We start from the raw sequence: 1,153,433 nt of genomic DNA, 5'->3' as shown, positions 1-1,153,433 counted from the left end.
AATATAGCCCACAGCAATCCTGTTTCCTCTACTGCCAAACTTCCCTACTCCCTGTTATTTTGTTCATCTGTTCCTGTGTCTTGCTAGATGCCATGTGAGGGGGCCACCAAAATAGAAGGACTTGTGATTCTTGCCTCTAAGCTTGCTCCATAGATGACAATTGATATGCAAATGAGTGTTGTATTGTGTGATTCAGACAAATATGTTGGGAGCCTAGAATTTCAAAAGGACTGGGGCATAAGAGCTACTCTAATGGAGTAGATTGACATTGAATGATGGATTACAACATTTACAAATATAATAATGTGGAATAATGCTAATCACTTGTTTGAGAGTCCATCGAACATTAAGGTCAAAGGAATCTTCTCAGATTACAGAATGTAAGTCAACCTAAAAAATGTTTTGAAATACTGTTTTAATGCAGATATACTTTATTTTTTTTATCTCTTTGACTTTCTAAATGCAGATATACTTTAAAGCGTGTTTATTATTTTTGTCATTGGAAAGCAACAGAGGAGGGGTGAAAAGTCATGTCTTGCTATTTTTAACTTGTTAAGGACTGAATGAAAAGAAAATAAAACTCACCCCAAGTAATAACAAAAAAAGAAAAAAACATTACAACTTGTATTTTAGTGAACATTGATTAACAATTACAATATTTATTCAAGTGTGGTATTAAAAAGAAAATTTACCTAGTTTTTTTTCTATGAGTAAGCAACCTTTCAGATTCAAAATCTGTAAATTTATTTTTTTTTTTATTTTTATTTTTTTTTTTTGGTAGAGGCAGAGTCTCACTTTCTCACCCTCGGTAGAGTGCCATGGCATCACAGCTCACAGTAACTTCCAGCTCCTGGGCCTAGGCGATTCTCCTGCCTCAGCCTCCTGAGTAGCTGGGACTACAGGCGCCCGCCACAACGCCCGGCTATTTTTTTGTTGCAGTTTGGCAGGGGCTGGGTTTGAACCCACCACGTTCAGTATATGGGGCCAGCGCCCTACTCACTGAGCCACAGGCACCCTGCCCCAAAATCTGTAAATTTATTAAAGCATCAGTGCCTATTTATCTCATTCTAGTATAAATATAAGTGTTTACAGATAATAATATAATAGCAGATTTTTGTCACATCAAAATTTTTAATTGCCAAAAGAAATAGTAAAAAGTCCCCATTGATACTGTACAGTCAAATTTAATAAGTACATGGCTGGTAATGGAGACTCCGCAGACTGGGGATGAGTAGGTGTTTTACTCCAACCTATAACTGTCCTCACAGATGTCAGTTAGTAATTACTGTCTCCTGTCACAAATATCGCAGTGATTTCCCAGAATTTAGCAAAGGGTGTCAGAATGGAGAAAGTGAAAGGACTTTGAATTTGGCAATAAAAAGGTAATATATAACATTTTTCCCCTTAAAAACATTTCTCAGAATAAGTGAAGCATATAACCAATGTCTTTGGTGCTTTCAAATATTTGTCTTTTCCTGATATCCAGATGTATTACATTTCATTGTGTGTACCTGTCTTTCATAGTTGGCATTTTATCTTGGAAACTTGTGTTGTACAAAAGGAAATCAAGACTTGGAGCATACTCCCCCCCCCCCACCCCCAATAGCAGTCTTACAGATTTGAACAGATCCCATTAAATTTTCATTAGTCACTGTCACCCATTTACTTTTGACATCTTTGCTTGTGGTATTTTCTTCCCTTCTTGTGATTTGTCCTTCAGGGTTTTGCTCAAGTTCCAGCTCCTCTTTACAGCTTTTCCTGCCTGTTCATCTCTCTGTACCAACAAGGCCTGCATTGTACATGATCTTACATTAGTTTCTAGATGATTATTCTGATGTGCTTCACTCTCTTGCCTAGTCCTCTAGGATTGCGTACTACTGAGTTTCAGTTTCTCTATGTATATGTGGGTCACTATGAAACTTTTGAGACAATCTATGATATGTCCAATATTGCACTTGCAAGAAACACAGTCGACAGCATCCTTCCTGATTCACTTGTGCGAGTTTTAATTTGCTCCTCTCATCAGTGTGTTTCTGGGAGGGCTTCATTTGTTTTCGTCTGCCCATACGGGGGTAATAATACTCATATACCAATCTCATATTATCATCCACATTGTATAGTGGACCCACATACATGCTTCTTTGGAGGGTTACATGTGGCAAACAATGTTAATCATACAGCACAGAGTCTAACCCACATCAGGTACCCAATATTCTTTTGGAGTTATAATTATGCACTCTATAAATGCTTAGTAATTGAAAGCTTGATTAAATTTCCTTTCAAGTCTGCATTCTACAAAAATACAATTATTTGTCTGCTAGAAAGAGCCCCAGGCTGTGTCTATGAAAGGGAAAGAACTATTTAGAAATAGAAAATACAGTCAATTAGTTGCTTTGTGTACATGCCAGTTGGTTGAATCATCTGAGTGAAATGCTTGAGTGTTTAGGTGTTACAGTATCAGAATGTGCCCAATACATATAGAATAATACAATACATAAAGAATAAAGTTGTCTGTGAAACACTTACATAGAATTGCCACTTATTAAAACAACCATTTTGTCAGGCTTTTTCTTAAAAATAAAAGTCTGACTTCATCAGTTGATTCTCTAACTTGATGAAATTGTGATTTTATGTATACAAACACCTTCCATCTTTTAGTCCTTCCCTGATTTAGTACCACGTACATGGGCCAATATTTCCTGTCTTTATTCTTTCACTGTGGGGAATTTGCCAGTTGCAATCAAACATTAGGAAATGGCATGGCGTGCACCCACATGGCAGGGTCTGCCTCACAGCAGCTAATGTTCACATGATGCATTTTGCTTGACAAATCTGCACTTCTGAAATTGGGACCTTGTTACCCATATCCTTTGCTCCACGTTCCCATCTCCTCCCATTTTGCTGGTCATAAATGTATTCTATTTTGAAATGTACTTCACTGACTACCCAGACAATAAGCACAAAATTGCCCCAGTCTGTGTGCAAGTGTCTTACTCAGCAGTCAGGTCTTTTCGGGGCGATGGCCCTTTTAGCGCAGAAATTGTGCTTCAGGTTTCTAAAAAGGCCAAGGATAGCGTTGGTTTGTTGTGAATGTGATTCAATGCGATGTGAGCTTCTGGCAAATACTCAGGGTAGTGGAAGTAATTCATTTATGTCCCAATTTCTTTCATAAGGATTTGCGTTAGTTTGTAAGCTGATCATAATGAAAAAAAAAGCCGTAAGGAATAAAAAACAAAGAATATTTAGAGTTTAAAACAGAATAAAGTTAGTGAGTACAGCTGTGTCACTCTTGACTCTGGAGTTCTTTATTTAATTAATGCGTATTTCTCTTGCTCCGTGACTGTTAGCTAATTAGGCCCTTAATGAAATTTTTTAGGCACTCTTTATTGTTGGCTTAAATCACTGGGCATCTTTGAGATTTTATGCCCCAACCTCATTCCCATTGCCCAGGAATGTTGCCCTCTTGCATTGTAATTTCATTTTGAACAGGCTGCCTTGGGACCTAGGTGGCTCCCACTGAGTTACACAGAGCAGCCCTCAGCTGCTCTGTGACAGCAAGTACAAATGTGTATGATATGCGTGTGTGCTTCTTGGTGACTCATTCATTACCTGGATGATGAGTCTTTCCCAGGGTAATAGGCTTGATAGCACAGCCCCCCTCAGAAAAGCATGTCTGATAAATTTTGTAGAATATTAGTGTAAATTTCTACTGATTTTCTTCCTAAATGCTTTAGTTTTATTGTGAAACCAAAGCCTAGTAGAGACACTTGTATCAACATCTTTGCAGCTCTAAGACCAAAAGTGATTTGTATTTGAAAACAAGAAAAGTAGGACTAAGCCTTTTAAGCTCTCCGAATGAAGGTTAAAATTTCCACAATTTTGGCTTTACTGGTTTTCCTCTGACCACTAACCATCTGCTGTGGTGCACAGACGCTTCCTACAGGGACACGTGCCCTGGCAAATTTTGGTCATCACTGTCATGTCAGCTCAGCATTTTCTTGCCATCTTTCCATTCCTGTAAACCACTTCTGAATTGACAGATATCACTAACATGCTTAGATAGCAATTTAGAGATTAGCATTATCGACAAAGGTTAAGTTTTCTACTTGCTCACAAAACACTAAGAAATTAGGAGTGGTTTATAGTTAGGAGGTAATGCCTTGATGAATTTTAGAACTGTGTAGTTTCTATTACAGGGTGGCCATAATGTTAGTGTATATCCTAATGGTAATTGTTGCCGGAGGATTGGGTATAGTATCTTGTCTCTATATGCATCAAAGATTGAATTCACAGGAAGTCTAGATAGAGTTCATTTTACTATAACATTATTGATGAAAGGAGCCAATATAAAGACTTCACCATCTTTTGTGAGCAGATGATATCTGATCTCTTTCTATAATAATAGTTAAGCCTCGAGTGTCTAACAAGGTATTATAACAATAATATTGCTGAAAATAGTTTTGTTTTAGTTTTCATTGCGCTTTTATTGAAGCCTATTTTTTAAATTTAAAAACATGTGCTCCATACATAATAAAATACACTTTAAGATGTTTAGAAAATTGTGTATCCAGCAAATTCACTGATTAAGAAAAGCTACTCTTTCTCTTCAGTTACATGTGCAATTTTCCCACTGAATTTGGATATATGGATTTGACTATTAAGTTCATGAGCTTATCCTAGAAAAGGTGCTACACACCTCATTACTGAAAATCACTATGGTCACCTGTGAAGTACTCCTCTTGGGAAGCTATGCACTAATGCCAGCACCTAGTCCACCCTTCAAAGCAATTTTTGAACTCTTTTTTTCTGGAATGGCCATTAGAGCTTTCATCATATGGTGTACAAAAACATGCAACAAAAATAATGAATGTCACTCAACAAGACACTGCCACACGTTGACACAAATACAGCTATAAGACACATGCTGAGTTTATGAGACTATACTCAGTTGTTAGTACAGTTCTGCCAACATAAATGCATTGTGGCAAGTTCACAAATTTAATTGTCATATCTCCTTTGACAGCTGTGATGGTCATTCTGGAATGTTTCCAAAATTGCTTGGAAGGGTAGACTAGACATTGGTACCAGTGCATAGCTTCCCAAAGAGAGTACCTCAAAGGTGGCTGTAGTGATATTCAGCAGTAAGGTATGTAGCCCTTTTTTCCAGGGCAAGTTCTGATCTTAATTTTCAGACCATGTATACTTTTCTCATATACAAACAAACAAACTAGGGGGTGATAAGGGAACTGCTGACAGTATTTACGCTCACTTAGGATAATAAAGAGACTTATCCATAGCTGACCGCAAAATGACATTTCATAAAGTGAATATTTTTCTATAATTTTATTATCTTATTATTCATGCTTTTTGAGACAGAGTCTCACTCTGTTGTCCTAGGCTAGAGTGCCATGGGGTCATAGCTCCACAGCAACCTCAAACTCCTGCCTTAACCTCTCGAGTAGCTGGGACTACAGGCACCTGCCGCAATGCCTAGCAAAATTTTCTATTTTTAGTAGAGACTAGGGTCTTGCTCTTACTTAGACTTCTCTTGAACTCCCGAACTCAAACAATCCACCTGTATCCTGGTGTGCCAGTATTAGTGCTCCCAAGCTGTATGTATGTCTTTTCCTTTATCATTGAGAGGCAAATGTCAAGTATGGAAACCTTATGTCAGCCATAATGACACAGTGAGCAACGGGTAGACAAAGTATGTGGACCTTGCCCTAGAAAAGTCTGGTGACCTTTTGGAAGTGTAGTGTATAAGAAATGGATTTGCTCTTTCATTCTGTCCCTTGTGGTTAATTTTAAAATAGGCATCTGAGTGCACATGTTGAAACTTGGTGGCAAATTATGCATAGGGTTTGGCCATTCTTGTTATAGTCTGGTATCATTATAATGTCCCCTGTAATGGCCATCTTTCTTATAAATATGTACTTCTATTCCCAAAGAAGACTGAGCGAGTAAGGATGACCCAACCTCCCCTCATTGATGGGAGACCAACTGAGAATTCATGGTTTGTACCTTCTGCTGGGAAAAAGTATTCTGAAAAAGAGAATAACAATTCATATTATTGGCAAAAATAATTATCTTTAAATATTTTCTCAGGTTCCTGAGTCGTCTTTATGGGCATATGTATCATCTTTTTTTGGCATGGTATGTTGTAGGAGAGGTGTCATATCTATTCTTTGCTCTCATACAATCCCCTTACTGTCCAATAGTAGAAATATTTTAAGTTTGGATAGGAAAAAATGGACCAAGCCCATATTTCCTCATCAAGAAATCATTTCCTATTTGAATATTTTCTCTCTTTTATGGATTTTAGATGTAAATCCTGAAAGTAGTTTTCATCATGGCTATTAAGTATTTCCCAAATCATTTTAGACTAGTTATATAACTCTTTATATCGTGATACCATTTCTCTATTATTATTTCTTCCTTTTTAATTTCTTCTTATCTTTATTTATACCATGAGATTTCATGGCCACACTTTTTTCTATTTTCTTGTGTTCTCCTCTTGCCTTTATAAAAGGTGCTAGGTATTGCTAAAGTTCTCTTGTTCTTGTTCATGATTCCAGTAATTTACCATTTCCTGTTTTCTGTGAAGATGTTAGAAATAGTTTTGCTCTTGCCAAGGGTCCTCTTACTGTGGCCCACGGGCCACATGAGGCGGTGTGATTGTATTGGTTCCCGTTTTGTTTTTTTACTTCAAAATAAGATATGTGCAGTGTGCATAGGAATTTGTTCATAGTTTGTTTTTTTAAACTATAGTCCGGCCCTCCAACGGTCTGAGGGACAGTGAATTGGCCCCCTGTTTAAAAAGTTTGAGGACACCCGCAGTCTTGACTCTCCTGTGGGCTGTCAGTCACAATTTTCTCTACTGGGCAATCAGATATTGGTGGCAAGTTAAAGGTGAGCCCTATTAAATTATGCTTTCTACATCACCAAAATATTTCTTACTGGCTAGAAAAATAGGGTCACTGTGTGTCTCTTCAATCATCATAGGTAGTTTGAATGACTTCTCCATGTATTTAAAACTCATCAGCTGGCTGGGCATGGTAGTTCATGCTTGTAATCCTAGTACTCTGGTGGGCCAAGGCGGGTGGATTGCCTGAGCTCTATAGCCGGGTGGGCGCCTGTAGTCCCAGCTACTTGGGAGGCTGAGGCAAGACAATTGCTTGAGCCCAAGAATTTGATGTTGCTGTGAGCTGTGATGCTATGGTACTCTACTGAGGGCAACAGAGTGAGACTCTGTCTCAAGGTAAAAAAATAAAAAAAGAAACACTCATCAGCAAACAGTATCTTTGTATGGTTTGAGAGTAACAGGAAAGTATATTTTATTTGGCTAAAGGAGATTCTTTCTCATTTGTGTTATGCAAATGAAATTCTACAATATTTTAAAATCATTAATCCTCGTTAATCCTCATTAATCATTAATCATGCTACCTCCTTCAAATGTGTTGGGATAGGTATGCTTTTTTTTTTTTTTTTTTCCCCAGATTTTGGCCAGGGCTGGGTTTGAACCCTCCACCTTCGGTACATGGGGCTAACGCCCTACTCCTTTGAGCCACAGGTGCCTCCCCAAGGGATGGGTATGCTTTTAACAGTGATGGTATTCCAGGCCAGGCATGGTAGCTCAATCCTGTAATCGTAGCACTCTGGGACCCCATCTCTATTAAAATTAGATAAATTAGCTGTGTATAGTAGTGGGTGCCTGTAGTCCCAGCTACTTGGAAGTTTGAAGCAAGAGGATGGCTTGATTCCAAGAGTTTGAGGATGCTATGGGCTATGACACCATGGCACTCTACCTAGAGTGAAAGAGTGAGATTCCTGTCTCAAAAACAAAACAAACAAAACAAAAACAGTCATAGCATTCCTTTTCTCATGTAGCTTTTTGTTTACAATACATGTGTGAGGAAAAAAGTATCAATAATGTGCTAATCTCCACAGTAAGCAATGAGATATAGTAACTCTTGAAAAAGAAGATTTGGTAACTTGAGGACTGTGAAGATAATCTTTTAGTGCTTTTGAACACTCTTCACAAGAACTAAAGCATCAGTGGCCCAAGAGAAAAGGAAGACCTTTAAAACATATTGCAAAGTAGTATTGAATAAGCCAGATGTATTATTTGATACCTTCCTTTGGGTCACTAGCGGTTAAAAGACCCATGTTCCAAAATTATATTGAAAGGTCAACAGCTGTTTCATTCCAGATGCAACCTATTCATGAAAATATTTAAACCCTCTTTTAGAAAATAGAATTTTCAGTTGCCTTTGGGATACTTACTGATCTATTTCTATAGAATGTCTAGGGCTTATATTAGAAAATAAATACTTTAGTAAGTGAATTTGGCCTTATTAACCCCAGAAAAGCCTGTTGGGAAAAAAAACATATAGGGTGGGTGAATTTTCCCTTCCAGATTTTAAGATATGATATTATTAGGGAACAATGAGTAGTGAGAATGTTTACTATTCATATGCATTCCTATTACATTCCCTAAGACTTTGAACATGTGGAGTATCTAGACAGGCTGCCTTGGCCCTATTCTATATATTACTGTTTATTTACATAATGTTAGTATACTAGTACATTTAAGTTTTTCAGCACTCTGGACCAGGGAAGATTTTATGCTATATGTGACTGAAAGGATTAGTGCTCAAGGAACCAGGCAAGTTACATGTATTCACCAAAAAGATACTGAGAGAGACTCACATAGTCTCCAGAGGAAGGTCAAGAGTCCTAAAATCAGGCCCCAGGAGGAAATAGAAATGCTAAGTGGCATACAAACAGGAAGCCAGACAGCCTTTCAAAGAATGGACAGAATGTGATAGGTTGGCCTTTCAACCGGTAGGAGACTAAGAGGGCTCTCTAGAGGGTCACTGTTGATAACAAATTGGGCCCAGAGTGTTCACATTGTGTTCATATTAAAGGTCAAGGCTGTATCTATGAGGAACTCTGAAAAGGAGTGTATCAATTAGAATTTCAAGGATTTTCCCTCCCTCGTGGCACCATTTATTGAATATTCACTTTAAGTCAGCCACTGAGGCCAGCTCTAGAGGATACAGAAATTTATAAAAAGGGATTCTGCTTTCCACAAGCTGACAATATTGTGGGGAAGACCACTAAGAAAATCTATAATTATAAAAGCATTAAGTGATTCATTACGATTATTCAGTACAAGCCAGGGAGAGCAAAGAAGGAGTATTCGCAGTTTATGTAGGTGTGAGTTGTTGGTCATATATGAGCAAAAACAAAAATAGTCCCAGAAGCATCATCTAGAGTGGAATCTTTAAATAGAATTGATCAGGTGGTTGGGGGTGGGGTGGGGGAAGGCATTCATTTGAATTATTTGGGAAAACTTATAGTAGGGCATTGAGGAAGCCAAATATGGCTTCTTAAAGTAGCCATTAGTTGGCCAGTTTAGCTAAGTTGAGACTTTAATTTTTTTTTTATTAAGTCTTCTGTACATAGATCATAAATACATTTATGCCTATTTCAGTGTGTTGATTATTTGTACAGATTGGAGTGCTTATATCATACTTATCAGCGTAGCTTTCATCTCATTTACCCATTTATAGCATTAGGACATTTGTGTTCTACTCATGATAGAACCAACTTGTATTTGCAATGTGCTCCATAGTTGTGGTCCCCCTACTGTGCCCTACTATCCCTCCCACTCTCTCCCAGTTCTGTTTTTTTAATCAATGTCCAGACTCACTGAAGCCAGAGAAAGGCCAACATTCCAGCCTGTTGGGCACTGGGACAGGACATGGTAGGTTTTTGTTCTACATTTTGTCCCAGGACCTGCAGGAAAGTCTAGAATAAATATCCTAGAGCCTCTTAAAACTGCAGAGGGGATGCTAGTCAGGGGTAAAAGTCCCCACTCTGCAACTTTCCAAGAGTAATTGCCCTGACATATTCTGGAGATGTTGGGCTGTAACCAGTGTTTTGTGGTTCCACCTATGGTTTGGTCATCTTTCTGTGGTTTGACCTGTGGCTTAATTCATTAGTCTTCTTGGCCCAGTTCCCGTAAATGGCTGCTTCATTAAAATGGCCACCCTTATGCTAAGGAGTTAATTAGGTTTGAGGATCACTTTCCCATAAATATGAGTGTCTGAGATTTGGCTTTTTCCACTTAAAGAATTAGAAATTGCACAAAATCTAAATAACCTTTCAATTTCCCTTTAAAATTAGTTAAAGGTTATACCAACATCAGGGTTTCTTCTAGCTCAAGCGATATTGTTCAGTGATTTAGCTTGAGGAAAAGTGGAAAAACTTAATTTTACATTCTAGGTTTTCAGGGTTTGTTTTTTTAAGTCAATATCCCCATATCTCCATCAGTGCTCACAGTTTCCTTTGCAAGTGAAATAAAAAATCACAGTTACCTGTTTTGAATTGTGAGCTGGCAGCTACACACCTTGACATTAAAAATGGAGCAGAAACATTTGAAAGGAAAGAAAAATTCCTCTGATTTCCTAATGCTGGCAGACCAAAACTATATTTAGCAGAAGAGAGTCAGGAAATTGATTTTATTGAAATTGATAAGTATAACATATGTAAATTAATAATTGCAATGTCATAATATTTCTTACAGTTTAGGCACCTTTATGTATGAGTTTGACAGTAATTGTCTCTAATGATGTTTCTGAATTGATCCTTCTATTAATATTTTGCAAGCTCAGTTGTTATTGGTAAACCCTGGGAATGTCAACAGTTTACTCGTAAAGAAGTGAGAACATTTAAAGCTTATTTCTACAATCCAATATTAAACAAGGAAGTACAATTTTGCTGAAGATAAGGTTTGTCTGAAGAGTAAAGGCAAACAACTAATCAATCTTTGTTGTATACTATTAAAGGGAATCATTTAAATTTTGTTTGCTATTAGGTTCAGAGTTTGATCTTTCACTGTGATTTAATTGTGTGACTTTTGGTGTGTGGCTGTGTTTCATTTTGATGTGATATTTACTCAAGCTTTCAACAAAGTGAAGATGGGACTTTAGTCCCCTCATTCCTAGGTCAGCATTTATTAAATCTTTATGTAGTACTAAGCACTATACTAACTATACATCTATACATCTCTGAGACAAATATATTTTATATATAAGGAATCCACGTTTCAATATCATTGAACATACCCACAGTTTTACAGCTATTAAATAATGGTGCCAAGATGTGATCTTAGGCAATCTGAGTCCAAAAACCTCACTCTTAACCATTGTACTATACTGTATTCCACTCTGTTTTTTAGCCAGAGTTGAGACTGTACCGAAGGGAATGTAAGCACCATTACTCACTGGTACTCTGGCTTACAGCCAAATTTTTATATGCAACAAAACTCTTTAATTCCAACTTTCACTTGTAGATAATTACCAAGAAAAAATGAAAGCACATGTCTATAGAAAGGCTTGTTTATGAATCTTTATTGCTGCGTTATTTGTAATAGCCAAAAATTGGAAACAATCCAAATTTCAATCAAAAGGTAAATGGATTATTGTATATTTGTTCAATAGAATAGCACCCAACAATTAAGGGGTGAATTGCCATTACACACAACATGGGTGAATTTCACAGACATAAAAATGAGTGAAAACGGTCAGATACAGATGAGTACATACTGTATGAATCCATTTATTTACATAAAGTTCAAGATTAGGGAAAAGTGTGGTGAAAAAATCAAAACAAAGACTGCCTCCTGAGGGGCATTGAGTAGAAAGGGTACAGAGTAACTTCCTGGGGTGATGGAAATGCTATTTAACTAGACTGTGATATGAGACACAACACAGGTTTATGCATTTGTAAAAGTTCATTGCAACATATACATGTTTGTCCTTTTCACTATATAGAATTTACAGTGAAGAAACAAAGAATAAGGGCAAAGTTTAACCCTCAAAATAACTTTCACATGATTCAAAGGGGCAAAACATGTTCAATCCATTACTAGGATAAGAATTCAGATGGAAAGGTATCTAGTCTGAGGAGGCTGGGCTGGTGTTTGGAGATGCTCAGCAGAACTGATAGAATGTGCCTAGCTAGGTCAATCTGAACGTTTTAGCCAGAAAGACATGAGGCATATGTATGAGGGGCTGGGATTAACCCCAAGGAAATGACTGTGAACTCATTAAAGGGAGACTCAGGATTTTTCATCTCTAGAATGTCAGTGCCTGAATATACTGGGGAACTTGTAACAAAAAGAACAATGGGACCTAGTTACCTGGCCAGGATGTCAGATGCACAAGCATTTCTTCTGCAGGCCTCAGGAAAATTCTGGGTATTTCAGACTCCCATGGAGAAAGGGCCCTTGGAAACAGAAATGCTACTGGCTTCTGCCTTTGAATAAAATGTCAGATCAATGCTTCTGTTTTGTCTCTCTTAAACAATCTTCCCCAAATAGGCACTTGGCTTACTTCACTTTATTCAAGTTTTGGCTGAAGCGAAACCTCCTCAGAGAAGCCTTTCTTGACCACCTTATCTAAGTTAATTACTCCTTATCCCCACCATCACTCTCTGTCCTTGCTTTATTCTTTTCCATAGCCTATATATTATGATACATAGTTACTGGTTTATTTAAATTGTTCTCTGTCTCTATCCACTGGAGTATAAGTGCTAGATCTTTGTCTGCTTTTCTCATACTGTATCCTCGGTGCTTAGAAAAGTGCCTGGCACATAGTAGTTGATCAATAAATATCTATAAAAAGTAACTTATTAATAATGCCTGCTAATCAAAAGGAAACAATACAACTTTATCCCAGCTAGAGCAGGTACTGTCTCTTTTATGGTATGGAACATGATTTCTTGTTCTTAGAGTTAGTATATTACACTCAGAAACATTGGTCTGTTTCATAAAATGTACATACTGAAACCTAATAAAACAGCCACGGATCAAGAAAGGATAAGTAAAGGCCTGGCTATTAGGCTGATTTAAGTTGCCCTATGGTTGTAGTTTCTTTCTGTCACCTGGGCCACGGAGTCTTAAGAGTGAAGTCTCTTAGCCGGGCGTTGTGGCGGGCGCCTGTAGTCCCAGCTGCTTGGGAGGCTGAGGCAAGAGAATCGCATAAGCCCAAGAGTTAGAGGTTGCTGTGAGCCGTGTGATGCCACGGCACTCTACCCGAGGGCAGTATAGTGAGACTCTGTCTCTACAAATAAATAAATAAATAAATAGAATATAGATGCAAAAAATTCCTTAAAAAAAAAAAGAGTGAAGTCTCTAATTTATCTTTATGACACAAAGTGCTACTTTTCTATGTGTTGACATCTGTCAGTGCTACTCTCCTTTCATTCTGAAAGAGATCAATTCTCGATGTGATAGTGGATTATCCTCTTTGCTACCCATAAGCTGCCTTTGATCCCTCTTAACTCTTTTCCTGAAAAGGTATCACCATTTCTCTAGCAACCTTCAAGTTTCTAAATAAGGCATTTTAATTTAGGTAGAGTCTGAACTACCCGAATATGTATATACGCACACACAGACATATATAGCTATTTTAGTGGCTTGAGCACTCTCCAGTTTTCATAAATGAAATTTCTGAATATCAGATATTTTATTTAGGATAATAAAAGATGGACAAGTTATCTTCAAAGTAGTATATATGGGAGAAAACATCAAAGCATAAAGTCTTCAGTCATTGCCCAAAAAAGACAGGTTCAGTTTTTTTTCACAATTGAAACTTGGATTCACTCAATAAGCAAGTATATATTGAGGTTCAGGCTTCCTAGCCTCAGTGCCAGTGTAAGTTCATTTTATTTCAATCCAAAAATATTTAATGGACTCTTGCTGCTTGTCAGAAACTGTGCTAGGAAAAGAGATAAGACTAATACCACCTCTGCCATCATGGAGAATATAGTCCATAAGAATGTGATAATTGGTTAGCGGTATGAAAAATAATATAAATGAGGACATGCAAAAATACCATGGGTATAATAATGATGAAAATCAAGGAAAGGCTCAGAAAACCCTTCCCTGAGGAGGCAATAACTAATCTGAAAATTGCAAGATAATTGAAAATTAGCTATGGTCAGATTGAAAATGGTCACTATTTTTCACGTCGTGACCACATCTTCTTTGATTCTAGCATCCAGGCTAGCTTGCAGTCATGACAATGCCCCCTGGCTTGTTCTTAAGTAGATAACAAAGACCTAGCTTAGAGAGAATATTATGGTTTGAATAAATTTAATTTATTCATTCAACAATTATTTATTGCATGCTTACTTTGTGCCAGACACGGTTTTAGGCCCTATGAATACAGTATCTATTAAGGGACAAGCAAAGTCTTTAAGATCAAAGAAGTTATATCTAGTGGAAGGAGAGAGACAGGAAGATAATAAATAAAAAATGTCAGGTACTAATAATTATGGAAAACGAAATAGCAAAAGGCTTAGGGATTTCCTTTTAATTAGACAGTGAGATTTAAACTGAGACATGAATTATAAGGAGCCAGGCAGGTGTGTACTGGGGAAGCAAAATCTCAGGAAGATGTACCATCATAAGCAAGTGACCTCTGCTGGCAAAAATCTGGCAAGCTGAAGGGACAGATAGGCCATTATGGCTGGATCATAGTAGGCAAGGAGAGACTGGGTAAGAGAGGCAGACAAGAGTCCATTTCCATGTGGTTCTGTGAACTTACTGATTTGGGATTTTATGCTAAGTGGAAAGGGAATCCCCTAGAACTTCAGTATCCCATATGATAGCAACTACCCACATGTGCTTTTGAGCCTTTAATATGTGGATGGTCCACCATGTATTGATGTTACTGGAGCAAGTGACTGTCCAACAGCCTGTTGTTGTCCCCCAAATTCAGAGATGGGGATTAGGTCCAACAAGCTTTATTATCAGAAGGCCATCAATTCTAGCTAACAGTAAGAGAAGTCTCTTAAAGACTTTTCTGGGGCGGCGCCTGTGGCTCAGTGAGTAGGGTGCTGGCCCCATTTGCTGAGGGTGGCTGGTTCAAACCCAGCCCCGACCAAACTGCAACAAAAAAATAGCCGGGCGTTGCGGCGGGCGCCTGTAGTTCCAGCTGCTCGGGAGGCTGAGGCAAGAGAATCGCGTAAGCCCAAGAGTTAGAGGTTGCTGTGAGCCGTGTGATGCCACGGCACTCTACCCGAGGGCAGTACAGTGAGACTCTGTCTCTACAAAAAAAAAAAAAAAAAGACTTTTCTGCCTCAGTTACAATTGTAATAGTTTTTATAATGGGAATACAAAGAAACAAACCTAGAAAATTTTAACTTTATCTGATAGGAAGTAACATCAAAGTAGCTTTCATTCTAACGATGTAAAATGTTGAAAGAACAGAAAGGTAATTTTCACGTTACCAAAATATCTAAGAGAATCATTAAATCATCATATCGTCAAAGTAACCTTTACTCTACCAACATCACAACACCTGTTGTCTGTGTGTGGCTATTTCCTCAAGCCTCCTGAAGTAAACATCCTCACAATCATGGAGAAACCTTAACTAGATAATCTGGGAATGTATGAGAGGAAGGCTGAGCATACTAAGTCGAAGGTAATGCTTCAGTTTAGCTTCTCAGACTCCATCTTGCAGGCTGTTTTTCTGGCTTTACTGGGACGTGGTGCAATGAACGGAATGTAAAATGTCTTGTGAATAATTTTACAGGGACTATATATTTGAAATGATAATATTTTAAATATTTCATGTTAAATAAAATACATTATATGTTAATTTTACCTTTTTCTATATACTTCTAGAAAGTTTATTAAAGTTTCATAAGTGGCTCATATTTGTGTCCTATGTTGTATTTCTGCTGTAAAACACTATCCTAGAAGGTTTCAAGCAAAGAACTGATAGGATTTTTGGTTTTTTGAAGATCAGTGCAGCTGTTGTATGGAGAAAGGATTGGGAAAGGTCAATACTGGATGCAGGGGAACTAATTATGATCGCTTTGGCTAAGGTATTAGCAGTGAAGATAGAAGAAAAGGAGAGAATTTAGAGCATTTATGGTAGGTAGAGTTGACTTCTTTTTCTTATAGTTTAGATGTGATTAGGAAAAAAGAGAAAAATTTCCAAAAGATTAAGTCTCTGGTTTTTAGATTGAACAGTTTTATATGTGGTGCTACCATTTAAAGAGATGAAAATGACAAAGAGGGACAATTTTGTTTTTACTCTTAACAAATTTTTATTAAATCATAACTGTGTACATTAATACATTTATGGGGTACAATTTGCTGATTTTATATACAATTTGGAATGCTTACATCAAACTGGTTAACATAGCCTTCACCTCACTTAATTGTTGTTAAGACATATATACGCTACTGTTAATAGATTTGACATGTACCCTTGCAATATGCACCATAGGTGAAGTCCCACTGATTACCCTGATAGGGTTTGGACATAGTGACTTTGAGATGCTTGCTTGATATCCAAGTTGATGGGTAGGGAATTTTATGTAAGACTTTGAATTTTGTGAAGAGGTTGAAGATAATGCTATAAATTTAAGGTTCTTAAATATGTCAATGTAAAACCATGTGTGGAAACAGACCATCATCCAGTGATTATAAAGAAGCAGGGGGGCGGCGCCTGTGGTTCAGTGGGTAAGGCGCCGGCCCCATATACCGAGGGTGGCAGGTTCAAACCCGGCCCCGGCCAAACTGCAACCAAAAAATAGCCAGGCATTGTGGAGAAGGACATGGTAATAAGGGGAATTTTCTTGTGTGTTTGTTTTATTAAAATTGGAGATACCAACTAGAGCATTTTAAATTCTGCTGGGAATGATCCCATAGAGACCAATGGTTAATTATACTAGAGAGAAAAAAGACAGTTGTGGGAATGCTGTCTTGAGAAAGCTAGACGGAGCTCTTTAATTGGAACAGGGACACATCATCCATCTCAACAGTAGAAGGGAAGGCAGAGAGTGTGGCAAGAGATTATGTGTGCATGGAGCTGGAGAGTGTGGGGGAGGGGTGGGAGGTGAGGGCAGGGAAATGAGCTATTGCAACTGATTTGAAGAGATTAGAGAAAGTTTGAAGTATTTTTTCAAAGTGCAAAAGTAAGCATACCAGGGAAGTGTAGAAGCATCTGTAGGCAATGTTAAGTGCTATTTAGGATTGGTGACCATGCATTTATAGTGAGGCCGGTCTGCACAGTTGTATGGTTTTCTTCAACAACTTTCTGGAACTTAAAAAAATCACTAAAATAAAGCTGTTACTAATGAATCCTATATCTAAGGTCCTAGAAAGCTACTTGTTATTTAATTTGTTTTGCCTGATACTCAGTCTGCCTTGCTAAGCATGGGCTTTTCCAGTATACAAGGCCATTATAACAGAAACTTATATGATTTCTTGCAGGCACTTCTTTGTTTCAGTAAGATCATATACACACCTTCTGTTGACTACATGAAAACCAGACCTCCAACTGGAGATTGAAATATTTCCTGAATGTTGCTTTAGTTCTAGCATACATTGTGACCCATAAGTGTGATAATGCCAAATGACGCTTTTCCCTGTGTACAAGTCAGACATTAATTTCATGCCTTATGTTTACAATTTCCCACTAAGTCTTTTTCCATTTACTCTTCCACTGTAACATTATTGGTCCTCCCATTCATACCATTTCTTTTCATTTTTCATACAATACTTTGGTCACATCTCTCTGCTGTCTTACTCTTTTATGTATCTCTGTTCCTCTGTGGCCCTTTTTTCCTATGCCTACCACATCATGTATAGATATGTTTTTGTGCTATTCCATTCACATTGCATAGATTCTTTCACCAAGGTACTTACTAATATGTCTTTAAAGTTCATTTTTGTAGTTTCCTTTCATGAACTAGCCTAACCTCCCGAGGAAGGGCATCTGTCACTAGTGTGGAATTACAATTAGAAATCTACTTTCCATTTATAGCCCTAGAGTTTCTTTAATCACTTTGTGTTAGTGATTCACTGAAAATAGAGAATTGTTGTTGGAGATTTAGGATGACATAAAGATAGGTATAAGGTAAAGGTCTTTCATGGTTGGCATTGAGAATCTGAGACCTATTTATCCTTTACTAACATATGCACCTTACCTGAGCTTATTTTAGTAGTTTAAAAGCTCTGATCATATTCTAATCAGTCTCCAGCCTCATTGTTGGTATCAGTGTTATTATTTTATTAATGTTCAAAAATGTTGTGATAATTACTTCATTGACCCTGGCTGTTTTCTATCAGAACACTCTTATGTGATAAATAACTGCATTGACTAAAGTACAAAATAAAGTTAAATTTGAATTAATAAAGCTTTTTAAATGCTTTCACAAAGGTCTACTCTCCAGCATTTTTTAAACACTCTATATATTAAAGGTTACATTAAAATTGAGCCTGTTGCTGGCAACAATTATAATTGTCCCAATGTATTATTTGAAGTCCATAGAACCACAGGTTGATTATAATTAAATTATAGTTATTAACCATAAGAATCAGTATTGAATTCCCATTATAATGAGAAGTCTGGCTTGCTGCCTCCCTGCCTTTAGCCCCCTATGGATGGGCCGTTTTAATTCTCTGCATTGTTCCAGCATTTAAAGATTAATGTGACCCCTTGTCAGAGGAAATAGACTCACTGGAGCCCTTAGCCCAGCTGAGTGTCACCATTTTTCTAGTCTGTGTCACCCTTTTTCCTTGTGACCAAAACCCTGCCTTGTACTGAAGTTTAAGTAACTGGATGCTCACTTTCTGTTCTCCACCACCTGTTCTGCTTACTTTGTACATGAACCTCTGTGGCACTGCCAGATTACTATGACAATGGACTCTACTGACCTGTTGAGATGTGCTTTGTTACCTAATACTGGATTTTGATGTCAACTGCTTATATGATTAGACTTCCTAATATTGGCTTCTGCTTTGATTTGTACCAAAAACCTGTTCTACTCAGAGGAGTAGATCTAGTCCCAAGGATTCTAGACATCCCCTCTTTCATCTACTCTATACACAGTCATTCTCTTTAGTGTTTTCTTTAGTTTATGTAACTGTGTGATAAGGAACTGAGTTCCTTTACTTCTTTCACTAAACAGTGAACAGATTGTGATAAGAATGCTGGCTTTTAGGAGGCTTAACCTGTTTTATTGTTAAGGTCTATCTTGTCTGTATTTTGCTTTCCAGACAAATCATTCTAACCACAAGTGAAAAGATTAAATGGTTAAAGCCCAAATCAGACTGAAGAACAGTTAAAGAACTGCTTCCTAAGGGAGAAAACCAAAGCTAAGCCATTTGGAACAGGTTGATTCTTTGTAAAATAAACTTCGTGGGTAAATTGAGTTTCTTTGAAAGTCAAGTTTGAAGACTATAGCTACAACCATAGGATTTTAGTAGATGGGTGATTCCAAACAATGTGACAAGGGCATGGTAAGAGGCTTTCATATTACACAGTAGGTAAACTCAGGGGAGAGAAAGCAGAAGCAATTCATAGGCTCAGGTTTGCATATCAAAAGAGTGAAAGATGGTGTGAAAAGTGCGGGTGCTCCTGAAGTGAACAGAAAACAGAATCTAGTTAGGTTGGTAATTGGGACCGAAGTGAAAGCAAAGGGGGTAAAAATAAAAGTGATGAGTTTCTGCAGAACGAATTTGGGAAGATTGCAGTGAGAGCTGTGTGAAATTGAATGAATGCAAGCAGGAAATGGCACAGAATAGAAATGCAAAGCATTAAAGGTCCTTCAATAGGGTCCTAAGGGTTCTGCCTGTCATCCACCAATAAAAATAATAGGAGCTAAAGAGGCCTTCTATATCTGAACTGCTATATACAAAAACCATGGTAGGACAAAGGGAGGTCTATTCAAGGAATAAAACATCAGGTTTACAGGGAGACAGGAAAATATCACAGAACAAGTTTGAGTGTAAAATAAAGATAAGCCTGACAAAGAAGGTGAATGAAAAGAAGAGCTAACACACATAAGATGCCTGGAAAGCCCATCCATTTCATAATTTTAGTTTTCTGAATGATAGGCAGAAACAAACTCTACTTAAATAGTACTTTTTGTGATCTGGAAGCTGTACGTTATGTTTTGAAATTTCTTCTTGATTCAGGGAATGAAGTCTTAGATTCCTTTTCCAAGTCACAAGGAAATGAAGGTTTTAAGTTTTGTAAATGATGGCCTATGAACTCTTGGGAAAAGAAATCTTAAACTTTATTTTCATCATGGTGGCCTTTGTATTGTTTACACATAATACTTTCTATCTTAGAATGAAGAACGTTGGCCATTTCCCCCTAATCATCAATGATATAGGAAGGTGATGTTTTTATAAAGAGACTCTGAACTAAAACCTTTCAAAATAGAGTATTGTTAAGGGGGAAGAATGGGTTAAAAATGTTCTCTGATGCTCACAATTTCAGATGGTCTAATTATGTAAATACCATCATGATATTACATCATTCATAATTTTTTAAAATTTTAAATTAATATGAGGGTACAACATTCATGCTGTTTTATTGAGATGCTGTTCTAAGGCTTTACATGTCTTAGAAAGTTGCTGAGATTGGTAAGAAACGGGTTAACATTTTAAAATAATGTTATCACTTTGGATAGGAGGATGTGACTAATGGGATTTATAAATATTCTTTTTTACCCCAATCATTGTAGTGGTGTTTATATAGAATAGATATTCTTTTATATCAGTGTTGATTAGTAAAATCACCCAAAATATGCTTAAATTATATTTCTGTCCCTTCAGTCTCTCCAAAATTTGCAATGCACAGCTGTTTTTAAATCACCATTTAGCCTGTTATTTAATTTTTATTACTCTACATTATTATAAGTATCCAGTGATAATAAAAGTGAAATCTGATATGGTCTCTAAAATAAATGAACCATCAAAAAGTTGACAAAATTTTTGACAGAACTTTGGAGTACTTAATTATCACTCAAAGTATAGATGCTGAATTTTATCCTTGCTCCAGATTCTTACTAAAATGTCAAATACTTAGGATCCCTCAGTTATAGATTTGGTTTCACTGGTGAACATACCAAAGTTAGCAATTTTTCATTTCATATTTAGGTTATAGTCTCTCTCTTACACACACACACCAATTTAAAGAAAGATAATTACTTTTTTATCCTCTGTGTATTTTTCCATAATTTTCTTGTGTCTCACCTTTTCTCAAGGAAGTTTCTATTAATTCTCTCAGTCTATAACTGGGTTGCTAGGTAAGAGTAGGAGAAAAAGCCATTCTTCTTCTCCATTACATCTTTACTATATGATTCTGCAACTCTCTGTCTATCCACATTTGTTACTAATATTATTTTTCACTGTGTTTCTGTCTCCCCATTCCACTCCCTCCAATCTCCACAGACTCACATACTTGCAGGAACATACTTGTGTTTTCCTCTCTTCCATGATGAAAAATAATAATTGATATTAACATAGCCAATGTTTATTGAGTGTTTACTATGTGCTAGGCACTAACAGACATTAATTCATCTAATTCATATAATTGACTTTTGCCCATTGTATTTCAATAATTTTAAGGTTATTGAAAGGTAAGGTCAAAAATAAGGGAAAATCAGATGTTTTACTCCTGAACTTTCCATTTACAGGGTTTAAAGATTCCTCCTTACACATAGGAGGCTTGTATTGTTCCAGATCATCTGTCTACTACAACATGGTAGACATTCATGAGTCCAGTTAGATACCTTGGTATTTTGTTTCCTATACAGACATCTCTCTTAGTGATGTGGTTTTAATGTTTAAAGTCATCATAAAAGGAGAGGAACTTGGATTTCCAAATGATAAAATGACTAAGATAACCAGCCTGAAGTGTGGAGGGAAATAAAGTAACATGTGTGGGTTGGGAGAGATCAAAGCTGTCAGCTGTGTTTTGAAGTCATATTATGATAAAAGAGGCTGATATCCCTAATGTGAAAGGAACGTCTTATTTTTTAAGGTTTCTGCAATATAAGAGGTGACTTATTTTTTTCTAATTTCCAATATCGAGTCCTTACAATATATGGGAAACATGTACTTAGTGAAATGAGAACAGGTTGAATTTTTGATAAAAATTGGTGTCTGTCTCCCTGAGCTCAGCAGTACAATTTCATTTTTATTAAAATCCTGCCTATCTTTAACATTAAAAATTATGCTAAGGATGAAAATTTTGAGGAACATGTACCTTTCAAGGTTCAGAAATATAATTTTATTTTTATCAAATTATGCTCACATGTAATGCTAAAAATTCACTGAAGGATGAAAATATTGAGGAGACCTTGAATTCTATTTCCACCCATTTTTAATACGGGTCTGGTGGTAACTTGATACTCAGGATATTACTGCAATTTGTCTTAAAATGGTGTTCACCATACTCCTCTTTTCGATGTTGTGAAGTTTCATCTGCAGAACGTGAGATATTATCTAAATATTATCTAAATCCAATTCACACATTTTAGTTCTGGCCCCTCAATGAAGTGGGGGAGGAAAACCTGCTTTGTTTAGTATTAATAGAAAAGTTTCACCTGTGAAATAGCTTCAGACTGTGATATTAAATTCCCCATTGTGTTTTATGCTCCCTTCCTTGCCCAGCCCTAATCTACTCTGCCTTTGCATTCTTCCAAGAAAGTATTTACATACCATGTTTCATAAAGTGTAAATCAAGAGATGTAAGGATGAAAAAAGATCATTTCTATCACCTTGGGGGATACCTACTCCCTCCAATTATTACCTCTCCAAGTAGATTATAAGCTGAATAAGGATAGGGACAAAGATTTTTACCTTCCTGTAGTCTCCTAGAGCTTCACGGAGGATAGGGCTTAATAAAGATTTAATGATTGGGCGGCACCTGTGGCTCAAGGAGTAGGGCGCCGGTCCCATATGCCAGAGGTGGTGGGTTCAAACCCAGCCCTGGCCAAAAAAGAAAAAAAAAAAAAAGATTTAATGATTTCTCATCTGAAACAGAGAGTGTAGTTGATCATTAACAACGTGACTACTCAATAACTTTGTTGTCTATGCACTAACAGCATACGCATTATCTGGGAACTCAAATATCATAAATGCAGAATCTCAGGCCCAAGACCAGACTTACTTAAATCATAATTTGTGTTTAAATATAATATCCTTGTGATTTGGATGCAAGTGTCTATAGCACTAAGGGTTGCACTTCACTAAACCTCCATCTTTCTCTTTTTGTATGTCCCTCCTTCTCTTTTGCTTACCTTATAAACCCACATCTTTCTAGTTCACCATATAATTCCAAGTTTTATGGGGATTAGTCCTCACTAAAATTCTTTGAACTTTTCATAAAATAATATCAAATCATGCCTTCTCTCTTAGCTAACTTTATTAAAATTGTAAAAACTTAGATACTAAAGGATAGAATTTTGGCCTTCCCAACCTTATGTTCTCTATGCCACAGTTACTTATAATTTCTGTCAAAAATCATGGATTATTATGTTGTTCCCTTAAAGTAATGAGCAGGGTTTGGGTAGGGAAATAGGCTCTCCAGAGGAATGATTTCTGATTCTCATAACTATGGATTCTTACATATCGTATAGATAAGGAGCAAAGCAACTAAAAGAAATTCATTCTGAGATTTCAGGCACATAAGGGATTTTTATCTTTACCTGGCCACGTTTTTGCTATGTTTTGTCTCTTTAAAAGCCATGGTGCTTTAAAATTTAATGAGATTATATTATATATTATCCTCATTTGTGGATGCAATTATCAGCTGCGATTAATCCTGCTCATTCTGAGAAGCTCTCTTGGGTGTTATTTTTCCCCTTCTAGCAGGTATTTGTGTCACACTTACTTTATGAACTTTGACCAGAACTGCTGCCTGAAGGAGGGGGAAAGAAAATGGGGTGTGTAGAATAAGCCTTTTTCTGACTGGTTTTATGTAGGCCTTTACGAGTGCCTTGGAAGAAACATCTCACAAAAATTCACATCACTTGGTGAGAGAACAATTCAAATCTTAATATACAGATATAATATATAACTAACAACTTGTAGAAGAAAAGTAATACTGGATATTTCCTGCTAAATTGAAGCATATGTTTGATTAAGTTGAAGCAACATCGCCTTCAATTTTGTGTATGACTTTCCAGGGACACCCATGGAGGCCTTACATTTCAAGGAAGATGTAGTTGATTAGCCCTAGAGTTCTGAGCTTTATTGAAGAAATAAAAGTATAAGTCTCAGGCAATTACTCTATGTGGTTTAAGCAGTAAATTCTTATGCCACAAGATTACCAATGAGTTCACCAATTATTAAGCACTGAAGCTCACCTGGAAGCCTGAGAACTACTTTTTCCAAGAATAAACCACAAATACATGTTAAGGTTGTGTCATTGTTGGGTTCTGTTATGTTACCTTCTTGCCAACATTATTTCTACTGCCACACAGGCAGTCTAACTTTATGTCCTTCTTAAGTTCCTCAAGACTTGGTATGAAGTGGGCACCGTGGCTCACGCCTGTAATCCTAACATACTGGGAAGCCAAGGCCAGATGTATTGCTGAGCTCACAATAAATAAATAAATAAATAAATAAAAATAAAAGACTTGGTGTGAGTAGATGAGAACCAGGGCCTACAGTTAAGAAATTTCTGTATAGCATGGTTCCAACCCTTACCTGGTCAATCCTGAAAACAGTTATTGTCCCCTCTTATGAAGCTGGCAGCTGCCTATCTTATTATCTATGATTCACTCTTATAACTGCATTTTATTCCTGTCACTACCTTATATATCCACCTCTCCTATTGGTGAAAGGTGTAGTTAGATCCTGAATCAGGTACAAAAATGAGTGAGAGGGAGATGAAACTGAAAGAACTGAAATGACCTGGCTTTGATCACAATGGATAATGTCCAAATTACCTGGTGAACAGTTCTTTATATTTTGGGAGAAATTAAAAATAATTTCTCCTTAGGAATAGCCTCAATTTATACATCTGGAAACGATGGCCCAGGTAGTATAATTTGCCCATTACAAATTAACACCGTGACTACAAGCTAATGCTATTTTTCCAGCCTATTGTGTTATTAATATTCCAGTCTCTATCTACTACGATTTGGTTCAGTTTAGAAGTATAACTCCTGTATTTGTGCTGAGGAAAGAAATTATGTCCTAATTCAAATCCTAGTTACATAAATTATTAACAGCATTTAGGATTTTAAATAGTTGGCGGTAGGGCCTGATAATCTTTAAGGTTTCATTTTATTCTAAGATTCTAGACATAAAATGTATTGGTGTCAAAGGTAAAAGTGAGTAGTAATAAAGCTCAGTGCCATATACACTATAGGTCTGCTCATACCTTTTAAAGTAGATGAACATTCAATTACTATATACACCTGTTTTCATTGAAATGTACTTTTTATTTTATTTATTTTTTTGTGAGACAGAGTTTCACTTGTCACCCTCGGTAGAGTGCTGTTGCATCCTAGCTCACAGCAATCTCAAACTCCTGGGCTCAAGCGATCCTCTTGCCTCAGCCTCCCAAGTAGCTGGTGAAATGTACTTTTTTAATAAAGGCAAATTTGTGAGAGTCATAACAGGGAAGTGAGCTGATAATATAGATATACTGCAAATTCTTAGTGGTGAGATCAGAAATGATTCAGAAATCTAGAACATGTGAAAAGAGAAATGGGAGGAGAGAATTCAATGGAAAGAAACTACAAAGGCAAAGTAGGAGTAGCAGAAGCTTTTCAGTACTGAAAACACTAGACCTTCACCTGGACTTGGTGATTCACTAATGATAAAACAAGGCAATACTATCTGTCTTCGTCTATTTTCTATTGCTATAACAGAATGCCACAATTTGTATAATTTATGTTGTTTTAAAGTTTGTTTTGGCTCACAGATCTGGAGGCTGGGAAGTCCAAGTTGTTGCTCCTGGCATCTGCTGAGAATTGTCCCATGGCAGAAGGTGAGAAAGCAGAAATGTGAGAGACTTGAGAGCAAGCTAGACAGAGAGGAAAAGGGAGCCAAACTCTCATTACAATAGCATTAATCCATTCACAAGGTCAGAGCCCCCATTCCTCCAATAACTTTCCAAATGTCTTATATCTAACCATCACCAGAATGGCAGCTAGATTTTAAAATAAGTGCTGGAGAGCACATTCGAACTATAGCACTACACTTTCAATGTGACAAATCTACTTTATAATAAAAGAGAGAATCTTTTTTCCTATTTGCACAAATCAATTATAGGCTAGTGTTTTTCAATGTATACATCTTATAGTGTGAGTCCTTATATACTGAACCACCATACCTTTTTAGATTGTTTTTTCTAGCTTTGAGCTAGACATGTTTTCTCTTCTTGGGCTTTTTCTTCACCAACATGTAATGTATATTTATAAGATGGTTGTAGGTTAGGGGCATACAGTCTGAGTTCATCAAATAAAGGAATACCAAGTGGACTGAACAGACTTTAGAAGTTCAGTCTTGACTTAGTGAACTCTGACCTGAAATAGAATGATATTGTTTATATTTGAAAGATGTGACCCATATATGGTGCAATTTCTGGGTCTAGGAAGACTCATACATTGCCTCTGTTTCTCTCACTCATACCTTGCAAGTAACACCTAAAATTACCCTAGCTAAAAATTATTCTATTAGTCTAAGGCCTCAGTTTCTAGGACATTGTCACCCCATACCCTGCACAGACACACCAAATTGTCATTGATCATTGGCATCTTAATTGTGAATGAAGTGTCTTCGCCCGTTTTATAAAGGAAAAGGAGGAAGCAACAATGAGGGTTTTTAAAAAAAAATATTAGATCATAACTGTACATTAATGCAGTTATGGGGTACAATGTGCTGATTCGATTTACAATGTGGAAAGCTTACATCAAACTTGTTAACATAACCATCACCTCGCTTACTTATTTGTTGTGATATGACATTTATACTCTTCATAGTTTTGAAATTCCAGACAATGGGGTGGTGCCTGTGGCTCAGTGAGTAGGGCGCCAGCCCCATATGCCGAGGGTGGCGGGTTCAAACCCAGCCCCGGCCAAACTGCAACCAAAAAATAGCCGGGTGTTGTGGCGGGCGCCTGTAGTCCCAGCTGCTCGGGAGGCTGAGGCAAGAGAATCACGTAAGCCCAAGAGTTAAGAGGTTGCTGTGAGCCGTGTGACGCCACGGCACTCTACCCGAGGGCGGTACAGTGAGACTCTTTCTCTACAAAAAAAAAAAAAAAAAGAAAAGAAATTCCAGACAATGGAGTGAAATTTGTTTTCCAAAATCTCCAGCTAAAGTCTCAGGGAAATCTCTAGCCTGATCTCAGTCATGTGCCCCATAAGTCTGGATTTGGGGTATAGTCAGCATCACCCACACAAACTGGACAAAGGATGAGGGAAGAATGATTCCTTATGGAAACATTGAAAATTAATAGAATATTCATTAAACAAGTATACAAGTTAGGTTATCTCTTGTGAATGGTATAGCATCAAAACCAAAATCACATAAATTCTACAAGCAAAGGAAGGAAAAAACACTCTAAGCCAAAAGAGTTCTGGTTGAATGACAGTTGTACATCATATAATCTTGAATAAGCATTGAATCACAATATTATCTGGAGTGATTTTTGGTACTATATATTCCTTGAAGTCACACAACTATTTATTTACTAGGATTTTACCACAATTTAATTTCTTTTTTTTTTTTGTAGAGACAGAGTCTCACTTTATGGCCCTCGTGGCCTCACACAGCTCACAGCAACCTCCAACTCCTGGGCTTAAGCGATTCTCTTGCCTCAGCCTCCCGAGTAGCTGGCACTACAGTCGCCCGCCACAACGCCCGGCTATTTTTTGGTTGCAGTTTGGCCGGGGCCGGGTTTGAACCCACCACCCTCAGTATATGGGGCCGGCGCCTTACCAACTGAGCCACAGGCACTGCCCACTACAATTTAATTTCTATTAGATTACTTTCTGTTGCAACTGGAATGAAGTCCACTGTAATTTCTTCAAGGAGGGAATTTATTAGCTCATATAACAGAAAGGTTAGGGCTAAGGTTCACGCAGAATTAGGTCTAGGGCTCAAACATTGTCTTTTATTTTATTAAATCATAAACACATAGATCATGTATACAGTAATGTATTTATGGGGTACAATGTGCCGATTTCATATGGAATTAGGAACATTTACATCACACTGGTTAACATATACCTCACTCGTTTACTTAATTATTGTGTTAAGACTTTTATACTCTATACTAATATATCGACATGTACCCTTGCATTATGCACCATAGGTGTGATCCCACCATTCACCCTCCCTTGATCTGACCTCCCCTCTCCCCTCCCATTTCCCCTCTCTCCTTCATCTTGGGCAATAGTTGTGATCTATTCTTCATATGAAAGTGTGAGTGATTGTAAATCGGTTTCATAATAGTACATTTCCACTCAGATCAGGAACCAGGCAAGGTTGCCCATTGTCTCCACTGCTTTTTAACATTGTAATGGAAGTCTTAGCCATTGCAATCAGGCAAGAGAAGGTGATCAAGGTTATGCAAATAGGGGCAGAGGAGATTAAACTTTTACTCTTTGCAGATGATGTGATTTTATACCTGGAAAACCCCAGGGACTCAACCACAAAACTCTTAGAAGTGATCAAGGAATACTGTAGCGTCTCAGGATACAAAATCAGTACTCACAAATCAATAGCTTTTATGTATACCAATAATAGTCAAGCCAAAAAAAGTCAAGGACTCTATTCCCTTTACAATTGTGCCAAAGATGAAATATTTCGGAATTTACCTAACAAAGGATGTGAATTATCTCTATGAAGAGAATTATGAAACTCTAAGAAAAGAAACAGCTGAAGATGTTAACAAAAGGAAAAACATACCATGCTCATGGCTAGGAAGAATCGACATTGTTAAAATGTCCATACTACCCAAAACGATTTACAAATGTAATGCAATCCCTATCAAAGCCCCATAATCATACTTTAAAGATCTGCAATAAACAGTACTTTGTTTTATATGGAACAAGAAAAAACCTCAAATAGCCAAGATATTACTCAGAAATAAAAATAAATCAGGAGGAATCACACTACCAGACTTCAAACCATACTGTAAATTGATAGTGATCAAAACAGCATTGTATTGGCACAAAAATAGAGTGATAGATATATGGAACAGAATTGAGAACCAAGACATGAACCCAGACAGTTACTGTCATGTGATCTTTGATAAACCCATCAAAAATATAAATTGGGGGAAAGATTTCCTTTTTAACAAATGGTGCTGGGAGAATTGACTGGCAACTTATAAAAGACTGAAACTGGACCCACACCTTTCACCATTAACAAAAATTGACTCTCACTGGATAAAAGATTTAAACTTAAGACACGAAACTATTAAGATTCTTGGTGAGAGTGCAGGAGAAACACTTGAAGAAATCGGCCTGGGAGAATACTTTATGAGGAAGACCCTGGGGTGGGGGGGGAATTGAAGCAACACCAAAAATACATTACTGGGATCTGATCAAACTAAAAAACTTCTGCACAGCCAAGAACACAGTAAGTAAAGCAAGCAGACAGCCCTCAGAATGGGAGAGGATATTTGCAGGTTATGCTTCTGACAAAGGTTTGATAACCAGAATCTACACAGAACTCAAACTTACTTCATTGTGGGCAAGAGACTTGAACAGAAGCTTCTCTGAAGAAGATAGATGCATGGCTTACAAACACATGAAAAAATGGTCATCATTTTTAATCATCAGAGAAATGCAAATCAAAACAACTTCGAGATATCTAACTCCAGTAAGAGTGGCTCACATAACAAAATCCCCAAACTATGGATGTTGGCGTGGATGTGAGGAAAAGGTAATACTTCTGCACTGCTGGTAGGAGTGCAAGCTAATACATCCCCTTTAGAAGGAAGTGTGGAGAACACCCAGGGATCTAAAAGTTGGCCTGTCATTTGATCCTGCAATTCCTCTAGGTGTATATCCAAAAGACCAAAAATCACTTTATAACAAAGATATTTGCACCAGATTGTTCATTGCAGCTCAATTCATAATAGCCAAGTCATGGAAGAAGCCCAAATGCCCATCGACCCATGAATTCATTAATATATGTGGTATATGTATACCATGGAATATTATGCAGCTTTAAAAAAGATTGTGACTTTGCCTCTTTTACATTTACATGGATGGAGCTGGAACATATCCTACTCAGTAAAGTATCTGAAGAATGGAAGAAAAAATATCCAATGTACTCAGTACTATTAGGAAGTAACATTGAGTGTCTAAGGCACCTAGTGCAGGAAAGGGGCCTGTGACATCCATGCTAGACAGGTAAGTAGCCTACTTCACAGTTTTGCCTTGGGTGAGCCTCCCCCGAAGTAACAATTTTCATTAGACAGACAAATTGATAATGCTGACCCTATTCTTTGGGTTTAGGAAATGAAGGCTAGTACCATACTACTAGATTGGATAGGAAACCCAGGTGCTGCAGCAGGCATTGTGCTTGGCTTTTAAAGCTGTTTGGAACTTCAGCAGATGCAACCAGGACAAAAGGAGATAAAGCAAGTTATCCAAGATGACAAAATGAGAGTGGCCGCCCTCTAATGACAGGTATTCACTATTGTTTGGCTTAAACACATTTTCGATTAAAGAAGTAATAAGATGAAAATGGTGTTTTTATCTTTTTGTAATACTGTTTTATTATGTGTAAGTCTGCAACACTGTGTTCTTTTTGTTTGTTTGTTTTGTTTTTATTCTCTTAAGTTTATTATAAACTGGTTTCATAGGCCATAAGGAAATGAAGGGACTATATATAGTCTTACTGGAAACAGGCAGCGAGCAGAGAAGGGCCAAGATGAGTCCCGGGCCTTGGGGGTGCATCCCCTGGGGAGGGGGCTGTGTAAGGGAACCCAGACAATCTGGTGAGACTCCTCAAACAACAGCTTAACAAACAGACAGGTCTATGGTAATGTGGCCCTGAGGAATGGAGCCCATGCCTCTATGGAGCTACTTCCATATCTCTCTGGCTCAGAGTCAAGGAAGGCCTCTTATCCCTGCAGGAGGGGGCTGTAGGAGACTGAGCACCAGGCTTGTAAGAGGGGTCACGGGTTCCTGAGGTGCTGGGGGTGGGACAATCTCTGAGCTGCCTTGGAGATGTTTTGCTACCTGGAGACAAGCCCTCAAGCAACTGTATGTGCTAATGAGATAAGACTGATAGCTAGGGCGGCGCCTGTGGCTCAGTCTGTAAGGCGCCGGCCCCATATACCGAGGGTGGCGGGTTCAAGCCCGACCCCCGCCAAACTGCAACCAAAAAATAGCTGGGCATTGTGGCGGGCGTCTGTAGTCCCAGCTACTCGGGAGGCTGAGGCAAGAGAATCGCTTAAGCCCAGGAGTTGGAGGTTGCTGTGAGCTGTGTGAGGCCACGGCACTCTACCAAGGGCCATAAAGTGAGACTCTGTCTCTACAAAAAAAAAAAAAAAAAAAAGACTGATAGCTAGTTAGCAAGCAGGTGTTATACTCTGAACATTTGTGGTGCATCAGGGTGGGAGTCAAGCCTGTGGGGAAAGAGCATGTAGCAATTATTAAGCATGTAGTCCTTGTACATTGACCCCCCACACACACACCTGTTGTATATTATTTCAATAAAAGGCCACGACAGAGGTTGCTAGGGGCTTCCCTGCACCTATGGGAAGTCCACCTCTTGCAAGCCTTGTACTTCTAATCCATGACCCAGCTGTTTCCCTCCCTGGATGACTGGGTGCCATAGTGGCACCGAAAAGAGTGACAAGGTGGCATCATACCACTGAAGAGTGACAAGGTGGCATCATACCACTGAAGAGTGACAAGGTGGCATCATACCACTGACAGAGGGCCAAATCCCTGCAGGGGCCATGCCCATTGGAGTCTCATCTACGCGGGGGGTGGGGGGGATCCCCACTGGGAGACCTCATGCAGGGAAGTAGGACCAACATGCCTGGAAGGGGTGTTCCTTGGCCCACAGGTGCAAGAGGACCCCATAGCCAAGTGGGTACTTGGTTGGGGCCCCTGCAATACCAGCTGTGGCAGCAACTGCAGCAGTTGCCAAGTACCTCTTCCTTATGGGGTCATCATCTGTTGGGATGGCCTACCAACCCCTTGCCTGGCCTAGGAAGTCCTGTAGGAGCCTGTGGCATGGGAACCTCAGCTGGTATTCCAAGGTCAGTAGCTGTACTGATCCCTGGACCCCTAGCACCTTGAGCAAGTGGCACTCAGGCCACCATGCCTGGTTATGTTTTCTATTTTTAGTAGACATGGTGTAGTGCTCCTGCTCAGGCTGGTCTCAAACTCCTGAGCTCAGACAATCGTCCCACCTTGGCCTCCCTGAATGCTAGAATTACAGGTCTGAACCACCATGCCTGGGCTAAAATTAATTTTTATAGTTTTAAAAATGTGTGTTTAATATTTTAACCATTCATTTCGTCTCTGTGAGGGCTTTGTATTCGCTTGCAAAGTGATTTGTATAAATTTTTATGTAGTGTTTTGTTTCTGTTTTTAGTCTATTTTAAGATCAGGTGAATCTTATGGGGAAGTAAGGAATTACATATTTTAATAGCTTCCGAAATATTAGAGTACATTCTATTAATCCAAACAAGCCAATCTGATATAGTGAAATAGAGATTTTTCCTATTTGGTACCTTGGCAGTGTGCATGTTTCTCATGTTTTATCACAAACTGTGGTGTTAAGAGTTTTACTCTCATATTCGGATGGACTGTGAATGTTTCATTTCCATGCCTGCTACGGTGGTAACAGAGTGGTATTTTTTTAGATAAGGTTTTGTTTTTTATCATTTGTTCTCTTCTACCAGATTTTAAGTTTGGTAGTTAGAGCCAAAAGGGAACTATCTGTTGTCTTCTAATGTTAATGTTACAAGGTTTAATAGAAGAAAGAGAATGTCACTGTGGTAGTTGGCCATTTCCCCCCTCTTTAATAGCATTCCAAACAAAAGTTTCTTTAGAGAGCAATGTTCAGCAAATGGCATTTGTGCAGCCTCATCCTTGATTTGCCCATTTGTATATTTTTTTTTGTAGAGACAGAGTCTCACTGTATCGCCCTCGGGTAGAGTGCCGTGGCGTCTCACGGCTCACAGCAACCTCCAACTCTTGGGCTTACGTGATTCTCTTGCCTCAGCCTCCCGAGCAGCTGGGACTACAGGCGCCCGCCACAACTCCCAGCTATTTTCTTTGTTGCAGTTTGGCCGGGGCTGGGTTTGAACCCACCACCCTCGGTATATGGGGCCGGCGCCCTACTCACTGAGCCACAGGCGCTGCCCTTGTATATATTTTTGAAGGCCTTAGCCAAAGAAGCTTGCCAAAGATGCTAGGAGTACTATTTGGCATTTGCTTCCCAGCCTGGGCCAGAAGAAAAGTGAGCTAAAAAGAAATTAGCAAAAATAATACAGTAATTCTATAACACTAGAGTTATTTATAATATTGGAAAAATCCCAACCCCAATGCCATTTTCAACGATTACATTTAAATTATTTCTTTAAAAATGTTTTAATTTCCTTACAACCCCACAGTAGAAATGGAAGGAAGTAGGAAGACAGTGAGGATAATTTACTCTCTTGCTGAGATATAGGACATTGGCAGGGGATGGGTGGAGGCGATATTGGAATCCTGAGGGGAAGATCTTGAATTGGAGTTAGCAGTAAGAAATTTACTTGAAACTTATACCCTGTGGTTGAGAATTTGGACTTTGACTCTATATCCTGCCTCTGCCCTTTGCTACTTGTGTGACCTTAGGCAAATATCTTGACCTCAGTCTGGCTCCTTCCTTGTAGAGGAAGGTGTTGTTAATAATTCAATTTCATCATGTTACTGTAAGACTCAAAGTAAATTTTAGATATATATAGTAGTTAGCAAGGTACCTAGTATATATTAAATTTTCAATAAATGGAAATATCACTATAATTTTTTACTTAATTCTCAATATTTATTCTAACTCCACCAGGTTTCTCCTTTCAAGAAAGTGTATCTGGAAATGTTGTTTCAGCTTTTACCTGTATTTCTTCATTACCATTTATTTATTTATTTTATTATTTTTCTTTGTTGTTATTGAAATAGTCTCACTCCATCACCCTCAGAAAGACTGTGGTGACATCATCATAGCTCAGAGCAACTTTAAACTCTTGGGCTTAAGAGATTCTCTTGCCTCAGCCTCCAGAGTAGCTGGGACTATAGGTGCCTGCCGAAAGGCTGGGCTAATTTTTCTAGAGACAGTATCTCACTCTTGCTCATACTAGTCTTGAACTCCTGAGCTCAAGCAATCTGCCTGTCTTTGCATTCCAGAGTGCTAGGATTACAGGCATGACCCACTGCACCTGGCCTTTTTATTACTTTTTAAAGCCAAATCATTGAGGCATAACATATATTAATATCATAGAAGCCACCCATTTTAATTATATAGTTAAATGATTTTTAGTAAATTTACCAAATTTCCAACCATCACCATAATCTGGTTTAGGATACTTTTATGTCAACCAGCCCTAGGCAATCACTATCTACTTTCTGGCTCTATTGAGTTGAATATTCTGGATAATTGATATAAATAGAATCATGTGTATGTGTGTGTGTGTGTGTGTATTATTTTTATTTTTATTTTTTTTGCAGTTTTTGGCCAGGGCTGGGTTTGAACCTGCCATGTCTGGCATATGGGGCCAGTGCCTTATTCCGTTGAGCCATAGACACTGCCCAATATATGATCTTTTGTGACTGTCTTCTTTTACTTATCAAGATGTTATCAAGCTTCACCCATATGGTAGCATGAATCAGTATTTCATTCCTTTTTGTGGCTAAATAATATTCCATAGTGTGGGTATACCACATTTTGTTTTATATGTTCGTTAGTTCATGAGCATGTGAGTTTGTTTTCACTTTTTGGCTAGTATAAATGATTTTGCTATGAACATTTATATGCAAGTGTTTGTGTGGATATGCTTTTTCTTACCTCTTAGATACATACCTAGAAATAGAATTGTGGTGGTATTATTACTAATAGTAATGGAAATATTTAATATTATTTCATAATGTACCTGACAATTAGGTAGCAAAACAAAGTTACCTAATACATTTAAATTAGCATCCCTCAGAACAAAACAGAAATGAATAGCCCTTATATTACTGCAGGAAACCTAATCACAGATTATTTGAAAACTTTTTTTTTTTTTTTGTATAGACAGAGTCTCACTTTATGGCCCTTGGTAGAGTGCCGTGGCATCACACAGCTCACAGCAACCTCCAGCTCCTGGGCTTAAGCGATCCAGTAGCTGGGACTACAGGCGCCCGCCACAGCACTCGGCTATTTTTTTGTTGCAGTTTGGCCGGGGCTGGGTTTGAACCCGCCACCCTCGGCATATGGGACCGGCACCCTACTCACTGAGCCACAGGCGCTGCCCATATTTGAAAACATTTTATTCATACCACCTTTGGGAGAATTTGAAACATAATGTTTTCATTTTGTTTTTGTTTTCTACTACCTTGAGTTTTTGTTTTATCTATACTTTTGTAAGATAACCATCTGAATGTCAGTAGGACATATGATGCCTCAGAAAGGCAAAGATTTACCAGTGATTAATACAGAGTATAAATAATAGTGTTTGAATCTGGGCATCAAAGCAAGGAAGATACATCTTGCGATGTCCCTATCTTTTTTATTTCCTGGGATGCACAAATCAGCCCTTAACAGAGAGAGGATGAATGCTTTCACACTATTCAATAAAATGAAATAAAATTCTATGCTAAAGAAGGCTACACAGTGGTTTGTGCACAGTAATGACATCAGGGATTTTCTACCTGCCCATGTAAAAGGTCATATTCAGATGATCCTCACTTTAAGCTATAGGTGAGTTGCTCAAAGTAAATTAATGCACATATTGAGGGCTTGCTGTTAATGTGTATTTTAGTACCAATCCTGTGGTACCTTGTAGAATTAGTCCTCTACACAAGGAGGCAAAGCTATCTTTTTCACATATTCTTGGACGCATGCGTGCGCGCGCGCGCGCGCGCACACACATACACACAGAATGATGAAATCCAACAATATTAACTTCTCATTTAAATGTTAATCATAAGATTTCCATGAAGGGTAAATTAGAATGCAGTACTCAGGTTAAGTAGTCGACAGTCAGATTTCTGACTTGAGAGGGGTGTGAGGAGGTAGGGGTGGCTTATGCCTGTAATCCTACCACTCTGGGAGGCTAAGGCAACTGGATTGCCTGAAATCAAGAGTTTGAGACCAGACTGAGCAAGAGGGAGACCTTTGTCTCTAGAAAAAGTAGTCACAAATTTCATTGGATATTTCTTTTATTTTCTTTTCTTTTTTTTTTTTTTTTTTTTTGAGACAGAGCCTCAAACTGTCACTCTGGGTAGAGTGTGGTGGTATCACAGCTCACAGCAACCTCCAACTCCTGGGCTCAAGTGATTCTCCTGTCTCTGCCTCCCAAGTAGCTGGGACTACAGGTGCCCGCCACAACGCCCGGCTATTTTTTGGTTGCAGCTGTCATTGTTGTTTGGTGGGCCTGGGCTGGATTTGAACCCGCCAGCTCAGGTGTATGTGGCTGGCACCTTTGCTGCTTGAGCCACAGGCGCCGAGACTTCATTGGATATTTCTGAGTGATTCCTGTTAATAGCCAAACTGAACTTAATTGACATAATAAGGTATACAAGAATTATAGAGAATAAATTTATTGTTACCCAGGGTATCATGGGCTTTGTCAAAATATCTCAATGTAGGGCTAGGTGCGATGGCTCATCCTGTAATTCTAGCACTTTCTGAGTTTGGGGCAGGCTAATTGAAACTAGCCGGGCATGTGGCAGGCACTTGTATTCCCAGCTTCTCAGAAGGCCAAGGCAAGAGAATTGCTGGAGCCCAAGAAGTTTGAGGTTGCAGTGAGCTGTGATGCCACGGCATTCTACCTAGAGTGACAATGTGAGACTTTGACTATTAATAAAATTGGATTTGTATTTCTATATTTTCTTCCATCATAGTTCCTCTACTTCCTAGTCTTTTCTCTGCCTACATCTTTTGTAAAAAGAAAAAGAATTACTCTAATTTGAAGTCTAGCAGTAAAACCAATTCATCGGTATGCCAAGTCAAAAGGATTTAGTCAGCTTAGATAGCCGTGGAGCAGTATTTTCCAAGTGTGGTCAGGGCACTTCCTTCATTAATATACTGTGATCAGTCTCTGTAAGTGATAGTGCTGCACCATTGGTTTGAGAACACCCTAGTAAAATTTTGGATATTGTTACCTTTCTGTTACCTCCATTTGTTACTTACATGTAACCAATAAGGAATTCAGTGGGATATTGTAAGTAAGCTGTATTTTATTTATGTGTCAGAAGTCCTGTGGGTTCCATCAGAATCTCAGATGACCCCATGACTCCAGAAAATACCAATAACCACTGTTACTAGAAACCTCAAGTGAGATCTCTGGCTTTAGTGTCCTATTTCTTTTTTTTTTTCCTAAGTGTTCCAACAGAACAGGGGGATCAAAGAGTTGTATCCTAGGGCTGTTTGTTAAGATGTGAGGGTCCAGACCTCCTGATACAGATCGGCAAGTAATTGGGAAGGCTATAGAAGACCCACATTGAAAGAATCCTTGGAGAAGTAGAAACACTCTCCTTCCTCCTAGTAAGGTCTCCATACTACCTGCCCGCTAGAGATCAAATGTCATGTCAGCTGGATTCTAAAATAGAAACATCCTAGATTGTAGGGGTAGAGAAGAGTTTTAGTGCTTATTTCTGTTCTTAGTAAGGAAAGTAGAGAGAGACTTCTGGAGGATGTTACCCTGTGCCATGAGGACTCTCTGTCTGTGACAAAATCATTTACTTTCTTGTCCTTCTGCCTGCTAAAAATCCTTTTCATTATTTAACATCTAGCTCAAGCCTTATCTCCTCCACAAATTTTTTGTGATGACTTTTTTTTTCCCACATTGATCTCTGTCTTCTAGCCCATCATTTAGCATGTAATCAGTATCTTGGTTCATATTGCCTTATTTAAAAAATGGTTGCATATATTTGTTTTTTTCTGCCCTACTAGATTGTTAGCTACTGGTCGACTACACAGAGCTGTTTCGGCTTCTTGGCATGGCTCCACAAACCTAGCATAATAAACACTAGTCACATGTTTAGTCACCTGAACTGAAGTCCTTGGAATGTTGAGTGCTTTTCTCTTTTTAAGAGATTTATATCATAGAAAGAGAAATGAAAAAGAATGAAGAAGTCGGATTTTTTTCAGCATTTCTTATCCTTTAGGGTTATAAAAATGAATTTTTATTCTATAGTATTTTAATCATTACATAATATCTGTATACATGTTGGGTTAGATATGATATTTTGTTGCATGCACTGAATGTATAATGAGCATAATTTTCTTAAAATTGTATATCTTCCAAGGTAAGGTTCTGTAATGAACATAGGAATGCCTGTGAAGAAATGGGAAATCACATGAAAAGTAAGATATTTTTATTAATTGTATCTGAACTGTTTTTTAAATGAATTTGAACTAAGACCTAAAATAAGTATTTAAGCAAGGAAGTCAAATTTTGTTTGAAAGGGAAATTGTTACAGAAAGAGGAGGTCTAACGAGGGAAAGAGCACCCAAACACCACGTTTATAAGAGGAAGGGCTTTATTTACCAGACTGGAGCTTATGACATAGAAGAATTCCAAATGGCCATGCTCCCTGACTGCCTTGGTCTTTCCCTTTTTATCGACAGTCAAAAAGTTCCAACCCATAGATAACCTTCTCATTGGTCAGTTTGAATCCAGCGTGAGATGCTATTCCAGCCCCTACTGAGCTACAGGATTTCACAGAACTTGGAAATTTCCAAGTTCCAGGAAGTTAAGTTTACAAATTCCCAAGAGCTGAGTCACCATGGAGAGGACCTTGCAGGTGTATCCTTGTGGTCTCCTTGAGAAGACCTGTTCTCCTAGACCTCACCCTTCTCAGGTATTCTTTCTCTGAGGGAGTGATTTTTCCCTCAAAAACAGAGGAAAATAATTGACCACTACATGGAGTTATTCTTTGAGAGAATCGTTTTTTTAAATATTAAAAACTCTAGTCCTGTGTGCCAGTATACAATAAAAGTATTATTTAAAAAATAGAGCATATAGGAAAGAGGAACATTATAAAGGATAAATATAATAAATAGCAACATAATAGAGTGTGGAAAGGGGGTAAAAGCTGTGTCTGAGTAAAATAGAACAGGTGGGGTGATGTCACAGGGGAGGGAGTAGAGAAATGTCTAACAATAAAAAGAAGAAAACATTGATGGAATAGAAAACAAAGGTAAGAGGAAGACAGTTTATAGTAGAAAATTTGGAAGAAAATGAATCAGAGAAAACATGGTTTAGACTAAAGCATTTGATATGTTCCAACAAGTAATGATAAAGAATGATTACTCAAGACAGCAATTGAAAAAGCTAATTGTCATCTGCCCTTAGGCAAATTACTGAGTACAATACAAAGCCTTACCAGGAGAAGCCACTTGGACAAAAGTGTACCCTCAGGCATCACACCCGTCCTGTGCTTGCAATTGCCAGCATTAAAATCATTCTTTGGGTTAAGATTCAAAAAGTATCTTCTATCCTAAGAGTTTCTTGAGTGGGCTTCTCCTGTACTTCCACTGTAATTTATGTATGCCTTATTTTGAGCAATAGTGGTGATGTGTTGTAATTAATGGTTTCAGTATCTGTGTTCCTCTCTTGACCTAAGATTTATGTTCCTAAACCAAACAGTGCTTATTCCATGATGACATGTATCACATGGTAAGGCAGTACTATATTTAATATTTGTGACACTGGAGTCAGAAAAACTTTGGTTGGATTTCGTGCTCTGATCATTTCTTTTGTGACCCTGGATAAGCTTTCTAACCTCTCTTAGTCTCCGTGTTGTCTTTTAAAAGCCAGGGATAATAAACAAAAACAATAATTTCTAATGATATTATGAAGGATTTATATAAAATAATGCATTCCTGTGAAAATATGTCAGTTCATTCAGATGTTTTAGGTCTCACTCTATGGAAAAATACAAAAGGAATAGGACTAGGAGTTGAGAAATGAGTGTGCTATTTTGGGTTCCTGCACTGAATTATTTTTTATTACTGGCAAGTTAATTAAGGCTCCTGTTTTTTTTTTTTTTCCTATTTCCAACAAACATTGTCAACATATTGGTTTCTTACATTCCCTGTGTAACCACTGTGTTTAAAAAGAGGGAGAAACCTAAATGGAGATTGGAGCCTCTTAGAGTGAAATAGCTAGGAAATACCAGGTGTTGCTATGGCTATCTCAAAAATAGCCGATCACAATTGTTACCATTTCTTGAGGGCTTTCTTATAATGTGTCCAGGCATTAGGCCAAGTATTTTATTTATAGTTCTCTATTTTTAGTCATGTATAAGCCAAGGCTGGTTGGTCACTGGGCAGGCTTGCAATGACAGTATTCAAGAATGGAATTCAGTAGCCTGGAAGAGGATGACTCTATTCTTTAGTAACATGTCATCTTTTTTCCCCTTCCCTTACTGTTCTTCTAGATGTTTTTCCTTTGTTCAGTGAAATATGAAGAAGAATATACCTTCAGCCATTATGTGAAGTCTTATGTCATGTCTGGAAGCTAGTTCATGGGAAAAGCTATAAAAATTGAAACACTAGCTCTATAAAAATAGCCATAAGTGCCTTCTTATTAGAGTGAGGTTTGGTGTTGCAGGAAGACAAAACCCAATGGAGAGAAAGAGCACCCAAACACCACGTTTATAAGAGGAAGGGCTTTATTCACCAGCTGGGAGCTTATGGCATAGAAGAATTCCAAATGGCCGCACTCTCCCACTGCCTTGGTCTTTCCCTTTTTATTGACAGTCAAAAAAGTTCCACCCCACAGGTACCCTTCTCATTGGCCAGTTTGAACCAAGCGGGAGATGCTATTTCTGCCCCCACAGAACTACAGGATTTCACAGAACTTGGAAATTTCCAAGTTTCAGGAAGTTAAGTTTATAAATTCCCAAGAGCTAAGTCACCGTGGAGAGGACCCTGCATGTGTATCCTTGTGGTCTCCTTGAGAAGACGTGTTTTTCCAGACCTCATCCTTCTCGGGTATTCTCTCTCATTGGCTGAGGTATAATTAGTAGTAATACGTATATTAGCAATTAGAAAGCCAAGAGAATGGAGACATGAACAAAAGACCATCTGTTATGAGAGAAATATCCAACCCTCAAAATCAGTAGGTAATAGATGCTCTCTTTTTGAAATGTAATAAATAGTTAAAGAATAGCAAAAGAATGCCTTATTGCTTGCTAAAAATACTCTTGGGAATCCCCCTAAATGAGCTACACTACACAGTTATAGTAAAGTTCTGATTTTTAAAAAATTGAACTAGAAATAAAAACTGGCAACAATTTTCCTCTAACCTTATCCTGATGTTCAGGGACTCCCTGAAAAGTAATTGTGGAATTCAACTGTTCATTTTTACCTAAAATGATTTCTGGTTATGAGTCAAATAAAGTTTGAATTTCAAATCTAACTCATTTATGAAATTCACATAAAGGATGTTTGGTTTGCCTCCTACTGTAGCAGACCAAGAAGAATCCCAGAGTACCTTGGAGTTCAGGGGAAATGTCCCAGATTTGGGAGCCAAAGAAACCTGAGTATTAAAGTTCTGCCTTCCCCATCTAATGTGTCTCTTGCAGCCCTAGGCGGTTTTTTAACCTAATTAAAATCCATTTTCCTTTTCTATAAAATGGAGATAATAGTGGTTCCTAGCTCATAGAACTATCGTGAGATTTAAAGAAAATATTGCAGTTAAGTATTTAGTACAATGCTGCAGCTGCTACAGTTTACAAGCTGGAATTCTGGACAGGGTGGACTTGAGAGGTATCCTGCCTGAGTGATGGTCAAATAGCTTTACCTAATGAAGTCAGATTGGCCTGGGATCTAGAAAATGAGGATTACTAACCTTAGTACCCACTGTATAGGGCTATGAGAATGCAAGTAGATGATGATATAGGTAAAACATCACAGTGCCTGGCATGTATATATTAAGCACTCACAAAATTTTAGAAACTATTGTGATTTTTATTTTTTTGAACATTTTACTTTATTTATTTATTTATTTACTTATTTTTGCAGTTTTTGGCCCGGGCTGGGTTTGAACCCACCACCTCTGGCATATGGGCCGGTGCCCTACTCCTTTGAGCCACAGGTACCACCCAACTATTGTCATTTTTTAGCATAGTATCTGGCACCTATGCTGCTGGTGGACTTATGAGGTGACTCAGCAAATTAGGCAGGCAGATAGAGGAGAGGTGAAAGAAATGGTGTCCCTTATATAATATAGATTAGATTTGGGTGAATGAGGACTTTATGCTAAATTAGGTGAGTAGGCATTCATTTAAAGATGTTCCATCCCTGCCTTAGCATACCCATTTATTTATGTACCATTTATCATGGTTATTGGAATAGTGTCAGCAAGTTTCTTCTTTTTTTTTTTTTTTTTTTTTTTTTGTAGAGACAGAGTCTCATCTTACTGCCCTCGGGTAGAGTGCCGTGGCGTCACACGGCTCACAGCAACCTCTAACTCTTGGGCTTCTGCAGTTCTCTTGCCTCAGCCTCCCGAGCAGCTGGGACTTCAGGTGCCTTCCACAACGCCTGGCTATTTTTTTGTTGCAGTTTGGCCTGGGCTGGGTTTGAACCCGCCACCCTCGGCATATGGGGCCGGCGCCCTACTCACTGAGCCACAGGCGCCGCCCTTGTATCAGCAAGTTTCTAAGACAAAGCCACACTGCAAAATCAGTTGGTCTCCCCTATTTCTCTTCCATTCTATTCTGACTGCCAGGTCTAACTTGGGGAAGTAGACTTTAATTATTTCCAGATAACCTATGCGAACATCCCAGAAATCACATGAGATGTTCGCAAATCAAATTGCTGAATTGCATCTAAATTGTAATGTAAGGTTATGGCCTTGAACACAACTGTCATTTCAATCCCCTTAGTGCTTATTCTTTCAGCAGGACCATGGAGGTCAGTTTTAGGGGATGCTATGACCATAGGGCCATGTGAAGGGCTGTGTGGGGCATGAAAGAACACTGAGGAATTGCCTTTCACATTGTAATCCCCATGAAATAGAGTTAAGAGAAGAATCAAAGCAACCTGTGACGTGGAAAGCCAGTTGTTAGGTGTGATGCTAGCAATTTGTGGGGAGCTGTGGAGCTTGTATACATAAGAGCTGGCTGGGGAACGGTGGACCTTTCCTCTGTTGGCCTCACTAGGTCACTTCTCAGTCTAACAGCAGTGCAGGAATTCCTGAAACAACAGAGAGTGCGAGGGCCATCTCTGTACCTAGTCATTATTTAGTGCACAAGGAAATTCTTGAGAGATTTTTCTCAGGAGACCCAGATATGTATGATAGTGTTAATCCATTTCCTTTCTTTCCTTTCTTTCTTTTTTTTTGAGACAGAGTCTTACTCTGTTGCCCTGGGAGAGTGGGAGAGTGCCCTAGTGTCATCATGGCTCCCAGCAACCTCAAACTCTTGGGCTGAAATGGTCCTCTTGCCTAAGCCTCCCAGAGCAGCTGGGACTGTAGGTGCTTGCAACAAGGCGAGGCTAGTTTTTCTAGTTTTAGTAGAAATAGAATCTCCATTTTCCTCATGCTGGTCACAAACTCCGTGAGCTCAAGCAATCCACCCTCCCAGGCTAGGGTGCTAGGGTTACAGGCGTGAGCCACCTCACCCGGCCTCGTGAATCTATTTTCATTTGTCATGACTTCTTCCACTCGGCTAAGTTTGCTTGGCTTTGGGGAATTTTGATCATGACTGTGTCTGAACTTCCTCAAAACAATAAGTGGGTATTTGTCTGTGACAAGGTAATTTGGGCCTCCTTTACTTTGTCCTTTTTTCCTTCCTTTTTTATCATTTATTCAAACAGCAAATAATACTTAAACACAAACCCAACATATGACAGAAAGTCAGACTCTAGAGTTGGAGATAAATAATGTCAGTCAAAACATTTGTGGCCCTAGCCTTCAGTTAGTCCATATAGTTACTATGTCAGTTTTCGTATCAACCTACAGCTGTAGAAAGTTGTAAGTGTATGGGGATACTTCCTAATCCAAGGCTCTGAATGGTCTTATCCTTCACAAGATTTATGTCAGTTTTTATTTCTATGAGAAGCCCCCCAAATCTAAATGAAATATATAATTAGATGCCGAATCTCATTTGTATGTATACATTTATCTTTAACATGCAGATTAGAAACAGTATAAATGAAAGTTATTGAAATTCTTCTAAAGATGAGGAGCCCATGGTGACGCCTGTAGCTCAGTGGGTAGGACACCGGCCACATCTACCCAGGCTGGTGGGTTCGAACCCGGCCGGGGCCAGCTAAACAAAAATGACAACTACAACTAAAAAGTAGCCAGGCGCTGTGGCAGGCACCTGCAGTCCCAGCTACTTGGGAGGCTGAGGCAAGAGAATCGCTTAAGCCCAAGAGTTTGAGGTTGCTGTGAGCTATGACTTTACCGCACTCTACTGAGGGCGACACAGTGAGACTGTCTCAAAAAAAAAAAAAAAAAAAATCAGCATTTAGGAAGATGAGGGGATATAAGAAATGTCAATGTTTCCAAAAAATCACTTAATCTCATTGTGCTATCAAAGAAAATCAAGTAGAACCTGATTGTAATCTTTCACTTCTGGATACTCTGCTATTTTATTCAAGCGTTTCTCTTGTAAAGGATTCAATGTGCTAAACACACTTCTCTATGTCTATGAGGAGCTTGGACAAGAAGCAGAGGAAATTTTGAAGTTAACAGATGTCTTATTTAACACTCCAGGTTACTAGGGAAATAATAGACTCTTTTTGTGGATAACCCAGGCTCTTTGGCTTTCAGCTCTGTAATTTTCATGGATATTTGACCCCATAGGTAGTTGACATAAATGAATGCCTGTTAAATAGTGTGTGGGGGTGGCACCTGTGGCTCTAGGAGTAGGGCACTGGCTCCATATACTGGAGGTGGTGGGTTCAAACCCGGCCCTGGCCAAAAAAAAACTGCAAAAAAAAAAAAGAAAGAAAGAAATTAGAAAAAATAAATAAATAGTGTGTGGGAGACATCGAAAGTTTCACCCACTAGTCTCTTCAGAGGTAGAAACCTCCTCTCCCATTTTAGTGGCTCCTTTGGGGCTTCTAGAAGTGTGTATTTAAATTTCAAATGCCTGCTCTGAGAGGGCTGCATTACACAGTTCTCTCATGAAGGAGATGGTTAGTAAGCAAGTAGATTTTTTCCTGTGTAGGACTCACAAAAGGCTCAAATGTGCCTTTATACACTTGTGAAATGCCTTTAGATGGATTTCTACAGTTTAAGGTTAGTGGATGCTGAGGGCACCGAATCTCAGCACTTCTTGATACCTGCTGTAGGCTGAGAGATATAAACATAAAAATGAAAACTTAAGGTCTAAATGAGAGGGAAATGGGTATAGAAAGGAAGTACAATGTTGGTGACCTAAGGCAATCCTTCCTTATTTGATAACTTTCTTAAACTGACCCTGTCCTCTTTTATGGAGCCCATCACAAGACAAGGATTAGAGTTACTGAGTTATTCCCTCCACAGCAGGAAAAGCCCTGTGCAGTCTTAGAAAGCAGAAAGTTCGACTTTAGTTGTTTGTATCACTTGCTCTAGGTCTGGCCTGACATGTGACAAATGTTAAGTAAATTCTGGGTTTACTTTTTTTTTTGCAGTTTTTGGCTGGGGCCGGGTTTGGACCCATGACCTCTAGCATATGGGGCCAGCGCCCTACTCCTTTGAGCCACAGGCACCGCCCTAAATTCTGGGTTTAAAAATAAAGGGATCTTATTTCAAGTATCTGAAACTTGTGAATCTTGTCTTATATTCTTTATTCTGGTCAAATTTCTTCTTATCAGATTTCTTATCTGACCCCTCTATATAAACTTGCATCATCATGCTCTAGCCTCTTGTTTTATTTTGCTGTCTAGCAGTCATCACTATCTGAAATTATACTGTATGTTAATTCTTATTCTGTTTGTTGTCTGTCTTTCCTGGTAGAATCTAATCTTCCTAATGGCCTCGAGTCTGGTTTTATGTTCTCTGCTGAATCTCCAGTATGTAGAACAGTGTCCAGCACAAATAGTATCTTAATAAATGTCGGAGAGGACACCAAAAGCTTGAGGAGTATTCTTGCAAATTGTTTTATCCCACTAGTTTTTGTTATGTTTGGATTCTAAAGAATTGTACATACATTTGAATGATAATATTAAACATAAAGATTTAGGGAAAGAAAAATCTCTTGTAATTCTTTTTTTTTTTTTTTTGGCCAGGGCTGAGTTTGAACCTGCCACCTCTGGCATATGGGGCTTGTGCCCTACTCCTTTGAGCTACAGGCGCCACCCTAATTCTTGGTTTGATTGTACCAAATAGTCTACAAGCAGCAAGAAGGTTTGAAAAGTAGAGTAGAGCATTGAATAAGAAAGCTTCTTGGCAACATCAATGTATCATACTTTAATTTTATCAGGGGCAGGTAGCTTTTGTAAGTGCTTGTTTATTTCAAAAAGTGTGGCATTTGTATTAGTTCACTAGTTAAAACCTTCAGCATCTAAAGTGAATTTTTCCCATTTCAACATCTTCATTTTCTGAGATATTTTCAAGGACAGTGACTTCATGCTGAGGATAGAGAATGTACTTGAAGAGCTAGCTGTATGTAGTGCACGATTAACTGAAACTCTGTGAAATGAGCCTCTTCATGTATTGAGCAATTATTGTACTTCTTTAAAATAAGATTCAACGGACAGAAATAATATTTTACAACCAAAAGAAGAGCATTTGCCTTGTTTTATTGTATGCCCTGCATCTAACGGGTCATTTAACGAGAACAGTCCCTTGTGTCAAATTCAAATTCTCATTTAGCACATTGCCTAGGCCAATAGCCTTCAGCATATCAGACAGTTTTGTCTTCAAGCATTCTGGCAGTGGACAATATATATAGGGAGACTTACAATCAAATTCTGCTTTTAATCTTAAACTAGAAACAGTCCTTTCATCTTCGAGGTTGTCTTTAAATGGTATATATGTGGCACTTTCCTTTTCTGAAGTCTACCCTCTGGATTCAGCTGTGATCACTGTCAGGTGCAGAGAGATACTAAGTTAGGCTTATGCAATGTTTAAAGTCACACGAGAGACAATATTAATTTATGATCATGAAATGAACAGAAATTATAGTGCAAAATTTGGTATGTAGAATAAGAGATAAAATAACAAAAAAAGAAGTGATGTCATTCCAATTATGGCTTACAGGTTTTATTCTTAAAAGTTCAGAATAAGTGAGGATAGGTGGTAACAAAGATTGTGAAAATCAGATATTGCTGGCCTTGTGTGGGGCAAGTGGCAGTCTCTAAAATAGTCAGCGGTCAAAGGCTGGGTGTGGTGGCTCACACCTTCATGATCCTAGCACTCTGAGAGGCTGAGGAGGGTGGTTTGCCCTGAGCTCACAGTTTTGAGACCAGCCTGAGCAAGAACAATACCCTGTCTCAAAAAATAGGTGGGCGTTGTGGCAGGCGTCTGTAGTCCCAGCTACTCTGGAGTTTCTGGCAAGAGAATCACTTAAGCTCAAGAGTTGCTGTGAACTAAGATGCCAGGGCACTTTACCTGGGGTGAGTAAATGAGACTCTGTCTAAAAAAAAAAAAAAATCCATGGTTGAGCAGAGAATATTTTTTTGTCATTCAACAAACCAAGGGAAAAAGTAGAATTGTTACAATTAACTGGAAACATTTACAACTTTCTTTCGATTTTCCTGTGAGATATAGCCTCTGGGAAGTATGCTGGGTGGTGTTCAGTAAAGGAAGACAGAATATTTATGTTGATAGAGAAGGGTCAGTTACAGATTTGCCAAGAGATTCTCATTAGTTGTTTTTCTATTCTTTCCAACTTCTGATTTGTGAGTGTAGTTATTATGTTGTTTTTCTCACTTTTCCTTTTTTTTTCTTTAGTAGCAATGATGATACCTATTTTGGGGGGTAGTGTGAGGGGTGGAAATGCATTTTCTATGCCTATTGATAGCAAGTCAGGCTTTATCTTTCCCAATCATTTTCTCTTTGGTGACATTTGAAAATGAACTGGCAGGGCTTTCCACTGTGTGCTGTAGAAGGATTATTATAAACAAAAACTCTTTTAAGATATGTTGTTTGGTTCCTACTTAGAACTATTATCAGTTTCACACAGTCTTCTTAAGTATGATCAAGGAAGAAAAGAGAGGAGTTACAAAACAATTTTTTGTAGTTCTCCCTGTTGTATTATCACAGAAGGAAGTAAAACTTACTTTTTTATGAGAAGTAAATTCTTTAACATAATTTGATTTGAAAGCTTATAGCTCTAATTATAGGCAACCATGTAATCAGGACCAATTTTTTTTTTATTTTTTTATTTTTATTTATTTTTTTTTTTTTTGTGGGTTTTGGCCGGGGCTGGGTTTGAACCTGCCACCTTCGGCATATGGGACCGGCGCCCTACCACTTTGAGCTACAGGCGCCGCCCATGGACCAATTTTTTTTTAAACAGAATTGATGTTGAAGCTATTACTTTTGTCCTCTAAATAATTAGGGTGCTGTACTTTCCTTAAGCAGTAAGTAATCCAGACTTTGACACCCGTATATTTCTGGCCTGCCCCTAAATGTCAAATTAATCTTAAAAGCCCACAGGATTGGTGGCGCTTATAGCTCAATCAACAAGGGCATCGGCCACATACACCTACGGTGGCAGGTTTGAACCTGGCTCAGGTCTGCTAAGCAATAATGACAACTGCAACCAAAAAAAAAAAAAATAGCCAGGCGTTGTGGCGGGTGCCTGTAGTCCCAGCTACTTAGGAGGCTGAGGCAAGAGAATCACTTAAGCCCCAGAGTTTGAGGTTGCTGTGAGCTGTGATGCCACTGTTCTCTACCCAGGGTGACAGCTTGAGACTCTGTCTCATGAAAAAAAAAGCCCAGAGGTTAACGTTGAAAATCGTTCCACATTTTTTTACTTATCATGAATATTGCAATGTACCCTTCTTTTCCTCTTTATGGGATGGGGCTGTGAGCTTGATTTGGTTCTTAAAGCACCACAGCGCCACTTTGCTCACAAGATGAAACTTAACAAGATTCTGTTACATCAAAATAAAATGGTGAAAATAACATTGACGAAAGATGTTCATGCAGTTCTTTAGAAGACAAAATCATTTATCAATAGTTGTGTTTCTTGTCATACCCTCTTTTCAGAAATCCATTCATACTTGGCAAATGGTATTTTATAAACAAAAAGAGTTGTTTTAAATAACTGCAGCTGTTTTGGTGGTCAAGGTGGGAAAAAGAAAAGGCAGCTGGTTTGTTTAAGGAAACACATTAATTAGTCTTTCAGTTACTAAAGAAAGGCCCTAAGCTGAGGGAAAGATTTAAACAAATAGGAGGTAAATTAGTCTTCTATATAAGAAAACATTATTTTGGATTTTCCACCAGCCAAAGATACAAGAATTGGGACCAGAAATCACTGGAAAAGCATTAATGAGAGAATGGGCTGCAGGATGGTGGTAGCTGACCAGGACTGGAATATGCCTATGATAGGAAATGATGTCTGATCATAAATTTTTTTTTTATTGTTTGGGATTCATTGTCTACAAAGAATTAGTTTACACTGATTGTGGTTGTTAGGTAAAGTCTCTTTTGTAATTGTGTCCTGCCCCCCAGGAGGTGTGCCATACACCATAATCCCCCATCCCTTTCCTGCCTCCCTTTTCCCCAATCCCTCATTCCCCCTGCCCACCCCTTGTATTAGCTCATCTACTGCCTTCATATTAGAACTGAGTACATTGGATTCTTGCTTCTCCATTCTTGTGATGCTTTACTGAGAAGAGTGTGTTCTACCTCCATCTAAGTTAATACCTGGTCGTAAATTTTTACATTTCTTGGTTTGTGCAAGAATCCTGTTCTAGGGCGGTGCCTGTGGCTCAAAGGAGTAGGGTGCTGGCCCCATATGCTGGTGGTGGAGGGTTCAAACACAGCCCCGGCCAAAACTGCAAAAAAAAAAAAAAAAAAAAAAAAAAGAATCCTCTTCTATGAGGTCAACCTCTAGGGAAAGTCTACTACAGTGTAAATATCCCTTATCCAAAATCTGAAATCCAAAATGGTCTTATGAGCATTTCCTATGGGCATCTGTTGGTGGTCAAAAAATTTAGGATTTTGGAGCATTGTGAATGTCGGATTTTTAGATTAGAAATGCTCAACTCATACATGCAAAAGCGTTGTAGTAGTGGTAGATACCTTAAGGAGTCAGGCAGGGTGGGTTGTATGTGTATATCTACATTTGAAGTAAGTCAATTTAGAGAAATAGTGGTTATCGGGAGTAATGATGGAACGATTGATCAGTTGATTAAGAATTGAGCAGGAGGCTGAAATCAAGAACTGAAGATAATAACAAAGACCAGGAAATACAAGAGACTATTGAGGAAAGTGCTGGATTTCCTTCATTTATATAAGAATAAGGACTTCAGTTGTTACCTTTAGATAATAAAAGGCAGAATGAACTCAGAAGGCTAGAGGACTAGGAGACGGAAGAACACAAATACACACACCCCCGGAACATAGTAAATTTATGAATATTTGTTCATTCGGCTTTTACTTTTTTTTTTTTATCGAGACAGAGTCTCACTGTGTCACCCTGGGTAAAGAGCCCTGGTGACACAGCTCACAGCAACCTCAAACTCTTGGACTCAAGTGATTCTCTTGCCTCAGCCTCCCAAGTAGCTGGGACTACAGGCACTAACCACAATGTCCAGCTATTTTTTTTTTTTTTTAAGAGACAGAGTCTCACTTTGTCACCCTCCGTAGATTGCTGTGGCATCAGGGCTCACAGCAGCCTCCAGCTCTTGGGCTTAGGCGATTCTCTTGCCTCAGCCTCCCAAGTAGCTGGACTGCAGGCGCCCACCACAACGCCCGGCTATTTTTTTGTTGCATTTTGGCCGGGGCTGGGTTTGAACCTGCCACCCTAGTTATATGGGGCCAGTGCCCTACTCACTGAGCCACAGGCGCTGCCCCCAGCTATTTTTTTTTGTTGCAGTTGTCATTGTTGTTTAGCTGGCCTGGGCTGGGTTCAAACCCATCAGCCTGGGAATATGTGGCCCACACTCTACCCACTGAGTGACAGGCTCTGCCCAGCTTTTACATATTTTTAATTCTTGTACTTGGTCAGTTTTGCTGTATTTAAGTAAAGTTATTCAAGATCTGTTTGTATGAGCCAAGCTGGGTGACTCACACCTTAATCCTAGCACTTTGGGTGGCTGAGGCGGGTCGATTGCTTGAGCTCTGAGGTGTGAGACCAGCCTGAGCAAGAGAGTGAGACCCTGTCTATATTAATAATAGAAAAACTGAGCAAGAGGATCACTTGAGCGCAAGAGTGAGACTCTGCTTCTAAAAAAAAAATGTAGCCAGGTATAGTGGCAGTGTCTGTAGTCGGAGCTACTCAGGAGGCTGAGGCAAGAGGATTGCTTCTGCCCAAGAGTTTGAGGTTGCTGTGAGCTATGATGCCAAGGACTCAACCAGGGATGACAAAGTGAGACTCCATCTCAAAAAAAAAAAAAAAATCTTTTTATAGCATCTTTATATTTTGCTTGAGTGTTACAGTTTATATTTTAGATGTTATGAAGTCTGGTTATTTTTTTCTTAAGATTTAAGTTTATTAGATTTTTTTCAGGTTAATATTATGGTATATATGATTAAGTTACATAGTTTGGTTTTGTAAGATTAAAGTCTGGGTTGTATGCACCATACCTAGGCAATGTACCAATAGGATGGGAATTTTCTCAATCCTTTCCCTCCCTCCCCGCTACTTGAATTTAACTCAGTTCTTCTGTGATGTGAGCATGTAGTTGTTAATCTACTTGTTCTAACTAAGTACTGAGTACATTTGATGCCTGTCTTTCCATTCTTATGATAATTCACTTAAGAGAATGTTTTGCAAATCCATCCAGGTTGCTACAGAAGGTAGAAAATCTCTATCTTTTTATGGGTGAATAGTATTCGATGGTATACATATATCACAATTTATTAATCTATTCATGTATTGAAGATTATCTGGGTTGTTTCCACATCTTTGCAATTAAAAGTTGTCTTGCCTCAGCCTGCTGTAAACACTCAGGTGCAAATGTCCTTATGGTACCATGTCTGAAGTATTATTAACCATTTGATGTTTTTGCTCCAGCCCTGGACATATTTTTCTTGGTTTCCTGTACCTGCCTTTCCTTTTCTTCCTTTCCTTTCCTTTTTCTAGTTAATGATTATAATACTATCATGATTTTAAGTGCCATATTACAAACTGTATTTTCTTTTCTTTTTTCTTTTTGAGACAGCATCTTACTATATCACCCTGGGTAGAGTGCTGTGGCATCATAGCTCACAGCAACCTCAAATTCTTGGGTTTAAGCAATTCTCTTGCCTCAGCCTCCCAAGTATTGGGACTATAGGTGCCCGCTATAACGGCCGGCTGTTTTGTTGTTGTTGTTGTTGTTGCAGTTGTCATTGTTGTTTAGCTTGCCCCAGCTGGGTTTGAACCTGCTAGCCCTGGTGTATGTGGCTTGTGTCCTAACCACTGAGCTATGGGCGCTGAGCCTAAAAACTGAATTTTCTAGCATTCTCTGAAACAGCTGATCGTCTCCAAAAAGGGAATCATGAAAAAAAATTGGGAAACACTGTAAATTAGATTCCACTCATAGATTATCTATTCTCATCAACATAGGAATAGCTCTGAGAGGTCCCACGGGGGGAAAAGTATTTAATGTGGTTTAAACCAGCTTTATTTGATTATTGGACTCAGTTTTTACCTGTTTATATCCCATGGAACTAATGTTCCTTAAAACAAAGGATTCCAGATTGGTTTTTTTTTTTATTTTCTCATTTAATCTTACAAAGAAAATATAGGGAAAGGATTTATTGGTTAAAGAGAGAAAAAGAATTATATAACTCCAATTACATTTAAATCATCTTTATGTGTAAAGAGGTTATACTAAAAACAATTTGTACCTTTTTTCTATGAGAAAAGTAAATTCAGTGTGACTTCTTCCATCTTATTCTTCACTTAAATTTGCTGAGTGTTTCTTTCTTTTTTTTTTTTTTTGTAGAGACAGAGTCTCACTTTATGGCCCTCGGTAGAGTGCCATGGCATCACACAGCTCACAGCAACCTCCAACTCCTGGGCTTAAGTGATTCTCTTGCCTTAGCCTCCCGAGCAGCTGGGATTACAGGCGCCCACCACAACGAGTGTTTCATTTTTTCTTTTCTTTTTTTTTTTTTTTTTTTGTAGACACAGAGTTTCACTTTATGGCCCTCGGTAGAGTGCCATGGCTTCACACAGCTCACAGCAACCTCCAACTCCTGGGCTTAAGCGATTCTCTTGCCTTAGCCTCCCAAGTAGCTGGGACTACAGGCACCCACCACAACGCCCGGCCATTTTTTCTTTATTGTCGTAAATACAATGTTAAATATCTACAGTGTTACAGTGAATGAATTTTAAAAAGCATTGCAGTTCAGCACCCGTTACTCAGTGGTTAGTGCACCAGCCACGTACACCAGGGCTGGAGGGTTTGACCGGCCCGGGCCTACTAAACAATGACAACTATGATAAAAAAAAAAAAAAAAAAATGCAGTAGCCAGGCATTGTGGCTGGCGCCTGTGGTGTTAGCTACTTGGGAGGCTGAGGCAACAGAATTGCTAAGTCCAAGAGTTTAAGGTTGCTGTGAGCTGGGACGCTGGGGCATTCTACCCAGGGCGATGTAGTAAGACTCTGTCTCAAAAAAAAAAAAAAATCATTGCTATGAGTGTTTAATGTAACAGTATAGTTTCTTTTGTGTACATGAGTCCCTCCTCTTTGTAGATAGTATCTCATATGCTTCCTGAACCAACCCTGGTCTCTATAGATTCTTTGAAAAACAAAAGTCACCAACAGCAATTTGAAATGTCCATGAGAAAGCCATTTTGCCTGAATTTATGTCTTCTTCATTCTAAACTTCTGATTAACTCAGATCCCCTCTCCCACTACCCCACAACATGGGCCTCTGAAACATCCTGGAGCATAGATTACAATGAATCCTGGCTAAATCCCTGCACTAAGAGTTTAGAAATGATAGCACAGAAGTCAGACTGAATTTTAACTTATTTAGCCAATATCAGAGAATAGTTATTAATGGTTGCAAGGTAGAAACAAGAATATAAGTTTTTGACCATTTCCTGACTTTGTGTGTGCGTATAGATTGATCTCAGGTATTTTTGAGTTTCCAAAGCCAGTATGTACTACCCACAACATTCACACAAGACTTATCCATACAAATAAGACAAGCAAACATCACATTTGAAAAAAGGCATCAGTTAGATATCTCTCTGGATCATTTACTAAAATGAAAGAAAAATTCTAGAAATATTTTTGTTTCAAAATTTCAATAACAGATTTTGTTCCCATATAAGGTTTCTGAGAAGACTTGCCTGTATGTCCATTCTAGACCACTTGAAACACTTGCTGAGATCAGTGCCTGTGACTCACGGAGTAGGGCGCCGGCCCCATATACTGAAGTTGGTGGGTTCAAACCTGGCCCCAGCCAAAAACTGCAAAAAAAAAAAAAAAAGAAGAAGAAGAAAAGAAACACTTGCTGAGTGTTAAATATTTGCATGTTGAAGAATTCCAAAAATTTCATTCGTATGACAAACTGTAATATATTTATTGCATTCATTTAAATGCTCAACACTTATTATCAAAAATTGGCTATAACAGTGTTTCTGGAGTTATTGTAGCTGAGCATGATAACTATATACAGTACAACACAATAAAAACCAAAGTTCCTGGATGTTTATATGATAATATCTTTTATTCAGAATTACTACATTTTATGTTCACCATAGAGACCTGTCAGAGATAATAGAGAAACTCTATCTTAGCTCACAAGTTAACTTTGCACATGCTTTTGTGCAACAGAAATCTAGAAGATAGACTCATAATTCTGTAGATATTAGTATGTACAAATTTGCCGATATATCTTGTTTGAGAATCTCCTAGAAAACAAGGAATGGAGAAAATTAGCAAGAGAAATAGGAAATGTATCAGTAGAGTGCTACCTGTGAGGGCTGAGGGAATTTCGTGGAAGAATGCTCATTACCCTGCTGTCAAAAGAAATCACTGGAATGGAAGGGAAAGGAGAAATGACAGGGAAGAGGGTGATGTTACCTGATCAAGGCCTACAGGGAAATTGAGGAGTAGGGTGATAGTGATTTGTCTGAGAGAACCTAGTAACATGTAGGCTGAGAGGAGGGAAAGGGACCTAAACTCAGTGAAAGATTCTTGGTAGACAAAAGAGAGAAGAAATATTGGGTAGTTACTGGGGGCCAGAAATGCCAGACTGGGTAGTGTGGACTGGATACAAGAGTGAGAAAGGCCAGTTTGAGCCACATACCAGGGAAGCAATACTCATTAAGCATCTTCCATGTGACAGTCCATAGGCTAGGAGCTTTGAATTATTATTTGTCTCACTGACATCTTTGCAACAGTTCTCTAAATAATATTTATCCCTGAATCCATGTCCATGCTATGCTTTCCCAAAGGCCAGCCCAGCCATCTGTGCTCTGGGTCCCATCCCTTCCATTCTCTCTTTGTACTGGGACATTCCCCATGGCATTCAAACATGTTCTACTTTCTCTCATCTTTTTTTTTTTTTTTTTTGTAGAGACAGAGTTTCACTTTATCCCCCTTGGTAGAGTGCCCTGGTGTCACACAGCTCACAGCAACCTCCAACTCCTGGGCTTAGGCGATTCTCCTGCCTCAGCCTCCCGGGTAGCTGGGACTACAGGTGCCCGCCACAACACCCGGCTATTTTTTTTTGTTGTTGTTGCAGTTTGGCCCGGGCTGGGTTTGAACCCGCCACCCTCGGCATATGGGGCCGGAGCCCTACTCCCTGAGCCACAGGCGCCGCCCTACTTTCTCTTGTCTTAAACAAAGCAGTGAAACTGCTCAACCTCTAATTCCAGCTTAACTATTTCCCCATTTCTCAACTTCCTTTCATTGCAGAACTCCTTGAAAGAGTTTTTCACACTTATTCTATTTCCACACTTCTATTCACCTTTTGAACATAACTAGGTGAGGATTAGGTAAAAACTCATTCCCCTTAATCCCAGTTTTCCAAGGGATGTTGTTGTCATGATGGTTGTCAAGAGTATTGTTAAAAGATATTAGACTAAGCATGACCATAAGACAGAGAAAATATACTTGACCCCCGAGCAATTGTGGAAATCCTGCCTGTCAGGATCTTTCCACAGCTATATGCTCGTACTGCTGACTTGTAATCCACTTTATTCTGTCCTCTATTTCATCTATTGTTCAAGTTTCCGGTGCCTACCATGTTGGAAAATCCAATGGTAACTTCCTTGTCTTCAACCAACTCAATGTCTTTGTAGCATGTCGTCATGTTAACCATGTAGTCCTCAACCAACATTTCTACTGGGTTGCTGTACATTTGCTTTGTTTACTGTCCAATCATTTTCACCCTCCTTCATTTCTTCCTTTTTCTCTACTTTTAAGTCTTGAACTTCAGGCTACCACAGCAGAGGAAGCATATACAGTAGTGCGTGGCATTTGATATCTCGTCATATCACTTGGGTGAAAAAGCACGGTGGCTGTAGAATCTCTTTTGAGGTATGTGACTAATGACTGAACCTCAGGACTTTGTCTCCTGGTATGATTAGTATCTATGTCTTGCTTTAACTTCTAGTTCTTTCTTTGCACCTCTTCCTTCTGTCTGCATTTTATATCTCTACAGGAATATGCCCTTTGAAATTTAGCCTTCTGAATTCAGTTGTTACTTAACTGAAGTAGTAGATGACAAGGGACAGAAAGGTGCCATCAATAATGTAGTATCAATGCCTGTAAGCGATGTTGTCATATCAAGAAAAAATGGCATATTTTACTAGTATGAGTGTTTAAGGGCTGGGGAGAGGTAATTTATAAAGGAAGATTAAAGGAACAAAATACATGTAACTTAGCTTACAGCAAGGTCTAAAGATCTGCAAATATCTAACTGTGCAAACATTACCAAGAGAAAATATTGATTTAGCTTAGTGCATGGTACAGGGGATATATAACTAAGAATAATGAAGTTAAAGAACCCAGAGAGGATACAATGAAAATATTATAATAAACATATAGAGCAAGCCATGGAATGTTCCTTAAAGGGATCCTTTTCTAATAAAGCGAAAACATCTCTGTGAGATGAAACAAATAATTACACACAAGATCAGTGACATCCTCAACTCTCAACTCTGCACAGAAGTTAAAAACACTAGTTCTCTATCTCATGTTGCCTTAATTAGGGCCACAGTTCCTGTGCTTCCCCACAGACCTATAAATAGGTTCTGGGTCAACTTCTGCCTGTAGACATTCCTTGAACTTTTAAAGACAATTATTGCCAACTTTATTTTTTTCTTCCTTCAGAGCACATATAGGAAAAGGGAGCATTTGTGTGGCACGTTGGATATCAGAGATGAGTAGCCAGGAACTCTGGCTGCCTCAGACCCCGCTGAACACACTCCAAGGGCTGAAGGGATATGTTGGCTGTCCCGGAAGCCAATCTTGGCAAACTAATTTTCTTCAACACACTGGTTAGGAAAGAGTGTGCTTTTTTGTTTAGCCAGCCTCCAACCCTCACCCCATCTTCTATTCTTCCTCTTTCACTATCTTCTTGCCTCTGAACTGAAATGAGTCTGTGTCTCTTTTCCCTTCCCTTATCTCCTTCTCTATCTAGCTTTTGCTTTGATCTAATACCCCAATTTTTCCCAAGATCCTTACAAGGTGGAAACAGAGCCATAGCCAATATATCCTGAGGAGGCAGATTGACACTTTTCTAGTTGTCTAGGTCTGTGGTCCCCAGCCCCCATGCTATGGATGGGTACTGGTCCTGATGGATACTTGTCAGTGGCCTTTTAGACACTGGGCCACAGAGCAGCAGGTGGGAGAGGGAAGCTTCATCTGTGTTTACTGCAGTTCCTCATTGCTCATATCACTGCCTGAGCTCAGCCTCCTGTCACATCTACCCTGTTTCCCTGAAAATAAGGCAGTGTCTTATTTTAAGGTGTGCTCCCAAAGACTCACTAGGTCTTATTTTCAGGGGACGTCTTATCTTTCCTGTAAGTAGGTCTTATTTTCGGAGGATGTCTTATTTTCGGGAAAACAGGGTAGCAGCATTAGGTTCTTGGAGGATTGAGAACCTTACTGGCTCTGTTTCCACATTGTCCACTTGGGATACAAGGGATCTAGGTTGTGTGCTCCTTGTGACAATCTAATGCCTGATGATAAGAGGTGGAGCTGTGGACCTAAGTAACACACTTTAAGTGTCACTGTCTCCCATCACCCCCAGATGGGACCATCTAGTTGCAAGGAAAACAAGGTCAGGGCTCCCTCTGATACTGCATTGTGGTGAGTATTATAATTATTCCATTATATATTACAATGTAATCATAATAGAAATAAAGTGCACAATATATGTCATGTGCTTGAATAATCCCCAAACCTTCATCTCTCCTTCCCCCCCAGTCTGTGGAGAAAGTCTTCTATGAAACCGGTCCCTCATTCCAGAAAGTTTAGGGACCACTGCTCTAGGTGGCACATGAGTTTACCACTACTGTTTACAAATTCAAGTGTAAGGGAAGCAATTGTTATAACCTGCCCAGTGAATGTTTGCCTCTTCTATATTGGTCTATATTTAGTTTGTTCATTTCATCCTGAAAATGTCTATAATTTACTAAGCACTATCAAAGAGTTATATAATCTCTTCAAAGTTGCCAAGTCTAAATAGTAACAACAAACTGAGATCTTGGCATTACTGAGTCTGATTTTATGAGTATCAATTGCAGTATTTTAATTATGTAATTCTGAACATACCTGAGGCTGACGACTGTTTAAAAATTGGCAAAGGAAAACACTCTTAGACAACTAAGCCAAGTTGTAATGTTCAGGCAACTCAATGCTTTAAACCTTGCACTCTGAATACTGGCATAAAGCTCTAAACACTCATTAGAATGTCAAAACAATTGAGAAGATAACAGTTTTTGCATCTGATGGACTCAGTGGGATGAGGGGAAAAAGTACAGGACCAAGATTTAGGAGTTCTGGATTCTCTCTAGTTCTAGTTCTGTCATTTGCAAACATACTAGATCTTCCCAAATCTTAATAGCTTATATTTAAAAATGATCTTAATAGCTTATATTTTAAAATGAATGAGAGCCAGTAGGTTGGCTCACACCTGTAATGCTAGCACTTTGGAAGGCTGGGGTGGATGGATTGCATGAGCTCAGGAGTTTGGAGACCAGCCTGACAAGAGCGTGACCCCATTCCTAATAAAACAGTAAAACATTAATTGGGCATGGTGGCGTATGCCTATAGTCCCAGGAGGCTGAGGCAAGAGGGTTGCTTGAGCATAAGAGTTTGAGGTTGTGTGAGCTATGAAACTGGTACTATATCCTGGGGCAACGCAGTGAGACATTATCTCAAAAAAAAAAAAAAAAAAAGGATGAGGTTTGACATGGTAAATTGAACACAGGCATGAATATCTATTTTTTATTTATTTAGTTAGTTTTTAGAGATGGATTCTTACTCTGTCCATGTGGCCAGATCATAGCTCACTGCAGCCTCAAACTCCTGGCCACAAGGGATCCCTCCTGCCTTAGCCTCTAAAAATAGCTGGGTCTTACAGTTATGTGCCACCAATCTCGGTTAATTTTTTTCATTTCTTTTTAGATTTGAGGTCGCATTCTGCCCAGGCTAGTCTGGAAATCCTGGTCTCAAGTGATTCTCCCCCTTTCAGCCTCCCACGTAGTTGGCATTTCAGGCATGAGCAACTGTGCTTGGCCCTTTTTCATCTGTCAACCCCACTAAAATGATATAAAAGGAATAAAAGTGTAAAACTCATCAGAAAATATGATGACTAGGAGATAACAGCAGACAAGAGGTGGCAACAAACATTTGGAAGGTGAAAAGCACATGGACAAATGTTGCCCTGACTCAGCAGACTCTGGAACAGTAAAGCCAAAGCCTTCAGAGCAGAGGTGTAGAAGGCACGAAGCAAGCCCATTTCTACCACAGAACCCCCAAAAGCTTCAAAAATTAGAAACAGCTAATGCCCTTACAGGCAGAGCAGTAGTGTGAGACTGAATGCAGATGGCCTGGTGAAATGGCTTTCAAGCAATAAGTTAGGCTCCCCAAGCCTGAATTCCTTTCCAGCCCTGTATTCCTAGCTGCTTCCTCTACTCCCATTCCGGTTGGAGACAAAAAGTTTATAAAAGATTTATTCTTCTTTTTAATATATCTCCAGCCTTTTTTTTGTATTGTACCTTATATCCATTTATTTACTATTATTTAAAATATTTTTTACTTTTCGGAAATACATAGTCCCTAATCTACTTCTCATTTCCTTTTATTTCTTTTTTATTTTTTTATTGTTGGGATTCATTGAGTGTACAAAGAATTAGTTTACACTGATTGTGGTTGTTAGGTAAAGTCTCTCTTGTAATTTTGTTCCGCCCCCCAAGAGGTGTGCCATACACCCTGACCCCCCATCCCCTTCCCGCTTCCTCTCTCCCCAATCCCTCCTTCCCCTTCCCCTTCCCCACCCTTGTATTAGTTCATCTGCTGCCTTCATATTAGAATTGAGTACATTGGATTCTTGCTTCTCCATTCTTGTGATGCTTTACTGAGAAGAATGTGTTCCATTTCCATCCAGGTTTGCTGGTGGGACTGTAAACTAATACAACCTTTATAGAAGGAAGTATGAAGAATCCTCCAAGAACTCAAATTAGTCCTCCCATTTGATCCTGCAATCCCATTACTAGGATTGGAGACAAAAGCTTCTACACAGAAGCAAAACATCTTTTTATCATAAGGAAATTAGCACTAGGCTGTTTATCACAGCTCAATTTACAACCGCCAAAATGTAGAAACAGCCTAAATGCCCACCAACCCAGGAATGGATTAACAAGCTGTGGTATATGTATACCATGGAATACTATTCAGACGCTAAAAAAGATGGAGACTTTACAAAAGGTTTATTCTTTGCAGAGGCTTAACCCTTAGAGTCTAGGCTCAGGGACATCACACTCAGCTGAGGACAGAGGAGCAATGCAATGCCTTTTAATGAAAATAGGGGAAATAAGAGAAAGTCCACATATGGAGCAGTGAACAACCAGTTGCCTCTCCATACTCAGCTCCCAGAAACTGGCAGCCAAGCTTGTACCATGGTGTAGACTGGAGCTGTAAGACAGAGAGCTCTAAGAGCAGTACCTCCCAGAGGAACAGGAGCCTGATAGCATGCTGATATCTTTGTGTATTCACAGAACGTTTTCAATTCTTTAGAAAAATTTAGGGATAAATTATTAATATGTAGAAAATGAAACAACTATAAAAATGAGCCAATTAATGAACTCCAAAAAGTACCAAAAAAGCCATACAAGGAAAGAAAGGTAATCATAATAATGTGGGTAGCTCACCTATAAATAGTGCGACATAGTCATCATGATGAAGCCGTGTGCTGATTTAACCAAATACAGTGTATGCATTGGGTGGAGAAGACCATTTTAGGACAGCTGATTTCTCTTCTTAAAATAGAAAGTTAGGAGGTACTACCTAAACTTGAATTTTAGAAAAATAGCAGTGTGAGTATATAATTTAGATATGTAAAGACAAACACCGGAAGAAAAAGAGCAAAGCTGCATGTCTTTTATTTTGGGGGTGCAGGTATTAGGAGTTAAAGAGGATGGAGCAGGGAATTGCTCTTTTCATTATAAGCCTAGTACTTATACTTGACTTTTGTTTTTGCAGTTTTTGGCTGGGGCTGGGTTCGAATTCGCTGGTTTTGGCATATGGGGCCGGCACCCTACTCCTTTGAGCCACAGGCGCTGCCCTTTATATTTGACTTTTCAAGTAGGTATATTTATTACATAGATTAAAAAAATAATTCTTTGCCTGTAATCCCAGCACTGTGGGAGGCTGAGGAGGGAGAATTGCTTGAGCTCAGGAGTTGGAGACTCACCTGAGCAACAGTGAGACCCCAACTCATGAAAAAAATGGAAAAACCCAGCTGTGCTCCATGGCAAGTGCCTGTAATCCCAGTGGCTTCTGGAAGCTGAGGCAGCGTGGTGCCCACAGCCTGAGTCTAAGGTTGCAGTAAGCTACCATGCCCACTGCACTCTGCTCAGGGGCATAGGATGGGACTCTGTCTCAACAACAACATCAGCAAAAATTCTTAAAAATTATGTTCAGGGTGGCACCTGTGGCTCAAAGGAGTAGGGCGCCTGCCCCATATTCTGGAGGTGGTGGGTTCAAACTTGGCCCTGGCCAACAGTAGCAATTTGTCTTGGGCATTTCTTTACCTTGTTTATTCTGCTCCCTTTCTCCGATTTGGGAGATAGACCCTTTCTCATAATCTTAAACTCCATTCTGCCCTCTCCCTTCACTTCTGTAGACATTCCCAATATTATAACTTCCACGCATGGGAAAGCTTCTCATACCCAGACTGTCTCCTCCTCTCATACCTAATAGAACTTAACTGTGTGGATTTCCATCCGCTTGGGCTAAGTTCTCTTCTGTGGAATTGGAACTGAAATCCTAATTCAAATGGTAAGGGTCGAGATTCCGTTAATGTAATTCCTCTCCCAGGTTATAGCTGCACCTTAATGAGCTCCTTCTCTCTGCATTACCCAAAGAAGAGGCATAGGGTGTGTTTGTGTGTGTGTGTGTGTGTGTGTGTGTGTGTGTGTGCGCGCGCGCGCGTATGTGTAGGAGAAGATATTGAATAGTGAATAATAGATGGCAGAGGGGGACAGGGGATGGGAAATATTTCTGTGCTTTTCATTTCTCTCCATGTTTAGGGAGTACGACATATCCCCCTTAGTTCTTTTTGGAATTTAGACTTAATTTCAATATTTGAATTTGGCTTGGAAGCCATGCATATCTAGTGAACACCATTTATTATCATTCAAAGAAAGTATTACAGCTTCGGTAACTCGTATTTCCTTAAGGCTTCCTTTTCTTTCACATTTCTAATAATTTTGAACTCTGTTTGCTATGCCATTTTACTCTGTGTAAAATTGGTATGACATTTTAGCCAATAAAATCAGAAAATGTTTTTAATTAATTAATTAATTTTGGCTGGAAGCAGAGTACCCTTCTCTGAAATACTTATTTCTGGTTGATAATTTTTTTTTTTTTTTGAGACAGGGGCTCATCATGTTACCTTTGGTAGAGTGCTCTGATATCATAGCTCACAGCAACCTCAAACTCTTAGGCTTAAGCTATTCTCTTGCTTCAGCCTCCCAAGTAGCTGGGACTACAGGCGCCCACCACAACGCCCAGCTATTTTTTGTTATTGTTGCAGTTGTCATTGTTGTTTAGCTGGCCTGGGCCAGGTTTTAACCTGCCACTCTTGGTGCATGTGGCTGGCTCCATAACCACTGTGCTACAGGCTCTGAGCCTGGTTGATAATTTTTGATGTTAACTTGAGCATTATGGTTTTCAATCCAGTTGTGAATGATACAGGATTCCTGTGCTTTAGGGGGAAGATTTTAGAAGGAATTAAGTGTGAATACCTCTTCATTCGTTGGTCTTCTATTCTAACATGAACTCTTCGCTTATTTCAAACTCCAGCTCTAGCTTAATTCTTCTCAGAGTGAGCACTTTAGGATTATTTGAGCAGGCTGGGTAATCTCTGATTCAATCCTCAGGCCTTTGAAAAGAGAGTGTAATGGAACATGGGTACACTCACAGACAAACAACTGTCATTTGCTACCAACAGGAAAGACTGGATGATAAGGAAATCTGTGGTGTCAAATTATGTGAAAAACATGGTTAATATGAGAAAATAAACTCTTTCTGGGAGCCAATAGACTGAGGGAAAACAAGAGCAAGAGGAAGAGGAAGTGGCAGGTAGACAACAAACCTAGTAACAGAATGTGGACTCCACAGACTGAAGGATTTTTTGTAGAAAGGACTGCTTGGACCACCCCTGAGACCAGTACCAATGCAGAAATGAGCTCAGTGTGGGAAGAATTGGAGATCACACTCCAGGCACTGTGTCCATTGTGCCAGTGTAGGTAGAAGAGGAAGAGGGACTGTAGCTGTGAAGGGGATGACTTAGTTCCCCGAAAGATATTGCTGAGGTTTTCCTGACATGTGTCAGGAAGCACAGGTGATAGAAGAATCCTTTTAACGATGGAGCAATCTGTTAAGGAAGTGTAAAGTTTTGTCATACTATGTCAGTATTTTTCAATTGGCTTGATATATTTTCATGGTTAAGGAATTAAATTGTCTGATTTGTTTACGGCAGTACTGTCCAATAGTTCTACAATGTGTGTTACACATGTAATTTTAAGATTTCTACTAGCCAAATTTAAAAATGTAAAATAAAACAGGTGAAATGAAATGGAATAATTAAACACAATCTGTCAAATCATTCTAACTAATCAATATAAAAATCATTGATGAGCTTTTTCACACTCATACTTAGAAATCCAACATGCATTTTATACTTACAGCATATTGGTTTAAACTAGTCTCAATTCATATACTCAATAATCACAAATGGCTAGCAACTGCCATATTGGACAGTGTAGGCTTCGAAGAATCCATCTTTCCATCACCACTCCCTAAATAGTCTTTTTTTTTTTTTTTTTGAGGCAAAGTCTCACTTTTTCACCTTTAGTAGTGTGCTTTGGCATCTTCACTCACAGCAACCTCAAACTCTTGGGTTCAAGTGATTCTTTTGCCTCGGCCTCCCAGGTAGCTGGGACTACAGGTGCCTGCCACAATGCCTGGCTATTTATAGAGTTGAGGTCTCACTCTGGGTCAGGCTGGTCTCAAACCTTTGTGCTCAGGCAATCCTCCTGCGTGGGCCTCCCAAGTGCTGGTATTACAGGTATGAGCCACCGCACCCCGCCTCTCCTAAATAGTCTTAAGAACAAACCAAAATTTGACCAAGCTGCTAAATCTACACTGCCTAATACAATAACCACTATCAGTGTGCAGCAATTAAAGTTAAAATTCAATAAATTAAAACTAAAAATGTAGGGTGGTTATGGTGGCTCATGCCTGTAATCCTAGCACTCTTAGAGGTCAAGGCAAGTGTAATCCTTGAGCTCAGGAATTCCAGAGCAGCCTGAGCAAGAGACAGTGCTCCCCACTACTAAAAATACAAAAACAGGCTGGCCATTGTGGCAGGTGCTTGTAGTCCCAGCTGCTTGGGAGGAGGGGGGCTGATACAAGAGGATCACTTTAGCCCAGGAATTTGAGGTTGTTGTGAGCTAGGCTGACACCATAGCACTCAACAACAGCAACAAAAAATTCCACAAAAGACCTAAAACTGTATTTCCTTGAAAAGAAGCAATAACCCTATAGTTCTAGTGGTTACTCTCTATTAGGCACCACAGATTTACAGACTTAATGCCTCTATCTTATAAAATGAAAATTAGAAAATAATGTCTAACTCGCAGGGAATTGGTATCATCCCTGAGGAAAACAAACATTTTTCTTTTTTCTTTTTATTCTAAAATCTTTTTTTCACCCTCTCAATATGTTCCCACCTATCCTCTCAAAAAAACCTTACCAGGATGGCATTGAATGTAGAATGCAAAATTGTCCGAGAGAATTCTAAAAAATTCAATTGTGAGGATAACCTTTCTTCATCACTAATTGCCTTATGTCAAGTTTTACAGAGATGCATGGCATCTTAGTTTGGAATCTATGGCACACTTGTAAAAGGGTGGTGAGCAGTGCATTTCTACATATGCTGACATACCTTCGAAAACATTGTAATCTTATCTAGTTGTATGATAGTTATAGAATGTGCAGGTTGGAAATTAAAAAGAAAGAAAAATGCCAACATATAGCAACACTCTTCTTTTTTAATCCCTTCTTCTATATTTTAGGCATTTTTTTTTTCCTTGTGAATGCTCTGGGCAGTGTTCTAACTTGGTATTTGCAAGTCAATGAATGGCAAGGCCCGCATAGTGCTGTGGGAATTACATAGTCACAGACAATTAGTCTTTTAAAAGGTCTGCTGCTTGGAAATTTGCCATTAAACTCAGTATAGCCTCAGCACATAATGTAAATTTTTAATGATTATAACTTCTCTAAATTCAGCCTTTAACAAATCTTATAGTAGTGTTTTGAAACTTTTAAATCAAACATAACCCAATTAGGTTTGTATTTGATTAAACTGAACTGCCACTTCACTGGTGTTTAAATAAATCAACATTAATATGCTTTTACTATAGTAAATGAAGTTGCTTCTATATAGTTGAAATGTCAATACTCACACATGGCTCTTGAAAATTAAGTACTCCCTGAACTCTAAATAATGAATCCAGTATTTATTTGGGGGAAACTATTGATTTCCTTTTATGGGCCTATGGGAGTACTTTGCCCCAAACTCTACAAGTTCTTAATTAAAAAAAAAAAAAAATTGTAAACCAAATATTCACTGAATTTTAAAACCAGTGTGCGTTGTCCTCATAGGGGCTCTGATTAATGGCCTCTTCTCCACAAAATGCAATACAGGTTGATCCTTCAAAGGATAGCTGTAAGAAATCTTTTTCATTCTAGTAGGTAAAAATTTTAAGAGAAGGTTGGCTACTTTGCTTCCCTATCCTACCACAAAGTATTTACATTGTTTGCCAATAATAGGTTTTCTATAGTAGACCATCTTCATCAAAGGTTAACTACCATCAAGTTGAAGAAAAAAATCCTGTGTTTCTTTCTATAGGTAAAGTGTAGTTAATTTCAATATCTGTTGTAAGCATTAAAAAAAAAAATAAACAGTGTTTTGTTTGTTTTGGAAACAGGACTTAGTACAGCCTCCTGTTTTCCATTTCTCTTGCTAATTCAACAGATAGCTGCTGTAAGGTGATGCTATCTCTCTTTAAGTGTCTTTTAGCAATCCATTGGATTTTTAACTGATCCCTTGAATCCTGTATAGGATGAGTCTCAAAGTACATTAAAGTTTTATTTGACTATTCTCATAGTGTATTCCTTACTTTAAAAAAGTCACGCTTAATATATGTCTGCCTTGAACCTCTTGTTCTGAAAAGAGATGTTTACTTAATCTCCACTAGAAGTGCTGTGACTACTCAGAATTAGGCTTGTCTGTGAGTCACAACAAACCTTAAATAAGAATGGCTTAAATAAGACAGGTTGCTTCTCTTATGCATTCAAGCACAGAGGTGCACGGCAGGGCTGGTGTGGGTAGTTCTTTATATTTCATCTCTTCTGTGCCTGATATCCTTTCTGAGCAATAACCTTCTGGTCAAAGAGAGTTTCTTCCAGCCATCATGTCTGCATTCTAGTAAGCAGGAAGGAGGAAAGGAAAGAGAAAAAAAAACTCCTGTCTTGGTGGACATTCTCAGAAGTTGCATATTCTACTTCAACTTATATCCCATTGACAGTAAGTTAGTCTTCTGCCCACAACTGCCTGCAAGGAAGACTGGGAAATATAGTCTTTATGCAGAATGGCCATATGCTCAGCCAAAAATTTGGAATTTTGTTATTACAGAACATAAGGGATTTGGGGAACAAACAAGGTATCTGTTTAATACTGTTTTCCTGAATGGAAGTCTTGGTTGAAAAAAGACCATGTCATCAACCTGGTAGCCACTGCTAGAAAAATAAAGCAGCTAAGTTTCTGGTAGAGCTCTCGAAAGAATTACTTAAATACCTTTTTTGTCTGGATTGCTGTATCTTCAAGGGCCCTCTTACCATAGTATATTAAAACTTCTGCTTCTCTCATAGATCTTAAATCCCTTGGGTTTCACTGTTTCTCTTATCAAAACTTCCTGTGCTGCCATGATAAGAAGTCATTTTCCAATTTTCCATCTTAGCCTAATATATTATGAAGAGAAAAGAAAAAAGTTGAATTATTTTCTGAAATGCCTGAAACTTTTATTCTTTTTCAGTCTGCTTTGTTGTTTTTTTTTGTTGTTGTTGTTGTTTTTTTCAGTTGCCATACATAGAAACACCTCTGGTGAAATTAAAAGTGTACTATCTCGAATCAGTTGAAGTTTGAGAGTTAATCCAGTAATAATAACAATAGCCACTGTGTTTGGAGTGTTTACTCTATGCCAGTCACTGTGCTATGGATTTTACTTTATCATTAAATCTTTAGAACAACCCACTAAGGTAGGACTATAGATGAGGTAACTGAAGGTGACAAAGATTACGTAACTTGCCAAAATTCCCACTGCTACTGACTGATGGAGTGCAGAATTCATACCTAAGAGACTGAATCCACACCTTCCTTCTCTCTCCCTACCTCAATTGTTTGACATTATGGTAAGTGGTCACTTAACATCTCCCTCGATAGGTTCTTCGAAATCATGACCTTCAGTGAAATAATGCATAAGGACACCAATTTTACCATGGCCTAATGGATATAAACAAGAATGAGGTTCCTACAGCATACTTCTAGTCACAAAAACACTACTGAACTTCTTTTTTTTTTTTTTGTTGCAGTTTGGCCGGGGCTGGGTTTGAACCCGCCATCCTCGGCATATGGAGCCGGCACCCTACTCACTGAGCCACAGGCGCCGCCCCTGAACTTCTAAATAAAAACCCAAAAGACTTCTAATGTCAAACCCTATAATAAATGTCAGCTATGTAAATATTTAAGAAAGATTAGTAAAAAGCAGTAAGATCATTATTTACCCAGTGATTCCAGTTCAGGTTCGCAGGTGGCTAAAGCCTATTCCAGCAGCTCAAGGTGCAAGGTGCAAACCAGCTCTGGACAGGTCACCATCCTATTGCAAGGACCCTTCATACCCACCCTTATTCACACTGGGACTAGTTAGACTTGCCAGTTCACCTAATATGCACAGCTTTGGGGTTAGGGAGAAAGCTGGAATACCAGGAGAAAACCCACACAGATAAGGGAAGGACATGCAAATTCCATACAGACAGTGGCCTTAGCTGGAAATTTATTTATACTTTTTCTTATCAGCATTATAAGACATTGAGCCAAATGACACTATTCAAAAGAGCCATTGAATTTTATATGGAAAAACCTAGTTCTGTGCTATCTGACATGATAGCTAGTAGTCACATAGGGGTATTCATGCTAATTTAATTTATTTTATTTGTTTATAGTTTTGGGGTCAGAGTCTTGTTATGTTGCCCCAGCTGGTCTCGAACTCCTGGGCTTACGTGATTCTCCCACTGTAGTTTCCCAAACAGCTATGATTTTAGGCATATGCCACCATATTTGGCTTATTTACATTTAAATTTGAATTAATAAAAAAATTAAAATCTTCAGTCACATATGATGGATGCATTAGACACATGTGGCTAATGGCTACCATCTTGAACAGTGCAGATATGAAAAATTTCTATCGGGCGGCACCTGTGGCTCAAGGAGTAGGGCGCCTGTCCCATATGCCAGAGGTGGCGGGTTCAAACCTAGCCCCAGCCAAAAACAAAAAAAAAAAAGAAAAATTTCTATCATTGGTATGTGTTGATCTGGATAATGCTGATCGCATCCTGGTTTTGTTTTTAGCCTGAAGTATCTAGCTGTCTGTGTAGATAAGGCCAAAGACATTCTCTTAATTTATTATTTTGCCCCATAAAATTTCACTTACATAAACCTCTATGTGAAAAATATGATTATCCCTTGAGTATTATCTCCAAAATTATCACTAATGCATTATGATTTCCTCTTTATAACTCTGCTTTTTATATAAATGTGAATGTTCCACTTGTGAAAACATGTCATGCATGTAATATCAATTCCATTTGGTTGTCTTAGTCTGTTCAGGCTGTTATAACAAAATACCATACACTGTGTGCCTTACAAACAGTAAAAATTTATTTCCCAAAGTTCTAAAGGTAGTCAAGTCCAAGATCAAGGCTCTAGAAGATTCCATGTCTGGTCTCATTTGCTTCTACTGGTTTGTAGATGGCTGTCTTCTTCCTGTTTCCTCACCTGGAGTAAAAAGCAAGGGAGCTCCCTGGGGCTGCTTTTATAAGGGCCTTAACTCAATTCCTCATTGCTCATGACCTCCTTAAAGTACTACCTTCTAGGGTGGCACCTGTGGCTCAGTGAATAGGGCGCCGGCCCCATATACTGAGGGTGGCGGGTTCAAACCCAGCCCCGGCTGAACTGCAACCAAAAAATAGCCGGGCGTTGTGGCAGGCGCCTATAATCCCAGCTGCTCGGGAGGCTGAGGCAGGAGAATCGCGGAAGCCCAAGAGCTAGAGGTTGCTGTGAGTCCTGTGACATCATGGCACTCTACTGAAGGCAGTAAAGTGAGACTCTGTCTCTCCAAAAAAAAAAAAAAAAAAAAAAAATACTACCTTCTAATGCCATCTCATTGGAGATTAGGCTTCAGTATGTGAATTTGTGGGAAACACATTCAGTCTATAGTAATGGTTAATATTTGAAGTAACACCGCTGGCATAGCATTCATGGCATCTGTTAGTCCTTTCTTTCAACCATATAAAGGATAACTTGGCAGGAGTTCGAGACCAGTCTGAGCAAAAGTGAGACCCTGTCTCTACTAAAAATAGAAAAATTAGCCAGCCTTATGGCAGGCACCTGTAATTCCAATTACTTGTAAGGCTGAGGCAGGAGGATAGCTCGAGGTCAGGAATTTGAGGTTACTGTGAGCTAGGCTGATCCTTCTGGCACTCTAAGCTAGGCAACAGAATGAGACTCTGTCTCACAAAATAAAAAACTAAAAAGATTATTTGGTTCTTATTATTTTCAGCATTACATACACAGTGAATATTTTCACAATGGCAAAAATAAAATAATGAGGAACACAAAAATACCTATCTGTATATACTAACTAAGCACAATTACTCTGGTTTTATTCCATTGGCTATTTGATGATTTAATATTTAAATTAAAGCTTAAAAAATGAGTGCTTGGTAAAGATACTGGAGGTATCTGTGAATTTGGTGTGTAGCCAAATGGAAAATCCTTTTCTTTTTTTTATTTAACAGTAGTTAAAACTTTGAAACCATTGCGGAAAAAGTGCTCAGTCTCACAAAATTACTCTCTGTTTTACTGAAAAAGCCCAGTGGATTTGCCCGTTTGAAAATGCTATTTTAAGAGAGTAGATGCTGGTAGTTGGCCAGGAAAAGAGCTTAACCCAAATGGCTTAATACACTCCTGCCTTCAATTGGGCCCACTTTTCTTTTTTCAGAGGTGAAAGGAAAAACTTTTAACTTTAAAAAGCAACATTTTCATATAATTTAAACATCTATTCTTATGTGCTTTAGAAAACATATTCAGAAGATAAATTAGCAAACACCTTGGTTAATTTTGAAAGAAAAAAAATGATGCCTTTCTTCTAGTGAGCATCACAGTCAAATTCATAAATTTCCTACTTATATATTCCTCTGAACTCACGAGCTCTAACTCAAATTAATAAAATGTCATAGTAAGGAGGCATATATTCTCACCTTCATATACTAGAATTGTTCTTAGCACTAATAAGAAAAATATGGGAAAAAATATGTTTGCAGTTCAGTGAAATAATATCAAACATGGGACAGCAGACTGATGATCTTACAAAGCGCCAATTCATTGTACCTCTGAGATAGAAGAAACTTGAGGTACCCTGCATTTCATTGTTTCTTTTGTGGTACTAAGTAAAATCCAAAAAGCTGTTTCATCATTATAATACCCATACCTCTGAAGTGGTTAAAAAAATAAGCATTCTAACAGATGTGAAGATCATAGCATTGATTTGAAGAAATCAAGAAATTTAAGGTTGAGAGAAATTTAAGATCATCTGTTCTAATTCAAGAGAACAGAAAAGAACCGCCAGAGAACTTTATCATTGACAGTGGATATAGTAGATCAGAACGTGAATTCTGAATAGAGAAATTTGGATGGGAGGCTCAACTCTAAGGTTAATTGCGGAACTTTGTCCAAGTCACTTTCTCTTTCCCTGTCCCTCTGTTTTCCTCCATTATAAAGAGAAATTAAAACCCTTTTCCACAGATCTAAGGTCTATGTACAATTTCTTGTTTTTCCCAAAGGTTTGTGTTGCTAGTTAATAGACTCTGCTTCACTAAAACACTAAATTAGTTAAAGTACATCATCATCATCCTCATCGTTGTCATCATTAATATAAATTGGGAGAGGAACAAGGCTACTACGACCCAAACACAATGGTACCAGAAATTCATTTGAACAATGGCTTCCACTAGATATTTTTTTCATGTCCAATTACATTCTTAGACATTGTAATTTTCCATCTCTACTTTGGACAGTGAGTGTTGGTGTATGCAGTGATGACCATGAAGTCCTGAATGGTGATTATCGCCCAGTAACAATCCAATTCTGTGTACTAGACTATGCTCACTTGACCTGGAAATTTGCTTTGGCCATTTAAAAACTTGGTAAATGTAGAATGTAAATGTTTTGGCACAGTAACTGAGATAATGCCGGAAAGGCTATGTTAACCACTGTGATAAAAATGTGTCAAATGGTTTATGAAGTGAGTGTATGATGCCCCATAATCATATCATTGTATACAGTTATGATTTAATAAAAAAAATTAAAAAAAAATAATTTTGAACAAGAATTGAACACAAAAATGCTTTTTTCTCAACATTTGGTGAGACAATTCAATTACCTACAATATCCTATTCCTAAGTATACTAGTTAATCAAGGTTTAACTGTGTATTCTTTAGCTAGTAAGTTAATTAATTGGAGCAAGTGCATTTTTTTGCCAGGCTAGGTGTCTACAGTGATGTAATTGTTTGGGTTTTATTGTTCTCTTTAGTAAGGAGCAAAATTACATGAGCAGGGACATATTATGTTTTGCTAAGGCAACGACACTTTATGTATGGTGCATATGGTCAGGCTTTAGTAGAAGTTCTTGAAATTGCTTTATGGTACACTAATTATATGATTTCCTAGTTAACCTGATAAATGACAGACGTGCCTTATCTATTTCTAGAAACATTAGTCAATTCTCTTTTCTTGTCTTATTTATGATGTCAAGCAACAATCTATCTGCATATAGCAGATTTCCCTGGGGGTGAAAGGAACAGCGAGATCTTTCTGTTCATCATTGTATCTGTATAACAGAACATAACATCTTGACATAGTAGATGCTTCATAAATGACTAATCAACTAAACAATGGATTACAGCAGAACCTCCATAGTTGACCACTTCCCCACACTGACCATCTCCTTAAGTAGCAAGGACTACAGGCATGCATCCTGATCCCCAGCTACTTTTTCTATTTTAGTAGAGATGGGGGTCTCTCTTTTGCCCAGGTTGCTTGCCAATCCCTGACCTCTAGTGTCAGTCTCCCAGAATACTAGGATTACAGGCATGAGCCACCATGCCTGGCCCTAATTGTCTGCTGTTCATGGGAAGCTTTACTGACAACGTAAGTATTTGATTAACACATATTTTGTATATTATATGTAATATACACGCGTACTGTTTTCTGAAAATAAAGTCAGCTAGAGAAAAGAAAATGTTATTAAGAAATTCATAAGGATACCTGGCTTATTGTACCCTCAATGAATCCCCAACAATAAAAAAAAAAAAAAAAGAAATTCATAAGGAGCTGGGCATGTTGGCTTTCTTGTAATTCTAGCACTCTGGGAGGCTGAGGCAGGTGGATTGCTTGAGCTCAAGAGTTCTACACCAGCCTGAGCAAGAGTGAGACCCTGTCTCTAGTGAAAATAGAAAAAATTAGCCAGGTGTAATGGCAGACACCTGTAGTCCCAGCTACTCAGGAGGCTGAGGAAGGAAGATCGCTTGAGCCTAAGAGTTTGAGGTTGCTGTAAGCTATGATGATAGGGCACACTAGCCTAGGCAATATAGTGACACTCTGTCTCAAAAAAAAAAAAAAAAAAGAGAAAAGAAAAGAAGAAGGAATGAAAGAAACATAAGGAAGGGAACTGTATTTGCTATTCCATCAGTAGAAGTGGATCATCATAAAATTCTTTATCTTCTTCTTCTACAATGAAGAGGAGGATGCGAAGGAGGGGTTTGTCTCGCTGTCTCAGGGGTGGCATTGGCAGAAGAGGAAGAAATAGAGGCAGTGGAATGGGAGGCAAGGGAGGTGGGAACACTCAGTATAACTTTTTCTGAGAAAAATCCACTTATAAACGAATTATGCAGTTCAAGTCTGTATTGTTCAGTGGTCAACAGTACTTCCTTCAAAGCTTAAAAATGGTAGGGTAGGGTGAGGGCCATGTCATCTCCATGTGGAACCCTGACAACCAAGAGCAAAGATGTTCGTAAATGTTGACAGATAACTATCAAAAGTTTACTTGAGAGGTAAATGCAAATGTTCACGCACAGGACATGCTTTATGATTGTTGATTATCCCAGAACCAAGGTGCTAGAGGTACTCTTTGTGTTAGAAGGGCTTGGTGTCTGTCTGCCTTGTCACCAGGTACTAGGAAAGAGTCTGGTTTTACCATCATCTACAATGTTGTCCATTTACCATGTAGTAAACAAAAATAGGTCCTTTCTGCCATGAGCAGGATATAAGCTAAGCCCTTTGGCAGCAGAATTCCAGGCTGGTCTTTATGGACTTGATGTTTGCTATCTTTGATCTCTGTGCCAAAACATCTAATAAAGAAGCTGGCTTTATTTACCTTTGTTATATATTTACTAAGTTCATTGCAAGTACATTCTTAGAGTTTCTGTTTCTTTCTTAAAAAGTGTTAGACAGTTTTCTGCCTCAATCTATATGACAAAGTCTTGGAGCCACCTGGTCCAAATAGCTACTATGTAGGTATGAATTTTCTCCATCTGTCACTTGTCAGCCAAGTCCCTTTCACCAAAGGGGAAGCAAATCTGTTGAGCTTCTACAACCTATAGGCAAGATGTACTAACACTATAAGTCAAGAAGCCATTTTGAAATGATTTAGGGGAAAGTATGTTTCATGTTATATATTCTTCTGGAAACTTTAATAGAACCAAAATTTGCTGGTGCCTGAATGTGTGGCTCAAGAGTGTCAAGTCCGGGGCGGCGCCTGTGGCTCAGTGAGTAGGGCGCCGGCCCCATATGCCGAGGGTGGCGGGTTCAAACCCAGCCCCGGCCAAACTGCAACAAAAAAAAAAAAAATAGCTGGGCGCTGTGGCAGGCGCCTGTAGTCCCAGCTGCTCGGGAGGCTGAGGCAAGAGAATCGCGTAAGCCCAAGAGTTAGAGGTTGCTGTGAGCCGTGTGACGCCACGGCACTCTACCGAGGGCGTGAAACTCTGTCTCTACAAAAAAAAAAAAAAAAAAAAAGAGTGTCAAGTCCAGTTTAAGTAACTATTAATAGAAAGGTCAGCCATTGGTAACCATTTGAGAGTTCACATGACATGCATGGAAAAGATACTGTGGGCTTTCCATTTTGAAAAAAAAACAAAAAAACTGGAGCATCTTAGATGAGGTTTTCTGAAAACTGGTGGCTACAAAAATGTCTCCTAGGTGATTTGAAACATGATCCCCTGCTTATAGGCTATTTATATTGATTTATTCTTTTTTATTGTTGGGGATTCATTGAGGTTACAAAGGATCAGGTTACAATGATTACATTTGTTAGGTAAAGTCCCTCTTATAATTGTGTCCTGCCCCCAATAGGTATGTCACACACCTTGACTACTCCCATCCTCTTGCCTTCTTCTCTCTCTGCTCTTCCCTTACCCCACCTCTTTCCCTCCTTCTCTCCTTCCATTCTTCCCTCCTTCCCTCTCTCTGCTCTCCATTTCCTCCACCTCCCTCCCTCCTTCCTTCCCTCTCTCTGCTGTACATTGATTTATTTCTATCAGACTCATATAAATACTCTTATTGGCACATTATCCTAGAAAGTGCTAGTTTCTCTCTCTTATTAGGAACACCTCTGCTCCTCTGCCAGGATAGGAAGTGAACAAGATAGAGAGGATCAAGGAGTCATGATAAAAAATATTATGAGATAAATCAAAGTTTGGGAATATGATCTTAGAAGAGTGACATATTGGCACTCTTACAGAAGAGCTAGAACTGATCAGTTTGGAGTATAGTGCCAAAAGTATAAAATATTCTCAGTGTTCAATCCCTAAAACCACTCACTTTTATGTAAAATGCTAGTAGTGGGGTTGTGTTTCACTATTTGAATAAATGTTTCCTAACTGTACTTACTTTAATTGTTTACAAGGTGCTGTGATTAAGTCCTAGTGTGCAAATCCTATTGGTAGCTCAGGCCTATAATCCTAGCACGCCAGAAGGCTGAGGCAGGTGCATCCTTTGAGGTCAGGTGTTGGAGACCCCATCTCTGCTAAAAAAAAAAAAAAAAAAAAAAAAAACAGAAAAACTAATGAGGCGTTGTGGCAAGTGCCTGTTGTCCCAGCTACTTAGGAGTGTGAGACTAGAGAATCGCTTGAGCTGAAGAGTTTGAGATTTCTGTGAGTTATGAAGCCATGGTACGCTACCTCAGGGTAACAGATTGAGACTCTGTCAAAAAAAAAAAAAAAAAAAGGAAAGGAAAAAAATACCTACTGCACAGATAGTATTACCTTAAGCAGAAGTTGTATTAAATGTGGTAACCAATATAGGATACCTAATTGTTAGGAAGAGATTCTTTTTCAGGTTTATCTGTGTGTTTATCTCTCCCTTCTCCTACCCCATTCCTCACTTCCCAATTGTTTTTCAGATCACTCTTGGATGACCAAGGGGGTAAGAAAAAGGAAGTTAGAATTAGCTGAACACTGCAAGTTACTGTTGGTAGAAGAGGGGAAGTACAGTTGAGGTGAGGTGTGGAGGCTGAATGTGAAGCAGGCTGAAACGAATTGCTGCAGAAACTTTAGGCTTTCTACTGTTTTGAAACAAACACTGATATTAACATTTCCTTTTCTATTCTCACTCTGGGAATTCAGTCTCCTTTAACAACACTTAACAGAGAAAGTGGCCTTTGTTTTGGTCTCAAAATACGTCTTCATCCATTTCGCTAGCCATCCTGACTGCTTAGCACATCCCATCCTTGTTACCTATTATAAATTTTAACCTCTGTACATCCAAAATTACACTTGATTTCCTGAGTCAGTTCTCTGTAGCAAAACCTGCTAAAGTCGTCACAACTGTGATAGAAACTAAACTCAAATGTGTTTGAAGAGCTACTGCCAAACTAACAAGGTGCTCGTGAGGGACAGAGAAGTGGATTTTGTCAATGACAAAATAAGTGCCTGGACTAACCAACTCCATACAATTCTTTTTATTATTATTATTTTTTTTTTTTTTTTTGAGACAGAGCCTCACATAGCTCCCAGCAACCTCAAACTCTTAGGCTCAAGCTATTCTCTTGCTTCAGCCTCCTGAGTACCTGGAACTACAGGCATCCACCACAATACCCAGGTATTTTTACAGACTGGGTCTCGCTCTAGCTCAGGCTGGTCTCAAACCCGTGAGCTCAGGCAATCCGCCTGCCTCAGCCTTGCAGATGCTGGGATTACAGGTGTGAATGAACGACCACGCCCAGCCTCAAATGTATTTTTAATCGGAAACTCAGGATTGTGAAACTGAACGAGGACTATCATGAATTTAATAAATACCAATATGGCTTGTAGAAGAAGTTTTGGAACCCTCAAGTCTGTGTACTCAAATAATCCATGTTTTGATGATGGGTAACCTTTCTTTCGGTATCATGGCCCCCTTTTTCCTCAACACACATTTTATTATTTTTTTTATTAAGTCATTTGTACATAGGTCATGAATACATCTGTTATGAGATTCATTGTATTGATTATTTATACAAATTGGAGTGATTACATCCTACTAATTAACATAGCCTTCACTCATTTACCCAATTACAGTGTTAAGACGTTTGTGTTCTACACCTGATAGATCCAACTTATACTTGCAATATGTTCCATAGGTGTGGTCCCCCATTAACCCTCCCTCTATCGACCAACTCCACTCCCTTCCCTCCTTCATCCTAGGCTATAGTTGTGATTCATATTTCATATGAAAATGCGAGTGATTATAAATTGGTTTCATAGTAGTACTGAGTACATGGGATATTTTTTTTCCATCCCTGAGATACTTTACTAAGAATATTTTCCAGCTCCATCCATGTAAACATAAAAGAGGTAAAGTCTCCATTTTTTTAATGCTGATAGTATTCCATGGTATACATATACCACAATTTATTAATCCATTCAACACACGGTTTTAGTTGACTTGTATTAAATATGCTTCAGTGCAAGCAAGGCAAAATAAGGCAGAATATAAAAAATAGCACCAGAAATATTACAGTAAGTTTCATTGTCAAGCTAAAGTGGTGAAGGCAATAAAGTGGTAAAGGTTCTCAATGCCTCGTTTCTTTAAATATAGTCTGGAGGTGGTATCATGAGGGCACTTTAAGATTTTGGCACTTGAGTCCAGGCTCAGTGGCTCATGCCTGTAATCCTAGCACTTAGGGAGGCTGAGGTGGGTAGATTGATTGGTTGAGCTTACGAGGGGTTAAGACCAGCCTGAGTAAGAGTGAGACCACATCTCTAAACATAGCTGGGTGTTGTAGCAGCTGTCTTTAGTCCCAACTCTTCTGTAGGCTGAGGCAAGAGGATCCCTTGAGCCCAAGAATTTTGAGGTTGCTGTGAGGTATGGCACTCTACCCATGGCAACGAAATAAGACTTTCTCAAAGAAAAAGAAGAATTTGGCTCTTGGATTAACCTGTGCAGATTGGTTAGTCCTGGTAAATTGGAAAGGGCTAACAGTTTGGTAAGTTTAGATTTCAGTATCCCACAGAGAGTTAAAAACTGCAGTATGTAGTCATCAGTATCTATGCTGATGGTTCAAACCCAATGGTATCTTTAAAACTCAAGTGGAATGCATGCAGACACAGACACACAGACACACACAAAGGCACACATGCAAAGACCCTTTCCACCTCCTTTTCAACCCCACTGGAGGTTTGGATTCAGTAAATCTGAACTAGGGGTTGAACATCTATACTTTTAAATGTATATTCTTTTGTACAGCCAATAATAAAAATCCCCTGGCCCAGATACTTCAATTTGTTCTGGAGCTTGATGTCACCATGTGCTTTATTGTGTAACACATTTATTTAACAAATACTATTTGTTAGGCATTATTCCAGTTTCTCTACAATATTAACCAATTTAGTCCTCATCCCAACCCTATGAGGTAGATATTATTGTCATCATCTCCATTTTGCAGATCAAGGGAAAGAGAGGTACATAGATTGTTCAAGATCACATGAATAATCTTCTGTCTTAATTAAAAAGACACAGAATAGTATCTCTTCAAAATGTATTGACTATTCTGAAGGTATTTATATATTAAAGTACTCTCAATATTGTAAAATACTTCATATGATGAGAACTTAGGTCATTATCCAATGTGAGAAAAAGATACCTTGGTCTGATTTATGAATCCTTGTTTTTTTTTTTGAGACTGTCTCACTATGTTGCCCTAGGTAGAGTGCAGTGGTGTCACAGCAACCTCAACCTCTTGGGCTTAAGCCATGCTCTTGCCTCAGCCTCCCAAGTAGCTGAAACTACAGCTAACACCGGGCTATTTTTTTGTTGTAATTGTCGTTTTTTAGTAGGCCTGGGCCAAGTTCCAACCCGCCTTCCTGGGTGTATGTGACCTGTATCCTAACCTCTGAGCTACAGGTGCTGAGCCTGGTTTATGAATACTTTAATCTCTCAAGCTCCTAAAACAAGATAAACCACCTAACAGTAAGCCTTTCAGCAAGTCTTTACTCTTGAAGAAGGGAAAAGAATAAGAAGACACAAGTCAAACATTGTAATGTGAATGTTTATTATTATCATTAAGGCATGTGACTGTGGCCTTCCTTTCTTGCTTTTTCACAAATCAATCTATTTTCTTTACCTTAAAATAAGACTCTAAGAATATCAATGTTTAGTGTGTAATTACCAAATCCAGCAACCACAACTTTAGAAACTAGCCGATAAATTCAGTCTTCTGTTTTTGCTAATCCATGGTGCTGCTCGACCTTTCAAAACAGTTTTATCAGTGAAGTTAAATTAGAGCGTAATCTAGATACAAAGGGACCTAGTTTCCAGTCTCAGCACAGAGACTCATGGGTCCAGTGTTCTCTCTCCTCTTAAAGCCTTCATTTCTTCATCTGCAAAATGAATAGGTTTCCCCCAAAGATGATCTTTCCAAGGTCTAGGCCAGTATTGTGACAGGAAGTTCATGGCTTCTGTTTCTTCAATGTAATGATTTGTTCCTGCCTGCCTCCTGGGACCTATGAGTGAGCACTGATTAGAAAGAATGTAGGGCTGTGTGGTAGACAGCTGACTTCTCTTACCTGGCAGAAATGAATCTGTCAAGTTTCATTAGTTGTTGTCAGGTAACATCATGTTCAGTGATAGATAGTACCAGAAGTAGCGTTAAGTCGACATTCAATTATACTAGGGTTCTAAAGAGCTGGTGCATTCTACCTTTTCTTACATTCTTGAGAATTTGGGATGCTGCAAAACTTGTAAAATGGTTGACAGGATGCAAGAAATTAATTGTTTCCAATGCATTTTAATGCTTTCATTTGAAGGCTATTGAAGCTGCGTCTGGTTTTTACCACCAGGAGAAGTGTCTTTTAAAATGTATCAAGGTCGGGTGGCGCCTGTGGCTCAGTGAGTAGGGCGCCGGCCCCATATGCCGAGGGTGGCGGGTTCAAACCCAGCCCTGGCCAAACTGCAACAAAAAAATAGCCGGGCGCTGTGGCAGGCGCCTGTAGTCCCAGCTACTCGGGAGGCTGAGGCAAGAGAATCGCGTAAGCCCAAGAGTTAGAGGTTGCTGTGAGCCGTGTGACACCACAGCACTCTACCAAGGGCGGTACAGTGAGACTCTGTCTCTACAAAAATAAATAAATAAATAAATAAATAAAATAAAATGTATCAAGGTCAGAAGTTGTTTCCGGGAACACCTCAATGTGGCAGTGCAACTGAGCCTTAGTGCTTTAAACCGGGCCAAGGTGATACCCAGTCTTTTACTCAAGATGGCACAAAGTGAGGAGAATTTCCTTCTAAGGAAAACTACCCCCCAAAAGAGTAATATTGGGGATGGTGGTTAGGAAGTGGGAGAGGTTTCTCCCCATTATCTTGAGCTTTTAAACAGCCAATGTACCATCTGAATACCAAAGGGACATCACAACATGGCTGGTGAATCAGAGGCTATGTAAATGATTACGTGGACATTCTAGTTCCCACACAATCCACTTTACATTTGTCACTATTTTATGATACTTAAGTCAATCAGATTCAGGGCATTATAAATTACCCCAAACTCTGCAAGCCTTCATCCGGACACACAGATCCAGTCTAAAGATATTTTTAGCTATTTACTTACACAGAGGCATATTCAAATTATGTTGTTAAATGAAACTATCAAGTTGTAGAACATGGTTTTAGTCTTATTTTATGACAATAATATATTTAGTATATTTTATACAAAGAAATGAGAGGCAGTGCCTATTGCTCAGTGAGTAGGGCGCTGGCCACATACGCTGAGGCTGGTGGGTTCGAACCAGGCCCGGGCCAGCTGAAACGACAATGACAGCTGCCAACAAAAAAGTAGCTGGGCATTATAGTGGACATCTGTAGTCCCAGCTACTTGGGAGGCTTAGGCAAGAGACTTGCTTAAGCCCAGGAGTTTGAGGTTGCTGTAAGCTGTGACGCCATGGCATTCTACCCAGGGCGACAGCTTGATACTATGTCTCAAAAAAAAAAAGGCAATAAAAAAAGAGAAAGACGTGAGATCATTATGCTGCATGGGGTGGGTGCTGGAAATTATAGATGACTTTGCATTTGTTGTTTGTTTCTGTATTTAATTCTTACGCAATAAATATATTATCCCATTAGAACAAATTGTCACAGCCTTTCCATTATCAATTTTTTTCCTTAATTTAAAAGTTAAAAGCTATTTTTCTCATTGGAATTGATTTTCTATTTGTTACTTCATCAACCTGTTCAGTGAAAGGGCATAAATAATTCAGGAATTCTGTTTAAGGTAGAAAATAAGTCAGGAATGCTCGCCCTGACTCTTTAGTCCCTTGCCTAGTGGGGAAAAGGGCTCTGCATAGCTTCTTTTTTTCTGGGAATAAAATGGCTTGTGCTTTTCTATACATGGTTATTGTCTGATATTTTAAGAGTTGCTCTAAATTTGGCTTGAGAATCGCTTGGTGTAGGCAAGGCCAAACTAAAGAGGCTATTTTGCCCATTAGAGAATAGTATTTTACTAAAGCTCCTTATTACCTACTTACAAGCAAAAATTCTACTCCTTGCCTTTGGCCTTAGTAGAGCTTTCTGTCAATTAATACTTTCTTTGGCAGCAGATGTTTGCCCTGTGCCATACACTGAGGTAACAACTAAGCAGAGTCTTCTACCAGGAAGGGCACCTACCCCGACCCCTTCAGGCTTTTCTATTTTGCTTAAGAAAGCCATCCTTGCCTTTAGATCTTAAGGCAATTTATTTTTTTTTCAAAATTGGCTTACTTTTAAAACATGTTAAGAGTTTTCTTCAATTTCTAAAGAAATAAATATATTTACCTGTTTTATTTTATTTTATTTTTTGAGGCAGAGTCTGACTGTATCGCCCTTGGTAGAGTTCTGTGGCTTCACAGCTCACAGCAACCTCAATCTCCTGGGCCTAAGTGATTCTCCTGCCTGAGGCATCCTAGCTGCTCTGCTACAGGTGCTGAGCCCAAATATATTTATATTTTAAATGATAGGAAAGTATACATAATAAAACAAGAAAATCCTCCTTTGTCCCTGCACATCCTAACTGGTCTCCTCAGTGGTAGATCTCTGCAGTTCCTTTTCTATGCATTTATGTATTATACATCGATAAAATTAGGTAATGCTTCAAAGAAAAATTAGATGATGCTTCTTTGTGTCCATTAAAATTTTCTGCACTGTTAAAAAGGTTCTAAATCTCTGCTAATAACATAGCCATAGGTTCAGGAGGTAGTACAGCGCTTGAAATATGATTAGTGTGACTTTGATACTAAATTTTTAATTTTCAGTAATTTGAATTTTTTTTTTTTTTTTTTTTTTTTGAGATAGAGTTTCAAGCTGTCGCCCTGGGTAGAGTGCTATGGCGTTACAGTTCACAGCAACTTCAAACTCTTGGGCTCAAGCGATTCTCTTGCTCTCAAAAACCTAGAAGAAGGGCTCGGTGCCCATAGCTCAGTGAATAGGGCGCCAGCCGGATACACCAAAGATGACAGGTTCAAGCCTGGCCCAGGCCTGCTAAACAACAATGACAACTGAAACTAAAAAATAGTTAGGCATTGTAGCAGGCGCCTGTAGTCCCAACTACTTGGGAGGCTGAGGCAAGACAATTGCTTAAGCCCAAGAGTTTGAGGTTGCTGTGAGCTATGACACCATAGTACTCTACCGAGGGCAACATAATGAGACTTTGTCTCAAAAAAAAAAAAAAAAAAACCTAAAAAGAGAACTTTCATATAACACAGAAATTTTACTTCTAGGTACAGTTGACCCTTGAACAACACGGGGGTTAGGAACACCAACCCATATATAGTCAAAATCTGCATATAACTTTTGCCTCCCCCAAAACTTAACTACTGATTACCTACTATTGACTGCAAGCCTTACCTATAACTTAGTTTATTAGCATAGGTTTTGTATGTTTCATGTATTGTATCTTGTCTTCTTATAATAAAGTATCTAGAGAAAAAGAAATGTTGTTCTGCAAATCATAAAAAGAGGAAATATGTTTACTATTAATTTAGTGGTAGTAAATGAATTATGGAATTAATAGTAAATTAATTTGTTTAATATGTTTACTATTAATTTCGTGGTAGTAAATTAATTATGGAAAATCATAAAGGTCTTCATCCTCATCGTCTTTACATTAAGAAGACTGAGGAGAAGGAGGGAGGTTGGCCTTGCTGTCTCACAAGTGTTAAAAGCCATGAAAATCCATACATAAGTGGGCCCACACAATCCAAACCCATGTTGTTCAAGGGTCAACTGTATATTCAAAGGAAATGAAATCAGTATGTCAAAGAGATATTTGTACTTCTAAGTTGATTTCTGTGTTATTCGTAATAGCTAAGATAGAATCAACCTAAGGGTCCACCAGTGGATGAATGAATAAAGAAAATGTGGTATATATTCACAAGGGAATACTATTCAGCCTTAAAAAAGAAGGAAATCCTGCTATTTGTGACAACATGAATAAACATGGAGACGTTATGCTTTGTGAAATAAGCCAAACACAAAATGAGAAATAATGCATGGTATAGATGTGGAAACTAAAACTTTTGATATCATAGAAGCAGAGTGTGGAATGGTGATTGATGGAAGCTGGTGAAGAGGGCAATGGGGAATTGGAAAATGTTAGTCAAAGGATATAAGGTTTTCATTAGGTAGAAGGAATAAGTTTTTTCAGTTCTTTTACATAGCATGGTGGCTAAAGTTTAAGAAGTATCTCGTATTTCAGAATTGTTTAGAGAATGAATTTTGAATGTTCTTACTTTGTGAAAATTGTGAGGTAATAGATATGTTAATTAACCTTCTTTGATCATTCTGAGTTGTGTGTGTATATGATAGCACCACATTATACTACATACATATATATAATCATAATTTGTTATTTTACAATTAAACAATTTAAAAGTGAATGTATTTTAAGTTTGGATTGCCCTGTGTGGCCATTGGCTGTCATATTTGGCAGGGCAAATCCAGATAACATGAACTAGAAACTCAGACAAGGAAACAGTAACATTTAGGACTATACCTATTGGTATTATGGTACTAGTGTTTTACTGGAGATGAATCAATTTGCCCCATGATAAAGTTTCTATCATTAACAGATTTTCTTTAACAGTGGAAGTATAGAGAATTTTGGTAACCTGTCCAGTACAGGAAGTGTTTTAGTGTGGATTCAAACCCAGACAATGTAGCTCCAGAAAGTACCTCTCTGAGCATAATCATGTTGGAAATCATGTAGTGATCTGGAAATGGCATGAGCTTTGTCACAAACTAGGTTTGGATCTTAATCTGGCCACATACCAAGACTCCTCGACTTTAAGCAAGTCACTTAGCCCCTCTGATTATTGGTTATAAAATCAATCATATTGGGCTTAAAATACTTTTGTTTCACCATCAATCGGACATAGACTCTGAGACATCATATATAGGCCTCTTTTCCTACTTGCCCTGGCAATGGAGGCCCCGTTTTCTTTCTGTGGCTAAGGTATCTTACTTTGTAAGCCTGTATCTTGCTCTTACTCTTTAAACTTACCTTTCTGTTCCTCAATAAACTTTGTTGTATGCTTGCCTTACAAAAAAAAAACCCCAAAAGACATCGTATATACTTTTTCTTCTTCTATCCTTCCTATCAAATATGTTTGCATTTGGGGGATAACTTCCTATAGTTGGGTATATCCTTGTAGGCCAAGGATTTCTTATTAACAGGATTTCTAGCCATCTGAGATAATTGAAGGGCAAGGGATTTTCTGTAACTATTGAGTATAAGGCTAAAGGTAGGGAGCCATTTGGTCTGCAGGAAATGAATTAGATAGTGCTTAGGGTTTGTAGTTAGACTATGGTTCAAGTCCCAGTTGCAATGCTTACTTCCTTTTTTTTTTTTTTTTTTCCAGTTTTTTGGCCAGGGTCCGGGGTTGTGTTTGAACCCACCACCTCCGGTATATGGGGCCAGTGTCCTACTCCTTTGGGCCACAGGCACCACCACCACCCTTCCCCCCCTACCCCCGCAATGCTTACTTCTTGTTTGACCTTGGCAAAGTCACCTACCCTCATTTCTTTGTTTCCTTATCTATCAGATGGAGTGAATAATAGCTCCTACCTCAATACATTATGAGGATTCAATGAAAAGTTTGTGTAAAGTGCTTAGGACCTAACAAATGGCACGCAGCACTGTTGCCACTATTATCACTTCTATTAATAGCAATAGCTCAATCATCCCTAACCTTCAGGGAATGTAGATGCTGGTCACTTAGGCTCTCACCTCAACTCTATAATACCCTCCTAGACAGGGGCTGGGATTACTTTGTCCAAGAAGAGATAATCACAACTCTTTTTACAGAGTTGCTGTGAGAATTAATTAGAAACACCCACTAAATCCCTTGGGTAACTAGGACATATAGATCCATTCACTTGAAAGTCTTTCTTTTAGAGTCAGAGACAGTTTCTTTGATGTAGTGGGAGTGCCCTGACTTTAGATCTTAAGAGATGTCTAATTTTTCTACTGGCTCTCTCTACTGCTTAACCTCACTCTCAATTATATGATGTCTTATAACATTTGCGGAAAGATAATATTTAAAGCCTATGTCCCTGAGATTCAGAGCTCAAATTGCTTTGTATTCTTGATTCTTCCTTAATTTTCTTAGCTCTGAAAGAAATGCAGGCATTTCTGCCTATGTGGTTTATGAATCTTGCCATGGTTCAATTGGAGTAATGATTTTTGTAATACATCTGAACTACATGCATGTGCCATACTCCAGTGAAGGACTCTTTCCTTAAATATTTACTGGAAATGTCAGGGTCTTTTTAAAAGCAGTTGTTAAGGTAAGAATATTTATTAAGCTCTTCCAGAAAAATATATTGTGTAAATCATAACATCACTCAAAGTACTCAATCTCTTTTAGTTTGGGCTATTTGTGGGAGAGGCCAAGCTGAACTGCTGATGAATCTAAACTGAAGAATATGTGAAAAGGAGTGTGGGGTGGTTTGTGATGAACAAGACTCATGCTGGGCCTGCTTTAATGAAAGATAACATTCATTTGCTATTGTAATCACTGTAATAATGGGATGGAATTAAAGTATTTAAAAGCACAGTTTGGGGTGGTGCCTGTGGCTCAGAGGGGTAGGGCGCCAGCCCCATATGCCAGAGTTGGTGGGTTCAAGCCCAGCCCCAGCCAAACACTGCAAAATAAATAAATAAATAAATAAAAGCATAGTTTGGTCTATTAAGTATTTTGAATATTCCTCCAGAATTTCTGTTTATACTGTCAATTTGCTTAGGGTGGTCTTTTTTCACTGATAATATAGGTCAACTTTAGCCTAGCCTTGGTTCAAATGATCACAAAACTCGAGTTTATGAAATCTACATTAATCAGTATTTATTATAATAATGAATCTAGAAAGATGAAAACTTGAGCAGGTTATAGGTTATGCTGCCTCTTATATTATTTATTTGCTCTGTTTTTTCCTATTATAAATTCATCTTTATTGCCACTCTACATGTGATGTTGGGATTAGAATAGTCTCCTGGGAACGCCAGAACTAAATGTGTATTTTTAAATAGAGACCCGCTTATTGGTGCCAGTTAATCTTCAATGACTGTAACGTCAGTAAAGTAAGTGGATAATACAGAAATGTTAAATTTTATTGCTAATCTTAAATCCTGCTTTAGGGAGAAGAAAAATCTTAATACTATGGCTAAAGAGTCAAGTCACACTAGATTAGCATTGGTATACATTAATAATGAAAATAGCTGAGCCTGATTAGTGTCACTTAAAGTTTTGTGAATCAGAGATATGGCCCTACAAATTAAGCAGCTTGAACACTGGATAAAGAGTCTAGGGGCATAATTCTTATTTAAAAACTTAAAACCTTCATGTCTCTTCTAAAGGAAAATTTATCATTGGTGTAGAATTACATACCATTCACTCTACTGAGTGAAAAGGATGGAAATTTCCAAACCATAAAAAGTGTAATAAAGGAGTCACTAAAATTGATTTTTATTTAAGTAGATTATTAGTGTTTTCTTCCTTAACTGGAAAGAGTGTTCTGTGCTTCTCCAACCTATTTTTAGCCATGTTACTATTTCTACATGCTTGATAAGACGTTGACCCATTTGGGGATCTTTAAACGCCCTTTATTATCTTCATCCTCAGTTCCAAAACCCTTTTCAGTTTAGCAAGAGAAGAGGAAACATATAGAAGAAGTAAATGTTCAAAAATTTCCATTTGTACAGATAGACCAAATTTTAAGGCAGGTGGAGTGAGTCTCCATTGTTCTGTGTATGCTTCTACCCAACCTTGCCCAACTATAATACACCCGTAGGCCCCTGGAGCCCAGAATCTTCTAATCCAATGCCCCAAAGAGTCCTGTACCCCCTTTCCCCACCTCTTTTTTTTTCCCTCCTCTACTCTGCCTCCACAAAAGTTCCTTGTTCTAAGTCCGTTTTATCAGACCCTTGCTATCTTTGAAGAGTGGTAGTAAGAGTAGTAATGGCTGTGGGAGGAATTAGATTATTACAATGAAAACAATAGCCAGCTTTGAGTATAATGACTGTTTTATTATGCTCCAGGCACTCTATAAGCATTTTACATCCAGTACTTCATTTAATCCTCACTTTTACAGTTGACAAAATTGAGGCTTAGAAAGATTAAATATCTTGTCTAAGATCCCATAGTGAATAAGGGACTCATCCTTTTTTAATTCCAAAGGCCCAAGCTCTTAACCGCTACAACCCCTTACTGCCTTCTTAGTTGTAGGAAAAGCAGTAAGAGTTAGTAGCCCAGAAAGTATTTTGAAAAACCTCAGAATGATTGCTATCTTCTAACCATTTGTCGTTCATTATCACACTTGCTGTGTTTTCTTATTAGAAAGTATGGGGAGAAAAGAAGGTAAGGTTAGGGGAAGGAAAGAAAGGGATGGGTGAAGAAGAGGAAGAGCAATTGACTCTCAGACCCCAGTGGACTATTTGCCTTAGTCAAGCACCCAAGAAGATAACCTCTAGGCTCCTCATTCTCCTCAGTGAGATGTAGGCCACCCAAAGCTGACGTGATGCTGTGAAACCAACAAACACATTCCCAATCTCTCTTTTCCATTCATGGGCAAATTTCTAGTCCAATCACTTGTGGCAAGCAGAACAGATTGTTTCACTCCACACAATTAATACATAGTAGCAACTTGTATGAGCAAGAACTGCTTCTGCACACTTTTCCTTCAAAGTCTGTAGATACATGCATGGCAGTCCTCTGAGGTTACCTCAACTTCTGTAGCCTATCATGTAGTAATCAGTATGATTCTCTTAGGGGTCATTCAAGGGGTAGACAACACAAAAATTCCAAACATCTTTCAGAAGAGAAGAAGAGTGGCCTTGTCTCAGGTACGAGAGTTCTTTTTTTTTTTTGGCCAGGGCCGGGTTTGAACCCACCACCTCCAGCATATGGGACCGGCGCCCTACTCCTTGAGCCACAGGCACTGCCCAAGAGAGTTCTCATTCCACAACTATGCTGTGAAGTATTTTCAGTGACTCCTTTGCTTCCTTCTGATTTCTAAAACCAATGCTTGCTTCCAGGAACACTCTGGGTCTTAATGGTTTCAACTCCCATTCTTTCTTTTTTTTTTAATTAAATGTATTATCTTGGTTTTAATTTGCTTCTTAAAAAGTTTTCATGAGTTTTGGTTCTTTTTCTTTTTTGTAAATTTCAGATTAATATGAGGGTATAAATGTTTAGGTCAGATTGTTTTCATTTCTAAGGTAAAGTTTGAGTTATAATTGAGCACTTCACCTTGGGAGTATGCTCTATACCCTTACATTGTGCACATTAGATAGGAATTTACTAATGTCTCATCCTCCTCCCCTTTCCAAATCTATGGCACATCCACTCCAATAGGTATTCAATTCTGATTGCTGTATACCGTTCAAGTCTGCCCACTCTTCCATGTTTTCCACTCAACACGTAGCTTCTCTCTTCAAGTGAATACTCTGGAAAGGTTTCTTCCCATCCTGGACCTCCTTTGGGTGGGGTGGGGAGTGGGCTAGCTGATCCTAGTTGGTCACAGTCACTTGCCTAAAGTGTCAGATTTCCACCACTGTGGATCACATGCTGTATCTGGGTCACTACCTCCTCTCTGTGCTTCCTGAGTTACAACTCTGGGTAAGGTCCCAACACAAGGTATGGCTGGGTTCTCTCCTTTTCCCCAGTTGCTTTAGGAGAGTTCAGCAGACCAGTCCGTGTGGTCCACCATCTTTTTCCACCCCTCTCATAATGAGCATTTTTTCATGTGTTCATGGGCCATTTGTTTGTCTTTTTTTTTTTTTTTTGTAGAGACAGAGTTTCACTTTATCGCCCTTGGTAGAGTGCCATGGTTGTCACACAACTCACAGCAACCTCCAACTCCTGGGCTTAGGCGATTCTCTTGCCTCAGCCTCCCGAGTAGCTGGGACTACAGGTGCCTGCCACAACACCCGGCTATTTTTTTGGTGCAGTTTGGCAGGGTGGTGGGTTTGAACCCGCCACCTTTGAGATATGAGGCTGGCGCCCTACCCACTGAGCCACAGGCACAGCCCCATTTGTTTGTCTTCTTCAGAGAAGTTTCTGTTCAAGTCTCTTGCCCATTTATGAATGAGATTGTTTGCTCTGTTCTTGTTGATTAATTTGAACTCTCTGTAGATTCTAGTTATTGACCCTTTGTCAGATTCATAGCATGCAAATATCTTCTCACATTCTGAAAGTTTTCTGTTTGCTCTACTGGTTGTCCCCTTACATATGCAGATGGTTAGTAGCATGATAATGTCCCAGTTATTTATATTTTGTATTGCTGCAGTTGTCAAGGGGTCTTCTTCATAAAATCTTTTCCCAGGCCAATTTTGTGAAGAGTTTTTTCCCCACATTTTCTGGAGGAGATCAAATTCTGTCTCATTTTGGATGACATGATTTTATACCTAGAAATCCTCAGGGACTTAACCAAAAGGTAAGGCTCTTAGATGTAATCAAGAAATACAGTAAGTCTCCAGATGCAACATCAATGTGCACAAATCAATAGCTTTTATATTTGTCAATAGTAGTCAAGCTGAGAGTCAAATCAAAGACACAAACCTTTCACAGTAGCTTCAAAGAAAATGAAGTATCTGGGAATTTATCTACCAAAGGATTTGAAGAAGTATGAAACCCTGATGAAGGAAACAGCAGGCAATGTTAACAAATGGAAGAACGTATCATACTCGTGGCTGGGACGAATTGTCATTGTTCTAATGTCCATGCTACCCAACATATTCTTCATAATGTGGTCCCCATCCAAGCACCAATGTCATACTTTGAAGATCCTGAAACAAAAGTCCTTCTTTTTATGTGGAATAAGAATAAACCCCAAATAACCAATGCAATTTTAAAAATAAAAAACAAATCTGGAGGCATCATGTTACTAAAATTTAGGTTATACTATAGGTCTGCCGTGATCAAAACCAGCATGGTACTGGCAAAAAATGGAGAAATAGATCTATGGACTAGAAGAATAGAGAAACTAGAAATGAACCCAATAACATATCGCCATCTAATATTTGATAAGACGTACAAAACCTCACGGTGGGGGGAACAATCCCTATTTAATAAATAGTGCTGTGTGAACTGATTAGGTATATGTAGAGGACTGAAATTGGACCCGCACCTCTCTCCACTAATAAAAATTGCATCTCACTGGATAAAAGATTTAAATTTAAAACATGAAAAATTAAAAATCAGCTCATATTCTTAACTAGGCTTGCCTGATTCTTGATTCCGAGTATAAAAACTCCTTTGTTTTCTTTAATACAAACTGTCAGGGCTCAGGATCCATCTCGGCCTAGATACTTAGGGAAATTATTCAGCTCTGCTTTGGCAGTGGTTGCCTTTGCTGGTTCAAGTTATGTTTTGTTCCTCAACTGTGTTTGTGTGTGACGTATATAAATTTGCTACTCTTGGGGCCTTGTGTAGTGGCTCATACCTGTAATCCTAGCACTAAGGAGGCTGAGGCAGGTAGATTGCTTGAACTCATGAGTTTGAGGCCAGCCTGTGCAAGAGCGAGACCCCTGCCTCTACCAAAAAAAAAAAAAAAAAAAATTCTAGCCAAGCATGGTGTCCAACACCTGCAGTTCCAGCCAATTGGGAGGCTTAGGCAAGAAGATCACTTAAGCCCTAGAGTTTGAGGTTGATGTGAGCTATGACACCAGGGCAACCACGTGAGATTCTGTCTCAAAAAAATAAATAAGGCTGCAGCTGTGGCTCAGCAGGTAGGGTGCTGGCCACATACACAGAGGCTGGTGCGTTTGAACCCGGCCTGGGCCAGCTAAAGCAACAATGACAATCACAACAACAACAAAAATAGCCAGGCATTGTGGCAGGTGGCTGTAGTCTCAGCTACCTGGTAGGCTGAGGCAAGACAATTGCTTAAACCCTGGAGTTTGAGGCTGCTGTGTGCTGTGACATCACATCACTATACTCAGGGCGACCACTTGAGACTCTGTCTCTAAAAATAAATAAATAAATAAACTACTCTTGGAAATGTAAGTGAGTTTAAGCTAACAACTTTGGTAAAAGTGAAGGCCATACCTAATCTTAACGTAAACATTTTTCATCTGTTTCTGATCCACATACCAGGCTTTCTGATTCAACTATAGGAAGTCTTTATCAGAGATGGCCTAAAGCTTGTTGCAAAGACAGCTTTGTCTCAAAGGTATACTTGGTAGTAATTTATCCGTGAGTGGCCTTTGATGCTAACAATTTCTGGTTCATCTGCCTTCTTATACTCTTCTATTACTAATTCACTAGAAATAGCCCTGACAAAGTCCACATGTATGGAAATTGACTTTAGAACAAGAAGAGCCAAGTCATTGGATACTAAATGTTAGGGGACTCAACCTTTTTAAATTTCCCAGGAGTGTTCTAGGTTTTACCCTGAAAATCTTATGTTCAGAGAAAGCTACAAGACAAATCAATAGGATTAGTCATGCTACTAAATGTATACTAAAGCTATATGGTATATTAGAAGGAATATTGGTCTTCGAATGTCTAGTTTTAAGTCTTGCCACTGTCACTTATTATGTTAACTATATTCTTTTATAATGTTCATGGTAGTTATCAACATTTTAATTTTGCATTTTCACATTTATTTGTTTAATATTTGCCTTTCCCATGAGAAAGTGGGACCCACGAGTTCTCAAGTCATGTCATCTTTCCCATTACATCGCCATCCTCCTATATTTTGTAAACCATACACAAAAGATTATTAAAGATGGTAATCACAATATATGCTTGATAATAATGCCTGTCTTTTATTGAGGAATCTGAGTTCTGGAACCTTTTAATGTTTTATTTCTTTTCATCTTTATTATCCTTCAAATTAGGTAGGTATGGATTATCTCCATTTTAGAAATGCAGAAACTGAGCTTGTAAAGAGTCAGGGCCAGTTACAAAATTAGTGGGCACAGTCCCCAAGATTGCACTCACTTCTTACACCAATGGCAAGTTTGATTAGCTCTCCAAACCACTCTCATGTTAGATAATTCATGATAACAACTTTTGGAATTTACTGAAAACTATTATAGTCATCATGATGGCTTATTATAAGGAATATATGAATACAAATTAAAATCATCCAAGGAAAGAAGCACATAGGGAAGAATCCAGAAGTATCAATTTTGGGGCTTCCATTACCATCTCTCTGTAGATTTAAGACACGTCATTTTCCTGGCATTGATATGTGACAGTACTCATGGAGCATGAACAAACAGGAAAGCTTGTTTGAGCCTTGTTGTTTAGAGTTTTTATTGAGATTCCATTACACAGGTGAGTAATCACTTCCCCACACAGTGGGTCTCAGTTTCCAAGCTGACTGATACAATGTGATCCAAAGCTCCTACCTTAAATTACATTGTTGAGTTCTCTGTCTAGCTTAAGGACCCCAGGCAAACAAAGACTACCTCCCAGTAGCTGAAGGCAAGATCCAGAACTCTTTTTTAAATTCTTCATTATAGAAAGGTGCAGAGAAGTCAATAAACTTGCTAAAGTTGCATAGCTAGTATTATAAACCCTAAGCAGCCTCCCTCTAGTGCCCATGCTTTTATTTTCCATTGTGTGCCTGATAAAAAATGTAATGTTTATGTGCTAAAAAATGCTGTGTGCTGTCATTTATATAAAGAAGGGCCTGACTTGAAGCAAAGAATAAGGAGGGGGGTAGTAATTTTACTTCTTCCTCCATCCCCCTTTTCCCTCCTATAGCTCTCAGACTTGAACATTTCTTTATTCTTTAAACCTTAACCTTGCCCCACACTGGAAAAAATGCAAAATGGATAGAAGGTGAATAGAAAGTTTATCTAGGGTATTCCCAACTTTCTCTCTTGTGTAGTAGAGTTTATAATTCTCTTACATGTACACACAGATTCACATACAGAAAATCATGTACTTCAACTCACAAAAGGGTTTATTCTCTGCGGTATAATCTAAGAAACTCCATTTTCAGTGTTAAATAAAAATTGACAATTTCTCCTATGGCTGTTTGCTTTTAAATATGAGCTTCTTGAACATGTAGTACCCATGATGACAAATTAATATCATTTGATGCAATTTCTAACAGGGATTTGTGGGCTATATAATCCTCCCCAGTCTCCTCAAAGCATGTTATAGCCAGCCAACCCTTATAACTGTGTGGCAGTAGAGCTGGAGAAGAAGGAAACAAGGAAGGAAGGCATCAGGGACACTCTGAAATCCTGAAATAATCTCTCCCTGCTTAGAAGTGGGAAAACGTAATTCAAAGGTCCATATCACATGGAATATTATCCAAGTCTTAAATAAATCAGAGCAAGCGTGGGGACGATTTTTATAAACAGAAGTCAAGGAGTTTGATATAGTCAGGTTTTTTTTTTTTTTTTCCTTTTTGAAACAGAATCTCACTTGGTCACCCTCTGTAGAGTGCTGTAGTGTCTTCACTCACAGTAACCTCAAACTCTTGGGTTCAGTTGATCCTCTTGCCTCAGTCTCCCAATTATCTGGGACTATAGGTACCCGCCAAAATGTTCGGCCAGTTTTCAGAGATGAGGTCTCCCTCTGATTCAGGCTGATCTTGAACCTGTGAGCTCAGGCAATCTACCCACCTGGGCCTCCCAAGTGCTTGGATTATAGGCGTGAGCCACTGCGCCCAGCTGTAGTCAGATTTTTCTGTTGTTGTCATCTTTCTGATGGTGGTAGAAGAAGAGTACAACACTAATCCACACTATAAGAGTATAAAATTAATTTGTTGGATTAATGTACCAATCTACTACAGAAGCTAGCAATAGAAATGACCCTGGCTTTGGAGTCAGGTACATCAGAGTTTAAATCCCAAATCCCTCATTAGCTGTAAGGCCACAGAAAAATTATTTACCTTCTCCAACCCTCAATTTCTTCACTAGTATAACTGGTGTTACTAATAAAACAAATTTTACGTGATACTTACAGAGATTAACAGAATGCATATAAAATGTTTAGCACAGTGTCCAGCAGAAGGTGAGCTCTTTTTGAGACAGAGTCTCACTGTGTCGCCCTCAGTAAAGTGCTGTGACATCACAGCTCACAGCAACCTCAAACTCATATCCCGAAGCAATTCTCTTGCCTCAGCCTCCCTAGTAAGCTGGGACTATAGGCGCCTACCACAAAGCCCGGCTATTTTTGTTGTTGTTGTTGTTGTTGTTGTTGCAGTTGTCATTGTTGTTTAGCAGGCCCAGACCGGGTTCAACCCTGCCAGCCCTGGTGTATGTGGCCGGCACCCTAACCACTGACCTACGGATGCCGAGCCCATCTTTTGTAATATTGAGCGTGATAGCGTTTTCCAAACTGTGCATTACCCTGTCTTTGGGGTCAGTGTTGTTTACAATCTTTTATATGTCATACATAAAAGTCTGACAACTAGAGCATATGCTGAGCCCTCTTTGATATGGTAAAAAAGTGAGTGAAGCTCTGTTATCCTGCTTAGTGGAATGGAAATATCTTTATGGTGTTATGTATCCAGTTTTCAGTCCAGGCAATTCCACTTCCGAGTTTTTGTGTGACATAGGAATTATTAGCCTTTCTGCGACTCAGTTTTCTTATCTGTAAAGTAGAGGTAATAGCACATCCTTGCAAGTTATGTGAAGGACCTATCAAAATGTGTTACCTTGGTATGCTCCTCAGTGTTTCGAGAGACTGAAGAATGAACATTTTTTAAAGATGTACTTCTTTTTCTTTTTTGAGACAGTGTGTCACTTTGTCACCCTCGATAGAGTGCATGACGTCATAGCTCATACAACCTCAAACTCTTGGCCTCAAGTGATCCTTTTGCCTCCGCCTCTCAAGTAGTTGGGACTATAGGTGCCCACCAGAAAGCCCAGCTAATTTTTAGAGATGAGGTCTTGCTCTTGCTTAGGCTGGTCTCGAACTCCTGAGCTCAAGCAATCCATCCGCCTCGGCCTCCCAGAGTGCTAGGATTACAGGTGTGAGCCATTGCACCCAGACTAAGAATGAACGTCTCATAGACAGTAACTACTGGTAACATAATTGCATGTGTATGTCATACACATATGTATAAAAATATATACATACATTAAAAAAATTTCTTTCCCCCATGGAGTGGTCTTAGCAGAATCCTAGTCGAAATTAGTTGATCATAAATATTTCTTTTTTATTTATTTATTTATTTTTTTATTGTTGGGGATTCATTGAGGGTACAATAAGCCAGTTACACTGATTGCAATTGTTAGGTAAAGTCCCTCTTGCAATCATGTCTTGCCCCCATAAAGTGTGACACACACTAAGGCCCCACCCTCCTCCCTCCATCCCTCTTTCTGCTTCCCCCCCCCATAAACTTAATTGTCATTAATTGTCCTCATATCAAGATTGAGTACATAGGATTCATGCTTCTCCATTCTTGTGATGCTTTACTAAGAATAATGTCTTCCACTTCCATCCAGGTTAATACGAAGGATGTAAAGTCTCCATTTTTTTTAATAGCTGAATAGTATTCCATGGTATACATATACCACAGCTTGTTAATCCATTCCTGGGTTGGTGGGCATTTAGGCTGTTTCCACATTTTGGCAATGGTAAATTGAGCTGCCATAAACAGTCTAGTACAAGTGTCCTTATGATAAAAGGATTTTTTTCCTTCTGGGTAGATGCCCAGTAATGGGATTGCAGGATCGAATGGGAGGTCTAGGTTGAGTGCTTTGAGGTTTCTCCATACTTCCTTCCAGAAAGGTTGTACTAGTTTGCAGTCCCACCAGCAGTGTAAAAGTGTTCCCTTCTCTCCACATCCACGCCAGCATCTGCAGTTTTGAGATTTTGAGATGTGGGCCATTCTCACTGGGGTTAGATGATATCTCAGGGTTGTTTTGATTTGCATTTCTCTAATATATAGAGATGATGAACATTTTTTCATATGTTTGTTAGCCATTCGTCTGTCATCTTTAGAGAAAGTTCTATTCATGTCTCTTGCCCATTGATATAAGGGATTGTTGACTTTTTTCATGTGGATTAATTTGAGTTCTCTATAGATCCTGGTTATCAAGCTTTTGTCTGATTGAAAATATGCAAATATCCTTTCCCATTGTGTAGGTTGTCTCTTTGCTTTGGTTATTGTGTCCTTAGCTGTACAGAAGCTTTTCAGTTTAATGAAGTCCCATTTGTTTATTTTTGATGTTGTTGCAATTGCCATGGCAGTCTTCTTCATGAAGTCTTCCCCCAGGCCAATATCTTCCAGTGTTTTTCCTATGCTTTCTTTGAGGATTTTTATTGTTTCATGCCTTAAATTTAAGTCCTTTATCCATCTTGAATCAATTTTTGTGAGTGGGGAAAGGTGTGGGTCCAGTTTCAGTCTTTTACATGTAGACATCCAGTTCTCCCAACACCATTTATTGAATAGGGAGTCTTTCCCCCAAGGTAAGTTCTTGTTTGGTTTATCAAAGATTAGGTGGTTGTAAGATGTTAGTTTCATTTCTTGGTGTTCAATTCGATTCCAAGTGTCTATGTCTCTGTTTTTGTGCCAGTACCATGCTGTCTTGAGCACTATGGCTTTGTAGTACAGACTAAAATCTGGTATGCTGACGCCCCCAGCTTTATTTTTGTTACTAAGAACTGCCTTAGCTATACGGGGTTTTTTCCGGTTCCATACAAAACGCAGAATCATTTTTTCCAAATCTTGAAAGTACGATGTAGATACTTTGATAGGAATGGCATTGAATAGGTAGATAGCTTTGGGAAGTATAGACATTTTAACAATGTTGATTCTTCCCATCCATGAGCATGGTATGTTCTTCCATTTGTTAATATCCTCTGCTATTTCCTTTCTGAGGATTTCATAGTTTTCTTTATAGAGGTCCTTCACCTCCTTCGTTAGGTATATTCCTAGGTATTTCATTTTCTTTGAAACTATGGTGAAGGGAGTTGTGTCCTTAATTAGCTTCTCATCTTGACTGTTATTGGTGTATACAAAAGCTACTGACTTGTGGACATTGATTTTATATCCTGAAACATTACTGTATTTTTTGATGACTTCTAGGAGTCTTGTGGTTGAGTCTTTGGGGTTCTCTAAGTATAAGATCATGTCGTCAGCAAAGAGGGAGAGTTTGACCTCCTCTGCTCCCATTTGGATTCCCTTTATTTCCTTGTCTTGCCTAATTGTATTGGCTAGAACTTCCAGCACTACGTTGAATAGTAAAGGTGACAGAGGACAACCTTGTCTGGTTCCAGTTCTAAGAGGAAAAGCTTTGAGTTTTACTCCATTCCGTAAAATATTGGCTGTGGGTTTGTCATAGATAGCTTCAATCAGTTTTAGAAATGTGCCACCTATGCCTATACTCTTCAGAGTTCTAATTAGAAAAGGATGCTGGATTTTATCAAATGCTTTTTCTGCATCTATTGAGAGGATCATGTGATCTTTATTTTTGCCTCTGTTAATATGGTGGATAACGTTTATAGACTTGCGTATGTTAAACCAGCCTTGCATCCCTGGGATGAAGCCTACTTGATCATGATGAATGACTTTTTTGATGATAAGCTGTAATCTATTGGCTAGGATTTTGTTGAGAATTTTTGCGTCTATGTTCATGAGTGAGATTGGTCTGAAATTCTCCTTTTTGTTTGGGTCTTTTCCTGGTTTTGGTATCAGGGTGATGTTTGCTTCATAGAATGTGTTGGGGAAGATTCCTTCTTCCTCAGTTTTTTGGAATAATTTCTGCAGTACAGGAATAAGCTCTTCCTTGAAGGTTTGATAGAATTCTGGAGTGAAGCCATCTGGACCAGGGCATTTTTTAGTTGGAAGCTTTTTTATTGTTTCTTTGATCTCAGTGCTTGAAATTGGTCTGTTCAGGAGGTCTATTTCTTCCTGGCTAAGTCTAGGGAGAGGGTGTGATTCCAAATATTGATCCATTTCCTTCACATTGTCAAATTTCTGGGCATAGAGTTTCTGGTAGTATTCAGAGATGATCTCTTGTATCTCTGTGGGATCAGTTGTTATTTCCCCTTTATCGTTTCGGATTGAGGTTATTAGAGATTTTACTTTTCTATTTCTAGTTAGTCTGGCTAATGGTTTATCTATTTTATTTATTTTTTCAAAAAACCAACTCCTTGTTTCATTAATTTTCTGAATGATTCTTTTGTTTTCAATTTCATTGATCTCTGATTTGATTTTGGATATTTCTTTTCTTCTACTGAGTTTAGGCTTAGATTGTTCTTCTTTTTCCAATTCCATAAGATCTCTTGTGAGATTGTTGATGGGCTCTCTTTCTGTTTTTCGAATGTAGGCATCTAAAGCGATGAATTTTCCTCTCAAAACTGCTTTTGCAGTATCCCACATGTTTTGGTAGCTTGTGTCTTCATTGTTGTTATGCTCAAGGAAGTTAATGATTTCCTGTTTTATTTCTTCCTTCACCCATCTGTTATTCAACAGAAGATTGTTTAATTTCCATGCCTTTGGGTGGGCTTGAGCATTTTTGTTAGAGTTGAGTTCCACCTTTAGTGCCTTATGGTCTGAAAAGATACAAGGTAAAATTTCAATTCTTCTGATTCTGTTGATATTTGTTTTGTGTCCCAGGATATGATCAATTTTGGAGAATGTTCCATGGGGTGGTGAGAAGAATGTATATTCTTTATCTTTGGGGTGGAGTGTTCTATATGCATCTATCAAGCATAGTTGTTCTAGGGTCTCATTTAAATCTCTTACATCTTTGTTTAATTTCTGTTTAGAGGATCTGTCAAGCTCTGTAAGAGGTGTGTTAAAGTCCCCTGTTATGATGGTATTATCAGATATCATATTGCTCAGACTGAGTAAGGTCTGCTTCAAGAATCTGGGAGCATTTAAATTGGGTGCATAAATATTTAGAATGGAAATGTCTTCTTGTTGTAGTTTTCCCTTGACCAATATAAAGTGACCATCTTTGTCTTTTTTGACTTTAGTTGCTTTAAATCCACATGTATCTGAAAATAAGATTGCAACTCCTCTTTTCTTCTGAATTCCGTTTGCCTGAAAAATTGTCTTCCAACCCTTGACTTGGAGCTTTAATTTGTCTTTTGAGGCCAGGTGTGTTTCTTGCAGACAGCAAATGGATGGCTTGTGTTTTTTAATCCAGTCAGCCAATCTATGTCTCTTCAGTGGGGAATTCAGGCCATTAACATTTATTGAGATAATTGATAAGTGTGGTAGTATTCTATTCGTCTTATTTGGTGAGAGTCCATTGCTTAATTTTATCTTTTGCATCAGTGTGGAGGTTTGGTTTTGTCCTTTGATTTCTGAGTTCTTACTTTGCTGCTGATCCATTGTGGTGGTCAGTGTGCAGAACAGGTTGAAGTAATTCCTGTAGAGCTGGTCTTGTTGTGGCGAATTTCCTCAATGTTTGTATATCCGTAAATGATTTGATTTCTCTGTCAATTCTGAAGCTTATCTTAGCAGGGTACAGAATTCTGGGCTGAAAATTGTTCTGTTTAAGTAGATTAAAGGTAGATGACCATTGTCTTCTTGCTTGGAAAGTTTCATTAGAGAAGTCTGCGGTCACTCTGATGGATTTGCCCCTGTAGGTCAACTGGCGCTTACTCCTGGCAGCTTGCAGAATCTTTTCTTTTGTCTTGACTTTGGACAGGTTCATCACAATGTGTCTTGGAGAAGCTCGGTTAGAGTTGAGGCGACCCGGGGTCCGATAGCCCTCTGAAAGCAGTGTGTCAGACTCTTTGGTGATGTTTGGGAAATTTTCTTTTATAATATTCTCTAGTATGGCTTCCATTCCTCTGGGGCATTCTTCTTCCCCTTCTGGAATTCCTATAACTCGTATGTTGGAACGCTTCATAAAGTCCCATAATTCTGACAGTGAACGTTCTGCTTTCTCTCTCTTCTTTTCTGCCTCTTTTACTGTCTGAGTTATCTCAGGAACTTTGTCTTCTACCTCTGAAATTCTTTCTTCTGCATGGTCTAACCTGTTGCTGATACTTTCCATTGTATCTTTAAGTTCCCTAATTGACTGTTTCAGTTCCTTCAGGTCTGCTATATCCTTTTTATATTCTTCATATCGTTCATCTCTTATTGGATTCTGTTTTTGGATTTCCTTTTGGTTATTTTCCACTTTATTAGCAATTTCCTTCATTGTTTCCATCATTTCTTTCATTGTTTTCAACATGTGTATTCTAAATTCCCTTTCTGTCATTCCTAACATTTCTATACTGGTGGAATCATCTGCAGTAGCTACCTCATGGTCCCTTGGTGGGGTTGTTCTAGACTGGTTCTTCATGTTGCCTGGAGTTTTCTGCTGATTCTTCCTCATGAGTGATTTCTTTTATCTGTTTCCTTGCCCTAATTTTCCTTTCACTTCCTCTTGCTCTTTAAGTTCTTGTGCCTGTGGACTAAGGGTTATAGGACCAGAAGGGTGAGAAGGTTGAAGAGCAAAAAAAGGGGATGAAAGAAAGGAGCACCGAGTGATAAGAAAAAAAGAAAGATAGAGAAAGGAGAGGGGGTGGGTATAAGGAATATTGACAAAAAGAAGAGAGGCACAGAAAGAGGGAGACAGGGCAATATAGGTGTACAGTAGGGTACTTTGACACAACCTTAAAAAACCCCACCTTCTGGGGGTGCCCAGTTGCGTGGTTCCCTTGAGGTCAGCAGCTCTTTGCTAACCTGATCAGACACAGTGCCCCACCTCCACCAAGTAGAGAGGAAAGACAAAAATGCTTTAAATCAAACCAAAAGAAGCAAACAGAAAACTTTACGGGGATAAAATTGGGTGAAAAACCAAATTATATCGGTAGAAACACTAGCAAAAATGAAGTTGAAGTTATTAAAAAAGGCAGCAATGGGAAATTATAATTAAACTAGGAAAATTGAGAAAGAAAAAGGGATCTGTGTGGAAAAGATTGAAATTAAAAAAACAAAAGAACATCAGCAACGTCAAAATAAACAAACAAAAAAAACAACCAAACCAAAAACAAAAAGAAGAAAAAAATACACAACCAAAAACAAAGCAGTTTGTATATGTTATTGAATATTGTCTGGGCAACACGTGGTCTTCTGGGGTATGAGATGTTAGTCACAGTTCTGATACGACTGGAGGCTGCTGATTTCTCAAACCCCAGCAGGTAGACACCCTAAATCTCTCTTCAGCCTACTTAAAAGGCACTTTGAACTTGTAAACTTGCTGAGCAGAAGCTTTCCCAGCTTTCTCGCTGGAATCGCTGCTGAAGTGGCTATGCACTTACTCAGTGTGCCAAAACCGATCTCACTCTGCCCCTGAGGGTTAGGGCTGCAAGGCGGCTCAGACCCCACCCTTAGGCTACTTGGTTGCTGGGTTACCAGCTCCCACCCGTTTCTAGCTCTGCGACCCTGAGGGCAGAGCTTGCTGGGGCAGATCACTGACAATGGATCCGTGTGACCCACCGCCAAACACTATCAGCTCCGTCTGGCTCAGCGGCTCAGACTGGGGCCCTAGACAACGGCCAAAGTTCTCCGCACTCCCGCTCAGGCCTTCCCCAAGGCAGTTCAACTCAGTGCCAAGTCCAAGGACATCAAAACAGTTCACAGGTAAGGCCTTTCTGGTTTGCAGTCTCGCTGCTACTGAACTTACAGTTGTGGGCGGGTTTAGACGGATTGAACACACGCGACCACTTGCCGGCTTTCCACTGTTTTAGTCCTCCTCTTGGGGTCCAGAAGTCTCTCGCTGACTCCCTGTATTTTCATAGGAGTGATGATAGGCAGTTCCCACCAGCCAGAGATGCCTGGAGTCCTATCTCCCCAGACTCACGGTGCCCAGATGCAAGGAAGCTGTTACTCGGCTGCCATCTTGCTCCGCCTCCATATTTCTTTTTTATTTTCAGTGCTATACTATTGATCTGTGTTTTTGTACTTACAACAGTATTACAGTGGTTTGATTACTGTTGCTTTGTATTTAGTTGTGAAATCAGGAGCTGTGATTCTTTTTATTTTTTATTTTTTTCAGATTGTTTTGGTTACTTAGAATCTATTATACAGTTCCATATACATTTTCAAATGAGCCTATTCATTTTTGGGCTGAGCAAGGTGGCTTCTGCTTATAATCCTGTCATTGTTGGAGGTGGAAGAGGATGGACTGCTTGAGCCCGGGAGTTGGAGACCAGCCTGAACAAGAGCTGGTCTGTACTAAAAATAGAAAAAACTAGCTGGGCATCACGGTAGGTGCCTGTAGTCCCAGATGCCTGTGAGACTGAGGCAGTAGTTATCATGTGAGCCCAAGAGTTTGAGGTTTCTGTGAGGAATGACACCATGGCACTCCACTACCCATGGTAACAAAGTGAGACTCTGTTTCAAAAATAAATAAATAAAAATATAGAATTAGTTCATTTCTGCAAGAAAAAATGGAGAAATAGGATTTTGATTGGAATTACATTAAATCTGCAGTTCACTTTAGGGAGTATTATGATCTTGTCAACATTAGGTCTTCCAATCCATGAATACAGTATGCCTTTTATTTTATTTATGTCCTTAATTCATTTTAATAACGTTTTGTGGTATTCAGTATGTAAGTCTTATATCTCCTTCATTAAACTTATTCCTAAATATTGTTTATGCTCTTAATTTGAAATTGTTTACTTAAATTCACATTCAGTTTGTTCATTGATAACATATTTTTGAATACCAATTTTATCTCTTATGAGATATTAATATTTTAGTCATACACTACTTTTTTTTAAATTTCCGATTAATATAAGGGTACAGATGTTTAGGTTACATTGCTTTTGTTTCTGAGGTAAAGTTCAAGTTGTAGTTGAGCCCTTCACCCAGGGTGTGTGCTGTACATTGTGCTCATTAGGTGAGAACTTGTAAATCTTCTTTTCTCCTCCCCTTTTCCATTTCCTCTTTCCTCCACTATCTTCCCAGTCACTTGAAGATACATTTGTTTTTCTTTCAAGTCATATACTACTAAGTATACTTTTAGCTTTGGGTTTTTAAAGATCACCTTTATCAGATTGATAAGTTTTTATTCTTAGTTTGCTGAAAAATTTCTGTTTTGAAAAGATGTTGGATTTTGTCATTCTTTTTCTGCATTTATTGAGAAAATAATGTGTGTTTTTTTTCTCTTTATTATTGCAAAGCTTCAGTAATCATGACTGTGGTTCTGGCATAAGGCTAGGCATAAAATTAAATGGAACAGAATTGAGAGCAGAAATAATCCCTTATATCTATCTAATTATGGTCATTTTATTTTTGGGGGGTCAATTTATTTTTGACATACATAAAAATCCATTCAATGGGTAATAAATAGTCTTTTTAAGAAATGGTGCTGGAAAAACTGGACATCCATGTGTAAAAAAATAAATTTGGATCCCTACCACATAAAATATATAAAATCTTAACTCAGTGGATAAAAGACATAAATATAAGAGCTAAAACTAGAAAAGTCTCATAAGAAAACATAGGTATAAATCTTTGTGACCTTAGACCATATAATGGCATCTTAAATATAAGGCTGAAAGCATAAACAACCAAAGAAAAAAATAGATTCATGGGACTTTATCAATTAACAACTTTTCACATCAGTTACTGTTAAGAAAATGAAAAGGTAATTCACAGATGGGAGAAAACATTTGCAAATCATATTTTTGATAAGAGTTTAGCATCCAGAATATATGAAGAACTCTTATAACAATGAAATGATAACCCAATTTTTAGAAAGACAAGGTGTTTGAATAGACATTTCTTTTTTTTCTTTTTTTTTGCATTTTTTGGCCAAGGCTTGGTTTGAACCTGCCACCTCTGGCATATGGGGCCGGCACCCTATTCCTTTGAGCCATAGGTGCCGCCCAGAATAGACATTTCTTCACAGAAGATATACAAATAGTCAATAAGGATATGAAGAGATGCTCAATATCATTAGTCATTAGGGAAATCAAACCAAAAACCATAATAAGATATCAATTCATATCATTTTAAATGGCTTGTCATTTAAAAAACATCAAAAAAGCATTGGTGAGTAAGTGGAGATACTAGAACCCACATGCATTGCCAATGGAAATGTGAAAAGGTATATAGCTAGTGGGGGAAATCATTTGGCATTTGCTCAAAAAGCTAAACCTAGAGTTATTATATGGATATTATATTTATACCCAAAGGAAATGAAAACATATGTTCACAGAAATACTCACACATGAATGTTCAAAGCAGCATTATTCGTAGAATCTAGAAAGTAGAAACATCTCGGATGTTGATTAACTTATGAATGGATAAAGAAAATGTGTTATATCCACACAATGGATTATTATTATGATGTAAAAATAATAAAGTATTGATACATGCTACAATACGGAAGAACCTTGGAAACATTATGATTAGTAAAAAAATCAAGTCACACATAAAAGGCTACATATTATGTGGATCCTTTTACATGAAATGTCCAGAATAGGTAAATACATAGAGACAAAACAAGGTTAGTGGTTGCCAGGGGGAAAGAGAAGAGGAAGGAAAGGACAGTGAGTACCTAATGGTTATGAGTTTTTTTTGGGAAGGGGAATGAGAATAGTCCTGGCATTAAACAGAGGTGGTAGCTGTACAATCTTGTGAATATACTAAAACCACTGGATTGCATACTTTAAAATGGTGAATATTGTGATTTTTTTCGAATTACATTAAATATATCTAGAAAAAAGTTAACTTTTAATTAAAAGACGTCTTTCGGGGGGGGGGGGAACAAACACCGAATGAGTTAGAACAAAAAATTAAGACCTGCTCTGAGCAAGTCAGAGAAAAAAAAAAAATTCCACCACCTAAAAAATACCTACAAAATTGCCGTAATCCTTACCAGGTTTCTCTATGATACTTTAATCAGCCCAGTCAGTCTTTCATAAGCTGTAGCAGCTGAAGGGTGCCCGAATCCTCTCAGGAAATTGGCTCTTATTCTCGATAATCTGACTGTGTGGACATTTCTTCTTCTACAACAGAAATCTGGGAGGATATCTAAGTTCTAGAAGAGGGTGTAGGGAAAAGACTAAACCAGTTAAATAGCTCTAAAGTCAGCTGAGATGAAAATTTAGGCTCAAGGTTAAGCAACATTGAATTTCATTTGTATTGCATGTCTGTTTACCTCCACTTTATAAAATTCCCCACTTAGGACGACACAAAGCTTATTTATTCAATTCTGCATATCAGTAAAGTTCAAAAGTTTGACATGCATATGCTGTCGATTGCCTAGCAGTAATTAACTGTAATTGAAAAATATCCCATTTTATGGTTCTCTGAACTCTCAGTGATCTTTCCTCCTCCCTCCTTCCTCTCTTCTAACTCTGATTGCTTTCCATAATTTAATCCTTCCCCTGCCACATTCTCAAACTACTTTCATAAAAATATAAGCAATTGAGATAGAGTAACCATTACAAGATTTTAAAATTGGAGGACTCCTACCCAATCTCCCAGTATGGTTTGTATTTGAGATATGTGACTTTGTGCCTGGAGCTGAGGGAAGCAGAGCTGGGAAGTACAACCATCACATAGAAGAAAAGAGTTCTAGTATCTTCATTTAAGAACACAAAGCTCATTTTGGAAAGATGTGTAAAAAAATCCTTTTTAGAAGCCTGGTGTGGTGGTGGTGGCTCATGCCTGTAATCTTAGCTTTCTGGGAGGCTGAGGTGGGTGGATTGCTTGAGCTCAAGCATTTGAGACCAGCCTGAGCAAGAGTGAGACCCCGTCTCTACTAATAATAGAAAAAGGTAGCTGGGCATCATATTGGGCTCCTGTAGCCCCAGCTACTTGGAAGGCTGAGACAGGAGGATAGCTTGAGCCCACGCCTGAGGTTGCTTTGAGCTAGGCTGAAGCCCAGGGTGACAGTGAGACTCTGTCTACAAAACAAACAAACAAAAACAACTTTTTAGATGATATATGGTAGAAGTGGTGTCTATATCTTCATCAATGGCCCTGAGAGGTAAGATATCCTTTCCATGGCTGGGCAATTCTGAATTTTAATGTTATCTCCTTCCTTATTGTATGATGCTCCCCTATACCTCTTACAGGATTTTTCTTCTTTATTGGCTCTTTCAGTTTCCTTATTTTACCTCCTGCCTTCAATTCTTATTTTCAAATTTTCTCTTTATTTGCTTTTCTATTTTCTTTCCTTGTTATGCTATACATGGTTCCTTTCTATATTATAGCTTATCATTTTCCTATTTCTACTTTCTAGGCAGGATTTTCATAACTAGAGTTGCCTACTTTTCTTGATCAGTCTCTTGCTTTCTGGCTTCACCCATATCCTCTCTGATTACACCCATAATTCTTTTTTTTTTTTTGGAGACAGAGTCTCAAGCTGGGTAGAGTGCTGTGGTGTCATAGCTCACAGCAACCTCCAACTCAAGCTCAAGCCATCTTCTTGTCTCAGTTTTTCTATTTTTAGTAGGGATGAAGTCTCACTTTTTCTTAGGCTGATCTCGAACTCATGAGCTCAAGCAATTCACCCACCTCGACCTCTCAGAGTTCCACCCATAATTCTTATGTGGACTCCCTCACTTGACTCTACTGTTGGTCAATACATACCAGGAAAAATCCCCATGGGGACATTATTGTCTTTGAGATATTTTTGTCTTGCTTCAGGGTCCCAGAAATTTGGTCCCTTAAGCAAGGAAAATATATATTAAAATAGTGACAGAGTGTTTGGGCACAATTTAATGTAACTCCTAGGAAAATCTCTGATCTTGTACTCTTAAATATTTTGATCTGCAGGCCTTCTTCATGCTGTCCACACTTGGTGTGAAAGAAGTGTTTCATAAAGCATCAGACTGAATACAGGAAAATCAATAAGCAATCTGTGTGATAATTAATTAAGGTGCCAGAATGAATTACTGTTTCTTCCCCTTCTGATTTGGGTCAAAGTCGTGTTTGATTTGGAAAGTTGTCTCTTTTCAATTATGGTTGGTTCTGTGTTCTTTTGACATGACTAGAATGAACAACTGGCAGAAAATCATGTTATAGAAGAAAATTATGGGGTAAGTTTAACATGGTGAAGGTGTGGTTTTTATTTCTAAGACACAGCTGATTATCAGGGTAAGGCAGCGTGGGAAAAAGTTCTCACTACATCTGTAGTCAAGGTTGGGACAAAACTAGCTTCGTGCTCTTTGCATTTTTCTCAGTTTTCCTTATACAGTTATTTAGCAGACATTCTGGGAGCAAATACTCTTGTTCAGTCATTGTACAATGCACAAGGTGTGCAGTTACGAATAAGAATATTTTCCTTGACTTCAGAGTACTTAAAGGCTAACAAGATAGACCAACAGTATTCCATAGGTTGTGCATATAATTTGCATTAATTAAAATACGTTTAGTGTTTCAAAGGGGTATACAGTAGTCTCACCTTATCTGTTTGTGCTTTCCACTCTTTCTTACCAATGGTACAGTATAATAAGATATTTTGAGAGACCACATGTACATAACTTTTATTATAATATATTTTATAGTCATTCTATTTTATTTTTATTATTATTACTTATGTTCTATTGAGACAGTCTCTTTGTCACCTTCCGTAGAGTGACGTCACAGCTCACAGCAACCTCAAACTCTTGGGTTAAAGTGATTCTCTTGCCTTAGCCTCCTGAGTAGCTGAGACTACAGGCGCCTGCCACAACGCCCAGCTATTTTTTGGTTGCAGTTGTCATGGTTGTTTAGCAGGCCTGGCCCAGGCCAGGCTCGAACCTGCCAGCCTCAGTGCATGTGGCTGACGCCCTACTCATGGAGTAATGGACGCCAAGCCTTTATTTATTATTTTTGGAGACAGAGTCTTACTTTCTTGTCTTCGGTAGAGTGTTGTAGCATCATAGCTCACAGCAACCTCAAATGCTTGGACTCAAGTGATTCTCTTGCCTCATCCTCCAAAGTAGGTGGGAGTATAGGTATCCCCCACAATTCAGGGTTATTTTAGAGTTGGAATCTCTCACTCTTGCTCAAGCTGGTCTTGAACTCCTGAGCTCAAAAAATCCACCTGCTTTCACTTCCCAGAGTGTTCAGATTACAGGCATGAGTCACCGTGACCCATTTCTATTTTATTTTTAGTTGTTAATCTCTTATAGTATCTCATTTATAAATTCAGCCTTATCATATGTATGTATATATAGGAAAAAACATAGTATGTATACAGTTTGGTACTATCCACAGTTTCAATTATCCACTGGGGCCTTGGAACACATCCTGTTCAGACAAGGAGGGACTAGTGTACCTTCTCTGGCTGGATTATTCCATGAGCCTAACATTACTATTCAAATTAAAGCCAGGAAAAATCCTACAAGCACTCTATGGCTTTCTGTATGTCATAAAGTATAAGAATATAAGTAAATCACGCATGAAGGAATTCCTTCTTAGGGATGTTGTAGATGTCTATGTGACTTGAGTTTCACTGCAGGGGTCCTCAAACGTTTTAAACAGGGGACCAGTTCACTGTCCCTCAGACCATTGGAGGGCCAGACTATAGTTTAAAAAAAAAAAAAAAAAAGCTATGAACAAATTCCTATGCACACTGCACCTATCTTATTTTGAAGTAAAAAACAAAAACAGGAACAAATATAATCACACCGCCTCATGTGCCCCGCGGGTAGTTTGAGGACCCCTGGGGAGTATTAGGCAACATGCCTTCATGGAGGAACAACCCTCATTATCCAGGCCAAGACTCAGCTTCCTTTATTCTTGTTTCACTTGGTGAGAACTACTCTTCCATGAACATTTGTGGAAGATAATTTGTTAATATTAATAATGATCAAGACCAGACTGTTTTAGTACTTGGTGAATTCCAGGGTTGGTAGGGATGTTGACAATCCTAATTCTCTGGTAACCCAATTCACTTTTCTCCTTAATAGAAAAGCCTTCTGGATTACTTGGTTTTAAAAATATTGATTGATAGATTGAAGGGGGTTGGAGAAATTCAGTAAATGAACAGGTTCCTGTTTATTCTGGATGATGTAGGCATTAGCAGCCTGAAGAGAGGGGATGTAGAGCAGATCTCTTCAGGTATAACATTCTGGGAACTTGGACTTCCTGGGGTGCTATCACTCCTAGAACAATAGCTGAATGCCAGTTTTACTTTCCTTAAATGAGCATTTATATAGAACTCGCTGGTGCCAATTTATTCTTAGCTGTGTGGTCCTTCCCATATATATGTCACATAGACAGGTTCATTACTTTTATTTGATGCAAAGGTCTGGTATAAAGGTTCTCACAGTTTTCATAACTCAATTTAATGTAATTATTCTCAAATTAGGGATAATGAGTAACTCCCTCTTTCTCTTCCCAATGGGCACGTGATTAATTGGCTTCATAGGAAAAAATGCCTTCTACCCAGACCAATGGGCTCCCAAAAGATGAGGTTTTAAATCTAGGTAGAATTTACTTGGCCCTTCCTCATTAAACAGGAATAAGTTAAATTTGAAAACCAAGGACTTTCTATGTTAGCAAGGGCAAGAAAAACCTAAAGCAGGCACAGGAGTTTACCTAGTGTCTGTGCCAGAAAGCTTCCAAATGCTAATTGGCTAGCATGCCTTTATGAGAGAGGATACTGCATTTTAACAATTAGCCCCATTTCAGAAAAAATGTAATGTAGCATTTTATTGAGATCTTTTGGGGATAACACTTTGAAAGGGTCATTTTTACTCTATTTGCATTTTAAGCGTTTATCAATATCTACTTGGTTTGGGCTATTATAAATGTTAATGATCTTAAGCATGTTCAGCCATTTATATAACCAGTATGTCATACATATTTAAGCATATTTGTGGCTAAGAATGAATGTGAGGAACTTGGAGATGTTAAAAAAATTGGAGTTTGTAGAAATGGTGTACTCCTTTGTCAGGAACTTGTGGTTGACACACTGATACACTTTTGCAAGTGTACAATAGGGATTTAAAGATATATGTTGTTTCTGTTAAATATTCCTTCTGAATATATATATTTCAGATTGGGGGTAACTCATTTGCAAACAAAGTATGTTTTAGAAAGGTCGGTTTCCAGTGTATGGTGCCCCATGATCGCACTGATGTACACAGCTATGATTTAATATTAATAAAAAAAAGGTCAGTTTCAAAATCAATACTTACACTCAGTCTTTAGAGTCATAACCTGAAATGAAAAAATAAATGACATCATCTACCATATGGAAGGGTAATAAATGTCCGTTGGTGGTGGTGGTGGTGGTGGTGGTAGTAGTGTGTGTGCGTGGCTATTTTAAATTAGAGTATGAAGGAAGTCCTCAATGATAAGTGGGCATCTGAGTAATGAAGTGAGGGTAGGTGGTGGAGCCATCTGATGGGCAGAACCCAGAGTTTTTTTCATGTTTGAATCTCACATACCATTGTATCCCTTACACATAATATGTGTTCAGGAAATTATGCTGAATAGAAAAATTAATCCTGTAAAAGTCCATGGGATGTGGAGTATAGAGAGACACACTACGTAGTGAGCCCCTATAAGGAATTCTTAGTTCCATTTAGTTTTTGAGACTGGATCTGCAGTAAGTGGCAAATCATACATTTTTAGCTGGGCTTAGGTTTTCTAGACAGTGTCTTACTATATTCTCAGTAGAGTGCTGTGGCATCATAGCTTACAGCAACCTCAATCTCTTGGGCTTAAACGATTCTCCTGCCTCAGCCTCCCAAGCAACTGGGACCACAATGCCCAGCTATTTTTGGTTGTTGTTGGAGTTGTCATTGTTATTTAGCAGGCCCCAGCCGGGTTTGAACCCGCCTGCCTGGCTGCATATGGCCGGTGCCCTAACCATTGAACTATGGGCGCCAAGCCAAGTTTTCCATTTCTGATTGCATGTTACCCTCCCCTGATTTAGCTGACTAGTCTAACTCCTCACCCACACCCATTGCATTCTCTGCAAGATTTCAGGTGGCCAGGAGGTAAATAAAAGCAGATAAAGTTATGTCATCTAATTGCCTCATCTCTTGAAGAGACTTGATTCTGACCCTCCCCAAAATCTAGTAGATCATTTTCCCCCATCGTATACTAAGATTCTGTTCTTGTCAACCGCATCTTCTTAATTAACACTCTGTTTTTTTAGCCACTTGTACTAGTCAGGGTTCTTCACAGCAACAGAACCAATTGTCTGTGTGTGTATACATACAAAGTGATTTATCATAAGGAATTGGCTCATGTGATTATGGAGGCCAGGAAGTCCTAGGATCTGCTGTTTGTAAGCTCGAGACCCAGGATGGTGTAAATTTTGATCTGAGTTCAGAGAGAGAGAGAAAGAATTCTCACTTCCTCCTCCTTTTGTTCTGTTCAGGCCTTTGATGGATTGGAAGAGGCTCACACCCTTGGAGGAGGGCAATCTGCTTCATGTGCTCTACTGATTCTAATGTTCATCTCAGTCAGAGAGTTACCCAGAATATTGTTGAACCAAATATCCTGGCTTGCCCCAGCGAATCCAGCCATGTTTATACATATTATTAACCCATGTTGTCTACCTGGATCAAACTTACTGACCTCCCCAACCCTCCGGCTCCCCTTTGTGAAGTGATTTCCCCAACATTTACCCAGTCCAACTTGAGAGGCAACAGTTGTTTTTCCTTCCAGCTCTGGTAATAAATGTGCTACTCTACAGCCTTAGTACTTATGGCTGTCTATCCAGCCTGCCTGAAAAGAATTTTAGGAATTATTTTAAGTGCTTAAAAGGTATGACCAGCAAAAGGCAGATGGGTGATGCCAAAGATTTAATCACATTCTTCTTCAATCCCTTTGAATTAGACTTTCCTGTCCTGCTTCATCTAGGGAATATCCTTCATTTCTCTGTTCTCCTTACTCCCTACCTCACATCTATATTTGGTTTTCTTGCCTCGTCTACTTCATCAGACAGTGTGCTGTGGTAGTTAAGAACACAGGACCTGAAGTCACATGATCTGGGTGCAGATCATGGAACCCCTGGTTGCTAAATCCGTGTGCATCTTTGTATTCTCATTTGCAAAACGAGGGTACTAATTCCACCAATCATATGGGGTTGTGAGGATTCAATGAGTTATTCAATATGAAATGCTGAGAGCAGTGCCTGAAACATAGCTCACATTGAGTGTTAGTATTTGTTATTACCCCTAAATAACGTCCAAATCCCTCTCTTCTTTTTCCCTCTTCACCAGTGCATTATATAATCCAAGTCACTTTCAACTTTTGCCCAAATCCATACTCAGCTGTGCATCATATGCCATTTTATAACATAAATCCTATTAAGATGTTCTGTCATTTAAAAGTTCCCGGTGGCTCTTCTTCACACTTAAAATAACATGTAAACCCCAACTTTTCCCTCTGGTCTAAAAACCCTTACGATGTGACCCATCCTGCCTAGCAGATCTCTTGTCCAACCACTCTCCCCCTTTTTCTGAGTGCCAGCTTTGCTTGCCAGCTTGCTGTTATTGAAATCACACAAATGGGGCCTGCCTTTCAGCCTTTGCACAGGTATTTCCTCTGTCTGGAATGGTCTTCCTTCTGAACTCTCTGTGGCTTGGCTCTTTCTCATTTTGCTTCCTTAGAGTCACCTCTGGGCTGCCAACTCTGAAAGAGTTACCTGGGTACTACTGACTCATCCTTTTAAAATTATTTGCAAGTCCATTCATGGGTCGATTGACACTTGGGCTTCTTCCATGACTTAGCAATTATGAATTGGGCTGCAATAAACATTCTGGTACAGACGTCTTTGTTATATTGTGACTTTTGGTCTTCTGGGTATAAACCTAGTAAAGGAATTATAGGATCGAATGGCAGGTCTATTTTTAGGTCTCTAAGTATTCTCCAAACATCTTTCCAGAAGGAACGTACTAGTGGGCATTCCCACCAGCAGTGTAGAAGTGTGCCCTTTTCTCCACATCCACGCCAACATCTCTGGTTTTGGGATTTTGTTATGTGGGCTACTCTTACTGGGGTTAGGTGATATCTCAAAGTAGTTTTGATTTGCATTTCTCTGATGATTAAGGATGAGGAGCTTTTTTTCATGTGTTTGTAGATCGTGCGTCTGTCTTCTTTAGAGAAGTTTCTCTTCAAGTCCCTTTCCCACCCTGAGATGGGATCACGTGTTCTTTTCTTGCTAATATGTTTGAGTTCTCTGTGGATTCTGGTTATTAGACCTTTATCGGAGGTATAACCTGCAAATATTTTCTCCCATTCTGAGGGCTGTCTGCTTGCTTTACTTACTATGTTCTTGGCTGTGCAGAAGCTTTTTAGTTTGATCAGGTCCCAGTAGTGTATTTTTTTGTTTGTTTGTTTTTGTAGAGACAGAGTCTCACTGTACCGCCCTCTGGTAGAGTGCCGTGGCGTCACACGGCTCACAGCAACCTCCAGCTCTTGGGCTTACGTGGTCACACGGCTCACAGCAACCTCCAGCTCTTGGGCTTTCACGATTCTCTTGCCTCAGCCTCCCGAGCAGCTGGGACTACAGGCGCCCGCCACAACGCCCGGCTATTTTTCTGTTGCAGTTTGGCCGGGGCTGGGTCCAAACCCGCCACCCTCAGCATATGGGGCTGGCGCCCTACTCACTGAGCCACAGGCGCCACCCCCCAGTACTGTATTTTTGATACTGCTTCAATTGCCTGGAGAGTCCTCCTCATAAAATATTCACCTAGGCCGATTCCTTCAAGAATTTTCCCTGCACTTTCTTCAAGTATTTTTATAGTTTCATGTCTTAAGTTTAAATCTTTAATCAGTGAGAGTCTATCTTAGTTAATGGTGAAAGGTGTGGGTCCAGTTTCAGTCTTCTACAGGTTGCCAGCCAGTTTACCCAGCACCATTTGTTAAATAGGGAATCTTTTCCCCACTGAATGTTTTTGATTGGCTTGTCAAAGATCAAATAACAGTAAGTAGCTGAATTCATCTCTTGGTTCTCTATTCTGCTCCAGACATCTACTTCTCTGCTTTTGTGCCAGTACCATGCTGTTTTGATCACTATGGATTTATAGTACAGTCTCAGGTCTGGTAGCGTGATTCCTCCTGCTTTGTTTTTATTGCTGAGTAATGTTTTGGCTATTTGAGGTTTTTTCTGATTCCATATAACACGAAGTATTATTTTTTCAAGATCTTTAAAATATGACAATGGAGCTTTAATAGGAATTGCATTAAAATTATATATTGCTTTGGGTAGTATGGACATTTTAACAATGAACATCTTCAGCTATTTCTTTTCTTTTTTGGCCGGGGCTGGGTTTGAACCCGCCACCTCCGGCATATGGGACCGGCACCCTACTCCTTGAGCCACAGGTGCCACCCAGCTATTTCTTTTCTTAAAGTTTCATCGTTCTCTTTATAGAGATCTTTCACATCCTTTGTTAGGTATACTCCCAAATATTTCATTTTCTTTGGCACTACTGAGAAAGGAATAGAGTCCATGACTGTTTTTCAGCTTGGTTATTGTTGGTATATATAAAGGCTACAGATTTATGGGTGTTGATTTTGTAGCCTGAAGGGGAAGTGGGGGGGAGGTTTTGGTGGAGTTAGGGTAATGGGTGGGGCCACATCTAAGGTGCATCTTAGAATGGGTACAGGCGAAACTTACTAAATGCAGAATACAAATGCCTACGTACAGTAACTAAGAAAATGCCATGACGGCTACGTTGAACAGTTTCATGAGAATATTTCAGTTTGTATGTGAAATCCGCACATTGTACCCCTTGATTGCAGTAATGTACACAGCTATGACTTAACAATAAAAATAAATAAATTAAAATAAATAAATAAATAAATAAAATTATTTGCAGGCTCGGCACCTGTAATTCAGTGGTTAGGGAGCCTGCCACATACACCAGGGCTGGTTGGTTGGAGCTCATTGGGAGCCTGCTAAACAGACAAACAAACAAAAATAGCCAGGCATTGTAGCGGTTGTCTGTAGTCCCATTTACAAGGGAGGCTGAGGCAAGAGAATCGCTTGAGCCCAAGAGTTTGAGGTTGCTGTGAGCTGTGATGCCAGGACATTCTATCTAGGGCAACATAGTGAGACTCTGTCTAAAAAAAAAAAAAAAATTATTTGTAAAGCACTTGTGACTATTTCTTTTTTTTTTTGACAAAGCATTCTTTTATAATTAAGATTTAATTGATTATGTCAGAGATCAGTACACAGACATTTCAGTTTCTACACAATTTTTAATATGTATATGTACTAATTTTTTTTTTTTTTTTTTATAGAGACAGAGTCTCACTTAGTTGCCCTCCGTAGAGTGCTGTGGGGGTCACACAGCTCACAGCAACGTCCAACTCCTGGGCTTAGGAGATTCTTTTGCCTCAGCTTCCTGAGTAGCTGGGACTACAGGTGCCCGCCACAATGCTCAGCTATTTTTTTGTTGCAGTTTGGCCGGGCCCGAGTTTGGACCTGCCATCCTCGGTATATGGGGCTGGCGCCTTACCCACTGAGGCACAGGCTAGGTACTAAAATTTTTTAAAAATGCATTTTAATTCTCTTTTACATAGTCATTTCAGTGACTTGCCAGCTTAAGATTTTGAGGCAAATTTTCCTTAAAAAGATAAGTAGTACATTATCTTCAAATGTTGATAAGCTGTTGTATAAATCCCACCAACTCATAATTGAAGAGCATGTACATGCAATATTCAAATGTTCAATCTTTCACTGCATATTAATGAAGTTATTAGGAAAACAGGACCACTATGAGAAAAGATGTTACAGAATGTACACAATTCTGACAGTGAGAGCCATGATTAAGGATTGGTTTCCTAATTTTACTAAAAAAAAAAATTGAAATAGAAATAATTGAAATTGTTTAAGACATTAAAGAGAGAATTGTTACTCCATATTGTCATTTAATATGTTTTGTATCACAGGATATAAAAACTCACTCCCCTATCTATGGAATGTTAAGCTGACAACCAAGATAGTCAAAACTCCCCATAACAATATCTCACACTATTTTTTGGTTGTACCAAAAAATAAGAAACCAACAAATGATTTCACGTCTTTAAGAAAAATTCATTTAAACTTAAAAAGCGGAATGAGGTGATATTCTTTTCTTCTTCTGTTTTTAGAGCTACTAAAAAACTTCTTACATTTACAAAATTGTTATAGAAATATTGCTGTGGATTGAGTAATAGAGGAGACAGGGACCACTGTTAAGATGCGCTATATGATATTAATCAGATGTGGCTTCCTCCCTTCTCATTTCATCAGAGTCTGGATTCTCCTTGGTTTTAGTTTCTCCATTTTCTGCAGATAAATCTTTAGTTTCTTGGTTAGCCACTTTGGTCTTTTTCCCCTTTGTTCCCCTTTTACCTTTTGTTTGTAGTTTTTTGTCTGAAGGTTTATCGTTTCCTGATGCCTTTGGGTGGCTTTGTTTACACTTTTTCAGGAGCAGGTGTCGCTGATAATTTTGCCTATCTCCTGTTGGGCTCTTTCTTCACTACCCCTTCAAATGGGCTCACCTTTCTCCTGAGCATCTTGGTGGTGGGGAGGTCCCATTCTGGATCTCTATGGGCTGCAATGCACAGAGTGCCTTTGTGAAGCTCAGCTGCTCTTCCCTGCTTCTCCTCACACTGCCACTAGAGCTTTGGAAGCCCACAGTGGCAACTGTGGGAGAACCTTATGACAATTTTATAGGTCCTAGTTTGTTTCCTTATTTTTGTTTATGGTCTGTCTCCCCTTACCATACAGTAAGGTCCCTGAGAACAGGGTCCTTGTTCAGCATTCCATTCAGTAAATATTTATTGAGAGCCTGCTACATGACAGACACTGTTACAGGGGCCCTGGAGATATGGCTTTGTGCAAGATATATAAAAATCACAGCCTCTTTGGAGCTCATTTTCTAATAGAGTTTTAGACAATAATAAAAAAACAATAAACTACATCATATACCATATGGGATGGTAATAACTGTCCAGTGGTGGTGGTAGTGTGTGTGTTGCAATTTTAAATTAGACTGAAGGAAGTCCTTAATGGTAAGTGGGCATCTGAGTAATGATGTAAGGGCGAGTGGTGGAGCCATCCTCTGATGGGGGGGATCTTAGGATGTGCACATGCTTGGATATGGGAGCAAGAATGGTGTATTGAATGAGCAACAAGGAACCTACTGTGGCTGCAATGGAGCTGAGTGAATGAGGCCAAGAGTGGTTGGAGGTGAGGTCAGAGTGGGTAATGCAGGAAGGGGTGGCCAGATCATGTAGGACATACTATATCATGGCAAGGTGTATAGATTTTCTTGTGAATTGCCTGGAGATTGAGTGGCTCGATTTGAATAGAGGAGAGGCGTGAATACGTGTTTTAGAAACAGCAATCTGGCATTCTGGATGGGGAATAGGCAGTAACAAGACATGGAAAGAGGTAGAGAGACCAGTTAATAGGCTGTTTTTAAAATCCATACTGGGAAATGATTGCAGTGCAAACGAGGTTCTAGCAGCGGAGGTGGTGAGAAGTAGTCAGATTGTGCATATATTTTATCTATCTATCTATCTGGTTTCCCATCTGTGGGGAATAGTCTGTCTAAAGTCACCCTGGTTAAAGTGTTATGACATTATGGCTCACAGCAACCTTGAACTCCTGGGCTCAAGCGATCCTCTTGACTCACCTACCCCGTAGATGGGACTATAGGCGTTGCAGTACCATGCCTGGCTAGTTTTTTCTGTTTTTGGTAGAGACAGGGTTGTGCTCTTGCTCAGGCTGGTCTTGAACTTCTGAGCTCAATCAGTTCACCTGCCGCGGCCTCCCAGAGTGCTAGGATTATAGGTGCAAGCCACTGTGTTTGGCCCGATTCTGCATGTATTTTAAAAGCATAGGCAACAGTATTTGCTGGTGATTTGGAGTGAAGGGTGTGATCGAAAGTGAACAGTAGAGGATGATGGCATGTTTTTTTTTTTTGGCCCAAGCAAATGAAAAGATGAAGTTTTTCCTTACTGTGATGAGGAATTCTATGAGATGCATATGGGGGGGTGAAGGAATCGTGAGCACAGTTTTAAACATGTTAAGTTTGCTATGTTTTGGACATCATTTTGAGATACCAATTAGATGTGTTTGGTGCCTAGCATGAAGTTAGTACTCAATGAATACTTTTATTTGAATGAATGAACTTCATTCCCTTTCAGTTACCACTACCTTCTCTCAGTCACGACCGTATCATCTTACCAGATCAGTTTGCTCCTTCCTTATGATGGATTTTCTCATGTGGTGTTTTGTGAGCCTGAAAAAACAATTGATAATTTTCTTTGACCTCTTTCTAAAATGTCTCTACTTAGTCTCGCATATTTTCTATTTTCTGGGAGTATCAAGAAGGGCCTGTTTGCTCTGGTTTCCCATCTGTGAGGAAGAAAAACAGCCAGGAAGCCTGTTATTAATCTTCTTGCATCAACACTTACATTGTAAAACCTATGCGATATTCCTTCATTAGACACAGAAAAGACTAATTATACAAACTAGGCTAATGAACTCAGTATGCAAGTGTTCATGTAATGAGATGATCTACCCAGCTTTCCCCTGCAATTGTTTAAGTACGTCCCTAATCGAAATGTTATAGCAAAGCCAGAATACCCTTAGAGTTCACTAATGTTACTAAATGCATGCGTGTGTATACATGTGGGTCTATAGAAACATGTCCATGCATCATTACAACTACTTGATGGTGGGCAAAGCAGAAATGGGGTGCTGGGATAAAGAAAGGTACTAAAGTGCATGATTGTCTTCTAACAGTGTTACTGTCCAACCAGTTTCATCTGGGCACTTCCTAAGTGGACACCACTACCTTGAGACAGCAGAGTTTACAGCAGAGAAAGAGTATTTCACATAGCACTAAGCAAGGAGAAGGAAGGAATTTCTCAATTTCACCTCCCCAAGAATTGGGGAGATAGGATTTTGAAGACAGTTTGGTTGGCAGAGGATTAGGCATTCAGGACCTGCTATTTGGCTGGGTTGGAGCAGAACCTTCGTATGGGCTGCTGTCTGGGTGGCTTGTACTATCCACTGGAATGTAGTTCCTTGTTTGAGGCGGGGGAGTCCAAAGCCAGTTGAGTAAATTCTTTGGTCTGTGTGAGTCAGTCACTGGAATGCAGGACCTGGAAGATATTTCAAAAACTACTCCTAGGTTCCAAATAGGTGATATTCTACATGGGGAAAACTAAGATTCTTTATTGCTACCCAACTGTGCCCTCTAGAGTCACAATTATAGAGAAGCAAACAAGTGGATAGTGGCTGATTAATCATTATTTTAGCTTAGCCTCTTCCTTTACAGAGTTCTGCAGCCCTTATTCTAGCCTTCCATCCTTTCATCTTTTTTTAAGGGTGGTTTCAAGAACAGAATATCTGATAGGAATTTTCCAACCAGCACTAGTGCAGACAAGTTATTATAACCCAAAGGAGGCAGAATGACCCATGATGAAGAGTATTTCTGCCATCCTGACTGTGAGCTAGAGGTAATGAGTATTACTGATTACTTAATACATGCCAAATAATGAATTTATTTTCATATGGCAGTTTTCAGATGCCTGGGTAAAAGTTTACTGTAGTGGCTTCCTTTCCTACACAGATGGCCTTAATCACCAGAAGTTACCAGCAGCTCCAAGAACTGTGGTCACAATATTGAGAGGTTGGTAAACAGTATTTCTGTCAGAGAAGAGACTGGGCTTCAGGGCTTCCCTCTTCATTGGCAGGATTTTTTTTTTAGATTTTGGCTGGGGCCGGCTTTGAACCCACCATCTATAGTATATGGGGCTGGCAGCCTACTCATTTGAGCCACAGGCACCGCCCATTGTTGCTGGGATTCACTGAGACTTGCAGGCTCAGCAGAACTGCAAGTTCTTTCTGTGCCTCACTCCAGCTACAGGCCCAGAAAAAGGGTCATGTGCCATTAAAGGAGGGTCATTAACTGTTGTAACTATGTCATCAATGCTCCACAAAGGTAATTAGCATCATCATCTCACATTGAATGCTGTGCTCTGTTTTGGAGACTAGTTCAGAAAAAAGCTCTAGTGAGAAAGCTTTCTAGCAGATGGTGGAGGTGGAGACTTATTTTGTTACTGTTTGTGTGCACAGACATGCTTGCGCACATGTGTTAGGAATGGTGTAAGATCTTAAAATGAAATTTGAAAAAGATAAGAATTGGGAAATAAGAAACAAATTTATTTTGAAAACTGGTGAGCACAACTGGATGAACAATGGATGTAAATGTGAATAGCCTGTAGGGCCAACTGTATGACTCATTAAACTAGGACTAGAGTTTTTAGTTGGACTCTGGAAACGCCAGGGGCAGAAAGAACTCACCAACTTCTAGTTGATGGTACTAAGGGACAAGAAAGGAAGGATTTTCTCATTGATTTATTCAGTCTTCATTAATTTATTCATTCATGAAACATTTATTGAGTAGTCATTCTGGGCTACACTAGGGCCTTAGTCTATATTGATAAATCAAAGAGACATTGCCTGTTCTCCTGGAATTCACACCCCTGTGGTAAAGATGGACAATGTTCAAGGAAATAAAATAATAAAAAGCTGCGATAAATGCTACCAAATGTTGACCATGCAGCAGAATATTGTACTAGTAATACTTCAAGGCTGGAATGGGCCTTGTTCACTCTCTAGCACTTTTTCATTACTTGAAATGATCTCAATTCCTACATTATTTCTTTTCCATTTCCTCCAACTATATTCAAAGCTCTCTGAGAACAGGTCTTGTTCACAGCCATATGTCTTGTTCATTGCAGTGTATTGCTCAGTGCTCAGTATTTATTTGTTAAGTATTTGGGGGAATTTTTACATTGTCTTCTGGGTAACCCTGTTAGATGGGAAATGGAAAAAAAATTTTTAAACAGCGTCTCACTCTGTGACCTGGTTGGAGTGCTGTGGTATCATAGCTCACAGCAACCTCAACCTCTTGGGCTGAAGCAATCCTCTTACCTCAATCTCACAGGAAGCTGGGACTCCAATTGCCCCCCAAGATTCCCAGCTAGTTGTTTTGTTGTTGTTGTTGTTTGTTTGGTTGGTTTTTTTGTTTGTTTGTTTGTTTAGTAGAGATTAGGTCTTACTCTTGCTCAGGCTGGTCTCAAATTCCTGAGTTCAAATGATCCTCCCACTGGGGCCTCCCAGAGTGCTAGGATTAGAGGCATGAGCTACCGTGTCCAGCAGGACAATTATACTCATCTTATAGGTAGGGATATGAGGCTTTGAAATGGATCCGGATTTGAAAATCAGCATCAAATAAACATGCTACCGGTAATTATAATGATAATGCTTTACTGCATGCTTACTATGTGCCAGGCAGTGTGTTAGGTTCCCTGTGTGGATTTTGTTGTTGAACCCTCACAACCATTCTGTAATGTAGGTACTATTGTTATCCCCTTCTTATACATGAGTAGTGTGAGGATCAGAGAGGTAAAGTAAGTCATTGAAGATCAAGGAGGTGACAGAGTTCAGATTTAATTTCAATGTGTGTTTTGAAGGCTTAGGTTTCTGCACTACATTGGGGTGCTTGCTTAGGCTTTATCTGTCCTTTAAGAGAGGACCAGTCACCGCATTTCTCACTTACTTTGTTGCCATGTGGGCTCATTATTTTAGTTTCATTACAGAAGAGAAACCTAGAACCTGAAAGGAAAGTTAAATGTTCAGGGGTACACAGTCTTTCATGACAGAACTAAGGCCAGAACTTCAACTTCTGTCTTCAAGGCTAGTTTTCTTTGACACCACCTGGCCATCTCATTCCTTTTCTCAGTGACTTTTAAATTTAATCTGTACTACAAAGGTTTACTTAACAAATGGGTCTGCAAATATTTAAGAGTTCTTATATTTTCAGCACCTTGAACCTAATGCATGAGAACTGTATATATCTGAGCAGTTCCTCATTCCATTTCTCCTGTTGAGAAGATGGAAAGTGACTGAGCAAAGTAGAATCTCAAATCTCCTCAGCATGAAAACCTATCTTCAGCTTTATAGTCTCCCAAATAAGTTTATAGCCCATTTGTGGGGCCAAAGTAGCCCCAAAGACCAAAAATAAAAGCACACAATATAAACACAGCTAGGCAGAATGCACTCACTAAAGTTTCACCACCAGAGATACAGTGAACAAGCAACCTCCTATTCAGTATGGGTTTCAGAAGGCTCCACCAATTCCTGAAATTTCCATCGTTTGCTTTTTAAACATATTTTTGCATGACTCATTATATTTAAATTTATAGGAATACCCAGAATGAGGAAATATAAAAAGGTAATGACACCAACAACTGTTTGTCATCAGTTTATTACTGTAGCTGTATTACTGTATTACTTCATATCAATGTATGAGGAAATGTGACATAGAAGAGCTAAGTGCAGATGAGAGAACATATAAGTGGTTAAGAGCTCGGCCTCTGGAGTCCTCCCTGTTCTGGAAGCCTGACTCTTCCATCTACTGGCTTTGCAGCTATGGAGGAGTCACTTCATCTTCCTGAGGCTCATTAACTCTATTTAGAATACAGGGTTCATCCTAGTACCTACAACTTAAGAGTTTCTGTAAATCCTAAATGGCTTAGAACAATGTCTGGTATAATAGTAAATGCTGGTTGTTAAATGGGAGCAAAACTCAGAAAATTAAAATGTATTTCCTTATACTATACCATGTGATTCAGTAAACCTTTGTTGATCCCTTTCTCTGCTCCGTGCACATGCTAGGCACTGGAGAGATGGATGAGATACATCCCCTGCCATTGAGGAGTGTCCAATCTAGGAGGACATAGACTCATATACAACTATTATGACATGCTTGTCTCAGGAAGCTTTTCCCAGCACAGGCATTATTTGCCACCATTTATCTCCTTCTCTTGATCACTTAGCTATTCAGCATCCAGAGTGTTAAAGACCAGATGGTGTTAAGCTGCCTATTTTAGGACTAGTTGTAAAAGTTCATTCCTTATCTTACATTTAACATGGTATCTTAATGAGAAAACAATTCAGAAAGCATTTATGGAGTACTTACTCTTAGTGGGTACCTGGAGAAAGCTATAAAAAGGAATGCAGCCGTGGGGCTTTGGGAAAAGCAGGAGACTTGAATTTGAGTTTGAATCAGGCCTTCGCCACTGACCACTTAAGTGACCTTGGAGTGGTCACTTAAGAACTGTGTTACTGGGAATATAAACAAACTAGAAAATGGGAAGACAGCTGGCTTCAAGAATTTTCCATTTATTCATCCTTTTATTCATTATAATACTTGAGGGTCTGAGCTTTTAATGAACTCATTCTCATTGAGAATATTTAGAAAGTCGTAAAAGGCTATGTTTGGCTTCTTATGCTCCCATCCTCTACCATGTCATCAAAATTGACTTTTGCTAAGTTCACCAATGACTTCATTGTCAATAAATCCAGTGGTCACTTCTTAATCCTCATTTTATGTACCTTTTTAGCATCATCACCCATAGTTGCCAATTCTCTTGTAGATACAACATATCTAGGGCTTTTGCAACACACTCCCCCAGTTTACTTTATAGCTGCTCTTTCTCAGTCTGCTTTTTAGAGCCCTTCTTTTATAACCTAAAAATTATATAATAGAGGTCCTGAAGACTCAGCCCTATATCCTCTTCTCTACTTACTGGTCTAGCCTGCCCAGACTTCAATTATTATCTCTATATAAATGGGCCTCAGATCTATTTGTCTTTAGTCTAGCTGTCCTGAGCTCCAGACCCACATAGCCAACTGCCTTGTTAACATCTCTAACTGGATGTTCATATCCTACAGGCATCCTAAACTGAACACATCAGAAGATGAATTAATCAGCTCCCTCCCTTCTGTAACCCATCCTGCTTCTCCTTCAATTTTCCCCAGTTCAACAAAGAGTAAGACCATTGACTGATTTGTTTAAGCAGAAACCTAGGCATCACTTTTGACAGTGTTCTTTATCTGTTATAAATCTAATCCATCAGCAAGTTCTGTTTTTTTTTTTTTTTTTTTACCAAAATATACCTTGGCTATGTTAAAGTCACTTGATCCTCTCTGCCATCATGCAAGTCTAAGCCTTACTTGTGTCTGGCATAAACCACTGAAATAGTCTCTCTCTCTCTTTTTTTTTTTTTAATTTATTTTTTTATTATTATCATTATTTTTTTTTTGTAGAGACAGAGTCTCACTGTACCGCCCTCGGGTAGAGTGCCGTGGCGTCACACGGCTCACAGCAACTTCTAACTCTTGGGCTTACGCGATTCTCTTGCCTCAGCCTCCCGAGCAGCTGGGACTACAGGCACCCGCCACAACGCCCGGCTATTTTTCTGTTGCAGTTTGGCCAGGGCTGGGTCCGAACCCGCCACCCTCGGCATATGGGGCCTGGGCCCTACTCACTGAGCCACAGGCGTGCTCTCTCTTTTTTTTATTATTATTAAATCATAGATGTGTACATTAATGCAATCATGGGGCACCATACACTGGTTTTATAAACAGTTTGACACATTTTCATCACACTGGTTAACATAGCCTTCCTGGCATTTTCTTAGTTATTGCATTAAGACATTTATATTCTACATTTACTAAGTTTTTTTTAGAGACAGAGTCTCACTTTGTCACATTCGGTAGAGTGCTGTGGCGTCACAGCTCACAGCAACCTCCAGCTCTTGGGCTTAGACGATTCTTTTGCCTCAGCCTCTTGAGTAGCTGGGACTACAGGCACCCGCCACAACGCCAGGCTATTTTTTTATTGCAGTTTGGCTGGAGCCAGGTTTGAACCCACCACCCTCAGTATATGGGGCCAGCGCCCTACCCACTGAGCCACAGGCACCTCCCAAAATAGTCTCTTAATTTAATCCAGCACATGTATTCTTTCCTGAATGATGTTTTACAAATGTAATTTGAGTATTTTCATGGCCCTGATTAAAACTTTCTAAATAGGTCCCTATTGCCCTTTGAATACTCATTACTAATGCTCTACAGAGGCCCTGTATGACCTGAACTGTGTCCATCTCTCTAAACTCATCTTCCTCCTTTCTCCCATTTCTCTCTCCTCCTGACTCTACAGATGTGCTGGGCTTCCTGTCTTAGTACCTTCATGCATGCTCTTTTTCTTTCCCTTCCTCACATGTCACTTCCACCAGGAGGCTGCTTCTAACTAACCTTTGTCCTTAGGCTATCTTAGTCTACCTGATTTGTGTTCCATAGAAAGCCTCACTTTTCCTTTCACCACCCAGAACCTATTTAATTATTTGCACAAAGTGTTTCTGCTCGTAGACTGTATGTTTAATGAGGGCAAGAACTGTGTCTGTCTTTTCACCAAGCAGAATACCTGGTAAACAGCAGATACCTATTAAAAATTAATCTTACATGAGACTGGGCTTGGTGGCTCACACCTAGAATCCTAGCACCCTGGAAGGCTCAGGTGAGTGGATTGCCTGTGCTCACAGGTTTAAGACCAGCCTGAACCAGAGCAACACCTAGTCTCTAAAAATAGCTGAGCATTGTGGCGGATGCCTGTAGTCCCAGGTACTTGGGAGGCTGAGGCAGGAGAATAGCTGGAGCCCAAGCTTTTGAGGTTGCTGTGAGCTATGATGCCACACACTCTACCAAGGGTGGCAAAGTAAGACTCTGTCTCAAAAAAAAAAAAATTAATCTTAGATCAATGATGAATGTTCATAGCAGGATCATTCATGGTAGCCCAAACATGGACACCAACCACATGTGTATCATCTGTTGAGTTGATCAACAAATGTGGTACCCCGTTTCCCCGAAAATAAGACATCCTCCGAAAATAAGACCTACTTACAGGAAAGATAAGACGTCCCCTGAAAATAAGACCTAGCGCATCTTTGGGAGCACACCTTAAAATAAGACACTGTCTTATTTTCGGGGAAACAGGTATATCCATCTAACTAAGCATATATTATTTAGCCATTACCAAGAGTGAAGTATTGATTCATACAACACGAACGTACTCTGAAAACATCTGATGCATTAAGGAAGTGAATCACAAAGAACACACATAGTGTGATTCCATTTAATCAGAAATGTCCAGAATAAGCAAATCCACAGAAATCCACTTAAACTAGTGGTCACCCTGCAAAAAGTGGGGAAAGAGAAGTGACTGTCAATAGGTATTGTGATTCCTTTCGGGGAGATGTAATGTTCTAAAATTAGATATTGGTGATGGATGTACAATCCTGTGAGTATAACAAAAATCACCGACTTGCACACTTGAAAGATGTGAATTTTATAATATATGGATTATACCTCAATAAAGCCGTTAAAAGTGAATGAATGAGTATAACAATATCATCATATATCTGCCAGTGTAGAATAATCCTGAGTGATTTTTAATTTACCGGAGGGTAAAGAAACAGGAAATAGTATAACTTCATCTCATGAATTGCGCACAGACATTTCATGCTTCTGCTTTTACCTCCTTGGGAACTGGCAACTGAGAAAGCATAGGGTTCTAAATTGAAAAAGACCTCAGAAATTATGTAATTCTACTGTCTCCCTCTGTATAGGAAAAAAGGGAGGTACAGAGGGACAGTGACTCTCCAAGTTCCTACAGCAAATTAGTGATCAAATCTCTACAAAAGCCTTTGTCTCTGAAGTCTCATTTCAGGGTTCTTTCCATTATATTCAGCCAAGTCAGCTTTCTTTTTTTTTTTTTTTTTTTTTTTGTAGAGACAGAGTCTCACTGTACCGCCCTTGGTAGAGCGCCGTGGCGTCACACGGCTCACAGCAACCTCTAACTCTTGGGCTTACGCGATTCTCTTGCCTCAGCCTCCCGAGTAGCTGGGACTACAGGCGCCCGCCACAACGCCCGGCTATTTTTTTGTTGCAGTTTGGCCGGGGCTGGGTTTGAACCCGCCACCCTCGGCATATGGGGCCGACGCCCTACTCACTGAGCCACAGGTGCCGCCCCAAGTCAGCTTTCTTAAGAGCTTTCCCCAGAAGCCTTTCACAACTCCTGCTTACAGATTATTATTCACCCTTGTCTGGAAGAGAGGCTGAGAAATACAGTTTCTGTTACCCTGTGTCCCCGAAAATAAGACATCCTCCGAAAATAAGACCTACTTACAGGAACGATGAGACGTCCCCTGAAAATAAGACCTAGCGCATCTTTGGGAGCACACCTTAAAATAAGACAGTGTCTTATTTTCGAGGAAACAAGGTAGTAAAGAAGAAAGGGAGGCAACTGGTTAGTTTCTCCCACAGGTTCTTTTGGTAACAATTTGGGATAAAGCAGTATTAAGATGCAGAAGTATCCAATTTCCTCTGGGATTACCTCTGAAATCAGCATCAACATTTCCACTAGAGTGTGAATGCAATAGTCACATGTGGAACCCCTTTCCTGATAAACATCTCTAGCCCTAGTCAAGATGCTTAGCAGTTCCTAAGCAAATTGGATTTGTCAGGGACTGGTTCAAAAGAATGCAACTTTCCTTTAGAAACAAGTCAAGGCAGTATTCACTATCCCAGAATAAAGAAACATAAGGTGAAAGACCCTTTTAGAAGGCAAATTGCAGCCTGTGCTGTAAAAATACTGAGTGTCTTTTCTTGTTGTCTTTTTAAAAAATAATAAAAGCTCAAAATGTTTTCCTATGTGTTTTTTGCTCCATCTAATTACAGTGGCTTTCAGAAAATGGTTGACAAAAATGGACAATATTTTTATTTAAAATTATGCTGGAATGGAACAAAAATTGCAGGCATTCAAATCTTTTTTAATCACTCACTTAACTCTTGCCTGTAAACAAGAAAACTGTCATTTTAGAAAACTGTGATTAACAACACTTTCCATGTTTTTCTTTTTGTTTTCTCTGGTTGTTGGAAACAATCTCTTTAAGGGAAAATTGTATTGGGAGGTCTAGGTTGCAGGCAGGGCCTCTTCTCTCGTAGTTTCCTACAAATTTTTCCCAAGGAAATCTCTATGAATGGTACTGAAAATAGCTGGGAGCTTGAAGTCTAAAGGACAGAAAGGAAAGGGTGGCTGCTTTTTCCCTGGTCTCTATATTTTAATAAACCTGGTCTGAATTAAGACTTTAACTTTAATCACTTAGTTTCATATGAACCCAAAGAATCATACAATTTTTACCATTTTCAGGACAGAGTAAACAATGACATCGATCCTGCAGATAAGTTAATTTTCTGCCTTGAACAATGCCTCACATTTCTTGATCTACTAATGATATTAGATAACATGGGCTGTTCCAAGACATTTTAATGAGTACCCAGGCAATAGCAGTCTTCAGGAAAATACTTCTGACTTCTAATTAACTTACAAAGTTTCCGTGGGCATTTTTTGCGTGTGTTGTTATTGTTTTGAAACTGAGAATGAAGGAAGGAAGGAAATTATATGGTAGATACTTAATGTATTCTTTCTGAGTCTCTTTCTAGATGACATAAATTAATGGCTGGTCTCATTTTTCATGCTCCCATGCGTGAAAAGAAAGAAATTAAGACAGTGATGCTCTTTAACTATTCTAAGAGGAATTCATGTTGATCAGAATTATCCAGAGCTTTCCAGCTCTGGCATCTATGTACTTTAGTGAGATACCTCCTGGGCCAAGGAACCAATTAAAGCGCTGCCAAATGGAACTGTTTACATTTTAGTGATTCTGGCCCCAGACCTTATTGTCTGCATCTACAGCAATGGGAGAAGACTTTTTTTTTTTTTTTTGGTAAGGATAAGGAGTTCTATTATCTACAATTTAACTATATGAGTATTTGCCTCCAGAAAAACCATTAATTTTGTTTGAAGTAACCATATTGCAATCATTGAGCACTTTCCAAATTTTTGTGTTGCCATGGAGTTTTTTTGTAAAGGAAATAATGTTGACTGACTACTTGTCTTTTTCTTGGGCCTCTCCCCATAAGAAGAGATCACACATGCAAATATGTACAGATATTTAGCTCAATTTTGATTAAAATTGTAATGAGTTTTCTGGACATTTAAAGGAGGGCAGTTATAGATAAAAAAGAGAAAAAAAACTTCAGAACTGGGCTTGTATTATGCTCTGCATGCATGAGAGTATCTCACATAAAAACACTTTATAGCAAAGTGAGCAGAAAGGTATTTGCTTAACACATTTTAGGAAATGTAAGGTATGAAGTCTGTTAGTCAAAATCACAGGCTCACTGAATATATTCAGCTGTTTACATTATTGAAGTAATGTGTCAACTTGCATTTTTTCTGAACGTGAAACTCTCAAATAGAACATAACTCTGAGTGGGTCAAGTCCTCCATCCTTATCATACAGTTTTCCAAGCATTCTCTATAGTCAAAGTTGCTACAAAGGAACCTGGTAAAATAGATTAATATTCCTTGTAGCTTTTGAGGTGCCCTTAAGGGCAGCGAATATTCCTTGAAAGAATTATGTACATTCAGTCTTCATTGTTTTCCTCTAAAGGGATCATATTATCTATAAAGGTCCCTATTGGCCCCAAGCCTACATTAGAAGTACCTTTTAAAAGATTGCTAGGCCTTCCTGTCAGTTAAAGAAAAAGGCAGTCCATACATCACCTCTGGTAACAAAAGAAAGGATCGTTGTAGCTAACCTTGCATCTGTTGCAATTGAAATAGGGATAAATGGCTATGATTATATAGGGATGATACCTAATATCTACTGAGAGCCCAGAGCTCTATTAGCAGTGTATTCTCCGGAGCCTGGCTATCAGCATGCAGGAAATAAGTTCGTCTACCTTGAATGAACAGAGCTACCCCTTTTCTTTAGGGACTTTCATTAGGGATAGCAGTGATGCTGCTATGCCACTATTAGGCACTATTCTATGTAGCTTATGCTAAGTGGAAATGACATTATTCTCTTAGCTTCTCTTCTCACTTCCTTTACCATATATAACTGCATTATGAGCCTCTGGTATTTTCTTCCATAAAAGTAGGACCAATTATCCCCCTGGTGGGAGTGGGAGAGAAGAGAGATTTGGAGCTTGGAGAATATGGTCAAATGATCTTAGTCACTTTATTATTCATCAGCATGTTAATCAAGAGCTCGTGTAGCAAAATGAGATGCTGTGTATACCAGTTTTTCAAAACTACATTCCCATTCTCTCAGCCTGAGCAGGCTTTCTCAGAATAAAACATTGTGCTTCTGCTGTGTGGTACTGTGCTTTGAATTCAAGCTAACATTTTGTATCCCTATCTCCTCTCCTTTAATCTCCATCTATATTACATTTATCCCTCTGACATCCATCTTACTGTGGATTATATTGTATGTGAAAGTGAAAACTAACCAGATTTTCTTTTTACTTTTGTTGCTTATTGTTCTTATTCCTTCTCCATATCATCACTTCAGATCTGAGGAGTAGTTATCATTCTTGATTATTCATGATAATTGTGGAACCCACCAATACAGTTTATTCAAAGTACAGTGTGGAAAAAATGAGAACTTTAGATTGGGGCAGCCCTAGACTCTCAAATCCTACCCCTACCATTACTGAGTTGCCTGATCTTAGGCATGTTACTTAATTTCTATGAACCTCATTTACTTTCTCTGAAAAATGAGTACAGTGGACTTAGTGTTTATGACCCACTGAGAAATTCGTATGTTCAAATCTTAACCCTTTAGGTCAGTGGTTCTCCACCTTCCTAATGCCGTGGCCCTTTAATACAGTTCCTGTGGGTCACAACCCACAGGTTGAGAACCTCTGTCTTAGATGATAGTATTCGGAGGTAGGGTCTTTAAGAGGTGATTAGGTTATAAGGGTGGGACCCTATTCGATAGGATTAAGTACCCTTGTGAAATAGACCCCAGAGAGTTTTCTTTACCTCTTCCACTATGTGAGGTTACCATAAGAAGATGACTTTTTATGGAGTAGGTCCCCACCAGATGCTGAATCTGTTGGCACTTTGATTTTGAACTTCCTAGCTCCAGAACTGTGAAAAATAAATTTCAGTCATTTATAACCTAACTAGTTTATAATATTTTATTATAGAAATGCAAAGAAATTAAGACAATGGGTCTAATCAGAATATCTTCTGGTGAGATTTTAGGATTGGAAATTATTCCCATTTTCATATTTTGTGTTCGGAGCCACTACCTCTTTGACTTATGTAAATGGAATTCAAAACTTCAATTTCTTTATTAACAAAGTTGATTTAAGCCTAAGACTAGTCACTGCTAATACTTTCCTATTCCTTCAACATGAATTAAATGTACCCAACTAGGCAGTGTGTGGCAGAATTAGGTAACCAAATTCCTACCCTCCAAGGGAAAATCCTTCCCTAACACTTCCCTAATGGCTGAGCTGGGAATTTATATTTTCTCCAAAAGACTGAAAACTCTGAAGTGAATAAATCATACTTGTCTAATTCTTTCTCTCACTATTACCAAGCAACATTTTCCCTCCTCCCTTAGGCAAGAGCAGTGAAGGATGGAGAAAGGCTGGAATTGTTCCTCCTTTCCTTTCTCTCAGTGGAAACTTTGAGCAGTGAGTCATGAGAATTCTCATTCTAATGATATTAGACTGTGGGTTCTTAGTCCCTGAGTCAATAGAAATTGGCATTAGGCCACGTGTGGTGGCTCATGCCTATGATCCTAGCACTCTGGGAGGCCCAGGCGGGTGGATTGCTTGAGCTGAGGAGTTCTAGACCAGCCTCAGCAAGAGCAAGACTGTCTCTATTTGGCCATGCCTCTTCCTGCATCTCATGTATCATTAGCATTTTAAATCTCCACCCCGGGCATGATTTTTTAATATTAAAATGAGATTATAATGAAGAAAAAGTCAGGGTAGGGTCAGTGTAGGGGTCTTTTCTGGCTTTAGGCGGTTAGCTCAGCATAAGTCTGGTTTCTTTGCAGCCAATTTCTTCATCAGCTGGTGTCAGCATCTTGCTTGAGTGGTCCTGGAAGACATCACTCAAGAGGAACAATTTGGCCCTTCCTTAAAAGGATATGAGCTGAATTCTAGGGGCTAGGAAGTCATTTGGTTTTTTGCTCTCCTAGTATTAATTAGGCTGGGTCATGATGCCTCATATTGCCTCCCTTAGTCAGAAGTGAGGCCCAAATTTTATTCCTATACTATCTCATTAACAGCTAGGATTGTTGTGAGTATTAAATGAGATAGCACGTCACATGTCTTACATAGTGCCTGGCACATGATGGGAGTTCAGTCGGACAATGAAGGGATCAAAATTCACCACTACTAACTAGCCATGTGGTTTGGGGCAATGGACTAAACCTTTTTGAACTTGTTTGATCTTTAAATTGAAGACAATAGGCTGGGCACCAGTTGCTCAGTGGTTTGGGTGCTGGCCACATGCTCCGGGGCTGGTGGGTTTAAACCCAGCCTGGGCCTGCTAAACAAACAAAAATAGCCAGGTGTGTGGCAGGTGCCTATAGTCCCATCTACTAGGGAGGCTGAGGCAAGAGAATTGTTTGAGCCCAAGAGTTTGAGGTTGCTGTGAGCTATGACAGCACAGCACTCTACCAAGTGTGACAAAGGGAGACTCTGTCTCAATAAAATAAAATAAAATAAAATAAAATAAAATAAAATAAAATAAAATAAAATAAAATAAAGTAAAATAAAATGAAGACAATAATAATTAGTTTTCACAGCTATAAAAATAGAGAAAGTATCCATGAAGAACCTGACACCTTGGAGGCAATTGTTAACATTATTATGATCCAGTTATTATAGACTATCTTTTAATTTTTTGCCATAGTAGGTTAACATTGGTGGATGGAGAATAGTTGGCTTTAGCTTGTATGGCTTGGCAGCCACAGTATTCAAAACTCACCTATGAGTCTACTTTAGGGGTGAATTAGTGTGGAAGTAGCTGAGAAGCAAGCCTAAGACCCAACCAAGGAAAGCATCCTGGAAATGCATGAATTTCTTTAGCTTATCCATAGAGCAAGAAACCTACCATGTTAATACTTGAGAGGTGACTGTAGCCTGAAGTGTCCACTTTTTTTCCAGTGTAGAACTGATTTTTTGGTATCATGCCTTTCACTCTTTCTCAGGCTCATCAAATATCCCCTATCAGGAACCCCAGTTCGTGGCTGTCTTAACATTGCTGAAAAATGTACCCAGAAGGACACTTTCATTTAGTTTCACGTAGGTCCAGGAAATAATTGCCAAGATATTTCAAAAAGACTCGCTTAAAATATTTTTTCCCTAGAGAATAATCTGTACAATGACATCTTTTTGAAATATTATTTGCAACCATTTTAGACCTTCCTGTTTGGTGAACTTATTACTGTCATACTTTATTACTATATATTTTTGGTGTGCCTTTCACATCAAAACCACCATTCAAAACGTTTTGTGATTTGAAAGTAAGAAGTTTTTTTATACAAAAAGAATATGGTTCTTTTTCTTATCACAGATCTTACGTGGAAGCAATTATATATTATCTGGTGGTCAAGAATGGGTAGTCCATTTGTTTGTGGGGTGGGTAGACTGTTACGGTAAAGAGAATGCAACATTTTGCTTTTGACCTTTTGGAGGGTAGGGGGTCTGTAGAGACATTATTTTCTTAACATCTTAATTCTAATGGGATAGTGGTAACACTTTGGGTTAACCCCGGAAACAAACAGGTTTCCCTCCCAGATGTTAGTTAGGTACTCAACAGAGTGGACTGTAGCCTTGAGACTACTATTTATTCCCACCAGCTTATACTGTTCGTAAGAGGGGCTGAGTTATCCAGCCACACTACTGGATTAACAAGCCAAAATGTAAGGCTTTTGTTAAGATCATTAGTACTTTTTAGGTGCATGAATTATAGTGACCCATTTTCTACTTTGCAGAACTGTGCAGAGTAAGGACAGAAATAAACTCCTCTTTTAAACTGTGTCTGTTAGTTGCTGCCTAACAGAATTAAAGACAATGCTGGACCTGTAAACCTCAGCGAATATTCAAAGGGAAATTCCAAAATAGTTGTTTAAAGTAACTTAGTTTTTACCCCATTACAGAGAACAAAATCATCTATGTTTATTATGATTGAGTCAAGAAAATATTTGAGGTGGTATTATCAAACATTGAAATGGGGCCTTTGATGATCTAGGAATAAAAAGCCCCCATATGAGGAATTGGTCATATTATTCTTAAAGTTGGGGCCATCAGCTGAAGTAGCTGAAAGAAGCCAATGCTGGTAGAAGGAAAAGCCTCTACTCCTAGGGCTGGTGGGATGAGGGGAAAGGACATCCCCAGGCAGCTACTCTCCCCTGTTCTTTCTTTTTCTTTTTTTTTGAGCCAGAGTCTCACTTTGTTGCTTTTTGGTAGAGTTTCCTTGCATCACAGCTCACAGCAACCTCAAACTCTTGGGCTTAAGCATTCTTTTGCCTTATCCAGCCCAGTAGCTGGCATCTATCAGAACTCCTAGCTATATTTTTAGAGAGGAGGTCTCTCTCTGCTTCTGGCTGCTCTGGAAATGATGAACTCAGGCAATCCACCCACCTCCACCTCCCAGAGTGCTAGGATTATAGGCTCCAGCCACTAGTACCTGGCAACTCTCCCCTGTTCTTGTCTTGGAGGCAAGCTGGTGGCTCCAACTGAGTAAAACACTTAACTCCATTTACAAATGTGAAAGTAAATTGAGGCCAATTTGTGTTAGGATTGCATTTTCTCCATAAAACAGGCTCTCTGGAATGGTCTCAGCAGACCAGGCTTTTTTCAGCTACCCCAGCTCTGTGGGTAAGTTTAGGAATACCAAGGTTTAGGAATACCAAGGTAACCAAATAAAGAAAGAAAGAAAGAAAAAATCACAAAAGCCAAAAAGCTCCCTGCATTTATGTGTAATTTCTTTTGTTTTTCTGAAATATACTGCTTTTCATTTCTCTCTATGTATTCAAATGATAGCTGACAAGTCCTGTTTGGGGATACTCATGCACAGATAGATATTCCTCTGTAAGCAGAAATGAGTTTATTATAAAATGTCCATCATGTGCAATAACTCAAAAAACATATGCTGCATAGGCCTAGTAAAAATGGGTGGGTGTTTTTTTATCTACAGCTGTGTAAAATTAAAATGTATGCTTCTGTAGGTGAATTACTGATATAGTTGTCAGCCAAGACAATGTCTTGGGGACAGACCTTATGGATGCCAGTCTTGCAGAGAAAGCAAGCTTAGTGTAGTTGTTAGATTTCAAAGGACACGCTTTGACCTGTGATGTAGCCAAGTTTTTAGTTACAAGCTCTGTCATAACAGAGCTTTGTTTTGTTTTAAACAGTTCAGTAAATCAACTTTAATAGATATGTCTCTTGCTGGAAAGAACTTAGGCCAGGTGTTAAAAAGTGAGGAAATAAGCAGGAAGGATTTGAATACAAATTGTGGCATACAATTATACATCTTCTTAGAGGGTATTGAATCGTAAAGAAGAGAAAACGCAAATCGTCACAAGTTCAGCCGAGTTAAGGAAAAGGTAGAGGGAGCTTCATGGAACCCATCAGGAATCAGAAATTGTCAAGCAGCTCATCTATCCATTTCTTTCTCTCCATAGCCACACAATCTGTTGTCTCTGCCTCTTTCTCCACAGCTGCTTGAGTCTGTGTCCTGCAAAATGGCTTCTTCTGTCTCATTCTTAATTTCTACTTCCCCATACCTCTAGTTCAGCTGGGGCTTTAGGTTGTTGCTGTACTTTCTCTCGTCTCTGGCCTCAAGTCCTTTTTTTTTTTTAGAGACAGAATCTCAACTTGTCGCCTTCTGTAGAGTGCCGTAACATCACAGCTCACACCAACCTCTAGCTCCTGGGCTTAGGCGATTCTCTTGCCTCAGCCTTCCAAGGAGCTAGGGCTACAGGCACCCACCACAACGCCCGGCTATGTTTTGTTGCAGTTTGGCCCTGGCAGGGTTCAAACCTGCCACCTCGGTATATGAGGCCGGCGCTCTACTCATTGAGCCACAGGAGCCGACCTGGCCTCAAGTGCTTTTGACCTTACACTTTCAGTACCCAATTTAGTCTTTGTTTCTTTTTGTTCAAATTCTTTTTTTTTATTTTTTTATTGTTGGGGATTCATTGAGGGTACAATAAGCCAGGTTACACTGATTGCAATTGTTAGGTAAAGTCCCTCTTGCAATCATGTCTTGCCCCATAAAGTGTGACACACACCAAGGCCCCACCCACCTCCCTCCTTCCCTCTGTTCCCCCCCCATAACCATAATTGTCATTAATTGTCCTCATATCAAAATTGAGTACGTAGGATTCATGCTTCTCCATTCTTGTGATGCTTTACTAAGAATAATGTCTTCCACGTCCATCCAGGTTAATACGAAAGATGTAAAGTCTCCATTTTTTTTAATGGCTGAATAGTATTCCATGGTATACATATACCACAGCTTACTAATCCATTCCTGAGTTGGTGGGCATTTAGGCTGTTTCCACATTTTGGCGATTGTAAATTGAGCTGTAATAAACAGTCTAGTACAAGTGTCCTTATGATAAAAGGATTTCTTTCCTTCTGGGTAGATGCCCAGTAATGGGATTGCAGGATCAAATGGGAGGTCTAGCTTGAGTGCTTTGAGGTTTCTCCATACTTCCTTCCAGAAAGGTTGTACTAGTTTGCAGTCCCACCAGCAGTGTAAAAGTGTTCCCTTCACTCCACGTCCACGCCAGCATCTGCAGTTTTGAGATTTTGTGATGTGGGCCATTCTCACTGGGGTTAGATGATATCTCAGGGTTGTTTTGATTTGCATTTCTCTAATATATAGAGATGATGAACATTTTTTCATGTGTTTGTTAGCCATTCGTCTGTCGTCTTTAGAGAAAGTTCTATTCATGTCTCTTGTCCATTGATATAAGGGATTGTTGGCTTTTTTCATGTGGATTAATTTGAGTTCTCTATAGATCCTAGTTATCAAGCTTTTGTCTGATTGAAAATATGCAAATATCCTTTCCCATTGTGTAGGTTGTCTCTTTGCTTTGGTTATTGTCTCCTTAGCTGTACAGAAACTTTTCAGTTTAATGAAGTCCCATTTGTTTATTTTTGTTGTTGTTGCAATTGCCGTGGCAGTCTTCTTCATGAAGTCTTTCCCCAGGCCAATATCTTCCAGTGTTTTTCCTATGCTTTCTTGGAGGATTTTTATTGTTTCATGCCTTAAATTTAAGTCCTTTATCCATCTTGAATCAATTTTTGTGAGTGGGGAAAGGTGGGGGTCCAGTTTCAGTCTTTTACATGTAGACATCCAGTTCTCCCAACACCATTTATTGAATAGGGAGTCTTTCCCCCCAGGTAAGTTCTTGTTTGGTTTATCAAAGATTAGGTGGTTGTAAAATGTTAGTTTCATTTCTTGGTTTTCAATTCGATTCCAAGTGTCTATGTCTCTGTTTTTGTGCCAGTACCATGCTGTCTTGAGCACTATGGCTTTGTAGTACAGACTAAAATCTGGTATGCTGATGCCCCCAGCTTTATTTTTGTTACAGAGAACTGCCTTAGCTATACGGGGTTTTTTTGGGTTCCATACAAAACGCAGAATCATTTTTTCCAAATCTTGAAAGTATGATGTTGGTATTTTGATAGGAATGGCATTGAATAGGTAGATTGCTTTGGGAAGTATAGACATTTTAACAATGTTGATTCTTCCCATCCATGAGCATGGTATGTTCTTCCATTTGTTAATATCCTCTGCTATTTCCTTTCTGAGGATTTCATAGTTTTCTTTATAGAGGTCCTTCACCTCCTTCGTTAGGTATACTCCTAGGTATTTGATTTTCTTTGAAACTATGGTGAAGGGAGTTGTGTCCTTAATTAGCTTCTCATCTTGACTGTTATTGGTGCACAAAGGCTACTGACTTGTGGACATTGATTTTATATCCTGAAACATTACTGTATTTTTTGATGACTTCTAGGAGTCTTGTGGTTGAGTCTTTGGGGTTCTCTAAGTATAAGATCATGTCATCAGCAAAGAGGGAGAGTTTGACCTCCTCTGCTCCCATTTGGATTCCCTTTATTTCCTTGTCTTGCCTAATTGTATTGGCTAGAACTTCCAGCACTACGTTGAATAGTAAAGGTGACAGAGAACAACCTTGTCTAGTTCCAGTTCTAAGAGGAAAAGCTTTGAGTTTTACTCCATTCAGTAAAATATTGGCTGTGGGTTTGTCATAGATAGCTTCAATCAGTTTTAGAAATGTGCCACCTATGCCTATACTCTTCAGTGTTCTACTTAGAAAAGGATGCTGGATTTTATCAAATGTTTTTTCTGCATCTATTGAGAGGATCATGTGATCTTTATTTTTGCCTCTGTTAATATGGTGGATAACGTTTATAGACTTGCGTATGTTAAACCAGCGTTGCATCTCTGGGATGAAGCCTACTTGATCATGATGAATGACTTTTTTGATGATAAGCTGTAATCTATTGGCTAGGATTTTGTTGAGAATTTTTGCGTCTATGTTCATGAGTGAGATTGGTCTGAAATTCTCCTTTTTGTTTGGGTCTTTTCCTGGTTTTGGTATCAGGGTGATGTTTGCTTCATAGAATGTGTTGGGGAAGATTCCTTCTTCCTCAATTTTTTGGAATAATTTCTGCAGTACAGGAATAAGGTCTTCCTTGAAGGTTTGATAGAATTCTGGAGTGAAGCCATCTGGACCAGGGCATTTTTTGGTTGGAAGATTTTTTATTGTTTCTTTGATCTCAGTGCTTGAAATTGGTCTGTTCAGGAGCTCTATTTCTTCCTGGCTGAGTCTAGGGAGAGGGTGTGATTCCAAATATTGATCCATTTGTTTCACATTGTCAAATTTCTGGGCATAGAGTTTCTGGTAGTATTCAGAGATGATCTCTTGTATCTCTGTGGGATCAGTTGTTATTTCCCTTTTATCATTTCTGATTGAGGTTACTAGAGATTTTACTTTTCTATTCCTCGTTAGTCTGGCCAATGGTTTATCTATTTTATTTATTTTTTCAAAAAACCAACTCCTTGTTTCATTAATTTTCTGAATGATACTTTTGTTTTCAATTTCATTGATCTCTGATTTGATTTTGGATATTTTTCTTCTACTGAGTTTAGGCTTAGATTGTTCTTCTTTTTCCAATTCCATAAGATCTCTTGTGAGATTGTTGATGTGCTCTCTTTCTGTTTTTCAAATGTAGGCATCTAAAACAATGAATTTTCCTCTCAAAACTGCTTTTGCAGTATCCCACAGGTTTTGGTAGCTTGTGTCTTCCTTGTTGTTATGCTCAAGGAAGTTAATGATTTCCTATTTTATTTCTTCCTTCACCCATCTGTTATTCAATAGAAGATTGTTTAATTTCCACACCTTTGGGTGGGGTCGAGCATTTTTGTTAGAGTTGAGTTCCACCTTTAGTGCCTTATGGTCTGAGAAGATACAAGGTAAAATTTCAATTCTTTTGATTCTGTTGATATTTGTTTTGTGTCCCAGGATATGATCAATTTTGGAGAATGTTCCATGGGGCGATGAGAAGAATGTATGCTTTATCTTTGGGATGGAGTGTTCTATATGCGTCTACCAAGCACAGTTGTTCTAGGGTCTCATTTAAATCTCTTATATCCTTGTTTAATTTCTGTTTAGAGTATCTGTCCAGCTCTGTAAGAGGAGTGTTAAAGTCCCCTGTTATGATGGTATTATCAGATATCATATTGCTCAGACTCAGTAAGGTCTGTTTCAAGAATCTGGGAGCATTTAAATTGGGTGCATAAATATTTAGAATTGAAATGTCTTCTTGTTGTAGTTTTCCCTTGACCAATATAAAGTGACCATCTTTGTCTTTTTTGACTTTAGTTGCTTTAAATCCAAATGTATCTGAAAATAAGATTGCAACTCCTCTTTTCTTCTGACTTCCATTTGCCTGAAAAATTGTCTTCCACCCCTTGACTCGGAGCTTTTTTTTTTTTTGTAGAGACAGAGTCTCACCTTATCGCCCTTGATAGAGTGCCATGGCGTCACACAGCTCACAGCAACCTCCAACTCCAGGGCCCAGGCGATTCTCCTGCCTCAGCCTCCTGAGTAGCTGGAACCACAGGCGCCCGCCACAACGCCCGGCTATTTTTTTGTTGCAGTTTGGCCGGGGCCGGGTTTGAACCTGCCACCCTCGGTATATGGGTCCAGCGCCCTACTCACTGAGCCACAGGCGCCGCCCCTCGGAGCTTTAATTTGTCTTTTGAAGCCAGGTGTGTTTCTTGCAGACAGCAAATGGATGGGTTGTGTTTTTTAATCCAGTCAACCAATCTATGTCTCTTCAGTGGGGAATTCAAGCCATTAACATTTATTGAGATAATTGATAAGTGTGGTAGTATTCTTTTTTTTTTTTTTTTTTTTTTTTTGGCCGGGGCTGGTTTTGAACCCGCCACCTCCGGCATATGGGACCGGCGCCCTACTCCTTGAGCCACAGGCCCCGCCCATTGTGGTAGTATTCTATTCTTCTTATTTTGTGAGAGTCCATTGCTTAGTTTTATCTTTTGCATCAGTGTGGAGGTTAGGTTCTGTCCTTTAATTTCTGAGTTCTTACTTTGCTGCCGATCCATTGTGGTGGTCAGTGTGCAGAACAGGTTGAAGTATTTCCTGTAGAGCTGGTCTTGTTGTGGCGAATTTCCTCAATGTTTGTATATCCGTAAATGATTTGATTTCTCCGTCAATTTTGAAGCTTAGCTTAGCAGAGTACAGAATTCTGGGCTGGAAATTGTTCTGTTTAAGTAGATTAAAGGTAGATGACCATTGTCTTCTTGCTTGGAAAGTTTCATTAGAGAAGTCTGCGGTCACTCTGATTGATTTGCCCCTGTAGGTCAACTGGTGCTTACTCCTGGCAGCTTGCAGAATCTTTTCTTTTGTCTTGACTTTGGACAGGTTCATCACAATGTGTCTTGGAGAAGCTCGGTTAGAGTTGAGGCGACCTGGGGTCCGATAGCCCTCTGAAAGCAGTGTGTCAGAATCTTTGGTGATATTTGGGAAATTTTCTTTTATAATATTCTCTAGTATGGCTTCCATTCCTCTGGGGCATTCTTCTTCCTCTTCTGGAATTCCTATAACTCGTATGTTGGAACGCTTCATAAAGTCCCATAATTCTGACAGTGAACGTTCTGCTTTCTCTCTCTTCTTTTCTGCCTCTTTTACTATCTGAGTTATCTCAAAAACTTTGTCTTCTACCTCTGAAATTCTTTCTTCTGCATGGTCTAACCTGTTGCTGATACTTTCCATTGCATCTTTAAGTTCCCTGATTGACTGTTTCATTTCCTTCAGCTCTGCTATGTCCTTTTTATATACTTCATATCATTCATCTCTTATTTGATTCTGTTTTTGTATTTCCTTTTGGTTATTTTCCACTTTATTAGCAGTTTCCTTCATTGTTTCCATCATTTCTTTCATTGTTTTCAACATGTGTATTCTAAATTCCCTTTCTGTCATTCCTAACATTTCTGTATAGGTGGAATCCTCTGCAGTAGCTACCTCATGGTCTCTTGCCGGGTTGTTCTGGACTGGTTCTTCATGTTGCCTGGAGTTTTCTGCTGATTCTTCCTCATGAGTGATTTCTTTTATCTGTTTCCTTGCCCTAATTTTCCTTTCACTTCCTCTTGCTCTTTAAGTTCTCGTGCCTGTGGACTATGGGTTACAGGACCAGAAGGGTGAGAAGGTTGAAGGGCAAAAAAGGGATGAAAGAAAGGAGGACCGAGTGATAAGAAAAAAAAAAAAAGAAAAATAGAGAAAGGAGAGGGGGTGGGTAAAAGGAATATTGACAAAAAGAAGAGAGGCACAGAAAGAGGGAGACAGAGCAATATAGGTGTACAGTAGGGTACTTTGATACAACCTTAAAAAACAAACCACCTTCTGGGGGTGCCCAGTTGGGTAGTTTCCTTGAGGTCAGCAGCTCTTTGCTAACCTGATCAGACACAGTACCCCACCTCCACCAAGTAGAGAGGAAAGACAAAAATGCTATAAATCAAACCAAAACAAGCAAACAGAAAACTTTACGGTTTAAAATTGGCTGGAAAAACCAAATAATAGTGGTAGAAACACTAACAAAATTGAAGTTCTAATTATTGAAATAGGCAGCAATGGGAAATTATAATTAAACTAGAAAAATTGAGAAAGAAAAAGGATCTGTATGGAAAAGGTTGAACTTAAAAAAACAAAACAACAATCAACATCAAAATAAACAAAAAAAACAACCAAACAAAAAAAAAAAAAAAAAACACACAACCAAAACCAAAGCAGTATGTATATGTTATTGAATATTGTGTGGGCAACACGTGGTCTTCTGGGGTATGAGATGTTAATCACAGTTCTGATACGACTGGAGGCTGCTAGTTTCTCAAACCCCAGCAGGTAGACACCCTAAATCTCTCTTCAGCCCACTTAAAAGGCACTTTGAACTTGTTCACTTGCTGAGCGGAAGCTTTCCCAGGGAAGTGCTTGTCGCTGGAATCACTGCTGAAGTGGCCATCCACTTACCCTGTGTGCCAAAACTGGTCTCCCTCTGCCCCTGAGGGTTAGGGCTGCAAGGCGGCTCAGACCCCGCCCTTAGGCTACTTGGTCGCTGGGTTACCAGCTCCCACCCAATTCCAGCTCTGCGACCCTGAGGGCGGAGCTTGCCGGGGCAGATCGCTCACAATGGCTGCCTGTGACCCAGAGCCAAACACTATTAGCTCCCTCTGGCTCAGCGGCTCAGACTGGGGCCCTAGACAAAGGCCAAAGTTCTCCGCACTCCCTCTCAGGCTCTCCCCAAGGCAGTTCAGCTGAGTGCCAAGTCCAAAGACACCAAAATGGTTCACAGGTAAGGCCTTTCTGGTTTGCAGTCTCGCTGCTACTGAACTTACAGTTGCGGGCGGGTTTAGACGGATTGAACCACTTGACGGTTTTCAGCTGTTTTAGTCCTCCTCTTGGGGTCCAGAAGTCTCTCGCTGACTCCCTGTATCCTCTCAGGGGTGATGATAGGCAGATCCCACCAGCCAGAGATGCCTGGAGTCCTATATCCCCAGACTTACGGTGCCCAGATGCAAGGAAGGTGTTACTCAGCTGCCATCTTGCTCCGCCTCCCAGTTTTTCTCTGTTCAAATTCTTAGGACAATCCTATTGGCCATTCCCAGTCAATGATTGATTCACTCCCAGCTTGTGTGTCCATTCAGGCAGTGCTGGGTGGGAAGGGGAAGATGGTAAGAAAAAATGTACAGCTGTGAGCAATATCATTTTATTTTATTTTTTAGCAATATCATTTTAAAAAGTTAGGAAAAAAGTTATTTGGGAACTGCTGACAAACTGACTAATGTATCAAATACAGCAATTATTGTAATGATGATAAGGATGGCTATAGTAATTAAATTATTATAAGACATATTTTTATGAAGCTCTTTTAAAGCATATTATATGCATTGTTTTTTAATCTTAACAATAGCCTGAAGGAAGTACATATTATTGTCCCAGTTTTTAATGTCAGGAAAATTAAGGCACAAAGAAGTTTCATGACTTACCCAAGGTCACGTTGCTATTAAGTAATTGAGCCAAAACTCAGATCCAAAAAGTCTGACACCAGAACTGTGATGCTCTACTGCTGATTCTGACATTGTCACAACTTATTTGTGAAATGTGGGCTGCACAATATCTTCTTTGTGAACAATAAGAGAAGTTCTTTTAAACTAGTAAAGCTCTTATAGTACATAATAGATAACATACATTCAGTCCATCTGATGTCCTTACAGAGGACAAAGTGGTTTAGAACCTAGAGAAATTTTTGTGTCTCTATGTGGGTGGAAAGAGAAGAATCACCCTTTCATTTGAGTTATTCTAGTACTTTCACATAAATGAAATAACCTTTAAATATCCGTGATCAGAGCATTACCCATTTGTCTCTTTGCCTTCATATTTATTTGAATTCAAATTAAATCTGCCTTTTAGCAACGATCAAGAGTAAGATCCAGCACTGTGGAGTTGAAGCCAAAGCTGGTGTGTGTGATGTTACTGCCCTCTTCCCGAGCCACAGTTTTATTGCTCTTCTGGGAATACAGTTAAATTATAGCTGCTGATATATTGTGGACTGTGGATCTAAATTCTGGCTTTGACCAAGTCAAGGGCTGGTTTCTTTGGACAGTATTTCACTTCCTGTTTTATCTGTGCTGTCACCTAAATTTAGCACTAAGAGTATACTCCCCAATGTCTGCAGAAGTTTTAAATTATTTTCCAGTGATGCATACCATGTCCATGCAGAATTGCGTGTGACAGATTTGCAGTAAAATCCCAGAGCTCTCCAACTCCTTTTTAAATGAGTTAGATCAGTAGCTGTCACAGATGTGACTTTGGGATAGGTTGTAAGGTGATGTGTTTCCCACAAAGCTGATTGAGTTCTCTTTGGTTTTTTCTTTTTGTCCTGCTGTGCATTTTATCATCCAGCAGACCAATCAGCTTCTTGTAAGCAAAAGATGAGTGCTCATTTTTGGACCTCATTTTTGGAGGTATCAAATACCTAGTGCATTAAGACCCTTCCCCCTAATTGCAGGAATGATGGCTGTGGGCAGAGCTGTAAGAGTGTTCTAAATTGAGGAGTCTTGAATAACACATAAATCTAAATTCCACACTTTTCTTTTTTTTTATTTTTTTTTTATTGTTGGGATTCATTGAGGGTACAATAAGCCAGGTTACACTGATTGCAATTGTTAGGTAAAGTCCCTCCACACTTTTCTTTTTTAATATGATGCATCAACAAGCATCAGCTGTAATTGGTAGAACAGCCTGACCTATTAATCCATAGATAAAAATGATTCAATTCAAATGAAATATAAATATTGAAGGTAGTGTAAAACCAAATGAAGCACATCACAGAATTTGTATGCAAATAAATTTACTGAATACAAATTCTGCAGTACATACAAAGTCCATATGCTGTCTTGGTAATGCTGTAATTAAGTCAGAGAGTCATGTCATAGTGGCCTTTTCCATCTGCTGTGTGATCTGTTGAGGGACCCATTCAAACAGAATGACAGCTGACCTCAAAATTATACACTCAGCTACTGTCCATTTTAACAGGGCTCTTGGTTACCTTCATTCTATCTTCATTTATACTGGACTAGGAGTGGCTTTCCATTAAATCAAGTAAATTGGAGCATGTGGTTTTCTATTAAATGGATTTATTTAATCCACTATTTTCTGAATTTTTTTCATGTTTCACAAGTAATAGATTGTATTGTAGCTTCTTTTGTTCTATGAATTAATGTGACATTAGAAAGTGATAGTGATTAAGAATAGCAAAATGAAGCCACCGTTTTCTTTTTCTTTCTGTTTTTCTTTTTCTTTCTGTTTTTCTTTTCTCTTTTTGTTATGTGATCAAGGCAAGTGGTTAATACTTGGAGCCGCAGGATGTTGTGTATATGTAATTGACATGAAAGATATGTAAAAGAGGAGCCAATATTTATAATACTAATTGATTTAATTTATTTTGCTTCCCTTGTGTATGCCTCACTGTCATTCTTGCCATTATCTTAATGTTCTTGTTTCCAATAACACTCAGAAAAGTCATTTTAAACGCAGGGGATCTGGAGCACAGATGTGTCAGGTGTAAAGGCTCTCATCCTCAGAGACATTCAAATTGGCTGAAGGAAACCCCGCCGAATGGTGCAGCTGAAGATCCAGCATTTGTCCATCTGTTTGTATCTAGGTTACCTTGTGACAATCTATTTAATTTCTGGTCCCCAGAGAGTCTCTACTTCAACAGTACATGCATATTTCTTTAATTAGAACTGTGGAAGGGGAAAATTGGTAATCTTTGGAACCAAGAAGACCTTTAGAAGATTGTTTTGGTTTTTAAAAAGCAACACAAATTCTAATGAGGGTTTGCTCTAGTCCAACTGTCAACTCTTTGGAGGGGATTTCATTTTTATTTTTTGAGGTAGAGTTTGATTTTGTCACTGTGGTTGAAGTGTCGTGGCATCATAGCTTATGACAACTTTGAACTCTTGGGCTCAAGTGATCCTCTTGCTTCAGTTTTTTTCATTTTTAGTAGAGACAGGGGTCTCACTCTTGCTTAGGCTTGTCTGGAACTTATGAGTTTAAGCAATCCACCTGCCTCTGCTTCCCAGATTGCTAGGATTATAGGAGTGAGCCACCACAGATGGCCCTTTGTAGGGTATTTTAAAATGTCTTGTCTTTGGCTTTGGAGTAAAAAAAGGAACAAAGAAAGAAGTTATATGTAGGATGTGATACAGAGTGCTTAGAAAACAGGTTTAAAATATATACCAATTTTAAAATGTTTAAAGTAAAACCTGAGCCAAAACCGGATATTGATAATATCCAAGGAGTATCCCAGAGACCTAAACTAACGCACATAAAAAGCTGGAGAATTACAAAGATGATCATCTAGAAAACACCTGTTGCTCACTGGGTAAGCATGACCTTGCAGTAGTGGTTTCTGAATTAAATCAGAGAACAGAATTTGTCAATATGGGAAAAGGACATAATATGTAGAATCTTATTTTATATATAAAAATCAAGGGGAATTTCTTAGCAACATGAATTTTGGTAAATCTACAAGGGACATAACCATAACTAACTCATGCAGTCCAGAAACATTTGCTGAGCGTCTAATAGGTTTGTGGCATTATTTTAGGTTGAGAGGATAAGTTATTGAATGAAACAAAGTCTGTGTTCCCATAAAGCTGATATCACAGTGTGTGTGTGGGGTGGGGATGGCACATAAGAAACAAACCTGTTATCTATTCTGTACAGGTCCCAGGACCCGTTAATCAGCCTTGCATTTGGATACTGGTTCAAACATAAATATTTATGAGGCTTTTCTGAAATTGTAAGCTTTATACCTAAGGGCATCCTAATGAGTCAAAATGAAACGGATCATATATACTCATTTCAATGAAATAATGCTCATGTTAGCCATTTACTTTGAAAAGTTTCCTTTCATTTTGCCCAAGATCCTATAGTATTTGATTGTAGTGTGGTAGAAAAGATAGAGGATTTGGTTCTGCCAAGACACCTTTACCTAGCATACTTATATCCCAGTGGGGAGAGGCAATGATTTCTAATTAAAAGATAAGGAAAGGCCAGGCGTGTTGCCTCACTCCTATAATCCTAGCATCCTGGGAGGCCAAGGCAGTTGCATCCCTTGAGCTCTGGAGTTTGAGACCAGCCTGAGCAACAGTGAGACCTCCATGTCTTCCAAAAATAGAAAAATTAGCTGGGCATGGTGGTGGGCTCCTGTAGTCCCAGCCACTCGGGAGGTGTGAGGTGTGAGGATCGCTTGAGCTCAAGAGTTTGAGGTTGCTGTGAGTTACAATGCCATGGCATTCTGCCTAGGGCACAGAGTGAGACTCTGTATCAAATAAATAAATAAATAAATAAAATATGAGGATAGGGCGGCGCCTGTGGCTCAGTCGGTAAGGCGCCGGCCCCATATACCGAGGGTGGCGGGTTCAAACCCGACCCCGGCCAAACTGCAACCAAAAATAGCTGGGCGTTGTGGCAGGCGCCTGTAGTCCCAGCTACTTGGGAGGCTGAGGCAAGAGAATCGCTTAAGCCCATGAGTTGGAGGTTGCTGTGAGCTGTGTGAGGCCACGGCACTCTACCAAGGGCCATAAAGTGAGACTCTGTCTGTACAAAAAAAAAAGATGAGGATAGAGCCAGGGAAGGCATGATGGGGAGGGGGCGAAGGATATGTCTGGAAAACTTTATTCTAGCGGTGATATTTAATGACTTATTTTTATATTGGGGTAATATCCTTGTAGTTTAGTTTAGTTGGTGAAATCCTCATGTTAGGGATGGCATTACAGTTAAAGATTTGGTCCTTGTTTGAACCAATTTGCTCAGATCTATCCTCTCCCCTAACCCCAACCAGTCATGATACAAATACAAGCTACACATCTCAAGCATGTGCACATTTTCCCCAATAGTAAAAAAAGGAATGGAGCCAACATGTCTTCTTTCTATATGACCAGTGATGCACGAGAATAATTGGTAGATTGATGATCTTGAGATTTATCTGGTGAATCAGAACCATGAATTCCACTAAACCTTTGGAACACAAAATGTATTAAGTGAGATTTTCTTATGGGTGCCGATGGCAGTGGTAATGTAGAAGAGTATTATTTAAATATGTTTTTAAATATTGAAAACTTTAAGTGCTGGCATATATGTGAACTAGTATTTCTTTTTCCTTTAGTGATCTTAAGAAAGGGCTGGATTTATCAAAGTTCTCATTTTATATTCCTTTACAATTTTCAATTTTCCTTCAAAACCTATAGACTTTGTTTGTTTGTTTGTTTGAAACCGAGTCTCACTTTGGCACCCTTGGTACAGTGCCATAGCATCATAGCTCACAGCAACCTCAAACTATTGGGTTTAAGTAATCATCTTGCCTCACTCAGCCTCCCAAGTAGCTGGGACTACAGGTGCCCACTGTAATGCCAGGCTATTTTTAGAGATGGGGTTCTCATTCTTTCTCAGGCTGGTCTCAAATGCCTAATCTCAGGAAATCCACCTGCCTCAACCTCCCAGAGCCTATAGATAGAAAAGATAGAGGATTTTAAACAAGGACCTGCTATGACTCTAATAGACATACCTATTCTTGGGCTTCTTCCATGATGATTTAGAGATAAAGTGGCCTCAAACCTGGCTTGGTTCTGTGCTATAATCAGTTATGGTTCCTTTTGGAGGTAGCAAATTCTCATCAATTGCATTCCTATTAATCATATATCCAAATGTGGCATCATAAAAAAAATTCCAAGTATTTTTTAAGATACAACCTTGACTTCCTTTCATTTGTAAATTGGCTCATAATGGCCCTGGCACTCTGCTAAAGTGCTTAACTCATCATTATTCTTCCCTGTACTATATAGCCTTTTCGCTGCCAGTAGCCCATATTGTGTCTCTCATCATGTTTTTTTTTTTTTTTTTTTTTTAAACTTTTTGGTGGTGCCAGATAGAGTGGATCATAGGCCATTTTTTGAGAATTTGGGGAAAACTATGTACTTTCTCCACACACAAAAAAAATTACATACATTTGCAGGGGATTATAGACTTATGAAGTTCATCTTTATATCTATGATTACAAGCTCTCGGGGTCAAGATTATAGGATTCACAAACCTACCTATGCCCATGTTAGGCAAATTAAATTTAATATAATTTAATTGAGCAAACGACAATTTGAAAGTTGAGTAGCTCCCCACCCACCTCCCCAAACCAGAATAGGATTAGAGAGACTCCAGTGCTGTCAAGTTGTCAAACATTTATGGACAGAAATTGAAGTGAATACAGGAACAACTGCATTGGTCACAGCTTGGTGTATGACTTATTTTGAGCATGGTTGAAACAGTTGGCTGCTTGTGATTGGCCGAAACTCTGTGGTTAGCAAAAGAGTAAGTTACAGCCTGTTTGTTTGTTTATTTATTTATTTATTGCTGTTTTGGCCCTGCCAGGCTTGAACCTGCCACCCCCGGTACATGGGGCCAGTGCCTTACTCCTTGAGCCACAGCCGGCGCCCTACAGCCTGTTTACACTTCCAGGGGGCTTACAGTTCAGTGTGTATGGCGAAAATTTTAGGCCAAACATAAAATATATAAGGAGGCAGTTTTAGGCTAACTTTAATTGAACACTATTTACAGACTTATGAATATTATCATACTTTTTACGCTACTAAAATAAAGTGTCTCTATTTATCATGTGTCCACTTTGAATTTTTTCTCCTGCTTTCAAAGACTCAATTGTTTGTTAAATTAACTGCAGAGACAAGTGTATAGAATTTGAATAAAATGTTCCTGTTATGTTTTTATGATTTATAGTTCTTTTCCTTATTTTCCTTCCCTCCCTCCCTCTCTTCCCTCCTTTTTTCCCTCTTTGTCTCTCTTTCTCCCTTGATATCTTAATTTTATTTAAAGGAGAATGCTTTAATGTAAGCCACACCTTACACAATCATGCATTTTATCTAAGTATAGTCTGAACATTCTTTGCACATCAGCATTTTGTTTGTATAAGGCACTTTTGCTTTCATTTGCTAAGTGTTGATTTCTTGGCAGTTAAAAAGGGAATACTGTTTAAATTTAAATATATCTATTTGCTTATTTTTTAATGGTTAATGTTATAAATTCTATAGGAGAAGGGAATTGTCTCTGTTTTATCCTCTGTTATATTTATTCCTAGAACTTAGCATAGTGCCTGGCAGATAGGTCTTAAGAAATGTGGGGAGAATGTATAATGAGGCACTAAAGCATGTACTTTAAAAAAAGCTTAATGTTATAGCAAGTCATTTAATCACCCTAATCCTGCAAGCTTCTTAAATGTTCATCCATTTTTCTCCAAGTCACATGCTAATTCTTGACTAATTCTGGCTAAATGGTGATTATAGTGACAGGTATCCCTGGGGAGAAAGGCCAGTCAAAACAACAAAATATTTTTGAAGGAATGTAATTTTATTTCATTTAAGTACAGAATTTCCAACTGAACATAAACTGTTTCTAACTAAAAGTTCTTTAATTGTATTTAAGAAGTAATTTATTACTTGTTTTCTCCATTGTTATTTACAAAGTACAATTGACCCTTGAACAACACAGGTTTGAACTACACAAATCCAAGTTTATGGAGATATTTTTGTTTGTTTTTGTAGAGACAGAGTCTCACTGTACCGCCCTCGGTAGAGTGCCGTGGCGTCACACAGCTCACAGCAACCTCTAACTCTTGGGCTTACGTGATTCTCCTGCCTCAGCCTCCTGAGCAGCTGGGACTTGGAGATATTTTTCAACTAAATGAGAATTGAAAATATTCATTTTAACAAGATATAAAACCTGTGTGTATGGAGGACTGACTTTTTCTATACATAGATTCCTCTTGGCTGACTGTAGGACTTGAGAATTTGTGGATGTTTATATATGAGTTGGGTCCTGGAACCAATCCCCTGTGTATACCAAAGGATGGTTATACCTAAAATTCATTCTCTCAAATAGGTTAAAGATAGTCCTAAAAAACAGAATTTCAGAATTAGAAGAACTACATTAGAAACTATGTAGTTCAAACTTTTACGCAGTATAGGAAATCCTTTGATGATACCCTTTGTGCAATGACAGAACATGCTAATTTTGTAGGCAGCCCATCCTATTATTGAATGGTTCTTCCTCGGTATTTAACTCAGATCTTGCCTCCGTGTAATTTTCATGTATTTGGTCATAATTAAGCCCTTAGAGCCATACAAAATAAATTTATTTTCTGTTCCATATGAATGTTCTTTATGTATTTGATGGTATAAAATGGGTGTCATGGACCCACTTTTGATTTAGCGCTGCCTAGTTTTGGAAAATTTCAAGGAAGGAGTCAGATAGAAGAAGCCATTTGCACAGTAGGAATTACATCCACAGTTTTCTGTCTGATGTGCCTTCTGTCTAGGGAATCACCTGCCAGGACTTAACTTATTGATCATGAGGATGTGGATATGGAATTATGCTGACAAATGTTTTTACATAGTCGACACTGGATATTCCTCATGTAGAGTATGACAATTAGTCATCTGTTTACAAGTTCCAAGCTAGTTTTTTTGCTAAAGATGAAATAAGATTTTCATTTAGCCATTTGCTAAAGGGGTAAAATTATTTTTCTTAGCGGTTGGAGTTGAGGATAGCAGGTGAATCAAGGTGAATATGCCACTGGAATCATCCAGAGATTGTAGAAAACAATGCTCTTCATCTTTTCATTAAAGATGTCTAGGTAGGTCAGTTTTGTGTCATGATGTAGGTGTCAACTGTATTATTTCTTTATACGTAACACCATAGTATTCCTTTATTAACATATACAACCAGGCAATGTACCAGAGATTTAGTATTTTTCCCAAGTTGGTCAGATATTGCTTTAAGTTTCTGCCAGAGGGCATTGCCACATACATTAATGAACATAGCCCTCCTCTCTAGAGCCTTTGATATTTTTCCCAGAAATATACATATATTTTTTTTTTGAGACAGAGCCTCAAGCTGTTGCCCTGGGTAAAGTGCAGTGGTATCGTAGCTCACAGCAACCTCAAACTTCTGGGCTCAAGCGAGTCTCCTGTCTTCGCCTCCCAAGTAGCTGGGACTACAGGTGCCCGCCACAATGCCCGGCTATTTTTTGGTTGCAGCCATCATTTTTATTTGTCGGGCCTGGGCTGGATTCGAACCTGCCAGCTCAGGTGTATGTGGCTGGCGCCTTAGCCACTTGAGCCACAGGCGCGGAGCCTCCCAGAAATATTATTGAGAGTTGGAAATCAGTTACAGCATAGCAAATGGTATGATCTTCACCCTTTTCTTTTTTTTTTTTTTTTCTTTCCGAAAATTGAGTCTGGTGATTTTCCTTCAGTTTTTACATGTGTGCTATAGAGATTCCCAAAAGAGCAAGCAAGAAAAGGAATTTAATTGCTAGATGCATTTGAGTAGATCCCAGGTAAGAACCAGGTAATCATTGAAGTTATGAAGCGGTAAGAAACCAGTAACTTTTTTCCGTAACCATTGGTTTCAATATTTGGAAGACTGACAGCCTTGGAGACAGATTTTTTTTATTCCAGCCAAAGAAGAAATGTATTGGTAGCTAAATCTATTGGTAGCCTCCCCCCAAACTCAACTAAATATTTGTTCAATATATTTATCACACTTACTTGTTTTATTTTATGTGTAGCTACCTGATTGATATCCTAAGTTGCGTTACTGTGGACCATCATTGGCTAGCTTGAGCTTGAGTTATATGTGGTGATTATTGTAGGATAATACAATGTTAGGATTTGAAGAAAGTGAGATCTTTTCAGTTTCCAACCATGTTAGGCTAAGGAAACTTCACACTTGGAGGATAAAGCTGGTTTGTCCAAAGTCTCACAGTTGTCCATAGTCACACAGCCCTATTTTGGAAGGGCAACCAAAATAATTTATTTAAGTTTTTGTTCCAGATTTGAACCTTGCCAAATGAGTCCTAAGATCATTTTGCATGTAGGCCAGTCTTTGGTGTCTTTAATAGTTGCATTATCTTTTAAGTGAAAAGGATATTGCAAGGAAAACTCAAACTAATATGCTTCACTTTGGAAGAGACAAAGTAATTTTTATTAAAAATTATAAAAATAGGGTGGCGCCTGTGGCTCAAGGAGTAGGGCGCTGGTCCCATATGCCGGAGGTGGCGGGTTCAAACCTAGCCCCGGCCAAAAAAAAACCAAAAAACAAAAAATAAAATAAAAAAAAATTTTTTTTTAAATAGGTAAAGAAAAAGTACAAATAGAGAAATACGGAAAAATTTATAACATGTATTGTACAAGGTTTTTATAACAGCTCTTTATGATTTGGCACATATACTTAGAATTAAATTGAAATAATCCAAAGGGTGTGCTATCTATCTCCAATTTCTTGTACTTAAGGAGCTTGTACTTGAGCCCTAATCAGTGCCTGCAGAAAGGATCTGATAGAATTCTTGGTCCTCCTTTTCGTGTCTCTGGGCTTCATCCAGCTTGGTTTTGCTGAAATATCTCCTCTTTGCTTCAAGACCATAATTGCTCAGCCTTAGTTACTTATTTTATGCACTTGCTCAAAAATGGGTCTGTAAGTGTTATGACTTTCTCACTATACTCTATTCATTTTCCTCTTTACTACCCTCCTTTTTCAAAACCACTTACCTTCCACTGCCTTCAAGCGACATCACCAACATGATTTGGGTCCTTAGACAACTTTCTAAACAGATAATATGATACATATAGCACATTATTTTAAAAACGTATTTTATAGTGTTGTGAGGTGTGGTTATATCAGAATGTATTCAACCAATCCCCTCAAGTTTACTGATGGTATACATTTGACAGTGGTACTTGCCCCCCCCCAACACACTTTGTTTTGCTTCAGAGTCTTTGTATTTTCTACCCTTGTTAACCCCCTTCTTCTAGCACTTGCTTCTCATTTGCCTTGCATTGCCCTCTAGTGATTTCTTATATTTAGGCTTTAGTCCCACACATACAAATTAATTGTCTGTTTCTTCAGGACACACATGTATTTTATTTAATATTAGCCATAGCCACAAAACAAAATACTTCCACAAAACAAGAGTGTTTGGCCATGGTAGAATAACAGTTTTAAAGCTATATGAGTCCAGCTCAGGGAAGGTTAGAAGAATTTCCGAGCCTTCAAGTATTCTATTATATTGTTATTTTTGCCAAATGTTTATTTCCTATATAATCCAAGATTATATCGCTTCTGTGAAAATGCTTAGTTCTGGGCATTGCCTGTGGCTCAAAGGAGTAGGGCACTGGCCCCATATGCCGGATGTGGCAGGTTCAAACCCAGCCCCGGCCAAAAACTGCAAAAGAAAATGCTTAGTTCTGTGGATTTTTTTTTTCTCCAACAAGTTATGGTACCTTATGTCCATGACTGCAGCTATAACTGTTGGGGGCCCAACATGGCCCCATCCGAGCCTTTCCCCCTCCCTCTCCTCTCCTCCTAGAACAAAAGGCATACCTGGCCGGATCCCAAGATTTCCACCACAAACACCCTAGCCCACCAGAACCTTCTAGCTAGGTGTGGAATTTGACCACTCCCTATAGCCCCATATAAAAGGGGTCTCTGAACTGCCCATGGGTGCAGATGCCATCTTTGCCCTGTCCAGGCAGATTTCTGTCCTCTTCCAATAAACCTGACCTGAACCTCTCTGCTCCCTGTCTCATCTCCGGATGTCACTTTACTACATTTCATATGGTGCCAAAGGCAGGGACTCACAGCTGACTGGCCCTGGGTTGGTGGCCTAGCACCATCTTGCTGCTGGCCTGTGTAGCCACCCCAGTTTCCGCATCATGGTCTTGTTAAACCTGCCTGTGGGAAAATTCTAGAGGATTTCGCCCCAACTGCCACTTAAGTGTGAGCAGTCTCTAAAAACCTTCAAATGGAAACTCCCTTGGATTGCTCAGTATCTCTGTCTTTTCATCCCCTTTGCTTCTTCTTGGTCCATATATGCCTAACCAGGAGTTTCATTTCCTTTCCTTTTTGCTTCAGTCCCAGCAGTGTCCCCTGGTTTAGGCTTTTGAGGTCCTGGGGACCTCAAGTCCTTGTGAAAAATAGGGGAAGCCTGACTTTTCTCATTCTTCTTGCATTTTTTGTTGTATTCCCAGCGCTGAGCCCTCTTCTAAGGTCCCCGGAAGCTCAAGTCTCTGACACCTTCTCAGAGTCTCCTTCTCTTATCCATACGTTGGGTCTTGGGAATCAGGAGACGCTTCGTTTTCCACCCTGGTAGGGGATGGACATCTAAGACAGGGGAGATGGCCCTTCTACCCCCTGAACAGAGACACCATGGAGGTGTTTTTCTTTCGATTTCAACACATATTGGTAAAGAGGACCTTCAATTTTAATATCTTAAAAGACTTAAATAATTTCTTCCAAAAAAACAAAAAGGCAAATGGAGGCCCTGCTTGGTGGCGCACGCCTATAATCTCAGCACTTGGGAGGCCAAGGTGGGTGGATTGTCTCAGCTTACAGCTTTGAGACCAGTCTAAGCCATCATGAGACCCTGTTTCTAAAACAAGCTGGACGTTTTGGCAGTCGCCTGTAGTCTCAGCTACTCGGAAGGCTGAGGCAAGAGAATCACTTGAGCCCAAAAGTTTGAGGTTGCTGTGAGCTGTGATGCTAAGGCACTCTACTGAAGGGAACTAAGTGAGACTCGGTTTCAAAAAAAAAAAAAAAAAGGCAGATGGAAGTAAATCCTTTATATAGGGTGACCATGAAGTTCGTGTACAATTTTAATTTGCACACGAACTTTATGGTCACCCTGTATTCAAGCCTTTCCCTCCCTCTGCCCTTGCCCCTCCTTACAGGCGTCCACCACATCACCTGGCTATTTTTTTTTTTTTCAACTATTTCCTAACTTAAATTTTAAGGATAACTAGGATTAAACAGTTCTTTCGTACAAACCTGTTGACAACTAGGTGATCCTTCTTGACATTCTTTGGTGTAGCTGCCCTCCATGTTCACCAGGGCCAAGTTCATCAAAACTTAAGCACCTAAGCTGTTCAGAATCTTTTGGTGGTTCTCCAGTTTATCCAGATTAAAGTGCTAGTTGATTAGCATGAGAAACAAGGCCCTACATCATGTCTTCTCATTGTGTGTGTGTGTGTACACTTGTGTATTCACCTTAATTTTATAAAATTCTTGTTGCTGGTGATAATGGTGATAGTCCGGGTGATAATAGCTAATCTTTATTTGAGTATTTATTATATGCCAGATACATGTATTCTACATTTGAATCTTCACCAGACTCCTGTAATGTACTTACTTGTGTTGTGCCCATTTTAAAGATGACTAAATCAGTCCTCAAAAGAGTTAAGTTACATGATATCACAGAACTATTAAGAGAGAGAACTAGGGATGTTAGGCCAAAAAAACATCCATTTCTTAACCACTATTCCAGTGCTTCTCAAATATTATTGTGCATAGTAATCACTGGTCTGCTTAAAAAAACAAACATACAAACAAACAGAGTTTTCAGACCTAACCTGATAAATTCTGATTCATTGTCTTTCTTTTCTGAGACAGGGTTTGATTCTGTAGCCCCAGGGTACAGTGCCATAGCCTCAGCCTAGCTTATAGCTTGCTCAAACTCCTGGGTTCAAGCCACCCTACTGTCTCATCCTCCTGAGTAGCTGGGACTATAGGCTTTTGTCACATGCCTGGGTAATTTTTTCTATAACAACAGAGATGGACTATTTTTTTTTCTATTTTTAATAGATACAGGGTCTTACTTTTTCTCAGACTGGTCTAGAACTCCTGAGCTCAAGAGATCCTCCCTCTTTGGCCTCCCACAGTGCTAGACTACAGGTGTGAGCAACCACCTCTAGCATTCAATATTTCTTCCTTTAAGGCCAAGCAATATGTGCATTTACTTAGCACCTCCTCGTGATTCTGATGTATTAGAGTCCACCGTTTGGGAATTACTGTCCTACAACAGTGCCTCTCAAAATTTAATATACGTGACTATTCAGACCACCAGCTGACTTTGTTAAACTGCAGATGTATTAGGTCTGCCCTGGCACCTGATTTTCTATATTTCTAACAAGTTCCCAGTGGATACAGATATTACTGATACACAGATCACACTTGATGTAGAAGTCCTACACTACATTTTTTTTGGTCAGTGGAAATTTAGCACAAATGTAGGGGTTAATTCCAGTGGAGTGGTATGTTATACAAATAGGTACATCCCAGAAAACTCACATGCAAATCTTATATATTTTACTTGAATTCCATTTTCTCACTGACTTTCTAGATCATTTCATAGTAGCCTATCACTTTATCACTCAAGTACTTAATACAGAATGACCTCTTGAACAAATATTCAAGTACTGTAAAATGAAGACCTAAGTAGATACAGAAAGCCCATGGTGAGTACTTTAGTAAATGGAACTATCTTTTTGTTATGTAAATAAGAAATTTAAAAAGAAAAGTAGGAAATCTTAAGATTCTATTATCTGAAAAGGAATGGAGAAACAATTCTTTTTTTTTTTTTTCTTGAGACAGAGTCTAATGCAGTTTCCTGGGTCTCATCATATAGTTCACTGCTGTAGCATCAACTTCTGGGCTCAGGTGATCCTCCTACAATAGCCTCCCTTGTAACTGGAACTGCAGGCGCACATTACCATGCCATCACACCTCCACCCCTGGTTAGTTTTTTCTTTTTGAGGTCTCACTTTTGCTCAGGCTGGTCTTGAGTTTCTGACCTCAAGTGATCCTCCCTTGTTAGCCTCCCTGAGTGCTAAGATTACAGGCCTCAGTCAACTTAGCTTGCCCAGGTGAAATAATTTTACTTAGACTTTTAATTGAGCAGCCTGAGCTAGAGTGAGATCCCATCTCTACTAAAAATAGAAAAATTAACTAGTGCAGTGGAAGGTACTTGTAGTCCCAGCTACCTTGGAGGCGTAGGCAAGGGTATGGCTTCAGCCCAAGTGTTTGAGGTTGCTGTGAGCTGTGACACTAGGGCCCTGTCCTGACAGAGTCAGACTCCCAATTAAGTATGACCTTTTTTTTTTTTTTTGCAGTTTTTGGCCGGGGCCAGGTTTGAACCCACCACCACCATTACATGGGTCCAGTGCCCTACTCCTTTCAGCCACAGGCACTGCCCTTAAGTATGACTTTTGACCAGACATAAAAAGCTTCTTTTTTTTAATCTGTCAAAGGCAAGGTAGTAAGTATTGTGTGCACAGTGAGCTATATAATCTGTCACCACTTTATAATGGCTGCTACATTATAGAAACAGCTATGTGTAATTATATATGAAATACATCAGTATTTGATTTTTTTTTATTTTTTTATTGTTGGGGATTCATTGAGGGTACAATAAGCCAGGTTACACTGATTGCAATTGTTGGGTAAAGTCCCTCTTGCAATCATGTCTTGCCCCCATAAAGTGTGACACACACCAAGGCCCCACCCCCCTCCCTCCGTCCCTCTTTCTGCTTCCCCCCCATAAACTTAATTGTCATTAATTTTCCTCATATCAAAATTGAGTACATAGGATTCATGCTTCTCCATTCCTGTGATGCTTTACTAAGAATAATGTCTTCCACTTCCATCCAGGTTAATACGAAGGATGTAAAGTCTCCATTTTTTTAATGGCTGAATAGTATTCCATGGTATACATATACCACAGCTTGTTAATCCATTCCTGGGTTGGTGGTATTTGAAGAAATGAGCATGGCTGTGGACACTGAATTTTGAATTTCACATAGTTTTCCTGAGTCAAGAAACATCATCTTGTTTATTTAAATACATTTTAGGACACACTTAAAATGTTGACTCAATATGTACAAAAACAAATGATGTAACCAAAACGTGTATACTTCCTAATATTCAGAAGTTAACAAAATAAAATGAAACAAAACACTTTAAACCATAAAAAAACATTTTTTTTTTGTTGTTGTTGTTCCTCAAATAATACACCAACAGGCAGCAGACTGGATTTCATCCAAGGGCCATAATTTGCTGATCCCTCTTGTAAATTAGTTTAGTTCTTCCAAATTCTAATACAATCTTTCCTCACTTTGAACAGGTTATTACTTGAATACTACATAGAAAACAAGTTATTCAAGGTTCACTGGTAGGATTTGTGGTATTACATGAATTTTGTTTACTAGGAAAAGTTAACAGAAAGAGGTGCATACTAGCTTATGAGTGCACATCTCTGCTTTGCTAAATTATTTCCAATGTCTTGAAAGAAAATTAAAAGCCTGACTAGGTAGGCAAACTGTAAAATAGTTTGTTTCATGACAGTGGCTCTGGTCTCTCTCTCTCTCTCTTTTTTTTTTTTTTTTTGTTTTCCTTTGAGATAGAGTCTCACTTTGTTGCCCTTGGTAGAGTGCCATGGCGTCACATCCCACAGCAACCTCCAACTCCTGGGCTTAAGAGATTCTATTGCCTCAGCCTCCAAAGTAGCTGAGACTACAGGCTCCTACCACAACTCCTGGCTATTTTTAGAGATGACGTCTTGCTCTGGCTGAGGCTAGTTTCGAACCTGTGAACTTAGGCAATCTACCTGCCTCAGCCTTCCAAGTGCTAGGATTACAGGAGTGAGCCGCTGCGCCCAGTCCCTGCACTGGACTTTTTGACTTAAAATGGCATTGCAATTCTTTTCAAACAGTGTGTGAACTGGCTGCTGTGCTCTATGTTAGTTTCTGGTGGAGAAGATGGGAAATTTATAAAGTTTCAATGTGGTCTGTTCCTTCAATTTCTGGCAAGGAGGCAGGAAAGTGACAATAATTTGAAAGCAATTGATATATAGATGGCACTTGGTCAAATACCAAAGGTTTCAAGGGAAGTCTTTTTGGTTCATTGTCAGATCACACCAAAGTACCAAGAAAAAAAAGGAAAATGTCATATTAGCATAGCTGTTTTGCAAATGTCAGACTTAACAATGCTCAGGTGACAAAGTTGGTGCTCTAACATTTATTTATTTATTTATTCTTTTTTTAATTATTAAATCATAGCTGTGTACATTAATCCAACCATGGGGCACCATACACTGGTTTTATAGACTGACACATTTTCATCACACTGGTTAACATAGCCTTCCTGGCATGTTCTTAGTTATTGTGCTAAGACATTTATATTCTACATTTACTAAGTTTCACATGTACCCTTGTAATATGGGTAGATGTAATCTGGTGTAATCCCACCAATCACCCTGCCTCCGCCCATCTTCCCCTCCTTCCCCAACCTCTTCACCTTCCCCCTATTCTTAGGTTATAGCTTTCATGTGAAAGCCATAAATTAGTTTCATAGTAGGACTAAGTACATTGGATACTTTTCTCTTCTATTCTTGAGATACTTTACTAAGAAGAATATGCTCCAGCTCCATCCATGTAAATATGAAAGAGGTAAAGTCTCCATCTTTCTTTAAAGCTGCATATTATTCCATGGTGTACATATACCACAATTTATGAATCCATTTGTGGATCGATGGGTACTTAGGCTTTTCCCATGACTTAGCAGTTATGAATTGGGCTGCAATAAACATTCTGGTACAATATCTTTGTTATAATGTGATTTCTGGTCTTCTGGGTATATACCTAGTAGAGGAATTATAGGATTGAATGGCAGATCTATTTTTAGATCTCTAAGTGTTCTCCAAACATCTTTCCAAAACGAATGTATTAATTTGCATTCCCACCAGCAGTGTAGAAGTGTTGCCTTTTCCCCACATCCACGCCAGGCAATCTTAAGTTTAAGTACCAGTACCATGCTGTTTTGATCACTATTTCTGGTCTTGGGATTTTGTGATATGGGCTAATCTAACTGGAGTTAAATGATATCTCAAAGTAGTTTTGATTTGCATTTCTCTGATGATTAAAGATGATGAGCATTTTTTCATATGTCTATAGGCCGTGTGCTTGTCTTCTTCAGAGAAGTTTCTCTACAAGTCCCTTGTCCAGCCTGCAATGGGATCACTTGTTTTTTTCTTGGTTATACTTTTGAGTGCTCTGCGGATTCTGGTTATTAAAACTTTGTCGGAGACATAACCTGCAAATATCTTCTCCCATTCTGAGGGCTGTCTGCTTACTTTACTTACTGTGTTCTTGGCTGTGCAGAAGCTTTTTAGTTTGATCAGGTCCCAGTAGTGTAGTTTTGAAGCTACTTCAATTGCCCGGGGGGGTCCTCCTCATAAAATACTCACCCAGACCGATTGTTCAAGGGTTTTCCCTGCACTCTCTTCTAGTATTTTTATAGTTTCATGTCTTAAGTTTAAATCTTTAATCCAGTGAGAGTCTATCTTAGTTAATGGTGAAAGGTGTGGGTCCAGTTTCAAGTCTTCTACAGGTTGCCAGCCAGTTCACCCAGCACCATTTGTTAAATAGGGAATCTTTTCCCCACTGAATGTTTTTAATTGGCTTGTCAAAGATCAAATAACACTAAGTAGCTGGATTCATCTCTTGGTTCTCTATTCTGTTCCAGACATCTACTTCTCTGTTTTTGTGCCAGTACCATGCTGTTTTGATCACTATTGATTTATGGTACAGTCTGAGGTCTGGTAGCGTGATTCCTCCTGCTTTGTTTTTATTTCTGAGTAATGTCTTGGCTATTCGAGGTTTTTTTCTGATTCTATATAAAATGAAGTATTATTTTTTCAAGATCTTGAAAGTAGGACAGTGGAGCTTTAATAGGGATTGCATTAAAATTGTATATTGCTTTGGGTACATTTTTATAATGTTGATTCTTCTGAGCCATAAGCATGATATGTTTTTCCATTTGTTAACGTTTTCAGCTATTTATTTTCTTAGAGTTTCATAGTTTTCTTTATAGAGCTCTTTCACATCCTTTTTTAGATAAACTCCCAAATATTTCATCTTCTTTGGCACTACTGTGAATGGAATAGAGTCCTAAACTGTTTTTTCAGCTTGACTATTGTTCGTATATATAAAGGCTACCGATTTATGAATGTTGATTTTGTAACCTGAGACGCTGCTGTATTCCTTGATCACTTCTAAGAGTTTTGTAGTAGATTCCCTGGTGTTTTCCAGATATACAATCATATCATCTGCGAGGAGCGAAAGTTTGATCTCTTCTGACCCTGTATGGATAACCTTGATCTCCTTTTCTTCCCTAATTGTGATGGCTAAAACTTCCATTACAATGTTAAAGAGCAGTGGAGACAATGGGCAGCCTTGTTGGTTTCCTGATCTGAGTGGAAATCATTTCAATTTAACTCCATTCAATATGATGTTGGCTATAGGTTTGCTGTAGATGGCCTCTATCAGTTTACGAAATGTCCCTTCTATACCAATTTTCTTTAGTGTTCTGATCATGAAGGGATGCTGGATATTATCAAAAGCTTTTTCTGCATTGATTGAGAGAATCATATGGTCTTTGTTTTTTGATTTGTTTATGTGCTGAATGATACTTATAGATTTACATATATTGAACCAGCCTTGAGACCCTGGGATAAAACTGACTTGGTGATGATGTGTAATTTGTTTGATGTGTTGCTGGATTCTGTTTGTTAGGATCTTGTTGAATATTTTTGCATCTATATTCATTAGTGATATTGGTCTATAATTTTCTTTTCTTTTTGGGTCTTTTCCTGGTTTGGGGATCAGGGTGATGTTTGCTTTATAGAACGTGTTGGGTAGTATTCCTTCTTTTTCTAGATTTTGGAACAGGTTGAGTAACATAGGTACTAGTTCCTCTTTAAAGGTTTGGTAGAATTCTGACGTGAATCCATGTGGTCTCAGGCTTTTCTTTTTAGGGAGATATTGTGTGGTTGATGCTATTTCAGAACTTGCTAGTGGCCTAGTCAACATTTCCACTTGATTCTGGCTAAGTCTTGGAAGGTGACGTGCTTCCAAGTATTGGTCAATTTCCTTCAGATTTTCATATTTCTGAGAATAAATTTTCTTCTAATATTCATTGAGGATTTTTTGAATTTCTGAGGAGTCTGTTGTTATTTCATCTTTGTCCTTTCTGATTGATGAGATTAGATATTTTACTCTTTTTTTCCTGGTTGGGTAGCCAAAGGTTTATCTATTTTATTGACCTTTTCAGAAACCCAACTTTTTGATTTATTGATCTGTTGTATAATTCTTTTGTTTTCAATTTCATTTAATTCTGCTCTAATTTTGGTTATTTCTTTTCTTCTACTGGGTTTGGGGTTGGAGTGTTCTTCCTTTTCCAGTTGCTTGATATGTCCCATTAAGTTGTTATCTTCCTCTCTTTCCGTTGTCTTGAGGAAGGCTTGCAGTGCTAGGAATTTCTGTCTTAGGATTGTGTTTACGGTATCTCAGAGGTTCTGATAATTCGTGTTTTCATTGTCATTTTGTTCCAAAAATTTGGCAGTTTTCTTCTTAATCTCATCTCTGACCCAGCTATCAGTCAGCATAAGGTTATTTAATTTCCGTGTTTTTGTATGAGTATGCAGATTCCTGTTGTTACTGAGTTCAATGTTTATTCCATGGCGGTCTGAGAAGATGCGAGGAATAATTTCTATTCCTTTAAATTTACTGAGGTTAGACTTGTGACCTAAGATGTGATCGATTTTGGAGTATGTTCCATGGGCTGATGAGAAGTATGTGTGTTCAGTTTTGTTGGGATGAAATGTTCTGTAGATGTGTGCTAAATCCAAATGTTGGATGGTTAGCTTTAAATCTAAAATTTCTTTGCTCAGCTTCTTATTGGAGGATCAATCCAACACTGCCAAAGGAGTGTTGAAATCTCCGACTATTATGGAGCTGGAGGAAATCAAGTTGCTTATGTCTGTTAGAGTTTCTCTTATAAATTGAGGCGCATTCTGGTTGTGTAAATATTAATAATTGAAATCTCATCATATTGAGTATTACCCTTAACAAATATGAAGTGACCATTCTTATCCTTACTTACTTTGGTTGGTTTAAAGCCTATTGTGTGTGCAAATAGAATTGCAACACCTGCTTTTTTCTGATTGCCATTTGCCTGAAATATGGAAGAACATCCTTTCACCCTGATTCTATATTTATCTTTTAAGGTAAGATGTGACTCTTGTATGCAGCTAATATCTGGCCTGTGTTTTTGTATCCAGTCAGGTAACCTGTGCCTCTTTAGAGGACAGTTTAAGCCGTTTACATTAATGGAGAATATTGGTAAGTCTGGTAAATGTTTGGGTATCGAGCTTTTCAAAGGTCCAGTGGACATTTTTAATCCTTTCGCTACTGTGGAAGTTGGAGTTTGATCAAAAGTTTCTGAGTGAGTTTACTTTTATGGTAGAGCATTGGGTTGGTCATTATGGAGGATAGGTCTGAGAACATCCTGAAGAGCTGGTTTGGCAAATTTCTTCAACATATGTATGTCATTAAAGTATTTAATTTTTCCGTCATAAATGAAACTCAGTTTAGCTGGATACAGGATCGGGGTTGAAAGTTTGTTTGCTTTAGGAGATTAAAAGTCGATGACCACCCTCTTGTGGCTTGAAAAGTTTCAGAAGAGAGATCTGCAGTCATTCTAATATTCTTCCTTTTGTAGGTAATGGATTTCTTATGTCTGGCTGCGTTCAGAATTTTCTCCTTCATATTAACTTTAGTGGAGTTCATTATGATATGCCTGGGGGATGTCATATTCGGATTGAGTCATGCTGGGTTTCTGAAACTGTCTGCTATCTGAATTTCAGAATCTCTTAGCATGTCTGGAAAATCTCTTTCATAATTTCATGGAGAAGGTCCTCTGTGCCTAGTGAGGCCACTTCATCTCTTTCAGGGATTCCGATGAGGCGGATATTAGCCTTCTTTGAATTATCCCAGAGCTCTCTGAGAGTATGATCCATTTTTGGTCTCCATTTCTCTTCCTCTTTGAGAGTTTCAGAGTGTTCAAAAGTTTTGTCTTCAATGTTAGAAATACTTTCTCTTGCTTGATCCACTCTGTTACTGAGGGATTCTACAGTATTTTTCAGATCACTGAAGGCTGCAAATTCTTGCTTCAGTGCATCAAAATCTTTGGTGGTTTTTGTCTTTACATTTGTTAAATTCTTTTTTTTTTTTTTTTTTGTAGAGACAGAGTCTCACTTTATGGCCCTCGGTAGAGTGCCGTGGCGTCACACAGCTCACAGCAACCTCCAACTCCTGGGCTTAAGCGATTCTCCTGTCTCAGCCTCCCGAGTAGCTGGGACTAGAGGTGCCCACCACAACGCCCAGCTATTTTTTGGTTGCAGAGCAGCTGGGGCCGGGTTTGAACCCACCACCCTCGGTATATGGGGCCGGCGCCTTAATGACTGAGCCACAGGCGCCGCCCCTTTCGTTAAATTCTTGAGACAACTTTTGAATTTCTCCTCAAATTTCTAATTCCAAGTTTTCCTCCATTCTATTACTCTTGTTTGCAATCCAAATTCTGAATTCGATTTCTGACATCTCTGCCAGCTGTTTATGAATGGGATCTTCAGTTACATCTGCCATATCTTTCCTTGGGGGGTTGATCTATTATGGTTATTCATATTACCAGAGTTTTTCCGCTGAATCCACCCTATGATAATTTTACACCGTTTGATATTTTCCCTGGAACCTTGTCGAGGACCCGTACAGTGCTATGGCCTGAGAAACTTCGGACCTGTTTGGTGTGGTGGGGCTAAGTGGTTTTGTCTTGTTTTCAGCTCGTCACTGTCCAACCCTAGTGAAACAGTTACTCTGGGTTGAAGTGCCAGCTGTGGAGAAATACCAGCAATTTAGTCACCCCGCCCCTCATAGGCAACAATTAGAAAAGGGAAATCAAACCTTCCTACAACCGCACTCCCAGGGAACCACTTGAATAGTCCTCGGGCTATTGGCTCCTTTCAAAAGGTCCAAATCAGAGAGTGGAGGGGAGTGTCATCACTTGTCTCAGGTTGGAGAGTTTAAAAGGTCACTGGCAACTGGATCACAGGGGTCTGGTGACAACTCAGATATGACTTGCTCTGGTGCTCCATGAGGTCAGCACGAACCACCCAGCATATAGATTAGTCTGGGAATTTTGATGCCTCCTTCCCCACCTTGCACCTCTGTCACATCCAGTCATTGATAGCCCCACAGGGCTGTGACCCAGTTGCATGTATTGAGCAGATATACTCCAGGGGTTTGCACCTGCCTGAATCACAAGAAAATCTATATCTGCTCAGCCAGGGCACTGCGCTGTGCCTCTATCCAGCAGGGGGAGGTGAAGCCTGACAACCTTGGGCGCTTGATGGAGGCTGGGGGGTGTCCACTCAGTTCCAGCCCCACCCCTGATTGATGTTACTGACAGAATAGAACAGAACAACTTTTCAGGAATTTGTTTCTGTCCCTGCTAAATTCCCCTGCAAAAGAGAAGATGTTTTGAGTTCCCAGAGCCTGCGCCTAAGGCCCTATCTTTGCTCCTGCAGGTTTGTATTCACAGCACGGTTAGGTGTTAGTTCTAGCCTCCTGTCTTCCTTTGTCTATAGGCTGAGGGCCAGGTGCGTCTTAGGCTCAGTAAAGCGTTCCGCTGGGCCAGCCCCGCCCTGGGAGTTTCCCGGTTCTGCGCATGCGTTTTCTAGTCCCCCACGCTCCACCCAGGCCCGTCACACCTCAGGCAAACCCTTTACTCACGGGGTTTGCATTTCCATCCCAGATCTGTTCCACAGTGGTCGCCACCTGAGAAGATGCCCTGCCTCCTCTGGTTGCCCATGGAGATAGGGGGTGTAGCTTTAGAATATCCGGGAGTGAGCCCTATTGTTGCCAAAAATGCCTGCTGCACTGCACCTCTGGACACCACTGCTTTGGTGTGGTTCCCTCTCAGCTGACCATCCTCTCCTCAGTCCTGTGCTGCAGAATCAGCACTGACCAGCTACAGTCTAGGCCCTGTCCAAACCCCTCGAGAAATCACCCAAGAATCTGGAGTCCTGTGGGACAGGCCTCCAGACCTCAGAGTGAGAGTGGAGGGGAGTGCTGGGAGCTCAGAATTGCAGGTAGAGAATATATACAGTTTTATGCAGTTTTATGCCTTGCAGGAGTACACCATGGCACACTAACAGGGGAGGTAGGTCCAGTTTTTAGAGGGTCTCTCCCGTGGAATGTAGTGGGAGGACCTTTGAACTCTGCTCGTTTGTTTGTGGGACACTTGGAGCCGTTCTCATGGGGGAGGGGACTCCTGTCCTCTTGGTGATGGATTTTGTACCTTTTGTTTGTATCCTTGGGGTCGCAGCTCACCTCAGTGGGGTTGATGTGCGTTTTTCAACCTTCTCTCTTGGTGCAGCTCTAATCCACCAGGTTCCTTGCTAAATTTCTGTCATTTAACTCTCCTTCTGCATGGAAGCCTCTGTGGAAAGCTGGCTTCAGTCAGCCATCTTGTCTCTGCCCCCCCCCACACGATTTATTTATTTTAATCAAAGGAAAATCACTGTTGGAAATTAAACCAGAATGTTGTCAAATGACAGTAGCCTTTTAAAGCCTTTTTCAGAATGGCAGGTAGGTTTGTGTCTTCTCAGAAATGTTAAATAAGATAATTTTCAGCATTGAAAAGTTTCTAAGGGTCTTTATGATAATAATGATCAACTTAGAATTCAGTTTTCTTTAAAAATACAACAACAAAAAAAGGTTTTCCAGGAAAAAAACACAAGCACACGTTGAACCACTCCAGTTTGATAATTTCACAGACTGTCCAGCCTTGGGATAACCAACTGCAGTATAAAGAAGGCCAGGAAAAGGGGACCATGTTTATGGCTGGTTTTCCACCCTACTTCCTTTCCCAAAGTAATGAATTTTCCTGTAAAAAGTCATCCCATGTGAATATTTAGAAAAGGATTCTTGATACAGATATAAATGAAAGAAAAAATTAACATCTGAGAATATTTTCTGACTTTGTTTTGTTTTGAGACAGTCTTGCTTTGTCACCCCTTGTAGAATATAGTAGTGTCATGATAGCTCACTACAACCCCCAACTCCTGGGTTGAAGCAATCCTCCTGCCCCAGTATCCTGAGTACAGGCCTGTACTACCTTGCCTGGTAGAATATTTTTATTTTTGTAGACTGAAGTCTTGCTATGTTGCTCAGGCTGGTCTTGAAGTCATATGAGCTCGTGTGATCCTCCTGCCTCGGCCTCCAGAATGCTAATATTACAGGCATGATTTTAACACCACCTGACTGTTAAAATCTCAGAATTTTTTTTTAAGAAGAGGTCATATTGTTTCTTGTATTTTATATATTGTGAGTAAAGCAGAGAGAAGACATTTCGCGGCCAACCCAGTAAAGGGAGAAGTATATACTTTGAAGCTTCCTGGATTCTTAGAGATGGAACTTAATTGAAATCAATATGGCAAAAAGCAGCTTAGAAAGTCCTTTTCTGAACATGAGGAGGAGCAGCTAAAACTGTGAAGTGTGTAGAGTTCCTTGTGGAGTTGAAGTGTATTCAATAAAAATGTTTCTGTGATGTAACATTGCTATCCCAATTTCACAAACAATAATTGAGCTTCAGAATCACCACCATTGTTTCTTTTCCTGTATAGCATCAATACTTTCATAAATCTTAAGATATCCATAATTATCTTAAAATCTACTAAATTATTGAAGTAGAGATAGATTTCATTTTGTCTAGTAAATACATTATTGGAAATATCACGTGTAAGTAGAAATTCTTATAAAATACATGTCAAATCTACTAAGTGTAGAGTATAAATGTCTTAACACAATAATTAAGAAAGTGCAGTGAAGGCTATGTTAACTAATTTGTTGTATTTCAAATTGTATATGAAACCAGCACATTGTACCCCATAAATGCATTAATGTACACAGATATGATTTAATAATAAAAAATAAAATAAATTTTTATTTCTTCCACTGATTTTCATAATTTTGGAGAGGTATATAATATATGTAACATTTTTATTGACACTTAATAGTCAATATTAATAGTTATTAATATGGTTAATAATTCTTTAGCATTGTTTCTTTTCCCTCCTATTCCTAACTTTCGTCAAATAGTATGTTATAAACAAGTATTTAAATGTATTTATAACTAAAGAGAATTTAACTCATGGCAAAAACAAGTTTCATACAAACAGCTACCTCACTTTATCTGCTCTTAATTTTAGTTTTTTAATCAATGGATTTTAGTTGTGTTTGTGTTTATATATACACTCCATGTGTCTTTGAAATAAATTTTCTCTTAAAACCAATTACAATTATAAATTATATCATTTTTCTGTTTTAGTTTCAGCTACTGTAACAAAATTCCTTGGACTGGGTAATTGATAAAACAACAGAAATTTATTGCTCGCAGTTTGAAGAGTGGGGATGTTCAAGATCAAAGTGGCAGCAGATTTTTTTTCTGGTGAGGGCTTATTCCTCATACATGGGGCATTTTGTGTGTCTTCACATGGCAGAAAGGTCAGACTAACTCCCTCAGGCCTCTTTCATGCTGGCACTAATTGCATACTTCAGGGCTCCACTCTAATGACTTAATCACCACCCAAAGGCTCCACTTCTTTATACCATTACCTTGGTGATAAAGTTTCAATATGAATTTTGAGGGGGCAGCAACATTCAGACCATAGCAATTTTATAGTATATCACAGATCAGTCGATGCTTTCTCTCTTTTTTATTTTTCTTTTTTTTTTTTTTTGAGACAGAGTCTCATGCTATCGCTCTGGGTAGAGTGTTGTGGCATCACAGCTCCCAGTAAACTTCAACTCCTGGACTCAAGGGATTCTCCTGCCTCTGCCTCCCAAGTAGCTGGGACTACAGGCACCCGCCACAACACCCAGCTATATTTTGGTTGCAGCCGTCATTGTTGTTTGGCAGGCCCAGGCTGGATTCAAACCCACCAGCTCAGGTGGATGTGGCTGGTGCCTTAGCCGCTTGAGCCACAGGCGCCGAGCCTATAGATGCTTTCTTAGTAGAAATTGTGACACTACTACTTTTCCATTTCTGTGAAAGAGATTATAGCTTTGTGTTCATAACATTGTCTTGATAATCGTGGACTGAATTTTATTTTATTTCTGTTTTCTTCAACTTTCTTAGCTTTGGATATTTATGATGCCACAGACCACTCTTTTTGTTTTTTTTTTTGCAGAGATAGAGTTTCACTCTATTGCTGCCCTCGGTAGAATGCCATGTCATCACACAGCTCACAGCAACCTCCTGGGCTTAGGCGATTCTTTTGCCTCAGCCTCCAGAGTACCTGGGACTACACGCACCTGCCACAATGCCCGGCTATTTTTTTTGTTGTTGTTGAGACAGAGTCTCACTTTATGGCCCTCGGTAGAGTGCCATGGCATCGCACAGCTCACAGCAACCTCCAACTCCTGGGCTTAAGCGATTCTCTTGCCTCAGCCTCCCGAGTAGCTGGGACTACAGGCGCCCGCCACAACGCCCAGCTATTTTTTGGTTGCAGTTCAGCCAGGGCCGGGTTTGAACCCGCCACCGTCTGTATATGGGGCCAGCGCCTTACCGACTGAGCCACAGGCACCACCCAATGCCCGGCTATTTTTTTGTTGCAGTTTGGCCAGGGCCGGGCTTGAACCCGCCACCCTCAGTATATGGGGCCGGTGCCCTACCCATTGAGCCATAGGCGCTGCCCAACCATAGACTACTTTTATTAACTGTAAACTTTTACCTGTGATGCCAGAACAATTCAAAGCTGATTTAGTCATATTAATTACCTGACCATTTCAGTGAACAAATTTAATCCAACCTCTTTTTTGATGGAATTAACCAATAGCATGAATGAAATTTCTGGTCAAATAAATAAAAATTGTAGAACAAAGCCGGGTGTTGTGGTGGGCGCCTGTAGTCCCAGCTACTCGGGAGGCTGAGGCAAGAGAATCTCTTAAACGCAGGAGTTGGAGGTTGCTGTGAGCTGTGTGATGCCATGGCACTCTACCCAGGGCCATAAAGTGAGACTCTGTCTCTACAAAAAAAAAAAAAAAAATTGTAGAACAAGTAATTTTATGGAGACACAGTCATGTTTTGGGCTTCTACCCCACCCCTATGGTATTGTAGCAGTATAATGTGTTGTGCTGTCATTCATTCCTTCAACAAATATTTATTGATCGCAGAGATAGAGTGAGGAATTAGACTGCATACTTGCCTTTCGTATGCTTACACACAAGGTAATTCAAGGGTAGTTACTTAGTTTTTCCCACTCTGATATTAACATTGTGATTTTAATAGCCAAGTAGGGTTCATCTGGTTCAGATATTTAATACTGTGTACAGGGATTAGATATCTGGGAGGTAGGAGAGGCTTTATGGACAATAAAAGAAAGAGTTGGTAATTGTGGAGTTCCAGATTCTGTAATGAGGACTGTAAACATTTTATAAGGCTATTCAATGAATGCTCATGTCAGCCTCCATTTATTCTTTGGAAAGGAACTAGTGCTAGTCATGGCCAATTATGGATCTTCTTGTGTGTTCCCTATATTTTTACCTAATCCCACTGACTCTTATCTCTGCCTTTTTTTTTTTTTTTTCTGTAAGACCCTTCAATCTAAGGCATCATTTGGTCCTTAACTCTAGATATTATTGTGAAATTTCTAAACCCTTGCACCTCCAAGTAGAGTTTGCTGTATCTCTAGTCTCTTTACGTTGACCGAAGTTATTATGCTGGTAGTGATCAAGATGGGTCAGATAAAAAGAGGAGTATTACTTCGTAAAATTCATATCTTACTTGGATTAAGAGCTTAGGAAAAGGATTTCTATTTGTTCCACTGCTATTTTCCCATGCCATCTTCTGAGTAACACAAACATCCCCATATAATGGTACTTATAATAATAGATTTAATGAGTATGTCTTGCTTGCCACACCTTATGGAATACACTACTATGAGGAATCTCCCCTTTCTTCTAATTTCACTTGTGCTCTGGAGTTGAGGTGTTTCAAGTTAGTGACTGGTGGTTCGGTAGGAGTTATAAAAGCTATCGATTTTAAATGATACGATGTATTTAATATTTTTAAGATTCTCCCCCAAATACAAATATTACTGTTATTTAGTTTTATTCTTTTCAAAGGCTGGAAAACCACCAAAATGTATTGGTTATTTGTCTAGATTAAAATAGAAGAATTTCAAAAGAAAACCTTTATGCTATCCAAGTATTTCATTATCCATTCATTTCATTTTGTGTCTTTTGAGACAAAATCTCACTTTGTTACCCCACGCTGGAGTGCCCTGGCATCAGCCTAGCTCATAGTAACTTCAAAGTCCTTTGCTTAAGTGGTCCTCGTATCTCACCCTCAGGAATAGCTGGGATTACAGTCACCTGTCACCACATCTGGCTAATTTTTCTAATTTTAGTAGAGATACCTGGGCTGGGGGGTGTCTCACTCCTGCTCAGACTGGTCTGGAAGTTCTGAGCTCAAGAGATTCACCCTCCCAGAGTGCTATGACACCTGGCCTCATTATCCATTTGAAGGCTACTTATTTTTCAATTATTTTAATAGTACAGATAATTGCTAACTACGTATTTTTGACACTACTAAAAATAAAAGCACAAGTAGAATGGAAAATTAAACTATAAAGTCCTTGGTAATATGAGCCATGTGTTAAATTATATCTTATCCTTAATTACTGTGATGGGCACACAAATGCTTAAAAATTATTTGATGATTTTAAAATATCAAAATAAGTTGATAATTTTTTCCTTTTCTAGCTAAGGGATTTTATAGGAAGTTTTGGAAATCTCCACCTTTCCTAATCTCCACCAGGAGGTATTGTTTACAAATGTCTAGATACCCATAAAGAAGACTGAATTTGCATACTGAGTCAGGAGGGGTTCTGGGTTTTTAATTACTGGTGTTTGTTCTGCTCTACTGAAACTTTAAACAGAGGTTCTAAAAACACACACCGTGGATTTGGAACTAACTCTGCATTTTAGCACTTTCTTGAGATTGCCACCACAGTGAGACAGGAGGGAGAAAAGAGTTCCACAGAGGGTCTAGAAGGTGGTATCATGAGCCTTAATGGAATCAGCTCTATGTATGTCAAATAAAGCGTGGAATTAAGACTAATCAGAAGTATCAAGAAAGATAGTGTTTTGTGACTTCTCACATTATTGAATGTATTCAAGTGTTAACAAGATGATTATTCATTCATTGTATCTGAATATGCATCCAGGTTAATGTTTTCTTAGTGAAAGGAGATTTCATTAGATTAGTGTTTATTCACATTGATCCAGCGAACTTCAGAAAATGGTATGTGTTTCTCTGTGCTCAAACACCATTAGAAGGCACAGGCTTATATTAGATTTTCTCTGGTATTAGTTTTGCTTACTCTGACCTTTACTGCCTGCTCTACCTAAATTTTCCATTCTAGACATATACGAATGGATGCTCTCAATATCCTCCACATTGGCATGTATAAATGTAATCATATTTTCTATCACTCTCCGCTATGTGCATTGAACAAATGCTATGGAATAAATGAACACTTACATGACTATAGTGAGTCACACCGTTAAGGAGGATGTGCCGAAGTGTGGTGTTTGTTCATATGCATGAGTGTGGTGTTTGTTCATATGCATGAACTGATCCTGAAGAGTATTATTATAATTTGCTCATGGTTTTGTATTCAGGTTTTTTCAAAGAACTGAAGTCATCATTAGAAAATGACAGTATTATCTCAATATTTTAGTTGACAGGTTATAACAATAACACAACTTACCATTTTTCCCCAACAAGTCCTCCACGTATCACTGACTTTATGCATTCTATACTAAAACAGAACAGCAAGAAATTTGAGGAATAGGAATAGAGAATGGGCAGGACTAATGTGGGAAATTTTTCTAGAGAAGTCAATTTCAAGGTTAGTTTGTTAGAATGAGAGGAATGTGGGTGAGAGGGCAGTAGAGCCAAGTTAGAAAGCATTGCTCCATCCTCTCATGCCTGGGCCTGGAGAGATCTTGGGTAATGATAAAGCTTTATCAATTAATATGGATAAAATTATGCCAAGCCCTGCCACGGAAGCCCACCTGGGAATGTGGTATCTGTGTCATTGTGTGTTTTGCGGTGGGAGAAGGAAGACTTAAAGCAGTGGTTCTCAACCTTCCTAATGCCACGACCCTTTAATACAGTTCCTCATGTTGTGGTGACCCCCAACCATAAAATTATTTTCGTTGCTACTTCATAACTGTAATTTTGCTACTGTTATGAATTGTAATGTAAATATCTGATATGCAGGATGGTCTTAGGTGACCCCTGTGAAAGGGTCGTTTGACCCTGAGGTTGAGAACCACTAACTTGAAGAATCTCCCTCAAGAGAGGGAAGAATACCAGATGCCCTAACTCAGGTAAAGAGAACTGAAAAACTAGGGCTGGGCACAGTGGCTTACACCTATAATCTGAGCACTCTGGGGGGCCTAGGTGGATGGATTGCTTGAGTTCATGAGTTTGAGACCAGCCTGAGCAAAAGAGGGACCCTGTCTCTACTAAAATAGAAAAACTGAGGCGAGAGGATGGCTTGAGCCTAAGAGTTGAAGGTTACTGTGAGCTGTGACACCAAAGCACTCTACCCAGGGCAACAGCTTGAGACTCTGTCTCAAAAAAAAAAAAAAAAAAGGAAAGGAAAGGAAACGAAACATTATAGGTAGGGGAGGGGGACTGTCTGTCTTTCCACCCATTTTAGATTTTTATTGTTCAGTGCAATAGCCACTAACCCCATGTGGCTATTTTACTTTAAACAAATTCAATTCAATTTAAAATTTACTTCCTTCCATCTGTCATTTTAATTGTGTTTTATATTTGACCTAATCATATTAAACATGGAATGAAAGTGACAGATTCTGGCAAGAAAACTGTTCATTTCAAATCAGTTAGAAGTTTTTGTTAAAAATAATTAAGGCCGGCCATGTGGGCTCACACCTATAATCCTAGCACTCTGGGCGAAGTGAGCAGTCTGTAACAGAATGGAGTCTTCACCAGAACCCAACCCTGCTGGTACACTGCTTTTGGACTCCTAGCCTACAGAGCCATGAAAAACAAATTTCTGCTGTTTATAAGCTCTGCCCTCTATGGTACTTTGTTATAGCAACCTGACCTAAGAAAAACAGTTTACTTGGCATTTAGGACCCTCATTTACGTAATTGTCTCTCCCCACCACCTTCTCCAGCTTTATATCCCATTGGGCCCTTTCATATTTCCTTTCATTTCTCAAACATAACTACTCACTGTTCAGAATTCAATCTATATATGGCTTATTTTATATAATATGCTTGATTCAAACACAAAGAAGCACTGAGAACAGCACCAACAGTATCTGGCACTCGACATTGTTTATTCACTTATTTATTTATTTGAGACAAAGACCCTCTGTAGAGTGCTGTAGCTTCATAGCTCACAGCAACCTCCAGCTCTTGGCTTTAAGCACTTCTGTTGCCTCAGCCTCCTGCCACAAGTGCCTGCCGCAATGCCCGGCCTTTTTGTGTGTGTGTGTGTGTGTGTGCAGTTTTTGGCGGGGGTTGGGTTTGAATCCACGACCTCCAGTATATGGGGTCAGTGCCCTACTCCTTTGAACCACAGGCGCCACCCCCAGCTATTTTTTGTTGTTGTAGTTGTTGTTGTTGTTTAGCAAGCCTCGGCCGGGTTCGAACCCACCACCTCTGGAACATGTGTCTGGCACCCTAACCACTGAGCTTTGGGCACCCCAACATTGTTCTTTTACACACAGGTTCCTCTTACAATATTTGATATCTAAATTCCTCAATGTCCTCCATAAAATCTTTTCTGATTAGATGTGATTATGTGACTGTGTGAGTGCTGAGAGAAGGGGCAGGAGGTAGGACTATGCCTTTAGAGGCCCTTTTCCTTCTTAACCCGTATGTGTGGGTCCTAGTTAGAGTCCCACATTGTTATAGCTCACAGCAACCTCAAACTCTTGGGCTCAAGCGTTTCTCTAATTTCAGTCTTCTGAGCAGCTGGGACTATAGGCATCTGCCACAATGCCTGGGTGAGTTTTCTATTTTTAGTAGAGACCGAGTCTCACTCTTGCTCAGGCTAGTCTCAAACTATGAGCTCAGGAGATCTAACTGGCTCAGCTTCCCATACTGCTAGGATTACACGCGTGAGCCACTGGGCCCAGCCTAAGGGATTTCTATAGGTGCTCAGGTATTATTGATTATTTTAAGAGGACACAGACATTCAGTATATTGTAGGTTCGAGATTATTTGGTAGAAAATAAGGAGCTAAAATGTTATCAAATATGATGTCAACTGTTTAAACATAAGACATATTGCTTGCTTTCTCTATTCATAACTAAACTCAAGTTCACACAGACAGATACCATCTAGCACAATGGTAGAAGAGATTGTGGGGTAGAATTGCCTACTTGATTCATTCCATTGCCATCAGGAATGGAATGGCTCAATTATGTTAAGGCGAGGAGGGATATAAAGGAATAAAATTAACAACCTCTGACTTTAGTAAGTTTATAGTTTAATTGTATAATAAATTGTGGTCACATTTAACATGAACAAGAACACTATACCAGAAAATAACTACTGAAAGGTCAATAGACATTTTTTTTTCCTTTTTACCTTTCTGTTAGAACCACCATTTTATTGTTGGCAGCAACCTTCCTTCTCAGATTCCCTTGCAGCTAACGTGGCTATGTGTCAGACTTCTGCCCAATGGCAAATATGCTGAGATTAGGTACTACTTCTTCCAGCTTTCTTTCTCTTCTTGACTAAAATGCAGACATTAGGCTCCAGGTGGAGCAGCTAGCTGTAGAGGACAAACTGACAATTATAAAGGTGACAATAAAATAACAGAGGTAGAGTAAAAGGAAACAGTGAACTGGGAATTTTAGATGAGATTGTGATGCAAATGTAGAAGCTCTGTGCTGCTTATATCTGGCATTTTTGTTTTGTGTGATGGAACAAAACCCAACTCTTTTGCTTCAGCCACTGAGGTTGGGTTTTCCACTGCCACTCAATGTCAATTGCAAGCCCAATGGATACAGTACTCATGGAGTAGCCTATTCCAAAGTCTAAATGAATATGTAAAAGTAAAGACCCTAAGGAGGCTTTATGGAAGAATTTGTAAGCTAGTTGTTTGTAGGAGAAAAGGAGTAATTTCAGATGTTCAATAGCAAATGTGAATGCAAAAATTATTCTAAAATTATGTTCATGAGAGGAAAGCATTTAAAGACAGCCAGTTAGTTGTAGAGTCAATTATTGTGAGTAAATTATTGTAAGAGTAGTGAGAAGTGGTTATTGGTATAAGGAGGAGGGGTGGAAATAGTAGGGAGGAACATTAAAAGTCATGGGTTTGGGCCTGGTGTGGTGGCTCCCACCTGTAATCTTAGTACTCTGGGAGGCCAAAGTGGGTGGATTGCCTGAGCTCACAAGTTGGAGACCAGCCTGAGCCAGAGCGAGACCTCATCTCAAAAAAATATCCAGGCGTTGTGGTGGGCACCTGTAGTCCCAGCTACTTGGGAGGCTGAGGCAAGAGAATTGCTTAAGCCCAAGAGTTTGAGGTTGCTGTGAGCTGTGACACTATGGCATTCTGCCCTGGGCAACAAAGTGAGTCATGGGTTCCAAATAGTAACTGGAAAGTCCTTTGGCCTCTCCATCCCAAAATGAGAATGCTGGGCAGTACACTCAGCAAGAATGGAAGTTTGGGCCTGACTCAATGGCTCTTTCCTATAATCCCAGCTCTCTGGGAGGCATAGGCAGTTGCATTGCTTGAGTTTGAGACCATCATAAGCAAAGTGAGACGCCTTTCTACTAAAAATAGAAAAATTTGTTTGATATGGTAGTGTACACCTGTAGTTCCAGTTACTTGGGAGGCTGAGGCAGGAGGATTGCTGGTACCCAGGAGTTAGAGGTTGCTGTGAGCAAGGCTGAGGTCATGGCATTCTAGTGTTGTTGACAGAGGGAGACTCAGTGTCAAAAATATAAAAAAAAAGATTGGAAGCCCCTTTTCCTGGTATTCATATCCTTATTTATTCTGATAAATGAATGTATAATGTGTCTCAAGTCAAGCCTAAATGAATACCATTCATTTTCATTAGTAAGTTCTTTGAAATCAATAATGCGTTCTTCAAGGGAAGATTTTAGATGTTACTAACTTAAATCTCATTAACTTTTCACTTTATTTCCCAGGGTTCAATCTAAGCTACATCTTTCATTTAGATTTTAGCTACGGGCTATATGTAATTGTATTAAATTGCCCTAGGTAGTCAGGAAACAATATTTAAAACTCTTGAGTATTAGTTTAAAAGGCTTCCAGTGTTGCAAGTCTTTCAATGAGGTTTATCTTTATAGGTCACATAAGGATGTCAAGCAGAAATAACTAGTGATATCACTGCATAGTATGAGAGAGAGGCAGTGGGGGTAGAGGGGCAGCGAGGGAGAATGTTTTTTCTGTCTTAAACTTGCACCTCGGATAATTTTGGTTTCATGTTTTTATGTGCAGGCTACTATGTCCCGAGGGAGAATGTTTTTTCTGTCTTAAACTTGCACCTCAGATAATTTTGGTTTCAAGTTTTATGTGCAGGCTACTATGTCCCAGACAAAGAAAACCTCAGATCCCAACATTTTGAATACCATATTTCAGAATACTTTGTTTTAAAAAGGGCCTCAAAATTACATATGTAAAATATATGCAGCTTCAGGCAAGCTGTCATAGAGACTAAAAATTTAGTACGATTTCCCCCAAAAGTGGTTGGCTGCAAGTATAACATTGCTACCCTATTATTTTCCTTGCCTATAAGTGACAAATCAAAACCAATGGTTATTTCCAATTATGTAGCATCAAATGTGTCTTAAAAGAGATTGGAATAAGATCTGTGGTAGCTGTCGAGAATTCCTGCTATTGTCAGTTTGACACAGCATGGCTTCCGATGATGTCAAATCTGACAAAATGTGTATTCTGCTTGGAAAGAGGGATTCTTTTCAATTTCAGCTTGTTGGAAATATTTTCCACGAAGTAATAATGATCCCTTTACTATGCAAATGATTATAATTGCATTTTATACACTGTCAAACACAAGTTAAAATATGGGCTCTTTGTTTTGTAACCCAGCACATCACACAAAAGAAGAGAAATGACTGCTTTCATCATAGAGTTCCTAAGAGGAGGAATAAATTCTCATTTACCTGAAGGTGCTTTCATATTGTCTGAGATACATTCTTTTCCCTTATCCCTGAAAAAAAAGTAAAAGAATTTAGCAGGATCACTGAAAATTTCTGCGATTCAGATTCTATCTTTCGTCTTTACCTCTATTCCACTAGTCCTGTATATGCACCACAGTTTTGCTATGATAAATCGTACCTTCTAAGGAGACTTTGCAGTAAAATACCCTTTATGATTACCTTCATTCTTACCCACTGTTTGATCTTAGTGCACTTTGTTTTATTTCCCAGGTGTCTCATTTTTTCCTCATCACTTAAACAGGAATAATGTTCTGTCCCATTCATTTTTTCAGCAACCTCCACTTCATTCACCTTATCTCATTTCATGAGCCAATGGTCCCTGAAGCATCGTCATCTTCCACTCTTTGCTGGAGAGGCCCTGCCTGTATGCTGTGTTTTTTCCACCATTAAGCATAGGCAGAGGTGGAGTGGGAGGAGAAACATTCCCTTACCAGCTTCGGTGAAGGTTGTTGAAATCTATGGCTTTCAGAAGACATGCCCAGTATGTGGGTCTTCTCTGTTTCCTCACATACAGCCTTTGATTCAGAGCATTAAATACTTAGTTATTAGGGGGTACAACTTGAGCTCAAAATATTTCAGAGTCTCCTTTCAACACATGGTTGTAGAAGCATTGTGAGTCTACAGTCTAGTCTTTCCTTTGTTTCTTCATTTGTTAAGTAAAAAAACTTAATTGATGGGGTTTCACAAAGTGTTGCAATCTGCTATGTGGCCATTCTAAGAGGTTTGGGAGGAGCACCTCTCCAGAAGCTGGGCAGTGGAGCTTCAAAGAAGCAACAACAGGATTTTATATTGAATGAGGTAGTCAAATAGCATTATGAAGAGTCATGAATATGTAGGAAGGGAAATCGTAGACATGTAATTGTGCTTTATCTCTCCCATTGGCGCATGGCTGTGAACTCAAGGTGTTTCCCAGATTGCCTTGGTTGAAGGGGGTCTGTTCACTTAGCAGAGGGATTACATTTTTATCTCTAGTCCCAACTTCAACTCAAAAGATTACAGTGAGATTCTCCTTTCCACAGACTGGGAAAGGTGTGTGAGTCTTGTGTTTTCTCCTCTGTTTTGTCTCTCCCCTGTTTGCTCCTACAAATCTTTCTGGTACCCATAGCTGCTCTTCCTTCTCCCACTGTTGTAGAAGCAGCCACTTATTGACATTAATTCTTCATCATTCCCAGTACTGACTTACACCTTTTATTTATTTTTTTTTTTCAGACATAATCTCACTTGTCACCCTTGGTACAGTTTCGTGGCATCTTAGCTCATAGCAACCTCAAACTCTTGGGTTCAGGGCAGTGCCTGTGGCTCAAAGGAGTAGGGCACCAGCCCCATACCAGAGATGGCGGGTTCAAACCCAGCCCCAGCCAAAAACTGCAAAAACAAAACAAAACAAAAACAAAAATCTCTTGGGTTGAAGCCATCTTCATGCTGCATCCTCCCAAGTAGTGCCCGCCACAATGCCCAGCAATTTTTGTTTTAGAGACCGGAGTCTCATTCTTGCTCAGGCTGGTCTCAAACCCATAAACTCAGGCAATCCTCCTACGCTGGGATTATAGGTGTGAGCCACTGCACCTGGCCACTGAGTTATGCTTTACTACTGTAGACAGCATCTCTCCCTCTGCTGGGTCCTTGGTCTTGGAGATTCATATAATGAACCCACTGACCACAGGAGTAGTTAAAAGACAGAGGTTATTGATAGATAAAAAGGGGTTAAAGAATGTCAGAATCTTTGGCCAGCAAAAGGGAAGTTTCGAAATGGTTAGACCATGTGGGACTTCTGCATAGGGGTTTACATACTGCTTTTCCTATCCTGTAGGCAGGAGAAGTTTGGGGAGATGAACGTATTTCAGGAATATGTTATAACCATTTGGCACCAGAGGGCTGGGCAGAGGTCAGTTTCAAAACTGCCCCTGTGCAGAAATGTGGTCCCACTTGGGTGTATTTCCTGCTCCCTGAGAGGCACCCCGAATGAGTTACTGGAAACTCTGGTTTGTCAAAGCTGTTTCTGACTAGAGATGAAGTCTGTGTTGAAACTGATCTCTGAGCTCACTCAGGTGTTGAAAATGGGGGGTCCTATCCACCCCTGACTGTGGGAATCCTGTATTTCTACTTTTCTCCCCTATCTTCCTTTGGTTGGTAAATGAGCAGACTCAGCTTCAATATTGGGAGATTCTAGGATAAGACATTTTTCTTTCTTTTCATTCCTCTGATGAATCATAGAGTTTATACTCTTAGCTAAGATGTGATGACTCCAGGAAGTGACTGAGGCAAAAGTCTCTGTTACTGGAGCTTTATAACGCCAAAGTTTGAGGATGCGCCCTGGCAAAACACATATCAGAAAAATTTGTGACTGTTTTTCACAAGGGGAATTAGATGTCCCTGGGTAGGTAAAAGAATGTTTGATCTTGTCTTGTCAGTTCTGTGCCTGGGATGATAAACTTGTAGTCAACATTTATCATGTGGGATTAAATAGCCTTTACTTTTAGGAGCTAGACTCATCCTACAGAACCATATTTATTTATTTGTTCATTGAAGACAGAGTCTCTGTCACCCTGAGTAGTGTGCTATGGCATCATAGCTCACAGCAACCTCAAACTCTTGGGCTCAAGTGATTCTCTTGCCTCAGCCTCCCAAGTAACTGGGGCTACAGGTACCTGCCACGATGCCCAGCTATTTTTTTGTTGTTGTAGTTGTCATTGTTGTTTGGCAGGCCCCTGCTGGGTTCGAACCCACCAGCTCTGGTGTATGCGGCTGGCACACTAACTGCTGAGCTATAGGCACCGAGCTCATGTATAAACCATATTATCTGCTGCTACATATTTCCTTTCTCACCCTTTGGCCACTTTCCCAAATCCTAATTATCTTTCCTATTACTATAAGATTCTTTTAAAGTTAATGTTCTTATCTACAATCTGACAGTCTACCTAACATTATTTGTACTTTTTGTCACCTAAAACAAGAACCTCAGTGATCCTTTTGCCTTCTATTTTTAGTAGAGACAGGGTCTTGCTCTTGCTTAGGCTGGTTTTGAACTCCTGAGCATAAGGGAGCCACAAGTCTAGGCCTCCCAGAGTACTAGGATTATAGGTATGAGTCACCAAGTCCAGCCTAAAGTTTCTATTTGGCAGTCCTTGTTTTTGAGAAGCCAGCAAGGCATTTCCCTATGAATGGTCGTGGGAGTGCCTATGGCTTTTTACCTTTCCCTGGGAATCTGGCTGATTTTTAATGTTAATAACAGCTGTTCTTTTGGAAGCTGGCTTCCTTTTACTGAACCTCTAAACTTGACCTTTTCCTTTTGCATAAAGAGTTGGGGGCGGGGTGGTCCTGAGATTTTTATTTTCCTTTAAAGATGGAAATTTTAGGAGGACTACAGGTGGAAACAGTGTGGGCAATTAACTCCTTTATACTGTTATGACTCAAGATTAGCCAACTTTAAATGGGTGGTGACTTAGATTCATAAGTTTGGGCTTCCTTTGGAAAAGAAGGGGCCTGTGCTTGGGATCTTCTCAAGAATGGTTGTGGGAACCAAGGCCTTGGCCCTCTAAAACAGTGGTTTTCAACTTTTATCTCACAGCACACTTGAACTTACTTCCATGACACACTTAAATTGTGTTGATTTTTAAAAATATTAAAAAAAGGAATACATTTACTGTGCTTTGAAATTCTTTTTTTCATTGTGTAACTTTTTTTATTTCAAAACATTAAAGGGATACAAATGTTTTGTTACATGGATACCTTTTATAAGGCTTAATTCATGATTTCTAGTCCTTATCACCCAAATAGTGTTCATTTTACCTGATTAATTTTTTTTTTTTTTGTAGAGACAGAGTTTCACTTTATGGCCCTCGGTAGAGTGCCATGGCATCATACAGCTCACAGCAACCTCCAACTCCTGGGCTTAAGCGATTCTCTTGCCTCAGCCTCCCAAGTAGCTGGGACTACAGGCGCCCGCCACAACGCCCGGCTATTTTTTTTTTTTTTTTTGGTTGCAGTTCAGCCGGGGCCGGGTTTGAACCCGCCACCCTCGGTTTATGGGGCCGGCGCCTTACCGACTGAGCCACAGGCGCCACCCATTACCTGATTAATTTTTAACCCTCCCCCATCACCTTCTTCCTCTTTCTTAATTTCTAATGATTTTTACATCTGACTGTGTCTATGTGTGCCCATCAATTAGTTCCCAATTATTAGAATACATGTGGTATTTTTTTTCCATTCCTGAGTTATATAACTAAGGATAATGGTCTCCAGTGACATCCAAGTTGCTGATAAAGACTTTCTTTTATGGCTGAGTAGTACTCCATCGTATATATACACCACATTTCTTTTTCTTTTTCTTTTTTTATTGTTGTGGTTGAGTCTTTTGGGTTGTCTAAATATAAGACCATATTATCTGCAAAAAGCGAGAATTTGTACCCATTTGTATGCCCTTTATTTCCTTTTCTTGCCTGACTGTATTGGCTAGAACTTCCAGCACTATGTTGAATAGTAGTGGCAATAGTGCACAACCTTGTCTGGTTCCACTTCTAAGTGAAAAGCTTTCCATTTTACTCCATTCAGTATGGTACTAGCTGTACATGTGTCATAGATTGCTTCATTTAATTTAAGAAATGTGCCACCTATGGCTATGAATATTCTTCAGTGTTCTTATTAGAAAGGGATGCTGAATTTTGTTGAATGCTTTTTCTGCATCTATTGGGAGGATTATATGGCCTTTGTTTTTAAAAAACACTTATGGATTTGCGTAAGTTAAACCAGCCTTGGATCCCTGGGATGAAGCCTACTTGATAGTGATGAATGATTCTTTTAGTGTGTAGCTGTAATCTGTTGGCTAGGATTTTGTTGAGAACTTTTTCATCTTTATTCGTTAATGAAATTGGTCTGATATTCTCCTTTTCATTTGGATATTTTCCTGGTTTTGAAATCAGGGTGAAGTTTGCTTCATAGAACATGTTGGGGGAGATTCCTTCTTTCTCAATTTTTTGGAATAATGTCTGCAGTATGAGTAGAAACTCTTCTTTGAAGGTTTGATAGATTTCTGGTGTGAAGCCATCTGTCCCATGGCTTTTTTTTGTTGGGAGATTTTTTATTTTTTCTTCAATTTCAGCTCTTGAAATCAGTCTGTTCAAGAGATCTATTTCTTCTTGATTGAGTCTAGGGAGAGAGTATGATTCCAGATATTGATCCGTTTCCTCCACATTGTCAAATTTCTAGGCATAGTGTTTCTTGTAGTATTCAGAGATGATTTCTTGTATCTTTGTGGCATCTGTTATTTTCCCTTTATTGTTTCAGATTGAGTTTATTAGAGATTTTACTTTTCTGTTTCCGGTTAATCTGGCTGAAGATTTTTTTGATTTTATTTTTTGAAAAACAAACTTTTAGTTTTGTTAATTTTCTGGATGGTTCTTTTGTTTTCAATTTCATTAAATTCTGATTTAATTTTGGTTATTTCTTTTTTTCTGCTGGGTGTGAGATTAGATTGTCTTTCTTTTTCCAATTCCATAAGATGGTTCATAAGTTTGTTGATATATACTCTTTGTTTTTTGAAGGTAGGCATCTAATGAAGTTAATTTCTCTTTTAAGACTGTTTTGGCTGTATCCTTGGGTTTTGGTAACTTGGGTCTTCATTGTTGTTATGTTTGAGGAATTTAACCATTTCCTGAACCCAACTATCTTTCAGCCTAAGGTTTAATTTCCAAGTCTTTGTGTGGGGATGAATGTTTTTATTGGAGTTGAGTTCTACCTTTATTGCCTTTTGGTCTGTGAAGATACTAGGTATAATTTCTATTCTTTTAATTATGCTGTGTTTGATTTGTATCCTAGGATGTAGTCAATTTTTGAGTACATACCATGGGATGACAAGAAAAATGTGTATTCCTTAGCTTTGTGATATATGTTTACTAGTACAGGGGTCACATTTAAGTCCTTCGTATCTTTGTTCAGTTTCTGATTACAGGATCTGTCCAGTTCTATCAGAGGGTGCAAAAATATTTAACATTTAAATGTCTTCTTGTTGTAGTATTCCTTTGACTAGTATAAATTGTCCATCTTTGACTTTCTTAAGTTGCTTTAAGTCCCCTTGTATCTGAAAATAAGATTGTAACCCTTCCTTTCTTCTGATTTCCATTTGCTTGAAATAGTGTTTTTTATCCCTTAACCCCGAGTCTTGATTTGTCTTTTAAGGCTAGGTATGTCTCCTAGAGACAAGATTCGGATGGGTTACCCTTTTTTTTTTTTTTTATGCAGAGTCTCACTTTATTGCCCTTGGTAGAGTGCCCTGGCATCATAGCTAATAGCAACCTCCAGCTCTTGGGCTTAAGCGATTCTCTTGCCTCAAAATTGGGACTATAGGTGCCCACCACAACGCCTGGCTTTTTTTTCGTTGCACTTTGGCTGGGGCCAGGTTTGAACCCAACATGCTTGGTATATGGGGCCAGTGCTCTACTCACTGGGCCACAGGTGTCGCCTTGATTGGATAATTTTGAATGCCTAATTTGCATTGATGTCAGCTAATACTATTCTCAGTCGTTCCCTTGCTATCCACCCAAAATTCGGTATACTGCAGGCTTTGATAAATTCAGGGGACTGACTGCCTAGGATCTTTGTGTTGGTGGGACTAACATGGGCAATCTCTCTCTCTCTCTCTCTCTCTCTCTCTCTCTCACAGACCCTCTTGCCAACCCCCTATGCCCTGGAGAAGGGAAATGGCCCAGAAAGCTACCTCATTTGTCAGATTTCAATGCCTCATTTGCATGAAAGGCAGAGGCTCAGAAGGAGGGCATCTTGATGCTGCTGATTAGTCAGTTTCAATGACTAATTTGCATGAGATGGGCCAAATTCTGAGCCCTTCCTTCTTTATACCAAAACCCTGTTAAGCTGCATTGTTTGCTTAATTGGTGGGAACTGACTCCCTAAGTTCTTCTGTGGTTGAGCCAAACATGGGCATGCACACAAACACACACACACACACACACACACACACACACACACAATCATGCTACATAATCCCTGAGCCATTGAGAATGGAAATGCTGCCATAAAGCCACTATATTGGTGAGATGTCAGTGCCTCATTTGCATGAAATAAGGGCTTGAGGTCCTTTGATGGGATTATGCTAATTGGACAGTTTTCAATGCCTATTTGCATTGACTTCAGCCAATGATATTCAGCTCTCCCTGTCCTGCCCAGCCACAATTTGGTATACTACCATCTTTGGTAAATTGGGGGGGACTAACTTTCTGGGGCCTTTGAGTTCATGAGACTGACATGTGCAGGTGTGCCTTCGCATGCGCGCACACACCCTCTTGTCAGCTGCCTATGCCCTGGAGAAAGGGAATGCCCTGGAAGGCCACCTGATTGGTCAGATTTCAATGCCTCATTTGCATGAAAGCAGGAGGGGGGGGTCTCAGAAGGGTGTGGCATGATGCTCCTTATTGGTCAATTTTCAATGCCTAATTTGCATTGACATCACCCAATGATATTTTTGGCCCTTATTTATACCAAAATCCTGGCATTCTGCTTTCTTTGTTTAACTGGGAGTACTGACTGTGTAAGTCGTTTGTGTTGGTGGGCCAAACATGGGCATACATACACAGAGAGAAACCTGCTCCAACCCTCAGCCATGGAGAATGGAAATACCCCTCCCCCCAGAAAGCAACCTGATTGGTCAGTTTTCAATGCCTCATTTGCATGAAAGGGGAGGCTCAAGGGACATTGGCAGAATGATGCCGATTTGACAATTTTCAATGCCTAATTTGCATTCAGATGAGCCAATCAAATTCTGAGATCTTCTTTCTTTACACCAAAATCCTGCCCATACTGCATTCTTTGCTTAACTGGCTGGATCCTTCACCTCTTTTGTTAGACATATTCCTTAGTATTTCATTTTCTTTTGAAACTACTGTGAAGGGAATTGTGTCCCTGATTTGCTGCTCAACTCAGCTGTTACTGGTATATACAATGGCTACTGATTTGTGAACATTGATTTTATACCTGAGACATTACTGTATTCCCAGATCACTTCCAGGAATTTTTTTGTTGAGTCTCCGGGTTTTTCTAAGTATAAGATCATCAGCAAAGGCAGAGTTTGACCTCCTCCATATGGATGCTCTTCATATCCTTCTCCTGTCTGACTGGATTGGCTAGAACTTCCAGCACATTTGACTATTATATTGAATAATGTTGGCCATAGTGGACATCCTGGTCTTGTTCCAGTTTTAAGGGGAAAAACTTTCGGTTTTACTCATGGTATTAGCTGTGAGTTTGTTATAGATGGCTTCAATCAGCTTAGGAAATATACCACCTATGCCTATTTTCTTTTTTTCAGGTTTTTTTTTTTGTTTGTTTGTTCTTTTGAGATGGAGTCTCTCTTTGTCGCCTTTGGTAGAGTGCCCTGGTGTCATAAGCTCACAGCAATTTCCAACTCTTGAATTCAAGCGATTCTCTTGCCTCAGCCTCCCCAGTAGCTGGGACTAAAGGCACCCGCCACAGTGCCAGTCTATTTTTAGAAACAAGGTCTTGCTGTGGCTCAGGCTGGTCTCCAACCTGTTTGCTCAGGCAATCCACCCACCTCAGCCTCTGAGAGTGCTAGGATTACAGGTGTGAGCCACCACGCCTGACCTATTTTCTTAAGTGTTCATGTCAGAAGAAGATGCTGAATTTTCTTAAATGCTTTTTGTGCATCTTTTTTTAAGAGGATCATATCTTTGTTTTTGCTTCTATTGATGTGGTGAAGAACATTTATGGATTTGTATATGTTAAAACAGCATTGCATCCCTTGAATGAAGCCTACTTTATCATGGTGTGTTAATTGTTTTTAATGTGTAGCTGAGATCTATTAGCTATGATTTTTTTTGAGTATTTTTTAGTGAAAAAAATTACTTCATTAGTGAAATTGGTCTGTAGTTCTCATTTTTAGCTGGGTCCTTTCCTGGTTTTTGGAGTACAAGGTGATGTGTGCTTCATAGAATGTTTGGGGGAAGGTTCCTTCCTTCTCTGTGGTTTGGAATAGGCTCTGCAGTATAGGTATAAGCTCATCTTTGAAAGTGTGATGTAATTCTGATGTGAAGCCATCTTGTCCTGGGCTTTTTTTTGTTGTTGGAAGCACTTTTATTGCTTCTTCAATATCAGTGCTTGATATTTGTCTGTCCAGCAGATCTTTTGCTTCCTGGTTAAGTCTAGGGAGATATTGTGATTCCAGGTATTGGTCCATTTCCTCTATATTGTCATATTTCTGTGCATAGGGTTTTTTGTTCTAGTCAGAAATAATCTTTTATATCTCAGTTATCTCCCCCTTTTCCTTTCTGATTGAGGTTATTAAAGATTTTACTTTTCTATTTCTGACTAATATGGCCAGTGGTTTATCAATTTTATTTATCTTTTTGAAGAACCAGCTTTTTGTTTTATTTTTCTGAATGATTCTTTTGTGTTCAATTTCATTTCTTGCTGATTTAATTTTGGTTCTTTTCTTCTGCTAGGTTTGGGACTGGATTGCTCTTCATTTTCTAGTTCGTTAATATGATTCATTAGATTGTTGATGTGTTTTTTTTATGTTTTTCAGATGTAGGCATCTAATACAATAAAGTTCCCTTTTAGGAACACTTTTGCAGTGTTCCAGAGGTTTTGGTAGCTGGTTTCTTCATTGTTGTAATTCTCAAGGAAATTAATAATGTCCTCTTTTATTTTTTCCTTGACTGAAATGTTTATCAGCATAAGGTTGTTTAGTTTCCACACTTTTGTGTTGGAATTAAAATTTTTATTGGAGTTGAGTTCCACCTTTATTGCCTTGTGGTCTTAGAAGATGGTACAATTTCAATTCTTTTGATTTTGTTGATGTTTGATTTATGTTGTAAGGTATGATCTGTTTTGGAGTCTGTTCCATGAGCTGACAAGAAGAACCTATATTCCTTAGCTTTGGGATGGTATGTTCTGTATATGTCTATTAAGTGTAGTTGTTCCAGGGTCCCTTTTATCTTTGTACCTGATTTTACCACCATAACCTGTTTTTGACCATTCTCTGAGCCCACGTTCTTTTTTGTAACCTTAAGATGGTATATAAACTTCTGCACCCTGTTGAGAGGTTGGGGTAGTTACTCTGTGATTCTTCCATGTACACATTAACACATTTGTATATCTTTTCTCCAGTTAATCTACCTTTTGTGAGTTGATTTTTCAGCAATGTGTTAGTGGGTTTAAGTTAAGTTTCCCTTTGATGCTACTGTATAAATAGGTAGAGGCTTTGGAAGATGATTAGGTCTTTAGAATGGAGGCCTAATGAGTGAGATAAGTTACCTTATGAAGGAGACCCCTTCTGCTGTGTGAGGCCCCAGCAAGAAGATACCACCTGTGAAGTAAAGAGCCTTCCCCAGACACCAGATCTGCTAATGCCTTGGTCTTAGACCTCTTAGCCTCCACAACTGGAAGGAATAAACTTCTGTTTATATGCCACCTACTCTAAGGTATTTGGTTATAGCAGTCCAAAATGAACTAAGATATGCCCCGTCCCATAAACTACCCTGTTTCCCCGAAAATAAGACAGTGTCTTATTTTAAGGTGTACTCCCAAAGATGCGCTTGGTCTTATTTTCAGGGGACGTCTCATCTTTCCTGTAAGTAGGTCTTATTTTCGAGGATGTCTTATTTTCGGGGAAACAGGGTAGATATATGCTACTTTGCCTTTATAGAGGTACAGAGGTTTCTAGTCTCTCTTCCACTGATCTTGTGCTATGTTCTTCTGCCTCTGAATTGGCACTCTAGGCTTTCCCAGAGTCTCTATTTCTTATTCCTACTCTCCAAAGAAAGTCTGAGAAGGTATCCTGCAGCCTTGGTCTATCAGAGGGTAGGAAAATATTCTATCTGGGCAGCCTAGTATTTTCCAAATTTTCTTATCTTGCTAATATAAATCTTGCATGTATATCTTATATTAAAGAGGCTTCTAATTCACTTCATTAAACAAAATATTACAGGTTTATTGAAATATAATTTACATAAAATTTAATTCAGACATTTAAAGGGTATAAAACAGTTGTCTTTAGTATATTTACAGAGTTGTGTAATCATTGCCACTCTTAAGTTCAAAACATTTTCATTACCCTGAAAGGAGACTATATTAAACAGTCATTCCCCCCTTTTTGCAAACACCCCACTCCAGGCTCATCACAGCCACTCATCTGCATTCTGTCTTTAGGCATATTCTGGGCATTTCATATCAATGGAAGCATATATGTAGACTTTTAAGTTTTCTATTAATATAATGTTTCATAGAGGCTGGGGTGAGGTGGTGGTGGCAAGAGATCTGTTGGCCCTCTGAACTTCTGAAAAAAATCAGTTCACAAAAGGCAGAGTAATCAGAGAAAAGGAATACAAATTTATTTAATGTGTATTTGTTGGAGCCTTCAGAATGAAGACCCAAATTAACAGAGGAAATTGTCTGCTTTTATGTGAAGTAGCTAAGGAAATTTCAGCCCAAAATATAACTCTTTGGTATAAAGAAAATTTTCGATTACATGCTATTCAGATCAGAAAGCACTGGAAGGGGCCTTCCTTCTATGTGCATAAACTGGGCTGATATGATCAAAAGATCCAAGGGTGCAGCTGACTTCCTTTCTGCTCCTTGTTGTCTCAAGGTTTGGCTGACAGAAGATCAAGAATTGGGGCCAGATGCGGTGGCTTTCACCTGTAATCCTAGCATCTGGGAGGCCAAGGTGGGTGGATTGCTTGAGCTCAGGAGTTCAAGACTAGCCTGAGCAACAGCAAGACCCCTGTCTCTAAAAATAGCTGGGCATTGCAATAAGCACCTGTAGCCCCAGCTACTCAGGAGGCTGAGGCAAGAGAATCACTTGAGACCAAGAGTTTGAGGTTGCTGTGAGCTATGGTGCCACAGCACTCTACCAAGGGCAATAAAGTGAGACTCTGACTCCTATTAAAAAAAAAGAAAAGGTAAAATCAAGAATGCTAGCCAACCTTACCGAGATCATTTTAAATACAATTCTTGTCTGTTAGGTTAATTTATAAGTCAATCTGTTTCGCCCTTATCTTTATCTTCCCTAGCAACCCCTTGTTTCATCTTATACTCCTCCTTTCCCCCCAGCCTTTCTTTCTTTCTGGTTTTTTTTTTTTTTTGCAGTTTTTGGCTGGGGCTGGGTTTGAACCCGCCACCTCTGGCATATGGGGCTGGCGCCCTACTCCTTTGAGCCACAGGTGCTGCCAACCTCCCTCCTTTCTTCAAGGCTTGTATGAAATCATCTGAACTGGATTGGGTAATTGGGTTATCACTCTGTGATTTCTCCCTGTGAGCATGGTAAATAAATCCTTTTTTTCTTATTAATCTGCCTTAACTAATGAGCTGATCTTTCAGCGACTTTTTGGGGAAAGAGCAAGTTTCCTCTCACCCTGTATATATGCTCAGGTTCAACAAAGTAAGGAAAGCTATGTGGAAATATTATTGTACGCTAATACTAAGTTGGGGAGACCCAGCAAAGCCTGTCCTGTGTAGATTCTTTGCCTCTGTGCATATTCCTTCTTTGTGGGTGTTGAGGAGGAACCTCTCTGGAATGGGGATTTTATGACCTATAATCAAACAAGGTGAGTCAGAGAGTTTCTTTATGGCTAGATTTCACACAGAAAGGTAAAGGAAAGTTAGAGTAATATCCTTAGGTTTTATGGCTGGCTTTTGGGAAGGAGGTTCTGCTTTCTGTGACCCACCCTATGGAAAAAGTATTCTGGTTTCTCTGGCTAGCCTCAGGGGAGAATTGCTGTGAGAGACTGGAGAGCAAGGGAACTCCAGAGAAAAAGTTTTGCTTCTGAGGCTTTCATTTTGGGTATTGTTTTCTGAGCATGAATAGTTTAAGGTTCATCCATTTTGTAGAATATATCGTATTTCATTCCTTTTTATGGCTGATAGTATTGCATTGTACATGTATGTTTATATCACATTATGTTTATCTGTTTATGGATATTTGTGTTATAAATAGTGCTGTTATGCTCACTTATGTATAAGATTTTGTTCTCTTGGGCTCAAGTGATCCTCTTGTCTCAGCCTCCCGTGTACCTGGGACTATAGGGATCCACCAGAACACCTGGGTAGTTTTTCTATTTTTAGCAGAGTCAGGGTCTTGCTGTTGCTCAGACTGGTCTTCAACTCCTGAGCTCAAGTGATCCTCCTGCCTCGGCTTCCCTTAGTGCTAGTGAAAGAAAATATTACCATGAGAATGTGACCACCTCTCACCCCCTACCATAGGAATGTGACCACCTCTCACCCACTACCATGAGAATGTGACCTTTTGTAACTGTTCCAGGAGATAGCCCCGAGCTGAAGCAGATAAAAGGACTAAGCAAATGTTTAACTGTTAAGCAAATGTCTAACTGTTAATCTTGTCTTAAGACAGTTGAGTAATGAACTAGAGTTCTTCTTATCTGGAAAGCCCCTGCTATGTCTGCTCCCCCTTCCTACTCTATGGTTAGAGCCCCTGCTACGTCTGCTCCCCCTCCCTACTTCATGGTTAAAGCCCCTGCTATGTCTGCTACTCCCGCCTACTTTGTGGTTTTTGCCTTTATAAGCTTGTAAAATCTGCTGTTCGGGGCTTAACTCCTCTGCTCCTGAGAGAGTCACGGGTTAGGCCCCAGCATGCTGGAATAAAAAAAAAAAACCTCGTGCTGATTGCATCAAGTGTCGCCTCTTGCGGTTGATTGGGGGTCACAGTAGCCCAGGACAGAGTGGGGGTCTTATCCCAAGTCTTTCACTAGGATTACTGGCTTGAGTCACCAGCCCAGGCTTTTTTACATGAATGTAAATCTTAGCCAGTTAAAACAAGTTCTTCTCAAAATTTAGGCTTTTGTACTATTTCCTTTAGATTTTTTGACAGTGAAATATATGAAATGAAGACTTGTGTGAGATTAGTTCGACATCCGTGTAGAATCTACAGCCAGACTCTGATTCACACACAATTCACTAATTAGTACTAAAGCGTACGAATACTATTAGGAAAAGACATGCTGTGCTACCAGGACTGGGTTTTGGTTTCTCTGTTTGGTAATTAGGTCAGAGTTCAACCCTTAACTCTTGCCTGCTAGTGAGGTTGAGTGACTATAGAGCAACCTCTACCTTCCGGGTCCTGAGGTGTGAGCCAGGTCTCAGCTGGTTCTGTTTTCACTAAACACATTGAGGGTTAAAAATCCATCTGTTCAAATATTTCAGTGGAGTTAGAAATGGCTTGTTTAAAGGGCCCCCAGGTGGTTTTCTTTCTATACACAGTGCATTCATTTTGGTGTTTCTTTGCTTTCTGATCTTGTTAAACAACTTCATTCCTTGGAGTAAATGAACAGCTGCCTCAGTAGAAGTGGGATGTGCTGTCTGTCTCAGACTGGACTAGGCTGACAGTTCTCTGGCTGCCTCAGCCTAAAGGGAAAGAACTAAGTGGTTGTCTTTCATGGAGGTTAAAAAGCGCTTCTCTTGTTGGGTGGTTCATCTAACTGCTCAGCCTTTGGCACTCAATCTGTCAGGGATCTTAATAAATTACCCTTCTGGTTATGCACTTAGAAATAACACTTGTATTACCAATTTAGCAATGAAATGTTGAAGTAAATCACCACAGGTAACAAACAAATCTTAAACCATTTGTTCCACTATTTCTTTGACCTGTTGGAATTTGAGGATATTCCCACCACCACCCCCCCAAAAAAAATTCAGGTGTTAGGAATATTTAGCATTTGTGGGAAAATAGAGAAAATCAAGTATTTTTAGGGGAAAACATATATAGTAACTATATTTCTAAAGACTTTAACTATGTGTCACTGTTTCAAAGTTTGATATTTTTGAATTGTTTAAAGAATTTTCTAAATTACATGTACCTTTTTGTTTGGATGAAAAGTTGATCAAAGTGAAATAAATCTTTCTATAATGATAGGAATTCTTGCAGGGTCCATGAGCACCTTATCGTACAGTTGTGGCACCTGGTGTCTCTAGACCACTGCTTTGACCACTAGTGAACAATGTCTATCTAGAGTCATTGATGGAGACTTCGAAGGTTTAGGAGATTGAGCTGGATTACATTGAGCACTTCATTCCTTGCAAGTATTTTTAGTGACACTACTAGTATGATTTTTGTCTCCATGTGACTTGCATTTTCATTTGCTAAATGGAACATTCAAATCCTGACTTGAGAGCTTTTATTCTAGTAGAATAACAGGAGGTAGAGCAGGGAGAGAGGGAGAGAGAGAATATAAATATGCCACAATAACCAACACAGTGTCACTGTATGAATACAATGTAGAAGGTTTTTCTTTTTTTTTTTTTTTTGTAGAGACAGAGTCTCACTTTATGGCCCTCGGTAGAGTGCCGTGGCCTCACACAGCTCACAGCAACCTCCAACTCCTGGGCTTAAGCGATTCTCTTGCCTCAGCCTCCCGAGTAGCTGGGACTACAGGCACCCACCACAACGCCCGGCTATGTTTTGGTTGCAGTTCGGCCGAGGCCAGGTTTGAACCCTCCACCCTCGGTATATGGGGCCGGCGCCTTACCGACTGAGCCACAGGCGCCGCCCTAGAAGGTTTTTCTTAAGGTGTGGAGACTCATTATACTAAACAGGAAGGCCTTTAGCTGAAAAGAAAACTCCACTTCTCTTGTTTTACTGGTAATTGAAGGTAGGGGCAAGATGACAAATATAAATAACAAAATTATGATAGTTCGCAGAGCCTGTGTTATTCCAACATATTAGAAAGTGAGCCATATGGTTATATAATTATATTTTACTCCTAGAAACATTCTTTTTTCAGGTATATACTGCTAAACATGAGTGCATACAATTCATCTTGTAAAAAAGAGAATTTTCAGTTGGTTAACTCTCATGATTCATAGTTCACTGAATATGTTCTGTGGCCCATAAAAATAACAAGGAACATTTTTATTATTAGATACCACATAAGTCTTAGGAGGCACTGCATAGCAACAACTAGTTCCTTTGTTGTTTACTAAATTCTCTAATTAAATTAAATGAGGCATATTTATATGCTCTGTAATTCATTTAAATCATACATACAAAACATTGCATGTAAAATCATGCCTATTCCTAGAAAGTTTTTATAGGTCCCGAAGGTACTTAAATTTTTTACACAGAAAAATTCTCAATTGCTAAATATCATAAACATAATTTAATCAGTGCTATGGTTTGAATGCCCCCTTGAAAATTCATGTTGAGAATTTAAGTGTCATTGTAACACTATTAGGTGGTAGGACCTTTGTGAGGGCATTAGGCCATAGAGATCCCACCCTCAGAAGTGGATTGATGCCATTACAGGTGGAGTGGGGTTGTTATTGAGGGAGTGGGCTTTTTATGGACAAGTTGGGCCCTCTTTTGTCTTTCTCTTGCCTTTTCTTTGCCATACCATAATGGAATGATTCAGAAAGTCCTCACAAGATGCTGGCTTCTCAGTCTTAGATTGTTCAGCCTCCAGAACCATCAGCCAAATTTCCGTTCAGTATAAATTACCCAGGCTTTGGTAGCAGCCCAAACAGACTAAGGTGAATAGTTAATTGTTTGGTTTATTTAGCTCAATTGAACTCTGAGACACCTTGACATTTGTATATTAGTCCTCTTTCAAGATACATTAATACTAGGGTGGATTTTGAATAGTTCTTTCAACTTGGAGTCCTTTTGGGAAAATGGTGACGTAAAGGGTACCAGGTAAACTGGATCACATGCTAATGATATACCATCATAATATAGCTAATATTTATTGAACATATTTTGTATTCCAACCACATGACCTGTATTGAGTTAGTTCTGACAACTTGGTGAGGTGGATGTTATTTTAGGTAGCTCCAATTTATACATAAGAAAAGTGAATCATGAAGGAGGTTCAGTTAAATAAATTGCTCAAGTTTGCATGGATTGAAAGTGACAGACCTGGGATATGTCATCCGAAAGACCAGCAGCCTGGCTAACGAGTAGAAAGGAAAGCTTTATTGGAAGTATCAGTTTGCAAACCCAGAAGAGGTAGTCTCCAGTGTGGATGGAAGATGTTCTCTCTTTAAAGTGGGAAGGGGCATGTTGAGTTTTATGCAGTATAAAAATCTGCATTACACAATGGAGACACAGATATTCAGCAGGTTTGAGGGGGAAAGCTGTAAACTTACGAGGAGAGTTGAACACATGCCTAATGAGTAAGCGTATATGTAATGTACATGCCATGTTGACTTTGGGCCAGGGTTTTACCATTAAAATGAGGTGAAATTTTGCTCTTTATATCAAAAGGTGAAGTGTATTACATCAAAACCACTTGTGTATAGTCTCTGTAAGCTGCCTGTAAATGACTTGAGGTCTGTAACTGCATGCCAGGAAAGAGTCTTTGTAAGGCCTATCCCTGGTCCCATCAGAGTGCTAGTGGTGTGAATTGTCAACCAGAGTGAAGAAGGGTCTGGCAGTTTGCTGGACAGCTTTTATTGTTTGGGATTTACCAAGGGTATGGTTTTTCTTACAGGAATTTAGGAAGTTACCATTCTAGGCAAGCCTTGAACCGTCTGCCCACAGGTAATTTTTGTTTCCTTCACCCTAGGGTCAATCTTAGTTGATAAAAGGGCATCTATTTTGGTCTCTTAGATCACAGATACAAACTCAGCAGCCTGACATTGGTATTTACAGTGTCAGCACTGAAGCCATATGAAACAGTAGAGCCCCATTACATCAAAATTCTTGCTTTGCTCCTCTGAGTGCTTTAGATTCTGTCCTATTTTTTTCCTCTCCTATCTTTAGTGCCAAACACCTATTTCCTATTTTTCTTTACCACCCAGGTCATCCTATATGCTATGCATATGGCTTCAGATCCTAATATTGGCAGCTTAGATTACACTACTGATCTCCTAATGATTAGAATCAGGGTTGTTAAGTTTGTTTTGTTTTCTCCTCTATAGTGTTTGAACTCTGTTTAATACACTCTCTTATTTCTTTCTATGATTCCTGTATCTCCTCCACTGGATCCTCTTTTCTTGTTCACCTTCCTAATTCTTCATTCTTTCTCTTCATAAATGCATTTATAATCGTGTCCCTATTAAGTGCTTCTAAGCAGCTCTCTCTGCAATCTGTATCATCAGTTCTAATCATTTTTAGAAGCTCCTTTCTAACAACCTACTACTTCCTGCCTTGAGCTCTCTTACCCTAAGAACAAACTTATCACCCTCTTCACCAAACGAGTTTGACACCACCTTTTAAATTTTAATGGCTTGATTCAGTCTCAAAACTTCCAACTCATTTGTTATTCATCCTTTTTATTTGATTCCCTATCTCTTCAATCATCTAGTCCTGTTGATCCTTCCTTTGTCATGTAGCTCATCCATGAATTCCTTTGTATTCCCAGGGCTTGAAGGTTTTCCAGGCCTCATTATCTCTTGCTTTCAAGGGTATAACAACCTTGTAACTGGTCTCTTGGCTTCCACTGTACTTACCCCCCTAGTGTCTTTTCCCATTTCATATCCTCATCACCCGTTCTGCTGTGGGGAGGAAGGAGAAGTACATCTTTGATAAACTAGAGTTAAAGTGGAAATAGAATCATGTGTAGTCAGGAGCAAGTGCTCATTGTTGGTTGGGGCAATCAAGGGGAACTTTAAGGAGATGAAATTCAGAATTTATATCAATAAAAAGGGCTGGGGGTGGCATTTGAGCTTAGGGAAATCTGGGTGAATAGAAGCTTGGGATGGAAATGAAAACTTTGAGGACAATTGGTGAGCTTGGCTGAACCAAAAAGTTACTACTGTAGGCAACAGGAGGTTGAAAATATAGCCTAGGCTCTGATTGTAGAGAGCCTTGAATACCAGGCAAAGGAATTTTAAAAGTGTAGCGTAGGAAATGGATATAGACATGATAAAAGTGGCATTTCGGGAGGATGAATCTGGCAGCTGTGTGCAGGGTAGATTAGTGGGAGGAGAGACTAGGCCTGGTGAGGAGGTTGTAATAGAGTTCAGATGTGAGTTAATGATGGCTTTGGATAGAATGCCAGTGAGAACGGAACTGATGAGATGGATGCAGATGTGAGAAGCATTATGGAAGGAGATTTGATAAGGTTTCCTGAGAGGCTGAAAGGCTGAATTTGCATGGGAGGGGAGGAAGTGGGAGGGTTGGAGTCTTGATGACCAGGAGAATATCAAAATGTTCCCATCCTTCAAGCTGCCCTGTTTCCCCTTCTAAGAGTACTTGTCCCAAAGGAGCATAGGGAGCAAGATACTTTGTTCATAATAGATGTTCAAACAGCATTAAATGAAAGCCCATTCCAGCTGGCAGTGACTTTGCTAGCTCTGAACTCCTAGAGACCTTTTGACTGTACTTTTAGTATGCACTTAGCATAATCAGCGTTCTTTTACTATGCTAACTTTTAATATGAGGCTGTGTTTTACCTCTGCAGTGTGAGAGATCGGGTGCTTCTTTTTTTTGTGTGTGTGGTTTTTGGCCAGGGCTGGGTTTGAACCCGCCACTTCCGGCATATGGGACCGGCGCCCTACTCCTTGAGCCACAGGTGCCGCCCAAGATCGGGTGCTTCTTGAGGGCAAAAATCATGTCTTATTCCTTAGATCTCCATCCTACCTGGTCCAGTTCTAGGTACTTAGTAGTTGTTAAAAACATTTTACTTGATTATTTTTTTATTCTCTCAGGGGGATTGGGTCATTCATCTTATAGGTATACTTACCTGCTCATCATTGTTCCAATGACACTTAGAGTTTACAGACAGTCACTCAAGTTACAAACATCTGACTTGGGTATAATTCATACTTAAAGAGGTTATAACAATAAGTCCCCAAATCACAAACATCCTACTAACACATAACTCACATTTACAAGCAGAGGCTATTAAGATAATAGGTAAATGTACCTGTTCCAACTTGCATACATGTTCAATTTAAGAACAAACCTACAGAACCTATCTTGTTTATATTCCTGGAACTTTCTATGGCTACATTACTAAACCTAAGCCTCAGATACTTGCATAAACATTCATTCATGCATTTATTTATGTTATTGATTGACTGAGACAGTCACACTCCGCCGCCCTGGGTAGAGTGTGGTGGCATCAGCCTTTCTCACAGCAACCTCAAATTCCTGGGCTCAGGTGATCCTCTTGCCTCAGCCTCCTAAGTAGTTGGGATTACAGGTACCTGCAACAATGCCAGGCTAGTTGTCTTCTATTTTTAATAGAAACAGGGTCTGGCTCTTGCTGAGGCTGGTCTCGAACTCCTGAGCTCAAGTAATTCTTCCACCTTGGCTTCCCAGAGTGCTAGGACTACATGTGTGAGCCACCATGCCCAGGTTGCAGAGACATTAGCTTTTCTTTCTCGCATTCTCTTTTTCTCTCCCAGCGGTGTTTACTTAATTAAATCATATACTTTATGTTTCAGTAGGTGTTTGGTAAATGTTGGTTGCCTTTATTCTAATATTCCTGGCTGTGGTATGAGCTCCGCTTCTAGTTATCTCAGCTTTAGCTCCATCTGCATTTTTTTGCAACACTTTAGAAAGTGTATGTATTTGCACAAATGACAGATTTCCTTGGTTTAATTTTGTAAACTCTTAAAAATTTGGTTCATTTCTTTTCATTTCCAAAATATTGTTTATTCAAGTGTACTATATGGCTATACATCTCCAAAGACATTTGCTATTGCCGGAAAAATATAGGCCGTATTTGCTTTATGATCCCGATACTACAAAACAATCAGAGAAAAGAATATCTCCATAAGCAAAATATTTATTTGGACTTGAGACTCATCCCAAATACCTTTCCTTCATATATTGATGCCAATTTCTACAAACATGCATTTAGATGTTACCTTAAATTGGTAAGATTTAACATATGTAACAGTAATTCCCATTAAATAAATTGTTACAGGAATTTCTCTCTTATGGCTAAAATTTTAAAGCCCTGAATTCTAATGCCAGTCCTCATTAAATGCTGTGAGAACTTAAGCAAGGCACTTGATTTTCCCAGGTCTCTTTCTCCCATCTGTAGAAATGTTACCAGGTTAACAAGAATCCGACCACCTGTTACTGTCATCCAGCTACAGAGATGGGGGATTAGGTCCAATGAACTTTATTGTGAGAAGGCAAGCAGTTCTGGAGAACAGGGGGAGTAGGCTCTCAAATCTGTTCTGCCTCATTTACTATTCTAATAGTTTTTTAATGGGAATATAAGGAAATAAACCTAGAAAATTGTAACTTTATCTGATTGGAAGTAACATCAAAGTAGTAGTCTTCATTAGAGCAATGTAAAATGTTTAACAGAAAGGTAATTTTCACTTTAACAAAATATCTAAGAGATCATTAAAGAAAACATCATATCATCAGGGTAACCTTTATTCTACCAATATCAGAACATGTATTATCTGTGTGTGACTACTTCCTCAAGTCGCCTAAAGTAAACACCCTCACAATCATGGAGAAACTTCAACTAGATAATCATGGAAGGTATAAGGGGAAGGCTAAGCAGACTAGGTCAGCTTTATTGCTTCAGCTTAGCTTCTCGGACTCCCTGTTGTAGGCTACTTTCTGCCTTGAAAACAAGAGTATTGAACTACATTACCTTCTTCCTTAGCATTATTTTTGGCTTCAAGTTAGCTCAAGAAGAAAAACATGTTTTTTTGGAAACATACAACTTGGACCTTTCAGGGACTTGCAGGATTCTAAGAACAGATTGTGTGCCTCAGTATACCCAGACCTCATAGAAACTAGCATGGGAGACAGGAAAGCCATGAAAGTTTGTGGTTACTTTCTTTTAGGACCTGGCTAATTGTTAATAAAAAGCAAGCTCTCTTGCTCTTCCCTTCTCCCTCTCTTTCCTTTGCTCTCTATGTAGCCTTCTATTTTTACTGGTGGCTTCTTTGTATCTTTAGCTTACTCATGAACCACCAAGGTTTTAGCCTCAAGTCTCCTATGCCCTTGTAACTCAGCCCCCACAATTATCAGGTTCATTCTCTCGATTTCAAATTACCAAATACGAGAGGAAAAATGATTGGTTGGCTCAGCTCATCTTTTTAAGCGAGACTTTGTAAATCATAGATTGCTGGTCAGCTTATGGAATGAATGCATTTGAGGGAAGTGTCCATAATGGCCCAATTAGTTAGCTGCAGCCTGTGGGGATGAGGAGGTGGTTTATTTGTAACTGAAATGGGGGTGATGGGTTGCATAAGCTATACTGTAGACAAATAACGTAGACAGATAAACAGGTATTCTGAATTTTTTTATATCTTTTAGTACTGAAATTTTCTTAAGCAAAAGGTATCATTGCTTATGCACAGAAAAACGTGCTCTAGGGTGGTGCCTGTAGCTCAGTGAGTAGGGCGCCGGCCCCATATGCCGAGGGTGGCGGGTTCAAACCCAGCCCCGGCCAAACGGCAACAAAAAAATAGCCGGGCATTGTGGCGGGCGCCTGTAGTCCCAGCTGCTCGGGAGGCTGAGGCAAGAGAATCGCATAAGCCCAAGAGTTAGAGGTTGCTGTGAGCCGTGTGACGCCATGGCACTCTACCCGAGGGTGGTACAGTGAGACTCTGTCTCTACAAAAAAAAAAAAAAAAAAAAAAGTGCTCTAATGCTTATCATTTCAAGAATGTGCAAGTGGTAAGAGGAAAGATTTTAGTTATTTTTATTGTTAAAATAGAAATTCTTCTTCTTCTTTTTTTTTTTTTAGAGACAGTCTCACTTTGTCACCCTCGGTAGAGTGACGTAGTATCACAACTCACAGCAACCTCAAACTCTTGGGCCTAAACGATTCTCTTGCCTCAGCCTCCCAAGTAGCTGGGACTAAGGCGCCCACCACAACACCTGGCTATTTTTTGGTTGCAGTTTGGCTGGAGCTGGGTTTGAACCCACCACCCTCGGTATATGGGGCCGGCATCCTACTCACTGAGCCACCGGCCCTGCCCCTAAAATATAAATTCTAATGGAAAAGCAAGATATACATCAAGCTCTCATTATGTACCTTCAGAGTGATAAGTTTTAGCTTTTTTTTTTTTTTTTTTTTTTTTTTGAGAAACAAATTTTTTCTGAGAGGTTAGAATATAGACTCCTAATATCAAATTGTTTTCTAAAACAGCAGATGTATGAGACTTGGCTCATGAGTAAGCTTCATGTACAGTTGGGCCCTTTTTTGCATCTTACCTTCAAAATTTTGGCAAGGTCCTCAATAATGCATCTGTTTTAAAATGTCTAATATTCTAATTTTGATTCTCAACTTTCCCTCATCTGCTCCTTGTGACTTTTCTTCCCCCCAAATGTCAATTCCATTCATTTTGTCTCTGGCACAAAACCTATGAGTTATTTTTGACTCCTCTATTTCTCCATACCTTACATCTAGTCCAGTGATTCTTAACCTTCTTGATGCCACCACCCTTTAATATAGTTCCTCATGTTGTGGTGACTCCCAACCATAAAATTCTTTTCTTGCTATTTCATAACTATAATTTTGCTACTGTTAAGAATCGTAATGTAAATATCTGACATGCAGGATGTATTTTCATTGTTACAAAGGGTTCCGACCCACAGGTTAAGAACCGCGGATTTAATCTATCATCCAGTTCTTTAATATATATTCCGAATTTCATTGTCTTCTCCATTTCTACCTTGCTATTCTGATATTTGGCTTAATCTGATGCCAGAGAAGAGGTCATTATTCATGGACTTTGAATTTGAAGGACTTTATTTAATTAGTTTTTTTGTTTTTTTTTGAGAGACAGCCTCACTATGTCACCCTCACAGCAACCTCCAGCTCTTGGGCTTAGGCGATTCTCTTGCCTCAGCCTCTAAAGTAGCTGGGACTACAGGCATCTGCCACAGTGCTGGGCTATTTTTTGTTGAAGTTTGGCTGGGGCCGGGTTCGAACCCGCCACCCTAGGTATATGGGGCTGGTGCCCTACTCACTGAGTCACAGGCGCTGCCCATTTGAAGGACTTTAAAGTTCATGTAGCTCAAGCCCTTGGTTTTTCCTGAACGGCAACAGACTACATGAGTTAAGTGACTTACCTTAGCTTAATCACCTAATGATCATGTACACCTGGTTTAAAGGACTTACATATATCTTGTTGTTATTTATAATAAAAATGTTTACTTTCAGCTCGGTGCCAGTTGCTCAGGGGTTAGGGCGCTGGCCACATACACCAAGGCTGGAGGGTTTGAATGTGATCTGGTCCTGCTAAACAACAGCGACAACTGTAACAAAAAAAAAAAAGAAGCTGGGCATTGTTGTGGGCGCCTGTAGTCTCAGCTACTTGGGAGGCTGAGGCAAGAGAATCACTTAAGCCCAAGAGTTTGAGGTTGCTATGAGCTGTGAGGCCTTGGCACTCTACTGAGGTGACATAGTGAGACTCTGTCTCAAAAAATAAAAAAGTTTACTTTCATAGAGCGTAATCTATTGAACCCAAGGATTCAACCTGAGGCTGTTATTGATTTGAACATTTTCTATAACTAGAGTTCAGAGAGAGCCTTTACAAAAATCTATCACTTGTATTCCCTTCCCTCAAAAGTTGATGAAGATACGTAGAACAGCTACACATTCTTTGCCGTCCATTTATGAATGTGTGATTTAGTCCCAGGTTTCTCGTGGTGATTCTGAGCTTGTTGTTTTTAATGACTCATTGATCCCTGAATTCATTCCACAGTCTAATGCAAGGAGATATGGAAGTTGTTTTAGCATCTTAGATGTGTTCTCCCATGTTATTTTTGTTATACAGTATGATAAAGTTTTGTAAAGATGTTTACACCACATTTAGGGATGCTTGCACAATTTAGTGGTACATGAGAAGTAAGAATGTGCTTAGGATGATGTACGTTTAATATAAATTTTAATTGCCACTTATATCTTTAGGGGGTTTCCCCATTTCAGTTATAGAAATGGTCTGAAAAGTTTCTCTGGAAACTTTTATATATATATTCAAAACTTAGTTTATTTATCTGCCCATTATTTCATTCTCTCACACAATTATCATTTGAAATTTAAAATAAGTAAGCCGGCCACATACACTGAGGCTGGCGGGTTCAAACCTGGCCTGGGCTAGCTAACAACAATGACAACTGTAACAAAAAACAATAGCCAGGTGTTGTGGCAGGTACCTGTAGTCTCAGCCACTTGGGAGGCTGAGGCAAGAGAATCGCTTAAGCCCAAGAGTTTGAGGTTGCTGTGAGCTGTGACACTATGGTACTATAACTAGGGAGATAGTTTGAGATTCTGTGTTAAAACAAAACAAAATAAAATAAAATAATTAAGCCATAAGTCTAAGAGAGAAGGTGGGGACGGAAGGACATAGAAAGAAGGGGATGTTTATTGAGTGGTTGATTTAATTTGATTGTGATTTTGATTTTGATTTATCTGAGATCATAGATAAGGCATCTAGGTTTTCCATTTGCTCTGCATTCAAATTGGAGAAGTCTCCCCAGTTAATTTATCCAATTATAAAAATAGAAAATCAACAGTATATCTGATTGAAGATTTGGGCTCCTGGCCGAAGACATGGAAATATTTGAAATAGTCCATCTGGATTGTAACCCATAGATGTTATCTAATAGGTATATAGTGCTCCATTTGAATTGTGTATGGTCAAAACAATAGCTACTTAAATCACTAACCTAATTTAGAAAGTATACCAACAAATTAATGTGGTCTTTTTGATTTTCTTGGATTTAAAATTGGATTTGGGGTAACAAGATATGAGACAAATGGGTGTGAAAACTGTACAGTATAAATTGCTCCAGGTTATTGTGCCATAGCAAAATTATTACAGGCAGATTCAAGATGCAAAATTTATTTATTTGACAGCAAGCAGAAAGACAAATTACTCACAGGCTGTGTACTTGTGCTTCTATAATTGCTCATAAATTATTATGGTTCATGCTAAAATTCACCCAGTTTTCCTAGACCGTGTAGTTTTATTTTAAATAAGAAAACTACAAATTATTAGGAATTGGAAAATGTAATCTGCATTATGAAATGATTACTAACAGTGGACCATTGTAATTTGTGTGCAGGTTTTTCATTTGTTATCACCTATCTGTCAAAATCTTCATTTCATAACAGCTTTTAAGACTATAGAGGTTGCAAAACCACAACAGAGAAATTTACCACTGGAATTGCACTAAAAAATTATTTGCCGTAAATTAGAGTTCATTATAAAGTGGATATGACTTGGATGCTCTCCAAAGGGATTTAGTTACTGGATGGCATAAGCTACTTTCCTTATAAGGAGACTTTTTTCTGGCTCTGATCCTAATAACTTTTATAGAAGACTCCAGCAGACTTATCTCTGCATAGCTTCTTGAACTGAGTTTAATGATTAGAATACATTTCCTCATCCCAGGAATAAACATGTAGGTATTCAACCCAGTTTTTGACCATGCACCATTGTTAGATGACATTGTAATTCAAGAGTTACATAATAATATAAACTATTTAGTTGTCATACTTCGTGGTACAGTGGTAAGAATACTGGCTGTGGAATCAAGAAGTTGAAACACACTGTATGACATAAGTTGCCTGGCTTTTCTGTGCCTTAGTTTCCCGTGTAACTTGGAACAATTGTGAACTTCCTGTCTACTCTCCATGACTATTGTGAAGAAAAAACAAAGATTTGTGGGAGAATGCTTCATAAATAAGGCCCTGGAGAAATGGAGGGTATTTCTTTTGCTGTTGAATAGAAGATCAGTTTCTTTACAATATTATTCAGAGTTTGGGTGGCCAGGGACAAATTTGGAACTCAGGGAACACTCAAATCAGGCACAAAAATATTCCAGGGCATGTTATAGTGGTCATGATTGTCTGAAGAGAAAATAAACACAAATCTCCTTTAGCATTTATTTCTGAATTTTGAATAATACTAGGATAAATACATTTCATCAATTCGTATAACTGAATTTTTACCTTTTTAAAAAGCTATTTATTTTTTATTTTTTATTTTTTGTAGAGACAGAGTCTCACTCTACCGCCCTTGGATAGAGAGCCGTGGCATCGCACAGCTCACAGCAACCTCTAACTCTTGGGCTTATGCGATTCTCTTGCCTCAGCCTCCCCAGCAGCTGGGACTACAGGCGCCCGCCACAACGCCCGGCTATTTTTTGGTTGCAGTTTGGCCGGGGCTGGGTTTGAACCCGCCACCCTCGGCATATGGGGCCGGCGCCCTACTCACTGAGCCACAGGCGCCGCCCTTTAAAAAGCTATTTAATGTGGGAAATTTTATGAATGTTCTTTTACAAACCCACATACAGACTCACATGCATACACACACATAGGAAAATGTCAATTCTCTTTGTAATGTCATGTGTGGAGAGTGTGTTAGTCTATTTGTGTGACTATAACAGATTCCTGACACTTTTAACCTTGGGACATCCTATCCTTTTTAACCTTGGGTAATTTATGAGAACAGAAATTAATTTCTCCCAGTTCTAAAGACTAGGAAGTCCAAAATCAAGACACCAGCTTTGGCGTCTGGTGAGAACTTGTTCCTCCCATTGTTCATAGATGATGGCTTCTAGTTGTGTCCTCACATGGTGGAAGGGGCTAGCTAGCTAGGGTCTGTTTTGTAAGAGTGCTAATCTTAATCACAAAGACTCTGCCTTCTGTCCAATTTGATCAGGTGCTGAGAAACTATGACACAGTGGCAAAATGTGGCCTGCTACCTGTTTTTATAAAGTTTTACTAGTACATAGTCATGCTCATTTGTTCACATATTATCCCTGGCTGCTTTCTCACTACAAGGTAGATATGAGTATTTATGACATATGGTATAATTCACAAAGCTGAAAATATGTATTATCAGGCCCTTTAAAGAAAAAGTTTGCTGTTTGCTGTTCTATGCTTTGCAGAAAAAGTTGCTTTAAAACTTTCCTGCTGGCCAGGCACAGTGGCTCATACTTATAATGCCTGCACTTTGGGAGGCCAAGTCTAGAGGAGGACCACTTGAGTCCAGGTGTTCGAAAGCTGCATGGTCAACATAGCCAGTGTCTATACAGAAAAAAGATCCTGGAAATAGAAGCACTACTTTTGGCTTGGCGTCTGTAGCACAAGGTTTAAGGCGCTGGCCACATACATCGATGCTGGCGGGTTTGAACCCATCCTAGGCCAGCTAGAACAACAATGGCACCTGCACCAAAAAATAGCTGGACATTGTGGCAGGCACCTATAGTCCCAGGTACTTGGGAGGCAGAGGCAAGAGAATCACTTGAGCCCAAGAGTTTGAGGTTGCTGTGAGCTGTGACACCATGGCACTCTACCAACGGTGACAGTGAGACTGTCTCAAAAGGAAAAAAAAAAGGCTTTCCTGCCTTTACATTTCAAATGAAATGTACCTTTCCCCCCTGATGTATACCAGCTTTTCAGTTATTTATTTTAACCACAGGAAGAGCAAATAAGAGTCATCTAACAAGCTTCCTGGTTTTGCTTTTAGTTCCTTCCAGTAGTCTTCCCAAACTTTTCTTGTATAGCCAATAAAAATAGTAGTAATCTTCATTAAGTGGTGCTCTCTACCAAGTTTGGAAAGGTATTATTGTTCATACAAGTGTTATAGGAAGGTAGACCACGTTTTCTGTAAGCTTTGATATCTCTTCTAATATATTGTGTTTATTTCACATTGAATTAGCAGCAAATATATTATCACAGCAAATGCTTTCTGTGCTTTTGGGCTTGGGACCTCCTATCATTTCTAGATCTTTAGGTCTTATGGGTATATGCCCAAACCACAGCCCATTCCTAAGAAGATGACTATTTCAGATTCGGGAAAGGGAAGAACTGCTTATAATTAGGTCTGGCCCAAAGTAGAAAGAGACTGTTCCAAGGTTTTTCCTACTTGGATATGTCTGTCCTGTCACTAAACTCTATTTAAAGACATGCCATTTGATTAAGACCCTTCCGTTCTGAGTTCTAAAGAGAAGAGTTAAGATAACTATTCCAGAGGTATCAGACTCTATACAAGGTATCTGGGCAGCTGATAAATTAGACATTTTTATAATCAGTTGAGGAGGTTCACATGTACTTTTCAGCAGCTCTAGGTGGGGAAAAATAACATATTAATAAAAGGATTACTTGCCAGGTGTCATGGTGGGCACTTGTAGTCCCAGCTACTCAAGAGGCTAAGATCAGAGGATTAATTGAGCTCAGGAGTTTGAGGTTGCTGTGAGCCATGATGACACTGCCCTACTGTATCCAGAGTGACAGAGTGAGACTCTGTTTCAAAAAACAAAACATGGTGGTTCACACCTGTAATCCTAGCACTTTCGGAGGCCAAGGTGGGTGGATTGCCTGAGCTCATAGGTTCGAGACCAGCCTGAGCAAGAGCGAGACCCTCACCTCTAAAAATAGCCAGGTGTTGTGGTGGACATCTATCATCCTAGGTTCTTGGGAGGCTGAGATCACTTGAGCCCAGGAGTTTAAGGTTGCTGTGAGCTGTGACGCTACAGCACTCTACTGAGGGTAACAAAGTGAAACTGTTTCAAAAAAAAAAAAGATTTCAATCACCTTGGAAAAACAAAACAAATCTTGCATTATCTTGGAATTAACTAATTCTGAGCTGACAGCAAATTGTGTAGTAATCAGGCTGTGTCTCAAAAGTAGTGATTGAGTTTTCATGTCCTCCTTTGGATGAGAGATATGTGTATGATGGAAGTTGGACCGAGCTGATCTCAGAGCTTCCTAGTTTGGATTATGGTTAAATGGGTTGAGAGTGACCAATCTGTCAGTTTGCCTAGGACTGTCCTGGATTTAAAATGGAAAGTTCTGCATTCTGGGAAACCTTATAGTCCTAAACAAAGTGAGACCAGCTGGTCAGTGAAGGTAGGCTCAGTGATAAACTAGTTGCTCAGTCTAGACACTGTGTAAAGAAGTATGGAAAAGATAGTTAATGAAATGCCAATAGTGCCAGAGGTAAGAAATAAGGAAAATGAACAGGGCAAGAACAAGAGCTCTGTTAGGTTACTGCATATTTCAGGGGACCCCTTGCTTACCCACATCTTCCCTTAAGGACTTTCAATTCATGGTCTATGTCTGGTGAGCATTGGCACTGTAGCCTAGTCCTTAAAACCTCAGTCTTGGAAATCAGACATCGTGGACTTTAATTCTGGCTCTACCATTCATAAGCTCAGAGATACTGTAGATTATAAACTGTCCATAACTTAATTTCACCATCTGTAAGTAAGGACACTAATGGTAGTTGCTACATGTGAGGCTTAGGGGAAGATTAAACAAGTCATTATAAAACACTTGGAACAGTGTCTAGAGCATAGTATGCATTTAATGTTAGTTAATATTACAATAACATTTAGCTCTGATATTATTATTATTATTTGCACATATCACTACCATGTGATTGTCTGATAGGTACCTCTAAGTCAACATATCTGAACTTGAACTCCTTATCCTTTTTTTGTTTTGTTTTGTTTTATTGAGACAGAGTCTTACTATGTCAACCTTGGTAGAGTGCCTTGGCGTCACAGCTCAAAGCAACCTCAAACTCTTGGGCTTAAGTGATTCACTTGCCTCAGCCTCCCAAGTAACTGGGATTACAGGCGGCTGCCACAATGCTCGGCTGTTTTGTTGTTGTTGTTTTTGCAGTTGTCATTGTTGTTTAGTTGGCATGGGCCGGGTTCCAACTCACCTCCTTGGTGTATGTGGCTGGCGCCATAACCACTGTGCTATGGGCGCCAAGCCGAACTCCTTATCCTTGTCCCTATAGCACTCCTCCTACTTTGTTAACTATCTTAGTGAAGGAAGTTACCTGAGTCAGAAACCTTGAACCCTTCTTGACCCCTTGCTTTCTTTCACCCTTTACATCCAGACAATGATCGTTTATGCTCCCTAAATATCTAACACTGACCATTCATTTATTCATTGACTTATATATTCTTCATTTATTATTATATAACATTTATTGGGAGCTTAGTAGTACAGCCACTGAAGAAACCAAAGAGCCATTAACTACTCCCTTTCCCTTGTTCTCTGGATGTAATCTCTTATGAGTCAAATCTACTTTCCTACTTATATTCATGACCTCTGTTATTCCCTTTGCTGCTGCCTTGGTTCATCTTCACAATTTTTTTTTAACCTTAACTGTGGTAATAAATTTTATAAATGATCTCCATGTTTGTAGTTGTGACCCTTTCTAGTCTTTGATCCACACTGCTACCAGAATGATATTTGTAAAAAATATAATCATTAAAGATCTTTCAAGGCCAAGCATGATGGCTCACGCCTATAATCCTAGCACTCTGTGTGGCTGAGGCAGGTGGATTGCCTGAGCTTCAGGGTTCGAGACCAGCCTGAGGAGCAAGACCTCGTCTCTAAAAATAGCCAGGTGTTGTGGTGAGTACCTGGAGCCCAGCTACTTGGTAGGCTGAGACTAGAGAATCACTTAAGCCCAAGAGTTTGAGGATGCTGTGAGCTGTGACACCATGACACTCTACCCAGGGTAACAAGGTGATACTCTGTCTCACAAAAAAAAAAAAAAAAAAAAAGAAAGAAAGAAAGATCTTTCAATGGCTCCACACAACTTTCAGTATGATTGCTAAACTTCTTGGTCTAGTATCCAAGGTGTTTTTATGATCTGTCTCTTATTTACCTCGTTGGAATCTTCTTCTAACATTTACCCATATGTTCCAGCCATATAGAGCTACTTGTAGTTTCCTGAACATGTCACATTGTTTCAGGCATTCATGATCCCACATGTGTGATTTCCTGTGCTTCGAATGTCCTGTCCTTTGTATTCGTCTAGATATTGGCTCCTCATTTTTCAAAAATTAGTTCAAGGGTCAACTCTTTTGAAAAGCCCTCCTCCACCTCCCAATCTGGATTAGTAGCTACCATGACATCACATTCTTCCTTCTGTGGTACTACTCTGAAGAAGCAGTATTATTAATGGTTAAAAGTGTATTTTTGGAAGCAGCTTCTTTAGCTTTAAATATTGTTGTTTTGTTTTCTTTTAAAGACACATTCTCACTCTGTCGCCCTTGGTAGAGTGCCATGGCGTCACAGCTCACAGCAACCTCAAACTCCTGGGCTCAAGCGATTCTCTTGCCTCAGCTTCCCAAGTAGATGGGACTACAGGCACCTATCATAATGCCCGGCTATTTTCTTTTTTTAATTGCAGTTGTCATTGTGGTTTAGCTGGCCTGGGCTAGATTTGAACCCACCAACCTTGGTGTATGTGGCTGACACCGTAACCACTGTGCCCCAGGCACTGAGCCTAAATATTGGTTCTTTAACATGGATTTGGGGCTCAGCACCTATAGCTCAGCGGCTAAGGTGCCGACCACATACACTGGGGCTGGCCCAGGGCCTGCCAAGCAACAATGACAACTATAACAACAATAACAAAAAATAGCCGGTGTTGTAGCAGGCACCTGTATTTCCAGCTACTTGGGAGGCTGAGGCAAGAGGATTGTTTAAGTCCAGGAGTTTGAGGTTGCTGTGAGCTGTGACACTACAGCACTCTACCAAGGGCAACAAATTGAGACTCTGTCTCAAAAAGAAAAACAAAAAAAACGTGGATTTGGGTTATTACTTAATCCTCATGTCCTTATACATAATAAGAGTAAATAATGATGACAGAACCTACTTGAAGGGGTTGTTATAGGGATTAAATGAGTTAATACATGTAACGGGCTTAGAATAGTGCCTGTCACATGATAAGCCTATTGCGTTGCATATTAATGTAATCACTATAACTTTATTTAACAATTCAAGTAGAATATAACCTTCCTGAGAACAAGGACCATATATTTGAGAGTGTAGCCCCAGGGTCTCCTCTAGTGCCTGACACTTAGTTGCTCGATAAACTTTTGATGAAAAATGAATAAGTGAAAGAATAATTCAAATAAAGAAACAGCCTTCCCCTACCAAAAGCAATTAACATCCCAAGCCACCAACCCCTCTTTCACTTCATATACTCAGACTGTAGCTGGCCCTTTTCTTTTGGCATATGTCATGTCTAATGTGCGGTTTTGGGGGAAAGTGTACAGTCTTGACTCCCTTTTCAAATGCCAGGAGCTTTTGCCTTTACTATCACTTTAAGTCTTGAGAAAATAATAAGGCAGTGATGCCATCCCCTATTCCAAAAGTGAAGTCCTAGCAAATCACAAAAGGAAAAGAAGGTGAAAGGGCTTCTTAATCACAAAGCTGGCTATAAGATGATTTTAAGAATTTGCCAGGGTGGTGCCTGTGGCTCAAGGAGTAGGGCGCTGGTCCCATATGCTGGAGGTGGTGGGTTCAAACCCAGCCCCGGCCAAAAAGAAGAATTTGCCAGATTTCAGGTTAATCAGAAAGCACAGGAACTGGGATGACTGTCAGCACAATAAGAAGAACATCTCTGCTTGACATAAATGGAGACAGGCCGACCTAGCTTTGACGCTATACAGTTATGCAAGAGAAGTCTTCTTGTGGATGCTTTCAGTGAGGGTGGGGAGGAATCATCTGTTTGATTGGCAACCCTTCTATAATTAAGACTTGATCCAAACTCATTGCAAGATAAATTTTAAAGATGCCTTCAAATGTTATAAGCCGTATTATAAATTATTACATTACTCTGTTTCTCTTTGTCATCATTACTACTCTGTGGGACTTGATTTTGGCTCTCTTCAACCAGATTACTACTCAATCTGAGCTCGGTGTTCCAACTTCTCTCACCTTTTGTCTGAAACCTGCAATCAAGGAATCCCCAGATCACTGACTGAAGCAGTGAGACAACAGTTTGAACTCTGATATTCAGATATAATGAGATGGGGGAAAGGGTTGGCCCAGGACTCTGTGATGAAGTGGGAATGTTTATCATTTGATGACCAGTAATTTAGCTGACGCCTCCAAAGGGGCCCCTTTCTAAGGAATAATTTTCTAACTCTGTGAGATTGTCAGGAGGCATTTTTACTTTTATCTGGTCAGTTTTGTTTTTCTTCCTCCTTCAGACTTAATTCTCATCGATATGCTCCAGCTGCAAAACCACCTCTTGTGCTATAGCTAATGATGGCAAAGTACCTGGTTGATTGGTTTGTTCAGTTAATCCACCAATGAGTGGGTTTAATAGGACATGAAAAAAATAGCATAATTCTCTGAAAACAGCTTTGGAGGGGCTGCAGAACTTATAGAGCATGGTGCCTTCCCACCTCACCCCCACACATACACACAAGATAGCATCACTTGCGATGGAAATAGGACAGCTTCATTTCAAAATTGTAAATCTAGGGAAGTATGTCTTCAGGAGATGCAAGAAAATAACTTGGATTTTGGAGTTAGAGACACCCTGGTTTCTACTGTATTTTTGTTACTGTTATTAGTAGCAAAATTAGCATTTAAAGAGTGTTTGCTACGCACCAGTATCTACGTTGAGTACTTTATTTAATTTACGCTGCGTTCTCTAATGACCCAAGAAAAAGGCACTATTATAATTCCCATTTTACAGATAGGGAAACTGAGGCATAGAGAGGTAATCCTAACTGTTCAAAGTCATTCAACTAAGTCAATGGCAGACCCTGAATTCAAACATGGGTAATGTGTGATTCTTAACATTTTTCCTTTTCTGCTTCTCTAACAAACATACGATCTTGGCTAAGTAATTTTATCCTGTGCTTCCCAATCAGTGTGCCAGAGAGAGACGACAGGGATACCCGCACATTGATGTCTTAGCTCTTGGGGTGGCCAGTAAGGTCTATTATGGTCAGTCACTTCGGTCTCCCAGAAACTTTGTCATTTTATTCAAACAAGGAAGTACATTTTATCATTTTCTATGTGTATAACAACATGAAAAAGTTTGTGTTTTAGTGAGGATGAATTGACGTAATGTATGGAAGCCATTGGAGTAGTCAGGGTTTTCCAGATAAATTGAACCAATAGGAGACACATATATATGTGTATGTGCAATAAAGAGAAAGAGAGAAGAAGGGAGAGATTAAAAACTATTTGCTCAGCCAGGTGCAGTGGCTCACGCCCGTAATCCAATCACTCTGAGAAGCCCAGGTGGGTGGATTGCCTGAGCAAGAGTAAGACCCTCATCTCTACTAAAAATAGAAAAACTAGCTGGGTGTAGTGATCCATGCCTGTAGTCTGAGCTACCAGGAAGGCTGAAGCAAGAGGATTGCTCAAGCTGAAGCGTTTGATGTTGGTGTGAACTGTGATGCCATGGCACTCTACCCCAGGTGATAAAGTGAGATTGTGTCTCCAAAAAAAGAGTATCAGTTCATGTCATTATAGATGCTGCTAAGTTTTTTTTTTATTTTTGCAATTTTTGGCCGGGGCTGGGTTTGAACCCACCACCTCCAGCATATGGGGCCTGCGCCCTACTCCTTTGAGCCACAGGCACCGCCCCAGTGCTGATAAGTCTTAAGATCTGCACTCAGCAAGCTAGACACCCAGGAGAACCAATGGTATAAGTTCCAGTCTGAATGCTGGAAGTCTTGAAACACAGGAACAATCAGTGTTTAAGGTGAAGCCCAATGACAGGCAAAAACCAATGTTCCAGATCTAAGGCAGTCAGGCAGGAGGGATTTTTTCTTATTCATCTGTTTTATTCCATTCAGACCCTCAACACCTTGGAGGAGGCCCACTCACATTAGGGAGGGCAATCTGTTTTACAAAGTCTACAGATTCCGATGTTAATATCATTCAGAAACACCTCCACAGACAACCAGAATAATGTTTGCGCAAATATCTGGATACCCCATTGCCCCAACTGACACATAAGATTAACTATCACAGTCAGTTAATGTGATGTCTGTTGTGTGATAATTATGGATTTAAAAGATCCCTACTTTTAGGTCCTTTTCCTTGATGTTTACACAACTCTATACTGTTAGTAGGGCTATTAACAGTTTCTCCATTTTACAGAGAAGAAATTTGGATTAAACGCAGATATTTCAAAACTTCTGTTCTTTTGAATATCTCATATAACTTTTGTGCCACTCTTTGTTGAATGATATGAATTACTGAGGGTCACAGAGCACCAAAAGGGCCAAATATCTCTTTCCTTTGTCTATCTCTACACAATTGAAGCTATCTATCTAGCTGCCATTTCCTTAGCAGCTTTATACTGGATGATGATAGGGTGTTGATGGGTTAGTTAGATAAAGAAATTTGTGCTAATATTATATCACTCCTAGGCATTTCATCCCTCCTCCTAGATTAGAAGACATTCTAAATCAGAAAAACTGCTTAATTTCTGATCATCCTAAAAGGTGACACAAAGTAGGTAAATCTTGGCAAATCCCTTTGGTTAGGAAGTCTTTTGGTTTCTTTCAATCTTAACAAGATTCTGTGAGTGGCACTGATAGGGTGGTGTGTTCTGTTTGTTCCTTCTGTAAGATGAGTCGATCCCAGACATAGTCAGTAAAAACAGTCTTTTTATGCTTTGGCTTTGAAAGCCAGCAGACCTAAAAAGTCAGGATGACCGCGACAAGTTTCTGGGACGAGTTGTATTCAAATTCACCATGCGTGCATAGTAGTAATAGGATATTTCCACAGAGTAAATGTATTGTCTGTCTTCATTTTGTTGTATCAGTTGGACCTACCATTCTAGAATCATGAGACCACCTTGGAGAAAGGTGGTGTGGTTCATGGCACTGGGGTGACATTATAGCGTGCTTCCAGGTCATAGTGTTCAGTGTCCTCTCAAGTTGAACTGCCTGTTGCCTCTGCTTCCCCCACCCAGTGTACAGTCACCAGATAGGGACCAGTGAACACCTGATTCCGAGCCTGTAGGATGTGGGCCTCATCCTCTTTTTACGTGGTTTAATTGCCAAGTGTCTAAAGCTTAATGTGCTGTGCTATGTAAATATTTTATGGATTTAACACTGGTTAACTGTCATATTTTGATGCCAACAAAGTTTTAGGAATAAAATGGTACCTGGCCGATATCAAGTGACTTTATAGCTTCAAGAAATGTGGTGTGTGGGGAAGTTCTGTATGTGAGGAAGAAGAAAGAGAAAATAAAAGTGGATTTGAAAGTGAAAAAAAAAAAGAAAGCCAGCAGACAGGATGGGCATGTTAGCTCAGGCACTCTGGGAGGCCAAGGCAGGTGGATTGCTTGAGCTCTGGAGTTCAAGACCAGCCTGAGCAAGAATGTGACTCTATCTCTACTAAAAATGGAAAAACTAGCCAGGCGTCATAGCAGACACCTGTAGTCCCAGCTACTTGGTAGGCTGAGGCAAGAGGATCCCTTAAGCCTATGGATTTGAGGTTGCTGTGAGCTATGATGCCAGGGTACAGAGTAAGATTCTGTCTAACCCCCAACACACACACATATGCATAACACACACACACACACAAAAGCCAGCAGACACCAGCAAGATGTCCATCTCAGGGTCCCCTTCCCAGCCACCTGATAATATTGGAATCAATATGTAGTTACTGTTTCTACCTTGTTGGAAAAGCTTCTGTGCAGCTTGGTTACAATGACACCATGCAAAGAGCTGTAAAACAGAGTTTTTTGAATCATTCATATTTGTAATCTGGAAAACAGTGTGTAAATATCATGCTAACAGGAAAAGAAATTTTCAAGTGAGTATATGAAAATATAACATCTTAAAGGAAGATTATCAGAATAATGAGTTAGAGTGTTATTGCTAATGTGGACTAAATTATCACTACTGATATTATACATTGCAATAATACAGATTATAGTTTCTGGTATTAAACATTTCCAATATCATAAATTTTATTATTAATAAGAGTCATGAGGGGCGGCGCCTGTGGCTCAGTCGGTAAGGCGCTGGCCCCATATACCGAGGGTGGCGGGTTCAAACCCAGCCCCGGCCAAACTGCAACAAAAAAATAGCCGGGCGTTGTGGCGGGCACCTGTAGTCCCAGCTACTCGGGAGGCTGAGGAAGAGAATCGCTGAAGCCCAGGAGTTGGAGGTTGCTGTGAGCTGCGTGAGGCCACGGCCCTCTACCGAGGGCCATAAAGTGAGACTCTGTCACTACAAAAAAAAAAAAAAAAAGAATAAAAAATGTTTAAAAAAAAAATAAGAGTCATGATTGCTAAAGTTGTACATCAAATTGTATTTGCTATTCTGTTAACAATAACTAATACATGAGTGCTTAGTAGATGTTAGGTATTATTTGTTCTAAGTGCCCGGTACGTATTCATCACCAAATACTCACACTGACCCTATGAATTATGCACAATTATACCTTGCTTTGGTGACATGGAAGCTGAAACACAGAGACATTAGGGTGACTTCCCCAAGAAAACATAGCTAAGACATTTCAGGAGTGATAACTGGACCTGGTTTCAAGGCCTAAGACCTTAATGCTATACTGCCTGTCTAGAAATTTCTTTTGTGGACTTGTCTAGTTTCTCATTCTATTGGATAATCTATAGAATTCTCAAAGAATAGTGTAAAGGGTGAGAGAAAACCTGGACTTCATGAGGGTTTGGATGAAACCCTTCCTTCCTTTCTTTCTTTCTTTTTTTTTGAGACAGAGTCTCACTATGTCGCCCTGGGTAGAGTGCCATGGCGTCACAGCTCACAGCAACCTCAAACTCTTGGGCTCAAGTAATTCTCTTGCCTCAGCCTCCCAAGTAGTTGGGAATACAGGCACCCGCCACAACACCCAGCTATTTTTTTGTTGCAAGTTGTCATTGTTGTTTAGCTGGCCTGGGTCAGGTTCAAACCTGCCACCCTCAGTGTATGTGGCTGATGCCTTAACCACTGTGCTATGGGTGCCAGGCCTAAACCCTGCTTCTTTAATTTGTGTTTTTTTTGTTTTTTTTTTTTGAGACAGAGTTTCACTATGTCACCCTGGTTAAAGTGCTGTGGCATCATAGCTCATAGCAACCTCACACTCTTAGGCTTAAGTGATTCTCTTGCCTCAGCCTCCCAAGTAGCTGGGACTACAGGCGCCCACCACAACACTGGGCTATTTTTTGTTTGTAATTGTCATTGTTGTTTAGCAGGCCCGGGCTGTGTTCAAACCTGCCAGCTGCTGTGTATATGGCTGGCACCCTAGCTGCTGAGCTACAGGTGCTGAGCCTCTTTAATTTTTTTTTTAAGTGGGATTCAGACAGGTTTAGACAATGGCCAGAAGTCACACAGCATTAGCAAGGCACAGCCAGAGATTGGAGCCTGGTCCTGGAGTCCCCCATGTAGGAGGGTGACAGGCAATGGGAGAAAATTATAGAATTCCACTGGAGATATTAATTTTTATTTCAGGAAGTTGCTTAGCCATGCAGGAGGATTTAATAAAGAATGTTTAGGTACAGGAGGGGTCTAAAACTCTTCTCAGACTCTACAGACTCTGCTAAAATAAAAGGATGTCCATTTTACTCTTTTGGTCTCAGCATTGCATCAAAATGTCCCCATTTGACCATTGGAGTCGTGGCACCTCTGGGGGCAGAATGAACTTGAAGCAGTTATCTCCTCAGTGTCCCTAGAGAGCCTGTGATGGAGGCCTGTGGTTGGATGAGGTTCCTGGGAGCAAACTGCGAAATCACCCTCAACTGACTTTCAGTTTGAGGTCTGTGCATGTGAATTCGGAAGAGTCGTGTGTCACTAAAGGTAGTCATGAATATCGACAGAGGGAACAGAATTATGGAAGTGAGGAAGAAGGTAGACTTCATGGTAGGTCTCAGGGACAACAAGTTTCCCCCTAGCTCCCCTGGGATAGCTTGCTCTACATACTCCCTTTGTCCCCCTGAAGCATAGAAGGGAAGACTAGATTTAAATTTTGGAGGGCAGTCTTTTCCAGTTTGCCCTGTTTATTGGGGGTCTCTGGAGGAAGACGATTCTACACTTCATCATATAGTAGGGGACAACATATCTGGGGACATTGATCCTGATATCACCATTGGTTCCTGTTCTGGCTATAAGCCTGTTAAACTCAATAGTAAATAAAATAGTCAAAAATTTGGTATGGGGTGTATATGGTCTGGGCTGACCTGATTAAGCACAGTCCTTCTGATCTCTACCCCAATTCACCTGTCCTGCTTATCTGCTTTTGTCTCCTTGGAACATACTGACCAAGAAGGGTGGAGACTAGTGGTGGGAACCATGAAATACCCCTTCCTGGCCACCTCCACCATTGTTAATTTAGGCAATCTTTCTAGAAGATTCACAATGTGATAGAATCTTAGATCTTCTAATTCTATCCTCTTCTGTGGGTTTTTGCTCTGGATGGGGTGAGAGAGAATTAGCTATGTGTGGCCAGTCTTGGCAGGGGATTGTTGGGGCAAAATATCCTGTGGAATGTGTGAAAGGCCTGAGGGCGATGGGTTTGACCAGAGCAAAGGCAGCAAGGGCAAGAGGCTGGGGACAGTACTTTATAGAAAAAATCAGTCCTCCTCCTGGATGGATGAAGAATGGTCCTGATGTGATGGTACCTTTCAGAACGCTGACAACTTGTGAAGGGAAAAGGGTAGGAGGCAGGGGGTTAAAAAGTTATAATATTTTTTTCTTGCTGCATAACAAATTTCCATAAATTTAGTACTTTAGTACTTTAAAACATGTCCATTTATGAGCTCACAATTTTGTATGCCAGTAATGGGTGGGCTCACTTGAGTTTTTTGCTTAGGATCTCACAAAGCCAAAGTCAAGTTTTGGCCCTGTTGAGCTCTTTCTTCCATGGAGGCTGTGGGGAAGGATTCCCCTTATGTTGGTAGAATCCCTGAGGTTCCTGTCTCCTTCCTGGCACTTAGCCAGGAGCCACTCTCTGTTCCTACTGGAGGTTGCTGGCATTCCTCCTCAAGTGTCGCTTTCTATCTTTAAAGCAAACAATTGTGCATGGAGTTCTTTTCATACTTCAAGTTTCTCTGACTTCCCTTTCCTCTGCAACTGGAGAAAGTTTTCAGCTTTACAGCAAGGCCCGTGTGATTAGGTCAGGCTTACCTGCATCATCTCCTTGTTTTACAGTCAACTGAGCCATATAACACAACTTTATCACAGAAATGACACATTATTCACAGGTTTGAAGTTAAGGATGGGTATTTGGGTTATCGTTTTAGGTTATTTCCCTATTGTAAGAGTGCTTATGGAGTTGGGGGGCAGGGACTTAGTGTTCCTATGGAGCACCAAGCTCTTAGGACCCAACTCATACTGTCAGCCAAAGCGGGATCCAGGAGCTTGTGTTTGGAGAAGATAATCTCTTAATAATTTGTGGTCTAGTTGATGTTGATGGGCCCTAGAAACTGAACTATAATCACTCAGCAGGAGGCCCTTAAGGTTTTGGGGCTTAATATTCCCAAACCCCAAGTCTCCTAAAAACAAAGTATGCGGAGCTGTCCTCTCCATCTGGGCACCTAAATGAATATGTAAGTCACTACTCTAGAATTTCTTTTCTTCTTCTTCTTTTTTTTTTTTTAGAGACAGAGTCTCACTTTATTGCCCTCAGTAGAGTGCCGTAGTGTCACAGCTCATAGCAACCTCCAGCTCTTGGGCTTAGGCAATTCTCTTGCCTCAGCCTCCTGAGTAGCTGGGACTATAGGCACCCCCCACATTGCCTGGCTATTTTTTGTTGCAGTTTGGCTGTAGCCACGTTCCAACCTGCCACCCTCGGTATATGGGGCCGGCCTCCTACTCACTGAGCCACAGGTGCCACCTTTTATTTTTATTTTTATTTATTTTTGAGACAGTGTCACTGTGTCTCCATGGGTAGAGTGCAGTGGCGTCATCATAGCTCACAGCAACCTCAAACTCTTGTGCTTAAGCAATCGTCTTTTTTCAGCCTCCTGAGTTGCTGCAACTACAGATGTGTGGCACTATGCCTAGCTAGTTTTGGCTAGTTTATCTATTTTTTTTGTGCTGCTATTACTCAGGCTGGTCTTGAACTCCTGAACTCATGAATCTTCCTTCCTCAGCCTCCAAGAGTGCTAGGACTACAGGCATGAACCACTGCAGCTGGCCCACCAGTCTGGAATTTCATGGTTAGACATACCTGGTAGGGACATCTCTGGTGTCTCTCCAGGCATGCTGATGTCTAAGTCACATTATATGACCCAGAGATATGGCGAATGATACCTTCAAATTTGTTCTGGGATGATTAGAGACAGCCAGAAGCAAAACAGAGGCCAGCAGGAAAATGGAGTCTCTGATATCTAACTCTATTTTTTCCAGAGGAAAGAGGTTTTTCTTGTACAAAGGGAAAAAAGTCAGGCCTCTGTGGTCTGGTGGTGAGAGGGGCATTGAGTCTGGGACTCCACTCTGAGTTATCTTACTCAAAGTTTCTGCAGGATGACCAGGCTCAATGTTAGATAAATAATCGGGAGCAGGAAGTTTTGGTTTGGTCTGGTCTGGGTAGTCATGTGCAGGTAAATCATAACATCTCTGTTTTACCATCCCAGCGATGTCCAACCTGGGGCCCATGGACTACATGCAGATTATTTGATGACTGTTTTGCTTATCTGTTATGTGGGATATAACCAAAAGTATGCATGGACCTTTTTTGTTTTTTGCTCTTCACATGTCAAAAGGGTTTGTGTATTTATTGTGTGGCCTAAGACAACTCTTCTTCCAGTGTGTAGCAGAAATGAAAAAAGGTTGGATGTCCTTGTGTCTCATCCAGCCTTCTACTAGCATGTGGCACTAATGTTGGGGTATTATACCTGGGGTTCTAACTGCTACTTAACAAACTGACTGTCACAGTAGAAAAAAATTTTCCTCAGCACCAAAGCGTTTTATTATCAAAATAGAATAAAAACTTTAAAAACTAACAATCCTTTCTAATTTAGTGAAAAATTTGTTATTTTTTTATTTTCTTGCGTGAGTTATATGCAACTTACATGGTGTTCGAATCCATTTTACTGCACACCATGTGTGTTGTCTGTAACTCATGACATACTTACTGTATTTGTTTCTGAGAATTGAGTCTTTTCTCATTCCACAAGTATTTAGTTGTATTTGGAGTGTTCCTTGGGTGGTCCTGGATGACGACCTCTGTATCATACTCCCTGATGCAACATCACCTTGCCTCATGCTATCATATTGATTTCTTTCAAAGAGCCTCCTGGCAAACATTCAAGGAGAAATATACAATCAAAAGTTGTGATCCTCACACTCTGGGAGGCCAGGGCAGGTGGATTGCCTGAGCTCACAGGTTCCAGACCAGCCTGAGCCAGAGCAAGGCCCCTATCTTTAAAAATAGCTGAACGTTGGTGTGGGCACCTGTAGTCCCAGCTACTTGGGAGGCTGAGGCAAGAGAATCAGTTGAACCCAAGAGTTTGAGGTTGCTGTGAGCAATGCCAGGGCACTCTACGGAGGGCAACAAAGTGAGACTCTGTCTCAAAAAAGAAAAAAAGTTGTGGTATTTGGAGAACACAGCCCAGCAGGAGTAGCACATTTTGACAGGCCTGGTGGAGCAGGGAACCAAGAGGTGGAGGAGATGTATTGATTGATAGAGAAAACAATGTTTAGAGGTTTCACAGCTTCACATGGCTCCAAGCTCAAAACTAAAGTGAGTTAAATACAAGTTACATGGCAGTTAATGTGTTAAAGAGACTTACAACCAATCGTGTTTTGAAAATCTCACCTTCTTTCTTCACCACTTGTAGAGAGAACTTCTGCCTCTAGTTTCTTCCTACAAGGGAATGACAAACCTTCAAAAGTCCACCCCATTCCCAAATCTCCCTTGGTCTTTCTCTTAATTCCTCATTCACCCAGGCATCCTCATCATCCATCCTTTTATTCCCTTTCCCTCCCCAGGGATGAAGACTCACTCCATTCCCATGGCAGTCTTCCAGGCCATATCTATTGAGCTGCACAGTATTCAAGTATTAGTAATAATTTACTATTAAATATAATTAATAATAAAATCGTTATGTGCTGCTAAGAACTCTGGTGTTCCCTTTTCATCTTGTCAGAATCACCATAAGTGTGTTACCATGTTAATACAGTTAGTTACTTGCATTATTCTAAAACTTCATTAAAAACAAAAAAAAAACCTGTAGCAACCAAGACCCCTACTATTGCTGGTGTGGTCTTTTGCCCTCTGGGAAATGGTGTTAATTATAACACATGGTTAATGTTATCATTACTATTACTATTGCTAATCTTACTTTAGGATCTGTCCCAATAATGGCTACCAGTATAAGAATAATGGTGTATCTGTTTCTGTGAAAGTAAGATTATTATGGCATAACAGTAATTTTCATTACACTGCAATTATAATCATAGTTCCAATCTTGAGAAACTCGGAACACATCTGTAAAATGGACATAATTATGAAGCATCATTGATATTGCTGTTATTATTCATTTATGTTAATACTGTAATTGAAATTAATGCTGCTATAAAGAATGAGGATTTAATGTGAATTAGGGAGAAATTCATATCTTATAAGGTTTTGATCAAGTTTAAGACACTTAAAATCTGGTACACAGTAGTAATAATGATAGTAATGAAGATACTAATAGAAGAGTTTTAGCTCCTTGCTGTGTATCAGGCATTGCTGTAATTGTTTTACATGCATTGACTCATTTGATCTTCACAACCACTTAATAAGACAGGTATTACAGACACTCCCCAGTTTACATTTAAGCAACCTAAGACACAAGTAGGTTAAGTGTCTTGCCTGAACTCCCACAACCAGTTGAAGTCTAGGTTCCATTCTCATAATCACTACTTTTATGGGTATTGAAAGGAAATTTATCACCTGTAACTGCTATATTTTCAGATTTATAATCTTATTATTGTATCAATAAAAAAAAGAGAGTTTCCAATTTTCTAATTTATAAAACAGCCATAGGCACTAGCAGTGGATGATGTTAGGGATCCAGCCAGGGTTGGAGTGATGAGTGTGTGTGGGGAGGATTCAATTCTTCCTCCTGAAGTTATCGGTAGACTCAGATGAAGTAGCTCAGGCCTAAAGCACCAGGTCTAGTATTGGTGTGTAGTAAATGCTTCTCAAAGACTTATTAATCATTCAATATGGCTCTTAGCTTCCTAGTAGCTCAGTTAAAAAGAATAAGTACAATTGTTAAAAAAGCAGAAACAAAGAAAGATATTGTTTCTCGTAATCAGTAAATGAATGAGAACAGCTCATGTCTCTCCAGCTGGTGCACCTCCCTCTTAATCTTTATCCACCTGCCCTGCTATCCCTGCGCAAAGGAAGACACATCATGTTTATGGCTGTTTATGTAGCCAGTACTGAACATCTCACAGTGGTGCAAGGTTTCCAGCCTATATGTGTCCAGTATATATTAATACTTAAATAAGGTCCGGCTCAATAGAAATGGCCCAGAAGACTGCTGTGGGAAAGGAGTGAGTCTCTATCCCTGCAGGGTAAAGGGAGAAGGAAAAGATGGATCCAAAAGATGGGTGATGATGATACCTGTGTGAATGAGGAACTGAGAGAAAGACCAAGGGAAATTTGTGAATAGGGTGGAGGTTTGAAGGTTCGTCATCCCCTAGTAGGAAGCAACTGGAGGCAGGAGTTCTCTCTACAAGTAGTAGGAGGATGAAGGTGAGTTTTTTTAAAGTTGATTTGCATTTACTGTGATACTTGTAGTTAATAATGATTGTGGTATACAGAATAATTAACACAATGATGGTATTGATTATAATAATGATTAATGCTATGATCATTTAATTATGACCTTAATTATAGTAATTGATGCTCTAAAGTGAAATAATCAAATTATATGAATAATTAATAGTGTAAACACAAATAATGGCATGCAGTTATCCCTGATTAACAGGTATTGCTTCCTGATTAACAGAGAACATTATGATGTGGGCAGCACCTGTAGCAGTGGGTAGAGCGCTGGCCACATACACTGAGGCTGGTGGGTTCAAACCTGGTCTGGGCCAGCTAAACAACAATGACAACTGTAACAACAACAACTAAAAAATAGCTGGGCCTTGTGGCAGGCACCTGTATTCCCAGCTACTTGGGAGGCTGAGGCAAGAGAATTGCTTGATCCCATGATTTTGTGGTTGCTGTGAGCTGTGATGCCACAGCACTCTACCCAGGGCAAAAGCTTGAGGCTCTGTCTCAAGTTTTACAAAAATAACATTATAATATTAATATAACTACAAATAATAGTATTTTGGATATACTAGAATTATGCCCTTCAACTGTACAGATGATCAGTGAGAATAGGCAACATTACGTAGAACATATTAACATAAATGAACATAGTAACATGTAATATCCTATAATCATACCCATTTCCCAGAGGGTAAAAGAAGAAGCCAGCATAGTGAGTAGTGAAATGTTTTATGATTAAGGCAATAACACTAAGCAGACATAAGCTGTACTCAGGAAGTGCTCTGAAGATGGCCATCTCCCTGGTGGGTAAGACTGGATAGCTTGGGCGGATGAGCCCTTTTAAGTACCTTCAGGGAGCTGTACTTGCCCATCCCCCAGTCCTAGTCCCCCCCCCCCCCAAGGTACTTTCTGGTTCACCAGTGTCTTGAGAGCTCTAGCCCTTCCTCTCGCCACAGAGTCCCCAGATGGCACTACCTTCTAAAGGTCATTGACAACTGGTACTCCATTGTGCCAGTGGCATGAGCATTTCTTTCTTAGGAGTGTATGGCTGGGCACAGTGGCTCATATCTTTAATCCTAGCATTCTGGGATGCTGAGGCGGGTGGATTACTTGAGCTCAGGAGTTTGATACCAGCCTGAGCAAGAGTGAGAACCCATCTCTATTAAAAATAGAAATACTAGCTGGGGGGTTGTGGTAGGCACCTGTAGTTCCAGCTACGGGGGAGTCTGAGGCAAGAGTATAGCTTTAGCCCAAGAGTTTGTGATTGCTGTGAGCTTGTTGCCATGGACATCTACTGAGGGCGACAGATGCTATCTTCAAAAAAAAAAAGAAAGAAAAATAAGAGTGTGTGAACTGAACTGCACTCTCAGGTACCCTACAGCCAAACCATCCAGGCCACAAAGGTCATAGGGAATGCATATGGGGAAGAGAAGGTGGCAGGATCACCACTAGGGGCAAGCAGGGGAAGAGCCCCCCTTTCCTCCTTGACATGAACCCGGATGAGGCTGGAGTGCACCAGGTGGATTATGGGAATGAGTTTGGGGTTTGGGGGAAGGAAGGGAAGTGCTGAGGATCTGGAAACTACGACTTCTGGAGATGGCTGATCAGTCCTGGAATTAATCTAAGAACTATTAAATTCCCTCACTCCCAACCTGTTTTAACAGACACATGAAGAAGGTGGGTTGCCAGTGCGCCATGTGGATACTGAAGGAACAGTGTACAGTACTGGGCATGGGGTACAGCCATTGAAAAGGGCTGGAAAGTAGAAGCTGCTTTGTTGGCTTTATGATCTATTTCTAAGAGCAAGTTTTGTCGATAAATAACAAAAATAGGTATCAACTGATAAAGCTGTACTCAATCAACCCTATCTCTCTATACTCCCCGTTTTAAGGAGAGTTACAACTACATATAATGAATGTTTATGATATTTTATACAAGGTACAGGATAAGATGAATAATGTACAATTATCAGTATTTGACCTCTTCATAGATTTACCTTTTTCTTTTTTTTTTTTTTTTTTTGTGGAAACAAGTCTCACCTTGTTGCCCTCAGTAGAGTGCCTTGGCATCACAGGTCACAGCAACCTCAAACTCTTGGGCTTAAGTGGTTCTCTTGCCTCAGCCTCCCAAGTAGCTGGGAATACAGGAGCCCACCACAATGCCCAGCTATTTTTTTTGTTGTAGCTGTCATTGTTGTTTAACTGGTCTGGGCTGGGCTCGAACCTGCCAGCCTGGGTGTATTTGTCTGGTGCCCTACCCACTGAGCTACAAGTGTCGCCCAGATTTACCTTTTTCAATAAGTACATTGTATTTGTTTATATATATGGGCTACATGTAATATTATCTTACATGCATGCATATATAATGATCAAATCAGAGATTTAGGATATCCATCACCTCAGGTATTTATCATATTACATGTTGAGAACATTTTAAGTCCTCTCTTCTAATTATTTTGAAATATGGAATGTATTGCTGCGAACTATATTCACCCTACTCTGCTATTAAATATTAGGTCTTATTCCTTTTATTTAAGTATGTACTCATACCCATTAACCAACTTCTTTATTTACCCACCCCACCCATACACATACCCTTTTCCCCCTCTGGTTTAGCCATCATTCTACTCTCTATCTCCATGGAGATCAGTTCTTTTAGCTCATACATGTGAGTAAAAACATGCACATTTCACCTTTTGTGCCTCGCTTATTTCACTTAACCTAACGGCCTCCAAATCCATTGATATTACTACAAATTACAGGATTTTATTCTTTTTTATGGGCAAATAGTATTCCATTGTATATATGTACATTTCTTTATCATTTTATCCATTAATCAATAGTTAGGTTGATTTCATATCTTTGGTATTGTGAATAGTGCTGTAATAAACTTGGGGGTACAGGTATTGCTTTGATATATCAATGTCCTTTCCCTTGGATAAATACCCAGTAGTGGGATTGCTCAATCATATAGCAGTTAAAATATAATAGATTTTTGAGGAATCTCCATGTTTTCCATCGTACTAATTTACATTTCCACCAGCAGTGTATAAGAGTTCTTCTTTCCTGTCTTTCATTCTTTCTTCTTCCCTTCCGTTCCGTTCCCTTCCCTCCCCTCCCCTCCCTTCCCCTTCTCTCCCCCTCCCCCACCTTCCTTTCCCTTCCCTTCCCTCATAACTGTGTACATTGATGCATTTATGGGGTTCAGTGTACTGATTTGATATACAATGTGAAATGCTTACATCAAACTGATTAACACATCCATTACCTCTCTTACTTATTGGTTGTAGTAAGACAAATTATACTCTTTTCTTAATAGTTTTGAAATGTACCATTGCATTATGCACATTAGGTGAGGTTCCCCCCAAATACCTTCCCTCCTCCCTGCTTCCCCCCTCCACTCCCCTCTTTCTCCTCTTCCCTTCTGTAGTTATGTTTTACCATTCATATGAATGTGTAGGTGATTATATATTGATTTCATAGTAGTATTGAGTACATTGGTTACTTTTTCTTCCATTCTTGAGATACTTCACTAAGAAGAATATGTTCCAGCTCCATCCAGGTAAACATGAAAGATGTGAAATCTCCATCTTTTTATGGCTGCATAGTATTCCATGATGTACATTTACCACAATTTGTTAATCCATTCATGGGTCGATGGGCACTTGGGCTGCTTCTAGGACTTGGCAATTATGAATTGAGCTGCAATAAATATTCTGGTGTGAATGTCTTTGTGGTAAAATGATTTTTGATCATTTGGGTATATACCTAGTAGAGGAATTGCAGGATCGAAAGGGTAGTTCTAGTTCCTTGAATTTTTTAGTACCTCGATTTTTCTCCATACTTCTTTTCAAAAAGGCCATATTAGCTTGCATTCCCACCAGCAGTGTAGAAGTGTTCCCTTCTCTCCGCAAGAGTTCACTTTTCTCTGTATCATCATATTAGCATCTGTTAATTTTTATATTTTAATGATAGCCATTGTAACTGGGGTAAGATGATATCACATTGTGGTTTTAATTCGCATTTCCCTGATGATTAATGGTAGTTTTGAACATGTTTTCATGGACCTATTGGCATATATAGATATTCTTTTTTCGGAAGGGGGGACAGGGTCTTACTCTGTTGTCTTAGGAGGAGGTAGCATGGGTATAGTTCACTACTACGTCAAACTCCTAGGCTCAATTGATCCTCCTGGCTCAGCCTACCACTTAGCTGAGACTGTAGAATGATGATTTTTAAATGTTTGGTAGGGACAGGGTCTTGCTATGTTACCTTACTTTGTCCCAAACTTCAGGGCTCACATGACCCTCTCAGGGTCAAAAAGTGCTAGGACTATAGGTGTGCACCACCCTTCTAGGCTTGTATGTTTTCTTTTGAGATATATCTATTTGGGTCCTTTGCCCACTTCTTAATGGTATGTATGTATGTTTGAGTATATCTATATATATATTTATTTATTTTTTTGCTGTGGAGTTGTTTGAATTCTTTGTATATTTTGGGTATTAGTCTCTTATACAATGTATAGATTGTAGATATTTTCACTCATTCGACAGGTTGCCTCTCCAGTTGGTTAATTGTTTCTTTACTGTGCAGCAGGAGCTTTTTTGTTTAATATAGTCCCATGCATCTATTTTTGTTTTTGTTGCCTATGCTTCTGAGGTCTTAGCTGTCAGGGTCCTGCTCTGAGAGCAGCATCCACTAAGACCTGTGTTAACTGACAGTGATCCACTGAAGAAATATAAAGTTAGGAATGATGGTAAAGAAAGACAAAAGACATAGAGTAGAATTAAAAGTGGGAGCTCAGGGGTCCATTGCCAGTTGTGGGATTCCGGCAATGCCCCAGAGTCATTGCTTTACTCTGATTTTATTGAAGTCTATTTGCCCAGAGGGTAAGATGAGGGATGGAACAAAGATGTCAGCAGTTTCTCGGATTACTCATATCAGCTCCTATTTTTATTATTAACCTTAAGGGTAGACCTCAATAATCTGAAATCTGAGCCTTGTATAGGAGAGCCTCCTGCTTGACGTCACACACAGATTTCTAGGGAGGTGTTAAGCTCCACTATTTCTCTATGGTGTAAAATGCCACTGGTGTTAATCTCCTCTGAGGGATCTGAGGGAGGGAGGCATTTTCCTCCCATCACCACCACAGAGGACTTTCCTCTGTGATAAGGGATATAAGCTCTTCTGCCCATATCTCAGAGCTTGAGCTACTCCCTTGGTCTCTGCCTCAGGCAAAGGCAAATCTCCACAATGGGTATCTGTTTTGCCTGTTTAATGGGCAGGAAATACCCTAGAAGATGTATCTTTTCTAAGACTTGCCATAATCTCTTCTATGGCCATTTATCTTCTCAGAGTGCTCACAGACCCAGCAGGGGGATTGTAAGGTGTATCCCCAATAGGCTAGAATTTCAGAAAAGGCAAGAAGCTCGGTAGCAATGGCTAGCTTAGATGTAAACTAGCTGACTTTTCTTTGTTCCAACACACTCAGCTTACTTTTTAGTTTTCCTCTTTTTCTGGGGGTGCTTTCCTTTGTCAAGAATAGGATCTTTGGTCCCCATTCTTCCAGCATTAGCCATAAAATCATGCTGAGACAAATGTGTTAGAGTCTTTCTTCTATGTTTTCTTTTTTTTTTTTTGAGATAAATATAATTTATATTATATTTTTATTTATTTAATATTTTTATTATTATTTTGGAACCCGACAGTATTAAGACTACAAATCACACTAGCCTACATATATCACCAATGACTCATACTGTTTCTTTCTAATGAATTGACCATCACATTTCCAAAGTTCTGAAATGGCCAACAGACCATTGAAAGATAATTCTTTAGGCTCCTGCTTGAAACCAACAGCTTCAGCAAACTGCTGGCCTTGATTCAGGGCCAATCTTCTATGTTTTCTTTTAGAAGTTTTATAGTTTTCAGGTCTTACATTTAAATCTTTAATCTGTTTTGAGTTGATTTTTGTGTATAGTGAAAGATGAGGGTCTAATTTCACTCTTCTGCATGTGGATATCTAGTTTTTCCACCACTATTTACTGAAGAGGGTTCTCTTTCTCCATTGTGTATTCTTGGTATCTTTGTCAATGATAATTGCCTGTAAATGTTTAGATTTATTTCAGGGTTCTCTAATCTGTTCCATTGGTCAAGATGCCAATACTATGCTATTTTGGTTACTTTAGCATTGTGATACATGTTGAAGTCAGGTAGTGTGGTTTCTCTAGCTGTGTTCTTATTGCTCAAGATTCCATTGGCTATTTGTGATTTTTTTTTTTTTTTTTTTGTCCCGGGCTGGGTTTGAACCCGCCACCTCCAGTACTATTCCTTTGAGCCACAAGCACTGCCCAGGCTATTGGAGATCTTTTGGTTTCTTTTGGTTTTGGGTCCATGCAAATTTTAGGATTCTTCTTTATATTTCTGTGAAAATACTATTGGTATTTTGATAGACATTGCACTGAATCTGTAGAATGCTGTGGGTAGTATGTTCATTTTAACCATATTATTTATTTCAATCCTTGAGCATGAGGTATGTTTCTGTTTGTGTCTTCTTCAAGTTCTTTCATCAGTGTTTTGGAGTTTATCTTGTAGACGTCTTTAACTTCCTTTGTTAGCTTTATTCCTAGGGTGTTTTTGTTTTGTTTTGTTTTGTTTTGTTTTTTGTAGAGACAGAGTCTCACTTTATGGCCCTTGGTAGAGTGCCATAGCATCACACAGCTCACAGCAATCTCCAACTCCTGGGCTTAAGCGATTCTCTTGCCTCAGCCTCCCGAGTAGCTGGGACTACAGGCGCCCACCACAACGCCCAGCTATTTTTTGGTTGCAGTTCAGCCGGGGCCGGGTGTGAACCCGCCACCCTCGGTATATGGGGCCGGCGCCCTACCGACTGAGCCACAGGCGCCGCCTGTTTTGTTTTGTTTTTGAGCTAGTGTAAAGGAGATTGATTTCTTCACTTATTTTGCAGCTATTTCATCATCTGTTTATGGAAACACTATTGATTTTTGTTTACTTCATATCCTGTAATTTGACTGTATTAGTTTATTCTAGGATTTTTGGTGTAGTCCTTAGGCTTTTCTAAATATGAGATCATGTTTTCAAAGGACAGTTAGACTTCCCTTTTTTCCAATTTGGAGTTTTAAAAATTTCTTTCTCTCTTAGCTGGGCATTGTGGTGGGTGCCTATAGTCTCAGCTACTTGGGAGGCTGAGGCAAGAGAATTGCTTAAGCTAAAGAATTTGAGGTTGCTGTGAGCTGTGACACCATGACACTCTACCAAGGACAACATAGTGAGACTCTGTGTAAAAAAATAATAATAAAAATAATATCAATTCTTTCTCTTGCCTGATTGCTCTGGGTAGGATTTCTGTGGTACTACATTAAAGAGGAGTAGTGAAAGTAGGAATCTTTGTCCTGTTCTAGTTCTTAGAGGAAGGATATTTAGCTTTTCATCCTTTCCAGTGAGGCTAATTATTGGATTGTCATAAATAGCCTTTCTTGTGTTGAGGTTGATTTCTCCTATGCCTAGTTTGTTGAGAGTTTTTTGTAAAGATGTTGAATTTTTTTTTTTTTAGACATATCAACTGTATTTTTATTTGGTTGTTTGTTAAACTCCATTTTGGTTTATATTCTTTTTTGTTTATTAAATCATTTGTACATAGATCATAAATACATTTATGCCATTATGGGATTCGATGTGTTGATCATTTAAGATGTTGAATTTTGGCGGCGCCTGTGGCTCAGTCGGTAGGGCGCCAGCCCCATATACTGAGGGTGGCGGGTTCAAACCCGGCCCCAGCCAAACTGCAAACAAAAAATAGCCGGGCGTTGTGGCGGGCGCCTGTAGTCCCAGCTACTTGGGAGGCTGAGGCAAGAGAATCGCTTAAGCCCAGGAGTTGGAGGTTGCTGTGAGCTGTGTGAGGCCACGGCACTCTACCGAGGGCCATAAAGTGAGACTCTGTCTCTACAAAAAAAAAAAAAAAAAAAAAGATGTTGAATTTTATCCAGTGCCTTTTTCTGCTTCTCCTGTGAGGAGGATAATATAGTTTCTGTTCTTCATTTACTTAATGTGATACATCATGTTTATTAATTTTTGTAACTTTTTCTTTTAGACAGAATCTCTCTCAGTTGTCCTGTGCAGTGCAGTGGACACTATAGCTCACAGCAACCTCAAACTTTTCTGCTCAAGTGATCCTTTTGCCTCAGCTTCTCAAGCAACTGTGGGACTATAAGTACCTGCCACAATGCCTATTTTTTTTTTTTTTAGAGATGGGATCTTGCTTTTGTTCAGGCTGGTCGCAAACTTCTGAGCCCAGGAGTTCCACCCGCCTTGGCCTCCCAGTGTGCTAGGATTACAGACATGAGGCTCTGCATCCAGCCTGATTTGTGTATGTTGATCCATCATTACATCCCTGGGATAATTTCCACTTGAACATGTTGTATTATCTTTCTGATGCACTGTAGGATTCAGTTTGCTAATATTTTGGTGAGAATTTTTACATTTATGCTTATTAGGGATATTTGGCTATACTTTAGTTGTTGTTACATCTTTGTCTGTTTTTTTTTTTTTTTTTTTTTTGAATTAGGGTACTGCTGTCCTTATAGATGAGTTAGAATTCTCTCCTCTTTGACTTTTTTGAAATAGTTTTTAAAATTGATGTCAGTTCTCTGAAAGTATGGTACAATTCAGCAGCAAAGCCATACAGTCCTATACTTTTCTTTGTTGGGAAACTTCTTGTTACTGATTTAATCTCATTACCTATTATTGGTTTGTTCAAGTTTTCTATTTCTTCCTGATGAAGTACTAGTGAGTTGTATGTGTTTAGAAATTTATCCATTTCATCTAGGTTTCCTAGTTTGTTGATGTATAGTTTATGATAGTCCCTGAACATGTATTTGTGCTTCTGTGGTAACAGTTATACACATAACATCATTTTTTTGTGTCTAATTTTATGTTGGTATGCTCTCTTTTTCTTGGTTGGTTTCAGTAGTGGTTTATCAATTTTGTGTATGTGTGTATGTATGTATGTATTTTTGAGACAGTGTCTAACTCTGTCGTCCTGCAAGGGTTGAATGCCTTGGCATTCTAGCTCACAGCAACCTCAAACTCTTGAACTCAAGCCATCCTCTTGCTTCAACCTCCCAAGTAGCTGGGAATACAGGTGACTGTTACAATACTGTCCAGTTTTTTCTATTTTTAGTATAGACTAGTACTCCCTTTTGCTCAGGCTGATCTCAAACACCTAAGCTCAGGCTGTCCACCTGCCTCAGCCTCCCAGAGTGCTAGGATTACAGGTGTGAGCCACTGTGCCTGGCCTATCAATTTTACTTAACTTAAAAAAAAAAAAAAAAAAACTGTTCATTTTGTTTATCTTTTATATTGTTTTTTTCATCGCTATTTCATTTAGTTCTGCTCTTATCTTTATTATATTTCTTTCTTTTTTTTTTTTTTTTTGTAGAGACAGAGTTTCACTTTATTGCCCTCGGTACAGTGCCGTGGCGTCACACAGCTCACAGCAACCTCCAACTCCTGGGCTTAGGCGATTCTCTTGCCTCAGCCTCCCGAGTAGCTGGGACTACAGGCGCCCGCCACAACGCCCGGCTATTTTTTTGTTGAAGTTTGACCAGGGCTGGGTTTGAACCCGCCACCCTCGGCATATGGGGCCGGCGCCCTGCTCACTGAGCCACTTGCGCCGCCCTATATTTCTTTCTTTATACTAATTTTGGGTTTGGTTTTTGTTGTTTGAGTTCCCCAAAGTCCATCATTAAATTATTTGACATCCTAAATTGTTTAATGTAGGCACTGTTTTTGCTATATGCCCGAGGTTTTGGTATTCTGTGCTTTTATTTTCATTTATTTCAAAACATTTTTTTTTCTTAATTTCTTCATTGTCCACATGGTCGCTCAAGTACATATTGTTTAATTTCCAGATATTTGTAAAATTTCTAAAGTTCCTCTTTTGATTTCTAGTTTAATTCTGTAATAAGGGCAGCTACTTCATATGATTCTGATTTTTAAAAGTTTGTTGAAGCTTATTCTGTGGCTTAACATGGTTTATACTGTTCCATGTACTGATGAGGAGAATGTGTGTAATTCTGCAGCTGTTATATAAAATGTTCTGTTAATGTCTGTTAGGTCCATTTCATCCTCGTTTTAGTTTGCTGATATGCTGGTATTTCTTTGTTGAGTTTCTGCCTATTAGGGATGTCCAACCTTTTCTCTTTTCTGCTGCACTTTGTAGGAAGTTGAGCTTTCTTAGGCTGCACACTAAATAATCAATCACTAATGAAAGCTGATGAGAAAAAAAAATTTCCATGCATATTTTTTTGTGATATTTGACACTGCAGATAAACATTCTTAAATAATCTGCATGTCCTGAGGTCACAGTTAGGACACCCCTGGGATGATCTGTCCAATGCTGAAAGAGGCATGTTGACGTTTTCTATGTCATTTTGTTCAAGTTACCTCTCTCTTTAGATCTATTAATATTTTCTTTATGTGTGTGGGTGCTCCAGTGTTGGGTATAAATGTATTTAGAATTGCTATATCCTCTCACTAAATTGATACCTTTGTTATTATATAATATCTTTCTTTGCCTCTTTATACTGGTTCGACTTAACTTCTGTTTTATCTGATATAAAGGTAGCTACTTCTGTTCACTTTTGGTTTTCTGTTTATATGGAACATCTATTTTCCATTACTTTATTTCTGGTTTAAATGTGTCTTTATAGGAGATGTGAGTTTCTAGTAGGCTGCAATAGTTAAGTCATTTCGTTGATCTGTTCAACCAATCTATATATTTTAAATCTATTTACTTTACCTGTTATTATTAATATATCAGTACTTTTTCCTGTCATTTTGTTATTTGTTTTCTGGTTGCTTTGTACATGCTTTGTTCTTTTCTTTCTCTCTTATTGTTAATCATTGATATTTGGCATTCTTCTCTAGTGTAAACATTTATGTCAGCCTTTTCCCTATTTCATTTTGTGTTTGTTCTAACAGTGAGTTTTATACTTTTGTGTGTTTTCGTGATGGTAGTTATTGTTCTTTCACTATCAGATGTTGGAATTTCTTAACCATTTCTCAGAGGACTGGTTTAGTGGTGATGAATTTCCTCACTTTTTACTTCTCTGAGAAACTCTATTTCTCTTTTATTTATGAAAGATAATTTTGTTGAGTGTAGTATTCTTGGCTGATAGTTTTTTTTCTTTGAATATATCATTTCATTCTCTCCTGATCTATAGGCTTTCTGCTAAGAAAGATCCTATTATTCTAGAGACGGTTCTCTCATATATGATTAGATGCTTTTCTCTTGCTCTTTTGAGAATTCTCTCATTATCTTTGACTCTTGACAGTTTCAGTATTATATGCTGTGGAGAAAACCTCTTTGGGGTTGTATCTATTTGGGGAATCTCTTAGCTTTTTCTGTCTAGATGTCTAAATCTCTTGCTATACTTGGGAAGATTTAAGCTATTGAATAAGTCTTCTATGCCTTTGTCTTTCTCTTTATTTTATGGAGCCCCTAAAATTCAAATATAGAGTGACCAAACATGTCAGGTAGGCTTTGTTCATTCTTTTTTGTTCACTTTTTGTCTATTTGGATTATTTCAAAAGTCCTATCTTTAAATTCTGAACGTCTTTCCTCTGTTTGATCTAATCTATTGTTGGATTTCTCAAAATTATTTTTTATTTCATGTATTGCATTCTTTAATTTCAGGATTTCTTTGTGGTATTTCTGTCTCTGTGGTGAATTTCTCATTCAGACCTTGAATTCTTTTTCTGATGTCTTTGTATCATTTCTGTGTGTTATCTCATATCACTCTGAGCTCTTTTAATATACTTATTTTGAATAATTTTTCTTAAAGTTCATAAATTTCTTTTTCATTGAGATCTGCTGCTAGAGACTTACTGTCTTCCTTTGTAGGTATCATATTTTGTTGCTTCTTCATGTTCTTGGGTACTTTAGTTGATATCTGTTGCAGGTGGTATTTTGGATTGGCGTTCATAGGAGAAGATTTTTTCATTAAAGTATATCTATCATGATGGTTGTATGGGTATTTTGCCTATAATTCCAGGTGAATTCAGTAGTGTAGTCTCTGTGTGATTTCTTCAGCTATAAACAGTGTCAGTGATGTCACAGATTCATCAGTGGCTTAGGTTGGAATTGTTATTGGAAGCTGTCATAAGGTTTTTCTGGAAATGAGGATGCCCAGTGGGCCATTCCTCAAGTTGCCATGGTGGCAGTAGTACACCAAACATGCCTATTCTTGGTCCCTTACATGGCATTCATGGGCTCCTGTGTTAGCATTTCCAGACAGGCTGATTCTTGGGTTTCTAGGTGGCTGCCAACAGTGGCAGCAATGGTACAGACTGGTGAGTGGGATCTTGGGCCCCTGTGTATCATGTATGGTGTGGGTGATGTTAGTAACAGTGGCAGAACAACCCCTGGGCTCCCAAGGAATTCTTGCTGATGTTAGCAGTGGCTGTGGAGAGGTGAGAGAACCCATCTCTGCCCCTTAGCTGAGATAGGCAAGTGCATGCTGATGGTGGTTATGGCAGGTGAAGTGGGCCTCTACTCAGGTCTCTAGAGAGAATGCATGGATTTCAATAGGGGAGTCCCCTGTGTGGCATGCTTCAGTAGGGGGCAGTGAGTGAGGGGCAGTGCCAGGATTGATGGACCAGTGGTATATATGGATGCAGGCTATGATGAGCAGAGTGGGGTGTCCTACAGCAGTGGGTAGGGAAAGGCCAATTTCAGGGTCCAAGCAAGTGTGAAGTGGCTCTGCTGTTTTGGGGTAGAGTTTCTGTCAGTGGGAAATGCTTCATTTCCAGCAGCAGTGTGCAAGAAGAGCCTGTCCTCATGACACATTAGTGTACAACAACCATGCTGTTGCTGGGGACAGGGTTGCTAGCAGTGGTGGCAGCCTCAGTCAGAAAGGCACCTTTCATGATCTATGGAGCAAACACTTTAGTCCTGGCAGGAGCAGCAGTGGTGGTGACAATGGTTAGAGAGAACTGGTCCTCAGAACGTGTGCTAGTATGTAGTGGCTGTGCAGCTGATACAGGTAGGATTGCTGTCAGGAGCCTGGTACAGGCAATTCTCATGCTCTGAGGAGCAGGAACTGTGGTTTTCTCTGTTCTGGGGATAGCCTCAAGGGTATTTGTTACCACTCTATTCCCTGGGATGTCTTACTCCATGTGGACTAGAGTACTGGGGCCCCTGCCACACTGCTGGGTGCAGTTGGTGTTGCAGTGAGGTAGCATTCTGACACGAGGGGGTGTCAATTGCACACCAAGAGTGTGGAGATGCAAGTGCTATAGGACCAGAGCAGGATGCAGTCTGATAGGGGCTGGGATTTACACAGGGTACTGTGCTTTCCCTGCTTAGGTCTCAAGGGATGTCTAGGACCCCATGTGAGTTCCCTCTGTGATTCAAGCCATTTAACAGTCGCCAGGCAGCTCCCTCTGTTAGTCTCAGGGCCTGTGATGATTGAGGGGCTTTCCCATGGCTAGGATTACAGAAGTTCCATGGTGGGATGTTGACCTATTAGGTGTCACTCACTTACACTGTCCCCACATTGGGGAGCCTCTTTAGGCTCTCAGTCTATCATAGCCAAGCAGGCTACCTTGCTTCCCACTCCTTTCTTCCCTTATGTGTTTCCTGTCATTTTGCCGTTAAATTCCAGTCTTCTCTCAAAGATGATCTGTTCAAAGTGTAATTATCTGCTCAGCACCTGTAGCTCAGCGGCTAGGGCACTGGCCACATATACCAGGGCTGGCGGGTTTGATCCTGGCCCGGGCCTGCCAAACAACAATGACAACTACAACAAAAAAATAATAGCCAGACGTTGTGGCAGATGCCTGTAGTCCCAGCTACTTGGGAGGCTGAGGCAAGAGAATCTCTTAAGCTTACGAGTTTGAGGTTGCTGTGAGCTGTATGCCATGGCACTCTACCCAGGGCGACATAGTGAGACTCTGTCTCAAGAAAACAAACAAACAAAAGAACAAAGTGTGATTATCTACTCATTATTTTGTTTCTTTGCAGAGACAATGGTCTAATATCTTTAGTCAGCCATCTTGAACATCCCCTGTAATAGTTGACCTTTTTAACTTACAGCAGAAGAAATTTCATATGATTCAATCTGTTATCATTAATATATAAATGTAATTTATATTTAGTTACAACATTTTATATTCATTATATAACCATAAAATATATGGTTTTTATAATATAAGGTTTTATAATATATGGTTTTATAATATAAGCACACTATATAAATATAAATTTATATAATTTATATATAACCTAGTGTATCTAAATATATTTATAAAATATAAATATTATATACAGTCTGTAATAATATTAGAATATAAGTTACAAAAGTATATATAATAGTTGTCTGTATTAATGTACTATAGTACTCTATTGTATAATATATTATATATAATTAACAATTATGAAAACACATTATTGTATATTACCATATCTCACAAGGCCCCTTTATTTATTTCAAATAAATGTGAAATTTATTTTTATGTTTTTTATTTGTATTTAATTTAATTTTATTTTTGAAGCTGAGTCTCTCAGTCATCTTGGGGAGAATGCTTTGGCCTCAGCCTAGCTCACAGCAACCTCAAATTCTTGGGCATAAGTGATCCTCCTGCCCCTCCCAAGTAGCTGGGACTACAGGCACCTGCCACTATGCCCAGCTAGGTTTTTCTTTTTTTAGTAGAGAGGCGGTCTTGCTCTTTCTCAGGCTGACCTCGAACTCCTGAGCTCCAGCATTCCACCTGCCTCAAACTCCCAGAATGCTAGGAGTACAGGTGGGAGCCGCCATGCTTTGTCTGATGTGAAATTTATGTGATTTACCTATGCCTCAAATTTAAAAAATAAATTTAACGACCTTACTTTAATATAAACATGAAATAAAACTAATTTATATTGATATAACCTATATAATATATGTAATATCTTGAGGAATACAGAAGAATTAAATAAGTATGTAATTAATATATTGGTAGTATTAGTAGTAATAGTAAGGACTTACTGAACATTTTCTGTGTGTACTGTTCTCAACACTTGCTGATGTATGCATATCTCTGCATATAGTCTCTTAGACTTCAGTTGATTGGATCATACCTCACTAGAGCCCTCAGTTAAATGGCCTTTATTCCCACTTGCATCCCCTCCCCTTGTAAGATAAGCTTTCAGTTAGTATTTTTTTTTTGTTTTTTCAAAATACTTACCTATATGTGTAAGAGTTTCAATATTGGATGGAATGGTGGTTACCTTGCAGCATGGGTTTGAGATGAGAATGAAACCATGTGTGCTGGAGAAAGGTGACATTAGCAATATCTGTCGTGTTTTATATCTTTAATAAAACAAAGCTAGTGAAAGTGAATTGGAAAAAGAGTTAACATTAATTTGGATGGTGAGATCATGGGAGTTTGTAATATTATTCATTTTAGTTCTCTGTTAACTTTGATATTAAATAAAAAAGAAGTTCACCAGGGGAAATTTCTCAAGTGAGCGTGTATGCAGTCTATCTTCTTGACTATCGACCTCAGCAACCATCAGCTAATCCATTTTATTGGTGCAGGGTTAGAGCTTGTCTACTTTAACACCTTAACTTCTTTGAGGAATAGAAACTGGCTTTCCCAAAATAAGGTGTCTTCTTAATGAGGCAGAGGTAGAATGACAACCCAGATTTTCTGATCCCCAGCCAGCTCTATACTATTTTCAGCCCCTTGGAATTGGGTCCAGGATAATGACCTCACAGGTGTGACAAATCTTCAGTCAGTTCAGAAAGATTTCATTCTTTTCATAGTTCTCTACTTACTATGGCAGAAAAGTGGATTCAGGTGTTTTGGAAAAGATTTGCAACAATCCAAAGGTTAATTTCCATCTAATGTGAAAATTAGTTAACCAAAGCAGTTAAGCCTATTAATACTTAATTGTGTGAGTTCTCACAGGACAAGAATATATGCAATTGACCCTCTTTATCCACAGGTTCTGCATCTACATACTCAACTAACTGTGGATTAAAAATGTTTGAAATAAAACATTAAAAGCAATATAACAATAAAAATAATACAAGAAAAGACAATTCAAGGTAACAACTGTATAACATTTACTTTGTATTTGGCATCATAAATAATCTAGAGATAATTTAGAGTATAGAAGAGGATGAGTGTAGGTTATATTGAAATATTGTTTCATTTTGTATGTAGGACTTAAGCATCTGAAGGTTTTGGTTTTTAGGGGTGGAGGGAGTTCTGACACCAATCTGCCATGATACTGAGGGATGACTATAAATCTGTATTTAGTAAGGCTTACTAATTGTCTGATTTGGGAGGTGGTGAGGTGAGATGGAGGATTAAAAAAAAGAAAAAGAAAAACAAAAGTAGTCTCTGACTTTGATTACTGTACAAATCAGTGTGGTAGGAAAACCATGATGCCACTTCTAACTTGAAACCTATGTAAATCAATGCCTGGGCATGACTAGGAATTGGTTGGGATAAGCATGGAAGTTGGAAGAAAAGGTATGAGGGAGGAGACTGGAAAGAGGTAGGTGGGCAGTGGCTCACAGCCTAACTGCTTTCTTACAATGTTCATTATGTGAGACAAGGAGGGTGGAGGTCAGCCTGTCTTGAGCAGCAAGTTTTTCTTTGACAGTGGTGAACAAATGCTTTGACAGGGTGGTGATGATTTGGAAGGGCTTGGGTGGTAGATTTGGTGTAAATTTTGAATTCTGGAATGGGGGATGGCAGAGAGATTTATTTATTTTTATTTTTTATTTTTTTTAGAGACAGAGTCTTACTTTGTCGCCCTTGGTAGAGTGCCATGGCATCACAGCTCACAGCAACCTCCAGCTCTTGGGCTTAGGCAATTCTCTTGCCTCAGCCTCCCAAGTAGCTGGGACCACTGGCGCCCGCACAACGCCTGGCTATTTTTTTGTTGTTGTAGTTTGGCTGGGACCAGGCTTGAACCTGCCACCCTCAGTATATGGGGCTGGCACCCTACTCACTGAGCCACAGGCGCCACCCGAGAAATTTATTTTTTTATTCCTGTTTCTCATGACAGTAACTAATGGAGACATGGCAGTCTTAGATTAGGTTGAACACATGTTGTAAATTAGGCCTCATCCTGTGACATTTCTACCAGAATTTGGACATATCTCTGCTTTAGTTGGGGATCATGGGGAAAAATCTTATGGCATCTTTGACAAATGCAAACAGCTTTTGATTATTAGCAAATTTGGGGAATATATATATATATATATGATTTGATGCCATAGAGATTTAATAAGAATCTGCTGTGTTTAATATAGGGCAGTGGTTCTCAGCCTTCCTAATGCCACAATCCTTTAATACAGTTCCTGTGGGTCTCTGTTGAGAACCACTGTCCTGGGGATACAGAGAAAATGTGAGACTCATTTAACTAGGAAAGAGCTGTGTAAACAAACATGTTAAGAGCATGACAGGATAGAATTCAAATGGGGCAGTGAAGTATAGTTTCATGGAAGTGGCATTTGAAACTGGGTCTTTGAAAGTAAATAAGATTTTAATAGACAACCATAGAGGCAAAACTTATTCTAGTGGGAGGAACCAGAAGAGCAAAGAAAAGTGAATGGCCTGTTCATGGAATGGTGAGTATTTGATTGAAGTGTAGGATGTCTGAAGAGTTATGGCTTGAGGCTGAAAAGACAGACAGTCCTCAGTGAACCAGAGGAGTTTGGCTTAGAGATTTGCACACAGAAATCCAACGAAGGGTATGTTTAATTTTTTTTATTAGCATAAGGGTACATACAAGTTAGGGTGGGTTGTTCGCCTTTGTAAGGTAAAGTCCCTGTTAAGTTGAGTCCAGGAAATGGTAACCTTAAGATGTACCCTATAGGTGGGAGCTTATAAAACTCTTTTCTCCTACTTCCCTCTACCCACGTCTTGAATTTGTGTTTTTCTCTCTTGTGGGCCTGTAGTTAGCTATTCAGCTACTAGTTCCAAATGAATATTGAGTATATGGAATGTTTACTTTTCCATTCTTGAGATACTTTACTAAGGAGAATGTTTTTCAATTTTATACAGGTAAAATACAAAAGATTAAAAAAAAAACAACTCCTTTTGTTCTTCTTTTTTTTGGAAACACAGTCTCACTATGTCACCCTCCATAGCGCTCTGTGGTGTCACAGCTCACAGAAACCTCAAACTCTTGGGCTTATGCGATTCTCTTGCCTCAGCCTCCTGAGTAGCTGGGACTACAGGTACCCACCAGAACACAAAACTATTTTTTGGTTACAGTTGCCATTGCTGTTTAGCAGGCCTGGGCTGAGCTTCAACACGCCAGCTTTGGTGTATGTGGCTGGCGCCCTACTCTATGAGCTACAGGTGCCAAGCCAAAACTCTATCTTTTTTAAATTTCAGATTAGTATGAGGGTACAAATGTTTAGGTTGCATTGTTTTCATTTGTAAGGTAAAGTTCAAGTTGTAGTTGAGCACTTGACCCAGCAGGCTGGCTGAACACCCTCACATTGTGCACATTAGGTGAGAACCCACCAATTGCTCACCCTGTTCCCCATTTCACTCTCCCTTTTCTCACCTCCCCCTTGCTAGACTATACTTGTGTTTTTCTTTCATGTGGGCATGTAGTTTTATATTAGTATTAAGTAACATGGAATACTATGTACATTGGACACATTTTCCCCCATTCTTGTGATATTTTACTGAGAAGAATGTTTTCAACACCATCTAGGTAAAATCTCTATCTTTTCATATGGCTGAATAGTACTCCATGGTATACATATACCACAGTTTGTTAATCCATTCATGGGTTGATAGGCACTTGGTTTGTTTTCTTGCCTTAGCAGTTGTGAATTGAGCTGAAATAAACATTTTGGTGTAGATGTCCTTGTGGTAAAATGAGTTTTTTCCTTCTGGATAGATACTTAGTAAGGGGATTGTAGGATTTAAAGGAAGGTCAACTTTGAGTTCTTGGAGAATTCTCCATACTTCTTTCCATAGTGGTTGTATTAGTCTGCAATTCCTCTAGCAGTGCAAGAAGTGTTCCATTCTCTCTACATCCTTGCCAGCATCTGCACATTTGGGATTTTGTGATGTGGGCTAATCTCCCTAGTCTGCATCTTTTTAATGTGTGAATAGTATTCCATGTTATACATATGCCATAGTTTATCCATTTATAGATTGGTGGGTTCTTGTGTTGTTTCTGCATCTTTGCCCTTGTCAATCAAGTTGCCGTAAACATTCAAGTGCAAATGTCCTTGTGATAAAATTATTTTTTTCTTCTGGGTAGATACCTAGTAATGGGATTGTGGGATAAATGGTATGTGTACCTTTAGCTCTTTGAGAATTTTTCTTTTTTCTTTTTTTTTTTTTTTTTGTAGAGACAGAGTCTCACTGTACCGCCCTCGGGTAGAGTGCCATGGCGTCACACGGCTCACAGCAACCTCTAACTCTTGGGCTTACGCGATTCTCTTGCCTCAGCCTCCCAAGCAGCTGGGACTACAGGTGCCCGCCAAAATGCCTGGCTATTTTTTTTGTTGTTGTTGTTGTTGTTGCAGTTTGGCCGGGGCTGGGTTTGAACCCACCACCCTCGACATATGGGGCCGGCGCCCTACTCACTGAGCCACAGGTGCCGCCCAACTCTTTGAGAATTTTTCATACTTCCATTCAAAAAGGTAGTATTAGTTTGCAATCCCATCAATAATACATAAGGGTTTCCTTTTCTCTACACTCACACCTATTCTCACTGGGCTTAGGTGACATTTCAAAGTGGTTTTTATTTACATTTCTCTGATGGTTAGGGACAATGAGCACTGTTTTATGTATTTGATGGCCATTTGTCTGTCTTCCTGGGAGAAGGTTCTGTTCATATCTCTTGTCCAGTAATTAACAGGATTGTTTACTCTTGCTGATTTGCTTGAGTTCTTTGTAGATTCTGGTTATCAGCCATTTCTCAGATTGGTAACATGCAAATTTCTTCTTTCTTTGTGAAGGTTTTCTATTTGCTATGTTGATTGTATCTATAGCTGAACAAAATAGAGAACATAGAGATGAAACCAGCATCATATTGCCATCTGATCTTTGATAAACCAAATGAGTATACACTGATGAAACAAACCCCTATTTTACAAATGGTGATGGGAGAACTCGTTAGCCGTATATAAAAGACTGAAACTGGATCTGCACCTATCACTACTTGCAAAAATTAACTCATGTTGGATAAAAGATTTAAATCTAAGACATGTAATAACAAAAACACTAGAAGAAAGTGTGAGAAAAACTCTTATTGATGTCAACCTGGGGAAAGGTTTTATGAAGAAGACCTATTGGTAATTGTAGCAACAATGAAAACAAATAAATGGATCTGATAAAGCTAAAAAACTTCTCCACTGAATGTTTTGAGTGTAAAAAGATATTGTTATACACAAATCATTACTTTGGTAGCAGTGTAGAAACAGATTGGAATGGAAAGTTTGAAACATTATTTAGAAAAATATTATAATAACAAGATACAAAATCTGTAGCATTCTATACACTAACAACAAACTGCCGCCCTAAATTTTCAAAACCTGTTTACAATAGCACTAAAAAGAAATGTAAGAATAGGCTGGGTTCCTGTTACTCAGTGAGTAGGGTGCCGGCCACATACACTGAAGCTGGTGGGTTTGAGCCCAGCCTGGGCCTCCTAATCAACAATGACAACTGCAACCAGAATAAATAGTTAACTATTGTGGCAGGTGCCTGTAGTCCTAGCTACTTGGGAGGCTGAGGCAAGAGAATTGCTTAAGCCCAATAGTTAAAGGTTGCTGTGAGCTGTGACGCCATGGCAATCTACCCAGGGGAACATACTGACACTCTGTCTCAAAAAAACAAATATTTAAGAATAAATTTAATCAGGGAGCTGATCAGTAACTATCAAACATTTATGAAAGAAATTTAAGAAAACACAAATAAATGGAAAGATAGCCCATGTTCATAGATTGAAAGAATTAATATTGTTAAAATTACTATATTACTTGTCTCGGCACCTGTGGCTCAAGCGGCCAAGGCGCCAGCCATATACACTTGAGCTGGCAGGTTCAAATCCAGCCTGGACCTGCTAAACAACAATGATGACTGCAATAAAAAAAAAAAAAAAAAAAAAAAAAAAAAATATATATATATATATATATATATATATATATATATATATATATATATATATATCTGGGTGTTGTGGCAGGCACCTGTAGTCCTAGCTACTTGGGAGGTGGAGGCAGAAGAATTGCTTAAGCCTAGGAGTTGGAAGTCACTGTGAGCTGTGATGACTCAGCACTCTACCCAGGTTGACAGGTTGAGGCTCTGTCTCAAAAAAAAAAAAAAAAAAAAAAAGAAAGAAAAATTACTAGATTACTCAAAGTAATCTATAGATTCAATGCAAAATTCCCATAAAAATTCCAGTACCGGGGCAGCGCCTGTGGCTCAAGGAGTAGGGCGCCAGCCCCATTTACCAGAGGTGGTGAGTTCAAACCCAGCCCCAGCCAAAAACTGCAAAAAAAAAAAAATAATAATAAAAATCCAGTATTTTTCACAGAAATAAGAAAAAGTATTCTAAATTTATATGAAAGCACAAAAGATCCTGGAAAGCCAAAGCAAATGAACCAAAGTAACAAACCTGAGAGGTATCGTACTATCTGTTCACACAATATACTACAAATCTACAGTAATTGGAACTGCATAGTGTTAGCATAAAAAAGACATCTAGACTATTGGTACAGATCAGAGAGCCCCAAAATAAATCCATATACTTAAAGTCAACTGATATTTGACAAAGATGCAAGGAATACACAATAGGGAAAACAAACAAACAAAAGTTTTTTCAATAAATGGTGCTCTGAAAACTGGATATTCATCTGCAGAAGAATGAAATAGACCCTAATTTCACATTATATACAAAAATCACCTCAAAATAGATTAAACAGGGCAGCACCTGTAGCTCAGTGAGTAAGGCGCCAGCCCTATATACCAATGGTGGCGGGTTCAAACCCGACCCCAGCTGAACTGCAACAAAAATAGCCAGGCGTTATGGCGGGCACCCATAGTCCCAGCTACTTGGGAGGCTGAGGCAAGAGAATCACCTAAGGCCAAGAGCTGGAGGTTGCCGTGAGCTGTGATGCTACGGTACTCTACTGAGGGTGACAAAGTGAAACTCTGTCTCTAAAAAATAAAAAAAAAAAAATAGATTAAAGACTTAAATGCAATACTTGAAATTGTGAAACTACTAGAAGGACATATAGAGAAAAAAACTTCTTTTCTTTTTTTTGTTGTTGAGACAGGGTCGCACCCTATGCCCCTGAGCAGAGTGCAGTGGGCGTGGTAGCTCACCACAACCTCAGACTCAGACTCAGGCACCCCGCTGCCTCAGCCTCCGAAAGCCGCTGGGATTACAGGCGCTCACCACGGCGCCCGGCTGGGTTTTTCCATTTTTTTCACGAGTCGGGGTCTCACTGTCGCTCAGGCAAGTCTCGAACTCCTGAGCTCAAGTGATTCTCCCTCCTCAGCCTCCCACAGTGCTGAGAGAAAAAAACTTCTTGAAATTTGTATGGGCAGTGGTTTGTTTAATATGACCCCAAAAGTACAGTCAACAAAAGTAAAAATAGACAAATGATACTGTGGCAAACCCCAAAGCTTCTATATAGCCAAGGAAACAATCACAAAGTGAAGAGACAGCCTACGAAATGAAACATCTGCAAACCATATAGTTGATAACCACACAGATGATAAGATAATTCTGATATCCAAAATATGTAGGAAACTCAACTCAATAGCAGGAGAGCAGATACTCAAATAAAAAAATCAGCTAATATCCTGAAGACACATTTCTTTTTTTCTTTATTTTTCTTCCTAAGACAGAATCTCACTTTGTTGCCTTCTGTAGAGTGTCATGACATTATAGCTCACTGCAACCTCAAAGTCTTGAGCTCAAGTGATCCTCTTGCCTCAGTTTCCCCAGTACCTGAAACTACAGGTACCTGTCATAGTGCTGGGCTAGTTTTAGATATAGGGTCGAGCTAGCACTTGCTCAAGCCGATCAGGAACTCCTGAACTTAAGCAATCCACACACCTCTGCCTCCTGTAGTGCTAGGATTACAGGCGTGAGCCACCACACCCAGCCTGAAGACAAATTTCTTAAAAGAAGGTACACAAATGGCCAATAGAAACATGGAAAAAAATTGCTTAGCATCACTAATTATTAGAGAAATGCAAATTAATACCACAATGGGATATCATCTCGCATCTGTTAAAATGAGAATAATAAAAAAGTTGATAAATAATTGTTGAGGATGTGAAGTAAAGCAAACCCTTATACACTCTTAGAATGTAAGTTCATTAGCCATTATTACAAAGAGTATGAAGAGTTCCTGAAAATTGAAAATAGGTCTACCATAAGAAGCAGCTATCCCACTTCTGGGCATATTTGTAAAGGAAGTAAAACAGCATGTTGAAGAGTTATCTGCATTCCAGTGTTCTTTGCAGCATTCCTCAAAACTGAGAAGATCTGGAATCAAACTGTGTCCATCAACAAATGAATGGAGAAAGTGTATAAAGTGCACAAGTTCCTAATTTTGTGTGTATAAAGTTAAACAATGGAATACTATCTAGCCTTTAAAAAGTAGGAATTCCTGTCCTTTTCCTGTCATTTGTGACTACATAGATGAACCTGTCAGATGCTATGCTTAGTGAAATAAGCCTATCACCTATTTGATCTCATTTATAGGTTGAACTTACAGAGGTAGAGAATCTGATGATGGTTTCTAGGGTTGGGAGTGGCAAATGCAGAAAATTCTGTATAAAGGGTATGAAGTTTCAAACAGAAGGAGTATATTCAACAGTGTTAATTAACTACAGATGCTGACTAGTTAATGTACACTTTAAAACTCCTAAGAGACTAGGTCTTAAATGTTTTCACCACAAAAATAATAATTATGTGAGGCAATGGATAGGTTAATTAGTTTGATTTAATCTTTTTACCATGTATACATATGTCAAAACATCATGCTATACCATAAATATACACAGTTTTTCTTTGTTAATTACAACTTAATAAAGTTGAAAACAGTATTGAAAGAGTCCAAACGAGATATGAGAAAGGCCTTGACTAAGTATGAAGATAGAGAGGGAGGGGACAGATGTTGGTAGTCGGGAGTCCTGGTTCCCTGAACCCAGTTGACCTGGTTCAATTACTTGGCTGATCTAGAAAGTTCAATTGAGGCATGGTGGTTAGTGAAAGCAACAGTGAGTGGGAAATGAAAATAAAACTGAAGTAGCTGAGTACATTGGGTACTTTTTCTTCCATTCTTGAGATACTTTATTAAGAAGAATATGTTCCAGCTCCATCCATGTAAACATGAAAGAGGTAAAGTCTCCATCTTTCTTTAAGGCTGCATAATATTCCATGGTATACATGTACTCAGCCCTACTTTGAAACTAATTTAGGGTTTTCACATGAAAGCTATAACCCAGTTACAACCTAAGAATAGGGGAATGGGGAAAGGGAGGGGAGGGAGGGGGGCGGTGGGTAGAGGGAAGGAGATTGGTGGGATTACACCAGCGGTGCATCTTACAAGGGTATATGTGAAACTTGGTAAACGGTCTGTAAAGCTAGTGAATGATGCTCCATGATCATATCAATGTACATAGCTATGATTTAATAAAAAATTAAAAAAAAACTGAAGTGGCACAGATGTGTGGCTATATAGCAAAAGTAACCTACAAAGTTGCAGGATAACAAAGAGAGATTTTATTTAGGAAGAACAAAATGTTTAGAGCACTTCCAAAGGGAATTGGAAGTAAGTCCTTCTCATGAAGGAGAAAAGTTGAGATAGATGGCAACATAAAGGCCTGCCAGGGCATTAATATCCTCTTTCTTTCCCTTTGAAATTGATTGCAAGTCTTTGGCCTCTCTGTGCCTCCAGACAGTATTGCCCTTTCCTATTGGTTTGTCTCTTTCTATTGGTCATTGGTTACCTAGGTTACTTCATACCCATATTCTTATGGGCCTTCTAGACTTCCTGGTTCAGCAGGCCAGGCTTCCCTCCTACCCCACTTTGAAGCCTTTTCCCTAGTGTCCCTTCTCAACGTATTTGAGTAACTTTGCAGAAATTACAAGGCTTAATGTCAAGGGAGAAATAGGGGGAGATGAGTGGAAAGGGAAAGCAAGATTTAGAGATGACTCCCAAAGTTTTGAGGATGACTGCAAACATGGGAGGCAGAGGAGATTTGGCAGGGGAGGGAAGCTCACTGCCAAGCTTCCTAGACTTGAGGTGGTAGTGGAAAACATGCTTCAGGGACTGGTGGGCAGTGCTGGTATCCCACAATCATATTTTCATTAACATCAGTTTATCTGGGAATAGCTCCTGGCTGGTGGCTAATTCCCAGGGAGACTTATCAGGCCTCAGGTAATCACAAATTGAGGAGTGGGTTATAAAACACCTCACAGTGGCTTCTCCTCCTGAATATAATTGGGTTCATTCATTGGATAAAGATCAAAAGAATGATTTTGACAAAGCATCACACAGATCCTATAATGAGAGGGAAATGAAGACAGTTGTCAGCCCATTATTAAGCATAATAAGTAGATTCAGTTGAGATGAAGAACTTCATTTAGGCCAAACTTTCCCATTGACAAATACTAGGGGGTGAAAGTGCGAAAGGGAAGCATATATTCCAAATCATATAACATGTAAACCTGCTTTTAAAAACCTAAAGCAATAATAATTCATTGTATGTGTATATAGCTGGAATATTATAAATTGATGGACACTGATGCACAAATAAAATTTTAAAAATCAATATCTTTTTCTAATGATAGAACTTCATTTAAAAACAATACAGCTTTGTCCATATTTTGAGGCTGGAAACAAGGAGGCACAGGTCCAGAAATGGGTTTAGGCCACTTACTTTTTAGAGAATTCGACTTGTTTGTCTCTGGTGTGCTCACTTGAGGGAGACAGAGTCCCCTGTGCTGGGTATAAATAAAATGAAAGTTGTCTTTGTAAGGGGGGAGTCTAAGGGAGAAATAGAAGGCATTCCATTCCCACATTGAAATATTAGGAATGGGGAGCATAATGTTATATTCGAGAAGCATAATACATAAAAAATAGATTGATATGGGTCAGTTAAAGTTTATCTAAAGGTTAGATACGATCTTTGGAGGTTACATCAGGTACACAAATTAGTATTCATTAATCTATAAGCACTATAGTTCATAGATAAACAGTTGGCACACATTATTTGATGAGTATGTTATATCACTCAGATATACTTCTCTACTGGACAGGTGTGAACTCTGTGGAATAGAGATGGCAGTTTGGATAGCATCAAGCTGATTTTTATCTTTACTGGCTTTTGAGCTCAGGAGAGAAGTATTTCAAGGAGTATACAGAACGGACAGTAACATTATAGGTTCTGCAGTCCAACTTATTTGGGTTACAGTCTGACCTGTGCCACCACAACTTCTGTGACCTTAAGCAAGTGACTTAAAAATCTCTGAACTTTTTTCCCTCATAAATAAAACAGAAAGAATGAGTCCCTCCATCCCAATGTTGACATGATAATGAAATGAGAAAACTGTGTGCAGAACACCTAGCACAGTGTTTAGCTGCTCTATACCAAGGACTTAATGAATAATAAATAACCACAGCTGCTGCTGCTGCTGCTGCTGCTGTTACACCTTTCTGGACTAGGTCATTTACCAAGTATGTGTGTGAAACCTGGTTCCCCAGTTTTAGCAAGATCTCAGCTGCATTCTCAACTTTTGGCTTCCTTTGTCACCTACAGGGTTGTATCCCCACAGGTTGCTGTGATCCCTCCCCAGAAACCAGAGGTTCATCTGTAACAAACCCCTTAGTTTGAGAGGTGAGGAAAATGTTATGGCTACACAAAAACTTGTACAGCTCTCCCTCTAGTGGTAATTTACTGAATTGCCCCCAACAATTGCCCTGGTGACTCAAATGGAAGAGCTGTTGGTAAAAATAAACAAGATTTAGTTGACCTAGTTAAAACATCTGGTTTCACAAATGAAATGTAACCATAAGCACATAATAAACTAGTATGGGGTATATCCCAGGAAAACGACTTAAATGGAAACAAACGTCATTGAATTATCTGGAGGTTGAATATTTTTTCATGTGCTAAGTAGCTATTGTACCTAACAGGATTTCAATTTGGGCTGAAAATTCAGAATCAGCAATCTCGTACATAGCTGTATATTATATCACCCAATAAAAAATTGTGGTGATCATAGTTATTAGGCTCTAATTTTACTTCATTCAATATTCTTTTTTTCCCCTAATATAGGATCATTGTTATTGATAATAATATCTTTTTATGGCAATTTATAAAATTTCACAAGGCTTTGTTTTTACAGCAGGTAGGTATGGTCAGATTCTCTCCCTGGTTGTATTAAAGAGAAGTCAGGAGGTGTATTTACAAAGAGGCAAAATGGGTTTGCTTGGGCCACCTAGGGCACTTTTCAGGGGACTGCACTAGTTTTTACTCCTTGGTATCTCTTCATAGGAAAATAAATTGCATGGTTGCTGGCAAGTCCCTTTCTCTTTTTTCTTTTGAATCTTCTTGTCAAACTCCTTAAGAATATACTTGTTCTGAAAATTGGAATTAAACATGATTAAAGTAGAGACCTGGGTTTTAAAGAAGTGGCTTCCTTCATTATAATTGTTTTAGAGAGCTTAGATATTGAAGCATTTCTGCCAATAAGACTAAACCAAAAGTAATAACTTTGTGAGCCCTATAGAAATCTAAATCAAGGGAGTAGAGATGAGAATCGTAAAAACCACAATTGTTCTTTTAAATACTTGAATTTCTTGCTATTCATAAGACTCAAGAATGAACAGAGAAAGGATAATGTAGAAATAGGTATTGTCAAATGGAGGGACAGAAATATTTATAACCACACAATGATTTTGAAACAGAGGGCAGAATGTTATGAACTCACTTATACTTTCAATGAGTTTGCTCTGCTGCAGGCTTCAGTACAACTGCAGAATTTCACTATTTGGAGGGGAAAATATCTCCCTTCCTGCAGTGCCTCCATTCACATTTGTGTCTGGTTAGAGAAACCCAGTTATCAAAACCACGTGTGGGAGAAGCTGTTCTGTCCAGAAAACCCTTTTCTCAGGAGCCAGGCAGGGCACTTGCTTATACAGATGCCAGTTGAGTTATGACCAGAACAGGGCTGATTAGCTCTGCGGATTGGAGGCCTGTGCTCATAAGGTCAAACTCACAGGTTGGCACCCTCTGTGGGCTGCTGAGTTCCACTATGTCCTCAACTTGGCTGTAGCCTGCGTCTTTATCAGCTGCATCACAGACCTATTCATTCAGTTACTTGCCAAATATGTATGGAGAATCAGCATGCAAGGAGCTGTGAAAATATGGCATGTTATCACAAACACTTTGTGACAGAAATGTGACTTGTGTTCAAAACTTTTGGTGACACTTGGTTAATTCAGTTGTATGTAATCTTTCACCCCTTTTTGCCTTTTTGTGACCCTCTGACACCTCTCGTTCTTGTCTGTCAACCACAAGATGTTCAGTCCCTTCTTGTTGGCTCGCCTCCTGTGTTTTGAGTCTCTGCTTCTTAGTAGCTTAAACAATAGTCACTAGTCCCAAGTCTAAAAATCAATGTGCAACTTCCTGTTGTATTCCTCTTTCCCCATTCTTGGATTACTAAGAATAACAGTCCAAGAAAAACAAATCATATCACCTGTTGGAATCTAATAGTGTTCAAATGCTCTTTAGCTATTAGGCTATAAGGCCTCACCTTGTATGGATTTCTACTGGTAAAAATTTAGTGTAGGAAAATATTTGGTATGAGGTGGGCCTTTATGGATCCCAGGTATCACATGTTTGGTCTCTTTTACGGGAAAAATCCCCTCTCAGTTTCCTTGAAATACCTTATATTGTAATTATGTGCTATAGATTATAAGGGAAAAGAATAAAGGGGATAATGTTTAGAAACTGTTTTCCTCTTTATTGCATTTCTGTTGTCTGGCTTTTGACTGACACTTCCTGTCTGATACTTGAAGCTAGAGAACAGAAGACAAGGGACCATGAATCTATTAAGTCTATTAAGTGTTAAGACAGCACTTAAAAGGAAATGAATTACCAGTGTACTTTCCAGGTCTGTATGATAAAGCTAACTGCAATGGTAATTAAATGTCCTAAACTGCCACTGAGCATGTGTGTTGTAACTTAGGAGCAGATATTTTGATTATCTTCAATACCAACCATGTCTTACCATAAATGGACCAAACTAGACTGTTAACTTCATAAAGGTGTAGATTATGCAACAGATCATTTAGAGGAGGTAGCTATAGGGATTTATGGAGCAAATGGGAAATACATTTCAAATTATTTCTATCAAGTAGGCAGTGATAGGATGTCAATCTATTTTGCCAAATCAAATTTGTTAATTCAAAATGACTTGCTGTGCATCTTAGGATTATGGGGAAATAAAACCTGAAATATTGAATTTTTTAAATTGTCCCTATGTTTTCTTTGTTTCTGTGAATCTACTTTTAAAATAAAGCCATGAGACAATACATATTTTCTTACAAATATTTATATCATTATCACTTGGTTGTGTTAGTGTATGGGAACAGTATCACAGGTAATCTATACATAGGAATAATATAAAATCCATTTAAAGATGATAAAACAATAAATATTAAAATTGTATTTAATCCAGATATATTTCACTAATAATTTCCCATTACCCAGAAAGTTTAACGAACATAAATTTCCCCTCCCCTCCATTCTTGGCAGTTATGAGAGTGACATGTGATACGTAAATAAGGATGGAGGGAATAAAAAAAAAATGCCCCTAAGGGATAGCCAGTGTCAGTACACATTTAGTCCAATCCACTCTACCCTCTTGGCTTTAACAGTCCAACATGGTCATCAAAATCCATAGGGATGGGTGGCGTGAGTCTCGGTCTCTGGGGCCCGCCGGCGGCTGTGGCGGCGGCCTGGGTAGGCGCGGCGGCTGTTGGGCAGGTGCATTTATGCTGAAGTACTATGAGCCTTCAGAACTTCTGGAGAAACTACAAAGTTCTGATTGTCATGGTACCTTTAGTCGGGCTTATACATTTGGGGTGGCACAGAATCAAAACCAGCCCTGTTTTCCAAGTACCTAATAAGGATGATATTCCTGAGCAAGATAGCCTGGGACTTTCAAATCTGCCAATGAGCCAAATCCAAGGGAAATAGCAGACTTGCAATTTTCAGAAAGAAGCAGCTTTGAATCTTAATTTGATATTAAAAGAAGAGAATGAAAAACATCAGTTGGATTAGAAAGAACTGGCTTCTTGTAGCTGGGATGTCTTTCATAGGTGTCCATCTTGGAACGTACTTTATACAGAGGGCTGCAAAACAGTCTGTAAAATCTCAATCTGGAAGCAAACAAAAGATTGTTGAAGAATGAAGTAAAATAAATATTTGGAATTATTTGTCATTAAATCTTTATGTTTGATTAGCTTTATAAACATCAAAATATTTAATTTTATAGCCTCATTTTTGCATATCCATACTATCATTCCTGAAGAATATTTTTTTAGATGTTAAAACATACGACAATGCAATGAAAAGAAAAATAATGGTCCACAGTCCACAAATGCCTTCACATGCTAACACTTGAAATGTCTCATTTAGAAGCTAAGAAGCCATCATTGTGTAACAGTGAGCCACTGACAAGTGAAGGAGTCAGGGCCACACTTTCTGTGTGGAGAGGAATCATGTCATCATGCTATGGCCCTTCAGGCAGGCTGAAGCAGCTGCACAACGGCCTTGGAGGTTATGTGTGCACGACCTCACAGTCTGCAGCCCTGCTTCGTAACCTTTCAGTCACCCATCCCATACTAAAGATCCTTGTGACTTCCGTGCAGAATCATGTGTCATGCTTCAGTGACTGTGGCTTATTCACAGCCATTCTCTGCTGCAACCTGATTGAAAATGTTCTGAAATTAGTCTTGACACCCACCACTGTCATTAAATTAAATAAACATCTTTTGCATCTCTGAAAAAAAAAAAAATCCATAGGGATGAATCTAGCACCCTGTTTTCCCGAAAATAAGACATCCTCCGAAAATAAGACCTACTTACAGGAAAGATAAGACGTCCCCTGAAAATAAGACCTAGCGCATCTTTGCGAGCACACCTTAAAATAAGACACTGTTTTATTTTCGGGGAAACAGGATACCTCTGAATCCTCAGAGCAAGCTTGAATGTCTGACTCATACCTGTAATCCTAGCCCTCTGAAAGGCTGAGGCAGGATTGCTGGAGCTCAGGAGTTTGAAATTAGCTCGAACAAGAACAGGACCCTGTCATTAGAAAACATAGAAAAATTAAGCAGGTATAGTGGCCTGGGTCTTTAGTCCTAGCTACTTTGGAGACTGAGTCAGGACAATCACTTTAACCCAGGAGTCTGAAGTTTCAGCAAGCTAAGGTGATGCTACTGTACTCTACCCTGGGTGATAGAGTGAGAGTCCCCCCCCCCACCAAAAAAAGTTCAAATGCCTTTCAGTATAAATTTAAAGTGACTTAATTGTTTATTATTTCTAATGAATGCCTCACATACCATTAAAGGAGTTGAGCCAGTTTATAGTAACAGCCCATACCCAGCAGGACAGAGAAAAATGAAGTCGGAGGGATCAGAAACCAGAGTTCAGAAACTTTGGGGGGGCCTTAGACCCCTCTGAAGGTCTCATAAAGAGGTGTGGAAAATCTCCCCAGGAAAGCATACCTATGGAAATAGGCACATCATTTTGCCAACAACCTCGAAGCCTATGCTGGTTACCCTCCCTCTGTGTGTCCTTGAACCCCAGTCCAAGAATTCCTCCTATAGAGAAAGTGAAATTCTGAGGAAAGATAGTTATTATACTTGAGTATTGCATTTAACTCTGAGCTTCCTGTCAACTCAGGTTAAAAGATTACACTCACTGGGTTATAAGAGTCCTCAAAATCTAAAAAAGGAAACAAATCAGTTCACAAAATTATAGGCAAAACATATAATTTTAAAATGGCAGTGTTTATATATTTTACAAAATGATTATTTTCCAAATGGTAATCAAGTAATATAAAGGGATGTAGCATAACTTGATGAAATTTTTTGAAAATAAGGTAAAATATCTACGGTAATTATATTGACTAGCATATGAAATTAGCCACAGCATCTCATTTCTAACGCTTTTGGGAAAGAAAGAATTTACTGTATATATCTTTCTTTAATGGTAGATTTACTCACTTTATATTATTTGATTAAAGCTGACATTAATATAATATATTCCCATGAACACACACCAGCTAAGCAGCAAGGGAGGCCTAAGGGTATAAAGAGAAATCAACCTGTGATTAAATATCTGATAGTAATAGGTCATACCATGGAAAAGTGGCATGTATATAATAGAAGATAATCACTTTAGGTGCCACTGCTTTCAACCTTGGCATTTAGTTTCTCAAAAGCAAATAAATAACACAATAATTGTTGTCTTTATTATAGGCATAAGCAATATAGGGTAGAGGTTAAGAACACAATCTTTGGAATCAAAGACTGCTTTTCCACCCCTATTACCTATGTGACCTTGGGCAAGGTCATGTAACTTCTTTGCATCTCAGTGTCTTTATCTGTAAAATAAGAATAAAAGCATTCATCTCCAGACTGCTCCTAAGTTGTGCAGAGGTCTCTTGTCAGTATTTGTTTTGTGGGGCTCCTGTCTATATAAACAATATGAGCTGCCTACAACCAAAATGTCAGAGTTATTCTAGCAGTCTAATTCACATGATTATGTGAAGGAAATATTGCATGGCTAGCTGAATCAATCAGTTGTAAGGCTACTCTGCGGGAATTGGGACCTGACCAGGGGTACCCTAAGATAACCCTATAGGTACTTCTTTGTCAGGGACCCCAACCTGGGACAGTGGCTGACAGAGGAGATGGTGCTGGAAACACAAGACTTTACCAACTTAGTGCATGAAAGCCTGAGAACCCGAGGAGACATACACAGTATTTCCTGCCTGCTGGCAGCGCAAGACAGTACAGTTTTCCCAAGGGTCTTTTATTGAGTCCAGCAACAGAGTAAAAGTGCAAGAATGCACAACAGTTAAAGATAAAAGAAAGGGGAGCTCAAGACACCCCCCCAAGGCTGAGTAAAGGGCAGTAGTTGGGTAAACAGGAACACAGGATAATGGAACCTCTGAAAAGGTCAGATAAAGTATACAGAGAGAAGTGTGTGTGTGTGTGTGTGTGTCGGGGTGGGGCAAGTTGCATCCCTTTGAGCTATCTTAACTTCCCTAATTTATACTACTGATCAAGAATCTAACTGTCTTAGCCCACCTGTACTACTGAGTCTTCACATAAGGGTAGTCACGTAGACAATCCTTTGGGCACTTTCCCCTGAGTCAGAACTCCTTGAGGAATTCAGCCTGTTCGTCTCCTACACTTCTTGTGGCATATGGTCTACTCCAAGCAGAGGGTTGCTGCAGAGGATTAGAAAACACTTCAAAGGTACAGGGCTAGAGCAGAAGTTCTGCTTTCTAAGCTCTAAGGGAGATATCAATCTCATTTAATCAGTCTGGGAAGATGGAATGAAATAATTTATGTAAAGCACCTGACTCAGTACACGTTCACAATGATTACTGCTCTTAGAATTATTATCAACAATGCTCACTGCATCTGCATCTTACACATCTTCTGGTTTTCTTTCAGTGGATGGCTGCATTGACTGGTCAGTGGATCTCAAGACATACATGGCTTTAGTGGGTGAACCAGTCCGAGTGAAATGTGCCCTTTTCTACAGTTATATTCGCACCAACTATAGCATGGCCCAGAGCACTGGGCTCAGGCTTATGTGGTACAAAAACAAAGGTGATTTGGAAGAGCCCATCATTTTTTCCGAAGTCAGGATGAGTAAAGAGGAAGATTCAATATGGTTTCACTCAGCGGAAGCACAAGACAGTGGATTCTATACTTGTGTTTTAAGGTAAGTGTTGTGTGACAGCATTGTTCAGTTGTGTGACTGATAGTCTTTTGATTGGGTGTGGCGTGTGTGTTGGTGTGCATCATATCATGTGGTGGACATGTTCTTGAAAGATTGTGGTGCATGCGGAGCTTCAGTAAATTCAATTCTAATTATCTACTGGACCTACATGGCAGATTCTTATCAGATTTTCATAAAATAGGACTCTATTCACTGTGTATGCGTATTGATGTATTCTTTTTTTTTTTTTTTTTTTTTGAGAGAGTGGATAGAGTTATCAGGGTATCATAGCTCACAGTAACTTCAAACTCTTGTGCGTAAACCATTCTCCTACCTCCGCCTCCTGAGTAGCTGGGACTACAGGCTCCCCCTACAACCTCTGGCCAGTTTTTCTACTGTTAGTGGAGATGGGTTCTCACTCTTCTCAGGATAATCTCAAACTCCTGAGCTCAAGCAGTCCACCCTCCTCAACCTCCCAGAGTGTTAGAATTATAGGTATAAGCCACCACACCCAGACTGTGTGTGCTTATTTAAAAGATTTTGTGACTTATTCCTTCCTTAACCCCACCCCTGCCCCAGGATCTTATATTAGCAATTACTGTTACATATAGGCATCCTTCTCAATGTTGATATCAAGCCATGAAAATTACCTAAATATCATTTAAGCCAAGGTCTCTCCTTCCTTGTTGATGGAAAATAGCTTCAAATGCTGTTGGGAGACATCTTAGTTGTTGAAATCTTTCATAGAATTCGCTGTTTGAGTCTACCATGTCTAAATATTCAACATAGAACTCTTGTAAATACAGTCATCCTGAATTTCAGGGTACTATGTGGGGAGATATCACAGACATCTTTCTTGTTCACAAGATGTTTATACTGATCAGAAAGCTGGCTTCGTTTTCTTAAAGATTCTACAGTATGTCCTTCCTTCCCTTTCCATCCCAGTGCTAGGATCATCTAGCATCTGAGATACTGGTTTGGGTATTGAATTCTGCCATTTTTGGAGTCTTCGATCTCGCTCACCAGGGATCTGCACTGTACTATTTGATTTTAACTTGTTGGAAATGCAGACCTTGTCTATTTTTGTATCTGGTAGACTTTGATGCCAAAGCTATGTCACTTCTTCATCAAAAACATTTGGAAGACCTTGGCAAGGCCTCAGTTGTTCAAAAGGCCAGGAAAACAAGGTGGTATATAAATTGCCTTTTAAATGTTCCAAGAATTAATTTTGTGATTTTTGGAAAGAGCTGAGTGTTGGAGAAAAAATGGCGAGTTTAATCTCCCCAGGATCTTGGCAGAATAGCAGTCATTCTGATCACACCTTTAATGATAAGGGATATTTTCTCTTACCTGGGAAACTCTTGGCAAAATTGAGAAGTAGGTGTAATTCAGCTTTAGTGACTCACTATATATTCTCTAGGGTGCTGTTACTCTTTCCCTGCTTGCTCTCTCCATCCTCCACCCTCATTATATCCTGCCAACTGGAAGTCTCTCTTCCCCTCCCCTCCCTTCCCCCATTCACTTTTTTGTGTTTTTTGTTTTCATAAATTTTTTTTTTTTTTTTTTAGAGATAGAGTCTCACTTTATCACCCTTGGTAGAGTGTCATGACATCACAGCTCACAGCAACCTCCAACTCCTGGGTTTAGATGATTCTCTTGCCTCAGCCTCCCCAGTAGCTGGGACTACAGGCGCCTGCCACAAAGCCCAGCTATTTTTTTTTGTTGCAGTTTGGCCGGGGCTGGGTTTGAACCCACCACCATCGGTATATGGGGCTGGAGCCCTGCTCACTGAGCCACAGGCACTGCCCTGTTTTCATAAATTTAAAGTTGCCTTTGCAAAGCATCAGTCTATTATAAGAGGTGATAAGCTTATGACGTTGCCTTTGCAAAACATCAGTCTATTGTAAGAGGTGATAAGCTTATGACGAATTATTGAACTAATTATTGCTACTTCCCCTGCCTGCTTATGTCCTCCGTCTTGTTACTTCTTTTCCCTTCTCCCTTCTTCCCTCATTCCCCTGTTCTTAGCAATGTGAACAGCTCAGTGTATATTCTGAGATATATTTTCCCTACTTAATTATACAAACATATTTACATGGGGACATTCCCCTCATGAAATTAAAGGATTATAGGTTTCTCTGAATTTTCTTTTCTTTATTAAAAACAAATAATGGTAATCACTCTGAGTCAATTGATAGAGTCCTCACTCACTTTTTAAGTATATAAGTTTCTGAGTTGCTTAATATTCTTGTACTATTATAATTTAGTCAATTGTTTCCCCACTGATGAGCATATATTTTGTTTCTAGTTTTTTCTTCCTATAATAAGTGTTGCAATAAAAATCCATTATTTGCTTTGAAATAAATTTTAAGAGTTCAGAATAGTTTTAGAATTACAGAATTATTGCTAAGATGGTACAGAGAGTTCCTATAATAGTCTATCCCCAGGTTTCCCTTTTTATTAACATATTCCATGACTATCATGCATTTGTGATAATTAATGAACCAACAATGGGACATGATTATTAAAGTTCGTACTTTCTTCAGATTTCTTTAGTTTTTTTCTTAATGCCCTTTTTCTGTTTTAGGATCCCATCTCTGATACCACATTACATTTAGTTGTCATGTTCTCTTAAGCTCTTCTTGGCTGTGGCAGTTCCTCAGACTTTCCTTGGTTTTGATGACCTCAACAGTTCGAAGTTTATTTTGTAGAGTGTCTCTCATTTGGAATTTATCTAACTTTTTCTCATGGTTATACTTTGATAGTATGTTTTGGGGAAGAAGCATACAAAGGAAAAATATCATTCTCATCATATTGTATTGAGGGCATAAAATACCAGTATTACTTGTCACTGTTGATTTTGACCTTGATCATCTGGCTTGAGGTAGTATTTGTCTTTTCTCCACCATAAACTTTTTTTATCCTCCGTTTTTATACTGTAGTGTGTGGAAGAAAGTCGTTATTCACAGTCCACGCTTCAGAGGGGCTTCTAAAGGGTAGAATAATTTCATGAATTATTTGGAATTCTTCTCCATTAGAGACTTGTGTCTTCTCCATTTATTTATCCATTTATATCAGTATGCACTCATGGACATTTATATTACACATTGGGTTATAATGTAATACTACTTTATTTTCTTGCTCAAATTCTTTCACCTTTGTCCACTGGACACTCTTTCTTTTTTTTTTTTTTTTTTATTGTTGGGGATTCATTGAGGGTACAATAAGCCAGGTTACACTGATTGCAATTGTTAGGTAAAGTCCCTCTTGCAATCATGTCTTGCCCCCATAAAGTGCACTGGACACTCTTTCAATTGCCTCATATGTTCCTTTGATATAACCCCATCATTGTGAGTTTTCCTTTTTTAAGTGTTTTCTTGTATTATGGAAAGATGCTTCACGCTTGTACATTTCCTCTCTCAGGTCTAGAATCAACCATTTTTCCAACCATTTTTTCCTTATCTTCTTAAAAATGGGAAATGAAGGCCGGGCATAGTAGCTCATGCCTGTAATCCTAGCACTCTGGCAGGCCAAAGGGGTGGATTGCCTGAGATCATGGGTTCGAGACCAGCCTGAGCTAGAGCAAGACCCCCTCTCTAAAAATAGCCGGGCATTGTGATGGGCGCCTATAGTCCTAGCTACTTGGGAGACTGAGGCAAGAGGATCACTTGAGCCCAAGAGTTTGAGGTTGCTGTGAGCTATGACGCTATGGCATTCTACCAAAGGCAACAAAGTGAGACTCTGTCTCCAAAAAAAAAAAAAATCCGTGTAGGTTATTTTATGGAACTGACAGGACAGTGACATTCATAGCAAAGGTGTGTCTTCATTTGACACTGTTAGTATTCACCTAAAATCTCCAGTTTGCTGCCACTTAAAGATAATTATGAGTTTTCTTTTTTTTTTTTTTTTTGGAGAGACAGAGTCTCACTTTACGGCCCTGGGCTTAAGCGATTCTCTTACCTCAGCCTCCCGAGTAGCTGGGACTACAGGCGCCCGCCACAACGCCCGGCTATTTTTGGTTGCAGTCTGGCCGGGGCCGGGTTTGAACCTGCCACCCTCGGTATATGGGGCTGGCGCCCTACCGACTGAGCCACAGGCGCCGCCCAATTATGAGTTTTCTATGCTTTATTGACTTCATTAAAGGTTAATATGTTGATTTCATTGTGCTTAAAATGCAGATATGAACTGTAGTAATATTTTCCAACTGACTGAATCAAAGATAGAAAAGTTTACTATTAGTGACCTTTGGTAGCCAATAGCTCAGTTTAAAATTTTTTCTTTGTCCCATCTCAGAAGTTATTACTTGAATTTCTCAGCATTTTAATGGGTTGATAATAGAAGAATGGTAGAGAACTGAGACATACTTTGAGAGGAATTGCCAGTCCAAGTATCAACCCATGTTTTTCTATTGAGGCACAATTTAATAGGATAAAAATGATAAGAGTAATCTAATTTTACAGAATCCTACATATCATTTCTCTACAACATGGAACAAGAGGCGACTTTAGCAGTGGATAATGATATCATCATATAATTTAGAATTGAATTCATGGATATTGAAAAGAATGGTTAAATATAATTGAACATCTGTAGAAAGCTACATATTTGGGGATAACTATGGCCAAGTGCAGAGAACCAATTATAGGTTCCAACCATTATGACCCTTTACTTCTGCAATGGAATGCCCTTATTAAAAGGGTACATAATCCAGATATTTTTGGTTTTTAATAATGATTGAAATAAATGAGCTTATCAGAACTTAAATGTTTCATAAACTATTTCTAAAGAATTCCTTGATGTATTTATCCAGCCCAGAGACATGATATTTGCATTGATTTTTCAAATGTGAATAATTGGTTCACTTTTGAATAAATATTACTCCAACAAAAGAACATAACTAGAGGGCGGCGCCTGTGGCTCAGTCGGTAGGGCACTGGCCCCATATACTGAGGGTGGCGGGTTCAAACCCGGCCCCAGCTGAACTGCAAACCAAAAAATAGCTGGGCGTTGTGGCGGGCGCCTGTAGTCCCAGCTATTCGGGAGGCTGAGGCAAGAGAATCGCTTAAGCCCAGGAGTTGGAGGTTGCTGTGAGCTGTGTGGTGCCATGGCACTCTACCGAGGGTGATAAAGTGAGACTCTGTCTCTACAAAAAAAAAAAAAAAACATAAGTAGAGAAGCTGAGCGGTATCGCTATATTCAAAACAAGAAATGTTTGCTAATTTTCGAGTCTATATAATGGGTACCTCAGAATTTATTGGACTATGTTTGAAATACTCCATAATAAAATACAAAAAGAAGAAATAAATTTAAGCAGCTGTGCCTGATTTTAATGTCCCTTAGATGATCTTGATCTATAAATGCCTATGTAGCATATAAGTGAGTTTTTATAATTCAAGCAACATTCATTGCTTGTGTCCTATGAGATGCATTCACTTCGTGCCATATTATAAGGAGACGTGTGACTTTAGAAAGAAAAGTTATTGTCCTAGTCTACCTCAGACACTAGAAAATAGTTCTTTTCAACCTTCTACCTTCTTATCTTACTGCCCACCGTGGTTACCAAGAGATTTTTCAAGGACAGTGAACATTTCTCATAATTCAATTCCAACTTAACTATTGATCCTTGAAAAGGTAAGTGTCAACAAGTCGGTTGCCCAGATAGCAATTTCCAGGAGAGCAGATAGTTTCTTGTCAGAAAAATGAAAGCCTGGATCTTATAGAATTAATTGACCTCATAAAAAAATCAAGATAATACAATGGGGTTTTGAGGCAGCAGCAGTGCCTTCTCTGGCCTGTGTAGGCTAAAATGAAATGCCAATTAGTTATTTTTTCTACCTATTTTTGGAAAGTCCCTGATTGCATTAATTTTTGTAGCTATTATGTATAACAGAACACATATGTAACTTGATAAAATTATTTTGTCAACGTGTAAAATTTGGTAATCTACTTTTTTATAAAATTATAGGTAAGTTAAAATAATACAAAATAGCAATTGTGCTTTATTTTCATTTCATTAACCTAAATAAGTTACATTGTAATGTTTAGAAATATAACCATATTGTTGTACTTTAGCTATGTAATTTCAACTTCATTCAGTTTGTTTATTGGAACAAAGCAGGCGTTTAGAGTTCAGTCATCAGGATTACCTGCTTTGTAAGAATTAATAGGTTATATTTAATAACCATAAAACAAGGATTGATTTCCAGGCTCAGTGCCCATAGCTCAGTGAGTAGGGCACCGGCCACATACACTGAGGCTGGCAGGTTTAAACACAGACTGGGCCTGCTAAACAATGACAAATGCAACCAAAAATAGCCAGGCATTGTGGCGGGCACCTGTAGTCCTAGCTACTTGGGAGGCTGAGGGAAGAGAATCGCTTCAGCCCAAGAGTTTGAGGTTGCTGTGAGCTGTGACGCCACTGTACTCTACCCAGGGTGACATAGTGAGACTCTGTCTCAAAAAAAAAAAAAAAAAAAAGAGAGAATTGATTTCCATTAGTTACTGATGAGATGGCTAACCTTGGTAGTCATATATACTTTTTAGTTCCAATCCTTATATCATTACACAAATTTCAATGGCTTTCTGTTTTATGGTTATTTTGCTCAGAATGAAAGTTTTAACCTTTGTCTTTCAGGGGTTGTGAACTCAAAATCTTTTCAGAGGCCCACCTGGAAGATTTTGGCATGTTGGAAGTTGTAGCACCTTCCTCAATAACCTCATTTCATGCAGTCTATTCTCTTTCCACCACCTCCTATTTTTCTGGCTCATTCTTTCTATTCTCAATGGATTATTGATCTGTTATTGATCCCACAAAGTTCTCTTCCTCATTGATCTCATAATTATTTTTTTCACTGGCACTGTTCTCTTCCTGCCTCACATAGTTTAAATTCAATGATGCATCATTATAATCACTCCCATATGCACCCTTTTGATTCTCTTGATTCTTTCTCTCTTCATCTTATTCACTTGGGAAAAACTACAACACTGTTTAAACCCAGCTGTCCATACTGTGCCTGTGTCCTTGCAATTGGACTTTGCTGAAGGAAAATATTGAACAATGTTGTCTGGGCTCACTTTAAATTTATTGTTATGAATGTTAAATGGATCCTTAATGCTACTAGGTAGGTTTACTACATGTTTTTAGACCCTACATTCTCCCATCTGCCTAAGTAAATATTTTATATCATCTCCTCTCCTTAACCTCCATATCCTCCCCCTTACTTTCTATTTTACTGACAAAGAAGAATTGAAGCAATCAGGAGAAAACTTACAGTACATCCACCCATCTACTGGCATCTGTGCCTCCATATTTTCTCATTCTGTACGGACTGACCTTGCCCCTATCTACGGCTGACCACTTCATGTGTACACTAGATACTATTCCTATTTGTCTACTAGGGAACATTACCTGAGAAATTCTCTCATCTCTCTCCCATATTATGGTATTTCTAATGATCTTTCCATTAGCCGATACATATGTGGGTATTTATTCCATCTACCTCTTCTTGACTGTGCTTCCTCTATCAGCCACTGTCCCCAATTCCTTTTTCCCATTTGGAAAAAAATTTCTTAAAAAAAAGAATAGTTATCTGGTAGGTATATCATAGATGTTTGCATATATCCAAACTCATCAAATTATACCCATTAAAAATGTGCAGTTGTGTATCAATTGCACATCAATAAAGCATTTTATAAAAGAATTGTCTGAACTCACAGACTTGAGTTGCTCTAGAGTTCTTCATTCTGTAGCAAACCCATTTCAGTAACAATATTACTTTTACCACTATACTAAAACTGCACTTATCAAAGTCCCCAATGACTTCCAGAGTGCTAAATCCAATGGTCAGGTCAGTTTTCTATCTTCCTGTTACTTAACTTATCAGTTTATTTGCACATTTGATCATTCTTTTCTTTTGGATGATGTTCTTTATCTGATTTCCAGAGAATCACATTTCCTGCTCCATCAGCTCTTCTTCCTTAAGTTCCTTTCCTGATTCCTCATATTCTCCCTTTCCTTATCCCTGACGACCCCAGGGATATAGCCCTGACATTGCCAGGTCTTTTAATATTTTTGAAGAGACATTTGAAATTTTAATAAATGAATGAAGTCTGAATAATTGTGTGAAATTACTCATTTTTTAATTTGGGGGAGTCCCTCCTTCTAAAAAAAGCCCATAATCAGATTCAGCCAGTGAACTTGGTTTGCAGAAGACTCTGAACTAGTTGTATCTGACTCTAACCATAGCCAAGGGAGCGATCGTATATTATCACTGTGTGATCTGTTACTTGCTTTCCTCACATTGAAAGTGAATACTCACTTGTTTATTCAACCTAAAATATTTGGAGCACTTGCTTTAGTTAATGAGTAAATGCATTGAACAAGACAGATTAAAGTGCCTACTCACTTAGAGCTTACATTCTAGAGTGGAGGAAACTTAAAAATAACAAATGCATTCACAAGACTACACGGAGTAATGGTTAAAATGTGAATGAAAAATGGTCATGTTATAGGCGACTTTCAATTGGGTGCTCAAGAAGGGCTTCACAAGGCTGGGTGCGATGGCTCATGCTGGTAATCCCAGCACTTTGGAGGCTGAGGTGGGTGGATTGCTTGAGCTTAGGAGTTTGAGACTAACCTGAGCAAGAGCAAGACCCTGACTAAAAACTAGCCAAGTGTGGTGGCAGGTACTTGTAGTACTTGGAGGCTAAGGCAAGGGGATCATTTGAGCTCGCCTGTGGCTCAGTCGGTAAGGCGCCGGCCCCATATACCGAGGGTGGCGGGTTCAAACCCGGCCTTGGCCGAACTGCAACCAAAAAATAACTGGGCGTTGTGGCGGGCGCCTGTAGTCCCAGCTACTCGGGAGGCTGAGGCAAGAGAATCACTTAAGCCCAGGAGTTGGAGGTTGCTGTGAGCTGTGTGAGGCCATGGCACTCTACCGAGGGCCATAAAGTGAGACTCTGTCTCTACAAAAAAAAAAAAAAAAAAGAATTTGAGGTTTCTGTGAGCTATGATGATGCCATGGCACTCTACCCCTGGGCGACAAAGTGAGACTGTCTCAAAAAAAGAAGGGCTTCGCAGTAAAAAAGTAAAATAACATATAAAATAACAAATAAGTAAAGTAACATACAAGCTGAGACCTGAATGACAAAAATGAGCCAGCCTTGTAAAAATCTGGTTGAAGAATGTTCCAGTCATTGTTGATAGGAAATGGAAAGGTCATGAAATGGGCACAAGCTTGTTACATTCAAGAAAGCTAAAGAATGTCCTGATACACAGGATGTGAGCAGTAGCTACATAAAGGATGACTCCTATTGCTTTTGAATTAAGCAACTAAGTAAATCACGGTGCTATTAACTGGGAGAAAAACAAGGACCTTAAGACCTACCTTTAGGGAATGTTGACAAGCACTTAGCATTGCTGACAGAGTAAGCCCTCCATACATTATCTCTTATTTGTATTTTTACTACTTATTAGTAGTATGATGTTTTAGCCCTTATTTTATAAAAACATTGTGCCAATCCTTAGTGTAACTCTATGAGGTAGGTCATGCTATTGAAGATGATACTCAGAGATTAAACAACTTGCTAAATGACAGATTGGTTATAAATGGTAGAGCTGAGGCTTGGACAGGTCTGTCTGACTGTACCTCACACACAATTAGGTTGCTCTACTGTCTTCTCATTTATTACCTATTTTATTGTTCTTTAAATATGTATTTATATATCACAACAAATGAAATATGGTTACTTAGATTAATTCCTGCCTATATAAAGTTCTGTGGTTCTGTTTCCTCAGTGTACAGTACTGTTTGGTTATGAGGATGGAATTCTATTAATTAAAGAGAGAGAATAGAGGGCAATGAAATAGATTCTGAATTCAGAAAAAGTGAGCATCAAGTTCAAGTAGGAATTTTCAGAGGTTGAACCAGACCTCTTGCCTTGCAAAGTGTGAATACCTTTGTGATCATTTTTCAGTTTGCCAACATTATATAGAAGGGCTTAAATGTTGTTTTCTACCAAAGAAGAAAGTAGAAAACTTTCAAGCAGGTATATCTTTAACAGACTTTTTGCCTTTTAATGGACTCCCAAACAGGGTTTAAGTTTCATGATGAGTCAATTATAGACACATAACAAGTATATGAAAAAGTACTAGAATGAATATAGTGAGGTGTCATAAATGTTATCATTATGTTTTTCAAAAACTCACTGCATGAAACCAGTTACTTCCATTCACCTTGAATTTAAAATGTTTCTTAGAGGAACACCAGTGAAATCTTATTACTTCCTAACTACAGTTTTGTTCACGTTTTTTTTTTCCTTTTGAGACAGAGTCTCACTCTGTTGCCCCGACGACAGTGCCATGGAATCAACCTAGCTCATAGCAACCTCAAACTCCTGGGTTCAAGTGATCCTCCTGTCCCAGCCTCCCAAGTAGTTGCCATTATAGGCACCCACCACAGTGCCCAGCTAAGTTTTTTATTTCTCAGTTGAGATGGAGTCTTACTCTTGCTCAGGCTTGTCCAGAACTCCTGAGCTCAATACACCCACCTTGACCTCCAAAGTGCTAGGGTTATAGGTGTGAGCCACTGCACCTGGCCTGTTTAATAAAAGTGATGCTTTTAAGCCAATATCTTATCATCTCTCATGTATCTGTTATTCATTCAACAAATATTTACTGCGTGGAAGGTAATGAAGACAGCAAAAGTAAATGATAGGGCTCCTGACTTCTAACAGATTAAAAGGGGAATTAGGATATATATACACATTATAACCTAATAAGCATAATTCAAATAAAAGATCCCATGTGGGGATCTTCCTAGGAAACGTCCAAGAACTAAACATATGTTTGAAACTTTGAATATATAACTGCTTACTTTAGTTTCTTGAAAAACTTCAAGGGAGAGCCAATTTGGTACACTTTCCACCCCCCACCCCCACCCCCCAACAGCACTAAAAATCATCATTTCATATTACTTTCCCTCCTAACACATCTTGTGCCCAGAAACCTCTCTCTTTACTCCTTATTCTCATAACCAGCTCTTCCTGGAATGCATCCCCTGCAAGTTTCTCTTTTTGTCCTTTCTCATCCCCTAGTCTAGTGCTTATTTTTTCCCTTGTAAGAACCTCACATCCCCCTTTCCAACGTAATTTAATTAAACTAGTATTGCTCCTTACAATTCTTCCAGTCTTTCTGCCTCTTACTCCTATTCTGCACAATAAGAGCCCAGGAATGATCTGCCACACCGAGAACCTCTGTAGCAGCTGATGGATTTGAAGAGACCCATTCATATACCGAAGGTGGCAAGTTCAAACCCGGCCCTGGCCAAACTGCAACAACAACAAAAAAAAGATTGAAGAGACTCATGTAGTCAAAAAGAGGAGCATGTTTAGAAGGCAAAGAAAGGGGAAAGCTGCAAACACTAACTTAGTGGCTTTTATGCCATCATATATGAGGAAAAGTGATATATACTATAAGACATATGGAGAGAAAGTTGTAGCACAGTATGGAGAGTAAGGAAAAATAGCTTATCTTACAGAATCAGACGTGTTTGAGGATCTAAACAGGTGGTGATAGTACAGGTCTTCCCAGGCAGATGAAACAATGTTCAGGGTCAAGGAGGCAGCAAAACATGGGCTGTGTACAGATAAGAACAGGCAGGTGAGCCTGGCTGTAACCTGGGTTTATCAAGGGCACTTTTCTGAGTGTGAACCTAACAATAACTAACCCTTATTTGATGGAGATATATATTTGAAGCATGAATTCTTAAGACATTGACCAATTCCTAGACAAGAACCTAAGAAAACCACAACTAATGAGCACTTTAACTTGCTATCAGGTAATAAGGCATGTTTTTAGCAAGATAATGTTTGCACAGAGAAATGTGTATTTAAAGGGGTCAAATTCCCTTCTATGAAGCTACTCTTAGCAAAGAAAGGCAATACTGCTGACCCTAGCATTGTGATTTGGCATGCACTCCAACTGGTTTTCTCAGGGATGAAGATAAATTCACAGAGAGCCACTCCTACTCGCTCTCTCTCACCACTGTGGAGCACGATCCACCTTGGCAAGACAGCTCATTAATATTTGGTTACAGCTTTGAGACAGAGAATAGCTAAGTAGGAGGGTAATGTGCATTTCCACCCTGGGGCCTTGATCTCATTAAAACATGACCCAGGCTAATATCAATCCCGCTCAACACTAAAGCATTATATGCTTATCTGAGTATAGAGAGATGCTATATGCATTTTTTTATTTTTCAGTCCTATTACCCTGATCCCCTCTCCCTGTCTTCCCCTGATTTTCCCCAAATGAAAGGGCTTTGGCCACATTTCATATTTACATTTTTCTTTTACTCTCAGATAAGAGGTCTCTATGTCCTCCTTTTTAACTCAATTTAAAGCTCCCCCTTAACTCTCTCACATGCTGCACACACACAGAGCAGAATTTCTATACATGTGGGTTTTTGACTTAATGGCTGAAACCCTCAGATCACTAGAGTCTGAAGGTTTTTTAAAATGTTGAGTTTTACCAGTAGAAATAGACAGCAAGGGGGCAATTTTTATAAGATGACAGTACAAAGAATGATACTGGGAACAGCAGTATTTTATAGCGGGGTGCAAAGTCAAAAGAAAATTCTGATTTTTAAGGTATTTACTTCCCTAAAGGATCCTGGTGTTCCCAGTATTGTAAGATATACTATGTATTAGGTAATGTCTCTGTATAAATACTCTGGCCAACTTTTGACTTCAATCCTATATGTATGACATAAAACAAATGAGTAAGCATTGCTGTTTCTAAATAAAATATAGTTAATTTTTCCTTTTCATTATTCTAGAGACAGATGTAACCAAGTGTGATTTCCCAGCATATGACTAGGTTGTCAGGAAGAGGGCGGTCAACTCAGATTTCTTTGGTCATTCCTCTTCACCACTTTGCTTGTTGTAGCTTTCTCTAGAGGTAAAACCCAGTTTTGGACCAAGGCCTTGGTCTCTCTGAAATGTCTACCCCGTCTCTTTCCCTTCAGAGCTAGTTCTTTCTGTTAGTATCCTTGTTTCTTGTTTTTTTGTTTTTTTTTTTTTTTTTCCGTTGTTGTTTTTGCAACAGAGACTCCCTATGTTGCCCTTGGTAGAGTGCTGTAATGTCACAGCTCACAGCAACCTCAAATTCTTGAGCTTAAGCGATTCTCTTGCCTCAGCCTCCCAAGCAGCTGGAACTGCAGCTGCCTGCCACAATGCCTGGCTATTTTTTTTTTTTTTTTGGTTGTAGTTGTCATTGTTGTTTTAGCTGGCCCAGGCTGGGTTCGACCACACCAGCTTAGGTGTATGTGGCTGGCGCTGTAACCACTGTGCTACAAGCACCGAGCCAGTAGCTTTATTTTTAAAACTGTCTTCTTCTGTAGCCCCCCATCTCAGGAAGCTTGCCCAGGGGTTCAAAGTCCAGGTCAGATCACTTCTGGTTGAGTTTGTAGGGGATATTCCGTGGTGGAAATAAAATTAATTTTAGTTAATTAAACTTTTTCTCTGGACTTCCAGAGAAAAAAAATTTTAAATAGGTGTAACACATGAAATCATGAAAAGTTAGTATTTTTCTGTAATCCTACCACACCACACAACCCAAACCAAACTGAATCTTTTTAGTGAAGAAAAAAAGTTATGAAAACAAGTTGTAGTACCAGCAGGATTTGTGTCAGGCCCCCTTCCTGGAACTACTACCCTCCTTTCCAGTGTCCCCTCCACTGCCTATTCCTTTGGTTTTCATTCAGCTGGGCTCTGTCCCAATCAGATCCTCCGTGCAGCTTGATCCTTTTGTCCTCTCTGCCAATTCTCCACTCCCACCTCCAGTTATTTTAAATGTGCCATTGTCCCACCTCCACCTAACCTTCTGTCCTCACTCCCTCTCAGGTGCCTGGTGTGACAGACACAGAGGCAGGATCCTCCTTGCCACATTTATAGACTGCTCTCTGCCCCAGAGGAAGAAGTGACCTTTCTAGATCAATCCACCCAATAAACTCCCTTGTATGTACTTTCACATTTTTTCTGAAAATTCCATTATTTGCCATTCACATAAGTATATAAAAAATCCAAAGCCCTCTATCTCCTGTACCCTGTTCTACCCCACCCCACCTTATACCCTGGCACCCTGCTGCCTCCCATCCCCTGATCTTGAGCCCAATCTTCCATAGGTAATATGTACCTTATTAACTGAATGTTTTTCCAGACCTTTGTATATACTTACTCAAACATAAATCTTTAATATAAAGCAAACATACATCTACAAATATACATGGCGTATTTACACAGAACTTTTGGGGACATTTTGTTATATGTAAAACAAAAGGAGTCCTATCACATGATTAAAAAAAATTAGTATTGTGGCCATGCCTCCCATACGTTATGCAGGATCTCATTCTTTTCCATATTTCTTGTTTTCAAGCTTTTTTTCAGCTATCTCCTTTCCCCATAGCTGAAGTTTCTCCCCTATTCAAAAGGACCCTCCCTCAACTGTGTATCCCACTTTACTCTGTCCCTTCAAAACCAAGAATCCTTAAAGAGCCACCCCTCCCTCACTTCCTACTCACTCCTGAGTTCTGCAGTTCGGCTTCTGCTCCTGTTACTCACCTGTATCTGCTACAAGATCCAATGTAAATGCCAGACCCAATAGCCACTTTTCAGATCCTGTCTTAGAGGTCCCCTCAGCCCGTGACCTTTCTCTCTCCCCCCTTTTTTTTTTTTTGTAGAGACCGAGTCTCACTGTACCGCCCTCGGGTACAGTGCCATGAAGTCACAAGGCTCACAGCAACCTCTAACTCTTGGGCTTAAGCGATTCTCTTGCCTCAGCCTCCTGAGCCTTTCTCTCTTTTTGATTGTTTCCCAGGCTACTGCTCTCAAGTACCTGAGAGCAGTTCCCACCAGGGATGATTTTGCCCTCTAGTGGATATGTGGGGATATTTTTGGTTATCACAATCGGGGTGGGGTAGAAGGATGGGCATATCAAGAGTGACAATGTAGGGACACCCTGCCTTACGTGGATATAAATAAGCCCAAGAACATTTCTGAAAAGTACAAACTCTTTATTAAGTAACTAGGGCAATCCACATGATTTCCCATGCCAGCCCCAACAGGAGACAACCCAAAGTCACATCCAGTTACTGTAGAGATGTCCCAGGGTCAAGACAGCTTCTCAGTCTCCAGGTCCACAGGCCCTGGACAATGTCCAAGGCTCTTCCAGTTGTGACTCAGTGTGGTCCAGGTTAACTCCTCCCCATCCTTCCACCTATGGGATAAACCATACATTAGCACAGCTTATAGCTATCAGAGGAAAAGAAGCTAACCAACCTCTCACCCAGCCCTTACCTTCCCCACCCTCTCTCCTCCTTTTTGAAGTTGATTTCCCAAGGGGATATGTCTTTATTGTATTTCCTATTTCTGAATCACTGAGCCAGATTCTCCTCCCGCATTTATCATGGTGGTAGGTAGGGAGACAGACTCTGTCAAGGTGACACCACACTTTGGCCCATGGTCTAGACCAGGAAGCCCTCTGGGCACTGTCAGTTTGCGACTTACCTCCCTGGTAGTGGCGGGAGCTCCCTGTTCAGTTCTGATTGTTCCGGGTCCTGCCCACTGGAAACTGGGGTGGATTCACAGGGCTGCAGTCACAGGAGTCCTCACCTGCAACTAGTGCTGGCATCCTCTGTAAGTGGCCCTGAGGGATTTCCTTAGGGGTGGCAAATCTCTGCTGTGTTGATTTGAGTCAGCATGAACCTGAGGTAACACTGGGACTGTTTTGATTCATGATATAACTCCTTTAACAGGAATGAGCTTCCTAACCAGTTCATTCCTGGAAACTTGGGATTCAGGAATCCCTTCTACTCTCCATACCCTGATCCAACTCCCCAGGCCAGTTCCAACATTTCCTTTGATGATCTTTTATTGGAAATTGCTCTTCTGGTACCAACTTCTGACTTGGAAATAATACAGTACTCACTCAAGTTAGCTTAGAGAAAAGGGGGTCTAAGTAAAGTGAATCTTCTGGCAGCATGATTGCAGGAAGTAAAAAGTGCTTGGGCAATGTTGGGGAACCTAAGAAAGCCAGACAAACCCTTTCCCCCTCTTCCTCCTCTACTCCTAAAACAAAGGTAGACCCCCCCCCCAAGACCCTAACCTGAAAGGCAGCCTATGGAATGTGCCCACCCCCCATAGCCCCATAGAAAGTAGTCTCCAACTCCCCCCTCCCCCAGGGCACAGACCTCATCTTTACACTTTCCAGACTTCTTACCCTTCTTTCAATAAAACTGGCCTGAGCCCCCACCATTCTATTCATCTTTCTGGAGTCACAGGATGAACTCCGCTTTACCTGTCTGCTCCCTGGAACCTCATACTGGAGTCCTGTAAAAGACACCAATCTCTGTCAAGAGCCAGTTCCGTTCCCTGCAGCCAAGGCCAGCTCAGCTATGGGACTGGTGTCCGTGGTTCTGACCCTAGCTCTAACTCCAAGTGACCCATTGGCTTCATTGCCCAACACCATCCTGACTAGAATCTGCCTATCTTCAGATTCTCTAGTGTGAAAATCCGTTGGGCTCAGGATGGGTCAAGTGTCCACTCCTGCTCCAATCCTCTAAAGCAGGCATCCTCAAACTTTTTAAACAGGGGGCCAATTCACTGTCCTTCAGACTGTTTCTGAATCAGAAACGGAGGGCTGGCTATAATTTAAAAAAAAATATATATGAACAAATTCCTATGCACACTGCACATATCTTATTTGGAAGTAAAAAAACAAAACGGAACAAATACAATCACACCACCTTATGTGGCCCGCGGGGCCATGGTCTGAGGACCCCTGCAAAGCCTGGGTGGGGCAGAGGGAGGAGTGTTATAAACGTGGCTGTGTGAACACTAGGATGGAGGGAAGAGATACACATACACACGCGCAGGTGTGCACGCGCGCGCACACACATCCACCCACCACATAAGTTCTGGGTTGTTGAATGCTAATGTTCTGAAATACAAAAGGGTTAATTAAAACAAGTCTATCTCTGTACCTACTCCCTAATCTACATCTCCTCTTGGCCACTACCCCATTCCCCCATCTTTGTCACAACCTCCCCCCCCCATCTCCCACTTACCCCTTCCAACCTCACCATTCCCTCTGGAAATAAGATTTCCCATTCAAATATGTTTCTGTTCAACTCCCATTTTTCAATTCAAAGGCTTTGAAGCCAGATTCCCCTTCCACAGCAGAAGCAAATTTCTCTCTGTGAAAAATTCACAGCTTTACACCAAGGGCAGTCCCAGTCTCCAGGTCTGCGATATGCTGGAGTTCTTCTCTGCTGATGGACTTCAGTTTCTCTCCTGTCTCTTTGGAGTTCTTGAGGGTCTACTGCCTGAATTCCCACATCAGACCATGAGCTAGTGTCATAGCCCCCCCAGTAGGAAGGCATCTGGGGCTGATGTGGTACTGTGACAGGTACTGCCTGTGGGAATGAATTGAGCCCGGTGGAGATGGTGGACGAAGGGCAGGAGTAGGAGTACGTGAATGAAGCAGGGAGCTGGACAGGAAGGAGCTCCGGTGGGGCGGCCTGGGGTTCACGGGTTCCAGAGAAAGAATACACGGCTGTTTCCACTGACCTGACGTCTCCCTCCCTCTGCCCGCTAGAGGTGTAGTTTTTATGTTCCATAACTCCAAGCTGCTGGAGACTTCCATCCAGCTCCTGTGCAGCCTGGGCCTCTGCATTCCTTTCTTCTTTTCCTCTTCCTCCTCTGGCAGCAGACACATTACCACCAACAGCCAAGGCCTCCTCCTCCGCCTCACCTGCTCCCTTCCTCCCAGCCCCGCCAGCTGCGGCCTGCTCCTGGTGTACTGCGGCCTGCTCCTGCTGTCGCTGATGGCCTATCTCCTAGAGAGAAGGGGGCAGGGCTGAGATGGGTCCTGGGGGGCAGGAAGGGGGCGGGCTGTTGGGGTGCCCTGGCTCCTGGAGAGAAGGGTGCAGGGCTGAGATGGGTTCTGGGGGGGGGCTGTTTGGGAAGGCCTACCTCCTGGGGGAGAAGGGTGCAGGGCTGAGATGGGTTCTGGGGGGCGGGTCAGGGGACTTGGACTGGGACCAGTCTGGGATCTTACGGCTTGGAAGAGTTTCCACCTCAGCAGGTCCCGCTCTTTCTGCACCCGGGTCAGGTTGGCCTGGGCCAGCCGCAGCTCGAAGGCCGCCTCCCTGTGCTCCATCTCCTTCTGTGCGGTGAGCTCCCTCAGGTTTGAGGCCAAGGCCTGCGCAGCTGACTTGTGCAGTTTGGCGAAGTCGTGTAGCCACTGCACCCTGCGTGCTTGTAATTGCCCCTGTCTGCGGGCGAAGCGCACGCCCAGGGCCAGTCCACTCCAGACACAAGCCTCCTTGGCCTGGCTGGGCACCTCACTGTCATCCAAGATGGCACTGAGCTTCTCTTCTACCTCCTCCCATGACTGGGATATATTTTCGAGGTAGAACTCAGGGCCTCTCAGGTGCCCAGCCATCTTCTCATTGATGAAAGCCATCACCTTGCTATGTTGGAACCCACCAGAGGGATCGTCGGGTTTCAAGGCCATGATGGTCTACGGCCTTAGTGGTTTCTGCGATCCTGCCAGGATGGAAGAAGCAGTAGCGCCCACACTCCTCCCTCCCCTGCAGTCTCCTCACATCCTCCTCGCCTCTCTTTCCTCTCCCCTCTCCCCCACCCCAGCGGAGCAGCCACTCTTTATAACCACTTGATGGCTTGCAGGACTTAGGTCACCTCCCTGCTCCTCCCCACTGTGCCTCACCTCTTTTAGCAAGGGGCTGGAGGCAGTACAGGCTTGCCACGCCCGCATGTCAGGCCCAAAGTTAGAATGGGGCCTCTCTCCCTCCCAGGGCTCCAGGGAAAAGAAAGCTCTAGGTCGGCCCTTCAGGCTTTTACTCTCGGACTATTCCAAGTTCCAAAGACTGCGGGGGGTGGGAATGAGGAAGGCCCCAGCCCCTCCTCGGGATGTAAGAGAATACACCACACGGTTGAAAGGCCTTGAAGGCTAAAAGAAACAGAAATTGTCAGAAAAGAGTTATACCCAAGAGTGATGCGCTTAAAATCAAGTCAAAAATGTCTCATCTACCCACATACCCCCCCTACCATTATGGTTTGTCCTTCACAAGGGGCTGGTAGGCCCCACCTCCTGAATGAGAATTATTCTAGAACCAAAAATACACTACTTCTCTAAGGCCTGTGGCGTCACACAGGTTAGGGAACTTTTTATTTAAAGGGCCAGATAGTAGGTATTTGAGTCTTTGTAGGCAAAGGATTTACAAGTCCCAACTACTTGTAGCGCAAAAGCAGTCATAAATAATGCCGTAAGGAATGAGCATGGCTGTGTTCCAATAAAACTTTATTTATAAAAACAGGAAGTTAGCATGATTTTGCCTGTATTTTGTCAAGCTACAGTCTCACTGTAGTAAGGTAATATATCATTGTAGTTTTGACTTCGATTGCCTTGATGTTTAGTGATGAAGATCGTTTTGAGTCCACATTAGCCTCGGAACAAGTGATAATTTTGCATTTTCTTATGTGTTTGTTTGCCATTTGTATATTATCTTTAAGAAATGTCTGTTCATGTCCTTTGCCCACTGCCCCCCCCCCCTCGCCTGGGCTAGAGTGCAGGGACATCATTGTAGCTCACTGCAGTCTCAGATTCCTGGGCTCAAGTGATCCTCCTGCCCTATCCTCCCAAGGAGCTGGCACTACAGGCCACCACTCAAGCTACTACTGCTTCTTTTTTTTTTTTTTTTTTTAGGCAGAGTCTCATTATGTTACCCTCAGTAGAGTGCTATGGTGTCACAGCTCACAGCAACCTCCAACTCACCGGCTTAAGTGATTCTCTTGCCTCCAGAGTAGCTGGTGCTACAGCTGCCTGCCACGATGCCTGGCTATTTTTTGGTTGCAGTTGTCATTGTTGTTTAGCAGGCCTAGGCTGGGCTTGAACCCACCAGCCTTGGTGTATGTGGCCAGCACATTGAGCTATGGGGGCTGGGCCTACATTTACGTTTTTAATCCATCTTGAGTTAATTTTTGTATATAGCAAGAGTAGAGATCCAGAATACAAATTTTCATAGTATTTCTCACTCTTTTCCCTGCTGAAACAAAATATTTACCCATAGTCCCAGCTACTTGGGAGGCTAAGGCAAGAGAATTGCTTAAGCCCAGGGGTTGAAGGTTGCTGTCAGCTGTGATGTCACAGCACTCTACCCAGGGACATAGCTTGAGGCTCTGTCTCAAAAAAAAAAAAAAAATATATATATATATATGCCAATCATAAGCAGCCACATTTCAGAAACTGACAGCCAATTAATCAAACCACATCCGAATAAGATAAATGCCTAGCTGTAGCCAATCAAGAGATTTCTTTACTTTGCTACTTTGCTTCTATGTCTGGTCTATAAAAGCTTACAATTCATGCTGATGAGAGCTCTCCGAACTCTTACACCTACAAATAAACACAAAGAGCAATTCATGAATTGGGTTGTACTTGTAAGTGGAAGAGTTCAGAGAGCTCTTATCAGCATAAACAGTAAGCTTTTATAGATCAGACATAGAAGCAAAGTAGAGAAATCTCTTGATTGGCTACAGCTAGGCAGTTATCTTATTCTGACATGGTTTGATTAATTGGCTGTCAGTTTCTGAAATGTGGCTGCTTATGATTGGCCAAAACTCACTTTTCTTTACACTCTCAGGTTAGGTTTTGGTTTGTTTATGTACTAGGTTAGGTTGCAGTTTATTAGGTAGGAGCTCAAAGTATGGAAACAGCTTCAGACCAGTAGCTTATTCATTTTAACACCCCCAAGAAATGCAAGAGATGATTGCCCTTCTATGTTACTCAATACAGAAACCTCAAAATCATCAACACCTACTTACCTTTAATAATAAACCACATCACTCATGAAGTCTTGCTACGATAAACCTCAAAACCTCAGAATCCAGGCCTGCTTAGGGAGTACCCATGTTGCTTCCTAAATAATCTTCCTATCTTTAATCGCTACATAATTCCCAGTCACTTCTCAATCTTTCCTATGATCATGCTCCTCTTAACCTCAAAAATTTTGCTGGCTCCTTGTGATATACTCCTTGTGCTGACATTAGAATCTCACCCTGGGCTACCATCCTGATTTAACTTTCTCTATTCTCTTATCTGCCATCATTTGTGCACCCAAGGGACTAAGCCATAGAGGGATACACTCATTTTAGAGTTTTAAGTTATTTTTCCTTCTGAAAAATCAGGGCATTCAGTATTTATTTTATGGGTATTGTATTCTGTTCTATGAACTACATTTAAAAATGCAGAATTTCTTCTCTAAGAGTCTTATGTCAGCTAGTAAGAGAAAAAATAAATAAATCAGGCATTAAAATACTACCAAAGAAGGTGGTTAAATCCCAGAGGTATAAAGTTCCACTGCTTTAACTCTCTTTTTAAATGCTGTTATGTCAAGTTATATATTTTATCTATTAGCTATCGGTGGAAAGAGTTCCTGTTTTGGCTTGTTTCTAGAGTGATTTCTGCAGGAGCACACTCAGGAAAAAAATGTAGATAGCAGAATGATGAGTAAAGTGGAGAGAGTCTAGAGTCAGGACAAACCATTAGGGAGATGCGACAGTAATTCAAGAGGTAAAGTAAGGCAGTGGGTAGGGATGGAGAGAAGTTTGTAGAGAGCCATTCTGTAGGTAGAAGTGTAGGGATATTGGGGACGGGAATGAGGGAATGCCAATGATAATTCCCAGGTTTCTTGTATGGGGGACTATTGATGCTATAGGCATCTAAGTCTGTAGAGAATGAAGAAGTTGTTTGGCTGAGTTCACCTTTAGCTAGATTGATAATGAGGTATTTGTTAGGAGTCCTTGTGGAGATACCGTAGGCAGTTTGGTATGAGTCTAGAACTTAGCAGAGACCTCGGGACTGGGGCTGCAGTATTGGGAGGCTGCAGTTGGATTTATAGCAGTGGTTGAAATAACTTAGGGAGAGAAGAAGGAGCAAGAAGAGTAGAGGGCTGAGGACAGATCCTGGCTTGCCTCATTGGATCTCTTCCTTTCTACCACTGCCCTCTGTCACTGGTGGTTTTATAGCTGTGCCCCTCACTCCTTTGTGTTCTCTTCTAACATCAGAAAATCTGTGACCCTATTTTTCATCTCCTATAACCCTCCTATATGGGTGTCAGCATATGATCACTTGTCTTTTTATGCACGTGTTCTTCCATTTCTGTTTATAAACACTTATAGAAAATTAAAAGTATGTTGTTTCTGGCCAGACACAGTGTAGGCACAGTGACTCATGCATGTAATCCTAGCATACTGGGAGGCCAAAGCACAGTGACTCATGCCTGTAATCCTAGCATGCTGGGAAGCTGAGGCGGGTGGATTGCTTGAGCTCAGGAGTTTGAGATCAGCCTGAGCAAGAGCAAGACCCCATCTCTAAAAATAGCCAGGTGTTGTGGCAGGCTCCTGTAGTCCCAGCTACTTGGGAGGCTGAGGCAAGAGAATCGCTTAAGCCTGAGTGTTGGAGGTTGCTGTGAGCTGTGATGCCACAGCACTCTACTGAGGGTGACAAAGTGAGACTCTGTGTCAAAAAAAAAAAAAAAAGGTAAATTGTTTCTTTTGGCTAGAGGACTGGAGGAAGGATAAACTGAAGATGGGTAAACGTGTTAGGAAGCTACTTCAGTAGTGCAGGCAAAACATTATTAGTACTTGAAGTGTAGCAGGAGCTGGATGAGATGTCAGATGATGAGAGATTTCTTAAAAGAAAATTAGCATCCTAATTATATATGGGAAATATCATTTTGGGGAGGTAGAATGATGATTTTGCAGCATCTCACTTGAGAAACTAGGTGGTGTGGCTAGTGATCCCTCTAATTATGACAGATATTATAGGAGGAAAAATAAACCGTAGGGGAGAGATAGTAAATTCAGTTTTAGATTGATAAGTACCATCATGAGTTACATTGAATCATAGATGGCTATAGTGGAACTAGGGAAAGAGGAGAACTGGAGATCTGTATTATAGATTTGGATATTATCAATACTAAGTACATGGCTGAGACTTCGAGACCGAATAAAATTGCTGGAAATGAAGGTTGGAGGAAGAGAAAAAAATAAAACAAAATTTGCAAATATCTTCTTCCATTCTGAGGGCTGCCTGCTCGCTTTATTTACTGTGTTCTTGACTGTGCAGAAGCTTTTTAGTTTGATCAGGTCCCAGTAGTGTATTTTTGATGCTGCTTAAATAAAAAAAATAAATCTTTAAAAAAAACCCCAAAAAACAAAATAAACCTAATGGAATATATCAAAGAAGATCTAAATAAATGGAGAGACATTCCTTGTTTGTAGATTGGAAAATCCAATGTAGAAAGGATGTCAATATCTCCAAATTTAAAATAAAATAAAATAAAACAAAATTGAACAACAATATCAAAAGCAGAGGAAGAAATCCTTAGGAAATGGAAGAGTGGCAAACATTTTGTGTATAGGCCATAGAAGAAGAATTATCAATAAGAGTGTTTAGAGAAGTGGACAATCAGAAGAGGGAAATATTTTAGAGCAAAGGAGAGGTTTAGAAGGTGGAATGAGTGGTTACTAATTTCAAACAATGCACATAGGATAGATAGGATAAAAGTGAACAGGAGGTCATGAGATTTATCAGTAAGATATTAGTAGATATCTTAGATTATTAGTGATTCTAGTGATAGAAAGTCAATAGAATTAGGGGATAGAAGCCAGATAACAGTGGATCATAAAACACAACTACAGGAGTGAGTAGAAATTTTGAATTTTGGTAATTCTTGCAGATCTTTGACAGTGACAGCGACAGTGGCTAAACAGAAGCCAGAGACAAGGTCATGGAAGTATAAGTTACTGAAGCTTAATTACATAAGTTACTTGGAAGCTTAGTTACTGAAACAATTTATGTAGTTTTCAACACAAAGACAGGGAGAATAATCTGATATCTGCTGTGTTGGGAGAAAGGTAAAGAATTTTACATGTAAAGAATATTCTGTTTTTTTGAAGATTTTGCATTATTACCTAGGTAATAGGGTAAAACCTTTGTGATTACTAGGGGAATAATTATGAAATAACATCAATAGATACAACAATATCACTGTTATCTAAATAACAAGCAGTGAAGAAATGAGAAATAGTTATTACAGTCAGTGAAATTAGTTACTTTCTGAAGAGAGTTAGGTTGTTTTTGATTGAAACATCAGGGTTCTCCAGAGATTTATGAAGAGTTTCCTGGCTGTGATGTGATTTATTTAAGAATACTCGTGAGGCTGAGGCAAGAGAATCCCGTAAGCCCAACAGTTAGAAGTTGCTGTGAGCCGTGTGACGCCACGGCACTCTACCCAAGGGCGGTACAGTGAGACTCTGTCTCTACAAAAAAAAAAAGATGAAGGGCGGCGCCTGTGGCTCAGTGAGTAGGGCGGCGGCCCCATATGCCGAGAGTGGCGAGTTCAAACCCAGCCCCGGCCAAACTGCAACAAAAAAATAGCTGGGTGTTGTGGCGGGCGCCTGTAGTCCCAGCTGCTCGGGAGGCTGAGGCAAGAGAATTGCGTAAGCCCAAGAGTTAGAGGTTGCTGTGAGCCGTGTGACGCCACGGCACTCTACCCGAGGGCGGTACAGTGAGACTCTGTCTCTACAAAAAAAAAAAAAAAAAATACTCGTCTTAAAATTGTCGTTAGCCAAACAGGGAAGCAAGAATCACTCATACTATGGTGTAGGTGATCGTGGTGTTAAGGAATCTCTTTAATTTACCTTGATTATTTCCTTACCTTTACTCACAACCTCAGTCAAGCGTAGGAAGTCAGATTTTGAGCAAACTACCTGTATCTTTAAGTGGCAGGTGGCAACTTCTTTTTTTCCTTTGGAATGGTGACATGAGCTTACCACTAAAAAGATCCACAGTTCTTAGTAGTATATTGATTATTAAATATATATAGTACATATATTTTTTTCTTGAGTAGATATCTGATTTTAATGCTCAACCTCCAAATGAAAGTGTGTTTAGAATTCAGGATGATGAATATTTTGAAGACAAAATTTTATCTGCAGCAAGTAATTCTCAGAATATGTTTTGAAATGTATAATGTTTAATGTTTACTATAATGTTTACTATAACCTGGTACACTGGCTGGTTTTTTTGTAAACAACAACGAGAAAATAAAACATCTTGATTCACTTTACCATCTGGCTTGGACATCAGTAGATAATGTGGTACTAGTGGTGACTATTAAATGAGGTTAATTTTTATTGCACACTTAGTATATGCCAGGCACCGTGCTAGTGCTTTAAATGAACTACCTCATTGTTAGCAGAGAATTTTCCACAGGTCTCCTATATTTTTGCATGTTTTCTCAGTAGACTCTACTTTGTCTTTGATTATCTTTTCACAGATGTATGTATTGCGAGCACTCTTAAAAACAGTGTTTCTCCAGAGCAAAGGACAAGTTTGGTCATAGCCTTGCAAAATTAGATAGTTTCGGGCAGCGCCTGTGGCTAAAAGGGTTGGGTGCTGACCCCATATGCTAGAGGTGGTGGGTTCAGGCCCTGCCCCAGCCAAAAACTGAAAAAAAAAAAAAAAATTAGATAGTTTCTCCTTCTGAAGCAAAAGGCATGGTTATGGCCCATTATAAAACATATGTGTTTCCTAAGCTGTGTTTCCTGTAATGCCATCCACTACTTCTTTCAGTGTCACCTGGTCCTCTTTGTATCGTCCTATGGGAAATGGGTTTGAATAATCAACACAAACACTGATACGCTGGCTATTGTCATTGCTGTAATTAACTGTTTATTGTTTCTTAAGGAGGAATCTCCTGTCTTCTACCAGCTTCCTGAAACTGGAAAGCTAACTCATTAGTTTAAAAGTAGGTTAAAATTTCAGACCCCTTACAATTCTTAACACTTGTAACATATAACAACCCTATCAAGATAATTGCTTTATTATTCTCATTTTGCATGTTCCAAAAACCGAGACTTAGTCACCCATCCAAAGATCAATAGTTAGTACATGACAGAGCTGGGATTTGAACCTAAGTTACTCTGTCTACAGAGGCCACATTCTCAAGCTTATACTACTAAAGTCTAGTTCAGTTTAAGTCCCTTGACCCTTTCTCTGACTGCATAATGAAATCTAAGGAAATTGAGTTTGAATAATTCTGGGTAAGGATAAGCAGTGTCATGCCAAAGGTTGAATGTTCATGTCAGTGGGAGATAAGAAAAGTTAAAAAAAATTCTATTCTTACGTCCAACAAATCCTTGTTTGTTTAATAACCAAGTTTATGTCTAATAAAAAAATTAACATAAACTTAAATCCTAATATACTGACATTTTTGCTGGCTTGAAATAACATCCATGAAAGATGACATTTTTTGTTTAAAATTTTAAAAACTAACTGAAACCCCCCAAATCCCTGAACTCCTCGCAACTCTACAAACCTAGATATAAGGCTACTTACTTAAAGACTAAAAATGACAAAAGTGAGTTTTTTCAAAAGATCCCGATTCCTCCAGTTTTGTGTTGTGGCATAGATATTTTCATTCTTTTTTTTTTTTTTGAGACAGAGTCTCACATTGTTGTCCTCTGTTGAGTGCAGTGCTATCACAGCTCATAGCAACCTCAGACTCTTGGGCTCAAGCGATCCTCTTGCCTCAGCCTCTTGAGTAACTGGGAGTATAGGTGCCCACTGCAACGCCCAGCTATTTTTAGAGCTGAGGTCTCCCTCTGGCTTAGGCTGGTCTTGAACTCGTGAGCTCAGGCAATCCACCTGCCTCGGCATCCTAGAGTGCTAGGATTATAAGTGTAAGCCACCACACCTGGCCTGATATTTTCATTCTTATAATAAGTTTATATCTGCTTTTCAGTATATATAAGCAGCATGGCACATAAGAGGTGCTCAATAAATGTCATTTGAATAATTGTAAAGGCTTGTGATTCTTCATAGAATGATAACATGAGTAAATTGGTCAGAGCTTTGACCCTTTCAGTCTTATAATGCATTAATGTTGCGTTTTTGTAGTTTTGTGTAGTTATGTCTGCACTCATTTGAAAATCTCTTTTCCAACAAGAACAGAGACATTAAAAAAAAAAAACTTCCTTATTTTTCTAATCATTTTTAAGGAGTAGAATTCATCAAAGGCCTTCATTTGTTGCTCATTCTTGAATTTGCTACAATATCAGTTGATTGTTTACATTTTGAGAAGGACAATCTCACCCAATGACTGTAGATAGATTGATTGATAGCTATGCATAGGGGTCAGTTTACATTATAAAATGTCAGAAAGCAAAGTTTTACTTTGTTGATCATTAGATGGTTTCTGGAATTTGCAAGAAAATTATTTTGAAGTGAGGCTAAAACAATTAAAGAAATAACTCAGAAAAGTTTCAACTGTATCCTGAAGCATTTTATCTAGGGCTTTATATTTTACGTATGAAAATATAATAAAATTCTATTTTATTTAGGATCTTTTTGCTAGCTTGGTCCTGGTGATACAGCAAATTTACATAAGTTCAAACTCTAAAACAGAACTCTGGATTTTATATTATGGTATAAGCATGTTTTAATAAATGGGAATTAGAAAGGAACATTTGGATTTTTTATGTACATTTTAAATCTTGAATCTTACTCTTCTCCCCAGAGAACCCAAGATTGGTCAACATTTTCCCTTAGAAATACCCCTGGTAAAAAAATATAAATTATGAATTAAACTATAATAGCTAATATTAAACTATGGAAATAGAAAGTGAGGTTTATTTAGGAATTTTCAAATTCTTTTTTTTTTTTTTTGGCCGGGGCTGGGTTTGAACCCGCCACCTCCGGCATATGGGACCGGTGCCCTACCCTCTGAGCCACAGGCGCCACCCAGAATTTTCAAATTCTTCTGCACTATACATATTAAGATTATTCTTTAGGTATTATCTTTACACATTTGCTTTCTTTCTGTTAGCTTCCCCAAGATGGCATGGATAACCATAAGTTAGTTTGGCTATTAAGCAATGTTAGCATCTGAGTTTTGAGGGTAGCCAGGGGCTAGTAGCTAGGAAACCTTGGTTTTAAACCACTGACCTGCTCTGTCAGCTTGTCTAAGTTCTCCCCCTGTCTACATATTATTTCTATAGGTGATACTTACCCTGCCCATTTTCCTGGGCTGTTGGGAGAATTAAGTACGATAATAGATATGGACATACTTAGAAATCAGATTACGAATGTATATAATTCTAAATTATTGCTTCACTATCATTGCAAAGCCCTTGTCCTTACATTGAGGCTTTAAATGTGTTCCTTGTCCTCCTCAGGATATGAAGGGGGAGAGAAAAAAATATATAATCACTATTCTTGCACACTCGTCATTTTGCCTCCTCAAACTTGCGCAGCTCTAATTGTACCTAATGAAAGAAAAGTAACATTTTTAGGTTCCAGTTGCAGGAAACATTTAAATAGAACTGGCCTCGGGCATTTTTCAAAATAAAATGTAAATAGTGCAAGATCATTAGCAGGGACTGTGCCTGGGTTGGATTACATGACTACTAAAATTCAACCTGAGTCTCAGACTGTCAGGCAGCTTTGATCTCTAGTCTCTCAGGTCACCCGTGGTGACAGCAAGACTCACACCAGACCTTGTCTTTGAGTTCCAGGGACCTTGGTCATCTTCAATGGCTAGGACTTGTTCATGGATTAATAAGCAATTTGTTGGCATCCTTTCGCACATCAGGGACCAGAGCAGAAGTGTATGCACTCAGGGCTCTGGCTTAAGGTTATTTGTAGCTCAGCAGTTGTCCCCAAGGTAGATTCCCTGCCCTTATCCCCACCCTAAGTTAATTAAATTAATTAATTGCCTACATCAGTTATACTTTGGAAGAGGAGGAGAATAAACATATGAAAACATCCACAGTCTTGTGCCTGGAAATCTTACTTAGAGGTCTGGGCTTTACTATAGAAAATATTTGTCCAAGAACCTCCCAGAAGGTTTCGTGAAATTCTTACTAACCTTTAATCTCCAAGATTCTGGCCTTTGCTTAGTGGCCAATATTCATAGTACCTGGAAGTCCCTTCCTGCCTTAGTTGCTTTCTCTTGATTCACTTGTTTTTGTGCCTAAGTTAGGGTATCCTTTTAATCCTTTCAAACTTACATGCTCTCTAATACTAGACATTTTGCCCTGCTAACCTCTTCTAGACTCTTTCAAGTCAAGTAACACTCCTAACCCAGAAGTCTGTCTTAAACCCAGTGCTGCCAGTATGGTGTTTTTATATATTGGTGATTGTTCACATCACATATAAATTATAATTATATGTTACATTATTATATAGGTGTATGTACACATGCATGTGTGTCTATATGTAACTATTATGTATGTATGTTAACAGTGTGCAGAATAATATTGGCAGTACCTACAATTCTGATTATAGCTACGATTTATTGCATTCTGCTATGTGCCAGATACTGCATTAGGTGTTTTACATACATTAGTTTATTTAAAACATGGTCAGAAGAGGCCAGGTTTATAATTATTCTAACTAAAAAGGTAAACCTGTTTTTGCTCATAGTTGTGTAATGAAAGGAACTCATTTCTCCCACCTCCAATGGAGCCACCATAAAGAGATTCTTACCCTCATTTTTCAGGTGAGGAAACTGAGATGCAGGTTAAATAAGGTTGTATAAGGTCACAGATCTAGTTGAAACTAGAGGGTCTTTGATCAATGGAGGTGCTTTGTAAGAACCACTATACTAGACTGGTCCTTTAGTCTATTGTATTTTCTACCCAGGGCTAAATATATCTGAGGTAGTGAGCTTCTTTCAGGGCACTGGACATTCCAGCTACTTAGTCTATTATTGAGACCTCTGGTCAACAGTTCTCTTTCTGTGGGGGTATAACATAATAATGGGAAGATATTTAATAAGTTAAGTCTCTTTCACCTGTGTGGATGAACACCACGGAGCAGACAGGATCAAACCTGTAACATCAAGAACTGCTCACACACTTTGGATATCTAGCAGAGGTGATTCTCTTTCTTTGGTGTTAGATTCCTCTTAATAACTGTGACCACTTAGATTCCTTCTATCCTCTGACCCTGTCCTAGTCTTCCTGTGTCCTAGATGTAGCCAAAATATTCAATAGCTAATATGGTGATGCACAAAACATGACTAACCTTTCTCCTAGAGGTGGTCCAAGAATACATGCAAATTGACTGGGTCATATTTATACAAGGAATGTGATATTTGGCTAGCCACATACCTGATTCAGAGGAAATGAGGGTTTGTACCATATGAGATTGATGTAACAGTGAAGAAGATATGATATAGTTCTCAAATAACATATCTTTTATTTAATCATCCAGCATTTACTGAGAACTTACTATTTATTCATTTAGATCCCAGAGATAGAGTGATGAACAAGAGCAATAAATTCTTTGCCCTTATTATTTTGCACTTACCAAATAAATATCAGAAGGTCAGAGAAGAGCCAGGGATGGTGCCTCATGCCTATAATCCTAGATACTCAGGGAGGCTGATGTGGAAGGTTGACTTGGGGCCAGCCTGGACAACATAGCAAGACCCCATTTCTTAAAAAATTAAAACAATTAGCCAGGCATGGTAGCATGTGTCCTGGATACTCAGGAGGCTAAAGTGGGAGGATTGCTTAAGGCCCAGAGTTTGAGGCTGCAGTCAACTATCATTGTTGTCACTGCACTCCAGCCTGGGTGACAGAATGAAACCCCATTTCCTCTGATGAGAAAAGTATCAGGAAAGAGGGCAAGTACAAAGGTCTGTGATTTGAATAGGCTTAGTGTGTTAAGGAACAGAAAATGCCAGCATGGCTACATCCTAATGAACAAAGAAGAGAGTGCTGTGATGGGCTAGATCATGTATAGTTTCCTGGAGGCAAGAGGGCTTAGACATTAGAACCTCTATAGTTGACCACCTCCCCATGCTAACCACCTCTTTAAGTTGCTTAAGTTGACTAAATTTTCATAGACCAGACATGTACCTCATGTAGGCATCAGCACAGGAGGCCTAGTTCCTTATGTTGTCCACCTCTGTATGTTGACCAACTTGTTACAATCCGTTGGTGGTCAACTAACAGAAGTTCTATTGTATTATTATTGTGGCTTTAGATTCATGGCATTGAAAAATACTTGTTGTTAGTATTCATTCTGTAGAAGGAAATTAGCTTAGAAACCAGTGGTAAAATTCAAGCCCTTGGAGTTAAAGGACTGGTCACAGGGAAGAGCAAAAATGGCTATAGCTCTAGTCATAGAGCAACAGTTTTTTGGTATCAGATTTTTTCAATGCAGCAATATTGACTCGTGGCAAATAATTCTGACTATCTTAGAGTTTAGTGGGTATAGCTCCTCTATATAGCCCTGTAACCACCTCATGCCCAGAGATGCACACATCAGCATTTTCTTTTCAATCTTCTTAACAGTTGAAGTAGAAATCTACTGTGTGTTGTTCGGATGTTGTTTCTGATTTCTAGGTAAGGTCCTAAGTGGAAAAGTCAACACTCATGAAATATATAGAGTACAAACAAAGTTATAAACACCCAATAAAGCCATTTTGTTATTTCTCTGTTGCTACAGGAACTCCACATATTGCATGAAAGTGTCAATGTCCTTGACTGTTGCAGAGAATGAATCAGGCCTGTGCTACAATAGCAGGATCCGCTATTTAGAAAAATCTGAAGTCACAAAAAGAAAGGAGATCTCCTGCCCAGACATGGATGACTTTAAAAAGTCCGATCAAGAGCCCGACGTTGTATGGTACAAGGTAACTCAGCATGGTGTCAAATGCATTTTTTACCTCAGTCAATAGCAGGCTTGAGGGTAGGGAAAGGGAGAGATTTATTACTAGTTTTTGGTATTAGATATTTCCCTGAGAAGAATCAACAGATCCACCACTAAATAATTCAGAGCTATGACTCCTATCTACTTCTGGTTTTCATGTATTTCTATCAGCAGGTATCAAAAGCAGTCCTGCCTTCTCCAACTGCTGAAAGTACATAAAATCTCCCTCCACCCCAACTCCTAAGAGAAAATGGAAAGAAGGGTAAAGATTTAAATAACACATAAAAGAAATTATTTGAGGGACCTATAAATATTAATTGTTAGGAACAAAGGCCCACTATGACAAGTAGTACTCACAAAAAATAACAACTATTATTATGGTCTACACCAGTGGTATCCAATCCTTTTTTCTTTTCTGGTGCACATTGAAAGAATAAGAGTTGTCATGGGCTATTCATTAAATATACAAACACTAATGAAAACTAATGAGCAAAAGAAAAGATCTATGCATACTTTTCACAATCTCCAACACCACAGATAAGCAAAATAATTCTCAAATAATCTGCATGTGGTCTTCATGGGCTGCAGGTTGGACACTCCTGGTCTATACTGCTAAAGCCACTGTAGGAGAGAAATGGGCCCAGTGTAGGATGTACAAACACTGCTAAACTTAAGTTTAGATGGAAATAAGCCACACTTAAAGGTTGAATAAAAGAGAGTTAAATGAAGGGATTATTTACAAAGGTGTGAGCATAGTTGAGAGAACCAATGAGGGAAGAAACTGTTAATTATCATTCCTAGGACAGCAGTGGGGAAGGAGAAATGTCACTGAAACATGGCAAGAGTGAAGTGGGGCTATCAAGAACTGCAGCCTTGGGCAGCGGCCATAGCTCAGTGGATAGGGTGCTGGCCACATACACCAAGGCTGGCGGGTTCCAACCCGGCCTTGGCCAGCCAAAACAACAATGACAACTGCAACAAAAATATAACCAGGGGTGGCACCTGTGGCTCAGTGGGTAGGGCGCTGGCCCCATATACCAAGGGTGGTGGGTTTGAACCCAGCTCCAGCCAACTAAAACAGCAATGACAACTGCAACAACAACAACAACAAAAGCCAAGTCTTGTAGTAGGTGCCTGTAGTCCCAGCTACTTGGGAGGCGAAGGCAAGAGAATTGCTTAAGCTTAAGCCCAAGAGTTGGAGGTTGCTGTGAGCTGTGACACTATGGCACTCTATTGAGGATGACAAAGTGAAACTCTGTCTCAAAAAAAAAAAAATTTAGCTAGGTCTTGTGGCAGGCACCTGTAGTCCCAGCTACTTGGGAGGCTGAGGCAGGAGAATTGCTTGAGCCCAAGAGTTTGAGGTTGCTGTGAGCTGTGATGCCAGGGTACTCTACCCAGGGCAACATAGTGAGACTCTGTCTCAAAAAAAAAAAAAAAAAAAAAGAACTGCAGTCTTATAGGAATATATGAGGATGGCAGACAGGGCAGGATCAGGCAGAATAAACACCCTATGCCTTCTCTTCCTGCCCTCTGGTTTCCTGCTAGTTGCCTTTGTCTCCCCACCAGTCCCTGTCAAAGTCAAACAGATAGGAGAGGGCAAAACCAGGAGATAGGGTCAATAGCCTTCAGCATCCTTGGGCATAGAGTGGGGCAGACAAGGGTGGAGAATGGATATAGAAGAAGAAATGGAAAATAACCACACAACCTTCCAGCTGTGATATTCTGGCTGCTAGCCTGGAGCCCCATGGTCCTATAACTGAGCACCTCCTGCCAGCTCTAAACCACAGGGGTTGACACACTGTACAGTCTTATAACGTGATGTCTGGAGGTAACCAAGGAGGTTTTCTGCACATATGTTGTGCCCATTGTTGGAACCAAACACTCAGGACACATGAAGCATGTTGTTTCTTTAGGATCTGACTGACAGTTTAGGGAAGTCTAAACTTTAACTCCCACAGCTGTCATGTGCTTTTGTGTTTAGAAGCATCTCCATTTACCTGGGGTAACTCACCAGCGCTTGTACTAAACTAGGACATTCAGGTCTCTATGTGAGTTGTTCTTCCTTTTGTTTCTTAATGAAGGTAATGTTGTGACAAGTAAAAAGGAACATGGTATTTATTATAAACAAAGAGCATAGATAATTTAATGAGACCCTTTAATACCTTGTTCGTATTTATTAAGCGCTTAGTCTGGTGTGCCATTCACTGTGCTAAGTTTGCTTTCTATATCGCCTCATTTAAATCTCAAAGCAACTCTGTGTAATGGGTGCTATGAGTATAAACTCATAGAATAGAGGAAAAAAAAAAACAAAACCCCGAGTCTTAGAGCGATGCAACTTGTCCAGAGTTACACAGCTAAAAATGCCTGATTTTGTATTCAAGGCAGTGTGACTTCAGAGTTCATTTTCTTAATCAGTATCCTGTCCTGCAGTGGGCCTGGGGCGAAACCCAGTCTTGATCACATCAGAAGAACTTTTGTAAGATGCTGTGCTGGTACAGAAGAGCCTGGTGAAAGTGAATAAAATAGTTTTATTTCTGTTTTATGGTTGAGGAAGGGAAGTTGACCTGCCCAAGAGTTAGCTAGGAGTAAAATCCAGGACATGAGACTCCCCTTATAGTAGTCACTCTAGTATCTCATATTTTTATCTTTATGTTATATTCTTCATTCTTTCCTCATGTCCCTAGATCTCACTATCATTATTACATACCAAAGCAATTTACTGATTGGGAAATGCTAATCCCCTCCTTAGAAATGGGCTAACAATTGTGAAGAAAATGGCTTTTCCAGCTCTGCCTAGATAATAACGTTTACTATTTCTATAACTTGTTTGTTTGTTAGTTTTTTTTTGAGACAGAGTCTTGCTCTGTCACCCTGGATAGAGTGCTGTAGCATCATAGCTCACAGCAACTTCAAACTCTTGGGCTTGAGCAATCTTCTTGCCACAGTATCCTGAGTAGCTGGAACTATAGGTACCTGCCACAAAGCCGAGCTAGTTTTTCTATTTTTAGTAAAGATGGGGTTTCACTCTTGCTGAGGCTGGTCTCAAACTCCTTAGCTCGGGCGATCCTCCTGCCTCAGCCTCCCAGAGTGCTAGGGTTATAGGTGTGAGCCACCATGCTCGGCTAGTTGTCTGCAACATTTTAAAATTGATAAATAATAGTTATAAGGATGCTTAACATTTATTGAGTACTTACTGTATGCCAGGCTGTTTTTTAAGTGCTTTAGATGGATTAACTATCTTTAGAAATACCATATAAATTAGGTATTATTATCCCTGTTTTATAGAATAAGTTGTCTGGAGATTCAGACAAATTAAGTGGCTTATCCAAAGTCACACAGCAGTTTGGTTACTGGGCCTACCCTCTTAGCCTCTAAATGATACTGATGGATCAGTATAAAATACCAGAACCAAAATTTAAAGGAATATGTTGTTAAGTTTTACTTCTCCTACAAGGTTTCAAGTAAATCCCCAAAGAAAATGTATTGATGTATCAGGAAAATGTTACCTTTTACAGTCTATATTTGGATAATCTGCCCTGCCTGCTATTTTATAGCCTGTGTGTTCTATACCTCATGAACAAAAAGTGATTTTGGTGGCTGGGCGTGGTGGGTCACGCCCATAATCCTAGCACTCTGGGAGGCCGAGGCCCGTGGATTGCTTGAGCTCATGAGTTTGAGACCAGTCGAAACAAGAACAAAACCCCGTCTCTACTAAAAACAGAAAAACTGAGGCAAGAGGATCGTTTTGAGCCCAAGAGTTGAAGGTTGCTGTGGGCTATGATGACATCACAGCACTCTATCCAGGATGACAGCTTGAGACTATGTCTCAAAGAAAAAAAGAAGTGATTTTTGCCCTGGCTGTAGTTACATGGAGAATACATTTGTACGAAGTTCATTTTGGCATACATCCAAATTATAAATGTCCATTGTCTTATCTGTAGCATTTAAATAGTGAAAAGTTAGTGTTTTTCATGATCCTTTCCCTAGTCCTGTTTTCAAATATATGTAATATTTAAACTGGCCTCTTTTTTCATCAATCTCTGCTTTTGACTCTCTGTCTAATCATATTGCATCACTCTCACCTTCTGTTTTGGGTTTTCTAGGCTATCTGAAATATGCTGATAGGCCTGTGAGGCCTATCATTCCATGCCTGTATGTAATCACAGTTGGTTAGGAAGGTCGAGGGAGATCTGGTGGCACTGGGAGCTGAAGATCTATCAGAGCCTATAGAAAGATATATATTAATATTAAGATTCCTGAGTAAGCCAGTCCTGGCTGTCTGTGAAATACAAGGGATATGTGTAAGGGAGCTATCTGTCCTCTATCAGAAGCGTATCCATTAGCTAAGGGAGGTGCATGGCCATGCTTTTAGAAGTTCTTCCTGACATTATATTAAGTTCACTAAGAAAAGTTTTGAAACATATTATTATGGTCCATTTTTTTCTCTTCTAAGAAATACTGTTGACAGCAATATCCTTTCTTATTCACCCATGCAAGTTTAACCTGCTTGGTTTATCAGTGTTGCTGAGAGGGTTTCATTTGTTTCCTTCCATGTGGCCTTCAGTCAGTGTCAGCTATAGATCTGGAAAGGGAACTTTTGTATGATGATTTTTTATGATTTAAAAAGAGTGTTAAAGAAGTCTCAAAGCCTTAAGCATAAGAATGGACTTTCAGGGACAGTACTTCTTCCCCTAACACAATGTTTTGGTGGTTCCAAGAATTTAGAAGAGCCCAAACTTCACTGAATGATAAGGAAAAGAGAGGAGTGGGCATCTGCCATCCGATGACTACAGTGACTGAAGAAAATTTTATAGCTGTAAAAAAATTGTTCATGAAAACTATCAAGTGTCATTTAAGGACATATAAGTAGCACTATGGATTGGATTGCCAGCAGTGTCCAAAATCCTGCACGATTATCTTCGAGTCAGGAAAATTTCATCCCAAAGGGTGCCTCACACTTGGATAGATGAGTAAAAGTGCTTCCATGTTGGATGGGATGAAGAAATGATAGTTAAATTTCTCTGAGGCAAGTCTAGATGCATTTCTGATCGTGATCGGTGATGAAACCTGGATTTGCTAGTTTGATCCAGAGAATAAGCATCAGTTGACAGTGTGAATGTCTTTCCCGATGAAAATCCATCAATGAAAATGAAGTGGCCCCTAAGCGTCCAAAAGAAAATGGTGGCAACTTTTCTTTTCCAATAGCAGTCATGTTCTACCTGTTCCTCTGGAGGAACAAAGGATTGTTACTACTCCGTGGTACACAATGCTATATATAAGTTTTTGGGAAGCTTCAAGAATGGTGGTCAAGGACAGGACTGTGGGGGACCATCTTCTGTCATCACCATGTGTCCACCAACATCATTTTTCAGTTCCGGAGTCCACAGAGGTTAAACTTATGACCCATCTTCCCTACAGTACTGACCTGGCTCGGTGTGATTCTTTCCTGTTTCCTACAGTAAAAAAATCACATACATAGAAAAGTTTCTCCAGTTCTGAATGCGTTGTTCATGCCTATAAAAGCGAGCCTACAGCACATGAAGAAAATGAGTGGTAAGAGTATTTTCAAAAATGCTTTATAAGAATGTGAAAGTACATAGAATGTATTTTGAGAAAATACACTAATCAAAATGATTTCATGTTTCTTAATTTTTGTGTATCTCAAAACTTTCATAGTGTTCCTTGATGGGGCTTAGACATCAGAGCAAACTATTCAATAATGTTAGTATTTTTAGAAACATTTTAGAAATGAGAATATTATTTTCTTTATTGACCTACGAATACTAAAATCACCTCATTATTCACCAGGCATACCATTGTCACAAAAGTGTAGAGTCCCTTTATCTCATTTTTAAACTAAAGAATCCCTTAAACTAAATAGGAACATCAACAATGAAAATACAAATACACACTTTGAAGTGAAGCATTTATCTTTGTAATTAGTTACTTAAGTTGGTAAAAGCCGAGTGTTAATGAGGTCAAGGCTACCAGTTTGAATCCTTTTTGTCATAATATCGCAATTTCAGGTGTTTGCCATGAGTTATAAATGGCCTTGGTTGGGAATGATGGATTATTTTGTACAAATTTATTCATTAATTTATACATCTGGTCATTCATTCAACACCTATTTATTGGATGCCTACTTGTATAAGGTGCCTTGCTAAGAACTGGGAATTATTTCCCTCTTCTTATAGAGGGAGATAGATAAGTAAACAGTTTCTTCTCAAAACTCCAGGAAGAAACTACATCAATTAAAATATCTAAAGAACACCTCTTTAGGCTCAGAGCCTGTAGTTCAGCAGCTAGGGTGCCAACCACATACACTGGAGCTGGAGGGTTCAAACCCAGCGGAGGCCTGCCAAACAACAATGACAACTACACCCCCCCCTTCAAAAAAAAAAAATAGCCAGGCATTGTGGTGGGTGCCTGTAGTCCCAGCTACTTGGGAGGCTAGGCAAGAGAATCATTTAGGCCCAAGCATCTGAGGTTGCTGTGAGCTGTGACACCAGAGCTCTCTACCCAGGGTGACACAGTGAGACTCTGTCTCAAAAAAAAAAAAAAAAAAAGGTTCTTTCCAACTTGGGCCAGGCAGAATGGCTCCTGCAAAGAAGGGTGGCGAAAAGAAGAAGGGCCAGTCTGCCATTAACGAGGTGGTGATTCCAGAATACACCATGAACATTCACAAGCACATCTATGGAGTGGGCTTCAAGAAGTGTGCCCCTCGGGCACTCAAAGAGACCCAGAAATATGTCATAAAAGAGATGGAGACTCCAGATGTGCTCATTGATACCAGGCTCAACAAAGCTGTCTGGGCCAAAGGCATAAGGAATGTCCCATACCATATCCATCTGCAGTTGTCCAGAAAATGTAATGAAGATGAAGATTTACCAAACAAGCTCTGCCAGGGGTCCTCAAACTTTTTAAACAGGGGGCCAGTTCACTGTCCATCAGACCATTGGAGGGCTGGACTACAGTTAAAAAAAAAAAAACAAAACTATGAACAAATTCCTATGCACACTGCACATATCTTATTTTCAAGTACAAAAACAAAACGGGAACAAATACAATCACACCGCCTCATGTGGCCTGTGGGCCGCAGTTTGAGGACCCCTGCGCGGCCTATGTACCTGTTACCACTTTCAAAAATCTACGTAGATGAGAACTAACTGGTGATTGTCAGACACATCAAATAAAGTTATAAAACCAAAAAAAATCTAAAGAACAGCTTAAATCAACAGCGTGTTTGTACTGAGTAAAGGATAGCAGACATACCGGTTTTAAGCCATAGACATGAGTGTCTTTGCAAAGTAAAATTTCAAAGCTAAGTAAGATCAGTTAATATTTCTATAGTACCTAATAGCTGACATCAATCTTTCAAAAAACTTTTCATGTAATAACACACATATAAAGTGATAATATGGCACATTGGGAGGTGAGCGAATGACCTTCCCTGAGGGCTTTAGTTGTTCCTGGCCCTTTCTGGCTGGACTGAGTAACAGAAGATCATGTGTTCACATGCCAGTAACCCTCATGTAGCACCCCATGTCCTATGGACCACTGGTTTGGAAGCTCTGGTTTGCTCTTCCATAAAATGTGACATAATTTTTTTATTTTTTATTTATTTATTTATTTTTTGTAGAGACAGAGTCTCACTTTATGGCCCTCGGTAGAGTGCCATGGCATCACACAGCTCACAGCAACCTCCAACTCCTGGGCTTAAGCGATTCTCTTGCCTCAGCCTCCCGAGTAGCTGGGACTACAGGCGCCCGCCACAACGCCCAGCTATTTTTTGGTTTGCAGTTCAGCTGAGGCCGGGTTTGAACCCACCACCCTTGGTATATGGGGCCAGCGCCTTACTGACTGAGCCACAGGCGCCAACATAATTTTTTTAAACTGAGAGTTGGCTGAGTAATCCAATCTTAGTTGCCTTTGGAATGCAATGAGTATGTGGGAGGGGCTGGATCTCAGCAGGGGTCCTCAAAGGGTAGCCCACGGGCCACATGAGGCAGTGTGATTGTATTTGTTCCCATTTTGTTTTTTTACTTCGAAATAAGATATGTGCAGTGTGCATAGGAATTTATTCATAGTTTTTTTTTTTAAGCTATAGTCCGGCCTTCCAACGGTCTGAGGAACAGTGAATTGGCCCCCTGTTTAAAAAGTTTGAGGACGCCTGAACTGTCAGCAAAAATGGGGAGGCTACTTATTGGTGATGGTTATTTTCTTTCTTTGTTTTTATTTTTACAGATACATAGGTTGCCATTTTTTGCCTTCACAAAATTAAAGAGGCTTAAAATTTAATAAGATAAGGACTAGAAACAAAGACCTTGTAAAGAATGAACGAACATAAATACATTCAGAAAAGAAATTAGAGAATTGCTGCGTCAAAATATTAAGCAATAATGATAATAATAATAATGCAAAGAAAGTAACATTCACATTGTCAAATAAGAGTATGTCTATTACAGAATGCTTTGACTCTGAGATTCAGTATGGAGTCATCAGTTAACTTATTTTTTTTGTCTCAAGAAATAAACAACTAATATGTATAAATAAAAGTAAAAGATAATTTTGAAAAACAGATCATGCCAAATCTTATAGACAATAGAACAAGAAGAAATACTTCAAAATCATTCTACTTGATCGGGGTACCATCTGGGTACCCAGCTCTGGGTGATGGTTATTTTCTTACAGGTGAGGAAACTGAAATAACTCATAGCTGGTCACTTAGTTAAAATGTCAATTAGGTTCAAACCCTGAACTTCTAACTTCTAATAAATGTTCTTATAACACACTGTGATTGCTCTACCCAATGCTTATGTTATGTACTTAATATACTGGTATCAGTGATGTAAACAGAATTCTCTATCAAAATTGTTATTCCAGAACCAAATCCTGAAATGCTTTCTAAGGGTTTCTTTTTTTCTTTTCTTTTTTTTTATTAAATCATAGCTGTGTACATTAATGTGATTATGGGGCACCATACAGTAGTTTCATAGACCATTTGACACATTTTTATCACACTGGTTAACATAGCCTTCCTGGCATTTTCTTAGTTATTGTGCTAAGACATTTACATTCCACATTTACTAAGTTTCACATATACCCTTGTAAGATGCACCGCAGGTGTAATCCCACCAATCCCCCTCCTTATGCCCATCTTCCCCCTCCCTCCCCTCCCTTTCCTCCTTCCCCCTATTCTTAGGTTGTAACTGGGTTATAGCTTTCATGTGAAAGCCATAAGTTAGTTTCATAGTAGGGCTGAGTACATTGGATACTTTTTCTTCCATTCTTGGGATACTTTACTAAGAAGAATATGTTCCAGCTCCATCCATATAACATGAAAGAGGTAAAATCTCCATCTTCCTTGAAGGCTGCATAATATTCCATGGTGTACATATACCACAATTTATTAATCCATTCGTGGATCAATGGGCACTTGGGCTTTTTCCATGACTTAGCAATTATGAATAGGGCTGCAATAAACATTCTGGTACAAATATCTTTGTTGTGATGTGATTTTTGGTCTTCTGGGTATATGCCTAGTAGAGGGATTATAGGATTGAATGGCAGATCTATTTTTAGATCTCTAAGTGTTCTCCAAACATCTTTCCAAAACGAATGTATTAATTTGCATTCCCACCAGCAGTGTAGAAGTGTTCCCTTTTCTCCACATCCACGCCAACATCTCTGGTCTTGGGATTTTGTGATATGGGCTAGTCTTACTGGAGTTAGATGATATCTCAAAGTAGTTTTGATTTGCATTTCTCTGATGATTAAAGATGATGAGCATTTTTTCATATGTCTGTAGGCCACGTGCTTGTCTTCTTCAGAGAAGTTTCTCTTCAAATCCCTTGCCCAGCCTGCGATGGGATCACTTGTTCTTCTCTTGCTTATACGTTTGAGTTCTCTGTGGATTCTGGTTATTAAACCTTTGTCAGAGACATACCCTGCAAATATCTTCTCCCATTCTGAGGGCTGTTTGCTTGCTTTACTTAGTGTGTTCTTGGCTGTGCAGAAGCTTTTTAGTTTGATCAGGTCCCAGTAGTGTATTTTTGAAGCTGCTTCAATTGCCCCCGGGAGTCCTCCTCATAAAATACTCACCCAGACTGATTGTTCAAGGGTTTTCCCTGCACTCTCTTCTAGTATTTTTATAGTTTCATGTCTTAAGTTTAAATCTTTAATCCAGTGAGAGTCTATCTTAGTTAATGGTGAAAGGTGTGGGTCCAGTTTCAGTCTTCTGCAGGTTGCCAGCCAGTTCACCCAGCACCATTTGTTACATAGGGAATGTTTTCCCCACTGAATGTTTCTAATTGGCTTGTGAAAGATCACATAACGGTAAGTAGCTGGATTCATCTCTTGGTTCTCTATTCTGTTCCAGACATCTACTTCTCTGTTTTTGTGCCAGTACCATGCTGTTTTGATCACTATCGATTTGTAGTATAGTCTGAGTTCTGGTAGCGTAATTCCTCCTGCTTTGTTTTTGTTTCTGATTAATGTCTTGGCTATTCGAGGTTTTTTCTGATTCCATATGAAATGAAGTATTGTTTTTTCAAGATCTTTAAAGTATGACAGTGGAGCTTTAATAGGGATTGCATTAAAATTATATATTGCTTTGGGTAGTATGGACATTTTAACAATGTTGATTCTTCCCAGCAATGAGCATGGTATGTTTTTCCATTTTTTAACACTTTCAGATATTTCTTTTCTTAGAGTTTCATAGTTCTCTTTATAGAGATCTTTCACGTCCTTTGTTAGATAAACTCCCAAATATTTCATCTTCTTTGGCACTACTGTGAATGGGATAGAGTCCTTAACTGTTTTTTCAACTTGACTATTGTTGGTATATATAAAGGCTACCAATTAATGAATGTTGATTTTGTAACCTGAGACGCTGCTGTATTCCTTTATCACTTCTAAGAGTTTTGTAGTAGAATTCCTAGTGTTTTCCAGACGTACAATCATATCATCTGCCAAGAGCAAAAGTTTGATCTCCTCTGACCCTGTATGGATACCCTTGATCGCCTTTTCTTCCCTAATTGCGGTGGCTAAAACTTCCATTACAATGTTAAAGAGCAGTGGAGACAATGGGCAGCCTTGTCTGGTTCCTGATCTGAGTGGAAATGATTCCAGTTTAACTCCATTCAATATGACATTGGCTGTGGGTTTGCTGTAGATGGCCTCTATCAGTTTACGAAATGTCCCTTCTATACCAATTTTCTTAAGTGTTCTGATCATGAAGGGATGCTGAATATTATCAAAAGCTTCTTCTGCATTGATTGAGAGAATCATATGGTCTTTGTTTTTTAATTTGTTTATGTGCTGAATTATGCTTATAGATTTACGTATATTGAACCAGCCTTGAGACCCTGGGATAAAACTGACTTGGTCATGATGTATAATTTGTTTGATGTGTTGCTGGATTCTGTTTGTTAGGATCTTGTTGAATATTTTTGCATCTATATTCATTAATGATATCGGTCTATAATTTTCTTTTCTTCTTGCGTCATTTCCTGGTTTGGGGATCAGGGTGATGTTTGCTTCATAGAATGTGTTGGGTAGTCTTCCTTCTTTTTCTACACTTTGGAACAGGTTGAGTAATATAGGTACTAATTTCTCTTTAAAGATTTGGTAGAATTCTGATGTGAAGCCATCTAGTCTTGGGCTTTTCTTTTTAGGGAAGTGTTGTATGGTTGGTGCTATTTCCGAACTTGATGTGGGTCTGTTCAACATTTCCACTTGATTCTGGCTAAGTCTTGGAAGGTGACGTGCTTCCAAGTATCGGTCAGTTTCCTTCAGATTTTCATATTTCTGAGAATAAAGTTTCTTGTAACATTCATTAAGGACTTTTTAGATTTCTAAGGAGTCTATTGTTATTTCGTCTTTGTCATTTCTGATTGATGATATTAGAGATTTTACTCTTTTTTTCCTGATTAGGTTGGCCAAAGGTTTATCTATTTTATTGACCTTATCAAAAAACCAGCTTTTTGATTTATTGATCTATTGTATTATTCTTTTGTTTTCAATTTCATTTAATTCTACTCTAATTTTGGTTATTTCTTTTCTTCTACTGAGTTTGGGGTTGGAATGTTCTTCCTTTTCCAGTTGCTTGAGATGTCCCATTAAGTTGTTAACTTTCTCTCTTTCCGTTCTCTTGAGGAAGGCTTGCAGTGCTATAAATTTCCCTCTTAGAACTGCCTTGCAGTGTCCCAGAGGTTCTGATAGTTTGTGTGTTCATTGTTGTTTTGTTCCAAAAAATTGGCAATTTCTTTTCTAATCTCATCTCTGACCCAGCTATCATTCAGCATAAGGTTATTTAACTGCCATGTTTTTGTATGAGTATGTAGATTCCTGTTGTTACTCAGCTCAAGTTTTATTCCATGGCGGTCCGAGAAAATGCAAGGAATAATTTCTATTCTTTTAAATTTACTGAGGTTAGACTTGTGACCTAAGATGTGATCGATTTTGGAGTAAGTTCCATGGGCTGATGAGAAGTATGTGTATTCAGTTTTGTTTGGATGAAATGTTCTGTAGATGTGTGCTAAATCCAACTGTTGGATAGTTAGGTTTAAATGTAAAATTTCTTTGCTCAGCTTCTTATTGGAGGATCGATCCAATACTGCCAAAGGAGTGTTGAAATTTGTGACTATTATGGAGCTGGAGGAAATCAAGTTGCTCACGTCTGTTAGAGTTTCTCTTATAAACTGAGGTGCATTCTGGTTGGGTGCATAGATATTTATAATTGAGATCTCATCATATTGAGTATTACCCTTAACAAATATGAAGTGACCATTCTTATCCTTCTTTACTTTTGTTGGTTTAAAGCCTATTGTATCTGCAAATAAAATTGCAACACCTGCTTTTTTCTGATTGCCATTTGCCTGAAATATGGATGACCATCCTTTCACCCTGAGTCTATATTTGTCTTTTAAGGTAAGATGTGATGCTTGTATGCACAAAATATCTGGCCTGAGTTTTTGTATCCAGTCAGCTAACCTATGCCTCTTTAGAGGACAGTTTAAGCCATTCACAGTAATGGAGAATATTGATAAGTCTGGTAAAATTTTGGGTATCGAGTTTTTCAAAAGTCCAGTGGACATTTGTAATCCTTTCACCAGTGTGGAAGTTGGAGTTTGATCAAAAGTTTCTGAGTGAGTTTACTTTTGTGGTAGAGGATTGGGTTGGTCATTATGGAGGATAGGTCTGAGAATATCCTGAAGAGCTGGTTTGGTTATGGCAAATTTCTTCAACATATGAATGTCATTAAAGTATTTAATTTCTCCGTCATAAATGAAACTCAGTTTAGCTGGATACAGGATCCAGGGTTTAACGTTATTTTGCTTTAGGAGATTAAAAGTCTATAACCACCCTCTTCTGGCTTGAAAAGTTTCAGCCGAGAGATCTGCAGTCATTCTAATATTATTCCCTTTGTAGGTAATGGCTTTCTTCCGTCTGGCTGCTTTGAGAATTTTCTCCTTCATATTAACTTCAGTGAAGTTAATTATGATATGCCTGGGGGATGTCTAATTGGGGTTGAGTCGTGCTGGGGTTTTGAAGCCGTCTGCTATCTGAATTTCAGAATCTCTAGGCATGTCTGGAAATTTCTCTTTCATAATTTCATGGAGAAGGGCCTCTGTGCCTAGCAAGGCCACTTCATCGGATTCAAGGATTCCAGTGAGTCGGATATTACCCTTCTTCGAATTATCCCAGAGATCTCTGAGAGAATGATTCGTTTTTTGCTTTCCTTTTCTCTTCCTCTTTGAGAGTTTTGAAGCGTTCAAAGGCTTTGTCTTCAATGTCAGAAATCCTTTATTCTGCTTGGTCCACTCTGTTACTGTGGGATTCTACTGTATTTTTCAGATCTTTGAGGGCTGCAAATTCTTGCTTCAGTGTGTCTAAGTCTTTGGTGGTTTTGTCTTTAAATTCGTTAAATTCTTGAGATAACTTTTGAATTTCTCCTTGAATTCCTTATTCCAACTATTGAATTGTTGCTCGAAGTTCTAATTCCAAATTTTCCTCCACTTTATTAATCTTGTTTGCAATCCAAATTCTGAATTCGATTTCTGACATCTCAGCCAGTTGTTTATGAATGGGATCTTCAGTTGCATCTTCCATATCTTTCCTTGGGGGGGTGTTGATCTATTCTGGTTATTCATGTTACCAGAGTTTTTCCACTGATTCCGCCCCATGATTGTTTTACTCCCTTTGATTTTTCCCCTGGAGCTTTGTCAAGGACCCGTACAGTGCTGTGGCCTGAGAAACTGGGGACCTGTTTGGTGTGGTGGGGCTAAGTGGTTCTGTCTTGTTTTCAGCTGGTTTCTGTTCGACCTTAGTGAAACAGTTACTCTGGGTTGAAGTCTCAGCTGTGGAGAAATACCAGCAATTAAGTCACCCCGCCCACTGCAGGCAACCATTGGAAAAGGAAAATCAAGCCTTCCTACAACCATACACCAAGGGCACCACCTGAATAGGCCTCAGGCGATTGGCTCAGTTCAAAAGGTCCAAATCAGTTGTCTCAGTCAGCACCTGTCTCAGGTGGGAGAGTTTAAGAGGTCTCTGGGAACTGGATCACAGGGGTCTGGTGACTACTCTGATATGGCTTGCTCCATTGCTGCATGGAGTTAGGAGGAGCCACCCAGCAAATAGATCAGTCTGGGAAGGTTGATGCCTCCTTCCCCACCTTGCAGCTCTGTCACACCCAGTCACTGATAGCCCTGCAGTTGGCTGACCCAGTTGCCTGTAGTGAGCAGATACTCCAGGGGTTTGCACCTGCCTGAATCACAAGGATATCTGCCAGGCCTCTGCACTCTGCCTCTATCTAGCAGGAGGAGGTGAGGCCTGACAGCCTTGGGCGCTTGGTGAAGGTTGTGGGGCGTTCACTCAGGTCCAGCCCCGCCCCTGATTGATGTTACTGACAGAACCGAACAGAACTGCTAAATTCCCCTGCAGAAGAGAAGCTGCTTTGAGTTTCAAAGCCCTGTCTTTGCTCCTGCAAGTTTGTATTAGGTTACCTGTCAGTTCTATCTTGCTGCCTTCCTTTGTCTATAGGCTGATGATCCCATCAGGGCCAGGTGCATCTTAGGCTCAGTAAAGCTGTCCTCTGGGTCAGCTCTGCCCTGGGAGCTTCCCGAGTCTGTGAGTCGGTACCGCTTCAGGCAAATCCTTTACTCATGGGTTGTTGCCGGCCTCCTCTGGTTGCCCAGGGAGACAGGAGGTGTGGCTTCAGAATATCCCCTAATGAGCAGTATTGTTGCTACAAGACAGGGAACTGTTGCTCTGGTATGGTTCCCTCTCAGCCAACTGTCGTCTCCTCGCTCCTGCGCCCCAGAGTCAGCACTGACCAGCTGCAGTTTAGGCACTGTCCATACCCCTCAAAAAATCACCCACGAATCTGGACTCCTAGGGGACAGGCTTCCAGACTTCAGAGTGAGAGTGGAGGGGAGTGCTGGGAGCTCAGAGTTGCAGGTAGAGAATATATACAGTTTTATACAGTTTTATGCCTGGCCGTATTGCTGCTAGGTTACCTGTCAGTTCTATCTTGCTGCCTTCCTTTGTCTATTGGCTGACCATCCCCTGAGGGCCAGGTGCATCTTAGGCTCAGTAAAGCCGTCCTCTGGGTCAGCCCCACCCTGGGAACTTCCGGGGTCTGCGAGTGCAAGTGCGTTTCTAGTCCCTGCGCTCCACCCAGGTCGGTACCGCCTCAGGCAAATCCTTTACTCACGGGGCCTGTGTTTCCGTCCCAGAACTGTTCGTGGTGGTTGCTGGCCTCCTCTGGTTGCCCAGCGAGACAGGGGGTCTGGCTTCAGAATATCCGGGAGCGAGCCATATTATTGCTAAAAGACAGCTGCTGTTCTGTGCCTCAGGGAACCGCTGCTCTGGTGTGATTCCCTGTCAGCCGACCGTCCTCTCCTTGCTCCCGTGCCCCAGAGTCAGCACTGACCAGCTGCAGTTTAGGCACTCTCCACACCCCTCGAGAAATCACCCAAGAATCTGAACTCCTGGGGGACAGGCCTCCAGACCTCAGAGTGAGAGTGGAGGCGAGTGCTGGGAGCTCAGAGTTGCAGGTAGAGAATATATTCAGTTTTACACAGTTTTATGCCTTTAACTCTCCTTCTGGATGGGAGCCTCTGTGGAAAGCTGGCTGCTAAAAGACGGCTGCTGCTCCATGCCACAGGGAACTGCTGCTCTGTTGTGGTTCCCTCTCAGCCGACCGACTATCCTCTCCTCGCTCCCATGCCCCGGAGTCAGCACTGACCAGCTGCAGTTTAGGCACTGTCCACACCCCTTGAGAAATCACCCAAGAATCCGGATTCCTGGGGGACAGGCCTCCAGACCTCAGAGTGAGAGTGGAAGGGAGTGCTGGGAGCTCAGAGTTGCAGGTAGAGAAAATATACAGTTTTATACAGTTTTATGCCTGGCAGGAGAATGCCATGGCACCCTAGTAGGGGAGGCAGGTCCAGTTTTTAGAGGGGGGTCTCTCCCGTGGAGTGTAGTGGGAGGACCTTTGGACTCTGCCCATTTGTTTGTGGGGCACTCCAAGCTGTTTTCATGGGGGAGGAGACTCCCGTCTGCTTGGTGATGGATTTTGTACCTTTTGTTTGTATCCTTGTGGTCGCAGCTCACCTCAGCAGGGTTGATGTGCGTTCTTCAACCTTCTCTCTTGGTGCAGCTCAAATCTACCAGGTTACTTGCTAAATTTTTGACCTTTAACTCTCCTTCTGGATGGGAGCCTCTGTGGAAAGCTGGCTTCAGTCAGCCATCTTGTCTCCACCCCCTTTGTAAGGGTTTCTTAATGATGAGTGTCCACACAGAACGAGAAAGAGATTTTTTTCAAGATCAAAGTAGAACTAAGTAGAAAGAATTATAATATCATAGAGACCTTAAAGTCTGTCTGGTATAACTCATTCCTCTTATATGTAAAGAAACTGAGGCTCAAAGAGGTTAAGTGACTTTTGCTTATGTCTAATGAAACCCTTTTCTCTCTTCTTTTTTGACATTTACTATATTTTACAGAAAGAGACCAGCTAAAAGAAATGAATGTATATGTATATAATAGTGCATTTAGAAACTGATTGTTTGGACAAATCGAGCAATGTAAATATGCATGTGGTTAGTTGTATCTACTCTTCCATTTTACCTGTCTAAGGTAATTAATGTTGCATGTTTATTGTATCCTTCCATACTTTCTTCCAAGCTAACATTCCCTCTCTCTCTCTCTCCCCCCCCAAAACACACACACACACACACACACACACACACATCCACATTTAGTTACATAAATATACAGATATATCTCCCCTTCCCTTATTTTTATGAAAAAGGGAATGTACTAAGTGTATGTATTCACTGTCAATCATTAGCTCTCCCCCATCACACAGAAACATCAAACATCCTTCCACTGTTGTTTCTATAGGTCTGATCCATTTTTAATAACTGCATAATAGTTTATAGAATGGAACTATTTTAGTCAACTATTCTTAATACTAGTGGCCATTTATTTTTTCTACTTTCTAATCACAATGTTGAAATTAATGTCCTTGTAAATATACATACAGTTTGGACATAAAGTTTGTGTGCAACTTAAAATAGTTTAACATAGTAAATTTTACATGAATTTTATGTCCATCCTGTGTATCCTTATGTCCATGACAAGATAGAAACACTGTCCATCACTACTATTACCAACATTGTTTTGAAGGTTCTAGCTGATGTTATAAGAAAATTAAATGAAATATGCTATATAAATATTTGAAAAGAATGGAGGAATGATCTTAATTTTCACAATATATTATCGCATACCTAGAAAATTAGGGACTCAATAACAGCCAAATAAAATAGAACTAATAAGAGAATTAGATATGGTAAAACATACAAAAATTCAGTAGCTTTTGTTTCTGCTAAGAATAATCAGTTAGACGTGTGAAAAGGAAAGTGACAGTATCTTATTTACAACAATAACAAACTGTAAAACGCTTTGGAATACATTTAGCAAGGATACGTAGGGACTTATATAAAAATATAATTTTATCTAAGGACATAAAATATGATCTAAATTAGTGGAAGACAGAACATGTTTCTGCATGGAAGATATCATATAATAAAAGATCAACTCTCCCCAAATAGACATAAATAATGCAACTTTCTGGAGTACATACTTTTTGGAAATGGACAATATGATTAAACAGTTCATATGAATGATGAATGTACCAGAATTGCCAAGAAAATATAGGGAAAAACATTCATAAGAGAGGACTTACACTACCAGTTACTGCAAAGCAGCGTCAATTAAAATAGCAGGTTTAGGAAAAGATAATTGACCTGTGACACAGAATAGAGAATACAGAAACAGATAAAAATACATATATGTGAGAATTTAGTATACAATAAAGGTAACATTTCATTTTAATGGGTATGGGGATGGGGTGGTGCCTGTGGCTCCACGGAGTAAGGCACCAGCCCCATATGCCGGAGGTGGCGGGTTCAAACCCAGCCCGGACCAAAAACTGCAAAAAAAAAAAAAAAAAAAAAAATGGGTATGGGGATGGAAGGGGAATGATGGCTTATTAAAAAATCATGTTGGTGGGTGGAGGGCGGGGGATTGGTGGGATTACACCTGTGGTGCATCTTACAGGGGTACATGCGAAACTTGGTAGATGTGGAATGTTGATGTCTTAGCACAATAACTGGGAGAATGCCAGGAAGGCTGTGTTGACCAGTGTGATGAAAATGTGTCAAACAGTATATGAAGCTAGTGTATGATGCCCCATGATCATATCAATGTACAGAGTTATGATTTAATAAAAAAAATCATGTGAGCATAATCGAACATCTGCTTAGAAAAAATAGATCTCTGGCTTATACACCCTGTTTAAGACAAACTTCAAATGGATTATAAGGAGTTAATTTCATCTACAAAAATAATTGTTTGGAAATGACCATTTTCAAATGCCATCATTCATGTCAATAAGTCAGGTTTGCAAAAATATGAGCTTTACATTGATTTATCTTGTTATGCATTCTGACTGTTTTCTTAAAGGGGAAAAAAAGGTCATTAGAAACATCATAATACCACATTCCAAGTGACTAACACTTTCTTGCTAAAAACAACATGGTTTCCGAAAATGCTTGGGGATTTTGAATCCCTTTTGGAAATGTAATAAAATTAATCTGTGGCTTCTTTTGTGACTGTAAAATAGGTTTCCATCATTGAATTTTTAATCCTGTAATGAAAATTCGGAAAGAGTTGCAAAGGCCACGGAGGCTTTAGTTAGGTGTGCCCTGAAACCAGTGTACTTATTTTTTTTTTTAGAAGTGGGGGAGGAATTCTTTATTATTTTTCAGTTATAAAATATGGGAATTAATATGAGAGAAATGAGAATTTGACATATGTAAGAAGCAGTAGGACCTGATTAAATTAAGTCCAAGGACCTGGATTCTGGTCACCATTCTATTATTATTATTTTTTTATTAGTATTAGATCATAGCTGTGTACATTAATGCCATCATGGGGCACCATGCACTGGTTTTATAAACAGTTCCATACATTTCCATCACATTGGTTAACATAGCATTCCTGGAATTTTCTTAGTTATTGTGTTAAGACAATCATATTCTGCATTCACTGAGTTTCACATGTACCCTTGTAAGATGTACGAATGGATCAATAAATTGTGGTATATTTACACCATGGAATATTACGCAGCTTTAAAGAAAGATGGAGACTTCACCATTCTATTATTAACATGGGTAAGTAATTGAAGATCAGTTTCCCCACATATAAAATAGATGTAATAATATCTGCCCTATATCCTAGACATGTTATAAAAATTTAATGATTAAAGGTTTTACTTTTTTACTTGATATTTACTACAGTGCTAGAAAGGGAAAAATTATAGGCCAGAAATATAGTTAGGTAGGATATCTCAGACTCAAATTGGGAATTTAAGGCTGAGTATTTTTATTTATTTATTTAGTTATTTTGAGACAGAGTCTCATTTTGTCAACTTTGGTGGAGAACCATGGCATCATAGCTCACAGCAACCTCTAACTCTTGGGCTCAAGCCATTCTCTTGCCTCACCCTCCCAAGTAGCTGGGACTATAGGCACCCGCCACAACACCCAGCTATTTTTAGATCTGGGTCTTGCTCTTGCTCAGGCGGGTCTTGAACCTGTGAGCTCAGGGCAATCCACCCACTTTGGCCTATAAGTGCTAGGATTACAGGCGTGAGCCACTGTGCCCGGCCAGACTGAGGAATTTTAAAAGGTCATGTCATTATGTATAATTTATAAACAGCAAAATAACTCACTTTTATGTACATTATTTGATGTGCTTTGACACATGTGAGTGTGTGTATTATACTACACTCAAGATACGTAATGTGTCTACCACTCCAAGTTCTTCCATATTCCTTTATACTCAGTCCCCTCCTCCTAGTCCCAATCCTTGGTAAAAACCATACATGTACCTCTATTTAACCATTCACCAGTTGATGACCATTTGGGTCAATGCCACTTTTGGTGATTAGAAGTAAAGGTGTTGGGTGGTGCCTGTGGCTCAAGGAGTAGGGCACTGGCCCCATATGCCCGGGGTGGCAGGTTCAAATCTGGCCCTGGCCAAAAACTACAAAAAATAAATAAATAAATAATTTCATTGTATTTCAATTCCAATAATAAAAAAAAAGAAGTAAAGGTGTTATAGGGTTGAGTTTTGACTTTATTATTATTTTTTTAATTTATCAACATGATTTGTTTTTGTCAAATTTTATAATCTTTTTTCAACAGGTATGTCTTTTTCAGATTTAGCAAGACTTTGCTGTTGATGTTTCCTAAATTATTATAAAGAATCTAAGCTTAGGCAGCACCTGCGGCTCAGAGAGTAGGGTGCCAGCCCCATATGCCAAGGGTGGCAGGTTCAAGCCCGGCCCTGGCCAAATTGAAAAAAAAAAAAAAAAGAATCCAAGCTTAGAAAGGACTTGTGTACATCTTTAATGGCATCCGGGGCATAAAAACACTTCATAGAAAATTAAAGCCTCGTAAGCAATGTCCTTCCTACAGTCTATCTTCTATATATCCACCAGAATGATTGTTTAGAAATGCACATCTGATCATAGGATGACATTATTGAATGAACTCCAATGATTCTATAGAATTATTTACATGGGTGGCTCCTTTTTATTGAGGGTTTACAGGGCCTGACATACGCCAAATATGATTATGTGTTACCTGACTCAATTTTTAGAATAGCTCTTTAAGATAGGCTATACAGTATCAGAGCTGGGATTTAAAGCCTAACAGTGTGCAAATGTCTTAGGATAGAATTTAAGACTTTTTATATCTGGACCCAGCTACTCTCAACAGAGCAAAACCTGTTTGTCATTTTTTTTTTTTATCTATTCCATGCTTTTTCACATCTGTTGTTCCTTCTGTCTGACATATCCTGTCTGTTTATCTTTTATATATTGTTTTAACTCTCACCTCAGATGCTCATAATAGCCTACCTACCGACCGTGTGCCCTTGTCCATGCTCAGTATGTTATAATTCATGGATGGTCTAGCATTAAAGTTCAAATATTTCTGTTTTTACTTTCTATTTTTTTCTAGTACTCCCATTATGCTTTTGTGGTTGTCCCGCATTTCTTGGATATTCTTTTCCAGTTTTTTTCTTTTTTCCTTTTTCTTTTCCCCCAGTGGATAAAAGGTACTGAGATTAATAGGCCTTTAGTGTGAGCTTTTTCCATTTTTCTGGTTAAGAATAAGGCTGTGTTTATGGTTTGCTATAATTGTTGGTGTTAGAAGCTGCAGTTCTTTCTGGTGTTCTTGTTTTTCACTGCCCTCTTGTCTTTGGGTTTTCCTAGAGATGACTTACTATATAAAGTCTGAGGTGTACTGTTATTTTAGCTGTAATCTCCTATTATTAGACAGGAGCCCTGTTGATGTATTAGTAAGGTATAGGGTAAGAACAAGTTTTATATAATCTTAGAGTAGGTCTCAGGTTTTTATTTTTATTTATTTTAATTTTTAATTTTTTTAATTTTTTTTGAGACCGAGTCTCACTTTGTCGCCCTGGGTAGAGTGTTGTGGTGTCATAGCTCACGGCAACCTCAAACTCTTGGGCTCAAGCGATTCTCTTGTCTCAGATTCCCAAGTAGCTGGGACTACAGGCACCTGCCACAATGTCTGACCAATTTTATTTATTTATTTACTTTTTATTAAATCTTAGCTGTGTACATTAATGTGATCATGGGGCACCATACACTGGTTTTATAGACCGTTTGACACATTTTCATCACACTGGTTAAGATAGCCTTCCTGGCATTTTCTTAGTTATTGTGTTAAGACATTTACATTCTATCCCCAACAATAAAAAAAAAAAAAAAAAAGAATGGAAGAGAACTGGGGCGGGGCCTGTGGCTCAGTGAGCAGGGCGCCGGCCCCATATACCGAGGGTGGTGGGTTCAAACCCAGCCCCGGCCGAACTGCAACAAAAAAAATAGCCGTGCGTTGTGGCGGGCGCCTGTAGTCCCAGCTACTCGGCAGGCTGAGGCTGGAGAATCGCCTAAGTCCAGGAGTTGGAGGTTGCTGTGAGCTGTGTGACGCCACCGCACTCTACCGAGGGCAATAGAGTGAAACTCTGTCTCTACAGAAAAGAAAAAGAATAGAAGATTTCGGGTGGCGCCTGTGGGTGAAAGGAGTAGTGTGCTGGCCCCATATACAGAGGTGGTGGCTGGCGAGAAAAACTGCCCCCTCCTCAAAATCATTTACTTGAAAGAGTTCGCCTGCGGGCACCCTCCCTCAACCCTCCCGCATATGCTAGAGGTGGCGGGTTCAAACCAAGCCCCGGCCAAAAACTGGAAAGGAAATGAACGAGAAAGAAGGATCAAAGGAAGAGAGGGAGAAAGGCAGGGACGGACGGACGGACGGAAGGAAGGAAGGAAGGAAGGAAGGAAGGAAGGAAGGAAGGAATTGAGGGTAATAACAATAATGGATTTATAGTTAGTATTTTTGAATGGATTTAGTATGTGATACCCTATATTACAGGTTATTTACATGCATTACTTCATTTAATCTTTGTCATTACTCCAATTGGTAAATATTATTATTGTCATCACCACATGTTTGTTATAGGGAAAGAAATTGAGGCTTCCGAACTTTGCAGAAAGTTAAAATTCCCTAAGGAGTTTATTTTATTTTATTAGATCATAACTATGTACATTACTGCATTTATGGGGTACAATGTGCTGATTTTATATACAATTTGGAATGTTTACATGTCTGGATGTCCTATGGAAGAGTACAATCTCGGTGAGAAAAGAGAGAAGTTGGTCTGAGCGGGCTAGTGTTGTGTGTTCAAACAATGGTGCTTTGAGGAAGAGTTACATGACTGATTGGCTTATGGTTGCATAGTGGTTTTGTGGTTAAACCTCAGAACCAGAAGACACATTTAAATCTTCCTGACATTCTTGCCATGAGAAATGAGAATGAGTCATGTGCTCTGAAAGGCACTAAAGTCACCACGACCACCAAATCGAATGGATTAAAAAGCACCTGTGAGTGTGATGATGGTATCTCAGAAGCAGACTGGGAGTGGTGACTATTTTAGAGTAGAAACTCCAAAATCCAGATGTGACTGACAACAGGTTACTTTTGGGGTCTTGGTAAACAGATGCCTCTGTTGTGCATACTTGGCTCCCACCCCAGCAACTGCTGGTAAGGGAACTCTGCCACGAAGCATGGCTGAGAGGGAGGGGAAAGAAGCTGGGCTTTATTTGCTGACATTACGTTGACTGAGCAAAGATGTCCTACAACAAACTGCTCTATGAGAGGACAAGCAGGGAGCAAAATGGAGTCATTTGTTGAACTTAGGCAACATTCTTAAGAATGGTCCTCAGCAAAAATTTCAAGCTGATGAAGTTTAATAGTCTTAGGGACAGTAAATAATAGGAGAATTACATAGTGAAGTGAATGTTAGGGGCCTGATCACATCGGAGCCTTTGGTAATTTGTTCTGGCCTCAGATAAACAACCATCTGGAGACCTGACCTATGCCCTTCAAACTTCTTTGCCCAACAAGCTGTCAAGAGTTAAACAGATCCCGAGCAGTAGGTCTGTCCACAGGAAGATAGGGGGCAGTAGAGATGCAGTGATAGCAGCAAGCCTAGCAGCCAGCTGCTTGGGGAAGAGAACTGAAAATAATGGAGTCAAGAGTCTGGAAGACTTCTGAGAGTCTATACAGGCACCCAGACCACGGTAGAATAGCCAACAAAATAACTTTGAGAGAGGTTGATTTGTGGTTATCTATAATATGATGGGAAATGTACTTTAAAGGTTATTTTGACCATAATATAGCTTCTTCATCTACCTGCTAAGATTAGCATTTGATCTCTTTGGAGCTATATATTTTCAGTGGGTTAAAGTATTACTTTGCTGGAGTATAGTTAGCCAATTAGTGAAGATTCATTTGTATCTGGTAAGTTCATTAACACCAGTTTTCACTAAGCAGAGCTGAAGGCTCTAAAGAGATATCATCCAGAATTGGGAGCTTTAGGAATGGGAAAGTCTGTACATTAGAAGACCACTGTGTAAACTGCTACCCAACAGGATGTAATGAATGAACCTGCAAGCTTCTGGCTTCTGGCTACTCATGTGATAGTGAATATTATCTCCATAATAAGTAAATGTGCCTAAGATCACAAGACAAGACAACTTGGACGAACCCTGAAATTTTAGCTAGGATATATTTTACCCTCAAATCAGTTTGCCTTTTCATCTAAATTATGTTGTCTCCAGAGGAGTATATATGACTTGAAGACAATATTTTCCTATGCCACAGTTTTCCTGAAAAGCTATCTATTGGATACAAAGAATCCTTTATAAAGCTTTATATGGCAACTTGGAAAGTGCTTGGGACTATCTAGATCTGTCCTAAGGGACATGTAAAGATTCCAGGCTGTTCTTCATCAGGACTTAGTTTTTAATTCCTTTACATTCCAGCTTTTTACTTCCTGGGAGGAAAAAAAAATAGTAAGCAGGGAAAAATGAAAATTATTAGAACTAATTGCATATGGACTTTCCCCCTAAATGACATTAAAAAGCACCAGCATCTGTCTTTAAATAAAGTGAGTGTGTGGGCTTATCTCCCTGCCTCCACAACAGCTATGTGAAAGTGCAGCCGCTCGGTTTTCATATTCCTTTCCCTTCAAAATGCCCAGAGGGCCCATATTTTTGTTTAATGACCTTCAGAATGATGCTTTAGAAATCTGAAGCTATCAGAGTTGGAAGCAATGCGAAAATAATTGTGGATTATTATTGCATGATGACAGTGGCAGCTGGACTATTTTTTTTTTTTTTGTTCTTTTTGCTCAGACTTTCTTCTTCATTTTCCCAGAAACCTTATATGCTAAGGTTTAACTCAGAAGCAAATCTCATATAGGTGATAAACCTTGCCAGACATGGTACGTAATATAATTTTAGACAGCTCCTTAACCGTTCTGCAGAAAGACCCTAGGGAGTGAAGCAGCCTTATATCTAGATGCCCTCTATAGTATTACTTTTATTTACTCTCTGCCAATATGTGTGGGTAATGGTATTAAACATAAAGCACGCAGATCTCTTAAAGATTACGCCTGTGAACTTAAGTGCCAGTTTTTGTGTTTTGTTGTCAAAACTCCTGCTAACATAAAAGAGAAAATTGTGTTATAGTGAAAAACTAATAAATGGGTACTCACTCTCCCAAATCATTTACAAATGCACACACATATTCACCCTCCCCCCCCCAAATAAACAAGCACTCACAGCTGGGGACTGAGAGTCAACACAGATACTAACTTTAACGTGAATGTTTAGGGTGTGTATATGGAGAGCAGGGTGAGGATTGGTAGATGCAGATGTTACGTACCCAGTAATGGGAAAGTGGGAAATGTTCTCAACTACTGTTCACATCACCTGCCTCATCACCAAATTGCTTTATTACCTCAACTGATAGACTCAGAATTTAGATGAAATACTTTGTCCTTGATTATTCAGAACTCCCTCACAGCTATCCCCGAGGCCTCCACTGATGTTTATACAACATTTGGCTACCACTGTGATGGAGCATTTGGAATGAATAATGGACAGAATGGGACAATATCTGAAAAATAGTCTGATCAAATTCCCGAAAGACAAAGCTGCTTGGCTGAATATTCTCACATACTTGGTTATTGCTCTATCCTTGTCACTTTCTGGAAAAGTGTCACACATTCCTTTCGAGGGAAGTTTAATCTCAGTAGCGTGGCTCCCTCACATTCCCAGCAAGAGAGTAAGAGAATTGGCTTCAAAACCCAAATCTTTTTCTTGGTTATATATCATTGAATTCCGAAAGGAAGTGGATGATTCCTTCATGCTGTTACTGTAACAAAGTGTGTCCTTATTTTACCTCCCATGTTTTGAGATAAATCCTTAAGCCTTAATTTGTAGACCCTTTCCTTTCTACTCCCTGAATTGAACTCTCGACTACAAGGAGGGAGACTCTGGAGTAATAGTATTAGTTTTTACAATAAGGAGTAATTAATGAAACGATTATAAACTTTGTTGCCAATGTAAAAGCTTATTATGAATGTTTAATAATGCTTAAGACTCCCCTAGAGTATACTAAGTGGCTTAATGAACCATGTCGTCTGAGGACTCTTAGGAAATATCTCTGTCAAATAGAAAGAGCCAGGATGTTATAATAGTTAGCAACTTTTAAGGTTCTGGTATACCTTTCTTGCATTTGGGGAGCATGTATGCTATTCTGTTTTTACAGAAGGCTTCTAAAGACTTCTTGCTCTTGGGAATCAGACCTTTAAAGTGGTTATTAGTATGATAGTTGTGATGTTTGAACTAGACACAGTAAGATACATTTATGATTTTGCTTGGTCATTGACTTCTTAGTTGTATATTTTGGAAACTAGAAAGAATACAAAAAAGTGAAAGTACTAACCTGCCAGTACTGAGATACTGCTTGCGAATTTTTAATTTTGCTGACTTGGATATATTTTCTCTGCAGGAATGCAAGCCAAAAATGTGGAGAAGCATAATCATACAGAAAGGAAATGCTCTCCTTATTCAGGAAGTTCAGGAAGAAGATGGAGGAAATTATACATGTGAACTTAAATATGAAGGAAAACTTGTAAGGCGAACAACTGAATTAAAAGTTACAGGTAGGAATTGCTATTTTCTATTGAATTATGGAAAATGAGATTGTAAGTATAATTTGGTTTGCGAAGAAACAGTTTTGTTCAAAGACCCAACTTGCTGTGAAATTAGAAGTAGCTGCATAACAAATAGTTGTGAAGTTCACTATTAATAAGTTGTACTAAATAAAAGCTACATATGGAATATGAACAATTAATTTAAGGAACAGGTGCCCAATTGCTGAATATCTATTCCTTTCTCTTCTTCTTCTTCTTTTTTTTCTTTTTTTTTTGAGACAGAGTTTCGCTTTGTCGCCCTTGGTAGAGTGCTATGGTGTCATAGCTTACAGCAACCTCCAACTCTTGGGCTCAAGCAATTCTTTTGCCTCAGCCTTCTGAGTAGCTGGAACTACAGGCGCCCACCACAAGGCCCGGCTATTTTTAGAGATGGAGTTTCGCTCTTGCTTAGGCTGGTCTCAAACCCATAAGCTCAGGCAGTCCCCACGCTTCAGTCTCCCAGAGTGCTAGGATTATAGGCTTGAGCCACTGCACCCAGCCTATCTATTCCTTTCTTTATGAAAGGTTCACTCTTTAATCTATCATTGATTATTACTGAACATCTCAGAAAGGATATACTAGACGCTAGAATGTTGATTTAACCCATATGTAGAATCTCCTCGTAGGTGAAAGCTGCTTTCAGAAGAAGGTTCAGTTGGACTGTTGGAATGAAATCTTCTTGGACTGTATCCAAAATATCATTTATGTAACACTCTCCATAAGCAAGGGATGTTATTATGAGTTTCTAGTGATTCTTAGATAAACTCTAAAAGAACGTGGACATGTGTGTTTTAAATCTGAAGTACCAGCAAAACTTAAACTTATAAATCTCTCATAGAAGTGGAAGAGATAAGCTCAGAATATTTTCTTTTTATTCCAGAATGTTCTTAGGTGGAGAATTTTAGGGGGTAATTTTCAGAGATAGGACAGAATCTAATTCCATAAAGTTATCCCTCACAATGGATATGATGGACCCTCAGAAACTATCTGACAAAAAGGCTGCCTGCTACTGCTCATGAAGGAATCTTGATTAATTTTCCTATTATTTTATATATATCTTAAGTGTATTATTATCTTGCTTATACGTAGAATCTATAAAAAATTGAATATATAGGAACAGAGAGTAGAATAATGGCTACGAAGGGGTAGGGGGTATAGGAAATTAGGAGATCTACATCTAAAAGTACACACTCACTACCAGTTACAGATTTCTGTTAAAATACATACAGATTTTCAGTTGTGTAGGATGAATAATTCTAATAATTTAACATACAGCATGATGACTAATAATGACTAATATATGATAATATTATAGTGTATGCTGAAATTTGCTGATTTATGGTATTCTTACCACCAAAAATAAATGACAATTATATAAGGAGATAGGTATATTAGTTCACTTGACTATAGTATTAATAATAATTTTACTATGTACACATATATTAAAACATCATGCTGTATACCTTAAATATATACAATAAAAGAGGTGTGTGTGTGTGTGTTTTTGTATATGTACACACACAAATTTGTATTGTGGATGAAATCTGAGTCATCACAAACTTTGAAATTATCTAGATAGTTGCAATATTGACTGCATTAATTGATTTATGACTTAAGCACTTGGGTATTACCTATTTAACAATCTAGTGCTGACATCAACCAATTGGCCAATTATAACATATTCTTGCCAATATTAGGAATATACATATATATGTGTATATATATATATAATATCTGACTGACCTTTTTGGAGTAATGTTAAAATCAATTTATATTGATAGTTGCTGAGTTAAGTTCATTGCTATAACCCATATATTTAAGTTTTTGATTCTTGAGATATAATTGTTTATTTTTGTCTGTTCCAAAATTCTAAATCCTAATTCAGGGAATAAAAATACATATATTCATTCACTCTCTATACTAATAAATGACAGTTTTACTTCTTAGTTTGAATTTGTAGAGTAATTGCTGTTAACATTTAAATAATTCTTTTGATTAGAATTGCATGTTCTTTCCCCCATGTGCTTTCCAAATAACTACCATATTGGGCCAATCACAAATAACAAAGACCTGTTTTTGATTAGTTTCTGATTTCCTCAATGGGAACTGTACTTCCCAGCCTCATTCACAGTAGAAGATTTAACCATAGGTAGTCACATGTCATTAGTAAGTTAGTTGACCATGCACACCCAAAGCCTTGCAGCATCATCACTTTGACCATAATCGCCAACCTTTATCATACACATGCATAGCACTTCCATTTTGGAATCATTTGCTAATGTTTGGAATATAGTATTTGACTTTCATTTTAAGTTGAACCAGAATAAAGTAAATACTAAACCTCCTTTTCACTTGTATCTCATGGGTTTTGGTGATAACACATTTGCTTCTTTAGTTTCATTTTAGATTCTAGAAAAGCATAGCTAGAGCTATTTATTTTGTATAATTTATAAGATGACAATTTACTTGTTCCAAACTTTTAGTATAATTGAACTATGGGTTTAAATTTCATCTGAATACCTTGCAGAGGTTCTCAAAATTTAATGTGCTTCAGAATTATGTAGAGGGACTCAGGTAGGATGAAGGTGAAGATCTTTAAATACAGATTCCCGAGGCCCAGGCTTGGTGGCTCACACCTGTAATCCTAGCACTCTGGGAGGCCGAGGTGGGTGGATTGCCTGAGTTCACAAGTTCAAGACCAAGCTGAGCCAGGGCGAAACCTCATCTCTAAAAATAGCCGGACTGGACGTTGTGGTGGGCACCTATAGTCCCAGCTACTTGGGAGGCTGAGGCAAGAGAATAGCTTGAGTCCAAGAGTTGGAGGTTGCTATGAGCTGTGATGCCATGGCACTTTACCCAGAGCAACAAAGTGAGACTCTGTCTCAAAAAGTAAATAAATAAATAAATACAGATTCCCAGATCTCTCTCTCAGATTCTAGCTTAGTACATCAATAAGACTAGGAATTTTACTCCTTGTCTCCATAATTCTGTTGTATGCCTTCCAAGAAACACTATGGCGTTAAGTCAAAGTCATAAGTTTGATTCCCTTACGAGCATGTTAGTTTACACAGCCACACATATACTCACAAACTGATTTTATAGGCCCCAAATTATTTTCCCTAAATTCCTAAGAACTGTCATTGCTAATGAACCAAATCCAGGTCTGCTCACCATGCACAATAAAGCCAGACACTGAAGGCAAGAGAACGGCTTTATTGCCTAGTGCCAAGCAAGGAGTACAGGTAGCTAATGCTTATGACTTGGACGCCCCAGTGGCTTACAAGGCAGGCTTTGTAAAGGCAGGCAAAATTGTAAATCAATATATGGAAGCTATACATTGGCCCAGCCCCCAAAGGCAGGAGGATATCCTGAGAAGGAGGCACAAGGGGATTCAGATTCTTAGGTTAGTGGAAAGGAATGTTAAGATGGGTGCAACAGGCCCCTCTAGAAATTTAGAACCAAGAGCAGCAGAGTTCAATTCCTCAGTTCCCCCTTATCTGCATTTTCCACTGGTGGATATTCCTGAAAAACAAAAACATATATTAAGATGCCATCTTTTACTTCCCATTGGGAACCAAAATACCTCTTGACTCTGGTTTGCTTGAAGGGCATCATTCTCATCAGGTTGTCCTTTCACTTACTATGGCTAGCCAGGTGGCTGGAATTTCCCCTGAAGAGACTCAAGATTTTTCCATGCTCTTCTCCCACCCCACCTCCCAGATCTAGTCCCCTGCCCTGTATGGATATCATGAAAATGCAGATCATGGTAACAAAAAGTAATGTGTCAAAGTGTAGTTGGAATCTCTCTCAGCTGAGTCCTTGGTCTCAGAGATTTGAAGAATGAATCCATGGACTACCATGAGTAAGCAACAGGATAGATTGTTTTATTGATAGATAAGTAAAAGAGTGAGATAGAGCCTCTGGCAATGGATGGGAGACCCTGGTGGGTAGCCTATTTCCACCTTCTGTCTACGGGTTTATATACTGCCTTTCTTATCCTGTGGGCAGGGGGGGTTGTGGGAGATGGACTGTCATAATTGGCGCCTGAGGCTTCAGGGCATATGTTAATTTTAAAACTGCTTTAAAACTGCCCCTGTGTAGCAACACAGTCTTATTTAGGATGTGTTCTCCGCTCTGGGAGTGGCAGCTTCGGTGAAATGCTGGTCATCTGGTGTTTCTGAGCCTATTTTGGGTCTATGGAATGTGGTCTGTATTTAAGCTGTTCTGTGGGCCTGCTTGGGCCTACGAGATGGGGTCCCTATTCAGCACCGAGTGGGGAGGCAAGGAAACCGTGCATCCAAGGGAGTTTGTGAGTAAAGCAACCTCAACCACATAAAGCAGTCATTTAATTTAATTAATTCATTTACTAATTAATTTTTGTGAGACAGGGTCTCACTTTTTCACCCTGGGGAGAATGCCATGGTATCATAGCTCATGGAAACCTCAAAGTCTTGGGCTCAAGTGATCCTTTTGCCTCAGCCTCCCAAGTAGCTGGGACTACAGGCTCTTGCCTCAATACCTGGCTATTTTTTCGATAGAGACAGGGTCTCCCTCTTACTCAGGCTGGTCTAAAACTCGTGATTCACCCACCCCAGCCTCCCTGAGTGCTAGGATTACAGACATGAGCCACTATGCTCAGCTTACTTACCATTTAAAAAATTACTGAGTATATATCACATGCCAGGCGATGAGCTAGGATCTGGAAAAGGTAATTCAAAATTTGTTTATGATTATTCTTGGGTCAGTGATCATTGTTCATATAAGTTTATGCGTTTATTCACATAGTTTGTTACTAGATAAAAAGGGTTCAGCTATCTTAGTTAATGGTGAAAGGTGTGGGTCCAGTTTCAGTCTTCTACAGGTTGCCAGCCGGTTCACCCAGCACCATTTGTTAATAGGGAATCTTTTCCCCACTGAATGTTTTTAATTGGCTTGTCAAAGATCACATAACGGTAAGTAGCTGGATTCATCTCTTGGTTCTCTATTCTGTTCCAGACATCTACTTCTCTGTTTTTGTGCCACTATCATGCTGTTTTGATCACTATTGATTTATAGTATAGTCTGAGGTCTGGTAGCGTGATTCCTCCTGCTTTGTTTTTATTTCTGAGTAATGTCTTGGCTGTTCGAGGTTTTTTTCTGATTCCATATAAAACGAAGTATTATTTTTTCAAGATCTTTAAAGTATGACAGTGGAGCTTTAATAGGGATTGCATTAAAATTGTATATTGCTTTGGGTAGTATGGATATTTTAACAATGTTGATTCTTTCCAGCCATGAGCATGGTATGTTTTTCCATTTGTTAACATTTTCAGCTATTTCTTTCCTTAGAATTTCATAGTTCTCTTTATAGAGAAAAGCCCAAGTGCCCATCGATCCATGAATAGATTAATAAATTGTGGTATATGTACACCATGGAATATTATACAGCCTTAAAGAGAGATAGAGACTTTACTTCTTTCATGTTTACATGGATGGAGCTGGAACATATTCTTCTTAGTAAAGTATCTCAAGAATGGAAGAAAAATTATCCAATGTACTCAACCCTACTATGAAACTAATTTATGGCTTTCATATGAAAGCTATAACCCAGTTATAACCTAAGAATATGGGGAAGGGGGAGAGGGAGGGGAGGGAGGGGGGAGGATGGGCAGAGGGAGGGTGATTGGTGGGACTATATCTGCGGTGCATCTTACAGGGGTACATGTGAAACTTAGTAAATGTAGAATATAATTGTCTTAACACAATAAGAAAATGCCAGGAAGGCTATGTTAACCAGTGTGATGAAAATGTGTCAAACTGTTTATAAAACCAGTGTATGGTGCCCCATGATTGCATTGATGTACACTGCTATGATTTAATATTAATAATAAAAAAAGAAATATATAAAAAAAGGGTTCAGCTGCCTGTCACTATTAGCCAAATGCAGAGACAGGAAATAGGTCCAACAAGCTTTATTACCAGAAGGTCAGCAATTCTGGATAACAGTAAGAGTAGCCTCTCCAAGACTGCTCTGCTCTTCCATTTCCAAAACCACAGTTTTATACATAAAAGTTCAAAGCACAAATCATAGTAACCTTTATCTTAAACAACGATAATTAACCCTTATCTTAAACAAAAATAATCAGCATAACCCAGGACCCATAATAAACAATAGTCTACATGACCCGTGACCCAAAACAACATTTCGAGTTCAAAAGTTAATCTCCTAAGTCAATTCCCGTAAACTAATCAAGATATACACTTTTAGGTTAAAGCTGAATTTATAGAACAGGAATGGAAGACATGAGGTGACAGTCACATAGGACTTACACCGATCAGACCAGCTGTGTTGTGTCGGCCCTAGCCTGACTGACTCAATTTATTCTCACCACATGTGCTGTCAAGTTCAAATGTTATACTTGATGTAGAAACAGAATGGCTTCTTGGTATAAAAATTGAAGATGTTGCTCTGTGAAAGTTTATTCTTTTTTGCTATATTTTGCAAGTTATGTTGTGCTTTGTATGCTGAATATTATGAAAGCAATTAACAAATAGATTGTCCTCTTATCATTTGAAAGATATAGCTGTGATTATTTAAAGAGTAACCCACTCATACTTGTTTAGAGTTTAGCAACCTACAGGCATGGGATAAGAATTTCAATATGATATTAATAGAATTGGTTGATTTAAAAATTACGTAGATAGAAGTTCGTTAAGATAGTATACTGTAAGTAAGCAAAGATTGTCAAATTTCTAAAAGATATTTTGTGATTGTTTTCTTTACATTTATAATTTTGAGAAACGTTATCTTCAGTAAAATAAGTATTCTCTTAAGGTATATAGGTGCTACTTCCTTTAAGAAGATCAATAATAAAAAGATCCAAATATTAAAAACTGATAAATTTATCTGGATAATAAAGTAAAAGGTAATAATTTGCTTTTTGAAATTATTTCTCTACATAAAAGAATTTGCCATAGTTTTTCTTTAAATAGCTAGCTTTTTTTTGTTGTTGTTGAGACAGGGTCCCACCCTATGCCCCTGAGCAGAGTGCAGTGGGCGTGGTAGCTCACCACAACCTCAGACTCGGGCTGCGGGCACCCCGCTGCCTCAGCCTCCGGAAGCCGCTGGGATTACAGGCGCTCTCCGCGGCGCCCGGCTGGGTTTTTCCATTTTTTTCACGAGTCAGGGTCTCACTGTCGCTCAGGCGAGTCTCGAACTCCTGAGCTCAAGCGATTCTCCCTCCTCAGCCTCCCACAGTGCTTCTCTCATCCCTGGAGACCGGCAATAGCTAGCTTTTTTATTGCATTAAAATAGGATTTGATTTAAAAGCAACTCTCCTGGTATACTTTTATTATATAAATCATAGCGGACTTGTGTGATACTATTGTGGAAATTTGTTTTTCTTCCTTTGGAGGCTGTGGATGAGGAAAAAGGGGCTTAAAAACAAATAGACATGCACAATAGCATATTTAGGTTGTTCACCAAAGATGCCTAGAGCTGTTTTATTTCCCAGGGCATAGTTTAGGTGGCTCTTTGCTATTTTGAAGGTTTTTTTCCCCTTTATTCTCACATTGAATTTGTGCAGAGGGCTGGCTGCAATGATAAAGACAGGAGGATTGGTTATAAGACGATGAGAATGTAAAGCATGTGATAATGGAAAGAGGAGGAGAAGGGGAGTAGGAGAGAGTGAGAGAGATAATGGGACAGGGTCTCCAGGGATGAGAGAAGTTCTGCCTTGAGAAGGTCAAAGGGAGACATAAATTATAGAGACTCCCCGAAATGAACATGAGCAGGAAGCCAGCACTAATTAACTTTATTAGGAAGGCAATTCACCATTCATTCACCTGGCAAATCATTCACAAATGCATGCCTTTATGCAGATTTTTAGAAATGAGGACTAGCTATTTGGAAAAAAACCCACTAACCTGTTTCCTGGTGTATATGCAAATAATACTCCTCCCCCCTGATGACTGTAGGCAGCTCTAGAGTTCCTGATTGGGGACTTTTTACACGTTAGGGATAATCTCTTAACCTGTTGGTATCGGAATGCCATGCAAGAGGGGATTATTTTATGGATATGCTTCAAAGGCATGCTGCTGGGTTACTGCTAAGCATAAGTAGATGTGGACATAGGAAGCCTGGTAAAACTTCAAAGTGAGATTTGGTATCAGTCTTTGATAAAGACGCTCAAATGCATGGCTTTAGCAAGTGCTTTTAATTCCATTTAGCAAAGTTTAACTGTGAGGGCATTGTTACAGGTGGCATTCAGGCTACATACAGCTTGTTAGAATAACTTTCCTCCGATGTGAAAAATGGCAGGTATAAATACACACAGGAAACAATTTTATATTCTTGTTGGAAAATAGACTTTTTATGGCCCTAGCTCCTTATCCCTATACTATTAATGCTCAAATATTGGGGGAGAGTGAATTTAGAAAAACAGTGGAATATAGCCATATGGTGGACAGTTGGTGGAGTAAATAGAAATAGGATGTTTACTAAGGATGACAAGACGGGAGAATTTATCTCTAAGCCAACAACTCTGTAACTAACAGGGGTTCTCAGAGAGTTGATGTCTGTTGGGAGCTCACTGCGTGGCACACATTATGTGTAGCCTTTTTATTCATTTTCTCATTTAATGCTCCCACCACCATATGAGGGTGATTACTATAATTGTACCTATTTTATAGGTGAAGAAACTAAAGCTTATGGAGGTAAAATGATGTGTTCAAGTTCACATACTTGTCTTTCTAGTCTTTCTAGTTCCTTCAGAGTCTCAAATATAACTTTTTAACCACCACCAAGAACAGACCATATAATTTAACCTACCAAATATATATTGTATACCTGGAGAATAGATACCAAAATATTAATTATAATATTCCTCATTCCACTATGAGGTCTTTTTTGGACATTCAAAATTTGGACTTCAATAATTTCTTTGTTGGAATTTAGATCCCTCTGAAAAGAGTACACTTGGCATTTTTGAGCCTATTCCTTAGTTTTTAGTGAGAAAGAACCTTCATTAAGATCATTAGGAATGGGACACAGAATTCAATCTGAGCTTGGGGTAGTGCCAGGAAAGAAACAAGGAAAGGTGAGGTGGCTAGCAAAGTGGAGATGCACGGAAGATAGAATTTGCTAAGTTTCACGTTTTGGTGCCATGTGGCCTTAATAATAGTATAATCTATACTCGGAAAAGATCAATTCCAATGAAGTTCATTGAAGTAGGAACTATTACAGGGTGGCCATAAAGTTCGTGTGCAATTTAAAATAGTTGTCTATTTTCAATTGTACACAAACTTTATGGCCATCCTGTATTTGAAGCTGGTGGAAGCGAAGCAATCGAGGAGTGTCTAGTTAAACAATGTTGTTTCCATTTGTAAAGATCAACCACCACTTAAGTCAGTTTCTACTATGTGCAACAAAGAGTTTAGGATCTAAGTTTCTAATGTGGTTCTGAAAGCAGACAGGTAGAGACAGAAATATGTTCCCCTTTGCAACCTGTGAAAACATTAAAGTTATTCACTAGAATAGTGCCTCCTAAGCTGTATTTTGTGGATCTCTGGTTCAATGAGATTTCCAAAAGAGAGAAAAGAGAGGAAAGGAGAACAAAGAAGAGATATTCTGTTCATCTGCTGGGTGAAAGTTATACAGTTTTCTTTTTTGCAAGGTATTTCAAGGTACTTACAATATTATAAGGTGCATGACTACATGATATGTTCCCCATCCCCCACTCTGAGAGCATCTGAAGATGCTAAGCTTCTTTTCCTTCTCTCTCTTTCTTTCTCTCTCCTTCCTCCCTCCCTTCCTTCCTTCCCTCCCTCTTTCCTTCCCTCTTTCCCTCCCTTTTCTTGAGACAAGAGTCTCACTTTGTCATCCTCAGTAGAGTCCTGTGGCATCACAGCTCACAACAACCTCAAACTCGTGGGCTCAAGTGATTCTCTTGCCTCAGCCTCCTGAGTAGCTGAGACTATAGGTGCTGGCCACAATGCTTGGCTATTTTTTCTATTTTTAGTAGACATGGGGTCTCGCTCTTGCTCAGGTTGGTCTCAAACTCCTGAGCTCAAGCCTCAGCCTCCCAGAGTGCTGGCATTACAGGCGTGAGCCACCACGCCTGGCTGATGCCAATTTTCCTTTAGGAAACTTTAAGAAAGCTTTATAAATAGCCAAGTGAGTACCTACTGTATTGGCTTCCTACTAATGTCTATAACTTCAACAGTTTCAATAAAATACATGTTGGACATTTATGTTGTAATTTTAATCATTTATTGTTTTCCATTGTCTTATTTTCTTAGTCAGGCTGTAAACTGCTGAAGGGCAGGGATTTGTTGACTGTTTCTTCTCTGTGTCTCCAAGTGCTGAGTTCAGGGCAGGTATTCAACAATTAGTTGTAGTCTGGTTTAGGTTTGTGCTTATTTGATTGGTGAGTGCTTTGGTTGGGTACAAATAAGGTACTTTTGTGTTTGCAGAACACTTTTTAATTTCAAAGCACTTTCCCTTCTGGGATTTTATTTTGTTTCTCACAAGAACTTTCTGGAGCCTGCAGCAAATATATTACTACTTATGAGAGTAAACCATAGCTCAGAGAGTTTAACCAGACGTCCTCAAACTTTTTCAACAGGGGGCCAATTCACTATCCCTCAGACCGTTGGAGGGTCAGACTATAGTTTAAAAAAAAAAAAAAAACTATGAACAAATTCCTATGCACACTGCACATATCTTACTTTGAAGTAAAAAACAAAATGGGAATAAATACAATTCACACTGCTTCATATGGCCTGCGGGCTGCAGTTTAAGGATGCCTGGTTTAAACCATTGGCTCCAGGATACAATCCGGTGAATGGCACACCTAGGACTAGAACCCTCATGTTATGAGTCCGAGTCCAGTGCTTTTCTTTTTTTTGAGACAGAGTCTCACTGTGTCACCCTCGGTAGAGTGCTGTGGTGTCACAGCTCACAGCAACCTCAAACTCCTGGGCTTAAGCCGGTGGTTCTCAACCTTCCTAATGCCGTGACCCTTTAATACAGTTCCTCATGTTGTGTTGACCTCCAACCATAAAATTATTTTCATTGCTACTTTATAACTGTGATTTTGCTTCTGTTATGAATTGTAATGTAAATATCTGATATGCAGGATGTATTTAGGCGACCCCTGTGAAAGGGTTGTTGGACCCCCAAAAGGGTCACGACCCACAGGTTGAGAACCGTTGGCTTAAGCAATTCTCTAGCCTCAGCCTCCCGAGTAGCTGGGACTACAGGCCCACCACAATGCCTGGCTATTTTTGTTGTTGTTGTTGTTGTAGTTGTCATTGTTGTTTAGTTGGCCTGGGCCTGGTTCGAACCCGCTACCCTCCATGTATGTGACTGGTGCCGTAACCACTGTGCTACAGACACTGAGCCTAGTCCAGTGCTTTTCTAATGCCCTTTAATCCTGTGTGTTAGGCCAAAAGAAGAGGGGATAAAACTCCTGAAAGACTGCAAAGTTAGTGACTTCAGAGCTCAGGTCTAAGGATCCCTGAAGCAGGATTTTCTTTAAAGTGTTCGTGTGACAACCCCTAATTTTCTTTAGGAACAATAACTTCTGATTCTAACAGAAAAAGTATTTACTGCTGATGGCTGGATCTAAATCAGCAAAGTGGTACACCCCCAGTCAATACATAAATGCTTCCAGCCAGAAGCAGGTCATGTGTAGAGTGAGATGAACCAGCTGTATAAGGCAACAGGGAGGGGCAAGTTGAAGAGCAGTGGCAGCCCCTACCGAGCCCTAGCTGATTGCTGCCATTTGAGATTGTAGCTCCAATATTGCTAAGCCCTCTAATTTTTGAAGAGATGTGAGAAGTCTGGATGTCTTTTTTACAGTCTCTGAACTGTAAAGCTCTCTGTGGACCAAATAAAACATGCCTGTAGGCTAAATTCAATTTGAGGGCTGCCCATGTGTAGCCTTTGCCTTAAAAGATTTGGTTCAGGCGGACTTTTTAACAAGAGACTGTGTGACTGGCTCAGGCAATGTTTTATAAAACTATTTCCATTGATAGCAGTGAGTGGGAAAAGATGAAAACAAACAAACAAGAAAAAACAACCCGGAGTAGCCCAGAGAGCTGTTAGTAGACAAACTGGGAACAGCACTCAGAGGCCATCTTAATCACACCATCCAACAGACTGGTTGATTCAAGAAGGGCACCATTTATGGATGTAACCCTGTAGGAGGGGTATTGACCAATTGATCACCTTACAAAGAAGAGTGATTTAGATGCTGAAGCAAGTTGGTGTCAAATGTCACAGATAAATGAAGAGCCCGGGGGATAAAGCACCTACCTGAAAGCTGTCTACAGCAGCACCAAAGGGAACAAATCAGTGGCATATGTTCTCTCCTCCTTTTCTCTGAGCAGCCAGTTAACATGATCTGAATGCATGTGTCCTTATTATCACTTGAAAATGTGTCTCGTTTGTTTCTTTGTGTGACTTAATAAGGAAAGACCATAGCAGCGAATAGTTTCATGTCTGCATGAAAGGAACTTTCACATGACTGACTGTGCATTTCATAATTGACTGTTCTTTTGCACAGTCGCAGGTGCAGAAATCTCGTGACCCAAACCGGCTAGTGGCAGCTCCTTTGCTTTTCCCCCTCGGCCTCCCTCTCCCTTTCTGGGTGACCCTGGCCTTTCCTAACCTACACAGCCCACCCTGGATAACTGTGTCCCTCTTTTAAATATTCCTGTGGCCTATGTTATCTGTAACTCATCTTCTCACACCCGTGCTTTCTGCTAAGGCTAAACTAAAACCTCAATGAGCTAAAGAATTCATGACTGATAAAGGCTAAATATGTTTCCCTTCTCAGCTAACATTTAATAGATATTTCAGTTCTGTAACTCATAGGCGTGACTAATGGTGGGAATTTCTGGCAACTTTGCAAGGCCTGTGGGGGGCCTTTCTGGGATTGCTACAATTCCTACCCTGCAGGTGGCTGCTTGCTCCTTCCAGAAACAAAGTCAATATTATTTGTGACCTTTGGGGACTAGGAGGGAAAAAGGCCTGTTTAGTAGGAGCCAAGTTTGTAAGCTTAACAGTCTGGGAGGCTGAGGAGGGATGATTGCTTGAGGTCAGCAGTTCAAGGCCAGCCTGAGCAAGAGCAAGACACCTGTCTCTACCAAACAAACAAACAAACAAACAAAAAAAAAAAAAAATGGAGAAAGTAGCCAGGCACGGTGCCATACACCTGTAATCCCAACTACTTGGGAGGGAGACTGAGGCAAGAGAATCGCTTGAGCACGGCAATTTTAGGTTGCAGTGAGCTATGATGACACCTAACAAATGCAATCAGTGTAACCTGGCTTATTGTACCCTCAGTGAATCCCCAACAATAAAAAAAAAAAAAAAAGAAAAGAAATTACTGGGAAAGAGGGCCTTGGGCATCAGTCTAAAGAGTGATTTTTTTCCTTCTCCTTCTGCCACTCTAATTTTTTTCCTCTCCTTTCTCTCCCTTATTTCCCCTTACTCTTCTCCAACCCATTACACAAGGATATTTATTAACCCTTTTGATGGCAGTCAGGGTCAAAGGGATCGCTAGTCTTTGTCCTATGAAAATGTTTGTGTCATATTTCTATGCCCTATAGGGAGGTGAACAAACACTATTAACTGTCTCATCAGCAGAAAGAAAATCTGTTTCTCTGCAGAGTCAGAGACTGTGAGAGCATTCATTCCTGTGGGCTTATTTCGCAAGCTGCTGTGCAGGAGACCAACTTGGAGAGCTGGGGGTGAGCAAGTTAGAGCACATGGCAGCAGGATATAGCATGTACCCAGTCCAGGCCAGTTCCGCTCCAGTGGCTCTCTTCCAGCCCCTGAGGTGATCATTGACTCCTTGGCTGGCTGCTCTGACACCAAATTAGGGCTGGAGGGGGGACATTCTTAGGGAGGTTTTGCATTGTGACTCCTAGGTGTACAGGTATCTGAAATCCATAGGAACGGATTTCCCTAGGTCCATTATGTTTATTTGTGAGAGCCCCGCTACCTTGTTCATGCCCAGGCTGAAAGCAGTGGATTGAACAAATGGAGAATATTCTGTCAAAATATATTTCTGTGGGGTGGTGCCTGTGGCTCAAAGGAGTAGGGCGCTGGCCCCATATGCCAGAGGTGGCAGGTTCAAGCCCAGCCCTGGCCAAAAACTGCAAAAAAAAAAAAAAAAAAAATATATATATATATATGTTTCTATGGGAATGAAAATTAGGAGCTTGATATGAAGACCAGCCATGAACAAAATCCAATAGAATGAAACAGATGTTCAGAGAACTGCTATTTATTGCATCAGGCACTGACCGCTTTAAAATCAATCATGGTTTAGCTGGGCGTTGTGGCGGGCGCCTGTAGTCCCAGCTGCTCGGGAGGCTGAGGCAGGAGAATCGTGTAAGCCCAAGAGTTAGAGGTTGATGTGAGCCGTGTGACGCCACGGCACTCTACCCGAGGGCGGTACAGTGAGACTCTGTCTCTACAAAAAAAAAAATCAATCATAGTTCACAACAACTTCAGATTAATTCCTGTTAGTCTTATTTTTTTGCAGTTTTTGGCCGGGGCTGGGTTTGAACCCACCACCTCCAGCATATGGGGCCAGCACCTTACTCCTTTGAGCCACAGGCGCCGCCAATTCCTGTTGGTCTTTCCTCTGTTTATAAGGGAGGACATGAAAAGTCAGAGAAGATAAGTTATTTGCTATGATCATACACCTAGTAAGTGGTATACTTAGGATTTGAACCCACGTTTACTCTAAAACATTGCTTCAAAGTACCCTGCTGTCAGCTACCTGAATAGCTCCTGCATAAGAGTTCTCGGTAAATGTCACTAGGTCCTTTCCTTCCTGCTTGCCTGCCTACTTCATGCTCTTTCCACTCTCCTTTGCCCATATGTATTTTACACTTCTGGACTTTCTTTGTGAATTTTTCACAGGCTAACCTCATCTTATCCTCACCTATCTTTTCTCCTGAATTTCCTTTATAATTTTGCAAACAGTTTCACCACATTGTCTTACATAATTTATAATTTATCATTATAGTTTATAAGAAATTTTCTTTGTGTAGACTTAGTCTCACCAATTACATTAAAGTTCTCCAGGACCTGCTGTTCCCCATATAAAGTTTACCTTAGCATTTAGGTACAACATTCAATTATGGAGCTAGGAGTTAGGCTCTGTGTTTCCCATATATGATCTCAATTAATCATTTCAAAATCCTGTGAGGTGTGTCATTTTAGCCCTACTTTATAGACATGGAAATTGACGTTTTTGGAATTTATTTTTTCTTGATGTTCTACCCATGCAGGAGTGTCCACTCTTTTTTTGTTTCTCTGCTACACACTGGAAGAATCAAGTTGGGGGGGGGAAGCAGAAAGAGTGACGGAGGGAGGGGGGTGGGGCCTTGGTGTGTGTCACACTTTATGGGGGCAAGACATGATTGCAAGAGGGACTTTACCTAACAATTGCAATCAGTGTAACCTGGCTTATTGTACCCTCAATGAATCCCCAACAATAAAAAAAAAAAAATACTCAATAAGATCCTAACGAACAGAATCCAACAACACATTGAAAAAATTATAAAAAAAAAAAAGAATCAAGTTGGATTGGCCATACATTAAATACACAAATGCTAACAAAAACTGATTAGCTAAAAATAAAATAAGATTCATGTATACTTTTTGTGATATCTGAGACTATAGATAAGCAAAAAAAAAAGGACTCACAAAGTCAGGTGGGACACCCCTGTTACAGCAGGTAACAATAGCACCGGAGGGAACACTCAGATGTTGGTTGTTTCCCTCAAGCCTGAGTCTTTTCTCCTAGTAAATGTCTATCAAAATCCACCATTCATAGTACAGGCAGTCATTGAGTTACAAACATCAGATGTACGTATAACTCATACTTACAAACGGAGGTTATTACAGTAAGTCTCTGAGTTGCAAACACCTGACTGACGTACTACTCACACTTCTGAATGAAGCTATTACTGGTAATAGGTAAATGTACCTTTTCCAACTTACATACACATTCAACTTAAGAACAGATCTACATAGCTGGGTGTTTTGGCAGAGACCGTAGTCCCATCTACTTGGGAGGCTGAGTCAGGAGGATCATTTGAGTCCAGAAATTTGATGTTGCTCAGATCTGTGACACCATAGTACTCTACCTAGAGTAACAGAGTAAGATTTTGTCTCAAAACAAACAGACAAAAACTGATAGAACCTATCTCATTCATAACACAGGGACTACCTATACTATGATAGGATTTGACTAAAAAATGTTCTTATATGTAGAAGGTTAAGATAGTATGCTGAGAAAAATATCTAAAGCAGTGGTTCTCAACCTGTGGGTCGCGACCCCTTTGGCGGGGGTCTTCTGCATATCAGATATTTACATTGTGGTTCATAACAGTAGAAAAATTATAGTTATGAAGTAGCAATGAAAATAATTTTATGGTTGGGGGTCACCACAACATGAGGAACTGTATCAAAGGATTGCGGCATTAGGAAGGTTGAGAACTACTGATCTAAAGGAAGATGTTTCTAGAAATATGGATTAAAATATAAAGGGATTTTAGTAAAACAATTTGATTCCAAGGGAAAACTCTGAAAACTCTCTTTCTTCCTGTGGACCCTGTTACAGAACCAGAAAACCATGATCCAAATTCTGACTCTGCCAGCAGCTATATGAGTTTGCGAAAATTAATTTACTTTTCAGAACTTCAGGGTTTTTTCCCCTATGTAAAATAGGCATGGTGTCACTGTGTTTTATTGAAGAAAATATATAAAAAACTCTTAGAATGGTGTCTGAGAAATAGTAGTTACTCAATAAATGATATTCATTGCAATCATGTACCATATTAACAATGTTTTGGTCAATGACAGACAACTTGTAAGACAGTGGTCCTGTAAAATTATAGTACCGCATTTTTATTATATCTTTTCTGATTTAGATATGTTTAGATGCACAAGTACCATGGTGTTACAGTTGTGTTCAGTACAATGCCATGCTAAGAACAATAAGCCATCCCATATAGCCTACATATGGAGTAGATTATATCACCTAGGTTTGTGTAAGTACATTAGGATTTGTTAGGATCAGACAAAAATCGCCTAACAATGAAATTCTCAGAACATGTCCCCATAGTTAAGGTATTCATGACCATATTATAGTATTACCATCATCATTATTATTACTGAGAAGCTTGCAAATGTGACCTCACAGCCATTTCATGACAAGAATGCAGTCTGACAAATGGTCCAAGACAAATTGCTATTGTTAATAAGGTGCTTCATTTACAGAGGATGAATGAAAAAAAAAATTAGGAAGGTAACCAGGGGCTAGGAACACCTCAAGCAGAGAGCCACATCAATAAGGTATTTCAGGCAGAACTATTTTATTCAAGGAGATGCAATCATGTGGAATAATTTGTCAATTAAGTTGGTCAGAGCAAATAATATTGTCTGTATAAATGAGTTTTTGCAGCTAGGAAGACATTTAAATGATATGTGAGCCAAGAGAAAAGACTACGGAGACAAAGCTAAGGTGGAAATGAGCCCCCAGGACAAGCATGTGGAGGAAACTGGCCTTTTCCTGTCCAGCAATTCTTTATGTCATTGTGATTCATCCCTGGTGGTTCATAAAGGCAGTTAAATGGCCTCCTTTGACTGTCAAATGGGAAAATAATTCATCAGTTCAAGTCCATAAATCATTTCTTGGTACCACGAATACTTTATATAGCTAGAAATGTCTCGGCGCTTCAGCATTCCATGATCCGGGGATCCTGAGGAGCAGTTGGCAATCGCTAGATGCAGAGGCCTCGGTGCTGTAGGGAAGGAACCTTGGTTCCTCTCTGGAGCATGTTGTCTGGATCCCCGCTAAGTGGCCTTGGAAACATATGCTTATGTGTCTGATATACTGTAGTCACTTAGTATGTTTGTTGAATTAATAAATTGAAATGCTTTGTGTGTTTTGAATTCTGTGCTTCGGAGTGCACTTATAATGTCTGAGAACTCTGCTATATTCTGGGAAAGCGGGATGGAAAACCAGTAGTGAAGTTTCAAAGTCATTGGGCCAATATCCTGACTTGTTTGTCAGGTGGTAAGGACATTATCATCTCAGCATAAACTCCGGTATAATAGTTGAATGGGAAATAATTGTACTTTAATTTTATGATAAAAGGCATTTTAAGTCATATTTTAATATCCCCATCCTCCTGGCTCTTAAAATCAAACATTTGTTGGTATTTTTATCCTTACATTTAGTGCTAGTAAAATGACATTCACCATGCTATTTACCTCCTAATTAGCATATGAGATGAAAGGTGAAAAGGAAACGGCATTATGGGACATGTGAACATATTACCTGATGTAGTGGTTATCACCTCTGGCCCTGCAAGTATGTGTAATATGTTTGATATTTGTTGCATTTATCAAGTACTCATTGTGCTGGGTGAATAGAGGTGAACCATAAAAGGAAATAGTGTCTGTCCTGCTTGAGCTTGAAATATATTGGAGGAAGAGGGAATAATTAGAGATTAAGTGAATAAACTCTTTGATACATGTATAAATATTATATTGCTCCATTCATGGGTCGATGGGCACTTGGGCTTCTTCCGTGACTTGGCCAATTATGAATTGAGCTGCAATGAACAATCTGGTGCAATATATGTATACCATGGAATATTATGCAGCAGTAAAAAAAATGGAGACTTTACCTCCTTTATGTTTATTACATGGATGGAGCTAGAAAATATTCTTGTTAGTTAAGTATCTCAGGAATGGGAAAAAAAAGTATCCAATGTACTCAGTACTACTGTGAAACCAATTTATAATCACTCACACTTGCATATGAAAAATGAAACACAACTTTAGTCTATGATGAAGGAGGGAAGGGGAGGGCGGGGGATGGGGAAGGGGTGGGAGGGATAGTAGGAGATAGTAGGGGGACCACAACTATGGAGCACATTGCAAGTACAAGTTGGTTCTATTATGTGTAGATCACAAATGTCCTAATGCTATAATTGGGTAAATGAGATGAAAGCTATGCTGATTAGTATGATGTAAGCACTCCAATTTATACAAATAATCAACACACTGAAATGAGCATAAATGTATTTATCATCTATGTATAAAAGACGTAATAAAAAAATAAATAGTATATTGTGATACAAGACAATGAGAAAAAATAGTAAGACTAATAGAGATTGGAAATGGCCTAATTGAAGTGAAATAAAACATTGAGGTTGGACTCTGAAGGTTAAGAAAAAGCCATTTAGAAGAAGAATGGGTAAAAAATATTTCAGGGGGAATAGCATGTGTTAGCTGTCAAAGGTGATAGTAGGGTGGACTAGAGGGATGGAAATAGAGATAGAAAACATTGGACAGATTCAAGAGATATTGTAGAGACAGACATGACTATACTTTCTCATGCTGATTCCTAGGTTTTTGGTTTTAGTAATTGGGAAGACAGTAGTGCTGCTGGCTAAAATGAGGAAGACTGAGGGAGGCCAGATGTGGGGGGAGGGTGGCATTCAAGAGTTCTGTTTTGGCCATGTTTTATTTCAGATATCTATTGGATACCCTAGAGAGGGAGGATTTTTAGTAAACTGATATATGACTCTGGCATTCAGGGAGAAGTCTGGACTAGAGATATAAATTTTGGAGCTGTCTACATGGTATATAGAATATGATACAATAAAGTACTAAATTGTGTGGGGCAACTGATGATTACTATAGGAGATCAATGCAGACTGCACCTCCTAGGCCTTATGTTACATATTTTCCCCAGAGTCATGACAGTGTAAGAAAGCTACTTGTCATAATTTTTCCAAACCTCATCAAATGTTAAATCTTAAGCATTATGTTTGTACCTGTATATTCCCTGATATATGGAGATGCCATCGTGCATTTAGCTGACATTTGAATTCCTTAGAGCTGGAGGAATAGCACTAATGCCACACTAAATATAGTAACTATTTATTATATGTGCCAGGCACCATATTAGTCACTTTACGTACGTTATTCCTAATCTTTAGCACAGTCCCGAAAAAGACAGGCCCAAATTTATAGGTAAAGAAACTCACGCTGGAGAAGTTACACAACTTGCTCAAGGCTACACAGCAAGTGAGTGGTGGTCCTCTCTGTATTCCAGTCCCACACTTTAGGGAAAAATGACTGTAAATTTCCTTTTGGTTTCTTCCAACTTCCCAAATCTTTTATACCTTAAGGAAAAGGAAGAAAATATGGGCAGATTTTCTGCTACTTCTTCTTGCTCTTAAATAAAAGCCTGCTAGTCTAGATTAAACTTTACAGGGGGCCTTTCCCTAGACTTCTGGAACACATGCACAGCCTGTCTCTGGGATACTTGTCCCTTGTGGATTGCCTGTGTCTAGCTGCCACTTTCACACCTTTTGGATACCCTGTTCTGAATTCTTTTTTTTTTTTTTATTGTTTCAGGTTAATTAAGGGTACAAAGAGTTAGGTTACAGTGTTTGTATGTGTTAGATAAAATCCCTCCTATGATTGTGTCCTGCCCCCAAGCGGTGTGCCATGCACTCTAACATAGAGCCCATTAAGTGGGAGCACACCCATCCCCCCTCCTCCCCACTCCCTGCTGCCCCATTCCCCCACCCCCACCTTGAATTGATTTGAGTCTTTCTCTTATGTGGACATGTATTAGATCATGTGGTGGCTTCACATTTGAATTGAGTACATTGGATTATTGCTTCTCCATTCTTGTGATACTTTACTAAGAAGAGTGTGCTTCAGCTTTGTCTACGTTAATACAAAAGATGTAAAGCCTCCATATCTTTTAATGGCTCAGTAATATTTCTTAATATGCATAGATCACAGCTTGTTAATCCATTCCTGGGTTGGTGGACAATTAGATTGTTTCCACATTTTGGCAATTGTAAATTTAGCTGCGATAAACAGTCTATTGCAAATGTCCCTATGATAGAATGATTTTTTTCTTCTGGGTAGATACCTAGTAATGGGGTTGCAGAAGCCAATGGGAGGTCTAATTTGAGTTCTTATGTTCTGAATTCTTAATTGGAAGTCTACTAGCAACAGAGGACAACTCCCTAAGTGTGGTATATGAAAGGAGCATAAAGCCTGGTATATAGTTGGTTCACAAGAAATATTACCTACTATGATTATAATTTTCTTCATCTCATTCTATGACAGCTAAACAAAAGCTCTGTGAAATGGGTGTTATTATTTTACTAAAGAGGAAATCAAGACTCAGCAAGGTTAAATAACTAGCCCACATTAACAGCTCATCAGGAACTAAGCTGTGATTTCAAGGCCAATCTCTGATGCCTAAGCTTAAGATTCATGCATTTTCCAGTTGAATGACTGAGAGTGAAGCCCAGGGATTGCCCTGGGGAACACTGAAGGTAATGTTAGGTAGGGAAAGTAGACTTGATTACTATAGGGCCTGGCATGTCAGGAGTAATAACTCATGTTCTTAGCCTTTGGGAATATGTGCCACAAAACAGTTATGATTTTTCCTCACTGATTAAGGTCCATCCTTTGGACATAAAGTATGTGTTTCCCAAATGAAAGTCCTTACAATTGTGAGTAAGCCCTGCTCCTTGCTCCTGTGCCTGGTAGAACCCAGAAGGCTTACCTTCCCTTGTGCTGTCTGATTTGCACAGCTTTCTTTGTTATGTTTTCTTACTTTAATTCAATTCAAGGAAACTTCTGAGTCTCTCTTCTCAGCCATGGCACTGTGCGAGTTGCTGCCACATTGGTTTTAGGGAACCTACAGTTAAACCTGATCACACTGATGGCCTGTAAGGTCTGGGGGATGTGGAAGGCTGGGAAGAAAGATACTTCAGAGAGAGCCAGTATCATTTTCTTTGCAGCTTATGCAAGAGAAAGCATCAATTTTTCCTGTCCTGTCAACCAAATAGTCTCTGATTCTTAGAGGTTTCTTTTTTAATTAATTGATTGATTTCAACCCTTTTGGAATTCTAGCTGTATAGACTTTTAATTACCCAATAACATTTGCAAACTGTGAGTTACTTCAAAAGTGGACAACAACCAGAAAAGACTTTGAAGAGCATGTGATCTGATTCCCTCATTCTGTAGATAAGGTAGCAGAAGCCCAGAGAGGTTGATTTGTGTGGCCCAAGGACACAGCTTGGCAGTAGCTAAGTTAGTAGTTTTCCTAATACAATGCTGCTTTCCACTACTTTCTGCCATTCTACAGTGTCTTTTGTAGTAATCCTGAGTCTTACCTGGGAGGCTTTTTTATGCCACATATAATCAATGTTTTCATTTTAATTGAAATATTTAAGTTAACATAAAGCCTTTGGAGAGTTCAGCTGATTTGTGAAAGTTTGTGGGATTTTTGAAATTTTTCTGGAAGCCATTAGCTTATGTCCTTCAATAACTTTTAAAATTTACATTTTTTGTTTGATACAGAGTCTTACTTTGTTGCCCTTGGTAGAGTGTCATGGCGTCACAGCTCACAGCAACCTCGAACTCTTGGGCTCGAGTGATCCTCTTGCCTCAACCTCCTGGGTAGCTGGAACTATAGGCATGTGTCACAACACCTGGCTATTTATAGGGATGGGTTGCGCTCTTGTTCAGGCTGGTTTCTAACTCCTGAACTCAAGAAGTCTACCAGCCTCAGCCTCCCAGAGAACTAGGATTATACATTTTATTATTATTATTATTTTTGAGACATAGTCTCACTCTGTGGTCCTGGGTGGACTGCCATGGGATCATCTCAGCTCACAGCACCCTCACACTCTTGGGCTTCAGTGATCCTCTTGCCTCAGCCTCCTAAGTAGCTTGAACTATAGGTGCCCCCCTACGACACCCAGCTGTTTTTTCTTATTTTTAGTAGAGACAGGGTCTTGCTCTTGCTCAGGCTGGTCTCAAACTCCTAGCTCAGGCAATCACCAGGTCTGGCTAGAATTTACATTTTAGAAGGGCAATTTTCAAACTAACCTTGGCACCCTTCACATGCATCCCCTTCTGGTTAGATCCTGAGTCAATTTTCTTTTTTTTTTTTTTTTTTTGTAGAGACAGAGTCTCACTGTCCCGCCCTCGGGTAGAGTGCTGTGGCGTCACACAGCTCACAGCAACCTCTAACTCTTGGGCTTACGCGATTCTCTTGCCTCAGCCTCCCGAGCAGCTGGGACTACAGGCGCCCGCCACAATGCCCGGCTATTTTTTGGTTGCAGTTTGGCTGGGGCTGGGTCCGAACCCGCCACCCTCCGCATATGGGGCCGGCGCCCTACTCACTGAGCCACAGGCGCCGCCCCTGAGTCAATTTTCTAATCCAAAGATTTGGGATCCCTAAAACTTGAAGCCTTGCTTAATAATTATATATAGTACAAAATCACCTCGCAAACTACTTCCTGAACATTAAAGTCTGTAGGAGATAATCAGGAAGACAAAATCATACCAGCAGTCTCCCTGGCTTGAAAGTAAGTATGATGGAATGGAACGAGCACAGGGTTTAAAGTCAGAAACATTTAGTTTCAAATTCTTTATCTTTTACTCACGGATTGACCCTGGGAAAATTATTGAACTCCCCCGAGCCTCTAATTCTGCTTGTATATCTTTGTATGTCTTTATCTTGAAGAGTTGTTGGGAGAATTTAAGATGACAGAATAAATTATAGTTATTTCTATCATTGCCATGGTCATTATGATTATTATATACTATTCCTAGTATTATTTACTAGTACTGCTAATATTAGTTCTACTATTGATTGCTACTACTACTACCACCATTAATCTACTTGGTAGGCTGCAAAGGAGGAGAATGCAGCCATGTACATATTGGCAGATGGAATCAGCTCATGAGTAGAAAAGACTTAAAACAGTAAGACAAACAATGATAGAACAAATAAGCTTCTAATAACACATTATAAGAAAGTTCAGACAACCTCCTGAATAAAAACAGTATGTTAGTTGAGTTATAGAAAATATCCTTTTATAAATGAAACTGTTGGGAGAATCACCCTTTCATTAAATTAGCCTGTAAGTTCCATCAGGACAGGAATTATGTCTTTTTTGCCCTTGTGTAGTCCTATCACTTTACCAAGGTGTTTAACATGGAATAGGAGATTAAAGAATATTTGTTGAATGAACAAATGAAGTCCCTATTGGTAAAAATAAGTACTATATGGCTGCCATTGTTTCTCTATTGGTATATTCATTAATTTCTTGAATTAATGCATTAATTAATTTCTTGAAAAATATATGATCTCCTACTTCATGGCAGGCATTGTGCTAAGCTTTAGGGATGTAGTGGTAAGCAAAATCACATACAGTTTGTGTCTTTAAGAGCCCAATCAGGCAAGCAAATAAATATGAAATTTTTTTTCTTTTGAGACAGAGTCTCAGTCACCATGGGCTTGAGTGCCTTGGCGTCATAGCTCACAGCAATCTTAAACTCTTGGGCTGAAGTGATCCTCATGCCTCAGTCTCCCAAGCAGCTGGCTTGACTACAGATGCCTACCACAATGCCCGGCTATTTTTAGAGACGGGGTCTTGTTCTGTCTCAGGCTGGTCTCAAACCTGTGAACTCAGGCAATTCACCTGCCTCGGCCTCCCAGAGTGCTAGGATTAAGGCATGAGCCATAACCCCTGACCCCCAAACATGAAGTTTTAATTATGAAAGTTCCATGGAGGAAAGAAGTACACGAACTAAAGTAACATGGCCTAACTAGAGACTCAGGGAAGGATCGTTATAGAAAATAAAGCTTAAGTAGAACTACAAAGGGTAAGTGAGGAACTTTTTTAGACAAAAGGATTGGCTCCTGCCAACATGCTCTGAGGGAGGTATCATGGGGCATACCAGGAGCTAAAATAAGGCCAACTGCAGCTGGCTGGAGTAAAGTGAGGGGTGAGGAGACTAGAACAAGCAGAGGATAGAAGGGTAAGGAGGGGACAGATGGTGCAAAGCCTTTATGCCATAGTCAAGATTTCTTCTTTATTCTAAGAGCCAGGGATAGTCATTAAAGTGAGGAAGGATGAGGAAGTGACATCATCAAATAATTTCCCTGTGGACAATGGATTAGAAAAAAGCCAGAATCAATGTGTTTGTACTAGTCCAGGCTAGAGATGATACTAACTTGAACTAGGGTGGGAGTTGTGGCTATGGAGAGAAGTAGATGGATTTGACGGCTGATTAAAAGGTATTAATAACATCAGTAGGACTTGGTAACAGATTACATATGGAGTATTAGATAAACAGATGGGTGTTTCTTAAGTGATGCTTCCATTTCTTGCTTAATTTGATGGATTGTGCTGCCTTTTAGTGAGAGGTCTAAGTATGATGAAGTTCATCCAATCACAAATCTTTTTATGTACTACTATGAGTCAGGTACCATGTTAGTAGCTGGAAATTCAGAGATGACTAAGTTATGGTTCCTGTCCACAATCTAGTAGGGGAGGAGAGCACAGAAAATCAACAGGTGGTTACAGTACAACAGTGGGTTGTCTTGAGAGAGGTATGCCAAGGGTGCCGGGGGAGCCTGGATGAGGAGAGTCATCTAGAAAATTGGCAGAGTTAGGCAACAGAGGGGGGAAGCCAAGGAAGAGTGGGATCACTGTGGACTTGGGCTATTTTGGATTTGGTGTGCACTAATTGGTCAGACCTGTTCTCTGAACATTAAGCTTTGAAAAAGAAAAGCCAACTTTTTTTCTTTCTCATCTCCATCTTCTGCCTAGTGCAAAAAGTAACCTGACTAACCCTAACCCAGGCCTGAGAGTCAAGAGGCAATTTCTGGTGTCACTGGCTGATTACTCAGTCTCTGGCAGGAAGTATTCATATGTTCCTTTCCCTGTGTAAGATATGGCAGGCTTCTGAAAAGCATTGTGTAAATCAAATTGGGGTAAATTAAATCTTACTTTAAATAAACTGAGGAATTTGTGTTCTATTTTTGTAAAGTAAAACAGCACTCTCTAAATCTTTATCTGTATACTCCAATTTAATTCTTCAAGTTTCTTTAGGGCAATACCCATTTTTTATTTATTTAAGTTTTATTTATATAACATCTAAATATATTTTACATATATATTATCATTATTATTCTTATTTTGGATGAAGAGTCTCTGTCACCCTGGGGTAGAGTGCTATGGCATCACAGCTCACAGCAACTTCAAACTCTTGGGCCCAAATGATCCTCTTGCCTCAGCCTCTCAAGTAGCTGGGACTACAGGTGCCTGCCATGATTCCATTCTGAGCTAATTTTTCTATTTTTAGTAGAGACAGGGTCTTGCTCTTGCTCAGGCTGGTCTTGAACTCCTGAGCTCAAGAAATCCACCTGCTTCAGTCTCCCAGAGTGCCAGGATTACATGTGTGAGCCACTTCATTCAGCCATGTTTTATTTTAAATCAACTTGAGACATAATTTACAATCAATAAAAATGTGCCCATTAATTAATTTTGACAAATACATCTACCCTAAAAATACATGTAATCCTAAAATAGTTGCAGTTAATCCCCTTCATCACTGATCCCAGGCAACCACCTATCTTCATTTTGACACTAGAGTCCTTTCGGTGGGCTTACATTTAACGGCCTCCAGTGAATATTATTGTGAACACTAGGGGAAAACTATTTTCTCATAAATTAGAATTCTATCCCAATCTTTTTGTTTGTTGTTGTTGCAGTTGTCACTGCTGTTTTTAAGCGGGCCAGGGCCGGGTTCGAACCCACCATGGGACCGACGCCCTATTCCCTGAGCCACAGGTGCTACCCCCTTTTATCTCAATCTTAAGGCTATGTATGAGTGACTGTATAGATTAGGGGAAAATATTGATCTTATGCTTGTTTTGGTATGATTTATGGGGTCATGATGATGATGATTGTGTTAAAGGGAGAATTCTTGAAAAGGTTGTCTGTGGGGGCTACAAAAGAACAGACCTTTATTTACAGTCATTTTTTTTCTTCAGTCAGTCATTTCTTCACAAACTAAGTTACCATTATATATTGCTACTCTCTTTTTGTTTTTGGCAAAACTGTCACTTTTTAACCTTCATAGGACTAGGATAGCTTATTAGAAATGAAAATATGTAAAATATATTTGGACATTATATAAATAAAACTTAAATAAATAAAAATTGAGTATTGCCCTAAAGAAACTTGAAGAATTAGATGGAAGTATACAGATAAAGATTTAGAGAGTGTTGTTTTACTTTACAGAAATAGAACACAAATTACTCAGTTTATTTAAAGACTTGCCATACAGACCAGAGTTTAAAACCTTGTCTCACACTTTTTTTTTCTGTTATTGTTGTTGTTGTTTGTTTTTTCAGATTAACATGAGGGTACAAGTGATTAGGTTATAATGTTTGCATTTGTTAGGGAGGGTCCCTGTTGTAATTGTGTCCCCCACCCAAGAGGTGTGCTATATACCCTTACATTGTGCTCATTAGGTGGGAGCCCAACAGTCCCTCTCCCTCCTCCTTCCTCATCCCTGCTTGAATTGAATTGAATTTTTCTCTTGTGTGGCCATGTATTGGTTCATCTATTAGCTTCATATTAGTATTGAGTACATTGGATACTTGCTATTCCATTCTTGTGATACTTTACTAAGAGTGTGTTTAAACTCCATCCAGGTTAATACAAAAGATGTAAAGTCTCCATATTTTTTATGTCCGAATAGTATTCCATGGTATACATATACCATAGTTTATTAATCCATTCACGAATTGATGGGCACTCGGGTTTTTTTCACATCTTGGTGATTGTAAATTGAGCTGTGATAAACAATCTAGTGCAAATGTCCTTGTGATGAAATATTGTTTTTTTTCTGGGTAGATGCATAGTAATGGGATTGTAGGATCAAATGTAAGGTCTATTTTGAGTTCTTTGAGGATTCTCCATACTTCTTTCCAAAGAGGCTGCATTAGTTTCCAATCCTGCTACAATGTAAATGTGTTCCCATCTCTCCACATCCACCCCAGCATTTGCAGGGTAGCTCACACTTGTGATCCCAGCATTTTGGGAGGTTGAAATAGGTGGATCACTGAAGGCCAAGAGTTTGAGACTTTAGCCTGAGCAATTTTATGTAGACTCCATCACTACACAAAATTAAAAAAAAAATTAGCTGGGCATGGTGGTACATATCTGTAGTCCCTGTACTCAGGAGGCTGAGGTTGGAGGATCACTTGAGGCCATTATTTCAAGGTGTCTGTGAGTTGTGACCATGCCACTGTACTCCAGCCTGGGCAACAGAGTAAAAGTTTGTCTCAACAAAATGAAACAAAAAAACCCTGTCCTACCTTCTTACCAAGTATATGAATTTAGACAAGGCACTTAGTTTCTCTAAGCCTCAGTTTCCTCCATCTGTAAAGTGGGACTCAGACTGTATTTATTATAGGATTATTGTAAAGATTAAAAAAGAGATTGCATATAAACCCTGCATACTACAGAAGAGCCATTAGGAAATGCAGATAGTTCCCTATAATTTCAAATCATAGTCAAACAACAGGTATTTACTGAATATATACTATTCCTGATTGTGTTCTATGGAAGCCCTGAGAGGGTTCAGAAGAAGAGTGAGGTATATATTCATAGAACGTTAAAAATTGTTGAGGCTTTAGTCTAAATCGCTCCTTTTACTGGAGATCAAAAGGATCTGCAGAGGGGTACAGTGATTTGCTTCAGATCAACAGCCAGTGTGTTTATTCATTTATTCATTAATTTAGTCTACAGGTATTTATTAAATACCTGCTATACTCTGGGGACTGTTCTATAGGATGAAGATTTAGCAATGGCTATGAAAACAACCATCTTCTTTGACTGCATATTCTAGTGAGAAAAGATAAATAAGCAGTGTGTGTGTGTGTGTGTGTGTGTGTGTGTGTGTGTGAGTTTTGACAATATGTGTATAATACAGAATGGTTAGAGAAAGCCTCATTAATAAGGTGGTATTTGAATAGAGAGATGGCAGACCTGAGCGTGTTAGTCACGCTGATATCCCAGGGATAATTACTCTAGGCAGAGGGATAATAAATGTAAGGCCCTTTTTGGTGGAAGCTTTCACACTTCAAGGAACAACCAAGAGGCCAGGTTGCTGGAAAAAAGTGCCAGTGGAGAGAGAATTAGGATCTGAGGTCAGAATGGTGGTCATGGATGGTGGGCAATCAATAATGTAGGCTATGTAGGCCATTGTAAGAATTTTAGGTTTTACTCCTAGACAGAAAGCCATTGGAGAGTTTTCAGCAGAGGCTTGGCATGGCCTGGTATGTTTTAACGAGGAACACTCTGCATGTTGTATAGAACACAGAATAAAGGGGGCAAGGACTGGAGCAGGGAGAGCAATTAGGAGGCTGTTGCTGTAGTCCAGAGGGAAGATAATGGTGTCTTGAACCAGGGTATTAGCAGGAAAAGGAATTAAAAGTGGTAGAGTTCTAGTTCTAGTTTGAAGGTAGAGCCAACAGGTATTTAGATATACTGACTATGAGAAAATGAGATGAATCACAGATGATTTTTTGGCCTGTATAACTAGAAGGGTGGAGTCACTGATTATTATTATTATTTTTTTTTGAAAAGTTAAAAATTCCTTAATTTTTTATTCCTGGTACCACTACCACAATTTACAGGGCAATATATCTGATGTAATGAAAAGAAAAAGAAAGACAAAGCTACAACAGATAAAAGACCTCAGAAATGTACATCTAATTGACACTACATTGCATTAATCAATAGCTGCACTTTTTGCAAACTGTGGCTATGACAGTCCTGAACAAGAAGGGTTTCCTGTTTAAGCTGCAGTAACTTTTCTGACTATGGATCATCGTTCCTTCTGTGGCAGATTTTTACAGTTCCTCTAATGCATTTGGGACGACTGTCTCAAAGTAACCTGCAGCTTTCCTGACAACTCCTCGCTCTCTCTCCTGCTAAGAACTGTAGCCCTTTTATGTTGTTTTTAGAACCTTCTGCTACCATATCCACCACTTCCACCACCAGATCCATAACCACCACCATATGAACTACCCGAGCTTCTTCCACCAAAACTGCCCCCTTTCATGGGTCCATAATTTGATTGCTGTTGTCCACTATAATTTCCAAAATCATTATAGTTCCCACCACCACCATAGTTACCACCTCCAAAATTTCCTCCTTCATTGTAACCATCATATCCTCCTCCACCACCATATCCGCCACCTTGGTTTCCATATCCTGGTCCACCACCACCATAGCCCCCTCTACTACAGTAACCAGGACCACCGCCATAGTTCCCACCGTCACCTCCAAATCCATTGTATCCACCATCACCTCCTCCATAACTACCTCTGCTGCCACCACCTCCACACCATATCCTCCTCTTCCACCAAAGTTTCCACCACGGCCAAAATTACCTCCACCACCTCCAAAGTTTCCTCCCCGACCCATAAAGTTGCCAGATCCACCTCCACGACCTCTTTGCGATCCAGCAGACTGCATCTCTTGTTTAGAAAGGGCCTTTTTCACTTCACAATTATGCCCATTAATAGTGTGGTATTTCTGAACAACAATTTTATCAACAGTATCATGATCATCAAAAGTTACAAAAGCAAATCCTCTCTTTTTTCCACTCTGCCTGTCTTCCATAACTTCTATGGTTTCAATCTTGCCATACTTTTCAAAGTAGTCTCTCAAATTATATTCTTCTGTATCTTCTTTAATACCACCAACAAAAATTTTCTTCACTGTGAGATGGGCACCAGGCTTTACAGAATCCTCTCTAGAAACAGCTCTCTTTGGTTCCACAACACGCCCATCAACCTTGTGTGGTCGAGCACACATTGCTGCATCCACCTCTTCCACACAAGAGTAAGTCACAAAACCAAAGCCCCTGGAACATTTTGTTTGGGGATCTCTCATTACCACACAATCTGTGAGTGTGCCCCATTTCTCAAAATGTTCTCTTAAACTATCATCTGTAGTTTCAAAGCTCAGACCACCAATAAACAGTTTTCTCAACTGCTCTGGTTCCTTTGGATCATGGCCCTCCATTTTGAGACCAGACTCGCCTCTTCCAACTCGAGTTCAATATCGTCACTGATTATTAAGATGGAGAAGACTAGGTAGGAGTCAGGACATGTTATGTTTGAGGTGTCTCTTAGACATCTAAGGGGAAATGTTGGAAGCGTGGTTGGATATGTGAGTTCAAGGGAGAAGTTCACCAAGGAGAAATAAATCTGGGAATGAACAACATGTAAATTGTAAACAAATCTATGAGATCACTGAAGAATGTAGATAGAAAATGGAAGAGGTCCAAGATTTGAGCTGTGGATACTTGTCAGCATTAGAGGTTGGGAAAATAAGAGGGAAACCGCAAAGGAGATTGAGGAGGAGTATGCAGTTGGTAAGAGGAAAACTAACAGGAAGTAAGTGAAGAAAGGTGTCAAGAAGATGGGAGTGATAGGCAATGTTGAATGCTGTTGATTAGTCACATAAGATAGGAATTAGAATTGACCTTTTTATTCAGAAACATAGTAATTGCTAATTGAAAGGATCTGATCAAACAGCGTCAAATCTCTGTTCCTTTCACCATATCACATTGCCTCTCCAGGTTCTTGCCCTTAAGAGTATCTCTTCATTCATTTATGTAGAATTTAGTAAGAGCAGGTTCTATGCCAGACATTATCCTAGGTGCTGAAACCCCAAGATAAATTAGATATGGTCTCTATTTTAGGGAATCCATAGTCTAATAGAGAAATGAGATGCATTAACAATGATAATATAGAATGTATAGTGCTATTACACAGACATGTACCAAATATTATGGGAACCCAGAACTTATCTTGAGTCGAGGTGGGGAGTGGTGGGAGAAGAATTTTCAAAGGAGGTGACTTTTGAGAAAGAGAACACAGTGATGAGTAAAGGTTCAATAAACAAAAGCACAACTTATCCTGAAATGATTCACAGAGCTGAAACAGCTGAATGTTGTCTTGAAAGATGGATTGTAATTTATTAAGTGGAAAAGTTGGAGAAGAGATAGAGAGACAGGCAAGGAGTGCCATGTTAAGGAGCTCAGATTTAATCTTGGAGACAATTGGTTGACAGTGATGCTTAAGTGGGAGAAGATTTCTATATTAGAGGTGGTGGTAGTGATATTGGGAAGGGGGATAAGGAAAGAAGGAGTCAAGTGAATAACTTCCTTGTTTCCTGCTTGGGTGATTGTGTGGATGGTTATGCTAAAATCTCTTGATTACAGAAGCTCCAGGATTGAGTCTGTTGGAAGGACAGATCTCTAAATCTGATTAGAGTTGAGTGTCCCGACTGGATGCCTCACTAACATTTGATGGAGTTGGCTTTTCCTTAAAGTTTAAATGAATCATCTAAGTTCATAGAGTTTTAGTTTTTTAATAGGAACATTTCTCTTTTGCTGAGGCAAAAAAAAAATGGGTCAAGTGCTGAGACACATGGCTCTGAAGGGCCATTGAATGAGATCAACAGCTGGGCCCTTAGACCTTCACAAAGGCCATTTCTGCCTATTTAAAGCTTCCTCTAGGCTTGATCAGAATCAAAACCCTTTTGAAATGTAATGAATTCTTACATTTTCTGCTGAATTACTATTTGCCAAAACTTCTTACATAGAACAGGATATTTGAGAACTGAGTTCACCTGGATTTGTGTATAATGTTGTATGCTTAAAAAAAGGGAAGAATCTTATACAACAGATACTATTTTCCATGATAAAAGTTCTGGCTACTCCCTTTAAATTCTCATTTACTGTTCATTAACTGTTTGACAGAAAGCCTGGGGAAGCAAGAGTGGAACTTCAGTGTAAAGACTTGTATTCAACTGAATCGTAATGCTTTCAGGCCACTAGGATGGATTTGTAGCATTTATGAAATGATCACAAAAATCACCAGGAATATACACCCCACTTCTCAAACATAAGTTTTGGCTCTAAAAATTATTGACAACATCACTTAGCTTTATTAAGGAATCAAAGAGAAATCCTGTGTCAGCCTTTATTTTTGAATGTCATTACTCGTACCCACTAAAAAAATCCAAAAAATAAAAATATGGGTACCCTGAAAAATCTACCTCTTTCTTCCAACCCTTTATCTAGATCATCCTTCCACTTTCTTGGCTAGCCTTCTATAAATATTATATTGTGTGTAAATAGTGATTCTCAAAATGTAGCCTAAGGACTCCTAGGAACCTCGATACCATTTTCTTTCTTTTTCTTTTTTTTTTTTGAGACAGAGTCTTACTTTGTTGCCCTCCATAGAGTGCTGTGGTGTACACAGCTCATAGCAACCTTAAACTCATGGGCTTAAGCAACTCTCTTGCCTCAGCCTCCCAAGTAGCTGGGACTACAGGCACCCACCACAACACCCAGCTATTTTTAGAGATGGGGTCTCACTTTTGCTCAGGCTGGTCTCTAATCTGTGAGCTCAGGCAATCCACCTACCTCCTCGGCCTCCCAGAGTGCTAGGATTACAGGCTGTGAGCCACCATGCCCGGCTAATAATACCTGGGATCACACCTATGATGCATCTTACAAGGGTGCATGTGAAACTTACTAAATGTAGAATATAAATGCCAGGAAGGCTATGTTAACCAGTGTGATGAAAATATGTCAAATGGTATATAAAACCAGCGTTGGGTGCTCAATGATTGCATTAATGTACACAGCTATGATTTAATAATAAATTAAAAAAAATACCGTTGACCCTTGAACAACACAGGTTTGAACTATTTGGGACCACTTATGCATGGACTTTTAAAAACCATACCCAGATAGAAAATCCAGCATTTGTGGGATGTGAAAGCAGTCAAGAGGGCTGACTTTTTGTATATGTGTGTCCTGCAAGGTTGACTATGGGATTTGAGTATGTGTGGAATTTGGTATGGAGGTGGTCCTGCAACCAGTCTGCCTTGTATAACAAGGGACAACTGTACTGAGAAACTAAGGATGTTAAAAATAAGATTTTTTGATATTGAAGAATCATGAAATATATCATTTAGAGGATATGTATACTTCAGTCAAATAATATTTTCCAGGTAACTAATGCAGGTTGTTCCAGAATCATGCATATGTAAAAGATGCATTCAAAGACCAGTATAGGCAAATGGATTTTTTTGTAGAAAATATTAATTGATAGGATTTCAGATTTCACATTTCAGCTAATCCTTAAGAAACTACCATGTGTTTGGTATAGGAGCAAAGTAGATCATCCGCACTTTTCTGAAAAGACTATTAAAATACTCCTGCCTTTCCCAACTACATATATTTATGGGGCCATATTTTCTTCATATGTTTCAAGCAAAATATTATAATACAAGATGTCGAAGACAGAATCCAATATGAGAATTCAACTATCTTCTAATAAGCCAGGCATTAAAGAGATTTTTCAGAACTATAAAATAACACTGTTCTGTCTTTTTGCTTTGGAAAATACATTTTTCTTTAAAATGTTATGTTTCATAAAAATAAATATTGTATAATGAGCCATATAATTATATTTTATTATTGTAAATAAATTATGAAATATTTTTTAAATTTCAGTTTTATTTGCAAATACAGAAAATAGGTAAATCAGTAGGATCCTCACTGATTTTTTTCATTTCAGATTAATATGAGGGTTCAGAGGATTAGGTTACATTGTTTGCATTTGTTAGGTAGAGCCCAAGTCGTAGTTGTGCTCCTCACCCAGGAGGTGTGCCATGTACCCTTACATTGTTTCTGATGGGTGAGAGCACACCAATCCCCCTCTCCTCTCCTCTCCTTTCCTCTCCACCCTCCCGTCTCCTTCCTCCCATCCTCATTAACTTTTTTTTATTGTCAAATCATAACATCCTCATTAACTTTTTTTTTTGTAGAGACATAGAGTCTCACTGTACTGCCCTCGGTAGAGTGCCGTGGCGTCACACGGCTCACAGCAACCTCTAACTCTTGGGCTTACGCGATTCTCTTGCCTCAGCCTCCCGAGCAGCTGGGACTACAGGCGCCCGCCACAACGCCCGGCTATTTTTTTGTTGCAGTTTGGCCGGAGCTGGGTTTGAACCCGCCACCCTCGGCATATGGGGCCGGCGCCCTACTCACTGAGCCACAGGCGCTGCCCCATCCTCATTAACTTTTAAGAGTGAAAGTAGTCCTGAGACCAAAGCAGTTGAGAACTGCTGATAAATTAAAACAAAATGTATATTCAGTTATTATATCTACCATTCTACTTGTGTGTCTGTGTATACATAATGGTAGCATTCTTTCCAACTGTCGTGTGACTTGACTTTGGAGTTAATGTTGTTTCGCCATTATTTCGTATCAGTATTTATAGGTATGTCACTTTTAAATGGCTGTACTGTATCCTCCCCCCCACCCCCAACACACAGAGATACTTCTTGGAAGTGAAGTTGGTGAATCAAAAGATATATGCACTTCAAATTTGATACAACTGCCAATTTGTTCCCCAATGTCTGAGACTTCCACCAACCATGTCTGAGAATTTCACAAATCTGTTTCACAAATCTGTCAGCATATGAGATCAGATCATTAAGTTTGTGAACTCATCCTAGAAAAAGTGCTACATACCTCATTATTAAATATTGACTACAGTCATCAGATGGCCAAGGGGAGTACTTTGAAGGTGACTGTAGTGATATGTAGCAATGAGGTATGTAGCATTTTTTCTAGAATGAGTTCATGAACTTAATTGTCTAACCTTGTAGTTTTTCTTTTCTTTTCTTCTTCTTCTTTTTTTTTTTTTGGCCGGGGCTGGGTTTGAACCCGCCACCTCTGGCATATGGGACCGGCGCCCTACTCCTTGAGCCACAGGCGCCGCCCTTCTTTTCTTCTTCTTGTTTTTTTTTTTTTTTTTTAAGAGACAGAGTCTCACTTTGTCACCCTCAGTAGACTGCCATGGCATCACAGCTCACCGCAAACTCCAGCTCTTGGGCTTAGGTGATTCTCTTGCCTCAGCCTCCCGAGTAGCTGGATCTACAGGCACCTGCCACAACACCTGGCTATTTTTTGTTTGCAGTTTGGCTGGGGCCAGGTTTGAATCTGCCACCCTTGGTATATGGGTCCGGTGCCCTACTCACTGAGCCACAGGTGACTCCCTAACCTTGTAGTTTTTCTTAAAACTTTTTGCTCTTTCCATAGCAGATGGGGGAAAAAATAGAATCTCATGGTAATTTGATTTATCTTCTTATGATTGGTGTTAAACATGTTTTCATATATTGCAAAGTGATCACATTTTATTTTTCTGTGAGCCATATATTTTCACTTCTTTAATGAGGACCTAGGTACCTTGGTACAGGTAATCTATAAATTTCTAAATATAATTCTTAGACAAAGTAATGTGAGCCTTCCGCCGTGGATAGGGTGCCCTTTAAAATGAGCTCAGTACCTCATACTCTAAGGACACTTTTTAGCTCTGGCATTTAGTCTCTAAACAATAACATACATTTGATCTGTGCAGGAAGTCAGCTTAAGCATGTTTACAACACAGTGATGGAACTGTGGAACTGTTTTGTAAAATGGCATAACTAAAACTAGAAAAGTCGAGCAAAAGCCATTTGAAACAACATATCATAATGTAATAAAAAACATTTTTCTTTTTCTACATGTGTGTGTTGTGCTGTTTCTTTCACCATCCATTGTGTAAAACAATGGGCATGTTATCCATGCATCTGGCACCATTTCCCACAGTTCAGTGGACAAATTCCTCAAGATCCTGCAGTTTCTGTTTACTGCAGCTCTGCTATTTTGGAGCTGAGGCAAGGGGAAATTTCTGCATGTTTTATCAAAAACCTTGAGTTTAAAAATTGGAGTGATTTCAGAAATGAGCCTATTATATGAAAGAATGGTAATAGATTAGAGTTACTATCTTGTTTAATATGACAGCTTTCTCGCCCAACTAAGATGTGAAGATTTTATTAAAATGGTAACAGCCCCGTAATCGACATGTCTGTGTTGAGTCCCTTGGCACAATTTAGTCAGCAGAGGAGAACACAACAAATGAAACCTCAAGGCTACAGAGTGACAGCAACACATAAGGGGATGGGGGAAAGCATTGCCTTTTCAGGGGTTGTATTCTGCACTTAGTCTTAAAATATCCTTGGGAACTTCCCACTGCTAATTTTCAACAAAGGTAAGCCACATGAAAAAGTAAATGGTTTACCTTTACTGCTGGCTGATCAGTTTAGTTCTCTTTGTGTGATGACTGGGAAAATTTTATTTACTTTAATACAATAGTGGAGAAGAGTGAATTAATGGATGAATAAATCAACCAGATTTTACTAAGTGCCTAATATGTACTCAACCCTGCACTAGATGCTGTAAAAGGTAATGGCACCTTAGGGGAAAATAGTTGTTGAGCACATTATCAGGCACTCTTCTAGAATCTTTACACATGTTTAAAGTAATCCTATGAAGTAGGTGTGGGGTAGGTACCCTTATTCATACTGAAGGTGCATGAAGTATAAGACTTAGAGAGGTCATTTGCCAAAGGACTAGTAACTACTAGGTGCAAAATTGGAACTTAGGTCTACCTGGCACCAACGTTTTGTAATTCTTTCCCCTAAATGTATTACATCAGATTATGGAGCTATAATTTATACAACTGAAATAGTACAGTATGATAAAATCAAACACCCTGTGGTTCTGTGTGTGAATGTTGACAGGATTCAGGATGAGTCTGAGTAATTAAGCAACAGCTACTATAGAAGTAGATGGGCTAAAGTAGGCAATTTTGTGATTAGTAGAAAAATGAGGAAGTCATTCAAGACAGAGGCAACAATCTGAGCATGTTGGGCACAAAGATAAACAGTGGATGTTTTTAGGATTACTTGCGCTAATGTAAACAGGTGTATTGAGTTTTAGAAAATGAGGGTGGATAGGAAGAGTGGAGATAAATTATGGAGGATCTTGAAAGCCAGGATATGTAATTTGGGCATTTTAAACTAGGCAAGAGGAAACCGTGGAAGGTTTCTGAGCAGAAAGGAAGTGACATGTAAAAAATAATGACAGGCAGATTACTCTGGCATGGTCAGTTTGGTGGCAAGATGAATAAATCTGAGGTTATGGAAGTAGTCTTACGTGTGATAGGTGAGTGTCTTTTCAAATAAAAGCATTCGAAAGAGACCTCTAAAGCATAATTTCCCTAGGCTTTAAATTATTTTCCTTGGTAATTAACTCATGGTAGATGATTAGACTGGTGTAAAGTGAACTCCATGACCTAGACTTCCAAATCACAGACTAAATTTAGGGCAGTATTTTTTAAATCACAGGATATGACCTATGAATAAGTTATAAATCAATGTTAAAGTTTGTGACTAATATTGTTTTAAGTGAAATAGAAAACAGAACAGAATAGAAACTATCAATATGCCTATAGAGCAATAAGAGAACGTATGTTTGTGAAATTTTATTTCAATTGTTTGTGTTACGTGTGTACACACATCTGCATTGGGTCATGATGTCAAATGCATATTTATTACCTTGGCTACTATGGCTTGTGGTAAAAAAAAAAATTTTTTTTGAAATTCTTTAATGAAGAGTATGGCACTGAATTAGTTAATACTTTTTCCCGCTGTATAAATTTTCAAAGTCTCCATGATTGGCTTGAATATTTTCTTCTTTTTCTTCTTTATTTTTATTTATTTATTTATTTATTTTTGAGACAGAGTCTTACTATGTCGCTCTCAGTAGAGTGGCTATAGCGTCACAGCTCACAGCAACCTCAAACTGTTGGGCTTAAGTGATTCTCTTACCTCAGCCTCCCAAGTAGCTGGGACTACAGGTACCCACCACAACATCCGGCTATTTTTTTTTCCTTGTAGTTGTCATTGTTGTTTAGCAGGCCTGGGCTGGGTTCAAACCCGGCAGCCTCTGTGCATGTGACCGGTGCCCTAACCATTGAGCTATGGGCACCGAGCCAATTGGCTTAAATATTGATAGAAAAAACACCACCTAGTTTAGGAACCTTACCTCTTTCCTGGTCCATTTCTAAACACCCAAACTGACCTGTATGCCTTCTGCCTCCACCTATCAGTCTCTATCATATACCCACCTGCCAGATTGATCTTTCTAAAGTGCTTCTCACATCATGTTATTCCTCTTTTTCCAAAAAAGATAGAATTGTCCTCAATGTATTTATTTAAGATTTATTTAGCAAATAACAGTTATCTAGGGAATGAAGCCCAAACTCCTTGTTTGGTCACATATGTAAAGTCATTTATATGCTTACTCCAAATTATCTTTCCAACTACAGTAGCACCACAGAGACCTACCCCATGGATCTGCTTAACTGTACTACTTGCTCTTTTCAGAATACATGCATTTTTCATTCCCCCATATCTTTGTTCATGCTATTCCCCATTTACTTGCCCTTATCATTCTGTTTTTTTTTTTTTTTTTGAGACAGAGTCTCACTCTGTCACTCTGGGTAGAGTGCTCTGGCATCATAGCTCACAGCAACCTCAAACACTTGCCTCAGCCTCCCAATTAGCTGGGACTACAGGTGCCCACCAGAACACCCTGCTATTTTTAGAGCTGGGTCTCACTCTGGTTTAGGCTAGTCTTGAACTGGTGAGCTCAGGCGATCCGCTCCCCTCAGCCTCCCACAGTGCTGGGATTACAGGTGTGAGCCACCATGCCGGCCTGCCCTTGTCATTCTTTAAGGCCAAGCATTTTATAATCATCTCAGCTAGGCATAATTAGTTGCTCCTCTGGACCCACATAATACTTTTTGACACCCATGTGAAACTCATCACATTATGTCTTGCATTAAATTAGTTGGGTTTATTCCCTTTCCTAGTGTGAAGAAAAGTTGTCTGACAAGGAATTTGGAGGAAACAGATTTTATTCCAGCAAACAGTTTGTAAACCGAGGAGACTGCAACCTTCAGTGTAAAAACAAGGTGCCTTCCAGAGAATAAAGGGAGACTTTGACTTTTACAAAGGAAGTTCTCACCAGGGTTCCCAATTAGGTGTTTTTATGCAAATGAAGATTCAAACTTGCTTAGTTTTGATTGGTTGATGCAGCTGAGTTCTGATTCCTCCATTCAGGACAGCTCTGATTGGTTGACTAAGGCAAGTTCTAATTGGTTGGTTCAGGGGAGCTCAGAAAGTCCCACAGTTGAACAGAATTGTGGCTTTCCAGGGAACTACGAGTATATGTGATCTATTGTCAGTAAATTGCCTCTTGACTCCAGTTTAAATTTAGGTCCTGCTGGATGTGATGTGGTGGCTTATGCCTGTAATCCTAGCCTTCTGGGAGGCTGAGGCGGTGGATTGCCTGAGTTCAGGAGTTCAAGACCAGCCTGAGCAAGAGCAAAACCTCGTCTCTAAAAATAACAGCCAGTCGTTGTGTGGGGTACCTGTAGTCCCAGCTACTTGGGAGGCTTGGGTAAGAGAATTGCTTAAGCCTGAGAGTTTGAGGTTGCTGTGAGCAATGACTCCATAGCCCTCTAAAGTGAGACTCTGTTTCAATTAAAAAAAAAAAAAAGAAAAGAAATTTAAATTTAGGTCCTATTGACCACTTTAGATCCATCTTGAGGGATTGGCTCAGGTTCACATTTGTTCACACAAGATTATAAATTCTTAAGAGTAAGGGTTACTTCTTGTTTATATTTGTAGTGTGCTTTGTATGTGGTAGGTGGTCAATAACCAGTTGTTGAATAAATGAAAATACTAAATTTATGACACAGTTCAGAATGACATTATATAGTTCAGAAACATATTTTCCCCAATATTTTTAGTTTAAGCAGAATGGCATTATATAGTTCAGAAAAGTATTTCCCCCAGTATTTTTCTCTGTATGACTGATAGCATGAGATAGAATGGATTTGAGGAAAGAACACTGGGCTGGGAATCAGAAGACCTCAACACTAGTCTTGGCTCTGTCACCAGAAAATTCTGTCACCTTTAATATGCCATTTGATCTCTCTGGTTATTTTGGCTTAGGCATTGCTACTTTAAAAATATGGGATTTATCTAGTTAAGTTAAGATCTTTTCTGACTCTAAAACCTTTATCCTACATTATTTACAGTGCCGGTTTCATTCACTTAGCAAATATTTATTGGGTCCTTATTGGAAATACAGCAATGAACAAAATTATCAAAGCACTTCCATGGGCTCGCCATTATGGCAGTAGAGATAGACAATAAAGCAATATAGTGTAATATACTAGTATAATGTAAGGTAGTGATAAGGGGTAATATAAAACTAAAATAGGGAAAAGGAATGGAGATTGGCAGGGAAGGTTTCTCTGAAGAGGTGACATTTAAGCAAAGGTTTCTATGAGGTAAAAGGCAAGGAGAGAAGAACATACCAAGCTGGGTGAAGCATTGTGTAAAAGCTCTGAAGTCAGAGTGTGCTTCACACTTAGGGAGAACAAAATGAAATACATAGTGTTAAATCAGAGAGAGCAAGAGGCTGATTAATAGAAGGTGAGGTCAGAGAGGTTTTCAAGGACTAGACCATATGAAAACTTTTCAATGTGATAAGCAGTTTGAATGTTATTCTAAAGCAAATGGGAAACGTCTGGAAGATTTTAAGCAAGGTAATGTAAAATGATCTGCTTTGCCTTGTAAGGTAACATCTCTGGCTGCTGTGTAGGGAATGAATGGCAAGAGTGGGGGCAGGGAGACTAATTAGAAAGCTATTACAATAATCCCTTCAAGTGATGATTATTGTGTGTATCTAAATAGATCTTTATTTTTTATTTAAAGTTTTATAAAAGTACTTTAAATTGACAAATGAAAATTGTATATATTTGTAGTCTACAACTTAATATTTTGATATATGTATATATTGCAGAATGATTAAATTAAGTTATTAACATATTCATCACTTCCTATCTAAGTCTTTTTTTTTTCTTTTTTTGAGACAGAGTTTTACTATGTTGCCCTCAGTAGAGTGCTGTGATGTCACAGCTCACAGCAACCTCAAAATCTTGGGCTTAAGCGATTCTCTTGCCTCAGTCCCAAGTAGCTGGGACTACAGGCGCCTGCCACAATGTCTAGCTATTTTTTTGCTGTAGTTATTATTGTTGTGTAGCAGATCTGGGCCTGATTTGAACCTGCCAGCCCCGGGGTATATAGCTGGTGCCCTAACCCCATCTTTGTCATTTTTTGTAATGAGAACAATATTTAATCTCTAATCAATTTTCAGATATTTCATACACTGTAATCACCATGCTTTACAATACATCTCTTGAATTTATTTCTGTTTTCTAACTAAAATTTTATACCCTGTAACCAACAAGGAGATGATGATTGATTAGAATGGTGGCAACAGTAGAGATAGAATGAAGTAGATAGATTTGGGATATAATTTGGAGGGAGAATGGACAGAACTTGATAATGGATCAGATATGGCCAGGGTGAAGAAAAGGGTTTAGGGATGACTCTTAAGTTTCCCTCTTAATATACTAATACCATATACTAAGATGGGGAAAACGGGGAAGAGAGAGCTTGAGGGTTGATGCAAGAGTTCAATTTGTAAGTTTAAATATCTATTTTATATCCAAATAGAGAAATAAAATATATTTGCATATATGAATATGGAATTTGTAGAGAAGTCAGGGCTGGAGATGTAATTTCTGGGGTTGCCACTATATAAATGGCATTTAAAACCATGCTGTTAGATCATATCACCTAAGAAATCATCTTTCCTAGGGAAGATGAAAAGATAGGCCTGAGCCTGACCTAACTGAAGTATTTGCAGAGTAGAAGAGTCAGCAAAACAGAGTGAGGAAGAGCAAGAGTGGCCAGTGAGGTAGAAGGAACACCAGGAGTATGGGTGTCACTGAAGCCAAGAGAAGATACTGTTTTGAGTTAGAAGAGGTGATGGATTCTAGCAAATGCTGCTGAGTTTGAATAAATCAAAGACCAGGACTAGATCATTGTATTTGCCAACATGTAGGTCACTGGGCACCTTGACAAAAGTCAGTTTTAATGTGGTGGTGGGGAAACAACCTAACAGGAGTCAGTTGTTGAAAGACTCGAAAATGAGGAAGGGGTAACAGTGAATCTCTAACTGAAGGAGAAATCAGGGAGTAGCTGAAGGAAGATATGTGGAATCAAAGAAATTGTTTTTGTTTGTATGAAGATAAGTTATAATACAGATAAGATCTGGAAAAATGTGAGTACTGGGTGTGTGCTACCACCTATTATTCTCATGCACATATTAGATCTCTTTTTAAGATTTGTTGAGGCATAATTGATATATAAAAATTGCAAATATTTAATGTAGACATGTTAATGTGTTTGGACATATGTATATGCCCATATGTGATACCTTTACAACACAAAGGTACTAAAGATACCTGTCACCTCTAATAATTTCCTTGTTTCTCAATGGGTATAAAGCTTCAGTTATATAAGATGGATAAGTTGTAGAAGTCTTCTGTACAACATAATACATATAGTTAACCATATGGTTTGTGCACCTTAAAATATGTTAAGAAGATAGAGTTCATCTTAAGTGTTCTTACTACATGGACACACAAGATCTATTTTTAATATACTTTAGCCTTAAGCATCATCAATGACAGCTTTCATCTTTAAAATCTCTCTTTAATTTTCTTTCCCTTTTTTATCTATTTCCCCTTCTTCTTCCTCTGGAACCCCTTCCCTTTCCCTTCCCCCTTCTCTTACTCTCTCTCTTTCTTCCTCCCTTATCTCTCTTTCTTTTATAGAATCAAGGGCAAAGGGAATGTTCCCCTTGGCCCTTAGAAGGCTTGCTGAAAATTCAGCTTACAAAAGGAAGACTAACTGGAGAAAATTTATTTAATGTGTATATATGGAAGCCTTCATGATGAAGACCCATAGATATAGGCGGATTGTCTATTTTTATGCTGACCTTCAACAAATTATGGATAGCTATATAAATATGACTGGACACAAAGGATATGATCTAATGCTAATAGATTGAGTGAGGAAAATCCAGCAAGGCCTGTCTATCTTCATCTTGACCTATTTAAGCAGCATCCGTCCTTCTGGGTGTGGAGTAGGACCCTCTCTGGAATGGGAGTCTTACGACCTATAGTTAGAAAGTAGTTCAGATAATTTCTTTATAGTCACTTTTTACACAGAAAATTTTACAAAATATTCTCAACACGTTGGCTACCTCTTTGTACAATTTTATAATGAACATTTTGTAAATGAAGGTGCATTTACCTACAGTTCCCAACTCTTCTCTCCTCCCACCCCCATGTATTGGGGCTTTTGAGACATCATGTACTTACCAAGATTGTTGGGAAATATTTTTTTCTTTAAATCTAGATTTTTTTTTTTTGAGACAGTCTCATTATGTCACCCTCAGTAGAGTGCTGTAGCATCATAGCTCACAGTAACCTCAAACTCTTGGGCTTAAGCGATTCTCTTGACTCAGCCTCCCAAGTAGATGGGACTACAGGTGCCCGCCACAACACCTGGCTATTTTTGTAGTTGTTGTTGCCATTGTTGTGTAGTAGGCTCAGGCCAGGCTCGAAACCGCCAGCCCCAGTGCATGTGGCTGGCTTCCTAACCACTGAGCTATGGGCACCAAACCACAGATTTTTTTCTTAAAGTTTGAATTTTTTTGCCTTTTCTTGTTTGAGGAATTAGATGACATTTCTCATGATTGCGTAGGTTAAATTTTTAAGCCTTCAATTGTAACTATTTGATATGGAATTGAAATGTTTCATGTGTGGTACAAGGAATTTCTACATGCCATTTATCCATATTTACCAATTTTATTGCACAGATTCACAATTAGCTTTTTCATTCTTGATCTCTTGAGATAGAGACAGATATCAAATTTATAACATGTACATTTTTAATATCATGTTATATATTTATTCTGAAAAATTTGAGAATAAGTTGGAGATTATCATGCCTCCTTAGCCATGTAGACTACAGTGTGTATTTCTTAAGAACAAGAGTATTCTTTTACAAAGACTAGTATACTTACCAAAATCTGGAAACTTAACAGCGATACCTTACTGTCAACTAATCTGCAGTTCATATTCAAATTTGTGTAATTGACTTAATCATGTCTTTTATAGCTAGCTTTTTCATAATATAGGATTAAATTCAGAAAAACACATTTCATTTAGGTGACATATCTCTTTAATCATCTTTAATCTAAAATTTTTTTTTAGATTTTGTATTCTGTGACCTCGTATTCCTTGACTTGACCCTTTGTAACTAATTAGCAATATGTGGAGAGACATTTTGAGACCATGCGTAGTTCTTATTCCTTATTGAAATTTTGCTCACTAGTTTTAGCATCTACTAATATTATATTATATATTATATATATATATATATTTTTTTTGAGATAGGGTTTCACTCTGTTGCCCTAGCTTGAGTGCAGTGGTGTCATCATAGCTCACTGCAGCCTCAACCTCTTGGGCTCAAGTGATCCTGCTGCCTCAGCCTCTCAAGTAGCTAAACCTATCACCATGTCTAGCTAAGTTTTAAAATTTTTTGTAGAGACAGGTCTTGATATGTTGCTCAGGCTGGTCTCTAACTCCTGGCCTCAAGTGGTCATTTCACCTTGGCCTCCCAGAGTGCTAGGATTGCAGACATGAGCCACCACACCCAGCCAGCATCTACTGATAATTTTCTAATTCTTATGTATTTACTACTTGGCATTTTGCCATAAGAGGTTTCTTTCCTCCCCTATTTATTTTATTATTTAAATGAACATAAATGCTAGATTTGTGGATTCTTATTTATTCAACAAGTTATAATCCTTTATTAGTTACTTTTTTGATGAGCAAAATTATCCCAGAATTGGCCAGTGTGATGCCTTCAACCTGGCTTCTATGCCATTTTAGTCTGTCTCTATTGTTCAAGCATTTCCTTGCTTGAAGGTTCAACAAGCTATTGTTCCAGGCTCATCTTACGATTTCCCTATTTTGAACTTGAAATTAAACATTCCTCCTGGAACTCTGGTTCATTTTAGTGAGGAATAGTGTTTAGAAACCTGAATCTGGGCTCTAAATGTGCTCATTCCAACAAGCTGCACCATTGTTTCTATGACTTCTCAGTGGACAGAGTGAGAAGATATGACAGATCTATTAATCTATTAAAAACTATGATTTCATACTGATACCTCTAATTCCAACCCAATGCCATAGAAAACATTCTAGTGTTTCTCCTTTCCATACTTGTAACTGGCTTTCTTAAGATAGGAAAATATGTCTCCCATTACTCTCAATAGATTTACTCACTTGTTCAAAGCTAGAATATCCAGAGGATAGGATTCCAAAACCATTAGAATCACTAAACCATTACTCTATGATAAGTAACCTAATAAGTAGAATTTGTTATGCGTGTATCTTATTTTTATTGAGGTAAATTTTACATGCCTTGAAATGTTTAAATCTTAAGTGTACAATTTGATGAATTTTGGAAAATGGATATACCGAGGTAACCTACACTCACATGAAGATTTAGAACATTTCAGTCACTCCAAAAAGTTATCTTGTGTTTCTTCCAAGTCAGTCCTTTCCTCCTTTCCAGAGACACCTGGTATTCTGATTGTATTTGTCTGTTCTAGAACATTGTATAAATGGAATAATATACTGTGTTTTTTGGTGTGTGTCTGTGAGATTCATCCATGTTACTGCATGTGTCAGCAGTACATTCCCCTATATTACTGAGTATCCATTGTCCTGTTGATGCACATTTGGATCGATTCTAATTTTAAGCAATTATAAATAAAACTGCTATAACCATTCTTATACCAGTCATTTTATGAAATGATATTTTCATCTCTCTTAATACAAAGAAATCTAATTGTTGAGACAAAATGTATGTGTACATTTAACTTTAAGAGAAACTGTCAAATATTTTGCCAAAGTAGTTGTATCATTTTATATCCCACTAGCAATGTGCGAGAATTCCAATTTACTCTACAATGAGTGTTCTGTCTTGCTCATCCTTCTATACTTTTATTCTAGTAGGGCACACATGGTATCTCACTGTGGTTTAATTATATTTATCGGATAACTAGTAATATTAAAGTTTTTTATTAAAAAATTAAAATTATTGGCCGGGTGCAGTGAATCACACCTGTAATCCCAGCACTGCACTCTGGAAGGCCGAGGCAGGCAGATCGCCTGAGCTTATGGGTTCAAGACCAGCCTGAGCAAGAGCAAGACCCCGTCTCTTAAAAAAAAAATAGCTGGGCATTATAGCAGGCACCTGTAGTCCCAGCTACTCGGGAGGCTGAGGCAAGAGAATTTCTTAAGGCCAAGAGTTTGAGGTTGTGGTGAGCTATGACACCATGGCACTCTACCCAGGGCAACAAAGTGAGACTCTGTCTCAAAAATAAAATAAAATTAAAATTATCACGGGTACATAATAGTTGTATATGTTTATAGGGTACGTGTGATGTTTGTTATATACAATGACTATTAATCAAATCAGGATAATTGGGGTATCCATCACCTCAAGCATTGATTGTTTCTTTGTGTTAGGAATATCCCAAGTCCACTCTCTAACTTCATAACTTATTGTTGTACTTATTGGTCATTCATGGATCTTTTCATGTGAATATCTTTTAAAATCTTTTGTCTGTTTTTAGAAATTAGGGGGGTTATTCTATTATTACATTGAAAAGGTTTTAAAAAATGTATTCTAGATAAAAGTCTTATGGCAGATTTATATTTTACGAATATAATTTCTGTTCTCATTTGTGTGTGTGTGTGTGTGTAGAGAAAGAGAGCAACTGATTGAATTTGCTAATATTTTGATAAGGGCTTTTGCATCTTATATTCATGAGTCATATTGGTTCATAGTTTTCTTCTAATACCTTTGACTGATTTGAGTATCATGATTATGATGGTCTTATAAACAAGTTGGGAAGTGATCCCTCCAACTTTTTTTCTGACTGGTTGATATTCATTCCTAAAATATTTGCTGAAATTCACAGAGAAACTGTCTGAGCCTGGATATATTCTTTATAGAAGTCTTGTGGAGATAAATTTAATTTCTTTGATACATTTTGGATTATTCGGAGTTTCTATTTCTTTATGTTTGAGCTTCCCTGACCTTTTTCAAGGAATTTGTCCATTTCATCTAAGTTCCAAAATTGGCATAAAGTTGTTCATAGTATTGCCTTATTTTCTTTATCATAGCTGTAGCATACATAGTGCTATCCTGTCCTTCTTCCTGGTATTGGTAATTTGTGTATTTTCCTTTTTCTTTTTTGGGGGGATCAGTCTTGAATGAAGATTATTGATTTTTTTTGGGGGGGGGGTTATTTTATTTAGTTTATTTATATGGCCTAAAACTATACTTGCCACATAGTTGACAATAATTATTGTATTTGCTGAAAAACTAATTTAAGATATATTGTGTTTTTAAGTATATTCAAAATAGAGAAGGATAATTAAACCAAGTTTTAAAATTAATGCATTTCATTACGTATATTTTTACTAGGGTGTTAAAGCTTCAATTTTTAAAAAGTGTTATCTTTCTTTTTTTTTTTTAATTGGTTGGACTACACCTATGGTGCGTTTTTACAAGGGTACATATCAAATCTACTAAGTATACAGTATAAATATCTTAACACAATAATTAATAAGGTGCGGTGAGGGCTATGTTAAACAGTTTGGTGAAAATATTTCAAATTGTATATAAAACCAGCACATATACTCCATAAATGAATTAACGTACACAGCTATGATTTAATGAAAAAAAAAGATTATCAATTTTATTTTCAGATAGTCAACTGCTAGATTTCATTGATTTTTCCTAGCGTTTGTTTTATATCAGTCATTTTTTTTATTAGTATTAGATCATAGCTGTGTACATTAATGTGATCATGGGGCACCATACACTGGTTTTATAAACAGTTCAGCACATTTTCATCACACTGGTTAACATAACCTTCCTGGCATTTTCTTAGTTATTGTGTTAAGACAATCATGTTCTGCATTCACCAAGTTTCACATGTACCCTTGTAAGATGCCCCACAGGTGTAATCCCACTAATCACCCTGTCATTTTTTTTTTTTTTTTGATTTTTTAATTTTTATTTTTTACATACACATGTGTTAATTTATATCGGTCATTTTATGAAATTATATTTTCATCTCTCTTGAATAAATGTGAAGAAATGGAGTTGTTGAAACAAAATGTATGTTCACATTTAACTTTAAGAGAAACTCAATTATTTGCCAATTATAAACCAATATGACTTCAATTTTATGTAGTCTGCTTATATTGTTCATTGTTTCCTTCCTACTATTTATTTTGAATTTGTCTTTCTAATTTTCTTAGGGTGGAAACTTAGATCATGTATATTAAAACTTTTTTTTAACGTAAGCATTTATATTATAAAATACTCTCCAGTTGCTTTAGCCACATACCACAAGTTTTTACGTATTGTATTTTCATTATTATTTAATTGAAAGTATTTTCCAGTTACCATTGTGAGTTCCTCCTGGTTCATGCTGTGTTTAGAATTATGTTAATTTCCAAATATTAGAGCTTTTTTAGACATCTTATTGTTATTCCTTTTAACTTGTGGTCAAAGAACAAACTATAAAATGTCACATTTTGAAATTTATTGGAACGTATCTTATGGCTCAATATATGGTTTATCTCAGAGATTGTTTCTTGTGCCCATGAGGAAAATATGTATTGCTGTCAAATACATATTTTATGTTAAATGTGGTATTCTAATAATGTCATTGAGATCAAGAAATTTGATATTATTCTTTATTTACATATTTTTAATCTAGCTCTATCATTGTTAAAAGAGGAGTGTCAAAATCTCTGATTTTGGTTATGGATTAGTCTATTTCTCTCCTGTCAGGTTCTGCTTATGTATTTTGAAGCTTTGTTATTAGGTATAGATATATTTGAAATTGTTCTGTCAGCCAGGAGCAGTGGCTCATGCCTGTAATCCTAGCATTCTGGGAGACCAAGGTGAGTGGATCACCTGAACTAATGAGTTCGAGACCAGCCTGAGCAATAGTGAGACCCTGTCTCTAAAACTAGCTGGAACTTGTGGCAGGCACTTGTAGTCCCAGCTACTCAGATGGCCGAGGAAAGAGGATCACTTGAGCCTAAGAATTTGAGGTTAATGTGAGCTATGATGCCATAGCACTCTATTGAGGGCAACAAAGTGCAAATCTGTCTCAAAAAAAAAAATTGTTATGTCTCCTTGATGAATTGACCCCTTTGTCACTTTGAAATATTATTATTTATCTCTGGCAATAAGTCTTTGCTTTAAGTCTATTGTGTCAATATAGTAGCGCCATATTTCTTATTTTTCTTAGCTTGTATCATTCCTTTATTTTAAACTTTTATCTGTGTTTCTGTATTTAAAGTGCTTCTCTGTACACAACACATAGTTGTTTCTTGCTATTCAATTAGACAATTTCAGCCTTTTAGTTGAACTGTTTCTTCCCTTTACATTTAATATACTTATTGATATGCTTAGATTTATGGCTTCCATTTGATATATATTTTCTATTTGTCTTTTTTTTTTTTTTTTTTTTTGTAGAGACAGAGTCTCACTTTATGGCCCTCAGTAGAGTGCCGTGGCCTCACACAGCTCACAGCAACTTTCAACTCCTGGGCTTAAGCGATTCTCTTGCCTCAGCCTCCAGAGTAGCTGAGACTACAGGCACCCGCCACAACGCCCGGCTATTTTTTTTTTTTTTTTTGGTTGCAGTTTGGCCGGGGCCGGGTTTGAACCCGCCACCCTCGGTATATGGGGCCAGTGCCTTACCGACTGAGCCACAGGCGCCGCCCCTATTTGTCTTTTTTTTGAGACAGAGTCTTACTCTGTAAACCTGAGTAGAGTGCTGTGTCTTCGTCATAGCTCACGGCAACCTCAGACTCTTGGGTTCAAGTGATCCTATTGGTTTGGCCTCTAGAGTAGCTGGGACTATAGGTGCACACCACAACACCTGGCTAATTTTTCTATTTTTAGTACAAATGGGGTTCACTCTTGCTCACGCTGGTCTAGAACTCCTGAGCTCAAGCCGTCCACCTGCCTTGCCATCCCAGAGTGCTAGGATTACCAGCAGGAGCCACCATGCCTGGCCTGTCTCATTTTTTTAGTTGTTCTTCTGTTCCTCCTTTCATGCTTTCCTTTGAGATAATCAAATATTTTTAATACTCCATTTTAATTTCTTTATAGTCACTTAACTATACTTCTCTATACTTCTGTAGATTCTTTTTAGATATTTCAGTAACGATTACAGTATGTATGATTATTTTATCCCCGTCTACTTAGAATTAATTTTTCTACTTCTTTTAAAATACAGGGACTTTATAACAGTTTATTTTTGCTTATGCCCAATCATCCTTTTGGATGATTATATATATTTCACTTAATACATTGTATTGATGCTTATATGTGTCTTCATATTTTATTTATATACATTATAACCTTAATACAATGTTATAATTTAAAAATTTTAAAAGAGAAGAGATAGGAGGTAGCTCTAAGTAGGTTTACAGACATCAAAAAGTGATGACTAATAAACTGATAGCTAGAGGGAGATGGAAAAGCTATGAAAAAGAGCCATAGTAACTAAGAATTGACAGGCTACTGAGACCATTTAGTGTTCAACAACTCTCTAAGATCACTGCAATATAGTGCAATTGCTATTCTTAATTGACAAGTATTAGCCAAACGTAGTGGCTCACGCCTATAAACCCAGCACTTTGGGAGGCTGAGGTGGGAGGATTGCTTGAGCCCAGGAGTTCAAGGTTGCAGTGAGCTGCAATCACGCCACTGCATTCCATCATAGGTGACAGAAAGAGACCCTGTCTCAAAATAAAAAAAAAAAAAATTAATCAGCAAATGTAGTTTATAAAGGCAAGTAAGTATACAATAATTTAGAGGCTTGGTGCCTGTAGCACAGTGGTTACAGCGCCAGCCACATACATCAAAGTTGACAGGTTCGAACCCGGCCAGGGCCAGCTAACCAACAATGACAACTGCAACAAAAATAACCGGGCGTTGTGGTGGGCGCCTATAGTCCCAGCTACTTGGGAGGCTGAGGCAAGAGAATTGCTCGAGCCCAAGAGTTTGAGGTTGCTGTGAGCTGTGATGGCACAAAAAATTAGAAAATTTTTTATTTCAAATCTTTGTCTGGAAACACTGCTTAGGTGAAGAAAAAAGGTGTTCCTTGCTAATTTAAGATAATTCTGAAGTTGGCTGTTCATGTGTACACATGTATACATGCATATATACATAGAAACAATGTGTGTGTTCAAATTCATTTGTGTTTCGCAAGAAAGTTGGGCAAAGAAGTTACCGATTCAAGTGTCTTTACTACTGGTGGTAGTAGTCAGGGATAAGTGACCTCTTCTTTGTACCCTTAAATGCCTTCTTTGTAAAATGACCATATCAATTGTAGTATTTTAATACCTGGAAAGAATGCGAAACAAAAGCATTATTTTGGGTAAGGAAAGATAATTTGACCCTATTTGCAAGGGGTGGGCAAGATTATGGTACTTCCTCTAAGAAGACAATGAAATAAAAATCTACAATTCAGCTGAAGCAGCAAGACATATCCTATTTTTTCTCATTGGAAATGTACGTCATCTAATTCAGTATCTGGAGGCTTAACAGTCAGTTAAAGATGCCTATGAATTATATGTTGCCACAGCAGTAATGCCAATGGCTCAAAATAGTTCCATAATGGAGAAAGGCCTTTAATTTTGAATCCCACCTGATATACTCAGGTAACTTATTCTCTGGCCATTGTTTCTTGAGACAAGTTACTCTTTGTTATTTGTAAGGAAATTTGTTTGAATACAAAAATACTTGGTATGACATTTCTTAAAGTTGTATACCAATGCACATGAGAACAGCTCAGGAATAATATGAAATAGTTGATTTTTAAAAGCATGTTTAGGGTATTAAAACTTGTACAGATACTCTCAGACCTTGATATACGTGGTAAGATAAATGACAATTTTGCATTCTTCCACAGCTACCATTTTTTGCAATGAGAACACTTAAAATCTACTCTGTATGGCAATAAATGTTTATTAGTTTGAGTTAGTCATTCCACAACATATGTGCATTTCAAAACATCATGTTGTCCGTGATAATATATACAATTTTATTTGTCAGTTTCAAAAGAAAAATAAAACATTGTGAAAAAGGCAACTTTGCACCTTTGTTCTTCTCCTATATGCCCATGATATTTTTTACAGATTCAAACTACAGTTAATTTCCAATTGAATGAACAAAAGGTATAAAATAATGGAGCAGTAAAATGGTGAGTGACCACCATGTTCACCAAACTATTTGACTTTGGAATATGTGTTCGTTCAGATACACTAATATTGTTAGAATTCATGCTGTGGGAATTCCAAAATTTCAGCATACAGTTGAATAGCTCCCTGTTCTGATCTAGCATCCAGTGATTTCTAGGAGTGGAATAGCTTGCTTTCTTTCTCTTTTCACTGTCTCTCACAACCAGCCTATGGTGAAATGCCTGAACACCCCCTGGAAGCAGATTTCAGTTAATTTGTTTATTTGTAAAATTTAGAGTAGTTAGTGATAGGAAATTTTAACAGATAAAGTATTTAAACAGAGTACAGTAAGGCACGCAGCTATAGGATTCCTTATCAATAAACATAAAAGCAAGGGATCAGAAATGATTTTTGGGTTCAGAATAACTTCAACAGAAACAGGGATGAACAATGGGACTTTGTCCTTTTCATTTTTTAGCCACTTTTCTTCTCCTGTTAAAAAGCAGACAAAATTAGAGTTGTAAGTAAAGTCCATTAATTGAGCTGGGTAAGAACTTTTGTAGTCAGACTACTAAGCTGTTAGAGAGGTACATGTCACTGTTACACTCCCCCCAACTTGTTTATTCTTCATTGTCACACAGGGGACAGCTAGAGGTAATACCAGTGATGTTACATTGTGTTCAACTGTTCCTATACAAAAAAAAGGGCATTTAAAACTTTCATGAATGATCTTCCTCAAGAGCCTCATTAGTCTTCTTTTGCAGTGATTTTTGCAGATTTTGTTTAGGATTTGTGAATGGAGATGATTTAGTATGCAGTTTAATAACATAAATGCTTTGTTATTCATCAAAGTTTAGGTAAAATGCATTTATGATGTGAAAGAGTGGGGGAGTGAAGGGATGGGGAGACTCAGAGCTCACCAAGCGTTCACATTTTCAATGCTGCACTTTTCATCACAGAGAGGTTGCTTTAGAAAACCCTATGTCAGTGGACTTTTTGTTCTTACGGCATCAGCAAAGATGATGTAGCAATTCATTTACAGATGGGGATTTTAGCCCAAGGAAATTCTAATCAAAACCTATGTGAGGCATCATGCTTTCCTTTATCTAAAATGCCCTGTTAATGAGTTTTTCTGAATACGCTGAATCATAATCTTTTATGAATCACATCTGTTTGAAAGCTTTCAGAATCTCAATTAGATCTCCTTAAATGAAAAAAAAAAATGTACATGCCGCAGCAAATGTCTTAACTATGGCATAGTGGAATATTATCTCTGTTACCTCTGACACCAGTCTCCTTTAGTGGCTTATTTCAAGACAAGAGCCTACATAGTTTGCTCAGAAAAAAAAAAAAAAAATCACTAATATTGGTGGTATTTGGGAGTAAATTTATCCCCTAATAGATCTTGGTATTTCCAAGGGTGATGCTTAGTCTGACATACAGTGGGTTTTTTTTTTTTGTTTGTTTGTTTGTTTTAGAGACAGAGTCTCCCTTTATCACCCTTGATAGAGTGCCGTGGCATCACACCTCACAGCAACCCCCAGCTCCTGGACTTAGGTGATTCTCTTGCCTCAGCCTCTCCAGTAGCCAGGACTGTAGGTACAACACCCGTCTATTTTTTGTTGCAGTTTGGTCAGGGTCAGGTTTGAACCCGCCACCCTCAGTGGGTATATGGGCACCATACCCACTGAGCCACAGGCACCACCCCATACAGTGGGTTTTTAAAAGAGTTCTCCTTTGTATGTATTTATATAACTCTTTGTTTCTGTTACTGAGGAGAGTAGAGCAGATGAACAGGTTAAACCAGACTTTTTCATGTCACACCATAAATTAGAAGAAGATGCATTTTTGTCAATCTAGTGCTAGCTTTTGACTTATTACATCATTCTCTATTTTTTCTTCCTACTATTTTTTGTGCTGTACCTAATTTTCCAAAATGCTCAACCCAGATTATGAAAATACATAAAATATGTGGAAATGAGGAAAATAAAACAGAGGGTGAATAAGCTAAAATGAAGCCAGGATAAGGTCAGTACTCAAATGCAAGGCATGCGGCTATAGGATTCAAGTGCAGGTAGGGACAGAAGAACTTCTTGAAACATAGCCTGTAGTAACTGGGGTCATGATGAGGTGAGATGGGAGGGCATAAAAGCATCTAATGTTTGCAATGTTCAAGTGGTTCAATCTTTGTCTAGTTCTCTAGGGAAGAGTATCAGTCTCCCTGGGAAAGGGAGGATAAAGGTAAGAGGCTGAAAGACTGTACATTTTTTTTTTTATATTGTCAAATGAGGCTACTTGTTAGAACAAAAATAATGTAGCAGAGAACAGTCAATCAAATTTAAGTTTTGTTCTCTCTCCCCTGAAGTCTTGATGTACCAGTTGAGAGGCTCTTGATTTATTGAAAATGGACAATGACCAAAATGGCAATTGGTATTTCAGCCAGAAGTATATGTACTATTGTAGAAATAGAAGGTCTGAATGATAATAAATGTTAATCCCTAGTCCAGAGTGGTATCCTTATTCTGTGCAGCTTTGGCCACGTAAATCGGCCTGTTTATCAAACAGAGAATACCTTGACCTCGGGAGGAGGACTTCTGCCCTGACAGAAGGTAGTGGTGTTTTCTTAGCCCCTACAGTCTAACTTAGTGTTGGGGAAAAGCAACTTTGACGAGAAAATTTTTCAGATACCTTTGGGACCTCAGGACCTTTGCATCGGCTATTTTCTCAGCCTGGAATGCTCTTCTTCTTTTTTTTTAATTCAGATTAATATGAGGATACAAATGATTAGGTTATAATGTTTGTATTTGTTAGGTAAAGTCCTTGTCGCAGTTGTGTCCCACGCACGGGAGGTATGCCATATACCCTTGCATTGTGCCCGTTAGGTGGGAGCACACCAATCCCCCTCCCTCCTCCTTCCTTCCCACAACTTGAATTGAATTTTTCTCTTATGTGGCCATGCATTAGTTCATCTACTGGCTTGATGTAACTATCAAGTACATTGGGTACTTGCTTTTCCGTTCTTGTGATATTTTACTAAGACGAATATGTTTTAACTCCATCCAGGTAAACACAAACTATATAAAGTCTCCATTTTTATGGATTAATGGCATTCCATGGCCCACATATATCACAGTTTATTAATCCATTCGTGGATTGATGGGCATTTAGGTTGTTTCTAAATCTTGGTGATTGTAAATTGAGCTGCAATAAACAGTCTCGTACATATGTCTTATGATAAATCTTTTTTTTTTCTTCTGGGCAGATGCCTAGTAATGGGATTGTGGGATCAAATAGAAGGTCTATTTTGAGTTCTTTGAGGATTCTCCATACTTCTTTGCAAAGAGGCTGTATTAGATAGCAGTCCTATCAACAGTGTAAAGGTGTTCCCTTCTCTCAGTGCTCTTGCTAGTGTCTGCAGCTTTGGACTCTTCTCTCTGGGGTTAGGTGATATCTCAGGGTAGTTTTGATTTGCATTTCTCTGATGATTAGAGATGATAAACATCTGGAATGCTCTTCTAACTCAGACCCTTGAGGATAGCTCCCTCAGCATCCTCAGGTCTTTACTTAAATGTTACTTCAATTAGGTCCTTTTTGACTACTCTATTTAAAATCTCATATCCCTTCTTCAGTAAAACCTTGCTTAAGTTTTTTCTATGGCATTAGCACCTTTTTACATAAAATATCCTTTACTTTCTTATTTTGGTTATTTTGGGCCTTTTCCTGTTAGAATATAAGTGCCATGTTGGCAGATAATCTTTTTATCGTCTTTTTTAAAAACATGAGGTGAAATTCACATAACTTAGAATTAACCATTTTAAAGTGGCTTTTGGTACACTCTTAATATTGTACAATCGCCTCTATCTATTTCTAAAACATTTTCGTCACCACAAAAGGGAACCCCATACCCACTAAGCAGTCACTCTCTATTCTGCTATTCCCCCATCCTCTGGCGACCATGAATTTGTTTTCTGTTTTGCATTCATTTTTAACTGTATGCTATTTGATGAAGCTGGTGAAAAACAGATGGAACTAATGCTGGGCAAATTAGTCTGGTGGAATAACAAGAGTATTAAGGAATAAAGATTGCTTGTGATGGGCCATCATAGAAAAATCAGCTTGCTAATCAATGAAAAAAGGCATGAAATGAGTGATGGCCAAGACTGTGTACTCATTAGTTATCTCACTTTAACCAGAAAAATGAAGCAAAGATGTGAAAACAATTTGGTTGTAATGAAAACATTGCAAAGGCAGTTATTGATGAAACCAAGCAGGGGAAAGGGGGAAATAAACAGAGTCAGGAAATTTGCATATTTCAATGTGTAGGCGTTCCACCTTAACGAGGAAATAATTGGTTACCATATGGTACAAACACTACTTTCTCCTATAATATGAGAACTTGATGAAGACAAAATCAAAGAAACTCTAAAGAAACTTACTCATAAGAAGGAAATTCAACTTAATCCATATGCAAATGCTGGGCACACTGGGAGGCAGAGGTGAAAGAGAATGACATTTGGCATAAACTGAATTAGCTGTTCAATGCCTGTCCGAACCCAATTTTGCCTTCACAGTCTGATGGCAGAATTCACCTTCTACAATTCACTGCTTCCAGTACCTCTTGAGCCTCCTAAAACCTCGAGATGCACTAGAAATATGGTGGAGTGGGTAAAATTGATCTAAGCATTCAATTGTAACCCGTGACTCAAAACTTGAAGGTCTTTGGTAATTTTTATTTTATTTTATTTTATTTTTTTGCGGGGTGGAGTGGGGTGTGAAAAGCACAATATCTCTAAAGCCAAACTTGAGATAGCTAAATTAGGAATCATGATGAGGGGATCTAATTCAGGCTTCTCTGGTAATTAGCTTGGTGACCTTAGGCTAGTAATTGACCTATTCTAATCTGATTTTTCTCCTTGTACTCTGCCTATCTTATAGTGATTTTTTTTTTTTTTTTTTTTTTTTTTTTAGAGACAGAGTCTCACTTTATAGCCCTCGGTAGAGTGCCGTGGCATCACACAGCTCACAACAACCTCCAACTCCTGGGCTTCAGCGATTCTCTTGCCTCAGCCTCCCGAGTAGCTGGGACTACAGGCACCCGCCACAACGCCCGGCTATTTTTTGGTTGCAGTTCAGCCAGGGCCGGGTTTGAACCCGCCACCCTTGGTATATGGGGTCGGCGCCTTACCGACTGAGCCACAGGCGCCGCCCCTTATAGTGATTTTTTAAAGCAGAACTAAACCTTATGTTGAAAACCGCTTTGAAATAGAATTCATCATCAACTTTTATTTTGAATATTTACAAATGTCTGTTTGTTGGGCCTGTAAAAATAAGGGAATATTTCTTATTACATCCCCTTCTATTGGGATGTAAATGTTTATTAAGAGTTTAATCATTAGCTTTTAATTTGTCTGTAAAATACAGTCACTAATAGCACACACTGGTTTTTTGATGGGATTTGCAATTATGGAAAAGTGTTGATTGTAGTTATCCATTTTCACAGGGTTTCTACTTTTTCTAATTTGAGCTTCTTAGTTTCTCTTAAAGCCCTCAGAAGCTTCATGTATCTCTTCAATTCAAGCCATAATATTTTCTTTGTGTATTCTGAGATATCAGAGGAACTAAGGCATTGTTGAGCAATTGTGAGTCATTTTCTTATTGTCGGAAGCCACACTTAGGAGAAGAGTGTCCTTATAAGAGATTAGTCTGAAGAGGTAAATATAATCCAGATCATGATTCTTCATGATCTCTTATGGTATCATCCAGGTTAAGAAGCTTAGACTTTCATTATTAAGGAATCGGGGAGCTACTTATGGGTTTTAAACAAGATATGATAGCAGATTGGCATTTTAGAAAAATCACTCTGGCTGTACTATATTGCTGGGAAAGACTAAAGAGAACAGTTAAGAGGAGAGAGATGATGTTGATTCCTAAACTAAGGTGGTGGCTGTGGGGATGAAGAGAATAAATGGATTTGTGAGCTATTTGGGAGGTGGCATCAATAGGATTTGGTGAGTGATTGGATGTGGGACAATGACATCCAAATTTCTGATATCATTTATGTAAATTAAAAATCAGGAATTAGGAATCGTGATGAGGGGATCTAATCCAGGCTTCTCTGCATAATAATTAGCCAGCACAATGGCTCATCCCAGCATTTTGGGAGGCCAAGGTAGGAGGCTTGCTTGAAGGTACGAGTTTGAGAAAAGCCTGGGCAACACAATGAGATCTCATCTCAATCAATCAATAAATCAACCAACCAATCACCAGTCCACCTGTAACCATATTGTTTTGGAAAACTTTAGTTAATAGGTTTTTTCTTTCTTTTTTTTTTTTATTGTTGGGGATTCATTGAGGGTACAATAAGCCAGGTTACACTGATTGCATTTGTTAGGTAAAGTCCCTCTTGCAATCATGTCTTGCCCCCAGAAGGTGTGGCACGCACCAAGGCCCTGCCCCCCTCCCTCCTTCCCTCTCTCTGCTTTTCCTTCCCCTTTTCTTTTGTTTTCTTTTCTAAATTTTATTGTAGAGCCAGGGTAATATATAATGGTCAGGAACACAAGTTGTACAAGCAGGTAGACCTGGATTCAAACCTTGCTTCTACTCATTATTCACTGTATAACAGTGGAAAAGAAAGTTGCTTCATCTTTCTGTGATTCAGCTTCTTCATCTTTGAAATGGGAATAACCCCCAAACCTATCTTATAGGGTGCTTTGAGGACAAAGTAAGTTAATGTACACAGTATACTTCTAGATTTATCGAGGTTTAATTGGGAAATAAAAATTGCAAAAAAAATTATAAATATTTAAGGTGTACAATGCCAGTTTTGAGATCTGCACACATTGTAAAATGATTTCCACATTGAAGTAATTTACATGTTTATTATCTCACATAGTTACCTTTTTTTGTGGGGTAACATTTAATATCTATTGTCTCAGCCAAGTTCAATTTCTCCCAGGTTGGCATTGGGATGGGACAGGAACCTGAATCCCCAAGGGCTAGCCTAGAGCCTGAGGTAGGTGAAGGAAGCTGGGCCAGGGCCAGGGCCAAGGTTCTCTATGGTGGGTTTGGTGTCATGGTCTGTAGTGAAGTTGGGTGTTTGTTTCCCTCTCCTCTCCCCATGTGGAAGGTATCTCTGCATCATACTTCACAGGACGGGGGGAGGAGTAATGTGAAACTATCTTTCCTACTCTCTTCAATGCATCTTTTTTAAATTTCTGTGCTCCACCCAGGTACTGTAATCTTTCATCTGTTTTTTGTAGCGCCTGTGAAGATATTTTCACACATGGGTTGTTGTTTAAATTGATGTTTTTGTGAGGGAACAAGTTTTGGTAACATTTTTTTGCTATCTTGACGTCACTTACATGAAGTATTTACAATAGTGCCTGGCACATAACAAGTACCCGGGAAATGTCAGAAAATTTTATTTTCTTTTGTTGCTGTTATTATTATTATTATTATTTTTTCTACTCCTCTCCTCCTAGTTTAGGCCACTTCCACAAATGCTATCTAAAGCTGTTTCTTATTTTCAGTCCCTCTGAAGAGCCCACTTTTAGAATACACATGAACATTGATGATTCCTTACATCACCATAGGCACCTGAAGGATGAGATTTGGAAAGAAAGAGAAACAACTTGGATACAAAGTCTCCTATTTTCAGACCCATATTTAGGTCAAAAATCATGTTTGGTGCTATTCAATCTACTGATTTTGTTCTGTCTTCAAGAACTTTCTTTACTAAACAAGGAAGACCAAAGCTTATCTGAAGTGGCATTTCTTTTCCCCCTTGAGAATCAAAAGTATTCCCTTGAGAATTAAAGTATAACTTAAATGACAGAGCTAATTCTGTGAGATAGCTACTATTATTTCCACTTTACAGATAAGGAAACTGGGGTTTAGTAAAGGTAAGTATCTTGCTTATAATCATGCAGATAGCATTGGAGTTGGGATTCAAAGATTGCACATTTATCACAAAGCAATAACTATTTTCTAAATTACTATGTGCTGAGATCTCTTAGGCACTCTGAGGACTGTAACTCTCTGACTTCTAGGAGTTTTATGTTAGAGAACTATACAAGACTGTATAGAAGCAGGGACCAGGTTATGTGGTATAGGTTATAAGTGCTATAGAAACACAGTGAAAACTCCATAATTGAACACCTCCCTACATTGATCATCTCCTTAAGTTGGCCTAATTTTCATAGTCCAGACATGTGTCATATGTACATATCAGTACAATAGGCCTAGTTCCTATTGTTGACCACCTCCATATGTTATCCAGTTTGTTATGGTCCCTTAGGTGATCAACTTATGGAGGTTCCACTAGGCCTACTGTGCTGATACATACATGTGGTGCACGTCTGGTCTGTGAAAATCACGTCGACTTAAGGAGGTGGTCGAGGTAGGGAGGTGGTCAACTGTGAAGGTTCTTCTGTATATAGAAGGAAGACTCACTGGGGGGTGGCAAATTAGGGAAGGCCTTTTGGATGAGATGGAACCTGAGCTAACTTTCATGGGAAAATATAAACAGATCAGTTGAAGTTGAAGGCAGGAGAGTGGGTTATTATAGACTCAAGAATAGGGTGATGAGACGAATAGAGGAGTGAATAGAACATGTACTGAAAGGATTCCCACCTGGTATGATACTAAAGCCATAGAGAGAGTGATGGGGTGAGGTCTGGTGTGGCATAGTAAGCTAAGCCGAAGACCTTGAATTCCAGCCTTTGGGATTTCTCTCTGCCTTAGAGCTATTTATTAATAAGCAAATTTCTGTTTGTTTCAGATATTCTCACTATTGTAATTCATCAAGCAGAACATGAGCTGCATTTGCTTTCCAATATGGTGTTCCTTGTATTTTATTGTCATAAGGGGAGATGTGACAATATGTGTCCAAGCCTCCAAAGGGAATTATAGCCATTACCTTCAATTCAAAATTCTACCGACGCTGCTGAGATTTTCATGCCCACCAGCAGCCCAGGGATGCATTATTTAATATTTCGAATTATACCTTTTCCCCCTCCTTTCTGTAATGGGCCTATGTTTCTTTCAGTGTTCTGCCAGTTGTAGCAGCTCCAGCTGTTGCTGTCACACTTAATAAGGACTTTGTGGAGCTTAGATACTCTGCTTCTGCACCAACTTTCCCACAGCCCCGCAAAGGAGTTTTAAGATGAGCTTGTTCTTTCTGTGTTAGCTGATGTTTAGATTTCAACCTGACAAATATCCCAGGTTGACCTGCAACTTATTCTGCTATTAGAAAGAGGGTAAGAATCAGTAAGATTAGCTCCCTCCAATGACACAGCCAGGTCACCCACAAAACTGGTAGCTTTATAGATCTCATGAAAAGATCCAAGCTAGTGCAAGATTCCTAATGTATTAAATGTCAGTGTCCATATTTGCAAAGTTAGGCATCGGAATTGTGCTCCGTATGAAACATTAGGCAGTGGTTCTAGGAAACTGAGCTCAAGGGCAGGAACATCATAGCTTTGGAATTATTGGCATTGACATGGCTATGTCCACCCATTGTGTGGGAATATATACATGAAAGAAGCAAGAAGATTCTGAAAAGTACCATGCAATAATAAAATAGCGGGAGATTAAAGACGGGTGTTCTCGGGGTTGCTTTCTTGCTACTGAATTTTTATTTCCGATTTTACTTTATGGTAGTCTATATGTCAGTCAAATCAAATATAATTGGGGTTGTTTACTATTCGGTGATTTTATTGCTACTTGTAGAACATACGAAGATGTTCTGAAGTGTGTCAATGTTGTCTAGACATCACAAACAAGATGCACATGTAATGGAAATAATACTGCACCCTCAGACACACGCAAGCTCACAGGAGTCTGATCTTGATAGATTCGGAAAACCCTTAGTTGGCAGTTTTAATAGGCTATAGTAGAAAAGAATATCAACAAAAAAGGCAGAGCTCATATTTCTACTGACAAAATGGAATGACTTACATTCTTAAAAATAGAAGGGGGTAGAAACAAAATGTGTGTGTGTGTATATTACATATATATATACTTTAAAATGTATATATATAGTATAGAATTATTTAAGGTAAGTGGTAGATTGGAGAGAGTAGACTACTTTGTGAGTAAAGTGGTGGAATGTTTAATGACAATCATAGTTTACTAACAGAATTTTTTTTTTTTCCTGCCGGGGCTGGGTTTGAACCCACCACCTCTGGTATATGGGGCCAGTGCCCTACTCCTTTGAGCCACAGGTGCCTCCCCTACTAATAGAATCTTAAACTGGAAGGATATAGGGGAACATCGGTACCGGATGAGGGAAGTTAAGGCCACTGGGTTGGGCAGCTGTAACAGAGCTGGAAACAGAACTCCTATATTGGACTGAGATTTTGCTTTTCACTTTATGAATTTGGGTTGAGGCTGCTTCAAGAGGGGTCGGCTTTGTAAATCCTTGGCTACCCAGTAACTACATTTCTTAAGGGTCTGAACAGTGAATTCTATCCACTTAGAAGCCTTGTTTGAGATGGAAAGTTGGTTGTTATTTCACCAAGTGGGTCGGTCTGAGGGCAATAAGGAGATGAAATGGCTGCCAGCTAAGCAACTACACATATGCAGGAAGGTGGGTGGGTGGGGAGGACCACTGGTAACACCCACAGAGAGGCCAAGCTTGCCTGCCCAGGGATAGAGAATTGTAGTTGAGAAAGGACTGTCTGCCAGGGAGCATGTATGAGTGCATGTATGGAATGTATGTGTGTATATGGCCTCAGGTATGAGGCCATATCGTATGAGTATATGTGTGAGTATGTATGTACAAGTGTGTGTATATATGTGTGAGTATATGTATGAGTGTGTGTATATGTGAGTGTATGCATGTGTGTGAATGTGTGTATAGAGTTCACACTGGCTGGGGGCCATGGGGAGAGACAGTTATTTGAAGCAGGCCTGATTTGAACCTTGTACCCCTGACTGGTGAGTCTTTGTTCTGCACTTGGCTTTGCACATAATACTGTCTCTCTTTGGAAAAATCCTTCCCTTCATGGAAAATTCTGCCCCATCCCTCAATGTCTAGCTCAGGTGCAGCCTCTTCCATGAAGCCTTCCCTGATTTCATGTCCCCCACCACCAAGAGATGTTCTTTCTCCCATGGCTATGAGTTGGGAGAGGTACATCAGTGCTGGGGTACCAGGGCGTACTGGTGACAATGGGAAGGGAGCAAGCTAATAGGAAGAATCAGAGGTCTGCAGTTAGAATTTGTGCTTTGTGTTCATAAGAATCATCCTTGGTGATTCTTATTATCAGGTAAGTTTGGGAAACACTGGTTCAATCTTATCCCCTCAAGTTTTAGAAAAGACAAGCTCAGAGAAGAAAATTGACTTGCCCTAGATCACACAATCCTTTAGTGACAGAACCAAGTCTAGTAGGCAGATAGCCCACTGGTTTTTAGTCCAGTTATACATATCTCCATTTGTATTATTATATTTCACGTCGGGACTGGTTACATGATTTTCAGGGCTCAGAGCAAAATAAAAATGCAGAGCTCCATATTCAAAAATTATTAGGAAGGCCAGGACAGAAAAACCAGAGCATTAAAAAAACAAGCACAGGGCGGCGCCTGTGGCTCAGTCGGTAAGGCGCCGGCCCCACATACCGAGGGTGGCAGGTTCAAACCCGGCCCCGGCCAAACTGCAACCAAAAAATAGCCGGGCATTGTGGCGGGCGCCTGTAGTCCCAGCTACTCGGGAGGCTGAGGCAAGAGAATCGCTTAAGCCCAGGAGTTGGAGGTTGCTGTGAGCTGTGTGAGGCCACGGCACTCTACCGAGGGCCATAAAGTGAGACTCTGTCTCTACAAAAAAAAAAAAAAAAAAAACAAGCACAGGCCCATTCTACATGCAGGGCCCAGTGTAACTACACAGATCACACAACCATAAAGCTGACTCTGCCCCAGAGATAGTATTGACTATATCTTGGATGCGGTAGGTCATTCTATAAATAATCGTTGGGTGAATTAAAGGATTGGACCAGCACCTCTTCTCCGCCAGGAATCTGTGAGAGTGGGGTAAGTATGTTTTGATGGAGGCATAGGAAAGAAGAGAAGAAAATAGATTTGGAACATGAGACATGGGGATAATGACATTTGTGTTGAAACATTTTGCATGAGTTTTTGCACATGAGTTGACATTGCTACAAGTACTGTCCCGCATAAACAACTGCTGAGCAATAAACAGAGGGTCTTTGACTAGTGAAAACCATAAATCTCAAAAACTTAGCAACCCTGACTGGGGAGAAGGCTTTGGAATAGTATCAGGCCAGGGGGCTGACAGGAAAATGAAAATATAGGCTGCCTATTGCACAGCTGTACATATTTCATAAGGAGTAATTTGGGGTGCAAACATATCTTCTGAATTTATTAGATCCGGTCTGTCTGGGGAACTGGTATGTACGTGCTCCCTTCATAAAGCTTACACCTAATGAATAATCAAAGTTTTTCTGTGATGTCTAGAATCACTATTTGGAATTCTTGTGCTGCCATCAGACTTCTGAAAACCACATCTGCTATGGAATGTTGTCTGGTTGTTCTGTGTAATCTCTTTAGGTTACAGGTTTTTAATTTATGTTTGTATTAGTTTTATATTACTATGTAACATATTACCACAAACTTCATGGCTTTTAAACCATTTATTCATTTATTTATTTATTTATTCATTTATTGAGACATAGCCTCACTTTGTTGCACTCGGTAGAGTGTCAGTGTGTCACAGCACACAGCAACCTCCAGCTCTTGGGCTTAGGTGATTCTCTTGCCTCAGCCTCCTGAGTAGCTGGGACCACAGGCACCCACCACAATGCCTGGCTATTTTTTTGTTGCAGTTTAGCCAGGGCCCGGTTCGAACCTGCCACCCTCGGTATATGGGGCTGGCACCCTACTCATTGAGCCACAGGAGCCACCCAAAACCACTTATTTATTATGCAACATTTTCTGTAGGTCAGATGTCCAAGCACAGTGTAGGTGGTTTCTCTAATGAAGGTTTGACAAGGTTAAAGTCAAAATGTTGGCTGGCCTGTGTTCTCATCTGGAAGTCAGGGTCCTTGTCCAATCTCCTTCAGTTTGTTGGAATAACTGAATTCTATATGTTATAAGAATGAAGTCTCCATTTTCTTATAGTCACCTGGGGGTCATTCTTAGCTCCTAGCATAGTGTTTTTCAATCTTTTTAGTCTCACGGCACACTTGAACCTGTGGTTAAACTTCTGTGGCACACTTAAATTATGTTGATCCAAAAAAAAAAAAAAGTAAAAAAAAATATATACTTCTGCACAGCCGAGAACACAGTAAGTAAAGCAAGCAGACAGCCCTCAGAATGGGAGAAGATATTTGCAGGTTATATCTCCAACAAAGGTTTAATAACCAGAATCCATAGAGAACTCAAACGTATTAGCAAGAAAAGAACAAGTGATCCCATCTCAGGGTGGGCAAGGGACTTGAAGAGAAACTTCTCTAAGAAGACAGGTGCACAGCCTACAGACACATGAAAAAATGCTCATCATCCTTAATCATCAGAGAAATGCAAATCAAAACTACTTTGAGATATCATCTAACTCCAGTAAGATTAGCCCATATCACAAAATCCCAAAACCAGAGATGTTGGCATGGATGTGGAGAAAAGGGAACATTTCTACACTGCTGGTGGGAATGCAAACTAATACATTCCTTTTGGAAAGATGTTTGGAAAATACTTAGAGATCTAAGAATAGACCTGCCATTCGATCCTATAATTCCTTTACTAGATGTATATCCAGAACACCAAAAATCACATTATAACGAAGGTATTTGTACCAGAATATTTATTGCAGCCCAATTCATAATTGCTAAGTCATGGAAGAAGTCCAAGTGCCCGTCGACCCATGAATGGATTAATAAACTGTGGTATATGTACACCATGGAATATTATGCAGCCTTAAAGAATGATGGAGACTTTACCTCTTTCATGTTTACATGGATGGAGCTGAAACATACTCTTCTTAGCATAGTATCTCAAGAAGGGAAGAAAAAGTATCCAATGTACTCAGTCTTGCTGTGAAACCAATTTATAGCTTTCTTATGAAAGCTATAACCCAATTTTAGGACAAGGATATGGGGAAAGGGGACAGGGAGGGGAAGGGGGGGAGGATGGGTAGAGGAAGGGTAATTGTTGGGACCACACCTATGGTGCATCTTAGAAGGGTACATGTGAAACTTACTAAATGCAGAATATAAATGTCTGAACACAATAACTAAGAAAATGCCATGAAGGCTATGTTAACCAGTTGGATGAAAATATTTCAAATTGTATATAAAACCAGCACATTGTACCCCATGATTGCATTAATGTACACAGCTATGATTTATTTTATTTTTATTTATTTATTTATTTTGTTTTTTGCAGTTTTTGGCCGGGGCTGGGCTTGAACCCGCCACCTCCAGCATATGGGGCCAGCCCCCTACTCCTTTGAGCCACAGGCACCACCCCACAGCTATGATTTAATTTAAAAAAAAGAAGTAAAGAAATAAAGTAATAATAAATGCTGTTCCAGGAAAAAAAAAAAAAACACATGGCAAGTTCATGATTTATTGCCAAGGCCAAGGTTTAAATAAAAATTTTTTCTTAACTATTTAAAAAATATATATATACTTACTGTGCTTTGAACTTGTTTGAAAATAATGATTTATATATTTTTTGAGACAGAGTCTCACTTGGTTGCCCTTGGTAGAGTGCCATGGCATCAGAGCTCACAGCAACCTCAAACTCTTGTTGTGCTTAAGTGATCCTTTTGCCTCAGTCTCCCAAGTAGAAGGGACTGTAAGTGCCTGCCACAACACCTGGCTAATTTTTCTAATTTTAGTAGAGACAGGGTCTCATTCTTGCTCAGGCTGGTCTTGAACTTGTGAGCCCAAGCAATCCACCCTCCTGGAGTAAGCCACCACACCTGGCCTTAATTAATGATCTTTAAATTTTTCACGGCACACCTAAGACCCTCCTACAAAGCCAAACTGACCTCATGCAAAAGAGAGATAAAAGGAAGGTTGAGTGGAGTTGTACTAGACTTCTTGGCAGTCTAAAGAAGCTTTGACAGTGAGTCCTCAAGCCATAGTCAGCCAACAAACTGTTTTCTCTCTCCTAAGAATAGAACTGTCTTTATGTCCTTACCATGCTCAGTCACTGGCTGGGAAAAGCCCATTGGACATAAGGCCTCCAAACCAGTGTGGTGATCGATTTCAGTGCACAGCAGCTAGAACCCTTTGTCAATTACATTCCTTCTAATTGGAGGTCTGTGAGGTGCATTCTCATGGTTTCCATAATAGGTGAGCAAGCAATACTCTTCTCTCTTCCCAGCAGGACGTCAGAAGAAGGGTCTGATCATTCTGGCCCAGACTACGTTTTCCTTGAAGTTCAGTCTTATAGTGTCTGTAATACTATGTTATGTAGAATCTCCTACATTCAGGCTATCACTGTGTTCGGGTGCTTGGCTGAGTCATGGTTGTTCCTAGAAGTAGCAAAGTGAATATGACTGGAACCCAACAATGTTGATTATTTAATTTCTGGTAGTAAGTTCCTGCTATGAGCTGTCCAGATACATTTTTTATGTGATTCTGTCTATGTGTCTGTGTGCCTCTTGCTTTCTACTGAGTAGAAAGTTCACCAGGGATGATGGGAGGGCTTAATTTCAGAAGATGTGGACCTTGCACCTACTGAGATGAGTTAGTTTAAGGGAGTAGATAAGATGCATGACCTTGGAAACTGCATATAGGTAGAGTAGGGAAGCTACTGAAAAATGTGTTCCTTATCGTGGGCACTTCACTGGCATCCTATATTTTCTTATGCACATGGAAATTGCATTTGATCAGCAAACTTTAGCTATGTGCTCCTCTCTTCATGTCTCTAAAAAATAATCTTCTGTTGGGTATGACTTATCAGTGATCTCTGTGCTGTCATATAATTTCAACGTTCATTCAATTATGATGTCTTCTCAGCCTCAAGCAGAGGTGAAAGATGAGTTGTGAAGTGGAAAGCTCTTCTGAAATCATGACAGTGGAAAAAAGAAATCAATATGACAGTTCTGAAAGAAGCAAGGAGTACTGTCAGGGCCAAGAATTTAATTTCAATAGTGTATCTGGTCCTTCTGTCAAATTATTTTCCGAACCTAGGAGGAAGTTGTTGTAACCATCTTCAGATGGCCCTGTACCCTCAAAAAAGTCATTAACATTTCAAAAATACTATCAGTTTTTTTGAAAACCATGGGGAAACCTCACCATGTTAAAGGAAAATTATGCTTTACTTTGTATGATTTCAACTGTTCTGATTCCATTTCAGTTAAGAGTAGCTTAATTCTCTTGGCCCCAATAGACTTGCAGGAAGCTCTATTAAGTAGATTGTATTATGTAGAACTTTATCAACTTGAAATGGAGAAAAAGTTTTAACTTCTTATGGCTTTACCGTAATAATGGATGTAATACATATAGTAATATCTTCTGTTCCTTCTTGATTTGTTTCTGCTTGCTTCATTTTGGCCTTGATGTTGCCTGTTACAAGCACAAAACCCTACAGAATTCAGCAGAGGGTTTGGATGGCTAATTATGATTGAATCACAGTCATGTGCTGCATAACAATGTTTTGAACAAGGATGGACATCAAACGTGGTAGTTGTCCCATGGATTATAATACTATAGCTGTACAGTACCATTTCTGTGTTTACATGCCCCAATTCTTACCATCATGCTACAATTGCCTACATTATTCAGTACACTTACATGCTGAACAGGTTTGTAGCCTAGGCACAATAGGTCATACCATACAGCATACATGTGTGGTAGGCTATGCCATCTAGTTTTTCGTTAAGTACACTCTATAATGTTCACAGAATGACAAAATCACCTAATAATGCATATGTCTGAACATATTCCTGTCGTTAAGCAGCTCATGATCGTGTCCGATGGTGTTTGTCATAAGCTTTATTCCAGGTAGGTCACTGCAACCATATAGCAAAGGCTATTTTTCTTTGTTGATTGAATATAGGTTCAGTCATTATAAAATATTTTGCTATAGATTCTCATTCAAAGCTCATTAAAATCAACAGCACTGATATATTGTTGAGATGACCCAGTGCCAGGAAGTGTTGGTATGTGCCCAGTTATTGCTTCAAGTATTGATGTTGTAACTCAAATGTGTTCTTGGTGCATGGTGTTAAATACAGATTAGTAGAAAGTGAGAACTGGGAAGAACCTTAGCGATCCTCTAATCCAACTTCCTGCCTTTTACTGGGGAGGAGAAAACTTTGTGTTATCTAAGTCATACAGTAAGTAAATAGCAGCAGAACTCTTTTAGGTCTGAATTTATATCTCCAGGCTCCTATTCTAGTACTCATTCTATTTCCTGTTTGATTTCTTAAGTGGCTTGGTCTAATGTGAGTTTATCACATTTTGGGCAGCTTACATAGAAACTAGAAATAAACAATGAGCTAAGCAACTGTTTAACTTCATATTGAAAACTAAGAGAAGGTGGCTATGAATAGGGTGAGATAATTTTTTTTTTGAGTGCTCTGTGGAAAACAGGTCTATCTTCATGGGAATGATTTCAGGTTGTTGATTATTGATTCAAGACACCTGATTTGGAACTCATCTGGGTCTGCATTGTTCTGCGTGGGGGTTTTTTAAGCCCTTGAAATATGCCCTGTCCAAATTGAGATAGATGTGTCCTAAGTGTAAACTACACACTAGATTTTCAAAAGTTAATACAAAAAAAAGATGTAAAATATCTCACTTTTTTTTTTTTTTTTTTACGAGACAAGAGGGTTAGGGTTAGGGTTGCCCTGGGTAGAGTGCTGTGGAGTCATAGTTCACAGCAACCTCAAAGTCTTAGGCTTAAGTGATCCTTTGAGATCACCCTCCCAAGTAGCTGGGACTACAGGCACTGGCCACAACACCCAGCTAATTTTTCTATTTCTTGTAGAGATGGGGTCTTGTGCTCACTCAGGCTGGTGTTGAACTCCTGAGCTCAGCAATCCACCCACCTTGACTTCCCAGAGTGCTGCAGCATTACAGATGTGAGCCACCTCACCGTGCCTAAACATCTAACTTTTATTTTAAATGTCATACATATAGAAATTATATTATTTGGGTATATTGGGTTAATTAAGTATAGTACATAGTATTAGAATTAATCTCACCAGTCTCTTTTTTACCGTTTTAGTATGGCTGCTAGAAAATAGATAATTACATATGTGGCTTTTATTATATTTGTATTGGACAGTACCTGTCTAGATTGCTGTTACCAAAAGTATGGTCCACGAATGAGCAACACTGGCATCAAAGAGACCTTGAAATTATTGCATTTTTATGTCTCACACTGAATTTGAATCTCCATTTTAACAATATTTTCAGGGTGTTTTTATATGCATATTAAAGTTTGATAAAGACTGGCTTAACATGTACACTCCTTGTTCAGATGCTTCCAAGTTGTTTATGTAGAACTTGTTGGACCCCTTCTGGCCTGACATATGGCAATTAGGGCCAAATCAACCCAAAACATTCTGACTCTAAGCTTTGGTAGATTTTTAAGCTGTCCCTAGGAGCCATGGTCTTCTGATCTCAAAAAGCCCTGCCTTTGTTTCATACCAACATGATTCTTATTAAAAAATACACAGCAATGATGACAGTGGGAATTTCATTAGGACAAAGATGAAAAATACAAATGCTCTTGATACCCAAATCTACCTTCTGCTCAGGTATCTCTTCTGGGTCTACATCAGGACAGCCAACTGTTTAGTATTTATTTCTGGTGTTCTAATGGAAATCTTAATATAAGGTGGTGTTCAAAACAAAATGTATTGCCTTACCTATAAAATATGACAATTTTTTTACATTTCCTGCCCCGATGGGTATCAGATCCATCTACTTCTGCACCCAAGTGAGATCTAGAAGTTATAATTAATAATCTTTCTTTTTCTACTCTCTGTAAACCTGAAATCCAAGCGGCCACCCTGTGTGATTATATTCCTGCTTTCCATTTCTACTGCCCTAATTCTGAGTTTTTCTTAAATTTTGTCCGAATTATTATACTAGATTCTTTCCTAACCTTCTGCCTTTTTTATCTCACCTTTCTAAGCACTGCAACCAGAAATACCTTTCTCAAAGATAAGTACAATCATGCCTGAAATCCTTTGGTGACTTCTGAGTAGCTCAATCTCCTTATAAAATGGGGCTAATAATAGTACCGATGTCAAAGACTTGTTGTGATAATTAAATAAGTTAATGTGTATAACATATTTAGAACAGTGCCTGATATACAATAAGTGTTATGTAGATTTTAGCTTATATTATGATTATTATTGAAGCCTCTTTACAACATATGACTTCAACCTACTTTTCTAGTGAAACCAGGGTCCTACATAGATCCATTTCTTACAACACACAAAGCATGTCATGGTTTATCCATGTTCTCTCATACTGTTTGCGCTGTCTTTTACTTTTACTTTACTTTTATTTTTATTTTTACTTTATTTTTGTGCCAGAAAAATACCTTACTTCACTGTTTTTTTTTTTTTTTTTTTTTTTACATAAGTTGGCTCCTATCCTTCAAGGCTCCTTTCTGATGGAAAAAAATTTATCTGTATCTCAGGCTTGTTTATGGAAATTTATTCCTAAGCTGTGATTGTCTTATGCTGGAAGCTTATATTTTGCACTTGATAAAAGCATGATGCTTTCCAAATGGGATGTGTGGCAACATTTCAGATTTCATTCCCATGAACATTCAAACCAAAGTAACCAAAGCTCTCCCAGATGGTGAACTAACCAGCTAATTTTTGTAAACAGAACAACAGGTGGTCTCCTAATTTATCCAAACTCAAAGGAAAAAAAGAGTTGTTTTTGACCTTCAAACAAATACTGACTACTGGGGAAAAAAAATGGTTTTGGTCATTTTGCTTATATACAGAAAGTTTTAATGCACTATTGCTTAATTTCTCTCTCCTATTTCATTTGGAATAATTAATCCCAACTAGAATTACCAGCCCAACTTGCTTTACAAAATGTACCTACTTTAAAATAGATACGGTTTGATGAAATTACTTTAAATAAAATATTATCATAATGACATTAAACAAAGTTAGAAATTAAAGAATTTGAGGGCCTGGTTTGGTGGTTCACTCCTATAATCCTAGCACTCTGGGAGGCCAAGGCAGGAGGATTACTTGAGCTCAGGAGTTTGAGACCAGCCTAAGTAAGAATGAGACCTCAGTCTCTACTAAAAATAGAAAAATTTGCTGGGCCTTGTGGCACATTCCTATAGTCCCAGCTACTTGGGAGGCTGAGAGAAGAAGGATCGCTTGCCCAGTGAATTAAGAGGATACCACTGAGGTCTACCTGGGGCAACAGAGTGAGGCACTATCTAAAAAAAAAGAAAAAAGAAAAAGAAATTTAATAGTGAGTCTTACTAGGATATCACTTTCTAACTTAATGTTTTATTAAGTATACATTCTGGAAAAGTGCATCAGCAACCCTTTCAGGTGCCTATTAAACTCACAAAATCCTCAGTAATACCCCAGACCTATGAAACAGGATGTCTGGGAGCAGGTACCAAAATTCATTTTTTTTGAGACAGAGCCTCAAGCTGTTGCCCTGGGTAGAGTGCTGTGGCATCACAGCTCACAGCAACCTCCCACTCCTGGGCTCAAGCGATTCTCTTGCCTCAGCCTCCCAAGTAGCTAGGACTACAGGCACCCGCCACAATGCCCAGGTATTTTTTGGTTGTAGCCATCATTGTTGTTTGGAGGGCCCAGGCTGGATGCCAACTCACCAGCTCAGGTGTATGTGGCTGGCGCCTTAGTTGCTTGAGCCACAGGTGCCGAGCCCCTAACTTTATTTAACAGTCACCTTTCCCCCAAGTAATGGAGATGCACATCAATATTTGAGAACTATTACACCAAGACTTTAATTTAGTTCATCTGAATTTGTTGTTGGTCCTCCAATCTTCTGCTTTAATTCATTTGGATTCCTACGGTGATTCTCTTGTTAATGGTGGAAAAAAAAAAAAAAAAACCAGACTCTAAAATAAAGACATTTTTTCTGAGTCAAATATGTGTTACCATAGGCCTGGGGAACCATACCCAAGAATCCTTGAGTGAGTGGTCTTGAGGCAATTGGGTTGCAGTTTGGTTTTATATATTTTAGGGATACAGGAATTGCAGATAAATTCATACATCAATACATGGAAGGTATATATTGGTTTGACCTGAAAAGTCAGGACATCTCAAGGGGGAGGGAGAGCCTATAGTTTATGGGTTGGTTCAGAGAGTCTTTGAGTTGTAATTAAAGAAATTAAGCTAAAGGTTTGGAATATTTTCAATTAAGGAAGTCTGTTAATCAGAGACAAGCCTCACTATACAGACTCAAGTGATCCGTTAAGCAAATTGGTGGCCTGTAGATATGATTTAACTTCTGCCTTGTGTGGCTTTAGGTCCTGTTAACAATTTAGAGCCTTATTGTCACAAAGAGTCTGTTTTCTCAGTCTTGTGGTCTCTATTTTAACAAACATGAATATTGGTTGATTGTTATATCTAAATTCTAAAAGGGAAGGAGTATAACAAGTTATGTCTGACTGTCTTCCCTTCATGGTCAGAAGGGAAGATTTTAAGATTTTTCTGGGTTGCCCTTGGCCATAAAAGTGGTTCATTCAGTCAACAGGGTGGTGTAGCATTTTACTTTGAATGTATACTTTGAATATGCATTGCTCCTTTCTGCCTACCTGTTGCTGCTTGGGTTGGTTCTTCTCCTTTTGATCCACTCTCTTTCTATCATATCTTTTTTCATATTTTTAAATTTTATTTGCTTTTCAAATATTCCCCACCCAAAAATACTTTTCTTGACCCTATTACTGGAATGAATCTCTCTCTATTTTGCTAAACTATTAGTGTGTTCCACTCATGAAATCTTGGACATATTGACTTGGCCTCCTTGTATTCAAATTAGCATTTTAGTCTCTTCTAGGATGAACTTCAGTGTTTTATTCACCACTCACATCCTCAATATACTTGTGTGCACATGTCCATATGCTTCATTTGGCAGAAACATGCAACAATACATGGAAACTAGTAATTGGAAGAAGAAATGAATATGTATTTTGTGTAGGGCTTTTCTTAAAGTGAAAGAATGGCATAATCCAGCTGGGTAGCTGGACATGCTAGGACAAATCCTTGAAACAAAGCTGAAACTTGGTGCAGCTGGGATAGTAAAGCCTAAAGGTACAGTCTTCTAGACCCGTGTCTTCCTAGACTGCCCTTCTACTCAGACTCTTACTCCTCTGCCTCCTCTCTTCCAAGAGCTTCTATGTTGCTACTCTTGGTTTGGTGAGCTTATATTGAGATTTTTGCTATGAATTTGGCCCTTGATGTCCTTCTTTCTGATCCTGGTCTCTAACTCTTACCTAGATTGGGTATACTGTAGCTCTTCAGTGGGCAGGGACAGGTCCTTTCTCTTAACAGTTATATGTTTGTATATCAGAAAGTACATTGTACAAATGGATGATTAAGATAACTCAGAGTTAGGTGGTGCCACAATATGGCACAGAGCTGTGTCACATGCAGAGCTCCTCTTGGCAGCCTCTTTGAAGCAAAGGAAAAGATGAGTGCTCCTTTCTGATAACTTTGTTCTTCTGACAGCCACAAGATTGCGTTAGTTTCTAGCTCCTGTTCTGTTTATTTCAAACTTAAGAAAAAAGCCATGGTATTGAACTAGGACATAGTTTGGACCCAGGACAGAGATTTTCAAAGAATGTCTGAGGTACCTACCTAATCATGTAAGGAAACAGATACATACACCTAAAAGCCATTTTTACAGGCTACAAAACCTTAGATGAAAGTCTTTCCGGTTAACTACCTCAAATAGTTGGATCCATTTTTAATAAAAGTTGTACTGATTTGGTACAACCTACCTTTGAATTAGGACCAGAAGAGAATGACTGTGGTAAAAGGGCTAAAAAATAGAGGATTCCTTGGAAAGTACAAATGAGGCATTATTGTTTCCTTTTACAGAGTGAATTCTGGTCTCACTGCACAGTAACCAAAAACACAGGTGAGAGAGGTTAATGTCCTTAGATTTGCTCTGGAGACATCTTTTTGCTATAACACAGAGGAATGTTTGCCAATAAAATTTACACCCAAATAAGCACAGTTATTGGTTAAGATGAAATGTTTCTCATTTAGAACTTTCCTGGCTGTTTTGAAGAAAATTTCTGCAGCCCTTCACAGGCCTTGAGATTGACGAAAACCGATGGAGTTATAGTACCAGTTATGGGACTAGTGAATAGCCACACATTTTCCATTTTGAAAATACAAGTGATCAGAGAGCCATTCAGCTCAAAATAAAATGATTCTCATCCAAGCAGGAGGTTTGTTGTGCCTTACAGAATAGATAAGATAAAGTTGGAAAATGATAGCATCACTCACTCATGCACTGCAGAGTTATAATTGAGTTGCCCAGTTGCTGCTGATGGTAGCTAAGATGCTTGTGTCCTTCTGCAGTGGACTCTCATGTGGCCTGATTTTCTTGCCTTCTATGCTATGGATCCTTCAAGGTATCACTGCTTCATTCAGTGAATCTTTATTGTATGCCTACTATGTGCCAAACATTATAATAGTCTTTCAAGGTATGCTATTCCTTACAAATTTTTTCTGCTTTGGGTCCTGAGGGACTTCCTTCTCCTGGTCCTGCTCCTTATTCATAGATGCACTTTTCTCTTTTATTTATTTATTTAGTTAGTTTTTGAGACAGAGTCTCACTCTGCCACCTTGAGTAGAATGCAGTGGAGTCATAGCTCACAGCAACCTCAAACTCCTGGGCTCATCTGATCCTTTTGCCTTAACCTCCAGAGTAGCTAGAACTACAGGCACCCACCAGAATGCAGGGCTAGTTTTTCTATTTTTTTGGTAAAGACAGGGTCTCACTCTTGCTCAGGCTGGTCTCGAATTCGTGAGCTCAAGCAATCCACCTGCCTGGGCCTCCCAGAGTGCTAGGATTACAGGCATGAGCCACCATACCTAGCCTCTTATTTGCCTTTAAAATGTAGGTGTTTCCTGGGGCTTTATCCTTGGCTCTTCTCTTGTTCTATAATCTCCCTCGGTAACAACCCAAATTCAACATGATCTCTACATTGATGCCTCCTACTCTCTACCTCTGGCTTCTCTCCTGAATTCCAGCTGTCTTACTGGCATAGTCATTGCGGCCACTCTGCTGATTACCTTCTTCATGAACCCGATATGGATGTTCATGGCACAGATATGATCTTCTGCCTCACCCCAACTCTACCTCCAAACCTGATCCTCCTTCTTACATCATTTGCTGATAAATGGTACCACCATATTCCCTGTCCTCCAGGGTAAAAACCTAGACATCTCTAGTGCCATTTCTTTCTTCCCATCACATATCAAATCAGCTTCCACCGCCTGCTAATTCCCCCTTTTGTGTGCTTTCTGTTTTCCCTTCCTGTCTCTAATACCTTAGTTCAGACAGTAATTACAGATTGGCAGCCTACAGGCCAGCTGTGTTTTTTTCACCTCCACAATTGCTTACATTTTTTTATGGTAAGCAGCTTTTAATATGGATATATACCCTTTCTATTCCCTATATTTCTGCTCTGTCCCCAGTGGAGTTGACTTAGTACTATGTATCTACTAGGTAGTCAGGCAATATTTTGATTTGAATGTCTTGTCCTCAAAAGCTTATTACCCAGCTAGAAAATATAAACTGTACATATGTGATATTATTTAGTAGCAACCCAAAGTAGACTAGGAAAGAAGAACACACACAAAAAACTAATGGTATAGCAGACCATTAGTTTTTCATGGGATGAGAGAAAGGAGAGGTCACTTCTGAAATAATCAGAGAAGAATTCACAGAGGAGAAGGGATTTGATCAGATCTTAGGAGAAGGAATTTGATCAGATCTTTGAAAAATGGACAAAGTATATAAAATTAGAAATAAAATTTATTTATTTTGAAGTTTACATCCTAAATAATGAGTTTGTTATAAATACTATGAATATGGAGGCATTAGAGAGAATGGGAATCATTTTGCTCAAACTCCAGACCCTGGGACAAATGGGGGGGGGTCCTCTTGATTATTGAAAAGTAAATGTAAAGCTGATAAATGAAGGTGTTACTCTAAATTATTAGAAGTACATTTCTGGGAGTATTAGTAACATCAAAATAAATTTGGGACTCATCTTACAGATTTATGAATGATAAAACATGGATTTTAAGAGAAAGAAATCAGAATGTTTTAGGGTAAGATGCTGGATAATTAATCATGCCTTCCCATCACATGCTTCTTTAGTCTCTATTAAAAATCAAAATATTGGGCTGGGCCTTACATTGTGCAGGCAGGCCCAGAAATCCTATTTTGATGTTTCTGTCACCTACACTCTCTACTAGTTTAGGATTTTGCCTGAGTTCTTATAACAGCCAGGATCAGAGCTAGAGGTACTCATATGCTCTTTGTTGGCGAATGGGTCAACCTATAAACAGTTTCAAGAGGAAGACCAGGCCTTCCTGCTTATCAGGCATTGTACCAAGAATAGTGCAGCAGAACACAGGAGCTGTTCCTACAGTCCTCTTGATGGATTTCCTCTAACTGAATCTGAAGCTTCAGTGTTTGTTTCTTGGAGCCCAAACCCCTTCTGGGCTGATAGATTATACTTGCTTTCTGCCTGGCACTCTTCTACTGTGGCCTCCTCTGCAGAGCCTGTGATGCTCTGTTATTTTTGAAAGTGCTGGCAATTCCATCATCATAGTGTTGTGGACAAGCTGGTTCTACAGTGAATCCAAGGGGAGTCAAATTGCACCTGCCCTACTCCAGCTGGGCCCAGCAATACTGCATTTGAAGACAGTCAGGCTTCTGAAGAATGACCTTTTCCATCATTGTTATTCCCCCCTACCCCCTGCCCTCAGCATCTTTGCTGCCCTCATTTCCCTCTATGAATGATTATCCTAAGCAGTTTAACTACATGTTCATTTAAAACAGTAGCACAGCAAAGCCTTGACTTGTGGCCTCCAACTGAGAGGTTGTACTAGTATCTGGGCTACTGCTGCCAAGGCAGATTCTAGTTGTTTGACCGAGAAGGCGAGTATTGCTTTTTGTGGTTTCTTTGGATGCTTTATTCTGTCATCTTGGTTCCTTTTTGGAAAGTGTAGGAGTTCTCTAAAACAAATCGAGAAGCATTTATCAGGAAAACCTCCAAATTAATAACTAGTCTCATCCTTTAGCTGCTGGAATGCTCTCTGCTGATATATATTCAGGATCTTCAAATTCATAATGTTTGGAGTATTTGGAAAAGAACTGAAGATAGGGAGATGGTGAAGAAGTTGAGGACATACGTAGTCCTCATGTGGGGATAAGGATGAGGAGAGGCACATTTTAAACTGAAACATCAGAAGGAGAGAGAGCATGAAGCGGGATGTCACTTAATGCGCACATTGTGACTGTGTATAACACGCCCCCTGGGTGAGGGGCTCTTCTACAAATGGAACTTGACCCTGGAAGTGAGAAAAATGTAACCTAAACATTGAACCCTCATATTAATTTGAATAAAGCTTTGAAAAATTAAAAAAATTAAAAATAAAGAAATAAACTAAAACATCAAAATGAAAGAACATTTAAATAACCAAATTTATGATTTTTCTAAACATAATCCAATGTTATCCTTAAGAGTTCCTTATGTTTATACCAGGCTAAACCCAGGGCAGGTATGCAAATCAAATGCAAAAATTGAAAGGGCGGCACTCGACCTGGGGCAATTACCTAACAAAAATGGTGAGCAATGTACACATACACAGAAACCAGGTTGCTTAATTATTTTGTATTTTATACTAGAGTATATAATCCATCCTGGGTGGCATACTAAGACTGGGGCCATGGAAACAGTCCTCTGGATGCAGGCAATAAAGGAGAACATGATAGAAATATAACAACAATAATAAATCTGACTAAAACTTGATATGTTTTTATTATCACCCTCTCATCCCACCCCCACATGCCCACACAGAGAGAGAGAGAGAGAGAGAGCGCGCACTCATACCAAAGACCATTCTACCTCATTTACTCTGCTTCTCCTTACTTAGTCTTTGTAATAGTTTCTACTCTTGTCTCTGACCTTTAAACTTTGGAGTACCCTAGGCTTAATCCTTGGATTTGCCTTTCTTTTCTTTCTATATTTACTCCTTTTAAGTAATTTCTATATGCTGATGACTCTCAAATTAATATCTGTTATCTATCCAATTACCCACTCCACATTTACACATGGAAGTCTAATAAACATCTCAAATGTAACATTTCTAAATTTGAATTCCTGGTGTCCATAAAACCTGCAGTCTCTCCATCTTAGTTGATGGGAACTTTATGCTTCCACTTGGTCAGATCAAAAATCTTATAGTCATTCCTCGACTCACACTGATCCTCTTTCTTTTACATAGCACAACCAAGCCATCCTCAAATCATCTTGACTCTGACTTCAGAGTATTTCCGGGATCTGAGGATTCCTCACTATTCTCACTATTGCCATGTGGGTCTGAGCCACCATTTTGATTTACTGCAAAAGCCTCCTCACTGGTCTCCCACTGTACCGAGAATAAAAGCAGAAGCTTCTATAATGACCCACAGGACATCTAATATCTGATGGCGCTGTGACTTCTCCAGCTCCCCTCTCCTGCACTCCCTTTTATTTCAGCCATACTGGCCACCTTACTGTTTGTTCAACACATAGAACATACCTCAGCATTAGGCTGTAGTGTTTTTTTCTGCCTGTAATGTTCTTTTATCCTAATATCTACCTGCTTCACCACCCTCATCCTCAAGTCTTTAATCCAATGTCACCTTCTGAATATTAGTTTACCTGTGTAATATGTAACTTTCTCCCACCCTACTCCCATCTCTTCACACTCTTGATCAACCTTACCTTGATCTAGTTTTTCCTTTTATTTGTATCATTTATTACTTTCTAATATTCCATGAAATTTACTTATTAATTTTGCTTATCGTTTATTGTATGTCTTCCCTCACTACAAGGTAAACATGGATTTTTGTTTCTTTTGTTCGCTCACATATTCCCAGTGGTTAAATAGTTCCTGCCTGGCATATGGAATGTATTCAATAAATTATTTTTGAAAAAAATAAAATAAATTATTGTTGAATGAATGAATGAATGGGTTTTATTTAACTACATCTATCTTATTGGTTATGAAAATAACTGACTGAAATTAGAGGAAACCAGGCCTGGAACAAGGCCTACACGTCAGAACCAGGTACTTCAGTATAGACTTTCTTGTGCTCTGAAGAATTTGTATATTGTCTCATGATGCCCCATGATTATATCAATGTACACAGCTATGATTTAATAAAAAAAAAGAAGAGATAAATAATATTCATGAGAAAAAAATAAAAAAAAATAAATTGTAATGTCATTCTTGATGGAAATTCTAAGTGCTTATTCATACCCTCTTATAATCCTTTACTTTCTGCCAGCCCAATTGAAGAATATAGAAGAATTCCTCCAATTCAACCAATGTCAAGTACTTGAATTCCCTCTTACACACTGTACATTCACTTTTTGTTGTTTATATTGTTCTTTACTGAGAATTGTTTTGAAAGTAATTACACAGGAACTTTTTTTTCTGAGACAGAGTCTCCTTTTGTCACCCTCAGTAGAATGCTCTGGCACCATAGCTCACAACAACGTCAAACTCTTGGGCTCAAGCAATTCTCTTGTCTCAGCCTCCCAAGTAGCTGGGACTACAGATGCCAGCTACAACACCTGGCTATTTTAGAGATGGGGTCTCATTCTTGCTCAGGCTGGTGTTGAACCCATGAGCTCAGGCAATCCACCCACCTCGCCCTCCCAGAGCGCTAGGATTGATTACAGATGTGAGCCACCGTGCTGGCCTAATTACACAGGAATTTTTAAACTCAGCAGGATTTTTTGCCTACCTTTTCCATCATCTAGATCAGGCGTCCTCAGACTGCGGCCCACAGGCCGCATGAAGTGGTGTGAATTATATTTGTTCCCGTTTTGTTTTTTACTTCAAAATAAGATATGTGCAGTGTGCATAGGAATTTGTTCATAGTTTGTTTGTTTTTAAAGTATAGTCTGGCCCTCCAACGGTCTGAGGGACAGTGAATTGGCCCCCTGTTTAAAAAGTTTGAGGACGCCTGATCTAGATAATTTCATTTTGAACTATGAAAAGCAAAAGAGAGAAGACACCTAGAAAGTTACCTTAGTTCATAATTAACTGGCATTTTAAACTAACCTTTAATCTGCAAGTGGCCTGTAAACAAGGTATTACTTTCCTACTTTAATATCTGTATAAATCCACAACCTTTCTTATATAACCATATGAGCTCTCCTGCTAGCCACATGACAAATATCAAGAATTGTTATTTGCATCTTATAGGTGAAGAATATAATTCAGTAATTTCATAGCAATGCCTATACTGGAAATATTTTATTATACATGCTTTTAATTATCTGGGGTTTCCCCCCCATAATCACCTATGGTTTTCTCTTCAAATTTTCTTTAGAACTTTCCACAAGAAAATCCTGCTGATGCTTGTGACCACATCTATTATAGTACAATTGTCCCCAAAGGCTTTTGCTGAGAAGAGGGGGCTATCACTGGATAGCTTCCTAGGGCGGAGTAGAATGGGATGTAGAAAATAGACTCAGAGCCATGTCAGTCCATTCTGTTTTAACCATTAATGAACCAGACAAGCCAGCTGTGTTTATGAAACTGAGCCAATAGTCAAAACACATAGGATGTAACTTTCTGGGACAAAATGTGGAATCCATCAATTCTGTAGTAAGACTTGTTTCTTATTTATTTAGTCTCAATTAAGACATAGCAGACCATTTATTGGTTGATTTAAAAAGAAATACAGAAAAGCATTTTGCAATCATACTTTTAAGTCAGAAGGCCCTGGCAATTTGGTCTGATGCTATATTATTTGAGGGGATAAATTTTGAAAAATCTACCCCAAGATAAGGAAGATCTCATTTCTGTCTTTCTGACGTCTCATATATCATGTTTTATCTTGAAAGAATAACAGGAAAGTATAGCAATTGCCTGCATTCTAAAACCTAGGCAGTAGATCTGCCAGCTATGTTTGAAGAAAACGAATCTTCGAAAATAGAAAACATTCTATATGAGGTTGGCCAGGTAACTATGTTGAAGAAGCAAAGTCCTTGGAAGGCCCATTTATCCTCAGAAAGTCATTAGATATAGCTAGTAAATTTCTGACTATCAACAAGGCAAGGCTGGCCTAATATGGAGATGGTATGTTCTTTGCAGTATGTTTTTCCCTTTTATGTCTTTAAATGGAAATCATTTAATTAGGAAAACTGTATAGCAAACATTTGTAAAATATAGAATGAATTTAAAAAGATTTACCCCGATGCCATTGTTCTTATAAAACTTCTATCAACATTTTTTTCTATCAACTTTTTGATGTATTTCATTTCAGTCTTTTTTTCTATCCATAAATGTTATATAGTTGTAATCATGTGTTCCTTATAGTTTTGTATGTTGCTTTTTATTTAGTTATTTAGTTATTTGAGACAGAGTCTCACTCTGCCACCCTGGGTAGAGTGCCATGGCGTCATAGCTCACAGTAACCTGAAACTCTTAGGCTTGAGCAGTCCTTGTCTCAGCATCCTGAGTAACTGGGACTACAGGCATGTGCCACTAAGCCTGGCTAGTTTTTTCTATTTTTATTAGAGATAGGGGTCTCACTATTGCTCAGGCTGAGGTCAACCAATCCACCTGCCTGAGCATCCCAAAGTGCCAGGATTACAGGCGTGAGCCATCAGGCCCAGTCTGTATGTTGCTTTTCAAAACTTAATATCATATCATAAGCATTTCCTAAACTCTTGCTAAATTCTCATACTCATGATTTTAATGATTGTATAATGATTCATTAAGGAAATGTACAATGATGGAATTTAAATTTTTTCCATCTTGGGCCATAGTAAACAGCTATTTGGTAAGTATGTACCCACATAGTTATTTCTTCACAATTTGATAGTTTTCTTTAGTGTTGACACCCACAAATAAAGCCATTAGGTCAAAGGGTATAGCTCTTTAATAAAATGATATTACAATTTGATTTTGTTTTTACAAAAAGTGTGGGTAGGTACATGTGTGTGAATGTGTGTATGTGTCTGGAATGATTCATCGGCACTTAAAATTTAACAGTGACTATTTAGCTGGTGGGTTTGCCCCAGAAATACTCATTTTTCTTTCTTTTTTACTTTCCATTATTGTCCCAAATTTTTTACAATGAGTATGTATTTCTTTTTAAATTAAGAAATGATAAGAGAACCAGGGCAGAGTACAGTGTAGTGACAGAAAGCACAGGCTCTAGAGGCAGACTGTCTAGGTTGGAAGGTTGGAATTCCTGCTTAGCCACTTAACTAGCTCTGTGATCTTAGGCAAGTAACTTAACTTCTCTGTGCCTCAGCTTTCTTGTCTGTAAATTGGGATGGTAATTGTGCTACCTCACATCTGTATTGTAAGGATTCATGAGTTAATCCATGGAAAGTGCTGTGAATGCTGTCTGGCATATGTAAACACCCTATAAATGTCAGCTTTCATTATTATTTGGAACTCAATAGCAATTCAAATTTTCCATTCCTCATGCAGATTATGCCCTCTGAAATTCTAACAAGGGCATTTCGATCCAGTGTAGTCCATTTGTAGGATAAGAATACTTGAGTTTACTAAAGACTTGAAGTGATTAGGAGAGGGAGCATCTGAAGCCTAGATCCTTCTAACATCTCATAAGTATACACTGTCTTAGGCTTTCCAGAAGAGTTCCATTGAAGGAGAAACCAGCATATGCTGAGAGTCCTGGTTATATGCCTTAACTAGCCCTGGTTTGAACAAGGGGGAAATAGGAAGCAGACTTTCAAAGGCAATCTTCACATACATTAGAATTGTATCTATGATAGGTACTTAACTTAAACATAATGCCATGAAATGAAAATCTGAACATTTGTAGAAGTGTATATGTCTTGGTACAAATCTCTGTAATTCTCAAAGCTTTTGCCTCAAAGCAGAGTTGATTGTCTTGCTTTGTTGAACACTGCAAAACTGAATGTCTTATTTGCTGTTCCATATACCAAAGATCTATATAAGGTACAACCTGTCAGTAAATACAAAACTGGGACAGATTCTCACTCTGTTGCTGAGGCTAGAGTGCCCTGACCTCAGCCTAGCTCCCAGCAACCTCAAACTCTTGGGCTCAAGTGATCCTCTGCCTCAGCCTCCTGAGTAGCTGGGACTAGAGGCACCCGCCATGACACCCAGCTAATTTTTCTATTTTTTAGTAGAGACAGGGTCTTACTCTCAGGCTGGTGTCAAACTCCTGAATTCAAAGGATTCACCTGCCTTGGCTTTCCAGAGTGCTAGGATTACAGGTGTGAACCACGTACTCAGCCTCAGAGTTTTCATTTTTTTAAAAAATTAAATCATAGCTGTGTACATTAATGCAATCATGGGGTATAATGTGCTGGTTTTATATACAATTTGAACTGTTTTCACCAAACTGGTTAACATAGCCTTCACGGCATTTTCTTAGTTATTGTGTAGAGTTTCATTTTTTTATAACAATTTTAGGATGAATGATTACCTACAGATCCACATTTAATTCTGGAGAGTAATCTATAAATACTTGAATGGATAGATGAAGTCAATGCCTCTTATCATAATCACCCACCTCTGTTAAAAATTATTTACTAGATGCTTGCTCAGTTATCTATTTCAGACTTTTTTATTTCCCAATACGAGCAAATAAGCATACTAGGGAAACTCACTAAAGGAGATTAGTTCATGTGGTGAATAATTATATATTTTTTGATTATTATTTTATCTATCTGTTAGTTAAGCTGAGGATTTTCATCTGTGTAACTCATATGTATTTCTACTATATCACATGATTGGAGTCTTGTTAACATGAGCCTCTCCTGCCCTGCTGAGATCCCTGGTAGTCTTTTTCAGCCTGCTGATGCTTTCGTACTTTGAAAGAAAAAAAAGTAAATAGCAATATTGTTATCTAAAAGCTATTTTATTTTCATTTCACAGACTCTATAGCATATGCAAAATGGATAGCAAATCAATATTTCCCAATTAGAATCTTCTTGCTCTGAGCATAATGGTGGCATTTTAGGCTATTAACTAAACAATGTGTTATGCCCCTTTCTAGCAGATGTTGCCATCTTCTTCTCATGCCTTGGGATATACAACAGAATGTATCCCTAGGAGGCAGTTAGAAATATAATTGGCATACGTCTCTAACTTGCAAATTAAAAGACTTCAACTACGGCTATATGCTAGCCGTAGGATAACCACAGGCATAGACTTCAGCCATTTGTCTGCATTTCCATTTCAGGGAGCAATATAAAATCCACACCAACAGTGTAATAAGAAGTTATTTGAAGCTCAGGGCATATCTACTCTCTCCTTTGTGGCAGGCTTCAGACAGGAAGTTATTATCTGGACCATTAAGGCCAGAAGTGTACCTAGTATCTGTGATATCATTCAAGCCTGCTCTCAGCTTTTCTTAAACTATCCCTTACTTATGTAGTGCTATAAAGTTAATAAAGAAAAAACAAGCTTTATCTTAAGCAGAAACCACTAAAATAAAGCCTACCAGGGTCTTGAATCAGCTGTCTCCCACTTAGGCCTAATAAACTCTGATTGTATTAGGAAATGCAGTTTAATAACTCCCATAAACCAGGAGTCAATGATTCTGTGTTCTAGGAAAATGAAATGAAAAGGGTTGGGCAATATTGAAAGCTTTGAACACACAATGGAGTGGATGAACTCCAGGCATTTCATTTTTGATTTCTATGAGCAGTGATTTTTCTTTTTGGTTATAAAAATAAGAAAAAGGAAAACTACTGGAGTGCTCAGATACTTACTTCCCTGCACTAGTGTAACCCATGAGGAAACAAAAGCTCTGCCTATGAATAAGCTGTAAAATCTATCAGGAAAAAAGGTACCGTCATTTTCATTGTCACTGGAGAACCTTCTGCCAAATGGGGAGCTAGATGTCATACTGACTGAGGCTTCAATTTTGTGAGAGCAGGAAAATAGAATCTGACTTGAAAGGCCCCGAAGAAGACTGTCAGGGCTTTCTAATGCTGTCAGGGGGACAGGACCAATATCAGTATCACAAGGTAGCTGGGGCAGAGCTGGCTTTGACAGAATGTAGTTGTTATATTTCCGAGATGCAGCCTGGCCTCTGGATATCATAAGCTGCTCAGGTATAAGGAGGGGTTAAGGAGGTGGGGCTATTCTAGCTTAAAAGCAGGTTTCCTTTAAGGACTTCATTGTGTAATAATTTAGCATTGAAAAGAATAGTAAATGTAGCTATTTTTTCTCTAGGTACTATTGTCAAAAGGGGCAATTTTAAAAAGCCTTGTTCACTTTTAACGGATATAATACATAGTTTGTCTTTGGTGAGAAAGAAGGCTAGCTGCCAGGTCCTGAAGGAATATGAATGTGGAATTAGTTTGAAATAAACTGATTCCCAATGGCCCCTTTCATTAAATGACATACAGACCTACTTGTTGAGTGTTGCAGAATCCTTTTGAAAATTCATTGATTTATATAAGTGGGTTTTTTTTCCCCTCAAACTCTCCTTTATTGCACCCTCCCCACACCACCTACACCTACCCCCCAAGTACCTGGAAAGGGTTTAATCTTTGCATCCAAATTTTGCCTCTGATGCCTGAACAAAATGCAAACCCTTAGTCAGTTGCACACTGTAACTCTTTCTGTGCTCAGGCAGACTTGGATATGTCCCAATCAGTTCTTATCATGATGTGATCCTGGACAAGATAATTAACTTCTCTGTGCCTTGTTTTCCACATGTGTAAAGTGTTACTAGCAATAGCATCTACCCTTGAGGAATGTTTTTCCTTTGAAAATTAAACAAGATGATGTAATGAAGAGCATTGTGCAGTGCCTAGAAAACACTCAAAAATAGTAAATCCTGCTTTTACTTTTTGCTGGGGCATTATAAATCATTCCTCATCCCCCTCCTCTGCTTCATCATCATCATCATCATCAATAACAACATCATTATCATCAGCCAAATATCATCTATAGGGGCTGCTTGGTGAGGATTAGTCATAGAATCAGGCCTCTAAGCCACAGTTTCTCAACAGCAGCACTCTTGACATTTTGAGCCAGATAATTCCTGGTTGGGATAGGAAGAGGCTGTCCTACGCATTATAAGATGGTTATTTAGCATCACCCCTGGCTCCTAGCTATTAGATACCAGTAGCAAATATATCCCACCCCTTCCCCACCAAGCTGTGCAACCAAAAATGTCTCCAGACTTTGCCACATCTCCTCTGGGGGACAAAACTGATTCCAGATGAGAACTACTATTCTCGGGATTCTTCAGTTTAATAATGTCCATGAAAACTGTCAGTCTATCATTCATATACCTGTTATTCTTTTTTAGCTTGACTTTATTAGCTTCATCTGGTAACCTTGGTCTTCATCTTAAGCATTCCTTTTGATTTTCCAGGCTCCTTGGTTTTTATCTTAATTTTGGAACCTGAATCCTTTTCTCTATTTGCCTTAATATAATACAGACCAGAAACTCTCTGATAGCCGGTTCTGCCCTTTCATAAGTGTCTGGACTAACAGCTTAACTGTTTCCTGCTTTGGATCCCCACTGCTTATCTGCCAATCCCTAGTGGTAAACCAGTGGTTTCTTTCCAGAGCCTTTCCTTTAAATTTTTGTACAAAAGGCTGAAGTGGACTCCGGAGCCAGACATCTAATGTTGGAATCCCAGCTCTTCCAGTTATTAACTTAGTGACCTTAACTTTAACCTCTCCATTTTCCTCCATTTATAAAATGAGTACATTAAGAGTCACTACTTCATAGGGTTCTTGTGGGATTAAGTGAGTTAAATGAATTATACTTAGAACACTGGCATATGGTAAATACCGTGTAAGTAAGCATAAACTTTTATTATTACTATTCCCCAAAGACTCCCACGTGTGTTTATTACCATAACGTTGACTAATCTCCAGACTCCACCTCACCACTTCAATAAGGCTGGCAACTTTTTCACACCATGTTACATACTGAAAATTATAAATATTTATACAGCAAACTAGAGTAAGGAAAGGAAACTCTGACCACTTGAAGACCAAAAAGATCAATATCTCAGTTATGTACAACCCATTTGTTACATGCAGTGGTCCATAGCACTCTGGTGTGTACACTTTGCACCAGGCTCATCAACATTAAAGGAGAGAAGTTCCAAATGGTGACCCAGTTAGAAAATCTGATTTCCATTTTGAAACTTAAGATCTCTATACCTTCGAGGTCCACAGACTTTGCAAGGTCTATAGCTGTCCTGTGATTTTCCTTCTTAAATGTGTTAAAATAAAACAAAGGCAACTTCAGGAGGTTTTATACACGTATATGCTTTTTTTCTCTAATACCTCAGAATCTAGCAACTCCCAGAAGAGTAGAAGTAGAAGACTTTAGCTCAGCAATGTTAGGGAACAGCAGCTCTTCAATCAAATTTCACATGATGACCTACTCTCTCTATTTTGTAATTTTCTTTGGAAAGGGCTGGGGCAAAAATAGCTCAGGATATAAAAAGGGCTATTTTCTCTGATTTTCTCTGTTTGAAAGTCCTATGGCTTTGATTTTATGGCATGATAGGACTGTTTTTCATTTGTGACCTCTCCAAGCACCAATTTTAAGCAACTCATTAGCATATGTTTCCTCTTCATAATTCATCCCATTCAAGCAATTGATTCCTTGGTCTCTTCAGCACAATATGAATAATATACTATGTTCCTCCCAGAGACATTTGAAATTGTGGTTTAGATATGTTGAGCCAGAAAAAAAAAAGTGTTGTTTTTGCGTCAACTTCCTGAAAAATCTTCTAAATGAAAAGATGGTGCAAATGAACTTTGTAAAGTAAAGCAGGGCTTTGGCTGAAGAAATCCACTCTTCCAGCCAAAGTTTGACTTACACAGCATCCCTTCTCAGAATCAGCTCTATAAGAATCGAGGGTCCTGGACACATGTTTTCTAATTTTTCATTTTTATGGCCAGTGCCCTACTTTGTGCCTTTGTTAATTTATGCCTCACCTTTGGTGATAGCAGCCTGATTGGACTGCTTGTTTCTACTCTTCCAAGACCTCCCATATAACTTCCTTTGACAGCGTCATTTCACTCCCCCCAAACCTTCAACAGCTGTCTACTACTTAATGAATAAACTCCTAGGAATCATAGAAATCCTAGAATGTCAGTGTTGGACAGAATCCTGAAGTATAATTCAGTAGTTACCAAACTCTGGTCTCTAGATCAGTACTGAACTTCTGCCAGAAGTTTGCACAAGTCCTCAGTGGAAAGAGAAAAATAAGGATAATGAAGGGAGCCATTCATGAAATGAAATTTATCTGTTTTAAAAATTACTTGGAAGTATTTTGAATTTTGGAGGCAATATCCTTGAATTTATGAAATTAGAGCATTAATTAATGGTAGTTTGGTTATTTATTGGTTTTAATGTCCAATAGTGGCAAGATGATGTTGACAACCATTTCTTGTTTTATACCCCCTCACTCTCCACTTTTTCAATTTTGCTGATCTGTGAAATCTACAATTCTGGGAGCTACTCATTTCATAAATGAGAAAACTGGGGAAGGAAGGATTCAATGGCTTATCTAAGGCCATACTGGTAGTGGCAGTACGGATTGCAAATGTTATCAGCCTCTATTCTTTACTGTGATGTTCAAAGCCTGCTATTTAAATCCCAGAATGCCTTTGTATCTCTATCATCAGGATGCCCCCAAAGAAACTCTATGTTCTAAATAGTAATAATCATTTTTCCATTCCATAAATGTGCCGTGTATTTGTTCACTACTTTACCTATTCTTTGAAAATCTCACACAGTTCAAGCATTGCTTCTTTTTCAATGCCTCAATGCCAGAAGGGGTTCTTCACTTTTCTGTTCTTCAATTTATGCTACTTATCAGCATATTATACCTTGCTAAAGCTGTCACCATCTATGTCCTATATGTTCCTCTTATGCCGTCCATCTCAGTAAATGACATCATCATCTATAGTCGCTCAAGCTGATGATTTGCAGTTATACCTTACCGCTCCCTACACCAGTATCAAAGTAATCACTAAGAACTGTCATCTTTACCTCCAAAATTCATTCTGCCTTGAACTACTGCACAGATTACTGTATATCTCCTTGTTTTGCCTTGCAATCCAGTCTTTCATACCAGCTGCTTTTAGGTCTGGTACCACTCCTTGTAAAATCCTTCAGTGGTTTTCCATAGCCTCCAGGATAAGGCCAAAAATCTTCAACATGTTATACAAAGTAAGAAGTACCCACACCCACTTCTCCAGTCTCATCTCTTGTTACTCTTTTCTTTGCGAGCTTGGCTTTAGCCTCCTGGACGTTCAATTCTTTGAATGCATCTTTTGCACTATTACAAATCCTTGCTTGCCAAGTTTAATTGCCTCTCACCTGTCTGGACCTTCACATGTGCCATTTACACTGCTGGGAACACTATTCCTCTAGGAAGTGTGTCCTGAGACCCTAAGTTTTGATTATGTACCCATATCAGAGTATCTTCCTCTTACCAAGCAACTCACCACATTGTTTTAATGGCTTGTTAAATTGCTTCCCTTTCTAACTATACCATATGAACCATGAGGCCATGGATCATATCTATCATGCTCACCATTGTCTTCTCACTCTTTAGTCTGGCATATAGTAGGTACTCAATAAATGCAGTCTGTATGAATGAAAGTCTAATATTATGTTTCTTCTTCTACTATGAGACTTGCATATCTGTGTTATTTTCTTGGTTCTATTATAAATTCCTGTAGGTCAAAAGTAGTCTTTTGTAATTACTATACTTTTATAGTACTATGCATATTATAGGCTGCTAGGAAATATTTGGCAAATACATAAATAACCTATTTTTTTTTTCTTGGAGGACAGGGGTAAGAATCATAGTGCATCTTTATAATAGACTTAGGATGTAACAAAACCAAACAGGCTATATGATCTAGGGATTTGAAGCTGATGCTAGTACTGATTCATTATAACCTTGCATTTCAGGTACCCCTTCCCACCATTAAATACCTCTACCTGGTTTAAATTAGGAAATACCCTGTAGCTTCATCAAGGTAAAATATAATTTTTTTTTTTTTTTTTTTTGCAGTTTTTGGCCGGGGCTGGGTTTGAACCCACCACCTCTGGCCTATGGGGCCAGTACCCTACTCCTTTGAGCCACAGGTGCCGACCTCAAAACATAACTTTTTAAAATAGGGATTCTACTACATTTTAAGGTAACAAAAATTGTTACAATCTTAAAGTGACTTAGGATGCTTAGGCCTGTGTGTGTGGGGTGTGTGGTTTTGCTGTTTGTTCTTTGGGAACGGAGGCTGAGTTTCCAGGAAGCTATAGTTAGATTGATAGCTTTGCACTGAAATATTTTACTTTAACCATCCAAAAGGCAGTCTACTATTTCGTGGTTGGTTTTATCTTTTGAAGAAGATACTTTTGCACTCCATGTTTATTGATTCTCTTTTCAACATCCAGAACATACTGACATATCATCAGTTACAGATACTTCATATTGTCCGTAATGGGCTCTAATCTCAGCTTCTTTGTATGCCTCTTTGTATGTATCCCAGTACCTGAATTGTTCAACAAAATAACCCATAAGGCAGGAAGCTTTTTTTTTTTCTGTGTTTCTGTTTAGTTTTGTTTTTAATAGACTCAACCTACATAGATAATGTTCTTTGTAAACGGTGAGCAAAACATCAGAACTGGTGATACTCATTTTACAGGTTGTGCTTCAGTCCAGGCTCATTCTGCTTATAAGGGCTCTCCCTGCTCAGACCATTTGAATTTGTTGAGTACAGTGCAAATTGGAGCAGTAACATATTTGAATGTACATCACAGAGGACAGTGCCAAAAGATGTGTTAGGCTCAGGAGTAGGAATTGTGACAAGCTTTAGTGCCCATTCTAAAAGAAGTCTTCTCTGACCTTCCAGTGTAAGTTATTGTTCCTGTCTCTCTCATTCATGTTACTATATCAAATTCAACTGGCCTTGTCAATGGATATTGAATGATGTAGGTGAGGGAAAGGAGAAAGGAATCAAGAATTTCTTTTCCACTCTAACCTCAGCATTATTATCTGGCTCATGGTGGGCTTGAAGAGAATATTTGTTGAAAGAATGAATAGCTGAGAATAATATATATTTTGGTACCCTCAGCCATAATATGCAGACTATAAATTGATGCTTGTTTGTATCCCTGGGTAGCCATATGTATGTTAAGACCATAATTTTGGGAGTCAGAAAAACCTGAGTTCAAATTCTGACTTCACTATATGAACTATGTGACCTTGGGAGAGTTACTTAACCTCTCTGAGCCTCTTTCTCTGCCTATAAAAAAGAAGTTGTCTCATACCAATCTCACAAGATGGTGGTGAGTATTAAATGAGAAAATACATTCATTGTACATAGAATAGTGCCTGGCAGAGAGTATTCAATAGGGGATAGTTAATTGTTATTATTCTTGTTGTTGTTAGAATGTAATTCACTTAAGTGTCTAGGAAATGGTAAATGTTCAATAACTGCTATTTATAAGTATTATAATTATCATCACAATTGTCTATATTATTTAAATTAAACTATTTTCAATAGAATGCTTATGGGGACAAAAATTAGACTTTTGATATTACTGGACACAGCATTTTAGTCATAATTGTAGTAATTATAATTTCCTTTTTTTTTTTGAGACAGAGTTTTACTATGTCACCCTCAGTAGGGTGCTGTGGCATCACAGCTCACAGCAACCTGGAACTCTCAGACTTAAGCAATTCTCTTGCCCCAGTCCCCCCCAGCTGGGACTACAGGTGTCTGCCACAATGCCTGGCTATTTTTTGTTGCAGTTGTCATTGTTGTTTAGGTGGCCCAGGCTGGGTTCGAACCCACCAGCCTCGGTGCATATGGCCAGCGCCGTAACCACTGTGCTATGGGCACCAAGCCATAATTGTTACTTCTGAAGCTATTTAGAGTAAGCATGACATATCTTCACATTTAAATAAATGAAAGCATTGGTTGTTGCTCTTATCATTTATGTAAATTGTTCAGAAGAACAAATTAAAGGATGTTTTTTATACTAACCCTAATAGTTCACCCTCCAAATCAGGACAGGCTAAAATAGGATATAGATATAAAGGCTATATGATTTTTGTTTGCTTTGATGAATCATATTTCAAATTCATTCAAGGATGTCTTTGTTTCTATGAATCTGAGATGCCTTTTTAAAAAGATGCACACACAAAATGTATACACATATATATGCACATACACTATATTAAAACGTTTGCCACTAGAACCGCCATGGAGAACAGCTGAAGGAAGTGCAGTTCAGACATTTAGGCAAGTGGTAATTGTGATTTGTAACTATATATTGAGCCAATGCAAATTCTCAGGTTTTAGAAAGATGCCTCTGCTGTTCCCCAGATTTATTTTCTAATTTCATCTTGTATGTTTTTTTAATACACAATCATGTTTAATTTACTATCTCATAAATTTTATGTGGGTATAGTATAATGGATACCTGGGAGGAGAAAATTTATCATCACTAAAAAACTTACCATTTTTTAAAATCATAAAATGACTTAAGTTTAAATCGTTTATCCAGTGAGAATCAATTTTTGTTAGTGGTGAAAAGTGAGAGTTCAGTTTCAGTTTTCTGCACGTTGCCAGCCACCCATGAATGGATTAACAAATTGTAGTATATGTATACCATGGAATACTATGCAGCCATGAAAAGATGGAGACTTTACCTCTTTTATGTTTACATGGATGGAGCTGGAACATATTCTTCTTGGGAAAAAGTATCCAATGTACTCAGTACTATTATGAAATCAATACATAATCACCTATACGTTCATACAAAAGATAAAACAGAACTGTAGCCCAGAATGAAGGAGGGAAGAGAAGCGTGAGGGGAAGGGAAGGGGGTGGCCAGGTGGAGGGAGGGTAATTGGTGGGACCTCACCTATTATGCATATTGCAAGGGTACATGTCAAATTTATTAAGAGTAGAGTATGATCTTAACACAACAGTTAAATCAGTGAGGTAAAGGCTGTGTTAACCAGTTTGATGTAAGCATTCCAAATTGTATATAAAATCAGCACATTGTACCCCATAAATGCAGTAATGTACACAGTTATGATCTAATCAAAAAAGATAATTTCAGACATGAAATGTTTCACCACAAAAAAATAAATGTTAAGTGAGGTGATGGATATGTTAATCAGCTTGATTTAATTATTCCACATTGTATAATATATCAAAATAGAATATTGTACTCCAAAAGGGAATCTAATTATGACTTGTTGATTGAAAATAAAATTAATTTTTAGAAGATAAAACAATCATAAAATGAATTGTTTTTTAAAAATATTGTGATTGGCAATAAAAAATATGAAAATAAAATCTAGAATCTTTATCAAACATCTATTATGTGTCTCATTCTTTGGTAGTCAATGGGGTAAGTATACAACTGTATCTATGTCCTCAAGGAACCTAAAATTTACCTGGGAGATGTGACATACACACCTGAAAATAAAGCTCATCATACAAGGGAGAATTTACTATATTGACATGTGAATATTGGATCTGAAAAGGGGAAAGATCTCTTAGGAGCTCTCATGGTCTAAAGTGGTTTCTGAGGGTGGTGCCTGTGGCTAAAAGGAGTAGGGCACCGGCCCCATATGCTGGAGGTGGCAAGTTCAAAGCCAGCTCCGACCAAAAACTGTAAAATAAATAAATAAATAAATAAATAAATAAGGTGGTCTCTGAGGGTATCTTAGTTTGAGTCTCCTCAAAACAGATTCTTAAAGGAGGAGGTATGTGAATAACATTGAAGATTGCTCTTCAATAAATTGGGAGATTGGGAGACACAGCTATAAGAAAGCAAGGAAAGCAAGGGCTAAGATTGGGTAGAAGTAAAAGCTGACCCACAATGTAAGTGTAAGTCTATGTAAGTCTCAACAGATCTTAGATCTAGAGCTGAGATGGGTCTTTGGAATTATCCTAAATTGAGGCAAAGGCTCAATTGAGGCTGGGCTTTTTTTTTTTGGCCGGGGCTGGGTTTGAACCCCCCACCTCCCGCATATGGGACCAGCGCCCTACTCCTTGAGCCACAGGCGCCACCCAGAGGCTGGGCTTTTAAATGCCTACACCAGGCAGTCTTTCTTTGGACATTGGCCACTCCCTTTGAGGGTGTTAACCTTGTGTGTGTAGCTTCTTGTGGCCAAGGGCAACTTCCTTTGTGGGTCTAGCTTTCAGGTTCAATAGCCTAATATTCCCAGCAGCTGAAGGATGGGTGTATTGGCCCTAAAAAGTCTGCCCTAAGCCAAGTATTAAAGCATCTACTACAAGGCATTGCTGCTTGAACTGGCCTTTGAGGGCTTGTAGATAGAATTTAAGTAGATATAGAGGAGAAATGACAAGTAGGTACTCCTGGGTATGGAATGGATAGGAAAGAACAAGTTATATTCTGGAGATAGCAGATAAATCAGATTTTAATTCAATTTACATTTATTTAATTCCTACTTGGTAAAGGTGCTATGCTGTGCTGGGAGTTTTCATAATGTAGTATCTCATGTAATCAGAATCAGAATCCTTTGTGGTAGATATTATTTTCATTTTATAAATAAGGAAAATGTGTCTCAGAATGGTTCTGAATTGCCCAAATTCACCTATGAAAAAAGTGATAGATCTGGCATTCAAACCCAAGTTTCCTGGCTCCCAAGACTCTGATTTTTCTATCATACCATGTTCATGTGACTAAAAATGAAGAAATAGTTTTGCAAATGGTGGCAGTAGATTATGGGAAGTCTATAGGACATACTCTGGTCTTTGATCCCATACTTCATTGTGTTGATCTCTAATTGTCTCAGAAATCAACTGTAATTCTATAATAATAATAACAATTCATTTATATTATTTATTGTTAGTAGTAATAGTAATAATGGTTATCATTAGCCAATACCATGTTAAATTTGCTCACTCTTTCTCTTTGTAGATTATTGCATTTGATCTTTATAACAAACTTCAGGTACTCTTATTTTATTTTTTCATTAAATCATAACTGTGTACATTGATGCATTTATGGGTCTCGTTCTTATTTTATAGCTGAGTTAACTGAAACTTAGAAATTGTTCAAGATCATATAGCTAGAACAGAGCTGACATTTGAACCCAGGTTTCTCTGACTCCCAAAGTCAATGATTTTAAGCACCAAAATTAAGCCTTCTTATCTTTTATAGTTCTTTGTGTACCACTGGACAGATGGTTGGTACTTAATGATTACTTATCATCTTAACAAGGTGGGGTAAGTGGCTTTGTCTCTCTGTTTCAATATTCATGATTTTTATGACAGTGGTATAATACTTGCCCTTGGCTGACAGAAATATTATATGACAGCAGAGAATGAAGCAATGAGCTAAAAAATTGGGCCTTTCTCAGATTTCTTTCAGGCTTCAGGCTGTATAGCCTTTGCCAATTGGATTGATTTTATTTATTTCATCCATTCTTTATTACAGCAAATATTTATTGCTTCTGACTACATGCCAGTCACTGTTCTAGTTAAAAGAGGCAAAGTCCCTGTCCTCATAGAGTTTGTGTTCTCTCTAGGGAGAGATCTGATTCACAACTAAATAGTTAAATATTTGATAGGTCCAGATGGTGATCGGTGATCTGGAGAAAAATTTAAGTTTGATAAGGAGAATAGGGAGTGGAGTAGGGGAAGTGAGAGGGGTGATAATTTAGATAGGACAGTCAGGAGAGGCTTTTAGATAAGATGATATAAAAACAGAGATCAGAGAGAAGAGGTGTGAGCCATGCAGACATGGCTGGGGTAGAACATTGTAGACAAGGAGAAAGAACACCAAATGTGAAGGCCTGGGGGAGGACCTTGACTGGCATGTTTGAGGACCACCAAAATCCAATTAATGAGGTGTTAGTATAATATTTTTTTCAGATGAATCACCAGTGATATATAAGATTTAAAAGCCCTTTCCAAAGTTGGCTACATATTGCCCTCTAGAGCAGATTTGGCATGAGATAAAAGAGAGAACAGGAACAATGGGGAAAGAATAAAGTTTTTGAAGCCAATGCATCAAGAAGAAATAAACAAGATAGACTACTGACTACCTATAGCAGTTCCATGTGGGGCTCTTATAAAGGAGCAAAGGAATAGCCTTCTTAGGACTAAGTTTGTTCTTTCCCTTTGGGAGGTAAATACAAATTAAAAAATCAGTCAAGAGAGAATGTGGGCTCAGATGACATGAGAATTGTTTGGAGGTACCAGGAGGCAGGAAGGTCGTTGAATTCAGTCAACAGGCGAGAAATTTTTAAAAATAAAGTTGAATGGAACAATTTCAGAACAATCACTATTTTATTTTCCAACTAAACAAAGGATATCACGATAAGGAGAAAATGACTCTAAAAACCCAGCTTTGCTGATGTATTTTGAGTCATTTGCATGACAAACAGGGTTTTAGAGACAAGTGTGAACTTGGTGTTATGACAAGTAAGCCTGAAAGTGAAGTGGTTTCCTAGGGAGGATGGATTGGTGCATTCATTCAACATTCATTTATGTACATATGTTCTATATTATTCCAAAAAAGGAGTTGAAGCAGGTTACAGAGTTACATACATAATATATAACATAAAAACTAAGAGAAGAAAGCAAGAAGAAATAATGAGTAGGAGAAATAGGATCAAGTTAGAGTAAAAGAAATGTCTAAACTGCACGCCATGGTTAACTAGAGGTGGGCCACACACATTTAGTTCTTAAGATTTCTAGAAACAACTCTTTGATATTTAGTTCCCATAAGATAAAAACTAACTAGAGGTTCACAAGAGACAAGAGAGAAATTTTGTCCTCTCTAATCATAAAGACAGACTGTAAGGGGACCCCCAAAGATCCCCCACCTCTTTGTGTCTCTACATAGTGATCTCTTCCCCTTGAGTATGAACATATCCATGACTTCTTTCTAACTGGTCAAAGGTGATGGATTGTCACTCCACTGTTACATTATTATGTAGGATGTTATCTTAGCATACTCCAGTAAGAGACTCTTTCCATTGCTGGCTTTGAAAAAATAAGCTGCCATGTTTTGGGATGGCCTATGTAAACAGCCACCTGGGAAGGAAAATCTATCATGTCTAGGTGCCCCTTGGCTGACAGCCAGCAAGAAAATAGGACCTCATTTCTACAACTACATGGGTATAAATTCTTCCAACAAGAAGAATGACTTTAGGTATTCCCTGGGTCTAATCTCTGAGAAGACTGCAGCTTCAGATGACACCTCAATTGCAGCCTGGTGAGACCTGAGAGCATTGAATCCAGCCAAGCCATGCCTAGACTCCTGCCCAGTGCAAACTATGAGATAATAAATTCATATTGTGTTACGCCACTAACCTCTGTCTCAAATCATCCCTCAGGTCTCACTCTTTGATAGGCCTTCAAAGGAAGTTGGGGAAGTAACTTCCATAGAGCTTTTCACTTCTCACAGAAAGCTTAACTGCAGATCTGTGTAGAAGCAGAATAAATAAGCCATTATTGTTTAAAGTTACTAGAAGATCTTTCCTCATGTGTAGAACCCTGCATTGGCTGTTGAGATACTTGAGTGTAGCAAACTAAATTCTTCTGGAATAGGATCTGTCATCCTCTTCCTGGGACTCTCTTTTATATGATATCCATCCACTCTTTTGAACTTTGAACACTTCAGGCTTTTACTGAGTGTGTAATTACTCCACTGACTGCCAAACAGTAGTGTCATCTGCTGAGTTCCTTTATCGCCAGACACATAATCATCTGTTCAAAAACAATTATGTGAGATTCTTATTGATCTTCAGAACGTCTTTAAGGCTTTTCAACTTATAATTAACATACATATTTGCCATCTTTGCTTTAGCACGTGAAACAGAAGAGTTTCCCTGGTATAACATTTTCATCACTCGTCAGTCTTTGCTGCAATCCTTGAACATGTGAAGGTAGATGGATGCATTTTCCTTTACAAATCAGGGTGATAAAACCCACAGCCACTGTTCAAGATTTCCATTTAAGTTAAAAGGGAAAGGAGTGCTTTTATGGCAAATTAATACTTTTTATTGTGCAAGAGACTGATGAAATTGTATAATTCTCTCAATTATAGTAGATAATACAGTTTTAAGGCATATTTTATAATTCACCTATTATATATCACATGGAAGCCTAGCTTATTATTCTCCCACAGCCTGAGGGGATAGGAATATATAAATTATTCTACCTCCCAAGAGACCACAGGCTCTATCCTCAATAAGAAATGGCCTTACGGTGTCATCAGTGTGGGAAAATAATCTAACTGAACAGGCCTGTTACATCACTAAAATATTCCTTACAAACTCCAATCTCAACCCTGCAGCAAAATACAGTACAGCTTCTGTAACTTGACCATCCAAGGGACTGTAACAAACTGGTCAACATATGGCAGTGGTCAACATAAAGAACTAGGCCTACTATACTGATATGTACATGTGGTGCATGTCTGGTCTATGAAAATTAGGTCAACTTAAGGAGGTGATCAAGGTAGGTGGTCAACTATGGAGTTTCTACAGTATCTTTTGAAAACAGCCAGGTTATCAGTTAATAAAAGAAAAATCAAACTAAATATTTGGTTTGGGTAATATAATCACTGATTTAATTGTTTTTATTGTGTATATTTATGGAGTACAATGTGATGTATATATATACATCACATTATATATATATATATAATATATATATGAGAGAAGGATTTAATTAAGCCAATTAATGGATCTATCACCTCATTTTTTTGTGGTAATGACATTAAAAATCAATTCTTTTTTTTCTTTCTTTTTTTTATGAAATCATAGTTGTGTACATTAATGCGATCATGGGGCACCATACACTGGTTTTATATACCATTTGACATTAAAATCAATTTTCTTAGCAACTTTGAAATATACATTATTGGCTCAGCACCCATGGCTCAGTGATTAGGGTGCCAGCTACATATATCAGGGCTGATGGGTTCGAACTTGACCCGGATCTGCTAAAACAACAATGACGACTACAACAAAAAAATAGCTAGGCATTGTAGAGTGTGCCTGTAGTCCCAGCTTGGGAAGCTGAGGCAAGAGAATCGCTTAAGCCAAAGAGTTTGAGGTTGCTGTGAACTATGACACCATGGCACTCTACCGAGGGCGACAAAGTGAAGAAAGAAATATACATTATTAACTATGGTGACCAAGCAGTGCCATAGATCACTAAAACTTATTTCTTTTTAGTCTAACTGAAACTTTGTTCCCTTTGATCAACATCTTCCTTTTCCCTTTCCCTCCACTGCCCCCAGTCTCTGGTAACCACCTTTCTGCTCTGTTACTATGAGATTTGCTTTTGTGGATTCACATATAGGTGAGATCCAAGTGTTTGTCTTTCTGTGCCTACCCCTTCATTTTCAGTCTGTATGTGTCTTTAAAGGTGAAATGAGCCTCTTGAAGGCAGGTTCTTGGCTGTTTTATTTATTTATTTATTTATGTATTTATGTATGTATCCATTTATGTATTCATCTACTTATTTTGAGACAGAATCTTAGTCTTCCTGGGGTTAAGTGCTGTGGCATCATAGGTCACAGCAACCTCAAATTCTTGGGCTCAAGCGATCCTCTTGCCTCAGCCTCCCAGGTAGATGGGACTATAGTTACCTGCCACAACACCTAACTAGTTTTTCTACATGAAGAGATGGGGTCTCGGCTCTTGCTCAGGCTGGTCAGAACTTCTGAGTTTAGGCAGTCCACCAGCCTTGACCTCCCAGAGTGCTAGGATTACAGGCATGAGCCACCACGCCCAGCCCTTGGCTTTTTTTTATCCTTTAGGCTACTTGTCCTCCTTTGATTAGAGAATGTCATTTATATTCAAAGTAATTATTGATAAGTAAATCCTTACCTATTATTATTTACTTGATTATTGCCATTTGTTAATTATTCCCTCGCTAGTTTCTCAACTTTTGTTCCTCTCTTGCTATCTCCATTTGTGGTATGGTGACTTCCTATGGTGGTTTGCCTTCATCACTTTATTTTTATTTTTATTTTTATTATTTTTTATTTTTTGCAGTTTTGGCCGAGGCTGGGTTTGAACCCACCATCCCTGGCATATGGGGCCAGCGCCCTACTCCTTTGAGCCACAGGTGCCACCCTGATTACTTTCTTTTTATTGTCTATCCATCTATTAAGGGTTTTAGCTTTGTCATTACCCTGAGGCTTACATAAAACTTCTTAAAATATCTGATACTAATAGTAGGCCATTTTAAATTGATAACTACTGAATTTTTATCATAAGCACAAATTGCCCCCCCCCCCATTTGCTTTTGGTGACATGTTTTATATTTTTTATAGTTAGCATCCCTTAACAAATTATTGTAGCTATAGTTGTTTATAATAGTTCTGTTTGTTAACCTTCATACTAGAGATATGATTGATTTTACACCATCCTTATAGTCTTCTTAGTTTGGCTATATACTTACTTTTACCAGTGAGTTTTATATTTTCATGTTATTTAGCAACATTTGCTTCAGCTTGAGGGACTCCTTTTAGCATTTCTTATAAGGCAGGTCTAGTGATGATAAATTCTCTCAGCTTTTGTTTGTTTGAGAAAGTTTTTAACCCCTTTTTCACTTTTGAAGGATAGGATTGCAGCATGCTGTGGTCTAAGTTTGTCTCCTCTGAAACATGTTTTAGTTTGATCCCCAGTGTGGCAGTGTTGAGAAATAGGGCCTAGTGGGAGATGTTTGTTTCATGGGATTTGATCCCTCATTAATAGATTGATGGCCTTCTCCATTGCAGAGGTGAGTTCTTGCTGTCACATGAATGAATTAGTTCCCAAGAGAGCTGGTTGTTTTTTTTTTTTTAAAAAAAAAAACAAAAACCTGACTTCCTTAGTTTCTCTCTTTTGCAGGATGTCTTGCCATGTGATCTTCTTTGCATGTGCCCACTTAGTTTCTCCTTTCTGCCATGAGTGGAGGCAGCCTGGGATACTTAGCAGATTCAGGTACCCAATCCTGGACTTTTCAGCCACCAGAATAATGAGCCAAATAAGCTGCTATTCTTTATAAATTACCTAGTCTTAAGCATTCTGTTACTGTAACACTAAATGTATTAAGAGTCTGAGTACAGTTTTCTTGACTGACAGGGTTTATTTACTTTCTATTTTATAAATATCACATGTAGGATTTCTGTTAAAAAATCCAGTCATCTACAGAGGATCCTCCATATTTAAGAAGATGCATTGTCTTTGTGGCTTTCAATATTTTTTCTTAGTCTTTAATTTTTGACAATTTGATTATAATGTGACTTACAGCGAGTCTCTTTAGAATCATTGTATTAGGTGACTATGGAGCCCCCTGGATCTGGTTTTCTATTTCCTTACCCACACTTGGGAAGTTTTCTGCCATTTTGTGTTTGAACATTTCTTTTTTGTCTTTTTCTCTCTTTCTTCTCCTTCTGGCACTCCAAAAATATATATTGTCTTCAATTTAATGGTGTACCATATGTCCCTTAGGCTGTCTTTAGTCTTTTTTATTTTTATTTCAAATTTATATAAGGGTACACACAATTAGGTTATGTTGTTTACCTTTGTTAGGTAAAGTCCAAATTGTAGCTGAGCCCTTCTCCCAGAAGATGTACCACATACCCTACATTGTGCCTGTTAGGTGGTAGCACACCAAGCACCCTCCCTCCTCTCCCCTTCTGCCCATGTGAATGTAGCTGTGTCTTTCTTTCATGTGAGAATGTAGTTGTTCATCTGTTGGTTTCATATTAGTGTAGAGTACACTGGGTGCTTTCTTTTCCATTCTTGTTATATTTTACTTAGGAGGAGGATGTTCTCCAAATCCATCCAGGTAAGTATAACAGATATAAAATCTCCATCTTTTTTATTGCTGAATAGTATTCCTTGGTATACATATACCACAATTTATTTAACCATTCTTGGATAGATGGGCACTTGGGTTGATTCCACATCTTGGCAATTGTGAATTGATCTGCAATAAACATTCTAGTGTAAATGTCCTTGTAGTAAAATGATTTTTTTTTTCTTTTGGGTAGATACCTAGTAATAGGATTGCAAGATCAAATGAAAGGTCTACTTTTAGCTCTTTGAGGACTCTCCATACTTCTTTCCAAAGAGGCTGCCCTAGTTTGTAGTTGCACTAACAGTGTAAAAGTGTTCCCTTCTCTCCACACCCACACCGAGATCTGCTGCTTTGGGACTTTATGATGTTCTCACTGGGGTTAGGTGATATCTCAAAGTGGTTTTGATTTGCATTTCTCTGATGATTAGGGACAATGAGCATTTTTTCATGTGTTCATAGGCCATTCATCTGTCTTCTTTGGAAAAGGTTTTGTTTATGTCTCTTGCCCAATGATAAATGGGATTGTTTGCCCTTTTTTTTTCTGATTAGTTTGAGTTCTCTTTAAATTCTGGTTATCAGCCTTTTGTCAAATTTGTAACATGCAAATATGAAGGTTTTCTGTTTGTTTTAATTGTTGTGTCCTATGCTGTGCAGAAGCTTTTTAGCTTAATTAAGTCCCATTTATTTATTTTTGTTGTTCCCGTGATTGCCAATAGAGTCTTCTTCATAAAATCTTTCCCTAGGCAAATATCAAAACTTTTTCCCAGCTGGGCACGGTGGCTCACACCTGTAATCCTAGCACTCTGGGAGGCCGAGGTACACCAGCCTGAGCAAGAGCAGGACTCCATCTCTAAAAAAATAGCTGGGCCTTGTGGCGGGTGCCTGTAATTCCAACAACTCAGGAGTCTGAGGCAAGGGAATCACCTGAGTTCAAGATTCTGGGGTTGCTATGAGCTGAAACACACCATGGCACTCTACCAAGGGTGACAAAGTGTGAGTCTGTCTCATAAAAAAAAAAAAAAAAAGAGTTTTTCCCACACTTTCTTCTAAGGTTTTTATCCATTGTGAGTTAATTTTTGTAATTGGTAAGAGGTGCAGGTCTACTTTCAGTCTTTTACATGTGTTCTCCAGTCCTCCTAGCACCATTTATTGAGTAGGGACTCTTTTCCCCAGTGTCTGCTTTTTTTTTTTTTGTTTATTGAAGACCAGGTGGCAATATGAGTCTGATTTCATCTCTACATTTTCTATCCTGTTCCATATGTCTATGTCTCCATTTATCTGCCATTTCTATGCTGTTTTGATCACTATAGACTTGTAATATAACCTGGATTCTGGTAAGGTGATGCCAGCTTTGTTTTTATTTCTACAAATTGCACTGGATATATGTTTTTTATTTTTTTCTGGTTCCATAGAAAATCAAGTACTATTTATTTGAGTTCTTCAAAGTATAACATTGGTGCTTTGATGGGGATGGTATTAAATCTATAGATCACTTTGGGTAGTATAGACATTTTAACTATGTTTATCCTTCCCAGCCATGAGCATGATATGTTCCTCTATTTGTTGATATCTTGTGCAATTTCTTTCCTCAGGGTTTCATAATTCTCTCTATATAGATTCTTCACATCCTTTGTTAGACATATTCCCAGGTACTTCATTTTCTTTGAAGCCACTATGAAGGGTATTGTGTCCCTTGATTTGATTCTCAGCTTGATTGTTATTGGCATATATGAAAGCTACTGATTTATGAACATTTACTTTATAACCTGAGACATTATTATATTTCTTGATCACTTCTAGGAGTTTTGTTAGTTTCTGAGATTTTCTAAATATAAGATCATATCATCACCAAAGAGTGAGAATTTGACTTCCTCTGACCCCATTTGGATACCCTTGATAGCCTTATCTTGCCAGATTGCATTGGCTAGAACTTTCAGCACTATATTGAATAGTAGTGCTGATAGTGGAAATCCTTACTTGGTTCCAGTTCTGAGTGAGAATGCTTTCAATTTTACTCCATTCAGTATGATATTGGCTGTGGTTTTGTCATAGTTGGCTATCTGTTTAAGAAATGTATGACCTATGCGTAATTTCTTAACTGTTCTTATCAGAAAAGAATACTGAATTTCATCAAAATTTTGTCTGCAATTATTGAGAGGATCATATAGTCTTTGTTTTTGCTTCTATTTATGTAGTGAATTACATTTATGGATTTGCATGTGTTACCATCCTTGCATCCATGGGACAAAGCCTACTTGATCATGATGTATAATTTTTTAATGTGTAGCTGTATTCTATTTCCTAGGTTTTTGTTTGTTTTTTTTTTTAAATATTTTTGCATCAGTATTCATTACTGAGATTGGCCTGTAATTTTCTTGTTTTGTTGGGTCCTTTCCTGGTTTGGAATCAGGGTGATGTTTGCTTCATAGAATGTGTTGGGGAGGGTTTCTTCCTTCTCAGTGTTTTGGAATAGGTTCTGCAGTATATCTTCAAGCTCTACTTTAAAGGTTTGGTATTCTGATGTAAAGCCATCTGGTCCAGGACTTTTTTTTTTTTTTGGGGTGGGGGGGCTTTTATATAGTTTTTTGCAATTTCAGTGCTTGATATTGGTCTGTTCAAGAGATCTGTTTCTTCCTGGTTAAGTGTAGTGAGTTGTGTGATTTCAGGTATTGCCTTTTCCTTCCACATTGTCAAATTTCTGGGCGTAGTTTTTTGTAGTATTCAGAGATGGGTTTTTTTTGTTTGTTTCTTTGTGTTATTTGTCCCCCTTTTTGTTTCTGATTGAGGTTATTAGAAATCTTACTTTTCTGTTTCTAGTTAATCTGGCCAAGGTTTTATTATGAATTTTGTTTATCTTTGTGAAGAATCAACTTTTTCTTTTGTTAATTTTCTGAATGATTCTTTTGTTTTTAATTTCATTTATTTCTGACTTAATTTTGGTTATTTCTTTTCTTCTGCTAGGTTTGGGATTGGATTTCTCTTCCTTTTCCATTTCCTTAAGATGATTCAATAAGTTGTTGATGTGTGCTCTTTCTGTTTTTCAGATGTGGACATCTAATGTGATAAATTTCCCTCTTAAAACTGCTTTTCTAGTATCCCATAGGTTTTGATAGCTTGCGATTGATTTCTTTATCATTATGTTTGGGGAATCTAATGATTTTCTTCTTTATCTCCTCCTTGACCCAGCTGTCATTCAACCATAATGATGTTTAGTTTCTATGACTTTGTGTAGGGATGAAGGTTTTTGTTGAAGTTGAGTTTTGCCTTTATTCCCTAGTGGTCTGAAAAGATACAAGGTACAGTTTCTGTTCTTTTGATTTTGTTGATGTTTGATTTGTGTCCTAGGATAGTATTTATTTTGGAGTACAATCTGTGAGCTGAAAAGAAGAATCTGCATTCAATGTCTTGAAGTGATATATATATGTCCATTAAGCCCAATTGTTCTAGGGTTCCATGTAAGTACCTTGTTTCTTTGTTTAGTTTCTGTTTAGAGGGTCTGTCTAGTTCTGTCAGTGGGGTGTTGAAGTCCCCAGTATTATTGTGTTGTAGGATATCATATTGTTCTAACTATTAGGGTTCATTGTATACATCTGGAAGCATTTAAGTTGGATGCATATATATTTAGAATTGAAATATCTCCTTATTGTATTGTTCTCATCTTTGTTTTTCTTTACTTTAATCTTTTGTTTTTATATTGTCTCCTTAGGTTGGATGATTTCTAGTGGATCATTCTTCATGTTTTCTAATTCTTTCTTCAGCTTGATACAATCTTCTATTGAATCTATTGAATTTTTGAGTTTTGTTATCATATTCTTTAGCTTGATAATTTCTTTTTGGGTAATTTTTCATATTTTCTCTCTTTTTTTTAAGTTCTCAGTATGTTCATATGTAGAACAAACAGTGAAAATCTTTATGATGCTCATTTTGGTTCTCCTTTCAGGCAAATCACATATCTCCATTTCATTAGGGTCAACTTTTGGAAATTTATCTTGTTTTTTGGGGGGCATATTTTTCTGTTTCTTCATTTTATTTGACTCTCTGTGATTGTTCCTGTGCATTAAATAACACAACCTCTTCTCTAAGTCTTATTAAACTCATCTCATCTAGAAGGCATTCCTTGTCAGTCAACCCAGCTAGAGATTATTTTTATGATATATATGTACATATATATATATATACACACATACACACACATATACACATTTATTATTTATATATCATTAAATTTTTTTAATCTTCAAAAGTTTGTATAAAACAAAGTAACTTGCTTGTACAAGAAACTGCCAAATTTGTCAGAGGAGGAACATGCAACTCTAGCGAGAGAGGGGTCTGGGTAGTGGCAATCTTTAGCTACAGGTGTCTGTTAGTTTAGTTAGCTGTTCAAGTCTGTTCCATGTGGAGCCTCTCAGCAGGGGAGCAGGTATTGAGAAGGGGCAGGGAGGCAGGACTCTCTGCAGAGTCAACCTAAAGAAAGTTTTTGGTGGACACCTGAAAAATTTGATTCTTGATGTCTCTTAACTCTTTCTGCTTGTCCAACTTCTTTGTTCTTAGTTTCAGCCACCCATGAATTAGAGAGTTTCAAGTTATGCTATTGTCTTGAGTGAGGCAACATTAAAGCCCTTGGTATGCAGGTGGAGAGGCTGGAGTATTACAGCTGTGTTCTAGTTTCTCCTTTCTCTGAAAAGAAGCCAAAGGTCAGAATTTATCTACCATTTGTTCTGCCCTACACCAAGGAGAGGATCTGAGGCAGATGCTAGTATTCTTGATGATACTTTTTGCTTTGAACTGGAGGTTGCTAAATGTTTGCAGTTTTAAAAGCCATATTTTTCTGTGTGGTCTAGGAGACTCAGAACTGAACAACTCCATCAACTCTCAGAGCTAGGTAATTTAGGAAGCATCCCCTCACATGAAGCCTGCAAAAGTTGAGGTGCTTGATGTATGCAGAAACTTATTTCCAGGGAGGATCTTCAGATTTGGATTTATTGCTGGAGCAAGCCAGGGAAGAAAGTATTGATTGGGCATACCATTCTTCTGTTGGAGAAAGCATAAGTCTCACCTGGAGAAAGTGCTCAAAGAATCCAGGGAGAAAGGTTCAGGGAGTGCCCAGTTTCCCTATCAGGCAGAGAGGTCCCCTGCATCCTGCTAATGAGCAATTGGTAGAAATTTATGTCAGGAGAAAGCCAAGGGAGAAGGTATGAGGAGTGCCATCCCTTTTGTTCTTCCTGGGAGAGACCTGCAACTTATTTTCATGGAAGGATCGTAGGGTTGCATTTAACAGTGAAACAAGCCAGGGAAGAAGGCATGGGGAATGTTGAACTTCCTGTTTAGACTCCAAGATGTTTATTCTAAATTTGCTATGTAGGCTCTGAGATACTGGCTTGATAGAGGTCAGAACCGCATAGAGCTGCTGGAAAACCTCCACCCAAACTCTTCAGAAGGGGAAGTCAAATGCTAGGCTAATCCCAGGGTCCATAGCTACTGGGAGTTTGAAGCCATTTAAAACCTCTCTTTGTTATTTGTTCTTGAAGAACTCCTCCCTTGTACTATCCTTTCCATTCCTCAGTAGTGGTGATTTAAAGCGAAGCCTTTGGGCAGGGACCATAAATGAGCATTCTGTGTGTATTGTTTTAGTTTTGTTTTTGTTGCTATAAAGGAATACCTTAGGTTGGATAAATTTTAAAACAAAGGGTTTATTTGCCTCAAAGTTCTGCAGGCTGTATAAGAAGTATGGTGTTTGTATCTGTTTAGCTACTGATAAGATCCTCAGATTGTTTCCACTTATGGTGGAAGGCAAAGGGGCCACACATGTCCTGCAATCACGTGGTATAAGGAAGCAAAAGCAAGCAAGGGGAGATGTCAAATTCTTTTTAACAACTAGGTCTCATGGGTACTAATAATAACTCATTCATTTCCCCCTAGGAAAGGCATTAACTTATCCATGTAGAATCCACCTCTCTTATCCAAGCACTTCACATTAGGCCCACCTCTGACATTTGGGATCAAATTTCAACATGAGATTTGGGTGTGACAAGCATTCAAACTATTGCACATAGTATAAGCCTCTTACTCCTTTGGAAGGAACTGGGACTTAGGGTTTCCCTTCTGATTATAAGGCACTGTGTTCAGGGCAAGATTAGTACCCAAGTGTATCTCTCCAATTTTCTTGCCCATTTTAATACAGATATTTTTTCAGTTTTCTGGTGTTTAGGACTCTTTTCAGCTAGATCCTAACTTTTTCTAGGAGAGAAATGATTCATGGATAGTTGTTGTCTCAGTGTATCTGTGGTAGGAGGAATAGGAGCCTTCTATTCTGCCATGTTGCTGATGTCGCTCTCGATGTGATTTTTGGCACTAAAATGGTCAGTTATTTTGTTTATGGTGAATTAACAGCCTTAAAAGTCAGAAGTAAATCAACATGGGGATTTGTGAGGTTTTATTTCTCACCACATTAATGAGCTTACGCTTAGTTGCTCCCCATATTAGTATAGGAGAAGAAAAACTTTTTCTCTACCCTCTTAGGTTCAGTAGTTGAGGCCTGCAAACTAAACTGACAAAACACAGAAGAAAGAATAGTAGAAAATGTTTATTTCTCATGCAGAATGAGAAGACTCACATGGGAGTTTCACAGAAAAGAAGTACAAAAGTCCAAAAAGTGTTTGGACTTGAGACCTTTTGTATCATCTTAACAAAAGGTGCTAAATTGTGGAGGAGTATCAAGACAGAGGACAAAGAGTTTAAGCTTGTAGGAGTCATAAATTATAGGAAGATAAATATGTGGGGGAAACTAATGGAAGACAGGATTTGTTTTAGTAAGGTTTGTTTAGGTAGACTATTCTATCTTCTATCATAAGAATTGTTCTTGTTTTTCTTGGGAGATAGTAGGGGGGAACAAAGGAATATTTATCCTCTGCTTTTAGGCAGAGAAGAAAAGGGAGAGGAAGAGAGATTTTACTCTGTATTTTAATTGCCATAAGTTCAAAATAATCTTTATGCAATAGTGGCATTTTTGAGGGTGGCATCTTTTGGTCTCCTTCATTAGTAAAGTCTTTATTAAACATAACTATATATTTGTGCCCCCATTCATATGTTGAAATCTTAACCCCCAAATTATGATATTAGCAGGTGAGACATTTTTTAGTACAGTGCATTTTATTTTATTTTTTAATAATTATAACTGTTTATTTGCCTAATGACAGATCATCAAAATATATGAAGCAAAAAATTATATAATTGAACAGAGAAATACATTTCTACAATAATTTCTGAGAGTTCAATGTCTTACTTTCAATAATGGATAGATAAGTGAGAAAATAATGGACTTAAATAATACAATAAACCAACTAGATCTGATAGACATATACAGACCACTATCCCAAACAACAATAGCGAACACATTCTTCTCAGTGCCCCTGGGACATTTTGCAGGATAGACCCTATGTTAGGTGGTAAATTAAGTCCTAATAGATTTTTTAAGTTTATTTTTTATATCCAAAGAATTGGAACTTGTAACACATCTAGTTCTTTTTTGTTATTTTTTGTGATATTCTTTTTATTCTTGATTTTTGAAATAATCAATTTATTTAAAACATGCAACTGTGACCGTATTAAGCTACAGTAAAACAAAAAGAAGGTCCTTCTCTAAATTTGGACCAGTAGGTGGGTTAAAGGACAAACTATGCTCCTGGATGCTATCATGGGAATAGCAAATAATCCCATAGGGATGGCAAGAGTTTTGGCGGGAAGCTTACATTCCTACCATGAGATTCTCTTCCAATGCCAACCTCAGAAAGCAGTGTTTTTTTTTTTACATATGCTGCAATTGATATTATTTCATTAATTAGAACATATTCCTCATCTGCTTATGAAAAATAAAACAACACATCTAGTTTTTATAGTAGACTTGGGGCTCGTTCCTTACACCTGGTTTTTATAGTACAACTTTTGCAGATTTTGCTGGCACCAGCCAGCTCTTTACAGACCTAGAGGCAGTGGGGAAGAGTGGATTTTTAAATAAAATAGGTATCAGTGATACTCCCTGTACCAAGCTGCTCTTTGATGGGAATCTGGGTTCATCCAACTAGAGGAGGGAGGATCTTTAAGAGCAGACAGAAGCTGAGAGGAAAAGTTGGACAGAGTCCTCTGCCCTGGGGACCAAGTGATGTTCACATCAACTGTGCCCTCCCTCTTGTTTTCCAGCAAGTTTGTCTGAAAAGGTTTTAGCAAAGTGGTACATTAGTGTCTTGATGTGAGGACAGGGGCCTCCTCCCTGCCACCCAATCCCCTATCCTCACCCAGCGTCCCCACCCCCTGACCTGTGAGGCGATGCAGCCTGTTGGCCAGGAGGAAATAACCCACCATCCTGCCTGCTGAAGGGCCAGGGTTGGGCTCTTTGGTGCTTCCAAACTCTTGCCAAGCCAGAGCACACAACACTGAAGCCTCCACAGCCTTGCCCAGCAAGGAGGTGAGACATTTTGAGAAGTGGTAACATCATGAGGGAGGAACCCTCATGAATGAGATTAATGCCTTTATCAAATAGGCCCCAGAGAGCTGCCCTGCGCCTTCAAACATGTGAGGACATGGTGAAAAGGCACCATCTGTGAATCAGGAAGTGGACCTTCACCAGGACACCAAATCTGTTGATATTTCAATCTTAGGCTTCCCAGCCTCCAGAACTATGAGGATTAAATTTCTGCTACCTACTCTATAATATTTTATTATAGCAGATAAAATGAACTAAAACCAATAACATCCAAGTTATTAATCTCCATTACCCAGAACTTTAAAAAATTACTAAACCATTAAATCAAATTGATTTTTAGAGATCTTGTCAACAAAATCGACCACTTCTAGCATGATTTAGGCCCAATAACATACATAGAGTGGTCTGCATTTTTTTTCTGTCTGTATCTGCAGGTTTTCCCAATAAATAGTGATACCCTTGCTTGTGATTCTGAGACCCCCATGTCATCATGAAACAGAAAAGAAGATAATCCATACAATAATGATAACAACAATAACACTAGTTGGCATTTTTTTTGGTTTTCCTCTGTGTCAAGCATTTAGTTCTCACAGCAATCTTATACTGCTAGTGCTATTTTTTTTTTCTTTTGAGACAGAGTCTTACTTTGTTGCCCTTGGTAGAGTGTCATGGTGTCATGGCTCACAGCAACCTTAATCACCTGGGCTCAAGAGGTCCTCTTGCCTTAGCCTCCCAAATAGCTGTGACTACAGGCACCTACCACAGCACTACAGGCACCTATCACAGCACCTGGCTACTTTTGGAGACAGGATCTTGTTCTTGCTCAGACTGGTCTCAAATTCCTGAGCTCAGACAATTCACCTGCCTTGACCTCCCAGAGTGCTAGGATTACAGGAATGAGCCACCGCGTTTGGCCTCTGCTAGTGCTATTATTATTATTTCCACTTTTACAGTTAGGAAAAATGAAGCTCAGAGAAGTTAAGTAACATGCCCAAGATCTCATGGGTAGTTAATAAGGAAGAATTAGAACCAAAGGCAAGTTTTCCTGGCTTCTAGTCTGTTATTTTATCCATTAGTTTTCTCATCTATAAAGTCAGACTAAAACAATAAGTTTTGAAGACAGAATAATCTTATATAGAATCTAATCCTGCAATACTAAATGTATGACTTTGGGGACGGTAAAGTTAAGCTTGCTGAAGTTCAGTTTCCTTATCTGGAGTTCTTAGCTATATCAGTGCCATAAGATTAATTATTGTGAACATTAAATTCAGAATTCGGTGTTTGTGTTTGATCATCACACCGTATTGCTATATTTTCTCAATGTAAATTTATGTCTCTTGTTGAGCATTTGTGAGACTGGCTATAAATCTGTGACTTTGTAATATTTTTTTAGGTTTTTAATGTGTCTATTTATTTCAAAAGCGATAAACTGACTTTATACAGGCACACATACCTGCTTTATGTAACTTCCAGTGTTTTAAAATTTTGCACTAGTTGCCATCATTTATACAGCTAACAATAACACAAAAGTCTGTCTTTGCAGCTTGTCTTCAATTCTCTTGTGTCAATAACTCCTAGTAGTGAGTAGCAACCACACCATTTCAAAAGAGAATATGTTCTCCAGGTTATACAAGTCACTGCCCTTCCCTATTGTATATTAAACCTTGACCCATTCATTCATTTACATTAGCAGCCTGACTTCTATAGCGTATAAGGTTTGGAACCCTGATTATTTTGCAAGTGATAAATGTTTATTTTAGGAAAATTAGAAGACAAAAGTAAGCAACAAAAAGAAAGATCTGTAGAGCCATCACCCAGACTCAGCCCCAATGAATGTTGGTATATACAATATTCTTCAGTAATTTCTTTCAGGTAGGGAGGTAAGTCGGCATATATACAAATAGATGCATTCAGAATATTTGTATACTGATGATGACACATCAATAGTATTTATTATTTTTCCTTATTTGAATGCAATGAAGACAGACTGCTCAGGGAATGAGCATTTAAGTTTTCTAGTAAACTGAGAAATAAACAGAAATAGCGTCTATTTTAATGCTTCGCATAGAAAGAACATCCAAATAACCATTCTGACTTTTAGTTCGATAAGCTAATGATGAGGATTGAAGTAGACTATTATTATATTTTTTCCTGTTTTTGTTTCTTTTCTTGTTTTTTTTTCTTTTAAGCAGACCGAGGCTGGGTTTGAACCCACCACCCCCACTGCACAGCATCAGCGCTCTAACCACTGAGCATGGGTGCCCAGAAGTGGACTATTATATGCCAGCATATTTAAAATCCTTATGGTTCTTGTATGGTTATATCTGAGATGGTTTGTTCAGGAAACAGATATGAAGAAAGTATAGTAGATTGGACTAAATTTAGGAAAACCCCTAAATCTTGAGGCTTCACATAAAGTCATTACTCTTTATAACTCCTGAACTAGATTTCTCTCCATAGCATCATTTTCAGGGATTTCTCAGTCCATACTTGAATGCTTCTAACAACAGAGAACTCATTACCTCCTGAGCCACAACCTCTCCTTTTTGGTCAGCTATTAAAAAGTACTTCTTTTAATTCAGTTAAATCTGTGTCCTTCTAAATTCTATCTGTTAAATTTAGTTCTGCTATTTAGGTTCACAGAGAATAAATATGCTTGCTTCCTTTTCTATGTATCAATCCTCTTAATATCTAAAGAGAACTATTATGTCCTAAATGTTTCTTCCCTACCCTGAAATCCTAGCTTCTTTAATAGAAGACTTGATATTGATGGTATGATTTTCAGGCCCTTCATCACCTTGCTGAACCTCTCTGAAGATATTGTAATCTTCTAATATCCCAGATATTAGTACCCATAAAAGAAAAATATGCAGTATAAAAATGAAATATCATTTTAATAATAATTTAGTTTCTTTGAGGTTTTAGTTGGAGCCAGTTGTTGTTATTGGGGCTGATGTTGCTAAATCATACAAAAATTGCCTCAGGCCGGATGCCTGTAGCTCAGTGTTTAGAGCACCAGCCTGTGCACTGTGGGTGGCAGGTTTGAATACAGCTGAAGCCTGCTTAACAACAACAACAAAAAAAAAGGAAAAAACAATTGCCTCAAATTTTCATTGCATTCTACTTGATGCAGACACAGTTTTGGATACGCCTCACCTTTAAATCTTTCACTAAATTTCAAGAATCTCAGTTTAATTTCAAATTAGCTATTTGCCTCTTTTAAAATTAAGTTAATGTGTAGATTTGTGACCGCTAACAACACCTCTTACTGTATCAGTCAGTATCAGACTATTTTGTGAGAGAAGTCCTTGTGAGTCATTCAGAGGATATTGCTTGCCTGAAAAACTCCATTCTGACAGAGTCCCAAAGGGCAATCAGGCTTATGCCAAATGGCCTAAAGAACAACAACCTGCAGCTGCAATATTTTTCAGAGTATTTCAGGAAAAGGCAAAAGTCATCATTCATTCCTTGAAACTTAACGTGGCGTTCTGGGAATTGTTCAACCTATTTCTAGGAAACATATTAACCACTTACTGCCATGTTGCTTGCTTTTGAGATAACTGTCATCTGCCCTCATTTATGAGATGTTAAGAATCTAGCTCAGTTTGTTGAAATTCATCATCAGTGATTTGAACTTGAACATTCCTAATGTTCTTTATAACCCAGAACTTGATTGCATAATAACAGTATTGTTCTCTAGTTGTTTCATGCACACAAGCCTTGTCTTGCCAACTGTTTCGTAAGGTTTTTGAAACTCAAGTTCTCATCTACTACTTCTTCTGTGGTTTTTATTTCCTCACAATGTCGAGTACAGTAAAGCACTTAATAATTATTTCTTAACCAGATCTGCCTGTGGGCTGTATAGCTTGGCTCCATATTAACATTCCAGTTTGTGCCATTAACCCCACCCTGCTTTCTAGGAAGCCTTGAGTCACATGGTCCCTGGGCGAGTTTAGAAGATTAAGAGAGTCTGGGACGCACTGCTAGGCAAAAAATAAAGGACCTATGTTGCTTGAGGTGCCCCGGCTCATACAGATAATGCATTTATTGAGGCTACCTGGTCCCAGCTAGTTTAAGCTTCCACACGTAGCCTTAATTTGCTCTTTGTGGACCGCTGACAAAAAGTGTTCACAAATTAGGACAAGTGCTCCCCCAAGTCATGGCTTACATGTTTACTTTGAGAGATTCACTCTTCCTTCTGGCAAGTGTTCTTCCCTCTTCCTCCTGTAAGAAATATGAAATTTGTCTCTGGTCATGAAGATTTCATATTAACCTATTTTTCAGTCTTTATTGAAGAAAATCCTTTTTTCTGCTGCTCCCATTTTGATTGGCTGAAAAGCGGCAGTTCCCTTACTCTGGTGCTCCTCAGTCTGCTGCTCAGCATTTCTCAGATTATCTGAGATTTTGTTGTTCTTGACAGTAGAAGATAAAGTCGTAGACCCGTTCTTTTTTTCAGAATTAGGGAAACTAGTTTTTGATTAAAGAGGGTTTTTTTTATGGTGGTCTAAGTGTCCTATTTTACAGCATCAACCTATAGGAAATTCTTTGTTTAATTTTAATTTATTTAAATTTCGGTAAAATACACATATATAATTTGCCATCTTTATCATTTTTATGCATATGGTTTAATGGTAATAAATACTTTTATATTCTTTTTGCCCTTCATCCCCATCTTTCTCTCTCCCCTTCCCTATAGGCATTCTGTTTTTTTATTAGATCATAACTGTGTACATTACTGCAATTATGGGGTACAATGCGCTGACTCTATATGCAATCTAGAATGTTCACATCAAACTGGTCAACATATCATTCACCTCACTTATCTCTATAGGAATTCTTAAAGTGAATTTGTAGTAAGTTTGTCTTATTGAAAGTCTGGGTGTTGACTGTCAAACAGTAGATGCAATTGCAAGTTAGCGATGCCATTTGTCATTTGATACATTAATCTATCATTTTTTAATTAATCACATTTATTAACTGAAAAATGAATGCATGCATATGGTGCACAAAATGTTCAAGCACTACAACATTGCAGGGAACAAAAGGAATTTCATTTTCTGCCCTACACTGTCAGTTTTGCTTTGAGAAGCAAGCACTCTAAACAGATTTTTGAGTAAACTTTCCACAATTTTTCATACTTATTCCAGCTTAAAGAATGGGTCTGCATTGTCTATATATGTTTATTTTACACAAATTAAGACAGACTTGATATGAAGTTCTACACTTTGGGTTTTCTTTTCCTCTTCATGATATGTCTTAGAGATTTTATTTTAGTATATATTGATCTAATCATTCCTTTTGATCACTGCCTAGAATTTTATTACATGGATGTTCCATAATTTATTTTTATAAGTTCTCCCCAATTGAAGGGCATTTAGGTGGGTGTGTCACTTTCTAGTTATGTGACCCAGAGATTCATTTCTCATGTCAGAGCTGAGACCCCAGATTCAATGATCTCTGAGGTCCTTTTCAGCTACAACATAGCTCAGTCAAATGAGGAAAACAGTTTTTTGTTTTTCCTTGAAATTTATAGCATTCTTTTTTTTTTTCATTTTGAGACAGAGTTTCTCTCTGTCCTCTGTCACCCAGGCTAGAATGCAATGGCTTCAGCATAGCTCATTTTAACCTCAAACTCCTGGGCTCAAGTAATCCTCCTGCCTCAGCCTCCAAAGTAGCTAGGACTACAGGTGCCTTCCACAAAGTTCAGCTAATTTTTTCCTATTTTTGGTAGAGATGGGTTCTTGCTCAGTCTTTGGATGGTCTTAAACTTCTAACATCAAGCAATCCTCCTGCCTCGGCCTCTCAGAGTGCTAGGATTACAGGCATGAGCCACACTACCCTGCCGAAATGTACAGCATTCTATAGAGGGTTGAAATATTACAGAAATAACTATGAGAGAAAGCAGAATGATATCAGTAATTTCAAGAGAGAGTTACAAAGTGATATAGGGTTTCAAAGGAAGGAGCTATTATATCAATGGATGATACCATGGATATTTTCATGGAGAGAGTAGCCCTGAAGGATTATGCTTTTGATGGGCAGAAATAGGGATCATGGGAACTACTCTGCTCCTATTGTGTACTTCTCCATTCTGGGTATAATTCAAGATTTGTCACTGGCAACAGAAAGGTGGCAGAAAGTCAGCCTTTGAAAGATTTTTATCAGTATATTTTTGAATCAGCCAGCCAATGGTATAGGCTGGAGTTATGGACAATGAAACTAAAAGTGAGATGATGAATGGTGAACTTACAGGGATAACAGGAGTGCAGTTCCTCCACAAATGCCAATAGCAACTGTTCCTCACATTTATCTAATGTTTAACAATCTGCAAAGTGCTTCAATATTGTTAATCTCCAGGATAAGACAGTATGATAGAGTGGATAAGAGCATTGCTTAATAGGCTCTTAACATGGACTTAAATAGACCTGAGTTTCTATCCCAACTTTGCCACTTACCAGTAGTGTAACTTTGGATAGTCTACTTGGTCTCTTTGGCTTCAGTTTCCTCATTTGTAAAATGGGGATAATAACTGCCTTAGGAGACAGCTATCAAGTTAAAATAAGATTGTGTATACTCACATAAAACTCTTAGCAAAGTGACTGGCACACGGAACATGCTCAAAAATGGTAGTTGTGAGGTACTTTTATTAGGCATTGCTTTTCCCTTTTAGCAGTCAAAACTGAAGTTCTGAGATTCTGCGTCATTTATTAGAATCCAGTATTCTTTTTATGACATCAGTGATTCCCAACTTGAGTTTTCTGCCCACACCCTCTCCCTGGGGGATTTATGAAGGTAATAATGAGAATCTATGAGTCATTATCAATATTTGAAAGGAACTAAAAGAGAGCATTCATTTACTTGTGATAAATTATGCAACCTTACTAAAATGTCAAGTTTCTTTGCTTTTGCCTAAAATTATATCAACTCATTTTGGTAATACTGGCTATCTCATGCTGATGGGAAACTGATTGGCAGACTATATATGTCCCTGATGAATAGAAATAGGGAAAATGAATTTTATATCATAAATGCAGTTGATCTAGGAGATACTCTTTTAAAGCTTGGGAGAACATGGAGAAAAATGCTCCCTTGTTGCTGAAATGATTGAGAACTACTGCGTTACACATTTTCCCTCTCTGATTCCGGGGGTAGTGAGAGATAAGAGGAGTAAAATGATAGGAAACTTTGGTCAGAGGGAATTTCGGAGTTTGAGAGCTTAAAGATAAATTATTTTCACATAATAAGCATGTTGTAAAGAGCACATGATTTGTGGTTTCCTCCTGTGAAAAGGAGTTGAGACTAAGGCCCAAACATGGGTAATGAATTGGTCAACTTGACAGAAGCAACTTGTGGCAGAACCCTTATTTCAACCTAGTCTTATACCTCCCTATCCTATAGCTCTCTTCACCCAAAGCAAAGAAATACAGCCATCCTGTCTTGACTTTGCCACAGTGTCCACAATGACATTTCCTCAGGCTTGATTTTAATATTGACTTGTTCTAGTCAAGGAGAGAAAACACTTGTTTGAGGATGAATGAAACTGCAATCAGGGGTTTCCAGACAGCTAACATACAAAGGTCTCGTCTGTATTGATTGACTTCTTTATTGATTTGACAATGTAGATCACCATCTCCTCTGAAGCTGTACTGACAATTCTCTGGTTTCACTCACTCTGTGGAGTTCATACAAATACTGCAGGTGCAGAGGGAGGAAAGAGATGAAGAATCACAGTAGCTATCATTTACGAACTGCTCACTATGGCCAGGAATGTTTTTCAGGCATCTCTATGGAGTGCTTACTGTGGGCCGGATACTAGTCTAGGAAGTAAAATAGCAAAGAAAAGAACAGACAAAAGTCCCTACCCTCATTCTTAGAGCGTATCTTTTATTGGTCTAGATGTTTTTCACCTGAACTACCTCACAGCAATACTGTATGGTTGATACATTATTTTTCTCAATTTGAAAATGAGGAGGTAGAGACAGAGTTTAAGTTATTGGCTCAAGGTCACACACTAGGAATATTAAATTTGGAAGTTGAACTAATATCTATCTGACTCCTAAATGCTTGTTTTTCTATTATTTTCTAGTTTTATTCCCCACTATGCTACCTCACCAGAGAAGTTCTGCAATTACTCTCAACACCCTCTTCTGCTTATAGACATCTTTCCTTCATGTTATAATGTTGGGAACATACAGGTCAGAAAACCAAAGACAGAGAGTTCAAATACATTCATGTTGATGAAGTAAGATGTGCACAGGCTTGCTTACATATTAAACAGAGAGGATGGTGTAGAGAAGCCGTTTGATTTGGGTAGATTAGAAAATGTGTTATGATACTAGACAATATTTAATGACTATGTGTCAGCCATTACATGTTTTTATTTTTAATTTTTGTGGGTAAATAATAGTTGTATATATTTAGGGAATGCATGTGATATTTTGATGGAAGCATGCAATGTATAATGATCAAATCATGGTAATTGGGATAGCTATCACCTTAAACATTTATCATTTGCTTGTGTTGGGAACATTCTAAATTTGTTCCTCTAGTTATTTTGAAAGATATACATACAATAATTTGTTGCTAATCATAGTAGTTGTTAACTATAGTAGTTTATTGTGCTACTGAACGCTAATCTTATTCATACTATCTAACTGTATTTTTGTACCCATTAGCCAACCCTGCTTTGTCCCCTATTTCCACTAACCTTCCAAGCCATTGGTAACTATTATTCTACTCTCTACCTCCATGAGATCAATTTTTTTTAACCTCCCACATATGAGTGTGAACATGCAATATTTGTCTTTCTATTCCTGGCTTATTTCCCTTAACATATACCCAGACGACCAAAAATCACCCCACAACAAAGACATTTGCACAATAATGTTTACTGCATCCCAATTCATAATTGCCAAGTCATGGAAGCAGCCCAAGTGCCCATCGACCCATGAATGGATTAACAAATTGTGGTATACATATACCGTGGAATATTATATAGCCATACAACAGATGGAGACTTCACCTCTTTTATGTTTACATGGGTGGAGCTGGATCATATTCTTCTTAGTAAAATATCTCAAGAAAGGGAAAAAAATACCCAATGTACTCAATATTATTATGAAATCAATATAAAACCACTCACACTTTCATATGAAAGATGAAACACAATTATAGCCTGGAAAGAAGGAGAGAGGAGAAAGGTGAGGGAAGGGGAGGGGAGAGATGGGTGGAGGGAAGGTAGTCAGTGGGACTTCACCTACTATGTATATTGCAAGTGTACATGTCAAATATATTAACATTAGAGTATAAATGTCTAAACACAAACATTGAATAAATGAGGTGAATGATATGTTGACCAGTTTGATGTCAACATTCTGGATTGTATATAGATTCAGCACATTGTACCCTATAAATGCAGAATGTACACAGTTATGATCTAATAAAAATAAAAATAAATAAAAAAACATAATTACTTCCAGTTCCATCTGTGTTGTTACCAATGACAGGATTTCATTGTTTAATGTCTGAGTGGTATTCTACTTATTTCCTTTATCCATTCATCTGTTGATGGACATTTAGCTTGATTCCAGATACTGGCTATTGTGAATATCTTCGGTATACTGATTTCCTTTCCTTTGGATGTATACCCAGCAGTGGGATTGCTGGATCATAAGGTAGTTCTTTCTTTAGTTTCTTGAGGCACCTCCATACTTTTTTCCTTAGTGGCTATGCTAATTTACATTCCTACCAATAGTATACCAACATTACCCTTTCTGTACATCCTCACCAACATCTGTTATTTTTTGTCTTTTTTTTTTTTTTTTTTTTTGTAGAGACAGAGTCTCACTTTATGGCCCTCGGTAGAGTGCCATGGCCTCACACAGCTCACAGCAACCTCCAACTCCTGGGCTTAAGCGATTCTCTTGCCTCAGCCTCCCGAGTAGCTGGGACTACAGGCGCCCACCACAACGCCCAGCTATTTTTTCGGTTGCAGTTTGGCCGGGGCCGGGTTTGAACCCGCCACCCTCGGTATATGGGGCCGGCGCCTTACCGACTGAGCCACAGGCGCCACCCTATTTTTTGTCTTTTTGATAAAAGCCATTTTAATTGAGGTGATATAATACCTCTTGTGGTTTTAATTTGTATTTCTTGCATGATTAATGATGTTGATCAATTTTTCATATACCTATTGGCCATTCCTATGTCTTCTTTTGAAAAATGTCTATTCAGCTCTTTTTGCTTATTTTTTAATTAAATTATTTGAGGTTTTCTTTTTGGATATTGAATTTTGAGTTCCTTATATATTTTGGTTGTTAATCCCTTGTCAGTTGAACAGTTTGCATATGTTTTTTCCCATTCTATAGGCTGTCTCTTCACTTTGTTCATTGTTCATTTGCTATGCAGAAGCCTTTTACCTCCATTTCATCCCATTTGTCCATTTTTGCTTTGGCTGCCTAAGCTTTTGAGGTCTTACTCAAGAAATCTTTGTCCAGATCAGTGTCTTGAAGAAGTTCTCTAAAGTTTACTTCTTTTTTTTTTTATTGAAAGAGTTAGTTTTTATTAAATGTGCAATTGATACATTCTACTTTAAAATGTGTTAGAACTGTGGGTTGCCTCAAATCTTTTTGTCGTTGTTGTTTTTTTTTAATTTATTTATTTTTATTAAACCATAGCTGTGTACATTAGTATGATCGTGGGGCACCATACACTTGGTTCATAGATCGTTTGACACATTTTCATCACATTAGTTAACATAGCTTTTGTAGCATTTTCTTAGTTATTTTGCTAAGACCTTTACATTCCACGTTTACTAGGATTCACATATACCTTTGTAAGATGCACCGCAGGTGTAATCCCATCAATCCCCCTCCTTCCCCCTCCCTCCCCCCTCCCTTCCCTCCCTTTCCCCTTTCTCCCTATTCTTAGGTTATAACTGGGATATATCTTTCATGTGAAGGTCCTACATTAGTTTCATAATAAGGGTGAATACATTGGGTACTTTTTCTTCCATTCTTGAGACACTTTACTAAGAAGAATATGTTCCAGCTCCATCCATGTAAACATGAAAGAAGTAAAGTCTCCATCTTTCTTTAAGGCTGCATAATATTCCATGGTGTACATATACCACAATTTATTGATCCATTCGTGGATCGATGGGCACTTGGGCTTTTTCCATGACTTAGCAATTATGAATAGGGCTGCAATAAATATTCTGATACAAATATCTTTGTTATGCTGTGATTTTTGGTCTTCTGGGTATATGCCCAGTAGGGGGATTACAGGATTGAATGGCAGATCTATTTTTAGATCTCTAAGTGTTCTCCATATCTCTTTCCAAAAGGAATGTATTAATTTGCATTCACACCAGCAGTGCAAAAGTGTTCCCCTTTCTCCACATCCACGCCAACATCTCTGGTCTTGGGATTTTGTGATATAGGATAGTCTCACTGGAGTTAGATGATATCTCAAAGTAGTTTTGATTTGCATTTCTCTGATGATTAAAGATGATGAGCATTTTTTCATATGTCTGAAGGCCATGCGCCTGTCTTCTTCAGAGAAGTTTCTCTTTAAGTCCCTTGCCCAGCCTGCAATGGGATCCCTTGTTCTTTTCTTGCTAATGCATTTGAGTTCTCTGTGGATTCTGGTTATTAAACCTTTGTTGGAGACATAACCTGCAAATATCTTCTCCCATTCTGAGGGCTGTTTGCTTGCTTTACTTACTGTGTTCTTGGCTGTGCAGAAGCTTTTTAGTTTGATCAAGTCCCAATAGTGTATTTTTGAAGCAGCTTCAATTGCCCGGGGGGTCCTTCTCATAAAAAACTCGCCCAACCCAATTTCTTCAAGGGTTTTCCCTACACTCTCTTCTAGTATTTTTATAGTTTCATGTCTTAGGTTTAAATCTTTAATCCAGTGAGAGTCTATCTTGGTTAATGGTGAGAGGTGTGGGTCCAGTTCCAGTCTTCTACAGGTTGCCAGCCAGTTCACCCAGCACCATTTGTTAAATAGGGAATCTTTTCCCCACTGAATGTTTTTAATTGGCTTGTCAAAGATTAAATAATGGTAAGTAGCTGGATTCATCTCTTGGTTCTCTATTCTGTTCCAGACATCTACTTCTCTGTTTTTGTGCCAGTACCATGCTGTTTTGATCACTATTGATTTGTAGTATAGTCTGAGGTCTGGTAGCGTGATTCCTCCTGCTTTGTTTTTATTTTTGAGTAATATCTTGGCTATTCAAGGTTTTTTCTGATTCCATATATAACGAAGAATTATTTTTTCAAGATCTTTAAAGTATGACAGTGGAGCTTTAATGGGGATTGTGTTGAAATTATATATTGCTTTGGGCAGTATGGACATTTTAACAATGTTGATTCTTCCCAACCATGAGCATGGTATATTTTTCCATTTGTTAACATTCTCAGCTATCTCTTTTCTTAGAGTTTCATAGTTTCTTTATATAGATCTTTCACATCCTTTGTTAGATAAACTCCCCAGTATTTCATCTTCTTTGGCACTACTGTGAATGGGATAGAGTCCTTAATTGTTTTTTCAACTAGACTATTGTTGGTATATATAAAGGCTACTGATTTATGAATGTTGATTTTGTAACCTGAGACACTGCTGTATTCCTTAATCACTTCTAAGAGTTTTGTAGCAGAGTCCCTAGTATTTTCCAGATATACAATCACATCATCTGCGAAGAGTGAAAGTTTGATCTCTTCTGACCCTATGTGGATACCCTTGATCGCCTTGTCTTCCCTAATTGCAGTGGCTAAAACTTCCATTACAATGTTAAAGAGCAATGGAGACAATGGCAGCCTTGTCTGTTCCAGATCTAAGTGGAAATGATTCCAATTTAACTCCATTCAATATGATATTGGCTGTGGGTTTGCTGTAGATGGCCTCTATCAGTTTAAGAAATGTCCCTTCTATACCAATTTTCTTAAGTGTTCTAATCATGAATGGATGTTGGATGTTATCAAAAGCTTTTTCTGCATCGACTGAGAGAATCATATGGTCTTTGTTTTTTAATTTGTTTATGTGCTGAATTACATTTATAGATTTACGTATATTGAACCAGCCTTGAGACCCTGGGATAAAACCGACTTGGTCATGATGTATGATTTGTTTGATATGTTGCTGGATACTGTTTGTTAGCATCTTGTTGAATATTTTTGCATCTATATTCATTAGTGATATTGGTCTATAATTTTCTTTTCTTGTTGGGTCTTTTCCTGGTTTGGGGATCAGGGTGATGTTTGCGTCATAGAATGTGTTGGGTAGTCTTCCTTCTTTTTTTACCTTTTGGAACAGGTTGAGTAGTATAGGTACTAATTCCTCTTTAAAGGTTTGGTAGAATTCTGACGTGAAACCATCTGGTCCTGGGCTTTTCTTTTTGGGGAGATTTTGTATGGTTGATGATATTTCTGAACTTGATATGGGCTGTTCAACATTTCTACTTGTTTTTGATTAAGTCTTGGAGGTGACGTGTTTCCAAGTAACGGTCAATTTCCTTCAGATTTTCGTATTTCTGAGAGTATAGTTTCTTGTAATATTCATTAAGGATTTTTTGGATTTCTGAGGAATCTGTTGTTATTTCGTCTTTGTTATTTCTGATTGATGAGATTAGAGATTTTACTCTTTTTTTCCTGATTAGGCTGGCCAAAGGTTTATCTATTTTGTTGACCTTTTCAAAAAACCAGCTTTTTGATTTATTGATCTGTTGTATTTTTCTTTTGTTTTCAATTTCATTTAGTTCTGCTCTGATTTTGGTTATTTCTTTTCTTCTACTGGATTTGGGGTTGGAGTGTTCTTCCATTTCCAGTCTCTTGAGATGTCCCATTAAGTTGCTTACTTCCTCTTTTTCCGTTCTCCTGAGGAAGGCTTGCAGTGCTATAAATTTCTCTCTTAGAACTGCCTTTGCTGTGTCCCAGAGGTTCTGATAGTTCATGTCTTCATTGTCGTTCTGTTCCAGAAATTTGGCAATTTCCTTCTTGATCTCATCTCTGACCCAGCTATCATTCAGCATAAGGTTATTTAACTTCCACGTTTTGTATGTGTATGCAGATTCCTGTTGTTACTCAATTCAAGTTTTATTCCATGATGGTCCGAGAAGATGCATGGAATAATTTCTATTCCTTTAAATTTGCTGAGGTTAGACTTGTGACCTAAGATGTGATCGATTCTGGAGTAAGTTCCGTGGGCTGATGAGAAGTATGTGTATTCAGTTTTGTTGGGATGAAATGTTCTGTAGATGTCAGCTAAATCTAAATGCTGGATGGTTAGATTTAAAGCTAGAATTTCTTTACTCAGCTTTTTGTTGGAGGATTGATCCAGCACTGCCAAAGGAGTGTTAAAATCTCCGACTATTATAGAGTTGGAGGAAATCAAGTTGCTCATGTCTGTTAGAGTTTCTCTTATAAATTGAGGTGCATTCTGGTTGGGTGCATAGATATTAATAATTGAAATCTCATCATATTGAGTCTTACCCTTAACAAATATGAAGTGACCATTTTTGTCCTTCCTTACTTTTGTTCGTTTAAAGCCTATTGTGTCCGCAAATAAAATTGCAACACCTGCTTTTTTCTGGTTACCATTTGCCTGAAATATGGATGACCATCCTTTCACCCTGAGTCTGTATTTGTCTTTTAAGTTAAGATGTGACTCTTGTATGCAACAAATGTCTGGCCTGAGTTTTTGTATTCAGTCAGCTAACCTATGTCTCTTTAGAGGGCAGTTTAAGCCATTCACATTAATAGAGAGCGTTGATAAGTTTGGTGAAATTTGGGGTATTGAGTTTTTTGAAAGTCCAGTGGGCATTTTTAATCCTTTTGCCATTGTGGAAGTTAGAGTTTGATCAGAAGTTTCTGAGTGAGTTTACTTTTGTAGTAGAGGATTGAGTTGGTTATTATGGAGGATAGGTCTGAGAATATCCTGAAGAGCTGGTTTAGTTATGGCAAATTTCTTTAGCATATGTATGTCATTAAAGTATTTAATTTCTCCATCATAAATGAAACTCAGTTTAGCTGGGTACAAGATCCGGGGTTGAAAGTTATTTTGCTTGAGGAGATTAAACATTGATGACCACCCTCTTCTGGCTTGAAAAGTTTCAGCAGAGAGATCTGCAGTCATTCTAATGTTCTTCCCTTTGAAGGTAATAGATTTCTTTCTCCTGGCAGCTTTGAAAATTTTCTCCTTCATATTAACTTTAGTGAAGTTAATTATGATATGCCTGGGGGATGTCTTATTGGGGTTAAGTCGTGCTGGGGTTCTGAAGCTATGTGCTATCTGAATTTCAGGTTCTCTAGGCATGTCTGGAAAATTCTCTTTCATAATTTCATGCAGAAGGGCCTCTGCACCCAGTGAGGCCACTTAATCTGTTTCAGGAATTCCTATGAGACGGATATTTGCCTTCTTCGAGTTATCCCAGAGCTCTCTGAGTGAGTGATCCATTTTTGCTCTCCATTTCTCTTCCTCTTTGAGAGTTTGGGAGCGTTCAAAGGCTTTATCTTCGATGTCGGAGATCCTTTCTTCTGCTTGGTCCATTCTGTTGCTAAGGGATTCCACTGTATGTTTCATATCTTTGAGGGCTGCAAATTCTTGTTTCAGTGTGTCTAAGTCTTTTGTGGTTTTGTCTTTAAATTCGTTAAATTCTTGAGACAGCTTTTGAATTTCTCCACGAATTCCTAATTCCATTTTGTTAATCTTGTTTGCCATCCAAATTCTGAATTCGATTTCTGACATCTCAGCCAGTTGTTTGTGAATGGGATCTTCAATTACATCTGCCGTATCTTTCCTTGGGCGGTTGGATCTATTCTGGTTATTCATGTTACCAGAGTTTTTCCGCTGATTCTGCCCCATGATTGTTTTACTCCCTCTGATTTTCCTCTGGTGTTTTGTCGAGGACCCGTACAGTGCTGTGGCCTAAGAAACTGGGGCCCTGTTTGGTGTAGAGGGGCTAAGTGGTTCTGACTTGTTTTCAGCTGGTTTCTATGTGACCCTAGTGAAACAGTTACTCTGGGTTGAAGTCTCAGCTGTGGAGAAATACCAGCAATTAAGTCACCCCACCCACCACAGGCAACAAATGGAAAAGGAAAATCAAACCTTCCTACAACCACACACCCAGGGCACCACCTGGATAGTCCCCAGGTGAGTGACTCAGTTCAAAAGGTCCAAGTCAGTTGTCTCAGTCAGCAGCTGCCTCGGGTGGGAGAGTTCAAGAGGTCCCTGGGAACTGGGTCACAGGGGTCTGGTGACTGCTCTAAAATGGCTTGCTCCAGTGCTGCGTGGAGTCAGGAAGAGCCACCTGTAAATAGATCAGTCTGGGAAGAATGATGCCTCCTTCCCCACCTTGCAGCTCTGTCACACCCAGTCTCTGCTAGCCCCACAGGGCTGTGACCCAGTCAGTTGTCTGCAGTAAGCAGATACTCCAGGGGTTTGCACCTGCCTAAGTCACAGGGTAGTCTGTGTCTGCTTGACTAGGCCGCTATTCTCTGTCTTTATCCAGTAGGGAGTGGTGTGGCCTGTCAACCTCAGGCACTTGATGGAGGCTGGAGTTGTTCACTCAGTTCTAGCCCCACCCTTAGTTTATGTTACTGGGTGAAGGGAACAACCCTGTGGGAGTTTGTTTCTGACCTTGCCAGATTCCTCTGCAGAGGAGAGGCTGATTTGAGTTCCCAGAACCTGTGTCTCAGGCCCTGTCTTTAGTCCTGTGGGTTTGTATTCGCAGCACGATCAGTTGTTGGCTGTAGCCTCTTGGCCTCCTTTGTCTATAGGCTGGTGATCCCCTAAGGGCCAGGTGCGTCTTAGGCTCAGTAGAGTGGTTCTCTGGATCAGCCCCACCCTAGGACTTTCCCGGCTCTGCGGGTGTGTTTTCTAGTCCCCGTGTTCCACCCAGGTTGGTACCGTCTCAGGAAAACCCTTTACTCACGGGGCCTGTGTTTCAGTCCCAGGTCTGTTCCATGGCGGTTGCCATCTGAGAAGATGCTCGGCCTCATCTGGTTGCCCAGGAAGACAGGAGGAGAGGCTATGGGATATCTGGGGGTGGGCCTTGTTATTGCTGAAGATGGCTGTTGCTCTGCACCTCGGGGCACCACCGCTCCAGTGTAATTCCCTCTCAGCCGACCGTTGTCTTCTCGCTCCTTTGCTACAGAATCAGCACTGGCCAGCTGCAGTCCAGGTCCTGTCTATACCTCTTGAGAGTTCAGCCAAGAATCTGGACTCCTGAGGGGGCAGGTCTCCAGATCACGGAGTGAGAGTGGAGGGGGGTGTTAGGAGCTCAGGGTTACAGGTCGTAACACCAAGCTCATTGAGACCAAATGAACAAATAAACAGATACAAAGGTTACCAGGCACATGGGCCCATAGATACAGAGATAGACGGAAACACATAAACATACAAGCAATAGCCACGACAACAGCAATATAAGAACAACTGCAATAAAAATAGTGATAATCGTAAAATAATTGAAAGAAAGGAAAAAAAAGAGAAAAAGTGGTGTTAGAAGGAATGTTAAGTGAGAAGAAAGAAGAAATTAAAATTAGAAGACATAGAAATAAAAAATATATCTATATAAAATGTAATAATAAAAAATTATCGAAATCTCCTCTAAGAAAATGGTGAGGAAAAATCAGACAAAAAGAAAACAACAGCAAAAAAAAAAAAAAAACCCACGAAAGCCAAAAAACAAAACAAAACAAACAAAAAAAAAGGCACCAACTGCAAAAATATTCTTGTGGTAGAAATATACCTATGAATGTCTATATGTCTGCTGTAGGGATCAACTTTTGTAGGAATATATTCATACTGCAATATACTTTCTGGACACCAGGTGGCACTGTGAGTGGTTTTGAGACTTATACCTGGTTTACAGTTTATACCGTTACCATGGTAACCACCTTCCATGGCCGATCGCCATTTTGGAGTTTCTGTAAAAGTTTGTCGTCTAAGAATTGTGCAACCTCGGCTGTTCTCCGGACAGCACTTGCAACCGACCCTCCCATTCAGTGCAGGTGTCCACGCTTCCTAAGTCCCTCCACTCTGCTCCGAGGTTCCCCCGCAAACTGGCGACTGCAATTGGCCATAAGGGGAGTGGTGCTGAGTTCGCACGGTATCTCCTGTAGCTGGTTCCCGGGGCTTCAGCAGCCAAAGCCAGTCCGCAGCTTCAGTTGCTCCGCGGCCTCAGAAGCCAAAGCCGGGTCCTAGGCTTCAAGCCGTTCCCGTGGTTGGAGCGCTCAGGGGATTTATTCTGAGTTTCATGGTTCAGAGTTTTGGATGGGCGTCCGCCAGTTTGCTGCGCAGCCTGAACCGCCAGCCCCCTCCAACACCTGGGGGAAAGGTGCCCGCCCTTTTGGGTAGTTCAAAATGTCTGTTTCCCAGGCAGGATCCCTTCCCTTCAATTGTCCAACAGTTTGCCCAGCTCCCTGTGGTTTTGAGTGGCTCTCCTTTCGGATGCCTCCCTCAGTCCAGGATTAATTACTTGTCAATTGGATTTTGTCAGCATTTACAAGCTGCTGAACTCCGTCGGGGAGGGGCCTGCTGGCCGGCACGGCCGAGCAGGGATGAATCTCTATAAAAGAGTCTGATTTTTAAATTACCCCTCATATATAGCAAACTGCCAGTTCGCTGGGCGCCTCCAGCTGTCTGTCCACTCCAGTAATCCACACACAGGGAAGGTCCAGACCGCCTTTCCTCTCACCTGGTGGCTTGGGAGAGGTGGGTGACACGTCCGTCCTGTCTGCCATCATGCTCCGCCTCCTCTAAAGTTTACTTCTGGTAGTTTCATGTCTTACATTAATGTATTTAATACATTTTGATTTCATGTTTTTTTTTATTGTTAAATCATAGCTGTGTACATTAGTGCAATCGCCTGTACCCATTCTAAGATGCACCATAGATGTGGCCCCACCCATTATCCTCCCTCTACCAAAACCTCCCCCCTCCCTTCCCCTTCCTTGGCCCTTTCCCCATAGTCTTGTGCTATAGTTGGGTTATAGTCTTCATGTGAAAGCTATAACTTAGCTTCATAGTAGGGCTGAGTACATTGGATACTTTTCCTTACATTCCTGAGATACTTTGCTAAGAAGAATATGTTCCAGCTCCATCCATGTAAACATGAAAGAGGTAAAGTCTCCATCTTTCTTTAAGGGTGCATAGTATTCCATGGTATACATGTACCACAATTTGCTAGTCCATTCGTGGGTCGATGGGCACTTGGGCTTCTATGACTTAGCAATTATGAATTGGGCTGCAATAAACATTATGGTACAGATGTCTTTGTTATATTGTGACTTTTGGTCTTCTGGATATAAACCTAGTAAAGGAATTATAGGATCGAATGGCGGTCTATTTTTAGGTTAAGTATTATCCAAACATTCTTCCAGGAGGAATGTATTAGTGGGCATTCCCACCAGCAGTGTAGAAGTGTGCCCTTTCCTCCACATCCACGCCAACATTTCTGGTTTTGGGATTTTTTTTATGTGGGCTACTCTTACTGGGGTTAGGTGATATCTCAGAGTAGTTTTGATTTGCATTCCTCTGATGATTAAGGATGATGAGCTTTTTTTCATGTGTTTGTATGTTTGTAGATCTTGCGTCGGTCTTCTTTAGAGAAGTTTCTCTTCAAGTCCCTTGCCCACCCTGAGATGGACTCATGTGTTCTTTTCTTGTTAATATGTTTGAGTTCTTTGTGGATTCTGGTTATTAGACCTTTATCGGAGGTATAACCTGCAAATATTTTCTCCCATTCTGAGGGCTGTCTGCTTGCTTTACTCACTATGTTCTTGGCTGTGCAGAAGCTTTTTAGTTTGATCAGGTCCCAGTAGTATATTTTTGATACTGCTTCAATTGCCTGGGGAGTCCTCCTCATAAAATATTCACCCAGGCCGATTCCTTCAAGAGTTTTCCCTGCACTTTCTTCAAGTATTTTTATAGTTTCATGTCTTAAGTTTAAATCTTTTATCCATTGAGAGTCTATCTTAGTTAATGGTGAAAGGTGTGCGTCCAGTTTCAATCTTCTACAGGTTGCCAGCCAGTTTACCCAGCACCATTTGTTAAATAGGGAATCTTTTCCCCACTGAATGTTTTTAATTGGCTTGTCAAAGATCAAATAACGGTAAGTAGCTGGATCCATCTCTTGGTTCTCTATTCTGTTCCAGACATCTACTTCTCTACTTTTGTGCCAGTACCATGCTGTTTTGATCACGATGGATTTATAGTACAGTCTCAGGTCTGGTAGCATGATTCCTCCTGCTTTGTTTTTATTGCTCAGTAATGTTTTGGTTATTCAAGGTTTTTTCTGATTCCATATAAAACGAAGTATTATTATTATTATTTTTTTTAAGTTTTTTTGTTTTTTTTGATTGTTGGGGATTCATTGAGGGTACAATAAGCCAGTTACACTGATTGCAATTGTTAGGTAAAGTCCCTCTTGCAATCATGTCTTGCCCCCATAAAGTGTGACACACACTAAGGCCCCACCCTCCTCCCTCCATCCCTCTTTCTGCTTCCCCCCCCATAACCTTAATTGTCATTAATTGTCCTCATAGCAAGATTGAGTACATAGGATTCATGCTTCTCCATTTTTGTGATGCTTTACTAAGAATAATGTCTTCCACTTCCATCCAGGTTAATACGAAGGATGTAAAGTCTCCATTTTTTTTTAATGGCTGAATAGTATTCCATGGTATACATATACCACAGCTTGTTAATCCATTCCTGGGTTGGTGGGCATTTAGGCTGTTTCCACATTTTGGCAATGGTAAATTGAGCTGCAATAAACAGTCTACTACAAGTGTCCTTATGATAAAAGGTTTTTTTTCCTTCTGGGTAGATGCCCAGTAATGGGATTACAGGATCGAATGGGAGGTCTAGGTTGAGTGCTTTGAGGTTTCTCCATACTTCCTTCCAGAAAGGTTGTACTAGTTTGCAGTCCCACCAGCAGTGTAAAAGTTTTCCCTTCTCTCCACATCAACGCCAGCATCTGCAGTTTTGAGATTTTGTGATGTGGGCCATTGTCACTGGGGTTAGATGATATCTCAGGGTTGTTTTGATTTGCATTTCTCTAATATATAGAGATGATGAACTTTTTTTCATGTGTTTGTTAGCCATTCGTCTGTCATCTTTAGAGAAAGTTCTATTCATGTCTCTTGCCCATTCATATAAGGGATTGTTGGCTTTTTTCATGTGGATTAATTTGAGTTCTCTATAGATCCTGGTTATCAAGCTTTTGTCTGATTGAAAATATGCAAATATCCTTTCCCATTGTGTAGGTTGTCTCTTTGCTTTGGTTATTGTCTCCTTAGCTGTACAGAAGCTTTTCAGTTTAATGAAGTCCCATTTGTTTATTTTTGTTGTTGTTGCAATTGCCATGGCAGTCTTCTTCATGAAGTCTTCCCCCAGGCCAATATCTTCCAGTGTTTTTCCTATGCTTTCTTTGAGGATTTTTATTGTTTCATGCCTTAAATTTAAGTCCTTTATCCATCTTGAATCAATTTTTGTGAGTGGGGAAAGGTGTGGGTCCAGTTTCAGTCTTTTACATGTACACATCCAGTTCTCCCAACACCATTTATTGAACAGGGAGTCTTTCCCCCAAGGTAAGTTCTTGTTTGGTTTATCAAACATTAGGTGGTTGTAAGATTTTAGTTTCATTTCTTGGTGTTCAATTCGATTCCAAGTGTCTATGTCTCTGTTTTTGTGCCAGTACCATGCTGTCTTGAGCACTATGGCTTTGTAGTACAGACTAAAATCTGGTATGCTGATGGCCCCAGCTTTATTTTTGTTACTAAGAACTGCCTTAGCTATACGGGGTTTTTTCCGCTTCCATACAAAACGCAGAATCATTTTTTCCAAATCTTGAAAGTACGATGTAGGTACTTTGATAGGAATGGCATTGAATAGGTAGATTGCTTTGGGAAGTATAGACATTTTAACAATGTTGATTCTTCCCATCCATGAACATGGTATGTTCTTCCATTTGTTAATATCCTCTACTATTTCCTTTCTGAGGATTTCATAGTTTTCTTTATAGAGGTCCTTCACCTCCTTCGTTAGGTATATTCCTAGGTATTTCATTTTCTTTGAAACTATGGTGAAGGGAGTTGTGTCCTTAATTAGCTTCTCATCTTGACTGTTATTGGTGTATACAAAGGCTACTGACTTGTGGACATTGATTTTATATCCTGAAACATTACTGTATTTTTTGATGACTTCTAGGAGTCTTGTGGTTGAGTCTTTGGGGTTCTCTAATTATAAGATCATGTCGTCAGCAAAGAGGGAGAGTTTGACCTCCTCTGCTCCCATTTGGATTCCCTTTATTTCCTTGTCTTGCCTAATTGTATTGGATAGAACTTCCAGCACTATGTTGAATAGTAAAGGTGACAGAGGACAACCTTGTCTGGTTCCAGTTCTAAGAGGAAAAGCTTTGAGTTTTACTCCATTCAGTAAAATATTGGCTGTGGGTTTGTCATAGATAGCTTCAATCAGTTTTAGAAATGTGCCACCTATGCCTATACTCTTCAGTGTTCTAATTAGAAAAGGATGCTGGATTTTATCAAATGCTTTTTCTGCATCTATTGAGAGGATCATGTGATCTTTATTTTTGCCTCTGTTAATATGGTGGATAACGTTTATGGACTTGCGTATGTTAAACCAGCCTTGCATCTCTGGGATGAAGCCTACTTGATCATGATGAATGACTTTTTTGATGATAAGCTGTAATCTATTGGCTAGGATTTTGTTGAGAATTTTTCCGTCTATATTCATGAGTGAGATTGGTCTGAAATTCTCCTTTTTGTTTGGGTCTTTTCCTGGTTTTGGTATCAGGGTGATGTTTGCTTCATAGAATGTGTTGGGGAAGATTCCTTCTTCCTCAGTTTTTTGGAATAATTTCTGCAGTACAGGAATAAGCTATTCCTTGAAGGTTTGATAGAATTCTGGAGTGAAGCCATCTGGACCAGGGGATTTTTTGGTTGGAAGCTTTTTTATTGTTTCTTTGATCTCAGTGCTTGAAATTGGTCTGTTCAGGAGCTCTATTTCTTCCTGGCTAAGTCTAGGGAGAGGGTGTGATTCCAAATATTGATCCATTTCCTTCACATTGTCAAATTTCTGGGCATAGAGTTTCTGGTAGTATTCAGAGATGATCTCTTGTATCTCTGTGGGATCAGTTGTTATTTGCCCTTTATCGTTTTTGATTGAGGTTATTAGAGATTTTACTTTTCTATTTCTAGTTAGTCTGGCCAATGGTTTATCTATTTTATTTATTTTTTCAAAAAACCAACTCCTTGTTTCATTAATTTTCTGAATGATTCTCTTGTTTTCAGTTTCATTGATCTCTGATTTGATTTTGGAGATTTCTTTTCTTCTACTGAGTTTAGGCTTAGATTGTTCTTCTTTTTCCAATTCCATAAGATCTCTAGTGAGATTGTTGATGTGCTCTCTTTCTGTTTTTCGAATGTAGGCATCTAAAGCGATGAATTTTCCTCTCAAAACTGCTTTTGCAGTATCCCACAGGTTTTGGTAGCTTGTGTCTTCATTGTTGTTATGCTGAAGGAAGTTAATGATTTCCTGTTTTATTTCTTCCTGCACCCATCTGTTATTCAACAGAAGATTGTTTAATTTCCATGCCTTTGGGTGGGGTTGAGCATTTTTGTTAGAGTTGAGTTCCACCTTTAGTGCCTTATGGTCTGAAAAGATACAAGGTAAAATTTCAATTCTTTTGATTCTGTTGATATTTGTTTTGTGTCCCAGGATATGATCAATTTTGGAGAATGTTCCATGGGGTGATGAGAAGAATGTATATTCTTTATCTTTGGGGTGGAGTGTTCTATATGTGTCTATCAAGCATAGTTGTTCTAGGGTCTCATTTAAATCTCTTACATCTTTGTTTAATTTCTGTTTAGAGGATCTGTCCAGCTTTGTAAGAGGTGTGTTAAAGTCCCCTGTTATGATGGTATTATCAGATATCATATTGCTCAGACTGAGTAAGGTCTGCTTCAAGAATCTGGGAGCATTTAAATTGGGTGCATAGATATTTAGAATTGAAATGTCTTCTTGTTGTATTTTTCCCTTGACCAATATAAAGTGACCATGTTTGTCTTTTTTGACTTTAGTTGCTTTAAATCCACATGTATCTGAAAATAAGATTGCAACTCCTCTTTTCTTCTGAATTCCATTTGCCTGAAAAATTGTCTTCCAACCCTTGACTCGGAGCTTTAATTTGTCTTTTGAAGCCAGGTGTGTTTCTTGCAGACAGCAAATGGATGGCTTGTGTTTTTTAATCCAGTCAGCCAATCTATGTCTCTTCAGTGGGGAATTCAAGCCATTAACATTTATTGAGATAATTGATAAGTGTGGTAGTATTCTATTTGTTTTATTTGGTGAGAGTCCATTGCTTAGTTTTATCTTTTGCATCAGTGTGGTGGTTAGGTTCTGTCCTTTGATTTCTGAGTTCTTACTTTGCTGCTGATCCATTGTGGTGGTCAGTGTGCAGAACAGGTTGAAGTATTTCCTGTAGAGCTGGTCTTGTTGTGGCAAATTTCCTCAATGTTTGTATATCCGTAAATGATTTGATTTCTCCGTCAATTTTGAAGCTTAGCTTAGCAGGGTACAGAATTCTGGGCTGAAAATTGTTCTGTTTAAGTAGATTAAAGGTAGATGACCATTGTCTTCTTGCTTGGAAAGTTTCAATAGAGAAGTCTGCGGTAACTCTGATGGATTTTCCCCTGTAGGTCAACTGGCGCTTACTCCTGGCAGCTTGCAGAATCTTTTCTTTTGTCTTGACTTTGGACAGGTTCATCACAATGTGTCTTGGAGAAGCTCGGTTAGAGTTGAGGCGACCCGGGGTCCGATATCCCTCTGAAAGCAGTGTGTCAGAATCTTTGGTGATGTTTGGGAAAATTTCTTTTATAATATTCTCCAGTATGGCTTCCATTCCTCTGGGGCATTCTTCTTCCCCTTCTGGAATTCCTATAACTCGTATGTTGGAACGCTTCATAAAGTCCCATAATTCTGACAGTGAACGTTCTGCTTTCTCTCTCTTCTTTTCTGCCTCTTTTACTGAGTTATCTCAAGAACTTTGTCTTCTACCTCTGAAATTCTTTCTTCTGCATGGTCTAACCTGTTGCTGATACTTTCCATTGCATCTTTAAGTTCCCTGATTGACTGTTTCAGTTCCTTCAGCTCTGCTATATCCTTTTTATATTCTTCATATCGTTCATCTCTTATTTGATTCTGTTTTTGGATTTCCTTTTGGTTATTTTCCACTTTATTAGCAATTTCCTTCATTGTTTCCATCATTTCTTTCATTGTTTTCAACATGTGTATTCTAAATTCCCTTTCTGTCATTCCTAACATTTCTATACTGGTGGAATCATCTGCAGTAGCTACCTCATGGTCCCTTGGTGGGGTTGTTCTAGACTGGTTCTTCATGTTGCCTGGAGTTTTCTGCTGATTCTTCCTCATGAGTGATTTCTTTTATCTTTTTCCTTGCCCTAATTTTCCTTTCACTTCCTCTTGCTCTTTAAGTTCTTGTGCCTGTGGACTAAGGGTTACAGGACCAGAAGGCTGAGAAGGTTGAAGAGCAAAAAAAGGGGATGAAAGAAAGGAGGACCGAGTGATAAGAAAAAAGGAAAGATAGAGAAAGGAGAGGGGGTGGGTGTAAGGAATATTGACAAAAAGAAGAGAGGCACAGAAAGAGGGAGACAGGGCAATATAGGTGTACAGTAGGGTACTTTGACACAACCTTAAAAAACCCCACCTTCTGGGGATGCCCAGTTGCGTGGTTCCCTTGAGGTCAGCAGCTCTTTGCTAACCTGATCAGACACAGTACCCCACCTCCACCCAGTAGAGAGGAAAGACAAAAATGCTATAAATCAAACCAAAACAAGCAAACAGAAAACTTTACGGGGATAAAATTGGGTGAAAAACCAAATGATATCGGTAGAAACACTAGCAAAAATGAAGTTCTAGTTATTGAAAAAGGCAGCAATGGGAAATTATAATTAAACTAGGAAAATTGAGAAAGAAAAAGGGATCTGTGTGGAAAAGATTGAAATTAAAGAAACAAAAGAACATCAGCAACGTCAAAATAAACAACCAAACAAAAAAAACAACCAAACAAAAAAAAAAAAGAAAAAAATACACAACCAAAAACAAAGCAGTTTGTATATGTTATTGAATATTGTCTGGGCAACACATGGTCTTCTGGGGTATGAGATGTTAGTCACAGTTCTGATACGACTGGAGGCTGCTGATTTCTCAAACCCCAGCAGGTAGATGCCCTAAATGTCTCTTCAGCCTACTTAAAAGGCACTTTGAACTTGTAAACTTGCTGAGCAGAAGCTTTCCCAGCTTTCTCGCTGGAATCGCTGCTGAAGTGGCTATCCACTTATCCAGTGTGCCAAAACCGGTCTCACTCTGCCCCTGAGGGTTAGGGCTGCAAGGCGGCTCAGACCCCACCCTTAGGCTACTTGGTTGCTGGGTTACCAGCTCCCACCCATTTCTAGCTCTGCGACCCTGAGGGCGGAGCTTGCCGGGGCAGATCACTGACAATGGATCCGTGTGACCCACCGCCAAACACTAGTAGCTCCGTCTGGCTCAGCGGCTCAGACTGGGGCCCTAGACAACGGCCAAAGTTCTCCGCACTCCCGCTCAGGCCTTCCCCAAGGCAGTTCAACTCAGTGCCAAGTCCAAGGACATCAAAACAGTTCACAGGTAAGGCCTTTCTGGTTTGCAATCTCGCTGCTACTGAACTTACAGTTGTGGGCAGGTTTAGACGGATTGAACACACGTGACCACTTGCCGGTTTTCCACTGTTTTAGTCCTCCTCTTGGGGTCCAGGAGTCTCTCGCTGACTCCCTGTATCCTCATAGGAGTGATGATAGGCAGTTCCCACCAGCCAGAGATGCCTGGAGTCCTATCTCCCCAGACTCACGGTGCCCAGATGCAAGGAAGCTGTTACTTGGCTGCCATCTTGCTCCCACGAAGTATTATTTTTTCAAGATCTTTAAAGTATGACAATGGAGCTTTAATAGGAATTGCATTAAAATTATATATTGCTTTGGGCAGTATGGACATTTTAACAATGTTGATTCTTCCCAGCCATGAGCATGGTATGTTTTTCCATCTGTTAACATCTTCAGCTATTTCTTTTCTTAGAGTTTCATAGTTCTCTTTGTAGAGATGTTTCATGTCCTTTGTTACGTATAATTTGATGTTTTTATATGGTGGGAGATGGGGTCTAGTTTCATTCTTCTGCATGTGGATTTCTAGTTTTCCCAGCACCAATTTTTGATGAGACTGTCCTTTTCCCCAGAATCTGTTCTTGGTGACTTGGTCAAAAATGAGTTGACAAAGAAGTCATGGAGCTAAAAGGCTTCTGCACAGCAAATGAAACAAGGAACAAAGTGAAGAGACAACCTATAGAATGGGAATGTGTAGATTTATTTCTGGGTTCTCTATTCTCTCCCATTTGTGTATGTTTTTTTTTTTAATTAATAGTAAATCATAGCTGTGTACATTGATCCAATCATGGGGCACCATACATTGGTTTTATAAACAGTTTGACACATTTTCATCACACTGGTTAACATAGCCTTCCTGGCGTTTTCTTAGTTATTGTATTAAGAGAATTACATTCTACATTTACTAAGTTTCACATCTACACTTATAAGATACACCAGGTGTAATCCCACCAATCACCCTCCCTCTGTCTATCCTCCCCCCTCCTGCCCCTACCGCTCTCCTTTCCCCATAATCTTAGGTTATAACTGGGTTATAGCTTTCATATGAAAGCCATAAATTACTTTCATAGTAGGGCTGAGTACATTGGATACTTTTTCTTTCATTCTTGAGATACTTTACTAGGAAGAATATGTTCTAGCTCCATCCATGTAAACATGAAAGAGGTAAAGTCTCCATCTTTCTTTAAGGCTGCATAATATTCCATGGTGTACATATACCACAATTTATTAATCCATTCGTGGGTTGATGCATACTTGGGCTTTTTCCATGACTTAGCAATTGTGAATTTGGCTGCAATAAACATTTTGGTGCAAATGTGTATGGTGCCCCACGATCATACTAATGTACACAGCTATGGTTTAATAAAAATAAATAAATAAAAGAATATAAAAATAAAAAAAAATATCTTTGTTATAATGTGATTTTTGGTCTTCTGGGTATATACCTAGTAGAGGAATTATAGGATTGAATGGCAGATCTATTTTTAGATCTCTAAGTGTTCTCCAAACATCTTTGCAAAACGAATGTATTAATTTGCATTCCCACCAGGAGTGTAGATGTGTTCCCTTTTCTCTACATCCATACCAACATCTCTGGTCTTGGGATTTTGTGATATGGGCTAATCTTACTGGAGTTCGATGGTATCTCAAGGTAGTTTTGATTTGCATTTCTCTGATGATTAAAGATGATGAGCATTTTTTCATATATCTGTAGGCCGTGTGCCTGTCTTCATAGAAGTTTCTCTTCAAGTCCCTTGCCCAGCCTGTGATGGGATCACTTGTTCCGCTCTTGCTTATACATTTGAGTTCTCTGTGGATTCTAATTATTAAACCTTTGTTGGAGACATAACCTGCAAATATCTTCTCCCATCCTGAGGGCTGTCTGCTTGCTTTACTTACTGTGTTCTTGGCTGTGCAGAAGCTTTTTAGTTTGATCAGGTGCCAGTAGTGGATTTTTGAAGCTGCTTCAATTGCCCAGGGGATCCTCATAAAATACTCGCCCAGACCGATTTCTTCAAGGGTTTTCCCTGTACTCTCTTATAGTATTTTTATAGTTTCATGTCTTAAGCTGAAATCTTTAATCCATTGAGAGTCTATCTTAGTTAATAGTGAAAGGTGTGGGTCCAGTTTCCATCTTCTACAGGTTGCCAGCCAGTACACCCAGCACCATTTGTTAAATAGGAAATATTTTCCCCACTAGATGTTTTTAACTGGCTTGTCACAGATCAAATAATGGTAAGTAGCTGGGTTCATCTCTTGGTTCTCTATTCGGATCCAGACATCTACTTCTGTTTTTGTGCCAGTACAATGCTGTTTGATCACTATCAATTTATAGTGTAGTCTGAGGTCTGGTAGCATAATTCCCTCTGCTTTGTTTTTATTTCTGAGTAATGTCTTGCTATTTGAGGGTTTTCCTGATTCCATATAAAACGAAGTATTATTTTTTCAAGATCTTTAAAGTATGATAGTGGAGCTTTAATAGGGATTGCATTAAAATTGTATATTTGTTTGGGTAGTATGGACATTTTAACAATGTTGATTCTTCCCAGCCATGAGCATGGTATGTTTTTGCATTTGTTAACATTTTCGGCTATTTCTTTTCTTAGAGTTTCATAGTTCTCTTTATAGAGAACTTTTACGTCCTTTGTTAGATAAACTCCCAAGTATTTCATCTTGTTTGGCACTACTGTGAATGGAATAGAGTCCCTAACTTTTTTCAGCTTGACTATTGTTGGTATATATAAAGGCTACTGATTTATAAATGTTGATTTTGTAACCTGAGATGGTGCTGTATTCCTTGATCACTTCTAAGAGTTTTGTAGTAGAATCCCTGGTGTTTTCCAGATATACAATCATATCATCTGCGAAGAGCAAAAGTTTGATCTCTTCTGACCCTATGTGGATACCCTTGATCGCCTTTTCTTCCCTAATTGCGGTGGCTAAAACTTCCATTACAGTGTTAAAGAGCAGTGGAGACAATGGGCAGCCTTGTCTGGTTCCTGATCTGAGTGGAAATGATTTCAGTTTAACTCCATTCAGTGCGATATTGGCTGTGGGTTTGCTGTAGATGGCCTCTATCAGTTTAAGAAATGTCCCTTCTATACCAATTTTCTTAAGTGTTCTGATCATGAAGGGATGCTGGATATTATCAAAAGCTTTTTCTGCATCAATTGAGAGAATCATATGGTCTTTGTTTTTTAATTTGTTTATGTGCTGAATTATATTTATAGATTTACGTATATTAAACCCTGGGATAAAACCGACTTGGTCAGACGTATAATTTGTTTGATGTGTTGCTGGATTCTGTTTGTTAGGATCTTCTTGAATATTTTTTCATCTATATTCATTAGTGATATTGGTCTATAATTTTCTTTTCTTGTTGGGTCTTTTCCTGGTTTGGGGATCAGGGTGATGTTTGCTTCATAGAACGTGTTGGGTAGTCTTCCTTCTTTTTCTACATTTTGGAACAGGTCGAGTAATATAGGTACTAGTTCCTCTTTAAAGGTTTGGTAGAATTCTGACGTGAAGCCATCTGGTCCTGGGCTTTTCTTTTTAGGGTGATTTCATATGTTTGATGCTATTTCAGAACTTGATATTGGCCTGTTCAACATTTCCACTTGATTCTGGCTAAGTCTTGGAAGGTGATGTTCTTCCAAGTATTGGTCAATTTCCTTCAGATTTTTATATTTCATATTGAGAATAAAGTTTCTTGTAATATTCATTAAGGATTTTTTGAATTTCCGAAGAGTCTGTTGTTATTTCGTCTTTGTTGTTTCTGATAGCTGAAACTAGAGATTTTACTCTTTTTTTCCTGGTTACGTTAGCCAAAGGTTTATCTATTTTATTGACCTTTTCAAAAAAACAACTTTTTGATTTATTATTCTGTTGTATAATTTTTTTGTTTTCAATTTCATTTAATTCTGCTCTAATTTTGGTTATTTCTTTTCTTCTACTGGGTTTGCGGTTGGAATGTTCTTCCTTTTCCTGTTGCTTGAGATGTCCCATTAAGTTGTTAACTTCCTCTCTTTCCATTCTCTTGAGGAAGGCTTGCAGTGCTATAAATTTCCCTCTTAGCACTGCCTTTGCAGTATCCCAGAGGTTCTGATAATTCATGTCTTCATTGTCACTTTATTCCAAAAATTTGGCAATTTCCTTCTTCATCTCATCTCTGACCCAGCTATCATTCAGCATAAGTTATTTAACTTCCATGTTTTTGTATGGGTATGCAGGTTCCTGTTGTTACTGAGTTCAACTTTTAATCCATGGTGGTCCGAGGGGATGCAAGGAATAATTTCTATCCCCTTAAATCTACTGAGGTTAGACTTGTGGCCTAATATGTTATCGATTTTGGAGTATGTTCCATGGGCTGATGAGAGGTATGTGTATTTAGTTTTTTCTGGGATGAAATGTTCTGTAGGTGTCTGCTAAATCTAAATGTTGGATGGTTAGGTTTATCTAAAATTTCTTTGCTCCACTTCTTATTGGAGGATTGATCCAACACTGCCAAAGGAGTGTTGAAATCTCCAACTATTATGGAGCTGGAGGAAATCAAGTTGCTCATGTCTGTTACAGTTTCTCTTATAAATTGAGGCGCATTCTGGTTGGTTGCATAAATAATTCATAATTGAAATCTCATCATATTGAGTATTACTCTTAACAAATATGAAGTGACCATTCTTATCCTTCCTTACTTTTGTTGGTTTAAAGCCTATTGTGTTTGCAAATAGAATTGCAACGCCTGCTTTTTTGGGGCTACCATTTGTCTGAAATATGGACAACCATCCTTTCATCCTGTGTCTATATTTATCTTTTAGGGTAAGGTGTGACTCTTGTAAGCAGCAAATATCTGGCCTGAGTTTTTGTATCCAATCAGCTAACCTGCGCCTCTTTAGAGGACAGTTTAAGCTGTTCACATTAATGGAGTATATTGATAAGTCTGGTAAAATTTTGGGTATCGAGTTTTTTGAAAGTCCAGTGGACACTTTTAATCCTTTCACCACTGTGGAAGTTGGAGTTTAATCAAAAGTTTCTGAATGAGTTTATTTTTGTGGTAGAGGATTGGGCTGGTCATTATGGAGGATAGGTCTGAGTATATCCTGATGAGCTGGTTTGGTTATGGCAAATTTCTTCAACATATGAATGTCATTGAAGTATTTAATTTCTCCATCATATATGAAACTCAGTTTAGCTGGATACATGATCAAGGGTTGAAAGTTATTTTGTTTTAGGAGATTAAAAATTAATGACCATCCTCTTCTGGCTTGAAAAGTTTCAGCAGAGAGATCTGCAGACATTCTAATATTCTTCCCTTTGTAGGTAATGAATTTCTTACGTCTGGCTGCTTTCAGAATTTTCTCTTTCATATTAATACTAGTGAAGTTAATTATGATATGCCTGGCGGATGTCTTATTTGGATTGAGTTGTGGTGGGGTTCTGAAACTGTCTGCTATCTGAATTTCAGAATCTCTTGTCATGTCTGGAAATTTCTCTCTCATAATTTCATGGAGAAGGGCCTCTGTGCCTCGCGAGGCCACTTCATCACTTTTAGGGATTACAATGAGGCGGATATTAGCCTTCCTCGAATTATCCCAGATCTCTCTGAGAGAATGATCCATTTTTGCTCTCCATTTCTCTTCCTCTTTGAGAGTTTGGGAGCATTCAAAAGCTTTGTCTCCAATGTCAGAAATACTTTCTTATGCTTGCTTCACTCTGTTACTGAGGGATTCTCCTATATTTTTTCAGACCTTTGAGGGCTGCAAATTCTTGCTTCAGTGCATCAAAATCTTTGGTGGTTTTGTCTTTAAATTCATTAAATTCTTGAGACAACTTTTGAATTTCTCCTCGCATTTCTAATTCTGACTTTTGAATTGCTCTTCAAATTTCTACTTCCAAATTTTCTTCCATTCTATTAATCTTGTTTGCAATCCAAATTCTGAATTCGATTTCTGACATCTCAGCTAGCTGTTTATGAATGGGATCTTCAGTTACATCTGCCATATCTTTCCTTGGGGCGGTTATTCTATTCTGGTTATTCATGTTACCAGAGTTTTTCCACTGATTCCGCTTCATGATTATTTTATACTGTTTGACTTTTCCCCTGGAGCTTTATTGAGGAACCGTACAGTGCTAAGTGATTCTGTCTTGTTTTCAACTGGTCTCTGTTCGACCCTAGTGAAACAGTTACTCTGGGTTGAAGTCTCAGCTGTGGAGAAATAGCAGCAATTAAGTCATCCCCCCCCCACAGGCAACAATTGGAAAAGGAAAATCAAACCTTCCTACAACCACACACCCAGGGCACCACTTGAATAGTCCTCAGGCGATTGGCTTAGTTCAAAAGGTCCAAATCAGTTGTCTCAGTCAGCACCTTTCTCTGGTGTGAGAGTTTCAATGGTCTCTGGGAACTGGATCACAGGGGTCTGGTGAGAACTCAAATATGACTTGCTCCAATGCTCTATGAAGTCAGGAGGACCCACCCAGGAAATAGAGTAGTCTGGGAAGGTTGATGCCTCCTTCCCCACCTTGAATCACTGTCACACCCTGTCACTGATAGCCCCACAGGGCTGTGACTTAGTTGCCTCCTGTTAGCAGATACTTCATGGGTTTGGCCACTGCTCTCTGCCTCTATCCAGCAGGGGGTGGTGAAGCCTGACAACCTCGGGTGCTTGATGGAGGCTGGGGGGTGTTCACTCAGTTGCAGCCCCGCCCCTGATTGATGTTAGTGACAGAACAGAACAACTTTGTGGGAATTTGTTTCTGTCCCTGCTAAATTCCTCTGCAGAAGAGAAGCTGTTTTGAGTTCCCAGAACCTGTGCCTCAGGCCCTGTCTTTACTCCTGCAGGATTGTATTCATACCTTGGTCAGTTCTAGCTCCTGCCTTCCTTTGTCTATAGGCTGACGATCCCCTGAGGGCCAGGTGTGTCTTTGGCTCAGTAAAGCTGTCCCCTGGGTCAGCCCCACCCTGGGAATTTCCCAGCTCTGCATGTGCATTTTCTAGTCCCCGCCCTCCACCCAGGCCGGTACTGCCACAGGCAAACTCTTTACTCACGATGCCTGTATTTCAGTCCCAGATCTGTTCTGCAGGGTTTGCCATCTGAGAAGATGCCTGGCCTCCTCTGGTTGCCCAGGGAGACAGGGGGTGTGGCTTTGGAATATCTAGGGGTGGGCTGTATTGTTGCCAAAAATGGCTGCTACTCTGCGCCTCAGGGCACTGCCGCTCCAGTGTGGTTCCCTCTCAGCCGACTGTTGTCTCCTCACTCCTGTGCCACAGAATCAGCACTATGTTTTTTTTTTTTTTAATGCCAGTACCATGCTGTTTTTTTTGCTATAGTTTTGTAGTATAATTTGTAGTAAGGTAATGTGAGATTGAGTCAATGGTAAGATGCCCATGTAGAGGGAGCTATTAAGCAGGTGAAATGTGGAACTGAAGCTCAAATTTGAAGATAGAACCAGACTCTGGAGGCAGAAGAGAGATGATAGTGAAAATCTAGAAGGAATGAAGACTTTTACCATGTAAACATTTCTTCTTTCCTTTTTTCTCCTTATATTAGTTTGAAATAAGATTCAACTTTGCATTTAATTTTTTTCCAGTCTAGGATGTTCCCTTGCTTCCCAAAACCTTTCTTCACCAATATCAAACCATTATGGAATGCATTCCCATTCAGGAAAGGAACCAGTTAATGTATTTGGCCTCTAAAGGAGGACAACTCCCTGTGGATCCCAATCGTGGCCTAAATATGATTATTATACATTTTATAAAATTCAGGACAAGTATCAAATTAGGTTTTAATTCCTTAGATATGTAACTTTTATACAAAACAGAAACAGACTTACAAATGAAATATAAACAAAACCACAAAAGTGATAAATTAAAAAGTTTTGTTTTGTTTTGTTTTTTGAAAGGCAAAGTCTCTCTTACAGTTTTGCTCTGCCCCTAGGAGGTGTTCCATGCACCATGGCCCTCCAACCCCCTTCCTCCTTCCCTCTCTCTGCTTCTCCATTCCCCCACCCCCACCCTGTATTACATCATCAATTGTCCTCGTATCAAAATTGAGTATGTTGGATTCTTGCTTCTCTATTCTTGTGATGCTTTACTAAGAAGAGTGTGTACCACCTCCATCCAGGTTAATACAAAAGATGTATAGTCTCCATCTTTTTAGTGGCTGAATAATATTCCTTGGTACACATATACCATCGCTTGTTTATCACAGCTCAATTTATAATTGCCAAAATGTGGAAACAATCTAAATGCTGACCAATCCAGAAATGGATTAATTATTTATGTTTTACTGAAATGAAATTACTGTTTGAAATATGACTGTGTACTGACTGATAAGTGCAGGTTTGTCTAAGTTGCATGTTGCTGGATTACTGTGTGCTGTAAGATGCTTCAGTTTCCCCACCACTTTTTATTATTTAGATTACAGTGTGTCCTGATGTGTTTTCTTATCTCAGTGGACACAAAGGTCCAATGTGTGTGTGTTTATACACACACACACACACACACACATATATACATTTATTTATAGTACTGCTCCCTACAGATACAACTATACCCAAATATGTAAAAGCTGGCACTTAAATAATGTGACAGTCTTCATTTATAAAGTCATCAGTTAGAATATTCAAAATATAGTTATTGGTATATTTTAGTTGAAACATAAAGGTTGAAACACACACTCACTTTTCTCATAGAAAAGCCCTACTAGTTTAAAAAAATACTAATTTGAAGGTGAGATGTAGACAGACACACACACACACACACAGTCCTTCTGTGGCTAAATAAATTTGGACATTTTACCAGCACTGCAAAATTTAATCCTACTTACACGTTCAGAATAAGAGTGGGATTTAAGAGATGCGAAATCTCAACCTGGCTCTGCCACTACCAATTATGGGACCTTAAGGAAAGTGTTTGACCTCTCTGGACCTGTTTTCTCATGTATAAAATGGGAATTAGGGAGGAAGAGGCTGAATGAACTACATGATTCCTAAGGTTCTTTGTGGTTCTCAACTATATTTTTGAATTTCATAGTAGATGATACACATGTAACTCTGTAAGTACATGTGTGTATTATACTTCCTCACATGACATATGATGTTTATTTAACACCATGGATTTCAGTTCATTTGCCGAGTCTGAGTATGACTCAAAATTCATTATGAAGAATATTGGTTTTGTTGCTATTTTGGATCTATAATAAAAAATTATTAACCTTACCACCCGCATCTCTTGTAACAACTTTTACTGTGAGCATTTTCTATAAAAATGTATCTAATATAATGACTGTGAGTAAATAGTTATGTTGCATTTAATTTAGGCAGTAATCAGGATCGTTTTCTTGCTAGGAAACATAAAATTGCACTGTAAGTGAAACATGTAGTTACAGGGTGTAATTATTTCATCATGACATGTAATTCAATAGAGATTTCTTTTTAAATTATGGAATAAAGGATTTAGCATTTGTACACTTTAGAGAATTAAGACTTCTTCAACTTCTAAAGAATTTAGGTTAATTTATTTACAAAACAGAAAGTGATTGTATTTTGTTATGCTTCAAGTCTGTAGAAAATGGGTAATTGAAGAAAACAAGCTATTTTATAAAAGCAGAAATTAATAACTCTGACCATGTCTGCCACAATTTTGCCTGCCTAAACACAGTATTTAGAGTATACGTAATCATATGGAGAAATACAAGAAGTTTGGGGTCAAAATGAATACTTTACCAAAACAGTAAGGCTTTTTCACTAATAATGACTCAAAGTTAATACCATTAACAAAACAAAAGGAATTGTTGTGACCACAGATTTTTTGTAAATATTACCCCCCCAAATTGGTATCTGTTTACATATTAGTGGATAGATCTTTATAATTTTTAGCTTAACCTCTCCCATGTTATGACAACAAGCTAATTTCACCACTGGAACAGAAAAAGAAGAGTGAAAGCAATAGCCACAGTCTATGACGAGGCCTATTCAATAATGGTCTAATTTATCATTGAAGGTAGTAGATGGCTTGAATCTACCAATCTCTCAGGCGGTGGCTATTTTGTTCTTTGAAATTACCTCTTAATTAAGACAAAACCTACATTTTATTGTGTCTAGATTCATCAAAGCTTTTTGTATTCTCTCTCTTATTCGGTTTAGCTTTATTTAATACAAACTGATTACATCTTACCATTTTATCTTGATTTGCCTTGTGTCTTATTACATAGAAGGGACACTAATCTTTGGGAATTAGTTCTTTATTAGAGTCAATTGAGATTTGCAACTTAAAGATGCAAGCTGGTAATTTTTTAAATTTTTTATTATAAATAATTATCTGCAGAGAAATACCTAGCATGATATATTATTAGCATCAATTATCACATTTTAATTTTAATGCATTTTCAAAATATGCTTACAGGAATGGTTTGCATCCTACTTAGTTTGGTTGAAGATTATTTTGTGCCTTCCCACTCTACTTGTGATATGGATTCCAAGATATATCACTTGCTTGATGATATTATAATTTTGTAATTTTGTTGCTTTTGGCAATTTATAAAATTTTTTTCATAATATTAATGTTTCTTTGACAGACAGTGGATTACCAGCTTGAGTTGGATTCCATTTATCTTTGAAATCAATTATAATTTTAGTACCAACCAACAGTTGCCACCTACTGGCCCAGTCTACAGATAACCCAAGAAAAGATACTAACATTTATCGGCCTCCTCACTGTCTTCTACAGCCAGGAGCTGGTCATTAATTTACCATTTTCCCTAAAAGTTGGTCCATTTGAGTCCCTCTCTTAATTACTGAATTGTAATGGCTTGAACTTGATTATGTACAGTTGTTAGGCAAACACCTTCAGGATCTATGACTGTCTTAGAGACAATTCCTCACAATAACTATGTTCAGTTTTTCAGGGTAGGAATTGGAGACTAGTAAGACATAGGTGTGACAACAAATTACTCATCCCATATTATTCTTTGCTTGGAATTTCTGTTCTTCTATGGTGGTGTAAATATAGAGATGCTTCATTTTGCTCTGTCTAGACCAGAAACAGGGAACTCCAAAGCTGTTCTCTTTTAATGACTTCACCAAGACCATTTCGTTAGTGGAGCATTCACCTTTAATAGGGTGCTCATATCATTTATCATCCAGAATACTTTTGATAACAAAAGAAGTTCTTACTAATAATTGTGTTGGGACAATTGGAATAAGTTGGGACTGTCTCAGGCAAACTACATTATATGGTCTACTCACCTTAGAACAATATGGGGACCTGCCTCCCTACCACTTCCCTCAACCCCTCCTGTCTCTATCTACCATCTCCATCCTGTAAGCCTATGCAGATTTTATGTGAGACACACATAGCTCAAGGTTTATTCAGTCATATTGATTTGCGTTACTCCACAGGGATCACTTGAAAAATAAACATCTCCCATTCAATTCTCTCAAATAAATCAAAATAAGGTTTTTCATTGTATGTTTTCATGTCTCCCTCCTCTGCTGTTGTACCTCTTTAATAGTCAGACTCTCAGAGAAAAATGAAGAAGATACCATGCTCTTTCTAAAATATAAATCTAATTTTATCATTCCACTATGTAAAACACCAATAATGGGTTCCCATTATTGCGGCCTTTATGATTTGGGCCCTGCCTCAGATCCCACCATTCTCTCCCTCCTTTCACCAATCAAGAATGCATCCAAATATATGCATTCCAGATGGCAAGGAATTTGCCTATACATCAAAACTGCCCTATCATCTAGCATAATGCCTGATATATTTAACTGGTATTTAATAAATGTTGTTGAATAGAAGAATGAATGAAGACTTAAATGCCTCAAGAAAACTTTTACGTAAGGCAATCTATTCATGATATGAATGAGTATATAGTAACCATCTTCTTGATCTGCTTAATGAAGAGTTTTCTATATTGTTGGTTTTTCTTTTTCAAAGCATAGAGATTTGTGTTTGTAACATAATATTTCCAACTCTCTCATGGGAATTTCATATGCTTAATGGAAGTTAATGTTTTAGTAATAGGAAGCCATTTTCTAGGGCCCTAATTAACCAAACTTCATTCTTTGAAATTCTATGCAAAGAAAACATCTTCATAGAGTTAAACTGTACATGGCATAGGTTTTTGCCTATGGTACATCTAGGGTGAACAGCTAAGCCTGTAAATTTACATTCCAGATGGTTATTGGCAGATAATTCTAGTGAGTAAGAGACCCACTGTAAAAATTGAATTTATGAAATCAATAAGTAAAGAAAATGCATGATGAAGTAAATTAAAGACCTGGAATCACTGACTTCATAATGATGCTTCCCATTGTAACATACAAAACACTTTTACAGACATTTTCTTCATTTAATCCTTGGATTTACAGGGATACACTGTGTGTGGTAGGCAAGGCAAGGTAGTTGTTATCCACGTTTTACACATGACAAAACTGGCTTGTGATAGTTTGTTCATTTGTTTTTGCCATCATAGTTAGGCTTTAATTATTCATGAGACTTCAGAGTACATAATCATCATGTTGTAAGGTACTCCAAGATATTAATGAGATCTAAGGAGTCTCAGTATTTAGCAAAACTATTTTTCTTTTCTTTTTTTTTGAGACAGAGTCACCCTGGGTAGAGGGCCATGGCGTCATAAATATTACATAAAAGGGACACTAATCTTTGGGAATTAGTTCTTTATTAGAGTCAATTGAGATTTGCAACTAAGTAGAAGACTGACCCATGTCTGAATGTTAGAAAGATAAAGATTTGCCATGTCCTGTTGGCTACTTATTCTGAATACTTAATAGGCAGAATTGAAAGTTAGTGGGGTTTTATTCAGTTGTCCATTTAAAGCAGTGTTTCCAACCTTTTTTCTTTTTTTTTTAATCTCATGGCACACTTGAATCAGCAGTTAAAATTCCATGGCACACTTAAATCATGTCGATAAAAAAAAGAGTAAAAAAAAAGTATATACTTACTGTGCTTTGGACGTCTTCAAAAATAATTTAATTAATGATTTTCAAACATTTTCACAGCACAGCAATGTGCCGTGCATGGTAAACCGGTTGAAAATCACTGATTTACGGCGTCTCATCAGCACCAGTTCACAGAGCTACCTTGAAATGTTCTTAGGAAGCTGAGGTTCCACAAAAAAATGTTTGTATTACTTTCCTCTCTTAAACATTCACAAAATAAATAAATGAATGAATAAATAAACGAATGACTTATGTCCTCTAATCTTGACCTCAGTTGATGAAAACTAAGTAGCGCTCTAGAGCAGGTACAATCACATGGCATTTTACTACCATTGGAATTACTGAATTGTCACCAAAACGTGTATCAAGTATTTTTTACATTTAAGACATTGTGCAATATGCCACAGATCTCAGAAGAAGATGAAGAACATTGACAGTGATATATATATATATACACACACATATGTACATATTTTTTTTTCCTAAATTTTGCAGTTAATGGCCGGGGTTGGGTTTGGACCCGCCACCTCTGGCATATGGGGTTGGTGTCCTACTCCTTTGAGCCACAGGTGCTGCCTGACAGTGACATATTTTTAAAGGTGCAAATGGCATATTTGTGACTTAGGGGCCTTATTCTCCTAGTCCTAATATTGCATTTATCCCTCTTAGTGAAAAGGTTTCATAAATCAGCCATGGCAACGTGCAATGTTTTCAAATACAGGTATGGAGATATATGTATAACTTTAATATTACCATTGGTTGTGCTGAAGGGTTGTTGAATGTGAGAGTGAATGAGTGTATGTGTGTGTGTTTCCTCCAGACCAGTGGTTCTCAACCTTCCTAATACCACGGCCCTTTAATACAGTTCCTGTGGGTCACGACCCACAGGTTGAGAACCACTGCTCCAGACTTTGACTTTGACCAAAGCATTCAAAATCTCTAATAGATCTCTTTTTCAGGTAACAAATCTTAGTGCATGCCTATTGATTGAACTTTTTTTTTTTTGTGAGACAGAGTCTCACTTTGCTGCCGTGGTATCACAGCTCACAGCAACCTCTAACTCTTGGGCTCAAGTGATTCTCTTGCCTCAGCCTCCCAAGTAGCTGGGACTACAGGCACCAGCCACAGTGGCCTGCTATTTTTAGAAATGAGGTCTTGTTCTTGCTCAGGTTGTTCTCCAGCCATGAGCTCAGGCAATCTACCCCTCTTGGCTTCCCAAAGTGCTAGGATTTCAGGCATGAGCCACTGTGCACAGCCTATTGACTTAACTTTGATTCTTCTTGGCATCCCTTTTAAAATTGGGATACTTGCTACAAAATAATTAAAACTAATATACTAGTTAAGGGAAGTTTTCTAAGATTTTGATGATCTCATGAAAACTTTCAATTAAAAAAATACATTTGAGTATGAAAAAATATATCTGTATCATTGTTTGTGATAGGCACTTTGAAATACCTCATCTTATTGAATTTTCATAGCTACTCTCTGAGGGCATTATTAACTTCCCTATTTCAGAGATGAGGAAACCGAGGCTCAGAAAATTAAAATGATGTGCCCTTAATCAAAAGGTTTTTGACAAGTTATTTAATCATTTTATGCTTTCCTATAAAGTGAACATAACCAACTTCACAATATTGTTTGATCAAATGAGATGATGTTTGTGAAATAGCTTTGTATACTCTGAACCATCATGAAAAGTGGCTATTACCTAATTATACTAGCTGTACTGGATTGCAAAATGGGTAAGCTAAGCATGTGCTGATGACGTTAGTGATGCAGAGATATTTTTAAGTCTTGCTGACTATTTTTAAAGCATGAAAGATGCCATGAAATAATATCTTCTGGGAGTTGCTTAAATTTATTTTATATTTTAGAATTGTAATAATTTTGACTTACCTGTGTAATTTGAAAATATGATCTTTTCAGAACTAAAGGCCTCTATATATCTTAATCTGTTTCTTTGTTGAATTTTGGAGTTTGGGAATTCATTTATTCATTCACTCATTCACCATTTCTCAAATCTATAAGGAACTGACTTTTGCTTTTTTCTCAAATTCTTATTTTCATTTTTTTTTTGGAGACAGGGTCTCACATGGTCACCCTTAGTAGAGTGCCCTGGCGTCACAGCTCACAGCAACCTCAAACTCTCAAACTGTTGGGCTTACGCAATTTTCTTGCCTCAACCTCCCAAGTAGCTGGGACTACAGGCACCCACCACCACACCCAGCTATTTTTTTTTGTTGTTGCAGTTGTAATTGTTGTTTAGCAGGCCCAGGCCGGGTTTGAACCTGCCTGCCTCAGTGTATGTGGCTGTCGCCCTAACCACTGAGCTATGGGCACAGAGCCTTTTCTCAAATTCTTAAGAGAATCACCCTTTTTTGATAGTTTACTGGCTTTCTAGTAGTTCAGGCCCTCCCCATGTCTACCTTGGACCACCTTAGCAGCCTAATAACTAGTCCCCCTTCTCCAGTCTTTCTCTTCTTCTAACCTATTTCATTGCTATTTATAAATTGACCTTGTCGAAATTTTTCTTTCAATCAGGAACCTGTAAAGAATCTATTTCTTGGAGTATCAAGACCAAACCCCTCTGCTTTCTTTTCAGGATCTTTCAAATACTGAGTCCTGTCCACTAGTCTAGTCTCTTTTTCACTCTGTCCCTAATCTTTTGTTCTAAATAACCTGCTTTCTCATTCTTTTCTACACAAGCTGTGCTAATTCCTGCATCCAGGATTTTGCTCTTACTGTTGTTCTGTCATACAGTATTCTTTCTCTTTTTCCCCATTTATCAAAACTCTCACCCACCATAAAGCTCAAGCTCTGAATCCTCTGTGAAGTCTTCTCTACCACTTCATGTGATGCTCAGCTCTCCTTCCTCTGATGACACCATTATAATTATAGCATATGTGGTGGTAATTAATGGCCCTGTAATTATTTTATACAGATTGGTTTTGTTTCTATAACCAGTTCTAACTGACCAGAAATTATAACAGAATACTAAATACCTAATAAATCAATAAATTTTTGTGTTGAATAATTCATTTAATTATTCATTTATTAAATAAATAAATTTTATTAATTTATTACCTAAGTAGGATGGAGACTACGTTTAACACTACCTAACGTGACTACATGGAATTAGGAATAGTTTACAGGATGGTTTGTGTTTTTATTTAGTTCCTAAATGTATAGGCTTTCTTTAAATACTCAAATAGAAACTAGAAGGTACTAGAAGAAACTAGAAACCACTTCTCCAATCAGTCTGCCTCCTCTGAGACAGAAAGGATTCTCACATACATCCTCATATAACCATCATAAAGAAAAAGACATTCTTCTTAAGCTGATTTTAGAGATGAGGAAGCAAAGGCTCATAAGGGAAGATTAAAATGAGGGGAAGATACTTAAGATGCTTTCTTTTATAAGAAAGACAGATAAGAGGCAAAGACATGCCAGACATGATCCCTAGAAAAGAGACATGGTGTATCTTCAGTACATTCAGTTGCTTACAGTATAGATGAAACGTTGAGTTGATTCAAAGGAGGTAAGGATGTGGTTTGAAAAAAAAAAAAAACAAAAAACACCTCAATATGTCAAAAATTGAGCTCATCACACTTGTCCCTTCCCAGCTCCTTATATCCTCTATATTAGTGATTGTACCACAGCCACCCAGTTTCTTAAGCCAAAAATTCAGATGTCATCCTTGATGCTTCCTTTTTCTTCTCCTCCCTATACAGCCAAAGGCTAAATTCTGACAAGAGTGCATCTGAATTAACCAGGGAAATCCTTAGAAATGCAAATTCTTAGGTCCCGGCACTAGATATTGAATTAGAAACTCTGGGAATGAAACCCACTCTCAGTTTTAATAAGTCCCCCAGGGTAATTTTATATAGGAGGGAGTCTGAAAGCCATTACCACAGGCGGTAAGGAATCCTTGAAAGGATTGAAGCAGGGAAGTGACCTAGTAGCCTGTGCATTTTAGAAAGGTCATTCTGGTATTTATGTGGAAGATGGATTGGAAAGACTAAAGCTAAAAGTACTGGAAACAGTGGAATACAAAAAAAAATTACAGAAATAGAGGAAAAGATAGATGTATAAGATATTAAAGAGGCTAGAATTGATTGATGTCACCATTTTTATACACAGAGTAAAGAAGATAATAGAGTATCTGGTCTTGCAAAGTAAGTAAATATGATGGTCAAATTTTGGCAACAAATAATTAATGCTCCTTCCTTCCTTCCTTCCTCTTTTTATAAAGTTGAGGTGCCTTTTGGGTAGTCAGATATAAATAGTTAGAAAAAGGTTGGGTATTTGAGTCTGGGTCTCAGCAAAGAGGCCAAGCCTACAGATGAGGGTTTTGGAGTCAACAGTATACTACGTGAATCCATTGTCTGAATGGATTGAATAATTCAGGGTAAGAAGAGAGCCAAGGATGACGTTCTGGATAATACCAATACTTAAGGGAGGTCTTTGTAAAAGACTGAGGAATGGCTAGAAAGTAAGAGAGAGAACCAGAAAATTGATATCACGAAAATAGAAGGAGGGTAAAATTTCAATGAGATGAACAAATGTCAAAGACAGGTCAAGTAAGATAATAACTAATTAGATATATTTATCCTGAGATCACCGATGCCTTTAGCAATCACAGCGTCAGGGAAGTTTTGAGAGCAGAAGATAGTAGTACATTCAGGAGTGAATTAGAATAGAGAAATCAAGATTTTAACTATGCCTTCTATATGAATGGAAGAAAAGAAAGGGAGTGACAGCTCCCTCAAGACAAAATAGCAGTGGAATTTTCTTTTATTGACTAAGAAATATGTGTATGTTTACAATCTGAAAGAAAAAGAGTGAGTTAAGAAAGTTTGAAGCTATGTAGAGAGAAGGAGAACTTGATGGAATAAGATCTCTGAGGATAAGTGAGGAGATAAGATACAAGGTCCAGAAGGAGGTATTAGCTTTAAATATTGTACTATTATTATCTTTTAAGACATGGCCTACTTCAACTACATTGAGAACTCCACAAATGAATGTACTTAGTCTTTTTTCAGTCGCTAGCATACAGGGCTCAGTAAATGTTTATTGAATGAATAAAGACCATTTCTCAATTTCTTTTGCTGCTGCTTCTTTTCCCTACTTATTCTTAATTGGTTTTTCCAAAGTTTTCTATCCCCAGCTCTCTTCTCATGTCACTACGTGTATGTTCAATTGCTCGAGGAGATGTCGTCAATGCCCAGGTTCTCTTTCTGAGATGGGAGAGGCTGAGATGTGACTAGACCTTTTATACTCAGGGTAATGCTGAATAATTTAACTGTACTCTCCCTGGCTTCCTGTTTGCCTTCCTATGAAGCTATAGTAAGTAGAATGGGATTGGCATTGATGGTCATGTTCCAATATGCCACAAACAGTTGTTGTGTACCATTTCACTTTGTCTTTCTGCGGTGCCTTTCCAACCCTCTAGCCTCAACTTCCCATTGTCTTACCTGCTCAGTTCTTTGTTGCATAGCTCCTTGGTCTGGGAAGAGCTTTAAAGAAGTCTTTTGATGGTGCTTTCATCCAAATGCAACAGAGTAGCTTACCTATTTCCATAGACTTTTCTTTGTTTTGATTTCATCAAGCCATCATTTGCTGAAAGACATAAGCAGCTCCATGGTATAAGAGGGAATATTATATACAGGTTGAAGGAAGGTAAGTATTTTTGTCTAAGAGAAAAATATGATTTAAAGTTATATTTGATATGTGTGTGTGTTGTGTCTGTAATTAGAAATGACCATTTGAAATAGAACCAGAGATGCCCAAGAGCCCAATCTCTAAAGTAGTAATTTGCTATATTTATTTCAAAGTAAAGCTCTATGGCTAATTTTAGGAAAGGCCTTGGAAATGAACCAATATGCTTTAGGAAGATTCAGATGTTTAGTTTTTAACCCTTCTATATGTGCTTTAAAATGTTTTAATAGTTATCTGTGAATGAAATACATTTTAAATGTAACAACAAAAGCTATTTGCTTTTCAGTGCCATTCTCCAGCACCTGGTGGGATGAATGAGAATGCCAGTTGCTATGAAAGGCACATCAGTCTTCCTCTAGGACAAGACTTGTCTTCTAATCTTTCCTATCTTCTCCATAGTGCCTAACACAGTGCAGGGAAAACACTATAAATTCATTCCATATTTGTTGACTTCAAAGTTTACAGAAACAACATTTTGTCCTCTACCTCCTCCTTGAGAATATCCCCGTCAACCCTATTTTTAGAAAATAGGTTCTTGTCTAAATCTGGAGACAAGGTTATATCTGTGGAACAGATGCTCATTATAGTTCATATGCATATTGAACAAAAATTCAGAAAATTGATGAGGTAATTTTTATAATCTTCAGAAATCTCTTTGAAAGGACCATAGAATAGGAGGCTGTTAAAGTCTCATTATTTTGCTGCTTTCTCATTGGAAGCACCAATGTCTCGGGTTCTAATTCTATGAGCCATTTTTTATTCCTCTTCTTCTTTTTTTTTTAATTTATAAGCTTTAAAAGATACTGTGTTACAGTATACTAATGCCACTTGTTACTTTTGTACTTTGTATATAAGTCAAAATCAATTGAAATAGTACCCACCAGGCAATCTTCTCCTCACCATCTTTATCCTTTATAGAGGTCCTTTCCTCAGTTCTCCAAAAGTATTCTACACTTCTCTTTATCATTGCACTGATGAACTTACATTGTAATTGCCTATTATTTTTGTCTGTCTCTGCCATATTGAGCCACAGGCAGGAGCTATACTCCATTTTTGTGTCTCCTGTACCTGGTATCAAATCTGGCATATAATAAAATACTCAATATATATTTGTTGGATGAATGAGTGCCTGATGCTCCAGTATAACAATTTAATAGCCTACTTTGAAGGCTTTCATTAATCTGACCCCATTTGAATTATCCAACTTCATTCATTTATTTATGAGAACCCATTATGTGCCAGGCCCTGCGGTTACATGGTAAATTAACATTAGAAATAATCTCTACTCTTACAGAACTAATAGTTCAGTGGGTTAGGCAGAGTCATTATCACACCAAACAGTATAAAATGACATCTGTGATAACTACCATACTGCTGTAAGAGCTAATAATGGGGCAGAGTGGGACATTGACCTAATCTAGGAGAAAGTGATACTTAATCTGAGATCTGAAAGATGAGTTGTAATTATTTCAGTTGGAAGCAAAAGAAAATGTTCCAGGAATTGAGAACAGTACCCTGTGAGTCTGGATCAGAGGCAACAAAAGGAAGAGATGAGGCTGAAGTGGGCAGGTGCTAAATCATGTATTACCTTATTGGCCATGTTAAAGAGCTTTTGTCTTTACCATAAAAGCAACAGAAAATGCATTCTACAACACTTTTGGTTTTCTTCTTTTTCTCTAAAACTCTAAATCTGAGTCTTTGCACTTTCTTTTTTTGAGACAGGTCTCTGTTGTCTGGGCTAGAGTGCATCATTATACGTCACTGCAACCTCAAAATCCTAGACTGACGTGATCTTCCTGCCTTAGCCTCCCAAGTAGCTGGGACCATCATAGGTGTGTGCCACCAAGCCCAGCTAAGTTTTTTTAAAAAAACTTTTGTAGAGTTGAAGTCTTGCTGTGGCCAAGGCTAGTTTTGAGATGCTGGCCTCAGCAATGCTCCTGTCTTGGCCTTCCAAAGTGCTAGGATTATAGGCTTGAGCCAATGTGCCTGGCCAGTCTTTTTATGTCTATCATATTATTTTTGACTTGGATTATAATCACCACTCTTTTCCATAAATTTAGTGTTGTTTGTTTTTCAGGTCTAGTTCAAGTTTTGTGTCCTCAAAACTTATTCCTTGATCAATTTAGTCTAGATAGTGTTAGGCCCCAAATTACAGCCAGGTTCATGGAGATCAGGCCTCCGCCTCCAGACAGGAGGCGACCTGTAAAGGCACCTCCATCCACAGCAAGTGTTGGCATGTGCTGTGACCCCAGAGGTAGTGAGCAAAAGGAGGGGCTGCAGCATCTGCATCAGCAGTAGGCAACAGCTCCAGCAGTGTCACTGCCATGGCTACCACAGCCAGTCATGGCCTGTTCTGCCTTCCATGACTGCTATGCCTGGTGGGGGGAAACTATGCCGCCTCAGCCCCCAGCTTCTCTCCCTGACTGGTAGCGTGACAGCAGCCGAGCCTGGGAGGAGACAGACTGCCCCAGCCCCAGCTTGTCTCCTTGATAGGAGACATGAGGGGTATAGCTATGGGTGCAGAGTAGGAACCAAGTTACTGGCTAGGGGACTGTTCCCCCATTGGGACAGATAGTGAAGAACCCTTAGTGATCTTACACTGACCTGGGCCCATTGGGCTCCTTATTATATAATTAAAGTTGCAAATTTCCATCTTCATGTGTTCTTCGGGAAGGTTCTAGGGAGGATGCATATGTCTTAAGGGTTTTTTTTTTTTTTAATATAACTCCAACCTATCAGTTACCCACAAAGGAGGACACAATAGCCAATCCTGCTGAGGGAAAGGTAGGACAAACGAGGTAGCTTAGTTGGCCTATAAAAGATGGTGTGTGTTCTGACTTGGAGGTTTCTCTTTTCCGGTCTCTGAGAAGGACTCAACTCACTCGTGAGGGGTATTCTCTCATACTTTGTGTTTTGTTTTGTATAAACGTGTGTTGATGGTGATCTCTTTGTGTTTTTGATGACTATTCCATCAGCTAGGCACCAGTGCTCATTCTTGACACTGGGAGCCAAGAACCAGGAAACATCCTCCTCTAGAGGGACCTTATAATAGCATAACCTTTCAATTTATACAGCAGAAATTTGTAATATTCATATACTGATTATGAGGGCTCTTATTACATCATACCTTATATTTTTATAATGGTTTCAAACATGGCTTTTGCCTGAAGAGTCTGTATAATATTTGTCTTATGATTCATCTTAAATATTCACAGCCCAGTATTTGATACATACTGCATTCCAAAAATATATTGAGCTATGAATCCTGATACAAACCAAGTCTTTGAATAGGTGAAAGGAAATACTTTGATATTAATGCTCTTGCTAATGACACAAGAGCAACCATTTGAAAATAAACAATACAGTTACATCAGCTCATTTTATTGTTTACGTCATGGCAAGTACTTCTCTAAATTGTCTTTTCACAACATTCATTCAGTAAAATACATCTCATGAAGCAGCTATTGTGAAATAGGTACTAGAGATTAAAAAATGAATACAACATGGTGTTAACCATTGTTTTGGTCTACTTTGTGCTGCTATAACAGAATACTTGAGAGTAGGTAATTTTCAATGAATAGAAATTTATTAACTTACAGTTCTGGAAGCTGTAAAGTCTAATATCCAGGTGCTGCCAGGTTTGTGATTCTAATTCCAAGATGGTGCCAGTGTGCTCTTTCCCTCAGAGGGGAGGAACAACTCATCTTCAGATGGTAGAAGACAGCAGAGCAAAGATAAAAGGAGGTCAAAATCACCTATTTATAATGGTATTAATTCCATCCATGAGGGCAAAGCCCTAACAGCCTCATTACCTTTTAAAGATCTCACCTCTTAATACTCTTATAATGGCAATAAATTCCAGCATGATTTTTGGAGGGGCCAAACATTCAAACCATACCAACCATCACAAAGCTCAAAAAAGTAGTATCTATAGCTATTAAAAATAGGCACATTTCTATTACCAAAAAGATTACATGGGATTGGTTGACAGTCATAATCCTTAAGCAGCTTGCATATGATGTATTTCATTTTTATAGGAAATGCAGCCTCATCATGAGATTAGGAATGCTAAATCTGGATTATTGTAGAATATGTTCAGCAATAAAGGAAGACAACCCCCCAAAAGTCCTTTGCTGTTATTTAGTTATTGATATTGAACCTCTAGGCAAAATATAGTAATGTGAAAAGCAGTGTTTTGCACATATAACAACTCATCTACATTGTTCAGTAAGGCTGGGTAAATTTGCTTCTAACTGTGAGGCAGTAGAGAGCCAGGACTCCCCAAGGTTGGTGATTCCCTTTGTGATGACATTTATAAGTTATAGAGATCATCAATTAGCCACTGATGTTTTGCTTTTTTTGAAGAAGGGGTTGGGGCAAGTATATAGAATTCTGATTATTTATCCTATTCCTGGATTTGAGTAAAACCCGACTAAAACCTTGGTCTTAATAGAGAGTACATACCAAGCCATTTATTATATTAATTACCATGCATTTATAAACATACTGAAGGTAACCAGAAAAATGCAAGTACTTGAAAATATTTTGCTTGCCTAAATGACATTTGAAGAAAAGTGCTCCTAAAACTATTACTGTGTTTAGTTCAGTAGGACACATCACATCAGGAGATATTTCCTAAGGATCTCAGAAAGGAGGAGTCAACAAAACTTGCAAAAATGAAAATAAAAATTTTAAAATAGCTAACATCCATTGAGAATCTTTAAAAAAAAATTTAGCTATTCATGTAAACCAATACAGAGTCACAAGGCATTATCATTAAATTATAATAATCTTTCAATGAGTATACCACTCTGCTATGATACACTGAATTTCAAAATGTTAATGATTATAAGCCAGAAATTCTATAAACAGACCTCTCAAATTTGAATATTGGCAACAATTTCAGCAAGATAAGAGTAATGGGGGGTGGGGGGCAGAGGCAAGATGACTGACTGGAGCCAGCTTTCCACAGAGGCTCCCATCCAGAAGGAGAGTTAAAGGACAGAAGTTTAGCAAGTAAACTGGTGGATTAGAGCTGAGCCAAGAGAGAAGGTTGAAGAATGCACATCAACCCTGCTGAGGTGAGCTGCGACCCCAAGGATACAAACAAAAGGTACAAAATCCATTGCCAAGTGGACGGGAGTCCCCTCCCCCATGAGAACGGCTTGCAGTACTCCATACAAACAAGAGCAGAGTTCAAAAGTCCTCCCATTTTATCCCACAGGAGAGACTCTGTAAAAACTGGACCTACTTCCCCTACTAAGGTGCCATGGCACTCTCCTGCCAGGCATAAAACTGTATAAAACTGTGGGTATTCTCTACCTGCAATTCTGAAGTCCCAGCACTCCCTTCCACTCCCACTCTGAGGTCTGGAAGCTTGTCCCCGAGGAGTCCAGATTCTTGGGTGTTTTCTCAAGAGATGTGGACAGGGCATGGACTGCTGCTGCTCAGTGCTGATTCTGCTGTACAGGAGTAAGGAGAGGACAGTCAGCTGAGAGGTAGCCATACAGGAGTGGTGGTGCCCCAAGGCACAAAGCAGCAGCTGCAGCGGCAACAATAGGGCTTACAACCCTGGATATTCTGGAATCACACCCCTTGTCTCTCTGGGCAACCAGAGGAGGCTAGGCATCTTTTCTGGTGGCAGCCACTGGCAGAACAGATCTGGGATGGAAACACAGGCCCTGGGAGTAAAGGGTTTGCTTGAGGCAGTACCGGCCTGGGCGGAGCACGGGGAATAGAATACACACAGGCACAGAGACTGCAGACTCCCAAGGCAGGGCTGACCCAGAGGACCACTTTACTGAGCCTAAGATGCACCCAGCCCCCAAGGGATCATAGCTGAGACAAAGGAGGGCAGGCAAAGGCTAGAACTGACAGCTGAGTGAGAGCTTAACCCTCCCCAACAGAAACTGTACCCAAGACCAGGCAGCAGCACAGACTGGGCCTGAGTCAGTTTCTGTGAAGTCAAACAGCGTCTGATTTGCAGGGGAATATAGCTGTGACAGAAACAAATTCTGCGAAGTTGTTCTGTTCTGGCAGCAGCAATATCAAGCAGGGGCAGGGCTGGAACTGAGTGAACTGCCCCAGCCTCCATTAAGCACTCGAGGTTGTCAGGCCTCACCTTCCCCTGCCAGATAGTAATAGAGAGCAGTGGCCTGGCTGAGGAGGCATAGATCTCCCTATGATTCAGGCAGGTGAAAACCACTGGAGTATCTGCTCATTGGAGGGAACTGGGTCACAGCCTTGGAGGGTTATCAGTGACTGGGTGTAACAGAGGTACAAGGTGGGGAAGGAGGCATCAACCTTCCCAGACTAATCTATTTGCTGGGTGGGTCCTCCTGAACTCACGAAGCACTGGAGCAAATCATACCTGAGTTGCCAGCACACCCCTGTGATCTAGTTGCTGGAGACCATTTAAACTCTCCCACCTGAGACAGGTGCTGACTGAGACAATTGATTTGGACCTCTTGAACTGGGCCAATCACCCAAAAACTATCCAAGTGATACTCCAGGTGTGTAGATGTGGGAAGTTTTGATTTTCCTTTTCCAATTATTGCCTGTGGGGGATGGGGTGACTTAAGTGCTGGTATTTATCCACAGCTGAGATTTTAACCCAGAGCAACTGATTTACTAGGGTAGGACAGAGACCAGCTAAAAATAAGACATAGCCACTTAGCCCCACCACACCAAGCAGGTCCCCAGTTTCTCAGGCTGTAGCACTGTACTGGTCCTTAGCAAAGCTCCAGGGGAAAAAGTATAAACACCAGTCCCAGTTTTTGGGCAAAGGGCTAGTTAAGCACTACTCCTGGAGCCCCCAACCCAATTTCTCTTTATCTGCTCATCTAGTCAAATGGTGTAAAATAATCATGGGGTGGAATCAGCGGAAAAACTCCAGTAACATGAATGACCAGAGTAGATCAACTCCCCCAAGGAAAGATACGGCAGACACAACTGAAGATTCCATTCATAAACAGATGGCCAAGATGTCAGAAATCAAATTCAGAATTTGGATTCCAAACAAGATTAGTAGAATAGAGGAAAGGTTGGAATTAGAAATTCCAGGAGCATTTCAAAAGTTCTCTCAAGAATTCAACAAATTTAAAGACAAAATCACCAAAGATTTTGACTCTTTGAGACAAGAATTTGCAGCCCTCAAATATCGGAAAAATACAGTAGAATCCCTCAATAACAGAATTGAGCAAGCAGAAGACAGGATTTCTGACATTGAAGACAAAGCTTTGAACGCTCTAAAACTCTCAAAGAGGAAGAGAAATGGAGAGCAAAAATGCATCATTCTCTCAGAGGTTTCTGGGGTAATTTGAAGAAAGCTAATATTCACCTCATAGAAATCCCTGAAAGCGATGAACTGGCTTCACAAGGCACAGAGGCTCTTCCTCATGAAATTATGAAAGAAAATTTTCTAGACATGCCAATTGATTCTGAAATGCAGATAGCAGACAGTTTCAGAACCCTAGCATGACTCAACCCAAGTAAGACATCCCCCAGGCACATCATAATTAACTTCACTAAAGTTAATATGAAGGAGAAAATTCTGAAAGCAGCCAGATGTAAGAAAACCATAACCTACAAAGGGAAGAATATTAGAATGACTGCAGATCTCTGTGCTGAATCCTTTCAAGCTAGAAGAGGGTGGTCATCAACTTTTAATCTCCTAAAACAAAATAACTTTCAACCCAGGATCCTGTATTTAGCTACACTGAGTTTCATTTATGATAGAGAATTTAAATACTTTAATGGAATGCACATGTTGAAGAAATTTGCCATAACTAAACCAGCTCTCCAGGATATTCTCAGACCTATACTCCATAATGACCAGCGCAATCCTCCACCACAAAAGAAAACCCACTCAGAAACTTTAGATCAAACTCCGATTTTCACAGTGGTGAAAGGATTAAAAATGTCCACTGGGCTTTTGAAAAACTTGACACCCAAAATTCTACCAGGTTTATCAGTATTCTCCATTAATGTGAATGGCTTAAATTGTCCTCTAAAGAGGCACAGGTTGGCTGACTAGATACAAAAATTTAGGCCAGATAGCTGCTGCATACAAGAGTCTTATCTTACCTTAAAAGATAAATATAGACTCAGGGTGAAGGGATGGTTATCTATATTTCAGGCAAATGGAAATCAGAAAAAAGCAGGTGTTGCAATTCTATTTGGAGATACAATAGGCTTTAAACCAACAAAAGTAAGGAAGGATAAGAATGGTCACTTCATATTTGTTAAGGGCAACGCTCAACATGATGAGATTTTACTTATCAACATTTATGAACCCAACCAAAATGTGCCTCAATTTATAAGAGAAACTCTAACAGACGTGAGCAACTTGATTTCCTCCAGCTCCATAATAGTCAGAGATTTTAACACTCCTTTGGCAGTGTTGGATAGATCCTCCAATAAGAAGCTGAGCAAAGAAATTTTAGATTTTAACTTAACCATCCAAAATTTGGATTTAACAGAAATCTACAGAACATTTCTTCCCCCAAAACTGAATACACATTCTCATCAGCCCATAGAACATACTCCAAAATCAATCACATCTTAGGTCACAAGTCTAAACTCAGTAGATTTAAAAGAATAGAAATTAGTCCTTGCATCTTCTCAAACTACCATGGAATAAAAGTTGAACACAGTAACAACAGAAATCTGCAAACTCATACAAAAACATGGAAGCTAAATAACCTTATGCTGAATGATAGCTGGGTGACAGATGAAATTAAGGAGGAACTTACCAGATTTTTGGAACAAAACAACAATGAAGACACAAATTATCATAACCTCTGGAATACCGGAAAAGCAGTCCTAAGAGGGAAATTTATAGCACTGCAAGCCTTCCTCAAGAGAATGGAAAGAGAGGAACTTAACAACTTAATGAGACATCTCAAGCAACTGGAAAAGGAAGAACATTCCAATCCCAAATCCAGTAGAAGAAAAGAAATGACCAAAATTAGAGCAGAATTAAATGAAATTGTAAACAAAAGAATTATACAACAGATCAATAAATCAAAAAGTTGGTTTTTTGAAAAGGTCAATAAAATAGATAAACCTTTGCTAACCTAACCAGGAAAAAAAAAGAGTAATATCTCTAATTTCATCAATCAGAAATGACAAAGAAGAAATAACAACAGACTCCTTAGAAATTCAAAAAATCCTTAATGAATATTACAAGAAACTTTATTCTCAGAAATATGAAAATCTGAAGGAAATTAACCAATACTTGGAAGCACGCCACCTTCCAAGACTTAGCCGGAATCAAGTGGAAATGTTCAGCAGGCCTATATCAAGTTCTGAAATAGCATCAACCATACAAAGTCTCCCTAAAAAGCAAAGCCCGGGACCAGATGGTTTCACGTCAGAATTCTACCAAACCTTTAAAGAGGAACTAGTACCTGTATTACTAAACCTTTTCCAAAATATAGAAAAAGAAGGAATACTACCCAACACATTCTATGAAGCAATCAACACCCTGATCCCCAAACCAGGAAAAGACCCAACAAGAAAACAAGATTATAGATCAATATCACTAATGAATATTGATGCAAAAATATTCAACAAGATCTTAACAAACAGAATCCAGCAACACATCAAACGAATTATACATCATGACCAAGTCGGTTTTATCCCAGGATCTCAAGGCTGGTTCAATATACGTAAATCTATAAATGTAATCCAGCACATAAACAAATTAAAAAACAAAGACCATATGATTCTCTCAATCGATGCAGAAAAAGCTTTTGATAATATCCAGCATGCCTTCATGATCAGAACACTTAAGAAAATTGGTATAGAAGGGACATTTCTTAAACTGATAGAGACCATCTACAGTAAACCCACAGCCAATATCATATTGAATGGAGTTAAATTAAAATCATTTCCACTCAGATCAGGAACCAGACAAGGATGCCCATTGTCTCCATTGGTTTTTAACATTGCAATGGAAATTTTAGCCATCACAATTAGGGAAGAAAAGGTGATCAAGGGTATCCGTATAGGGTCAGAAGCGATCAATCTTTCACTCTTCACAGATGATATGATGTGGAAAACACCAGGGATTCTACTACAAAACTTAGAAGTGATCAAGGAATACAGCGCCATCTCAGGTTACAAAATCAACATTCATAAATTGGTAGCCTTTATATATACTAACAATAGTCAAGCTGAAAAAATAGTCAAGGACACTGTTCCGTTCACAGTAGTGCCAAAGAAAATAAAAAGTTTGGGAGTTTATGTAACAAAGGACATGAAGATCTCTGTAAAGAGAACTATGAAACTCTAAGAAAAGAAATAGCTGAAGATGTTAACAAATGGAAATATATACCAGGTTTATGGCTGGGAAGAATCAACATTGTTAAAATGTCTGTACTACCCAAAGCAATATACAATTTTAACGCAATCCTTATTAAAGCTCCACTGTCACACTTTAAAGATTTCAAACAAATAATACTTTATTTTATATGGAATCAGAAAAAACCTCGAATAGCCAAGACATTACTCAGAAATAAAAACAAAGCAGGAGGAATCACACTACCAGACCTGAGACTATACTATAAATCAATAGTGATCAAAACAGCATGGTACTGGCACAAAAACAGAGCGGTAGATGTATGGAACAGAATAGAGAACCAAGAGATGAACCCAGCTACTTATCATTATTTGATCTTTGATAAGCCAATTAAAGACATTCAAAGGGGAAAAGATTCCCTATTTAACAAATGGTGCTGGATTAACTGGATGGTGACCTGTAGAAGACTGAAACTGGACCCACTTCTTTCACCATTAACTATGATAGACTCTCATTGGATTAAAGATTTAAACTTAAGATATGAAACTATAAAAATACTAGATGAAAGTGCAAGGAAAACTCTTGAAGAAATTGGCCTGGGTGAATATTTTATGAGGAAGACCACCCAGGCAATTGAAGCATCATCAAAAATACACTACTGAGACCTGATCAAACTAAAAAGCTTCTGCACAGCCAAGAACACAGTAAGTAAAGCAAGCAGACAGCCCTCAGAATGGGAGAAGATATTTAGGTTATGTCTCTGACAAAGGGTTAGTAACCAGAAATCACAGAGAACTCAAATGTATTAGCAAGAAAATAATAAGTGATCCCATCTCAGGCTGGGCAAGGCACTTAAAGGAAGACAGGCCCATGGCCTATAGACATATGAAAAAATGCTCATCATCCTTAATCATCAGAGAAATGCAAATCAAAACTACATTGAGATGTCATCTAACTCCTGTAGATTAGCCCGTATCACAAAATCTCAAGAGCTGAGATGTTGTCATGGATGTGGAGAAAAGGGAACACTTCTACACTGCTGGTGGGAAGGCAAACTAATACGCTCCTTTTTGAAAGACGTTTGGAGAATACTTAGAGATCTAAAAATAGACCTGCCATTCGATCCTACAGTACCTTTACTGGGTATATATCCAGAAGACCAAAAATCACATTATAACAAAGATATTTGTATCAGAATGTTTATTGCAGCCCAATTCATAATTACTAAGTCATGGAAAAAGCCCAAGTGCCCATCAACCCACGAATGGATTAATAAAATTTGGTATATGTACACCATGGAGTATTATGTAGCCTTAAAGAAAGATGGAGACTTTACCCCTTTCACGTTTACGTGGATTGAGCTGGAACATATTCTTCTTAGCAAAGTATCTCAAGAATGGAAGAAAAAGTATCCAGTGTACTCAGCCCTACTATGAAACTAATTTATAGGTTTCACATGAAAGCTATAACCCAATTATAACCTAAGAATATGGGGAAAGGGGAAAGGGAGGTGAGGGGAGGGTGGAGGATGGGCGGAGGGAGGGTAATTGTGGGACCACACCTACAGTGCATCTTACAAGGGTACATGTGAATCTTACTAAATGTAGAATATAAATGTCTTAACACAATAACTAAGAAAATGCCAGGAAGGCTATCTTAACCAGTGTGATGAAAATATGTCAAATTTTATATAAAACCTGTGTATGGTGCCACATAATTCCATTAATGTACACAGCTATGGTTTAATAAAAAAAAAAAGAGTAACAAGAAAACTTACTTTCCTTGCTTATTTTCAAAACACATACAAATTTTTAAAAGATGGGGGGTAGTGTAAGAATATATTACTATAGATATTCCCTGAATGAATTTATTTTATGCCTCTTTTGTTCATATCTTTTATGTCTCCATTGTAACAACTGTAGTCTAGTGTGATGAAAAATGGATGAAACTAAACCACTGAGGATATTTACATTGTCTTTGTTGCTGGAGGACAGAAGGTGACCCAAGTCACGGGCTGCTTTGGCTTTGGTTAAAATTAAAATCTTGTACAGATTCCTCATCTGAACATATGTCTCGAACTCTGTGTTCACTTTAGGGTGCATTCAAAATATTTTATGCTAACCAATTATAGTTAAGTAGCAATATGCCTTTGTTTCCTACAAAGGGATGAGTCAGTAAATTGTTCTACTTAGTGGGTAAAAGACCAGCTGAAGATGCAAATATATCCCTATAGCTCCAAATCCCACTGTAATTCTTCCTAATTTAAGGCATTTATGAACTCATAACGGAGGCTCAAGCTGTTCATATTTCTAGCTTATTTTATTTATCTTTCTCTTATTACCTGTTCTACTCAAAGCTTTGCAAATCTTGAAAATCCAACAAATGTTAAAGGAGATACTTCATCAATTAAAGTATGCTGCAACATAATGGAGAGAATAGATCCACTATTGTTGTTCTTGGAGAACTGCATAGTTTATATGAGATTATTTTTCGTTTCCTTATTTGCTTATTTGTTCTGCAAACCAACCTCACCTACTCATGTAGCAATTAGAGGGTTTGAAGCTCATCAATGGGACTCTATTTTGAATACCTGTTTATAGAGAGAGAGTGCCACTTTTTTTTAAAAGCATATATTTTGTGAAAAAATGTAACCTTTTCCTTCCGAATGCTGTCTAAGAATGACTAAAAATGCATAGTTTATGCATGCTGTTTATGCTGTTTAAAAGATTCAACAGCACCATTTCCCATTGCTTCTCTACCAAGTAAATGACATTTTGAAATATTATTTTTGCTAAAATATAAAAGACCCACCCAGCTATTATATGAAATGAGGAAACTCTTCTTGTTGTGTTAACATCTTGAATCTAGTCTCAGGGAAGCTGTTTTATGAGATTTACTGGTGCAATTTGGTTGCAGATGCTCATGATTTATAGAAAAGCTCATGGAAACAGACAGAATCTGTATAAAGAACCAAAACAAAAACAAAGGCATTAGGTAACTCACATGGGGTGCATGTCCCATTTATCATGTTTTTGTCATTTTGGTTTAATGTTAATGTCTTGGGGAGTGTTTGGAACTCACTATATGACCTTCATATGTCTGTGGAGTGGTTCATGGCCAAACTCCCAGAAGGCTCTCATGTGATAAGCTTTTGGCTACTCCCCTTCACAGCCTGTGAGAGTCGAGATTTTCCCCACATTCTGGCCCTTACCAATTTCTCCAAACTTCCATATCCCCACAAGGCCATAAAGTTTTATAATTCTACTGCTCTCAAGCTCTTTATTCCCGCCTTTGTTAAAGTTATAATTTACCAACTAATTTTTCTTTAGGAAACAAAAACATGTTGCTTCCTAATCTGATCACTGTCAATAGACAATATTTTAGATGGCAAACTTCTTACAAATAGGTGTTTCTCTCTTGCCTTACACAGTGCCTTACACAGTGCTAGTTATAAAACTGATGTAGGGCGGCACCTGTGACTCAAAGGGGTAGGGCACTGGTCCCATATGCTGGAGGTGGTGGGTTCAAACCCAGCCCCGGCCAAAAAAAAAAAAAAAAAACTGATGTTCATCAGAGACTTACTGTTTTATCCTTGGGTCACTCAACTAGTCTTAGACATTGTGTTTAGAAGATCAACAAAGCAGGACATTTTTTATCCTGCCTCATGGTTCCTCCAACCACAGAGATATGAGCCACCTACTGGTGAAGCCTCAGGAAAAAAGTAGACTGTCAGCTTCATCCCTGTCTGTCAGAGCGTGAGACTGCTTTAGATGACTTTGCCTATTGATGTTAGCTGTGTTCTAATTTTTCATGTTCAGTCTTACAGATCAACTAAAGTAATGCGTTACATGGCCTTGCCTCTTTTCTCAGCACCTATGTTACCTCATTTAATAGCTGTGGATGAGAATATAGTATTTGTGGCTTTTGCTGCAGATGATTTTTAACGTTATGCATCATCACGCCAGATGATACTTTCGTGTTCCCTGAAATTTCCTGTTCTCCTCTTTTATTTTTCCCTCTTCCGTTTAGGGACAGGAGAGAGGAAACAAATTTATTCCTGACAAAGAGAGCAGATACAGTGGTTGGCAGCGATGGTGGGATCTCCTGATCTTGTAATTCTGTATTTTATATATTTATATTGAAGTGGTTAAACAATTATGTAAGTTAGGATCCTAACTTTCTAGCACTATTGATGTGTCATCTAAACCTTTAATTTTAGCACTCTGGGAGGCCAATGTGGGCGGATTGCTTGAGCTCAGGAGTTTGAGACCAGCCTAAGCCAGAGTGAGACCTCCTCTCTAAAAATAGCTAGGAGTTGAGGCAGGCCCCTGTAGTCCCAGCTACTTGGGAGTCCGAGGTAAGAGAATCACTTGAGCCCAAGAGTTTGAGGTTGCTGTAAGCTGTGATACCATGTCAAAGTGAGACTCTGTCTCAAAAAATAAAAGAATAAAAAATAAGAAATTAAAAAATTGAAGAGCTGCGCTGCGACCCACGATCAGTGCTGCCCAGACCTCCGTAAGAGCTGTGCTGCTACCCGCAACCAGCGCCTGCCTGGACCTCTGTAAGAGCTGCACTGCAACCCACGATCAGCGCCCACCTGGACCTCCGTAACAGCTGTGCTGCGGACCTGTGACCTGCGATTGGCACTCACCCAGAATGCCGGAAGAGCTGCGCCACCACTCGTGATTGGCATCCGCTGGACCTCTGGAAGAGCTGCTCTGCGACCTGTGACCCTCGATGAGCGCACACTGGACCACCATAAGAGCTGCCTGCAACCCATGACCCATGATGGGCAGCTTCCCGGACCCGGTAAGAGCTGCACCATGACCACCCCCGCGCCTGCCTGGACCTCCCTACCAGTGGCACCGTGACCCACAACCTGCACCCATGCAACCCCACGTCCTCCCTCCTGTACCCTCCCTGCCACCACACCGGCCTGCTTGTCTGGCCAGGAACTCTGGTAGCAGCATGCCCTCCAGAGCCCTCCCTGCCTCTGCGCAGAACTCTTCTCCTGGACAGAGACTGCTGGAGCCTTGGGCCTTCTATGTCAAAATAACTGGGTGCCAGGAACTCCCAGAACCGTGTGCACCACTCCCAGCCCTGTTGCTGGGTATGGGTGTGTTACACTCCAGAGCTGCTCCGACAATCAACTCCCTGGCTGGGGCAGCCCCAGAAGAGCTACATAGGTTCACTCCCTACAAAGATCCAGCAACAATGGAGTGATCCCCCAACCCCCACACCTCCCCACCCCCGTCTAATCTCAGAGAACACCACCCCAACTTTTAGGATAGCCAGAGGCAATGGTGAAACACAATCATGAGAAGAAATCAAAGGAAATACTCTGGCAATATGAATAATCAGAGTAGATCAACTCCCCCAAGGATCAATGGGGCAGACATAGCCCAGGAGCCCATGTACAAACAAATAGCTGAGATGTCAGAAATCAAATTCAGAATCTGGATAGCACATAAGATCAAATTAGAATTCCAAGCAGTAACACAAAAGATGTCTCAAGAATTCAACGAATGCAAAGACCAAACGACCAAAGATTTTGACACATTAGACAAGAAGTTGCAGCACTCAAAGATCTGAGAAACACAGTAGAATCCCTCAGTAACAGAATGGAGCAAGCACAAGAAAGGATTTCTGACATTGAAGACAAAGCATTCAAACGCTCCCAAACTCTCAGAGAGGAAGAGAAATGAAGGGCAAAAACAGATCATTCTCTCAGAGAGCTCTGGGATAATTTGAAGGAAATCAATATTCATCTTATAGAGATCCCCAAAAGCTATGAAATGGCTTCACAAGGCACAGAGTCTTTCTCCATGAGATTATGAAAGCGACATTCCAGACATGCCAAGAGATTCTGAAATTCAGATAGCAGACAGTTTCAGAACTCCAGCACAACTCAACCCAAATAAGACATCCCAGACACATCATAATCAATTCCTCTAAAGTTAATATGAAGGAGAAAATTCTGAATGCAGCCAGACGAAAGAAAACTATTACCTACAAGGGGAAGAATATTAGAATAACAGCAGATCTCTCTGCTGAAAACTTTCAAGCTAGAAGAGGATGGTCATCGACTTTTAATCTCCTAAAAGAAAATAACTTTCAACTCAGGATCCTGTACCCAGCCAAACTGAGTTTTGTTTATGATGGAGAAATTAAATACTTTAATGACATTCACATGTTGAAGAAATTTGCCATAACTAAACCAGCTCTCCAGGATATACTCAGACCTATCCTCCATAAAGACCAGCGTAATCCTCCACCACAAAAGTAAATCCACTCAGAAAATTTTTGCTCAAATTCCTACTTCCACAGTCACAAAAGCATTAAAAATGTCCACGGGACTCTCGAAAGGCTTATCAATATTCTCAATTAAAGTGAATGGTTTAATTTGTCCTCTAAAGAGGCACAGGGTGGCTGACTGGATACAAAAACTCCAGCCAGATATCTGCTGCATACAAGAATCTCATCTTACATTAAAAGACAAATATAGACTCAAGGTGAAGGGATGGTCATCTATACTCCAGGTGAATGGAAAACAGAAAAAAGCAGGCGTTGCAATCCTATTCGCAGATGCAATAGGCTTTAAACCAACTAAAATAAGGAAGGATAAAGATGGACACTTCATATTTGTTAAAGGTAATACTCAATATAATGAGATTTCAATTATTAATATTTATTCACCCAACCAGAATGCACCTCAATTTATAAGAGAAACTCTATCAGACATGAGCAACTTGATTTCCTCCAGTTCCACAATAATTGCAGATTTTAACACCCCTTTAGCAGTGCTGGATAGATCCTCCAAAAAGAAGCTAAGCAAAGAAATTTTAGATTTAAACTTAACCATTCAATATCTGGACTTAACAGACATCTACAGAACATTTCATCCCAAAAAAACTGAATACACATTCTTCTCATCAGCCTACGGAACATACTCCATGATCGACCACATCCTAGGCCACAAATCTAACCTCAGCAAATTAAAAAAAATAGAAATTATTCCTTGCATCTTCTCAGACCATCATGGAATAAAAGTTGAACTCAATAACAACAGAAATCTGCATACCCATACAAAAACATGGAAGCTAAATAACCTTATACTGAAGCATAGATGGGTTACAGACAAGATTAAGAAGGAAATAACCAAATTTTTGGAACAAAACAACAATGAAGACACGAATTGTCAGAACCCCTGGGATACTGCAAAGGCAGTCCTAAGAGGGAAATTTATAGCACTGCAAGCCTTCCTCAAGAAAACAGAATAACTTAATGGGACATCTCAAGCAACTGGAGAAGGAAGAACATTCCAACCCCAAACCCAGCAGAAGAAAAGAAATAACCAAAATCAGAGTAGAATTAAATGAAATTGAAAACCAAAGAATTATACAACAGATCAATAAATCCAAAAGTTGGTTTTTGAAAAGGTCAATAAAATAGACAAACCGTTGGCCAACCTAACCAGGAAAAAAAGAGTAAAATCTCTAATTTCATCAATCAGAAATGGTAATGATGAAATAACAACAGACCCCTCAGAAATTCAAAAAATCCTTAACGAATACTACAAGAAACTTTACTCTCAGAAATATGAAAATTTGAAAGAAATCGACCAATACTTGGAAGTACGCCGCTTACCAAGACTTAGCCAGAACGAAGTGGAAATGTTGAACAGGCCTATATCAAGTTCTGAAATAGCATCAACTATACAAAATCTCCCTAAAAAGAAAAGCCCAGGACCAGATGGCTTTACATCAGAATTTTACCAAACCTTTAAAGAAGAACTAGTACCTGTATTACTAAACCTCTTCCGAAATATAGAAAAGGAAGGAATACTACCCAATACATTCTACAAAGCAAACATCACTTTGATACCTAAACCAGGTAAAGACCCAACAAGAAAACAAAATTATAGACCAATATCACTAATGAATATTGTTGCAAAAATACTCAATAAGATCCTAACAAATAGAATCCAACAACACATCAAAAAATTTATACACTATGACCAAGTGGGATTTATCCCAGAATCTCAAGGCTGGTTCAATATACGTAAATCTATAAATGTAATTCAGCACATAAACAAAATAAAACATAAAGACTATATGATTCTCTCAATTGATGCAGAAAAAGCTTTTGATAATATCCAGCATCCCGTCATGACCAAAATACTTAAGAAAATTGGTATAGAAGGGACATTTGTTAAACTGATAGAGGACATCTACAGCAAACCCACAGCCAATATCGTATTGAATGGAGTTAAATTGAAATCATTTCCACTTAGATCAGGAACCAGGCAAGGTTCCCCATTGTCTCCATTGCTCTTTAACATTGTAATGGAAGTTTTAGCCATTGCAATTAGGGAAGAAAAGGCGATCAAGGGTATCCACATAGGGTCAGAAGAGATCAAACTTTCACTCTTCGCAGATGACATGATCATATATCTGGAAAACACAAGGAATTATGCTACAAAACTTTTAGAAGTGATCAAGGAATACAGCAATGTCTCAGGCTACAAAATCAACACCCATTAATCTGTAGCCTTTATATATACCAACAATAGCCACGCCAAAAAAAGTTAAGGGCTCTATCCCTTTCCCAGTAGTGCCAAAAAAGATGAAATATTTGGGAGTTCATCTAACAAAGGACATGAAAGATAGCTATTAAAGAGAACTATGAAACTTTAAGAAAAGAAATAGCTGAAAATGTTAACAAATGGAACAACATACCATGCTCATGGCTGAGAGGAATCAACATTGTTAAAATGCCTATACTACCCAAAGCAATATATAATTTTAATGCAATTCCTATTAAAGCTCCATTGTCATATTTTAATGATCTTGAAAAAATAATGCTTCCTTTTATATGGAATCAGAAAAAAACCTTGAATAGCCAAAACATTACTCAGAAATAAAAAGAAAGCAGGAGGAATCACGCTACCAGACCTCAGACTGTACTATAAATTGATAGTGATCAAAACAGCATGGTACTGGCACAAAAACAGAGAATTAGACGTCTGGAACAGAATAGAGAACCAAGAGATGAATCCAGCTACCTACGTTATTTGATCTTTGACAAGCCAATTAAAAACATTCAGTGTGGTAAAGATTCCCTATTTAACAAATGGTGCTGGGTGAACTGCCTGGCGATCTGTAAAAGACTGAAACTGGACCCACACCTTTCACCATTAACTAAGATAGACTCTCACTGGATAAAAGATTTAAAGTTAATATATGAAACTATAAAAATAGTTGAAGAAAGTGCAGGGAAAACTCTTGTAGGAATCAGCCTGGGTGAATATTTTATGAGGAGGACTCCCAAGGCAATTGAAGCAGTATCAAAAATACATTACTGGGACCTGATCAAACTAAAAAGCTTCTGCACAGCCAAGAACATAGTGAGTAAAGCAAGCAGACAGCCCTCAGAATGGGAGAAAATATTTGCAGGTTATACCTCCGGTAAAGGTTTAATAACCTAATCCACAGAGAACTCAAATGTATTAGCAAGAAAAGAACAAGTGGTCCCATCTCAGGGTGGGCAAAGGACTTGAAGAGAAACTTCTCTAAAGAAGACAGATGAACAATCTACAAACACATGAAAAAAAAGCTCATCATCCTTAATCATCAGAGAAATGCAAGTCAAAACTACTTTGAGATATCACCTAACCCCAGTAAGAGTAGCCCACATAACAAAATCCCAAAACCAGAGATATTGGCATGGATGCGGAAAAAAGGGCACACTTCTACACTGCTTGTGGGAATTCCCACTAATACGTTCCTTTTGGAAGGATGTTTGGAGAATACTTAGAGATCTAAAAATAGACCTGCCATTCAATCCTATAATTCCTTTACTAGGTTTATACCCAGAAGACCAAAAATCACAATATAACAAAGACATCTGTACCAGAATGTTTATTGCAGCCCAATTCATAATTGCTAAGTCATGGTAGAAGCCCAAGTGCCCATTGACCCACGAATGGACTAGCAAATTGTGGTACATGTATACCTTGAAATATTATGCAGCCTTAAAGAAAGATGGAGACTTTACTTCTTTTACGTTTACATGGACGGAGCTGGAACATATTATTCTTAGCAAAGTTTCTCAAGAATGGAAGAAAAAGTATTTAATGTACTCAGCCCTACTATGAAGCTAATTTATAGCTTTCACATGAAGGCTATAACCCAACTATAGCACAAGACTATGGGGAAAGGGCCAAGGGAGGAGAAGGGAAGGGGGAGGTTAGGGTGGAGGGAGGGTAATGTGGGGGGCCACACCTACGGTGCATCTTAGAATGGGTACAGGTGAAACTTACTAAATGCAGAATACAAATGTCTACATACAATAACTAAGAAAATGCCATGAAGGCTCCGTTGAACATTTTGATGAGAACATTTCAGATTGTATATGAAACCAGCACATTGTACCCCTTGATTGCACTAATGTACACAGCTATGATTTAACAATAAAAAGATAAATAAAATAAGAAATTAAAAAATTAAAAGGATATTTTTCTTTGTAGTTTGAGAAGAAGTTAAAGCAAGGTTGTCAGTATATACTCAATTAGTATAGCTGGAAAAGAAAAGTTATTTGGTTCTTTTGGTTTACAGAGTAAAATTAACACATTAATAGCATATTTACCATGCTTTCTTAAAATATTTGATAGTAGATAGATATCTCAGTTATATGCTTCTCTAACTGATAAAAATTCCAGGACCAAATTTGTGTATTTTCCATACAGGCAGATTTGTTGTTTATGTTTTGAAATATTCTAAGCTAGTAGTGTTTATACTTTATTCTCAAACATGGTATTATATGTATATATAAGGTCATAGTTTTCTTTTTGATAAATGATGTGTGGTTCATTTAAGTGTTATTACAATGTATCATATTTAGGGTTAGTTTCTATAGATGTATGTAGTTTGATTTTTGGAGTTTCAAAGCACATGAATATCATTTTTGTTCAGATTAGTAAAAATTAAGGTAATAAAATGTACTAGAATTTCATGTCTGTACAAAACTTGCGCTGGACATTTAAATACTCAAGTATTCCACCTTTATTTACTTTGAGGTTTTACCTTGATTTGATTTAGTTACATAAGATTAACAATGATATAAATTTGGGTTCCTCTAGAAAGGGTAATTCAGAGTACTAAGATTAAAAAATGTTGCATTAACATCTGCAATTTTATGAGAAATTAAGAAGCTCCAGAAATTGTAATACATTAGGATTCTTTTATCACATAGGATAGCATTTACCTGGAGCATGGGATGAAAGTTGGGAGTTATGTAGCCTTGGTTTTAGATATACCTTTACCACTTACTTGCTATATGATCAGGGCCAAATTATTTTTCTTCTGTGAGTCTTAATGCTATTATCTGTAAGATTCAGTGTTACAATAGACCATTATAAGTCATAGACCAATACCAAAGTTTTTCTTATGGCTGATGGGTTTATTTCTCAGATATATTTCTTTTGAAATGCCTAGGTATGTCTAAAGATATGTAACTTAAGAGATTAAGCAGAACATTCATGTCACCTGTATTAATTTTTCATAGGTTTAATTTTTGAGAACCTATGCTTTTAAACCAAATGAATTTCTGTGTTTAAGGAATTTGTTGGAAGCATATGTCAAATTCAGAATAGTTACCATTCGCCCATGAAAAATACTATGGATGGTCTTCCAAAATTCTATGTATTTAATAATTACTTTTTTAGACCCTATTATGAACTAGACATTTTTTTTCAGGAGCAAGTGATAAAAATGTGTTAGGTAATAGCTCTGCTTTTAAGAGATTATATTGCATTGGAGAGAGACAAAAAAATAGATAAGAATGAACATGAAAAAATATCAGCTAGTGCTAAGTTGCATCTAGAGAAACAACATATGTGATATGACAGAGATTGATGGGATATGATGCATCAGGTAGTAATGGAAACCTGAGGTCTGAATGCCACAAAGGAGCTAGTCACACAAAGATGAGTGGAAAAGTGTTCTAGGCTGATGTTATGAGAAGGCCCAAAGCACAATTGAGCTCAGCATACTTAAAGAATTGAAAGATGAGTAAGTCTGAAGCTTAGTGTGAAAAGTTGAGAATGGTTAGAAATAAGGTCAGAAAGGTAGGCTGAGGCTATATCTCAGATTGTAAGGAGGCCATATCTCAGATTGTAAGGGAATAGAATAGATGATTGGGGTGTGTTTGGTATTTAAATTCAATAGCACTTGCTAATGAGTTAGGTGTAACTTGCAAATAAGTTAGTGTAAGTTAGTGAGAGAAAAATAGAAATCAGGGTAATTCTTAGAGGTTTGGCTTGAGTACCTGAATAAATGATGGTGCTATTAACTGAAGACTAGGGAAGAAGCAGGTTTGGTAGGATGCAAAAATCAAGAGCTTTACTTAAGCCTTATTAAATTTGAGACATTAATTAGCTAACTGTATAAAAATCTTACATGTATAATTATGTAAGCCTGAGTTTTTGTGTAGAGGTCAGTGTAATAGGTGCATATATGGAACTCATCAGTGTATATAGGTTATATAAAGTCATGGGACTTGATGAAGTCTAACAGGGAGAGTGTATACATAGAAGGCCCTAAAACAGACTTTTAGGCTTCATGCCTATAGCTCAGCAGCTAAGGTGCTAGCCACATACACTGGGGCTGGCAGGTTCAAATCCAGCCCGGGCCTGCCAAAGAACAATGACAACTACAACTAAAAAATAGCCAGGCACTGTGGTGGGGACCTGTAGTCCCAGCTACTTGGGAGGCTGAGGCAAGAGAATCGCTCAAGTCCAGGAGTTGGAGGTTGCTGTGAGCTGTGATGCCACAGCACTCTACCCAGGGTGACAGCTTGAGACTGTCTCAAAAAAACAAACAAACAAACACAAACAGACTTTCAGATGCTGTAATATTTAGAAGTTAAGCAGAGATGAAGGCGTTAGCAAAGACAAGGACTGGTTAGTAAGGAAAGAGAAAAATGAGGAGATAGTGTATGATAGACACCAAGAGAAAGAAAACGTTTCTAGTGGAATGGATTTGTAAGCTGTGTCAACTGCTGCTGAGAAGATAATTAGGATAAGAACTGAGAAATGGTTATCTGACTTGTCAATATGGAGATTATTGAGTGGTGGTAAAGAAAGCCTGATTAATGTTGATTGAGGAGAGAATGTGGAGTGAGGAAATGAAGTCAGCAGTTCCACACAACTTTCTCAAGAAATTTTGTTCTGAAGGAGACTCCTCTTGTAGCTGAAGGGGCATTTGAAATCAAGGGAGGGATTTTGTTTTGTTTTAAGATAGGAGATAGTAGCACTTGATGTTTGTGGATGAAAATAAATCAGCATGGAAGGAAAAATTTATGCTACAGGAAAGAAAGGGGATAATTGGAGGAAAATAGTCCATGAAGAGGTGAAAGCAGCAGTATCCATTGCATAAAAAAGATGTTGGCCTTTAAAGTGGGAGGAGACACTTTTTACCCATAACCATAGCAATGAAGGATGATTATGAACATTCACATTTGGGTATGTCACTAGTGAATGAATTCCTATATGACTACTCCCCTTTTTTCAATGAAGTATGGCAAGGTCGCATTTTACATAGCTTACAAATCCATTCCACTAAAAAACGTTTTCTTTCTCTTGGTGGCTCTCATACCATATGAGAGACAGTATGAGATGCTTACAGATGAGCAGACATAGAGGTATGAGAAAAAAGAGAAGAGATGAGATAGTGATTATGTACCATGGGAAAGAGAAACTATTAAGGTAAACATAAGAAAAACATACTTTAATTTTGAGCAAGCAAGTTGGGTTCTCTTAGTTTCAGGTTATTTTTCTTAAAGGATATTATTTAAAGTTGAAGACATGGAATTTAAATATGCAATGTTTCAAACTTCAGCTTTTTAATAAACATTTTTAACTATGAGAGAAATTTTAATATCTATTCTGGATGTGATATCAACAAGATAGCTGACTAGAGTTGCCTGTTGTTCAATTCCCCCCATGAAAAGTGACTAAGACAACAAATAAAGAACTATATTTTGACTAGAGTCACTGAGGAGGCATACTGGAGAGCACCAGGGAATCAGTAAAATCCCTGTGGAGCACAGAAGCCCAGGATAGCATCATAGATAGGGGAGTGAATTATCCTGCCTCTGCCACACTGTCTGTTCTGCTGGGATTGGCTCAGAGTCTTTGGGGACTTCTTTTTACAAGGAAAAGGTAAGCTGGAGACCCTTGACAATATTCATTACTACCACAAATACCATAAGTCATTGCTATAGGACAGTCCTTGTAGGGATTCAGTCTGAACAGGCCATGAATCAAGTATGGACAGTTGCCAGGGCCAGGGGTCCACATGATTTCATTGCCCTATGGTGGAAACCCCCTTGGCATCCCCTATGCCTGATGATGCTATAGCATGATGCCATCTTGAAACTGAATCCTGACCTGGAGTGCATCTTACCCTTAAGGCAAGTAGCCATGGACTTATTCCGTTTTTTAAGCTTTACTGCCATTTCCCTATGTTCATATAATGCCTGCAGCATTGATACCCCATCTTCCCAGAGGCTAGGCCTGCAGTAGCAACCAAGACCCCAATTTTCAAACCCACAAAGCACCTTATTCTCCAGGGAAATACCACATAGCCACCTGGCTTATATACATGCATCCCTGGCCCAACAGCTGGCCCACTCTCCCCCACAGAGAGCCCCAAGGAGTTGCTTGACCCTTGAACACCCTTGCTTGGTTCAAAATGTGGCTTGGCAGCTGTCCTGCCCACATAGAGATCACATCACACCACCTGGTGGCTCACTGCACCACATATTCCAGGCCTAACAGACACCACATTGCCCCTTCTAGCAAAACCACACAAGGGCTGTCACATACTCCCATAGCCTAGACCACTGAGGTACACATAGACAATGCAGATGAGGATTACAGTTGAAGAATCTGTTCAGAGACCACATTACAAAGTCCACCAAAAACCAAAGCCAATGTACCATTCTAAGCTAACACCCTAGGATATATCTACAGAAAGAGTACAAAACCTACCACATGAAATTAAAGAAAGCAACTGTCTCACTGGATGTGCGTATATCAAGGTAGGGACACAAGAAACATGAAAAAAAGCAAGGAAACACAGCACTCTCAAAGGAATGTAATAAATTGTCAGTAATAGACCTCAAAGAAAGGGATACTTACAAAATATCTGAAAAGGAATTTTAAAAATGATCTTAAAGAAATTCAGTGACATAAGAGAATACAAACAATTTAATGAAATCTGAAAATCAATTCATGATCTTAATAATAAATTCAACAAAGATATGGATATCATAAAAAAGAACCAAACATAAGTCTTGGAGATGAAGAATTCAATGAATGTAATAAAAAAATAAAATTGAGAGTTTCAACAATACACTACTAGATCAAACAGGAGCAAGAATTTCTGAATTTGAATGCAAAGCTTTTGAAATAACTCAGAGAAAGTAAAAAAAAAATGAGAATACAAGTGAATAAAGAAATCTTATAATACTTATAGGATACCATTAAACAAATTAATATTTGCATTAGAAGAAAAGCAGAGGGAGGTCCACAGCGGTGGCTCACGCCTGTAATCCTAGCACTCTAGAAGGCTAAGGTGGATTGATTGCCTGAGCTCAGGAGTTCAAGACCAGCCTGAACAAGAGCAAGACTCATCTCTAAAAAATAGCCAGGCATTGTAGTAGGTGCCTATAGTTCCAACTACTTGGAAGGCTGAGGCAAGAGGATCAATTGAGCCCAGAAGTTTGAGGTTGCTGAGAGCTGTGAAGCCATGGTATTCCCCACGGTGACAAAGTGAGACTCTGTCTCAAAAAAAAAAAAAAGTATATCAGAGGGAGAAGAAAGGCACACAAAACCTATTTAACAAAGTAATAGCTTAAAATTTCCAAAGTTTTGGAAGATATATGACATTAAGAATCAGGAATTCAAAGGTCCCCAAACAGATTCAACCCAAAAAGGAAGGCACATTATGCTCAAACTGTCAAAAGTCAAAGGCAAAGAGAATTTTAAGAGCTACAAGAGAAAAACATCAAGTCACATATAAAGGAATCCTCTTTAGACTATAAGAATATTTTTCATCAGAAACCTTGTAGGCCAGGAGAAAATTGGAAGATATATTCAAAGATCTGGAAGAAATTAAAAAAAGAAAACAACCCTATCAGCCAAAAATACTATATCTGGCAAGGCTATCCTTCAGAAATAAAGAAGAAATAAAGACCTTCCCAGACAAGCAAAACTGAGAGAATTAATTCATCACCCCTAAATTGGCCTTACAAGAAATGCTTAAGGGACTCATATATCTGGAAATGAAAAGATGATATTCACCATCATAAAAACACATGAAAGACTCAATATTATAGTTAAATCCATAATCATGCTAAGAATACCTCAGTGCTATAACAGTAACATGTAAATCATTTAATCCTCTAGTGCTAAAGCTTAAGGTTTTAAAAGTCAAATACATCAACAGGTAAAATTAGTGGCAAAAGAAAACAAAAAGTTAAAAATTTAAATAAAGGAAACTAAAATACAAATTGTCAAGAGAAAGGGAAAATGTCTGGAGTATTTTTATGTGACCAAAGTTAAGTTGTTATCAGCTTAAAATAGTCTATTATAACTACAGGACTGATTATATTAGTCCTATGATAACCACACAAAAAAGGAGAAATTTTAGCAGATATAGAAACAAAAAAGAGAAAGGAAACAAAGCTTATGACAACAGAAAATCACCAAACCACAAAGGGAAACAATAAAAAGGAAGAAAGGAGCAATTGATCTATAAACCAACTAGGAATCAGTTAACAAAGTTCGGGTGTAACCTATCAATAACAACCTTGAATGAAAATGTATAAAATCCTCCAAACCACAAAGGGAAACAACAAAAAGGAAGAAAGGAGCAATTGATCTATAAACCAACTAGGAATCAGTTAACAAAATTCAGCTGTAACCTATTAATAACAACCTTGAATGAAAATGTATAAAAATCCTCCAATAAAAAATAAAAGGTGACTGAATGAACATAAAAAAGACTCAACTATATGCTGCCCACAAGTGGTTTATTGCACCAGTAAAGACAAATATAAACTGAAAGTGAAGAAATGAAAACAGCAATTCATAGGAAAGTGAGCAGGAGCAGCCATAATTAGATAAAACAATCCTCAATTGAGTCAAAAACCACAAAAAGAGACAAAGAAGGACATTATGTAATGCCAAAGGAATTAATTCAATAAAAAGATGTAATAATTGTAAATATATATGCACCCAATGCTAGGGCACACAAATGTATTCAGCAAATATTAGATCTAAAGGGACGGATAGATTGCAATACAACAATAGCATGAGACTTCACCATTCCACTTTCAACAATAGACGCATCATGTAGACCAGTGGTTCTCAACCTGTGGGTCGCAACCCACAGGAACTGTATTAAAGGGCCGTGGCATTAGGAAGGTTGAGAACCACTGATCTAGACAGAAAATCAAGAAAGAATCATCAAACTTAAAACACACCATAGAACAAATGGGCCTAACAGACATTTACAGAACATTTCTTCCAACAGCTGCGGAACACACTATTCTTTCTTAACTTCAGATAGAACATTATCCAAGATAAATCATGTTAGGCCACAAAGCAAGTCTTAAAAAATTTAAGAAGATAGAGAACATATCAAGTATTTTTGGACCACAATGAGATAAAACGAGAAATCAACAAGAAAAACTTGGCATTTGATTCAAAGTGTCTATGTCTCTGTTTTTGTGCCAGTACCATGCTGTCTTGAGCACTATGGCTTTGTAGTACAGACTAAAATCTGGTATGCTGATGCCCCCAGCTTTATTTTTGTTACTAAGAACTGCCTTAGCTATATGGGTTTTTTTACGGTTCTATACAAAACGCAGAATCATTTTTTCCAAATCTTGAAAGTACCATGTTGGTATTTTGATAGGAATGGCATTGAATAGGTAGATTGCTTTGGGAAGTATAGACATTTTAACAATGTTGGTTCTTCCCATCCATGAGCATGGTATGTTCTTCCATTTGTTAATATCCTCTGCTATTTCCTTTCTGACGATTTCATAGTTTTCTTTACAGAGGTCCTTCTCCTTCGTTAGGTATATTCCTAGGTGTTTCATTTTCTTTGAAACTATGGTGAAGGGAGTTGTGTACTTAATTAGCTTCTCATCTTGACTGTTATTGGTGTATACAAAGGCTACTGACTCGTGGACATTGACTTTATATCCTGAAACATTACTGTATTTTTTGATGACTTCTAGGAGTCTTGTGGTTGAGTCTTTGGGGTTCTCTAAGTATAAGATCATGTCGTCAGCAAAGAGGGAGAGTTTGACCTCCTCTGCTCCCATTTGGATTCCCTTTATTTCCTTGTCTTGCCTAATTGCATTGGCTAGAACTTCCAGCACTACATTGAATAGTAAAGGTGACAGAGGACAACCTTGTCTGGTTCCAGTTCTAAGAGGAAAAGCTTTCAGTTTTACTCCATTCAGTAAAATATTGGCTGTGGGTTTGTCATAGATAGCTTCAATCAGTTTTAGAAATGTGCCACCTATGCCTATACTCTTCAGTGTTCTAATTAAAAAAGGATGCTGGATTTTATCAAATGCTTTTTCTGCATCTATTGAGAGGATCATGTGATCTTTATTTTTGCCTCTGTTAATATGGTGGATAACGTTTATGGACTTGCGTATGTTAAACCAGCCTTGCATCCCTGGGATGAAGCCTACTTGATCATGATGAATGACTTTTTTGATGATAAGCTGTAATCTATTGGCTAGGATTTTGTTGAGAATTTTTCCATCTATATTCATGAGTGAGATTGGTCTGAAATTCTCCTTTTTGTTTGGGTCTTTTCCTGGTTTTGGTATCAGGATGATGTTTGCTTCATAGAATGTGTTGGGGAAGATTCCTTCTTCCTCAATTTTTTGGAATAATTTCTGCAGTACAGGACTAAGCTCTTCCTTGAAGGTTTGATAGAATTCTGGAGTGAAGCCATCTGGACCAGGGCATTTTTTGGTTGGAAGATTTTTTATTGTTTCTTTGATCTCAGTGCTTGAAATTGGTCTGTTCAGGAGCTCTATTTCTTCCTGGCTGTGTCTAGGGAGAGGGTGTGATTCCAAATATTGATCCATTTCCTTCACATTGTCAAATTTCTGGCCATAGAGTTTCTGGTAGCATTCAGAGATGATCTCTTGTATCTCTGTGGGATCAGTTGTTATTTCCCCTTTATCATTTCTGATTGAGGTTGCTAGAGATTTTACTTTTCTATTCCTCGTTAGTCTGGCCAATGGTTTATCTATTTTATTTATTTTTAAAAAAAACCAACTCCTTGTTTCATTAATTTTCTGAATGATTCTTTTGTTTTCAATTTCATTGATCTCTGATTTGATTTTGGATATTTCTTTTCTTCTACTGAGTTTGGGCTTAGATTGTTCTTCTTTTTCCAATTCCATAAGATCTCTTGTGAGATTGTTGATGCGCTCTCTTTCTGTTTTTCGAATGTAGGCATCTAAAGCGATGAATTTTCCTCTCAAAACTGCTTTTGCAGTATCCCACAGGTTTTGGTAGCTTGTGTCTTCATTGTTGTTAGACACTTGGAATCGAATGGAAAACCAAGAAATGAAACTAACATCTTACAACCACCTAATCTTCGATAAACCAAACAAGAACATACCTTGGGGGAAAGACTCCCTATTCAATAAATGGTGTTGGGAGAACTGGATGTCTACATGTAAAAGACTGAAACTGGACCCACACCTTTCCCCACTCACAAAAATTGATTCAAGATGGATAAAGGACTTAAATTTAAGGCATGAAACAATAAAAATCCCCAAAGAAAGCATAGGAAAAACACTGGAAGATATTGGCCTGGGGAAAGACTTCATGAAGAAGACTGCCATGGCAATTGCAACAATAAAAATAAAATGGACTTCATTAAACTGAAAAGCTTCTGTACAGCTAAGGAGACAATAACCAAAGCAAAGAGACAACCTACACAATGGGAAAGGATGTTTGCATATTTTCAATCAGACAAAAGCTTGATAACTAGGATCTATAGAGAACTCAAATTAATCCACATGAAAAAAGCCAACAATCCCATATATCAATGGGCAAGAGACATGAATAGAACTTTCTCTAAAGATGACAGACGAATGGCTAACAAACACATGAAAAAATGTTCATCATCTCTATATATTAGAGAAATGCAAATCAAAACAACCCTGAGATATCATCTAACCCCAGTGAGAATGGCCCACATCACAAAATCTCAAAACTGCAGATGCTGGCGTGGATGTGGAGAGAAGGGAACACTTTTACACTGCTGGTGGGACTGCAAACTAGTACAACCTTTCTGGAAGGAAGTATGGAGAAACCTCAAAGCACTGAAGCTAGACCTCCCATTTGATCCTGCAATCCCATTACTGGGCATCTACCCAGAAGGAAAAAAATCCTTTTATCATAAGGACAGTTGTACTAGACTGTTTACTGCATCTCAATTTACAATCGCCAAAATATGGAAACAGCGTAAATGCCCACCAACCCAGGAATGGGTTAACAAGCTGTGTATATGTATACCATGGAATACTATTCAGCCATTAGAAAAAATGGAGACTTTACATCCTTCGTATTAACCTGGATGGAAGTGGAAGACATTATTCTTAGTAAAGCATCACAAGAATGGAGAAGGATGAATCCTATGTACTCAATTTTGATATGAGGACAATTAATGACAATTAAGGTTATGGGGGGAAGCAGAAAAAGGGACGGAGGGAAGGGGTGGGGCCTTGGTGTGTGTCACACTTTATGGGGGCAAGACATGATTGCAAGAGGGACTTTACCTAACAATTGCAATCAGTGTAACCTGGCTTATTGTACCCTCAATGAATCCCCAACAATACAAAAGAAAAAAGAAAAAAAAGAAAAACTTGGCAAGCAAAATAACCAATAGATCAATGAAGAAATTCAGAAAAATTTAAAAATTTCTGGAGAGAATGGCACTAAGATAGCAAACTGGAAGCAGCTTGCACACACAAATCTCATAGAAAGGATGGAAAATGGTGGAGATATTCACCTTCAGATCTATAATCTAAGAAAGACCATTGGGTATCAACAGAGTAAAGGGGAGGGAAGAGAGGCCACCCATTCTGCAAGGTTGGAGGTACATGGGAAAGCATTCCACATGAAGAATGGGTAGATGAAAGAATCTCAGGGTTCCACACTTCCCCTGTGGATACTGCTATTCAAGCTGTGAGAGGGACCCTTTACTGTAGCAGGCTGCAGGACTGACATAGGGAGCTGACTGGAGACTGTGTAGTGTCATTGCTCTGGAGAGAAGTCACAGTAGGGACCAACTGACTTGAAAATCTTGAGGACTGTAGCTGGTGTAATTTTGGGATCCCAGACCCAGAGCAGTGTATCTACCTGGTGGTCAGATCCATTGCTACATCCTCCACATCACTCCTTCTGAGCCAGAAGTGATGCTTCCTTAGGAAGGAAGCAAGGAGGACCTGGTGATAATTGCGTTTTGTGCCATCTACAGATCTGAATTGAAAAGCACTCAACCCAGCACATGCTGATAATTGCTGGCACCTGAAGATGTGGATAAGGTAGCACTCAGTCCTCACAGGACAAAAAAAAAAAAAAAATGCTGCCTCCTGTGGATATGGAAAACGCAGTGTTCAAACTTCTGCAAGTCAAAAATTGCCACTGCCCATGAATATGGGCTAGGCAGCATGCAGGTTGCTGTGGGAAATCATTGCCACCCAAAGATGTGGTTGGACAACACCCATGCCATCAAGGGTGAAAACTGCCACTACTGATCAAACTAGGAAGGGTGAATACTCACTTTGCAGCATGCAGACTGCCCATTACAAACACAAGGGAATGGTAAGATTTGAAACACAGGAAAGCAGCAATGTTAAATGCTCATAGTCCAATTGCCTGTATTCTGCAGGGTCAGTCTTTTGGCATAGAGCTCAATTGTGTCATCCAAGGTCCTCCCTCTCTCTTCATTGAGTAGGAGAATTCCCAGCAAAGAAGAGGTGTACTGCAAACATATCTGATTTGAGCTAAGAGAAGAGGTTTCACATGAGAAGAAATCAGCTTAAGAGCTCAGACTACATGAAAAAGCAAGCTTCAAACCCCCCAATGAATCAAACAAGTTCTCCATTTAAGGACTCCAACCACAAGGGAAATACTGAAAGGACAGATATGGAATTTAGAATATGGATTGCAAGTAAGATCAATAGGATTAATGAGGAAGTTGAAAACTAACAAAAAGAAATAAAAAAATAATTGAGGCATAAATCAAAAATACACTAAAGAGATGGATAATACAAGAAAAGAGATAATAGAACATATATAAATAAAGAAGTCATTTAGGGAACTTCAAAATACCAGCAGGATGGTTTAACAACAGATTAGACAAAGCAGAAGAAAAAACTTTAGGACTTGAGGAAAAGGCTTTCAAATAAACTCAGTCAGTCAAATTATAAGAAAAAGAATAAAGAAGAATCAATAATAACTTTGAGAAATAAGGGACTATGCAAAATGAGCAAATATAAGAATCATAGGTATTCCTGAGGGAGAAGAAAAAGCAAAAAGCACAGAAAACCTATTTAAGGGAATAATTGAGGAAAAATTCCCTGATATCACTAGGGATTTATATGTTCAGATACAAGAGGGTTATCAAACACCTTAAAGATTCATAGCAAATAGGACATCCCCAAGACACATAGTGATAGGTCTGGTCAAAGTCAAAGTGAGGGAGAGAATCTTACGCAATATAAGACAGAAAGCAAAAACTAACAGAAAGGCAAACCCACCAGGCTAAGAGCAGATTTCTCAGTAGAGATCTTATAAGCTAGCAGGGACTTGGATCCCATTTTTAGTTTTTTTAAACAGAATAAGTGCCAGCTATGAATTTTGTGTCTTGCAAAACTTAAGTTTCATAAATGAAGAAAAAATGGCCTTTCCCAGACAAACACACACTAAGGGAATTTGTCACCACTAAACCACACTAAAATAATTGCTTCAACATGCTCCACATATGGAACAAAACAACTGATGCTCATCAGAGTAAAAACACCGGAAAGATACACCTCACAGGTCTTATGAAATGGGAACACAGGGAGAACCCAAAGCAACTAGGTATCATTCAACATGATGAATAGGGCAGTATCTCACATATCAATACTGACAATGAATGTCAGCCTTAATGTTTCACTTAAAAGATATAGATTGGCTGAAAGGATGGAAAAACACAACCCAAATATATGCTATTTCCAAGATACCCATCTAACTTGCAAGCTTTCCCACAGGATCAAGTAAAAGGGATAGAAAAAAATATTCCATGGAAATGGAAACCAAATTGAGCAGGAGTAGCTATTCTCTTATCAGATGAAGTACAAAATTATTTTTTCAGATGGCGAGTTTCAGAGCCTTCAGAATGAGTTTGGTTGCGCTATCAGCTTGAGTTTAGCCCATCAAGACTTATGTTGGAAGTCTGACCTACAGAAGTATAAGATAATACATTTTTGTTACTATAAGCCACTAAGTAGGTAGTAATTTGTTACAACCCCCCGGGAAATTAATATACTTATTTCTACTTATTCTCTAATTTATTCTCTACCCAGCAGCCAGAGTAAACTTTACTGGCCTGCATTATCCACTATGTTAGCCATTATCTACATGTGGCATATAAGCATCTGAACTATAACTAGTCTAAAATGAGATGTATTGGATGTACAAAATATATGATGCATTTTGAAGACAGTCCAAAATTTAAAATTATGGTAGTAATAGTTATAGGTAGAGAAGGAGAATTTTTGAATCATGGGTTAATATGGAAGTACATAGAAAAATAGCTTACTAATAATGTTGAATATTGACTTCATGTTACAATTATAGTATTTTGCATATGTTGCATTCAATAAAATATTAAATATATTAACATTTATTTTACTTATTTCATTTTACTTTTTTAATGTGGCTACTACAAAATTTAAAATTATTTATATATGGCTCACATTATATGTCCATTACATAGTGCTGATATAGAAGGTGAATAGAATACTATCATTTTCATATTTGAAATCCTTCAATAGCTTCCTACTATAAATAGAATATACTTCACACTCTTTAACTTGAACTTATAAGGTCTTGTACCATCTGGTTCCTGATACTGCCTAGCTTTATCCTCTGCCTCATCCATTCCATTGTAATGGGTCAAACTCATTTCTGCTAAGGGTCTGCCAACTCTTCATCTGATTGGAAACTTGTTATTCTTTTCTCTCCACTCAAGTGTCACTCAGAAATATCTTCTCTGGCATCCCAATGTAAAGTAGGCCCATTGTACTCCCTCATTCATTCTACTCTTTTCCTTTTCTTAATCACACTTTTCACAACATGTAATGATAAATTTATTTGTTTATTTTTAAAATTCTCTTTGAAAATGATAGGTTCAGTGTATACTCTATACTTAAGGCGAGGCAAAGCATAGATGCTCAGTAATTATTAAATGAATGTAGAATAATCAAATGAGGTAATGTCTATGTAAGCACATTGTAAACTGTAATGTACTATAAAGATACAATGCTCTTATGGTAATAATAGTCATAAGAAGAGAAGGAGAAAGATGGGGAAGAAGAGAAAAAAATGAAGTAGTTTTAAAGTCTTTACCTTGCATCAATTTTTAAATGGATTTTCCCAATATTTTTAGTTATAGCTAGAAACCTTTGGGAATAAATACAATAATTAGCTATATTCCATTGCCTTAAAAATAAAAGCTGTATATTCAAAGACATATTTTAATTTCTTCTTTTTTTTTTATTTTTTTTTGGCCCGGGCTGGGTTTGAACCCACCACCTCCGGCATATGGGACCTGCACCCTACTCCTTGAGCCACAGGCGCCACCCTTTAATTTCTTCTTAAAGGAAGTTTTCGAAACTACTGTTGACTCAGGATCTGACTTGCCTTGTCTACAGCATAATTTCTATTTCCACAGTGGAAAACACCATGGCATAGACTAGTGGGCAGGGGTTGGAGATAGAAAAGCAAAAACAGCATTGGTATTTGTTTGGTAATTATTGTCATATATTATAGTAGGATGTCAGACCACAGATTCATCAATGAAAAACATTTCTACAATCCATTGGTTTCTTTGATTTCCTAGCTGTCTAGTTTCTTCTGCTCCTCTTATCCCATTATCCATTGATCATTTCAACAACTGACAACACTACTCACAAGAATTTTTTGATTGATTTAAGTCAGGGTTTTGGGGGGCAGTTGATCTGGCAACTATGGGTAAATACATAGGGTATGTGAAAGCTTTTACACGCCACTGCAATAGGAAGTAGAGCATAAGTCGCTATTTTTTGTCCTAAAATAAGAAATTGAGTACTTGAGAAAATAAAGCTTTTGGGAGATTCAGGAAACTCCAAATATATCTAAAGTCATCCTACACCTATAGTAGGGCTATGTGAAGTTCATTACATTTAAGAGAGGTGCATTGAGAACAAATATTTGTAGTTCATTAATTTACTGTTTGTGTTTTAGGTGAAGCTGTCCAGAGATGTATGAGGTCTGACAATTAAGGACATGACTTCATCCTATAAAAAGTGCTGCACACCTCATTGCTGAATATCACTGCATTCACCTTAGAAGTACCCCTCTGGGGAAGCTATGCACCCATGCCAGTGCCTAGACCACCTATCAAAGGAATTTTGGAACTCTTTCTAGAATGACCGTCAGAGCTGTTATTGTATGAGACCTGACAATTAAGTTATCAAATTTGCCATTGTGTACTTAGGTTGGCAGCACTGTACAAACAACTCAGTAAGGTTTTATAACCTTGGTATGCCAGTGTCTCACAGCGGTGTTCATGTCTCTTGCTGAGTGGTGTTCATTATTGTTGTTGCTTGTTTTCGTGTGCCATACAATGACAGCTCTAATGGTCATTCCAGAAAAAGTTTCAAAGTTGCTTTGAAGGGTTGACTAGGGGCTAGTGTCTGTGTGTAGTTTCTCAAGGGGAGTACTTCAAAGTCGACTGCAGTGATATTTGGCAGTGAGGTATGTAGCACTTTTCTAGGATGAGTTCACAAACTTAGATTTGTCAGATCTCTGTATGTCCACTTGAGACTACTAGTTTTTGCAACACCAAAATAAAATAATATGTCCCTCAGTGTAATGTTTAGCAGTATTGCTATAATTAAATAATTGCATTGTGCTTCCATTAGATTTTTTTCTAATAAGACATTTATTTTTTCCCAAAGTCAGAGCTTAAGTTTAGCCTGTCTTAAGTGACCTTAAAGTAAATTTTCCTACCTTTGTGCCTTTTCAACAATAGTTTCAGACTTAAAGTTAACCTTCTCATTAGCATTTTAATAGATGAAAAAGTCACTTTATACTTAGTAGCACATTACAATCTGCGTTTAAATAGGAACGTTATACACAGTAAGCAAAGCAAGTAGACAGCCCTCAGAATGGGAGAAGATATTTGCAGGGTATATCTCTGACAAAGGTTTAATAACCAGAATCCACAGAGAACTCAAACGCATCAGCAAGAAAAAAACAAGGGATCCCATCGCAGGCTGGGCAAGGGATTTGAAGAGAAACTTCTCTGAAGAAGACAGGCGCACGGCCTTCGGACATATGAAAAAATGCTCATCATCTTTAATCATCAGAAAAATGCAAATCAAAACTACTTTGAGATATCATCTAACTCCTCTGAGACTAGCCTATATCACAAAATCTCAAGACCAGAGATGTTGGCGTGGATGCGGAGAAAAGGGAACACTTCTGCACTGCTGGTGGGAATGCAAATTAATACATTCCTTTTGGAAAGATATATGGAGAACACTCAGAGATCTAAAAATAGATCTGCCATTCAATCCTGTAATTCCTCTGCTGGGCATATACCCACAAGACCAAAAATCACAACATAACAAAGATATTTGTACCAGAATGTTTATTGCAGCCCAATTCATAATAGCTAAGTCATGGAAAAAGCCCAAGTGCCCATCGATCCACGAATGGATTAATAAATTGTGGTATATGTATACCATGGAATACTATGCAGCCTTAAAGAAAGATGGAGACTTTACCTCTTTCATGTTTACATGGATGGAGCTGGAACATATTCTTAGTAAAGTATCTCAAGAATGGAAGAAAAAGTACCCAATGTACTCAGCCCTACTATGAAACTAATTTGGGGCTCTCACATGAAAGCTATAACCCAGTTACAACTTAACAATAGGAGGAAGTGGGAAAGAGGGGGTGGGTAGAGGGAGGGGGATCGGTGGGATCACACCTGTGGTGCATCTTACAGGGGTATTTGCGAAACTTGGTAAATGTAGAATATAAAGGTTTTGGCACAGTAACTGAGATAACGCCGGAAAGGCTATGTTAACCACTGTGATAAAAATGTGTCAAATGGTCTATGAAGCGAGTGTATGATGCCCCATGATCATATCAATGTATACAGTTATGATTTAATAATAAAAAAAAAACAAAGTGAAAGAACAGAAAAAAATAAATAGGAACGTTATAAAATAGCAACATAAAAAGTTAGTTATGTTAGAACAGTTGTTTTTCTAGGTTTTGTTTTTCTGTTTTTCTTATGGCATAATCTGTATCTTAGACAAAGATTAAAACCTCTCTTTTTGAAGTTTCTGAGTTGATTCTTCAGAAACAGTTACCAAAGCCAATCTCTATCTTTCACAGCAACCTCAAACTCCTGGGTTGGAGGGATCCTCCTGCCTCAGCCTCCCTAGTAGCTGGGACTACAGGTGCCCACCATGATGCCTGGCTAGTTTTTTCTATTTTTAGTAGAGATAGGGTCTTGCTCTTGCTCAGGCTGGTCTCAAATTCCTGAGCTCCAGCAATGCACCTGCCTTGGCCTCCCAGGCCTGAGCCACGGTGCCCAGCTGAATGTCCTAATGTGATATTTTAAAAAATAATACCCAGGAAATGATATTTTCAAAATCAAGATGGTTGTTTTCATTTCAAGTTTGGAAAACCAAAGGTTTAATTGTGTTAAACCTTTTAACTTGTATTTCTTAGCTATAGATTGATATGTAATAGATATTGATATAAATAAAATATAGGTATAGATATAATCAGACATAAGAATGCTTTGAACAATAGAAGTGTGGCATTATTACAAGATACCATTTAATTAGTCTCAATCAGAGAAGTCCTATCACATGATTCCTATATCCCTGAAACAGTTGGCTTTAGATACATGTCTATCTTTTGCTACTGCTTCCCCTTCTGTCTGTATACACTTACCTATTTTATCAATGTCACAACACCCAAAGTGCTCACATCTCTGCACCTTTTCTAATCCTGGTATCTCAGATCAGACTGCCTGAGTTCAAATGTTCTTTTTACTACCTGCTAGCTGTATGGCCCTGGCAAGTCACCCTCTCTCTCTGTACTTTGATATCTGTATCTATAGTGTGGGGAGAATGCTGGCATTGCTTCATAGAATTGTTATGCAGATGAAATTTAATACATGTAAAATATTTTAGCATAATGTTGGCAACTAATGAAAGCTATTATTTGTACTCCTTTAACTTATGCTACTAATGTCACTATTACTCTTTTTCTACTGCCAGCCCTCTAAATACCATATATTTATTTATTAAACTAGTTCCTTAAAGCATCCTCCTTCCTGTATTAAGGGCTCTTCTCTCACTCCAGATTGCCTCAGTTTCATTTGCGTCTCATTGTCATGAGAAAGAAATTGGCAGGGTTAACAGCGGCATATCTTTGGCTAATGTGATCCAAACCCCAAAAGCAATATATTAAAAATAAAGCAGAACATCAAAGCTAGTTTTTTAATAACTCCTCTATTTCCCTAAGGTCCTGATACCTATGCCACAGTGTTTTTTCATATTTGTCCTTGTCCCCTATTCCATGTCTTGCATGCCTAGCTAAATTTTGCAAATTACAGCACTTTTTTTCTCTTTTCTTCTGTAGTTAGTTCATTTCATTCAAGATCAACACGTATGTAATGAGTTCCTTGCTCTATGCTAGGATATCAGGAGATGAGGGGGAATTCTTAAGAAACATAAAATCCTGAGGTGCTACCTTCTTTTACCAAATGGGAAATTAGACTTATATGAGATTGATTTGAAATTATTAGAAAATCCTGCAAGAAAGAGTATTAATTTGGTCAGCATCCTTTACATGTACTAGAATTATTTATTTTTACATTTTTCTCTATTACCATAATATGAGTTCCTGCAGGGTAAGGTCAATATGAGTTCCTGCAGGGTAAGGTCAATGTCACAGTGATATTGTTCATCTGCTCTAGTTCCTGTCTTGTAGGAAACACTCAAAAGATGTTTACTGAATGAACAAATAAAGGTATGAGACCAGGATTTTTTTTTTTTAAATCATAAAACTAACCTTATTATATTTTTTCCACTTAAATTTCTTGGCTAAATATCTTCACTGTCCTGATGACTTCTGGCTTCTGGTTCTTATTTTCTTTTTTTTTTTTTTTATTGTTGGGGATTCATTGAGGGTACAATAAGCCAGGTTACACTGATTGCAATTGTTAGGTAAAGTCCCTCTTGCAATCATGTCTTGCCCCCATAAAGTGTGACACACACCAAGGCCCCACCCACCTCCCTCCTTCCCTCTTTCTGTTTCCCCCCCCATAACCATAATTGTCATTAATTGTCCTCATATCAAAATTGAGTACATAGGATTCATGCTTCTCCATTCTTGTGATGCTTTACTAAGAATAATATCTTCCACGTCCATCCAGGTTAATACGAAGGATGTAAAGTCTCCATTTTTTTTAATGGCTGAATAGTATTCCATGGTATACATATACCACAGCTTGTTAATCCATTCCTGGGTTGGTGGGCATTGGTTCTTATTTTCTTGATGGACATAATTTCTTTATCCTCCTTTGGATTTTCTGTGCGTCTCTTGATACCCTGGGTCACTCTCTCCTGGGATTCACTCTCCAGAGTGTTGACTTTAGGCTGGAGTTCAGCCTTTCTTGCTCTCAGGCACACGGCATCTGAATTTCCTCTCATTCCTTTCTCTCTCTGATTCTTTGTGTGGGTTTCCACACCTGCCTCTGGCCCCTTCTCCTCTGCTGGGTCAGACTGAGGGCTCTTATTCTGTCTGCCGGATCTCAGGCACACTCTGCTCTCACTGACTTTGTCCTGCAATGTGGGTTCCTTGACCCTGTCATCTGGGTTTTGAGTCTCTTAATTCTTGGGAAATCTTCAAGGACTTCTTTTCACTTCTCTTCACTTTTTCTGCTGGTCCAGGAGCCTCAGTTCTCTGCTCCTCTGCATCAGTTTTATTTTGGCATCTGGGGCACAGGGACATTCCCTCATTTGGAGAGACTGCACCTCCTCCTCTGTGTGCCGTTCCCTTGGTTTTCACGCCATTGCTGGTCAGATCTTCTATGGGTTCAGTGCTTTTCGTAGACGCTCTCAGACTTGTCTTCATCACCAAGGGTGCAGGTGACGGGCATCCCTCCCAGGGCGCAGACCTCTGCTTATTGCTGAGACCAGGATTTTAACTTCAAGAAGCTCACGGTCTAAGCTAGACACGGAAGCTCATGCCTGTAATCCTAGCACTCTGGGAGGCCAAGGTGAGTGGATTGTCTGAGCTTAGGAGTTCAAGACCAGCGTGAGCAAGAGCAAGACCCCTTCTTTAAAAATAGCCAGGCACTGTGGCAGATACCTATAGTCTCAGTTACTTGGGAGGCAGAGGCAAGAGAATCGCTTGAGCCCAAGAGTTTGATGTTGCTGTGAGCTATGATGTCACAGCACTCTACCAAGGGTGACAAAGTGAGACTCTGCCTCAAAAAAAAAAAAAAAGTCACAGTGAATGACATGTATGCTTATCTGTACAGTTTCTTTTACTGAGAATACCCTTTCCATCATTTTCTGCTTATAAACTCTTAACGTGTATTCATTTGCCAAAGTACAACTATAATAGCATTTTCTCAGTGACTTCCCTGAGTCTCCTCCTCAAGCAGAATGAATCCTACCTATTCTCTGCCTGCTTATAGCACTTTGCATATACTTCTCTTAGCACTTTGTACATTAAACTGTAGTTATTATTTTTTTCAGCTCTAATGTGAACTCCATTGGGACTTTATCTAATTGATCTTTGTAATTCTAGGGCCTACAACAGTGTCTGGCATATAGTTAGTTTTCAACATGTGGTTGAATGAAAAACATGAATTGACTCAATGAATCATTGTAGCAAATACTCTAAAAGAGATATATAAAGATATGAATGATTGTTAAATTGTGTAGTAATGTTCCTGAGTATCAAATTCAGGTTTCCTCTTTTGTTGATCAAAGTTCTCTCCACTTCAATTCCACTTCTTTTTTACTTTAGTCAGTTCCTATACCTTCTATCTGTCCTTGACTTTGACATCATCATTGCCTGTTATTATAGTAGACTCTGTGAACATCCAGCATAGATGTGTGCATAAAAGCAAACAAAACAAAATTAACCACAGGTGCAATTATATCACCTGAAATATAAGATTAACATACATAACTAATTGGGGAGTGTTCTAGCAAACTGCATATTTTGATTAATCCTCTTGTATGGAATAATCGTGAATAATTTTCATGGAATTAGAATACAGTAATGTATACTCACCATTGCACTATACTAAACATATCTGAATTTCTGATCTGGTATTTGTTCAGGCATTCTGTAATCATTGGATGACAAATATGAAAGGTGGAGAGAAATGGTTTGAATCTATACTAATCCAAGGTGCATATGGGAATTTGTTCTTTAAAAGATGCCTGGCAATTTGCTTACTTGTCATTTTTCTTATTGTTATAAAAATCCAAGGCAGAAAAAAAAGTCCCAATTACTTTTGCTTGCCAGTTGTTTGGAGATCTGATAAAAGGAGGCATTTTGAAAGTGGCTCTACCATAACTGACAGAAGTCCATAACAGACCATAGGCTTCATCATCCTCAGTAGTGCTACTGGTTTGCTCTGCCAACATTAGGAGATTCATTCATTTCTGTAGTCATTGGCTTAGGAGTGAAAGCACAGACTCCCTAGAAGTATGTCACCTAGCTACTACCACAAAATAGTAGATTAACTTTATATCCACGTGCTTAAAAAATTTAGAATAACACATCACAAATTATAACAATTAACAAGGGGGACATCTATAACGTGTGATTGATTGAGGATATTGTTTTCTTAAAATGCACTCAGAAATAAGTAGGCCAATGGTCCCAACTTGAAAATTCATTTGTTAAGGAGAAAAAAATTATCATACTGGTTATTTATTCCATGGAGTTTGGCTATACTAGTAGAACTTTGGTATGTTGACGACAAACTGGTCAACATATGCAGGTGGTCAACATAAGGACCTAGGAACTAGGCCTACTGTACTGATAATGTACATGCCGTGTCATGTCCTGTCTATGAAAATTAGGTCAACTTAAGGAGGTGGTCAATGCAGGGAGGTGGTCAACTATGGAGCCATTATTTAGAAATATAACAATAATCTTTTTTTGAACTCACTCATTTACCTTTACATTTTCCTGATTTTCTAAGATTTAGATGGACTCATACAAATAATATTCATTGTAATGAGCATCTTACAGTCACCACAAACATAGCTACTTTGAGTATTTATCTTTATATCTATCAAGGATCCCACATCTCACTCTTTCCAAAGCTTTCTTCAAAGCCAGAATTCTACTGAATTGAGAATGAGAGAATGGGGATGCTGTTTGTTGTTTACCAGAAATAAACTTGCATGCTACTATATTTTCAGCAGTTGATCACAAACATATCCCCTTGAGAAGGCAACAGATGTAAAGAAAAAAGTACTATATTTATTTCAAACTCAGGGAGCAATGCAAGTATCACAGCAGCCTTGTGCCAATGATTATATATATTCTTCTGCTGACATCTTGGTGTACCAAACTGCTGAAATGCAGAATCAGCAAGTCTATCCCAGAGGCAACTTCAAACTGATGGATAATATTTGATTCAATAAATGAAATCAAGTAGGAGTTTTAAAACCAGTTACATCTTCTTTCATCAGACATTTCTCTACCCTGTCACTTTTTTGGTAGACTATAAATTGAAATGGGTAAGATATTTTATCTAGACGTTTTTTAAAGCTTATTATAAAGTAAGACTGTGTGCGAAAGGAAGGACTGGTTACAAATGCATATTTGTTTCTGACAAATGATTGTAGGTATGATTCAGTGTTTTAGAGTCTCCTTTACATTAAAAAATATATTTGAGATGAGAAAATTAAACTGAGGGTTTCATTTTTGAGTATAACAAATAAAAGGAAATTTTAATCTGAGAGGAATTTTTTAAGTTGTTTGGTTCATTGATTCCCAAACCTTTCACGTTATAAACCACCTAAAAGCACTTTTTGAAAATATAGTCTTAGGGTCCGCTCTGACAATTCAATTCAGAGCACTTTCAATATAACTGGTCCATGCATTATTCTGGAACTACTAATCTAATTCAACTCCATATCCAAGGTGATACCATCCTTGAAATGTGTTCATTCAATGACTCAAGGCAGCCCATTCCATTGCTGGACAATTCTAATTGAGAGAAAGTTCTTGTCTGATAACCCTAAATCCTAGAAATTCCAGAAACCTCACAATGAATCCTTCGTAGTCAGACATGCAGTTGGCCTATCAGGGACTCCTTTTGCTTAACTAGTTCTGTCCCAGGGTCTAAAGAATATGCATATTAAGAAACCAAATTGAAATGCAAGCTCTATTTATATTGATGAAACAAAATATCTATGGATTTATGTCCCTTAATTAACATCTGTGTTCTTTTGGACTCCTTTCTCAGCAATGGCTTCTAAATCTTGGCTGAGTCTTCAAGGTTAAGATTTGCCACTTTAATGATAGCAACTATTCATTCAGTATTGGGAAGTTTGAGAAGTTTGACTGAAAGGACCCATTAGCCTATTCATGAATATCAGGTTTACAATTAGATTTAACCCTAGCCTCAGGCTACTCATGGACAGAAAAAAACCTAGTCTTAATGAACTTCCTCAAGAAAGAAAAGATGGGCCTCAAACCTATGCTAAGAAAATCACACCACTAAGGATAAGAATCGTACAAAGTTGGGGTTCGAAGTAGAATGATACAGGGACTTAGATGGAAATTGGGGTCAGAGGTACTACAGCGAAGCTGGTTAAAACAGTGAACGAAAGGATTAAGTGTATACTGACAAGCCTTTTCTTTCCACCTTGTCTTTCTTCAAGGTAAGCTTATCTCTTGCCCAGAAATGTTCACAGCTCTGCCGTGCCTCATGGTTCTGTGGGACACCACCCAGGAGAGTCCTATTTTGGTGACCAGCTGGGCTTGGAGGGACATGCTCTTTCCTCTGGATCCCCATCCAATGGAGCCCTGACCCAGAACAGGTCTGGCTTGAAAGAAATCCAGGGTAGCTGAAAAGACTGCTGTGATATATAAACCAGCACCTTCAGTTCTAGAAAACTCGGAAGAGGGAGGTTTAAATCTCACTGTGCTGAGGAGTGGCTGTCACAACCCAGACCCCTGAGAACAAACGTCTGTCTAAACCATGGAGGGGTGTGAGCCGAATAAAGAATATTGTCTGGCTTTTAGCTCGACAAGTTTCTTGGCACTGATTGCAACTAGGGAGGCAGATGCCACCTTCTGAGTAAACCCTGGGAAGACCTAAGACAGAGATAGGCAAGGGAAAGAAGAAAAATATGGGGGAAGAAAAAAACATGAGGGTAGGCAAGAGTCAAGAAAAGGGAAATTGAGGGTGTAGGAAAAGAAAAGACATTAATAAGGGAGTGGGAGCGTCTCTCCCCTCCAGAAATCATCAGCCATTTTTTTTTTTTTTTTTTTTTTTACTCAATGTAACTATCCTCTCCTGTTTTTCCCTTTTTCTCGTTTGCTGGTTCATGAGAGCAGCCTCATTGGCTGAATGGAAGGGAGCAGCTAGATGCAGTGGTTCTCAACTTTCCTCATACTGCGACTCTTTAATATAGTTCCTCATGTTGTGGTGACCCTCAACCATAAAATCTTTTTCTTTTTTTTCTTTTTTTTTTTTTGAGACAGAACCTCAAGCTATCACCCTGGGTAGAGTGCTGTAGCATCACAGCTCACAGCAAACTCCAACTCCTAGGCTCAAGTGATTCTCCTGCCTCCGCCTCCCATGTAACTGGGACAACAGGTGCCTGGCACAACCCCTGGCTATTTTTTTGGTTGCAGCCATCATTGTTTGGTGGGCCCGGGCTGGATTTGAACTCGCCTGCTCAGGTGTATGTGGCTAGCTCCTTAGCCGCTTGAGCCACAGGCACCGAGCCCATAAAATTATTTTCATGAAGTAACAACGAAAATAATTTTATGGTTGGGGGTCACCACAACATGAGGAACTGTATTAAAAGGTCGCGGCACTAGGAAAGTTGAGAACCACTGCTAGAGACTGCTGACCTTGCCTCCTCCAACCCTAATTATTTTCATGAGGTCTCTGCTGGACTGTAGTGGAGTTTTGAATTCATTTTTGAGATGGGGAAATAGAAAACAAAGGAGTAAAATTTTGGTGTGTCTGATACTCGAATCATTTTCCATATTTAATTTATCTTATCTCAATAAAAAATGCTTAAATAAACCCCAATAGCAACAAAAGGAATAACAACAAAAAAGCCTAAGACCAAAGACCCCTGCCAGGAGGTGAAATTGATTAAAAGGGCCCTCTCTTCCTGGTTTTCTGTATAACAGCAGTTGTCTATCTGCCACAGCACATATCAAAATCTGTAATTATCTTGTTCATTTCTCCTGTTTTCTTATGTATTGCCTGTCTCCTTTCCAGTAGAATGTCAGATCCATTAGGGCAGGGATTAGTGACTGTTTTGTTCTTCACTGTGTATATTTCCACCACCTGGAAAAGTACCTAGACATGGCAGGCATTCAATAAGGATTGATTGATTGAATGAACTAATGAATGGTGAGGCTCACTGAGTAGACAGAGCAAGCCCTTAGGAGAGATCCAAACCACTAGCCTATAGACCCTGTGTCATCTGACACCTGCCTACCACAACAACCTCATCATTTACTTCCCCCCTCCCCTGGCCTTTGAACTTCTCTCACACACCATGCTCTACCTACTTTAGGGTGTCACATGCTGTTTCATTTACCTAGGATCATGGGGTGCTCTTCCTGGCTTGGCACCCTCTCATCCTGCAGATCTTATTCTAATTGGCACATAAGCATCCCCACCCCACTCCCACCTCCTTGTTATTCTCTGTCATTGTACTTGTTATTTTCTTTCAAGGCACTTGTTTTGTAATTCATAATTCTATAATATATCTACTTTTTTTACTGTCTGCCTTATGGATTATTATATCCATAAAGTCTGAGACTGTGTCTTTTTGTTTTCTCAACTCTGTATTCCTGACATCTAACACAATCATTGGCATGGAGTTAACAAATATTTGTTGATTAAGTGAGTAAGTAAATGAATGAATGAATAGCTAATGTCCCTTCCCCTACCCCTCAATGTGCAGACATGCCATCCTGAAGCCTGGTGATTTTATGATGCTTTTGGCATCTCCATGTACTCTTAGCCAATACCAGAGGAAACCTTGAATTAGAAAAGCCTGGATACACTCAATTATGCTTCAATTATTTGAAATGAAGATTATATAAATAATTCATATTGAAAGGAAGAGATATAAAGAAGGGAAATGTTGTTTTCATATTTTATGCTCAAAGTAGTTTGCGTTCAAAGCTGGATTTTCCTCCTAAATATACTACACTTGCAGCAACACATTATACTCTTGTTATTTTTATCGCAAGCAGCAGATTCCCTAATGGGTGCCACATAGTGCTTTGGGAATTTGGCTAGGTGGGCCTAGTGAACCATTTTAATGGGGTCACCTTGGATTAGTCGCTATCTGGGCTCTATTCTTTCTCTGGCTGGGTTGTGGGACAGGGCTTATGGAGGCTCCCGGTCAAGCTTCCTGCTGCCAGTGCTAGGCAGTCTCCCTCTCTCCTCAAATTCTTCATCCTCCCACCTGTTCTGGAACTCTCTAACACCCCGTGAATTTCAGCAGCTGTTGTCTCTGCCTCTGAGTAAGGCATGTGTCCAACAGGGGGGTTTATATAACCAGGCCCTGGGAGGGATTTTTCACAAGTGAAGCCACCTCACATATTTTATTTACTTTAGGATATATCACTTCTGTCTTTCTGTCCTTCCTAGTGAGTGTCACACCCCTAAAGTTTCTGGAGTCATGTTTATAAAGGCAGCAGATGTGTGTACTACATACAGATCTTGCTGATTTACAGCTCCTGGCACCAATCCTTGTGTTTAGCAGACATTCTGCAAGTACTGTTTAATTGAATTGGATCAAATCTGAAAGCTTATGGATGTCATTAGAGGAGGTAAAATCCAAAAGGACTGTCTTCCTGGGATGGAAACTTCTTTATCTCTGTGACATTGTGAGAACTCCATTTGTTTGGGCAACATGTAGATGAGATTTAGATTGTAGCTTAAGACTAACTACCAACTGCTGGCCTCTATCTGTAACAGGAATGGACAGTCAGCAAATCTGCAACTGAGTTTCTAATTCAGTTTCTATTGGAAGTATATAAAATAATATATACACAAAATCATTGTAACGAGATGTCAGAGGTGTGAGATATTCCAAAAAGGGTTCTGGTTTAAAAGACTGAAAGGTGTATTTTTGGTATACATGTACACAAATTTAAGACACTTTATGGGAAAAATAAAAATAAAATAAGGATCACCAACCAAATTTTTAATTAATGTTATAAAAGAAAGTAAAATTGAGTCATACAATGACATCTAGGTTTCTTCATTTTCAGCAAGTTGTAATAAAATGAGGGAAACAATAACATCAAAAAAAAAAAAAGAAAACTGTAAATATCTGATACACCAAACAAATTGAACTATCAAGTTCAATTGATATTTCAACCTAAGACCTAAAGTTTTTTTTACAAATAGTAAGGATTTAAAATTTGTCTCAGTTGGGAAAACTTTCTAGTTCTAGACTCCAGGGATACAAACAAACATGGCAGCTTCTCCCTTCTCTGTTAAAACTAAATTTCTCTAACTCCCAGATTTATTCTCATTCTCAGGTCAAGATTTTGTTAACTGAGACTTTATACTTTGTCCAAATACCATTTGCTTTGATGATCCCAGGAGCCATTTCTTTCAGAGTTCCTGACAACAACCAGCTCTATCTGAGACTCCCCCTAGATCTTTGGGAGTCATCTGACTCCACCTCCACCTTGTATCCCCTGCTCCTTTTATTCTTTACTACAAAGAGAGAGCTCTCTGCTTACCTTCTTTTGGCATTTTGTAAATGAAAGTAACCCATAGTATTTATCATTTCCAACATACGTCATTGAGAGACAAAGCAGAAAGGATTTAAAGCAGACATTCAAAACTTAGTCAATACTAAAGCTATGGTACATTTTTATAGTTTTCTGATCTGGACACTTTGAGGATTCGTGTCCCTCCTACAGAGCTGACCGTTCATGCTACTTTGCTCTCCTTTATTTTCTGACTCTCAAGATAACCATGCTTTACATAAAATAAGTGCAAAAAGGTCAGGTGCCTTGAGAATTTCTATCTAGTTGAGAGACTCGGGAATTAAGTAGACTGCTTTTTGTCCCCCTAAATCTGAAATGTGATTTTCCTTTCCCTAGAAGCAGTCTGCTGGATTAGATGGAGGCACTTCTGCTCCAAAGGCCAAATTCAAGAACACCCAGAAATATCTTGATCTGAAACAAAAGCTATGCCAAATTTCACTGAAGAAGGCTTTGAAGTATAAACATAAGATTAAAATAAGAATCCCAGAGTCCTACACAAAATCTTATTTATTTATTTATGTATTTATTTTTATGACAGAGCCTCAAGCTGTTGCCCTGGGTGGAGTGCTGTGGCATCACAGCTCACAGCAACCTCCAACTCCTGGGCCTAAACAATTCTCTTGCCTGAGCCTCCCAAGTAGCTGGGACTACAGGTGCCCACCACAACACCCAGCTACTTTTTGGTTGTAGTTGTCATTGTTGTTTGGCAGGCCTGGGCTGGATTTGAACCCGCCAGCTCTGGTGTATGTGGCTGGTGCCTTAGCCACTTGAGCTACAGGTGCCTAGCCACACAAAATCTTATTTTTTATCATAGAAATCATTCACTACTTAGAACTTGGTATAATGCTATGTAGATTTTAAACAAAAATGGGACTATATCAATTGGTGTATCGATCAAAGATTGTGAAAATGAGCTTCATACTATTAATGAATTGTAACTCAAGTTCAACATGGGCCAAATGCTGAATATTCAGGGGATTAAAACATGGAATTTCTATTATATAGCTGTAGGAATGCCATGAAATGTTCAATCAATCTGGCAGATTAAAGATACTGCAGGCATCCTTCATTGTCAGGAGATTTGATTCAGATCTATATTAATCAAATTTGATGACACAAAACAGTGGTTTTCAAGATTTAATACACTTCAGAATCAACTTTCATTTTTTATTAAATGCAGATTCTTTGGCTTTTACCAAAGAGTCTCATTCAATGGATTTGATGTTGGCTCAAGAATCTGCATTTTAACAAATAAGACAGGTAATTACAAAGCTAGCGGACTACAGACAACCTTTGGCAAACAGTTCCTAGTAAGCCAGAGATCAGAAAACATTTTCTGTAGTGGGCCAGGTAGTAAATATTTTCTACTTTGTAAGCCCAGTGGTCTATCACAATTACTCAACTCTACCCTAGTAGCATGAAAACAACTATAGAGAATAGATAAATAAATGGGAGTGAGTGCCATGGAGGAAAACTTTGTATACCAAAAGAAACCTTAGCCTGGATTTAACCCATGGGCCATAGATAAGGAACATGGTTTTCAGGCCCCTATTCTAAAGAAATAACTATTCCTACAAACCCCAAACCTACAATCTCATTTTTGTGTGTGTGTGGTATGGTTTACAGTAGGGAGGAGCATCCATTGATCAACTGTGGTTTTAAAGTCCACCCCCCATTTGCTCTTGTAAATACCGAATAAGGAGGAGAACAAAATTCCTCGAGCTGTGTATACAAAATAAAAAGTCATTCTCATTTTTCACTTTTCCCAGAAAAATCTTCTTAGATTAACCAAGCCCAATCTCTAGTTAGTCAATACATTCTCCTGTTCATGTTTTCTCCACAATTCACATTGATAATTATGAACCCCTATATTACAATAGTATGGGGCAACAAGATTAAACAAACTCCATTTGATAGAGCAGGGATGAAATATAACTGCTATTTGTGCTTCCGTTTTCCATTTCCTGCACCCTTGGCAGACATTACCAACCATTGGTAGTGCTCCTACCTGTATGTCCGTAAAATCAAGAATTCTAGGTATTTATTACTAACTAACCAGAGTGGACATGTGGGATGAAATTTATGTGTCATCCCTTAATATGTTATCCTTGCTATCTGATGGTTTTGATATCTGGTGTTATTCTATTTGGAAACACATAGTATTATTTCTATTATATCTTAGTCTGTGTAATTATGAATCTTGCTTAATGGAGTTCCATAGTATGTATTTTAAGTGGTTGTCATCGTTTTTCTGTTAGAACTCATGGACTATGATGAGTTTATCATGTTACACCTTGAGATCCTTCCAGAAACACTTATTGCTAGGTTTATACAAGATCTTTTCTCATTAAAATGTCAGTGTTTTTCATGACCGTGATATCATTTCTATACTGAAAACTTCTGCTAATAGTTACTTAATTAAAGAACACTTGGAACCATAAAAACTGATGATATTGGCAATCTGTAAATTGAAGAGATTTATAATTTATTTTCTGGTGAGATATCTAGGCAACTATTGCATATTCTTTGAAATAGCACTTTAGATCAATTTGGTTTAATATTTACTGTTTAAAAATTGTTTGGCTACATAATCAAAATGTTTGCTTACTAAGTACAATATCATTTATAGCATTAAATGGACCCTGTTACACAGTGTATTACTGACTCTGCAAACTCAAGAAGTCACATGCTAGCTGTTTTAGTAAAGCTTATTTGGTAAAACTTGAAGAAAAAATTACCATTTAAAAAAGCAAAGCAATTTTCAAAGTATTTGCAACTCCATCCTTGTACATAAATCTTAAGTATAATATGACTATATCTAAATATTTACTGAGCTGCTACCAAGTGCTTTACTATTGGCACAATTGGTTACCAAGAAGGATTTGACCTGAAACTCAGATGGAATAGGATTCAAAGCCAAGTGCAAAGGACTAATGCAGCCTTACCAGGTGGCTTACCCCTAAGTTTCTAGGATAGGAGAGCCAGTAAATGGGAATTTTCTAGTGGTTTGTAATCTGAGAGGTAATCTCCATCAGACACCCAGCTTTGCTCCTTGCAAATTAGAGGCTCAAATACCAAAAGGAAGCAGATGGGTAGTAGCAACCTTTACATGTAGTATTGGTATTTCAGCCCTAAAACCTCCCTTATAGACAAACTACATTCTCTACACTTTTCCTAAAGGCCCCTGGTTAGGCCTTAGAGATTATGACCTGACCTGTGATATTTCTCAATCTTCATAGCTTCTGACTTGTTTATTTTTAACCAACTTGCTTCTCTTAAAACATGGGAATCTCTTCTGTTTACTCAACAAAGCTGTCAACAGAGAGAGCAAAGAGAGCTGTAAGCAAAGAGAGCATTTGTTTGGGGTGCTAGGGATAGCCATCTCCAGAAATAACACGTTCCCCTCTTTTATGGTTCTGATGTCTGTCTTTGACACAGATAAGAACCTGTCTACTCTACACATTCTCTAGTCTTGACATTTACCAAGTGGATATAGAAAGTCAAGGTTTATAAGTGAATGTATGAGAATGAAAGGCACAGGACCCTTGTGCAAAAATATCAGGGAAAAAAGAGACAATGGAAAAGAAATGGTGCAAAGATGGCCTTGTAAAAGGAAGCATGGTTAAGAAATCTGTAACAAGTGGTTCAAATAGCCTGCAGAAGATCAATTCCAGATGGTTCTTGGACATGCTCTGACCAAAACTTTCACTAGAGTTGTAAACTGTTTATTGATGATTTCAGTTTACCAAACTAAAAATCTTCCTTTCTTCCTTCCTTCTTTTTTGAGACGTTTTTTTTTTTGTTTGTTTGTTTGTTTTTGTTAGAGACAGAGTCTTACTTTGTTACCCTCAGTAGAGTGCCTTGGTGTCACAGCTCACAACAACCTCCAGCTCTTGGGCTTAGGCGATTCTCTTGCCTCAGACTCCCAAGTAGCTGGGCCTACAGGTGCCCACCACAATGCCTGGCTATTTTTTTATTGCAGTTTGGCCAGGGCTCGGTTTGAACCTGCCACCCTCGGTATATGGGGCTGGCACCCTACTCACTGAGCCATAGGCACCGCCCATTGAGACAGATACTCATTCCATTGCCCTGGGCATCATTATAGCTCATAGCAATCTCAAAATTTTGGGCTCAAGAGACCCTCTTGCCTCAGCCTCCCAAGTAGCTGGGACTACAGGCACCCAACACAACACCTGTCTAGTTTTTCTATTTTTAGTAAAAACATGGTCTCACTCTTGCTCAGGCTGGTCTTGAACTCATGAGCTCAAGCAGTACACCTGCCTTGGCCTCCCAGAGTGCTAGGATTACAGGTGTGAACCACCACACCTGGCTCAAATTAAGAACCTTCTCATTCTAAGATTTGGCTAGGCAGGACTAGCCTGCTGCAAGTTTTGGTAGTAGAGTCACAGTCCTTAGTCTGCCTTTTTTCCTACTATTCTTACCTCAGAATGTTCCCCCCACAAGTATCATATCCAGTGGTGAATATCTTTCCAAGGCATCCACTTTTTCTCTCTAGCATATCACAACATCTGGAATATAATTGGGGGGTTCTTTCATTCTTAGTTGTTAATGATGGGTTAAAGGGTGCATTATATTGCCTTTCCCATAGAGATATGTCTTCGGTCTAAGAAAAGAAATAGTTGAGCAATTTTGGATATCCTTCAATTATATGAGAGAGGTACTGGTGATACAGAAGGTACTCTTACTGCCACTGAAATCGTACTACCAACAGGCATTTTGCCACACATAAGGTCTTCCCTGTGGCGGATCATGGGAAAATAGATAGAAAAATGAAGAAAAGGAGATTCTCCCTGTTTGATCCAGCATTATCAGTAAGCTGGTTTTTTGCTTTGCTTTGATTTGGTTTGTTTTTAATTTTCTTGAAATTAGACTCTGATAAAAAGATACAAAATCCTGAAAGACTTATCACAGGATTTTCTAGGAAAAAAATGTATGTTTTATTTTTTATACAAAGTTATTTGGGGAGTGGGATGAAGGAGAATTCAGAGAGTTCAAGGCAAACCCCGGGATATGGACACCAATATTAGTGTCAGGCAGGCATTGGGAAGCTACTTACCATACCCAGGGAGCATACTGTTAAATCAAAGGAAAAAGTTTTTGAAAACAATTTGTTGTTTTCAACCCAGTGTTGATTCTCATTAAATCTTTTTCTTTATTCAAATGATTATTTGGCAGTGGGTGTAATAATCAATTTTTTTTGGTCTTGGTGACAGATAGGGAACTAACACCTATAATGTTATAGACTATTCCTAAGCATGAATTATTAGATTGATTTGAATTTTAATATCAAAGCTATACTTGTCTTTAGTATATGGCTTGCTCATTGGTATAGACAATACATTTTTATTATCCTTTTTATCATTTTTCACATAGTTTATAGTTTAACATTCTACTCCAGCCATACTTGGTTAAGAAATTGACACACACATGCCTATCATTGAGCACAATATAGCAACTATCAATGTATTTACTTTTTTCCCCCACGGTGGCTATATTTGTACTTATGAGAGTTGAAAATCATCAAATATTTGGCTGGTCCCATTTGTCTTACCTTATTAAAACTGCTTTTCAAGTGTTAAGGATTCTTGTTTAATTTTACTGTAGCAAAATAAACCTAAATGAATTAAATGATTCTCTTAATTGGTGTATCTATAAAAGTAGGTGATAGTAGGGGGACCACACGTATGGAGCACATTGAAAATACAAGTTGGATCTATCAGGTGTAGAATACAAATGTCCTAATGCTATAATTGGGTAAATGAGGTGAAAGTTATGTTGATTAGTATGATGTAAGCACTCCAATTTGTACAAAGAATCAACACATTGAAAATGGCATAAATGTATTTATGATCTATGTACAAAAGACTTAATAAAAAATATTAGAATTAAAAAAAAGTAGAAAACTAGGTGAGATGAATGTAAGGTAACACAGATATGTCCTCTGATACTTCTTTAAGCACTAAACATCTATGAATCTGTGTTTAGATTTTGTTGCATAACAATAATGCCTTAATTCTGATAGGAGGCTCTAATTTACTTATGTAAGTTTAATTGATTTGCAATTACCCTATTCCCTTATATATTTACTAAGTCTCTACTAGTTGTCCACAATTTCATTAGACTCTAAGAATACAAAATTGAGGTAGGCAGTGCAAGATTTATTATCCCCATTTTAGAGAGAAAGGACTGGAGTCTCAAGGTTAGTGTCCAAGGGTTATAGTTGTAGAAATGGGATAGAATTTCAAGGATTTTGACTTAACCTGTTGTGACTTCTATTCTATTTCTTGTGTACAAGTGGATGGACCATACTGAAGTGTAAAAATTAATGATATATATCTGGCATCAATAGCATGATTCATAAAAGAAAAGACAATAAATTGGACTTCATCAAAATTAACGACTTTAAAATGAAATGACAAGTCATAGATGGGTAGAAAATATTACCAAATCACATATTTAACAAAGAACTTGAATATGTAATAAATAAAGAACTGTCAAATGTAATAATAAGAAAACCAACAACCCAAATAAAAATATGTTGAACAGACTGGTTGACCAAAGAAGTGTTAAGTAAACATATGAAAAGATGCTAAATATTAACTGTCATTAGGAAAATGCAAATTTAAACCACAATGACCTACCATTACCACCCATTAAAATAGCTAACATTAAAACAAATCTGACAATACCAAGTGCTGACAAGAATGTGAGGGAACTAGAACTCTCATATGCTTCTGGTAGAAATCCATGGAAGTGCAGCATTCTAAAAATGGCTTGGCAGGTTTTATAAAGTTAAATGTATACTTATCAGATAACCCAGCAATCTCACAATGAAAACGTATATTTGCACACACACATGCACAAATCTGTGCATGAATATTTGTAGAAGCACTATTCATAATTGCCAAAACTGGAAATGGCTCAAATGTCTTTCAGAAAATTAATGGATAAAGGGACCAGTGCATTCACACAACAAAATGCTAACCAATGATGAAAAGGAGTGAACCATTGATACATGCAGCAATATGGATAAATCTCAAATGCACAAAGCTAAGTGAAAGAAGCTGTACACAAAAAGTTGCCTACTGATCTCTGACTTGTGGGCTCTACCTAGAAACATCCCTTTGGGGATGCGGGGAGACAGTGAGAGTCTTCTGGACCCCAGGAGGAGGACACAAGCAGTGGAGGGGGGCAAGTGTTTGTGAATGGGCTGCTGCAGCTGTAACTACAACAGCAGCAAGATTGCAAATGGGAAAAGCCTTCCCTGTGGATTGTTTGTTTGGACTTGGGCACTTGGTTGATTTACCTTGGGAGAACTTGGGTGAGAGTGTGGGTGACTTTAAGCATTGTCTGATTCTGAAAAAAACTTTACACCCAGAAATTTTACAATGTAGAGGAAATGGACTGATACCTGGAATCACATGTTCTCCCTAGACTTAAAGGCGAAGAAACAGATCTCTTAAACAGACCAACATCAAGTACCAAAATTAAAGACACAATAAAAAAGCTCCCAACAAAAAAAGAGCCCTGGACTAGAAGTCTTCACATCAGAATTCGATCACACCTTCATAGAAGAGCTTGTACCTATACTGCAGAACCTATCCCAAACATGCGAAAGAAGAAACCTTCCCTACCAATTCTACAAAATAAACATCATGGCCAACAAGCATCTCTAATCATCAGAGACATGTGAATAAAAACCACCCTGAGATATCACTTAACCGCAGTGATAATAGCCCACATCGCAGACTCTCACCCTTGCAGATGCTGGCAAGGGTGTGGATAGAAGGGAACACTTTTACACTATTGGTGGGATTGCAAACTAAGACAGCCTCAGAAGTATGGAGAATCCTCAAAAAACTTGAAATAGACCTTCCCTCTGATCCCACAATCCCATTACTAGGTATCTTCTCAGAAGAAAAAAAATCATTTTATCATAAGGGCATTTGCATTAGATTGTTTATTCTAGATCAGTTTACAACTGTCAAGATGTGGAAGCAACCCAAGTGCCCATAAACCCATAAATGAATTAACAAACTGTGGTATAAGTATACCATGAAATACTATTCAGCCATAAAAAGATGGAGGCTTTACATCTTTTGTATTAACCAGGATGGAGTTCAAACACACTCTTCTTAGTAAAGTATCACAAGTAGGGAAAAGCAAGTATCCAATGCACTCAATACTAATATGAAGCCAGTAGATGAACTAATAAATGCCCACAGAAGAGAAAAACTGTTTGTTTAAGTTGCGGGAATGGGGGAGGAGGGTAAGGTGAGAGGGAAGAAGGGAGGAGGATTGATATACTCCCACCAAATGGTCACAATGTAAGGGTATATGGCAATCCTCCTGGGTGCAGTACACAGCTACAATAGGGACTTTACCTCTCAACACAAACACTGCAACATAATCGTTTGTACCCTCATATTAATCTTAAATTAAAAAAGTAAAAAGTAAGCAAATTGAAAAAATAAATAAAAAATAAAAAATCTGTTTTCTTCCTTCATTGTTCTCTTGTTTTTCTTTGACATGATGGGATAATAAGCAGACAATTTAAAAATACTGTCAAGCTGTACAACTATTCACAAATTCCACTTCAAACGGAAATACAGTGCACCACTGTCAAAAGCTGATAACAGACTGCCATACTCAATCCCCATAAACTCTCTCCAACCAGCCTTGTGTGGTAGTGCTGCCTGTCAGGTGGGGGAAGTTAGAACAAAATCATGAGCTTAGCAGCCATCAGTTTAGCCCTTATGGCTTACTAATTTTCTTTCTTTTTTTTTTTTTTGTAGAGACAGAGTCTCACTTTATGGCCCTCGGTAGAGTGCCGTGGCCTCACACAGCTCACAGCAACCTCCATCTCCTGGGCTTAAGCGATTCTCTGGCCTCAGCCTCCCGAGCAGCTGGGACTACAGGCGCCCGCCACAACGTCCGGCTATTTTTTGGTTGCAGTTTGGCCGGGGCCGGGTTTGAACCCACCACCCTTGGTATATGGGGCCGCCGGCGCCTTACCTACTGAGCCACAGGCGCCACCCGGCTTACTAATTTTCTAATTGTGCTGGTCAATCTGGGAGGATTATTTCATTGAAATTTATTTTATTATTTAGTATTTTAAATACATTCATTTTAAAAATAAAAAAGATGAACAAAAATGTATGATTTGTTCTGTGAAATTTCGATTCAGTCAAAAGGCCACACTTACATGTGGCCTTAAAACTGCAGGTTCCCCCCCCCATTCTAAAACCTGTCAATAAAGCATTCAAAAGTTACCTTTTGAAATTAGGTACCAGCCTTATTTTGTCCTCAAGATATGTCCTTATTAGCTGCTTTTTTCTCTCTATGCTTTTGACCAACTCACTCCAAAGAAAGTTTTCTATCACAACAAATTTAAAAATGCTAAATTTGGTGGAGGGAGGGGAAGAAAGAGAACATGTAAAATATTTAAAGATCATTTATAATGAATACAAATGAAAAAAATACATAAACACAAGGACCAAAAGTGATTCGCAACAGCTCAATTTAAATTACAGCAAGTGCCACTTTTCAGGGACTGTCAGACATCATGGTACCCTTTAAGATGACTTTTGGGTGTACAAAGGAAATTACTGTGGATACAAACAATTGTAATTTAGGCCACTTTACCAGTTTATGTTTTCACTGCACACGATTGGTTTTAACTTAAACAGTTTTAATTACGCATATAATGTGTGTGAAGAAAAGTTTTCTGAAAAAGAATTTGGAGGAAAGAGATGTTCTTCCAGTAAGTTTGTAAGACTCCTGTGGTGAATTTCAGAGGACAAAGGGATGGTTGGAGTTTTATAGCAAAGTTCTTACCTGGGTTTCCAATCAGGTCCTTTTCTGCTAATGAAGTTTACACATACATCCTAAAGGTCACCATACATAGGAAAAATGGGAAATTGTAGCTAAATGTACTGTTGTTTATAAAATATTCACTACAAAATTTACAAGTCTTCTCTCCCACTCATGGCAAACAAGTTCCAATATATCCAATGTTAGAATTTTTCCATGTATAGCTGCTTTTGGAACTGCAAACACCAGGGTTCAAGCTTTCCTCCCATCTGGGCCTCCCAGAGTGCTAGGATTAGAAGGGTGAGCCATCTAGCCCAGCCAAACTCAGTTCTGATTGGTTGATACAGCTCTGATTGCTTGTCTCAAGTGAGCTCTGATTGGTTGACTTCAGTGATTTCTGATTGGTTGACTCTCACCCTGGTGATTTCTCATTGGTTTATTCTGACTCTGGTCATTTCTGATTGGTTGTCCCTGGTGAATTCTTATTGGTTGACTCTGACTCTGGTAATTTCACATTGGTTGACTATGGTGATATCTCATTGGTTAATTGGTTGACTGGTAATTCCTCATTGGTTGATTGGTTGACTCTGGTCATTTCTCATTGGCTGACTCTGGTGATTTCTCATTGGTTGACTCTCACTCTGATAATTTCTGATTGGTTGGCTCCAGTAATTTCTCATTGGTTGACTCTCACTCTGGTGATTTCTCATTGGTTGACTCTGGTGATTTCTGTCTTGTGTCTTTTTGCCTTTCTGTCTTTCTGTCCATCTTTCTGTTTCTGTCTATCTGTCTGTCTGCCTTTCTGTCTTTCTGTCTGGGTGTCTTTCTTTCTGCCTGTATTCCTGTCTTTCTTTCTGTGTGTTTGCCTTTTTTTTTTTTTTTCTGTTTGCCTTTCTGTTTATCTTTCTTGCTGTCTTTCTGTCTTTCCATCTGTCTTATCTTTCTGTCTGTGTCTTTCCATCTGTCTTTCTTTCTGTGTATCTTTCTGTGTGTCTTTCTGTCTATATATCTGTCTGTGTGTCTGTTTTTCTTTCTGTCTTTCTGTTTCTGTCTGTCTTTCCCTCTATCTGTCTGTCTTTCTATCTTTCTTTTTGTCTGTCCATCCTTCTGTCTTTCTGTCTTTCCGTTGTCTGCCTTTCTGTCTATCCTTCCATCTGTCTATCTTTCTGTCTGGGTGTCTTTCCATCTGTCTGCCTGTCTTTCTGTCTCTATATCTGTCTGTATTTCTTTCTGTGTCTTTCTGTCTATCTTTCTGTCTGTCTTTCTGTCTGTCTTTCCATGTCTGTTTGTCTATATTTCTGTCTGGGTGTCTTTTCATCTGTCTTTCTGTCTGTGTCTTTGTGTCTTTCTGTATGTCTTTGTGTCTTTCCATCTGTCTGTCTTTCTGTCTTTGTTTGTCTATCTTTCTGTCTGTGTGTCTTTCTGTCTTTCCATCTCACTGTCTTTCTATCTTTCTGTCTGTCTTTCCATCTGTCTTTCTTCCTGTCTGTCTTTCTGGTTTTTTTTTCTGTCTTTCTGTGTGCTCAGACAAAAGCTTGATAACTAGGATCTATAGCAGTGGTTCTCAACCTTCCTAATGCCACGACACTTTAAAATAGTTCCTCGTGTTTTGGTGACCCCAACCATAAAATTGTTTTCATTGCTACTTAGTAACTGTAATTTTGCTACTGTTATGAATTGTAATGTAAATATCTGATATGCAGGATGTATTTTCATTGTTACAAAGGAGTCGTGACCTACAGGTGAGAACTGCTGATCTATAGAGAACTCAAATTAATCTACATGAGAAAAGCCAACAATCCCATATATCAATGGGTAAGAGAAATGAATAGAACCTTCTCTAAAAAAGACAGATGAATGGTTAGAAAATATGTGAAAAAATACTCATCATCCCTAATTATTAGAGAAATGCAAATCAAAACTACCCTGAGATATCTCACCCTAGTGAGAATGGCCCACATCACAAATCTTACAACTGCAGATACTGGCGTGGATGTGGAGAGAAAGGAACAAATGCAATCAGTGTAAACTGGTTTCTTGTACCCTCAGTGAATCCCCAACCAAAAAAAAAAGAAAGAAAAAACAAGTTGTATACTGTAGGATTCCATTTATGTGAAATCTGGGAAGGCAAAACTATCTGGAGATGGAAGAGATCAGTAGTTACCAGGAAGAGAGGAGTGGGGAAAGAGATTGATTTCGAAGGCCAACTTGAGGGAAATCTCAGGGGGGTTATCCTATTGTGTTGGTTGTTACAATCATCTATGCATGTGTTAAAAGTCATAGAACTATACATCCCAAAATGTTAATATGGTAATTAACACATATTAATCCTGAAAGTTAAAATTGGTCCTTGCCAAAATTTAAAAATAAGCGAGGTTTGAATTCAGCACTTCACTTCCTTTTTTATCTTTTAAGCAGCACTCCTGTAGGCATCCAGTTTCTTCTCTCAGTTTTTAGGATACGATTTAATAACCAGTTCACATAAAGACTTACACAACTACTGATAGCTGTTCATGTTTCCTCTAGTAGGGTAATTTTAATTTGAGCAGGTCACCAAAGTCTTTAAGTAATGTATCTCCAAGACTGGGAGAGGGGGGATTTCCAAGTATCAGACAGTAGATAAAGGAGCTATTGTTGGGTGGTAGCGTCAGACAGCCTGCTTTGCTTTACTGAAATTAAGGGATATTTGCCTAGATTTTCAAATTGTATTTTGCAGATTGTCTTAGGAATATGACATATTCTTTATAGTGTTGCAGACAGATATATAGAAATTTATATGACCTTTGCAAATACTGAATATGCTTAGACTTGGGAGGGAGATGTTACATGTAACAATGAAAATAGGTGTCTTGAAATCTTAACTTCTTAACAAAATAAAATCATTTAATTGATTGATTTTTGACACCAAAATTCTGAAACTGTATAAGGTCTTTGTAAAATATATGTGTATGTATATAATTTTTATTACTTTCTGAGAGCTAAGTTAACTATAGTTGTATATAAATCATAAGTTTCTTTTAAAAGTTTAAAAGTTATCTAATTCTGAGGGTCCTTTTGTAAAATATAGTATGTTTAAAGCAAAATGTCACCTAATACTTTATCTATTTTTAAAAGCTAAATTTTCATGTCAATAAAGTACACCTATATAAGAATAGGGAGATTTTTGAGCACTGTAAAATTTGCTTTCTTTCCTTTCGGTCTTTTGTTCCCCCCTCCCCCAAATTTAGGGAGTATGAGTATTTTTTTGTTACATAGATGAATTATATCATGGTAAAGTCAGAGCTTTTAGTGCACTCATCACCAGAATAGTGTGAATTGTACCTAATAGGTAGATTTTCTTTTATCCCTCACCCCTTTTCCATTCTCCCCCTTTTTTAGTTTCCAATGTTCATTACACACCTTTATGACCATATATGCCCTTCATTTTGCCCCCACTTATAAGTAAAAATATGTGGTATTTGTTTCTCCATTCCTGAGATACTTCACTTAGAATAATGGTTTCCAGCTCTATCCATCCAGGTTGCTGCAGAAAACATTATTTTATACCTTTTTATACCCGATTAGTACTCCATGGTATAAGATATACCACATTTTCTTTATCCGCTCATCAGTGGGAACTTAGTTTGGTTCCACATCTTTGCAATTATGAGTTGTGCTGTGATAAACATTGAGGTACAGGTGTCTTTTTGATGTGACTTATTTTTCTTTAGGTAGATACCTACTAGTGAAATTTCTGGATCAAATGGAAGTCTACTTTTAGTTCTTTGGGGAATCTCCATACTGTCTTCCATGGAGGTTATACTACTTTACATTCCCACCAACAGTATATAGGAGTTCCCTTTTCACTACATCTGCAACAACAACTATTTGCTTTTTTGCTTTTTATTTATTTATTTATTTATTTATTTATTTTGTAGAGACAGAGTCTCACTTTATGGCCCTCTGTAGAGTGCCATGGTCTCACACATCTCACAGCAACCTCCAAGTCCTGAGCTTAAGCGATTCTCTTGCCTCAGCCTCCCGAGTAGCTGGGACTACAGGCGCCCGCCACAACGCCCGGCTATTTTTTGGTTGCAGTTCAGCCGGGGCCGGGTTTGAACCCGCCACCCTCGGTATATGGGGCCGGTGCCCTACCGACTGAGCCACTGGCGCCGCCCTGCTTTTTTGCTTTTTAATAATAGCTATTCTGACAGAGTAAGTTGATAGCTCATGGTGGCTTTAGTTTTCATTTCCCTGATGATTAATGATGTTGAGCATTTTTCATATGTTTATTGGCCCTTTGCTTTATTTTCTTGTGAGAAAATTCTGTTCATGTCTTCTGCCCACTTTTTGATAGGGGTTTCTGCCTTTTTTCTTGCTGATTTATTTAAGTTCTTTGTAGATTCTGGATATTAGCACTTTGTCATATGTATTGTTTGCAAACATTTTCTCCCCCTCTGTAGGTTGTCTATTTGTTGATTGTTTTAGTATGAGCAAACTTCTTAGATCAATTAAGTCTCATTTCTTTATTTTTGTTGTTGCTATATTTGCTTCTGGGGTTCTTACTCATAAATTCTTTGCCTAGGCCAAATGATTAGAAGAATTTTTTCCCATGTTTTCTTCAAGAATTTTTGTGGTTTTGAGACTTTCATTTAAGTCTTTAATCCATCTTGACTTTACATCAAGTTTTATTCTTCTTCATGGGGCTATACAGTCTTCCCAGCACCATTTATTAAATAGAGGGCATCCTTTCCCCAGTATATGTTTTTGTCTTCTTTGTTGAAAATCAGTTGCTATATGGTTTTATTTCTGGGCTCTCTATTCTTTTCCATTGCTCTATGTGTCTGCTTTTATATTAGTACCTTGTAGTATAATTTAAAATTAGGCAATGTTATGCCTCCATTTTTTTCTTTTTACTTAGGATTGATTTGGCTATTTTTTGGTTCCATATGAAGTTTAGGATTACATTTTTTATAGATTTGTGAAAAATAACATTGGTATTTTGTTGGGAACTGTGTTGAATTTTTAAATAACTTTGGATAGGATGGACATTTTAACAATGTTGATTCTTCCAATCCATGCACATGGGATGTTTTTCTACTTGTGTCATCTGTGATTTCTTTCATCGGTGTTTTGTAGTTCTTATAGAGATCTTTCACCTCTTTGGTTAAATATATTCCTATCTTTTTAAATTTTCTTTGCAGCTAATGTAAATGGTATTTGTTTCTTAATTTGACTCTCAGTTTGACTGTTAATAGTATGGAAATGCTACTGATTTGTGTGCATTAATTTTGTAAGCTGAGGCTTTACTGAATTTATTTATCAATTATAGAGGTCTTTTGGCAGTCTTTAAAGTTTTCTAGATCTAAGATCATATCATCAGCAAATAGGGATAGATTGACCTCCTATTTCCTAGTTCGGATGTCCTTTCTTTCTTTCTCTTGCCTGATTCTTCTGGCTAGGACTTCTAGTACTGTGTTAAAATGGTGACAGTGTACTTCCTTGTTTTAATCTGGTTCTTAGGTAATACTCTTGACTTCTCCACATTCAGCATGATGTTGGCTATTGGTTTGTCATATATGGGTTTTATTATTTTGAGTGTGTTCCTTCTATGCCTAGTTTGTGGTGTGTTTTTATCATGGCAGGATGCTGGATTGCATCAAGTGCTTTCTTTGCATGTATTGAGATGATCATATAGTCTTGGTTTTTAACACTTTTTATGTGGTAAATGACATTTAGTGACTTGGATTTATTGAACAATCCTTGCATACCTGAGATGAAGCCCTCTTGATCATGCTTTATTATTTTTTGATATGCTGTGGAATTTGATTTGCTAGTATTTTGTGGAGAATTTTTACATCTATGTTCATAAAGGATATTGGTCTGTAGTTTTCCTTTCTTGTTGTGACCTTTCCCAGCATTGGTATTAGGGTTATATTGGCTTCACAAAATGATTTAGGGGAGGATTCCCTCTTCAATGTTATGGAATGGTTTCAGCAGAATAAGTACCAATTCTTTGGCAGTCTGATAGTATTAGGCTATGAATCTGTCTGGGCCAGGGCTTTTTGTGTTGTTTTGTTGTTGTTGTCTGGTTTTTGTTAAGAGATAATAACTTACTTTTTTAATCATGCTACTCATTGTTGGTCTGATCGGGATTTCTGTTGCCTCCTTACTCAAGCTTGGGAGGTTGTGTGTTTCTAAAAATTTATCCATTTCGTCTGGTTTGCATTTCTTTAAGTTCTGTTACAATGTTTCTTATGTTATCTGTCTTTCTATTGAATTTTTTATTTATGTGCTGAATCATTTTTGTATTTGTTGCTATTGGTTTTCTGCCTACTCCTTAATCCTATTGATCTTACTTACCATATATAATGTGAATTCCTTATCTGTTATTTCAACAATTTTGTTTTGGTTGAAGTTCATTACAGAAAAGATATTTTCATTCTTTGATTATGTAAGACAACCTGTTTTTTTCATGTTGCCAGAGTTTTCATGTCTGGTTCCTTCTCATTTGGAGTCTCATCTCTCAGCTCAGATTAGATAGCAGATATGGTACACTTGTTCTCCTCTTCTGGGACCTCTGTTGCTCAGTGAAGGTGGATGGCATGCTTGAGTCCTACTCCACAAGCTTGGCTAAGCAGGAGAAGGGCAGATGCACTGTAGCCTTTAACACTTCTGTTTTTCTGTGTCTTCCCCATTCCCCTGTGTTTTTCACAGGGATGCTGAGCCCATGGTCCAAGGTGTGTATGTGAAATAGAGCCAGCCTTTGGGATAGGGCATGTGCATGGGATGCCACTAGTCCATAGCAGGCATTTCATCCAGGTTCAAAGGTGGCAGTTGCACTGAATTTTGTCCTGGTAAAGGCTTTAACACAGTGGCAGCAGTGGTCTAGCCAGGCCAACAATGGATGTTAGGTGATAGAGCTACAAGCACATGCTGTTCCTGGGTCCCATGGGAGGAGTGGCTGAGCCGGGTCACCCAAGCCAGAGAAGCATGCACTGAATCTGTGGTCTCTTGTTCTGCTCAGGTCCCCAAGCAATGATGGTTTGGGTGCATTGCACCTGCCCACCAGGGCCATGTGAGTTCCAGTACTCCCTGCCTGGGGTTAGGGGATGGTTGAGTTGAGGAGATTGCAGTTAGGATCTGGCCCCTGGGTAGAGATGTTGCATACTGAGGCTGGTATATCACAGTGGTACCAGCTGCAGTACCTAGGCTTGCAAGCCAACTGTGCCTTCTCTCTGGAGCAATGTTCAGCTGTATGGCCTCCAGTCAAGTCTCTGTATCAGTCCATCAGCCTGCTGATGCTCCAATTCGTTGTCCTCAGCAGAATTATAGAGCTCCAGAGTTCTCTTCTCTGTTTCTTTTCCACATGTGGGTTCCTTCCCCACATACCTCTAATCCTGCTGAGTAGGGCATCTCACTTCTCTTCACTTCATTTCTTCCCCCCACCTCTGTTAATTCTTAGTGCTCTTTCTTAGATGATCTATCTGAAGGTGAATGTCTATTAACCGCTACTTTTTTGTTTTTGGAGATAGTCACCCTGGGTAGGGTACTGTGACATCACAGCTCACAGCAACCTCCAACTCTTGGGCTCAAGCTATTCTCTTGTCTCAGCCTCCCAAGTAGCTAAGATTGTTACAAAATAGCAACATAAAAAGTTAGTTATGTTAGAAAAGTTGTTTTTCTATTTTCCTTATGGTATAACCTGTCTGTATCCTAGACAAAGATTAAAACCTCTCTTTTTGAAGTTGCTAAGTTGATTGTTGAGAAACAGTTACCAAAACTAATCTTCTACCTTTAATAAGAATTTCTTAATGTGATATACATACATACACACACACACATACATATATATATACACATACATATATACATACATACACACACACACACACACACATATATATATATATATATTTTTTTTTTTTTCCAGAGGCAGAATCTCACTCTATTGCCCTGGTTAGAGTGCCATGGTGTCATAGCTCACAGCAACCTCAAACTCTTGGGCTCCAGCTATTCTCTTGTCTCAGCCTCCCAAGTAGCTAGGACTATAATGTCTGGCTATTTTTAGAGACGAGGTCTTGCTCTGTCTCAGGCTGGTCGCCAACCTGTGAGCTCAGGCAATCCACCTGCCTCAGCCTCCCAGAGTGCTAGGATTACAGGCATCAGCCACCTCGCCCGGCCTATTAACCACTTTCAATCCACTCTGCAAAAGTGGTGTTGTACAGACTACATATAGCCAACCATTTTTGTGTGAGGGATCTTTTTGATTCCCCTTCATTCTTATTGATATAAAATACAGGTACACCAGACTTATAAGCAGTGTCACAAACAGTATAGGAAGTGTCTGTACATCTGTCATATCAATTCTTGTTTATTAGATCTCAGGAAAAGTAATAAAAGGACTCAACCTCAATTAAACTTTATGCTGTTCTTTTCAAAGTGACCCTGGCAACAATGTGTCTGAATTGGTATATTTTACCTATATTGATTTTCTTGTTGATGTCAAGTTTAAAAAATATTTCAGGTATTCTTTGTTAGTGTATAAGGCATAAGGTCCCACTTGTTGTTGTTTTGTTTTGTTTGCTACTCTTCATATCAGAGGCACTGGAAACAAGGATCGCTAAATCTAACTATAGCATGGCATTATTTCCTGTCTAGAAGCATGTGCTAGCTGTCTTCAAAGCAGTGTTGCAAAAAATTAAAAAAAAATTGAAGCCCATCCTGGGAGGTCCTAATCTGGAGTTGTATCTACCTAACTTCAATTTCACTGACCAATTTTATTTTATTTTTTTATTTCAGGTTAATGTGAGGGTACAAACAACCAAATCACAATATTTGAATTTGTTAGATAAAGTCCCTCTTGCACTTGAAAGGTGTGCCACATACTCCTATATTGTGCCTATTCAGTGGGAGTACCCTAGCCTCTCCTTTCTTTCCCCTGCCCCCCAACTTGAATTGAAATGAGATTTTCTCCTATGTGAGCATGAATTAGATCATCTACTAGCTTCATATAACTTTTTTTTCTTTTTTTAAGACAGAGTCTCACTCTCCTCCCTAGGTTAGAGTGCCATGGTGTCAGCCTAGCTCAAAGCAATCTCAAACTCCTGGGCTCAAGTGATCTTCCTGCCTTGGCCTCCCAAGTAGCTGGCACTACAGGCTCATACCACTACACCTGGCTGTTTTTAGTAGAGATGGGGTCTCACTCTTGCTCATGCTGATCTTGAACTCCTGAGCTCAAGCAATCTACCTGCTGTGGCCTCCCAGAGTGCTAGGATTATAAGCGTGAGCCACCATGCCTGGCCTGGCTTCATGTTCATATGGAGTACACTGGATATTTGCTTTTCCATTCTTGTGATACTTTACTGAGAAGAATGTGTTTCAGCTCCATCTGGGTTAATACAAAAGACATGAAGTCACCATTTTTTTAATGGCTGACTATTTTCCATGGTATACATGTACCACAGCTTGTTAATGCATTCCTGGATTGGTGGCATTTAGGTTGTTTCCATGTGTTGGCAATTATAAATTGAGCTATGATAAACAATCTAGTGCAAATGCCCTTATGATAAAATGACTTTTTTTTTCTTCTGGGTAAGTGGCTAGTAGTGGGATTGAGGACTTAAATGGGAGATCAAATTTGAGTTCTTGGAGGATGAAGAATTTTATTTAAAAGCAATTGAATCCAGAATTTGCCTTGAGGAGAAGAACAGCAAAATGAAGTGTTACAGTGAGTTAAAAAGATAGTTTAGTGGCTGAATATTTAGTTACAGCTATTAACCTTCATCTTGTATAGTTTGTTTTAAGGAAGAACGTTTGTTTTCAGCATGACACTTAAGTAAATGCGTCATTTGATCAAAGTTTACTGTTAGAGTTTAAAAGTATAAGGTAAGTAATAAAGGAGCAGCAAGGCCAGTAAAGCCACTGAAGAAATAGTTTCAATTTAAAAAAGAGAATAACTCATCACAATTAATAGCTATAACAAGCCTAATTATTCTCATTTCATCTTAATAAAATGGCTATAAGTCATTGATTCAGTATTAATATTATCAGCCCCATGTTCCTCCAGACATTTTCATCCTAGGCCCTGCTCCCCAACTTTAAGCAACTTTTACCTTTTCTGAGTCCCTCTAACTACATAAATGTATCATTATATTAAATGAAGATTTGAGCAATGGCACAGAGGTTGGTGACTTGAGAAATAATGACATGATTAATAATCAAATTATTTGGTTAATTAGAAGATTGAGGAGAGGATTTTTTTTTTTATTAAATCGTAGCTGTGTACATTAATGCAATCATGGGGCACCATACACTGGTTTTAAAGACCATTTGACATATTTTCATCACACTGGTTAACATAGCCTTCCTGGCATTTTCTTAGTTATTGTGTTAAGACATTTATATTCTAAGTTTCACAAGTACCCTTGTAAGATGCACCATAGGTGTAATCCCACCAATCACCCTCCCTCCGCCCATCCTCCCCCCTTCCCTCCCCTCCCTCTCCCTCTCCCCTTCCCCCTATTCTTAGGTTATAACTGGGTTATAGCTTTCATATGAAAGCTATAAATTAGTTTCATAGTAGGGCTGAGTACATTGGATACTTTTTCTTCCATTCTTGAGATACTTTACTAAGAAGAATATGTTCTAGCTCCATCCATGTAAACATGAATGAGGTAAAGTCTCCATCTTTCTTTAAGGCTGCATAATATTCCATGGTGTACATATACCACAATTTATGAATCCATTTGTGGATTGATGGGCACTTGGGCTTTTTCCATGACTTAGCAATTATGAATTGGGCTGCAGTAAACATTCTGGTACAAATATCTTGGTTATAATGTGATTTTTGGTCTTCTGGGTATATACCTAGTAGAGGAATTATAGGATTGAATGGCAGGTCTATTTTTAGATTTCTAAGTGTTCTCCAAACATCTTTCCGAAAGGAATGTATTAATTTGCATTCCCACCAACAGTGTAGAAGTGTTCTATTTTCTCCACATCCATGCCAACATCTCAGGTCTTGGGATTTTGTGATATGGGCTAATCTTACTGGAGTTAGATGATATCTCAAAGAAGTTTTGATTTGCATTTCTCTGGTGATTAGGGATGATGAGCATTTTTTCATATGTCTGTAGGCTGTATGCCTGTCTTCTTCAGAGAAGTTTCCTTCAAGTCCCTTGCCCAGCCTGCGATGGGATCACTTGTTCTTTTCTTGCTTATATGTTTGAGTTCTCTATGGATTCTGGTTATTAAACCTTTGTCAGAGACATAACCTGCAAATATCTTCTCCCATTCTGAGGGCTGTCTGCTTGCTTTACTTACTGTGTTCTTGGCTGTGCAGAAGCTTTTTAGTTTGATCAGGTCCCAGTAGTGGATTTTTGAAGCTGCTTCAATTGCCCAGGGAGTCCTCCTCATAAAATATTCACCCAGACCAATTTCTTCAAGGGTTTTCCCTGCACTTTCTTCTAGTATTTTTACAGTTTCATGTCTTAAGTTTAAATCTTTAGTCCAGTGAGAGTCTATCTTAGTTAATGGTGAAAGGTGTGGGTCCAGTTTCAGTCTTCTACAGGTTGCAAGCCAGTTCACCTAGCATCATTTGTTAAATAGTGAATCTTTTTCCCACTGAATGTTTTTATTGGCTTGTCAAAGATCAAATAATGGTAGGTAGCTGGGTTCATCTCTTGGTTCTCTATTCTGTTCCAGACATCTACCTCTGTTTTTGTGCCGGTACCATACTGTTTTGATCAGTATCAATTTATAGTATAGTAAAGGTCTAGTAGCCCTTGACCCCTATACTGAGGTCTAGTAGCTTGATTCCTCCTGCTTTGTTTTTATTTCTGAGTAATGTCTTTGCTATTGGAGGTTTTTTCTGATTCCATATAAAACGAAGTATTATTTTTTCAAGATCTTTAAAGTTGAGAATGGAGCTTTAATTGGGATTGCATTAAAGTTGTATATTGCTTTGGGTAGTATGGACATTTTAACAATGTTGATCCTTCCCAGCCATGAGCATGGTATGTTTTTCCATTTGTTAACATTTTCAGCTATTTCTTTTTTTAGAGTTTCATAGTTCTCTTTACAGAGATCTTTCATGTGCTTTGTTGGTAAACTCCCAAGTATTTCATATTCTTTGGCACTACTTTGAATGGAATAGAGTCCTTGACTATTTTTTCAGCTTGACTATTGTTGGTATATATAAAGGCTACCGATTTATGAATGTTGATTTTGTAACCTGAGACGTTGCTGTATTCCTTGATCACTTCTAAGAGTTTTGTAGTAGAGTCCCCAGTGTTTTCCAGATGTACAATCATATCATCTGCAAAGAGCAAAAGTTTGATCTCTTCTGACCCTATATGGATACCCTTGATCGCCTTTTCTTCCCTAATTGCAATGGCTAAAACTTCCATTACAATATTAAAGAGCAGTGGAGATAATGGGCAGCCTTGTCTGGTTCCTGATCTGAGTGGAAATGACTTCAATTTAATTGAATTCAATACGATATTGGCTGTGGGTTTTCTGTAGATGGCCTCTATCAGTTTAAGGAATGTCCCTTCTATACCAGTTTTCTTAAGTGTTCTGATCATGAAGGGATGCTGGATATCATCAAAAGCTTTTTCTACATCAATTGAGAGAATAATATGGTCTTTGTTTTTTAATTTGTTTATGTGCTGAATTATATTTATAGATTTACGTATATTGAACCAGCCTTGAGACCCTGGGATAAAACCGACTTGGTCATGATGTATAATTTGTTTGATGTGTTGCTGGATTCTGTTTGTTAGGATCTTGTTGAATATTTTTGCATCTATATTCATTAGTGATATTGGTGTATAATTTTCTTTTCTTGTTGGGTCTTTTCCTGGTTGAGGGGCTTTGAATTGGCATGTGATGTAAGATTCTGAAGCATCCAGCTCCAGATAAAAGGATCAAGAATATAGAATCAGGAAGGGGAATTAGCAGAAAGAGTTAAAAAAAAAAAAAGCACAAACTTTTTAGCAAACTGAAAAAACACAAAGGAGTAACTATTCAAAATACTGTTTTGGGGTGATGTTAGGAGGTGTGTTAGGAATGAGATATATGTAAGCATTAAGGAATGAGATATATGTAAGCATTAGAGAATAGTGGTATATTGGGAAAAAGAGTCAGATATATTGGATCCCTTTTGTGCCCACAATTTGACCAAAGCTGACATCACTGAAGCTTTTGATTCCGTCAGATAGGCTGGTTTGTGGTGAGCTTCAACAAAATTGACTTATTTGAAATTAAGGTTTTCGACACATCAGAGCAGCAAGATTGTAGGGCATTGAAATGGCACCTGTCTTCTCCTATTAGTTTTCAAGGCTGTCAGCAGAAGACAAATAACTGGGCATAAGAAAGTCATGTCTGCCTCATGCAGAGGATACTCTCTCCTGTTGGGTAGTTTCCTGCCTCTCTGTCCCTTACCCTGTTGCCATTTGTTTGTTTGAAAACTATCCCTTCTGATTTGTGATCTTGGTTTGGCCATTGGCCCAGCTCTTGTGTGTTTATAAACTCATTTCCTTTTTGCTATTGTCTCTTTTATGTCAGATCCTGATTTAACTGTATGCTTCTGAGCCTAAATGACCAACCAAAAGTCCTGATTGCCCCTTGCATGAATGTCGTTTTGACCTTTTTTTTTGCTTGGACTCTATTATGATTTCTATTAATCATAGAAGGGGCTCAGTCCAAAGTGTCCAAGACATTTCCCTTAGCAATATAGCTGGACTGAACAGGAGATGTGGGGTAAGGAGAAGAAGAGAAGAAAAATGATGCTGAGAAGACATTGGGGTAGGTCAGAAATCCTACTTCAGTGTTTTATATTTTATTTCAGAGGTAACAAGAACCATGTTTTTCTGTAAAACATTTCTTGGTCCAAGTAAGAGAAAAACATTGTGCATAGGAGGGATAATTGCTCTGGCCCAGAGTGAGAGTATTGAGATATATATATATATATATATATATATATCTCACCTGGAAAAGTGCCAGGCTCAATGAAGACAGAAAATACCAATGAAAATGGGATAGGAAGTTGAATTTGAAAATTATCTTGTGTAATGAAAAATACCTGGTGACCTTGGCAGTCTGCTAAATTAAGCCTGACTTAAAATATGGTTTGGGGCTTTAGGAAGAAGAGTCCTCAGGTATATTTCCCTGTTGACAGCTATTTGTGACTAAGGAAACAAAGTGAGGACTACTTGGGTGAATGTCTTTCACCGCTAAATTGAAACATACAAACTCAGATAGAAACAGCCATGGAGGTTTACCTTTCAAAATAAATTCATATACTAACCCAGAAAACATCCCCCAGAATGACAGCATGTGAAGGGTTATCCCCTTGGAAAAGGAATGCAATTTTGAATTATCTAGACCATAGACCTTGAAAGTCTTTAGTCACTTTGTCCGGTGAAAAATGGAGATGTTTGACTTAGTGACAGATGATCTGCCCACCAGTGTTTTCTTTCTTCTACTGCTGCTTCAATTGTATATTTAGTGAATTAGTTGTGATTGATGACAGCATTTTAAGCACTTGCTAGTTTTTCTGGTGAAAAGATGGCATAATTTAACTATATTAATAGCTTTAGGTTTAAGTGTAACACAATATATTTTTATAACCCTTCAATAGTGCAGCCACAATTTATACAAATGGATTCATTCTGTCTTTAGCCCAAGCAACTCTGACAAAAAGATGTCATTTAAAGTAATGTTGCTCATCCTTCAGAGATGCAAAAGCTGAAGGCTACATTGCTTTGATATGAAATAACTTTAGAGTTTAGAATGCCTGGCAGAATCTGTATATGCCACTAACACTAACTTAAGTGGTTTGTACGGCTGGTGCCAAATGTGCTCTGGAGGGAAAATAATCTCAGCAACAGTTGTAATTTTAACGTAAATAATAGGACTAAAGAAACAGTTTTGCTAAGGAGCTCCACCTTCCCTAAAACCTGGTTATGGAATGTTCAATCAGTTTCAAGGTTTATTAATATAATTGTGCATGATGTAAAATGTTAGGAATTACAGGTGACTGGAGGGCTGCTGTTTGACCTCAGGCAATATTATTTAGAGTCTGACGTACATCAGATTTGGGCGTGAGCACCCCAAAATGTTAGAAGCGATAATATTAACTAAATGTTATTTTCTACTTAGTCTATTCCGAATAATGTTTGTGCTTTTACTTAGTAAATATCACTGTAGGCAAGAAAACATGCGGGTTCACCCACATAGTCTCCTTGAGTGTAACTACCATATAACAGTATTATTAGGCTTTTAGAGTGACACAAATATCAATAGCTAAGTTTTGTAAATGGAGAAGAAAGAGAGCTTGGAAGTTAATTAACAAGAAGTGGGGCTTTTTCTCAGTAATGCTGGGATAATGAAGCATTCGCTTAAACCATTAGGCCTTAAAACTCTCAGCATTTCTAGTATTAAATTAACCTAGGCCTCCCTGAAAACATACCAGTTCATGTATATTACACTCACAAGATTTAAGTCATTTTCTTATACTGACAGATAGCTTTGAACTGAAGTGTACAGGCTTAGCTTAGTAATGTCAAACCTAAGACGTGACAACTTTCCAAAGACATCTAAACATGACCCTGGCTCATGAATATGTTGAAAGCTGGATTTTATTTATAGGTAGTAGCTTCCATTCTATCATAGACCCAGGGTGTGTGTGTGTGTGTGTGTGTGTGTTTTGTATAAATGTGTGAACTTTTCCAAATCTTTGCTATTATAAAGCTCTGTTTTTATTATTAATACCCCCTTCATTATACTATTCCCTCATCTGAACTCACCTAATAATGGCAGCAGAAGCTCTGTTTCTTTTGAGCTATGTTTCTTTTGAGCCCATAGATGGTACCTAATCAAGTATAGTCAAATAAGAGGACACTTAGGAGAGGGAGAGAGGATTTTTTGCTAGTGATAGCTTTAGAAGGATAGTTCTCTGATAGGTATAGTAGTACCTTGGTTGATCCATCTAACTTAGGTTTAAAATACAGACTTAATAGTAAAATGTTTCTGTGTAAGGTGTTTTATTTATAGCCTTCATAAGTAACAGCTGCATAAAAGGCTCATTATTACAAATTGGATTTTCATGTACCAGGGGTGTCGCAGGGGTCCTCAAACTGCGGCCTGCAGGCCACATGAGGCGGTGTGATTGTATTTGTTCCCATTTTGTTTTTTTATTTCAAAATAAGATATGTGCAGTGTGCATAGGAATTTGTTCATAGTTTTTTTTTTTAAACTATAGTCCGGCCTTCCAATGGTCTGAGGGACAGTGAACTGGCCCCCTGTTTAAAAAGTTTGAGGACCTCTGAGTCCAGACAAACAAAAATTCATGAGGAACAAATATTTTAAATTCTTTCAATGCTACCATCCACTTAACATTATCCAAACAAAAACTGTTATCTACCTATTCTACTCAAATTTGTCAGCGTATTTTTAAAAGCTGGCCCTGGCTGTTAGTGGCCCCACATAATGCCAACATCTCCTACATGATTATAATGTTTAGCTCTTGCAGAAACACGTTAAGCTCTGTTTTTATTATTAATACCCCCTTCATTATACTATTCCCCCATCTGAACTCACCTAATAATGGCAGCAGAAGCTCTGTTTTAGCATATGCCCATATGCTACATCCCTTCTCCTTGAGTGAGTATGGGAGTCTTCAGTTCAAAGGATAGACTGTAGCCTATAACACTTTATAGGTAGTGTCTTCATTGGATTGACAATTTAAACCTTTTAAGCTGGTTTCTAATTCAATCTAACAGCCAATCAGCAACCAGTTAAATCCTTTATACCAGTAATGTAGACTTTGCTTACCTGAAGACTAGCCTCAATCCCTCAATTGTCCTCATCATAAATAGTTCCAGTGATGAATTCTAAGAGGTAGGAGAAAAAAACTGTTTGTATTGAAGTCTTGGAATATATTTCTGGGGATTTTCCAAGATTGGATGTTTGCAAGGAAAATCAACTTCTCCTTATATGGAATAATAATCTCATTAGTTACACACATTAGTGGATTTAATTTCTACAACAACCTCATGAGGAAAGTAGGATGGATGTTTTTATTCCTATTTTACATATGAGGAAACTTAACAAATATTGTTAAAGATAGATACATAGGTGTGCCTGAGCAAAAGTGAGATCCCGTCTCTACTAAAAAAAAAAAAAAAATAGAAAAACTAGCCTGGCATTGTGGCAGGCACTGTGGTCCCAACTATTTGGGAGGCTGAGGCAAGAGGATCACTTAAGCCCTAAAGTTTGAGGTTGCTGCGAGCTATGATGCCATAGCACTCTACCCAAGACAACAGAGTGAGACTCTGTCTTGAAAAAAACCCCAAAGATACATAGGTGTAAATGATGAAGACCACAACTCAATTCTAGGTCCCTCTGCAGTTTTTGGCCAGGGCTGGGTTTGAACCCGCCACCTCCAGCATATGGGGCTGCGCCCTACTCCTTTGAGCCACAGGTGCCGCCCGGTCCCTTTGTTGTTTTTACTGCTCTGTTAGAGTTGTTATCAGTTTTTCTCAAAAACTGGATTAATCAATGATCATGCTTATTAGTGTCTTCTTATCCTTACACAGTATGGTCTCATGCCCAGAATGTCTCCTTTCTTTTCTCTTAGGCCTACATCCTCCATGATGCCTTTTCTGACTTAGTAATGAATCTTTCTTTTCTCTGAATTTCTACAGAACTTGGAGTTTATACTCCGAACCCAGTAGTTAATGTTTACTCTTCTATTTTGTCCAAAGCGAACGATGGGAATGAGAAAGAAATTCTTCTCTTTGCACACGTGGCCTTCTCTATTTCTTGACCTCACCTCTTACCTCTGTGAGCTTAACTAATGACTTGTGCCCAGACTTATCCCTTCATGGAGAAAGTGTCAGATTTTTATTTTTTTAGTTTTCCTGTTTGCCAGATGGAGTAATAAGTACAATTTTATAAGACTGTGAGTATTAAATGAGAGTGAATTAAAAAATGCCTGACATTGTTTTTGACACATGGTAGGGAACTCAATAAATGGTAGCTATTAGTGTATGGGGCTGATATGAAAGAGAAAGAGAGAAAGGAAAGACAATGTCTCTTTTAGTCTTCTTAGTAATTCTTTGGCTGTAGGCACACCTGCATTTCCACCATTCTCTCCATGAAGATCTGTGCTTTGGGCACGTAAACATTCTTGTTTCCCAGATTAGTGTATCCGTAATGACATCTGTGAAAAGACGAGGTATTTGTGCAAGCATAATCTCTATAAAGACAGGTTAAAACCACTTCTGCATACTTATTTTTCTGCAAATATCCATGTCATCAAGTCATATTAAAAATACTGCCTTTATATATTTTACATATACGCTGAATGGAAGATACAAAGATAATTCATGAATTAGCCATTAACTACATTCAGTAGTGAGATGGATAGAGATTTTCCACACTTATAGTCATGAATGTATACACATTATGTCCTGATTGCCCTTTGAAAAGTCCTCCAGTATACAATCACCAATGCGAATATAGTCATGTGGTCTAAAAAACCCTTTATAACACTTTTAGATGAAGCCGAAAGCTACATTATCAATTGTACCTTTTCCTATAGGAGATACTTAACAATTGCTTCATCCTTAGTGAAATCTCCAGCATGAAATCCTTCCTCTTATGATAAATAACAGCGTTGGAAAGTTTTGCTTCATCTAATGATGATCTGAACTTGATGTGTACATTAAAAGTGGAAAAAACATTTGATTTGCAAAAGAAAATAAAACCCTGCAATTTTGAACAATTTTAGAACTAAACTGAAACGTTCTCTTATTTTCGAGACTATTGATCTTTTTCTTCAGAATATCTGTTTTTTTTTTTTTTTTTTGCAGTTTTTGGCCGGGGCTGGATTTGAACCTGCCACCTCCAGTATATGGGGCTGGTGCCCTACTCCTTGAGCCACAGGCACCACCCAGAATATCTGTTTTTATTAAAGCAAAAATATAAAAAAGGAAATAAAAAATCAAATGGTAGAAAGTAGAGACTATTGATCTTTTTCAACTCCCTTTTCGTAATGAAAAGGTGAAAAATAGAATGCATTTATTAGAAATCATAAACTTTAGATTCAAGATAGTTGAGGTGATCATATACATCTTCCTGTCCAAGCTAGTAAATAAAATTGAGCAGCTAACTGATAATTTTGGAATATTGCTTATGGAAACCACAGTAAAATTTCTATGAAGATGATTTTCCAGTAGGTAAGATTTCACATAACAAATCTTATTTTGACCATATGTATGACAGGACAACTATAAAAGGATCCTTGTGGGGATGACCTGGCATTGTTGATATATTTGTTATATTTTCCCTACTTTGGGGGGTTATCTTTGTTGCTCTTAGGAGAGCAAAAACTGTTGTTTCTTTCTGTATTATATCCAATAGATTCTAAGGTACAGTATCTGAAAGAGTCTCAAACAAAAGCCTCAATATTATAAATAATCGTCAAAATTCTCAAAGGACCAAAATTCTCAATTGAAGACTTTTCCATATTCAACTCCACATGTCATGTATACCTTGTATGTCCCATTATCCATCCCATCAAAGAATGAAAAATGTGAATCCTGACAGATTTGGTGCTGGGTTTTAGACTTTAATTTCTTTATCACTACAATAGACATTTTATTGGCATTTTGAAAGTATTTTTTAAAAATTGTAAAATAAAGATTTGAAATGACATGACAAGGATAGTAAGATGATGAAGGTACACATTCACTGCAAAAAATGCAATGTGAACATTATAGAAGTCTAAAAGGTTGATATATGTTTCTGAGGCAGAACACTGAGATATTTAATGTACCCTACCTACGCTGGGAAATAAAACCACGTAATAGCCCAAGTGTAATTTTAAGATCCCTTTACTCCACTCTCTATATCTGTTTTTTGTGAATTCTCATTAATCAAGTATCTTATGCCTTCATGTTGATGAAAGAACACAAACAGAATCTTCCATATCTTAGACACAGGGTAAACTCTTGGCAAATATTAGTCCATAGTGAGGATGAAGGTCCCTTTGGCCTACATTTAGCTACATTCTCCTTTGCTCAGATACATTAGTTAAGAGTTCTAGGTTTAGGTTTCCAAAATAATTTGGGCTATATGTACTTCACGTCATATCAGTCAGCTGAGGTCCATTCATTCTCTCTGACCACTGACACTGAATGTAATCCAAGCCATTTGTCCAGTCCTACTTAATTATTAAGGCATATCACATGGCCTAGCCAAACTTTTCATTCTACTAATTTTGTATGTCAAAAAAATCAAATAAGATTGACATTTTTGCTGTCTAATTTATCATTTAACAATTGACTGGTAAACATAAAACTTATCTTGGTGTAAAGATACAACCTTATGCAAATTAATAATAACAAGTCACCTTTCTTCTTAGATTCTCTCAATTTCCCTCATCTAGGAGAAGGAAAGAAGTCTCACAATACATCCTGGGTATTGTTTTTTCATGCTACTGTTCACCTTCATGATACATACACAAAACATCACTGGAGTAACTGGAAATTATGGGACAACATTAAGCAAAAAAGTTAGCATAATTGGAGGCACAGAAGAAGAAGAGATGGGCAAAGACATAGAAAACTTAGTGAATAAAATAATAGCTTAAAACTTCTCACATCTTAGACGAGATATGGACATCTAAATCTCAAACATCCTCACCTAGAATCAACCAAAAATTTCCTCTCCCAGGCACATTTCAGTTGCCAAATTAGGAGAGAACAGGTCAAAATTTGCTTCTTGATGATGATATAATCTTATATCTAAAAAACCCCAAAGACTTCACCAAAGACTCCTGGCATGGATAAACAAATTCAGCAAAGTCTCACATTATAGAATCAATATACAAAAATCAGTAGCATTCTTATATACACCAATAACAGTCAAGCTAAGAGTCAAATCAAAAACTTAATACCATTCATAATAGCTACAAATAAAATAAAATACCTTTTAATATACTTACCCAAGGAAATGAAAGATCTTTACAAAAAGAACTACGAAACACTGAGAAAAGAAATCACAGATGACACACAAAAAATGGAAAAACATATTATGTTCATGGATCAGTAGAATTAACATTGTTAAAATGTCTCTACTACTCAAAGTGATTTACAGATTCAATGTAATCCGCATCAAAATACAAATGTCATATTGCACAAATCTAGAAAAAATAATTATACACTTCATTTGGAACCAGAAATGAGGCTGAATAGCCAAAGAAATCTTAAGGAAAAAGAACAAATCTGGAGACATCATATTATCAGACTTCAAACTATATTAGAAGTCTATAGTAACCAAGAGAGCATGATATTGGCACAAAAATAGAGACTTAGAACAATGGAACAGAACAGCAAGCCCAGATTTAAAACCATCTACATACAGGCAACTGATCTTTGACAAAGCAGAAAACAATATGTACTCGGGAAAAAAGCCCTATTCAATAAATAGTGCTTGGAAAATTGAATAGCCACATGTAGAAAATGAAACAGGATCCATATCTTTTACCACTCACAAAAATTAATTTAATCTGGATAAAATACATTAATGTAAAGCATGAAACCATAAGAATTCTAGAAGAAAGTGTCATAAAAACTCTTTTAGAGATCAGCTCAGGCAAAGAATTTATGAAGAAGATCCCAGTGGTAATTACAGCAACAACAAACATAAATTGATGGGACGTGATTAAATTAATAAGCTTCTACACAGCTAAGGAAGTAATCAACAGAGCAAAAGACAACTTACAGAATGGGAGAAAATATTCACAACCTATACATCTGATAAAGAACTTAAATCAGCAAGAAAAAAACAAACAACCACATTAAAAAGTGGGGAAAAGACAGGAATAAAACTTTTCAAAAGTAGATAGACAAAAAAAAAAAAAGTAGGGCGGCGCCTGTGGCTCAGTGAGTAGGGCGCCGGCCCCATATGCCGAGGGTGGCGGGTTCAAACCCAGCCCCGGCCAAACTGCAACCAAAAAATAGCCGGGTGTTGTGGCGGGCGCCTGGAGTCCCAGCTGCTCGGGAGGCTGAGGCAAGAGAATCGCGTAAGCCCAAGAGTTAAGAGGTTGCTGTGAGCCATGTGACGCCACGGCACTCTACCTGAGGGTGGTACAGTGAGACTCTGTCTCTACAAAAAAAAAAAAAAAGTAGATAGACAAATGGCCAAAAAACATACGCAAAAATGTTCAACATCACTACTCATCAGGGAAATGCAAATTATAAAGGGCTTTTATTAACAAGTTCAAAAACAATTGATGCTGGCATGGATACACAGGGAAATGAAGGCTTATACAATGCTGGTGGGCCTGTAAGTTAGTAAATATAATCTCTATGGAAAATAGTACGGAGATTCCTTAGAAAACTAAGTAGTTTCAGGATTTTGTTATGTGGGCTAATTTTACTGGACGTAGATGATATCTCAAAGAAACCAGTTTGATGTAAACATTCCAAATTGTATATAAAATCAGCACATTTTACCCCATAAATGCAGCAATGCACAGTTATGATCTAATAAAAAAATAAAAACATAAAAAAACCCCTAAAAGTAGACCTACCATTTGATCCAGCAATCTCACTACTGGTTATCTATCCAAAGGAAAGCAAGTCATTTTTATCAAAAAGACACATGCACTTGAATGTTGATTGCAGCACAATTCTCAATTGTAGAGATGTTAAATCAACCCAAGTTCCCATCAGTTCATGAGTGGATTAACAAAATGTGGTATACGTATACTATGGAATACTGCTCAGACATGAAGAAGAATGAATTAAGGCCTTTTGTAACAATTTCAGTGTAATTGGAGACTATTCTCTTAAGTGAAGTATCTAAAGAATAGAAAAACAAATACCACATGTACTTGATATTACACTGAAACTAACTAATGGGCACACAAGTGTAGAGGAAAGTAATATTCAGTAGAAATCAAGGAAAGAGGGGATGGATGAAAACCTACCTAATGGGTACAGTGAATGCTATCTGGGTGATGGGCACACTTATAATCCTGACTCAAGCATAGAAAAATCCATGCATGTAACTAAAAACATTTTGAATATTTTGTAATATTTTATAATAAAATATTATAATAAAAATATTTATCAAATAATATTTTTTTGAGACAGAGTCTCAATATGTCACCCTTGGTAGAGTGCCATGGCATCACAGCTCAAGCAACCTCAAACTCTTAGGCTTAAGTGATTCTCTTGCTTCAACCTCCATTGTAGCTGGGACTACAGGTACCCACCACAGCACCTGGCTATTTTGTTTGTTTGTTTAGCAGGCTCCGGCTGGGTTCCAACCCACCAGCCCCGGTGTATGTGGCCAGTGCCCTAACTGCAGAGCTACGGGCACCGAGCCTAAAATAAAATATTTTGAAATAAAAATATTTCATTTGTTTTCATGGCTGAAAATACGCCATTGTGTGTATACATGACATTTTGATTTTCCATTCATCTATTAATGGATTCTTAGCTTGTTTCCGTGTTTTGGATATTGTGAATAATGCTGCTATAAACAATGGTGTGCAAATATCTCTTTGAATTTCTGCTCCAATTCTTTTGGGGATACACCTAGAAGTGAAATTGTTAGGTTATATGGTAGGTGTATGTTTAATTTTTTGAGAAATCACCAAGTGATTTTCCACAGTGCCTGCACAATATACATACCCACCAGCAATATACAAGTTTCCCACTTTCTTTACATCTTCATGAATATTTATTTTCTGGTTTTACTTTGTTTATTTTGTTTTTTAATTATAGCCATTCTAATCATGTGAAGTGAGATCGCATTGTGGTTTTGAGCTGCATTTCCCTAATGACTGACTATGTTGAGAATCTTTTCATGTGGATATTGGCAATTTGTGCATCTTCTTTGGAGATATGTTTATTGAATTTCTTTACCCATTGTTTGAATTAGTAATTTTTTGATTTTGTTATTGAATAATAGGAGTATTTTTACATATTCTAGATATGATCCTTATCAGGTTCGCAAATATTTTTTCCCATTCTGTAGTTGTCTTTTTGCTTTCTTGATAGAGTATTTTGATGCACAGAAGTTCTTAACTTTGATGAAGTCTGATATATATTTTGTCCTTTGTTGCCTATGCTTTTGGTGCTATATCAAAGAAATTATGCCATATCTAATGCCATTTCAATGGCATTTTATTAAACAATAAAAAGGAAGGAAACACTAGTATGTAGATAAGCTTCAAAACATTATGCTAATATATTATGTTCATACTTGCGGAACCATCAACCACAATCAATTTTAGCATACTTTCACCATCCAAAAAAGAAACCTATATCCATTTGTGGCTGTTTTAAGGTCTTTTCTGAGCAAGTATATAGTTTTGGTTAGGCGTGTGAACTTTTAAATGCTCAGAGCTTTCCAAAGCTCTCTATGGACATCTAATTCTCCAGTTATTTTTTTTTTTTTTTTCATTTTTTGGTCAGCCTGTTATTAACTCCAATTGATAACATCTCCATTGGCATATGTGATGTTAAACCATTGAAACAGATTGTTTTTGACAAATTCCCTGTGGATAAAATTGTTCAACTGGTCAAAAGAATCATGCCTTGAGAATGGAGCTTTTCACTGAGGTTCCATACAGGTCAAATAGTGACAGTTTTCTGAGAATGAGGCTTTTGGATAGCTCCAAAGCTGTTCTGCTTCCTTTAGTGGCTATTAGGGTAGTGGGTTTTCATACTATAGTTGTGAGCCTATTGGTTTTTAAGGCTACTATGGAGCTGGCCTTAGGGCAAGTTAAAATACTTTTTATGTTTGTTCTTACTAAAATTCAGGTACTTTTTTTTTTTTTTTTGAGACAGAGTCTCACTCTGTTGCCCTGGATAGAGTGCTGTAGCATCATAGCTCATAGCAAACTCAAACTCCTGGAACCAAGTGATCCTCTTGACTCAGACTCCTGAGTAGCTGGGAGTATAGGAATCTGCCACAGATTCCTAGTTAGAAAAACCTGGCTAGTTTTTCTATTTGTAGAGATTGGGTTTTGCTTTGCTCAGACTGGTTTTGAACTCCTGAGTTCAAGCAATCCACCTGCATTGTCCTCTTAGAGTACTAGGATAACAGGTGTGATAATTCAATTTTTCTTGAATTAACACTCATCAGATTGTTGCAAGCCTTTAATTAATTTCTAGAGTTCTGGAAAAGTTGACTTTGACAGTTTTTGCCAGTATTCTCATCGCTTTCATGGAAAGTTAGATTTTTGAGGTCCTCCTTCCAATATTCCAGAGCGCCTCTCTCAGATGAATGATCTTAAACTATTCAGTTCAACACAGAATGAGTGTGTGTATGTCTGTCTGCCTGTCTTCCTGTCTATCTATGTCTAACCATGTCATTTATCTTTCTCTCTTAAATATACACATGTATTTTTCATTCTGTTCATCTACTTAGATTAGATGTAGTATACCTTCTGTCTGTGTGTTGGTTCTTAAATATTTATTTTAAAGAAGTGTTATTTTTTACAATATCTTTCTGGTTCTCCTTTAAAGGTCAGCCTCCTTTCCTTTTATATCATCATCCATACATCTGTGTTTGGCTTTTAGCAACAGTGCAATATTCCTGATTTTATCTTTCTGGCTTAAGCATGTGAGCAGGATACAAAGGATAATAACACATTTCTTTAAGAGACCAAGCAGGTTGCTATAATAATAGAAGATCTACTTAAATATATTTAGCATCTCTTTATGTGGAAACTAAAGAGAATCCAATATTAATAGCACGAGTGTCTGGGGCATGTACGTGCAAGTATATTTTTTTTGGTTCAAAAAATAAAGCTTTATTATCAAAGTTCTTTAAATTTCTTTTCCCCAATTCGCTTTGCCATTTCAGCTGGGATCATGATCCAAACCAAGTATCCAAATTCACAAATATATGAAAAAACTATATATTCATTAAATCTCCAAAGAGAAAATTAGCTGATAAAAATGATACTAACCTAAAAGCGAGTATATCCAATTTACCAATATAGTCATGCACTTCAGTTATTTTGGCAATGGCTGAGTTGAAATGACACTATTCCTCCTGGAATATTAAAAGATCCTTTGCTATCAGATTGTCCATCCACCACTCATATTGCTTAGCAGCCTATCTTGATAAAATGATGAAATACACAAGGTTATGTCCTTAGCACCCACAAATCTCTTGACTTGGTTCCTTCTGTTTCTTTTCACAAAACAATGGGCAAACAGGTGACTCTGTTCTGTATAAGGTTCTCCAAGTGACTACAAAAATGTTTTTAAAAGAAGGAAGTCTTATTTAAGCAAGGAGACAAAACTGTAGGAGGGAATATATCTCCAGTGTGAAAAACCTTGCCGTATGTCATACTGTAAAACAAAGGCTGCTGATGCTCTCATGGCTCCTCCATTCTTTCCTTTCTTCCTTCCTCCCTCCTTCTCTCTTCCCTTCCCTCTCTTCTTCCTTCCTTCTTTCTTCTCTTTCTTTCTCTCTCTACATCTCTCTCTTACTGTTTCATTCATCCCTTCTTCCTTCCCCCTCCCTTCTTTACTTTCTCTTCCTCTTTCTCCCTTTTCCTCATCCTTCTTTCCTTCAAGGAATATATGAACTGCTTCTTTTTACATTGCATCTCTCAACATGGATTATTAATCATATAAACACATAAATAGTGACATGCCGTTCACCTGGGAATTCTTCCAAGTAGCAGAGGTTGGCAAGCTATATAATGAGCTTGCTATAACCCTTTCTCTTCTCTCCTCTCCCCCTGAAATGAAGTGGCAGAGATTTGGGACTAGAATATTACAATGCTAGACATACCTAAACATCTCATAATGTTTAGTTACCAATAGGCAAGAAGTTTCCCTAGTCCTTCCATGTTTAAATTTTAAAAAAATGCATCCTCTTAGGAAACTGTATTTAGCAGATAATAATCTTTTACACAAATATGTAGCTAAAATTTTGTCATCTACCCATCTAGACCTAACAGCACATAATTCACCCAGAATAAAGCCATGTCTGTGCACACACGGGCAGGGTAGTTAAAATGGATCATTTTAGTTTGTTGCCAGAGAACATTGAAAGAGTAATTACACAATTGAGTCAGACAGACACGCACTTAAGTCTATCCTCTGTTATGTAATTGCTAGTTTCCTTATAGATAAAATGTAAATGACATTGGGATGATTGAGAATAAGAAAAATAAATGAAATAATGTATGAAAAGCATCAAACACAGTGCCTGGCACATCATAAGGACTCAGTGATTATTGCTGTCTGGTACTAACATTCAAGAAGAGTTTCTAGGGCCCCAAATCCTGTGGATATGCTCAAATGGAGTCACTCCTCACTTTACAGATTATTTCTGTAGTGTCAGTTGTCCTTAATGCCATTTAGCAAGAGAAAAACATTAGTCCTCTTCAACTCAACTTTATATAGAAAGAGGGTTAGGGACTTGGGCAAGAATTAGGTAGTACTGATGACTTTTCCCCCATAAACACTTCTATTTGAGTCTTTTTATGAGCACCAAAATCTAGTTAGGTTAGAATTTCTGTCTTACTAAATATAACCCTAATGACTTAGAAGAATTAATGCCAGTTCCAAATGGAATGTGTTAGACCCTAAAAAAAGAAAAATCTGAACACAAAACCCTACACATCTGCATAAGTTAATTTCATCCTGCTTTTTTTTTTTCCCCCCTCTGAAGGCTCAGGCTGTCCAAAGAGAAAGCTTCTAGCTTCTCCTAAGCAATCTGTATTTAAGAAAATCACTGAAGTTTCCATCAGAATCGCTTCCTTTCATTTCAGAGAACAATCCTATCCTGTTATAAATCTACTGCAACAGAAATAAAGTGAGGAGTAATAACAGTACAGTTTACTAGTAAGAAAGGACGTGAACTATAGGCAAGAGGGATGAAAATGCTTAATGCAACATACAGAAGAGACAGGCATCATCTAGGCATATGTGTGGTGCGAATGTAGGGAGCTGTGTGTCAATGTGTACAGGAGTGTGTAGGAGCGTGTATGTTTGTGTGCATGTGTGTAATTTACAAAGTGCAGTTCTTCAGGAAAGAAGTACCCGGTATCTTGTTAGAGATGATGTTGGGGTTGTGTTTTTTTTGTTTTGCTTTTGATTCCTCAATATACACGATGCTAGAAAGCATCGCCTTCATTTCTAGTCTTGGTTTGTATAGTCCTCCCTCGTTGCCAGCCTCTCCCTCTATGAGAAAGTTTTTTACTGCATCATTCATTCTTCCTGCCTGGGGATAGTCCCCAAATTATCTCATTACTGGGATGCTTAGTGCTATCAAAATTTGGATTATTAAGGAGCTGCGTGAAGGCCTTGTTTCCTGATAATGAAAGCACAATGGCTGTCTGGATGGAGATTAATATCTCACTTGGGGTTATGTAATATTTTCTTTATTCCATTCCAGTTGCAGTCCCCCTTCCTAATTTTTCAAAATGCCACTGAAGCCCATTTCATGAAATTGCAAAGTAATCTGACGGTGATGAATCACTTTTAGAGACAGAAAATTTGCTGAAGCTATGGATTTGCATTCTCCATGTCATTTTAGTTAACATGAGAAATGCTTGCAGTTTATACACAAGCTGCATTGTGTTTTGGCCTTATTTATTTTGAAAGGCTCTTGAAATAGCTGCTAGTTTTAATTATATATTGCCGTTATGTGCAGTGAGGGAAAATGTGTCTTCTTGTACTTGGCTAATTTGCTACCAGTTTAGGATTTTAAGGAATAGTTGGTTAAAGTAGCTATTGAAAAAGTTAAGGTCCTAATGATTGTTCTCAGAGACAAATCTATGAATTCACGTTCTACCTGGCAATTCATCAAAACCAGCCTGCCAGGAGAGGCAGCCCAGTTGTGTTTCCATCAAGGCTCTTTTCCTCACTCTCTTCTCATCCTTCTTTTCCAATGTAATTGTTTAGGCCCAAATCAAAACTAAGATGTTAAATTCTCCTTCCCCAGCACACATGGCCTTGCGCCCAATTCACTTACTTTGCAATACACATCCTTGGAATTACCTGAAATATACCGTCAAATCTCTGGAACATTCTGACGGTTTACCATCAGTAGCCTGTATCCCCATTTTTTCCTTCTCTCTGATGGATATAAATAGGTTCAGTTTTCTCATGTCATGAAACCCCTACCTTGAAATTACTGGGTAATCTACTCCTTATGGTTCATTCCATAAAGTGTGCTTCTTTGATAGAACAACATGTAAGAATCTTGTTAATTTGATATGTTTGAGATAGCAGGCAGAATCACTAGGTTTTTTCATTAGTATTTTTTGAGCACTCATTATATCATTTATCGAATGGTAAAGGAGGAGAAGGAGAATGGATTGAGGCAAAGGATACTAATGAAGAGGACCCTGTTCACAAAGACATGACTAAGCCCTTGGCTTCCTTTGAAGGAACTGAGGGATTGGTTTGATAATCCTCTCAGGACCTAAAGAGGTACTAGATAGTTAGAGCTAAGGTTCTAATTCTGTGTTACCAATAATGAGGGTAGGGTAAAGTCACTTTACCTTTTTAGGTCCCTGTTCATATAAAAACAGGGAATTGGGGGTAGCGCCTGTGACTCAAAGGGGTAGGGCGCCAGCCCCATATGCCGGAGGTGGCGGGTTCAAACCCAGCCCCAGCCAAAAACAAATGAAAACCAAAACAACAACAACAAAAACCAGGGACTTGGGCTAGATACTTAATGCTTCTCTCTCCCTCCTTCTCTCTCTCTCTCACACACACACCTACACAGCACACCAAAATGCATATGCTCACATGAAAGACCTACAAAGTAAGTGGTCAGTAGTGAGACTAATGAGTCAGAGAAAGAGCTTCTTCGAGGAGGGAAGTCTTAAATTTTATTTCATCTCTTAGGTACACAGGGAAATTTTGCCTTACCTAAAAAGTTTCAGATTCACCTAAAATCTATGAATAAATTACTTTGACATGATCTTAGTAACTGTCTTCCCACTTTGGTTCTACATACAAAAAAGGAATTTTGGATAGCTCTGTATTCTAGTCCAGGGCTTATTTTACTCATTATATATTAAGCATTTCTAACTTCTGCCAGAGACCATTTATAGCATTTTGCCAAAACTAGTTTATATACTTCACTTTTGACTCACCATTCTTTGAAGACAGAGACTATAACACCCTCTGTTTATTTATAATACCTAGCATAATGCCAGGTATATAATACTCAGTCAATACCTTTTGACAGTGATGTCTTTGGGAAATTATATTGTGGTATGACAACAATGTTTGGGCATTCCTAGTTGAATTCTGTAAAGATTATAAATTGGGCCAACAAATAGTGCTGTGGTAAATCATATTCACTCTAATTTGTCAAGTTCCTACCGTGGGCCAGGCATTCTGTATGTGTTATCTCATTTAATTCTTATAACAACCCTATAAGATAAATGCTATTACCTTCACTTACTGATGGGGAAACCAAGGAACAGAGTGGTTAAATAGTTTCCATAAGTTTATATGGCTAATAAATACAATAAGTCCTCACTTAACGTCATCAGCAGGTTCTTAGAAATTGTGACATTAAAGAAAGTGACATATAATGAAACCATAGACTAATTGAAATAAACAAGAGTTAAGTTCCTCCGGCATATTTTTGGTCACAACAAATCAAATTTCTGAATAAATACCAAAAATACTTATAACATTAAAGATTGAAAAACTGTGAGCTATACATACATTTAGGAAAGATTAATAAAAAATTAATTATTTACCCAATTAGTACAGTTCAGAGTTGTAGGTGAGCAGAGCCTCTCCTGGCAGTTCAGGGTACAAAGTGGGCACCAACCCTGGAGAGTACACCATGGCAACACAAGACTCATTCAACACACATACTCAGCCTCTCACTGGAACAGTCTAAACGTGGCAGTTAACCAATGTGTATATCTTTGGGACATGCAAGGAAACTGGAGTGCCTGGAGTAAACCCAAGCAGACATGGGGAGGATGTACAAATTCCACACAGACAGTGGCCCTTGCCCAGAATCAACTTTTCTCCTCGTCAATATAACAAAACAATATTGGACAAAACACTGTTATTTCAGGAACAGCTGCACCAGAGCTTGGATTTGAACACATGTCTAACCACTATTATCTTGATGATTTGTCATTAAAGGAAAACTTTAATGTGTCACCTTTACTGTGACCTAATCTACAGTCTAATTCCCTAGTCTTCTGTTCCCCACTCATCTTAGAAAAATGATAGCACAGCATTCCCTTCTTTTTCAAGCATCAATTCTGAAAGATATCCATATTTTCCTCTTTGAAAATTACTCTATAACAGGTTATATTTTTTTCCTGACCAAGTGAAGTAAACTTAGTATCAACCATCTTTTCGAATGGTGAAGACACATTCTTATTTTGTACTATCAAATCATGGAAATGTATAATTATAGATCTTAAAAGCCAGATCTTATTTTAAAAATAGAGTACTAGTTATAAGCTATTGTTGATTTATTTTCCAGTTGTTACTTGCAGGCAAACTTGTTTTCATTTTAAATATGTTGAAAAGAAATGTACAAAAAAGTCAATATTCTTCTCAAATTTCAATTTTGCATAGAGATGAACCCAGGATTTATAGGCAAATAATCAATCCGTCCTCATGAGGACTGCTTCACTTACCCTTGAATTTTAAACCAAATCTGAGCATCCAGAAAGGACTTTCCATAAGTATATTTGCAAATTTAATGAGTAAGGAAATCAACACTTTTCCCACCTGGTAGATCATTAGCCCAGCAAGGAGGGTACTGTCAACATTGCACAGTGGGAAAATTAACCTGCCTTTTTTCTTCAAGGGGATTTCTCTCTTTGTTTAAGGACAATGAGCTTTTAAGCAAATAATTCTCTGAATCATTCTAGTTTTAAAGCTGCTTGTTATCTGTCAATAAGCCTGTTGTCTTTATTCTCTAGCTTTTCTATCTTTTAAGGGTGTAAGGTCCTTTGAGCCTGTTCAGTGGGCATACTTTATTCCGGACATTATTGATGTCACACATATGTCTTCCTAGACCATTCAAATTGGCATATTCCAAGGATTTGCAAGAGATGGAGGTGGCACCACTGAAAGCCAGAATTGATGGTCCAAGTCACCCAGTCAAATGACGATTTCATCTCCTGAATCAGATATCAGAACTCATGAGTATGAGTCCTAGGAAGCTAATTTTTGTGGAATTGGACTTCCTGGTGACATTACCTTTCAGAGTAGCTAATAGAAAATAATGTAGGCCTTTTATTTCGCTGCTTTTCATTGTCAAGACATATTCAGTAAAAATATTTTGGGAAAATACATGTTTTAGCATAAATGAATAATATATTCAGTCACGTTGGTTAGAAATCACAAGTTAAAACTGCACTATCTTCTGTAGCTAATAATTCGTGGTACTAGGATTATGTTTCAGGATGGCAGAACGGTCTGCATGAGTGCTCTGATTAGTTGTGGAATATTAATTGGCTGTAGATATAGTGTTTAGAGCTCCAATTTAAAGTTGACAAGAATGATAGCTTTCATTTGTATGCAAAAACTTCGACTGTCCTTTCATGACAGATGATCAGATCCTGCTTCATCCGTCACTATTTCTTTACTTTTTAATAGATGAAAAAGAAAAGAGAATGAAAGGACCATTTTCAAATGTGCTTTGCAAAATTGCCTTGAAGCAACAGAGTGCCTCAGTGATCTTGTTGCTTCTCAAAAGTCTGCTTATTTACTCCTCATTGGTGTTTTAGTCAGTTTTCTGTTGCTCTAACTGAATACCCGAGACTGGGTAATTTATAAATAAAAGAGATTTGTTGCTTATGGTTCTGGAGACTGGGAAGTTCAAGGCTGAGAGGCCACATCTGGTGAGCATCTTCTTGCTGGAGGGCACTCTGCAGAATGTTGAGGTGGCACAGGGCATCACACAATGGGGGGGGGGTCACAAGAAACAGACATACTTGCTTTTTATAAGAGATCCACTATCAGGATAACTCATCCACTCTCTTAGCAACCTATTAATTCAATCTACAAATGGATTAATCCATTCATGAAGGCAGAGCGCTCATGACCCAATCACTTCCCAAAACTTGCACCTCTCAACACCATTGTATTTGGCAACAAGTTTCCAATACATGAACTTTTGGGGTATCCATTCAAAACCATAGCAATCAGATTAAGAAATGCATGAACTGGTATGAGGTGAAGCTTTCATTCATTTAAAAATTTCAAACACAGTATATTGTTTCTGAGATTTTAAAACTTTAACCATTATTTCATTAGCCTTCTAAGGGATATTTCTTATTAAACAAAGAAAAACACAATCTGATTTAAGATCCTAGTGAAATAAATTCTTGGCCTCCATCACTTCCACCATGCCACTCAATTATTGGGACAAGATATTCAGGGAAGACCTGGTTTTCTGTGGAGGCAGAGAATGAATAGCAGTATAAAGAAATGTATATCATGGACCCTAAAAGAGCACCATATTCCAACATGGTTCCCTGTGGTTAAGGATTAGATTCTACTACATGTAACAGAAGACCCTACTTAATAGTTATGCGTACATCTAATGTATAGATGTACGCCAAAAAATGTATACACAGTTTAAAAAAGGAAAAAAAAACTATATTAAAATCATGATACTCAATATATACAGATAACAAAAGAATACAAGACGTGTTTGACTTCTGCAATTACAAGAAGAGCTCAAAGTGGTTACCATCAGTGTCAGACACTGCTAATTATGGCTAAGTGCTGCTTGAGCATTGTTGACCAAAGTGTCCACTTGTATTGCTGCCCAGGCCATTTTAATTTTTCTGGAAATGTCACCAGTATAGCTGCTTTTCTACAGTACACCACATCCTTTAACGTCCTCCATACTCACGCTTCTATTGTTGTACTTCCTCAGTGTTCTGGAATTTCAAATACCACTTCAAAACGGTCTTGTAGTCCTCGAGCAACAACCATGCTTCTGCTATTTACTTTGACTGTCCTGCTTGTCACATGGTGACACTAGCAGTCATTTGATTGTGAACACCATATTACTGTAATTCATTTCAACTAAGAAAAGGAATACAGAGATAACTCATAAAATGTGTATATGTTTTGTTGATATCCCGTATATATCGATTCTCTTAAGCAAAAAGAGACAGGAGTTGGTATAGCAGCTTCAAGAATTCATCAGGCCATGTGCACAATGTGAGGGTGTTCAGCACACCCCCTGGATGAAGGGCTCAACTACAACTTGAACTATACCTTAAAAATGAAAGCAATGTAATCTAAACATTTGTATCTTCCTATTAATTTGAAAATCAATCAATCAATCAATCAATCAATAAGTAAAGTGTTTAAAAGCTGTCCCACTCCAGTAAGAATACATCAGGGATCTAGTATTCTACTCTCTTTCTATTCTTCCATTATTTGCATCTGATTTCCATCCCAAATTTAGGATGATTGCTGGAGCTTCAGACATAAAGTCTGTACTCCATGAAGCAGATTAATTAAAGACATTAGGTAAATTTCACCTTAGAAACATGAACAAGGAAGAAATAGAACATAGAGCAGGGACATTGTAATAAGGAAAATGGAAGGAAAAGCATAGAGCAAACAGATCCTCAAACTCTCCTTATCTTTAGAACCGGCTGTGGGAGGCCTTATTACAAATACTTATTTCTACACCCACTACAGATCCACTGAATTCTATTCTCTAGTAGAGACATCTAGTTATCTGAATTTTAACTAACCTTTTGGGTCATTCGGACAATTACGCAGCGTATTATCTTGTGTGACACTAACTGCTGTAACAAGTAAACTCCAAAGTATATAATGGTTCGGACATGATAGAAATTAATATTTTTTTCTCATACAAAGTCCTAGCAAATTCTTCATTTGAGGACCTGGGCTCCTTCATTCTTAAAGTTTCACCATCTTTACCATATCACTTCTGAGGTCATCATTATCATTTTTACCAAACTGGAAGGAGAGAAAATGGCATGAAAAATCATATAAATCAAGTCTGAGCATAGTGCAGATCACTTCCACTCACATTGCACTGGCTAGAATACAGACATATTGCGATGCCTAACTCAAGGGAGGGTAGCCAATGTGTAGTCTAGGTATTTTCTCAGAAAGAAAAAGAAACCAATTTTGCTGAACAGCTGGCAATCTCAGTCACAGGAAAGTTTTTAAGAGAGCTGGCCTCGGGGCCTGTTACCTGTGCTGTCATGCAGAGTTCTATACTTGGAAGGGACTCATATTTGGTTTAATGCTCTGCTGTTACTGTACTGAATTTCCTAAGGATTTCTGATTGAGGGACCACATAGATAGATAGATAGATAGATAGATAGATAGATAGATAGATAGATAGATAGATAGATACATACATACATACATACATACATACATACATACATACATACATACATAGATTTTTTTTTTTTTTTTGAGACCAAGTCTCAAGCTGTCACCCTAGGTAGAGTGCTGTGGCGACATAGCTCACAGCAACCTCCAACTCAGGCTCAAGTGATCTCTTGCCCCAGTTTTTCTCTAGTTTTAGGAGCGACTGGGGTCTCATTTTTGCTCAGGCTGGTTTTGAACTCATGAGCTCAAGCAATCCACCCGCCTTGGCCTCCCAGAGTGCTAGGATTACAGGCATGAGCCACTGCACTTGGCCCCCAGGGACCACATATTTTTATTTTGTGTTGGACACTATAAATTATCTAGCTGGTCTGATTTGAAAAAGAATGGCCCAGAGTATGAGGCAGAGCCAGAGGAGTCCAGCACAGTGCAGGGCTTTGGGCAATCACCAGGCACTGTACTCCAGAAGTATATGTTAATGTTGTTGACCACCAAAGAGCCCTTTCTCAGGGTGTTTCATTTTTTATCAGTGACTCAGATGACATATAAATTATACTTATCACAGTTTCAGATGAGAGGAAGTTGGGTGGGATGGTTAGTTCTTTGGAGAACATAATTCTTATTCAAAAAGATCTCAGTAGTTTGGAATGATGGGTTGAAACTAACCAGATGACATTTAATAGGGAAAAAATGTCAAGCTTTTCATTTGGGTCCAAAGCTCCAACTGCAAAAGTATAGTCTTGGGATTTTAGTTGGCTAAGCGTACAAGTAACATGTCTAGATTGCCAAAAATGCTAATTCAGTCTTAATCTGCATCACAGAAAGGTAGTCCAGAACAATAGAAGTATTGGTTCCATTGCACTTTAGATGACATCTGAAATTATGTGTTCAGTTTAATGTGCCACATGTAAGAGGCCTATTGACAGGCCAGATTGTATCCAAAAAAGGATAACTAGGATAGAAAAGAGTTTTTGGAAAACATGTCACCTAAAAGACAATGGACAATTGAGGAAGTGGGGGAAGTGGCAGTGTTTAGCCTGAAAGGGGAAGATTTGTAGAAGGGCAGGGGGTGAAAGAGATCAAGAAATACTCCCAAATATTTTAGGCATTGGTATATAGAAGGTGTTTTGAGTTTATTCTGTGTTATTCCAGAGAGCAGAAATAGGGCCAAGAGGTCCTGTAAAAAGAGACAAATTATAGCTGAATGTAAGAAAGAAATATTTATTCATTTATCCATTCATTCATTTATTTATTTTTTGAAACAGAGTCTCACCCTGTCATCCTGGGTAGAGTGCCGTGGTATCAGCCTAGCTCACAGCAACCTCAAACTCTTGGGTTCAAGGGATCCTCTTGCCTCAGCCTCCTGCGTAGCTGGGACTACAGGCACCTACCAGAACACCAGGCTGTTTTTTCTTTAGTAGAGATGGGGTCTCACTCTTGCTCAGGCTGGGCTCCAACTCCTGAGCTTCAGCAATCCACCCACCTTGGCCTCCCAGAGTGCTAGAATTAGAGGCATGAGCCACTACTCATGACCTAAAGAAGAAATTTTTAACAGAGTTATTCAAAAATTGATGCAATTGACCTCATGAAGTAGTGAGCTTTTTGCAGAAACATTATGAAGCCATGGCTGAATGTTGGGAACTCCGTAAAGGAAACTCATGTCTTAGGTAAAAAGACTAGAGTCTGTGTAATTATAAGATTCTGTAAGATTAAATGCTATCGAAATGATGCAAATTGATCAGAGTCTTATTACACTTATAAAGGACTCTGAAGCCAAAGTGCCCAAATTCAAACATCAGCTTTGTTTCTTATTAACTGTGTAAACTTAGCAGGTCACATAATTTCTTAATAGTTCCATTTTTATCTGTAAAGTATAGATAATAATCGTATGTACCTCATATAGAGAGTTGTTGAAAGCATTAAATGAATTAATATCTGGTAAGTCCTTAGAACAGTACCAGGCTCTTAGTAAGTGTTGTGTATTATTATTTTACAGAAAAAATGGTGATGATTCTTGGCCCTCTTCTTAAATGAATGTAGCTTTTCCGTAAAGTTAGATCAACTTACACTAAACATATAATAGAATACCATGATGTAAAATCTTTTAAAACACTGAACAATTGAAATTGTCCTGTAGATAGTCTCGTCATGGACCGTAAAGAATGGCATAAGACAGCTATATCTCTCTCTGGGATGCATTGTTGGGAGTTGGGAGATTAGGAGAACATTTCCAGCTTTTCTATTTATGTATATTTCATTTTTTAAAATGAAATCCTCATAGGACTTTTATATTTCTTATTTTATTTGATTCTCTTATTAACCCCACAAACTCTACAAGGCAGTTAGAATTCCTATTTTGAATTTGGGGAAACTAAGCAGTAGAAAAGTTGACTGAATTGTTCAGTGCCACACTGTAAATTATTAGTGGAGCCAGGATTAGAACCAGGTCTCTTTTTTTTTTATTGTTGGGGATTCATTGAGGGTACAAAGATTTCAAGTTTCATTGATTGCATTGGTTAGGTAAAGTCTCTCTTATAATTGTGTCCTGCCCCTAAAAGGTGTGTCACACCCCTGAACCCCCACCCCCCTCCTTCCCTCTCTCTGCTCTCCCCTTCTTCCAATCCCCACCATGTACTATATCATTAATTGTCCTCATATCAGAACTGAGTACATAGGATTCTTGCTTCTCCATTCTTGTGATGCTTTACTAAGAAGAATGTGTTCCACTTCCATCTAGGTTAATACAAAAGATGTAAAGTCTCCATATGTTTTAATGGCTGAATAGTATTCCATTATATACATATACCACAGCTTGTTAATCCATTCCTGGGTTGGTGGGCATTTAGGCTGTTTCCACATTTTAGTGATGGTAAATTGAGCTGCAATAAACAGTCTAGTGCAAGTGTCCTTATAGTAAAAGGATTTTTTTTTTTTTCTATTTGGAAGGAAGTATGGAGAACCCTCAAAGAACTCAAACTAGACCTCCCATTTGATCCTACAATCCCATTACTGGGCATCTACCCAGAACCAGGTCTCTTAAATTCTAGCCCAGAGCTCCAAGATAACCACATGGATAGTAAGCTGCTTTTAAATTATCTAGGCTATGGAAGACATTTCCGAAAGCTGATGAAGTGCCTTCTGTTATTCTGTCAGTAATTCGCCTATTTGCTTTTCAGCAAAATTGATATTGGCCTGAAAGCCCAGCCACTCGACTTACCTTCCTTTTTGGCTTTTCATGGGCAGGGGAAGTCAATAAAATCAGTGACTCAGGCTGAGTGTGTTATCCACACAGATACTATTGAAACACACCTGCCAGACATCCTTTTTTTTTTTTTTAATGCATTACAGTAGATAATTTTTAAACTTGCAGAAAAACACATGATCCCCTTACCAAGGAAGAAGCTGGCCATATGAGTTTTGGATCTGGATCTCTTTATGAATACTGTGATAGCTCATAGTATTAGAGAAGTGAGTTTTTGCAGTACGTGAGATTTGCTTTGGTGATCCCAATGCTTATATCTCTGTCTGCCTCACTCTCCCTTCTTCCTTTTAGGACCCACCCTTGTCTTTTCAACCTTCCTCCTCTTGTCATACCTATTCTCAGGTATTCATTTACTATGGGGTAATTAATTAATCACTCCCTAGGGGAAGATAGAGCTCAATGTTCTCTTTAATTGACAAATCAATAATATGTGCTACCATTTATTCAGAAATAAACTGTGAGCCAGGCCTCTGCTTAGCACTTTAAAAGCGTGATCTTACTTAACCTTGATAATAATCCTAAAAAGTGGGTACAATTATTGTCCACAGTTATGCATTAAGGAAATGGAATCGCAGAGGGGGTTAAGCACCATGACCAAGGTAACACAGTAAGTGGCAGACCCAGAATTCAAACTCAGGTATTCTGAATCCAGAACCCATGCTTTCAGTTGCAACGTTATGGAGTTTTGTGACCTAGATAGTGTGTGGCAGGTGTTTCTGAAAGTTGAGAGAGGCTTTCCCTGTAAAATCATAACATATAAGCCACCATCTGCTCTGAATTAGGGTGAGATCAGCCTGATGCTAATGAATATCACAGACATTTCCAAGGTCTGGATCGACATAAGACAGATGGGAATGAGGAGATTTTGCTGTCCCAGGAACTGAAATTCCCTTCTCAGGAACTAGGCAGTGTCTTTTATTTTCTCTCAAGCTCTCTGGGACTAACATGGCTGTACTACATATGCTAGTGAGCTCTGGCCATCAGTCTCATGCTAAAGCATTGACCGGGCATCTGCCCCCACAGAAAGATCCCCCAGGCCTGGGTTTTGGTCAGACATGTAACTAGCCTGTCAGGTTAAAAGCAGAGCTGTAGTAGACACTGAGTCACCTCCTACAGCAAGATTTGTCTGCAGTGTTTTCCCTAGTCTGTAACCCCAGGTAACTACCCCCACAAGAGTGTTTCCTGAAAAGCCTTTTGTTCTCTCACAAATGACCGGAACCCTTCTTGACTAAAGATACTCCTAGAGAAAGTGCACGTTTGCTGTAAAAACATCCATTGGCACCAGATCAATTTGGCAGAAGGCCAGAGCAGCCTTTAACAACTGAATTTCCATCTTTTTTTTTTTTTTTTTTTTTCTGAGACAGACTCTCATTTTATTGCCCTCGGTAGAGTGCCATGGCATCACAGCTCACAGCAACCTCAGACTCTTGGGCTCAAGTAATTCTCTTGTGTCAGCCTCCCAGGTAACTGAAACTACAGACACCCACCATAATGCCTGGCTATTTTTAGAGATGAGGTCTCGTTCTGGATCAGGCTGGTCTCAAACTCATGAGCTCAGGCGATACCCACCTGGGCCTCCCAGAGTGCTAGGATTACAGGCGTGAGCCACCACACCCAGTCTGAGTTTCCATATGCACTGGCATGTTCTGCAGAGGAAGTGTCAGTCCAGACTAGGGGATGACGGGGTGAGGTGGGGTGGAGGTGAAGACCCTCAGGTGAATTAGACCACACTTGGAAGTTGCTTTATCTTCATTTAAACTGGTACAGAGAGGTCTGTGGTGGGAGTGACTTCCCTGTGAAAGCACTGGCTTGCCTTATGTTATGTCATTTGCTTATTTAGAGACGCAAGTTCTCCTCCTGAGGATTGGGTCCAATTTCTTAACAATGCTATATCAGGAGATGAAGGATAAGGACAATTGAGGAAATGTTTACTCTATCAGAAAACATGGAGCCTTCAAAGTTCTACAGTTAGGGGGCAAGCTGTTTCAGAAATTCTACTTGGAAAAATTCCTAAGCTTTCATATCTCAGTTTCTAGAGATAACAATTCTTGTTTTCCTAGCCTCCCAGTTGGACTTAATGAGATAATCATGGAAAGGGGAAAGTGCTTTGTAAGTTCAGGTGTTTTTTTTTTCCCCCTTTCTTTGATTCTTCTGCTCCAATAATCACATCTTGAAATCACCTAGGTTATATTTTCTCCTTGGAACTGTGAGCAGTTATAATTGGTTTCATTTGAAAATCAATTTCAACATCATAGATCATCAACTTATATTTGATTAATTAAATTAGTGCTCATCAGTGTTAAGAAGACAAGGAACAAGCTTGGAAACCTCCCAGAGAGCTAATATCATGTGGGAAATTAATCAAGATTTCTAAGGGCCAGGTCCTGACTTCAGTGATACAAATGGAAAGCAAAATTATTTTATTTTCAGACACTATTCTTCTATGATTGAATTAATTTTAACTACTATTACTTATTCATTCCAGAAAGATTCAGGGAGAAAGATCCCAGATTTAAAGCCAGGCAGATAGACATTTGAATGATAGCTCTGGCACTTTTGCTAACTAGGAAACCTTGGCTGAGTGATGTAACCCTCTCTGGACCTTAATTTTCTTAACAGTAAAAACTGAAATAGTAGTATTCACCTCATTGAAATGTTTTGAGGATTGAATGAGAACAGGAGACTATAGAATATTGAGTCAAGAAATTAGGATTTAAATTGTGGTTCTGGCCCTTAGGTGAGTTCTTAGGTGAGAGGTAGTTTAACCTTTCTGAACCTCTGTTCCCTCACCTGCAAAGTGAAAATAATATCATGACATTTATAGATTTTTCATGACCAGGCAGTTGGCTTGTTGTCATACAAATAAACAGGTTACTCACAACCATGAAATCTTCTCTGGAAATGCAAAGCTGCAGTGGAGGAGGGAGGAGGGTAAAGTGAATATTCCTTGGGATTGACACCAGCTGTATTTTCTACCTCAGACTCCAAACTAAGTAAGTTTTTATGTTAGAATGGCTCACCACTTAAGAGGACATTTTCTTTCTAAACTCTAATACACATCATGATTAGTGTCTACCAAAAGGATATTCTGTGAATTATAAAATTATCCTTGTCATGAAACATTTGGTTCTTAAAAAATTGCTTATTTAATATCCACAGTTGTCATCCTCTTTAGGGACTATTAGCATATCCACACAGCTAAACATGCTTAAGTAATATTTTGCTTTTCCTTACTCTTTATATAATACAACATCATGTTGACAAGCTATGAATTCCTAATGAATTCAACAACCATAAATAACTAAACTCTTAGGCTGAAAACAGAAGTATCGATACCAGCCCAATCTATTCAAATAATTGCCTTCATAAGCTTTTGTTTGAAATGCAAAGACTATATTCACAAACTCATTTGACGGAAATGATACCAGTAAAGTTCATTTCATTAAAATACAACACATGAAATGCATATTGTTCCATATGACAGCCAAGATATCATATTCCCCTTCTTTAAATTTCATTTGTATTTTATTTGATTACCTCTGTAGCATGGTGATAGGCAGAATAATGCCCCCAGAGCTATCCATATTCTCATATGTTAGAAATTTGTTAGGTCCTATAGCAAAGGCAAAATAAAATTGTAAATGGAATTAGGGTTGCTCATCACCTGACCATAAAATAGGAAAATCTGGATTATCCAGATAGTACCAATGTAATCACAAGGGTCCATAAAAATAGAAGAGGGAGACAGAAAAAAAAAATCTGAATGATGTAATGTGATAAGGACTTAACCTGCTTCTGGCTTTAAAGATGACAATAGGCCAAGCACAGACTCTTGAGGGTAGAAAAGGAGAAAAAACAGATTTATCTCCAGGAAGTTGCTCCAGGAAGGGCTCTAGGAAGTTGCACATTCCTGCTTTTAATCCAGTTAGACCCTTATCAGACTTCTGAGCTCCTAAACTATAAGATGATATAATAATATAAATGTTGTTTTAAACTGTTAAGTTTGTAGGCCAGTCTTCACGCAAAAGCAATGCAAGATGGCAGCCACCACAGGCTTGGGAGTAAAAGTCTCTCACAATTTCCTATTGTTAGAAGAATTTGAAAAAGGCCAGAAAGGAGTAAGAGATGGCACCGTTATCTGGAGTCTAGAAGATGATGAAGACATGTCAATTACAAGATGGACAGGGATGATAATTAGGCCTCCAAGAACAATTTATGAAAACCGAATATATATCCTTAAAATAGAATGTGTACTTAAATACCCAGAAGCATCACCCCTTTGTATGATTTGTAACAAAAAATTAATATGAATGAAGTTAATAGTTCTAATGGAGTGGTGGATCCAAGAGTCGTATCAGTGCTAACAATATGGCAGAATTCACATAGCATCAAAGTTGTCCTGCAAGAGCGTCGGTGTGTAATGATGTCTAATGAAAATATGAAACTCCTTCAGCTGCCTGAAGGACAGTGTTACAGGAATTAATCAAAAAGAAACACCTCAGGTCCTTTCTCTCCCACCCCATTTGATTTAAGCAGTCTTCATTTTCCACAGTAGTAAATTTTCTAGATGTTTCATAGACCTCAAAGTACTGGAAAGGAAGCTCCTGTTCCTTATTAAGATAAATAGAATTTATCTTAAGAGACCATAAGTGATACTTATTTTTTGTCCTTTTGAAATACGTAAGTCGTGCTATAACGAATCATCCTAACAAGTATAACCACTGTCTGTGTAGCTGAACTTCTAAGATCAAGAAAGTATATTTAAACTGTTTCCCATTATAACTGGTGGGACACATCTAACTCACCTGTGAAAAGACACAGCACACAATCATCTTACTGTTGATTCCATGGCCTGGGGTCTCTGCCTTCTCTCCTTTCCCTCCCCCTTGCCTCTTCCTATAGCTGCAACACCCCTCCAGCTTGGGGGCTTGTTAGAGTAGATATGAAGGTTTTAGGGCACAACCTGTGGGACTACTGCTGGGCGTGTAGGGTGCTTTGCTTGCAACCCTGGTTTCTTTAAGTCTTAATAATGCCCCCTTCCAAGCCATTGTCCCCTTCCCACTCTTCCTCTCCTCCCACCTTTGGCCAATGCATAGGTTATAACCCCTCTGTTCCCTTCTAGATTGGTCTTCCATGAGGAACTCAGGGCTTTCCCCATGTCTTCTCTCCTCCACCTTTATTAAGGAGTGCTGCTTTCTCCCCCCTCCTCCTTAATTCCCTCTTTGCATTGTCACCACCCAACACTTTTCATGACACTCCCTTGCTTTGGCCAGAAACCATCAAGTAAGGTTGGAAAAAATCTCTGACCTCCCTTGTTTAGTTTTGGAACCACATTTATTCACTCCACCAGCCATGGGAGATGAATTTGGGGTCCTTAGTCATGCCACCCTCTGCTGTCATCATCAGCTGATGTATTTTTTTACCTCAAGTTTTGATAAAGGGAAAAGAACAGTTACTAGAGTTACTCCAACCAGCCAGTTCTCAGAGTCCTTGGTGGTTAAACTTGGAGAAAGCGCAGATGAAGACACTTGTAAGCACACATGATCCCACTGAATTATTTTCATTTCTTGAAATTGTTTTCACTTTAAAAATTGAACTTTTAGACAGAGTTCTCATTTGGTCATCCTTGCAATTGATTGAGATCTAGTTTGGAATCTGACAACTGGAACAAAAAGAACCTTGAATTAAGTGCATACTTTGGTTTTGGTGTTGCTGCTTCTTATGATCTGATCCTCAGCAGGTATCTAGAAAGAACTGGGTGAGCACAGCAGATCCCCCAAATTGGCAGGCTTGACTTCTCAGCAAATTGCTGCATTTTTCCATTTTATGTTCAGGACCACTATATGCTAAAATGTGGATACTTACCAAAATAAAAGCAATGTATTGTGTAAAAATAAATAGATCAACAGTCAAATTTGTGGTAACTTGTACAGTTCCGATAAAAGCTAAAACAAGCAATTACTACTTTTTGACATTTATTTCAGCCATTTGTATACCTCCATTTCTTCTATTACACTAAGCCTTTTAATATGACTCTGTATTCTTCAAATTTATACTTTGCATCCCTACCCACAACACAGATGCACACGTGCTGTTTGAGAGAGTTTTTGCCATATAGAACTATAAACATTTGTTAACTGAGCAAATAAATGAATGATACCAAGCCATCCAAGATTGAATTTTTGTAATTGTGGAGGTGTTCAATCAAGTCATCTTCAAACCTTATCAATTTAGTGAAACATTTAAGATTTTGCTTTGCTTTGATGATGCTTTTATGGAAACATAGCCATCTGAGAGCTGGCAGGGTGGAGTAACTCTGGTGACTATTCTTTTCACCTTACCAAAACCTGAGCTAAATATATAGCTATTATATATATTGAAAGGTTTAAGAGTGGCACTCAGAGACTAGGCTGCAGTGGAGATGCTCAGGCCAGGTTTATCGAAAAGGGATCACCCCCCTGGGCAGTGCAAAGGTGGCTTCTGTGCCTGGGGGAAGTTAGAGACCCCTTTTATATGGGGATGCAAGGGCTGGGTAAATTTCACAGCTTTTGCATGAAGGTTAGGATCATTTGGCATGAACTTCTAGGGGTGAGGTTAACCAGATCCTTTGTGTCTTTGTCTTAGGAGGAGAGTAGGAAGAGGAGGGGAAGGATTCATGTGTGGCTGCGTTAAGCTCACACACACACACACACACACACACACATATATATATATATAATTTTTTAAAGAAACAGAATCTTAAAGAATAAGGAGGAAAGATGATGTATGGAGTAATGGCTATAAACTTGGACTCAAGAATGAGATAGACTTAGGTTGAATCCTGGACCCATAATGTATTTACCAGCAATATGACTTTAGGCAAGTCACTTAATCTCACTGAACCTCAATTTCCTCATGTGTCAAATGCTGATAATAATAGGACCACTTTACACATGGTCGTGAGAGTTTAATGAGAGAATGAATGTAAAAGTGCCTGGCATGGAATGCGTGCTTAATCATTGTTAGCCTTTGTGCAGTGGCAAGAATATTGACTTTAGTTCAGGAAACGGGTTTTGGTCTTTTGTTTTATCACTACTTTACAATATGATGAACACATTCCTTCCTTTTGTCAGTTTCTTCATCTGCCAAAATAGCCAGATGGATTAGACCTCTAAGGGTTTGTCTAGTTCTAAAATTATTCATCTTTGAGTATTATTATTAATCACTATCTGAGCCAGTTTTCTAGAATGTGACAGATTAGTAGCCACAGACCCAAATGTTGATCTTGCTGCAAGGTAAAAATTGACCCATCACCTATGTTTAACCTCTCATATTTATTTTGATGCTATTAATAAGTACATCCCAAGTTCTGGGTGGAACCTGTAATATATTATCTTGTATAATTTCTTCAGTATTAATAGTAACCACATTTGGAATTTGTTTGATGTCAACAATACTAGGGTCCGAACAGTGCTATTTTAGAGAGAAAAGGCAAAAACTCAATTGAGAGGGAAAAGGCAAGAATGAAGAAACAGTAGGCACTGGGAAGAAAAATGGGGGAAAGAGCTATCATCATAACCTCTGCCTAAGTTTCTGATTCCCCCAAGGTTGTCTGCTTTTCAATTTTGAAGGAGTTGCTTTATGTCTGGGTAGATTTGTGCTGAATAAACATTTTTCTCTCCAGAGAAGGTCCCTGTGTCAAATGGCATTGAGAAGAAATTGCCCTGCCTTTATGCTTAAGCTTTCCCAAAGCTTATGCATTGCTCAAAACTCAAATATAAGTGGGAATAAATGGGGAATCCAAAGAAAAGGGCATCTTAGGGCAACTTCACAGAAGTTCTGACCATTCACCACCCTCAGGGCACATCCACTGAATTGCAAGGCAGGACGCAAGCTCTGAGCCAGATGCTAGGGAGGCCCTGAGCTGTGCAAGGGCAACGACCAGGTAAGTTGCCCAGTTCTTCCCCAGCAATTTGGCATCTGTTTGTTAAAGGATCACTTATTTATTCAAAGACAGTACCTAACCTTTAAGTTCTATGCTAAAAAAAAAAGGCGAATCCCTGCAATGGCTTTAAATGATGGCAGGAGTATTTTTAGTGTCACTGTAATGTATGTGTGTGTTTCAGATTTATGTGAGGATATATACAAGGTTACATTGTTTGTGTTTATAAGGTAAAGTCCGAGTTATAGTGGTTTGAGAGTGTGTGTGTGTTTTAAAGCAATTTAGTCATCTGTATATGACTTCCTATGTGTTTGACTCTTAGTAATTCTCAATAATTTTATTTTCCAAATACACGTATGAAGGTCATAAAACACTGTCATCATAACAGTGACTTAATAAAGGGAATTATTTTTAATTGAGAGGGTACAGAGGTATGGGAGATACATAAATGAAAATCTGAAGGTTGAGCCATCAATAGTTTGAAAACAAATTTCCAAATGATTCTGAGAATCATTTTTTATTTTTTCCCTGAACCTATTACAGCCTTTCTGTTACAGCTGGAAAACCTAAAGAATTTATTTTATCTCTAGACAGACTTAATAAAGAAACCATCCGTGCCAGTCTGTTTCCGCCTATTACAAATATGGTGGACAATATTAGATTTTTCTTTAGAAAAAATAATTATTAAAGAAGTTCCTACAACGGTTAGTTGCTGGGGGTAATAACAGGCCAAAAAGTGAAAACAAAAGCTTTTATTGATTTTTTTTTTTAATTTAAAATATGCCTGGGCTCTTTTTCCTCAGTTATTGTTATGAAGTAGAGGAATCACTCATAATAATGCTGGCTGGAATCTTGAGGAAAATAACTTTATCTGACTTCATTGACTTTTGCTGAAGGCCACCCTGTTTGTTGACCATCAATGTAAAGACAGGAGTTCAGGAGAGGGCCCAATGTGGGTCTACAAAACAGTGTCTTTCATTCCACATTTAAAGATAATCCTTCAAAAGTAACTAGCTATGTAATGAGGTACAGGTGTCTTAAATTCATACTAAGGTTTAAATTGCAGCAGAGTTTGGTTAGAGAGACACAAGTCTGGATGCCTGAAAACAGGTGGAGAAGAAACTTCTCTGAAGTTGGGAGCACAAAATAAGGAAAACTATGGCAAAGAAGACACATTATAGCCAAGGATGGTCTTGTTTGAATTTACAGGTTTGGAGGATTAAGGATTGTATTGATTATTCATGATTATTGTGTATTTTTTCTCAGATGATCATCTAAATTAGGGGACTCTTAGGCTGGTAATGCTACAAGTAAAAGACTTTTAACATAGGGCTTTAGATGAAGTGGCCAGTGAGATGTGTACATCGTAATTCAGAATTCTGGAGAGCCTATCTAGTTAATTTCAAAAGAGAGATTCTTTGCCCCAAGTGATTATTAGCTAATCACATAGAAGAAAATGCAAAATCTTCCAAAGGGTAATAGTGGTTATGATGTGTTCGGATCTCTGCAATTTCTGACTTTCATAAACTGAATTGGGTTCAATAATGAACTCTTTAAACTAGTCGACTATTTGGCTGGGATTGGCAAATTTCCCTTTAAGATTATAGGAAACTTTTAAGAAAGTTAACATCCAATTTGCTTAGTAAGGACCTCTATTTTATCTTCCCACAATAATTTTCTTTTCAAATCTTCCTTCCCAAGATCCCCAATTCCCTCAGAACATCAGGCAATCTATACTTGTGCACTTGGGCACTCTGGGTCAAAGAGCCATAGGGCTGCTATTGCTCTTTTTTGGAATTAGTTTTTGAGCTTAGGTGATTTGGAAGCGGCAAGAGCCCGGTGAACTGTTGCTACCAATGGACAGAGGCCAATGACTATTTTAGAACTTTGATTCTTTTAATGCCAAATACTTCCTTCTTTTGATTAACAGAACTCATTGCCTATAGTAGTGGATGTGTGTAGTCAAGGCCACTTCTTTTTACAAAATCAGGGCATCCTATTAGTGCTATTTGCTCCAAAGAATGCTTTTCACATAGAAATGAATGTAGGAGTTGGGCAAGGAAGTAGTATGTGCCTGTTACTTTTAGCCATCTAGTATTCATTTCTTTTTCCAATAACAACCTAAGTTTTCTTTAGGGCAGTGATTCTTAATGAGGGTAAATTTTGTTCTCCTAGGAACATTTGCCAATATCTTAGACATTTCTTCTTGTCATAACTGGTGGAGGATGCTATGGGTGTCTATTGGGTAGAGGCCAGGGATGCTGCTAAATATTCAACAGGGCATGGAACAATCACTTCCAAAAAATAGTTGTCTGGCAGTGAATGTTAATAGTACTGAGTTTGCTGGGCGGTGCCTGTGGCTCAGTGGGTAGGGTGCTGGCCTCATATACCACAGGTGGCGGGTTTAAACCTGGCCCCAGCCAAACTGCAACAAAAAAATAGCCAGGCGTTGTAGTGGGCGCCTGTAGTCCCAGCTACTCAAGAGGCTGAGGCAAGAGAATTGCCTAAGCCTAGGAGTGAGAGGTTGCTGTGAGCTGCGACACTATGGCACTCTACCGAGGATGACAGAGTGAGACTGTCTCAAAACAAAACAAAACAAAACAAAAAAAAAGTACTGAGTTTGAGAAAACCTGCTTTAAGGGGATTCTTTTTTCTTCATGGTGTGCACGCAGTCTTGCCTTGGGCTGGAGCTCAAAACTTGCTCATTCAGCCTATGTTTCTGGGGTTTTGAACCTTGATGAAAATAACAAAAGGACAAAAGAAACCAAACTACAATACAATAAAAGAAACACATTAACCAATGCAATCCAATGAGCTCAAGATGACATCATTAAATAGCCTGTACATCTAGACCTGCCCTGGTTTCTTTGCTATTATTAAACCCAGTTCTATAGACTTCTTGGCCATTCTTCAGATATCCTTCTGCTAAATTCCCTTCTGTCATTAGCAAAAAATGTTTGTTTCTGTTCCTTGCAATGTAAGAACCCTATAGGAACCACCCATTTTTAAAGAAAGAATATTGTGGTGCAACTAATTTGGAGATTTTAAGTGTTTACTTGTTCCACAATGTCACACACTATCTTATTTGCTGGAATATGTGAGACATGATTCTTGTCCTCCAGGAGCTTAAAAATCTAACTGGGGAGACCAGACATAGCTATGGAAAATGAGGTTTAAATTTGTATTCAAAGCACTGTATGCTGTGAACCAAATGAGAGGTTCAAAGAAATAGTAAATGCTTTAGGAGTTCAAAGAGAAAAATTATCTTGGGCTATTGTTAGGAAAGGCTTTCTGGAAGATATAGGACTTAAATAGGTTTTTGGTGGAGGATAGGTAAGACTTAAGACGGCAAAAAGTAAGGGGAAGATCTTAGCGGATTGTGGGCCTGGTGAAATCAGACAGAACTCAAGTCAGATCCCTACTTTAGATTGAAAAGCTGCTTGAGTTTGGGCAAGTTATTTGTGCAATGTAATATAAAATATCTTAGAACAGTGGCTATCACTCAGTAGATACTAAAGAAATGATAACTATAGTAGCTTTTATTATTTGTTTTCCAACTTGGGGAAGAGTTTTAAGCCAAGATACAGAGTTGAAAATTAATGCAGTGTGTTAATGGGGGCAAATGAGAAAAGTGACTTGGTAATAACAATGATAAAATAGAAGATGTGTATGTAAAAAGGCAGAAAAGTTGTGGCTGCCTTTAAGTTATTAGATGACAAGTTCAGACTTTAGCCTCTTATAAATGTAGACGACATCTGTAGGATTTGAATGTTAAATGTGATGCATAGTGATTTTGCGATGTGATTTTAATGCTGGTGTATTGAATAGATTTGGGGGGAATCCATTTCATTGACTTTAACATAAAAATTCCAACATGGTTTTATTTAAAGAAATTAATGAGTTTCTGTCCTTCTATTCCATCCCACTTTGTCTTTCTGGCAAATCTAATTAAACAGACCAGTCAACATCAAAAGAGGATAATGAAAATTGTAATAAAAGCATGTAGCACTTGAGCAATGTAGTCAAATAAAGTGATTTATTCCATCAAATAAATAATTCTACTGATATATATATTTTTTGAGACAAAGTATCACTTTGTCACCCTCTATAGAGTACAGGGACATCATGACTCACAGCAACATCAAGCACTTGGGCTCAAGTGATCCTCTGGCCTTAGCCTCCCAAACAGTTTAGACTACAGGTGCCTGCCACAATGCCCAGCTTTTTTTTTTTTTTAGAGAGAGGGTCTTGCTCTTGCTCAGGCTGGTTTCGAACTCCTCAGCCCAGGCAATCCATCTGCCTCAGCCTCCCAAAGTACTAGGATTATAGGCATGAGCCATTGTACCCGGCTCTACTGATTTTTTAATAAGTTTACGGAAATTGACTAATAATTTTAGTCAAAGCAGTTGATATGGTTGTATGTGCAGATATAACCATTGCCTATAATAGAAAAGGAAGAGTTAATTTGGGCATTCTTTTCAGGAAAGTTAAGTGTCAAACATATAAAACTTAGCTTTAGGAAGAAGAAGGCAGTAACAGTAGTATCTTCACTAGCACATTAAAACTAGTGTCATGGTATACTCAGTAGAGCAATTATATTTAAGGATAATTAAACATAAGCAGCTACAGTGGAAAATGCAGGGGAGGAATTGTACACTGAAATGTTAGTATCAAACTGCAACCCTTGCTCTCATTCTTTCAATCAAAACATGAAGCTTAAGCACCAAATTCAAAGACCCCAATTTAACTCAGACCCCAATTAGCCCCTCTCAAGTTCCAGAATAAGATTCCTAATAAAATTGTAAACCTCTGCTCTGTTGTTTAGGGGACTTGGTATTGACAGTTCTCTCTTTCTGTTCCCAAATAGTAACTGTGAGTTTCAGATGAGATAAAAAAAATAAGAAAGAAATGAGCTTGCCTGCCCATGGCAGCACGTAGTCTAGCTAATCTGCAAGTGCCATAATTATGCAGGGTGCTGATAGATTTGTCTCTGGGTCAATGGTCAGGATCCAGATGAATTGCTGCAGTTGCTCTTTTATCATCAGAAATCATCTGTACTTCTTGGCAATTCCTAGGCCTAACCATGATATTGGACTTTAATGAGACTCCACACCCAATGGGACTTCATCGCATTGTATTGGGTGTAAGTACAAGTTTGTCCCCTTCCGTTCATGGGTTTAGGCGAAAAAAGGGTATGCGTGTGGGCTGTCTTACTAGAATAATGTTTCAGTTGGCAGTTTGTGAAGCCATTTCCAATGGTCTAGGAGACCTTAGCTTAATTAATAGTGTGGAGTCATTTCCAATGGTCTAGGAGACCTTAGCTTAATTAATAGTGTGGAGTTAAAGAGGCTAAAACCATTGATTCAATACTGATCTCTTTACCTGTCTGTCTCCTGCCTACAACTTCTGTTTTCCTCTCCATCCCGCAAGTGGGAGCTTTTGGTTACAAAGGGGCACCAAATGAGACAATGTGAGGTTCATTTAGTTTCATTGCTAAATTAGCCACAATTCTAACTGCCTTCTTTACTTTCTGAGGTCATTCGGTAGATAATATGAACTAATGCATCTGAAAGCACTTTGAAAATTTTGAACTACCTATAAATGTAAGGCACTTAAAATTATTATTATTAACAAATGTCACGTCATTAATTGGCATTAACAATAATAAAATCAGAGTAAGTATATCCATAGTCTACGGTGAGAGATAAGAGTAGGAGACCATAATGACCCCAAATTCATATCCTGCTTGAAAGTAGGACAAGATCATCATCTCTATACATGAAATACAGTTGTTTCCCATCAATCACATTCCAGTTAATTTATTTGGAGGCATGAAATATTTGAAAATAAGATTGTTTAAGAATAATTGCAAGTGCAAGTTGGATCTTTCATGTGTAGAACACAAATGTCCTAATGCTATAATTGGGTAAATGAGGTGAAAGTTGTGTTGATTAGTATGATGTAAGCACTCCAATTTGTACAAAGAATCAACATATTGAAAATGGCATAAATGTATTTATGATCTGTGTACAAAAGACTTAATAAAAAACAAGAATAATTTCCAGCAAACTAAGTGTCTATAATTTGGATGTGTAAGGCAAATTGACAATAATTTTACAAAAAAATCAAAATAACTTTTTTTTGGAAACAGAGTCTCAAGCTGTTGCCCTGGGTGGAGGGCTGTGCTGTCACAGCTCACAGCAACCTCAAACTCTTGGGCTTAAGTGATTCTGTTGCTTTAGCCTCCCAAGTACCTGGGACTATAGGTGCCCACCACAATATCCAGCTATATTTTTTTGTTGTTGCCATTGTTGTTTAGCAGGCCCAGGCTCGGTTCGAACCCATCTCGCCTCAATGTATGTGGCCAGCGCCCTACCCACTGAGCTATGGGCGCTGCCCAAAATAACTTTTTAATAAATTAAATGTAACATGGCTGGATTTGATATCATTTTACTTTTATTCATGTTTTCAATGCACAGTATATGTATATGCTTAAAAATGCACAAAAGGTATATAGTGAAGATTAAATATTCCTTCTGCCTGCCCAATACTGTCCTTTCCTCACCCCTCACCATTCTGTGGCCATCTAGCCATCCACTTCTACTCGTCAAAGGAAACCGCTATTATCTGTTGCATATGTATCCATCTAGAAATATTCCATATTTACATAAATGAATTTACATATGCATATATGTTATTCTAACAAATAGTTTAAATATACACATATATGTTGTTTAAAATGCATACTATTTCAAACCTTGATTTTTTTTATTAAATGCTATAGCTTGGAAATATTTTTATATCAAATGTACAAATTCACCTAAGTCTTTTAAACAGCCGTATCATAATGTATCATTATATGAAATCACCACAATTTTCTTTAACCTGTCTCCTACTGATGGACATTTAGCTTGTTTCCAATATTTCACTACTACAAACAATGGCAAACTACAATAACAAAAGTGAACATCTGATATGATTGGATTTTGGATTCTACATATATATACATTTTGTTTAAAATATGTTCCTAATGGTTCTAATAATATTTAAAGATCAAAGAGTAGCTGTGGTATTTATGAAATGAAGACTAGATGTCATACAAGTAGGTCTATCTAAATTATGCTCAAATCACCTTAGGGAAAGCAAAAATGTTCAATTCCATGAGGGCAACACATGTTGTAAGCCATCGATAAAGATTTCTTTTAAAAAATGAGAACAATTAATATACTAAAATTTTCCTGTTTCAGGCAGTTGAAGATATCAGGAAGAGGAAGCTAATATTTTGTAAAGCTTTTTCTTAGGGAATTCCTAAACCAGTCAATTAGTGATGGTTTGTTTTAATGATTATCTTATAGCCTAACCCTATGCCATGCATTATTAGAAAGTATGAAATATATCTTTTTAGTAGGCAAGAATCTAGTTGGATAGTGGAAGCAAGACATAAATCTGGGAACAGTTGATAGGAATTTGAGATATAAATAATAATTTTATATAGGGGTCTTTTTTATGACAGCAATACATATGACATTATGTATCTTTATGCCAAATCTTCTCATTTCTTTCTTCTAGAAGCCTCTCATATTTTCCCCTCTTTTTTAAAATTTCTTCTAACTCATAGCTCTGACTCTTCACCCCCCCTAAATATTGCAGCATTGTTAATTCATCCTTTTAACTAGTTTTTTCTTCTCTAGCCCATCCTATATATTAAGCCAATCATTGTTAGATAGCACTTCGAGTCATTTGTTTTTTGTTCCAAGAATCTATTATACAATGAATTTTAGCCTACCACAATATGTCCAAATTCCTCTGAGTATTTCTCAGGATCCTCCAGAATTGAGCCCTGTCCTATCTATACAGTTTCATTTCTAATTCAGGATGTTCACACAACCCCTTCTCTTCAGCCCACTTTCCTTTAAACACATTGTGCTTGCCAACTTCTATCTCTGTGCCTTGGTTTGTGTTGCTAATCTTCCCTGAATTTCCACTTCTTACTCTCTGCCTTTCCAAATCTTCTCCATCCTTTTAGGTTCATATAGATATCTATTCCCTTCATAAAACTTTCCCCAACCCTGCTAGGCAATGTTAATCTCTCCTTTCTCCATTTCTTTACCACCTAATATGTAGCCTAATAGCTTAAACACTGTAAGTTTTACTAGGTTATACTCAGTATATTTTGGTATGCTAGTCCTGTGCTCATAGTCCTAGATTATAAATTTGAGGGCAAGGATAAGGATTTTACCTCTTTTTCCCATTAGCACCTAGCACAGGACTTGGTACAAAAAAATGCTTAATCAGCTTTTTTCTTTCTTTCTTTCTTTTTTTTTTTTTTTTTTTGAGACAGTCTCATTATGTTGCCCTCGGTAGAGTGTTATGGCGTCACAGCTCACAGCAACCTCAAACACTTGGGCTTAAGCAACTCTCTTGCCTCAGCCCCCCAAATAGGTGGGACTACAAGCGCCCACCACAACGCCTGGCTATTTTTTGGTTGCAGTAGTCATTGTTGTTTGGCAGGCCCGGGCTGGATTTGAACCCACCAGCTCTGGTGTATTTGGCTGGCACCCTAGCCGGTGAGCCACAGGCGTCGAGCCTTAATGAGCATTTTTGATTGGTTATCCTAAGGAAGATACCAGTGTTTTATTATACAGTTTTGGTCATCGGAGTATAGAGTAGAGGATGAGTCAGAGGTCTGGAAGGTCCATGCCACTAGAAATGTCCCTTAGGGTTATATTTCACTAAGAAATGGTGCTACAGAACAGATGTAGGGATTTAATGTTTCTCAATTATACTTTTAAAACCTGTATATCTTTATACATACAAGCTTAGAAAAACCACCCAAAATAGTCTATTTGTTTGATCTTGTTGGAAAATGTAACTGTCCAAATGGCCTACTTACGGTAAATCAATGGTGCTCTAAATGGGCTGGGAAATGGATATTGTATGGATAGAGTAACAGCTCAAGTAGAAACACTGTCTAATAAATGTTTACACACCATCAAGTCTATAAACATTAAATATCATACATGACAGAATCTTTCTTATCCTGTAATTTATCTCAATTTTTCCATTACTTTCTTTCATTTTCTTTTTTAGCTTTACTCACAGACAAGCCTCCGAAGCCATTGTTCCCCATGGAGAATCATCCGAGTGTTATTGATGTCCAGCTGGGTAAGTCCCCTTCCGGGAATAATAGATCCTAAACTTGCTCTCTGTTAACAGATGGGGAAAATTGCATGAACCAGGAAGGGTTTATTGCCACTGTTATTACATGCAAATCAATTTGTGTTCTGCTCATTTATAACCCTGGAGTTCAGTGCAATAGCAGTTTAAGGAAATGAGTTTGTATTGCATCGAGGAATGGTTATACTAATTGGTTACACTGGGTATTAAGTGTGCTGTATGAGAGCACTTTTTAACTCTGTGATTGATAGATTCATGAGTGTCTTGCATTAGTTATTGGTGCAGAAAACTTTTCATACATGTCAATCAAATTTTTTTTTATGTGGAGAATATTATCTCTTGAAGAGCAAGCGCATCTTAAAATAAAAGACAGCCCTTCAGTTCAGCCTTTAAAATGATTTGGTAACATTATTTCCAATGGGCCAATGCAGGGATATTTAAAACTTGTTTTTAGGTTGGGATTCTGAATATTTATGAATCATATGGTGTTAGGAAAAACTAGCAAGTTGATTTATGGGTGCTACTTTTTACAGACATATGGTGTTAAAGCCTCTTTTTAAAGTCCCCTACCACTAATCCTTGTGATTTCAAGTACTATAAGCTTGAAATTCACAGGGCTGCTAAGATCTCTTTGGAATTGTGGCCTTTAATTTAAACTCTGTCTATTAACATTTGTGAGCTCTCATCTATCTTGGGTTTCATCCTAGTGTTCTTAATTTCTTCAATTCTAAACAAGACAACCACAAGAAAACTAATATTCTGGAAATGTATTAGGCTTACATGAGGTATACGATTTATTGAAAGTTGTGATCATAGTGGTGCAAGACAAACTGGCTCCAATATCTCACTCACTCTGGAAGCTTTTGACTCAAGTTTTGATCTTTTTTTTTTTTTATTGTTGGGGATTCATTGAGGGTACAATAAGCCAGGTTACACTGATTGCAATTGTTAGGTAAAGTCCCTCTTGCAATCATGTCTTGCCCCCATAAAGTGTGACACACACCAAGGCCCCACCCACCTCCCTCCTTCCCTCTTTCCGTTCACCCCCATAACCATAATTGTCATTAATTGTCCTCATATCAAAATTGAGTACATAGGATTCATGCTTCTCCATTCTTGTGATGCTTTACTAAGAATAATGTCTTCCACTTCCATCCAGGTTAATACGAAGGATGTAAAGTCTCCATTTTTTTTAATGGCTGAATAGTATTCCATGGTATACATATACCACACCTTGTTAATCCATTCCTGGGTCGGTGGGCATTTAGGCTGTTTCCACATTTTGGCGATTGTAAATTGAGCTGCAATAAACAGTTTAGTACAAGTGTCCTTATGATAAAAGGATTTCTTTCCTTCTGGGTAGATGCCCAGTAATGGGATTGCAGGATCAAATGGGAGGTCTAGCTTGAGTGCTTTGAGGTTTCTCCATACTTCCTTCCAGAAAGGTTGTACTAGTTTGCAGTCCCACCAGCAGTGTAAAAGTGTTCCCTTCTCTCCACATCCACGCCAGCATCTGTAGTTTTGAGATTTTGTGATGTGGGCCATTCTCACTGGGGTTAGATGATATCTCAGGGTTGTTTTGATTTGCATTTCTCTAATATATAGAGATGATGAACATTTTTTCATGTGTTTGTTAGCCATTCGTCTATCGTCTTTAGAGAAAGTTCTATTCATGTCTCTTGCCCATTGATATAAGGAATTGCTGGCTTTTTTCATGTGGATTAATTTGAATTCTCTATAGATCCTAGTTATCAAGCTTTTGTCTGATTGAAAATATGCAAATAGCCTTTCCCATTGTGTAGGTTGTCTCTTTGCTTTGGTTATTGTCTCCTTAGCTGTACAGAAGCTTTTCAGTTTAATGAAGTCCCATTTGTTTATTTTTGTTGTTGTTGCAATTGCCATGGCAGTCTTCTTCATGAAGCCTTTCCCCAGGCCAATATCTTCCAGTGTTTTTCCTATCCTTTCTTGGAGGATTTTTATTGTTTCATGCCTTAAGTTTAAGTCCTTTATCCATCTTGAATCAATTCTTGTGAGTGGGGAAAGGTGTGGGTCCAGGTTCAGTCTTTTACATGTAGAGATCCAGTTCTCCCAACACCATTTATTGAATAGGGAGTCTTTTCCCCAAGGTATGTTCTTGTTTGGTTTATCGAAGATTAGGTGGTTGTAAAATGTTAGTTTCATTTCTTGGTGTTCAATTCGATTCCAAGTGTCTATGTCTCTGTTTTTGTGCCAGTACCATGCTGTCTTGAGCACTATGGCTTTGTAGTACAGACTAAAATCTGGTATGCTGATGCCCCCAGCTTTATTTTTGTTACAGAGAACTGCCTTAGCTATACGGGGTTTTTTCGGGTTCCATACAAAACGCAGAATCGTTTTTTCCAAATCTTGAAAGTACGATGTTGGTATTTTGATAGGAATGGCATTGAATAGGTAGATTGCTTTGGGAAGTATAGACATTTTAACAATGTTGATTCTTCCCATCCATGAGCATGGTATGTTCTTCCATTTGTTAATATCCTCTGCTATTTCCTTTCTGAGGATTTCATAGTTTTCTTTATAGAGGTCCTTCACCTCCTTCGTTAGGTATACTCCTAGGTATTTCATTTTCTTTGAGACTATGGTGAAGGAAGTTGTGTCCTTAATTAGCTTCTCATCTTGACTGTTATTGGTGTACACAAAGGCTACTGACTTGTGGACATTGATTTTATATCCTGAAACATTACTGTATTTTTTGATGACTTCTAGGAGTCTTGTGGTTGAGTCTTTGGGGTTCTCTAAGTATAAGATCATGTCATCAGCAAAGAGGGAGAGTTTGACCTCCTCTGCTCCCATTTGGATTCCCTTTATTTCCTTGTCTTGCCTAATTGTATTGGCTAGAACTTCCAGCACTACATTGAATAGTAAAGGTGACAGAGGACAACCTTGTCTGGTTCCAGTTCTAAGAGGAAAAGCTTTCAGTTTCACTCCATTCAGTAAAATTTTGGCTGTGGGTTTGTCATAGATAGCTTCAATCAGTTTAAGAAATGTGCCACCTATGCCTATACTCTTCAGTGTTCTAATTAGAAAAGGATGCTGGATTTTATCAAATGCTTTTTCTGCATCTATTGAGAGGATCATGTGATCTTTATTTTTGCCTCTGTTAATATGGTGGATAACGTTTATGGACTTGCGTATGTTAAACCAGCCTGGCATCCCTGGGATGAAGCCTACTTGATCATGATGAATAACTTTTTTAATGATAAGCTGTAATGTATTGGCTAGGATTTTGTTGAGAATTTTTGCGTCTATGTTCGTGAGTGAGATTGGTCTGAAATTCTCCTTTTTGTTTGGGTCTTTTCCTGGTTTTGGTATCAGGGTGATGTTTGCTTCATAGAATGTGTTGGGAAAGATTCCTTCTTCCTCAATTTTTTGGAATAATTTCTGCAGTACAGGAATAAGCTCTTCCTTGAAGGTTTGATAGAATTCTGGAGTGAAGCCATCTGGACCAGGGCATTTTTTGGTTGGAAGATTTTTTATTGTTTCTTTGATCTCAGAGCTTGAAATTGGTCTGTTCAGGAGCTCTATTTCTTCCTGGCTGAGTCTAGGGAAAGGGTGTGATTCCAAATATTGATTCATTTCTTTCACATTGTCAAATTTCTGGGCATAGAGTTTCTGGTAGTATTCAGAGATGATCTCTTGTATCTCTGTGGGATCAGTTGTTATTTCCCCTTTATCATTTCTGATTGAGGTTACTAGAGATTTTACTTTTCTATTCCTTGTTAGTCTGGTCAATGGTTTATCTATTTTATTTATTTTTTCAAAAAACCAACTCCTTGTTTCATTAATTTTCTGAATGATTCTTTTGTTTTCAATTTCATTGATCTCTGATTTGGTTTTGGATATTTCTTTTCTTCTACTGAGTTTAGGCTTAGATTGTTCTTCTTTTTCCAATTCCATAAGATCTCTTGTGAGATTGTTGATGTGCTCTCTTTCTGTTTTTCGAATGTAGGCATCTAAAGCGATGAATTTTCCTCTCAAAACTGCTTTTGCAGTATCCCACAGGTTTTGGTAGCTTGTGTCTTCATTGTTGTTATGCTCAAGGAAGTTAATGATTTCCTGTTTTATTTCTTCCTTCACCCATCTGTTATTCAACCGAAGATTGTTTAGTTTCCATGCCTTTGGTTGGGGTCGAGCATTTTTGTTAGAGTTGAGTTCCACCTTTAGTGCCTTATGGTCTGAGAAGATACAAGGTAAAATTTCAACTCTTTTGATTCTGTTGATATTTGTTTTGTGTCCCAGGATATGATCAATTTTGGAGAATGTTCCATGGGGTGATGAGAAGAATGTATATTCTTTATCTTTGGGATGGAGTGTTCTATATGCGTCTATCAAGCACAGTTGTTCTAGGGTCTCATTTAAGTCTCTTATATCCTTGTTTAATTTCTGTTTAGAGGGTCTGTCCAGCTCTGTAAGAGGAGTGTTAAGGTCCCCTGTTATGATGGTATTATCAGATATCATATTGCTCAGACTGAGTAAGGTCTGTTTCAAGAATCTGGGAGCATTTAAATTGGGTGCATAGATATTTAGAATTGAAATGTCTTCTTGTTGTAGTTTTCCCTTGACCAATATAAAGTGACCATCTTTGTCTTTTTTGACTTTAGTTGCTTTAAATCCACATGTATCTGAAAATAAGATTGCAACTCCTCTTTTCTTCTGAATTCCATTTGCCTGAAAAATTGTCTTCCAACCCTTGACTCGGAGCTTTAATTTGTCTTTTGAAGCCAGGTGTGTTTCTTGCAGACAGCAAATGGATGGTTTTTTAATCCAGTCAGCCAATCTATGTCTCTTCAGTGGGGAATTCAAGCCATTAACATTTATTGAGATAATTGATAAGTGTGGTAGTATTCTATTCGTCTTATTTTGTGAGAGTCCATTGCTTAGTTTTATCTTTTGCATCAGTGTGGAGGTTAGGTTCTGTCCTTTAATTTCTGAGTTCTTACTTTGCTGCTGATCCGTTGTGGTGGTCAGTGTGCAGAACAGGTTGAAGTATTTCCTGTAGAGCTGGTCTTGTTGTGGCGAATTTCCTCAAAGTTTGTATATCCGTAAATGATTTGATTTCTCCATCAATTTTGAAGCTTAGCTTAGCAGGGTACAGAATTCTGGGCTGGAAATTGTTCTGTTTAAGTAGATTAAAGGTAGATGACCATTGTCTTCTTGCTTGGAAAGTTTCATTAGATAAGTCTGCGGTCACTCTGATGGATTTGCCCCTGTAGGTCAACTGGCGCTTACTCCTGGCAGCTTGCAGAATCTTTTCTTTTGTCTTGACTTTGGACAGGTTCATCACAATGTGTCTTGGAGAAGCTCGGTTAGAGTTGAGGCGACCTGGGGTCCGATATCCCTCTGAAAGCAGTGTGTCACAATCTTTGGTGATATTTGGGAAAGTTTCTTTTATAATATTCTCTAGTATGGCTTCCATTCCTCTGGGGCATTCTTCTTCCCCTTCTGGAATTCCTATAACTCGTATGTTGGAACGCTTCATAAAGTCCCATAATTCTGACAGTGAACGTTCTGCTTCCTCTCTCTTCTTTTCTGCCTCTTTTACTATCTGAGTTAACTCAAAAACTTTGTCTTCTACCTCTGAAATTCTTTCTTCTGCATGGTCTAACCTGTTGCTGATACTTTCCATTGCATCTTTAAGTTCCCTGATTGACTGTTTCATTTCCTTCAGCTCTGCTATATCCTTTTTATATTCTTCATATCGTTCATCTCTTATTTGATTCTGTTTTTGGATTTCCTTTTGGTTATTTTCCACTTTATTAGCAGTTTCCTTCATTGTTTCCATCATTTCTTTCATTGTTTTCAACATGTGTATTCTAAATTCCCTTTCTGTCATTCCTAACATTTCTGTATAGGTGGAATCCTCTGCAGTAGCTACCTCATGGTCCCTTGGCGGGGTCGTTCTGGACTGGTTCTTCACGTTGCCTGGAGTTTTCTGCTGATTCTTCCTCATGGGTGATTTCTTTTATCTGTTTCCTTGCCCTAATTTTCCTTTCACTTCCTCTTGCTCTTTAAGTTCTCGTGCCTGTGGAAGTTGCGGGCGGGTTTAGACGGATTGAACACACGCGACCACTTGCCAGTTTTCCACTGTTTTAGTCCTCCTCTTTTGGTCCAGAAGTCTCTCGCTGACTCCCTGTATCCTCTCAGGGGTGATGATAGGCAGATCCCACCAGCCAGAGATGCCTGGAGTCCTATATCCATAGACTCACGGTGCCCAGATGCAAGGAAGCTGTTACTCGGGTGCCATCTTGCTCCACCTCTTCAAGTTTTGATCTTTACAATCAAACTTGGATAGTGAGAGGCTTATTTCCATCTTGAAAATCAGAGAAAGAAAATCATTTTCTTAAGAGCTTATTCATTACTCCAAAATAATATATAGCACATCGTAATTTTTAATTGCAGCTTAGCAATATGTGTATCAAAGTTAAGGATTTTAAAACAGGAAGAAAAGAAATTATTAAACATGTTGTCAAAGAATAATGAAAATAAACATATTGTCAAAAGTGGACTGTAGAAGTGATAAAATAAATATTTTATAAATAATGTGGAAGTATTAGACTATGACTCTACCCACAACCTCTGTATAATTTTTCAATCAAAATAAAATATTTTGTTGGAACTAAATCTAGATGTATTAATACCCTTATTCCTCAATAATTTTTACTTATATATCTCCATCTCAAACTGAGATAAAAATATCCCATGAGTACTTATGTCTTGCCAGGGTTACATGAAACCATACATATGCTGATTGTCTATCATTAATTTACATGGCTATTCAAATAGATAAATTTTTTTATATGAAAACTTACATATTAAGTAGACGAAAGAAGAATTTGTGCAAGTATTTCAAATAAAGCATAAGCAAATTTTATGTTTGTGGCCCCTAGGGAGATACTCCCTTTATTCTTCTCTGTCACTAGTCACATTTCAACAGAAAAGTTTGAGAAGTACTGCTCTTTTTTTTAATTAAAAGTAGAATATTAATAATGGCAGAATTTATAAAGTATAATCCGGATATTTATCAAAACATGTATAGAAAGCTGCCAGATGTTTTTATCTTCAATTTTTACAGCCTTAAAAAGATGCCCACCTCATTTTCATGGTGCCAGCTAAGGATAAATCACGTTATTATCACGTGGATCTGCTTCCCGGAGAAGTACTGCTCTTAAAGCAAGGAGAGAGACTCTTGCAAGGGGATCATTTCTTCAGTTTCACTGAGTGTAACATATGTCTTTGCTCTTTAGGACATCTATGATATGTGTGTTTTGTATAAATATATATTCCAACATACCAACACTACCATCCTACAATTACTAAAATAATTTACTTCTAATTTGTATTAGATATAAGGCTGAAGTTTTCAGTTTTTAGTTTGTAACACAAAGTGAAAACAACTTGATAGAAAGGTGGAGACATGTCCATTTGCTATTCCAGAAAGGTCATTTTTCTTAAATGTTAAAACAACCTAATAATTCAGAGAAAGTAAAGCAAAGTCAGTCTAATCAGATCTTTGGCACTTCAAGGAGCAAGTGTTTAGTTGAATAAAGGTGATTTTAACTTTTCCACAGGTTTATTTAGCACCATTTATTCACAATTGGAAATCATTTCTAAGGTGCTTTCATACTCAATAGTAAGGTCACATTAGAATACTATAAATGTCAAAGAGTTCCTCAGCGTCAGTGGGAGATCTGCAGTCCGATTGATGAGAGTTTAGAAAACTGCAGGTATAGAAAAGAGATAGAGAAAGATAACTGAGGCTATTGGACGTCCCTGTCTATGTCTGGAAGACTTTCAGAAATTGGCAATGAAATGTCAACATTCAGCTTTAAATGTTCTCAAAGTAGGCCTCAATTAAAACTGCCAAAAAATGTTATAGTCCAATCCAAAATAGCCAGGCACATTACCAAGTTTGGGTTTTCCAAATCCCATCACTTAAAATTTTAGATAAAATTGTGGTAGATTAAAATTGGCTAAAAATTTCTGGCTACTCCTCCCATCCAAACATGGGTTTTTATTTCCCTCTCCTTGAATCTGAGGTGGTCTTAGGGACATGCTCGATCATACAGAGTATGGCAGAAGTGATGTTCTGAGATATCAGAAGCTGAGTGGAAAGAAACTTGCAACTTCTGTCCTGGTTTCTTGGTCTGCTTTGATACCACTGTGTTGCTTGACACTCAAGCGCCATGGAGATGCCTTAGAGGAAGAGATACCATGTGGAAAGAGAGAGAGGCCAACTAGCACAAAGGCATCAGCCATGCGAGTGAAGAAGCCATCTTGGAAGTGGATCTTCTAGCCCCAGCTGCCCTGTCTTGATGCCCTATAGAGCAGAGACAAGCCACCAAGCCAAACACTTCTCAAATTTCTGACCCCAAAAGTCATGAACAAATGGTTGTCATTGGCGACTAAGTTGAGGATAGTTTGTTAAGCGATAATAGACAACCAAAACAAACCTTAATTAGTTTCTCTAGTCTAGAGCATTCTCAATTGTATTTTTCCTATTGATGAGTATCTAATGCAGCCATTTTATGTAAAATAAGAAATGGTAGGGAATACTTGAATACCAGCTTTAAAGTGGTTTTAGAAAACGTTATCTGTAATAATTGTTTATGTGTTTGTTTGAGATTTATATGCCTTTCACAGTTCTAGATATTTCTAAAGGCAGTCGAGTAAGGAAAAATTTCAGTACAAATAAATACTTTTTAGTACATGGAGTTGGCATGAGTACAGATATTTTGTTGTGTCTCTGGAGGAAAATAAACATCTTGACTTTCTTGCTCCTATAGTATAATCCATTAGTCAACTGCAAGGTTCTAGAAATTTATATGTGTTTTTGCTGACATACTGATGACAGTTTGGTGTTGCTAAATTGTGTTCACATTGTAATGCTGAAAGAAGATTAATCTTAACCAAGTAACCATATATTGCAAGATGATAAACACATTCTTAACAAAATAATCTGAAAACCATTGCTCTCACAAAGCAAGCTTATGCGGCTAAAATTGCCTATAGTAATGTATGAAATATAAAGATAAAACAGTGTATAAAACACACACAAAAATCCAATTTGGTCCTGTTGTCCTCCATTTATTTTCTCTTTCTGAAGGTAAATTTACCTTTAAATTTAAGAAATTAAAAAAAAAAATAAAAATAAATTTAAGAAATAAACCTTTACTATACTAGGGCTAATTCTCTTTTCAGCAGTAGAAAAGAAATATATTTTCAATAATTTTTCTACAAAAACAACACCATATTACAATATGTTGATGTATATTGTACCTTTAATGCCACAGTATTAAAATGTCATAGAGACATGTGTCCCTTTTGAAATGTATGCATGATAAGTAGAACCTTTCTTATACCTTGTTTTCTATAGGACCCAAACGCATGCTTTACAATCTCTAACACACTCCTAGCAGCTCTGAAAAAGCCATGAGCTAATTTGGTTGCAAAGATTTGAGATATGCCATCTAATTTTAATTAAGGGTGAATTTGAAAACGTGCCCTGTTCTTCTCACTGATGATGATAATTTTCTTCTTGGAAGTTTTCCTAGGACTTCAAATAAGCAAGGCAGTGTTATATAGAAAATAAATATAAACATTGTTTACTTTCCCTTTCATTGTTGAAGAGTCAAAAAGAGGGCCTGGGGGACTAAGGCAGATCAGAAAAACCCAGAACAGTAAAATAGTGCAAGCTAACTAGATTATTTCAGATGTTTCAAAAAGCCAATAGTACCTCTCTAGGTGAATCTCATATAGTATAAAAGATTTTTTCTTTCTTTTGTATTCTCATTCAGAATTTATTTTATATTTACAGGCTATTCAAATTCATATTTCATAACTGTATTACGTGTTGTCTCAAACTGTCTCTATGTGTATAAGGAGTGTTAATCTTCATCTAAAATTTATTTCCCAGCACATCAGTTTCTACTGAAAATTATCAGATTACCTAAGAGACCGCTATAAAAGACTTTGCAAGAGAATAAATCAAAATATAGCATTTAATTCAATACTCAGGACTAAACTACAAAAAAAATTAATTGAGCCTCAAATTAGGAAATTAGCTATTCAGCCAAATCTATATTTCCTTAAACTTTATTTATGTAACACATTTATTGAGTTCTCACTGAGTGTCAAACAGCAGAGATCCTGGAGATATAGAGGTGAATAAAATGAGGTTCTTGGCCTTAAGGAGTTCTCAATCTAGTGGGGAAGAAAGATGTGTAAGCAGAATTGCAATGTAATATGATAACTGCCAAACCAGAGATGGGAAAAGGGAAAGTGACTTTTTTGCCTGTGCCAGGACTTCATGTATTAGTCATGTATTAAAGGTTCTGGGCACTTAGGCTTTCATTCAGTACAATGAAATAGCTCTCTAACCTTAACCCAGTTGCTAGGTTTATTGGAAAATAATTAAGAATTATCAAAGATAGAACAATCATAAATTGTCTACTAATTTGCTTCAATATAGCAAATACTAAAAGTGGAAACTTACGATACCCATGACTCAGTTTACTTTAGCAAAATTAGTCAACTTTTTCTAAAGCTTACATAGAATAAACAAGCCAAAGCCAGTCACCAACCAATTGAGCTAAACTATCAAACTGGAATTATTGTCAATAAACAGCAATACATGACTATTTTATTAGCTGGAGTCATGACTTGGGATATGAATTGTGTCTAATGGCGGTAGCAAGAGATTTCTTTTTATCTCCCTATCCTCTTATTTTCAAATAACTCTTTTAAAAACCTTCATGTAATCTTAAATAGTTGAGCACTGTGAAGAGTTGGAGAGGATAAAGGAGGGTAGCATGAACTCACTCAGCTTTCTTGGCACACATAATTGGAGCCGGTTCATGGCAGTATTCCCTTTCCCTCATAGACATTCTAGGGTTAGTGAGTTGTTTCCAAAAAATCTATTTATTCAGGCTAACATGCACAAGCTTAGCATGGGCTACCCCAAACTGAAAATCATTCTTTTGCCCAGATTGTATAACATGTGCATTATTTACAACTTTGGAAAATCTGGGCACAGCCCTTCCCCTAAGAGTTGGCTGCAATATTAATGATAGAGACTGAAACTGCTTCCCTTACTTTGTCTAAGTTTCTATTACTTCGATCTACTTGTTTTGAGACTTTTAAGAATGAGATAGAAAAAAAAAAGTTAAGAGTTTGCTAAATATTTGATTATAATGTAACAAGTTTATTATGAACATCTCTTAAATAACCTGATTGTTGACCACACCTCCATGTATATGAGGACTTTTGGTATTTGGAATCATTGTTTAAGCTTAAGCCCTATTGAGATATTGATATAACCTTGACAGTATTTCATCTTTTTAATGGCCTACCCCATGATTTTACATACATGGAACTAAAATCATTTGAGAATTTTCTATGTACTAGAAACTGCAATGGGCCTTTGCACATATGCTATCTTATTCCTCATAAGAGTTCATAGTAGTAATAGATATTATTGAACCATTTTGCAGATGAAGAAACTTAGCTTCAGAAAGATAAATTAGTTTTCCTAAGCCTACATATTTAGTAAGTGACAGAGATGAAATTTCAACCAGACATGTTTGACTCCAAAGTTTACATAATTTTTACCATAGTATGCTGGATATGGTAACATTATTCTAGGCCCCAAACTCTGTCCTAGAAGAAAGCTATCAGTCTAATAGGGATACCAAAATCATATTAACAAAAGATCTAGGAAGATGGCTGACCAAAGACCCCAGCTGCCATACTGTCTTAGAAAGAAGTAAAATTTTTAGAGGAAAAAGAAAAGATAAACAATCATAGGTCAGGTGTAATTCTGAAGTTAAAGTAGAACCTACAAAGAGATGTTAGGGAAGGAGTTGCAGAAGAGAAAAGGAGCAAGATATTGTCAGAGGTCAAACCCCGAGAGGTTTGGAGTCCATCAAAAAGAGCAGATGGAGGGGTTTGTTTCTCCCTCCCTCATATCTCTGGCAGCCAGCAGGCTCCTGAGCTTCTAGAGAGCAAAAGGAGGATACCCTCACAAGCCCAAAAGCTCCTGCCATCAGTGAACTGGGAGCTTCTTGAGGACAAAGCACCAGGCTACCAGCCTCCTTTGGCTGCTTCCCATTGCTACAGATCAGAGCTGAGATGGCAGGTGCCATATTGCTTCCCCACCCACCGTATACCTTTGTCTTCTCCACATGGCTTCAGACCCTCAGTTTTCATCTTGCTTGTTTCTACACAAATTCCCAACTCCAGCCCAGAATGTGGGAACCACAGAGGCTGGTAGGTCCTTGGGGCTCTGCATGGCCCCAGAACCTGGGCATCTAGGTTGGCTACCTTCTAGAGAGAGCAATGGAGAGAAAATAGTGCTAGCTGTCCTCTAGACACTTTTGCTCTACTTCTCCTCCCCCAACCATGGCTGCCAAGAGAGATGCTTGAGCCAGGTCTCTCAGGAGCTACTGCTTCTGCTCTCTTGGGGATTCCACAAAGAGTAGGGCTCAAACTTTTCCTCTTAAGGCACCGCAGAAGAATAAGGGGTGCTCAGACTGTGAGCTCCCTGTTCAACATCCCTTCCTTGTGTTGCTTATCCAGCTGCTCCCTCAGAACAGGGCACATTCTGAAGTAGAGGGACATCAAACCTGCTTGAGCACCCAGTAGGCAACTTGAGACCAGTGCACTTCTCCCTGGCATGGACAGGGATTGATCTCTGGGGACCCAGGGACAGACCTGCAGACCATGTCTCATACTCATTTCATGTTGCTTAAGGGCACAGATGGGGTATTTGTGAACTAATCTTGGGAGGCAAGGTAGCCCACAGGGGGCTGCACTGAAAAGAGCACAGTATGGTTCCCAGCCACAGTGTACTCATGGAGCAGCATTCCCCCCCCACAGGAAAGCCATACTCTCAGCCCAGGGCAGGATCCTGGATGGGAAAGCTTTTAGCCTACAGTGCTATTGCTGGGGAGCACAGCTAGTTTGAGCTCCTGCCTGACAGCAGATGCTGGAGGGAGACTGCAGAGCACAGGAGTGGGGAGAAGATGAAACACCCTCAAACTGCCAGATTGTGGATCTCAGATAGCCCCTGCTTCCATAACCAGATTTCTGACTGGTTGGGGCTCCTGTTTGGCAACTTTTATCAGCAGGCTGGGAGTAGACTTTTGATCCCCACTGAAACAGGTACCTTACCAGCTTTTGTGGAGCCTGAAGGAAGACTCACCCAATCCAGCCCCATTCAGCCTCACTCTCCTTCTTGTCTCTGCTGTGTTGGAGAACAAGGAATCACCAGGAGGATCCAGGGCCCTACCCACCACCTAGGGCATTCATGTGCTTCTGCTGAGGGCTAGAGCTGGTCACAGGTCCCCAAAACAACAGGGAAACTTATTCTGTTCAGCAAGTGCCATCTACAGTCAGGGAGTTCAGTTTGCACAACATTTACTGACTCAGTCATACAGGGTATTGCACTACTGTCTCAAACATTAAGCTGGGCATGCCAATATAATTCACACTGTTAAGAAGACTACAGAGTTGAGGGAAGAAAAAGCATGTCAAAGACCTCCATCCTCCCTCATTAGAGGGAGACAGGGAATCTTCCCATGTACATAGCTTCAACACTGCCACAGCCTACAAACAACCAGCAACTGAGAAAACTATCACATTAAGGATGTCTATAACCAAGGTATCCTCCCCAAACCTAGACCTCCATAAAAGCACCCATAAGCAAAGCCAAGGATGCTTATTCAACATAGGCTACAAATACTCCCTTATGAGTGAGGGGGAAACTAAGCCTGATCTGAATAAATAAAATCAAAGAATAAGAAGCGGCATCTGCCCCAGATGAGAAGGAATTAGTGAGAGAACTGTGGAAGTATGAAAAATTAGAATGAAAAATTGTCTATAGCAATGGACAGCAACCAAAACAAAAATATTGAAATGATGCCAGGAAGGCTATGTTAACCAGAGTGATGAAAATGTGTCAAACGGTCTATAAAACCAGTGTATGGTGCCCCATGATTGCATTAATGTACACAGCTTTAACAGATTTAATAATAAAAAAAAATTGAAATGACAGATAAAGAATTGCAAATATGAATTTTAAGGATGCTCAATGACACCCAAGAGAAAATGGAAAAGCAACTCAAACTAGAAAAACAATTCAGGAAATGAATGAAAAATTCACCAAAAAGCACAACATACTAAAAAAAATAGAAATTCTCAAAATTAAAAATTTATTAAGGAAATACAAAATACAGTGCAAAGTTTTAAGAATAGACTAGACTATGAATGAAAGACTAGACTAGAACTAGAATGAAAGAATTCCTGAGCTTGAAGACAACTCCTTTGAATTGACTCAATCAGTCAAAACTAAATAACAGATAATTACCAGAAATGAACAAACCCTATAAGAAATACGGGGTTTTGTAAAGTGGGCAAATATAAGAATCATAGGCATCCTTGAGGGTGAAAAAGAAAATGCATAAGAGCTGGAAAACTTTTTTTGAGGGAGTAATTGAGGGAAATTTCCTTGGTCCTCTTGGAGGTACATGAAGCTGAATAAACATCTGGGAGATTCATTTCAAAGACGCAATCACCAAGACACATCGTCATTAGACTTGCCACAGCCAACAAAGCAAAGTCTCCTGAGAGCTGTGAGGCAAAAACATAATGGGAAAACCCATCAGGTTAACTGCAGACTTCTCAACTGAGACCTTATAAACCAGAAGGGATTGGAGTTCCATCTTCTGTCTCCTTAACATAACAATTGCCAGCCTAGAATTGTGAATCATGCAAAAATAAGTTTCATATATGAAGGAGAAATAGAGACTTTTCTAGACAAGCAAACCCCGAGGGAATTTGTCATGACCAGACCTGCCCTGCAGGAAAAATGGTCAAAACTGCATTATACATGGATCAACACAATATACACTCTCCAGTGAAAAACCACTTAAAAGCCAAAGCTTAGCGCTTATATGAAACAAAAGGGTCAAACAAAGCAATAATGTATACCCAACAGGATGAACAGAGAAGCATCTTGTATATCAATTCTGTCAATCAACATGAATGGTCTGAATGCCCCACTCAAGAAACATAGGCTGGCTGAATGGATGAAAAAATAAAGCCCAATTATCTGTTGTCTCCAGGAAACACATCTAACCCACAAAGACTCATACATACATAAGATGAAGGAATGGATAATAATATTCCATGAAAATGGAAACCAAAATAAGGTGTAGCCATTCTCATGTCAGATAAAATTACTTTACACTAGTAACAACAATAAAGAAAAAGAGGGTCATTAGACTATGGAGCACAACTCAGCCATAAAAAGAATTAATACCTTTGTGACAAGGTGGATACAACTGGAGACCTTTCTCCTAAATAAAGTATCTCAAGAATGGAAAAACAAACATCACAATTATTCACCATTACATTGGGACTAACCGATAAGCACACATGTACCCAGAGGGAAATTAACCTCAGTGAATATCAACCAGGAAGGAGCAGGAAGGAGGGTAGGGAAAAAAAATCCTACCTAATGGGTACAAGGAACATTATTTGGATGATAGGCACCCCTGTAGTCAGGACTCAAGTACTACAAAAGCAATCCATGTAACCTAAAACACTTGTTCCCCATAATATTTGGAAATTAAAATATGTTATCAATAGTAGTTATTATCATTTAATAATAGCTCTACTACTAATAATAATATTGTTGCTATACTAATATTTAATAATAGCTCTGCCAATTCTACTAATAGTAATAGTAATTATTTTTATTTATAGTAATAGCAGCAGCAGAAACAGCAATAGTTGTAGAACTAACATTTATTATTTACCAGGTACCAGGCACTCTACAGTATTAAATTCTTTATATGGATTTTATCATTTAATCTTCCCAAAACTCTGTGTGGTGGACACAACTATTTGCCATTTTTAACAGCTTTATTATGACATTATTTCTATACCATAGAATTGTCCCATTTAAAACAGATTTCAATGGTTTTTAGTATATTCAGAGTTGGGTAAACATCACCACAATTTCAGAACTATTTATTTATTTATTTTAGAAACAGAGTCTTATTTTGTCACCCTCAGTGGAGAGCTTTGGCATCATAGCTCACAGCAACCTCAAACTCTTAGGCTTAAGCAATTCTCTTGCCTCAGCCTCCCAAGTAGCTGGGACTCCAGGTGCCTGCTACAATGTCCAGCTACGTTTTAGAGACGAGGCCTCACTCTGGCTCAGGCTGGTCTCGAACCTGTGAGCTCAGACAGTCCACCCACCTCTGCCTCCCAGAGTACTGGGATTATAGGCGTGAGCCACTGCACCCAACCCAGAACCTTTTTCTTTTCTTTTTTTTTTTTTTAGACAGAGTCTCATTATGTTGTCCCTGGTAGAGTGCTGTAGCATCACAGCTCACAGCAACCTCAAACCCTTAGGCTTAAGTGATTCTCTTGCCTCAGCCTCCCAAGTAGCTTGGACTACAGGCACCTGCCTCAACACCCAGCTAATTTTTTTGTTGTAGTTATCTTTGTCGTTTAGCTGGCCCAGGCCGGGTTTGACCCTGCCAGCCTTGGTGTATGTGGCTGGCCCCATAACCACTGTGCTATGGGTGCCGAGCTGGCCCAGAACCTTTTAATTACTCAACAAAGTCCCAAAACTTTGTACCTACTATCTATTAGCAGGCACTGCTCAGTCCCCCATTCCTATCTCTACCCCTAGCACTGGGCAACCCCTAATCAACTTTTTGTTATTATAGATTTGCCTATTATGGATATTTAAGATAAATAAAATTATACAAGTAATCTTTTTTGATTGGCTTAACATTTAACATATTGTTCTCAAGGTTCAATCATGTTGTAGCATATATAAGCACTTTACTCCTTTTTATCATCAAATAATCTTCCATTGTATAGATATACGACATTTTCTTCATGCATTCATCATTTGATGGTCATTTCAGTTATTGCCACCTTTTGAATTTTATGAATGATACTTGTATTAGTGTTCATGTACCAATTTTTCTGTGGGCGTATGTTTTAATTTCTCTTGAATATATGCCTATGAGTAGAATTACTGGGCCATTTGGTTATTCTGTGTTTAACCTTTTAAGGAACCGCCAGACTATTTTCTAAAGTGACTAGATCATTTTACATTCCTATCAGAAATTCAGAGGGTTCCAATGTCTCTATATCCTTTCCAACACTTGTTATTTTCCATGTTTTTTGATAATAATTATTCTAATGTGTAAGCAATGGTATCTTATTGTGATTTGGATTTACATTTCCCTAATGGTAAATGTTATTAAGCATCTTTTTGTTAGCCTATTGGCAATTTTTATGTCTTTAGAGAAACATCTATAGCCCATTATTTATTTTATTTTATTTATTTATCTATTTATTTTGAGACAGAGCCTCAAGCTGTTGCCCTGGGTAGAGTGCTATGGCATCACAGCTCACAGCAACCTCCAACTCCTGGGCTCAAGCGATTCTCTTGCCTCTGCCTCCCAAGTAGCTGGGACTACAGGCACCCACCACAAAGCCCAGCTATTTTTTGGTTGTAGCCTTCATTATTGTTTAGTGAGCCTGGGCTGGATTCGAACCTGCCAGCTCAGGTGTATGTGGCTGGTGCCTTAGCCACTTGAGCCACAGGCACCAAGCCCCCATTTTTTAGATGATAAAAATGTGCTCTGAGAAACTGTATAACTTATCCAAGCTAGTAAACACTCATAAGCAGTGAGGCCACAGTTGGCACTCTTAATCCTTAACCTACAGTGCCCATTTATGTCAGTACTGTTGTTTACTCAGCCCTCTTGTATTTGGGGCTTACCTCTGCCCACGCTTTTTAAATATAAATTTTTAGACAGAAAGTGAGTGATTATATATATGGATGTTAAAGGGGTATCCAAAGTGAATTGATTTGGTGAACAAACATAAATCATTAACAGAGTATTAGTTTGACTTTCAATCTTTATGACTCAGGCTTAAATACCTTTTCAAATGTAATAGTAAACTGATTTGTGAGCTGTAAGTATGCCTGAAACTTGGCTATGAAGCACAAGGCATTATAGAAAAGTTTTCTGGAGGGTTGTACAAGTATACTTAAATAGTCAGAAAGTTACATGTAACCCAGAACCTGAACACAGATCAAGAAATTCATCTAGAACACACATGTGTACAGAAGGCAGTACAACTCAGTGGAAATCAACCAGGGGAGTGGGAGGAAGAAGAGTGGTGCAAAACCTACCTAATGGCTACTATGAACACTATTTGGATGTTTAGATGATGGGTATGCTATAGGACTCAAATATTACAAAAGTGATCCATGTAACCTAAAACATTTTTACCTTGTCAACATTTTTTTAAATTTCAGATAGTTATAGGCGTACCTATGATTTGGTTACACAGTTTGCTTTTGTGTGGATAAAGTCAGAGTTACAGGTGTGTCCTTGTCCCAGAAAGTATCTGCAATGTACCTATTGGGTAGGAATTTACCCATTCCCTTCTCCCCCTCCCTTCTACTTAAATTTCATTGAGATTTTCTTCCATATGAACGTATAGGTGTTGAGCAACTAATTCCAATTTAGTACTGAGTATAAATGCTGTTTATTTTTCCATTCTTGCTGTGCTTAACCTAGAAGAATGGTCTCCAATTCCAACCAGATTGCTCCGAAAGATACTAGATCACCGTGTGTGTGTGTGTGTGTGTGTGACTGAGTAGTATTCCATGATGTACATACACCACATCTTATTAATGAACTTAATAAGATGGGCATTTGGGTCATTTCTACTTGCAATTGTGAATTGTGCTGCTATGAATGTTCTAGTGCAAGTGTCTTTTTTATAAAATGTCTTTTTTTTCCCTTTGGGTAAATCCCTAGTAGAGGGATTGCGGGACCAAATGATAGGTCTACTTGTAGGTCTTTTGAGGTGTCTCCATGTGATCTGAGCACTTCCTCCAAGGCAGGTCCAGTTGTGGCAAATTTCCTCGGAGTTTGCTTGTTGGGAAAGATGTGGTTTCACCATTAAATATAAAAATATAGAGCTTAGTTTTGCAGGGAACAGAATCCTGGGCTCGTAGTTAAAAAGATTGAAGTTTAAGGCCTGTTCCCTTCTGCCTTGTAGGAGTGCAGCTGAGAAGTCCACTCCGCTGTTAACCTGATGAGTTTCCCCTTGTAGGTCAAATGTTGATTACAGGTAGCTGCTTGAAGAATTTTCTCTTTCATTTTGGTTTTGGCCAGGTTAATTACAGTGTGTCTAAGAGATACTCTATTTGAATTCAGTCTTCCTGGAGTTCAATATCCATCTAATACTAGATGTTTGCATTTCTAGTGAAGTTTGGAAAATTCTCGATGATAATGTCTTTAATTAGACTTTCCATTCTTTGGGGACTCTCTTCTTCCTCAGAGATACTTATAATCTGCAGGATTCTATGCTGTGCATAGTCCCACATCTCTCTGAGAGATTGCTCTGCTTTTGTTCTCTTCTTTTGTCTCTTTAAATGACTGCGTTAGCTTGAAAGTCTGGCCTTCAATCTCTGATACTCTTTCTTCACCAGGGTTTAATCCCTTGCTGAAGCTCACTGCTATGTTTTGAAACTCCCTGAATGATTCTTTCAATCCTTTAAGCTCCATTATATCCTTCCTAATTTTGTCCAGCTCCTTGGTGACTTTGTCTTTAATTGTTCTAATTTCTTGACACTTTGTTTGGACTTCTTTTTTGCTGGTTTTCAACTTTCTCTTTAATTCTGTTCATCTTATTTGCCATCCATGTCCTCAATTCCATTTCTGTAATTTCAATGATTTCTTTATGGTTAGAATTTTCTGCTGTATCTCCATTGTGATTCCTTTGGGGAGTTGTTCTGTTCACAATTTTCACATTGCCAAGGTTCTTTTGCTGGTTCCTCCTCTTGTGTATTCTCTTTTTTTATCTTTAGTAAACTAAAGGGTTAAAAATACCTCTTCGTTGGAGTTATTTTTGTTGGGTTCAAATAGGGAGCGATCACTAGATGGCGCTTTAGTATCAGTCGTAATGGAAGCTGCTGGATGCCCATTTTCTTTGCTGACCCTAGCTGCTTCCAGTGTTCAATAATCTCCCCTCTAGAAATTTGGGAGGGAACTTCCAGCTCTGCTCTGGTAGCAGAAGCTCTGGGGCCGGCCCTGTGGGCTGGGTGCAGCACTGAAGTTTGGGGGTTGGTGCTACAGACCTTGTGTGGATGCTGAACGCTCTTGAGTTTCAGAGAGGGAGCCTCAGTGGTTAGGCTGGGGTGGGGACTGAAATTCCATGACCCAAGCAGGGCCTGGGATCCAGAAGAGGTCCATGGTGGTATGGGAGGAGGACTACACCAATCTGTTCGTGGAAACCAAAGGACAATTCAGAGGTTGTAGCCCATTCCAAAGGCGGAGCCCAAGCCTACCATGTGGCACAACGAACCTTTTGGTCTTCAGAACCTCTGGGACACTGTGCCAGGTGGGGCTGGTGTGGTTACCAGCAGCCCCGGAGTTACGGTGTTCTCCATGCCCCTCCTGTGCCCTGCCGAACTGGGGAAGCGGCCTGTTGTTTCCCTGATGTGTGGCAGCTTTCTGGGCCCCATCCCTACCAATTCCCTTGCCTAGATCCACCTGTCCTTTATAGGAGGGAAGTGTTTTGTTTCAGGTCTTTGGCTATGGTTTAGGGAAGGTATGAGTTGATGATCTGTTCCCTTCCACCCCGTCCCAGATTCTCACTGTTCACCCACCAGTGCATGGTGGCCCCAGCTGCTGTCTGTTCCCCTCAGCACCCTTTGTCTGGTGGGGTAGCCCTACTCAGAAATTCAGGTCGGTCCCCAGGCCAACCCAGCTGGGGTCTGTGGGGGATGCTCAGATCACTGAGCCATTCCTGTGCAGCATCTCTGATTCTGTGCTGCAAAAATTCCTCTTCACCTGTTTCTTTTGTTCCCTTCTATTCTTTTTATATTTTCCTCTCCTGGTGTCCCACACTGTCACGGTGCTGTTTCTTTGTGGAGCAAATAGAGTGGTGGCTTGCTTATGTTTCTCCCTCTTTTCCTGGGAGAGGATGTTAAGAGACTGATTCCAATCCCCCATCTTTTTCAGTATCAATTTCGATGATCTTAAAGTTAAGTTTTCTCAAGCAGACCGAGTAGATCTACAGCCTGGTTAACCATAGGTCTCCCTTTGCCTTCCTCCTTCTTAATATTTTGAAATAAAAAATAAAATTCACCTGTGTCATTTTAGTGTAGGAAGGATAGATTTGAGACTAAAACATAAGTTAAGGAAGTCTGTTGTTAGAATTAATTGGTAATATGTGTCAACTTAGGGTACTATTCCCCCAAAACATGTTCTGTTTGTGTTGGTATCAATACTATTGATTTGATAGTATTTTCAGCATATCCATCTTCTAACCCATCCCATTTACTGGATTATGGATGCTTTTTAAATATCTGAAAAAGAAAACAAAATAAAGCTACACATTTTTGCTACATCTACAATGCAACAAGAACTAGAAAATAACCAAAATTATTAGGTACTCAATATTCTTTCAACTCAAATATTTGACATAATTTTATATAAATAAAGGTGAATTTTATATTATAGATAAATATGTAGAAAATTAAGAGAAATATCCTCTGGTTCATTCATAGATAAACTACTTTTAAATGTCCTGATAATTGATGTTGAAGGATAGTTTTCTGTCTTTTAGATAATTCCCTTAATTATCCTCTATGCTTTATTTATATAGCCAGGGCTTAAACATTGGAAGAGCCTTTGCTCCTTTAGAAATACCTATTTCCAAAAATTACATACAGCTATCAGAAGTGGTATATAAGTATTTGGCCCTGTTAATACTACCATGTGTTGCTGTGATTTAGAGAACATTATAAATCTTCCCCCTCCCCATCCTTATCATAAATATCTCCAGTACTTCTACAATGGGTAGGTCTGTAGATCGGAGTCAACACAGAATAAGGGCAAGAGACCTGGATTAAAATCTCAGAGATTTGTGAAACTAAAGCCCGTAGTTTATAGTCAAGGTAGCAACATGAAGATTGGGAACTTAGAGGTTGCAGAGACCCAAGCCAGGTGATGAGCAAATAGGTTAGGTCAGACAAAATACTAAACTTGGGTTTCTAGCAAGGTGGAAATGTCAAAGGCTGAGAAGCCATCAGAAATCAGGCAATAAATGGATACTGAAAGATCAAAGGTAGTGAGTGGTACTAGTAGTCCTATAAGAGTTGGCACTTGATTCACACAAAAAGTGGTATTGTCACTATTGGTATAGCTGCTGAAAAGGGAAGTTGGAAAGAATGGAGCTTAGGGTGATGCCAAGGAGGACATACCTGGAAATTAAAGGTATTTAAAAACCTTTTGAATGAAAAAAGGAACTTCATCAAAAACAGTACAGGATAAATTTAGCCTAACATCAGTTCTGATAGAAACAGTCTGGTCTTTTGCCAATATTTGATTTTAAAAACTGAACTAATATATGGGGGTGGGGAGACTTTGTCTAACAAATGCAATCAATGGAACCTAATAGTGTATGTATCAAGTCCATAAATAGGCTTCAGTTTTGATTACAAATGTAATATAAACCTAGGAGTAGAGTTTATATATATTGAAAGTATGCATATGTTTATAAGACACTTCTTTTCCAAGACCAGAAGCAGATCTGGCTCGATGAAGACCTGTATCAGATAGTTTGATTTATTTTCCTTATTTGCTAATGTATTAAGAATACGCCTATTGCTATAGTGATGATATGCCATTTAGAGTCAAGTTGTTAATGATAAGTTTTTAACTAGGTGAGATGATGATCATGGTATATTTCAAGGCTTATTCAAATTCTTTTTAGAATGTGCACATGTGGTGGAGTGGGGGCCTGCAATAAAGGAGAGGGAATTCTTTGTTGAGGCTCCATTTGAAATCTCCTTTACCTCAATTATGAAAAAAATGAAAGTGCTTTAGAAATAAAGAGAATTGTGCTAAGTCTTCATAAAAGAATTAAAGAAGGGAAAGGGTTAACTTTAATAATAGTACCTTATATTTATGCAGTATAATTCTCCGAGGAACTCAAAGCATGTTTTCAGGCACCATTTAATTAATTTCTTTAATAGTTCTGTAAAGTAGAATGAATTTAAGATAACATTAACCATTGACATGTGCAGTGATTAAGGTTCTTTGTGACACCTGCAGGCAGTTTAACTGAACATACTAGTGAGGAATCACCTAGATCAGTAGTGAATAAATGATTATTAGCCTGGCCATTATTAGTTAGCTCAGAATTTCTATGATTCTGCTATTATATATGTATAAATGTATAAGCAGGGGTGATCTATCTAATCACTTCTTGCTGTGTTTCTCTTTCCTTTCTCAGCCAAGTAGTTAGCTTCTTAACCCAATGAGTGCTATTTTCATGAGTGACCACTTTGTATATCAAACAGGTGAGATAGCTCTTAAACTTTTCTGAGTGCTACTCTGCTTGCATTTACTTTTTGGTTCCCAGAGTTAATTCCTGTGAGTTTATGGCAAAGAGCTGTTTTTATATTTTTTCTTTTAGGTGACACATAATAATCATACATACTTATGCGGTACATAGTGATGTTTCAATACATAAAATGCATAGTGACATGATCAGGGTAATTAGCCAGGAAAATGTACACCAAACCACAATGAAATATCATCACATCCCAGTTGGGATGGCTATATCAAAAAGGCAAAAAAGAACAAATGCTGGTAAAGTTTCATAGAAAAGGTAACTTTTATACACTGTTGGTGGGAATGTAAAGCAGTACAGCTACTATGGAGAATAGTATGGGAGTTCCTCAAAGAAATTACAAATAAAACTACCAAAGAATTCTTAAAGCAGGGCATGTAAACAAAACAAAACAACACAAAAAGAATAACGTGGCCATAGCATTGGGCACAGGTTGAAATTTGCAGAAGATGAGAGGGAGACCCTCTCTTCATGTAATGTGTAGAAATAGCACAGTAAGAATGAACTTCTTATTTGTCCAGGGCAAGTCCATGGTTATATTGTTCCATTAGGCTTTTGTCTCTTCTCAACATTCTATGTATGTGTATATGCCAAATTGTATTAGTCATCTTCAGAGTTTTCAAAAGAATCATTATATTACATTTAATCTACTCTTCTCAGTGTTCCAACTCCATTCCATGGTGTTTATTCTCAGTAGAACAAAACTTACTGTGATTTTGTTCATTTTACAGATCTGGAAACCAATGTCATACCCAAAGTCACTGAGTAAAGGCCAACGCCATTCAGTATAAAATACCACAATTTTCTTCCTTTCTATTTCAAAATGTCTCTTTATTTTTATCCTTTATCCCTCTTCCCTCCATTCAAGCAAGGTGAGTGGTACCTTTACATCTTTCCAAATGTAAATTGTCTACCTTTGCTCATTTCTACCTTTCCCATATATTTTGGTAACCATCAATTATACCTTTTTGCAATTGCATTTTGAAACTCGGTCCCATAGTAAGTATGCTAAATTCTCTTCCTTCCTAAATGAGTACACACACACACACACACACACACACACACAACATTAGCATCCTTAATCTGGAAATCTAAAATTATTCAAACTGTGAATTTTTTTTTTTTTTTGAGACAGAGTTTCACTTTGTCACTCTCCGTAGAGTGCTATGGTGTCACAGCTCACAGCAACCTCAAACTCTTGGGCTTAAGTGATTCTCTTGCCTCAGCCTCCCAAGTAGCTGGGACTACAGGTGCCCGCCACGGCACCTGGCTATTTTTTGGTTATAGTTGTCATTGTTGTTTGGCAGGTCCAGGCTGGATTCAAACCTACCAACTCTGACATATGTGGCTGGTGCCCTAACTGCTGAGTTATGGGCGCTGAGCCCAAACTGTGAAATCTTCTGAGTGCCAACATGATGCCATAACTGGAAAATTCTATACCTGACTTTATGTGATGAATCATGGTTAAAATACAGTCAAAACTTAGTTTCATGCACAAGATTATTTTTAATATGTGTATATATATTATATATATATATATATAATTACCTTTAGGCTATTTGTATAATATGCATGTGAAAATACATGACATAGATCCCATCCCATCCCCAAGATATGTATGGTAAATTATGTATGGTAAATATTCAAAAATCCAAAACAAAAATAAAAATTCAAAACACTTCTGGTCCTAAGCATTTCAGATAAAGGATACTCATACTCTGTGTGTGTGTGTGTGTGCGTGTGTGTGCGTATGTGCACACACACACACATACACACATATGTCCACTTTCCTTTATCCTCCTTCCTCTTCAAGGCACACTACCCCATCTATTTTTTTTTTCTGTCTACATCCAATTTTTTTAAAATATATACATAGATTATCTGTTTTATTCTGTCTCATTCACTTCTCACCTCACTAAAACTTGACTTCCTCCCCACCACTCTGTGGAAGTTCATTTTTCAGTAATCATGTAACTACCTAAATCATGTAATTACCTATCTCTTATTTCTCCTTGGGATATTTTTATACCCTTAGGCACTTTTGAAGTTCTTTGCTGGCACACTGTCTGTCCTACAGTAAATATTCAGTATGTGATGAACACCTCCTCTTTGTTCAAATTCTTCTGTTTTCTCTCTTAGTTATCAACCTAATTATCATCTTGTTTCTTCTCAATCTTTCTGTCTGTTCTTTCTTCCTACAACTGCTTCTTTAACTGGTTTTAGTGGGAAAGAGGAAGAGTACAAGTTTAAAATCATAAAAATAATATTAAAATCTTCACAAAATTAAATCATGAGAATATGGGTTGGGCTACTTTATAGTCCTTTCCTAAAGAAGATAGAAGCATCTTCTTTGGTTTGTGTGGTAAAGAGAAATACCTATACTTAATTAACAAAAGCTTCAATAAGGGACTATCTTAACTAAGATTGTTGATAGGACTCATCCAGTTAATAAGATATTTATTGAATGCCTGGTGCATGTAAAGTTCTGTGGAGACACAGAGATGACTAAAAGGCAGATATGGCCCTAAGAAGACTAGAATATAGCTGAGCAGAAAGAAATAAACAAACAGTATATGGCAAGAGTTATCTTCAGTATGATGGTGGAATAGGAAGAACGACCTGCTGACAGAAATATCAACTTAATAACAATATACCATCTAAAAAGCCTTTATGGTAACTCCAAAAATCATAGGAAGTCACAATGTCCCAGGCAGGCTTAGAGACAAAAACAGCCACATTGTAAATGTTTCTTACCTATTTCAGTGTGGCTGTAGGTGTCCATAAGAGACTTAATTTATGTTTAAGTAAATATATAGGCTGAACATGGAAGGATAGAAAAATATATCCCATGCAAATAATATCTAAAAGAGAGCAGAATTAACAAAATATGTTTTAAGTAAAAAATTTTCAAAGAGAAATAAAGGATATTAAATAATGATAAAAGGGTCAATTTGCCAAGCAGATGTAAAAATTATAAACATATATGCAACCAACTTTATAACATCCAAATATCTAAACCAAAAATTGACAGAACTGTGGGAAGAAATGGACAGTAACACAATAATATTAGAATATTTTAATACTTTCGATAATTAATAGAACATCAAGACAGAAATTCAATAAGGAAACAGAGAGCCTGCATAGCACACCATATAACAACCAAATGGACCTAATAGACATGTACAGAACATTTCATACTCAACAGAATGGACATTTTTCTCAAGCACACACAGGATAGGCCCCCAAATTCATCACAAGTTAGGCCACAAACAAGCCTTAACAAATGTAAGAAAAGTCAAATCACACAAAATATCTTTTCTAGCCACAAGAAAATAAAACTAGAAACCAATACCAGAAGGAAAACTGAAAAATTCACAAGTATGTGAAAATTAAGCACCACTCTTGAATAACTAATGGGTTAGAGAAGAAATCAAAAGGAAAAGTAGAAAATATCATGAGAACAACAAAAACATAAACACAATATACAAAAACTTATAAGATTTAGCATAAGTAGTACAAAGAGGGAAATTTGTAGTGGTAAACACCCTTGTTAAAGAAGAAAAAAAAGATCTCAAAGCAACAACCTAAAGTTATAGCTCAAGGAACTACAAAGGCTCAAAGAAATAATAAAAATTATAGCATAAATAAATGAAACAGAGAATCAAAAAACAATAGAAGAAATCAACAAGATTTTTTCTGAGTTGGATTATTGAAAAAAATAATTAAAAATTTGACTTCCCTGTAGTCCCACCTACTTGGGAAGCTGAGGCAAGAAAATAGCTTAAGTCCAAGAGTTTGAGGTTGCTATGAGTTGTGACGTCATAGCACTCTACCAAGGGTGACATAGTGATACTGTCTCAAAAATAAAAAAAATGTTGACAAATCTTTATCTAGACCTAGAAAAAAAAGAAAAAGGACTCAAATAAGCAAAACCTGAAATAAAAGGGGAGATATAACAACTGAGGCCACATGAACGAAAAGGATTTTAAGAGACTACTATGAATATTTATGAAATTGGATAACCTAACAAACACATTGAAAAAACATAGAGCATATGGATAAATTCCTGGCCCCTTAAAACTACCAAGATTGAGCTGGGAAGAAACAGAAAACCTGAACAGACCAATAATGTATAAAGATATTGAGATAATCATAAAAAAACTGTCCAAAGAAGATCTTGGGACCAGATGGCTTCACTGCATAGTTCTCCCAGCATTTAAAGAATTAATGTCAATCCTCCTTAAACTCTTTCAGAAGACTGAAGAGGAGGGAACACTATCAAACCATTCCACAAGTTCAGCATTACCCCAATATCAAGACCAGAGACACAAGAAGAAAAGACAATTAAAGGCCAATATCCCTGATGAATATAAGTGCAAAAGTCCTCAACAAAATACTAGCAAACAAAATTCAACAGCATAGGGTGGCGCCTGTGGCTCAACGGAGTAGGGCACCGGCCCCATATGCCGGAGGTGGTGGGTTCAAACTCAGTCCCAGCCAAAAACTGCAAAAAAAAAAAAAAATTCAACAGCATATTTGAAAACTCATACACCATGGTCAAGTGGTATTTAACTGGGATGCAAGGATGATTCAACATCTGAAAATCAATCATTGTGATATACCACATAAAAAGAACAAAGATAAAAATCACATGAACATCTCAATAGATGTATAAAAAGCACTTGACATAGTTCAACAGTCTTTTAAGCTGAAAAACACTCAACAAACTAGGAATAGAAGGAACTTGTCTCAACAGAATAAAGGCTGCCATACATTAGAAGTCCACAGCTAATAACCTACTCAATAGGTGAAAACCTTAAAGCTTTTCCTATCAGATTAGGTGCTTATAGATAAGGATACCCACTCTTGTCATGTCTACACAATATAGTAGTGGAAGTCCTAGCCAGAGAGCAATTAGGCAAGAAAAAGAAATAAAAGCCATTTAAATCAGAAAAATATAAGTGAAATATCTAGGCTCATAGATGACATATTCTAAGTTGAAAAATCTAAAGATTCCACAAAAAGGTTTTAAACTAATAAATTCTGCAGAATTGAAGGATAGAAAATAAACATACAGAGATCTTATATGTATGTATTTATTTGTTGACTCATTATTTGATAGAGATGGGGACTCACGGGTCTTGAACTCTTAGCTTCAAGCTATCCTCCCACCTCAGCCTCCAAAATTGTTGGAATTACAGATGTGAGCCACCATGCATGGCCCTTATATGTCTTTTTAGACCAATAGCAAATGATTCACAAAAAAATAAAGAAAATAATGCCATTTATAATAGTGTGGAAAAGAATAAAATACTTAGAAATAAACATAACTAAGGATACAAAAGACTGTACACTTAACACTACAAAACATTACTGTAATAAATTAAAGAAGGCACAAATAAATGGAAAGACACCTCATATTTGTGGACTGGAACACTAAATATTGTTAAAATGTCCACACTACCCAAAGTGATCTACAGATTCAATGTAATCCCAATCAAAATCCTGAAACTTCATATGGAACCACAAAGGTCCATGAATAGCCAAAACTATCTTCAAGAAAAAAAAAAAAAAAGCTGGAGTCCTTACACTTTCTGAGTTCAAAACACAATACAAAGCTATAATAATCAAAACAGTGTGTTACTGGAATAACAACAGAGATACAGAGCAATGAGATAAAATAGAGACTCCAGAAATAAACCCACATATATTTGGTCAAGTGATCTTCAGCAAATGTACCGAGCCTATACAATGAGGAAAGGATAGTCTTTTTAACACATGGTCTTGGGAAAACTAAACAGCAACATGAAAAAGAATAAAATTGAACTCCTTATTTCACACCATACAGAAAATCAACTCAGAAAGGATTAAAGACTTAAACATAAGACCAAAAATTATAAAACTCCTAGAAGAAAACATAGAGGAAAATCTTCATAATTTTGATCTTGACAATGACTTTTTTGTATATGACACCAAAAGTATAGGCAACAGAAGCAAACATAGACAAGTGGGGCTATGGGAAACTAAAAAGCTTTTGTGAAGCTAAGGAAATGATCAAGAGAATGAAAATGGAACCTATGGAATGGAAGAAAATACTTGCAAACCATTTATTTGGTAAGGGGTTAACATAAAAAATATTTAAGTAACTCTAAAAAATAATTAAGTAACTCATACAACTCAATAATAAAACATGCAAACAATCTGGTTAAATATGACAAACGGACTTGAACAGGTATTTATCTGAAGAATTTATACAAATGGATAATAGCCATATGAAAAGCTAATCAGAATCACTAATCATCAGGGAAATAAAAAATGAAAAGTACAATGAGATACCACCTCATACCTGTTAGGATAGCCATCATCATAAAAGTAAAAAAAGAAAATTATAAGTGTTGGTGAGGATATGGAAAAATTGGAATGCTTGTATACTGTTGGTGGGAATGTAAAATGGTGCACCTTTGGTGGGAAACAATATGAAAGGTCCTCAATAAATTAAAAATAAATCTATCATGTCATCCAGTAGTCCCACTCTTGGTATTTGCCAAAATATGGAAGCAACCTGTCCATCAACAGATGAATTAATAAATAAAACATAGTATATAAATACAAACAATGCAATATTATTCAGCCTTGACAAAGAAGGAAATCTCATCACATATGACAACATGGGTGAACCTTGAGGACATTGTGCTTAGTGAAATAAGCCAGTCACAGAATGACAAATAGTGTGTGATCCCACCTACATGAGATATCTAAAGTAGTCAAAGTCTTAAAAGCAGAATACAGTAGAATATAGTTTCTTGCCAGAAGCTGGGAGATGTGGAAATGGGGAGTTTCTGTTCAATGGGTATAAGGTTTCTGTCATGCAAGAGGAAAAAATTTTAGAGGTCTCCTGTACAACAATGGGTATATAGATAACAATTCTGTACTGGGGAGATTTCTTGTTATATGTTTGTTGCAACAGTTAAAATGTGACATTTGTACAGCATAGTTGATAAGAAATATTGTAACAGAGATTTCTCAACTTCAAAACCTCAAGTTCAAAGTATTCTCTTTACCTCATCTTGCATATCATGGCAATAATGCTTAAGGATTCTTCCTACTTAGGATCTTTTCTATTATTACTTTGGTAACTTCCAATCAGGCCCCCATATTTCTTATTAGGATAAGTATTGTGATCAATTCTAAATTGGCCTGTTCATCTCCAGTCTTGCTCAACCTCAATCATTTCTCATCACTATAAGCAAAAAGAACAAATTAAATATAAAAATCTAAATCGTATCATCTATCTCTCCTGATTTAACCTTTTCAATAACTCTCCCTTCCTTATCTAGGGAAGAAAACAAATTCCTTACCTTGATTATTGGCCACCACCTACTTCTTCAGTCCCATCTTCTCTTTGCACCCATTATTCCACTTATACCAAACTGTTCTCTTTATTTTTGCTTCCAACCTCCTGGCAAAACTTGTGTGTGTGTGTATTTGTATATCAGTGTTGACTTTACCATCACTTCCCAATGATACCTTTCCTGATCTCTGATCTACAGTCCCAGGAAGAAACTATGTCTACTTTTTTTTTTTTAGAGACAGAGTCTCACTTTGTCACCCTCAGTAGAGTGCTGTGGCATCACAGCTCACAGCAACCTCTAGCTCTTGGGCTTAGGTGATTCTCTTGCCTCAGCCTCCCGAGTAGCTGAGACTACAGGCACCTGCCACAACGCCCTGCTATTTTTTGTTGCAGTTTGGCCAGGGCCAGGTTTGACCCTGCCTTCCTCGGTATATGGGGCCTGCGCCTTACTCACTGAGCCACAGGCACCATTCTAGCTATGTCTACTTTTTCATGTGCCTCCTATATCTAATGAATTCTTCTGTCCCAGCATGTTTAGTTTTTAATCATACATTTATTTGTTGATATGTTTGCCTCTCTTTACTAGAGCGTGAACTTGATAATGAGGTATTTTGTTCAATGTTTCTTTCTCAGCAGTAAGCACAGTGCTTGATGCTCAATAAATATCTGTTTTATGAATGTATACACATTTGTGTTTATGAACAACTGCACAGATATATGAATAAGTGAAAAAAACAAATTAATGAATTTTTCAGTTTCTAAGATAACTAAATTTTACACGGTTTGCAACATCCCTCACTGTAGCCTTCTGTTAACTTTCTTGTATTTCCCAAATCCAGATTTACTTTAGAAAATAACCCTGTGATTGCGTTTAGTGTTATCAAGAGCCATAGAATCTTATAATTGGAGGGAACTTTAGTGGCTTCATTAGTATGGGTAAGTAAGCCTGGCCAGGATAGTAAGTAACCACAAAACTATAGTGGTTAACAAAAGGAAAATTTACTTCTTGCTAATACAAAATCTAGTTGGATAGTCACGTGACTTTCTATACAATTCAAGGTTTTTCTACCTGCTGGCTCTCCCATCCTCTAGTGAGACCCTTCAGAGTTTTTTGTTGTGCCCCCTGCCTTTATCTAGCAGATAGAGAGAATAGGGAGGGTAGCAGTGTTGTGTACATTACTTCTAACCACATCTCCTTGTCCAGAGTTCAGCCATGCGGCCAACCTAATTTAAGGTAGGCTGCAGAATACAGAGAACACTGTGGATATATGGGTGAGTCATCTAGTCCTTCTGGATATAGGAATAATTCTGGGAGCATCTCTAAGAGTATTTTCTAGTAGAAGAGAGTTCTCTGACGATGGGGAGCTCACTACCACCACAAGGCTACCTATTCAGTTATGGTGCAAACTTTGTCACTAGAAAATTCTCCTTTATGCTGAGCCATAATTTCCTTCTTACAGCAAGACAGAGTAAACCTATTTTCCTTCCATATAGTCCTTTAAATATTTGAATAAACTAGCAGGATCCCCCAGTATCTTATATTCTTTAGATATTTACAGTTCTTAATAATTTCTTTTAGGAACTTTGCACGGTGATGACTGCTCTCTTCAGTATATACGGTACTGACGGGCGTCAGTGTACTTAAAATATGAGGCCATGTGCCAGATGTGATTTAACTTATGTAGGGAATAGGATACTGACTTCCTGCATTCTGGTCACTATGTAAAATGAGATCATCTGGGTGAAAGCACTTTTTACAACATAAAGCAGTGCACACTCACGAAAGGTACCATTACCATTATGAATGTAGTTGGACATTATGTGAGCTTGTTCAGCAGCCACATCACAGCCGGCTAGTATTTCAAACTTGTGGTCAGCTAACCCCCCCCAAACCTTTTTCATAGGAATTGCTACATGAAAGAGCCCCGTAATCATTTGTTCCTTGGTCAGTGATAAGTACATTCGTTTTTTGCCTTTGAGAAAATCGGCTTAATGGTGCCTCGATTTCCAGAGCTAACTACCAGTTTAAAATAGTTGACAAGTTTTAGGTCCTATCAACCTACGCAAACCACTTTGATCAAGATCAGTCTTGTTTTTGTTTGCAAGTACAAATTCAGGTAGCTAAGCATATTTTTTGGACTGTATGGCAACTACCTGATTAAAGCTCCTTTTAATCCGTTTGTGGCACTGGTGTGGAGATGGCCTTAAATGCTTCATTTCCACTTTAGTAGCTCATGGTTTTGTTTTCATTAACTGCTCTCTGTGGTCAAGAATTGCACATTTTTCTTGGAATTTTGCAAACAGCATGTGCAATTTAAATTACACAGAAGCACAGAAACCATAAATAATAGCAGCCTTGAGATTACATGATTAGTACAATTAAAGCAGAAATATGGATAAACATACCTTTTCTACCATATTATTCTCCCTCTCTAGGAACGTTCTGGATCATTTACTTCTCAAGCCCGTAAATCAGAGCCATCTCTTAAATCCAGGATTAGCAGTCCATAATGAAAGGATCAGGATTTATGTGAATGCAGTCATTTGAATTGCTTCGTCTATTTGTACTTCTCCATGGGGAATCATGATGGTGTTTTCAAATATTGAGCTTTTGAGAAAGTTCCCAATTAATTAATTGGCCTACTTCAATCAGTGAAATGCTACCATGTTATATAATGTTTGATGTATATTCACTCTCTTTGGGCTTGGTGGACCAGAATTTCCAGTTTTCTAAATAAGAGAAAAAAGAAGGAGATCAGCTTTCTTATTGGAAAGTGAAAAGCACACAGCAATTTTCACTGGACCTAAATGCAATATCTCTCAATGTTTATTACAGGGACACGGCGGCTCATCTTATGCATGTGTCCTGGCTGCAAGTTACTATGACATACCCTGTCTTACTACATGTGCTCGTTTCTAGGGCAGCTGCAACAAAGTGCCAAAAGCTGGGTAGCTTAAAATAGAAATGTATGTGTCACAGCTACAAAGACTAGAAATTGAAAATCAGTGTCAACAGTGTTGGTTCCTTCTGGAGGCACCAAGGGAGAATGGTTCCTTGTCATTCTGCTAGCTTGTGGGAGTTGCCTACAGTCCTTAGCGTCCCTTGGCTCACAGGGACTCAATCTCTGTCTCTGTCATCACACAGCATTCTTTCCTTAGCTGTGTCTCTTTCTGTCTCCAAATGTCCCTCTTTTATATGGTCACCAACCAGTATAACCTACTGGATACATATATATATATATATATATATATATATATATATATATATATATATATATATATCCCATTTTAACTCTACAAAGCCCTCCTTTCCAAGTAAAGTCACAATCACAGTTACCAGTGTTAAGTACATAGCTTTGTGTGTGGGGGGGGTTACACAATTCAAGGCATAACACTCCGCTTACTTACACTGAAATCCATATGACAGTGAACAAACATCTGGATGGGAAGTAAAATCTTCAGTCACAAAGTAAGAAGTTTGCTGGACTAAAATCTAAGCGTCTGGAAGCCTAAATGTTTGAGTTTTCACAACATTGGAGGCTCCATTGGACTAATACTTAGGCGGGTCTCATGCAGATCTTAAAAGGAAAAACTTCTTTTTTTTTTTTTTGGAGTCAGAGTCTCACTGTATCACCATGGGTAGAGTGCCATGGCATCATAGCTCACAGCAACCTCAAACTCTTCAGCTCAAGCGATTCTTCTGCCTCAGCCTCCTGAGTAGCTGGGACTACAGGCACCCACCACAATGCCCGGCTAGTTTTTCTATTTTTAGTAGAGATGGGGTCTCACTCTTGCTCAGGCTGGTCTGGAACTTGTGAGCTCAAGCAATCTACCTGCCTTGGCCTCCCCAGAGTGCTGGCATTACAGGTGTGGGCCACAAGGAAAATCTTCTATAAAATGGGCTGCAGCCTGAGTGTCAAATCTACAAATGCAGTTTACCAAGTTAGGAGAGGAAATCCTTATGTATTGATGAAGATTCTTTTGAAATCAGGGGCCTTGTTTGAAGTTATTATTGTATTCCTCCTTGTCTTAGGCCATAAGGACTTACTCATTTTAGCTGTCTCCCTTGACGAAAATACGTCCTCATCATCTCAAAAATTCTGAGCTCCTGATGTGTTTATGGAGTTTATATTTATGGAGCAATATCAGTTTATAGATCAGAAAAAATTGAATAAAAATCTTTCATTATAACACAAGACCGAGGAGAGCAAAATCTGGCCAATGTATTCTTAAGGGTATATGTACGCATCACAGCAGTGGTATAGTAAATCAGTGCAATATCAGGGTTATGTTCTTTTCTAGCCTTAATCCAAAATATTGTGGAGAAAAGAAGTAGTTTGGGAAGGAGAGCAAAATAGCTCACATACATCTATTGTTTTACTGTGAGTAGATGACAGATAATTACAAATTGAGATTCTTGCTATGTGGGAATGATGGCACTGGGATTTCTTCTACTCTGTACATAGGATGTAACCCTGTGTCCTCCTCCTTCTAGCTCCCACTTGGCAGTGAACATGTCATTTATAGTCAGTGTAGACAACAGGCAGTTCAGACAATAGACAAAAAGTACTGGCTAAATCAAGGCAATGTTAGTATTTTCCAGTGAGTAACGGTATAGCATTCACTGCCATTGTGATTCTGAAGTCTTTAGTGCTGGTTTAGTGATGTGGAATGGCTTAGTGTCTGCTTTGTCTAGATCTATAAAATGACTTCTCACCCTCCCTTCCTTAGCTGAGGGTGTGCCTTCTTCCCCACAAACATAGTCATTACCAATGTACGCTAATCTGCATACATTTGAAATAGTATTTATATACAAATAGGTAATTTCAGTAAAAGCCCATTAGATTTAACTGATTCAACAAGGAGTCATTGAGAGCTAGTGATGTACTAGACATGGCTCTAAACACTGAGGGTATATGGCAGGTGTGGTTTCTTCCCTCATGGCAATTACCGTTTAGCAGGGGAGACAGAGGTTAAGTAAATTAACTTATTACTTTATGTGAATGTAAAATTACAAATTGTGGTTAAATGTTAGGAATGGGAAGAAGAGAACACATCTGGTAGACTGTGGAAGAGTAGAGATGTGTGGTTTCAGAAAGTTCAGAAGCTAAAACTTAAAAGATGAGAAGGAGCCATCACATGAACATTGAGGGAAGATGTGTTTGAAGCAGAGGGAATAGCACGTATTATGGTCTCCAGCTGGGGTAATAGTGAAACCCCATCTCTACAATCAAAGTCAGAAAATTAGCTAGAGGAGAATCATGTGAAACCAGGAATTTGAGGTTGCTGTGAGCTAGGATGACACCACTGCATTCTAGTCTGGGCAAAAGAGAGAGACCCTGTCTCAAGAAAAAAAAAAAAAAGTCTTGTAAAAGGTAAATGGTTGGGAATATTTGTGAGACTTAAATCCAGTGTAGGTCGAACACTGTAATTTATAAAAACAGAGATAGGAGTGGCATGAACTGGCATCAGAGAGGTAAAAAGTATCACATCATGCCGACTCTCATAGGAGGTTTCTAATCAAAGAAGTGCTGTAATGCAATTTATGTTCATTTATGTTTTCTAACTTTTTATTTTGAAATAATTGTAGACTTACAGAAATGTTGCAAAAATAGCACAGAGTTTTCCTGTATAGCCTTTCACTCAGCTTCTTTTTATGAGGACCCTGGTTAAAAGGCTATTGAAGTATTTTAGGCAAAAGATAAAGGCAACCCAGACTAAGGTGTTGCTAGAGATGGAGGTAAGATTATGCTCACTCATGCCGTTCCATCACTTGAAGATGAGGTAAGATTAATAGCACTTCTCTGAAAATAACCTCCTGTGCCTCATGTACTATGTTAAGAGCTGGAAGTGCAATAGTAAGCAAAAGAGACATTATTCTTTTCATCAAGAAACTTGTAGTCTCACAGACTTGGTAATGGATTGGATATGGGTAGATGAGAAAATAGATTTAACAAAAGTCTTTCAGGTTACTGAACAATTGAGTAAAGATGTCTTTTACTAAAGTGGGTGTTTCAATTACCTATTACTCTATAACACCACCACCACCCTAAATTTACTGGCTTAAAAGAATAATGATTTATCATTTCTCATGGTGAGTGTCCAGGTAGTTCTATTGCTGCACATAATTTCACTTGTGGTCATTCATGTGGCTCCTTTCAACTGATAGCTTGGCTGGCTCTGGAACATTCATTATGGCCCCATTCACATTCTGGAGCCTTTGTGCTAACCTTTATCAGAAGCATCTCATTGTTTTTCCCCACTTGGCTTCTCTCTCCACACAATATGTTACTATTCACCCTTCTAGCCCAAGTTTCGTTACTTCCTGGTTTTCTTCTAAGACAGTCAGAAGATTCCAGGCCTCTTAAAGACTAGGTCTAGAATGAGTGTCTTTCTTTCTTTCTTTTTCAGTATTAATTTCTTTTTTTTTTTATTAAATCATAGCTGTGTACATTGATATGATCATGGGGCATCACACACTAGCTTCATAAACCGTTTGACACATTTTCATTTGCAGCCCAATTCATAATTGCTAGGTCATGGAAAAAGCCCAAGTGCCCATCCATCCACGAATGGATTAATAAATTGTGGTATATGTACACCATAGAATATTATGCAGCCTTAAAGAAAGATGGAGACTTTACCTCTTTTATGTTTACATGGATGGAACTCAAGAGTGTCTCTTTCACCACATTGTGTTGGTCAAAGCAAGTCACAAGGCCAGCCCAACTTTAAGAGGAAGTAACACTGATTCCAGCTCTTGAAAGGAAGAACTGCATGCATATAATGGTTACTGGCAATCTTTGGAAACAATCTACAACCGGAAAAGTCTGAAAGGAGATTTGGATTATATATACATAAATCACAAGATCAAATGCGAGATCAGAATATTCTAATCAGGGAGCCCTTAAGCGAGCTCTTGGTCCAACCACATTGTTTTTCACATGAGGAAACTCAAGTCCAGACAGAAAGACATGACCTATTTAAGGTCATACAGCTAGTTAGTACATAGTATTCCCAGTACAGTTACCCCAAGTCAGCCAATGCCCTGTTCCTTCTTTGTATAACCAAATGTGATATATTCTTGAATTTTCCTTTTATATTTCAACATTTTTAAAGCTAACATTTGAATGAAATGTAACTTGTTCCCAGGGAACCTCATGGGTTTCTCATGCCTGTGGAAGAATAGGGAAAGGGAGCATCATCTTAGGGAAACCAAGAAAGAAGTTAGATTCAGGCTATGTTTCATTTCTAGTGTCTGTTTCCCAAATGGATTCATGTGGTACTGTTCTATGTTGTTCTTACACTATCTGTCAAGAGAATGAGTTATTTGAATGCAAACGCCTCATATATTCTGTAATTACAAATAGCAACATTCAGCTCTACTATTTTGACCTTTTCAACAATGTATAATTCTCAGGGTATGCCATTACATATCTTCTCTTGTTTACAGCCTCAGTGAACTGTGGAGAAGAGGTGAAATGGCCATCAAATCAAAATATACAATACTGAGAAGGGCAACATAATGTATCATAAGACTGATTTTCAAAGCAAGGATTAAAATCAGAATAAATCTGTCTTATAACTCCCAGGCTCCTCCCATCATATACAAGCAAGGAAATCTGATTTAACTTTGTCTATGATGATGATGGTGTAGATGGAAGAAATGAACAATATAATGACGAAAGTTGCATAATTTTTACTTCATTTTGAAAAGGAATTTTACTTTGCTCAGGCAGATTCTAGATTCCTCTCACGACCAGATTTGATAGTGTTGCAATTGTCTACAGCAGTCTTGAAACTTTCTCAGAGATCTCTATCTCAGTTTTCCAAAAATTTAACTACACTTTTAATTTATTTTGATGTTACTATTGAAAAACTACTGTGCACATACTTAGGAGAAGCAGAAAAACTACTGTGCATATACTTAGGAGAAGCATGTCCGGAAATCAAAATAATGGCAGTATTGAGACTTTGCAGAAGTTAAAAATACTTATCAATTTCAGTGGCATTCCCCTTTTAGTAGTGAAACCCCATCTACAAAGGTAATTTAAAGCTGAAGCCAAATATGAAAAAATATTGACAAGAAACAGCTTTAGTGAAGAGAAAATCACTAATGAGGTCTTAATCCCATTAGGCCTCAGCCACTATCATAAATCCCCCAGGCCTCTATATGAGGAATCCTTAGTAGATGCTTAGAATGTTGGTTTTGTAAACTTCTGTTCTATTGCAATGTAGAGCTGTCTGAAAGAGCAGCTGACCCTCTATTAAGTAGACTTGTACTATTTTGCTTCAAGGAAAGGTGAGATTCAGAATCTCCTTGAGTGCAAAGGAGAGTTTTTGGGTTTTTTTGTTTGTTTGTTTTCATGTTTGTCTTAGACCTAGCAACCTTGACAGTGCTAGGCTCACAGTTAGATTACATGTGATACTGAGATTATCTACATACCTCACCCTTCAACATTGGGATCCTTTTCAGAGATCGTATTGCTGAGATTAGCATAAGTAACTAGTTTGTGAAACAGTATCCAAAGCTAAAGGCAGCCATAAGCCATAGATGTATGGCTAGATGATTCACATCGCTTGGCTTTAGTCATTAAGCCTTTTCTCTCTCATTAAAATGAATGCGTAACTGTGTTTGTATATGATAAGGTTACCTCATGTAGCTAATATCTGAAAATAAAATTCCTCAGTAGATGCTCTTATGCTTCAGAAGTTGGAAAGAAAAATTGTGGAAATGCCCACAGACAATCCTTCTGGATCTGGCAGGAAAAAAAAAAGAAAAAGAAAGCATGTTTGTACTGCTGATATCTGAAAAGGAAGAAATGCAAACTTTCCTATTCCTCTAAAATGTATCTGTGTTCAACACCGGGAACCTTATTCGCTGATTAAGCACGAGTGCTTACAGACTCATTCTCAAAGCAGTGGGGGGAAGTATTGACTGGTAAGTACCAATTAAATCATAGTAGATCCACAGACCACTAATTAGCAAATTACCTGGTACAAAGCAAAAAACACTTCCCTAAGTGATAGGAGACAAGGGATACGGTTTTTGCTGTATCGAACGTAAAGAAGCTTGGTGATACTAGCAGGTAATTTACTTCTGTTACTCAGCATTTTTTCACCCTAATATGTAAAATAAGGGATTCATTCATTCATTTAACACATATTTAGAGACAACTTGCTATGTGTCAGGCACAATTTTAGGCATTGGAAATAGAGCAGGAAATAAGACTGACAAAGTATCTGTCCTGATAGAGCTTACATTTTCATTGAGCAAAGAGAAAATCTGAGGTAAGAAAACAGATACATAAAATGTTCAAAGATTCCAACAAAGTTCTAGAAGGAAAAGAATGAGATGATATAATAGAAACTAAAAACTAACTGGCAGCTTAGAGCCTGTAGCTCAGTGGTAAGGGCACTGGGTTTGAACCTGGTCCAGAACTGCCACACGACAATGACAACAATAACAACAACAACAACAACAACAACGACAAATAGCCCGTCCATTGTGGCGGGTACCTGTAGTCCTAGCTATTTGGGAGGCTGAGGCAAAAGAATCACTTAAGCCCAAAAGTTTGAGATTGCTGTGAGTTGTGACGCCACGGCACTCTACCGAGGGTGACATAGTAAGACTCTGTTTCAAGAAACTAACTGGGTGAGCCTGCTTCATAAGGAATGATCAGAGAACATTTTGCTGGTGATAAGTCACATTTTGGCTGAGAACTAAAGGGTAGGAAGGATCAAAGCATGGAAAATGCTTGAAGAACTTATGACAAAAAACTAGCCTTTTATTGGCCAACATGAGGATTACAGACTGGGACAACTTGTGGGCAGGGACTAAAGAGAAGATGATTGACCTTTATAACAACAGGGCTCACAAACTGGCCTTATTGGTAGCGTCTGGCTAATAGAAAATAAACAGAATTTTCTCTTGAGTGACTAGAAATTAGAGCATACTTTTTTATATGTTTTTAAATGCTTGACATATTAAAATATAATAAACTAGAATTTAAAACAAAGTTTTCTGGGTAAAACAACATTATAAATTACGTTTAGTTTCATAAGGTAAGAGATATAAGTACACACATATATGTGGATGCTAGGTCCTTCCCATTGATGGTGAGTAGTGAGAAAGCATTTGATGAAAAACATTTCAAAGGGAAGATCAAATATTAGATATAGTTTGTAGCCACAGAACAGACCAATTGAAGTGTTACCCAGTTGCCCTTATTAGCATTGGTCTCTAAAAGCAACTGGAGCTATGTGCCTAAACCCTTAGGTACTATTTTCCCCAAATCCAGGAAAATATAGTTAGAAACAAGAGTTTTATAGCCAGCTGCATTTGGGAAAGGCCTCACACCCTTTCCTCATCTTAGACATTTATAGTGAATGTAGTTCCATCAAAGTTTCTGCAATATCATATAATAAAGAAAACTGTTGAACTTTGTTCAATCCATCATTTCTAAGCAAATTTCAACATGTAATACTTTGTGCAGGAATATGTACATGTGCGTGTTTCTGTATGTGTGGCATGCATGCATATGTGTACAGTATCTGTGTTTGTTACACCTACCAACATCTTACTGAGCACACTGTATGGAAAGTTAGATAGGAATTTTTTTATTAAATCATAGCTGTGTACATTAATGCGATCATGGAGAAACCACTATATACTGGTTTTATAGACCATTTGACACATTTTCATCACACTGGTCAACATAGCCTTCCTGGCATTTTCTTAGTTATTGTGTTAAGACATTTATATTCTACATTTACTAAGTTTCACGTGTACCCTTGTAAGATGCACTGCAGGTGTAATCCCACCAATCACCCTTGCTTCACCCACCCATCCTCCCCCTCCCTCCTCTCCTTCTCCCCTTTCCCCATATTCTTAGGTTATAACTGGGTTATAGCTTTCATATGAAAGCCATAATTAGTTTCATAGTAGGGCTGAGTACATTGGATACTTTTTCTTCCACTCTTGAGATACTTTACTAAGAAGAATAGCTCTGTCCATGTAAACATGAAAGAGGTAAAGTCTCCATCTTTCTTTAAGGCTGCATAATATTCCATGGTGTACATATACCACAATTTATTAATCCATTCGTGGATGGATGGGCACTTGGGCTTTTTCCATGACTTAGCAATTATGAATTGGGCTGCAATAAACATTCTGGTACAAAAACCTTTGTTATAATGTGATTTTTGGTCTTCTGAGTATATACCTAGTAGAGGAATTATAGGATTGATAGATAGCAATTTTGGTAACATGTGTGAAAACCAAATGGATTCTGTCTTTGGCAGCACTGAATTTAACTTTATCCCATGGGGTAGACAGAAAAATGTCCTCTCAACAGATGTCCATGGCCTAATTCCTGGAACCTTTGAGTATGTTACCTTACATGGCAAAGGGGAGTTAAGATTGCACATGGAATCATCTTATGTTATCTGTGCAGGTACAGATTATAAAGATCCTTAGAAAGAGACAGAAGAGTAGGTTAGAATGATGTGATCTCATATGAGCAGGAGTCAACTTACTGATACTGGCTTTGAATATGGGGAGGACCACTAGCCAAAGAATGTGGCAGCTGCTAGAAGCTGGAAAAGACAAAGAAACAGATTGTTCCTTAGAACATCAAGAAAGAAATGTAGTCATGCCAACTCTTTGATTTTAGCTCCAGTGAGTCTCATGTCAGACTTGTGGCCTATAGAACTATAAAATAATAAGCTTGTGCTCTTTTAAGCCACTAAGTTTGTAATAACTTTTTAGAGCAGCAATAATTGACTAATAGACTTTATTTTGTGGACAAAATGTACTGTACGGGGAGGGAAAACAGCAACATATCAGAGTCCATTTAGTAGCTTGCACCGTTGATAGGATATAGACAATATAGTTTCTTCAACCACATTGACTGAGATACACTACTGAAGGTGACTGCTCACACTTACGTTGAAAGTGAATGCTAATTGAGCTTTATAAGGCAGGAAAATAATAGAGAACATTTTGCTTATCAGCATTTTCATATTTTTCACTGGTTCTGTTTGACTAGCTTTTAAGGTTTCAGAAAAGATCATTGGTCACATTGAGATAACTGTTTTCCACCGATTCAGCTTTATAGCTCCACAAGGATATCATGAGTAAGAGTAATGTTTATTTTTACTTATTTCATTTCTGCAGGAAGTATTCTTGGGTGCTGCTTCTTGAAAGCTGGATGGAATTTTCTAGAAAAACTCTTTTACATAGGGTATATATATAAAAAGAGCTTTATAGACCTGGCCTTAATAGGATATGTATTTTGAAGGTGTTTTTCCTAGCTGCAAAGAATACTTCTCCCTGAACCACCTACCTACATGTGTCCCCTCCATAATGAATAGCTGACATTTCATCGGTCAGTATCAAGATTGTGAACTGGGACAATGACTGTGGGCATGAACTAGAGAGAAACAGAATGGCCTTTATCACAACTGGACCCATGAACTTGGCCTTATTGTTAGCCAAATGAACTACAGGAAAAAATATTTCTACTTTAGCTTTGAGAAGGATTGTCTTAGCATCTTCTGGTTAGCACAGTTTATCTCTCCCTTATGTGAAACATCTTGAAATAAACAACCAAGTGGATGAGACTCAATCTGTAATGCTCAACTGAATGTTTTATAAAGAAAATACTTTTTGCTATTTAAACTGAACTGTTGTGTGTGTGTATGCACACACACACACACATATGTAAGTCCTTTTTCAGGTGGTTGGCTCCTTTAGTAATAGCTGAAAGAAGAACTGAAAGTATGAATGATACAAGTTTATTTATTTATTTTTAAGTATTGCACATCACTCCTTTCTTATACTGATCTGGAGAAAATATTAGTAGTTATGTTCAAAATGAGTACTGGACCCACATGGCAGGGCCAAGCAACTAGAACACGATTCAGAAATCAGTGAAAAGACACACTTGGATGTGATCAAGAGGCATTTCACTGCCACAAAACAAGGCCAGGGAAGGATTCTAAAATATACAGCAAGATGCATTCCTACCCCTTAGAAGTCAAGGAGTTTATCCCATATTGGTGTGAGGAATGCCTGATCTTCTGATGACTTTATGTGGGACTATTTTAACCGCCACTAGAAAACCCAATAGGGTTTTTGTTGTGTATTAATTATATGTATATGTATATATATCTATTTTTTTTATAAAAGTAAATGCAGCACAACCATGATTCAGGATTGATCCCAACCTTCTGGAGCCAGTTCTTCTGGGGTCAGAGAGGAAACAGCAGTTTTTTACATCACCATGCAGGTTACATTCATCTTCCCCTGGAATGACTATAGCCAAGTATAGGAATGGTTCCTGGGAGCAAAGAGGCTCTCGCTTTTCCTCACTGGTCAGTCCTTAGCATGGCTCCTCCCTAGCCCCTACTCAGGCAGGTCCCTAGTAAACAAAGCACTGGCAAAAATCCAAGTTACTACCTCTCAACTCTTGGATAAGAGGTATCTTCCCTTGGCTGAGACTGAGAACCCAAGCTCCAGAAGTGCTATTTTGACTAGAATGTATGAAGGGAGTGGGTGCAGGAAAAAAAAATGACTAAGATTAAAATGGGAGTCACTGGTCCCCGTCTGTAGCTACACTTCTGATGCTTCCAGATGTGGTCAGTGTGCAGGGGAGAGGTGTAGAGAAATGAGAGGGCAAGGAGGGTGTTCCCTGAGCAGCATTCTGTCTGCTAGCCTTCACTTCTTCACCTTCCACAGCTTCTATGGCTTTACTAACCGTCTCTTCAGCCCTCAGGAACTGCATGGGCTTGATGGGCTTCAAGTTCTTGTCCAATTTGTAGACCATAGGAATACCAGTCGGCAGGTTCAGCTCCATGATAGCCTCTTCAGAGAGACCCTCCAGATGCTTGACAATGCCCCAAAGGCTGTTGGCATGGGCTACAATTAGTACCCGTTTCCCCTCCTTAATCTGGGGAACTATTTCTTCATTCAAGAAGGGCAGAGCTCTAGCAATAGTGTCCTTCAGACTCTCAAAGGAAGGCAGCTGGTCTTCAGTGAGATCTGCATACCTGCGATCCTTACTGATGTTACTATAGAAGGGATGATCAGGCTCCATCGGAGGCGGGGGGACATCCTAGGAGCGCCGCCAAATCTTGACCTGGGCTTCACGGTGCTTGGCTGCAGTTTCCGCTTTATTGAGGCCAGTCAGACCTTCATAGTGCTGCTTATTGAGGCGCCAAGTCCTCACCACAGGCAGCCACATCCGGTCAATGGCATCCAGCACTGTCCAGAGGGTCCGGATCGCTCTCTTCTGCACTGAGATGAAGCAGATGTGAAATTCATAGCCAGTATCTCGCAGCGCCTGCCCGCCGCGCTTAGCCTCTTCGTGGCCCACTGGACTCAGGTCGGCATCATACCAGCTGCTGAAGCGGTTCTCCAGGTTCCAGGCGCTCTCTCCTTGCCTGATCAGCACCAACTTGTAGGCAGCCATGGCAGCAGAGAGAAGATGCAACGCTGACTGGGGCTCGCCGAGATTCCAGCTGATACAAGTTTAAAATACCTTGTGTGAGACAAATAGTTATGACTCTAATTTCAAACTTTTTGTGTTTTTTTTTTTCTCCCTAATTTCAGGGCTACTCTATGGCATTTCTGGGTGAAAAATTGTGACAAACATCTTGTATTTTCAAGTTTTATTATTTTGTTCCAATTGAAGAGCTCTCAAGATCAATATTATAACTGGACACAGGTCTTTCATCTCTTCTCTGTGCGTTCTCATTGAGCTCTGGTTAGTAGTAAGAACTGGATAATCTTTTTGTGAGTTCTAGTCCCACAGAGCTAACTCTCTCTCTCAGTCCATAAGATAATATTTTCTTTGCATTTTCCTGTAGATAGGAAGGCTTTCTTTGGATCTTCTGGAAACATGGAAGCCAAAGTGATACTTCAATTACAGTTTTTCTTTTCTTAACCTCATCAAATTCAATGCAGTCTTAATAGCTACATTTTCGAAACTAAAAATTAGAATGCATTATCTAAGTAATTTTTCACCCAGAAATGCCATAGAGTAGCCCTGAAATTAAGGAGGAAAAAAACACAAAAAGTTTGAAATTTGAGTCGTAAGTATTTGTCTCACACAAAGTATTTTAAACTTGTATTACTTGTTTTTGTCTCTTGACTTTGAATTTATTCATGTGGAAAGTATTACCAAAGTATAAAAAGGAAATCGTATTTTTGTTATGTATTTAATATACCACATTTTCTGAGAAGAATAAAATCCATGAGATGAAGACAGTTCCAGAAGAAATCAAGTAATAAGTGTCATCCCTCAAATGAAGATCAGACAATATCCACAAATGAATCAGAGAAAAATAATCTAGCTATGCTAGATTTTTTTGTATATCATATACTAACATATAGTCAAAAGAATACGATAAAACAATATATTTTTAAAACTTCTTGGCATGTAAATATATGGCTTTTCTTACATAATGTAGACACAAAGGAAACAAAAGAACCCCCAAAGTAATCAATAATGTAGTGATTATTTAATTCAATCAAATTATTTTGTTTAATGTATTTTTTAATTGATGAAATACTAGCAATTGAAAAAAAAAAAGGACTGGATTTTCATGGACAAATGCTCTCAGAGGGAGGCCTATCCTAGGTTGAATGCCATTCTTGTCTGAAAATTGCTGTGTGCTAAAACTGAAACATCTCATATTTCATAGACAGTTCTATGAATAGCTTCTAAATCATTCATATTAATTCATTCAGGACCTGACAATTCCATTTACCTTTAGAGTTTGGATCACTTGCTATCCAGGATGAGATTACGACTCCTAAGTCTGCTATTTGCCAGAAGCATGAATCCACCACTTTTTTCTCGTCCTCTGCTCTACTTGTTTTCAGTGAAGTGTTAGGCTTTATAACAGTCCTTTGTCATTGTTTATGGCAAGTACTGGATGCTCTTTCAAGAATTCATGAAATTTTAAGAAGAAAGAGAACAAAGATATCTGACATTTCTGTTGACAGTAACGGATGATTATGGAATTAATTAGGGGACAACAGAATAGCTGGCGGGCATGTGTATAACTTTTAATATTCTAGCTGTACCTAGATTGAAACCAGCAATCTGTAGAAGTTTAAGATAAGTCCATCCAATGTAGTTTAGAATTTTTATCAAATCATTGGAAGTGGCATTAGAATATAGGGAAGGTTGGTATTTACTAACTACAGGTCTACGGTTTGTCAGAAAATGGATCAATCAAAAAAGCCTGCTTTTAGCAAATAGCAATCTACTATCAGCGTATTTTCTGAAAACAGTTGATGTCTAAATTTCTACCTTCAAGTTTTGGCCAGCTAACCAAGGACTCTCTCATTAGACAATACCCTGAACAGCGCTGCCCATCCTAGTTGTGATTTACACGTGATAACCCTTGGAAGCTCAAAGCTGAATTTCTCAAGGGCAGGAGAAGCAGCACGATCCAGTGTAATCTGGATCCAGGTGGAGCATCAAAAGACTTCTTGTTTCCAGCCCCGCTGAAACACTAGCAAATTGCCATACCCTTCTATGCCTTAGTTTATTTGGTTACCAAATGGAGGGTGCAGTAAACAAAATCATCTTATATGTGGTAAAAGACTTTGGAACAGCTATGTGTACTACAAAAATCCAAAGACATAGAGCATTATTATAAATAAACACTACATTATAACCCATGAAACTAAGTGTAGTGAAGAGATATGGGTAGAAATTCCCCAGAGACACACAGGGTTGTTCAAGAAGAAAATGTGGGCAATAAAAAGAGGTTCATGAGGAGGAACTACTGTGGTTCAGTGGATGGAGGTAGCAGTGAAAGTGAGCAAAGGGTTAATAGAGGTTTTGCTTTACAGTTCTACCAAGTTCCTCATGGATGGCAGCACCAGTAAGCCACTGTAAACAAAGGTTCTGCCCTCTTTAATGTATTTAAAACATTAACCTTTGTCAGCCTCAGGGGCAGATCTTGCTAGAGCAAATCAATGGAATTAGGGTTGAAAGGCGAGGTAGGAGAGAGAAAAAAGTTCAAGCAGGAATATAGGTAAATTGGCTAGCACTATGAAAGAAGAAAATTAATATGAATGATAATAATGCTACTTTTATATTCTGATCATAGAGTTTCTTTTCTTTAGGGACATCCATGGGTTTGTAGCTGTTTTCATCTTCACAGACCCCCAGACGTCAGAGAGCAAGTGTGTTCATTGATCACAACATCTATTTGATGAAGATGGCACCACAGACCAAGACTTTCCTGACGAGGCCAAAGGACACACACACTACATTTCCTAACTATTTGGTGTTTTACAGTTCATTTTGAGAATCTAATGGAAACGAGAGAAACTCTGTGGTGAAAACAATGTTCATAAGCTGAAAACTGTGCCTATAATTTCAGGAGGCTTATGGTGTCTTGGACCTCAGGATAGAAACCTCTGTTTATCATGGTACTACTCTCGTATCTTCTTGTATGCTCATTTACAAGCTTTACCATTGAGAAGGAAGAGTAGTGAGCATATTAGAATCTTTTCTGACTTAGATACTTAAGCCTACAACAGATTCAACTATCAGGTCAGGGATTGCCTACATGGAGTATGACTGATACTAAGTGTTTGACAGCTTACTGGAGACTAGAGTGGTGAGGCTTGGAACATTTGAACTAGAAGAGATGGAACAAAAGACTTGCTCAGGTTATTACATAAGACTGCCTTGATTAGATATATAGATGCCTATTAGGGGTGTGGTGAGACAGAAAACCAGGAACTTGTGCCTAGGAAGCGTGGAGGGTGGAACAGCTATGAACTCAATCCCTTGACATCTGCTTTGTGGCTTTGCATCAGGAAAGTGGGTCTGGATTACTTGATAAAAGAAATTAGGAAATACTGTATAAACCTGTAAAAAATAGACCTGTATCCTGGTGAATTGCATTAACAACATGACAAGAGAAGTTTCTGGCCTGTGTTCAAATTCACAAAAAAATCTATTCCTACAGAAGTTGAGTGGTTGATGGTTGTGTTTAGAAGTTTTTTAAGGTGCAAGAGTGGGTTTCTGAGAGAAGATCAAAGCCAACAAGGGAGGAATGGATGTGAATAGATTATCAGCAAGCTCAAACACTTTCTTTAGAATGTGTAATTCGTGGTCCGGGAACAGCTGGTTGGGATGGTTTTCCCCAGCCAGGCCATGTTCTCACCAAATGCATATCGTTTTCTTAGACAGCAAATGACCCCATAGGCAGTGATTTGGCAAAAAGGAATTTTATTCCAGTTGCACTGGGCAGGGATTCTTTACTTAATCCATCATTCTGTACTTTCTGGACTGTTTTCAAAAGTCACAGCAAGTTATCCAGGGTTGTCTCTGACAGCAGCCCCCAGAACACAGGGGAGACCTCACCCATGATTACAAGATGGCGTGACATCTGGAGAAGTCAGGAATCATCTAAGTGTTGGGTATCCAGGATGTCAAACACTTGGAAGCAGTGAAAGACTTTTAGGGGGCAGTGAAAACACTTACTTAGAAATTGTTTGGTTGACCTTTTCAGTTTGCATCTATTAATATATTTGTGTGCAGGTCAGATCCCTAGTATATGAGAAGCTCTTTGAAGATAGAATCCATTCCATATCCCCACTATACCATAAGAGTTTCATGCACATAGGAGACAACAAATAAATGTAAGAGTGAGTAGTGATATTTAAGACAGACTTGGGGAAAATCATTCCTACATTCATTAATAGCATTTTTAGTACTTCCTGTGTATTAGACAACTCCCTGGGGACATACAAATAAATACATATTCCTTTTCTTCAAGGAGCTTACAGTCTAGAGAAGACAGAGATAAGTAAACACAATACATAATGAATAGTGGTGTGATGAAGATGTGCACCTAACTCAGATTGGAGGATTGAACAGGAGTCAAGGCAGAGGTCTAATGTGGTAGGACTAGTTAGGATAGTATTAGTAGAAGACTTGAAATCAGGTTCCATAGTTTTAGACTAGCATTCTTTCCATGAGACACAAGAATATGTTATATAAGGGTATAGACATCAAAGGACAGATTTTTTTTTTTTTGAGACAGAGTCTCACTCTGTTGCCCAAGCTAGAGTGCTATGGCCTCAGCCTAGCTCACAGCAACCTCAAACTCCAGGGTTCAAGCAATCCTCCTGCCTCAGCCTCCTGAGTAGCTGGAACTAGAGGTACCTGCCACCATACCTGGCTAATTTTTCTGTTTTTAGTAGTGATGAGGTCTTGCTCTTGCTCAGGCTGGTCTCGAACTCCTGAGCTCAAGCAGTCCTCCTGCCTTGGCCTACCAGAGTGCTAGGATTATAGGCATAAGCCACATCGCCTGGCCAGGACAGGATGTTTTAAAGGCAGTGCTGCTTGTAATTAAGTAGGCATCGTTTATTCCTTCCATCCCATGCTAAAGGGTGGGGATAAAGCAGATAATCAACACAAAATCTCCATGGATTATTCTCTCAAGAAATCTGGGCCTATTGTTAATAGAAAATACAAACATTCAAATAATGATCACAAATAATACTATATGAATAGACTGGTGAAATTTCTCCTTAATTTCAAATTTATAGATGAAGTTTCTTACTGCATATTTCAGCTGGTGGTCCTGCTGTTATCTCTAGTTCAAATATAGTTAATATTCCCATGGCTAGCACTGAAGACCCCCCAAAATGTTGCCAAACATTGCTGCTACTCCAGTCATTCATTTATTTATTCTATAATGCAAACTTAGGCCTTTGCTATCTTCTACACACGCTTTATCATTTTCCACCAAAGTGTTTTTATTTATCCTGTTTCCTCTATTAGAAGACTTTTTCCTACCATTTCTGCATATTCAAATCCTACTTTAAAGTTCCATTGAAAAGCCAGGAAATTTCTGATTCACACTCTATCTTCCTTTAACTAAAACAAACCTGGAAGGTACTGTTACTGCATTCAGGCTTTCATAGCATTTTATCTGCACTTCTCTTGTACTAGAAAGAGAGATTTGGCTGACATTCATACAGAGATAACAATTGAAGCCTTGGACTAAAATTAAATTATCAAAGGGTGAAGTACAGAGAGATATCAGACAAATGCCAAAGTCAAAGGCTAGAGAAACACACTTAAGGGGTATGATGAGAGACGGAACCAGAAAAGGGGACAGATTAAGTAGCAAAAAACTGGGAGAGAGAGAGAAAGAACCATGTGAAAGATGCTTCATGGTGTTAAATGAGGCACAAAAGTCAAGAAAGAGGAATGCACAATGACTATCTGTTAAATGAATGAAAGAATGAAAAAAGAAAAGAAAAAATAAATGGAGTGGCCATTGAATTTAGTGGATAGAAAGTCTTTGGTGTGCAAAGAGTATTGATATAGAGAAATTTTGAGGAGAGAAGAAAAGATACAAAATTTGAATCTGAAAATCTAGGCTGGACTTCTGGGTCTTCTACTGTGTAACCATAACCAGGTGATTTCTAGTCAACTCTTTCCCTATCTCCACCATGAAAGGAAATAGCTGTATCTACCTCCTGCATCTACATCGCAGGGTTATTGCATAGATTTAATAAGAATGTAAGCAAAAGAACACAGCAAAAATAAAGTGCTGTATAAACGTAAGATAATATAATTAGCATCATTTTAAAGTGCTCCACATGTAAGAAAGCATTCAATTATCACTCCAGAGAAATACAGTAATGATGAATTTGCAGAGATCCAGTTGACAATTGTCATGACTTGCGGTGAGTCTGCTGGAATTGAGCTCTTTGCCAGGTCTTTTATGTATTGGATTATATTTTCATCCAAGATCCTATTGGAGAGCCATGCAATATATCTTACTTTAGAAAATCAATTATTACGTTTATTAAAAGAGGAAAAGAGATTTATCTTCTGTGAGTTTCTCTAGGATTGTAGCTTTCCCCAATAGTACTTGGAGAAATTATAGTCACAGAACCAAAGTGTTTCAGACCACTAGTTCTCAGCCTCTAGGTTATCATATACTCGTAACATATTTCAAGTACTTAGATGCTAGTGGGAAATTATAAGGAGATTTAGATATAAGCCTGTAATAACCTCACTCACTGGCTTATATTTTCATCTGAATTCTTAAATGGGATAGACAGGCTAGCGTGCCAGGAACTCTTTATAATCTACAGCTTGGCTAACCTATGCTACTACCCAAGCATGTATACATCTCTCCCCATGAGTGCCCTGGTAGAAAACAAATTAAGAATCAAGCACATCTTCAGACATCATCCAGTCCTATGCCTTCATTTATAGGTCTGGAAGTAAGGCCCAGAAAAAAGGGAGTGATTTGCCCAATAACACAGAAGTGGCTAGAAGCAAGACCAGGATTGGAACATGGATCTCCTTATCTTAGTCCAAAGTCCTTTCCACTGTATCAGCTTTTCTCAAATTGTGTAAACGTGCAAGGTGGTACACACACACAAGTGTGTGCACACACATTTATGTATGCATATATACATGCATATGTTGGAGGGTGATCTAATAAACTTAGAAAGCTATAATTACTGGCTTGGCACCTGTAGCTCAGTGGCTAGGGTGCTGGCCACATAAACCAGGGCTGGTGGGTTCGAATCTGGCCCAGGGCCTGCCAAACAACAATGACAACAACAACAAAAAATAACCGGGCGATGTGGTAGGTACCTGTAGTCCCAGCTACTTGGGAGGCTGAGACCAGAGAATCCCTTAAGCCCAAGAGTTTGAGGTTGCTGTGAGCTGTGACGCCATGACACTCAAAAGATGGCAATATAGTGAGACTCTATCCCTCCCTCCCAAAAAAGAAAGCTATAGTTCCTATACCATCCTGTGGAAGAGTCTGTCATGAAATCTTCCCAGATATCACCAGCAGAACTTGTAGGTGAGATAAAGCAGAGCTTATTGCTTAGATTCCTCTGCAAAGATGTGACAATGCTTCAGAGAAGGGAAGGGAAGGACAGAAATTTTAAGAAAGAGAAAATTGATTTAAGGTGGATGGGTATTATAGTGCAGGAACTGGACTAGGATTTGGTAAAAATCATGACAAAATAGCCCAGGATTGATGGAAGCAGCAATGTAACGATTTTGAGGGATAAATCCAAAGAATCTTAGGGCTCAAACTGTGAATGCTTTCCAATGAAGAGTTGGCAGATATTTCAAGAATTTCCTGTAATTAATAATCAAACAATTTTTTCTTGAGCAGGATAGTCCTAAATGAGTAAAGAAATGCAAATTAAGACAGTGAAGTAGTAAAGTCATGGTTTTAGTTCTCAGCGTCCAGGCCAAGTAAGGAAGTTGACAGTTTTGGGTCTCAATTCACAATATATGAGGTGTGACAATTAAGTTCCTGAAACTCATCCCAGAAAAAAATGCTACATATCTCAGTGCTAAATATCACTATGGCCATCTTTGAAGTTCTCCCCTTGGGCAGCTATGCACTGATGCCAGCACCAAGTCCACCCTTCAAAGCAATTTTGGAACTCTTCCTGGAGTGACCATCAAAGCTATTGTCATATTACCCTTTGTGTCACTTTAATGTCTCTAAAACGTCTCCCGTTCAATATTTGCAGTTTTAGTAAGTCTAGGATCATAGCCATATCCCTGTTTCCCTTTCATTCATTCGTGCATACATAATTACTTTTGGGTGTTTTTTATTGTTCTTTATCCAATATTGGATAAATAAAAAAGTCATTGGGGGTCAGATCAGGTGAGTAGGGAGGATGTTCCAATACAGTTATTTGTTTACTGGCTAAAAACTCCTTCACAGACAGTACAGTGCTGCGTAAGCTGGTGCATTGTCATGATGCAAGAGCCGTGAGTTATTGACTAAAATTTTTAGTTAAGATTTTCCTAACCGTTTCTCTATTGATGTTTCTGACAGTCAGCCAATGATTTTAACACATAATGCAATGAATTGTTGCAATGTTTTCATCAGTTATGCTTATTATTGGCCACCTTGACCTTTCTTCATCAGTGATTCTTTCTCTCACTTTAGAAAAACATTTTATCCATTTTTACACTGCTGCTTTCTTTATGGCATTTTCCCCATTAAATTGGATTAACATGTCCCTGATTTCACTTCCACTTTAGCATTTATGAGTGTTTGCTCATTGCTCTAATTCAAGCTCTGACATTATCACTATAGCACACAAAAATGCAAAACAATAATGAAAACCTCTCAGCAAGACACCACCACATGTCAACATGAACACAACTGTGAGATGCTGATTTACCAAGGTTATGAAACCTTCCAAAGTGATTTGTACAGGGTTGCCAATATAAGGGCACAGTGGCCGGTTTGTGAACTTAATTGTCAGACTCAGTATATTAAAGCTTCAGAGAAGTCCTGCGTTAGTAAAATTTTTGGTTTTACTTTATTTAACCCAGATTTTTTCAACACCTGTCTGATTACTGAATCCTGATTTTCACTTTAAATGCACTCTGGGAAACTGCATTATATTTTGTTCTTTTAAAAATATGTGGTTCTTAGGAGTTCAGAAGTTTATTAGTTATGAGTTATTGAAAAACATTTAATGGAAGGGGCCAAGTACTCTTACCCAATAGTAGCAGTTGTTCTGCTAGTTGATATAATCCATTTGCCTGACTAGGCTCCTTTATTATATACTACATAGGAATTCCTTGCCCTAATAAGAATTGCTCAAGGTGTAAAGCTTTTAATTGAGGACCCATTAGTGCTGCAAGAATTTAATGTCTGGAATGGATCATTCGATTTACCTTTTCATCATGTTGGACAAGAATATTCTTTGTATTCATGTTGCTTACATCTCATTTGACAATGAGTTAATGTCATTATTTGCATTTTGAGGTGCATATAAGCAGGTGATTTTCAGATATTGCCTTTCAGCTGTGTTTTAAAATACTTTTTGAAATTGTTTGGCAAAGCATTTTAATTAGTACTTCTTATAAACTAATCATCTGTCTAATTTATAAAAACGAGATCATTTTCAGTTCTGTCAGCTGCATAAGAAAACTATCCCTAAAGGCTTAAATTATTTATCCAACTTTAAACTACAAGACAGTCAAAATGGACTTTTCCTCTTTTTGGCTTAAGATTGTGCCACATACTTTTTCTTCTTGAAGCAAAAGTTTATGGTCCAGTCATTTCCAAACATTACTTACACATATACAGATAGTTACAAAATCATGTAGAGCTTTATCTGGCAAAGGAGTTGAGGAGTCCAAAAGTAATCACAATTGTAAGAGGGACTTTACCTAACAAATGCAATCAGTGTAACCTGGTTCTTTGTATCCTCAATGAATCCCCAACAATAAAAAAAAAAAAAAGAACAAAAGTAATTATGTATGCACAAATGAATGAAAGGGAAAAATCACAAATCAGGGATATGGCTATGATGCTGGGCTTATTAAAACTGCAACTGCTTATACTCCCCTATTAGGTTAGATTTAGTTGATATCATGATGTTAAACCAGACACTTCTTCTGTTATAGCTATTTCTGAGAATAAGAGCATTCATCTTTGGGGCATCTGTATTTTGGCAGCTGCCTTAAGTGGGTCAGGTACTCACCCTAGAGGCAGTAACAATAAGTGGGATAAGGGAAAAACAAATAAGTTGTGACATTTATTAATGTTTTATTTTCTAACAATCTCTAACTGAAGTTATATGATACCAAGACCCCTAAAAGAAAAGAAAACAGTCATCTGATATTTAGATGCATACCATAAAGCCACACATGTCTTGTTGAGGTAAATCATCCTCACAGCCAAGTAAATAAGATGTCTTGTCTGTACAATGACAACCCAGTAGCCCACAGAATACATGTGCAGTGTGGGGACGTTTCATTAAATCAAATTTTATTTTTAGTATTTACTGGCATTTACTAAGAACCAGCCATTTCACACATATTATTTTGGTTGTTCCTCTCCAGAAATGTGATGACAATTGTCATACAGCCTTCATATTATACTTCTCTAATATATGTTCAATATAATATTGAAGAATGTAATATTATACTTCTCTAATATATGTCAATAATTTGGTACATGGTAGGCCATCAGTGATTGTTAATTGAATCCAAACCCTGATAGAAGAGTTTCGTGACTATAACAAGCTTGTAGGTAGTGTTATTAACCTTTTACTATTTGGCATTACCCGGTTTGAGAGAGGTGATTTGACATAAATCTTTATATATCTACATCAATATAATGATAAATCTCATAACTATATTAGTACTATCATGTATCAGCACACCTAGGTAAAAAAATCAAATTTTACTTAGCCATCAAAATGGATTCCCTACATGATGTTGTGTATGTGGATATTCAGAACCCTGCATCAGTCAAATTTGATCCATCTGAAATTTGTCATTACTTAGAAACAAATAAAATGACATGCTCACCTGTGTCTATTACTCTAGCATTTAGAGACAAGTAATTACATATCTATAGGTTCAAAGCCACCCAAGATTCTGTGATACTTTCTGTGCCTGCAGAGGGGAATTTTAAAAGTTCCAGTTATTCTGTGGCTTGGCACCTAATTCAGTGTTCTAAACTTTGGCTATATGTTACAGACAATGAGAAGCTTTAAAAAGTGTTGCTGCATTGATCTCACTCCAAGAGATTCATATTTAATTGGTCTAAATAAAGTATAACCTGAACATCAGAATGTTTTAAAGGTTTACTAGGAACTTTGAATGTGAAGGCAAGGTTAAGAACCCTGATCTTAATGATTGACCTACTGGTCTTATGCTGCCCATGGTAGCTCAGTACTTCCTCACATATCAGTTTTCTGTTTGTTAAATCAATTCCTCAGAGGCTCTCAATGACTAGGTCCCTGAAATTTATTTCTTTCATATGTGTATCAGCCCCCTTCCTGCCTAAATCCCTACTAATTTCTTTCTACTTAATATTCAATCACTTGCTTGAACTAGGCCTGACTGGCTAGAAAATAATAGGTCTTAGAATGTAGTTCTTGGTTTTCCAATCTCTTATTTTCCAGAATACAATACCTTTTCCCTGTATTCTCATCCCTGACTTTTGACCAAATCTATGGATCTGACTGGGCTTTCAGTTCTGACCTTATTCAGTCTGCCTCAAGCTATCACTTGAAATTTGATTCACAATATCAGTATCTAGATGATTGTGGATTGCTTTTTCCTTATTTGACATTTTGGCATCCTGCTGCTAAAAATTATGTAGCGTGGTAGTGTTGTGCCCAGTCGAAATCCCCACAAAGACCACTGAGGAACAGAATCCGATGCAAAAGCAAAAGAGCCGTTTTATTGCAAGTTCGAACTTGGACTCCCGGGGTCTCCGTTACAATGGATCCAAGCCAGGAGCCTGGAGCTCTGGAACAGGGGGTTTTTATAGTCCTGCTCAGCGGGTGGGCGTGCACAGCTTGAAACAAAGGGGGCGTTTCTGGATTGGTTAGGTGGGGGGAAGGGTCCCTGATTGGTGGGCAGTTGTCTCATGATGCCTGGACTTGCCTGGAAGGTGAAACTAAATGGCGGGGGTGGGGTGGGGGGGTGAGGGTGGGTGGGGGGGAGGCAAAACTTAACTCCTAAGATGGCGCTGGTCTTGTTCTTTCAGTAGTTAACATTGCAAGTGAGATAGGCTGTCTGAATTGGAATCCTAGTTCTACCATTTACTAGCTATCTGACTGTGGCCTACTTATATAACTTCTATTAGCCTCATTTTTCATGCCTATAAAATGAATAAAATGATTATAATTTTTAGGGTATGACTATTACATGAAATAATGCCTGTAGCACATTTTGTAGGGAGCCCAGTATTTAGTAAGTGTTCAAATCCATGTTAGCAACTATATCTGTTTTCTTTTTTTTTTTAGATCAAGAGATGTACTTTATTTAGTATAAAAATACAAAAAAAAAAGTATGTAATACCTTTATAAGAAGGATCAGCTTTTTTTTTTTTAATCTATCCCAGCCCAACACTGGTTTCTCTAAATGTTCAGTATCTTCATGCTGATCCTTTTGCTGCCTCTGTTATATAAATGCTATACTGAGTGTAGATGCTCAGAAAAATATCCTTTAGTAAAAGAGGGTTGGTGAGAGGCCAATGGGTGGACTGTGTAGGAAAGGGATAACATAGCAGACCTGGGTTGCTTGAACCCTGCACATTCCCAAGAAATGCCAGCTTCAGGATTTGTCTGTGGCTGGCCCCTAGGATGTGAGCTCTGAGCTCTTGCCCTATTCTGCCTAATAAAGCTTTTGTATGCTCGAGGTCTTGGACCATCTAGGACCAGTTTGATCAGGTAGTTTATGTGAACAATGTGATTTACAGTGAATTTCTCTGGGAGGACTTGACTCTTGAGTAGTTGTAGTCACTCATATCTATTTGTGCCTAATGCAATTAAAAACTCTAGACACCAAGGCTCACGTGAGCCTCCCTAGTTGGCTGCACGTCACATATGTTGTCATATTGCAATCCTGAGAGAATTTACTGCATCCATTTGACTCTCCTGGGAGAGACACCTGGAAGCTTGCAGTTGGCTCCTTCTGGACTTCACTTCAGGTACCTTTTCCTTTAGCTTATTTTAATCTGCATCCGTTTACTGCATTAAACTATAATCAGAGTATAATGACATTTTCTGAAAGCCTGCTAGTGAAGCACCAAGTTTAAGGATGGCTTTGAATCCCCCCTAACCCATGGAGCAATGAGAGAAGGCTACAATAAGGTAGAATATGAACTGACACTTGAACGGTAAGAAGGTATCCTAGGAAGAATAGGTAATTCAAGACAGGAGGGAGGTTGGACATGTTGATCACAGCAATTAAGAATTTGAAAGAATTTCATCTCATCTAAAAGTCTTTGGACTGTCTCATGGCTCCCTGGAGATCTTTTTTTTTTTAATATATATAACCAAATAATTTATTAGACTTTTCTGATTATGTCAAAAGCCCTGGTCCTGAGAGTTTCCAGGCAGGGTAAATCTCTCTTTTAATAATCCTGGATTTTGATCATCTCCTTGACTGCAAGAATTATCTGTGTAGGAAGAGGAACAGTTGCGTCTACATACATCAGCAGCTTTTTTCTTTCTTCACAAAATTAAAAAGACTTAAAATTTAATAACAATAGCAATGTTTAAGATAAGGATTAGAAACAAAAACCTTGTAAAGAGCGAACAAATGTAAATACATTCAGAAAAGGAATCAGACAATTGCTACATCGAAATATTAAGCAATAATAATAATAATGCAAAGAAAGTAACATTCACATTGTCAAATAAGAGTATGTCTATTATAGAAGCTTTGACTCTGAGATTCAGAAAGGAGTCATCAGTTAACTTATTTTTTTTAAGTATCAAAAAATAGACAACTAATATTTATAAATAAAAGTAAAAGATAATTTCAAAAAACAGATCATGCTAAATATTGTAGACAATAGAAAAAGAAGAAATACATCAAAATAATTCTACTTGATCTAGGTATACCTGATATTAAAGTTGGAGAAAATATATTATTATATGATAAAAGAGAAATTACAAACATATGTCACTTATAAATGAGGATGCAATACCCTAAACAATGTATTAACATATTGAGTTAAAAATTAATGTTTAAGTAATATACTTTGGTCAAAATTAAAACCAATTAATGTGAAAAAATTAAAACCAATTAATGTGAAAATTAGTCACTATTTTCTTTTCTTGTTTTTTTTTTCCTTCTTTTCCTTTCCCTCAGCCCTTCCCTCCTTCTCTGTCTGCTTTCCCCTTCCCCCATGACCTACCATGTCATTAATTGTCACTAATTGTCTTCAAATCAAAATTGAGTACATAGGATTCATACTTGTCCACTCCTGTGATGCTTCACTAAGAATAATGTGTTTCACCTCCATCCAGGTTAGTACAAATGCTGAAAAATCTCCATTTTTATGACTGAATAATATTCCATCATATACATATACCCCAGCTTACCAATCCATTCCTGGGTTGAAGGACATTTAGGTTGTTTTCACATTTTGGCAATTGTAAATTGGGCTGCAATAAACAGCCTAGTACAGATGTCTTTACAATAAAAGTTTTTTTTCCTTCTCGATAGATGCCCAGTAATGGGATTGCAGGATCAAACGGGAGGTCTAGGTTGAGTTCTTTGAGGTTGTATTAGTTTGCGGTCCCACCAGCAGTGTATAAGTGTTCCTTTCTCTCCACAACCGCGCCAGCATCTGCAGTTTTGAGATTTTGTTATATAGGCCATTCTTACTGGGGTTAGGTGATATCTCAGGGTTGTTTTAATCTGCATTTCTCTAATAATTAGGGATGATGAGCATTTTTTCATATGATTGCTGGCCATTCGTCTGTCATCTTTAGAGAAGATTCTATTCATCTCTCTTCCTCATTGATGTATGGGATTGTTGGTTTTTTTTTTGTGAATTAATTGAAGTTCTGTATAGATCCTGGTTATTAAGTGTTCGTCGGATTCAAAATATGCAAATATCCTTTCCCATTGTGTAAGTTGTCTATTTGCTTTGGTTGTTGTCTCCTTGGCTATACAGAAGCTTTTTAGTTTAATTAAGTCCCATTTGTTTATTACTGCTGTTGTTGCTATTGCCATGGCAGTATTCCTCATAAAATCTTTCCCCAGGCCGACATCTTCTAGTGTTTTTCCTATTCTTTCTTTGAGGATTTTTATTGTTTCATGCCTTAAATTTCAGTCCTTTATCCATCTTGAATCAATTTTTGTGAGTGGAGAAAGGTGCAGGTCCAGTTTCAGTCTTTTACATGTGGATATCCAGTTCTCCTAGCACCATTTATTGAATAGGGAGTCTTTCCCCCAGTGGACGCTCTTGTTTGGTTTATCGAAGATTAGGTGGCTGTAGGTTGTTAATTTCATTTCCTGGTTTTCTATTTGATTCCAAATGTCTATGTCTCTATTTTTGTGCCAGTACCATGCTGTCTTGACCGGTACGGCCTTGTAATGCAGCCTGAAATCTGGTATGCTGATGGCCCTGGCTTTGTTTTTATTACTAAGAACTGCCTTAGCTGTACGGGTTTTTTTCTGGTTCCATACAGAATCACATGTACCTTTGTAAGATGCAAAGGTATATGTGAGCCTTGGCAAATGTAGAATGTAAATGTCTTGACAAAGTAACTAGGAAAATGCCAGGAGGGCTATGTCAACTACTGAGATGAAAATGTGTCAAATATTCTATGAAACAAGTGTATGGTGCCCCATGATCATATTGATGTACACAGCTATGATTTAATAAAAAAAAACCACAGAATCATTTTTTGCAAGTCTTGAAGATAGGATGTTGATATTTTAATAGGGATGGTGTTGAATCGGTAAATTGCTCTGGGAAGTATAGACATTTTAACAATGTCGATTGTTCCCAGCCATGAGCATGGTGTGTTCTTCCATTTGTTAAGGTCCTTGGCTATTTCCTTTTCTTAAGGTTACATAATTTTCTTTATAGAGGTCCTTCACCTCTTTTTTTTAGGTATAGTCCTAAGTATTTCATTTTCTTTGGGGCTAGGGTGAAGGGAGTTGTGTCTTTAATTAACATGCAACTATATCTGTTTTTAAGTAACTATTTGGTGTGTAACAATTGGCATTTGTTTAAAATAAACGAATAATGATTTGATAGTCAAGACAAATTATCTCACCCATCATATTTGTTATTCATATACTAGACCTCCTCATATTTATATATTTTTTCATAACAGTAATTTACCTTAAAAATATTAAATTTCTCAGGGAAAAGTGGGTAGGGGTTCCACTTTACTTCTAATGCATGAGAAGGCCGTTACCTTAGATATCATAGATAAATGCTAGGATACATACTTTATAATCTCTTTTGCCAAGAGTTTTCAGTAAAGCCATAAAAGAAAAAACAATGATCAGCCTAACCTCAAGATGGATATGTAATGCATAAATCTCTTGTTTAATGGGTCTAGTAATAGGCCACCTGTTCCCCCTGCCTCCTACCATTTCAGTATATATATGAATGACTTGTGCTTTCTGAAGTGAACAAACCCAGACTTTGAAGTGCAGTAATGTATAATTTAATGACAGCTCATCTCAATTCTGAATGTTACATAATCAGATAATTCTAGATTTTAAGAACAGATCTGTAACCTGCTTATCATTTTTATTGCACAATTATTATTGAGCTATTCTCTAGGTAGAAGCTCTGGGCTCAAAGGCCTCACTTAAAGGATGAATAAGAAATAAGTGAGGAAAGAAGACAGAGGTAGACAGGTGGTAGGGTACTTGGTTGATTTGCTCAGTATTCACAGTATGTTAGCATAACTGGATTTAACATTCAGTTAAGTGCTTATCATTCATTTTCTACCATTTGACTTCATTATTTAATCTATCACAATATTCAAAGTCTGCCATATGCATTCGTATTCAGAATAAGTATAAATTAAGTCTAAATGAGCCTTGCCACTTTTAACATGTCAGAGATTCAGGCTCCAGTAATTCAGAATTTGTGATGACTCAGACTTCTCTGCAAAAAGGGGTGTGTGTGCAATTTCAGCAGATTAGCAGTGTGAGCAGATGTAGGGAGGTGTGTTTAAGCTACTTCAAACACATTATTTCCAAGCACCTAAGAACTCATTTGCTACAAATACGAGATACGATCATTATAAATCATCATGACAAGCCCAGTGAAAACCGTCATTGTGTTTATAGTAAAAATGCTTTTTGAGGATATTATTATTTGATCTATGAAACCCACGGAATATACATTTCTCTCTGGTCTCATTTTAAGAACAAGTTGCACTTACCAGGAAAAGAGACAATATTAATTAGAGATTAAAATGTATGATTTCTAGTCAGGACTACCTGTGGTGAAATGCCACTCTGTCACTGCATAGCTGTGTGACCTTTGACAAGTTATTTGCTCACCTTCTATGGGTTTTAGTTTTCTCACCTATAAAATGAGGATAAGATAGCCCCTGTGGTGAGGATGCAATCAATTTATTCGTGAAAAGTACTTAGAACTATACTTGACACACATGGTAAATGCTCAGTAAATATTAGCTATAATAATATCATGATTTTTTTTCCTTTGGAACTGGTTTATTTTTTCCAAATAAACATTGTAGAAATATTGTCTTCATGTTGCCGCCAGGCAGCTCAGGTTCACGTTATAGTCCATCTCATACAAGGGAAAGCTTTTTTCACCTGCTTGTTGTGATTCCTTCTTACATTTCTACTATTATTTGAATTTCTTTGACCTCGTTAAATTGTTGGAACTTACAGATCCTTCACAACAATTGATAAGATGGGGGCAAAAATAGCTTAGTTTCAGCTACTGTGAAGAAGCAAGCATATTCAAAAGGTTCCTTTTAAAATATGTTGCTATTCCAACTTTTTCTGATTTAAATCACCTTTTTTGCATGAAGCAGAATTGGTTAAAAAATAACATTGTATTATAAAGGTTTGAAAATGTGTAGAAAAGCAAAGAGATTAGTATCATAAATCCCCAAAGATCTACCCTGTTTCCCCAAAAATAAGACAGTGTCTTATTTTAAGGTGTGCTCCCAAAGATACCCTAGGTCTTATTTTCAGGGGACGTCTTATCTTTCCTGTAAGTAGGTCTTATTTTCGGAGGATGTCTTATTTTCGGGGAAACAGGGTAGTACCCTCAATTTTACAAGCGCCAACATTTTGTCACATTTGCTACCTCTTTATTTTTTCCAGACTTATGTAAGATGATTACAGACATCATGTTTCACCCCTAAATACTTTGGCATGTTTGTCTAAAATATAAGGGCATTTTATTTTGTAATCACAATGTTATTTAAATACATCATAAAATTGACAATATCAATTAGTAAATTTTAAGAGACTGGGCTCCTTGATAGGCAGAAATAGTTACTTCTTTCTCTCTTTACATCAGTGACTGGCACAGATACGGATCTCCGTGCTCAGTGCATCCTTGTGAGGTGACAAGTCAATTCCTTCATCTATGCAGTTGTATTGCACATGCTCAGATCTTCCCTGTGGAACACAAAAGATAGAAAACTCTTCTCTGTTGCTCTTGTTCCCTCTTCCCTGCCTTTTCTCAAGTCAGCAAGAGAGAAAAGAATAGAGGGAAATCAAATTCTTCTCCCTCTGTGTAAACTCATACAGGTGGCCCCTGTCCCATGGCATCTTGCATCTGTAGGCTGGTTAATAACTCTCTTTCCCCACTGGCACAATCGCTAACTTCTCTCTTCTCACGAAAGGTAGTGAATGTTTGTTAGAGTTTTGGAAATTCATAGATGGAAATTGCAGTATATGTCCAGAGTTGTCTTAATCCCACAGTTGAAATGGATTATATTAATAGTAATAATTTAAATGGCTACTTCATCAACTCTATCAGCAGCAATGGTTCTAAGACAAGCCATATTAACTAGTAGCCCCAATCTTCTCCCAGTTTTTTCCCTATAGAATATCTTTGTATCTTTCCTTTGTAGTTTTTTAATTCTTTCATCATTTTAGAAACTATTTAATAATGTGCTGCATAGTATAATTACAAAATCTCCTTGAATTTTTGTCAGATATAATCCCTGTGTTGCCAATTTAAGACTTTGTCTCTTATTTTAAGAACTACATGATTTAATCACATCATTCACCTCTGCAGGAACTCAGGTCCAAACATTGCTACTAGAAAGATCAAACTCCTTAAAATTCTCCAACACATGGAAAATGCGCCTAATTATTTAATAACAGTTTTCATCAACCTCTTCCCATTCATTCTGCCTTGATTGTGTTTTCCCATGTATTAAATATTAAATCTTGAGCCAATATTTAATCTTGGACAAAGCATTACGTTTAGAAATAGCATGGGTTTCATCATGCCTAGACAAGCACTGTGCAGCTCTTGTTTTTATGCTGCTAGTTATTGACAGGATTGGTGTCACCCTTTGCTATTATGGGTTCCATTAATGCTGCCAGGAAAAAGGGACTCTGGTATTTTGGCAGTTACTCTTTGCCAGGCTCTAAACTTTCTTCTAAGCTTTACAAGTTGGCTACACAGAGATTTCAGGAGTGCTGTTTGACATCTCGGCTGTTGGTTTAGTCATAATTGAAAAATACACTTAGTTGTCTGGTTCTTTTTCTGATGTACTGCTTTCTGGGCAAGAGACATGTATTTCACATGCGTCAAAGTTTGGTACACAGTAATAATGTTTACATTTGTTAGTATGGAATTTTTTTAGTGCATGTTTGGATTTGATCATTGTAATAATCTTGAAGTTAGACAAAAATTGTTAAGGCCATTTTATAGATGAGAAAGCTAAGAATATTATTATTTTGATCTCCTAGGATCACAAGAGCCAGGAAGAAAACCCAGCTCTCTTGAATTCTGGCCAAGTGCAATATGCTACTTCCTAATCTGACTAACTTGATCATCCTATTAATGAGAAGGTGATAAAGAGAACTTAACCACATGCTACAAGACTAGGTTGTAAAGGAAATTGTAATAATTGAATGAATGAAAAACAGTAGACAATTTTAGAATAGGATTGAACAATAATCTTTATTCGTAAGTTGGTACAATTGAGTGGATCTGTTTCTAAGTCTCCACCATTCATATCCCAATGTGGACCAGTGTCTCTACCAAGTAAGTAATAGCCAATTGTGGATCATAAGTCACAAATGTGGCTTTCTTCTCAAAGCCCACAGGAGAAAGAGGAAATGCAGTGCATGAGAGAGAGAGAGAGAGAGAGAGTGTGTGTATTTTCCTTTCTGAAATAGTTTGGGGACCTTAATGGTTTTGGCCAAACTTTACCTGTAGATTTACTATGGTACAATTTATATGCCAAGAATATTGAATCAATAATTCAGTGAAAAATGAACACTGCCCCATGTAATGATATTGAAATAGAACTTAGGTATTTCCAAATAATGTAAATGAGATACGGACCTTTGGACAGTTTTTTCCTACTACGTGGCAAATTGATAAGCAATTTGAAAATACCCCAGGGAGACACACATCTGTATGTGACAGCATCAGGAGTTACTGGTCCTCTTTCCTAAAATGTACCAGTCTCTTTATGACCCTGCCACCTTTCCTTCCTCTTCCCTTCCCTTTTGCACACCATCCCTTTTGCACACCGTCTTCTCTGGTAACATTTGATTTAATCCGAACTCCTACCACTGACTCAAATGGAAAATATGCAGAACTGCTGCCCAGGAAGTAGGCATGTGGCAGAATCTTCTTGGACGCCAGTGGTCTCATTCAGTGCTAATGATAGCCTACAAGGGCTATCTGTTATTTCAGGGAATGCCCATGTCATAGGCTACAGGGATTTCAAAAACAAGGGGGCAAATACGCACCATGGAAAATGTGCAAATCGATAGTTGTCAGTTTCTAGCAATGGATTTGATAGTGGTTATTGTAAAAGTCATTCTAAGACGACATTAACAATCGGAGTGTTCTGAATTCATATAGCACTTCCCCCCATGTCAGTTTACTTTCCCATCTGTTATCTTATTTAATCTCCACAGCAACCCTATAAAGTAGACATGGCAGGGAGGTATTATCACCCCTTATTTGACCCATGAGAAAACCCAAGTGAAATGACAAGTTAATGACAAAACCTGGACTAGAATTTAGAGCATCTGACTCTAAGCTATTCATCTAGTCATTCAGCCATTCTTTTCTTCCTTCAAATATGTCAGTTTCAGCCCCAGAATATTAGATGTCTTTAAGGAAAGAAAGTGAATATTTTTAAAAGTTTTTATTTTATTTTTTACAGCATTGTTTTCTTTGAAAAAAATCTAAGTCCACAGAATATGCAAGGGAATGACAGTGAATGCCCATGTACCTTTGACCTAGATTCATCAATTGTCAACATTGCCTTATTAGTATTATATCTACATGTATACCCAAGTATGTCTGTATTTTTTCAGAACCATGTGAGAGTTAGTTGCATGCCTAAATAACTTACATGTCTCGTAAGAATCGAGACCTTCTCCTATGTAACCAGAATACAATTACTATAACCTAGAAATTTAACATTGCTGCAATACTGTATCTAACACATAACTATATTCAAATTATCCCAATCGTCCCAATAATGTCCTTCATAATATTTTTCTGATCCAAAATCCAAGTGAAGATTATGCATTTATTATTAATTTATCTATTTATCATCCACTTATTTTTCACATCTTTCTCCTTTAATCTAAAACCGTTCCCTAGTCTTTTTCTTTTATTTCACCTTAAAAGTTTTTTAGCTTTATCGAGAAACAATACATTTAAGGTAATTTAAGTTGATTTTAAACTCATTTCACAACATTGACATTTTGATGCAACCAGGCTAGTTGTGCAGAATTACCTTCAATTTGAATTTGTCTGTTTGCTGATGATTAGATTCAGATTATACATTTTTTTTTTCAATGAAAGACAGGCATTTAATCAAATAAATTAACAACAAACATTAACTGTACATATTTTCAACTGAGCTGACTTCAACTATTTTGAGGTAGACAAACATTATCTCAATTTTGTCTCCCCCAAGTTATTACAATTAAAATCAAAACAAATTATTACCGCTGTACATAGACCTCTACTATTTGAACTTCATTTAAAATAGTAATTTTTTTTTTTTTTTACTTTATAGCAATTTTAGGCACTAAAGAATGATATATGGATTTTAGAAAATTTTATCAACTGTTGGATTAGGCTACATTATTATTTTTTTTTTCTTATTTTTTTTTTTTTTTTATTGTTGGGGATTCATTGAGGGTACAATAAGCCAGTTACACTGATTACAATTGTTAGGTAAAGTCCCTCTTGCAATCATGTCTTGCCCCCATAAAGTGTGACACACACTAAGGCCCCACCCCCCTCCCTCCATCCCTCTTTCTGCTTCCCCCCCCATAAACTTAATTGTCATTAAATGTCCTCATATCAAGATTGAGTACATAGGATTCATGCTTCTCCATTCTTGTGATGCTTTACTAAGAATAATGTCTTCCACTTCCATCCAGGTTAATACGAAGGATGTAAAGTCTCCATTTTTTTTAATGGCTGAATAGTATTCCATGGTATACATATAGCACAGCTTGTTAATCCATTCCTGGGTTGGTGGGCATTTAGGCTGTTTCCACATTTTGGCGATTGTAAATTGAGCTGCAATAAACAGTCTAGTACAAGTGTCTTTATGATAAAAGGATTTTTTTCCTTCTGGGTAGATGCCCAGTAATGGGATTGCAGGATCGAATGGGAGGTCTAGGTTGAATGCTTTGAGGTTTCTCCATACTTCCTTCCAGAAAGGTTGTACTAGTTTGCAGTCCCACCAGCAGTGTAAAAGTGTTCCCTTCTCTCCACATCCACGCCAGCATCTGCAGTTTTGAGATTTTGTGATGTGGGCCATTCTCACTGGGGTTAGATGATATCTCAGGGTTGTTTTGATTTGCATTTCTCTAATATATACAGATGATGAACATTTTTTCATGTGTTTGTTAGCCATTCGTCTGTCGTCTTTAGAGAAAGTTCTATTCATGTCTCTTGCCCATTGATATAAGGGATTGTTGGCTTTTTTCATGTGGATTAATTTGAGTTCTCTATAGATCCTGGTTATCAAGCTTTTGTCTGATTGAAAATATGCAAATATCCTTTCCCATTGTGTGGGTTGTCTCTTTGCTTTGGTTATTGTCTCCTTAGCTGTACAGAAGCTTTTCAGTTTAATAAAGTCCCATTTGTTTATTTTTGTTGTTGTTGCAATTGCCATGGCAGTCTTCTTCATGAAGTCTTCCCCCAGGCCAATATCTTCCAGTGTTTTGCCTATGCTTTCTTTGAGGATTTTTATTGTTTCATGCCTTAAATTTAAGTCCTTTAACCATCTTGAATCAATTTTTGTGAGTGGGGAAAGGTGTGGGTCCAGTTTCAGTCTTTTACATGTAGACATCCAGTTCTCCCAACACCATTTATTGAATAGGGAGTCTTTCCCCCAAGGTAAGTTCTTGTTTGGTTTATCGAAGATTAGGTGGCCGTAAGATGTTAGTTTCATTTCTTGGTGATCAATTCGATTCCAAGTGTCTATGTCTCTGTTTTTGTGCCAGTACCATGCTGTCTTGAGCACTATGGCTTTGTAGTACAGACTAAAATCTGGTATGCTGATGCCCCCAGCTTTATTTTTGTTACAGAGAACTGCCTTAGCTATACGGGGTTTTTCCGGTTCCATACAAAACGCAGAATCATTTTTTCCAAATCTTGAAAGTACGATGTAGGTACTTTGATAGGAATGGCATTGAATAGGTAGATTGCTTTGGGAAGTATAGACATTTTAACAATGTTGATTCTTCCCATCCATGAGCATGGTATGTTCTTCCATTTGTTAATATCCTCTGCTATTTCCTTTCTGAGGAGTTCATAGTTTTCTTTATAGAGGTCCTTCACCTCCTTCGTTAGGTATATTCCTAGGTATTTCATTTTCTTTGAAACTATGGTGAAGGGAGTTGTGTCCTTAATTAGCTTCTCATCTTGACTGTTATTGGTGTATACAAAGGCTACTGACTTGTGGACATTGATTTTATATCCTGAAACATTACTGTATTTTTTGATGACTTCTAGGAGTCTTGTGGTTGAGTCTTTGGGGTTCTCTAAGTATAAGATCATGTCGTCAGCAAAGAGGGAGAGTTTGACCTCCTCTGCTCCCATTTGGATTCCCTTTATTTCCTTGTCTTGCCTAATTGTATTGGCTAGAACTTCCAGCACTACGTTGAATAGTAAAGGTGACAGAGGACAACCTTGTCTGGTTCCAGTTCTAAGAGGAAAAGCTTTGAGTTTTACTCCATTCAGTAAAATATTGGCTGTGGGTTTGTCATAGATAGCTTCAATCAGTTTTAGAAATGTGCCACCTATGCCTATACTCTTCAGTGTTCTAATTAGAAAAGGATGCTGGATTTTATCAAATGCTTTTTCTGCATCTATTGAGAGGATCATGTGATCTTTATTTTTGCCTCTGTTAATATGGTGGATAACGTTTATGGACTTGCGTATGTTAAACCAGCCTTGCATCCCTGGGATGAAGCCTACTTGATCATGATGAATGACTTTTTTGATGATAAGCTGTAATGTATTGGCTAGGATTTTGTTGAGAATTTTTGCATCTATATTCATGAGTGAGATTGGTCTGAAATTCTCCTTTTTGTTTGGGTCTTTTCCTGGTTTTGGTATCAGGGTGATGTTTGCTTCATAGAATGTGTTGGGGAAGATTCCTTCTTCCTCAGTTTTTTGGAATAATTTCTGCAGTACAGGAATAAGCTCTTCCTTGAAGGTTTGATAGAATTCTGGAGTGAAGCCATCTGGACCAGGGCATTTTTTGGTTGGAAGCTTTTTTATTGTTTCTTTGATCTCAGTGCTTGAAATTGGTCTGTTCAGGAGCTCTATTTCTTCCTGGCTAAGTCTAGGGAGAGGGTGTGATTCCAAATATTGATCCATTTCCTTCACATTGTCAAATTTCTGGGCATAGAGTTTCTGGTAGTATTCAGAGATGATCTCTTGTATCTTTGTGGGATCAGTTGTTATTTCCCCTTTATCGTTTCTGATTGAGGTTACTAGAGATTTTACTTTTCTATTTCTAGTTAGTCTGGCCAATGGTTTATCTATTTTATTTATTTTTTCAAAAAACCAACTCCTTGTTTCATTAATTTTCTGAATGATTCTTTTGTTTTCAATTTCATTGATCTCTGATTTGATTTTGGATATTTCTTTTCTTCTACTGAGTTTAGGCTTAGATTGTTGTTCTTTTTCCAATTCCATAAGATCTCTTGTGAGATTGTTGATGTGCTCTCTTTCTGTTTTTCGAATGTAGGCATCTAAAGCGATGAATTTTCCTCTCAAAACTGCTTTTGCAGTATCCCACAGGTTTTGGTAGCTTGTGTCTTTATTGTTGTTATGCTCAAGGAAGTTAATGATTTCCTGTTTTATTTCTTCCTGCACCCATCTGTTGATCAACAGAAGATTGTTTAATTTCCATGCCTTTGGGTGGGGTTGAGCATTTTTGTTAGAGTTGAGTTCCACCTTTGGTGCCTTATGGTCTGAAAAGATACAAGGTAAAATTTCAGTTCTTTTGATTCTGTTGATATTTGTTTTGTGTCCCAGGATATGATCAATTTTGGAGAATGTTCCATGGGGTGATGAGAAGAATGTATATTCTTTATCTTTGGGGTGGAGTGTTCTATATGCATCTATCAAGCATAGTTGTTCTAGGGTGTCATTTAAATCTCTTATGTCTTTGTTTAATTTCTGTTTAGAGGATCTGTCCAGCTCTGTAAGAGGTGTGCAGATTATACATTTTTGACAGAAATACTGTGTGGGTGATTCTGTGTCCTTCTCAGTGCCTCATATCAAGAGGCACATAATTTCTGTTTGTCCCTTTATCGATTATTCTGAGTTTGACCCTTTGCTTAAGGTGATAACTGACAGATTAATCCACTGTAAAGGCATCTTATCCTTTATAATTAATAAGTAATCTGTTGGTGAGGCTTTGAGACCATTTAAATATTCCGTTCCTCAGGGCGGTGCCTCATTGAGTAGGGCACCGGCCCCGTACACTGAGTGTGGTGGGTTCAAACCTGGCCCCCGCCAAACTGCAACAAAAAATAGGCAGGTGTTGTAGCAGACGCCTGTAGTCCCAGCTACTTGGGAGGCTGAGGCAAGAGAATTGCCTAAGCCCAAGAGCTGGAGGTTGCTGGGAGCTATGATACCACAGCACTTTACCCAGGGTGATAAAGTGAGGCTCTGCCTCTAAAAAAAAAAAAAGATTAAAACAAAAGTATTCGGTTCCTCAAAACCTTTCCTGGGTAATTCTTTCCTGAATCAGTGATTACTATGCTGGTTGCATCTTGGTGCTTTTTAACTCCTTCTGCAAGTATTATTTGGCGTTCTTACATAAAAAGGAGCTACCCACTCTTTCATTGGTATTACTATGAACTCAGATTCTTCTTCATCCAATGCTTTCCATTTTGAAATGTACAAATCTTAAATGTAGAGCTCCGTGAATTGTTTTTATTACTATTTTAACCATTTTAAGTGTCCAGCTCAGTGGCATTAAGAACATTCACATTTTTGTGATTTTTAGCAACCATCACTACCATCCATCTCTAGAACTTTTTTCTTCCCCAACTGAATCTGTACCCATAACTGTAACAATAACTATCATTCCTCACTGTCAACAGTCCCTCAAAACCACCATTCTACTTTCTTTCTCTACCAGGGGTCCTCAAACTTTTTAAACAGGGGGCCAGTTCACTGCTCCTCAGACCATTGGAGGGCTGGACTATAGCTTAAAAGAAAAAAACTATAAACAAATTCCTATGCACACTGCACATATCTCATTTTGAAGTAAAAAAACAAAATGGGAACAAATACAATCACACTGCCTCATGTGGCCCACGGGCCACAGTTTGAGGACCCCTGCGTGGAATCATACACTGTATGTTCTTTTGTGGCTGACTTATTTTACTTAGCATTTTGTTTTCAAGGTTCATCCACATTATGGCATGTGTAAGAATTTCCTTCCTTTTTAGGCTCAATAATTCCATTGTATGGATATATCATGTTTTGTTTATCCTTTCATCCTTCAATGGACATTTGGGGTACTCCCACCTTTTGGCTCTTGTGAATAATGCTGCTAAACAATTTAAAGCTATTATGAATATTGATATACAAATATCTGTTTTAGTCTCTGCCCTAAATTCTTTTAGGTATATACCAAGAAATATTAATAGAATTTCCACATGATACAGTACATAAATATTTTATTTTTTGAGGAACGTTTTTCCACATTGGCTGTACCATTATACACCCCTACTAGTAAGATGCAAGGGTCCTGACTTCTCCACACCCTCACAAATCCTTGTTATTTTCTGTTTTTGTTTTACTTTTATTTTTGATAATAGGAAAGGATATGAAGAGGTAATTCGTTGTGGGTTTAATGTGAATTTCTCTAGTGATTTGAGATATTGAGCATCTTTTCACATGATATTTGGCCATTTGTATATCTTCTTTGGAGAAATGTCTATTCTACTCCTTTGCCCATTTTAACATTAGGTTGTTTGTTCTTTCATTGTTAATTTGTAGGAGTTCTTTATATTATCTAGATTTAATCAATTATTAATATTTGTAATTATTTGCAATTATTTTCTCTCATTCTGAGAGTTACCGTTTTACTCTATTGGTAATATGCACTTTGGTGCATTGAAATTTTTACTTTTGATGAAATCCAACTTAACCTATTTCTTCTTTTGTTGCCTTTGCTTTTGGTGTCATACCCAAGAAATCATGGCCAATGTCAATGTCATGCATCTTTTCCCCTGTGTTTTCTTCTACGAGTTTGATAGTTTTGGTGCTTGTATTTAGGTCTTTGATCCATTTTGAGTTAATTTTTATATGTAGTATAAAATAAGTGTTCAACTTTGTTCTTTTACATGTGGGTATCGATCTTTCCCAGCATCACTTCTTGAAAAGACTACCCTTTCCCCCATTAAATGGTGTCGTCACCATTGTAAGAAATCATTTTATCATGTATCAGCAAGTTTATTTTCAAGCTCTTTATTCTACTTAATTGGCCTATATTTCTGTCTTCATGCTAGTGCCATACCTTTTAGATTACTATGTAAGTTTTATAATCAGGAGTTGAACCTCCAACTTGGTTGTTTTTCAAGATTGTTTTGCCTAGTCATAATCCCTGGAAATTTCTTATGAATTGTAGGATCAATTTTTCTATTAATGTAAAAAAGTTTACATTTTGATAGGGTTTTCATTGAAACTATGTATTTCTTTGGACAGTAGTGATATTGTAACAATATTAGTCTTCCAGCCCATGCATCATGTCTTCATGTCTTTCATTTATTTTTGTCAATTTCTTTTAGCAAACTTTTTTTTTTTTTTTTGGTATGTAAGTCTTTCACCTCCTTGGTTAACTTTATTTCTAACTATTTTATACTTTCTGACACTCTTGTAAATGAAATTGTTTTCTTAATTTCCTGTTTATATTATTCATTGTTAGTATACAATGAATTTTTACCTATAAATACACCCATGGTGTATACCATGGAATACTATTCAGCCATTAAGAAAAATGGAGACTTTACATCCTTCGTATTAACCTGGATGGAAGTGGAAGACATTATTCTTAGTAAAGCATCACAAGAATGGAGAAGCATGAATCCTATGTACTCAATTTTGATATGAGGACAATTAATGACAATTAAGGTTATGGGGGGGAAGCAGAAAGAGGGATGGAGGGAGGGGGTTGGGGCCTTGGTGTGTGTCACACTTTAAGGGGGCAAGACATGATTGCAAGAGGGACTTTACCTAACAATTGCAATCAGTGTAACCTGGCTTATTGTACCCTCAATGAATCCCCAACAACAACAACAAAAAAAAATCATAAAAATAAAAAAAATAAATAATAAAAAATAAAAATAAACACACCCATGGATTTTTTAAATCCAACTCTGAATTTTTACCTATAAATACACCCATGCAATCAACTCATCAATGTAGAGCATTTCCATTATTCCAGAAAATTCTTCTAGTACCTCTTTCCAGTCCCTCCCCAAGAACTACTATGGAAATTATCAACATAGATTTGATTGGACTATTTTTGAACTTTATATAATAGAACCAAATAATATATACTTTATTGTGTGCATTATCTCTCTACATATATGTGTGGGTTATATTTAATTCAACAGGTTTGTTGAATACCTACATTTTATTAAGTAAATATGCCAAGGATTTGTATTTGTATTTCTCATTATTTGCTAAACAAATAATGAGAAAAATTTCCTGCCTTCAAGGATCCTAAAGTTAGAGAAAGAATTTATTACCAACTGAAGAGATAGTAATAAAGGCTAGATGCAAACTAAACTGGATGGACAGGTTTAGGGCAATCATATGGGGCTCTAGTGGTCCTGGAATGTTTTCTGTAAGAGGTGAGATGAGGACAGGAGAATTTGTCAGGTACAGGGAAGAGAGTGTACAAGCATATGAACATGCTGGACTTGTTTGAGGGGTTAATTTGACTGAAGCATAGCTGGGTGGTTTGCCAGGCCAGTGGTGGACAAACAGGGATATATTGAACTTAATGTGGTTTTGAAATATATCTATATGATCCCTGGATCAGTAATTCTTTTTATTGCTAAAGATACTCCATTGTATAAATATAGCAAAATTTGTTTATCCATTCTCTTGTGGATGGATATTTGAGTTATTTCTAGGTTTTGATGTGTATCATTGAAGACAGTATCAACATTCTTGTTAAAATCTTTGGTAAACATATGGACTCACATTTCTTGGATATATACATAGAAGTGAAATCACAACTAAGTGAAATCAACTCTAAAAGAAAATGCCAAAACGCTTTTCAAAGTGGTTGTATGATATTGGTGTAATTCTTTTGTCATTTTGGCCTTTCTGGTTTGTGTATTTGTGTCTCACGGTGATTTTAATTTGCATTTCCCTGATCACAAATGATATTGAGCACCTCTTCATAATGCTTAATGTCCATTCATGTTTCTTCTTTGGTAAAGTGCCTCTTTAGGACTTTTGACCATTTTTATAAATGATTTCTGTTTTCTTCATTGAGTTTTAGGAGTTCTTTATACATTCTGGAGAAGAAATGGAAAAATAAAATACTTTCTTCTATTCTTCAGCTTGCCTTTTTACATTCTTAATCATGATTTTTGATGAACAGAACTTTTGAATTTTGATAAAGTTCACATTAATCTTATATAATATTCAACTTTTGTCAAATCTGATCAGGGATGCGTCTTGAAGCATGCGCCTATGTTTTTTTTTCAAATATCTCTATCAGTTTGTAAATACTTCCTTACTTTCTGGTACATAGTGTTCCAGACTCATTATGTACTTTCCCAGCCCCAGCCCTGGAAGGTGCTCTGGCTTATTTTGGTGAAAAGTGGTATTTTGAAGCTACATGGGCTCGGTACCATGTTTGCTCATTGATATTAGTTGACATTGATTCTAGACATTTTCAGAGGTAGATAAGTTAATATTGGTATTTCTAATTCCAATCTAACACCACAAATTTCTTTCTCTCACTCCTGTGTTTCATATTTGCACCTTCCTTCACTCAAACTATTTGAACCCTGATTCCCTGAAGTATCAATGTTCAGTAGAAGCTATGTAAGTTACCACCCAAAGGACTGTAACAAACTGGTCAACATGCAGAGGCAGACAATGTAAGAAACCAAGCCTACTGTACTGATATATACAAATTAGGTCAACTTAAAGAGGTGGTCAATGTAGGAAGGTGATCAACTATGGAGGTTCTACTATATTTATTTATTTGTTCAATTCAACATAGATAAAGCAGTTTGGAAATTTCTACAGCCATACCACCAATGTCAACAATAAACTTTTAAAAATTTGTACTTATTATGGTACACAATAGTTGTATATATTTATGGAGTGCATATGATGGTTTGATACAAACATATGATGTGCAATAATCAATTCAGGGAAGTTGGGAAATAAATGCAAATGATAAATGCAAATATTTATCATTTCTTTGTGTTAGAAGCATTCCAGTTACATTCTTTTAGTTATTTTAAAATACATAATAAATTATTTTGATTACAGTCACCTTGTTGTGCTACCAAGTACTAAATCTTGTTCGTTCTATCTAACCCTTTATGTACTCATTAACCATCCCTACTTTATCCTCCTCAGCAATAAACTGTTAATTAAAGTTAAGACTTTCTTGGCAGTTACTTAGTCCTTAGAATATATCCATAGAGTATCTTATGCAAAATTGACTTTTTTTCCCATGTGTGTGGTTATAGATTTTATGTGCAGTTAAATATATTTGTTTCTGTCTACATTCAATTTTAAGGTTTCCCATGTCTTTTTAAATGTATGTATTTAAATATGTAAAACAGCAGCATAATTTAAAAATTTACATTATACAGATTGGCCATAAAGTTCATGTGCAATTCAAAATTGTTATCTGTTTTAAATTTCTGTGTAGACAGCGATTTTATTTTTTTATTTTTTATTTTTTTATTAAATCATAGCTGTGTACATTGATATAATCATGGGGTAGACAACGATTTTAAGTTGCACACGAACTTTATGGCCACCCTGTATAAAAAAGTAAATTCAGAAAAGTTTTATCTCTTTCCATATCCCTTTCACCCTGTGACTACCTACTCCTTTTATAAATAATTTAATTTATTTCTGCTTCACTATTCCTTTTTTACATTTTGAAAAAATACATATATGATTGCCTATTTTTTTTCCTGCATTTCCTTGTCTTTCTTTCATGAAAGGTATTATAAGGTATTCCACATATATGTACCTATATTTGATACATTATTTTCTTTTAGACCTTTGACAATATATTCTGCGAAATCACTCCCTAGAAGTTCACGGAGAGCCTCCCTTTTTGACATTTTAATTTGAAATCATTATAGATTCCCAGGAGGTTGCAAAGAAATATATAGGAACGTCCTGTGTACCCTTCCCCCAGGATCCCTCAATGTTAGTATCTGATACAACTACATTAAAATATCTCAAGACATTTGGACTTGAAACAGTCCACAGAGTTATTCTGATTTTGCCAGTTAGATGAGTACTCATTTGTGTCTCTGTGTGTACAGCTTTTGCAGTTTTGTCACCATCAAGGGATTCAACTCTACCATCATTGTTAGACTCCCTCAAGGTAGCTTCTTACAGCCACACCCGTCCCTCCCTTACCACGCCTCATGCCTGACAACCACTAACCTGTTCTTTGTATCTATAATCATTTCACAAATGTTACATAAATGGAGTCATGCAGTATATATCTTTTGGAGATAAGAATTTTTTCACTCAGCAAATTTTTCTGGAGGTTTAATCTGGATTGCTGTGTATAACAATAGTTTATTCCTTGTTATTGCTGAGCAGCATTCTTTGGACTGGGTATTCCATAGTTTATTTAACTATTCACCCACTGAAGGACATTTGGGGAGTTTCTAGTCTTCATCTATAAAAGATAAGGCTGCCATAAACATTTGTGCAGAAACTCCTCCATCCTTATTCATTTTTACAGCCACATCAGACCTCATTGTGTGGATTTCCTATGTATGGGCATATCAATTGTTTCTAACATTTTGATATTATTAAAAATCCTGCAATGAATAGTTTTGTACATATACATTTTTTTTTTTTTTTGAGACAGAGTCTCACTGTGTTGCCCTGGGTAGTGTGCTGTGGCATCACAGCTCACAGTAACCTCCGACTCTTGGGCTTAAGTGGTTCTCTTGCCTCAGCCTCCCAAGTAGCTGGGTCTACCGGTGCCCACCACAATGCTCAGCTATTTTTATGTTGCAGTTGTCATTGTTGTTTAGCTGGCCGAGCCGGGTTCAAACCTGCCACCCTTGGTGTATGTGGCTGACGCTGTAACCACTGTGGCATGGGCACCGAGCCTGTACATACACATTTTTGAATTGTTGAAAATATATCTTCAGAGTAAATTTCCAAAGGTGGAAGTGTCAGGGCAAAGGATACATGTGTATTTAGCTCTTCAGCTATTTAAGTAGTGTGCTGGGGGTACTTCATACTAGCTTTCAGGAGTTCATTGTTACATTTTCAGCATCTGTATGAGGTGGTTGTCAATCATAGTCATTAGTAAAAAATGAGTCATCTAAACTTAAAATTTGAATACTTGTATTTAAGATGAACATAATAAACTTACTTCCTAATTATTTTTATATGCATTTTACTATTATCTGTGTTCTTGCAGTTATTCACATTAATTGTATCTGTATGGCAGAAAAACTATATAATAATATGCTAATGTACATCTCTTCCCAATTTCTGTTTAGTGATTTTACCTGGGTAGCTTAAAATTGGTCATGGTGGGACTACTTTCACCAAGAAAATCAGCCAATGCTGCACATTTGGACTACTTGGGTTTGGTTTTGATTTTTTTTCTGGAAAAGTAGCTGTCACACATTTACCAACATACCACAGGGCATTTGAAATGCCCCTTGAAAGAGTCATATCATTTTGCACTCTGCCCAGCAATATAGGAGAGTTCCTTTTTCACCACACCCTCAACAACAGTGTATTATGAAATTTTTGTGTGTTTTCAAACTGATAGATGAGAAATTATATTGAAGTGTAGTTTTAATTTGCATTTATCTTATTGCAAGTAAAGTTGGACATTTTTTTAAGAACAAATTTAAGAGATAATTCTGAATTGTCTGTTCATACCTTTGCTCATTTTTCTAACACAGTCTTGACCTTTTATTTTCCCTGTATTTTGAAAAGTATATGTCTGTATATTAGAAATATTAGCCCTCTTATAAAACATGTTGCAAATAACATTATTTTATCATTTTGTGCATTTTTGCTGTGCTTATAGGGCTTTTTTTTAGCCATGCATTATTTCTTTTATTTTCTGAGACAGGGTCTCACTTTGTTGCCCAGGCTAGAGTACAGTGGTGTTGTCATAGGTCACAGAAACCTCAAATTCCTGGACTCAAGTGATTCTCCTGCCTCAGCCTCTAGTAGCTGGGATAATGGGTGTGTGCTACCATGCCTGGCTAATTTTTCTGTTATTTTTTTGTAGAGACAAAGTCTCCCTCTTGCTCAGGCTGGTCTCGAACTTCTGGCCTCAAGCAATTCCCTGTATTGGCCTCCCAAAGTGCTAGGATTGTAGACATGAGCCACCACGCTATTCCATGCATAAATTATATAATCAAATCCATCAATCTTTTATTGCATCTAAGATTTGAATCATAGAAGTCTTTTCCTTCAGAGAAAAAAATTTCTCTCTCTCTCTCTCTTTTTTTTTTTTTTTTTGCAGTTTTTGACTGGGGCTGGGTTTGAACCCACCACCTCCGGAATACGGGGCCGGCGCCCTACTCCTTTGAGCCACAGGCGCCGCCTGAGAAAGAATATTTTTAGCAAGTCTTTCTCATATGATTTTAATTGGGAGGACTAGATCAAATAAACTCAATTAAATGGACATTAGTTACCTATTATTTGTAAGATGCTATTGTGAATATAGGGGCAAGAAAGGTATATCTATGCTTTATTTCAAGGAGCACAAAATTTCATGGGTAACATGGACTTATACATGGCTTTTCTGAACCTACTGCTAATTGTAGGTGACTTGTTTCTGTTGAAATTAAAATCTCAAACCTAAAATAGTAATGTGACATGACCCAGTAAGTGTACTGTGTCCTCTAGTCTATGGGCTCCCCTTTCCACTTATCAAGATGATCTTTCATATCTTTTTCCTTCATCTAAGCTTTCCACCTGTGCTTAAATCTGATTACCATGTCTCACACCTCACCAAAAAGTAGAGTATGTTTAAAAGTACGAACATCGAATCTGTACTGAGTGTGAACTCCAGCTCAACTACCTATCAGCAATATGACCTTCAGCAAGTTTCTCAAGCTTTCTCTGTTTGTGTCTTCATATGTAAAATAGAGATATTAGTACTTACCTGATAGACTGGAGTTAATTGTGTGTGTAATGCATAGCAAATAATAAGTGCCTATAATTATTTTCTATCGTCATCATCATCATATGTAACTCTTCCATCTCTCCATGCCCAAATCTCTAATTCTATCTTTATTTGCATATATTTTTTTCCACTTTTCTATTGTTTCTAAAGGAAGATGTATCTATCTCCCTTTCTACTGAAGGTAAATCTCTTATGTGACTTATAATTTGCATTTTCTTTCTCCAAGAATTTTGCTACTTCACTTAAATTCTCCCTTTTCTACATTGTTAATTTTACCTTCTTCACTGGATCATTCCCATCACCATTAACTTCCCTTAGTATTTCCCAGTCTCCCATTTCACAAAATGATTAGGACCCTTCTACCACTTCTCCACTACATTTAGCCAAAAAAAAAAAAAAAAAAAAACAACCCACAAACTTTCTATGGACACATCCACTCCAACTATCGCTTTATTTCTCTGCTACTCATCAAAGGAAAATTTGTTTAAATAAGTCACATAGCCTTTTTTTTTTTTTTGCAGTTTTTTTGGCTGGGGCCAGGTTTGAACACACCACCTTCGGTATATGGGGCTGGCGCCCTGCTCTTCGAGCCATAATACATTGTACCCCACATATACATAAATGTATTCATTATTTATGTGTATATGACTTAATTAAAAAAAGGAAAATTCATTTAAAGGTGGATCCACATTCACTTTCTTCACTTCATGAGCTTTTCTGTTTACCCTTCAAACCTCTCCAGTCTGACTTTTTTCCTTTGAACTCAATTAAAAATACTCCTGACAATGTTGTCAATGGTTTCCACAATGCAGATTTCAATGGATTTTTCTCTGTTATCTTACTTGACCTAAGTAGCACGTAGCACAATTGACTTTACTATTTGTCTTGAAATACTCTTTTGACTTCAGCAATATCACTCTCTCCTATTTTTTTTCCTACTAAAGTGGTTGCTTTAAACAAATCTATGTAGGCTTCTCCTCCTTGACCTTCTGTTGATATTCTTCATAACTGAATGCTTGGTCCTCTTCTCTTCTCTCTGCATTCTCTCTCTAAGTAATCTCATCCAGTCCTATGCTTTGATTATCATTATATTCCATTGATTCCACAAGATTTTTTTCCAGCTCATTCTGCTCCGTTGAATTTCTGATTCATATCCAACTGCCCACTGACATCTTTATTTGATGTCTAAATAGGGTATCACAAAATAAAAATCAAATTCTTTAGCTTTCCTTGCCAAATTTACCTCCTGTGTGAGTAGTCTGCATCATGGTAACTTTTTTTTATTATTAAATCATAGCTGTGTATATTAATGTGATCATGGGGCACCATACATTAGTTTCATAGACCGTTTGACACATTTCATCACACTGGTTAACATAGCCTTCCTGGCATTTTCTTAGTTATTGTGCTAAGGCATTTACATTCCACATTTACTAAGTTTCACATATACCCTTGTAAGATGCACTGCAGGTGTAAATTGTTTCATTACTCATATGAAAAATTTAACTGTCATCCTTGATTATTTGTCTTCTCCCACATCTAGTTTTTCAGTACCTCCTGACAATTTTGCCTAAGATAGATAGATAGATAGATAGCCCTTTTTTCTTCATATACATCGCTATTTCCTTAGTCAGGTCACCATCATCTCTTGCTTGGACTAGACTAAAAGCCTCCTACCTAGTCTTTGTGCAACATGCTTGTCCCTACACTATCCAGAGAGCAATAAAATGAGTTTTTGTAATATAAATCAAATCATATGACTCTACTGCTTAAAACTCTTGATCACATTTTCATTGAACTTGAACAAAAAGCTGAAGTCCTCACCACGTCCCACAAAGGCTAAGATTACATTTCTAGCCTCACTTCATATTGTTCTTTCCCTCATTCACTGTGTTCAACTCCACATTACAGTAGAACTTCCATGGTTGATCCCCCCACACATACATTGACCACCTCCTTAAGTTGACCTACTCTTCATAGACCAGACATGCACCACATGCACAGTAGGCCTAGTTCCTTATGTTGACCAGTTAGTTATAGTCCCTTGGGTGGTCATCTCACAGAGGTTCTACTGTAGTTTTATCTCTGTTTACTGTTTATATCAAGGCCTTTGCTGTCTCAGTACCTTTGTACAACTTATTCCCTTTGTCTGAAATGCCCTTCCTCAAACTCCTCACAAAGCTACAAACTTCCTATCTTTTAGTTCTTAACTTACATATTATATCTTTAGTGGAGCCTTTGTTGAACATGGTATTTAAAGTGAGACTTTCCCCTTCTTGCTCTACATTTTTCTCAATGTCAGCCCATGTATACCCTTCATATTATTGGCCATAACGCTTTGTTTGTATTTGCCTGCCTTTTCTGGTAGAATATGTGCTCTATGCAGTTGAGTACTGTATCTGTCTCCTTCCCTGTTGTACACACAGGGCTCACCAAGGTAGCTGGCATATATTGGCTACTCAAATATTTTTTGGATGAATTAATTAGTGAATTAATCAATGACCAAATAATGAATTACTATTTATGTTGCAGATCTTGGATTCCATGCTAAAGCAGAGATAAAAATTAAAAGCTGTGAGAGAATAGGGAAGGGAGAAGTTAATTCTGGCCAGAGAAGAGTCAGGAAGGTTTGATGGGAGAGATAGCATTCGAGATGGACTTTCAAGGATAGATTAGACCCGTCCATGTGGAGATAAGGGGGCAAGTGGAAAAAGTACAGGTTCTTCTTGAATCAGGGAATGTAATCTGGTGAAACTGGGAGAATGAGGCATGTGGCTTGCTTAGTGACAGATAAATTTAGACAAAGTGGTTGGGGCAGATTGCAGAGAGCATTAGTGCTGAGCTGTGACCTTGCCTAACCAGAGGAGGGAAGTGCTAGATTGTCAAATCTTCTTTTCTGCTTCCCCTGAAATTTCTCTTGAGTCTGTCCCTTCCTTAACATTTCCACTTCCTCTTCCCTGGTGCTAGCCCAAGATGCTTCTGACTTGGACTATTTAAACAACATCCTAATTAATCCTTCCACTCCCCTCCCTTCTTCCAATCTTTCCTTTATACCAGGTTAATATTTCTAAAGCATAGCTCTGATCATACCACAGCCTTTTCCCAACACCTTTAGTATTTCTCATAGGTTAAAACCCAAACTCCCCAGCAACATTGTTATTATAAATCCACTACACAGACACACACAGACACACACACACACACACACACACTCACATACACACACACACACACCAGGCAATTGAACCTACATTTCCAGTCTTTATATCCTATATCCCTCTCTTCATGAATCATACTTCCCTTCACACTATCCTCTCTGCACACCCTGTGCCTCTTCCCTCTCTCTGCCTTTAGAGGTGCAGTTACTGTCTCTTCTAGTACCTTCTCCCATTTTCCTCCAGCTGAGTGTGTCTGAATCCTGCTCAGTTCTACCATCTTCTCCACCATGCTTCACACCTTTTCTGCCTCCCCAGTTATCAGCTCATTTCACTCCTCTGAATTTCTTTGTTGTTGTTGTTGTTGTTTAGTTCATTTCATTTCATTTTATTTTATTTATTTATTTTCTATTGTTAAATCATAGCTGTGTACATTTCTGCAATCAAGGGGTACAATGTGCTGGTTTCATATACAATCTGAAATATTCTCAACAAACTGTTCAATGTAGCCTTCATGGCATTTTCTTAGTTATTGTATGTAGACATTTGTATTCTGCCTTTAGTAGGTTTCGCCTGTCCCCACTCTAAGATGCACTGTAGGTGTGGCCCCACCCATTACCCTTCCTCCACCTTGACTTCCCCCCTCCTTTTCCCTCCCTTGGCCCTTTCCCCATAGTCTTGTGCTATAGTTGGGTTATAGCCTTCATGTGAAAGCTATAAATTAGCTTCATAGTAGGGCTGAGTACATTGGATACTTTTTCTTCCATTCTTGAGATACTTTGCTAAGAAGAATATGTTCCAGCTCCATCCATGTAAGCATGAAAGAGGTGAAGTCTCCATCTTTCTTTAAGGCTGCATAATATTCCATGGTATACATGTACCACAATTTGCTAGTCCATTCGTGGGTCGATGAGCACTTGGGCTTTTTCCATGACTTAGCAATTATGAATTGGGCTGCAATAAACATTCTGCTACAGATGTCTTTGTTATATTGTGATTTTTGGTCTTCTGGGTATATACCTAGTAAAGGAATTATAGGATCAAATGGCAGGGCTATTTGTAGATCTCTAAGTATTCTCCAAACATCCTTCCAAAAGGAACGTATTAGTGTGCATTCCCACCAGCAGTGTAGAAGTGTTCCCTTTTCTCCACATCCACGCCAACATCTCTGGTTTTGGGTTTTGTTATGTGGGCTACTCTTACTGGGGTTAGGTGATATCTCAAAGTAGTTTTGATTTGCATTTCTCTGATGATTAAGGATGATGAGCTTTTTTTCATGTGTCTGTAGATCGTGCGTCTGTCTTCTTTAGAGAAGTTTCTTTTCAAGTCCTTTGCCCACCCTGAGATGGGATCACTTGTTCTTTTCTTGCTTATATGTTTGAGTTCTCTGTGGATTCTGGTTATTAAACCTTTATCAGAGGTATAGCCTGCAAATATTTTCTCCCATTCTGAGGGCTGTCTGCTTGCTTTACTTACTATGTTCTTGGCTGTGCAGAAGCTTTTTAGTTTGATCAGATCCTAGTAATGTATTTTTGATACTGCTTCAATTGCCTGGGGAGTCCTCCTCATAAAATATTCACTGAGGCCAATTCCTTCAAGAGTTTTCCCTGCACTTTCTTCAAGTATTTTCATAGTTTCATGTCTTAAGTTTAAATCTTTTATCCAATGAGAGTCTATCTTAGTTAATGGTGAAAGGTGTGGGTCCAGTTTCAGTCTTTTACAGATCACCAGCCAGTTCACCCAGCACCATTTGTTAAATAGGGAATGTTTTCCCCACTGAATGTTTTTAATAGGCTTGTCAAAGATCAAATAATGGTAAGTAGTTGGATTCATCTCTTGGTTCTCTATTCTGTTCCAGACATCTACTTCTCTGTTTTTGTGCCAGTACTATGCTGTTTTGATCACTATCAATTTATAGTACAGTCTCAGGTCTGGTAGCGTGATTCCTCCTGCTTTGTTTTTATTTCTGAGTACTGTTTTGGCTATTCGAGGTTTTTTCTGATTCCATATAAAACGAAGTATTATTGTTTTAAGATCTTTAAAATATGACAATTTTAATTGCATTAAAATTGTATATTGCTTTGGGTAGTATAAACATTTTAATGATGTTGATTCTTCCCAGTCATGAGCATGGTATGTTTTTCCATTTGTTAACATCTTCAGCTATTTCTTTTCTTAAAGTTTCATAGTTCTCTTTATAGAGATCTTTCACGTCCTTTGTTAGATAAACTCCCAAATATTTCATCTTCTTTGGCACTACTGTGAAAGGAATAGAGTCCTTGACTGTTTGTTTGGCTTGGCTATTGTTGGTATATATAAAGGCTACAGATTTATTGGTGTTGATTTTGTAGCCTGAGACATTGCTGTATTCCTTGATCACTTCTAAAAGTTTTATAGTAGAATCCCTAGTGTTTTCCAGATATACAATCATGTCATCTGTGAAGAGTGAAAGTTTGATCTCTTCTTACCCTATGTGGATACCCTTGATCGCCTTTTCTTCCCTAATTGCGATGGCTAAAACTTCCATTACAATGTTAAAGAGCAATGGAGACAATGGGCAACCTTGCCTGGTTCCTGATCTAAGTGGAAATGATTTCAATTTAACTCCGTTCAATTCGATATTGACTGTGGGTTTGCTGTAGATGGCCTCTATCAGTTTAAGAAATGTTCCTTCTATACCAATTTTCTTAAGTGTTCTGATCATGAAGGGATGCTGTATATTATCAAAAGCTTTTTCTGCATCAATTGAGAGAATCATATGGTCTTTATTTTTCAGTTTGTTTATATGCTGAATTACATTTATAGATTTACGTATATTGAACCAGCCTTGAGAGCCTGGGATAAATCCCACTTGGTCATGGTGTATAATTTTTTTGATGTGTTGTTGGATTCTGTTTGTTAGGATCTTATTGATTATTTTTGCATCAATATTCATTAGTGATATTGGTCTATAATTTTCTTTTCTTGTTGGGTCTTTCCCTGGTTTAGGGATCAAGGTGATGTTTGCTTCATAGAATGTATTGGGTAGTATTCCTTCTGTTTCTATATTTTAGAAGAGGTTTAGTAATATAGGTACTATTTCTTCTTTAAAGGTTTGGTAGAATTCTGTCATAAAGCCATCTGGTCCTGGGCTTTTCTTTTTATGGATATTTTGTATAGTTGATGCTATTTCAGAACTTGATATAGGCCTGTTCAACATTTCCACTTCATTCTGGCTAAGTCTTGGTAGGTGGTATACATCCAAGTATTGGTTGATTTCTTTCAGATTTTCATTTCTGAGAGTAAAGTTTCTTGTAGTATTCGTTAAGGATTTTTTGAATTTCTGAGGGGTCTGTTGTTATTTCATCTTTACCATTTCTGATTGATGAAATTAGAGATTTTACTCTTTTTTTCCTGGTTAGATTGGCCAAAGGTTTGTCTGTTTTATTGACCTTTTCAAAAAAACTAAATTTTGGATTTATTGATCTGTTGTATAATTCTTTTGTTTTCAATTTCATTTAATTCTGCTCTGATTTTGGTTATTTCTTTTCTTCTGCTGGGTTTGGGGTTGGAATGTTCTTCCTTCTCCAGTTGCTTGAGATGTCCCATTAAGTTATTAACTTCCTTTCTTTCCATTTTCTTGAGGAAAGCTTGCAGTGCTATAAATTTCCCTCTTAGGACCGCCTTTGCAGTATCCCAGAGGTTCTGATAATTCATGTCTTCATTGTTGTTTTGTTCCAAAAATTTGGTGATTTCCTTCTTAATCTCATCTATAACCCATCTATCCTTCAGCATAATGTTATTTAGCTACCATGTTCTTGTATGAGTATGCAGATTCCTGTTGTTATTGAATTCAACTTTTATTCCGTGATGGTCTGAGAAGATGCAAGGAATAATTTCTATTTTTTTTAAATTTGCTGAGGTTCAATTTGTGGCCTAGGATGTGGTCGATTTTGGAGTATGTTCCATGGGCTGATGAGAAGAATGTGTATTCAGTTTTGTTGGGATGAAATGTTCTGTAGATGTCTGTTAAGTCCAGATGTTGAATGGTTAAGTTTAAATCTAAAATTTCTTTGCTTAGCTTCTTTTTGGAGGATCTATTCAGCACTGCTAAAGGAGTGTTAAAATCTCCAAGTACTATGGAACTGGAGGAAATCAAGTTGCTCATGACTGTTAGAGTTTCTCTTATAAATTGAGGTGCATTCTGGTTGGGTACATAAATATTAATAGTTGAAATCTCATCATATTGAGTATTACCTTTAACTAATATGAAGTGTCCATCCTTATCCTTCCTTATTTTAGTTGGTTTAAAGCCTATTGCATCTGCGAATAGGATTGCAATGCCTGCTTTTTTCTGCTTTCCATTCACCTGGAGTATAGATGACCATCCCTTCACCTTGAGTCTATATTTGTCTTTTAATGTAAGATGAGATTCTTGTATGCAGCAGATATGTGGCTTGAGTATTTGTATCCAGTCAGCAAACCTGTGCCTCTTTAGAGGACAATTTAAACCATTCACATTAATTGAGAATATTGATAAGCCTTTCAAGAGTCTGGTAGACATTTTTAATCCTTTTGCAACTGTGGAAGTTGGAATTTGATCAAAATTTTCTGGGTGGGTTTACTTTTGTGGTGGAGGATTATGCTGGTCTTTATGGAGGATAGGTCTGAGAATATCCTGGAGAGCTGGTTTAGTTGTGGCAAATTTCTTCAACATGTGAATGTCATTGAAGTATTTAATTTCTCCATCATAAATGAAACTCAGTTTAGCTGGTACAGGATCCTGGGTTGAAAGTTATTTTGTTTTAGGAGATTAAAAGTTGATGACCATCCTCTTCTAGCTTGAAAGGTTTCAGCAGAGAGATCTGCAGTTATTCTAATATTCTTCCCCTTGTAGGTAATGGTTTTCTTTAATCTGACTGCTTTCAGAATTTTCTCCTTCATATTAACTTTAGTGAAATTGTTTATGATGTGTCTGGGGTATGTCTTATTCAGGTTGAGTCATGCTGGAGTTCTGAAACTGTCACCTATCTGAAATTCAGAATCTCTTGGCATGTCCAGAATGTTTGCTTTCATAATCTCATGGAGAGGAGACTCTGTGCCTTGTGATATCACTTCATCACTTTCGGGGATCCCTATATGATGAATATTGGTTTTCTTAGAATTATTCCAGAGCTCTCTAAGAGAGTGATCTGTTTTTGCCCTCCATTTCTCTTCCTTTCTGAGTGTTTGGGAGCATTCCAAAGCTTTGTCTTCAGTGTCAGAAATCCTTTCTTGTGCTTGCTCCATTCTGTTACTGAAGGATTCTACTGTGCTTCTCAGATCTTTGAGGGCTGCAACTTCTTGTCTCAATGTCTCAAAATCTTTGGTCATTTGGTCTTTGAATTTGTTGAATTCTTGAGACATCTTTTGGGTTACTGCTTGGAATTCTAATTCGATCTTATTTGCTATCCAGATTCTGAATTCGATTTCTGACATCTCAGCTATTTGTTTGTGCACGGGATCTTGGGCTGTGTCTGCCCCATTGTTCCTTGGGGGAGTTGATCTACTCTGATTATTCATATTGCCAGAGTTTTTCCTTTGATTTTGTCTCATGATTGTTTTTCACCATTGCCTCTGGCTGTCCTCAGAGTTGGGGTGGTGTCTCTCTGAGATTAGACCCTGGGGGATCACTCTATTGTTGTTGGATCTTTGTAGGGAGCAACCCTGTGTAGCTCTTCTGGGGCTGCCCCAGCCAGGGAGTTCTGGTTGTGGGAGCAGCTTCGGAGTGTGCCCGGATCTAGCAACAGGGCGGGGCTTGGTGCGCACAGTTCTGGGAGTGCCTGGTGCCCAGTGACTTTTGCACAGATGGCCCAAGGCTCCAGCCATCTTTGGCCAGGAGAAGGGCTCCGCGCAGATGCAGGGAGGGCTCCGGAGGGCACGCGGCTACCAGAGTCCCTGGCCAGACGAGTGGGTGGTGTGGAGGTAGGGAGAGTAGAGGAGGGAGGACGCGGGGTTGCTCCACTCCCTGAGTTCCTGATCAGGGCTTGGGGAGGCCCGGCAGTGGGTTAGTGGATCCCAGCGCAGCTCTTACCGGGTCTGGGCGGGCGCAGCTCTTCCGGAGGTCCGGGAGGGTCCTGGCGCAGCTCTTACCCGGGTCTGGGCGGGCGCCGATCATGTGTCCCAGTGCAGCTCTTACTGGGGTCCGGGAGGGTGCTGATTGTGGAGGTGGGAGGGTCACTCCTCTGAATTTCCATCCTATGTTGTCTGTACTTCTCAGTAAAGGGCACTGCATTAGCCATTAAAGATGGAAGGTGAATAAGACACAGCTTTATACTATTCTATATGTGATGCTACATTTTAAAGATCAAAAACATAGGAGGCTATGTGGCACAGTTTAATTACATTTTATTTATTTATTTATTTTTGAGACAAAATCTTACTCTGTAAGTCTGGGTAGAGTGCTATGGCATCATAACTCACAGCAACCTCAAACTATTGGGCTTGAGTGACCCTCTTATCTCAGCTTCCCTGGTAGCTGGGACTACAGGTGCCTGCCACAATGCCCGGCTAGTTTTTTTTCTCCTTTTTTTTTTTTTTTCTTTTTGTAGAGACAGAGTCTTGCTTTTGCTCAGGCTTGTCTCAAACTCCTGAACTCAGGCAATCCACCTGCCTTGGCCTCCCAAAGTGCTAGGATTATAGGCACGAGCCACCGCACCCAAACACAACCAGTTTAATTAGTAAGACTACTTGATTAACTGTCTTCAAAGAGTGTAGAATAAATCATTCTCTTGGCCTCTATGGAAAATAAGCTATACAAATAGCATTCAAATAGTTTTGAGAAACCAGACCATATATGTTTGCCATCTTTATTCCACTAGTAACACATGTCTTTGAGGCATCGTGTTCTGCCCTTGGTGTAGTGGAAGAATAAGGGTGGAGTCACCAACATTGATTGAATACTTCCTATGTGTTATTTAATTCTCATGTCAATTCTATAAAATAGATTTCTTATTATGCCCATCTTACAGATGAAGTAACTGAAGTGCAGAGTGATCAAAAAAGTCAGTTTTTTATTTTTTTTAGACAGAGTCTTACTGTGTCATCCTTGGTAGAGTGCCATGGCATCATAGCTCAGAGCAACCTCAAATTCTAGGGTTCAAGAGATCCTCTTGCCTCAGACTCCAGAGTAGCTGGGAATACAGGTGCCCATCAAAATGCATGGCTATTTTTAGAGACGGGTCTTGATCTGGCTTGGGCTGGTCTCAAACTTGTGAGCTCAAGAAAACCACTTGCCTCAGCCTTCCCTCATGCTGGGATTACAGGCATGAGCCACTGCGATCAACCCCTAAAATCAGGATTTAAATTCAATGTAGGAACTGGAGAAGTTGGAATTAAAATGCATCCAGTCTGGCTCCATAGTATCCCCTACCTAACCATCATGCCACACTACCTAACTACCACTGTTTAATAGAAATAAGTACATTAGTTCATTGGTGAGAGAAACTTCTTTAGACTTCTGAGAATTTGTAACTCTGGTCTGTCTATAGGTAAATGATGCTCTTTCATAAAACCAGGGGGTAATAAGTCCCTATGCAAATGTTTTCAAGGAAATGACTTGGCATCTTCCCTTATCTGAACCCTGTGAAAACAGTAGGTTCAGTTGTAAAGTTCAATTGATCGGTCGATCAACTATTAAGTCTTGAATACATACTGTGTGGCCCAACCCTGTAAGACATGAAATAAATATGTTCATATAAAAATATCTGGTATTAAGGAACTCAAGAGCAATGCGTCAAGTGAATTGAAAAAGATATTTGAATGTTTGCTATAAAGTTGGAGAAGAAATTTGAAATAACTGAGAGTAAATTTTAAATGTCTTACCACAAAAAAACAAGTGAGGTGATGGCTATGTTAGTTTGGTTTAAGCATTCCACATTGTATATCAAATCATCACCTTGTACCCCATAAATGTATACAGTTATTATTTTAATTACAAATTAATTAATAAAAGAATTTTCAATAGGAATGCTTTGGGTATTTTCCTATACCTCACACAGTGGCTTCCTTTTCCACAATAGGTTGTTGGGGCTGTAAAAAACACACCCAATGTGAGGTATGCTGAGTTTCTTTGCAAGTTCTTTTCTAGATGGCATTGGCGCTCACATAACCTGGAGCGCTGGGTGAGGCTGTGAACTTTCCTTTATAATCAGCCTGAGATATCTGAAGACCACAGCAGTGACTGAACACTTACTATGCCTTCAGCACAGAATGGGAGATTAATTCTTACACTTACTGTCTTCAAGTGAATTTTTGTACTTGTTTTGGCACCTTAATCAAAAATCAACTGATCATAAATGTAAGGATTTATTTCTGGTCTCTTATTTCTGTTCCATTGAATTTGTATGTTCATTCTTGTGCTAATGCCATACTGGGGCTTTAAAATAGTTTTGAAATCAGAAAGTGTAAGTCCTCCAACATTCTTCTTTTTCAAGATTGTTTTGGCTATTCTGAGTCTCTTGCATTTCCATATAAATTTTAAGATCAGGAGGTCAATTTCTATAAATGAGCTTGTTGGGATTTTGGTAAGGAATGCTTTAAATTTAGAGATGAATCTGGGGAGAATTCCCATCTTAAAATATTGAGTCTTCTAATCCATGAGCATAGGTTGTGTTTTCTTCAATTAATATTTTCTTTAATTTCTCTCAATGGTGTTTTGTAGCATGTCTTGTACTATTTTTGATAAGTTTATACATATTTTATTCTTTTCGATCATGTGAATGGAATTGTATTTTTAAGTTTTATTTTGTATTATTCATTGTTGTTGTTCAGATACACAATTTTTACTGTATACTAATTTTGCATGTTACAACTGTGAAAATAATTTTTGTTGCTTTTTGTAGATTTTTGTGGATTCCTTCCCTCTTTGTAGATTTTTGTTTATTTGTAAATGAAAGACAGCTTTACTTCTTCCTCAAGTGAATGCCTTAAATTCTTTCCCTTTTTTATTTTCTCTTCCTTTTAAAATTAATTCGTTTCTTCTTGTTGCTAGAAGTTTTTATATGATGTCCGATACAAGTGACAAAAGCAGACAATTTTGCCTTGTTCCTTCTTGGTCATAGTGTCGGTATAGTTACTGTTTGTATGGTATACCTTTTTTCCATTTTTTTACATTCACTCTATTTATGTCTTTGAATCTAACGTGTATGTATTATAAATAGCAGACATTCTATCTTGCTTTTTAAATCCAGTCTAATTATTTGCCTTTCCATTTGCGAGTTTTGATAATTCACATTTGCGATCACTGATTTGGTTAGATTGATTAACATGTTGCTCTGCTATTTGTTATTTCTGCTCCTTCCTTCCTTCCCTCCCTCCCTCCTTCCTTTCCTGCCTCCCTTCCTGCTTTCCTGCCTATCCTATCCTTTTTGTTTTTCTGCTTCCTGTGACAGCTTTCTTTTGGGTTAAATAACTTTTTAGTGTACCATCTTAAGTTCTCTATAAGATTTTAGCAAACATTTTCAGTTATTTTTTTAGCAGTTGCTCTAAGGATTGCAATATACATCTTAATTTATAAGAACCTCTTTCAGATTAGTACGAATATAATTCTAGAAAATGTAGCGATTTAGCAACAAGTTCTCTTTCCCTTCTTGTTATGACTGTTATATGTAATATATCTACATAGGACAAATCTAGTAATGCCATCTTATTGTTTTATGTAATCTTATATCTTTTAAAAAAGCATAGAATGTTTTATGTTAACCTACATATTTACCTTTTCTGGTGCTCTACATTTCTTCCCATATTTCTGGTCTGGTGCCGTTTCCTTTCAGCATTAAAGATCTTCTTTAGCATTTCTCAGAAGGCAGGTCTGCTAGCAACAAATTCTCTCAGTCTTTATTAATCTGGGAACATCCTGATTTAGCCTTCATTTTTGCAGGATAATTCCACTGGATATAGAATTATTTATTAATAGCCTTTTTTCTTTTAGCACTCTTGACTATGTGATTCTAACCTTCATTGTCTGTTATGAAGTCAGCATTAATGGTATTAATGCTCCCCTACATGGGATGAGTTATTTTTCTCTCAAGATTTTTTCTGTGTTTTTGACTTTCAGTGGGTTGTTTGCGATATATCTGGATGTGAATTCCTTTTGTTCATAGTTCAGACTGTGCATATTTTACTTTCTTTTGGGCCCTTTCACATCTTATCAGAATCTACTTCTGGTAGGTATGTACATGTGTGCAGCCTCAGGGTTGGCCTGAAGTGTATAGCTAACTTAGGCCCCCATTTGGGGTTTGTTTACTCCAACCATGGCTGCAGGCTCCAGTTAGTAGAGCTGGTGGTTCTCCCTCACCTGCCTCCAAGACTCTCGCTTCCACTGACAGCACTGCTAGGTGTGAGTGTTTCCAATGCTTAACTTTTCTGGATCAAGTGAGCCCCCTTTTAGAGTGGCAGAGAAGCTACTGGTTCTCTTGGCTTGCTAGACACTGACAGAGGGGTGGGGGGAGGGGTAGGAGCAAGGATAAAAGTGGCACCCCCACAGATTCCCACTGTTGTTATTCAAAGATAAGAACAGCATCAGGTTTTTAAGAATAAATGATTCTGAGATTGGTGTATACCTTTGCCTGATTTCCAGATTGCTATAGTGGTTATTTTTGTCAATTTCACCTATCCTCACTGTTGCTTTGGGGGAAGGGGATTTGCCAGCCACTTTACTCAGCCATAGCCAGAATTCTTTTTTTTGCAGAGACAGAGTCTCACTTTATTGCTCTTAGTAGCATGCCGTGGCGTCACACAGCTCACAGCAACCTCCAGTTCCTGGGCTTAGGCGATTCTCTTGCCTCAGCCTCCCAAGTAGCTGGGACTACAGGTGCCCACCACAGTGCCCTGCTGTTTTTTTTTTTTTTCATTGCAGTTTGGCTGGGGCCGGGTTTGAACCTGCCACCCTCAGTATATGGGGCCCGTACCCTACTCACTGAGCCACAGGCACCGCCCCGTAGCCAGAATTCTTATCTCCTACATATACCTCTCTGCTTTTCAGGTGACTGAATTCTTTTTTTTTTTTTTTTGTAGCGACAGTCTCACTTTGTCATCCTTGGTAGAGTGCGGTGGCATCACAGCTCACAGCAACCTCCAACTCCTGAGTTTAGGCAATTCTCTTGCCTCAGCCTCCCAAGTAGCTGGGACTACAGGCGCCCGCCACAACGCCCGGCTATTTTTTTGTTGCAGTTTGGCCAGGGCCGGGTTTGAACCCATCACCCTCAGCATATGGGGCCAGCGCCCTACCCACTGAGCCACTGAATTCTTATATAAGAGATAGGCTGTCATAAATACAAAGTAAACTAAAGAAATAAACTAAGCATTCCATGCGTCTCAATAAATTGATGTACAGTATCTTGTTTTTCATAGGTTATTTGTTGAATAGTAATTGAATACTGCAATTAATATAGTCATTTCAATTCATCCAAGTAATTTCTTGAGAATGTGATATGTGTCATCTTTTGACTTTCTATCCCAAGTCCTGTGATTTATATATCCTTAAGGAATTCCATATTGGTTAAGAAAACAGACATGCGAATAGATAAAAACAATACAGTGTGATCATTGCAATGGAAATAAGGAGAAAGGAAAGTAAGAAAGGTAGCTCTAGGGTTTCCTGCTTTTTAAGCCAAATCTATGATGAGTTTTTGGGAAGGCTCTGTTGACTGGCTACTAGTGTCTCTGCAGGACAAATACAGAATTGGGTGGGTATAATGGGAAGAAGCAATCTGCCTGAATGGTGATGCATCTGGGAGGATGTCGTGAAAACTGTGACTTTGGAGCCTGACCTTTGAAGGAGGAGAAAAAAACATGTCCCATGAGTAATTGAATTCATCTTTGTCATATATCTAGTTAGCTCTAGTTACAAAGTACCATTTCTATATATCCATGATATTTTCAAATGCTTTGGAGTCTAACACCCAATATAATGAGCAGAATTATACTCTCACCACTTCTATTTTCTGAAATATATTACGGTTGATTATTGTCAGTGAAGTTGAGCATATGGTCCTAAAATGGCTCTAAATGATTTTATACATTTTCTGTTTTATTATTATCCATCTGATACTTTGAATGAGGCAGCATACGGCAGTTAATTTTCTCTTCCAGTCCCTCGTGCACAATATTAAAACAATTCAAAGTAGTGCATATTTCAGCTGTCTTTTATGGATGAATTATACCTCCTGCAGTCTGTACATGGAGACATAGAACAGGCCATGAGACAGATTTCAGCATAAATGTTATTTTGCTTGCTAGGATGGGTTTAGAGAATGTATTTAAAATAATGTGAGCTTTAAGTACAAATCAAATGCTGAAATGCTTCTTTAATTATGGCATGTACAGTAAATCCAAACAAACTGATGAATAGCCTCTATGGTACATTTTCAATACAAAGGGACTTGATAGCTATTTCAAATGACTTTTGAGTATTGAAAAAGACATTCATTACAATCATGGATTCTTAAGATTGAAAGCGTCATTTAAGGTCATCCAGTAAACCCTTCTACCTGTTACTGGAAGACCTACTACAGCATCCCCTGATTTAGCTATTTATTACTGTTTAACCAACTCTCCCCAAATCTGGTTGCTTAATATAACTAGCACATTTTCGCCCATGATTCTGTGGGTCACCAAGTTGGGCCAAACTTAGCTGGGCTGTTCACTGGGTTCACTCATGTGACTGTAATAATCTGGTGGCGTTACCATCTAGCAGGGGTCCAGTCTAACCTCACTCATATGTCTGGTGATTGGTAGCTGTTGGCTACATTTCTCCCCACGAGGTTTCTCATTGTCAAGGAGGCGATTCGAAACTTCAAATGGTGGAATCGTGTTTTAAGAGAGGATGAGTTTCAGTGTGCACATACCTTGCACGTCTCTCCTTCTGTCCCATTTGTGAATATCTCATTGTCAAATCAAATCACATGATCAAGCCTAACTTCAAGGAGTGGAGAAATAGATTCTGTCTCTTGATGGGAGGAGTGAAAAAGTCACAATACATATAAAGATGGGAAATTCTTGTGGCTATTAATCTATTACATTCTGTTATCATTGTTATGCATCTTTTACTCGAACATCTTCAACAGAAAGAAGTTTAACACTTCTAAAATAGCCTCCTTTATCACAGCTCAGCTCTGACTGCTTGTAGCTTCCATTTATTGGTGATACATTTTCATCCACGCATACAACTATCCATCTAGCCAGCCAGAAAACAGGCACCTAATGTGCTCAGTGCCAAATAGCATAGAAAAACATAGTGGATAGAACAGATGTGATCCTTGCTGTCTTAAAATTCATAATTTGCTGTGAGGAGACAGACAAATAAGAAAATAAATATATTTTGAAAAAAAATCTGTGTGCCTTGCAGAAGTCGAGAGAACTATGAAAGCCAGGAGTTTAGATACCATGAGTATCCAAACTAGTCTGGAGGAGCAAGTCAGTGAATGCTTATTTAGAGAAGTAATGTAAGGATGATGGTGAAGAGGGAGGAAAGGAATATTTTAGGTCAAATGAACAGCATAGACTAAGGACCAGGGGTGCCTGGAGCCTTCTGGAATTTGATCATTTTGTTTCTTGGAGTGAGTGCCAATTCAAATCCCTCTTTTATGTGATAGCAATTAGCAATAGAGGATGGTGGTTAAGAGTATAGTTGCTGAATTCAGAGTGTCCAGATAAGTGTCTACAATTTGCTACTTACTGTTTAATCTTGACCCTGTTTCTTCATCTGTAAAATGGGGATAATAATGGTTACCTCATACACTGTTATGTGAGCTAAATAAAATAATTTACATAAAAGGCTTAACATAGTCTCTGACACACACACACTAAATGGTGAATAAATGTTACTTAACATAATCTTTTTGTTAATGTCCCTTTACCATATTGTTTCGTTCTCCTACAAATATATTATAAACATATGAGTTTTATCTGAGCTTTCTCTTTTGACTATCCCAAATTATTTTTTCAGATTAATATGAGAGTACAAATGATTAGGTTACATTGTTTGTGTTTCTAAGGTAAAGTTCAAGCTGTAGTTGAGCCCTTCATCCAGGGGGTGTGCTGTATATCCTTACATTGTGCACATTAGATGAGAGCTTACCATTCCCCCTTCCCCTCCCTTTTCCCCTTTCCCTCCTCCCCACTTGCACCCCAACTTGAATATACTTGTGTTTTTCTCTCATGTGGGTGTGTAGTTGTTTTTTATTGGTTTCATATTAGTATTGAATACATTGAATACTTGCATTTCCATTCTTGTGCTACATTACTAAGAAGATTGTGTTTCAAGTCCATCCAGGTAAGTACAAAAGATGTAAAGTCTCCATCTTTTTATGGCTGAATAGTATTCCATGGTATACATATGCCACAGTTTATTAATCCATTTATGTGTTAATGGGCACTTGGGTTGCTTCCGCATCTTGGCAAATTGTGAATTGAGCAATAAACATTCTAGTGCAAATGTCCTTGTGATAAAATTATCTTTTTTTTTTTCTTTTGGGCAGATACCTAGTAATGGAATTGTGGGATCGAATGGAAGGTCTACATTTAGTTCTTTGAGGATTCTCCATACTTCTTTCCATGGAGGCTGTATTAGTTTGCAGTCCCACCAGCAGTGTAAAAATGTCCCCTTCTCTTCAAATATCCACACCAGCATTTGGGACTTTGTGATGTGGGCCATTCTTGCTGGGGTTAGGTAATGTCTCAGGGTGGTTTGGATTTGCATTTCTCTGATGATTAGGTAAGATGAGCATTTTTTCTTTTTTTTTTTTTGCCATTCATTTCTTCTTCAGAGAAGTTCTTATTAAAGTTTCTTGCCCACTTATAAATGGGATTGTTTTTTCTCTCTCTCTCTCTTTTTTTTTTTTTTTTGAGACAGAGTCTCACTATGTCACCCTTGGTAGAGTGCTGTGACTTCACAGCTCACAGCAACCTCAGACTCTTGGGCTTAAGTGATTCCCTAGCCTCAGCCTCCCAAGGAGCTGGGATTACAGGTGCCCGCCACAATGCCCAGCTATTTTTGTTGTTGTTGTTGTTGCAGTTGTCATTGTTGTTTAGCTGGCCCGAGCCAGGTTCAAACCCACCAGCCTCAGTGTATGTGGCTGGTGCCGTAACCACAGTGCTACAGGCGCCGAGCCATGTTTTCTCTTTTCTTGTTGATTAATTTGATTCTCTGTAGATTCTAGTTATCAGTCCTTTGTTAGATTCATAGGTTGCAAATATCTTCTCGTATTCTAAAGGTTACCTATTTGCTTTCATTGTGGTACCCTTGGCTTTGAAAGAGCTTTTTGGCTTGATCATGTCCCATTTATTTATTTTCAATGTTGCTGCAATTTCCACAGGGGTCTTCTTCATAAATTCTTTTCCCGGGCCGATTTTGTCAAGAGTTTCCCCCCTACTTTCTTCTAGGATTTCTGTTGTTTCATGTCTTAAATTTAAATCTCTTATCTAGGGAGAGTCAATTTTTGTCAGTGGTGAGAGATATGGGGTCCAGTTTCAGTCTCGTACCCAATGATTTGAATTCACTATTAGGAAGATCATTTAAAAACCCCACTTGAGTCCTTCTTGCTGTGATATAAAATAATGTAATGCCTTGGATTTGGTCTTTTCTGTGTATGAAAAACATACAGATGGAATGCTATTTAGAAACTCCAGTAGGAAATATCATATTATTTATATTCAGATGCGCGCAGGTGTATGTTTGCATATGTATGTTTATCACTAATTGAGTTATAGTCCCCAAGTTAATAGCAATGGCTGGAATGTTTTCCTCTGTAATATGGCAGTTATTCTTTCAGCAACACAGATTAGTTTTTTAAATGACCTAATCTGTTAAGATATATGTCATAATTCTTGAAACAATATATATTTAAGACTAACCAAAACGGCTTGGCTCCTGTAGCTCAACAGCTAAGGCATCATCCAAATACACCGGAGATGGCGGGTTCGATTCCAGCCTGGGCCTGCCAAACAACAATGACAACTATAACCACAAATAGCCGGGTGTTCTGGTGGGAGCCCGTAGTCCCAGCTACTTGGGGGGCTGAGGGCAAGAGAATTGCTTAAGCCCAAGAATTTGAAGTCGCTGTGAGCTGTGATGCCGCGGCACTCTACCGAGGGCAACATAGTGAAATTCTGTCTCCAAAAAAAAAAAAAAAAGACTAACAGAAACTTTAACCTTTACCTCATTTCTTTACAACTTCACTTCTTGGTTGCAGTGGTGAGAGGGATGTGCCTTCTAGAGAAGGGCTCACTGGCTCACATAGGGAATGTTGTGTGGAGCTGTGAGTCTCCTGCTGTTGGCTCCTTCAGGGTTTATCTAAGTCTAAATGAGACATGCTGATGAGCTATTGCACATGCTGCAGAGAGCTCTGTGTGGGATTGACTGACATGGCAGTTTTCCTCAACTTGTCCAATTCTGCTCCCTCTACCTCCCTTCCACAGATATTGATCCCTACTAAGCATCCTAAACACCCAGCCTGCCAAACTCCATCTCAGTATCTACTCCAGAGAACTCAACTTATAACATCTCTTAACTCCTAAAGCCCAGATTTACTCATGGACCTGAACCTAGAATTCAGTATCTTGATTGTAAATCTTAGGCTTCAGTCACTCTGGCCAACTTCTTTATTAAATATTTCTTCATAGGTTCAATTTTCCATTTCTCCGTCATGTTGTGTTGCTTCTCTAGATGCTCAGCAAACATAGAAGCATTTCCTAGTTTCCAACATTTGTGAAATTTGCCTGTCCTTGCAGTAAGATACATTTCTGTATCAGGAATGATTTCTGCTGCTGAGAATGGTGCTGCTATTCAAACCAATGGCTTTCACATTGCACCTCGGTTCTAGAAGATAGGACTTGAGAACTCTGAAATTGTCATGGATAAAGAGGGAGAGGTGGGGGACTAGGCAGTAGTCATGAAGATGAGCAGATAATTCACTGGAGTCTGCCTTCCTCAATGTCCTCTACCACAATTAGCCCAGTCATTATAAATTCCCTCATGTCTCATCTTCTGTATTGTCACCTGGATCTCCCTCATTGTAATCTTTTCTCAGCGCCACTTATTAAAAATGCTGACTTTCAAAGAGCTCTATAAATTTCTTTAAACATCTCCTGACTCAATAAAAAGGGATGCAATTGAACACTAAGGCTATATTCTACTCTCTATCTCCCAAGAGTGTTCAGATAAACTATGAAATAAATCTTCCTGTCCCATCCAGGTCATTTCACTAGCTTTAATATTATTTACAGCCCTATACATACAATCCTTGTTCCTTACCCTGAAGTCATCAGCATGTTCTCTTTCTTTTGTTTGCAAACTCACAGGGTCTTTCAAACTGAAAATAACTGATGCCTGTAGCACTGATAATGGGAACAGTGCTCTTCTGGTTGCTGATAGACTGTTTCCAAAAATGGGATAAACTTTTGATAAGCAGAGGAGAGATTATTAAAATGCAGGGTGTGGGCTTACGGCATACTAAGTGTCAAAGATTTGTAGAGGTAGTGTTTACTATGGAACAAAAAATCTGGGGGGATATACCACAAAGAGTGGTTGTATCTGTATAGTGATATTGTAAATACTTTCTCTTTGGTATCACTGTATTCTGTATTACTTTTATAACAAATTTTTACTGAGAGAAAGAAGTAATGCATGCATTGTAGAAAACCTCCATGCTGTACACACACACACACACACACACACAACTGGCATTATTGAGTATACTCTGCACATATAGAAACCAGAGTGAAGCCAAGTGAAATTGAATGACATGCTGTCCAGTTTTTTAGAGTGAGTAGCAGTAGAGCAGGACTACAGTTATTTTCTCCTGATAGTCTAATGTTCTTTCAATGATGCCATATTAGTTTTAAAGTACAGTAGAGAAGTTTCCTTAAAATATATTCTACTAAAAATTTTTGAGATCCCACATTTTGTCTCTGAACACTTAATAGTAGGAGCATTCTAAGGGCATTGCTTATGCTAATGGCATGGAAGAGAATCTATACAATTTCAAAAAAAAATTGGTACCCAATCTTTACACACATGCCTCATTCCTTTAGAATGAGGATAAAAGAGACCTTTGGCTTCAAGAACCTCAGAAGTCCCATTCTCGATGAAAGTGATTTTATTAAACTCGGGAAGTTCTTTTCTTTTTCACTTCTGGACATTTCAGTGGGACAGCTCCCCAGTCCCAACTGCTTTCAGGTCTCTCAAAGTGGACCTGAAAAAAAAATCTACTCAATATCTAAGAAAAATTCTTTCATTCACTTAAAAAAAGTTGGTGAGGCACAGAAAGCAGAATGATTAGTGACTATTAAATAAGCAGGAATTTAGCCCCATAAAGTGTATAAAGCAGCTGGGCTGCAAATAAAAGTGACCACAATGCACTAAGGAAGTGGCAAAAATTATGGATTCTCTTCTCCTTAATTACAAAATTCACATTCCCTTAATATGCAAAGAAAAAAGTCATCTCTCCCTAGCTTAAGGGTAGGGAAGTGGTAAATGAGAATTCCCTTTTGAGAATTCTCTGTACCTACCCTTTCCATAATATGTATTTATCATCTTGAATGGCAAAAAAATGGTTATATAGTTTTCCTTTATTGTACCATGAATAGATGAAGGGTGGTGAATAGATTCTAGTTTCTCTCTAATTCTAACACTTACCACACTGCCTGGCTCATAGTAGGCACTTAATATGCATTAAGTGGTATTCTTAAACTTGTAGTAAGCATTTCTTGGTAACCAACCCCACTTCCATTTCCCCATTATTATTATGCCTTGTGGCAGAGGCAATCTCATTGTTCATTGAAATCAGCTCCCTTTTCTCCTTGACATGTAACTGCCCCAGCTAACCTTGCCAGTTACATGCCAAGGCCCATTCACATGATGTCAGGAAAATACTCCTGAGTCCCCCTGAAATTTAGACGGGGCCATATGACTGAATTTCAGGGCAGGGTAATATGAATGAAAATGATATAAGCTACTACCAGGTATGGCACATAAAATCCTCCAAATATAATCCTGTCCTCTCTCTCTTCCTCCATCTGCTGGCTAGATGTTGAATCCCAAAGTAACCTTGGAACCCATGTGTTGAAGGTGGCAGAGACTGAGTCTCTGAATAAGTGAGAAATACATTCCTATTGTGTTAAGCCACTGCAATTTTGTGGTTTAACTGCTGCCAAAGCTAGAGTTCCTTTAACAGATAAGTGTCTATAATGCTTAATGTTGATATGTTACTATACTGTTCAGTGTCTAAAATTTTTTCAATGAGGGTTCACACCATTTGTTGGAACAACATTGAATTTAAAAGTTGTTCTGGTAAGTTCAAATTGTTTGAAGTATTCTCTGTACTCGAATAGGTTTTATCTTTCAATGTCATTGTATCATAAGGCTTTGATATATGCCAAATGTTTTCTGAAAAGTTCACAGTAAGAAAAGATAAGTTTTAACCAGAATTTCCTAGTAGGCTTTTCTAGACTATTTGTGGCAGAGCTTAGTCAGTAAATGATAATTAGCTGTCTTTCAGAAAAGATCTCTCACTCAATCTGAGCCTCCTTAGAGAAGGAATAAATCATAGTGGGATAGTTGTAAAGATGGGTGGGGGGAAGATGATGATAGAAAAACATGGCCCAGAGGATACGGGCGAGTACATGTTTTAGAAGTGTCTTTGTGATTAGTTGGTTGGCAGGGACTTTGAAGCAGTGAACCATCTAGATCAGGCCACAGAAATTACCTGAAAGAGGGCAGGGTGGGATCCGCAGTAGGCAATCGAGAGGAAACTCTTACTTGGACAGCTAACACTGGCAAAAGGAGAAAGTAGCTAAAAGAAATTTTAACTCTGTATGTCCAAATGACTGACATAGAGTACACTAAGCAAATACCCAGGGCTTTTTGTAAAGTTACATATTTTCCTAATAGTATATAAAAGAAAGCCCAATTTAGTTAAGGTGATCAATAATCACTGCATGTTTAAATAACAGACTTGGATAAGATTTGTCTCTGGGGCCGGGCGCAAATCCTAGCACATTGGGAGGCCAAGGTGGTTACATTGCTTGAGCTCAGGAGCTCGAGACCAGCCTGAGCTACAGCAAGACCCCCTTTTCTAAAAATAGCCTGGCATTGTAGCAGGCGCTTGTAGTCCCAGCTACTTGGGAGGCTGAGGCAAGAAGATCGCTGGAGCCCAAAAGTTTGAGGTTGCTGTGAGTTATGATGCCAGGGCACTCTACCAAGGGTGACAAAGTGAAACTATCTCAACAACAACAACAACAACAACAACACCAACAACAACAACAAAAGATTTATCTGTGGGTGTTTATATTTCTTTTAAAATTACCCTGGGTGAGGAATACCTGGCTAGCTTAGTAGAGCCTGAGAATCTTAACCTATGTAATGCCTTTCCTTAGATAAACAGCTTAGTTAATCAATATTTGTGCTATTGTTTTAATGATTTGTTTTTATAAAATGAAACAGTACAGGTACAGTATAGAAAAATTCACTTTATATTGCTTTCTCAATCTTTCATGCTTACAGCAACCTCAGCCATATGGCTGATTTCATAACCCAAGGTACCACTGATCACTTGAGTGCAGGACTTAGGAATTTAGACTTAGTGCTTAAGGGAAAATAAACACATTTTTCCTCAGTAGGACTTTTAAGTTTACTGGCCCTTTCCCAACTAAGCCAACCATTATCAACAGAAAGCCAATCAGGACATTTAACCTGAGGCACCACAGTCATCTGGAGTCTGATCTTCAAAGTTGATGAAACCTATCTGCTGTATCTTTTTACCTCCCTTCGTTGTGACACGTCACCTGGGGTTGTCCCACACTCCAAGGCCCATTCACATGATGTCATCTATGCCCCACTGCCTCAGGGCCCTGCCCTCTATCACATGTTCTCTGTCCTCTGTCCAAATAATCCTGAAACTTCTCCACAGAACAGATTGAATTGTATAATGTATTCTCTCCTCAAGAGTATTTACCTTTTCACCAAGGATTAAGGATTCCAGAAAGATAATGCCCTTTGGGGACAAGAAACCTTTTTTCATCCCTGTGGCTGCTTTAAAAATTTTCTCATTCTTTGGTTTTCGCAATTTAATTATGACATATCTTGGTGTAGTACTCTTTGTGTTTATTTTACATGGGATTCACTGACTCCCAAATTTGTGGTTGATTTTTTTTGTTTGCTTTTTGAGACAGAGTCTCACTTTGTCACCGTGGGTAGTGCTGTGGCATCATAGCTCACGGCAACCTCAAACTCTCGGTCTCAAGCGATTCTCTTGCCTCAGCCTCCCAAGAAGCTGGGATTATAGCACCCACGACAAAATGCTGGTCTATTTTTAGAGATGGGGTATCTTCTTGCTCCAGCTGGTCTTGAATTTGTGAGCTTAAGCAATCCACCCACCTCAGCCACCCAGAGTGCTAGGATTACAGGCATGAGCCACTGCACCCAGCCGGTAGTTGATATTTTTAATTAAACTTTCAGCCAATATTTTTTCATATAACTTATCCCCCCCCCCTTTTGGAACTCCAACTACATATATATTAGATTGCAGGGTATTGTTCCCCCCATCACTGATAATCTGTTTAATATTTTTAGCTCTTTTTTCTCAATATACTTCAGCTGTGGTAGTTTCTGTTGCTTAAATTTAAAGTTAGTTTTTCTTTTATTCTGCTATATTTAAATTTATATTGAGGCCATTGAGTGAATTTTTCATCTTTTCAGAGCTAGATATATTTAGTTCTTGTTTATATCTTCCATTTCTATTTCTATTATATTTATGTTTTTCTTTAAATCCTTCAGCATGTTATAATTATAATAGCTCTTTTACGTTCTTATATGAGAATTCTATCATCACCACCATTTCAATGTCTGTTTCTCTTGACTGATTTCCTTCCTAGTGAAATTTTATTACTAAAGGTGGACCCCTTTGCATTGTCTACTCATTGCTTTAGGCATTCAGTGAGATCTCTCCACTCTGGGTGATCAGAACTCAAACATTTCCAAGCTCCAAACAACTTGAGAAATTGTTCAGCTCGCAGTTCTGGGGTAGTTGTTTTTGCCTAGCCTTGTAGAGTTTCACGCTGGGCATGGATGGACAGCTTAGTAAGACAAAGAGTCAGGAGGACCCTATGCTGATTGGTGGAGCTATTTCTCTGAGTAACTTCATCAATCTGCCTTGCAATTCCCAGCCTCACCGAACTGCAGTCTCTGTCTCTTCAACTTGGCAAGACTAACATGCTCTGTTTGGTTCTCCTGGATGCCCCCCTCCTCAAGTTCAAAAATGCTCCCAGACAAAAATAATAATAATAATAAATAAAATAAAATAAAAATAAAAACAGGGTAGGTCCCTTGCTTATTTTCCTGTCTCAGGGATCTAAGTCTTCCACTGCCTGTTTTCCAATTGGTAAACCATTATTTCATATCATTCATCCACTTCTGTAATTGTTTATAGTACAAGAGTAAGTCCAGTACCAGTTATTCTTTCAGGGCAAGAAGCAGAAGTTCTTCTGAAAGCTCTTAGTCATACCTAGATGGGTTCCCACTAGCTTTACCATAAAAATCTGGTCTTTTGGCAGCCTCACTTTGATCAAAGGATATTCCAGACAATAATACTTCTTTATTAGCTAAAATACAGCTAAATTCTAAGTGTCTTGCAATGTCTTGTTATCATACACTTCTTCCCCTGCCCACCCCAACATGTAAGATGCTATGAGGGTACCTTAAACCAGTGGTTCTCAACCTTCCTAATGCCGCAGCCCTTTAATACAGTTCCTGTGGGTCACAACCCACAGGTTGAGAACCACTGCCTTAAACCTTTAGCTTTGGAGAAAAGTGTTTGAGATTCAATCTTCAAATAAAAGTTACATTCAGTTGTCCTCATTGGTAACTAATCATTTGTGAGTTATCCTTGTGTTTGAAAGATTACTGGGAGTTTCAGACAGAGAACAAGACCTTTTTCTCCTCTTTTAAAGAGCATGCCTCCGCCCTTTGTGAAATGAACTCATTTGCATTATTTATCTTTAGTAGTCAGCGATCAGTAAAAATCATTTGGACTTCAGAGGTCTTTGCAAAAAAGGGATCAAACAGGCCATGATTCCATTGGTCATTTCATTTTTTCTTCTCTAAACCAGAGGCATTATTGCCCATCCATCTCCATCCTAATTTACACGTGTGTCTTACACAAAAATGCTAGTGAAATGAATGACTATCATTGTCATATTTTACCATGTCGTAGGAGAACATCACCAGAAGCTTAGTATACCTGTTTATTTCTTGGTTCTTCATGAAATGGTTTTGTTGGGCTTTGATGCATGCTTATGAGGGTTTTTTGTTTTGTTTGTTTTGTTTTTAGAAATTTTGTTGAATGACTTGCCACCAGCAACTACTTAGTAGCACTGCTAATGAATGTTATTTTCTCACAGGGAAGCTGAGATCTAAAAAATAAGACATTTATTCAAGGTCATCCAGCAGTCAAGAAATGGAATAAGAACACAAACCTTCATCTCTTGAGCCTTTAAGCCAAATTGCTCCTTTCTCCTGAGATTCTTATGAAAAGAACATATCCTGTACCCTGCACCATCATACCATCCCCAACACCATCATACCATCCTTAGTACCCTCATGCCATCGAAGTTACATATGAAGAACTACATTGCTTCAGACCCCATTGTTCCATTGTTTGCATAGTAATGTTTACTGATACACACTATGGCATATAAAAAGAATTTAAAATAATAATTATCTCAAATGTTTAAAATTACAAAATGTATGTTAACAGGCCTAGTAATGAGTATTTCCTCAGAGGATGTGAATTTTTAGTTTTAATTTTGCTCACCTCGTTTTATTAATATTTAGTGGAAGATTTACTCCATTCTTTATCAGCATCAAAATTATGTTTGAAATAATTAATTTGCTAACAATATTGGAGAAACAGATATCGGAAGTAAATTATGTAATACTAAGGAAACACGAGACAGCAAGCATCCTTTTTTACTACTAAATATCTCCTTACTTTAGAGAATCAGGGAAATACAAAAGACAGAAGTTGGCTTCATATGGTCTTGCTGCCGTATTGCTACAAACTATAGGGCTATAAATTTCCTTTGATCTCTCACATGGAAATGTTTGTTTATTGTATGGTTGTTTGAAGTTGAAAGTCTTTTCACTGCATTTTAGGAAAAAGAATTATACTATGTTCTGTGGCTTAGAGAAGATTTAGAGAGCCATCCTGCAGATGTTCTAACTTTGGATGCCGCTATTCACAATCTTCTTCTTTCCCAGCATTGCCCTTAATGGTGAGCTGTCGTATTTCCAAAAACATGAAAGATCATTGCCCCAAAGCCTATTAAATGAAATAAAGAGGGACACTGGAATAATACAATGTAATCCTAGCCAGTAACTCTTTTTTTGTGGAGATCCTAAAACAAGTAATATTTTTTTGGACACAAATATTACATTCTGCCAGATCCTGAAAGAAATACCAGGAATCTGCATATTTTCAAGTAAATACAAATGTTAGCAGTTTTATAGGGAATGGAAACAAATTCTTTTTTTTTTTTTTGTAGAGACAGAGTTTCACTTTATGGCCCTCAGTAGAGTGCCGTGGCATCACACAGCTCACAGCAACCTCCAACTCCTGGGCTTAAGCGATTCTCTTGCCTCAGCCTCCCGAGTAGCTGGGACTACAGGCGCCCGCCACAATGCCTGGCTATTTTTTTGTTGCAGTTCGGCCGGGGCCGGGTTTGAACCCACCACCCTCGGTATATGGGGCTGGTGCCCTACTGACTGAGCTACAGGAGCCGCCCGGAAACAAATTCTTGATGCTTATGTCTCTGTTAATTCAAAAATTACGTCTTGTGAGTATCATTTAATTTTGGCAACAAATTATACTGTTTCTTTTCAGTCAACATGGGGGCTCCCTTTCCTTGAAATAGAGGAGGACCAATACAAAGGGCTCCCTTTCTCATTCTATCCTGGAACATGACTCCAAACATGAACATTAATCGCCCCCACTTCCATGTCATTGACACTTAAAGTACATCTCAATGCTGAAAAAGAGGAAGTGTATCCCTCCCGCATTCTGCAACAAAAAATTCTAGTTGGCAATTCATATAGTTTTGAATAGTTCATGACACTGGAAAAACATGTGTTACGATTTTATAGGAAATTGCTGTGCATTCTGGAAAACTGTTGACTTGCTAATAATCTGCACTGCATTTATTTATTTATTGGTTTCAGAAGTGAAGAAGGAAGTATGCATAATACTGTCTGGGAATCATTTTATATTTTATTTAACTTATATATTCTTAGTTAAAGTATTTGCTCATTCGAACTGGTAAACTAATTCCAAATATTTAAGAATCCACCCCCAAGAGGGACAGAGGGAGGGGGGTGGGGCCTTGGTGTGTGTCACACTTTATGGGGGCAAGACATGATTGCAAGAGGGACTTTACCTAACAATTGCAATCAGTGTAACCTGGCTTATTGTACCCTCAATGAATCCCCAACTATAAAAAAAAAAAAAAGGAAAATGTTTTATCAGGACACAATTATAAGAGGAACTTTACCTAACAAATGCAATCAGTGTAACTTGGTTCCTTATATCCTCAATGAATCCCCAACAATAGAAAAAAAAAATTTTAAGAAAAAAAAAAAAAGAATCCACCCCCTTGAAAATATACTGGGGTATGCCCAAAGGCAGTATGGTGTGGTAATAAAGTGTGGACTCTGGGGTCAAATGGTCTACATTGTAAGTTCCAGTTCTACCACCTGTTGGTCCTGTGACCTTGGGCAAGTCACGTCACTTCTTTGTGTCTCGATTTCTTTTAATATAATGTGGGGATACCGGTAGTACAGATCTCACTGGGTTGTTGCAACTAGTGAACATATGCAAAGTACTTAGTATGCCTGGCACATAATAAGCACCACCCAGGTATTAGCGATATATTAGAAGTGCCCCACAGCAAAAGGCACATATCTCACAATCTTTTTTTCCTGCTACCTTCATTCCAGAATGTTGTCTAGGTGAAGCAACTTGGTGATTGGCCAGAAGGGAAGGACTTCCTCCAGCCACTCTGCTTCATGTTTTTATCTTTTTTGGTCTTTAAAGCGAAGGCCAACTTGGTTAAATAATTATTTTCCTATTCTGAATTCTGTGCCCATATTGACACTCAGTGCATATTTATCTATCTGATCTATCTGAATAAAAAGGACAGCTTCTCAACTTGGTTTCATAATTTCCCGTAAAGGGACTCAACTTTTGACTCCAACTGTATGCATTTTTTGCAATCTAAAGTAAAATTTTCCTTTCAAATCAAGTAGGAAGTAGTTAGCAGTACCTTTCAAAAATGTTCTAATCATGGTCTTCTTCTATGTACTGAATGCATTTTACATGTGTAATGAGATTTGTGTATTAGTGACATCTGCTACTGCTTAATCAGCTCCTAAGAATAATGACAAATAATCACAGAAAATGGATTTAGGAAGTCTGTGTTTTAATTAAATCTGTTTACCCCAAATTTTGTTACATTTTTTCATTCCTTGGGCATAGGTTCCACTGTATCTCTTAGTTCAGTTTTTAATCCCTGCCCAGAGCAGACATTTATCTTTGATTTACATTGCTTCGTCTAAGCCTAGGGCCATTGACTTAGAGACTTCTCATTTTTACTTATAAACCAACTTATCTTTATCACATTACTGAGACTTTTGAGTTTCCAGAGTTCAGAAGGAAAATATTTCCCAGGATCATGACCAGTTAATTCAGATAGTTGGAACATACTAATGAGGTCAAGGTTGTGAATGTGATTCTTACAAGGGCCAGTTAGCTTTATGCTTTTCCAGCAGGATAGCAAGACCACAAATGTATACTCTTGACCAAAAGAGGAAATTCACTGAGAAGTTGTGGATTCATAAGCAGAAAGCCATGTCCATTATTAAACAAATAAAAACAAACAACAAAATACACTTACTCATGTGCACCTCTGACAAGTTCTGAATCTGTAGAGTCCCCTTTATATGCAGTGTGAATGCTTCAGACATCACCAGGATGTGGTTACAAATAAGGTCACATTAAATATAATAATGCCCATATTACTGTCTTTTCTTTTCTTTTTCTTTTTTTGAGACAGAGTCTTATTATGTTGCCCTCGGTAGAGTGCTTTGGCCTCACAGCTCACAGCAACCTCAAGCTCTTGGGCTTAAGCGATTCTCTTGCCTCAGTCTCCCAAGTAGCTGGGACGACAGGCACCCGCCACAGCGACCGTCTATTTTTTGTTGCAGTTGTCATTGTTGTTTAGCAGGTCCAGGCTGGGTTTGAACCCACCAGCCTTGGCGTATGTAGATGGCACCCTAGCTGCTGAGCTATAGGCGCCGCGCCCATATTATTGTCTTTTTGTTTTCACTTGTGTATTTCAGGATCTCTTGACTTTCTCCCCAAGAGTGTCACCCACTTATATAGGAGAATCTCTGGAGGTGTCTCACCTCTGCTCACAAACAGTATTCTCATATTTGTGCATTTCAGGCCTTTGTTGATGTCAGCTCCAAGAAGACACTTGAAAATATCACTTTGTTGCTGTCACTGTTGCCATGCCATCATGTGGAACCATGATCTCTTGCTTAGTCTAATCTCTTGTGTTCTCCAGAATAGCAAACCTTGTGATGAACCAAAATAATACTTAGGGTCTTTTTAAGGTTTCTCTGTATCTGTGCCACTCTGAATAAAAATGAGGAGAGTGCCACTTAGCCCTCTGGTTACAGCACTTTGTCACCTGAGCACTGTATCAATGTTGCTTGTGTCTCTTTCTCTATTGTTACTGTAAATATAGCTTCCTTGACACTGGGTGGGACATAGACACCATCTTGGCCAATCCCTCTCCCTCTGTTGCCTCAGGAACTGTGTAAAAATTGGACAAAACTCTTGCTCTTCCTTCAGCCATTAGACAAACTAACTCTACCAGTTCATTCACCAAAGCCATCCTGACTCATCTGAGTCCTAGCAGTTGGCATAACAAGGTTCAAGCTGAGACCTCTACTGCACGTTTAAAGAAAGAAACCTCCTCAAGGGTCTGTATGAAGGCTCTGTTGTTCTGAGCCAAAAAGGTTTAGAATAAGATAGGATTTCATGGGAATAAGGAGGATACTGATGGCCACTTGTGGACCACACCTTCCACACATCCCATCTTCACTCAATGGCTGGATGGATTCCTGAACTTTATTCCCAAAGATGTCTCCCTTCACTTAAGCCCTTTTTGCAAATGTTTAGTTGACACATAGTAAGCATACATATTTATGGAGTGCAATGAGGTCATGTCCATCAACAGAAGAATGGATAAAGAAATGTAATATATGTGCACAATGGAATACTATTCAGGCATTAGTCCTGTCATCACAGCAACTTGGATGAACATGGAAGATATTACATGAAGTAAAATAAGCTAGGAACAGAGAGACAAATACTGTGTGTTTTCACTCATATGTGAAAACTAAAAAAGTTAATCTCATAGAAGTAGAGAGTAGAATAGCGGTCACTTAAGTCCTTTGATCTTTTTTTTTTTTTTTTTTTGAGACAGATTCTCACTGTTGCTCAGGCTTGAGGGCTGTGGCATCAGCATAGCTCACAGAAACCTCACACTCCTGGGTGCAAGCGATCATCCTGCCTCAGCCTCTCGAATAGGTGGGACTACAGGTACCTGTCAGGTCACCTGCCTAGTTTTTTCTATTTTTAGTAGAGATAGGGTCTTGCTCTTTCTCAAGTTGGTCTTGAACTTCTGAGCTCAAGCAATCCTCCTGTCCTGGCCCCCCAGAGTGCTAAGATTACAGGCATGAGCCACTGTGCTCATCCAAGTCTTTATACAGAAGTCTGCCTAAAAGAGAGAATGTGCCATACTGATGCCTGTCATCTTGAGCTAGGTGTGACAGGAAAGCAGAAGAACAGAGCCACGTCTAGAGAGGGAAAATGGAGTATGAACTGCAGACAGAGAAAAAAAAAAGGCAAAAGACAGGCTGTGAGTATGAAGATAAACCTTACTGCCTGTTACTAAAAACTCTCACACCACATTCTCTATTCTACTCTACTGTGGGAAACAATTTTTCTTTTCCAAATGTTATTTTGACACCTTATAAAAAAGGCAACATTTTGTCCCTCTTGTTTATGGGTATTTCACTCAGTTTTTCTTCTCCCTCCCTCCTCTAAGCGCAGTCACAAAATCACCAACAGCAACAAAAGAAAATAAAACAAAAGACCCCATCCTAACCCTATCCTCCATACCCCAGAAAAAGGGTAGGTACTGCTTAGGACCTCATAGTTTTATTTCCTTTCAGGCCTGATCTAAGTAAGCTGCTTTTTTTTTTTTTTAACAGATTATTATTTTTTTAATTATTTTTTGCAGTTTTGGCCAGGGCTAGGCTTGAACCCGCCACCCCTGGTATATGGGGCCGGTGCCCTACTCCTTGAGCCACAGGCGCTGCCCTAAGTAGGCTGCTTTTTATTTTAATAGCTGACCTATGACATTATGAAAGTTAGTGCACACATTTGAGCCAGAGAATCCACTATCCCTAAACCAGGTCCATTGTATACCCTACAAAGCGACTTTATTCTCTAGAAAAAATGTCAATAATAGAATGTTTCACCTATAAAAATGACCCACCACATGGACTCTTAGAATAGTTCTTGGGTATTACACTATTCAGAGAGATGGGACACCCTTATACTGTAAGAGCACTGAGATATGGATGCTAATTATTAATGAAGATATAGCCAAGTAAAGGTCAATGCTCACAGCTCACCTTGGGAAACTATTAAGGTTCATCTTCAGCTTGGTACTTGGATCTTATGTGAAGCAGGGATCTTCTTTGATGCATATTTGCTTTGAAAACCCTGGCCTAGACTTGGTAGGTGGGTAAGGACAATAAGTACTCAAGCAGTCATATGTGCTGAGGGGCATGTAAGCTCGTAATAAGTCACAGCTGGTAGTTATCAAATCCAAATGAACTTGAAGTTTCCACCAGCACAGAGGAATCAGTATTTATCAACAGGAAAAGTGATATTCATTACTGCCATTTGAAGGTCATGCATATAAAGCATATATGAGTAATGCTAAAGCTCAGAGCTATTTCCTCTCACAATTAGGTAGACAGAGTGCCTCTGCTTCATTTTGCCACTGCACAATAGCCTGGCTTCTCCCTGAGCTAATGCCTAATCCCTTCATCTCTCTTGACCTTTGCTACACTATATTTCTTAAAAATAATAGTGCTATGCAGAAAGCAGCAGAAGGGAAGCTTTGGGGACAATGCAGGCTTTTACATCAGAAGAGGGAAATAGATTTCACAAATGCCAAAGGGACAATACCTAGCAAGGCTCAAAGTTAAAACAAGATCTCAGAGCAGAAAACAAGCTGACTGTGAGCAGTAGCGCTTGAATGTTCCTGTGATCTAGAAGCGGACATGGGCAATAGAGGTAGCTGGAGGCACTTGGCTTCAACCCCTCTTGCTTCCCACACCCATTACCCATAGAGTTTTTTTACTCTCAGTGACCTGTTATATTTGCCTTGGTATTCTATTATTAAAAACTAATAGGCAACTGTAATCCTAGCACTCTGGGAGGCTGAGTTGGGTGGATTGCTTGAGCTCAGGAGTTCCAGACCAGCCTGAGCAAGAGTGAGACCCCATCTCTAAAAATAGCCAGGTGTTGTGGTGAGTGCTTGTAGTCCCAGCTACTCCGTGGGAGGCTGAGGCAAGTGGATGGCCTGAACCCAACAGTTTGAGGTTGCTGTGAGCTATGACCTCACAGCCATGGCATTCTACCAAGGGCTTCAAAGTGGGATTCTGACTCAAAACAACAACAACAACAACAAAAAAAAAAAAAACACTAATAGGCAAGATTTGACATCCAGAGTTACTCTGTGAAAGTGATCAACCAGGGGGGCTCCCATAGCTCAGTGGGTAGGGCGCCGGCCACATTCACCCAGGCTGGCAGGTTTGAACCCTGCCCGGGTCAGCTAAACAGCAATAACAACTACAACAAAAAAATAGCAGGGCGTTGTGGTGGATGCCCGTAGTCCCAGCTACTTGGGAGGCTGAGGCAAGAGAATCATTTGAGTTCAAGAGTCTGAGGTTGCTGTGAGCTGTGATGCCACAACACTACTGAGGGCAACATAGTGAGACTCTGTTTAAAAAAAAAAAAGTGATAAACCACTTAAAACATCTTTTATAACCTGAAAAAAATTAAAACAAGCAGAATAGTTTTTTTTTTTTTAAAAGCACAAAAAAAGAATGCTATTGTGGAGTAGGGTGGCTTATAGTAAATGTATAGTATATTTCAAAATAGCTAAAAGAGTAGATTTTCAATGTTCTCATGACAAAAAAAAATGATAAGCATATGAGGTGATAGATATGTTAATTGGCCTTATTTGATCATTCTACAATATATACATGTATTAAAAATCACATTGGACCCCATAAATATACATTTATTTATTAATTGAAAATAAAACATACGTATACATACACACGAGCCTCATAATATGGGCCATCTTAGGGAAATGATTATAGGCCTTGTAGCCAGAATGGCAGGTAAGCAAGAGTTTATGCCTGTACTTAAGAGAAGTAGTCACACTTACCCAAAGGGTTTGCCAGAGGGCTTGACTTTGCCTTCAGGATGTTCTGTCTAGAAAGAGGATCAGTATACAATAGGAAGGCTCCCATGGTCAAGTTATGGCCTCTATCATCCTGAAGGATCTGGGATACTCCTCTCATTGGAATGCATTACATAGGATTAATTCATCCAGTCAATGAGTGTATCTTTAGTGCCTACTAGGTTCCAGGCTCCATTCTAGGTGTTGGGGATTATAGAAAAGAAAAAGTTTGCTTTCATAGAAGTAATGTTCTGGTGGTAGAGGAAGTGAGACAAAAATAACAGATAAACACAAACAGATAAGTTTTGTCAGAGGATAATAATTAAGACTAAAAATGAAGCAGGGTAAGGTAAAAGAAAGTAAGGGTTGGGGGCAAGACATGATTGCAAGAGGGACTTTACCTAACAATTGCAATCAGTGTAACCTGGCTTATTGTAACCTCAATGAATCCCCAACAATTAAAAAAAAAAAAAAAAGGAAAGTAAGGGTAAGGGCAGCTATTTTTAAATGTGATAGATAAAGTGTTTCTTGATTTTTAACAATACACATTTATCGAGCACCTATCATTTGCCAGCCGCATGAATTAACTCCTTCCATCCTCACCAATATCCTGTGAGGTCGGATCCTTATTATCCTTGCTTTACAAATGGGGAACCTGGCCACAAGACAAGTTAGCTTGTCCAAGGAAACGAGTAAGTAGGAGATGGAGCTGGAGGTTGAACTCAAGGGATCAGCAAAGCCCATCCTTGTTATAACTGTGATATTTGGAATTTTAGATTCTGCTTAAAGGTGGAGGGTTGCATACTTTCTCTTAGCCCTGCAAAGCACCAATAGAACTATGCAAAAAAAGCAGTTATTAAAACAGAGTAAGGAAGGAGCCTGCCAGAGACCCCAGAAGGGGAAGGGGAATGAAATGTCTAATATTGAATAATTTGCTATGTGTAGCCATTGTATATATATAGTCCTATTTAGTCCCCCCAACAAAGCTATTAGGTAGTCATAAACATATCTATTTTGCAGATGGGAAAATTGAGGTACAGAGTAGCCAAGCAAATTGCCTGCAGTCTCTTGAGAACAAAGGACTCAGATCATGAACTTGGGTTAGTCTGTCACCAAATTCTATGCTCTTTCTAATATTCCATGCTCTCTCCAGAGAGAAGAAAAGGAAAGACAAAGACATTCAGAGCAAAATAAATGGAAACAAAATGTGAAGGAAGGAGGGAGAGACAGTAAAATCCTTAACAGATTCATAGACCCAGAGGACTGTCAGTATCTGAAGGAACTTTTAATGACACCTTTGTCCTCAACTTCTTCTGCCACACCAAGTATTGTAGTTGGGTCAGAAATACCATAAACTTAGCTTATAAACAATAGAAACTTTCTTTCTTTCCTTTCTTTCTCCTTCCTTCCTTCCTTCCTTCCTTCCTTCCTTCCTTCCTTCCTTCCTTCCTTCCTTCCTTCCTTCCTTCAACTTCTTTCTTAAAGTTCTAGAAGCTAAGAAGCTAAGAATTTCGAGATCAAGGCATCAGCAGATTCTGTGGCTGATGAGGGCTGTCTCTGTTTCATAGAAAATACCTTTTCCCTGTATCCTGACATGCAGAAAGGGCAAACAAACTCCTTCAGGCCTCTTTCATAAGGGCACTAATCCTATTCCATGAGGACTCTGTCCTCATGACCTCATCACCTCCAAAAAGGCCCCACCTCCCAATAACTATCACCCTGGGAGGTTAGGATTTCGACATATGAATTTGGGGGGGACACAGACATTCAGACCATAGCACAAAATTAGGCGGATGCTTGATCATTTCTGTGATTTGGAGATTTCAAGAATTGGCATGTCCAGTTTCAATCCGAGACCTGGTGTTTACAAGAGAATAGCCCGTGAGCAGTACACCATCTCCTATAACTGCTGCTGTCTTCAAATCAGTGCTCCAGGAGAGCAAGGCAAATAAACTTACTCAGGACATAGAGGGAAATGTAAGAATCATTTGGTATTTGAGGACTAGCATGTAGTTGTTTAATAACAAGGGTCTTTTTTTCCCCCCTCAGAAGCACAGTTTAAAGCTGTCAGCCTTGGGCGGCGCCTGTGGCTCAGTCCGTAGGGCGCCGGCCCCATATACCGAGGGTGGCGAGTTCAAACCCAGCCCCGGCCAAACTGCAACCATAAAATAGCCAGGCGTTGTTGTGGCAGGCGCCTGTAGTCCCAGCTACTCGGGAGGCTGAGGCAAGAGAATCACTTAAGCCCAGGAGTTGGAGGTTGCTGTGAGCTGTGTGAAGCCACGGCATTCTACTGAGGGCCATAAAGTGAAACTCTGTCTCTACAAAAAAAAAAAAGGAAAAAAAGCTGTCAGCCTTAATGAAATAACTTTAAATGTGCCTTGCCTGCCAGCTTTCCCTTTCTAATAGTATAGTAGTAACACTGTGGGAATGTCAGAATAATAGGCTGTTGGGCAGTGTTAGCAAAGAAAACCAAACGGCATACTGCCTGTATTGTGCCTTAGCCTCTATGTAGTGGGAGAAGCCGGGATGTGGTTGGATCAGTTGTGGGATGAGGCTGACTCACCCATTCATTATTGTAGATGAGCAGCCAGCCTGCCTCTCACTCCACACCTAAGATACCTTGCCCTGCTTTGCCCTTCCCTTCCCTCCCCTTCTCTTCTCACACAGTCAAAGGCTTTGATTTTTGCTGCATATTAGACAAACAAACAAACGAAAGGGCCAGGCGCAGTGGCTCATGGGAGGCCGTGGCGGGTGGATTGCCTGAGCTCATGGGTTTGAGACCAGCCTGAGCAAGATCGAGACCTCGTCTCTAAAAATAGCTGGGCATTGTGGCAGGCACCTATTGTCCCAGCTACTCCAGAGGCTAAGGCAAGAGAATCACTTAAGCCCAAAAGTTTGAGGTTGCTGTGAGCTGTGACGCCAGGGCATTCTACCAAGGGCAACAAAGTGAGATTCTGTCTCAAAAACAAACAAAACATAAGACACTTGCCAGTTCTGTCTTTAACAGAGCTGAGGTGGCTCCCAGCAAAGGGAAGCTGAGAGACTAGTCAGCTCCATCATCTGTATCCTCCAAGTAACTCTTTTAAACCATTTTTTTTCCCAGCTTTAAAATCCTATTTCGGTGGCTATTCCTTCATCAGAACTTTAAGGATTCATCACATGTCTTTGAGAACTGGGTGTTCGGAATTTTGGGGGTGTTGGGAAAATTGATGTTTCAAAAGGAAATGTAGTCCTTTTTCAAATGCTCTCAAGGGACCAAGGAAATCATTGACATTCACCCTTAGCTCTTCAGAGCCAGGCGATAGGCTTACAACCCAACAGCTGTTGAAAACTGAATTAGAATGGGAAGTTGAATATAAATAAATATTACAAATAAAGTTTATTTTAAGGAGATTTTGACAAGCACATAGTTCTTTGAAGACCTAGACACTAAGAAATTCGGTTCTGCTGTGAATTCTAATTTGCTCTAAGGGACTATGGTAGACTATCTCTATAACATCTCTGACCAGTGGCCCATCTGTCAAATGAGTGTAGTGTCATTGTAACCATAAAGCTTCCGAGCCAATGTCTTCCGGGAATTTTCATTTCAATGTATAAAGACAGTGCGGAAGAATTGACTTGTAGCGGATGTCATGCCACAGTTACACCTGAACGTTGCTGTCTGTCTGCCACTTTCCCACGCTATAACTCCGTCCTCAGCTGTGCCTGCCTATGCAGTCAATATGGACAAACGTAGCCTCCCATCAGAATCTCTACTTGGCAAATAATTGAAGCACAGTTTTTGTTGCTTTGCCTTGAAACGGTGCCAGGTTCTCTTTCCAAGACAGCACTGACCACCTGCTGTCAGCAAGGGAAAGGAAATGGGGCAAAGAAATAAGAAGCAGGAAAGGTTGTAAGGTAGTCAGGAAAAAATGTGATTATGGAACACGTTCCACAAATTAAGCAATCTATGGAGGGCAATTTGGCTGCTGAAGATCTTCAGAATGTCACGTCAGCTTCAGAATCAGAGAGCTGCCATCCTAACTTGGCTTGTGGTGATTCACGTGGGGATGGAGAGAGGGAGAGCCAGAATGGATGGTGGCCAGATAAGAGGGAAACAAAACAAAGTGCTTTGTTTACTGAAGTCTCCTCAGGGAAATAAAACCCTTGCTAACTCCACAGCTGCAACATGTATATTCTTAATGGCAGCAACCCAGGGAGGGGTTTAGGGGGGTGGATGGGGGGCTACAGGGAAGGGGGGGAAGAGAGAAAGACTTCAAGACTTCTTAGTCATCCTGTGAGACAACAGAGTTTAACACAGGGTCAATAACCTTCCCTGGACTGAGTTAACCACCCCTGTGGGTCTCCTTCGTGCCATGCCCATGTCTCTGATCTTACACTTTTACAACATTTCCTGCTTATCTGTTTGTCTCTCTCCCCCAGCATATTTGATATTTATGAGAATAACTACTGTGTTTTTAATCTATATTGCAAATGCCTAGCATAGCAACAGTTACAAAATTGTGCTCAATAAGTGTTTGTTGCTTGAAAAAAATGACCAGATGATTGCTATCTTTAAAACAATGAGAACCATGGGGGGGCTGCTGGTACTTGACCCAGAGTCCAAAGCCCAGAAGATCTGGTGTTCTGCTGCCCAAGGACAAGTGAAGAAAATGGGTTCTAGCTCTTGAAAATAGAGAGAGAGACAACAGATACTGTGAGAGGAGTGAAGGGCTTGATTTCTGAGATATTTAGGAATAGAAATGCCAGAGCTTAGTAACTGATGGAATACATGGCATGAAGCAAAGGAAAAAGGAGAGGATGATATCCGGATTTCTGATTTTGACTAGTGGGTGAGTGGTAGTGCTGGAAATGTACACACTCTCCCAAGCCATCTGCTCCATTTCTTCACTATTAGCTACTCATCTTCTCTTATTTCAAATAATCTCCAGATAAGAAGTTTGTAGACAGGTTTGTGAAACCTAGCACACAACACATTAAGGGCATCTAAGAACCCACAGACTGGGAAGTTGTGGCTTGAACGGTGTTAAAATGAATGTCTTCAAGTATAAGAAAGATTTTTTAGAGGAGACTCTTAAGCCTGTGATGTCAATCTATGTAAAATAGTAAACAAAGAAAGGTATAAAGTTATGGTAAAGGATACTTCAGTGGGACGTAGGAAGATGGTTTTAACTATTCTGGAGAAACAAACTAGAATGAAACAATTGAATGGAACCTGTGGAGAACTTCAAGGGGAGACACAATAATCCTGAGACCTGAATCATTTTGATATCAACCTAAAGGAAGGGGCCTGGATGAGATGATAGCTCGGAGTATCCCTTCTGCAAATGTCCTTCTATTCTGCCCCAGGTATCCACAGAGGAACTCTCCTCCTGCTGATTGGCTGAGTAGATGCACTGAGGGAAAGGGCACAGCAGATCACTGAAATGATCTTACCCCCATGGCTCTAGAAATGGAGATAGACATCACAAGGAGAAAATTGCTTTGTTGAATTTTGAAAGTATTTTTAAGGTGGGGTCTTTAAGGCCAGCTGCTGTTAGGAGAAGAAATACACACGAGCTGAGCTATCCAAGATAAAGCGGCGATAGCAGAGAAGGGTACAGATAGAGAGATGCAAAACAATGAATCAAACACTTAACCAAGCATGAAAGCCGCACACTGCTCTCCCTCAAGGCTAAGGCTGTAGATTTATGGGGAAAGTAGCTTAGACTTGAGGCCCTTGTACTATGAAAGGCAGGAGCATTCTCCATACTCTGACACACCAATAAGGAGACATTGGCACACATTCATATGCAAACAGCACACATATATGAATTGCTAAATCATCAGAATAACTGTAGAAATTCAGAATAATTCTTTCAGTGATTAGAGATGAACCAGAAACCCAGTGGAGAATTTTTCCAGAGGAGAATAAGGGGACCAGAGGACTTCCAGCTAAATGAAACAGTATCTTCCCAAAGGTATAGATCTGTGATTAATGGGTCATCCTCTTTCCCTTTCTTCCTCAGAGTTCATTTACATGTGAATCCTTAATTCCATTGCCATGGATTATGTCATTCTGAATTATTTGGTATCTTCTACCATACCATTATTTGTGGGTGGATCTGGAAGACCGATATATAAAATCTCATTTGTCAATTTGTCTTGGATCTTCTTGGCCTGGAAAGTTTTACAGACTTTATTAAATATAACATTATTGATGTATTAGAAATTTCATATGATTTTTCTCAGGGAATTTTTTGCTGAATAAATCTAGCCTATGGCATTTATCTAAGGATTTGTGGAGAATTTTCTTCAAAAGAAGATAAAGCCCTGAAAAAGAAAACAAACAAACAAACAAAACAAAAGAAAAAAACGGAGAGTTGCCATCATGGAGTCACTTCTCTTTTAGTGCTTTCACCCATTTATTAGATCTCACAGAGGGTACCTTCTGCCACCAGGCCCCAGAGCATATTAACACAATTTAAATAGGAGAAGGTAATTAAGCTGTCAAATCTCTACCCACGCCATATGTGTGTGTGTGTGTGAGAGAGAGAGAGTAAAAAAGAGATACATCAATAGACTCAGAAAGAAGAGACGTGAAAGCAGCAGCCATCAGCACAGCAGCCACTGCACCATTTCATGCTAGAGCTGTCCGCTCAGAAAGAACAGTCTTGCTCAAGATGAATCTTGAGTGATGTTATCCCCCTTCATTCTTCAAGCAGTATCCCCTATCACCGTAACTTTGATTTTGTGACATTCTCTGCCTCTCTTCGATGTTCCATATGGCATAGATTTATTTTAAAATATTAGGTATGTGAAATACTAATAACAATGATGTTGGCGCGAATGTGGAGAAAAGGGAACCCTTTTGCACTGCTGGTGGGAATGCAAATTAATACATTCCTTTTGGAAAGAGATATGGAGAACACTTAGAGATCTAAAAATAGATCTGCCATTCAATCCTGTAATCCTTCTACTGGGCATATACCCAGAAGACCAAAAATCACATCATAACGAAGATATTTGTACCAGAGGGTTTATTGCAGCCCTATTCATAATTGCTAAGTCATGGAAGAAGCCCAAGTGCCCATTAATCCACGAATGGATTAATAAATTGTGGTATATGTACCCATATATGTGGTATATGGAAAGAAAGCCTTAAAGAAAGATGGAGACTTTACCTCTTTCATGTTTACATGGATGGAGGTGGAACATATTCTTCTTAGTAAAGTGTCTTAAGAATGGAAGAAAAAGTACTCAATATACTCAGCCCTACTATGAAACTAATTTAGGGTTTTCACATGAAAGCTATAACCCAGTTACAACCTAAGAATAGGGGGAAGGGGGAAAGGGAGGGGAGGGAGAGGGGAGGTGGGTAGAGGGAAGGGGATTGGTGGGATTACACCAGCGGCGCATCTTACAAGGGTATATGTGAAACTTGGTAAAGGTGTCTTGGCACAGTAACTGAGAGAATGCCAGGAAGGCTATGTTAACCAGTGTGATGAAAGTGTGTCAGACGGTCTGTGAAGCTAGTGAATGATGCCCCATGATCATATCAATGTACACAGCTATGATTTAATAAAAAAAAAGAAAACAAAAAAATAAATAAATAAAATAAAACGTAAAAAAAAAGAAACTGTTATTTCAACAAAGTTAGAATTAAATTCCCTTTATTGTAACATCATAACATTTTTATTAGAATCTTGTGATCACTTTTGAGGTAACTCAAAACACCCCTGGTGTAAGCGATGGGAAATGAAAGGTGTCATAAAACCCAAGATAGGCTGTCCTGGCATCAGATATGACTGATGCATATTTGTGATGACATTTTATGCCTCCCTAAAGCTTAATATGTTTTAAAGGCTGGTAGTTACTTGGCTCCTTCAGAGAAGCAAAGAGATGGAATTTTTGGCTGTCTCCTTGTTAAACTTTTTATCTCCTTTCCTACACATGTCAATTTAGGAACTATCAACTGGATGAATTTCAAAAAGGCCAATTTTAACTGTAGCAATTCATTGGCTTAATACTTTCCCTTACTGCATTGTATGGAATGCTGACTTTAAAAAATTTAGTTGAATGGGGCAGCGGCTGTGGCTCAAAGGAGTAGGGCACTGGCCCCATATACCGAGGTGGCGGGTTCAAACCCGGCCCCGGCCAAAAACTGGGGGAAAAAAAGTTGAATGTTAAAGTGGTTGCAACCTTTGTTAAAGGCATAAAATAATTGGTATTGCATCTTGCCCTTTTGCAGCAACAGGGACCCTGACCTCCGGAGTACCTTCACTCACCCTAGGCCTATACTGCCACTATTTATAACTTTTATAAAGGGTCAAATATTATAGCTGTCTAGGAAGTAATGGTGTATATACTTTTTATAAATGCTAATTTATTGCTGAATGGTTGTAGTTATATGACTGCCATCCCAAATCTCCACAAATGGAATTATTATATTCTGCCTACCTAAAGAAGCATTCATGCCCCTAATTTTAGATTAAAAAATTCATCATTAAAGTATAGATAATTAAACCATCAGCTTGTATTTGATTAACGATTTATGCTTTTATTTTTTTCATTGCCACGCTGATCCTCACAACAGGTGTGGAAGATTATGGACCCATCGAGTTTAAATAGTATAGGTCACATATCTAATGGTAAAATTCAAACTGGAACCCCAATCTTATTCCCTGTGGGAGTCAGTGCTCTTGGCAGCTATAAGTATTATAGAACTGTTCTTCCATACCTTTTGAAGTTAGGGGTGGCCTTTTAACTTACTTTGTCCATTGAAATGTGAGCAGAAGTGACTCATGTCATTTCTTGGTGGTGAAGTATTAAATTCCCAGTACAGAGCTCTAGCCTTTCATTTTCCCTTCTTTAGTAATGTAAAAGCATGTTTCGAAATGGATCTCCCTTCAACCTGGGTCCTTGAGTGAGAGATAGGGACCCCCACTCTACCAACCAGCATTGGACATGCAACCTAAACAAGAAACAAAAATTTTTTTTTTTTTGAGACAGAGTTTCACTTTTTCACCCTCAGTAGAGTGCTATGGTATCGTAGCTCACAGCAACCTCAAACTCTTGGGTTCAAGTGATCCTCTTGCCTCAGTTTTTCATTTTTAGTAGAGATGGGGATCTCACTCTTGCTCAGGCTGGTCTCAAACTCTAAGCTCAAACAATCCACCTGCCTTAGCCTCTCAGAGTGCTAGGATTACAGGCGTGAGCCACCATGCCCAGCTTAAATCTTTGTTGTTTTTCTTTCTTTTTTGTTTTATTTGAGACAGAGTCTCACACTGTTGCCCTGGGTAGGGTACTGTGACATCAAAGCTCACAGCAACCTCCAACTCTTGAGCTTAAGCAATTCTCTTGCCTCAGCCTCCCAAGTAGCTGGGAGTACAGGTGCCCGCCACGACACCTGGCTATTTTTTGGTTGTAGTTGTCATTGTAGTTTGGCAGGCCCAGGCTGGATTCAAACCCTCCAGCTCCAATGTATGTGGCCAGCGCCCTAGCCACTGAGCTACAGGCGCCAAGCCAATCTTTGTTGTTTTAAACCAATGATATTTATATATTTTTTTGTTGTTATAGCATAACCTAACCTATCTTGACTTACAGAGAAACACTTTCCATAGGAATAACCAGTATATTCTCATTTAAGTATATCTTCCTCATAGCTTTCTATCTGTAAACTTCCTCCTCTGGAACTAGTACCATTTTTGCACAGTCAGATCAGTAACATTTTGTGACCACTCTAAGACTGAACAAGATTTTCACATTGGTAGGTATACTGAAAGGAGTGTCAGTGGCTTGTTCTGTTTAAATGTACCAGTGATAGACTATAGGGTAATCAGAGCTTGAAAAACTGTCATGGGTCCAGAGATTCTATCTCCCTGAAAGGTGATGAAGGAAGATCTTTGATATGAAAGAAGGTTTTGAATTGAAGTAGAGGAGAATAACATGGTAGGGATCTCAATGCCATGCGTTTGGGGACAGCCTGGCCCTGTGTAAATTAAGTATACTTCAGATGTGCAAGAGAAAAAGGGAAGAGAATGTATAGGAACGAGTAGGGGAGCATAGTTATATTTAGCACCATTTTAGAACTCAAAATTTGTTCTGTCAAGATAGAAATAAGTTTCTCTGAACATAATGGATCACTTTTGAGAGTGAAAATGTTAGATGTTGTTACCACAGCATTAGAAAAAAACCTAACAGTCACCTTCTTGCAGCCATAAATTCAAGCTTGAATGTGGCTTTCCCCTTACCATGTACAAAAGCCCATTCTCTTTCCTTGATTGATCTTTCCAATTCATTCAAAAGCAGAAATGCAAAAAAAAAAAAAAAAAGAAAGAAACAAAAGCAGAAATGCAGAAGAGCCAATAGAATGAATCTTCAGGATCAAAGAAGCCTTGGGAACCACGTGGTTCAACTCCTTCTACAATGAGGAAATGGAGATCCAGAAACAAGAGATTTGGCTCGGTTCATACACAACTGCCTATATTTCCTTGATACATACATATGACTATTTGAGTGTATTTCTATTTACAAAATCCTAAAAGTATCTTGTAGCGAAGTTCCTAACTTATAAGTCTTTTTGGTAGCCTGAAACTTAAACTTGATCCTCTGTATATTGATACATGATGATGACCACGATGATAATGAATGAGGGATGGTGATGATAAATTATTTCAATTAGTTAAGATGTAAGAGTTTGGTTTAACAAAGAAATATAAATACCTAGTGTCTCAAACAAGACTGAAATGTATATTTTTCCCTTCACATGTTGGTGGATGTGTAAGTAGCTCAGGGCTGATACAGTGGATCTGTGTTGTGAAGGACTCCTTCCTTCTTCTGGCTACATTATCCTCTGTTCCTCTTATCTGCATAGTCAAAGATGACAATCTCATACTATGGTTATAATGGGTGATAACAGCTTCATGCGTTACCCCTTCTTGATAATAATTTATTTTTAATTGACTTATTCCTGAAAAACATTGCCTTAATTTAAATGGATTGTTGCCTAGAATAATTAACAAATTAAGCCTATCAGATATATTTTTGTAAAAGGGGCACTGAGGGATAAGAACATCAATAATAAGATATACTTACAAATGACTGGTAATTTAACAACAATATGGTAAGGGGGCAGGAGCTGAGGGAGGACCACATAACTACCCCACCCCCAGATAACCACCATCCCTAACTTATATAAGTGTAGTATTACACCTTTGCTTTGACCCTAATTTTTTCTCTTCTACTAAAAAGGAAATGATGAAAGCCTTCCCAAAAATGATCAGCCTCTCTTCAACATCAGATTTTTAAAAAAAATTTTTATCTCCATCAATAGACATGAAGATGTTCCAAGTATGTCCATATTCAGTTCTGTTTCAGAGTAAGGATACTTTGTCTGTATGAATAATGATATAACAGGACATAGGAACATTTAGTGGCATCAGTTTTTCTCTGCCATGCCCAGTATTTTTCAGACTCTGAATCCCCCTTCCTCACTCTGGAAGCAGAAACACCTAGAAACAGAGAGGAAATGATTTATTAAAAAAAACTACTTTAGCATTAGAGAAAAAGAAACAGTGCTGCAAGGGTGGGTGAAAACCATGAAGCGAAAAATTCCTAGAGGATTTTTATTTTCCAGGTGAAAGTATAGATTTACAGAATGCTCGAGGAACCTTAAATCTGTATTGTGGCCAGGAAGACAGTTCATGTATGGAAATTAATTACTACGTGGCCTTAGATGTTTTCAAGAGTAAGGATGACTTTTACATATGAAGTACAGGTATACCTTATTTTAAGTAAACCCCACTTTCAACTGTTCTTAGTTCTTAGCTCTTCCAAAAGATTCAAGACAGAATTTGTTTGATAGCATGATCATCTAGTTTAGGAGTCAGCAAATGATGATCTGAAGTATAAATCTGACCAGCCACTGTTTTATGAAAAAAGTTTGAATAGTCATGCCTGTTCATTTGGTTTATGGATTATTTTTGGCTGTTTTTGCACTACAGTGGCAAAGTTATTGCAGCAGACACTGTGATTGGCAAATTATAAATTATTTACTATTTAGACTTTTACAGAAAGTTTGCTGACCTCTACTTCAGTTCATTAAAATGTTATTCAAATCGCATGAATCTTATTTATTTGAAGGAATTAAACATTTTAATATGGTTGAAGAAAAGTTTATATGTGCATAAGTGGTATAGAAGAAGCTAGTAGAGTGGGGAGAGACTGTATCATGAAGAGATTTGTAAGTTTAGCTAAGAATTTATCCTGAAGGCCAGGCGCAGTGGCTCATTCCTGTAATCCTAGCACTCTGGGAGGTGAGGTGGGTGGATTGCCTGAGCTCACAGGTTCGAGATCACCTGAGCAAAATCGAGACCCTGTATCTAAAAATAGCTGGGCGTTGTGGCAGGCACCTGTAGTCCCAGCTACTTGGGAGGCTGAAGCAAGAAAATCACTTGAGTCAAAGAGTTTGAGGTTCCTGTGAGCTGTGACACCACAGTACTCTACCAAGGGTGACAAAGTGAGACTCTGTCTAAAAAAAAAAAAAAGAATAGAAGGAAATCTTGGCAGGTGTTTAATTCGGTGGACTGACATGATTCACTCTGATGTCAATGTGGCAAATGGATTGGACAGAGATCAACTAGGAAGGTATTGCTATTCAGGAAAATAATGATGAATGTCTGACTTTAGGTGGTAAGGATGAAGTAAGATTGAAGTAAAAGGAGATTCCTGCTAGTGTTACTAAGAAGGCAGAAGCAACATGATTTTGTGAATCGACGAATGGACTCTAACAGTAAAGGAAAGGGAGGAGTGTAGGACAAGTTGCAGATTTGTGACTTAGAAAACCACATGAGTGATGATACCATTTCAGAAATGGGGAACATAGGAAAAGAAGGAAATTTTTAGGGAGACAAGACAGGTTTAGTTTCAAATATGTTGAATATGATATGCTTGTGAGATCTTCCAGGTAGAAATACTCTTTTTTTTATCAGTTTCAAAATATTAAGATACGAATGTTTTTGTTACATAGATACCTTATATAATGCTTAAGCTGGGGCTTTTAGCTTGCCCATCACCAGAATAGTGTTCATTGTACCCAATAGGTAGGATTTTACCCTTTACCCTCCCTTCTACCCTCCCCACTTCTTGGTTCCCAAGGTACTTTACATCTCTTTGTGCCCGTGTGTGCCCATTTAGCTCCCAATTATAATGAGTACATCAGGTGTTTGTTTTTTTTTCCTAACATACGTCACTTAGGAGACCAGGTGGAACTATTCTTTAGGCAAGTAGATACCAAAGTCTAGGAAAAAGTTAAGAGTTCTGAGATGGGGCAGCGCCTATGGCTCATTGGGTAGGGTGCTGGCCCCATATACCGAGGGTAGTGGGTTCAAACCCAGCCCAGGCCAAACTGCAACAACGACAACAAAAAAAAAATAGCCAGGCATTGTGGTGGGCACCTGTAGTCCCAGCTACTCGGGAGGCTGAGGCAAGAGAATCACCTAAACCCAAGAGCTAGAGGTTGCTGTGAGCTGTGATGCCACAGCACTCTACCGAGGGCAACAACGTGAAACTCTTTCTCTAAAAAAAAAAAAAGAATTCTGAGATGAAGATACAGACTTGAAAATCATAATGTATAACTAGTAAGTTAGGCCATGGTTTAGACTAAATCATTCAAAAGAGCTCATAGAATAAGAACAGTAGAAGACCAACGATGAGCACAGGAGGAACACCAGTATTTAAACAATTGCAGGGGGAACGAAGAAGAATGAGATGACCATGAAGGACATTGAAAAGGAACTGCCAATGGGTCATTTAAAAAACAAAGGAATATCAGGAAGCCATGGGAAAGTAAAATTTTAAGAGGGAATTTCTTGGCAAAAGATTATTCATTGGGTTTGTAAATATGGAGTTCACTCGTGACCCTAGTAAAGACAGTGGCTTAGGTAGGAAAGGACAAGAAACAGTGCATATAAGCTAATCTTTTAAGTAACATTTCTGTACAAGAATAGAGAAGGCAGTATTTGGAGGGAGTCTTAAGTCTTTCTTGGAGATGGGAAAGAGTTGCTCATGTTTATTATGCTGAGAGGAAGGAGCCTGCAGGGGAGAGGGATAAGATACACAAGACCCACTGGAGCCACAGGCTACCAGGACAAGCAAGCTCTGTAAATGACCATCCCATCTGCTAGTCTCTCAGGTCACTGTCAGCTAGGCTCATCCCAAAAAAGCTGGCATTTAGACTTTGGATGATAATGACACGTCTGAGAATATGATTCACAGCTCAATGACACTAGCTTTCCTAGAGCTATCTTTCTTTAGTAGGATCAGCTAAGAGGAACATGTTTTCATTTTCTTTTCCATCAGGCAGGAATCACTGGGAGATCCAGGGGGAGCTCGATAGCAAGTGAGTACGTGGAATGTTGAATGATCCCTTCGCTATTTGTGAAGGCACTTGAATGTGCAATCAGCTCTATGTTAATGCCATGTTTAGAGAAGTAAACTTCTCTAGTAGAGAAGTATTAAGTGTTAAGTATACTTGGGGAAAAAGTAGTGTTAAGTATACTTGGGGAAAAACCTGAGCTCTTTTTCTCTATAGCAGATGGCATGATTTTGTGAGACTGTATCAGTGTACATTGCTGGATGTGTGGAGTGGAAAAGAAGCATTTAAACAATATACTAATGGGTACAATTTATTAAAACCTTCCCTGACTTTTAAAGACACTAAGTAATCACCCATTAGCACAAAATTAGAATTAACAATATGGAAACAGGTAAGGAATCAGTCTAGCACTATGAAGTCTTCTGAATATATACGTCAAACTTTTACTAGGTCAATAGGTCAGCAGTATACAGTGTTCTCAACCCCATACTTGCAGATTCTAGAAGTAGTTACTTTGGGAGTATTCAGAAAGTTTAGCCTAGTCACTTTCTTTGAGGAACTTCTGTTAAGAATAGGAATGAACATGAACTTACTACCTGGTCATGGTCAGAGTTAATGTGAAAGGCTGCAGAAATGACACAGAAGTAGCAAATGGCATGAGAGTATTGCAGAGTCATATAAACCATCTATATGATTAGAGAAGGTAACTATCAGAAATTCATTTATTCAACAAAATTTTATCCCAGTGCCTACTATGGGCAGAGCATTTTATCAGTAATGGAACAGAAGACTAAAAACATCCCAACATCTTTTCAGATGGGCCTGTATCACATTAATGGAAATCTACTTCTAGAAATAACCACCAATAAAAAGTCTGTCTAAAACCTACTTTAATATTCTCATTGAATATTGCTTGATGGAGAAATTTGTATAAAGGTCAAGCCAGAGAATATCTTCCCCATTAAGTCTAAAGCCACATTTTTGTCCTCACACTAAATGCTAATGGCACTAACCTAGTAAGACATAGTAATATGATTTACCAAAACCTGTGTGTTTAAAAAACAAAGGAATCTTTCTGTCACTTCAATGAGGTTACAGTTGTACCAGAGACAGTCTATCTCTTTAGTTTTCCTTTTCCTCCCATATAACAGGTACTCAAAAATATGATTGTGATTGATATGATTAAGCATCTTAGCTGTTTTTATTTTCTTTTTTGAGACAGAGTCTCACTTTGTCACCCTTGGTAGAGTGCTGTGGTGTCACAGCTCACAGCAACCTCAAACTCTTGGGCTTAAGCGATTCTCTTGCCTCAGCCTCCCAAGTAGCTGGGACTACAGTCGCTTAGCTATCTCTCTTAGTCCAAATTAAGGGTACATTTTCCAGACTACACTAATACATGAAAAAGTATGCACCCAACCTTCTTACAGCCCCTCACCCATAATCCTGTATCGAAGAAGTTTAAAATGCCAGAATATAATAGTTTCCCCTTTTACTGACCACACTCCTCCACTTCCCCTACAAATCCCTTCTCTTTCCCATTCTGTGGTAGGACCTAGGACACAGTTAAAAATGTGGTTTCCATTGCATTAAAGTTATGTGAGCCTTGAAGAGTTCAAGATGTTCCCAGTTGTAGGAAAATTTTCACTTTCTTTGTACAGTGCATACTTTATAATTATTTGTAATCACAGAAAGGCTGTAAGTTCTTTTAGCCAGCTTCCATGCACATGTTTATAGATCAACAAACACATGTGATTATCTTTCACTGGGGATAGCTTGTGAGACAAACTATAGTTTTTGAAGGAAAGGTCACTGACTATGTTCAAGGTTAAGTGATATGTCAAACATAAGGGTTATATAAGACAAAGACCATGCCTGCTGAGCTTGGTTAAATATTTTAATATTTACATTTGACATTTTTTCCTACAAGTACCTTTAATTATGCTTTAAATCACTTTAAATTACAGAGACTAACACTTTTTTGAAGAAATGCAGTCTGCCTGAGGAGGATTGGAATATTTCCTGTTTTAGTCTTACTTCTTAAAGTTCCAAATATTAAAGGGAAACAGAGAAGCCAAGAAACCCCTGATGCAAGTGGTATTGGAGCTCAGTGTGGGGTTAGATGCTTTCAATGCTGTTGGCCCCTTGAAAGTGCAACACTAATAATTACAAAGGGAATAAAAGCCAAACTTCAGTACTGATACTTATCAGACAAATTCATATAATTCCTATCACTCGGGTTAATAGGATACACTGAAAATCTATCAGTGATTTCCAATGTCTATCAACTGGACTCTTGCCTTTCTAGAGCCATATAGTCAATAAATATTTGTTAAATAAATGAATTAAAATAATGACTCTGTTTTGCCCTCAAGATCCATGTTGTGGGCCTTCCTATGTATTATAATTGAGATCCATTTTATATTGAGTGCTTCTTCAGGAACTGAATCCCACTGGGCAGAAACCCTAGCTACTGAAGTAATCAGCCATCTCCTTTGGGAATAATATCAGAGGTAGAAGACTCTTGGTATTTTCCAGCTGCCTGACTTTTTCTTGGCTTACATGTCTACAGGATAAGCTTTCTATTGTGGGAAAAAGTTCTCCTGGCTAGTTATATTTACACTTGGTATTGGGGAATACAGAGTAATTTTTTTGTGCTAAAATAGAGTAATTTTTTTTCCTGCAACTAACTTCAAGTCTGTTTCGTCATACCAATGAGTTGAGATTCACTTTCAGGAAAAAAAAAATGCAAACCCTATGGTGATTTCATAACGTGTAAAATAAATTTGCATGAGGAAGAAGTTTAAATATCAACCACAGTTAAAAATATTTTAAGTATTTTAAACTTTCAAAAACAATAACCAAGTACATCTATTTTTGTTATTTCTCCAAGGAAATATTAACAAACCGGCCTCCACCATAGCATCCAGTGTCTATATTTAATAATTACTGAAATATCAGGCTGATAATAATGATAGTAGCAACAAAACAATAACCCTACTACCACTACTACTACTTCTGTTTATGCTACTACTATTACTAACAAGCATTGGGACTTTACCATGAAACAGACACTAAGCTAATTGCATTCTGTTCATTATCACATTTGTTCTTCACAATAAATCTATGCAATAGGTATGATTACTCCTCATGACAGATAAGAAATTAAGACTTAAAGAGGATCTTAATTAAGACTTCTTGGTGAAGATCACATGTATACAAAGATATGAAGCCAATATTCAATTCTGACTCTTGTCTAACATCAGTCTAGATTCTTATTAACCTATATTGCTTCACAACATCTACAGGATGGTAAAAATGCCATAAAATAAAATGTTAGACTCCCTTCCTAAATCCAAGATAAATGATTTTGAATGGTTGTGGTGTCCCAGTAGACCATTACTTTGATAGCATAGTGGAGCCCAGTTCTTTCACTTGACATGCACACCAATGAACAGGACCCATATTGCTTGCTCTCTCTCTGGAATATTGTAGCACAGGTTGCTTTTACAACTTATTTGCTACAAGGAAATTGTTCAGGTGAAACCACCTGTATATTCCACACTCAATAGATATGTTGGTAGATAAATTTATTTACAAAGTTGTTAAGGGTATTCAATGGAGCAATAATGACAAATCATCCTGTGAGCTTTTCTGCCCCAAATCCCACATCCATATCCAGTAAAATCAGGCTAAAATAAATGAAAAACAGTTTTTAAATGGACAACCTCAGTTATATGTAAAGAAATAGACTTGGAGAAAAATATTCTTAGGCAGTGTTTATGCCTTAGTGCAGGTGGGAAGAGGAAGGCTAAGAACTGATGTTCAGTAAGACTCATGTATTTTTTTGGCATACTCTGGCAAAGGCCACATCCCTTGTGTCCACCAGCTGAATCACTGTACAGCTGCCAACAGTATGTATTCCGTATTTCTCCTAATAAGGGGCTCATGGCAGTCACCTTGACTCACCAACTCTCGGGACAGCTGGGGATTCTGCTAATGCAGGACCTTTGACAACAATAACAGGAAAAGGTGAATTCTGAAAGAGAAGAGCCAGCAGCAGACAGATTTTCCAACATAAGTACCTAATGGCTGCAGGACAGGACAAACAAATCTGTCAAACCAGAGAATTATCAAACTAAGACCTTGAGGCTCCTCCAGGAAAGGCTGCTCAGAGAGTAAGGCGGAGAAAGAATCCCTAGGATAACCTTTAAAGGGAGAGGCTTTGGCAACCCCGTTAAACTGATTACTTTACAATGAATTCTTCTAGACTTCACTGGGCCAGTTTTATACAGCTTAAAGCATTTTATGAAAATTTAAGAAATAAATTTAGAAAATCTCTTAAGTTTCCATGCTGCTAAGTAGGAGGGAGAAGAGTAACATAATTTTAAGGGGAAAGGGGAAGGGGGAAGATAATCCTAAATAATTTACATTTGTCTTGGCAATGCATTCTGGGATTTTTTTTTCCTGCTCTGGGCTCATCTTAGTTTTTGTTCAGACTAATGTCTCAGTAGTTGAAGGTCCCTGGATACACATCAACTGGCCTAGTGCAGAGAACCTAGAAGCAAGGGCTTACCTACAAATAAAGGGATTAACTGCACATAGTTATTCTGGGCTTGGCTGTATTGCTACACTCATGCAATTTCTTTTTGCACAGCCAAAAGGTAACATTAAAAATTTGATTCACTTCTGCACATTAAGAAGGTATTAACAGTTAGCTATTTGCTGGTTATAAAACTTAAATTGATTCTAGAAATTTCTAAGTACGTGAATGATAAGAAAATAAAAATTATCTGTGATCCTAGCACTTAAAGATAATAGTTGTTAATATTTCAGTGTATGACTAGCTAGTTTTCATATGTAATTATAAATATAGATAGATAATGAATTTCAGCTCTATTATAATCTTTTATTCCTGTCTTATTTAATATTTAATATTATTTAATATTTTATTATGAGCATTCTCCATATATTTAAATATTCTTCACAAGCATACTGGATCGTGAGTGATTTTTTTAACCACTTGGATATATCGTAATTTATTTAATCATTTCACTTTTCTTGGACATTTAAGCTGTATCTAATTTGTCACTAACATAATGAATATTACCGTCAATAAATTTTAAGCTACATCTCTGCTATTTGGGGGGAATAGGGTTCTAAATGTGAATATTATGATAACAATGAGAATACATATTTTTTAGGCTCTTGCTAATGTAGTTAAACTACTTTCCAGAAAGGTGGTATAAATTTACAATTATATCAGCAGTATATAGAACTTTTTTTTTTTTTTTGTGGTTTTTGGCCGAGGCTGAGTTTGAACCCACCACCTCCAGCATATGGGACTGGCGCCCTATCCCTTTGAGCCACAGGCGCCACCCAATATCAGCAGTATATAAAATTATCTATCTCACCATATAATTCAAGGTCTAGAACACACATATAAATGCATACGTTAGGTGAGAAAATAGGATTTCAGTTATTATATTTATTTTTTTGATTTAAAATTTAGGTTTATAGGCCTGGCACGGTGGCTCACACCTGTAATCCCAGCACTCTGCGTGGCTGAGGAAGGTGGATTGTTTGAGCTCATGAATTTGAAACTAGCCTGAGCAAGAGTGAGACCCCATCTCTACTAAAAACAGGAAAATTAGACAGGTATTGTGGCAGGCACCTATAGTCCCAGCTACTCAGGAGGCTGAGGCAAGAGGATTGCTTAACCCATTTTTATTTTTATTTAAATTTAATTTTTATTAAATCATAACTGTATACATATATGGGGTACAATGTGATGATTTGATATACAACATGGAATGCTTACATCAAACTGATTGACGTAACCATCACCTCATTTATGTATTTTTTGTGGTAAGACATTTATAATTTACTCTTACTTGTTTTGAAATGTTCCCTTACATCGTGCACATTAGGCAAGATGCCACCAAATGCCCTTCCTCCTCCCTCCACTCTCCCTCCCCTCCCCTATCCCTTCTCTCCGCTCCTTCTTGCTGATCTGTATTTGTGTTTTATCATTCATATGAATGTGTAAGTGATTATATATTGGTTTCATAATAGTATTAAGTACATTAGATACTTTATGTCCATTCTTTAGATACTTTACTAAGAAGTGTATGTTCAAACTCCATCCAGGTCAACATAAAAGATGTAAAGTCTCCATTTTTCATGGCTGCATAATATTCCATGATATACATATAGCACAATGCAGCCTTTTTGGAAAGAAGTATAGAGAATTCTCAGGAACTAAAAGTTGACCTACGGTTTGATCCTGCAATTCCATTACTAGGTATCTACCTAGATGAACAAAAATCATTTTATAACAAAGACATTTGCACCAGAATGTTTATAACAGCCCAATTCATAATTGTCAAGTCATGGAAGCAGTCCAAATGCCCATCAACCCATGTATAAGCCCAGGCATTTGAGGTTGCTATGAGCTATAACACCCCAGAACTCTACCTAGGCCAATAGAATAAGACTCTGTCTCAAAAAGGAAAAAGTTAGGTTCATAAATTTGCATTTTTTCTTGAGTTATCTATTTGAGTACTTTATCAGTTTGTGATTTGGATGTTATATTTTTCATCATCCACTTATAACATATCTGTATTTGTCAAGGATATAATCGCTTCATCTGCCATATTGGTTTCAAATTTTACCCCAGCTTCTTTGAAGGATAATTTACACACAATAAAATTTACCCATTTGAAATATAAAATTAGATAAGTTCTGGTAGTGGTCAGTTTTTTTTTTTTTTTTTTTTTTGCTTGTACAAAAGATTTTTATTGGTGAGGGAGGAATGCAGCAGAGCAGCACCAAAGAGGAGAGAAAAGAAGAGAGAGGGGAGAAAAGAGAGAGAGAGGAAAAAGAGAGGGGGAGAGAGAGAGAGAGAGGAGAGACTGAGACAGAGAGAGAGAGAAGAGAGAGGAGAGGAGGGGAGAGCAGTGGTCAGTTTTTTAACCATCACAATAATCAATATTGTCTTTACATGAATATATACCATCTTGAATACTATAACTTTATAATATGTCTTAAAATATTGTTTTTTAAACCTTTCAAATTTGTTCTTCTCAAAATTGTGTTTGCTTTTCTAAGTCTTTTGAATGTCTCACAAATTCTAGAATCAGCTTGTCAATTTCTACAATAAAAAGCCTACTATAAATTTTATTGGAATTGCACTGAATCTGTAGATCAATTTGGAGAGAATTGACATGTTAACAGTATTAGGACTTCCATTCCAAGAACCAGGTATATTTCTCCATTTATTTGGATATTCTTACATTGTTCTTAACAGTGTTTTGTAGTTTTCAGTACTTAAACCAGCACATTTTGTTAAGTAAACCCCTAATGATTTCCTATTTGTTTTTAAAGCTCTCAAAAATATAATTTCTTAGAGAGAAAGAATTTAGCCTTTGACTGTTAGCTCTAGATTTTTCATAGATGCCATTTATCAGGCTAGGGAAGTTGCCTGGTTTGCTAAGATTATCTTTTCATGAGAGTATTACATTTTATAAAATGCCTTTATGCATCTATTGATATGATTATATATTTTTTCTATTTTTATCTGCTCACATAGTGAATTATTTGTTGATTTTCACAGTGTTACAATAACATTGCATTGGATAAATCACACTTGGTCGTGAGATATAATCATTTTAATACATTTTTCTTTCATTTTGTTAAATGAATCTATGTATCTATGATCATAAGCAATATTGATGTGTACTTTTCATTTCTTATAATGGCTTTACCTGGCTTTGGAATTTAGTGATATGGGCCTCATAAAATGAGTTGGGAAGTTCTCCTTTCTCTTCTATTCTTGGAAGATTTTGTACATAATTGATAATACTTTTTCTTTAAGTATTAGGGAAAATTAACTACTGCTGCCCTCTGGGTAAGAAATTTTCTTTGTGGAAACATTTTAACTAAAAATTCAATCTCTTTAATTGATGCAAGGAGACTCAGGTTATCTACTTTTTCTGTGTAAGCCTTCGTAGTTGGCATCTTACAAAGAATTTCATTATGCCACCTAAGTTGTTGATAACATCCACTAATTGCCCATTTAATCCCTGTTGTCTGTATAATGACATACCCCCTTTTTTACCTTATATAAATGTTGTGTTCTTTATTTTACTTTTCCCTTTTCAATATGTCTAGAGTTTTATGAATTATATGGATCTTTTCAAAGAAATGAGTTTTTTCATTAGTTTTTATTTCATTTATTTCTATTTATTTCATTTATTTATTATTCATTTATTTCATCTATTTATTTCATTTATTTCTATTCCTCATTTGGTTTACTTTCTTCTTATTTTGCAAGTTTCTCAAGGTGGAAACTTTAATTACTGTTTTGAGAAATTTCTGCCTTTATAATGGTATAAAATTTTAATGTGTACATTTCCCTCTAATTGCTGCTTTTGTCATATCATACAAACTTTGATATGTACTTTTTCATTTTCATTTGGGTCAAGATAATATCTAATTTTTTGTGTGATTTCTTAGAAGTATGTTGTTAAATTTTCAAATATGGTCCATTTTGGCGAACGTTTCATCTGTACTTGAAAAGAAGCTCTGTTGTATGGAGAATTCTTTCAATATCAATTGGACCAAGATAGTCAATGATGTTCAAGGCTTTATATCCTTTCTGATTTTCCATCTACTCATTCTATTAGTTTTTTTGAGAGTGAAATCTCCATATATGAAGTAAAATGTGGATTTGTCTGTCTTTTCAGTTGTTAGTTTTTGCTTTGTGTGTTTCATAGCTGTATTATTTGATGAATGACGGCTAAGATTATTCTGTTCTTCTCCTGGTGAAATGATTATGTTATCATAGTGAAATGTCCTTCTCTATCTCAATAATGTTCTTTGCTGTGAAATTTACTTTGTATCCTGTTCCAGCTTTCTTTTAATTTGTATTTTATGGAATCTTTTTCCATCTTTTTACATTTAAGCTATTTGTTTCTTTACATTTAACACATATTTCTTGAGGATAACACATAATTGTGTTTAGTTATTTAAAAATTTCATTTGATATGTTATTGGGATTTTTCCTGCTTTGTACAGACAATTATCTTCAAAAGAAATTAAATAAGAGAAAAGATAACTCTGTATGTTTACCCAAATATTTGGCATTTTTCTGACTATAAAATTCTAAATTGACAGTGTTTCTATCTGTATCTTAAATATTATTCTCTACCATGTTCTGGTTTGCATAATTTCTGAGGATTCTGTCTTTTTTTATTACCTCTTTTGAGTGCCTTTTGATCACTGGTGTTCAGAAATATGATTGTAATTATAGGTTTCATGAAGCGTAGAAAGTTTTCAGTCATTATTTGTTTTTAATTTTTTTCCCACCACTCCTTGCTCTTCTGGAACTCCAATTAAATGTATATAGTATTTTTTATATCATTGTACCTATCTTTTTCCTTGTCCTAGTCTTTTTCTTTCTGTATGACTCATTTTAAATCACTTTTTCTTCTATTAGAGTATTTAATCTGCTGTTAATCTCATCCTAAATAAAATGTTTTCATTTTAGATATTGTATTTTCAACTTCTAGATATTCTACTTGTGTCTTTTTATCTATCGCCTGTTTCTTTCCCCATGTTCATGTTTTATGATCTTAAACATAGTCTATTTATAATAGCAATTTTACTGTTCTTGTTTGTTAATTCTATGATATGCTTTGTCTTTTCTAATATGTTTCTTTTTTTTCTTTTCTTTTCTTTTTTTTTTTTTTTTTGAGACAGAGTCTCAAGCTGTCGCCCTGGGTAGAGTGCCTTGGCGTCTTCATAGCTCACAACAACCTCCAACTCTTGGGCTCTAGCAGTCTTCTTGACTCAGTTTTTCTATTTTTAGTAGAGACAGAGTCTCACTTTTTGCTCAGGCTGGTCTTAAACTCATGAGCTCAGGCAATCCACCTGCCTCGGCCTCCCAGAGTGGTAGGATTACAGTCATGAGCCACCATGCCCAGCCCCTTATATGTTTCTATTAATCAATTTTTCATGTGGCCATGCTCGTATTTTTCTGACTACTTTTGATGTTGATTGTGAATTTTATGTTTTTAGGTACTGGAGCTTGTACTCTTTTATTTTATTTTATTTTATTTCAAATTAATATGAGGGAATAAATTCTGGGGTTACATTGTTCTCACATCCGGGGTAAAGTTCAAGTTGTAGGAGCACCCCTCACCCAAGAGGGCATGCTGAATACCCTTGCATTGTGGACATTAGGTGAGATCCCACCAAATGCCCTCCCTCCTTCTGCCATTTGCCCTCCCCTTTTCCCCTCCCCTGTGCTCTTTTAAATGTTGTTGGACTTTGTTAAGGAATGTAGTTTTTACTTGAAATCAGTTTCATCCTTTTAAGAATTGCTCTTGAAATTGTAGCGTAAGTCTAGAGAAGCCTTGTTTAGCCCTGATGTGTCCCAACAAATAAGGCAGTATCCCCCCATGAACTCTATGTGATGATGCGTAAGTGAGCAGGTCTCTCCACTCAGGGTAGTAGGAACACTCACTATACCCAGCTTGTGTATGTTACAAAGATATTTCTGGCTTCATCATTCTGGTGGTTGGTTCTTTTCTTGACTTGAGATAGTTTTCTCTTATACATGCACAAGCCAGTGTTCAGCAAAAGCTGGAACAGACCTCCCTACTCCCTACTGATCTCCAGAATTCTATGCATACACAAGTGTGTGTGCTCACACACATGTGCACAGTTTTCTCTTCTCTGGTATTCAAATAACAAATTATAAATGGCTTGTCCTCCTCAAACTCCGAATTCTATTTTCTGAATTTCAAGAGACTACCAATCCCTTCTGGGGTTCCCTTTCCATATATTTCAACCTGGAAGCTCTCCTCAGACAGGAATCTGGATAATCATAAAGCTCATTATCATTCTATTCCTTCTCCTGGAGATCATTTTCTTATTCTGTCTCTTGTCCAGTGTATGAAAACTATCATTTCATATATTTTGTCCAGTCCTCTCTGTATTTAAGAAAGGAGGTTAAATATGGTCCCTTTTACTCCGTCATGGACAACAGTAGTATCCTATATTCTCAAATAAATTTTGCTGAGGTATACTTTTTTTATAAATTGTTTTCACTTTATCTAACTTATTGATTTAAGCTAACAAATGACATTTTTATCTTTGGATTTCTGCTTTTTGGTATATCTCCTTTCTTAATTATAAAAAATATACTTGAATTTTCTTTTTTCTTGATTAATCTTTCCAAAATTCTGCACAATTTGTTAGATTATTCAATAAACAACCTTGCTTTCTTTGATTCTCTTTATTACTTTAGTTCTTTTTCTGTTTATTTGACTTTTCTGTTTTTGCCATTATCTCTACTGTTATAATTACTTTTTTCTACTATTTTTACTATTATCCTTTTACTTCCTTTGAATTTATTCTGTTGTTCCTTTTCTATATTCTTAGATGAACCTAATTCATTTTATGTCTTCATTCTTTTTGACTATGAATTTTTTTAAAACACAGCATTCACTGTATCCCACATATTTTGATGTGCTATGTCATCCTTATCACCCAGTTTTAAGTTCTTTTAAAATTCCATTATGATTTCTTTGACCTTGAGAGTCTACTCTTTAAATTTCCACATAATTTGCTTAAAACTGATTTGCTTAAAATCAGAATTTATTATGACTATTTAATTTTATGTCTTATTTATTATTAGTTTTAATTATTTTGTATTTATATGTTTTACTTTTATTACTAATGTCTAACTTGTACTATGGCCAGAGAATAATGTCACTATATACTTGTTTTTAGAATTTGTTAAGATTTCTTTATAGCCTGGCATTTGTTCAGTATTTTTATAAAATGTGTGTTTGAGAACAATTTAGATTCTTTAATTACACAATGAGATTTTCACAGTTAATAGTTTTAAGAGAGGATAATATATATTAACCCTTTCTTTGTTGCTTTCCCCTTTATCTATGCTCTGAAAGTTATACATTTTACCATACTTTTATAAGTAATCACATCATTATTAGTTTTCTACATTTTCTTACCTTTATTTAACAATTCCAAGCCATTTGGAATTTATTTCAGTATAAACCAGCGATTTAGCATTTTAACTTTTATTTTTATTATTTTTTTTTACATTTTTTTGTTTTTATTAAATCATAACCGGGTACATTGATGCATTCATGGGGTTCAGTGTACTGATTTGATACACAATGTGAAATGCTTACATTGAACTGATTAACACATCCATCACAGTTATACTCTTAATAGTTTTGAAATGTACCATTGCATCATGCACATTAGGTGAGGTTCCCCAGATACCCTCCCTCCTTCTTCTTCCCCCCTCCCTTCCCCTCTCTCTCCTCTTCCCTTCTACTTTCTGGACTATAGTTCTGTTTTACCATTCGTATGAATGTGTAGGTGATTATATATTGATTTCATAGTAGTATTGAGTATATTGGATACTTTTTTTTTTCCATTCTTGAGATACTTCACAAAGAAGAATATGTTCCAGCTCCATCCAGGTAAACATAAATGATGTGAAGTCTCCATCTTTTCATGTCTGCATAGTATTCCATGGTGTAAATATACCACAATTTGTTAATCCATTCATGTGTTGATGGGCACTTGGGCTATTTCCAAGTCTTGACAATTATTAATTGCTATGCAATAAACATTCTGGTGCAAATTTCTTTGTTGTAAAATAATTTTTGATCATCTGGGTATATACCTAGTAGAGGAATTACAGGATCGAATGGTAGGTCTACTTTTAGTTCCTTGAGCATTGCATTTTAACTTTTAAATTTCTATATACACATGTATTTAAATGATATAACCCAATAACCATGAATAGAATAGTTGTTATAACTATGTTTTACAGATGTATCATGTCAACTTTAATGTAAACCAATTCTACTTTGGTAGGTTTCTAGGTTATTCATTTTGATATATCGATACTTCTCATACTAATACTGCACTTTTCTCTTTATTTTTTTCTTAATAGTTCATTTTAGAACCTAGTAGAACAAGGCCTGTCTTACTCTTATTTTTTTGAATGATATAAGCTACTTATTTCAGTTTATTCCTATAGACAAAATATATAATAACTGTCAATTTTTTTTTGTTTTTTTTGAGACAGGTTCTCCCTTCGTCACCCTTGGTAAAGTGCCATAGCATCATAGCTCACAGCAACCTCAAACTCCTGGGTTTAAGCAATTCTCTTGCCTCAGCCTCCCAAGGAGCTGGGACTACAGGTACCCACTGCAGTGCCCAGCTATTTTTAGAGACAAGGTCTCACTTTGGTTCAGGTTGGTCTCGAACCTATGAGCTCAGGTTGTCTACCCACCTCAGCCTCCCAGGTGCTGGGATTACAGGCATGAGCCACCGCACCCAGCCTATGACTTTCAAGTTTTAAAAATTCATGGATTTAAAAATCCATGAGCCACCGCACCCAATTGTTTTTTAAAAACAATTTTAAAAAATTGCTGAATTAGGTGAAAAATCTTGATCATATCATGTAACTTCTTTGTCATTTTGTCACCACGACAGTAGCACAGAGCGTTTTATGCTCTCGTTAAAGGAAAGACTTTCTTTGATAACTAAACCTGTAAATTATGTCTCAGATTTATATCTTCCTTTCCATTTCCATTGCAACCTTCTTAATTCTCCATTATCACATTCTTCTCATCAGCCCATGGATCATCCTCCATAATTGATCATATTGTAAGACCCAAGTCTAACCTCAACAAATTTAAATTGTATCTTCTTGGACCATCACGAAATAAAAGTTGAACTCAACAGCAACAGAAATCTTCATACTCAAAGTCATGTTAACTAAATAACCTTAGGCTGAATGATAGCTGGGTCAAAGACAAGGTTAAGAAGGAAATCATCACATATTTGGGAAAAAATGATAAAGACACAAATTACCAAAACCTGTGAGATACTACAAAGGAGTAATATAATTGCCAAGTTGTGGAAGCAGCCCAAATGCCCATAAACCCATGAATGGATTAACAAATTGTGGTATATGTATACCATGGAATAAAAAAGATGGAGACTTTACATCTTTTGTGTTTACTGGGATGGAGCTGGAACATATTCTTCTTAATAAAGTATCTCAAGAATGGACAAAAGTATCCAATGTACTCAATACTATCATGAAACCAATATATAATCACTTACACATTCATACAAATGATAAGGCACAAATATAGTCCAGCAAGAAGGAGGGGAGAGGAAGGAGAAGTGAGGGGAGGGGGGGATGAGTCCCGGGAGGGTATTTGGTGGGATCTCACCTAATGTGCACAATGCAAGGGTACATTTCAAAACAAGTAAGAGTAAATTATAAATGTCTTACCACAAAAAATAAGTGAGGTGATGGTTACGTTAATCAGTTTGATGTAAGCATTCCATATTGTATATCAAATCATCACATTGTACCCCATAAATTTATACCGTTATGATTGAATAAAAATTAAATTAAAAAAACCATTTTGGCAGCATTCCATAGGTTTTAGCATGTTACATTTTTATTTTTGTTTTTATCTCAAGATATTTTTAATCTTTTAATTTCTTCTTTGACACATTGGTTGTTAAAGAGCATGTTTAATTTCTACATATTTGTGAATTCTCCCATCTTCCTCCAGTTATTGGTTTCTAGTTTCATACTACTGTGGTCAGAAAAGATACTCAATATGATTTCAATCTTCTTAAATTTGTTAAAACTTATTTTTTGCGCTAACATTCTAGATATTGTTCCATGAGTGCTTGAGAGGAATATGCATTTTGGTGCTGTTGCATGAAATGTCATGTACATGCCTATTAGATCCATTAGGCCTAAAATCTAGTTCAAGTCCAGTGTTCACATCCAGAAAATTGATTTGCTATCTAGATGATCTATCTATTTTTGAACATGAGCCATTAATGACCTGGACCTTACACCATACACAAAATTTAACTCAAAATGTATTAAAAACCTAAATGTAAGATTTGAAACTATAGAATTCATACAAGTAACTTAGGAGACAATTTCTTTGACATTGACTGTGGCAATGATTTTTTTAGTAGGACATGAAAAGCTCAGGTAAGAAAAGCAAAAGTAAACAAGTGGGATAACATCAACTAAAAAGCTTCTAAAGAGGAAACAGTTATCAGAATGAAAAGATAGCCTATAAATTAGATGAAATTATTTATAAATCATATATCTCACAAGGGGTTAATATCCAAAATATGTCACTGAGTCATATAACTCTATAGCAAAAAAGGAAATAATCTGATTTAAAAATGGGTAAAGTATCTGAATAGACATTTCTCCAAACAAGACAAAATGGGCAACAGATACATGAAAAACTGCTCAACACCACTAATCATCAGGGAGATGCATATTAAAACCACAATGACATATCACCTCACAACTGTTAGGATGTTAATGTCAAAAAGACAAGATATCAAGAGTTGGCAAAGATGTGGAAAAAAGAGAACCCTTGTACACTGTTAGTGGGGATGTAAATTGGTACAATCGTTACAGAAAACAATATAGGAATTTCTCAAAAAATTAAAAATAGAACTACCATATGACCCACCAATCCATTTTCTGGGTGTATACGCAAGGAAATGAATTAGCACCTCATAGAGCTGTCTGCACTCCCATGTTCATTGCAGCATTATTCACAATAGACAAGATATGGAAGGAAACTAAATGTCCATTGACAGATGGTTGGTGATATATATATATACATACATATATATATTACATATCTTCGTATTTGTGTGAGAATATTATTTAGCTTTAAGAAAAGGAGATCCTGCTATTTGAAAAAACATGGATGAAGCTGGAGGACATTATATTATGTGAAATAAGCCAGATAGATACAGAAAGAAAAATACTCTATGATCTCCCTTATATATGAATTCTGAATTTAAAAACAAATGTCAAATACATGAGGCTGGGCGTGGTGGCTCCCGCCAATAATCCTAGCACTCTGGGAGGCCAAGGAGGGTGGATTGCCTGAGCTCAGGAGCTCGAGACCAGTCTAAAAAGAAAGAGTGAGACCTCAGCTGTAAAAATTGCAGGGCGTTGTGGCAGGCACCTGCTGTTCCAGCTCTTGGGAGGGTGAGGCAAGAGAGCCCAAGAGTTTGAGGTTGCTGTGAGGTGTGACACCACATCACTCTACCCAGGGCACAGAGTGATGTTCTGTCTCAAAAAAAAAGTGTATCAAACTCAAAAAAATTATAAACAAAAGTCAAATACATAGATCCAGAGAATAGAGCAGTGTTTGCTAAAAGGAGATAGGGAAATGGGGAGATGTAGGCAAAAGGTTACAAAGTAACAGTTATGCAGAATAAATAAATCTAGAATTGTAAAATACAGCATGAGGACTATAGTTCATACTGTTGTATTAGCTACCAGAAACTTTCCAAGCATACATTTTAAGTGCCCTTATCACAAGGAAGGAAAATATGCGAAATAATGGATATATTACATTGCTTACTGGTACTAATCATTTCATTATGTATACATCTATCAAAACACCATGTTATATACATTAAGTTTATACAACAAAATAACAATAATAAACCTATAAAACACTTAACAGTGCTTGGCACATGGTAAGTAGTCAATTCATGTGGGTTGTTTTTGTTATTTTCTCAAGTTCATCCCGCTGCCTGAAGTGCCTTTCTTCTCTTACCCAAATATGCAAAACACCTACAATGTAACCTCCTTTATGAAATCTTTCTAGATTAGCGGCTCTCACGACCCACAGGAATTGTATTAAAGGCTCGCAGCATTAGGAAGGTTGAGAACCACTGTCCTAGATTCTCCGAATCTTTTCACCCAACCATTATCAGAGAAATAATTTCTCCTTCCTTTGAATTTATTACTGAACAACCCAAACTTCCACACATATTTCCAAATTCTATGTGGGCTTTACTGCTCTCAGTTAAGAACTACTGAGAAAAGAGCTATGTCAGTGTTCAATAAATACATGTTCATTGATTGTTGCCCAAAACAGGCATGGTAGTTTACAGTGAGCTAGCATTGATTTACCTTTAAGTACCAATTTATCAAAATAAGGTGAAACCAATAAATCTGCATTTGAGTCTACACATGTTTATAATTCTTTTCTGAAAGTATGGTTCAAACCACTCAGGTCTACATAATTCATATCTTCTTTCTGATGAGATTTTTTTTTTCATATTTCACTGACAGATGGTGACCAATGTAAAGTACAGACCACTCCCTCAAATTGTGTGGCAAGGCAAAGATTAAATTTCCTAACAGGGTGTGAAACACAGCTACATGGAACATACATCAAAGACATTATCCTCAGGAGTGAGCATAGATCTATTGAATTAATGAAACAAAACAAGATTGCACAGAAACCCAGAGAGATGATAAATATGGGGTTTGAATCTAATGGACCTGGGTTTGAATTCTGGTTATCTTATTTTACTTACTTTCTAGCTGTGTGACATTAGATTAACTTCCTCACCTGTAAAATGAATGTTGTATTACTGCCATTCTCTCACTCCCTGCTCTGTTCTCTCTTCTCTCTCTCATTTCATCCCCACTCCCCCTCTGTCTTCCCTCTAATGTAAAATAAACTTACACTTTTATATCCTAATCTTGACCTAGAGAAATTCTTTTATTGTCCTGGGCACAGCACCTACTGAGCAACTGGATTTTTCACACCTATCATTTTGTGGCCCCCCCAAAAAAATTAAATGCAAAGAAAAAAAAATGTAAGGGCACCCAAAAAAGTAAATTATGGAAGTAAATACAGTAGACCCTCCATAGTTGACCACCTCCCTACACTGACCACCTCCTTAAGTTGATCTAATCTTTATACACCAGACACGTACCACATGCATGTATCAGTACAGTAGGTCTAGTTCCGTGTGTCGACCACCTTTATATGTTCACCAGTTTATTGCAGTCCCTTGGGTGGTCCAGTTACAGAGGCTCTACTCTAATATTTTATTGCAATCTTTTTAAAAATAAAACTCAATGCAGACATCCATGATGAAGAAAAGATTAATCTTTCAAATAAAGACCGGCTCTAACCCTATGCTTGGTTGACTTAGGCACACTTGCCTCTCCCTAACTCTGGCCCTGGTTGTTAAAGAAAGAAATGGGGTAATGGGTGCAGTGTCTTTGGCATAGTCCTTACCTTAAATAGTCAGATATAAACTCTAAAATTTAGGAAATGGCCTTTTAGTCTTGGTAAAAGCAGTTCCATAGTGAATAATGTTCAAATATAAATAAACCTATTTTTTACACTTTGTTTTTAATTTTTGATTATATAAATAGCACTTAAGTATATTATAGGTAAGGTTAGCATCCTGTTAAACCAGAGGATTGATATGTATAGCAATGTATTTGTAGAAAATATCTATAATATTAATTGTGTTTCTTGTTTGTTATGAAAGCCGAATTCTCTTGGGCTTTTGTAGTGACTCTCTTAAAATAGTGCCAGGTCAGGCGGTGCCTGTGGCTCAAAGGAGTAGAGCGCTGGCCCCATATGCCGGAGGTGGTGGATTCAAACACAGCCCCAGCCACAAACCACAAAAAAAAAAAAAAAAAATAGTGCCAGGTAGCATCTTGGGCCCCAGGGGGTTAGGGGAGGAACCCAGCACGAATTCCTTCCTGGAGCAGTGTAGTCATGTGGAGTCCAGGCAGTAGCCATAACCGCAAGTTTGCTTTTGTTCGTTTAACACTGCCTTGCTGGTCCCCTATCCTTGGAGATTACTGCATAGCGTTCCATAGTGTGGATATACTGTAGTTTGTCCATTTACCCCCACATTGATATTTATTCAGGGTTCCTTCCAGTTTATCACTATTACACATAGTGCTGCACTGAAAATTTTCATTCACATAGTTTTTTTCTAGATACTCGGAATTAGAATTGCTGCATTTTATAGATTATGAACATCGATTTCATTTTAATTGTTAATATCTAATTGCCTTCCAAAGTGACCATTCTCATTGATTGTACCACTACAAATTATGATGGTATTTCTTTTATCCCACCCCATGAACCTATGGTATCAGAAAACTAATTTGTTATTTGTCAGTCTGATGATTTAAAATAGTATTTCATTGCTGTTCTTCTGGCATTTCCCTATTCACTTGAGAATGAACAAAGTTTTTATAGTTTTATGTATTTATTGGACATTTGTATATCCCATCCTATGGGCTAAATTTTTGTATATGTTTTGTCCATGTTTCTATTGGAGATTTTTCCTTTTTAAGTTACATTTCAAGAGTTCTTTATATATTCTGGATATTAATATCTTGTCAGGTATATTACAAATACCGTAATTCAAATAATTAGCCCTAGTCTACTGCTTTTTATTTAAGGTTGTTTAGGGTATCTTGTCATAGAGAAGTTTTAATTGTGGTGAAACTAAAGTTAGCAATCTTGATAGATCATCAGATGTTTGACTAAAAGTGCCCAATGCTTGCCTCTTCCACAAAGGAGCAAAACAACAAATGGATTTCAACACTGGAATTCAACAAGGAAGTAACAAAGACCCTTTGAGACACAAAAACTTGAGATAGCAGTGTACAGAATGAAGTGAAGTACCCAGCCAGGATCAGTTTACAGGCAAGAAATATTCCTTAAGTGAGAGACCCCAGAAATCCCTATTATAACCATGAATGCCAGCAATCCTAGATAAAGGCGAGCCCCACAGTCCTCACAAGCTCTCAGCCAAGTACAGGGAACTGCCTGGACTTCACATGACTACACTGGTCCAGGAAGGAATTCATGCTGGGTTCTTCCCCTAACCCCTAGAGCCCAAGATGCTATAGTATGGCACCATTTTATGGGAAAAGCCGCTACAAGAGCCCATTCTGCCCTGGGGTACAACAGCCCCTGCTTCTCTTCATCCCTTCACCCCCTCCATTATTCCATTTGCCCACACAGAAATCTGTAGTACCATAACCCCAAATGGACCCAGCAGTATATCCATGATTCTGGCACACAAGCCCACTTAGTATCCTACATCTCATGGAAAAGTTGGTCCAGCACAGTGGACCTGTGCTCACAGGACTGAGGGAGCTCAAGTGTGCACTCCCTACGTGCAGTGATGGCCTACCACATGCCCACTGCTGACACCAACCCTGCCCTCTTCAGCAGCAAAGCTACTGCTTACCACACAAGCTCCCCAGTGACCAATGACTGGTCCAGCTGGCCCCCACACTGCTGCTGACCATGCCTGCACCAGTGGTCAAGTTGTTATGTGCTGTGCAAATCTCCACAGGGACTGATAGCCAGCCTATCTGGCTTGCCACCATCAGTGACCCTGGCCCTGCAGTTGTGAAGTTGTTAAATGCCATGAGAGCTCCCAAAGACCAATAAATGTCCTCCTGGATCACAACCACTGGCAATCCAAACCCTTACAGCAGCAGAGCCACTATGCACCATGCTTGTCCTCAGTGAGCAAATATCAGCCTACATGGCACCCTGAAGAATTTCTGACATGAATATAGGTCTTTTAAAATAATCCAGTAAAACATAAATAAAATTAATAAGAAAGAATTAAGAAAGCTTATGGGACATATGGGGCACCATTAAGGGAACAAATATTCATATTATGGGAAGTCTAGAAAGAGAAGACATGGGGAAAGACATAGAAAACCTATTTAATGAAATAAAAGCTGAGAACTTCCCAAGCTTTAGAAACAATAGGGTTATTCAGGTCCAGGAAGCTCAACAATGCCCAAATAGATTCAAAGAAAAACCATAAGGAGATATCATTTCACCCCAGTTAGAATGGCTATGATCAAAAAAACAAAAAGAATAAATGGTGGTAAAGGTGCAAGAGAACTCTATAAACTGTTTTTTTGGCACCTAAATTAGTAAAGCTATTATGGAAAACAGTATGGATGTTCCTCACAAAACTAAAACTAGAACTACCATATAATCCAGCAATCCTACTGCTGGATGTATGTTCCAATGTAAGGAAATCAGTATATTGATGAGACATCTTCACCTCCATGTTGATTGCAGAACAATTTACTGTAGCCAAGATATGGAATCAACCCATGTCCATCAGTACATGAATAGATAAAGAAAATGTGGTCCTTGTACACATGGAATACTGTCCAGGCATAACAAGAATGAAGTCCTGGCATTTTCAGCAAGGTGAATAGGACTGGAGGTACTTGTATTAAAAGAAATAAGCCAGACACAGAAAGATAAATACTGATTGTTCTCCATAATGTAGAAGCTAAAATAATTAATTTCATGGAAGTAAAGTATAGAATAGTGGTTACTAGAAGCTGGGAAGGGTAGGGCTTGCGGTGAATAGACAGAAGGTATAAAATTACAGCTACATAGGAATAATAAGCTCTCCTTTTATGGCACTGTAGGATGACTACAGCTAGCAATAATTTATTTTATATTTTCAAAAGCTAAAAGAGAGGATTTTTGGTGTTTCCAGCACAAATAAATTATAAAAATTTGAGGGGATGGATATGTTAATTACCCTGATTTAATCATTGCACATTGTGCGTATCAAAATATCCTATATACTATAAATATGTACAATTATTATTTGCTAATTTAAAAATTAGCAATCTTTTTATTGAAGTATTTTTTCAGAAAGACTACTTCTTCACTAAAAATCCATACACATGGTATATTGAGTTCTATATTTATACAATGGTATTTATGATTTACTTTGAAAACAAATTGCACTTTTTCTAATGATGTGTGGTATGAATTTTTTTTTTTTTTTTTGCTTTTCTTCCCACGTTTTTCCTAAATAAATGGCCAATTGTTTTGGCATTATTTAATTTAAATTCCTGCTTTACCATACATTAAATTCTCAGGCACATATGTATCTGTTTTGGAGCTCTTATTATGGTTCATCGATATTTTGTCTATTTCTATGTCAGCACCATACTCTTTTAGTTATAACTTTATAATGTATTAGTTTAGCCTATCAGGATCAGGACAAAGGAAGTGACTTTTTTCATTTTAGCCATTGTTTTTTGTTTGTTTGTTTGTTTTTTTGGGGGGGTGGCAGAGTTTCATTATGTCACCCTGGGTAGAGTGCTATGGCATCACAGCTCACAGCAACCTCAACCTCTTGGGCTTAAGCGATTCTCTTGGCTCAGCCTCCCAAGTAGCTGGGACTACAGGTGCCAACCACAATACTTGACTATTTTTTTTCTGGGGGGGTTGCAGTTGTCAATGTTATTTAGCAGGCTTGGGCTGGGCTTGAACCCACCAGCCTCAGTGTATGTGGCCGGTGCCCTGCTCACTGACCTACAGGTGCCGAGCCATTTTAGCCATTTTTAATGAAAGTTGTATATAAGATTATTTTATTCCTGCATCTTCTTAATGGTTTCTTCCCCTTTCCTTTCCTATTTGGCAAGATTTGGCTTTCTGTTCAAGGATCTTTTTGTGGTCTTTGTCCAGTTGAAGCCTAGTAATAACCACCTTGCCAGGGTGAATGCCCATATTGACAGTTGTGCTATTAGCCTTTTCCCACTGCACATGCTCAACATAGATGATGTATTTTCTCCTGTAAACCTGGACTACTTTGCCAATCTTCTGGCCCATATAGTGCTCTCAGATAGCCTGAACTTCATCATCCTTTCCAATGGGCATGGATTGAACATTGTACTTCTGTCTCAGCTCTTTGCAAAGAGAAGAAAACATAATATTTCTGTGAATGTAGAAAGGTGCATCAAAATGTCTTTTGTGGTTCTTGTTTTGGTCAGAAGTCACAAAGAGATTGAACTTCATTTTGGCTGCTGCCTCATCGGTGATGGCCACAAATGGGAAGCAAAGGGAGTGACTTTTGACCAGGTATTGAAAGGTGCACAGACATTCATCAAGCGATTGAAATGAGACAAGTCATTCCAATTAGAAGAAACATGGCCCAATACACAGAGCTATGAAATTGTATGACATTTTTAAGGGCTCAGGTGTGTGGCATGACTAGAGAATAAAATAATTCTCATAGTCCAGTGTGGGTTTCAAGACCTAAGAAGATAGGGGCCAGATTCTTAGTGTCTTTAATTGCTCTATTAAAGATTTTGGAAATTTTGTCAAGCCAGGGGAGAGCTATTAGAGACTTTTGAACAGGGGAATAATATAATCAGCTATCTTTGGCAGAACTGTGAGGATGGTTTCATGGGGACAGAGCCAGTGTAACTCATGTAGGTATTTAGGGAAAGAAAAGACCTTTGCAAGCTGTATTAGTCAGAAAAAGCTTTGTAAGGGAACTGTTAAGCTGTGAAGGAATGGTAGGATGTGGTTAATTTAAAGGATTCATGAGTTCAGGAGGAGAAACCTGTTATATTTTTGTTTAATTTATATTTGTATCACTTGTACATAATTTTAGAGTGTGAGTTACCAAGTAAATAAATCCAATATACATTGAGTGTAGATGCCTTCTTATGTAATTTAATTCAAGCCAAGGTTGTCTTTGTTACAAAATAGTGCAATATGGCTCCTTTAAGTAATCAAGCTTTAAAATGTGAGATAAAGATTTTTCGTTCACTGAATAAAAAAAAAAGAGTCCTGAGAGAATCTCTAAAACAGCTAAGTATTATCAGTCATTTATCAGAAGCATAGCATGTGGTTATTTTCTCTCATTCTGTGGGTTATTTGCTCTTTTGATTGTGTCTTTGGTTATGAAGAAGCTTTTTAATTTGATGAGGTCCCATTATTTATTATTGTTGTTGCTATGATTATTTGGGGGGTCTTTTTCATGAATTCTTTGCCTAGACTGATATCTATAAGAGTTTCCAACATTTTCTTCTAGGATTTTTATAGTTTCCCACCTTAGGTTTAAGTCTTTTATCCATTATGAGTTAATTTTTATGAGTGGTAAAAGGTGAAAATCCTGTTTGAGTCTTTTACATGTGGCTTATCCAGTTTTCCCAGCACTATTTATGGAACAAGGATTATTTTCCCCAGTGTATGTGTTTATCTGTTTTGTCAAAAATCATGAGTACTCAAGCAAATCAGTAAGAAACAAAAACCCCCACTAAAAAGTGGACTTAAAACATGAATAGAAACTTCTCAAAGGTATACTAATGGTCAAAACAAACTCATGAAAAAATGCTCAACATCTCTAATCATTAGGGAAATGCAAATGAAAACCACAATGAGATATCACCTAACTCCAGTAAGAATAGCTAGTATTAAAAAGTCCCGAAACAAGAGATGCTGGCAAGAATGCAGAGAGAAGGGAGCTCTTACACACTGTTGGAACTGCAAACTAGTGCAATATCTATGGAAAATTCTATAGAGATACCTCAAAGAACTTAAAGTAGACCTACCATATTATCCAGCAATCTCACCGCTGGGTATATACCCAAAGGAAAAAAGGTCATTTTATAAAAAGGACACTTGTACTTAAATCCTTATAGCAGTACAATTCACAATGTCAAATATGTGGAAACAACCTCACTGCCCACCAATACATGAATGGGTTAATAAAATGTGGTATATGCACACTATGGGATACTACTCAACCCTTAAAAAGTGGCAATCTAGAATCTTTTTGGACAACCTGGGAGGAACTGGAAACCATTCTTCTAAGTGAAACACCACAAGAATGGAGAAACAAACACATGTACTCAATACCAAATTGGAACTAATTGATCAACATTTAAGTGCACATATGGAAGTAAAAATCAATGAAAGTCAAGCTGGGGAAGGGGAGGAGGAGATGGATACATTCCAACCTACTGGGTACAGGGCACACTATCTGGGTGAAGGGCACATTTACAACTTTGACTCAATCTGTACAAAAATAAAGTATGTAAACAAAACATATATGCCCAATATTCTGCAAATTAAAAAAGAATTAAATGCGGATTTAAATAGCAAATAAAAAACAGCTAAAGATAGACATGACATTAGTTCAAAAGGGACCTTGGAAACTTAGAATGAAGGAAAGAGCAAGTAGGCAGAGAAGGTCAAGTAGCAGCCTAGACGGAAATGAATTAACAAGCTAGATCATTTATGTTTCTGACTTAAATGTTTCTGACTTCTAGTAAGGAATAATAAAGTGCTAAAGGGACATTTTAAACCTTGGAATGGAATTATTTTAAAACTGTGATTAATCTGGGATAGATAAGGCAGAGCTCTTTTTAAAATGACTAAAACAACCTGTTGCTAGAAGAAGGATGCATAAAGCAAAAGTTAGAGAACTTTCACAGATGTCTGTGTTTTCCCCACTTGCTCTATGTGGAAATGCATGGCTACTCTAATTATTTACTGATTTTTTTTAACTAATTTATTATGTTGAAAATAATTTTAAAGGTAAACATTAGGGAGCATGTAGTGTGGATTATACCAGTTTTTTCTTCATTTGTCTATGTCTAAGAAAATCCAAACTGCCATGCCTGCTATTCTAGCTTGATGATTCACCACGAATTACTCAGTGGCAACTTCTTGAAATAAAGGCAGAGTTCAGTAGGGAGAAACTTAACTCCTCTCTAGATCTGCTCGGAAACTTCATCCCCTGAATCATAAGAGAGTGTCACACCCCTTGTGCCATAATCTCTCTGTGAGTAAATTTCTATTCTGAGCAACTGCTTAAAATGGTTTATTTCTGTATGTTCAAAATATTTTAAAGGTTCTAGAAAGAAAAAATGATGGGAAGGAGGCTGGATGGTTAACTCTCTTTTAAAACCAGTTAATTGCAGACAGTATATAACTTAAGCAGAAATTAGAGGTTTTTTTGTTTTTTAGGGGGGATTCATTGAGGGTACAAAGAACTAGGTTACACTGATTGCATTCGTTAGGTAAAGTCCCTCTTATAATTGTGAAATTGGAGGGTTTTAAGCATAGAGATCAATATTGATAGTATAATCCATTAAAAGAGAAGGAGTTTGGAATGATGAAAACGTTTCTGAAAGTGGATAATGACGATGAGGGCACAATGTTATGAATACACTTAATGGCACTGAATTGCATACCTAAATGTTACATATATTTTGTAATTGAAAAAATTTAAATGCGTGTATGCAAGGGAGAGGTGGAGTAAGGATAATCATTCTGCATATTGCCATGTTTGCTAAGTTTTCATTTTTTCCTTTTTTAAGTGCATATAACCTGAGTAGGGTGAAGACGTTCCTTCTTCATCCTCAGTCCAAGAAGAATACCAGAAGTTTAAACTTAAGTGAGAACAGCCTGTGAGTCAGGAATAGATAATGTTTTAGTAGAGAATACTTATAATTAGCAAGTGAATGATTAAGAGGTTTCAGCACCTAAAGTGACCAGCTTCATGCCAAGCTCTGATGCCCCACAGCCTCAGTCAGAGCCAACGGATCAGGCAGGCGGCAAACAGCACTTGTGCCCAGGCCAAGATCTAGGGCAACTGTTCAAAGATGGGGTGGTTCAAAGTGATACCTAATTGGATTGGGAATTTGATTAAAATAATTAGAATTGATAACAGTCTAATTTATTGGACTAGGTCTTCTTTTTCACTTCAGTTATTTTGTCATATGATTTTTCTTTTGATAGATTCATGCTGTCTAGCCATCAAATTCATGGAGTTATTTTAAATAGAGAATATATGTGGACAGAAAAGAGGTTCTCTGCCAGCCTGTGCTTCCCATCTGGTGACAGCTCCCACTGGGAAAAGTGAAATTGCCATCCATGGGGGTAACAGCCAAGAACCGGATCTATTGCATATCCATCTTTATACAATAAGTACTTCCCTAGTTAGAGGGTTGAATTTGGTTGTTAGAATAGAAGCTTGGTTTGGGATATCATTTTAACAGCAGTGACTTGTTTTGTTTGATGGCTAGACAACAAGTGGGTTGTGTCTACATGTTGGCGATTGTAAACTGAGCTGCAATCAACATTCTAGTGCAAATACCCATATGGTAAAATGATTTCTTTCTTCTTGGTAGATACCTAGTAATGGGATTGTGGGATCAAATGGAAGGTGTATTTTTAGCTCTTTGAGGATTCTCCATACTTCCTTCCCCAAAAGCAGTATTAGTTTGCAGTCCCACCAACAGTGTAAAAGTGTTACTTTCTCTCCAGATCCCCATCAGCATCTGCAGCTTTGGCACTTTGTGATGTGGGCTCTTCTCACTGGGGTTAGCTGATATCTCAGGGTGGTTTTGATTTGCTTTTCTCTGATAGTTAAGGACCGTGAGCATTTTTCATATGTTTGTTGGCCATTCATCTGTTTGCTTGGGAGAAAGTTCTGTTCATAACTCTTGCCCAATAATAAATGCTATTGTTTGTTCTTTTCTTATTGATTAGTTTGAGTTCTCTGTAGATTCTGGTTGTTATCCCTTTGTCGGATTCATAACGTGTGCATATCTTCTCCTATTCTGAAGATCGTCTATTTGCTTTAATTGTTGTGTCCTTAGCTGTGTAGAAGCTTTTTAGCTTTGTCACATCCCACTTATTTATTTTTGTTGTTGCTACAATTGCTGATGGGATCTTCTTTATAAAATCTTTCCCCAGGCTAATATCATCAAGAAGTTTTCTCACATTTTCTTTTAGCATTTTTATCATTTAATGTCTTAAATTTAAATCTTTTGTCCATCCTGAGTCAATTTTTGTAGATTTTGTATTTACCTAGAAGGATTTGGAGAAAATTCTTCTAAGTAAAGTATCACAAGAATGGAAAAACAAGCATCCGATGTGCTCAGTACTGATATGAAACTAGTAGATGAACTACCACATACCCACATGAGAGAAAAGCACAGTTAAATTGAAGAAAGGGGAGAGGGGAAGAGAGAGGAGAAAGCAGGTAAGAGGGAGGGGGTTTAGTAAGCTCTCATCCGATGGGCACAATGTAGGGGTATACAGCACACCTCCTAGGCAAAGGGCTCAACTACAACCTGGACTTTACCTAACAAATACAAACAATGTAACCTAATCATATGTACCCTTATATTAATCTGAAATAAATAAAATAAAATTTTTACCTTGCTAAGAAAATACTCATTATCCGTGTATAGACTGATGAGTTTTGAAAAATTCAAGCCATAAAACCACCTCCCCAAATAAGGTTGAACCATTTACTTTGTGCCCATTTGTAGGCAATCTTCAACACTTCCCTGACCTCTGCCCTAGGCGAGCACTGATTTTTTTTCCTTTTTTAAACCATAGATTTGTTTTATATTTTTTACTTGTTAAAAAACTATACATTTGTTTTATCTACAGTCATGTACCACATAATGATGTTTTGGTCAACAACAGACTGCATATATGACAGTAGATCTGTAAGATTATAATGGAGCAGAAAAGTTTCCAGTGTTGTCATGGCTATGTCAACATCTTAGAACAATGCATTACACATGAGTTTGTGGTAATGCTAGTGGCTGGTATAAACCAATATGCTCTGCCCAATCCTATGAAGGTATAGCACATACAATTATGTATAATCCATAATACTTGATAATGATATTAAACTGCTATATTATTGGTTTATGTATTTTTACTTTCTTATACTTATTATTTCATCATGTGCTCCTATTACTTGTAAAAAAAAAAGTTCACTTATACAGCCTTAGCAGTTCTCTCAGGAGATATTCCAGAAGAAGGCATTATAATTCTAGGTGATGACAGCTCTCTGGGGTTATTGCCCCGAAGATGCCCCAGTGGGACAAGTTGTGGTGGTGGGAGACCATGATAATGATTATCCTGACTCTGTGTGTTGGGCACCCTCATACCTAGGTCTTCACATTCACTCACCACTCACTGACTCACTAATAGCAACTTCTAGTTCTTCAAGCTCCATTCATGATAAGCTCTGTACAAGTATACCATTTTTTATCTTTTATACCATATTTTTGCTTCACCTTTTCTATGTTTAGATATGTTGGAATACACAAATACCATTGCGTTATAATTGCCTACAGTATTCGGTACAGTAATACTGTACATGTTTGTAGCCTATGAGCAATAGGCTGTACCACATAGCCTAGGTGTGTAGTAGGTTGTGCCATTCCAGGTTTGTGTAAGTTCACTCTGTGATGCTTGCACAATGAAACCGCCTAACAGCTCATTTTTTCACAGCGTTTTCTCTGTTCTTAAGCGACACATAATGGTATTCTAAAACTTGATGTCACTAGAATCTTGTAGCATATACTTCTTGGTGTTTGGCTTCTTTTGCTCAATATAAGATCTTTTTACTATTGTGCGAATATAACAAAGATTTTATTAGTTTAACAGCTTATAGACATTCGAGGAGTTCTTTCTAGTTTGGGGCTATTAAGAATAATGTTGCTATGAACCTTTGCATACAAGTATTTCTGTGGATGTATATTTTTATTTCTTTTGGGTAAATACCTGAGAATGGATTTACTAGGCCATGGGATAAGAATACTTACCTTCTAGCTGGAACATATTCTTCTTAGCAAAGTATCTCAAGATTGGAAGAAAAAGTATCCAATGTACTCAGCCCTACTATGAAACCAATTTATAAGCACCCACACTTTCATATGAAAGCTATAACCCAACTGTAGCCCAAGAAGAAGGGGAAAGAGGAGAGGGAGGGGAGGGAAGGGTGGTGGATGGGTAGAGGGAGGGTAATTGGTGGGACCACACCTACGGTGCATTTTACAAGTTAAATCTACTAAGTGTAGAATATAAATGTCTTAACACAATAACTAAGAAAATGCGGTGAAGGCTATGTTAACCAGTTTGATGAAAGTATTTTAAATTGTATATAAAACCAGCACATTGTACCCCATAATTGCATTAATGTACATAGCTATGATTTAATAATAATAAAAAAGCAACAGTAGACAATATGCAACCAGTAGGCATAGACGTGTGCTAATAAAACTTTATTGATATTATAGATGGATACAAAAAAAAAAAAAACTTACTTTCTAAGAAACAGCCAAACTATTTTACAGCATAGTTGGACCACTTTACAATTCCACCAGCGGTGTATGAGAATTACAATTGCTCCACTCCCCCACTAGTATTTGATAATAATCGGTCTTTTAAATTTTCGCCATTATATTAAGTGTGAAATGGTATCTCACTGTGGTTTTAATTTACATTTCCCTGATGACTAATCATGTTCATGCATCTTTTCATGGGCTTATTAGCCCTGGCTATATTTTCTTTTGTGAAATAGCCATACAGCTTTTTTGCCCATTTTTATTGTGTGGTTTGTCTTTTTATTATTAAGTTGGAGGACTTTGTAATATACACTGAATAGTCATGCTTGTCAGATATAGGTGTTGTGAGTATTTTATCCTGGCCTATGGCTGTTGCCTTTTCATTTTCTTAATATTATCTTTTGAAGAGTAGAAATTTTTACTTTTGATGAAGTCCAATTTATCAATTTTATTTTCATAATTCAATTTTTTGATCCTTTCTCAGGAGCTATTATGTTAAATAATATAATTTATGTTAAAAATTATTAAGGGTATGGACATGGGATTTATTCAGACCTCAGTTCTAGTAGCCCTACCACTTACTCTGGTGGCACTGCTATGACTCTGTGCAAGTGACCTAATATCTGTTTCTCAGTTTCCTCATTAATAAAACACGGATAATTTTATTATCTACCTTCCAGGACATTGTGAAGCAACAAATCAGATAATATAAGTAAAATATTTGGTGTGGGCTCGGTGCCTATAGTTCCGTGAGTAGGGAGCCGGCCACATACACCAAGGCTGGCGGGTTCAATCCCGACCCCGGGCCAGCTAAACATCAATGACAACTGCTACCAAAATATAGCCAGGCATTGTGGCTGGTGCCTGTAGTCCCAGCTACTCAGGAGGCTGAGGCAAGAGAATTGCTGAAGTCTAAGAGTTTGAGGTTGCTGTGAGCTGTGATGCCATATCACTCTCCGGAGGGTGACAGAATGAGACTCTGAAAAAAAAAAAAATTGGTGTGGTTCCTGGTACAGAGCAGGAACTATTAAATAAGGGGTAGCTGTTATTATTTGCAAATGTGTTTCTTTGGGACCTTGTCATCATCTTATTGAAACTCCTGTCTCTTTTCTTCTCCCAGATTAGGCAGGCAGCCAAAAATTTCTCTCCACACATTGAATGGACTGCTCAATAAGGGGATTGTAATTAAATGGTTCTCGCATACTTTGGATTTTAGTGAAGCAGTCAAGATGATACACACCTAAAAACAAGAGCGAGCATAGGGACAAGTGACCGGAGCCCTGAGTGGCCATTAACCCAATTCTGAGGACTTGCTTCTTTAGTCCCAGAGCATCCTATAACTCATAGGAGACCATCAAGCTTCCTTTCTTCAGATGTGGTTTGCTGTATTTGATTTGGGTCTTGTTCAATTCTAAGGTATTTTCCTTATTACTGTTAATATCCTTTCAAATTCAGAAAGAATATTACTTTCCTGACCTTGTCACAATTAACAATAGCTATTTCTTGCTAATGAGCTATTACCTCCAACTCTACATAATTCTTCTGACAGGCTGACAGGGTGACTAATTAACAAGGTTTGACCACCCTCTTAAATCAGTTGGCAAGGCTTTGGGCTTTGACACTGAAAAAAAATCTTTGAAGCTTAGTTACCAATCTTACCTAGTACATGTGAATAATAAATACAGGGTTGCTGAAGATGAAAGTTTGTCTTCACCATGCGCTCAGCATACAAAGCTATCTTGAAACTCCTTTAAATCGGTTGTCTGACAGGGATTAGATACAATCTGAATTCCTTACCCATGGATAAACACCTACTTAGGACATTATCATTAAATAATCTTAATAAAGAACTACTGATTTTTTTTTAAAGATCCCATTCAAAACATATTATTAACCAGAAAAATCTTTCCAATAAGGTCTGAACGTAATTATTTTGGAGACTGCCTTTTCTTAATATGTGTGTCAGTTTTACCCATATTTCTTGTGATAAAGATAACCACACATATGCATACAGACCCCTGGGCAGAAATAACAGAGAAAAAACAGTACAAGAGGCTTCGGTTAATTAGCATGATGGCAAGTAAAGTTCTCTGCTTAAATAAACTCTCTGATTAGGGAGACAGTGAAGTATAGTAGAAAGAATATTGGAGTTTAGAGTCAAAAATGAGGATTTAAGGTCCCTTCACACTATTTGCTGTCTACGTGACCTTGATTTACAACTTCTCTGATCCACAATTTCTTCATATAAGAAATTGGGTATAGAAATGCTTATGTGATAGAGCTTTTGAAAGAATTTAAATAAAAGCATAAAATCTTTGTAAAAATGTAAATACTCTATTTGTATAACCATAAGGGAATATCAGAGAGTTAGCCATTTACATCATGGAACTACCCAGGAAAGGGCTTTCAATTAGAATGTCATTGCAATTTACATGCAGTAGCACTGTCCAAGTTGCCCTTCAACAAAGGACTTGTCCCCCAGTTACTGCTTCAGCTTTAACCTCTGTCAGAGACTGCCTCACCTGCACAGAGCTGCCTCTTGCCCTTCCCATGAAGGTGTAAGGGAGGAAAAGTAATTTTTTCTCTACCCTCCATAGTTCTTAGTTTGGTTACACTCCTGTAATGAAAGACAGATTAACAAGAGAAAAACACACAAAAGTGTATTACTATGTATACCTCATGCGTACGTGAGAGATAACCCAGAGAAATAATTAAATCTCAGGAATAGATTTCAAAGAGTTATCTTAGACTTTAAGATTAAATACCATCATTCTCTAGAACAAAGAAAAAATGGCATGGGGAAAGGCCTCGTTAAGACCAGAAGGCAAGGAAAAGAACAATTCAATAAACGTTAAGGTTGGTTACGCAGATTCGAATCCTTGCCTTATTCTTGATTAAGAGTCTCTGGTGATTTGGTCATCCCTTTCTTCTTGGTGCAGAGAGGGAGACACCCTTACAAATGATGATTTCCTTTATGGCTCTAAATTTATCTTCCAAAAGGGTAACTTTTCACAGCTTCTCCTGTGCCTGCAGTTTCTCAAAATAATTAGCTCAAAATAATGCTTATGCAAAAAGAGGCATAATTTGAGATATTTTGGGGTGGCATGTCCTAAGCCCAATTGGAGGCCCACATTTAATAAGTGATTAACAATAACTATGAAAATGCCAAGAAGGCTATGTTAACCAGTTTGATGAAAATATTTCAAATTATATATAAAACCAGTGCATGGTGCCCCATGATTGCATGAATATACACAGCTATGATTTAATAAAAAAAAATAAGTGATTAAGGCACAGATATGAAAGCTCAGAATAAAAGCAGGGAGAACATTTAAGATGCTGTTGTAGTTATCCAGAAGAGAGATATTGGAGGCTTGGCCTAGAAGAGTAGCAGCTGAGATAGAGAAAAATGGGTATATATATTGATGATATGCTTCAACAAGATTCAGGGATGACAGAAAGGACAGAGTAAAGGATGTGCCATAAATTTTCTGGAACATGTGTGGTGAGGTTTCTTTTCTAGCTCATATTAATTTTGAGATGCCTGGTAGACACGCAGGTGGAAATCTAAAGTAGATAGGTGGACATATGGGTTTGGAACTCAAGAGAAATAGGGCAGAAAATAAAGATTTAGGAGTAATTTGCCTGAGAGCATAAGACTCATTGAGATTACCTCCCAAGGACAGGGGAACCTGTTTCTCGGTATCACTCAGGTATGTAGAGCACTGTGTGAAGTTCTCACTATTGTGTAGAAATGCAACAGTTCATCAGTTGTATCACTGAAATTCAGTAACCACACCATTTAGAAAGAGGCCTCATTAAAAACAAGGGATTTGGGGTTTTCCTGTCATATAACCTAATAATTACAGAGTTCCTACTATGTCCCAAGTAATTTATATGTACTAGTTCATTTAATCCTCATAATACATCTAGGTAGATACTACTATCATCCTGATGTTACAAATGAAGAATCTGAGGGTCAGAGAAGTGAAGTAATTGGGTCAAGATCACACAGTTAGTAAATGATGGAGGGGATTCCATCCCCCTTTAGCTTCCATATGCAATGCGTGATAATCCTAGTGGTGACAGCAGCCATTAATGGAGTACCTAGGGCGTCCAATGCCAGGGCAAAAGTGCTTTACCTGGCTTATCTCATCTAATTTACATAAAAACCATAATTATTATCCTTACTTAACAGATAATAAAACCTAGGCTCCAAGATGCTCAGTAATTTGGCCAAAATCTTAACAGCTAGGGAGTGGCAGAGTGGAATTTCGAATATCCATTTGTCTGACTCCAAAGCTTTAGGTGAAAAGAAAGGGAAAAATTTCCTCAAATGTCAAACAGATTAAAAGCATAATACTAAAAATATTGAGTATTCAAAGAATAAATTAGAAATAAGAAATTGAAGGTAGTTATTAAAAATCAACTAGGATATTGGGAAAGCATCTGCTCAAATATTTTATAAAGTTATCATCTTTAAATAAGCAATAGTTAAAGTGTGAGTCCTTTTGCCTCTGAATCTAAATTGTTTGTGGCCATGAAACAGAATGAACATTACCCACTGAGATTGAATCCATGGCTTTGGATTCACTGTGAGGACACTGTTCTCAAACACTGAGCCTACTTGACGATTCTTCTATTAGCCATTTTGGAAAAACCAAGAGATGTCCTGAAACCAAGGAGATTTATTTGATTGGGTCCAGTATCTCTTAACATGAGAGTAACCTCAAGGTATACCTGTAGTTCCTCTTCTTCCATCACTCAGCCTTTTGGCTCCCAAGGAAAGGGCTTCTAAACGTGTCATAAACATATGTAATCTCAATAAGCATTAACTTTAATGAACATGTGCAGTATCCACAGAACATTAACAAAGTCTCTGGGGTCACCAAATTATTTTTGAACATTTTGAGAGAGGCTTGTGTGGAGACCTAATGATGGACAAATTTATCTCTGGAGGTTTTCAAAAATATTTAATTGATCTGTTTGATGTCCTTTAGTATTTCACACAGAGTCTGAAACTTACTAGACACAAATATTTGCTGATTTAATAAATGAGGCTTCAAAAGTCTCAAGCCCACGTAAGGTTCAATAGCTTGAATTTTAAGGCATCATGACAAGCCCATTGGTTTTTAAACAGATGTGTCTCCTCAAAGTAGTGAGGCCCTTCATTGTAATAAGACTCAAGTCCAAGGTAAAGTGAATACCTTATTGCCTGTGATCCTCTTAAAAACAAAGTTGTAAAGGGCTCATTATAGAATTTGATGAATAGTGAATAGATGAAGGTAAGGTATAAATCTTTCTACAAGACAGAGATGTGTTAGTCAACAGGGAAGGGACAGGTATAGAATCTGTATCTGTTTGGGTCTGCTATTTTAAGCTGTCTCCAATCAGTCACTGATTTTAGGTATTTAGTTTAACAATTTCTAAGTGGAGTGTGAATACTGAGCAGTGATTAAGTTCCCAGAGGTCTCTCCTTTGTACTCTGAAGCCACTGCCGCACACCTCAGCCACCAGTGATGGGGGCATCATCGGGCTAACCCATCTGTGTAGCTCACCACACTACCTCAGGCCAGTGCTCCAAAGAAGCGTCTAAGTATTCCCTCTGCCCTAAATGCGCATGTATGTGGGGGCAGGGGGAAGTAATGATGGTTCAGTTTGGTGTCACCTCCCTCCTCTCTCATCACTATCAAACAAATTAAAATGTTCCTAGCAAGTGGTTTTCGAGGGTGCTCCAGATTGGAAGATGTTACGGAATCAAAGTGGGGTTTGCTTACCCTGTGCAGCAAAGCCAGACGCTGAAGCCAGGAGTCATAGCAGAACAGGCAGCTAACACTTCGACCTAAATGCCCAATGGTGTCCAAGCCAGGATTTTTAAATTCAAGGGTACCTGTTAGGCAGCCAAAATTGAAAATCAGTACATGGAGGTAACACATTGGCCTTGCTCCCAAAGCCAGGATATCCTGAAGGGAGGACACATATAGGTTGTAGGTAGATTCAGAAATTCTTGACTTAGTGAAAAGGAAGTTAAGATGGGTGTGACTCCCTCCAGATCCCTCAGGGGAAAATTTAGAGAAGCCTGCAGAGCTCTAGTCCTCTGTTCCCCCTTACCTGCATTTTCCACATGCTGGGGGGTTCTGAAAAACAGCTCAAGATGCCGTCTTTTGACCTGGTGTGGTCGCTCACGCTTGTAATCCTAGCACTTTGGTAAGATGAGGTGGGCATATCACTTGAGGCCAGGAGTTTGAGACCAGACTGAGCAAGAGCAAGACCCTCTCTCCCCAAAATGCAAAAGAATTTGCCACCTGTGGTGGCACGTACCTGTAGTCCCAGCTATTTGGGACACTGAGGCAGAAGGATCACTTGAACTCAGGAGTGTGAGGTTGCAGTGAGCGATGGTAATGCCACAGCACTCTAACCTGGGTGACAGAACAAGACCATATCTCAATCAACCAATCAATCACAGATGCCATCTTTTAATGTCCACAGGGGGCTGGGTACAGTAGCTCATACCTATCATACTAGCACTGTGGGAGGCCAAGGTGGGTGGATTGCTTGAGCTCACAAGTTTGAGACCAGCCTGAGCAATAGCAAGACCCCCTTCTCTACTAAAAAAGCTAGCTGGGCATTGTGGGAGCACCTGTAGTCCCAGCTACTCTGGAGGCTGAGGCAAGAGGAACTCTTGAGCCTAGGAGTTTGAGGTTACTCTGAACTATGACACCACAGCACTCTATATGGGTGACAGAGTGAAACTCTGTCTCAAAAATAATAAGAATGTCCATAGGGCACCAAAATACTTCCCAACTCGGGCTCCCTTTGAGGGCCATTGTTTTCATCAGGTTGCCCATTCATTCTGCAAAGCTAGCTAGCTAGCTACTCAGTACTTATCCTGTAGGGTTTTCTTTTATTTCCATGCCAGATCCACTTCCCCAGATCCCTAAGAGGAGTTTTTGCTCCATCTCAAAGATTTCACTATAAATCTACAAATCCTATAAATCTCTAAGTCCACTGCCTTTTTTATCCTATTATACCATAATTATACCAAATTTGATAATAGTCTGGCAATTCAATGTTTTAAAATATTTAAGAATTTTGTATACATTCGAAATGTCTATTCAGTAGATGGGCAGTAAATGATGTTCATCTTCATGAGCTCAAGTAAAAGTTAATAAAAAATTATAAATATAATAGAAGCATCTGAGACTGCCTGGGATCTTTAAAATATCAGTTCCGCCAAGCATCATGTCCTGTGGGCAAACACACAGCTAAATACACAGCAGCTGGCAGACACCAGCCAGAACAGCAGGAGTATGTTTCTCAGCAGGAATTTTTCTGTCTTCCTTCATTTTGGTTCTGGGTATTATAAATGGGACTTTTATATTTCTGTTATTATCTTTCAATTATAGAGGCTGAGAGTACATAGGATTCGTTGAGGGCATCTGTTCCAGCTTCTCTCTCGATGAAGTTATCCTTTCTGTAACATTTATGACAGGCCATTTGGACTGAACGTGTCCAGTGACAAGAAACTCATTCTAAAATAGCAGCCTTTTTCATTGTTGAAAAGTGCTGACTTGTAGAAAAGACTGTTTCTCTGTTGGATCAGATTTGTTCCCTTACAACTTTAAGCATCACTACTGCATTTACTCTTCCAGTCATACTGAGTAAGGTCGATTTTTTCTGCATGACAGCTATTTACATTTTTTAATACAGCTACCATTACCCACCTACCTATGATCACCCCACCCCCACACATCTCGTCTCAAGTTTGAAAACCTCTAGGTCCTTCATCTGTTTATCTGTTTCTCTTGTGAGTTTGTCTTCAATTCTGTCACTTTTCCTTTGGAATCACATAGACGTGAATTCAAATACTGGCTACCAGCTATGTGACCTGTAAAATGGGGAAAATGCTTGCTACCTCTCTTGATTTCATGAGGATTAAATTGACGGGTCTAACTCTTATTTAATATTATTAGCCAAGCATTATTCTGCCTGCATTATACATATCACCTCATTTAATGTTAGTAACAGCCCTATGTGATTGTTGTACTATAATTTCCCTACTTTATACACAAGAATGTTGAGGCATAAACATTTGTTCAAGGTCACATAACTATTATAATTAATTATAGAACGAGGATTTGAACTCAGGCAGCCTGGCTGTAGAGACTTGACCTTTAACTACCATGCTGTACTACCTTTATTAAATTAGGTAAAATAAATAAATAAATACATACATACATATACTAAAGAGTACCTAGAGGAGGGGAATTTCCCACTCATAATCCCATTTCTGCTCCTCTGTGTATTCTTCAGTTTTTCCAAATCCTAAATGTCCACTTGTTACTACATATAAAAATCTGATAATCCAAAACAGGTGGGTAATTTCCTCCATTTCTAAGACCAGGTTTCATATGGACGTTTGGTAGTCTAGTAGATGGATCTAAGTAAATTCTCCCATCTCTGATGGCCACAAGAAGATCCTTCCTTAAGTCATGGTGACTTATTCATTTGTTCAACATTTCCTGAGCACTTGCTACAAATTAGGCACAGTGTCGTCTGTTGTGGATACAATAGATGATGAACAGATATAGCCCCTGCCTTCAGGGAGCCTAGAATCCAATGGAAAGACAAACATTAAACAAATACAATAATAAAGATATGATAACTAACAGTAAGTGGGTATAAAGGAACAGAATAGGATGTAATAAGAAAGAATCACACAGGAAAGCTATTCTAAAATTGGGCCAGTGGGTGGCTAAGGAAAGGCCTTTCCATGTAAAAGAAATTTATGTTGAGACTAAAAGGGTGAGTTGAAGTTAACCACGGAAAATGTTAGGAAAGGGCATTCGGGAAAAACTTAAAAATAAGTTGAAGGCCCTGAAGAAGGAAAGAACTTAGACTGGTTAAGGACCTAAAAGAAGGCCAGTGTGGTTTCAGAACACTGAAGGGAAACCAGAATGACTTCAAATGAGGTTGGGAGATTAGGCTGGGGCTGATCATGCCAGCTGATCGTCCTGAACTAATACTGCCGCCGAAACTAAATGGGACAGTATTGAAGCGTTACAGTCCATGTTGTTAGAGGGCATCTTGAAAGGAAGCAGCTCAAAAGCACACAGTTAGGAGACTCTACTACTTCCTCTTATACCTCACCTGAGGCTTATATGCAAATATGCAATCCACTCATATTATACTGGTAAATCCTTCTCATTAATATTCCCACTAACCTATCACCTGAATCTACAACTCCCACCTCAAGTTGCCATTTTGTGCTTAGTTTTTGCGCTTCTGTCTTCCCCACATATTATTTCTAATCAGAGATCACCTGACTACAACTGTTGAAGGAAAAGCAATTAAATGTAATTAGTACAAGTATCATTCACCGAGTAGGGGTGAGGTTAAACGTCCCCTTTCCCCTGGAAGGTTTCACTGCTGAAAGATAGACTCACAATAAGGCAGGTCAATAAGAAAAAGAAATGTATTTACTGTGCACATGGGGAGAATGACAGAATGATTACCCAATATCCCACAGGGGTCCCCTCATTTTCGAGGGGATAGGGAGATGAGAAATTAGAGTAATTCCATTTAGTGGCAGTAAATGGTTACTAGGGAGGATGAATGCATGTGGGGGGAGCATATTGACTTGTAAATGATACTCTTTGGGAAGTAAATTAACCTAAGAGAAAAGTACTATACTTAAGACAGTTTGGGCCAGATCTTGTTGTATTCTTGATCTTCTTTCCTGTAACAGGGAAGGAAAGGAACACAATTGTTCTTTTTGATGGGTCTGAGTTTTTTTAAATGAAGAAACAGGGAAGGCCCCTTCCAAGGCCTATTGATTTCTAAAGGCCTGTAATTCAAAAAATTCTTGATACCAAGGAGTCAAATTTGGGGTGAAATTTGCTGAACTCCTTCAACCCCTAGATATGGAAGTAGAACCAATCTAAATACCAAGGGGAATGTTGGTGGTTATAGCTATGTGCCAGCTTGTTCTGCCAATAGAAATAACACCAAGCCTCAACGTTAGGCTCCGGAGTCACACTAACGTGGTTTAAATTTATACCCATGGATTAGCTCTGCCTCTAATTTTCCAGGTGACCTACAAGAATTAAGTTAACCTTTCAGCCTCAGTTTCCTCATTTGAAATGTAAGACTAATAGTTCTTATCCAAAGGGGTAGTTGTGGGAATTAAATTTTAGATACTTAATATGTGGGAAAGAACATGGCACAATATGTGACATGCAGTTGATACTAAGTAAATGATACATTCATTTCTTTATGATACGTTTTATGATAAGTCTTTCTTTTCTTTTTTTTTATTGACACAGAGTTGTCCTTGGTAGAGTTCTGTGACATCACAGCTCACAGCAACCTCAAACTCTTGGGCTTAAGGGATTCTCTTGCCTCAGCCTCCCAGGTAGCTGGGACTACAGGTGCCCACCTCAACACCTGGCTATTTTTTGTTGCAATTCTCATTGTTGTTTAGCAGGCCCAGGCAGTGTTCGAACCCCCACCCTCAGTGTATGTGGCTGGTGCTGTTAACTGCTGAGCTACGGGCGCCAAGCCAAGTGTTTCTCTTCTACAAAGTTACCATAGGGTGGTCCTTCACATCCAAATTATAGTAACTTATTTATGTTATTATAGCTGACTTCATGAACCTCTATATGTTTTTTATAATCCTATACATTACCTACCTTTGAGTTGTTCTCCAGAAATGATGGACTCTAATTGCTGGCCTCAAGTGACCCCCCTGCCCTAGTCTCTTAAAGTGCTGGAATTAAAGGCATGAGCCACTACGCCAGCCTGAAATGATGGATTGCCTAAAAGACAAAGTAGTTGTGATTCTGAAGTCCCCAGGGCAGACTTCCTGACACCAAGATTCACTATTCTGTACAACCTGTCCCCAATACACATAATATAGCCCCTTGTGAGATACACCAGGATCTGCCCCAAGGTATATGGCCTCTCTTTTAAGAGCCAATGATATCCCTTAGTCCACGAGTTAGATCTGAGGCAGCTTCTGTTCTCCTGACAAGATGTCTGTTGAATTAAAAATTCCTTTCTTCCTTGATAACCCTTGTCTCAATCATTGGAGTTTTGTGCAACGAAAAATTGGATCTAGACCAAAATCCCCCTGTGGTTTTGACATTATGTTATATTTGGACATAGATGTCTTATTTGGGTTTTGCTAACCTCAGTTTCTAGCATGGTTAGGAAACCATTTGCGTCTTTACCTTTTAGTGAAAACAGTCATGAAGATTCCTAATTCTGAAGCATACACAACACACACAGATATTGATACATATATACATATAACAATACTAATTGATTATCCTCTTTCGTGCCAGGCTCTGTTCCAGGTCCTGGAGATATTAAAGATTACTGAACATAATCCACACTCTCAAGAAGTTCATAGTGCTATGGGTATTACAGATGTGTGTGGAGCTGTGTTGACACACCATATGGGGGCAAGACACAATTATAAAAAGGACTTTACCTAACAAATGCAATCAGTGTAACCTGGTTTCTTGTACCCTTGATGAATCCCCAACAATAAAATAAATAAATAAATCCAAAAAAATAAGGTAGACTTCAGCAAATGTTGAATACATTTTGGGGGAGAATAGAGGAAAAAGCAGTGAAAGCTGCCTGTGGACAACTACCCCTTTTATCATGTGTGTCTGATTTCAATAGGCATGCTAATGTCTCCACACTCATTTGCTCCACAGCAACTTAAAAATTGCACTTCATCTTGTAACTGCCAAAGCAATTCTTATTTGGAGCATCTGTTCCTCAGAAAAATTGATCAAAAGGTTGTTCCTTTCTACCCACTCTGTGCTAGGGGCTGGGGTGGGAGACAGGAGAAGCAGATTATTTGTCCCTACCCTCAAGGTTTACCTAAAGTCCAAACACTTGAGAATGAAAAAAACAAATGCTAATTAGAGAACAATAAAGTACTATTCACTGTGCTGTTGCCTCTGAGTATATTTAGAGAAGAGAGCTCTGGGTGAGTTAGAATGTTAGAAAAAAGCACTAATCACTGTTTTAGCAGCCTCAAACATCAGTTCAGGCTTCTAAACTACATACATACAGATGTTTAGAGGCACACGTTCAAATATTCTCTGCTGCATAATAATTCAAAAGAAGACAAGAAGTTCAGTATATCAGAATCTCTCTCAATGCTTGTTAATCTGAATTTATAGTACATTGTTCTAGGAGTGCTTTATTAAATTCGTTTAAAATCTTAGCTGGAATAGTCCTAGCTAGTCCAAAGACAGGTAGGCTTAACATGTATTAGCAAAGATAATAGACAAACTTACAGGCTCTCAAAGCTGTGTACATTTCAGAATTGAAGCAACCTGGAATAAGAAAAAAGCATGAATGCAATAAAATTATTGAAAACTTTGCTGTTTGTCAGATGAACCTTTGAAACTTTGCTGTTTGTCAGATGAACCTTTGGAAAAGATGTTATGAATTTTTGAGATGCATGCATATTTTTGGTCAGTAAAATGCTGCCACAAGGAGATGTGTTTGGAAAGAAGCTGATGAGGAGTGAGAAATGAGGATAGCTGCTGAGGAAGGCATTCAGGAGTTGGAAAAAGGTTAACAACCCATTTTGAGTTAAATCTGAGTTCAGAGTGATCCCGGAGGAACATGTGCTGACATACCCAGAACTCCCTCTCTAGCCCAGAGCCACGGAAAACAGAGAAAGGGAAATCTAATGAGGATTTCAGGGAGCATCTACTCCTAAGTATGACAGATGGAGATTTCAGATTCCTCACCTTGGTGGCAAGATTTGAAACAAAAACACAGTCAATGGCAATTGTACTTAAGAGGTGAATAGTTGTGTTAGATTAAAAAAACAAACCTACAAATAATGGAAAAGGCCTCCAAGTTAGTCATTTCAAATCTTTTGAGACATTGTTCTGCAGCTGTCCTTAAACTAGTCTCATATCCTTGGCCTAGCAGTTCTCCAGCTTCGGTCAGAAATAGTTGAAGAAATTGTACAGACTACAGATTCTTGCTCCCCCTCCCACCAGAGACTCGGATTCAGTACATCTGAAGTGCGGCCCACGGATCTGCAGGACATGTGAGAAAAAATACATAGAGTAATAATAATAGGGAAAGCTTTTCAGTTTATCTTAGAAACTGTCTTTGTATTTGTTTATTATTGTTGTCAATAATAGCAAGCTGGTCCTATATTTGAAAAGGCTTTTATTCCTTTAGTAAGAGCAGACATGGTTTTAAAGAAAATCTTATGATTGCAATTTGGGCCAAATTGACATTTATTGCTTTATTTAAGGAAAACAACTAATCGTCATATTGTATACAATATGATGATTATTTTTAAAGATTATCTTCTAATGAACATTCTTTCATTAAGCCTATAGATTTTTTCCACTTCAGAAGAAGCGTTATCTATTTTATATTTATAACTCTATTTTACAAGAAAAATAAGAAATTTCAGAGAAGTGACTAGACTTAAGGCACACAGTAACCACTGGCAAAAAGGTTAGGTGAAAATCTATATTTTCTGAATCCCAATGCAATATTATGTCAGATAATAATGCTTTAAGTTAGAAAATATAGATGGAAGTCTTTAGAAGCTGACGTTTGAACCACAGATACTAAAATGTTTCCCTGTCCCACCCTGCCAACTCTTAACTCCATTTTCCCTTATTCCTACTACACCTCACCCACCTGAAGTTCCCTTTCCATTCCTTCAGAATTTATTTTGCTACCTGAAACCCTTGAAAGGTTAGAAAGTGTTACCTTAATGGCATGAAGTTGTGCTGATGATCATTTAAAATCAGATCTATTCCTGAGCCCTGATGAAAACAGTCTTATTGCATCCTTTTGTGGCTTGGGTGTAAACAGGCCCAAAGGTGTGTGCTGAGCACACATCCCAGGATCCCATTCAATAATTAAGGAAGCTGGTTGGCTCCACAGAGTCAGCTTTCCTTGGCCATTCTACATATGGCAAGTTCAGGAATGGCACCTAAGTTGCTGAAATCATCAAGTGCAGAATCTCTGTGAAAGTCTACTTTCTCTGTTTAAGTGAGACTGTGTCAGCAGAATTCCTTTATTTTGCTGGAGCTTGTGTGTTATTTTGCTGGAGCTTGTGTGTCTGGGGATGGAGAGGCTGGGGTGAGGTGGGGTGGGAGGAGCATTTTCCAAGCACTATGCCTTTTATTTCTTTTACAAGGTTTGCACCATGTGTGTGTATGGGGAGTTCTTTGATGCCACAGTGCGTTTGTCTTGCACCCATTTCAAAAATGAAAAGACCCAGCTTGCTTACTCTATCTAGTTCACCAAAAAGATTAGTCCACCAAGCATGGGGAAATTAGGACTTGCCAATGACTACATCTAAAGGCTCTGAGTTATTAGCCAAAGCCTTTCTGCTTTTAAAATCTGCAATCTGCTGCCTTTGCTATCTAGACACTGAAGGGACAGGAGTCTTTATATACTTGGCATGGCAGTTGTCAAAAGATAATTTTACTAAAAAATGTAAAATCATGACTGTCATACAGACATAAGAATGAGCAAATGATGAATATTTTGTTTAACTCAAGAATGAGGAAACATGATGTATTACAACCAGTCAAAGGGAGAATTTAAGAAAAAAGGACACATCTATAGATGGGAAAGATTAAAATGGATGTGCAAATGGAGGCCTATGGGCCTCTTTCAAAGTTAAGAGGGAGGGATTGAACACAACTGGATAGAATTTACCTGTCTGTGGACAAAAATTACTTTGCACTGCTCTCAGTTTTCTACAGTTGCAGAGGTGTAAAATTGCTCAAAGATATTGAAAGACCAAAATCGGATAACCTGAAAGAAGGTGATCTAAACAATGTATAAAAATTGAAGGAAATTTTTTTTCTCCTGTGTTTGGGAAAATGGCCCAGGTCTTGGTAAGACAGCAGTAGGTGCTACCTGGTGTCAGGTAGCCTTGAACTTTATATGACTGAACTGGCTAACTTATAAAAATATTGCCTGAACCTTATTTTAGGACACCTTCAGCCTACTGTTGGGCTCTTTTTTTCCCACTCTGTTCCTTTGAAATGTCACTCTTTGGTTATACAACTGTTGCAACATCACGGCAAGGAAATAGAAGAGATTAGTGACTTCACAGAAAAAGCCCAAAGCTGAAAAGTCACATTTTCTCATTCAGTTTCCACTGCAGATGCTCTTTCTCTGAGAATTATCTGAAAAGAAATAACCGAGGAACCTACTCTCTACTATTCCATAAAGCCTAGCATGCGGCAGCAATTTGCTTTTGATTTGATGAACTTGCTTTCAGTGTCCTATTCCACATAGTATCTATTTTTCTTTTCTGTATATTTCCTTCACTGAGAGTGTATGCAGTGAGGCCTGATACACACACACGCACACACACACACACACCGTACAGACACACATCATGCACAGACCCCTTAGAAATTAAATCTTCATGTTTGCCCTCAGATTTTGTTATCCTTCTATTTAATTATTAATGCTAAAAGAGAGGAATAGAGAATGGGTAATTAAAAAATCTAGGTAATAACCAAATCATGTAGTATGGAATATGTTTCTTGTTTTGGTGTATGAAATCAGTATGCCTAATGGAAACATGCACTTAATTAAATGGGGGAAAGTACTGGAATGGAACCCTTAAAGACTCAAAGTATAGTCCCACCTCAAGTAGCTTTGTAACCAAGTTGAATTCAGTTCACCTTTCAATGTCACTTTCCAACCCTATCAAATGAAGGATTATTAAAAAGTTATTTGTAAAGCCCCTTTCAGCTCTGATGATTTCAGAATAGTTTAGACATCGTTTTAAGCCAACAGGAAAGCAAACAAAGCAATCCAAAGTCAAACTCAAGGAGGCACTGGAAAGCTATTCAATTTCCCCTCTTGACCCTCCGTTTAATTCTTGCCTGAGACCTTTCTGTTGAGAGTAGACCTCTCTAACTTACATGTACTCACTCCTTTATTCAGTAATATAAATGGCCACCATTTGTTGAGTACTTAATACTAGTGCAGGCACTGTGCTAGGCACTCTCTGTGCATCACTTCAATTATCACAACTCCAAAATGTAGGTGCCATTCGTTGTTTCATTTTGTAGATTCAGAAATGAGCCTCCAATATGGCAATCTAGTAAGCTGCAGTGCAGAGATAACCAACCAAGTCTGTCTGGCTCCCAATTCAGAGCTCCTTTTTACTAAATGATGCTGCTTCTTCATATAATTATCAGAGTTGTGTGTAAAGAATGAAAAGCGGTATGGAGAACAAATTGTTGTAGAACATTCAACCACTGCCATTAAAGATTTTTAACCAAGGAGGAGAACTAATTATTCATTTGAGTTTCAGGGAAAAAAAAAAAAAAAAACCTGTGTGGACAGTCAGTGACTAAAGTGTCAATAAATCGAAAGGGGAAGTATTAGAAGAATAAACCACCTAAGAAAGGAAAACAGATACTAAGTCTGAAGCATCTTATGATCCTATTTATTCCCTTCTGTCCAAGGCACAGGCCATAAATCCTGTGAATTTTGGCAAATCCTTGCTCTCTCTGGGTTTTGGTTTCCTCTTCTTTTAATCAATGAGGATAATTAAATGAATTGCTGAGATTCTCAACTTGAGTCTCTTTTGCCTACATCATCAGAAATTTAAGAATGGAGACTAAATAGGAAGATCTCAGCTCAGTGCCTGTAGCACAGTAGTTACGGTGCCAGCCACATACACCGTAGTTTTTAGGTTTGAACCTGGACTGGGCCAGCTAAACAACAATGACAACTGCAACAACAACAACAACAACAACAACAACAAAAAAAAAAAAATAGCTGGGAGTTGTGGCGGGCACCTGTAGTCCCAGCTACTTGGGAGGCCCAAGCAAGAGAATCGCTTAAATCCAAGAGTTTGAGGTTGCCGTGAGCTGTGACGTCACAGCACTCTACAAGGGCAACAGCTTGAGACTCTTGTCTCAAATAAATACATAAATAAATAAAATAGTAAGATTTCATGATCCTGATCTGATCAAGTTGTGGAGTAGAAATTCATTAGAGGAAATATGTATTTCCAGAAAAGCAGCCAAGGAACTTGTGTAACCCTTTTTGTACAGAAAAGTAATTGTGATGGGAGAGGAGAAGGGTGTGGTATTCCATAACTGTCCTTTAAAATGTTTCCACAGTATCTTTTAAAATCCAACACATTTATAAGTGAGGGAAATGGATCAGGCAAATAGGAGATGCCAGAGAAGTGAAGATGGATTTACTCAGAGCATCTAGTACATCTGGCAAAATGAATAGCCCAGCCAAAGGGTTAAATATGAATAGCCCTAATTGCCAGGAATTCAGATTAGGCTTATTCAATAGTTATAAATACCCCAACCATCTATTATCCTGTCCAATCCTCCCTTACTGCAAATGAAGAGGGATGGAGAGGGCATGCTGCCTGAGTCAGTATTCTAATTTCCTCAGAAAATAGCTCCTCCTTCCATCAGCATCTGGAATCTAGTTTCAGGAATGAATGGACAAAGTTAACCCTGCTGCTGCAAAAGGCAATATAGTAGTCATCTATTGACTGGAAATGTAGCCTTCCTAGAAGAGGCAAGATGGTCGGGCACTAATCAAGCCTCAATGTCTTATGAAATGAGAAGGCAAGATTCACTCTCAGTACAAGCTTTGGAACTTCCAAGGCCTTGACATGATGACAGGTAGATGAAGGAATTCAAGTATTCAAAAACCCCTATTCTTTTTTCTTCCTCCAGTTGTCTTCAGCATGAAACCACAACTAATCTACCTATGGGTCCTGGCTTTTGACTTAAGGAATCCAGCACTTTTTTCTTTTTCTTTTGAGTATTTTATTATTTTTTTCAAATTAAAATGAGGGTACAATTTTTAGATTACATTGTTCTCCCTTCCACGCTCTTCCATTTGTAGAAGAGCCCCTCATCCAGGGGGCATGTTATACACCCTCACAATGTGCACATTAGGTGAGATCCCACCTCATGCCCTCCTTCCTTCTGCCAAATGTCCTCCACCTTCCCCCCTCCCGTTTCCCTCTACCCCTGAACTGGACTATATTAGTGTTTTATTGTTATGAGCATGTAATTGTTTATATATTACTTTCATATCAGTATGGAGTACATTGGATATTTATTTTTCCATTCGTGAGATACTTTACTAAGAAGAATGTATTTCAACTCCATCCAGGTAAATGTAAATGATGTAAAGTCTCCATCTTTTTTAATGGCTGGATAATATTTCATGGTATACATATATCACAGTTGTTGACCCATTCATGGGTTGATGGCACTTAGATTGCTTCCACGACTTGGCAATTAATGAATTGACCCACAATAAACATTCTGGTGCATATGTCTTTGGGATAAAATGACTTTTGTTCTTCTGGGTACATACCTAGTAATGAGATTGCAGGGTCAAATGGAAGGTCTACTTTTAGATCTCTGAGGATTCTCCATACTTCTCTCCAAAAAGGCTACATTAGTTTGCAATCCCACCAGCAGGGTAGAAGTGTTCCCTTCTCTCCACATCCAAACCAGCATCTGGTGTTTTGGGACTTTGTGATGTGGGCTAATCTTGCTGGGGTTAGGTGATATCTTAGAGTGGTTTTGATTTGCATTTCTCTGATGATTAAAAATTATGAGCATTTTTTCATGTGTTTGTTGGCCATTAGTCTGTTTTCCTTTGAGAAGTTTCTGTTCAAATCTCTTGCCCACTTATAGAGAGGGTTGTTTGTTCTTTTCTCATTGTTTAATTTGAGTTCTCTATAGATTGTAATTATCAGGCCTTTGTCAGATACATAACATGCAAAAATCTTCTCCTGTTCTAAAGGCTGTCTGTTTGCTTTGTTTGTGGTACCCTTAGCTGTGCAAAAGCTTTTTAGCTTGATCAAATCCCAGTTATTTATTTTTAGTGTTGCTGCAATTGCTGGGGGGGTCTTCCTCATAAGATTTTCCCCAGGCCAATATCTTCAAGTGTTTTCCTCACACTCTTTTCTAGAATTTTTATTGTGTTGTGTCTTAAGTTTAAATCTTCTATCCAATGAGAATCAGTTTTTGTCAATGGAGAGAGGTGCCCGTCCAGTTTCAATCTTCTACATGTGGATAACCAGTTCTCCCAACACCATTCATTAAATAAGGATTCTTTTCTCCATTGCATGTTTTTGTTAGGCTTATCAAAGATTAAATGATGATATGTTGTTGGGTTCAGCAGTTTTGAAGTCAGTTAGTTCTGGCTCAGTGCCCGTAGCTCATTGTTTAAAGTGTGGGTCACATGCACCAGGGCTGGCGAGTTCAAACCAGCCCAGGCCTGCTAAACAACAAAGACAACAAAAACAAAAAATAGTCGGGCATTGCGGCACGTGCCTGTAGTCCCAGCAACTTGGGAGGCTGAAGCTAGAGAATTGCTTAAGCCCAAGAGTTTGAGGTTGCTGTGAGCTGTGATGCCACACGACTCTACTGAGGGCAACAAAGTGAGATTTTGTCTCCAATAAAAAAAAAAAAGAAAGAGAGAAAAGAAAGTCCATTAGTTCCCAAGGTAGTATTTCTTCTCCCTCACTAAGGTTCCCACTTCCCCTCCTCTTTTGTGCCTTATTCTTATTTTAATTCTCACACAAATTTTCTTTTTTCTTCCCTTACTCCCCCAGGTCCAGTCTTAGTTCTCTCCCTTTCTTTTTCTTTTCTGCTTGTGCCTTAAGCGTGTCTGAACTCATGGTGTAACTCTGCAGACAGCCGCACAGAACTGTAGAAGTCACTGGCCCCTGACCTTTAAGATGTTCCCGTGTGGTCTTCATAAACTTCCAAACATTAAAGGCCCTGCCATAGGTTTTACATTGTCCACCGAGTGTAGGGCTGGATGCTATAAATGGTCAAAACTTTTGTCTTTTTTTTTATTAAATCATAGCTGTGTACATTGAAATAATCATGGGACATCATTCACTAGCTTCACAGACCGTTTACCAAGTTTCACATATACCCTCGTAAGATGCACCGTTGGTGTAATCCCACCAATCCCCTTCCCTCTACCCACCCCTCTCCCCTCCCTTACCCCTTCCCCCTATTCTTAGGTTGTAACTGGGTTATAGCTTTCATGTGAAAACCCTAAATTAGTTTCATAGCAGGGCTCAGTACATTGGGTACTTTTTCTTCCATTCTTGAGATACTTTACTAAGAAGAATATGTTCCAACTCCATCCATGTAAACATGAAAGAGGTAAAGTCCCCATCTTTCTTTAAGTCTCCATAATATTCCATGGTGTACATATACCACAATTTATTAATCCATTCGTGGATCGATGGGCACTTGGGCTTCTTCCATGACTTAGCAATTATGAATTGGGCTGCAATAAACATTCTGGTACAAATATCTTTGTTATGATGTGCTTTTTGGTCTTCTGGGTATATGCCCAGTAGAGGGATTACAGGATTGAATGGCAGATCTATTTTTAGATCTCTAAGTGTTCTCCATATCTCTTTCCAAAAGGAATGTATTAATTTGCATTCCCACCAGCAGTGCAAAAGTGTTCCCTTTTCTCCACATCTGCGCCAACATCTCTGGTCTTGGGATTTTGTGATATAGGCTAGTCTCACTGGAGTTAGATGGTATCTCAAAGTAGTTTTGATTTGCATTTCTCTGATGATTAAAGATGATGAGCATTTTTCCATGTCTGAAGGCCGCATACCTGTCTTCTTCCCAGAAGTTTCTCTTCAAATCCCTTGCCCATCCTGCGATGGGATCCCTTGTTCTATTCTTGCTAATGCGTTTGAGTTCTCTGTGGATTCTGGTTATTAAACCTTTGTCGGAGACATAACCTGCAAATATCTTCTCCCATTCTGAGGGCCGTTTGCTTGCTTTACTTACTGTGTTCTTGGCTGTGCAGAAGCTTCTTAGTTTGATCAAGTCCCAGTAGTGTATTTTTGAAGCTGCTTCAATTGCCCAGGGGGTCCTCCTCATAAAATACTCGCCCAGACCGATTTCTTCAAGGGTTTTCCCTGCACTCTCCTCTAGTATCTTTATAGTTTCATGTCTTAAGTTTAAATCTTTTATCCAGTGAGAGTCTATCTTAGTTAATGGTGAAAGGTATGGGTCCAATTTCAGTCTTCTACAGGTTGCCAGCCAGTTCACCCAGCACAATTTGTTAAATAGGGAATCATTTCCCCACTGAATGTTTTCAATTGGCTTGTCAATGATCAAATAACGGTAAGTAGCTGGATTCGTCTCTTGGTTCTCTATTCTGTTCCAGACATCTACTTCTCTGTTTTTGTGCCAATGCCATGCTGTTTTGATCACTATCGATTTGTAGTATAGTCTGAGGTCTGGTAGTGTAATTCCTCCTGCTTTGTTTTTATTTCTAAGTAATGTCTTGGCTATTTGAGTTTTTTTCTGATTCCATATAAAACAAAGTATTGTTTTTTCAAGATCTTTAAAGTATGACAGTGGAGCTTTAATAGGGATTGCATTGAAATTATATATTGCTTTGGGTAGTATGGACATATTAACAATATTGATTCTCCCAGCCATGAGCATGGTATGTTTTTCCATTTGTTAATATTTTCAGCTATTTCTTTTCTTAGAGTTTCATAGTTCTCTTTATAGAGATCTTTCACGTCCTTTGTTAGATAAATTCCCAAATATTTCATCTTCTTTGGCACTACTGTGAATGGGATAGAGTCCTTAACTGTTTTTCAACTTGACTATTGTTGGTATATATAAAGGCTACTGATTTATGAATGTTGATTTTGTAACCTGAGATGCTGCTGTATTCCTTGATCACTTCTAAGAGTTTTGTAGTAGAGTCCCTAGTGTTTTCCAGATATACAATCATATCATCTGCGAAGAGCGAAAGTTTGATCTCTTCTGACCCTATATAGATACCCTTGATCTCCTTCTCTTCCCTAATTGCGGTGGCTAAAACTTCCATTACAATGTTAAAAAGCAATGGAGACAATGGGCAGCCTTGTCTGGTTCCTGATCTGAGTGGAAATGGGTTTGCTGTAGATGGTCTCTATCAGTTTAAGAAATGTCCCTTCTATACCGATTTTCTTAAGTGTTCTGATCATGAAGGGATGCTGGATATTATCAAAAGCTTTTTCTGCATCAATTGAGAGAATCATATGGTCTTTGTTTTTTAATTTGTTTATGTGCTGGATTACATTTATAGATTTATGTATATTGAACCAGCCTTGAGAGCCTGGGATAAAACCGACTTGGTCATGATGTATAATTTGTTTGATGTGTTGCTGGATTCTGTTTGTTAGGATCTTGTTGAATATTTTTGCATCTATATTCATTAGTGATATCAGTCTATAATTTTCTTTTCTTGTTGGGTGTTTTCCTGGTTTGGGGATCAGGGTGATGTTTGCTTCATAGAACGTGTTAGGTAGTCTTTCTTCTTTTTCTACCTTTTGGAACAGGTTGAGTAATATAGGTACTAATTCCTCTTTAAAGGTTTGGTAGAATTCAGACGTGAAACCATCTGGTCCCGGGCTTTTCTTTTTAGGGAGGTTTTGTATGGTTGATGCTATTTCCGAACTTGATATGGGCCTGTTCAACATTTCCACTTGATTCTGGCTAAGTCTTGGAAGGTGACGTGCTTCCAAGTATTGGTCAATTTCCTTCAGATTTTCATATTTCTGAGAATAAAGTTTCTTGTAATATTCATTAAGGATTTTTTTAATTTCTGAGCAGTCTGTTGTTATTTCATCTTTGTTGTTTCTGATTGGCGAGATTAGAGATTTTACTCTTTTTTTCCTGATTAGGTTGGCGAAAGGCTTATCTATTTTATTGACCTTTTCGAAAAACCAGCTTTTTGATTTATTGATCTGTTGTATTATTCTTTTGTTTTCAATTTCATTTAATTCTGCTCTAATTTTGTTTATTTCTTTTCTTCTACTGGGTTTGGGGTTGGAATGTTCTTCCTTTTCCAGTTGCTTGAGATGTCCCATTAAGTTGTTAACTTCCTCTCTTTTCGTTCTCTTGAGGAAGGCTTGCCGTGCTATAAATTTCCCTCTTAGAACTGCCTTTGCGGTGTCCCAGAGCTTCTGATAGTTCGTGTTTTCATTGTTGTTTTGTTCCAAAAAGTTGGCGATTTCTTTCTTAATCTCATCTCTGACCCAGCTATCATTCAGCATAAGGTTATTTAACTTCCATGTTTTTGTATGAGTATGCAGATTCCTGTTGTCACTCAGCTCAAGTTTTATTCCATGGTGGTCCAAGAAGATGCATGGAATAATTTCTGTTCCTTTAAATTTACTGAGGTTAGACTTGTGACCTAAGATGTGATCGATTTTGGAGTAAGTTCCATGGGCTGATGAGAAGTATGTGTATTCAGTTTTGTTTGGATGAAATGTTCTGTAGATGTCTGCTAAATCCAAATGTTGGATGGTTAGGTTTAAATCTAAGATTTCTTTGCTCAGCTTCTTGTTGGAGGATTGATCCAACACTGACAAAGGAGTGTTGAAATCTCCAACTATTATGGAGCTGGAGGAAATCAAGTTGCTCATGTCTGTTAGAGTTTCTCTTATAAATTGAGGTGCATTCTGGTTGGGTACATAGATATTAATAATTGAGATCTCATCATATTGAGTATTATCCTTAACAAATATGACATGACCATTCTTCTCCTTCCTTACTTTTGTTGGTTTAAAGCCTATTGTATCTGCAAATAAAATTGCAACACCTGCTTTTTTCTGGTTACCATTTGCCTGAAATATGGATGACCATTCTTTCACCCTGAGTCTGTATTTGTCTTTTAAGTTAAGATGTGACTTTTGTATGCAACAGATATCTGGCCTGAGTTTTTGTATCCAGTCAGCTAACCTATGCCTCTTTAGAGGACAGTTTAAGCCGTTGACATTAATGGAGAATATTGATAAGTCTGGTGAAGTTTTGGATATCGAGTTTTTCAAAAGTCCAGTGGGCATTTTAAATCCTTTCGCCAGTGTGGAAATTGGCGTTTGATCCGAAGTTTCTGAGTGAGTTTACTTTTGTGGTATAGGATTGGGTTGGTCATTATGGAGGATAGGTCTGAGAATATCCTGAAGAGCTGGTTTGGTTATAGCAAATTTCTTCAACGTATGAATGTCTTATTAAAGTATTTAATTTCTCCATCATAAATGAAACTCAGTTTAGCTGGATACAAGATCCAGGGTTGAATGTTATTTTGCTTTAGGAGATTAAAAGTCGGTGACCACCCTCTTCTGGCTTGAAAAGTTTCAGCAGAGAGCTCTGCAGTCATTCTAATATTCTTCCCTTTGCAGGTAATGGTTTTCTTTCTCCTGGCAGCTTTGAGGATTTTTTCCTTCGTATCAACTTTAGTGAAGTTAATTATGATATGCCTGGGGGATGTCTTTTTTTTTAATTTTTTTATTAAATCATAACTGTATACAATGATATGATTATGGGGCATCATACACTCACTTCATATACCATTTGACACATTTTTATCACAGTGGTTAACATAGCCTTTCCGGCGTTATCTCAGTTACTGTGCCAAAACATTTACATTCTACATTTACCAAGTTTCGCAAATACCCCTGTAATATGCACCACAGGTGTGATCCCACCGATTCCCCTCCCTCTACCCACCCCCCCTTTCCCACTTCCCCCTATTGTTAAGTTGTAGCTGGGTTATAGCTTTCATGTGAGAGTCCCAAATTAGTTTCATAGTAGGGCTGTGTACATTGGGTATTTTTTCTTCCATTCTTGGGATACTTTACTAAGAAGAATATGTTCCAGCTCCATCCATGTAAACATGAAAGAGGTAAAGTCTCCATCTTTCTTTAAGGCTGCATAGTATTCCATGGTATACATATACCACAATTTATTAATCCATTCGTGGATCGATGGGCACTTGGGCTTTTTCCATGACTTAGCTATTATGAATTGGGCTGCAATAAACATTCTGGTACAAATATCTTTGTTATGTTGTGATTTTTGGTCTTCTGGGTATATGCCCAGCAGAGGAATTACAGGATTGAATGGCAGATCTATTTTTAGATCTCTGAGTGTTCTCCATATATCTTTCCAAAAGGAATGTATTAATTTGCATTCCCACCAGCAGTGCAGAAGTGTTCCCTTTTCTCCGCATCCACGCCAACATCTCTGGTCTTGAGATTTTGTGATATAGGCTAGTCTCATTGGAGTTAGATGATATCTCAAAGTAGTTTTGATTTGCATTTCTCTGATGATTAAAGATGATGAGCATTTTTTCATATGTCTGAAGGCCGTGCGCCTGTCTTCTTCAGAGAAGTTTCTCTTCAAATCCCTTGCCCAGCCTGCGATGGGATCCCTTGTTTTTTTCTTGCTGATGCGTTTGAGTTCTCTGTGGATTCTGGTTATTAAACCTTTGTCAGAGTTATACCCTGCAAATATCTTCTCCCATTCTGAGGGCTGTCTGCTTGCTCTGCTTACTGTGTTCTTAGCTGTGCAGAAGCTTTTTAGTTTGATCAAGTCCCAGTAGTGTATTTTTGAAGCTGCTTCAATTGCCCGGGGGGTTCTCCTCATGAAATACTCACCCAGACCAATTTCTTCAAGGGTTTTCCCTGCATTCTCCTCTAGTATTTTTATAGTTTCATGTCTTAAGTTTAAATCTTTAATCCAATGAGAGTCTATCTTAGTTAATGGTGAAAGGTGTAGGTCCAATTTCAGTCTTCTGCAGGTTGCCAGCCAGTTCACCCAGCACCATTTGTTAAATAGGGAATCTTTTCCCCACTGAATGTTTTTAATTGGCTTGTCAAAAATCAAATAGCGGTAAGTAGCTGGATTCATCTCTTGGTTCTCTATTCTATTCCAGATATCTACTTCTCTGTTTTTGTGCCAATACCATGCTGTTTTGATCACTATCGATTTGTAGTAAAGTCTGAGGTCTGGTAGTGTGATTCCTCCTGGCCTGGGTGATGTCTTATTGGGGTTGAGTCGTGCTGGTTTCTGAAGCTGTCCGCTATCTGAATTTCAGAATCTCTAGGCATGTCTGGAAAATTCTCTTTCATAATTTCATGCAGAAGGGCCTCTGTGCCCAGCGAAGCCACTTCATCTGTTTCTGGAACTCCTATGATTCGGATATTCACCTTCTTCGAATTATCCCAGAGCTCTCGGAGAGAATGATCCATTTTTGCTCTCCATTTCTCTTCTTCCTTGAGAGTTTGGGAGCATTCAAAGGCTTTATCTTCGATGTCAGAAATCCTTTCTTCTGCTTGCTCCATTCTGTTGCTGAGGGATTCTACTGTATTTTTCATATCTTTGAGGGCTGCAAATTCTTCCTTCAGTGTGTCTAAGTCTTTGGTGGTTTTGTCTTTAAATTCATTAAATTCTTGAGACAACTTTTGAATTTCTCCTTGAATTCCTAATTCCACTTTGTTAGTCTTGTCTGCAATCCAAATTCTGAATTCGATTTCTGACATCTCAGCCAGTTGTTTATGAATGGGATCGTCAATTGCATCTGCCATATCTTTCCTTGGGGGGGTTGATCTATTCTGGTAATTCATGTTACCAGAGTTTTTCCACTGATTCCACCCCATGGTTGTTTTAGTCCCTTTGATTTTTTCCCCTGGGGCTTTGTTGAGGGCCTGTACAGTGTTGTGGCCTGAGAAACTGGGGCCCTGTCTGGTGTGGTGGGGCTAAGTGGTTCTGTCTTGTTTTCAGCTGGTTTCTGTTCCACCCTAGTAAAACAGATACTCTAGATTGAAATCTTAGCTGTGGAGAAATATCAGCAATTATGTCACCCCACCCCCCACTGGCAAACAATTGGAAAAGAAAAATCAAACCTTCCTACCACCGTGCACCCAGGGCACCACTTGATTTGTCCTCAGGCGATTGGTTCAGTTCAAGAAGTCCAAATCAATTGTCTCAGTCTGCACCTGTCTCAGGGGAGAGAGTTTAAGAGGTCTCTGGGAACTGGATCATAGGAGTCTGGTGACTACTCTGGTGTGGCTTGCTCCAGTGCTACATGGAGTCAGGAGGAGCCACCCAGCCAATAGATCAGTCTGGGAAGGTTGATGCCTCCTTCCCCACCTTGTACCACTGTCACACCCAGTCACTGATAGCCCTGCAGTTGGCTGACCCAGTTGCCTGTAGTGAATCGGTACTCCTGGAGTTTGCACCTGCCTGAATCACAAGGAAGTCTGCCAGGCCGCTGCGCTCTGCCTCTCTCTAGCAGGAGGAGGTGAGGCCTGACAACCTCGGGCGCTTGATGAAGGTTGGGGGGTTTTCACTAAGGTCCAGTCTCACCCCTGATTAATGTTACTGACAGAACAGAACAGAACAACTCTGCAGTTCCCCTGCAGAAGAGAAGCTGAATTGAGTTCCAAATCAGCTTGTCTTTGCTCTTGTATTGTCTATAGGCTGACGATCCCCTGATGGCCAGGTGCGTCTTAGGTTTAGTAAAGCGGACCTCTGGGTTAGCCCCGCCCTGGGAGTTTCCCCGGTTTGCAAGTTGGAGTAGCCTCAGGCAAATCCTCTACTCAGAGTCTCTGGTTGCCCAGTGAGACAGGAGATGTGGCTTCAGAATATTCACTAGTGAGCCATATTGCTAGCAAAAGAGGGCTGCTGTTCTCTGGCTCAGGCAACCGCTGCTCCGGTGTAGCTCCCTTCCAGCCAACTGTCCTCTCTCCACTCCCGTACCCCAGAGTCTGCACCAACCAGCTGCAGCCCAGCACTGTCTACACCCCTCGAGCAATCACCCAAGAGTCTGGACCCCTGGGGGACAGGCCTCCAGACCTTGGAGCAAGAGCAGAGGGGAGCATGGGGAGCGGAGCGCTGGGAGCCTGGGGTTGCGGGCAGAGAACACACACAACTTTACACAGTTTTATGCCTGGCTGTATTGTCACCAAAAGACAGCTGTCGCACTGTGCCTCAGGGAACTGCCACTCCAGTGCAGTCCCCTCTCCGCCGACCGGGACTGGCCTTCAGACCTCAGTGTGAGTGAAGGGGAATGCTGGGAGCTCAGAATTCCAGGTAGAGACTATATATAGTTTATACAGTTTTATGCCTGGCAGGAGGATGCTGTGGCACCCTAGTAGGGGAGGTAGGTCCAGTTTTAGAGTGTCTCTCCGTGGAGTGTAGTGCCCAATTGTTTGTGGTGCACTCTGAGCCATTCTCATGGGGGAGGGGACTCCCGTCCGCTTGGTGATGGATTTTGTACCTTTTGTTTGTATCCTTGTGGTCGCAGCTCACCTTAGCGGGGTTGACGTGCATTCTTCAACCTTCTCTTTTAGTGCAGCTCAAATCCACCAGGTTACTTGCTGAATTTTTGTCCTTTAACTCTCCTACTAGACGGGAACCTCTGTGGAAAGCTGGCTTCAGTCAGCCATCTTGTCTCCTCCCATCAAAACTTTTTAGTTAAATGTAATAGGTGAATCATTCTGGGCTTCCATATGCTTCTGGGATTAAGACAGCTAACAGAGTTTGACATTCACATGAGGACTCAGAATTTGGCCTACTTGAGAGAACATAGACTTTTAAAGTTCCTATTCTATCAGTATTGAATGAGACTTGTTAACAGCCTCAACAGGAAAGTCAAAGTTGTCATGTTTTATTGAAGGCGGTAGAGCAAGGAATTGGATGAACTTCTTTAGAACAATGCTTATCAGCAATCACTCTTCTGTTTTGTACCCAGACATCTCACTTTTAGGAAATTATTTCAAATCTTAAATAAGATGATAGTTCAGATTTATTTCTGCTGAATAGAAGAGAAGTTTTAATGTTTGAGTTCTAATAGGCCATGTGCTCATCTTCTCTGAGGCCAAATACTCTAACTTGTGTAAAACTTGTCATTATTGAGGAAATGACTCCAAATATAATAAATATAGATGGTTAGCTTTCTCAGTTGGGAAAGCCACAGCCCTAGACGTATCTAATCATGCATGCCAGTTCTCTCTGTGAGGAGTTTCAGCCACACCCGATTGTACAAGTTTTACGTAAAACCTAGTTTCTCTTCTTTGCTGCTTTAAAGAAAGGAATTTGGCACAGAGCTTTCTCTAGTGCTCACGTGTGAAGGTTCATCATCAATGCAGCCATTCATTCCATTCTTCTCTCAGGCAGGGAAACTTACTCTCTTACCTCACAAGAAATATGAGAGAAATATGGGCTATAGGCCAAGCATGAAATTAGATCAAGTGACTGAGCCACAGTGATGGTGCTTTTCTGCTCCTGTTTTTATTATTTCATTTCTTGGTAAACATTTCTTTATTGTCATATAGGGATTTAGATAAAGAGCTCATAGGCAAAAGGGTAACCAAGAACCAATTTAGCTGGGTTATGCTACAGGCTGTGAACCTGTTAGAGAATAAACACCTTAATAAATTCCTAAGTTCTTACGATCTTTTTTGATGATGATTGTATGCTTTATTTTTTCCCCATGGGAGATATTTGATAAACCCAAACCGATACCTAGTTATTATCTTCATTGAACTTGTCTAATTGCATACTAATTCTCCCTTTGTTATTGATCTCCAGAAAGTAGACTCACAGCAATAACTACTTGAGTCTCAAATTTTTTAAATGAAAGGTTACAATTAATAGTTTTATTATTGAGCCTAACACCAATTTGACAGCAAGTTTGCTAGGATGGGCATTATATATAGGCACAACAGTTGATATATGTGATGTAGACTCAAAAGACCTAGGAAATATTTCTTATCCCCTCAGAGTTCCTACCATGACATTTACCCATTAGCTAATGTTCAAAATCTAACCATCAATGTGACATCTTTTATTTTTTTATTATTTTTTCTTTCTTTCTTTTTTTTATATTAAATCATAGCTGTGTACATTAATGTGATCATGGGGTACCTACCATACACTGGTATTATAGACCATTTGACATATTTTCATCACACTGGTTAACATAGCCTTTCTGGCATTTTCTTAGTTATTGTGTTAAGACATTTATATTCTACATTTACTAAGTTTCACATGTACCCTTGTATGATGCACCATAGGTGTAATCCCACCAATCACCCTCCCTCCGCCCATTCTCCCCCCTCCCTCTCCACCTTCTCTTAGGTTATAACTGATCTTTTATACTTAAAGTTTTGATTCTGGTTTAAAGTGTAATACACACACACACACACACACACACACACATACACAGGCCCATATACCCACTGGAACTCCCTAAGCTGTTCTCAGTGATTTATCTCTGAACATGAAAAAGAGGTAAATACTTAGTTTTGAATTTGAGTGTAGGGACCAAGGGGCAAGTATACGGGTATATGACAAATGGCTTTGTTTTATGATTTTGCCCAGATCGGTCTCTAATAAGGTCACCAATGGGAGTAGTGTTTACTCTTGGCTTTGCTTTTTTATCCTTCATCTTTTAGGATTTTCTCTGATAGCTACAGAAAAAGATTATGGACCTCAACCGAGTTCTTTTTAGGGTTGATGGTGTATCTTCTACTTCTCTTATTTCCCATTCAGTATCTAAGGATTTGTACACTGAAATAAATCAATAAATCATATCGACTGACTTTTCTAGTTAAAAAAGTGAAGCATAAGTTGTAGTATCTGAAAGGAATACAAAAAGGAAAGGTAAGATTTCCCCTCCTAAAAATCAGGCCTATAATTTCCCCCATTAGCTCAAAGGCTAAGCTCCCTGCCCATTTACCACCAGTAGTCCCTAAGTAAACAATTCTCAGTGAGAAACCAAACAAAGGAAAGCCAGACTCTATTCAAAGTAGAAAGAAAATATTACAATGAAGTGTCTTATTTTCTTACACTAATCACTACTGCTTCCTTAGGAGTGGAATGAAAGAGGAGGGAACAAAGAAAAATACCAAAAAAGGACCAGTAGGGAATACGGTTCAGTTTACTTAAATTCAACCAAAAGATATTGGACCTCTACACACAGTAAGATAAGGCAGAAATGGTTCTTATCCTTATATTTTAATAGTTGGAGGGAGTTAATGACAGCCGTCCACCATGTAGATAAGTAATCCTAACACAAGTCAGAGCCAGAAAAGTTTAACAAAAGAGGCAGAACTTAATTGTGCTGCAGTTTCAAATGAAGAAGATCCAGTAACATCAGTAGTAGTAGTAACAACAACAGCAATAATAATAATTACTCTCATCTACTGAGGTCTAGTATATGTCAGATTCTATGCTAAGCACTTTTGCAATAATTTTCCCATTGGACTTAATCCTCATGCCAATTTTATCAGTCAGGAATCATCATTGTCCGTACGCTCTGTGTGAGGAAACCTGAACCTGAGAGATTTAGGACATGTCCCACGTTTACACAGGTAGAAAGTAGTAGAACTTGAATTATTCCAGTGCCTATGTTAATCAGAAAGATTCCACAAAAGAGAGAAATAACATTTAAGATGGTCTTTGAGGAATGAACTGGATTTTATTTTTTTATTCTTTATTTTTTTTATTATTCTTTTTTTTTTTTGTAGAGACAGAGTCTCACTTTATGGCCCTCGGTAGAGTGCCATGGTCTCACACAGCTCACAGCAACCTCCAACTCCTGGGCTTGAGCGATTCTCTTGCCTCAGCCTCCCGAGTAGCTGGGACTACAGGCACCCACCACAACGCCCAGCAATTTTTTTGGTTGTGGTTTGGCCGGGGCCGGGTTTGAACCCGCCACCCTCAGTATATGGGGCCGGCACCTTACCGACTGAGCCACAGGCGCCACCCAAATCATAACTGTGTACATTAATGCATTTATGAGGTACCATGTGCTGATTTGATATACAATGTGGAATTTCTTACATCTAATTGATTAACATAACTATCTCCTTGCTTATTTGCTTTGGTAAGACATTTATACTCTATTCTTAATAGTTTTGAAATGTGTCATTGCATTATGCATATTAGGTGGGGTCCCCCCAAATGCCCTCCCCCCTCCCGGTCTGCCCTCTCCCCTCCCCTCTCTCTCCTTTTCCCTCCTTCTTTCTGGACTATAGTTATGTTTTACCATTCCAATGAATGTGTAGGTGATTATATACAGATTTCATAGTAGTATTGAGTACATGGGGTACTTTTTTCCCATTCTTGAGATACTTTACTAAGAAGAATATATTCCAGGTCCATCCAGGTAAAAATAAAAGATGTGAAGTCTCCATCTTTTTTATGGCTGCATAGTATTCCATGGTATACATATGCACAATTTGTTAATCCATTCATGTGTAGATGGGCATTTGGGTTGCTTCCATGACTTAGCAATTATGAATTGGGCTGCAATAAATGTTCTGGTGCAAACGTCCTTGTTGTAAAATGATTTGATCATCTGGGTATATACCTAAAAGGGGAATTGCAGGAACTGGATTTTAATAGGAAAGAAGACCCAATGAAAACCAAACTGTGCAGGCTGTAAAGCTCACGGGACATATTGGGAAGGTTGCAAATAGTACAGTTTACCTGGACCAAAGCCAGATCTATGGTGCTAGTGACAGAAAGAGTCTAGTCAGATGGAAAACCAGTTTAGAAAGAAAGGTGATAAGTGTGGCTGTAGGCATGCAATAACCTTGCTCCTGAATTCCACACCCATATTTTCATCTTTGCTGAGAAATAAAGAATAGGTCAAGAACAGAGGTTTAGGACATGGTCACACTGAAGGGGTAGAAGGGGGAAGAGGGGGGAAAAGCATTTAGAATGGTAAGAAAAACAATGGAAGTTTACAGTCTGGTGGGTAACATGGAAGGTCAGAGTACCAGAATAAGGTATTTATTCCCCAGTTTAGTTAAATGCTGGAAGAATTAAAGAAAATCAGGACTTACAGCGGGCTAGCTTGATACCAGTTATTGATCACATTCTACACTCCTGGTACTGTGCTAAACACTTGATAGCAATTATTTATTTAATCATCAGAACCACTTGCAAGATTTGGACTGTTATTTTCTCCATTCTAAAGACGAAGAAACTGAAATTTATAGAGGTTAAGAAACTTGATCAAGGCCTCAAAGCTAGTGAAGAGTCACAACCTGCATTTAAACCCAAATCTGTTTAACTCTGAGGTCCAAGTTCTTAATCTTCAAGATCTATTGCCATTGAATTTATTGACTAAGAGGTCACCCTTGAGAGGGAGGCTTGAGCAGAGTAATAAGGGTAAGAGTCAGAGAGTAAAGATTAATTGGAAAGGAGAGGACAGATGTGAGAATGATTGTGAAATTAATGGGTGGTAAGACAGTAGAGGTTATGGGTATCAACTTTTTCTGTCTATAGTTTGTGGGTTGGAAAAGAAAGGTAAACAATGGGGGTGGGCAGATAGAAGAGTCAAGAGAAGTTTCTTTTATGATGGGGGGTGGGGAACTGAACCTATTGCTGGCTGAAGAGTAGGCGATGGTGAAGGAGAGAGGGCATAATTTATGGATTAAGAGTGTGGCAGAGAAAGGAGGAATAAGATTAAGAGAGCAAGGGGGAAGGTTCAACTTAGAAGAAAGACTTTTATTAGATAGCCCATTTTCTTAACCTTTTCTCTTCTCGAACCCACAAAATGTGACTTTCTTGTGTCTGATTCAGTGAGCACCTTACTTGGCTAAGTATAATTACTTATAATATGGTATACATTACATGAATATTCACACGCAAAAATATAATTAAAATGTGAGATGACTATGAAATACTATAATTAATTAGGAATTATATGTAATGAATAAATGAAAAAGTATCAGGGCATTAGATAATGATATAATGTTATATCTGATCGTTGAATTTTCATAGACATGTTGGAATCAGAAAATAAATTTATAAGTCTTCCCCCAGTGACCTTCAGATACAGACGGATCTTAGTGTGAAGCTGTCATTCATTCAGTAAACATTTACTGAAAGTCTGCTGTGTGCCAGGGCTCTGTGCTATGCATTGGGGATACAGAGATCAAAGACAGAGTTCAGAAGTGTTCCCTTTTCTCCACATCCACACCAACATCTGTAGTTTTGGGATTTTGTTGTGTGGGCTACTCTTACTGGAGTTAGGTGATAAAGCATTCCAAATTGTACATAAAATCAGCACATTGTACCACATAAATGCATTCATGTATACAGTTACTATTTACTTAAAAAAAATTAAAAAAGACAGAGTTCACATCCCCAAAGATCTCACAGCCTAGTAGAGAAGGCTGAGAAATCAACATAGTATGATATAGCATGATGAATGCTTGATAGAAGTAAAAATGCGTGGAATACTGATGCATTGAGTAAGGAGGCAGTGGGCGGGGTGCAGAGAAGACTTCCCAAAGGAGGTGATATTTGAGATGAGTTTTGACCTTGTAGTGTTGCTTTTATAGGGACCTGCGCATGGGGCCAGGCATTCCCCTAAAGTGTCACATTACAGGCAACAGCTGCAACTCACTACCCTGGCTTCATCCTCAGTGTCTGACATCAAGGTCACTGAGCTGAAAGTCTAAGAGGAGGGCTGGTGTACAATGGCTCTAAATCTAACCTCTGGGCTATTAGGTCACAGGAGAAGATGAGGGCTTCAAGTTCCAAATTATAATCTAAATGAATAGCCTTCACTTTTCTAGCATCAGGAAGGTAAGAAAGTGGAAAGGGACTAGAAGGAGGAAGGAAAGAACAGCTACCTCTCTATTAGATCTTTCTGCCAGCTGGGAAGAAAGCCTTTTTTCTGCATATACACAACTCATCTTGTTTCGATCTTTATTCTGGCACTTTTTTTTCCACATGAAAAGGGCAGTGAATGTATCTCACCTCAGTGCAAAGACATTTAGAAATGAAAAACAACCTCAACCAAGCAGTATTTCTCCTTCCCTTGAAGCTAGAAGAATGATTGTAGGTCACTTTCTATTTTATCTGAGCCACTTGGCCCATCTGGAACAGTCACTCTAGGAAATTGAAGACTAAATTTAAATTTTATAAAGAGGAAATTCTGAAATGACTCCCTCAATCTGATCAGACGCACTCCACTGCATCCTTCCGTCCTGGCATGATGCTAAGCCTTTGAAGAAACTCTGAATGGCAATTGTCTGTCTGTTCTTAGTATTAAATTATTTGGCTTCCCCCGTCTGCATTCATTTGCAGACTCAGACATACTATAGAAAAGACTCAGCTCAAACAGTTTGCCTTTTGAATTTATTTCTCATTTTCCCTTCCTCAACAAAAGGCAATAGCCATACATTGAAGCAAGAAAGACTATAGTTAGACATAAGGAAGAATATCATCTAGATAAAATACTGTGAATAGCATTAGTAGAGGACATTACAGAAAAATTTTCAATGTTCTTGTTTATGTTTTCTTTTTCTACTTGTTTGTTTGATGTTATTTTTGCTGTTTCAGCAGAGGAGTTGTTTCTAAAAGAACACATGTTTACTATAGACAATTTGAAGAGGGAAAGAGAAACTATTTATCCTAGATGGCTTACCAGTCTGAAGGGGGAAGAAGGAGATCTTTCACCTTGAAAATCCTATGATTCTACTCCATGATGTTCAGTTGATGTCAGATCCACATGAGCCTGCAACACTGAAAGTTTTCTCTTGGGCCAGGAAAGGACCCCACCTTTAAAGGCTTCTTTAATGGTGTAGAAGAAGCATAATTATAAATCAATATGAGGGCGGCGCCTGTGGCTCAGTGAGCAGGGCGCCCGCCCCATATGCCGAGGGTGGCGGGTTCGAACCCAGCCCCGGCCAAACTGCAACAACAACAACAAAATAGCCAGGCGTTGTGGCGGGCGCCTGTAGTCCCAGCTACTTGGGAGGCTGAGGCAGGAGAATCGCCTAAGCCCAGGAGTTGGAGGTTGCTGTGAGCTGTGTGACGCCACGGCACTCTACTGAGGGCAATAAAGTGAAACTCTGTCTCTACAAAAAAATATAAATAAATAAATAATCAATATGAAAGCATTTGAAATGAACCACTGCTTTTCCTACAAGGCAAAAAGGCAATAGATTCCTAAATAATTAAAACTGTTGGGAGAAATTAAATTACAATTGAGTTAACTCTTGTTAAAAATGGAAGATTTCAGTTTTGATGCCAAGGGTTTTGTATACTTGTGGGCACCATGCATGGTGCAAAGAAGACTTTATTCTGAAAAGAACGGAGCTCTTTGGCTTGGCACCCATAGCTCAGTGAGTAGGGAGCCAGCCATATATACTGAGGCTGACAGGTTCAAGCCCAGCCTGGGCCTGCTAAACAACAATGACAACTGCAAGAAAAAAAGAGCCAAGCGTTGAGGTGGGTGCCTGTAGTCCCAGCTACCTGGGAGGCTGAGGCAAGAAGAATCGCTTAAGCCCAAGAGTTTGAGATTGCTGTGAGCTGTGATGCCACAGCACTCTACCGAGGGCAACACAGTGACACTCTGTCTTAAAAAAAAAAAAAAGAAAGAAAGAACAGAGCTCTTTTATTCATATGCTGGGATTCACTTGATCCAGCTCAGGCTTTTATGTTAATCTGGGGTATATTTTTCTCTTACTCTTTGTCCAAAATAATCTAGGAGTGATGCTTAGTGGAAACTAAGAAAATGCTACAAAAGCTATGTTAACTAATGTGATGAAAATGTGTCAAACGATCTATGAACCAAGTGTATGGTGCCCCACGATCATACTAATGTACACAGCTATGGTTTAATAAAAATAAATAAATAAATAAAAAGAATGGAGGAAAAAATTATGTTAATAATCAAGTCAGTACTTCACTTCTAAATCTGAATGAGCACACAGATTGTTTAATAATTTAGTCATAGAGGAACTCTAAGTTCTTTTAGGGGAGCTTTATTTATTCTTTTCATGTACATTTTTCCCCATTAGTTTTAAATTGTATCTAGTTTACTATTCACATACTGAAAGCCAATGTGAATTTTTTTCATGTTTGTTTAAAAGTCAGTAAATATTTTAAACTTGAAATCATTGGGCGTATCTTTATGATGTACCAATTTACGATTTCAAAACATGTATTTCTTAAATTCATCTTGATTATAATGTAGTTAATCCTCACCTAAGAGACATTAGGAGCCCCCTGGATTGCATGGGACACACCCTAGTATAACTCTGCACTGGGCATTTTTTTGTACACAGCCCAGCTAAATCCTTGCTCTGGTGAAACTGGGCACAAGTATCAGTAAAAATGCTGAACATTTGTGCAGCATTCAGAATATCACCATTAAGAAGATACTGAAAATAGAAATTCTAAAAGGGTAAATAACAGAAGGTCTAGAACACATTTGAAAGCAGAGGATCTCTGTGCTTGGAATTAAAGATAACATCTTATAAAAATGAAGAGCCTAAAGAACAATGAACCCTCATAGAAAACTAGAATTAATTATTTTCCTCTCTAAAGGTTTTTAATCTTACAATCTACTTTACCTTCACACCAATAATCACTGCTCATCTATATTGTAGAATAACCATCCATTTCCATTATTTTCTCACATCCCCTTATCGGGCCATTCCCCTTACCTCTCCTCCTCCTCCAGCCCCCCCAAGAAAAACAAGAAAGATAGAATAAAAAGAAATAAAACACATATACAAAAAATTCCACGAGTTTTAAATACCCAAGACATGAAGTCTATCGCAGAAATGACAAGTGCCGTACAGCTTACTATTTTTCATGAGCCTCTGTGAGGTCACTGGTTTCTTATTACAGCCAGTCAAGCCATGCCAAACTTGGAGTCTGCCCTTTGCCATCATTTATATCTACTAAGGCTCCAAAGAAATTCTACGAAAATACACAACCATGTCTATCATCTATCTTTCATCTTTTCTGTCTAGCTGAAGACTATAGGAATTACTTCTGTTTTATGCAATATGTAGGAGGGGATTTTTGTGTTGTTACTCTTGATATAACATATATCTAAACTCATTCAGGTTTGTGTTTGGGATTTTGAAATCCGCAGAAACGTAGTGACTTGGCTGCTTAGAAAGGCCTGCCATCATCATGGAACAGTCACAGACTTACTTCTAGACACCTCTCCCTAGACCCTCTCTCCCTCTCTGTATCAGCCATGGCAGGAATCTTCTTGCTATGTCCATCTATTTTCTCTTGTGTAATTACAAATAATGTCACAACAGGCTCATAATCCCCACATCCATTGAAGCCCAGTTACAAGAGGATCACTTAGGCCAGACTTTTGTGTTCAGAGATTCAACTGCTTGATACTATTTGCTTTCACCGTGCACAGATGTGACCCAAAAGACTGGGGTGGACTAACAAGCTATTTACCTAAAAGCTTCAAACCGTTTCAAAATTGTTTTGAAAATAATGCAAGAATTGGTCATTAAGGTACACAAAGCCTTTTCAAGAAAAAAAAGTGAAGACAGCCAAACAGGTTTGACTATTTGGTAGGGGTAGGTGGGGGTGGGGGTTCTCCTCCTGTAAGTCTAGGCTCTTGTGTTTCCCAGTTAATCTGTTAATGGCTACAACTGATTGACAGGTGCAACAGAGACAGTGCAAGCTCTGTGGGAGTCCTAATTGGATAGTTCTTTACAAAGGGAGTTGATAGCTAAGTGAATATAGTATTGAAAATAGATAGCAAACTCATGAAAATGAAGCACCAAATAGCTAGACTTAGGCTCTAAATACTTAATCTTGGGGGATGCTAGGCTAGCATCTCAGGTTCTACCATTTAGTCAGTCAATAAAGATGTGAAGATGGCCAGGCGCAGTGGCTCACACCTGTAATCCTAGCACTCTGGGAGGCCAAGACAGGTGGATCACTTGAGCTCAGGCGTTCAAGACCAGTCTGAGCAAGAGTGAGACCCTGTTGCTACTAAAAATAGAGAAACTGAGGCAAGAGGATCACTTCAGTCCAAGAACTTGAGATTGCTGTGAGCTATAAGGCTACGGCACTGTAGTGAAGGTGCCAGACAAGGCTGTAATTCCCTCTGGGCCTTTAGAAACCTGAGCATGCAATCAAATACAACTTCAGTTTTTTTCAAACTGCCTTTTCAATAGAGAAATGCGTGTTCCTCTATGCCAGGTGTTCCATCTCCTACCTTAGCAGGGGTTCCAGGTAAGCTGGTATAACTAGCACGGGCCCTACAGGGCTGGGGTGGGTGGCAGCAGTATCTGTTTCCTACAACTGCAGGTGTTTCTGATGCTGACGGGGTGTACGAAGTTGAGAATTGAAAATTGTGTACAGAGAGCAAAGGTAAATAAACCAGAAAAATAAGTCCAAATAGATTGTCAAATCAAAGAGGGCCTAAGGCAAGCATTAGCTGCCAGATTTAAAGCCATTTGGGTGTAAGAGTCATTAAAAAGGAGATCTGGTTGAAATGGGCGAATAGGAGAGCAAAGACCTGAGGCAGAATTATTCTCTTGCCAGAACTGGAGCTTTTGCATGCTGCCTTTAGTGTGATCCATATTCATTTAAAGGGCTAGGGACAAGGACAGAAACAATACCACAGGCTGACAGAAAACAGGTCACATGTGTGTCCTCCCTGGGTCCTGCTGCTGGCTCTTTGCTTCTTCGCAAGAAAATTGGACTCACACTGATGGTTCCTGAGTTTTACCTACTCTGGCCTAGAAAAAGTTTCACAGCTGGACAAAGTTTTACACAGTGTCAGCAGCTGGGCAAGCTCCTGTCAGCACTGTCCATCTGCCATCCTTCATGCCCAGTCAGCCCTGGCATCTCAGCCGAAACTCCTCAAGAGGGTGCCATTTGTGCTGGTGATTTGATCCCACCCAGTGGTAACCCTTTCTGATGATGACGCGTCTGGCTCATTTTGACAATGTTGTCTTATGGTACAGTAGTAAACTTTTCCATTATACTTGTTGCTTCAGAAAGAAGTCCTTACTTTTCCATCACACCTTTGTTTCAGAAATGAGTTCCCAAGCCCGTTGTCTGAGTTTCCAGCACTCTTTTTCTAGGCAGCCATGGAGTAAATTGTATATAATTTATTCTTATGACACGATGGCAAATTTCTATCCTAAACACCCCAGCATGCTATATTTTCTTCCCTATTTGATTGTGTAGTTCAAGGTTGCTAAATCCTTAGAAAGTTTTGTCTGATGGACCCCGTCCAGTCTGCAACCCTCCAAAACGATTTCCTCCTCTCAGCATGCTTTTGACAGTTTTTGAATCCTGGGTTGCTGGGTTGCTTTTGTGTTTTGTTTTTTTTTTTTTTTTAGAGGTTGAGTGTACTTCCTCTAATCAGATGATAAAATCTGTGGTCCCTGGTTGCAGGAAACCACAAAGCATGCTGAATCTTAGCTATAGACCCAAAGTCTCAAATACATTGGCTCAGACAACATGTGTAAATAAATAATATGAATAGTCTTGATAGGTGTGAGAACAATATAGTGTAGAAGATAAATGCACCAGCAGAACTGGGCTCCTATTTGAACTCTGCCATTTATTAGTTATGTGGATCTTCTCAAGGTAGTTAATATTACAGTTTTCTTTTATTAAATCATAGCTGTGTACATTAATGCAATCATGGGGTACAATGACTATTACAGTTTTAAAGGCTTAGTTACTTCATCTGAAAATGAGATATAGTAGCAGTTACTTCAAAGAGTTTTAGTAAAGGCTCGGCACTTGTAGCTCAGTGGGTAGGGTGCTAGCCACATACACCGGAGCTGGCGGGTTCAAATCCAGTCCGGGCCTGCCAAAGAACAATGACAACTACAACCAAAAAATAGCTGGGCATTGTGGTGGGCGCCTGTAGTCCCAGCTACTTGGGAAGCTGAGGCAAGAGAATCTCTTAAGCCCAAGAGTTTGAAGTTGCTGTGAGCTGTGACACCACGCACTCTACCGAGGGTGACATAGTGAGACTCTGTCTCAAAAAAAAAAAAAGAGTTTTAGTAAAAAAAAAAAAAAATGTGGAGGTAACTTAGATAAAGTGTTTTGGACAGTGCTTCACACATGATGAGTATTCAACACATGGAAACTAATATTATGGTTGGTGTTCATCAGGCTAATTGCCCAAACCTTGAGCTCTTATGTCTGTAATCACTGGCATGGGTAATCTGTGACCTTGACCTGCCCCATGGTCCCCAAGATCATTATTACAGATGTGCTACTATTGCCCACATAGGCTCAACTTTATTCTCCTTTCTCTCTTCTCTGGTATTCTTCCCTTGCCCTTCTTTACTTAAACTCTCCCAAATACCCAACTTCTCTCTTAGTCTATTTTCTCTTCCTATCCTGCCCATGACCTGAACTTGATCCCACAGTGGGTACCCCTGAAGCTTTCCTAAGCCCTCTTTTTTGCTTTAGTGGAGAACCTGGGCTTGAAGGAAGCTCCTCTGTGTGTTCAGAGCTGCCTTACATTCCAGAGTGAAGTCATGACTGTATTATATGAAGCAGAAATTAGATCACAGCAATGTGTGGAAGGGGAAGTGTGTGTACATATGTGTGTGTCTGTCTGGGTTTGTGTGAGTTGATTTATCAGTGATTTTGTGAAGCCTTGTTCAATAGTTCAAACCCTGAGGTTTTTAATTCTGTAAAAAGGGACTGGATTAGGAAGGGCAAAGGATTGTAATTACTGCTCTTAATCTTAAGGATTATAATAGTAATTAGCTGCATTTGTCAGCTTTGCTTTTTTAGGGATAGTCATTTTAGGAGCCATTGAAGAAAATTATCATCCAATTTTTGCAAAGTGTCATCAAATCATTTTTATTACTTTGTAGGAGGAAAGATTGCTACTGGTCAAATCTTGTAGCATCAATATTGATCAAATAACTGAGAACCTATTTTGTACCTAATCAGGTGCCACAAAAGGTACAAAACCAGTAAGACAAAACCCCTACCTTCAAAACAGTCTGGTTAATACGATGTGGGTAAGTGGACTTCCCTAATTAGGTCAGCGCTTTGAGAGGACCCCCAAATCTAGCCCAGCATCTGTCCCTGTGGCAGTGATGAAAATCTGCCTCTCAGTTCTCCTGCCAGGAGGAGTATAATTGACTGACAGCTCCAGCTGCTGAGGTTCGAATCTGCCCCTGCAGTAGGGGCCACTCACAGGCTGCTCCCAGCCAATAACTGAGCATGGCGAGGACACTAGGGTAGGCCCATTCCTGGGAGACACAATGCTCCTCTGCTGGATAATTTTCACCCTAGGACTTCCTATCGGCTTTGCCAAAACTGCTCTGCAGTTTAAGACTCATATTAACTAACCCTCCTTCCTTCCCTCTCTCCTCAATAGTCACAGTAGCATCACAGTCCACTGGCTCTTTCAGCCTCTTTTAGCTCCCTCCCCATTTTCCCTCACAAGTCCTCCAGCCCCCAATAGGTAAGTCTCTTGTTCGTCTGATCTTTATTTTATTTTATTTTTTTGCAGTTTTTGGCCAGGGCTGGGTTTGAACCCACCACCTCTGGCATATGGGGCCAGTGCCCTACTCCTTTGAGCCACAGGCGCTGCGCTCTTGTTTGTCTGATCTTGCCATGGCATCTGCTTCTTGGCGGACTTGAACCAACACATCCCACCGCTCTGTAAGCTGACTTGTCCGTGCAGCTTGGTCACAAGTTAGACCTGACAAGCATTTGAGCCAGTAGCTGTAGTTCCATGAGTCTATTGCCTTATCTGGAAAATGGAGTTCTTAATACTACCCTGTTTCCCCGAAAATAAGACAGTGTCTTATTTTAAGGTGTGCTCCCAAAGATGCGCTAGGTCTTATTTTCAGGGGACGTCTCATCTTTCCTGTAAGTAGGTCTTATTTTTGGAGGATGTCTTATTTTCGGGGAAACAGGGTACTTTGCAGTGTTGTTGGGAAGAATCACAGTAATGCAGACAAAATCTCTATAACATGGTAAGCACTTGAGACATGTATTCACATTAATGAGAAAATAACTTTCCTAGTAATGAATGGCAGGAAAGTTTCTTATGAAGCAGCTTCTTAAATGAATGATAACACTTTATCATTAGGAAAAAAATAGGTAATGTGCAAAGGGAATCAGTAATTTTTCTGCTGCTCAGAATGATAATTTTTGTTTTGCGTGGTAGAAATGATGAGCAGTAGAAAATGTTCAATGCAGGAGTTTGGTCTCCTGGGACACTCAGTCTGTGGCTTAACATGCTAGGAATGTGTCCAGCTTGCTTTGTGCAGGTTGTCTTAGGCTGATGGGAGATAATAGTTTTTCAAAAAAGTAAGGATAAAGACTGAAATGAACACCAGGATACTGAATTATATGATACAAAGGAATAATTAAATGACTAGAATAAACTATCATCAACAACTTCACCAGGCCCGTGATGCTGCAGGGAATCAGCAGAGCCCTTTGTGAAGTGCTCAGCAAGAAGGGAAGGGGAGTGGGGGATGAGTTCGAATTCCCTGGGTGCTGCATCTATCATGCTGCTGTGCTGAGGGAGAAACTGTGAGGTGGTTAACGTACTTGGCACCAAGCTATTGTGGTGTTTTCTTTTTTCCAAGGCAACAAAACAAAACTGTGATTCTTCCTTTGGCAAAAGGCACAGGCAAGCTGATCACAAATTTCATTTACTTGCCTGAATGTGGAGAATTCCTTTGAATCCACCAAAAGGGTCAAGGAAAGAATAAAAGAGGGAGGTTGCCAGTACAGTCAGCCCCCAATTGCCACTGTGGTCTCAGAGCTTTAGGCTGAAGGCAAAGCAGAATATAATGTACCCACTGGTGACAGTGGGTGAGGAGAGGCAGTAGGCTATTGAAGTTAGAGTTAAAGACTTTTATTTATTTTTTTAGCAATTGTGCTTTATTTTCTTTTTTTATTAAGTCATAAATACATAAATCATGTATATATTAATGCATTTATGGGGTACAATGTGTTGATTTTATATGCAATTTGGAATGCTTACATCAAACTGGTTAACATAACCTTCACCTCACTTATTGTGTTAAGACATTTATACTCTACCCTTAATAGATTTGACATGTACCCTTGCAATATGCACCATTGGTGTACATCCCACCCTTAGGTTGAATGGAGGGAGTTAAAGACTTTTAGATTGCTAAAGTACCATTTTCTTAGTTAATGGTAGCTAATAGTAGGAAATTATAACTGAGTTACATCCCATATGCAACTGAGGTTACTGCACCATTTTTAGCTCTCTGCTTTATACAGAGTGAACATAAAGTTCATGTGCAATTTAAAATAGTTTAATGTAGTCAAAAATGCACATGAACTTTATGGACACCATGTATGTTTTCTATACTTCTAGATAAAAAGAAATGTGGGAAGATTTAGGCAACAGATTTCTGCAACATGGGCACCTCCATCTCCTTGCCTCAGTCAGCCAATAATGTTCATGCAGGGCCCAGTTCAGTTTTGCAGAATACTTTAATTGAACTGATTTGTCTACCCAGCATCAGTCAAGCAAAAAGAGACAGAGAGAGGCTGCTAACGATGACCCTATGGCAGTAAAAGATCCTAATGAGCCATTTAAACTGTCGAGCAAAGATTAAATGATGCTCACTATAGTTTCGGGATTTAGTGTATTTGGTCTGTTTCCAACATTTTGGTAAAACAGTTCGTGATTCTGTTACAGTATCTCTAATGACTCTCAGTTAACCAGAGTTTTTGATGAACCAAAATGATTCATATTGTTTCCAATACTAAATACTGGGTGTTGTGAATTTGAAAACACATTAGCCAGGCTTAAATCACAATGCAGGTAACATCCCAACATGTACTTGAGTTGAGTGTGCACAGAAGCTCCAAAGAGGTAGAGGCCCAGAGCTGGAAAGCATAGTGCACCTGCCTGTAGGTAGATAAGGAAGTGTTCTTGTTCAAGGGGAGGGGCAGAGCAGCTTGGCCTTTTGTGAACTAGAGAGGATGTTCTAGTTTGGCTGTCATGACAGATGGCTGTCATCTCATAAAGGGAAAAGCCACCTGCTGTCTCTGGAATTTCCCATAAGTCTAGAAATTGAAGAACATGGAAGCAGGAAATATATAGCCTTTATGGGTACAACTTGGCACTGTTTTCTCAAAGAGGAGAGGAAAAGTATCTTGAGTCTTCTTAGGAATTCCCATACTTCAGAAAGCAAGGAGGAGCAGAGAGGTAGCCTAGAGCACATTAGTAACAAAGCAGCTTCCCAAGTAAGACAAACCATGACCCTAAGGACCAAAAAGAGCTGTCCGCTGCTAAGTAGGAATTTTAACCTTAGTACTCTTGAAATTTTAGGGTGGTTAATTCTTTGTTGTGGGGAGCCATCCTGTACCCTGTAGGTTGTTCAGTGGAACCCCTGGCCTCCACTCCCTGAATGCTAGTAACACCATCACCCCCACTTATGACAATCAAAAACGACTCCAGACATTCCCCAAAGGTTCCCTAGGGGCAATGGGAAAATTGCCGCCCAGATGAGAGAGAGCAATTTCGAGGGACATCACCTCATGGTGATGGTGAGTGATGGCACCTGCACAAAGTCATTGAGTTCCTTATTGCAGGCTGAGACCAAAGTTCCTTCTATGTTTTTGTTTGTTTGTGACCAGTGTTATTGGGACTCCTACTTTTCAAATTTTTACCCAGTCAAACTGGTAGAGCTGGGAGAAAATGCTTGCTACTTTTTGAAAAATGTGACATTTCCCTAAATCTTCTCTTTATAAAAATAATAACACCGCACTGCCCTTCTTTAGAAAAGATGGCATTTTACCTTTGAATTGGTTATGACTTTCTCAATCCGCTGACAGTTAGTCTTTGTCCCTTTGATTTGGGGAAAGTGTTACTTTATTATTTGAAGGCCTGGGATTTTTACCCTCTTCCCTTAGCTTTATTTGGATTACTGAGGAGAACTAGGAAAGGTGGGTTCAGGGTTCAGGAACTTAACCTTTGCCTGAGGCTATGTAAGTTGGTAAAACTTCCTCTGTCACTGGCACTTTGAGTAACTTCTTCCTTTATGTAACTACACAATTTACCCATGAAGACAGGGGGGAAAAGTTGATTTCTGTCCACACCAGACATAATTCCTCTGCACAGTTCAACTCCTTAGAGAAATACTGTTTTTTAGGTTAAGTAAGATTTTCCACTGGCATTTGTCATCGAGAGAAGGAAAAGAGGCTAGTTTTTAAAATATTCTTGGCCTTGGGAACCTAGGCGGATATATGCTCCTTTTTTTTTTTTTAAGTTAGAGCTTTAATTGTATGACTATTTGGCATGAAAGACTGCAAGATTGTTTTTCTTATTATAAAGCTATCCCAGAACAGAGATGATAAACAGCAGGAAAATCTGCTGAAGAAGAGAAAACCAAGGGGAATTGAGATTGTTCAGCCCATAGAAGAACTGGCTAAGAGGTGACTTAGTAATGATCTTCTAGGAGCTGAAGGACATTCATTAAGACCAGATGCTCCCCATCTGCAGAGAGGGTGGAGACACAGGAAATGACATGCTAGCAGGAGAAAGTTTAAGGAAGAATTTACTGGCAGTGAAGGCTGTCAAACATCAGAATACATTACTTTAGAGATTATGAAATCACCTCTGTGCTGTTTTACACTTTAGTTTCCAACAGGATAGATTCTCTCTTGTGTGAGATGGTGGAGGTGAAGATTTACACGAAGATCAGGGGAATGAACAAAATGGTATCTCAAGATTCTTCTTAGTCCTATGATTCTACGAAGTCTGTATCTTTATATTTTATTTTCGCCACGTCCCCTAAGGTGCTCATTTTACAATGTGCTTTCTGCATTATGTTCCCCTTTCATGGCGTTTCAATTTCTTAGTTATTCTCGGTTCTAGGAGTTTTTTTACTCTCTTAGGTTATTAAAAACTGTGACTATGCTTCACTGTTCTTCCCCTCTTTTCTCTTTCTTTTCCCCTTTTGTTAATTCTCTCACTTTTCAATTATGTGTTTGCTGTCTCTGAAGACCTCCAGGAAGCACTTGCAGGCTTTGCACATCATTTAGCACATGAGGTGTTTTAGGCCGATTTAGTAGCTAATTATTGTTTTTATAATTTCAAGATATAATACAATATGAGACAATGTGATGCCATATAATGATAATTTCAGCATAATCCATAATCTTTTCACTTGGCCTTCACTGAATATATATCTGTAGAGCCACATTTGCTATTTTTTCTATCAAAATAACCATTTGCTTCATTCATTTTAAGGCAAGGGGTACCAGGCTGAAGCTAGAAAGAGAAACCGTCCAGCCACTTAATAGGCAACTTCTGATTAAAATTATTTGATTGCCTTAATCTTTCTTTCTTTTCTTTTCTTTTCTTTTTTATTAAGTCATAAACACATAGATCATGTATACATTAATGCATTTATGCGGTATTGCGCTGATTTTATATACAATTTGGAATGCTTGCATCAAATGTATCTTACATCAAATGTATAAAATCAATGTGCTGATTTTATGTACAATTTGGAATGCTTACATCGAACTAGTTAATATATCCTTCACCTCATTTACTTAATTATTATGTTAAGGCATCTTTACTCTATACTTAATAGATTAGTTTCTTTGCACTGGATTGTACTAGTTGAAGTGTAGGTGCGTGAAATGTTTGTCTTGGTGAAAGGGCCTACAGATCCATTAGATTGTAGTAAGAACCTATCCAATGCTTGGGGGCTCCTCACTGCTTATAAAAAAAAATAATTCCTAATTCATCAGCCTGACATGGAAGATTCTCCTTAATCTTGACATGAACCTTTCTGTCCTATTTTGATTCCAGAATGGGTCCTCCATGTTACCTGCACAGTTTCAATCATGTCGTGCTTATCCTGAAATCTCCTATTTGTTCAGATGCTTTCTACTACCTGAAAATTGCTGGCCTTTCCATCTATCTAATCCTCCTTCTCCTAATTTTATCCCCATCATAATTGTCATTATAGATACTACTTGTTGGTTTTTTGCCATGTTTAAGACACTACTAAGCCTTCAAGTCTTTAGCCTACTTAGTATTTGCAAGAACACTATGAGGTTGATAGTAATCATTCAAAGTTCATTTATAATAGCTTCTCTTCCAAGAGACCTTTTTATAAACCAACTGAACACCAGTAATGCCTATTCTCTGAATTCATAGCACCTATTGTTTTTTACCGTCTTTCAAGGTACTGCATCTTATTGGACAGTTTCTCATGTAATACCATTTCCATGATTAAACTGTAATCTTTTGAAGGAGAGAACCATGGTTTATACTAATTTTATACTAGTATAAATACAAAATACATAATAAGCCCACAAGAAATATAAGACTTCATGGAAGGAGGAAAAAAAAAAAGATGAACAGATGGATGGCAGGGCTGGTGGTGGTGATCAGGGTCAGATCAAGTTGCATCCTGTGGATCCGATGGTATGTTATCACTTCATTAACAAATATTTAGTGGGCATCTACCATATACCAATAGCATGCTATATTCTAGGATGGCTAAAAACAAATGGGAAAATACTGCCTCTGATCTCAGTGTAGACAGGAAGACAAGATAAAAAAATGTACACATAGAAGACAATATAATAAAGATCAGTAAAGAAAACAAAAGCCAAACAAACCAAAAGAAACAGTACCAATATGGTGTGGAACTGAGCCGTACTGAGTACTAATGGACTAGGGAAAGAATAGCTTTGGAATCCCTAGAAAATACCTTTCTTTCAGATTTTTGTTTTCTTAGGCAACTTGGATTTGCCCTTTTTCCTTGTGCCTGGCATTTTAAAAAATGCATGATAATGTGACACAACAGAATAACAGAATTTGCTACTCCGGAAAAAAGAGCCACTATCCATCATTTGGCATAGTAATGGCATATCATAAATGTACTCTAAAATGGGACATTTTTGAAACTCATGACGTTATGAATCCAGGCTAAGGAATTTAAACCATATCCGATATAACAATGATAATTTTATGCATCTGAAACCATGTGATTCTTTTTCCTTCCTTCCTTCTTTCTTTCCTTTTTTTCATAGCTTTTATGCTGAGAATCTTTCTTTTAATGATATAGATAGTAGAGTTATTTTTTTCCCTGCAAGTACAATTTAAAAACTTAGGAAAAAGGAGAAAAACATGTTTTCTTCCTCACTCTGAAACAAATATTATTCATACGAAGTTTATCTTGAAAGCATATCTTTAGGATTTCTCAAAATAAATACTGCTTCCTTTCAGAGATTAAACTGTTTTGATTTAAGAAAACCACGGCTCTTCAGTAATTTCTGTGTATCTGTGTTTTTGCCTATGCATATCTTTGGCAGAAGGGATGAGACAGGAGGCTAAATGTCAAGTCTTCTTTATAAACTGATTTTGAAATCTTACCTTGCGGCTCCCAAAGTACACACACACACACACCTTATCTTGGAGAATTGAAGCGCTACATGTAACATACTTCAAATGTGCCCAACTTAATCTAGTGATGAAAAATAAGCCACAGCAATGTCAAAAGCAGGCCCTGGAGATTCTAGTGGTGTGGCTGTGAGTTAGTCATCCTTTGACCTTTGACGTGATGGCTGAAGCTGAATGCTCAGATCTTTCAAACTCTTCACTCCCAAAGAAATTTGTGAAATATTATGCAATCCTGTCAATATTTCTGGAGGCCAGTGAAAGAAATTATGTTTCCCTCTCCTCTACCTTAATGGAGGGAGCAAGAGCTAGTTTTTCCTTTAGGTCATTTATCTCCTCTCCAGGTCAACACTCCATATAGGCTCAAATTCTACTTTTCTTTTTACCTCCTTAAATCTCTTACCTTAGCCTGTGAAACATGAAGATTTAACCTGGAATGAAGAGATTTTTCTTTGATATTTTGCATAAAAGTCATATTCAATATTAATATGGATTATATCTATATTAATTCAAGAAATTGGTAAGTGGCTTGCCCTGAAAGCTCGATCAAATATGGTCTCATTTGATTATTTTGAGCCAGAATATGTTCTTATTTACCTATTAAATAATTAAAGGCCTCAGCCTTCCCTTCTTGTCCTCCTTCATTGCTTATGTACCAACATCTATTCCCAAACAGACCAAAGACTTCTTATTTTATTTGTTCTGCAAAGAAACATGCTAATTTTAATACTACATCCAAGGTCATGTTTCTAGCATTTATTGACTTTCTATTTTAGAATAGTTTCTCCTCTTTGCTTCTCAGAACATACCACTGTGGCTTTCAGAAACACATCAACTTCTTTACCTGTCATCAGAATTTGGGCTGAAAGCAAATGAATTTAGACAGTTTGTGAGACTCAAGCACAGCTCATTCTTCAGTTTCATTCCCTTTCCTGCCCTACTTACCTAGTCCATTGACAGATAATCCCTGGAGCAAGGGTGGGCAGAAGCCCCAGGGAAATGCAAAACTTTCCAAAAATTTTAGAATTGATTAAAATGGTAGAAAACCCTCATGTGGTTCTGAGAGTGAGACATCTTCAATATGGCCAGGTGGGCTGGCTCATTTATACTTGGAACTTTTGAATTTTATTTGCATGTTTCTTTCTGCTAGAAGCCCAACATAAGAAAAGTAACATTAGGTCATATCCCTGATTTGTTAAGCCAACAATTCTTTTTCGAACAAGTGTCTGAGTATCACTTTTCTGTACTGAAGACAAACATGTATCTTGGGCTCTAAGCCAGGACTCAGGCACCAAACACCAAACCTTTGGTCTCTGATAGTACAAACTTCTAGGGTACCTACCATACTGCGTCTCATTCTATCTTATCCCAACCCATCCTATTCTCTATACATATATAATTTAATTATAAAATAAGCATTTCTCTTCTAATTCTGAAATTGTATTCTGTATTGCCAATTACTTTCTGACTTTTGGCTTATTGAGATTTGTAAAATTGTTGTCCCGGAAATATGTTGTTCTTCTTATGTTCTGATGGACTTGTTTGGCTACAAAAATGTTACAATCAGTTTATTTTGCAAGTATCTGTATTACTTCAATGTCAGAGTAAAAAATGGAACACATTTTTGATGGAGAGAATCCATTTAACATTTTAGCTATAAAACCAGGTCTTTGAAAAAGCATGAATCAAACAGTAGAAAATTTAGCAATGGCACTACTATTCTTTTCTGTTTTTTTTTTTTATCCTTCTAACAGTGATATTTGGTTGATTCAAGAATTAGACTGTACATAGCTATGATTTAATAAAAAATAAATAATAATAAAAAAAAGAATTAGACTGTTGGCATCAACACGGTACACCTTGATAGGAGCTTTTCCTCGTGATTGCAAGGCTCAGGTTCTTGTCTGAGTTGAAATATTGAGAGGTTGGCCTGTGTCTTTTTTTTTTTTTTTTTTTTTTGGTTTTTGACCAAGGCTGGGTTTGAACCCACCACCTCCAGCATATGGGACCGGCGCCCTACTCCTTGAGCCACAGGCGCCTCCCTGGCCTGTGTCTTTTAATTTTAATTCCTCATTTGTAAAATCTTACTGTTGCAACAGGGAGCTGGTGTGGGAGAAGAGAAAAGCAAGTGAACTATATATACACACATGTCCCCATCATTTGTTTTTTGTTTTGGAGTGGAGGGTAGACAGATAAAAGGATAAGAATCACCATTACTTAATAGCAAGTCTTCATATGGCACCATGTTTGTTTTTTACTATTATTCGACAGAAAAGATAAAACCTGTTTATTGAGCACCTATTTTGTGCAAAGCACTATGTTAGGTGCTCGGGGAGATTCAAGATAACTGACATATGGATGTATCCCTCCAAAGAGTGTATTGTCTAAGAGTAACCTCATTTTTTAAGTCTATGTCTTACCTTTGCTTTATTTTTCTGCAGAGACCATAAGCCAAACTCATCACTCATCTGGATTCCTATTAAGAGGCGATATGGTTTCTACATGCTTTTGTGGCACTATCTTTTGCTCCTGAGGTCTTTGAGTTTTTTCCTCCCCTTTCACAAGATATACAGTTAGTGAGTTCTGCAAAGGATATCACAGATTCCTCTTTCTCTCAAATCAGCAGCCCTTGATTTAACTGTACCAGTAGCGCACGTTCTTTGTTCTAAAGAAGGCAACAGCTCCCTGTTCAGAATGTTGTTTGTTCTATGTCTGACTTGCCCCAGACTCATGGATTACATGTAGGTTACACATAACTTTCCATTAATATCCTTAACCATGGCCAACAATTTTAGATTTCTTTTTACTTTTGCAAATAGAATCCATTCCTTCCTCATCATTTTTATAGCCCCTACAAAATCTACCATCACCCCTACTCCTACAACTATGACTCTGACTATGGCTGTTGCTGTTACTACTACAATACAAACACACACAGACACACACACACACACACACACACGTGCCACTCTGCTACTGCTAACAAGAGCATGAAGATACATGCTTATGGTAGAATGATGGCATCAATGATGTCAACCTCAAAAATTAAGTACATCCCTATACATTCCTAGCTGTCCTTAATTTATTATGAGTCTATCATCTAGGATTTTATTTTAAATTCTCCTTGAACCTAATTATACCTAATTATACTTTCAGCGACTTCTACCTTTTGGTATAACAAATTCCTTGTGTCTGTTCCCCCTGTGGGAAGTATTCTGTTTAATTTTATAAAATGATTTATAAAGAAGGTCCTCTCTTTTGAATTTTCTCAGATAATTCAGTGACCAATTTTATCTTTTTTTTTTTCATCATCTCTATCTTAGTATTGTGAACATCACTCTGACTCAGAGATATAGTGTCTTGGACTTGAGTAATATCTTTTGCTTTGCTTCCATCTTCCAGCAGAGTTCAGCAGGTAGTGGCATATTAAGGGACCTGAATCATCATCACCATCATCATCATCATTCGAATGGCTTTTAACCATGGAGATCTATTATGTTTGGGAGCACAGAATAAGAAAATGAGATTTCTAAAATCTACTTAAATAGATCTCACTCTGGTTAATAAGATTATTATAACATGGTTGGCCAAACAGACCTTACACATATTAGCAAACATACCTACACATATTAGCCTATGTAAATTATTAAACTGCATTAATAATATAGAACACCCACCCTTCTGCCAGAAAGCTATGCAGACTAAAAAATCAGAAGAAAATTCATTCTACTTCTTGGTTATTTAAATTACCTTGAGCCCAGTTTCCCAAATGTGATTAATCTGCTCGTGAAATGTTGTGACTTCAAATGTTAGTGTTGGTGGCAATAGCAGCCTGTGGACAATAAGACTGTGAAAGGACTCATTATTGGCACACAGAATAAACCACCAACAGAATGATTCTGTCATATCTGTACTATATGATTAGCATTAACGTGTCCATGTCCTACGAAATGCTTTTCTTTTTATTAGAATAAGAGAATATCTTTTTTAACCAAAAAGTCAATCATCTTTTCCCTGAGCCTGAGAAATAATCCATGTTTTGATGGACCCGTTGGTGGAAGGATCTTATAAGTTATTTACTTTCTCTAAGAGATATATTAATTCTGAAAACACTAAATATTATAATTGTCTAATATCTATCAGTTTCTAATTTCTGTCAGCTGATTCATGGAACAGCTCACCACTTTCAAAAGAGAAAGAGCTAGAAATACATTTCTTAACTTCCCAGCTGAAACTGGATTTACTGTGGGGGTAGTTAAAACTTAAATCCATAGAAAATTAATGCAATTTTCTTTTCATTTTTTTCTTTCTTATCTTTATGGATAAGATATGGACTTATTTGCAAAATCTGTTTTCTTCCTGACTGCAAAGTAGCATTTGCAATACTGAGTTAGATCCATTTCATTCCAAACCTAAGATAAAAAGGCAGCAATACAAACAAATTATTAAATCACTAGCCAGTTGTCTAATTCTGCTATGAAATGTAAAGCATATTTTCTTTATTGTCACTCCCAGAAATATTCCCTGTCTTAGAAAAAGCTTCAGTATTTTGATGGGTGTTTCTGTCTTTCCTTTCTTCCCTACTCTTCCTGCTTTATCCTTTATCCTCCCCCAAAGCTAGTGACAGAATGTTCACTGTTTCCATTCTCTCTCTTTTTTTTTTTTCATGTACATCAAAAGCTCTTCCAGACACAGTGGCTCAGGCTTATAATCCTAGCACTCTGGGAGGCCAAGGCTGGAGGATCACTTGAGGTCAGGAATAAGAGATCAGCCTCAGCAAAAGCAAAACTGTATCTCTACAAAAAATAGAAAAATTAGCCTGGTATTTTTGTGTATCCCTGAAGTCGCAGTTACTCCAGAGGCTAAGACAAAAGGATTGCATGAGCCCAGGAGTTTGAGGTTGCTGTGAGCTATGATGATTCCAGGACACTCTAGCCTGGGTAATTGAGTATACTACCTCTGTCTCCAAAAAAAAAAAAAAAAAGTAGAAAACATTCTTCTAATGACATGATGCTTCTTCCATGCTTATAAGCAAGGATACCCTTTGAGAAGCCTCTCTTAGCGTGGCATCTCAATAAGCAGAACTCTCAGAATCTTCAGTTGTAAAATCCCAGAATTTTTCACAGAGCTTTGTGCTCTGAGTCTTATTTGATATTTGACTAACATGAGATTTATCAACTGAGTACAAGGAAAGATGCCAAGAGTAAGCTGGAGTTGGCCATGATGATGCTTTTTGAAAATGTGTATAAAAGGCACTGTGTGCTGTGTCTTCCTCCCGACTCACTCTCTCTTAGATTGCTCTTTCTGGGGGAAGTTAACTGTCATGTTATGGGGACATTCACGTAGCCTACAGAGAGGGCTTGCCTGGTGAGTAACTATAGGCTTCTGCTGACATCCATGTAAGGGAGCTATCTCAAAGTGGATCCTGAAGATGCAGTCAGGATTTCAGATGACTGCAGCCTCAGCCGACATCTTGCCTGCAACCTCCTAAGAAATACTGAGCCAGAACCATCTAAGCTAAGTCATTCACAAATTTATGACCAACAGAAACTGCGATAGCATAAATGTTGGGTATTTTAAGACACTAAATTTTAGGGTAATTTGTTACATGGAAATAGACAATTAATAAGACATTAATAGGCTTAAATACTTAGACTACTACATCTCTCAAAATAGGCAAAGAGTATTTTCTACATGATGCTACCTACATAAGCTGACCCTTAAACAACATGGGTTGGAGCTGTGGGGGGTCCACTTATGTGGATTTTTTTCAATAAATACATTGAAAACTGTTTTGAAGATTTGTGATAATTTACTTATTTTTTAACTCAATTTTTATAAAATCATAATTGTATACATTCATGGGGTACAATGTGATGATATGATATAAAATGTGGAATGCTTAAATCAAACTAATTAACATAACCAGCATCTCACTTACTTATTTTTGTGGTATGACATTTATAATTTTATAATATACTCTTAGTTGTTTTGAAATGTACCCTTGCATTATGCACATTAGGTGAGATCCCGCCAAATACCCTCCCTCCACTCACCCTCTGCCCTCCCCTCCCCTCTCTTTCTGGACTATCTTTGTATTTTATCATTTGTATGAATGTGTAAGTGTTTATATATCTGTTACATAATAATATTGAGTACATTGGATACAATTTTTTTCCATTCATGAGATACTTTACTAGAAGAATATGTTCCAGCACCATCTAAGTAAACATAAAAGACGTAAAGTCTCCGGACAATTTCAAAATCTTTTAGATGATCTGTGTAACCTAGAAATATCAAAATCTTAAGAAGATTGGGTGTCATTAATGCATAAAATATACATAGATACTGGTCTATTTTATCATTTATACACAAGCCTATTATAAAAAGCTAAAATTTATTAGAACTTACACAAAAGCAGATCATACTTGGCACTAAGCACTGCTGTAAAAATGTAAACAAACATAAAGATGCAATATTAAATCATAGTTGCATAAAATTGACTGTAGAATTTCCTGCACAACTGTAATAATTTTTTAGCTACTGTGGTGAGCTCGTGTGTTACAAATATTCACTTAATATGTTGTGTGACACTAATCATCTCTGTGTAAGCAGATCTTCTCTCTAGTAACTTGTGTTATCGTAGTAAAAAGTGATCTCTTGCAGTTATCCCATATTTCTAATATTTAGTGCAAGACCAGAAGCCTTGAATAATACCATGGGACTCATACAAAGTGCCACTAAGTGATGTTGGAAGCGCTCCCCAGAGGCAGAGAAAAGTTATGGTATTATATGGCAAAGTTGAGTTGTTTGATATGTACCATAGATTAAGGTCTGCAGCTGTGGTTGCCCACCATTTCAAGAAAAACGAATCCAGCATAAGGAAGATTATAAAAAAAGAAAAGAAAATTTGTGAAGCCTCACTGTAGCTATGCCAGCAAGCACAAAAGCCTTGTACTTCTTGCAAAATAACTTTTTATCCCATAATGAAAATGCAGCTTTAATGATCGAAGAAAAAGCAAAGTCATTATAGGACAACTTAAAGCAAAAGAAAGGTGAAGGATCTAAAAGTGGGGTCTAAAAGTGGGGAATTTAATGCCAGCAAAAGATGGTTTGATACTTTTAGAAAGAGGTTTGGCTTTAAAAATGTCAAAGTAACAGGAAAAGCAAGATTCTGCTAATCAAGAGGTAGCAGACCATTAGGAAAATTATTAAGGAGAAAGAGTAGCTGCTTAAACAGATTTTTTTTTTTTTTTAGAGACAGAGTCTTACTTTGTCACCCTCGGTAGAGTGGCATGGCGTCACAGCTCACAGCAGCCTCTAGCTCTTGGGCTTAGGCAATTCTCTTGCCTCAGCCTCCTGAGTAGTTAGGACTACAGGTGCCTGCCACAACGCCCAGCTATTTTTTTGTTACAGTTTGGCCTGGGCTGGGTTCAAACCTGCCATCCTCGGGTTCAAACCTGCCATCCTCGGTATATGGGGCAAGTGCCCTACTCACTGAGCCATAGGAGCTGCCACTTAAACAGATTTTTTTTTTTTTTTTTTTAGAGACAGAGTCTTACTTTGTCACCCTCAGTAGAGTGGCATGGCGTCACAGCTCACAGCAGCCTCCAGCTCTTGGGCTTAGGCGATTCTCTTGCTTCAGCCTCCTGAGTAGTTAGGACTACAGGTGCCTGCCACAACGCCCAGCTATTTTTTTGTTACAGTTTGGCCGGGGCTGGGTTCAAACCTGCCATCCTCGGTATATGGGGCAAGTGCCCTACTCACTGAGCCACAGGAGCTGCCACTTAAACAGATTTTTAATGCATATGAAAGTGCCCTATTCTGGCAAACAACGGCACAAAGACTATTTATTGGTAAAGCTGAGAAGTGAGCACCAGGATTAAAAGCAGGAAGTGACAGACTAACCCTATTGTTTTATCCAAATACAATCAAATTTATGATCAGGACTGCCCTTATTTACAAAGCTGTCAAACTCCAAGCCTTAAAAGAAAAAGGTAAATACCAGTTGCTATTCTTTCATTTGTACAGCAAGAAGGCCTAGACAACAACTCTTTTTGTGGGTTGGTCCCATCCATTCTTTGTCCCTGAAATCAGGGAGTAACTTATAAGTAAGGGACTTACTTCCCTTTAAAGTTCTTTTGATATTGGATAAAGCTCCTCACCACCCAGAACCCCATGAGTTCAACACTGAAGGCTTTTAAGTGGTCTATTATCTGTCAAACACAACATCTCTAATTCAGCCTCTAGACCAGAGAGTCATAAAGATCTTTTTTTTTTTTTTTTTTCCCCTCCCCTCCCCCCCGAGTCATAAAGATCTTTAAGGCTCATTACACACAGTCCTCTCTGGAAAGGATCGTCGGTGCTATGGAAGAGAACCCCCAGATAGAGAACATCATGAAAGTATGACAATGCCATCTTTTTTTATAGAAAAATCTATGAAAGCTATCAAGCCCCAAACAATAAATTTCTGCTGTGTCCCGATGTTGTGCATGAGTTCACAGGATTTATGACAGAGCCAATCAAGGAAATCATAAATGAGATTATGGAGATGGCAAAAAAAGGTGAGGGGGTGAAGATACGGTTCTTGGAGAAACTCAAAGAGCTAATAGACTTGATAGAGATGAGTGCTTCCAAACCAGGGACAGACAATGAGAAAAAAGACAGAGAAAAAACAGCACCAGAAAACAAATTGATGTTAAGCAATCTGGCAGAAGGGCTATGATTATTCAAGACTACTTTTGACTTCTTTTATAATATGGACTCTTTTAGGATATGGGCACTGAAACTAAAGTAAATAGTGGAAGGATTAGTTCCATATAGAAAGACTAAAAATATCAGATGGAAATTATGATGCATGTTTTTTTAGACTGTCTCACTCTGTCACCCTCGGTAGAGTGCCATGGCATCATAACTCATAGCAACCTCAAACTCTTGGGCTTGAGAGACCCTCTTGCCTTAGCCTCACAAGTAGCTGGGACAATAGGTGCCCACCACCACGCCTGGTTAGTTTTTCTATTTTTAGTAGAGACGGGGTCTCACTCTTGCTCAGGCTGGTCTCCAACTCCTGAACTCAGGCAATCCACCCACATTGGCCTCCCAGCGCACTAGGATTACAGGTGTGAGCCACTGCTATGATGTATTTCTGTAAAGTTACACCTAGTGTGACTACCTCTCTTTACCTCTGCCACCTCTTCCTCCTCTGCTCCCCTCCCCCACTCCCAAGACAGCAAGACCAACCCCTTCTCTTCTTTCTCCTCCTTAGCCCACTCAATGGGAAGACAACAAAGATGAAGGCCTTTGTGATGATCCACTTCCACTCAATGAATAGTACATATATTTTTTATGTTTTTCTTAATAACCTTTTCTTCTCTCTAGTTTACTGTATTGTAAGAATACATACAGTATACAATACGTGTAACATACAGAATATGTGTTAACCAACTGTTTATGCTATCAGTAAAGCTCTGGTCAAATACTAACAGTAGGCTGTTAGTATTTAATTTTGGGGGGGGGTGTCAAAAGTTATATATGGATTTTCAACCACACGTGGTGAGGGTGAGTTCCCAAAACCCCTACGTTGTTCAAAGGTCAACTATAGTTGATAAATGATAGCTCAAGCCATCAGACAGAATGAATTTTCATACTTTGGCCCTCGTCCTAAAAAGCTATAGCCCAAGAAGCTAAGAGGTACATGACAGAAAATGTAATGAGCCCTTATTTCTTTGTGAGTATAAGAGTTTACCCACCTTAACAAGGCGTGTGTTGTACTGTTTTTCCTCCTGTCACTGAGGAGAATGAACCCAAACTACAAGAGAAAAGCTGTTACTTTTTTGTGGATGGACTTTTAAAATGGTTGACCTTTCTAAAAACTTATCTACCATAATATTATTTAACATCACTTGTTTTTGTGAAAAAGACAAATAACAAGATGTTTTCTTTCATTTTGACAGATTAGAAGAGATTAAATTTCACTGTAAATTGTTTACTGAGTGACTGAAATAAAATATTGATTCACTAGCTGAGTATATGTTTATTGAAGTGGATTTATTTTTTATCTTCTTTTTATAATTTTCTCAAAATGGATTTTTGCTTCGTTGAGCAAACATGGAGTGCAAAATGTAGGAATGTTTACTAACTTGCCCCAATCTCAAAGCTAAAAAAAACACCTAGTTTTCTAATTTATTTCAAATAGCTTTCAAATCATCTAACATTATTTTAATAGCAAGCTATATCTCACAGTTGGTTGATTTCTTGGTTAATTTTATAATACATTCAACATTATTATCTAAATAAAAGTAAAATTATTTATTTTGTTAATTGAATAGATTCCAAAATACATAAGAATAAAAAATAGGGGTCTTAACCTTGCACAAACAAACAAGAAAGAAAAGATTTCCCATGTTGGTAACTTTTGTTTTAACATTTACTTATTTTTTTGTTGCAGTTTTTTTTTTTTTTTTTTTGCCAGGGCTGGGTTTGAACCCACCACCTCTGGCATATGGGGCCAGCATTCTACTCCTTGAGCCACAGGCACCACCTGGTAATTTCTTATCCAAAACTCCTTCTGGGTTCCATTGGTTCAGGATTCTCAGTCTTCTGAACATGTACTCATTATCCCCAAAAGACAAGAAAGAGACAATCATGTCGTATTAGGTAAGTATGGAAAAGCTCAGCTTATCCCACCACCAAATCCATCTTGGTTTCCCATGGTCGGATACCTGAGAAGATATTTCTTGAAACATAAAGCCACCACATTTTCCTTGTTGTGCTGCTTTCTTTTTTTTTCCCCATGCCCAAAGCAATTTTTATAACTAAACTTTTTATTTTGAGATAATAGAATATTCCCACACAGGTGGAAGAAATAATACAGAAAGATCCTACATCCCTTTACCCAATTTCCCCCAGGGGTAACCTCTTCCAGAACTATAGTGCAATATTGCAACCAAGATACTGCCATTGATACAGTATCATGATCTAGGAAAGTTCTATCCTGACAAAGATTCTTTTAGAGCAACACCCACTTCACTACCACCCTTATCCCCTGCTTAACTCCTGGCAACCACTATACTGCTCTCCATTCCTGTAATTATGCCACTTTGAGAATGTTATGTAAACGAAATCATCTAATCCATAATCTTTGGGAATTGGTCTTTTTCTTTAGTATAATTCCCTGGAGAGTCCTCCAGGTTATGTGTTAACTACTAGTTTGTTCTTTTTTTATTGTTGAGTAGTAGTCCATGGTATGTATGTGCCAAAGCTCGTGTGAGTATTACCGGTTGAAGTACATCTAGGCGTCCCTAGGTTTTAGAGGTTATGAACAAAGCTGATAGAAACATTCATAGGCATGTTTTTGCGTATATGCGTGAATGTAAGTCTTCATTTCTTTGTAATAAATACCCACAAAAGTAATTGTCGAGTCACACAGTGGTTGCAGAATTAGTTTAAAAGAATCTGCCAAACTGTTATCCAGAGCTACTGTACCACTTTACTTTTTTTTTTTGAGGCAGAGTCTCACTATGTTGCCCTCGGTAGAGTACTGTGGCATCACAGCTCACAGCAACTTGGGCTTAAGTGGTTCTCTTGCCTCAGCCTCCCAAGTAGCTGAGACTACAGGAACCCACCGCAACACCTATGTTTGCAGTTGTCATTGTTGTTTGGCAGGCCTGCGCTGGGCTCGACCCTGCCAGCTTTGGTGTATGTGGCCGGCACCCTAGCCACTGAGCTACGGTGCCACCACCACTTTGCATTCTTACCAGTGAAGCATGAATAATCCATTTTCTTTGCATCCGCTACAGTATTTGGTGTTGTCACTCATTTTTTTTTTTTAATTTTAGTCATTCCGATAGATTTATAGTGTTATCTCATTGTGGTTTGAATTTGCATTTTCCCAAGGTTCGATGATGTTGGACATGTTTTCATGTCCTTATTTGCCATTTGTACATCTTCATTGGTAAAATGTATCATCATGTCTTCTGCTCTTTTTCTAATTTATTGTTTGGTTTTCTTACTATTGAATTTTAAGATATTATTTTAATTACTAAATAATAATCTAGAGGCAGTAGTTCTTTTGAAGCCCCCCAGTGGATGGCTGAAACTGTGGTTAGTATTGCTCCCTATTATAGTAGTTATATAATAGTTATATTTTTTCCTTAACTTCTGCAGTTTGAGGTGACAGAAAAACTAACATGAATTTCTTTTTCCTTCTTTACAATTTCATGGATAGAAGATTCATTCTTACTTTAAATTTAGTGACCCGGTATATAATTTTTTTTCTTTTCTTATTAAGTTCAGAATTTTTTTTTATTAAATCATAGCTGTGTACATTAATGCGATCATGGGGCACCATACACTGGTTTTATAGACCATTTAACACATTTTCATCACACTGGTTAACACAGCCTTCCTGGCATTTTCTTAGTTATTGTGTTAAGACATTTATATTCTACATCTACTAAGTTTCACATGTACCCTTGTAAGATGTACCGCAGAATTTTTAAGAAAATGGAAGGAAGGAAGAACCTTCTGGCTTCTCTGTGGCATATCTGAATTGCCAGATTCACTACTCTTGTACTTTGGGGCCATTACTAAGTAAGATAAGGGTTGTTTTGAACACAAGCACTTCCATACAGCAACAGCGATCAGATAACTGAGATGGCTACTAAGTGGCTAATGGGTGAGTAGTTTATATAGCCTAGATATGCTACACAAAAGGATGATTCACATTCAGAACAGGACAAAGCAGGGCAGCACAAGAGTTCATCGACAGCTGAGAATGACATGCAGTTGAAAATGTGAATTTTTAATTTCTGGAATCTTCCATTTAATATTGTCACATAGCAGTTGACTATAGGTAACTTTAACCTCAGAAAGTGAAATGACAGATGGGGATGGAGGAACTACTGTGCTATTTTTAAAGTTTTATTTAATACTAGTATTTTGTCAAACATGTGGTTTAAAAATATTGTACTCCACTCTTTAGATTTCCTTTTTATTAACAGAATATTTTACAGAGGAAAAGTTTCTAATTTTCATGAAGTCCAATTAATCCATTTTCCTTTTCCTGGATTATGCTTTTGGTCTTAAAGCTAATAATTCTTTCCCTAGTTCTATATCTCAAATATTTTTCTCAATTTTTTTTCTAAAACTTTTATCATTTTACATTTTAAATTTAAGTCCTTAATCCATTTTGAATTAATTTTATTATATAAGTTGTGAGACTAGTTCAAAGTTCATTATTTTTACCTTTGGATTGGCCCATTTTTCTTGTACCATTTGTTCAAAAGGCTTTCTTTCCTCCACTGAATTATTTTTACATTTTTGTAAAAAGTCAGTTAGGCATATTTGTGTAGCTCTATTTCTGGGTTTCTTGCTCTGCTCCATTTATCTATGTGTCTGTCTCTGCCAATACCACACAGACTTGATGACTGTACCTATATAATAAATCTTGAAATCATGTAGTCTGATTCTTTCCACTTTGTTTTTTTAATTATTATTTTAGCTATTCTAAATACTTCTCCTTTCTATATAAATTTACAGCTATCTTCTTTATATCTATAAAAAGTCTTATTGTAATTTTGATAGGAATGCATTAAACCTTTATATAAATTTAGAGAGAATTGACACCTTTATTATGTGGAATCTTCCAATCCATATGTGTCTTTTTGTTCAGACCATCTTTTATTTGTCTCTTCAGCATTCCCGAGTTTTCAGCACATAAATGCAATACCTGTTTTGTTAGATTGACACCTAAGTACTTCGTTTTTTGAATAATTGTAAATAGTACTGTATTTTTTTTTGGTTTTGTATTTTTAATTTTGGTGTTCATGCATTGATTGTTAGTTTGTAGAAGTGCAATTGATTCTTGTATGTTTATATTATATCCAGAGATCTTGCTGAACTCACCTATAAGTTCTAGGAGTTTTTTAAATAGTTTCCTTAAGATTTTCAACACAGACATCATGACACCTGCTAATAAGGACAGTTTCATTTCTTTCTTTCTAGTCTGCATGCCTTTTATTTCCTTTTCTTGCCTTATTGCACTGGTTAGAATTTCTAGCACTGTGTTGAATAAGAGTAATGTTTTTTACCTATAAAGTAAGGGGTCACTTTGCTCTGCTTTCAAAATTTTATCTTTATGTTTAGTTTCCAGAAGTTTAAATAAAATGTGCTTTTGGTATAAATTTCTGTGTGTTTATCCTATAAGAGATTCCCTTATCCTTTTAAATCTGTAGGTTTCTATTTCATGTTATATACTTCAGAGATTATTTCTTTGGGTATTCTTTTTCAGCCCCATTATCATTTTCTTTTCCTCCCAGGACTCCAGTGTCATGAATGTTGAATCTTTTGTTATAGTCTTGTCTCACAAGTTCTAGAGTTTCTGTTCATTTTTTTCTAGTCTATCTTCTCTCTATTGTTCTGAATGGATAATTTATATTGTTTTATTTCCAATTCACTAATTTTCTTAATCTGTCTCCTCCATTATACTTTTCGATCTATCCCCTGAGATTTTTATTTTAGTTACTGAATTTTTCAGTTTTAAAATTTCCATTGGTTCTTTATATGTTCTAATTTTTTTGCTAAGACTCTATCACTTTACTGAGGCTTCCTATTTTTTATTTAATTCAAATTTGTTAATAATTACAGGAGCATTTTTATTATGGCTGCTTACATAATTGTCAGATAATTTTATCTTTCCTCTTGGAGTTGGTGTCTATCAGTTGTCTTTTTTCATTTAGTTTTAGGTTTTCCTATTTTTGGTATAAGTAATAGTTTCCAATTTAAACATAGACATTTTTGTATTATGTTATTATTTATGCATAATGTTTCAGCTAGCCTTTTTTGAAAGTGCTCCTTTAGGGGAAAAAGTGGAACCAACTCATTCTTGCCAGTGGAGGTAGAAGCCCAGGCTCACCACATAGTTTCCACTGATACCCAAAATGAGGATCTCCTAACTACTGATGAAGGGGTGAGAGTTCAATGTTACTCCATGGTCTCCACTGACACCTTGGTAGAGGTGGCTTCATTATCTCTTGTAAATAGTGAAAGGCTTCCTCTTATAGAACCCAGTGAGAAAGTCAAGGGAATACGTGGTCTCCACTCACACTGCAAGGAGGTAAGAGGAGTATAGTTTTCATTAACAATTGGCAAGAATAAAGGTCTTAGCTTCCTATTTTGCAATCTATGATACCACGCCAGTGGGATGCTAGGTACTTCATTACAGCATCCTAAGAGTGAGTGTCTAGGCTGACCAGTTATCCTTGTTGGAATGGGTAAAAGTGGTGCCAGAGTTTTTCTGTGATGTTTGAGAAGAGTAAGGCAATTATTGTCTAAAAGTTTTCTATCTTTCAAGGCTGCCCCTTTCTTGGTCCTTTATCTAGAAAGAGCAGGTCTTTGTTGGACTTTTGTTGTCTGTGCCTATTGGCATTTCTGAATTTTAGGCTTGTCCAACTAGTCTGGGATATATGAAACCTAAAGAAAATTCAGAGAATATACCACCATCTCTTGGGTCCTGATGTCCCCAATTCATCTTTCTTCTCTTTGTTTTTTAGCATCTTATGTTTGTTTCCTATGGAATATCCAGAGAGTTTAGTTGTACTTAATGGGAGAAATCGGAGACCCTACATCTACTCTATCTTTCCAGAAGCATAAAGCCTCTAAAAAAAATTTTAAAAGTAAAAGTTTTTCTATGTTTACTATCAGATGGTCATTTCTTAATTACTCTCCACAGCTTCAGATCTGCTAGACTTGCTTACTATACGGACTCATAATGAAAGATAGATGACCAACAGAGTATCACTAGTGTTTAGTATCACTAAAATGACACGTGGGTCTCTACTTAAGTTGTCATTCAGATTATATGTCATTGTAGGTCAAGCTCTGCTTTTTATGAATCCTTTTTGCGAAATCATAAAGATACTTCATAGAAAGAACACAATCAACTCCATGATCTAAACCGGGGTGTCCAACCTGTGCACTGTAGGCTGCATGCTGATTTTTTGACGATTTCTTTTTGCTTATCTTTGGTATCGGATATCACAAAAAGTATGCACAGACCTTTTTTTTGCTAATTAGTTTTCTTTTTTATTTATTTATTTTTATTATTAAATCATAGCTGTGTACATTAATGTGATCATGGGGTACCATACACTGGTATTATAGACCGTTTGACACATTTTCCTTTTTTTTTTAAATATGAATTTACTATAAAAGTTGAGTTTTATTAAGATTCCTATTTTTTTTTTATTAAATCATAGCTGTGTACATTGGTATGATCATGGGGCATCATTCACTAGCTTCACATTTTCAACACACTGGTTAACATAGCCTTCCTGGCATTTTCTTAGTTATTATGTTAAGACATTTATAGTCTACATTTACTAAGTTTCACATGTACCCTTGTAAGATGCACCACAGGTGTAATCCCACCAATCCCCTTCCCTCTGCCCACCTCCCCCCTCACTCCCCTCCCTTTTCCCCTTCCCCCATTCTTAGGTTGTAACTGGGTTATAGCTTTCATGTGAAAGCCATAAATTAGTTTCATAGTAGGGCTGAGTACATTGGATACTTTTTCTTCCATTCTTGAGATACTTTACTAAGAAGAATATGTTCCAGCTCCATCCATGTGAACATGAAAGAGGTAAAGTCTCCATCTCTCTTTAAGGCTGCATAATATTCCATGGTGTACATATACTACAATTTATTAATCCATTCATGGATCGATGGGCACTTGGGCTTTTTCCATGACTTAGCAATTATGAATTGGGCTGCAATAAATATTCTGGTACAAATATCTTTGTTATGATGTGATTTTTGGTCTTCTGGGTATATACCTAGTAGAGGAATTATAGGATTGAACGGCAGGTCTATTTTTAGATCTCTAAGTGTTCTCCACACATCTTTCCAAAAGGAATGTATTAATTTGCATTCCTACCAGCAGTGTAGAAGTGTTCCCTTTTCTCCACATCCACTCCAGCATCTCTGGTCTTGGGATTTTGTGATATGGGCTAATCTTACTGGAGTTAGATGGTATCTCAAGGTAGTTTTGATTTGCATTTCTCTGATGATTAAAGATGATGAGCATTTTTTCATATGTCTGTAGGCTGTGCGCCTGTCTTCTTCAGAGAAGTTTCTCTTCAAGTCCCTTGCCCAGCCTGCGATGGGATCACTTGTTCTTTTCTTGATTATACGTTTGAGTTCTCTGTGGATTCTGGTTATTAAACCTTTGTCAGAGACATAACCTGCGAATATCTTCTCCCATTCTGAGGGCTTTTTGCTTGCTTTACTTACTGTGTTCTTGGCTGTGAAGAAACTTTTTAGTTTTATCAGGTCCCAGTACTGTATTTTTGAAGCTGCTTCAATTGCCCAGGGGGGTCCTCCTCATAAAATACTTGCCCAGACCGATTTCTTCGAGGGTTTTCCCTGCACTCTCTTCTAGTATTTTTATAGTTTCATGTCTTAAGTTTAAATCTTTATAGGTTTTTTTTTTTTTGGCTGGGGCTGGGTTTGAACCTGCCACCTCTGGCATATGGGGCCAGCGCCCTATTCCTTTGAGCCACAGGCGCCACCCCCAAGTTTAAATCTTTAATCCAGTGAGAGTCTATCTTAGTTAATGGTGAAAGGTGTTGGTCCACTTTCAGTCTTCTGCAGGTTGCCAGCCAGTTTACCCAGTACCATTTGTTGAATAGGGAATCTTTTCCCCACTGAATGTTTTTAATTGGCTTATCAAAGGTCAAATAACATTAAGTAGCTGGGTTCATCTCTTGGTTCTCTATTCTGTTCCAGACATCTACTTCTCTGTTTTTGTGCCAGTACCATGCTGTTTTGATCACTATCAATTTATAGTATACTCGGAGGTCAGGTAGCGTGATTCCTCCTGCTTTGTTTTTATTTCTGAGTAATGTCTTAGCTATTCGAGGTTTTTTCTGATTCCATATAAAACAAAGTATTATTTTTTCAAGATCTTTAAAGTATGACAGTGGAGCTTTAGTAGGGATTGCATTAAAATTGTATATTGCTTTGGGTAGTATGGACATTTTAACAATGTTGATTCTTCCCAGCCATAAGCATGGTATGTTTTTCCATTTGTTAACATTTTCAGCTATTTCTTTTCTTAGAGTTTTATAGTTCTTTTTATTGAGATCTTTCACATCCTTTGTTAGAAAAACTCCAAAATATTTCATGTTCTTTGGCACTACTGTGAATGGAATAGAGTCCTTAACTGTTTTTTCAGCTTGACTATTGTTGGTATATATAAAGGCTACTGATTTATGAATGTTGATTTCGTAACCTGAGACACTGCTGTATTCCTTGATCACTTCTAAAAGTTTTGTAGTAGAATCCCTAGTGTTTTCCAGATATACAATCATATCATCTGCAAAGAGCGAAAGTTTAATCTCTTCTGACCCTATATGGATACCCTTGATCGCCTTTTCTTCCCTAATTGCGATGGCTGAAACTTCCATTACAATGTTAAAGAGCAATAGAGACAATGGGCAGCCTTGTCTGGTTCTGGATCTGAGTGGAAATGATTTCAATTTAACTCCATTCAGTACAATATTGGCTGTGGGTTTGCTGTAGATGGCCTCTATCAGTTTAAGAAATGTCCCTTCTATGCCAATTTTCTTAAGTGTTCTGATCATGAAGGGATGCTGGATATTATCAAAAACTTTTTCTGCATCGATTGAGAGAATCACATGGTCTTTGTTTTTTAATTTGTTTATGTGCTGAATTATACTTATAGATTTACGTATATAGAACCAGGCTTGAGACCCTGGGATAAAACTGACTTGGTCATGATGTATAATTTGTTTGATGTGTTGCTGGATTCTGTTTGTTAGGATCTTGTTGAATATTTTTGCATCTATATTCATTACTGATATTGGTATTTAATTTTCTTTTCTTGTTGGGTCTTTTCCTGCTTTGGGGATCAGGGTGATGTTTGCTTCATAGAATGTGTTGGGTAGTCTTCCTTCTTTTTCTACATTTTGAAACAGGTTGAGTAATATAGGTACTACTTCCTCTTTAAAGGTTTGGTAGAATTCTGACGTGAAGCCATCTGGTCCTGGGCTTTTCTTTTTTAGGGAGATTTTGTATGGTTGATGCTATTTTAGAACTTGATATTGGTCTGTTCAACATTTCCACTTGATTCTGGCTAAGACTTATAAGGTGACGTGCTTCCAAGTATTGGTCAATTTCCTTCAGATTTTCATATTTCTGAGAATAAAGTTTCTTATAATATTTATTAAGGATTTTTTGAATTTCTGAGGAATCTGTTGTTATTTCATCTTTGTCATTTCTGATTGATGAGATTAGAGATTTTACTCTTTTTTTCCTGGTTAGGTTAGCCAAAGGTTTATCTATTTTATTGACCTTTTCAAAAAAGCAACTTTTTGATTTATTTTTCTGTTGTGTATTTCTTTTGTTTTCAATTTCATTTAATTCTGCTCTAATTTTGGTTATTTCTTTTCTTCTACTGGGTTTGGGGTTGGAATGTTCTACCTTTTCCAGTTTCTTGAGATGTCCCATTAAGTTGTTAACTTCCTCTCTTAACGTTCTCTTGAGGAAGGCTTGCAGTGCTATAAATTTCCCTTTTAGGACTGCTTTTGTGTTATCCCAGAGATTCTGATAATTCGTGTCCTCATTATCATTTTCTTCCAAAAATTTCGCAATTTCCTTCTTAATCTCATCTCTGACCCAGCTATCATTCAGCATAAGGTTATTTAATTTCCATGTTTTTGTATGAGTATGCAGATTCCTGTTGTTACTGAGTTCAACTTTTATTCCTTGGTGGTCCAAGAAGATGCAAGGAATAATTTCCATTCCTTTAAATTTACTGAGGTTAGACTTGTGACCTAAGATATTATTGATTTTGGAGTATGTTCCATGGGCTGATGAGAAGTATGTTTATTCAGTTTTGTTGGGATGAAATGTTGGGTAGATGTCTGCTAAATCCAAATGTTGCATGGTTAGGTTCAAATTTAAAATTTCTTTGCTCAGCTTCTTATTGGAGGAGCAATCCAACACTGCCAAAGGAGTGTTGAAATCTCCAAATATTATGAAGCTGGAGGAAATCAAGTTGCTCATGTCTGTTAGAGTTTCTCTTATAAATTGAGGTGCATTCTGGTTGGGTGCATAAATATTAATAATTGAAATCTCATCATATTGAGTATTACTCTTAACAAATATGAAGTGTCCATTCTTATCCTTCCTTACTTTTGTTAGTTTAAAACCTATTGTTTCTGCAAATAGAATTGCAACACCTGCTTTTTTCTGGTTACCATTTGCCTGAAATATGGATGACCATCCTTTCACCTTTAGTCTATATTTATCTTTTTAGGTAAGATGTGAGTCTTGTATGGAGCAAATATCTGGCCTGAGTTTTTGTATCCAGTCCGCTAACCTGTGCCTCTTTAGAGGACAGTTTAAGCCATTCACATTAATGGAGAATATTGATAAGTCTGGTAAAATTTTGGATATCGAGTTTCTCGAATGTCCAGTGGACATTTTGAATCCTTTCGCCACTGTGGAAGTTGGAGTTTGAACAAAAGTTTCTGAGTGAGTTTACTTTTGTGGTAGAGGACTGGGCTAGTCATTATGGAGGATAGGTCTGAGAATATCCTGAAGAGCTGGTTTGGTTATAGCAAATTTCTTCAACATATGAATGTCATTAAAGTATTTAATTTCTCCATCATAAATGAAACTCAGTTTAGCTGGATATAGGATCTGGGGTTGAAAGTTATTTTGCTTTAGGAGATTAAAAGTCAATGACCACCCTCTTCTGGCTTGAAAAGTTTTTAGCAGAGAGATCTGCAGTCATTCTAATAGTCTTCCCTTTGTAGGTAATGGATTTCCTATGTCTGGCTTCTTTCAGAATTTTCTCTTCATATTAACTTTAGTGAAGTTAATTATCATATGCCTGGGGGATGTCTTATTGGGATTGATTCATGCTGGGGTTCTGAAACTGTTTGCTATCTGAATTTCAGAATCTCTTGGCATGTCTGGAAAATTATCTTTCATAATTTCTTGGAGAAGGGCCTCTGTGCCTTGCGAGGCCACTTCATCACTTTCAGGGATTTCAATGAGGCAGATATTAGCCTTCTTCAAATTATCCCAGAGCTCTCTGAGAGAATGCTCCATTTTTGCTCTCCATTTCTCTTCCTCTTTGAGAGTTTGGGAGCGTTCAATGGCTTTGTCTTCAATGTCAGGAATCCTTTCTTCTGCTTGCTCCACTCTGTTACTGAGGGATTCTACTGTATTTTTCAGATATTTGAGGGCTGCAAATTGTTGCCTTAGTGCGTCAAAATCTTTGGTGGTTTTGTCTTTAAATTCGTTAAATTCTTGATACAACTTTTGAATTTCTCCTCGAATTTCTAATTCCAAATTTTCCTCCATTCCATTAATCTTGTTTGCAATCCAAATTCTGAATTTGATTTCTAACATCTCGGCCAGCTGTTTATGAACGGGATCTTCAGTTACATCTGTCATATCTTTCCTTGGGGGGAGGGGGGGTTGATCTATTCTGGTTATTCATGTTACCAGAGTTTTTCCGCTGATTCCGCCCCATGATTATTTTATACCATTTGATTTTTTTCCCCTGGAGCTTTGTCGAGGACCCATATGGACCTCTATGGCCTGAGAAACTGGGGATCTGTTTGGTGTGGTGGGGCTAAGTGGTTCTGTCTTGTTTTCAGCTGATCTCTGTCCGACCCTAGTGAAACAGTTACTCTGGGTTGAAGTCGCAGCTGTAGAGAAATACCAGCAATTAAGTCACCCCACCCTCCACGGGCAACATTTGGAAAAGGAAAATCAAATCTTCCTACAACCACACACCCAGGGCACCACTTGAATAGTCCTCGGGTGATTGGCTCAGTTCAAAAGGTCCAAATCATTTGTGTCAGTCAGCACCTGTCTCAGGTGGGATAGTTTAAAAAGTCTCTGGCAACTGGATCGCAGGGGTCTGGTGACAACTCAGATATGACTTGCTCCGGTGTTCCGTGAAGTCAGGAGGACCCACCAGCAAATAGATTAGTCTCAGAAGGTTGATTTCTCCTTCCCTGCCTTGCACCTCTGTCACACCCAGTCACTGATAGCCCCACAGGGCTGTGACCCAGTTGCCTCTAGTGAACAGATACTCCAGGGGTTTGCACTGCCTGAATCACAAGGAAATCTATATCTGCTCAGCCAGGCTGCTGCGTTTTGCCTCTATCCAGCAGGGGGAGGTGAGGCCTGACAACCTCGGTGCTTGATGAGGCTCAGGGGTGTTCACTCAGTTCCAGCCCCACACCGATTGATGTTACTGACAGAACAGAACAGAACAACTTTGTGGGAATTTGTTTCTATCCCTGCTAAATTCCCCTACAGAAGAGAAACTGTTTTGAGTTCCCAGAGCCTGCGCCTCAGGTCCTGTCTTTGCTCCTGCAGGTTTTTATTCAGTTAGCTGTCAGTTCTAGCCTCCTGCTTTCCTTTTGCTATAGGCTGATGATCCCTGAGGGCCAGGTGCGTCATAGGCTCAGTAAAGCAGTCCTCTGGGTCAGCCCCGCCCTGGGAATTTCCCAGCTCTGCATGTGCATTTTCTAGTCCCCGTGCTCCACCCATGCCAGTACCACCTCAGGCAAACCCTTTACTCACGGGGCCTGTGTTTCCATCCCAGATCTGTTGTGTGGTGGTTGCCACCTGAGGAGATGCCTGGCCTCCTCTGGTTGCCCAGGGAGACAGGGGGTGTGGGTTCAGAATATCTGGGAGTGAGCTCAATTGTTGCCAAAAACAGCTGCTGCTCTGCTCCTCAGGGCACCACCCCTCCGGTGTGGTTCCTTCTCAGCTGACCATTCTCTCCTCACTCCCATGCCGCAGAATCAGCACTGACCAGCTGCAGTCTAGGCCCTGTCCATACCCCTCAAGAAATCACCCAAGAATCTGGAATCCTGGGGGACAGGCTTCCAGACCTCAGAGTGAGAGTGGAGGGGAGTACTGGGAGCTCAGAATTGCAGGTAGAGATTATATACAGTTTTATACAGTTTTATGCCTGGCAGGAGAATGCTGTGGCACCCTAGTAGGGGAGGTAGGTCCAGTTTTTAGAGGGTCTCTCCCGTGGAGTATAGTGGGAGGACCTTTGAACTCTGCTCATTTGTTTGTGGGGCACTCCGAGTAGTTCTTATGGGGGAGGGGACTCCTGTCTGCTTGGTGATGGCTTTTGTACCTTTTGTTTGTATCCTTGGGGTCACAGCTCTCCTCAGTGGGGTTGATGTGCATTCTTCAACCTTCTCTATTGGTGCAGCTCTAAGCCACCAGGTTACTTGCTAAATTTCTGTCCTTTAACTCTCCTTCTGGACGGGAGACTCTGTGGAAGCCAGCTCTTCACCTCTTTTCATTCCTAATTCTTTATAAATTTCTTTCTCAGGATCAACATAGATTTCATGGGAATAACCAGTCAGTTTGCAAAAAGGCTCAATGTAATGGTAGTATGACTGTCCAATCACTATGAGGGTGACATTTACTTCTTGTAAGAAACTTTTAGGGATTTTGGCCAGATCTGCCATGTATTCTTTGCAGATATAACACAGGAAATGCCACACAAAGACCATGATGGCTTGGCGCTCTCGGAACAGTGTGCCGAACCACTAATTAGTTTTCATTAGTGTTTGTGTATTTAATGTGTGGCCCCAAACAACTTTTTTTTTGCAGTTTTTGGCTGGGGCTGGATTTGAACCCACCACCCCCACCCAGTATGGGGCTGGCATCCTACTCCTTGAGCCATGGGCACCACCCATCCCCAAATAACTCTTATTCTTCCAATGTGGAGCACAGAAAAAAAAAAAAAAAAACAAGAAATGTTGGACAGCCCTGATGTAAACTCAGAAGAGCAACCAAGAGTTAAATATGCTGACTGTTAAGAGATCATTTTCAGAACAAGATAAAATCATGACTTTCATACAGATACAAAATTTGATTTAAGATTTACTTTACTCATATGATATGAGGGAACTAGGCAGATATTTTAACTAGTTTAAAATAAAAGTCAAAAGTGCAAAAAGTTTTATGGAGTAAGGGATGTTGAAATGAATTTAAAATGGGGATACCACTGGTTTTTCTAGGGTGAGGTGGAGGAGTCAAGTCTTTATAGGACAGAATAGAATTTACATATCAGTTACCCATAAATTATAAAGAGATGCAAAATAGGTCAGCCAGTGAACAGGGATGGAATCAGACAGACCTAAAGGATATGCCACAAATCATGCATCATTTTTCATTGAAACAACATTTTTACTACAATCTCCCTTTTTTGATCAAAAAAAAATGTAAAAGATTATCTTGATCAAAATACAAGACTTGTCTCATTAGATTTGACCTAATTATTTACGTAGCTTCTGCAATTGTGCTGATTTGCCATATGGGCCTTCTTAAGTTTGTTTTGTTTTAATGGAAGTTTTCATGAGGAATCTCATATTGGCCTTTTAAAAGCCTCCTATTACTTGTGGTGTTGACGCTAGCAGGATTTTGCCTATAGCACCTATACATTTGGGTAAATTCCTTTTTTCTCAGGTCCTAAAAATTTCCTAAGGTTCCTGGCCTGCTAGGAAGTGACCTTCCACACTGGTATGTAAGGCTAAGAACACTAGAAGGCATGTAGCATGCCAGTTTTCCCAAGTTGGCTTTGTAAACAAGCTTTGTAAATTCACTCTTCATGCATTAAAATTATGTTTGCAGCTAATTAAATGAGCATAATTTCTAAATATGACATCCTAGGCAAGTCCTTGATTATATAAGCACTATTTTCAATTACATACAACTACAGTGCTATGAAAATAAGAATACTCAATAAGAGTTTCTGAATTCTGAAAGCATCAGACAGGAAGAATAAAATACGATTTACAAATATTTCATTTCAGTGGACAGAAGCAGAGTCTACTAAATTATTATGAGTTATGGATAGTGTAGGAATAGAAAAATGTAATACCTTTTCTCACCCATTACAAGGGTCATGGCCAACAGTCCTATATTAAAAGGCAGGTTAACAAGGGGAAAGCATGACAAATTTACTTAATCAAAGTTGTACATGACATGGGATCCTTCAAAATGAAGACCCAGAAACCTAAAAAAAATTCTGTTTTATGCTTGGATTTGATGAAGAATGGGCAGCTGTGCAGAAATGTGACTAGACAAAAGAGTATGGTTCTAGGGTGAGTAGTGGATCCCAACAAGGCCTATATAATCTTCTTGGGCTCTCTATGTCACATTCCTTCCTCCTGGTTATGGGGCAAGACCCCTCTGCAATGAAGGTCTCTCCAAGGGAGAAAGAAGGGAGAGAGTAACCTTTCAAGGTTTAATGGCTTGCTTTAGGGATTAAGCAGTTCTATTTTTTAATGACCCACCTTGAAGAAGAGGAATTCTGGTTTCCATGACTCATCTTGGGGGAGGAGAAGAGGGAAAAGGAGGATAGGAGAGGGAAACAGGAGAATGGGGAAAGATCAGAAAGACTGCTGAGGCTTTCCTAATTTCCCTCAGTTCAAAGGACTCAGTATGCCAAGGTGTCATACTTTGGAGTATTATGTTACGCCTGAAACTTTCCCAAAAGATTTCACACTCCAGAAATTAGGTTGGTGAATTGACTCATAAGCCATTGCATCAGTCTCTTGATCTTAAGAATATGTCAGTCTGGTTAAACAGTTAACAATTGTGTCTCATTTCAGGAGATGGTATTGCAGATTGGCTTCTACCAAAATCAGGCCCCTACATTGTATGAGCAGTCAGATATTTAAAAGAGGAGTTTCTACAGAAACAAAAGAAAAACAAAGATTAATGGTTAGGGCAAACTATAAATGCAGTTTTTTAGTCCAGAGGTCAGGCAGTCAAGATGACTTCTAGATGTTGGGCTCAAAGCATTGTCAACTTTAACAGGGCCACAGTGGCAATTAGACAGATTTTTCTGGCTGGAAGCTTGCAATCAGGTGTCCCAGTGTAATTTTCCGAGTAGTTCATATAACAACATGTACAAAGGTTGTCCATATGTAAGCTCTTGTAGTGATTTCTCTGAACTATCAAGTCATCCAGCTTCAGTTTGCCTGGCTTCAAGATGCACTCAAATGTTTATTGCAGCATAAACCATAATTGCAAAGATGTAAAGTCAACTCAAGTGCCTATTAGTTCATGAATGGATTAACAAAATACATACACACACACCATGGAGTACTACTCAGCCATGAAAAGGATGAATTAATGTCATTTGCAGCAATTTGGAAGGAACTGGAGACCATTATCCTAAGTGAAGTATCGTTTTAATTTCAATAATTCCAAGCCAGAAGGGTGAGAAAGAATTGCAAATATTAGTTTAGAGCAGCGGTTCTCAACCTGTGGGTCACGACCCCTTTGTAACAATGAAAATACATCCTGCATGTCAGATATTTACATTACAATTCATAACAGTTGCAAAATTAGTTATGTAGTAGCAATGAAAATAATTTTATGGTTGGGGGTTACCACAACATGAGGAACTGTATTAAAGGGTTGTGGCATTAGGAGGCATTAGGAAGGTTGAGAACCACTGGTTTAGAGAGTCATCGTCAGATATTGGAAGAAACTAGCATTCAGGATCCAGTCCAGATTTCAGGTAGATAATAAGCCCTCAAAAACAATGAGCCAGAATCTCATAACAGGTGCACAATGGTTTTCTTCTGAAATATAATTTCTCTCTCTGCCATCACCCCCATTTCTACCAAAGATAATGAAAGTAAAACGATGTGTTTACAAAATAAGTTGAGGCTCATTATGTTTGGCCTGATTATTTACATAAATGTAGCAAAAATTTTGATTAACTACATAAACTCTTTTTAAATTTTCTGGAATTTTTTATATGAAATCATAGATTAGACTTTTAAAAGCCTCTCACGGCTAGAAAGACTTCCTTTCTGTTGAGGTCCATGAGTTTCTTAGGCTTACTAGGAAGTGACATTCTTTACTCACCTATAAGGCTGTTATGTGGACCATGTATTCAAGGTACTAGGCCAGTTTTTCCAACAGGGGCCTTATTTGATTCCATAAATTCAGCCTTAGTTCCCTAAAACTATCTGTTTTTTCATATCTGAAAATATGCCATTTCAGTCAAAGCCTTGGTAATATAACCAGTGTTTCAAATTATGTTCTGTTACAAGAAGAACAGATTCTTTTGAAACTTAAACAAATATCTATATTTTCACAAAAATAAGAATATGCACAAAAAGTGTCCGAATTGTGGAAAAATCAGGTAGGGAGATGAGATTATTACTTCAATTCTGTTCACAAAGGTATACTTTACCGAATTGCTGCAAGCAGTAGACAGTTCAAGAGAAAAACAGGTTTCCTTAAATCTGGAAAATATTTAAAATAAGAACCAGCAAAAGTTCAAATAAAAAGTCATAAAACATTGTCCACACTAGTTGATTCCGTTCTATGGAATTAATTCCTGTTCCGCTTGATCTTGGTTAGCAGTTATATGAAGCCATTAGTTTCTTCATTAGAGTTTTGGAAATTCTTACCCAGTATAAAGGAATGACGTTAAAGTTACTAGAGACCTGTATTCAAGAACACTTGACCAAGTCTTTTCAGTGAATCTCCTTGAAGAAAATTAATTTTGGACTGTAGCCTATTGGAATGCTTTTAGAGAAGAATAAAAATGATAACAAAGACTGAATAGCCATGGTTAAAAATATGATTAAATTTCATTACGACAATGATACAGCACCCAAGGACATTCGGTTATTTCTGAAGTACACAACATTTTAACACAATAATGAGAATTCTGACTGATAACATTAGATTTCTAGGGATGGCATGCAGTTTTGGAACACTCATGTCAGTAACATACCCATAAGTATAACTAAAGAAAGGTTAGCTTAAATTATTGTTAGACAGTGCTTCCCATATAATTTGTCATATCCAATGAGCCTAATTAGTTTACTATCTCTCTTTTATAAGGTGAGAGAAATATTCTTTGTGGCTTTTCAGAGTCCAGACTTGAAAATTTCAAAGCTAATTAGAATTCAAAAAAATTTTATTTAGAATTTGATTAGGGGAAATGTGTCAAAAAGGCCAAAGGGCTTAAAACACTTATTTAAATATGAAGTTTGTTATTTAATCAATAACAATAAAAGCTTTTATTATTTATTTATATTTATTTATTTATTTATTTTGTGACTGAGTCTCACTTTGCCACCATTGGTAGAGTGCCATGGAATCATAGCCCACGGTGACCTTGAACTCTTGGGCTCAAGTGATCTTCTTGCCTCAGCCTCCCAAGTAGCTGGCATTACAGATGCCTACGACAATGTCCGGCTAGTTTTTTTCTATGTTTAGTAGAGACAGCTCTCGCTTTTGCTCAGGTTGGTCTCGAACTTGTGAGGTCAAGCAATCCACCTGCCTTAGCCTCCCAGAGTGAGGCCTGAGCCACCGCGCCCAGCTGATAAAACTAATTTTCAATGAAACCTTTTAAATAAATTCATTGATTCTTGACCAGTCTTGACCACACGACATAAGATTTTCAAAGACCTTTGCTAACCTTTAAAAAAAAATCATTAGCTTTTCTTTTTAGGAGGGTACAAAAACATATCCTTTATACATTTCCTTATCAAACACATCTTACTTTCTTCACATATAGAGTTGTTTCCCTTATAAATTCTAGTAGTTTAATTGCATATGTCAATTATAACTTTAACTTTTAATAACTGTAAATGCTAGTGAAAGTAGAATCATTAGCTGTCAGATTATAATTCACCATTCCATAATTTTTATAAACATGTTTCTTCAATCTTTCATGTTAATAAAGTCATATATATTTAATTTCTCTATAACATAAGAAGATGCCAAATTATATAAACTTACACTATACTTTATAATTACTTAGAAATGACCCAGACATTTCATGAATATCTATTAGTTAACTTCACTTTAAGGTTTCAATTTACCAGAAAGATTTTTTGAAACTATTTTTTAAGTAGGCATTTCGCAAAACATAATTTTTTTTTTTTTGCAGTTTTTGCAGTTTTTGGCCTGGGTTGGGTTTGAACCCGCCACCTCCGGTATATGGGGTTGGCGCCCTACTCCTTTGAGCCACAGGCACTGCCCCATGCAAAACATAATTTTTAACGGAAAAGTTTACAAATAAACTTTTATCCAACTTGTATCTCATTTAATTCACTTATTCTTAACCATTATACTTGGACTGTTCATAAAAATTTTGAGGTATTAAACAAAGCTAGCCACTATCTTAAGTATTTTTCTTTTTTTGTTGACAAACCAGACAAATATCAATAATATCATTGAAGGAAAGAAACTTAAAAGCTGAACGTTTTCTTCCCTCTTTCTCTGTTTTCCATGACTAATATGCATCAAGCAATTCAGCAATTCATTTTTACTGTGCATTGTGTTCTTAGCTTGGATTTACAGTTTTATGACCATAAACATCTAGCAGAGAGAACACAAATCTGTCTGAACAGCAAACCCAGGCAAAAATGTATGTCTATATTTTATATTTAACAACATAAACATACAGAGAGAAGCAGATCTTACAGCTTTCACTCTAAAACTTTTAGTCACATACCAGGTCCAATAATTCAAGACTCACTAGTTGAATCAGGCAAACAGGACAAATTAAAGTTACCTACTCATGTGGGTAAAGCTTTTTACCAATTTTTATGGAGAAGGCTTTTAAGATTTGACCACTTTCTCCATAATTCTTCTCTTTTCCTTCTGATGACAGTAACTTCCCTGATGTTTGTGTCTCCAAGAGGTAACTGTCAAGTTCTGAAGAGGAGAGAGTAGGAAATTTATATTTCAAAGCCACAGAGAAGGAATGTAAGTTTTTTCCAAGGAGGTGTTTGAGGTATGTAAGTTAGGTGAGAAACAGAGGAGGATTCAAAATGGATGCTGAGGCAACATAAAATTATAGGAATTCACTACAGAATTTTTAAGCAAATATAGAGATGGGCCTAGGAAATGTTTCAAAAGCCTAACTCAAGTTTGGCCATAGAAGCTCGAATCTCTCTTATCTCTGATGTTTCTTCATAGTAATTTTTTCCATCCACTAACCACCTAAGGGAGGATATAGGGACTTAAAGGAAGACATATCAAGGATTCAGGAGAACTGGAGGGAAAATTGAAGGTGGCAAAAGGAGGAAGCAAAACAGAACCAAATAGAAATCAGACATCTTAGAGGAGACAGTTTGGGAAGATCTTAAGTCTCCCAAAAAGGCAAACAAAGTTCCATATTATACTTAGCAAAAATCATGCCAACAAGAAAGGAAGCATGCAGAGGGACTGAGCATCTAGTTGGCAGTGAGTAAAGAAGAGAAGCTTCAGTTGACCGGGAAGTTCCACAGAGAAAAAGGATCCACTAGAGCAGTGATTTCCAACTGGATTCCAGAGGATATTAGGTGTGGCATGAAAAATTGTGAAGATCAAAAAATAATTTTAAAGATCATTAATTAACTTATTTTTGAAAGAAGTTCAAAGCACAGTAAGTATATTCTTTTTTTTTTTTTTGATCAACATAATTTAAGTGTGCTGTGGAAGTTTAACTATAGGCTCAAGTGTGCTGTGAGATTAAAAAAAAAAAAAAAGTTGAAGCACACTCAATAGAGTGATCAGATTGGTCTTAAAAAATGATAGCCTGAATATCATATTCCAATTTAGCCAACTTAGGACATTTTAGAAGCATTCTTTCATAAGATTTCAGCCAGAACAAACAGCAAATATTATTGGCTTCTTTGTTTTTCTATTTTCCTTTAAACTAAAGCTACCTACGCAGTGACTTCAAAACCAAAAGCATTAAGTCTTTTATGACTTAACCAAGGATGAAAGAGAGGGCCTCACAAGAGGATGCAAAATGATGCAGTCCTCCCAAACCACTCCTACAGACAATCAAGAGAAAGACCTTTGTTGCAATAGGATGAAACAACAAAAGTTAAGGTAGTAAAAGCCCCTTATGGACTGGGACGTCAATTAAGAGCAACTTCCCTGAGAGCTGGCATGATTGGACAAAGAATGTTTCCGCCCCCAGCCTGTTCAATAGGCAGCCTGATGCAAGCCAACACTTACCCACTGCAACTGGCAAAAACCAAGAGAATTTTCTCACTGGTTGCAAAGCCAAACACTCAGAACACAAACTAAGACAAGTAAGAAGAAGTAGCTGTCCGTGGGAAAATAAAGATCATTTGCAAAGGGGTACCCCAGACTATATTTACACAAGAGTCAACAATCCAAATAAATGTTTTTCACCTGTAAATCTGAATTTGGGAAGGAGAGGATAAAGAGAATTGTTTTACTTTCCATTCTCAAGGAGGCATTATAGGAAGAGATCCAGGAGAGCTGACCTTGGTAAAAATGCTTAACCTATTCTTGGCTGGCTTTTGGTCAGTTGTCCCAGCATCTCATATGCAGGCTTCAGAGTAAGCAGGGTGTCTCAGCCACACCATATTGGGTGCCAGAAAGTATAGAAGTGAAAAGATGTGATATCCTTCCTCGTTCAACATAAGGGTCATAGCTGACACTCCTATAACAAAAGACAGGTTAACAAGGAAACATAACAGATTTATTTAGTCAAAGTTTTAGAAATGAAGACCCAGAAACCTATGAAAAACTATCTCTTTGTATGCCTAGATTTGATGAAGAATGGACAGCTGTGTAAAAATGTCATTGGACAAAAGGTATGATTTAACAGTCATAGACCAAGATGGGGAACCCAGAAAGGCCTGTATATTCAGATAATTTTGGCCATTCTGTGTAACATTTCTTCTTCCTGGGTATGGGGCAGGAACCCTCTGAGGTGAAGGCTCTCAAGGGAGAAAAGAGAAGGAAGAGGGTGACTTTTCTAGGTTTTATGGCATAATTTGGTGAATTGGGGTTTTAGTTCATATGACCTGCCTTGAAGAAGTAGAATTCTGATTTCCATGATCTGTTTCGGGGGAGGAAAAGGGTTGGAAGACAGGATGGGAGAAGGTTGGAAATACCTTACTTCTGTGGTCTAGCATTTCAGTTTCCTTCAGGTGAAAGTACTTAGCATGTTCTCAGTTGCAACAATAGCTTAAGGCAGTGGTCCCCAACCATTTTTGGCACTAGGGACTGGCTTCATGGAAGACAATTTTTCCATGGACTGTGTGGCAGGGAACGCTTTCAGGATGATTCAAGCATATTACATCTCCACCTCAGATCATCAGGCATTAGATTCTCATAAGGAACATGAAACCTAGATCCCTTGCATGCACAGTATACAGTAGGGTTCCTGCTCCTATAATGTAATGCTGACACTTATCCGACAGGAGATGGAGCTCAGCCAGTGATGCCAGCCATGGGGAGTGGGTGTAAATGCAGATAGGAGCTTCACTGGCTTGCTGCTGCTTATCCCCTGCTGTGTGGTACCAGTGTATGGCCTGGAGGACGAGGCTTAAGGGGAGAGAAAAGGGGTGACTTTATATACATCATGAAAATAGAACATTAAAACATCAACCATATTTTGGGGAAAAAATCACATCATATCCTTCAATATTAGGTAATTATTCTTGTGCCACAGCATCTTGTATTAACAGAAGCCTGTACTCACAAGTATAGTCCTTGGCTTGGCACAGTGGCTCACGCCTGTAATCCTAGCACTCTGAGAGGCCAAAGCCGGTGGATTACTCAAGCTCAAGAGTTCAAGACCAGCCTAAGCAACCGTGTCCAGCCACTTTCTTCATAATTTTTATTTATTTATTTATTTTAATTAAATCATAGCTGTATACATAATGCATTTATGGGGTACAATGTGCTGATTTTCTATACAATTTGGAATGCTTATGTCAAATTGGTTAACATAGACTTCACCTCGCTTTCTTAATTATTGTGTTAAGACATTTATACTCTACACTTAATAGATTTGACATGTACTCTTGCAAAATGCACCATAGGGGTGGTCCCACTGATTTACCCTCCCTCCATCCAACCTCCCTCTTCCCCCCCTCCCCTTCCCCCTTCATCTTGGGCTATAGTTGTGTTTTATCTTTCATATGGAAGTATGGGTGGTTATATATTGGTTTCATAATAGAATATAATCTTTAAGTAGATGCAGCATTAGCTTATTCTATCAATAAGCCTATATAAATTTAGGAAGAATATGTGTGAGTAGAATAAAATCTATACTTAACACTGATAAATCAGAGAAAAAATAGCTCTTTTATAAAACCAAAAATACTCAACTAAACTCTTTAAGCCAAGGACTTACCTAAATTATGTGAATTTGAATTCTGAAAACATTTCTGAATTTCTTTCAGAATTCTGTCTGCATAGTAAATCTAACATATTGAAAATATGTTAAATATCACCCAAATATGCAAAATACTACACTCTCAGTCTTCTCGGGCTGTCATAACAAAATCCCGTGTACTAGGGAGCTTCAACAACACAAATTTATTTCTTGCAGTTCTGGAGCCTGAGAAGTCCAAAATTAAGGTGCCAGCAGGGTAGGTTTCATTCTGAGGTCTTTTCTCTCACCTTACACAGCTGCCATCTTGCTATGACCTCTTCTATGGTCACAGTCCTATCAGATTAGGGCTCCACCCTTATGACCTCATTTAACCCTAATTACCTCCTAAAGACACTACCTCCAATATAGACATAGTGAGGTTTAGGGCTTTTACATATGAATTTTGGTGAGACACATTTCAGTCCATAAAACATTCTTTTTTTTTTAATTTAATTTAATTTTTTTTTATTAAATCATAGCTATGTACATTGATATGATCATGGGGCATCATTCACTAGCTTCACAGACCATTTACCAAGTTTCACATATACCCTTGTAAGATGCACCGCTGGTGTAATCCCACCAATCCTCTTCCCTCTACTCACCTCCCCCATCCCTCCCCTCCCTTTCCCCCTTCCCCCTATTCTTAGGTTGTAACCGGGTTATAGCTTTCATGTGAAAACCCTAAGTTAGTTTCATAGTAGGGCTGAGTACATTGGGTACTTTTTCTTCCATTCTTGAGATACTTTACTAAGAAGAATATGTTCCAGCTCCATCCATGTAAACATGAAAGAGGTAAAGTCTCCATCTTTCTTTAAGGCTGCATAATATTCCATGGTGTACATATACCACAATTTATTAATCCATTCGTGGATCGATGGGCACTTGGGCTTCTTCCATGACTTAGCAATTATGAATTGAGCTGCAATAAACATTCTGGTACAAATATCTTTGTTATGATGTGCTTTTTGGTCTTCTGGGTATATGCCCAGTAGAGGGATTACAGGATTGAATGGCAGATATATTTTTAGATCTCTAAGTGTTCTCCATATCTCTTTCCAAAAGGAATGTATTAATTTGCATTCCTACCAGCAGTGCAAAAGTGTTCCCTTTTCTCCACATACGCGCCAACATCTCTGGTCTTGGGATTTTGTGATATAGGCTAGTCTCACTGGAGTTAGATGGTATCTCAAAGTAGTTTTGATTTGCATTTCTCTGATGATTAAAGATGATGAGCATTTTTTCATGTCTGAAGGCCGCACGCCTGTCTTCTTCAGAGAAGTTTCTCTTCATATCCCTTGCCCAGCCTGCGATGGGATCCCTTGTTCTATTCTTGCTAATGCGTTTGAGTTCTCTGTGGATTCTGGTTATTAAACCTTTGTCAGAGACATAACCTGCAAATATCTTCTCCCATTCTTAGGGCTGTTTGCTTGCTTTACTTACTGTGTTCTTGGCTGTGCAGAAGCTTTTTAGTTTGATCAAGTCCCAGTAGTGTATTTTTGAAGCTGCTTCAATTGCCCGGGGGGTCCTCCTCATAAAATACTCGCCCAGCCCGATTTCTTCAAGGGTTTTCCCTGCACTCTCCTCTAGTATTTTTATAGTTTCATGTCTTAAGTTTAAATCTTTTATCCAGTGAGAGTCTATCTTAGTTAATGGTGAAAGGTGTGGGTCCACTTTCAGTCTTCTACAGGTTGCCAGCCAGTTCACCCAGCACCATTTGTTAAATAGGGAATCTTTTCCTCACTGAATGTTTTTAATTGACTTATCAAAGATTAAATAACGGTAAATAGCTGGATTCATCTCTTGGTTCTCTATTCTGTTCCAGACATCTACTTCTCTGTTTTTGTGCCAATACCATGCTGTTTTGATCACTATTGATTTGTAGTATAGTCTGAGGTCTGGTAGCATGATTCCTCCTGCTTTGTTTTTATTTCTGAGTAATGTCTTGGCTATTTGAGGTTTTTTCTGATTCCATATAAAACGAAATATTGTTTTTTCAAGATCTTTAAAGTCTAACAGTGGAGCTTTAATAGGGATTGCATTGAAATTATATATTGCTTTGGGTAGTATAGACATTTTAACAATATTGATTCGTCCCAGCCATGAGCATGGTATGTTTTTCCATTTGTTAATATTTTCAGCTATTTCTTTTCTTAGAGTTTCACAGTTCTCTTTGTAGAGATCTTTCACGTCCTTTGTTAGATAAATTCCCAAATATTTCATCTTCTTTGGCACTACTGTGAATGGGATAGAGTCCTTAACTGTTTTTTCAACTTGACTGTTGTTGGTATATATAAAGGCTACCGATTTATGAATGTTGATTTTGTAACCTGAGACGCTGCTGTATTCCTTGATCACTTCTAAAAGTTTTGTAGTAGAATCCCTAGTGTTTTCCAGATATACTATCATATCATCTGCGAAGAGCGAAAGTTTGATCTCTTCTGACCCTATATGGATACCCTTGATCGCCTTTTCTTCCCTAATTGCGATGGCTAAAACTTCCATTACAATGTTAAAAAGCAATGGAGGCAATGGGCAGCCTTGTCTGGTTCCTGATCTCAGTGGAAATGATTCCAATTTAACTCCATTCAATATGATATTGGGTGTGGGTTTGCTGTACATGGCCTCTATCAGTTTAAGAAATGTCCCTTCTATACCGATTTTCTTAAGTGTTCTGATCATGAAGGAATGCTAGATATTATCAAAAACTTTTTCTGCATCAATTGAGAGAATCATGTGGTCTTTGTTTTTTAATTTGTTTATGTGCTGGATTACATTTATAGATTTATGTATATTGAACCAGCCTTGAGATCCTGGGATAAAACCGACTTGGTCATGATGTATAATTTGTTTGATGTGTTGCTGGATTCTGTTTGTTAGGATCTTGTTGAATATTTTTGCATCTATATTCATTAGTGATATCGGTCTATAATTTTCTTTTCTTGTTGGGTGTTTTCCTGGTTTGGGGATCAGGGTGATGTTTGCTTCATAGAACGTGTTGGGTAGTCTTCCTTCTTTTTCTACCTTTTAGAACAGGTTGAGTAATATAGGTATTAATTCCTCTTTAAAGGTTTGGTAGAATTCAGACGTGAAACCATCTGGTCCCGGGCTTTTCTTTTTAGGGAGGTTTTGTATGGTTGATGCTATTTCCGAACTTGATATGGGCCTGTTCAACATTTCCACTTGATTCTGGCTAAGTCTTGGAAGGTGACGTGCTTCCAAGTATTGGTCAATTTCCTTCAGATTTTCATATTTCTGAGAATAAAGTTTCTTGTAATATTCATTAAGGATTTTTTTGATTTCTGAGGAGTCTGTTGTTATTTCATCTTTGTTGTTTCTGATTGGTGAGATTAGAGATTTTACTCTTTTTTTTCCTGATTAGGTTGGCGAAAGGTTTATCTATTTTATTGACCTTTTCGAAAAACCAGCTTTTTGATTTATTGATCTGTTGTATTATTCTTTTGTTTTCAATTTCATTTAATTCTGCTCTAATTTTGGTTATTTCTTTTCTTCTACTGGGTTTGGGGTTGGAATGTTCTTCCTTTTCCAGTTGCTTGAGATGTCCCATTAAGTTGTTAACTTCCTCTCTTTCTGTTCTCTTGAGGAAGGCTTGCAGTGCTATAAATTTCCCTCTTAGAACTGCCTTTACGGTGTCCCAGAGTTTCTGATAGTTCGTGTTTTCATTGTTGTTTTGTTCCAAAAAGTTGGCGATTTCTTTCTTAATCTCATCTCTGACCCAGCTATCATTCAGCATAAGGTTATTTAACTTCCATGTTTTTGTATGAGTATGCAGATTCCTGTTGTCACTCAGCTCAAGTTTTATTCCATGGTGGTCCGAGACAATGCATGGAATAATTTCTATTCCTTTAAATTTACTGAGGTTAGACTTGTGACCTAAGATGTGATCGATTTTGGAGTAAGTTCCATGGGCTGATGAGAAGTATGTGTATTCAGTTTTGTTGGAATGAAATGTTCTGTAGATGTCTGATAAATCCAAATGTTGGATGGTTAGGAATAAATCTAAGATTTCTTTGCTCAGCTTCTTGTTGGAGGATCGATCCAACACTGCCAAAGGAGTGTTGAAATCTCCGACGATTATGGAGCTGGAGGAAATCAAGTTGCTCATGTCTGTTAGAGTTTCTCTTATAAATTGAGGTGCATTCTGGTTGGGTGCATAGATATTAATAATTGAGATCTCATCATATTGAGTATTACCCTTAACAAATATGAAGTGACCATTCTTGTCCTTCCTTACTTTTGTTGGTTTAAAGCCTATTGTACCTGCAAATAAAATTGCAACACCTGCTTTTTTCTGATTACCATTTGCCTGACATATGGACGAACATCCTTTCACCCTGAGTCTGTATTTGTCTTTTAAGTTAAGATGTGACTCTTGTATGCAACAGATATCTGCCCTGAGTTTTTGTATCCAATCAGCTAACCTATGCCTCTGTAGAGGACAGTTTAAGCTGTTCACATTAATGGAGAATATTGATAAGTCTGGTGAAGTTTTGGGTATCGAGTTTTTCAGAAGTCCACTGGGCATTTTTAATCCTTTTGCCAGTGTGGAAATTGGAGTTTGATCTGAAGTTTCTGAGTGAGTTTACTTTTGTGGTATAAGATTGGGTTGGTCATTATGGAGGATAGGTCTGAGAATATCCTGAAGAGCTGGTTTGGTTTATAGCAAATTTCTTCATCATATGAATGTCATTAAAGTATTTAATTTCTCCATCATAAATGAAACTCAGTTTAGCTGGATACAAGATCTGGGGTTGAAAGTTATTTTGCTTTAGGAGATTAAAAGTCAGTGACCACCCTCTTCTGGCTTGAAAAGTTTCAGCAGGGAGATCTGCCGTCATTCTAATATTCTTGCCTTTGAAGGTAATGGTTTTCTTTCTCCTGGCAGCTTTGAGGATTTTCTCTTTCATATTAACTTTAGTGAAGTTAACTATGATATGCCTGGGGACGTCTTATTGGGGTTGAGTCATGTTGGGTTCTGAAGCTGTCTGCTATCTGAATTTCAGAATCTCTAGGCATGTCTGGAAAATTCTCTTTCATAATTTCATGCAGAAGGGCCTCTGTGCCCAGCGAGGCCACTTCATCTGTTTCTGGAACCCATATGATTCGGATATTCGCCTTCTTCGAATTATCCCAGAGCTTTCGGAGAGAATGATCCATTTTTGCTCTCCATTTCTCTTCCTCTTTGAGAGTTTGAGAGAGTTCAAAGGCTTATCTTCGATGTCAGAAATCCTTTCTTCTGCTTGCTCCATTCTGTTGCTGAGGGATTCTACTGTATTTTTCATATCTTTGAGGGCTGCAAATTCTTGCTTCAGTGTGTCTAAGTCTTTGGTGGTTTTGTCTTTAAATTCATTAAATTCTTGAGACAACTTTTGAATTTCTCCTTGAATTCCTAATTCCACTTTGTTAGTCTTGTCTGCAATCCAAATTCTGAATTCGATTTCTGACATCTCAGCCAGTTGTTTATGAATGGGATCGTCAATTGCATCTGCCATATCTTTCCTTGGGGGGGTTGATCTATTCTGGTTATTCATGTTACCAGAGTTTTTCTGCTGATTCCGCCCCATGGTTGTTTTACTCCCTCTTATTTTTTTTCCCCTGGGGCTTTGTCAAGGGCCTGTACAGTGTTGTGGCCTGAGAAACTGGGGCCCTGTCTGGTGTGGTGGGGCTAAGTGGTTCTGTCTTGTTTTCAGCTGGTTTCTCTTCCACCCTAGTGAAACAGATACTTTGGATTGAAGTTTCAGCTGTGGAGAAATATCAGCAATTAAGTCACCCTGCCCCCCACCGGCAAACAATTGGAAATGAAAAATCAAACCTTCCTACCACCGTGCACCCAGGGCACCATCTGATTTGTCCTCAGGTGATTGGTTCAGTTCAAAAAGGTTCAAATCAATTGTCTCAGTGTGCACCTGTCTCGGGGGAGAGAGTTTAAGAGGTCTCTGGGAACTGGATCACAGGGGTCTGGTGACTACTGTGGTGTGGCTTGCTCCAGTGCTGCATGGAGTCAGGAGAAGTCACCCAGCCAATAAATCAGTCTAGGAAGGTTGCTGCCTCCTTCCCCACCTTGCACCACTTCACATCCAGTCTCTGATAGCCCTGCAGTTGGGTGACCCAGTTGCCTGTAGTGAATCGGTACTCCAAGAGTTTGTACCTGCCTGAATCGCAAGGAAGTCTGCCAGGCCGCTGCGCTCTGCCTCTCTCCAGCAGGAGGAGGTGAAGCCTGACAACCTCGGACGCTTGATGAAGTTTAAGCGGTTTTCACTCAGGTCCAGTCTCGCCCCTGATTAATGTTACTGACAGAACAGAACAGAACAACTCTGCGGTTCCCCTGCAGAAGAGAAGCTGAATTGAGCTCCAAATCAGCTTATCTTTGCTCTTGTATTGTCTATAGGCTGACAATCCCCTGAAGGCCAGGTGTGTCTTAGGTTTAGTAAAGGGGACCTCTGGGTCAGCCCCGCCCTGGGAGTTTCCCTGGATTGCAAGTTGGAGTTGCCTCAGGCAAACTCAGAGTCTCTGGTTGTCCAGGGAGACAGGGGGTGTGGCTTCAGAATATTCGGTAGTGAGCCGTATTGCTAGCAAAAGAGGGCTGCTGCTTTATGGCTCAGGCAACGGCTGCTCCGGTGTAGCTCCCCTCCTCTGCTCCCATACCCCAGAGTCTGCACCAATGGGCTACAGCCCAGCACTGTCTACACCCCTCGAGCCATCACCCAAGAGTCTGGACCCCTGGGGGACAGGCCTCCAGACCTTGGAGCGACAGCAGAGGGGAGTGCGGGGAGCGCTGGGAGCCTGGGGTTGCGGGCAGAGAACACACAGAGCTTTACACAGTTTTATGCCTGGCCGTATTGTCATCAAAAGATGGCTGTCGCACTGTGCCTCAGGGAACTGCCACTCCGGTGCAGTCCCCTCTCCGCCCACCGACCGGGACTGGCCTCCAGACCCCAGTGTGAGCGAAGGGGAGCACTGGGAGCTCAGAATTCCAGGTAGAGACTATATACAGTTTATACAGTGTTATGCCTGGCGGGAGGATGCCGTGGCACCCTAGTAGGGGAGGTAGGTCCAGTTTTCAGAGGGTCTCTCCCGTGGAGTGTAGTGGGAGGACCTTTGAACTCTGACCGGTTGTTTGTGGGGCACTATGAGCCGTTCTCATGGTGGAGGGGACTCCCGTCCACTTGGCGTTGGATTTCGTACCTTTTGTTTGTATCCTTGTGGTCGTAGCTCACCTCAGTGGGGTTGACGTGTGTTCTACAACCTTCTCTCTTAGTGCAGCTCAAATCCACCAGGTTACTTGCTGAATTTTTGTCCTTTAACTCTCCTTCTGGACGGGAGCCTCTGTAGAAAGCTGGCTTCAGTCAGCCATCTTGTCTCCTCCCCCCATAAAACATTCTTACAGAAAGAAAAGTCAAGTCCCTTCTGAAGTACAGACACTTAGACATGCAGACACAGTGAAAGCTCATAGAGTCAATTCTAAAACTTTAGCCATGGGTCAAGAGTAAACACAGAAGTATATAACTTATTGGTCTCTCAGTCAAAGAGATGGTCTTTCCCCCATTCAATTCTTTCTTTGTTTTTGAGACAAAGTCTTACTCTGTAACCCTGGAGTGAGTGCCATGCATTATCACAGCTCACAGCAACCTCAAACTCTTGGGCTCAAGAGATTCTCCTCCCTCAGCCTCCCAAGTAGCTAGGATGATAAGTGCCCACCATAATGCCTGGCTATTTTTTCTGTTTTTAGTGGAGATAGGATCTTGCTCTTGCTGAGGCTGGTCTTGAACTCCTGAGCTCAAGTGTTCTACCCACCTCAGTATCCCAGAGCGCTAGGATTAAAGGCATGAGCCACTGTGCCAAGCCTTTCTACAACTATTAATCTGCTTATAGAGATCACCAAATGAGAAAATCGTAAAACAAAATTCTCAATCTAAAGGGCTGACTACAGGGCTGACAAATCAATTCTCTGTTGTTTCTCAGCCAATAAAGATCTAAACTAGTAATCCATTTATGGAGGTCACTAAATGGTCAGACAATAAAACCAAATTCCTAATGAGAAACAACTTATTGGTCATAAACCATAACAAAATTAGTAGAGAACAAAATCAGTATTACAAAAATAGTGTCAGCATAATTTTTTATTTTTATTTTATTTTTATTGTTTGGAATGCATTGAGGGTACAAATAGTTAGGTTACAATGATTGAATTTGTTAGGTAAAGACCCTCTTATAATTGTGACACACTCCCAAGACATATGCCATGCACCATAACCCCCATCCCCCTCCCTCTTCCCCTACCACCCACCTTATTAACTCATCTACTGCCTTCATATTAGAATTGAGTACATTGGATTCTTGCTTCTCCATTCTTGTGATGCTTTACTAAGAAGAATGTGTTCCAACTCGATCCAGGTTAATACAAAAGATATAAAGTCTCCATCTTTTTTAATGGCTGAATAGTATTCCATGGTATACATATACTACAGCTTGTTAAGCCATTCCTGGGTTCATGGGCATTTAGTTTGTTTCCACATTTTGGCGATTGTAAATTGAGCTGCAGTGAACAGTCTAGTGCAAATGTCCTTATGATAAAAGGGATTGCAAGATCAAATGAGAGGTCTAATTTGAGTTCTTTGGGGATTCTCCATACTTCCTTCCAAAAAGGTTGTAGTAGTTTACAGTCCCTCCAGCAGTATAAAAGTATGTCAGCATAGTTCTATTGCCATTTCTGATTCACTTTCTGGGAGCAAGTAAAGGCATACCTGGGTTAAAAGCATTAAAAGATAATTTTCAGAAACAGGTAAAATCATGGCAATCATATAGATATAAAAATAAACATGTGCTAAATATTTTACTCATATGATATGAGGGAACAAGGGATATATTATAACATGTTTTTTTGAAGTAAAAAAACCCCACAAAATTATATGGAATAAAGTAGTAGTGAGATGAATTGCAGATACAGAAACTGGCTTTTCCACAAAGGAGAGTGGCGTTAGGGGGAAGAAAAGTTAATTCTCTACCAGATAGGATAGGACAGAATTTACAATTCACACACAGTCACAAAACAGTGAAAAGGCAATGAACAAAGTTAGACAGGTGAAAGATAATTTGTCTTGTTGTCATTCACTTCCTAAAGTCAAAAAAAAAAAAAAAGTTAGGTCACAACTTTTTCATTGAAACGTAAATTTCCACTAAAATACAGTATTTTTTCTACAAATAGAAAAAAATCATAAATGTTATTTTTTATTTCAGACTATTGGGGATACACATGTTTTACATATATACTTTGTTTTTGTAACTTTTTTTTTTTTGAGACGGAGCCTCACTTTGTCACCTTTGGTAGAGTGCCATGGTGTCACAGCAATCTGTAACTCTTGGGCTTAAACGATTCTCTTGCCTCAGCCTCCCAAATAGCTGGGGCTTCATGTGCCTGCCACTGTGCCCAGTTATTTTTTTAGAGATGAGGTCTCACTCTGGCCCAGGCTGGTCAGGCAATCGACCCACCTCAGCCTCCCAACTGCTAGGATTACAGGCGTGAGCCACCCACACCCAGCTGTAACTTTGTTTTTGAGTCAATGTTTAAGCCTTCATCTAGACAGTGTGTACTATACTCAGTAGGTGTGACGTTCCCATCCCCTCTTCCCCTTCCACCCAGCTTGATTTTCATTGAGATTTACTTCCATATGTGCACTTCAATTAGTTCCAATTTGGTATTGAGTACATGTGTGTTTCTTCATTCTTGTAACATTTCACTTAAAAGAATGGTTTCCGGCTCCATCCAGGTTGTATTTTAGAGTGCATTCTGTTTTTAGTTTTGTCGGTACTGTTTCGGGTCACATTCCTGACATGGTTCCATACAGGCTAATCTTCAACTGAGTTCACATGCCCTCATGTACTATGAGGGTAAAAACCACCATCATGACCACAATCACCACTGCCACAATTCTTAATGATTCTTAGTCTCTGCATAGCACCTACTTTGTTCCAAGCACACTTCTAAGTACGTGACATACATTAATTCACTTATTCCCCCACAACAACTCTGAGGTAGGCATTAATTTTCTCTCCATCTTACAGGTAAAGAAACTAAGACACAGAGAATTGAAATAATCTGTTCATAGTTACATAGCTAGCAAGTGCTTGTAACTAGGCCGCTGAGATGACAGGTAGTTCTCACCTGCATTTTAATGAGTCGATTAATATGATCTACAAATTTTAAGAAAATAAAAATTCCTGAAATTGTTGAGTGCTACTATATCCCAGGTTCTATGCTAAGTGACACGATTCCCTATACAAGTGAAGCAACATCCATGGCTTTGAGTTCCTGATTTAAGGGAGATAGACACATACCCAGACTATTGCAAAGCAATATATGGTAACACGAGCTAGCATTTCAGTAATACTAGAGGACACATTTCATAGAAATGAATGCTGAATGGAAGAAAGGCTTGGACAGATAGGCAAAGTTGTGGAGGGCCTTGAATACCATGCTAAGCAACTTTGACTTTAACCTGAAGGCAAAGGGGAGCTACTGGAAGGTTTTAAGCAAGGAAGTAAAATCAGAATTTCATTTCAGAAAGATCAGTCTAGTAGCAGTATGGAAAAGGAATTAAACAGGCAGTAATCCTGGATCCAGAGAAACCAATGTATCAGTTAAAAATTTGAAAAAGTCCCTTGAAATATAATAAATTATTTATATGCTTAAGATTCTATGGATCAGCAATTTGGGTTGTGTTCAGATGGGCTAGTCTTCTGGTCTGCCCTGGGGCTTAATTCAGAAGTCTGATCATTTACGATAGCTGTTTTCTGAGCCTCTCAAGTCTCATGTTTTTTTTTTTTTTTAACTTTTTTTTTTATTGTTGGGGATTCATTGAGGGTACAATAAGCCAGGTTACACTGATTGCAATTGTTAGGTAAAGTCTCTCTTGCAATCATGTCTTGCCCCCATAAAGTGTGACACACACCAAGGCCCCACCCCCCTCCCTCCTTCCCTCTTTCTGTTTCCCCCCCCATGACCATAATTGTCATTAATTGTCCTCATATCAAAATTGAGTACATAGGATTCATGCTTCTCCATTCTTGTGATGCTTTACTAAGAATAATGTCTTCCACGTCCATCCAGGTTAATACGAAGGATGTAAAGTCTCCATTTTTTTTTAATGGCTGAATAGTATTCCATGGTATACATATACCACAGCTTGTTAATCCATTCCTGGGTCGGTGGGCATTTAGGCTGTTTCCACATTTTGGCGATTGTAAATTGAGCTGCAATAAACAGTCTAGTACAAGTGTCCTTATGATAAAAGGATTTCTTTCCTTCTGGGTAGATGCCCAGTAATGGGATTGCAGGATCAAATGGGAGGTCTAGCTTGAGTGCTTTGAGGTTTCTCCATACTTCCTTCCAGAAAGGTTGTACTAGTTTGCAGTCCCACCAGCAGTGTAAAAGTGTTCCCTTCTCTCCACATCCACGCCAGCATCTGCAGTTTTGAGATTTTGTGATGTGGGCCATTCTCACTGGGGTTAGATAATATCTCAGGGTTGTTTTGATTTGCATTTCTCTAATATATAGAGATGATGAACATTTTTTCATGTGTTTGTTAGCCATTCGTCTATCGTCTTTAGAGAAAGTTCTATTCATGTCTCTTGCCCATTAATATATGGGATTGTTGGCTTTTTTCGTGTGGATTAATTTGAGTTCTCTATGGATCCTAGTTATCAAGCTTTTGTCTGATTGAAAATATGCAAATATCCTTTCCCATTGTGTAGGTTGTCTCTTTGCTTTGGTTATTGTCTCCTTAGCTGTACAGAAGCTTTTCAGTTTAATGAAGTCCCATTTGTTGATTTTTGTTGTTGTTGCAATTGCCATGGCAGTCTTCTTCATGAAGTCTTTCCCCAGGCCAATATCTTCCAGTGTTTTTCCTATCCTTTCTTGGAGGATTTTTATTGTTTCATGCCTTAAATTTAAGTCCTTTATCCATCTTGAATCAATTTTTGTGAGTGGGGAAAGGTGTGGGTCCAGTTTCAGTCTTTTACATGTAGACATCCAGTTCTCCCAACACCATTTATTGAATAGGGAGTCTTTCCCCCACGGTATGTTCTTGTTTGGTTTATCAAAGATTAGGTGGTTGTAAAATGTTAGTTTCATTTTTTGGTTTTCCATTCGATTCCAAGTGTCTATGTCTCTGTTTTTGTGCCAGTACCATGCTGTCTTGAGCACTATGGCTTTGTGGTACAGACTAAAATCTGGTATGCTGATGCCCCCAGCTTTATTTTTGTTACAGAGAACTGCCTTAGCTATACGGGGAGAAAAAAAAAGAAAAATAGAGAAAGGAGAGGGGGTGGGTAAAAGGAATATTGACAAAAAGAAGAGAGGCACAGAAAGAGGGAGACGGAGCAATATAGGTGTACAGTAGGGTACTTTGATACAACCTTAAAAAAAAAAAACCACCTTCTAGGGGTGCCCAGTTGGGTGGTTCCCTTGAGGTCAGCAGCTCTTTGCTAACCTGATCAGACACAGTACCCCACCTGCACCAAGTAGAGAGGAAAGACAAAAATGCTATAAATCAAACCAAAACAAGCAAACAGAAAACTTTACGGGATAAAATTGGGTGGAAAACCAAATAATAGCAGTAGAAACCCTAAGAAAAATGAAGTTCTAATTATTGAAATAGGCAGCAATGGGAAATTATAATTAAACTAGAAAAATTGAGAAAGAAAAAGGATCTGTATGGAAAAGGTTGAACTTAAAAAACAAAACAACAATCTACAACATCAAAATAAACAAAAAAAACCAACCAAACCCCCCCCCCAAAAAAAAATCACAACCAAAAACAAAGCAGTATGTATATGTTATTGAATATTGTCTGGGCAACACGTGGTCTTCTGGGGTATGAGATGTTAATCACAGTTCTGATACGACTGGACGCTGCTAGTTTCTCAAACCCCAGCAGGTAGACACCCTAAATCTCTCTTCAGCCCACTTAAAAGGCTCTTTGAACTTGTTCACTTGCTGAGCAGAAGCTTTCCCAGGGAAGTGCTTGTCGCTGGAATCACTGCTGAAGTGGCTATCCACTTACGCTGTGTGCCAAAACTGGTCTCCCTCTGCCCCCGAGGGTTAGGGCTGCAAGGCGGCTCAGACCCCGCCCTTAGGCTACTTGGTCGCTGGGTTACCAGCTCCCACCTAATTCTAGCTCTGCAACCCTGAGGGCGGAGCTTGCCGGGGCAGATCGCTCACAATGGCTGCCGCCTGTGACCCAGAGCCAAACACTATTAGCTCCGTCTGGCTCAGCGGCTCAGACTGGGGCCCTACACAAAGGCCAAAGTTCTCCGCACTCCCGCTCAGGCTCTCCCCAAGGCAGTTCTGCTGAGTGCCAAGTCCAAAGACACCAAAACAGTTCACAGGTAAGGCCTTTCTGGTTTGCAGTCTCGCTGCTACTGAACTTACAGTTGCGGGCGGGTTTAGACGGATTGAACACACACGACCACTTGCTGATTTTCCACTGTTTTAGTCCTCCTCTTGGGGTCCAGAAGTCTCTCGCTGACTCCCTGTATCCTCTCAGGGGTGATGATAGGCAGATCCCAGCAGCCAGAGATGCCTGGAGTCCTATCTCCCCGGACTCATGGTGCCCAGATGCAAGGAAGCTGTTACTCGGCTGCCATCTTTTGAGCTGCAAGATGGAGAGCTGTTCTCTGGCTATGGTCAGTTTTATTAACATCTGCTCCTGCCTTCAGGAAAGCATCGGCACAATGCAGTCTGTCAGCCAACACACAATACATAAGGGGTGTTCTCCCAAATTGATCTTCTTTGTCTTTAAGGGCAGAGTTTCCTACGATGAGCCTCTGCAGAGCACCCTTATCTCCGTTAACCACAGCAGCATGAACTTGAGATGCTAATGAGGAGCTAGTAAAGAGCAAGTTCTCTGACCTGTTCATAGTCTTCTCACCAACTGAAGCAACCCTCGCCTCCTCCAGGACTGACGTCCCGGGGGCGGCTCCGGGAGGCACGACCCGCACACAGGCCGCCCCTCCTGCCAAGCCAGTACACTATACCCAGCTGGGTGAGCCTCCAAGGCGCAGTCTCATGGGTTTTTATCTTCAGAAAGTGTGGGCCACGTTTTTTTGTGTGGTATGGCGGCAGAATAATGGTTCTCCAGAAGTGTTCATGTCCTAACCCTCAGAATTTAGAAATATATCTCTTTACGTGGTAAAAAAATATATATAGGATTAAGTTAAGGATCTTGAGATGTGAAGCTTATTCTAGGTTATCTGGGTGTGCCCAATCCAATCACAAGGGTCTTCATAAGAGGAACACAGAAGGATCAGAGTCAGAGAAGTGATAAGCGATGACAGAAGAAATAGTGAGAAATTTGAAGATGCTACAATGCTGGCTTTGAAGCTGGATGAAGAGACCATGAGCCAAGGAATATGGGTGGCATATAGAAGGTAAAAAAATGTAAGGAAAATTCTCCCAGTGTAATAACCAACCCAGCAGAAAGACTCCTAAAGGCTCCTAACTGTCTCAGCCTGAGTCCCCGCAGTCTCAACCCCCACCCCAGCCCGCCGGCAAAATCCAGGAACAGGTTTCAGAATAGAAAAGGAAGTTCCCTGAGTTCTCAAAAACTCCTAGCCATAGGTAAAACAATAGTGAAAACTTACTCAAGCAGAGTTTCCCAAGCTACTGAGTCTCCTAAGTTTATCCCCATGCCAACTGCCACAATATAACCCCCTGACTGCCATGTTCTGCTTCTGTGTTCGCTTGCCTACTTGCCAACACAGCACAAAAATGATATAAACATCAGCCTGCTCCTCATTTCAGGGCCATTTGCCCTTTGGGGCGGCGACCCACCTGCGCAGGTGTAATAAATGACCGCAGTCCCCTGCGCAGGTGTAATAAATCACCATCTGATTCATACCTGAGGTGAGGTCCAAGTTTTTCTTATAGGTGGCTGTGGGTACAACATTGAATACAACACCCCAAAGCTCTACAAGAAAATCAGTCCTGCTGGCTCCTTACATTAATCCAGTGAGTGATTTTGGACTTCTGACCTTCAGAGCTATAAGATAAATTTATATTATTTTAAGCCACTAAGTTTGTGGCTTTTGATCATCACAGCAGCAAAAGGAAACTAATATACATGGCACTCACAGGGCAACAAGGGATTAATTAAAAGCAGAAGCTACAAAGCCTCATGAGGCCTTACTCAGAAGTTGCACAGTATCATTTTTGCCACATTATGTTGGTCAAAGCAAGTCATCAGACAAGCCCGGATTCAGGAATAGCGAACAAGAACCCATCTCTTGACTGGAAGACCTACAAAGAATTTGTTACCTTATTACACCCCAAGAAGTTAAGAGGCAATTGGAGTAATCCAGGTAAGAAAGGAAAATTACTTTAAGCTGTTGTAGGAGGGGATGTAAAGGAATGGAGAAGTTAAAAAAATATTTAGTACATAAACCATCAAAATTTGATGGTTAATTGAATGCAGAAGTTGAGAGAGATGAAACATATTTGACCCTCACATCAAACCTATAAGATGAAGTAAACACCTACCCGTTAGCAGTGGAGAAACTAAAGCCCAGAGAGATTAAGTGATTTGTCCAATGTCCCATAGCTTAAACCAGTACATAAGACTCCTGACCCCTTGATCTTTTCTTGTGGTTGGACTATGTTGCTTTCATATCCCCTTATCTCTGTCCTTACCTAATCCCTTCCTGAAATCCCATATTAGTGGAAATATGCCCCCATTTAGTCTTTTATCTGGAATAGATATCCTTGTTCATGTCTACTCATGTAACTTTTTATAACTGGTACAGCAGCATCAACACACTCCACATCAGATAATATTGAAAAAGCAAAGAAGAAATTAACAATGAAAAGGTAGCTCTAAATAAAAGACACATTTTTTGTAATCACATCAATAGGACCCTCACTAGGCCCAAGATGATGAGTTGGCTAAGATATCATTTGGGGCTGTGGTTTAGAAAGGAAAAAATAGCCATTAAGACTTTTTTACCCATGGAAATGAGTTTTTTTTTTTTTTTTCTGTCTTTTTCTTCTTGGGAATAATTAGTGAGTTCAGGTAGCAACAAACACCCAAAGTCAATGAAGGTTAGCTTCATTTCTTAAGGGCTATTATATCATGTAGCTAGTTTCCTTAGCAACTGTGTACATATCTCCCTTCATAGCATCTTGAAAATTTCAGAGACAAAGGTGCTAAGTGGTGGTGTTCTTAAAGTTATCAAAAATTGCTTCTAAATGTTCCTACTGTGAATTCCCATGTAAAAAGCTGTATTGTAGCTAATCTGGGTAGGCAATGACTCTAACAGTATTTAATGAATTAATAAGAAATTAAGGTAGTCAAACAACAAGACTTTTATCATATTTTCACGGGAAAATGTGTCATACATACATATCTCAAGTAAACTTTCACAAAGACACTGCTCTCAAATTGTGTAAACATTAGATCAGCAAAATCTAGTTTGGTCTCTGTACATGCATTCTCTCACCCAACCTTCACGGTATTCTGAGATATGTTACATTTTACAGATCAGAGAGATGCACCATATTGTGTCTTTCAGCAAAAAAAATAAGGTAGTCAAACAAGACTTTTATCATGTTTTCATGGGAAAATGTGTCATACATACATATCTCAAGTAAACTTTCACACTGAAGATCTGCAGGCCACCAATGACAGAGGATCATGTCTTACAGAGCACATATATTACTTCTATGAAGCTTATGGCTAAATACTATTAGCTGGTGGAGCTTTTCCTATGACAAGAAATCTAGCCAGCATAGAATAAGTGTTGAAGATGTGCTAGTTTCTGTTATTGTTATCATTAGAACTTTATAGAAAACCATTTAAAAATAGAAATTTTTAATAGAGGCCGCTGCCTCCTTGGTATGTATTATTCATGTATAAAAACTCATGGCCTGTTTAGGCCTCAAGTTACAAAGCAAGTAGCTGTAACAATATAAAAAGGTACCCTTTATGGAGCATTGCTATGAGTCAGGCATTGTGCTAGGCATTTTAACATACATTCTTGGTCATCACAAAAGCATTGCACCATAGATATCATTACATCCACAATTTCATAAATGAAGAAGTTGAAGTTGAGTGAATAAGAGACTAGGAAGTGAGAAAGCTATGGACCAAATCCAGGATTCAAATTTGTTTTTACCTAACTCCAAGGCCATGTGTTTACTTGCTCTTTTGCCTTTGCTACATGTAATCTGTCTGCATATGGTCTTCTCCAATAGTCTCCTGTAAGTCCAGGAGGAGGATTAGAGGACTGGGATGTAGATTCCTATTTAACTGCCACTTCTATCCCAATCCAGTTACCTCTCCACCTCATGTATCCAGACTCTCTTCCCTGAAAGATTCAATCCCATCTGTTAATATTCATTATGCATCCCACACTGTGAGAAGATACAAAGACAGACCAAAAAGAAAGAGGGGAGAGAAGGGAGAGGGGAGGGAGGGTATTTGACGGGATCTCACCTAATATACACAATGCCAGGGTACATTTCAAAATAACTAAGAGTATATACACACATATTTTGAGACAGAGTCTCATTTATGTTGCCCTCAGTAGAGTGCTGTGGCATCTCAGCTCACAGCAACCTCAAACTCTTGGGCTCAATCCATTCTCTTGCCTCAGCCTCCCAAATAGCTGGGACTACAGGCTCCCACCACAGCACCTGGCTGTTTTTTGTTGTTGTTGTTGTTGTTATTGTTGTCATTGTTGTTTAGCAGGCCCTGGCTGGGTTTGAACCCACCAGCCCCAATGCATGTGGCCAGTGCCCTAACCACTGAGCTATAGGCATCAAGCCTAAGAGTATATTATAAATATCTTACCACAAAAATAAGTAAGTGAGGTGATGGTTATGTTAATTAGTTTGATTTAAGCATTCCACATTGTATATCAAATCATCACATTGTACCCCAAAAATATATACAGTTATGATTTAATAAAAATTAAGAAAAAGCAATATAAGACCATAAGGTATGGCTCCTTTCTTCAAGGAGTTCATAATCTATTTAGAGAGATAAGGCTAGCAGGTTAAATAGCTAAAGAATCATAGATGACTGAAAGCAAAATGTATGAATTGGTCATCTTTATCTTGAGGCATGTGGGGTTTTGGCTACATAAGTCAGTGGAGAAGGAAAGATAAGTCAGCCCAGGACTAAGGTAAGGGAGACTGACAGAGCTGGAGGGCATGGTTCTGGGTAATTAGTGACCATCCCAGTGTGTCCTATCAAAAGAGATACACTCTTCAAAAGAGTGTAGTTGATGTGGACTGTGGTGAATAGCCAGGAAGTCCTAATCTTCTGTTTAGCACTGGTAGTATGTCACAGCAAATGAAATGTTAACAATGTGTTTGTTGATGATTAATAAATATAGGCTACTACACCCAGCCCCCAAGTAGTAATAGGAGTTGAAGAATTGGCAAAAATTAAGCAGAGTATCTAGTGCTGGCCAAATAAATGAATAGAAGTTCAAGTCCATTCATTAGGGAAGTTGTAAGAATTGCATAAACATGGCAAGGAAAAGACTGTGACTTAGAATACACGTGAACATCTAGAGCTCACCTTAAGGATGTTTATATTCATGTTTATATTCATGGAACCACGAAAAACCTAGCCAGGGTACCCTAGGACAGAACTTTCTGGGACCCAGATGGAGCTAAAGCTATGTATTTACTTTGGGTGGCCTAAGGCAATGTGGCTCAAACAGAGAACCCAAATTTCAGTCAAGGAAGAAAAGGTCCTAGATAAAAATGCAGTGATAAATGCCTAACCCAAATGTTGAAGCAGAACTATAAATGGAAGAGAGAACAATGAGATTAGGTGGCAAAGGAATTAGCAGTTGATGAGGTGCTCAGTAAAGGTAGGAGCAAGCCATTTAGGGCTGTGTTGTGTACAGTCAAAGATCGATTTAGCCTTGTGTTTATATGGCACCAACTGAGTGATTGGGAGCTAAAACAGGCATGGTAGGTTAAAGAATATCAAGACAGGAAGATGGAATTCCAGACCCCACCCATATAATGTACTCACTATGGGGGTCAGAATTGCAAGAGCTTATAAAGCCATACAAATTGACCTAAAGACTAAATCAATATTATGTCTTGCTCATATATATACCACTGGCATTTATGAGTTCTGCGCAAGTGCTGTTATGAATTAGATACCAATTTATTTTGAAGCATTAATGAATTAGTAGCTATTTTTGTCATTATATATTTTTCTGAAAAATTACATAGTAAAAATAGGAGTGGTAATCCAAGGAAGTATCGGCATTGTTGGAGCCAGATTATTGAGACCCTTTTTAATGAAATCATTGCATAAATAACATAGTTAGATAAGCAAACAGTTTACCCTCCTGTTTTCTGAGATTCAGGTCAGACTATAAGGCTTTGGTTCCTGCCAGAGATCTTCAAAAGAGAAAAGTACACGCAAGATCAAATTGACTCTTTTTTTTTATCTCTAATTTATTTTATTTTTTTATTAAATCATAAAGTTGTAGATCATGTATACATGAATGCATTTATGGGGTACAATGTGCTGATTTCATATACAATTTGGAATGCTTACGTTGTACTGGTTAATATATTCCTCACCTCATTTACTTAATTATTGTGATAAGACATTTATACTCTATACTTAATAGAGCCAACATGTACCCTTGCAATATGTACCATAGGTGTGATTTGACTCTTAAATAGCTGAATGTGGCCTCTCACATAACTTGTTAACTTCTATTCAATAGGGCGGCGCCTGTGGCTCAAGGAGTAGGGCGCCGGTCCCATATGCCAGAGGTGGTGGGTTCAAACCCAGCCTCGGCCAAAAAAAAAAAAAAAAAACAAAAACAAAAACAAACAAACTTCTATTCAATAAAGATGTTTTATGTAAGATGTTTTATGTAAGATAATCATCATCACCATTGTTGTCATCACCATTATTATTATTATCATTATTGTGATTATCAATATCTGTATAACATTCTGCACTTTGCAAAGAACACTGATTAAAGAGGTTGATTTGCTGTGAAGCAGTGAAGCATAAGCCAGAAAAAAATCATTTCATCATAAGGACATTTGCATTAGATTGTTTATCACAGCTCAATTTATAATTGCCAAGATGTGGAAATAACCCAAGTGCCCATCAACCCAGGAATGGATTAATAAACTGTGGTATATGTATACCATGGAGTACTTTTCAGCCATAAAAAAGATGGAGACTTTACAACTTTTGTATTAACGTGGATAGAGTTGGACAGCAATCTCTTTAGTAAAGTATCGTAAGAATGGAATAGCAAGTATCCATTGTATTCAATACTAATATGAAGCCAGTAGACAAACTAATACACATCCACATGAGAAAAAATTCAATTCAAGTTGGGGGAGGGGGAATGAGAGGCGGGGAGAGAAGAGGAGGCAGGAGGATTGGTGTGCTCCCACCTAACAGACACAATGTAAGGGTACATGGCATACCTCCTGGATGCGGTATACAAGTACAATAGGGACCTTAGCTGACAAATGCAAGCATTGTAACCTAATCATTTGTACCACCATATTAATCTGAAATTTTAAAAATCTCTCAAGAGTAGCTTTAACAATGTTTTATCTGATTATGTGTTTTTGTAAAGTTTTCAGAAGATATTTCGACTGAATTTAATTTAGGGGTACTTTTCCGTTTATCTGATGGCATGGGAGTTATCATAGGGTTTAGAGATGTAGCTGAGGAGAAAGAAGTTGAGCTGGAGAAATATTTAATTTGGGTTACTAGGACATATTCTTGGAATTCATACTAGGACACATTAATGGAATCCACAGTTACTTCTGCATATAGTTAAATTATGCTAGCCACCCCTATATTAAATAGCTTCAAAGAAATCATCTACCAGCCCCTGTGCTAACTAACCCAAGGACCTGAGGCTACAGATCAGAAGTCATTTCAGGATAATAATGTGTCCTAAAGTGTTTGGCAACCAAAGAAGTGAATGTAAGAGAAATAAGCTTAGAAATAGAGTTAGAACAAGTCTGTGGAAAATTATTCTGTATTTAAAAGAAAACTGATAGAAAATTGATTTTAAAAATCAGTAGGTATTTCCCCAAATTTGACAGCAGTTGTCAGACTTTACATAACATTAACAATAACAAGTTATAAAGCTGAGGAAAACTCCTGAACTTCTTAATAATAAAAAAAGTCAATCAAACATGCCAGAGAAAAGATTGAATTATCTTTCCATCCTGTCTATAGAAAATGTTATAAAATTGTCACATGAAGAGAAAAACAAAATGTAGTCAATAAAAATGTAAAGAATGAAAGCATTAGAGAAGTATGTCTCTCAGTTAATCCCAGAAAATATTATGTGTGTTTTTTGTCCTGGATTCTGCAATGTTTGTGGCATTGATCAGCTTTTAAAATGTGTTATGTGAAGTCATTTCTTTTCTCATTCTAAAAAATATTCCGTTTTACACTTTTTTTTTTTTTTTTTAAAGACACTGCCTCTCAAATTGTGTAAACATTAGATCAGCAAAATCTAGTTTGGTCTCTGTACATGCATTCTCTCACCCAACCCTCACGGTATTCTGAGATATGTTACATTTTACAGATCAGAGAGATGCACCATATTGTGTCTTTCAGCAAATACTTATAAGGGCCTACTAAGTATCCAGACTCCAGTGACACAGCAATGAATGTCACAGACAAAAGTCCCTGCCCTCATAGATCATAAATCCTAGTGTCATTATGTGTTACATCGAAAAGTTGTTTATCATGTGGCAGAATTAAAAATGAGCAAATAAGCTTGGACTAGAACCCAAGTGTTTTCCTTCCAGTTAACTTCTCTTTCTTCGATATCTTAATTCACCATGACTCTTGCTTCATCTTCCACATTCCTCTGTGGCATGTGGTTTGGAATCTGTCCTCTTCTAGGCTTGGATAAATCTCTGTTTTCCTTGTGACCTTTACAAGGGTCCTAGTACAAAGCCAGATGCATTTCTTAGAGAGGCTTACTTATTTTTAACATGGCTTTATTTTATCTCTTTTTGGATGAAACATACCCGGAACTCATAAACTGGCTGGGCCTTTTTGTGCTTTTCTCTAGGTCACTGCTTAGATTTTTCTGAGTATCCAAGTTGAAGTCAGCTCGTGTTGCAGAGACAGACTCTTAACCATCATTTTTGGCCTTCTAGGTAAAAAGGAATGGATTACTCCATACAAATGTCTTCCAGTAGCCACTGAATTTCTCTCAGTAGTATCTGTTTTTTAAGAAAACATATTCTGGGTTTTGTTTTGTTCTTGTTTTTGTTTGTCAGCAGAGTTTTTCTCTCTAGAAATTTCTACTTTTCTTTCATTGTGGAAGTGTTTGGTGATCATAAGAAAGGATAAATTCTCCCAAGGTTATAGAGCACAGTGGAAGCAGCCATATGAATTGGAGGGGTCTGAGTTGTTCAATGAGAGTCCCTTTGCGTGCACTGCTTTAGGCTCCATCACTGCATTCAGAGAAAAGTGTGTGGTAATGTCAACTTTCTATGCACATTTGGCAGAGAGCTAAATCTGAAACTAAAGCAAGAGAGGTCTACTTTGGGCTTGAATTATTGGAGATAATTGAGTCATGTAACCAGTTCATCCTCCATGTTTAAAGAGAACCTTAGACATCATCTGATTTTCTCCAAAGATGATCATTGTAGAAAGAATTTCCCTAAGTGATTCACCTAGTCTTCCAGACCCAATCCTATAATTTGATTTCCCTCAATCCCGCATAGCTGTCTATTATTCTTTCAAACATTAGGGATTGGAGTTCTTGAAAAGCACTTAAGTCTCAGGGGGGCTTTATGGTGATATTTTGCTGGTGTGCTTTGGTAAATAAAACATTCTAGATTGTGAAACTTCAGCCCATTTCTGTGCCTTTTTGTTTTAAACATACTACTATGAAAGAGGGTATATGAGAAAGATCAAACTTACTGCTCCAGTATTCCTCTGATTTATTATTGGTCTAGAATTCATTTATTAGAGTCTATATAAGAATATTATTCATTAGTTTACCCCCTTTCTTTCATATAGAAATGTTTTTTAAAGTTCTTTTCATGATCATGTTGATTCAATATGCAGATGAAAGACTGGGTTTGTAAGTCTCAGTCACACTACTAGCTTGACAAAATTTGAAAACTTTAGTTTCCAGTTGTCCTTATGAATGCTTCCTTCCCTCCTCATGTGCTCCCCAGTGGTACCCTAAGTTCACCACCCATACCTGTCCTCTTATTCCTCTGAAACCCTCCCAGGTCATATGTTCTGTGTCTATTGGGCCTTCCTGTCAGGTGCCCCAGTGAGGATCTACCTTCAAAATGAATTGAGGGTTAAATTATGGGAATAACTTTATCTGCTATAAAGTTCTTCTCCTGGGAGTTTTTGAATTTTAATATGGACTGAAAATAAAATGCATTAACCTGAGGAAAGAATGATAGATGAATTTCAGGCTCTATGAAGGAGGAATGAAGGGTATGGAGGAGCACGAATAGAGTTTGAACCTTTACATCATAAAACACATAGATAGTGATCTATTATGCACAAACATGTGCCTGGCCCTGGAGACGACTCATAGGGTGATTCTCAATCTGCTCATTTGTACATTTGACATCTGTTTAAGAAATGAATTTTCACAATAATAAGGACTATTCTTTAAACAGACAGGCACAAAGAACATTTATTCTTCGCTATATTGCTACAATGAATTCCTGCAATTCCTCTTAGCAGTTACTCAGTTGGTTTAAAATGTGTATGTCATTCCAGTCTGCTTAGATCTATATCAAGCTGATCACTTCAGTGCAGCTGTGAATTGATATCCTGAGTCAGGGAAGAACTGGCTGCTTACCTGCCTGCCTGCCAGGTAGAGCAAGTGTTATTTTTTAACTCTCTCATATTCAATAATGACTGTCCATGCCACAACCAATTCCTTCGATCCTTTTAAGAACCTCATCACAGATTTAAAATGAAAAACTATATCCTTAATTTTTGCACTGACACCACGTGCATGTTGTGGTGGTTGGTGGCGGTGATGATAGTTGTTTGCTTTTTGTTTTGTTTTGCTGTGTTTTCTTATTTTCAGAATTTTGTTCTTAGATTGCAAGAGTGACCTCTAGTGTAAAACATCTGTATAGTTATAATCTCAAACTCCAGGGACTCTTATCCAGCCTTGATTTCCACAGGTATTAGGGTGGTATAAAATATAACTAAGCGAGACTTCCACAAATACGACAAGTTTTCAGCCGAGAATAAAAATGCTGAGTCAGGGTTCTTCTTCTTGGCGCTCATCTATTTTATTCCCAAACTTTGGCTACCAAAGGACAGCTGCATTCTGGGGATTCTGAGATGGCAAGGACAGCCCTTCCAAAAATGCCCTTGCAAGGAACTAGAAGTAAATTATGACATTCTTTATGAGCTGGATGTATTTGACTGCAGAAAAAAATTGTTTTGCAGGTCTCTCGTTGCCCCTGGCATTCCTGTTGTGAATAATTGGCTGGTGCACTCACCTGTTCTCTTTCTTCTCCAGAGAAAGGAAGTGTTTTCCCTATCACCACGCTGGGTAGATGCAAAGCATAAAGAACATACTGTACCCTTCATGGGGAAAATTAAAGCAGACTTAAGCATATGCTCTGCCCTCACACAAGGTTAGCCAGAAAATGTGCGGTATGGTCAATGGCATTGCTTATTCCCTACATGAGGTTAAATAGAAGCCTTACCTGCCTTTCAAGGGCTAGCTCCCCTTGCAATAAAAATAACAACCCCAGGGACTCTTATCCAGCCTTTGTATTCCCTAAACGTAGGTGTATTCATGACACTTTTGGCATAATGCTTATAATGCTTTACAACTTACAAAGGACTTTTGTCCATATCATTTTACTTCCTCCTCTGGCCACCTTTAGGAAGTAGGGCACTATTAGTCCCATTTCAGTGATGAAAAGTATGAGCCCCAGTGAGATAAAATGACATGTACAAGGTCAAACGCCCTTACTAGACAGTGGCGTTAAAGTCTTTAGACTCCAACGTTTGTGTTCATTTTCTCACAGCTACTTCAGAGTCTAATGATCAGACTTTGCTAAAATAATCTGTGAGGTTTTTTTTAATTCTATAGAGAAAAGATGGATCAAGGGAAGTTTTTATGGAAGAGGTTACATATAGTTCAGTCTTTAACAAATAGGGAAAATGTGGACAGATGGGAAAGCCATTGCAAGTTAAGCAAAATTAGGACAATGGGAGTGTATAGAGCATATATTAGACATAGGAAGTATGGGAATTTTCTAAGTCTGGGAAGGTTGTGGGAAATAAGTTTGGAAAAGAAAGTTGAGGTCAAGATATGAAAATTCTCTAGTTCTCGGACAGGATTTCTTAACCTCAGTACTATTGAGATGTGGACCCAGTTAATTCTTTGTTGTGAGGGCTGTCCTGTGTGCTGAGGGATGGCTAGCAGAATCCCTGGTCTGTGCCCACTAGATGCCAGTAACACCCCCTCTCTCAGCTGTGACAACAAAAACTAAATATTGCCAAATGTTTCCTGTAGGGGAAGATTGGCCTATGTTGAGGAGCATTTAAATTGGTAGATTATGGGAAACATTTCGTATTTTGAGGCAGAAAAGTGTCATAAATACACCTACGCTTAGGGAATACAAATATGGCAAAAGTCTATGGAAAAAAATTGGGAAGGGGAAGAGATTAAAAGCAAAAAAAGACTGTCAGGAGGATAAGACAATGGTCTCAGTGTAAGGGCCAGAGGTAGCTGCTTATTGGAAAGAGCATTAAACTTAGAGGCAGGCACTTGGATCGCATTGCAGGCTCTGCCAAGAGTCAGTGTGTGTTCTTGGATGACTCATTGAAAACTTTGTGCTCTCCATTTCTCACCTAGAGTGAAAAGATGAGAGGGCGAGACACGATGATCTCAAAGTTCCCTTCTAAGTTCATTAGAGACAGAAATACAAATGCTGTCACTAACTTTAACTGCATCCATTCTTCTCCATATGTCTTTTAAAAGAATTTTGGTGGGTATCAAATGTGTGCCGGGTCTCTCTGTGTAAAGATAAACAGCATGACCTCCCTGGCTCAGATTAAAAGGATGAAAGGCCAGCCAGAAAGAGTGAAAAATCTGAATATGAAATGCATTTTAAAAACATGTAGTTGTGTTACTTTCAAGCATATAAAGTACTTAGAACGTAGATGTTGAAGTAAGCCTAGGTGAGGTCTTTTGGAAGCTGGTTTAGCATTTACTGAAAGCATACAAAGCACAAGACGTTGTGTGAGGCTTTGCAGGGGGGTTACCAAGATGGATTAGTTACTTGGTTACCAAGGACCTCATGGTATGGAAAGGGAGGTTAGCAGGACACACAGCTATAACCCAGAGCAGGGCGGGAAGTAGTACGTCCCAAACAAACTGTATGTGCAAGTCGCATACATATCAGCAGGCTAATTTTCAATTGCTTTAATCATGCAGACTCTAGCTTGAATCTAGGCTTAAAAATAATCAAATATTTTTTCAACCCATACATTTTCACTGAGTTGCTAAAAATATTTGAGTAAGAAAAAAAGTACAATTTAAACAATTATCCATCAATCCAAGTAAGATGTGTAAGTCATATATAACTTAATTATAATAGTTCTACACATAGACTGAACTCATTTGCCTGCGGAGCCTTACCAAGTAGACAGGAATGGTTGGTGGCTAGAAAATTGCTTATAGGTTTGCTGTTTTAAAGAACTTGAAATCATTCTCTTTGCTGAAGTATTTAAAACATTCAATATCCTCCATAAAATTTTATCTATACTATTTGTCCCTTGCTTTAGCAATCTTTGTTCTGAATTAGCAGCATTTTTAATGTTAAGGTTTTACTATATGCCATATAACTAAGTGCAAATTCAGCAACAACATTTTTCCTGTTGAGCTGTTTCCTATGGTGTTCTGTCATGCCCTCTCCACTGGCTGCGCACATAGCATCCTATGTATGTACCATCACTATGGTTAATAGGTCATACTGGAGATAATTTTAGAGGTACATTCATGTGCACACATACACAGTGAAAGGGAGGTGTGGCAAAGATCAAAAGATTGATGTAATTAAGTCAGGGAGAAAATGTCATGCCATTCAGAGAAAAAGAGGGAGAGAGAAATAGAGATAGGTGATATGTTGATTGATAGATGGATAAACATAGATAGAAAATAAAAATATCTACCATGGAGTACTAAAAAAATGGAGACTTTACATGTTTTGTATTAAACTGTATGGAAGTTGAACACATTATTCTTAGTAAAGCATCACAAGAATGAAGAAGCAAGAATCCTGTGTATTCAATTCTGAAATGAGGACAGCTGATGGGGGCTCTGGAAGGGTGCTGCAAGGAAAGGGAAGGAGGAAGGGGGTGCTGGGGTCACAGGGTGTGACACACCACTTGGGGGCAGGTCGCTATTATAAGAGAGGCTTTACCTGACAAATACAATGAGTGTAACCTGGTTCTTGTACCCTCAATGAATCCCCAACAATAAAAATAATATACCTACACAAGTGTACATGTATGTAGGTGTATATGTGTGTGTATGTGGATAGGCCAAAGAGAAAAAAAATTTTCTAGGCCAAAGAGAAAAAATACTGACCATTGGAAATTATGCAGGAATTAGCTGTCCAGTTTTTTTCTATTTTTTTATTTTTTTTTATTAAATCATAGCTGTGTACATTAATGCGATCATGGGGCACCATACACTGGTTTTATAGCCCATTTGACATATTTTCATCACACTGGTTAACATAGCCTTCCTGGCATTTTCTTAGGTACTGTGTAAAGACATTTATATTCTACATTTACTAAGTTTCACATGTACCCTTGTAAGATGCACTGCAGGTGTAATCCCACCAATCACCCTCCCTCCACCTACCTCCCCCCTCCCACCCCTGCCTCTCCCCCTTCCCCCTATTCTTAGGTTATACCTGGGTTATGCTTTCATATGAAAGCCATAAATTAGTTTCATAGTAGGGCTGAGTACATTTGATACTTTTTCTTCCATTCTTGAGATACTTTGCTAAGAAGAATATGTTCCAGCTCCATCCATGTGAACATGAAAGAGGTAAAGTCTCCATCTTTCTTTAAGGCTGCATGATATTCCATGGTGTACATATACCACAATTTATTAATCCATTCGTGGATCGATGGGCACTTGGGCTTTTTCCATGACTTAGCAATTATGAATTGGGCTGCGATAAACATTCTGGTACAAATGTCTTTGTTATAATGTGATTTTTGGTCTTCTAGGTATATACCTAGTAGAGGAATTATAGCTGTCCAGTTTAGATGCCTCATTGTCTTTCCTTTTACCTGCTAAATTCATGCTCCACTTTTCTTTCTTTATTTAGGGAACAGGCAGGGAATGGAATTAACAGCCAAGTCAGTTTGGCTCCTTTAGCTTGGAGGAAAAAATCTATGAAGAGAAGTTCAAATTAATACACAAAATATAGTTAGATATTACGTGTATTTATGGCTTTTAATAAACTCTGTTTTTCCTATCCCCTCTTAGTAGATAACCATAGATAATTATGTTCAGGTAATTTTGACCTTGAAAAGACAAAATCTGGAATAATGTATAGTTTTGTTATAATGTGTATAGGAATAATGTGAATAAACAGAAAAAAAATATGGAGTATAAAGTACAAAAAGAAACTAGAATGCTCTAAAGAGCGACTCATGGTGATAGAGAAACTGCTAAGTACAAGCTCATTCCAGTGGGGACCTAGCTCCCCATCTGGAATACATTCAAGGTGACAATCTAAACACAGAAGAGAAATTATTCACGTAACTTGGGAGAACTAAGACTAGCCATTTGCAGAGACGAAAGGAAAGGGTGCGAGGTAAATATTATGAATAAGGAATAAGATGAGATGCAGTTGAGAGAAGACTACTAAAGGAAGGCTTGGGAGTTGTGGCTACTTGAATACTAAAAAAATGACAACAGGGAAAAATGAAACTATGGCCAAAAGCACCATCTCCTAAGGGGAAAAAAGCATAAATAAAATGAGATTTAATTAAAATAAGCATATCTTCTGTATGCAATCTGATCTAGGGGCATTCTAGCCAATAAATCAATTCAAATCTTCCATGGGCCTAGCACTAGGATAGCTACTAAAGAGGATAGAAGAGAAGATCTAGCTCTTTATCTGTAGGGAGCTCAATGTCTGATTTATTGAGAAAATTATATGCAGAAAAACCAGGGCTTCATTGTGTGGTTATGATATTCAGTACAAGTGATGGAGCTAACAAGAGTGCTGGGGATTTTGAATCACTCACTGTGTTTCTAGTTGCAAAGGCTATTTGACCATGTCAGTTGAAATTTTTCTCCCAAAAGATGTGGCCCTGTTTCCTCTATTTTCAGCTGGTTTCCTAGCCCATTTCTAGCTGACAAACTGAACAACTTTCTGTCAGATGGCCATGAATGTTGGTTTGGCAGAGGGCCAGTCCATGTGCAAAATGAAAAGTCACATTGACCACTTTCCAGCCCAAATGCATCCAGACAGATGACTTCCTTCATTTTCTGAGTTGAGTGGTTAAGGAAACTCACCTTTGAGTGTCTTTTTAACTTGAATGCTTCAGGGGAAAGAAATTGTTTTTTAATCAGGTTCTCAACTCCAAGAAGTCAGTGAAAGACAGTGCTGGGAATGGACCAGGGTAGACAGATGTTGAGTTCCCTGTTGACCCCAAATACACAGGGGCAGGGGATGTGACAGAAACAATTGGGTATGAGATTTTTTTTCCCAGCTAGGTCACTCCTGGTACATCTTGTACAAGATTCAAAACAGAAATATGGAACAGTATAAGGCATGACCCTGGCCCTAGGAAGTTTGTGAAAGGTTCAGAAAACTAAATAAAAACAAATGATAAGAAAACTATCAATCTAAGCAATGCCATGAAACTATCTTTGATTAAGAGTTTTTAGTGACACTGCAACCTTGGAAACAGAGACTGACCAGATATTATTTAATATTATATCTCCCCAACACCTAGGAAAGGATCTTGCCCATAGTAGGGACTTGTTAAATGTTTGTTGAAATAAAGTGGCATGTCTATGGAACAGAACATAAAAAGTAAAGAAATTCAAAATACAGAGAAATCACTGTTCCCAGCAGTCTACTTACAAGATACTTATAAAGCAGTTAGCAATGTAATTGGGAGATTACAGTGTGACTGAATTTTATAAGACTTTATTATTTTATACTTAAAAATCACAGCTTTATAGAGGCCATATAAAGGAAAGGGGCAAGACAAACAACTCAAGGATGATAGGACCGGATCCAGAAGATAGGAAGAGTGGGGATGACTGAGGAGACAGGATTATTCCCTGTGGATTTGGGAGAGCACTGTGAAGGAGATAGAAGACTGTTGAGCAACTGCTTTGAGGATTTGTAGTCAATAAATGAGTAGAGAGGAATTTTAGAAAGCTCTGCTGTGTTAGGCAAATCTTATTGCTCAACAATTATCCTATTCTTTGAGAATCTTTCCTAAAGATGCACAGTCATTTTCAAAGGCAAAAATTCCCCTTACAAAGAAGAGTAAGAAGAACCCCTTTCTTTAGCTTTGCCCCATATTAGCAAATGATTGGGCATTATTTTATAAAAATAGCCAATTGTTAAACCATGGATGGTACAAAGAGTTGGTAGGAGGAAGTTACAGTGGGGAGGAGGCATGTAAGCTAGCAAGGGTGAGTGACTAGGGGCAGTGCAGGGCACCAATAGGGAAGGCCAGAACCATGGGGTGGAAATCTATTCCCAGGAGAGAGGTTGGCTCGGGGTGATAGGAGGAGCAAAGTGAGGACCCAGAATTAGGGATCAGATGGCTCAAGGAATGAGATAGAACAGTGGAGGATACCTGAGAACCATGAAGTACACTTCACCAACTTCCTGAATGAGGTTTCAGTCTCTTCCTGACAGAAGACTCAGAAGTTGGCTTCTGGCTTTTCTTGTGAGCAACGATAGCTCTTTATTTCTTTTAACTATCATGCATTTTCAGCAGAAATATAAAGAGGAAATGACATCTTGTTTATTATAATATTACTAACTGTAATAATTAGTTGCAAAATCCTCTATTTTCTGTTATTTATGTATCCTTTGATCGTCAAAGAACATAACAAAATTATTTGAATTTATGAGATAAATGGAATGCAACTGCCACACTCTTTTTTTCTGGAGCCATGGAATCACCTCTCTGTCTTCAGGAACTTATGGACATGGGGAGAGAAAGATTTGATACACAGAATAATTCATGGTAAAATCTGAAACTCAAAACAAAAAGAAATGGTGACTGTTGCTGATTGATACTGCCAAAACATAGCACTTGGGCTAATTTGCACAGGCATATAATCATTGAAGTTCTATCTTTCCATTTTCTTGTTGACCCTGCCTTAAGGGAACTTTTGAAAAGGCAACACAGATCAGGTTTTTTCCTCTTCTTTTTCCTTTCCTCCTTCCGCCCCCTTTAAAAGGGTTAGCAAAAGAAGGGGAAAATTACAGAGTATTTATTTATTATTTGCACCCTGGTTTATTCCAACATGTATTTGTGAAGATTCACAAAGATACATTTAGCGCTGACAAACTAAACCCATTTTAAAAGAAGAACAATTAGGGAACTTGAGCTAAGCTTTTGAGAATCAAGCAAGTATTATTTAGCACAACTATGTACCTTGCACCATACTGGTTCCTCTAAGGAAATGAAAGTGAAATATCAGATATGGTTTCCATCTTTAAAGACCATAACATTTAGTTGGGGAGAGAAAAACATCTATGAAAGTCAGTATGGAAGAGTGATTAGGATCTTTGTCTCTGGAATCTCAGTCTGGCTTAAAGTCTCTGCCACTTGTGATACCACATATTTGTGGATTCAGATAAGTTGTTTTACCTCTCTCTGCTTGTATCTGCTCATTTGTAAACTAAGAATAACAAGACCTTATTCACTGTGTCTGTGTGAGGATAAGCTTGGGCAGAATACTTTAAGTACTTAGCTTATTTTTGTTGTAATAATTATGTGAAGCAGAACACAACTAAACTTTTAACACCCTATGACGTACATGCAAATGGGATTCAGAGGAAAGAGAGAAGTCAATGTGCAGTAGGGTGGTCTGGTTTGGCTTCATGGTATGAGTGACAGTTGAGCTAGATCCTGATGGGTGAGGCTTTAAGTGTGCAAAAGTGGAATGTAAAAGCAAGCCAATCAAGTAGGCTGCAAAGTAGAATATAATGAATGGCAGGACCAGAGGGATTTGTGGTCAAGGGACATTAAGACATTAATAGCCCAAAAGAACCCTTATAGAACTTCAGAAAATCAATAGTGTGACATGAATCTGATCAGGAATATGTGGACAGCTTTGGGTTTCATTTTCTCGACTAGGCATTAAACCTTGATATTTCCATTTTCTGAAGGATTAAAGGATCCTTGTGGGATTATTTTAAACATCAGTTCTGGAGTCACAGTCTGCAGACAGCCAACAATACTCATCAAAGTGAATGGCACCTATGTTAAAACCACAGCCATATTTTTTTTTATTTGAAGATTTTTTTAAAGCTTGCTACAGGCACATTTTAAATCTCGCTGTTATGTCCAGAAAATATATCAGTATTTTCTTTAGTCACCATATAATACCTGGATCAATCTTCAAATACACAGTACGAATTGCCATGTGTGTATTGATTCATTTTTCCTCCAAACTTGTACAGCAGGATTTGACTAGCAAGTCATTCCTAGTACCAAAAGTTGCAATCTTATCAGTAAGGATTCACAAGTACTTTTGACAATACAGAAGTTGAAAAAGTGAAAAAGATTTCTATTTCCAATCACATGTTCTGAAATGACAGCGGTGACCTCTTTTAGAGGAAGCAATGGTTACTCCATGTTCTATTTTTACGACTTTTTTCTGATTGCTGGAATAGGCATAACTCTATAAGCCTTAACACTTAATTCTATACAGTATGAAACCAAGTAAATAACTTTTGAAATGAATGAAAATAGCTTAATATGTCAATATAATATGGATTTAAATTATTTTTCAATTGATATAATTACACAGGGTGGCTATTCTACAAACCAAGATTTCTAAATCAATAGAAAATTTTCAAGAAATAAAGACTTTAATCTTAAACCATTTATAGAAGGGGTCTGTTTTCCCTCCACCTAACATAATATACACAATCATGTATGTTTGTTTTTTTCTTTTTAATTTAATTTTTAATTAAAATCATAACTGTATACATTTATGGGGTATAATGTGATGACTTGCTATACAATGTGGAATGCTTAAATCAAACTGATTAACATAACTATCACCGCACTCACTTATTTTTTTGTGTTAAGACATTTATAATTTACTCTTAGTTATTTTGAAATATGCCCTTGCATTGTGAATCATGTGCATTTAATCTTGAACTATTACTTCAATCCAAATGGATTATGTTGTCACTATTACGCATTTGAATATACGCACACAGAAAGCATATTTGCGTATTTCAACCTCCCTGACATCTCGATTTGATGAGTACAAATTGGACATGTCAGTCTAATGAGTTTATATCCAAGGACTTTGCCTTTCTCAGTGAGGAGCTTTCAAAATCCCATTGTCAAGCTGAAATATGGAAAGCATAGGGTCAAAGAAAGCAGGGTCATAAGCAACCATCAGCAGAGCCAACAGAAGCAGCCAGGCGTCAGTAGGGTAGATAGAAACTAGGGTTCAAGGCAAGATAAGGTTCATAGACAGGAAACAGATTGTGAAGTAAACTATCAGAGGTTACCGGACACACAGGAACTGGGACTTCAGGCTCAGCATGCAGGCTGATTCAGTCTTAAGACACCCTGGCCAAAGGACTTTGGAGCTAAAGTTAAAACCTACCCAAGGCAGAGAGATTCTCATCCTCTTTCTTTTGCAAAAAGAACTAATGACTGATGATTTAAGAGCTAGGACTAAAAGTGAAGCAAGTTATCCAACCTGGAAAATCCTAATACTCACTGTTCTAGGCCAGCTATTTAACATACAAGAACATCAAATGTGTACAAGTCATTATTGAGTCTCGCAGTTGACCCTGTAATTTTTTAGAAGAAGAAATGGAGGATCATTAGGGGAACGGACTTATATAAAAAAATCACGATGATGTAGTGGAAGGGTTGAGGCTGTAACTTCAGTGTCCTGACCCCAGCAACACACTGTTTCCATGACATGTTTCTGCCTTGCCTACACTGGTGCTCTTAAATGGAAGATGTGACTGAGAAAACTAGGATCTGAAGACACTGAGCCAACCAATCCTTGTCCTAAAGGGGTGAAAGAGGGAAAAGTAAGCAGAGTTTGTAATCATGATGTGTAATCATAGTGGGGGATTTATTGACAAAATTCAGTAACAGAACCAAGGAAGGGGAAGGGAGGGAGGAGGTTTTGGTGGAGGGAGGGTAATGGGTGGGGCCACATCTACGGTGCATCTTAGAATGGGTACAGGCGAAACTTACTAAACGCAGAATACAAATGCCTACATACAGTAACTAAGAAAATGCCATGAAGGGTACGTTTAACAGTTTGATGAGAATATTTCAGATTGTATATGAAACCCACACATTGTACCCCTTGATTGCACTAATGTACACAGCTATGATTTAACAATAAAAATAAATAAATTAAAAAAAAAGAAACATGTACTAGGATTGAGCCTACTTGGTGACATAGCTAGGTAAGTCTTCTAACTTCCCACAGTTTATCCTCCAGTGTATTTTGCACCACTTATCCCTTTGAGCCAATAGTGGAGCCAAACAAACCGTAACTGAGACTTTTAACCATAATAAGAGTGCTGGGTGCCATCTTACTTTGAAGACTGCTGCGGTGCTGCTTCCCTTTAGCATATGCAAGTTCGCCACCATTCCCCAAAACATTTCCTAGTTTCAGATACATTATGACACAAGAAATAGTAGAAAGTTTAAGGGTCTTTCTTAATCTGTCTCTTGTACTTTCTCCCCAGATCATTATTCTAGTTTAAGGCCACTCAAGTATTTTCTCCCAGTGTTCTTCCTCCCAAGACCAATTACCTTTAGTACCCACTTTCTTCTCTCAGTCTTAGAAAACGCTACATTCCTGCAGTTTCCACCATTTGGGATAACTAACTCATGTCTCTCTATCTTGTCAACTTTTCATGTCCCTTTATCTTACTGGGAGAAATACATTCATTTTTCCTTCTTCAGCTTCACAGTAGCTTGCTCTCAACTTTAAGCTAGAGTTTACTTCTGTGATGGTATCATTTAATTTAGAAAACAATGGGGAGAAGGCTCTTCTTTAGAAAGAAGGATAAAAGGCTGCACAAAATCACTCTTTTTTTATTAAGTCTTTTGTACATAGATCATAAATACATTTACGCCAATTTCAGTGTGTTGATTATTTGTACAAACTGGAGTGCTTACATCATACTAATCAGCATAGCTTTCACCTCATTTATCCAATTATACCATTAGGACATTTGTGTTCTACACATGATAGATCCAACTTGTACTTGCAATGTGCTCCATAGTTGTGGTCCCCCTACTATTCCCTACTATCCCTCCCCCATCCCTCTCCCTCCCTTTCCCTCCTTCATCCTAGGCTAAAGTTGTGTTTCATTTTTCATATGCAACTGTGAGTGATTATAAATTGGTTTCACAGTAGTACTGAGTACATTGGATACTTTTTTTTCCATTCCTGAGATACTTTACTAAGAAGAATATTTTCCAGCTCCATCCATGTAAACATAAAGGAGGTAAAGTCTCCTTTTTTACTGCTGCATAGTATTCCATGATATACAAAATCACTCTTGAATGTCAAAGTTGCTTTTTTAAATAAAAGGTATAGAATGAAAAGGCAACATTTTCTCTAGTACATTGAACATGGTGGTACATATTGGAAGACATGGGTTCTTTTTTCAGCATTGAATATGGCTCATAATTTGACCCAGTAAAGCTAGTTAATTTCTGTTTGACCTTGCTTCTAAATCTTAATGATCCATTCAGTTTATTTGAGACCCTGGTATTTTTACCAATATAGCTTTGGCTGTAAGTGGGTATTTCACATATTGGATGACTGCTAGGAAAGGCTAGTGTGTGGAATGATGAACTACCTTGTGATAAAAATCACGCTGAGCTATTTTGTTATATATTTTTTCTTTTCTTTTCTTTTCTTTTCTTTATTTCTTTTTTTTGAGACAGAGACTAAAGCTGTTGCCCTGGGTAGAGTATTGTGGCATCACAGCTCACAGCAACCTCCAACTCCTTGGCTCAAATAATTCTCTTGCCTCAGCCTTCCAAGTAGCTGGGACTACAGGTGCCCACCACAATGCCTGTTTGTTTTTTGGTTGTAGTTGTCATTGTTGTTTGGTGGGCCCGGGCTGGATTCAAACCTGCCAGCTCTGGTGTATGTGGCTGGTGCCTTAGCATCATATGGTGAGAACATGTGTATGGAGGCAGAGAGAGGAAGTCAGATTGAACTCATCCTTTTATCAGGAGCCCACTCTCAAGATAACTAACTCACTCCCATGATAATGATATAAATCCATTCATAAGGGCAGAGCCCTCACAACCTAATCACCTCTTAAAGATCCCACTTTTTAACACTGTTACCTTGGGAATTAAATTTCAATGAGTTTTAGAGGGCACATAGGGCCCTGACATCCTTCTCATAATGCAAAATATTTCATTCCACACAAATAGCCCTAAAGACTTAAATCATTCCAACATCAATTCAGAAGTCCAAATATTTTTTTTCTTCTGGGTAGATGCCCAGTAATGGGATTTCAGGATCAAATGAGAGGTCTAGTTTGAGTTCTTTGAGGAATCTCCATACTTCCTTCCAACAAGATTGTAGTAGTTTGCAGTCCCACCAGCAGTGTAAACGTGTTCCCCTTTCTCCACATCCACACCAGCATCTGCAGCTTTGAGACTTTGTGACGTGGGCCATTCTCAGTGGGGTTAGGTGATATCTTAGGGTGATTTTGATTTGCATTTCTCTGATGATAAGGGACAATGAGCATTTTTTCATATGTTTATTAGCCATTCATCTATCTTCTTTTTTTTGAGACAGAGTCTCACTCTGTTGCCCTTGGTAGAGTGCCATGGCCTCACAGTTCACAGCAACCTCCAGCTCTTGGGCTTAGGCGATCCTCTTGCCTCAGCCTCCCGAGTAGCTGGGACTACAGGCTCCCACCACAATGCCCGGCTATTTTTTGTTGCAGTTTGGCCGGGGCCGGGTTTGAACCCACCACCCTCGGTATCTGGGGCCGAGGCCCTACTCACTGAGCCATAAGCGCCGCCCAGCCATTCATCTATCTTCTTTAGAGAATGTTCTATTCATTTCTCATGCCCATTGATATAAGGGATTGTTGGCTTTTTAAAATGTTGATTAATTTGAGTTCTCTGTAGATCCTAGTTATCAAGCTTTTGTCTGATTCATAATATGTAAATATCTTTTCCCATTCTGATGGTTGTCTATTTGCTTTGGTTGTTGTCTCCTGAGCTATACAGAAGCTATTCAGTTTAATTAAGTCCTATTTGTTTATGGCAATTAGATTTCAACTTGAATATTGGTGGTAACATCCAAACCATAGAATGAGGCACTCCTCATATGTTAAGTTATGACTCTACCCTTTATCTGCCACTCAAGGAAAAACCTACTGGAATGCACATGTGCAAGAGTGACCTTAATATATCGATGATCTTGACACTCTTTTAAGGAACTAATTAACACACATGATAGTAACAACCTTTTTAAAATATGTCTCACAGCTGAAAGTCACATGCCCCCGCGTTCCTTGTGTCCTGACACTGGCCCATTAGACGGGAGCATTTGGCTGAGGGAACTCTCACAAATACAAATAAAATAGTTGTGCACTAATTGTGGATTTTCTTCTTAGGGAAAGAATAAACCTCTTGAAAGGTGAAGCTACAAACTTAAGCACATAATGCACAGCAGGAAGGTGACCAGCTTTCACATTGGCATCACCCATTCCTCTTTTAATCTCATCTCAAAAGGCCAAATTGAAGTGTAAACCCAGGGAAGAAAGGAAAATCTCTGTTTATGTTAGCAGTAACAGGAATAGAAAATCTATGTTTAGTTCCTTGGTAGGCATGGTGAAAATAAAATTAACTTGATCATTCAGGTCAAAGATACATAGTGCATGATTTATATACTTCTGTTTTGGTACTTCAGACAGCTGGTCAATATGGTAGACTGAATTGTTACAGTAAAGGCTCATTTTTTGTTTTGATCACAGAGAAATGCAGGTAAAAATAGAAGAAAGTTTTTTACATGATTATCCCAGCTTGAAAGAAAGTAAGGGGAAATTTCAGGATCCAGGAAAGAATAGGGAACTCAAAGCCAGAGAAAGAAGTATAAACTAAAGTTGAATAATTCCTGGGGCAATCAGAACCAGGTATGGACCTTAGAGGTCTAATGGTTTGAGCTTAGGATCTGTGTAAAGCAGTGATTCTCAACCTTCCTTATGCCATGACTCTTTAATACAGTTCCTCATGTTGTGGTGACCCCCCCAACTATAAAATTATTTTCGTTGCTACTTCATAACTGTAATTTTACTGCTGTTATGAATCGTAATGTAAATATCTGATTTGCAGGATGTATTTAGGCGACCCCTGTGAAAGGGTCGTTCGACCCCCAAAGGGGTCGCGACCCACAGATTGAGAACCGCTGGTGTAAAGTATGGAGCTAGAACTGAGAACCCAGAAAAAAATTTCTAGAAACCTGAATGGTTTATAAAGCCTAAAAGTATATGAAATGGAGACTAGAAAATTCTGCTCATTGGTCCAGAAAAGCAGCCAGGAAATTCATATTCAGTCCACAGTCATGGTCATAAATGGAAAGAAATGTTTAAGAGAAGTTGTAACACTAAACCTATACCAAGCACGGGTGTGGACTTTAAATGCACACAATCCACATGTGGCATAAACCCCCAAGCTAAGAAATTAACAGAAAAACTAGTTCCAAACCAGTGAAACTCATAGCGCCTTGGCAGAGGCTAAGTTGAAACTATTCTGAAGGGTTTCCTCTATAACTTTCAGCATCCAGGACTCCCATAGAAAACAATCCTTACAGTAGATGAAAACACAGTAATGAAATTAAAAACCTCATAAGAAAATTAACCACCATAAGCATGCTTCCTCTGACACAAATAGAAAAAAATTGCATCCCAAGAAATAGAGATAATAGGACAATCTAAAAAAGACTTTAGAAGAGGTAGAAAATGATTAAAGAGAAAAAGAATGGAGAAAAACTATTTGGCAAGGAAAGGGCATAGATGGTTATCAGTAGCTTTTAGAAAATCCATAGCTCATCAAGGGGGGGTTGGAGATAGATAAAGGTATTAAAAATCGAATTGTTGCCCTTGAGAAATTCTTAGAAAGTCCTGATAGAAGAGATGATTAGGGTATGTGTTCAAAATAAAATAGATTTTTATCTTGCCACCCTTACTTAAAATTCTCTCACTTCAGACAATTCGGTCTCAGGTTCTTTTAACAGTCTTCTAAGAACAAAGCCATAGAAATAAAATGCAAACAGAATCTGTTATCCAATTCATAAAAAGAAGCCATTCATATAACTGAAGCAAGAGTGATATTCTGGCATTCACCTATTACTTTACTTTCACCTTGGTTATTAATGTTTGTAAAAATGCTGATATTGGAAGTATACTTTTTTTTTTATTTGCAAACATAGGCTCCACACAAATAAATGGAAGCACTCTGTAAGAATCAATTGAGTATATGGAATTTACAATAAATACACATATATATAACATATATATAGTTATGATTTTTAAACTCTGTAAATCATGTGGCATCCTTTATATTATTAAAATTTGTGATAAACTTACACATTGGTCCACAAAGCCAGTTGTTAAATATTTACCAGTACACCGCCTATGCATATCTTCTTTAATTTAGAAATGGTAGGAATTACAGTTTGGGTAGCCTATTCCTGTCCACCACCCATTCCTTTCTTAACCCCACCCTCTCTCTCACACACGCGTGCATGTACACACGGAGGCACACAAACCCTACTACCACTACTCCTAGCATAGTTTTGTAACACTGTTTTTCCTCATAATCTGGTTATGAAACGTTTGGGCTCTAAAACACAAGAAAATTTAATAGGGCATAAGTGTTTGAGCTCTCTCCCCAGAGATGCTCCCCTTGAACACATCAATAGTATGATTTTATCCATTTCAAGACAAATGTCCAGCAAATGCATGGCTAAGAGAATTTAAGGCTGCTGAGACTTCTAGATTTGTAAGATCTGTGAGTAACCTTCTCACAATGCAGATGCTCGCAGAGCCCTCTGAGAAAGGGAACTGGTGTAATGCTGGGGCGATGAGAGCCAGTCTGCTGCAGTATGCTGCTTTCTAGGAAGGCTCACTGACCTCATTACCTAGCACGGATACACCAACACGCTAAGTTCTTTGTGTCTTCAAGCTATTTTAGATGCCAATAGGACTTGGCTATTTCTACTAAGAAGGCATACAGTAACATGGGAATTACTTTGAAAGCATTTGGATGCAAAAGAAATATAGTAGCAAACAGATGCAAATGGTAGATAAGAGTTTGCACATATGCCAAATTTTGTAAAGGTCCAGAAAGATTATGTTTCAGGCTATTTATCCAATCGGTGCAGCGCTCCCTCTCATGCCTTTTAGAAGAGGAGGTGCCCACTCCCTGACACACATTGGGTCTCGCTATCTGGCCCAAGTGCTGATCAGTTTAGGACTCTTCTCTGAGAATTGGGGATGATGGTTGGACGGTTTTCCTGTTTCTGGCCATTGACAAAAGGCTTCAGGATATTTATTCAGCATTTGTAAAAAGGAGACTGCTGAAATATATGTCTCTTGTGTTTATTTAACAAGAACCTGTCTGGTGGGAGAGTAACCATATTCCTCCCTAGAGAAATTGCTGCAATAGTCAGTACCTTGTGTGTAGTGCCAAGAAAAGAGCAGCTGCTGTCATTTTTGATAGACCGTCTCAAGGAGGCCCCTTTTTGCACGTTGCTGTAATTGCCTTTCTCCATTAAAATCAAACCAGGTCTGAGCACACACACACAAGGAATCACTAAAAGGCATTCTATTTGATAGATTCTTTCAACATAGCCCAAAGGAATGACAACAGAGATTTATATGTACAAATGTATATACTGGTAGTTTTAGCAACTGGGATCCCTTATGATAATGTTTATCACCATCTCTGGATTTTCTGCCATCTGGTATGATGTTCTTAAATACCTTTAGTTTCCTGACAATGAGGGTAGAAAGGCATAGAAAAAACTCACTGTTCAGGTGTAGAGAACTGAGGGCTTTCTTGGGGGAATCATGCCCTCTCTAGAATTTAGAAAAGCTTTATGGAACATTGATATGAGGACATTGACCCATAGGAACTCATAAATAAAAGAAGGACAGAGATTGACAGAGTCAAAATGAACATGTATCTATCTCAGTGTCTGCATGAGATTATACCTCAATTTTTACTTCTACTTGGATGACCAACCCTCAAAGAAAATAACACTATGCTAAATTTAGATGGGGCTTTTGAATCCACCAAGGACTTTTGCATATATTATCTTATATGAGCCTTCCAAGTTTTATTACCATACTCATTATATATATGAAAAATCACTTTACAAAAGGTAAGGTAATCTGTCAAGGGTCAGACAGTTTGCTTGTTTATGATACATCCCAAATTAGGATCCACATTTCCTGACACTTAGTCCAATGCACTTTCTACTATTCAAGACTGTCTTTCAATTTTTATACAACTATGCGACAGAGCGTATGTTCAAAGCAACAATGAATAGCCTTGTTTCGGATTTGTGTCAGACATATATGACAGAACCTTGACATTGAAGTTTTTGAGAAGTATGGAATGATTGCAAGGTCTACAACATGTCATTTTGCTGAGGTTTAAATTTGCACTATAATGAAACTATTATTTGGCAATAAATCACTTATTATGGGTCAACCCAGTATCCACATGTCTACAGGGTCTCTTTAATTTTTGCTCGTCTTAATGTAAACCCTATTTACCATTAAAATTGTGTGTTGTAAAAATGGTCCTCAAAGAAAGCCATCTGCTAACTCTGGGGATTACAAATAAATGGTCTCAAAAAGCAGTGGTTCTTGAAACATGGACGTTTTGCATCAATTGAAGTGTAAAATGGAGAATTTGTCCATGGCTCAGAGTGGTGATGGGCGCAAGTCCACCATGAAGTCCACAAGGAAAAATATATTATTGAAATTGCTTTATCTAGTACATTAACTAGGGCAAAGATTGTCTATTATGGAAAAAGCAATACGCTATAATGTGATTTGTGAATTGGGGGATCCCTATAAAAGTAAGAAATGTCAAGATGTGTTCTCTATGCCATCTTCCCTTAATGATCCACTTTGCCAAAAAAAGTAGAAAAATAAAAATAAAATTAATAGCAAAAATAATTGCTTATACATGTTGTGAGAATTTACTATTAAAACAAAGTTTTAGTTAAAATCTTCAAGATGCATGATTAAAAGTGCTTAAATACTGCCTAGAATTATTTAAGTACTATGAGTGACACAAAGAATATAGACATTTTCCCTGCATGTACTTTTTATGGATATATTTGTAATTCAAACATATTCCCTTTGGTTTGTGTGTTATAGTTCCTCAGAGAGACAGAACCAGTAAGACTGAGGGAGCTAGGGGAGGAGAGGTAGAGGGAGAGAGAGAGCTTACTTTTCCTCTGCCTTTTGTTCTATTGGGGAGGCAGCCATTTGGATGTTACCTGCTCACATTGAGGCCAATCTTCCCCGCTCAGCTCACCGATTCATGTGCCAATCTCATGGAGCGAGGTGGTCCACACCTGTAATCCTAGCACTCCGGGAGGCCAAGGCAGGTGGATTGCTTGAGATCAGGAGTTCAAGACCAGCCTGAGCAAGAGCAAGACCCCATCTGTATTAAAAATAGAAAAACTAGTGGGACATAATGGCACAAGCCCGTAGCCCAGCTACTTGGGAGACTGAAGCAAAAGGGTTGCTCAAGCCCAGGAGTTTAAAGTTGCTATGTGCTGTGATGATGCCGCAGCACTTTACCCGAGGCAACAGAGTAAAACTCTGTCTCAAAAAAACAAAACCAAAAACAAAAAAACCAATCTCTTCTGGAAATACCCTCACAGACATCCCAGAAAAAATGTTTCACCAGCTATCTAAGTACCCCTTAATCCAGTCAAGTTCATACATAAAATTAATATTATAATTTGTATTATTCAATTTTCTTAAAGTATATAATATCAGAATAAACAAAAATTCCCTATGCTGTCTTAATAATAATGTCTATGTTTATTATAGTCTATAATGTCTTGTCGTCAAACAAAAATTAACTTATACTTTTGATTAATGTTAGCTACAAAGGCAAGTCTAAGTAAGCAGTGCTTAATAGTCTCAATAAAAGAAAAATAAAAGGATATTCTTTTCATTTGATTCTTTAATGTCAGTTCCTGAGAGGGAAGCAGTAAAATATTTCTAAAAGCTGATTAACTTTATTTTCTCATTTTTGATGATGCCTTGAATTTTAAAATTTCTCAGAAGCCCTCATAACTGTTCAAATTTTTCTTAGGTACAATGATAAGATGATTGGAGGAAGAGTTGAAAAATGGGTCATCTCTGAGTTTTTCTTTGCATGGTAAATGGGGCTTCCTGTCTCCCAATGATAACCAGGAATGATTCACTCATTTCTTTTGCTCTTGTTCTCAGGTAAGCCTCTGAACATCCCTTGCAAAGCATTCTTCGGATTCAGTGGAGAGTCTGGGCCAATGATCTACTGGATGAAAGGGGAGAAATTTATTGAAGAACTGGCAGGTCACATTAGAGAAGGTGAAATAAGGTACAGAATTTGAATTGCTTATCTATCTTTGCCGTCTTTGCAGTTAAGAAATAAAACATCCTGGAAGGGATTCTGCCCAGGATTTTAATTGCAACTCCAAATCATTCCATTCTCTAAATGCTGATCTGGTGGAGAGCCCAAGGGCAACTCCCTTAAGAAATTCAAATGTGTAAGCTTCTAACATATGAAGGTTTATGTCTGGTTCTAAAGATACGTCTTTAGAGTATGATGGCCTTCCCAAAGCTGCCTAAAAACATTTCTTTGTGTTCCCAAAGCTTAAGCTATAGTTGCTTCCATCATATCATAGAAAAGGTTCAAACTTTGCAGGTGACTTTTCAGATCACTGGGCAAATGTCCATTTATTCCCTGGCAACCGACAACCTTCATATGTCATAAGTGTAAAGCTGCAGTGGCAACAGTAAGCTGGTACTCAGCCAAAATAATTATTGACTCATTTTAGATAGTGTTTATTTTTCCCAGCATCCAATGTTCATCCTGAAAATGACCGATCTTTCAGTTTAGCACATGCCTAGACCTCTTTTCACTCTCCTGTTACACAGATAACTCTCTCGTGCAGAGATTTTCAGCTGGTGTGCCGTGGCACACTGGTGTGCCCTGAGAGGATCTTAAATGTGTCACAAAAATTTTTAAAGATTATTAATTAATTTATTTTTGAAAGATGTTCAAAGCACAGTAAATATATTCTTGTTTACTCTTTTTTGATCAGCATAATGTAAGTGTGCTGTGGAAGTTTAACAATAGGTTCAAGTGTGCCATGAGATAAAAAAAAAAAAAGGTTGAAAAATACTGCTCTAGTGTGCAGATATCAATTCTATTTAGTGCCTTCTCATTATACAAAAAGAGATGGGTAAACTTGCCTACCTCAGTCTGTTTGTGGGGTTTCTATTTGGCTTCAGAGATGGTAGTATATAGTGTGTTTCTCATTTTGATAGGAATTGGGACCCTTCCTCTGTATCCCCATTGAGAATCATGTAGTGCAGTGGTTCTCAACCTTCCTAATGCTGCGACCCTTTAATATAGTTCTTCATGTTGTGGTGACCCCTAACCATAAAATTATTTTCGTTGCTACTTCATAACTGTAATTTTGCTACTGTTTTGAATCGTAAAGTAAATATCTGACATGCAAGGTGTATTTTCATTGTTACAAAGGGGTTACGACCCACAGGTTGAGAACCGCTGATAGTGGAAATCAATCTAATATTTCAGTATAACTAATTTTATTTTTTTTATTGTTGGGGATTCATTGAGGGTACAATATCAGTGTTATTAATTTTAAAACATATTTTTTCAGTTTTCTTATTGAATATATAGCAGCATAAATAGGAAAGCACACTTTATATTATGTCCTATGTTTAAATATAATTTACAATTACTCTCATGAGAATTTCTCGCCATGTATCCACCCAATGACTCTTCTCTAGGGGTTCATAACTTTCAACGTTCATGAACCCCCTGAAAGCCTATGCAAAACGTTGACTATCAGAGTGTATTTCTAGGCAAAAAGCACATGAAAAAGTACTTGACATCAGAGAAATGCAAATCAAAACCATATGATACAACGTTATACTTGCTAGCATGGTGAGACTAAAAAAATCAGATTATAACTTCTTGGTAAAAACCTCATGTACTTCTGGTAAGAATGTAAAATGGTGTGGCCCCTTTTGATAATAGTCTGGCAGTTCCTCAAATGGTTAAGCATAGATGTTACCATATAGTGCGGCAATGCCCCTCCTACGCGTAGAACCAAGGAAAATCAAAACATACATCTACCCTAAAACTTGTCTAAAAATGCTCAAAGCAGCATTATTTATAATAGACACAAAGTGAAAACAATCTAAATGTTTAAGTGTGAGTGGATAAATAAAACGTGGTATATTCATATGATAGAATATAATTTAAGTCTAAAAAGAAATGAAGTATTGACATGTACTAAAACATGGTTGAACCTTGAAAACATCCTCAGTGAAAGAAGCAGTGACACAAATACATACTACATGATTCTATTTATAGGAAATGTTCATATTAAGCAAATACAATAGAACCTCCATAGCTGACCACCTCCCTACATTGACCACCTCCTTAAATTGACCTAATTTCATAGACCAGACATGCACCACATGCATGTATCAGTACAGTAGGCCTAGTTCTGTATGTTGACCAGTTTGTTACAATCTCTTGGGTGATCAACTTATGGAGGTTCTACTGTGTGTAGAAACAGAGAGTAGATTGCTGATTGCTTAGGGCTGGTGGGGAAGAATGGAATGATAGAGAGTTATAGTTAAAGTGTATGGGTGTGATTTTGTGTGTGATAAAATACAACATAACATAAAGTATAACATTTTGAAGTATACAATTCAGTGGTATTCAATAAAATATTGTGCAAACACCACCACTATGTAGTCCCAAAACATTTTCATCACTCCAAAAGTACCTGTTAAACAGGCTTGGGCTTCTTTTTGAAGTGATGAAAATGTTATAAAATTGACCATGGTAATGGTTGCAGATAACTGTGAATATCCTAGAAAACAATAAACTATACACTTTTAATAGGTGAATTATATCTAAATAAAGCCGGTTTTATATTTAAAAACTCATTGTGAACTGGTACAGAGCAGATCTTTAGAAAAACATAATTGATATACTACAAATAATTCTTAAGTATTAATTCCCATTTGAACTTTAAAGTTCCTAAGTAGTAAGACTTTATTAGGCAATTTCAAGTTATTTATTTGAAATTAATGCAGCTGAATTTCTTCTAAATTGCTTTACAAGGTACATGTTTAAAATTATCAATGTATCTGCCTATAAAAGACCTTAAGGGTCACTCTTCATTTTTCAGAACAAGAAACTTGTCCCCAAAAAGGCAAGTGATAGGTACACTAGTACATAGTAGTAAAATATCTACTGCCAAAAAGCTCAGAGCTATGTTTTGTGATCAAGAGTAGTAATTAAATGAGCCTAACATAATCATTTCTCTTTTCCTGTGTATGACTGTGTAGATTTTTAAAAATAAACAGCTTTATTGGGGCATAATTGACATACAGTAAACCATCAAATTTAAAGTGTACAATCTGTAAGGCCTGACTAATATATGTATATCCCTGTGAAACGAGGAATATTCTCTAGAATTTTAATTTAAAAATTAAAAATTTAATTTAATGTAAACATTTAAAAATTTCTCTAGAATATTGGTTACACTGAAATACCATAAGGAAGATAACATATTAATCATCCCCACATTTCCTGATGCCTGTTAGAAATTCTTCCCTCCTGCCCTTTTCCCTCAGTGCTGAGCTTCCTGTCACCATAAGTCAGTCTGCATTTTCTCGTGGTTTATATAAACAAAATCATGCAGTAGATATGTGTTTTCTCTAGAATATTTCACTTAATACAATTATTTTGAGATTTATTCCTCTTGTTATATGTGTTACTAGTTCATTCCTTTTTTATTGTGGAGTAATATATGTATACACAAGCCATTTTATTGTCCATTTACCTTTGGAATTGACATGGATGCTGTTTCCAGTTTGGGACTATTATAAATAAAGCTGCTATGAACATCGATATGCACATCTTTGTGTGCATGTATATTTCTTATTTTCTTGGCTAAATACCTAGACAAGGAGTGACTGAATTTTATAATAGGCATACATTTAGCTTTTTCAGTCATTCTTTTAAGGTTTAACTATTTTTTGAACAAACTTTATTTTTAGGCTAATTTTGATTTACATAAAACTGTGAAGACTATATAGTTTTTATATACCCCCCACCCAGTTTTCCCTATCAACATCTTAGTTGTGGGGAGGAACGGGGGTGAAATTGTAACAATAAATCAAAATTAATGCATGATTACTAACTGAAGGCATTTCTTTATTCAGTTTTTTTCTTTTAGTTTTTGCCTGTTGTCCATTTTGTTTTTTTCTGGGACTATTTAACTTTTCAAAAATCTACCTCACTGTATTCCAAAGTATAACAGTTACACGATTTTACAAATGAAAAGTGAAGCACTGTTACTCTCTCTTGCAGCAAATGATTAGAGTTGGTGGGAAACAAAACATGCATACAAGAGGCAGATAAATACTGAACAAGCCACTATGTTAGGGGCCAAATGAGTCAACCAGCTACTGAGTGCTATAGGAAGTCAACCATTCAGAATTGGAAAAACACTATTGCTTAATTAACTTTGTTATATCCCCTTTCTCCACTCTTCCCAATAACCCTGGTAAAAAGGGGTACATAACTATATTTGTCATGGAGGAAAGTTATAGAGAGTTTATTGTGAAAATTTCACAAAGTCCCACTAGCTAACTAGAGATGTTCAGAGAAGTGCAAATTAAAGGTAGAAATTCCGGGCCAAAGTAAACACATAGTTACCCATTTTGTAATATGGTCAAGAGTCGCTTAACAACAGGATATGTTCTGAGAAATGCATCATTAGGTTCTTTTGTCATGGTGCAAATATCATGGAGTCTATTTACACAAACCTAGAATATAGCCTACTATGCATTTAGGCTATATGGTAAACCCTACTGCTCCCAGACTACAAACCTGTATAGCATGTTACTGTACTGACTACTGTAGGCCATTGCAACCCAATGGTAAGTATTTGTGTATCTAAACATACCTAAATATAGAAAAGGAATTTTTCAGCACCATTATAATCTTTTTTTAATTAAATCATATCTGTGTACATTAATGCAATCATGGGGTACAATGTGCTGGTTTTATATACAATTTGAAATATTTTCATTGAAAGCACCATTATAATTTTATGGGACCACCATTGTATATATGGTTTATCATTGACTAAAATATCATGATATGGTACATGACTGTATTGTATGATCGATCCATGATCCATTTGGGAGCTTGTGTGGATTCCAGAATTTCTTTCTTTTTTTTTTTTTTTTTTGTAGAGACAGAGTTTCACTTTATGGCCCTAGGTAGAGTGCCATGGCATCACACAGCTCACAGCAACCTCCAACTCCTGAGCTTAAGCGATTCTCTTGCCTCAGCCTCCCAGGATTCCAGAATTTCTTCAGTGCATGGCCATTTTTGCTAACATGGGAACTAATTACTAGATCCTGTCTTCTAGCCTCCAAGCCAATGTCCTTGAAACAAAGCATGCAAAGTTTTCTACAGTATGGCATATTACATCAAATCCAGCAGTTTAATAGAAGAAAAATGTTAATTACACCACTAGGTAAACCAAAAGAAGATTTACATTCTTTCACGACCCACACATTTTCTTGAAAGGGAACATTTCTGATGACAGAACACTGAAGATTTTGATTAGGGGATTCCTCCCAACGGCAGTTCTGGGAACAAAATTTACTTCTAGTTGCATAGCTATCCTTCGGGGTTATCTTAGTCTGTTCAAGCAATTATAAAAAAAGTACCTGGGTAATTTATAAACAACAGAAATGTATTGCTCACAGTTCTGGAGGCTGTGAAGTCCAAGCTAAAGGTACTTAGCAGATTCAGTGTCTGGTGAGGGTCCATTTCTCATAGACGAGGCCTTTTATGTATTCTCACATGGAAAAAGGGGCAAGAGGGCTCATTTGAGCCTCTTTTATAAGGGTTTTAATTTCATTCATGAGGGTAGAGCCTTCATGACTTAAGTACTTCCCAAGGGTCTCACCTCTTAATACTATCACATGTGTATTAGGTGCCAACATATGGATTTTGGGACCCAAATTCATTTGGGCCACCAACATTTAGACCTTAGGAAAGGTATTGTTTGGGCTAATATTTTAATTGAATCAGAGCTCTTGCGTTGTGTGTACATTTCAGAATTGCCTTGCCAAGTATACCTAAGAAGTGAGGGTGTAAATTAAGTAGCTCTCAGAGAGTTGACTTTTGGCTTGTGGAGAAACTTCTCCAGAGGCACTGGATCTGGCAAGAGGACTGGCTCATCTGCTAGGTTCTCAATTTCCTGGGCAGCAGCTTGATCCTAGAAGTATGTGTTACAACTTTTTATCTTTTAGTATTGCCAAGAGGACTTTAAAAAAATTACCTAGTAAAAAGGCTTGGATATTTACTGAGGGCTTGGTGAGATAATGGCACTCAGACTTCAGTAAATGCAACTTTTATATTCAGTAGTTCTTGGGCAGCTTGACTAGTATATTAAATCAAATCTTGGCTAGCATTTTGGAGTTCTCATATGTTTGCTTTCTGGGTCATTTTCACCACTGTGGTCCCTAGCCTCTCCCAACTTACAACCCATTGCAAAAGTACTTAGCCCCCACTTTGGGAATATAGATTTTCTTTTATCTCCCTTTAAGCAGACATTTCCATAGCCCTCCCATGCCTCTGATGTTGCTAGAAGACTGAAGCTCAAGGAAATCTGAACCTAAATGTAGTATCCATTCACAACTCCCTGCCTATCCCACACAACTGCCTCACAACCCTTTCATTGACTCCAGAAGATGTAATTTCTAGAGATGGTAAAGGAATTTAATGTGTGCTGTAGGATAAGCTGTAATTGGGCAAGTTTGGTTATTTTTTCTGCCATCTTTCCATTGCGCTGCTCTCTGCAAGCTCTATCATGTCTATTCAGAGAAGTTAAATAATTATTTAGAGGAAACCCAGCGGGAATCATTAGGACAAGACTTTTAATTTCTGTCCTTCAGTTAAAGCTTAATGGGAACTACTTGCAAAGTGGGATCAGAGTTCATGAAAAGGAATAGCTTTGGGGGTGAGGATTCTAGGAAGGCCACCCTAGTTGCACACCTCTATAGAATTTCCTTTTAATTAACTTTACAAGAGACTTGAGAATTAAAAAAAAATTACTAGTAAGGTATGTATTTTACAGAGCTAATAAAAAAGTCAGAGAAACTGAACTGGTCCTATTAAACAAGAAATAATCATCTTTAAGATTGCCTGCAGGGTTGTGAATTTCATCTGATTATCAAAGAAAGACTGCAGGAATTTCAAGACAATTTCTTTGTTCCAATGGAAAGTAATTTTGGTTTATAAATCTCAGTTTACAAATTGCCCTATCAATATCAAATGTTTTCTTTCCTCGGGCAATACTATAAAACAGTTTACCAGATCTTTAATAATTCTTGATCTGAAAAACATATTCAATTGATTTTAAGGATTTTAGAAAAGCTCCTTAAAATGTAAATAATTTACACTCAATTTCTGAAAGACTGAAAGTTGAATATGGGCTTTGTTTTAGTTTTGGTTTCTTCACTCATGTTTTTCAACACTTTCTGGTCTCCTGTTCCATCTTTTTGCCTTAACATTCTTTCCTCGAGCAACTAAAATTCTCTAACAAAGGAAGGAATGTGATAAAGGCCTGAAAAGATTTTATTCTTGAAATAAGGTGAGTCTAACATAGAGGCCCCAAATAACCTATTAATAACTCACCCTTTAAAAAGACAACATGAAGCTGTGAATACATAGATTGTCCCAAAAATATAGAAAAAATAATTGGAGTCCTAGGAAACCCTAGGAAAAATGATGGGATATATTTTGACAACTTCCCATACACTATTTTACAATCTATATTCCCTTGGTCTTCCCAAAGTTGAGCTTCCAAAGAAAATCTCTTCCTTTCTCCCATTTTCTGCCCATCCCTGGGAAGAAAGATCACTGTTCAATCATTTCACTTCATCTTTAATTTAAATTAGTTTCAAATCTCATTACATGTGTATGTGAATATAGAATTTGTAAGTCATGAGGAAGTTTCAACAGAAAGATAAACTTCATAAACAACATAGTTTTAGCTAGAGCCAGCCTTAATTACCAGTTATCTACCTGATCGTTTATAAAAGAGTGGTTCCAGGGCTGGTCTTAGCCTTGACCTATGCATAAAATATTTAAAGCCTACCTAAACATATTTTTTATCTCTCTTCAATTACTGAGCAGACTCTACATGCCAAGTCTCAACTATGTTATCTTGAATTGTAAGTTGCTCTAGACAAGGACCTATAATTAGTACGTAATAATTAGTATATAATAGTAATAATAAAACACTTCATGTTTTTGTAGTACACCACAGATTGCAAAAGTATTTTGGCATCTGAAATCATATTGGATTTCTATGATAATCATCTAAGATAAATAATGTTAGCTTTATTTTTCATATTAAGAAGCTGAGATTTAGAGACTGAGGAAGAGTGGCACTTGTGCAGTTAACAATTCCTGTGGGGCTAGATTGGAGTCACCAAAACACCACTAGCGAGAATCCTCAATTGTCAGAGTGTTTTGTTGTACTCCACATTTAGACTGCAAAAAGTCAAAACCTTCCTGGGACTGAAAGAGTGAAAATCAGTATGGACTGAGAATAAGCAGTCCTGCCATTAATCAGGCAGGGAGGACAGACAGATAAAGCCAGCTGCAAAGTTAACAGAAAACACTGTTTCTCTCAAGGTCACGCAGCAGTTGTAAACTGCCATAACGACCCCCACCTCCTTTGAGTGATTCACTGCTTTTTTACCAATGATCCCCAAATCTGCTTTGCTACTTGCCTTTATTATTGGGGGTACCCAATTGCTAAGCCACCCTTGCCTCATGACAGTACTCAATGCCTAGTTAATTTCCACTTCTCTCTATTCTGCTTCAGAAACTCCCACCAATCCAGGAATTGCCCCGGCTTCCCTAAACTGTCCTCTCCTCTGAATCTTTCAGTCAAAACCTAAAGATTCTTCTTCCTTCCTTCAATCAAAGATTTATTGAAATAAGTTTCAGTTACAGTTCCTCTGGAGTACCCCTCCTTTGATGTACTGTGTTGAATTTTGTCAGACTACAAACTTGATGCTGGTCTTTGATTAATCACACTTGGAATACAAAAAAAAAAGCAAATAACACCAAAAAATATATTTTATTTAATTAAAAGTTTTGTTTTTTTAAAAAAAACTTACCTCCTATCCTTCATGTTCTGAATTATCATTCCTGGACAATGATTACTCATACTCAGGATAATGTCCAAGAGACTCTGCAAGATACCTAGACATCAAAGGAGAACTAAGTTTAGTTCAAAGGACCATTTATGATGAGTAGAAATTGAGGTTAGACATTTTTAAATTATTTACCCCAATTAAGAAATCAACAGATTTTCTACTTAACCTTTGGGTGAGCAGCAAATTTAATTAGCCAGAATTTCCATCACAGAACAATTCCATCATCCAAGATTTCATTGCATCTATATTCTTTATCTGAATACCATGTTATCATTCCCTTCAGCATTGTTTATTTTAGTTTATGATCTTTAGGAGAACAGGAAGAACCTACATGCAAAGATTAGTACAATGTCTAGCAGAACAGATTGTTGCTTACTAATAAATACTTCCTGATGATGACAATGATGATTACCAGTGGAAGTAGCAGTCATGTTGGTGACATGGGCAGGCACTGAAGAATATAAACTGTGGGCTCTCCAGTATCAGTTGAGCACCTTTATAAACAAGGAAAAGTACAAAAGCCCCTGGAAGAGACTGGAAAGTAGTCTTGAATTTCTCTGCTAAAGAAGTATTTCCTTTTTTTTAACTTTCTTTATGGTTAAATTTTATTAGAGGAAGTTAATAAGGAGAAGTAATGCAAAATAAGTATGAGACAGTATTGGTTTTATTAATAACATCCCAGTTCTCAACACTCAGCACATAGTGCTTGTAAAACATCCGTTTAATAGCATTGAATTATACTAAATTTCATTAATATAGTGTTTTTCTAACATTATACATGTACACATACTTAAATTTTTAGAGCAGATTTAGGTTTACAGCAAAATTGAGTGGAAAGTACAGGGTTCCCACATACCCCACGCCCTGCCGCTCTATATATTCTCCCCCACCACCCACATCCAGCACCACAGTGGCACATTTGTTATAATCAACGAACCTACATTGACACATCCTTATCACCTAAAGTCTGTAGTTTACATTACAGTCCACTGCTGGTGTTGTACATTCTACGGGTTTTGACAAATGGATAATGACATGTTATCTATCACATGGGAGAATAGTTTCAGTGCCCTACAAATCCTCTGTGCTTCACCAACTCATTTCTCCCTCCCCACAACCCCCCAGCAACTGATCTTTTTACTTTTTCCAAAATTTTGCTTTTTCCAGAATGTCAAGTAGTTCAAATCAGAAAGAATGTAGCCTTCACAGATTGGCTTCTTTTACTTAGTAATAGGATTTAGGGTTCCTCCATGTCTTCTTTGTGGCACTATTTTTGTAATTGCATTTGTTTATTCAATGTGGTTTTACTGAGTTTTTGTGATGCCGCCAGCACCGTACTAGCTGCAGATAATACAAAAATTAAGGCTCAAGCACACCCTAAACAAGTAGCTCCTTTTGAAAACACAAAGGAGATTTCTTTCTTTCTTTGATAATAAACTTTCTTTTCCAGGCAGTGCCTGTGGCTCAGTCGGTAAGGCGCCGGCCTCATATACCGAGGGTGGCGGGTTCAAACCCGGCCCCGGCTGAACTGTAACCAAAAAATAGCCGGGCATTGTGGCAGGCGCCTGTAGTCCCAGCTACTCGGGAGGCTGAGGCAAGAGAATCGCTTAAGCCCAGGAGTTGGAGGTTGCTGTGAGCCGTGTGATGCCACGGCACTCTACCAAGGGCCATAAAGTGAAACTCTGTCTCTACAAAAATAAATAAATAAATAAATAAATAAATAAATAAATAAATAAAAAATAAACTTTCTTTTCCATAGCAGGTTTAGGGTTACAAAAAAGCGTAACAGATAAGAGAGTAAATTTTTATTATGTGTGTGTTTTTTTTACTGCAATTAGAAGAAAAGGGACACAGAGCTGCCATATAATCCCTTTGACCCCCTCCCAATTTCCCCTATTATTAACATCTTGCTATTTGTGTGGTATAAGGTCCAATTTTTTTTTTTTTTTTTGAGACAGAGTCTCACTATGTTGCCCTTGGTAGAGTGCCGTGGTGTCACTGATTCAGCAACCTCAAACTCTTGAGCTTAAGCGATTCTCTTGCCTCAGCCGCCTAAGTAGCTGGGACTACAGGTGCCTGCCACAACGCCCAGCTATTTTTTTGTTGTTGTTGTTGTTGCAGTTGTCATTGTTGTTTAGTAGGTCGGGACCGGGTTCGATCCCACTGCCCTGGTGTATGTGGCTGGCACCCTAACCACTGAGCTACGGGTGCCAAGCCTATAAGACACAATTTAACCAAACACTATTGATGAATTATTATTGAAGTCCATAGTTTAGGGTTCATTCTTTATGTTGAGTAGTTCTTTGTGTTTTTGACAAGTGCGTGACAACATGTATCCACCATTACAGTATCATACAGAATAGCTTCACTGTCTTAAAATTCCCTGTGCTCTGACTATTCATCCCTCCCTCCCCCAATATCCCTGGTAACTATTGATCTTTTTACTATATAGTTTTTCCTTTTCCTGAATGTCATATAGTTGGTATCATACAGCATTTCAAACTGGCTTCTTTCACTTAGAAATAAGCATTTAGAGGTTCCGCCATGTCTTTTGTGGCTTGATAACACATTTATTCTTATCAATCAATGATATTTCCTTGTCTGAATGTACCACAGTTGTTTATGCATTCACCTATAGAGTGACATCTTGGTTGTTTCCACATTTTGTCAATTATGAATAAAGCTGATATAAACACTTATACACAGGTTTTTGTATAGATACAAAAATATGATTTATGGATCACATAACAAAACAATGTTTAGCTTTATAAGAAATACGAAAATATCTTTAAAAGTGGTTATACCAATTTTTATTTCCACCAGCAATGGATGAGAATTCCTTTTGCTCCACATCTTTGCCAACATTTGGTGCTGTCAGTGTATTAGATTTTAATCGTTCTAGTAAGTATGTATGTCATTGTCTTATTTTCAAATTCCCTAATGATGGACATTATTGAGCATATATTCAGACCCTTATTTGCTACCTACATATCTTTTTGGCGAGGTATCTATTCAGACCTTTTGCTCAGTTTTTAAATTGTGCTGTTTAATTTCTTATTGTTGAATTTTAAGAGGTCTTCGTAGATTCTACGTTCAAGTTGTGTTTTGCTTGTATTTTCTCCTACTTTCTGCCGTGTCTTTTCATTCTCTTAACTATGTTTCATGGAACAGATGTTTTTAATTTTAAGGAAGTCTGACTTACCAGTTTTTTTCTTTCATGGACTGGACATTTGCTGTTGTGTCTAAAATTTATTACCAAATTCAAGGACATTTATATTATCTTCTAAAACTTTTATAGTTTTTGTGCTTCACATTTATGTCTATGATTCACTTTGAGTTAATCTTTGTAAAACATATAAGATCCGTATCTAGATCCATTTCTTTTTTTACATATGGATATGAATGTCCAGTTTTTCTGGCACAATTTGTTGAAAAGACCATCATTTCTCCACCGAACTGTCTTTGCTGCTCCTCTGTCAAAGATCAGTTGACTATGTTTGGGTTTATTGCATGAGGGTCTATTTCTGGGCTCTCTATCTTGTTCTATTGATATATTTGTCTATTATTTTGTGAATATCACACTGTCTTACTTAATGTAGCTTTATAATAAGTCTTGAGGCTCGGTGCCCGTAGCACGGTAGTTAATGGTGCCAGCCACATGCACCAGGGCTGGCGGGTTTGAGCCCAGCCTGAGCCAGCTAAACAACAATGAGGACTGCAACAATAACAACAACAAAAAAATAGCCAGGCATTGTGGTGGGCGCCTGTAGTCCCAGCTACTTGGGAGGCTGAGGCAAGAGAATTGCTTAAGCCCAAGAGGTTGAGGTTGCTGTGAGTTGTGATGCCACAGCAGTCAACTGAGGGCGACATAGTAAGACTCTGTCTCAAAAAAACAAAAAAAGAAAAAAAATTCTATAATAAGTCTTGAACTTAAGTAGTATTGAGTTCTGAAACTGACTCTGTTCTTCTTCAATATTGTGTTAAGTTGTTCTGGGTATTTTTACTTTCCTTATAAGTTTTACTATCCATGTATCCATATTTGTAAAATAATTTTCTTAATTTTTTGATGTGGATTATGTTTAACCCACAGATAATGGTGGGAAAAACTGACATTTTAATAATCTGAGTATTTCCATCTGTGAATATGAAATATTTATTCATTAATTTAGATCTTTGATTTCTTCCATTAAAGTTTTATAGTTTTCCTTAAGGTTCTTATACATATTTTGTTAACTTATACCTAAGTAATTCAGTGTTTGGTATTGATGTAAATAGTGTTGTTTTTTTAATTTCAGATCCAATTGCTCATAGCTGGTATATAGAAAAGCAACTGACTATTGTATACTAACCTTGTACCCTACAACCTTGCTATAATTCCTTAATCGTTCTATTAGATTTCATAGATACTTCTAGATTTTCTAGATAGACAATCATGTCATCTGTGAACAAAGTTTTATTTCCTTTTTTCTTTTTTTTTTTTTGTAGAGACAGAGTCTCACTTTATGGCCCTCGGTAGAGTGCCGTGGCCTCACACAGCTCACAGCAACCTCCAACTCCTGGGCTTAAGCGATTCTCTTTCTTATGAATCTGTAAACTATATACCTCTTATTTTATTTTCTTGTTTTATCACATTAATATTTGCAGTAGGATATTGAAGAGGAAGAGTTGGGGTGGGCACGTTTGTGTTGCTCCTGATGGTAGAGGGAAAGCATTCAGTCTCTCACCCTGAAGTATAATGTTAGTTGGAAGTCTTTTATAGATGTTCTTTATCAAGTTTAGTAAGATTCCCTTGATTTCTATTTTTCAGAAAGTTTTTTTTTTTTTTAATCATGAATGGGTATTGGGTTTTGTCAAATGCTTTTTCAGCATCTGTTTAGACAATCATGTTATTTTTTTCCTTCAGCCTGTTCATGCGATGGATTATATTAATCTATTTTCAAATGTTGAACTAGCCTTGCATACCTGGAATAAATTCTACTTTGTCATATTGTATGATTCTTTTAATATGCCATTACATTTAATTAGCTAATACTTTACTGAGGATTTTTGCATCTATGTGTATGAGACATAGGAATCTGTAGTTTTCTTTTTTTAAAATATGTTCGTTTTATTGTTAGGGTAATGCTGGTTTTGAAGAATGAGTTAGGAAGTATTTTTGCTTCTACTTTCTAGAAAATTAATATCATATACTCCTTAAATGTTTGTGAAATGTTCTAAACCCATCTGAGCCTGGTGCTGTTTTAGAAGGTTATTAATTATTGATTTAATTTAATTAATAGATATTGGCCTATTCAAGTATCTAAGTCTATTTGTGTGAGTTTTGATAGATTGTGTCTTTCAAAGACTTTTCATCTAAATTATCAATTTTGTGGACTTAGTAGTCATAATGTTCCTTTATTATCTTTTAATGTCCATGGCATCAGTAGTTATGAACCCTCTTTCATTTCTGAATTTTGTAATTTACTAATTTGTGCCATATCTCTTTTCCCTTGACTAGAAGTTCATCAATCTTATTTATTATTTTTTTCAAAGAACTCGCTTTGGTTCTTACTGATTTTATCTATTTTTTCCTGTTTTTAATTTCCTTGATTTCTGCTCTAATTTTTGTAATTTCTTCTGCTTACTTTTTAATTAGATTTATTTCATTTTTTATAATTCTCTGAGGTATATGCTTACCTTACTGATTTTAGATCTTTCTTCTTTTGAAACATATGCATTTACTACTTCAAACTTCCTCTAAGCACTGCTTTTGCTGCATAGGACAAATTTCGATAAGCCGTATTTTCATTTTAAATTATTTCCCAATATATTTAAATTTTTCTCAAGACTTCTTTGACTTATATGTTATTTAGAGTTGCAAATAGTTTGGAATTTTACAGCTATTTTTCTGGTATTGATTTCTAGCCCAATTCTATTTTGGTCTAAGAGCTTATTTGGTATGATTTTTATTCTTTTAAATTTGTTAAAGTATGTTTTATGGCCCACAGGTGGTCTATTTGGTAAACGTTCCATGTGAGCTTGAGAAGAATTTGTATTCTGCTGTTGTTAGATGAAGTATTCTATAAATGTCAATTAGATCCTGTTGATTATTATGCTGGTCAGTTCAACATATCTGCTATGGTTTGAATAGATCCTCTAAAGTTCATGTGTTGAAAATTTAATCCCCAATACAACTGTGTTGAGAAGTGAGATTTTTAATAGAGGATTAGGTCATGAAAGGTGTGTCCTCATGACTGGATTGTGTCATTATCATAGGAATGCGTTAATTATCATGAGAGTGGGTTTGTTATAAAAGTGACTTTGGCCCTCTTTGGCTTCCTTGTTCTCCCTCGCATACTTTCTTCTCCCTTCACCATGGATTACACAACAAGAAGTCCTTCGCCAGATATAGATCCCTTTACCTTAGACTTCCCATCCTCCAGAACTGTAAGAAATAAATTTATTTTCTTCATTAATTACCCAGTTCAGGGGATTCTGTTATAACAACAGCAAAACAAACTAAGATAATATCCTTACTGGTTTCCTGTGTCTGGATCTATCCATTAGTGATAGAGGTCAACTATAATAGCATGTTCAACTATTTTTTTCTTTGCACTTCTATTATTTTTTTTTTTTTGCCTCATGTACTCTATTAAACACATGCATAGTAAGGCTCATTATGTATTCTTATGGAATTAACTCCTTTATCAGGAAATTCTCTTTTTTAGCTCTGATAATTTTCCTCATTCTGGAGTCTCCTTTGTCTTAAATTAATATAGCTCTGTGATTTGGATTTCCACAGTCCATAGTCAATGATAGTCTCGAAATATTAAATGGAAGATTCTAGAAATATTTGTAAGTTTTAAATTGCATGCTGTTCTGAGTAGCATGATGAAATCTTATATCATCCCACTCTGTCCCACCTAAGATTTGAATCGTTCCTTTGTCCAGTCTATCCATGGCTATATATATATTGCCCCCATTGGACTTGGTAACCATCTTGGTTAGCATCTCTCATCATCACAAGAATAAGGTGAGTGCAGCATAATAAAATATTTCATGAGAGAGAGAGGGACAGGGACCATATTCACATAACTTTTACTATGGTGTATTATTATAATTGTTCTATTTTATTATTAGTTATGGTTGCTAAGGTCATACTGTACCTAATGTATAAATTAAACTTTGTTATAGGCATGTATGCATAAGAAATAAAATGGTATATTTAGGGTTTGATACTATTCATGGTTTCACGCAGGCAGTGGAGGGTCTTGGAATATATTCCCTTTGTATAAGGTTGGAAGAGGAGTGACTACTGTATATTGCTACTCCAACTTTCTTTTTTCAGACAGAATCTCACTCTGTTGCCCTAGGTAGAGTGCCATGACATCATCATAGCTCATGGGAACTTCAAACTCTTGGGGGTCAAGTGATCCTCCTGCCTCAGCCTCCTGAGTAGCTGGACTAGAGGTTCCTACCACATTGCCCTTCTAGTTTTTTCTATTTTTACTAGAGATGATGTCTCACTCTTGCTCGGGCTTGTCTCAAACTCCTAAACTCAACCAGTCTTCCCACCTCGGCCTCCCAGAGTGCTATGATAATAGGCGTGAGTAACCATGCCCAGTGACCTTTCACATTTACAGTGATTATTGACTGCAACAGCCTAAGCCTGTGTGTACCATTGGGGGAACCTGAGAACATTACTCTTCCAGTTGGCACTGGGCCCCCAGTGCCCAGGAATGCCCTCATGCCCCAGGGGCCTGAGCATTGCCCTGCTGTGTCAATTTCCCTAGTTACATGTGCATATGACCAGGGGGCTTAAAAACAGGCCCAGAACTCCTGCCATTGGCATTTAAGCATGCCAATCAGAGGTCTGGGATCACCCTGCTCCATCCACCACCACTGGCATCTGGGCACTGCTATCATGTCCCTGAAGATGTGCCTACTTAGCCTGCTACTACCACCACTGCCAGGACCCACATGCCTGTGCCACATGAGTACCTCAAGACTGGTTCACCAAGCCTATTGCAGCGAGCATAAACACCAGCAAGTGCCACCTGGCACCCAAGGGTTGTCGTACCAGCACTGCTGGTATCACCCACAACATTCATGTTGCTCAGGGGCCAAAGAACTTACTGACATTCTTGACCCACCCCTGACACTGCTTGTACCCAAGGAAGTTGACTGTAGGTCAGAGAATCAGCCCACATGAACCCACTAACAAAGGTACTCATGTATGCCACCCAAGGGCCAAAGACAGGCTTACCTATTATCCAGTCTCCAGCAAAACCTCACCACAGCCTCCGCTAATAACTATATCCAGAGCCACTAAGGAAATTATAGGCCTCACTAACAGTATTTACAGATAAAGAAATCACACAGAGACTACACTACTGCACACACCAGAATCAAAACTAAAGTGCCCTGTCCAACCAACACCAGAGATACATCTATAGGAAAAAGTTTTCCTCTGTGAATGCCAATCAAAAAAATTGGATTATGTGACTGTTATACAAGATTCACAGATATCAACATAAGGACACAAGAAACAAGGAAAAAAGCAAGGAAATATAACACTTGCACAGAACACAATAATTCTCCTAAAGCAGATTCTAATGATAAATTTAAGAAATGACTGAAAAAGAATTCAAAATAATACTATTAAAGAAGCTAAGCAAGATACAAGAGAACACAGATAAACAATACCAAAAAATCTAAAAAATAATTCAGGATATAAATAAGAAATTCATTTACTAAAGAGATAAATATCGTACAGAAGAACAAAATAGAAATCCTAGAACTGAACAATTCAATGAATGACATAAAAATACAATTGAGAGCTTCAATAGACAGATCAAGAGAAAAAAGAATTTCAGAACTTGAACATACATCTTTTAAAATAACCCAGTCAGAAGAAAAAAGGAGAAAGGAATTTATAAGAATGAAGAAAGCCTATGTGATATATATGGCATCATAATGTCACTGAATATTTTAATTTTGGAAACTTCCATAAGAGAAGTTCAAAGGCATTGAAAGCCTATTTAATGAAAGAATAGCTGAAAACTTGCCACATTTAGGAAGGCATTTGAACAACCAGTTAGAGGAAATTCAGAGATTTCCAAATAGATACAAACTAAAAAGCATTTTTCATGACACCTAGTCAAACTTTCAAAAGTCAAAGACAATGACGTAACTATAAAAATAGCGATTGATAAGTATTTAGTCACATATGGTCGAATCTTCATCAGACTAATAGCAGATTTTTCACCATAAGCCTTATAGGCCAGGAGCAAATAGGATGATATATTAAAAGTTATGAGAATGGCTAACAAACACATGAAAAAATGTTCATCATCTCTATATATTAGAGAAATGCAAATCAAAACATCCCTGAGATATCATCTAACCCCAGTGAGAATGGCCCACATCACAAAATCTCAAAACTGCAGATGCTGGCGTGGATGTGGAGAGAAGGGAACACTTTTACACTGCTGGTGGGACTGCAAACTAGTACAACCTTTCTGGAAGGAAGTATGGAGAAACCTCAAAGCACTCAACCTAGACCTCCCATTCGATCCTGCAATCCCATTACTGGGCATCTACCCAGAAGGAAAGAAATCCTTTTATCATAAGGACACTTGTACTAGACTGTTTATTGCAGCTCAATTTACAATCGCCAAAATGTGGAAACAGCCTAAATGCCCACCAACCCAGGAATGGATTAACAAGCTGTGGTATATGTATACCATGGAATACTATTCAGCCATTAAAAAAAAAATGGAGACTTTACATCCTTCGTATTAACCTGGATGGAAGTGGAAGACATTATTCTTAGTAAAGCATCACAAGAATGGAGAAGCATGAATCCTATGTACTCAATCTTGATATGAGGACAATTAATGACAATTAAGGTTATGGGGGGGGAAGCAGAAAGAGGGATGGAGGGAGGGGGGTGGGGCCTTAGTGTGTGTCACACTTTATAGGGGCAAGACATGATTGCAAGAGGGACTTTACCTAACAATTGCAATCAGTGTAACCTGGCTTATTGTACCCTCAATGAATCCCCAACAATAAAAAAAGAAAAAAAGAAAAAAAATTCTTAATCAAAAATATTACAGCCAGCAAAGTTATCATTCATAAATAAAGGAGAAATTATGATTTTGCCAAAAAGCAAAAACTAAGGGAATTTATCACCACTGGAACAGCCTTATAAGAAATACTTAAGGAATTCCTACACTTGGAAGCAAAAGGGTAATATCTACCTTCATGAAAACATGCCAAAGTATAAAACTTACTTGTAGAGCAAACACACACAGAAGGGATTCAAATGTTACTATGAAAGGAAACCACCAAACCACAATGATAAGCAATGAAATAAACAAAGGAACAAAGGATATATTAAAAAACAAGGAAAAGTTTTAAAATGATAGGAATAAGTTCTCACATGTCAATTATAATCTTGAATGTGAACAAACTGAATTTTCTATTTAAAAGATATAGACTACCTGAATGGATAACAAAAATGACCCAGCAATATAGGAAACTTATGTCACCTATAGACATATATAAACTGAAAGTAAAAGTATAGAAAATACTCCATGTAAAAAGAAATCAAAAGCGATCAAGAGTAGCTACATTTATATCAGATAAAACATTTAAAGTAAAACACTTTTTAAAAAAGACAAGGAAGATTATTATATAATGATAAAGGAATCAATTCACCACAAGGATATCACAATTCCAAACATATTTTTACTGAACACTGGATTCCAATACAATAATAGTTGGGGATGTTTAATACTTCAGTCTCAGCAATAGATATATCATCTAATAAGAAAATCAACAAATTAATATTGGATTTAAATTGCATTATAGACCAAATGAACCTATTAGACATATCCAGAACATTCTATCCAACAGCTACAGAATATACATTCTTCTCATCAGCGCATGGAATGTTCTCCAGAATAAACCACATGTTAGGTCACAAAACAAGTCTCAATGCATTTTTAAAAATCTAAATCATATCAAGTATCCTCTCAGACCACAATGAAATAAATTAGAAATCAATAAGAAGAGGAACTTTGAAAATTATACAGATACATGCAAATTAAACAACAGCTCCTGAATAACCACTTAATGAAGAAATTATAAAGGAAAATTTTTAAAAAATTTCTTGAAACAAATGAAAATGGAAACAACACACCAAAACCTATGGGATACAGCAAAAGAGTACTAGCTTTTATAGTTATCATGTTTATAGCAATAAATGCATACATCAAAAAGTAGAAAGGCTTTAAATAAAACACCTAATTATGCACTTTAAGTAACTAAAAGAACAGGAAACCCAAAATCAGTAGCAAGAATGAAATAATAATGTAAATGTAATATCTCTATAGGTGACGTGAGCAGAACTAAATGAAATAGAGACTAAAAGAACAATACAAAGGATCAACAAAATGAAAAGTTAGTTTTCGGAAAATATAAATAAAATTAATAAAATGCTAGCTAGACTAAGCAAGTAAAAAAGAGAAGATCCAAATGAACAAAATCAGAAATGAACAAGAAAACAATACAACTGATAATACAAAAATACCAAAGATTACCAGAGACTACTGTGAACAACCATAGAGTAACAAACTCAGAAACCTATAGGAAGTGTATAATTTCTGGGAAAACCATAAAACCTACCAAGATAGAATCAGGAAGAAATAGAAAACCCGAGCAAACCACTAACAACTAATGAGATTGAATGAGTAATAAAAAATGTCCCAATAAATAAAAACCCAGGACCTTAGGGCTTCACTGCCTAATTGTACCAAACATATAAAGGAGAGCTAACATCAGTTCTTGTCAAATGATTTCAAAAGATAGTAGAGGAAATAATTCTTCCTAATGCATTTTATAAGGCCAGTATTATTCTGATACCAAAACCAGACAAGGATACAACACAGAAGAAAGCTATGCACCCAAATCCCGGATTAACATTGATGTAAAAATCATCAACAAATACTAGCAAACCAAATCTAACAATAAATCAAAAAGATATAACCATAATCAGTTAAGATTTATTCCAGGGATGTATGAATGGTTCAACATATGCAAATTAATGAATATGATAAATCACATCAATAGAATGAAGGACAAAAACCATATTATCATCCTAATAGACAAAGTAAAAGCATTTGATAAAATTTAACATCCTTTTATGATAAAAATTATCAGTGAACTAGGCATAGAGGAACATACCTCAACATAATAAAGCCTTTGTATGACAAACCAACAACTAATATCATACTAAATGGGGAAAGCTGAAAGCCTTTTCTCTAAGAAGGGTAGCTAGATAAGAATGGCCATTTTTACCACTCCTACTCCACATGGTAGTGGAAGTTGTAGCCAGAAAAATCAGGCAAGTGAAAGAAATAAAAGGTATCCAAATTGGAAAAGAGAAAGCCCCAAATTCCCTCTTTACAGATGACATAACCTTATATTTAGAAAAACCTAAAGACTCCACTGAAACACTCTCAGATCTGACAAACAAGCATAGCAAAGTTGCAGAATACAAAATCAAATCAGTGATATTTCTATACACCAATAATGAACTAGCTGTAAACAAAATCAAGAAGGCAATCTCATTTGTGATAGTTATGAATAAAGTAACTAGTAATGAATTTAATCAAGGAAGTAAAACACCTCTACAAGGAAAACTGCAAAACAATGATGAAACTAATTGAAGAGGACCTAGAAAAATAGAAAGACATCCCATGCTCATTGATTTAAAGAAATAATATTGTTAAAACGATCATAATACCAAAAGCAATCTATAGATTTTGGGCAATTCCTATCAAAATACCAATGACATTCTTCACAAAAATACAAAAAACAATCCTAAAATTCATGTGACACCAAAAATAGCCCAAATAGCCAAAGCAATCCTGAGGAAAAAGAACAAAGCTGGAGGAATCACACGATGTGACTTCAAAATACATTACAAAGCTCTAGTAACCCAAATAGCATGGTACTGGTATAAAACCAGATACATAGACCAATGGAACAGACTAAAGAACCCAGAAATAGATCCACATAATTATAGCCAACTGATTTTTGACAAAGATGCCATGAATATTTATTGGGAAAAAGGTACCTTCTTCAATAAATGATACTGGGTAAACTGGTTATCTACATGAAGAAGAATGAAACTAGGCCTTTATTTCTCACTACATACAAAAATCAACTCAAAATGGATTAAAGTCTTAAATGTAAGTCCCCAAATTATAAAAGTACTAGAAGAAAACATAAGGAAAACACTTCAGGACTTTGGTCCAGGGGAAGATTTTATGGCTAAAATCCATCAGCACAAGCAACAAAAATAAAATGGGACTATATTATTCTTAAAAGCTTCTGCACAGCAAAATAAACAGTCATCAGAGTGAATACACAAACTGTTATATGAGAGAATATATTTATAAACACTTCATCTGAAAAGGGACTAATATCCAGAGTACAGGGATGCAAACATTTCAATGACGACAACAGCAACAACAACAAAAGAAAAAAAAAAAACACCCAAATAATCCCATTAAAATGTAGGCAAAGCATCTGTTTAGCCATTTCTTAAAAGAACACATACATAGAGTCAACAAGTATATAACAAAAATGCTCAAAATCACTAGTCATAAGGAAAATGCCAATTAAAACTACAATGAGGTACCACTTCACTCCAGTTAGGATTGCTATTATCAAAAAGAAAAAAAATAACAAATGATGGCAAAGATGTGTGCAAAAGTGAACTCTCATACACTGTTGGTGGGAATGTAAATTAGTACAGCCGGTATGAAGATTTCTCAAAAAAATTAAAAATAGAGCTACCATAAGATCCAGCAGTCCTACTACTGGATATTTATCCAAAGGGAAAGAAATCAGTATATCAAAGGGATACCTGCACCTCCATGTTTATTTCAGAACTATTCACAATAGCGAAGATAATGGAATCAACCTAAGTGTCCATCAGTGAGTGAATGGATAAAGAAAATGTAGTATATTTACGCAATAAAATACTATTTTCCAAAAATAATGCTATCATTTGCAGCAATACGGATGCAACTAATGTCATCTTAAGTGAAATAATCCAGGCACTGAAAGACAAATATCACACGTACTCAGTCACATGTGGGATCTAAAGTGTTGATCTCATGGAGGTAGAGGTAGAACTATAGTTACCAGAACCTGGGAAGGATATGGGTGTGATGTGGTGAGGTGTGAATGAGTTTGGTTAAGGGATACAAACATACAGTTAGGTAGAAGGAATAAATTCTAATGTTAGATAGTAAGATAAGATGAAGCTTAAGGTGAGGACTTGAAATGTTCTCAACACATCAAAATGACAAATAGATTGATATCCTAAACAGGCTGACTTGATCATTACCCATTACATTTATGTAACAAAATAATATATGTACCCTATAAATATATAAAAATATTGTGTATCTATAAAAATTGAGCGAATAATGATGTTGTTGGTTAAATATCAACCATATTTGTAACAGTTTACATTCTCTGCTCTTATTTTTTTTGTGTGTGTGTGTATGTGTTTTTTGTCTTCCATTCATTTGCTACCTTCTCTGGTTTTAACTGAGAATTTTATATACTATTTTTCTTCTCTTCAGCATATCAATTACACTTTAACATTGTTTAGTGGTATCCCTAGAATTTGCAATATATACTTATAAGTAATCTAAGTCTACTTTCAAGTAACACTATAGCACTTCACTGGTAGTGCTGGTACCTTGTAACAGAGTATTTATATTCTTCCATTGTGTCCCTTGTAATATTTTTCTCACTAACTTTGCCACCAAATATATTATTATTATTGTGAATAAACTGTTGCTGGTTAAATCAAGAGTAAGTAAAAGAAAAGATTTTATTTATCTTTATTTCTTCCTGTTCTAATATTATTCATTTCTTTATGTAGATCCAAATTTCTGACATACATCGTTTTGGTTTTCCCTGAATATATTATTTTAAAAACATTTTTTTTTTACAAGCCAGTTCTAATGGTGACAGATTCTCTCCATTTTTATTTGAGAAAATCTATTTCTCCTATACTTTTGAGGATAATTTAGCTGGATACTGCATTTTAGATTATAGTTGTTTTCTTTCAACACGTTAAGTATTTCACTCCACTTGAAAGCTTCTTGCTTGCATGGTTTTTAAAGAGAAGCCTGATGTATTTCCTATTCTTTTTTTATTCCTCTATAAGTAAGGTGGTTTTATTTTTACCCCCTCTGTCTTTTATAAAGATTGTTTTATTTAATTTTCTGCACTTCGAATATGATATGGTTCGTGTAAGATTTTGGTACTTATTTTTGTGTTGCTTGAGCTTCCCTTATTTGTAGTTTGGTGTCTATCATTAATTTTGGAACTTCTCAGAGATTATTACTGTAAATATTTCTATCATTCCTTTCTTTCTTCTCTTTCCAGCATTTCTATTACATGTATGTTACACCTTTTGAAATTATTTCTAAGTTCTTGTAAGTTTTGTTACATTCTTTTTTATTTTTTCTCTTTATATTTTATTTTAGGAGTTTTCAACTGATGTTATCTTCAAACTCACTGATTCTTTCTTTGGCTGTGAATGGTCTAATAATGAGCTCATCAATGGCATTCTTCACTTACATTACAATGTTTTGATTTCTAGCATTATTTTTATTCTTTCTTAGAGTTTCCATCTCTCTTGCTATATTACTAATCTGTTGATGCATGTCATCTACTTTTTACATTGGAGTCCTTAACATAGTAATCATAGTTATCTTATATTCCCAGCCTGATAACATCAAAATCTTTGCCATATCTGAGTCTGGTTCTGATACTTGCCTTGTCTTTTCAAACTGTAGGGTTTTTGTGTTTTATTTATTAATTTGTTTTTTGTTATTTCAGTTTTTGGATTTTTTTTTTTTTCAGTTTTTGGATTTTTAACAAGCTTTATAATTTTTTATTGAAAGCCAGATCTGATATATTGGGTTAAAAGGAACTAAGGTAAACAGGCCTTTCAAGTGAAATTTTATGTTTATCTGGCTAAAAGATATTCTGTTTACTGCTTGTTATAGCAGTGAGTGTCAGAGGCTGAAATTTCCTCTATTGCTCTTCTTATTATTTCTATTATTTTGTTTGGGTTTTCCTAGAGACTGCTTCTTAAATGGGATCTGAGATTTGTAGTTTTTCAGCCAAAGGCCCTTGTTAGCATAAAGGAGCCTAACTGATGTAGCAATACATATTCCATAATTCTATGATGACCTCAGTCTTTTAGTGAGCTTCTGGGCTGTTATTTTCATACATGTTTCTTGGCTTCCCCCTTCACAATAAGTGAGACTGGAAGCTAGAGGGGTCTTGAGTTGGGTATTTCATTTCTCCTAAGTAGGTTAAGCTTTGTTAAAACCTAAGTAGTTTAGGTTCTTATAAAATAGTTTCTCCCGGGCGGCGCCTGTGGCTCAGTGTAGGGTGCTGGCCCCATATGCCGAGGGTGGTGGGTTCAAACTCGGCTCCGGCCAAACTGCAGCAAAAAAATAGCCGGGCGTTGTGGCGGGCGCCTGTAGTCCCAGCTGCTCGGGAGGCCGAGGCAAGAGAATCGCGTGAGCCCAAGAGTTAGAGGTTGCTGTGAGCTGTGTGACGCCATGGCACTCTACCCAAGGGCGGTACAGTGAGACTCTGTCTCTACAAAAAAAAAAAAAAAAATAGTTTCTCCCAAGGGCAGACTTTTTAAAGGAGAACAGAGTGCTCTGAGCTCATTTAAAAATGGTTACTTTTCCTGGGCGGCGCCTGTGGCTCAGTGAGTAGGGCGCCAGCCCCATATACTGAGGGTGGCGGGTTCAAACCCAGCCCCGGCCAAACTGCAACCAAAAAATAGCTGGGCGTTGTGGCGGGCGCCTGTAGTCCCAGCTGCTCGGGAGGCTGAGGCAAGAGAATCGCATAAGCCCAAGAGTTAGAGGTTGCTGTGAGCCGTGTGACGCCACGGCACTCTACCTGAGGGCGGTACAGTGAGACTCTGTCTCTACAAAAAAAAAAAAAAAAAAAAAGGTTACTTTTCCATTTTCCTCTGCCAAGAAGCATAAGGGGGACATTTCTCCAATCTTCACATTGACGACATGGTAGGGCTCACATACACAAACTCATGAAACGCAGGGTCCCCTTAAGTCTAGGGTCCATGGAGTTTTTAATTCTCAAGCTAGTTATAATGGGCCTCCAGAAATTTATCAATTTAAATGTTCTTACTGATACTGGCTTCTGCTCTTAGAAATCTGATCCCAATACACTGTGATTCTCAGTATTTACCTTTCTGTTAAATTTCTGGGGCAGGAGTTTTCCCTCTGACCTCAATTATCTGATGGACCTAAGAAGAGCTGATAATTTTCTGTCTTTTTAGCTGATTATTTTTTTATTTTGCCAGTGTTCACTGCTACATGTACCTTACTTTAAATGTTACTACTTGAACCACTTTGCTTCCCCCCCCATGGATGTATGCATATGTCCAAAATCTTCAAGTTGTATACATTATATATTTGCATTTTTGTATATCAGTTATATTTCAATAAATCTGTTAAAAAATAAAATCAAAATGCATGTGGTTATTACTAACACCTCCCAAAAGTCATTCCTTCTGAGATCATTTGAAGTATATCCCAGAATTCCCTCACCTGTATCCTCCATTTTGAAACCAGTCTCTGTAATGTCTCTTTCACACATTCTTTAAAAGCCTGCTCCTATATTCCCTTCTGGAAAACTTTTGCTATTTATCTAGCCAGAGCTTTCTCAAACCTTTTTCTACATAATTTAGTCTATAATAGTCTCTTCCTTCTTTGAAATTCTGTTGTAAGCATGACTGTACCATCCTGTTTTACCTCATTCTTTCTACAAATTATTTTCAATTGCATAGGTTTTGTCTCCTCATTTAAATTTTAAAACTTAATGAGAACAGAGACCAGGTATTTTAATGTATATATCTCTTTTATAACAATTATCTAGGATGGAGATAGACACTTATTAGGGATGTGCAAGGAATGCTTAATGGATTATTACATATCAATATTTGCTAGGAAATTATGATAGCTCTGCAGTGATTTACAGACTTAAACACCAATTTGCTCTTTAAGTACAAAAAGTAAGTCACCTCTAGATTTTTCAAGAACTGATAATTAAGACACCTTATATATATTAATAGATGGACCAAGGATCATTTTTCAAACCCTCACTCCAGATTCTTTCTACAGCCTGTGAAGAGCTGTTTTTGGAAACTGCATTAGAAACGAAGAAGGAAAGTCTTGGTTGGGAGGAACAGGATCAACTTTCTGCCCCGTGCCTGGCAAAAGCTATGGCTGCCCGCCATGTGAAGCTTTAAATCAAACTGAATTTGTGGTGTCTAAGCAGCTTCTGGAACTACAGAGGGTTCTTCCATAGCCGGTCACACAAAGCTAAAAGCATTTGAATGTGGTAGAATTTACCAATTGCAGCAAGAAAGCAAAAATCAACGTCAGCCACGAATATAGTAAATTTCCAGTTTTTTCTTGGTTAGGTACATTTTGCAAGAGAGGAAAGAAAGGGAAATGATAGTTTTAGTTGAGAAGAAAAATAATTAATAGAAAGACTAACAGTATTATCCTTACCTGGTTCAGAGATAATACATAAATATAAAGGGCTTCAAATTTTAGTACGGGAGACTCTCAGATTCTAGGAACTCTCTTCTACCAACCCAACTTGAATCCCTTCCTTCACTCATATGGGAAACAGAATAAATTAAGCTAAATCAATATTAAATGTCAATAAATGTTAAGTACAAATGTTTTTGCAGTAGCCAATATATAAATAATCTACGTTCATAAAATGAGATGTTGATATGTAATAATACTCCTTTGCATCTGCACAGTGCTATTTACTTTTCAAATCACTTTAACCCATTTTACCCTCACAAATGTTAAGGTAAGTATGGTAGTTATTTTTCCCAGTTTAAAGATGAGTTAAATTAGCCGGGCATTGTGGCAGGCGCCTGTAGTCCCAGCTGCTGGGGAGGCTGAGGCAAGAGAATCACATAAGCCCAAGAGCTGGAGGTTGCTGTGAGCCGTGTGACGCCACGGCACTCTACCGAGGACAGTAAAGTGAGACTGTCTCTACAAAAAAAAATGAGTTAAATTAAGCTATCATAGAGTTAATGACTTTGTATGGGCCCAGCTTGTGCTTGTAAGTGGGAGGCATGTACTCAGAAACCAGTTTTCTCTAAGCACAGTCAACTTTTCCAATGTTATGCTCAATGCTAGTAAACCAGAAGGGCCTTCGCTACATTTATACTCAAGTGTCCAAGAAGGAAAAAAGAATTACTTATGGTTCTCCAATTTTCCATCTAAAATATTTCATGCTATCAAATATATTTATTTAAGAACCTACCACAGGGCGGCGCCTTTGGCTCAGTCGGTAAGGCGCCGGCCCCATATACCGAGGGTGATGGGTCCAAACCCGGCCCTGGCCAAACTGCAACCAAAAAATAGCCCGGCGTTGTGGCGGGCGCCTGTAGTCCCAGCTACTCGGGAGGCTGAGGCAAGAGAATCGCTTAGGCCCAGGAGTTGGAGGTTGCTGTGAGCTGTGTGAGGCCACGGCACTCTACCGAGGGCCATAAAGTGAGACCCTGTCTCTACCAAAAAAAAAAAAAAAAAACCTACCACAGAACTTAACTGCAGATTGCCACCATGTAAACACATGATTTGCTTTTTCTTTGGCTAAAGGCAGAATATAGAAAAGAAAAGTTGGGAGGGTACCCACTTCTACCTCATCTGCAGGTAGCTGGCTGTTAGTGAGATTATAACTCTCCAAAGAAACAGGAGGCATACACCTAAGGAAAGAATGGCAGCCACTCAGGCCCTTTGTGAAGAACACCTGTTCCTGGTCATTCCTTTGTACCTCCACTTGAGAAAGGAAGGAGAAAGAGGAGGAGGAGAAGGAGAAAAAAAATAGTACTAGGAGAAAAAGTTACATGGGGGGGGTGTCATGGCGTTTGGCACACCTCTTGCGGGAGGAACACATTTATAAGAGGGACTTTGCCTGACAAATGCAATTACTGTAACCTGATTCTTTGTACCCTCAATGAATTCCCAACAATAAAAAAAGTCAAATAGAGCAGGATTTCTCCTATGACAGCAGAAAGCAGAAGGATGAGTGGAGAACAGTACCTGGAGAAATCAGGGTCATGGGAATGTTAGCATCAGTGGGGAAGACATCGGGTACAGGTACATGACTGCATTGGACAAAAGCCCAGAGAAAAGCAGAGAATAGGCTTCTCACCAATGTTTGGAGGGACAGAAGGCCACTAAACATCTTCAACCATTTTCAAGGCCCCCTTCTTTACCTCTTTAGCTTACTACTGTCAAAACTCTACCTCTGACACAAAACCTATACTCCTGCAGATTTTGTCCCTTTATGCCATGGTGGAAAAATCCAATTGGTTTTCTTTTTTTTTTTTTTTTTTTGTAGAGACAGAGTCTTACTTTATGGCCCTCCGTAGAGTGCCATGGCATCACACAGCTCACAGCAACCTCCAACTCCTGGGCTTAAGGCGATTCTCTTGCCTCAGCCTCCCAAGTAGCTGGGACTACAGGCGCCCGCCACAACGCCCAGCTATTTTTTGGTTGCAGTTCAGCCGGGGCCGGGTTTGAACCTGCCACCCTCGGTATATGGGGCCGACGCCCTACCAACTGAGCCACCAGCGCCGCCTCCCAATTGGTTTTCATAAACTCAGTTTAGAACATAGAACTCAGTGTTTCCTCCTTTTTGCCACAAAAATAACATTAGCTTTATTTATCAAAGCCTAAAGACGTGTTAATGTGTCATTTTGCTGAGTGAATTCCTCAATTCTTTTCTTTCCCATCCATACTTCATGTCAAGAGTTATTTTTTGTGTTTTCATATTGAAGGTCCCAACCACGCATAGACCCAACCACTACTCTCCACGCTTACCAGAGACCTATATGAGCTGCATAACCATTATAGACTTTGCATTGATTCTTTCGGCCCAAATTAAGCCAATTCAGCAAAGAATCCTGTCTTTATTTCAGGCTCCTCAAAGAGCATCTTGGAGAAAAAGAAGTTGAGTTGACGCTCATCTTTGATTCAGTGGTGGAAGCTGACCTGGCGAATTATACCTGCCATGTAGAAAACCGAAATGGACGGAAACATGCCAGCGTTCTGCTGCGTAAAAAGGGTATTTATTTTTATAACTATAACCATGGTTTGTTTGGCTACCAATAACTACTGAAGTTAGATGTATTTCCTGGCTTCATTTTATCATTTAGTATCAACTTCTATTAACCATTTTGTCCTTTTCAGAAAAAAGATCTCTCTTGCTGTGCATATTAGCAAATGTTCTCACTCACTCTCTAGCTGGCTAGCCAGGTTTGAACCCACCACTCCCGGTATATGGGGCCAGCACCCTACGTTCATAAAATGAGATGTTGATATTTAATAACACTCCTTTGCATCTGCACAGTGCTATTTACTTTTCAAATCACTTTAACCCATTTTACCCTCACAAATGTTAAGGTAAGTATGGTAGTTAGTTTTCCCAATTTAAAGATGAGTTAAATTAGCCGGGCATTGTGGCAGGCGCCTGTAGTCCCAGCTGCTGGGGAGGCTGAGGCAAGAGAATCACATAAGCCCAAGAGCTGGAGGTTGCTGTGAGCCGTGTGACGCCACGGCACTCTACCGAGGACAGTAAAGTGAGACTGTCTCTACAAAAAAAAATGAGTTAAATTAAGCTATCATAGAGTTAATGACTTTGTATGGGCCCAGCTTGTGCTTGTAAGTGGGAGGCATGTACTCAGAAACCAGTTTTCTCTAAGCACAGTCAACTTTTCCAATGTTATGCTCAATGCTAGTAAACCAGAAGGGCCTTCGCTACATTTATACTCAAGTGTCCAAGAAGGAAAAAAGAATTACTTATGAGGGCGGCGCAACCAAAAACTGCAAGAAATAAAATAAAATAAAATAAAATAAAATAAAATAAAAATAAAAGAGTCTAATATAGAAAGGGAGTTTAAGAGACCCAGGTTGACAGCCATGTGGTTGAAGAGCACTAAGTTGTCTGATGAGACTCCATGACCTTTAGTTTCTTTATCTATAAAATAAAGTTAATAACATCTACCTTGCAGAGTCACTTTGAGGGTCAAATGATAATGATATGATGGATGTGAAATATACCATGCCCAACAGTGTTTGTTATCACATAGAACTTGGATAATTGTTTCCCTAATATTTAGTCCACCCATACGAAGAACAGGCATTCATTATGTCCAAATACCTTACAGAAGGACAGTTTATTCCTGTCTACCTCAGTCTTATGTCCGATGCAGAGATTATCCAAGCCAGACCCTGCTACTGCACCTCTTTATCCTCACACCTTGGGCTGTGTCTAGCTACTAATAAGCACTCAGAATCCATTCTGGTCAAATGGATGATTAAAGTTCTCTTTTATTTGTTGAGGACTTAAGTGTAATAAGCACCATGCTCAGTGCTACATACATGCAATGAACATCCCCAAGTCCTCTTGGAACTGATAGTCTGCAGAGATTAGAACACAAAGACAAACATTAAACCAAAAATTACACAAAAGAGAATATTACTATAAAAAACCTGCTGTGAGGAAAAATAATGGAAGCCCTATATCATTCAGCCAGTGTAGACAGAAATAGTCCTATTTGAGTTTTAAAGTCAATCCATTTCTCTTTAATAAGTATAACAGCAACCAGTAGCCCTTAAAATTCTAAAAATCTCACTCCAGAAATCAAGAACCACTATACAACTCTGCTGCCTCCCAGGATTTCTACTAGGAAATCTGTCTAAATCATGAAAAACTGATGATATTAATTTTCATCTTCCTAATATTTAAATATTAGAGTTCCCTGGAGTTCAAGTCTCTTCTTCTCACTTACTCCCTTGTGATTTCGTTCATTCTTCAGGAATCTCATGGTTTTGCTCACCACTTACGTGCTAAGAACTCCCAAATATATCTGTAGCCTGGACTTCTCACCTGAACCCTAGACTTGTATACTCACTTGCCTATTCAACAATGCTATTTTGAGATTTAGTAGGCCTACCAACCTCAGCTTGTCCCAAACAGGATTTATAATTTCTCCTCCCCATGAACCTGATCCTGCAATCCCCTTCTTTATCCCCATCACCATCCGACCTGTTGTTCAGGCCAAAAATCCTTCCTGTTGCTTAGTGTCATCCTTTACTTTTTCTTTTTTCTGCTTACACTCTTTATCTAGTGTGCCAGTAAATCCTATGGCTCTACAATTAAAGCCTGTCCAGACTCGGAGCACCTCCCCCACCTCACTGCCCCCACCCTCATCTGAGCCACCAGCACCAATTGGCTAGATCACAGCAATGGCCTTCTAACTGGTCTCCCTACTTCCACCCGGGTCCCCTCACGGTCTGTGCTTATCACAGTAGCCAGAGGATCATTTAAATATGAAAGCCAGATCACATTATTACCCTGATCAGAACCACCTGATCATAGATCCATCTCTGTTACGGTTAGAATGAAATCCCAAATCCTTACCATGTCCTGTAAGGCACTCCATAGTCTCTTCTTCTGATCTCATTTTCTGCTACCTCCGGCCTCAAACATTATATACAGGAGCCTCCTTTCTACTTCCCATGCTCATCAAGCACCTGTCTCAGGTCCTTTGTACTCATCACTTCCTCTGCCTAGAACACTCTTCCCCCAGCCAGCCCCATGACTCCATTTCCCTCCTCGTTCAGTTCTCTGCTTAAGTATTATCTACTCAGTAGGCTTCCTTGGCTACCTTACATAAAATAGTATTAACCCTTCATTTCCTTTCTCCTCTAACTTGGCTCTATTTCTTTGTATTGTACCTATTACCCTTTGATTACATTACCTGTTTATTTGCTTGTCTTCTTCCCCCGACTAGAGGGCCAGCACAATGGAGTAAAGGGTGGCTAACAGGGATTGGTAAAAAAAGGGTTTGATCTCTTATTTTTGTCTTTACTAATATCTGCCCGGGGTTAACTACATGCATTTTATCTTTTCAAAGATTTTTGCTTTCCAGGGGTTGAAAACTGAAAGACCTAGAGCCAGACAGATATTGAATTTTTTTTAAAAGAGGACTAGAGGCTTGGCATCTGTAGCTCAGTGGTTATGGCGCCAGCCACATACACTGAGGCTGGCGGGTTCAAACCCGGCCCGGGCCAGCTAAACAACAATGGCAACTGCAACAAAAAATAGCCAGGCATTGTGGCAGGTGCCTATAGTCCCAGCTACTTGGGAGGCTGAGGCAAGAGAATTGCTTAAGCCCAGGAGTTTGAGGTTGCTGTGAGCTGTGATGCCACGGCAGTCTATCGAGGGTGAGATAGTGAGACTCTGTCTCAAAAACAATGAAATGAAATAAAAATAAAAATAAATAAATAAAAGGGGACTAGATATTAGAGAAAACAAAACATAGACCAGAGAAAACATGTTGCCCCTTGCTTTAAAGGGGCAACAACTATTCATTCTAGAACATTGTTGCTGTGCTTGCTAGAATGTAGTCCCAGGGATAAGAGAGCTTCAGTGAAGCTGAAAGACTGGATATGAAATCTTGTGGTTCTTAAATATTAGTGTTCATTTTTTGAAACCTTGTATAACCCCAAAAAAGCATTTTTTTTTTCTTTTGGCCTATGGTATATAAGTTTGACTCTCTGTTCTAGGTAGTATTAAATTTTTTCACTGTGATTTGCAAAAAGATGCAGTTAATCTTCCTTCACTTGGTTGCTTTAGGAGCTCTTGACAATATGGTAAAATCCCCAAAAAGGGCAAGAATCCCTGTGGCTCTGGCCTAAAGTTTTTGGTCAGACCAAGGTCTGGCTCATTTTGAGAAACTTTGTATCTTTTCAGTGGATCTGGACATTTTAGGCTTTATCACCGCATACGCTTGCCTCAGTGGTAGTGTTCCCACCTGGAATGTGAGAATGGGTTGTTTAATGGAACAATGACTTCTTGATGAGCTCCAAGACAAGTTTTTTAAATGCCCTAAGTGATCATTATGTGATAAATCCTTTCATAAAGCGAAAAGGCCTTTTAAAAATGAAAACTCACCTCTGATAAATGTTATTAACAAGATCAGGTTTTGTGAAAGGAAGATATTCCTTACCCACGCATCGTCTACTGCACATACCACTTCTTTATTCTCTGATTAACTAGAGAATTTCCCAATAAGTACAACTAGAATTTGAGTAAGATGTCCATACTAAATTCTTTCTTTGGTGAGCCAAGGGCGTGAACTTAGGCTAAAGTAATCCTAATAATTATTTCTGCTTCTCTGTACAAACTCACTTTCTCACAAATCAGAGGCATTTCAAGCAATCTGCTACTGCTCCACCCTGGCACCTCAAATGTATATAGGAAGCTTTCTTAATCTATCCAGGCTGCTATAACAAAATACCTGAGACTGGGTAATTTATAAGCAACAGAAATGTATTGATTATAGTTCTAGAGGCTGGAATGTTCAAGATCAAGAGTCAGCAGATTTGTGTCTGATAAAGATTCATTCCTCATTTTCATCTGAGACATCACCCAAATGGTCTTTGCCATCCATATTTTTACCAGCATTCTGATCACAACCACTTAGGTAATCTCTGAATAATTGAAGCTTTCTCTGCTGCTTTCCTCTTCTTCTGAGCCCCCACCAGAATCACTCTTATGGCACATTTCACAGTAATATACCTTGAAACTCTTCTCACCATTACCCATTACATACCTCCAAAGTTGGTTTCACATCTTTTGGTATCTGTTATAGCAACACACACACACACACACACACACACACACACACACACCTGCCCAGTACCAATTTCTTAGTCTATTTGATGCTGTAGCAAGATACCTTGGACTGGTAGTGTATAAACAACAGAAATTTATTCATTCACAGTTCTGGAGGCTAGGAAGTCCAAGATCAAGGCACCAACAAATGTGCTGTCTGGCAAGGGTCCATTCCTCAGAGATGACACCTTCTATGTGATCTTATATGGCAGTAGGAGCAAACAGGCTCCCTCAGACTCCTCTCATAAGGACACTAATCCCACTCAGGAAGGCTCCATCCTCATGACCTAATCATACCCCCAGAGGTCTCCCTTTTAGTATCATCACCTTGGGGGTTAGGTTTCAACACATGTGTTTGGAACAAACATTCCGATCATGGCAGAAGCCCTCTGGTGGGATCTTCTAACCTGCTTCCCAACTTATGAGTCAGATGAGCAAACTCCAAGATTCCCAGCCTTCCCTCTCCCCAGTTCCTTGTCTTTAACTGCTATTTGTCCCATCCTATAACATCTGATCTTTGTATTCACCGTGAAAAAAATATTTAGATTCCAACTAACAAGGTTAAAAAGAGCTAGATTTGTACTTAGGGTGCCTAGAAAAAGTGATAACCCTGTAAATATTTGCTGTTCTCACAACAGCTGTCTTTGTGAAGTGTATACAAGACACAACCCAAATAAAATGACTTTTAGGTTCTCAGTCAGGAAATGTTCCTAGAAGTATAGGTCCTGCTGAGATTGAAAATAGAAGACAAAAGAAAAGCCAGGTGTCATTTGGGTGATGGCAATTCTGCCCTCTGATTATAGGATAGATGTTTCCCTTTGATGTGACTGCCTGGGCTGAATCAAAGAGTAGTGGTTGAGTCTCAGGGCCTAGGTCCACAGTTTTCAACTTAAACAGCCATCATTACATAATATCGTTCAAAGACATTTTTATAAAATGGACCCCAAAACCACAAAGATACTTTTTAAACCACGGTTTTCTTCCATAAATTTGCTGCTGAAAAAGGTGTCTGCTACTTGAGAGCACAAATTGTTCCTGCTGCTGAAGTTTTCCATCTACCTAATAGCAACTCTCCTCTGTAAATAACATAGAAATTGCTGAAAAACTTCCCATTCCCTGACTTTGAAAACAGTTGAAAGCTGTTCTTACCAGGGAGAGAGAGAGAAACCAGAAAAGAGACCAAAAAATTTACAGCAGAAAATGAACATCTTACAACAGAAAACAAACCATTTTGAATCAGGTCAATCAATGCCCCAAGATGAAAGAGAAGTTGATTTTCTGGATAACAGAGGAAACCATATTGCTCCATCAATTTAATATTGGCTATTAAGAATGTTTAATTGATGTAAGCTGGTGAGAAAACAGGGGAGAATTGTGATTTGTAGCTCTCAGAGGCTTAATAAGCAAGCCTGCTTTCTTTCCCACATAAAGGAAGGCAGTGGTTCTTGGGGAGCCACTTTCTGTAAAGAGGGAAAGAGGCAACACTAACGTGTGGTGGGATTTTTTTTTTTCCTGAAATTTTGTGGCTTTATTTTCAAATTGACTACGCCTTGCAGCAGGCAAGATGGAGAGATTGCAATTTCCTATCTCTACTCACCGTGTGTCCCCTCATAATCCTCCTTGTTCTATTTTGTCCTACACAGCAACCTCATTCTCTTCCTTTTCCATCCTTCCCCCACTCCCTTACACAACGTCAGCGATATTTATTTGTGTTTCTTACAGTTCCACTCTATGACTCTCTTCATTGGCTGTACTGTGTCTGGCCATCATCATCTCTTCTTTTACTCCACTTCTTTTCCAAGGCTAAATTCCCTCTCTCCCCACAAAACCTAACACTTCTCTTTATATGTTGGACTCCGGGGAAGCCGTCCTTCCTCCCTGGCTAAAGCTACATGATTCTGCAGTACCTTCCAGTGAAGTGGCTGAGAGCTCCCAGTTCTTTTATTCTGCCTGATGAATTGTGGTTTATCTTCCTCCCTTAGAACTAAAAGGGCAGAAGCAGTCAAAATTTGCTGTAAGTCTCATGTTGTCAAGAAGCACATGTTCTATGGAAGAACATGTAGAAGGCTTTCTGTTGTCACTTACACACTTTATACACTGGAGTGGATATAAAGCTGTGGTGTAAGAAAAAGAACCTTGATTTTCAAGTTAGGAGACCTGGACTTACGTCCCAATTTGGCTACTTTTTAGGTGTATGACCTTGGGTAAGTGATATAAACTACTGAGTCTCATATTCTTCATCTATAGATTTGGAGCAATATTCTTGCCCTAAGGATTATTTAGATTTGCAAAGGTGTCCAACATGCAGCCCCTGGCTGCATGCAAATTATGTGAGGACTATTTTGTGTATCTGTGGTGTTGGATATCATCAAAACTATGCACAGACCTTTTTTAAATGCTTATCAGCTTTTATTAGTGTTTGTATATTTAATGTGTGGCCCAAGACAACTCTTCTTTTAATGTGTGACAGAGAAGAAAATAAGGTTAGAGAGCCCTGATAGATAACAGACTAGTTGAAAATGTTTATCTTTAATATATTACTTGTATATATTATATGTTTTATTTCTTTATAATCTATAATGTGCTAAATAGACCTTAATTATTACATTAAGCCTGACTAATGTTTCTTAAGCAATAATCCTATATAGAGATAGATAGGGACATTCACAAAGAAATGAATGATAGCCTGTCATAGTCAGCAATTTGATTTTGACACTGCCTTAGAATTGAAACATACAGGGAGACTAACTGATGTCAACCAAACTCACGAGGAACTAATGTACAAACTAGAATGTCACCCCCTTTTCCAGTTTCTAGTTACAGTATAAGCTGAATTAGTAACAAAAGAGTCATTGGTAATTAATTATGTAATTAGATTAAAGGCAGGTTAGCTAATCTTATAGGCAATTTCATTCAATTATGATGAACCCAATGATGTCCGTTCCCACAAGGGAAAGTATGTCTTTAGTCTTGTTTCTCCCAGTTTTAGCATTTCTTCTCTGATCATTGCTGAACTCATGTTCTAAATTCTCCTCTGACTTCCCATTTCCATAAATTCCATGATACCTTCCCCTCTTTTGATGATATACTCTTTCAATTGGTTAATGTCGCTAATGAAGCTACAGGTAAGTCACTGTTCCCTAATGCTGGGAGACTTTATGTCTTTATCCATTATGTGTTGACTTAACTCTTCCAATGCCCAGAGTTCTAGGAAAGTCCCCACTGGAGCAACCTAAGGCTACTACCAAGTAACCCGGTGTCAAAGAGGCCAAGTGATTATCCTGGATTTCTCATTCTGTTTTAGCTCCACTAGGCATATTATATCACAAACTTATTAGAGTGATTTATTCAAATAAGTAGAGGGAATGGATAAGCTAATTTCTCCTGCTTACCTTGTATTAGATATTGTTCCACTGGGATTAAAAGAAACAGTTAAATTCTGCAAACTCATTAGATTTTATTTTATTTTGAAACTAATTTTATGATGTTGTTTCCTGTAGAAGAATAGGGCCTGTGGCCTGTGAAGTAGTAATTTTGCTAAGCCAATAAGATAATTTAACAGAAATAAGAAAATATTGGCCCTGAACCTAGAATAGAGTAGCTTTAATAGTTCTCTCACATACACTTAAAACAAATGTACATATATGAAATCTGTTATAGACATGTCCAAAACAAATTTGGAGTAACTATTCCTTTCCAGATAGACTTACCACTTTTAATAATAAATTAATCGAATCTTTAAAGAGACTTAATTCTACAAAGGTTTGAATCATACAAAATACCAAGAGCAAAACTACTTCATTAAGCAAGATTCTTCTGGAAAGAAAAGCAGAATGGATGATCTTTCAGACTAGAAAAATATGGAAAGATCCCAACTGTTGCAAATTTAATATCCTTTTTCTATTTATTCTGTTTGCTCTAGATTTAATCTACAAAATTGAGCTTGCCGGGGGCCTGGGAGCTATATTCCTCCTCCTTATACTGCTAGTAGTCATCTACAAATGCTACCATATTGAATTGATGCTCTTCTACCGACAGCGTTTTGGAAGTGATGAAACTGCTGATGGTAAGATATCTCTTACTGTTCAAATATAATTAACAGATATGCATTTGTGATTATATAAGAGAATATACCTATTCTTAGGATATAGACACTGAAATATTTAGGGATAAAAGCCTATGTCAAACGCAACTTATCCACAAGTAGCTCAGTAATAGATTATTTATCTATCAAGAAAAAGAGAAAAGTTTACATTGTTTGCATTTGTTGGGCCCTTCACGCATGGGGGTACCCTTATATTCATCTGAAACAAACAAATAAACAAACAAAAACCTTTCCCAACTTAGGGGAAAAGACATAAGAAGAGAAAATATTAATAGAAGGTAAATGCTAGTGAAGCATATATGTATATTTTTTGAAATAGCTTTATCTTTCTAATGTTCCTATACATTTAAAATTATTTCCAAATAAAAGTTTAACAAGGAGACATTAGCTGGTCAGGAGATAAAATAATTGCTGCCATACTCCTTCTCCTTAGCAAGAAACAAAATTAAAATTCAATTCCACTTTTTTGTTCAGAAAAATTCAAATTTAGGTACGAATCATTTTTAGCCATTACTACCATCAGTAAAACAATCATGGGAGAAACAGATTAAAAGCTATAGAGATACTACTTTTAAAGCTCAAAATACACAGACCTACATATTTTGGATGCTTATTATACCAGTATCAAACAAAGGATAAAAATTCAGACTGTAGCTTATAATTTTGTTAGGTTTGCTGTTTATAACTTTTAGAAATCTCATGGATGAAATATCAATAAAGCATTGTACTGAGCCTTGTTTCTTTAAACATTCAAAAAATGCTTTCATTTTTTCAAGATAAATTGCCAACTTTGCAACAAAGAAATGATGACATGTTACTCCTTTCCCAAATACTATAAGCTATGGAAATATTTAGAATGCCATAGGTAAGCCAAAAAAAATTTTTTAAGAGTCCAATTTGGAAATAATTACTTTTAAAGAGCAGATTTGAAACTTACTTTTCATTGTACTGAAGTTAGTATACATTATGGCTTTTGCTTATCTTTTTTGAGTTGATCTTACGTCAAAGGAAAGGAATTAAAAATTTTGTTTTTGTATTTATAATGTTAGAACATCAAAAATTTTGAGGAATCTTTGATTTTGGCTTTATTGCTACTCTTTTGTAAACGATGATATGAGTAGATTTTAGTTGACTCTTACGTTTTCACAGTAAATTAGAGAAATGCTCTTTGGTGAGTATATATGTATGCTCATTTTTGAATCTACACGTTTACCTACCAAGTACTACAGATTTTTTTTTTTTTTTTTTTTTTTTTGTAGAGACAGAGTTTTACTTTATGGCCCTTGGTAGAGTGCCATGGCATCATACAGCTCACAGCAACCTTTAACTCCTGGGCTTAAGCGATTCTCTTACCTCAGCCTCCCGAGTAGCTGGGACTACAGGCACCCGCCACAACACCCGGCTATTTTTTTTTTTTTGTTGTTGCAGTTCAGCTGGGGCTGGGTTTGAACCCGCCACCCTTGGTATATGGGGCCGGCGCCTTACCGACTGAGCCACAGGTACTGCCTGTACTACAGATTTTTATTCAGGCATATCTTCAGAATGAGAAATTAGAACCTGTTTCAATAATTATTACATATTTTATGAATATATATGAGCATGTGGTCAATTACTCTCAATTCCTGTATACTACAGTTAACATTGAAAAATGTGACTTCTTACCTGTACACAGAAAATAACTAGATGGGGTATGTTATTGAAGAAAATATCAGTGGTTGCCAACAAGTGGCTAAGGTATCTAGTGGGTCAAGTAAAAGATGTATTGTCTATATAAAAGAACATGAAAGGGAGGGAGGTTCCTATGATTCATTTGTTTTGAGTCCTGATTAAAAGCAATTTTTAATGTCTATAAGAGATGATAGAATTTATTAGCTTAATCTGCAATAATTAATTACTTTTAATCACCTATACCCAATGACCAAGACTAACTGATCCATTATAGTATGTATGTGTAAGATTAAGTTCATACCAATATGGTAAGGAGTTTTCAGGGATCAAATACAGTAGAAGGTCCATAGTTGACCACCTCCCTACATTGACCACCCCCTTAAGTTGACCTTACTTTTATAGACCGACACACACTGCACGTATGTATCAGTACAGTAGGCCTAGTTCCTTATGTCAACCACCTCTGTATGTTGACCAGTTTGTCATAGTCCCTTGAGTGGTCAACGTACAGAGAGGTTCTACTGTATTCCATTTTGCGTCTTTTTCTCCTACATGGCCCGTGTGGTCAAAGGATCCAGTACGTAGAGCATTTTGATTAGAGAATTGTATGCATTGACTCTAAACCCATTGTTTGGGGGGAAATGCAATAAGAAGGGAGGGCCCTTTACAGAAAGTTAAAATATTTTATATTCCTATATGGAACCTTGGACCTTAAGTACACAACCTCTATACCAGCTGAATAGAGTATAAAAAAGTCAGCAGCTCTGTGGTGAGGATGAATAAATTAATTTTAATGCTCTTTTAGAAATATCTAGTAGCATACTGCCAAATGTCAGCCAGATAATCTACCAAATTTTTCATTTATACATTTAAATATTTTAACATCTTGTAGACACAACTTAAGTTTATCCACATACGTTTTCTTCGTGTTTTTTCTTTGACCACATCTATAGTGGCATTTGCTGAAAGTTCTTATAAAAATGTGTTTTGTTTTGTTTTGTTTTTGAGACAAAGTCTCACTATGTCGCCCTCAGCAGAATGCCGTGGCGTCACAGCTCACAGCAACCTCAAACTCTTGGGCTTAAGCAATTCTCTTGCCTCAGCTTGCCAAATAGCTGGGACTACAAGCACCCACCACAACACCTGGCTATTTTTTTGTTGCATTTGTCATTGTTGTTTAGCTGGCCGGGGCCAGGTTCGAACCCTCCAGCCTCAGTGCATGTGGCTGGCACCATAACCACTGTGCTATGGTCACCAAGCCAAAAATGTGTTATTTTTATAAAATAAAATCCATCCAAGAAACTTTGACTTCTTAGCCATTTTTAAAATTTAATTTGTTTTATTTCATCCCACCCAATAATGATTGCTTTGTTTATTCAACTTCTCTGTTTTTGAGTCATTAAATATTTATTCAGTGTCTATTCTGTGGCAGCCAGTATGGATAATACATTTACTTATATTCTTCATCTGGATCAACATTACACACATATGTACACACACAGGCACTGTGGTAGGCACTAGGTATATAATAGTTGACAAGGTCACATAGTCTCGGCACTTTAGAAGCTAAGGGTTTAGCAGAGCCACAGAACAACTGGATTCTAAACAGGAAGGGCTTCTTGATCATGAACATGATTAAAATTAGATTTATGAACAGAGAAGGACAGGTGTGACAGCAAGGAAAATTCTTCCACAGCAAGTTAGTTCCCTTCCTTATAACTTCTGTCCTCATTAGGAACAACATACCTGCCGTGACCACCATGCCAGACCTCTCTTCCTTGTCATTCTCTGTCTGTGTTGTGCTCTGCTTTCCAGTTCCTCACATGAGCTTAGTCAGCATGAATTAGCACAGAGGAAGGCTCATTAGCCCTGACTTGGAAGAGTGGTGTCGCTGAAGTGCCTCCCAGTTTTAAAACAAGTTTCAGGCTTTGCTGTTCCCCTTATTTGCATCATGCTGTGCTTTCCATCTTGCCCCTCTTTGTGAGCAACAGCTGCAACTATTCATGAGGTTTTCTTGGCTGTCTGCATGGGCTGAAGTGCATTTTTTAAACTGTGGCATCTGCGTCACTGTTGGCTCACTAGCTGGCATCCTAGAGCTTCTGGGACATCTGACATGGTGGCTTTGAGAGCTCTTTTCCTGTTCTGGCCAACCACCATAAGCTCTTCACCTTTAGTTCATCTTAAAGGGACACAATGGGGACCAGAATTGATCGTTTTCTAATGAATAATTTGTTTCTGGAATGCGAGGTAAAATTTGTAATCCACATGCTGGGTGTTAAACACATCAAAGACATCCCAGTTCTTTATTATGACTTGATTTGAATATGCGAATATAGAAATACTACTCTAGGGAAGAGTCTTCTTCATAGCATTGACCTGCAATATTGGGATATACATGGAGTCAGTAAGGACAGAACCAGGATTATGTAAGTTTAGATGTGTTTGTAGGGCAAATAGACAGGACAAGCAATGGGACCGTAGTCTGGAAGGTCTGGTCATATGGGTGAAGAAGTCAAGTAGCCATTGTATATGGCTAGCTCATAATAGATGCTCAACAAATTATTGTTGAGTGAATTAGTAAGCAGTTGGATTTAGGGAGGTTTGTGAGATAGGAAAGTTATAAAAGTCAAAGCCACAAGGCTCTAGTCTGATATTATGGAGTGTGAGGCAGCAACACTTTCCAACAAGAACAATGAAATATATTCTGCTCATAAGAATGGAGTTGTTTGTCCTTTGGCCTATTTTATTCTTCCAGCTGTGTATCATCGGCAGCTCTGATTCCCAGGTGAATAATTATAGCTGGAGAAAGTCAAGGGCCTGCAGGTGCATCCTGCACTTGATTGGAACAGGGGCAGAGGTGCTAGGATTACCAGGAGGTTCTTACATTAGCATTGCTTATGAACATTCTCACTTCCAAGTGGAATTTTATGCACAACAGTGGAATGTGCCCAATTTGTAAGCCAAATGATCTCCTCAACTATCCAGTGCAGTCCTTCATGTGCATCTGCTTCTAGGCAATCAAGTAACCCAACCAAGGCTCATGGAAGCCTTTTGCGGCCAGAGGACTTAAAAGTATTAACCCTTCCTTTTGGTTTCAGGCACTATCTTAACGTAAATAATTAGAGTTCCTTTCATGTTGGGGTGGCGAAAGCTGGAATCTTACTAGAATTCAAACAACATAATGCTACCTCAAGTATCTGTAGTAGTCAGGGAGCTGCACCTACTCCTAAAATAAGCTATCAATATTTCATTTTATGTATATAATTTATTCTTCCTCCAAAAGGTAGAACAACCAAATCGTGATGTAGGTAGGTAATGGCATCAGTAAGTGAATGGGTGCTTCATTTTATAAATTACCTTTTGGTCAGATTTTAGCTATATTCTAATTAGATCTGTTTGAATGGAAAATACTGATGTGTTTTTAGAAACAAATACTGAAATGCTTACCAGTCTTTCAAAATTATTATTTGAAAGTAAACTGGCTTCTTTATAGTTCCACGTAAGTCTATGCTCACTACATTAACTTTTAAAAATAATTTCTCTATACATAAGGGAATTTTGAAAATCCAACTATAACTTTTCCAATGTGACCCTTCGAAAATCTACGGGGACTAATATCTTGAATAGCTGTGTTCATTAACATTTTGCAGGAAAAAATGCATGCATACATGCACATTTTCTCTTTAGAGAGACTGGCTCCAAGCCAATACAGCAAAGGAGGGAAAAAAATACACTCGCAAAACACAGTTAACTCCCTGACTAGATGTGTGAAGAGAAAAGCTAACTTGGCAATCATGGAAGGATGTATATTTTGAAACAAAGGCTTCTTTTGGAAGCTTGTGTCAAATTAGTTGGCCATGGACTGAACAAGAAAAACAGGCAATGCACTTATGTAAAACCCAGCTGTTGTGTCTGATATTTGGTAATGAACTGCTTTTTGTATATGAGGATGACTGCACTAACCAACTGGAAGCATGGCATGTGCTGTGAGTAGTGTCTCAAGAGTAAGCCTGGATTATTTCGATCTTCCACACATTCGGACTCGGCCCCTGTTGGATCTTTTGCACATATTTGTGCAAACAAGGTATAGTCTGTGACCAAGTAACAGAGTCAAGCCAACTGGCACATAAAGGGTTCAAGTCCATGACTTTGGCCTGTTTAGTCCTGCATTCAAACACACTGAGCTAATCATTCACACATCATTGAACATCACAAATGTGTGTAGTCACTGAAAGCCTCAAACAATAAGTGTCTTTTATTCTATTCTGACTGGAGGTAGATCACTGCGTAAGAGTTCCAGTTCATATACGACAAAGTTATTTTCAAATGGATTACATTTCTTATAACATAGCGTGTGACTTACTTTTTCCAGTTATTAAAGATAGGCACTAATTATTGTGCTATCCCAGCCTGTTAGAACTTAAGTAAGGTGGAGGCTGTGTTAACTAGTTTGATGTAAGAATTCCAAATTGTATATAAAATCAGCACATTGTACCCCATAAATGCATTAATGTACAGTTATGATTTAATAAAAAAATAAGAAAAAAATATGTGAAAGCCAAGATGAATGACAAATGGGGAAACTGCAACGTATATGAGGGACAAATAATTTTTCCCCAATGACACAGTAGGGTAAGTTATGGATACATGCAAATAGCCAATAAACATATGAAAATATGCTAAAAAAAAAAGAACTTACAGACTTGTTGTACTTAAAGAGAACCTGTTAATAGTTACAACCCTTTTGTTGTTCTTTATATTTAAGACAACAAGGAGTATGACGCCTATCTCTCTTACACAAAAGTGGACCAAGATACTTTAGACTGTGACAATCCTGAAGAAGAGCAGTTTGCTCTTGAAATACTGCCAGACGTCCTAGAAAAACACTATGGATATAAACTCTTCATCCCAGAAAGGGACCTGATTCCAAGTGGAAGTAAGTACGCTCAAGTTTTGTATTTAAAATGTTCCATTTCTTTTAGGAAGTTATGTGAAAACTTCGAACATCAGAGCCAAGTATTTAGACAGTTGTTTCTCAGAGGAGATTTTATTAAATTCCAATTTCTCCCCCAATGCCTATCCATGTTCTGATTTTCTAGGATCTGAATTTTTTAAAGGCATTCTCACTTATATTTTAGGTGTGGTTTCTAAATTGTGCCTTCATGGTACTTTTAATTATATTTCCTTAGTGTTCTGAAAAAATTAAGAACCTTTAAAAAATTGTAAGAGTTAGTTAAAGCCTTTTCCATATGTTTCCATTCCAAAGATGGTCTCTGTCATTGCGCTTCTGCTAATACTTAGAAGCATTGTCACTAATAATTATGAATCTATGCCTTTCAATCTTGTTATTCATTATGCCTTGTCACTCACTCTGAGATTTATGGAAAAATCCACTTAAAAAGGTATAGGAGGCCATTGGGTACAGCACTCTGTATAAATTATTTTCAAGAAGTAGCAGGACACTGTGCGTTTGAATGCTACTTTTAAGTTATGCTGCATATTGAAAGCTACATTTGACCTTTAAGAATAAATTCTGATTCAAGTTAAAATATGTACTTTGTTCCTATTAGAGTTCATACATGGTAAAGAGTGAGGAGAATACAGAAAAGCCTGTGATATGGTGCCTGCCCTCAAAGAGCTTAAAATGCCATTGATGGAAAATAAAAGTGCTAAAACTTGCTAGCATATGTGTCTCTGTTGATAACTATGAAGGGGGAATATCTGGTAACTACAAATCAGAACTTGTTAATTTAAACACACATGATAATAACAAAATCAAGCTCGTATTTTCAGGACTTGACAGTACATAAAATGCTTTCCCATCCATTATTTCATTTCATTTTTGCAATAACCTGTGTTCGGAGATAGCAGTTTTTCATATCCACATCTTCCAGATGAGGAAACAAAGCCTCACAGAACTCAAGATCAGACAGCAGGCAAACAGAGCTGGGGATGGAATCTGGATGTGTTTGACTTTCTTAGCACTCTGCTAGTTCATGCCATTCCTCAATAACATTTATTCAGATTATCGGCAATCCGCCGTAGTCAGAAAACTTGACATGGGATGAATAGAAACAGCTGAGTTTTGCCGTTCATCTCTTATCTCATATTGCCTGTGTATTTTATGTATGTTGGTGTGTGCAGGTTAGTATGCACACACACATGCATGGAAAGAAACATTGAAGACAGTAATTATTAGTCCACCCTGTCCACAGACTTGTCCACAAATGCAATAATTCTCCAAGCTTTTCCCATGGCCTCAATCTTTTCTTTCTGCAACCTCCCTGGTTTTCATGACTTGAAATATCATTCTCTGGTCATTGACTCCCCAAGAAACATCCTGATATCTTAGAATCATCTTTTATTCTGTTGTGTCTCTTTCCAAAATCCAGCATCCCCTGCATCTTTTCCATTCTCACTTCTACCATCCTAGCATAGGTACTAATTACCCTACTCCAGAAATCTTGATTATCTCTTTACCTTCCTTATCTTTCCTCCCATCCATCTAGCCCTACCAATATCATGTTCACCTACTGGATCAAGTCATTTCCATGTTCAATAAACTTTAATTGTTCACTATTTCCTATTGGATACGATCCTTAGCCCTTAGATAAACACTTTCAAAATCTGCTACCAGCCCAGATTTATCTCCTAAATTTGTCCCCTACAGTTTTTTCTGCTCATACCCTCCACTCTATCCAAAATGTGCCTTTGACATACATTGTGTGCCTGTGCAATGCTTTCATTCATGTTAATCTTCTGTACCTTTTCAAATCCTATTTATCCTTCTTCATATTATTGCCCTCATATAAAAACCCATAATAATCTCTCCAGCCCTAGAATTCATGGTGTATAATCACTTTTTTGACAGTGAATTTTGTACTCCTGTGATGTTTTGTATTAGTTTATGATTTTATGTAGCTTTCCATCTATTTAGGCCTTATCTAGTCAGCAAGATTATCAATTCCAGGGGACAGGGACTGTATCTCATTTATCTTCATACCCCTATTGTCATCTAGCAGAAGACTTAAGCCCATTATGTGCTCCATCAATGCTTGTTGACTTGATTTGATTGGTATTAGTTTAAGACAAGAGGAAATGGTTAGAATGAAATAAATATGGGATTAATTTCCTGCATGACAGTATCTGAAAAGTCTTTTCCCTTGACAAGGCAAATGGGAAAGTTAAAAAGGAGCTTTCAACTAGAAGAAAGAAATTGTGGATAATTCATGAAAAGAATTTCAATCCTTAGAATGAGCTAATAAGTATATTGCTTTTGCTTTTTCAAATATTAAAAAGAATACTTAGAAAATATTCTTCTACAGTTTGGGGCCTAATTCAGTAGATTGCTATGTGGGTTTTTTTTTTTTTTTTTTTACCAAGAACATTTTTATTTTCAGGTTAATGGAAGGGTACAAATGATTAGGTTACAATGTTTGCATTTGTTAGGTGGAGTCCCTCTTGTTGTTGTGTCCTGTACCCATGAGGTATGGCATATACCCTTACATTGTGCCCATTAAGTGGGAGCACACCAATCCCCCTCCCTCTTCCCCTCTACCCCCTCTTTCCTCCTCTCTCTTTCCCTCTCCCCATCCCTCAATCCCCCCCAACTTGAATTATGTTTTTTTCTTATTCAGGCATGTATTATTAGATCGTCTGCGGACTCCATATTAGTATTGAGTACATTGGATACTTACTTTTCCATTCTTGTGATACTTTACTAACAAGAATGTGAACATTTTGTTAAATCTAGAAATTTTTCCCAATTCTACTTTTAGAGTGACAGCATCCCAAATTGTATTAAGGTAACATCATTATCAAAGTGGAATCAATATTACATGTCAAATCATTTTCAATAGGACTCAATGAGGTACCAGCCTTTCTGCCTTCTTGCATTCTGTAATTGTTGGCACCACAATAGGCAGTCTTTATCAACCCCAACAAATGACTGAAAAATATCAGTCTTAATGTCTGAACATTTCAACAATGATTATCTTGTTCTGAACTAGAAAACAGTGCTTCACCATTATGCACATTAAAAAGGGAGTTGAGATAGCACAGAAGAGAAGCGATCCACTTTGCCTAAGACTCAGCAGACATTTGCTTCTTATATAACGAATGAAGCAGATATTGTGCTTAGGTGAGAGTGAGATCCAGAGAGCATGAGAATGAGAAAGATGCATTCCGAAGTTTTGTCCTCTTCGAGCACCATTTTGATGACTTAACAGATCGGTCAAATCAACCCACTATATCGATTTAGCCAAATAGGTAGTAGAGTATTTTATACCTTTATCAAGGTTGTTTGGCTAAATTGTTCGAAATCAGTAATAGAACCTCTTTAAGTTGACCCCCACCAGAGACTGTAACAAGCTGGTCAACATATAGAGGTAGTCAGCATAAGGAACTAGGCCTACTGTATTGATATGTACAGGCGGTACATATCTGGCCTATGAAAATTAGGTAAACTTAAGGATGACCTTAATGTGGAGATGTCAGCTGTGGAGGTTCAACTGTATTTGTTTGGGTGCATCAGAAATTGAAAGTCTTCCTTGACCATGGGTTATGAGGCTTGCACAAGCCCTAAAACCACATGATTTTGATTGACTATAACATACTATGTAAGAGATGATAGGCAAAAGTCTCCTAGTTTACCTTGGCATTTAAAAGATTTCATCATAGGTCAGGCTCATGCCTGTAATCCCAGCACTCTGGGAGGATTGCTTGAGGCTGGGAGTTTGAGATCAGCCTGGGCTGGTGAGATCCCATCTCTACAAACAAAATTTCTTTAAATCAGCCAGGTGTGGTAGTGCATGCCTGTAGTTTTAGCTACTTGGGAGCCCGAAGTGGAAGGATAACTTGGGCCCAAGAGTTTTAGGTTGCAGTGAGCTATTTTTGTGCTACTCCACTCCAGCCTGGGTGACAGAGTGATACCCTGCCTCCAAAACCAAAAACAAACAAACAAAAAAAGAATTCAACATCAAAAGACCCAGGACAATGTCATCAGAATGAGAAGAGATTTTTATGGTTCATAGAAAATTATTTCAATATTTTTGACATTGTGCAGCTATCAGACTGAGTTGGGGCTTGGATCCTAAGTCCTCAGTGGTACACAGGAAGATTCCTTTTATAAGTAAGCCATTTGGGACAACTATGCAGTTTTTAGATGCAACCACTGGAGGGTGTTTGATTTTAATCCTTCCTTCCTGAACGAGGAAATTCATGTTCTCTGAATTCCGATTTGCGAGTGGAACCTGCGGAGGCTCTTAAAAAGGCCCTTTGACAATTTTTCTTTTCCATCAACATTTCAGAGCTAGCTGAGCAGTCACCATGTCACGATTAACGAGTTTTTCCTTGGCATTTTTAGCACGCATTCAGGAAGTAGATGAAGTATATGAATAATATACTTGATTTACACATGAATGACAGAGTAGAACATTTTGGACTTGGTGTATGTGTGTTATTAAAGAAGCTTCTGTGGTCTGTATTTGCAGCCATTGGTACAGATTTAACAGGTTATACTATATAAATATAGACACATTCCTGCAGGGGGAAAAAACCTAGTTACAGTATTATAAGCTGTGTTTGTCCCTCACATCTCATTTAAAATGTGTCGGCCTAAGACTCCTCCTTTCTCCAAAAACTAGCAATGAGGCTTTTGAGGACTATAAAAGCAAACTTCGTAAGATCATTCTTGATGTACAATAATAATTTTCTATGAATCAAATTACTGAAATCTATGACACAAACCCATTGGTGTTTAAGGTCTTCACTTCTCTTGTATCTTCAGCTTCTTTTACAACGCTCTTACCTTGCAGCATTCCAGCTTAACCTCATCGACACATAAACCTTTCCAACGCACAGTTTCAAAAGCACATGAAAATTTCTCCCCCCTTTCTCTGTCTCTCTCTCTTATACAATCTGAGAGTTCTCAGAAATACTGGATGCAAAAATGTCGCTTTCCAAGGTGAGCTGGCGGTGTCGGCACTCTTCTCACATGCTCTACCAGGGATATGTTGTTCTTTGGCCATCGTGAACCGGCCGAGATGGTGGGATTTGACGCAAATATTTTTCCTAAATGCTGAAACTAAGTCTTCTGATCTGGATGTTATTTTCCTGGCACTGACTACCTTTCCATTCTTGAGCCTGTGGCTAGGATCTTCCTTATGTTTTCTCAGGTTGGGTGCCTAAATGTGGCAAGAATTCCTACTTTCCAGTAAAAGTTTGGTCTGTCTCTTCCCAGACTAGAAACATCTGTCCCTAAGAACAGTAAAAGCAACTTTGTTGCCAACAGGCATCTGAATGTCAGAAGTGACAGACAACCAAGAGAAAGCCAGATAGAAAACACCCTACTCAAACTGCCTAGAGACACAAACTTGAGAAGTAGAGATTTTCTCACCCCTGCAGCTGCTGGGTTTTGTGGCGTAAAGTACTCTACACAGAGCACATTGTGTTCATGGGGCCTAGTGGATCCTTGAGGAATGAACAGATGTGCTCTGAAGCTGACATGTGACCAACAGAACCCAGCTGTGCATTTGAGATCCTGAGATTGGGGACATTTTTGGATGAGTACCATTTAGGCTCTTGGGCCCATCTTATCTCAGTGTTTCTGGAGAGATTAAAAAACATAAAAATATAAAATGTTATTGAATCAGGCTGTGGGTCACTGGTCAGATTGAGAAAGTAACATTCTAAGACTAAAAGGAAAAACAACCAAATCCTGTAGTTTTTGTTTCCCTTTAAGAGAAATCAAGGAAGATGCGTATGCAATGTTTATTAACAATTGTAAGTTAAGCCAGTTCTGCCTGAAGCTTCAGAAAAAGCTAGAGATGTCTAAGTAGACTTGGAAGAAGAAAAAAGTCCTTCAGGTTTTTTTTTTACCTCAATTTCCCTTTGTATTCATAGGTAGACTGTGGAGATCTATAGATGAGTTATCCGTGGTGATTGCACTGGAGAAATACAATAGCAAAGTAAAAATGCTTATGGCTGAGCAATCATGTCTGTTAAAATTATATTTATGAATTTGGCCTCTCAAGTATCAAATTGTCTTTTCATTTGTTGCTATTCTCAATTTTCCATGCGTTTCTCTCGCTCAAGAATCCTAGGGCTTCTTCAGTAACTTAAAGGAAAAATTATAATGTCTGATTACATTCTTGCATTTGCTAGACTTTCCCAACTAGTCTAATCTTCAGTTCTTTAATACTTAGTACTAGGCATGTGATTGTGCTGACAATGAAATGACAAATGACTGGAGAATACATCTGGTGTCAGATGATCCCTAGTCACTTCTGAAGTGAGGCATGCAAAACACATTTTTCTACATGAATCTGTAAGTATTCATTGCCAATAGCTCCTCTACTAGTTGAACAGATTGGACACCATTCAATTAAGCTGTCCGTGGGGAGTAGTAATAAAATCCTTTCCAGGCAATCCAAAGTCTGTGACCTAAAAAGTTTGAGGCAGGGGTAACATGCACAACCATGGAAATTTAACATAATGTGTGAAATTTACTCACATGGAATAAAATTAGATGTGTCTACCATCCCCTTCATTTTAAAGTCAAAAAAGAGAAAACTCTTACTCCAGTATGCCCAGAAATAGGATGAAGTCAGTAAACTGAGGTTTCTTAGAAAAGCGTGATGTAGAAATTAGAATTCATTGTGTAGAATTTCATGCTAATATGGGCACAAAGAACAGGCATCTTAAAAAAAAATAGTCAAAGACCAGGATAAGATTAAGTACTGATGGAAACACAGAAAATACTATATGAGTAGCAAATGGTTTTATTGTATATTTAGTAAGGGAGCCCTGATAGGAATTAGTTACAAGTTTTTAGGGCTTGAATTGAAGGGAGAAAAGAAGAAAGGGAGGACATTTTACAGGCTCTCTTTCTTTGCTACTCTCCATTTTATTTTTCTGTCACTATTCTCCCCTTCCCTACCTCTGTTCTCTGTGAGGAGGTGGAGGGAGAAGAGAAGGTAGATAGGTATTTGGATAGCATTCCAGAATGGATTCCTCTCACTGTCACGCGTCCCTCCCCACCCACAGGTGAAAGGCAAAAGCAAAAGTAAAGGCCTCATTACTAGAAATATAGCCTCTAAAGGCAAAGCTGTAAATAAATGAAGTCCCCTGCACTTGCAAGTTCTCAGCAAATCCATGTTAACCATTGAGCAAACCTGATCAGAATGAATTAGGACCTTCCTACTAGGCAATAGAGGGGAAAAACTCCTGCCTAAGAAATTGAGCTCAGCTGACTGGGGATTCTCAAGGCAAGGACTTGGAAGAGAAGAAGGTGAGGAAGGTTTCTGCAGGGCAAATAGTATTCCATGCAGTTAGAAAGGCCCCCTACACACACACACACACAAACACACACACACACACACTCACACCCTGCCTAAATAAACATTCTGTACCCTCAATCTTTTTGGCAGAAAACAGAGACAGAATTTTATATCTGCCAGAGACAGAATCAAGACCCAGAAGATTTAGCAACATCAGCTAAGATAGAGTCATCCTGTATAACCCTTCTGATAGGCTAGTGTTTACCATCATTTATAATCCAAATAGGATTTTCAGTGAGATTACATTATAAAGTACCTACTATAAGCCTCTAGTTAAACCAGAGATCTAATATTTTCCCCAACTATAGAGTGGTGAATAATATATTTTTCTTTGACACGTGGGAAACCTGTGTGGGCTTGATTTTAAGTCCTGATATAAAACTTGTAGATTTTATAAATATCATTGTTGATAGCTATCACTTAGCTAATGTTCACAAAAGATTCATGGAGTACTGTTTCAATGCACCCTGTTTCACCGAATATTTCCTTTTAATAAATACATGCTGTACATAGCTATGGGTTTAACAACGTCAAACTATTATTATTTGAATCTGGCCAAGTAATAAAGTATGCCTTTGTCTACAGGCTAAGGATTTGTCTTTTAACTTTAAAAAAAAAATGCTACATGCTCCGGATAACTTACTATAAGTGGAAGTGGCAACACACAAATAATTTATAAAGAGATCATTGATTAGTTTGAGAAATCAGATGGTTAGTAGTCAGTGGCAAGACGACGTAGAAATTCATGAATGCAGAGGGTTTTTTCCCTCCCTTATTCTTCTGTCCACATCAGAAGCAGACTCGGGCCTGAGAATGACAAGAGTATTGAGTTCTTCTGGAAAAGCCCACGCATCCCATTAGAAGCAATTTCTTGAGGTTGCCATTCTTTCTGTTTCTTATTTTGTCTCTTTACCCGCCCCCCACACTTCAGTGTGCCTTTTTGCTCTGTTAATAAATAGCATAATTTATTTTCAAGTCCATTTTCTACATCCAATCTTATTTCTCCTCTAACTGTCCCAGAAATTTGCTTTATGCAACTGCCCCTGGAAAAGATTTTAAAATTGAATTTGTCTGGTTTTCAATAAGGTTTAGTTAGTCACTTTCCTGATTTCCTACAATACTGATGCTGCTGGCATGATCGTTTTTGATTTCGCTCATAGGTACACACCTCCCAAGGAGTGGGTAGTGACAATGAATTTTATTCCAGAATATTAATTATCCTGACTTTCTATCAACTCTCAACATAAACAAATAAAAAGTTTCTTTGCATTGGCACTTATAATGTGAAAAAAGAATTTAGACCAAATGAAGCATCCTCATCAAAACCATGTTCAAGATTGTTTTTCCTTATCTAATTGTGAAGATCACAAATAGGTTGAATGTATTTGGCTCTGTTTCACGTCTGATAATCTGCTGTGGTTTCACAGACTTGTCTAGAGAAACAGAAGACTATCAGACACAATCCCCCTTGGTTTTTTCTGTCATCAGAAGTTACGTCAAACCAAAGTTTGCAAAGAAATGACTTAGTGACCTTTTACTTAAGGGATATCTTATATTTTTTATGTGGAAAAAATAGTCTTTTAAGGAATTTATGCTACTCAGTGTCTAGATTTGCCCGAACAAGTCAGAGCAAGATTTAGTGGGTATTCGTATGTGCTGCGGATTTGGGGATTTTTTTTTTTTTAAAACATTTCTTTATTATCTCTTCATGGTAAGAAGCTTTTTAAAACATTTTTTGAAGGATTCTAAAAAGTCTCCCACAAAACCACAGCCCTTACCAGGGCAGACCCCACTGCCTATCAGGGACTGCACTAACTAGGAGCTAGCAACGTCTTAACTTAAGACCTGTTTCTGCTTAGTTTATTTGGAACTTTTCCAGAACTCACCACCCTGCTCGCTCTCTAATTCGGGGTGGGGGGCAGACCTTCTCTGTAAAACTCCAAATAGTTAATAGTTAGGCTTTGTGGATCATACGTGGACTGCGTTGCTTCCAATCCTTCTTCTTCTCTTACAACTCTTTAAAAATGTACAAACACGTTCTTAGCTCACCGTGCGTACACACCTGGACCTGGGCCTAATGGATCAAGCTCCAGATCACAGTCATGGGACATAGACATGCAACCCCAAGGTGCCGGGGTGGGGGGATTATTTTGGACACTTGCTTACCAGATGCCAGCAACAATTCCCTGGCTAAAGATTAGCAAGTAAAAAATATGAACTCTGTTTGCTCGCTTCCTCATTTACTTAGACTTTTCATGATGGCTAGTTCTTGTCTCTTTCCCAAAGACAAGGAGAAAGAAAGAAAAGATGTAAGAAAGGAGGGAGGGGAAGGGGAGAGCAGAGAGAGAAAGAAGGAGGAAGGGATGGGGAAAGGAAGAGCAGAGAGAGGGAAGGAGGGAGGGGGGTGGGGCCTTGGTATGTGCCACACCTTTTGGGGGCAAGACATATTGCAAGAGGGACTTTGCCTAACAAATGCAATCAGTGTAACCTGGTTTATTGTACCCTCAATGAATCCCCAACAATAAAAAAAAAAGAAAGAAAGGAGGGAGGAAGGAGGTAGAGGGAGATGGGAGAGAGAGAGGAAAGGAAGAGATGGACAGGCAAAAAAAAAAAAAAAGAGAGAGAGAAAGCAAGCAAAGAAAAAGGTAAAAGGAAAAGTAGGAAAAAAAGGCAGAGAAAGAAAAACTAAAGGCCTGAATAAAAAGGTAGAAAGGGGTAAAGGAAGGAGAAAAACAGAGAGTGAGCCAGAATATGGGAGTTAGGACACAGTCTCTCCTTTTCCTTAGAGCCAGGCAGCTCTGAGAGGCACCTCCCCAGCTGCTTTCAAACATTGAGGTTGCTGCCCAGCTACTGATCACCATCCCAAGAAGTGAAATGTGGGCTTCACATCTGAAAACTTCCACTTGGTTTTTCACCAAGTGAAATGGAACACAAGATTCAGGGCCCAAGCAAATGGCTCATGTTTTCTTTGGGACACTTGGGCTGTGTCTACCCAGGGAAAATTTTGATGTACTGACTGACTGACTCCAGTGCATATGATTAATGTATACATAGGGCAAACCAGGATAATTCGGACCTTTTTTCTTCCACAGCAGGTTTTCAGCCGAAATTATCTGGATGGTTGCCTCAACTCTCCACTAGGCTTTGCCAGGATAAGCATAGCCAGTGTAGTATGTAGGAGACAGGGACCACTCCCTCTCTCCAAGGTTCCCTTCAACACCACACCCTGTGCAGCTGAGAGTAGTGGGGTCTGTCCCAGCAGGCATCCTTCTGGGGGGGGGTGCAAATGGAAGTTCTGTCTAATGAGTCTGCAAGAACCCCCGAGAACCATTACAGTTGCATTCTGCTCAGCTGTCAAATGACAAAATAGAGTATACAGGTGAAGGAGAACCATATTAATGGGGGAAAAAACATCCTGGTCCCTCCGCAATCCCAGAAAGAGGCTAGCGAAGCCCAAGCCCATGACATCTCAGTCAAATGAAATGGCACATGTGGGTAGTTTCTCTCATGACTGCAGACACCTGGGTTGTTATAATTTTTCTTTACGTGGAGACATGTGTAGATAAAACTGGTTTTTAAAAGCATAGTTTAAAAGTCCAGTTAGACTGCATCCTAGCACACCAAAATAGTGTTGTTTCTAGAGGTGCACTTTAACAAAGGGCTCCTGACAAGGTTTGTACAGAGCAGTTTTTAAAAATTATCTCACACGCTGCAATTAAAAAGGGACAAATGCTACTTAAAGTAACCCTTTGGTAAATTCCTCTGTAAAGCAGTGTTTGTTTTTCAACCCTTTTTTTTTAATCTCATGGCACACTTGAGCCTATAGTTAAACTTCCATGGCACACTTAAATTATGTTGATCCAAAAAAAAAAAAAAAAAAGAAAGAACAGAAAAAAGAATATACTTACTGTGCTTTGAACTTGTTTTGAAAATGATTTAATGAATGATCTTTAAAAACTTTCACAGCACACCAATTGAAAATCACTCATAACTCACCAGGTAAAATTGTTATTTCCCTAGACTCCTGCACTTATACCATGGTTCTGGGTTTGGGTTTGGCTTGGTTTGGTTTTAGAGGAAAGGTGAAAAGAGTAAAGGGAAAAATGCATGATAGTTTATTTTACTGTATCTTACAGATCCAACTTCTAATGAGGAAGCTTCCCACATAACTTCTTTCTTTTTGGGAGCAGAAAGAAAGGAAGAAAATGAAGAGTCAGAGCTGTTGATACATTGGGATAATATTTTTCCACTCTATTGAAACTTTCTACCTTCCCTTCCATTCTGTCTCACCAGTTCTCTAAGTGATAATTCCAGAGTGATAACTTCCTCCTTGCTACTTGTGTGGTGTTTGTTTTGTTTTGTGAAGATTTCACTGCTGATTTTTTTTCCTCCTGAATACCCAATCTCTAAAATAAAACACTCTAGAGTTTTAAGAGGTTCCCTCCCAACTCAGAAACTGCCTTATCCCCTTAGATACAGTCACTGTAACTGCTGCATGAGAAGGTCCTGAAATGTATGAAGTCGAAACCTAAACAACACTAGCCATGAATTGTTGAACAGGCAATTCTCTGTGCCTGTCTTTCAGAGTTGTTTTTTTTTTGTTGTTGTTGTTGTTGTTGTTTGTTTACCTGTAGGGTGTGTAGAAAGTTTGCTCATTTTCACGTGTGAAAGTTTTCTTGCTGTCAAGTGGTGAAAAGAAAGCCTGGAAAAGAGAAGAGAGATCATCTGTACAATATGCCTCTGTAAAATAAGTTCCCTTTTCAAATGGCTTGTACTGGGCTGTTTGGTGGCCCCACACTATGTGCTGGATGTGACTCCTTGAAAGCAGTCTGTAACCTTGGGCAGATTTGCAGTGACAAATGTCACTATGCCTCTGTAAGCACTGCTTCTGCTAGAGGGCACTGTACAGTAGACGAGTCCTGTGCTCTGCTTAGGAAAGACAGCTCTGTGCTGCAGCACCTGTGTCCAAGTCTCCATTTGTTAACACATGTGTGTGCCTTTCCCTTTTTGGCAGATAAGACTTTGGGAAGCATGATTGCAGAGGGATTATTCCATGAGATAAACAATGCTAGCTCTAGTTGAGCCCTGAAAAAGCCATAACCTATTCACCTTGCTTTCAGAATTGCTCCACAAAGTAGGGCAAAGACTTCCCTTACACTCCTTAGACTCCTCCTCCTTCACCGTTCATTCCATACCATCCCCCACCTCCAACTCTACCCTGCACTCTTCCTGGGAACAAAAAGCAGCTGGTTCAAATGCAACTCATGGGCACAAGCCACTTCCCTATCTCCAAGTTTGAAGGGCACAATGAAGACTCTAAGTTTGCAAATGACAGAAGGTTTTATGAAAAACAAGCTATGATTGCAGCAGAGAATTTTCCACCATCTGCATGTCCCGGTTATGTCTCAAGTAGTTAATATTCACAAACCCTCTACTTGGTTCGCAATTGAAAACTAGGGGCCATATATATAATTAGTCTTTGTTGATTAAAACTAAATAATATTAATAAAAACGAAAACTAGAGAAGAAAACCACACCAAACCACGAACACAGTAACCCTGAATTTATTAAAAGACTCCGTTTCTCTTTTCATTGACCCACTGATTGCTTGTTCACTTAGAGTACTAGCCTGGAAGCCAGCCTTGAATTAAATGATTAAATAAACAAATATCAGTAAAATGCCACCTAAGCTCTGAAGAAGCCAGAGTTTGTATTAGCCAACAGAACACTGTAAGTAATGATGAAGGTAAAGAAAATAAGGGTTATAAGGGTTATAAGTTGTTGTTTTTCATGTTTTTTTTTTTTTATTTTGAAGGAAACAGGATTTCTGAATGTGCAGTGCAAGAAAAGAAAATGTAATGGACTTTAGTGAAAGACTGCATCTTGATTTACTATACTAGAGTGCAAACCTGGTTCTGTAGAGACTGGCAGTGTCTTTGTTTTACTCTTTCTCTCTTTCTGTGATTTATAGCATACGTTGAAGATCTCACAAGATGCATTGAGCAAAGCAGAAGACTTATTATCGTGCTCACTCCAGACTATATTCTCAGACGGGGATGGAGTATTTTCGAACTGGAAAGCAGACTCCATAACATGCTAGTCAGTGGAGAAATCAAAGTGATTGTGATTGAGTGTACACAATTAAAAGGCAAGGTGAATTGCCAGGAAGTGGAATCATTAAAGCGCAGCATCAAACTTCTGTCCCTGATCAAGTGGAAGGGACCCAAAAGCAGCAAATTAAATTCTAAGTTTTGGAAGCACTTAGTATATGAAATGCCCATCAAGAAAAAAGAAATGCTATCTCGGTGCCATGTTCTGGACTCTGCGGAACAAGGCCTTTTTGGAGAACTTCAGCCTATCCCCTCTATTGCCATGACCAGTACCTCGGCCACTCTGGCGTCATCTCAAGCTGACCTCCCGGATTTCCACCACTCAGATTCAATGCCAATGAAGCACTGTTGCAGAGGGTATAAGCACGAGATGCCAACCACCAATTTGCCAGTACCTTCCTTAGGCAACCATCACACTTACTGTAACCTGCCTCTGACACTACTCAACGGGCAGCTGCCCCTTAATAACACCCTGAAAGATACCAAGGAATTTCACAGGAACAGTTCTCTGCTACCTTTATCATCCAAAGAGCTTAGCTTCACCAGTGATATTTGGTAGTGAAAAAATTGGAATTTCTCTGAACAGCTATCTGAGCATACAGAATTTCTGCTATACCAACCATACATAAAGTACACCTAGGAGAAAATGAGGTGCTGGAAAAGGGCACAGAAGAAAAAGGCACTTGAAGAAAAAGGCACAGAAATTGCTTTTGTACTTAAATATTTTTGTTTACCTTTCCAGAACCGTGGGGGGAAAGAAAGACCTGCTTTTGTAGTATGGCACCTTGTTCCAATGTACAGTTTTGATTTCTTCCTGAAAACCAAAATTTTCAAATCCTATTGTTTTAGAGTAGCTTTTAGGAGACCACATATACTGCAAGCGTAGGAGGTGAGCTCTAGTCCCCATATTTATGAATATTTCAGTATTTATATGGTATCTGAAATAAGGAAAACTTAAAGACTTTAATAGTATGTGAAAATTCTGAACTAACTTTAAGGGGGAAAGAGAATTTCCGTATATAGTTCAGAAAAATTAGGGAATTATCAAGAAATGTTAAGGCACTCCAGTTGGAAGATTGGAGAGGAAGATTGGTTGAGAAAAAAAAAAATGTGGTTGAAACATTTAGAGCTTCCTTAACATAATGGACAACTTCTGTAGACTAAATCAACAGCTCATAATAAATAGCTTTTAGTTTTATTAGGCAAGCACATCTCTTGTAGGCAAACTGGTAGGTAGATAAACAATGTTCATTTCTTAAGCAAATGAATAGGTAGGCTGTGAGCTCTTTCAGGATGATTTTGAACAATGCTTGTGGCTTTCTGTCATTTCAAAAGTTTTATAACTTTGAAAACACATTTGGAAGTGTACATTTTATTGTTTGCTAACAAATTCACATTTGTATTTTTGACCAAACGATCTCTTGACCTGCTGAGAGTAAGATGCAGACATCTTTCTGCTTTTGTTTCGACATCATTGGAGTTTGAATTTAAATACATATTGACTGCAAGTGTCAGCAATTGGAAAGCAGTAATACAATAATATTCACAGATGAAGTGCTAAATGCTTCAAGTTTACTAGCAGTAGAGCAGCAATTGCAGAGATTCTCATCTGTAATGAAGCTGTGAAACAGACTATTCTGTACATACACAGTGTCTGCCTGGTCATGTGTTCAGGGTCCTACAGGAATATCTCTATTCCCAGTACTTCAAAGAGTATATTGGATGGACTGAACTTCTCCACCCTCTCGTAGTGACTGTCCCATACCAGAAAATCCCTGTGAATACGATATTGCTGATGTGCTATAAGGAATGTGCCCTTCTCCTAGTATTTATTGTGGATTACTGTTTGTGTTCTTTCTAATTAGTCAAATTAGGTGTGCTCTCAGCCTAGATGCCTGTGGGTATCCATTGTTATCGAGGTTGATTCTGATATTTTGCAAATGGTTCTTTCAATCATGTTCTTAGACAAATAGAAACAAAGACAAACGTACACAGTGTGTAAAAATTAAGAATTTGCCCAGCTCCTGTAATCGTGAAGCCCAAATGTATAAGAGAACATTAGATAAGATGCTTTATTTCGTTAAACATCTTGTCACTATTGATTCTTTGTGATCCGTGAGTTTTGTTCCAAGTACTTGTTTCTCAGTTGCTTTTCTTAGTCCAGCCATTCAGAAAATGCATTATGCACCAGCAGTACATGAAAGCTTAGCAGTGCTCCATGTTCATTTCACCGTGGGACAATCAGTTGCTCCTTTGAGAAATCCTGTTCAACACATGTTGGTGTTTCATAGATGTCTTTTTTCCACTGAGAAAGGTGATTTCGTTCTGTAAAAAGTCTAAGTATTTCAAAATGGAAATTGATCAATTCTGAAGTGTTTTTCAAGTGTTACAAAATTGTATTTACTCTGGTTGTTCTTTAATGCTATGTGTAATTACTAAATGAATAATCTGCATGAACTGAGTAGTCTGTGTTTAAGTGACCAATTGTACTTTTTATTATTTTATTTTTCACAGAAATCTAGATTAATTCAAATAGAATGTTCAGTGGTATTTTTAAACTAATAGTTCTGTATTGAGCATGCCAGTTCTGAAAATATAACGTGGGTCTCTCTGCTTCCTTTATTTACAATGATTAAACGTGGGTAGCAATTTGAGTTGGCTGGCCACAATGTGTCCTTTCACTACTAGTAGGTACTCAAAAACAGAGCATTCACACTTGTGCTGAGGAACTTGACAAGAAACCTTTTCTGCCATTTTCAGGAACCAGTGTGTACACTATCTATAAAAATTTATTTCTAGATGGCAATTCAAAATTTAATTTTCATCTGAGATTTTAAAAAGATATAGCCCATAGGGTAGAATAAGTATTTAGTCTAGAACATGATGTATTTTCCCAGTTGCATTTATGGTGGGAAATAATTTTTCTCAGTTTTTCACTGATATGAATTTTGGAAATCTAGAAGAACAATGATACAACTAGTTCTCATACAGTCATAATAAATTTATCATTATATTATTATATGTACACATACATTTAAAAACTGAGGTTATATGAAGGTGAAAGATTCTGAAAATATCAGAAAGGATGGGACAAATGAGAAATGTATAAAAGCAATAGGTAAACAGGAAATTAAAACTGTGTAGAGAACAAACAATGCCCAGGGAGATGGACAACATGTATAGGGGTTTAATTTGGCAAAATGTGAAATCTGGTGGGTTTGGCCTCAATCTAACTATGGAGACTTTGAAAGGTAGTCGGATGGTTCCTGAAAAGAAGATATCATCTAAACCTTAATTGAATTACACCCAAGTCTGGCTTGCTTTCAGTTGCTCATTCAAAAATATGGGTACAGAGAGACTCGCAGGCTTCTGGTGAGGTTTGTACATAAGGTGGCATCGTGTGAGAAATTAATATTTTGTTTGAGGATTGATGGTTAACATTCTGGCGCTTAAAAGGAGGAAACGGTGCAATCAGAGGGTGAAACATGGTTCAGTTATGAAAGAAGTTTATAGAAGAGTTTAAGAAGACGTGGAAATGAGTAGTATCCTAAGGACAACTTCTGCAACTGGTTGGAAAATGTTAAGTGTGAGAAAGAAGAAAATTTGACCTGCTTGCACTTGCAAGGCTTACAAGCGTATGAAACCACAGATTTAAAGCATTTACTGCCTTTTGGCATTTTGTTTTTAAACAAATCGGTTGATTTTTACCAAGGGTTTTCTAGAAAAGTAAGTAATGACCAAAGTAAATATCCTAAAAATTGCACATATAAAGGTCTACACTTCAGGTATTCATTTCCCAAGGTGAGATACCGAACTGATATAACCAGGCACAAGACAGAAAATAGTTCCATAGCGACCCGTTAAGTTTGAACACTTGACATTGTTGTTGTTCTTTTTGGGGACAGAATTTAATGTTGAAAATTGGCTCCAGTTTGTTTATTACTCATGCATTTTTGTTCTAAGATGTCTGATAGGAGGTCACAGTGTAGCATGAAGGCTCACTGGTGAATGTATGGGCCACTTTAATAAACAATAATCATTCACCTCAAACTCTCACATCAAACTTGGGTTCAGAACTGAAATCAGCCACAGGAAATTTAAGGCAATTAGTCAGCACTCCATTTAATTACTGTGATACCAGAATTTATAAAACCACCTACACCTGTATCTAAGTTTGTTCTCCCAGATGCTCACTGCTGTTTCCTCAACCACATTTTCTCCGTGTTATTAATGTCAATCATGAGTATTATTGAGTGTCCACTGGGTACTGGCCACTGCATACAGTATAATAGACATAGTATTAAAAATTGAAGTTCCTGTTCTCAAGTAGTTTACACATCATATGCACCAAGAAAGGGGTATTTGTCAAACACGTTGCAGTGTAGGAAAATTAATCTCGTATGCACAGAGTAGTTAAATGAAGTGGGCTGACTTGGTTAAGAGATAAGTTTGGAATAGAGGAACAATGGTGAAGAATGAGAATTTGTCAAGTGCAGAGAATAGCACATGTGAAGACTGAAGGAAGAATAAGTCTCATTTAGCTGATAGCAAGCATATTTGGCTGGCAAGAGCAGAAATCCATGTGAGGACATAATAGGAAATAAGACTGGGAGAGGTGCTGGAGCATTCATCTGATAGCAGATGGAGGAAGAATTAGGGAGAGAGAAAGGAGGCAGGCTGACCAACTGGGAGTGGTGACATGGATACTCTCAGAAAAAGGAAGATCTGAGGAGGAAGAGAAATATGCAGGATGTGTTGGTTCAAAAAGTGGGGAATGGGGAAGGGAAGGAGAGAGGGGGGTGTGGAGCCACGGTGTGTGACACACCTCTTGGGGGCGGGGCACTATTTTTTTTTTTTTTGTAGAGACAGTCTCACTTTATCACCCTCGGTAGAGTGCCATGGCATCACACAGCTCACAGCAACCTCCAACTTCTGGGCTTAAGCGATTCTCTTGCCTCAGCCTCCTTAGTAGCTGGGACTACAGGCGCCCGCCACAACGCCCAGCTATTTTTTGGTTGCAGTTCAGCCGGGGCCGGGTTTGAACCCGCCACCCTCGGTATATGGGGCCGGCACCCTACCAACTGAGCCACAGGCACCGCCCGGGGGCGGGGCACTATTAATAGAGAGACTTCACGCAGCAAACATAAGGATTGTACCCTCAATGATTCCCCAACAATAAAAAAAGTGGAAAATGAGGAAAAACAGAGTTAACAAAGACTTCCGACGATCAAGAAAGTTCATTATATCAAATTTTGTTGCATGTTTACCTTGTTAATTGACAGCATCCTGACACTGACAGGACAAAAATAGAGACAACATGATGATAGGTGCACTTGCTACTGGAGAAAGCCATGAAGAGTTTGGAGGACAGTAATGGTCGGAAAAGGCACAGTGCTTCTGAAAATCTAGCTTAGAAGCAAGAATGATATTCACATTACTAAATGTAATCTCAAATTCTCAAAGAAGAAATTGATGGAGTTAGTTCATTTAGGTGTCATGTTTTGATTCAAATAAAGTTTCTTACCTCATTTGGATTTTCTTTGAAATTTGGTCACAGATCTAACCTAAAACCCTAACCCTAATCCTAATTCTTTGAGATTTGGAAAGACTTGTGATTTTAAAATAAAGGCATTAAAGTAGTATAATCAGAAGGAAACAACCAGGAGGCCGGGATTAAGTGTATTTGTCCCCAGATCAAAAATAGAAAATCCAGGCCGATTCCCAAGGAACAAGGGATATGTTGAAGTGTGTTGAAGTGGTGGGATGACATGCAGGGTAGTTTTGTGAAAAACAAGGAAAGGAATTGGTAACCTGGTACACCTGAAACCCAATTTTTTGCCAAAGTTGAAGGTGAATAGCTGATTACCGTATTTAAGATTATGAAAGAAATTTCATAAAGGAGATTGTATTAGTTGGGGTAAGTAACTATTGTTAATGACCACCCTCCAGATGTCTGTATCTTAACACAATAAAAATGTATTGCTTGCCCACATCACAGTCTGATGAGGATTGGATGGGATTATGGGGAGGGGCTCTGTTCCAAAATCATTCAGAGACAAGCTCTTTCCATTTTGTTGCTCTGTTCTCCAGGTCCAAGGAATCCTCTCCATTCAGCCAGTAGGTGAGTAAAGAGAGAAAGCATGGAGGGCGGCACAAGAAGGCCAGTCAAAATCAATCACATTTCAAGGGGGCAACAGACTCAGAGGGTGAGTGGGAAATGGGAGTCTAGCTGTTTCCCCAAACAGAAAAGGAAATGAGGCTTAGTGAACATAGTCTCCATTACTACCATGCTGAGCAATTGTTTTCCATAATACCAGAAGACAAACCAAAATATAGACAGGAAAGTTGCAGAAAGGAGAGCCTTTACTATCTCAAGTAGGAAATGCCCAAAAAGATGGAGAGTTTCTGAAGATCAGTGCTCTCATCTTATTCCCTATGACAGTTGAAGCACCCATAATAGTGTGAGTCACAAAGTAAGTGATGACATCACATTTGTGAATTAAATGGACAAGTGGATTTAGGAGCATCAGTGAAGTTTCAATTCCCCCAGTATTTCAAAAATATATGAGGGATATTTTTCCCTTTACTTCTTTTAGCAAGCAAATTTTTTAATTGTTTGTAGGTTTTCAAAAAGAAAGAAAAATGTATTAGATTATCTCTACATCCTGTCTAGGTCTAGCATTTTAGAATTCTAAGTCAATTTGTGGTTGGAGATCAAAGTTTCTTAAGCATTCTATCAGTCACACAAATCACTCTTCCTCAGAGCATTAAGATAATTTAGTTCTATGAGGCCACCCAACATAGTTCACTGCCTCTAACCACATAGTTCTTTTTCTTAAATCATACTTTATATGTTGACTTATTGCCAACAAAAACATTGCCTTTTTTGCTAAGAGTACTTTTATGCCTTATAATTATCATATTGGGTGGAAGAATAGGGATTAGATTAACCTACTTTACTGGGCACAGGGCTTGCCAAGGTAGTAGTCTCACCAACGAATACAGAAATGTCCAAGTTTCTATCCTCTTTTGATAAATTTTCTGGGCAGTTAATACACCGAGACCTTCTTCATAGAGTGGATGTGGAAAAATGTTCTAGAAAAAAATTAAATGCCATCTATTTTTACCTGGTGCAATTTACTTAGCCTTTCTGTGCCTCCATTTCCTCATTTATAAAATAGGGATAATAATAATTTACACAGGGTTGTTGTGAACACTGTGTTGTGAGTTAATATATGTGAAGTGCATAGAACGGTGTTTGGTGCAAAATAAGAACTCTGTAAGAGTTACTATTATTATTTGATACAAAAATGGCACTTCTGAGCCACACTATTCACAGGAGATGCATTTTTGATTTTACTTTCCAAGAGGTAGAGATTGGCTATTTAGTTTCTTGTGTGATTGCCTGTAGGACCAAGGACACTCATTTTCCAGACAGCTGGCTGAGGCTAGAGGTGCATTCTGTGGTCATGGAACAGATCACAGCTAACTGGCCCATACAAGGAACAAACCTACAGTAACTTTGACCTCATTACTAATGTGTTCTGAGCTAGACAAAAAACAGGACTCTCAGAACATGGATTATTCAGATTTGCTGTCCATGTTAATCAAAGTCCCCAGATGATTGCTTGATATTCTGCCTCACTTTAGCTAGGTTTACATAAGACCAAAACATCTGGATGAGAAGTGAAAAAATGCAGATGTTTAAGCCACATGATGGGAAACATCCAGATGTCTCAAATTTGGATTTGTCATTTTGTTCTTTGTTTTAAAAGAAAGAGAAGCCAGAAGAAACAAAACAAAACAAAACAAAAATCCACCATAGTTTGTCTTTTTCCTTAACCTGGGTAAAATCAAGCTGGTTTCTTATTATAGAAGTTTAAAATTCCTCAAAGCTGGTTAGGAAACTTTATGATAGTATCACTAGATGGACTGTGTGTTTCAGAAGATTTTTTTTTTAACTTAAAGAAACCATCTGATCCTGGAGTAGCACTTGTGAGAGGCGATTGCTTTTAGAATGAGACAATGGCTTGAAAAGGTGATGATAATGAACCATCCAGGAAAGTATGGCCAGGATGATACCAACAGCAAAGAAAAGTTTCGTAAAGAAAGTTTAGTCAAGAAACTCCTCAGAAATATTATTTATTTCCTAACAGGATTTACCCCAACTAAACGTGTAATGAGTTAAATCCAAAAGAATAAATACAAATACTTTCTTATGTTTATGAAATATTTGCTACCTGGAAATCAATAGAGAAAGCTGCTTAACCTATAGGGATAAGCAAAATAGGTAGCTATTTACAGAGTGTGATTCAAAAGAAGTCGAAATTCTTGAGAAAGTCCCCAAAATGCCTATCACCAGTGTCCTAAAATGATATTAACTAGGTTAAATCACGATGTTCCCAGGGAGCTGTCAGAATCTTATGATTCCACCAAACTCCTATATCAGGAAGGGATGTACCTTTACTAGATAACACATTAATGTAGGTATCGATGTTCCATTTTGGAACTGGACAGGGACTTCAAGGCCACTTATTTCAATCCTTTCACTTTGTGCTAAGAAAACTGAGGCCCAGATACCAAGTGACTTGCTCAAGTGCCAGATGTGACCAGGGAATACAGAAGCCTACAATTATGAGGTAACTGAGTAGATGGTTAAGTTTTGATAAAGGTGGAAGGAAATAGAGACAGAAAGAATGAGGGATTCAGGAATTCATGAAGGTACTAGGCACCTGGAGAATGCTGGGAATATGCTGCAATTAGGAGTGGGAAGTAGGTGGACGCCAAGTACGGGAGTCATGCGAACCCCAAGATAAACAAGCTGCACCTACTAATAATTTTGTTGATACACGCAACACTGCTTCGCACAAAATCTTCACAATCTTTTGTGATTGTTCCATCTTCTACAATGGTTAGACATCATTAAGTATAATGCTAGTTACCTGAATCAGCTCGTGTAATAGATGAGGATATAAAAGTTTAAACTTTCCCCCAAAGACTCAAGGCATGGAATGACTAAGCTGAAGTTTGGAGAGTTGGTTTTGATTATCAGCTGGTGCTCAATAGCACAAACATATGGCAAATAAAGCTACCTTCAGATCAAAGTGAGTCTTTCCAGGTCTCTAGCACTGTCTTTGGCAATGTGTATGGAGAAAATACAAATCAACTGTTCTCAACAGTTCAAAAGGCAGGGATAAAAATAAATTAGGAAAATACTCTGCACACCTGGGTTTCCCCAAGAAGAAAAAACAAAGAGGAGTGTTCTCCTCAGGGTTCCCTGATCTTCTCAAAAGCACTCCCATATAATCATGAGAAGCCTAAATTAGGACATATCTTTTGTCCTGGTATTAGGACCAAAATCTATATAATTGTTTGTTGGTTACAATTATTACATTAGGGTCATTTTTTTTCTAACTCTGTGGAAATCTACCTGGAAATAAAAATGTGCATTAAAGAGAAATATAGAATATTGCTATAGAATTCAGAACTCAACCATTGCACCATACCCAACCATTTATCATTTCAATTTAAAAACAGTAATGCTGCCAGTGGAAACAGAAAACAAGTTGTCAGCATTTTTCCTTGAACACGATGGAACCACAAAGCCATAGACCAGGCAGTAAAATTTGTTTAAAAAGTTCAATGTTTCAAGACAAGCCAGATTATTATGGGAGATATACTGTAAACTACTCATCTAATTTATTTTGCACTGATGCCAATTCACATGAAATTAGCTTTATTGGTTTGAAAGGTTTCTTTTTTCCTTTCCTCTCCCTTCCTTTCCTTTAATGTGAGCAAACCCAGTTGTGAGCCACATTGTGGAGAATGAGGGTCATTGATCTTCCTCCTTGTCTTTCAGTTTCAGCCACAATCCAAAGATAATTAAAAATGACGAAGCTAAGGCTTAACGTTATTCCTTCATGCAGGAAAGTTCTTTAAACTTTTTCTCTACTTCTCCACTGTTTGTTTCCTTTAATCTCTTAAAACATGGAATGTTAGAGTTGGAAAGGTCCTGAGAGATCATCTAATCCTCTTATTTTAAAGATGAGGAAACTGAGACTCAGAAATATTAAGTCACTTATCCAAAGTCAGAGAATTTATTAGGGACAGAACTACAACTGGAATCCAGGATTCCTGATTGACCATTCTCTTTCCATTATCCTAATCATGACCTCAACAACTCACAGCCTGGATTCCATCTACCTTTTCAGGTGGAGGGCAATACCTTGCCAATTCATAAAACGTTAAACCCTCTTAAATACCTTTATATCACATAGATCATCTGTGAAATCCTAAATGTTTAAGCAACTATACACCATATACCAGGAGAGCAGAACCAAATGTGAAAATTCTTCCCCCATAACCACCACCCCTACTTGCAGGAGAAAAGATGTATTAGTCTAAACTCACCATTAAGTTTGGTCTTCCTAGCCAAAGCAAGTTGGAGACATTTTCTAGATACCATAACATTATTTAGAAAAAAAAAAAAAAAAACCAACATTATTTGAATTCTACTATTCTGATTACAGTGAATGTTTGTGTATGAGAGGCCCTATGATCACCAACTTTAGAGCCAGATTGCCTGGATTCAAATTACAGAGTTTAATTTATATTTCACTTTGGGGAAAATTATTTAAAGATCTCAGTGTCTCAGTTTCCTCACCAGTGAAATAGTGATGAAGATGATGTTGGTATCAATAGTGACCACTTCACAGGATTGTTGGGAAAATTAAATGAGTATATTAAGGGCTTACAAGCACTTGTATATACAATAGGTGCTGTAAAAGTGTTAGCTATTGATTCTATTTTCATTGCTATATAGGAAGAAAAGTTGCCTCAGCAAATTGATTCTCAAAACTGAGCATTATCAGGACAGTGTTACAGGATTTTAACCACAAAATATATGCAAGGAAGGGTCCTGCTCGTTATTGGTCATGTCTATTCATTAAAGATGACCAAACACATCCTTTTCTTGAAAACATCATCATCATGGTCTTTATTTCAATTACTATTTTTATGTCAAACAGCATTCCTTTTCAAATTAAAATGTGAGCCAGACTTTTCACTAATTCAGCAAATAGATCCTCCAACAACTCAGAATCAGTGAGTTGTGACTGTACCGCAGCACTGATCTCTCCCCCCAAATAATAACAGCCCTAGACATTTATAAAGAAGTAGTTTTTCAACCTGCCAAGCTCCGTGAATTTTCCACTCACAAAGATCTCAACAGGTTTGAAAAGCCAAAATAATAAAGAGGAAGTTCACCAGGTCAACAAGCCATTGCATAGTTGTGGCTTATAGGCAATCACAAGCCGAAATGAGTCAACAGTGTGATGTAGCTGCTTAGAAAGCAAAGGCAGCATCGGAATACAGCAGTACAAGTACGATGCCCAGGTCAGGGGAGGAGCTGGGCACTGGTCAGACCACATCTGGTAGGCTGTGTTCATTTCCAGGCACCCCATTCTCAAAGAAACTTTACCAGTCTAGAGAGATTTCAGACGATGGTCCAGATGGTGAAGTTTCTGAAATCATGCCATGGAAGGGGTAATTGACGGAACTGAAAATGTGTTTCCTGAAAAAGAGAAAATGTAGCCAGAATGTGATGCGGAAGCAAAATTAGACATATTCAGTGTAGCCCCAAGGGGAGAACCAGGACAATGAGTGGAATTCATAAGGAGGCAAATTTAGACTCAAGACCAGAAAGCTCTGTCTAAGGATACAAAGTATCCATGAACTGCATGTGCTGCCTTGCAAAACAGTGCACTTGGTCACTGCAAACCGACAGACAGGGACTAGAAGGCAGAAATGATTTCTAGTTTAAGTGTGAGGTTGAAATGGTTGATATATAAGAATATTTCCAACTCAGATCTATGATCGTAGCCCTGTGACTGTATGCTTAGATTGCTAAAATACCCATCTAGCTGGTTTGCCTTCTAATTCACCCTGACCACTACTGTCAGACTAGTCTTTCTACTTCTCTCTCTCTCCCTCTGCCCCTCCTCCTTCTCCTCCTGTCTTCTCCCTTTTCCTCTCCTTTCTTCTCTTTTTCGCCTCTCCTTATCCTCCCCACACACACACTTAAGAGTTAACACATATATTAAGTTCATTGTGTGTCAAGCACTATTCTGAACACTGTGTGTACACACACCCTAAATATGACTACATTTGGGTCCAAATCTCTTTTTTTGGCCACCTTATTTTGCTCTCTGTCCTCGTCTCCAAAACATGTTCTCTACTATTAAAGTCATCCTAACCACGTTGAACTCACACTTTTCCCAGTGCCTTCTTCCTGCAGTGTACTTCCCAATGTACTTCTTACCGCAATTCTCCCAATCCTTCCCTCCACAAATGTAAATGGTACTCATTCAATTGTCAGTCCATCTTTTGCCTGACACTTTCTTTGACTCTTATAGCCCACTGTGACTCTCGTTCCTCTGCTTTTATAAACATAGAGCTAGCCTATATTCAATCTCTTAAGAATTTATCTAGATTCACAGTTTTCCAAATGAAGAAATAATAATGCCCCCAAAATGTGACTTGGCCAAACTAACCCAGTAAATTTCATAGCAAAGACAACATCGATCTTTTTGTTCTTGGTCTCGGTGCTTTAGCATGTATTTGTTTTGTTATCTGTTCATGTCATCTTTTTGAGTGGATTCTAGACTCACATATACTAAGAACTGCTTCACTTTCAAAATTTTCTTTGTATCTTCAAAGACCTTATCACTTTGTTAGGCACATAGTTGCTGCTTAGTATGCTCTTGACTGAGTCAGCGTGGAAAGTTTTAGGAGTACCCTCTCCACCAGCCACTGTTCTAGTCACTGGGATACAAAAGTGAACAAAACAAATATAAATGCACACCTCCCCAGAGAGATTCCATTCTATTGTATAATCAATAAACTCCTTAAAAAGAACTTGTTGGAAAAAAAAGTTTATCTGACTTGCTCATCTGTAAAACTTTCTTGACACTACAAAACTGACTTGAATTAAACCCTGACCTTATCATGTGAGACAATTTTAGAAACTGGAATATTTTCCCTGCGTTTTAATGTACCCATGGTCATATACCATGCTTCTGTGAATGAAAGTTAAATCCCAGAAGCTTCCAATCTTGTCTAGTCTAACCAGATCCAAATGTAATTGACCACCACAAAGAATAAAATGACTAACTATGGATCTCCCAAACCACATCTGCCCAAATAACTCTGTTCTTTGGCCTTATATCTTTTTTATATACAGATTTTCTTTTTAATTAATTTTTTTTTTAATTTTTTTATTAAATCATAACTGTATATAATGATATGATTATGGGGCATCATACACTCACTACATAAACCATTTGACACATTTTTATCACAGTGGTTAACATAGCCTTTCTGGCGTTATCTCAGTTACTGTGCCAAAACATTTACATTCTACATTTACCAAGTTTCGCAAATACCCCTGTAATATGCACCACAGGTGTGATCCCACCGATTCCCCTCCCTCTACCCACCCTCCCCCTTTCCCACTTCCCCCTATTGTTAAGTTGTAGCTGGGTTATAGCTTTCATGTGAGAGTCCCAAATTAGTTTCATAGTAGGGCTGTGTACATTGGGTATTTTTTCTTAATTAATTTTTAATAAAAATCATAAATGCACACATTTATTGGGTACAATGTGACGGTTTGATATACAATGTGGAATGCTTAAATCAAACTGATTAACATAACATCACCTCACTTATTTCTTGTGGTAAGACATTTAAAACTTGGCCTTATGCCTTTAGGTGAAAATCCAACCACCACATCTCTAGGAGTTACAAACATTAGAAATCACTAGTTAGGGCAGCACCTGTGGCTCAAAGGAATAGGGCGCCGGCCCCATATGCCAGAGGTGGTGGGTTCAAACCCAGCCCCAGCCCGGTCAAAAAAAAACTACAAAAAAGAAAAGAAAAGAAATCACTAGTTAACATAAAAATAGAAATAATCAGTAGATATTGAGTATCTATTATATGCTGAGCATTGTGCTAGACACACAGGGGATCCAAAGTGTAATTTTAGCCCCTGGTTTAAAGAATGCTAAACAAGAAATAAAATGAAGGGAGGCAGCAAAGTGAGTAGTGATTATAGATATAAGGGGGAGAGCCAGAGGAGGGAGGGTATTTGGTGGGACCTCACCTATTGTGCACAATGCAATGGTACATTTCAAATCTATTAAGAATAGAGTATAAATGTCTGACCACAACAAATAAGTAAGTTAGGTGATGGTTATGTTAATCAGTTTGATGTAAGCATTCTACATTGTGTATCAAATCAGCACACTGTACCCCATAAATGTATAGTTATGATTTAATAAAAAAACTAAAATATTCTAAGACCCTCAAATATAAAAAAAAAATCTGTGAAATACTAGCACTGCATATGTAACCTCCCCACCCCCTTAAGCCAAACCAAGCATATATATGTGTGTGTGTGTGTGTGTGTGTATGGAATGGTCTTAGGAAAGGGGATGAATTTAGGGCAAAAATGAGAACTCCAAGTTGACAAAAGCGGAAAATGTTCTGATTCCAGTATTGTACATCATTGGATGAAACCGTTTCTGAGAGTTGAGTTCTCAGTCAACCCTGAGAAGTTGAAGGAGCTCTTTTTTCCCCACTCTTCACTTTCCCCACAGACCAGTACAGACTATGGAATGTAAGTCCACAAACCGCCACATCTCCACTCTTTACCTTGTGAGGAGGCCAAAAATGTTTAGCTATGTCAGTGGGTCCAATGGCCAAACCTCATATTTTTATGCATAAATAATTGGGAGTATGTGTAACACTCTGTCCTCAGGGTTTTCAGGGCCTGGGAGGGTGTAAATCATCTTAGAGTGCTGAATAAATGCAGATTGATAAAGAAATGTACACAAGTTTACACATATAAATTCACAGATATTAATATGCTGGAACATTTTCTCCAGCAACCTACAAATAACAACTGGACCTCAAATATTTGAAAAAGATTTATAAGTCCAGCAACAGTTCCTTTGCTGTTTCTCCTTTAGGAGCTACAACTGGTGATTTTTATGTGACTTCCAACAGCTTAGCTAGTGGTCCGTAAGTTCCAACAGCTTGAATAAGGAGACTCAATCTCAAGGTGTGAGGGTTCAATCGTAAAACCGGTTTTAACAATCCAGAAAGTTCTAGTCTCATTTCGTGAAAACTCCTTAAAGGGAAACTTTCTCTTGAGAGGAACTTCTTTTTGAGTCAGAGACCCTTATTTTATTCTTGGGAGAGCTCCCTTACACATAACGGTTTAGGTTTACGTGTGGCGAGAGTTGTGAATATACATTTGTATTACCTGGAGAACTGGTGAAATTTATGGATCTTATTCCTTAGGGAAAAAAATGCACACATACACAAATGTGCAAAATTTTGCTCAGCTCACAATCTCAGGGCATTTGTGTATCTCCAGAAGCCCATGCGTGGATACTATTAAGGGTTAGTGGTCCCTCAAATTAAGAGTTTCTTCTTTAAAAGTTCAAACTGAACAAAGGTAGAAGGATGCATAGAAAAAGGGACTGTAGGGGAATATAACTTAACACTTTCAAATGAAAAAAAAATTCAAAGAATGTGGGCTATCTAGAATTATAGCTGTGATTGTCCCATCCCAGGAACAAAACAGCAAAAAAAAAAAAAAAAATTAAAAGATAATGTGGGGAGTTGTCACAAAGCTATGAGCTTTTTGCTCTGCAAAAGCAAAAGCAGAATATGCTGAAAGATATTCTTGCAGAATGTAGAAACTGTGACCCTTGGCTGCTATCATTTTTTTTCTATTTTTCTTGCCAAACAAATGTTATGAAAGAATATCTCCAGGCATTCACTCTACCCTGAGGGTTAAAAACATGTACAGGATGGAAACTGGCAGAGTGCTGAAGTTGGCGGACTCATCTGCCTTGCTAAAGCTTCTAGAGACTTTCAAGGGCTCTAGGGATGAGGGAGTTGTCTTTTTTGGAGAAAATCAGGTCACAAAAAAGTGTCCAAGTCTTCAGAACAATTGAGCCATGGCAGCAGATACAAGTAGAAAAAAAGGTTCTTCAGTGTAGATCTCATGATCTCAGAATGCTGTATTTTACATTAAGAGCATCTACAGGAAATACTTTTGCCAGCACAAATAATCAGGAACCTTTCTCGAATGGAGAATCTGGGGAAAAAAACAGCAGAGACATTGTATCTTGGGAAGAGATAAATGATTGAGGCTTTGAGACAGGATTCCTTGTGGCTAAAATTCTCAAAAAGAATTCTATGGCAACCAAAATCACCCTCAGATATCCCCAGGTTTCCAAGGGTCTTTTATTTTCCTGCCTCCAGGAAATCCAGTATTATACTGTCTCTTATAATTGAGTCTCAACAAACTGTTCTCAGTTCTTCTTATAGTCTCTGCACTGGTCTAGGCACAAGAAACACAACCAAGAGCAAAATGGATATGGATCCTACTTTTAAGGAATTCAGTCCAGTGGGGAAAGTAGAGTGCAAGCCCGTAATTGTAATGGAGTGTTCTGAGTGCACTAAGGGAAGTATGCATAAGGTATCAGGGCAAATAGAAGAAGGAGAAACTAAGTCTGCTTTGGGGATGTGACACTTCGACTTAGGTCCTGAAAGAGGAGAAGATGGCTAAGTAGCCAACTGTAAGGGCATTCTAAGCAAGAAGTACAGAGGATGCAAAGGGATCAAGAAATGAAATAGCATGCATGTTTGAGGAACAGAAACAGGATATCGTTACTAGAAATAACATGTGACAAATTAAAGAGAAAAAAATTGCTGTTTCAAGTAGACCCATTGATTTTCAATAGCCATATCTATGACAACCAAGAGAGTTCTAATAAGGGATTAAGTTGACCTAGATGATCTTTATTTTTTATTTATTTTTTTTGTAGAGACAGAGTCTCACTTTACTGCCCTCGGTAGAGTGCCGTGGCGTCACACGGCTCACAGCAACCTCTAACTCTTGGGCTCACACGATTCTCTTGCCTCAGCCTCCCGGGCAGCTGGGACTACAGGCGCCCACCACAATGCCCGGCTATAGATGATCTTTAAAGAAGCTTTTTACTTGACATTGGACCGTCAAAGAACTAAGACTGCTTTTTAAAAAATCTATACCTTAACCCCAAAGAAGTCTTTTTCGGTATCTTCTGCACCCTAAACTCAATTCAGCAAAATGTAAACCTCACTGCTGAAACACACATTTCCATAAAAGCAACATGAATGGGACTGCCTACTGCCTTTTACAGAAGTCCATCAACTTCCCTGCTAAACAAATAACATAAGTTTTTTTATATTTTTTGAGATAAAATCCACACAACATGAAATTAATAATTTTAAAATGTACGATTCAGTGATATTTAGTACGTTTGCAATGTCATACAACCAACATCGTTATCTAGTTCCAAAATATTTTTATTATACCCAAAGAAAGCCATGCACCAATTAAACATTCGCTCCTTCTTCTCTCCTTCCCTCAGCCCTTGGAAAACACCAATATTCTTTCTGTCTATATGGATTTACCTATTCTGGAATAGTTCGTATCAATCAAAGCACATGTGGACTTCTATGACTGACTTGGTTCGTATAGCATCACGTTTTTGAGGTCCATCCACGTTGTAGCGAGTGTCAGTATTTCACTTACTGTTATGGCTGAGCAATATTCCATTGTATATATTGATACATACATTTTGTTTATCCACTCATCAGTTAATGGACATTTGGATTATCTCTACCTGTTGGCTACTGCAAAGAGTGTTACCATGCACATTTGTGCCCAGGCTTTTGTTTGAACACCTGCTTTCAATTTTTATGGGTACATACCCAGGAGTGGAATTGCTAGGTCATATGTTAAGTCCATGGTTAACTTTTTGAAGAACCATCAAACTTTCTTCCACAGTGACTGCACCATTTTACATGCCTACCAGCAATGTTTGAGGGTTCCAAATTCTCCACACCCTTATTGACAGTTATTATTTTCACTTTTTTACAAGTTATGACCATCCCAGTGTGTGTGAATAAGAGAATTTTCCACAAGACAGATAAAGAAAATCTACTTCAAAACCATTTTGTTGCACTATCACATCAACTGAAATTTTGGTCGGTCTCAGTGTCTCAGCAGGGGTATCCAGCCTGTGGCCTGTGGGCTGCATATAGATTTTTTGACGATTGTTTTGCTTATCTGCGGTGTCAGATTTTGCAAAAATTATGCACTGACCTTTTTTTTTTTTGCTCATCAGCTATTGTTAGTGTTTGTGTATTTAATGTGGACCAAGACAACTCTTCTTCTTTCAAAGTGTAGCAGGGAAGAAAGAAAATGTTTGTTAGACACCCCTGGCAGAGCTTTAAAATCTATGGACAATTAACACCATTAGTTAAAGTTATGATCGTCAATAAATCACAGATATAATGCTTTTAAAAATTATGTTAACTTTATTATCTATCTATCATCTATCTATCTATTTATCTAGCAATAATCACCTATCTCATCAACCTAAATGTTCTAAAGGTCACTAGGTGGTGAAATTGTTAGGCCAAATCTAGCCACACAACTAGAAAAAAGAAAGAAAAATACACTAATATCTCATGACAAGTTAGAACATCCTTTTCCTCAATGAGAAATAAATTTCTTCATTAACATTAAAGCCTATAGATGCTATTTGTTCTGTCAAAAGATCATTTTCACAAAATATCTGAGCCTGCTAGACCCTGAGGCTAGATCAGGATTTCTTTATCATTAATTAGAGCTACAATAATTTTCCAGTGATTTCAATTCTGATCACACCCCTGAGGGAATTAATCTTCTTGGGTGGGGTGGAGAGCAAAGAGCTTTGTATTAAACTTTTAGTATTGTGCAGTCTTTGGCAAGTCAAAGCAGCTGGATAAGCAGCATAGAGAAATTCATATGAACCTGGGACCAGATTATATGACTAGCCCTGACTTCCAGAAAAGTAGGCCAGCAAGCATTTGCCAAAATTAATTATGCCACAGATGATCCCCCACAGCAAAAAGCAGTATAAAATCCATGGAAGAGACCAAAATATGACTACCATTTTGTCCTTAAATATATACATAGTATAGCTGCAAATGATACCAGTGGTCAGATAATGGAGAAACTTCCAGGTAGCTAGGTCTTTCCATGAGTCCACATACACGAATCAAGACCTGAGGAAGAGCTTCTTGATCTCTTCTAAGAGACAAAACACCATAACAGAAGACCAAAGAAATTTGTGCAATAGAGTGGGGAGAACATTCACCTGTGAGTTTCAAAAAAAGAAAGTCATCATCTGTTGTCATTATTGAGCCTGCCACAGGTGTAAGAGTAAAAAGTGACCCCCCCGTCATGGATAGGAATATGAAGGGTGCCAGGGAAGGCCCTCCCCTTCACGAAAATGTATACCTTCTCAGTCTTCCTTAGTGCCTGAGGATTTATTTCAACATTAAACTCATTTTTTCAGGTTCATACATTATCTCCATGGGACCTCAAAGCCAACATATTAACATATTAAAACCAAAGAAGGCCAGGATCAACATAATATCTATGCTTTAGAAAAATGTTAGTAATAATATTTTAAATAATATGATAATTGCTTTTACCATTTACATAGTGTTTACTTGTGTAGAGATCTATGCTAAATATTTAAAGTATATTATCTCATTTAGGGCTGGGCAAAGTGGCTGACACTTGTAATCCTAGCACTCTGGGGAGCTGAGGTGGGTAGATTGCCTAAGCTCAGGAGTTTGAGACTAGCTTGAGCCAGAGTGAGACCCCATCTCTAAAACTAGCCAAGTGTTGTGGCGAGGGCCTGTAGTCTCAGCTGCTCAGGAGGCTGAGAGAGGAGAATCACTTAAACCCAAGAGTTTGAGGTTGCTGTGAGCTAAGATGCCATGGCACTCTACCAAGGGTGAGAAAGTGAGACTCTCTCTCTCTCAAAAAAAAAAAAAAATTATCTCATTTAGTCTACACTAGGAGGAAGATCATGTTATTCCTGTTTTACCAATGAAGAGACCAAGGCTCCAAGGTAGTAAGGAAATTGGACAAGTTCATATAACTTCCCAGTGGCAAAACCATAACTCATTATATATGTAAAAATTCTTACTTAAAGAAGAAGAAAAATGTATGAAGTTTCAATTGTTTAATTAATGTATAGAATTAGGGGTGAATATTGCCATCACAAAATAAATGTTTCGTATTACCAGAAAGGATTCAGCATTCTTTATAGAGCCTGGTATATTTAAGTGTTAAGAAAGGATAATCTGTTGAGGATGGAGTTTAGTGAGAAAATTTTAGCTAAACTGTTAAAAATCATTTTAAAATCACTGAGCTCGGTACCCTTAGCTCAGTGGTTAGGGCACCGGCCACATACATGGAGGCAGGAGGATTCGAACCTGGCTCCAGGCCTGCTAAACAACAATGACAACTGCAACAAAAAAATAGCCAGGCATTGTGGTAGGCACCTGTAGTCCCAGCTACTTGGGAGGCTGAGGCAAGAGAATTGCTTAAGCCCAAGAATTTGAGGTTTTTGTGAGCTGTGACGCCATGACACTCTACCCAGAGCAACAGAGTGAGACTCTGTCTCAAAAAATAAAATAGCATATTCTGAAAAATAAAATAAAAATAAAATAAAATTAGACTGCATATTCTGACAGACAAGAACTATGCCATATGATATTTTGTATTTATTGTTCAATGATGTGAGGACAGAAAGAAAACTAGCATTTCTTAAATATTTGTCAGGTTTTAAGAGTAGTATCAAACACAATTATTAGTAAGGACTGGATTGGTCTTTGACAAAAAGACAAAATAATAGTGCTTAAACAAAAAGGTTGATATTGATCTCTACACTGTTTAGGAGATCAGAGTAGCATTATACATAATAATTTCAGGAAACCAGTTTCCCTTTTGGTTCAAAATGGCTGTTAGAGTTCCAGCCATTATATCTTTATTCAAAGTATGAAGAAGAAAGAACAGAAGAAAGGCACATTCTCTCTATTTAAGAACAATTTCTCAAAGTCACATATTCCACTTCCACATTTATCCCTGTATTAATTACCTGTTGCTACATAAGAAATTACTCCAAATTTTAGGATCGAATGGCAGGTACAATTCCTCTACTAGGTATATATCCAGAAGACCAAAAATCACATTACAACAAAGATATATGTACCAGAATGTTTATTGCAGCCCAATTCATAATTGCTAAGTCATGGAAGAAGCCCAAGTGCCCATAGACCCATGAATGGATCAATAAATTGTGGTATATGTACACCATGGAATGTTACGCAGCCTTAAAGAAAGATGGAGACCTTACCTCTTTCATGTTTACATAGATGGAGCTGGAACATATTCTCCTTAGCAAAGTATCTCAAGAATGGAAGAAAAAGTATCCAATGTACTCAGCCCTACTATGAAACCAAGTTATACCTTTATGAAAGCTATAACCCAATTATAGCCCAAGAAGAAGGGGAAAGGAGAGAGGGAGGGGATGGGAGGGGGAGGATGGGCGGAGGGCGAGTAATCGGTAGGACCACACCTACGGTGCATCTTACAAGGGTACATGTGAAATTTACTAGGTGTGGAGTGTAGATGTCTTGGCATGGTGACTAGGAGGGTGCCATGGAGGCTGTGTTGGCCGGATTGATGAAGATATTTCAAGTTGTGTATGGAGCTGGCACATTGTGCCCCATGATTGCATTGATGTGCAAAGCTATGACTTAATTTAAAAAATATTGAATAGTCCAGTTTCTCATTGAGAGAGGTGTTATGTTGTCTTTTTTTTTTTTTTTTTGTAGAGACAGAGTCTCACTTTATGGCCCTCGGTAGAGTGCCGTGGCCTCACACAGCTCACAGCAACCTCCAACTCCTGGGCTTAGGCGATTCTCTTGCCTCAGCCTCCGAGTAGCTGGGACTACAGGCGCCGGCCACAACGCCCAGCTATTTTTTGGTTTAGCAGTTTGGCCAGGGCCAGGTTTGAACCCGCCACCCTCGGTATATGGGGCCGGCGCCTTACCGACTGAGCCACAGGCGCCGCCCCTGTCTTTTTTTTTTTTTAATTTTTTTTAATTGAGTCATGGCTGTGTGCATTGGTGCAATTATGGGGTAAAATGTGCTGGTTTTGTATGCAATTTGAAATGTTTTCATCAGGCTGGTTGGCATGGCTTTCATGGCATTTTCTTGGTTATTGTGTTAAGACATTTATATTCTACAAGGAAGATGTTTTCTATAACTGCCACAGAGAAACCTTATTGTCTACCTGAAGAGAACACTTTATTATTTCTGTGGTGTACAAAGGGAGTTGGAGTTTTGTGTTTATCTGTAAATGTCTCAAATATTTATGTATAACATTGATGGATTTTAAAGTATTGGTAATATGTGTATTTTGGGGAGAGCTATCTAAAGAAAAATCCAACTGTTAAGGGAATCTAAAAACACCTGAGTTTCTTAAAATAATGAAGAATTAAATAATTCTCTGAAAAAAAAAAGAAAGAAATTACTCCAAATTTTAGCAGCTTTAAACAACTCATGGTCAAGAATCTGAGCATGGCTTAGCTACATCCTCTGTCTTTGTCTCTCACAAACCTGCAATCAAGGTCTTGGATGAGGCCGTGGTCTCATCTGAAGGCTAATTGGGGAGAAATATGCTTCCAAATTTGCTCATGTGGCAGTTAACAAGATTCAGTTCTTTGCTGGTAGTTGGCTGGAGGTTGCTCCAAGTTTCTTGCCTCTCCAAGCTGATACCTGCTGGTCAGAACTTAGTTATCCAGATGCAAAAAAGCATGAAAAATAAAGTCTTTATTTTTGGTGGCCATGCACCAAGATAAAATTAATCATTCTACTATTAAGGAAAAGAGGTAGTACAGAATATTGGATAACAATTCACTGTTTTTACCACAGACATTTTATACATTTTGTTTCATTAATTCTCATAATCACCTTGCATGATTATGATTACCTCATTATACAAATGAAGATTTTGAAGCTCATTGTCTGTTAAGTAACATTTAGGAAGATATAAAACCAAGCAATTAGATTGGGTGGAGAGAAGAAAGAAGATAATGGATCAAACAACCCTTCTGGAAGAGTGTCCATCACCCTCATCCTCTAATCTATATGAGGCAAGTATCTTAAGCTTCCATACTGATACATGTGGAATATTGCTTTAATGTCAGCCATTTTTTAAGTATTGTGATTTTCGCATTTGAGAAATTTTAAGTATTGATTTCACATATGATATAACCTAGCCAAGAAAGAACTGATAAACTAAGGAGATCTACAAGCTTCTAAATGATTGGGAGAATACCAAATGGATTATAAACTTGAGAATAGCATACATAACTTTTTTTTTTTTTTTGAAATAGTCTCACTTTGTCATCCTGGGTAAAGTGATATGGCATCATAGCTCACAGCAACCTCAAACTCTTGGACTCCAGTGATTCTCCTGCCTCGGCCCCCCAAGTAGCTGGGACTACAGGTGTCTGCCACAATGCCCAGCTATTTTTAGAGATGGGGGGGTCTCTCTGTAGCTCAGGTTGGTCTTGAACACCTGACCTCAGGTAATCCGACACTTCAGCCCCACCAGAGTGCTGGGATTACAAGCATGAGCCACCAGCCTGGCCCTTATTTATTTATTTATTTTTATTTTATTATTTTTTTTTGTAGAGACAGAGTCTCACTTTATGGCCCTTGTAGAGTGCCGTGGCCTCACACAGCTCACAGCAACCTCCAACTCCTGGGCTTAAGCGATTCTCTTGCCTCAGCCTCCCGAGTAGCTGGGACTACAGGCACCCGCCACAACGCCTGGCTATTTTTTGGTTGCAGTTTGGCCAGGGCCGGGTTTGAACCCGCCACCCTCGGTATATGGGGCCAGCGCCTTACCGACTGAGCCACAGGTGCCGCCCCCTTATTTATTTATTTATTTAATATATTTTTTTGTAGAGACAGAGTTTCACTTTATTGCCCTCGGTAGAGTGCCCTGGCGTCACACAGCTCACAGCAACCTCCAACTCCTGGGCTTAGGCAATTCTCCTGCCTCAGCCTCCCGAGTAGCTGGGACCACAGGCGCCCGCCACAACGCCCGGCTATTTTTTTGTTGCAGTTTGGCCAGGGCCGGGTGTGAACCCGCCACCCTCGGTATATGGGGCCAGCACCTTACCGACTGAGCCACAGGTGCCGCCCCCTTATTTATTTTTTAAGGCAGAGTCTCATTGGGTTGCCCTGGGTAGAGTACCACAGTATCAACCTCGAACTCTTGGTCTCAAGCCATCCTCTTGCCTCAGCCTCCTGAGTAGCTGGAGCTACAGGAACCTGCCACAACACCCAACTAGTTTTTCTATTTTTGTGTAGACATGGAGTCTTACTCTTGCTCAGGCTGATCTTAAACTCCTGAGCTCAGGTGATCCATCCACCTCGGCCTCCCAGAGTGCTATCATTACAGGCATGAGCCACTGCACTTGGCCTATTTTTTTTTTTTTATTTCTAAAGGTACAGTGATAGTAGTCATCCCAATTATTGGGGGATGTGATTGGGTTTATTCTCCTTAAGCTGATCAAGATATTTTACTGAACACATTGATAATTTGCATAGACAAATGCAATATAGAAGGAAATAAATGTCTCATAATGAAATAACCATGACCTTGATTATCTGCATGGTTGCTTTAATAGATTCAGCTGAGTGGATACCTGGGACAAGAAAAGAAAATTATTTCTACAGATAAGTCCTGTTCTTTATAACATTGAAGACAATTTTATATCCAAAGACCCAAAACTAGGACTTAAAATTGGTTTTCACCAAAAAAAGCATAATTCTAGGTCTCTAATGAGATAAAATTCCCAGAGCCTTTCCTAAACTAACTCCTTGCCACCTAGATGCTTCAAGCCATGCTGGTATCTTAGGGTTCCTGGTTCCAACTTCCATTTTCTTTTGCCACCAAGATCTCATTGTGACACCCTGCACAGTTCTATTTTGATATTTTCTCTATTCTCTGCCTTCTGTTTTTATGTCTTTCCCTTGCTTTATCTTCCTCCCATTGTTTTTTCCCCCTCTGCATGACCCTCCTCTGCCAGTAGGGAACAGACAATGTCTGGTACAGAAAGACAGAAAAATGAAAAAACAAAACAAAACAAACAAAAAAAACCACAACTCACTCTTGTTACTTTTACCCCCATATCAAGTCCAGTTCAACCTGAGATGTATCCATTGTTAGAGTCTAAATAATTCCTCAGTTTGGAATCACTTTTAGAGAATAAAGGTCTCTGTGAATTCCCCAGGATATTTTAAAGGGGATAAATTCACCCCTCCATAATTAATCTGTCTGTTTGCTCTTGCATGTTAAGTTTAATCTCCACTTAGTTACCTTGCAGAAGCCTTTAAATTTGTATTTGAAAGCTAAGTGGACATGTCAGTTCCTAATGTTTATAAGAACCACATGAAAATGTTTATAACTAGGCTGCAATGGAAGAAGGCTTAACTTTGGCTTTAACTTCTATGATATGTTCTTTACCATTTTCCCCATATTAGTAACATAACTATGTTTGTAGTTTATAGAACTTTGACAGCCTTTCAATTCTGCCAGCATTTCCATGAGTGTTGTAAAAGACAAAAGAAATATTGAACATTTGGGGTACTTGGAAGATGATGCTCAGTTAGAAAGGCAAGGATATCACCAAGATATGAGAGCCTCACTTGTGAATTATGACAGAGGAGGTTGCTATCAATAAATGTATGTGCCTGTCAAGCATTCTAAAAGTAAACCTTGGAATATAATTCATCTATTAAGGCCCACACATGGAAACTAGCAGGCTCTGTTGTGGCTATGTCCTGCTCTTCTGGGAAATGGCTTACCAATTCTGCCTAAATGTATTAAACTATCAAGAGTTATTCAAAGCCAACAGAAATGTGAGCATGCCAAGAAAAGGTTATCAGAACTACTAATGCATTTACTTGGAAGATTTTTCACAAGGGTGCACAGCTCTTCCCTTAATCTTAGTGAAAGAACATGGGCCTTCTGTGAAGGTCAACTTCTTCCAACAAGTGTGCAGTTCCACAAGTGACCCACAAGGAAGTTACCAGTGGAACAGAATCTGATTATTCCAGATTCCAGTGTAAGTTTGCGTGCCTTTGTAATCATCATCATAACCAACTATGAAATCCAAACATAAGTACATGGAAGATCTTGCCATTTTGAAAAGATTGGATTTGGTAAGTAGGACGAAGTTGATGTTTTACTTGCGCATATTTTCTTTGTGCTTTTTTTTTTTATTAAATCATAGCTGTGTACAATAATGCAATCATGAGGTACAAAGTGCTGGTTCCATATACAGTCTGAAATATTTTCACCAAACTGGTTAACATAGCCTTCATGGCATTTTCTTAATTATTGTGTTCAAACTCTTATACTCTACACTTAGTAAACTTCACCTTCTTTGTGCTTTTAATTGGTATCTACAGTAGGACCAGTGTACAATGTCTTAAGTTCCTACTGTGTTCCTACACAAGCCCTGTTCATGTGCTTTTCATATATCATCTTAATTAATCATCTTAATACTTGTGTTAGGTACATATTATTATCTTTCTCTTATAGGAGATGAAATTGAGGCCCACAGAAGTTAAGTGATAGTTCAATGAAAATACATGGCTAGAAAGTGACAGAATTCAGAATCAAATCCAAGACAGTCTGACTATAGAAGCAGCGCTCACTCTGAGAGATTCCCAGCCCACAAAAGGATGAATCACAAAGATTTCTCTGACAGAGACACAGAGACAGAAACAGAGACAGAGAGAGATGAGCCTAGCACATTGACTTTTAGAATAATGTTTGTGATTCATTTACTATAAAATGATCTCACAGACATTATCTCTTTCAACTCCCACAATGATCCATGAGACAATACACTAAAATATAAATGTAAAATCCTCTAGAAGTTATTACTGGGATTCCCACATCCTTCCTTCTTTGTGTGATACATGTACTACCTTCTATTCCTTATCAAAAGTATTCCTCCCAGTGCATTTCAATGTGCTTCTTCCTTTTCCTTTTTGATCACATACTCTCCTTTCTAACCATCATTAAAAGTGCCACCCAAGAAGCTTGGGAAGGAGACTACCATGACCTGAAAAGTAAGAAATTGGAAACAACAATGTAAGCCTCATTATTGTGAGGTCTATTGATTGGGGGGAAGATGTTAACCTTTGAGCAGAGATGGTTAGTCTCTTACAGCTTTTCACTTCAGTGAGTTAAGAGGATAACCGACAGATAGAATTTCTCTTGTGTGAGAAGAAAAGAGAAAATTAAGAAAATTCAGTGCCTGGAAAAGGCAGTGCCTGGAAAATTTGTTAAAAGGTAACTTTTTAAACAGTAATTTTCTTAGTTTTTATCTGAGTATCATAACCTATCAGTAGACAAGTTCCAACCTCATCTTCCTATACAAAGTGAGCAACCATTTGGGGAGAAGAGAAATTTAACAGATTTAAATGGCCTTCAGGGGAAGATCCAAATGAGTTGTTTTTTTTTTTTCTTTTTTAAAGATTGGAGGGCAGACAGAAAGAAAGGCCTCAGACATGGTTTGCAAAGTGGGAAGAGGGAAGAAAATGTCAAATAAGAACAAATAAAAACAGCAAAAACAACAGCACAGAAACCACTGAGATGGGCAGTGTTTAATGCAAGGTACTGCCACACAAGCAGGGGAGGCTACTTGGGTGTGCTTTGGATAAGAATGAATTGAAAAAATTGTTGGATTTCTCCAACCTAGGTTTCCAGTTTGCTCCTTAGTCGCCAGAAATATTCCAGATATTTTACTCTTCCATTTCTTCCTTTTAAAACTTCCCTAATCTATGTGTCATTCCTTTAGTAGCATGTTTTCTACTAGATATAAACTGGTAAATTCATTTCAACTAGGGACTTAAAGTCACAGGATAAATTTTTTAACCACCCTACCTACCCACCCACCCTCCGCCACAAGTATATACACATTTTAGCAGAAGATTTTAACAAAGAATTAATCTAAAGGGTGAACGGGTACTCCAATGGTGGGAATTGCAGGAACTGTTGCAGGCTGAGCAGAAAGTCATTGGGAGCAGGGAGGGATTTTGGCACCTTTCAGTTCACATCACGGAGGTCTACATATTGTGGTATTCTTGCCACGAGTGTATGAATGGCTGAGAGACAGGGACATTTTAAAGTTGATAAACTATACAACAAAACAAACAATGTAATAGTGTTTCAAGGACTACACTAACCAAGAACTTATGGGTTTAATACTAATCAGGGTTTGAGAGAGAAGAGGGTTGAAAGAGAGAGTATGGGGGGAGTGAGACAGACATCACCTTTGATAACACAAATTTCCCTCCTCCTGTCCCCACCAACATATTTTTTGGCAGTTACAAAGAAAGAAGAGCAAAAAGAGTGTCCAGGAGTAGGGACCTATGAGTGGGCAGCTTCAAGGTAAGGGAAGTTGAATGCCACCAAACACAGAATGGTGTTCTCACTCTACTTTCTTAAACTATACTCACCTAAACTCTTTCAAGTACTGATCTCTCTATCACTGGACACAGAAAACTGAAAAAAAATTGGCATGAATTTCTAGCTAAAAAATACAAAAACAGTGATGATAACCTTTCTTATAAAAAGGCCAAGATACTGAGTCAAGGATGGATTGATGAGGGACCTTTGAAAATGAAGGCAACTTCATTTTGTCTGAGAGGATCAGGGTGTTAACCAGAATGAAACAAACCCATAGTACCCATTTACATAAGGTTACCCATCCTTAAATGGGTGTCCCCTATTAGAGAACTAAGCCTCTCATTTCTTCTTTCAAGGTCAGCCAGCCAACCATGGGTAAGTACCCAGATGAACCTCCATTTCATCATACAATTCCTGCTACCACACTGCTAATAGCTGAGACCACATAGTTCATGTAGAAAGTGACATGACAGCAAAACACACACAAAATTTAGAAATGAGAAAAATAATGTTAAAAGCTCTCAATTCAAGATGAAAATAAAAACAGAAACTTTTTTTAATATTTTGGAAATGGAGGCTTGCTACATTTGCTCAAGCTGTTTTCAAACTCTCAGGCTCCTACTGAGATGATCCTCCTGTTTCAGCCTCCCAAGTAGCTGAGGCAATGTGGTCATGCTCATACCCACCATGCCTGGCCAGAGTGACATTTTTTCTATCAGAATGTCTGCAGAAAACATTTAGCTACCATGGCCATATATTCAAATTTAGAGAAAAACAAAAGAATATAATTAAGGAGCATTTTCCTTTTACTGCAACTTGGTTTATCCTGACCCTATAACAATACATGCATCATATAATAATGCACTTGATCCTACAATGACAATGAAAGTTCATAATATGGACACTACAGTACAGCTATATGCCATTAAATGGACCTGAAACTACTTTTTGTCCTTTAAAAATCAACTATATATAGTGTTTGTGTTAAAGAACGTGGGAGAGTTTCTTTCATATGGAAAACTCATTTGTTTTGAAGATACTTAAAAATATTTAAATAAGGCCGGGCATGGTGGCTCACTACTATAATCCCAGAACTCTGGGAGGCTGAGGTGGGTGGATTGCTTGAGCTCAGGAGTCCAAGACAAGCCTGAGCAAGAATGAGATCCCCATCTCAAGAAAATAGTCAGGCGTTGTAGTGGGTGCCTGTAGTCCCAGCTACTTAGGAGGGTGAGGGAAGAGGATAGCTTGAGCCCAAGAGTTAGAGGTTGTTGTGAGCTATGACGCCATGGCACTCAACCCAGGGCAACAAAATGAGACTCTGTCTCAAGATGAATAAATAAATAATTTAAAAAGTAGATAATACTAAATGTTAAATTTAATTTATAAACTTAAATTATTCATATAATATTTGAAGAATATTACTCCAAACCAAAAAAATAGAAGCCCTCTCATTCATTGAGGTCCTCATTTACACAATTGAAAATGAATTCTAAGCCAAGGGTGTAGACCCAGGAAAGCCAAACCCTAGCCTGATAAGCAAAAAATGAAAAAGAAGAAAAAAAGAATTTGGTCAACAGGCCTGCCTGTGCAAAAAATATTGCGAGAATTGCCCCAAAGGAAAAAGAAAATTCACTGTGTGAGTGTGTGCTTATAAAGGTAAACAGAAACTCCCCAGTGACTTGAGAAATAATGCCATGATGTTGGGGACAGGCCTTGAGCATGCAGGCTAATCTGATGAGGAAGAGATATATACAGCTATTCTGAGAAATCCAGAAATATTCTGAGAAAGGCTACTTTGGGGCAAATGAAAAGTGAATTCCATTCCAAATGACTAATAAATGGTGTGAGTGAGACCTGGAGCTCAATCTTGGCTAAGGGGATTAAGGAGACAAAGGATACAATATGATTAATGTATTAAGGTCCTCCTCTTTCAACTTCCCTGTCCATTTGGGGATACTGGAAAAAGAGAGAAACACAGAACTTGTGAAAATTCTTTGGGGTGGGGAATCCATTGAAATAAACCAAGGATTCTGAAACAAGTTATTGAAATTACCATTTTGAAAAGTAAGGCATTAAATGGCAAGTATACTAGCAATATTCTTAGTTAGCAGACTCATGGAGAAGAAAAAGGCAATGTCTTGTTCCCTTGTTGATGCAAGAACAATTCCATTTAAGATCCCCAAATTCAAGTCTTTACCATCCAATTCAGAATTTAATATCATCTTCTGGGAATTAGGACTATTTCCTTCACCCCAAAACTGATCGTGGCATGATGGTCAAAGGGAGTAGAATCCAAAAATTGAGGAAAGTAGACTTCAGTACACTTCAGAATTCTGACATACCTCTGAGCAATATTTATTAACTTTCAAAGCTTGCTAATAAATCAAAAGTTAGTATCAAGTGGGTATACAGATTTAAAAATCTTGGAAAATATGTGAGTAATTTTCTGGGAAAAAAAATCTTTTCCCTCCATTTTCTTAAACATAATTAATAGTAGAGCCAGCCAGGATTATTCTTGTGGTTATAAACCACATATAAAATCAGATAAAAAATCATATTTCCATCAATTCAGTCATGATATAAACGAAAAGATGCTGGACTTTGAAAAGCTGTTCTTCATCATTATGGATAGTGAGTGGGATAGGTAGCCTAATTCATGTTAGGATTATGGGGATATCATGAAGACACCGTCTGTCTTCTTCCAACTTGCCTATCACCCCCCAAAAAACCTCCCTCATCCAGCTTGCCAATACCCAAATTTCCTTCTAATTATTGACTTTATGCTTTTTTTTCTTAAGACACTGAAGTAATTGCTTAAGGTCACAGGCTTAAGAGTCAGTCACATCTATACCGCTTACTAACTGGCTGGACTTGGTGAAAATTATTGATTCTCTCTGAGCTAATTTTCCCAAATTTATAAAATAAGGGTGATAGTGTATCCTAGTCTGTTTTATATTGCTATAATGGAATACCCAAGACTGGGTAATTTATAAAGAAAAGAGGTATATTTGGCTCATGATTATGAAGGCTGGGGAAGACCAAGAAGCATGGCCAAGGCATCTGCTTGGTTTCTGGTGTGGGGACCATGCTGAGTCACAACATGGTAGAGAAGCAGAAGGAAAGTAGATATTCACAAACATACAGGGTGGCCATAAAGTTCATGTGCAATTTAAACTTGAACTTTATGGCCACCCTATGTGTGTGGGTATTTATATACATTTTTTTATATAAACAAACTTCAGCCACCCAGGGGAGGGTAAACATACAATAATTTAGCTTTATCAGCCATTTTCTGATGAGATTAGCAGTTCCTTCTCTCAGACCAGGTCTTGAGGAGGTGAAAATACAGAGAAGACCCTAAGTTATTGAGGATATTGTGTGTGATGGTGGGAGCACCTCCTTTCTCTTCAGGTGAAGGAGGAAGGGTGTGAAGAAAACACAGAACCTAAAATATGCTGTCAACCACACAAGTTTGTCAGGGCTCAGCTCCTCTCCCTTCTGTTTCAGGTATTCTTCAACTGCTTGGGCAAACCAGGTTTGGGAGAATCAGCGAATGGAATGGAACTGCAAAACTTCTGTCCTTATCTAAAAGGAGAAAGAATGTACTGAAAGCTATATTTAAGGGAAGGTCACAGATGAACATTTTACATCTCACAGTAGGTCAAATTTACTCTCTTGCTGAGATTCTCATGTGACCTCTGGCTTCCACAACATTTTCTTTGGCAAAGAAAGAAAGCAGTACCCTCTGTCTTATTCCATTTGTTTCACATTTGAAGAGCGACCTTGTTTTACTGCTTCACTTTGGTCCCAAAGAAGTTTCTGAAGAAATAAAAGGATCCAGTTGAAAGATTAGTGTTTCTTCCAAACTGACCTCAGGACAGAGCCACTTTGGGAACATCAGACTAGTTCAGTCATAAATCTAAAACTTGAAAAGCAGATCAGCACCTCAAAATCATCACATGATGAATGTGGGTATCGTTAATTGACCGCCATGTGACTTGACAAAGTTGCTTAAGCTCCCCAGATTTTAATGTCTTTATATATTGCATGGGTTAATAGTTCCTCCAGTGACTTATTGAGAATTAAATGACATAATGTTTCTGAAGCTGTAGCATCTCCTCACTGATGGTAGTAATTAGTATTCTTGATGAATTAACTTATACCGCTGGTATAATGACAAGAACATGGATTTCAGAGGCAAAACAACTCTAATTTTGAATCCCAGACTCTTATGTTACTTTGGGAAGTTATTTAACCTTCTTGAATCACAGCCTATTCGTCCAAAAAAAGTAAATAATAACATAGAACTTAGAGGGCTAGTCTAAGAAGGAAATAAAATGAAATGATATGTGTAAGGGGTCTGGTTCAGGGCAAATGCTCAATAAATGGGAGTTCCCTTCCTCTCTGCACCTAACCAACTGCTCTTTAGTATCTAGGGAAGATTATTCCTTTAGTGGGAAAAATTCTCATTTAGAAGAGCTCCTCCTCACCCTCGTAAATGATATGGGCTTAGAATAAGGGCAAAATAAAGCATGAGGCATAGCTAACAGGTAGCATTCTTAGATAAATGTCACCTTTTCATTGTGATGTTGTCTATCTTATATAAGACAGCCCACTTTATTAGTACTCTCTCATATACTTTTTATTGTTTTTCCAGCACTTAACAAAAGAAACAATACTTTTTAATCTATATGCATATAATAAGTGCTCCATAAAGGTCATTTAAATAAATGAATCTCAATTATTTTTAAGAAAGTCCAACATTCTATGATTTTTTCTTATTTCCTTTGGTCCATCAGTAGTTGGAGATAGGGCAGCTAGCATCATTATTTTGCACACTGAAATAGTAAGTGTGCCTCACTCCTCACTTACTTGTATTTCCCTTTAGAAATCTTTTTTAAGGTGACAGACACTTCTGATCCACCATCACTAGTAAAATGTAGGCTTTGCATTTATTTTGAGGTAATGGGGAGAGGTTTGTATTGACCTATTTACACACACTGCCCTGGTCATCTTATAATGAAAGGCATAATACCTACACCAGAAAGTTGATCATATGGTTTGTATGGAAGTCTGCGATTCTGAAACACAGCAAAAGCTGAAAGGCCCACATGGAAACTATACCCATAATTTTGATCTCATTAACCACCACCACTGCCCACATACACACACATACTTCTTCAGATAACAGAGGACAGAGGCCACAAAGACAAGGCTACAGTTACAGAGAAATGACTTACCCATATCTCTTGCCAGAAGGTAATTTTGGCCCAAATCCTGAACTTCAAGGTATAGACTAGCCTGAAGGATCCTCCACTCCATCAACCACCAGGAGTTAACATGAGGCACTACCATTCTCAAGTAGTTTTGTGGCCTACCAGAGATTCTTCTGGCAAAGCAAAAGCCTAGAATACATCTGTTTTTCTCCTACAAAAAACTTCAAAAAATCCGTGATTGTCTACAATTTGGGGAGACTGTAAAGCAGCGGTTCTCAACCTGTGGGTCGCGACCCCTTTGTAATGAAAATACATACTGCATATCAGAGATTTACATTACGATTCATACCAGTAGCAAAGTTACAGTTATGAAGTAGCAATGAAAATAATTTTATGGTTGAGGGTCACCACAATATGAGGAACTGTTTTAAAGGGTCACAGCAGTAGGAAGGTTGACAACCACTGCTGTAGAGGTTTTTAAAAGACGGAGCCCCTTATGCTGTGACTCACCAAAATCATCAGTGTTCATGATTTCTGATGGCTGTGTGCATTTACCGGCTAACCAGAGAGGTCTAATCATTCAGTCATTCAACCAGTGAGCACCTAGTATGTGTCAGACACTGTGCTAGGCACTGGTGAGCAAGACTTTTGCTAGTATGGATTTCATTGTCTCTACATTGAGGGATATAGGGCAAAAATATAACGTTTAAGATATCAGGGGAATTAAAGGGCATCTCTTGAAATGTGCTGCAATGTCTAAGAGCTTTTTCTAAGGTTGTCCATTGTTGAAATCATTGACAATAGTATAATCCTTCAATCACTCTTAATATTTAAAAAGTTACGTATTTGTTATTTTATGATAGTCATTAATTGTTGTGTAGATGCCCCTGAGCTGTTGGAGGATGAATATGTTATAGAACAAATGTTGGCAAAGTGGACAAATCTTTGGCATGGTATGTGAAATAAAGAAGTGCCAGGTTAAAAAAAAAAATAAAAGAATCCAATAAATACAGGCTTATTCAGTGAATGCTAGAATATTTGAATAGATCCTTAGAAAGGGATTATTTGTACCAGATAACATAACTACATGCATGGTGTTGAATAGAGAAATAGCTCCCAAAAAAGGCTCAGATGTGTGCCTGAATGACTGACCTATATTGACTTATTAAGGAAAAAATAGAGTGGTTGACAAAGTCCTTCAATTATGTGGTTGATAGGCTCTGCAACCTTTGAGGTGTCATAGATGAGGGGTTGGCACTCTCTAGTCTCATAAGCCAAATCTGACCCACCACAATTGTATGATCCATGAGCTAAGAATGATTTTTATCATTTAAAATGGTTGAAAAAATCAATGTAACAATATTTCATGACACGGGAAAATTATGGGACATTCAAATTTGTGTCTGCAAATAAAGTTTCTTTAGAACCCAACCATACTCATTTGTTTATGTTTGTCTCTGGCTGCTTTTGCGCTACAATGACTGAGCAGAGTAGTTGCAACAGAGACCGCATGACCTGCGAAGACAAAAATATTTACTATCTGGCCATTTACAGAGCAGATTTGCCGATCTCTGCCATAGGCAAGAGTAACTTTCAAGTTTCAAAGAATTGGGTTCAAGTTCCCACTCTGCCTTGAGCAAATTACCTAACTTCTGAGAACCTCGGTTTTGTTATGTGGAAAGTGGAGATGTTAATAATACCCTCATAGAACTCATGTGAGGTAATGAATGTAAAATATTAGCACAGTGCGTGACATGTTTTGAGCATTCGAGAAGTCTCTTACAAATAAACTTCTCTGAGTCTGAGGTCTAATGCTTGGCTGTGTGGATGATGAAAAAGTCTTACGTGACAGTTCTGTTGTTTTTAAGATATATCTGACTAAGAATCTTTAAGGTGAAATCTGGAAAACTGTTCAGTATTTGCTATTCTTAGCCCAAATGTAGCATAGGGACTATCTTTTTAGCGGGTTGCTAATCTCCACAAGGATTTCCAAAAAAGCTTACCACTACAATGATCACTTAATTCCTCGGGGAAAGGATGATTATCATATTAGACTGGCTGGGTGGCTTCTAAAACACAACTTTTCATTTCAGTTGGCACAGTGGCAGTGTTAGTTCAAAGTCTTCTTATCCATCCACTAGAGGTCTCAGGTCAAGCCGCACACCAAGGAGCAAGCTGAAAACAATCCTTCATAGTTACATCAAATGAAATGAGTGAAAAGCCTGGGTATAATAGAACTTTAATCTATTTAAGTACTTCTGTCTACCATCACCTCTCTCTCCTACAAACCTATATGCTTGAAAGAAAAAGATCAAAAAAAATTGAGATCATGAAAAATGATTTAAACACATACTGTTGAATAAAATATATCTCTTATTATTGACTTAGTTTCAATATCAGAAGAATTGGCCAAACTTGCACATTGTAAAATAGTCACCACAATCAGGTAGGCTTAGAGTTTTTCATGAACCAAGCAGCATAGAAATCCTATTGCAACTAAAGAAGGAGGAGGAGGAAGATGGGGAGGAGGAAGTAGAGCAAGTTTTCCTATATTTATTGGCTACTTATGTATCTTCTTCTGTGAATTGTCTGTTCATTTCTTTGGTCCGTTTTTCCATAGACAGTTTATTTTTCTCTATTTGTAGGTGCTTTTGTCCATTAGGGATAATAGCCATTTGCTGTTCTTGTGTGTGGCAAATATATTTCAATGCCCATTAAATATTTTTGGTTTTTATGCGATCAAATTTGTCAGTCTTTCCTTGCAACTCTTAAAGCAGTTAAGTTACATTAATCTGCCTTGCTATATATAAAAATATTAAGGAAAATAAAGCAAGTTGATAAATAATATGTATAGTATGACCCTTTCTTTTTTTGAAAAGTAGAAGGCAATATGTTTGTCTACATTTGCCTGTATTTGAATGAGCAAATTTAAAGCTATGGAAAGATTAAAAACTCCAACTGTTAATGTTAACTGAGTGGAGTCATCTGCGAGGAGTCAATATTAATTTTTCTTTACACACCCCTGTATGGCTTGACATGTTACAACAATATGTATGACTATTGTAATTTTTTAAAATCCAATAAAGGAAAAAGAAATCTTAAAGAATAGTATCACTGTCCTTCCAGCATCTTTTTTCAGAGGTGAATGTGTATTACATAGGGCAAGAACCACTCACCCTTTCTCACCTTTCTCCCCTTGGAAGACTTAACGAGAAGTAATTGATTGGCTATGTCCCATAAGTTATGGTTGGATGCTCAGTCAGTGGGATGTATTCCCAGAGGTAACATACAACCCACTCTCCTCCCCACACACACATGCACTACTTGACCTTGAAGACCCTCCTTAATGTTACAACACCACCAGGAAGATAAAAACAGAGGAGATGGAATGCAGATTGGGATGGGAGTGCACTTTGTCAGCTAATGCCTCAGGGTAGGAGGCATTTAAGGGGAGAGGGAAGGAGTGGTGGCAATGTTTGCATTGCCAGGCACTTGCTCCACATATAAAAATAGTTAGTTATGCCTTTGCATTCTAACCAAGTGTAACATTTGTTATGTGACCTTATATAAAATGTAGTTTCATGGGTGTGACTTAAGGATAGTACATGTTCCTGTATTGGAAACAGAATAGCAATGTCTTCTGGGTAAACAGCCAGAGACCATAATACATAGAGGAAAAAAATAGTAGTTGCGGTTTCTCGTAATAGGAAAGGACTTGCTTTAGTTCGATTCATCTTCTAATCCATGAGGTTTTAAACACAAATCTGGGGCAGATGATCATCTATCTAGTCTCTGCATCAACGATTTCAAGTTAGAACTCTCTCCTTGCTTTAGGAAGCAACTAATTCTTTAGTCACAAACTGGCAGAATGGTCTTCCTTTAATTGCTGAATTTTACCTCTTTGTAACCTTTATCCATTCATCCTCCTTCCTTGTGACTCCCCATTAAAAATATGTAAAGACAGCTACTCTCTTTAAGCCTCCTCCTCCAAGTGCTCAATGTCACCGGTTCCTCAGACTTTGCAAATATATCACGATTTCTAAATTATTGACCATCATACTACTTTCTCTAGTTTGGAAACGATTTAATTTGTTTAAAATGTAGTACTCTGAAATGGTCACACCTCTTCAGACGTCTTCCTGGTAGAGAGTACAGTTAAGACATTTGCCCTTGATCTGGATGTTTTCCCGGTCTCTCTCGTATTGCTGCAACCCTGGATTAATATTACTTTTTAAGTTAGATTTCTCACATCCTATGCTTATGGAATTGTTTGTTTGTCTTTTCAAACTTAGCAGCAGAGCTTCACACTTATCTCTGTAACATGTCATCTGGTTTGTTTAAGCCCATAATTCCAAGCTCTTGCATAATCTGATTCTCTTCAGAATAGACCTGCTGCTTTAATGCTCCAGCCTATGCCCAGGGGGAATGCAAAAAACCATATGCAAAAACAACCCAAGGAACAAGGCAGCCAAAAGCCAGCATGAACTGGCCTTCATCTGTGCTTATTCCTTGGTCCATGTCAGTTCGCCCCCTGCCTCCCTTTCCTAACCCCCTGCTCATACATCATTCTAGCTTCCTGTCAGCTCCAGTCTCATCCCTAGTTTTATCTTCTCAGTTTGTCTGCTTCACTGCCTCCCAAACCTGTGCCCAATTTATTGCTTGTCTTCTCTACCCTGTTCTGGCCTTGGGACCCTTTCCTTTGAACTAACCCTAAAAATTACCTCATGTCTCAGCCCAATCACTTTCCTAACTCTACTCCCTTCTTCTCTGACCTTGGAGTGCCAGACTCAAGAAAAATACTGCCAACGTATGAATTCATAGTTCTTCCCATTTTGGATTCATCAACAAAAGTTATATTCATGTTTTTCATGTTGTCACCTAGAACATTGATAAATAAGTCGAATACTGAGCCAAGGACAGAAAATCTGTACCACACACATTCCTTTCAGAATGTCTGTCCTCAGGCTTCTATTTGTTTTCCCTCTAAAGTTTAACAAATCTGATTTTTTAAATTGTAGCTAGTGGCATTGGCCAACACAATAGCCACTAGCTGTGTATGTCTATACAATTTAAATTTCCCTTAATAAAAATAGAACAAAAAATTCAGTTCCTAAGTTGTCATGTTTCAAGTACTCAGCCACGTGTTTCTATTGGTTATAATAGATGCATGATCCAGAACATTGTCACCACCACGGAAAGTTCTATTTGATTATGTATATTTGATTATGTCAGCATAACTTTGTATCAATGTTGCAAGTTCCTTTCATTTTGCCATGATTGGTTAATTGTTTTATTCAACTAGTTATGAATATGCCTGTCTTTGCTGTACTTAGCCCACATTTTCCTATCTTGTCCAAAATATTCCTGGCATAAAATTCTTTGCAGAAATAAAAACAAATTTGCTACAAAGTACCCTGGTCTACTTGATGAGCAACCCACCTGATTAGTTATTTATGGCCATGTTAACATAGCATCCCCAAATTTAGCAGTTTAAAACAATAATCTTGTCTTATCTTTTATGTTTTCTGTGGGTCGGAAATTTGGGAGGACTTGACTCAGGGTTTATCATGAAGTTAAAGTCAGATGTTGGCTGACCCTGCTCCCTCAGAGTTAAATCCAGAAGCCTCATAAGGCTTCAATGGAGATGGGAATCCACTTCTAAAGTAACTCACAGGCAAGTCCGTCTTGTTTTTTAATGGTCTCAGTTCTCCTCCATGGAGGACTTAGCACAGGGCTCCTTCAGTGTGCTCAAGGCTTGGCAAGTGGCTTCTCCCAAATCAATCTCAAAGAACTAGCCAGGAGCTTCAGTGCCTTTTATGACCTGGCCTTGTAAGTTATACACTATCACTCCCTCCATATTCTATTAGCCACATAGGGCCAGCCTTACTTCAGTGTGGGAGAAGATCACAGAAGGTGAATACCAGGATGCCTGCTTCACTGGGGATTACAATGAAGGTTCAATATATACTACTCAAAATAGGGAATAAGCTAGTTTTTTGTGGCTCATTTTTGGTGAACACTGCTTCTTCCTGGGTAGCATCTTATAGGAACCATCTGCAAATATTCAGTGAGAATTTCCCCTAGAATCAATATCAAATTGACTTATCTATACTTTCTGAAATCTTTTTGTCTGGTTTTAATAATTAGAATTTTGCCTCTTTCCAAACTTGTCACAACAGCTGGGTACTCTCTATTAATCTTCTCTCCCTGTCAAACATTGTGCAGGGCCCCACAATAATTGTTTTTTTTATAAATATTCTCTCAGATCTTGAGCCTCAATTCCTCCTAATGACCCTTGGTTAACATGTTGTAATTACAGTATTATTCTCAATGATGCAAAGGCAGTCAAATAGAATGAAATCACTCTGTCTACTTCATGTGATCAATTACCAGTGCACTGCATAACTATCTCATGAGTGTCATTTTTGATCATGGTTCTGTTTTATACTGAGTGTGCGTGCACACACACACAATCAAAACAATTTTGGTTAGCATTCCAGCATTTTAGTATTTTTAAGAAATTTGATATTGTTTATGTCATCAGCTAGGGGGACATTAGTTTTACGCATATGTTAAATATATATACATGTAAATATGCATATAGAAATATACATATGGGGGAGAGAGAGAGAGACTGACTGACTGTTCCTACTGCTCAGAATTAAATCTAGAGTAGCAGCTCTTTTCCTTTTTCTCTTATATTCTAATGCATGAAATTGCCAAAATGGCAATTTAAGAACTTATCTGCTTCTCTTTCTCTCCCTCTCTCTCTCTTTTTTTTTTTTTTGAGACAGGGTCTTTGTCACCCTAGGCTGAGTGCAGTGGTGCAACCATAGCTCACCATAGCCTCATGGGCCCAAACCATTCTTCTGCCTCAGCCTCCTAGTAGCTAAAATAACAGACATATGTCACCACACTGGCTAATTATTTTATTTTATTTTATTTTATTTTATAGAAACAGAGTCTCTCTACATTGTCTAAGGCTGGTCTTGAACTCCTGGCCTCAAGTGATCCTCCCACCTTGCCTCCCAAAGTGCTGGGATTACAAGTGTGAGCCACCATGCCGAGCCTCTTTTTTGTTTTAGAAAAAAATCTAAATGAGTAATTTTAGAATGAGTTATATCTACATATTTTGCCTGGAAAGATATCATTTATACATATCATTTGTATGGTATAGTTCCATTCTTGTTAAAAAGAAGAGAGAGAAAAGAGAATAGGGAGAGAGAACTCTGTGTGTGTATATATACATAAAGTTCATGGAGAATGGCATAGACAGGGGTGTCCAAACTTTTTTTTCCCTGATGCATATTGGAAGAATAAGAGTTGTTTTAGGCCGCACCCAACACGAAAACACTAACAAAAGCTGATTCGCAGAAAAAAAATATTCATGCATACTTTTTATGATATTGATCACCACAGATAATCAAAAGAAGTCCTACAGGGCTGCAGGGTGGATACCCCTGGACTGTGGAAAAATATACAACCAAATTGTAAACACTGATTCTTTTGGTGGAAGGAACAATGGTGGTGGTATATGATTGGAGGGAGAAGGTAGAGACCATTACTTTTTCTTCATTCACTTTTGCCTTTTCTTGACTTTTTACAATGAACATATATTAATTTTGTTAGTTTTCCTAATCCCATAATAAAAGACATTAAAATATGCTCTCTATCATTATTGCTTTCTCCTCCACAGTGTTATGATCTGGATTGAGCAAATAGCGTCCATATACTTCTTGTCATCAGTCTGTAACAGACAGATAACAATATTACTTCTATCTTCTCTCTCCCTTTCATCTTCAATGAAAAAGTTATCCACCCTGCTTATATGATCTATTTCTTTCTACATACATGGATAATTTCTTAAAATTCAGTGTTATGCCTCCTTTTCTTCTTTGGGCCTTTTTCTCTGTTCAAAGTATATATCCTCAATTGCTTGTTGGCCTTCTAGCGAAGGTCAAGGACAAAATATATACCCTCTAGTTGTAGAATGCTAGTTGCCACTCTTTTGTTGAGCCTCAGTGACACATGGAAATTATACATACGCGCGCACACACACACATCCCACAGACATGTATTTCAAGTTTACTGTTTCCTCTATGTGTCATATATTCAGAGCCAAATCCAAGTTCTGTTGGGTGTGAAACTTCTATAATTTGGGGAGCTCATGTTAATAAAGGAACATAAAAATATAGAATGCTAGGGCAACTCTTAAAGGCCCTTGAAAGTGCAAGTGAGGTGCCTTGAAGCTTAAGCTTCATTAGTGGCACAGTTAACATGTTTCTGTGTGCATTTGTACCAGATGAGGAAGAATGGACAGCCTGAAGTTGCAGGACTGGGAATTCCTGGAAGATGATAGTACGGCCTCCAAAGATGGCAAAGACAATAAATAAATAAATAAATACAGGAAGGAAGGAAGGAAGGAAGGAAGCCTTGTGACTACCTTTAGAAATTTGACTTTTGGTTTTAATTTCCCTGTTTTAGTTTTCTTTATAAAATAATTGTCTTTTTTTAGAACAGCATTCCAGTTTTCAATAGCAAGGAGACCCGTGTTTGGCTAGGATCAGGTTTCCAGGGCCCCATTTTAGAAACAAGCATAGCTCAAACCATGCCGAGCTTAAGAGCATTTCATCACAAGCAACAGAAGCTTCACAAACTATGGTCAGAAGGCACATTTCAAGACCTTCAGTCTAAGAAACATTAGGTGGCTTGCTGCTTTGTTTCCAGAGGAGTGCCAAATAGGAAAAAATCAAAAGTAGTAATGGTTTTTAAGAGTGTTAGGAGCTACTGCGGATATCCTACAGTTTCAAATGTGTCTCCAAAAGGAAGAGAGAAAACCTCCAGAGATCTTTTCATCAGGTGGTTCCCACAGAAGTTTTCTCTCTCAGGACCTTCGTGGGGGTCTTTCAGATAGGCTGACCCAGGTGTATTCAAAGCTGTTAGAAGCACAGATGGTAAGTCTTCTTTTAGAGAAGATTACTATGTAACCTTATTTCACCATTCTCACCCAGGATCCAGTAAGGCAAACAGAAGTTTGCAAAGACATGGAATCATTTTCATACGTGAGATTCAGAGTAGAGGAAACCCAGTAAATGATAGGCATTTTTTTGGCTTACTTAAAATTTTTAATGAAGTGTTTTATGAGATTCAGGTTTCTAAGTAAGTGTCTATTAAGATATATACTGTCAATTTGAAATGCATAAATAAAAAAGAAGAAAAAAACAACCAAAAAGCTTTGGAATCTATATTTTTCATAACACATACATGCACTTGCAGTGTAATTTCTTCAGACTATAGTGATAAGTAATTTACATTAAAAAATAAACATGTGAGCCAGGTGCAGTGGCTCACACCTGTAATCTTAGAACTCTGAGAGCCCAAGGCAGGAGGATCATTTGAGGTCAAGAATTCAAGAGCAACCAGAGCAAGAGTGGGAGCCTATCTCTACTAAAAATAGAAAAACTTAGCTGTGTGTAGTGGGTGGGCACCTGTAGTCCCCACTACTTGGGAGGCTGAGGCAGGAGGATCGCTTCAGGTCAGGAGTTTGAGGTTGCTGATAGCTATGATGTCACTATTGCACTCTAGCCCAGCTGACAGAGCAACACTCTGCTCAAAAAAAAAAAAAAAATGTGATTCTTAATTTGTATACAAAGATGGAAGTACTGACATTGTAGTTGTTGTTCCAGTAAAAAGCACACTGGCTGGCTTGCAAGAGCAAAGGTGCTATCAAGGACAGAGAGATGCATACTGGCCTTTTGGGGAATCAAACCCGTGCCCTTGGCTTTATGGTAGTCTTACCAACTGGGCTAACTGGCGGTAACCTTGCCATTTAGCATCTCATGTCTGTTAAGCATGATTGCTCACAAACACAGCCTCCTTCAGGTCCTCACTGAATAAGGTTTGTTCCCAGCCAAAAAAACTCTCTGGAAGGAAAAGGAATGGATTTTAATTTTTTTAAGCATTGAAAATTGCTGTTTTTTTTTTTTTCTGGAAGTTTCTTAAGCCTGAAATCCATGATTTTGCCCCATGAAGTGATCCACTGAGTGATCTCTGCTCAGTCACTGGCTACTCTGAGACTATGACTGGGCTCCATTTCTTTTTATAATGCCCATGTTATTTCTGTTTGGAGGGCTTGAGGGCTGAAAGGGGAAGGGGGAACCAAATAGCTCAGGGCCCTAGCTAATGTCATCTGATCTCTCTTACCCTGAGGCTTTTTTGAATTTGGCTTCTCTTCACACAGTCTCAAAATATGCACCAGCCCTTCAATAGTCATTGACAAGTGGGCTCTGGAGTCAGACTGCCTGAGTTGGAAGCCAGGCTCCTCCAATTACTAGCTGTGAGGCTTTAGGCAAGTTACTTCATCTCTCTGTGCCTCAATTTCCTTGACTATGCTATGGTAATAATAATTTAAAGTCTGGAAGAATTTTTGACAAAATTAAATGAGATAATATATGTGAAGTACTTAGTCTGGCTCATTCAGTAAGCTCTCCATCAATTTTAATTATTTAAGAATACTGTCAAAATTTCCAAAGATCTCAGGGTTTTAAGATAACAGAATGGATCAGAAGTGGAAGGGATGGAATAAATATGGGACCTGTATTGTTGGCAGAGAGACCATTTCTGGGTAGAACACGATTTGACAAGTTATTGAACCTTGGACAGACTAGGGTTATTTATTTATTTATTTATTTTGTAGTTTGAAGTCAGGAGAGAAAGAGAATAAAAAAACATGTTAGAAGGGAGGAGGGGAGATGATGGCTGTGGCGTGATGGGGACAGAAGCCATGAGGTTACAAAACGACTGCCCCATTTCAAGGTTGTGCTCGAGGCTGAGCCCCATGACCCGCGGCCATTTATTTACTTTCTGGTCTGCTAGAGGGGCTGACCTTCCCCAAGCCGGCCACAAGAAAAAAAAAAAAAAAAAATGTCAGCTTAGAAGGCAGTTTCCAGGCTCTTCCATGCCTACTTTTTCCTTGAAAATAATAACGTAAAAAAATGTTTAGGTTCTCTGTCAAGTTTTGGTCACACTCTTAGCTTCCCCTCCCCCCACCCAGAGGGGGGTCCACACCCGGGGAAGTGGCTAATCCCTATGGAGTCTTGAAGCTGCTAGCCTCCCACGGAGCCTTGCAACTAGAGAGGCCAATGATCTATCCTGGATTCTTTTGCCTGGTCTGGACTTGCCCCTTAGACAGGCTAAAGCAGTCTTTGCCATCGGGGGCCACGGGGGCATTTCCCCACAATCTAAATTCAGCAAACCGCATTGTTAAGAGAAAAAAAAAATACAGTCTTAACTCATGAACACTTCTTCCCTGTAGCAAAGATTGTCTTCAGAGTTCCTTTAAATGTTGTATTTCTTCACTCTGTGACTTCTTTGTCAAAACTAAGTGTGTACATAAAAGTGTAGCTTTCTATTAAGTAGTCCACCTGCCCTTTTCTAGTAAGGAAATGTTAATTTCAGACTCACATTTAGAAAGATCCAGAAACGTTATACTGATCATCCAAGAACTCTTAAACTATTTTTTAAAGGGGCAGGATTTTGTGTAGTGGAGTTGTCAAGATTTGAATCATTGGAAAATGTTAATTCCCGTAGTAGTTTATATCATATTTGAATTAACGAGAAAATTCAATCCAGAACACCCGGGTTTGTTTTTTGGGGGAGAGGGTATTGGCTTTTCTTCGCACCCGTTAACAGAGAATTTTCTTTCTTTAGCGAGACCCGGTTACTCAGTCTATGGCCATTACAAAGCTCACCAAGGCTCGGAGGTTAAGGAATGTAAAGAGGTCAAAGTTTGGCACTGAAACACACGAAATAAACAAAATCCATCAACATATAAAGAAAATAATCACAGAAATTAGAAGAGCAAGTTAGAAATGGTGAGTTTGAAGTCAGTGGGAAGAATTACTCCTATTAAATCTTCTTAGAGGAGAAGGGGAATTCCTAATTTAAAAAGGAAGAAACAGGAAACAAATCCCCTCACCTCGCGTTCAGACCCCGGAGTTCTGGAGCGCAGAACGCAGTCGGTGAGTTCCAGGGAAAGTAAGCAGTCCTGGGACATTTTCTAAAGTGCTCTACGCAGTGCAAGAGCTTAGAATGCGGTTAGTTTTACGCACCGACTCTCTTTCCCATAAATGCTTCAAAGGGCGCCTTACTTCTCAAGACTGAATCACGTTTGTCAGATTATTTTAAATCGTGTGTCAGGCTCCCCGCGCTTTGGGGGAAACCAGAGGCGAACAACCTGGGCGCCCGAAACGTTCTGCAATGAATGAGCAAATGAATGAAACCCGGACGGAGCGCTAGAGACAGGGAAGGACGCAGGAACTTTCGCCGCCGGTTGCGAACGCGTCAGCAAACTTCAGACCCAAGGCCGCCAGGACTTCTGAGGCTCATTCGGTCTTTCCTAACACAAAGCACCTGAAAACAGGTGCGGTTCCGAGGGAGCCGCTGGTCTGGCACTAACTAGCCTGGGGCCCTAAGAGCTGAGGCCCGCTTGGAGGGGGCTTGGCTGCGGCTCTGCAGGTTCTGCACTGACCTCGGCTGGTGGCTTCGAAGGCCCAGCTGTAACAGCCCTGGGGCGCAGTCAGTGCCTTCCTCCGCTTGCACGGGGGCTTTCCTAGGTCTGATGCCCTAACCCAGTGGCGAGTCGTTTCCTTCTTTAACTTGGTGGGTCTTTGCAATAAATGGAGCAATAAAATCAGAGGGGCAGAAAGGGAAAACAGACAACTAGAAAAGTCACAAGTGTTTCTTGGGGAGACTAGGGCGCGGGCTGTTTGGACTGTGGCAGAGCTGTGGGGCCCAGGCTGGGAGCGGCGCTGAGCGGGACCGGTTTTCCGGGGCTGGCAGCTGCCTCGAAAAAGTTTCCTGTGGAACACTCGCCAGCGGGGGTGGGGGCGGGGGCGGCAGGCGCAGCAGTGGACGTGGGAGGGGGCGGGAGCGCGGTGTCCGCGTCCAAGGGCCAGCTCGCGAACCGTTAGAGTCCTTCGGCACCTCCCTCGCCGGTGGCCCCCCCCCAGCCTGCCTGCCCGCCGCGCGCGGCTGCCCACCTGGCGACGTGACGCTGCACCAATCCCTTTCGAGCTGCCGGGGGCCCCTCTCCTTGCACCGCCCCCCTCCCCACCCTGAAAGAGGCGCACCCTGCCGGGACAGACGCTGCGCTCTCGCCGCGGAGCACCCTTCTAGCGCGTTCGTCTCCGGGACCAACGCTCAGACTCTACTCTCGCCCCAGCCCAACTTGCTTTCCCGCCTCGCAAACTCGGGCTTCCCTCCACTCCCAGCTCTTTTCCCTCCACTTTCCCTTCCTCCGTCTCCCATCCCGCAAACACCGATCCCCCCACTCCTGTCTCCCTATTCCCCTCTCCCCAGTCAACTCCTAGTCCCCGTCCACTTCAGACTTCCCGCTCCCTCCCAACTCGGTCGCCCGCTCCGGTTCGTCTCGAAGCCATGGCGGGACCTGGAGGCTGGAGGGACAAGGAGGTCACGGATCTGGGCCACTTGCCGGTAAGCAGAGGACGCCCATCGCCCCGAAGTGCTCCCTTTGTGCGGGGTCTGAGCATCGGGAGGGAACCCCTCCGCCCCCCAAGCCAGGATAGACCAGGACTTCGACGGGTCTCCCGGGCGCAGAGGGGACCCTAGGAACCGGCGTGAAGAAAAAGCGCCCCCTGGGTAGGGAGCCTTGCCAAACTCCTGGGAAAAGCCAAGCCACCGGGTGTCTGGGGAGAGAAGAGGTGGCAGGAGGGTGCTTGCTGCCTTAAACAGCAGGACATTTTCTAAAAGTGGCCCGTTTGTCCAGCGGCGCTCTGGTACCTGTCCCAGTCGGGCTTCAGGAGAGGCCAAAACGCGAGAGAAGTCGCGTGGCTTCCTGACAGCACTCCTTCCTGTTACCCCATACTCCATCCTTTGCTGCTGCTTTTGCAGCGAGATGCCTACTTTTTAAGGGATGACCTTTACTTTTAGGTGACGACAGGCTAAAAAATTAAAGCGTGGGAGTCTGACTTTCTAACAGCACTTTCCAAAACCTTCTTATTCTTGCCAGGGCAGTGCTGCCCATTAAGTATTTTAGAAGGTGAAAGAACTTGACGCCTTTGAGGGGAAAAGTGAATTCTGCACACCCCAATTTTAAAAAATGTGTGGTGCCTCTAGCTAACTTGATTTAGCTTTTTCCTGAGGTTTTCATTTGTGGATTCTCTTTTCCCAAATGCCCAGCTTTCCTCCAGAGTTGTAATTGATTGGTGAGCTATTATCGCCATCGTTATTAGTAGACTTATTATTTTAGCAGTGCCATTTATTTCATTGGCATCTGGTTTCTGGCTGATATTGGATCTCACCCAAATCCGTGTTTTAAGTTCCCGTTTTAGATTGGCATTTCACTTGCACCCTCTCTTGAATGCAAAAGGCCCCTGACTCTCCTAAAGGGAAAAAGCAGACACGGTACTGGAATGATCGCCAGGCAACTGTAGTTCAGGGCAGTGGCCTGCTTGCTTTGGGAAAAGCTAAATATTAACCTTGAGGTTATAGGACTATTCAAAGTCGCACTGACTTAATATTATACATACTTGGCATTTAAAAAGTGTGTTTTTAATGATGACAGATGCCTGCCTCCCTAAAAAACGGGGTATTCCCAAAGCCTCACCACCTATATAATTTTACACTCGAAACTAGGGGAGGGGTGATGATGCTCAAGGGCAACATTTTAGCAAATTGTTCTTTGCTGCCACAAAACCAAAATACAAACACGTTGAGTTACAAATATCAGCACTGTGATTATTTATTCAGCTTCATAAAATAAAGTCACAGAACTTTTAAAAATTAAATTTTTTCCCACCCCGCATGCACCAAAAATTTCTTCCTTTCCGTGTGCATACATGAGATTTCTGGAATATGGAGGCCTCAATTGATGGTTTCCTTTCTGAGCAGAACTTTTATATTCAGACTAAATTTGCTCCCAAATAAAAGTGTAAAATTGAGGAATTAAATGTCACTGCCCTCCAGCATTCTCTGTATGGTGGGGGGGGGGCAAAGAAAAAAAAACAAACTAGGGCAGATATGTGAAACCACACATGGGTAAACGGAAATAAACTCCTTTCTAAAAATGACTAAAGAGAGGAATGGGAAAGACCTCATAGAAATGATAGGGCTGGGAATTCCAAACCCAAGGAGAAAAAGAAGAAAAAGTTTTATTGCTACAGAAAAAAAGGAGTGGGGGGATGGCCCAGACTAACTGACCTGTCCATGGCCCTGAGACATAAAGATTTGGTGTTTGGTGAAGCCCAAAAGATGAGGGGAAAGGCTACCTAATCTTTACATTGCAGCTCAGTGGAATATTAGTGTTCTGGAGGGTAGGGAGAGGACTGGGGGGGTGTAGAAAGATAAGATTGTTTTTACTGTAGGGTGAGTAGGGAGAAGATACAAAATCTCAGGGGACTGATGTGTCACTTCATTTTACAGACTCCATGAAAGTCTCATAAAGTCCTCAGGTTCTAACAATTTCTAAATTTTATACCTGAGTCATTTTGTCCCATGCGGAGGTCTTTATTATGTGAACAAATTATGCATATTTTTTCCCTCTTCCCAAATACCCAGATCCAAACCCTAAGAAATTTAGCAGAAGAGCAGCGTATCCTTCAGAATTTCCTTCCCTATCTAATGTTTAGAGGTGGGAAAGTTGTTTTTGCTTTGGTCACTGAGTTACATTTCAGTGATTTGGGGTTTCTTTACGTTCAACTCATTTCCTGACCTTTTGAAGAACTAAAAGCCAATGAAGAGGTGAAGAGATATCTGAGTCAGCTGTGCTGAACTTTACATTTTGATGCAGAGTTGATACAACAAGCAAAGAAGTCTGCCTAAGTGTCCCTTGAGATAATTATCAATACGTTTATGAGTGTATTATATATGTGAAGGTCAGAAAACTGTCATCTGTCAACACCAAGGATACCAATTTGGCAATTGCCAGACCATGAGGAGAGATGCAAACCTTGGCATTTTAAATTGAGCGAAAAGAATCTTGCAAAATATAGACAAATAATTAAAATATGGGTGTAATTTAACATTGACAACGTATGTTCTTTGTAGGCCTGACCAAACAAAATGACCAGGCTTGCTGTGCAAATTGGGATTTAAAGAAAGTGGCAGAACGTTATTGGATATATTTGTTATTAGATAGATATTACTTTTAAACCTAAAATGTAATTAGGAGTGAAATCCTGGGAAGCCGACAAGGGGGAGAAAATTATATAACTTTTAAAATTAAAAAAAATTTAACTTTTGTGTAATGATATGATTTGTTTTGCATAATGCCCTCAAGTTAGAGACATAAGAAAACCAGTGTAATTACCAGTTAACAATAGGTCAATTTCATTATGCTTGTTAATTAATGGGTGATTCATGGGTGATCAGAAAACAGTAATTTTTTCTGATTTTCTATTGAATTAATTTTTTTTTAAAGTGGTAAACCAAAAAAGAAAGTGCAGAAATTTGTGGTTTGTGCTTTCTTCCTGAAAATAGATTTGGGAAGCCTATGTCTTTATACATATCCTTGTAATACGAATGTATTGCCCACCATCAATACCTGGGTGTGTATCTATATATGCATTTATTTCTTTTTCCTAGGATGCCCACATCCTTGAGACTGGAAACTATTCCTTCATTTCCAAATCCAGCATGTCTTTCACTATGATTGTCCCCTTTGCCTTCTGTGCCCAGTATGGTAATGACATTCCTCACTTCCTCAACGGCTGTGGCTGTGGTATTTTGACACTGCCATGTGTAGTCCTAATCTATATTAGGGTCAGGATTAGACAGGCCTTGAGGACAGTAGTGGCAGAGGTGATCTGAAATAGCACATGATCCAAACACTATATTTGAGTTACATTAGGTTTATATTTAAATATAACTGCTAGCTTTCCCAGTTTTCGACCACCCAGACCAAGCCCGCTTTCCACATTTGGTCATGAGAAACTTCCCACTTTACCAAGTCCCTTAGCCCCCATTTGGAAGCAGTTTTACCTTCAAGTCCACAAGGATTGATATATTCAGCACATCCTTCATACATATAGAACATCACTTTAGCATAACACGGAGCTTCAATGTACTTTGTCAATCTTTTTTTTTTTTTCCCCAGTTTTCATATGTTAGTGCCCAAGAATAGTACACGAGAATCAAGAATCATCTAGGGATTTGCGAGACCTTTCCTGAGTATTCTGATTTCGTAATTCCCTGGTATGCCCAAGGAATCTGTATTTTTAACAAGATTTCCCAGATGATTTTCATATAGGGAGAGTCTATAAGAAGCACTGGTCCCGGGGAAGAGGTTTTCCCTTCTAAACTCTGCACTTAAATTGTGAAGCTCATTCTTCCAACTATCTCTGAAATCTACTCTGGCACTTATCATGTCATATCCACTATTTTCATAAACTTTTTATGTAAAATCACTGTTTCTAACATTAAAACAAAAGAGGAAGGAAAGCCTGTGCTATCTCCTTCTGTCATAGGTACTGTGCGATTTTTTTCCTTCTTTTCCTGCTGCCTAACACATTCTCTCATTCTCCCTCTTTACTATCCTAAATTTGAAATTTCTAGCGACACAGGTTGACCATTTTCAATTCCCTTTTCTCCTTAATCTCTGCCATATTTTGTTCTGTTGAGCAGTCCCTGCTTTGAACGTCTCTTTCTTGACCAGGTAACACTGCCTTCTAGTGGCTCTTTTTCTTCCTGTTACCCCCACTCCTGGCTTTTACCAAAATTAGTCATCAAGGTGCTCCTTCTCCTCTCCTCCCTTGAATTCATGACACAAACAGCTTCCTAAAATTCTGGGGTTCACCAGGCAGCCAGAGTAGGGCTAGTAAATTTCAGGAGATAATTTAGACACATAGAAAAATATAACAAAAGCATAAAGTATTTGTCTTAACAGTTTATGATTTCAAAAAGTCTTAAGACTTAGACTTTCAGTTATTTCTTTTGAAAAAGGCTTTAGAAACCAGGGTTTATTCTTTGCTGACCATTTTGTTTACTTAGGGTGACACCAAAACATACAACCCCCCAAATAATCTCCAAACTAATAAAGCAGGCATAGATATGAACATCTTTCTTCTGGTTTTCTTATCTCAGGATGGCAGGGTAGAGGACGGGATCAAGTAATTATGGAGGCCCCTCTGCCAGAGACCTTTTAATTTCCCAGGGCTCAGAAAGAAGGTTCCTTTTTAACGCTTACTTCCTGGGGAGCCAAGAATATACTTGCTCTGCCCATAAGTGGAAAACATGATAACTTGGTAGTTAGTATAGTCCTTCTCCCCTTTTAACTTAATTTAACATTTAATCTTAAAAGATAGTAGCACATGGCCTCATATTAATCCAAAATTTGCAAAAAGAAAAAAGTAGTGTGGAGATATGGAACAAAATATCAGATATAACTAATGAAAACAATATAGTCTTAGGTTACATGAATACTAAGTACAGCTGCCTTTAAGAACAAAGGCAGTATTTACCTCCTCTGTGCTGTCACATTTCCACCTTCATCTTTAACTCCCAGAATCTTTCTTAGGGCAATCTGTTTTAACTTTCCTCTGCTTATTCAAGAGCAACTCATCTCTTATTTACAAATAAAGGTCCAATTTAGATAAAAAAAAAAAAGAACAAAGGCAATTTTAAAATCTTCTCTTATTAAATATAAGCATTTAAATGAGATGGTTTTGTCATTTGTGAGCAGGAAAGTTTCTTGACAACACAAATATAGATACAATAAGGGCTCCATGATTTTTTGGAGGCATTTTATCATACTGGCCCATTGCCTTAGTGTCTCTTTTGAGTAATTAGATGCCTGAGTTCATATCTGAATAAGGTACTTACATTATTGAGGGCTAGAAAATGGGTTAGAGAAACTTGAGGCTGTGCTCAAAGATGCAGAAATAAAGCTTGTACAGACAATGCAATAATGCTCTAATATTTGCTATCTTTTTCAACTAAAATGCAGCTTTAACAAGGAATGGTTTACCAATAGGAATCGGCTAACATGTTTGATTTTTTTGACAGATGACCAGAGGCTTTTTCTCCAGAATTAAAAAGTCCGAAATAAATCCCTCAATGATATCCTTCAGAAAGATACGATAAAATGATAAAGTCTTCAAGCTGATCCTTAGTAACTTTTTTGTTTGCTTTTCCTCCATCAATCTTTCAATGAGTAATAACAAAAGTGATATGCTTAATATCAAAAGCACTGTAACAATCTACTTTTACTTTTTGAATGCTAAAAATTAACATTTTAAATAACTTGCACATTTTCATTGGGAGTATGTTCCGTGAACTGTTCGCTTATAATGATAACTGTGTCTGCTGTGACATTAACTTTAATGACCATTTGAGAAAGTAAGCTGCTGCGCTGCTTGTTTTCTCTAACAATGGTTGTATCAATCCAGGAGAAACATCTGGATTTTAGAATGGCCGAATCTGGTATTTTTCCTATAGAATTTTAGAGCTTGGAAAATTACCTAACAATGCCTTCATTTTATATATGTGAAAACTGAATCCCAGAGAGAGTAAATAACTTACCCAGAGTCTTTTAGTTAATTAATGGCAGAGCTGGGGCTAAAACTTAAGTCTCTTGACTCTCTGTCCAGTTGAATACTTGTTAACTGAAATAATCCCAGAGGTGGGTAATTTTCTTATGACAGTTTTGCTACATTACACAAATATCATGCCAGTTTTAAGGAGTCCATAATTTCTTTCATCTATGTTGCATATATTCAATAGTTTTTCTGTTTAGCTCAAATTTGTCACAGCAATAAAAATGTTTTCAAACGAGATTAAACAAAGTTTGTGTATATAAAATGTGCTTTATATGAGGCATAGTGAACTTCCAAGAATTTGCCAATGTCCCTACCATTTTGTGTATTAATTGGCGTCTACTCATGTCTCGTGAGTTTTGCTAAAATAGCAAAATAGGCTGCTAGACTAAGTTCATGCAGTGATAAAATTCAAGAAACAATGTTTTATGGTGAACAAGAAAGGAATGCCCATATCAGAAGGTAAGGAAACAATGCTTGAGGATGTATATGGAAACCTTAAGACTCTGTGCTTAAACTTGTTATAGTTTGTTTTCTATGATGTCACCTTTTGGCTTAAGTCACAGAAAATACCCACTTGTGCCATGAAAATGTATTCAGCTAGTGCAAAGATTAAACTTAAAAACAAAAACAAAAGAACACTCTCTACTTTTTTTTTAGCAAGTGATGCTCTTTTAACGCCATGATCTTGCTTTGTTATTCATATTTAGAGATATATTTCTTCTTAAGAGTTGCTATAATACAAATAAGCCATCTAGACTTCGTATGCAACATCTAATCCTCATTGCTGTGCATTAAACTTTCTGCCTGTCTTGTGAGGGCTCAAAAGATAGATGTTAAAAGACTACTTCTACTACAAATACATTAACTTATTTCTATTTTAATTGTCTAATTACATCATGAATATGCCTTAACTTTACTTAACTGTATGCACTTTACAGTTTTATGGCAATTAATTACACAAGTACTTAATGTCCATACCATTGTTTCTTTTTTAAAAATGACTACCCGCAGTCCAGGGAGATTGTGACATGTCAATTATTTTGGCGAATGACACTTTGGTTCTTCCCAGGTAAATTTTAAGGGAATAGGCAGATCAGAAATACCATTTAGGTAGTTGAATGCTTGCCTATTTTCTCAAGAAGACTGACAGTATTTTTCTGTTTTTTGTTTTTTTTTCCAGGATCCAACTGGAATATTCTCACTGGATAAAACCATTGGCCTTGGTACTTACGGCAGAATCTATTTGGTAAGTGGAGTTAGATTATTTATTTATTCTTCATTTTCAAGAGATAACAATTATGAGTCAGACTTCCACACTGAAAATCAAATAGTGTCACAACATGGCATTTCACCTTGAGATATGAATCCAATTAAGATAACTCAGTGATATATGTAAGAATGATTGTTTATTATTGCAAAAGGAATGTAATGGTGAATCTACAGTGAACCCACCAACCAAATATAAGATGTAAAAATTATTAGGAGCAGAAAATCAATCAAGTCGTCAATAGAAAAGGGAAATAATTCAAATAGGATATACCCAAGTAAAAATATCACTTTTTATATTATAGATACACACTATTCTAATTATTCACACTCAATAGAAAACTGGATTTTATAAAAAACAGTTTTCATAATATTCAACAGCATAGTATGCACTTGAGTGTGCACATATATACAAAAAAGTTTTCTAAAGAATCTAACAAGAAACATTCTGTATTTAATGATTACTTATTAAGCATTAAGTATGTGCCAGGTTCTGTGATAGTCTCTGGGAATAAAATGATGAACAATACAGACAAGGTCCCTGCTCTTCCCAGGCCTAGAAATGTATAAGTGACTAAGTATATGTATGTGTGTGGGGGGGTGGGGGTTGGAAGAGTAACATACATTATAAAAGTAAGCACGGAAATAACTACATACAGTTGTCCTTCAGTGCCCCTGGGTTCTGCATCTGTGGATTCAACTAACCTTGGATCAAAAATATTTGGGAAAAAATTGTGTCTGTACTGAACATGTACAGACATTTCCTGTCATTATTCCCTAAACAGTACAGAGTGACAACTCTTTACGCAGCATTTACATTGTATTACATATTGTAAGTAATCCAGAGATCATTTAAGGTATATAGGAAGATGTGCAAATACTTTGCTGTTTTATATCAGGGACTCAAGAAACCCTGATTTTGGTATTTAAGGAAGCTCCTGAAACCAAACCCCACATGGATACTGAGGGATGGCTGTAATTGCAATTCTGATACGTGATCTATAAGAAATTCTTAGGGATATAAAGCATAAAACAAGGGTGCTTCATTTAGATTGAAGGCTCAGTGCTCACCTCCCACTCCTTGGAAAGTGACAGTTGAACTGATTTTTGGAGGATAAATATGATATAAGCAAGTGAAGGTGTGGTTGTGGAGGATGATGTTAGGATGATTTTTGAGGTAGAGACAATGGCAGAGTTAAGGACTGGCTTGGGTTTGGAAGTGCTTTAGGAGCCCTGTCACCTTGATCAGGTAACTCTTCTCCCACTCTCTAAAACAGGGGACTAACATTTTCAAAATCTTGTTTAAGGTTCTACACAAATGCAGTGTTCCTCTTCCTCAGGCCTGTCCCTCCAAAAGCTGATCCTCACTATAGACCTGATCACAGGTCCTGGTCATATGGGTTGCGTAGCAGTGTCTTGGGATAGACCCAGAGGAAGGGGCTTTTTTCTAGTTCAGAAAAGAGCGCCCTCTGCTTGCCACTCTTTATGACTTTGGGCTACTGAGTGGGGAGATGCTTTTTAAATTTTGCACAAAAGCACCTATAGTAGCGGTTCTCAACCTGTGGGTCACGATGCACAGGAACTGTGTTAAAGGGCTGCAGCATTAGGAAGGTTGAGAATCACTGACCTACGGCATAGAAGCTGAGTAGTAAAACATATGGACAGGTCTTTTTTTTCCTCGTTTTTCTTTTTATTTATTTATTTATTGAATCATAGCTGTGTACATTAATGCGATCGTGGGGCACCATACACTGGTTTTATATATCATTTGACACGTTTTCATCACACTGGTTAACACAGCCTTCCTGGCATTTTCTTAGTTATTGTGTTAAGACATTTATATTCTACATTTACTAAGTTTCACTAGCAGAAAAAATCTTGGTAAATATCAGAAACAGAGAGAATACTAGTATTAACGACAAAAGATTTTTCAAGGATTTTGACCTTACCTATGAACAGTGACCTAATAGAGATCCAAATCTATTGTTTATGCTACTTCAAGGCCATTCCATTCTTCATGATTAATTACTAGTTGTGTGATCCATGTCAGTTTTCATACCTTATATCTATACCATATACACAGAATGTTGATGGTCCAATTATGATTTCTGCGGCTCTGTATGTATTTTAATTCCTGAGGGGTGTGTGTGTGTGTGTGTGTGTGTGTGTGTGTGTGTGGTGTATACTTCTGATTTGAAGGTATAGCGCCTTTTCTACCACGAGATGTTAGAAATAAAAATCTCTGAGTCACATAAGGTAAGGAGCAATGGTAAGACTAAACAACACAATCTCGGGGATGACTGTAACCATCTTGGGATGGTTTCTCATAATGATTCATCTGGTAGAAGAAAGATGACATCAAATGAAGAAAAGACAAGAGAATAAAAAGGTAAGTTGTGCATGAGAATTTCCTTTTTTAAAACTGAGAGTTTCTTGAGTTAAACGATGCAGTGTATTTGGTAAAATTCACTCCTTGAAGTCTACAGCTTTATGAGTTTGGACAAAAGCATATAGTCATATAACTACCACCACAATCATGATTTCAATATACATCTTAAATTAATTACAGTCTATCTTCAAGGGATATGCTACCTCTTCTCTGTGTGGTGTCCCAACTGGTATTGCTGTGGTTGTGGTTGTACATTTTGCTTTTACATATGACATAAATCCACACTACTACCATCCATTTCCTATGCTGACTATCCTCACTCTTCTCCCTATATTTATTACTACTTTTTATTTAGATAATTATCTTTAAAAGCAATTAAAAAAAGAAAAAAAGTACTTTATGTTTATCTTCATTGTAGCCATTTCTGGAATCTTCATTTCTTTGCACAGATCCAAATTTCTATATGGTATGAAGAACTTATGCCTGAAGTACCCCGTTTCTCCGAAAATAAGACATCCTCCAAAAATAAGACCTACTTACAGGACCGATAAGACGTCCCCTGAAAATAAGACCTAGCGCATCTTTGGGAGCACACCTTAAAATAAGACACTGTCTTATTTTCGGGGAAGCAGGGTACTTCCTTTAATGTTTCTTATTGTTCAGGGCTTCTGGTAATGAATCTTCTGGATTTATGTGAAAAGTATTTATCCTTTATGTTTGAAAGATATTCACACTGTATATAGAATTATGAATTGATAGTTTTTTTTTCTTTTAGCAATTAAGACATGTCCCTCTAATGTCTTCTGGTTTGCATAATTTCTGCGGTCTGTTGCAATTTTTATCTTCGCTCGGCTATTTTTTTCTTTGCCTGCCTTTAAGATTTTTCTCTTTGTGTTTGTTTTCTTTACCAGTTTAAATGTGACACGTGTGGAGTTTGTGTGCGTGCATCTGTGTGTGTGTTGAATGGCTATTTATCAGATAATGATTAGATTTTTCGGGTTCTCTGAGCTTCTTGGACATGTGGTTTGACATATTAATATTTCATTATTAGGAGGAAATTACTGGCCGTTATCTCTTCCAATATTTCTTCTGTCCCATTCTCGTTTTGGAAATCCAATTGCATATATGTTAGACCATTTGACATTATCTCACAACTCTAAGATGCTCTGTTTGGGGAGGTGTGTGTGTTTCAATTTTTTTCAATTTGGATCACTTTTTTCTCTCTTCAGTTTTACGGATTCTTCTCTCAGTTATTTCAAGTCTGCTGATGAGACTATCAAAGGCCTTCTTCAGCCCTATTAACCGTTTTTCATTTCTAGCATTTCTACTTGGGTGTTTTTTTACAGTTGGCAATTTTGCTGAAATCCCACATTTATCTGTGCATGTTATCTGTATTTTTTTTCTAAAGCTTTTCACACATTAAACACAGTTATGTTAAATCATCTGATAGTTCCAACATCTAAGTCACCTCTGAGGCTAGTTATGTTGGCAGCTTTTTTTGTGTGTGTGAGTGTTTTGTTTTTTCCTTGCTTTTTCATTCTTCTCAAAATTTTTGTTTGAATGCCTCATATAATACGTAGAACAGTAAAGACAGATGTAAACAACATTTATGCCTTCAAAGGTGCGCACTTTTTCAGCTAGGTTGTTAATGCAGGAGATAGAATCAATCTAATAAGGAGATAAGCTGTATTTAGGTTATGTTGTTGCTCTGATTGCCCTCCGTCCACTGCTAGCTTCAGATACCTCTGTTACCTTGTGCAGAGTGTTGTTTTGGTTTTCTGGAAGGTTTTCCTCAATATCCCTGCTTTACCCACAGCTTTAGATCTTCCATGTGCATCTATGCCTCCAAGAGGATCTCTGTCCATCCTCTTCCCCTCCCCTAGTGGTGTACTGCTATTGCTTCCTACTGAACGCCTGCTAGCCTGGGGATGTGGGTAGGGAGGAGTTCTCTATTTTTCTGCTTAAACCTCATTCTTAGCAGATGGTGTGCCCCTGGATCAGGGGAGTGGGACTTCCTCAGTTGTCCTGCCTCTCTTCTAGTGGTAGGATACTTTTAATTATTTGGGCTCAGAACCAGCTCTTGCCTTTCCCCCTAAAGTAGATGACTTTCTTTCTTTCTTTTTTTCTTTTTGCAGTTTTTGGCCGGGGCTGGGTTTGAACCCACCACCTCCAGCATATGGGGCTGGCGCCCTACTCCTTTGAGCCACAGGCACTGCCCATGACTTTATTTCTTTACCTTTGCCTAGCGGCAGTAGGTCTTAATATGTACGTGGGAGGAGGAGTGAGACCAGTGTACTACTGCCTTTCCTTCTTTCCCCTAGGGCTTAAGAATTTTATTCGTAAGTGGAAAAGAAACTGGACCAGGTTTCACGGTTTTTCCATTGCACCGGCTTCTCTTGTCCACCAGATCTATACCATAAATCTGCGAGGAAGAGCCTGCAAGTGTGTATAAATTCTTCTCGGGTCTGTGGCTCCTGGCATTCTGTACTCTCATGCTAGGCCACATAGGATCTTTAGCAATTCATTAAAAGATTAGCTGAACTCTTTATGCCGGATTCTATGGTGACCCTGTCTTCTCCCTGCAGCGACAGGTGAGTTAGAGCTTGTGTCCCATCTCCCCTTGCAGGTGCTTGTCTTTCTTCAGAATTCAGGTAGTTGGTTGCCTTGAGACTTCCCTCTAGATTCAAGAAAAGTGTGATTTGGTAGATTATTCTGCTTTTATTAGAGTGGGAGCGGCACTCTTTTTACCTTTCATGTCCTCACCAGAAGTGAGAAGTCCATGTTAATTACTATTAATTGGATCTTCATGAAGCATCTAGCAGACACTCGGTCCTATACACATTTGTAATTCCCAAGGATTTTCTGTATTTATTCAGATGCAGAGATAGAGAACACTGTCTACCGTCAGATGTTTAAAGTACACACCTCTGCGCTACAGAATGTTGATGCTTACAGAAGCTTTATTGACACCACAAAGATTTTTCTCTTTCATTCACGAGACCTCTTTTCATTCTGTTTCAAATTAATTTCCTCCTATAAAAAGGGTTGGGATGGTGGTGCCGCCCTCATGGGAAACAATCTGGAGTATGCAATAAACGCTTTTAAATTTTTCATCCGTTTTACACCAATAATTCCATCTTTGGAAATCCACAATAAACATTCCAAATATGGAAAAAAACAGACATATTCATTGCAGCATAAAGGTAGCATATTGCAGTGAAAAGAGGCCTTGTTTTGAACCAGGCAAAACTGATTCAATGCTTACTTGGCTATTAATTGGCTATAACCTCAAGGAAGTCACTTAACCTCTGAGTATAAATTTCCTTATTTTTAAAATGGAGCTAGTAATAACAACTACCTTGCAAGGTTTGATAAAATTTAGAAACTATCTATCTATCTGTCTATCTATATGATACTTACTATTGTTGCATTACTTTATTTTTTGAGATAGAGTATCTGCTGCCCAGACTAGAGTGCTATGGCATCAACCTAGCTCACAGAAACCCCAAACTCCTGGGTTCAAGTAACCCTCCTGCCTCATCCTCCCAGTAGCTGGGACTACAGGTGCCTGCCACAACGCCTGGCTAGTTTTTCTATTTTTAGTAAAGACGGGGTCTCATTCTTGCTCAGACTGGTCTCAAACTCCTGAGCTTAAGGGATCCTTCTGCCTCGGCCTTCCAGAGTACTCCAATTACAGTCATGAGTCACTTTTCCCAGCCTGCATTATTATTATTATTATTTTTATTTTTTATTTTTTGCAGTTTTGGCTGGGGCTGGTTTTGAACCCACCACCTCCGGCATATGGGGCCAGTGCCCTACTCCTTTGAGCCACAGGTGCCGCCCAGCCTGCATTATTTTTAAAAAGAAAATTCAGTCCGGGTGTGGTGGTTCACGCCTGTAATCCCAGCACTCTGGGAGCCAGAGGCAGCGGATTGCCTAAGCTCTGGAGTTCGAAACCAGCCTGAGCCAGAGCGAGACTCCATCTCTAAAAATAGCCGGGCATTGTGGCAGGTGCCTGTAGTCCCAGCTACCCAGGAGGCTGAGGCAAGAGAATTGCTTGAGCCCAAGAGTGTGAGGTTGCTGTGAGCTATGATGCTACAGCACTCTACTGGAGGCAACAAAGTGAGACTCTGTCTCGAGAAAAAAGAAAAGAGAGAGAAAGAAAGATAGATAGATAGAAGAAAGACAAAGAAAAGAAAAGGAAAGGAGAGAGAGAGAGAAAGCAAGTTAGTTCAGCAGTATCCTAAATAGTAAAAAAGTAAGATGGAAATAAATTACATTATACCTATGCAATATATTGTCCTGTAAAGCAGTATTTATGAAGTTATCTAGCAGCATAGAATTATTCTTAAAATGTAAAGTATTCTTTATTATATGTACACCCTGATTACAGCTATGTTAAAACATACAGATGAAAAATGGTGAATTAAATGATTAGAATAGTGAGATATTGGATTTTTTTTTTTTTTTGTAGAGACAGAGTCTCACTTTATGGCCCTCGGTAGAGTGCCGTGGCCTCACACAGCTCACAGCAACCTCCAACTCTTGGGCTTAAGCGATTCTCTTGCCTCAGCCTCCCGAGATATTGGATGTTTTTAATCTATTCTATATTCTGTTCTATATTGTCCTATGTCTCTAATGTTATATTATTTAGGTAAAGAACATATACAGAGGGTGCCAAAAATGTATACACATTTTAGGAAAGGAAAAAATCTGTGTTAAGTTTGTAATACTCCAGTCACATTTGACTTCTGCAGTTATGAGAGGTGCTGAATATGAGTTGTATTTATCTTCCATTATTGGTATATATTGAGTGTTACTATTTTAATACAATTTTTCCTTTCTTAAGATGTGTATACATTTTTTGGCACTCTGTGTGTGTATATATGTGCATTTTACATATATGTTATATATGCATGTGTATAGTATATACGTATTAGACAGTACTGAATGCTATATAAATAACCTGCACAACAAAATGGAAGCATGATACCATTCAAAATTAATGTCAGAGTGACTCATAGAGTCCTTTGCTTTTTCAGTGCTGCCAACCACATCCCCTGCTGGTGTTTGTTTTGGTTAAAGTCTCTCCAATGTCTTCCAGCTTGTTTCCAAGGCCTCGTTCCCTGGCAGGTTTCCAGCTGTCTGCTGAGGTCTGTGCACGTTGAAATGAAATGAAGGCTGAGTCTCACACTCTACATTGTAACCCTTTTTGTTTTCCTTCTTTTCCTTCTAATTAGATGCCTATCCTTCCACCATCTCCCACCTCTTGCCACTACAAATCTCACTTGAAATTGTGGGGTTTATTTTTTCTGTCTCTTCTTAGGAAAGAAAAGCACTGCTCCTCCTTTTCTTTTTGTAGTAGAGTTAGAAAACATAGTTGCCCCACACCTTTATCTCATAGTCATTATTTGAATTGTAGAACTATTTAGTGTTTAATCAAGTGAGGCCATATTAGCAAAATAGAGACTAGAAGTTAGAAGTTGTTTTCACATGGTAATGTTAAAAAAATTCCTGGAGAGCAGTATACAGAGACCACAGTTATTTTATGAAATATTAAGAAAAACACCAGGATCTTTTAGGGTGGTACAGTTGGAGATGGCAACCTGACTCTCCCACTAACTGACACTAAACATGTCACTTGGGTGGCGCCTGTGGCTCAGCAAGTAGGGTGCCGGCCCATGTACCGAGAATGGTGGGTTTGAACCTGACCCCGGCTAAAATGCTACGAAAAAATAGCCAGGCATTATGGCGGGCACCTGTAGTCCCAGCTACTCGGGAGGCTGAGGCAAGAGAATTGCTTAAGCCCAAGAGCTGGAGGTTGCTGTGAGCTGTGACACCATAGCACTCTACCGAGGGCGACAAAGTGAAACTCTGTCTCTAAAAAACAAAACAACAACAACAAAAAAACTAAACATGTCACGTGACTTTTCTGGGCCCATTTCCTCAACCATAAAATAATGTATTAAACTAATCTCTAGGCTTTCTTCTGGCTCTGAGATAATGCACGTAGCACAGTGCTTGGCACTGAAGAAAATGTCATCAAAATGATAAGAATAATCCTATAGTCATATCACCACCTTTAACAGTAGGAGTTGATTGTTGGCCATTAGTTGGAGAAGTCACACATTTCACTGAATAAAGTGATTTTCATCATGCTTTTCTATTCTGTCTACTTCACCGCCTGATGGTGACACCTGATAGCTCAGTGACTATTAATACTATGACACCCAATGTAATTGTAAAACTGGGTGGCAGGTATATTGGGAAGGAGGGATACTGCATTATATGTTGCTGTTATCCAACACCATTTTGTTAAACATAATACTGGGGATACAAGACAATAAATTGGATTTCCAGAATGAATGAGTTTGCCTTGACCTCATAAGGTCTTAACTGCACCCCTAACATCAGCCTCTTACATTGCCGTTTGCAGGTGGCAAGGACAGCAAAATAAATGGGAAGAGATTCAAGGCAACCATTTCAATGACGGGAAAAACATACCTGAAACAGAGTAAACTTTCACGGCTTAATTACCGCATGGGATGATGCCTAGTTGGAACTCTATTAAATGGTGGTGGAAGAAAGGGAGCACTCCAAATTTCTTACTGCTCTAAAACTTAAAAACACACCTTGGGCATAAGTAAACATCTGTCCTTGAGACAGATTAAAGGAACCATCTGTCCCTTGGTACTCAGCAGATTAGGTCAAGGTGTGACATTACAGTCATGAGTAAATTCCTGAATTGTTTGCACTCTGGAAGTACACCACAGAATATGCAAATTTCTTTTCGAAACACTGTCAAATGCATCCCTCTTCAATTTGGTCTTTTAAAATCTCTACTTGTCTCATGGCTTTTACTTGCAAACCTCACCAGACAGGTGAGATTTCAGTTAATTAGTTACATTTTCTAGATTTAAAGTTGGGGCAAGGAATGGGAATAGAAAGGAAGGAAAGAAATGTCGTCTGCAAAGTTGATGACATACAATTTATGATATTTTAAATTAAGTTTCAGAAACACGGTGCTGACATTTGGCCACTGGGCCTATTGGATAGGGGTTTGAGTATTTTTCCTTTTAGCCTGAAATTATACTGTTTATTTGCCTACCAAATGTCTAGCACTGTGAATGCTTTCTTTTTAGGTAGGAAAGTTTCCTCACATCCTTGCCATTTTGCAAATATAGCTCAATTAAGTCAGCCAACAAATATTGCTTGAGCGTCCATAAAGCACATAACACTGTGCATTTCATTATACATTGCAAACCTCTGAAGAAGGAGCTGGAGCTGGAGCTGAAGCTGAATAGAGGCCGTGGGCATACTAGGCTGTTGTGCCTTCATAGTGCTGGGCCACAAATCCAGAGCCATCTCTTGGTCCCAACTTCTGCCTGTGACATTGCCCCCCTGTTACAATGTGCCTCAAAAGTAGGGATTGCTCTTTCTTAAGTAACTCTCAGGCTGCTATAGCATAGGAAACCTTAAGTTTATCCATTAAATAACAACATTGCTTTGAATGTTTAAAACTTTCCATAATAATTTTTTTAATGTTTATTGAATTTCCACTATGTCCCAAGCACTGTGTTAGGTACTAGGTGCTACTGAGGATGTTCAAAGAACATTTTTAGAGGGCATACTTTTTTAATGGATTTTAATTTTGTAGAGATAATGAAGGAGGTATTTTCTCTGTGATTGTGACTTCTTCATTTAAGGAAGGAGTGAGGGGTAACTGGAAGGAAGAAGAAGTGGGTGAGACTGGAAAACAGAAAGAAGGAAATAAGATTGTAGTGTTTTCTTTTTCCCTAGATATCAAAAGTCTAATGAAGCTTCTAATGAGCAAGACTCTAGGAACAAGTTTTTCCTCAGTAAGAGAATAGAGGTTGAATATTTTCAATGGGGGTGAAAAAAGCCAGCATAAACTAAATAAATTGAGACCCAGGGGACCAAATTAGTGGAAAGTGCTGAGGCTTAAAGGCCTTGGAGAAAATGGAATATTTCTATCTTGGCCATGACATCTCTCCAACTGTAGAATATAACTCAGGCCTCTGAGTTGTAGGCTTGTCTTTTCCTTTCTGTGTTTCACCACAATTTACTTCTGCCTCCCAATAAATCTTGAGGGAGGAAGAAGTTAGTAGCATGATAAGAACAAATAGGGGAAAGTGAAAGTCGTGTGTGGGATTTCTGCTCCCAAGAGGCCATAATTGAATATTTTCACCATGACTCTAATCTGTTTAAATGATCACACACATGCACATACCCACGTAAATATGGAGCAATTCAAATTCTATACTTCGTGTATTGGGGTGACACACAAACCCTTATAACATTTCTGCAAATACTTCATCTGGTTGATTGTTGTGAAGTTATTCGAAAAATAGAAAAGATAAATTTAAATGTTTGGAGAAAAATACAGATTTCTAAACAAATCCAAGACTAATAAATGCTTTAGATGATGGTGGCTTTGGTCAATCAGGTAAAAATATCCCAATTATAAAAATCTTTGTAAAATGTGAGTATAAATCTCTGCACGGAGGAGTAACATAGTTACTTAAAAGCTGACATACATAATTGCCCTACTGATGCTTAGTTTATATTCTTAGAGCTGCTTTTTAATATATTAGTCCTAGGAAGATTTAGATGGTCAAGCTTTTACAAAGCACTTTACAGAGTGGTGAGGGTGAGTAGGGCCGTGTTACAAACACACTAATGCTATGGACCCCAACCCCCAGGCCACTGACACTGACCAGTACTGGTTTGTGCCCACTTAGGAATGGGGTCTCACAGGATCACCACCTAAGCTTCACCTCCTGTGGCATCTGCCCTTTCCCCCGTCCTCGTTCATGGAAAAATTGTCTTCCATGAAACTGGTCCGTGGTGCCAAAAATCTTGGGGACTGCAGTAATATACTCTTTGTCTAATATATTTTTAATAAAAAGTAAGTTTTGTTTTGCATATATGTATATAGAAATATATGTGCGTGTTATATATATGTGCATATATATATATATGAAATTATAGTCATATTCTCAGAGTAAATTCAGTGAAGATGGTTGAAGTAAGAATTCTTGCTTTATTTTATCCTCTAGTAGTTGACCACCAAAGACTAGTTGGCTGGGTCCTCACTACATTTCATGAAACAGACATTTTGGAAAAAAGTATTTAGGCAGTTGTTACTCTTGAAATAAGGATGAGTCTTAACTTGATTTTGAGACTTTCTAACATTCTACCAAATTTGTGTATCTCTATCTAAGGTAGTTTTGTGGGCAATAACAAAATTATATTTAGAAATTAATGTGACACTGGGATGTCAAAGGAAAGATGGAAACGCTAACAATTTTATGTTTCTGAGGCTAAAGTCAGGCTCTTACAAAGAAGCCTATCAGTAAGATTAAATTAAAACATGAATGAATATCAAAAGATACAAACAGTTCTGAATCTTGGGGCCTTAATTTTCCTTGCTAAGCTACATCCAGTTTATAATAAATTCTTCCTCAACCAGAGCATAGAGAAATGGACAAATAATGATATGGTGGTGGTTTATGTGTAATTTGTGTTATAAAAATAAGAAAGTTTCTTTTAGGTTTGTCCTTTTTAAGCAGACTCCCTTTATGACTAGGAAAAGAAGGTTGGATTGATTATTCAGGGTCCCCTGAGGGAAAAGAAAATTGATTATATTCTAAGCACTGCCAGTAACGTTTTGTATAAATCATTAACTCTGAAGAGAAAAAAGAAAAAAAATACCACCATGATCAAAAGGACAAGTCTAAGAGTCCTCACAGAAGAACAGTTTTTCTTGACTCTGAAAAAAAAATGAAAATGAAATCAAATTATTTGGTTTACAAATTGGGTGTGAAAAAAAGATGGAGATTTAAAGATATGTTGCCGTAGAGAAAGTGAACTCAGTGTCTTAAATATGAGTAGTGTTTCCTGAGTGCTTACATTATGCCCAGTGCTTAATGTGCATCGTTATCATTTACATCACATGAGAGCATTATGAGATGGTTTCTATTGTTATCACCCTTTTTTCATCTCAAAAAGGAAGATATAGGATTTAAGAGCTTGAGTTACCAAACAAGTTCCCAAAGCTAGTATACTGTGAAGTCAGGAGTTAAACCAAAATTTGCCTGGGCCCTAGGTCTGTTCTCTTGTTTGTACTTATATTCAGCTCAAAATGTATAAGCCAGTCAAAAAGCATTGAGCTAGAAGTACCAGTTGGAAAAAAAAAAAATCTGCCCAAGTACAAAAGTTCACAGGAAACTGATGAGCTGAGGTCAGTAATGAAGATCATTAGTGATGGTCTCTCCACCATATTTGTTTCCTTCAAGATGGGCACTGAAATAGTCTAGACTGAAGGTCTTTTTGGGGACCTTTTTTTTTTCTTTTTGAGACAGAGTTTAACTTTGTCACCCTCGGGAGAGTGCCGTGGTGTCACAGCTCACAGCAACCTCAAACTCTTGGGCTCAACTGATGCTCTTGCCTCAGCCTCCCAAGTAGCTGGGACTACAGGTGCCTGCCACAATGCCCAGCTATTTTTTTCGAGATGAGGTCTTGCTCTGGCTTAGGCTGGTCTTGAACCTGTGAGCTTAGGCACTTTTTCTGGAACTTAATAGAATTTCAGAACTGGATGGGGACAAGCAGATAGGTTTTATAGGGTACTTGAAGCTCATGACTAAATTCCTACTCAGACTCTTGGGAACCCTGGAAAGGTGCAGAAGTATTTGTTTTTATTTTATTTTATTTTTTTGTTTATTTTTAATTTTTTTAAATTAAGTCTTTTGTACATAGATCATAAATACATTTATGCCCTTTTCAGTGTGTTGATTATTTGTACAGATTGGAGTGCTTATACTAATCAGCATAGCTTTCATCTCATTTACCCATTTATAGCATTAGGACATTTGTGTTCTACACATGATAGAACCAACTTGTACTTGCAAAGTGCTCCATAGTTGTGGTCCCCCTACTATCGGTGCAGAAGTATTTGCTGTCAACCCCTTCACTCTCTTCTAGTGGGCGGGGTCCCATGTCCAAGGCCAAGCATTTCTCCTCAGTTACTGCTCCTCCTGATAGCCGCAGGGAAGGGGGAGACACAGAAGGTTCATTTTCAGTGAAAGCCTCCCTTGTAAATGATTGGTTTCTGATTGGTGGGGAGTTTTAAAAATTTACAAATTAAAAGAATAATTTGTATATTTTCTAATGGATGCACTTCTAGGAATGTGGATAAGGATTAAAATATGTAAAATTTAGAGAGCCCTTGTTTGTTCCCTGCCTAACATGGGACTTTTGCCAGAGTCTGGGCTGAAATAAATTACGTGTCAGGCTAAGTGGCTATAGCTTGGTATGTTAGATGGTGGCAGACGAAGCAAGCTAAGCAGGTGGATGGTAACAGCAAGGGTTTGGCATTGAGATGAGTTGAAATTATCCTTGTCTTGTTCCCATCAGATGAGGGTGCAGGTTTCTACAGAACTTAAACAGCTTAAGGCTTTCCTAGTGGTTAACCTCTACAAGAGTTTTGGAAGCAGCTGAGTTCCTCCCACCTTGCCACAAAATAAAGCGTTGCAATGACAGTAGAAAACCAACTACCAGGCTTGGAGTGGATGCCTAAGAAATCATAGATATTTAAAACAAGTTTGCAGATTTCTTCAGGGGCAGGAACCTCGGCTTTTTAAAATTTTGACTCTACTCTCAGAGCATCTAGTAAAGTGCATTACACATATTCAGCACAAGAGCATCAGGCAGAAATGACGGGCAAAAATCTCAATGCCATCTCAGTATGTTTTCTGTTGCCCACACTTACGTTCTTTTATTATCAGTGTTGTCATTCTACAAGTAGATATTAATATTATGAAAAACATTATTTCCAAAGGATCTGTCATGATCACCTTTGTAATCTCTTTGGAACTAGCACAATACTTTATACATATGGATGCTTGGTACAGATTCTTCTGGAACTGAAAAGGATATGTGAAAAAGTGACCCCCTCTCAAATGGCATATTTTTACAGGGGGTCTCTGCAGATGTGCCTTGATGGAAAGGATTGACTAATAACACCCCGCTAAGCCAATGCTGGAGACAGGTTGGCTTTTCAAAGTTATACCACCTAAGTAACTTTCTATTCTGACTATAAAAAAAGGTGGCACTGTGTAGAGATAAATATTTCCAAAGGATGGAAATATTAGCCTTACTTTTTTATTACTTTCTGCTGAATGAGTTATTTAGGAAGCTTGAAAGAGTATATTTTTTCATTGGGTACTGTAGTTTGCTGTAGTGTTGTTGGCATGACCAAGTATAAGGATGGTTTCAAGAGAGCCTCATACCTTCAGGAAGATGTCTAGAACATGTGCAAATATTTCCTGACTTGGAAGATTGGCGATTGTTAGAAAGAAAAACATATAAATAAGAGCCTACAAGTGCCCTTGCTTTTCTTAGCCTTTTACCCATGCTTGCCAGTCACTGTAATGGGTTTTATAACTACCTGAAATTTTAGTGAGGCTCAAAAAATTAATTGGCTCAAAATATTAAACTCCAAAAGCTTTAATAATGTATATTTTTAGATTGTGTGCTGCATATATATATATATATCATATGTATATATATACACACATTACAGTATACACACACTCACACATGCAATACATACAATGATTCATCTTGGTTTGCTGAGGGTACTTTGCCAGTTGCATGTCCTAGGAAACTCCTATCAGTTTAGGACAGTTGGTACCCTCATGTATATGCCTGAGTTATGCCCTGTCATACTTTAACAACATATTGTACTCATTAAAATATAGTGATATCAGCCTCTCACCTACACTCAGGGCAGAAGTAACAGACATGAATAGAAAGGTGCCAAATAGTTTAAGAGATGTGTAAAACGGAGTGCTGATACTAGGAGGGAGCAGAGTCTGTGTTCACGCCAACCTGTGCAACATGAAAATTGGTTTGACTGATGTCTTCATTGCCACCGTGACTGCTCCTCCAAAAATATACAGACAGAATTAATTGATGGGTTATTTGATGAAAATTCCCAAAATGTTTGCTGGCATCTGGTACACATAGTCTTACTAAAATGGAAAAGGGTTGTTTTACATTGTATCCAAAACGCATTGGGATTCCTCAGGCAGGTCTCAATGCCTGGAATCAAGAGAGAGATTAGAGAAGCATAACTCACTGTCAGCCTACCTCTCTGAGATGGGATACCCTGGAATGAAGCCAGAACTTTCCAGATAAACCTTTCTCATTCCCTCCACCTTTTCTAAATGGCATGAGTGATAAGTGAGAGAGGGTTGACAGAAACCCATTAGGATATATCTGGTTAATTCATACAAGATAATTTGTTGAAAGGAACAAATAGCACAGTAACTATTTTCATGATTCTGTTGAGGCTGAGTTGTAAGGGCTTCCCCACTCTTCAAAATAGAAGAATTTGAACTTTAGGCAAAGGATCTGCCTCTCTAAGGCAGCTGGTTTATATAGTAATATGCTCTCAACTCCTTTGTAAGTGCTCTTATCTTTTGAATTTTGTTGGTGTTGTGAATTATCTTGCCATTTACCCCCATTTTATATATCATTATGTACTTGGTAGAAAGCTATAATTCAGTGTGAATGAATTACAGTCACAGAAACTTAGTGCCTGAGGATGTGTCTCTAGGTTTATGTGGAAGCAAAAACCATTTGACTTTCTAACAATGCAACTTGCCCCCTATTTGCATTAAAAAGGGCAGAGAGGTGGACCCAAGCAACTTCACTTGGCCCCAAACATCATTCTGAAAAAAGCTATGAGGGCAGGAACCAGATAATATACATTACTTTTAAAATATCCCTTGCAATAGCACTGTGTTGAATCAAATTGTGTTGGTTAGTTTTGTATTTTGTAGTTTTCTGTACTCAAATCTTATATTCTAGGCCTTGATGATCAGATAGAGAGGTGAAGGAATAGAGTGGGTGGGGGGCGAAGAGAAATAGAAGGATATGAGAGACCTTAGAACTAGAGTTGCTAGATTTGGCAAATAAAAATACAAACGCCCAGTTAAATTTGAATTTTGATGGAAAATGAATACTTTTTAGTGTATTTTCCAAAGGCATATACTTATACTAAGATATTATTTATCTGAAATTCAAACTTAACTCGGCATGTCCTATACTTTATCTGCAAACCTTGTACAGAGCTAACTTTACCTGGGTCACAGATTGGCCACCCGCTAACTGTTACTGTGTTAAGAAATAAGAGGGAGACTGACTCGCCCACCTGCTGCGCTGTGGCAGGGAATGCCGGATCAGCCTATCTAAGAAGCTGCCAAAGGGTGGAGAGGGGGTGGTCTTCTGGTCCTAGAACAGCTGTTACTCCTCCTTGCTTCTTCTGGCAAATGTTGTTTTGTGCTGCTTTTAGAGTTCCATAGCAAAGCTGCTTTGCTGGCAGCTGTAGGGGACATTGAGTCCAGGTGAGTAATTCTTTCCTCACTGAGGGGCTGGGTCAAAGGAGAGTTTTCTCCTTGACATGCCAGGGAGAGCATTTGCCTGCTCAGTCTCCTAGGCTGGAGAAGAGAATCAAGGTCACTCTTGTTTTTTTTTTTTTTCTTACTACAAGAATGGAAGGGCTCTGGGCTAGTGACTTGATTAGTTACTCTGCAGTTTTATTGTAACATGGGTCCATCCCCTAGCACGATTGTTTGTAATCAATATCAATCAATGATGGTTTTTTTTTGTTTGTTTGTTTTTTTGGTGAGAGACCTTATGCTCTTCTGTTTCACAGGGCAAGCTATCACTGGCTTCAATCTACTGATTGCTCACAGAAAGACCTTTGCATCATTTAGAGCCCCATCATATGTGGTCCATTTCTGTGAGTTGCAAGTTAAATCATTCATTTTACTTATAGCACTAAGTAGGCCTTAAGGAGGGCTATATAGGGTGTGGATGGTGAATTTATAGTGTGAAACTGAGGCAGGCTGCCAGCAGAACTGCTTGAATTCAATGTCATATCACCCTGCTCCTAATTCTGTCAGCATGACCCAGGAAGTAAACTATTTTCTCCATTTTGTAAATAGTGTTCCTTGAGGACAATTGATACACTGCAAAGGAATAATGCTTCTGTGGATTCTAAAATGATTCCAAAAGAGGCAGCAATACACTGTGGGCCTTCAGTTAATGTGCCATTGCTACATACATCCTCTCTGGATTTGCTAAGAGTCCCAGTAGAGAGAGAAATAGAGCCACAAACAGGGTCACCATCTCCCAGCCATCTTAGGGACTTCATTCGCTGTACCTTCTAACCATTGCCAATGCTCTTTCTAGTGCTTCAGGAAAAGTAGCTCCTAATGATAAAGTGGGGAAGACCATGTGCTACAATTCACAGATACAAAATAAATATCTTGAATTCTAGCCAATAACAATTCAAGATACCTTCAAGTGCTTACTGTATACTAAACACTATTCTATATACTTTGTAGGCATTAACTCGTTTGATCCCCATAAGGTAGTTTTGATAAATGTTATTCTCATACTGTGTATGAAACTGAGGCATAGCAAAGTTAAATAACTTGTGTAAAGTCATGCAGTAAGTGGCCAAGCCAGTTTTGAAAGGATATCTCTCTAACCTGCAAAGCTACAGGAGAGTTGTTAAATACAGAAAGGAGCACCTAAAAGCTACAGAAGAGTTGTTAAGTACAGAAAGGAGCACCTTTCTATGTGATATAGTCAGATCAGCAAGTGCCTAGAAGGTGATTCCACCAAGCCCCCAAGGAGCATTTATGATGAAGCTACAGTGTACACAACTCTCCTAGTTCCAGCAGTATTATTGTCTTCCTCCAGCCTCAAAGAGCCTTTCTGCTGAAGAAAGAATTAAAGAATTATCTTTTCAGGCAATTGACAAAGCGAAATTACACGGTACACTTTATGGGGAACATTAGAAACTATGTGAGAAATTAATCAGCCAGTCATGAAGTGCCTGTTCTGCATAGTAAATATTTAAGAAGGATTCAATTAAATTTTCTCACTGAGAGCTAGCTTTTTTAAAAGAATAAATTTTATGTAAAATCTTTCAACAGCAAAGTACCCAATGTACAATATAGGTTTTGACACCAACCAGAACAGAAATAAATTAGACATGCTATTGATATTGTGCTATACAATTTCAAGAGAGAAAGCTCTTCTCTCAAAAAACTAGACAGTAGACACATACTATTGAGAAGACTAATCCCTTTGATGAAAGCCCTGACCAGGAAGGTATCTGTTTAGGTTCATGTAATACATTCTAAGCATTCAGCTAAAAATTCATGCAGAGACTTCCTTTGACACAAGTTTAGAGTATGCATTTCCCATCCTTATATGTACATATAATCAAGTCATCCCAGCATGTACTTTGGTGTTACATAGATCTGAATTTAACTGGTGGTGACTCAATGAGATGAGCGACCATAGAGTCTGTCACTCACTAATGCTCAATTTCACAGAAACTGAGGATGATAATGGGGACAATAAAACCCATTATGCAATGTATCTGTTATTAGCCCATGAAAGAACATGGAAATGCCTTTTTATCAAAACTAGAAATAGCATAAAAATGTTATTAGTATTGAGAGTAGACAAATTCATAGAGAAATGACTTTCCTTAATACAAAATTTATTTTAATATTTACTATGCAGAAAGCTGAGGCAGATGAGGAAGAATCAGACTCTACTATAGGACAAAGTTGGAAGGCCTTTCTAGAGGTCATAGTTCAACCATTAATTTATTTATTTGAGACAGAGTCTCACTCTATTGCCTGGGCTAGAGGGCCAGTGGCCTCAGCCTAGCTCACAGCTCAAGTGGTCCTCCTACTTCAGCTTCCCAAGTAGCTGAGACTATGGGTGTGTACCACCATGCCCAGCTACTTTCTCTGGTTTTTGTAGAGATGGAGTCTCACTTTGCTCAGGCTGATTTTGAACTCCTGACCTCAAGTGATTGTCCTACCTGGGCCTCCCAGAGTTCTAGGATTACAGGCATGAGAGACTGATCTCATCCCTTTATTTACAGATAGCATAACTTGGACCCCAAGAAGGGAAGTGACTTGTTTAAGGTTAGATAACTAAAGATGCAGAAAGCCTCACTTTGCTGTAGAAATACCATGCCTTTTTCCCTTGTTAACTTACATCCACTTATTCAAGGCTTTCTAGATATTAACTAATACTCTAAATTATAGGTAGTCATTCCCTAAGTATCCTAATTCTTGGGGAGCTGGAGATGAAGTATCTCATTTTTCCCTCTAATACCTGATTGTGAATAAAATGGTGGTAATAGTTGATAGTAATAGCTATTCTTATTATATACTGGTGAAATCGGAGATGATGATTCAAATGCACCTCCACAGTCATACGAGTAAAAGCTATGAGTAAAGGATATTATTCAATTTATGTTAAGGAGGCTTATTGATGTTCATCAGAACACAAGTATAAAAATATTTTATAAATCATCCTTAAGGTACTGCAACCTATGACAAATGAATTCTCTATATTCTGTTCACATAAGCCTCACTTCTCATTTCTTTCCAGTGACAAGTTCTTTTATTTTAATTTTATGTCTCCCCTCCTTATTTTTTCCGTTAGCTAGTAACAATTCTAAGTATGGTGAACAACCTCAACTGCTATGAGTCTCTTCAATATTTTTGGACAGAATATGGAGATACATAAAATAAATCTATTAGTTGACTTTCCAGAATCAGTTTCCACCATACTTACCTCCACATGCTTTGTATTTTTATATGCAATTTTGAGACATTTGTCCCATGTATATGAGATGGTAATGAGTATTTGCAAATACTTAATTGAGTGAAGACTTGGCCTGCCTTGCCTTAAAACGTCTTCTCGGTATTGTTCTTTATATTTCCCTGTACCAGGTAAAATAACTGCTAATACTAGATGTGCGTGGGGTGGGAGGCAGTGAGGGAGAGAAAACGAAGGAGAGAATCTATAGTACATCACTGTTGTCTAGGGGGCATTCTTTCCAGCGTAATCCACAATTTAACATGAACTGAGAAACTGTTACAGCAATATTATGAGCAGAGATAACAGCAGGCGTGGACTTGCTGACCTCTGATGGAACAGAATGCCCTTATTTCTATATTTCTGAGGTTCTTAAGTACAGGTGCACACTAAAATCCTCTAAAGGAATTATTTGAAAATGCAAATGCTCAAGATCACCCTAAGAGATACTTTTTATTTTATTTTATCTTTTTATTAAATCATAAACACATAGATCATGTACATGAATGCATTTATGGGGTACAATGTGCTGATTTCATATAGAATTAGGAATGCTTACATCACACTGGTTAATATATACCTCATCTCATTTACTTAATTATTGTGTTAAGGCATTTATACTCTATACTTAATAGATCCGACATGTACCCAATCTCTGCTTAGCTGAACCTGAGATTCTAGGTATAAACTAGAAATCTCAGAAAGTATTTATTACTTTTCTCCAAAGTTGGAAAAATTAAACATATGTGTTGAAAAGATAGAGATTTGATTCAACATGGCATGGTTTCCAGGAAAGATATCCCAGACCAAAAACATTTCTGATGGACCAGCCTACCACATTCCTCAAAATTCCATTATTAGAGATAATAATGGACTTCTTACTAGAAAGCACCTGTTCCCATGCACATTATAAATTAAATAATGCATTAAATCACTAATTAATACTTTAGCACAGAAGCAATTAGGGCTCACCTTAATGCCAAGGGAAATGAGGCACAAGGCAGGCAAATTATTCTTTATGGCTGTGAGAGAGTTGAGAGGGGAAGTTTGTACCAAGGGGACTTCCCAAATAAAGCAAAGCCAGATGTAGCACCTCTGTAAGAGGAGAGAGTCTTTTAAGGGTGATGTTGGAGTGGGGAATGAAGGCCAAATGCACTAAGGTTATCCAATTGCCCTTGATAGAGGTTGCCTGCTTCTCTCATGAGACTTTCAGGCTCAAGTCTCTCTTGCTTACAGTGACCCTCCACTGACCCTAATTCATTTAAATTCAAAGCAACAAAAGGAGAAAGGCTGGAGGGACTTAATCCTACCATTTAGGTTACACAGTATTAAAACAGCTGATTGACTTGGCCCATTGAGTGAAGAGAAAACACACACCATACATTAAAGCAACTGTTTGAGTTTATTTGGGAAAACAGTTAAATCATGTTAAACCAACGGAGAAACGACTCTTTCGGTCTTTTTGCAAATGCTATTTTCTGTTTGCTCACCTGAATCTCAGCCAGAATTGTGGGGGCCTTCTCTTGTGGTTAGGGAAATTGACCTTTGGGTCAAATATTGTCAGAACACTTCAATATGTTGAAAATGTTGAAGTGGTGGCAAGCACAGGAACCTAGGCTGAAGGCAGGGTAGAGGGGATGGGGGAAATGGTTACACAAATTTGGCTGTTTTGAGTTAACTGACAAATAAGGAAATGGTGGAAGTTATAGTCAGGCCTTTGAAAGAAGTTTTGGTACTTGACATCAGTAACCCTAAATCCCACTATGCCATTTATCTCTTTCAAGACATCAACAATGTCCATTTGTCCAGATATTCCCAGAACGACATATAGTTAAGAGACTATGTTCCCTTAAAAACTGTGGTTTTAATTTATCTGCTCTTGGATCATCCAGTTGCTCTTTGGTTGGATAACTTGAGCCTTGGACTTTAACGTTTTTGTTTTTTATATTTGGCTATGTAAAAGAGGGATTAAGGCACATATCAAATCTAAGCAGCAGGATTTAAACCAAGCCAAACGCATGAACTGTTTTTCCTACTCTTCTTCCTTTAAAGTTAACATCTATTCCCTAAAGTGGCGCCAATGTTTTCAATTAAGGAAGTCAGTTGAAGTGGCATGAGTGGGGACCACTTTCTTAAAAGAAGCCCAGAAGCCAAGACTTTAGTCTTAGACGTAGTAAAATTAAAATCTAGTCACTGTAGATTTACTGAAAATATACTCAACTTCCCCCAACCCCCAAGACCTTCACAGTCTTGATGGCAAAGCAAGGTAGGATGTAGTGACTTTTAAAAACTTTTTGAATACCCCTCATAAAATACTCTATTACAAATTTGTGAATTTCAAATCTATCAGTCAAGTAGTGAAATTAGTTTTTTTTTGTCTTCTTTCCCCTCCTTTGGCTTTCTTTCCCCTGCTGTAAAATCCAGTGCCATGTCCTGGTTGTCCTTGGAATGACTCTTTTAATCTTTCTTTTATGACCTTTTGGAGAGGTTGATTCTCAGATTGTACTTTCACATGTTAATTCCTTTAGTATAGTGGTTCTCAAAGTTTGGTCCCTGGACCAGCTCATCAGTATCACTCAGAAACTTAGAAATGCAAATTCTTGGGAGCCCCTGAATCACAACCTCAAACTCTGACATAGGAGTATATGAGTGTCCTTTAGGAGAGCTGGCAATCTGCATTTTAACAGGTAACAGACAGTGATTCTCACCAAGTTGGAGAGTCATTGCCTTAGTACATTCCTTAGTTCTATCCCATCCCTGAAAGTGACCCTTTGTCCCTCCATTGCACATCCTGCTGTCACTTAGAATTAGGTACTAACAGAAAAAAAAAAAAAAGCACATTAGTGTTGGAATTTCAAGGTGGTTTTGTAACACTGAATCCTGCTCTCCCAACCATGTGTAAATGCATGTACGTGCGTGCACACACACACAATTAAGATATAAAAATATTCATCATTACTTGAATATTTCAGCAAAGGGACAGTGAACTGAATCTCTCTCTCCCATGGGGCAAATACCATGAAAAGGGTGAAGTGGGCAAAATTTCCCCATGTCAGGCTTGTAAATTTATATATATTATCCTCCAGATTAAGTTCTTAGAATATATAGATTTGAGGAAGGTATTTAAGACTATCCTTCAAGATGAATATAAACTATAAACCATGAAAGCATGACTTTGGGCATTGATAAAAGCAAATCTCCTGAATCTTCTACTCCTACACCACAAATCTCTAAAAGTTTAGAACTACATGTAGTCCTGGTTTTGATTATAGAATTAGTTACTTTTCCTTTCTTTGCATATGTATCCTGTTATGAACTGGAAACTTAAGCAATTTGTTCCTTACATCTTAATACACAGCCGAGTAGCATTTTGGGGCTGTCTTCGCAAAGTTCTTTTTTGGCAACTTAGTGATGGCAGCTTAGTGCAGTGGTTTGGAGTACTGTAACAGCATTCTGCAGTAAATTCCCCAGTGATGACGGCTTAGAATTTGCTAAATGTTTCTGCAGAACTTTCAGATCTGGAAACTTGGGCAAGATTTCTCATAAAGGGCAGAAGTTGAGGATGGTGATGTAGAAAGTTGTATGATCCACTCTCCTGGTAAGATTTACATACTGACATACTTTGCGGATGATTTGAGGACTTTTGTTATTTTGCTGCCAAACAGCTTGGTCTATTACAGTCCATTTGGTCAATCAATTTAATAGTAAATAAACTTTGTCAAACCAGTTATTTGACTAAATTAACTCTTGGTTAACTTATACTGGCTGGTTATTTCATTGAAGACATGAGGTTAAGACACAGCCTACGTTTAATATAATCCTAGTAAGAAAATGAAGAAATATTAACATCTTCCAGGCACATGAATACAATTTTATGTTTGGTTAATGGGCTTCAGATAAAACATAATCATGTGAGACACAGAAAGTACCAAACCTTTATAGTCTACAGGGGTCCTCAAACTGCAGTCTGTGGGCCACATGAGGCAGTGTGATTGTATTTGTTCCCATTTTGTTTTTTTTATTTCAAAATAAGATATGTGCAGTGTGCATAGGAATTTGTTCATAGATTTTTTTTTAAACTATAGTCTTGCCCTCCAATGGTCTGAGGGACAGTGAACTGGCCCCCTGTTTAAAAAGTTTGAGGATGCCTGGTCTAGTACATTTCACCTACATTTCATTTTACCTACACCCAAGGTAACTGAACTCAGGTTCACTACGACCTGGTACATAATATTTTAAGTAGGTATGTCAGGTGATAAAAGTTCTTTCCTCTCTAAAGTTGGGTTTCAGTATTTACAAGATGATCTTCAGTTGAATTAGCTCTTTTTATTCTTATTTTAAATAAATAAAATCTAGATGATTGCTTTGGGGAGCTGTGTTGTGTATTACAGAAAGGATGAGCTTTGGGGTCACTGTCACCTGGATTTTAAACTTAACTCTTTCTGCTTTTCTATGTGACCATAGGCAAATTACCTTATCTGAGCATCAGGTTCTCTCATCTGTAGAAGTAGGAATGATAATCTTACACACGGCACAGCACTGGGTACTTACAAAATGCTCAGTACATGTTAGTTACCTCTTGCACAGCAAAGACTTAAGTTGCGCTTGATAATGTAATCTTAATTAAGAGGGCATAAACAGGGAGTTGTGTCAGTGACCTGGAGGAAGTACCCTGTTTGTCTTCTGCCAGGTCACTCAGGAGCTGAGGGTCTGGGTAATATACAAGCTGTTGAATAGAGGAGAAGAGAAGGAGAAGGATCTGAGCTTGGTCCCTCTGTGCTCTGATTTAATAACAAGGATAAAAATGATTTTTGATTCAGTAGAGGAAACAGTACCAACGGGTAAGATGAAGGTACAGAATTCTGAGGGAAGAAGTAAAAACTGGGGTTGGGAGAAGGGAAGCTTTGTAATTGAACTAGAGGAGTGTGCAGAAATCATTGCCATACAATGCATACTGTAATCAGTACTATAAAGAGGGCTACAAATGCCAGTGTGGGAGAGAAAGAGGGTGAGACTGGGAAATCATTCTGATGGAGAATATTGGAGAATGGAGGAGTTTTGGGAACTTTCTTCCTCAGTCTCTCTCACTTCCTCTAACTAGGAGACAAGTCTACATTTACTGCTGTACATACTTGATTATCTCCTCAGGTGACTATCTTCTGAATGATCTTTATCTAATTTATAAAATGAAAGAATGAAGGAAAATGATTGGCAGCAGGGACCTAGAGCTCTTCATGCTTCACTTTTTTGGAGACAGTAATATTTTAAAATTTTGCTCTCCTGCTGACAGAAAGAAGATAGGTGAGATCCACTAAACCACTGTAGATACCATAATTTATATGTAATTAAGGCATCAACTCAAGCTTCACTTATAACACCATTCTAATGTATCTAGCATTAAGGGGACAACAAATGTAATAAATTAAAGATCAGTAGGATGAATAGTCACTTTATATTATTAGTCAGCCAACAATATAGTTTTCTGGTGAGCCATTTGATCTGTGAAAATAATAGTTTTTACCTATTTCTTTTCAAGTTTTCTGTATTTTTTTTTTTTTTTTTTGCAGCTTTGGCCGGGGCTGGGTTTGAACCCACCACCTCTGGCACATGGGGCAGGTGCCCTACTCCTTTGAGCCACAGGCGCTGCCCTCAAGTTTTCTTTTTATCAATTACACTCAAAAGGAAAATTTGGGATTGTAACATTTTATTGCTTTTACTGATCAATTTCCTATAAACCATTCCTTCTTTGATTAAAAAAATCACTTTGGACAGTTTTGTCAAATTCTTTGATCTGTTATGAAACTATATCTAAACTTGTTATTTAGATACATTAACCATTACTTACAACAAATTTGGAACTATATCTAAACTTGTTATTTAGATACATTAACCATTACTTACAACAAATTTGGAAACCAAGAAATTCACGAGAAAGCTCTGCTGAGAAAGTGCCTAGGTATCTAACAAAGAACTCTTCACTAGACTCTCACTGTCCTTAAAGGAATTCCAAAATCTGGGGCTGTGCATATTCTTCATTTTTGCCACTTGATCTTCACTGGTATGTAAAGCAGTCTGTAATAAAATGACACTAATGCTCCTGGAATGCCATGAAAAATCTCATTTTAGTCCGTTATGTCATAGGGTTAGTACTGATATACATAAGATGCTAACCGTCTGGAGATTTGACAACATCTGAATGTTATAGCATCACATTGATATAGCCAGTGTACATGCTAGTTATTTAAAATATTCATAGCTGCAACCGCAGCACAAAACAATATATTTATTATGTTTGTAGGCCATTCTAATTTTAGTAAAGAACACAATTCACCAGGCTAAGGATACCCTTGTCACAGGACAACTGACTGTTTAGGAACAGAATTAGGGAGCTCAGGATCATGTATAAAGATAAAATGACCTGGTTTTCTTAGATACAGCGGTATCTAAACTTGACTATCCATATATCTGAGGCTATTTCAAATAGACATTAAATCAAATAAATTGTTTGGGGTCAGTTAAGAAAGCTATTTGACCTAATACATAGTGAAAGGAAATACTGCATAATGGTTAAAAATATTGGATCTGGAGTCAGATTTTCTGGATTTGTGTCCTGGCTCTGGCATTTACGTACCTATATAATCTTGGGCATGTGGCCTCAATATTTTCATCTGCAAAGGATGTATAATACTCCATTTACCCTATGGGGTAGTTATGAAGATTAACTCATTTATATGTGTAACAGTTCTTATAACAAAACCTGTTACATAATAAGCCATCTAAAATTTTTAAATTTATTTTTATCATTGTTATTGGTTATTTGAGTGTAGCAGCTGTTTTCCATATTAACTGTGAAACCATACCAGCATATTGAAGAAATTTCAATGGATTTATTTTCTTTCCTAAGCAATTGTTATTTTTCAGTGCTCTGTTCTACTATTAAGAAAATAGTATTGCTCTATGTTTGATTAGAATCACACTCCTCTTAAAATATGGGCTATCAGTTAAGAAACAAAATGTTGCTACAAATTCAAGTTCCATATTAGTCTTTTTAGCCAGTTACCAAGCAACCAGATGTAAGCAATTTATAAATTAAACTCTGCCTTTTGTCAGAGGATTTGAGGCAATTTATAATGTTAATATGTATGGTTAAGATCAAAGCGAGAGATCAGAAACCAATGAGGAGAAGAATAAAGACTAATCTGAGATAAGATAAAATTAGCTCAGTTGAATAATAAAGATGAGAATTACCTGGCATATGAGACCAAATAAATATGCAAAAACGCTAATGGCATCTAAATCAATTTACAGAGAACCTGTGTTTTATAAGAAAAAAATCTAAAATGTTTTTGCAGATAGATCTTGAATGGTTAATTCCGGTCAAAAAGACCCTTAACTTACTGTGCATTTTCTTACATACACAGCTTGTAGCACAACTAGGAAAACAAGAGAACAAGTTCAAAAAGCTATTTCTAGGCATTTGTGGACAGGTGGGCCCACATTCAGCAGGGTTTCACAAGTCTTCTGAGTCTATAATCAGTAGTCAAGACTAACTGCAAAATGTTCCCATAAGCAAAGTCCTTTGCCATTTCCCCTCCCATTTCTTCCTAGCCGCCCACCCCCAGCCCCAGCCCTGTGCTTTCTCCTTTTCTTTCTTTTTCTCTCTCCATCTTTATTAATCTTTCTTACTCTCTCTCAGGGGGCTTACATGGCTGTTTGTTTGCTAGTATCTGTTGGGAGTCAGGGTCCCAGTTCCCAGAACACAGTTGACCTGGTTCGTTGGCTGAGCTGGAAAGTTAAAATGTAGTAATTGAAAGCAAAAATGAATGAGAACAGAAAATTAAATTGGAGAAGCAAAGGCAGCCTGAATAGAGAGCACAAGTAATCTGCACAAGTTTCAGTGTAACAAAGAGAAATTTTATTTAGGAAGAACAAAGAGAAACTTTAGAGCACTTCCAAAGAGAGTTGGAAGTAAATCCCTCCTGTGAAGGAGCAGAGGTGAGAGAGACAAAGACACAATGTCCAGCAGTGGTATAAATGCCCTCTCCGTTTGAAATTGACTGCAAGTCTTTCATTGGCCTCTCTGTGCCTCCAGGCAGTATTGACCTTTTCTATTGGTCATCAATTATTGTCTCTTTCTATTGGTCATTGGTTACCTAGGTTACCTCATATCTACATTCTTATGGGCTCTCCAGACTTCCTGGTTCAGGAGGCCAGATTTTTCTTCCACCCTGCCTTGAAGCCTTTTTTTAAAGAGTCTTTTCTCACTATTCATTCCTTGATTGCCCAGGCCTGCCACCTGACCAAGCAAGTTGGCTGATATCTCCTACCTTTCTCTTCTCTATTTAATAAGGCAACAAATGAATTCTGGCATTTCAGAAAACTTTTCAGCAGAAGTGGAACCAAGAGTGTTTTTTGGTCACCTTTCAGTTAAGCAAAACGTTTAATCAAGCAAAACTTTGCATTAACTCCTAAGTTTGTTACCAGTGCTGTCAATATAGTGATAATAAAATGCTACCCCAGAACATTCTCTGTGGTAATGAAACTATTCTCTGTCTTGATTGTGAGGGTTGTTACATGACTACACGTGTTTGTCAAAATTCATAGAAATGCACACTAAAATGGGCAGATTTTGCTGGTGTAAATTGTACCTCAATAAACCTGATAAAAATGTACATCATCTCTATTTTTTCCGTGGTGTTATGAAGGGAAGGATTTGAAAGATAGGTGGATGGATAAATGGATAACCAAAATGCTGTAGAGATAAACTTGTGTAGTTATAAAAAAGCACTGAGACTGAGACCCCAGAGGCATGATTTCAGGCCCAGCTATACTGCTGGCCATACTGCCCCCTCCAAGTGACACCAGTAAAGTTACTTTCTCTTTCTCAAGTTTGTTTCTGCCTCTGAAAACAGAAGGAATTGGCCTAGAATCTGATTAAGTTCAGGCAGTTCTCTGTTGAGGTGGCCTGATTTGGGGGGAGATTGGTAGGGCCGGGTAGGGAGATTTGTTTAAGTGTCGGAAAGTAAATCATCTGTCAGAGAAACAGGTGGAATGGATAATGTCATGTGAAATTTGAGAAACATCTGTTCGCCTATAGCAGTGTCTGGGTCAAGATGGAGCCACCTGGGTTGAAGTGATGTATCAGGTTGCCGAAATCAGAATCTAGTTGACCCAAGATGTTTTGGCCAGTGTAAAAACTTATTATCAGTTTTATTGTTTTTTAGAATTGTTTTCACTTTCTTTAATTTCTGAAGAATTGTTATTTTGGAGTTAGTAGGGGAAGAGGGAAAGTGAATTAAAGAAAAGCTATTCTTAAGAGAATTATACACATCTTGAAAGAGTAAAGATTTCCTCCAAGATAGATAGGTATTATTTTCTGAATATTTTATGGTCTTGCTTTTCTATAATTGCTTGTTGAAATGGATCTCTTTCAATAAGAGAAAGGAGAAAAACCTGGATTATTGATTGCATCAGTATAGAATGGGAAAGAGTGGTTCGTTTAGGACCGTGGTTCTCAACCTGTGGGTCACGACCCCTTTGTAACAATGAAAGTACATCGCGGCATTAGGAAGGTTGAGAATCACTGGTTTAGGAGTATTGATATGTGCTATATAATATGACCTGACTATGTTAGGGAGAGCTGAATTTCCATTTCCAAGTACAAACAGACTTACATGAAATACTAAACTTGATAAGATGATGGTTTTGAAAAAGAATAATAAAAAGAGCCAAAGCAAACCATGTTCTTCAGTCAACCTTGGTTGACTTCAACCTACAAGAACCTTCAATAAATGAAACCTGCCACATAAGGTTCGCCAGTAATAAATTAGACTAGTCTAACGTCAGTGACTTGTCAAATCATTGTATATAGGCAATATCCACATGATTTTAGTGACTCATAATCCAAAAAGGGTGTGGTTAAGATAATATGTAGCTTAAACCTAGAGATCAGTAGCAGCTAAGAAATCTGCATATATCTCAAAAGCATGCTGGAATGTATTCCTCAACAGAATGCATGGAAGCTGGGCTTCTATTGTATAGTACTTTGGGAAAATATATCACAGATGACTGCTTTACTGTGTTCACTTAACAACCATGCATAAATGGAATTCTTTGCACATGCGAAGATTGCTAATCATATATTTGGCAGTGGGGAGTGGCAGGGATGAAAAACTTATAAGGACATAAATGGGTTGTTGGGAATACCTTGCCATGCAGAAAACTTGGGAAGACTATAACTGTTCAGTGGTAATTGTGTAATAGTGTAGTTGACCCTGAACCCCTTAAAGGTGAAGTCCTTGACTTGATTTGTTTTTGCAGCTCACATCTAGATCGTTGCTATGAATGAATTAGTTTTATTTGCTTTTGCATTTTTTTTTATTTTTGGCATTTACTATGTGTCAAGCAATGCTACTCCTTTTTGGCATATTATTTCATTTAATCTCTAAAATGATCCTGTGAAGAAGGTATTATCATTTCCATTTTCCAGATGAGGAAACCGAGACTCAGGTCAAATAACTTGACTAATAGTCACATAGTCAGGAAATGGTAAACAGCTGGAATTCAAAGACCAAAGTGCTTTTTCTACCATAGGAGAACTTACTTCACTGTCCAAAGAGATTGACCATACATTAATTTGTTCCTGTAATATGTTAGTAATTATTATCGAAATGTGTCTTTTGCTAAACTGTTCTCTTAAGACTAGAGGAAATTCATTCTTAACATCCCCACTGTCATTATTTAACTTATTTTCATTTTTAAATAATAGCTTTTTTGAGATGTAATTCACATAATGGTCATCCTTCCAACTTGCACAATCAGTAGCCTTTGTTAGTATAGTCACAAACTGTGCAGCCATGACCACTATTTGATTCCAGAACATTTTCATCACCAGAAAAAGAAACCCTGTGCTCATTAGTGGTCATTCTTCAAGTCCTCTCCCCCAGCTACTGGCAACTACTAATCTCTGCAGATTTTCCTATTCTAGATGTTTCACATAAATGGGATCATACAATATGTGACCTTTCATGTCTACTTTCTTTTTTTACATAAAATTTAATTTATTTGTCATTAAGGATAAAAAGTTAGAATTAACATCATAAAAATATTGAGACTTTCCTTCCAGTTTCAGTCACTTAGTACTATAGAGCAAATAGCCTGCTGTATGCCAGGCAGTGTGGATAAGGACACAGCCTTCAAGCCAAAGAAGTTCATGTTCTATTAGTGTAGAAACAGGTCAACTGAAAGTATGTAAGAGTACAAAAAGTTCCATAATATGATGATACTACAATTGTGCTTATTTTGCATGATTACTGTGTATTGGGCACTGTATTAAATGTGTTACCTGTATTATCTTTTTTATTCCTCATAATAAGCCCATAAATCATATGTAACATACAATTGAGGAAATTGAGGCTTAGAGACAATGACATTATTATATGGTAGTAGCACAAGGAGTATAAGTGAATGCTGCCTAGATACCCGCAAAATCTTTAATTCTTCAGCTGGGTTTTGAAGGATGCTCAAGATTGATACATAAAGGGACAAGGGACAGTTGTGACTGACTGCTTTCACTTAACATACTGTTTTCAGAGTTCATCTATGTTGTAGTATGAATTAGGACATTACCCCTTCCTATAGCTAAATAATACTTCGTTGTGGATACACCACATTTTGCTTATTTATTCACTGATTTTGATGGAAATCTGAGGTGTTTCAGTTTTTTGGCTGTTATCAATAATGCTGACATTACCATTCATACACTTTTTTTGTGGGGATATATGTTTTCAATCCTATTGGATTGAATGGAATTGCTGGGTCATGTAGTAACCCTGTGTGTGAATTTCGGGGGAAACTGCAAGACTATTTTCTACCATGAGAGTACCATTTTACATTCTCAACAACAGTTATGATTTCTCCTTACCCTCACTGACACTCTTTTCCCATTAAAAAATACAATTATTATAGGCCTCTTAGTGCCTATGGAGGGGTATCTCATTGTGATTTTTGTTGTTGTTCTTGTTGTTTGCTTTTTTAAGATGGGGTCTCTCCCTATATTGCCTAGGCTGGTCTGGAAATCCTGGGCTCAAGCTATCCTCCTGCCTCAGCCTCCCATTATTGTGGTTTTGGTTTGTGTTTACCTAATGACTAATGATGTTTAGCATCTTCTGTGCTTGTTGACCACTTGAGTGCTTGCCTTAGATAACCATCTAGTCAAATGTGTTGCCCGTCAATACAAGTTCTTGATAAGATATATGATATAAAATTCTATGTTTTATCTTTTCACTTTATTTTTATTTTATTTTATTTTTTTATTAAATCATAGCTGTGTACATTAGTATGATCATGGGGCACCATACACTTGGTTCGTAGACTGTTTGACACATTTTCATCACACTAGTTAACATAGCCTTCCTGGCATTTTCTTAGTTATTTTGCTAACACCTTTACATTCCACATTTTTCATGAAGTCCAGTTTATATTTTCTTTGGTTTCTTGGGCTTTGGGTGTCATATCTAAGGGGAAGGGGTTTAGCAAGTTCCCACCCAAGGGGAACAACGCAAGGGTATATGGTACACTTCCTGAGTGAAGGCCACAACTACAACTCGGACTTGACCTTACAGATGCCAACAATGTAACCTAATCCTATGTACCCTCATATTAATCTAAAATTAAAAAAAAGACTTAATCCATTGTCACAAAGATTTACTCCCGTATTTTATTTTATGAGTTTTATAGTTGTAGCTCTTATAGTTAGGCAGATGATCCATTTTGAGTTAATTTCTGTATATGGTAGGAGGGAGGGGAACAACTTTGTTTTTATGCAGGTTGTTCCAGCACCATTTGTTGAAAGAATCAATCCTTCTCCTTTGAATTGTCTTGACATTCTTGTCAAAAATCAATTGACCATAAATATAAATACAAAGGTTTATTCAACTTATTGTCATCATATTATCAAAGGATATTATTAATTGTGCTTGCCATGAGGTTGTTTTGGGTATTTGAGCTTCACACAAAATGAGACAGTGATAAGATGCAAATTGTGCTCACTTGTTGTAAAATAGTTATTGAAAGAATTTGTCATCAAGGAGGCAACAGGGAATGGTTTCTAACTTTGAAAATATACTTGGGTCTTTGTTACAATAAATCATTATTCTCTACCTTAAATGTGAAATAGATTACCCAAGAGCTCCTGTTGAATAAGGTAATATATAAATGTCATCATTGGCTGCATTCTATTAAATTCAAGAAGAATTTCTTACTGCTTAGCCACTATAATTTCAAACAGGAAAAGAAAAGCCAGCCAGGTAATTCACCTTACACAAATAAAACCTAATCACAAGATATTTTGAAAAACAAGAATAACAGGAAAGTTGTAAGTCATCACCCATCTCCAAAATGAAGAAATACATTTCCAGGTCTCTGAGGTTCTTTCTTCCACATGATTTTCCTTTGGCTGAGACTATCCAGAGATTTGTTTCAAAGAATAGCAATGAGTGACAGAATATATTTGGTACTGTGATATGGATCATTTGATGTGCAAACAAACTATACAGGGGAGAAGGAGTTGGTTTTGAAATGGGTGTGTTTGTGACTTTAACTTTCCTAAATCAATACTTGCTATGGATGCAATTAGTGGCAGATGTTAAAACCAGGGTGATGGAGCCTGTAATGCTTCTCAGCAAGTTGATTAAATTGTTGACAGTGGGCAATGCATTTGTACCAGGGAGGCCCTGCCTAGTGCTTAGCACATTCATACTTTAACTGTTGTTAAATCTTGCATATGGGGAGTAGCTTGATTGAGAATTTAGATATTACTTACTTTGCTGGGCATTGTGACAGGCACTTGTAGTCCCAACTACTTGAGAGGCAAAAGAATCGCTTAAGCCTAAGAGTTTGAGATTGCTGTGAGCTGTGGCACCATCGCACTCTATTGAGGACAACATAGAGAGAATCTGTCTCCAAAAAAAAAAAAGATCTTATTAAAAAATAGAAAGTAGCAAATGAGGTTATATTCCATTTGTCCTCCAGGATAGGTTTGGGAAAAGCAAAAACCAATATTGTATAAATGATGGACAAGGAGTAACAGTTAAGCTATGGGATGGAATGGTATATAATTTTTATGAAACTTCAGCTCAGGCTTTTGTACCACATTGATTGCATTTTCTGAAGGGCAAGAAAGAAAGTCACTATGGAGACACTAGGGATGACTTTAAGGATGCTGAAGTTGCAAAAGGTAAGAAGGCAGTGGTATTATTGAATACTATTACTACAGGGGAATAGAGAGTTTTGTTCCACTATCCCTTATTTAGACTGGCCAAACTTAAAACTTTAAGGTTAAATAGTTACACACACACACACGTATGATTTTTTAATCTCTGCGAAAAGGAAGTTACCCATTCCCATGTGTTATCTTAATTGTCAAGGAATTCATGCTAATCTTTACTCAAAACGTTTCCTACTTTAATTAAAGGCTATTTCCTTTTTTTTTTTTTTGCAGTTTTTGGCCAGGGCTGGGTTTGAACCCACCACCTCCGGCATATGGGGCCAGGGCCCTACTCCTTTGAGCCACAGATGCCACCAAAGCTATTTCCTTTTTATCAGTTTGCTGTAGTCACAATAGTAACCATGTCCTGTATATTCGAAAACAATCTTTCCAGTTGCCTTTGAACCTTCTCTTCTCTCAACTTAAAATCAAACTTTCCTGGAAAGATTTATCTGCCATCCTTTCAGTCATTTCTGTTATTCTATGTAAAAGAGCATTCTTCGCTTTCATAGGTAACAATGCCCAAATTGGCTTAAGTAGAGTTTCTTCAGGAAAGTCTGCAGTTTTTATACTTTTGAGATAAAAGAGAATGCCGGGCAATCTCAAAATTCTATCTAGGAGATTTCCACATCTTACCCTGACATTTCTCAGACTGTCTTTTTTTTTTTTTTTACCATCTTACGTGGTAATTTATGAAAACTCTATAAGCAGGGCTTATACCAAAGCAGTTCTCGAAGGCTTTTGCTGTTGGAGTTGATTTGGTCATCAACACGTGAGAATGATTTAAGTCAATTTTTACAAAAGGACACTCTCCCAAGCTTTCCCTTTTCCAAAGTCATTCAGTAGCATGAATAGCAATATAAAGTGGTAATTGGATGGGGACTTAGAAATTGGATTTGAAAGCCTTTTTTTCCCCTATTGCTAAGATTTTATTTAGAATCTATACTTCAGAGATGCTGAGTTTAATTTATACATCTGAATGGCAGAGTGGACAGTTATAAATTTTTATAGAAAGAATTTCACCGTTCTTGGCACTGCTCAGTATCAAAAATCTAAATGAGACACAAACAGAACACAAATATTTAGCATGCTGGCACTTTTTAGTCCATCTAGTTGCCTTGTAAACATAGAGGAGATCTTGAGACACATATGGGTTGCTGCCCAGTTATAATTTGGCAGTTCTGCAAATTAACTCAATTTGTTAGGAAAATCTCTTCCTATCGCGTGAGTCAGAAATTTCTAAATCTTTTGTGATTAAAAGATATAAAATATTACCAGAAAAACTCTTAAACCATCAACTACTTCAAGTGAAGTAAGAAATCAGCTCTTTCCAGAAAATTGCCATTTGTTTTAACTAGTGGCAAAGATGAATTAAATCGTCCCAAATTAAATGAATATATACATCTTAAGTGAAACACACACACGTACACATATGTATATTCTCAATACTGGAATAATTGTATTGATTTAATTTTGTGGCTAAAATTGTCAGGGTAGAAAATCTAGTTTTCATTTCTTAAAGATAGTTTCAAATATGCTAAGATGTTCAAAGAATGCTATGATGATCACCTGTATACAAACCTCTTGCAGTCAAAAATTGTTTGAATTTTGCCATATTTGTGTGCAAAATATATTTGAAAGTACCTCAGAAATGTGGGTTCAGTTCCACACCACTGCAGTAAACTGAATATCACAATTAAAAAAAAAACGTAGGTCAGTGTTAATTTGAGAGAATAAAAGTGTATCATTAAAACTGAATAAAACTGTATCAACTGTAACTATATCTGAATTTTGCTGAGATACCAACTTCACAGATTTCAGATGAAATTTTCTGGCTTTACACTTTGTCCATTCTCCTGATGTTAATTAAAACCCTAATTTAATTAAATTTAGGTAAATTAATTAAAACCCACAGCCGCACCCTATTTTTTTCACTTACACAAGGAGAATGAGTCATTTTCTTCTCTTTCCACTCTTCTCTTTTCCTCTTTCCTCCTTGCATCCCCAAGCTCACAACAGTTTGGACAGGAAGGCAGTTTACAGCTGATTAGCCCATCAATACTCCTATCAGCACCTAAAGTGTACGGATCTACATCTCTGTCCTTTCACACAGCTCTCTATGTTCCCCATCAGGTTCCTCTTGGGAGACATTTTTCCCTTTCAATATTGCCTGTGATGATAGTTTTAAACTGTGACTGTCTCCTGCATCTAAATGTTTGCTGCACTCCTTAGTGGCTGCTGAAACATTGCAGAGTTTCCACTCCAGCAAGACAATTATAAAACAATCTCACTCTCTCCTAAGCCCAGACCTGGGGTGGTGGGTTGGGGATAGTGGGAAAGGAAGTAGTGGAGGGATAACTTCATTTTGCCAGGGACAAAATTGCCCTCAAGGAGGACTCCAAGCTCACATTCTTTCAAATATTGCCCATGGAGGTATATGCATTTTCTGATTTCTCATCCTTCACAATGCAACAAAAGTACAGTGTATGATAAATAAGAGCAACCTGTAAATTACTGCACTGACAGTGACTCATGACCCTAGCACCAGTGGAGACCCTTGGAGCCAGAGTACTTTAGAAACCTCAGATGTGGGCTTAGAGTGATAGTTGGACCTTTTTTTTCTTTTCTGTTACTGTCTTGATGAAGTAAAAACCCTGCAGTGTGTTTCAGCAGCTGTTAAGGGGTGCAACAAACATTTAAACCCACACAAGTGGTGAGGGCTCCTGAGCTGCTATTTATGTAATTATGTACTTCTGGCCTGAAAGAAAGTGGATTTTGTATATTAATAAATAAAATTGGGTAAAGAAAGAAAATAAAACATCTGTCTTTGCCACCTTCCCTTGCAGGCCTCTAGATCTAAATCTCTTATCTGCCAAAAACTTATTTAGGGAAAAGATATTGGTCTCATAGCCTTGTAGGCACTGCTATGGCGAGGTAGTTTTTTCCTCATTTAGATTCTGCCAAGACATCTATTTGTTGGTCAATTCAGGGAAAACCAGTTCAGTTAGTTATTTTGTTTTCACAGTTGAGTCCAAGATATACTGCTTAGCTTCAGGAGTACTCTAGGTGGCATACCTCTCAAAAAATGTAAGTTAGGTACATAAAACAAAACAAAGCCAAGCATTATAAAAGTTTTCAAAGTTCTTTCATGGGTAGGTTTTGATCTTTGTTATAAATTCTCAAATGAATAATTTTTCTTAGCCCAAATTGATTTTTAGTGATTGAAGAGGTTTATTGCATAGACGAAAATAAAAATCTGTTCTTAAAATAGTAAAATACGAAAATTTCTATACCTAGGTGCCTAAAATATCCCCTAATAACTGAAGCTAAATTGATAGAATTGCAAGGAGATATGGCTACATCCCCAATCAAAATGGATTCTTTGACATTTGTCTCAGAATTTGATAGATTCAGTTTGTGCCAAAAGAAAAAAAAAAACCCTAAGAATAATACAAGTAGCAAGCTTGGTGCATTAGAAATATGTAAGATTGTTCAATAAACAATTACTGAATAAATATTGTTTACTATCACATCAGGGACATTTCAGAAAATTGATTATGTGCTTGACTGTGGAGAAAATCTTAAATACCAAAGAATCCATATTCTACACAACATACTCTCTGACCAAAATTCAATACAATTAAGAAAGCAACAATAAAATGGTGACAAAAAAATCCTTATGTGTTTACAAATTGAGCACAGGCATATCTAAATAATTTATAGACAAATGAGTATTTTAATGTAAAGTCAATAAATGTATTGTATCAGATATTAATCTAAGACTTTCAATTAAAGAGGAAAATAGTATTTTGACCTCCTATGCATATCAAATAATAGTAACCCAGTAGCATAATAATTCAGAAATACTTACTGACTGCTTTGAGAAAAAGTATTGTTAAGCAAATGATTCAATAATAAACCAGACAAAATTATAAAAAGATTATTTAATCTATTTAGGATAACAATTTCTTCAAGTCCTTTAGCAACTCTAGATTTTCTGTCACACACTTCCTAACACAATGGTGCTTTGGAAACAGGCATTCAATTAATTTTTTTGGATTGACTGTGGTAGAAAATAGTGAGAACATTATAGCTGGGTATAGTCCTGATGAGTTAATTGAAAATCATTCTCCCACAGACATGAAAGTAGATTCTCTAAGGTTCTCTATTAGCAACCAGGATCAATGTATTGAAGTTTCTTTAATTGAGATTTTTAGTTAATTCAGATTGACCTTCCTGCTAATATTGCTAAATAAATGAAGAGTAATATAATTATTTAATATTTTCAAAAAAAGGAAAGTCTCAAAGCTACATATTAAAGATAAACTCAAAAAAAAATAAAGATAAACTCTTGCCCAGGGGAAATGTCTTCTCTGGACTCTATACTTGGTTCCCCAAGCCAAGTGGAGAAACATGGTTTTGAAAGACTCTACTGATTAGCTGGTGAGAACTTGCTAAGATTATAGATAGGCCACCTAAACTTACGCTTAATTCTATACTAAGAATTAGGCCCTAATCTTTGGTTAATACAAGCCTGACCTGAAAATAAATCTCATCATATGCATTTCTATAATTTAATAAGTCCCAGCATTGTCAAAGAAACATTTGGTTAAAATGTTATTTAGACAGTGCATTTATGCCTGTGTCTTAATTCACAGAGGTATTTATAGATAGGTGAAGCTTTTTTTTTTCCATTTTGGAAGAAATTAAAACAAAAATTCAATCAAGATACAAGTTATTTTCCTTGTATCTTCCAAATATTAACATTTTTCCCACAGGATTTAATCATAGATTTATCCTAAAGCTTATGATTTAGGGCGGTAATACATGGTATTGTAATCAACATGACACCATCCGGACCCTGTGACCTCATGAAATGTAGCTGTTACGTGTGAATTAAAATACATACTGAGGATCTGAAAATAGGCAAGTATACTAGAATCTCACTAATGAGGGAGAATGCTCATCTGGATTTGTGAAATATTTTCAGTAAGAAGATATGAAATATTTTCAGTAAGAATATCTTCAGTAAGAAAATCTTAAATATCATTCTAACACTTTCAAAGAACTCATAACTTCTAATTTGTACCCTTACTATGAAAATTACCAAATTGTTTCTTACAATGGTTTGTGTATCTTTCTTACTATATTAAAAGTTCCTTAAAAATAAACCTGTATCTAGTCTTTCCAATGTCTTCTGGTTGCCTAGCATATAGGTGTTACTTATATAGGTAATAAATACTTTTTGATATGGAGGTAGTGTGAAAGGGTAAAAAGAGTACCAGAATGGGAAGAGAGTCCTGGGCTCGGGCTTGGCTCTGCTACTGACTCTTTGCCCTTGGGCAGAAGAGATCAGTGAATTTGATAAATAAGTGGTAGAGAATTCAGCAGGAAAAATGGCAAACTACTTGAAGAAGGAAAGAAAAAAATTCAAAATTGTGAACAAGGCAAAGTTGATTTCTACATGCTCCTGAGATCCTTTAGATATTTTTCCTTCCTTTTTGCCCAAATCTGGGAATTGTCACTGCTGCACACATACTCCTCCTACATGTGTGCATACACACATACACGCATATTTTATAGAAACAACCAAATATTCGATATAAATGTGTTTTCATCTCTAGATGATTGTCTTAGTCTTCCATATTGCTATGCTAGATTTAACTTGCTTACCTCAGCGAATTTTCTGTTTGGCGAGTCTTAAACTAAGAACTTCCTGTACTTGGCTTCTATCTGCCTGTGCACTGGGACCATTCTTCTTTAATCATATTGTAGTTTTCAGCTTGGCTTTCTCTGGGTGGCTACATCCCACCATCCTTTCCCCACACCCATCTCTGTCTGCCACACAACTGTGAGGGATATACCAAGGGGTTTAGCTTTGAGCCTTTCAGTTGATTTCACACTCTTCAGATTTCATTTTTGCAGGCTTGAGGTAAATAGCCTGTCATGGGCAAATCCAGCACTATAGTAGCCAAAATGTACTGAAATTCCCATAGCCTTAGTAATTCCTTAGAATTAAAATCACTTAGCCAAAGAAAGCATTAAATACAAAAAAAAAAAAAGTTCATAAATTAAAAAAATAAAAATCAGGTAGCACCAGTTAAAATGCCTATGTGGTATCTGGGTGAGAAAAGTGATCACTAGACAAGACTTTTGCAATACTTCCCTTCAGGGGAAGGTTAGCTAGTGCTTTGGCTTTGAAAAGACCAGAGCATACGGAAGGAATGGGGGCAACAGTATGGAATATTAAGGGAAGGAGCATCTGGGGCATGGAGGATTACCCACAGAGGTCAGTTCAAGGTGATAGATCACATGGAGAAGTAGCTTTAATAAATTTAGGGGCTCAGATGAAGACTCTTAAACTTTTCGAGGCTGGCAGCTCCTGGGAGTTAGTGGTAAATTACCAAATTGGTATTGATGAGAAATGTCCCTTACTTTCTTTACACCTATGTCTAAGAGCATCAACTGATCCTGAGGGCTGTCGGTCTTTCTTGGCCTGTCTTCAATGGAAGATATCTTTATTCTCCTCTTGACCTCCTTCCTCAATCTTTTTTCCTATTTCCTGCTTCTCTCATTTTCCCCGCTATTCCAATCCTTCTGATTTTCCTTTCTCCTTGCCCTTTCCCTTCATCTTTGCTGCAGTCTCAGTCAAGGTTAGGTGCTTCTCAAGTGCCTTTAAGAACTAATTGTTGCTATGGGTTGTGAAGACAATTTTTTTTATAAAGACATCAACACCCTCTCTGCTTTAGCTTTATACTGAGGTCTATATCCTCTGTGGTATCTGGGAAAGTTAAAAATGCCATTTTGATTGGGTAGATTTGAAGACAAAGTTGCTTCTTTTGGTTGAGCCCCTTTCCTCACTCATCACCCATCTGTCTCAGTGCTTTTCTTTCAACTAGTTGTGCCATTTGATAGAATTGGAAACACTGCAGCTTACATCTGTCTGAGCAGATGGAATGCATTTTGCATGAGTGTTAACTGATTCATGCATTGCATAAAGAAAGCAATCTGTGTTAAAACATTGTGACATTGCAATGAAGCATTATCTGTTGTGTGCTGAAACTTGTTTGAGTATAGAGGGTTTATCTCTTTGCCCTTGCTCGTGCCCTCACCCACTACCCTGTGGTTAAGCCCAGATAAACCTTAAAGGAAAGAAGAATGCAATCAGTGACAGTGGACGGAAATTGTAACTAAGAGGAAAGAAATATCTGGATATAAAATGTCTGGCTTCTGGTGGTTGAGTTTCCTTTTGGTTTTGTAGAATATGGTCCTCGAGAGAAAACAAAAAGAATATCATTGTGGGGAAGCTTTGTACACAGAGAAGTAAATAGTTATCACTGACTTGATCATGATTTCCCTACATTTTGATAAATAAAGCTAGTTGGAAGTGATGTCAGAGGATTTGAGATACTGTGGGCCTGAGTCTCCTGGAGTTCCCATGTGGTTTCCTCAGCATGTGAAGTTACAGCTTGTGACTTTAAGTCTGAATTAGTGACTAGCATTGAAGGTTTTATGATGTCACCCATTTGTAACAGCAAACCTAAATGACTTTGGGCTTTTGTCCCCTGTAGATTTGGCTTGCCACATAGCAGTATATTGAGATCTTCCCTTAGTTGCCTACTAGTAGCTATTCATTTATTTCCAGCAAATGTTGTGTATGCCCTGCAGCCAAGAACATTGAACTTTATTGTCCATTTTGTGCAATTTGCCATTTGAGTGCTGCATCACAATAGAGAGCAGCTCCATTTGCAAATGATGTTACTACATATTTTGACCTATTTTTCCCTGCAGGAGTAATAACAAGGGTAATAAAACTCAGTTGAAGCTGCTGTATAAGCACACATAACTGCCTCAAATTACAGGGCAGTTTCTAAGCTACAAAGCCACTGAAACCGCGAAGGCCTTCTTCCGACTCCTTTCACAGTTCTAATAAGCATGACTGTGACTGTCCCAGATTTCTGGAGGAGGGAAAAACATTATTCTCTGGGATTATGCTGGTGGCTCCATAGCTTTTCAGCTACAAAATCTGTTTCAGTACTAATCCTTTCACTACATCTAAGGTTTGAGTTAATTTAGGGGTTTGCTAACCAAAAAAAAAAAAAAAAAAAAAAGAGGTAATGAACTTGGAGCTCTCACCATCTCATGCCGCTATAGGTTAGATAACTACAATGGGCATAAACTGCAGATATGTGGTGAAGGAGATTTCATAGTAGTAGCCACAGGTTAGGGAAAGCATGGAGAAGCATTAGGTAATGTCACCTGACAAACCAAACTTGTGCTAATTTGGCAACAGCCTTGGTCCTTCTATTACTTTTATGAGCTTTTACCCTCTGACCTTGCCCAACTTTTCCCTTGAGACTCTCTGACTGAAGAGAGTTGTGAAGAACTTTGAACTTGCAGTTGAACCACAAAGATGATTATAGGGTCAAGGACAAGAAATTTACCTATGTACAAATAATGGCCTTTGAATTCCTGGAGTACTTTGCCACAGTACAGCATTTCACAGCTCTAGTTGGATACTCTAGCATATCATCAAGCACACTGGGCTTTTGAGCTCCTTTTAACTTTCCTCCCACATTATTTGGTATAAAAATTATCTTTGTGCCCCCCCCCATCGTCACTCATATGCATACACACCTCTGCCCATGCATCTCTTCCCCTACTTAAAGCTCCCTGTTATGGTTGACTTGGTTCAGTTCAACACACATTTGCTGAGTGCCCACAATGTATACATTGTACACATTGTGTAGCTAGACACTGTGCTAGAACCTAAGATATACAGAGAGGAATTTGACCATTAGGGAGCTGCCATTCTACTAGGAGAGATGAATAGGTAAATAGATTAATTAGATAAAAGGCATTTATGAGGCCTCAGGAATAAAAAGTGCCATCCAATTATGTCAGTTTCTTTTATGGTGCTAAAAAGCTTGAATGTAAGTTTAACCTCACAATAAATGTGAATATATGACACCTTTTTACAGTGGTCTAAAAGTGACAGCTGTTTCAGTAACAATATTTACAGTCTAGCAATAATCTTTTTGTTATGTTCTTGAAGGAACAGGTGCTCTTCCTGTTCTCACCTCTCCCTTAACTTGCAGTGTTTGCCCTGAAAGTTGGAGCAGCTTGATTTTAGAAGCCTTTGATCCTAAGATGTCAGGGTTAAGATAGAATTTATTCAACTCCAGGCACCATCTGCTCAAAACCAGAAATATCTACCTACTCCTGCCTATTCTGAGTTTTCTTCAAAAGGAGAAAGTCACACCTATGAAGAATTTTCCAACTTTGATTCACTGGGCTATACCAAAACCTTTGTGATGGGGTGTTCACACAAATACCAGATCAGAGACTTTATTTTTAGAGTCCTTCGACAGCTAAATGACCCCTCCCCAGTCTAATGTAATGAGCACAGTCTGTGGCGTAGCAGTATATACTGGGCTTTACGGAAAGTAAAATTAATTGTGAGGCTTCATGATCTCGTCAGTTACCAAATAGCATCTATCAAACATCTGCACATCTATGGGTTCCTTCCAGCTTCTAAAAGCAAACCTAAAGTTGAAGTCTATAAAATGGCTTTGAGGATCTCCCTAAATAGGCTCCAGGCCCTCCTTTGGCAATTGTTAGAAATAAGTAAATCTTCCTGATTGATAAAGTGTGAGGTAGAAGGTGAATGACATGTTCCCTTGTATGTCCTCAACCCTATGCCCCCACCACTACTACGAGTTTGTGCTAGGTCCTCTCTAATCTCAGCCACACCTCCAAACTCTGACTGCTCTGAGCCTTCTGTTCCTTTGGGCTTGCTGAGCTTGTCTGTGGTGATGAAGGCTAAGAAGGGAAACTAAACGGACAGACCTCCAAATAAGAACCAAACCACGGTTACTTCCCATCTCAAGCACTGATAAGGAAAGGCCCTGATTGGAGGCATAGATATGGCTGTGTTAACCTGTCAAAGTCCTCATCAGCCCCATGTCTTTGTTTTTTCTGCAGAGACCTGATGCTGACAAAAGCCATTCGGTTAGCCCTATTGTCTCATCCTTCCCCAGCACAGTACCAAGTACTCCCAGATGCTGTTTACGGCTGTACTCTTTGTGGCCTTGAAGGATCACTTTGTTTGTTACAAGAAAGCTGGCACCCAAACAAATGACTAGAAGGACAAAACTGTGTGAATGAAAAACGAGGTTACAGAATGGACATGAGTGTAGTAAGTGCCTCATGGCCTTCCTCCACCACAAAACCAATTGAGAATAAAGAAAGAAGGCCCTAGGGATTATGTGGTTAAGATTTTCCAACAGAAGGCAAAGCAAATAACTGGTAGGACTATGCAGGAACTGCTGAAGTGTTGTTAGTCTTTCCACAAAATATCTTTAGCTGCACGATTAAAAAAAAAAATTAGCCTAATCAAAATTACAAGGCCATCAAGGACTGTCCTGTATTCTTTCTGGGGAAAAACATGGTAATTAACTGCTACAGAATGATGGATTTTCCCAACACAGCTGTCACAACTGCTATTTTAAATCATTTGTTATGGTTTAAAATGTGTAATCCCCAAGAAATTGATCATTACTGCAATTCAATGCTGGTTTTTCAGTGCCTTAATAACACTGAGCTTTGTATTAGACCATTAACTAACAAAAGCCAGTCATGATGTGCTAAACTACTAATGGCTCATTTCTCAATGATGACTTCTGTTTTAAGCAAGATGTCATTTAAAAGAGGTTCCAATGAAATTTCTGTTGTGACAAAAAGAGGTGCATTCTTGCATTTTCTCTGGTTCATCTGTCTTCTCTCTATGGCCACTTTCCCTTTTTCCTTTTCTTACCTGGTGATTATGCCTTCCTACGGAGCATTACCTCATCACTTTTGCTTATGATGTCCCACCCCCTACTTCTCTTGAAATGCTATGTGGTCTTCATGGTCTAGTTGACATTCTATCTCTTCTTGAAGCCTTCCAAATTACTCTATTCCTCATTCACTCAACTGGCAAGTATTAAAAGGGTCTTGCATTGTGTTTTATATTTTGGTATCTAGATAAAAGAAATATGTGTATCCAGACTTTAAGAACTTTTCTGTGTCACCTGATTTTACTGATGATCCAACTAAATCCTGGATATGGTCATGTGCCTGAAAAATAGGTTTTATTGTCTTAATGAATTTTTCTATCATTATTTCCTGCATTTAATAAATCTTCTCATGTACCTTGGTCCACATTATCAATGTGGTTCTGATTTGAGAAGACTGGGCCCCACCAAGGCCATCACCTGTTCCCTGCCCTGCCAATGCTCTTCTCCTTCTTGTCACTTCACACATCTTGGTCTGTCTGCTAGATTTGCTAAGAGAAATCATAGTGAGTAACTGGAAGAATTATTTATAGCTATTTGAGCAGACCTATAGGCCTGTACACAGACCTTTAAAAGGGAAGCAGAAATCTTCAGATGCTGTTCACCAAAAGAAATCATGGGCTAAGGACTACAGTAGGCTGGTTGGTCACTTAGATATCAGCAAGTCTGAGGCTCAGGTAACCAGGACACCAACAATTTATAACATTCCTCTGTGACCATTGAATAACCTATATTTGACTCTGGATTCCTAGTGCCTACATTAACCTTACTTTATTAGTTTTGAGATATAACTTTGGGGAGTTTGGTGTTGAATGACTACAAGTACAAGTCCTTTTGTAAACTAGAAAATGCTTTTTTTTTTTTTTTTGAGACAAAGTCTCACTATGTTGCCCTTGGTAAAGTGCTGTGGTGTCAAAGCTCACAGCAACCTCAAACTCTTGGGATTAAGATAAATTTTCATACCTCAGCCTCCCAAGTAGCTGGGACTATAGGCGCCCACCACAACGCCCAGCTATTTTTTTGTTGTTGTTGCAGTTGGCATTGTCGTCTTAGCTGGCCCAGGCCGGGTTCGAACCCGCCAGCCTCAGTGTATGTGGCCAGCACCTTACCCACTGAGCTACAAGCATCACTGTCCCTTCATCTGTTTTGCTATGTATATCAAGATTTTCCTGTATTGGTATTCGTTTAAAGCAGGTACGTACGCCTTTTAACAAAGTCTTGTATGTGACCAGGATTTTAAATTTAGGGAAATGTAACATTTTCTGTTCCTAAGACAGATTTAAAATGCTAATATTTGTTCATCTTGGAGCCATTGAAGAGCAATAGCACAGTAATGAACTATTTTTCCTTGAGTAAGCAGACTATATAGTTCTGCTTAACTGATTACCTAATTAATTAAGAGCACAAATCCTTGCCAAATTGAAGTCAACACATTAAATAAGGGATATGTGTTCCTCTCTTGCAAATAGAATACACATTCATCTTAATTCATATATTTTAGAGTACAAGCCCTGCAAATAGTGTTAGTTGTGAGAGTATAAATTCATCAGAAAAAGTATTTAGAATCTTATTTAAGTCCTTCACGTGGTAGCATAAACAGACCATATTTCGGATCCAAGAATTGATGTTAATACCTAGTCTTTTCATATGGGTTCATTCTCTAGTTGTTTCAGGTGTATACATCTTAAAAACAGTAAATTCTTCCAATAAAATTGTGACTTAGAACGGTTTACCTCTCCACCCTTTCATCCTTCTCTCTCTTATTTTTTTAACTCCTTTCACTTTGTTTTATTATTAAATCATAGCTGTGTACATTAATGCGATCACGGGGCACCATACACTGGTTTCATAGACCATTTGACATATTTTCATCACACTGGTTAACATAGCCTTCTTGGCATTTTCTAATATTTCTAATATTTGTTCATCTTGGAGCCATTGAAGAACAATAGCACAGTAATGAACTATTTTTCCTTGAGTAAGCAGACTATATAGTTCTGCTTAACTGATTACCTAATTAATTATATTCTACATTGATACTCTACATTTACTAAGTTTCACACGTACCCTTGTAAGATGCACCGCAGGTGTAATCCCACCAATCACCCTCCCTCTGCTCATCCTCCCCTCTCCCTTCCCCTCCCTCTCCCCCTTCCCCATATTCTTAGGTTATAACTGGGTTATAGCTTTCACGTGAAAGCCATAAATTAGTTTCATAGTAGGGCTGAGTACATTGCATACTTTTTCTTCCATTCTTGAGATACTTTACTAAGAAGAATATGTTCCAGCTACCTGCTCACTCACCATTTCTCTCCTCTGTGTTCCAGGCACCTGTTCCCTTCATTATGGCTGAGGAACAACATCTCTTGGAATTCCTCAAATGCCAGCCCTTTTCTTCCTCCGCCTACTTGTTTTGTCAACACTTACCTGTTCATTACCATTGTTGCACTTACCTCATCTGATAATCCAGCTCATGCTCAAACGTTAATGGCATATTAATGTGTTCTTCTCTCTACTAATATTGGAATAATTAGGGAGTTTCATTGTATTAACAAAATGGAGGACAGGATGTCATGAATGATTTTTATACTTTTTAGTGGGTTGTAGGGTGCAGGGGACTTTTTAGAGTAGTTGACCTTCTGTTGCCTCCAAAATCATAATATATGAGCTTTACCTATTAACAACTAAACTTGATTAAGTGGAATGATTTTGATTACAAGACAAAGAGTAGCCTGAAGTGATGATGGTAAACTTCTTGATTCTGAATGTCACTAGGCTTGAGCCTAGCCATTGTTACCACATACCATTTTTTGTTCCTCAAATATGAGAGAGCCTGAGGACTTATACAAAAGATTTAAGCAGAAGTTTCTTTTCTTATGGTACGAATGAGAGGCAGGAGAATTTTCTTCTAGCTCTGGGATGCTTGAAAATTATTTTTTTAAAAAGGAAACCCTTTCATTTGTGATAACATGGATGAGCTTAGAGGACATTATGTTGAGTGAAATAAGGCATGTGAAAAGACAAATATCAGATGATCTCACTTACAAGTGGTATCTAAAAATTCAAACTCATAGAAGCAGATAGTATGGTGGTGACCAGAGGCTGGCAGTAGTGGGGTCCAGGGGATTGAGGATGTTGATCAGAGGACATAAAATTTGTGTCTTTTAAAGGAATTCAAGTTAAAGAGATCTATTGCACATCCTTGTGATTATAGTTAATAATGATAGATTGTATACTTAGAAATTACTAAGATAGTAGATATTAAGTGTTCTCACCACAAAAAAAATAAACATGTGAGGTGGCATAATATATTAATTAGCTCAAACTCTATTTTTTTTTTTTTTTGGCCAGGACTGGGTTTGAACCTGCCACCTCCATAATATGGGGCCAGCACCTTACTCCTTTGAGCCACAGGCGCCACCCAGCTCAAGCTCTATTTAAGAGAGCATTTTAATCTCATGTAACTAGTGGCTTCTGTATTACAGATATTACTGGTTGGGAAACAGAGCAAAGAATCCACATCTTTTATAGAATTTAAGGCTTTCCTTGTGATTTTTAAAAATATACTGTTCACTAAGGGCAATGGCTATTGTAGATTATTTAACACTCAATCTAGTATCTAAAACCAAACTCCTTTCTTAGCATTCTCTACGTGTGTTTAAAACAAATGGTATTTTAACTTAATTTGTCATAAACCTGCATTTTAACTGAAAAAAAGCCACATCCTAAAATCTGGGTTTATAGGTCCTAGTTCAGCATCTTGCTTGGGGAGACAATCTGTTTATGACAACGTGGCCTTCAGCTAAGATCGCAAAATAGATTCCATATAATCAGTAAACCACAAGATGGCACCATTGAACAATTAGCTTATCTCAAACCTAGATGATTCTAGATTTTCTAGATCACTCAAGCATAGTGTTACACCTGCAATGTCAATTGCTTTCTAATGAATAGAGTATGAAAGAGAAAAATAGTAACTTTCCAGCTGAGAAATCTGGCAGACAAACCAAGTGATTAAAATCAACATCAGTCATGGTATGAAGGGATAAAAAGAGCACTTCACATCTGTGGTATTTATTCTTCCCTTTAACCTATTATAACCTCAGTCTCATCATAAGAAAACATCAGCCAAAACCAAATTAAGGGACATTTTACAAAATGCTTGACTGGTACTCTTAAAAAGTGTCATAGTCATGAAAAACAGGAAACTCTGAGGGCCTGTCACAGATTAGAGGAGCCTAAGGAGACATGACTGCTAAATGGAATGAGGGATCCAGGTTTAGGTCCTGGATCTTAGTGAAAAATTGGAGAAGTCAGAATAAATTCTGTAATTTAGTTAAGAATATTATACTGATATTAATTTCTTACTTTTGATAATTGTACCATAGTCGCATAAGATATCAACATTTAAAAACTGGGTAAAAGATACACAGGAATTCTCTGTACTGTGAAACTGTTCCCTAAGTCCAAAGTTATTTCAGAGTATATATTTTTTGAGACAGCGTCTCACTTTGTCACCCTCAGTAGAGTGCTGTGACGTCATAGCTCACAGCAACCTCAAACTCTCGGGCTCAAGTGATTCTCTTGCCTCAGCCTCACAAGTAGCTGGGACTACAGGTGTGCTGCCACAACGCACAGCTTTTTTTTTTTTTAGAGATGAGAGTCTCACTCTTGCTCAGGCTGGTCTCGAACCTGTGAGCTCAGGCAATCCACCCACCTCAGCCTCTCAGAGTGCTAGGATTACAGGTGTGAACCACTGTCCCTAGCCCTCAGAATAAAATTTTTGAAAGATACAGGGGTAACTCTCTGAATGCTATCTTAGCAGCAACAAATTTCCATCATCTATTATCTGTATATACCGGCCTACTGTGGAAACTTGTATAATGGTTTGGCATGTTAACCCAGTACATGGTTCCAAGACCTGGGGTTTTATTCCTCTGTAGGCACAGTGAGCATATTTTTCAAACCCCACATTAGGATACATTGTCTGACAAAATAATTTTGTGAAATTTTCAAGTGCAAATCAATCACAGATAACGAGGGCAGAGCCAAGCCATTTCTTCCTGTTCTATGGTCATGGTTGGCACATTTTAATGACATGCAGTTATCTCACTAATGTGTGTCGTAAGTGTGATGGCTGCGGATTTCAGACTTTAAAAAATTTGTATTTTACTGATCATTAGTCAAATCAGATAAATGCATGGCTAATATCTTTGCTAATGTGCCAAATACTTTTTATTGCACAGAGTAGTAGCTTGGCCATAAATAACCTATTAGAATTGAAGAAGGAAACGTTCTCCTTTAAGGGGCATGTGAGAACCAATTTGCAACATGTTGTATTTGTGTATATGGATGTGGGAAAAATTTTACTAGAAAGTGTTTGTATGAATAATTAGGAAAAAAGTGCTTTCTAAGTTATGATAAGAGCTAAATAAATAAAAATATTAATATCTACTTTCTCTCAGGAATGTAAATAAATTTGAGGGGTTTCCAGGATGTTCAGTAATTTTTATAAACTTAAGGTGTTATCATAATCCTACAAAAAGAAACCATTGAAAACTGTTTTTTATCTGTCCAGGAAAAAGAATCTCACTTCATCCACACAGGATGCCCCAGTTTTAAAAAGTGATAGAAGATAACATAAGCCTTTGCATTTTTGAAAAAATTTAAAGTGATACTCAGGCTGAAGAGGTTGCAAAGGAAGTGACCATTCTGTGAGCAAAGAGAAGATTGTTCCTAGAACCCACAGCTGTTGTCTCCTGAATTCTTACAGTCTCTGTCTCATTTCCAATTCTCATATAATCCTGATTTTGCCTTTAGTATTTTTTCCCCAAGTATTTAGTTTAAATAGAGAAGGCTTGATCATGGGTTCCTACTTTTCCTTGATCAATCAATAACCTGTAACGTTCCCTTTCCTTTAATTAATTAATTAATTTTTGAGACAGAGTCTCACTCTGTTGCCCAGGGTAGAGTGCCGTGGCGTATAGCTCACAGCAACCTCAAACTCTTGGGCTCAAGGTGCCTATAGCTGGGACCTTACGCACCTGCCACAATGCCCGGGTACTTTTTCTGTTTTTAGTAGAGAAGAGGTCTCTCTCTCTGGCTCACGCTGGTCTGGAACTCTGAGCTCAAGCAATACACCCGCCTTGACCTCCCAGAGTGCTAGGATTACAAGCATGAGCCACCGTGCCCCTCCCCTCCTTTCTTTAAATATTCTTGTCTTTGGCGGTTGGCATGCTTCACCCTAAACTGCTCACCTGATTCTAGACTTTTTCTTATGCCTTGATCACTAGTGTCTGAACCCTATCCCAGCTCACCCCGTCCTCTTGCTTAGTTTTCTTCCTTCTAGTCTTGTATATTACTTTCTTAGGACTGTTGTAACAAATTGCTATTAACTGGATGGGTTAAATCAAATGAAATTTATTCCTTCACAATTCTGGAGACCAGAATTCTGAAACTGAGGCATCTGCAGGGCCATTTTCACTCTGAAGACTCTAGAGAGGAATGCCTCCTTGACTTTTCTCAGGTGCTGGCATTGCCAGCCATCCTTGATATCCTTTGGCTTGTAGTGGGATTACTATAATTTATCCTTGTCTTCCGCATGGCTGACTTGCCTTCGTGTGTGTGTCTCTACATTGAAATCCCCTTCTCCTTTCTCTTAGAAACACACTAGTCATTGACCCCAATCTAGTATGACTTCATCTTCATTTGATTACATCTGTAGAGACCTTGTTTCCAAATAAGGTCACATTCTGAGGTTCCAAATAAGGCCATGTTCTGAGGTTCCAGGTGAACCTGAATTTGGGGAAACACAAATTTTGGAGCCCCAAAATAAAATTCTGCTAGAGACCTATCAGATAAGGCATTCTGTTTAAGTTACTCATAGTAATACTGGATCAAAGTGTTTTCTAAACTACAGTTTGAAATAGGATTAAAAAGTGCCAGCCATAAAATAAGATCTACAATTAAAAACCTATTTATTCAGTTTTACAAAGTCTAAAAGTCTTTTAGGACATATTCCTTTCTTAGGTATTTTTGGTTCATATAATTCAGGGCATATTGAACAGATTAGAGGCTATTAAGTTAATTATAAATCACTCTTACTAGTAGCCATCCAGGAGAAACATATGTGTGTGAAGAAAGGTCCAGTGAAAAGATATGTCTGCATGGTACTACATAATCAGTTAGAAACATGTTCAGTAGAACACGTCCTTTTTCACCATCAGTTGAAAATTTTAGCTTTTCATTTGGATGCTTTGGTACCGTACAGACCCGGAGTGAAGACATTAAGTAAGCAATCACTTTAAATATCCACTACTTAATAAAACATAAAAAGCAAAACCACTCCATAAACTTTAGTTTAAAAAAATTTTTTTTAAATTAAAGAGACCTGGTCTTGCTGTGTCCTCCAGGCTAGAGTGCAGTGGTGTGATCATAGCTCACTGCAATATTCAACACCTAAGCTCAAATGATCTCCCCACCTCCTGAGTAGCTAGCATTATAGGTGTGCGCCACTACTCCTGGCATTTTTTTTTTTTTTTTAGAGAGACAAGTTCTTACTATGTTGCCCATCCATGTCTGGAACTCCTATTCTTAATTGATCCACTCACTTTAGCCTTCCAAAATGCTGGGATTACAGGCATGAGACAGCAGACCTGGCCTGCGTGAGTTTTTTTTTTTTTTTTTTCCTTCAGTTTTTTGGCCGGGGCTGGGTTTGAACCCGCCACATTCGGCATATGGGTGCGGCGCCCTACTCCTTTGAGCCACAGGCGCTGCCCTGCTGCTTGAATTTTTTGTCTGAAATGGTCGGTGGTTCTTTAAAATGTTAGTAATGTAATATTTCTATTTTCTATATAATACCTTATATTTCATCTGTATGTAACATTTTATATTTCATAACATGCAATGTGTTTGGCTTTATTTACTTTTAATATTTTCAACTTTGTTTGCTTCCTGAGAGCTGGATTATGTAGCTAACATTTGATGTTTATCACTGTCCTGTGTTTCAGGGACTTCATGAGAAGACTGGTGCATTTACAGCTGTTAAAGTAATGAATGCTCGTAAGGTAATATCATATCCTGCTTATATTCTCTTTTCTTAATGCACTAACTTCTTGGGATAAACAGCTCAGAAAATATTGTAATTATTTATAATTATTATTTTATATAGTAATTTGTATATTAATCTGGATTTATTTATCAGTGAATGTTTCTATCCATTAGTATATTATTCTTAATGATTTATTATATTTCCACATAAAAATGCTTCACTTACAGCAAAAGTTCCACATATTTTGGTATTCTATAACAAAGAGGAAGATACCTGTATTCCTCACTATTTCTAGTTGCTTATCTGTTTCCAGCGATAGCAAAGAAGAGATTTCCTCTAATATTGTGTTAATCCTGCTGTGTTCCATCATATTCTTTTCCTTTTCCAACAATTCCTTCTGAGAATTGAGGCCATTAGATTTTCAGTGACAGGTAGAAGGAAGAAACTTGTCAGAGAGGCACATTTTTCATGTATTTTCTGACAGATGAGCAAGAGAGACAGTTTAATTGGCACTGTTCCTGCTAACATTCATAAAGTTGTGTCATGGTTCATAACATATTGTCATAGAATTTGCTAGCACTGATTTCTGTCCTCTTTCTTTAACATGAGCGCTTCACTTTCTCAAGATAATATTAGCATGAACATAGCAAAGGTCAAAAAATTTTCACTTCACTATACCCTAAAGGAAGATGGATGTTTGAAAGACTATCCAGATTCACTGAACTGTTGTCAATGCCATAAACTGTTCTTACCCAACTTGTGTAGGAAGTGAATTGCTGAAACTATTTAAAGAGTTGTGTGCTTTTTATTTCGCCAGTGAATCTCAAATGTTGCAAACCAATGTGAGTTTCAAGGGATTTTGAGGTTTTGTGGATTTATTTTGCTCTGTAAAGTATGGCTTCCAAATAATCAACCTTGTCCTTGTTGAGTGAGACTTTCTAAAATACGTATTTCCTTGTTTTAACTTGGGAGACCTTGACCACATTTAGTCTTCATCTCATAAACTCTGACATTTATATGTATTTGAAAATCATGTTCACTCCATAGATGGTTAGTGTCAATAAGCTGGTTTTGTAAGGGAAGAAAAGGCACTTAACTAATATCAAAACGTAGTCTTCCCATTAATATGGTAATTAAATCTATTACCATGAATTGGGTGCCAAGTTTCTGTGTATATAATAAGAATCTGATTTTTTAAATTAAAATTAGTGAACATTGAGAAAGGAATATTATTTTAGTCTTCCATTTAGTGCTAAAGAAACATAAAATATTTAAGCATAAATCATTTTCAGAGTGTACTGGTAGGTATAATAACATTTCATTCTTGGTTTTGCAGACCCCTTTACCGGAAATAGGAAGGCGAGTGAGAGTGAATAAGTATCAAAAGTCTGTTGGATGGAGATACAGCGTGAGTATTAAAAGTCCTCATTAGCACCCAAGTAGTCTTTCTTTTAATTTTTATCTCTGAACACATTTCTTTGTATTGTGTCATTATCTCTAGAAGGCCACCACTAAATAAGTGTTCTCACCTAAAGTGATGATGTATGTTTTAGCATAGTCATATGGATGCAGTAGGATGGCATTTGAACACTAGCATCTATCAGAGAGCAGGGCCTCAAAGAAATGGCCCCTTGAACAGAAGAGTGTTGACTACAAGTGAGGAATTGAGTAAATCTATAGAACAGAGAGCCCTCTACCTGGGTGGCAACAAAAGACGAGATGGTGAGACCAAGATAAAATTTTACCTAAAATTGGCCTTGGCTAAGTACTTTTCACAACTTTTACAGGGTGTTTTATTTTATTTTATTTTATTTTTTTTTTGTAGAGACAGAGTCTCACTGTACCGCCCTCGGGTAGAGTGCCGTGGCCTCACACGGCTCACAGCAACCTCTTAACTCTTGGGCTTACGCGATTCTCTTGCCTCAGCCTCCCGAGCAGCTGGGACTACAGGCGCCCACCACAACGCCCGGCTATTTTTTGGTTGCAGTTTGGCCGGGGCTGGGTTTGAACCCGACACCCTCGGCATATGGGGCTGGCGCCCTACTCACTGAGCCACAGGCGCCGCCCTTTACAGGGTGTTTTGAGGTGAATGGCTTTCCCCCCATTATGGTTTCAACACACGTTAGCATTGTATCTGAGCCAAATGAAGACTGACCTCTCGTTAATTGTAAGAACAATAGCAGACAGAAAACTGATAGACTACCCAGCCTAAAAGTCCTTAGACAGCTGGCTCCGTACTTGAACGCGTGGAAGAATGTGAAGATGGTTTTTTTCGACTGCCCTACAAAGCAGTCTCTCTGATGCCAACAGTTCACTAACTCTAAAATAAGACAAACAAAGAGAATTCCTGTTTCTTAGTAGATATTGGTGATTTATAAAGGCAGATGTTGGGCCTAAAAGCAGATCCCCTGCTCTTATCAATATATTTCACTGACATACTTTTCCTTATTTCCTCCCCTGCAGTCAACTATATAGAATTCGAACATTTTCAACCTCTTATGCTGTATTAAATGCATTCTTAGGCACAGTACAGTAAAAATAACCCTTTCCATTAACACAATTAGAAAGATATTGCTAAACAGCATCATGGTTCATGAGAGTAGGCTCCTGGTGTGTTTATAATGTATCTCAGGAGGCAAAGCACATCCAAAGGAAATACCCACAAAAGATGGTGTCATGATTTGGTAGCTCAAGTAGCGACAAAAGGTAAGGTATGAGAAATATAATTTTTTGGTCAATTCTGATTTCATCAAACATTTATATTCATAAAACTCCTTTGAAGATCTTCCCCAAACCCTCTCCAATTTTCTTTCTATAAAGGAAAGGATTTTGATTTGAGAATTGGGTGAAATTACAAAGGAAGTTCTGGCATCCTTGAGCTGCCTCTTCTTGACAAAAAGCAGGGTATTCAGGCCAGTCTGGGATCAGCTGGCCCTGCGCCAGGAAATGCTGTAGCATCATATTACTGGGAGATGTGTGAGAGTTTTAAATTACCCACTTGGCCTGATGGATATAATGTGCTTATGTGTTTCTCAAAAGCTCAGCTTCCTGTTAATTGAGAGTGGCAAACACACTAATGCTTTCCAAACATATCTGATCTTTGTTTATTTGTTTTGGGGGAGTTTACATTTATGTGGGAAACCCGCTCTTAGAAGTTTTTTTCTAGTCAGAAACTTTGAATTCTCTGATTATGTGTTTTAAGAAAGAAAAATAACTGCTAGCTAATCATCCAGTTAGCATCTCTAAATCATCTGGAATCCTTTGGGAGAAAAAGTATGTGACTTGCACACATATCTCTTAAATGCCAGGGTGTTGTGGAAATAGCAATAATGTGGAAGTCCAGAAACATGAGTTCAAATCCCAAGTCTACCACTAAATAGCCTAAAAGTACTTGGGAAAGTGGTCTCACCTCCCTAATCCTCAGGTTACTCATAGGCAGAGTGACATAACAATTTCAACTACAGAGTTGCCTAGAGACCAACCGCTCTCCTACCTCTTTGGCAGTTCTGTAACCCAGAAAGAAAAGAACATCAAACTTCCAAAGAGGAAAAACGACCCCTCCTTTTCCTCCTTTTTAACTTGTTATTTCTATTCTTTCCTTAGATAATCCTGTCATCTCATCCCTATTTATTGTGCTATTTATGGGTTCATATTCCTCTCAGCGGAACCTTGGCCTTACTTTATTTTATTTTTATTTTCAAACTAAGCATTTATTCTTTTATTTCTTTTTATTAAATCATAGCTGTATACATTAATGCATTTATGGGGTACAATGTGCTGGTTTTATTTACAAATTGGAATGCTTACATCAAACTGGTTAACATAGCCTTCACCTCACTTTCTTAACTATTGTGTTAAAACATTTATAGTCTACACTTAATAGATTTCATATGACTTCCATTGAAAGATATAACACAACTACAGCCCGAGATGAAGTGGGGGAGAGAAGGGGAGTTGAGTGGAGTGGGGAGGATGGGTGGATGGAGGGTAATCCGTGGGACCACACCTATGGTGCATTTTTCAAGGGTACATGTCAAATCTATTAAGCATTTATTCTTTTAAAGTTACTAAACAGGATAACAAGGTATCAAGTTTCAACTTAAACTTTAAAGTCAGAACCATCAAGTTACTTAAGTTTCTTGAATGATTTAAGCATATTCTCTAGTCTTTGTGTTTATTTATTTCGCTCTCTTTCTCTTTTACTCTCACTCTCTCTAGCCTTCACTCTTTCCATATATATATATATATGTATATATATACGTATACAGTAGAACCTCTATAAGTTGACCACCCAAGGGACTATAAGAAACTGGTCAACATATGGAAGTGGTCAATTTAAGGAACTAGGCCTTCTGTACTGACACACACATATGATGCTTGTCTGGTCTATAAAAATTAGGTCAGTTTAAAGAAGGTGGTTGGTGTAGGGATGGGGTCAACTATAGAGCTTCCACTGCATATGTTTTTTTCCCCCATTTTTCCTTTATTAAATCATATCTGTGTACATTAACGCATTTATGGGGTACAGTGTACTGATTTGATATGCATTGTGAATGCTTACATTGAACTGATTAACATAATCATCACCTCACTTATTTGTTGTAGTAAGACATTTCTACACTATTCTCAATAGTTTTGAAATGTACCATTGCATTATGCACTTTAGGTGAGGTCCCACCAAATACCCTCCCTCCTCCTAGCTTCCCCTCTCCCCTCCCCTCTCTCTTCTCTTCCCTCCTTCTTTCTAGACTATAGTTATGTTTTACCATTCATATGAATGTGTAAGAACCTTGGTATTTTAACAGAAACTGAGAGTGCCTATGTATATACAGGCTTGCCAGTCCCTGTGGTTTACTTCTGTGTGATTCCAGATATTGTCGCCATTTCAAAGGAGAGCTACATGGGGGGAATCAGAAAGTTTAAGGGTTTTATGTGATAAAAATGGAAGCCACAAGATCAACTTTTACCATTCTAGAAAACAGGTTAAGGGAATTTGATGGAAACTTATTAACCAATCTTCGTTGGGAGGTTGGGATGAGACTGGGGCAGCAATTCTCATGCTACAAGTTTATTATTTTATTCTTTCATGCTTTTATTACACAATAAATAGAAAGAGGGAACCTGGCATTGAGGTTTTCAACGGACAAATCAGGCTCCATCCCTTTTCCCTCATAAGACAAATAGGTTTCTAGGGATTTATTTTTCAGTGGTTGAATGTTCATAAGTAAATCCACTGGAAAATCTTAGGGAAATACTAAAGAATGTTCTGCAGCTGCCAGCCATTTCTCTGAGATTTCAAGCTTTTTTTTTTTTTTTTACAAGATATGTTATAAATATCAAAGATCAAAGATTTTAGGGAACAAAAGGTAATTTACAAGCAAAAACCAAATCAACTTGAAGACACTACAGAGTATAATGCGTTGTCTTCTATTTACTTCGTAAGTATTTTTAAAGTCTATCCACAATATAGCTAAATACGAAACATAGCAGCCCATGTTTTCTGTGGTGTCTTGGAGAATAAGCTAGGAGGAAGGTGATAACTGAGTAGATATATTTGGTTACCTAGTCATCTTAGCTAAGAGCCTTATTTTCCTATATCCCCAGGTCATTAAGTCTGGGGTAGTTGTGGGAAATGATGGAGAGAACTAAAATATGATAGGCAGTTAACCCCTTAATTGATTTTCATGTCAATTAGCCCTTTCCTAATTCATTGTCCCAAAGAAATGAAAGGTATCCTTTCTCACTGAATTTCAGAGCAGAAAATTTTTGTATTTTTAATTCATAAGTCTTCCTTTCTTTACATTCTACAGATATATTTTACTTTGGACAATAAGAATATTTCTCAAAAGTTTTTATAAATTGAACTTTTATAAATTCTATAGGAGACTTTTTAAATTTAAAATAAAATAAAATTTAGAGGTAGTAGGAATTCAAAGGAGCTCAGTGGAAAAACCACTTGTCAAGTGCAGAATCACTTCCTTGGTCATCGCACATCACCTTTAACTTCATTATGCACTATTTTATATTCATCCTTGGTTATATCATTCATGTATATTGTTTTTATTTCCCTGTGTGTAAGTTCCTATAACTGTAACACTGAAATGCACAAATCGATGGGTGTGTTCATTGAAAATTCCCAACAATTCAAGTTATATTTTTATAAGTTAATATTTTAAGATGTTTTTTCCCTAGTGACTTGGGTATATGTATACCAATGCATGTTTTTTTTCAAATTACCAAGAAGAAGAGAGATTTTTCTAGATTGGCTAAGAAATAAGAGTTACAGAAATATAATCAAAATCACTTGGTTGCCAAGGTATGCACAAACATAGCTGAAGCTTAGGGAAAGAGAATTGTGTCCCATTTCACACCACTAAAATGGATGTTCTGGGAATGAAGGTGGGTGATGTTTGTATTAGGGTAAAAAGTGGCTGGCACTCCAAGTAATTCAAATAAGAGGTCAGGTAAGGAAGATACATTATGAAAATACCTTCCATTTATAGCATTTTTCTACCAAAGGATATCAAAGAACTTTGTGTATATTATCCCATTTAATCCTGCTAATGTTTTCTGCAGATAGGTAATGGCTACTATCTTCCATCATTTTTTTAAGTAAATTGAATCTTATGAAGATTAAGTGAATTTTCTTACTGTGAGATATCAGTGCTAAAACCTAGGTATCTTAATGCACAGGATGGGTGCTCTTTTCTGACTAACACCCCACTATTTTCTGCTAGAGCTATCTCTTAAAATTATATATTGCATGTCAGTGATACTATCTAATCAGATGGCTTCCATTATCACTACATAGATAATCCTTAAAAACAATACCTTTAGACATGACTTTTCCCCTGAGCACCAGACTCAGATCTCCATTCTGAGCAATCATATGCAGCCATAAAAAGATGTGCTTTATATATTGTTTATATTTGTTTACTAATATAGAAAGATGTGCTTTATATATTGATTAAAACATGAAACTTGCAGAAAAGTGAGAAGAAAATGACCTTGTTTAGATTTTTTTATGTCATCTCTCTCTCTTTTTCTTGCTCTTTGTGTTTATATAGCTGTTGATCATATCTTTATCCATTTATCACTGTCACTTCTGTAGCTAGTCCATCAGCATATATAAATGTCTAAAAGCATAAAGAGTAAACTGTTAATAACATTGATTCAGGAACATGTTCAGTGAGAGTAGATCACTTACATATTTTATGTCATATCTATTTTTTATGTGAATGTGCCCCTGTTGTGATTAGGAAAATAAATGATTGTAAACATATTTTTAAAACAGATCAACATTGCTGACTGGTTAGAGTTGGGGTGTGTGTGGCAAAATAATAGCTAAAGGATTTGGGATTTCATTTTAAGTGATTAAAAATGTTCTAAAATTGATTGTGGTGATGATTGTCCAACTCTGTAAATATACTAAAAACTACTGTATGTTATACTTCAAATGGGTAAATTGTATGGTATATGAAATATACCTCAATAAAACTGGTACAAAAACACCATGGAATATTATGCAGCCTTAAAGAAAGATGGAGACTTTACCTCTTTCATGTTTACAGGGATGGAGCTGGAACATATTCTTCTTAGCAAAGTATCTCAAGAATGGAAGAAAAAGTATCCAATGTACTCAGCCCTACTATGAAACTAATGAAAGCTATATGAAAGCTATAACCCAATTATAACCTAACAATATGGGGAAAGGGACAAGGGAGGGGAGGGGAGGGGGAAGTATGGGTGGAGGGAGGGTAATTGGTGGGACCTCACCTACGTGCATCTTAGAAGGGTACAGGTGAAACTTACTAATGCAGAATATAAATGTCTGAACACAATACCTAAGAAAATGCCACGAAGGCTATGTTAACCAGTTCGATGAAAGTATTTCAAATTGTATATAAAACCAGTGCATGGTGCCCCATTAATGTACACAGCTATGATTTAATTAAAAAAAAAAACTGGTACGAAACAAAACGAAAAAGTAATGACTCCATCCAGTAAAAACTTTACACAATAGCCAGGGCTGCTTATTCAGGACCACACTTTGACAACCACTGAATTAAAAGATCTTCACTTTACCCTTTTGTCACCCAAATTACCAGTTAATGATCTTCATTCATTGATAATTTCAGTTGAGATTATATTGTAAATTGCTGTGGGGTGTAATGAGTTGTCATAGAATTCTCCTTCTTTCATCGACTATAGTTTAGGGACACACTGTCATTAAATAACACAGCTTAGGAGCTTTGCTGTGTGTTTTTCCTTACACAGGATGAAGAAGAAGATCTTAGGACTGAACTCAACCTCCTGAGGAAGTACTCTTTCCACAAAAACATCGTGTCCTTCTATGGAGCATTCTTCAAGTTGAGTCCCCCTGGCCAGAGGCACCAACTTTGGGTATGTTTCTACTTACCTTGATCTGATCCTATGAGAATTAGTCTTACCCAAGGACATATGTTTTCATGAGCTGAGATGTCACTTTTGTGCACCTATAGGAAAACTTAAGCCCTCAGCTGCTCAAGATAGTATGGCAGCATGCACTAGGAGAGACCCTTTATGAAAAAAAAAAGTACTCTGATTTCTGAAAAAGGGAGTGATAAAATAGGCAAAAATAATTTAAGTGACTTATGGGTGTGATGGGAGAGAACTCAAATGAACACTAGAAACCTGGAAATACCTAATATAAATATTTTCAAATATAGATTTGTTGCATTTAATTTTATGTAATTACCACTATTGGTGGTACAGCAACTACCTGATGGAATGGTAAATAATGACTGGGTAAGGATTAATTCTAATTAGCACTTGACATGAACATATGAGTGCATTTTAAATGTTCCAAAAAGATATGCACTTATATATATAAACATAACTCTTAGAAACTCTTTTCTAAACGGTTAATTGACTTACCCTTTTCTTAGGCATCATACTGGGAGGATCACAAATTCCAGCTAAATGAGACATAAATTTTAGAAGCTAACTGGGACTGATGCTACCTCAGCTACAATTACCAGAATTTTTGCTGCCCTCCACTGTAAGACAATAGTTAAATCACAAAGAAATGAGCTTTGGTCAAGGATGTCTTTATTAAAAAAGGAATATTTAGAACGGTGCCTGTTACAGGGGTATTTGTGAAACTTGGTAAATGTAGAATGTAAATGTTTTGGCACAGTAACTGAGATAACGCCGGAAAGGCTATGTTAACCACTGTGATAAAAATGTGTCAAATGGTTTATGAAGTGAGTGTATGATGCCCCATAATCATATCATTGTATACAGTTATGATTTAATAAAAAAAAAAAGAAAAAAAAGAACATAAGCTGGGGTCACTATACACTTAATTTCTATGCTTTCTACATTTCAATTTTCAGTTAATAATAGAGTTTTTCCCAAAATAGTGACTGAAAATTTCAGGATCTTCCAGTGTCGGTGACAGATTCTGTTACATTATATACAAAGGACTTGAGGAAGTAGGAGAGTGAACATTATAAAAAGGTTTCCAAAAAGGAGCTGAATTGAAAGAGTGGTTTTCAAACTTCAGTGTCCATTGGAGTCTCCTGGAGAGCCAGATAAAACGCAGATTACTGGGCACTACTCAATGAGTTTCTGATTCAGTAGGTCTGGGATGTGAGTCTAAGAATTTGTACTTTCTAGTAAGTTTATAGGTGATGCTTCTGCTGCTGGGCTGAACACCATACTGTGGAGAACCACTGGATTTAGAGATGTTCAACTTAACTCTGCTCCATCCCAAATAACTGTTTAACTTCCATCCTCCATTCTCTTAGAATTCCATTTGAGATTTTATTAAATATTGCCGTACAACTTAGTTACTATTTGTTTGGCATAACACCATTTGTCTTTTGCATGCCTTTTCACTTACAAATATGTTTCTCTTTTAATAGTATGGTAAATTGTGAGAAATGTTGCAGTCTTCATATTGGATATATATTAATAGTGCTCAGTTCATTCAGTCATTCAATATATATTAGTTGAAACCCATCTATTTGCCAGGCATTCTGCTAGATGCTGGGGCTACAATGGTGAGCTGAACAGACATGCATCTGGTCCATTAGAGCTTACAGTCTATTTAGAAAGATCAGTATCATTCAGATAATTACAAAAATGAATGTATAGTTGGTCATAAGGGAAATAATGTGGCTGTACTTCCTTGAGGAAGTAAAAGCTTAAACTGGGATCTGAAGGATGAATAAGCCCTTAATGCGTAAGTTATTTGATGGCGATAAGGGTTTCTACGGGACCATTCACACTGTCTTGCTCATGTAAGTCAGAAAAACAAATATGAAGTAAATAAATAGCTAAATAATTGCCACTTGTAAAGTGTATGCCCAGTACATACACTTTATAAATGGTAATTATTTAGCTATTTATTTACTGGGAAAAATGATTGAGAACACCTCACATTCCTTTTATAGGTGAGTTCTTTTGACTCACATACCATTAGCAAGATCTTTCAGGGTTATCGTAATTGAATGGCTTTAATTCAGGTGTGTCATGGTTCAAAATAAGTCCCTTTTCTTTCATTATTGCAGTGTATATGTTGTGCCCATTCCATATAGTCAATGATTATGGCTCTTCATGAAAATGAACTCTTTTGTAGTTATTTATTTATTTATTATTGTTAAATCATAGCTGTGTACATTTGTTCAATCAAGGGGTACAATGTGCTGGTTGCATATACAATCTGAAATATTCTCATCAAACTGTTCAACGTAGCCTTCATGGCATTTTCTTAGTTATTGTATGTAGACATTTGTATTCTGCCTTCAGTAGGTTTCACCTGTACCCATTCTATGATGCACCGTAGGTGTGGCCCCACCCATTACCCTCCCTCCACCCTAACCTCCCCCCTCCCTTCCCCTCCCTTGGCCCTTTCCCCATATTCTTGTGCTATAGTTGGGTTACAGCCTTCATATGAAAGCTATAAATAAGCTTCATAGTAGGGCTGAGTACATTGGATACTTTTTCTTCCATTCTTGAGATACTTTGCTAAGAAGAATATCTTCCGGCTCCATCCATGTAAGCATGAAAGAGGTAAAGTCTCCATCTTTCTTTAAGGCTGCATAATATTCCATGGTATACATGTACCACAATTTGCTAGTCCATTCGTGGGTCGGTGGGCACTTGGGCTTCTTCCATGACTTAGCAATTATGAATTGGGCTGCAGTAAACATTCTGGTACAGATGTCTTTGTTATATTGTGATTTTTGGTCTTCTGGGTATATATCTAGTAAAGGAATTAGAGGTATATTTTTAGATCTCTAAGTATCTCTAAACATCCTTCCAAAAGGAATGTATTAGTGTGCATTCCCACCAGCAGTGTAGAAGTGTGCCCTTTTATCCACATCCACACCAACATCTCTGGTTTTGGGATTTTGTTATGTGGGCTACTCTTACTGGGGTTAGGTGATATCTCAAAGTAGTTTTGATTTGCATTTCTCTGATGATTAAGGATGATGAGCTTTTTTCCATGTGTTTGTAGATCGTGCATCTGTCTTCTTTAGAGAAGTTTCTCTTCAAGTCCCTTGCCCACCCTGAGATGGGGTCACTTGTTCTTTTCTTGCTAATATGTTTGAGTTCTCTGTGGATTCTGGTTATTAAACCTTTATCGGAGGTATAATCTGCAAATATTTTCTCCCATTCTGAGGGCTGTCTGCTTGCTTTACTCACTATGTTCTTGGCTGTGCAGAGCTTTTTAGTTTGATCAGGTCCCAGTAATGTATTTTTGATACTGCTTCAATTGCCTGGGGAGTCCTCCTCATAAAATATTCACCCAGGCTGATTCCTTCAAGAGTTTTCCCTGCACTTTCTTCAAGTATTTTTATAGTTTCATGTCTTAAGTTTAAATCTTTTATCCAGTGAGAGTCCATCTTAGTTAATGGTGAAAGGTGTGGGTCCTGTTTCAGTCTTTTACAGATTGCCATCCAGTTCACCCAGCACCATTTGTTAAATAGGGAATGTTTTCCCCACTGAATGTTTTTAATAGGCTTGTCAAAGATCAAATAATGGTAAGTAGCTGGATTCATCTCTTGGTTCTCTATTCTGTTCCAGACTTCTACTTCTCTGCTTTTGTGCCAGTACCATGCTTTTTTGATCACTATTGATTTATAGTACAGTCTCAGGTCTGGTAGCGTGATTCCTCCTGCTTTGTTTTTATTTCTGAGTAATGTTTTGGCTATTCGAGGTTTTTTCTGATTCCATATAAAATGAAGTATAATTATTTCAACATCTTTAAAATATGACAATGGAGCTTTAATAGGAATTGCATTAAAATTATATTTTGCTTTGGGTAGTATAGACATTTTAACAATGTTGATTCCTCTCAGCCATGAGCATGGTATGTTTTTCCATTTGTTAACATCTTCAGCTATTTCTTTTCTTAAAGTTTCATAGTTCTCTTTGTAGAGATCTTTCATGTCCTTTGTTAGATAAACTCCCAAATATTTCATCTTCTTTGGCACTACTGTGAAAGGAACAGAGTCCTTGACTGTTTTTTAGGTTTGGCTATTGCTGGTATATATAAAGGCTACAGATATATGGGTGTTGATTTTGTAGCCTGAGACATTGCTGTATTCCTTGATCAGTTCTAAAAGTTTTGTAGTAGAATCCCTAGTGTTTTCCAGGTATATGATCATGTCATCTGCAAAGAGTGAAAGTTTGACCTCTTCTTACCCTATGTGGTACCCTTGATCGCCTTTTCTTCCCTAATTGCAATGGCTAAAATTTCCATTACAATGTTAAAGAGCAATGGAGACAATAGGCAACCTTGTCTGGTTCTGATCTAAGTGGAAATGATTTCAATTTAACTCCATTCAATACAATATTGGCTGTGTGTTTGCTGTAGATGGCCTCTATTGGCTTAAGAATTGTCCCTTCTATACCAATTTTCTTAAGTGTTCCGATCATGAAGGGATGCTGGATATTATCAAAAGCTTTTTCTGCATCAATTGAGAGAATCATATGGCCTTTATTTTTTAGTTTGTTTATGTGCTGAATTACATTTCTAGAGTTATGTATATTGAACCAGCCTTGAGAGCCTGGGATAAATCCAACTTGGGCATGGTGTATAATTTTTTTGATGTGTTGTTGGATTCTGTTTGTTAGGATCTTACTGAGTATTTTTGAATCAGTATTCATTAGTGATATTGGTCTATAATTTTCTTTTCTTGTTGGGTCTTTCCCTGGTTTAGGGATCAAGGTGATGTTTGCTTCGTAGAATGTATTGGGTAGTATTCCTTCTGTTTCTATATTTTAGAAGAGGTTTAGTAATATAGGTACTATTTCTTCTTTAAAGGTTTGGTAGAATTCTGTCATAAAGCCATCTGGTCTTGGGCTTTTCTTTTTATGGATATTTTGTATAGTTGATGCTATTTCAGAACTTGATATAGGCCTGTTCAACATTTCCACTTCATTCTGGCTAAGTCTTGGTAGGTGGTATACATCCAAGTATTGGTCGATTTCTTTCAGATTTTCATATTTCTGAGAGTAAAGTTTCTTGTAATATTCGTTAAGGATTTTTTGAATTTCTGAGGGGTCTGTTGTTATTTCATCTTAACCATTTCTGATTGATGAAATTAGAGATTTTACTTTTTTTTTCCTGGTTAGGTTGGCCAAAGGTTTATCTATTTTATTGACCTTTTCAAAAAACCAACTTTTGAATTTATTGATCTGTTGTATAATTCTTTTGTTTTCAATTTCACTTAATTCTGCTCTGATTTTGGTTATTACTTTTCTTCTGTTGGGTTTGGGGTTGGAATGTTCTTCCTTCTCCAGTTGCTTGAGTTGTCCCATTAAGTTATTAAATTCCTCTCTTTCCATTTTCTTGAGGAAGGCTTGCAGTGCTATAAATTTCCCTCTTAGGACTGCTTTTGCAGTATCCCAGAGGTTCTGATAATTCGTGTCTTCATTGTTGTTTTGTTCCAAAAATTTGGTGATTTCTTCTTCATCTCATCTATAACCCATCTATCCTTCAGCATGAGGTTATTTAGCTTCCATGTTTTTGTATCGGTATGCATATTCCTGTTGTTATTGAGTTCAACTTTTATTCCAGATGGTCTGAGAAGATGCAAGAAATAATTTCTGTTTTTTTTAATTTGCTGAGGTTAGATTTGTGGCCCAGGATGTGGTCGATTTTGGAGTGTGTTCCATGGGCTGATGAGAAGAATGTGTATTCAGTTTTGTTGGGATGAAATGTTCTGTAGATGTCTGTTAAGTCCAGATGTTGACTGGTTAAGTTTAAATCTAAGATTTCTTTGCTTAGCCTCTTATTGGAGAATCTATCCAGCACTGCTAAAGGGGTGTTAAAATCTCCAACTACTACGGAACTGGAGGAAATCAAGTTATTCATGTCTGTTAGAGTTTCTATTATAAATTGAGGTGCACTCTGGTTGCGTGCATAAATATTAATAATTGAAATCTCATATTGAGTATTACCTGTAAGAAATATGAAGTGTCCTTCCTTATCCTTACTTATTTTGGTTAGTTTAAAGCCTATTGCATCTGCGAATAGGATTGCAATGCCTGCTTTTTTCTGCTTTCCGTTTGCCTGGAGTATAGATGACCATCCCTTCACCTTGACTCTATATTTGTCTTTTAATGTGATGTGAGATTCTTGTATGCAGCAGATATCTGGGTTGAGTTTTTGTATGCAGTCAGCCAACCTGTGCCTCTTTAGAGGACAATTTAAACCATTCACATTAATTGAGATATTGATAAGCCTTTTGAGAGTCTGGTGGACATTTTTAATCCTTTTGTGACTGTGGAAGTTGGAATTTGATCAAAATTTTCTGGGTGGGTTTACTTTTGTGGTGGAGGATTACGCTGGTCTTTATGGAGGATAGGTCTGAGAATATCCTGGAGAGCTGGTTTAGTTGTGGCAAATTTCTTCAACATGTGAATGTCATTAAAGTATTTAATTTCTCCATCATAAATGAAACTCAGTTTAGCTGGGTACAGGATCCTGGGTTGAAAGTTATTTTGCTTTAGGAGATTAAAAGTTGATGACCATCCTCTTGTAGCTTGAAAGGTTTCAGCAGAGAGGTCTGCAGTTATTCTAATATTCTTCTCCTTGTAGGTGATTTTTTTTGTTTCGTCTGGCTGCTTTCAGAATTTTCTCCTTCATATTAACTTTAGTGAAATTGATTATGATGTGTCTGGGGGATGTCTTATTCGGGTTGAGTGGTGCTGGAATTCTGAAACTGTCAGCTATCTGAAATTCAGAATCTCTTGGCATGTCTGGAAAGTTCTCTTTCATAATCTCATGGAGAAGAGACTCTGTGCTTTGTGAAGCCACTTCATTGCTTTCAGGGATCCCGGTGTCTGGGCAGGCGCAGCTCTTACGGTGGTCTGGGAGGGTGCCAATCATGGGTCCCTGGCGCAGCTCTTCCAGAGGTCTGAGAGTGTCCTGGCGCAGCTCTTACTGGGGTCTGGGAGGGTGCCAATTGCGAGTCACAGCACAGCTCTTACGGATTCCGGGAGGGTGCCGATTGCAGGTCGCGGGTCAGCTCTTCCAGAGGTGGGAGCGTGCCGATCACGGGTTTCAGCACAGCAATTCCTGAGGTCTGGGAGGGTGCCTATAGGAGGTCGTAGCGCAGCTCTTCCCTCTTTTGTAGTTTATCTGGATTGTAGTTTTATTTGGTTGCCTTTTCTCTTCTTTCTGGTGAAAGTATACTCAAGAGAAAACATGCAGTAATATCAGTGGAGAATGACTGTAAATTAGGGGAGTAGTTTTCAAAAAAGAAAATGTTAATATTCCAAAAGGAAACAGGTACACTTTCTGAGTAGTTATGATTTGGGGCTTATCCCTTTGCTTCCCTTCTTACATGGTGATAACATGCCTAGGAGTTTGTTTTTTTTTTTTAAGTTTTCTTCTTTTGATAAAGTGGTTTTGATGTGGGCAGTAATACATAAACCTGCACTTAAAGAAAAGCTTGCTAAGATGATTATAATAGTTATATTCACCTTATATTGGTCTGTCCTCTAGTCAGGTACTGTTATTTGAAAGGAAATTTACTAGTTCAGCACTCAATACATGGGTGTCAAAAATAAACTCCTAGGAAACTGAGTTTATTAACACAATAAAATATGAATGAAATATTGTCAAAGATATTAGCTTCAAAGTAGGCTTTCTTTAGCCGTAACCCAATTTGGAAGAAATTATCACACAGGCATGAAATTCACAAATTCTCCCTTGGAATTGTAGTTTGCCAGTTTCTTGAGGGAAAATAATCTGGAAATTGAAAATAAAAACAAAACAACAAAAACCGAACCTGGTCTCAATGTGGAAATGTAGTGTCTTTTGAGACCCTCCATATCCTCCTTCTCCACCCCCCAAAAAATTGTTCCCTCAACTATACTTTCCTTTCTACTTCAGTCATCCCTCAGGCTTATTTCTTGCACAAGCTTCTTTCTAAGGGAATGTGTTCACCCTGTTTTCCACAAAATGAATGTTATTCCTTCTAAGCATATCCAAACACTACCTATTCTTCAAGGCTTAGCTCAAATCCCACTTCCTAGTTAAATATTCCCAGTGTGGTACCTGGCTTCTCTCCCACTACAAATCTTTGGGTTTTATCCAACTCTTTCTAATTCCACTAGCTTTTGGAGTCTTCCACCAGATGATTGAACTAGTCTTTGCAGTGTCTTAATCTCTAAACATTACATCTAAATACACAGCCATATGGACTAGAACTCTCCAGATATCTTCAGAGAATTATTTTCTAAGTATTGACACTTTACTGGCTGCCCTGCAGATGGTCATGGAGTTATGTGCAGCAGGCTCAGTCACTGATGTAGTGAGGATGACCAGAAATCAGAGTTTGAAAGAAGATTGGATTGCTTATATCTGCCGAGAAATCCTTCAGGTAAGTCTTAATATGGTCATTCTTCCCTGATCTTGAAAAACCTTGTACAGTATACATTATACCTGCTCATATCTGATGGCTTAGGAATTCTAAAGATAACCTCTGTATCAGGATACCTAAAAAGGCCAAAAAGCTTTGGAGAAAGATTTTCAAGTGATGTCCTTAAACTTTAAGGTAGACCACAAGCTGGGGAACCAAGTCCTTCTAAGTTATGGCCTTCCGTGGCTCTGTCAGATTCAGACTACTGTGTTCAATGGATCATGGAAATGACCACTTCTGTTATTTATTATGTTATTATGATTTTTAGAGTCCTTTAAAACAATCACACAGCCCTATCCTCATAGGTTAGGATGAAGGTGAATCAGGAGCAGTCAGTGTTCGATAGAAAGGCACTAAACCATCTGCAGACTTTTACAGACATCCTCTCAGAATATTGCCCCATTTTTAAATTGTCTATTTCCTATGCCCCATTGGATGAGAGCAATAATTTTATTGATATACAAAACTAAATATTTTTTTGTGTGTGGCTTAACTGCTTATTAACAGAAAGATATTTACGGAACTGAATAGCACCATTCATACAAAGTTAGACTGTCCTTCCTCCCATTTTGGTTGGATGCATTGTGATAATACAGTAAATGGTCAAGAGTGAAAATTCTGCCTTAAGTTGCAAGTCCTGGCTCACCATGTGTTAGTTGTGTGACCTCAATCCAGTTACTTAAATTTTTAAAGTTTTACTTTTCTCATCTATGAAATGGGGTGACATTAACATCTTCCTTAAAGGGATGCTGAGAGGAATTTGTAATTTATTCCATATAAAGCACTCAGCACAGTGCCTGGCAAAGAATAGGGCTCAATAAATTTTAGGTGTTTTTATTGTTACTTCAATTGTAAATCCCCAGTTAGTGTCTGGAGCACTAACGTTGCATACCATGTCGTGGTTTAGCCAGGTCACAGGTTAGTTTTAGTGGTGAATGAGCTGTAGCCAATGTGGCAAGCCAACACAAATCGCAAATGCTTTAAAATGAATTTCCATATCCCTCCAAATTCTCAGCCTACAAGGCTGATTAGAAAATATTTTGGACTAAACAAATGGTTGGATGAAGAATAGAGCAAAACTATGGCTGAACTATGTTATTTAAGATCTCCAGGTCTTATGGTTAGTTGGAAATACGGAGGCTAGAAAGGAAGATAAAGTGACCCAATGTATACAAATATTACATTTTGGTGCTCTTTTTCTTTCTTTCATGGGTGTCCTGATTTATTTTCTTTCTCTTAGAGCCAAAAGTCATATTTCTGGGAAATGGTTATAGTAATTCCAGCCTAAAGAAAGAATTTCATCTGAAAAATCAAATCTAGGCCATTCCTCTTACCAAAGTCTTTCCAAAAATCCTAAGAATGGTACCAGAAAAGAGGAAAAATAAACATATATTGATGTGGCTTTTTATATGTGTGTGTGTGTATATAAAATATGTGTATATATATGACATATATATGTATATATATGATATATCTATATCTATATATATCATATGTATATGTATTTACAGGGCTTAGCTCACCTTCATGCACACCGAGTAATTCACCGAGACATCAAAGGTCAGAATGTGCTGCTGACTCACAATGCCGAAGTAAAACTGGGTAAGTTTATTTTTATAGTAATTTTAGGTGAGAGCCAAAACATCCTAATGTAGAAAACTCCTTTAAGATAACTGTGCTTTTTATTATGTCCCTGCCAATAAACTCTATTATTTGATCTAGATCGTCCCTGTCTGTAAAACCAGTCAACATTTGAAAATTAGTTTGGGAGTGGGGGGAAGGGGCAAAAGAAAAATGATGCACCTAACTGCTTCTTTGAAATCATGTAGACTTAACCAACTTGCTAGTGGGGAGTTTCTTTTTAGTTGTTACTTTACCTTCTATTAGAAATAGCTATTATATTTATCTCAACAATCGAATTTTTACCATGGGCAAGATTTGGTGCCATAGTCAGGGATTTAAAAAAAGAGAAGAAAATTCTTTCACATCATAGAGCCGTATTTTCCCAAGAATGTCAAAGAACATTTCAAGTGTATGAGCATGAATTGCTTCTTTGTTTTTTTTCAAATATTTAAAAAAATGATATCAATCAAAAATAATGCTCAATAATATCCAAATAAAGTTAAGAATAAGAAATTAAAACACCAGAAAGTCCCTGGCTGTCTATTCCAGGGTTCAAAGTGGAATAATTTATCTGAAAATAACAGCACATATTGTCTCTCAAGCACACAGGGAACACCGAACATTTAAAATAAATATCGATGGTTAGTTTTTCCATATTACCATATAAATAATGTCAGTACTATGTGATGATGGACAACCCCATTGATACAGAATATAAATCACTTACATCAGTTTTTAATTATATCAACTCCTTTTTTTTTTTGTAGAGACAGAGTCTCACTTTATGGCCCTCGGTAGAGTGCCATGGCATCACACAGCTCACAGCAACCTCCAACTCCTGGGCTTAAGCGATTCTCTTGCCTCAGCCTCCCGAGCAGCTGGGACTACAGGCACCTGCCACAATTCCCAGCTATTTTTTGGTTGCAGTTCAGCCAGGGCCAGGTTTGAACCCACCACCCTCGGTATATGGGGCTGGCGCCATACCAACTGAGCCCAGGCGCAGCCCTATATCAACTCTTTATTAACATATCTCATATCTTTTCATATGATGTGAAGATATTTGTCCTTTTCTTGCTAAATGGATAGAACCAGAGTAGAGATTTTCTTTATTCATTGAAAACAATTTTTTTTTTTTTTTACTGAGTATTTGTGGGAAAATCATGAGGCAGTAATTGTTCTTGAAATAAGTGAAAGTAGTTTCAAGAAAATGTATTAGCTATTTTGTGTCTAAAAACTACCAAGCTAGAAACATAATTTCCAGTTATACAAGAGACATACATATTTCACATTTAAATGTGCAGGATAGATAGTCCACCACAAGGCTAAACACTTTGTTCACATATAGAGCAACACTCTCATATACTTGTATACTCTAACATACAAGTTGCTGGCCAATCTGGACATTTGCAACGCGGAAGAGAAATTGTTAGTAAATGAAAAGCTACTGAAATAGTCTGTCACATTGTCCATGTACTGAAGCTCATATACTTTACTCTGGAGGAGAGACCTTTTAGTGCTGGATTAGAATTTAATCAGGCTTATTTTACATATAATCCTTATATGATTTGTCATACATTTCTCAGATCATAGCTAATTTTAGGCAGCATATTATAAGGAAAAGATTGCGGAAGGCAAAACTGATGACAGCCAAAGGAAGTGACAGAAAGGGAAGAGACAGGAAAATGTCTCTTTTTGCAAAGATTGCAAAATATTGCAATCACAATTGTTTAATAATCTTCATATTCCAATCCCTGATGTCATTAAAGAAAGGTTAAATTATGCCATTGCTGAGTTTTTATATCTAACTTTTATCCAATTTTAAGCTTTTCTTCTTTTTTCTTTTCTTTCATTCATTGCTCTTCTAGTTTTTTTCTCCTATTATTTTCTTCCCTGCTATATGCCATATATTATCTTATGGCCTTCATAACTATTTCTTGGCTCTTAAAATTGCCCCTCAGGGATAGTGAAAATGCCAAACTGTGATTTAACCTATTTCTAAAAAAATATATAGCTATATAATGAGATTGTACAATACCCAATGAGTACTGTCACGGTATTGTGAACATTTTTTTTTTTTTATTGTTGTTTTGGTTAGAGACTTTCTTCAAGACTACTTTAAACACTCAGGTTTTTTTCGTTTTCCATTTCTGCTCCTAAATTCTTCAAGCTGCTTTTCAGTCAGTTTTGTTCGCCATCCTCTGGATTCCTGGAAACCATTCTAAATTAGAAAATCTACTTCATTTTTCATCTCTGTCTTATTTTTTCTGGAATAAATAACTCCTGTCTACTTTAGACTTTTTCTGTTTCTGAGGATACCATACTAAATATTTTCTTATAATGTATCCCACAGATGAATAGAAAGCTAAACTTTTATAGTCTAAGCTAACATATGGATAGCACACTACATATCTGCATCTGATCTGATAGAGAAGATCTGTGCAAGAACTTAAACTAAATTCTAGCAGAAAAAAATTATTTTTCTTTATCAGTGTGATAGAACCATCTAAAGTCATGAGTAGGACTTCCTGATCAACTGCTAATAGGTTTTAGATTTCTTCGATTTTGCTTATAGTCCTGATCCTCGTCCAGCTTGGTGGCAGGTCCAAATGCTACATATGTTATCACTTCAGAAGTTTAGGGTGTACTGATGGAACTTCATTTTTAATATTCATGGTAAACATTCAGCCAAACCTACTGTAGATTTATAATAGCACTTCTGAGTCTCATTCCAACATAAATAGCAGGAAAAGCTTATTTCCCAGTATTCCTGGAGTAGACTTCATGGTGAAGTTTGCTGGACTGGAATAAAAATCTGTTATCCATTGTGGCTTTTGTATTGGCTTTCCAAGTTAAAGCAATAACTTATTCAGCTTTTTGTCCCTGATTATTTTGACATACGCCGAATTTTGCAGTGGATTTTGGAGTGAGTGCCCAGGTGAGCAGAACTAATGGAAGGAGAAATAGCTTTATTGGGACACCGTACTGGATGGCACCTGAGGTGATCGACTGTGATGAGGACCCAAGACGCTCCTATGATTACAGAGTGAGTGTGAAGATTCAGACAGTGGGAATCAAACTTTGGAAAGGATTTTTGATTAACCTTTATTTTAATGAAATAAAAGAATAAAAAGCAGGCTGCCTCTCCTTTCACATTAAACTCTAATCGGAACCACTAGCCTTTATTCCTATATGTGGTTTGATTATATGCATAAAATAATATTTTCTGAGAACGTAGACAGACTACATTGGGGAGTTACCAAGATTTGAGGCAGAATGTCTGGTCTCTGTTGCATGTAATTTCTTGGTAAAAATACGATATTATGTGGCTTTATATGAACATTCAACTTTCACGGGCAGTGGGCTTTGTAAACTTAAAATGAATAAATGTAAAGCCAATTATTAATCCCTACAGTAACTTAGCCCCAAAATGAAAAAAATAATAATTTGATTACTCAGGGTAATAGCCAAAATCCTTGGCACGGTTCACCTCTAAAACCACAGAAAATCAGTGGAATAGACAAATTAAGTAACAATTCATGCTATTTATTAAAATTTCCACTGAAGCTGCAATTTGGGCAATATACATCTATGTACACATTTCAAAAAGCTGATGTGGAAAGAAAACTCTCGATTTGCTATAGACTGGAAAAACCTCACTCTCTCCACATCATAAGTCATCCAAACAATTCATTGTGGTCTCCCTATGTGGAACCTAGGACTCGATATTTGAAGTTGATTAATTTTAGTTGCATCTCTTTTCCCTTTCCTTAAATGCCCTCTGCTTGATCTTCAAAATAATTACTTATGAGAGCCTATTACATGTTCAGTGCTATGTTAACTGCTATGGAAACTATGGAAGCTTAAAGATCTTCAAATGCCTTGATGTAAAAATAATGCTTTGTGGCTACATATATTTTTTGTAGTCTTCCAAAGACTTTTACCTATATTTGTAATTTTTACTTTTTAGCCCCATGTAGCTAAAAAAAGCTTAAGCTTAAGCTATCACAACTGAAGTCAAGAGATCTATAACCTGGGGTTCTAAGAATTCAATTAACTTGTTTAGGAATCATTCAGCTTGTCAGTGTACCTCTTAGTCCTGTGGCCTTTCCACACTCTGTAAAACAAATTACTATACAGTCGATAGTAGTGAGAATAATTTTCCAGAGCCTTATTATAATTCTAGCCTCAGTTTACTACATTTCGGGAAGTGCTGAAACACATACATACGTAGAGACACACACACACACACACACACACGCACACACTAGTCCTAAGTTAGTAGATACTGTTGCCATGAATTTCCATAGTGTGAACTTGAGGTACAGAGAGTTAAACCATTTTCTCAGGATCACACAGACGGTGGATCTATGTAATAGGAATTCTTTATGGAAAATTTCTTTTGGTATTTCAGGGAAGGCAACAATAGCAATATATCCAAGATGCACTTGGCTTGCACTCAACCCCATCCCCTATCGACCTGTTGTATAGTGTGTACTGGCTGGTCACAAGCTTAGATGATATTTTCCTTTAAAGTCAGTCTATAATGAAACTTTATTATAGAAAACTCATAAAATGGCTCTGGACTTGACACCCCCACCCTTAACCACAGATTGTTTTGAGACTTTAAATAATAACAATTTCCTGTTTTTAACTGTCCTTTTTTTTTGGTGCCATTGTTTCTTTTGCAGAGTGATGTGTGGTCTGTGGGAATCACTGCTATTGAAATGGCTGAAGGAGCTCCTCGTAAGTAAAAATGTTGAATGTTTTTTGAAGTTTAGGAAAATGCACTCTACAAATCTGTCTCTGGGGAAGCAGATGAGGCTTTCAGTGGCCACACAGGTGTCACACTTTGCGCCAAACTACAATTGGCGGCCTTTCCAGTGATTTATCACATGCTTTTGTCGGAATGTCTAAATATGGGTATATTAATATAAAAACAGTTTGTGCTTTTCTTTTCTTTCTTGTGATGTCTTATTTTAGGCTGACTGAGTGTCGTTTCAGGTTGGCCTCAGTAGTTTTCAGTCCTGTCAGTCTGAACTGGAATCCTTGGCATACTAATCTATGTTGTCTGATGGAATATTTAGGTTCCAGAACATTTGAAGTCACACGCTGTGACTGCATCAGGCTGTGAGAGTTGAGAAAATACTCCACATGTTCATTGAAACTGAGCCAATCCTCAGTATTCCTCTGCAATGTTAGGAAGTAAGCATTTTTACCTTTGGAGTCAATCCAGCTCACCCTTGGCGTGCCCTCTTTGCTCCTTTCAGCCACATCAGTACCCTTAACTATTTTCTCTTGTTTCCCCCACCTGTCAGTGACCTGTCAGCATCTTGTTCTCTCAAGGCACTGCTTCCTGGTAGGAAAGTAAAAATGGAGCATGAACTTGGACATAGATCCATGTTTTTCAACCTTTTTTTTTTTTTTATCTCATGGCTCACTTGAACCTATAGTTACACTTCCATGGCACACTTAAATTATGTTGATCAAAAAATAAAAGAGTCAACAAAAGGATATACTTTACTTATTGTGCTTTGAACTTTTCTCAAAAATAATTTAATTAATGATCTTTAAAAATTTTCATGGCACAACTAAGATCCTCTCACAGCACACCGATTGAAAATCGATGGTAGTTAGTTGCTTACCAACTAATTAATGTATGACTCTGGAGCGTAGCATATTTGCTGTCTTCGATACCTAAATTTGAACATGAAATGACAATGCATTCCTGATACATTGGGTGAGAAGTGAGAGAAATTTCTAAGGGCTGTGGGTGGGATTACTATGCTTCCCCCCTCTCTAAGCGGATACTACAGATTCCCATCTTCCTCTGTGATCTCTCTGTACAATGTCCACCCAACAAGCTTGGTAAACTTGAACTATCTTAACCCTGTGTTTCAAGCCCAATGAGAGGAATTTCAAGAAGTAGAAATAATGGTAACATAATTGTTGAGAATTTCTGGTGCCCCTTGGAATGTTAAAAGGGGGCTGGGACAAAGCTGGGACAGATATGGAGATCAGGCTCCTGCTACCTCTATTCTAGTGCCCAAGAAACTGCAAAGTACTTAAGTTGGGTGAATTAAAAATCAGTGATGGCAGAGGTTATAATGTAAAATCTGTATATGATACATGATGTTAGATCAGGCAACAGCAGCCCCTGCTCCTCCCTCTAATACTTCTTTTCCTTTTCTTTCTCTCTCTTCTCCTCTCTGACCTCTCTTTAAATACACAATATGGTATTTGATATTACTATTGATGCATCTATTTGGTTAGGATACATGCCTGTATCAATTAGTATTCTCTTTTTCCATTATTTCTGAGTGATCATCACCACGTCTTTTCCAAAAAAACAGCTTTCTACGTGTTACAGGTCTGTACATCTTGGTTCACCTTTTTTCTGTCATTCAGAATATTAAGCCATAGGAGAAGAAAAGATGATGAGCAAACTCACAGTAGTATGGAGAAAGTGTTTTGCAAACAGTACATGAATGGCAAACAGTATACAATAGATGAGTGAGGACCAGGAGGTTCTGAACTTACAGGGAGGGAATATGGGACCAGCCTGCCTAGTAGGTATTTGGAATGGTACAACTGTGGGCATCAGTAACTCTAGAGAGCCTCCCGACTAAAACATTTCTCTTCCACCAGCCTTCTTTACTGCCTGCAATATGACCTTTGCATAGAAACCATTGTGATCAATTTAACTGCAGAAATCCTCAAGGTTATGATAATTAACATCTCAAAGGGGAGATCTTCCAAAGTGACAAATATCTGATAGTAAATATCCTCTGAGATCCAGATAACAAAATTCTCTTTCTTTGGTTTTTCTCTGGTGATTTTTCTCCCAGAGAAGTGAAGAGAGGAAGAATAACTTCTCATTCATTGTAGCGGCACCAAAAAAAGAGGACTGGACCCTTGCACACCTGGATCTGCTTCAGTCTGTGGGTTCTGAGCAGAAATTCAAACAGTATGGGAACCTTTCATAGCAAGTAGTTATTCAAATACCAGAGTATTGTAAGCTGATTTTGAATTGGTGTGGTTCTTAGCTTCTTTGTTATTTATTTATTTTGCAATTTTTTGGCTGGGGCTGGGCTTGAACCCACCACCTCCAGCATATGGGGCTGGGGCCCTACTCCTTTGAGCCACAGGCACGGCCCGCTTCTTTATTTTTTATAGAAAAGAAAGAGAATCTTTGCCTGGAGGAGAAGCAGGATAGAGTTAACAGTTTACTCTGACTCTCCTTCTTTGTCAAGGGTCTACACCTTGTCAAGTCAGTTTACTTTGACTCCCTTTCCTTGTTAAGTGATCTCCACAGTATCAAGAAGAATGCTTGAAAGATACCTTTCCCTGATGTGGCATTCTTTTTGATACTGTGGAGATCACTTTTAACATTGTCAACGATGGGGCGGCGCCTGTGGCTCAGTGAGTAGGGTGCCGGCCCCATATGCCGAGGGTGGCGGGTTCAGGCCCAGCCCCGGCCAAACTGCAACAACAAAAAAAATAGCCAGGCGTTGTGGCGGGCGCCTGTAGTCCCAGCTACTCGGGAGGCTGAGGCAGGAGAATCGCTTAAGCCCAGGAGTTGGAGGTTGCTGTGAGCTGTGTGAGGCCATGGCACTCTACCGAGGGCCATAAAGTGAGACTCTGTCTCTACAAAAAAAATAAAAAAAAAATAAAAAAAACATTGTCAACGATGTTTCTTTATAGTCTTACTTTTTCTTGTGTGTCCTTCTGTCACACCTCATGCTAATCTTTACCTGAGTGCCTTGTTCAGATCTACCCTTGTCCCATCAGGGAGCTCATTCCTTTGATGTTCAGAAGAGGCTTTCAGATCTCAACATGTGGTAGGAATAAACCACATTATTTAACCTAATTCAAACTAAGCCCAGTTTAATGTGTGTGCAACCCTCCAAAAGGTGTTTTTAAAGGAGGTTTGCTATTTCAAAGGAATGAACTTCTAATGATGAACATTTAGGCAGTGTTATGGGCTGGAGGGGGTATTTGTCTACATTCCTAAAATTAGAACATATAAGAAACCATCCACAGCTGCTGTTGACATAGCTCTTGTACCCACCCAATGCTCCATTCCTTTGTGAACTTTTCCTCTCCTTTAATAAAAACTTACCTAGTCTGTGTCCTAGCTATTGACCCCTGAAGATGTTCTCAGCTGACCAAATGATGCTCAGATGTTGATAAATGACAACTGTTTAATTTTATAAGAATTCACTTAAACAATTTGTTTAAAGGACAAAACCTCAAGACTAATTGGACACAGTAAAAGAATAAAAAGACTCAAATATGATCCTGATCCTTTATGCTTGGAACAAATTCTGCCCGCAATTATACAAACGCACGTTCTGTTAATTTATACCCATGTAATGGAGAAATAAAAATCACCCTGGAGAGTTTTTCCTACTACTATGTGAGGCCAGTTTGGCACTTTAGATTTTCTGAGAATGCATTTGGGGAGAGGAAGGATGGCTTTATCAAGAGTCATTAATATCAAACTGTCCTCACATGAATGACATGCTTGTAGCATTAGATGAAATTTACACTATGGCTCTTCATTGGGGATTTTTTGCTCTGCCAATTTTCTTTAATCAAAACATAAGAGGAAATAAGGGAAGTGAGACACATATTTAAACGCTTATTGAAAAATCCAGAATTCCCAAACCAATGAGGTAATTAATTTATATAGTACATATTGGAATAGGCTTTTCTTTGCATGCCTGTGTGTATGAAAGAGAGAATGAAAGGCCAATAATTTGGCACAGATTTGAAGTGCCAGATAGTTTAAAATTTTTATTATAATATCAATAACTACTATTTATTAAGCACCTATTACACACCAGATACTTTTACTTGTAAGTTGCTATTTAATTTTCTCAGCAACTCTTTGAAGGGATTCCCCCTACATTTCCTGTTTTTCTAAATGAAGAAACAGAGGTACAGATAGGTTAAATAATTTGCTTAAAGTCATAAAAGCAGAGCTAGGATTAAAACCCAGGTGATCTTACTCTAGACCAGTGGTTCTCAGCCTTCCTAATGCCACAATGTATTTTCATTGTTAAAAGGGGGTCATGACCCACAGGTTGAGAACTGCTGCTCACAGGGGTCCTCAAACTATGGCCCGCGGGCCACATGAAGCGGTGTGATTATATTTGTTCCTGTTTTGTTTTGTTTTTTACTTCAAAATAAGATATGTGCAGTGTGCATAGGAATTTGTTCATAGTTTTTTTTTAAACTATAATCCAGCCCTCCAACTGTCTGAGGGACAGTGAACTGGCCCCCTGTTTAAAAAGTTTGAGGACCCCTACGAGAGTCTAAAGGGTGTGTTTTTAGTAGTTACAGTATTTCTAAGTCTTTTTCTAGGACTCTTAGTTACCAAAATAGATTCTTCTCCACTTTCTAGACCACTAAATCATTTTTATTTCTGTATTATTTTTCTCAGCTAATAGTCTGGTTGACTTTTTCTTTTTCAGGTTGACTTTTTAAATCCATAATTACACATTCTAGCTTTACAACTATAAATACCTGCAAAACAAACAGAAGAGGGCTTGTCTTTACTTTCAGTTAACTTGATTAGATATAAGTCATCAACTGCATATTTCACAGATTTTGACTAGTTTATTATTGATTTTTCACACCTGGTGATGGTGTAACATTAGCATCTTACATATTGGAGTATTTGTGTTAAAATGAGCTTTTCCTTTAATTACCTTCTTTTGTATCTATTTATCCCTTAGTGTGTATTCAACATGATAAGTGAAAGAACACTTAAAATCCCCTCTGGAATAAGAAGTAAGCTGTGTAGTTATCTTTCTCATTTTTTTCTAAATTCATCTGTTTCCATTTGCAGCTCTATGTAATCTTCAGCCCTTGGAAGCCCTCTTCGTTATCTTGCGGGAATCTGCACCTACAGTCAAATCCAGTGGATGGTAAAGATGAAAGTCTCAATCTCTTAAATATGTTGACTTAACACTTTTACGTAACAAAGATGTTTTCATTTGTTTGGTCACTCGTTTCTGCTTCACCATCATGGTTGGACAATATTCCCTAAAATCCAGTATCTTAACTGGGAAATTTAAATGATCAGTTTCCATTAACAGCTAGCTAGCCATCTAGAAATAAATAATATCCCCCATAATATATTATGATGATATTACTGTCCTGCCATTCATTAATGAACATACTCAGTTGTTTCCTAAGTAAGAAGATGGATCAATGGCAACCATTTGCAAAATTTCTTACTGTGCCTGGCTAGGCAGTCTGTAATTGCAATATATAGCCTGCTGCTTGGTCAATTAAACTGAACATCCATAAACCTGGAGCAGAGGACTTGTTCTTCCAGAATGCTGCAGGCCAGCTAAACTTGGAAACTGTCCTCTCTGAAGCTTGTCAATCTAGTACCTTAAACTATTGTTTATTCTTTGTATTTAGGGCTTGCCCTCATATTGAGTGGTGGACTGTGATTTGATTGCTGACATTCTTCATTGTAATTCGGTTTAAATCTTTCCACAGAATCAGGCTTTCTGGCCACATCTGTTTTTATGGGCCATTTTTAAAAGATTACTTTGTCCTGGTGCTGTTAACAACTTCTTTTTGGATCACATATCCATGCCTCTGTAGTTAAAATTGCATATAGTCAAATGAAACATTCGGAGCATGACCGTTGTGGGATGACTAATATAGTCTCACAGAGCATATGTATCACATTAACTATTCAATTGCCATATCGCCACTTGAGTTTTGACGTGTGCAAAAGCTAAACTTATTGAAGTTTCTACTGTTATTTGGGCAGAAAATGCTGTTGATGCTCAATTCTTTTCCTAGGTTTAAATGGCCTCACTGTATAATGTGTATTGTCAAACTGCCAATTGAAAGACAATTATAGCTATAGTCAACTCTCACCAAAAATATGATTTTCAGAGTAGTGTGTGGGTGAGGTTCAGAAGAGGTGTAGTAGGCTTGAAAATACTTTTATGTCTTTGACTCATTTTTTTTTAGGTCCCGCAAATTCCACAATTTTATGGAAAAATGCATGATAAAAAATTTCCTGGTTCGTCCTACTTCGGCAAACATGCTTCATCATCCATTTGTTCAGAACATAAAAAATGAACGACATGTTGTTGAGTCATTAACGAAGCATCTTACTGGAATCATTAAGAAAAGACAGAAAAAAGGTAGAATCTGTGATGTTTCACTTTACTGAAATGAATAGTCAGATAAAAGCAGAATTTTACTCACATGTTGGTTTTGGAAAAAAAAAAAAAAACATTTGTTTAAGAACTAGGTTGAAAATGAAAGTTCTGAGGCCTTCCATACTTTTTTTTCAATAATACCAATAATGTGCCATGTGTTCTAATACAATTCATTAACACTGGCCTCAGTGTGCATGCATGCACGTACGCATGCACACAAACATAATTGTAGTACTTAATACATATCAATCACAAAAGATGAATACAAGTCACATTTGAGTACCTCTTATAACTGTGAAAGTCAAATGTGACTTAAGTATTACAATTGTAACACAATTTTTCCTTTCTTACAATGTGCATGCTTTTTTTGACATCCTTTACACACACACACACACACACACACACACACACTGTATATGGCTATTCATTGTTGCCAGTTACAACGGCAAGTATTTATGTTTACAAAGATGGTGAACACCTCAAATAGAATTTTGTGATGTGTGTTAATTTTAAGTAAACTAACTAAAGAAATAAGTTAGAGGTAACAAAATCTATACCTTATTGTCCTTTTTAAGCTGATATTTTGATGCACAGAGATAAGTGGATTTGTAATTAGCCATTTATTGACTAATAATTTTGAAGTAATGTTTGTGTGCCATATTAAGCTTATTTGATGTACTGAACTTCAATTATATTATTAAAGAAACTAGTTTATACAAATAAAAGTAAGCTCCTATTTATTAAAAATGACAGAATGAATTTTTGCCAAATCTGGAAACTTGGGATGTGGTATCCTTATAATTTACTTGGCATATTACACATTTAATCTTGGGCAGGGTTGAGAGTAACAATGGAGTGTAGAAGGGGAACTTGAAAAAAGCAGGCACCCACAGATAAGCTATAGTATTGATTATAGGGAGCTTATTTCATCTGAGTAACTGTACATACGCTATTTGGAAGTAAGGAACAACAGGAATTAATTTACTTACCTTAATAATTTACTCATTGAACCAACATCACAGAGGCCAGCTAGTCTCCAATGGGTTCAGGAAAACCACACATCTACTTGATAATTTGCTAATTTCCAGGGTTGTAAGATTTCCAAAATGTTACCTGTAGGAAAATAGCCATTTATATGGAGGTTACTCTAAAGTAAATATAGTTGTCCTATAAACATCTGAAAATAGGACATTCAAAAGATCATATTAATGTACACAGCTATGATTTAATAAAAATAAAAAAAGAAAAAAAAAGAAAACTTTTGTTTGTAAGATGATTTCAGTAGTAACAGCATAGCCAATAGGAAAGAAGCTGATTTTTTTCAAGGTATTAAGTGTAAAACCCAGAGTTAAGAATTTACCTTCTCCTCAAAAAGACCAAAGCTCAATCCCAAGCCATAAAGTTTGCTATCTAGAGCCCACAGTTGTAAGGCATACTCATAACCCATCTAGATTTTCTCTTGTCCTGGTCTCCCTTTGTCCATTCTCTCTTGTTTCTCTTTTAGAATTGCAGCATTCAGATTGCTATTTTTTTCCCTATGCCCAGAGAAATTAACCTGCATGTAGTAGCTGTCCTGTGCTGCAAAAGTGGGCCTGGAAACTAGAACATTATTTACATCACCAACCAAGTTTATCTGAAGGGCTACCTTCTTCTTGCCTTTGTGAATTCACTCCCTATCCCAAGCATTAAAGGGTACAAAGTGACTAAGGTGGATTACATGGTTCTCTGCTGACTGTTTATGTGTTATGTTTTTCTCTTTCGGAAAAAGGGATACCTCTGATCTTTGAAAGAGAAGAAGCTATTAAGGAACAGTACACCATGAGAAGATTCAGGTGTGTTAGACAAATTGCATATATAATTTGATGATAGCAATTTGCATAAGACAGTTGATTACATACTGTTGCCTTTGACTCAGAATGACTTAATCTTTTCTGATACAACAAAGAGATATTGAGTGGAAATGTTGAAGAGAATTTTTTATTACCACCCAATGACTCCTTAATACCTGGCAATAGAATAATCAAGTAAATTATTAGACGCCAGTACTAATTGAATACATTAGTAATACAAATGTTACCTGCAGGATATTTCAGACTTTACAAGAATAATTCCAGAAAGATTTGTTGAAAATATCTTTGTTGCAGAAAATGTCCATATTTTTTCTTATCTTTTCTTCTTTTTGAGACAAGAGTCTCACTTTGTCACCCTTGGTAGAGTGCTGTGACATGCAGCTCACAGCAACCTCAAGTTCTTGGACTCAAGCGATTCTCTTGCCTCAGCCTCCCAAGTAGCTGGGACTATAGGCACCCGCCACAATGCTAGGGTAGTTTTTTAGAGACGAGGTCTTGCTCTGGCTCAGGCTTGTCTCGAACTCCTGAGCTCAGGCAGTCCATTGGCCTCAGCCTCCCAGAGTGCTAGGATTATAGGTTTGTACCACCCCACCCAGCCAAAGTGTCCATCTTTTAAAATAAAAGCAGTTTCCCTGAATACATTGATTCCACTGAAAAAAATCTAATTTTATGGCAATCATTTGTGTATTTATTTCAGAGGACCCTCTTGTACTCATGAGCTTCTGAGATTGCCAACCAGCAGCAGATGCAGACCACTTAGAGTCCTGCATGGAGAACCCTCTCAGCCAAGGTGGTTGCCTGATCGAGAACCACAGGTCCAAGCACTTCAGCAACTCCAGGGAGCAGCCAGGGTGCTTATGCCACTACAAGCCTTGGACAACACGCCTCGGACTCTACAGGGGCAGGCTCAGACACCTCAACGACTGCAAGGGGCAGCTCGGGTATTCATGCCACTGCAGGCTCAAGTGAAAGCTAAGACCTCTAGGCCTTTGCAGATGCAGCTTAAGGCACCTCCACGACTACGGAGGGTAGCCGGGGTGTTCATGCCACTACAGGCACAGGTTAGGACACCCAGGCCTCTGCAGGCCCAGGCCCAGGTACCTAAAGAGCAGCAGGCTCAGGCCCAGGACCAGGCATCAGAACAGCCCCAAGATCTGGACCAGGTGCCAGAAGAATTTCAGGGGCAAAATCAGGTACCTGAACAACAAGGGCAGGGTCAGGCCCCTGGACAACAGCAGAGGCAGGACCAGGTACCCGAACAGCACCCAGAGCAGAACCTGGAGCCTGAACAGCCAGAGGTACAGGAAGAGGCTTCAGAGACAGAGCCAGAGGCAGAGGAGGAGGAACCTGAGTCACTGCAAGTACACGCTCGGGTGTTCCTGCCCCTGCTGTCACAGAACCACCATGTGCTTTTGCCACTGCATTTGGATACTCAGGTGCTCATTCCAGTAGAGGAGCAAACTGAAGGATTACCTCAGGCTCAGGCCTGGGTATTGGAGCCCTCACAGGCAGTTAGCTCAGTTCAAGCGCTGATAGAGGGACTATCGAGGGATCTACTCCAAGCACCAAATTCGGATGACTCAAAGCCACTTGGTCCACTGCAAACCCTCTTGGAAAACCTGTCATCAAACGTGTTTTATTCTCAACCTGAACAGGCACGGAAGAAAAAATCGAGAGTTTCTAGTCTAAGGCAGGCTTTGGCAAAAAGACTGTCACCAAAGAGGTTCCGGGCAAAGTCATCACGGAGACCTGAAGAGCTGGAACTCTCAGATTTCGAAGCCCACAGACAAAGGCGCCAACGCAGATGGGAAGAAATCTTTAATCAGCATGAGGAGGACATGAGACCAGTTGAAAATGTGAGTTTTTGATACTTTTACGCTGAGTTAGAAATGTAGAGAAAATGTGCTAGTTCATGCTGATATTTTTCTATGTAAAACCGAATGAAATAAATATTCCTTGTGTTCCATAGAAGATTGACTAATTTTTACTTCAAATAAATTATTCTGAATTTTCAAGATAATTGTGACTGAATATGAGATAAACCTCCCGTTTGAATGATGTAGGTAATTGCTTAATGTATCTCTGTTGAAATATAGTTTGAATTACTAGTTTTCAACTTATTGTTCCCTTAACCAATAAAGGGATAAACATATGTACATCTAAAATTACTATTTTGGATCTTTAAAAATTGCTTTAATTATTTAAAATTTCAAAGATAACTCATAGAAAGCAAACGCAAAAACAAATTTGGTTTTGTTCTTCTAACCTCTGTAAGTTTAATTGCTTTTTCTTCCCGTTGAATACTGAGCTGGACTATTTGAGTGAATTACACTCAATTTTGTTTTTCAGGATGTTTAAGTCAAGGTTAAAATGAGAGAGAAAGCAGTTTCCAAAACATTTTGCATATGGTGACCATATTTATGACTTGTCTCACCAATTTGCTGCCCGTTTTACATAATTGATCAATGACATGACCTCATTGAACATGAAATAAGTTACAAATAGTGTCTCTGCAGACTTTTGAAACATGAACAACAATGTATTGTAGCTTTTTAAGGATCAATAAAGCTTCATTCTTTTGCAAACCAGTAACATGAAATAGATATAATATGACCAAAGTTACTGAATTTAATCTGGCAAATCGAATCTCATGATGAAGAGTTGGTGAACTTGATAAGCAAATTAATGAGGTTAGACAAGATTAGGAGGACAGTTGTTTTCTAAAACTTTGAAGCATTCGTTTACATAAAAGGAATCATTGTGATGATTCTAAATTAAATCCTGTGATCCACATCCATTTATTAATCATAATTGATTCCCAGCACTCTGGGAGGCTGAGGCAGGTGGATTGCTTGAGCTCTCGAGTTTGAGACCAGCCTGAGCAAAAGCAAGACCCCATCTCTCCAAAAATAGAAAAACTGAGGCAAGAGGATCACTTGAGCCCAAGAGTTTGAGGTTGCTGTGAGCTATGATGCCCCGACACTCTATCCAGGGTAACAGCTTGAGACTGTCTCAAAAAAGAAATATTAATCATAATTGATGTAGTAATTACGAGTGAACCTTGTCTGATTAAATAAGGAATTCTTTTGGTTCATGCACTTGAGCCAATTGAATAAACGCTGATTCACTGACTTGTTTAACATGGGAAGAGATAAAAGAAAGAGAAATAGATCTTTAGCAGGAAAAGATGGAGATATAAAGAAAAGAAATCAGAGGCAGAAGGGGGGGTATAAGTCCAGAATGGTGATATTTGCAAAAATAATGGCATCTAAAATGCAAATGATTATTCTCAATGAACTCTAGTAATCAGATGGATCTAATGGGTTCTGCATTTGTAAAGACGACTAACATTTATCCTTGTAAGACTCAACAGTATTATCAGCATGGCACATACTTAACTGTCATTAATTGTATTTTATATATATGTGGGAAGCCATTCCAAAATTGGAAAAAAAGTGGGTAAATAATAGCATTCATATCTTATGTGTGGTCCTTAAAGAAAACATAAAGGAAAAGAAAATTATTATTAATAATAGCCTAAATTCAAACGTATTTTGAAATACTTGAAATTTTATTAGACTTGTTAGAATACTTCAATTCACTGGCAGTAAAAAAGCATATTTTTATTACACTTTTTGAGTTGAAGAGATAATACTGATTGGCTTACAAGGGAAAACAGTTTCCTCAAGTTCTAGAGCTTGATTATGGAGAACATATTTGCACCTCTGTATTATAGATCTTGTATTTTTCAAGAAGACCAACCTTCGGGGTTATATTAGCTTACTAAAGGGAACAGTTTGGTGTTATTAGTTAATCAAGATTTAGAACAGAGATGAACCTGGATCCCATAGATGAGTTTCAGGAGGTCAGCAATCCCCTTGAAAATAATATGCAAATGTGCATATCTATATGCAGTTTTCTAAAGTCAATCTGTAGCAGTCTTCAGATTCCAAAAAGGGATCCAGAACTGAAGCCTGTTAGAAACTGCTGGTCTAAGTTATTTTTACTATTGGGAAATTACTCTTTCAAGGTTTACATTAGGATGATGAAAGTTGTTCCTATCGCTTGCATTTTAGCAACAATTAAAATATTTATTTTCCTTTTTGTGTCAAAGGACAAAGAAGATGAGTCATCAGACAACGATGAAGTATTTCATTCCATTCAGGCCGAAGTCCAGATAGAACCATCACAGCCATGCATTCCAAATCCTAATGGAGATGAGGTAAATTTCTCCATATGAGTTGTTGTGACATTAGAAAGAGCCTGAAACAGTGGTGGTTAAAGTTTTTGGCCTCAGGATCCCTTTATACTCTTAAATATTGAGGAACTCCCCAAATTTTGTTTATTACATGGATTATGTCATTCAACATTTAACTAATTAGAAATTAAAATTGGAAACAATGAAAAATAATTCACGTAAAAGTCATAAAACTATTATATGTGTATAAGAAACCAACTTTTTAATGAAAAGTAACTATATTTTCCAAAATAAAATTTTAGAGAGAATGACATTGTTTTATATTTTTGTAGAGCTCTTTAATCTATCTTGCTTAATGGAAAACAGCTGGATTCTCATACCTGCTTTGGCATTCAGTGTATTGCCATATGTTGTTTTGGTTGGAGTAAATGAGTAAAAACTGGCTACTCACATACAGGTAGTTAGAAAGGGAGAAGTTTTACAGATTTTTCAGATAATTGTGGAAATTCATTGATAATGTACTGAAATTAGATAAATTGAATCTAAAACCATATTAATAAAATTTTGTATACTCTTTTAATATTAAAACCCATTGGTCTGTCTTGTGGTATGAATAGATGTTTTGCTTATGCGTGCTTTTTAACTTCATGTGTTGGTTAGTTGGAAAACATAGGTTCACTGTGTATGTAGATCTTTCCACATGTTTACATGTTCTCTTATACAGTAGTAAAACCCAGCATTTATAATAATCTCCATTAATTCCATCATAAAAGCTATTGAGTATTGGTAAACTGTCAAGTGCTCAGTAGTAGATTCAGGTTTAAAAATTCCAATTTTCCCTTGAAAGCTCAAAGTTTATCATTATTAACAAATACCAATCAGTTTTTTTTCTCAAGTTGACAGGCTTACGTCATTCATTTAAAATAAAATGTCTACCAAATACCAAATTGGATGAATAATTAGTTGTCATTCTTTCTTTAAGCAAAAATATTGACCCTAAAAAATGCTGGTAGTTCAGTTTGTAAAGCAATGGCACATGTCTTTTTCCTTGATTGTCTCTGTTCAGGGATTCAGTTTGTAACAAGGTCTGGGCCGTTTTACCTGTGGTTTATTTACTTGCAATTATGGGAATAATTAAGTCAGCCCTAGTGTCCAGGTTGACATCTGTTTTCATGACTACATTAATAGTATCCTAGTTAGCACATGTATTAGTAAACCCAGCGTCATAGTGTCAGTTCTTGTGTAAACAAGGTAGCATCATCATAACCAGGATTCCTGATGGCCAGCCATCTAAAAGATATTTTTCACTAAGGTAGATTCGGTGAGTATGTGAAGAGCTCAAACTCCTGCCTTTTACTGATAGTGGGTCAGGAACCTCATTGTTTTTCCTAATCAACACAAGATTCTAATCAGCACAAGATGCTTCACAGGAGTCTTCTGTGAAGTCTTTGATGGACAATTCTCTTTTTTAAATACAACCTTCTTGATACTAACAATCTTCTGAAGTGAATAACAAAGAATATTGCCTTGTGAATGTTAACCACTGGCAGAAGAAACATAAGATGGATGGCATTATTTAATTTGAAGGAGCAATGTATCTTTTTCTCTCCCTTACTAAATGATTTTACTCATACCCCCAGGTAATAATTATTACCATAAGCATGACACTTAAACAGGAAAATCATTTTCAGATTAAATACAGCCAGTGCATATTAAGCATTGTCTTTATTATTTAAGGCCTTTATCTATTTGAGAAATTTGGGCCTCTTGTTTACCAGTATCAGTAAGCTTCCTGAGATCAGCTTTGTAAACCAAGAGGTCCAGACTGGATCAATAGGATGCCAAGAGTTAGAGAGATGCTTCTGTTGCATACTGCCAAACATCTGGTTATACTTGGAAACACTCATTATCAGAATGTGAAAGATTCACAACATTTTTCATTTCTCACTTATCTGTCAAAGTGTAAAGACAGCCTAATAAGTTACTTTATGAAGAAAAAATAGTGTAGGAAAGATAGTATGGTTTCCAGAAACTATAGAGTATGTTTATCAGCATGAAAATGCTAGATTTCTAAACAGTGTAACACATAGAAATTTCCTTTCTAAAGAATTTAGTGTGACGGTCTTGTTGCATGTCAGAATGACCGATTTTTTGAGCAGCTAAAAACTGTTTTGAGTAGAAATCCAGTGGTAAAAAACTAAATGAGGCAAGGCAACATCCCATGGCCCTCTCTATCAATGTTGGCAGAAAATAAATTTGTTCCATTCATAGAAGCTGGCTCATATGTGCCTTAAGGGTTTCGCTGTATGTGTATTAGATGAATGTATAATTAGTAAAATGCAAATTAATTTATTTAGAGGTGAAAAAAGTATTTGGAACACTAATTATGATAGTGCGGTCAAATTTAAAGTGGAGATACATACCTTCTTGATGACAGGGCAGTTTTGACTCTTGAAATTTGTATGTGTGATAACTGTTGAAAATTTAGGGTCAGCTTAAAAGGGTGAGTGAGTGAGAATTTGAACTTAAATTCTTAAACTCTGAGTGAGAAGTTTGCACTTGATATAAAAAGCAATGTGGTAACACAGTAGGAACATTAAATTAGGAGTTGGAAGGCCTGCGTTCTCATTTTAGATGTTCCTTTGACTTGATGTAAAATTTCTAGAAAATTTATTTTTCCTGAGTGCTACAGATGTCTCGACAATAAAATGAGGGTTTTTGATTCTATGAGCTCCAGGAATCTGTTTCCATGCTAAAATTCAAAGATGTCATCAGAAATTATGTTTAAACAGTTCTAATCTTATACTGTGACATTTATGAAAATAGAATCTATTTATTAAAACTATTTTATAAGTTGGATTTGTATGAAAATAAATGAAAAAGGTATTTTACCATAAGTACATTACTCAGATGAATTTATGATGTAGAATTCTACTGAGTATTCCTTTGTGTTTTTAAGGTTCAGGAGGGATCTATTGCTATGCCTTGCAACCAGGATCGTGCACATCATGTCACGTTTTCCTCAAGGTATATGTCTTTGATTTCTATAATTCAAACTACTCATGATTAATTATCAGATGAAAAATTAAAGCTTGTTTTTTTGACACTACGTTCCATGTGAAGTTAAAACTAAGATATTAACCCTCAACAATATAATGAAGGTTTCTGATTATATGATCTCCATCATCACCATTGGCATCGTTGACCCACATTTAAAACCTTAACAGCAGTGATCCAGTGATTAGACTAGATCTTTGACATTCAAACATACTCCAGTCTCTTCAAGCAATTAGTTTGATAATTAGCTGGCAAGACCACAACTTAAAAAGAGAGAAACAATAGCAATCGTTTCCTTGACAGTGTTCAAATAGTAGTTGATGACAAAAAGACATGACATTTCGAGTGAACTTTTTTGCATGTACTACATGATAAGATACACCTGCAGATTAACCCTTGTCTCAGAAGCTAACAACACAGAATGAGTAAGCCTGAAAATAACACATAGTAAAAATCAAATCTTAGACTTAATATTCTATCAATAAAATATCATACATAATATTGACACCACTCTATTTTTGACCTTTGTAATATTGAGAATCTTTAGTAATTTTTAAAGATTATGTTCTATATTTTAAATGTTTTATACAATGTATTATATTTTAAAGCCAAATTTTAAGTAGATTTTCTTTGAAAAGCATACCACCTCCAACCCCAACTCACGATAGGGAGGACTTAGCTTATATGCATTCACTCGGTCATTCAGTAAATAGTTATTGAGCATTGACTATATTCTGGACAGTATGGTCAGAATACATAGAGATGATGTTATGTAGTAGGTATCTCTCTACCTCATTATTTTTAAAAATTCCATGCATTTATGCCTTCAGATTTAGCTATTGTATAGAAATATTGAAAAACTGGAAAGCAAGACTGAGAATACCTTTTTTTTTCTCTGCACTCAGTAAATGTGTTTTCACGGTCCTTCTGACCTCAAAGGGAAGAAACCAGTATTGACTAGTTGCTTTTGGTATCATGGAACATAACTTTAATAAAATCCAATATATTAAAAAATACCCTTAGCGTTAAACGTGGAATGATTATTCAGTTTACAAAAGGATTTTGAGTTTATGAATAGCAAATACTTTGCTTTTAAATATAGTTAAATTTCTTGTTAATCTTTCTTGAAATTGGGACCATAGAAAAGACTTTTGTGATGTTTTGATCCACCCATACAATGTGTGTTAACCAAATTGGAATTTGTTAAAATATTCCAGTTCTATTCTCTTAAAGTATCACATGTACCCTATAAGTATATACAACTATTATGTACCCATAATAATTAAAAATAAAACAGTTTTTTTTTTTGAGACAGAGTTTCACTCAGTTGCCCTGGGGTTGAGTACAATGGCGTCATAGCTCACAGTAACTTCCAACTCTTGGGCTCAAGTGATTCTCATGTCTCAGCCTCCCGAGTAGCTAGGACTACAGGTGCCTGCCACACTGCCAGACTATTTTTTAGAGACAGGATCTTGCTCTGGCGCAGGCTGGTCTCCAACTTCTCAGCTCAAGCAGTCCACCCGCCTTGGCCTCCCACAGTGCTGGGATTACAGATGTGAGCCCATGTGATTTCAAGGGCTATGTGTTAATCCCAATGTTAGGAGATAAAACAAAAGGAAAAAAAGTTACTGTATTTATAGAGCAAAAAAACAAGCCTGGCCCCAATAAAACAGAAACTTTTAAAAACGTTTTAAACAGACTTTTTATCTGTTCTAGGCCTAAATCAATAACCAAAGTCTTTCCATACAGAAACACCAAAATAACTAGAAAATTTAGCAGCACTGGTCCAAAGCAACTTTCTAAATATTCTTGGAATTTGAGTAGTAAGAAGTAAAGTGCTTTATTTGTTCATCCACCTATCTAAATCAGCAATAGGACATTAAAAAAAAAAACATGAACTATAAGCATTTTAAATCAGAATAATAATAATAGAATATATTGGGCGGCGCCTGTGGCTCAGTCAGTAAGGCGCAGGCCCCATATACTGAGGGTGGCGGGTTCAAACCCGGCCCGGCCAAACTGCAACAAAAAAATAGCCGGGCGTTGTGGCGGGCGCCTGTAGTCCCAGCTACTTGGGAGGCTGAGGCGGGAGAATCGCCTAGGCCCAGGAGTTGGAGGTTGCTGTGAGTTGTGTTATGCCACGGCACTCTACCGAGGGTGATAAAGTGAAACTCTGTCTCTACAAAAAAAAAAAAAAATTATATTTTACATAACAGTAATTTATTTTATCTTGTTAAAATAAGCACACAATAAGATTGTTCTTATTGCTGTGTTACTCAGGTAATATTATATGAATATTAGCTTAAAATGTAGGAATTTTTAGAAACAAATACGATACATGAAGGAAACATACTACATGGAAAATGTTTTTTATATATTTTGGAAATTCTTCTAGATAAAATAGCAGGTTTGGGGAAGATAGAAATCGGAAAATATTACTTTTGCTCCACTACTTCTCAGTTTGATCTATACCCATGTATTTAAGCAAAACGTTCCGTTAGTGTTTCTGTTGAGCTGCACATTCCCCTTCTGCATGTTAGGACATGGCACATGCTTTTCTGTCTTTTCATTAGCGTTCCTCAGCGGTCTCCTTTGGAACAAGCTCCGAAGCCCATTGACATCAGACAAAGGAGTTTGCAAAATCCTCAGGATGGCCCAGCAGCATCAGGTGATTCAAAGCACAAAGTTTCAACATAAAAAAGCAAAACTAATGTTTAACAATTTCTATTTCAGAATTCAAGAGGGAAGAATTTCAAGAAGGGGTGAATCAATATGAAACTTAATTTATGGCTTTCATATGAAAGCTATAACCCAGTTATAACCTAAGAATACGGGGAAGGCGGGGGAGGATGGGCAGAGGGAGGGTGATTGGTGGGATTATACCTGCGGTGCATCTTACAAGGGTACATGTGAAACTTAGTAAATGTAGAATGTAATTGTCTTAACACAATAAACAAGAAAATGCCAGGAAGGCTATGTTAACCAGTGTGATGAAAATGTGTCAACCTGTTTATAAAACCAGTGTATGGTGCCCCATGATCGCATTAATGTACAAAGCTATGATTTAATATTAATAAAAATAATAAAATTTAAAAAAGTATTAGGGAGGTAAAATATGATTAGGAGCAGAAGGACATGCAACTGGTTTGGCAATTGGGTGGTCAGGGGTGACCTTTGAGAAATGAAAAATAATTTTTTTGATGTCTCTTCATTCACTTGGGTAGTAGTTAGGGATGTATCTAGAAAGGTGGGGAGAGTCAATTTTATTTCGTTTCTTTTATTTTTTTATTTTTTTTTGTAGAGACAGAGTCTCACTTTATGGCCCTCGGTAGAGTGCCGTGGCCTCACACAGCTTACAGCAACCTCCAACTCCTGGGCTTAAGAGATTCTCTTGCCTCGGCCTCCCAGGTAGCTGGGACTACAGGCACCCGCCACAACGCCCGGCTATTTTTTGGTTGCAGTTTGGCCGGGGCCGGGTTTGAACCCGCCACCCTCGGTATATGGGGTCGGCGCCTTACCGACTGAGCCACAGGCGCCGCCCAATTTTATTTCGTTTCTATACCCGGTAAGAAAAATATGGGAAAGGAACTTGGAAGAGGCCTCTCTAACAAGCTAAAATTTATAGATAGCTTTTAGAATATTAGATACATTATTTATGAGCATGTGTTCCTTTTATCATTTTGTTATTTCACTTCTCCAAACTTTTTATTATCTCATAAATATCCTTAAATGATTTTACTTACAATAAATGGAAATTAATCAAATCATAGAAAATAGCTTAGAAAATTGATATGAATTTCAAATAAGTGTTTTAAGATGTGCTTTTTAGATAGTTGAAGTGAATTATAGATTTGTGAAATATTAGTATAAACAAAACCAAAAGTTGTGTGTTAGATCATGAAATCTACCATTATCCAGTTTTAAGCAATTAGGTAAGTTTAAGCAAGGAGAAAATGCCTAATTGACTCTCTGAGTCATCTCTAAAAATATAGCATGCAGATTTTATTAAAATATTAATAACAAAATGGATATAGATTTATCTCACTTTTTGAAAACTGAATATTTGAAGATCTGAACTTTAAAACCCTACTCTTCTTATGAAACTGAGATAATAGCAGAATTTTTTTTAAATAGCAGTGTCCCCTCTTACACAAATACTATATTATAAAAAAATAAGATACGCCTAAGTCAAGGGTAAATTAAGGATTTTTTACCCCAGAATCTTTTTCTTCTGGTTTGAGTTGGGCTGATTTTGCTAACACTGGGAAAACGACTAAAAATTTAAGGTTTATATGTGTTTCAATTTGGAAATAAGGAAATTCTGGTTAGGCCCCAAAGCAGTCATGAACAATGATGGGAGGAAGAAGGGGATAGCATGTGTGCAGATAATAGCTAAACATTATGCATCTCTTCAGCTTCAAAATTCTTTTATTTTATTGTATGTTCTCGGTAGAGCATTTGGTATTCCCATGAAATGACAGGAAGGAGCTCTGATTTCGTGGAGGATATCAGAGGACCTTACTATAGTTTTGTGTCAAAGTCTCAAAACATTCAGCTGGACTTCGTATTTGGTCTTCTAACACACCAAAAGATAAATGGTTTCCTACACAAAAATAATAAACAACAAAGTACAACTACTGTTGTACTTTGTACTAGAAGATAAGGACACAAATTTTGGCATGAGTTCAGTCAAGCATTCTTAAAAGACTGCAGTGTTTACAAATATGAGGTCTGACAATTAAGTTCACTAACTCATCTTAGCAAAAGTACTACATACCTCATTGCTGAATATCACTATGGTCACCTTTGAAGTACTCCCCTTAGGAAGCTATGCACTAATGCCAGCACCTAGTCCACCCTTCAGAGCAATTTTGGAACTCTTTCTGGAATTACCACCCATCAGAGCTGTCATCATAAAGCACACAAAACAATAATGAACACCACTCAGTAAAACACTGCTACACATCAACATGAACACTGCTGTGAGACACTGATATACCAAGATTATGAAACCTTACCAAGTTGCCTTCAATGCAAACATATGGTGGCAAGTTTACAAAGTTAATTGTACATCAGTTTTGATGGCCATTCCAGACAAAGAGTGATAATGTATATTACTGTTATAGAAAGGTTCCCAGCTGTGTAAGAACATATAACTTTGATCTCTTTTCAGTAGTTCACTCCTTAACTGTATCGAAATACATCAGAATATTTCACTTGGTAGAAATTGGGCAGTTAAGATTTCAAAGTCAGCTCTCATTGTGAGAGTTTTGGGTAGTCTATAATCTTCTAATGCACTGTTTGGCTCTTTTTCTATTGTTTAGTATGTGAGGACAGTCCTTTCTATTCTTGTTACTGGCTACCAGTGGTACTGTTTACCTTCTTACACAGACAGAAATAGTTAGTAAGCTGTGTAGATCTGCAGATGGGACAAAATTTGAGCCTGCTACCACCCCCTGAAAACAGAATTTAGGATCCTGACCCGATGACATTTTATTAGGTGATATTTCCTGAATGGAATCACAGAGGCTACAAGGAAAACAAGGGATTGAACTGGTGCACTATACAAATGATGGCAGTGACTGCAATCACTACTGTTACTAATGCATTTTTGGCATTCCAGAATCTTCTTCTGAAGAAGAGAGTCCTGTGACCAGGAGGAGGTCCCAGTCATCACCGCCTTATTCTACTATTGATCAGAAGTTGCTGATTGACATCCATGTAGGTTTCCGTCTTAAGCGTTTATGACCATTTTTTCTACTTTTCAATTTGTTTTGACTTAACATATTTGCATCTTCCACTAAAGGAAGAAAAATTTAAAGAGTTTAGGGTTTTAAAAATTAATCCTTTAAAGATAGATTCCCCTTTCTGTGTTAGCATACACAAAATCTAGAAACTAAAATCGAAAGTGCCCCATGATCATATTAATGTACACAGCTATGATTTAATAAAAAGAAAAAAAGAAAGCCCTTCACCAGACAATATTTGCTTTCTTTTCTTTTTCATATTCTTTTTTTTCCAGAAAATATTCAATTTTTACTTTTTGTGTCAGAACATATTTGAGAGAGGAATAATAAAGAGCAATTTGTACTAGCTAACCTCAGATTAAGAGGTTAGATGCTCAATTTTTGTTGGGTGATGAGGTAATGTATAAAATAAAACATTTAATAAGAAATAAAATGCAAGCCAGACATTGTGGTGGTTACCTGTAGTCCCAGCTGCTTGGGAAGCTGAGGCAAAGGAATTGCCTAAGCCCAAGAGCTGGAGGTTGCTGTGAGCTGTGACGCCACAGTACTCTACTAAGGGCGACAAAGTCAGCCTCTATCTCTAAAAAATAAAAAGATAAAATTCATACTGACTGTATAATTTTTAAAAGTTTCCAGCTCTTTTTGCAGTATACTTTCAGATTATTCTATTTTACTTTGTAATTACCCTTATGCTACCATACACATATCCCTTCCAGGTTGCCCAAAAGTTATATGACATATACTATACTTAAAATGTGGACTTATATTAATTTGCTTTTTATAAGTGTTTGAGATGTGTTAAGACAACTATAACATGTAAATTTAGAGCTGAGAAATTAACATACCATTTTCAAGGGCTATGTGTTAATCCCAATGTTAGGATATAAAGCAAAAGGAAAGAAATTACTGTATTTATAGAGCATCAAATCACCTGTTCTACTTTCCAGCTCCAAAAGCAAATGTCTACTCCTCAGCAGACAAGTAGGGATAATAAAAATGTGAGTAAATTTTGCCCTGTGTGATCCAGAAAGGCCACTAATAACCACAGCCTGATGTTTGGATTTTAGCATCTCATCCTCACTAAAATTTTGGCTCTATCTAGTGAGTTAACATCTTTGTTTTAATTGAAAATATATTTTAAAATGTCATCGGATTGGAAATTTTCCAATCTAGAAGAAAATAAAATGCTGCTAAAGACTACATTAACCTTTCTTGTGCACACAGGTTCCAGATGGATTTAAAGTAGGAAAAATATCACCGCCCGTATACTTGACAAATGAATGGGTGGGCTATAACGCACTTTCTGAAATCTTCCGGAATGATTGGCTAACTCCTGCACCTGTCATTCAGCCACCTGAAGAGGATGGTGATTATGTTGAACTCTATGATGCTGGTGCTGATACTGATGGTGATAATGATGATGATTCTAATGATGCTTTTGAAGATACCTTTGACCATGCCAATGGCAATGATGACTTGGATAACCACGTTTATCAGGATGATGATGTCTGTAAAGACTATGATGATAATGACAACGATGATTCTTTTTATGACACAGACAATAATCGTGATGTGCCTAATTGGCCAAGGTTGGTTTTTATGGATTACTTATTCCACCTATGTTTTATTACTTGAGAGCTATTTGTATCTTTGGTTTATTTTCAAAATTTACTATCAAGAGGGTAGATCAATTTCACTTGCTTATTGCTAAATGGTTTGATTGTCAATAATAGATTTCAAATTGTTCTAATGCAGACAATCAAAGTTTGCATTATTTGTGTACCTTAAAAATTAGCAAATATTTATTTTTTTTATAACTGGAATTTTCTGGATGTTTCTGTTAAAATTAATGTCACTGAATCATCTTACCCTATAAAACCATAGTGACTGAGAAATGGGGTGACAAAGGAAGTATACAACCTAACTGTAAGATGAAGCTCTGGTATTTGCCAACATAGCTATGCTTTTCTCCAACAGTTAAGGTAATGTCACGTATATAATAAATTTAAGATGTCTGGTTAACTGATGGAGAAATTAACAAGATCTCTTTGGGGTTTTTTTCCAACTAAAAAAATCTAACAGTAATTCCATTGCCAAATAAATTTACTTTTAGAATTACCACAAGCACGTGTGTTTAATGTCTCTTATGCAAAAAAAAAGAGCATTGAGACATTTTATTAAGCTTGATATTTTTAGAAACTAATTAAATGACTATCATAGCTCTACAAAATATAAGGTCTATATTACTGAACTTCTTGGTAGGAGTAGTAGACCAATGGGATTCTATAGCAAAGCAGTCAATACACATGTTAGAAAATCAAGGCAGCTGTTAAAATTAACATAAACTAGATATATTGTGAGAAGAATTATTTAAGTGTATTGTGACTGAACTTAAAATCTAAGCTTGATCATTTATATTGCTGTGAAGTTGCTAATTCACGAAGTAGTCTATTTAAGAAAAACACATATTCTTGCTACTAACCATGTGTTTCTAAGAAAGAATGCAAGTTATAGTCCCTCTGCCATTCAAATGTAGCCAGAAAATAGACATCAGCTATGGATTACTTATTAATTCAGTATTTAAGATTGGCAGGCCATTGCAACATTTTTATTGTCTATACCAGTGTTTTCAACCTTTAAAAAAAATCTCACAGCACAGTGGAACCTATAGTTATAGGTGACACACTTAAATTATGTTGATCAAAAGAAACAGTTTAAAAAAGAATATACTTATGTGCTTTGAATGTCTTTTGAAAATAATTAATGACCTTTAAAATTTTTCATGGCACACCTAAGATCCTCTCACAGCACACCAGTTTGCCGTGGCACACCGGTTGAAAATAACTGATCTATTATCATACCAATGGCTATATCATAGCCACGTAGCAAAGGCATGTCTGGAAATGGTGGATGTATATAAGGCACATGCCAAATCTGTTACATTTACTAACTTTCAAATGTGTTTTTGTTGAGTGACTTTCTTTCACTGATTGGTGCTTCTTATCAGGGCAAGCTATCGCAGAGATGGAAGCTGCAAGCAAGATGGTAGTGATGGAAAAGAAGTCTACAGAAGCTATAAAAGACATAAAGCCAGTAGACACTGTGGAAGAAGTACAGCCAGTGGGGGCAGTATAGCCTCTGGAGACCAGGAAGGATATGAAGCCAATATAGGCAGTGGAAGAAACAGCAGGGATAATGCACGTCAGGGAGTCCGTGGGACCAATGAAAATGATGGCACACTTGAACTAAATGGAAGAGAAAATCGCTCAGGGAGACGTGGTCCAAGATTGGAGAGACTTGTGTCCCTGGACTTTGAACATCAACAGGAGGTAAGCACAAAGGAGTATGAACTCCTCTCATTGTGAATTCATGTTTCTTCATGTGACATGTAGCATTTCCAGCCATTCCAAATATATTTTAGCCTTATACCCCAAAGCCACAAATATTTTTAATTGTAGATGTATAGATAGATTTTTACTACTTTTCATCTATATGGTTCCCATTTATTTCAAGGGACAAAAATTCCTACTTGTTTGCCTTTATTACTCAGATCATATTTGGGGTAGTCTCTTAACACATACAATTTTTTAAAGTATTAATTTTTGATTGACACTTAATAATTATATTTATGGGGTACAGAATAGTATTTCAGAACATACAATGTACAATGACCAAATCAGGATATTTAGTATATTCATCACCTCAAACATATGTCATTTCTTTGTGATGGGAGTGTTCAAAATCCCCTCTTCCAGCTATTTGAAATATACAATAAATTATTGTTAACCCTAGTTACCCTACAGTGCTAGAGAACACTGCAACTTACTCTTTCTACTTAACTATGATTTTGTATCCTTTGAACAAACTCTCCCTATCTGTCCTCTCCTCTACTCTTCCCAGTCTCTAATTATCACTATTCTATTTTACTTATATGCAATAAACTTTTTTAGCTTCTGCATGTAGGTGAGAACATGTAATTTTCTTTCAGTTCTTGGTTTATTTTATTTAAATAATGTTCTCCAGATTGATCCATGTTGTTGATAATGACAAGATTTCATTATTTGTTATGGCGGCATAGTATTCCATTATGTCTAAAAGCCACGTTACTTAATCCATTCATCTGTTCTTGGATACAGCTGATTCCTTACCTTGGCTCTGGCTAATAGTGCTATAGTAAACACGGGATGATGATATCTCTTCAGTATACTGATTTCCTTTCCTTTGTATACACACACACACACACACACACACACACACACCTAGTAGTGGAACTGCTACATCATATGATAGTTCTATTTGTAGCTTTTTGAGGAACCACAATATTGTTCTCCATTCCTACCAACAGTATATAAGAGTTTCCTTTTCTTCATATCCTCACCGGCACTTGTTATATTTTTGACTTGATAATAGCCATTATAACTGAGGTGAGAGGATGTCTTAGTGTGGTTTTGATTTGCTTTTCCCTAATGATCACTGACGTGTTAAACATTTTTTCATGTATTTGTTGACCATCTTTATGTCTTGCTTTACAAAATGTCTATTCTGATCATTTGCCCATTTTCTAATCTGATTATTTGCTTGTTTTCTGTTGAGTTGTTTTGAGTTCCTTGTGTGTTCTGGACTTTAATTCCATGTTTGATGAATGTTTACAAAAAATATCTCTCATTCTTCAGGTTGTCTTTTAACTCTGTTAATTGTTTCTTTTCCTGTGCATACACTTTATAGTTTGATATAATCCCATTTATCTATTTTTGCTTTCGTTGCCTGTGCTTTTGACATTCTATTCATAGTCTTTTCCAAGACCCAGACCACTGTCCTGAAGCATTTTTCATATGTTTTCCTCTAGTAGTTTTATTGGTTTAGGTCTTACATTTAAGTCTTTAATCCATTTTGAGTTGATTTCATAGAAGATGGGAGATGGGAGTTGAGTGTCATTCTATTGCATAAGGATATCCAGTTTTCCAAGCATCCTTTATTAAAGACAAATTTTTCCCCAAAGAATAATTTGGAACATTTATCAAAAATCGACTGGCTATAAATATGTGGATTTTTTTCTAGACATAAATCCAAGTCTCTGCGTCTATTTTTGTGCCACTGCAATGCTGTTTTTGGTTACTATAGTTTTGTAGTGTATTTGTGTGTATCAGTAAATCTGGTGGTGTGATGCTTCCTACTTTGTTCTTTTGGCTTAGGATTGCTTTGGCTATTTTGTATTTACATATGAATTTTAGGATTTTTTTTCTTTTCTGTGAAGGGATTTTATTGATATTTTCATAGGGATTTCATTGAATCTGTAGAACACTTTGGGTAATATGGTCATTTTAACAATATTAATTCTTGTAGTTTGTGAACACAGGATACTTTTTCTCTTTTGTGTGTCCTGTTGAGTTGTAGTTTTCATTGTAGAGATTACTCACTTTTTTTAAATTAAATCATAGCTGTGTACATTAATGTGATCATGGGGCACCATACACTACTTTCATGGATCATTTGAAAGATTTTCAAATTTACTTCTGGGTATTTTATTTCTGTGCTAGCTATTGTATACGCAAGTGCATTCATGATTTCTGTTTTATCTACTTTGTTGTCAGTGTATAGAAATGCTACCCACTGATTTTTGTTTATTGATTTATATACTGCCGCTTTATCAGTTATAAGTTTTTAAGAAAACATATAAGTCTTTGTATGTTTTCTACATATAAGATAATGTAGTTTTCAGAAAAAGACAATTTGACTTCCTCATGTCCAAGTTGGATGCCCTTTTCTTCTTTCTCTTGCCTAATTGTTCACGCTAGGATTTCCAGTACTGTGTTGGATAACAGTGGTGAGAGAAGGCATCCTTGTTCAAGTTCTTAGAGAAAAGATTTTCAGCTTTTTCCCATTCAGTGCAATGTTTGCTGTAACTTTGAATTATATGGCCTTTATTTTGTTGAGGTATATTCTTTCTATACCTAATTTTTAGGATTTTTGTTGTAAAATAAGGCTGAATTTTATCTTTTTTTTTTTTTTTTTTTTTGCATTTCTTGAGAGGATCATGTGATTTTGTCCTTTACGCTGCATCCTGCATTTCCATGCTATTCAGAGACCTTGCCACTCTCTCACCGCATCCTAATGCTCTCCCTAAGACACTTTGATCACATATTTTAGCTGCTCAATCGTTCTCCTGGTCTTTTTTTTTGTAAGACGGATGAGCACCAGTCACTTCTAATCAGCTATCTTGCTGAAATCACTCTAAAAAGACCCAGTTTTTTTTTTTTCTGGAAAGTTTTTGTTTTATTATGGTAACATAAAATGTGCCATATCAACAATTTTTAAGTGTACAAATCAATTCCATTTAGTACATTCATAGTGTAGTACAATCTTAACCTTTATCCATTTCCAGATCTTTTTTATCATTCCAAACAATTAAACAGTCAGGTTCCAGTTACCCCTCTCCTAGCCCCTAGTGAATTAGTCATCCTCATGAAAATATTATCTTTTACTTTCCAAGGCAGAAATATATATTTCTTCCTTGTGCTTGAAAACATTTCCATTTCCATAGTTCCACTTATGACATTGTAGCTTAGTTACTTATTTGCTTTTTCTGTCACACTAGATTGTAAACTCTTAAAAGGAAGGAACTATATATAATCCAACCTTAATTATTTTTCTTCCAACTTATTCGACCTCAGTGTCTATGTCTAACCTAGGACATGGCCTATAACAGGCACACAAGAATTATGAAAGTAATCAATAAAGAAAAGAAAAAAGAAAAAATGGTAGAAGGAAATTCTCTAAATGATTTCCAATGGGAAAGTAGTAGCAGTGATTAAACATCTACAGTAGAACCTCCATAGTTGACCACCTTTGCACAATGACCACCTTCTTAAGATGACCTAATTTTCATAGAATAGACATATGCTACAAATATGTGTCGTTAAAATAGGCCTAATTTCTTACATTGACCAGTTTATTACAGCCCCTTGGGTGGTCAACTTATAGAGGTTTTGCCGTCTATCTACCTTAATTAAAGATGTTAAAACAGGATGTCCCATCACAGGTTTCATAGCATATCTCCAGTTACCTTAAGGAATGTTTTGGAAATTTGTAGAGTGAATGGATCTTCCTTTCATTTTAATTTATAAAAGACATGCTGCCATGCCATGCTTCTGTGGTTGGAAAGGTCATAAAAACCAGTCTTTGACAGGGTGGCACAACTCTCTTGGTGCCAAGAATCACTGTTTTGACATAAAGGGCTTATCTACAAGCTTACCACAAATATTTGGTATGTTTTACCACAAGATATGGAATCCCACATAAAGTGTCATATTTCATCACTGTTGTCATTGAGTCTTTTCTGTAAGAATAGAAGCAGGCTAGGTTTTAAGTGAGGCATGTTCACACCCTTGAATTTGTGTTGGTTGATTTTCTGTCCTTTGTTCTGTCATTAGAAAATCTCCCCGTAGGTTTTTCACATTCCTGGTTTTGTGAAGGTACCTTAAAGCAGTAGAGCAGATACTCCCATGCTGTGCTTTTTTAGTTTTTCAAAAGGCTGTTCAGCATGGCATAGCTGAGTGTATGTTTTGGAATCAAACAGGCTTTGGCTTCAAACTCTGGTTCTCCTGCCTACTAGCGCTATCATCTTGAATAAATTATTTAACTTTTCAAAACTTTAGTTTCCTTGTAAATGACTTGGAGATAATTATACTTATTCGTTGGGTATGATGAGGATTCATGAAGATATGTAAATAAGATACGTAGCACAGTACTTGGTATATGGTAAAGATTCCACAAATGTTAGGTCCCATATTGTACAATTGGAGACTTAAAAGTTCCTTGCATTTCTCCTCTGATATCACTGGTCTCAATAATAGGTTAGTTCTGTCTCTTCTGATGAAATTGTTGAGTTTTTCTAGTAAATGCAGATTTTATTAGAATGTAGAAGTGACACATCTTCCATTCTCTTTTGCAAATGACCACCAGGTACATTCTCCCTCTGACAACCTCCTAATAAAAGAAAAACTGGTTTTGATCCTCTTTTAGGAACCAGGCCATGGAAGTGAAATCTCAAACATCATTGCCTCAGGTGCTGCATCCCCAGCACCTGACGATGAGAGTGACAATAGGTACATAGCGGAATCATCAACGCCATCAGATTTTTCCGCTGCCTGCTCTTCTCCTTCCACCGGTTTCAGGAGGTCTGCTGATGATGACATTGACAGTGCCATCTGTGAGTGTACTTAACACAATCTCTAAATGCTTCTATCTGTTCGTATAGTAAATAGCGTTTAACCACTGGTTCATGATCAGATAAGAATCAAATAATTCTGATCTTCAGTTTGCAAAAATTCAGATTGATATATGCTTTTAAAAAAATTTGCACTGGGCGGCGCCTATGGCTCAGTGAGTAAGGCGCCGGCCCCATATGCCGAGGGTGGCGGGTTCAAACCCAGCCCCGGCCAAACTGCAACCAAAAAAAAAAAAAAAAAATAGCCGGGCGTTGTGGCGGGCGCCTGTAGTCCCAGCTGCTCGGGAGGCTGAGGCAAGAGAATCGCGTAAGCCCAAGAGTTAGAGGTTGCTGTGAGCCGTGTGACGCCACGGCACTCTACCGAGGGCGGTACAGTGAGACTCTATCTCTACAAAAAAAAAAAAAAAATTTGCACTTCACTGAATATCTATGGTACCTAAATCTGAGCTGCAATTGAGAAATTGAGGCCTTCGTCTGGATTGTTTTGTGTGTGTTCTAATCACAATAACTTAAAATATTTTCGTATTTAACGATTTATTTTTAATCACCAGAATTTGGGTTATCTGATAGTTTAGGAATTACTGAAATATCAAATAAAATTGAAATCCCATGAAGGAAAAGAGTTTGTGTGTCTCATTTGTGGAAACACTCGAGCATATACAGTGTACAGACTAGTAATTTCTCTGATTATCGTCCCCTTATTTCTTTGCAGTATATGCTGGATTTGTGGAAGTGCCTGAGGAACCACCTAATCAACCTTTTGAAGTCAATGTTAACCCACTTTATGCCTCTTCTGCATGTAAAAAACCACTAATCCACATGTATGAAAAGGAATTCACTTCTGAAATCTGCTGCGGCTCTCTGTGGGGTGAGTTGGATTTCCTAAAACCGAGTTGTTTTTTCAAAGAATATATTTTTTATCTATATAGGTTTCATAGGTTTCAATGAAAAATCACAGACATAAAATATTTGTTTACTATACCAAATCATTACCAATTTAAATAAAAATATGTTCATACTAGTTAATTTGCTCAGAATTGGTTTTGTTGAATTTTTTTCACTCAGTGCAGTTTGCTGTTCAAAGTGATGCCCCCACTTTTTCATTCTATATATTTTTTGTAGAGACAGAGTCTCACTTTATCACCCTCAGTAGAGTGCTGTGGCGTCACACAGCTCACAGCAACCTCCAACTCCTGGGTTTAGGCGATTCTCTTGCCTTAGCCTCCCCAGTAGCTGGGACTACAGGCATATATATATATATTTTTTTTTTTTTTGAGTTAACTTGGCTAACGTATACAATTGGACTAGGTTATGATTATTTGAAAATTTAAACTTAGTGTTTTTAATTTAGGGTAGTGTTCAGTGTGATACCTAAGGAGGTATTACAAGAATTATTTCTGCAAGATCTTGTTTTTGAAAGTCTTGAGGGTTTGTACAGTTCCTTCTATAATGTCTTAACTTTGATAGACGTTATTCAGTCCTTTGTTTCATAAGAATTATAACCACATTGGTAATGCTGAGACAACATTTTACCCTGATCCAGTCTGAATTATAAATGAAACAGAATAAATGAATGCAAGACTGTGGAAATCCAAAGTAAATGCCAATCTCTGATTTGCAATTTCATAGATTTTGCTTATGTTTGAGGAAATAAAGGACAGGGTTTAAAATTACAAATAGAACGGGGTAGCAAACGTAATTATATGGATTGAGGAACTAAGAAAAAATTTTCATCTCAAAGTTTTGCAAATTTAATGTATCAGACAACAACAAAGCAGAAATGTTTCAGTTGGGCAACTACCCAAAAATGTAGTTAATATCTAATCATTGATCTCTATAGCTTGTGATTTTCTATTTTGAAAAATAAAAGATTATAATAACAAATGTACTTCCCCCTCCCTTCCTGATTCCTTTGTGAGAAAAAGGTGAAGTTTCTAAACCTGCCCTTGGCCATGAATTAGAGAACTGGGAAGGGATAGAGTAGGAAAATGAAAGCAAACAGAAACCCTTGTCTTTTTTCCTTATACCCAGGGAGGACAAGTAGCCTCTAGGTAAAATGAAGACTCTGAAGCAGGGGTCCTCAAACTGAGGCCTGCCGGCCACTTGAGGCGGTGTGATTGTATTTGTTCCCATTTTGTTTTTTTTACTTAAAAATAAGATATGTGCAGTGTGCATAGGAATTTGTTCATAGTTTTTCTTTTTTTTAACTATAGTCTGGCCCTCCAACGGTCTGAGGGACAGTGAACTGGCCCCCCGTTTAAAAAGTTTGAGGACGCCTGCAAGTTTGCTCCTCAGTTACATTACTTGGCTGATTATCTCCTATGTCAGTTTATAGGGAAAAGCTGCCACAGTCATTTGAATTATAACTTAACCTTAGTTTCATCTTCTGTTTCAGTTCTCTCATTTGGTCTTTGTGCTTATATTTGAACAAACAGAGCCAGCCAACAAATAAATTATAATAGAGTGCATAAATTTAGATACATGTATGTAGGAACTAATTTCACAGGCATTCGGTGATACAAAAATTTAATATATGCATGAACACAGAATCGTTTAATTTAAAAACAATTATTTACATATGTTTATCTCAAAAGCATTACAGTCCTTAGTTACAGTTAGAAACGAGAAATGAACTGTATTGAACTCTTTGGGTATGCCAGACTAAGGATACTTAATGGTAATTTTCAAAAAGGTTGATTAATTTTGATAAAATTTGAGCTACCACTAAAGGGTATGTAAAAAGACATATGAGTGTGTGTATGTGTGTGTATACCTATGAGTGTGTATATATATATGTGTGTGTGTGTGTGTGAATACAGGGTAGCCATAAAGTTTGTGTGCAATTTAAGATCCTGGCAATGTAAAATTGCACATGAACTTTATGGCCACCCTGTATATAAAGTTCTATTTGTGAGATGGCACGTTGAAACCAGCCAGTGAAATATTGCCAGAGGAAATATTCTACATTTTCATACATTAAAATGGAAATTGTTCTGTTGAGAGAGTCCATGGTTAACATTAACCTATAATAAGTCACCTTTACATAGATCAGCACACTGGAATAGCAAAAATTATAAATGCAGTTACAAAAGACAGTCTGAGCTAATATAGCACCTTTCCTTTTCTATATGTACAGGAGTCAATTTGCTGTTGGGAACCCGATCTAATCTGTACCTGATGGACAGAAGTGGAAAGGCAGAGATTACTAAACTTATAAAGCGAAGGCCATTCCGCCAGATTCAAGTTGTGGAGTCACTCAATTTGCTGATTACCATCTCAGGTTTGTTTAAGAACTAAAATTAGCTGAGTAATTATGTAGATTAATTAGACCGCAAACTGGGTTAAACACTTTGCCAGGTTAACGTGTTCATAGGAGAGTGCCTTAAACATGACCTTTAATTGGGACACCAGATTTTCCTACTTGTTTTTCTTACCTATTTACTGTTTAAACTAATTTCCTTTGACTATAATGACTCTAACCTAGGTTAGTGATAAGAAAAAACACACCATTTGCATCCTTGCAGGTTCTTTCTAGAACAGCCTCCTAGAACTTCACAGCTCTAATTTTTGTCCATTCATTTGCACAAGACGACACCAACATCCACCCAATATCTTTCTTGTGATGTGTTACGAGGAACAAAGTGGATAGTAATCAGATTAAAAAGAGACTTGTCCCTGCCACAGCCTTATTGTGTAAAGGTCTATAGTTAGAGTTATTAATAGTAACAAGAATGGATCCCCTAAAGCAGTGGTTCTCAACTTTCCTAATGCCACGGCCCTTTAATACCTGTTTTCACGACCCACAGGTTGAGAACTGCTGTCCTAAAGGCTTCTACACTTTTCCCTCACAGTAGTTGAACTTCTTCATTTTGACCAGTTAAAGCCTGAACCTTTGAATACCAGATATCAAGGAAATGAGTATTAAAAGTGATTGTTATTACTAAGCAGGGCTTAGTATCATGAAGCACTTGTATTAAAGGTGACTGTAGACAAAAGATGAGTGAAAAAATGAGAGGAAAATAAAATAAATCCAGTCTGACTATCAAATAAAATGGTGCTAATCAATAATTTATACAAATTTATATATATATTTTTTTCTTTTTTTTTTTTGGCTGGGGCTGGGTTTGAACCCGCCACCTCCAGCATATGGGACTGGCACCCTACTCCTTGAGCCACAGGTGCCGCCCACAAATTTATATATTTTTAATAAAAATATAATATATAATGTGTATAATTAGTGTGCAATTGCCATGTTGCACACTAATGTGTATATTCCTGAAATGATTAAGTTTGTGTTAAGTTCTGGTTAGAGGAAAAAATCTTTTAAAGATATGCTCAGACTTCATGATTTTTTTTATCACATTTCATGTTAATTGGTTTATAATTTAGGTACACAGAAGGAATGTTTATTTTTTGAATGCGTCTGGGTGGCTTAGAGACGATATATCTGGATAACAGATTTCTTTACCTTTTTATCCAGCATTCTGTAACCCAGATATGCCCTTCTTTAATGCTTGAGCTTCTCCCATAATGGATTATTTTGCTTCAAATAGCACTGAGACCCTTGGTATAGGAGGAGACTCAATAGTCTGAAGCACAAATTTACCATTTAAGAATTGACTGGTCATAGACATAGATATCTGAACCCTAACACTACTTCAAAAATGTTAGGTAAAAACATGTTAAATATCAATCACCTAAATAAGAATACTATTTTTGGGCCTAGAAATCTTGAAATAATAAAGCCTAAAAGCAACAAAGAAAAAGGACTATAAGGTCGCTAGATTGGAAGAGAGATGTGTGATTTTAATGGCTTGTGTTTCCTAACTAAATTATAAGAATTTGATGAAATCTGCAATTAGGAAATTAATTTTAAAGATACATTGAGTTGAGGAAAAAGTAAGAATACGTGTTCAACTATTTTATGAGCATGCTGCAATGACAAAACACAAAAAAGAGTCATCCTACTGGCCCTGAATGCCTAAACAGTCAGTACTCAGACATCCCTTTCATACGCAGTACACACACACTACCAGGGGCAGCTTCTAGAACTCTGAACCTCAGAGGTGTCATGACTTAATGAAAAGCCAAGTCACAAATGAATGGATGGTAATTCTGTTGCCTATGTAGTGGCTGTCTTAACCTGTGCCAGAGAAATATTCTAGATCCACTTCAGACAGGCACATAGATGGCTGGTAGACATTTTTGCTATCTCTTGGAAGTGAGAGACTGGGATAGACTTTGCTATCACTTTCCCAAACTCTGAAGGGAAGATTCTGATGCAATGTAGTTTTTAAAAAATGCATTTTACTTCAATGAAAATATTTGGTTAAAGAGGCAAAAATTTTACCTTTTTGTTCTTTGCACATATGAAAAGAAAGATAGACTGAATTGGAAAACTGTATTTGTTCTTATTTATCAGGCCGTAAGAACAGACTTCGGGTGTATCATCTGACCTGGCTGAGGAACAAGATTTTGAATAATGATCCAGGAAGCAAAAGAAGGCAAGAGGAAATGCTGAAGACAGAGGAAGCCTGCAAAGCTATTGATAAGTTGACAGGCTGTGAACACTTCAGTGTCCGTAAGTCATATTTCATGTTAACTATACCTGTATAAATTTCGCTTCCTTTCATTTGGTGAAATATGTATGTAATTATGAAAGGCAAAATAGAGAAAGGAAAGAATTTACAACTCCAGATACAACGATGCATGAACTTCATTGCAACATCGTCCAGATCTTTTAGGCTACAATCTTGGCTGTTTTTTGAGAAATATCAGTTAGTTTGGTTTGCTTTTTCACCTTTCTTCCCTTTCTAGTCACCCCGAATATTTCAAATAAACTGATTTTTGTCCTGCCTCTGTAAACACCTACTTTAACCTTTATGAATAGCATTATTCTATGGGGCTGTCCAATTTGCACATAGCTTCAACTATATAAATGGTCTTTCTGTGTCTTCACCAACCTGCAGAGACTCATGTGGTATTTTCTTTCATTAGAACAGGAAAATAGAATCCCTCCTAATATTGACTAGGAAACTTTATGATGAATCAAAAAGAAAATTATCCTATGATCCACTGACTCTTATCCCTACTGTCAATATTCATGAGTATAATCACTATTTTCTTTTTAATTAGAGTGTTTTCATATCCCCTTATCTCTTCACAATCTATTGTGTAATGGTTTAACAGCTCCCAGGCCTCAGAATCCTCCTGTGAAGTAATGTCATCCCATTCTGTTCTATTTCTGAAGCAAATCCCACTCTACCCTCAGCTGTCTTTTGCTTCTTTCCATCTTCATTAATTGCCCCTTCAGACAGCACTGATGGCATAGGCGGGAGATAGCTAGAATTATATGAATTGCAAACAGATATTCAATTTTGTTCCGCAAATAAAGTGGTTTTCTCAGGACACGTTTTCACATGGGTGTGTATGAACACATACACCATTAAAGGGGGAAATGAGTAGCCAGATAATTTAAACATTAAATAAATACACTATTTTCACTACTTCCTTCCAAATAATTTATGCAAATTTGAAATCTCCTCAGGTGAAAAATATCCTTAGTTGTTAACCCAGGAGTTTATATAGGAAAACTACTTCCTACTGACTTGTAGATTTTTAGTACAATAAGCCACAGTCACAAGGTCATCATCTTGACAATCTGTGCTCTTAGTAAGAGAATGTACTAGTTAAGCTCATTTTTCCAATTTGCCTCAGCTCTCAGAATAACCAAAAAACATTTGTCTCAGTGACAGGTGGAACAGTATCATCTTCACACAGGAGGACAGCAACAGATCATACTTGCCTCACATTTTCATTGCCTTCCAAGATCCACAAAGCAATGAACTAGAACCAATTACGGCCCTGTATTAAATATATAGGAAATGGTTGTTTAACAAAGAATTCCTTTGTTTGTTGGGGGTTTATTAAACATGTTCCTTTGACCTACATATGAACAATATAAAAGAATATGAAAGAGTAAGCTAGACTCAGATAAAGAGGGTGTGGGAGAGAAGTAGATTGATGGGTAGAGAGAGGGTCTGGCTCTCTCTATCCCAGACAAGGAAACAATATCTCAGCCAAGGAAGAGGGATTTTACTGCAAAATACAAATCTGTCAAGTTCCATAAGAACAAAGGACTAGCTTGGCATATTTTTTATGCTTTTTATTTAATCTTTTCAAATAGCCCTATTGAAATAATTTACATACCAGAGATATACCCAGTTAAGTGCACAATTTAATGGATTTTAGTATGTTTATGGAGTTGTGCAATCATCGCCATCATCTAATTTTTATCACCCCCCAGAAGAAACGCCATATCCATTAGCTGCCATACCTTGTTCTATCCTTCTTCCCTTATCCTCATCCCCTCACAGTCTCAGGTAACCATTGATCTACTTTCTTTCTCTATAGATTTACCTCTTCTGGACAATTAATATAAATTGAACCGTACATTATGTGTTTTTCTGTGACAGACTTACTTAGGACAGTGCTTTCAGGGTTCATCCCTGTTGTAACACATGTAACATATACCAGCACTTCTCCTCTTTTATTGTTGAATAGAATTGCAATGTATGGATATACCACATTTTGTTTATCTAGGCATTAGTCGGTGACATTTTCACTTTTTTCATTTGTGTGCTATTAAAAATATTGCTACTATGAACATTTTCATACATCTTCATATATGGGTATGTATGTTTTCTTTTTTCTTGGATACTACTCGTAAGACTCTTTTTCAAAGTGGCTGCACCATTTCAAATTGACATCAATAATGTACCAGAACTCCATCTTCCCTGCATCTTCGTGAACACATGTAGATATCTGTCTTTTGATTCTCACCATCCTAGTGGGTGTAAAGTGGGATCTCATTGTAGTTTTGATTTGCATTTCCCTGATGATTAATACTGTTCATGTGTTTAGTGGCCATTTGTATATTATCCTTGGAGAAAGGTTTATTCAAGTCCTTTTCCTATTTTTAATTGGTTTGCTTGTCCTTTTTCTGTTGAGTTGTAAACATTCTTTGCATGTCCTATAGACTATTTGTAGACTATTATCAGAATACAGTTTGTAAGTATTTTCTCCCATTCTGTAAATTGTATTATTATTTTCTTCATAATTTCCTTTGATGAAACCTGATTTTATTCTTTTTTTTCTTTTGTTGCTTATACTTTGATATCAACATATAAGAATCTATTGTCATATTCAAGATCATACAGATTTGTCCTTATATTTACTTCCAAGAGTTTTAGCTCTTATATTTAGGTTTTTAATCCACTTTGAATTCATTTTGTATGTAGCATGAGATTTGGGCTACAACATCATTATTTTGCTTATGGATATTTAGTTGTCCCAGCACCATTTGTTGAAAAGGCTAGTCTTTCCCTATTGAATGGTATGGCACCATTGACCATAGATATACAGGTTTATTTGTCAACTCCCAATTCTATTCCATTGATTTTGTGCCCATTTTTATGTCAGTATCATATTGTTTTGATTACTTCAGTTTGTAGTGATTTGAAATTGGGAGTCCTCCAACTTTGATCATCTTTTTCAAGATTTTTTGGCTAGTCAGAGCCTCTTGCAATTCCATGTAAAATTTAGGATCAGCTTTTCCATTTATACAATAAAAGGTCATCGGGATTTAATAGGCATTGCATTGAATCTAGAGACTTCTTGGATAGTATTGCTATCTTAAAATTGTTATATCTATACCCATCTATGAACATAGGAACATTTTCCAATTTATTTTGTTATTCTCTAATTTCTTTCATCAATGTTCTTTAGTTTTCAGTATTCTTGGAAGCTAATGCCTGCGCTCCATAAAACTGTATAGCAATATTGCGACCTTTGGGGGGGCATCAGATTTTAACCAAGTAGCTTTTCTAAAAATATACAGTCTTTGGTCTTACATTGTGTTTATGACATTTTTGATGAAAATAAAAATACTTCAGGGTTCTTATTAACTATATGGCATTGTTACAACTTTATATTTTATCATTATAGTCCAACATGAAGAAACGACCTATATTGCAGTTGCTTTGAAATCATCAATTCACCTTTATGCATGGGCACCAAAGACCTTTGATGAAAGTACTGCTATCAAAGTGAGTAATCTCCTTTTCATTCGGATCACAGTTTTCCTTTGTAGAAGAAATTGTAAACAGGACAGTATTTTGGAATACAGATGCAGAAATATATATCATTCTTCTGTAATTAATGTAATTTGAATATACCATGTCAATAATTATCGTTTAACCCTTTTCTAGATAATTCACAGGCACCACAGCAAGGGAGAATGTGAGGGAAATTCCTGACCCCTCCCCTTACAGGAATTCCCCATCAGCTCCTCACTCCTAATTCCTGTAGTCAACATGAAGACCTTCTCTTCTAGCGCCCAAACCCAGGCTTTGGGTTCCACACCCAATGACTTAAAGCTAAGAAAGTCCCTGTTCTCTCTTAGTGGGGGGTGGAGAGAAGAGGGAAGGTAAGGAAAGGTGTGTCACAGGTAGAAGAGGCAACCCATTGGAGGAAGGAGTGAAGAGAAAACCTTTGCTCCAGTTACCATGGCTACAAAAGGTGAGGGTGGGAAGGAACTGGGTGGGCCTATATTCCTTCCTAGCTGAAACTCTAGACACATTTCTCTCTAGAATTATTGCAAGGCATTGTGGTTAGGCTTACCAGTACTCTTTCCACCTTTATTGGGTCTATGGCTCAGCCACAGAAGGTAAATATTCAGTGTCCCAAACAATTAAGCTGACAGTGATTTCTTAAAACCACATCCCATAAAGTCAGGACTGTTTTTATCTAGAGTAACTGATTTATAATACTCCAGAATTTTCCACTGAAACCTGATTATTTTGTATTTACTCTCTAGCAGGCATCCTCAAACTTTTTAAACAGGGGGCCAATTCACTGTCCCTCAGACCGTTGGAGGGCCAGACTATAGTTTAAAAAAAAAAAAAACTATGAACAAATTCCTATACACACTGCACATATCTTATTTTGAAGTAAAAAACAAAACGGGAACAGATACAATTCACACTGCTTCATGTGGCCCGTGGGCCGCAGTTTGAGGACGCCTGCTCTCTAGTAATGAGTGCTGATTAATGAACTGGTGGTATTCTATCAAGCCCAATCCTGACCTCAAATATATATCAGAATCAGCTGGAGTATTTGTTAAAAGTTTAGATCTCAGACCCAACCCAGGCTGAACTAGTAGGTCTGGAGTAGGGCCTGGGAATCCACAATTTTAGCAGATGTTTCAGGTGATATTGAATTGGTTGCACAATGGACAGGTTTTTTACAAAGCACTGATAGGGACACATCCTGATAAATGTCAGGAAGATATTTATGAAATGCTTTTGTATTTTAGATCAGGATCTGTTTACATGGTATATATTGTAGACCAAAACATCACATGTATACAGTAAAGGTAGACTAATACTTATGACTGCCTCTCAATGTCTATTTGCAAAAGAACTATGTTCTTCTATAAATAGCACAGACAATTTATATATTTTTTATAAATATGTGTATATATATGCTTATATATACATACACACACGCAGAGTGTGGGTCTGGCCTGAAACAAATCAAATACCTGATCTGATCTCCCTAAATTGGGTCTTGGGTCAGCTGTCAGTATTTGGATATGGGTTTATTCTTGGATGTCTGATGATTGGTCAGAGTTGCCTGGTATGGAGCTGGAAAGCAAAGAGATATAAATACCAAGACTCTGTCTAGCCTAATACACAGGTCCTGGTCTAAGTCCTCTCTCCAGTTCTTGAATCCCACTTCATGACTACATTGTGATCCTGTGATGCTAAGTCCTCTATTATGACTGGATCTTGGCAACGAATCCTATTTGGTCTCTTGTTTCCTTGGACTAGCAACCGTAGGAGCCTGTAACACACCTAGTCTATGGTAGGTTAACATGTCTGGCACTTTTCATTCTCTACCAAGTATGCATTGATCAATCAGCAGACTCCGAAGGAGACTACATGTCCTATGAAGCCTATATACGAATACTGGCAAAAATACAGGCCGCTGATCCAGCGAACCGGTTTAAGAGACCAGATGAGCTCCTTCATTTGCTAAAGCTCAAGGCAAGGAACTTAAAGGCAGAAAACAGAGTGCAGGGCTCTTATGATCACATTTGAAAGGAAATTTGACATTTGAAAAGAAACTCAATATTTAGAACCTGAATATAATTATTTCTTTGTTGTAGTAAAAGACCTAAGAAAAGGTGTAATACATAGAGCTCTAAATACCTTATACCGTTAAAAAAAATCCAATGGGGTTATATAAATCTATAAACCTGGCAAAAGACTGGGGGAAATTTTGCCTTTTGCCTTTTGCTTAGAATGTCATTTTTGGCCTTTTGGCCATAATTGGTTTTATATTCATAGGTATTTCCAACACTTGGTCATAAGCCAGTGACAGTTGACCTGGCTATTGGTTCGGAAAAAAGACTAAAGATTTTCTTCAGCTCCTCAACTGGATATCACAGCATCGATGCAGAATCCGAGGTTATGTCTGATGTGACCCTGCCGAATAACGTAAGTTAACACCTTCAGATGCCTAGAAATTATTGTATGCCTCTATCTGAAATTATAACAGTTGAAACTAATAGGTTTAAAAATGTGATTAATAGTATCTATACTGGAACTGAGACCTACAAGGTAAGTGTACAGTGCCAGAAAGTGATCATGCACAAACAAATGTCATCAATGATTTTTTAGTCCACATAGCTGAATCTTTTTAGCAGATAGATTTCATTTATCCAGCACAGTGTTTTCTTTGAATAAAGTTTGTATTTTAAATCTGGACTTCTACTGATAAACCAGAAGACCTGACAACATCAGGCCCACGTTACTATCATGCCATTATCAACTAGAACTGATGCATGCCTGCCTCCTTTTGATGGGATATGTGCTCTACATTCTCAATCCATCCATCTTTCTGCATTCATAATAACTAGCCCTAAGAGCTATTTGGATTTATAGTCCTTGCTTTAGTTCTCCTGCTCCCCATAATGCGTTAACAGATTTTTTAAAAAAAATATAACATTGCTCTTACAACATTGTTCTGTGTATCTTCCTTCATTGTATTGCTTTTACTGTGACATATAGTAAATTATAGTAAACTGTTGTCTTATCATATCAATTATAGTCGGAATTTACGATCAAAAGGAATCACCATTTTAATAGCAAATGCACCTTGACTTTTAACTCAAATAATGATACATAGTGAAAAAATAGCATAGCATCTAAAATAACAGATAGTTGCAAAAATACTACACACATCATTTCTACAAAGAGCTCAAGCATAACATTTTACCACACCATCTAAAATTTAATTCCACTGTATCCAAAATTTAATGGTAGAAATGATATCTGTTCTGCTAAAAAATATATTTACAAAGGAGGCCTAAGCCAGCAGTTTCTCTGTTTTACCCTTTTCTAATTCCCAATTTGTATACTACTAAAAGTTCAGCAGCTTAACATTATACAGAAAGTCTGTGAGAAAACTTTTATGTACTTTTAAATCACTGTAGTCATGTGATATTTTGAATAGCTTTCAGAATTATCTTCTACATCTCTAACAAATTACATAGACCAATTGTCAGGACGTTAGTGTAAACATTTTTTCAAGTCTTTTGGTCATGTTAATAATCATGAGTTGATCACCTAGGTGTTGCCCATGATTATATAGAAATCACCCTGTTGATAAGGCAGAAAATCCTGAACCAATCCTAGCCAAATCCACTGCGATATGAGGCTAGGTTAATTTTGATATGAATATGCTACTCTTCATTCAAGAGTGTCTTACATAGTTCCCTGCACCTTTATTGCCATATGATGTCAGATAGTTTTTATTTAGCATCTACTGTGATATTAAACATTGGAGCATTGGTCCAAGTTTACATTCAAGAAAGTTGAACCTTGGGCGGCACCTGTGGCTCAAAGGAGTAGGGCGCCAGCCCCATATACCGGAGGTGGTGGGTTCAAACCCAGCCCCGGCCAAAAACTGCAAAATAAATAAATAAATAAATAAATAGAAAAAAAAAAGTTGAACCTTATTTTCTACCTGACTAATATGCAGGGAAAATTATTTCCTTTTTTAGGATATAAAACTGTATGAGTTTATTTTATATTTTGGAAGGAGAAAGGGTAGGGGGATAGAGAAGAGAGTGGGGAAAGAGAGAGAGAGAGAGAAGCAAGCAAGGAAGAAAGAGCAGGGAGACAGGGTGGCATCCCAAAAGAAAGAAAGGAAGAATGCTCGCCCTGAGGTCCGGGGCTGGGGCTAAAGAGGGAGCAGCTTTGGGCTGGCTTTGAAACTGAGGCAGAGAAATGAGCTCCTTCTAAGGAGGTAGAGATGTGCCTCAGTTTACTTCCCTGTGCAGGCCACCGGATGATACATTAGAAGAGGTCTGTTGGTGCTGAGTGCAGGATGAGAAAAGGATGTCTAGGCCATGATTAGGATATAAAAGTCTAAGTTTATTTTATATTTTAGAAGGGGGAGAGAGAGAAAAGAGTGCAGAAAGAGAGAAGCAAGCAAGGATGACGGATCAGGGAGATGACTTGGCATCCCAAAAGAAAGGAAGAATGCCCGTCAAAAATTATTTCCTTGTTTTTATTTTTTCATACATTTTTTATTAAATCATAAACACATAGATCATTACACTGGAAGCTAGAATGAGAGAAGATGAATTTTTAAAAATCTTTTTCTGACCTAATTAGGATACTTTATATATACATTCAAAAATAATTTTAGCTAAATGCTCTTGTGTCTTGACCCATTAAAAGAGAAAGGACTCCTACTCCAGGGAGGGGAGGTTGTCCTCTGAAAGAGAATGTACTAAAAATAATATTTTTCCAAGAGTGCTAGATTACAAAAGCCGTGATGCCACAAGGGAACTCTGTGTGCTAAAGAATATCTGGTTGCTTCAGGAATCATCTGAGAAGCAAGAGAATTACCTCGGAGGCTGTCTGGATTTGCAGCCATTCAGTTTTATTCCAAATAGATTTTGTCAAGAAAACCTTCTTTCCTGCAATTTCTTTTCCTCTCTTCCTCACCTCTTTTCTCATTCAATTGCTCATGCAAGTGCCCAGGGAACGAATTAAAATTGCATTTCGCCTCTGGATCCCCATTTTAGTTTTAAGGATTGTTGTTGCTGAGACATGGCCTCAAGCACTTGGCCTGAGTACGCTGGGTTTGGCAAGTATATAGTTTCTGACCTTTTTTTGTACTTGCTAATCTGGAGAAACAATAGAGGAAAACAATTTTTCATTTCTCAGGGAAATACTGTTCATGTGACATTATCTGTAGTTTAAGCACATTTGTCACATTATTTTACGTGTCACGAAATTTAGAAATGTTTAGGTATTTATTAGTATTTGCTATTATGTTACCTAATGTCTCTGAGTTTGAGTATTAAGTGTATTTTAAATTATATTCATTAGATAAATAGTCCTACCTTTTTTGTAAAGTAGTGATGACTATTATATTTCAAGCTATGAAGGATATTACAAAGCTACTCCTCTCCTTGTCAGGATTTTAAGCTGAAGATACTTTTAGGTTAATATTCTATTTCTGATTTGAAAGAATTCGCTGATACCCAAGGATCATGCATATGTTACTTGGTCTGCATATTCATTACTGGTGTTTGTTAAGGTGCTGAAATGAATCTTAAATTCAAGTCTATAACGAGTAATGTTACTTCTAGCCCTTTACATAATACTTTATGAAATTTCAAGCAAATTCTCTGTGTTGGAAATATATCTCTGCTTTTTTAAAAACAAGACTTTCTCCTTAATATGAAGAAGAACATTAAACAGTGATGATTTAATGACATAAGGAAAGCAGCTCTTTTCAGGTGTGGGATAGCCTGCTTAAGAATTTGGAAACCGAGGTTTCTCTTCCCTTCTTGTGCTTTGAACCTCTTTGAGTCTTTATTGCTCAGCCAAGCTGCTTCAATTAAAGTAGTAGGGATAAAATAGTAGACATATAAATCTTTATGAAACGTAATTCCAGCCCCTGGAAATCATTATATCACAGAATATCATCATTTTACCTGATGGCTTGGGAATTGGCATGATGCTCACCTTCAATGAGGAAGCCCTGTCTGTAGAAGAAAATGAACAACTCTTCAAGAAGATCCTTGATGTGTGGAAAGACATACCATCTTCCATAGGTAGGTACAACATTTCTTAGTCCTTCAGATGATCCCAGAGAAACTTTTTAAGGGTAAAAAATGTTTCCTAAGAAAAGGCTTTCCGATTTATATTACATCTTCTCAAGGAAAATAGGATTAATTTGGGGTCCCATATATTTTTTTCCCTTAGTAAGTTGGTGCCCCTGTTTGTCATATGTTTAATGAACTCACGAGAATACTACAGAGTCTCATTTTGGTTGTCTGAGTTGTTCATTTGAAATATTATGTAAATGAAACAGGAGCTAATTCCTTTCCTTAATAATCTGTAATTTTGTTTTAACTCCCTTTGCTTGCAGACTTTACACAGATGTTGAAAATGCTTCTTTTCATCACATTGATTTTGGGGGTTTACCTTTATCTTAGGAGATTGCCAAATAGTTAGAAGAGAAAAATATTCCTACTTTGTATAGTCAACAGTATTCTGTTTAGTGAGTGATATTCCTGTGAAGAATCAAATGATTTAGAGAAGAGATAGATGGGACTGACCGGAGTGCCTGTTAGGTACCACCCAGATGGCAACAAAGAAAACTGCCTCTTCATCTTCATCAGACCAGAACATTTTTTTTCCTTCCTAACCAATGCAGAACTCCTGAGCTAGGAACTCCAAATAATTTGAGATTCTTATGTATTTTTATGAGATTTGGTGACTACAGGGATAATTCTAGAGAGGGAACAGAAAGCATGTGAAAAGTAAAAATGTTAGAGAGAGTAGAATGATTAGATGGAAGATAGCTATTCCTTCCTGAAAGGAGGATTTCAAAGAAAAAAATGAAGAATAAAGGCAGCTCTGCATGTGTGTGTTTTGTGTGTGTGTGTTGAGTGAGAGGAAGGTGGTCTATTAAGGAAAAAGCCAGAAGCCTCTGAAATCTCTATAAAGTGACTAAATGTGATCCTCATGTGGCTTTAAGGACCAGTTTGAACGAACTGCTTTTTAATGAACATTTTTGATTTGGGGTGATAGCACTTTGCATTGCATCTGCAGAACCCTTTCTTTTTTGCATACGTAGTCAATGTTAACGATTGTCCTGAAAACCTGCTCCAATTTCGACAAACAGGTAAGAACTCACAGAGGGTTTAAAACCATTTCAAGTGACAGAAGGTAAAGGCATACAGTATAATTGACGGATCTGGGACATAAAGATGTAAAAATAATGAATCATTCTAGCCTTTACTTTTTGTGATCGATATGTTAATCAGAAATGGGCATAAGGAAATTCAATTCAAAGGAAAAGCTGAACAAACTGGGATAAGTATGCCACTGTACAGTCATAAAGAGTCAAAGACATCTTGAAAAGTCAACTGGTACAGCTTTTGTCCTTAGGCAGGACAACTGCTGAATTAAAACAAAAGGTTATTTTAAGTTGCTAGAATTTGAAAAGCATCTGTGTGTGAAATGAATTACATCATTATAAGAACATGATATTTTAGTTTATGTATTCAGGATATTTTGAGAGTATACTAAAGACTACAGTGTATAACCTTGATATTAAGAAAATCAATGTACACAGCTAGGATTTAATTAAAAAAAAGAATAATAGCAGTAACATAATCATTTTGTATTTATAGATAACATATTTTGAAAAGGTCAAAATAACCTAAAATTATATAATTGTTCTTTATCAAATATTAAGGATATTCTGGCAGGAAATTAGTGGTTTAAAAATTCAAGTATGGTTGAATTACCTTTCTTTTGTAAATATATCTACCAAATGTATCTGATTAAAAATCCATAATTGCTTTTGTCACTTAAAAAAAAAAGAAAATCAATTCCTCTATTTCTCTAAAAGCAATTGCTTTATTACTGAAAACTAACCCAGAGGTAGATTTCTCAGATCTAAAATTTTACATTTCCTTAAGCCATAATAAATGTATTCAATCATAAGATCATTACTCTGCATTTCCAAACAAATACATGGAGGCTTACCAATTACAGCAAGTATTACTGAGTGTTCCCACTTCCAAATCATCAGGTTCCATCTCAGAAAGCAAGCTAGCTCAGTAGCTAGGTTAAGTTGCACATTTATGTGTTTCAGGACTAAGGTGGAAATTATGTGATGCCAGATCAGCTGAGTACTTAAGACTCAGCTATTAACTTTGCTTTAAGTTAGAAATTTTTGCTCCGTGTGGTTGTTGACAAAAATACCATTTTAAATTGAAGAAGTCACACAGATAAAAAAAAAATTGAAATCCAGATGGACTAAATCTATTACTTGTTCACATCTCTCAGACCACTGATTCTCCTTATTTCCCTTATGCCTAGGATGACTTTAATTCTAGTCTAAAATTGGACTATAAAGTCTTCTTCCAGGACAGTCTCATTTTTCTGAGTCAAAATATGATTGTAATTTAATTATAATTTTGATGTAAGCATTAGCACATAAATATTTTGATACATAGTGTGAAAGGAATCGGGAGATAAATTATTGGTAGGTTTAGGTTGAGGGAATCAAATTACATCTCGCTATGCCTATGAAAAGTCACTTTCAGAAATGTTTAATAATTCCTTTATAAGTCCTTTGATGTATATTTAATGTATAGGCCAGGTAAATTTTGGTTTAAACAAAGGCATCCTAGAACTTTTAAGGTAAGGAAAAGTTTTTAAAACCTATCTTGTAATTATATCAATGTAGACTTCATTCTCTTCGTAATAAAAAAAAGAAAAGTCAAAGTAATCAATTGCAATTCTTGTTTTATTCATATTAATATGGGAATAAAGTTCTTTTACTTTGTTGCTGTCCAGACTACTTTAACTTGAGTTAAAATTTTGATATTATTTTAAATATCAGAATTTTATTTGTTTATATACTTTTTTCTTAATTTTTTTTTTTTTTTTTTGAGATAGAGTCTCACTAGGTCACCCTAGGTAGAATGCTGTGGCGTCACAGCTCACAGAAACCTCAAACACTTGGGCTTAAGCCATTCTCTTGCCTCAGCCTCCCAAGTAGCTGGGACTACACGTGCCCACCAGAACACCCGGCTATTTTGTTGTTGTTGTTGTTGTTGTAGTTGTCATTGTTGCTTCTCAGGCCTGGGCCGAGTTTAAACCCACTAGCCCCGGTGTGGCTGGTGCCCTAGGCACTGAGCTACAGGCACTGAGCCTGTTCATGGACTTTCCCCCCTAAATTTCATAAAAAATATTGTGTATAAATACACAATGGTAATGCTGTTCCCTGTGCCAGAAGATCCCTTACAGCACCAGCCCCATATCTGGCTATTTATGGAAATAAATACGTTTATGGAAATTATTGTCATACCTTTGTTGCCCTGAAGTATTATAAAATAACACCCCCCCAAATTAAAGTCTTAATAAAAATTTCCTGAGCAGGAGAAAGCCTTAACATTATCATATTAGCTTCAGTTCTTCCTATAACATGGTAGTTTATTAAATTACATAAGGGTTGCCGCAGTCATTGTTTGAGCAAGTCATTTTTTAACAGTTTTAATTTTTTTAATATACATGTGAATTTTAAAAATTATTTTTATAGTTTTAATTTTTAAGAGTCAAGTTTCTATGTTTGTCACTTGATCACAAATACAACCCATTATTAGGAACACGGTACTTCACCTAGACTATAGATAAAGAATAGCTCTGAGTAGATTAGAATTTCTACAAATGGGGGACAATTAACTCTTAGCTTTTTCTGTGGTCTTAGAGAATACGAATACAAGAATTAATTGAGATCTTGTACCTCAGTGTTGGTCACAGGGAGCTTTTTAAATAGCTGGTTAGAACACCACTCCTGATCGGAAAAATGGCCAAATGACTGACTATAGGAGAGGGAAAAAGGATGTGTTAACTTGAACTATCATAATGAACCTCTTACTAATGAAAAATAGTGAAATGTTGAGTGTGGTTATAATTTTCTATTACTGCTGGAAATATTTTGTGTTTTTCTGATTTTTTCATTTGTATTGTAGCTTTAGAGTGTTCACAGAGAACTACAGGATGGGGCCAAAGGGCCATTGAAGCACGCTCATTGCAACCAAGAGTTCTGGAAAGTGAGCTGAAACGCAGGTCAATTAAGAAGCTGAGATTCCTGTGTAGCAGAGGTGATAAGGTACAGCTTACACTCCCTAGTTAGAGCAAAAACAGAATAACTGTTAAAAATTAACTAACTAAAGAAATGTATATCCTTTTCCTTCTGGCCATAAATATATTTGTGCTATATCTTTTAAATTGGCATACTGTTGATAAAAATAATTTTATATTTTGTGGTAGAAACGTTGATTTAATAAATGATGAAATTTGGTTTCAAAACACCCATTTTGGAAAAAAAGAAGTAAAAATTCTAGTTACGTCTTACGCAAAGATGTTTGGTCTTCCATTTTTTTGTTTGATGCAAAATTCTTTATTGTCTTAGACCCATGGTCTCTTTTATGTTCATGCTAAAAAGATATTTTTAAACTAAATGCTTGAGCAAATCTGTCTTTTATAGCTTTCAACACAATCCAGCGACAGAAGTAGGAAAAAATACTGAGTTTTCTGAGCACATGTAGGCCTTGTGCTAGGTACTTCAACAGCTATCTCAATTTATCTTCATGAATAGGTATTATGATGTCCATTTGGCCAAAATGAAAAATAAAATCAAGATTTATGAATTATTTTCTGATTTGATCAATTTCACCAATACAAATAGTTTAGTTAAAAATTTTGTTTTATAAAGTCATTATCACTCCTATATACCAAGAGAAATAAAAAAAAAAAAGAATGAAGAAATGATCATAATAAGATTAGAAAAAAATTCATGTTTACAAGGGATTTCAGAGGATTCAAGTTAATATCAGGTCAGGATAAAACACTATACATTAAGGCTTGGCACCTGTAGCTCAGCGGCTAGGGCTCCAGCCACATACACCAGAGCTGTTGTGTTCAAATCCAGTGTGGGCCTGCCAAACAACGATGACAACTACAACCCAAAAATAGCCAGGTGTTGTGGTGGGCGCCTGTAGTCCCAGCTACTTGGGAGGCTGAGGCAAGAGAATGGCTTAAGCCCAAGAGTTTGAGGTTGCTGTGAGCTGTGACGCTACAGCACCCTACCAAGGGCAACACAGTGAGACTTGTCTCAAAAAAACAAAACAAACAACAACAACAAAAAAACACTATACGTGAAGGAAACCTGCCAATATGCAGTATAAAGACCTGCATTAGCAGGAACCTGGGGTTAGACACATCTAGGATGTGGCCCAACCTCTGCCACCTAACTAAGTTTGAGAACCTGAGTCATTTGAGCTTTCTGATTCTTAGTTCCTTCATCTGCAAAATGGGAATGTTAATAATTGCTGTGGGATCAGTTGCAAAACTGAGTGATGATGTGCCTAGGGGTAAATATCTCACAGATTGCCTGGCACATAAAATGTGTAACACACAGTCAAGGGTAGCTAATGTATCTTTTCATCATCATTATTGTTATGTCACAAACCCTCTCATGTATCGATAGCCACATGGATGTCAAAAGCCTTAGTCCTAAAAAGCAGGCCTCTTTGATAATTACATCCATGTTGCGTTCTAATTTTCTTGATGGCACAGCTTACATTTACACAATGTGTCCAATTCATTTTAGAATCTATTGATGTCAGTCCATTTCACTGAAATGGAAAGTAGCGCAAGCAGGTATTAAATGCTTGCACCTCAAAAATAGTAACTATTGTAAGATGCACCGTAGGTGTGGTCCCACCAATTACCCTCCCTCCACCCATCTTACAAGGGTACATATGAAACTTACTAAATGTAGAATATAAATGTTTTAACACAATAACTAAGAAAAAGCCAGAAAGGCTATGTTAATCAGTGTGATGAAAATATTTCCAGTTGTATATAATACCAGTGCATGGTACCCCATGATTGCATTAATGTACACAGCTATGATTTGATAAAAAATAATAATAACTATATGAGGGACTGGCATTTGTCCATTAGCTAGATTTAACCCTTCCATAATGTATACAGAATTCAAAACAGCATGTCATGCCTGGTAAATACGTACAGTGTTGCCTATTACTTTTCTTATTTTTTAAAAGAAATTTTAAAAAACTGTGAAAAAGGAAGAAAATTGCACCAAAGAGAAAATTTCAGTGGCTTCCAAAATACAAGCAGGGATGGTGAACAACATCTAAATAATTTGTTTCGTTATATTTAAAGAAAAGCCAACTTGAGTAAAAGTAGATTATTGTTTTACAAAAGGAAAAATTCATTAACCCAAACTAAGGACTTCAGCAGATGAATGCCACCTGCCCAGAAAACAAACAAACAAACAAAACTAATTTTGTTTAAATTGTAAAAATTACAAGTATATAGAATATGGTGAGAGGCTATTTTTTAAATGTATAATTTAAACTCCGGAATGGCTTAAATTCTTACTCTTTAATTTGAAGAAAATCTGTTCCCCCCAAACCAGTACAGCTTAATATTTTAATTAGCAGATGCAGAAAATTGCAATTACAGTTATATCAAATACCTGGTTACAGTGTATAAAATATCTACTGATAATGTCTTTCTTTCTTTTTAAAGGTGTTCTTTACCTCTATCCTGCGTAATCGCCACAGCCGCGTTTACTTCATGACTCTTGGAAAACTTGAAGAACTCCAAAGCAATCCTGGTGATTAAAAGTTCCAGTGATTGTTACATTTGCAAACTTCGCTCATGCAATTCGTGTCTTCAGATTTGAGATTAAACGAGCATTCAGTTTTCTTGTTAGCGAAAAATTAAATCAGAAATTTAACTTTTAATGTAGCACAGAATAGTTTTAATGAGAAATGCAGCTTTATATATAAAATTAACTATAGCAAGCTCTATGTACTCCAATGGTGTACAATATCTTTTGCACAAACTTTGTAACTCTTGTTACTGTGAATTCAAACATTGCTCTTTGGACAGTTTGGACAGTATCTGTATTCAGATTTTATAACACAGAGTAAAGACACCTGTTAGGAGTTAGATGATAAGCAGCTTTCCAAAGAATGATCTCTAGGTAAGATTTTTCTGAAAAAGAAAACATATGTGATTTTTCTAAACCAAAGGTTAGAACATGAAACCAAAATCTTAAGGGCTGTGTTATAAACCAGACTAAGGTTGAACAACCTGCATTCCCAGAGAAAACTACAAAGATGAAGAGGAAAATGCTGGCCATTTCCTCACTGCTTCATAACAATTAAGCTCACAGTTAATGACCAGTTATGTTCTGTCCACCCCATGTTAAGCTGGGTTTCTTCCAATAAGAAGCAAGGAAGAAAGCCCCAAATGTTTGGTTTTCCTCAGATCCCCCAAAGATGTGCAATAGCTGTTTTTACAAACCACCAAATAATACACTTGCAAGCCTGAATGCAGGACTGAACTCCTATATACATGTACTGTAGAATAAGTGTGTTTTTTTTTTTTTAATACTTTAAAGTAGGCGTCAAATTCTACCCCTGCAAGAAGGTTGGTTGATTTATCAAAATTATTATCTGGCCAAGAGTATGACTATCAAACACCATCAAGTATTTGCCTCATTCCAGATTAAACTATATACAAATTTCCCTTCAGTACCAATGAAAAAACACTTTCACTGCTATTACCTATGTTTTTTCATGTTTCCATGTTTATAAAATCAGAAATTAATCTAAAAATATTTCAGTGATAAGTCCACATGTAGGGACTAAATGTAGGTAACAAAAGAAAAGATTTTCAAAGTATACAACTTTTGTCATTAATCATGTCTGCAAAATTAGCGTAGTGAAACTCATGCTAGTCCATCACCCTAATATGTTATAGACGCCATAGATAGGTGAAGTTTGGTCACCTATGATAACTGCTACCTGGTGAAAAGCATAATTTCTGCATATTCCATCCTCAATACCATGGTTAGTTCTGGGGCAATGGAAAAGCAACAGAACTACCACAAAGTATACCTCAATATAGTTCCTCTAGTTCTTCTTCTAAAATTTGAAGACATTACTAGTGGGATAATAATTTTCAAACTACCTGGTTAACCAAAATACAAAAGCAGCTGACTATGTGTAATTTCATATAGCACATTATTTCTTGGCACTTGGTGCCAGGAATGAAGATTTGGATTTTCCTAACAATTTATATCAATAGTGAGAATTTAGGAGAACCTGAATCCACGAATTAAAGAAAAAAATGTGATTCACATTTCTGTTACTGTGACACAATAATGTGATCCTAAAACTGGCTTATCCTTGAGTATTTACAACTCAAATGACTTTTTAAATGCAGTAGTTTAAAAAGAAACTCTTTTATGTCAAATTATTTCCTTAGAAGTAGTCTTCATTATTATAAATTTGTACACCAAAAGGCCATGGGGAACTTTGTGCACGTACCTCATCGCTGAGCAAATGGAGCTTGCTATGTTTGAATTTCAGAAAATTTTCTCATTTAAGTAGTATGTAGAATCAAGTCTTTTAAGAATTTCTTCACCATATTTACTCAGAGTTAAGCTTAAAATAAGTTTTATCTTAAAATCATATTTTTAAAGCAGTAACACAGCAAATTATCTTTGGAAGTCAACTCCCATTGTGCTCTGTGGCAGTCATTCCAGTAAACATACACAACAGTGAACTGAATCTATAAAGAGGTCCCAAAGTAACCACACAGGAGAGATTGTGAATGTGTAACTGAGCATTAAATGATAGGTGTTAATAAATAACAAGGAAGGTGGGCACCTATCAAGAAGGGAGAGTGAAATGTTGGGTAGCCAGATAAAAAGGACTGGAAATATTTAGGTGGTTCATAGGTAATGAATATTTCCAATTTAAATGTAAATCCATCTGAATCTTTTACATCCTTTGCCAGCTGAAACAAGAAAGTAAAGGGACAATGACATTTCATAGTCGGTGCACTTTGTGATAGAAGAAATTACATCTATATTTTTCCGATAGCAGCAGTGCCTGGATGCCCCAGTCCATCACAGAGGTGTGCAGGGAGTCTCCTTACTAGCTAGTTTCCCTATCCCTGTGATCTGAAGAATGAAAGTTCTGGCAAGTTGTGAGCAGCACTGGGGACAAAGTATCATTTTATTTTGGTGTAATCTAGTTGTTTCGCCAAAGCCCTTGTCCAGAATAGAAAGGCATCATTGGAAGTATTTGAAAAGTAGAAAATGATGAACGACAAGGGCTGATAAGAACATTTCTGAGTGATTAAGTCAGTTGAAGTTAGGTAAGAACCTCAGAGGAAAAGAGGAAACAGTAAGAAGGGGTATAATCATCAAGATAGTGAAACATGCAAAGCAGAATCACGCATGCGCTCTCACACACACAAGTATATACACGCACGGTCATTAGAATGCATACATTTTAATATTTTCAATGCTATCCATTTCTAGATAAATGAATCACTAAGTATTTTCTTCCAAGATTCATTTAGTTGAGACAGTATCCATAAAACTAGGAATAATGCCACAGGAATTCAATGGGATCTTTTAAGTACTCTGAAATTTATTTCAAGAAACATGCCTACTTAAATCAATTTGCATTCAATCTGTACTCTAGAAAATATAGAAACAATCTTCAAGAGTGCTAACTGTTTCATCAAAATGTCTGCAACGAATCATTGTTCATCTGCTAAAAATAAAAGTTCTAAAATTACTAGTCGATGTCATTATTTAAATAACTTGTCTCAAGCCTTGGAATTAGGATTCATTTGAAGACTATTCATTTCTTTAAAGTATGTAGTAATGCACTGATTGTTAACATGTTAGGGGTTCAGCTTATTACTGCATTTGGAATTCTGGCCAAAGAGGAGTATAATCTGATTAAAGAAATACTTTCTGGCTATAGTGGTGAAATTAGAAACTGATTAATTTTCCTCTAAAAATGTAGGACTTTACACATAGGCATAGACTCATATAGCTTGGGTAAAACCCAAACAAGTTTTATTTCTGCCCTCCCCCCCATCCCACCCCAGCATCTTTCATTTCAGGACAGAAGAAAGAGGAAGAACCTATCCATGGAGAGAAGTAAATATTTCTAGTCTCTTACATTTAAGAAACAGCTTAGTGAATACCGAGTCCTTCCTTTGAGACCAGAAGAACAGCACTTCCCTCAGCAGCTTCCAGCAGCGAAGCCTTAGAGCAATGTGCATCCTATTAAGACAGGACATTCTGGAGACTTGTTCATCAGGCTTTCCCCTTAGGGCCCATTGGGCGTCATCCTAGTTTTTCAAGTATGGCCAGGCATTCAGGAGCTGGGCTACCTGGACATCGTGTTTGTCCAGGATTTTTAAGGCCAAGTCCAAAATGTTTCATTATAATCAAATAGATTCATTTGACTTTATTATAGGGGCCAATGACTTCAATCACTTTAAGGGACAGTGCTGTGAGCCAAGAAGTAAAAGTTTCATCACAAATTGGAATTAGGCCCCCAAGGCCAAGAGACAGTTATATGCTGGGAACCCTTTACCAGTACATGAGAACAGGGTATGTTGTGAGTAGGAGTCGTTAGTCATTAGCTATTAATAACTTTATTACTTACAGTAGGAGCAGTGGGGTTTACAGACTCCAGTGCTGTGAATCTGTGACTGAATCCTTTTCCAACACTAATTACCATCCAATCTAAGAGCACTCTTTTTTTTATTATTTTTTAGAACATTTACCCCTGATTGAAGGATACTCAGGTTCCTAAAGATAAAAGCCATTGAGTGTGGCTACTCTTTAATTCCAAAAACTGAATGGTGGCAAATCATGAATTGAGGTCAAACTGACCTTTCTATTTCAGAAAGCACTTCAACATATCATATTTTATGTTATTTAAAGACATGTCAAACTGATTCAAAAATAATTCCAGAGGGAGTAAAATAGATTCTATATGGATTTGTATTTTCAGAAGCTAGTCCACAGCCTACTTTGTAGATGAATAAAAAATCGTATTTGAGATGAACCATTTCTTATAGCTTTGCCACCCATATGTCAAAGTGCCTCGTTTGGTGCTTAATATACAGAAAATGTTCAATAAAAATGTGAGTTGAAGGGGAAGAAATAGGATGTTTTTTTGCCAGAATTGTTCTTTCATTTAAAATTCACAAATCCAGGGAAGAGTAGAGAGAGGGAGGGGCTGGGGGTGGGGTCACGGTACTGACACATCTTTTCAGGGCGGGACTTAAGGACTTTACCTAACAAATGCAATCAATGTAACCTGGTTCTTTGTACCCTCAATGAATCCCCAAATATTAAAAAAAAAAAAAAAAATTCATGGCTCGGCACCTGTAGCTCAGGTGGCAAGGTGCCAGCCACATACCCCGGAGATGGCAGGTTCGAACCCACCAAGGGCCTGCCAAACAACGACAACAACAATAACAACAAAAAATAGCCAGACATTGTGGCAGGCACCTGTAGTCCCAGCTACTTGGAAGGGTGAGGTAAGAGAATCACCTAAACCCAGGAGTTGGAGGTTTCTGTGAGCTGTGACACCACGGCACTCTACCGAGGGTGACATAGTGAGACTTTGTCTCGAAAAAAAAAAATTCACAAATCCATCTGTTGTTGCATGAAGGTATCCTCTGTGTTCTGGTGACCAGAGGCTCAGGACCTATCTTTGGTAATTTCAAAGGATTTTTGTTCCACAAACCTGAAATGAAACAAAGCACAGATCAATATAAAAATTGTGTCTTTTAAAATTTTATCTTCAAAACAACACATAAGGGCCGTTATGACCCAAAGCTCATGAGTAATGACAAAGATTGTTTAATAACAAAAAAAAAAAATGAAGTCATTCAACTGGATTTTTTATACATGTGATTCTTTTTTACAACATTAACTCTTATACTGTAGCATCCTGAGACATATTTAAGTGTCTTCAGAACTTGTCAATACACATTTTCAAATGTTCAATGCATTTAAATTAGGTTCTCATAACCAGAGAGATCCCAGGCATTCTTAGAAGGCACTTTCTTAGCAGATGAAATAGTCTGCCAGACTTGCTGGTGGGCAGGTAGCCATTAAAACACATGCCAAATGGTATCATGTATCCAAGTCTAAAAAAGCAATCATGTTAACACCATGAAGTTGAATCTCACAAGTTGAATGTAATAAAGTTCAAGGCAAATTAAACTACACAAGAAACAAAAGGTTCTTTCCACAAATAAAATTATACGACAAGCTGGGAAAACATGGGCTTCATTTGACATTGTAAAACACATTCATGAATTTAACTCCACAAACTTGAATGTGCAAAACACAAACAAAACCAGTTATTTGGACTCCAATTCCCAACCCACCAGTCTGAGGGAACATTTAACCTTCATCATTATTTGGCTTTTCCTTGTATATACAGGTCCTGGGTATCTTTCACAGATGTGAAAATTTAGAGATCTTTTGCTGGTCTACAGTCTGCACTAGCCCACACTGACACACTGCTCACTTAAGTTTCTTGATGTGGCTCTGGGGCTTCTAAGACAGGTGTGGCCATAGAAATCTTTGTCAAGGCAGGCAGCCAGATACCTAAGGTCATATTCACTATAGTTTTTCTACCTCCACGGGTGCTAGGTGGACATGGTTCTTTGCTGCCTTAGAAACCATAGTTCCTCTTATCCTTTCCCATTCCTGGTGAATTTTCTTCCCTCCCCTAGGCTCTTATACTTTTGTCCTCACACCATCCCATATAAAAATACATTCACTTCTGTCCCTCACTTTTTTTTTTTTTTGCAGCTTTTGGCCGGGGCTGGGTTTGAACCCACCACCTCTGGCATATGGGGCCAGTGCCCTACTCCTTCAAGCCACAGGCACTGCCCTGTCTCTTACTTCTTGAGAATGACTAATATAATTGTGCCCCAAAAAATCCAGAGATTTTAAGACAAGTTTTGCTTTAGATTCTACTATATAATCTCTGTGCCTACCAAGAAAAAGGTATACTTTCCTGAGGGAGTGGAAATGCAGTGGGAACAAATTATCTTGTCACCTACATATAAAAAAATAAGCTTAGTATAGTAAAAGAAATTAAGTGTAGAGTATAAACTTCTTAACCCAATAATTAAGTGAGATAAAGGTTGTGTTAACCAGTTTGATGTAAGCATTCCAAATTGTATGTAAAATCACATTGTACCCCATAAATACGTTAATGTATACATGATTTATGTGTTTATGACTTAATAAAAAAATTAAATTAGGGGCAGCGCCTGCGGCTCAAGGAATAGGGCGCTGGCCCCATATACTGGGGGTGGTGGGTTCAAGGCCAGCCCGGCCAAAACTGCAAAAAAAAAAATAAATAAATGAAACATCATTGCTATTGATGACAAAGGCCAGAAAGTTCTAATTATCTCTCACCACTCTCTCTACAATCCCTTTGCTCGTACTCTTCCTCTGCACGCACTCCTGCAATTGCAAACAATTGTCCCATTTAGAACATTGTCCCTTCATTCTCCCTGATAGCCCTTACCTTTGAATGTATTGCTGTCAGGCCATACTACCTATTACCCCTCCTTCTTGCAGTGCTGTATTGGCCCCACACCATTCCTCTCTATCTTAGTCCATTTGTGCTATTTTTAAAAAATACCTGCAACTGGGTAGTTTATTAAGAACAGAAATGTATTTTTCATAGTTCTGGAGATGGAAAAGTCCAAGGATTAAGGCACCAGCAGATCCAGTGTCTGAGCGCTGCTCTCTGCTTCTGTGATGGCACATTATTACTGTGTCACTATGGCCTTACCTGGCTGAAGAGATGGAAGGGCAGAAAGGGATGGAAAGGGCAAACTCACTCCCTCCATCCTTTTTATAAGGCAATGATTCCATCCGTGAGGACAGAGACCTCATGGCCTGATTATCTCCTAAAGGCCCCATTTCTTAATACCTTTGAGTTGGGGATTAAGTTTCAGTAAGAATTTTGGAGGGGCAAACATTTGAACATAGTACTCCTCATTCTTTTTTTTTATGAAATCGTAACTGTGTACATTAATGCATTTACAGGGTACAATGTGCTTATTTTATATACAATTTGGAGTGCTTACCTCAAACTGGTTAACATAGCCTTCACCTCACTTAATTATTATGTTAAAACATTTATACTCTACTCTTAATAGATTTGACATGTACCCTTGCAATATGCACCATAGGTGAGGTCCCACCGATTGCCCTCCCTCCACCCGGCCTCCCTTAGAACTGGCTTTCTCCAACACTACTACTATCATAATTCTTGATAATGTAAATATCTACTTAGATGAGTCTATCAATATCCTTTCTTCTGTAATACATGACTTCCTATGCAATAAATTTTTACATTATCTCAGTCACGCACTCCTGCAGTAATACTCTCTACCTATGATTACCAATAAATGTATGTCTTTCATAAGCTCGTTTTGGAGTGTCCCACTCTCAGATCACCACCTTTATTTTTCTAGCTGAGTTCCTCTCTCGCTAAACCTCAAGAATCCAGGGGTGGTGCCTGTGGCTCAATGAATAGGGTGCCAGCCCCATATACTGGGAGTGGCGGGTTCAAGCCCAGCCCTGGCCAAAGCTGCCAAAAAAAAAAAAAAAAAGAATCTTTGACTCCATATGGACCCACAATCCATTAATCTTAACACCTTTTTTACTGCCCTTTATCCTCACTCAAATAACCTTCACCCCTTACTTTCTCATCTAAGATTCTATGATCTATCAATATGAGGAACCTTTTGCATACAACTTAATTCCATTGCCTTTCTTCAGCTTGACAAAAACACAGATTTCCTTGAATTGCACTCTTCATTGCTTAGACGCCCACACCAACACAGCTGGCTCTGGTTAGAGAAACTACACAACTGTGCTAACTGGTCTCATTTTAAATTCATGACAGGAAACCACACCTGGGATGTCAATGCCTGCCCTGTAACCTACACTACATTTCCCTAGTTCACTCACTGTCCCAACTGTCCAAGGTGAAACCCTCACATTTTATCCTTTGTCCTTAATATTCCAAAGTCTCCTCCCTCATTCTCATTCTTACCTAATGACCTGCTTTACTACCTCACTGAGAAAATAAAAACTACCATTAGTGAATTTCCACATGCTCCCATTGTAACATCATGCTCCTCAAATGCACAACTCTACCAACTGGCCTCATTTCTTCCTGTATCCTCTCTTGGTTTCTTTTTTTTCTTTATTTTATTTTATTTTATTTTTTTATTAAATCATAACTGTGTACATCAATATGATCATGGGGCACCATACACTTGGTTCATAAAATATTTGACACATTTTCATCTCATTAGTTGACATAGCCCTCCTGGCATTTTCTTAGTTACTTTGACAAGACATTTACATTCCACATTTGCCAAGGCTCACATATACCCTTGTAAGATGCACCACAGGTGTGATCCTTTCAATCCCCCTCCCTCTACCCCCCTCCCCCCTGTTCTTAGGTTGTAACTTGGTTATAGCTTTCATGTGAAGGTCCTAAGTTAGTTTCATAGTAGGGGTGAATACATTGGATATTTTTTCTTCCATTCTTGACACACTTTACTGAGAAGAATATGTTCCAGCTCCATCCATGTAAACATGAAAGAGGTAAAGTCTCCATCTTTCTTCAAGGCTGCATAGTATTCCATGGTGTACATATACCGCAATCTGTTAATCCATTCGTGGATCGATGGGCACTTGGGTTTTTTCCATGACTTAGACAGCCCACAGAATGGGAGAAGCTATTTGCTGGTTATGTCTCTGACAAAGGTTTAATAACCAGAATCCACAGAGAACTCAAACACATCAGCAAGAAAAGAACAAGGGATACCATCACAGGCTGGGCAAGAGACTTGAAAAGAAACTTCTCCGAAGAAGATAGGCAAGCGGCCTTCAGGCATATGAAAAAATGCTCATCATGTTTAATCATCAGATAAATGCAAATCAAAACTACTTTGAGATATCATCTAACTCCATTGAGAGTAGCCTATATCACAAAATCTCAAGACCAGAGATGTTGGCGTGGATGTGGAGAAAAGGGAACACTTTTGCACTGCTGGTGGGAATACAAACTAATACATTCCTTTTGGAAAGAGATACAGAGAACACTTAGAGATCTAAAAATAGATCTGCCATTCAATCCTGTAATTCCTCTGCTGGGCATATACCCAGAAGACCAAAAACCACATCATAACAAAGATATTTGTACCAGAATCTTTTTTTTTTTTTTTGTAGAGACAGAGTCTCACTTTATGGCCCTCGGTAGAGTGCCGTGGCCTCACATAGCTCACAGCAACCTCCAACTCCTGGGCTTAAGCGATTCTCTTGCCTCAGCCTCCCGAGCAGCTGGGACTACAGGCGCCCGCCACAACGCCCAGCTATTTTTTTTTTGGTTGCAGTTTGGCCAGGGCCGGGTTTGAACCCGCCACCCTCGGTATATGGGGCCGGTGCCCTACTGACTGAGCCACAGGCGCCGCCCTGTACCAGAATCTTTATTGCAGCCCTCTCTTGGTTTTTTTTCGTCTCTCTGACCTCTGAATTTTGGTGTGCCTCAGAGCTCAGTTCTAATACCTTATCTCTTCTACCTACAAATTCTCCTTATGCGATAACATGTATTCTCATGTATTTTAATATCCTCTGTCTACAGACAACACCCAAACAATTATTTCCTGCTTGTACCACTCTTCTGAGCTCCAGACTCATAACTTACTGCTCACGTGATATATTCATTTACTCTTTAAACACATCTTTATTGATTATAATTTTCATACTATAAAGTTCACTCCTTTAAAAACAATTTACTGTTTTTCTCATATATTTACAAATGCACAGCTATCATCATGAACAAATTTTTAAAACATTTTTATCACCCCCCAAAGAAACCTCATTCGAAGTAGTGGTCACTCACTCCTTTCTATTGCTGAATAATATTCTATGGTATGAATATAGCACATTTTATTTATTCATTTATCAGATGAACATATGGGTTGTTTCCATGTTTTGGCTATTATGAAGAATGCTGTTATGTACATTCATGTACACATCTTTGAATATGCATATATGCATATAAAATTTTCATTGCTTTGGAATAGACCTAAGAATGTAACTGCTGGGGCATATGATAACTCCAGGCTGATTTTTGTGGAGGGTTCCCAAATTGTCTTCTAAAGTGGCTGCACCATTTTACATTCCCACTATCAATATATGATGGTTTCAGTTTCTTCACATCATAGAAAAACACTTGTTATCCTACATGTTTTATAATCTAGCCATCCTAATAAATGTGACATTGTATCACACTTTATCTTTGATTTGTTTTTCCCTGATGACTAATGATGTTGAGCATCTTTTTATGTGATGCGTATCCATTTTTATACCTTCTTTGGAGAAATATATGTTCATGTCATTTGCCTATTTAAATTGGATTATTTTTCTTTTTGTTCTTGAGTTGTAAGAACTCTTTATATATATTTTATGTTCAAGGCATTTAGAAATATTTTATAGCATTTCCACCTTTCCATATTTTCATTGTACTAATGCTTTTATTTTTACCACAAAAGTTTTTTATTTTCATAAACTCAAATTTATTTTTTGTCTTTGGTTGTTGAGCTTTTGGTATCATATCTAAGAAACCATTGCCAAATCCATTGTCATGACTTTTTCCAGCAGTTTCTTCTTCTTCTTCTTCTTTTTTTTTTTTTCTGAGAGCTTTGTAGTTTTAGATCTGCCTTTAGGTCTTTGATCCACTTTAATTTTTGAGTATGGTGTGAGATAGGGTTAAACTTTGTTTTGTTTTGTTTTTTTCTTTTTACATGTGGATATTCTCCTGTACCAGAAACATTAGTTGGAAACACTATTTTTTCCAATTGAACTATCTTACTGCCTTTGTTAAAAATGAATTGACTGTAGACATACGGATTTTTTTCTGGATTCTCACTTCCATAATACTGGTGTATCTATCTTTATGCCAGTACCATGTTTTTTTGATTAAGCTCACAGATTGTAACAATTTTTAAAGTTGAACATTGACAAATTATAATTGCACATATTTATAGAGTAACAAACGATATTATGACATGTATACAATGTGGGAAAATTAAATCAAGCTAATAAACATATTAGCAGTTGATCTTGAGAACATTTTAAATTTACTCTCTTAGCAATTTTGACACATATAAACAATTCTTTGTTATTATATATAAAAACTTTTACACTTTAACCAAGGTCTCCCCATTCCCTCATAATCTACTTTCCACTTTCCAATGCCATTTATTGAAGAGACTATCCTTTTTCTGATATGTGTTTGTAGCAGACCATATAGCTCAAGGAAAGAAGCAAGTGCTAAGCTCGTAATACTCTGTAATTATGAGAAACACCGGTAACATTTTGGTAATATAACACCTTGGTGATAAGGGCATGGGGGGTAATATAACACGGGAGCACTGAAGAGGAGGACATCGGTGATTGGCAGTCTCTACCCCTGTGGTGCTGATAGCCACAGGATCACGTCTATAAGTAGCTGCAGGAGGAGGCAGTTGGGTAGCGCGCATTCTTTCAGAGGCCCTTCTAAGATTCACTCTCTTACTAAGACTGTTTCTCTCTCTCCTTTCTGCTAAGTTGAATAGCCCTGAGGCACCTAAGGGTAATTGTTCCCTAGCAAGATAGCACAGTGGTCGAGTCCCGACAATACATAAGCCAGGGCCGGAGACCTGGCTAGTCGTGGGCCCCAACAATGTTTCTGGCACCTTCATCTAAAACCATTTGACCATATACGTGTGAGTTCATTTCTTGGCTCTCTATTCTATTGTATTGGTCAAGGTATCCATTTATTTTTATTTTTTTCCTTTTATTAAGTCCATATACAAATAGATCATGAATACATTTATGCATTTCTGGAGTACATATTCTTCTTAGTAAAGTATCTCAAGAATGGAAGAAAAAGTATCCAGTGTACTCAGTACTTTTATGAAACCAATTCATAATTACTCACACTTTCTTATGAAAGATAGATCACAACTATAGCCCAGGATGAAGGAAAGAAGTGGCAAGAAGGTATCCATTTTTTTATGTCAGTACCAGGCTGTTTTCATTAATATAGCTTTGAAATATATTTTGAAATTAGATATCATGATACCTCCAGTTTTATTCTTTTTGCTCAAGATTGCGTTGGCTATTTGGTTTTCTTTTGTGTGCGTAAGGTTCCATGTTAATTTTATAACTTTTTTCTACTTCTGTGAAAAATGACATTAGAATTTTGATAGGGATCACATTAAATCTGTTAGATTGCTTTGTGTAGAACAGTGGTTCTCAACCTTCCTAATGCCACAACATTTTAATACAGTTCCTCATGTTGTGGTGACCCCCAACCATCAAATTATTTTTGTTACTACTTCATAACTGTAATTTTGCTACTGTTATGAACTGTAATGTAAATACCTGACATGCAGGATGTATTTTCATTGTTACAAAAGGGTCACGACCCACAGGTTGAGAACCGCTGGTATAGAATGAACAATTTAGCAATATTAATTATTTCAATCCATGAGCAGAGGATATCTTTCCACTTATTTGTGTATTCTTCAATTTCTTTTATCAATGTTTTATAGTTTTCTTTATACAGATCATTCACCTACTTGGTTAAACGTATGCATAAGTGGGTTTTTGTTTTTTTTTTTGGTAACTGTTATAAATGGGATTACTTCTTGATTTCTTTTTCAGATCATTTATTGCTGGCATATGTAAATGCTACTGATTTTTTGGTGTATTGATTTTGTATCCTGAAACTTGAGTGAATTCACTTATCAGTTTTAACAGTTTTTGGTCTGGAGTCTTTAGGTTTTTCTAAGTATAAAATCATGTCATCTAATAATAGGTGTGTGTGGGCTGCTTCTACTCCACCATCTTGGCTGTCTTCCCCTAGTTCTTGATATGACAGATTTTTTTATTGTTTCCTAGACATTTTGTTAATTATGCTAGGTGCCTCATATTTAAATCTTTCATGTAAACAGGTAATCTCCATGACTAGGTTTAGTACCCAGGTCCTGGCCTAATTTTGTGGTTTGTACTTATAATGGCAGTTTAATTTTCAGAAGTTGTGCAATATTATTTTGATGTACTTTGCTTATCTGGTGCTGCTGTAGTTCCCTCTGGTATTTGTTGGTGAGGTAGAGGAGATTTGTCTAGGCCTGGGGGCCTCATGTCTCTGGGTGGGACAGCTGAGTCAGGAGGTCATGGAGGTAAAGCAGTTTATCTGATAGGGAAGTTACTGTGGCATTTCTTTTCCCCAGCTGTGGATAATGGAGAGCACTTCTCTTGCCAGGCCATTGTCACTGTGGGTATTCTTTTACTGCTGCTGTAGCATCTCTTGGTGGGGAAGGGGAACCTCAGGACTACAGGAGCAAAGAGGCTTTTAGGCTGAGTGGTTGTTATGGTAAATCCCTTGTCCCAGTGCCACCTAGACACCCAGTATCTCTGAATAAGGAAGAGGAATCTCATGCCCATGTAGAAAAAGAGGCTTCCCAGAATGGCCTGATTATTGTGCTGGAGCTCTCTTGCTCATGTTTCTAGTCTGCCCTAGTATCTCCCAGCAGGGGATTAGAGTTTTTGGCCTAGCAGAGAAGGACAGTTTATAGAATACTTCCTCAAGTGCAGACTCAATCATCTTTCCACTTTCTGTCTCATTGCCTTTCCCAATACCATGGCATACAATCATATGCTGAATATATGGAAAATTGAATGCTCCCTTTTTGCAATCCTTAATCAATGAGGGACAGAAAAAAATAGAGAAATGCTTTCATCCTCTGAACTTTCAGGGGAAAATACTAGGACACTGTCTACATGCATTAGGAGATACTGGTGGAATTCAGTCCCTGCTTCCTGTAGCAGTGATCTACATAATGTATCCTTTCATTGTCCTTTCTTCCTCTCCAACTCACTATATCAACTTCCCAACTCGTTTTTTTTTTTTTTTTCCTTAGATCATCTTCCAAATGAGCTATCTCAATTCAAGTTCTTATGTCAGGCTTTTTTGTTTGTTTGTTTTTAGTGGAACCCAAACTGAGACAATACCAATCAAAAGCAGGCTAAAGATATGAACTCATTGATCATCAAAAGAAATATGAACACGTATAACATGGAATACTATGTAATTGTTAAAAAGATGGAGACTTCATCTTTTGTATTAACCTGGAGGGAGCTGAAATACAGTCTTTTTAGTAAAGTATCACAAGAATGGAGAAGCAAAAATCTAATGTACTCAATACTAATATGAAGCCAGTAGATGATCTAATACATGCCCACATAAGAGGAAAAACTTAAATCAATTCAAAGTGAGGGGCAGGGTAATGAAAGGGTGGGGAGAGGGGAGGAGGGATGGGTATGCTCCTACTTAATGGGCACAATGTTAGTGTAAATGGCACACTTCTTGGGGGTGGGACACAACTATAAGAGGGACTCTACCTAACAAATGCAAACATTGTAACTTCATACCCTCAAATTAACCTGAAACAATAATAATAGAAAAAAGGGAGTTCAATCCATGTAATCCAAGACATATAAAATTTTACTAAAAAAAAAGAAATATGAATAACTTATAAGCTTAAGAAAATATGTTTAGACCACTTATAACAAGGTAAATGGGAATGAGAACAAATATAGGATTTTTTTTTTTGGTAAGGTAAGTGTGAAACAAAGTTGATTGAGGAAGGGTAAGATACTGGTTTACAGAACAATATATGTTTGTTTGGGGTAGACAATGAATGGGTCTCCCTTGTTGTGACAAAGACAAGGCCCTGGTAATGATCTTGGCTTCTGTTTTATACTGTCTGGGAGGGCCCTCCTCATGTTTAGATGTTAGCCATGTAACCACTTTTCTGGACAGTTAATGACATGATAATTAGTTCTAAGTCACTTTCCAAATCCTATTGTGCCTGGGCTCCCTGGCCCTTGGGCATACCTCCTTTCCCCATGTGTGGCAGGTAGGTTCTAGGGATAAGATTAAGATGCTTTTTTCACCTGTCAGATTGACAAAGGTTAAACATTTTGGTATCATCCTACTTGTAATATGTTATTGTTTCAATCTCATTGCAAGGCAATTTGACAAAATCTTTTAGAATACACATTCCCATGGATCTAGCAATTCTACTTCTAGAAATATTAATATATACTACAGATATACTCACACCTGTGACCAGGTATATGCACAAGGATATTTGTTGCAGGATTGGTTGTAATAAAGTACCAGATCAGGGGAAAAAAACCACTGATTTTTTTAAAATTTTGTTTTATTTTTACATATACATGTGTTTATTAGGTTTCCATTTTTTTTGCCTTCACAAAATTAAAAAGGCTTAAAATTTAATAACAATAGCAATGTTTAAGATAAGGACTAAAAACAAAAACCTCGTAAGGAACAAACGAACATAAATACATTCAGAAAAGGAATCAGACAATTGCTACATCGAAATATTAAGCAATAATAATAATAATGTAAAGAAAGTAACATTCACATTTTCAAATAAGAGTGTTTATTATAGAATGCTTTGACTCTGAGATTCAGTATGGAGTCATCAGTCATCAGTTAACTTTTTTTTTTTTTTTTTATACAGAGTCTCACTATACAGCCCTGGGTAGAGTGCCATGGTATCACAGCTCACAGCAACCTCAAACTCTTGGGCTTAAGCCATTCTCTTGACTTAGCCTCCCAAGTAGCTGGGACTACAGGTGCCCACCACAATGCCCGGCTATTTTTTGGTTGTAATTGTCAATGTTGTTTGGCAGGCCCAGGCTCCGGTGTACGTGGCTGGCACCCTAGCCGCTGAGCTACAGGCACCAAGCCAAAAAACACTGAATTTTCATCAGTAAATATTTGGTTTAAAAAGTATGGTAAATTAGTACCATGAAATACCATGTCATTGAGAAAAATAGACTATACCTATGTATGTAAATATGGAAAAAATTTTCAGATTTATTAAAGAGATAAAGCAAGGTACAAAAATGTATGTAGTATAATTGAGAATCATTTATATTGTCCATTGTATTACATAGTGACTTTTAACATTAATAAATATTGCCTCTAAGAAGGGGAAAAAGGTACTTGAGTGAGTGAAATACCTATTTTTTATTTTGTATGTCTATTCTTAGAATATTTAGTCATGTACAAATATTGCTTTTCAATTATGGAAAAATTCAACAAAATGATAATGGATGTGGTGTATCTCAAGTGGAATTGAAATTAATCTTCCATTTAATATTTTCTGAGATATATTTTATTGAGATACACATAAACTTTGAGTATAAAATTGAATGGATAAATTGTACACAAACATACATACATATACATTTGTGTGTAACCATCACAGATAAAGATGTAGAGTTTCCAGTGCCCCCAGTAATTTCTTTCTAGATTATTTCTTGGTTAATACCTACCCCCTGCATTGAGATAATCATTACTCTGATTTCCAGTACCATTGAATAATGTTCAGTTTAATTTAAAATTTTGGATTCAAATAGAAAAACGTTGTGTAATATAGAACATGTGCATAGAAAAAGACACACTAAGTGTTAAAAGTAATCATCTACATAGACATCAGACTACACATGACTTTACAGAAAGAATGTAATATGAGGTCTGACAATGAAGTCCACGAACTGATCCTAGAAAAAGGGCTACATACCTCATTGCTGAATATCACCATAGTTACCTTCAAAGTATTCCCCTTGGGAATCTATGCACTGGCATCAGTGCATAGATTTTGGAACTTTTTCTGGAATGACCATTAAGGCTCTCCTCATACTACCTTTGATATCCTGAATGTCATCAAAATGTCTTCCTTTCATTATTTCATTATTTTCAGGTAAGGGAAAAAGGCATTGAGGGCCAGATCAAGTGATTACGGAGGGGGTTCCAATATAGTTAGTTTTTACTGTCTAAAAACTCCCTCACAGACAGTGCCCTGTGAACTCTTTGCTTTTGTTCATCAGTGAACTCCTTTGGGACCATTTTGTAGACATCTTTTCCATGCCAAGATTTTCAGTTAAGATTTTCCTGTTTCTTTATCAATGTTTGTTTGGTCTGTTATGCTTCTCACGGTCAGTCAATGGTTTGACGTGCAATTCACTGAATTTTTGCAATATTTTCATCAGTTCTGCTCATTGCTGGCTTCCCTGACCTCTCTTTATCAGTGACACTTTTTCTCCCCTCAGAAAAATGTTTTGTACATTTGTACACTGATGTTTTCTTCCTGGCATTATCCCCATAAACTTGGACCTAGTAAGCCAAAAGCACTGCTATGGACAGCAATTTGGGAACATCTTAAGGGCAAAGATTTCACCCTTGACTAGCATGTCCCAGATTTCACCTCCACTCTTGAGGTGAAATTTAATGTTTGTTCTTTGCTCTAATTCAAGCTCTGACATTCTTGCAACACAAAAACACACAAGATTGAATGTCATTCAGCAAGACACTGCCATATGTTGACACGAACACAGCTGTGAAACACTTATGTACCAAGGTTTTGAAACCTTACTCAGTTGTTTGTACAATGCTGCAAACATAAGCACGTGGTGACAAGTACGTGAACCTAATTGTCACCCCTCATATATAATTGAAAGATATAAATGAAAAAATATAATAAAATATAAAAGTATAAAATATATATATATATATATAATTGTCTGAATTATATTTTTTCACGGTGGCTGACTAGAGACATTGGTTGCTATTACTCCTCAGAAAGAAGAACCAGAGTTACACATGAGTAATCAGGGACCTAGTGAAATACTGAGGGAAGGGTGCCATAACCTATTGAAAAGCCTACAGGGAGAAGCTCTGAGTTGCAGAATAAGAAGGAATCAGGAATTTGGCAGAGATTGGCCACCATGGAACTTAGAGTCCCATAAAAAGGGTCATTGGAGGTATTTTCATTTACCTCCCCCTCCCCCATGGCAGACGGCTGACTCCTGAACTGTTGGGGAGCCCCTTTACCCTCCTAAGCTAAAGCACTGCTGTGGACAGCAATTTGAGAATGTCTTAAGGGCAAAGCATGGGATGGCAAGCCCACGCAGAGTCACTTGCCCTTGCCCCAGTCCCAAGCTGAGGCAGCAGCACATTCTTTGCACGCACATTGTGAGCCTCTGTCTTCTCATCATTGGATCTCCTCATAAGCATTCTCCAGCACCTGCATGGACTGTGACTACCCCAAAGTTCTGACAGAACCCAGGGGAGCCAGGAGTTTTAATACTCAGCACTGGCTGCTCCTAAGGGAAGGGAAAGTACAGCATGTCAAAACATCCCTTGGGACAAAAGAAACCAGAGCACCTGCCCTTCCTCCACTTGAGAGGGACCCACTTGTGAGCCAAAAATATCTGTACCCATCCCAGTGGAGACAAAAGTATGGAGCTGGGTACTGAGGAGTAGGTCAGCCCCAGTGGCCAAGCAGCAGTGGTGCTGTAAAGGGATGTAGAGAAAGGGACGCCTCCTCTCATGCTGTGAATGCAGCCATGACTGCTTCCATGGGGCTGCAGAAAACCCCTGCAGCCTACATGGAATGGCAAAGTTTCTCCAGATGCTCTGCTTAGATAATCTCACTCTTTATGTCTCTGCATCACTGGATTCCCTGAAAACTTTCCCTAGCACTTACTTGGACTGCAACAGCCACGGGGGCCTGGTGGGTCCCAAGGGAACTGTGGGACTCCTGGAGTTCTAACCCTCAGGTCAGGCTGCCCCAGAGGAGAGGAGAATGCAGTGTGCCAAGTGTCTCTTGAGACAAAAATGACCAGGGAACGTGCTTTACTTCACTTGAGAGTTCCTCACTTGTAAGTGGAAAATGTCTGCTCCCTCTCGGGAGAGATGTGGGGGTAACATTGGGCTCTGCAGGGAAGGAAAGCAATTCTGGCCCAGAAGCAAGGTGGCACCAGTGCCCAGAAATAGACATGGAGATGAGGACTTCTCTTTCCACTATCACCCATTGTTGTGGACACAACCACGCCTGTTCCCTTGGGGGGGTTGGAAAAGGTGTGCCAGGGTGTGGCCGTTCTAAGGCATTTGGGGGTGCCTGAACCCCCACTGACAGCATGCTTACTATGCTTCACCTAGACCTGCATAGAGGGTGGTGTCCACACCCCTTCTTTCAAGGAGTGCCAACTTCCTTCAGTGGAGCACAGGTGGCTGCAAAGTTGTCTGTTTCCGGCTGAAGAAAGAAGTTTTACCCTGAGGCCCTCCCAGGGTATTCCCAGAGAGTTGTGGAATACGGGTTTTCTGCAGCCCTCAGTTATACTATGGCCTGGAGGTAAGTGGTAGTGTCAATCTGAACTGAAAGTCAGGAGCCCCAGTACAGGGATGTGATAACCAGGTAGAACACATTGTTTCTGTCTGCCCAGGTCACGGGATGGCGAGCTTCTTTCCTCCGCCATCAGCAGAGACCTCAGCACATTTCAAAATGAGCTTTCACCACTTCTTTTAGGGATGGAACTTCCACTCATTATTGGAGTGTACAAGGGTGAACTTGGCAATCCAGCTTTGTCCAGGTTTCCTCCCATCCCCGCCCCTGGCTAAACAGGGAAAGCAGGACATTTGGAATTCCACCAACCGCCGTCATAGTAAAAAGAGACCAAGCACACACTCATCACCTTCTGCTACAGCTGGCACATATGCACCACCTACTGGCCTGGTGGTTGAACTGCACAACCCAATTCAAATCCTGCTCTCAGAAGGGTTTAGGGCTTCGTAACTACATAAGCTTCTTGTTACCTCTGCAATTTTAGTACCACAGACATTACTACCATGATCACTATTTGAGAAAGCCACTAAACAAAGATTACCCATAACTAAGGAACCAATAAAGACCCTTGACTCCCTGAAAGTACCCAAAGTTGTAGCATTCACTACAGGCATACCCTCAAAGGGGACAATAATAAGAGAGAAAAATTAAAGTCCCATCCAAATGAAAGTAAATTCAAAAACTAAGTAGTGATAGTTTATCTATATGAGAAGGAACCAGTATAAGAAGTCTGTCAGTATGAAAAACAGTATTTTGACACCCCAAGAAGATTTCACTAGCCCTCTAGCAATGGATCCCCAGTAAAATGAAAATTATGAATTGGAAGATAAAGAATCGAAAAGATGAATTGAAAGGCAACTCAAGGAGATCCAAGAGAAAGTTAAAAAAACAACAAAAACAAACCAGAAAAACAATTCAGAATACCAGTGAAAAATTTACTAAAGCGATAGGCATTTAAACAAACAACAGGCAGAACTTCTGGAAAGGAAAGACTTATTGAAGAAATTACAAAATGCAATTAAAAGCTCAAACAATAAAATATACCAATCAAAAGAAAGAATTTCATCACTTGAAAACAAGTCTTTCAAACTAATTCAGTTAGATAAAACTAAAGAAAAAACAACTTAAACAAATGAACAAAGCCTTTGAGAAATATGGTATCATGTAAAGCATCCAAACTTAGAAGTCATGCCTATTCCTGAGGGACAAAGGAAAATAAATAGAAAGTATGGAAAACCTATTTAAAGGAATAATTGAGGAAAACTTCCCTGGTTTTCCAAGACATCTAGACATCCAAGTACAAGAGGCTCAGTGAACAGCAGAGAAATACATTGTGAGATAGATGGTATATGGTCATCAGACTATCTAAAGTCAACATGAAAAAAAAGTTTTAAGCAGTAAGGCAAAAATGCCTAAATACCTATAAAGAAATCCCATCAGGCTAACAATGGACTTCTCAGTAGAAACCTTAGAAGCCAGGAGAAGTGAGCTAAATTGGTATTTCCTATCTTAAATACTTTCAAAGGATAGAACTGCTGAAGTATGCTTAATAAATGAAGGAGAGGCTGAATTCAGTGGCTCACACCTATAATCCTAGCACTCTTGGAGGCTGAGGTAGGTGGATTGCTTGATCTCAGGAGTTCAAGATCAGCCTGAGCAAGAGAAAGACCCTGTCTCTACCAAAAATACAAAAACTGAGGCAAGAGGATGGCTCGAGCCCAAGAGTTGGAGGTTGCTGTGAGCTATGATGATACCATGGCACTCTACCCCAGAGTGACAGCTTGAGACTCTGTTTAAAAAATAAAAAAAATAAATAAAATAAATGAAGGAGTAAAGTCTTCTCCAGATAAGCAAAAGCTAATGAGAATCTCCCACCACTGAAGTGGATCTACAATAGAGTAAAAATGAATACATTTCTGCTTAGAACTGGAGCCAGACAAGGATGCCACTTTTGCTACTATTATTCAACATAGTGCTGGAAGTCCTATCCAATGCAATCAGGCAATAGAACAATATCAAAGGTATGGGGACAGAGAAGGTCAAAATTTCACTCTTTGCAGATAATACGATCTTATACATAGAAAATCCAAAGGACTCAACCATGAGAATCCTGGAAGTGATCAAGAAATACAGCAACATCTTGGGCTATAAAGTCAACGTCTGCAAATCAGTAGCCTTCATATACTCCAATCACAGTCAAGCTAAGAATCAAATCGAAGACACAATACTTCACAGTAGCTTCAAAGAAGAGGAAATACCTTGGTATATACCTAACAAAGGATGTGAAGGATTTCTACCAAGAGAACTATGAAACTTTGACAAAAGAAATAGCAGAAAATGTTAACAAATGGAAGAACATATATCATGCTCATGGCTGGGAAGAATCAACACTGTTAAAAATGTCTATTCTTCCCAAAGTGATCTACAGATTTAACACAATCCCAATTAAAGCACCAGCATCATACTTCAAATGACTTGAAAAACTAGCTCTCAGTTTTGTATGGACCCAGACACAAAACCAGAAGAGCCACCACAATTCTAATAATAAAAAATCCAGAGGCATCACATTATCAGACTTCAGATTATACTACAAGTCTACAGTGATCAAAACAGCATATTATTGCCATAAAAATAGAGACACAGAAATATGGAACAGAATAGAGAACTTAGAGATAAAACCAGCCTCATATCACTGTCTGATCTTTGATAAACCAAACAAAAGCATACACTGGGGAAAACAAGCCCTATTTCATAAATGATGCTGGGAGAATAGATTAGCCATATGTAAAAGACTGAAAATGAACCTGCAGCTCTTTCATACAAAATTAACTCATGCTGGATAAAAGATTTAAATCTATGACATGAAACAATAAAAACTCCAGAAGAAAGTGTGGGAAAAACTCTTATTGATATGATCCTGTGGAAAGATTTTATGAAGACCCCATTGGCAACTGCAAGAACAAGAAAATAAATATATGGGGACTGATCAATCTAAAAAGCTTCTGCATAGCCAAGAGCACAATCAACAAAACAAATAGACAACTTTCTGAATTGGAGAAAGTATTTGCATGCTAAGAATCTGACAAAGGGCTGACAACCTGAACCTACAGAGAACTCAATCAAATCAACAAGAAAAGATCAAACAACCTCATTAATCACTGGGCAAAAGGCATGTACAGAACCTTCTCCCAGGAGGACAGATGAATGGCCAATAAACACATGAAAACATGTTCATTGTCTGTAATCATCAAAGAAATGCAAATCAAAACCACCTTGAGATATCACCTAACCCCAGTGAGAATAGCCCACCTCACAAAGTTTCAAAGCTACAGATGCTGGTGTGGATGTGGAGAGAAGGGAACACTTTTACACTGCTGGTGGGATTGCAAACTAATACAGCCTTTTTGGAAAGAGGTATGGAGAATCCGTAAATAACTGAAAGTAGACCTCCCCTTTGATCCTGCAATCCCATTACTAGGCATCTACCCAGAATAGGAAATACCATTTTATCACAAGGACATTTGCACTCAAATGTGTATAGCAGCTCAATTCACAATCACAAAGATAAGGAAACAACCTAAGTGCCCATTAACCCATAAATGGATTAATACACTATGATGTATGTATTCAGCCATAAAAAAGATGGAAACTTTGCATCTTTTGTGTTTACCTGGATGGAGCTGAAGGACATTCTCTTAATAAGTATTTCAAGAATGGAAAAGCAAGCATCCCATGCACTCAATAGCAATTTAATATTAGCAGATAAACAATTAGGGGCCCACACAAGAGAAAAACACAATTAAATTCAGGAAGGGGAAAAGGCAGGGGATGGGGGGTTTGGTGGACTTCCACCTATCAGGTATAATGTTGAGGTATAAGGCATATCCTCTGGGTCAAAAACACAACTGTAACTAGGACTCTACCTTACAAATACAGATAATGTAGCCTAATCCTATGTACCCTTATGTTAATCCAAAATAAATAAATAAATAAATAAAATTGATAAAACTGCAAGGAGAAATAGATGAATTTACTAGCATTATTGGATACTTTAATGCCATCTATCAGAAATGGGTAGATACAGCACGCAGAAAATCAGTAAGAATATAGTTGTTTGAGCAGCATCATTAAACAACAAAATATAACTAACATCCACAGATGACTTAGTTCAAAAACAGCAGAATACATATCCTTCTCAAGCTCACAGGGAACATTCACAAAGATAGGCCATATTCTAGGCCACAAAACATATCTTATATTTAAATGGATAGAAATAACACAATGTTTGCTCTTGGAAAACAATAGAATCTAACTCATAACAGAAAGATTGTTGGAAAATATCAAAATACTCAGATATTAAGCAACATACTTCTAAACAACATACAGGGAAGTGCTGGAAGCATTACATTGCCTGACTTCAAATTGTACTATAAAGACATAGTAACCAAAACCCCACAATACTGGTACAAAAATAGACATATAGATAAATGGAACTGAATAGAGAACCCAGAAATGAAGCCACATACCTACAACCAACTGATCTTTGACAATGCACACAAAAATATACATTGGGGAAAGGACACCCTATTCTACAGTGTGGGGAAAATTAGATACTCATATGCAGAATCTAGATCCTTATCTCTCACCATATATAAAAATTTACTCAGGATGAATCAAAGACTTAAATCTAAGATCTGAAAAACATAAAAATTTTAGAAGAAAACTTAGGAAAAAACTCATGACATTGGCACAGGCAACAAATTTATATCTAAGATCAGAAAAGCCAATGTAACAAAAACGAAAATAAACAAATGGGATTTAATTAAACTAAAATTTAATTTCTGCACTGCAAAAGAAATAATGAACTTTCTTTGGGATGCCACGCCATTCTCTCATTCTTTTTCTCTCTTCCCTCATCTTCCCCTCTCTCACTCCCTGCTCTCTAATCTCTTCTCTCTCTCTTTTCCATCTCTTCACCCATTCTCTTCCCTTTGTCTAATATAAAATAAACTTACACTTTTATACCCTAAAAAAGAAATAATGAAAAGAGTAAACAAAACCTACAGAATGGGAGAAAATATTTGCAAACTATACACTCATCAAAGGATTAAAATCTAGAATCTATAAGGAATTCAAACAACTCAATGAGAAAAAACAAATAAGCCTGTTAAAAGGTGGGCAAAGGACACAATAAAACATTTTGCAAAAGAAGACGTACAAATGGCCAATAAACATATGAAAAAATGCTCAATGTCACTAATCATCATAGAAATGCAAATTAAAACCAGAATGAGATAACATTTTACTCTAGTCAGAATGGCCTTCACTAAAAAGTCAAAAAATAATAGATGTTGGCAAGGATGAAGAGCAAAGAGAATGCTTACACACTATTGGTGGGGGTGCAAGTTAGAACAATCTCTATAGAAAACAATGTGGAGATTTCTCAAGGAGCTAAAAATCAACCATTTGACACACCAATACCACTACTTGGTATCTACCCAAAGGAAATTATTCAATACTCACATGCTCCTCACAGCACTATTCATAATAACAAAGATATGGAATCAGCCTAAGTGCCTATCAACCAATGATTGAATAAAAAATGTGATATATATATATATATGATGTAATGTTATAGCTATACATACATATATTTTCCATAGAATAATACCCTGCTATGAAGAACGAAATAATGTACTTTACAGCAACATACAACTGGAGACCCTTATCCTAAGTGAAGCCACTCAGGAATAGAAAATCAAATACCACATGTTCTCACTTACAAGTGGGAGGTAAGCAATGGGTACATAGCCATATAGAATGGAATAATAGACATTTCAGACTCCAAAAGGTGGGAAGGTGGGAGTGGATAAATGATGAAAAACTATTGGGTTATCAGGTGATGGTTACGTTAAAAGCCCAGACTTCACCACTGCACTTGTACACCTTAAATCTATAAAAATAAAATAAAATTCTCAATGATTTATAATTTTCATGTATTATTTTAGCAATAAATTTATAACAAAAGCCTTTCCCCTAAAAAATAAAAAGACTAAAATCCCTTTTATATGCATACTCTGCATAGCATATCTGGATGTCACCACTCTCCTTACCCGAAAGCTTATTTATCCTATTATCATTTTTTATTCTATAATCCTATTCTTTTTACTTCGACTCCTCTCTGCTGGTCTAATTTCTGCTGTTTGGAGTAGAAAAGGATAGGATGAGAGAGAAAAGGGGTTTCCTCACTTGGCTAATTGAGCTTAGGCTTTCAGTGTCATATCACTGAGCTTCAATGAAATTATAACTATTTTATATTTGGATTATAGTTCTACTGCATTTGTTATTTTAATTAAGTGTTGGACCAAAATCAGAAGATAGAAACAGTAATTCATTTCCCCACTAGACTTAGCACAACTTAAACCACTGAAAACCATTTACTCCTGCTTCAGCTATTAACCATAATAGCCACTAAGTGGAGCTCTAGGCTCAAATATGAGAAACATATGTCATGCGTTCATTTTATGAAAACTGACATAATGAGATTCTTAGAGTTCTCTGAGAACGACGAAAATTCAGGCTTAATTTGCTTCCAAAATGTTACTTCTTTGTTGAAAGTAAGTTTTGAAGCTGGGATATTGAAGGACTGGGTGTGGTCATTTAGAAAGTCTAAGGTGAGATATGTAGGTGACATTGAGTTTCATTATTCCTTTTCATACCATGTTATTTACCACAACCATAAGATTATGCATTATACAACAATTTCAGCATTATAGAATTTTTAGCATTATAGAATGGTGTCTTTTTTGTTTAATTTCAGCTTCTTCCATTTTATTTGCCATTTCCCTACACTTCTGCAATTTCTGGGTTTAAATTTTCCTTGACACTTCCAGGACACAATCTTCCTGATATAATAGCATCCATACTTCACGAAACTAAACCTGCTTTCATTTTGTTACACAAACACCTTCCTAGACATATTTGACAGATAGGTGGAGCAGGCTGGACCTATGTTGACTAGACTTCAGCAGTCCCATTCTTGATAAAGGCCCTTATTAGATGCAACTCATCTCCTAGGAAAGATCTTGACTTATCTATGCACTAATAGTTTATGTATCATGCATAGGTGCACATCTGCTAAATTGCATAGGGGTGTCACAATAGAAGTTACTACAGAACCATGCAATTGATTACAATATGGCAGAATATAAAGTCTAGCAGTGTGAGTCAAACCATGTAAGAGAAACTGAGATTAGAAAAAGAAAGTTTGATCCAGTGCATGGCATTTCAAATCATTAAGGCATACGCAGTCTAAGATGCTTAAACTCACCCTGAACCCCCTCCCAACACATACTTTTGTGTCCTAGGAGATGGGAGGCATAAAACTAAATGTGTTACAGCACATGAGGTCTTTATATAGTAATATTTACTACATGGGTCTTCTAAACCAAGGTACAAATATGATAAAAGGCATTTCCTAATACTTCTAAGAAGCTTAAGCCTAAGAGATGACTGTAATGTAGAAAGCCTCATAACTGGAGCAGAGACACATTATTCAGAGGTACACCGACATTGTGGACTGTGATTTGTGCTCTGGGATATTGAAATGGCCAGTGGAATTTGAACAGATAAGAGGTAACTGGAGGTGGGTATTAGACAATTTTGCCGTATGTGGTGGCAGCAGAAACTAGCATTTAATAGGTGAAGAGTATCAATCAACAAAAACCATCATCTGACTATGCAGTGGCAGTGAGATAACCATGATAAAAAGTGAATTAATTCAGGAGACATCCTATATCTAGGTAAGAACAACCTTGAAAGCAGTCCAGATGAAGTATGATTCAAGATTAACCTACTCATAATACTACATAATATTTGTGAAGCTCTCAAATAGATGCTGGTGACATAGCAGAGATCAAAAGAGGAAAAATCACATAGCAGAGATCAAAAGAGGAAAAATCATTTGTCCCCATGGACACCTTTATTTTCTTGTGGTCTGAAAAGATACAAGGTATAATTTTAATTCTTGTAATTTTGTTGAGGTTTGATTTGTGTCCTAGGATATAATCATTTTTTTATTAAATCATTTGTACATAGATCGTGAATACATTTATGCCATTATGGGATTCAATGTGTTGATTATTTGTACAAATTGGAGTGCTTACATCCTACTAATTAACATAGACTTCACCTGTTTACCCAATTACAGAGTTAAGACATTTGTGTTCTACACCTGATGGATCCAACTTGTACTTGCAATATGCTCCATAGGTGTGGTCCCCCAACTAACCACCCCTCTATTGACCCACCCTGCTCCCTTTCCCTTTCTCTCCCCTTCCCTCCTTCTTCCTAGGCTACAGTTGTGATTCATCTTTCATATGAAAGTGTGAATGATTATAAATTGGTTTCATAGTAGTACTGAGTATATTGGATATTTTTTTTCCATTCCTGAGATACTTTATTAAGCAGAATATTTTCCAGCTCCATCCATGTAAACATAGAAGAGGTAAAGTCTCCATTTTTTTAATGCTACATAGTATTCCATGGTATACATATACCATAATTTTTTTTATTGTTGGGGATTCATTGAGGGTACAATAAGCCAGGTTACACTGATTGCAATTGTTAGGTAAAGTCCCTCTTGCAGTCATGTCTTGCCCCCATAAAGTGTGACACACACCAAGGCCCCACCCCCCCTCCCTCCGTCCCCTATGGGTTGATGGGCACTTGGGCTTCTTCCATGACTTGGCAATTATGAATTGAGCTGCAACAAACAATCTGGTGCAAATATCTTTGCTGTCAAATGATTTTTGGTCCTTTGGATATATACCTAGAAGAGGAATTGCAGTATCAAACGGCAGGTCTACATTTAGATCCCCGAGTGTTCGCCAAACTTCCTTCCAAAAGGAATGTACTAGCTTGCATTCCCACCAGCAGTGCAGACATGTTCCCTTTTCTCCACATCCATGCCAACATGTATAGTTTTGGGATTTTGTGATACTCTTACTGGAGTTAGATGGTATCTCAGAGTGGTTTTTGTTTGCATTTCTCTGATGGGATGTAGTCAGTTTTGGAGTATGATTCTTGGGCTGATGAAAATTGTCAAGATGTGGAAACAACGTAAGTGCCCATAAACCTCTGAATGGATTGATAAACTGTGGTATATGCATACCATGGAATACTACTCAGCTATAAAAAGATGGAAGCTTTACATCTTTTGTATTAACCTGGATAGAATTGGAGGACATTATCTTTAGTAAAGTGTCACAAGAATGGAACAGCAAGCATCCAATGTAGTCAATACTAATATAAACCAATGGATGAACCAATACATGCCTACACAAGACAGAAACTAAATTTAAGTTGAGGGAGTAGAGGGGGAGTGGTTATTTGTGTGCTCCCATTTAATGGGCACAATGTAGGGGTAGATGGCATACCCTTCTGGGTGTGGGACACAACTACAGCAGGGACCTTATCTAACAAACACAAAGATTGTACCTAATCATTTGTACCCTCATATTAATCTGAAATTAAAAAATAATAGAAAATAAAATAATTACTCCTACTCTTTCAGAATAGACTGTAGGCGAGCAACAGTAAAATCATGTAAAGGAAATTACAATGAACAAGTTGAGAGATGATGGTGTCTTGGGCCAGGGTAGTAGTATTGTAGACAGTGATAAGTTTGGTAGGGCCAATGGTGTTTCCAGATCAATTATATTTAAAGAATAAGAGAAAGATAAAAGTTAATGATGATTCTAATATTTTTGTTTTGTGCAACTAAATTACCATGAACTGCAATGGAAAAAGCCAAAGCAGCAGAGTATTTATTTCCCTAGTTTTTTGTTGTTTATTGGTTAGGGGTTGATCAGTAAGTTGGATCCAAATATGCTAAATTTGAAATATCTGTTACACATCTAAGAGATGTCAAGTAGGCAGTTGAAGAGTTGTATAAATGGTAATACAGCAATGAGACAAGATAAAATTATACAGAAGGTGAAGTAGATAGAGAAGAGAAGTGGTCTGAAAATTGTGCTCTAAGGCTTTCTAATATGTACAGGTTAAAATAAGCAGGAGGAACAAACAAGACAACTTAAAAAGATCATGAAGTAGGTGAGGAACCTAGATGCCATTAGATTTCAGTGGAGTGCTTTGTACAGAAGAAATACATGAGGAACATAGGTAGAACCAAGAATGTATGGTTTTCTAGAAGTTAAGTAAATAAAAGTAGGATTTCCAGAAGGAGGGAGTGAGCAATTATGTGAAATAATAGGTCACGTACAATGAAGTTGATCACTGGATGGAATAACATGGAGGTCATTAGTAAAATTGACAAGACCATTTTCAGTGAAATCATGGGGACAAAAATCTGATTGGAGCTGGTTCACATGAGAATGGGAGGAGAGGAATCAACAACAATGAATACAGAAAATTTTTTGTACAATTAATGTACTAAATAGGAGTATTGCTTTGGGAAGATTTGTATATTGGGATGTTGGGAGAAGCAAAATGAAAGGATGCTCTTATTTCTTAACCTGCTATCTCCATAGTCCTATAATTTCAGGAAGTTACTCCTAGAGGATGGGTTGAACAGGCATACAACTTCCTAGGAAATCTTAAGGAGGAAAATTCATGCATTTGTGGGGAGCAGGGGTATGTATCAATTTGAGAGCCACCTGAAAAATGTGGGAGCCAAGAAAACATGCCCATGCTTTATTTTCAAAGAGGTAGCAAACAACTTTTGTGTGAGGCAGAGTATCTGGCAGCCAATAAAGAATAAGTGCAAAAGTTTAGAGCATGGTGCAGATTATATACAAGACCACTCTTAGGAATTCCCATAGAGACACTCAAGAGAGGTAGGAATCTAGGAACAGCAGCCTATAGGTAGACCCATTCTGAGCTGTGTTAGTATTAGAAGTGCTCACTGCCAACAAAAGGAATGTGAGAGTCACCATATATTTCAGACTTGAGCCCATCCAGAAATATAGCAATACTTTTTGTAATCTTTATTTCAATGTATCCAATAAATATTTTTAAAGTCCTAATATGATATAGCATGGTTTTAGGCAGTTGGAATACACCAGGAATAAAATAGAAACGATTAGTGCTCTCATGAAGATTATACTCTAGTAGAGGCAAAAAGTAAACAGTAACATAAGTAAATTATGTGGGATGTTAGAATGTAATGAGTTTCATAAGAAGAAAGAAGACAGAATAGGATTTAGCTCCATTCAAAGACCAAGAGAAAATAATACAAAGAGCTCCTTTGTACACTTTACCTTCTTTCCACCAATGGTAACACCTTGTGATATCTTACAATATCACATCTTAGATACTGACATTGATAAACCATGACACAGAATAGTTTCAACAACACAACAATCCCTCTGCTATCCTTTTATACTTAAAAATTCAATTCAAATTGTTCATTTCAGGTACATAGGAAAGCAATTATCATTTTGTATATTGACCTTGAATTTTGTGACTTTGATATGTAGTATACCGACTTATCATTTCTAGGATTTTAGTCAATTCTGTGGAGTTTTTCACATAGATAATAATGTCATCTATGAATAGAGTGTTTTATTTCTTTATTCCTAATCTCTATGCCTCTCATTTCTTTTTCTTGTCTTAACTGTACCAACTAGGACAAGTATGATCTAGTATGACGTTGAATGCAGGTGATGCCTTATTTCTGATTCTAGTTTCTTGTCATGAAATATGTTAGCTGTACATTTTTAGATGCTCTTTATTAAGTTAAGGAAGTTTTTCTCTATTTCTGCTTTTCTAAGAGTTTTTTAATCTTGAAAAGGTGTTGGAGGTTGTCAAATGCTTTTTCTGCATCAGTTGATAAGGGGAGTACTGATTTCTGTTCAATTGTTGAACCAGGTTTGTATGCCTGTCATAAATTCCAACCGGCAGTTGCATACAATTCTTTTAACATACTGTTGTATTTAACCTGCTAATATTTTATTGGGGATTTTTTATCTGTTTGTGATACATACTGGCCTGGAGCTTTCTTTATTGTTTGGGATTCATTGAGGGTATAAAGAATTAGGTTACACTGATTGCATTTGTTAGATAAAGTCCCTCTTACAACAGTCTCCTGCCCCCAATGGAGCTTTATTTTTTAATAATATTTTTATCTCATTTTAGTATTAGGTCAATGCCAGCCTCTGAAAGAGACCATGGAGAATTGGTATTTTTTTGTCCTTTAAATTTTTGGTAGACTCCAGCAGGGAAAATCCATGTTTTGCAAGTTTTAGGAGAAGGCTATTAATTATTGCTTTAATATCTTCAATTTATATAGGCCTATTCAGATCATTTATTTCTCTTATTCATGTAATCTATTTCCATGGAATTGGTCCATTTCATCTAAATTATCAAATTTGTAAGCATAGTTTTAGTTTATAGTATTCCTTTGTTATCCTTAAATATCCATGGGACCAGTCAGTAGTGATGACCTTTCTTTCATTTCAAATACTGGTAATTTGTGTTTTTTCTTTATTTCTCATTCTTAGCCTAGTTAGAAACATATCATTTTGTTCATCTTTTCAATGAATTAGCTTTTAGTTTCATTGATTGTTTTTATTGTTTCCCACTTTCTATTTTTTTCTAAATTCCTGCTCAAATTTTTATTGTTTATTTTCTTCTACTTCCTTTAGGCTTAAGTTGTTCTTTTTCAGATTCTTAAAGTGGAAGCTTGGATTGCTGATATTGTATCTTTCTTCTTTTACAGTATATGCATTCAATGATATCAATTCTCCCAAGTGCTGCCTTTGTAACATACAAAAATTTTGACTAATTTCTTCATTTTTATTTATTTCAAAATATTTGAAAATATCTCTTTGAGACTTCCCTGATTCATGTTTTACTTAGAAGTGTGTCGTTTAATCTCCAAATATTTAGGGATTTTCCAACTACCTTTCTATTATGTACTACTAGCTAATTTCAAGTACGTTTTTATTTTTAAGAAAGAAGGTCTCACTTTGTCACCTAAGCTGGAGTGACATCATAGCTTACTATGACCTCAAACTCCTGGGCTCACGCAATTTTCCTGCCTCAGCCTCCCGAGTAGCTAGAATTATAGGCATGTGCCACTAAACCCCGCCTTTTTTTTTTTTTAGAGATAGGATCTAACTATGTTGCCCAGGCTGGTCTCTCCCTCCTAGTCTCAAGCAATCCTCTCACTTTGGCCTCCCAAAGTGTTGGGATTACTAGCGTTACCCACTCTGCCTGTATTTGTATAATTTTTATTCTTTTAAATTCGTTAAGGTGTGTTTTGTGGTCCAGAACTTGGTCTGTAGTGGTGAATATTCCATGTGCGCTTGAGAAGAATGTATATTTTGCAGTTGTTGAATGCATTCCATTAATGTCAATTTGAGCAAGTTGATTGATTATACTATTCAGATGTGCTATTCCATACTGATTTTCTGCACAATCTATCAGTTGTTGAGAAGATTTTATGTAGTCTCCAAATATAATAATGGATTGTCTACTTTTGTTTTCAGCTCTATCACTTTTGACATACATATTTTGATGCTTTATTTTTAGATTAATATGCATTAAGGATTTTTACGTCTTCTTGGATAATTGACCTCTCTTTATCCCTAATAATTTTCCTTATTTTGTGTTCGTGACATGAGACAAACAGTTGCTGTGTGTGTCATGAAAGCAGTGGACAAGAAGGCTGCTAGAGCTGGCAAGGTCACCAAGTCTGCTCAGAAGTCTAAATGAATATTATCTCTAATACCTGCCACTGCAGTCTTAATCAGTGGTGAAAGAATGGTCTCAGAACTGTTTGTTTCAATTGGCCATTTAAATTTAGTAGTAAAAGACTAGTTACTATTTAGTAATAGTAATAGTAATAGTAAAAGACTGGTTAATAATAACAATGCATCGTAAAACCTTCAGAAGGAAAGGAAAATGTTTTGTGGACCATTTGTTTCTTTTTTTGTGGTAGTTTTAAGTCATTAGTTTTTAAAATCAGCACTTTTTAAAATTAAATCATAGCTGTGTACATTAATCCAGTCATTGGGTACAATGTACAGGTTTTATGTACAATTTGAAATATTTTCATCAAACTGGTTAACATAGCCTTCATGGCATTTTCTTAGTTATTGTGTTAAGACATTTATATTCTACATTTAGTAAGTTTCACATGTACCCTGGAAGATGCACCATAGGTGTGGTCCCGCCAATTACCCTCCCTTCACCCATCTTTCCCCCTCCCCTCCCTTTCCCTTTTCCCCATACAATTGGGCTATAATTGGTTATAGCTTATGAAAGCTATAAATTAGTTTCATAATAGGGCTGAGTGCATTGGATACATTTTCTTCCATTCTTGAGATACTTTGCTAAGAAGAATATGTTCCAGCTCCATCCACGTAAACATGAAAGAGGTAAAGTCTCCATCTTTCTTTAAGGCTGCATAATATTCCGTGGTGTACATATACCACAATTTATTAATCCATTCGTGGGTTGATGGGCACTTGGGCTTCTTCCATGACTTAGCAATTATGAATTCGGCTGAAATAAACATTCTAGTACAAATATCTTTGTTATAATGTGATTTTTGGTCTTCTGGGTGTATACCTAGTAGAGGAATTGTAGGAGAGAATGGCAGGTCTATTTTTAGTTCTCTAAGTGTTCTCCAAATATCTTTCCAAAAGGAGCATATTAGTTTGCATTCCCACCAGCAGTGTAGAAGTATTCCCTTTTCTCCACATCCACACCAACATCTGTGGTTTTGGGATTTTGTGATATGGGCTAATCTTACTAGAGTTAGATGATATCTCAAAGTAGTTTTGATTTGCATTTCTCTGATGATTAAGGATGATGAGCATTTTTTCATGTGTCTGTAGGCTGTGCATCTGTCTTCTTCAGAGAAGTTTCTCTTCAAGTCCCTTGCCCAACCTGAGATGGGATCGCTTGTTTTTTTTCTTACTAATATGTTTGAGTTCTCCGTGGATTCTGGTTTGAGTTCTCTGTGGATTCTGGTTTGAGTTCTCTGTGGATTCTGGTTTAGAGACATGACCTGAAAATATCTTCCCCCATTCTGAGGGTTGTCTGCTTGCTTTCCTTACCGTGTTCTTGGATGTGCAGAAGCTTTTTAGTTTGATCAGGTCCCAGTAGTGTATTTTTGATGCTGCTTCAATTGTCCGGGGAGGGGGGTCCTCCTCATAAAATATTCACCCAGGCTGATTTTTAAAGAGTTGTATCTGCACTTTATTCTGGTATATTTATAGTTTCACGTCTTAAGTTTAAATATTTTATCCAGTGAGAGTCTATCTTAGTTAATGGTGAAAGGTGTGGGTCCAGTTTTAGTCTTCTATAGGTCACCAGCCAGTTCACCCAGCACCATTTGTTAAATAGGGAATCTTTTCCCCACTGAATGTTTTTAATTGGCTTGTCAAAGATCAAATAACAATAAGTAGCTGGGTTCATCTCTTGGTTCTCTATTCGGTTCCATACATCTACCTCTCTGTTTTTGTGCCAGTACCATGCTGTTTTGATCACTATTGATTTATAGTATTGTCTGAGGTCTGGTAGTGTGATTCCTCCTGCTTTGTTTTTATTTCTGAATAATGTCTCGGCTATCTGAGGTTTTTCTGATTCCATATAAAACAAACTATGATTTTTTTTGAGATCATTAAAGTATGACAGTGGAGCTTTAATAGGGATTGCATTAAAATTGTATATTGCTTTGGGTAGTATGGACATTTTAACAATGTTGATTCTTCCCAGGCATGAGCATGGTATGTTTTTCCATTTGTTAACATTTTTAGCTATTTCTTTTCTTAGAGTTTCATAGTTCTCTTGATAGAGATCCTACATGTTCTTTATTAGATAAACTCCCAAATATTTCATCTTCTTCAGCACTACTGTGAATGGAATAGAGTCCTTGATTGTTTTTTCAGCTTGATTATTGTTGGTATATATAAAGGCTACTGATTTATGAGTGTTGATTTTGTGACCTGAGATGCTGCTGTATTCCTTGATCATGTCTAAGAGTTTTGTAGTAGAATCCCTGGTGTTTTCCAGATATACAATCATATCATCTGTGAAGAGTGAAAGTTTGATCTCTTCTGACCCTATATGGATACCCTTGATCGCCTTTTCTTCCCTAATTGCGATGGCTAAAACTTCCAATTACAATGTTAAAGAGCAGTGGAGACAATGGGCAGCCTTGTCTGGTTCCTGATCTGAGTGGAAATGATTTCAATTTAACTCCATTCAATACGATATTG

General features: G+C 38.1%; 2 protein-coding genes, 1 long non-coding RNA gene, 1 other non-coding gene and 3 pseudogenes across 6 annotated transcripts; 4 read left to right on the top strand and 3 right to left on the bottom strand.

Annotated features, from left to right (window-relative positions):
* Window positions 1-231,069: 231,069 nt before the first annotated feature.
* LOC128578833 (small nucleolar RNA SNORA2/SNORA34 family) lies at window positions 231,070-231,206 on the bottom strand. The gene has a single exon (XR_008377937.1). It is a non-coding gene; the product is annotated as a small nucleolar RNA SNORA2/SNORA34 family (small nucleolar RNA).
* Window positions 231,207-255,378: 24,172 nt separating this feature from the next.
* On the top strand, window positions 255,379-255,832 carry LOC128577523 (uncharacterized). The gene has a single exon (XR_008377585.1). It is a non-coding gene; the product is annotated as an uncharacterized LOC128577523 (long non-coding RNA).
* Window positions 255,833-259,043: 3,211 nt separating this feature from the next.
* IL1RAPL2 (interleukin 1 receptor accessory protein like 2) lies at window positions 259,044-937,876 on the top strand. The gene is made up of 9 exons (XM_053579080.1): window positions 259,044-259,363; window positions 290,967-291,153; window positions 318,192-318,345; window positions 590,653-590,727; window positions 876,126-876,255; window positions 906,256-906,401; window positions 914,941-915,084; window positions 921,557-921,727; window positions 935,101-937,876. Exons 1-9 carry the CDS (start codon window positions 259,044-259,046, stop codon window positions 935,796-935,798), a joined length of 2,025 nt encoding a protein of 674 aa, XP_053435055.1. The 3' UTR covers window positions 935,799-937,876.
* LOC128577521 (heterogeneous nuclear ribonucleoprotein A3-like) lies at window positions 347,893-349,335 on the bottom strand (annotated as a pseudogene). The gene has a single exon (XR_008377584.1). The product of XR_008377584.1 is annotated as a heterogeneous nuclear ribonucleoprotein A3-like (transcript).
* LOC128577522 (ubiquitin-conjugating enzyme E2 variant 1-like) lies at window positions 577,679-578,124 on the top strand (annotated as a pseudogene).
* On the bottom strand, window positions 635,191-636,110 carry LOC128577945 (phosphoglycerate mutase 1-like; annotated as a pseudogene). Its single transcript, XR_008377651.1, has one exon. The product of XR_008377651.1 is annotated as a phosphoglycerate mutase 1-like (transcript).
* Window positions 937,877-982,355: 44,479 nt separating the features above from the next.
* NRK (Nik related kinase) lies at window positions 982,356-1,117,692 on the top strand. The gene is made up of 29 exons (XM_053579736.1): window positions 982,356-982,412; window positions 989,652-989,717; window positions 1,042,964-1,043,020; window positions 1,044,341-1,044,412; window positions 1,051,282-1,051,407; window positions 1,059,780-1,059,890; window positions 1,061,441-1,061,531; window positions 1,064,465-1,064,595; window positions 1,066,241-1,066,295; window positions 1,071,406-1,071,484; window positions 1,072,554-1,072,729; window positions 1,074,516-1,074,579; window positions 1,075,295-1,076,453; window positions 1,078,712-1,078,819; window positions 1,081,755-1,081,822; window positions 1,084,426-1,084,520; window positions 1,087,476-1,087,573; window positions 1,088,824-1,089,188; window positions 1,090,607-1,090,928; window positions 1,095,622-1,095,808; window positions 1,096,539-1,096,694; window positions 1,098,963-1,099,106; window positions 1,101,249-1,101,407; window positions 1,104,833-1,104,937; window positions 1,106,792-1,106,934; window positions 1,107,238-1,107,387; window positions 1,110,866-1,111,025; window positions 1,114,965-1,115,104; window positions 1,117,555-1,117,692. The coding sequence occupies exons 1-29, from the start codon at window positions 982,356-982,358 to the stop codon at window positions 1,117,648-1,117,650; spliced, it is 4,740 nt and encodes a 1,579-aa protein (XP_053435711.1). The 3' UTR covers window positions 1,117,651-1,117,692.
* Window positions 1,117,693-1,153,433: the final 35,741 nt, after the last annotated feature.

Source organism: Nycticebus coucang, chromosome X (genome assembly GCF_027406575.1).
Source record: "Nycticebus coucang isolate mNycCou1 chromosome X, mNycCou1.pri, whole genome shotgun sequence".
NCBI lineage: Eukaryota > Metazoa > Chordata > Mammalia > Primates > Lorisidae > Nycticebus > Nycticebus coucang.
The sequence above is the reverse complement of the archived record's forward strand: the minus strand, read 5'-3'. Positions and strand labels throughout refer to the sequence as shown.

What these genes read in the sequence shown, in the direction of transcription:
- IL1RAPL2 (XM_053579080.1), top strand. Translation starts at nt 259,044, where the DNA reads ATGCTCACTGCATCTGCATCTTACACATCTTCTGGTTTTCTTTCAGTG. An exon ending in AACTGAATTAAAAGTTACAG is followed by an intron (nt 318,346 to 590,652) that starts GTAGGAATTGCT and finishes TTTCTTTTTTAG; the next exon opens with CTTTACTCACAGACAAGCCT. An exon ending in CGTTCTGCTGCGTAAAAAGG is followed by an intron (nt 906,402 to 914,940) that starts GTATTTATTTTT and finishes TGTTTGCTCTAG; the next exon opens with ATTTAATCTACAAAATTGAG.
- NRK (XM_053579736.1), top strand. Translation starts at nt 982,356, where the DNA reads ATGGCGGGACCTGGAGGCTGGAGGGACAAGGAGGTCACGGATCTGGGC. An exon ending in ACTTTGAACATCAACAGGAG is followed by an intron (nt 1,090,929 to 1,095,621) that starts GTAAGCACAAAG and finishes ATCCTCTTTTAG; the next exon opens with GAACCAGGCCATGGAAGTGA. An exon ending in CTGTGAACACTTCAGTGTCC is followed by an intron (nt 1,101,408 to 1,104,832) that starts GTAAGTCATATT and finishes TTATCATTATAG; the next exon opens with TCCAACATGAAGAAACGACC.